The sequence below is a fragment of the Aedes aegypti genome, chromosome 3, assembly GCF_002204515.2.
Source record: "Aedes aegypti strain LVP_AGWG chromosome 3, AaegL5.0 Primary Assembly, whole genome shotgun sequence".
Taxonomy (NCBI): domain Eukaryota; kingdom Metazoa; phylum Arthropoda; class Insecta; order Diptera; family Culicidae; genus Aedes; species Aedes aegypti.
Window position 1 is genome coordinate 248,192,325 of NC_035109.1, and position 1,038,290 is coordinate 249,230,614.

Consider the following 1,038,290-nt stretch of genomic DNA (forward strand, 5'->3'; position numbering starts at 1 on the left):
TTGCAAAATATGTTGTACCGTAAAACGGGGTAACTTTGATAGTTTTTTGGAAGAAAACTTCAATATTTATGCATGCTGTTTCAAAGAATTACATTTTATATTTTTAAAACAAGTACTGACATCCTAGCTATTGATTGCACTTGGTAGATTGCCAAAAGATTTATTCTGTATGGATATATTATTTTTCATATAATCGAAAGTCGGTTTTCTGTTTTGGGGTAACTTTGATAATCGCACAAAATTTATTGAATTACGGAACATTTAAAGGGCGTTACATACCTCTAGGCGTTTACCGCTATATGGAAATTTCTGACTTAGATTTCAAAAATGGCCCCAGTTTGTAAAAATGGATTTCACTAAGAGATTTGAGACCGAATTCATGTTCTACTATAACTAGGCTGTCATGGATAAGTGGCGAATTCATTATGACTTTATCAAATAGTGATCGTAGAACAAATTGTTTGTAAGCGGTGCAAAAACGCTAAAAACTTGTAAATTTTAAAAATTTGCATATAAATCCTCAAATGTACTTGATTTCAACGAAAATAGCTTTGACATGAAGTGTCATACTAATATTCTTTACTATTGCATTCGTTTTTCTTAACTGATTGACAGAAACTTCGTTTTTTTCGTTTAATATGTTGTGGGTCTCGCACTATCAAAGTTAACCGCATTATCAAAGTTACCCCGTTCTACGGTACGTATCTCGTTGCAGAGCTCGGTTTTTACAGCACTCGTCGTAATTATCGTACTCGGCAAGCCTCGTAGGATAAATTTAAGACTCGTGCTGTAAAAATCATTATTGTGCAACTTGTTCCGTAAACTACTATTATCCACTTATTAAAATAAAATCAAAACTTTGTCTTAAGAACAAGCTTTGGATCTTCAAACAAATTTTTAGGCCAGCCATATTGTATGCTGAACCAATATTGACTGGCTTTTGTAATACCAGGAATAAAGCTCTGCAGAGGATTCATAATACAATTTTTAAAATGATTCTGAAGATCCCTCCCTGGTATACTATTAATAAGTTGCATAGAATAATAAAAAATCAATAAAAAATAAATAAAATAAAAGAATATCCCATGTTGAAACATTGGAACAAATATTGAATATAATCTATATAAATAAAAATGGAGCGGTGTTTGTATGTCACGAAATGGCTTGAGAACGAGGCAACCAATTTAAACAATTCTTTCACTGTTATTTTCTTGAAGGGTTCCGACGTGTTGGTGGGACGAAAATGTTTGGGGAAGTTTTCAGAAAATTTGGTAAAACGGGGGTGTACTAATATGTTATTTTGTATGGGATGTTCCATGACATTTATCAACAGCCTACTTGATGGGAAGACGAAGTTTGCCGGGACCACTAGTTACCAATAATTTGTAACAAAAATTCGTTGCCATCTTATATTTCCACGAGAAATGCGTTTTATATCAAGGTTAAGTTAGGTTAACCATTTTCGATTTATTGGTGGTTTTTGGTGATAATTAATAACTTCCATTGATGAATTTTAAGGTTTCAACCTACTTTTATTCTTTCGGTCATTTTCAGAAACATAGAACATGACATAGAACATAACACAAAAATTACAATTAATATAATTCTTCACAAACCATTTTTTTACAATTTTTCATAGAAAACACTTACAATTCTGTCGACCGTTCGTCCGTTGAGGCGGCACACTTAATTCTAATTATCTAATCTAAGTTAGGTTAAGTAAATTGAAAGTGTTTTTTCCTGAAATGAATTGAAAAGAATTACTATTGAATTTACTTCAAGCCTCATAAAACTGGTTTTGAAAATTGTTTTCTTTGTACCAATTATGGCATTGGTGTTTCTACCGTTTGCCATAGGTATGCGCCAATTATTGGACTGTTGATTATTTGCATGGAATAACTCAAATAGAATCCAAAACAATTGATAATGCAACGCTATTAAGTAATGAAGTGATTGTCGATAACATTTTCCAGCAATGGGATGTTAAGTTTAGGTACCGTGAATTCGGGTGACATTGATCAGTAGGGTGAAATTGATCACTGTGTCACAGGATTTTATTTCCCTCTAATAGAGCACAGATAGCCGTAGCGGTAAACGCGCAGCTATTCAGCAAGACCAAGCTGAGGGTCGTGGATTCAAATCCCACCGGTTGAGGATCTTTTCGGGTTGGAAATTTTCTCGACTTCCCAGGGCATAGAGTATCTTCGTACCTGCCACACGATATACGCATGCAAAAATGGTCATTGGCATAGTTAGCTCTCAGTTAATAACTGTGGAAGTCCTCATAAGAACACTAAGCTGAGAAGCAGGCTCTGTCGCAGTGGGGACGTAACGCCAGAAAGAAGAAGAACACAAAAATCAATGCAACCTACATATGTAAATGAACGTTGTTCATCTTAACTTTTGTCGAATTGCATGTTGTGAAGCTTTTTGTGTTAAGTTATGTTTATTTCTATGAAAATAATAGAAAATTCAATAATCGTGTTCTTTGTGGTATTGGCTGACATCAAGAATAATTAATAAACTTATAGTTTTTAACAAGGATTTGGACATGGTGTCAACTTGAAAATTTGTAAGGATGCTTGAAATATATCCCCAAAACGAATTTTATTATCAATATTCGTACCAATTTTGAACACTTTGTTGAAATAATTGAATTTTTCATAGATATCAGAAGATTCCTTCGAAAATTGCCTACATTAAGGCGTTTTCTGCGGTATTGTTGAAAATTAATTGTTTATTATTTTCATAAATTTTGCATTGATAAGAATTTGGCAAGCATAATTGGATTCAGGAGGCCAACATTAAATAAGTTAAGTTGTTTTCAAAACTAACAATAATTGTTTTGACAGGTGATCAATTTCACCCCGAAATAGAATTCTTTGATTTATTATTTTAGAAACAATTTTCAGCACTAAAGTTACAACTGTATGAAAATTTAAGTATATAAACCAACGAGGCTCACCGTCGTACTTGTTTTCCTGCATTAAGTTGTATGAAATTGGCAATATTATAGAAAACAGACATGGAAAACAGTGAAAAGTGATCAATTTCACCCGAAATTACGGTATATTAAGTCAATCTATCACAACGCATTGATGGAAGAAAATAAATTTTTCGTAAAATATTTGAAATGTGAGAATTTAAAATATGATGCAAAACAATATTAATGAATGCACATTGATTTCCTGGTTCTTGGTTGTTGGAACAAAGTGCGAGAATTTAAAAGCTTAGCTTCGATGAAACAACCTGTCAAATTATTTAATGCCCAACAACTGTATTCCATATGATGATCCTCTGTGGTAAATCCACCGTTTTTCTTGGGGATAGCTGTCTGCTATTGACAAAACGAACTTTTGTATCAAATAAAACCTGTCTTCCTAGAATTGTTCAACTTATACAAGGTTAGACTTACTTCAACCTAGAAGCAAAAGTATTTTACAAACATCATATAAACTCGTTTATCATGAGTTAGAAGCAAGTGATTTTTAAATATTGTTTAGGTAATTAATAAGTGACATCTGCGCTGAGTTTCAATAACTCAAAATTCAATTGGTTCCAAAATGTTGCCAAGTAGAACTTGTTCATCACAGATATTCACATCTTGAGCAGACAATCGCTCTCCAATGAATTGAATGCTAAATTGATGGAATTGTCTACCTTTTACCATGTCTAAAACGACCGGCTCTTTACCATAGCGTCCATATTAGGGCACCAATTTCAACAGCCGCTTGCATTGATTTCTTTATCATTGTTGTGTGTGCCATGTGTAAACACATTCCGCTCAATGTTGTCCTTTCACCGATCGAAAGCAACCCGTAACGATACCGAGCACAAATTGTGTCCACCTAGCAGGAATCTGCATTGGATCCGACCAGATCATTCAAGCTTTTTCCCATAATACAACCCCCGATGTTTGCAGAGTAAACATATTACAAAATCTATTCTTGCCACTGTGTATGGGACCGTATATGAGATTTTCTTCCAATCTGGTTCACCATTTTTAGCTCGAACGCTGGCAATCAAAGCTGGGCAAATCGGTTTCTGCCATCAGGCAAGACGACCCGAGCAGAAGAAAATTGCTGCGGAATGCCAAACTACCCGAGCGGATATGAAAAGCTGAACAAGATCATATTTTGTTGCTCGAAAATGAGTTTCTGTGGATCATACTGGTTTGTTGAAGATGAGAGATAAAATATCGTAAATGATGTCAAAACTAAGTATGAAAAAGTACTAAAAAAATATCTTGTTAAAATATTGAAAGAACAAAATAATATCTGACATTTTTATTGATTGATCAACAAATTAATATCAAAACATTATCTGACAGATTCGACAGCTGGAATAAGAAGGAAATAAGATCATCATCATCTTCTTTTTCGCTCTTTGGGGCTAATTGTTACTTTAAGAAGTTGTCTTGAATGTATTATGTTTCATGTCAAAGAATTAATTTCGATCTCATGTCAAAAATTAATTTTGATTTATCAAACATTCGCCCCTTTTTAATACTTGATCTAGCTATCAAATCAAAATCTGTTCGATTCGAGATATAATGCTGATGTTTCTATCTGCCTGGTATCTTCTTCTGTATACATAAGAATGGTGTTCGTATGTCACGAGTTGGCTTGAGAACGGGTCAATGGTTTTCATTTTTTTTTTCACTATTGCAATCGTCCAGGATTCCATCGTATTTGTGTAAGCAAAAGGGCTCTTACTTACTCGATGTTACGTATCTCTATATCAAGTTAGAGAATCACAGTAAAAGTTGGTTTTCATGGCTATCTTGATGGTCCCTAGCATCGCAGTTACACTGGTTTTGTGCTCAATAAAAAAAAGCCTGAATAGTACATGATGAACCTACATAAGTTTTTTTCCAATAGTAGTTCACCTCAATTGCTTTCAGAAACCTTAATGAGGGATTTTTAATTTCTGCGAATATTTTTTAAATATCTTAACGATACCAATTTGAGGTGTGGCTAACACCTGGGCTGCTGAAGAATACCCAATTATTACTATGGCATAATAGGAAAATATGGTGTGCAAGGATAAGTGCGAGTTATTCGCTCCTACTCGGGAAGGCGACCGTCAGATGCGTTCGGTAGATTGGTATTTACGTAATATGCAGAGGTGTATGGGTGTGAGCCGGTACAAAGATGAGCTTTGCTCTGGCACATTGGGGCTTGATTTGCATTGGTCTTACAATAACATGTAGCAATGCAATTGTCCTCTAGAGAGGAATAGGAAGGTACTAACCGACCATCGAAACCACTGCAGAAGAGAAATGGTAGACATCGGTATCGTACGCTACACATGTAGTTCATAGGCTGCAGGGCAAAGGGAATAAACTCTGTTTGCTTCCTTAAGTGTGTTGACCAATGTGGTACTTTCGGATGCTGTATTCCCACATGAGACTTTCTTGGGCTTACTTGAGTTTGAATTTTAATATTTCTCTGTCAACGGAAAACGTAGAGGTATAAATGTTCTAGATATGTAAAGCACTTGAGACATTGTATTTGAGGAGAGTTCATGCTTCCAAAAGCAACTTTTGTAAAAAGTAGTTTATTGAGAATAATTGTTATATTTATAATAATGGTTTCCACATGAATTTGCTTAAATCTTCTGCTTAAGTTGCATGTCATATTGTCTTTTATATTGCCACTCTACGGATAATGTATGCTTAAGGTTAGTGTTACTAAGGAGTTATGTATGAATACAGAAAAATCTGTACTCAAACACAAGCTTTATGATTCGTGCTTTTCAGTACTATGACTTTCTACTATTCATCCTTTTACGATCCTTGTTTTGACCCGTGCCTTCGATTTTTCGTTGGACCCGTTGGCGAAAGCTAGAGGTGGTAATCCTTCTTGGACACCGTCTTGGGAAAAAAAACCTCTTAGCAGGTCTCGTCTTCTTTTGTTTATTCACTAGACATGGTTGCAGGTACAATCAAAAGGAAGGGTGAATCTCTGAATTCACAATTTATTTCCAAAAAAGTGGGATTTAAAACTGTCACTAAACGTGGCAAGAATGGAAGAAAGGACGTTTCGCTGGAATGCGTACTTTCTTCCAAGGGCGAAAAGAATAATTTTGATTATTGCATCGAAATGAGCAATCGGTTCATCAGCATATGCACGCTTATTACCCGGTATATCGCAGTGGCCAGGGACCCACATGAAGGTTGTTTAATGCTCCAGCTTCGAGGCCCAATACGGTGGAGCCCGGCCAACGGGGGAAGCACGGATCCGGCCACAGCGGTAAGGGCGTGATTCGCTTGCCCAGCGAGGAAGCAAACCTGCCCATCATCCTTAGTTCGCTCTAGGTAGCTTACAGCTCGACAAAATATGGACATCGCCGCTCTGTATCGGAATGGAAGAACGCCTGCTTCCACACAGGTTGCTGAAGCCGGGGTCGAAGGTAGAAGGCCCGACAGTTCACGAATTGTGTTATTATAGGTTGAGGAAAATTGGAACGCCATTTACTGTCAGCGACTTGCGTAGCGGAATATGCTTCATACATGAAGTCTTGCGCATTTCGAAACCGACTTCTTGTGACCATTTGGCAACGGCAGAAACTGCAACCTGTAGTTTGCGCCTGATACTTCCCGGTGACAATAGGAAGAATATCGTCAGCATAAACCAAGATGAACACTCCTTTGGGAAGCACAAGAAAAACTCCACTCATGGCCACCAGAAATAGGATAACCACAATCACAGACCCTTGTGGGACACCTGTTTCATCAGTGACCGTTTTGGATTTGTGGTTCCCTAGAAGAACTTGGAAAGTGCGCCCATCCAAGAAGTTTTTTACAAAGGCAAGCAGATTTCCAGATATACCCCAGCTGACCAGCTTACTTAGGGCTCCAGGGGCCCAGGCTCGATTATAAGCCTTAGCTAGATCCAAGGATGCTTTCTCGACGTGATCTCCATTTCTTTCAGCATCATCCAAGATTTGTCTGAGAGAAGCTAAATACGTTCCGGTACCGTAATTGGGTCGGATAGCCTCCCTGATTGTCTGACGGCATGTATTGCGGGCGTCTCGGTAGTTTGCAAGAATAATGACCCTTTCTGGGTTGTCCTCAGGGAACTGTTTTCTTGCTCTTTTAGCAGCATGGAGAGCTTTTCTGCGAGCCTTAACTGCCTTTTGAGTATTTTCGTTCCACCAGTGGAGAGCGCGTCGTCCAGGTTTTGAGCTGGTCTTTGGAATAGTAGCAGAGGCAGCTTTATTAATCAAAGCAGAAAAGTCTAAGAGGGAAGCTGAAGGGGATATATCTAGTTCATTGTCAAGCGTCATTTGAAATTTTGACCACTCAGCTTTCTCGTACTTCCATCGAGGACGTCGTGTTGTTTCGGGTGCGAAGCTATTTTCTAGAGTGAGAAGAATCGATACATGATCACTCCCTCGATAATCCGATTCTGCGGACCAGCGGAATTGGTTCATGATAGCCCTTGACACAAGTGAGACGTCAATTGCGGATTCGACTTTTTTTCCTTCTTAGCAATGGGGGGATAATCTGCTCAACAGACTCCGGACCAAGGTCCGGGAGTGTGGGGTTGGGGACCATTTACTACATGCAAGCAGTAAACAGGACTACACCCCCGACCCACTAAACCATTCCCATTGCCGCCGAACCCTTCGTCTCTCCGAGACCACCAAGAAGGCATTGCTCCGGAGGTGCACATCGCAACCTCCAGGTTAGCTGCGTAGCCATGCAGCAACGAACATCGATGGCACGCTTAGGGGGGTCCACCAAGGTAGCATGCTGGCGCTTTTCCAGCTTCTTGGGTGGTCCTTACCTCCCATTGTCCGCTGAAGGCGGGCAAGGTCGACCACAACACCGGCGCCCAGCTGCACCGCAGGTATCAAGAACTGATACTGCGGGCTTCGCAATTTGACCTACTGAAGGCTCAGGCCCTATCAGCTAGCACCAGCTGGGATTGCTGACGAAGGGGCCTCCACCTGCCCCGAACAACCAGAGGCTCGTATCCAACCCAGTAGGCCGGCGCCACGACAGCAGCGCTACCAGGATGTTCTACCACTTAATCGCTGTAAGGGTCGATTTCGACCGTAGAGCACCGGTATGACCTACGTAGCCGACTGTGAACCCTTGGACCACCTGTTGTTTAGCGTCTGCACTAGCCACTCCTCGAGTCCACTCGCTACCTACAAAACGTGTTCCGCCGTTTCCTCTAAACCTGCACAAACTGGACATTCGGGAGAACCCGCATGACCGAAACGGCGTAGATACTGTCTAAAGCAACCATGGCCCGAAAGGACCTGTGTCAGGTGGAATGTTAGTTCCCCATGGCGCCTATTGACCCAGATATCTAACTTCAGAATCAACCTGTGAGTCCACACTCTCTTGGTGGAACTGCCCCACGCACGCTGCAATTTGACCATAGAGGCCAGTTTGGCAGTCCTGCGTATTGCTCTTGTGCCGCGCCTTTCAAAGCACTTTATGTCTTCCATGATAAGGATACCAATAGACACCATACCGGTGATGAAGCAGCGTGCATCGTGTGACACAGTACGGTACGCGCTCGCAACCCTCAGGCACATTAGCCTATAAGTACTCTATTGCAGGCATAATCAACGTGGCTACCGAAGGTGAGCTTATCGTGGATCATCACCCCCAAGTGTTTGACGGAGCGCTTCGAAGTGATCGTGCAGTCGCCTACACTGATCACCGCTTGCTGCACCGACTTTCGGTTGTTGACAACAACCGCCTCAGTTTTGTGGTGAGCCAATTCCAGTTTCCTGGAGCTCATCCACTCCTCCACAATTGCAATCGAGTGGGCTGCAGTCAATTCCACTTCTACGATCGATTCACCGTAGACCTCCAGCGTAATATTGTCGGCAAAGCCAACGATGACCACACCCGTTGGGAATTTTAATCTCAACACCTCGTCGTACATGACATTCCATAACACCGGACCCAGGATGGAACCTTGCGGGACTCCTGAGTTTATGTGAAAGCACTTCCGACCCACCTCTGTGTCACAGACTAATACCCGATTCTGGAAGTAACTTCCGAGAATTTTGTACAGGTACTCGGGTATCCCCAGACGCAAGAGCGCATCAGCAATAGCCACCCAACTGGCACTATTAAATGCGTTCCTTACATCCAGAGGCACTACTGCGCAGTAGCGAATCCCCCTCCTCTTACGCTGGAGTGCTCTCTCAGCGGTTTTCTTAACCATCAGAATAGCGTCTACGGTGGACCTCCCTTCCCGGAAGCCGAACTTTTTGCATCCCTCGTTGTCCAAAGGGGAACAGGTTTTAGTACCTTTGTGCGTCCCTCTTCCATCATGATCAGAATGACAAGGGGGTTCCGCCAGACCCGGTACGACCATAGCTTCCGCCCTGGCGGGGCCTTGCTTGTCCCAACCATAGACTGGGCATGATGGGGAACGGATTGTAGAGCCCTTGTGCGTCCCACTAACAGGAAGGTCACTTGAGCGTCGGATTGCAGTGAATTGAAACATAGATTAAAAAATAAATAAAATTTCCTTTGCTAAAGCCTATGAAAATCACTAAATTTTCATCCCGTTTATCTGTAAAACAATGTTCGAAGCATTGACATGTTGTTTTTGTGGCATGAATTTTGTTGTAGAAATTTAGTTAATGTTTGGGCAGAAGTAATAAATTTTTGATGCTCTCAAAATTTATTTTACTAAAAAACTAAGGAAATAATTGTTTTATTATAACTATGAAATCAAGTTTAAAATCAATGACAATTAATTTGTTTACTTAAATTTGATTGTGCATAAACAAGGCGTATGTAAATCATGAAGATTGAGGTGTCGCACGAATTGTTCTGATAATACTGTGGAAATAACCATCTTCCCCAGGACTTCCGGAACATATCTGGCACAAGTAAACGGATTGTCGTCATTTACACTTTATTGTATATGGTTGTATATATTGATCGTGCCTTATGTATGGAAATATCGAATAGCACGAGTAAAAACGTTACATTGTTTGAAAATTCGTATTTCGATAGGTTCTGACCCCAACGGAATCCGGAATAACTCCGGAACCATTAGGTGAACCGGTTCCGTTTTGCGGCCCAAATGTGGACAAATCTGGATCGCATGCCATTGGTTTCAAGAAAATCGGTTGGAAAATGGCTTTTTTATCAGCTGATTGAAGATTTGAAAATCCTCAAAAACAGACGTTGGGTACGCATAGGCTAATCTGAGAAGCAGGCTTTGTCCCAATGAGGACGTTATGCCAAGAAGAAAAAGAAGAATAAGAGCACTTCCACAGTTATTAACTGAGAGCTTTCTTTGCCAAAGTTGCCTTTTTCTCATTCGTATATCGTGTGGCCCAGATAGCCGTAGCGGTAAACGCGCAGCTATTCAGCATGACCATGCTGAGGGTCGTGGGTTTGAATCCCGCTGGTCGAGGATCTTTTCGTGAAGGAAATTTTCTCGATTCCCAGGGCATAGAGTATCTTCGTACCTGCCACACGATATACACATGCAAAAATGGTCAATCGGCAAAGAAAGCTCTCAGTTAATAAGTGTGGAAGTGCTCATAAGAACACTAATCTGAGAAGCAGGCTTTGTCCCAGTTGGGACGTAATGCCAGAAAGAAGAAGAAGAAGAAGATATCGTGTGGCAAGTACGATGATACTCTATGCCCAGGGGGAAGTCAATGAAATTTCCATTACGAAAAGATCGAATCCAGACACTTTCAGCATGGTTTTGCTTTTTGGCCGTGGACTCCAACCACTCGACTAAGGAAGGTCCCAAAACATTATCGGATTAAATCGACGAAATTGCCATGAAAACCATTTCGATTAGCAACACAAAACATATATAAATTTCAACTAATTTCCCTAATTATGATGGGATGACCGAGAGGTATCGGACGCAGCTCTCATTCACCAGACCAGGGTTCAAGTGCCGGTCTAGTTTTACATATTTTTTTTTTATCAATTTGTCATACCGTTTCGACCGATAGCTAGAACTCAATTTTCAGCAACAGCTTGCATCATTCAAATGGTGTATGTATACATCATATTTGCGACGCGGCTAATGTGCAGCTAAAATGACGTGATATTACAGTTTAATTTTTGCTGTGTAACTAGTTGGTATAGAATCTATGACAAAAGGTCGAAAGGACAGAAGGTCGAAAGACAAAAGGTCGAAAGGACAAAAGGTCGAAGAACAAAAAAATAAGGGTCCAAAGGTCGAAAATATTTTTTCAAAAAAAGGAAAAATTTCCCACCATGCAAATCACCTTCGGCCTTCTGTCGTTTCGACCTTTTGTCTTTCGACCTTTTGTCCTTTCGACGTTTTGTCTTTCGACCTTTTGTCCATAAACCTATCTATACATATACATATCTCTCGGAACGTTCTTAGCATCTTGTCGTATCTGGTCTCCCATCTCTTAGCAAAGTGTGTTTTCCTTCCTCGCTGGCCTCCTTTTTTTCACAGAATTTCCGTTATTAGCCATAGTGAGTAAAGTTCTGAACCTCGCTATCTGTACATAGCACGAACGAGACAGCGCTAGAGGTGGCCGATTTTGTCTATGATTCGGATGACTCCTACTAAGCTGCAATCAATGCTATTGCTTATTTTTTATTATTTTAAGATTTGGTTAATCAATGATAAAATTGCTCTCGGTACAGATAAACTTCGCATTTATTTTTATTTAACGAATATCCGACCCTGAGCTTTCCAGTTATTCATCGCAATAAATACGACAGCAATTCGGCTTGAATATCTTTCATACATCTAGCCCATAAAATGTTCTATCGCGCAACTACATGAGTGGACGAAAAAGGCAGCATGCAACATAAACGGAAAGAGTCGATAAAAAACAGATCAAAATTAATTACAAACAACCATTTTTTCCGCTCTTCCTCGATAAAATGGTAGCAAAATCTCGCATTCCCGTTGGCAAACTCAATTTCCGCTAGCAGAATACTACACTCTGACAAACGCAATTTGCTGTGCATACAAACCACAATTTTTCCCGCATCGAAATCCACTTACTCGTCGTGTGCGCTTTTCCTCTTCCGCCATTCTGGTGAAATTGATCTAATTTTTCTCCATAACCATGCCATCCGGTCTATACGCGTGATCGTCACGTAATCGTTCTTCCTGTGACTGTGTTTCTCCGGTTGTGCGCCGAATGAATGCATGTATGGCTCATACACATGGCTGACGGTTCATAAAGATAATGTAAGTATTATGTCATCACATCTCATCTCTCGGAACAAGCAGTTTTTCTTAGGTACATACATGTGAATCGCAGCAGGAGTGGAGTATCCGGCTTGCTGCCACACTATAGACGTTTTGCCACCCTTTCTATGAAGCTTGTTTCCGAACAAGGAGGAGGGTGGTGAGCTTTCTTCTTCGCAAGCAGATGGTTCAGATTTCTCCATCTAGTCGTTGGTCTTCGTCATCGCCATCGAGGTAGCAATTTACCATACTCAGTATAAGTTTGCTTAAGTCCGTCCATCCGACCACTACTGGTTGTTGTCTGGCACGGTGATGGCGATTTTCTTATCGGATCAATAATCGAGTGTTTGCGGCAAGGAACTTTGGATTACACTGCACAGCATGCGGCAGATTACAGCCAATCGAAGAGGGAAATCAATATCCAGTTAATATCCAACCGGAAATACTTAATTTTTGAAGTTGCAAAGGAGCATGTACAAGAATGACAGGAGGTGATGAGCATGAACAGAAAATTTTAGAGGCATTATCATTATACCTACCGTAAAATGGGTTGTTAAGGGATGAACAAAAATTCAACTCGAACTTCAAGCAACTTCTAGTATGTCAATAATTGAACAAATGACAGCCCTACCATTCTGTCGTCGTGTACATCAAGAGCCAAACCTTAATCAGATTATACTTAAATATTATTAAACTTGGAACTCCTGCAAACGCAAACCGTTTTATTTTAACTGCTAAATCTTTCATAGTTATTGATCCTGTTTGTAAACTTTCAATACGTAAAATTGTCTTGAAATATTTTTTTACTTACATGCAACAGAATCATAACCTATATACTTGCAGCTTACGAATCCGATAAGCTATGCAGAGCAACTTCGTTAATTAGCTATCATATAAGGATAATTTCAACAAGCTTTTAGTTTTAATAAGGAAAACAGCCAGTTTGCCCTGTATATAAAACAACGTATTTGCATGCACAGCTAAAAAAAATGTTGTAAATTTAAATTTATTTTCATGCACATATTTGGAGCATCAATATAAACTTAAATTTCAACGACTAATCTATTATTTTTCAAGCGAATTTACTTTAACCCTCTAATACCCAAATTTTTATTTTCGATATAAATATCATTTTTAGTTATCTAAAATTGTTCTAAACACGTTTCGGGCAATGATTTATTTTTATTCGTAAATCTATAAATTTTGGTTTTTGATTTTTATAATTTTTATTTTTGAACATCCCCACCCTTTTTCATTTTATCTTGAAGCCTCTTTTAGTTACTGATTTTTGGCATTAATAAAAATTTTAATTTTTGCGATACTTTCAAAAATATCAAATTTTTAATTTTTTTCTGGGATTTTTTTTTATTTTCCGTGTAATGAACGGAAAAACAGGTTTGAAATTATTTTAATACCACCAAGCTCTTCTTCTGTGATAGGTTGATCGTAGAAAAATATTAAAGGTACAATTTTTTATATTACACGTTAAATGAACTCTAGGCATTTGTAGGTTATATAAGAATACAATTTTTCAAACAATTTTCAAAAATACAAAAAAGTTTCAAAAGTCATGAAAAACTTTTCTTATATACGTGATATGAGTCAAGGTTTAAGACAAAAATAAAATCATTTTCATTTCCGAGCTACGAAAAAATACACAAAATTCCAAAATGTACCCCGTCTAAAAGCGGGGTTGGTATTAGAGGGTTAAATGTACACGATCATGTTAATTTCAAGCAGCTATAGTTAAAAATTGAATTATTCTATTAAGTTTACATGATGCTGTGAAAATACGAATTTGATTTGATTTATTAATTCGTCAGATTACACTACATGTAAAATTATATATGTGTTTCTGTGTGGTAATAATACTGAAGAAAAGTGTTCCAGTATGGAGGGGAAATTTAACGCACACTCTGTAGCATAATGCGCTCAGTGTCCGACGAGGCCGCGAAGTTTCTCAAAAAGAGCTCAAGAATGACAAAATATTATTATTGTTTTCCACTTCATAGGATTACCACTAAAAGGAATAATTACTTCAAAACAATTTCCAAATAAAATAATCATTCCAACATTCCAAACATTTTGCTAGTATGATCAAACATGTTTTGAAAATAGTATCAAGAAAAATCCCATATTTACTTCAACACGTTGTTCCCACCAGTTCTACCGTTTTTCGAGATTAGACATTTTTGGTGGTATTCTGTAACAAACAAAATAGACAATTGTATAGTGGAGTATGTTACGACTTATATAGAATGAGTTTGATAGCTAGGAAAAAGTAAAAGTAGATAATCCCTTAACACCCCTCTTATTTTCAAATAGATACTTTTTCCATAAAAATTATCAAAAGTTGAAATCTAGAAGATGATTTTCAAAAGTTTTTGTCTGCGTTATGATTTCAATTAAATATACTTATCTTCTGAGTTACTCCCATATTTTTCTTAATATTGTTTCATAGTTTTGTAGTTGAATGTATTTAGCCTATAAAATTCGAACAAAAATGTTTTGTTACGTTTTCAATATCTAGACCCTACAATACTTTATTTAAACGTTTTTGTGACTTGTCAAACTTGATGGAGAACTTCAATTCCTTAAAACCCCACGAGTCCTTAACACCCCATTTTACGGTATATAATATGTATGTTAATAAAAATCGATTTGAACATACTTGCGTATACTTACAGTATCCACTATCAGTTACATGAATTTTCTTTGAGGTAGTCATCTTCTTCTTCTTGCGTTCAATATTTTTATGATCACTTTTTAACTGAAAGGCTTTTGTGCTCATTGATCTTTTTTGCTTGTTTCTATTATGTAAGTGACAAGCAAGAAGATGCTCTACACCATGTGAAGTCGAAAAAATGTCCAACCCAATTTTGACCGGGATTTGAACTAGCGATCATCAACATGGGCTTAATGAAAAGCTGCGCGTTTACCATTACGGCTGTTTGGGCCCACATAAATTATGAAATTTTTGTTTTTTTTTTTTTTTCAAGGCATTCTGTGCTCGTGGCCACTACTGTGCCGGAATCAGTTGATCTGTAGCTTCTTTACCGATACAGATCTATTTTCAATTTTATCTACATTTACATCTACTTTCGCTCTCTCCCACTCTTTTACTCTCACACCGAGCAGGTAGGAGAGAGCTCTGCTGTTAGTGAGGCTAGCTGCCTGCGAAGAGGGTCAGTTTGTCTCAGTCACCATCTGATACTGACGGAGGATGGATGTGCTCCCCAAAGCACGGGTCCTCCGTGAGGCGTCTTCTGGTGGCTGGACGGGTTTTTTTTTGTAGAGGGGCTGAGAATCGAACCCATGACCTTCCACTTATGAAGCGAAAGCGTAACCTCGCTACAGACCTCCCTTATTTTTGTTTTTCACAGAAAACGTTTTATTTTATAACTGTGGAAGTGCTTATATCGCACTTAGCCTTGAACAGGTTGAAAAATATCCATTACAAAGTACATGCTCGACAAGGTTCGCCTAAGAAGCAGTGTGACGATAGACGGGTCTACTACGTTCGAAGTGTTCGACGAGTTCCTCTACCTAGGATAATTGCTATCGGGTGATAGTTGGCACATAGCACATGTACTTACTTGATGGGCAACATTTTCTTGAATCTATGCCAAATGAAGAAGCCTTCTCCAGTTTTGGTCCAATCGTTTCCAGTTAAGCGACTTTAAATCCTCATCAATCGTAAAAACCCATCTGGTGCGCGGTCTGACACAGAGGTGACGACCTCTCCCTGGTCTTTGATGAATATTAATTTAGCTTGACGTTCATCCGACATGCGAACTAGATGCCTAGCCCATCGCAGTCTGCCATATACAATAACATATGCTATTGTACAATTTTTCACTGGGTATTGTTTACAGCACTTTACGTTCAAAAACCACAAAAGCTCTCCGGACGACCCCTTTCAACGTCCAAGATTCGTGGCCGTACAGAGCAATCGGAAGTATTAGAGTCTCAAACAAGGCAAACTGTGGGACTTATTTTTTTACCAATTCATTTATTTAAGGCTCAATCCTCGTACTGTGGGACTTTAACAATGTTCTATTATTGTATGGCACAGTTCGTTTATTTTCACTGAATTATACGCTACATTGAAATCAATTAACAGATGTAGTACTCCCGGAATTTAACGAGAATCTGTCACAGAGTAAACATTTGATTTGAATTGAGAAGCGTTATTCCTTGATGGTACAATTACACTGCGGAACACGTTTTTGTCTCCAGCATCAAAATACCTCTATTTACTTAATTAAGGGTTGCTAAATCCATTGCCGTTTACAGAATTATCATAGCACGTCTAGTTTTTGAGATATTAGGTGTTGAAAATGCAAAAATTGACTATTTCAGCCAACTTGCATGCAAGTTTGCCAGCTTGTAAGGGAAATTATTTGCTTAATTTGCCACAGAATTCAATATTTATGTGTATAACAATACTTATCATCAAAGTTCATAATACTTTTCATGCGGAAAAGTTATTTTTTGATGGTTTAGAGAAGTATTGTATTTTGCCATAAAAGAGTAACGAAGAATTTCGTATGGAGACTGCAAGCATGTTAAAAAAATCGGTTTAATCTAAATTTAATCGTGAAATTTCAACCAAAATATTTCTAAAACGAAAGTTTAAGTCCTTTTTTACATGCTTGGTGGATAAGATCACAAAAAAGTTTGATAAAATATACTTCAAATTTTAGGTAAACATCAATAAAACCAATGTTTTATACAACTTTGGCGACCTGTAGCTAAAAATTGTGACGTGCTGGAAAATTTCTGAAAACGGCATCACATTCAGCAACCCCAAATCTACTAGAGACACATAATTTGATTCTTGAGACACGCGAAAATGTCATTTTTGTTGCGCTGTGTTATCCAATCCTTTTTTGTAGAGAGGGCAAATCTATCTAACTAGCAGGCAGTTTTGTTCCTTCCATATAATTAGTAGTATATTGTGAATTATTGTATGCAGTTGTTTGAGAAGTGCGGCTGGGAGCTCATCCTTCCCAGCAGCCTTGTTGTTCTTCAGCTCTTTAATCGCTCCCTGTTTGGGAGCACCTGAACCTTCGTCATCCAAACTTTCATACAGTCCACGCTGCGTACAACTGCTTCATGTGCATGGCAAACAAACAGGAGCTCGACGTCGGCTATGCGTTATCAGCATCTACCTACCATATTTAACATGTGGTGGTGAGCGAGAGAAATGGTTCGGGTTTATCTCCTGGATCGGATCAGTACCTTTAGATCGGTTTGGGGTCATTTACGAACCCTAATCATCGCACGATCATCGGCTACCCTGCTAGCTATCGGGTCAGAAGAGAAACTCTAGTGCCTGTTGAATCGCCGGTGGAAACGGTCCAATTGAACTTACGGTCGGTTTTGTTTTATTAGCCTAAGTAGTTTTAAGTAGAGCTAAGAAATAAATGTTTTAGTGTAAAATGCCGTAATAAATGTGTTTAGCGTAATGTGTGTCTCTATAACCGTCGCGTGTGCTTAATACAATGAAGAAAGAGATCCAGAACGATTGATGAGGAAATCGATCTACACCACCTTTTATTGGGGCTAAGGAACTAAGCCCATTGTTCGTAGACAAAGAAAGCCAACAAGAAATCTCATCTGCCTATGGAGGAATAAGGTTGGTGAACCACTATCGTGTCGGCCAGAGCTATCGGACCCGACATATGGTCTTTCGAGCCGGATTGGCCGGTTTCAGGAGGTGTTTGGATCCATACAGCGCTAAGGAGTTGGCGTTTTCCATCCACAATTGGCTTCTTCAAGGGTGGCATTGTGTAGCATCTCCCGCCATCAAAGGTAGCGTCGCAATTATCAGAACAAAGGTTGTTCTGCCATCGTTCGTTGGAATACGCTTTGGATCGGCCATCGCGTCAATTAAGTCACTTTCGGGCTGGACTTCAGCGCAAAGGATTATCTCATAGGTGAGTTGATCCACTACAAATATGTCCAGCCGAAGCTGGCGCTTTTCTTAGTGCTAACACCATCTTTTCGATTTGCCTGTAACCGAGGAATCGTACGTTGAAATTTGTGCGACATCTATGCGACATCTTTGCGACCTGTATGCGACTTCTGGTTATGATCGACGACATTGGCTGGACTTCAAGTTTATGTGGTATATCAGGATCATCCCAATTGTTTACATTTGGTACGAGTTGGTCAACTCCCATCGTCGACGAGGAGGAGTCAACAAGGATTGCACCGCCCTCTACCACCGATACAAGTACCTCGGCAAAATCATCGCACTCGCTCCCATTCGAGTAATTCGGAAGATTCGGGTCAACCATTGACGAAGCGTTAGACATCAACAATCCATTCGGCAGCATCCGGAGCACGTGCTACGAAGAGGGAGCATCATTCTATGCTTCTCCAGGTTATTGAAGAGAATAGTATATGTTAGCCGAAGCAAAGGCACAGAAATTACACGTTGGTGATAAATCTTTTCCTCTTCGACCGTGTTTGATTGTGTGTTACCCATACCTACCCATATAACTGCTGAGTTGGTTGATTAAGGCTGGTATTCATTAGGCGCTCTGCGTTTGGGATTTTGAATCATTTGGGTGCTGCTGTTTGCTTGTCCAGGTGAGACACAACAGTATATGGCCTGCCGAGGCCAAGGCCTTTTTTGATATTACATCCTGGTTTCCTTTCCTCTGTTCACCTTTAATCATACCACACGGAGACGTAATTTGAGACATTGTGCACAAGCCGTGTCACTGCAACTGGTCATCAGCTGGAATCTTGCATTTGGATTTGGGAACATTACTACTTTCTGTCAGGTAAAATACAGAATAGTATATGCCTGGCGAAGCTAGGACCAATTGCAGTATACTACACCACTCTCCTCTCTTCTCGTGTGTGCAACATGGCCTCCAAACCACCTTCGCTAAGGGCATTGAAGTTGAAGTTGAAGGGCATCCAATCATCCTTCAACGACATCGTGCTGTTTGTGGATAGTTTTGATGAGGACGTTTCGATCACCGAAGTGGAAGTACGATTGCAGAAACTCGATGAGCTCTGGGAAGGTTTTGGCAACATTCTCGTCGAGATAAAATCCCATGATGAATTCAATGAAAGCGGTGATGACATCTTCGAGAAGGAGAGGAAGGAGTTTAGTGACAGCTATTATAGGTCCAAATCGTTTCTTTTGGATAAGGTTAGGGGAAGGCAATGTGTGTCAGTAGCGGATCAATCCATCCACCCTACGGATTCCTCAGGGCAGGGAACGGTCGAGCATGTGCGCCTTCCACAAATTAAACTTCAATCCTTTAACGGCAACATCGATGAATGGCTCAGCTTCCGGGATCTTTTCATTTCACTTATACACTGGAAGGTAGATCTCCCGGAAGTTGAAAAATTTCACTACTTGAAGGGGTGTCTTCAGGGAGAGCCACGGAATCTAATCGATTCTCTGCAAATTACCAAGGCAAACTACCAAATTGCTTGGAACACGTTGTTAAACCGTTATAATAACAGCAAGCAACTGAAGAAGCGACAAATACAATCGCTCTTCAAGTTGCCTTGCCTCTCGAAAGAGTCTGCTGCCGATTTGCATGTACTTTTGGAAGGTTTTGAGAGGGTAGTCCAAACTCTCGATCAGATTGTACAGCCGGAGGAATACAAGGATCTCCTTCTGATGAATCTTCTAACAACTCGTTTGGATCCTAGCACGCGCAGAGGATGGGAGGAGTTCTCATCAACACAGGACAAGGATACCCTAGAGGGGCTCTCAAAGTTTCTTCATCGACGTGTTCAAGTGTTAGAGTCTCTACCGACGAGATCGACAGATGGCAAGGCTGCAATTTTACCACAAGGGCCAGGGAGCACAGCGAAACAAAAACAGGTGGTGAAGACAAGTTATGGCACGGTGCAAACGTCTGGAGGGCGATGTATGAATTGTACTGCTAATCATCCATTGTATTTATGCGGGGCATTTCAAAGGATGTCTGTTTCGGAGCGTGATGGAATACTCCGAACGCATTCGCTTTGTCGCAATTGTTTTAAATCGGGTCATCTGGCAAGAGATTGTCAGTCTAAATTTTCGTGTGATCGGAGCAGTCATTACAACCGCCAAGCTGTTCATGCAGCTTTTATGGAAGCTACAATACAAGGATGGACGCAAATTGGATTGGGACGACCCACTACCATCAATGGTGGGTGAGGATTGGCGTAAATTCCACGTACAGCTGACTATACTAAATGAACTACATGTTCATCGTTGTGTTGTTCTACCCAAATCAGTTTCTGTTGAAATACACTGCTTCTCTGACGCCTCGGAGAAAGCCTACGGAGGATGTCTGTACGTTCGGAGTCAGGATATCGATGGAAACGTGGCTGTGAACCTCTTAACATCCAAGTCAAGAGTCGCTCCTCTCAAATGTCAGACGATTCCAAGATTGGAACTTTGTGGAGCACTTTTAATGACTGAGTTGTACGAAAAGGTGCGGAAGTCCATTAAGTTCGAGGCACCAGTGTTCTTCTGGACCGATTCAACTTGCGTGCTGCGTTGGATTAAAGCTACACCGACCACTTGGAGCACCTTTATTGCTAATAGGGTTGCAAAAATTCAAAATCTATCAGAGAGAGGAGAATGGAGACATGTACCGGGGGTACAAAACCCAGCTGACCTTATATCCCGAGGAATTCCGCCGCAGGAAATTGTTCAAAACAGCATATGGTGGCACGGACCCAGCTGGCTGGCATTGGAACGCGATCGTTGGCCTAAGACACCCAATAACTGGAATTCTGAGGAGGAAGACGAAGAGCGACGTCGCACAGCAGTGGTAATCACAACTTCCTTGGTAAAAGAGTTCAACGAATGGTATTTCGAAAAGTTCTCGTCTTATTCGGATCTTATTCGGCGAACAGCGATTTGGCTTCGTTACATGCAACTGTTACGCACACCAAAGTATCAGCGTTCTACAGGGTTTTTAACTACAGCCGAACTGCGACAGGCAGAAAAGGTGTTGATTCGTCGAGTACAAAACGAAACGTTTCCCAATGAATGGAAGTCACTTGCAAGGGGAGAATACGTATCCGGTCAATCGCCATTGCGATGGTTTCATCCCAAGATATTCGAGGACAATCTAATACGAGTTGGTGGACGATTGAAGCACTCGCAGGAATCCGAGGAAACAAAACACCCCATTGTACTTCCAGCAAATCATCGTTTGACTCGATTACTTTTCTGCCACTATCATGAACGATTACTCCACGCAGGGCCTCAACTACTGCTGAGTGTCGTTCGGCTTCGTTTTTGGCCGGTTCGGGGAAGAGATTTGGCAAGACAGACGGTGCATAAATGTCAGAAATGTTTTCGAGCAAAACCAACTACAATACGACAGCTGATGGGCGACCTTCCACTAGCAAGGGTTACAGTATCCAGGCCATTCTCAAGAACTGGTGTGGATTATTTCGGACCAGTTTATTTGCGACCCGTCCCACGGAAAGCAGCCGTTAAGGCGTATGTTGCCATCTTCATTTGTATGTGTACAAAGGCGGTACACATGGAGTTAGTTTCCGACCTTTCAACGGAACGATTTTTACAAGCACTTCGGAGATTTATTGCGAGAAGGGGCCGGTGCACTGAATTGTACTCCGATAATGGAACCAATTTTGTCGGAGCTCACAATAAGCTTCAGGAGGTTTCACGATTGCTAAAGGATAAGGTCCATCAAGATAAGGTGTCTCATTTTTGCGTTGAAGAAGGAATGCACTGGCACTTCAGTCCTCCAAGTGCACCTCACTTCGGCGGGCTTTGGGAAGCAGCAGTCCGCTCAGCCAAACATCATCTTCTGAGGGTATTAGGAGACAACCCAACTACCTCGGAAGACATGAATACCTTGCTTATTCAAGTTGAAAGCTGCTTGAATTCAAGGCCGATTACAGCATGCTCTGAAGATCCAAGTAATTTCGAACCTTTAACTCCAGCACACTTCCTCATTGGATCCTCGCTGCAGTCCATGCCAGAGCCAAATTACCAAGATGTTCCTATTAATCGTCTGAAGCAATGGGAGCTTGTCCAACGGAAAGTACAGGATTTCTGGGTAAGATGGAGAAGAGAGTACCTTTCACAACTACAAGGACGCGTGAAACGCTGGCGTCCAGCAGTTGAGATAAAGATAGGAAAACTGGTCATAATACAGGATGACAAGCTGCCACCACTACGTTGGAAGATGGGCCGGATCCTAGATGTTCATCCAGGATCTGACAACGTTGTCCGAGTTGTGACATTGAAAACAGCAAATGGTCTCTTAACGCGGCCTGTAGAGAAGATCTGTATATTACCATCTTCAGCTGATATCGAAGACTAGCAACCTCCCTCCTGTCCTGTCCCTGTCGAAGAGGAATCTTTTCTTATCATTTCAGAAATGCACCGATTTCTGGGTGGGTGAGGGTGTTTGGGAGCACCTGAACCTTCGTCATCCAAACTTTCATACAGTCCACGCTGCGTACAACTGCTTCATGTGCATGGCAAACAAACAGGAGCTCGACGTCGGCTATGCGTTATCAGCATCTACCTACCATATTTAACATGTGGTGGTGAGCGAGAGAAATGGTTCGGGTTTATCTCCTGGATCGGATCAGTACCTTTAGATCGGTTTGGGGTCATTTACGAACCCTAATCATCGCACGATCATCGGCTACCCTGCTAGCTATCGGGTCAGAAGAGAAACTCTAGTGCCTGTTGAATCGCCGGTGGAAACGGTCCAATTGAACTTACGGTCGGTTTTGTTTTATTAGCCTAAGTAGTTTTAAGTAGAGCTAAGAAATAAATGTTTTAGTGTAAAATGCCGTAATAAATGTGTTTAGCGTAATGTGTGTCTCTATAACCGTCGCGTGTGCTTAATACAATGAAGAAAGAGATCCAGAACGATTGATGAGGAAATCGATCTACACCACCTTTTATTGGGGCTAAGGAACTAAGCCCATTGTTCGTAGACAAAGAAAGCCAACAAGAAATCTCATCTGCCTATGGAGGAATAAGGTTGGTGAACCACTATCGTGTCGGCCAGAGCTATCGGACCCGACACTCCCCAATCGCTGAATCGAGCTGGTTATCCAATACAATGTAAGATCCCTGAAACTCCTAACATTGTTAACATCTGAGAAATATCGGCCATCCACCAGAATATTATCTATCTGATTGCAATTATCACTATTTGGTTGCCTCCAGATGTGCTTCCGAATATCCTTGCGTACAAAATAGGTGCTGCTGATGATCTTCCTCCTGCAAGGAAAGTCACTAGTCGTAGGCTGTTGTCATTGGTAATAGAGTAAAGACTCTCCTTACCGAATATTGGACAGCAAAAGTCTTCTTTTCCGACCTGAGCACAGCGTTTCCTCGTGTACACAGATTCGCTCGCAAATCGTTTTCCATTTCATAAAGCATTTTATCTGCTTTCCGATCACTTTGAAACCTACTCCATGATCTGCTTTATTGCCACCACTGTGGTGTAGTATATTTGAACGTAGTGTTGGCGAGGGGATCAACATCCCGGAATTTACGTTCTCTTAATCTAGGTCACCTCACCTCTTAAACGTCAGCCACGTTCACTCCAACCTTTCGTAGTTCACGAGCCAATATGCTCGCTCATCCGGGTCCATTTAACGTTCTGACATTCCAGGTACCAAGTTCCCATCATTAGTTCTCGTTGCCAGGTGGGTTGCCTTTCTACTTTCTCCATTTTTTACCGCATCTGAACTTCTTTTATGCTCTTGACGTTTTCCCACTCTGTGCTCTTGCACTCTGCACAGTCTGCAAGTGGTTTGCTCTTACATGTTGAGCAGACTTTCTTTTCATCTTCCTCCGATTCTCTGACTCCTCCCGTCGTTCATCCTCTTCTTCCCTTCTCGCTTCCTTCTCCTCCTGACTTCCCCCGACGTCAGAGGTTGTCATCAGTACCGGTTAAGGAGACGTCCACACTGTTGGTGCCCCGACTACAGGCGGCTACCGCAGGGGAGATCGTCGTCTTATTTCTTCGTCAAGCTGGCTGACTCGAGTGCCGAGGTCGGTCAAACGATTCTGGTCGGGGGTTGACTTTCGGTTCATTAGTACCCCAACGACCCGATGCCAGGCACTGCTCTTCGCCTTTCGTTTCGCTGCTCCTCTCACTAGTTTCTCTGCAAAATAGACGTTATCTCCACCACCATATTTTTCGCCAGATTCCAAAGGTTAGGATCGCTTACCATTCTGTCTGCATTGAAGTCCTGTATAAAAGCAGCCGTCGCCACGCTTCGTTTCATTTTGAACCTCGGGCAATCGAAGACAACATGTTCCGGCGTTTCCTCTCTCTCACTACACACTGGACACAACGGTGACAGCGCGAGACCGAACCGATGCAAATACTATTTGAAGCAACCGTAGCTGTGTCAGGTGAAATCTCACTTCTCCATGATTCCTGTTTACCCAGGTCGACACATTCCCGGTGATCTCACATACTGCCTCTGACGATATTGTTCTGTTTGCGCTTGCTCTACTCGCTTGGTTTGCAGTGCTGCACCACTGGCCGAAACTCCGTATCTCAGTATCGACGATGATACGCTAGCCAGAAGACGTCTGCTACTGCTTCTCGAGTCATGAGCGTTCGGCATGATGCTTGTAAGTGCGTTTGTCACCTTTGCCGCCTTCTCACATGCAAAGTCGACGTGGCTGTTGAACTTTAGCCGATCTTCTATCATCACGCCCACTGTGATGCTATGACATGTTCCCCGACGGTAATGCTCAGCGTGTTGAACCACTTTGCAATTTCTGATTAGAAGCACCTCAGTTTTGTGGTGGGCTATCTTCAGCTTGACTCCATTCATCCAGTTCTCGACCATTCCAATCCCCTTCGTGGTATCACTTTCACTTCTTCCAGCGTTTCGCCTATTACTGTTAGGGCGACGTCATCAGTAAAACCGACGACCATGTATGACTTTAGGGGTAATACCCGTCGTACATCCACAGCGTCCCCAGCGTCCTCAGCAACACACATGTCATTATCAACTGATATATGACCAAAACTAGTCATATATAAGTTGATAATACATGTGTGTTACTTGGGGTCGGACCCAGTATGGACCTTTGAGGAATTCCCGCCGTTACTCTTAACTCCTTTCGGCCGGCGTCGGTTGCATACACCAGTACCCGGTTCTCGAAGTTGCTCTGCAAAATCCGGCAGTCAAGAACCCACATTCTATGCAACGCGTTTTTAACGTCTGGCGTAACTACGGCGCAGTAACGATTTCCTCTTAGTTTTTGCTTCGTTGCCTTCTCGGCCCCACTCCTGGGCCGTCCGAATTGCGTCTACCGTCGACTTTTTAATGGATCACGGGGCCTTCCTTAGCCGAGTGGTTAGCGTCCGTGGCTACAAAGCAAAGCCATGCTGAAGGTGTCTGGGTTCAAATCCCGGTCGGTCCAGGATCTTTTCGTAATAGAAATTTCCTTGACTTCTCTGGGCATAGAATATAATCGTACCTGCCACACGATATACGAATGCGAAAATGGCAACATTGGCAAAGAAAGCTCTTAGTTAATAACTGTGGAAGTGCTCATAAGAACAGTTGAGAACCAGGCTCTGTCTCAGTGAGGACGTAGTTCCAAGAAGAAAAAGAATAAGAAGAACAGTGTTTGGTAGCGAAGTATGAAATATGAGCTCATCCAACTCTACGGCAAACCCAGTATTCAGAAGGTGACGACAGATTCAAGAATACGGTAGCCGGGGTATGTTGCAAGAATGCCAGAAAGGCAACCAGAATGGTTTTTGCTTTACGCCAGGCGAAGAACATAGCGAGCTAGATAGACTCATCAAGTGCCAACGATTTAGTAAGCGTGAGTCAGAACCGAGGACGGGGAGATGCGGCCATGAACCGATAATTGCACCGAGTTGTTGGATTTCTGATTTAGTTTTGTCTCTTTCAGTATTCACTAAATATAAGGTGAAAATTCCGGAAGTTTCAAATTATTATTAGCGATTTTTCTGAATCATAAATAGGAGAATGTCATAGAAATTTAATTTGAAAAGAATGCCCAAAGAAAACTGTGAAAACAATTCGACTGTAATTTTGCCAGAATTGCAGACAGAGGATTTCGTGAATAAGAAAAAAAAATCGACGGGAATCGAACCCACGCTCCTTAGCACGATGCCGCTAAATGCCTTAGTGACACTAAACGCACGGCTACGAAGTCCACACGTAGGTATCTGTGTTGCTTCTTTAGAAATTACTTCGTAAAATACTTATTAAACATTCTTTGAAGAATTTCTAAAAAAAAAACGCTTGAAATATAGTTCAAAATGATATCTCATGATAAGAGAGGATTCAATGAAGCATTTCCTAGAGCAATTATTGAAAACAATCTGGAAGCTTTTCAGAGGGGTTCTACGCAAAAATATTAGATGAATTCTCTGAGAAATTTTCTCTAGGACCTAATATCAATATCATTTGAGAAATTTTCTGATTTTTTTAGAACTACCATTTTGTTTTACAATTCTCAAAGAATTAAAGAAAGAATTCATGGATTCTTTGATGAATATAAAGGGCAATGTATATAGAAAACGCGTAGGAGTTAGTGAAGAAATTACTAAAAGAATGTTCAAACAGTTCTAAGAGTAATCACGAAGGATCACTCACCTGGTGCTGTATATGAAGAAACACGTGAATCTTTGAAAGATTAACTGAAAGAACACTGCAGTAGCTCCTTTGGGATATTTTTTATAGACATTCAACAAAAAATCTTCAAAAAAAAATGTGAATCCATGAATACAAGACTTCGAAGAATTAAAGTTTGACTATAACGATTATCTAGTTTTTCATATACCAACCTCTCTCTTTTTCCCCTCTTTTTCTCTTTGGCGTTACGTCCCAATCAAGACAGAGCCTACTTCTCAGTTTGAAGTTTCATGAGTTCTTTCACTAATATTAACTAAAAGTTTTCATTTCGAAATGAAATTTTAGTATGTTTATATCGTGAGGCAAGCACGATGATACGTATATAAAGTATATCCATATCATTCTAAGCAAAATATATTCCTTCATGTGAACGAGAAATCAAGTTATAAATTAAGACCTGGCTACTTTTCCAACCACCTTGCCTAATTATAAAGCCCAACGGAGCGTGCAAAACTTTTGGCTCGTGTTAAATTAACTCCCCATCTCTTCGCAAATTCAATCACGGTCGGCCGAGAGTACGGTAGCTATTCAATTGATTTCGACAAACACCATTCCTATAGTTTCGAAAAGTACGTACCATAGCGCAAAGCTGTTGGCCCGAAGGATTTCATTCAATTATGGTTGCTTTTGGGAAAATTAATGAAGATTAAATACTCCGGTTTGAGAGACACAGGGGCAGGTAAGCGGACCGTGTTTCCTTGGATGGCGTCGATATGACTGGTTTAAGTTGATAAAGGATTTGTCGCTCGCCAAGGCTTAATGTAAGCTTGGAAACGTGATTCTATGACTCGAACATTGAACCAGCGGTTCGAATTTTCTACAATTTTTCCGAGAATCCAGTGGAAACCCTTTCTCGGCCTCAGCATAATGGAAATTAATGAACAAGCCGTTAATAGAATAAACGAGATGAAACATGCTAAATGATCTGCTCTGCATCTCGGAGTCCATGGGAACCGAAAAGCTGTGAAATTTAATTTTGGATTTTCAATTTCAGATTCAAAGCCGGTAAGAGCTGTGATTTCAGAATCAGCATGGTTGCTTTTCCGAAACTTTCTAATCTGTTTTCTTCCGGCTGAAAATGGGACACCTTTATCTGTTCGTGTCCATTTATTAATTTGAATATAATCTCCCACCCTCGAGTGAAACTTTCTGAAGTGATTCAAATTGACCATGAGCTAAACACAAAAGAAGGTGCGAACCCTCATCAAGAGTAGATGACCACAATGCCTCTTTCAGTCGTGCAAGATTGATTACCTCAGCATCTTTTAATTAATCCTTCTACTTATGCTATGCTTCGAATCCGTTTAACACCCTGCAGGCTTATCTCGGTCACGACCATCCGAAGGTGTCCATTGTTTCAAATCTTCTCCATTTCCCAACCATTAATCTTTGCCGGCAAAACCTCCACCATCCTAAGCAAAAACGTGCCAATTGTTTTCACCACCTTGTTGGTCAGAAGGTACTCTGTTTTTTATTCGTCCATCTTTAAGGTGAAACAGCTACAAGTTACAAGCGTAATATTGTACCTTTTAGCACAAATATCACAAAGAAAGGCGTAAGCAACAGTGCATTTTGTATTTTTTTTATCTTTGTGTACAAGCAGATGCTCATTGATCAGTCTCGTTAATTCACTGTTTGTTCAGTTATTCAAGCATTAATTTACGTATAAATAATAAACATAATTCGGCTATTGTGAAGGCCATCTGTGGATAACGGGATGTTTCACCTTAACGTTATTCGGACTTGACCGATATCATCGAGTTTGGTTAAATGTGAAAACAAAACCGAGGAGGAAAGGCCCAACGGAAAGAAAATTGTAATTAAAATTGACTCCGGTTGCCACCTGAAATCAGCAATCAGTTACGGTTAAAGATAACCATCCTTTTAGAGGAAAATGTTGATCTTCTACTGTATTGAAAGCTTTCCATACTGTATCTAACCTGGAAATGCTTTCATCTTTGTGTTTGCAGTGAAAAGAATGCCTTTTTCTGAGCCCTGTAATGCTGATTCGAATTAATTTTGTGAAATATTACGTGAGCGCAAAAGATGGCTTAAAACGGTATCAGAAACTAAACAGTTATATTCAATCGACATTTGTGAAACTTGACCTTGTTTGGGTGCAATAATAATTTAGCTCGGATGCATAAACCCAGATTGAAATCAATCGAAACAACACTCAGCCAATGCAGTCTGTGAAGTATCTTAAAGAATATTTTACTTATATTTCTTTGTCTTGGGTTTTCGTTCAGGGTGCCTTCCTTCATTTTTTTTACAATTAATACCTCCAAAATTCACTCTAAAGAGAGTAAAACATCTAACGATTGTTTTTCAAAAAATCATCTTGTGTAACTTACATGGCTTCCCAAGGTTTCCGCCAAAACTTTTTTTTTGATAAATAGAAATCAGGAAAGTACCGAATAGCTCCTCCTGAAATTAAACAAAGAAAATCTCCATGGCTATCCGAGAAGATTGTTCCAGAAATAATGCAAGGATTTTCTAATGACATATATGCATGATTTTTTTCTTCTACGGAATTGTGAAGAAAATTCCTAAAAAATGTCAGAAAATTTGTCTAATTCTTTGATTTTATATACTATTTGCTCATCCAACGGGGTTGGTGGTCTGATGGTCTGATGCTCCATTAGCAGAAGACCATGGGTTGAATTCTCACACTTTGTAGTTGTATATTTCACTTGCTTCTATCTTCCACTGCTAATCTATTACAGTTGATCTATTTGGTCATAGCATTTGCTAGAACCAGAGACGAACAAAAAACAGTTACCCTACGCTTCCATTCTTCCGTCATTAAAGTACATTTTTCCATACGCCTGATACATAGGCGGTGGTAGGTCATTTGGCATAAAGCCGTTTAGCATAAAGTCGTTTGGCATAATAGTTATTTGGCATAATGAGTCTGAAACCAAGGCTTCCTTAAGACGACATTCATTTTTACGTTTCTATTGAATCTCTTAGACGACATCAGGATTATTTTGAAGTCAATTGATACAAAATGCCACTTTATTCAACAATCATTTCGTTTCATTTATTTAGTTAACATCTAAACAGATAATACTGAATCAACAATTTCACTCGGCTCGTGGCTGCATCTCTCCATCCTCGGTTCTGCCCCACGCTCGCCAAATCGATGCACACTTGATCCGCCCACCTAGCTCGCTGCACTCCACGCCTTGTTGTACCAAACGGATCCGACGCGAACACCATCTTTGCAGGGTTCCTTCCAGCCTTGGCCACCTTCTGGATACTGGGTTCGCCGTAGAGTTGGGCAAGACCGTGGTTCATCCTTCGCCGCCACACACCGTTTTCCTGCACACCACTAAAGATCGTCCTAAGCACCCGACGTCCGAAGACTCCAAGTGCTTGCAGGTCCTCCTTGACCATCGTCCACGTTCCATGCCCGTAGAGGACTACCGGTTTTATAAGCGTTTTGTACATGGTACATTTGGTGCGGGTGTGAATCTTTTTTGACCGCAGCTTCTTGTGGAGTCCATAGTAGGCCCAACTTCCACTGATGATGCGCCTCCGTATTTTTCGGCTAACGTTATTGTCAGCCGTCAGCAAGGATCCAAGGTAGACGAACTCGTCGAGCACCTCGAACGTATCCACGTCTATTGTAATACTGTTATCTAGGCGCGCCCTGTCACACTCGGCTCCATCAGCTAGCATGTTCACACAATTTTGCACACCTTCCATCGTCATTCTTATCAGTCTCGTGAGCTTCCCGAGAAAGTTGTTCTCGTCTATAATTTTCCATAGCTCTACGTGTTCGATACTTTTGTATGCCGCCTTGAAATCGATGAAGAGGTGATGCATTTGGAACTGGTATTGGTTTATGGACAGAAGGTCGAAAGACAAAAGGTCGAAAGGACAAAAGGTCGAAAGACAAAACGTCGAAAGGACAAAAGGTCGAAAATGATTTGCTTGGTGGGAAATGTTTCCTTCTTTGAAAAAAGATTTTCGACCTTTTGTCCCTTCTTTTTTTGTTCTTCAACCTTTTGTCCTTTCGACCTTTTGTCTTTCGACCTTCTGTCCATTTGACCTTTTGTCTTTCGACCTTTTGTCATAGATTCACTGGTATTAACGGCATTTTTGGATGATTTGCCGTACAGTAAAAATCTGGTCCGTTGTCGATCGGCCGTCAACGAAGCCGGCTTGATAACTTCCCACGAACTCGCTCACTACAGGTGACAGACGACGGATGTTGATCTGGGATAATACTTTGTAGGCCACATTTAGAATGGTGATTGTTCAAAAGTTTTCACAATCTTACTTCCCAGACAACCAGATATCGCATAAAAGTTCACGTTATAACTCGTTTATTCATACAAATCACATCATACCCGCAAAACACGGTGGATAAAATCGTCAGATTGATGAGTTTCGTCGTATAAAACGCTCTTTTTCTGAGTTCATTTGTACATTCTGTTTCATCCCGTACACTCCTACAAAGTAAGTCAAATCAATCCGTAGCAGCTGTCAAATCAACATTTGTTATCATAAGTTAAGTCGCATAAGATTACAGGTTAGTTTGGTAGAAAATTTATACACTCGCATATTATGCTATAAATCATCACATAATACATGAACGTATATTGCCTCCACTTTTGCACGTAGAAGGCCTTTTCGCGACATCTAGGGATGGTACACAAATTATGTCACGCTAAAAACTTTTTCGACTCCTCCCCCCTTTGTCACGTTTTTTGTATGAGCCCTTCGAAAATTTTGTAAGGCTTGTCACGCTTGGCTTGACCCCCTCCCCCCTTGAAGCGTGACGTAATTTGTGCATGACCCCTAAGTGAAATTTTGCACATACAAAGCCTCCAGGTAAGTTCGTTATACGTACATTTTGGTTGTCTGGGTTGTCGCCTTTCTTGTAGAAGGGGCATATCACCCCTTCCTTTCACTCCTCCGGTAGCTGTTCTGTTTCCCAGATTGTGCCTATCAGCCTGCTTCTCAGGACCCATCTTTATGAGTTCAGCACCGATACCATCCTTACCAGCAGCTTTATTGTTCTTGAGCTGGCGAATGGCATCCTTAACCTCCCTCAAAGTGCGGGCTGGTTGGTTTCCATCGGCCGTAGTTCTGATGAAGGCATTTCCTCCGTTGTCCGGTCCTTCATTGTCTGTGCTATCAGCGTCATTCAGGTGCTCGTCGAAATGCTGCTTTCACCTTTAGATCATTCCACGCTCGTCCGTCAAAATGCTCTCATCCTTATCCCTGCACATCTTGGCCCGCGGCACGAAGCCGTTGCGAGATGCGTTGAGCTTCTGGTAGAACTTACGTGTTTCTTGAGACCGGCACAGCTGTTAAATCTCCTCGCGCTCCATCTCCTCCAGGTGCCGTTTTTTCTCCCGAAAGAAGCGGGTCTGCTGTTGCCGTTTCCGTCTATAACGTTCCACGTTCTGTCGGATTGTACCCCGTTTGGCGTAAAGTCGTTTGGCATAGGGTCGTTTGGCATAAAGCCGTTTGGCATAAATTCGTTTGGCATAATGGCCGTTTGGCATAATGGTCATTTGGCATAATGGCCGTTTGGCATAATGATTGACTTAAAATAAAAATAGGCATTTTTTAAGCTTTTACTGAGATCAACACTACCGAGCCCATAGCAAAAAAAAATGAATTAGAACACCACGCCTTCGTTCATAGATTTTCAAAAGTTGTTGAATATTTGAAAACAGTAAATTGGCAAAGATAGTTCGCAGTTATTCATCAAGGGAACGCTCATAGAATATTTCGCTGCAGATCAAGCACTGTCCCAGTTTGAACGTAACACTCGATGAAAACTTCTTGAGAATGGATTTTTTTTGCAAAATATCAAAAGCTCTAATCCAAAGATCTATCAATGCGATTGCAAAAAATCTTTTCACAGCATAGCTCAAATGAGCAACACATCTTTAAAAGAAAATATTTGTGGCAAAACTTTTCAACGGTTTAATATAAATTCTAATTTATAACACCGTCTATTATCGAGAGAAGGGAAAAATTTGTGATTGAAATAATATTTTTTCCAGAATATCTCGGAAGGAGATCACGTGTTTGCCCCAAATAATAAAGTATTTAACATATACCTAGCAGGTTCTATAGTAATTATCATTCTAACAACACATCTGGCATTGATGAAACAGCAAAATATAAAAATGATTAACATTTAGCTTTACTATATAAAAAAATTCAAAACAGTTTACCGTAATCCGGGGTAACATTGATCATTTTTTTTAATATTTCTTAAATATTTCGTTTGAAAATGCAAATGTTTTACTTTTTATATTTTTAAAACAAATACTGCCACCCATAGCTCGTGACTATAAACTGCATTTTCTTTTTTGAAAGATTTAAGCATGTTTAAAAAAATGTTTTAAGTGATTTTTTTTATTTAGCTGATATGGGGTAACATTGATCACCTATGTAAACAACGTTCGGTTATATTTAAAATGTCGTTACTTACTTAAATCATGATCCCTGAAGCCGAATATGAAGGCCAAACGCTTACAAGTCATTTACTTGTTGAGTTATTTTAAAATTAAAAACACCTCGAACCACGGAATACGCCTAAAGGTAGGCAATTTCATAAGAGAATTCTATATTCTTCACAATAATTCGTTTATGTTACCTAATTGAGCATGCTTATGAAAGTTTTGACAACGGTATCGTTTTCAGCGATGCCATTTTTAGTAAGAATTGCATTTTACTTGCTCATATCGTTTACAGAACTTATGTGAGACATGAATCTTCGGTAGTGTCATCCTTACCCATTGAAATCATTGTTTCGAAAAGTGGACAAATTTACACATTAGGTAAACGCAATTTTCGCAAAAATCTTCACTTTCATTAGCTTATGAATATGAGAAAGAGAAGCACCATTCATGATTTGGAAATGTTCCATCAATAAATGATGATACGAACTTTTTATGAGATGAGTCATTCCGATCAATGTTACCCCCGCTGATCAATGATACCCCGGATTACGGTACCTATAAAGATTAGCCGATTTTTAAAAGAAGGCAAAATTTATAATTAAACCAATAGAAGAATGGACGCCAAAAACTATTGCGGCATAATAAAACAAAAAGACATAAAAAGTGCGTTAAGAATCATCGAAGTGATTGGGTTACTTTTCCCCGAATGCCATTTCTCCGAATAACTGGTTTCCTCCAAAAGTGGTGACGAGAAAGAACGATAAACAGTCAAAAGAAGGAAGTATTCTGTCATTCTCGGCTATACACATGTTGGCAAAAATGCTAAGGACGGTAAAACTCGGAAGAACCACCAATTAAATAAAGAAGGGTGCATATCAGATGGTTAGTTCGTTCACCACCCTGAAATGTATAAAGTTACGACAATTATGAGTGCTAAAAATTTTTCGGGAAAGTTGGATTGTCGGGGAAACGGGATATTCGGGGAACTGGCGTTCGAGGAAACAACATTCGAGGAAAAGTAGCACAACCCATCGAAGTAACAGCAGTAATCGATTTCTCTTTTCGCTTATAATTTGAGCAGATCAATGTTATCGAGTGCCGCCCTTTTGTCAGTCGGAAACAAAAAAATACTTTAAAAATATAGCTCCAAAGAACAGCCTATGCATAAAAGATGGAGAAATTTATTGAAATTTAAATCAACAGTTTTCATACCTATAATTATGATTACATCATAGACGGGGTTGGTGGTCTGATGGCTACCGCTTCTGCTTCATATGCAGAAGGTCATGGGTTCAATCCCAGGCCCGTCCCTTTCCTCGTACTTTGTAGTTGTATATCTCTCACTTGCTTCTATCTTCCATTCTAAATATATCACACTCAAACTATTCGTTCATAGCAAACGCTAGAACCAGAGACGGACAAGAAACCGTTTCCCTAACGCTTCCTACTTCCACGCGCACGCCTTTCTTACGCCTGATACATAGGCAGTCTGCTAACCACAAAAGCAAACCTCTCTGCCATGCCTTTCCCCCCAATCCATACACTCCCGCATGTGCTGACGTGGATGCAGTGGAATATACGGTCTACGTGGGAGTCAGTTCAATGCATCATCAATTCCTCCCCCTTCCCCTCATTGGTCTGCATTCTGACGTGGCAGGTGCCATTGTTGCCTAAAAATAGAAGATCACCAGCACTTATACACTGAGGATGCCTGTTAGTCCCAAGCAGTCATTCGGTTGGTTCCTTGTGTAGGTGCAGCTGATCTGGCGATACTGGAGTGCATCCACGGGCGGCCAATCAAGCTCAAGCTCAAGCTCAAGCTATAATTATGATTACATCATATTTAGAAAACAAATAAAACAATTAAAAGAAGGATAAATTTGTGCTAAATATATAAAAATCTTCAGTGCAAAAAATTGTTCAAATAGCGAAACCCAAAAGAAGTATTAATATTTGAAAGAAGGGTAATTTCTGGATAAGTAATAAAAAACTATTGTCAATAACTTTCCTAATATGCACAGCTAAATATATGTAGTAAATTTCAGTTTATTTTCATGCACATATTTGGAGCATCAAAATAAACTGAAATGCCAACGACAAATCGCTTATTTTTTAATTGTATGCACTTTAGATTTACACGATCATGTAACATACAAGCATTTTAAGTTGAAAATAAAACGTGATGCTGTAACAATAGATGAATTTGATTTACTTTTACTTTACTCTTCTGTTTACGCTACATTGAAATTTAAATATTTTTATCTGTGTGCTTAAATGCTTGAAGTGAATGATTGTTAAATAAAGTGTAATTTTGTATCAATTGACTCCAAAAAAAGCCAGATGTCATCAGAAAGATTCAATAGAAACGTAAAAACGAAAAACTGAGAAATTCTTGGTTTATTATGCCAAACGACTATTATGCCAAACGACCTTTATGCCAAACGATCATTATGCCAAACGACCTTTATGCCAAACGATCATTATGCCAAACGACTTAATGCCAAATGACCATTATGCTAAACGACTTTATGCCAAACGGCTTTATGAAAAACGACTTTATGCCAAATGGCCTACCACCTTCTGTCGGGTCCCTTGCTGAAGCATGACCGCCCGCGCAGCATTCTTCTCCACCAGAATCTGCCTACATTCCTCGTTGAACCAATCATTACATGTCCTCCTTTCCACGTACCTGACGTTGCTCTCAGCTGCATCGTTGATGGCTGCTTTTACTGTTCTCCAGCAGTCCTCAAGAGGGACTTCATCCAGCTCACCCTCTTCCGGTAATGCAGCCTCGAGGTGCTGCGCGTATGGACTTATCCACGGTCTTCTTTAATTATCGATTTTTTTTTTCTTTTCCGCTCCAAATGCGGGCCGTGTTTACATAAAATGACTTCTGGACCAACATCCAGTGAAGGAATGTTAACCGGATGAACATTGAGTGGATGAATGTGTAACGAAATCGTTCATTTTCTGTAAACACGGCCCGCAGTACAGGTTTTCTTCCCGCTGGAAGTTGCAGCGTGACGTCATCGTAGATTAGTTCATGCAGTAACGACATCCGGTAGCTTAAGCCGCTTTAGGTCATACCGGGGCGGCCGTCGGTATCTTACGTTGTTGACGATTGAGAGTTTTGGGCGCAGTTTAACCATCACTAGATAGTGGTCAAAGTCGATGTTAGCGCCATGATAGGTCCTGACGTCGATAATGTCGGAGAATTGCCGTCCGCCAATCAGAATGTGGTCGATTTGTGATTCTATCTGCTGTAGTGATCTCCAGGTGTATCGGTATGCAAGGCTGTACTGGAAGTAGGTGATTGGAGGCGGCGAAATCAATTAGTCGTAGGTTTCGTTCGTCAGCTGGTGAGCGCTGAACTTTCCAATAGTCGGTCTGAACTCCTCCTCCTCCTGGCCAACCTAAGCGTTTAGATCTCCTATGATGATTTTAACGTCGTGGCTTGGGCAGCTGTCGTACTCGCGTTCGAGCTGCGTGTAAAAAGCGTCTTTATCATTATCAGTTCTTCCGGAGTGAAGGCTGTGCACGTATATTACGCTGAAGTTGAAGAAGCCTTTGAGCCTCAACTTGTACATTCTCTCATTGATAGGCCACCACCCGATCACGCGCCATGCATCCATCACTATAAAAAAATCGATTCTGACTTGCAGTCTTATAAAGGGCTCACGAATTTATTTTCTTGGCTCCAACATTTCGATCCCAATTTGGATCTTCTTCAGGGATCTATTTTATTTGGACGAAAGACAATACATTGAACATTTACATCATTTGAAAAAAAAAAATAAAATTTAACATCTAACGAAAACTTACAAAGAATTATTCGCGACTGTCCAAAAACATTAAGCCTGTGCTGTTGTCGTAATATAAAAGATGGGATGTCCTATGAAAATTACTGTCTCTAAAATATCATTTGGTCTGGTTTGTGTCTGAATCTGAACTTACAGTTTGGTATTTTAGTACTATCATCTATACGCTTCCACTTGTCTAAGCTTTCGTCCACAATTCACTGTATAATAGTCACTATCTAGCTTTCACTCTTCAGTCTTCTTTAAACTTTGTTCATTCGTCTAGGTCATTTTGTAATTCATCTGTTTGGTTTGTGTTAGTGTCAATTCTATCTCTACAGTTTCTGTTTTCGTGTGATAATCTTTTTAATGTATGCATTATTCCTGTGAATTCAACCCATCTACATCTGCCCGTTTGTTTGCAGTTTGTGTTGTCATTATGTGGCATATCTCTAATATCGGAAGTCTACTAGCTCTTAAACTACTATCTAATATTTTTGCATTTTGGAGGTCAAATCTATGGTCATTATTAATACAGTGGTTCATCATTGCTGTCCTTTCCTTCAGATTGCTCAATTTGTGTAACCTGTCTGAAGTGTTTTCTAATTGCATTACTTTGTCCAGGAGGTTTACATCAGATTTATGACCGTATACACGTGTTTGTAATTTATTGGTTGTCATACCAATGTATTTGGCATCACATTGTTGACAACCAATACAATAAATTACGTTACTTCGCTGGTATGCATCTATTCTCCCTTTCATAGCTTTATACATTGACCCTACTGTATTGTTGTTATGATGTACTTTGTTAATATTATCAAACTGTATTATTGTTAATGTTTGTATGTATTTTGTGATCTGCTGTGATAGACCCTGGATGTATGGTATTGATTTGTACATTTTTACGTTGTCTGCATTTTCTGGGTGTGTTAATGTTGTCATCGCTCTTCTTTGGTTGCTTCGGTTGATCAGTCTGTTTATCAGTGAGATGGGGTAGTCGTTTTGCCTTAGTAGACTTTCTAATACTAGTATATCTAGCCATTCGCTTAAATTTGCCACCGATACCATCACAAGGACTTTTTCCATGTGAGGTTGGAAAAAAGTGCCATTCTGCTTAAATTTTAAAATCATTTTCATGGTTGCATACATTTTTGAAATTTAACATTAAGCGAATGGCTAGAGATGCTAGTATTAGAAAATCAGCAGAAATTAATAGCACCAAACAATTTTTCGACTGGGCTGTGTCGCAAAAGGTGAAAGACCAATTTAAAAAAGATTGGGAATTTATCTATGCAACTGAAAATGACTATTCAGAGGCTGAAAAATTTCTTCAGGAAAGATGTTCCAATTCCTGGAACAAAAAAAATATCATTCATTTATACCAAAAAACGAACGAAGCATTTTCGCTAGTGAATTCTCAGATGCACATGAAAACCAAGAAAATACAGCATGCTTTGTTCTTAATAATACAAAGAAACGAAAATTTTTTTGGTGTTAGCAACCAAAGACAATCTTCCCGGTTGAAAAAATAGATAGCATTAAGATGAAAATATAAGTTATATACTGAATAATTGAATAAATAAAATAAAAAAATAATAATAATAATCTTATTTGTTCAATAGAAAAGAAAGAATCCCTTTTCAGTGTACCGTCGATGGGGGTGACAATGGGTCTAGGGGGTGAGATTGGGTCAAAACGGAAAAATATGATTTATGAAATATTTCAGCCAATAACGCTAATATTACTAAAATTAATAATTTATATGTTAGGGAACATATAATTGCACGTAATTCATCACAATATACATTTTTAGAAATAGTAGTTTTTGTTTACTTATATCGTTAAACTTGTACACACTTAAAAAAAATTACGGATTACGGTGAAATTTCACCGTAATCTCAACAGCTGAAGGTTCGGTGAAAAATCACTGAACAATCTGTAAAATCTATGAACACAATCATAAAGAAAAACAAGGAAATGGTTCAAACGGGAATCGAACTCCCGACCTTCCGATCAGGATGCAGGCTTGCTACCACTAAGCCAGCTTACACTGCTTGTGGTGTGCAAAAACTGAAACAAAAGGAAGCTCATGCCTGCCAGAGCGGCTGTCACACGATTTCACAGAAGTTCGGTGAAAATAATGCTTTTACCGAACTGTTCGTTAGTATTTCACAAGGTTACAGTAAAATGGTTTGTTTCACGGATTTTTTCCGGTAAAATAGTAGATTTCACCGATTTTCTCCGGTAAAATAGCTGATTTCACGGATTTTGTCGGTAGAACAGTAGATTTCACAGGAAAATCTGTATTTTTACTGTTTACAGTTCAATTTCGGTGATTTATTTCACAGGATACTGCGATTTATTTTAAGTGTGTATGTTGAAACTAGATAAAATTTACAACATTAAATTTCTTCTGTGCAGAGTAGCACGCATGTGCTTTAACCTCTATCGTTATATTAGTAGAAGGTTGAAAGTCTTTTCATTACACTTCATACGTATTTTCCGGATTCCCTTTGATTTTTCCACAAAAAAAAAATTTTTTTTGGTACGTTGCCTAAAAAAATGGGAGTGAGATTGGGTCAAGTAAGAACGATAGTAAATGAAATTGCAAGTCCAATTTTTTGACATTTTACAGCACCGGGTGTTCCCATTTTTGATTAAGATGTGTTTATTCTTTTTAAATACAGTATCTCTGAAACATTAATCAAGTCTACTTGAGTATTCCATACATTGAATAACAAAGCAACGCATTCTGACAACTTCTCAAACCAGAAACTATGTTTCGTGCGCAGCAACATCGTAAAATTTTATCAAATGGATTTTTTTTAATTTAGTTATTTATCAGGGTTTTTATATTATAGAAACATCTCACGGAAGTACAAATGAGTTGGATCGCTGAAATACCGGGATTATGACGTCAACATCTGCCTGAAATGTATTGATCGTGGAATGCCACACCGAAATTCAACTATTTGTGAAGGTTTAAAATAATCACTGTTTCAGTACACCTTTGGGGAAACTGAATAGGCTTTATGGCAATGGGGATGAGACTTTGGAGACAATTTGGGGGAAAAACAAGAAAATGTATATAAACTTGACCATAAATGTTCGGTTTACATATTTTTTTCTCATAGCTATTCAATTTTTGGCAGAATCGTTCTTTTAGGGGGGTTTATCATACTTGTGAAACATCTTCTTGATAAAATACGATGCAAACAAGACGTAAAGATATCTTTACGTCTTGTTTGCATCGTATTTTATCCAGAGTGTCGTATTTCTCATGTATACCAAGATGAGCTTTGTGTGGTACTGAATGAACATTGTCATAGATCTTGTCTTCTAACCCTGTTATGATGGTTGACAATCAAAAGCCTGTTGAAAGAACTCCGAGAATGTAACATCGGATCGGACATCAAACGATCTAGTAGGCATGGCACAACTTCGACGCCTCACTCCTATAGTAATGTCAGAATGGAATGCAAGGTTCTTCGTGGTGCTCCCGCTTGCCGACAACGATTCTGAGCTTCACATTTGGCGATCCTGCCAGGAGTTTTAAATAAATTTTCGTTTTTTCCTGGAAAGCCTGGATTCGATAGCAAGCGGGAGTGTCCACTAGGAAATGTGTTTGTGTCGAGTGCTTCTTAAACCACATGTGAAAATATGTATTCAGAGTGATTGTGGAGTGAAGTTTGAATCTGATAAAAAGGCATCTGTAAGTAAACAGCAATGCGGTATTTTCTATGAATAATAGAAAACTGATTGAAGAGGAAATATGACATTAATATGCATTAGCCGCTTCACTACTCGCTGAAGCAGCAATGTTTCTCTCTGCTCTTGTTGTTGCTCTTATTGAACACCAGCATCACCTCAACTATTTGAGTTGCGCGATGCAGGCTTTGAAGTGAATATTTTGTTTTGCATTTGAATTCAAACAGATTGCTTCGATGGAAATATTTGAATGTAATAGAAAGTGTTTCATCTATTTTATCCGATTCTAAGATTATGATCATTTCGAGCTGATTCATCTAAGTTATGAAGTGCGCATTCTGCTTTTATCAGGGACCTATTTTCTGCATAGGTTGAACGGAAAAAGAAAAACGTTAGGTACTGAACTATTTATTGCAGAAATCAATTGAACATATCCGTACAAAACGTGTATAAAAAAATATCGTATAATTAAGTATAATTTGTAAAATAATGTGATTTTGCAAAAGAGAAGTGAAGTGTTAAAGTTATTAGTGATTTTCATGAATATTAATCAATTTGTATAACTTATCAATTAGTAATTTCAATCGAAAAAAGAATCCCGTAACATTTATCAACTGCGCAAATTTCTATATAAATAATAATAAAACTTCGCTTTGGTTGTATGTGATCATTTCATCGTTTCTTCTGTGATGATACACACATTTCTATGTCTTATCTCTCCTGCTTTCAAATAAAAACAAAATAATTTCAATAAAATAAAATAGAGTGAAAAATGAATGTAAGTGTGTGCAAATATTCCTAACTATAGGCGATTTTGAATTGGTGTTCCAAAAGTAGATTTTTCGTTCCAATTAATCGATTTTTTGTTGTTGAAACAACATGAAACCCTAATACAAGGGATTTGATCTTATTTTTAGTCGTTGTTCTTGTAAATTTGCTTACGAGTGAAGAAATCGAATCGATTTGAATAAAATCGATACAAAGGACGAATCGAATTTTAATCGATTCAGTATTATCGATGTTTTGGTCAAATTTGACCTATAATGCACATGATTGTTTTCTTTCCTATTTGCTTCAGTACATTGTGTATCCCGTAATGTTTAACGAACAAGTTAAGTGTGAAGCATACTGAATCGGTGAAATTTGTGAATTTTGTGTCGATAACCGGTGAGATCCAAACTATTCAAATCTACTTAATTCATTATTATTTCTAAATAAAAAAAAATAATAACATGTTTGAAAAAATATCCTTAACGCGACTGGTGATAGCTATGAAAAAATGCTTTAACACAATTGGTGTATGCAATGCAAAAAAAAAAAATGTCCTTAACGTGACTGGTGGTTGCAATTAAAAAAATATTATTGCCGCGATTGGTGGTTGCATTTGGTTTGGTATTTGGTTGTCATTAACGCGACAGATGGTTGCAATGAATATGTTATTAACTCGACTGGTGGTCGCATACTTGTTCCTAGCAATCAATGTTATTGATATTGCTAGCGCGACTGGAGGTCGCATATTTGTTCTAAGCAATGGTGGTGTATACTTACTACCGCGACTGGTGATCGCATACTTGTTCATAATAACTGCTATTGATGTTGTTAACTCGACTGGTGGTCGTATACTTGTTCCTAGCAAGTATTATTGATGTTGTGAGCTCGACTGGTGGTCGTATATTTGTTCTATGCAATGGTGGTGTACACTTGCTACCGCGACTGGTGGTCGCATACTTGTTCATAGTAACTGCTATTGATGTTGTTAACTCGACTGGTGGTCGTATACTTGTTCCTAGCAAGTATTATTGATGTTGTAAGCTCGACTGGTGGTCGTATATTTGTTCTATGCAATGGTGGTGTACACTTGCTACCGCGACTGGTGGTCGCATACTTGTTCATAGTAACTGCTATTGATGTTATTAACTCGACTGGTGGTCGTATACTTGTTCCTAGCAAGTATTATTGATGTTGGTGACTTTAATGCCAAACATCGGTCATGGAATAATTCTCAAAGTAATTCCAACGGCAGAATTTTATTTGATGAGTGCTCTTCAGGATATTTCTCAATTCAATACCCTGATAGCCCCACATGTTTTTCCTCTTCTAGAAATCCATCTACGATTGATTTGGTCTTAACCGACTCTAGTCATCTTTGTAGCCAACTGATTACTCATGCTGATTTTGATTCTGATCATGTCCCTGTTACATTTCAAATATCCCATGAAGCGATTCTCAATCCTATCAGCTCCACTTTCAATTATTTACGAGCCGACTGGAATATATATAAAACGTATGTTGACTCCAATCTTGATGTTAACATTTCTTTAGAAACTAAACTTGATATTGACAATGCTCTTGAAACTTTAACAAATTCCATTGTTGAAGCCAGAAGCATTGCAATTCCAAAATGTGAAGTAAAATTTGAATCCGTGATTATAGACGATGATCTTAAACTCTTGATCCGTCTTAAAAACGTGAGGAGAAGGCAATTTCAACGCACTCGCGATCCTGCTATGAAAATTATATGGCAGGATTTGCATAAAGAAATCAAAAAGCGTTTTGCTCAGTTAAGAAACAAAAATTTTGAAAATAAAATTTCTCAATTGGACCCTGGCTCTAAGCCCTTTTGGAAATTATCTAAAATCTTGAAAAAACCTCAGAAGCCTATACCGGCATTGAAAGAGGAAAACAAATTATTACTAACTAATAGCGAAAAAGCTCAAAAACTTGCTATGCAGTTTGAAAGTGCGCACAATTTTAATTTAGGACTTACTAGTCCAATTGAAAATCAAGTTACTCAGGAGTTCGAAAATATTCTCAATCAAGAGAACGTTTTCGAAAATGCCTGGGAGACTGATTTGGAAGAAGTGAGAACTATTATTAAAAAATTCAAAAACATGAAAGCTCCTGGCGATGATGGAATTTTCTACATCCTCATCAAGAAACTTCCAGAAAGTAGCTTATCATTTTTAGTTGATATATTTAACAAATGTTTTCAATTAGCATATTTTCCTGACAAATGGAAAAATGCTAAGGTTGTTCCAATTTTAAAACCAGACAAAAATCCTGCAGAAGCTTCTAGCTATCGTCCAATCAGTTTGCTTTCCTCCATCAGTAAACCTTTTGAAAAGGTTATTTTGAACAGAATGATGGCCCACATCAACGAAAATTCAATTTTTGCCAATGAACAGTTCGGATTCCGCCATGGACATTCGACCACTCATCAACTTTTACGTGTAACAAATTTGATCCGTTCCAACAAATCTGAAGGCTATTCTACTGGTCTTGCTCTTCTAGACATAGAAAAAGCATTCGACAGTGTTTGGCATGAAGGTTTGATTGTAAAATTAAAAAACTTTAATTTTCCAACATACATTGTTAGAATAATTCAAAGTTATCTGTCAAATCGTACACTTCAGGTTAATTATCAGAACTCCAGATCTGAAAGACTTCCTGTAAGAGCTGGTGTTCCTCAAGGCAGCATTTTGGGACCAATATTATACAATATTTTCACATCTGACTTACCTGAGCTACCTCAGGGATGTCAAAAATCTTTGTTTGCGGATGACACAGGCCTCTCCGCCAAAGGACGAAGCCTGCGTGTCATCTGTAGTCGATTGCAAAAAAGTTTGGATATTTTTTCTTCATACTTGCAAAAATGGAAGATTTCTCCTAATGCTTCCAAAACTCAACTAATAATATTCCCACATAAACCAAAAGCTCTTTATTTGAAACCTTCAAGTAGACATGTTGTCACGATGAGAGGGGTTCCAATAAATTGGTCAGATGAAGTTAAGTATCTAGGGCTCATGCTAGATAAGAATTTAACTTTCAAAAATCACATTGAGGGCATTCAAGCCAAATGTAATAAATATGTAAAATGTCTCTATCCCCTTATTAATAGAAAATCAAAACTTTGTCTTAAGAACAAGCTGTTGATATTCAAACAAATTTTCAGGCCAGCCATGTTGTATGCTGTACCAATATAGACTAGCTGTTGTAATACCAGGAAGAAAGCTCTGCAGAGAATTCAAAATAAAATTTTTAAAATGATTCTGAGGCTTCCTCCCTGGTATAGTACCAATGAGTTACATAGAATATCCAATGTTGAAACATTGGAACAAATGTCAAATACAATCATTAATAATTTCAGGCAAAAATCGTTACAATCTTCTATTGCCACGATTAATGCGTTATATGTTTAGGTTAAGTTAGGTTAAGTATATTAAAAACTTTTTTTTTCCTCTTATAAGCAGGTGAAATCAACTCACCTGTAAAAAAACTGAACTGCTACGGCAAATGAAATGTAATATGTTGTTAACAAAATGTTAATTAAATCTTAAATTTGTTTTACCAAATTAGGATGATAGTGTTGTCAAATAACACAGAACACCTAGATATAAGAAATGAATGTAATGTTTGGAATGATACTAATAAAGAAATTAAAAAAAAAAAAAAAAAAAAAAAGTATTATTGATGTTGTAAGCTCGACTAGTGGTCGTATATTTGTTCTATGCAATGGTGGTGTACACTTGCTACCACGACTGGTGGTCGCATACTTGTTCATAGTAACTGCTATTGATGTTGTTCACTCGACTGGTGGTCGTATACTTGTTCATAGCAAGTATTATTGATATTGTAAGCTCGACTGGTGGTCGTATATTTGTTCTATGCAATGGTGGTGTACACTTGCTACCGCGACTGGTGATCGCATACTTGTTCATAGTAACTGCTATTGATGTTGTTAACTCGACTGGTGGTCGTATATTTGCTCTAAGTAATGGTGGTGTACACTTGCTCTCGCGACTAGTGGTCACAAATTAATTCCTAATAAAAATGATGGTCACATGCATGCGCGACTCTATCTATAGAATAAGATATGTAAGCCCAATGATGGCTAGTAACTTAGTAGATATGTTATATCAAAACAAGTAACAAGTGAGTATTTCCGTGAAAGTACGGTGGATTGAATGTACAACAAGATGAACACTGAACACTGATGCTACTCTGTCGAACGCATATATGTCAGTTTATTAATAGCAATATTTTGTCCAAAATTCATCTTAGATATGTCATTTCATATAATTAGCTTGCCGTTTCTAATGTATGGCACGACATTCAACCGATCAATAATTTCAACGCCGTTCTGATTGCGTGGGTATCCTACAGCGGAAAAATGTTTCAAAGACGCATGTACAAGTGAACAGTTGAAATATGAAACAGTATACATCGGTGAAGTTCTTAGCGATGTGAAATATACATCCTGAATTCCTGAAAGCTTTCGTGATGACGGAAACGATGTGAAAACTCATCACTTCAAACTTTTTTTTTTCCTGAGAAGAGGGAGGATGTGTGGTACTGAATGAACATTGTCATAGATCTTGTCTTCTAACCCTGTTATGATGGTTGACAATCAAAAGCCTGTTGAAAGAACTCCGAGAATGTAACATCGGATCGGACATCAAACGATCTAGTAGGCATGGCACAACTTCGACGCCTCACTCCTATAGTAATGTCAGAATGGAATGCAAGGTTCTTCGTGGTGCTCCCGCTTGCCAACAACGATTCTGAGCTTCACAAGCTTGTGTGCCATGCGATATTTCATATCGCAGCTCACAAATCATGTGAGACACGAGATGCAGATAGGGGAACTGGGGGTAATATGCCCATAGGGGGCAAAACGCGCCACCCTCGATTTGGACGAACGGTGTGGTTTAGAATACTTTTTTTCACCCTAGGTTATAGCAAATAAATAAAAATGCTTTTATTGATAAACTTTAATGTGTTTTCCTCAAGAAAATCGATAAAAACGTTTTTCTCTATTTTCGTTGCAATTTTGTGCGATTTTCAAGGTCATTTTTTAGGTCGATAAATAACCAAATTTTTAAAACTATCGCCGAGAGCCAACTTTTGCACTGTCATAGTTTTTATTACATGCATAAAATATGTTAAATTTGTCCTAAAAAAGCTTATCGAAGGACCTAAACTTTAATCAACTCTGGGGGCAAAACGCCCACCCCTATTTCATAACACCAAAACAGCCGTTGAAATTCAAATTCTACCAAATGTAATGCCATATTGAAGCTACGCGCAATTTGAAACCTTACAAATGTACATTTTTCGCATCAGCATGTATACTATTATTGAACAATAACATCTGAACAAACGCCCGGATGTATGCAACCTATAAACAAGCATGATTGTGTGCGTACGTTTACAGCATGGCTAACGCCGAACTGAAGCGGGGCGTTTTACCCCGCAAAACAATACATATGCAGTTAAGCAAGCATTTTTTTTTTAAATTAGTTTATAAACCCCAGAAAAGCTAAAATGGATAGTTGTTTCTACTATTTGTAAAAAACATGTTTGTTTATCCGACCATAATTTGAAAAGAGCACAAAATAATGTTTTTCACATCTAAAATCGCTGTTTTCCTTAACGTGGGCAAATTACCCCCAGTCCCCCTACGTACAAAATATATCTTAGTGAGCGAGTCTCATGAGACATCTCGTGAGGCGCGTCACATGCGCTTACTAGGAGTACATTTATGCAATCAGGGTACATGATCCATTAGTTGTGGGTGTTCCTATAGTTGCGGTATACCGCGGTAGTGCCATTTACACTGATTGAATTGAATTAGCTGCAGATCCGACACCGCCAATCGACGTATTGATTTGTTGATACACGAAATAGCTGAAAACATCGTTCAAATTACTTCAACTTTTATGAAATACCACAAAAACTGCTTAAACTTTGCTCACTTGTACCAATAGTTGCGGTAAAGTGTTTCTATAATGGAGGATCCCATTAGAAAACAACGGTTACCGCAACTATAGGAACACAAATTAAAAATTTACCTCAACTAAAGGAACAGTATACCAATGGTGGAGGTATTATTTTTCATGCCGATGGTTACTGCGATGAAACCAATTTTCTCATTAAGTGAATGGTCGTTATTTCCCGTTACAACAATAATATGTACATTCATTACGCTATTTCAATTTTGAGGGGTTTAATGGAGTTGAACCGTGCTTACTACCTCCACTATTGGAACATTTACCCTATGTTTGCCTAGTACAATAACCCCACGGAAGCATACGATTTCGGTCTATGCCTATGCTTCTTCCGTGGCCAGCCCAAGTTTTTCAAATTAAAAGCTAAAATCTCAACGGCGTTGAACCACGTCAGTCCTTTCAAACTGCTTGCAGGCAGTTTAATCCATGATTTGATCCCTTTCCATTGCTTTTGGAACCTTTGCCTGCGAGTCTCAAATGCACTGTCACATTAAGATTTTTTCATGAGACGGCGCATGAGCCAGTGAAGATGTGATCGTTTGAGCTAGTACATTGCTACATGAGATCTAAAATAATGTGTCTCACCATAGCACGTGCTCAAGCGCGCGATTATTTTTGTGCGCTCATGGCAAGCTGATCTCAAGCTCTTGATATGAAGCACGTATATTGCTGTTTGCATTTGAGATGCAAATCTTGACTAAAGGTCCTCCAAATGCGGGAACACAAAACAATCAAAGGACACTTAGCAACGATTTTATAAATCACCGCCGCCCTAGCAAGAAAAATCTATCTTTGACACCGCATTTCTTATGAAAAATCTTACCGCGTTTGGTGTTCCCGCATTTGATAATTGCATTTCAAACGCACACAGCAATACATGATGTCTGATTTTATCAATATTTTTCACCTATGAATGGTTTTGCAATCATATTCTTAAAAACAAGTTATTTTAATTACAGTGACCCAATGTCACCCCCTCTATGGGGTACAGTGTACCATCGAATTTCCAGACGCTTCGAATGCCGGACACTCGGCTTTATAACAGTATTTTTGGACAAAACTTTTTTTTCCCGGTTGGGATCCTCAATTATGACGTCTTCTATATTCTACACTCACAAAAAATTGACGAAATAATGATTTTTGGGAAAATTGAGGCCGGTGTATGGGATTCGACATTTAATACATAAGGGATAAATAAAACCATATCAACATCAAACATTTTTGAAAAGTGATTCTGGTGGTTGTTGAATTTATTTGGGGGCTGATGGTGGTAAAAACAAGTGTGAATAGTAGTGTTGGAGAAAATTTAGATTCTCGCTCCAGTCCACTTTTTGGATTGCATTTAGGTCCCATAACAACTGTGCAAAGTTTCAGCTCGATCGGAGAAACTATATTTTAGCGCCAGCCGTTCAAAGTTTGTATGGGATTTACTATGGGAAAACTTAGTTTTGCATAGAAAAATCGCCAGAGGTCGCCCATTGACCTCTATAAAAATTCTGAACTCAGACCTCGATAGGTATTTTTACGATGAAAAATATTGCCGAAGACCGCGAAACAATCCCACACTTGTGAAAAAAGTTATTCAATGAAAACCTATTGACAAGACGACGTTGATTAACACGTAAAAGAATAACAATAACAACAAAATCGGGCAAAATTTCCGAATAATCTATGCTTAATAACTTTTTTCACAAGCATTGGATTGCTTTGCGGTCTTCGGCAATGTTGTTCATCGAAATACCTATCGAAATCTGTGTTCAGTATTTTTATAGAGAACAATGGGCGACCTCTGGCGATTTTTCTTTGCAAAACTAAGTTTTCCCATAGTAAATCCCATACAAATTTTGAATGGCTGGCGCGTAAATATAGTTTCTCCGATCTAGCTAAAATTTTGCACAGTTGTTATGGGACCTAAATGCAATCCAAAAAGGAGACTGGAACGAGAATCTAAATTTTGTCCCAGGCTAGTGAATGGGTAGGTCGATTTCTGATGATATCAATGCCGATTTCTTCTGACATTTCCATATATTGGGTAAAAAATTGAAATAAACTTCGATTGATATGAAACTTTGGGTAATTGTTATCCTATACCAAAACAATCAAGAAAAAATATCCGTGATAGAATCTGCTTACTTCTGTTTATTTTTACTCTGGACTAGCTATAGGGTTGATGTCTAGAAAAAAAATGAATATATAACTTCATTACAAGAGCATTAACAATTACAAGAACATCTCGATTTCTCATATCTCATACATGAGATTTTGCACGCTCGAGTTGTAGCTTACGTAACTCAACTATCAAAACAACACGCATGACAAGGCTCATTTGTTTAACTCATTGGCTTGTGTTTCCACAGTTTTTCACGTAAATCACTGTTTTGTTATTTTACTATAAACATAACGATTTTTTCTAAAATAAGCAGTAACATTTGGTTTCGACAGATTTATGATGAGTTTTATGATTGAATCATTTTTGACGGTATGAGCGAGAGTGAGTGATTTTGCATCAAAACTTCATGCGTGAGATTTTCGAAGCAAATCTCCAATGAATTTGCTATTGCGGGAGCACTCATAATAGTGTGTTCAGCGTAGCATTGATACGAAAATATTGGTTGTTGTCCATAGCAGATCTAAGGCCACTCAAATTGATATGAGCAAATCAATATTATCTCTATGGTGGTGGCTTTTCGCCTATGACGAATTGCAACAAGGTATGAACAAATGTGTCATATGGGAAAGTAAGTTGATTATAACAACATTTATAACCATTTGAAAAACAACGTCCCTTGGGTTATAACCTGCTCAGTCTCCAACATCATAATTATTTTTTTCCAACAAACCTTTCACTCCATACTCTGACAATGCTGAAATAAATTGTGAAACAAACCGAAACAATTATGTGACATTACTCGAGGGTGCCGTCCGTCAACTAAATGTCTGTGTATGTCATGTCCCAAATGTGCATGCTGCTCTTGTCCAACAAAGGAAAAGGGCGGAACAATGTTTGCAAACTGATGCTCTTCCCGTCAATCCCAATTTGTACAAGTCTCAAAGATAGAGGTTAGTCACTACAGTAGTTAGAAGTACGTATGCATTTTCAAGTGTGAATGGCAGTACGCCTTAGGGCCGAAGGAAGATACTCCAGTATGCAAAGGTTGTTCCGCGCTGTTCATATAGTGATCTAGCATTCGTTTCATGAAGTCAGGTGCAGGTGTTTTGAAGTGCACATGACGATCTCAATGGGAGGATTCGGGAATAATGTTATCATGCCTTGGAAAAAGGATAACCATCGCTATTACATCCTAAAACAGCTAACAAAATAATTTAAAACGAGAAAAAATGGGTATATATTAGCATTAACAAATTCCATAAACGCATTAAAATATGTATAGTCCATGCACAAATTATGTCACGCTGCAAGGGGAGGGGGCGTGGAAGTCAAGCCAAGTGTGACAAACCTTACAAATTTTTCGGAGGACGCATACAAAAAACGTGGAGGTCGAAAAAGTTGAAATTTAGCATGACATAATCTGTGTACCATCCTTTATTATAAATGAATATTCTTCAATAAACGACTGAGAATAAGACAATTTTTCGTATTTACTTTTTTATTTTTGATTGCTAAAAATGTTTATTGTATTGCATAAGGTTATGTATTGTGTTAATTGCTTTTAATAAAACACTGTATCCTTTCTTTAAATGCTTGTTCATTTAGCTGCTGAGAGGAATCCTCTCGAGCCCAGCTTTCGTTTCGTTTGTTTCATACACATGAGTGCTATTTGTAATGACTGTTGGCAATTTCCCGCGCCCGTCGGTGTAAAACTTCCATTCCAACGGACCGTTGCCATAAGTGCAACGTTCTACTTCCTGTCTACGAAAGGATAGAGTACTTCCTTAAATGGCGTAACAGGAGAGAAATGTCTCCGCAACGAAAATATGAGAAAAAGGCATTTAACTTTTTAGATACCAAGTTCTTCTCTGAAAATACATTCCACAAATTAAGGGAACCCCTCATAAGGTCAAATAAATTTGGTTCTGCTAGCTGTGACCGGTATGGCAACGCCATCAAAATCGCGAAAAATAACAACGTTCCTCGTGCGTGTGTGCATGTGCGTTTGCTGATGTGACCCAACATGCAGAAAGCGGGCTTTCACGACGATAAATAATTCAATTTGACGTTCATGAACTCGGTGTGTTGTTCACAGTACCAACCAGCCAACCAATTCAGTGTGGAGTGGTGTTGTCGTTCTTTTCCTCGAGTTGTGGAGGTACCACGTTGCTCTGTAGGTTATATCCTGTGTGTCACAGGTAAAAAAAATCAAATTAATAAGTATAAATATTTTTTTGTCTGAAATGCGCTCTACTTATAAACAGAAAGTAAAATGAGCATTTCATTATGGACATTTTTAGAGGTTTATTTGAATTTTATGCACAAACCATCAACAAATTTGACGACTATTTGCATGTTGAGTGAGCAGATCAAAATCATTCAAATGAAACTTCCCGGATTTTTTTTTGCGGTTTTATATGTTTTCAAAACAAGCTTCGAATTGTAAGCATATCCTATACAATGTTTTCTGGTATGTCGAATATTTATTTTTAAATTAGTATAAAAATTGGCACCAACCAAGGGTTCAGTTGTTTACCTGTTAATTGACATCTTAAATGTTGAAAAAACCTTTCCATCATTATCGTGTATATTTTCCCATAGTGTCACTATAGATTGATCTTGGAAGAACAAAGAATGTCGAGGATAACGAAATACATATTTTAAACAGGACCATTTGTGTTTATCGGATTTCACTTACTATTCATTATGAATAATGACTTTTGACTAGATTCAAGAATTTTACACAATTATTTTTGCTGGTGGAAGTTTAGTCACACACCGTCTTTCTAAATGCTTTAAAAACAGTTTTTTAAGTACCGTAAAACGGGGTAACTTTGATAATGCGGGTAACTTTGATAGCGCGGGACCCCCAACATATTAAACGAAATAACGAAGTTTCTGTCAATCAGTTAAGAAAAACGAATGCATAACTAAAGAATATTATTATGACACTTCATGTCAAAGCTATTTTCATTGGAATCAAGTGCATTTGACGATTTTTAAGCAAATATTAAAAATTTACAAGATTTTAGCATCTTTGCAACGCTTACAAACAATCTGTTCTACGACCACTATTTGATAAAGTCATAATGAGTTTGCGCTTACCCATGACAGCCTAGTTATATTAGAACATTAATTCGGTCTCAAATCTCTTAGCGAAAACCATTTTTACAAACTGGGACCATTTTTGTAATCTAAGTCAGAAATTTCCATATAGTGTTAAACGCCTAGAGGTATGCAACGCCCTATAAATGTTCCGTAATTCATTCAATCTTGTTCGATTTATACTCCATTATCGAAGTTACCGTAAAACGGGGTAACTTTGATAGTTTTTTCGAAGAAAACTTGAATATTTCTGCATGCTGTTTCAAAGAATTGAAATTTATATTTTTAAAACAAGTACTGACATCCTAGCTATCAATTGCACTTGATAGATTGCCAAAAGATTTATTCTGAATGGATGTATAATTTTTCATATAATCGAAAGTCGGTTTTCTGTTTTGGGGTAACTTTGATAATGGAGTATAAATCGAACAAGATTGAATGAATAACGAACATTTGTAGGGCATTGCATACCTCTAGGCGTTTAACGCTATATGGAAATTTCTGAATTAGATCACAAAAATGGTCCCAGTATGTAAAAATGGTTTTCGCTAAGAGATTTGAGACCGAATTCATGTTCTACTATAACGAGGCTGTCATGGGTAAGTGACGAACTCATTATGACTTTATCAAATAGTGGTCGTAGAACCGATTGTTTGTAAGCGTTGCAAAGATGCTAAAATCTTGTAAATTTTTAATATTCGCATAAAAATCGTCAAATGCACTTGATTCCAACGAAATTAGCTTTGACATGAAGTGTCATACTAATACTCTTTAGTTTTGCATTCGTTTTTCTTAACTGATTGACAGAAACTTCGTTATTTCGTTTAATATGTTGGGGGTCCCGCACTATCAAAGTTACCCGCATTATCAAAGTTACCCCGTTTTACGGTACCCCAAAACAGAAAACCCACTTTCGGTTATACGAAAAATAAATATTTTGGCAATCTATCAAGTGCAATCGATAGCAAGGATGTCAGTACTTGTTTTAAAAATATAAATTGTAGTTCTTTGTAGCAGCATGTAGAAATACTCAAGTTTTCTTCGAAAAAACTATCAAAGTTACCCCGTGTTACGGTACCATGCTGAGCGGGCAACCCTGCCTCACCGAGCTTTCAATTTTTACATCGGGGGTCAGGAAACCATTGAACAAAACACGGGACGTAGCATTGGCGTACAAGTTTTTAACGCAGTTGATAAACTGTTCTGGAATACCGAACTTTCTTAAAATCAACCACAAGAACTCGTGATTGACTTTGTCGAATGCTTTCTACAAATCTGTATTCAAGATAAATCCTTTTACACGCTTGGTTCCTTGTGCTTTGGCGATAATTGATCTTAATTGTTTTAAATTTCCTACACATGATTGCTCTTCTGTACACGCTATCTGACCTGCTCCTAACAATGTCCCAACAACTGATTGGAGACAACTAGCTAGGATTTTTGTGAATATTTTGTAGTCCGTATTGAGCATGGAGATTGGACGGAACTGATCTAATGTAGCAGCTTGCTGAGTCTTAGGTATTAGAGTTATTATTCCCTCACAAAAGTTTTTTTCTGGTTTTAACGATCCATCAAGATATGCATTGAATAGGTAAAGTAGATCCACTTTGAGGTTTTCAAAGTTCAACTCGTAAAATTCATAGGACAGCCCATCTGGTCTGGGGCTTTTCTTTTTTGCAGCTTTTTGAATTACCTCTTTCAACTCTTCTTCAGTTATTGGTCTAAGCAAACTTTCAGCTTGTTGAGCATCGAGTGATTTACCAGCAGAATCCTTAAATACCGCAATGCCCAGAAACCCTGATTTAACGCTTGCGGAATTGGTGAGGATGAGGACTCGCTGGTGAGATGGCCGCTGCTTCGGCAAAGAAAACCGAGCACGCCGTTGGAAGGCTTTGAAAGAATGTCAGACCGGTGCTGGAGATGCCGATATCTTCTCCACGCTGGGAAAAAGTGCCGTCCGTGTAACGGTGTATATGTTCCGGGTATTTAGTCCGAAGAAGTTCCAGTACGGACGTTTTAAGGACCGTAGATCCATCGCCACTACGGAAGGTCTTTTTTATCTGGTCGTCTATGTTTGGAGAGGGAAGCTGCCAACTGCTCGCTCCATGCCAGTGTACTCTAGCCACAGGGGGAAGACTGGAATTGGCACCCTCACGGAGCCGGAGGATACGATCAGCTTGATCAAATAGAGCAAACCTATCGTTTACAGCTGTTTGTTGAAGCGTAAGTAGTCGCTTCGCGACAGATGGCTACGTGCACTCGATGGCGGAACGGGAGGATACCAGCTTCTGCTAGGCTGCATCGGTGGGGGTTGATGGAAGTAAACCGGAGATAGTGCGGGCGTAGGGGGACTGGGGGTAGTTTGCCCACGTTAAGGAGAACAGCGGTTTTAGATGTGAAAAACATTATGTTATGATCTTTTTTAATTATGGTTGGATAGACAAACATGTTTTCTACCAAATAGTAGAAACAGCTATCCATTTTAACTCTTCTGGGGTTTATAAATTGATTTTTAAAAAATGCTTGCTTAACTGCATATGTATTGTTTTGCGGGGTAAAACGCCCCGCTTGAGTTCGGCGTTAGCCATGCTGTAAACAAACGCACACAATCATGCTTGTATATGGGTTGCATACATCCGGGCGTTTGTTCAGATGTTATTGTTCAATAATAGTATACATGCTGATGCAAAAAAATTACATTTGTAAGGTTCCCATTTTTGCGTAACTTCAACGTGGCATTACATTTGGTAGAATTGGAATTCAAACGGCTGTTTTGGTGTTATGAAATAGGGGTGGGCGTTTTGCCCCCAGAGTTGATTAAAGTTTAGGTCCTTCAATAAGCTTTTTGAGGGCAAATTTAACATATGTTTTGCACGTAATACAAACTATGGCAGAGCACAAGTTGGCTCTCGGCAATAGTTTCAGAAATTTGGTTGTTTATTGACCTAAAAAATGACATTGAAAATCGCCCAAAATTGCAACGAAAACAGCGAAAAACGTTTAAAACCACATAAAACATATTAGGAAAAGCATTTCTATCCATTTTCTATGATCTAGGGTGAAAAAAAAGCATTCTAAAACACATCGTTTGGCCAAATCGATGGTGGCGCTTTTTGCCCCCTATGGGCATATTACCCCCAGTTCCCCTACCCATTGAAAATCGATGAGAGGATTTTATTGACTCAAACAGCTGATCTCGAGACCGTAAAGTAGCCTATTATCTACGATTGCTTGTGCTACCCTAAAGCGCGTGGATCGATTATTGGACCTATGTGGCTTGGATATAGTTTTAATGATGTTAAGATGGGAACGACAGCTTATTTTGACAGCATTGAAATGCTCCTTAAATAGCAGGTTACGGTCAATAAAAATTCCTAAAGTCCTGACAGTTTTCCTGTTTGGAATGGGTTGCCCGTCAATATTGATTCCTGAACTCACTAGCTTGTGTCGTGAGTTACAAACGTGGCCGTGGGTGGTTTTTGCTGCGCAGAGGCAAAAACCAACAGAAGAAGCCCATTTGTGTATTTCCGTTACTGCTGCTTGCGCTTTGACTCTAGTGCGCCTAGGAGTATGACTAATGGCTACCAGCAAGATGTCACCAGCATATACCAAACTGTAAATGTCTGGTGGCAAGTTTTCAAACACTCCGTTCATCGCTACCAGGAATAACGTAACCGCAATGACCGAGCCTTGTGGGATCCAGTTTCCTGGGCGAAGGCGCTAGAGCTGTGGTTCCCTACTGCAACCCAGAAAGATCGATGCAGAAGAAATGTTTTAAGGAAGCCGATCAGGTTCCCGGAGAAACCCAATTTCGTCAGTTGTTTAAGTATCAAAGGCATCCATGTTCTATTGAACGCCTTGGAAATGTCCAGTGAAACGAGGTCTGCATGCTGTCCTTTTGTCCGAGCATCATGAAGGAGGTCTCTAAGGGAGGCGAAGTAACAGTCAGTACCATATCCCGACATGAAGATATGCGATGCGAATATCCGCTTCGAGCTGCTCTTTCAACTGCCGGTTAACCATTCTCTCAACCACCTTCAAGAGGAAACACGTTAGAGATATGGGATGGTATTTGGATATGTCCCGAGAGGTCACGTTGGTTTTGGGAATAGGGATGACGGGACTTTCTCTTCATGCACCCGGGAATGAGCACTGATGCCACATACTATTGATTAGCTCTAACAGTTTCGCTTCACCTTCAAGAGGGAGGTTTTTTTATGAGGGGGTAACCAATACCATCAGGGGCGGCGGATTTACCAATACTAGACACGAAGGCGAAGTTGAACTCTTGCATGGAGAAGGATTCAGCTGAGAAGCACCATGGTTCTTCGGAATCACGAAATTGGATAAGCTAGATTGGTAGTTAGTGATTATTTGGCGGAAAACTGGATCGTATGCATCGAAGCTGGCTGGATTACTAAATTTATTTCTCAGGACTTCGGCAACCGCAGAAGGCTCGGTGATCGTTGATTCTTGGATGTCCTGGGAAATCGGCGTGATTTTCCTTTTATCGCATAGGGCATTGATCTTCCCTCATAATTCTGCCGAGGTTTGGGAAGGATTCATGGAATCAACAAACTCTTCCCATGATAAGCGCTTGGCTGTCCTAATAATGGAACGACATTCTTTGTTGACTGCTCGGTAGATCCTGATTTTATCTTCTTTCTCCGGATGGTCATTGCGGAGCCTTTTAAGTGCTCTCAGGGCTTCCCGGCGTGCTTTGACAATGGAGCGTGTGTCATGAGACCACCAGCGAAGAGCTTTCCTTTCTGGTCTGCTGCTGCTTTTGGAGATGGCTGAGGCAGCTGCCTTTGTAATAACAATTGAAAAGCTAGTCAAAGAAACAGGTTCTTCTAATTCGAAAAGATGATTGATCGTAACACCACCTGGGGCGTCTGATGATTTGCGGGAACGTGACCACTACCGAAATCTGAATCGGATCATGATCACTACAATGCAAGTTGGCGCAAGCTTGTCATAGTAACTTGTAAGCTATGGAGCGACTTGCCATTGATAAATCTATTGACACGGCCGTTGTAGGTGGGTATACCGTTATTTAAGGATACCATGGCCGAATCTTCTAGGGCATTATGGAAAGCTGTCCCGCGTGGATCTGCCCAATCGCGACCCCAGATTTGATGGTGAGCATTGAAATCTCTAAGAAGCAGTTGGGGCTCTGCGGTAGTGGTGATTATGTTTAAAATTTTCTCTTTGATTCCAGAAAGAGAGAGAAAGCCGCAAGGAAGGTAGCAGTTAAGGCCCAAGTAAAAATGGTGCAAAAGTCAAAACTAAAAAAGCAGTTTTCTCTTTTTAAATAGATAAATCGAAGAAAATAAAAACACACAGGTCTCTCATTTTCTTAATAAAAAGGCTGTGTGTTTTTATTTTCATCAAATTGCTCTTTTAATAGGAGAAAACTGCTTTGTCAGTTTTGACTTTTGTGCCATTTTCTCTTGCGATCGTTAGCCTGAAGCTACCAACTAATCGAACAGCTACACTGTCGATTTCTATAATTTCTAAAGGGACACTCAGCAAGACGCCGAGGGCCACGGTGTGCCGCATATTCCTGATTTTCTTCATAGTCCATCTGTATTTTTCGCTGAGGGAGCGGTTCATAGCGGTAGTTGACGTATGATTCACCTCCTGCAGAGCAATAACCCAGGGGGAACTGACGTGTGTCAAAAGCTCTAGATTGCTCAGATTGTGAGAAAAACCGTTTATGTTCCACTGGTGGCAGAACTTGGTGGGATCGGGTAGGGCTGGTGTGGGGAACCGGGATCGGAAATCACAGTTCTCGGATGGTGAGTTTTTGAAGTGGGATGATGAAGATGATGTATCTTTTTTGTTCTCAGAGTTATGTTTGGGAGGATTCGGAGGAATTATAGTAGCGGAACGATTTGGCAAGTCACCCCCAGAGGGATTCTCCGGAGATCTTGACGACGCAGGCGGGATTGCATTTGCTAAGGGAACTTCATCGAAACCATATCCTTGCTTCCTCGGTTCAAGTGCCCGGGGCACTCAAACGATGAAGTATCAAGGCATCGGTGGTGGTCATCCAGAAGCGATGAAATTGGACGTACAGCTAATGTGAGAGTGGCAGTGATTCTTTCGGATTTGATTTGTTCGGAGAAAAGGGCTCGGTTGCGCTTAATGACGGTGGTAAGGTTCTCAGAATACAGCGCATTGAAGCTCCGAGGCTGGTCATTAGAGTGATGCAAATTTTGAACTTTTGGCTCCCCTATGCTCAAACAACTTATATTATGGTAAAAGGTATCCTCCCAAAGTTTGAAATGAATCGGAATAAATTTGACTGTGCACAGGCCATTTGAAGTTTGTACGGAGATTACTATGGAACACGCCATCCTTTTGTGATCAGCCCTCTATCTCTTCGTCATAATGTTTTATGGAAAAATGAACACAATCTTCTCATGTGAAATCTTTTCAGCTACAACTTTGCCTAGGACCACATTATGATTGGACGTCAAGATATTGCTACCGACTTCTTTCGACGATCGGCACATCGCACACAATATGGACAACACAACCCACTCGATGTTTGCTGCCAAGTTTTTAATGATGTGTATCATATGTTGTGTAAATCTACGTTCAAATCTAGAATTAGTCATTAAATTTTAGTCTGTGCGATGCAAAAATATCGAAGACTGTAAATAAATAAATAAATAAAGTAATCATAAACTGGATATGCATTTTGCATGCTTCACTAACTGCCCAGCAGGCAACAGTGGTCCTCTTGGTGGGTAGATTAGATCAAAGTAATCCAAGCTACTATGTTCTACAGCAAACAAGCTGTGTTGCTCTGAAAGCAAGTGAATGATCATCTCAGCATGGTTTAGACTTTGTTATCAATAATAAAAAATTTCCTACCGCCTATCAAAATATGATCTTTGGCAAAGTTGTAGTTGGAAAGATTTCACATGAGAAGAGTTTGTTCACGTTTCCATTGATTATTATTTCGAGCCATTAAAGGACTGAACACAAAAGCTTTGCCTTTTTCATACACGCAAAATAAAAATCTCTTGCAAAAATTGCAAGGTCCTACCAAATACAATCTCTGCATAAGAACAATACAATAATTGTATTGTGCCTACCGGCAGCTCATTGTATTATAACGTTTTACTTCATTTTATCCAACACATGCAAACATCCCCCTTTAAACTTAAACGCACGCAGCCATGTCTAAAAATAACTTCGATTCTCTTCTGGACGAAGTGGGATAGCATTATGTGATACAACAGCTCCACAGTATGCTTTCCTTCTTTCGTGTCCAGTTGACATGCGAATACAGTCGGGTCTCCAATTAGGTGCACTACTAATGCGCGAACATTAGAACTTATGAGAATGCATTTTTTGAGGTATTAATGAATATCTCGTATGTGCTAAGAGATAGCTCAATGCTGTCTTCGACGGAGTTTCAGTACTCTTTAAATCTACCTTAAAGAGTTAATGATCATCCTTTTAATTGAGAACTTGGCCAGTGTTCCCAACATAAATTATATAACTACAATATATATGTATGGGACCTTCCTTAGCCAGGTGGTAAAGTCCGCAGCTACCAATTAAAGCCAAGTTGATGGTATCTGGGATGGATTCTCGGTCGGTCCAGGATATTTTCGTAATGAAAATTTCCTCGACTTCCCTGGGCATAAAGAATCACCGTACCTTGCCATACAATATACGAATGTGAAGTGGGCAACTTTGGCAAAAAAGCTCTCAGTTAATAACTGTGAAAGTGCTCATACGAACGCTAAGCTAAGAAGTTGGCTATGTCCCAGTGGGGACGTAATGTCAGTAAAAAAAGAAAGAAAGGAACATGTACACGCAAGTGGGTAATGGAAAGTGTATAGTTAGAATCTTCAAATTCTAAAGACTTTAAATTGAAATAAATGATAATTTTTTAACTTGACTACCGCCAAATATAAGCGGTATGCTAAATTGATTTTTATGTAAAATTGAAAAAAAAAATACGGCCAATGTTTTCAAAAATGTATTTATCGTTTTCGCTTGTCTCACAAATGAAGCAATTTAAATGTTCGTTTAAATGATTCGACAACAATATAACTAAAACAATTTCAATGTTGAATTTTACATCATGAGACAGCAATTGCATTCCTGCTCTGTAGATTTATTATTAATCTGTTATTTGTTTTTACGAAAGTTGGAGATAACGTCGGATAACTCTTTGGAAGAAATCGTTTCTTCGTTTCTTGGAACGGAATCATTAAATAAAGTACTCAGAACCTTTTTTTGAGTTGATAGACCTATACCCTATTTATATGTTTTGAAATGGCTTTACGGGATTTACATGTGTTTTTATATTGGAGCATTTCAATTAACGCCTTCCTTTCATTTGGCTGTCCGAAGTAGACACATTAATATCGTAATGTTTGGCAACCTCTTTTAGAGAAGTTCCATGATTTCTTAAAGCTTTTAAGTGTTTGTTTGATCAGCACGTACTTTTTTTTCTACAATAATTGCAAACTTTGTTTACTTATAGCTACCTAAAGAGCAAACACAAATTCAATCTCTAATGATAAACTTTTCACTTGCCCACGTTATTAGAAAATTGACGGTGTGTCGACCTAGTTATTTTTAGTTCAACGTCAAATTAACTTCTTTTTTTTTATTTCAGTTTAAAACTGTTACGGAAAAAAAGTTGACAGGTTTTATGCAATTATGCAATAGTGGTTGAACAATCTCAGGAATCACTTACCCATCGTAATGATATGAATGACATCATGATACTCATGATTTTAAACCGTAATTCACATATTCAGTAAAATATTCATATCATTTTCACTTACCCCAATTTTTTTCAATACATGCAACCATTTCCTTACAGCGTGGAACGGACGAATCCATATCTAATCAGCAATAAATAACGTTTGTCAGCTGGCTTTCAGTAAAACATTTTCTGCAACCATGCATTGTGAGATCTTGTCGAATTGAGTTTCAAGCCTGTGTTCGGTGTTTTTCAGAGGAACATGCTGTATTCTAGTCTGAGCATCCAATGTGGTTAGAACTCATAACACACTTTTCAGTAATCCCTCTAGCCCCTTCTTAAAATCGAGTTTAGTTAAGTATTTTTAGGAGAGGCATGTAAGATTCTTGTAGGGATGTCAGTGGAGTCAGAATTAATAACTCACTTTTCTGTAACCCTTCTACACCCCCATGGTTTTCTGCCTTGTAGCGGTTCCTGTTTATCGAAAATTTTTGCCATTCTTTTTTTTTCTACCTATTATGGTATTTTTGGCCTAAGTAATTTTCGCCTTTTGATTTTTTTTTATTTTGTTTCAAAATCGAAAAAATTGTATTACATAATTAATGGACAACCCCAAAGGAAATCATATGTTACATATTTGTGGGAGCCCAGATAGCCGTAGCGGTAAACGCGCAGCTATTCAGCAAGACTAAGCTGAGGGTCGTGGGTGCAAATCCCACCGGTCGAGGATCTTTTCGGGTTGGACCTTTTTTCTACTTGCAAAGGCATGGATTATCTTCGTACTAGAGATGGTCGGGTCTCGGGTTTTCAAACCCGAAACCCGACCCGAACCCGAACCCGACGGGTTTGGGTCGGGTTCGGGTTTAAAAATTTTAAATTTTTTCGGGTTCGGGTTCGGGTCGGGTTTGAAGGCTGAAAAATTATCGGGTACGGGCTTAAAAATGTCGGGTTTGGTGAGAATTGTTCAAAAAGTAACAACCTGAAAGCTTCCCAATGCATCAGAAACGATGAATTTATCATCTTTTCGAACCCGGGTTCTATTCGGGTTTTTCTTAGAAATTTTTTTCGGGTTTTGGGTCGGGTTTGGGTTTGAACAGCGAAAAATTTTTGGGTTCGGGTCGGGTCCGGGTTTGATTTTCAATTTTTGTCTCGGGTTCGGGTCGGGTCCGGGTTTGAAGGAATAAAATAAGTCGGGTACGGGTCGGGTTCGGGTTTGGAAAATGTGAAACCCGACCATCTTTACTTCGTACATGCCACCGATATGGACATGCAAAAATGGTCAAATGGCGAGGACAGCTCTTAGTTAATAACTTTAAAAGTGCTCAAAAGAACACTAAGCTGAAAAGCAGGCACTCTCACAGTTGGAATGTCATGACAGGAAAAATAAGAAAATACTTCTTCTGTAAGGTTCACATTAATCTATTTAGAAGCAGCACTCTTACTGGCCAAGTTCTCAGCTAAAAGGATAATCCTCAACTCTTCAAGGTAGGTCGTATCATGTACTGAAACATTGTCAAAGACAGTACTGAACTATCTTCTAATACATATCAGATATTCTGGGAATATTATCGAAGATGAAATCCCATATATAACGCAGATATTTATTACGCTCCTCAACCGTGTGCCTAATTGGAGACCTGACTGTAGTTACTTCCACTCTCCGGTTCCGCCAACAGCAGCCGGGTGTTGTTTATAATTGTCTTCAAACATGTTCTTGTTAAGATACTACTATAGCCGTGATGGATGGCGCGTCATGTAATGGTTGATTAGACGAAAACTACACGCAACCCGAGCCTGTAAGATTTTATTACAATTCTGCATGATTCTAATACAGAAATTGTATTAGATCGTTGCATATACAGAAATTGTAATGGTCGACAATACAAGGCATTGTATAACAAAGAACATGGAAAGAAGCGAAAGAAATCGGAAAAATACACTTGTGTTCGCGTCGAGTTCGAGATGCATGAGAAACAGGTTGGCTGCGACATTACGCAGCCATGAGGCGTAATGAGTTCAAATTAATACAAAAAGATTTTTCCGTCGCGGTCGGGAATCGAACCGGTAGTTTTCGTCTAATCAACCATTACATGACGCGCCATCCATCACGGCTATAGTAGTATCTTAACAAGAACATGTTTGAAGACAATTATAAACAACACCCGGCTGCTGTTGGCGGAACCGGAGAGTGGAAGTAACTACAGTCAGGTCTCCAATTAGGCACACGGTTGAGGAGCGTAATAAATATCTGCGTTATATATGGGATTTCATCTTCGACAATATTCCCAGAATATCTGATATGTATTAGAAGATAGTTCAGTACTGTCTTTGACAATGTTTCAGTACATGATACGACCTACCTTGAAGAGTTGAGGATTATCCTTTTAGCTGAGAACTTGGCCAGTAAGAGTGCTGCTTCTAAATAGATTAATGTGAACCTTACAGAAGAAGTATTTTCTTATTTTTCCTGTCATGACATTCCAACTGTGAGAGTGCCTGCTTTTCAGCTTAGTGTTCTTTTGAGCACTTTTAAAGTTATTAACTAAGAGCTGTCCTCGCCATTTGACCATTTTTGCATGTCCATATCGGTGGCATGTACGAAGTAAAGATGGTCGGGTTTCACATTTTCCAAACCCGAACCCGACCCGTACCCGACTTATTTTATTCCTTCAAACCCGGACCCGACCCGAACCCGAGACAAAAATTGAAAATCAAACCCGGACCCGACCCGAACCCAAAAATTTTTCGCTGTTCAAACCCAAACCCGACCCAAAACCCGAAAAAAAATTCTAAGAAAAACCCGAATAGAACCCGGGTTCGAAAAGATGATAAATTCATCGTTTCTGATGCATTGGGAAGCTTTCAGGTTGTTACTTTTTGAACAATTCTCACCAAACCCGACATTTTTAAGCCCGTACCCGATAATTTTTCAGCCTTCAAACCCGACCCGAACCCGAACCCGAAAAAATTTAAAATTTTTAAACCCGAACCCGACCCAAACCCGTCGGGTTCGGGTTCGGGTCGGGTTTCGGGTTTGAAAACCCGAGACCCGACCATCTCTAGTACGAAGATAATCCATGCCTTTGCAAGTAGAAAAAAGGTCCAACCCGAAAAGATCCTCGACCGGTGGGATTTGCACCCACGACCCTCAGCTTAGTCTTGCTGAATAGCTGCGCGTTTACCGCAACGGCTATCTGGGCTCCCACAAATATGTAACATATGATTTCCTTTGGGGTTGTCCATTAATTATGTAATACAATTTTTTCGATTTTGAAACAAAATAACAAAAAATTAAAAGGCGGAAATTACTTAGGCCAAAAATACCATAATAGGTAGAAAAAAAAAGAATGGCAAAAATTTTCGATAAACAGGAACCGCTACAAGGCAGAAAACCATGGGGGTGTAGAAGGGTTACAGAAAAGTGAGTTATTAATTCTGACTCCACTGACATCCCTACAAGAATCTTACATGCCTCTCCTAAAAATACTTAACTAAACTCGATTTTAAGAAGGGGCTAGAGGGATTACTGAAAAGTGTGTTATGAGTTCTAACCACATTGGATGCTCAGACTAGAATACAGCATGTTCCTCTGAAAAACACCGAACACAGGCTTGAAACTCAATTCGACAAGATCTCACAATGCATGGTTGCAGAAAATGTTTTACTGAAAGCCAGCTGACAAACGTTATTTATTGCTGATTAGATATGGATTCGTCCGTTCCACGCTGTAAGGAAATGGTTGCATGTATTGAAAAAAATTGGGGTAAGTGAAAATGATATGAATATTTTACTGAATATGTGAATTACGGTTTAAAATCATGAGTATCATGATGTCATTCATATCATTACGATGGGTAAGTGATTCCTGAGATTGTTCAACCACTATTGCATAATTGCATAAAACCTGTCAACTTTTTTTCCGTAACAGTTTTAAACTGAAATAAAAAAAAAAGAAGTTAATTTGACGTTGAACTAAAAATAACTAGGTCGACACACCGTCAATTTTCTAATAACGTGGGCAAGTGAAAAGTTTATCATTAGAGATTGAATTTGTGTTTGCTCTTTAGGTAGCTATAAGTAAACAAAGTTTGCAATTATTGTAGAAAAAAAAGTACGTGCTGATCAAATAAACACTTAAAAGCTTTAAGAAATCATGGAACTTCTCTAAAAGAGGTTGCCAAACATTACGATATTAATGTGTCTACTTCGGACAGCCAAATGAAAGGAAGGCGTTAATTGAAATGCTCCAATATAAAAACACATGTAAATCCCGTAAAGCCATTTCAAAACATAAAAATAGGGTATAGGTCTATCAACTCAAAAAAAGGTTCTGAGTACTTTATTTAATGATTCCGTTCCAAGAAACGAAGAAACGATTTCTTCCAAAGAGTTATCCGACGTTATCTCCAACTTTCGTAAAAACAAATAACAGATTAATAATAAATCTACAGAGCAGGAATGCAATTGCTGTCTCATGATGTAAAATTCAACATTGAAATTGTTGTAGTTATATTGTTGTCGAATCATTTAAACGAACATTTAAATTGCTTCATTTGTGAGACAAGCGAAAACGATAAATACATTTTTGAAAACATTGGCCGTATTTTTTTTTTCAATTTTACATAAAAATCAATTTAGCATACCGCTTATATTTGGCGGTAGTCAAGTTAAAAAATTATCATTTATTTCAATTTAAAGTCTTTAGAATTTGAAGATTCTAACTATACACTTTCCATTACCCACTTGCGTGTACATGTTCCTTTCTTTCTTTTTTTACTGACATTACGTCCCCACTGGGACATAGCCAACTTCTTAGCTTAGCGTTCGTATGAGCACTTTCACAGTTATTAACTGAGAGCTTTTTTGCCAAAGTTGCCCACTTCACATTCGTATATTGTATGGCAAGGTACGGTGATTCTTTATGCCCAGGGAAGTCGAGGAAATTTTCATTACGAAAATATCCTGGACCGACCGAGAATCCATCCCAGATACCATCAACTTGGCTTTAATTGGTAGCTGCGGACTTTACCACCTGGCTAAGGAAGGTCCCATACATATATATTGTAGTTATATAATTTATGTTGGGAACACTGGCCAAGTTCTCAATTAAAAGGATGATCATTAACTCTTTAAGGTAGATTTAAAGAGTACTGAAACTCCGTCGAAGACAGCATTGAGCTATCTCTTAGCACATACGAGATATTCATTAATACCTCAAAAAATGCATTCTCATAAGTTCTAATGTTCGCGCATTAGTAGTGCACCTAATTGGAGACCCGACTGTATTCGCATGTCAACTGGACACGAAAGAAGGAAAGCATACTGTGGAGCTGTTGTATCACATAATGCTATCCCACTTCGTCCAGAAGAGAATCGAAGTTATTTTTAGACATGGCTGCGTGCGTTTAAGTTTAAAGGGGGATGTTTGCATGTGTTGGATAAAATGAAGTAAAACGTTATAATACAATGAGCTGCCGGTAGGCACAATACAATTATTGTATTGTTCTTATGCAGAGATTGTATTAGGTAGGACCTTGCAATTTTTGCAAGAGATTTTTATTTTGCGTGTACCGGTTCGATTCCCGACCGCGACGGAAAAATCTTTTTGTATTAATTTGAACTCATTACGCCTCATGGCTGCGTAATGTCGCAGCCAACCTGTTTCTCATGCATCTCGAACTCGACGCGAACACAAGTGTATTTTTCCGATTTCTTTCGCTTCTTTCCATGTTCTTTGTTATACAATGCCTTGTATTGTCGACCATTACAATTTCTGTATATGCAACGATCTAATACAATTTCTGTATTAGAATCATGCAGAATTGTAATAAAATCTTACAGGCTCGGGTTGCGTGTAGTATTTTCCATATAAACTTCAAATGGCGTGTGCACAACCAAATTTATTCCAAATCACTTCAAATTTTGTTATTGTTGAACTGCAAGCCGTATACAGTACCGGCTAAGGTTATGGAATAGTCATAATTTCAGAGATGAATACCCTATTAGGGCGGTTCAAAATTTAAAAATGTTTGAGAATCCAATCTCCCATATGTTCCTTATCATCCTTACCATTCAAATAGTGTTTTGTGAAATTTTCAGCTTTCTAGATGGTGATTTAAAGGCGGCCCAAATACAATGTAGGTACATATGGAAATTACTATGGAGAAATGTTGAGAAATATTCCAAACACGCTAGTACTGTAATGTAAGTACAAACTTATTATCCCAAATTAAAAACTCATTCTTCAAACCGTAATAAAGAAATTTGCTTAAGAGAGAAATTCAATCCGATGGATGGCAGAAGAGATATTCATGAGTTTGTCAGGGCTGGTAGCAGTTGGACAGCAAAATAATAGTGACTTTAGTGACCAAAATGATCAAAATAGTGACCAAAAAGTGACCTAGAAGTGTCTTCAAAATTACAAGTTTTAGTCATTAAAATGACTAGAAATGAAAATACGTTATATGTGTAGCCAATCTACATATTGGGTGAATTTAGAATGTAAAGAACTGCAGTAATTTCAAATCTTAAGCAATAAGCTATCCGGAATGAGACAAAAAGATGGCTCATTGAAGATTTCACATACCATTTTTTACGAGACGATCATTAACTTAATATAGGTTACTATTTTATATTTCTGATTTCAGTCGAAAAAAAAAATCAAATACATGAACTATGGTACACGTGATAGAATGTTTAGCATAATTCCTGTTCATGATGAACTAACAGGTAAAATTCATTAAAGATTTTGAAGAATTACTAGAAGCATTTCTCAACAAATCTGTGGAATAAATCGGTGGAAAAATGTTGGTTGAAGACAAAACTGTGGTGAAAATCGTGAATTTATTTCAAAGTATTCTGAAAAAAAAAAATCCTTACAGAATTACAAGTTCAAAAACGAACGAAATATTAACACTCAAGCTAAATTTTCGACAGAATTTCTGTAAAGTTAAACCATTTCTTCCAAATAAACAACGGTAACTCTAGAACACAACTGATTATTGGCGAACTCGAGACAAACCAAATTCGATGAATGTCTTGCATAAAGATTTAGAAAATAATTCCATGCATACTTTAAATGTTTATATTTCAATTGATCGTTTCAATAACTAAATTAGGTTTTGAAAACAATCATATCACTCAGTGGCGACTGAGACCACACGTTTTATCTGATCTACAACCCTTAAAAAGACTAATTTTAAATACTTAGATCATAAAGCAAACAATAAACTATAGAAATCGCATATGTTTTACTCATATGAGTTGCTCCATAAACAGGTGGATTTGATGTTAGGGAATAGTCACTGATATCATCTTTAATTAATTATTATCGTCTCATAATGTTCAAGAATTCATTAGAGTAACGTGTTTTTTGTATAGAAAGAGTTGACCATAGTCATGTATAAAACTGCCAAAAGGTAATCAATGAAAACATGTATAGTTTATATGTTGGAATATCTAATGTAATATCTGCAATGGTTCCTAGCAAAACTAGTACTTGCTATTGAAATCCTGGACGAGTTTATGACAAACTTTTTGAATTTTTGTTGTTATTTGTAATCGTCTTTGGCTTATTATAGTATATTATAGTATATAGGTATATAGTGGAGTTTTGATGATGTTCTTTCAGGAGGCAGGTTAAGGATTCTTTCTATAGCCGTAGATTACTGCAGAAAGTTCACTGGTAATTTATTCAGCACGTCTGTTAGATATTAGTCCTGCGTTGTGTCAAAATTTATCCAAATATTTCGGACAAAAATTTCTTCCCGAAGTCGCTTCCTAAGTTTTGCCAATATCTTCTCCAAAACTTTTCTCAGGAAATTTTTACATTTTCCGTTGGAAATGTCTAGGGAATATTCACCTGAATTCTTCCAGAAAGTTAGTCGGAAGTCTCTATTTTACTTGAGTCAAGAATCTTAACACTTTGATTTCAAAATCATACTTTAGTTGCCCTGATAATGATAAATATCCATTTCTTGTTGATTATGTTTGAAGAGCTATCCCTGTCTAAGATTTCATTATCATCTGATCACGAAAAAAGTGACTTTAGTGACCATTTTCCTGAAAATAGTGACTTTAGTGACTTTTTGTCGAAAATAGTGACTTTTTAGTGACCAGGTCGAAAAAAGTGACCAAGTCACTAAAAAGTGACTTACTACCAGCCCTGGTTTGTTTACTATTATTTAGCCTAATATGGAATTATAACCCTGCAAACATGTACAACAATCACAAACAAAATTAGCTCAAAAGGGATTTGTTTCTTCAGCAACACCCTTCATTGAGGTTTAAAGAAAGAGTTCTCACAATGGAATGAGAAAGTTTTTACTTACATTACAGTACTAGAGTATTTGGAACATTTCTCAAAATTTCTCCATAGTAATTTCCATATAAACCTACATTGTCTTCGGGCCACCTTTAAATCACCACCTAGAAAGCTGAAAATTTCACAAAACACTATTTTGGGTAAGGATAGTAAGAAAATTTGTATCGCCCTAATACCCTATTCATTTGGTTGATCTGCATTCAAGGTGATGCGGTAAAAAAATGTGATATATGAAAATGGAAAAAAAATATTTTTTCATATACGTATTACTTTTAAATTATTTTAAGGTTTCGTCACAACCTTCTGCTTGAATCGTAAGCTATTTCATCAATTTTTGAACAGGCACTGTAAACATTGCATAGAATCCGGCATATTATTCCTCCTTGCGGATCTCAAATCTTATAAAATAGTAAAACTTTGTTGATTCCATGTAGCATTTTGCATTGCCATTGCTGGCGAAATATAATATAATAAGCAGTTTCACGATAAATCTTTCACCGCAATGAAAATATAACTACTACTATGGAATGAGATACATTGTAACGATTTGTTTTATAGGAATAAGAATTGTGGTCATCTATTTCACCACCTGTGTATAATTTCTCGGGTCAATGAAGCCATATTATTCTAGACATAAGTCCATTTGTCAGTATTATATGTTGTATTTTCAAATGATTAGTTTGTAATACAAGAATATTTTGTAAGTTAAATCACTTGCAAATAGCTATATTTAAACTAATACAACTGACTGCATTATATATTGATGAGATAGTGATATAACTGCATTTTACAAATTATATCACTTGTGATCAACACCGCTAGCGCATGACGGCTCACCATAGTAGCATGTCCGAAAGAACTTGAAACTATTGAGAACCAGAGCTACAGGTTCAAAGCCCTGATAAAGGTGGATGGTTGTGATGGCTATGACCGTGGTCATCATGTAAAGAACAAGCGGACGATGCTGTATCGTGTCAGCATCGAGGAGGCAGCCCCTCTAGCACGATGTAGGTAGCGCAACCCTGGTTAGGTGGCCTATCGAAGACTCTTCACCAACCAAGAAAGGCAAAAGTAGAGCAAACGGATTGATTTTACGGCAACAGACCCGGCAACGAATAAAGGACAACGATTGGAAAGTTGGATCTTGGAACGTGAGAACTTTGAATAAACCCGCGCGTGTTGGGCTCCTGGCTCGTGAACTGCGGAATGTCGGCGTGAACGTGGCAGCTATCCAGGAAATACGTTGGGCGAGAACCGGAGAACGCGAATTCCGAGCGGTGGACCCCATCGCCAACACTTCATTCAAGTACCACATCTACTACAGCGGTGGCGACAGAGCAGAACGTGGAGTTGGCTTCATAGTGATTGGGAAGCAGATGAAGCGAATTATTCGGTGGAAACCGGTAAGCGACCGAATCTGTGTGTTGAGAATGAGGGGCAAGTTCTTCAACTACAGCCTGATCAGCATATATGCGCCAACGAACGATAAGCCCGATGACATGAAGGATGAGTTCTATGAGAGCCTGGATAAGGCCTACGGAGAGTGCCCAAAACAAGACGTCAAGATAGTCATTGGCGACGCAAATGCGCAGATCGGGAAAGAAGATTTCTTCCGACCCGTTATTGGAACGGAAAGCCTTCATTCCGTTACCAATGATAATGGCCTGCGGCTAGTAACCTTCGCTGCTGCTAGAGGGATGGCAATCAGCAGTACCTACTTCGCACGAAAGAATATCCGCAAACACACCTGGCGACACCCGAGTGGCGATGCCTGCTCCCAAATAGACCACGTGCTGGTTGATGGGCGACATTTCTCAGATGTCATTGATGTCAGGACCTTCCGAGGCCCTAATATCGACTCGGATCATTATCTCGTTGTAGCTAAAATTCGGGCGCGGTTATCCAGCGTCACGAGTTCCGCAACACACAGAACGCTACGCTTCAATATACAACGCTTGTCGACTGATGGGGTAGCTGCGCAGTACCGTCAGCAACTAGACGAGAAGTTGGGAAGAGTCAACGTTGCTGGAGACGTCGACAGCCTGTGGGACCCTATCCACGAAGCTGTGACAACAACGGCGCGGGAAGTGATCGGCACTGGTCAACGACGAAGACGGAACGACTGGTTCGATGAAGAGTGCCAGAGGGTGACAGACATGAAGAATGTTGCCAGAAGCCGTATGCTTGTGGCCGGTACCCGACAGAACAGAGAGCGGTACAGGGCAGCGAGAGCCGAAGAAAAGCGAATCCACCGCAGAAAGAAAAGGCAGCACGAAGAAAGTGTGGTAGCTGACGCACAAGAAAGCATGAACCGGAATGATATGCGGAGATTCCATGCAACGGTCAATGGTGCGCGGCACAATACCGTACCAGTGCCCGCCATGTGCAATGACCGAGAAGGGAATTTGCTGACCGATAAAACGGCGGTGGCTGCCAGGTGGAAGGAGCACTTCCAGCAATTGTTGAACGGTGAGAATGGAAATGTAGCGAGGAACAGGATGAACATAGATGATGACGATCAAGCTGTGGACCCACCGACCATAGGAGAGGTTAAAAAGGCTATCAGCGAGCTGAAGAACTGTAAGGCTGCTGGGAAGGACGAGATCCCGGTCGAGCTTCTCAAGCACGGAAGCGAGCAGCTTTACCAGTCGATCCACCGAGTACTTCTGAAGGTATGGGAGGACGAAGAATTGCCCACCGGCTGGTTGGATGGCCTCATCCGCCCTATCTACAAGAAAGGGCACAGACTGGAGTGTGCCAATTACAGAGGAATTACCTTGCTGAATTCGGCGTACAAAATTCTGTCGCGCATCCTGTTTAACAGACTGAGACCGCTCGAGGAGTCCTTCGTCGGCGAATACCAAGCTGGTTTTCGTGAGGGCCGTTCGACAACGGAACAGATGTTTAGCTTGCGAATGATCCTAGACAAATTCCGGGAGTATAACTTGCAGACTCACCATCTGTTTATTGATTTCAAGGCGGTGTACGACTCAGTGAAAAGAAATGAGCTTTGGCAGATAATGTCTGAAAATGGTTTTCCGGCGAAACTAATTAGGCTGATACGTGCTACGCTGGATGGTTCGAAATCAAGTGTTCGGATCGCAGACGAGGTGTCAACCTCGTTCGTGACGTTAGACGGATTGAAGCAGGGAGACGCACTTTCGAATTTACTGTTCAACATTGCACTTGAGGGTGCTATTAGGAGATCTGGCGTGCAAAGAAATGGCACTATTATCACAAGGTCGCACATGCTCCTTGGCTTTGCGGACGATATAGACCTGATTGGAATCGATCGCAGGTCAGTGGAAGAGGCCTTCGTGCCTCTGAAGAGGGAGACAGCGAAGATAGGCCTGACCATCAATTCTACCAAGACGAAGTACATGGTTGCAGGTAGAGATAGAGTCAGGCATGGTGGTGTAAGTGCTGAGGTAGTGTTTGATGGGGATGTGTTTGAAGTTGTTGAAGAATTTGTTTACCTTGGAACACTTGTGACATGTGACAACGACGTTTCCCGTGAAGTGAAAAGACGTGTTGCGGCTGCGAATAGGGCCTTTTACGGACTACGTAACCAGCTTAGGTCCCGCAGCTTGCAAACCGAAACTAAATTCGCCCTGTATAAAACATTGATTCTTCCGGTGGCTCTCTACGGGCACGAAGCGTGGACGTTGAAAGAGTCAGACCGGAAAGCTCTCGGTGTTTTCGAGCGTAAAGTGCTGCGGACAATACTCGGTGGGAAACTCGAAAATGGTGTGTGGCGCAGACGCATGAATCACGAGTTGTATCAAGTGTACAAAGATGCGAATATTATCAATCGTGTAAAATACGGCAGACTTCAGTGGGCTGGTCACTTAGTGCGAATGTCGGAAGAAAGAATTGCGAAAATAATATTCAGCAGGGAATCAGGTAGAGGCCGGCGGCTTCGGGGAAGACCACGAATACGCTGGCTGTACGCAGTGGAAGAGGACCTGGCGACCCTAAACGTTCGGGGCAACTGGAGAAGTTTCGCCCAAGACCGACGAAGATGGAGCTCTACAATACGCCCGGCAATGGCGTGATGCTACGCTGTAGCCATCAAGGTATCAAGGTAGGTATCACTTGTGATCTGTGTCCGATCACGGACACTTGACGGATGGGCAACTCCTTCCTCTGAAGAGAGTGCCAGCGGAAACAGCAGCTGACGATAGCTCGACTCGGGGAATAAATTCCAAAACAACTCAATAGTCTTGAAAAAGACTGATTTTCTTTCGGTGTCCAAGAAAAAGAAACTTTCACTTTAACTTTTACCGATTCCGATGTTTATTCGTCGATGATTAAAAGAAAACTGATCCACTACGAACGAACTCATTTCTCTTTATACTATTGCCTAGAATGCCACCCACCAATCAGCGCAGTCCTCGTCTCCATTGGTCGGTGGAACGTAGCAAACATGTTGCTACATGTTCGTCGCGTCTTCCTCCATGCGCAGTCCGAATGATGCTAGCCACCGTCGCTCATCAGCCGCCAGCCAATACATAATAATATTCATTAGGGTGGGTAATGCGTGTTTCAGTAATAGGGTGTAATCCGAAAGGGTAGTGACTGTGGAAATATTCACAAACGTTCGCTCTGTGCGCGAATATTCTCCCCGGGCGAAAAGATAAGTGGTTTATTCGAAGAGCCTAGTCCTCCAAGCTTCCCAGACACTGTTTTGAAACAATACGAAGGTATCTGATCCAAGCTATTCGGTGTTGAACCTTTACAAGGATAACAGACAACTGATTGATGAAACTCCTGTGAGCCTTTGGCGATTCCTATGGAGGATTTCAGACGTTGTGGATTAGCGTCAACGGGCTTCGCAACGTCAAGATTCTTAAGGAGCTCCGACAGCCGATTATCTACATGATCGTTCTGACGGGAAGGCTTCGCTTCACGCAACTCAGGTTTATGCACTGTCAATGTGTTCACGGAATAATTTGTAACAGAGGTGGAGGATGTTTCAGGCTGAGAAGCGGACTGAGCAATCCTTTTGTCGGAGTGAAGAAGAGTGTGGTGTTGTGCTTGACATTTAGTACAAGTGTAAGGTGAAGAACACGCATTACTTTTTTGGCCCACCCTAAGACAGTTCAAACATGCTCTTATGCTTCTTACCTTGGCTAGGCGCTGAGCGACGGTCATTCCTCGAAATTGCTCGCACTTGTTGGCTGGATGAGTTCCCGATTGACACAGCTTACAATTTCGATCCAAAATGGTAACTGCGCAGGAATTGAATATGTTGTTTGGATGGCAGCTGGGCTTTCCGACGGACGACGATGTCTTCGTTGTGGTAAAAGATTTGGTGAACGATGCTTTCCAGCGCTCCAACACAGCGCAACGTTTACTCAAGAACTCCATGGAGTCCTTATAATTCGGCAGCTGCTTATGAGGTATGGAAGCTTCCCATTGAAGCCTCGTTTCCTTGTCCAATGCTGCTGCCAAAAGATTGACCACGAAGCGTTCGGAGAATCCGTTCATCTCTTCGTCGAGTAGACTTAATCCATCCACATGTTGAGTGACTTTGTCGATGAGCGCTCTCAGGTCCTTGCCGTTCTCCCGATGCATCTTCGGCAGCTCCAGCAGGCCGTTGATGTGGATGTCCACTATGACTCGCTTGTCCTCGAATCGGTCCTCCAATATTTTCCACGCATGGGCATAATTGTTCTGACATAGCGTGCGTGAATCAATTATCCCAGCAGCAGTGCCGACCAGAGCTCTGTCCAAATGATAGAGCTTAATGGCGTCTGAATCGGCTGATGTTCGCATGACATCCAGGAACATGGCCTTAAAGCGTGGCCAGTTTTCTGGCTTCCCGTCGAAGGAAGGAATCGGTGCCTTCAACGGCTGCTGCTGCACAATTATACGTGGAGGGTCCTGTGCCTGCTGTGTATTTCTATGTGCGTCATTTGTAGTGATTGTCTGCACAATCGCCTCAAGCAAGACACACGTTTCAGTGTGTTGCGTTTCGAACAAATCGTACGCTTCGATTTGCTCGTCCATCCGTTCATCGGAAATTATCCCGATGATTTGCTCATGGTACTGGCGATACTCCTCGTAGAATCGATCCAGTTTTTTCGAATACACAGCCAGCACAGCCATATTCGGTGGAACGGATCCAGCTCCTGCCATTCCATCCAACGCCTTGCGAATCTTCGTGACTTGCGCTTTCGCCTGTCCACGCTGTAATACCAGAGTCGTAATGTCTTCCATCTTGTCCCACTTTTCACTTTTTGGAGGTGTGCGATTCAATGGCATTTTGTGGCACTCGCGCGCGGACTAATACGTGTTAAAAGTATCGGACAAACTCGGTTTCCACTGTTCCACTCGCGCGCGATTTACTTTCGGGTTTAAACTTTTTCGGTTTATTTCAAGTTCGAATCTATGACGAAAGGTCGAAAGACAAAAGGTCGAAAGGACAAAAGGTCGAAAGACAAAAGGTCGAAAGGACAAAAGGTCGAAGAACAAAAAAGAAGGGACAAAAGGTCGAAAATCTTTTTTCAAAGAAGGAAAAATTTCCCACCATGCAAATTGTTTTCGACCTTTTGTCTTTCGACCTTCTGTCCTTTCGATCTTTTGTCTTTTGACCTTTTGTCCATTAACCACGGATAAATACTCCAGCTCGAAGCGAAACGTGTTCGGACACGTTCGCGAAAATATCCACTTGGTTTGGCGGTCACGCCGTTCACTTGCTCGCAGTTCAATAGGTACTGTGATGCACTTCCTCGCACCAGAAAACCGAACGTGTTCGGACACGTTCAAGACAATTTTCACTTGGCGATCACGCCAAAAACACTCGCGCGCGGGTAACTTGCGATTATAATTATCGGACGAGCACTGCTTGAACTTTCACTCGCGCGCGACTTACTTGCGAAGTAATTTATCGATTCACCAAAAACACTCTTGGACAACCAAGGAATATTTTTCCTAATGACTCCGTCGGCTATCGTCACAGTAACAATTTTGTCGCAATCGTCAGATTGGCGACAGAGATAAGCGGACTGTATCGGTACGGGTGTCTCAATCGTCAGATTGACGACACGCAGATGCGGATCGCTCGGGGATCCGGCTCGAATGGACCAAAAATGTCCGATCACGGACACTTGACGGATGGGCAATCCCTTCCTCAGAAGAGAGTGCCAGCGGAAACAGCAGCTGACGATAGCTCGACTCGGGGAATAAATTCCAAAACAACTCAATAGTCTTGAAAAAGACTGATTTTCTTTCGGTGTCCAAGAAAAAGAAACTTTCACTTTAACTTTTACCGATTCCGATGTTTATTCGTCGATGATTAAAAGAAAACTGATCCACTACGAACGAACTCATTTCTCTTTATACTATTGCCTAGAATGCCACCCACCAATCAGCGCAGTCCTCGTCTCCATTGGTCGGTGGAACGTAGCAAACATGTTGCTACATGTTCGTCGCGTCTTCCTCCATGCGCAGTCCGAATGATGCTAGCCACCGTCGCTCATCAGCCGCCAGCCAATACATAATAATATTCATTAGGGTGGGTAATGCGTGTTTCAGTAATAGGGTGTAATCCGAAAGGGAAGTGACTGTGGAAATATTCACAAACGTTCGCTCTGTGCGCGAACAAACTGCTTGATTTCAACAAATAAGTGCCGGTGAGTTATACGAGATTTTGTCAAGTGCTTATAGCTGCCAAATAACTTGATTATTACTTATAATTATTTCTGATTAAATGAAAGCTTACATTATGTTGATAATACGTTAATGAATTGAAACATTGAAACAACCTTGCAAAATTTTCGAGATGTTATATAATTCGCCATTTTTTGCACTTTATCAGTTATATAGTTGTACGATACTAACACTCCGGAACACGTTTTTGTCTCAAGCACCAAAATACCGCTATTCATTCATTTAAGGGTTGCTTAATCCATTGCCGTTACCAACAATATTATAGCACGTCTATTTTTTGAGATATTGCCTGTTGAAAATGCAAAAATGACTATTTTAGTCAACTTGCATGCAAGTTTACCAGCTTATAAGACAATTTATTTGCTTAATTTGCCACAGGATTCAAACTTTTTGTGTGTAACAATACTTAACGGCAAAGTTTATAATACTTTCAATGCGGAAAATTTATTTTTTGATGGTTTAAAAAAGCATAGTATTTTCCCATATAAGACAAACGAAGAATTTTGTATGGAGACAACAAACATGTCGAAAAATCGGTTTAATCTGTATTTAATCGCGCAATTTCATCCAAATTTAATCCAAAATGAAAGTTCAAGTGCAAAATGGTATGCTTAGTGGATTAAATTACAAAAATTGTTGATAAATTACACTTTGAATTTTATGTAAACATCAATAAAATCAGTGTTTTATACAACTTTGGCGACCTGTAGCAAAACATTGTGACGTGCTGGTAGTACCAGCCTGGTACATTTCTGAAAATGGCATCAGATTCAGCAACCCCAAATCTACTCGAGACACGTGATTTGATCCTTGAGACACGCAAAAATGTCATTTTCGTAACACTGTGTAACTAAATAATACCAAAAAATACAACCGAATATGTATGGAACGTTAATTTTAAACTATTATATGACAGGCTGTGTTACTTGGGGTACTACTTGAGTTTCTTCAAGAATGTCATGTATGGAAAAATCCTTAATTAATTCCACCAAGAATTTCGTATCAAAGTTTTGAATTTAATTTTTTTTCTGAAATTTGTTTTTATAGAAATGTATTTTAGGATTTCTCAAAAACTAACAAAGTTCCCCGAATCTCTCAAAGAATGCTCCCGGATTACCGCAAATAATTTATATTTCTGGAAATTTTTCCAAGAAATTACAAATCAGTTTGTTTTAAGTTTTTAACTATGAATTCCTTTTTGAAATCCTCATAGTAAAATTCTTGAATTTATTTTATTGTATTTGTATTATTGTATTCCTTGTTTCCAGGATTCTCGCAGCATTAATCCAGAGAATTCATCAATATATTTGGCCCAAATCGACCAGAATGCTCCAAAAATATTCATAAACTGCAAAACATTTACTTTTTCAGATTTTTGAAATAAAAACTTTGAGATTTCCTCCGAGTATTCAAGGATTTCTCTTAACCTATCCGGATTTTTTACGGAGAACTTAAGTTAAAAAAAAGATAACAGGGGAAGAAATTTAAAAAAATAAAGAATGGCTGAAAATACCTGCTAGGTGAATAACATAAATGTTAGATTCATATTCTCATCAACAAATATCGGTTGAACAAAATTGCTTCGATATAACGCAAAGAAAATAAAAATCGAGTTTTATTGCTGTGTTCTCTTATCCCGTATAAAATTTAGTTATTCTTAACAGATTACTTTCATTTTTCTCCAATGAAATCTTACAAATATTTAGTTTGTAGAGGACCATTGACAAAATTTTTGAAAACGTCTACGGAGATGATATGGTAGGTCATTGAGTCAGATAGGGTCCAAATGACACCCACTTTCTTTTTTGTCAACTTATTGACAGAAATTTGACAACAATTTAACTTTCATTTATAAGTTCGACAACGATTTTATGTGAGAACTAAATAAGACAATAGGACAACACTCATCAAATATAATTCTGCCGTTGGAAATACTAGGCGAATTATTCCATGAGCGATGTTTGGCATTAAAGTCACCAATGACAAAAAATTTGGCTTATTGCGAGTCAATTTTCGCAAGTCAGTTTGGAGCAAATTAACTTGCTGTCCAGAACATACCAAGCTGTGTAAACACCCAACGTTTCAAAAACTTCGATTTTAAATGGTGAAAACAGTTAATGTTTTATACGCCTATGAATGATGATTGCAACTCCCCCACATGCCCCATCAAGTCGATCATTACGATAAACAAAAAAAATTGGATATATTTTGGGTTTGGATCCAGGTTTCAAATAAGTTTCAGTAATAACTGCTATATGTATGCTATTAGCTGTAAGAAAATTAAACAGCTCGTCCTCTTTACCATTCAAAGAACGAGCATTCCAATTTAAAATATTTAAATTAAGTTTAGGATATTATAAAACATTTCCAATAACAATTTGATTAGTAAATTTTACACCAACTTGGACTGCTTCAGTTTGAAAATTGCATCAATCATTTGATTTAATTGTTCAGTTATCAGAGGGAAACATGTTACTTGAAATGGGTACATTATCTGATGATTTTCCGTTAGGACTTTTGGTAGACGGAGGCGGAATAGAATTTTTTTGTGGCGGCAGGGTTTTTTTTCATTTGATTTGAGTCAACGGGAACGGTTACTCGTACTATGAAAAGGAAAGAAGTTTAAACTACTTGCTAAGATATCGGCATAGGATTTCCCTTGGGTAGATCCATTCGAAATGAAAAGATTCGAACGGCTACCAATTAGTTTATGAATAAGCATGATAATCAATGATCATCATCTGATGGGTTTGACTCTTGATCAAGCGATCATTAACTGAAAAATGAGCAGTGTTCGATACTCTACCAGGGGAATTCCGGAAACCACCGTTATCGTAACGGATACTATCTTTCATCTGGTGACACGAGCCTCGACGACTCGCCTACACGAAGGGCAAGCCCAAAAATTGGACTTATGATTGCCCCCGCAATTGGCGCATATGAACTTATCGGTATCTTCCTTCACTGGAAAGATGTCCTTAGCGTGAGAAGAACCTCCGCAAATCATACATTTAGCATCCATGCGGCAATTTAAATTTTTCTAGAGTATGGAACTGATGATTCATTCCGATGCAATTATCAACATTAACCATTTCACCCTTGGAAGTAAGCGTGCATACCAGAGAAACGTCCTTTTTTCCATTTTTGGCACTCTCAGTAACAGTTTTTGAAAACAACTTTTTTGCGAGAAAGTTGTGTATTAAGAGAGTCACCCTTCCTTTTGTTTGTAATTGTAATTATGTTTAGTGATTAGAAGGATTACCACCGCTCGCTTTCACCCGTAATATAAGGTACGGGTCCTATCAATTACAAATTACCTTTTTGTAGCACTGAAAGGTATTGTTCTCGTAGCACTGAGAAGTACTGTTATATTGCTTTAGGTAGTTCAATACTGTAGAACACGATCCTGATTTCGGCGCTCGCCCAACAGGAGCATGCAACAATTTCAACGGGTCAAACTCTATTCCGTTTTTTCAACAGTCTTCTTGGTGGAAAAACGAAGTGGCATCACTAAAAATGAAAAAAATCTTCTATTGCCACGAAAAATTCTTTGCAAATATATTTATTTTTATTTATTATTTTGGTCATGTTTGTGCTATGTAAATTTATTTTTGATTTGGATCATATTATGTAAAGTTTTTTAAAAGCATTTTCCATCCTTTGACTGCGATTTCCGTTCACTTGTTTAAATTTAGAATGGTGATACATTTCCGGCGACTTAAATTATTATATAAGCATTTCCGTAATAGCCTTATTTACTCTTTCAAATTAGGATGATAGTGTTGCCTACAACAGAACACCTAGATATAAAAAAATGAATACTATGCTGAGAATAATACTGATAAAGAAACAAAGTACATATTTTGGTAGCATTCATTCAATTTGTATGGCTTCAACCAGGAAACTTATTGCTGATGATTCATCTCCTATGTCATACCGAAACGCAATCTCTCATGGGATAACCCAAACCCATCTCACCATCATACGTTTATCTGGATATCATTAGATGGAAACCGTGACACTCGGTCCCAATTCACAGCGCATAAATTGCACAGCAGAAAAAAAAATCGCCATCAACGCCAATGGATGTTATATTCCATGGCACATCTAGTGCTAATTTATTGCCTCTACACATGATCCATTTATCACGTCACAAGCGTCTCTGAACCGCTGTCACCAACAGAACATTCAATTGTCTTGACGTTGACTTTGCGAGTTTTTTTTCTCGCCCAAGCACCTATCTTTACTGCGACCGATAAAGTTGAATGGCGGCGAAAACCCATTAGCCTAACCGACAACTTCGCAATTGATACTTTACATGATGATTCTATAAGAAGTGAATCATTCACGCAATTCCAACAATAGATTCTCGAAGGACTCCACCGAGGCAGCCAACAATTTACGTGATGGCATTTGATAATGCTGATGTGGCGTTTGTGGCTTTTTCCGTTCGGTGGTTTTCAGAGAGCAATTTCGTGTTTCTGGTTAGCGAAGAATATGCAAATAGACAGTGAAAAATGGAAGATTCAATGTCATGTAAATTTAATCTAGTGAAATGCGTTGCATATAAATTGAGGCATGTGCTACTTTGAAATCCAATACAGACTATTAACCAAGAATCAATTATTGTCAGGTGTTACTAATAGAATACTGTACATTAGAAAAGAATTTATCAGACCAGGCTATCGACATAGATTTTTTGATTCTGTGTAGATATTTATTCTTTGCAGATCGGTTATTAGTACACCGACCCTAATCGATATATTGACTATGTTCCTTTTTGGTATTGGTTGTAGTTTATGAACACATGAAAATAATCAGAAATATGTTAACTTCTAATCATTACGGATGCAACTCGGAACCCATTTTGGATATTTTTATACCGACATCTGCAGGACGCTCTTCTAACGAAATTCATTAAGTCTTTAAGGAGCAATTCATAGAGAAATGTTTGATGAAATAAATAGAAACTAATTGAACCATTTTACAGCAGCTACTTTGAATGTTTCGGAAAGAAAATCTTAAAGGAATGAAAATTTTCCAATGACACTTCCAAGAATCTCTAAAAGAATTCTTTGAAAAACTCTTGGTTAAATATCCTGAGGAGTTCTTGGAGGCAGCTGTACAAATTAAAATATATTGATTGGTTCTTAACACCCCCTTGTACACCTAGCCAAAATGTGTCAAAATCTGCCAAAATAGATACCTTCAGGAACTCGCGATACTGACAACGTCCCCGGCCACGCTCAGTATCGTAAATCCGGGAAACTGCTTTCTGCTCATTTTAAAAACACGATTTGCATACAGATGATGAGCACGGAATAAATTACCGTTCACGCATCCAGCATCCAACGCGGAAAGCGGAGAAAAGCCGCCAAAAGCTCAGCTGACGCTTGTGATTGCCCGTTTGCCAGAGTAGGAGGATCCCACCCTACTTGAGTGTGTTGAGTGGTGGCGGCGGAGGTATTTTGCCATCGTCAATTGAAGGATCCCTGAGACGAAGCAAATTGATTGCCAATTTTGGAAACGATTTCGTAGTGAGTTTGCCTCTTGAGAGTTCACAGATTTCAACCGGCTGGCGTAGATTTGTGCGAAACAGGCTAGACGTGGTATATTAGTGCATAATGTTTCAGCCACTTGGGTACCTCTTTGCAGGGGATAAAGCTTGGCTATAGTCGTATAAGCTGGGAAAATGTGTAACAAGAGAGTTTCACGCTGTGACGACCGAAGAGGTTTGTGATTGGACATTCTTGAGCTGGCGAAGCGGCACTCATTGGAAGGATGTTTCATCATGGACAATCAGATCGAACAGCAGAAAAACTATTTTTGTCGAGTAGTTTATGTAAGAATTAATTATTCATATTTAATCGGGTATCTCAAATGTAACGTAGACTAGCTTTCATTATAATGCAAAAACGAGCTTTAAGTCGTCTAAACGCTCAAGGAAGCTTTCAGAGTAATCCTATTGCAGACCATTAATTCTTTTTCTTTTGTATCCATTCATTCGTAAGCTCATTCATCCTAGCGCAATTCAGTTGATAGTTTATGCATCGCTAGTGAAGTACGTACATCAAAGACTAGTACGGAAAGAAATACATCTCACGTAGCTCACTCATTCTAGAACCAGCGTTGCCACAAGTACACATTTGTCTGGAAAGGTACAGATTTTTTGATAGTTTTTGGTACAGATTCTGTACGGTACAGATTACAGATTTTCACGAAAAAGTATAGATTGGTACTGATTTTTGGAATTGGGAATTTTGTGACACAAAATTCAAAAGACACGTGAAATTTGGAACTCATTTTCACAAAATTATAATTGATAGATACAATTTCCAAACAATTGCATAATAATTCTCGCATAACATGTGATCTCGCCCCAAAAGCCATTGGTAATCGAATGTGTAGCTTGATGTTAGCGAGCAAACTAATTGATTTAAACGTTACTCAACAATGCTACGATGAAGAGAAGATCCTCCTCTATCTCCCAGTGGGAATAGTTTTCATCCTGGGCCTTTCATTTGCTCAGAAACAAGGAGCAACACACTCGGTTACCAATGGCTTTTAGGGCGAGATCATAAGTTATGCGAGAATTATATTGCAAGAGAAATTATTTCAATAAAAACCATGTTAAATTTCAAAGTTTATTAGGTTTTTAAGAGTTCTCTCAACAATTTATGTTGGATGTGGTAGAGATTTCGAGTACAGATTTTTAGAATCTCTGGTACAGATAAAAAAGATTTTTGAACCTTCGGTACAGATAGAAATGCGGCAACACTGTCTACAACTTGTACTGTTTCGTAGTTACCGAAACATTTTTGAGGTTGATCCAGTTGTTTAGTTTAACATTGGATTAGAACCTGTCCGCTTACCTTTGTTGGAAAGGTATTTTCGAATCGTTCTCTCGATTGTGTGTGGTTGTGGATTTGTCTGAAGAATTTGGGAGATTCACGGAACCAGTCCACTGAATAACTTTAGCAGTTTAAACTGAATTGTATGTATGTATGTAGGTAGCCACCATCCTAGCTTGAGTCTTGCTCTGCATGCGATTCCAATTAACAGTCCAGTTAATTTTCATTATCAATCTGAATTCAATATACCATTGTATGAAGGGCCAAAATGGAGAGAGGCTTACGCGAAACCCGCGGCAAATAGAGAATCTCCTTCCAATAATATGATCCAACGGAAAGTATAATGAAATTTGCAATACCTGTCAAGTTATCCACGGGATGGTCTAAACAGATGAACGGACATGTTCCGAATTGGCCACATCCCCGGGGCACCTGGAATCTACTATAAAGTGATCATGGCAGCCGGTGGTGCTGGAAATGCTTCGGAAAGCATAACCTTTGAAAATCATGAAGTTTGATGCCCATATTGATATGGTTCCAGATATGTTCCTAATTGACCACTTCCCCCAGGGCACCTGGAACCTTCTATAGAGTGGTCTGTGCATCTAATGGTTCTGAATACGCTGCAGGAAACATCATTTTTAAGGTTGATGTCCACTTGGATATAGCTCCGGATAATATTTACATGATTGGAAATACAAACATGACTGACCATGCTTTCCGGAACCAGTTTTACGGAAATGGTCATATTTCTGAAGATTTCCAACCAATCTTAATGCGTCCGGTGGTATTCAACTTCCTATTAGTTCTAGTTTCTAGGAATTTTGCAAACATCTATCTAACTTTACACCGCACAAAAATACAAGCGACAGAAAAAATGACATTTGGACATGACCTCAGAAAATCCGGAACATCTCCGGTGTCCAGTGGCCAATATGCATGGCCAAGGAAGTTCCCAAAACTGGACCAAATTTGCCGTCGACTGCTTCCAGATGCATCCAATTTCATTCATTTTTCATAAAGTTATAAGCATTTGAATTTGGGCAAAATTTTGCCTATCTCAATCATTTTGCCTATCCCCTGTACAAGGATGTTACGGTTACTTCAACCCTTGACTTTGGCTGGCACTCAACTCCATTGTCCAGCTATAACATCAATAATGCCCTGATGCACCCTCCCAATATCACCCATGTTATATGATTCAATTAAATGATTGCTATGTAATAAAATTAAACACAATGATTTGAAATATAAAAAAATATAATAAGGTACCGTGGGGTAAGCGGATACAGAAAAATCAATAGTCAACTTCATTGTTATGTACAGCTAACGTTAATAATGTAATTCAAACTTTTTTCTGTGGATGACAAATGAGGGACTAATATACTTCAAATCGACAATTATTTTGATTTTTGTGATTGTTATTTATTGAGTATGAGGGACTTAAAAATTTGCGCCAAATGATCCACTTGCCCCACCATGGTGGGGTAAGTGGATCACCAATAAAAAAACTATTCTCTAAACAAATGCGGTGTAATGATGTATAGTAAAAATGATATTTCTCTCGTTCTCGTTATTGGTGCAAGTTATGTTACATTTTGATACTTTTTAAATTAAAAAGTATCTTTATTTTATCAAAATATTATAAAAAATATATATAAACTAATTCACACTAAAAAAATATTGTAACTAGAATAATTTGGAGAAAATGTATCTATATTATTTTCATAAGTTATGCAGACGTATTGTAGGATTATTCCTAATGATGTTTTCGAAAAACACTCGTAGTTTAAAAATATAAGTTACATTTACTTTTGTGTAACAAACTGAAATCTTTTTATTCTATTCGTGAATATAATTGTACCATCCGTCTAGAACAATTTATACCATCAAATAAGGTACGATAATATGATTTCTATTGGAAAATTTGTTTATTTTGCTCTTTCGCAATTCAGCTTAGATAAACCACAATGAGTTTCGTTTGAATTTTGAAATATTCATTATTTTATATTTTTTATAAAACCAGAAAGATTGAAAATACTTGTAGGTGGATTAATTCAAATTTTCTATGGAACTTTGACAAATTTAAGCTGAGAATGAAAAAAGCTAAAGGGAAACAACATTTCAGCATATTCAAACTTATTCAAATTCGCATGAGCAGTCTGCTAATATGCTATACTAATGCTTGATCCACTTACCCCATCCCATCAAAAAGTATGGGGAAGTGTACCATGTCCATTATATCTGTATTTATTTATAAAAATCACATACTTTTCATTGTGAGTCACTCAATTAGAACTGAAATGCTCACCATGTGCTGAAATAACTAATAGCATTGGATTTTAGACAGAGATACAATGGATTTTCGATTGATAGAAACCAACTTTGAATATAATTGATTTTTGCAACTTGTTGTTTGCCTGTGTTAGTGTACGTGTATTACCAGTTTTGCAAAAGTATTAGTGTGGACGTAAGAATATAACCTAAAACGAAGCAATGGTGCGAAAACATTCAACATATTCAAGTATTTATGCTTACTATGGACAAATGATCCACTTACCCCACTGATACACTTCCCCCACTGTACCTTATATCATGCAATAACTTAGAATCATTCAATGAAAGATGATTAATATTAAATACATAATAACAGGTTGTTCCAACAAACCTGAAAAATTACATTAACGGTTGTTAAGAAAATTTTACAATTTGCGGTAGCCGTAGAGTTCTACCGCAGCTGCCAAAGTTCTACCGCAGGCTTCGAAATCATTCCATCATTGAAGCAAACAATTCAATCATAGTATGCTTGAAAGAGAAAACGCTATGAAAAATGAACCTATGCACGAGTTCTTTATTTGACGTTTGAGCGGTGCCGTGTTATTCACGTGACCATGGAAACGAGTGAGTTTGGCACCGCTTAAACGTCACATTAGTGCACTCGTGCATTGGTTCATAGCAACAAACAACAATCATCAAGACGGTATCCAAGGTGTCATTGAAGCCTACTGATGATTTACCAGTGCAAATCAGTGAAGAGACTGCTGCGGTAGCTTTTCGTTGAACCGTAAAACGGAAAGTTTTTCCTAAAATTGCAATACTAATTTCTATACTAAATTTTTACGACGCGTTCCTGCAATTATATATTGCTGATACATCCTGAAAAATAAATACATGAATTAAAAATATCGTTTGCAGGTCCTTCTCGATGATCAGAGAAAATGTGTGTGTGTATGTATGTAGATAGCCAGCATCCTAGCTTGAGTCTTGCTCTCCATGCGGTTCCACTGGATAAGGTCGATAATAGCGGAATTTGGGGCAAGTGTGCCACCTTAAGCAAATTGTTCTCTAACTTTGCCCAAAGGTTACGAAATCCAATAATTTAGCCTCATGATGTTAGTTTCACATCTTTTCATAACCACTGTGCCATTTGAAAAAAAAAAATCCAAAAATAATTAATTTTGGAGCTTCTCAAATATCATCCAAAATAACCTATTTTTCGACACTATGGGGCAAGTGTGTCACCCATATGGGGCAAGACGGCCACCGAATGAACATCGCATGTAATTCTACTTGTAATGAAATTATCATTATTTCCTATTAATATTACTTAAAAAGCAGACGCTAATCGATATTTTAAAAAATAATTTTAAGTTTACCGTAATAAGGTGGTGCTTCATAAAAAGGTTCAAAACATGCGTAACTCTTTATTACTCATTCGAATAACTAAAATGGTCATTTTCGTATCCATTCAATACAATATAAGTAGAACCCTTATATTACGACGAATATGTATAATATTTCACTAGATCAGCACTAAACAACGATAAAATATTGATGTAGATAAAACGGTACTTAATAAGCCAAAAAACATGTTATTTTTCAATATTTTTTTTTTAAACGACTAATAGTTTTTCGCCTGACTCCGATTGGCTCTCCACTTCATTATCCAACTGTAGCTTCAATGATGCTCCTTCTCTTTCTGCATTAGTTATATGAAGTGATATTAAAATGTTACATAACAAAACAAAATATTGTAGATAACTATAAAATCATAATTCATAAAATGGGAAAGTGTACCAGTTATTTTGCTCTGCTGTTATTTTTGCTGGAAGAAAATTTTATTTGGTAAGAACATGCATATTTTTAAGGAGCATTGTTATTTTGAAATGATCCTTTCCGCACTCCTTTTAATTGGGCTTTTTTTCGTCGAAGCTCCTACTTTAATACAATAAGGAAATTAAATATAAAATGGTATAATAGAATGTAAAATAATATAGCACGATGTTCTAAAACATAAAACAATAAAATATAATATGATATAATATAATCACAGACGACCAGACGTAACAGCTAGAATAATGAATAATTTCTAAACATAGTCACACAATCATCGAACAGTCACGCCCAATGCCAAAAAAATTATGTCTGCCCTACCGGAAACTATGTGGCGATTGTTGACTAATTCCTAACTCTAATAAAACCGATACACGTGCCACGGATGAGTTGTTCGTCAACCACCAAACATTAGAACAAAGCGTTTTCCTTCAGAACAATTTTTTTTGTGTTACGTCTGTTTGCCTATACTATAACGCACAATATTCGATTTTTTTTCTATTTTTGCCATGATTTATTTTACACGGCCGTGCATATGAGTCAATAATACGTTGTTCCCAAATAAACTTCACAACGACACAATAACGTCAATTATCTATGCACAAAAAGTCGTTATGTAACATAGGGCATTTTTTTAAATTATCGGACAGGTTTGGGCCGGACCTTCTCCGATTTGTATGAAATTTTCACCAGAGGTAGAGCTCGTGGATACATGACCAAAAGTGAAATTCAAAAAAATTATAGTGGCCTATTTTCCCGGAAAACTTTAGATGAATTTTCACGATTTCGCTATATACCTTAAACTTTAAAAATTCATATCTCCTGAACTATGCATCGTAGAACAAAAGTTTTTTTGTAAAATCGAAACGAAATTTCCTCGGCAATTCATTAAAAATATAAAAATAAAAACATTTCCCGGAAAATTTTTCACCGTGGAGAAAATTGTCGAAAAAATATGGAAAAACTATCGTCTGTATCATGAAAAATTTTCAAAAAAATATGTTTTGTTTCATCAATTTATACTGTAACATTCGTCCATAGACGCCAAAGTGGTATGTTTTACCGTTTAGGCGACAGAACTGAAAAACCGATGACCACGCTTCCCACAGGAAAATGTGTTCCATTGTGGGCCTCATAACCGTTTACTTTTGGTCATGTATCCACGAGCTCTACCTCTGGTGAAAATTTTATACAAATCGGAGAAGGTCCGGCCCAAATTGTCCGATAATAAAAAAAAATCCCCATAATGACCCTTGATTGGAGACCTCTATCAAACAACAAACATGAAGTTAGGCTTGCTTAAAGAAAAATTCCAACTGCCTATCTAGTTGCATTTAACAATCAACAAAACATAATAAACAACCAAGTCAGATTCAGTCATTTCTCGAGACCAAAGCAGCAGAATGTCACAGAAGGTATTGCATGTGAATGGGGACAGAAGAAAATATTGCGCTGTAAACACCAAATCGAACCGCACGCTTTTGAGTAGTTTAAACTGAATTAAATACCTTAAACTTTACTTTTGTGTATCCAGGCCGGTGTTACTTTTGTGTATCGGGCCAGTGTGGTAGCTAGAGTTGGTAAATTTAGATTTTACTTGCATTGATACATGCTGATTATAAATATATGAGCGTCTATGAATAGAATAAATACATTTCAGCTGACAAGTCCTCACAGGATCGCCCAGCACGGTATCCCGCTTGCTGCCGACGCAGAGTCGCATTGATCTTCTCCTGGATCCAGTTTAGGATCACTTTGCATAGGACTTTGAGAACAATACATAGCAACATGATGTTCCGCCAATTATCGCATACTGTGAGGTCACCCTTTTTGGATACCTTCACTAACACGCCTTGCATTCTGTCGGCCGGAAAAGTCGCGGTGTCCCAGATATTGTGGAATAGTTGATACAACTGCTGAGCGGATATTGCGGGATCTGCTTTGAGCATCTCGGCTGATATGCGATCGACCCCAGGCGCTTTGTAAGATTTCATACTTTGAATGGCTGTTTTTATCTCCTGCAGTGATGGAGCTTCGGTGTTGACGCGACTAATACGCCGAAGCCTAGGCGGATCATGCTGTGGTGTTGGTGGCCGAGTTGGTACTGGAAAAAGTTGTTCTAAGTGCTCAAACCAGAGTTTTAGCTAATCAGTGGGGTCAGTTAATAGTTGTCCAGTCGTGTCTTTCACAGGCATCTTTGTATTCATCTTTGCCCCGCTGAGGCGTCGTGAGGAATCGTAGAGGAGACGAATGTCGCCAGTTGCTACGGCTTTCTCACTTTCGTCAGCAAGGGAGTCCGCCCACGCTCCTTTGTACCGCCTACATGAGCGCTTAATTTACTTTTCTTGAGCCAAATATCGTTGACGGGAACACGCTAAACTTCATCCGCTCAGAAATGAGTGCCGAGTACACAAAATCGGCCTCTCTTCATGCAGCAAAGATTCTGTACAAAGGGGGCTGTACACAGTTTTGTGCAAACGGTGGTAAACAAACCGAATGAGTGAAATGCGCACAGAGGAGGAACGCTTGGAATGCGGAATTCGCTTCCATGTTTGTTTTGCTTCTGAAAAAAACATTAAAAAAAAACATTCTGCTTAAAGTTTTTCAGAGATTTTTTCATTCGAATAGCCAAAGCGGAAGCAAATGGGGGAAAAATTCTCATTTGCGACCATCTTCCGGCTTTTCGCTGGAAAAAAATCCCTGAAAACTCCCCATTTTACCAACGGCCAACTGTTTGCTGACGCGCGGGAGATGACTGACAGTTCCATTTCCATCGATCCACGCACAGCCAATGGCCAACACATCGGTTACACATAGCATGAGTGCGACTTACACAGAATTTTCACTCAGCCAGAGAGTCCTGCATTGTTTGCCTCATTCTGTGTAGTTTTAACACATGCGCTGCGTTGAGCAGACTTAGCGTGAAAGTACCTTGGCTCCTCTGGTTTTCGCCCGCTATATCGTGGCTTTGACTTCGCATTGAATTCACCCATGCATATCTTGATATCACCCTACAGAAACCGGCTGGCGTTTGGGTGTTGTTCTGTTATTTATGTGGCCATGATAGCTAGTGACCCAGACAACCAAAATGTACGTATAACGAAATCACCTGGAGGCTTTGTATGTGTAAAATTTCACTTATAAGATGTCGCGAAAAGGCCTTCTACGTACAAAAGTGAAGGCGATATGCGTGCATATATTATGTGATGAATAATAACATACATTGCGAGTGTATAAATATTCTACCGAACTAACCTGTGATCTTATGCGACTTGACTTATGATAACAAATGTTGATTTGACAGCTGCTACGGATTGATTCGACTAACTTTGTACGAGTGTACGGGACAAAGCAAAATATACAAACGAACTCAGCAAAAAAAAGTGTTTTATGCGAGGAAACTCATCAATCTGACGAGTTTATCCACGGTGTTTTGCGGGTTTGATATAATTAGTATGAATAAACGAGTTATAACGTGAACTTTCATGCGATTTCTGGTTGTCTGGGGAATTTTGCACCGCTCAAAAGTCTAATTAGCGAGCTCGTACATCGGTTCATTGACGTATTTCCTGTTGAGGTCACCAACTGAAACATCGATTGTGGTAGCACATACATCTCTGGTTGATAACTCAGAAATGAGTGTAACAACGATTGCTTCATTAACGAGCATGCATGCACGAGGCATGACACGCGAGTTCGCCATTGCATGTTTACTGATATTACGAAAAACTGGGTCGGCAAGGTTACCAAGATATAAGTTTCCCTTACAAAAGTAAGGTTTCTAGAACTAGCGCCTATTGGGCTGTGCCATTTAGCATAAGTCTAAAGATTGATCTGAGCTATTCTAACAGTAGCCACTACCCAAACTATTCCGGATTAATTGTTTTTGCTATCTCAGTACGAAACAGACCAGCAACTTAAAAACCAAATCGGTATCTATTAAAAGCCTCCAAAGGCGAAGAATAACAGAATACACGGTGTAAAACGCATAATGCGAATCCATATAGGTGATAATTTCAGCTAAATAGCAACATATTCATAATCCCACCCTTATTTAGCCTCAGGCTTGAGACTGAAGAAGGGCAGCCGATTATCTCAGAGAAACACAAGCTAGCTGCACCATTGCTCCAGATAGCACAGTAAGTTTCCCACAAAATGGTAAAAAACATATTGAATATTACTTTCTTCCAAGAACAATCATGGGATTTTCAAACAAATTTTCTGTGAAAGGCTGTACCATATTAGCATACTTTGTAATACCAGGAAGAAAGCGATATAGAAGAAATGGAAAAACATTGTGAAAAATGATTCTGTAGCTTCCTCCATCTGGTCTGATTATAATTATTTACATATAACATCAATTTTTAAAACATTTTAGAAAATGTCGAACAAAATTGTCTATCATTGTATGGCAAGAAAACCGGTGTTGTAAAAAACTCAATTTCTCATAACTCACGCTTGAGATTTTTCATGTGTGAGTTGCCAATCTTGCAACTCAGCAGTCAAAAAATCATGGATGAGCTGGCCCACCTTTTCTTGTTAGTCTGATGAAATTATAGTAATTCTTTCGAACGTAAACAACAACACGAATTCACGAATTTTTACGGGTTTTGCGACTGAACTATTTTTAGAGGTTTGAGTTGGTTGAGTTATTTTGCATCAGGCGTGAGATTTGCGAAACAGATCTCAAATGAGTTTGCTCTCACGGGAGAGTGTATTGATTGAGATTTTAGTGTGAGTCTATCAACACTGAAGAAAACACTGTTTAAGTATATCACGTTTCAGTATATCACATCAAAATTGTGTGGATCCGTGATATAATCGAGTAATGACTGTATGTTGTTGACATAATTTTGATAATTGCTTTTTATAGTTTTACCAAATTAGGATGATAGTGTTGCCTAACACAGAATACCTAGAATGATTGAGGCATCCCTTTTTTAACAATGTAAATGTTTTACCACGCCTTTCGTGTAATCACATCTTCTCACTGTAGTCAGTGCAATATGTGCTTGTCTGTGATCACGGATGAGTAAAAATCAGATGTAACTCAATACGCTGTAAAATTTACAGTCCAAATAAAAACTCCACTTTTCATTCTGTGATGTAAGGATCAGATACTAAAAGCAATTTACTGGAATCATAATGATTGCATATATAAATCACTTGAAATCCGCTGAAAACATCACCGACTGTAGCCATCAACTGAACTGAACAAAGGAAACATTTACTCCGCATTCAGAGCGAGTCTAAACAGATTTATCGTAGAACAATATTGACTTGGCAACTGAATCCAACCATTGTAAACCATGATTATTTCCACTGTAAGGATCCTTTGTCCGGATTGGCGACAACTGACTTCAAGTCTATCCTGTGTTGGGTTTGAGGAATAATAGATTGCAATAAATTTACTCAGCCCCGCACCAACATTACCGCACGCAGTGCTTGCTTCCACAGAACGACGTTATGACGGCTATCATTATTTCCATATAGCCAAATGATAGTAAAATTGCTATCGTGTCTGCGCGGTTTCCGTCTGTTTTCTTTTCATTGGGTGTGTGGCTTCTTTTTCTGTATCTGGTTGGTAGGTAGGTAGTCGATAATTCTGTTTTGCTTATGAAACAGTAGCTAATAATAACCCGTCAAATCAGTAACTGCATTTTTTATTTGCTGATCATCCAATCGATACAGAAAGTAGCAAACGAACATCGGTGGTCTGCATCACAAGTATAATCGAAGGGGTTCTCTTATGCAATGCAATTTCAATGATTTTCTGCGATGACGACTCAATGATTTATAGCAGATGACGTAAACGCGGTTTGAGTAAATGAACCTGCATACAATAACAGGTTTTAATCAAGTACGTCTCTTCATGCACAAAAATCCATTTTGTGATCCATTTCTCGGCTTTCAGTGATCTGATTGTCTTAAACTTTTTGCAGCACCTCAAATATAACCTGAATTTTACTATGCAGAAAGCTTACAATACTTCGAACACTTGTTTTATTGTCGCAAATTTCATGTTTTGCAAAATAAAATGGCATTAGATACTTTTTTAATAAAAATGAAAGCTATTAATTTTACAAAAAATATATATTTCAAACTGTTTTGTCTAACCAAACTGATCATTTTTTGAGGGTACACCCGATTCTGTTTTTGTACGGATGATTTTTACACGGCCGTGCAAAAGAAGTTTCCATATATTTTTTTTTTGTTTAAACCTTATTTTTGCATGACACGTCGAGAAATGGTGTTACTTTTTTTACACGGTTTTTGAAATTTTGAATTTAAAACTTTTTTTGCACGGTACGCATCCCCCGTGCCAAAACAGAATCGGGTGGATATTGCTTTTTGATGCCCGTTTGGAAATTGGAAATTTGTAAGATTCTACAAAGAAAATTAGTATGCAAGCATAAGTTTTGGTGGAGACTTCGATCAACGATGTACATGGGCTCTTGATTATCCCTTATGTTTTATATTTTGAAGCTAGGTTTAAAGTGAGTCGAGGGCTCCGAGGGACCATGGCTCACAGTCTCACAAGCCCCTGAAAGCTTTCACATTTTTTTTTGTGAGTGATCTTCCTTGTTGTTTTTCAATCGATTACACGCATGAAATAACTGAGTCTTCTTATCCAGTTTTGTACGATCACTAATGGCTGCCACACACAGGCTTGCTTTCTGGTAGGGATCAGTCGGTTTGACGTTTGGCTTTAGCCGTTTTATATTGAACTGATTCAAGCCAAATCTCGTGTTAGGCTCAATCATAAGTGTAAACATGCCAGTCAGCGGTGCTTCTCCAGATATCAGCACAAAATCCAGCAAAATTTAAAATCAAACCCAAAGCGCTTCTGGAAGTACGTCAATGAGCAACGAAAAGAATCGGAACTACCATTTGCTATAAGGTTCAACAGCATCGAAGGCACGACACCCTGCGAAATTTGCGACATGTTTTCGGTCAAGTTTGCTAGTGTGTTCTCAAGAGAAGATTTATCTGTGGATCAAATTGAGCTCGCCGTCAGCAACGTTCCCTGGTCATCTCATGCGAAGGGAAGTTTTGATATCGATGAAATTATCATTATCAGGGCCTCATCTCAGATGAAATCATCTTTCAACCCCGGACCGGACGGATTTCCATCAGTTCTAATAAATTCCATCTTCTAATGATGCACATTGACGTTCTAGTTACTCCGCTTCTTTTCATCTTTCAGGCATTGACAAGCAGCGGTGTTTTTTCCATCTTGCTGGAAGATTGCTCACCCGGTTTGCTGTACCCGGTTTACAAAAAGGGCGATAAACATGACTTCAACAATTACCGTGGAATCACAGCCCTGTGTGCCATCTCGAAGCTTTTCGAATTGGTTATTATGGAACCCCCTACTTTACTTTACTTTCGATGGCGCTACGTCCTTCAAGACATGACCTGCGTCACAATGTTACGCCAACTAACTCGATCCATAGCTGCTAACCTCCAGTTTCTCGATCGCCCCACACTTACAAGATCCTGCTCCACTTGATCAAACCACCTCGCTCGTTGCGTTCCTCTTCGTGTTGTACCGGCCGGATTCGAGGTGAACACCATTTTTGCGGGATTGTTGTTTGGCATTCTCACAACGTGTCCCGTCCATCGTACCCTTCCAGCTTTGGCGACTTTCTGGATACTGGGTTCACCGTAGAGTTGCGTAAGTTCGTGGTTCATCCTTCTCCTCCATACGCCGTTCTCGCATACTTCGCCAAAGATCGTCCTAAGCACACGTCGTTCAAAAACTCTTAGCGCTCGCAGGTCCTCTTCGAGCATTGTCCACGTCTCATGCCCGTAAAGTACTACCGGTCTTATAAGCGTCTTGTACATGATATACTTAGTACGGAGGTTAAGTTAACCAGACCGCAAGGTCTTGTGGAGTCCCTAGTAAGCACGACTTCCAGCAATGATACGTCTGAATTTCTCTGCTGCAGTTGTCATCCGACGTTCCGAAGTCCTTTGCGTGTTTTAAACGGGTCTGATAATGCACCCGACATCTTCACACAGCACTGTACACTATCCAACGTTGCCCTGATCAGTCTAGTCAGTTTCCCGGGAAAACCATTCTCGTCCATAATCTTCCATAGCTCTTCGCGGTCGATGGTATCATAGGCCGCTTTGAAATCGATGAATAGGTGGTGCGTAGGGACTTGATATTCGCGACACTTTTGGAGGATCTGCCGCAACATAAAGATTTGGTCTGTCGTCGATCGTCCGTCCACAAAACCGGCTTGATAACTTCCCACAAATCTGCTTGCCAGTGGCGATAGCCGGCGGAAGATGATCTGGGAAAGTACTTTATTGGCTGCGTTAAGAATTGTGATCGCTCGATAGTTCTCACATTCTAACTTGTCACTCTTTTTGTATATTGGGTATATTACTCCCTTCTTCCACTCCTCCGGTAGCTGTTCTGTATCCCAGATTCTGGCTATCAATCGGTGCAGACAAGTGGCCGTCCGGGCCCATTTTAATAAGTTCCTCTTCAATACCACGCTTTCCAGCTGCGTTGTTCTTGAGCTGTTTGATAGCATCCTTAACTTCACATATTGTGGAAGTTGGCACGTCTTCCTCATCCGCCGTACTGATGAAGTCATTCCTCCTGCTGCCTTGATCTTCTTCCTCTCAGCATTAGGGTGTTTATCGTAGTGCTGCTTCCACCTTTCAATCACCTCACGTTCGTCCGTCAAGAAACCTCCATTCTTATCCCGGCACGTTTTGACTTGCGGCAAGCCCTTGCGGGATGCATTGAGTTGTAGAACTTACGAGTTTCTTGAGAACGATACAGCTGCTCCATCCGCACTCCAACTCTTCCAGGCGGCGCTTTTTATCTCAGAATAGATGGGTTTGCTGTGTTCACTTCTGTTTGTATCGTTCCACGCTCTGACGGGTGCCTTGCTGCGACATAATCGCCCGCGCTGCATTCTTCTCGTCCAAAACCGTCTGACACTCCTCGTCGAACCAACCGTTCCGTCGATTTCCTTCCATGAACCCAATGGCACCTTCCGCTGCGTTGTCAATGGCTGCTTTGACGCAGCTCCAGCAGTCCTCAAGAAGGATCCGATAACGATTGTGACATCATGGCTTGGGCAGCAGTCGTATTCACGTTCCAGCTGCGCGTAGAAAGCGTCCTTATCGTCATCGTTACTTGCAAGGTGAGGGCTGTGCACGTTGATTATGCTGATATTGAAGAAACGGCCTTTGCTCCTCAACTTGCACATTCTGTTGTCGATTGGCCATTACCCAATCACGCGCCTCTGCATTTCGCCCATCACGATAAAAGCTGTGCCCAGCTCATGTCTGTTGCCGCAGCTTTGGTAGATGGTATAGCCATCCCTAGGGGTCATGCACAAATAATGTCACGCTCCGAGGGGGTAGGGGAGGTCAAGCCAAGCGTGACGAGTCTTACACAAATTTCGGAGGACTCATACAAAAAACGTGACCAAGGGCCCCCCCCAAAAAAAAAGTTGAAATTTAGCTTGCGATAATTTGTGTACCATCCCCTATACGTATGTACCGTCGACCCTTTCCAGCAAACATCCTGCAGCGCTACGATGTCTTGCGGACTCTCAACAATTCGGAAATAATGCAGGTACTTCCCTAGAAATTGAGAGACTTACAGTTCCATGATCCGAGTTTCCAATCGTTAATCCGTTTTCGATGCCGATTGTTCTGGTGTGAATTACCATTGTATGCTTCCTGTACTGATGTAAGGCCTGCACCAACCCCCTGTCTCGCCGGAGGTCCCGTGCACTTTTTAGAGTCCCACGCTGGCACTAGGATGATGATCGGCCGCTCCTACATGGAGAACAGACGCTGTTCTGAGCCGCCCCTAACATGGAGAACGGACGCTCTGATAAGCTACACCCTCAGAAGAGAGGAGTCCCCCTTCCCTGTCAGCATACGACCAAGGTCCCACCGGAGATGGTTACCCGATCTTTCCTAAGGTTACTCGTATCAGATAGGATAGGATAGGAGTTACTGAACAAGAGGCTAAGACCATAAATGGGCCCTGAGGGCTCATTATCAACAGCATCTGAGCGAAGTGCAACACGGCTTTATGCCAGGGCGATTAACCTTATTTGCCTTACTTCATATATAATGGATATTATGGTTCACCGTGATCAAACAGATGTGATATACATGGGCCTAACTGCAGCCTTTGATATGGTGAACCACGACATAGCAATCGCGAAACTAGACAAGTTTGGAATTAATGGTAGGTTTTTGCATTGGTTTCGATTTTATCTGACAGGTCGAGAATTGAAGGTCGCTATTGGAGATTGTCAGACCCCTTCTGTCACGTCAAATTTATCTGCTTTTCTTCAATGATGTACACCGTCAGATAAAGGTCCTCTAGTTGACTTATGCAGACGATCTTAAGATTTTTTTTTATATCCACTCAATCGAGGATTGCAACCTTTTCCAACAACAATTTTCTAATTTTGCAGATTGGTGTGTTATCAATCGCATGATTGTTAATTCCATGAAGTGCTCTGTGATCACTTTTTCCAGAAAGAGAAGTCCAATTCATTTCAGTTATAAGCTCATGGGTGCTAAAATCGAACGAGTCGGCCACATGAAGGATTTGTCACGTTCTATCCTAGAATACTGCTTGGAGGTTTGAGGTTCAAACAAAACGTAGCGTATTGAGTCTGTGCAACGGCGATTCTTACGCTTCGCCCTCCGTAGGCTACCATGGAGAGACCCTTTTTGTCTCCCCAGCTACGAGAACTGTTGCGGATTGATCGATCTTGAACCCTTGCACGTTAGACGCAATACTGCCGGAGCTTTGTTTATCGCTGACACTCTTCAAGGTCGACTTGATTGTCCTACTATTTTGAAGCAAATTAACATCGTTCGATCCCTACCATAAACAAGCCTGTTTGCAGCAGCCATTAACGCTCGTCAAAAGCTGGATAGCTTGACGTGGCCCTGTTGTAGATTTAAGTAGTGATTTTCTACCTCAAATATCTATTTTTAATGTGTTGAGTTCAATCACAGTTTTGAATTCATAAATCTACATAATGCAGCCAAACCTCGATCACTTTTTTACGCTCCAAATTCCAACTTACGCTTCCTCTTTTATCGCTCTAAATTCCAAATAAGGGGGGTTACGCTCCGAAAATTCCAACTTACGATACTGCCTAACGACCCACGAGAACCAATTTAGTATGCGTATTTCTGGAACGGGACCGATGAGGAGATGCCGGAAATCGATGACAGATGCCATTTTAAAATCCAAGATGGCGACTTCCGGTTTGTAAAAATCACTTCAAACTCAAATTTCTTCATGAATTCTGATTTCTTATCAAATCTACCCAAGTTTATAGGCCTCCAAGAATCCGGAGCATTGGCTAGCTTTTAACTTGTACACATTTTCGTACGATCTGAATCATTCTCATTGTCATTCATTTAACCCTCTAATACCCAACCCCGCCTTTAGACGGGGTACACTTTGGAATTTTGTGTCTTTTTTCGTAGGTCGGAAATTAAAATGATTTTATTTTTGGCTTAAGCCTTGACTCATAACACGCATATAAGAAAAGTTTTTTATGATTTTTGAAACTTTTTTGTATTATTGAAAATTGTTTGAAAAATTGTATTCTTATATAACCTACAAATGCCTGTGATTCATTTAACGTGTATTATAAAAAATCGTACCTTTTTTATTTTTCTACGATCAACCTATCACAGAAGAAGAGCCTGATGGTATTGAAATGATTTCAAATCTGTTTTTCCGTTAGTTACACGGAAAATAAAAAATGTTCCAGAAAAAAATTAAAAAATTCATATTTTCAAAAGTATAGTAAAAACTCAAATTTTTAATTTTGTCAAAAATCAGTAACCAAAAGAGGCTTCAAGAAAAAATTGAAAAGGATAGGGATGTTCAAAAATAAAAATAATAAAAATCAAAAACGAAAATTCATAAATTTGCGAAGAAAAATAAATCATTGCCCAAACAGTGTTTAGAATGATTTTAGATAACGAAAAATAACATTTAGATCGAAAACAAAAATTTGGGTATTAGAGGGTTAAGAAATGATATAGAGACCTTGTAAATATTACCGTATACCCCCATTAATAAGAACGGTACTTCATGCAAACCATAGGGGTTCATTTTTAATTTGAACCTCTAGTCACCCTAGAAACGTGTTTCTGGTTACCTCTTTCACTGGTTTGTTTTGATTCTGCGTTCCGTTCCACAGCGTTCCATTCTACTTTACTCCGTTCCATGAACTAAATGACGTTTGAACCATTTCTAATCTGAACGATGTGCAAATTAGCGGGGTACAAATTAAAAAGTGTCCAGATTGAATGTGGTCAAACCAACGGGTGTACCCGGTATATATATATACAATGTTACGGCTTTTGACGTACATTTTTTAGATTTCAACGTTTGTGGTATTTTCATAGAATGAGTAAGCCAAAGATTAAGATTTTTCATACACTATTGAGGGTAATATACATATTTTTTTAAGTTCCGGTTCACTTGGATTTTGATTAGTGCATCCAAATCGAAACTCCATCAGGTATCTGTTTTTGAATGAACAAAAATACCTACCATAAATTCAAATCCATTCTCGGATGACCTTAAAATAATTCTCCTGGATATTTATACGAAATTATGCCATGGATTTACCAACATTTTTCATCAAACGTATCCAGAGATTCCTTCAGGATTTCATTCAAAAACCATGAATATATTTCCAAAAAATCGTTTTAGAATTCTTTCAGAAATTTTTTGCCAAACTTCTAACTAAATTTTTCCACAATCAGAATAAGCAGCAAATCCAGGAAAAATGTTCCAGCGCTTTCAATTAGAAACTCTACAGAATAATCTGAGCAGTGACAACAGAACAGAATTTTTCTTGTAATTTTTAATTAGATGAGAAACCCAATTTAGTACTATACCATTTATTTCCACTATAGTTTGTATCTTTTGACAGATAAGCGTATTTCGACCTCAACCGTAAGGCCGTCTTCAGTTTCGTGTACTAGACTCGACTTTGTTGTAATTTTTTGCTTTTTGCGTAAAACTAATTTAATATTGACAGTATTAATCTCTCTAGCGTTCCTATATACACGTCAATTCATTTAGGGACTTTTAAAAAATTCACACAGTGATTCCCAAAATGTCTACTCGTATTTGTTCAAGGACTCTTCAAGAATTACTACAGGAATCATTCGAGATTTCAACCAAGACTTGTACAGAGGAGACCTCTGAGCATTATCCTCTGTAAACCACTGGAGGGATTTCTTGGCATACTCTTGGTTAAGTGATTTTCTCAAGTTTGCCTTTACCAATAACTTCAGAGATTCTTCCGCGAATTATTTTATCTAATGATATTCGACTGGGTTTTTTCTTTTGAAGAATTCGTTTCTGGCTTGCAGTCCTATAAAGGGCTCACGAATTTATTTTCTTGGCTCCAACGTTTCGATCCCAATTTGGATCTTCTTCAGGGATAAAGAATTATTCGCGACTGTCTGAATTATTTCAAATATTCCCCTTGAGATATATCTGAGGTTTGTTTTTTTGGTATTCGTCTCAGAAGTTTGAATTCCTCAGATAATTACAAATCCTTTTAGATACACCCTTCACATTTTCCAGGGAGTTCTTCTTGAATTCTTCCATTAATACCAGAAATTCTTCAAATAATAAGAGCAGTGATTTCCCCAGGAACTTCTAAGCGAATGTAGTAGTTTTCTTTCTCACAATTCTTGTAAATGTTTTTGCAAGATTTTGCCCAAGACTTCTTTTATAAGGGGTTTTTGAAAAAATCGAAGAATTAAAGGAATTTTAAAAATATATTTACTTTAGAAGAACTAGAATTTTCTCTAAGGATACCTCTCTAAGTTTCGCTGGGAATTTTTAATATAATAATATCTGCAATAAAATCAAACATTTTATCTTGATTTCCTGCTAAATCTGCATGAGCATGAGCATGAGCATGATTGACCGCCCGCAGATGCTACTCCGTTTTTGCAAGAACAGCTGTACTTACACAGGGAACCAACAGACACTACTCGGGATCAGTAGCATCCTCAATGTGTAAGTACTGGTGCTCTCATTATTATAACAAACAATAACGGCGCCGGCTGCGTCCGAATGCAGGTCAATTTGGGGATGGGAGGGAAATGTTGACGTGTTACTTGCTTTATAGAAGCCGAGGAGTCCTCTGCACTTCCACAAGTAGACACAGGGAGTTTGGATATGGGTAAGGGTTGGGTAAAGGATTCGTTTTGGTAAACGATAAGTGTATAATTTGAAATTATTGCGCCCAACGGGATTCGCGATATTACTCGATAAACGCATTGAACGCCGAACAAGTGTTCGTCGCCCGCCCCCACAGCAAGCGACAAGATCGAAGGAACAAACACTACTAACGCGATCTGCGATACTATTCCACCGTGGTACGCTAACGACGCGCGACGTGTTTGATCCTGCCTTCGTCGCTCGCCCCCGCAAGAGCAAGCAACCAGGTCGAAGGATCAAACAATACTCTCTCATACGTCTTATAAATGCTCATATAGCCGAAAATCGTAATCTTTTTTTTTTTCATAATAGCATTTCGTAAATTTCAAACAGGTGTCGAACATCGATTTCCGTCATCTACTAATCATTCCGTTCCAAAACGCCCATATGGATTCAAAGTAGTTTCCACAAACCGTAAATCGCCATCTTGGATTCCAAAATGGCGTCATACATCGATTTCCGTCATGTACTCATCGACCCCGTTCTAGAAGTACAACCGATTCTGTTTTTGCACGGTTTTTTTTACACGGCCGTGCATTTCCATCAGAGTTGCTCGCTGTCACTATCAATGCTTAAAATTTGCTGATTTGTACAGGCCGACTGCGATACAATTCGGATCAATCTACATCATATCAATGTCATGCTGTCTACTCCATCACTAGTGCATTGATGGCGATATACTATGGATATCACTGATGGGTTAAGTTTAGCCTTAAATTAAGCATTTAAAGTGGCAATTTATCAGTACGATATTTGTGACAGTGTTGCAGATAAGTCGAAACAATTTGTTAATCACTGAAAAACTGTAATAGCATGGATAATTACCACGTGATCACTCATTCCGCAGTGATTATGATCTAGAGTGCGATGTCGCATCACTGCTGTTGGTTGTCAAATCAAAGTGATATTGATAGCTCGCAAGTGATAGTGATAGTTTTAGACCATCAGCCATCAGCTGATATGACTGATATTAAGCAACTCTGATTTCCATACATTTTTTTCCGCCAAAACCATATTTTTGTATTTAACGTCGAGAAATGGTGTAACTAGTTTTGCACGGTTTTTGAAATTTTGAACCGAAAACTTTGTTTGCACGATACGCATCCCCCGTGCAAAAACAAAATCGGGTGTACCCTTATGGCATAAGTTCAAGTAGGTCATCAGGCAGGAGCGGTGTGTGTGAATGGATTCACAGTGCTTTTCTTGAAAAAAATTTCAGAGAGAATGCTTACGTTTGGTTGAGTTGGTAATAAAACTAAAAACTACGGATAAACCTGGAGTTGTGTTTGAAACACACTAAGCTCACGCCGAAGACCTGGTATCGAATTCCATCCTCAAGATAGTCATGTTTCAGTGACGTCTTAATATTTAAGTGAATTATGGCTACGCGTCGGTCCCCCAAGGAATTTTGGAAAATCTTCGGATCCAAATGACCAATCATCAATATCGACACATATTCTTAAACTAGAAGAGTTTTTTGAGGGCTTGTGAAAAAATTGTGCAAAAATGTTGAGAAACAAAAAAGTTATCGCGATTTGAATATTTTTTAGTTTGCCTCGATATTTCCCGAATTCACTCACGATCCATGAAAATCGACGTATTACTTAACCACAATGCAACAAACGATTCAGAAGCACCAAAAACACAAAAGCATTGAACAAATGAATCAGTCACGTATTATTCGAAAGTCATGTGCCGCGCCATGGTTACAGACAGCTTGATAGATGGGCACATAACAGTTCACCGGGCAGTCATCGTCAACCACATCAACACGAAAAACAACATTTCCTGGTTACTTTTTTGCATCGAATTTTCCGCACTTTATTTTCAATAAAAAAGGTCCTATACTGTTATTGTTTCATTTTTTTTGTTGCTTCCATATACACTTGGCTCGTTTCGTTCGTGTGTTTGTTTGTGTTTCTTATCAAAATCAATACACATTTTCTCTCACCGCACAGGGCTCGAACAAGCAGAGAGTTATTTTTTTGGGGGTCACTCTGCTGGCCCTTAACCATGGACCAATTGCTGTTTTATTGTGTGGGTTTTTTTTCCTTTGTCGGTTCTGTTAAATGCTGTTGTTTCGTAATAAAAATAATTTATTTAACTTTAATCTTACTACGCCGTGCTCATTCCCTCACTCACTCATGGGCTCTTTCGCGTTTTTTGTCTTCATTTTATCCTCTATATCTACATGTGGTTTGGTTTTCAACGCTTCAAATTTACAATTAGGATTCTCGCTGTATTTTTTTCTCTCTTATTTGTTGCATCTATAAATTCGGTACTGTTTTTCATTTTTCGCCCCTCGCATTGTCGGAGAGCATATTCGCGTAGGCGATGATGTTTTGTTCACTTTTGAAATAATATATTTACAGTTCAATTATTTTTACTCCCGGTGACCATGTTTGGCAGATGACACTTTTTTCATTTCGTTTCCCTTGTCACTTTCATTAAAATTTACGGCTGCCAATCAAATAAAATTTCAACACGTACTTCATTGTCTCTCGTCGCAGGTTTGAGTGTCCCTTGTTTGACTTGTGCGGTCACTCAAGCGGGGCAAATGTGATGAATGAGAGTTGAAACGGCTGAATAAGGATTGAAGACGTCTTTATTTTCTTATTTAAAACATTTTCGAGATAATTTCATGAATAAGTCCAAATGATTACTGCAATGGAACGTGATTTGTGCTCCATAAGGAAAACCAGCACGCACTCAAACACAGACATGTGTATCATATAGCCTCTCACGTAAGCATTTACTATCAAAAGGATCTTTGAAACCTAAGTCGTCCTTGAACGCATGTTGATGAATGGCGTGTTGGTATATAATACGGTGAAGATTATAGCGCACTTGGTTCGCAACGAGGGGTAAATGCGTTCTCTTCAAGAAATCCTTGAACGACGAGTGCATGTCCTCTCTTGGAGTGAAAAGAATTATGGCGACAATATCGTTGACACAAAATTACTTTACCTAGCTGTGCTGGGATAAGTTGTGTACATTTCGTCATGGAGAGCATCTTCAGCAAAGTGGTAACTGGAGTGTTATTGAAACTCATGGCCATGATGTTTCTTACAGTTTGTGCGCATTTCATATCAACTTCGATGGCATTTGTTACAGGGTATGGTACAATATAAATAACTAGCAGGATAGTTAGATTCAAAAATTAAAATTTTGCGTAATAATGCTTGCATTGTACATTGATTTTTCATATCGACATTTACATGGGGCAATTTTAGGCTTTCGTTTCTTCGATCTGCGGATCTTCATACGTTTGAGGGTTATTTATGGATTAGTGTCATCTAGGGCATGAACTCATGATCAGAGTTTGACCACCAGATACACAGAAACAAACGTTGACAGAATGAAAACCATGAGCAAGTCTTCAATTTTAATATTCCAACTATGTTTGAGTTATTATGAACGATTTTTATGGACAATTGGTTGCCTCTCAATCCAACCGTATCGAATAGCGTGCCGTAAGCTAGATCCTTGATTAGATTCTGGCCAACTGCAAGTGTTTAATAATGGTATAGTAGTTTTTACTCTCGAAGTGGTGTCATGGTACAATTAAATGCACAAAATATTCGAAGTTATTGTGAAATAAATACAAAACGCCACTAAATTGTTGCAGACTAACAATTTAGCGACGTTGTGTATTTATGTTTAACCCTCTGGCTCTGATACTATATTTTCAACTGCCACGCTATTCTTAGTGTAACGGGTGTTCTGTGAAAAATGAGATAGATTGCAATATCTTTCTATAATTAAAGTGAAGAGCGTAAACTTTTTTTCTCCAAGAAAACTGCTCTCTGGACTTCCTAAAATGGGTGGCATGTTTCTTTTCAGTAGAAGCATTAAACTAAGAATGCTAATGGCGCTACTGTTCGTGTTACCAACATCTAGTTTGCCACGCGCTGACAGCTTGATTACCGGTACTCAAAGTGTCAAATAAATTTTGAAATCATCCACAACAACATGACATCGAACAAACAATGAAAAGATACAGTTAAAGGTGATAATAAACTAATTCAGTTTTGTGAGAACAGCGCCATTTGCGTTCTACTACTAATATTTCTATTTTCTTTTCGCTCGGGTGTTGTCAGTTCAATCGAAGATGGCGTCAAAACAACCAGTACACCACGAGCGTGTTGTACGGTTTTACGAATCACCCTATGTGCCGACAGAAAGGAACTCGATCAACTTGCCCCACTGCAGTCCCTAGGAGTTTTTTTTCGGCTCCCTCTGTATCCAAGCGTACAAAAATAATTGGCGAGCAAAGTATACGAAGCAGTTGACAACAAGGATCCGGAAAGACTGAAAAAAAATTGAACACCCAGTTGTCAAGCAGCAGTCTAACCCAGAAAGAGTGCACCATGTGAGCGAAACCGTCGTCGTTGAGAAGCCCCGTCACAGCCAAGAGCAACGAGTGGCCCAGTCGATGGCTGGCCCGATGACACGCTCAAGGAACAAATCCTCGGCCGTTCAGGAGACCAAGCGCGGAAGACCTCAGATGGAGTATTCAGCGAAGAGTCTGAGGTATCGGAGACACCTCCAACCCAGCGTCTTCGATAACTCCACAATCGAACAACATTCGGAATACAACGACGACCTTCGCACGAACACTGACAACGAGATTTTTTGGTTCGGAAGTAGGGAAAGTGTAATACCTCTTCCGACGCAAGTACGGCAGGCTGATACTATGGGACAAAGCATCCCACAGGCAAGTGACAGTTTGGTTCTTTCGTCGTCAGAGGCTACCGCACTCCCTCTTTCTCACACAACAGACCCGCCGATCCGAATAACATCAACCGTCATCTATCACACAATCAGCTACGGACAGTCGCTCCGGTGGCTGCTTCGCCCTCCAGTTGAATATCCGTGGTCTACGGGCCAACATCAGCGAGCTAAAGCTGCTCATCTTCGACCTCGAACCGTGCGTCGTAGCCTTGCAGGAGACCAAGGTGAACCAGACTGTTGTTCCGCCAGACTTCGTTGGTAGAAACTATACGTTGCTGCTACAGCCGAGGAACGCCAACTATTGGCCTTGCCATCCGAGAAGGTATACCGTTCGAACGTGTGCAGATCGACACCCCTTTACATATCGCCACTGTTCGCCTTCACGCGCCGATCCAGGCTACCGTTGTGTCGATATACGTTCCGCCGAGTTCAACTCAGTGCCACTGGAATGTCCGATTTTACTTCTAGGAGACTTCAACGGTCATCACGTCGCATGGGAATCGCACCAATCAAGCACGCTTGGGCGATTCATAGTCGAAACAACCCTGACGAAGCAAATGGTGATCTTAAATGACGGCTCAGCTACCCGCATCGACCCGGTCTCGGGCAACACTTCGGCGATTGATGTGACCATCTGCACAGAGAGTCTGGCTTGGAGGTTCACCTGGCGAACCTTATCAGACACGCACAACAGTGATCACTTCCCAATTGCGGTGTCCATACCTGGGTGGTCAATTCAGCAAACAACGCGACGAAAATGGCCGTACGGGCTGATTGGAAATTATACGAACGGCTGCAGCAGCGTCTAAGTCCATCCCGCGACTAGTGGCCAAATCGGACCAAAAATGGTACCGTGGTGGTGCCCCGAGGCAAAGGCGGCAATCCGTCGGCGATGGAAATGTCTTCATTCGCTCCGACGTCTACAGCAGGTCAACGCAGCTCAACCTGAAGCGGAGGCACGAAAGGCGATTAAAGAAACGAAGGTGCAATCGTGGGAAAGCTTCGTAGGGAAGATTTCCCCGCAAAGCACGACGAAATAACTGTGGCGCACAGTTGACACACTTCGTGGAAATCAGACAAGACGCTCAGCTGTTCTCAAACGGCATAACAGATTTAGCGGACAATCCTGAAGAAGTAGCGGAAGAACTGGCGACGTACTACGGCGAAAGATCGGTGACGTCTAGCTACCCTCCATTGTTTCAGATGGCGAAAATGACAGCTGCGAGAGAGTCCTTAGATGTTTCGTCTAATACCGGCGACGCGTATAATGTTGATATTACCCTAGCCAAAATTTTGTGGGCTCTCGACAAAGGGTGAGATGCCTCGACAGGTACCGATGGAATAGGGCACCTGATCTGTCAAGATTCCGGTCCTGCTGTCTTCCGACCTATTTTGCTGACCAGCTGCATGGCGAAGACACTCGAGCGAATTGTCAACTGGCGTTTAATTATGGAGCTGGAGTCCAATGGACGACTTGACAAGCGTCAGCACGCTTTTTGTGTGGGAAGCGATACCGACACGTACTTCTCCGAGCTGGAGAGGTCGAAACGCCGACGAGCACTGTTTGGTAGCGTCTCTGGATCTGTCGAAGGCATACGACACCACCTGGCGACACGGTATTCTTCGCACCCTGAAATCATGGCGGATATGTGGTCGAATTATGAACCTACTGCAAAGCTTCCTCTCTGAGCGAACGTTTCGGGTGTCGTTGGGTGGTTACACATCCAGTTAACAGGAAGCTGGAAAATGGTGTGCCGCAGGGATCAGTGTTATCCGTAACGCTGTTCCTGGTGGCAATGCAGCCCATCTTCCAGGTACTGCCGGATGGAGTCGACATACTTTTATACACACGCTGTATGTATATGGCCGAGAGCCGGCGCGGAATATCATTGTAGACCAAGTTCCTGTCCCGAAAACCAACCGGCTGACGGTTCTAGGTGTCACTCTCAATCGTTCCTTGACATTCAAATCGCATTGCAAAAAGGTGAAGAAAGCATGTGTTTCACGTCTGCTAATACTCCAGATGATCGGAGCCAAACTACCGCGGGGCAATCGGACAAGTCTGCTGCAAGTCGGATCGGCGTAAGTAACTGCAAAACTGACGTACGGTATCGGATTGGTGAACCGAGGAGGACCATTGCAGATCCTCTCTCCGGCATATAACATAATGGTCCGGTATGCTTCTGGAGTGTTTGTTACCAGCCCGATAATTTTGGTCATGGCCGAAGCGGGTACCTTACCGTTTGAACTGTTAGCGGTTCAGTGCATAGTAAGGACAGCCATCTGTATCCTAGCAAAGAACAGCCAAAACAACTCTCTTCCCTTGATTCGGCGCGTTTAGGATCGTTTGTAGGAACTCACAGGCACGACACTCCCTGCTGTCGGTCAACTTGTCAGGCAAGGCGACCGTGCTTGGAACAAACGGAAACCGTCTATTCTATAGAATGTGAAGAGGAGTATACGAGCCGGTGACCCACCGGAGAAAGTTCGACCAGTCGTCCAGTAACTTCTATCGACCCGCTTCCACAACTGGACCATCGGCTACACTGACCTACCGAAAACACGGTAGGAGCCGCATTTTATAATAATGGCCTTTCCGGGATGTTCAGCCAACCAAACAAATGCAGCGTTTTCTCTGCGGAAGCGTATGCAATTAAGATGGCGTTTTAAATCCCCAATATTAGAAACGAGATGGTTATCCTTACGGATCCAGCGAGTTGTCTGCTGGAATTAGAGGCCGGAACTTCCAAACACGCGTGGATTCAATAAATCGAACAGATCGTTATAACAAAAATGATCGGTTCTGCTGGATCCCGGAATATGCTGGCATAAATGTAAATCGATGATACACTGAGAGCGACGAAGAAGCCATACAGCGCGCATGGGATAGTCAATTGTTCCAAACTAGAGAGAACAAGCTTAGGGAGATAAAGAACGATACTGAAAGATGGTTAGACAGTGGCAATGCAGCCGACCAACGAGTGTTAACCAGGTAGAGAATCGGCCACACGCGGCTCACGCATACTTTTCTCTTGAAAAGGGATTTGGACCACTACCTCGTTGTCAGTAAAAATCGAGCGCCGTTATCAACTGCAGCGAATCCAAGACCACAGTGAACAATGCGATTAAGTATTCAGCGCTTCGTAGCAGACGGTGCACGGAGAAAACGGAAAACCCATATTTGAGTATTTTTTGACTCACTTTTGAGTTATTTTTCTCTCCCCATTTCATTCGCTCCTTCTATTGTTGTCAGAGAGCGAAGAGCAAAACAACCCAAAAACCGAACCTTAGTGCGTTACCTCAAATTTGAGTAAGTGGCACAGTACTGGAAGTTGAGTTATTTGATCTGCCGATTGAGTGAAAACAACTTAGCCAGTAAGTATTTTTTCGCATGGCTGTAAATGAAAACTACTTATACCCCATCAACTCAAAATTAGGTTAACGCACGAACCCCCGGAATTGAGTGGAATGAACTCACTTTTGAGTACTTCATTTTCTCCGTGTGTGCACGGGTAGAAATCAGAATCCAAAATCATGATTGTGCTCCCGAAAATCATGATTCCAGTGTGTTTTCATCTTATGAAAATACACCATGATTTGGACTCACGATATCATGAGTCATATTGTCGTTATGCGACACAAGTTGCGGCTGAGTGCTCGAAATCATGCATCGAATGCTCGAAAATCATGATTCGCGCATCCATTTCGGATCTATTTAGCGGACTTTGGGGCAAGTGTGCCATAGGGGCAAGTGTGCCACCCCTGCTTTTTATAAAAACTACAATATATATTTTTCTTTGAGCTTAACAATATGTTCCTTCGTAGTTCACAATGTAATAATCAAAATATGATAAACATTGCTCTATTTTACACGTATTTACATCGATTTTTGCAAAGACAACCAAATTTGAGTGGATTTTTATAAGATTTCGTTGTTTCTAAATAGCATGGTAAAAGGTAAATTATTACCAGATTTTTCTAACGTACTGTACATCGTGAAACTATTCAAATGTGTAAGTTACTGTGGCATTTGAACGAAAAAAGGATTTAGTTTTTCATACAAAATCCAGTTTGGTTGAAATGTATAGTTATTGGGGCAAGTGTGCCACCTATTTGGTAAACAAAAATTGTTGAAGAGAAATTTATAAAAATGTAAACATCATCAACAAAATCATAATAATAAACTAAAATGAGGCACCGGTAGTAGTTTCTGAAGTATAGTAGGGGAATAACTAACATGTTTGCCCCTCAAAGTGATTTTATCTTAAAATATTTAATAATAACATGTTTTTCGGCTTGTTAAGTACCGTTTGACATATTTACATCAATATTTTACCGTTATTTAGTGCTGATCTACTTTAATATTATACATTTTCGCTTTAATATAAGGGTAATACCTATATTGTATTGAATGGAGTCAAAAATAACCATTTTAGTTATTCGAATTGAGTAATAGGGAGTTACGCTTGTTTTGAATCTTGTTATAAAGCCTCCCCTTATTACGGTAAACTTAAAATTATTTTTTAAATTATCGATTAGCGTCTGCTTTTTAAGTAATATTAATAGGAAATAAAGAAAATTTCATTACAAGTAGAATTACATGCGATGTTCATTCGGTGGCCGTCTTGCCCCATATGGGTGGCACACTTGCCCCATAGTGTCGAAAATCGGGGTATTTTGGATGATATTTGAGAAGCTCCAAAACTAATACTTTTTGAAATTATTTTCATTTCAAATGGCACAGTGGTTACGAAAAGATGTGAAACTATCATCATGAGGCTAAATTGGTGGATTTTATAAGCTTTGGGCAAAGTTAGAGAACAATTTGCTTAAGGTGGCACACTTGCCCCAAATTCCGCTATATTTCTGTCAGTCAACCCGATAAAATGAAAACAAAAAAAAAAACAAAATATGAACGAGCAAGATTCGAATCAAGAACCTTCTGATTAAGAGCCACGTTCATTATCACTGTACAAATATATCGTGATGAATGATGGGTGATCGATGCGAATGACTTGAAGCAAAGTGCATTGCTTTGTGTTGTCGCTCTGATATCATGGCCTTACCAATTTATGAATTTCATGACTTGTAAATCATGATGTGGGAATCAGATTTTTATCCGTGTGACAGCTGAATAACACCAAAAGCTGGCCGAGCGGATAAGTGAGAAGAACGTTGTCAGACGTCAGATTTTAGTGTCTGATACCAAAGAAGTATGATAGAAAGAATTAGGAAAACCTGGTAAATCTAGCGCACATCTTTCCTATCTGTGAATGCCGTGACGAACATTCACTCAATGAGTTGGTAGTACAGTTCTTTAGCATTTAGTAATTGTTTCATCAGATCCAGATACAAAAGGAGGACTGACATGCTTAACGACTACTATGGCACGATGCTCTAACCAAAAGCCCGGAAATCTACCTAATGGACGTTGCCACGTTCGGGGCCACCTGTTCACCGTGCTCAGCACAATTCGTCAAAAACCTAAACGCCGCTGAGCATACAAAAGAGTTGCAGCTGTCGCCATTCAACGGAAGCACTATGTAGATGACTATCTGGATAGCGCGGATAGTGTCGAAGAAGCGTAGGAGCAACCGACCAACCGTCAAGCCTTGAGCGTGGTGATAAGCACTTTTAACCCATTAGGCTTCCTGGCATTCTTTCTGATCCATGGCAAAATCCTTATTCGTAAGCTCTGGCGAGCAAAGATCCAGTGGGACCAGTGGCTACCGGAAAAAAAACTGTCAGAACATTTGCGTATTTCCAATGCCTGGACCAGATCAGTATTCCGCGCTGTGTTTTTCCACGTCATTCGGTCCAAGACATTCTGTCACTGCAGCTGCAAATTTTCGTAGATGCAAGCGAAGGGGCGTTTGCTTGCGTTGCATACCTACGGGCCGAATATTCGAATGGGATTGAAATAGCACCGGAAAAATCCGAAGTGGCTCCTTTAAAAGCTTTGTCCATACCAAGACTTGAGCTTATAGCAGCGATGATCAGGGCACGCTCGCGACAGACCATAATCGAAGGACACTCGTTACGGATTGATCGAACTTACCTTTGGAGTAATTCTAGAACGGTGCTCGCCTGGATCAACTCTGACCATCGAACTACCGACAATTTGTCGCATGTCGTGTAGGAGAGATACTTTCGAAAACGCAAGCCGATTGGCACTGGATACCATCCAAGGAAAATGTAGTGGATGATGCCAGAAAATGGGGAAGAGCCCTCTGTGTCACCAAGTAGTCTATGGTTTAAAGGTCCGGAAGACCACTGGCCTGTGAATACCCGATTTGAAGTCTCGCAGACGAATGAGGAACTTAGGATGTGTTTGATACACCTGAAAGCGATGGTCGAGCACCAAGTAAATTGGAAACGCAATGGTCTCGTTTGTGGTGAGCAATAGCATATGTATATCAGTTTTTGCAGAACTTGAGACGAAAGGCGAACAATACGTTGCTATATATTGCTGGCTATACTTTCTGAAATGCGTGCCGAGCATCTCTGTCTTGGGAAATTAGAGCGAACTAGTACTATTCGTAAGGTGTCGCCTTTCGTGGATGAAAACGGTGTAGTATGCATGGATAGTCGTATAGTCGCAGCCACGTTCGCCTCATTCGACACCCGATTTCCAATCATCTTGCCAAATGAGCATACTGTAACTGAGCTGGTTGTTGGGTGGTACCACCGGAAGTATCTTCATGGGAACGACGAAACCGTTGTGAATGAAGTAAGACAGCGATTCCACGTGCCTCATCTAAGAACGGTAATTCGCAAGGAGAAAAGAAATGTGCATGGTGCAAGTTAAAACTAGCAGCGCCAAGTTCCGCGAATGGTGCCTCTTCCAACAGCTAGATTGATGGCGTTCGAACGACCTTTTTCATACGTGGGAGTTGATTACTTCGGATCGATAGCTGTGCGTGTTATTCGAGGGAGTTGCAAAAGATGGTTAGCGTAGTTCACGTGCCTAACCGTCCGAGCTGTTCATCTAGAGATCGTGCATTCGCTTACTGTGGAGTCCTGCAAAATGGCTTTCCGCTGGTTTGCAACACGCAGCGAAGCTCCGGTAGAAATCTATAGCAACCAGGGAACCAACTTTGTCGGATCTAGTAACGAGCTGCAGCGAGAGATGTGCGTAATTGAACAACAGCTCGTCGAGACCTTAACCAATATAAATACCAGGTGGATATTCAATCCGCTCGCCGCTCCTCACATGGGCACACAGTAAGATCAGTTAAAACAGCACTTGCGGTCATGTATACTACTAGAATTCCCAATGAAGAAACGCTGGAAACGCTGGTGACAGAAGCAGTAGGAATTGTTAACTCGAGGCCTACAACATTCAGGCCTACAACAGTGTAGTCCAGACTCCAAGGACATTTGCGAATTCTACCGAAGTCGGTAGGTGCCAATGGAACCTCAGTCGCGTCATGGTGGGCAGATTTTGGCGAGAATACATACCAGAATCAGCTCGCCGTACTAAGTGGTTCAAAGAGGTGACCCCCATCTAAACGAACGACTTAGTAATCATTGTAGAGGACAACGTGCGTAACGGGTGGATTCGAGGACGGGTCACAGAAGTAATCAACGGAAGGGATGGTCGTATACATCAGGTGGTGGTGCAGACAGCCACGCAGGGGTGGTAGCGGTCAGACAGCAAAATAATAGTGACTTTAGTGACTAGAAATATGAAAAAAGTGACCAAATAGTGACGAAAAGTGATTTCATAACTACAAACATTAGTCTAAAGTATATGTTCATAAACAAAAATATGGCACTTATTATCAGAAATATTACTAAATCTACATGTTATGTAAAATTTAAAATAAATTTGCTTTACACGTATACAGAACATATCATCGAACTACGATAGATATGAAACATCAACAAGGGGCAGAGTATGCCTTGAAAAAGTCACGTAAATTTTGGGCAGGATGAATAAAAACTAGCTATTTTTTAATCCTTGTTGGGTATTTAATTCACTGCGACCAGTTAGATTGTGACCAGGGCCGTCCATTTTCAATTCATTGAAAGCATTTTCAGTCCCCAACTGACTGACTCAAGCTTCCCTTTCGATTGAAACTCTACTGTTTCGTTTCAATCCGACAAACATATCCTTTCATCGCAGCAAGCGTAGTCTTTCATTTCTTTCGTGCTGCCTGTGCGTCGCGCGTCATATATCAGAGCCTCACCGCAGCGAGCAGGTCTTTCAATCGTTAGTCTCTAACTTTAGGAGCTGATTAATTCAAATGAACAACGTGGTGGCCCGCATACTTTCTCTATCTTAATTTATTACCTAACAAGTTATATATATTACTATTGCAAAAAATAGGTAAAATCCAATTCGAAACATTTTGATAGATTTCAATGAAATCAAATGAAACGAAGTTCTTACTCTTTCATTTCACCTTTCTTGTTCGCTGCTTTCAATCAGGTAACGAAACGAATGAGTGGTGAAAGAAGAACGAAGCGACGCAGTTGTTTGGCACCATCGAGACAACGCAACCAAGCCTTCGTGTTTCTCAAAATGCTTTCGAAAATGCACAGCCCTGATTGTGACACAAAAATTAGGAATAAAGTGACATTTCAGTTTTGTTACGCCCACTTTCCACCGAAGTTTGTTATCTTGAACTTTCCCAATTAAGCCAAACTGAAGGCAATTATACGCAGTACATAGACTAGATCACGAGCAACACCTTTGCAAGGACAAGTTGGTAGAATATGTTGATCGGCATTCGGTAGAATGCGAAATGTGCTTGGATCAGGGTATAATAAAACCAGAATAGAACAATAGCCTGAAACTTCAAATCTCGGATTCCATTCAGTAGAAAAGAACTCTTGGAAGTTCCAAATTCATTAACTCCGAAGAAAGAAACTCGTGAACGCATTTATGGCAAAATAGTTAATCATTATTGGCTTATTCGCCAAAATTCATTGAAGTTTTCTGTGGAATTCCTTGAATTTAGAATTTAAAGTGGCAGAAGGAACAATGTCAGTGACAATTTATGTTAAAATTACCACTCTTTTTCCTAGGTAGCTCCGAAGCTTAGTTTTTTTTCTAGAAACACGGCAAAATTTGAATCAGGTGAATAATATGCCATAGTAATTAGAAAATGCCAGAAAAATCTAGTTATTGTTAATTATTCGAAGCATCTTAAAAATCAGGTCACAAAAAGACTAAAAACTAACTAAATTGACGCTTATATTGAGCTGTTCGTTAATCCAATCCGCATGGTTATTAAATTAATTAACTCAATACGCTGGAATCCCAGCCGAGCACGTGGATTTTTTTCATTATTTCACCCATAATTTGTCCATCTTTACCACGCGAAATGAGTTAATTAATTTAAAAATTAACACCTTTTTAAATGATTCCGAATGCTTGTTTAACCACCCTTAAGAGAACCGCCTATTTGGATTAACATACTTAATTCGCGAATGAATAACTTGCTCATTTTGTTCAAATTTGTTGTCAACCTCTTGAATTCACGGAACGAGTTCCGTTGAATTAGTGGGTTGAATTCCTGAATAAGTTTCTTAGTTGGAAAGAAGTTTAAGGCTTTTTTCCTGATAGCATGTTGTTGAAATTCATCAAAAGCTAGGCCAGCTTCTGGCTATTCGTCGTTGATAACTTCAGAAATACAACCATAAATTCAGTTAGCAGTTTTGTCAGAAATTCATGCAGGTTTTCTGTCCAACTCCTTCGAATTTACAGCCGACATTAATATTTGGAAGTTTTGAAAAAAACTATTAAAACACATTCCACACATAACCCAACGAATGGATTTCAAACGTTCTGTACAAAATTTCTTAGCAATTTTATCCTGAATCCACCCATAAAGTTAGCAAAGAATGCCTTTTTCTCGGCACTTTGATGTTCAGATCAAAATTTGTTTTATCAGAATGACAAAAATCAGTAAAACATTATTTGGGTTTAGAAGTTTATCATTGCTTCATAATCAGATTACGAAAAAAGTGACTTTAGTGACTGGTGTAGCCGCTCATAAGATCCCGAATACCCTAAACCAACACCCTACATGAATTGATTCATTTACAATAAAATGCCGCAGTTGTGCGCTAAGATCCTTATTACGTAAATTGAACAAAACCAACGATTTGAAAATTATTGGTAATGCGTAATTATAATAATAATATACCACACTCTTAAAAATAATGAAAATCACTCCGGACGTAATTCACATTATGACTGAATGACACATGATGTATGCGATGATTTGACGTAAAAATGGGTTCTGAAAGATGTATTGAAAGGAAAATGTAATTTTACTTGATGGAGGATATGAAAGCGATGCCGCTATGATTGACATTTCCCGAATCAGACACCATCGTATTTAAAATGTGACACAAATTCACGTCATTTGGCTCGCTTCTTTTATGTGCATCCAAAAGACGTAAAATCGCACGATTTTCTCGGAGTGTGCGAATAAGGACAGTCTATGATACTTTTTTTCAACGGTAGAACAATTGAAAATAAAAGTAAATTTATTTTGCGATTTTAAACACTAATTGAAAAATCTAACTCATTATCCAAGAATATCCTGTCACTATGTTGGCACATTTAGATCTAGTATCGTTCCTACAACTCTAAGTGTCAAAGAAATTGTTTCAAATTTTCAAATGTCGATGGGGTACACCTTCAAATTTGTAGCAAGCACCATCAAACCATAATTACAGCACTTTCTGAACCAAATTCTGTTCGACGCCTCCCCAAGAAAACCTTTATCAAAGGCAACCAAACTTTCCTTTCATGGCCGAAAAATTGGTCGTATCGAACACGCACGATCGTAAATTACACAGCACATGAAACGGGTAATTTAGCTCACCCTTCGGCATCATGATCCAATCCCGCAGACGAGGAAGACGTGGCCATAGCCCATAGCCAGTAAATTCAATCCATGCGGAACCTTTTATCAGCCATTTTGCTGGTCAGCTGTTTGCTCTCATTATCTCCATTTGCCCCACCACCAAAGCTAGAGCCTCAATCCGGGCTCGGTCAATACTTATCCACTTAAGCAATTCCTGTACTCGCTGACTGACGTAAAATCTCCGGCGTTTAGGCTAAATTAACTTAATTACATCGTAAATCGTTGCCTTATGTTTGCCATTTTGCTCCGGTTTTATGACCGGTCATAATAAACCATTCAGCAGCGTCTTTTCATACCCTGAAGCAAGACATCACTAGAAAAAAAAAAAAGTTTTATGCTGTTATTATCGTACACCTCCTCGTTTCCAACGCTCGTCCCCACGATTCCCAACATTTTCTTACATTTGTCGTTTCGTGACGTTTCGAACGGTAAGCGCGAAAATGATGTCTCTCGTTGTTGAACCGTAGAAAATGATGAACATTTCAACATGAACATCAAACGAATCACGGTTAAAAGCTGATTTTGCACACCCTTTCGCACAATCGATTACAAATAAATGTTTGTATATTCACAGTCTTAGATTTTGCTCTGCTTCCAGTTTCCTTCCCGCGAGCTGTTATTCCATATTCGGTTTGTCATGGTTTATCACTTGGCAATTATTGCACCGAATCCAGAGATTCAGTGCATGAGCTTAGATCGCTAGTCTACTTCTAGTTTGCTTGCTTTTGCTTTCATATCATACATTGAAATCTGTACAGATTGGGTTAGAAAAATAAACACTATTCTATGGTATTCCTCCATGACTAGCATGGCTCATGGTTTGTCGCTTGTCTCACTCGTAAGCAGTTTTTTTTCTTTTGTAGTTTCGTAGCAGTTTTAGCTATTTTAGTTTGCATCGCGTATTCCTAGAACTATCAACTAAAAGAACTAATTACAAACTAATCTTATCCACATATATCACTTACAATCGATTGAGTTTACGTTGTTACTGTACATTTGTTTTTGGCCGTTTTGTAACCAAAAAGTTGTATTAGAATGTATTTACTATTTACATGTTATTTTCGATTGAAAATCACATTACCTTGCAATATTTGGCCTCAAGCACTGCTTATCCAGAGCTTAGGCTTGTTTTACTGACCATTCATTCAATTTGTCCTTGCACTTTTCATATGTAATCACCTACTCACAACAGTTTGGCAGAATATCCGAGCGCCTCCTCTGTGCTACCGGTTATAGCTTATCCAGTAGATTGGATACCAACAGAGGAGTCAGGCCTTCCGAATTAGGTTCCAACTCCGATGAGGCACCTGTCGCCGTGGGTGGGTGCCCTTTAGACTTGTGACGAGATTTAGGCCACTTTTTATGCTTTCCTGCGGTTTTGCCGTCTTCTTGGGATGAAGATGACTTCACTCGGGATGAACTGGATGGTCTTTGCGACGACGGTGGTGTTCTTGAAGGAACTTTGCAATTTTTAAGCGATCCCGGCAGATGTTCGGACCGGTTACAGTGAGGTGCCCGTAGAATTCGTATGCTGATTTCGGAATCCACCGAAGTTGTAGACAGTTTGGCGTGGCTATGAAGTGTGGCATCCGTAGGACTGACACATCCGTCGTACGATGAACTCTGTGGGTGAAAAATAAATATAATTATTGTTAATGACCCAAATTTAAGTTATAAATGACGTAATTTTCCGTCAGATCCAATTAAATAGTAATTTTTCGAGAATTATGCTTTTTTAAGTGCAATATGTACGTGGAATATTATTTGTTTTGTACTGTGCATGAACGTTTTCCCATACTGAAAAAATATATCAAGTAATAATATGAGAGTTATCCAAAACCAAGTTGGATATATTCGGATTTGACCCATTCTCACCCCCCGACGACGATAATTTTCTCCAGTCTGCCAAAAAGCGATGAATAATAATCCAAGGAAAATGTAGCTCTGTTAACAGCTCTTATCTGCATTGCTGTGCACAACCAATAGACCGAAAAATATCGACGTTCGAATTTAAACTTACGCAATCCACACTGCTTCCTTCGGCAACGACCGACGACGTCAGTCCGCTCCCACTACTTTGGCGGCTTCCTTGCGACATACTTCGAGTGCTTGCGCTGCTTGGCCCGGTGGTGCTGCTTCCAACGTCGCCTCCGGTAGCACCATTCCCGCCAACGTCGCTTCCGGCATCGTAGATCATGGCCCGGTTCCGGAGCTCGTGCTTCAGGCTCCAATCACGAAGATAGATCTCGGTCTGTATCGGAATGCCACCGTTCGATAAGCGCACTATAAATTGCCATCTGCATTCGGTACAGCGATTGCCATTGCGGAAGAAAAGATGAGAAGATGGGAATACAGATTTATTGGTTAGAAAATGTGATTTTTTTTTTCTGTTTTGGGGTAGGTATGTTTACAGTGATCAGCAGAAAAATGTGTTTTAGCAGGTTTACGAATAGTGTTTTGATTTCTTTTCTGATTGAGCTATACTAACTCAAAAACCAATAACAATGAGAATATGTTATTTAAACACGAAAAATGTGTGATTGATTAACAATATTAAGTATATCATACATTATAGTATAGTTCACACCCAAAGCAAAAAATATATCGATGTTATTTTAATCAGTCACTGTTATACGGATTTTATACACAAAAGTTATGGCGAGCAGCGTACGTTTGATTGTATGCTTGCCAGCACGTGCATGATCAATCGAGGTTCCTCTTAGCAGTGTATGATAACTGTGTTTACTTATTACAGATCAAAACTTTTAGTGTATATAGTGGGTAAAGCTTCACCAACGTATAACACTTTACGGTTAGAAATTCTGTCAAAAGAAATTTGTTTTTCAAACGCATTCACTTCCATGCTGACAACTGCTGACTGCTGCTCCATGACAACATTATAACTGCTTGCAGGTATGAACTATCGAAATTTCATTATAAACATGTTTTTGATTTGACGTTTGCTCCAATGTCTCAACATGGGATATTCTATGTAATTGATTAGTTGGATACCAGGATTCCAGAATTTCTTGGAAATTAGGAATCCTCCGTGGAATTTTATTCCTGCCTTAGCAACAACTAGTTTATATCAGTACGGCAAACAAAATCACGGACCTGTTAATTTGTGTGAAAATCAAAAGTTTGTGCTTCAGACACACATTTGATCTTCTGGTATTAATTGCTTAAATACCCTCAATGTATTTTTTTTTATTTCTTCATTGCAGTCTCCACATCTCGATGTTCTACATCTCAATATCTCTCCCTATGTCGATGATTTGTTCGGTCCCTTCATTCTGCATACTTTTTCACACTCCATATCTCGATATCCTCCTTAACTCGATATCTTCCTATGTCGATGTGATTTTCATTCCCGATTTTTTCTCCGTATGTCGATATGGCCATTATCAAAGTTTACTAGACTAGATTTTAGGCATTCGAAACAATTGGCAAAGACGAAATGACGTCTGTTTGTTTTCAATTTTCCTAGTAACGGAATGATTTTCAATCTAGTTTTCATTAAAAATTTGTTCTATGCCTCGATCTCTCCCTATCTCGATGGTCTCTTCGATATCGAGATGTGAAGAGGCGATTGTAGTATCATTTCAAACATTACATTCATTTATAATATCTAGGTGTTCTGTGTTATTAGACAACACTATCATACTTATTTGGTAAAACAAATTTAAGATGTCATTAACCTTTTGTTAACAACATGTTACACACTTAGATTAAATTACTGGGGTCGGTAAAATTTTACTGGGTTTTGGAACTACCGAAAAAGCCAGTAAAATGAAAACTTATTTTTACCAAATAGATTGAGTGTGTACATTTCATTTGCCGTAGCAGTACAGTTTTTTTTACTGGTGAGTTAATTTCACCTGCTTATAAGAGAAAAAAAAACACGTTTTTAATTTACTTAACCAAACTTAACCTAAATATATAACGCTTTAAGGTGAAGATGAATCGAAACCGAACCTCAAATTTTCAAGAGCACAAATTTGGAGAACCAAACATTTATTTAAGCTGAAAACTTAATCGATTGGTCACTAGCTGGTGGTGACCAATCGATTAAGTTTTCAGCTTAATGGTGTAGCGGCCATATGGCGGCTAGGAGTCTGCTACCTGATTCCAGACTGGTTTCTTAAACGAGTGACTTATGCGCCACCTCCTAGGAGGACCACCCGTCGTGTTCTATGTTGCCCGGCTAGATACTGACCGAAGAGTCAGCTCCCAAATGCTCAACAATACGCGGGAACAAGTAAGCAGACTCGTTATCCAAATTTGCCTCGAAGGAATCTCCTATTTCGACAACTAAAGCCCCACGAACATAACCAAAAGATTCCACCAAACAACCAAACTCCCAAAACTCGACCTAATCCTATGTATCATCACTGGCAGAGATATCGCACCCACTCAAGCCCATTCCGTTTTAGAAGACGGATTATTCAACAGACAACGGAATTAACCAGGACCAACGAAACGTGAAAAGGACTTTGAACTTTCTTAATCATACTAACTAACACGAAATTTCCATTAACACAAGGACTTTCTGTACGACGTATATTTGAACAATAATATGATAACCTAGGTTCCCATGTCGGTCACGCCGACGGCCTTTCTTCTACAATCCCCTTTGAACTTCTGGCCCTAACTTGTGCGGATTTCTGAATCAACTTCTCTGAGTCCATGGACTTGAACACACGACTCTATTTGGTATCTTCTGTTGCAGTGTTGGTTGTGACTGAGTGCTTAAAAAATAGGAACTATAATTCTTTGACCTGAATTAATGAGATCAAACAGGAATCCAAAATAAACTGAACAACACCGAAGTTAAAAAATTTAAAGTATTCATCAGAGAATCAGACCAGAAATTTCTCTAAGGATATTTTCAAGATTGTTTTTATTATAATCGTTTTAGCATCACCAAAAGCATAAGGGCTTTCATAACTGTTTTTCTACTCAAGAAATTTCATCAAAAATAAATTCATACGTTTCTACCAACATTTATTCAGGATTAGTTAAGTGATTCTTCTGCGGATTTCCTAAGACATTCATACAGGAATTCCGTTTCAAGACAGTCCTGAATTCAATTTTCGACACATTCCAAAGTTCTTCAGGATTGCATCCAGAGATTTGCTATTCGTCCAAGAATTAAAGGTTATTTCAAAAATTCAACCAATAATTTCTCTCGAGATGTACCATGTACTTCCAACAAAATTTTCTTTATGATTATCCAGGAATTTCTCAATAATAACTAAAGAGATTACTTTAGATATTATTTTTTATATTCTTTCAGAGATTCCTCCAGATATGTTTTAAGAAATTTGCCAAAAACTTTTCAAATAATTCATGCAAGAATTCTTGGTCAGATGTCTCCAGAAAACTGTAAACATTTTTTAGAAATTATTGAAGTTATCTTCATGATATATTCTTAAATTAGGTATATTTTAAAGTAGCTTTTGTAGCAACTCCGGGTGATCTTCTTAGGTGTAAGAATAGGACGGTTTCAAATTTAAAAAAAGTTGACCCAAAGACGAAGTAGGTTTATATGGAAATTAGTATGGAAAATTTTTGGAAAATGTTCCAAATATGTTGATACGGGAATTGAAGACAAACTTATCGTCCTGTAGGGAAAGCTCAGTTTTGTCATCATTACTGATAAAATATGCCTGATGTTAAGAAGTACCTAGTTCGAGATCACTCACTTTCATTTTTACTGACTCGATTTGAAAATAAACATTGACATGATATTACGGATTAAACCAGCCACCGGTGTTTTGAAAAACCTGAATGTCGTAGACACAAAAGTCAATTTGAACAAATTGAGATGAAAAATTGTGAAAAATAATCGTTCTGGTGGGCTTCGATCCCACGACTCCCAATACGCTAGACTGGGCGCGTTAAACAACTACGCCACAGAACGGGTAACGATTATGCAGCGCAATCAGCCAAAAATGGAATCCGACTGAACTTTTTTTTAGTTCTCTGAAAGCTTTGTTCTTATGAAAAAAACAAGCAAGTCATTATCACCTATGATCTCTTCAGTTTGTATAGTGCTTAGTAGAGCTTTCTTGACGGCTTCGTACGAACGTTCAGTTTTGTCATCATTACTAAAAAATGTATGCCTGATGTTAAGCAGTAGTTCGAGATCACTCACCTTCACTTTTCCTTGCTCGATTTGAAAAGATACATTGATTCCCCTAATGGAGTTCAAGCCTTCCTACCTCAATCTATCAAATTCGAGATTTCCGACCACGATTAACGGCACCCTTTGCTATTTTACTTGAGAGAGAAACTGGGCTTAATACTACACTTTGGGCGGTTTCGATATAGACTGGCGGCTAAAAATGTTTTGCCATATCATATTTATGAGTTTTGTGATACAAATATGTTGTCTTGTTTTAAAAAGGGCGTGTTTTGGACACCAACTTCTGAGCAGGACTTATAGCGAAAAAATGAGTTTTGTTACTAAAATTGCATAAAGGCCACTTATCGTAGTAACCCGCGCGTAGGTACGGATGTCAAAAATTTTCGCTCGCTTTATTTTTTTCTGCTGATTTTGATAATTTAGTGAATTTAGGCCGATTGTGATTCGGAAAGTAAATACAGGTATGTTCCGTTTTTATCACGTTCCGATTTTGTCATGCTCCGATTTTGTCACGTTCCGATTTCGTCAACAAATTATTCCGTTTTTATCAACACACAAAAATTGATATTTTTTATTTTCAAAATGTTTAGAATATAAACTAAATATTTATTTTGAAGCAATTTAAATGCTTTTCAATAGCTTTAGAGCTGAATTTTCAACAATATGTTAATGTTGAGCACCTGCGATACATGGTAGGTGTCAAGTCAAATACGATTCAATAACGTTTTACTCCTTCCTATCCACTAATCAATTGGAGTATTCAAACTAAGGATGGTATGTTGGACAAAATTGATCCATCCGTCAACAATCGAGAGTTGCTTTGGCCATGTCCTAGCAACAATTAGAATTTGTGATTAGTTGAATACGTACTTATTGCAGAGAACTCTCCTCTTTGTTATATAGCATGGCATCAAAGAATTTCCTATATAAATTTGATAGACATAGGGGCTGTCCATTAATTACGTAAAACAGTTTTGGCAGTTTTCGACCAACCCCTATCCTCCCCCTATAGTATGTTTTTTGTATGAGAATAAAAAATAACTCATATGGCACGTCAGATATCTCGGTCATTGATAAGATCTTGTTTCAAGGGGTAGGGGAAGAGGTCCAGCAAAACAATCTTTAGATCCTTCATATAATAAGTTTGCATCGAGGAAGATAGTAAAGTGCTGAAATGTCTGACAATTTGAGAAACTATAGATACTTGACGTTTCCACGTCACGCACGTTGTCATCCCAAACTTGGTGGGCTCTTGATCTTTGAGCAGACATGAACCCCTTCCTGACATGGAGACTAAAAGATTAATTAGGAGTTTTATACCAACAGCCATACGCTTATTCGTAATATTTTGTAAAAGAGTTTCTTACAAAAAAAAAGTTCTTATTTGGTGATGCTTGATCTAGAGTTTGTACACTTAAGTGTTGATGAACTCCTATATAAATAAAAATGGAAATGTCTGTCGTTTTATATGGGGGATTGCAGGCAATTTTTCAGCAGCCTACTTGATGGCTAAACGAAGTTTGACGGGACCACTAGTATTTAATATTGTTTAACAAATGAGAAAACCCAGTTTTAGCTTAAGTATTAACGTTTAACAGACAAAAATTTGAAGAATATAATATTTTCCGTTGTGGCCTTCCATAGCCGAGTGGTAAGAGTCCACGGCTACAAAGCAAAGCCATGCTGATGGTATCTGGTTCGATTCCCGGTCGGTCCAGTATTATTTCGTAATGGAAATTTCCTTGACTTCCCTAGGCATAGAGTATAATCGTACCTGTCACACGATATACGAATGCGAAAATGGCAAACTTTGGCAAAGAAAGCTCTCAGTGAATAACTGTGGAAGTGCTACTACCGGCTGCTTGGTCGTTCATAGAAGTTAATATTCAATGTTATCTTCTTTTCCAAGCAGCCTAGATAGCCGTGTAGTGTCGGTAGTGGTTGTCTCAACTGGCTAAGAATAACACTACGGATTGCCTGATCCTGTAGTAAAAATCTACTAATCAGGTAACCCCAATCTCAAGGTGTGATGCGACCCGTGCTGATGGATGAATGGTTGAGGGGGTTTAAAATATGCTCAATCGCTAACGGAGCCTGGAGAGCACCAGGGCGAACTCTCCAGTATGTAGCTCTTACTGCATTAGGGCGGGGCAATGATGCAGCGGACCGTCTTTCCCCAGCGACTCGTGGGACCAAAAATGAGTGCAAATAAGCAAACCAAAATAAAAGGTGTCGACTGCCTCCCTCAGTTCGAAAAAGGCCTCTCCCAGTCGGACGAAACGGAAACAGAGAATGCTTTTGGTAAGCTTGGACTGACCGAAGATGAGCTTCTCAGTAGTTCGCATGAAAACATGAAAACCGACCTCCCTCTGACACTCCCGAACGACCCAGGACTCCATCCTTCGGTTGAACCAATGGACGACGAAGAGGATGGAATTACAGTCACAATAAACTTGACAGGATCGCAGCCATCAATCACAGGATCGAACGTCACCTCGGGTCCTATTGATGGGAAGACCGATCAACATCCAACAGATGACGCGAACAAACAAAAACCTACTGGCACCAAAAAGATCACTCGGAGCCAAAGGAAGCAGCTAAAAGCACTCCGACAAAGTGGCTTAAGCCGCCCTGAGGCCCTATCCAGAATCACGGGGGGTGAGGCTATGGTGTCAACTCCTTCGAAACGCACTCGGCAGGACCTTGACAAGTCTACAAATGCTGAAGAAGAACATAAGCAGAAACGGATGAAACAACACCTGAATCCGAGAAAGCGCGTTGGGCAACAGGAAACCAACAGCTCAACAGCCTCGACGATCAACAAACCCCCACCAGAAGATAAAAAACAGACTAGTCTAAGCTACGGTGGAATTACCAGTCGCAGGAGAGTCGGAATAATCCCAAAAGACTTCCCCACGACCCAACTTTCAACGACTCAGCTGGACGTTCTCCAGGAGGCACTGCTGCTTCGGATTGAACAACAACGGAACGCGACAATGAAGCCCAAGTTCTCTAACCTTATCTACAAGTCTGGCCATATGGTTCTTATTTGTAAGGATCAGGAGACTGCGGAATGGGTAAAGGAGATAACACCTGCATTAAATCCCCTGGAAGGCGTTGAGTTGGTTGCAATGGATGAGGATAAGATTCAACGTCCAGAACTGATTCGAGCCTTCTTCCCTCAAAGCGCACAATACACCGATGATCGTATCAAAGCTCTCATCGAGAGTCAGAACGATCTGATTACCAACAACTGGCGTGTCATGCAACGGCTCACTCCTAACAACAAGCATGTGGTGTGGGTCTTTAATGTAGATGGACCGTCCATGGAAAAACTCATTCAATCCAAGTTCATCCTCAACTACCGCTTTGGAGAAATACAGTTGAGGAAAGTAAAGAGCACAACCCCAAACTCCAATGACAATCCAACTGGACAGCCGACCCAAGAGAAATCTGAGGAGGCCTCTAGTAGCATCCCACAACCAACTCCCACCATACAGGCTAGCTTGTCTTCCTCTGATGGAAAAGATGCATGTTTGATCTCACTTCCTGGCCCAAGCGGTGTCACATCAATGGCTCCCAATAAGGGCAGTGGAAATGTCAAAAGTGTAAAATTGACCACAGGGGATAAGCCAGCAGGCCTAGGTAAGGGAAAGGACATAAACCAAAATCTAAGACATCCCCCAAAATCAAAAGTTGATGATCCGCAACATCCAAAGAAGGACGGCAAACGTCCGGAAAATGCGGAATGCCTCAGCAATGATTAAAATCCTCCAAGTGAATCTCCATCATGCTCAGTGCGCAACAGATGTGCTTTGCAGGAGATTCACAAAAGAACACCTTTCCGTGGCACTGATTCAAGAGCCATGGGTCAACAAAACTCGAATACAAGGTATTCAACTAAACTCGTATAGGTTGGTATATGATGACAGCCAGCTCTCTCCCAGAGCAGCTATTCTAATACGCAATGATACTAAATGTTTTCCAATTACAGAATTCATCAAAAGGGACATCGTGGCGGTCAGGATGGAGGTTTCTACTGCTAGGGGCAGTACTGAGATCATTATGGTTTCAGCGTATTTCCCTGGCGACGCAGAAGACATTCCTCCTCCAGAGATGGCTGCTCTTGTCTCTTACAGTCAAAAACACAACATCCCCTTCGTCATCGGTTGTGACGCCAATGCTCATCACCTTGTATGGGGAAGTACAAACTCAAATATCAGAGGTGAGCATCTTTTGCAGTTTCTTTCCTCCAAAAATATTGACATATGCAATGTCGGTGATAAGCCTACATTTGAAAACATTTTACGACAAGAAGTCCTTGATCTGACTTTATGCAGTCAATCCATCTCGGATAAAATAAAAAACTGGCATGTTTCTAATGAAATATCTATGTCAGACCATAAACATATAGTCTTCGAGTGGGAAGGGGGTCTAATGATTCAAAAGTCGTTTAAAGATCCCAAGAAAACTGATTGGGAAACCTACTCAGCTATTCTCCGTTCTGAAGACTATATAATAGAGCCGAATATTCAGACTATTATACAGTTAGAAGCAGCTTCGGATTCTATTAAAAACAAAATTCTAAATGCTTATCAAGAGAGCTGTCCGATCAAAACAGTAAGTTCGAACAGAGATGTTCCATGGTGGAATTTTAACCTTGATAAACTCAGAAAAACTGCTCGGAAGGAATTCAACCGAGCCAAACGCACTTCTGATTGGAGTCTATACCGAAAGGCTCTGACAGAGTATAACAAAGAAATGAGACGAGCAAAACGGAAATCATGGGTTCTCATGTGTGAAAGCATTGAGAAAACTCCCGTAGCTGCTCGACTTCATAAAACTCTTTCGAAGGATCACTCCAATGGTTTGGGAAGTCTTCAAAGGACTGACGGTTCACTCACTGTGGAACCTCGTGAAACACTGAGTGAAATGCTAAGAGTTCACTTTCCTGATTCAATCCCACAAACGAGTCTAAATGCTGAAGGTGCCAGACTTGACGTCTCAGTTCCACACGGGTTCCTATCAGGGGACTCAGGAGCAAAAAGGGACGCAATAAAGGTTGCCAAAGAAGCTTTTACTCGCGATAGGGTTGTTAGGGCAGTGAGATCTTTCGAGCCATTCAAATCTGCTGGCATGGATGGAATCTTCCCAGCGCTTATCCAAAAAGAGGAAGAGACACTGATTCCACACATGGTAGAGATTTTTAAGGCAAGTTTAGTTCTGGGACACATTCCAAATGATTGGCGTCAAGCTCGAGTTGTCTTTATTCCAAAATCAGGAAAAAAGGACAAAACCAACCCTAAAGCATTCCGACCGATAAGCCTATCCTCGGTAATGCTTAAAATCATGGAGAAGGTATTATGCGAGTATATAGATTCTAAATTTATGAAAACTATGCCTCTTTCTAAATCCCAATTTGCTTATCAAAGCGGAAAATCAACGGTCTCAGCACTGCACACGCTAGTGAACAAGATCGAGAAAACCTTTAATGCAAAAGAAATCGCTCTTATAGCATTTCTTGATATTGAGGGCGCGTTCGATAACGCTTCTTATTCGTCTATAGGTTCGGCAATGTTGAGGAGAAACTTCGACCCATGCATTGCAACCTGGGTACATGCTATGCTAGCAAATCGACAGATCTCATCTGAGCTGAGTGATTCGCGCATTACTGTAATGGCTACAAGGGGATGCCCTCAAGGGGGAGTACTCTCTCCCTTATTGTGGTCATTAGTAGTGGACGAACTGCTAGATAGCTTAGAAAGAAGGGGTTTTGAAGTTGTTGGATACGCAGATGACGTAGTCATTATTGTACGAGGCAAATTTGACAGCGTTATTTCATCAAGGATGCAAATTGCTCTCAATCACACACTCTCCTGGTGTCAAAAAGAGAAACTAGGAATAAACCCTTCAAAAACAACAATTGTACCGTTCACAAAAAGACGAAAGGTACAACTCCACCCTCTTTTCTTGAACCAAATACAATTAGTTTACTCAAATGAGGTCAAGTATCTTGGCATCACACTTGACGCAAAACTAAATTGGAACACCCATCTTCAAACAATCACAAATAAAGGTCTCAATTCACTCTGGGTTTGCTCAAAGACCTGTGGTAAAACATGGGGTCTAAAACCCAGTATGATCATGTGGATCTATAAAACAATCGTTCGGCCTAGAATATCCTATGCGTCCCTTGTTTGGTGGCCTAAGACAAAGGAAGCTACGGCTAGAGCTAAGCTGAACAAAATTCAACGTACTGCCTGTATTGCCATAACCGGTGCAGTTCGTAGTACCCCCTCGTTTGCCCTAGATGCTATACTCAATCTGCCCCGGCTGGATCAATTCATAAAGCTGGATGCTGAGAAAAGTGCTCTTCGGCTAAAACGATCAACAGTCTTACTGTCAGGGGACTTAACAGGTCACCTCAGTATATTAAACGAATTTTCGATAAATCCTATTGTTGAAAAATGTAGTGACTGGATGGAAAAAGTGGTAAACTATGACTCGCCATTCACGGTGGTCTTTCCTTCTCGTGAGGAATGGGAAGGAGGTGGACCCACCATTTCACCGGGATCTATTAAATTCTACACAGATGGTTCAAAAATGAATAATTTGACAGGGTCTGGAGTATACGGACCGAAAACCAAAATCTCTGTCTCTCTTGGACAGTGGCCTACAGTATTTCAAGCAGAAGTCTATGCAATCAAGGAATGTGCGCAGCTGTGTCTGAAAAGAAATTACAGACATGCCACCATCTGTATTTTCTCTGATAGTCAAGCAGCGCTTCAATCTTTGAAGGCTTTCACTTGTAACTCAAAACTTGTGTGGGAATGCATTCTTGCACTGAAATCCCTAGCTGAACGCAATCGAGTTAAACTATATTGGATCCCAGGACATACGGGTCTAGAGGGTAACGAAATTGCCGATCAGCTAGCAAGGAATGGATCAACCAATATGTTCATTGGTCCAGAGCCATTCCTTGGCATTTCAAACTCTGCACTAAACACGGAATTGAACAACTGGTTGTTCGGTCAAATTCAATCAAATTGGAATACAGTTTCCAATGCGAATCAGTCCAAAAGGTTCGTAACAATAAACACGACACAAACACAAAAACTTATAGGTCTCAACAAAAGGGATCTCAGAACATACATCGGTCTAATAACTGGTCACTGCCCAAGCAGATACCACTTATACAAGATCGGTGTCGTCCAAAACACAAATTGCCGTTTCTGTGACGAGACGGACGAAACCTCACAACACCTTCTCTGCTCTTGCAGTGCACACATCCATCGTAGGTTCAAAATATTTGGCAAGCACTACTTACAGCCAGCTGATATTTGGAACGCATCCCCCAGGGAGGTGGTTAGCTTTATTAGGCTGATCACGCCAGATTGGGGGAACTACAACACTGCAACCTAGGACTTCTGCCCATCAATGGCAGATGGTTCAAAGTTCAGTCAAATGCGCAAAGTATTCCGGAGGCACATTTGCTACTGGAAAACATTGTGTACATAGAGTAATAGGGTATATCACAATAGTCCTAAAAAATGGACGCAGTGATCCCACACCCGACAGAAGAAGATAAGTGCTTATAAGAAGCTAAGCTGAGGAGCAGGCTCTGTCCCAGTGAGGACGTTAATGCCAAGAAGAAGAATAATATTTTTTGTTGAAAATTCATGTTTTGGGTAGTTTTTATTAAACAACTAAGTCAAAACTATTTTTAAATCAACTTGTTGTACTCACAGTTGAAAAACTACAAAATTTGCTGCAAAAAGATTTAGAATCGGTCAAGTTTTCATGAAGTTATGATCAAACAAAAATTATTGTTAAAGTAAAAAGAGGAAAAATTTGGAGAAAACTGCTTTTAACTAAGCCTAGTTTTGATTTTAGACAAATATGGTATGCTACAAACTTTCAACAAATTTAATTTGGAAGAGAATGATGCTAAGAGCTTCAACATTGGTTAACAAACAACAAAGTTATGAAGACTTCACTAAACTGTCCATAACTGCATATTTGTCACATTCGACATTATTGACAATTTCGAGTTAATACCGGGGAGAGTCATCAAATGACAAATACTTTCGATCAACTTACTAAAATCTGTGAGATTGTTCTAGAAAATTCGAAAAAAAAATACCAAGTTGTTTTGTCACATTGGCAATTGTAACCGCATAACAGTCACATTGAGATTATACATGAGCCTCATAATGCAATAGCAAGGAAATTTCTAAAAGAATTATTTTCTGACTACTTACCCTATATGCGAAATGAGATGTACAAACTTTTAGCCTCACATAAGCACTGTTGAATTCTCAGTGATTTTTTGAAATTTTAGTTTCCTCCCATACTGCAAGGAAATGCAAACTTGGTATCCCATTTACTCAATGCCTACTTTTGTCGAATGTTACAAATATGCAGTTATGGGCAGTAACTTGAAAATTCACCTTCAAGCCGCATGTGCCACCTCTAAATCTCAATATTTCTGGCTCAAAATTTGAGGTTTGTATGTTTATGTGAATTGAATTCAGATGAGCACATGACCAACTTTGGATTTTGAGAACTTTCCAAAACTAAGCCGCACCCTAGTGAAAAATTCAAATGCTCTTCACACCTCCTAAACATCAATACTGTGCATATATGATGAAAATGTTTCTTATCCTGACAAAACTGCGATTTTCTTTTTAAATTCGTAAAATATTTTGTCTAAGAAAATTATTCCGTTTTTGTCAACTGAAAATTGCTCATCGTGTTGATAAAAACGGAACATACCTGTAGTGGACGAAAAATTTTCTTTGTTCGGAAGTGTTTATCGCGGATGAGCGGATGGACTGAAGTTTGGTGCTGACTTCCCTGAAGATTACGAAGGCTCGCGTTTGCAGTTCCTTGGAGAGTTTGAATTTAGTATTGAAGCGAACGACAGAAGAGACTGAAATAATCAAGAAAGGTTCAGCTTCTGGTGCTGCAGTTTAAACTTCATCAGAAGGCTTCTGAAGCTGCACCAATGCCTTCAGATTGTGGAAGCTACTTAAGGAACTTGGTGAGAGATTTCCAATTAAAACTTTATTTCTTAAATTAATAATTGTTTTGCATTTTTGCACATTTATTTTAATTTAAAGTTTCAATTTATGTATAACGGGAAAGGGGCAAAATAAATTTTCATGTCATTTCAGAGAGCGAGCAAAGGCACTTAAACCAAGGCTGTAAGGCCAAGACATGAGGAAGAAATGCCTATGTCCCAGCCCAGGAGAACAACAATGGAGTGTGCATTAACTTTCTTAGCAACGCCACTCCCAACGATTTCACCTATAACCCTGAATCGAAACGGTTGGTACGGTTGTCCCTGTTTCTTCCTTTCTGAATTGAAAATGTTTTGGCTATCAGTTTATTCATGCGTGAATAACCTGATCGTCATGATTTTTATCAATTATCTTCAAACCCAAAGTCTGCACAGTGGGCCTGGCCATTTTAATATTTGTATCATATCGTTGATATTCTGCAAATATTAATGCTGACAAGAAAATACCTGAATAAATTTAGGTATTTCCAGGATGCTTTTCAATATTGGCTGTGCAAGCGCTTAGATTAGATTAGATAAGATTAAAATTGCATATAGGCCACTTATGTGATTTACGTTTCGACAAATAGGGAGACTTACGGCTTCGGCACCATTCGACTATTATCGGCAACTAAATTTCAAACGTAAAATACACAGTATTTTTTAATCAAAACACATTAATGAAAACATCTAGATGATTTTTTGTTCTACCCGCTTCTCGCTGACGAGATTTTAGAGATGTCATCAATTCAAATGAACACGCCTCAAAATGCGACTGATTTGGAGCTGCCGAAGAAATGTACCAGCAGTTCTTATGGAAAAGTTGCCGAATAGAATGAGGCAGCCGACAATAGCCACACTAACACGAGATGTTCACAGCGTTGTAAAAACGTTTCCAAAAGCATTTTGACATGTCTGTCGGTGTGAATCGATAAAGGATTGAGCAGCGCATAAATATAAACATACAAACATGGAATTTGTATGCTGATGCCCGAGAAAATTACAAAAGAAGCGTGGCATCGGCTTGGACTGCCGATAATACGTAAGTTCACCTATTATAAATATTAGAACTTACAAATTAATGATGATATGAATAATTCTGTGATATTTCTAACTAAGCTTTAGCTGTTATTAAAGAAAAATTGTCGAAAAAATTGAAAAAAGTCAATAAGCACTAAATAAAAAAATGCAAATATGCAGTCACTTTCTTCACGATTTCTTAGATAACATCTTAAAATACTTTTAAGAATAGGTTTTGGCCTGGGACAACTTGGAACAATGAAATATGGGATGTGAAAAGTTCCGATAAAAAATCGAATTATTCTCTGCAGTGTAGTTCCTACATCTACGGGAACTAAAGTTTTTTTTAATTTATTTTATTTCTTCAAGATGACTGTTAAAGTAAGCTTTATATCAGAGTATAAAATATGTATAAAATATAATAAGTATGCATTTTTCCAAGCAACATATACCTCGTGTAAGGACTCAATGCTTTATTTTTCTTAAAACTCTAACTTTGGTATACTGTATCAATGAAATTATAAAAAAAATGTTGCTCTAGTATTCCATGAAAATCATAATTTAAGTGTTTACTATGGAATGATGTGCATAAAGAATTTATCAGAACAAGCCATTTTTTCGATTATTGGCTACCTAATCGGCCCATAGTGGACTGCTCCGTTGTGTATGCTCATTGCAATATCATTATCAACATTATTCGTTTCACCGTATTCTGTTTCTTTTTTTACTACAGCGAAGATTCGCTGGTTGGAACACGACTGCCTTTCATTTAGCGAATTCGACCCTTTAGTTGGAACGCATCTGGAGCGTAAATCGTCACGAAACGCACTTATGCATACACATTAGTTCTATACATGGAGACTTCAAAGTGACGGTACTCAGACGTCAAAGTCATTTTGACATCTTCTCTTGACATTCGAGTACTTTATGGTAGGATTGTTTTTCCAACCAGCGGACATCCAACCATCTAGTCATTCCATGTAGCGGACCCGCAACGAACAAATCCCCTCTGTATTTTATTACATATTTGTAATTTTTATCGTTTATGGATAATAATATCGCCAATATATATATAACCAATAATTTTGGAATTTTTAATTTATCGGCTTAGTTTTCCAATACTGGGAGATCTCCCCCTAAGCATATGATTCATATTATAGAGGGGATTCCCAGGCTGTTGACCGCACGTATATTTCACACATGACTTAAGACTAATGTCTTTTTCTTCCCATAACCGTTGAAACTACAAAGTTACACAATTTCAATAATAATACAGCCATTCAATGAAAACCCGATCCAGTGGGTCACTGAATTCCGTGAAAATTTGCTATTTTTTTTACTTTTCCTAAATAAGGATATACGTGTTTTTGGATTTTTTGATTAGGGTGATCATTTCCGAAATAGGATGACCAAAAAATCGCGATATTGCAAAATTTTTATTTGTTTTTTTTTTTTTTTTATTTTCAACTTCTGAACCGCTTGACCGATTTTCAATTTTCTTGGACGGAATGAAAGCTAAAGATTTTGACTTCTCAAGAAAAATATAAAATTTCACAAAAATTGTTTTTTTACATGAAACAAATTTCAAAAATTTACTTTTTTCGTGTTTTGAAGGCCTCGGGACAAAAACGGTCATTGCTGTTCTCAATTTTCCTTGTTTTAGTTTTTGAGATATATATTTTTGAACATAAAAAAATCTATCATTTTTCATTGGCATACACTATACTGCCCATAAAAGCATAACTGTCCCATATCGATTTTCGAACTAACACCTTATTTCATTGCAACATTCATGTTTTAATATGCACTTCACTAGGCATATGAAAATGTATTCACTTTGTTTGAAAATATTGTGGAAAAATATGAAGTTGGTGCAGTCCCATATTGAAAAATAAGGGCATAACAGTCTCTATATGAATTTTGAATCCCAATGTCAACTGCAAAACTATGAATTATGAACTTCATATTTTTTACTGATCAATATTAGCAAAATGAGTATACTGCGGGGTGAAGCTAAATGAATATTGCATTCATAAATTAACTAGAAAATTATAAACAATTGTATGAAAATGAAAACTTTAAACTTTAAGCGCTGTTTTCTCAATGCCTACTAATTCCATATGGGACAGTTATGCCTTTATGGGCAATATAGGTCTCAGCGCATTAGATTTTTAATTTAAAAAAATAATCATAACTTTTGAAAAGCTCAACTGATTTTTTTTATAGAATAAAAGATTAAGATTTCAACTTTTCAAAAAAAAATATAAAACTTTAAAAAAAAAATTGTTACATGAAAAAAACATAAAAAATTCCTAAAAAACTAGAAATTTTGATATATTTTCATGTGAGCATTATTTTTTATCTTTAGCTTTCATTCCGTCCAAGAAAATTGGAAATCGGTCAGGTGGTTCAACAGTCATAATTGCAAAATCACGATTTTTCTGGTCACTCTATTTCGAAAATGGTCACCCTAATAAAAAAAATCCAAAAACACGTGTATCCTTATTTCGGATAAGGAACAAAATAGCAAATTTTCATAGTATTCGGTGACCCACTAGATCGGGTTTTCATGGAATGGCTTTATACATACATACATACATAACTACAAAAACTTAAAATAATCATCTTTCGAAAAATGTAGTGCAGCCTATCTTGAACATTACTTCCGAACGAACACGTTTCAAATCAGGTGGAAGTGAATTCCAATATACCACACCCTGTCCATTGTCCATATACTGGACAAAGTAGAAAAATTGAGAAATCATGGTTTAATCAAGATGGTATACCTTTTAAAAGGAAATAAGGCCATTATGGGGAGTAATGTTTGCGTAGAACAACACATCATCGATATATGCATGCCTTTTTGGAAAAGTAGAGATGTTTGGAAATCGTTGAGAAGTTGGCGTATCGCCTTAAATTTGAGCCCAATTAGTTATTACTTTGATTATTGTAAAATACCACGCAAGCATGATCGACTATAATCATGATTGGAATGAATGAATGTAGTTAGCACCATATCGAAACTAAATCTGTAGAAACTACAATGTTGATCAGTCTCCTCTTGTCCCCAGTTTCGGACAGCTTGATTTGTTATGTGATACATATGTAATGTTTAAACCAGTGTCTCAAAATATAATAATTTTTCATGGATTTCGTCGATCATGGTATCGAAGATGCATTAAATATAAGAAAAATGATCATTCAGAACAACATCGTAAAATGGATTATTTTTCGCCATATATAGAAGAGAATTTTGATGGACATTTTGCAAACTAAATAAAACTCTGTTGTTGTAAATGATGCAAATGCATAAAATTGGCTATGAAATACTATTCGTGGAGTAAAAACATTAGATGCTGAGGGAGCAGACCTGCGGTAGTGGCTAAAATATACGCCTCTCACGCCGAGTACCTTTGACTGAATGTAATGTCAAAATTCATGTTGATATTTTCAAATTCATTTTAGTACAGTACAAAAAAGATGCTATTTATCATTTAATTTGTGTAAGAAGATCACAGAAAACCAATCATCAGTGGCGAACTTGTCCAGAAATCTGTGGCGTACTTGTCCGGTACTGGGGTATCTTCACCTATATTTCATCTGTTTACGTATTTTTTATTGAGTCACAATTTCCTGCAATGAAGGGGAATATTCTGCCGTTATACGCATAAATGTCCCATGTTCCAAAATATGCAATCGAGAAAAACGCGTTTAAAGATTTTAACACATTTAGGCCTCGTATTGACCAGGTGTGTGGTAAATTAAATTAAAATCATTACAATAGTATAAAGAATAGTGTGTTCATTAGAGTCAAGAGTTTGGATTATAGGAATAAAGTATATTTAGCTACGAAATTCAAAGTGGGACTGTTATGCCTAGAAATACGAGGTTTTTGGTCAATTTCTACGCATAACAGTCCCACTGAAAGTAGTGACCAATTATGTGCTAAGCATACTGCTGTAGATGACCGTTCTTACGTATATATTGTACCGAATGTAGAGGACGTATAACCTCAGGACTATGTTAAGGCATCTAATTAAGGCTCAACTGACATGTGCCAAACGGAGCCACGTGTGGGGAAGTGAAGAAATACGATTTTATAGTATGGGATGGAAAGCAAAGTTTTCTGTATGTGTGATAATGAGAAAATGTATGAGTTAGTGATAGAAAGAGTGGATGTGTAAGTTAAAGAGTTTATTTTTCTTCTTTCTGGCGTTACGTCCCCACTGGGACAGAGCCTGCTTCTCAGCTTCTATGAGCACTTCCACAGTTATTAACTGAGAGCTTACTATGCCAATGACCATTTTTGACATGTGTACGAAGATACTCTATGCCCTGGAAAGTCGAGCAAATATCCAACCCGAAAAGATCCTCGACCGGTGGGATTCGAACCCACGACCCTCAGCTTGATCTTACTGAATAGCTGCGCGTTTACCGCTACGGCTAAGTGGGCCCCTTAAGTTAGAAAGTTTATAAGATGTAATAAATTCCTATATCGACTCTTCCAGCTACAGGTTTGACAGAAACTCATCTGCGAATTCAAGGTTATTCTGCGGAATTAATATTTAACTCAAAATTCACGATACAAATCATCATACGATTTGACATTTCTTTGGACTTGGTTTGCAAAATCATGATATTTGATACATCGCAAATTAAGTTTAAGAACCGCCAACATATTTGCCACTTGCACCGAAGAACTAGTTATCCGTAATAACCCAGTATGTGGTCAGGTCATCTAAAACCTCTTGAACTATTCTTCTTTTGACTTGATTTGCAAATTCATCATGTTTGATATGTCGCAAGTCTCAGAACCGCCAATATAATAGCCACTTTCTCTGGGGAACAGGGTATCCAAAACAACCTGGCATGTTATTAAGTCATCTAAGAACCTTTGAGTTACACTTCTTTAGCCTTGATTTGGGAATTTATGAATTTATGTTGCCAGTTAGGTTTCAGAACCCCAGGGAACCGGGAATTCGGAACAATCCGACATGTGATCAAGTCATTCAAATACATTTGAACCACCTTAAGACTTGATTTGATCCACCTTTGACATTGATATGTCGCAAGCCAGATTTCAGATTCGCCAATATAATGGCCACTTCCACCAGTGAACCGGTATTCGGAACAACCCAGCATGTGACCAAGTCATCCAATGTCGGTCAAACTATTTTCGTTTGTTAAATCATGAAGTTGGTTTGTCGCAAGCCAGCCACTCAAAATTAATGTGGTTACTGATTCTTCAAGTGGGATTATTTCAGTACTTCCCGTGATGAATCCAAAATAACGATAAATTTCTAATCGATGACCGCGGTACCAAAAACTAGAAGAATTTTGTGATTGACCATGAAAATTCAACTGAAATCCATTGAAAAACGGATGGGAAATAATATTTTGATATTGAAAATTTCAATCAAATTTGACGTTAGGCTCGCATGAATGATGAATGCATCCCGATAATTCAAACACATAAAACGGGTTGTGCTCCACATGGGATGTAAAACCAACATAAAAAGATGTTCAAAACGATTTTCCCAAACACCAGCTAATTAAAAACTGCCTACTGAATATTTTGCTCGAGTTCAACGCAGCGAATTGTATAGTGTGACAGTTATGCGTAGAAATACAGTAGTGGGACAGTTATGCGTGGAAATTCAACAATGGGACAAAATGACTTGGCTTGCTTTTCATTGAGTTTCCGAACAAAGTTAATTTTTGGTGGGTGTTTTCTAATACTATACGTAAAAATAAACTGTTTGATGACAAAAAGTCAAAATGCACAAAAAGTAACATGGGACAATTATGCGTATAACGGCAGTATTGTAGTTATTCAATATGCACAATCAACAAACTTCAACTCGCATCTGTATCTAGGTCCAGATTGAATCATTTATCATAAATCGTTAACACTACATCAATCAGTCGCTTATAGCAGAAAATAACATGCCTTGTTAAGCCCCAGTCTTCAAAATTGCCTTTGCATTGCGTTGCTTTGATTCATAAAACAAGGAGAAAGAGAATGCACGATCCTTATTTTTCAATCCAAAAAGGCTTTGATTTGATCCTATCATTTCGGTGAAAATACTGCATCATTTTTCTGAATCATTTGTGGCTCATTCAACAAGGTTGACTATGCTGCAGATGGGTAACAAACATTGTTGGTAGGCCTAGCAACCAATACTGTTTATTTTTTCATCGCTATTTCACTAAGTACGCGTCAATGGTTTACAAATGAAGTTATTTCTCAAAATAGTAATCGATCTTGTGTAAACAGAGTGATTCATCTAAGACATCTAAATATCCAGAATTCAACTAATCTAGGGTTGTTGCTTTACGCTGTTGTTGAGTATCAGTTGAATTTGTTCATGTGTCGTAAATAGACTTTCATGTAATCTTTCAGTTTCAGCTGTCTTTTCTGGAGAAAATGGCATGATCAAATATGCTGCTCATGACATTGGCGTTGTGCTCGAACAGAAACACCATCTCCGTAGCCGCTGTTGGAGGCATGGATCATATCACGTAGCCCAAACATTCTTGCCACGTTTAGAACAAGGCTCTATGCAACGGACTCTGATCTCTGACACACTGTTATTCAAAACTCCACAATATTTATCCTATTTTTATGGCAATAAAAAATCCCTTGATATGTCTGAAAAAGATCTAACACATTAAAAATCATGGAAAACGTTTTTTTTGACATACCGTGTTGATTCGAAGTGTCCGGATGCTTCGAATTCCGGACACCGGCCTTAAATCACCCAAAAAATATTTTTTCGACATTTTTATGCATGGGGTATGAAGAAAACATTTGAATTATGGATTCTAGTAGAAAAACATTGGAATTTGATCCAAAAACACCAGGAAAAAGGCCAATGTCCGACTTTCGAAGCGTCCGGCAGTTCGATACAGCACCCCAAATTGAACAAACGTATCAAAAGTTCCCCTTTCAAAGTCCATTTCACCCGATAAGCAAGTTCTGTTATGACCGGATGGTCAAGTTTGACTATTTTTCATAAATATTGCTCATAGAAATAGCTATATAACGATTTATGTTACTAAAATATGTAGTTTTGACTAATGATAGTAATACCAAATTCTTCTGCTCCTTCTGTTCTCCTTGGTATTACGTCCTCACTAGAACAGAGTCTGCCTATCAGGTTAGTGTTCTAAGAGCACTTCTACAGTTATGAACTGGAAACGTTCTTTGTCAAAGTTAACATTTTCAGCCTTCGTATATTGCAGGCAAGGTTTATTCCCGTATTCTTGTTAAGGTTCGAATTCACTTCCGATCAAAAATCATTTCGCATTCCCTTTTACTCAAGGAAATTGACAGGAGGCTCGATCCCTGACATCTTCAGCTGAAAACCGTTATTGTACACTGCCATTTATTTTCTATGCTTACCGTGGTCTAGAGTATGTAGTTTGCTTTGAAATGATTTGAATCAATGATGCATTATTTTTGATCAAGTGAGCACAGGAGCAACCAAATGCAAAAAGCGCAAATCCATTGTGAAGCATTGATTTTTTCAAAGCATGCTTTTCAAAGTATCTGTGCAGCAATGATGATCTTTGAAGACTGTTAAGGCCCAAGAATCCATCATTCAATCATCAGCAATCATCAAAAATGAAAAACCAGTTTTTTCGTTCAAATTTAAAGAAATCCTCATAAAAATCTATCATTGCAGTCCAGATAACAAGTTGAATGCATTGATAGATTTTCTTTAACATTGCTTAAATTTTGAGCAAAAAAACTGGTTTTGAAAATTTGTAAAACGATGATGGTTATTTTCCTCTTAAGCCCAATAGAACTGATATCAGCATGATTACTAGGTCACATTTCAGTAACCAATATTGTTTTCGCCTTGCACAATGTGGCTAACTGTAGCTTGTTTCTATTACTATGTAGCTTCTTTGAATGGGAACGGCCTTCCACTGCCACTACTGTCTGCTGCTAGGTACACGATGATCGTTCGAAGTGATAGGAAATGAGTTGTGAAGGCACCAATAATGACAGGTAATTATATCCTGATAAGGCCCAGTCTGCCCAGGCGATCCACACACCACAGCCAGAATACCCTTGACTGGGCGCTGCAAGTCAAACCTTGTACCGTAATATGGAGTCAAAGTGTTCAGGTTAGTACCAAATAGTAATTCCTGAATGTCTTGGTGACATCACGTACACTCCATGTGATGTAGATCATGGATGCCTATTGATTTATTTTTCTTTTAATAAGATTAGGTTTGCATAGCATAATTTACAGTTTTCAAAGTCAATACAAAACTATCCGCAGCTGCTAAACCTACATGTAAACTTTAAGTATTTGACATGTGATGTAAGCTATGTGCACTGCATAGTTTTTCGTTCATAAACCCTTTTATTTTCGAGTATCGTGCTTAATTCAAGGTTTACCGCTGCTGTATTGATTTTAGAGGGTTTTAAATCCTTAAAACATAGTTTACCTTTTCAATGAAATTAGACGATTTGTCAAAGTATTGACGACATTTCCAATTTTAGGGGGCGCTTATTTATTAGATGTGCAATTTTTTTATTCTTAGCTCTGTTTTATTATGTTTGATCAATTTATCTCTAGGGGACCATTTGAATTTATTTCCAATGCAAGATAATATGAAATGTTATCTTTAAAAAATGATTACGTATACTAATAGAGATAAACGAAGTACTGATTTTGCTGGAATTAAGTTGACGATACCTTGGTCCCAAGGTAATACAATAAACAGTTGTAAACAATTTGCCCCGGTTTACGGTACACATGAAGGATTGCCTTTCTCCAATGGGTTTGCATCGTTGTTGTTGTCAAAGTGTGCCTCTAAGTCAATTATCTTACCTCAGTATCAGCTGATGGAGTCGTGAATGTTGTCCGAGCCGGCGAAGCGCCCGACAGGCTCCGATTACCGATAATTGATGTGTTTCCATTATTTTAAGACCTTCCTGGTACTGGACAATGGCCTCTGGCAACAAATCTGAAAATACATTTGATCGATCGGATGGATGAAGATCGGATGGGGGGAGACAGAGGGTGAGAGACAGAGAAAACCACCATTAGTTTGGGAAATTTCCGGAACTAAATATTTGCACACGGTCGGAGAGCTCTCAATCTGTGCTCCCTTCGCTCTTCACAAGAGGATACACGTTCGATGTATACACACATGCATTCAAACACATTCACTCAAACAGCTGGAAGTTTAGGAGCAGACTGAGCGGCTTAAATGGATCCAGAAAGGATGCAAGTACCAATACGAAACGTGTATACACTTTGGACAAAGTGGATGATGTCAATTGGACGTCCACTTTCCTCGCCCCGGTCAGACATGGATGTAGGCAGGATAGAGCTGTGTCTTGTAGGAACCATGCATATATAATTCATACAGTTAAAGTCCAAAGGAGAATTTCCAGCTCAAACAGCTGATCTGATTTTTCTATATTACGTTTTTAAAAGGGCATATAAACACGATGTTTATATTTATGAAATCTGTAACTTCCTTGGAGGTACGACAACGAAATTTATAACTCATGAACGATTAAGGTTATGTTCCCAAAAATGTTCCACAAAATTACTTGTACTATTCGATCATCTCATGTTCGTCTGATAAGATGCTCTCATTATTTTCCCTACTTCATGTTTCTAGAGACCGGCTGAATTCTTCTCCATCAAAACCAATCGTTCCGTCAACTCTGTCCCATGTAGGTACCCGACGTTGCCATCAGCTGCATCGTTGATGGCATCTTTCACTGCAGTGCACTGTACTCCAGGAAGAGGATCTTCATCCAGCTCATCCTCTTCCGGTAATGCAGCCTCGATGTGCTGTGCGTATGCAGTAGCAACATCTGGTTGCTTTAGCCGCTCCAGGTCATACCGGAGCGACCATCGGTACCGTACGTTGTTAACGACGGAAAATTCTGGGCGCAGTTTAAGCTATTGACTATTGAACAGCTGTCGTACATTGCCTTCGAGTATCTGTCGCAGCGGTTTCCCGGGATGTCTGGAAAGCGTCGCGAAAATATTTTCCGTATCGACTACGTGAAAATACCAAGAAAAGCTTCACCATCTCATGGGAGTAACACTAGGTCTTAAACGTGACGAAGTACGACGACTGCTTTGCAACAAAATCCACGGGTGTGCATTCGTCAAAACATGTGGCCTTGAAACAGCACAGCGCGTGGTCGAGGAACACGACGCTAAGCACGTTATTGAGTGTTGTGAGTGCAACTACTGTACGCCACTTTCGTTTTTACTTTAAATTTATAATTATTTTAATCTTTTTGTATGTGTACAAGTTTGGGATTTTAAGTGTTTCATGATTTTTCATTTTCATCTTTTGTGAATTTAAATTCTATGTCGATGACATTTATTAATTTAAGTTTGTGTGTATGTGTCTATGTGAGGTACAATTGTGAACTTCTGATTGTTTTAACTAGATAACTTACTTAATCTAACAATTTTATAACCTACTTTACTAACACTCGGATGAGCGGGAATTCCGAGGCCGTGGCGTTCATGATGAGGGTTTCGATCGATTCTTCGATGCGATCCTGGATCATCTTCCACCCTGCGGCTCTGTGCAGGTGGTGATCCTCGTGTCGTTCGGGGCATTTATTATCGTTCGCAGTAGCCGGTTCTTTACCACCTGCAGCTTCTTCTTGTGGGTCGTAGCGCACGTACTCCACATCGGCATGGCGTAGTTGACCACCGATGATCGCGTTGTAGACTGTCAGTTTTTTCCGACGCGTTAACCGAGACCGACGGGATATTAAGGAGTACAACGACTTCAGTAGCCCGTTGCACCTCTGTTTTAGCTTGTTCGTGTGGCTACGGAATGTCAGCTTGTCGTCGATAATTATAACTAGGTAGTCGAGCTCGCTTGACCAGTCGACGGGACAGCCATTCACCCGGACGAAGCAGTCGGGTGGTGGAAGCAGTTTCAGTGATGGTCGGTGCCGTAAGAGGATAGCCTGGCTCTTCGCCTCGTTTACCTGAATCTTCCTCGAACATCAAATTAGTGAATTCGTGCATTGGTCCATTGGACAGTGCTACGGATGATGATCTGGCGGATGAACCATCGTTCCAAGTTTTTCCTCTGAATGAAGTGGCACAAAAGTCCAAACGTGTGAACAAAGGTATTCCTCCGGTTTGGTTGTTTTAAGAAGCTTAATCAGTGGGAGCTATGTCAGAAGCAGTAAAACCTAAGAACTAGAAGGAAGCATTATCCTATGAAGAATGGTACTTGGGAGCTTGTCGATTTGCCTGCAGGACGGAAGGTAGTTGGTTGCCGTTGGTCTTTCAAGTTGAAGCGGAACGCAGCTGGTAAGGCGATCAAACACAAAGCTCGGCTGGTGGGTCAGGGCTATTCGCAGCAGTTTGACGAGGATTATGATGAGGTCTTCGTACGAGTCACACAGCTCTTCGTATATTGCTTGCTCTTGCTTCGAGGAAGAAAATGACACGTAAGCACTTCGACGTATGCTGCCGTGAATTGCAAGTCAGTCCCACTTCCACTGATGATGCGCCTCCGTATTTCACGGCTAACGTTATTGTCAACCGTCAGCAAGGATCCAAGGTAAACGATCTCGTCGACCACCTCGAACGTATCCCCGTCTATCGTGACACTGCTACCTAGGTGAGCCCTGTCACGCACGGCCGCGCCAGCTAGCAGGTGCTTTGTCTTGGCCGGATTCACCACCAGTCCAACCTTTGCTGCCTCGCGTTTCAGGCGGGTGTACAGGTCTGTCACCATTTCAAATGTTCGGCCGAAAATGTCCATATCATCCGCGAAGCAAACAAATTGACTGGATCTCGTAAAAATTGTACTCGGCTGTTGAACCCGACTCTCCGCATAACACTTTCTAGCGCAATATTGAACAACAGGCACGAATGTCACTCACCTTGTCGTAGTCCCCGGCGGGATCCAAATGAACTGGAATGTTCGCCTGAAACCTTCACACAATTTTGCACACCTTCCACCGTCGCTCTAGCTTCCCGGGAAAGCTGTTCTCGTTCATGATTTTCCATAGCTCTACATGGTCGATACTATCGTATGCCGCCTTGAAATCGATGAAAAGGTGATGCGTTGGGACCTGGTATTCACGACATTTTTGGAGGATTTGCCGTACAGTAAAGATCTTGTCTTGTTGTTGTTGTCGATCGGCCGTCAACGAAGCCGGCTTGATAACTTCCCACGAACTCGCTTACTATAGGTGACAGATGACGAAAGATGATCTGGGATAATACTTTGTAGGCCGCATTTCGAATGGTGATCGCTCGAAAGTCCTCATAATCTAACTTGTCGCCTTTCTTGTAGATGGGGCATATAAACCCTTCCTTCCACTCCTCCGGTAGCTGTTCTGTTTCCCAGATTGTGCCTATCAGCCGGTGCAGACAAATGGTCAGCCTCTCCGGACCCATCTTTATGAGTTCAGCTCCGATACCCTCCTTACCAGCAGCTTTATTGTTCTTGAGCTGGTGAATGGCATCCTTAACCTCCCTCAAAGTGGGGGCTGGTTGGTTTCATCCTCCGCAGTACCGACGAAGGCATTTCCTCCGTTATCCTGACCTTCATTGCCTGTGCTCTCAGCACAATTCAGATGTTCGTCGAAGTGCTGCTTCCACCTTTTGATCACCTCACACTCGTCCATCCTTATACCTGCATCTCGGCTCGTGGCACGAAGCCGTTGCGGGATGCGTTGAGCTTCTGATAGAACTTGCGTGTTTCTTTAAACTGGCACAGCTGCTCCATCTCCTTACACTCCATATCCTCCAGACGGCGTTTTTTCTCCCGAAAGTTTCTGTCTATAACGCTCCACGTTCTACCGGGTCCCTTGCTGCAGCATGACCGCCCGCGCTTCATTCTTCTCCTCCAGAATCTGCCTATATTCCTCGTCGAACCAATCGTTCCGTCGACTTCGTCCCACGTACCTGACGTTGCTCTCAGCTGCATTGTTGATGGCTGCCTTCACTACTCTCCAGCAGTCCTAAAGAGGGGCTTCATCCAGCTCACCTTCTTCCGGTAATACACCCTCGAGGTTCTGCGCGTATGCCGCTGCGACATCCGGTTGCTTGAGCCGCTCTAGGTCGTACCGGAGCGGCCGTCAGTACCGTTCGTTGTTAACGATGAAGAATTTTGGGTGCAGTTGAACCATCACCAGATAGTGGTCAGAGTCAATGTTAGCGCCACGATAGGTCCTCGTCGACAATGTCGGAGAAGTGCCGTCCGCGTGGTCGATTTGTGATTCTGTCTGCTGTGGTGATCTCCAGGTGTATCGGTATGGAAGGCTATGCTGCAAGTAGGTTCTACGAATGGCCATATTCTTGGAAGCGGCGAAATCAATTAGTCTTAGGCCGTTTTCATTCGTCAGCCGGCGGGCGCTGAACTTTTCAATAGTCGGTCTGAATTCCTCCTCCTGGCCAACCTGAGCGTTTAGATCTCCTATGATGATTTTGACGTCATGGCTTGGGCAGCTATCGTACTCAAGGATGGAAATCTAGTGATCATGACAAAATCCACGATGCATCGCGGTTGTTCTTTATCGTACGATCATAGCAACAACGATTAACCTTTTGTCGTCAAGATATCACAACAAACTACGCTCCGCAATAAATGCATCATTCTGCATGTGGGTTTGCGATTAAGTGTTCGCGAGTCATAGTTTAATTATTCTGTGGATTGTTACATTTTTATCTGTTGATTTCCCTTCGGATATATTGCTTATGATTCTAAAATCATTCGGGCATGGATTTGAAGAAAAATAATAGCGCAAATGCGCCATGATTCAAGTTGATCGCTACATGTAACAACATCCGATAAACGCTTTGTCCCACGACAAACAATGCATCGGATTCTTCATATGTCGGTAGAATGCGCGCGCGGTGAGGTGTTCAAATCATGGTGCTGCAAGAGCAACGGCCCTCTTAGACCATTCATATACCGTATTGTTTGTCACTAGAGGCGATTTTTTTTTCATCCTTCGTACTCGCGTTCGAGGTGCGCGTAAAAAGCGTCTTTATCATCATCAGTGCTTCCGGAGTGAGGGTTATTCACGTTTATTATGCAGAAGAACCGGCCTTTGAGCCTCAAATTGCACATTCTCTAATTGATCGGCCACCACCCGATCACGCGCCTCTGCATATCACCCATCACTATAAAAGCTGTTCCCATCTCGTGTGTGTTGCCGCAGCTCTGGTAGATGGTATTGTTACCTCTAAACGTTCGCACCATTGATCCCTTCCAACACACTTCCTGCAACGCTACGTTGCCGAATCCGCGGTCCTTCAGCACGTCGGCGAGTATGCGTGTGCTCCCGATGAAGTTAAGAGATTTACAGTTCCACGTACCGAGCTTCCAATCGCTAGTCCCTTTACTTCGCTGTGGTCTTCGCCGATTGTCCCGGTTCGTATTCTCTCGTCGATTATTCGTTGCTTGATTTTTTTACGGCTGGCTTGCAGGGCCTGGCACCAACTCCTTAGATTTCCGGAGGACCATAGTGCACAGTTTAGCTTAGAGTTCTTCTCTGGCACTCGGACGATGATCAGCCGCCCCTGACATGGGGAACAGACGCTGTTGTGAGCCGCTCCTAACATGGAGTACAGACGCTCAAGGTTTGCAGAAGCAAAAGCAAAAGCAAACCTTCCCCCCCCCCTTTCCTGCCAGCATACGACCAAAGTTCCCACCGGGGGTTGGTAACACTATCTTCCCTAAGGTTACTCGTACCCGGCCAGTACCACGAGGAGGTAGGTATAGGAGTTGCTGGGCAAGAGGCTAAGGACCACACAAAGGGGTCTATTTTATTCCTGCAGGTACGCGAGGTACCAATGGAACGTTAAAACGTGATCTCATGCATTGGTCCATGGCGACCTCCACCAGGATTTGTTTATGCGGCAACCACCTGGATACGAGGAAAAAGGATTGACCAAAATTTTAAATCAATATGTCATCAGAATCGTAATCTTATATTTTTTTAGAATAGCACTCTTGAAATATTGACGGAAAAATCTAAAAACTATTCAAAATCAAAAATACAGTAATTCAAGTCATCGTGTCAAAGTTTGGGTTTACCCCTCAGTATGGTGTATCGTGTGGGTTCACCTAAACTTACTTAAAACATGAATTTTCTGATAAATCTCAAACCAATTATGTACACGCCATTATTTACGTTTGTAAAAACTATGAACTAATAAAATCGGTTGAAAAATGGCAGAGATATTGACAAAGATGATTTGCGTGCCAAAAGAAATCTATTTTGCCTAAATGTATAATAATTCAATTTACGGTAAATGCAATTCACGTGAATAAAGGCTTCAGTGTACATTTATCAAATAAAACAACAAAAATAAAGTTTGGGTGTGATAAACTAAAGTACCAGCAATTAATGCATTTTTTAATTAACCATACTGTACATACCACCGAGATCCTGTACAAGTGTATGCTTCAAACAAATTTACATAATTGTTTGTGTAGCATCTACGTAGTTCATAAAAAAAACTACAAGTAAGGAATGGGTTCCAAATCGCAGATGTGATTCCTTAAGAGTAAACGGTTCTGGTGATTCGCATTTACCGCTCTGAACACTGTGCACGCTAGTGCACCCAACATGAGCGTGGTCACCGAAGAGGGCGCAGGGTGAATGTTTTGACGATACATCCAATCTCGGCAACAGCTTCAGCAAACAAATCAATATCTACAGATTGGAAAATGATAGTAGAGCTTACCCATGGCAGCAGATGTATCAAATAGAACTGCGGCCGGAAAATCGAGATTTTTTCCCAACAGAGCGAAATTGCAGTACAGAAATTGGCAACATCTATGTTGCTAAAACTGATTGAAACTCTATAAGTATATGAAACACAGGAACTTTCATTACGTACTATCCGGCCAACTGCTTTCCCGGAACATGCCAGCACAAACGGACTCATCCATCGCTCAATCATTCAATATGTAGTGTATTAGCAGCGTCCCATAACGGATATTTCACAGGAAGCCACCGTTTAGACAATTTGAATAACTTACTCTGTTCCACGAGCCAGTCCCCATACTGCCTGCGCAGGTCAACGTCGTATGGGTTCAGCTGGACAACTCGCCGCAGCAGCTGGCCGGCCTTCAAACCGCTGTATAATTTCACCAATTCCAGATAAGCCGCGGTGAATAGCGGTTCTAAGTTGATACATCGCTCCAGCATCCGCAAGGCTTCCGAACTTCGGTTGGCTTTGCTGCTTGTGGAGATTGGACCGCGTTCCGGGCGAAAATGTCACCATCATCATCGTCATCATCGTCACCATCACATGGTCATCGACGTTGTCGTCAGTGGTGAGGTCCAGTAGTGATAGATATGGAATGGAACAAACATAGAGGTAACCATAATTAGAGAGCTAGGAATTAATTTAGACGGAAATAGTATTTCAGTGTATTTGGGTCGGCCGGAGTAGTTGATTGAACGGGTATATAATCTATGGATAGCTTTCAAAGCCTTAATAACATATGGTATACTTTAATATATCATTTGGTTGTCCACTACTGGAGTATGACATCTGAACCCAAAGTTTTGAACGATGAATGCGCATCGTACACACATTTTTTCTGCTAACAGAAGGTTAGAGACTATCTAAAACAATAGAACAATACTTCCCAATGCTACTTTTTATACATATTCAGCTTTTATCAATCATTGTGTCTTCGATTTATTTTTCCGTTATCGGATGAGCCGTCATAGTTGATATTAATCTAGAAAAGTATAACTACACGCGCTTGCATGCAGAAGGTATACGGATACTTTTTCGACTACATAGGAGCAATATCAATAGGGAAAGTGTACCAGTTATGGCCATAGTGGTTCCCTATTTGGCCATATGTGAAATTTTGATAACTTTCACATTTTAAATCTTTTTGAATACATGTTTTTAATTATGAATCGTGGTTTACGGCTAACCAGCCGAGTGGAAGTTTAACAACTACCGAAAAGCTAAACATTACATATAATTTGCAATTGGATTAGATGGACAAATTGATGTGAAGATTTGCGAAAAAGTTACACGTCTTCTCAGTGAGAATCGAACTCACGACTCCCCGATCTCTAGTTGGGGCGCGTTTCTTTTTGAATGTTTTAACATCAAGATACATCTTAAATCTAACTAATACAACACACAAAATTTTTCAAAATTTGAAGACATGAAATAAATCACGTATGGCGAAATAGGGAACAACTATGTCCATAACTGGTACACCTACCCTAGATATTCATTAATTTGAAATTGTTACATAATCTAACAACAATCATCAAAGACGCCTATAAATTTCAATGATGGCCTACTTTGCCGTAAAAGTCAGTTCAGATATTCATTAAATATGGCGTCTACCACGAGCAATAGAAATGATGAATCTTTGAATTCACAACTTTCTTCCGAAAAACAGTGTTCAAAGCCTGATTTGCTGCTGACAAGTCATTTCACGGCCTATCTTTATTCGTGGCAAATTCTTGCAAGGAATCGATCAAGAAAGCTCTTTTTTTGTGATCGCAGTAGAAAAGAAATGTCAGTTCAAACGAGAGTCACTGTAGAAAATTTCTGCAAGGAATCGGCGAGAAATTTCTTTAGAGATTCCTTTTCAGCAGTAAATCAGGCTTAAATTACACATCTCGGAATCAAAGACAAATATTGCTATTTTTTTGCTGCTTGCTTTATTAGATTTGTACCTTTAAAGTACCGTTTTGATTCATATTACGGACACTTAAGGCCTCAGTGAAGTATAACCCAGCATGGACCATACAAAATAAATCATTCTGTATGATTTTTTAGCGTTATCGAGCGTCGGAAGCCCTTAACTTTCGGATGGTGGGTAAAGAATACGCGTCCGCAACTTGAATAATTTTAAATAAATCATGATTCTTATTCCGGACGCTCCCTCACTTTTGCCTCATATTCCGGACGCTTTGATTCGAATTACGGACAGCTCATGATAATCATTAATGGAACAGTCAAATGATCAATTGAAATCGTTCAACCGCTTAAGAGGCGTCTAAGGTAGTTGGGCATTATAAATTTGCAATGATATTTATGGAAAAAACCTAATAAAACGAGCCTCGAAAATGAAAACTTTTGAATGGCGAAAATTGAAACATTTCGTGTGAAATGTTTCCCATACAAACGAGAGTGTCCGGAATTTGAAGCTGTCCGTAATATGAATCAAAACGGTAATTTTGAAGTTGGGTTCCACGAACTATCACAAAACGAGGCAAAAATGTAAGAAAGGACGTTTCTTCGGATATGGAGCCTTCCTTAGCCGAGTAGTTAAAGTCCGCGTCTACAAAGAAAAGCCATGCTGAAGGTGTATGGGTTCGATTCCCGCTCGGTGCAGGATCTTTTCGTAATGAAAATTTCCTTGACTTTCCTGGACATAAAGTATCATCGTACCTGCCACACGATAAACGAATGCGAAAATACTTTGTCAAAGAAAGCTCTTAGCATGGACTCTAAACGATCATGTGAAAGTTCGTATAAATTTACATGATGTTGATGTAATTTTCACTGTACATATTTTTATTACAATGTTGCTGAACAGCGATCGGAAACACGAGGCACGATGAATTTGCCTAGGCATCAAAACAGAATCTGCGAATGAACTCGATCAATAGTTCGGGTGCTTCATTCGTTCTTGTTTCATTTTCGGATCGCTGTTTCTCCCGACGCTATCATCGGATGATTTTCCATCGCTTGGTAATGTGAGCGGTGATTCTACCCCGTTACCCCGAATGTCATTTCCCCGAATTACATCACCCCGAATGCTATTTCCCCGAGTTTACAATTATCTTGACATGATGATATTCATGACATTTCCCCATCATATTGGGAATCGGGGTAATGTCATTCGGGGCGATGGGTCGTTTGGAGAATTTGAATTCGGGGTAATGGTGTTCGGGTTAATGGCATTCGGGGTAATGGCGTAGAATCGTGAGCGGTGCGATCCACGCAGTCTGCTCTTCGCGAAGAGCAGGAAAATAATCACTTCGATCATCTTTATGCGTGCTCGCAACAAGCTGGTGCGGTATGAAAAACGTGGTTGTCATGATGCGCATTTGAAAGTTAAGAAAATTTTTGTTTTTGCATGTACCTACTGTAGTTTATTTAAATGGTAGAAAACATGCATTCTCCCATGGGAGACCTGTAGACCTCTTATGATATTTTCAACAACATTTATGTAAATTAAATTTTATTCAACAACATAATAACAAAATCAATTTTTATTTTTATAGTGAGACGCTATACCTTTAAATCTCACTAATAAAAAGTGTTGAAATCGCTACACTTTGCGATTTATATACATGCTATCTTTATTATGTTTCAATTGTACCAAAGAGCAACCAGAAAATTGTTATCATACGGGAGAATGCCCCGCTCAAGTGTGTGAACCAAGTGAATTTATTATACCACTAACAACTTGACTCAGAATAAATATGTTGGTACGTAGTAATGTTTTTATTATCAGCTGGCAAGTTTAATAACATCTTTTTGAAGACTTTTCTGAAACATCTGTAGGTTTTTTTGTGATCAAAATTTTCGACATAGGATTTTGATTTATTTTTGGTATCAAGGGTGTAAGTGTGCATAATTTTACATGTATGGTTATGTTTGTATATACAGTGAAGCTTCCCGAACTTGCATTCAAAACCTGCTACTACCAATAAGGTTTTTAAATCAATTTTTACATTTGCACTCTAGAGCTGGCGCAAACAGCTGACGAAAGTCGATCACTTATTTAGTGATAATTTCAAATTTAAAATGCTACAAATCTCACAACTAGAGGTGCGCACAGGTGAATTTTCCTTCGTGTTGGCATCTCATACTAACGTCTTTTGTTGGTTTTTTTGCACAAAACACACAGCTAAAATACGTTGTAGATTTCAATTTAATTTCATGCACATATTTAGAACATCAAAATAAACTGAAATGTCAACGACAAATTGCTTATTTTTCAATCGAATGCACTTTAAATTTACAAGATCATGTGACATTCAAACATCTTTAGTTGAAAATTAAACGTAATGCTGTACTGCCGTTAAACGCATAATTGTCCCATGTTACTTTTTGTGCATTTTGACTTTTTGTCATCAAACAGTTTATTTTTACATATAGTTTTAGAAAACACTTACCAAAAATTAACTTTGTTCGGAAACTCAATGAAACGCAAGCCAAGTCAATTTGTCCCATTGTTGAATTTCCACGCATAACTGTCCCACTACTGTATTTCTACGCATAACTGTCACACTATACCATTCACTGCGCTGAACTCGAGAAAAATATTCAGTAGGCAGTTTTGAATTGTCTGGTGTTTGGGAAAATCGTTTTGAACATCTTCTAATGTTGGCTTTACATCCCATGTGGAACACAACCCGTTTTGTGTGTTTGTATTATCGGGATGCATTCATCATTCATGCGAGCCTGATGTCAAATTTGATCGAAATCTCCAATATCAAAATATTATTAACAACTACCGAAAAGCTAAACATTACATTTAATTTGCAATTAGATTAGATGGACAAATTGATGTGAAGATTTGCGAAAAAGTTACACGTCTTCTCAGTGAGAATCGAACTCACGACTCCTTGAGTTCGATTCTCACTGAAAAAACGTGTAACTTTTTCGCAAATCTTCACATCAATTTGTCCATCTAATCCAATTGCAAATTATATGCAATGTTTAGCTTTTCGGTAGTTGTTAAACTTCCACTCGGCTGGTTAGCCGTAAACCACGATTCATAATTAAAAATAAGTAAAGTATTATTGCTGATTGCATTTGAGATGCAAATCTTGACTAAACGTCTTTCAAATGCGGTAACACAAAACAATCAAAGGACACCAAGCAACGATTAAAGAAATCACCGCCGCCCTAGCAAGAAAAATCTATATTAAACATCGCATTTCTTGTGAAAAATCTTACCACGTTTGGTGTTCTCGCATTTGATATTTGCATTTCAAACGCACACAGCAATATTTCCCATCTGTTTTTCAATGAAATTAAGTTGAACTTTCATGGTCGATCACAAAATTCTTCTAATTTTTGGAACCACGGTCATCGATTAGAAATTTACCGTAATTTTGGATTCATCATGGGAAGTACTGGAATAATCCCACTTGAAGAATCAGTAATCACTTTAAGGTAAAGATGAATCGAAGCCAAAGCTCAAAATTTCAAGAGCACAAATCTGAAGAATACAACACCCGTTTGAGCTGAAAACTTAATCGATTGGTCACCACCTGGGAGGGAGAAACCAATACGAAATTTATGTACGTCAAGGTGAGCCGAGATTCTGCTGTCACGAACTGTCACTGTGAGCCCAGATCTAAAACAATGGACAAACATGATAGAAGCGCGTAATGGATTAAAACGTAATTTTGCATTTTATCAAAGGTGACAAGAAATCGATTGAAAAGCTATTCATGCTTATTCAAAAGTAATGTCACAATAGCATCTTTTATCCTGATTTAATATAAAGTGTTCAAATACGCATTATTTTACTTTTTCCAATAAAAACGAAAATTAAATGCACAGAATACTTTGGCCCTTTTTCCATGTTTGTCCAGAACGATCGAAGGAACACAACAAAATAAAACTAGCGATTTTCATCAAGTCTGCCTTGAGTATCGTTGGCAAGCTGGAGTTTTCTTGCAATTCTAAATAACTTTGTGTCATATTTCGTGTGTAATATCGGTGCCTCCCTCCCAGGTCACCACCACCTAGTGACCAATCGATTAAGTTTTCAGCTTAAACGGATGTTTGGTGCTCCAAATTTGTGCTCTTGAAAATTTGAGGTTTGGCTTCGATTCATCTTCACCTTAATTCCGAGTCCATGGCTTGCCACAAATCAACTTCATGATTCAGCAAACCAAGTCTATATAAAAATAGTTCGACCGATATTGGTTGACTTGGCCACATTCTGGGTTGTTCCGAATACCAGTTCACTGGTGGGTGGCCATTATATTGGCGAATCTGAAACCTGGCTTGCGACGCATCAATTCATGCATTTGAAAATCAAGCCTAAGCTGGTTGAAATGTATTTGAAATATTTTGACCACATGTCGGTTTGTTCTGAATTCCCGGTTCCCTGGGGAAATGGCCACTAAACTGTCGGTTCTGAAATGTAGCTGGCAACATTTAACTTCATAAATTCCTAAATCAAGGATAAAGAAGTGCAATTCAAAGGTTTTTGGATGACTTGATAACATGCCAGGGTTTTTTGGATACCCTGTTCCCCAGAGGAAGTGGCCATTATATTGGCGGTTCTGAGACTTGTGACATATCAAACATGATGAATTTGCAAATCAAGTCAAAAGAAGGATAGTTCAAGAGGTTTTAGATGACCTGGCCACATACTGGGTTATTTCGGATAACTGGTTCTTCGGTTCAAGTGGCAAATATGTTGACGGTTCTTAAACTTAATTTGCGATGTATCAAATATCATGATTTTGCAAACCAAGTCCGAATGTCAAATCGTGTGAAGATTTGTGTCGTGCATTTTGAGTTAAATATTTATTCCACAGAATAACCTTGAATTCGCAGATGAGTTTTTGTCAAGCCTGTAGCTGGAAGAGTCGATATATGAATTTATTACATCATATAAACTCTCTAACTTACTCATCCACTCTTTCTGTCATTGACTCATACATTTTCTCATTATCACACATACAGAAAACTTTGCTTTCCATCCCATACTATAAAATCGTATTTCTTCACTTCCCCACACGTGGCTCCGTTTGGCACATGCCAGTTGAGCCTTCATTAGGTGCATTAACATAGTCTTTAGGATATACGTCCTCTACATTCGGTACTATCTATACGTAAGAACGGTAATCTACAGCAGTATGCTTAGCACATATTTGGTCACTACCTTTAGTGGGACTGTTATGCGTAGAAATCCACCAAAAACCTCGTATTTCTAGGCATAACAGTCCCACTTTGAATTTCGTAGCTAAATTTACTTTATTCCCATAATAAAAACTCTTGACTCTAATGAAAACGCTATTTTTTATACTATTGTAAAGATTTTAATTAAATTTTCCACACACCTGGTCAATACGAGGCCTAAATGTGTTAAAATCTTTAAACGCGTTTTTCTCGATTGCATATTTTGAACATGGAACAATTATGCGTATAACGGCAGTGTAACAATAGATGAATTTGATTTACTCTCACTATACTCTTCTGTTTATGCTACATTGACATTTCAATATTTTTATCTGTGTCCGTTCACTAGATGATGATGGTGTGATTTGGGCGATAGAATTGAAACTAATTGTTACGTCTGTTGGTCTGTGGTAATATCATGCTTTTATTGTGGCCCTTCCTTAGGCTAGTGGTTAGAGTCCGCGACTACAAAGCAAAGCCATGCTGAAGATGTCTGGGTTCGATTCCCGGTTGGCCCAGGATCCTTTCGTAATGGAAATTTCCTTGACTCCCCTGGGCATAAAGTATCATCTAATCGACATACGAATGCGAAAATGACAACTTTCGCATAGAAAGCTCTCAGTTAATAACTGTGGAAGTGCTCATAAGAGAAGAAGGCTCTGTCCCAGTAAGACGTAATACCAGGAAGAAGAAGAAGAGATTGTGTACGAAAAGCGTGCTTTTCAGTTGGTGCGTGTACTCAGTACATGTCAATGTATCTACTCGGCTGACAGTTAGGCTGAAGAAAGCTCCCAAACGATTTTCACATCATTCGATAAGTTATCATGCATTTTTTTGAACTATTTTGAGATAGCAAAATTAGAAATCATAAGCCTTTCAAAATTCCCGTAATATGCTACATAAAAGTCAAGCCTTGTTACCAAAATCGGTAATACTTCAAAATGGTAAAAGAAACATAAAAATCTCAAGATATTCGAGCTTCCTATGCCAATGTTTTGACATTCAACAAGTAACATCAATTCATCTATTGAATATTTCGATGGACAGGTTCAAAAGATCTACGACTTTCCTTTGTTTCACCGTAAAAACATTCTTCACTATTTGCAAACACATAATTTTGAATCTGATCCGTTTTACCTTGAACAGTGTCGCTCACATGATATTTAATTCATCAAGCATTGTAAGCAACAACGTACGAAACTATCTACATTTTTGCGAGGAACTTGATTCGAATTCTCTTTCCAGTAGTGGGTATAGTGCTGCATTTTCTCTTGAGCTTTTTGTTCGTGTATATTTTCCTTTGCACGTACGAAAAAGAAGTGCGCCAGGCCAGACCAGGCACTAGTTTGATTTATGGGCGATGAAAATCCATACCCTTAGTGATTCGTTCCGGAAGAGAGCAGCTTTCCGGCATGGCACGACGAGAAGCAGCGCGCTGTACTTGCACTGCATTGGAATACCGAGTTATTCTGTTGAAACCGAGATAACCGTTGCATTTGTGAAACTAAACCACTCTTGTGTAGGTACATCTAGGTCGGTTGGCGAGACAAGAGACGCCGCAAAGTAAGCAATGAACTGGAGGAAGTTTATGTTTCACGTAAAGTGGATATAAGCATAAAGTTTCAACTGGTATTAGAAGAAGTTTTGCGTTTTGAGTGAACCAGGCAGAGCATCAGAAAACGGTTTACCATCCGACAAAGTTAAATAAGCAACTGTATGCTACAGAACTGTGAAACTAACTCCAGGCAAGGTGGAGACGGCTTCAGTTTCAATAATAAACCTTCAAAGGCGCTTAGAAGCCACAATATGCTAATCCTCCGTCCAATTCGCGAAGAGTTAAAATGTGATACATTTCAAATAAAGCTCATCATTCTTCACATCTGCTCGTCATGCAAACATAAAAGCGTTACACTGTTTCCATGAATATTTTATCTCCATCGAGATCTGTCGTTCCCGTGAACCATTCGCCGTTTTCACCGGAACAACGTGCTATTCCCATTGCCTCGTTAACATCGAAACTTGCAAAATTACAACCGCAATCAGCATTATTTTTCCAGCAATCTCAAACCAGCACCGCAGCACGTTCCGCTCGGGATGGAAGAAAAACGACAGTCACAAAGATCACAACCCATTAGGGGAAGCTGGGAAGACTTGATCCCCTTTTCTGCAGGTGCATTAAAATTTGATGAGATTTTTGCACAGGCTCTTCTGTAAACATGTTTTTCAATACCAGTGGATATGAGATCATTTTGAAGTTTTGTTAAGACATTCAAAACTTCGTTTTTCTAATAATATTTATAATAACGTGGGCAATCAAAAGAGATTGATGATCCTTTCAAAATTCTCAAGTAACACGCCGGATAAGTTTCAGTAATAACTGCTATATGCACGTTATTAGCTGTAAGAAAATTAAATAGCTCGTCCTCTTTACCATTCAAAGAACGAGCATTCCAATTTAAAATACTTAAATTATTATTTGGATCCATTAGAAAAACGTAATCCAATAACAATTTGATTTGTAAATTTTACACCAACATGGACTGTTTCAGTCATAGTGGTGGCTTTGAACATTGCATCAATCATTAGATTCAATTGTTCAGTTAGAAAATTAAAATTAGAGGCAGACATATCACTTGAAATGGGTACATTATCAGATGATTTCCCATTAGAATTTTCGGTAGACGAAGAAGCTGAGTAGGAGTTACCTGTGGCGGTAGGGTTTTTTCCATTTGATTTTAAACAAGTAGAATGGGTACTCATAGTACGAATAGAGGAGGAGTTCAAATTACCTGCTACGATATCGGCAAAAGATTTTCCGTGGGTAGATGCATTCGATATTGAAAGATTCGAACGGCTACCCGACGGCTTAAAATTAGTTTGTGAATGAGCATGATTATGATCCTCCTGATGGGTATGATTCCTAATCAAGCGATCTGTAACTGAAAAATGAGTATTGTTCGATACTCTACCAGGCAAAATCCGGAACGAACGTTATCGTAACGGATATTATCTTTCATCTGCCTGGCACGAGCCTCAACGTGAAGTACAATCCTTGGCGTGAGAAGAACCTCCGCAAATCATGCATTTAGCATCCATGCGACAATTTTTTGTACCATGACCCCACTTTTGGCACCGACGGCACTGAGTGGGGGTTCTGCTAATTTCCTCCTGGTTTCTGAAAATATTCCCATGTCACACGGACATCGAACAAAAGTTTTGCTTTTTCTAAAGCTTTAATATTATTCAGATCTTTTTTGTTAAAGTGAACTAAATAAAATTCTTGAGAAAGCCGTTTTCGAACAATGTCAGAATGAGTTCTCTTTTTCATAATGATTACTTGAACTGGGGAAAATCCAAGTAAATCATTTATTCCATTTTTGATTTCTTCAGGTGATAGTCACTTGAGAGACCTTTCAAGACAACTTTGAACAAACGTTCAGTTTTGACGTCATAAGTAAAAAATGTATGCTTCTTCTCTTCAAGACGTCTGAGAAGAAATTCGCGAATATTAGGAGTTTCCGGCAAAACGCGACAGTCTCCTTTCTTTGCGATTTGGAAGGAAACCTTGATTCCTATAATGGAGTTCAAGCTCTCCTGCCTAAATTCCCCAAATTCAGAACAACTGACCACGATAGGCAGCACTCTTTGCTTCCTCACTTGAATCAAAGAGCATGGGCTAGAGGCTGCTTCGATTTGGTGTTCAGAAAATTTGTCTAGAGCATCGAACTGATTGCTCATTTCGATACAATGCACAGTGGTCCAGGAATCAGTTTTACGCGGAAAGATGCATTTTGAGCTTTAGAATGAAACATTAGACAAAAACGGTCTTCTACAAAGTTGTTTGTATTAGTAAGGCCCTTTGTTTGAAGTTATTGAAAATTAGGGTGGACCACATTTTCATAGAAATTGTGTAACTAACTTTCTTATTTGTAGAAATTATATAATACATGCTTCAGCAAAGTTGTAGACCATTTAATTTCAAGCAACTTTTCCTAAACAAAATTTTTTTGTATCTCTTAAATTGACCCTCTAAATCGGTCATTTTTCCTACGGCGACATAGGGTGATCCGAACAAAACTGGTTTTCTGGCTCTAGATTTTTCAATTCAAATTTCTCATCAAAGCAGTCTATGAAACACTTTTAGAGCTTTGAAAAATGCGTAATTTGGTGAGTGAAGAATCTCTCTATCTCCTTCCGTTTGGGAGTTATTTTTGTTTTACTCTCAAAAACATGCCTACTTTGATTGAGAATATCTCTGATTGGGGCAAACATAAAAAATATCTTTTGACGGCATTCAAAAGATAAAACAAAACTGTATATTATATCAAAAAATTACAGATGTGTTATTTTTGTAAAATGCCCTGAAAAACAAAGGATTTTAAGCAAAAAAACTTAAATAACTTTTGAACAAAAATAGATATCATCAATATTTTTGCATAAAAATTTGCGTTTTGTTAAGTTCTAAAAGTCGTTCATAGACCGCTGTGACGAGAAATCTGAAATAAGAAAGATAGGGCTCTAAAACTATTTAGAAGATTTTCATAATATGTATTTTTTTATTATTTTGCATTTTGAGCATGAAAATAAAATTTTAGACAAAAATGATCCACTACAAAATTGTTTCTAAAAATGTAAGCTTCCATACTGTGTCATTTAAAACTAGGGTGGTCCACAATATCACACAAATCATATAATCAATTTTTTTATTTGTAAAAATACTGGTATATACTCTTATGCAAAGCGGTAGAACATGACATTTTGATCAACTTTGCCAATCTAGAGCATTTTTTCCTAATCATCGCAGGGTGGTCCAACAAAAATAAGTTTTTTAACTCCAGTTTTTTCAATGCTAGTTTCTCGTCAAAGTCATCCATGAACGACTTTTAGAACTTAACAAAACGCAAATTTTCATACAAAAAGATTGTTGATATCTATTTTTGTTCAAAAGTTATTTAAGTTTTTGAGATAAAAAATATTTGTTTTTCAAGACAATTTATTAGAGTTACAAAAATAACACATTTGTAATTTTTTGATATAATATACACTTTTATTTTATCTTTCTAATGCCGTCAAAAGATATGTTTTATGTTTGCCCCAATCAGATATATTCTCAATCAAAGTAGGCATGTTTTTGAGAGTAAAACAACAATAACTGCCAAACGGAAGGAGATAGAGAGATTCTTCACTCACCAAATTACACATTTTTCAAAGCTCTAAAAGTGTTTCATAGACTACTTTGATGAGAAATTTGAATTGAAAACTCTAGAGCCAGAAAACCATTTTTGTTCGGACCACCCTATGTCACCGTAGGAAAATAGTTTTAAATCGGTCAATTTAAGAGATACAAAAAAACTTTTTTTGGCAAAGTTGCTTGAAATTCAATGGTCTACAACTTTGCTGAAGCATATATAATATAAATTCTACAAATAAGAAAGTTAGTTACACAATTTCCATGAAAATGTGGTCCACCCTAATTTTCAATAACACCAAACAAAGGGCCTTACTAATACAAACAACTTTGTAGAAGACCGTTTTTGTCTAATGTTTCATTCTAAAGCTCAAAATGCATCTTTCCGCGTAAAACTGATTTCTGGACCATAGTGCAATGATTCATTTCACCCTTCGAAGAAAGTTTGAATTCCGGTGAAGCGTCCTTTCTTTCATTCTTGCCACGTTTAGTGTCAGTTTTAAATTCCACTTTTTTGGAAGGAAGTTGTGAATTTAGAGTTTCACCCTTCCTTTTGTTAGTTGTTGATACCATGTTTAGTGAATAAATGAAAGAAGACGTGACCTTCGAGAGGTTTTTTCTCAAGACGGTGTCCAAGAAGGATTACCACCGGTAGCTTTCGCCAACGGGTCCAACGAAAAATCGAAGGCACGAGTCCAAACAAGGATCGTAAAGGGATCAGTAGTAGAAAAAATATTTTCTTTTTATCTTGATCTGTCTTTCACATAATTCTAGGAGTGATTCTGACAGAATGTTGTGCAAATTTTTGATAACTCTGATCATTTTTTTATCTGTTCTAAACCTAACCGAAAATTCTCATAGCAGACATAATTTAAAATGTGTAATACATTTTCAATAACCCAATGAATGTTGTTTTACAATATTTTTCGCATAGATGAAATATTATGCCAAATTTCTTAGAATAAATCTGTTATATATTTCGAGAAAATAGGGTGGGATTAAATCTCCCTGGGAATCAACTTAACTCAATCACCTCTACACGGCAATACGCGATGGCGGTACGGTGCGGATCCCGAATGTCGTTTTCGATTTACAATATCACAGCCCTTCGACATCGGGCTGTTGTTTGCCGTAGTTTTTTTTTCTCGCGACAAAACACGGTGACCCTTGCTCGTTTCCGCTTACGATGGCGTAGACCGGGGATGGAAGAGGTACGGAAAACGCGAAATAAGCAGACATGACGTTTCGTTCATTTTCATCTATTTTTTTAGAAATCAAAACGGGCATGTTTGAATCGTTTCATAGAAACAAATTTTACCTGGGCAAAAACAAGCTTATTACTCAGTAATTGTTACATGTATGACATTGATAACATTGAAGACAAAATGACATACCCTGGATATTGATTTGCACTAATATACCAAATTTTGTTCACCCTCTGAAAACATACAAGAGTGCTATTTCCATATCATTGGGATTAAACGTCTAATGACATGATCAATCCCAGGCCCGTCCCTTTCATCGCACTTTGTAGTTGTATTTTTCCCTTGCCACTCTTAATATATCACAGCTGATCTATCACAGTTCATAGCTTTTGCTAGATTCAAAGACGGACAAAAAAAAGGTTTGCTGCTGCGGGAGCAGGTGATGCGGTCAGAATCAAGGCTCCCCCAGATCTACGCGACTTTTTACGGCGACAGCGACAAAAAATCGTCGCGATTTCGTTGTTGTGTCGCTGCAAGCACTCTTCTATGAAACCATTTTGACTGACACGACGCGATTCGCTGCGAAGTCGCATCGCCGCGGCTTAGATGCGCTTATCAAACAGTGCATGCATCAGCGAAATCGCGACGATTTTTTGTCGCTGTCGCCGTAAAAAGTCGCTTAGATCTGGGGGAGCCTTCAATCGTGTTGCGAATCGCTCGCTTGGCAAGGTCGAATAAAGTTGCGGATCGCGTTAGGAGTGTTCGATCTTTTGATCGTATCGCTTGCTCTTGCGAGGGCGAGCGATAATCACTTGGTTGGTGTACAATGCATTTATCGAATAATATCGCAAATTCGGTTAGACATGACTAGGGTGACGGTGCCATTAGTGGACTACCTAAGCTATAAAAAATCATAACAAAATAACGAAAAGCCTTAGCAGAGATCTTTTGGCGTCAACAGAAAGATTTCAACCTCTACTATATGGGAAAAATATAAAAAGAGTGATAAAACTAATTTTTTAACATAAAATCGCTTGAGCCACTATTGGTACACGTGTTCCAGTAGTTGCGCTAGTGCTCCAGTAGTAGACGTTTGGGAATTATACAAGGAATTTTAAACAAAAAGGCAAATTTTTACACAGGTTTAACATTTTTCCCTTCGAACAGCAACTAATATCTTTCGAATGAAGCATTGAGAACATCTCTGGGACTTTTCTTCATTTTTATACATCCATTTTAAAAACTGCTTCCATCTGTTGATCCACTACTGGAACACGACGGCAACTATTGGTGCAAGGGAGCAAATTTTTTGCGTAAACTTAATTATTTATATGACTTTTTGATGAAATAAAAAGCTGAAATTTGGCAAATCGACAAAACTAGAGGCGATCTATCCACCAAAAATAGCACATGTCGTTTTTGTCAAAAAATGTACGTTTTATTCCATAGTCCAATCTACTGGTACATTACAACCATTGGTACCGGCACCCTATATCATGGATCGTATCACCAAACATTGGTGAATCCCAGCTCTCTACCTGATTCTACTAATCCATTATTTCCATTTAACTGTGGAGATGCAGAGGTGATCTCGGTCTCTAGTAACAATGGTTGTTTAACTGACATTCCTTCCCTTCCCCAATGACCGTAAGGATGTGGCCGGCGCCGTCATTGTCTCTTAAATGTTGAGCCCTCGATTTGTGCACTTTCCAAGCTTCATTCATTTAATATTTGTGCAACTTCAATAGCTCTAGTCAATCACGGAGTAGCAACTACGAATTGTACGGTCATCTATGTTCATGCTCATGCTCAAACTACAATTTGGCATCAATTTACATGTAAACAATTATTAGTTTTTGAAAGCATTTTATAGAATCTTTTCGGTAAGTTTTTTGAAGAAAGCAGGTACACTGAGGCAAAAAAACTTAATAATTTCTTAGGGAATAATTATGATTTGGCGCCACAACGATTATTATTGAAAATTTTAAGTTTTACTTATGATTTTGGTGAAGAATTTCATTAATAAATTTCATAAGTCTATCAATGAAATTCGGAAATAAACGCAATGATAATATTTTAATTCGAATTATCAATCGATAATATTACTCGCCTTTTATTTCAGGCGTGCTCAAAAATTGACATGTTTTGATAACATGTGATCTGTTTTCGATTAACTTGTATCCAACATCGAAAGCGGAGTTGTTCTTCTAGCGATTGCTATGATAATTATTTCAAGTAATTCTTGTTAAAGAATTCAAAGCTCTCACTTATGAAACTTATGATCCCATTTTCGAAATGTTTAAGCGTGCAATGAAACCATAATTTGGCTGGTTCATAAGTCTTGATTTATGGAATACCTAAGTATTTTTGCCTCAGTGTATATCGACGGTCATATCTTATTGCTATAAAAAATCGAAGAGAACAGCTCATATGCAGCTTATTATGTAATGATAGCATAATATGATCTTCATCTGGTGTTTGAAGTTATCTAAAACACAGCAAGTTAGATGTAAGTCGAAATATTATAGCTCATTTCGGTATGTAATTGCTAAAGTCTTGTTATTTTCTGCTGTTTCGGAACATTGTTCTTTCGTATCGACACTAACTGTCCCAAAATCCCTTAGCGTAAGTTTTCTCGCACCAAAAAGAAAATGCACAGCATGAGGAGCATCTCTGCACACACATGCTGTGATTGAAAACAATCTCTTTCATATTTTAATTTTCCAACCCATAAACATACGGACAACCAGTAAGAATTCTCACACATCCAGGTACCAGGCCTAGCTAGCAGCAGTCCTCTCTACCAAACAGGTGAACAAAAAGCTCAGCCATTCCCCAGCAGATAGTGGAATTGCTCCCAAGATACCCGTTATTCCCTCGCACGTTGGAAAGCTCGGAAATATGCCATCGTCGCATGCAAGGCGTGTATAATACCGGCGCTCGTGTAACCTCAAGCGCCTTCATGAACTTCGTGCACCTGATGGTTGTGGAATAGGGTGGCCTAGAAAGAATGCATATTCGATATAAGTCATGGTGCTCAGCATTAGAATTAAAGATATTTCTACCTATAGCATCTTTGTAAAATGTTTTTTTTTTTTTAACAAAACATGTATAGGTTTTGCCATATTGATTTGACAAAAAAAAAATCATTTATTATTAAAATGGTTCTTTTTCAACGTTTTTTGCAGATGTTTGCAAAGCTTACTATTTTTAATTTTTTTTATGAACGTGTTGGGGAGCTTGTGCGATATTAGTCATTTTGTCTGCCGAACTTTTTGAGCTGGAGCTTGTTTAACCACATGTCCATATCCTTGTGCGAACATTGATTTTCCTGAGACACCCTATTGTAAAAGCAAGAGGAATCCGTATGTCTGCAACGGTAGGTAGGCCAATACAATGTAAAGACAAGCTTCCATTCCATAATTTCACAGTGCGTGATTCAGACTGCGCATCAAATAAACCGCAATTTTTCCACGGAGCCTCCGGGGCGGAAACGGAGATGACGGTAGAATTTCGGTAACCAATAGGCAGGTACTGTAGGGGAAAGACGCAGCTAGCAAATGGCTTCATATGTTGGAAGGAATCTCATAAGTCCCCTCTCCCCATAGGAACAGCTAACGATGTGAAACAGAAGGAAAAGTAAACACGACATGCAATCGTTGCTGCCGATATGCGTGCCACTGTGGAAGGATTTGAGGTTTCTTGACAAAGCTGGGGAAGGAATAAAAGGATCGAAGAAACTTTTCACCAACGTGACAAATGAAGCATGATTAGAAATAGGATAATGCTTTAAAGATATTGCGGAAAGAAGAGTGAATCAAAGTTTTGAAATGTTTCTGATACTTACAACGTTTCTTACTGGGACACATTTGATGATAAATTTTATCTTGAAGTCGTATTCATTAGCTTTATGTACTTAAACGATCAAATAATTCTGATAGTTATTTAGTTTCTTTGATAGTTTTGTCCAGAAACCTTTTCAAATTTCCTTTGGATTTGCTTTACAGATTCTTGAACGTACTTCTCCAGAAAGTCCAACAAAATTTTACAAAAAAAAAATGCGCTGTGTACCTCTTAAAATATATTAATGAATGTCTAAAAAAGAGGTACAATTACTTATTTCGTGGATAACTCTAGGATTACTTCTCCCAATATTTCTAAATGAATTGCTCGGAAACTTTTTCAAAGATTCTTCCAAGTATTCGCTCAAGGATTCCCCTAAATGACTCAAGGTAATACGATGAAGAATTCTCAAGATATTCCTTCACATATTGAATTTCGCTTTACTCTTCCAGCGATTTGATTCTAAATTTTTCTGAAACATTTTATTCTTCAGGAATACACCGACACTTATTGCAAAATAGGAACCATTCACAGCCGTCTTACCATCATGATCGCTTTGTGCAGCCAAGCAAGCAAAATACGCCAAATGCTTCCACCTTCCACCGTTAGAACCACCCCCTTTGGTGTGCCCAAGAAAAAAGAGCAATTATAATTCCTAAGCTGCGACTAATCCCATAAGTATCAGCGCACCTGTTTATCTTCCTCTTTTTGCTCACAATGTTCCCGGAAAGTGAAGGGGACCTTCTCAGGTGAGGGCTTGAAATCCACTCTTGTTCCTAAATTCATTCCTTACTCTTGTGTGAGTCTGAGACTGAGCATAACTTTTTGTGTTGGGTGGGGAAAACGTCAGTGAAGAAGAAGCGTTTCTTCCGATTCACCGAGAAGCGCTCCCGAGTGCATGTAAAATGTATAAAGGAAGTACTTAAACAGCTTCTGATGGAAAGTTCGGTTGGTTGGAGGTTGCTTCCTTGCGCAAATTCATTCAACCGCGGGTACGACACCGGGTGCTTTATGAGCGTTTCAGTGAACCACTTTAATGGTGGCTGCTCGCTCAGGTGCCCATCATTTAGCTGCTTCTGTTCTAATTCTGCATTTAGCAATACTGAGATACAATTGGAGTGAGACTATGGGGGCATTTCCAGGCCAAAAGGCAAATCGCGTAGACGCTACATTTTCCGAAACGAATAGAACTTACATATCTATTAGTAGCTATTCAAAAAGACAGTTGCTATCTAAGTTTTGCTAAATTTCTTATATTATGTTTTGCAAAGAACCTATCAAATAAAATTATTTTTATGATTTGAAAATGCAAAACCCAAAAACGGTCCGTTTGATTACATGTCTTCGAAGAAGTTCCGTCAAATGACAAGATGTCATGCCCGGAATCGGGGGGTGCCAAGTAGCGTTGGGCAAATTTGACCAGAACAACGATGTTACTGAATCCATTCAAATTCAATATGTCGAATCGATTCACCAATTAAATAGAATCATTTGAATCGATTCAATTGTCAAGCTCATATAAAAAAAAATAAAAAAAAAAACAAGCTTCTAAAATAAGACCAAATGAAATTGCATATGATTGTTAAATTCCTTCGATTGAATAACGTATAAAATTAAAAATTATGTATTAAACACTTCAAGGCAGTTTCAAAACTATGTCAACTCATTAAAAAATCTAATCAATTACATCATTTTGAATCGTAACAAAAAATCGAATGAAGAAAATTGATTCACTCGATTTTGAGTGCTTGAGAGTTTTCAGTGAGATGAATGTCGTTATAATAGATGTCAAATCTGATACCTTTAGATTGCTTTTCGAATGAGTTACAATCATTATTAGATGTATTTTTGGAAATACAATGAAAGTTTTCAAAAATATTTGTTTTGCTCTCGTTCTTTGCATGATGTTCATTTTACCACCAACAGCTGTTCATTTTACCCACAAAGTGCAGGAAAAATGAACATTTGCATAATTTTCTGCTAGCGATAATTTGTGAAAATTTAGCTATTTTAGTCTGGATTCGTGTCGCTGTTTTGGATTTTTGATGTTGTGCGATAGAACTATGCAAATTCCTCGTTTTTCGATCAGAAACAAGATGATATCCTTAAGGTGTTCATTTTACTACGTTTTACGTGTGGGACTAGCGATGGAAGATTTTGAATCGATGTTCCAAAAATGTTTGGAGCACTCAAAATCGAGTGCAAATTTGGAAGCTTGTTTTTTTTTAATTTTTTTTATATGAGCTTGACAATTGAATCGATTCAAAAACATCTATTTAAATGATCTTATTTAATCGGTGAATCGATTCGACATATTGAATTTTAATCGATTCAGTAACATCGATGTTCTGGTCAAATTTGCCCAACGTTGCTTGGGACTAACAGACACTTTCAATGTATAAATCTATTTTAGGCAACAATGGCGCCTGCCACGACAGAGTGTGGACCAATGAGTGAAGGGGCGTAAATGATGATGCATTAAATTGGCTTCCACAGTAGACCATATATACCACTGCGTCTACGCCAGTTCATGCGGGAAGGTGTAGGGGTGGTAAATAAATGGCAGAGAGGCTTGCTTGTTTGATTAGCAGCCTGCCTATGTATAAGGCGTAAGGAAAGGCATGCTATAATGATGGAAGAATGGAAGCGTAGGGAAACGTCTGTTTCTGGTTCTGGCAAATGCTATGAACGAATAGACCATCTGTGATCAAGGGTGGAGGGCGGCTGTCAAATGGGAGTAAAATTGAAAAGCCGCCAACCTAAGTCCAGAATCAGTTTTAAGGCTTAACGCGCAAAAGCGAAAATCGTTTTTCGCAAAATTACAGGTAATCAACGCGTTTGAAATACATTGTTTGCAAGCATTTATTTGCTACGTGCTAATGCAGTGCGCTGTTGGCAATTTAATCGGCAAAATCTGCTAAATTCTCGAAATGGATGTGTTCGAGAAAATTGATTACGCCTATACCATTGTTCGGTCGTTATTTTGTATTTTTTTGGGGTAGCAATAAAGAGCCGCGATTACCTCCCTTGTCTGTGATAAATTAAGAGTGGAGATATAGAAGCAAGTGAAAGATACAACTACAAAATACGAGAAAAGGGACGGGCCTGAGATTGAACCCATGACCTACTACTTATGAAGCAGAAGCGGTAGCCATTAGACCACCATGAATATGGCTGAAAATTTCAATAAGATACTTGAAGTTTACCATAATTTTACCAAAATCCACAGAGTTGGAAATATTGCAATTTTCATAAAGAGCTTAAAATTTAACATAAAATTGCACAAAATCTACATAATTCAAATACATTTATATTTTCCACGATCCTTTATTTGCAAGCCCAAGTGCAAGCTATAAACATAGGCTATCGCATGATCTGCAAGTTGCCTAAGCGTGCGTAGTTCTTCCAAACTGTTGTCAATATCTGAAACATTAAAATTATAAAGCAAGGGACTAAGATGTATAAGCCAAGGCTCATGGCTAACTCTGAAAGTTGTTAGTTGACCGAGAGAAATGGCTCCTTGGAATCTGAAACTTGAATATTGTACTGAATATCTGTTGCAGTGTTCTGTATTGTGATCTTTCGAAATGATGATCACAAAAAAATTTACATCGCATTGTTCAATGAAACATTTCTGTGAAGCGTTACTGACGGACAAACATATCTGGAATTTTGTATACAGTGGTTACACTATCATCGGTCACCCATTGACTAATAATCGTGAATAGGTGACCCATAATAGTGTGAGCAGTGTACATGATTTGTGTAACATCAGTAAGCCCTTCTAGTCCTATTTAGAGTGGGCAACTATCCTTGTTACACTATGCAAGATTTTCGATAAATGCTATAACGATTAAAGAACCTTGATTTATGCTCGTTGGTTTATAACACCTTGGAAGCATTTCTCACATTAAAAATACGATTCTTACTAAAAATGGCATAGCCAAATACGATTTCTTAGTATTTTTCGTAAGTGATTTTCATTCAGCGAAATTGACGAATTGCAGAATTTCCTAAGAAACTTGCCTACCTTCGGACATATTTACCAGTTCTAGTACAGTATCGGACATATAAAATGCACCAAAGCCGTATTCCCATACAAAATGGTCAACTTCAGAAAGCTATATCTCCGCCGTTTCTCAACCGATTTTTCTCATTTTTTCTGTGACGAACTATAAATTACTTCAATTTTTGATAACTATTGAAAAAGTTGTATGAAAACTATTGATTCAAAAGTAACAGATAGGTAAGTCAACCAATGGTCTCCAAGGAAGTTTGGTAGAAAATAGTATGATCAATATTTTCTAGAAGAACACTTTTTGTTAAAACGATATTGCCATACATCGAAAAGTGTATTTTTTGGGTATCCGCTTCAAAGATGTCAAAATTAATGTTTAAGTACATTTTATACAATTTTTACGTCTAAGAGGCTTTGAAGCATGATGGCTTAGGCTTTCCATTCATGTGCTCAGATAATTTTTTTTGATAAGTAGTTAGCCAGATAATGACAATCAAATTTGAGCCAGTTTCAAAACATCGAATATTGAATAAATCCCTTAGCAGTGATTTCCGACCCTATGTTCCATGGACACTTTTCCATGTTTCAAGGTCCTCTATCTACCCTAAAAATATGCACAACCAGGAAGCAAACACCCTGTATATTTATGAATGATGGTTACCAATCTATATTTTGAGAATGTAAAACTTGCAAAATTTGTATTTACAGATGAATTTTTTAATAGATATCCAAAAAACTGATCAATGTTTCCCCAGATTACGGTACATTTTTATAATACGTTGCTCCATTTCGAAAATTATTTCTTCTTCTTCTTGGCATTACGTCCTCACTGGGACAGGGCCTGCTTCTCAGCTTAGTGTTCTTATGAGCACTTCCAGTAAGTTTTGAGCAAAATCTACATTATAGTTAACTCTCCCTTACTCGGTATTCCATATCTCGATATCGAGTTAAATAACCCAAGTTAAAGTTGGTTTTCATGGCTACCTCCATGGTCCCTTGGATCGCATTTGCACTGATTTTGTGTTCTGTAACTCGATACCTCCCTAACTTTGATATCGAGTTATGGAGAGTTGACTGTATATGTAATCTATTATAGATATACTATGATATTTTCTCCCTAATAGTTCTTGTCATTTGCTGTAACTTCTTCCAAAACACCATTTTAATAAAAGGCAGCGTTTTTAGATTATATATTTTAATTTTTAATATTAAAAAGCCTATGAAATTTAGTAAAATTTTGATGGGAAAAACTACATGTTAAAAAAATCTCTTGCATAGGAAGTGGTCAATCTGAAAATGCCAATTTGATTTGCCTGTTGAGCTGGAAATGCTCTGTGCCATCACCGATTCTGCGAACGGTAGTAAGAAAATTAACAAAGACGCATAATCCCCGTTCCGAGATGCTATTGACTATTTTCGATGAAGTCGTTTTGCACTTCGTTGGGAAACCATCGAATATCGAGCAGGTACACTTGCAACGCAACCTTGCCACTCGGCGATGTTTATAATTAGCCGGAATATATTGAAATTTTAAGTCGGCTTACATTGAGTTTGAGCAGAGTGGAGGAGCATGTCTTTCAAAAGTTTGTAATATTGTCAAGAAAGCTTAGAGTGGAAAGTTTCCTACCAACGACGACGTACGCTGGAGAGAACGCGTCTTCTCTGAAGAATGGAAGCAAATCACAATTTGATTGGTAAGAAAGTGGCAATACGGGAAGTTTGAAAATCGATGAGAAATTAATCGTGTATTATGTATCAACCTAGAGTGAGGGTTAAAAATACATTCTCTCTCATTCCGTTCTATGTGGAGAATTATACACAAATTATAACTATTGTTATGTCATTCAAATGTTTTGATTCCAGAGAAAAGCATAAAAATAATATTTTTTGTTTTAGAGGCCGCGGATATCCCTGTAGTAATAAACGCGCAACTTTTCAGTAAGATCGACCACCATGGTCTCGATTTCCCAGGACAATGGTGGCAAATGGTCAATTGGATAAGCTCTCAGTTAATAACTGTGGACGAAGAAGGATTTATGTTTCACTATTTGAATTCTCAAATGTAACCTAAGTAAATGCTAATGAACCAAAACCTTTCCATCTTCGTTAACAGGAAGAGAAAATCCTGGTCGTGGTACAGTTTCGATTCAATTATGAACAATAAAATGTATTCTTGAAGCTCAAGTCGATATTTTTTATCCTCAGCTTGAAAATTTGCTTGACAATTTTCCACTCCCTAGAATTTACATCATCACTTTTCAACATCAGAAATCAACCCAAAATGACTAGCCGGATTTGCAACATCAACGCTAATCCAACTGGCTAAGGCTGCCTTCGTCAAAGAAAAGTCATATTCGGTACAGCTTCTTACCCTTTGCGGAAACCTTTCGCCTTTCAAGAAGAAGTGATTCAATCCTTGTTTCGATACAATACTTTTCGATCCACCATCACATCTCTCGCTGGAGAAGCCTTCCACATCGCCCACACCCAATTACGGCTATTTCCTCGTTTTCTTTTGACAGGCGAATCGATGTCGGCCGCCTTTGAAGCGAGTCATGATTATTGCTAAAAGTTTAAGCATTTTTCAAAAGGGGATAACATTACGGGAGGGAAAACAGTGGCTCAATGGTGCAGCCATTTAACAGGAAGTAATCCCAATTCCCAGATTAAAAATTCTTCCTTCCACATGTGAGACGATGAGAAGTTGTCGAAACAAAAAATACTCTGCAAAAAACCCCTGTTTGAAGAATATGATGAAGCTAGACGAAGGCGAATGAAGTATGATTGGAAAAGAAATTTTGCTTCCAGGAAGGCTGGAAATGCTCAAAAATTAGAACCATGGGATTTGGAAGATGCCCCCGGTCTGAAAGCTCTCCGAGAGGGTCAAACGGGAAGGGTACATAAGCTGGGATTTATCGTTCTATCGCTCGATATGTGCGCTAAGGGTGTGCGATATTCGCATGGTTCCGTCAAATACCTCTCGAGATACTGACCTGAATGTCGGTTCTCCGAATATCTATATATTTGAATATATGTGGTGTTGAATGGACCGGTCAGATATGCATCCTTCTTCATTTGATTGGTGGTTCTTTAGAGTTTCATCGTTTTAGGAATTTGTGGCAATATGTGATTTGTTCATTCTTATAGTTCACCACCCTGTCACTGAAGACAATTCCTGCATCTTTCTGAACATTTTTTCGGGGTAACGAAACATTCGAAGAAACGACATTCGGGGAAATGTAGCACAATCGAGTTTCGAATCGGGTTTTACAAAAATATTTCATATTTCGTTTTGTTTCGTATCGGCATTAAAACATGCATATCGCATACCCTCAATGCAAACAAAACTGAAGGCTTTCGGTTGAGACCTGTATCTTTTTAACTCGTTGCTTGCTTTACGCACGACCGATACCGGACTCAAGCGAACCATGCTGATGGAGACTTACCGGTACAGCTGGCCGAGATTGTAGTGGGCGTTAATGTGTTCGGACGAATATTTGATCGCCTCGAGGAAGTGGTATTCGGCCGTCTCGAACTCCCCCATCAGGGTACCGATGTTGTTGTGAGCGCTGGCATAGGTGGGCCACAGCCGAAGGGCTTCCCGATAGTGGGCTACGGCTTGATCGGATTGTGAGGAATCACGCAAAAAATTGCCGAAATTGTAGTGCATTTTTGCGTTATGTGGCAACGTTCGAAGACCGGATCTGAAGTCGAAAGAGAAAGGGGAAAAACGGAAAATGGTTTGAAAGATTAAAATCAATTTTACTTGAAGTGGATGGGTTTTGTGTGTGAGTGCGAACGAAATGTACCTTAGCAAGGCTTCCCGAGAGCCCCAGTCGAGGTTTCTGGTGATGGTTTTCATACAGCCGGATGCTATTAGCACGAGACCACAAACGATGATTGCTTTTCGCATACGGGGAAAGCGTTCCCACATTCGCTGGGCGCCGTACACGACCAGGATGACGCTACCCATGCTGAAACGAGAAGAGAACACATTGAGAGGTATAAAGTTTCAATTAATTATGTGGCAGGTATTAGTGGAATGCACGGATTAACATCATTACCAAGTCATAAGTCTAACGTAGGGAATTTACAGATCTAAACGTGAATCACGTAGCGGTACTCTCTCCTATCTTAACAAAATTGTTATTAGGTCTCAGTTACAATTTATTACAATTTCTATTCAATTATTGATGATTTGCTCAAAAACAATGTTAGGGAAAGAACACCAATTTTCGACTCATTAATATGCTTTAAGCCTACTTTGTATCAAAATCGGAAAATTTGTTCAGATTTCTTGTAGGTCGAACATAAGTGTTTTTCCCCTATAAAAGCTTATATAAATCTAATATCATTTCTAAAAAAATCAAGGTTAAACCGGTATCTTCAGGCTAGCATCAGATTGCCCATTAAAAAAAAAACTGTTCTACCGCAATAGCCCGGGCAATAAGTATGCCCCTCCCGTAAAAGTAAAGTTTCACAGCTTTGTAGAAATGTTTCAAAAAAAAAAAAACCCACCATCTGCTTGGTTTAAAGGTCCATTAGCAGTCGTTTTCCGATGAAAAATTTTGTAATATATACAATAGTAGTAAAAGGGCTTCATTCACATTAAGGCTTGGAATGAGATGAACCAGCCTACGGCTAAAAATCTCAATAATAAAGAAAACAAAAACAAATAAGGATTGCTTATCGGACGAAAACATTTCTTTAATTTTTTTAATTTCTGTTGATTGTTCTAATTGTTCTGTTTATTTTGCGGTTATTTAAGATATGTAATCATATTAACGTGTAAAAGAATCCTCAATTCCGTGAATATGAGACCGAGTTAGTCTACACAAAACTGAGTGAAGAAACTGTGGGTGAAAAGAGATGGAAATATATGTGCAACTCTAACACAAAACTTTGTAACTATCTGTAACACTTAGCAAGAGAAGTTATCATAGAGGAAAAAAAGTCCGTTCCAAAGAAATGTATAGCGTTGAGGAGAAAGATAACTAGATTTGGGCTTTGGTAGTACAGTCATCTCTCCCTTACTCGATACTGAAGGGACTATCGAGTTAGGAAGGTATCGAGTTACAGAACACAAATCCAGTGCAACTGCGATCCAAGGAACCATCGAGTTAGCCATGAAAACCAACTTTTACTACACAGAAAGAAAAATCCATGTAAATTTCAGCGTAAAATCATGCACATAACGAGAATGCCAGATATGTCGCAAATTTACACCTCATATCGTGTAAAATTACAATAACATCATGTAAGTTTCCGCTATACATCGTGTAACCAAGCATGGGCTCTAACCAATTACACGATAATTCGCATAAATTTACATGATGTGGATGTAATTTTACACGATGTGTCATGTAAATTTGCGACAAATCTGGCATTCCCTTTATGTGCATGATTTTACGCTGAAATTTACATGGATTTTTATTTCTGTGTATGGTTCTCTAACTCGATATTGAGATACGGAATATCGAGTAAGGGAGAGTTAACTGTAGTTTAAAAAAAAAAAATTCCTTTATCGGTAGAATCATTTTGTTACCAGAATAAATATTTACATTGCGATAGATATTTTGTTTGTTCATATTTTTTTTTTGGCACCAAATTATTTATTTTTATTGAATTTTTTTTTGTTGTTTCTACCATATTCAGTAGTTTTGGACAACAATTCCATCCCATTAAGTGGTTTTCTGCAGTCTTCAAAAAATCCCACTCCAAGATCTGCTAAGATCGAAAACCATCAGAGCAAGATTAATTCCGCGCGCACCTTTTGTTCAAATCCAGGCATGCAATGAATCATGCCACGTGTATGAGAGGATTGAATCTCAGGATTGAATCCTTGATCGATTGTTGACCGGGTAAATGAATCGAGTAAGCATTGATATTTCATTCAATGGACCTATGCACGAGTTCACTATTTGACGCTTTAGCGGTGCCGTGTTATTTATGGGACCATGGAAACCAGTGAATTCGGCACCGCTCAAACGTCAAATTAATGAACTCGTGCATCGGTCCATGGACCAATGTACGAGTTCACTAAGTTGACGTTTGAGCGGTGCCGAATTCACTCGTTACTATGGTCACATAAATAACACGGCACCGCTCAAATGTCAGATAATGAACTAACTCGTGCATTGGTCCATATCGGATGAAAACTTTTGTCTGACAGGACTCATTTGGAATGTATCTGAAAGATTTTATGATGCACGGCTGCTTCCAGTGAACAGTTTTTGGAAACTAGCAAAAATTTTTGGTAGTATTCTGACCTGACGGAATGACTCATCAATCATCATGTAGACGGGACTCCGAGCTCTTGAACTGAAAATATGAATCACAAGCAAATGATTGAATTTCCGTTGAAACAATTCTGGATTCAACGAAATTCCAGCGTTCGAATTTTTGTCTAAATTAATTTCTCCTTGAGTGAAAATAACCACAAGTAGTTCCAATTTGCAGTGCTATGATACCATTTCTACTCTATTTTTATTTGCTGAATTTCATTTCCTTAGTAAGTAATATGCTTTGTCTCTTGTTCGGTAGTCAGGTTTTATTTGTCCCAATCCCCTACGAAACGTCAAATATTCCATACGAAGAGTATTTTACCTTCAATCGATTGACTATGAGCATAATGACAGAGATTCAATCGTGGGATTGAATCCTTGCATAAATCCCGCACGCTGAGATTGGAAAAATCAGGATTCAAAACGATCCCGCGCATTGAGATGATTTCAAAGCATGCTTGTTTAAATCTGAGAGCAGAAGGATGCTCTTAGAAGACTGGTTTTCTGCTTTGCATAACAACAATAAGAGAACATATCTACAAGTTCGTCAATTATTAAAAATATACGTGTTATTTTTAATTAATTACTTATAAATTATATATGTTGAACATATTTCATTCCTCTTTTCCTCTTTCCTCTTGATGAATTTTCAGTTAATATGAAGAGTGATGTTACATACCATTAAATGTACGATTTCTTCATATGTACTTCAAATTAGGTCAGACTTGTCCTGTTTAGTAGGGTAACTGCGTCTAATGGCTCATTTTGCAACTTTCTTCTTAGGGTTTCACAATTTCAAAATTATTCGATCAAATTCATGCACACATGTTCCTGAAATGTGACCATGTTGTTGGATTTGCAAAATATTGACGTTTAAAAATCATATTGAATAATTTGTTCAAACTTTCGATTTTCTAGGTTCCATTTGCCCCAGGGTACTTTATTCGAGTTTTGACTACGGATGTCATGTGGGAACGAAAGAGGAAGTTGGGTTGATTTTTTCCCGATCTGACCCAGTGAATGGCCGGAATAACTCCAGACCAGTGGAGATAGCCATGAATTTCTAATGATCTCAAAGAAACGAGACATCTATACAATTCCATTGAATCTTGAACAAAGACAATACTTCAAAAATAACGGAGATGACAGCATTTTGAGTATATATCCGGAAATGGATAAAACGTTTAAATGCATCATTCGTCTTTTTAAGATTTTTGGAGATAACTCAACCGATTTGTATCATTAATGATGCCCTCTAATGTTTGACATTGAACAGGTTACATTTTATTTTATTTTTATAAATTGACTACAAACAAAACGGCTATGTGATGAAAAAATTAAAATGCCGGTAGAGGGGTTAAAAATGTACTTTGATTAATTTTAAATCTGTTTAAATCTTGCGTTCAGTTTCATAAGAACGTAGCTGCAAGAATCGATTCTCTTTATCACGAATTTGAGCTACAGGTCGTCAAAGTTAAATAAATTACTGGTTTATTCATGTGTACATGAAATTTAATAACTCGACTCGATTATCGGGAGTATCGATTTCTTTTTTCACTCCGGATAAACGAATCACTAAGTGGCATATTTCATGTGATTTCTATCATATAAACTTCAAAAGGGCGTAACTCAAAATTCTGACTGAGGATTTTTTTCAAATTCGACCCAGAGGTGCAGAACAACGTCAGAAATCAACTGCTGACTGCCGTTTGGAAGGTATATTTTATTTAATAATAACGGTAAATGGAGCACCGTGACAATGGGTTCGAACAGCGAACATGCAATAACAAGCTTTGACCTTGAGTTGGCCGAAGCAAGAGCTTTTATAGCAGCCTGACTATCTGAACAGAAGTATGTGACTTTACCCATTATGCGCTGTTGAAGTGCTGATTGCACTTTACACATACGAACAAATATTTCCGCCTGAAAAACGGTGCAGTTTCTACCAAGTGAGTAAAACTGATTCAGCCTTAGCTCACGAGAATATACTCCTGCACCAGCTCTACCTTCAAGAAGGGATCCATCAGTATAACATACTACATTGTTTGATATACTTCTTTCCAAATAGCCAGACGTCCACTCTTCCCGTGAAGGGAATTGTGTGATAAATGTCCTGTAAGGAAAGCGACAAGCAATTGTGAGATCACTTGGAGCAGGACCATTTTGTCCCAATTCACCAAAAGTGGAAACAACGAAGTGTGTGTAGATCTACAATTCACTGGATTTTTCTCCAGTAGATCCAGTACCCATAAACGGTAAGAGCAAGAAAGTGCTTCTTGTTTAAGATATATGTGTAGTGGCGCAACGTCAAAAATGGCCTCAAGCGCTGCTGTGGGAGTTGCTGGGCAGGAGGCCAAGGATCACTTAATGCATTGGGTCTATTTTATTTATTCAGTTACGCAAGGTACCGATGGTACGCTATACAACCTATAACTGTATCTACAACTACCCATTCAGTGATTGTCTTACAAATAAAAGCCTGATCGATAAGAGGAGAAGGACCCAAGTTACCCAATAGCACTTTATTTCGCCCTGCGTGCTGATATAGATCTAACATACTTTAGAGAAGCCGTATGGAATGGAAGTAACTGTGACAGATGTGGTAAGACAAACAATAAATGAATAACTGGAGGAAGTTTGATTGATCGATTAGCATAATAGTGCCAGCTTGAGCAAGCTTCACATTGCGCCTACAACGAAAGCCTTTTTTCCTCCTTTAGGCGTTATTTTCCTCTAACCAAACCGATCCGTAGGTCATCAGCAATCAGTAGGAAGCACTGAACAATCTTGATAAAACCCGTAAATGCTATAACGAATCCAATTTAGGTTTGATTACTTCTAAAAACTTCCGCTTGTCTTTACCCGCGTTATCTCACTATAAATTGATTCGATTCGGTACAAAAAAGCAAAAATAAACATAATCAACTGCAAACACTTCGATTAATCCACATAGTTATTATATATTGAAAATATAAAAATTGGTCAAATTCGTTAAATATGGAATCAGTTTTTTTATATGCAGGGAAAATAAAAAAAAAAACATTGCAATTAAAGATAATTGCTAGTTTAAGAGATATCTTAATTACAATGCCAACTGTTATTCAATTTTTATTTTTCATAACTTTAAAGACATTATTGCATAATAATGCAACGATAAAAACATGCTCATGTTATTTCAAGTGTTTTTTTTCGTTTTGGAACGGTGTCAATATTTATTTGGTTTTCTCACGTATATCCTCAGCCTTTCAGCGAGTCTTAACTGTACAAGAAAGATACTTCCCAAAGGCTGAAAGAAAAGGAAAAACCTAGCGAAGAATCTACACCCATTCATAAGACGTACGTAGACCACCATTTAACGAGATGCGTGTTTGTTTCGTATTTTCCTTCGTCCTTGCAATAACGTCTACCGGAACGGCACTCGCTTGGGCAGTTCTCTGCAGTTGTTACCCAAACCCACTGATCTTACACTACCGTGAAAAAGTTTGGGGTCATCCTCTGAAAAACATACAAAAATGTTATGTCCATATCTCCGTTGTTACACTTCTAATGGAAACTCTCTATGGTCAATTCTAAAGGCAATGAGTTATTCTCACTTCGTGGGCATTTTTACAAAAAAAAAATCTAATATTATTACTAAACTTTTATTCAAGGTTGTGGCATTTTTTAAAACTAACACTGACAACACATAGCTAACTGACCAAAACTTTAAATCTAGGCACAATCATAATCGTATTGGTATAACCGCGATTGTAATTTTAAACACCTCTCCCATTTTTTAATCAATTAGAATGCTGAAAAAAATCACAATGTTTATTCAATGATTTTTTTTTAAATGTCAGTCTCAAGTAAAAATTTAGTAAATAAAATTCATTTTTACGAGGTAACATTAACTTCTTGCTTTTGAATGAGCTAAGGAGAATTTAAAGCAGACTTGTCAACTCAGAGATATGGACAAAACACTTTTTTGGGGGATCCCAATTTTTTGACCCGAAGTGTACATATACCCGGCACCAGAAGGCAAAAGTGCTTAGGAAAGCGAAATGCTCCGGTGCGGCAGCCGTCGACTACTTACCTTGGAATGTAGAGCACCCGTTCGGCAACGACAAAACCAACGGTTACAACTAAATTTGTGGCAGGCAGGAATGGTAGAACTAATAACAGAAACCCCAATACGACCGGGACGTGACGTTGGTGCTGTGGAGAGAAAAGAAAAATAGGAAACAAAATTGAGTAAAGTGCTATTTGCCGGATATTGAGGATGGCGGCCCAAGTTGGGTCCCGTAGAGAACTGTTAAAGCTGGTAGTGGTAGAGATACACCTAATTTTGGGGCGGTTGATAGGAAACGGATTCACGGCGGTCGATTTGAGCTTTAAACGTTAGATAAGTACAGGTTGAAAGAGAAAGTAAGGTTTGAAGTACAATACAATCTTAACTGTAGGAATATCAGTTTGCTTGAAAGTCAATAGTGTTTTATTTCCACCCAGTATGGGCGCGATAGCGTCAGCTGATTTTTAATTTTGTATTCTATTTTAATTATGTATATAATCCCAACAGAGATGAAATCTGCTGTACAGACAAGAGATACTGTTTTTTTTGTATTAAAATACAGTAACTATTCACCCCACAGTTATGGATAACTGGAAGGTATGGATTAGTGTTCGATTGAATTCAGAATTTCTCTTCAAATAGATTTGCAATTACGTTAACAATATTTTACGTTCACGAACTTAGCTTAGCTAAGGTTAGACTGACTACACATATCAATGGTTGCAATTCCGTGATTGACCGAAGTCAATGAAAATGCACACAAGTTTTTAAGCAATAGCTCTAATCTCTTAACTATCATCATTTGATCTCCTCCTTCCTTTTGTTCAAAATCTTATTGATGCATTAACTTTATTCTAATACAAGTTCCAATTGATTAAAAATAAGCATAATATTTTTCCATCTTTTTCATAACATTTTTATTTGATCGTCTTAATTGCTGTGATTGTTACTGATCTGTAATTGAAATTTCTTCAGCATGGTGTTCGTATACTTAGATGATCCCTAAACATAAAAAAATCCGCTTGGAAAGCCAATAATTATGAAGCGGAAAGTGAATTTTCAACATCACCACATCATCATCCCTTTTTCTATTTCTACCATTTTGTTGTTTATTTTCTCCGTAAAAAACTAACCTCCTTTCTGCTCTCTGGGAAGAACTTTCATTAAACTTGATTTGTTGCTTATGAACGTTCATGATTCTCCCGCTGAGTGAAATCTGAAAAATATTTTCAGAAATTCTACTTCAGTATTTAGCAGCTAATCATTTTTTGATGTTAGTTTTGCTAGTATTATCATAGTAAATCAGATCATCGTTCTTTGATTTAACGAAAACATCATTAAACATTCCGGTTTGCTAATATTCTTGTTAGAAAATTCATCATGCATATTGTAATTCAAGCTTCTTGATTTGTTTCTGGGATTGATCAAATCCAAAAGTTTTTGGTTTATACGAGAGGAGTTTTTCTGCTGGAAAATGTCTATCAGCATCCGAAACGGTGTTTCTATAGTTAAAAATAAAGTATGAAACCTGTAGATCAGTATCTAATTTATACATCTCCGGATTCAAAAAAAAAACTTCTTAAATACATCTTGTACCAAACGAACCATTCTTTCAGCATATCCATGGCTTTCTGGGTGATACGGAGGACTTTTCATTACCCTTAAACCCTGTTTTTTGAAAAAATCAACAAATTTCCAGAATTCAAAGGGGGTCCTCTATCCGTAACCCAAGTGTCGGGTAAACCATATCTTGCAAATATACTAACGAGTATACTGCTTTACTGTCCGTGGTAGTCTTCGTATGTTCCAATACTGAACATTTCGAAAAACTGTCTACTTCGACCAAATAATTGAAAAAAAATCGACATGCTGTCTATTAAAAGGTCTGGTAGTTGGGGTCCATGGAGAATAAGTTATTTTCTTCTTCAATGGTGTCATTTTGCAACACATTTTACAGCTTTTCACAAAATCTTCAACATCTTAATTCAAACCGAAGTAGCTTCAGCTTTGTTATGGTTAATGGTTAGCATGAAGCATCTTAAGTATTTCAGCTTTCATAATCGAAGGTACGATAACACGATCCTGGAATAAAACACAACCATCACCTCTTCCAAATCATGATGATGCGAGTAAACAGCCCTCAAACTCTTTTTTTATGCAATATTGCAAAACTTCAATCAAAAACTCATCTGACTATGTTTAGCAATTTCCTTACAATCCAAAGAAAATTCATCAGATTTTTTTTATGTTCTCTCTATCTCAACTGTTAGGGACTAGCTCTGATAAGGGAAAGCGAGAGCAAAATTCAGCGTTTCCCATCTTAGCAGACTACCTGCAAATTATCTGTAAATTATTTGGTCGGTGTTAAGTCAGAGGGGACCAAGTACAAAACTTTGGAAAATGGGATTATTCTCTCATTAGATGCAAAATAACCTTATCTCCATTTCACTTTGATCAGATTTGATGAATGCTGTAAACTGCGAGAGCTATGTAGCAAATTTACTCTGGATGATCTATAAAAATCGAGAAAAGTGTGCAGTCAGAGTGAACCAAGTGTACCATAAGAGCAAAAATGATCAGCGCGCTGAGGAATGCGAGGAAATGAAAAACATTTCAAGAGATTTGTCTGATACCTGATAACATCGAATGATTTTTCTACTTATTCATCAATAGAAATTTATAAATATTACTTAATTCGATGCATTTGATTTTGATTTTCGACCATTTACCATATTTGAAAGGGTGGTCAGAAATTGCAACAATTTCTGTGCAGACAGAGTGGACCAAGTGTTGAAAAGCGATAAACTGATTGATTATTGAATTTTTTGAGTCAATTTCAGAGCCCGATAGAAGTTTATGGTAGTTCTATGGTGTATGTATGGAATGTGCTAAAACCCGCTTATTGGACCAGTATATTTTGGTCGGTATTCAAGATTTCCACTTGGTCCACTCTGACTGAACGCATATTTGAATATTCTTGGTGACATGAATATTGACAAATTTCATTCCACACAAATTTTACATTCTTTTTCAAGAAACCGTACAGACATTTTATGTGTGATGACAAAATAGGAATGAATTTTGCATAAACATAGATCAACCCTAAGAATGCCTTGAGTTTCGAAACTTTATTAGGAGCTTTTACTTCTCATATAGAGTCAGCTTTATGCGGGCATGGTTTTAAACCCTTGTCTGTTAGTACATGACCCAAATAAAGGAATTCTGTTACGAAAAACATGCAGTATTTAAAGTTTACCTTTATATTAAATTAAGTCAACCTTTCCAAAACTAAATAACAATTCTCTATATCAGAACCAGATACCAATATATCGTCCCAATAACATTTTTTATGCCACAAAGTACTTGGTCCTTCACTTTTTGAAAGATTGAAGTACTGGCCGATGCTCCTTGGGGCAATCGATTATATGCATTAAGGCCCTTTATGGCGTTTATGATCATACATTTCTTTGATCTACCTTAATATTTTCTTTTCGTTGCAAAGAACGAGTAACGGCGGTTAAGCCTAGGCTTCCGAGCCAGGACAGAAGGAAGAAATACCTGTGTCCCATCCCTGAAAAAAGAGCACCCACAACAATGAAGTGTGTATTACCATTATTAGCAACACCACTCCCATCGATTTGAACTTTCTCCCTGAAATGAGACGGTTGGTTCGGTTGTCCCCGTTTCATTCTTAAAACAATTCAAACATTTACGTATATCACATTATTCATAAATGGGTGAACTTTTGAGTTATCTTCATGACCAAGTCTGCACAGTGGGCTTGGCCATTTTAATATTTGTGTAATATCAACGATATTCTGCAAACATTAATGCTGACAAGAAAATACTAGAATCAATTCCACTATTTATATGATGCTCTTCAATATTGGCTGTGCAATAGGCCGTCCCTTAATGTTATAAGTTCGTCATTGTGAAGTGCTAGTTTTGGTAAGAAAAAAATTATGTACAAATTTGAAGTCCGTACGTGGACGCTAAATGGTCTCCCAGCGACCTTAAAGCTATTAGATGTAGATGATCCCCGTGCGCCAAATCAAGCTCGCTGCTGTAGTGCACGCAACATGAGTTCGAAAAGCCACTAGTAACAAATTGCTAATCAGCATACAATTTTAAGTAAAATAATATCTTATACTGTGGATATCTTCATAACACTGCACGCTGACATAAAATTCATAACTACAAATGGATCATTCAAATATCACGTAACGCAACAGGGGAGGGAGGGGATCTTCCGTAGTGTTACGGTTTACACAAAAATAAAAAAAATCATACAAAAGCTGTTATGTGGGGAAGTGAGGGGGTCTAAAATAAGCAAAATTGGTGTTACGTGATATTTGAATCATCCCAAAGAAAACAAACTTCTATGCTGATTATCAACGCGCGCAGGACAATTTGTTACTGGTGGATTTTCGTACCCATGCTGCGTGCACTAGAGCAGCGAGATCGATTTTGCGCACGGGGTCATCTACTCCTAATACCTTCAGGGCCGCTGGGGGACCACTTTGCGAGAGAGTCCGCCTTCTCTTTGCCATAAATTAAGCAATTTGAGGGGACCCAAACAAGGCTAATCTTATATGATCTTTCGACCAGTGCACACATCTGCTCTCTTATTTTTGTAAGAAAGTAAGATGCATGCTTTACAGGTTTCATCGATCTGAGTGCCTCAATTGAACTGAGACTATCCGAGAAGATGAAGCAGTGGTCTGCAGGCATGATTGAGATCGTCTCCAAAGCAAAGTTGATTGCTGCCAGTTAAGCAACAAGGTGCAAGATTCCTGAAGCTTTCGGAAGGCGGAAGAGTTTTCATTGAAGACTCCGAAGCCAGTGGATCCATTAATACGTGGCCCGTCAGTGCAATATCTCCTGTAGAAATCGACATTCTGGAGCTTTGCGTTGAAAATACGTGGAATAGTTATACATCGAAGTTGATCTGGAATTCCATGAAAAGCTTGTTTCATGGATGGATAATATTCAACAGAGGAGCTGTTATTGGTGAAGTGTTATAACGTGGAGGGTTATAACATGGACATCTAATGTCATATTACATGTAGTAGAGAAAAACTCGCATGAATTTTGTCTGAGTTTGAGCATTTCTTTGAAGTTGTTGATGACGAGTGTGTTGCTCACTCCACACCTAATAAGTATTCTTAGCGAGAGGAAGGCCTTTATACTTATACTACAGTAGTTTCTCGATTATATCACGGACCCAACAAATTTTGGCGTGATATACCGAAGCGTGATATAATGAAAATGTATTTTTCTGCCATATAATTTTCATCAAAATTTCAGCTTTGTACTGCAGAAATAGAGCGAATGAACTGAAAAGGACGTAGGAAATGGATCAAATGAATAGATGTTGATTGTTTTGGATTGTTTTTCAATGAAAAATGTATGAATTTCCTTCAATCATTGCGGCGTGATAAAATCGAACACAAAACCGTGCTAAAATCGAGAGTGATATAATGAAGCGTTATTAAAACGAGTAGTGATAAAATCGAGAAACAACTGTAATTATAATTAATCGTGATAAATTTGGAAGAACTGTAAGAGAAATAAATTGCAAGAGATATTGCTGGAGGATCTTAACAAGAGTTCCCTGGTCAAGTTTAATTTGGAGTTCTTAAGAAATTTCCTGGAAAAAAACACTGAAGAAAATGTGTATTAATTCTTGGAGGAATCACTCTATAAATTGCTGGGAGACTAAAAGGAAAAATCGGGGGGAAAGAAAACTTTTAGAGCATTAAATGTGAAAATTATTGAAAATATTTCCGGTGGTTTTCTTGAGCAAATAATGTAGAAATGATCGTATTCAAAAATCTGTGAAGAAATTTTGATTTTTGTGAGAATTTGATTTATGAGGAGTTTTTCAAAAAATCAATCAATTTTGAGCAGTGCTGGGAATGGTAATAGTAGTAGGCTTGAATTTCGAGAAACTCACGTGGCTCTTCCCTGTACAGTAGTTCAAAAACGCGAATCTCATCAAGTAGCCTATGTTGGGTGCATGAATTTTCCAAAACAGGAGTGTCATTGATGGCTATAAATGCGGGAAATGCAACGTGAGTTTCACTGGCTTCGCTGACTGTGATTTGCGTTGCTAGGCTACTGTAGAGTGAATTTCAAAATGTTTGCCAACCCTGATTTTGAGCCTCGGAAACATTTTAAAAATTATTTGAAAATTATGGAAAAAGTTCTGGATTTGGACAACATGACATTGAGGAACTGCAAAAAAGAATTCATCCATGTTCGTTCAAACAATCCGTCTTTCGATGAGCGAAATTGTATATACATGTATGTTTGCCTTATTTATTGAATTCTCGTGGTTCAGATATGGAAAAAATGAAAATGTACTGTTGTGCATGACCATTTCGAAATACCCTAGGTACCCAAACAAATTTGGAACTGAATCCGGAATCATCATAAAATTCTTTATCATAAATATATTAATCAAAATTGACTTATTTTGTGATTTTAATCGAAATCGGTCGAAACCATAACATTTTGAAACTTTGATGTCGGACCCAGTACTCGAAAGGTTGAAATCAATGCCTTGCGGTATTTTGAATTTGATACTTGTAATAATAAGTGATTAATATATAAATAATCCAGAAAATGGTTGATAATTGAGGACCATGCAAAGATTATGTCACGCTCTAAAAGGGGGAGGGGGCGTAAATAAACATAGCTTGATTTTTTTTATATAAAAAAATGTACGCATCTTCCTCGATTAAAGTGAAAATGAATCGAAGGCATTCCTTAAAATTTCAACAGCACAAATCTAAATGGTTACAGTCAACTCTCCCTAACTCGATATTGAAGGGACCATCGAGTTAAGGAGGTATCGAGTTATAGAACACAAAACCAGTGCAAATGCGATCCAAGGGACCATCAAGGTAGCCATGATATCCAACTTTTACTATGATTCTCTAACTCAATATCTGTTCGGGGCGATGATCTCTGTGGACTGTATTTCGGTGATTTGACCAAGTTGCTGTATCTGGTGGTGGACTCAGCGTAAGGAGAATCCTTGGAGGGTCGGCTAAATGAATTGGCTACGCCAAGAAAAACACTTTGCTTACTTTCTGACTACTATATTGAACAAAACCTTAACTTAAATCAATACGGAATATCGAGTAAGGGAGAGTAAACTGTAGTAGTTTGTCGTACAATGCTGTTATTCATTTATATCGCGAATACGGTTAAACGTTAATATTTCATGGATCACATCACAAACCATAGGTGACTCCCAGATCCATACCTTACCGTGGGCTTCGTGGCCGTGCGGTTAGTGTTACCAAGCATTAAGCCGCATCGAGCCAAAGAGTGTGGGCTCGATTCCCGCATCAGTCCGGAAAACTTTTCGCCAGGAACGTATGTTGACTGTCCCACTGGGCGTTGCATGCTAGTCCGTTGTCTAGTGTGGTGCTTCCTTCAAAGGACATAATCGTCCAGTAGAAGCATTAACGTGTCTTATTTATTTCTTATGAAATTATCATTTCAAACCCTATCACATCGTTGGTAGCCCAGTGACAAACTAACCATGAGCTCAGAACTTGACCGGAGTTCACAACTTTGTCCTGAATGAACGGATAGTACATAGGAGAAGGTATCGACCGTGATTGTTTTATTTTATTTTGTTTTACGGCTATAGCGGTCATGCGACTCAAAGCTAAAGGGAGTCTATAGAAGCAAATGATGGAAACGAATAGGTGCATAGGCGTCGCAAGGGAGCGACAAGATTGAAAATTTTAATTAGGTGGTGAAAATTGAGCAAGCCATTTTAAAGGCAGTAAGCATCGAAGCGTCCTGTATTTTGCCTAGCTTCTCTACTGGAAAAGGGTTGGCTCAAAGCTTTGAGCTTTGCTACCAACACAGGCCACAGGCCAGGTTTTGTTTTGAACGGATAGTTTTAATTATTCTCTTGGAGCACGTGTATAGCGACAAACATGACATCAAGAAGATCAGCAAATTTACTAGCAGATCGGGCCACACGTATAAATCCACATCAACGTTGAAAAAAATTGATTTTATTTTGTTCGTAATTCGGCCAAACGACTGATTTGGCAAAATGACATTCAGCCAAATGGCCGGACACCGTTCTGACACCGCTGAGGTAACTCAGATAAATCTTATTCAAAAATATTGTTGGCTCCGAAATGCTGCCTTGAGGAACACCAGCTCCTACAGGAAGCTTTCAGACTTGGAGTTCTGATAATTAATTTGAAGTGTACGATTTGACAGATAACTTGGGATAATTCTTACAATTTATATTAAAAATTGAAGTTTTTTTTTCAATTAACCTATTTTTATTTTCAAAAGAAAAACACATCATAAAAAATAAAAAAAAAAACATACATCGCTGAAAATTTGACAGTAAACGTAAAATTTACTGAACTTTCTAGAAAAAATGAGAACATCAATAGCCCCTTTGGTTCCTAGGCCTTCAAAACACGAAAAAAAAAAATGGAAATTATTAATTTTTTTAATGTAAAAAACATTGTTTGTGCAATTTTATATATTTCTTGAAAAGTCAAATTTCTTTCATCCCGTCCAAGAAAATTGAAAATCGGTCAAGCGGTTCAAAAGATAAGATTTTTTTAGAAATATTTGTTTTTGCAAAATCGGGGTTTTCTGGTCACCCTATTTTGGAAATGGTCACCCTAATAAAAAAAATCCAAAAAACATGTGTATCCTTATTTCGGATAATGGAAAGTATGCACTTCAACAGAAAAGTAATGGCCTATCTCGATGCGTGGGAAATTTATTGCAAGAAATGCTGCGAAAATAATTGAAAGTGGAGCTGATAGGATCGAGAATCGCTTCATGGGATTTTGAAATGTTACTGGGATATGATCAGAATCAAAATCATCATGAGTAACCAGTTGGCTACAAAGGTGACTGGAGTCGGTTAAGGCCAAATCAATCGTAGCAGGGTTTCTAGAAGAGGAGAAACTTATGGGGCTATCAAAGTATTTATTTGAGAAATATCCTGAAGAGCACTCATCATATAAAATTCTGCCGTTGGAAGTACTTTGAGAATTATTTCACGAGCGATGTTTGGCATTAAAGTCACAAATGAAAAAAAAAATTGACTTATTGCGAGCGAATTTTCGCAAGTCAGTTTGGAGCAAATTATCTTGCTGCCTAGAGCATTGAAAAAGCAACTAGGCAGCTATGAATGTATATTAACCAAGCCGTGTTTCAACAGAAACACGAAAAGTTTCAAAACTTTAGTTTCGAATGACGAAAAAAGCTGATGTTTCATACGCCTATGAATGATGATTACAATTCCCCCACATGTCCCATCAAGTCGATCATTACGATAAACAAAAAAATTGAATCTCTTTCGAGTTTGCATTCAGGTTTCAAATAAGTTTCAGTAATAACTGCTACATGTATGTTATTAGCTGATAGAAAATTAAACAGAGTGTACCATTCAAAGAACGAGCATTTCAATTTTAAACATTTGAAAAATTATTTGGTTCCATTTAAATAAATAAGGCGGCATCCACAAATTACGTAACGCTCTAGGGGGAGGGGGGAGTAGGCTCAAGCGTTATGGCTCATACAAAAATTTAAAATTATTCATACAAAAAGCGTTACGGAGGGGGGGAGGGGGGGAGGGGGTCAAAAATTTCAAATTTTAGCGTTACGTAATTAATGGACGCTGCCTAATTTGAAAGCTACTAAATGTTTACATAAAGAGCAAGCCTCGATATGTACACCGTGGATTTAATTATAGAATCATATGATTGATCAATGCACCCAATGAGGCAAGCCAGTGAAATAAGTAAATTTTGTTAAATAACATGTGACTGTGAAACTGCAGTTATGCATTAAAGTTCAACTTAAATATAAATGTTCGCAAATTATGTACATGCATCCGTTCGTGTTCATTATCCCTCTATCGTGCGCCATGTTCTTCGAATATAATGGATCTGTTCTGGAAATGTACACACAACAACACTGACCACAGCTCAAACAACGTGTACTCCCATAACAATACGTCGGTTTGCAACCAATCCATCAAGAGTTTACAAAAGGCAGAATGCACTTCCGATGAAAGGCATTAATTGATTCGGTAGCATTGTATCAACAAAGCATTGCACATTGCATAAATAACAATACACACGCACACATATCTGCCATTTTGATTGCCACTTCTTGGCTCCATCACTTCCAGTAAGCAGTCCAGCTGCGCATCATCGCATCAAATGAATATAAATAGCCCACAATGGCGCAAAGTAAGTGTGAAAGTGCCGTCGTCGTGGCTGTTCAAAGGAGGACCGTTATTCCTTCAGAAACCCATTCCGGAACGTCAGCAGCCGACAGAAAGAAAGCGCCAGAGATAGCATTTAATTGAAATTTTCCCCTTATTTACCATCGCAGCAAGCGCACACAGGAGTGATTTACGTTAATCGTGGCCTGAATTATTTTCTGCCCATAATGGTCTTCTTATGCTCTAATCTATATAAATAAAAATGGAATGATGTTTATATGTCACGAAATGGCTTGAGAACGGGCTAACGGATTTTGAAAATTCTTCCATAGTTATGTTCCTGAAGTGTTCCGACGTGTTTGTGTATATAAAAAGCAAAGGATATTTAACGGGAAAGTTGAATAAACAGGAGTGAACGGAACTTCCATTTTGCACGGAGCGTTCCATGGCGTTTTTCAACAGCCTACTTGATGGCAAGACGAAGTTTGCCGGGACCACTAGTATGAGATAAAAGTTGGTTATAGCTCATTGAGAATTGTTTTCGATCCATTGCAGGGCAGATACCTACCTATTAACAAGAAATTGTATGAAAACACATGTAATGAAAGGGCCTCCTGGTCTGCACTGAATATGTAGTATAGTAATGGCCATTATACAACTGAGATCGATTGCATAATTCAACGCTTATATCAGTTGCGTAAAGAATCATTGCACTATTTATTACAGAAAATGTAAAACATTGTTTCTTAAGACCCACAAATGGTTTTCTATGGAACTGCAAAAATTGTTGTACGAAACTCGTTACTAAACTCGATTTTTACAGCAACCGTTCTTATCAACTAACTTGACAAGCCTCGTTAGGTAAATTGACGATTCGTGCTGTAAAAATCCAGTTCTGCAACGAGTTGTAAGCAACATTCTTTTCAATATCGTAGAAGACCAATTGAGGGTTCCAGAAATCATCAAGATACATTCACCATTATATTGCATTTTTAAAGCGTTGCGTAATAGTCTTCTTCTTTCTGGCGTTACGTCCCCACTGGGACAGAGCCTGCTTCTCAGCTTAGTGTTCTTATGAGCACTTCCACAGTTATTAACTAAGAGCTTACTATGCCAATGACCTTTTTCGCATGCGTATATCGTGTGGCAGGTACGATGATACTTAATGCCCTGGGAAGTCGAGAACATTTCCAACCCGAAAAGATCCTCGACCGGTGGGATTCGAACCCACGACCCTCGGCTTGGTCTTGCTGAATAGCTGCGCGTTCACCGCTACGACTATCTGGGTCATTACGTAACTGATGTCAATTGCGTAATGATTACAAAGACACTTCATAATTCTGTGCTGGAAAGTTGGCCGTTTCATGACAGATTAGCGTGATGAAAAACAGCCTATTACGATGAGAAATTGCAAAAAAATAATTACGCAATTGATTCCAATTGTGCAATGACTTCATACTTAACACTTTTTCATTCTTTTGGTTATTGGTTTTTATTTTCTCTAAATATAGCAAAATCGAACAACTCATTTTTTTTTAAATTTTATATTATTGCCTTCAATTCTAGTTACTCCTCTCTGCAGCGCAGCAGCGTGGTAGTAATGGCAGTAGCGCAGACGAAGAAACCCTTTTTCCGACTTCCGTTTCGAAATTAAGTGCGTGTAGCTGTAATAAATAATTAATATCGAGCACTTTGTTAAAAGGCCTTTCGCTCCAACGACTCACGTCGCACTTTCTGTATCCCTGCCGTGGATCTCGGAGCACTATCACAGCGTACGGAGACGGACGCTTTCGTGTTTTGTGCTCCGGAAAACTCATTTCCACAAATGGCTACCATTGCTCCAAGAAACGATGATGTCTCGCACTAGAGGTGTGCACTACCAATCACATTGGGCCAGATCGAAAAAATAGGAGGAAAATACTATTTTGAATGTTAAGATGGGTTTTTGGAACATGATGGGATAACTTCCCGATCAGAAGCGAAGTTCTGACCATCAAATCGAGATATTGATTTGATTGACATAAGAGATAAAAGATCTGAATATAATATCTAAATTTCATTCCTGGAACTTCTAAGCCATATCAAAATTTGATGTTTGCAGATCAAATGAATAGCTTGCTGATATTGGTTAGATCTTACAAAAGCTAAATATGATATGCTAATGATATTCTAGGAGTAAATTTTAGATATCATTTTTAGATCTTTTATCTCTTATATCTATCAAGTTAATATCACTTATAGATGTCCATATCAAAATTAGCTATTGTTGAGCTTTTTTCACCTGCTCGGGTTTTAATTGTCATCGAGTAAAAATCTTTGTAAAACTTAACTGTATGGGCCTATATGAGTGTTATTCTAGCAAAAAAGGTTCTGAAACGCCACACGAAATATAGAACAACGTTTGTTAGAACTGCAAGATAACTCCAGCTTGCCAACAACAATCAAGGCAGGCTTGGAGAGAACCGCTAGTTTTCTTTTGTTCTAGTAGCTGGGAAGGATGGTATTGGAGCAGAACTTACTAAAATGGGCTCGAACAGGTTGGCTACTTAGCCGAGTGGTTAGAGTCCGCGACTACAAAGCAAAGCCATGCTGAAGGTGACTGGGTTCGAATCCTGCTCGGTCCAGGATCTTTTCGTAATGGAAATTTCCTTGACTTCCCTGGGCATAGTGTATCATCGTACCTGCCACACGATATACGAATGCGAAAATGGCAACTTTGGCAAAGAAAGCTCTCAGTGAATAACTGTGGAAGTGCTCATAAGAACACTATGCTGAGAAGCAGGCTCTGTCCCAGTGAGGACGTTAATGCCAAGAAGAAGAAGAAGAAGAAGAAGGAAGGTTGGCTACTTGTCTGCATCGATTGATACCCAAGGATACAGACCAGCTACAGACCAGCTACCGGAGGAGTGGAAGGAGGCAGTTATATACCCAATATGCAAAAAGGGTGACAAGTTAGAATATAAGAACTATCGAGCGATTACCATTCCTAACGATGGGCTGCGTGCTTTCCCAGTTAATCTTCCACCGTCTATCATAGCTAGCAAGCAGATTCGTAGGAAGTTATCAAACCGGTTTAATGGTCGGGCGATCGACAACGGAACAAATCTTTATGTTGCGGCAAATTCTCAAAAGTGTCGTGAATATCAAATAATACATAAGAAGATCTATGGAAATTTATGAATGACATTGGTTTTCCCGATAAACTGATTAGATTGATCAAAACAACGATGGATAATGTACAGTGCTGTGTGGAGATATCGGGAGCATTATCGAACCCGTTTCAAACACGCAAAGAACTTGGACAAGGCGATGGTCTTTCTTGCCTCCTGTTCAATATTGCGCTATAAGGTGCTATGGAACGGGCTGGCTTCAACATGCGGGGCACGATCTTCAATAAATCCAGCCAGTTCCTCTGTTTCGCTGAAGACGTGGACATTGTCGGAAGAACATTCCAGGTGGTTTCTGAACAGTAAACCAGACTGAAACGTGTAGCAGACCGGATTGGATTGAAGGTAAATACGACGAAGACGAAATATCTGCTCGCTGGAGCAATCGAGAGCGATAAAGCTCGCATCGGCAGACACGTGAGGATCGACGAAGATGAGTTCGAGGTGGTGGACGAATTTGTCTACCTCGGATCATTGGTTACGTCGGATAACAAATGCAGCAGAGAAATTCGAAGACGTATCATTGACGGAAGTCGTGCTTACTACGGACTCTACCAGACCTTGCGGTCCGGTAAACTTCACCTCCGTGCTAAGCGTACCATGTACAAGATCGGTAGTCATCTATGTGGACCGAGCATTCAAGAGGATAGGCAAGCGCTGGGAGTTTTTGAACGACGTGTGCTTTTGAGAAGAATAATGAACCACGATCTTGCGCAACTCTACCGTAACCCCAGTGTCCAGAAAGTTGCCAAAGCTGAAAGGGTACGATCGGTGGGACACGTTGTTTGAATGCCGGGCAACAATCCCGCAAAACCTCGAATCTGGCTGGCACAAGATGAAGAGGGGCGCAAAGAGCTAGGTGGTTTGACCAACTGGAGTAGGATCTTGGAAGTGTGGGGCGATTGAGAAACTGAGAATTGAGCCATGGACCGAGTTTGTTGGCGTAGGTTATTACTTGAAGGACGTAGCACCATCAAAAGTCAGGTAAGTAAAGTATTAGGCATAAATGTTCTTCATAATTCTTCGAGAAGTTTCTAGGTACGCTTGCAGATCTTAAGGCTCCTGCCGAATGAAGTGAATGCAAACCTTAGTAGAGTATAATCATATAAGCCAGTACAAGTATCATCCTTGTTCATCATCCTCCGAAAGATCACTGATTACGTTTGTTGATCTGAAGACCTGTACTTTAAAGAAGTTTTTAGATAATCTTAAATAGCCGTTGAACTCAAAACACCAGATTATATGAACCTTCTTAAAAGCTTCTGAAGTCACTCGTTATGCTTGTAGATCTTGTAATTAAATTAGTTCTTGGATAACTGAACTGAAATATTGGCAGAGTATAACTAAATAGTTATTAACTATGTAAGCCCATTTAGGAATCAGTCTTATTCACAATTCTTCGAAAGATGACTAGTTACTATTGTACATCTGAAGGCCTGTACTCAAAGAAGTTCTTACACCGTGTTGATTCGAACTGCTCGGACGCTTCGGTTCCCGGATACCGGCCTTGATTCATCCAAATATTATTATTTCGTCATCTTTTACAAGTACAGCATGTAAAAGACGTTATAATTATGAATCCTAAGCGAAAATAAATCGGAATTCAGTTCAAAAATGCCGTTTAAAATGCGAATATCCGGCTTGCAAAGCGTTCGGCAATTCGAAGCAGCACGGTATAACTGTAAACGGTCGTTGTTCACAAAACTTGAAAGAATATATCTTCATGAGGATATAGGGTAACCATGGGATTCATAAAACTTTGAGAGACTACTAGTTACGCTTGTAGATCTGAAGACTTATTCTTACTGGTAACATTCATGCTATGGAACTGTTTCGTTGCAGAAAACAACGAATAATTTCGTAGTTCAAAAGAGTGACTTCGTTATATAAAACGAGATGTGATAAACAAAGAACAACTTTCTAAAACATTTCAAATCGCCAAAAAATGGAAAAATGTTTCCAAATTGTGTGGTGCCACCGTAATGACACATAATCTCCAAAAATAGTTCTAAGCATTTGTAACATTTTCTCCGAAATCAGTTTTGGTCTAGAATATTATCTTCATAGTCGAAATATTTTTTCCACCTAATTTTGCGATCTGGCCCAATGCGTGTGGTGGTGGGGATGGATGATGATGATGATGACGGTGATGGCGTTGCCGATAACGGCAGGCTACCCGTACCGGAACGTCAACAGTTTTCCTTCCGTGAAAGTTACAGATTATAGGGTTTCCAGACGGTACTTAATACTTACGGAAAACGCAACAATATTTGGCAAGGTGTAAAATTGGACAGTATTTTTGATTGCTGAAATTCAAATCTATGTAGATTTCCGTTGTTATTCACCTAATGGTAATCCTATACAACGTGCTATTGCTTCGGTTACTGTTCGAGTTGTATACCGGCAGCCAAACAACCCAGAAGTGCTTCCATCCATGCCGATTTCCAGAGCTCAGTAAATGTTATGAATAAATTAAACGAACTTCCCAGAGTTGGCTGCGTCTCATCGAAAAGTTTTTGTGCTTCCGTTTTTTCTGCACGGTATTTTTGTCACCCCTTTACCTGCCTTCCAGGGGACGGGGTACTTTTCGTACGACAAAAAGTGCAACCTGGGCAAACGAGTTCCGATTTCCTTGCGAATCCTTTCTTCCAGTTTAACACTTTCTTGCCGCTTAGGATTCTCTGCTATTGAGTGCCTTTCTGGAAGTTTTCTCCTGTCCATATCGAGCATGGGAGTTGTACGAAACAGATGAGAGTGGGGCTTACATAGTCGTAGCGCTAAACACGCACCTATTTGGCAAGGCCATGCTGACGGTCGTGGGTTCGAATCCAGCTGGTCGCAAGATCCCAGAGCATAGAGTATCATCGTAACTGCCACACGATATACGAATGCAAAAATGGTCAATTGACAAATAAAGCTCCTTATTAAAAACTCTGGAAATGCTCATAAAAACAAGCTCTGTTCCAGTGGGGACGAAACGCCAGAATGAAGAAGAAGATAACGGTGACCGAGGGGACGAAAAACAGACGAACGAATGAAACAGAAGCACGTTTTGTTCTGCAAGCTTTCATATTCCGAGTTTTATTTTACTCAACCGCGTCGCCACCCGTTGCATACATACCAATATTGGGTTCGGGTGAAGGCACCTTCCTGTGGGCCAAGAGTTTCCTTCTCATTCGTATTCATTAGGTAATATGTTTCCTGATCGGTGGTCGGGAGAACGGGAGGACGGGTAAAGGAAAAGAAAACTTTCGTAGTAATGAATGTAATTTTTCGGGACACTTTCTGACAGGTTTGCAAGTTTTGAATACTTAATTGCGTGATTTGGAAGAAATTATTATGAAAGATGGGTGCAAAGTTTAAAACGAGTGAAATACGTTTTTTGAATGATATGTCGAATGGTGTTTTCCTTTTAATTTGTTTTATAGAAAATACGAAATTGACATTTAAAAGCACACAATGAACACAGGGGCTGTCCATAAATAAGCTCAAGTCCCCTTATGATCATCGGGGGGAGGGAAGGAATGTTAGTTAGACAACTCTAGTTACTAGACCGAAGAATCTTCTGCTTCTCCACAGTTTTCATGGAAAGGATATTGGGTTACTTCCTCAAATACGATTTCCCATTAATAAAGACATCCATTAATGCACGTTATATTTTTATGCACACCCTAGCAACAAATTTAATCTTCATCGCCGTTGCGCTAATTTTTCATTTCTATTAGGGCCTCTGCGTAGCGCTTCCTTATTAATAATCACTCACAGCACCTCCAAATTCAGTGCCACGTTTTTTAGCGCTCGCGAAAAAAAAATACACTCAACGATTCATAAGGATTTGTTTAACAAAAGCAAAGAGCGCGCGAAAAGTGTGCTCAATCCAATTTGGCGCAAGTCAGACAACCGTGTCAAACAAGGAGCTCCAAAGCGTCGACGACGGCTGCATCAACCCGAGGACGAGAAGGTGGAGGATTCAGTAATTTGAAATTTCAAGCATCCTTCTTGCAAATTTCCCCCGGGAGATACTAGAGCTAATAAACCTTTCATAGCTCTCATCATCCATTCGGTGAAGAGATCCAACTTTTTCTTCTCACCCGTCCATCGGATCTGATTCCGGTTTTCATGGATAGGCACAGCGGCCGTTTCGGAGGGCAGGTCAACAAATGAAGGAAAATGCTGTCTGCTAACAACTAACGGGTTGGTCCTGATGGCAATAAATAACGTCCGCTTTAATTAAAGATGATTTCATTTCTTGATTTTACGCACAGCGTCGTTAATGAACTTCATTGGTCGGTTCCGGATTTATGCACACTCGCATGGGAAGTTTTGTTGGTTGAAAGGGCACAGCAGACCGGTTGATTGTAACCGGAACATGTTCAGACTATCAAGCGAAATCAAGACGTTCTGACTACCAAATGAATCCGTTTAACAACGATACGTTCATTTAACAGAGCACCGCGGTTTATTTATATTGCAATAAGTTTTGTCGCTATGTGCAATGATCGAGAGGGGAATTTGGTGAACGATAAAACGACGGTGACTGCCAAATGCAAGGATCACTTTCAGCAGTTGTTGAACGATGAAAATGGAAATGTAGCGAAAAACTGAATGAATATCGGTGGAGACGATCAAGCTGTGGACCCATCGACCATTCATTTTTATTTATTTAGTTAACATCTAAACAGATAACATATAATCAAAAATTTCACGCCACAATACTCGGTTCGTGGCCGCATCCCTCCATCCTCGGTTCTGTCCCACGCTCGCCAAACCTACACGCACTTGATCCGCCCACCTAGCTCACTGCGCTCCACGCCATCTTGTACCAACCGGATCCGACACGAACACCATCTTTTCAGGGTTCTTGCAACATGCCCTGCCCATCGTATCCTTCCAGCTTTGACCACATTCTCGAAACTGGGTTCGCCGTAGAGTTGGGCGAGCTCGTGGTTCAACCTTCGCCGCCACACACCGTTTTTCTGCACACTGCCAAAGATCACCCGACGTTCGAAGACTCCAAGTGCTTGCAAGTCCTCCTCGAGCATCGTCCACGTTTCGTGCCCGTAGAGGACTACCGACCTTATGAGCGTTTTGTGCATGGTACATTTGGTGCGGGTGTGAATCTTTTTTGTCCGAAGGTTCTTGTGGTGGCCATAGTAGGCCCGACTTCCACTGATAATGCACCTCCGTATTTACGGCTAACGTTATTGTCAGCAGTCAGCAAGGGTCTAAGGTAGACAAACTTGTCGACCATCTCGAACGTATCCCCGTCAATCATAAAACTGCTACCTAGCTGCCCTGTCGCGCTCGGCCCCACCAGCTAGCAGGTGATTTGTCTTGGTCGCATTCACCACCAGTCCAACTTTTGCTGCCTCGCGTTTCAAACGGGTGTACAGGTCTGCCACCTTTTCAAATGTTCGGCCGATAATGTCCATATCATCCGCGAAGCAACCAAATTGACTGGATCTTGTAAAAACCGTACCCGGATGTAGTCCGACTCTCCACATAACACCTTCTAGCGCAATATAGAACAACAGGCACGAAAGTCCCTCACCTTGTCGTAGTCCCCGGCGGGATTCAAACGAACTGGAGTTTTCACCTCAAACCTTCACACAATTTTGCACACCTTCCATCGTCGCTCTTATCAGTCTCGTAAGCTTTCCGGAAAAGCTGTTCTCATCCATGATTTTCCATAGCTCTACGTAGTCGTTACTATCGTACGCTGCCTGGAAATCGATGAACAGGTGATGCGTAAAGATTTGGTATTCACGACATTTTTGGAGGATTTGCCCCTTGTTGATCGGCCGTCAACGAAGCTGGCTTGATAACTTCCCACGAACTCGTTTACTACAGGCGACAGACGACGGAAAATGATCTGGGATAATATTTTGTAGTCCGCATTTAGAATGGTGATCGGTCGAAAGTTCTCACAATCTAACGTGTCGCCTTTCTTGTATGTGGGGCACTTTAACCCTTCTTTCCACTCCTCCGGTAGCAGTTCTGTTTCCCAGAGTGTGCCTATCAGCAGATGTAGACAAATGGCCAGCCTCCACGGGCCCATCTTTATAAGTTCAGCTCCGCTACCATCCTTATCAGCAGCCTTATTGTTCTTGAGCTGGTGAATGTCATCCTTAACCTTCCTCAAAGTGGGGGCTGGTTGGTTCCCATCATCTCGTTCTAATTTCCTCCATTGCCCCGTCTTTCATTGCTTGTGCTTTCAGCGTCATTCAGGTGTTCGAGGAAGTTCTGCTTCCACCTTTCGATCACCTCACGCACCACAGTAGGACGAAACTGAAAATTGAAGGTCAAAACCTCTTAGAGGCGTTTTAGCCCAGGTGTCTTCGGGAGATTGTTTTGATTAAGCATCCCGAGTAATGATGAAAATAATTTTTAAATTATACTGAATATGACACCCGAAAAAAAAAATTTTTTTCGAAATATTTATTTTTTGTGGCTGTTATTACTTTAGCAAAGTTTTAGATCTTTTTGTTTTCAACAACTTTGCTAAACATACTTGATATTTTTGACTTTGTTTTCACGGTGATATTTTTTAATTTAACCAATTTTACCATAAATATCAGTTTTTTGACAATTTCTATGATTAATGTGCAATTTATGAACACGACATGTTCTACAACATTTAATAAATTACAAAAATACACAACATTGCCGAATATACCAAAGCTGTGAAATTGTTCCATCGGATGATCTAATGAAATTATGGTAAATTTATATAGTTTTCGGCTATTTTTCTAAGCAAATTTCTCTTGAATTGGCACTTTTCGGCAGCCATATTTAGTATGCTTCGATGCCTTATTATATCAGTTAAAGCCCCATGGCAATAGAATGATTGGGTCTCACATGGCACATTGATTTCAACCAATTTTTGACGAGCTTGGAATTCGATCTTAAATAATTTTTTGAACTTTGTATGCTCACAGTGCAATTAATAAACTTGGAATACTTTGTATTTATTATAAAGCAAAACAGCATTTTGAAACAACATGTTTGTCACACTGCTGAATTTTAGCACCAAATCTAAGTAGCCGACGATAATTCGGCTTCGCCTGCTAAGCCAAATTCCTCTGATTCTTCAACCATTAGGTAATTGTGCCAGCTAAAGTGAAGTTATGTCCGAATTTGCTGATACAAGAGAAACCTTCCAAGTTAATTCTCAAAAATAGTATTTATTTTAATTAAAACATTATTTTTTTCGATGCACTACTTTTACAGCTTGTAAGCTTATACAGATGTCTTCAACTAAGAATATCCCAAGTTTATTGATTGCACTGTGAGTACACAAAAGGTCAAAAACTATTTGATGGCAAACTATTATTCCATGCTTGTCAAAAAATGGATCAAATCAATGTGCCTTGTGAGACCCGATCATTCTGTTGCCATGGGACTTTAACTGATATAATTAGACAACAAAGCATTCTCAGTATGGCTGCCGAAAAGTGCCGATTCAAGAGAAACTTGCCTAGAAAAATGGTCAAAAACTACATAAATTTTACCATAATTTCATTATATCTTCCGATGTGATTATTTCACAGCTTTGGTATATTCCGCAATTTTGTGTATTTTTGTAATATATAAAATGTTGTAGAACATGTCATGTTCATGAAACATAGAAATGGTCAAAAAACTGATATTTATGGTTAAATTGAACAATATCTCCGTGAAAACGAAGTCAAAAATATCAAGTATGTTCAGCAAAGTTGTTGAAAACAAAAAGATCTAAAACTTTGCTGAAGTAATGGTAGCCATAAAAAATAAAATTCAAAAAATACTTTTTCTCGGGTGCCCTATTCAGTATAATTTAAAAATTATTTTTCATCATTACTCGGGATGCTTATTCAAAACAATGTCCCCATGACACCTATGGGCTAAAACGCCTCTAAGAGGTTTTGACCGTCAATTTTCATTTACGTCCCACTGTGCGCTCGTCCATCAAGATGCTCCCATCCTTAACCCTCCATATCTCGGCTCGTAAGACGAAGCCGTTGCGAGATGCGTTGAGCTTTTGATAGAACTTACGTGTTTTTTTTTTTTGAAACCAACCCAGCTGTTCCAACTCCTCGTACTCCGTCTTCTCCTGGCGGCCTTTTCTCTCCCGAAAGAGGCGGGTCTACTGTTGCCGTTTTCGTCTATAATGTTCCACGTTCTGTCGAGTCCCTTGCTGCAGTATGACCGCTCGCGATGCATTCTTCTCCTCCAGGATCTGACTATATTCCTCGTCGAACCAATCGTTCCGTCGACTTCGGCCCACGTACCCGACGTTGTTCTCAGCTGCATTTTTAATGGCTGCTTTCACTCTTCTCCAGCAGTCCTCAAGAGGGGCTTCATCCAGCTCACCCTTTTCCGGTAATGCAGAATCGAGGTGCTGCGCGTACGCAGTTGCGACATCGGTCGCTTAAGTTGCTCTAAGCAATACTGGAGCGGCCGTCGGTACCGTACGTTGTTGACGACGGAGATGTTTGGGCGCAGTTTAACCATCACCAGAGAGTGGTCAGAGTCGATGTTAGCGCCATGATAGGTGTTGACGCCGATAATGTCAGAGAAGTGCCGTCCATCAATCAGAACGTGGTTGATTTGCGATTCTGTCTGCTGTGGTGATCACCTGGTATATCTGTATGAAAGGCTGTGCTGGAAGTAGGTGCTACGAAAAGCCATATTCTTAGAGGCGGCGAAATCAATTGGTCGTTAGCCGTTTTCGTTCGTCAGCCGGTGGGCGCTGAACTATCCAATAGTCGGTCTGAACTACTCCTCCTGGCCAACCTGAGCGTTTGGATTTCCTGTGATGACTTTGACGTCGTGGCTTGGGCAGCTGTCGTACTCACATTCGAGCTGCGCACAAAAAGCGTCCTTATCAACATCCATGCTTCCTGAGTGAGGGCTGTGCACGTTTATTATGCTGAAGTTGAAGAACCGGCCTTTGAGCTTCAACTTGCACATTCTCTCTTGTATCGGCCAGCACCCAATCACGCGCCTCTGCATATCACCCAAAACTATAAAAGCTGTTCCTTGCTCGTGCGTCTTGCCGCAGCCTTTGTAGATGATATGGTTACCTCTAAACGTTCGCACCATTGTTCTCTTCCAACAAATTTCCTGCAACGTTACGATGCCGAATCCACGGTGCTTCAGCACGTCGGCGAGTGTGCCTGTACTCCCGATGAAGTTGAGAAATTTAAAGTTCCACGTACCGAGCTTCCAATCGCTAGTCCCTTTACGTCGTTATCATCTTCGCCGATTGTCCCGGTTCGTATTCTCTCGTAGATTATTCATTGCTTGATATTTTTATGTCTGGCTTGCAGGGCCTGACACCAACCCCCTAGATTTCCGGAGGAGCATTCCCCCTAAATGATCGGAAGACCATAGTGCGCAGTTTAGCTTAGAGTCCTTCTCTGGCACTCGGACGATAATCAGCCGCCCCTGACATGGGGAACAGACGTTGTTGTGAGCCGCTCCCAACATGGGGTACAGATGCTTCAGGTTTGCAGAAGCAAAAACAAAAGTAAGCCACCCTGCTTCCTTGTCAGCATACGACCCACCGCGGTTCGCATCGCGGTTGGTTACTTGATCTTCCCTAAGGTTACTTGTACCCCGAAAAGTATCACAAGGAGGTAGGGATAGAAGTTGCTGCGCAAGAGCCTGAGGACCATACAAAAGGGTCTATTTTATTTCTGCAAGTACGCGAGGAACCAATGGTACGCCATGCCCAGCCATTTACCGTGCCGCTCACCGATCATAAAAGAGGTTAAAAAGGCTGTCAACGAGCTGAAGAACAATAAGGCTGCTGAACAACTTTACTTCTGAAGGTATGGGAGAACAAACACATGGCAACCGATTGGTTGGATAGCCTCATAGGCCCAATCTACATGAATGGGAACAAACTTGAGTGCGCTAGTCATAGAGGAATTACCCGGCTGAATTCGGCGTACAAAATACTGTTGCGCATTCTGTTGAACAGACTAAGACCGCTCGAGGAATCCTTCGTCGGCTAGATTGGTTTTTGTGAGGGTCGGTCGACATAGGACCAGATGTTTACCCTGCGAGTGATCCTCGATAAGTTCCGGTAGTAGAACCTGTAGAGTCACCATCTGCATCTGTTTATTGATTTGATAGCGGCGTACGAATTAGTTAAATGAATTGAGCTGTGGCAGATAATATCTGAACATGGTTTCTGAAGAAACTAATAAGGCTGATACGTGTTACTCTGGATGGCTCGTAGTCAAATGCTTGGATTGCAGACAAGGTGTCAACCTTGATTGTGACGTTAGACAGATCAAATCAAAGAGACGCACTTTCAAATTGACAGTTCAACATTGCACTTGAGGGTGCTATTAAGAGATCTGACGTACAGAGAAACGACACTAATATCACACTGTCGCACATTCTCCATCGCTTTGCAGACGATATCGATCATTTTTGAATCGATCGCAGGTCAGTGGAGGAAGTCTCCGTGGCTGTGAAGAGGGAGAAAGCGTGGCTATCCTGACCATTAATTCTACCAGAACGATGTACATGATTGCATGGAGAGATAGAGGTAGGCTTGGTGGTGTTGATGCTGAGAGAGTGTTCAAAAGGGATGTGTTTGAATTTGTTGAAGAATTTGTTTACCTTACAGACATGTGACAACGGCAACTTTTGCCATGAAGTAAAAAACAATGTTGCGACTGCGAATAGGACTATTATGGACTACGAAACTCGATAAGGTCACGCAACTTGCAGACGGAACACTGAAAATGGATTTTCGTATTTTATCCAAAATCCATTTCGTAAAACACTATTTCGTACATATCACGCTATTTTCATTCATCATACGAATCATTTGTACTTGACGAAATTTCGCGATTCAGTAACTTTACGAAAAATTCGTAAGATGCACGATTCACAATTCGTAAATAAGTGCTTTCGTAGTTTTTGCGTTTGCCTTTCCCTTACCCTTCTTGCACTGGATGAAAATTCTCGAATACTTATTGAAACAGTCGTAAGTCATATAAGTAAATAAACATAGATTTCACTTTTAACCAACTCGATTTTCACTTTTATAACGTTTGATTTTCGGAATCGCGACGTAACTACGAATTCAAATAGTTCAATACTTGAGTCAATCTTGCACTGCACAGTGGTCCCGAAAGGAGATTTTCGCGAAAAGATGTATTTAGAGCTTTGGAATGAAAACTGCTTTAATCTAAAAATTGTTTGTTTTAGTAAGGCCTTTTGTTTGGAGTTATTCGAAATAAGAATGGTCCACATTTTGATAGAATAGCAACAGCCAACTTTCTTAACTAATTTTTTTTAGCTCAGATTGAGGGATTTATAGCGATATTTCCTATGCTCACATAGTGTGGTCCACAGATATTAGTTTTCTGGCTCCAGCGTTTTCTATTCTAATATCTCATCAAAGTAGTCTATGAACTACTTTTAAAAATTTGTAAAATACGCAAATATTGCCGTTCAAGAGTTATCGTTGTTTTTTTTTTTCGCCAAAACATACCTTATTTGAATGTGAATATTTCTGATTGGGGCAAATAAACAAAATATCTGTTGACGGCATTCGAAAAGCAAAATGATTTTCTTTAATATATAAAAAAATACAGCTGATTTATTTCTCCATCATGCATTGAAAACAAAAACTTTTATCAGAAAAACTTTAATTTCTTTTGAAATAAAGTAGATATTAAACAAAATTGTATGAAAATTTGTGTATTTTTATGTTTTTAAAGTAGTTCATTGACTATTTCGACGAGAAAGGTGTAATAAAAGCAATATAAAAATAAACTATTGTACGGATTTACAGAGCATGAAAATAGAATCTTAGACAAAAACAGACTTTTTAGAAATTGTTTTTAAACATATAGCTTTTTATTACTTATTATTTATAACAATATCACTTACATTATATAATATTCTTTCTTATTTGCTTGAATACTGATATATAATCTTTTGCAAAGATGTGAAAAATCAAATTTTACCCAAGTCTGAAAAAAAAATTCTTTGTTGCTCAGAATTTTATCAATTTAGAGCATTTTTCCCCCACTCAACGTTGGTTGCTTCAATAAAAATATGTTTCTTCGTCTCTAGTTTTTCTAGTTTGCACATTTCGTCAAAGTTGTTTATAAAATACTTTCAGAACTTAAGAATACGCAATTTTTTGCTAAAAGATTGTTAATTTCTATTTTAGTTTAAAGTTTTTTTGAACAAAAAAAGGTTTTTTTTTTTTCAACTTATTTTAGTAGAGTTAACAAAACATCTGTTATTTTTTATATAATTTTCTGTATTATATTTATAATTTTGTCTTTATATGCGTCAAAAGATATTTTTTTTCATTTAGCCTCAATCAGAAATATTCACGATCAAAGTAGGTGTTATTTTTTGCACGAAAAACAATGATGACTCTTTAATGGAAAGGGGCAGAGTTCCTTCACTCACCAAATTACGCATTTTTAAAGGTCTGAAATTGGTACATAGACCACTTTAATGAGATACAGGAATTGAGAACGCTGAAGCAAACAAACCTGTTTTATATGGACCACCCTTTGTGAACGAGAAAGGGAAAAATATAAAACAAAACGACAATGGGCAAGAATTGATACAAACATACAGTCGACTCTCCACAACTCGATGTTCAATAACTCGATATACTCTATAACTCGATGGATTTTTCGGTCCCTTCAAATTCCCATACATCGTGCTCTCCATAAGTCGATATTTCTATAACTCGATATCTCCACTACTCGATGTCACATGAGAGAGAAACTTCTCTCCATAACTCGATATCTATTTTAAAATCTTTCTTATATGGGGAAACTTGGTCTAATTCTTTTTTGGAGATGAAAAAATACTTGCAAGTTGTAATCAAAGTTCAAAAATATATAATAAAAAAAATATTGGCAGTCAAAATAATGTGATTTTTCGAGCATTTCCAAAAAAGTTTTCAAACAATAGTTTGTAAAGTACAATCAACAAAATAATATTGTTTTCTTACAGAGGTTAATATTTATGCATTAGAAATACAGAAACTTGTTCCTTCGATTTTGTGATTTTTTGTTTCGGTCCATTCCATAACTCGATAATTCTATAAGTCGATGGTCCCTTGAATATCGAGTTATAGAGAGTCGACTGTATTAACAAAAAAATGTTTTTATTCATGTTTGGATCCTTAATAGGCCCACATGTCCATAAAATCTTAATTTTTGCTTAATAACTCAGCTATTTCATCTTTACAAAAACTCTTGCAGATTAAGTCTTAAACACAATATTTCAGGTTAGTTACTCATTTTTATATAGACTATTATTGTGGATATGTCAAACATTCGAACGACAGTTTTTTTCATATCGTACACATTGATAGCCGCGGAGATATTTTGCACAAAAGCTCTTTTAAGTTTAAAAAATCGGCTGGAGAACAATGTTCTTGCCTGAGTTTGCCTAAGCATTTGTTTTTTGAAAAAGTTAAGAGTCTTAAAATTTATTAAAAACATCAATTTTGTTAAGATTATGTTCTATGAAAACCGTAAAATAATAACTTTGCCTAAGCAACATATAAGAGTTCGAAGGAATTTACTCGCCTTACTAGTGATTTTTAGTATTTTATTATTTCTTTTGCAAAAGTGAAATGAAATTCAATTTGGAATTTTTCTTAATCATACTCTAATAATCTCGCCATAATTCTTAAAAAATGTAATTAATGCGTAATTTTTGCCATGATTTTTCATACCTGGACCACTGTGCGCGTGCTGCTTGCATGTAAAGTTTTTATGTTACACATAAAAAATGTCAAATGTAGATTTAATTTAAAATCGATTTATGAAAAAAAACATCATTAGGTCTTCTTAATTATTATATTTTCTCCAAAGTCGTGAGAAAGTTACCTACGTCGATTTGAAATACTAATCGATAATTGTTAAGTATTACGAAACTGATTGTTTGATCTACGAAATCATTCGTTGTTTTCTGCAACGAAATGTTTCGTAGGCATATTTCGTAAAATTGAGGCATTGTACTTCGAGCAAAAAAAAAGAAACAAAACAAAAAGTGAAGTGCGCGTTCCGAATGTTTATCTACCGTGGGCGTATTTGTACCAGCTCCTGGACATAAACATCTGGATCTGCTGCCGTGTCAAACGTCGTCTAAACCATGGAACCCGCAGGAAGCCCGTGGCCATGATGAAGAAGCTGCGTAAGGTCAAGAGTAAGACCCATCGAAAGATTTTCAACCAAGTTGAAATCAAGCCGGGAATGATCGGCCACCCTGGATGAGCTGCAATCCGGTTGGGCACGGAAGACCAGGTATCAGTGCCACCCACAACCACAGCTCCTGTTTCATTCCTCATAATTATCCTCAAGTTTCATGTAAGTAGACCAAATTGCAGGTGAAGAATATTCAATACGAAGTGTGCAGTGACTCAAATTCATATTTGTACAGTACACTGTTTTAACATCAAGTTGGTAAAAAGCAAGCAAATGATATAACGGCTTCGAAATACTCCATCATTAATTAACCGTCATTATTGAGAAAGTATATGAAATTTAATATATCATTTAATCAGTATTTGCCAACTTGATGGGAAGGCAGTGTGCTGTACAAATATGAATGTGAGTCACTGTAATCAAAAGCACATGGTATATTTTGTGAAATGTACGAACCCATTTTGTAGAATGCACTAAGGCTCTAAAAGTACTGCTTTTACGAATGGTTCGTACATTGTATATTCACGTTCATTGTCAACACGAAATAATCGATTTTCGTTTACAAAATGATTAGTACAATATAACAATGATTGTTTGTTTTGATTTGGAGCTTGATTTTTTTTACGAAGCTGGTTTCATACATGCTACGAACCTGTTTCGTTGCAGAAAACAACGAATAATTTCGTAATTCGAACTAACGATTTCGTAATATAAAACAATATATATTTTCAGTGAAGCAAAATTCGACTTGTATAAAACATTGATTCTTCCGGTGGCTCTTTACGAGCACGAAGCGTGGGCGTTGAAAGAGGTGTACCGGAAAGCCTTGAGTGTGTTCAAACGGAAAGTGCTGTAGACAATACTTGGTGGGAAACTATAAAATGGTATGTAGCGTAGACGCATGAATCGCGAGATGTATCAAGTGTATAAAGAAGTGAATATAAGTAAACGCGTATAATACGGCAGACTGCAATGAGTTGGTTACTTTAATAGTGCGAATGTCAGGAGAACGAGCTGCGAAAATAATACTCAGCATACACAGGTATAAATAGACGACTTCGTAGAAGATCACGAATACGCTGGATGTTCAGAGTGGAATAGGACCTGGCGACCATGAACTTTCGGGGCAACTGGAGAAGTATCGCCTGAGACCGACGAAGATGGATCTTTACAATACGCCCGGCAATGCCGTGACGCTACACTTCAGCCATCGAGGTTGGTAGAAAAGGATATCAACTTAAATGGTACATATACAGTAATACAGTATAGAAGCAACAAGAGTCGGGCTAATGGTGAATGCGTCGAAAACAAAGTACATGCTGGTTGGCGGAACTGAGCGCGACAGGACCCGCCTAGGAAGCAGTGTTACGATAGACGGGGATACCTTCGAGGTGGTGGACGAGTTCGTCTATCTCGGATCCTTGTTGACGGCTGACAACAATGTTAGTCGGGAAATACGAAGGCGCATCATCAGCGGAAGTCGCGCCTACTATGGGCTCAAGAAGAAACTGCGGTCAAGAAAGATTCACCCCCGCACCAAATGCACGATGTACAAAACGCTCATAAGACCGGTAGTCCTTTATGGGCATGAGGCGTGGACTATGCTCGAGGAGGACTTGCAAGCTCTTGGGGTTTTTGAACGCCGAGTGCTAAGGACGATCTTCGGCGGCGTGCAGGAGAACGGCGTGTGGCGGCGAAGGATGAATCACGAGCTCGCTCAACTCTACGGCGAACCCAGTATCGTGAAGGTAGCTAAAGCTGGAAGGATACGCTGGGCAGGGCATGTTGCAAGAATGCCGGACAACAACCCTGTAAAGATGGTGTTCGCCACGAATCCGGTCGGAACAAGAAGGCGTGGGGCGTAGCGAGCTAGGTGGATTGACCAGGTGCACCAGGACCTGGAGAGCATGGGTCACAGTCGAGGATGGAGAGAAGCGGCCATGAACCGAGTGAATTGGCGTAATATTGTTGGCGAGGCTTTATCAAGATAATTGATGTAAAGCCAAATAAGTAAGTAAGTATACAGTAATGCTAGCTTTATATATACCTTTTATATGTATAAATTGCAGCTTGAGAAGAATGGTTACTTAGGTCAAGACTTAGGTATATCATGAATAGGATCACCAATTAAGGTGAAGATGAATCGAAGCCAAAGTTCAAATTTTCAAGAGCACGGATCTAGAGAACCAAACATCCGTTTGAGCTGAAAACCTAATCGATTGGTCACCACCAGCAAGTGACCAATCGATTAAGTTTTCAGCTTAAACGGAAGTTTGGTTCTCCAGATCCGTGCTCTTGAAAATTTGAAGTTTGACTTCGATTCGTCTTCACCTTAAAGGTGACTCCCAGATACTTACTTTATACCACTTACTCAATATCCTTTCAATGAGAACCATTTTTTTGTAATTTCAATAAAGATCCTGATTACGCCCTGGAATTCGTTGTTCTGTTGAAGAGATATCCCATTCATCTATCTCGTTGAACAAAACTAATACTTACTGCTTAATAATTATAATTATTACTAATCAATCCTCCATAATTCGATATTAAAGTTATTATTTTTAGGTAATCATTCGCACTAATCAATTTTTGATTGTTACGCAAACAAAACTGGACAAACAACTTTTCTGCTTCTGGTTAACCTTCAATACAGATTCTGTCCAACCAGTTGTGCGTCGATACCAAACAGGCTTAACCTCAAGTCACACCAGAGGCCAAGGGAAATAACATGGCAACCAACTTTATCTCGAACAACTAATAGAATCACTCAAATCATAGCCATGGTAAAGTTAACTTTCTCTTTCGATAGCCACCCTGAGACTAGATTTGGAAAGTTACCCGCTTGCTCCTTCTGGCAGCAACAAAAAAAAAACAACGATTCCGAAGATTTACTGTCTTCTCCATCCATTTTCACCATGCTCCTTCAAGTGGCTCTTGTGTTCGTCGTCGAAGGAAGCCCAACCAACCTTCGCACCAGCCAGCAATTCCTCACTCCGAGTGACCCATTAATGAGTTGGTGAGTGGGAACCCGGCTAGTAAAAGGCTCTCAATTTATTTCAATGAACTTTTGACCACTTCCACCGCGTCTCCTCAGACTCCCAGTCCCATTTCCATCACGCTTCGTTGCGGAGTGCGAAGCGTAAAAGTGTGCTGTAATCAAGTGTGGTCGGGGGAAGGCATGGGAGTTCCACTGATGATTGGGGGAGAAACTACTAAGTGGAGCACGAGTTCAGTGGGTTCGGGAAGTAGGAGGTTTGTGAGAGGTGTGTGTTGTGTTTGTGTGTTCAAAGATAACATGAAAGTAGATTGGGGCTAGCAAACGGACAAATTTTGCCTGCAGTTTCATGTGGGCGTAACTGACGAGCAGTCACCGAACTCGAGCATCTTTGATATATTATTAATATAAAACATGCCTAAGTTTCACACTTGAATCCCAGGATCCACACTGGAATCCAAATGTCAAAACTGGAAGCCTAAGATCCACATTGAAATCACATGATACACACAGTAATACAATAATCCGCATTAGAATACCAGGATCAATCACAATCCAGAAATCCAAGCTAGAATCCCAGGATCCACACATAATTCTCAAGATCCATACTGAAATACCATGATCCATACTAGAGTTCCAGGATCCACACTGCTGTGAAATAGTCCACATCGAAATACCACTGGAATATTAGAATATATACTGGAATCCTGAGATCTACACTGGAACTCCGATTTCCACACTGTTATCCCAAGATCCACTCTGGAATCTCTAGTTCTACACTGAAATTCCATGATCCTCAACTTGGACCGAAATTCGATTCGGTTGGTTGGTTGTTTGGTTTAACGAGGCTTTAACCGCAAAAGCGGTCATTCGCCTCTCAACTGAAATTCGATTCAATTTCCTTCGATGGACGTCAATCAATCACTGCAGTTACGTCCCAACGTAACTAAACGCTAGGCTCACACACCCACACCGTGCTGTATATCCTCGCGCCAAGAGTCTGAGTTTTAGCTCGAAGGGAAAAGTTCGCCTCGGAATCTAATTTGTTCGAATTTACTGCGTTTGGTTCGTGCCATTCGTCGAACAATTCCGCTGGGATACAATTTCGAGAGAAAGCGTATTTGCAAAGCGTAGGTACCCAAAGGTAGCCCACGTGTACATACACACTTCAGTCGGCAGATTTTAATTGGAAACCGATATTTGACCAAGCTAGGTTCATTAATTGAAAATCGAATTGGGCCCTGGCTTGGAATCGGTGGGAATTTCTTGCCGTGTGACATTTTGCTAGAGAGTTGTTTGACAGTATATCAATTCGCAAGAATGGAATATTTTCTGGAATGCAAGAAAAGCATAAGATCACATCAAAAGCCAATTTTGATGCTCTCATATCTCAGTTTGTTGTAATTTTGGTTAATGGTAAACATATAAAAACTAAGAGCAGAAAAATGTTCCCTGATATCAAATTAATAAACAATTAATACATTGAAAATTGAAAACCACTTCTGCAAAGAGCGAATCGAGAACTTACTGAATACAATAAAACTACTGTATTTCGATAAACAACTTCACTTAAATTATCCACTTTGCACTTTTTCACCAAAATCGCTGGATTAAGACGTTCCGAGCTGAGCCACGTCGCATTACAATTCATATTTTATCCCACCCCTACATGTGACATACTTCACCGGGCACTTATTTACACTATGGAATATATACGTACATCTTCACTGAAGGATTTCATTCCAATCAGACGCCATTAATCTTCTTTAATTCACGAAATTTTAAGGAATTCATTTAACGTTTTCAATTATAACGCAAACAAAAGTTTCCTTCGTTAGGACTGAGAAACTTGTGCACATCAATGTATGCATTGTAGAAAAAGGCTCTTTTGTATGTAGAAAAAGGCTCTTTTAATTGTACTGTGAAAGATTATACGGTGAGTCGTCAAGCATTTGTTTGGTGAAAAGTAATTGTGCTTATATTTTTGGGCTATACCTTTAAGGTTCATGCATGGCTCAGGATATCTACATCTTTTATTCTGCTGTAGGAAAGGAGGGAGATGCAAGCAGACTTACATATTCTAGCTGAACATTTCATTATAACATTGAAGTACTGTATTTTGATCACTCACTATATCACAATCAGCCGTTAGTTGTAAGATGAATCAAAACTGATTGCTACCGAAATGAAAATGGGTACGAAGAATATAAACAACGGTACGTAATGATTTCATTGCAATACATCCAATAAACGATCAATATTTATCAAAGTCTGATTGCACAATAACAGAAATAAAACCATGGAAATGAGTACATCACTCTATCGCGGATGGAATTATTTTGGTTTTATAAGTCATATCGGATGTACAAGCACAGGTTTCAACGTTAACCTTGAAAATCAGAATTTCAATGAATCGACATCACATAGCTCCACTATACCCTCCAAAGATTTGAATTGCATACAGTCTAAAGGAAGAAATAAAAAAAAATCATTAGGTCGATTATTTGTTTTCCACATTTTAAACGTCTTTTTTAAATTCAAAACAATTTTAGAAATCATTAAACAATCATAGCTTTGTTTCACTGAGCACAGTGAACCGAACTGAAAAAAAACTGTCTTTATCAATAGATTTCATCTAGATACAGTGGGGGACCGAAATCCGTACAGGCTCAAAATCCGAACACTTCATGCAAATAGTAACTAGCCATTTTGTATGGAGTGGACGGATTTAGATTCATTTCTTAGGTTACGGATTTCGATCCCGCATGGTATTAGTGTTGTTCTGTGCTGCCCTTCTACGCCTACTTGTCCCATGTTCCATGTAAACCTAATGGATCGCGGGACAAATTTGCATAGAACGGCAGTGTGTTCCTTAGTCACATTTTTTACATCTTTAGCAACAAAACCAATATTCAACTACAGTTGACTCTCCACATCTCGATGTTCTACATCTGGATATTTCTTCCTATGTCGATGGTCTCTCCATGTCTCGATCTCCTGCCCTGGACTGAGTTATAGGGTCCTTTCCGGTGAATCATGATACAAATATCTACAAAACTAAGCATGCGACTGCTCAAATTTCATAAAATAACTTCAGTGATGCTGTAAGAACACGCTTCTTGTCTACATCGACACTTCTGCTAGACTACCGAACAATGGCCGGATTCTAATGTCACTTCCGGTGAATCGGGGGCAAGCATATATAATAGGTGAAACTAGACATACGAGACATGTAACGAAATTAGGGGAGATTTTGAACGTTAATAACTCAGTTGTTTATGAACCAATTATTACGTTTTTAGTATCATTCGATCAGAAATGTATCTACGCATCGTTAGTAATACATCCGATAAGTGAATTTTGTTGTTTAACTATTGAAAATTTGATAAATAATGACCCCTTTCTTATCCAACCAATCACGTTCGAGCATTTTTCGACGGTATCGCTTCCCACGATAAAAGCAAATTTGTGGAAACGAGTTGAAGGAATAATATTTCCGACCTTATAACATCTTATATTCCTCAATTAATCTCGCAGCTTCGTATAAAATTTAATTTGTTATGAATAATTGATAGCACGACAATTTTAGCCTATTCGTGGACGCTGCTGCAGTGCCGTCGGGGTGAGTGCTCAACATTTCACAACGATTGTAAACTAGAGTGGAATTTCCGACAGTGTCTTTGATTTGCCATATTTTATGGGAGCATTTCGATTATGAAAATTATCACATGTAACAAAATTGCGACATATTTAGAATGGTTTTCAAGAGAAATTCTGATTGAACAATTTTCATCATTTTGGCACTCATTAATCAGAAATTCATCTTCATACTAAAGAAAACTATTGATTATCAATAGCTAACTATAGAATATTTAGTAAATGTCAAGCATTCCAACTATTCATGTTCGATCAATTTCTCACGCATTATCATTTTCCGCAATTTTCAAGTAATTCTTAGCCTAACACATTATTGGCACATACCCATTTTCCAGATTGGTCAACTAGAAGAGAAGAGCACGAATGGGAGAAGCATCATCAGCAAATCTAAGAGTTTAAAGCATGCTTCCTTCGCCAGATTCGGTTTCATTCCATTTTCGCTTTCGAGCTGGTAAGAGCTCCTCCGAACATGCTTAGCGAGGAGCACCTCGTAGCGAGAAGCCTGCTGAGCTGTTGATCAGCATCTGGTTTATGAGATTTCGGCTCGTGATAAACTCATCTGTGGTGCAGTCAAGAATCAAGCAAGTTAGGCACCATTACTTCTATTAGGGGAAGGGGTGGTAAAATGAATACCTTAAGGAAATCATCTTGTTTCTGATAGAAAAAAGAGGAATTTGTATAGTTCAACCGCACAACATCAAAAATAGGGATGTAATCTATGGTAGCTACATGGATTCACACTAAAATAGCTAAATTTTCACATATTTTCACATATCACTACCAAGAAGCGATGCAAATGTTCATTTTACCTGCACTATGTGGGTAAAATGAACAGCGGTTGGTGGTAAAATGAACACCATGCAAAAAACGTGAGCAAAACAAATATTTCTGAAAATTTTCATTGCTCCACCAAAAATACACCCAATAATTATTGTAACCCATTCAAAAAGAATTCTAAAGGTATCAAATTTGACATCATATCATAACGATATTCACCTCACTGAAAAACCCCATGTCTTCCGAGCTAAAAGTTACGTCAGTTCTAATTTTCAAACGTGGTTTTCTAAAATCTTAGTTTTTGTTGACATTTTCACTTCAATTTACCTCCGTATCAATTCGAACACTCAGTTTATGCTCTAAATCGTCCATGCGTGATAAAAATTCATCGAAATTTGCTTTTACTCGATAAAAGGCACGGTATTCATTTTACCACCACTTCCCCTATTAGACAACTCGAGCGTCCGGCTTGTGGTATCGCTCAAGATTTCAAACTTAAGCTAAGTTTTCAGATTTCAACTTCAGCCGTGTGATCTAATACCTGTTGCTGATGTGTGCCACCCACACCACGAAACATTCCACTGGTTCGTCTTATAAGCAGAGAACTTATACACATTTTTTTACACTTGCGTTGGAGATTCTTCGTTTAACCATGGCAATCAGCTGATAACATCCTGTAGTGCGATTCATCTATGACAGCATCCGAGCTAACAAAGCCTTTGGCTCTTTTCAGGGCCACCAAATGTGTGTAAGAGAGTTAACAGAGTAATATTTCCGACTTTGTTTATCACATTTCCAAGCAATGAATAACATTTCTCTCAAACCATAAGATCAACAAAGCGATGACTGAAGCATTCATTATAATCTTCGAATAACTTCCTATAGACACATTGCTGTTAAATATTATTTCATTATAATTACTTAGATTTTGCTTCAGCATGCTGAACAAGCCTCAATCACTACTGTTCTTTCCAATGCTACCATATATTTCATAGGAGGTTAGTAATATAATTTCAAAATAATCATGCAACCTGAAATGAAATTTCTAATTTTTTAAGATAAATATGACGAATTCATTGGAAAAAGATAATGTATATTTGGGACATGATTAAACGTACACTTGGCTGCAAATCGTTATATGCATAAATATTTACGAAAGTTTCGAGCACTGAAAACAGTATGAAGTCAAAACGAGCAACAAGAACGACATCAAATTCAGTTAAATTAACCATCGTGGTCCTACGTCACCAGTTCGTACAACCGCATAGGGATGTACCCTTATAGTTTTTCGATCAGCTCAAACTAAAATTAGATTTATTTAACGACATTTTCAAATATTTATGTCTTTACTTACAAGAAATAGTTTTTCCTCACTCCAGCGATGACCTACCACAATGTCAGTTTTTTATGTGATGATTTCGAGCGCTAGTTCTAGATGAACAAACAATTTCAGATCAGTCTAAACTAATCCATTTTTTTTATCAGTGTTTACTCACGGCTATTGGGGGTAATTAGCTACCTACTAGCTTTCGGAACAGATCATTGCTGCTTCTCCTCAATTGCACAAATCTTCAGTGACTTAAACTGCCGTTTATACTTGAAAAGTTTTCTACAGAAAACTAATTCCTATCCAAGAACATTAAATTTGTTTTTGTTTTTACTTTCTCTCCGTTTCACAACAAATCATCGTCAATGATATCTGTTACCACAGTTGACCGGTAATGTCTGCGGTGAGATGATCTCATTTCTCTCTATAGACTGTTAATGGACATATAGAGCTCGATGCCGTCAACAAGAACATATCTCCTTGAGTACCAAAATGGTCTCTAATATGGCACCTTACTTCCCCCTTCACTATCCTCTCCCTCCTCCAACGCTTCTCACAGTGTTTTCGAGAGCGATCACACAAACTGATTATTTGAAGCTAGGGTGATGTGCCAGTATTTATCGTATTAAGCATTGATCAGTGACTACTGCAATTTTCCCAGTATTGCAGTGAATGGTGCTGATACAAACCGATGCCAAACAATTCTTTTTCAAAACGTCTTTAGCATTGTACAATAAGATTTTGATAAATCTTGATCTCTTTTTGGAAATAATGCAAAAAAATGCATCTTGCCGTATTCTCAATCCGTCGTATCGTTTTCATTTCTGTTGCAATCACTTTCCAGATTTGTCTCACAACTTACGGCTCACTGTGATATATTGAGTGGTCAAAACACAACATATCAACGCTATAATAAAATGTTTTACTAGAATATATAGACCTATGGGCATCTCCCTCCATTCATTCAGCATGATGGAATATACTAATTTCCTTTAAAATTAATTGTTCTTCATCAAAATTCAGCCCAAACATATTAACACAACTCTCTTCGACCGTACAATTATGGCATTTGCTCACAGTGCAACGAAAGCAACACACTAAGTCACACAGGGGGCGGGAAGAAACTTGTATCATAAAGTGGTGTGACTGGAGTCGATCGTTAGGCATTTTTCTCAAATCGTGTTCGCCCATGCGATTTCGATGAAAAAGTGCAAAATGGATAATTGAGCTGAAGTTATTCAGCGAAATACAGTAGTTTTATCGCATGTTTTGTGTACAAGTGTACACATGATGACAGCTTTCACAAAAATTCACTTGGAAAATGAATCTATGTTGCAAGTAAGTTTGAATATCCGCCGTAGTGGAACATTTTAAGTTTGATACGACGAATAATAGCGCTTACAACGAAGTAGAACGAAACCCTACAAACCTTATTGTAGAGGGGTGGTTTCTTAACTAAAAGCATTTATTTTTGTTTAGAGAGACTTTACCCAGAAGGGGCATTCGTCTCTACCTGAAAGCATTCCATAATGTGTTTTTCACAAATTTCCAGTTTTTGAATGCAAACACGTAGTTAAAAAATCTGATGCGATACTGGAAACACTTTAATTTTTCTTGCGCCGTGCTCCTGGGTGCAATAAATCACTAAAATACATCGATTTGTGCTCAAAAAACAACACCGGAACGCGAATTCACTGAGCCAACATTGTTTATGAATCGGATGCGCAGCTCTCACTGATTGGAAGTGATGTCAGTTATTATGTTTGGAATTGAAATTGTTTGGATATTCATACACTTGCTACAACCACGTATTTTACAATTTCATAACACTCAAAAGGTGTACAATGTCACAAGTGTTGCAAAATATTTTTATGCGTAAGAAAAAAATGTATGGCGCAATTTAACAGCAAAAATGAATATTAGATATTACACAGTACAATTCACTGTAGAATTCAAATGCATACTGATGGCATCTTTTTCAATCAGTGAGAAGCGATGGAAGAGAGGAGAAAACTGCCAAAAAAAGTCAACAACATACGCATGATGTGAAAAATGCTTATAATTTCGGTCAAAAAACATGATTTCACTGAATATAGTACTATACCATTTAATTCCACTAGAGTTTGTATCCTTTGACAGATACGCGTATTTCGACCTCAACTGTAAGGCCGTCTTCAGTGTCGTGTACTAGACTCGACTTAAGTCATGACAGCTGTTAACGGATGCGATAACGGATTTTTTTCCGTGTACCGCACCGTTTTGATTAATATTAGCTTCAAATTCCGGGCACTGTACTTTGTGTGGGAAACATTTCATACGAAATGTTTCAATTTTTGTCGTTTAAAATTTCTCCCTTTCGAGGCTCGTTTCAGTCAACATTTTCCATAGATATCTATGAAAATTTATAATGCTCAGTTGCTTTAGACGCCTTTTTAGTAGTTTGCCGATCTCAATTAATTATTTGACTTTTCTATCATGATTTTCATGAGCTGTCCGGAATTCGGATCAAAGTGTCCGGAATATGAGGCAAAAGTAAGGAAGCGTCCGGAATAAGAATCATGTTGTGGGAACAACATCTTTATCCACCATTCGAAAGTTAACTGTTTTGAAGGCTCGATAACGCGGAGGAAATATACAGAATGATTAATTTAATATGCTTTCTGATGAGGTCAGAAGGTTCAATAAGGTCTTAAGTGTCCGTAATATGAATCGAAACGACTTCTTTCAAATTTACAAAAGCCGGCGAAATAATAATTGTTGGGAGAATTAGACTTGATGCCCGGGATACGAAACATCTAGAACATTAAATTAAATCTGTGTCATAAGTTGACCGTTCTAAATTCTAAAATTTAAAAAAAAAAACGGGCGCACGACTAGTTGTTTTGATGTTGGTTAAAATGTTCTCAGCATTGCATAATTTGGTAAACAAAATAGGAGTGCAATTTTTTCAGATATTTTTACGGCGAGAGTGATGTATCTCAATGACACCAAGATACCCAATGATAAATGATGATCTACCAAAACAGCTGAACACCCCCAAGAATGGCACTAATTTGTTTAATAACCTGAACATAATATCTGCCACCGTCATAAACGATAAAATAAATCATGCTGTTCACTTTTTACATCCGGTTCTCCTCTAGTTCGGCAATTTCAGACCAGCATCACTTCATTAGTTCCATTACCCGCATTCATACACAAAAAAGAAGAATCTCAGCTCATCTAGCTCATTACAACCGAGTGGGCTCAATTTCCCAATCACTCATCCCTAATTTGGTGTGCTAGCAAAAGCATCGCCTTGCAAGGCTCGGCATGTCTGGTGCCAACATCCCAATCATCTTCTTCTGATGAACAGTGAAGCGCTTCTTTCGATTCTCGCCCAAACCAACCCGCCCGCCCGACTCGTGGCACATGTTTTGCCTTCATTACCATCTTTTCTTGCCCGAGGTCGCTATTTTTTATTTTGCTCCCTTAGCAGATGGCCGCCCAATGTCAGGGAGTGCTTCGAGAAGCCCAAGCAGGACAGTTCGGTTTTGCGTCGTCCGATTGATTTAGCTGACGGATTCGCGCGTTTTCGTTGCCGGAGAATTTTTTCCCCCTGTTTTGGAGCGTCTTGCTGGGTAGTGCTTCGAGAAGCCCAAGCAGGACAGTTCGGTTTTGCGTCGTCCGATTGATTTAGCTGACGGATTCGCGCGTTTTCGTTGCCGGAGAATTTTTTTCCCCCTGTTTTGGAGCGTCTTGCTGGGTAGTGCTTTGTGAAGCCCAAGCAGGACAGTTCGGTTTTGCGTCGTCCGATTGATTTAGCTGACGGATTCGCGCGTTTTCGTTGCCGGAGAATTTTTTCCCCCTGTTTTGGAGCGTCTTGCTGGGTAGTGCTTCGAGAAGCCCAAGCAGGACAGTTCGGTTTTGCGTCGTCCGATTGATTTAGCTGACGGATTCGCGCGTTTTCGTTGCCGGAGAATTTTTTCCCCCTGTTTTGGAGCGTCTTGCTGGGTAGTGCTTCGAGAAGCCCAAGCAGGACAGTTCGGTTTTGCGTCGTCCGATTGATTTAGCTGACGGATTCGCGCGTTTTCGTTGCCGGAGAATTTTTTCCCCCTGTTTTGGAGCGTCTTGCTGGGTAGTGCTTCGAGAAGCCCAAGCAGGACAGTTCGGTTTTGCGTCGTCCGATTGATTTAGCTGACGGATTCGCGCGTTTTCGTTGCCGGAGAATTTTTTTCCCCCTGTTTTGGAGCGTCTTGCTGGGTAGTGCTTTGTGAAGCCCAAGCAGGACAGTTCGGTTTTGCGTCGTCCGATTGATTTAGCTGACGGATTCGCGCGTTTTCGTTGCCGGAGAATTTTTTCCCCCTGTTTTGGAGCGTCTTGCTGGGTAGTGCTTCGAGAAGCCCAAGCAGGACAGTTCGGTTTTGCGTCGTCCGATTGATTTAGCTGACGGATTCGCGCGTTTTCGTTGCCGGAGAATTTTTTCCCCCTGTTTTGGAGCGTCTTGCTGGGTAGTGCTTCGAGAAGCCCAAGCAGGACAGTTCGGTTTTGCGTCGTCCGATTGATTTAGCTGACGGATTCGCGCGTTTTCGTTGCCGGAGAATTTTTTTCCCCCTGTTTTGGAGCGTCTTGCTGGGTAGTGCTTTGTGAAGCCCAAGCAGGACAGTTCGGTTTTGCGTCGTCCGATTGATTTAGCTGACGGATTCGCGCGTTTTCGTTGCCGGAGAATTTTTTTCCCCCTGTTTTGGAGCGTCTTGCTGGGTAGTGCTTTGTGAAGCCCAAGCAGGACAGTTCGGTTTTGCGTCGTCCGATTGATTTAGCTGACGGATTCGCGCGTTTTCGTTGCCGGAGAATTTTTTTCCCCCTGTTTTGGAGCGTCTTGCTGGGTAGTGCTTTGTGAAGCCCAAGCAGGACAGTTCGGTTTTGCGTCGTCCGATTGATTTAGCTGACGGATTCGCGCGTTTTCGTTGCCGGAGAATTTTTTTCCCCCTGTTTTGGAGCGTCTTGCTGGGTAGTGCTTTGTGAAGCCCAAGCAGGACAGTTCGGTTTTGCGTCGTCCGATTGATTTAGCTGACGGATTCGCGCGTTTTCGTTGCCGGAGAATTTTTTCCCCCTGTTTTGGAGCGTCTTGCTGGGTAGTGCTTCGAGAAGCCCAAGCAGGACGGTTCGGTTTTGCGTCGTCCGATAGAGTTTGTTGACGGTTTCGCGCGTGTTTTCGTCGCCGGAGATTTTTTTTTTTTCCCTTTGTTTTGGAGCGTCTTGCTGGGTACGTATTTGGGAAGGCCCAAGCAAGACGGTTTATTTTCGGGACGCCAAGAAGTTTTGCTGTCAGTGTCAGTTTTGTGTTCAGTCGAGAATGGATGGCCAACTGGTGAGTTCGTTTCATGCTTATGATAACACATATTTTCTTGAAAGCGTAACTTTTATGTAATATTAAAACAAACTTTGTATGGTTTGTCACTATAGGTGTCGGCATTATGCTTTTTTCTTATACAATTTGAATATACATATATTTTTCTCTTTTTGACATTATTAAAAATTATCCTTTGAATTGTTCGACATTGTGAATGTTGACGTATTTTCTAAAACTTCTACCATATCGAGACAAAATGCACAGTAATACTCATATGTAATTTTCAAACAAACTATGTATGGTTCGTCACTACAAGTGTCGGCATTATTCCTGTTTCATATAAGTTAAAATATATACATGTAATTTTCAGTTTTCGTCATTAATAAAAACGTCTTTTGAATTGTTCGACATTATAGATGTTGACGTAATTTTTCCAAAAACTTCTCGAGACAAAAATACAAAACTAGCTTTAAATACAAGTCGTATATTTCCCTCTTGTCCATGGATCGCATCACCGACCAGAGGTGACTCCCAGATCTTTTCCTTCCTCACTAATAAACACCCTTCCCGTGGTGATTGTGGAGATGCAGAGGTATTCTCGGTCTCTAGAAGCAACAATCATTACACCCTAACATTCCTTCCCCATCCCAACTGACTGTAAGGACTTGGCCGGCGCCGTTATTGATCAATAATATTAGATCTGCTAAAATTGCACTTCGAGAGTAAGCGGAAACTCCCATCCCTTATTCATTTGGATCGTAGTGCAATTCTTACCAGTTCCGATCAATCACGGAGTAGCAACCATTGACATGTACAGTCAGTTTATGCTATGCTATGCTGCTATGCTTAGCAGATGGCCGCCCAATGTCAGGACAGGATGTGTACCAGAAAAGCCTCAGCGCGCAACCATATCATCATCAGCCAGCATAATCCCCAGGAGGTCTAACGAAGACGGAGCGTCTCTTCGGTCGTCTTATTCACAAAACAAAAAAGGGAAACCATCATTTGCCGGGCCATCGCGCTCCCCCAGCGCATCGTCTTAATTTCCTTCCAATCATGCCTGTCTTTGAGAAGCCCATAGCTGTCACACTTTTATTTGTTCCTCGGTTCTCGGTGACGGTAATTTTGTGCTTTCTGCGAAAGATACTCATGGACCATCATTCACAGAATCCAAAGGTATTGATTTCAGCTGGACCACTTATCGCAGTAATCCTTTCTAAGTAGCAAAATGTAATGTTATCTCTGGACTGCCGCATTGGTCAATTAATTGAAATGGAACCATATTCAGCCGAAAATAGATGAAACGAGAAAAACAAAATTATATCAAGTTTCTCAGAATTGGCTTTTAGTCAAGAAATCAATATTGTTTATCTAATTGATTTTAACATACTTTTAGAATTAGCATTTATTCCCAGAACCGATGAAATTACAAACAAAGTGATCTTAAACATTGGTTCGACCAATTATTGTTACTGAACGTAGTCTTGTTGGGCATCAACTTCAGTAACTTCATACGAAGCATACGCACTCGATTTATAACTACAGCTACTGTTAAGTCTTACGCCAAAGGTACGATTAACTTCAACTTTACTTTTTTTGTAATTTTTTTGTTAGTATTATTCCAAACATTATGTTCATTTCTTATATCGGGGTGTTCCATGTTATTAGACAACACTATCATCCTAATTTGGTAAAAAAAAATTAATATTTTATTAACATTTTGTTTACAACATATTACAATTCATTTGCCGTAGCAGTTCAGATTTTTTATAGGTGAGTTTATTTCACCTGCTTATAAGAGAAAAAAAAAACACATTTTCAATTAACTTAACCTAACTTAACTTAAATATATAACGCATTAATCGTGACAATAGAAGATTGTAAAAATTTTTGCCCGAAATTATTAATTATTTTATTTGACATTTGTTCCAATGTTTCAACATTGGAACAATTATATGTAACTCATTGGTACTATACCAGAGAGGGAGCTTCAGAATCATTTTCAAAATTTTATTTTGAATTCTCTGCAGTGCTTTCTTCCTGGTATTACAGCAGCTAGTAAACTGAGAGATTTCTATGCCAATTGACCATTTTTGCATGTGTATATCGTGTGGTAGATACGAAGATACTCTATGCCCTGGGATGTCGAGAAAATTACCAATCCGATAAGATCCTTGACCGGTGGGATTCGAACCCACGACCCTCAGCTTGGTCTAGCTGAAAAGCTGCGCGTTTACCGCTACGGCTATCTGACCCCCCCCCCCCCCGGATTTGCGATACTTAACTTCATCTGACCAATTTATTGGAACCCCTCTCATCGTGACAACATGTCTACTTGAAGGCAGTGCTGTTAAAAGTCAAAATTTTGGAAAATTTCAAATGCTTATAGCACACTCCCATGCGAAATATCGCATTAACAAGTTTTGCCAACCGATAGTAATTTGAAAAAAGTCACTGGGAAAAACATTTTCCGATGACATTTTCCAATGATGATGATATTAGCAATATTCAATTGTCAAAGTAACGTGATATTAATGATATTTCACAGCACTGCTTGAAGGTTTCAAATAAAGAGCTTTTGGTTTATGTGGTTATATTATTAGTTGAGTTTTGGAAGCATTAGGAGAAATCTTCCATTTTAGCAGTTATGAAAAATAAATAACCAAACTTTTTTGCAATCGACTACAGATGACACGCAGACTTCGTCCTTTGGCGAAGAGGCCTGTGTCATCCACAAACAAGGATTTTTGACATCCCCCAGGTAAGTCAGATGTGAAAATATTGTATAATATTGGTCCCAAAATGCTGCCCTGGGGAACACCAGCTCTTACTGGAAGTCTTTCAGACCTGGAGTTCTGATAATGACCCTGAAGTGTACGATTTGACAGTTAACTTTGAATTATTCTAACAATGTATGTTGGAAAATTAAAGTTTTTTAATTTTACAATCAAACCTTCATGCCAAACACAGTCGAATGCTTTTTCTATGTCTAGAAGAGCAAGACCAGTAGAATAGCCTTCAGATTTGTCGGATCAAATTAGTTACACGTAAGAGTTGATGAGTGGTCGAATGTCCATGGCGGAATTCGAACTGTTCATTAGCAAAAATTGAATTTTCGTTGATGTGGGCCATCATTCTGTTCAAAATGACCTTTTCAAAAAGTTTACTGATGGAGGAAAGCAAACTGATTGGACGATAGCTAGAAGCTTCTGCAGGATTTTTGTCTGATTTTAAAATTAGAACAACCTAAGCATTTTTCCATTTGTCAGGAAAATATGCTAATTGAAAACATTTGTTAAATATATCAACTAAAATTGATGAGCTACTTTCTGGAAGTTTCTAGATGAGGATGTAGAAAATTCCATCATCGCCAGGAGCTTTCATGTTTTTGATTTTTTTAATAATTGTTCTCACTTCTTCCAAATCAGTTTCCCAGGCATTTTCGAAAATGTTCTTTTGATTGAGAATATTTTCCAAGTCCTAAGTAACTTGATTTTCAATTGTACTAGTAAGTCCTAAATTAAAATTGTGCGCGCTTTCAAACTGCTTAGCAAGTTTTTGAGCTTTTTCGTAATTAATTAGTAATAATTTGTTTTCACTTTCAATGCCTGTATTGGCTTCTGCGGTTTTTTTTTTTTTTTTTCAAAAATTTAGATAATTCCAAAAGAACTTAGAGCCAGGGCTTATATTTTTTATTATCTAATTTTCAAAATTTTTGTTTCTTAATCTTAATAATCTTAATAATAACATTTCATGATTTCTTTCTGCAAATCCTGCCATATAATTTTCATAGCAGGATCGCGATTGCGTTGAAATTGCCTTCTTCTCACGTTTTTAAGACGGATCAAGAGTTTAAGATCATCGTCTATAATCACGGATTCAAATTTTACTTCACATTTTGGAACAGCAATGCTCTTAGTTTCAACAATGGAATTTGTTAAAGTTTCAAGAGCATTGTCAATACCGAGTTTTGTTTGCAAAGAAATGTTAATATCAAGATTAGAGTCAATATACAGCCATTCCATGAAAAACCGATCTAGTGGGTCTCCGAATTCCGTGAAAATTTGCTATTTTGTTCCTTATCCGAAATAAGGATACACGTATTTTTAGATTTTTTGATTAGGGTGACCATTTCCGAAATAGAGTAACCAGAAAAAATCGCAATTTTGCCAAATTTTTATTTTTAAAAAAATTATAACTTTTGAACCGTTTGACCGATTTTCAATCTTTTTGGACGAAATGATGGTTAGAGATTTTGACTTTTCAGGAAAAATATAAAATTTCACAAAAATTGTGTTTTTTACATAGAAAAACTCAATAGTTTCCGTTTTTTCGTTTTTTGCGCTGCAATCTACAGTGTGTGCCGATCAAAAATGACTGCTTTTTTATTTTCAAAACAATATATCTCAAAAACTAAAAAACAAACATCGCTGAAAATTTGACAGTAGACGTAAAATTTTCTGAACTTTCAAGAAAAAATGAGAACAGCAATAGCCCCTTTGGTCCCGAGGCCTTCAAAACACAAAAAAACGGAAACTATTGAGTTTTTTGTATGTAAAAACAAAACACAATTTTTGTTAAATTTTATATTTTTCCTGAAAAGTCAAAATCTCTAGCCTTCATTTCGTCCAAAAAGATTGAAAATCGGTCAAACGGTTCAAAAGTTATATATTTTTTAAAATAAAAATTTTGCAAAATCGCGATTTTTCTGGTCACTCTATTTCGGAAATGGTCACCCTAATCAAATAAAATAGCAAATTTTCACGGAATTCGGAGACCCACTAGATCGGTTTTTCATGGAATGGCTGTATATGTTTCATATATATTCCAGTCGGCTCGAAAATAATTGAAAGTGAAGCTGAAAGGATTGAAAATCGCTTCAAGGGATATTTGAAACGTAACAGGGACATGATCAGAATCAAAATCTACAAAATACAAAATCTAGTTAGCTACAAAGATGACTAGAGTCGGTTAAGACCAATTCAATCGTAGATGGATTTTTAGAAGAGGAAGAACATGTAGGGCCATCAGGGTATTGAATTGAAAAATATCCTGAAGAGCACTCATCAAATAAAATTCGGCCGTTGGAATTACTTTGAGAATTATTCCATGACCAATGTTTGGCATTGAAGTCACCAATGACAAAAAATTTTGACTGATTGCGAGTGAATTTTTGCAAGTCAGTTTGGAGCAACTTAACTTGCTGTCCAGAGCATTGAAAAGGCAAATAGGTAGCTATGAAAGTATATTTACCAAGCTGTGTTTCAACAGAAACGCCTATAGTTTAAAAAAACTTTATTTTCAAATGACGAAAAAAGTTGTTGTTTCATACGCCTATGAAAATGATGATTGCAACTCCCCCACATGCCCCATCAAGTCAATCATTCCGATAAATAAAAAAGTTGGGATAGTTTAGATATGTTTCAGTAATAACTGCTATATGCAGCTGTATGAAAATTTTAACAGCTCGTCCTATTAACCATTCAAGGAACGAGCATTTCAATTTAAAATATTTAAATTATTATTTATTGGATCCATTAGAAAAACGAAATCCAATAACAATTTGGTTAGTAAATTTTACACCAACTTGAAATGCTTCAGTCATAGTGGTGGCTTTGAACATTGCATCAATCATTAGATTGAATTGTTCAGTTAGAAAATTAAAATCAGATGCAGACATATCACTTGAAGTGGGTACATTATCTGATGATTTCCCGTTAGAATTTTCGGTAGACGAAGAGGTGGAGTGGAAGTTTCCTGTGGCGGCAGGTTTTTTTTTTTCATTTGATTTGAAACAATTAGAATGGGTACTTATAGTATGAATAGAGGAGTTCAAACTACCTGCTACGATATTGTCAAAGAATTTTCCTTCACTGGACAGACATCCTTGGCGTGAGTAGAACCTCCGCAAATCATGCATTTAGCATCCATGTGACAATTTTTTGTACCATGACCCCACTTTTGGCACCGACGGCACTGAGTAATTTTCTCCAGGATTCTGTGAATGAACCCATGTCACATGGACTATGTTTGAGTCTAGCTTTTTCTAAAGCTTTAATATTATTTAGTTCTTTTTTATTAAAGTGAACTAAATAATATTCTTGAGAAAGCTTTTTCCGAACAATGCCAGATTGGGTTCTCTTTTTCAGAATGATTTCTTGGACTGGGGGGAATCCAAGTAAATCATTGATTCCATTTCTGACCTCTTCAGGTGACTTTAGTCACTTGAGAGACCTTTCAAGACGTTTTTGAACAAACGTTCAGTTTTGTCGTCATATGTAAGAAAAATGTTTGAAAAGAAGTTCGCGATCTTAAGAGTTTCCGGCAAAACGCGACAGTCTCCTTTCTTTGTGATTTGTAAGGAAACCTTGATTCCCCTACAGGAGTTCAAGATCCCCTGCCTAAATCCTGAAAATTCGGAACAACTGACCACGATAGGCGGCACTCTTTGCTTCCTCACTTGAATCAAAGAGCCTGAGCTAGAGGCTGCTTCGATTGGGTGTTCGGAAAATTTGTTTAAAGCATCGAACTGATTGCTCATTTCAATGCAATTATCAACATTATTCATTTCACCCTTGGAAGAAAGTTTGCATTACGGAGAAACGTCCTTTCTTCCATTCTTGCCACGTTTAGTGACAGTTTTAAATCCCACTTTTTTGGATGGAAGTTGTGAATTCAGAGATTCACCCTTCCTTTTGTTTGTAGTTGCAACCATGTTTAGTGAATAAACGAAAGAATACGAGACCTCCTAAGAGGTTTTTTCCCAATACGGTGTCCAAGAAGGATTACCACCGCTAGCTTTCGCCAACGGGTCCAACAAAAAATCGAAGGCACGGGTCCAAACAAGGATCGTAATGGGATCAATAGTAGAAAAAATAGTACTGAAAAGCACCGTTTTTAATTTTAGTACTGAAAAGTACTGTTTTATTGCTCTAGGTAGTTTTTGATAAACTTCCAAGAGCAGAGAGAATTCGTGTACGCACAGCACGAAGATACGATGCGCACTGGAAATTCAAGTAATTAAGAATATAATCAGCAGTGTTTAAGATAACGCTGAAAAAGTTAAAACTCATTTATCACAGATGTGTGTGAATCAACCAAATGAGAACTCAACCTACATAAATCCTCAAAACCCGGTGCAATCTACTTCGCAAATCAGTACGATCGGTGTTGTAACGTATCTTGTTATACAACACAAAACTATAGATACAAAATACATCCTCCTCTCCGCACGTATTCCTCCTATGATGGAGTACTTTCCGCAGATAACGACACACCAACCCGGAGCACAGAACGTAAACCCACAATGGATACGGACGACGGTAAGCCGTCATCAGCTTCAGCTTACTTTTATGTCATATCAATCAATCAAGCATCCACTTTCATCGATGCTCTGGCTTGGCTGGACAGCTTCCTGCTCTGGCTACACTGACTGACCGGGTGGCTGGGTAGGTATCCTAGCCGAATTCGGTGTTTCAGTTTCGGTGAACGAGAATAAAAATAAACGTCACGAGAAGCACTGCTGGTAGTTGGTCATCAGAAGCAGTATACTACAGGGTGTTCCACACAAAATTGCACCACGGAAAAACGCTGCACCTAGTTGACGAGTCATTCTTTCAACCAATAAGTATAGCCCATTATAAAGCTTTTAGCATATTAATTGTACTCCACTTCTATACCATAACCGTACGCTCGCACTTTACGCTTAATTTCGCTTATTATGTTCTGTACAACATTTTACGTACCGGTCCTTGGCTCTCTTGGAAGACTTGAGCAAATTCAACTTATTGACCACACTCATGACCGAAGCATTGGGATTCCGCTTTAACGCTTTCCCGACACGCGTGTGATCCTGATCACTAAAAGTGTCCTGTTCGATGATCAGAGTTTGGTAGTAACGTACGACTCACCATTGACTGTACGATTGAAAGTTGTTTTCCGATATCCCGATGAGAAAATTGAGAATTTTTGAGTTGAATTGAGGACGTTGCTCTTCGGGTGACGCCATGTTTTTAATTTTAGAAATGCTAATAGCGATAAAAATACAGTGAATACAAAACCCCAAATGGGAAATTTTCTAAAGCGTTTCGTTTTCGATAATTGGATTTCGGCTTTCAGTCACGAATTAAGCGTTTATTATTTTAAATCAAAAAAAAAAAAAAATCAACGCTTAATTCGTGACTGAAAGCCGAAATCCAATGTCCAGTCAGCGTTTCTTTTTCGTTATGAAATTTGATGTTGGACACCCTGTAGAGAGACTAGGTACGTCCGGAACGGGATGAGTAAATTGATAACTGTATTAGATAAATTACGCTCTTTTACGTTCGGATTCTTCCAATACTGGGTTGGCAAGCTATCGAGAATGCTGAAGTATTTCTTTAATAAAAGCTCTTCGGAATGCGCAGAATGCTGCAGAGGGACTCGGAAGTGTGCGGTCGAGTACGTGATGCTCTAAGATGGCCAGTCCTTCTGGTAATGATTTCCACAGTCGATGGTGATTTCCACAGAATCGATGGGTAGACGTTTGAGTGGGGAAAATGATTGAGATTTCTTCAGGATAACTGAGTGTTTCTCGATTTACGACTGCTGGTAGCCGCCCGCCAACGGGAAACAAAGAGGCACACATTGAGGATACCAGGCGCTTATATTGATTTAATGAGTCTACGTGATTACTTGGGTTGATTGGGGCTTCATTCATTGGCGTAGATAAATTTATCCCTGCTTGATGGCGTGACAGTCGAACGAAATTCTATTCGCATTTCTGTGTTAACTGTGATTTTCTGGGTAAACTGCTCGTCCCACGAAAGCCATTAAACGAAGCTTAATGAAAACATATTTTAGGCTCGAGAGTATTACCTGAACGTCTTTTTCGTCACTTGGATTGTAGAACAAAAATACTAGGGGATGGTACGCTTTTAATACAATTATTCTATTACACAATCAATGGCATATTGTATTTTGCCATATAAGAGAAACGAAAAATTTTGTATCGAGACTGCAAGCATGTTGAAGAAATCGATTAATTCTAAATTTAATAGTGTAATTTCCCCCATCTCATATCTGAAATGAAAGTTAATATCCTATTTCGCATGCTTGGTGGATTAGATCACAAAATAAGTTCGTTAAATCATACTTTAAATATTATGTAAACATCAATGAAACCAGTGTTTTACACAACTTTGACGACCTGTAGCTATAAATTGTGACGTGCTGGAACATTTCTGAGAATGGCATCAGATTCACTCCTAATCTACTAGAGACACAAAATTTGATCCTTGCGACACGCAAAAGTGTCATTTTTGTTACGCTGTGTTACTCATCATAAAAAAGTTCTCTGGAAATCTTTTTTTTTTTTAATTGTATAGATGATAGTTTTCGATTAAATTAGCTGAAACTAAACCAGTAAATTAAATTAGGATACATCATATCAGCTTTGAAAAAAGTAACCGTTGCCTAAAGCCTAAACGAGCCTCTATGTTTTTCTATTGTTGAAACCATGCACTTAATACAAATGCAATTATAGATTGTCGAGCTTGGATCAACATAATGGCGCCATTGTCGACGTAGCCGATATAAGCCCGAGAGCAAAACAAACATCCCATAATTTCGAGAGTTCATCCGATGTGATTTCATGTTCGGAACGTGAATTTCATGCTCACTAAAATAAATTAAATTGTGTTTGCTTATCTTTTCCCGACTGCCGACAGGACACAGCACTAATACCCATTCGGGTATATATGGTTAACCGTCCTCCTCAACCCCCTTTTTTATGTGATCCGGTCGGATGAAACACCAAACCAACATTAGGGTAGCATTAGTAGCTGCTGGTCAGGGTGGCCAGGTTGCATTTTGCGTTATCGATATGTTTGATGCATGAAAATCGATTGTAATCGGTAGACAAATTGAATCAAATAGAACAAAAACAGTTTTGGAAACAACTCTTAAGCGGACGAAAACGTTGATTGGATAATGATCTAATGCAGTCGTTAAGACGGTTTGACCAACATTTAGTCAATCCCCAAGTTATGTTCTTACGACCGCTTGACAAAGAGAGAGTGAGATATTGTTGCACTAACATTATATTTTTTTACATGTGTAGGCATGATCCCGGCAAGTACCGTAAGGACGCCATTCACCGCTCATGCTCCATTCACCGCTCATTTAATTATTTTGAAAAATCTGAACAAATTTTCGCAATAAAAGTCAGCAACATGTATTAGTATACCAGAATGGATTGTATCAGAATGATATTCATATGATTTAATTGTATATACTATTTATTAAAAATAATTTTAGGCTGTTTAAGGCGGTAAACATGAGTTGAACAATGATTTTATTATGGCAGATCGAAAAATTATTCTTAGCTGCCACGCTTTAATATGTTGTTGTACTATAGTACAAAGATAACAACCAGATAATGAAAGTAAACTAATTGCAACATGTTGTGTATATAGAGCCTCATACTTAATATGAGCGGTGAATGGCGCCCTACACATGTATCATTGGCATACATGTTATTCGGTGCCATTATACGTTGTTCACATTTCAACTTCTTTCCTACAACAACAAATGTTTTATCTTGCGTCTAGCGCAAAAAGTTGCAAAAAATATCGAAAAACCGATTTTTGACAGAATTTATTGTGTTGAAATGCTGTTAAATGAGCGGTGAATGGCGTCCTTACGGTATAGTGTTAATATTTCTAGAACTTTGTGGCTGCGGAGAGAATATTTCCACGATTTTCGAACATTCGGCATAGTACGGAGCAGCAGAACTTTCAAAACTCATGTGTCGGAAGAAATTCAAAATGATGAGAAATTATAGTTAGGGTCGATGTACCAATAGCCGCATAAATAAGAACAAATAGGGTAACACCGGTTTTGGCCAGCCTAAGAGAAAATGTCAATAAAAAATATATGGGGAGCCGTATTTATAAAACAAATATGTCAAATGCAAGCTTTCAATCTATATTATGTATGTAAAATATCGAGACTGAGCTAAAACCATCGTTTCGCTTCCAAAAATCGTTGGTCAATATAGGCGACCAGAACCCGTTTCGGCCAGAGACTTAACCTCAGTTCCTAAATTGGCCAATCACATTGATTTCTTTTGAGAGTGGCCAATTAAGGAGTACCCTGGCCAGATTGGGTGTATGGGAGTTAAAATTATAAGGAAAATCAATTGTTTTTGCTATGTTTTGAATCAATTTGAACGAATAAATGAATGTAGCTCTATCATGTGAATGTGATTTACTGAACTCAACAGATTTCATGCTGATTGGCTATGTAAAACGGTATATAATCCACTATAGCTAAAACTGGCGTATGGCCAAAACCGGTGCTTCTGCCCTATTCGTATAAAATTGAAAAATAACGCTAGCGTCATTATTTTTACATCATCCGAAAGCTTTTTATCTTGATTTAGTGTAAAAATTTGAAAACTACGAAAACTCGTATGTTTGTATTTATTATCGCTTGTGCCACTATAGGAATTTATGTGCCTATAGTAGCACTATTTCTAATTTCTGTTCCTATAGTAGCACTAGCATCACGGTGTTGGCAAAATACTAATCAAAACCGTATTTTAACAAAGCTTTTATATTTTTCCTTCAAAATGTGGATCAGAAGCTTTCGTTTGATGTAAAAAAAGTTTTTAATTAATTAATTATTTCGTATACTAAAAAAAAATTTTTTTTCAGTAGTGCTACTATAGGAACAATAGGTTTACTGTAGGTGCAAGGGAGCTCAAATTTTAAGCAAAACTAATTATTTCGTTCATTTTTTGAACAAAATCAAGCTGTGTATCAATGGTAGGTAAATAGCTCCTGATCTTCATATCAAAAAATATTTTGAAAAGATTTATAGCCAAACGGCCGTAAAATGCCACTAGTGCGACTATAGGGGACCGTCCACTAAGGGAACACTGACCCTATAGGTAGTGTTAGTCTCGGAAATTATTCTGAACAGGAAATATCTTCTATTACCTATTATTTTAGGAATTTCTTCATGGTTTTGTCTAGTATTCTACTATGGATTCATTATGGGGATCCCTGCAATAGTCGTTTATGTTTTTTCAGACCACATCAGGTAAGTATTCATGGATTATACCAAAAAATTCACAAAACAGTACTCCAGTAATTTATTCACAGATTCTTCCGGAAATTCCTTCAAAGAATTACTCCAAAAGTTCCTCCCGGAATGCTTTCAGCATTCATTTTTTTCAGGAATTATCCTCCAAAGATTCCTCTAGAAATTTGGATTACCTGCACTGATTTCTCCAGAAATACATCCAAAAGTCAATCAATTAAATCCTCATGAAATTTCTTCAGGAATTTTTTAAGGGCTTCCTCCAATGCTTTCTTTAGAAATTTATTCATAGATTCCTGCAAGAAGTTATTCAGAGTTTCTTTCAGCAATTCCTCAAGGAGCTTCTTGAGGAATTCTTCTGGGATTTTATTTCCAAGGATCTACCATGATTTTTTTCCAGAATTACTCCAGGAATTCCTCTATAATTTTCTTCAGGGTTAGGTCCAGAAGTTCTTCACAATAAACTCCTGCTAGGAATTTCACCAGGAATTCGACCAGGTCTTTCTTCAAGATTTTTCCCAAGTGTTCTATCAGAGATTTTACCAGGAATTCCTCAAAGGGTTTGTCTGTAGATATTCGTTCAAAGGTTGCTCCAGAAATTCGTTCATTGGTTAATACATAAATTCCTCTAGGAATACATTCAAGAATTCCTCCAGGCGTTTTTCACAGATCTTTCCAAGAACTCTTTCAGACATTCGTTCAAAAAATCCACTAGAAACATTTAATGATTTTCTCCACTTATTTTTGCAAGGATTCCGAAAAAAAAAATCTTCCAAAAAAAAAAGCCGAAAAAGTTCTCTTAGAAGTTACTTTAGCAATTCCAGGATTTCCTTCGATAATTCATCCATTGTTACTAGAATTTCTTTCTGAACTTGTCGGTAGGTCGAAAATTTCCGATAGTTCTTATGAACCGTAAGATTGAATGAGCAACAGGGATATGACAGGATAATTTACACTACTAAGAAGCCGCCGAATTAATTTTCAGGTCGAATGGATTGTTAGCTGTTAGATCAGGATGTATTGCATTACCAAAATGCCTACAATATCCGCTGTGAAATATAACTAGAAAAAACAGCCTTAAATTAAAAGAAGGAAACACACTGATGAATATGTTAGCCGTTTGAAATAGTAGTAAATAATCGGCCTAACAACCCTTTCGGCGTAACGACATTCGGCCTAACGGCATTCGGCCTAACAACCCGCATTATTACTAGAATTTCTTCCTGAATTTATTCCAAAATTTTCAACAAGGTTTCCTCCAAAAACTTCTCCTGATATTTGTTAAGAAATTGCTTCAGGGAATTTAGCAAGTAATTATTCAGGTCTTCTTCAAGGGTTTAAATAGGGATTTTTCCAAGAATTCCTTTTAAAAATGTCCCTATAGATTTCTCGATCGATCAATCTAAGAATTGGTTCAGAAATTATTCCACGCATACCTCAAGGAATCATATCATGGATTCAACCAAGAATTTCTTTAGAGATTCTCTCAGATATTTCTCTAGGGATTTCAAATATTTCTCTAGGATCACTTCAGGGATTTCAAGAGGATTCCTTCATTGATTTGAGGGATTTCTTCTATGTATTCTTTCGAGCAATTCTCCACAGATTCCTTTAGAAATTTCCAGAAGGAATCTCGGAGAATTTCGGGAAGAATCCCGGAGAAAATTCTGTAGAAATCCCGTAAGAGTTCCTGGAGTAATTCCGACAGAAATTCTGGAAAAAAATTCCGGAAAAATCTTGGAGGAATTTCTGAAGTAATCTCGAAAGAATTTTCCGAGGAATAGAAAATAGAAAATTATGGAGGAATCCCAGAAGAGTTCCAATAGTAATCTCCGAAGAATTCCTGGATGCATCCATGGGAAATTTTTGAAGGAATCCCTTGGGAATCCTTGGAGGAAATTCCAATGAAATTTCGGAAGAATTTATAGAATTTTTAGTACCTGAAGAAATTCTGGAATAATGTTTGTAATTCTTGTAGGAATTTCTGAGCAGTTTTTGGGAAAAAATCTCAGTTTAATTTCTTAACAAATTTCCGGGGTTATTATTGAAGGAAATCTTTGGAAATTTCTGAAGACAACTCTGGGAATTCTTGATGGAATACCTGGGACATTCCTGGAAGAATCTCCGATGCATGTCTCTGAAGCTCCTGCAGGGATTGTTGAGAATTCCTGGAAGAATCCCTGGGAAACTCCAGGACTAATTTCTTTAGAAAAAAATTAAGATAGCCTGGGATATTCTTGAAAGACTATCTGGAGAATTTCTCAACGAGTCCTTGGATAATTCCTACAGAAATCCCTGAAGGAATATCTGGGGAATCCTGCAGAGATTCCTGGTGATATTTCTGGGACATTGCTTTATGAATCACTGAGGAATCTCTGTTAAAATTCTGGAGGAATCTTTGAGAAATTCGTGAAATATTACTGAATAAAAACCTGAAGAGTTTCCGAAAGAATTATTAAAAAACAGTAAGAATTCCTGGTAGAATCCCTGAGCAATTGCTGGGGAAATCCCTGGGGGAATCTCTGGTTGAATTTTGGAAGAATCTCTTGGGAATTCTTGTTGCAATTCTCCAAATATTTTTGGAGAAATCCTTGATGAATCTCTGGATAATTTCTCAAGTCATTTTCAAAGAATTTATGAAGGAATTTAATTTGAATTTTTGGAGGAATCATTGGGAAATTTTCTGGGGGAGTCCCTGGGTAAATTTCATGAGGATTTCCTTAAGATTTTTTTTAAATAAATACCTGGAAAATAGCAGCAGGAATCCGTAAAAGAATTTATCGAGGAATCTCTGAGCAAACGGTTTGAGGAATTTCTGATGTAATCTAGAGAAAATTTCTTGAAGAAGCTTTGAAAGAAGAACAGAGGGATTTTCGAGCGAAAGCCCAGTAGGAATCATCGAAATCCCTGGAGGAATTTATCAACGAATTCTTTATGGAATCAACGAATTCCTTATGGACAATATTAAGATGAATTCCTGGATAATTTCGTAGAAGAGTTTCTAAAAAAAAGTATTTCTCATTCCAGGAAAATATCTTTAGGAAACAAAACTCATGAAACTCGATAGGATTGCTTCATTGAGAGATAATGTAACTTAAAGTCTGTGTAACTTGAGGCCGAATTCACTTTCCACTGCACACTTTTTCTTTGTACGAAGTATTATTTAAGCAACTTTTTGTCATCCCCAGCTGCTGCTTCCCCGAGAAAGATGCTTCTCCGAACGTTAGGCACAGAACGGGGACCGATACAGAATGAGTTTTGGATCCTGAGGTCAGCTAAAACGTTTCCACGGCTTCTTCCCAGATGAGGTACTTGCAACTCAAACTGGATATATCTTCAGTTGATCCAATTTTATTCAATAACCAATGAAATGCGTACAGGCCGATCTCTCTGCTCAATAGTGATTATAAACTATTCTCCCGAATACTCAAATCACGATTAGAAAAGGTTACCCAAATACATCGCATCCTAAGCGTCGCTCAAAAATGTGTGAATCCTCCGCAAAATATTTTTCAAGCGACCCTCTCCCTAAAAGATCGTTTAGCCCAATTAATCCAGCAGAAGCGGAGAGCCAAATTGATCAGTTTCGATCTGGAGCAGGCTTTTGATCGGGTTCGGCTTCCCTTTCTACATAGGACCATGTGCTCACTCGGGATAAATCGGGATTTCATCGATCTTCTCGCTTGCATATCCCAACGCTCAACGTCTCGCTTACTCGTCAACGGTCAGCTTTCGGCTGAATTTCCGATTGAACGCTCCGTTCGTCAGGGAGACCCTATGTCCAGCTTGCTCTTCGCCATCTACCTGCAGCCGCTCATCAGCAGACTAGAACTCGTTCGCGATAACATTCTAGTCGTCGCCTATGCTGACGACATCACCGTCATAACAACAAGCGTGCAAGGTATTATAGACACGAAAGCGATATTCTCACGCTTTGAGAGAGTATCCGGTGCTAAACTCAACTTGGAAAAAACGCTCTCAGTAGACATAGGTGATACCGGGGCGCAGAACACCATCAACGTACCGTGGCTCCAGACAGTAACTACTGTAAATATTTTGGGCATCATATTCGCCAATTCCATCCGAGTGATGGTTAGATTGAATTGGAATGCGATTGTGAACAGCTTCTCCCACATTGTATGGCTCCATTCAATTCGATCCCTATCCCTCCATCAGAAAGTCGTCCTGCTCAACACATTCGCTACCTCCAAAATTTGGTATCTTTCGTCAGTTCATCCACCTGCAGCCGCACACACATCAAAGATAACCAAAATAATGGGTAACTTTTTATGGAGAGGAGTTCCAACACGCATACCAATGAATCAATTTGCTCGGACAAAAGAGAAAGGTGGTTTGAAGCTATAATTACCTAGTCTCAAGTCCAAGGCCCTGCTATTAACCCGACTTACACTAGAAATTGATGTTATTCCGTATTACAAGTCACTGCTGTTCCCCTACAATGGAATCTCTCCACCATGCCCCGCTGACTTACCCGATGTCAGACTAATTCAACAACAGCAAAACAATATTCCACCTCATCTATTACTAAACCCTGCGGCCAGCTTAATCTACCGATTTATTTGCGGAGCAAACCGATGAACCAAAAGTGGAACGAAACTACCCAAATCATCGATGGATCAGAATATGGAGAAACATTTCGTCCCCTCTCTTGACTACGCAGCAAAAAAGCGACATGTATTTGATAGTCAACGAAAAAGGAAACTACCGCAAACTATACCACACTATTGGGCGTACGGATAGCGAATTCTGTCTGCACTGCAATCACATCGTAGAAACGATAGTGCACAAATACAGCGACTGTCCTCGGATAGTAACAGCCAGGAACGTTCTTCAACGATATTTTGCAACAGTCATTCCCGGACGAAGACAACTTACTATAGAGGACCTACTGCGACCTTCATTGGATGGAATTCTTCGTTCCAAACAGGCCGTCCTCATGAAACTATTTATCTCTTACATCAACTTCGTTAATGATTTTCACGGTAGAAAAGATGTACAGGCGATAGATTTTCACCTGTCTTGTGAAGTTTGAAACAATTATTATGTAATTATTTTTTAACTAACACGACCAATAAACGATCATTATAAAAAAAAATGAAATTGGTTACCTTTAACTTGACCAATTTATAATTATTCGTCACTACATTTTTGAAAGAAAATGTTTTTTTTTCTGGCAATGTTCTGTGAAAATTTCAGCTCTCTAGGTGGTGATTTAATGATGGCCCAAAGAACCATAGTAGTTTCCTTGGTTTTGTGTTCTATTGCTAGGAAGATAGCAACTCGATAGTCCTTTCAATATCGAGTTATAGAGAGTTGACCTCATATAGAGATCAGTATATTTACGATTTATTTCTAAAATAAATAAAAGAATAATAGAACTGATAGCTTTTGGTATGAATTTCGTAATATCGTTATTATTTGGGGACGGACCTGGTGTAGTGGTTAGAACACACGCCTCTCACGTCGAGGACCTGGGATCGAATCCCATCCCCGAGATAGTCACTGAAAATTTCGATTGTACCCCGTTTGGCATAAAGTCGTTTGGCATAAGGTCGTTTGGCATAAAGTCGTTTGGCATAATGGTCGTTTGGCATAATGGCCGTATGGCATAATGGTCATTTGGCATAATGGTCATTTGGCATAATGATTGACTTGAAATAAATATCGGCATTTTTTAAGCTTTTACCGAGATCAACACCACCGAGCCCACAGCAAAAAAATTTGGTAGGTTCTAAATAAGCGTGGTGTTCGTTCAGAGATTATCCGAGCTGAGAATTTCAAAAATTGTTGTGACATTATAGAGCATTACTAAATAAAACTCGTGACGGGTCTCTACATACTCAGAAGAGTACCCTTGAGCTTGTTGCGATATACATATTTGAAAACAGTAAATTGACAAGGAAAGTTCGCTGTTATTCATCAAGGGAACGTTCATAGAATATTTCGCTGCATATCAAGCTCTGTCCCAGTTTGGACGTAACACTTGCTGAAAATTACTTGACAAAAGAATGATTTTTTTTGCAAAATATCAAAAGCTCTATTAATGCGACTTAATTCAAAAATAGCCTTTATACGAGAGCAGCTTATTTTTCGTTTAAAATGTTTCAGACTCTAACGCAAAAAATCTTTTCACAGCACAGTTCAAATGAACAACGCATCTTTAAAAAAAAAATATTTGTGGCAAATCTTTTCAACGGTTCAATATAAATTCTAATTTTGGAAGTGTACATCAAAAACACCGTCTATTATCGAGAAAAGGGAAAATTTGTGATTGAAATAATATATTTTCCAGCATATCTCGTAAGGAGATCACGCGTTTGCCCCAAAAAAAAGTATATATTGAATATTGGCAGGTTCTGAAATAATTATAATTCTAACAACAACATCCTGGCAAGAATTGATAATAAAAATGGTTCACAATTAGCTTTACTAAGTAATAAAATTAATAACAGTATAAACATAAAGAACAGCCTATTTTTAAAAGAAGGCAAAATTTACAAATAAAACAATACAAGAATTGACGCCAAAAATTATTGCGACAATGACTGGTTCCCCCGAAAAGTGGTGACGAGAAAGAACGATAAACAGTCAAAAGAAGGAAGTATTCTGTCATTTTCGGCTTTACACATGTTGGCAAAAATGCTGAAGACGGTAAAACTCGAAAGAACCGCCAATTAAATAAAGAAGGGTGCATATTAGATGGTCAGTTCGTTCACCCCCCTGAAATGTATATAGTTACGACAATTATGGGTGCTAAAAATTTTCCGGGGGAGTGGGCTAGTCGAGGAAACGGGATATTCGGGAGATGGCATTCGGGGAAACGACATTCGGGGAAAAGTAGCACAACTCATCAAAGTAACTGCAGTAATCGATTTCTCTTTTCGCTGATAATTTGAGCAGATCAATGTTTTCGATTGCCGCCCTTTTGTCAGTTGTATACAAAAATACTTAAAAAATATAACTCCAAAGAACAGCCTATGCATAAAAGAAGGAGAAATTTATTGAAATTTAAAATCAACAGTTTTCAAACCTATAATAATGGTAACATCATATTTAGGAAATAAAAATAGAACAATTAAAAGAAGGGTAAATTTGTGCTAAATATATAAAAATCTTCAGTGCAAAAATTTTTTCGAATAGCGAAACTTAAAAGAAGAATTAATATATGAAAGAAGAGTAATTTCTGGATAAATAATAAAATACTATTGGAAATAACTTTCCTAATATGCTTAAATTTATTCAAGAGTGAATGATTGTTGAATAGAGTGTCATTTTGTATCAATTGACTCCAAAACAAGCCTTGTGTCATCAGAAAGATTTAATAGAAACGTAAAAACGAAAATTGAGAAATTCTTGGTTTCAGACTCATTATGCCAAACGACTATTATGCCAAACGACCATTATGCCAAACAACCATTATGCCAAACGACTTTATGCCAAATGACCATTATGCCAAACGACTTTATGCCAAACGGCTTTATGCCAAACGACTTTATGCCAAATGATCTACCACCGAAAATTTCAGTGACGACTTCCTTCGGAAGGGAAGTAAAGCCGTTGGTCCCGAGATGAACTAGCCCAGGGTTAAAAATCTCGTTAATAAAGATAAAAAAAAATATCGTTATTCAACTCAGGCCTGTGAATCGCTAGGACTACAAAGAAAAAAGCCAGAACTGGCCACCCTGATGCCGATGATAGATACCTATATCCAAGCTCGGCCAAAGAGTGGATCCGTTTCCGCTTCAAACCGCCCCGTGGCTCGCTTTCTCGCGGCGATAAATAATTGATATTTTAATTACCTCGAAATCCATCATGCCCCTGTAGACAAACAGCAGCGCAGCAAAGAACGCAATAAACGTGAGCAAATTCCGGGGATCACTTATTGATGTGACTAATGGTATCGATCCCATCTGCCAGTCGTGGCTGAGCGTCGACGGACACAGCAGAAGCCACCAGTTGAAGGCGGCCAGGTAGCAGAACGTCAGCAGTCTGTGTGGGGAAAAAACAAAAAAGAAGATTAAATTTGTTTGCGGCTTTTTCCGACAGCCATCATCACATCAAAGCAGATTTGTGCACAGAACACAACACATACCGCACGTAGAGGTTTGGGTGGAATGCCGTCGGGTTGTCCTGCTGCGAGAACTTGGGCAGCGATCCTTGCAGCAGCGCTAGCCGTACCGCCAGAAGCACTCCCATCGAGAGCAGAACACGTGACACTCGACGGCCGAATTGATGCGTTTCCTCACTCCACCTCACGTCCAGGATGGTTTTCTTGAGTGAAGCCCAGTTACGGTACACGTCGTACGCCACGTTCAGAAGGAACACCGTAATGCCGGTTTCTTTGGCTAGCATGCTTAGGCCACCGAGAATGATGCTCAGCCAGAGTGAGTTGCTGTCCGGTTCGTCTCCATGGCTGGAAAGAAAAATGAAGGAAAATAACGCAAAAAATTAATCAATGCGAAAGTTAACTATCTTAAGTTGAAAGATAGAGTCTTCTAGCAACAAATACGGGGGCAGTAGGAACGAGAACCCAGGAGTTTAACAAATTTGAAGGCTATTTCACTGATCTTACTGTTTCTGTTCGAAATGAACCACGGCGACCGTATTCAGTTTAAAGATCAAAGTTGTGGTTTACCCGTTTCCTTTGTTTAGTGCATATCGTTCTATTTAATTTCTTTAGAGAAATATTGAAGTATTTTTTTATACGGTTAGCATTTCCAGCCATTTTGCAAAGAACCTTTATAAGAAAAAGATACCGCTATTTATACTGTAGTATTGTGTTGTTGTATGAATTAAGAGTAGGCCATGCTGGAGAGCGATGACAGAAGGAGGAGTAAATAAAGCATTGTGATTCTATATTCCAAAACCTAAAGCTGTATTTTCACTCTGCTACATTGGCGACGATATGAAACATGAAAAAAACGAAAAAATCCATCAACTTGTTTTATAAAAAAAAGGTTTCTGAATACAATAGGATCGACCAGATGTAGGAGATTCGTCTCAGTCCTTCTGGCAGTTCAGTACACCCCAGATGAAGGGAAATGCAAAGGAAGCAAAACGATTCAGTTTGCAATCGAAAGGTCCAGATGTAGTAAATATAACACTTTATGTTTCTCACAGATAAGTCTATTGAGAAATAAATGTGATTCATAGTTGGTTTAATTACGTTATAGATACTAAAAAGATACTACTTCTCATAAAGTTTCTTGACATCCATTTTTTTCTAATTTTATGACATTTATCGTAGTTTCCAAAAAGGCATAGAAGTACTGACGGTGATCGTCTTTTACATAATATAACGTTCAAGAATGAAGAATGGACAAGAAAGAACCAAATTTTATGTAGAAGCAGGAGCTTGATCAGTAATGATTGTAGGAAAAACGTAAGGTACATAATTCAAATATAAAAGGGGAGAAAGCAGTAACTAAATGAAGCAAAGTATACTGTTCGTTACTCACATATTAATAATAAAATACTTATATTTGAATTCCATCAATGTATAGATGATTCAAGAGATCCTGTGGTTCAAATGAAATAATTTCAATATCACTGACGTCAATACTACAAGGAAACACCCAAAGATGACGTGCTTAAAACTTTCTGGCAGAGAGATCAACCGTTCGTACTATGAAGCATTCCCGATGGGAATCTTGATATGGTTCAACACATATTCCAGTATAGATTATTTAACTTGCACACTAGTTTATAAATTGTATTGTATTAATTTTAATTTATGGAAAAAAGGAGAGATGTAGTATTGTGTTGTTGTATGAATTAAGAGTAGGCCATGCTGGAGAGCGATGACAGAAGGAAGAGTAAATAAAGCATTGTGATTCTATATTCCAAAACATAAAGCTGTATTTTCACTCTTCTACATATACCTATTGAAGAAAATAGTTTTCAATCCTCAAGAGGTCGCCATTTGTGAGGTATACTTTTAAGGCTTCTATTTATAAGGTCCGAAGTCGTTTTTACTGTGAACAAGATTCACCGCATCAGCTTTATTAGATCATAATCCAGAAACAAGAAGCATATTTTAGAAGTTAGGAGATCTGCTACTCCACCGATTCGGAATCGTTCACCTCCTAGATATCGAAAGGTAAGCACATGACTTCAGAAAGATCAAAAAGGTCGTACACTTCTGGTTAATTATCAGAGCTCCAAGTCTGAAAGAATTCCTGTTAGAGCTGCTGTTCCTCAAGGCTGCATTTTGGGACCAATATTTTACAATACCTTCATATTTGACTTACCTGAGTTACCTCAGGGATGTCAAGAATATTTGTTTGCGGATGACACAGGCCTCTTCGTCAAAGGACGAAACCTGCGTGTCACATGTACCTTGTAGATTGCAAAAAGTTTTCAAAAAAGCAAAAATGGAAGAATTCTCCTAATGTTTTCAAAACTCAACTAATAATATACCCTCATAATCAAAAGCTCAGGCATCGTAGTAATGTAGGTTACCTAGTTTATAAAAGCAATTCTCGCTAAAACCAGGCCGCCATCAGCACCCATCGTTAGAATTCCAATTTTATGTCACTGATCGCTAGTTTTCGATAAAACTTAAGGGTAATCCTTTCTGTTTTCTCAAATTGGTGGACCCCTCGTACGCAAGCTAGCTGAACAGTTTGCGAAAAAGCTCATTTATTATAAATCTTGGCTATTTCTTCACGTCATATGTCTCATATTTCGCTTGGAACACATTGCAAACTTAGTGGCATCGTAGAGAGAAAGAATATAGTTTTCATTTAAACTTGAAAAAATTTTGGCGACCATTTTGAATGTTGATAGAAAAATCGTTTTTTCACCATTAGCGCACCACTAGTTTTGAATTCTGAGATCACCATCAGAAAGCTGAGGAAAAATTGCGTAAGATAGGTTACAGAAACTAGGTGAGCAATGGTATTTATCCTATCAAATGAACGATTTCCTAAATCATGTTATACGATTTTGACGTATATGACGACTGCAATGAATACAAACATAATTTTTTGTACAACAAAGAAAGAAGATTTCAACCTTCGGTGTTTTATTCTAGTCGAGTAAAGAATAAGAATATTATTTTGAGAGATAAAATTTGGTGGTCATCTTGGATTTTGACGCCATCTTGATTTTAAGTAGAAGATTGAATTTTTCACATTGATAGCACTCAGCGTGTCGAATTTAGAGGCTACCAATAAAAAAAGGTTACGTATACTCTTTTTCTCATTATTCTTCATTTTTCTGACGTTACGTCCTTACTGTAACCGAGCTTGATACTCAGATTTATTAGTTATAAATCCAGGTTATTAAACAGGATTTTTTTTTAATAATGCGATTTCTGACAACATATCTTTGAATAAAGTAATAATGAAAAAATAATTTCAATAAATGAATACCGTTCTAAATATTGATTGTAATAAACAAACATTTTTTTTACCATATGCACAGTTGTTCATTGAATGAAGTTTATAGATCGCGCGTCGGGGCATGAGTAAGTCTTATGGTAATATCTGTAGTTTTAAAGAAAAACATTGAAAAAGTGCATTAATTTAGAATGGAAATCTTAAATTTTGAAGCAAAAAAACATCCTTGATTTTCTGAGCCATAAAGTATCGTTTTTAGTACCGCCCAACATGCATGTGAAATATAGGGAAATTGAAAGATGAGAAGCACGTTTTGTTCTAATGTGGACGTAATGCCGAAACGCAGGTGTATCATTTCGAGGTTAGAAAATCTGGCGGCTATCTTGGACTTCGACGCCATCTTGGGTTTTAGCAGTTGTATGATTGTTTACCATCTCAGTGCTCATCATGTTGAATTAGGTGGCCTCCGTTACAAAAACAATCAGATTCTATCTTTCTTATCTTATCTCAGCTGTTCATCTGATTGTTCATTTCTATCAATGATTTAAGACCAAATAAATGAAAGAAATAATGCTAGTTTTCAATCGAAGATATCATTCAGGTAGCAAATAAGCGTAAAAAAATCCTTTTTGATAATTTGTTTTAAAGTTAGTTAAGCTGAGGGGCTGGCTCTGTTCGAGTAGGGACGTAATGCCAGGATAAAGAAGAACAAGAAGAAGAGTAAGTTTAACAGTAGCATTAAAATTCAACATGTTGAGTGCTTACAAGATGAAAACTCATTCTACTACTTATAACCAAGATGGCGTCAAAATCCAAGATGGCCGCCAGATTTTTTCACTCAAAATAATACTCCTATTCTTCATCTGCAACAAATAATACACCAACGATTGAAAGCTTGTTTCTTTGTTGAAAAAATAATGATGTTTGCATCGATTGCACTCGCCATATACGTCAAAATAGTAAAACATGATTGCTCACTTACAAACTAGGTAACCGTTATGTAGTTCACGTTGCCTGAACTACATCTAAACGAACATTATCAGTACAGTGTCCTTAACGGTTAGATAGATTTGCTAATTTCCCTAAAATGTCAAAATACTAGCTGAAACGTTGTGAACATGTAACATAAACCACTAGATTGTGCTGAGGTCACTATATACCCTTGAAAGTTACATATATCAAAGCGAAAATTACGGAATTCGGACTCATAGGACTGAAAGGTTAGCAAAATAGACATTTGACTGATATCAGACTTACATTTGAGCAGGAAAGGGAACTAAAATTACTGAAAAACTTATGGGATACAGAGGTTCACCCAACGCACTACACGTAGCTCACAACCAATATGAATTATTGAAACCAAGATAAGAACTAATGTATGAATTTGTGTAACGTTCCATAGGAAAATTATATTCTCCCCTGACAACTGATCTGGTGTAATTATTTCTGTTCCGAAGAATTATAATTTTGGAAATTCCCGTTGTGTTATATCTAACATCTTTATTTAAAAATTGAGTTGATATCGCACGATATATTAAAAAAAAAGACAATTTGCACCATATTCAGCCAAAGGCTGCACAGACTTAACAATCACTAACATTAGGCAACGGAAAACATGAAACACCCAGTAGTCCAGTGATGAATTTATCGTTTGGCGAAAAGTTTCCACCGACTGGAGTGGGAATCGAACCCACGCTACGTGGCATTCACAATACGCCTAAACGACTGACGCCGCTAACCGCATGGCCAAGATACACGAACGCCAAAATTGGTAATTGGATAAGAAAATTTTCGATTGACAAATTGCTAGTGGGACGCTAAGCAGTTGCCCTGAAAAGAATGTAAAGTTTTAAGAATTTCAAACAAGAAAAAATACACACAAATAAATAAAAGGCGATTGTAAACTAAAACCAACCATCAACGGCAAGGAACACAAAGCAAAAACTCTACTTCCACATTTCTTCGCCAAACTTCTTTCCTGGAACAACGTCCTAGAACCAATAAACATAGCCATCTTCCAGAATTCCAAAAACCGAAAGAGGAACTGCTAGCTGTTGTTACAACTGTGCTGCATTCGTAAATAAAGAATAGCAATTTCTCGTTTTGCTGTTGCTGCTTAACGCTTTCCCTGTTGTAGCTCTGTATGCTGTTGCCTTACAATACCATGTTTGCGGATGTCTGGCGGATTGCGGGTTTTGTAGACTGTGGTACACACAGCCATTGGAATCGGTAGAGAAAGGATGTTGTAAGTGCATCTTGAGTAAATTGAAATGAAATTAGTCTGGCTCGGTATATACTGTATGTATTAAAACTCCACGGAACCGTTTCTTGCCATTGTTTTCTAACTTTTGCTTTTGAATATTGCTTACAAAAATATTGTCTTTCAATTTACGGATCCGCTACAAGTGTATGTGCGGAGCAAGGAGAATACAATTTAAGTCAAACAATTACGTTCATTAAACAGCGGAAGTGGTGCAACTTTAAGACCACTGGAAGTCTTCATATTTTCCGTTGCCTTCTTGGGATCGGCTACGGTAAGGCTGCCCGAGCAGAAGAAAATAACTACTGAATACCAAATTGAGGTATTCCATACCAGACAATTTCCAATACTGCATACCTGAATGAGGTATGAATTAGCCCTGCATAAGAGGTAAAATACCTCAAATAATATCTCAAGCATATTCTACGAACACCAAACTGATAACTAGATCAGGTATTGTAATACCTCAATAATACTTGATGGATTTTCATATAAAAATGAAATTTTTCAATTATAGTTCAATACCTCCAGCAGACCTCAATAGCTGTTTAATACCTCAATGAGGTATTCTTAATTGTTTTAAAGATTTTTTTCAATACCATTATAATACCAAATTGAGGTATTGACAACTGAACAATACCTAATTTTGGTATGATACCAAAAAATGGTATGCATAAGTTATTGGGGAGTTATTTGTTCCTCCTCGGGTGGTGGAGCAAACGGTTCACCAGAAATGTTCGTTTTAATTAAAATACTTCTCTTCATTCTTCATGACGTTGCTCTGGTGGCTGATTACTGGAAGACGACGACTCTGACAAGTTCCGGAAAAAGTGAGCAAATGTTGTCTCGAGCAACCAGGCAACGGAAACACCATCTACCGCAGGGTTTCCTAACCGGTGGTGGTACGCGGACCCTAGAGTAGCCGTTACGATTCTTCAGAGGTAACAGTAAAAAATCATAGACTGTCTGGTAAAATTAAAACAAACCTATATAACGTAAACAACAACATTTGTATTTCAAGGATTTTCGTACGGGTTTTATGACACATTGTTTTTTGATGGTTTTATCAGTCAATTAATTCTCATTCAAAAGACAGCAGCAAAGACATTGTCAATCTTGTTGCAACAACAACAAAAACAACAACAGTTTAACACAACTTGAACAGAATGTGACAGTTAGTTTTGAAGCTTTACATTTCAATTTTCGATAACTTTCATCGTGTTGGTAAACATTGCTACATTACCAAATAAATACCATAATTATGGCCGTATTTTTGGGGTCATTTGATGTAAACAACATTTTGTCTTCAGATCCTGAAAGAATAGACCCCTATTTGCTAGTATGGGTTTATTCTTTCAGGATCTGAAGACAGAATTTTGTTTTCTATTCGGGTTTTGAAAGAGCAGTTCGAAATTTTAAGTTACGACCATTCATTTTATCAGCTTGATTTTTCCTTATCGTTCAAGAATCCATCATTGTGAAACTTCAAGCAGTTTCACTGTTTCGAACAGAAATTTTTTGGAAGAAAATGTGTTCACTGTGTTCACAACAATGATTTTGAAAATTTACAAATCTGTCTGGGTTATAGTGGGCCGTGGAATGTCAAAGGGTATCGCAGCTTCCAATATGTGGGATGTGAACCCCTGATCTACCCGCTGACTGCACCCGTGCCGACTAACTTCCAAGTGATTGCAGAAAGTGTTGAATTGACCGCATTCCACCTCGTGTTTAGTTTCATTCCGGCAAATGGCACATAATGGTGCACTGAAAGCTGTAGCATTTCTTCTTTTCTGGTTCTATTCCTTTCAATTTGCTGCTAAACCGTACACACTGAATGTGCAATGAATGGCTTTTTATACCGCACTCTGTACGTTTCTCTTTTTTTTTTCTTCGAGCACTGAATTCATCACAGCCCAAAGTCCGCTTGCCGTGTCGGACGAAATGACTTCGAACTGTTTCAAGAACTTTTGCTAAGAGCATCTTCAGTTTGAATAATTCATTAATTTTTGAACCAGATCCCATCAGCTGAGCTGCACGGTATGAATCCAACCTCGGTTGCGTCGTCGGTCGGTGGCAAGTGCAATCTCTTTGGTAACCGGTAAGTGGACGATGCTTGATGAATTGCTCGGGATGAATGCTGTTTTTAAAAGAATGTTGATTATCTCTTAGTCCCCTTGTAACGCAAACATGTAATGCAAGAAACAAGAGAAACGTTTTTTCATGTTGTAATATAATTTGTTTTTTTCGTGTTTAGAACGGACATTAGTGATTGTTAAAGGATTTCCATCAGAGGAGGGTACCTGATTTTAAAGTTTAATTCACATATTTCACGCGAAAAATGTCAGGTTTTATATTTGTTCACATTCTTGTATGATGATTCTAAATTCTTGCGTAAGGCTAAACAATAATGCAATCTTCTTTTTTCATTCAGAATCGGCTAAATGGGTTATAAAATGTGATCCAGTTTTATTTCTAAGTTGAGTTCCAAGTAACGTGGACCATTTATTAATGGATAATACCTAAAGATTAGTTCACTGGATTATTAGGGATGCAGGATCATCTTTGTTTTGTTTTAACAGATTTTTCCCTGGCGAGTTATTCGTTTCTGCTCGCAGGATCAATGTGTGTTCCTTATAGCACAAGACTGTTGAATAAAATTAGGATTCCATGTCAGGATGCAGTTTCTTTTAAGAAACCTCTAGCAAAAAAATCTCAGCGTTTCGTTCAGGTTGAACACGTAATTTATTAATACATTACATCATAGAGTTTTCGAGGTAAATCAGTCGTGGACTGAAAGTGTCGTTAATCAAGACAATACTAATATATATAGAGTTTTTCCATATAGTCCTCATAGAAAACCCGACGGTAACTCCTCCTGGAATTTATCTTAGAATTAATGTAAATTCTTTTTCAGGTACTTGAGATCGGAAATTCTTTAAGTATTATTTGAAAACACAAAGATTACCCATGAATCAAGGTTTCCTTAAAGATTCCACTATAAAACACTTCAAAAAATTTTCATGAATTCCACTTGTGACACGTTAAGGTCCAAAAATTTCTTTCGAATATTGTTCTTTAAATTTGTTCAGGAATATCACTCCAAATTCTTCAAGCGGTTGTTCTAGGAATACTAGGATTTCAAAGCAGTCTGCATATTGCTGATGTCGATAATGATGATCACGTAGAAAAAAGAACGGTGCTAAATGTTGATAATGGTAATCACGTTGAAGCGATGCTAAATTATTATGAATAATAATTGTTTAAATATTTTGAATTGGAATGCTCGCGCTTTGAATAGTTTAGATGACGAGCTGTTTAATTTTTTAACTGCTAATAACATACATATAGCAGTTATCTCTAAAAGTTATTTGAAACCTGGATCTAAACTCATAAGAGATCAAAACTTTTTTGTTTATTGTACGGATTGACTAGAAGGAGCTAATGAGAGTGCTTACTACAGTAAAATACGTCTGATCTCTTTGAACCATTGAATGGGAATAAATTAGTAGAGAAATTGTACCAGTTATGGCTATAGTGGTCCCCTATTTGACCAGATGTGTTTTCTCGAAAACTTTCACATCAAGATATATTTGATATATCAAACTATTTAAACCCAAGGAATGATTGAAAATTATAAGATAATCAAATTCTCACGTATGGTGAAATAAAAGTTCACTATCATTGGATGCTTCCCTAGCAAGATTAATGCCTTTGAAGTTTTATTACAATCTTATAAGTTAGATTCCGTACTGTTTCACCTTAACTCGAAGACCTAGTTTGTTCCGGAAGTACTCCATATTGACACGTCCTAGCGGCTTGGTTAGAATGTCAGCCACCATCTCGTTGGTTTGAATGTAGGTAACTGCAATTGTCCCATTTCGGTAGAGGTCTTTGTTGAAATGGAATCGGGTGTCCACGTGTTTCGAGCATTAGTGGACGGAATCTTGTTTCAGCTGCTTGATACAACTTTGGTTGTACTCTCTAATCGTAAAGGGGTACGTCACTTTTTCGCCAATCGACTTGAACAACTTCAAAATCTGAAGTTGTTCCTGGCCACTATCTGTCGGGGAGATATATTCTGTTTCAGTGCTACGAATGTCTGCTTCCATGCTGCCCATGCAATTGGTGCTCTGCGAAGTTGAAACAGGAATGCGGTGATCGATTTCCAATCCTTTGAATTTCCAGCCGGGCACGGTAAATGGCTTGGCATGGCTTACCATTGGTACCTCGTGCACCTGCAGAAATAAAATAGACCCCTTTATGTGATCCTTAACCTCTTGCCCAGCAACTCCTATTCCTACCTCCTCGTGATACTGGCCGGGGTACGAGTAACCTTAGGGACGATCGGGTAACCGACCCTGGTGGGAACTTTGGTCGTATGCTGACAGGGAAGAGACAGGGAAAAGGCTTTTGCTTCAGCAAACCTGGAGCGACTGTACTCCATGTTAGGAGCGGCTCACAACAGCGTCTGTTCCCCATGTCAGGGGCGGCTGATCATCGTCCGAGTGCCAGAGAAGGAATCTTAGCTAAACTGCGCACTACGGTCTTCCGAACATTCAAGGGGAATGGTCCTCCGGAAATTTATGGGGTTGGTGTCAGGCCTTGCAAGCCAGCTGTAAAAAAATCAAGCAACGAATAATCAACGAAAGAATACGGACCGGGACAATCGGCGAAGACCACAGCGACGTAAAGGGACTAGCGATTGGAAGCTCGTTACGTGGAACTGCAAATCTCTCAACTTCATCGGAAGCACACGCATTCTCGCTGACGTGTTGAAGGACTACAGATTCGGCATCGTAGCATTACAGGAAATGTGTTGGAAGGGATCAATGGTGCGAACGTATAGAGGTACCATACCATACCATCTACCAGAGCTGCGGCAACACACGCGAGCTGGGAACAGCTTTTATAGTGATGGGTGATATGCAGAGGCGCGTGATCGAGTGGTGGCCGATCAATGAGAGAGCCGGTTCTTCAACTTCAGCAAAATAAACGTGCACAGCCCTCACTCCGGAAGCACTGATGATGGTGAAGACGCTTTTTACGCGCAGCTCGAACGCGAGTATGGCAGTTGCCCAAGCCATGACGTCAAAATCATCATAAGAGATCTAAACGCCCAGGTTGGCCAGGAGAAGGAATTCAGACCGACTACTGGGAAGTTCAGCGCCCACTGGCTGACGAACGCAAACTGCTTACGACTTAATAATTTCGCCGCCTTCAAGAATATGAGCATTCGTAGCACCTACTTCCAACACAACCATTCGTACCGATACACCTGGAGATCACCACAGCAGACAGAAACACAAAGCGACCACGTTCTGATTGATGGACGGCACTTCACCGTCATTATCGACGTCAGGACGTATCGTATCGCAAACATCGACTCTGACCACTTTCTGGTGATGGTTAAACTGCGCCCAAAACTTTCCGTCGTTAGCAACGTACGCACAGCACCTGGAAGTTGCATTACAGGAAGAGGGTGAGCTGGATAAAGCCACTCTTGAGGAATGCTGGAGAATAGCATTTTGACGGACGAGCGCAAGATGTTCGAAAAGTGGAAGCAGCACTTCGACGAATACCTGAATGGCGCTGAGAGCACAGGCAATGAATGATGGGACAATGGAGGAAATGCCTTCGTCAGTACTGCGGGCGATGGAAACCAACCAGGCCCCACTTTGAGGGAGAATAAGTATGCCATTCACCAGCTCAAGAACAATAAAGCTGCTGGTAAGGATGGTATCGGAGCTGCATTCATAGAGATGGGTCCAGAGAGGCTGGACATTTGTCTGCACCAGCTGATAGGCACAATTTAGGAATGAGAACAGCTAACGGTGGAGTGGAAGGAACGGGTAATATGCCCAATCTACAAGAAAGACGACAAGTTAGATTGTGAGAACCAATGCACTCTGCAAAGTATTATCCTAGATCATCTTCGTCGTCTGTCACCTGTAGTAGATGAGTTCGTGGGAAGGTATCAAGTCGGCTTCGTTGACGGTCTATCAACAACGGACCAAATCTTCACTGAACGGCAAATCCTCCAAAAATGTCGTGAACACCAGGTCCCAAGGCATCACCTTTTAATCGATTACAAAGCGGCATACGAAGGTATCGAACGCGTAGAGCTATGGAAAATTATGGGCGAGAACAGATTTCCCGGGAAGCTCACGAGACTGATAAGAGCGACGATGGAAGGTGTGCAAATTTGTGTGAAGATTTCTGGTGAACATCCCAGTTCGTTTGGATTCCGCCGGGGACTACAACAAGGTGATGGACTTTCGTGCCTGTTGTTTAATATTGCGCTAGAAGGTGTTAGGTGGAGAGCTGGGCCTCAAAGCCGGGGTACGATTTTACGAGATACAGTCAATTTGTTTGCTTCGCGGATGATATGGATATTGTCGGCCGAACATTTGAAAAGGTGGCAGATCTGTACACCCGCCCGAAACGCGAGGCAGCAAAGGTTGGACTGTTGGTGAATGCGAACAATACAAATTACATGCTAGCTGGTGGGGCGAGCGCGACAGGGCTCGCCTAGGTAGCAGTAATACGATAGACGGGGATACCTTCGAGGTGGTGGACGAGCTCGTCTACCTCGGATCCTTGTTGACAATAACGTTAGTCATGAAATACGGAGGCGCATCATCAGTAGAAATCAGGCCTACTATGGCCTCCACAAGAAGCTGCGGTCAAAGAAGATTCACACCCGCATCAAATGTACCGCTCATAAGGCCGGTAGTCCTCTACGGGCATGAAACATGGACGATGCTCGAGGAGGACTTGCAAGCACTTGGAGTTTTCTAACGTCGTGTGCTTAGGACGATCTTTGGCGCTGTGCAGGAAAACGGCTAAGGATGATTGAATGTTGCATGTTGAAATAGAGATGTCCGACCGACTGTTGATTGTGGACACACAGCAGACCACGGACTAAACTTTGATATTTGTCCTTGAATGTAAGTTAATCGCACTCCTCCTTTTGCTGGATAAAGCCAGGCTTCGTCGGCACTCTTAAAGGTTTTGCATCTTCCAAACCGAATTGACTCACCAGTTTCTTGATATAGGTCTCTTGACTCAAGTCGAAATCTTTGTTTGTGTGCTCGATTTGAGTCCCCTGAAAGTGTCTCGCATATCCATGAACCGTCAACCTGAAGTGTTTTTTCAGGTAGGATAGCAGACTGTTGTACATTTTCTGGCTCGGGGTTTATCACCAACATGTCGTCTACATACAAAAGAATATATCTATATTTACCATCCATAGTCCAACGTACAAGCAGGGATCAGCATTTGATGGTTTGAATTTGATCTGGCGAAAAAACTAATAGATCTTATACTTGTTTTTAATTATGAATTGTGGTTTACGGCTAACCAGCCGAGTGGAAGTTTAACAACTACCGAAAAGCTAAACATTACATATAATTTGCAATTGGATTAGATGGACAAATGGATGTGAAGATTTACGAAAAAGTTACACGTCTTCTCAGTGAGAATCGAACTCACGACTCCCCCTTAGCTTTTCGGTAGTTGTTAATAGATCTTCTTAGTCCACATTATTGCTGACTACTTGAGGCCACACAAGCTTTTTTTCAAGCAACACAAATTTACCGAGTTGGTTTCGAATAATTCGGGAGGCTCCTGCATAAAAATCCTCTCTTCCAATTCACCGTAGAGGTACGCTGTCTTGACATCTAAGTGCTTCACCAGTAAATTCTGTCGCCCAGCAATGGCCAATAGTACTCCCAGGGTAACTTGTTTCACGACAGGTGCAAACACTACATCATAATCGCAGTCGTACTTCTGGATAAATCCTCGGGCAACCAGGCGTGCTTTTAAGCGAATACTTCACCTTGGTCGCCTTAGTAGTGAACTACCTCACCCCATTCGCACATCTCTACTTACAAACAGCTTATGTGTCTTCGGGTATATCAGCCGGTAGCCCTTGTGATTATCCTAGTATCCAACGAAGATCATCTTCACCACTCCTGGATTCAGCTTCGATCTCTTCTCTTTGGGAACATGAACGAACGCCAGTGTTCGGAAAACTTACAAATGAGCCAAAATCGGTTCCTCTCCATGCCACTGTTCGTATGGCGTTTGGAAGTCTGCAATCCGCAGCCGTTGGAAGAAGATTTTGTAGATAGTTTGCTGTATTGTAGTTTGCTTCTGCCCAAAACTGGTATGGTAGCTTCCACACGTCGCTGTGGATCCAATCCAGAATTGCTTTTGATTTTTGTTTTGCAGTCGATACAGCACTCGCTCGTACCACTTCGAGAATCGCAGACATTGATTGTGATGCCAGTTGCTAGCTCCAACATCTCCAGTTTAATAATAGCTTCGCTGTCTCGATGTCCTAGCTTCCGGTGGCAACCGTGCACGCAGGCAGTCTGCTGACATACCTTCATCGCCTGCACCGCTTGATGGATATTGTTCACGTAATACAGTCCGCTTCGTGGCCGCAACCAATCCACCTTTCTCGAAGGTGCATTTTCATTTTCCCGATGCTGTTTTGATACAGATGTATCATCAAATAGATAAGTTACATTATTACAGCGAATGGTGCCAATATTCCTACATTTTTGGAATGTCTAGGGTACGGGGTCCCAGATAGCCGCAGCGGTAAACGCGCAGCTATTCAGTATGACCAAGCTGAGGGTCGTGGGTTCGAATCCCACCGGTCGAAGATCTTTTCGGATTGGAAATTTTCTCGACTTCCCAGGGCATAGAGTATCTTCGTACTTGCCACACGATATACACATGTAAAAATGGTCATTGGCATAGTAAGCCTCTCAGTTAATAACTGTGGAAGTGCTCACAAGAACACTAAGCTGAGAAGCAGGCTCTGTCCCAGTGGGGACGTAACGCCAGAAAGAAGAAGAAGAAGGGTACGTTTTCCTGAAACCATTAAAAATCACTTGGTTCAGTCTGTCTGTACACCGACCAAATGGAAGGATTCTCCGGAATCTATGATCCACTACGAAGGTCCTCATCCATCTGCAGCCCGTGGTCTTTGGCTTTCTGGTGACTTCGCTGCCTCGGAAAATCTTTCTTCGCTTCTTCCGCGCTCTGCTCTACCATCCATTGACGACAATCTTTTTGTTTATACCCGGGCTTCTGACAAAAGTGGCACTGAACTTGCGTCTTCTTGAATTCCGTTCTCAACGCTGAATCCAGACTACTTGAAGGCCGATGCCGATAATTACATCGAAATGAGCAATCAGTTCGATGCTCTAGACAAATTTTCCGAACACCAAATCGAAGCAGTCTCTAGACCAGCCTCTTTGATTCAAATGAGGAAGCAAAAACTGCCGCCTATCGTGGCCATTTGTTCCGAATTTGTGGGATTTAGACAGGAGATTTTGAACTTCATTAGGGGAATCAAGGTTTCCTTCCAAATCGCAAAAAAAGGAGACTGTCACGTTTTGCCGGGAACTCTTAAAGATTGTGAACTTCTTCTTAAACATCTTGAAGAGAAGAAGCACATTTTTTTTACTTATGATGAAAAATCTGAACGTTTGTTCAAAGTCATCTTGAAATGTCTCTCAAGTGACTATAAGTCACCTGAAGAAATCAAAAATGGAATAAATGATTTACCTGGATTTTCACCAGCCCAAGTAATCATTATGAAAAAGAGAACCTAACCTGGCATTCTTCAGAACGGGATTTCTCAAGATACCTTTTTACTTTAACAAAAGTTATTATTGAAGCTTGAGAAAAAGTAAGACTTATGTTTGATGTTCTTGTGACATGGGAACAATTCTAGAAATCTTGATCGAATATGGAAGATTTAGAAAAAAAGTTTTATGTCAGATTAATTTTCGTAGCAAAACAGTTGTCAGATTTGTTTTCATTACCGGTGGGTTACTGGCTCCCCTCTGTCCCCCTCTGACTACACCCATGCCAAACGGTGCACACATTCGATACTTGTCAAAACTTGGGAGCAATACCTCCAGCTGGGACCGGCTGTAAACTCAAATGAAAACTTTTTAATTGACAAAATTGTACCCGAAGCCGGTACAGGTTGTGAAAGAGCGAATTTTTGCTTTTTTCCACCTTGCTTCTACCAAGGCATTAGAGAAGTCTGAAAGTTGGGCAAGCCGTCAGCAATTTCATAATGTCCACTGCAGGAGGGAACGACACCCCAGACTACTGGAATGTTCCGCACTAGGGTTTGTTTGCTGCGTCTACTATCCAAAAAATGTAACGATGGTCAAAGGACAGACGCATATCCAGCCTTTGGCTCAGCTGTATCGTTAAAAATCGCGTAGCTTGGAATGGTCGTAGCTTCGGAACGATTCAACAAAAGTTCCTATCTTCTCTTCATTTATCCTTTCTAACAGAGTCACCCCTGAGGATGCGGGTTGTTGTTTTTACGTAGTGTCCTCTGGTCAGAAGCAGACACTCGGAGACATCTCCCACTCTCTCTTACGGTGAAAAGTTTCCATTTTTTCATAACATTCCATTTTCCGGATGCCGCCATGGCAAGGAAAAAATAAACTATGCCCGACCACCACAACTTGGGGCATCATCACGAGCAAACATTCCACCAAAAAAACAACCACTTGAATATTCATGCTTGACCACTTGATGTGTAAGTTGTTGTCGAAATGATTTTCGGAAAGTGTGTAAGAGTTGGGCGGTGCTGTTGAAATGTTTGAGATTGGGCAACGTGTTGAACCGAAAGGGCCAAAATAAGAAATGGTGGGCGTGCAAACTAGCTCCTGGGATTCATTTCACAAATTCAACATTTATGATGATTTCTTACGAAGGTCGTTAAAGGGTCGATAGATGTGCAAGGGTGGTACAAGTTGTTCTTTGAAATAATCAAGGAATTCTGAAATGGATTGTAGCGTGTGCGTTACTTGAATTCCTCCTGTAACCCTATCATCATTCTATTCATAATGCCTTGCGTGTTTTGTGGTTAAGAAAAGTAATTTACAAATTGAATACCCTAAACAGCAGGGAACGTGCCTTTGGAGCTGGCTTTCTGATACCTGATTCTATCGATTATCTCTAAAAATAAATGACTGAAGCCAATGTGTGGACTCATGAATGTAAACTTACTAATAAAATATCTATTTTTGCAATTCCGTTGCAAATCAATCAACTTTTCACTGAGAAGTTGATCAACATAACGGCCTACTTTTCCTATTGAAAAAAACAGTGCTGAAAAGTGCTACTTTTCAGCATTTTTTTCGGTGCTGAAAAGTAGCACTTTTCAGCACTGTTTTGGTAGGCATCAATCGAACAACCCAGTCTCTTCATGCCATTTGTGCTTATTTGCGCGGCGTGTGAGTCGAGACGAGTCGTTCTCAACTCGGGTGATGTGAGGCGACTAATGTTAATCCAATGGGAGCGAGTCGACAATTGTCCCTCATTCGACTCGTTTCGCCTCACATGCCGCGCAGAATAAGCATAATTACATCTGATTCTAGATCCGTTGTGCGATCTGATTCCGACAGAGGCTGTCCATTAACCAAGTGATAAGTTTTTTTGGGATTCCAGGCCACCCCCACCCCCCTTATGATCGTTTGTCCATACACAAATTTATAAAATACGTATGGACCGTGATCATTGGCCAGACCCTCCTTCTCCCCATGAATGACCATGTGATTTATGGACGTGACCCCACACAGGCTGGCGATTCTGATTTGGAATCGAATAGTCCAACATTTGTGCTGTGCTGTCTTACCTGATATCGATGGGAGCGTGAAAACTTGTGACATTCATGGGTAGGTACTACTGTATCAAAGCCTAGGTGATTGAAAAATACTGAATTGATACAACGCATGGATGTGTGCCCATGTGGGTTCTCTTGAAATGTTTGTTTGTGCATTTAGAGTTCATCCAGCTGAAATAGCATTTTTCGAAATAGCAAAAAATTTTTTAGGCAACTCGTTGCAAAACTCGGTTTTTTCAGCACTCGTTGTATTTATCCAACTCGGCGAGCCTCGTTGGATAAATGTACAACTCGTGCTGAAAAAATCATCATTTTGCAACTTGTTGCCTAAATAACTATTGTCGCACTGCCCTAATATGGTTGGAAATTCATTTTATATGGAAATTCAGTGTGCAACTCATTTGGTTTTTGTACAAAATTGTACAATTCAAGAAAACTAATGTAGGTAGAGTTTAATACTTTCTAAAGTGCACTGTTTTATAAAAAAAAACTTACCCATGATATGCCAGGAGCGAGATGAGAAAAAATATACACGCCAGTACATCCGCACGACCCACAATTCCGGTAACCTGCAAATAAAAAAATTAAAAAAAATTATTACGAACATCAAAAAGGGTGCAGAAAAAGCAAATATCAAAATTTACTCTTTAATGAATGTTCGAATCCTCTGAGCAGAATCTCAAATAGAGAAACTTTAAAGTAGATGGAGTACCGTGTACCTTTTAATTCCGCTACTAAAAATTTAGGAGCGGAATTAAAAGGTACACGGTACTACTCCATCTACTTTAAAATTTCTCTATCAAAATTTATTTTTGAGCGATATTATCGCTCAAGGCGGTAGCGAGGGTGTCGGCTTCGAGAATGTCATTCAATTTTACAACTTTTGTTTTGTTGTCTTCCTATTTAAGTCGCTATCCTGTGTTAAATGGTGTTATCGCTGTACGAAAAAAAATTAAGCCATGTGGATTGCCAAAAGGATTGCCGAAAACGGCGTTTCTTCTATATGAGGGCCCTAAAAAGCAATGAGAGCGTATCTAGTTATTCAACAAGATTTTCTATAAAAATAAAATTTCTTCAGTATTTTTTGAATTCCACCAGGAATCCGTGACTTCGTGGTAGAACATCTTTAATATATTTTTTTAAGTAATTCCTAGCCAAATGTTAGAATGAAATCCAAAACTGGAATATCAGTGGAAGTACAGTTAACTCTCCCTCACTCGATATTCCGTATCTCGATATCGAGTTAGAGAACCATAGTAAAAGTTGGTTTTCATTACTAACTCGATGGTCCCTTGGAACGCAGTTTCACTGCTTTTGTGTTCTGTAACTCGATACCTCCCTAACTGTATGGTCCCTTCAATATCGAGTAAGGGAGAGATGACTGTATTATTAAAGGAATCCTTAAAGGTGTGATAAATCCTAAGAGCATACCTCGGCGGAACTTCAGAAGAAATTTTTGGATTATCCATAGAATAATAAGTAAAAAAAAAAAGATTTGGAAATGTCACTGAAAACTCCTTAGAGGATTTTTTAATGGAATCCTTGAAGTGATTATTGAATTATTCACTGGAGAAAATTCTGAAAAGAATTTTTGTTAGGTTTCCATCATTTTTCTTCCAGGCATTTTTGGAAGAAGTTTACTGCCGTTATACGCATGATTGTCCCATGTTACTCTTGTGCATTTTGACTTTTTGTCATCAAACAGTTTATTTTTACGTATAGTTCTAGAAAACACTTACCAAAAATTAACTTTGTTCGGAAACTCAATAAAAAGCAAGCCAAGTCAATTTGTCCCATTGTTGAATTTCCACGTATAACTGTCCCACTACTGTATTTCTACGCATAATTGTCACACTATACAATTCGCTGCGCTAATGTTGAACAAAATATTCAGTTGTCAGTTTTGAATTAGCTGGTGTTTGGGAAAATCGTTTTGATCATCTTCTTACGGTGGCTTTACATCCCATGTGGAACACAATTTGTTTTATGTATTATTGGGATGCATTCGTCATTCATGCGAATCTGACGTCAAATTTGATTGAAATTTTCAATATAAAAATATTTTATTTCCCATCTGTTTTTCAATGAATTTCAGTTGAAATTTCAGGGTCAATCACAATTTTTTTAATTTTTTTTTTGAATCACCGTCATTGATTAGAAATTCACCGTAATTTTGGATTCATCACGAGGATTACTGAAATACAGTCGACTCTCCATAACTCGATGTTCAAGGGACCATCGACTTATGGAATTATCGAGTTATAGAATATACCGACGCAAAAAATCAAAAAATCTAAAGAACATTTTTTTGTATTTCCAATACATATGTGATCACTTCTGTAAGAAAGCAATAATATTTTGTTAATAGTTGCTTACCAAATATTTTATGGTAACTTTTTACGAAAAGCTCCGAAAATCACGGTATTTTTACTGACATTGTTTTTATTATCTTCATGTTTCTCAACTTTTATTACAACTTGCCAGTATTTATTCACATCCAAACAAGAAGTGGTCTTACTTTCCCGAATAAAAAGGATTTAAAAATGGATATCGAGTTATGGAGGGAAAATTGCTTCTCACGTGACATCGACTAGTGGAGATATCGAGTTATAGAAATATCGACTCAAGGAGAGCACGATGTATGGAAATTTGAAGGGACCGAAAAATCCATCGAGTTATAGAGTATATCGAGTTATAGAATATCGAGTTGTGGAGAGTCGACTGTAATCTCACTTGAAGAATAAGTAACCACTTTAATTCCGAGTCCATGGCTTGCGACAAAACAACTTCATGATTTAGAAAACCAAGTCAAAATAAAAATAGTTCGACCGTTTTTGGATGACTTGGCCGCATGCTAGGTTGGTCCGAATACCGGTTCACTGGTGGAAGTGGCCATTATATTGGCGAATCTGAAACATATCTGAGACATATCAATTTTCATGGATTTGCAAATCAAATCAACAGTCAAATGTATTTGAATGACTTAACCACATGTCGAATTGTTCTGAATTCCCGGTTTCCTGGGGGAAATGGCCTCTAAACTGTCGGTTCTGAAACCTAGCCGGTAACATCAAACTTCATAAATTCACAAATAAAGGCTAAAGAAGGGTAATTCAAAGGTTCCTGGATGACTTGATAACATGCCAGGTTGTTTTGAATACCCTGTTCCCCAGAGGAAGTGGTCATTATATTGGCGGTCTTGGGACCTATCTTGCGATATATCAAACTTGATGAAGTCAAGAAGAAGTCAAAGTCTAGTCAAAAGAAGAATATGACCTGGCCACTAGCCTGGGACACGGTTATATGAACAATTTAGATTCTCGCTCCAGTCCACTTTTTGGATTGCATTTAGGTCCCATAACAACTGTGCAAAATTTCAGCTCGATCGGTGAAACTATATTTTAGCGCCAGCCGTTCAAAGTTTGTATAGGATTTACTATGGGAAAACTTACTTTTGCAAAGAAAAATCGCCAGAGGGCAACCTGTGCTCTAAAAACATTCTGAACACAGATCTCGATAGGAGGAAACTCTGCATCATTTTGAGAAATTTCAAAATTAACTACTCAATAGTTTTCTTAAAGCACCACTGGAAGAATATTTTAAGGCTCAAAAAAAAAATGGTGCAAAAGTCAAAATTGAAAAAGCAGTTTCTTCTTAAATAGACAAATCGAAGAAAATTAAAACACACAGCTCTTTTATTTGCCAAATAAAAAGGCTGTGTGTTTTTATTTTCATCAATTTGTTGTTTATAAAGGAAAAAACTGCTTTTTCAATTCTGACTTTTGTGCCATTTTCTCTTGCGCCTTAAGTAATTCATGAAGGCATCCTTGAAAAGAATCCTTTAAAAGTCCTTGAAGGAAATTAAACCTGGAGAAATTCCTCGTGGAATGCCAACAAGAATACTTAGGCATTCCCAAACAAATACTCATACAATTTATTGATGGAATCAGTGAAAAAAAAATCTTGTAAGAATCTCTAAAGCTGTTTCTTATGAAATTCCTAGAGAAAATACTTGGAAAATTTGAAATTAATGTAAGAACACGTAGACAGAGAATTCTTTGGGGGAATTGCCTACAAAAACTAATGGAAGAGTTTTTGAAGAAAAAAAAACTTAGTGATATCCCCGAAATCATTTGTGAAGGAATTCTTAGAAATATTCATAGCATAATTGTTAAAGGGAATTCATATGATACTTTAGAAGAATTGATATTTTTCATGTAGAAATCCATGTTAGTCTTTTACAATGGAGTTCTGGAGAAATCTTTGAGGGGTCCTTTTATATACTTTTGGATGCTTCTTCGGAAGAATATCCGGATGGAAAAAGCAGAAGAATTCCAAGAACATATTCTTGAAGCAATTCTCTGATTTTTTTCTATGTTGAACAAATGTGTGAAGCCTTTTTTTTTGTAACAATATTTTTATCAACTACCGAAAGCTAAACATTACATATATTTTGCAATTGGATTAAATGGACAAATAGATGTGAAGTTTTGCGAAAAAGTTACACGTCTTCTCAGTGAGAATCGAACTCACGAGTCCCTGATCTCTAGTTAGGGCGCGTTACCCCTACGCCATGAGAGAGCTCATGGACGCAGAAGTTAACCTGAATTCGATTTCAGCTCAATAATCATATTGTCAATTTGTCCATTTAATCCAATTGCAAAATATAGGGTAGGTGTACCAGTTATGGCCATAGTGGTTCCCTATTTCGCCATACGTGTTAACTAGAATTTCTTCACATTTTGAAAAGTTTTGTGTGTTTTAGAATTAAGATAAAGGATGTATCTAAATGTTAAAACATTCAAAAATATAAAAATTGTGAATGTTGTCGAAATTTCGCGAATGGCCAAATAGGGAACTACTATGGCCATAACTGGTACACCTACCCTAATCCTCCTTTTATGGAGGACCTAAGCATAATGTTGACATTTAAATCATTTTGCGTGTTCAAAACCTAAAAATTCTAGTATTTTGCAATGTGAAGTGTAAAAACTATCCTTTATCTGGCGTATAGTGAGATGAAAAAATTAAATTTTGAAATCAAACATACATGTTTTTACCATAAATCTGAAGCTCTTCCTTTGTCCTATTATTGCGATATACCAAAAATCATATATTTGATTATATTCACTATACATACAATGCTACACAATGTTTGAGAATTAAAATAATGCTTCCTTCATGTAAATGACACATTACGGTACTGTCAGTTTGTGTCACTTAGGATTCATATTTAAAGAAAACTAATTGATATTAACTTCATATCACGATTGGAAAACAAATCAACACAATCAAATGATTTTCTGCTGGTTTTGTCTGCTCTTGCGTTGTAGTTGGACAATGTTAAGGTAAATAGGCAAGGTTTTTCCATCTGTGACCAATAATCGCTAAATAAAAATGTATTGTTGACTTAAGTATACTCCACAGTTTGATGCCTTTAAAATAGATTTTGTACTCACTTTCATCAATCCAACGCAATTTTAAAAAACTCTTTGCCTGCGATCATCTTTTCTCTTAGTTTGTCAATACATTTTTAGCATTTGTACCGATTTTTAATCATTTTTTGTGATTTATCGATAAAACATTGTGTTTATTTGAATTATGTTTTTAAAAGAGAGATAATACCGAGTGAAGATAAGCAGAATTTTAGTGTTTGAATGAATAAATGTATAAAGGATACAAAATAAGGTCACAGAATAGAATGCAAATAAAATTAGAAATATTTATAGCAATTACATTTAAAACTATTTTTGAAATTTCAATTGTCCTCTAATTGCGGTACACCCGATTCTGTTTTTGCACGGGAGATGCGTACCGTGCAAAAAAAGTTTTCAGTTCAAAATTTCAAAAACCGTGCAAAAAAAGTAATACCATTTCTCGACGTTTCATGCAAAAATAAGGTTTTGGCGAAAAAAAAAGTACGGCCGTGTAAAAAAAAAATCCGTGCAAAAACAGAATCGGGTGTACCGTTTTGTCTCAAATTCCGAACAGACTCATATTCCGAACACTCAGTTTTTGTATGGCGATTTGATTGAAATGTTTCGCTGAAATATGTCATCAAATAACAAGGAAATGGCAGTCAATTGCAATTCAATTTTAACGTCTCCAATATAATTTATACCGCAGGAGTAGTGATGATTCTCTAGTTTCAGACCAGAAGAACAAACTCAAGTAAATTTATTTGCGAAATTATTTATTTGAATACGTTTTATTCGTGCTGTTCGGAATTTGAATCAAGGTGTTCGGAATATGAGACAGAATGAACACAGTGTTCGACATTTGAATCAAAATGTTGTTCCATACTTTAACGTAAAAACAATACTAAAACTTATTAAATCAACATTATTATCGGTGCACCCAACAGCTAACAGTTGGGCTTTGCGAGGAAATCAAAATTTACACAAATATCTGCCCATTTATACCAATCAGATGCATTTGAAGTCACTGTTGGCCTTAAGTGTTCGGAATATGAGTCAAAACGGTATTTTCTCAAAAATATAAAAATTTTCTTCAAAATTCAACATTCATTAATTGACTACATCCATAATGAATTTATAAATCAGCTGCAGTTAATTGTTTTGGTTCTAAACTCGAAAATTCACGCTTTCAAATCTGTTCCGTAGATAGATGGACCGACAAAAAATATTGGCTTTTCTTGATGCATAATTTAAAACTGTTCTTCCAACGATTGAAATCGTTTAACTTTGAAAGCATGCTTTTGGTTCAACTTAAGAATATTATAAGCTTTCATCGCCATCAATTATATCCATAGAAAATTGAATTTTCTATTAATAATGAGGTTTCAATTGTCATACCGCAATAATGGGTAATTTAACCTATCTATAGGTTATGGAAACAAATTACAAAAAATCGCAACGCTCTAGAAGAATACTAATGGGTTTGCTATTTTACGGATGTGCTGGATCTTTCAGAAGGCTGGTGGCACGCAGGTCCAACATTAGGCCATGATAATAGTTGATCAATCGAACCCAGATAAATACAAACAACTAAACTGCGAATTGAAGTATTCTTTAGTCTGATAAAAACAGTTTTGGGACTCTGAAATGCTTCTCAAAACAGGTTCTAGGAACCATAATAAAATCCGCGGTGGTCGATTTTTTTAGTTTTCTTGATATCGAACGACTGTTATTAATTGCTTCCTGCACTGCCCATAAAGGCATAACTGTCCCATATGGAAAAAAGTAGGCATTGAAAAAAATGGCGCTCAAAGGTTGAAGTTTGCCTCCTCATACAAATATTCATAGTTTTCTTGTACATTTCTACATACCATATTCATTTAAAAAAATTGCGCAGGCAACTCATTTTGCTTCTGTTGATTATTAAAAAATCTGAACTTGAACACAATTCACGTTTTGCAGTTGTTATTTGGGTTCAAAGTTCATATTGAGACTGTTATGCCTTTATTTTTTAATATGGGACTGCATCAACTTCATATTTTTCCACTACATTTTCAAACAAAGTGTTTTAATGTTTATATGCATGGTAAAAAACACATCAAAACATGGATGTTGCAACGCAAAAAGGTGCTTTTATGGGCAATGCATTTATTATCTGAATATCATTGCAGAACATTGTCATGTCCAATAGATTGACAAAAAATTGTCAGAGATAAAAAAACATCGGAATAATAAGAGCACATCTGAAAATAATGCAAATCAAAGTACCGTTTTGATTCATATTACGGACAGCTCCAAATTCCGAACACTGCATTTTGTATGGGAAACATTTCACACGAAATGTTTCAATTTGTGTCGTTAAAAAGTTCGCACTTTCAAGTCTTGTTTTATCCATATCTATGGAAGTTATTACAAACAAGAGACGTCTAAGCCAGCTGGACATTACTGTCCAGCTGCCTTAGACGTCTCTTTTATGGCTTGACAATTTCAATTGATGATTTTACATCTCCAATTATGATGTTCATGAGCTGTCCGGAAATGGAATCAAAGTGTCCGGAATATAAGGCAAAAGTAAAGTAGTGTCCGGAATAAGAATCATAAAAAGCCCACATATTTATGTTTATTTTAAATTATTCATGTTGAGAAATCAAAATTTTCACCCACTATTCGAAAGTTAAGTGTTCTGAATGCTCGATAACGCGGAGGAATTATACCCATTGATTTTTCTCTATGCTTTTGGATGAGTTGTACTTTACAGAGGCCTTAAGTGTCCGTAATATGAATCAAAACGGTAAGTTTGATATGAAATAACATTTTGATTTCCTCTTATAATTGGAAACAGACAAATGACTTCTTGCAAATTTCTCATAGTAATAGGTTGTTTTTCATCACGTCAACCCGTCATGAAATGGCCTACTTTCCGGCATTGACGTATGAGTCTATTACCCAATTGAATAGCGTTCGGTAATGACTCATTACGCAACGCAGTTTGGTTGCGTAATGATTCATTACGCAACGTTTTTCAGTAACGGAATGAAGCACATGTGATTTATATAGCTATCATTCTTAGAAAAACGGAGAGGTTTATGAATTTTCGTTACTTATATTTGATTTTAAGGAATAATACAAATAATAATACATTTGGCGGGATATCGACCATCGAGACTGATTTTCAAAATTTCTCGGCGTATTTTCGGTCCTCGGGTTCCTTAGTAAAACAATATTTTTGATTAAACCCGATATTTCGAGCATTTATATGCTCATCTTCAGGGCAAAATTAACGATTTTGCCCTGAAGATGAGCCAACAAATGCTCAAAAGTCGAGTTTAATCAAAACAATTGCTCTACCAAGAAACCCGAGGACCGGAAATACGCTAAGAAATCTTGAAAATAATACAGTTGAACTGGGTTTGAAAGATTCAAGTGTTCGAATCAAAAAGGAATTTCCAACGTATCCAGCACCAGTTAAAATTTTCCATCCTTCATGTCTCTTCAGAACATAAATATCTACCCCAGAATCTGCTGGTAGAGACGCGGATCGAAGAAACCAACTGCTGGTGGTGGTAGCTCCACAAATTCCAAATTAGTTCTCTCCTGTATGAGACCAGCCAGGGTCACTTCCGCTGTCGACTATCGATCAATCGGCACATCAGAGCCGGAATTGCTCATTGTTTCGAATAATAATGCTATCCGGACGATGGTTTGAAACATTGTGACAATTACTCAGTAGAACCTACTATGATCAGAATCGTTCAAACATGGCTACGGACGGCCACGGTGTACTATATTTAAGAAGGTGATATATTCCCAAAACTGACAGCTACTTGACGACGTCATTCCTATCTACCTCGAACAAATTTGCGAAAAAAATGATCAAGTGGTCCGGAAGGTATATGGTACGATAGGAGTGACGTCAGATGTTTACAATCAAACTTGATATTTACATCAGTGAAGAGCCTGCCTTGTTAATTTTTATGTCGTGCGGACGGCCATGTGCAGATTAATGAAAAATAGTTTTAAAATTCTTACTCAAGTAACCTTTCATGAAATTGCAAAAAATGTTGTACACAATTCGTTGCAGAACTCGATTTTTACAGCACTCCTCGTAATTATGCAACTCGGCAAGCCTCGTTTGATAAATGCACGGCTCGTGCTGTAAAAATCTACATTCTGCATCGAGTTGCGTAAACTACTATTTTCTGCTCGGAGTCGATTCCCGGTGGCCATTCCGGATTGTTGTAGACCACTTCAAGAAAAACTCAAACTAGACAAGTATACCTTTTATTTGTAATCAATTTCAGGAAAATCAAAAAATTAAATTGGATTTTTTACAGGTAAAACAAAACAGCTAAAAACATCATATAAACACAATATTTTTAGAATTCGTTCTAATTGATGCTAAAAACCAAACTATTATTCATAATTTGCAAAGCCGTTCTGTTATAAGGGTAAACGATGCAACTACTTGAAGTGGCATCTTTGAATACTTTCCTCTACAAGCGCATTGTCTGTATCAGGAAAGAAAAACTTGAAACTTTTATCGACATTCAAAGAGAGACTCTCACTGGTCTCTGGGAAACTTTTATCGTGAATCTGAATTTTTGATGATTGTTTCCACCGTGTGGAAACTAATCGTGAAACTTTGTTAGAATTGTTTTACCTAGTGATTAAGCAGCGGAAACAGAAACATTGACAAACACGAAGTGTATTTCTCAACAATGATTACTGCAAACACGAACAAGTTTGAACTAATAGAAGAAAGAAGTATTAAAAACCATTCGGTGAAATGTGTATCTATTTGTTCAAAATAGCCGTTTGTTGGAAAGTGATGTGTAGTAACCTGTTGTAGATTATTCTTCAATAAAATGGCTCGTCTTTCGAAGACGCCGTGAAACGTTTTCTTTGAGCAGCAGGTGACACTCCCCCCATCACCATGTGATTTCGATAATGAATGCGAACTTTTAACTAACGATTCGTTGTGTGGTAGCAAGAGAAAAGTTTTTTGAGGTGTGGTCACACCAAGCGTTTGTAGCTTTCTCATTGAAAGAAGTATCATCTGATTGAGCATACGGTGTGGAATTGTACAATAATTTAAATAATGCAGAATTTAATTTCCAGCTTGTGTGAAGCGCTCAAGTATAGTAGACAACACACAGTCTACCGTCTACAAGTCTACCGCTACATGCATCTCATCTTGTTATCTTCAACAAGCCTTATCAGGTAGTTTGTCCGTCATTATCTCCCGTTCAATGCTATCAATCCGCCGTACTGTTTACGCTACACTTTACAGATATAGGTGCTTAGTTTGCATTTTCAAGCTACGTTCTATTCCATCAGTTTAAATTCATCCATCGACCGCAATGGCACTGGCATCAGTGAAGGACTACGAGAAGCGTGCATCGGAGATCATCCCTCGCAATGCACTGGATTACTATCGAAGTGGAGCGGGCGACGAGCTGTCTCTCCGCTTGAATCGGGTATGTTTCGATCGGTTGCGTATTCGGCCGCGTGTGTTGAAAAGTGGATCCAAACGGGATCTGTCGGTGAACTTGTTCGGCGATCGGTACTCGATGCCGATCGGGATCTCGCCGACAGCGATGCAACGGATGGCTCACCCGGAAGGGGAAGTGGCCAATTCTAAGGCAGCTGCTAGTCGAGGCGTTGGATTCACCCTGAGTACGATTTCTACCAGTTCAATGGAGCAGGTAGCCACCGGGACTCCGGGATCCCCCAAATGGTTCCAGCTGTACATCTACCGCGATCGGAAACTGACTGAGAGCTTGGTGCGTCGGGCGGAGAAAGCCGGATTCAAGGCCATCGTTCTGACCGTAGACGCACCAATGTTTGGCCTCCGGAGGGCCGATATGAGGAACAAGTTCTCGCTTCCACCCCATCTTGTGTGAGTTTGGAAAATTTTGATCTCAATATACGCATTGAGCATTACAGCTCCGTTATTAATTCTAGTCTAGCCAATTTTGAAGGTCGTCTGGCAACAGGAGTTCAAAGTCAAGGTGGATCAGGAATAAATGAATACATCACAGAGCAATTGGATCCGACGCTGTCCTGGGACGATGTGAAATGGTTGGTCAATTTTACCAGGCTTCCGGTGATTGTGAAGGGAATCCTTACCCAGGAAGATGCCGTAATTGCTGCGGATATGGGCGTTCAAGGTATCTGGGTGTCGAACCATGGGGCAAGGCAGTTGGATTCAGTACCAGCATCGGTATGTCAAACGAAAAATAGCGCCACGAATCTATTAATCATAATAACTAAATTATTCTTAGATAGAAGCTCTTCCAGAAATAGTGAAAGCCGTTGGTAACCGCACTACTATAGTAATGGACGGAGGTGTAACCGAAGGTACGGATGTATTCAAAGCCATTGCATTGGGTGCCAAGATGGTATTCTTCGGAAGGCCGGCTCTGTGGGGTTTGGCCGTCAATGGGCAACAAGGTGTGGAACATGTTTTGGACTTGCTGAGGAAAGAGTTGGATGTGGCAATGGCACTGGCTGGCTGCCAAACTATTGGAGATATCACACCAAATCACGTGGTTCATGAGTCGCTGTATGCGAAGTTGTAATAATGTAATCATTGAATGGAAAAGTTTGCATGGATTATGAAGAAAAATTAATGAATTACACTATTCTGCTGTGTGAGCTTAACAAAATGAAATAAGTTACGAATAATGTACATTACAGAAAAGATTACAGGCTCCTGTTTTTTTTTGTTTTCATTAGAATCAATAAAAGGTTGAAACCTTAATCCCTAGTGAGTTCTGGAAAATATATTGGCATCACCATAATCCATCAATAATAAAAAAACATTTAGTAGGGGAACTTTTGAACGAAAGTTACTGTCTCTATCCTTATGTTATTGATATTCATTCATAAATAAATTATCGAAGAGTCCATGGAGGCATTCCTGGAGGAATTCATGAAGTTATCACTGGAGAGGAGAAATCTCAGAAGGAATCCCTTAAACGATTCCTTAGAATTATTATCTGGATAAAATTCTGAAGTAAGATACCCCGGGGCAAGTGAGAATCCGAAATAACCTTCAGCAAAGCTCATTTGTGGTAAGGTTTTCAAAGAGGTATCTTGAAAGTTGTAACCATAATGACAAGGAATGTATCAGACACACAAGATTTGTTGTTTTCACCAACATGTGTACTGTGTTACAGTTATAATTTCAGCTCCATTATGACCTTGCATTGAAAATTCCGGTACGCTATACGTCTTGTGTTGTTTTAAAATGAAATAATTGTGTCTGAAATCGGTTTGTCGACAGCGCAAATTTCGAGTATTATTAAAAGCTACACACGCTGAATACACATTAGGGTGCGGCTTATTTTTGGAAAAGTTCTCAAAACCATAAATTCGTGTGCTCTAATGATATCAAATCCAGGCATTGAAAAAGTTCAGATCATGAGCAAAAATCAGCTGATTTTATGCTAACTTGATGCTCATTATAGAGGTCGGCCGTGAGCAACACAACTCAGTGATCTTTGACGTTCATCTACGCAGCGGTACGTGATCATTGTCGCTCATCAATAAAATTCAACTGAGCTTATTGAAAACGGCTACTTTTCGGTAAATTTAAAAGCACAAAAGGTATTTGTCGTATTTGTATTGTGGAGTAAAATAACGCAGCACCTCTCTTAAACTAATTGCTAATTTTTGTAGATAAATTCGACTGGGATGTTTGAGATTTAAACTACGTTTATTTGGCTTTCTCAGTCATGGGAAAAAATCAAAACGGTATGTTTTGCTTTGTTGGAAGCCAAATAAACGTAGTCTAATTGCTAATTTTCCAGCTCCTACTCAAGAAGGAAGTGAACGGAAATACTTCGCTAACGTGGAATATTCCAAAAACGGATTAGGAAAGAAAGAGGCGTGAAATCGGTATCCACGATTTATTTGCCAGGATTGCCTTAAGGTGAAGATGAATCGAAGCCAAACATCAAATTTTCAAGAGCACACGGATCTGGAGAACCAAACACCCGTTTAAGCTGAAAACTTAATCGATTGGTCACTAGCTGGTGGTGACCAATCGATTAGGTTTTCAGCTCAAGCGGATGTTTGGATCTCCAGATCCGTGCTCTTGAAAATTTTAACTTTGGCTTCGATTCACCTTCACCTTAATCGTTCGAAAAAAATCCAATCTGGACTGGCTGATGGCTGTGCCTGAGGAGTTATTTTTTGTATTCGGTCGAACAGATACGTCAATGCATTATGCGAGTAATGGAAAGAACGGCGGAGTGGGTCATCCGACTTTAGGATTATTGATGAACTGGCATTTAACATTTGGACACCAATCGTTTTAATAAAAAAAAAAATCACTGCACTGTTTTAAAGACAACTCGTAAAAAATAGTATAATAAGATTAGGTTCATTCAAATAAAAAAATCAGCATAGGAAATAAAACTTGGGACCGTTCAGGTATTAAGAGTTGAGTTCTTGAGGTTGTGCAATTCTTAGAAATGGCGTGCAAATTCGACATTTTTCCTTTTAGTTCCATATAAAAGCAAATAAATTTATCCAGAGCATTTTCAGTTGCAGCTTTCAACCTCACTTCTTTCGAACAACGTATGGTTGTGTGATATTTTCAATTTTTTAAGCGTCTCGTGTCATTGTTATTCGAAGGCGCACACTTTGATTTGGTTATGCGAAAACTCCAGCTCATTGTTTATTACGGTTGTTAAGAAAATTTTCCGTTTTACGGTAGCCGCAGAGTTCTACCGCAGCTGTCAAAGTTCTACCGCAAGCTTTGAAATCATTCTATCATTGAAGCAAACAATTCAATCATAGTATGCTTGAAAGAGAAAACGCTATGAAAAATAGAAACAAACAACAATCATCAAGACGGTTTCCAAGGTATCATTGAAGCCTACTGATGATTTACCAATGCAAATCAGTGATGTGACAGCTGCGGTAGCTTTTCTTTGAACGGAAAATTTTCCCTAAAATTGCAATATCTTGGTAACGATTTCTCGTGATCATTGATTGAAGTCTGACTGAGCAACACAGTTCGCTCACAAAGGCTGGGTACTATGATCATCTCAGGATCACGCTCACAGTGCTCGCTCGCATCTTCAATGCCTGATCAAATCACATTAAAAGAGAAACCTCAAAGCTTGAGCTAAAAATATGAAGATTTAGAGGTAGCGCAAGCGTCTTGAAGGTGAATTTGCAAGTTGTAGAAAATGGCCTTCAGTAAATTCACCATAATTTCGTTATTTCTTAACCAATTTTGAAACTTTTAGCACCATTATCTTCAATTTTTTTAAACTTTGTAGAACACCAAATTTGTCTTAAATCAAAACAGTGATTTATATTTTTTTTTTTCATTTTTTTTTCTTATTTTATTAAAGTTTCATTTTTGTTTCACCATAACTTCATAAATACTCGTTCGATTCAAAATATTTTTACATGTTTTTGAAGCAAATTCGGTTGTTTTTAAACTGTTCGTACAACCCATTTTTCTAAAAAAAATTTTGAATCAGTTATTCATCAAAAACTACCCAAAAACATGATTTAAAAAAAAATAAATTTCCTTGGATTATTTTTTTTTGTGGAAAATTGCATTTTTTTCTATGACAGTTAAGTTTATAGAGCATCTTGTTTTAATGACGAGTTGAAAAGTGCATATATATTTAACATGTGCAAAACGATTTTTAATTCATTTTTTTAGAAATTGTTGCAAAGTCCTTTTCAAAAATTTAACAAATTAGAAAAACCTGCTTCAGCTTTGAAGATTATGCCTATAGGATAACTGGCAAAAATAAAACTGAAATTTTTCGTTAAGAAATCACGTTGTTTTTTTTTTCAGTTTTTATTGAATAACTTGGTCAAACATTTTTTTAATTTTATTTGTTGTATGAAAAGTTTTAAAACAATCAAATTTGCTTCAAATACATGTTGAAATATTTAGATTTTGGAAGTTATGGTCATTGAAAGATTAAATTTTTAGTAAAATGAGGAAAAAATTGGTGTAATCCATGTTTAACTAAAACTAGTTTGGATTTCAAGTAGATGAAAACAAAAAAAAATCGAATTTAGTACTATACCATTTAATTCCACTAGAGTTTGTATCCTTTGTCGTGTACTAGACTCGACTATGCACACATTATATATTTATGCTAGGTATAAACGTTATTCCCTACCCATTTTTATAAACTTAAAATTTAAGAGATGTAGATACATTCCATCCCTCTTTTGTCGAAACTTTAAATTTAAGAGGATTTTAGACAAATTTGATGTTCCAAAAAGTTTTCATAAATTTTGTAGGGAATGATGTCAAAAGTTTCAAAATTGGTTCAAAATTCCTGGGGGAATCCCGCGATGGGGGAATTCCGAGAGGAATACTTGGAGCAATCTCTGGAGGAATTCCTGGACATGCTCGGAGGCATTCCTGAATAAATCCGCGGAGGCATTCCTGGAGAAATCACTGGAGGTATTCTTGGAGGAATCCCCGAAAGCATTACTGGAGCAATCCCTGGAGAAATCCTTGGAACAGTCCTCGGAGGCATTCCTTGAGAAATCAACGAAGGCATTCATGTAAGATACTTGGGGTCATTCCTGGAGGAATCCCCGGAGCGATTTCCTGGACGATTTATCCAGAGGAATTACTGAAGGAATCACTGGATGCATTCCTGGAGGAATCCCTGGAGGTACTTCTGGCATAAAACCTGGAGGTGTTCCTGGAGAAATCTCCGGAGGCATTCTTGGAGAAATCCCAGGAGGCATTTCTGTAGGAATCACCGGAGGCTTTTCTGGAATCCTTATAGGCATTCCTGGACAAATCTCCGGAGACGTTACTGAAAGTATTCCTGGAGTATTTCTAGAAGAATTTCCGGAGGCGTTCCTGGAGGAACTCCCGGAGGTATTCCACGAAGCGTTGAACACCAAACGTAACCAAGATAAGTTGGCAGGTACGTTCCGGCTCATGACTTTACGGGTGGCGAGTGCCTACCGCACTATATCATCGGAGGCAGTGTGCGTTATCACCAGAATGATCCCATCTGCGTCACTCTGGCTGAGGACATCGCATGCTATCAGCAAAGGGACACTAGGAATGTGAGGAATACCATTAGGTTGGACACAATGGCCAGGTGGCAGCAAGAGTGGAATAATTCTGAGAAAGGAAGGTGGATCCACAGGCTCATGCCTAACGTGTCGGTGTGGACGACCAGAAAACATGGAGAAGTTAACTTCTTCCTGACCCAGTTTCTGTCAGGCCATGGATGCTTCCGGAAATATCTGCACAGATTCAGACACGCAGAATCTCCACATTGTCCGGCCTGTCCAAATATCGAGGAGACACCGGAGCATGTTATATATGACTGCCTTCGACTCAGGGATATACGAAGCGAGATGATGCCAGAAACCGCAAGCGTCTTAAATCCGGACAACATCGTGCAGAACATGTGCCAGCATGAAAGCATCTGGAATGCGGTGAACAGGACAATAACGGCGATTATGTCGTTGCTGCAAAGGAGATGGCGTGATCGGAGTAGGCTAGATCCTCCGTCAGGGACTAGACCGAGTAGAGCGGGCGTAGCGTAGTATCGGTTAAAAGTCTTCGGGGCGTCTGCAAACCGGAAGCCATCTTCCAATCGGAATTGCAGAACCGACCCTGGTATTTGGGCCGACCAACGTCTAGTCGGAGTCCGCCGCCGTGGTCTAGCTGAGTAATTCGCGAAATAGCACCGGTAAAGGGTCGTCGGGGCGCCTGTGAACCGGAAGTTTAACTCCACCGGAATCGCAGGACCGACCTAGGCATCTGCTCGGATAGCAGATGGTAGAACGAAACTTTGAACTCCTTCGAAATGCAGCCTGCAGATAAAATAAAGCAAATTTGGAAAAAAAAATATTCCCGACGTGGACTTGCTTTTGCTGCCAGACCACGTATGAGAACAGACTGAAGCCATATACATGACAATCATGCAATAACTGATGAAAAGGCTGATAATTGCATTGAGACAGGGTAAAATCTGAGGTATTTATAGACAAATTTGTATGAATTTTTCACAGTTTTTTCAGACATCACATGAATTACAAGATATATTTTTGAGTGATTTTTCGACCAAGTTGACCATTTTTTATGGAAGATTGAAAAGGGCGCACAAATGTGTGCAAATATGTATATTTCTAATTATCATTCCAAATCAAGAAACATTTGAAAATAAAAGTCCATAATAATTAAATATGGCATTAAGGCGAAGTAGGCCGTCATTGAAATTTGTACGCATCGTTGATGATTGTTGCTAATTTCATCGATTTCGAATCAAAGAAAATCAGTTGGTTTTGCACTGACACAGCTGAAAAAGTATCAACATACTTGATGCATGTTAGCGCGTTCAGTGATACATTTTCAAGTCAATATAAACTATCAGGACTGAGTTTTATCAATTTGAAATGCAAGCTGAAAAGTCATCATTGTTGCCAAAACGAATGACGGGCTACTTAGCCTTAAATATGTCAAATATATTATTTCAGCTATTTTGAAGAGATTTTGAGGTTTTGACCGACATTTGTTCTAGATCGAACCAATGTGCATCGGGGACAAGGCAGAGTAGCATCGATCGTCTCAAACTAGTTTTGGGTCGTCGTGGCTCCAGTGAACCGGAAGTCATCCTCCAACCGGAATCGATGGACCGACCTCGGCATCCGGTCCCAGGAGAGCTCGAACAGCAGTAGCGGAGAACGGGTCGTCGTAGAGCAACGAAGTGCACATGAGCGTCCAGAAGAAGTTCAACAGGGCTCTGACGCGAGGCCAGCCCAAGGGAAGTATGCGTCGTCGCACAGAAAGCTGTCCAAAGCCCCGGCGAGATCTTCAACCACCCATTGGGCAAAACGTGTAGTTTTAGAGATACCGTAGAAATGTCGTAATGAGCATCGTTTTTGACGACATTAAGCTCCAACAGCGAACTAGCAGAACAGCTAGAGGTGAGATTGACGAAGTGCATGAGCACAGCTCTTCCCCGATGAAGTTGCCTGATATGATCCCGGAGGGGGGTTGGAGGGTCTATCGAGGCACAGGAGCAGTAGGGAAAGTTTTTAGTGGTAAAGCACGCCTAACGGGAGTCCCACACCGCGCCAACACACAACAGATAGCTTTTTTGTACTCTAAAAAAAATAAAAAAGAGACTTTCCTGATGGGTATTCCTGGAGGAATGCCTAGAGGTATTTCTGGGAGAACATATGTACATGGGCCCAGATAGCCGTAGCGGTAAACGCGCAGCTATTCAGCAAGACGTCGTGGGTTCGAATCCCACCGGTCGAGGATCTTTTCGGGTTGGAAATTTTCTCGACTTCCCAGAGCATAGAGTGTTTTCGTACCTGCCACACGATATACGCATGCAAAAATGGTCATTGGCACAGTAAGCTCTCAGTTAATAACTGTGGAAGTGCTCATAAGAACACAAAGCTGAGAAGCAGGCTCTGTCCCAGTAGGGACGTAATGCCAGAAAGAAGAAGAAGATGTACATGGCTGCAAGAATCCCTGGAGTTATTTCTGGAAGAATCTTGGGAGGCGTTCCTGCAGGAGCCCTCGGAGGTATTCCTAGAGGAATCCTTGAAAGCATTGCTTGAGTTATCCCTGGAGAATTTTTCCTGATCCCTACAGATATGCTGTGATTAAACCCTTGATATTAACTTTAAGGAAACCCAGTAGGTGTTCTTTTAAGAACTTACCCCACATGAACTTCAGTGAAAATTGTAAAGCCTGTCCACGTCAAATTTTGGACACAAAAATAATTGCAGCAAAAAAATATTGCTCATAATTCAACAAAATCAACTTTTTTTTCAGAAAAAATAATGTTATATCTACATCATAAACAGTACATAAAGATGTAAATCCTTCTTTCTGTAAATTCTTGAACTTTCTATGGTTCATCCGCCATCAGGTTTCGTACGGAATCCTCAGATACGTCCTTTGTACCGTTTCTCCATCTTCTCTTGAACTCATCGATACTATTTGCTTTTTTTTTTCATAGTTTCGAAGAGTTTTCGCTCTACTGGACGAAGTTCCGAACATTTTGATAGATTGACTGTTTTTGACATGTAATTCACCTCTTGTACCTTATTCCGTTCCAGGGCTAATTTCGCATAATGACAAGAGTCCAAAACAGAGCTGGAGAGTCATGGCTGCTTATAAACTGTAGCAAACGCTTTTGCAGACATAGTGCCGGTAGAGACGAAACATTTAGATTTTTGACCACAACTCCATATGGCCTGCCAAATCGAATACTTCGGGAATTCGGATACCTTTTTGTTCAAAAATGCTCAGCTTTCCTTTTCCATGCGGTATGAAAAGCCACACCCGGAAGTTGTGTGAATTCTTCAACAACGTATGTTTCATCGTCTATTTGGACACAAGAAATTGTTTGACAAAATTTAGTGTACAGCTCTTTAGCACGATTTTTTGCGGTGAAATAGGGTAACGACTGTTTATTTCGCTCTTAATCGCTAACAGTTGGCGCCAGCGGAAAAAAGTACAGGCAACAACCTTCCGAACATTCAGTTTCTTTCACTGGCCGCCGAACGACGACACTGTTGTTTGTATTTCACCCACTGATCGCGCTAAGTTGGATTCTCAAATTTCTCAATTTTTCAACACAAGCGCATGGAAGAATGGTAGTCGGAGATTTGTCAAAACGTATGGAAAATAATGAAAAACCAGCCCTGTCGTCCTGCTTAGTCGCGCTTAGTCGACGACTAAGAAGCTTTCCTCAGATTTGTTTTCTTAACGCCCTTTGGGGCTTAAAATTTAAGCTGTATCATCGACCTGAATTAATTTAACTTTGTTGCATGTAGATCAGGTGCAACTAAACGCCCTATGTAACATTTATCGAAATTGTCAAGCTGTGTCAACGCCCTACAGTAATTTGACTTTGTCGCAATTAGATCAGTTGCATTTAACGCCGAGTTCGGTTTTGCGTCGTCCGGTAGATTTGACTCATGGTTTCGCGCGTGTATTCGTCGCCGGAGATTTTATTTTTTTTCCTGTTTTGGAGCGTCTTGCTGGGTAGTGCTTCGTGAAGCCCAAGCGGGACAGTTCGGTTTTGCGTCGTCCGATAGATTTGGCTCACGGTTTCGCGCGTTTTGTCTCCAAAGATTTTTTTTCTGTTTTGGAGCGTCTTGTTGGGTAGGTATTTGGAAGGCACAAGCAAGACGGTTTGTTTTCGGGACGCCAAGAAGTTTTGCTATCAGTTTTGTGTTCAGTCGAGGATGGATTACCAACTGGTGAGTTCGTTTCATGCTTGTGATAACACATATTTTCTTGAAAGCGTAACTTTTAAGTAATTTTAAAACAAACTTTGTATTATTCGTCACTATAAGTGTCGGCATTATGCTTTTTTCTTATACAATTTCAATATACATATATTTGTCTTTTTTTGACATTATTAAAAATTCTCTTTTGAATTGTTCGACATTGTGAATGTTGACGTATTTTTTAAAACTTCTACCATATCGAGACAAAATGCACAGTAATACTCATATGTAATTTTCAAACAAACTATGTATAGTTCGTCACTACAAGTGTCGGCATTATTACTGTTTCATATAATTTAAAATATATACATGTTATTTTCAGTTTTCGTCATTAATAAAAACATCTTTTGAATTGTTCGACATTATAGATGTTGACGTATTTTTTTTTAAGCTTCTACCAAAAACTTCTCGAGACAAAAATACAACACTAGCTTTAAATACAAGTCGTAAATTTCCCCCTTGTCCATGGATCGCATCATCGACCAGAGGTGACTCCCAGATCATTTCCTCCCTCACTAATAAACACCCTTCCCGTGGTGATTGTGGAGATGCAGAGGTATTCTCGGTCTCTAGAAGCAACAATCATTACACCCTAACATTCCTTTCCCATCCCAACTGACTGTTAGGACTTGGCCGGCGCCGTTATTGATCAATAATATTAGATCTGCTAAAATTGCACTTCGAGAGTAAGCGGAAACTCCCATCCCTTATTCATTTGGATCGTAGTGCAATTCTTACCAGTTCCGAACAATCACGGAGTAGCAACCATTGACATGTACAGTCAGTCTATGCTATGCTATGCTATGCTATGCTATTAGATCAGTTGCATTTAACGCCCTATAGGATGTCATTTAATAATAACAAGCTATATTAACTCCCTGAACTAGTTTGACTTTATTCTATGTAGATCAGGTGCATCTTAACGGTCTGAAGACATCAATTCCTAGTTGTATCAATGCTCTGGAGTATTTTGACTTTGCTCTATGCAGATCAGGTGCAACTCAACGCCCTGTACGACAACAATCGATCAAGCTGTATCAACGCGCTGGAATAGTTTGACGTTATTCTACACAGATCTTTGCAAGATCGGGAGCATCTTTATGCCCTGTAGAAAATCAATCGAAATGTCTTATCTGTATCAACGCCCTGTAGTTATTTAACCTTATTATGTATATCGCGCACATCTTGTCCTACAGAGCGGACATTAATCGAAATTTTCAAATTGTTTCAACGCCCTAGACTAATTTGACTATATTCCACATGTATCTTTGCGAGATCTGGAACATCATTACGCCTTGTAGAAAATCGATCAAAATTTCCGAACTGTGTGAACGCCCTGGAGTGTTTTGACTTTGCCCTGTGAAGATCAGGTTCATCTTAACGCTCAAGGACATCAATTGAAAATTCCAAGTTTTATCATCGCCGTGCAGTAATTTGATATTGTTTCACGTAGATCAGATGCATTTAAAATCCTTGTATGACATAAATCGATGCATCTGTGTCGACGCCCTGGAGTACCTTGACTTTATTCCACATAGATCTTTGCGAGATCTGGAACATCTCAACGCCCTGGAGAAAATCAATCGAAATTTTCATGCTGTATTAACGTCCTGGAGTAATTTGACCTTATTTCATGCAGATCAGGCGCATCTTGACGCTCTGTAGGACATCTATTGAAAATTCCTAGCTTTATCAACGCCCTGGAAAAAAATGGCTTAACTCCACATAGATCTTTGTGAGATCAAGAGCATCTGAATTGAATCAACGCCCTATAGAACATTAATTGTAAACTCTAAGCTGGATCAACGCCCTGAATTAATTTGACCTTTGTCCATGTAGATCAGGTGCATGTGACCGCCCTTTATGACTTAATTTGATAGTTTCAAGCTGAATCAACGCCCTGGAGTAAGAGTCCACAAAGATCATAGCGGGATCTGAAGCATCATTATGCCCTATAGCAAATCAATTGAATATTTCTTGCTGTATCAAACCCCTACAATTATTTGACTTTATCCTATGTAGATCATGCGCACCATATAGCCCTGTATAACATCAATCGAGATTGTCAGGCTGTATCAACGCTCTGGAGTAATTTGATTTTGCCTCATGTAGATGAGCTGTATCTTAACGCCCTGTAGGACATCATTTAATAAATTCATTACTGTATCAACGCCCTGGAGTAATTTGTCCTTATCCTTTGTCGATTCGATACATCTTAACGCCGTGTAGAACGTCACTTGTAAATTACAGTATGTATCACCCATGAGAAATTTGACAGTATTCTAAATAGATCAGGTGTATTTGAACGTCCTATATCAAATTAAAATTGGTCCTGGATCAATTTAAATTGGTAAGCTATATCAACGCCCTGGAGTAATTTGACTTTATGTCAAGAATATTAGGTGCATCTTAACGCCCTGAAGGATATCAGTTGTAAAATACAAGCTCCTAAAACGCATTAGAGTAATCTGACATTGTCTAATGTAGATCATTTGCATCTTAACACCCTGTATCATTCGAAAATTTCAAGCTGTATCAAGGACCTGGAGTAATGTGACCTTATACTACATAAATCAGCTGCATGTTAACGCCCTTTATGGCATCACTCAGAATTGTTAAGCTTCATTAACGTCATGGATGATGGAGTTTGACCATGTTTCATTTAGGTCAGACCTGTAGGACATAAGCTGAAAATTCCAAGCAGTATCAACGTTCTGGAGTAACTTGACTTTATTATATGCAGATTGGCTGCATCTAATCGTCCTGTAGGGCATCAATAAAAAAAATTCAAACTTTATCAATGCTCTAAAGTATATTGACCTAATTCCACGTAGATCATATGCATATCAATACCCTATATGGTATTGATCAAAATTGTCAAGCTATATAAATGCCTTGGAGTAAATTTTAGATCAGCTACATCATAACGCCCTCTATGACATCAATCGAAATTAACCGGAGCTGTGTTAACGCACTGGAGTAATTTGAAATTGTCTCAGATAGCTCATCTTAATTCTCTGTAGAACAAAAATTTAAAATTCAGAGCTTTATCAACGCCCTGTAGAAATTTAACCTGAATCCACATCAGGTACATCTTTACGCTCTGTAGGACACCAATAGAAATTTTCAAGCTGTATAAACACCCTGGAGTAATCAGGAGCAAATTAACGCACTGTAGAAAATCAATTGAAATTTCCGTGCTCTACACCCCTTGTCACCACTGAATTCTGATATTCCTTTTTCGTGTGAAAAGAAAACTTATGTTGAAATTGCGACATAACTTCAGCATGAAATATACCGATCGAATCATCTCAAGCAACTCTTGAAGTTAGATAAGATACATGAAATTTTGAAGCAGAAAAAAACATTTCATATGTTCTAAAGACCATCAGTTCGTATTCTTGTTCATTTTGGGTCAATAGTTTTCATGTGATAGTGACAAAAGTCATTATCAAGTACGCATCAAAAACGGTATTTGCTAAAATGAGTTTGAAAACCTACTGTAATGAATAATTGACAATTCTAAAATTCATCAATAGATCCAACGCCAAACTACTACAATAAACAATAGCGTGATATTTTGAAATGCAGGGCAATTGTCAAATTTTGATATCACTTCAAGAGCGACATTTTATTTTAAGTTTTTTTTTAAGTTCGAACCTCTTGTTTAATCCAAAAATAAGGTTCAGACTTTCTAGATGTTCTGCTTTAAGAAATTTTGAGCATTTGTTCGTGAATTTAATTTTTCGATTATATTTTTTTATATAAAATAATGTAAGGGAATTTACGTATTTTCAGCAGTCTAAGCCGATGCCACTATTTATTTCTAATTTTCTCGGACATACGCAGACAAACTAAATGTTTGTTACATTTATGCGCTGCTCAATCCTGTCTTGGATCACACAGGCAGGGTTGTTGAAAACTTTTTAGAAACGTTTTTACAATGCTTCAAATATCTAATGTAATTATGACTATTGTCGGCAGCCTTTCCCATAAGAACTGCACGCAAATCTGTTCGGCAATTCCACATAAGCCGCATTTTGAGGCGTATTTCTTTCAATCAATCACATCTGGCAAAACTATTTGTTCGAAAATTTCGTCAGGGTTAAGCAGGCATATTAATGGATTCCTTTTACGCTAGCTAGCAGTTTGAAGAGAAGCTCATTTATTGATACATTTCAGATACTTCTTCACGTATCTTTCTTTACCAGAAAAAAAAATTTCACAATTAGCGCATCATTCGTTTTTAATTTTGTGGTCAACATCAAAAAGCTAACTAAGGGTCACCCAAAAATGACATCCATCATTTGAGGGAGGAGGGTGGTCTACGAAAATGTGACAGTGCATGTATTAGGTATTGGAAAAAGCATGACAGAGGGGAGTGGGGAGTCTAGAAATTCCGAAAAATTGTGGACGTCATATTTGAAACTTCCCTAAGAAAAAACTGATTAAGAACAGCTGTGAGCAATGGTATTAGCCGTTTGAAATGAACGATTATCTAAATTTATGAAAACAACATATTTCGTACAACAAAGTAAATAGTATTTAATAGCTGGTTCTTTCCTCGAGTAATCTGTAAAATGGGATTAAATTTTGGGTAAAAAAATCTGGTGGCCATATTGTATTATGACGCCATCTTGATTTCTATTCTATTCTATTCTAAGCGCTTGCTCAGCCAATGTTGAAGAGCATCCTGGAAATACTGGTACTTCTTCTAGTATTTTCTTGTCAGCATTAATATGACTTGAGCTTGATTGGCCGCCCGTGGTTGCTACTCCAGTATCGCCAGATCAGCTGCACTTTCACAAGGAACCAACCAGATGACTGCTTGGGATTAACAGGCACCCTCAGAGTATAAGTGCTGGTGATCTTCTATTTTTAGGCAACAATGGTGCCTGCCACGTCAGAATGCAGACCAATGAGGGGAATGGGAAGGAATTGATGATGCATTCAACATTCAACCGTATATACTACTGCGCCAACGCCAGTTTATGCGGGAAGGATGAAAAGGAGGGTAATTTTTTATGGCAGAGAGCCCGTCCAGATCCTGGAAATACTTGTACTTATTCTAGTATTTTCTTGTCAGCATTAATATAATACACAAATATTCAAATGACCAGGCCCACTGTGCCGACTTGGTCTTGAAGATAACTCAAAAGTTCAAGGCGATCAGATTATTCACTTACGAATATTGTGATACACTTGAACGGGGACAACCGTACCAAATGTCATTTCAGGGGGGGAAGGTTAAATCTTTGGGAGTGACGTTGCTCAGAATGATAATACACACTCCATTGTAGGGGGTGCTCTTCTTTCAGGTATGGGACACAGGTATTTCTCCCATATGTCCTGGCTCGGAAGCCAAGGCTAAAGCGCCGTTACTCCCTCTCGGGAACGAGAAGAAAATATTTCAGTAGACTCCCTACCCCTCTTTTATTTGCAGAACGTATCAAATCATGTAAATATTCACAAAACGTTAAAAGAATGCAAACACTACGATAGCTTGAAAACTAAATTTTTGTTAGGTCAGAACGTTAAACACTATAAATATTCAAATATGCATTAAGTCAGAGAGAACCAAGTAAAAATCTTGAGTATCGGCCAGAAAATATAGGTTATAGGATATTCCAAGCAGATACCATATAACTACCAACAACTTTCATTGGATTCTGAAATCGTAGGGGTTAGAACACACGCCTCTCACGCCGAGGACCTGGGATCGAATCCCATCCCCGAGATAGTCACTTAAAATTTCAGTGACGACTTCCTTCGGAAGGGAAGTAAAGCCGTTGGTCCCGAGATGAACTAGCCCAGGGCTAAACATCTCGTTAATAAAGATAGAAAAAAAAAAAAATCGACTACAATAATCAATCAGTTCGTTGCTTTCTGTCACATGGTCCGCTGCAATTTATGACTAACTACCCAAATATGATAATTCGAAAGAAATCAAAATATAATTCATTGAATAATGTAAAATTGATCAAGTTCTTTTAATGAATAAGAAGAAAAACCATTCAATACCGAAAAATATGACAAATTACTTGGAATGTTTTGCCTTTTCTCGCATTCCTGAGCAGTTTTCGCTGTCATGGTTAAAAACATTTAGTCATACTTTTCTCAATTTTTATTAATCATGCAGAGTAAATTTGCTACATGTCTCTCGCGGTTTACAACATTTATCAAATATGATAAAAGTGAAACGGAGCTAAAGTAATTTTGGATCTAATGACAGAATAATCCGGTTTCCCAAGATTTGAACTTGAACCATTTTGACTTAACATCGACCAAATGTAGAAATAGCTTTATCCACTCTTAATATGACGCCATCCTGATTTTAAGCAAAAGTATGAGTTATTTAGTATGATGATACTTATCATGTTAAAATGAAATAAAAACTGAGTTGAAGCAAATACTCTCCATTTTGAGAATCTGTGTGAATTTTGATTATTTGTCCCTGGTTTTGATGATATTCCGATGTATCTAGAGGGCTTGACATAATCCATATATTTTTTTAAATATATAGGTGTTTCTCCGTTTCACATTTCAATTGAAATGAGCATTGGACACAAACTAAACATGTGCAAGTGCATATTAAATCTCATGTGTTTGGAATATCAAATTAATATTTTGATACAATTTTCTTGCGAGACTCCTGGCAGTACAACCGCCCTCTGGGCTATAGCAACGCCCTCCTCATAGGGGGATGACTAAGAAGCTCAAATTTTACGACGACAGGGCTGTGAAAAACGTAGATTACTTGCAATTTGGAAACTGGATCGAAAAAGTAGTGTTTAGAAATGAAATGTAAAGTTAATACATAACTTTTTGTGTTAAGTTCATCTTCCGTTGTGCTTTCTTTGCTTCAGGATTTCTTTTTTACTACCGCTGAAAAAGAGCCATCTATTGCCTTTTCAGTTTTGAATTTCGCCCTATTGTGCTTGTAATCGCGGTTGGGCACCTTTTAAACTTTTTACGTCTTCAGTCCTTGTCTCTGATTATTGTTTTGTATGTATTATGTTGGCTTCTTAACTTTGCGAGCCACATTTCGCACAGATAGGCTGGGATTTTTCTCAATAATGGCTACCACCTTCTTATCCATTTGTCGGGAGCATACTTTTCGATTTGTTCCACTTCCAACCTTCCAATTCACTGTCAAGCGCTGGTCAAATGATTTGCAAACACTAAATGCGGTACTTTTTGGTAGCTTCAATATCTTGGCAAGATAGTTTTTCGATCATTTAGGATTTTGCTGCCGTTCGAACAAAATTAATTTGCGCACTTTAATGAATGTGTCAAGAACAGTGAATCAAATTGTCATCAAAGGAGACGAAAAACAAACAACAATGCAAGCTCGCTTACAACCGTTTATCTTGACTTTTGCGGATTGGGATACAATCAAAAGCAAAATTGTCTTGACAATCACAGGACACAACATTGTTGCAACCTTTTCAACTCGCAATTTATCAGTTATTCTAAACACAAAACAAAATTTGTTTAAGGGATGCTGTTCGATAATGTGCCAATGTTTACCAACACAGAGAAAGTTATCGAAAATTGCCATGCGAAGCCCAGAATATTGCTGCGCACGTGGTGATCGATCATTGTAATATTCTGTTCAAGTAATGATAAACTGATGTTGCGGAATAAAATTGTTGCAAAACAAGAATAAAAGGAATAGGAGGAAATTTATCGTGGACAGACTTGAGAATACCAGCATGCTGTGATATCTTCCTAAAAGTTACAGTTTTCGATTTTAACTATTCTAGTGCTACCTTTAACACGTTTTACATGATTTGTGCGAAACTTTATTGAGGCTACTTCATTAGAACCACCATAAATACTGCTGATTATAAAATCTTTATGCAAGCACAACTAATAACTATTAACGTCAATACTTTGAAATTTGCATTTGAATTATTGGCTACGCTTGACTCGAAGACATCATTTGCCCGACAAACCATAGGAACCCACCCTTTCAATCACAACCGTGATAACTCTCCCCGTAAAAGAAAAACTGACACACTACATAAATGGTTCATTTCCTCTCAGCAAGTCAATTCCATTTAATGCATCCGTCGTTCATCCATTCGTCCGTTTCTAAAATAACTTCTGCACGCAAAGTAATACAATTTTACGGGTTCTCTTTGTCCTTTCGCCAACTTTTGCCCGCGGTCGCCATCGGGGTACACCAATACTTTGCGGCTCATTCGTTTATTCTCACATGCATGGACCTACGCGACCCATCAGAAATGTCGGATGGTGCTAAGGAGCAGTAGGTACCTACTCCGATATCATTCACGGCACGTTTCCGTTGGAGTTTAAAATTTTACAACTGACGTCGCTTTTATGAAGTGTAGCTGAGCTGGTAGTGGCAAAGGACCACACACAGCCAGAAGCTTGCTCGCGCTCAATTACCGCTCACAAGTTGCAGCACTTTGACACTTTCGGCATTGCCATCATGTGCGATCCAAGCAGCAGCATCGACACTAAAAGCCCCGCTGAGGATGCCATCTCTTTCGAGAGGAACAAGCAGTGGATGAACGGAAATCGATAGTTCCTTTTTGACAGGCCAAGTAACATCACATGTCAACCCACTCGGAAAGGAGCCCGTTTGAAGCTTATGCTGTTGGTGAAGCTGTGGAATCGAGATTTAGTTTTGAAGCTTTATAAATTGGTACACTCCATAACGTCAGTAAGGTGACAGTGTAAGTAAAAGTTAGCGTACTTAAAATCATTTAAAACTAAATCTTCATATACATATAACTGGAGTGGTGTTTGTATGTCATGAAATGGCTTGAGAACGGATCAACGGATTGACGTAAGTTTTTCACTGTTGCACTAGTTAAGGGATGCAACGTGATCGGGCGAAGAAAAAGTTCGAGAAAGTCTCCGGAATCATGGGGAAATCGGGAGACGACTAATGTGCCATTTCCATGACGTTTTCCAACGGCCTACTTGATGGCAAGACGAAGTTTGACGGGACCTGTGAGGGAGAAACCAATGCAAAATTTCCGTACGTCACAGTAAGCCGGAATTCCGCTGTCCCGAACTGTCGCTGTGAGCCCAGATCTCAAACATTGGACTAACATGTAAGAAGCGCGTAACTGATTAAAAAACATTTTCGCATTTCATTAAAAGTGACAAAAATCGAAAGAAAATCAATTCATGCACACAATGCAAGTAATTTCACGTGAGCACCTTTCAATGTAATTGAATATATAGCATTGAAAAACGCATCGTTTTAATTTTTCCAATGAAAATGAATATTTAGTGCATAGAAAACTGTGGCCCTTTTTGCATGTTTGTCGGAAAGATCGAAAGTACACAACAAAAGAAAACTAGCGTTTTCCCCCAATGTCCTGATTGTTGGCAAGCTGGAGTTATCTTGCAGTTCAAACAAACGTTGTTCTATATTTCGTGTGTAGTATCTGTGCCTCCCTCCCAGGCCGGGACCACTAGTGCTTAACATATTTTGAAGAAATATCATTTACAATTTTTTATAACATGCCGTTCTTCATCTTGCAAATATGAAACAGTTAACTAAAACCCCATGAGCTATGGGTCTCCATCCGGTTCCGTCCTGCATGTGAAACTGCTTAGATAAAGTACGTACGTTGTAGATCGAAGGATAGCTGTACGCAAAACTAGAAGGTTTGCTTAACCCCCTCTTCTCATTTCGTGTCAAAAGTACTGTTAAATTAGCGACATAATTTGTTTTTCATTAAAACCCTTCAAAAAATCTGTTCAAACGCTTTAAACACCTGTTAGATGTTATCCACCTTTAATGTTCAGTCCCAGAATTCGAGAACTACCTGGAGGTCATTTATGCTCCTCCTTTTGTTCTCCGCCTTGTATGTAAGCTTCTGTTATTGAGCACTTCGTACCTAACTACCCCGCATTAATGGCTTGTAAAATTTCTAAATCTCTTTGCTCTACCGTTTGTTCCAACTCACAAAACCTGCAATCATAAAAGAACCAACAGCTGAAAAAAAAAATCCCCAAACCACTCACGCTCCCAGCAGCCATCTTCGGATGAGAAACTCCAAATTTCTGAGAGATGAAATATAAAGATTGGGAAAGGTGGGCCAGTCTGTGCTAACGGAGTGGAAAAAGATGAAAATTTATTACTGGTCGAGCGTCCTTTTGTGATGCGCTTCCCACTCGCAGTTGGCTGCTGCGGCTGCTCGGAGTCAGTCGCACAAGGCCTTAACCGCTGGCGTGGGTGTAGCCAGGAATTACATCAGGAGGTGGGTCGAGTGACGTTACGTTGAATTGTGAAAGATATTCATATTCTTTTTCCACAGCGAGCAAAGTGGAGAAGAATTCCTTAAGATAGATGCCATCATCAATAAATGTTTTTTTTTTTCAGGAAAAAAACTCCGAATTGTTCCAGGTATCTAGCAAGTATTCCTCTACGAAACCCTACGAAACTTAGACCAGCAATTTATCTAGAGATTCTCAAAGAGATTTTTCCAGAATTTGTTATAATCTTTCCCTCCGGATAGTATGCATTTTTTCAATAAGTTTTTCCAAAAGCTCCCGAAAAGCAAATTGATTGAGTATGCCTCAAAAAATCTTCACTAGGCTTATGCTGCATATTAGTGAATACATTATTAAAAATGTGTGTATTGAATTGTGGAGGAAATGTCGGTAGATTTTTCGTAGGCATTTCCTTTGAAAAAAAAACCATTTAAGAATGCGTCATTTATCATTTGTTCAAAAATATTCTCTATTTTTAAGTTACGAACGTCTTTATTCATTTCCAACTATAAAGACCAACCATAGATTTCTCAGATTCTTTCAATAGTGATTGACACAAGTCTTCTTCACCGTTCCTTTGGCCCGATTATTTTATTTCAATGTTGGCTAGCATATATTTGTATGCCAATGTTAAACATTTTCACCTATTCACTCACAATTTTTCGATTCCCAGGCCATAGAGTATCTTCGTACCTGCCACACGATATACACATGCAAAAATGGTCAATCGGCAAAGAAAGATCTCAGTTAATAACTGTGGAAGTGCCCATAAGAACACTAATCTGAGAAGCAGGCTTTGTCCCAGTTGGGACGTTACGCCAGAAAGAAGAAGAATTTTGATGATTTTGAACATGCAAAACAACTCTTGTCGCGTCTTGTCGCCGCCATTTCGAATATCACAAAAGCAAATCAAAAAGCATCCTTAGATCTACCCAAAAACTTTTAAATGTTTTGCAGAAATTTGCTGATTTTCAAGTTAGAGCTATTTGGAGAATACAATATTTTACATATATTTTGACGATATTTTTCATACAAAGTTAATTTAAAATATATTCAAAAACTGTTCATACATATTTTGATCAAGCTCGGTCAGGATATAACGATATTGTCAATTTTGCATATGCCAAATCTACGAAGAGCCACGACGTGGGAGGGGGATCTGAAAAGTCAGATAAAATGACAACGTGGCTTCTGGACGACCTCAATATAGCTATCTGAAATTGATCATTTTGTTAGAAAAAAAACGGCGTTGGTGCATTTGGTGATGTATTCTAGGTGCTGCATATAATTGCCTTCAATTTGGCTTCAAAGCAAAGTTTCATAAAATGAGATTTGGTGAAAAATGAGCGTGATGGAAACAAAGCACTACTGTACAGGGATTTTTGAAAGGTTCTTCTAAAAATATCTGAGAAATTTTTTTTTGTATTTTCCGCAGAATCTACAGGATGGAAAAAATCGTCTATAACGACAAACAATACAGTATTTGAACGGTCTAAGAGTGCCATTGCTCCTGCAGCAGCATGATTTCAACACCTCACTACACGCTTATAGTTCTGATACTTGGAAGATCTGATTCACTGTTCGTCGTGGGATAATGAGTTTATCGGATATTGATACAAGTCGCGATCAACTTAAATGTTGTATTCGCGCAATTATTTTCCACGCAGCCCTTGCCCAATTGATTTTAAAATCACAAACAGCATATTCGAAGGCAAATCTCTAAGAAAATATGGAAAAATCCACAACATTATAAGACTTTGATTCGCGAACATTTAATCGCTAGCTCACATGCAACACGATGCATTATTTGCGGAGCGCAGTTTGTTGTGATAACTTGACGACAAAAGGTTAATCGTTGTTGCTATGATCGCAGAATAAAGAACAACCGCGATGCATCGTGGATTTTGTCATGATCACTAGATTTCCATCCTTGCTACAAATATTTAAAACTGACTCCAACAACTACACCAGGAATCTGAGATTTTTTTCAGATCTCAAAAAATCATAAGGGAAGGGGTGATAAAATGAATACCTTAACGATATAATCTTACTTGTTTTTAATTATGAATCGTGGTTTACAGCCAACCAGCCGAGTGGAAGTTTAACAACTACCGAAAAGCTAAAAATTACATATAATTTGCAATTGGATTAGATGGACAAATTGATGAGAAGATTTGCGAAAAAGTTACACGTCTTCTCAGTGAGAATCGAACTCACGACTCCCCGATCTCTAGTTGGGGCGCGTTACCACTACGCCATGAGAGGACTCATGAACGCAGAAGTTAACCTGAATTCGATTTCAGCTTAATAATCACGATATAATCTTGTTTCTGATAGAAAACCGAGGAATTTGTATAGTTCTATCGCACAACATCAAAAATAGGGATGTTATCTATAGCAGCCTCACGAAATCAGACTAAAAAAGCTAAATTTTCACATACTATTATCGCAAGCAAAAAACGATGCAAATGTTCATTTTACCTGCACTATGTGGGTAAAATGGGTAGTTCAGGTAAAATGAACATCATGGAAAATACAAATCAAAATTTCTTTGAAAAAAATTGCAATACCGACATAAATACACTCTCGTGCAAAAGTTTGGGTTCACCCCCTCAAAAACATACAAAAGTGTTCTGTCCATATCTCTGTGATTAAACGTCCAATTGAAACTCTTTAGGCCGCATTTGCAAGACAAAGAGTTATTCTTATTTCGTATGTATTTTTCCAAAAACATTTTTTTAATTGTGTATACTAAATTTTCACATAAAGTTGTTACATTTTTCAATAAACACACTGAAAAATCATATCTAATTTCCTCAGCATTGGGTCGACCATAATTTTAAATCAATGTGTCATTAGAATCGTAATCTTTTATTCTTTGAAGAGATCCCACGAAATTTTGGCGGAAAAATCTGGAAAGTATTCAAAATCAATGAAACAGTCAGTCAAGTCATCGTGCAAAATTTTGGGTTCACCCCTCAGTATGATGCAAATCGTGCAAAAGTTTGGGTTCATCTGAGCCGCACGCACATCATTTTTGTCAATACCTCTGCTATTTTTCAACCGATTTTAATAGTTTAAAGCTTTTTTGAGTGCAAATAATGGCGCGTACATGATTGGTTTGAGATTTCACAGATTTAAGTAATTTCAGGTGAACCCAAACTTTTGCACGATACACTATACTGAGGGGTGAACCCAAACTTTTGCACGATGACTTGACTAACTGTTTCATTGATTTTGAATACTTTTGAGATTTTTCCGCCAAAATTTCGTGGGGTCTCTTCAAAAAATATAAGATTATGATTCTAATGAAACCTTGTTTTAAAATTTTGGTCGATCCAATGCTGAGGAAATTTGCTATGGTTTTTCAGTGTGTTTTTTGAAAAATGTCACAACTTTAAGTAAAAATTTAGTGTACAAAGTTCGAAGAATGTTTTTGGAAAAATACATACGAAGTAAGAATAACTCTTTGCCTTTCGAATGCGGCTTAAAGAGTTTCAATTGGACGTGTAATCACAGAGATATGGACAGAACACTTTTGCATGTTTTTTAGGGGGTGAACCCAAACTTATGGACGGGAGTGTACATTTATCAATTAAACCCATTCAAAAATTATTCTCAACCTATCATATTTAACACCATATCATAATGAAAAACCTCAAGATCTCCGAGCTAAAAGTAACGTCAGTTCTAAATTACAAAATATTAGTTTTCGTTGATATTTTCACTTCAATTGACCTCCCTATCTACCCGAACACTCATTCATGCTTTTTAATGTCGTGCGTGATATAAAAATTCATCGAAATTTGTATTTTTCTCGGTTAAAGGCACGGTATTCATTTTACCACCGCTGGTTATTTACCACCCCTTCCCCAACAGAGATTCATATAATCAACAGTAAATTACCTAGGAACTCTTCCGAGAGTTTTAAAAAGTTTATTTAAAACAATTCCTCCAGGATTATAATAAGAGATTTAAACATAAATAAGTTTTCTCAAGAATACTTCGAACTTGAAAACCCTTCTATAAATGCCACCTAATGCCACCTCCAAGTCCAAATAGACAGCGTCTACTTGTTTGCCGGCATCAATAGCTCTAATACAAAGCGTTGAAAATTCAACAAGATTGGACGAGACGGATCTTTTTGAAAAAAAAAAAACATGTTGATCGGTGGACATGTGTCGTTTGCAACTTTCAAATAAGGAATCGTTCATTGTGATTTCGAATACCTTAGAACTAACACATAAGGCGGCATCCACAAATTACGTACCGTTTTGCTTCGAAATCCGGACACTTAAGCACTTTGGAGCATTAAACAGTGGTTTCGTTTATAAATTTGAAGTCTAATGAATATTTTTTTCTGCTTATTATCGAAAAAAATATGATTTTCGCCTGTTAGTTGAGTAAAAAAAGCTTAAAATTTGGAATAAATCATTAAAAATATAGAAAAAGGTAGATGCGTTATGCTTCGAAATCCGGACACTCTTTGGAGAGTGTTTCGAAATCCGGACACTTTTGCTTCGAATTCCGGACACTTGGATATTATCATTAAATAACATTTTTGAAAAAATATATGTAAATTAAGCAGGTTAACCTTCCAGTCGTCGCGTGGTTTGTCACCGTCAGAACCACCACGCTGCTGTTGTGAACGAAAAGCGAGGTTTTTTCTACAGTGTTGTACAAAATACAACAGCGCGACGACTGAAGTGTTAAATGTTATTTTCCTTTGGAAGTAATATTCCTATTTGTTTTGCTTTATATTAAATATCCACAAAATTACACAAACCATTTAATCAGTGTGTAACAGAAGGTCTTGATTCTTTTAATTTTTCCGTAGACTCTTACGTTCGTTATTTTTAATTTTAATAGCTTAGTAATTGTTTATTGGTTACCAAAATTCACAGTTGTGTTTAAGTACCAATGGTGTGTGATAAATTAATATACCCGTCGTTGGGAATTTAAAAAAAGGCGGGTTTCAACATTTCCTTCACCTGGTATTTTTACTGTTGATATTTTTTTAGGTCTCAAATAAGTGATGCTACAATAATCGATGGTTCCTATTCTCAGCAGATAAATAAAACCATTGAATATGCTATGAGATAATCCGTTGAGCATGTTCACTTTTAATAACCAATGAGTGGTTGTGGTTTGACATTTAAATAATTAACTTAAAATAGTACATATTTAGTTAACTTACTCAAATATGATGCTGTTTTGTGGTACGCACAATTGACTTATTGTGAGCGAAGGTACTGGAGCACATATACCGTGTTGATTCTAAGTGTGCGGATGATTTGAATCCCGGATACCGACCTTGAATCACCCAAAAATATTGTTTCGACACTTTTTATGCTTGGAGAATGTAGAAGACATCGTAATTATGGATTCTAGGTAAACAAATAGAATTTGGATCAAAAACACCTTGAAAAAGACCAGTTTCCGGCTTTCAAAGCGACCGGCAATTCGATGCAGCACGGTATCGTACTATTTCATTGCACAATTTGATTTCTCTGTCCATGTGGGTTCGAAAATCGGAGTATCACTTTGTAGTTCAATATACTGCTTCGCGACTAAAAATGGATGAACTAACGTGCGAAGTTCGATTTTTGACCAACTTCGCCGCGTCGCGAGTCACTTCGCTATAGTGCGCATCTATGCCCTTCACCGTGTGCATTATGCGCACTATTGAGAATCGACTTGCGACGCGGCGAAGTTGGTCAAAAACCGAACTTCGCACGTTGGTTAACCCATTCTCTAACGCGAAGCAGTATACGTTTTTAAGATAAAGATTTACTTCACAATTTCTTCAATAAAACAATCAAAACTAGAATTGGTTTCATTATAGAACAACTATGCTTTAAAAACTGAGTTTCTCATCTAATTTTCAGAACAATTGTTGAATCATATAAAACAGGTATATGTTTATTTTCATATAAATTGTTAAAACACATTATCATATCATTATCATCATATAAATGTGTTTCGAAGTCATTCACAGTTCATCTTCACATTGGGAATTGATTTTTAAGACTGAAAACAATTTCTATTCGTTAACCATGTATGGAACTAAGCTAGTTCAATTACGTGTGTTTGATTAGCTTTTCTTTAAGATTAAGCACTTTCACGTCATTTGAAACCACCAGGCAATAGGGAACATATCAGATTTCTATAATAAACATATCAACAGTTAACGGTAGTGTCCAAATTTTGTTTATTACTACATACCAAAAGTTTTAAACATGAGCGTCCGGCATTTGAAACATATCAGAATTTTGCTTCGAAATCCGGACACCTGCAATTTGTATTAAAAACACGCAATTTATCCATTTTCAAAATAATTCCACTACATGTCTCACTTACTCGAATACAATATCAACCGTTTAGAACATAAAACAACGTGTATAAGCTTTTGAACTTTGAATAATAAGGAAGAATAATTTCAACTGCATCTTAACCAACTGGCTAAGCAGTGCAAAAACAAGTACGTACGATGACAAGCGATTATGTTTTTCATGTTTTTCCGGTAATTTTCGCCACCTACTACGATGCCAATACATTTGAAATGTTCAATTTTAATGTATTATTTAATTGGAATGCTAACATTTACATTTGATGTTATTTTCAACAGCAGAAAATGCTGAAATTGATCAGAGTGTCCGGCTTTCGAAGCGTCCGGGAATTCGATGCAAAACGGTAATTTCTGGTGAACTTCTGGAAATTTGATTTTTAGGGATCTTTGAAGGTGTTTATTGCTATTTTCACAAAAATGTGTTACCAGGCAAAATTTTAATAGAATATCCTAAGAAAATTGTAAAGATATCTAAAGAAAAAAAAAAACTCGAGATTTTACAAGAAAAAAATCAGAGTGATTCCTAAAGTGGAATTCCGTGGTTAAATACTTACTGAGTTCGAAAGGCATGCATGAAAAAAATATTACAATATATGCAAGGTGCTAAATAAGACGAATACTTGGGGTAATTCTATAATATCCCCAGTATGTTTTTGTTTTAACTCTTGAAACAAATCATGAAGTAATTCCTCGTTCTTTAAAAAAAGTTTTGGCAGGATTAGAAAGATGCAGGTCTTAAAAAAAGCTTGAGGTACTGCTGACGACTCGTTGGAGAAGTTCGAGGTACTCCAAGAAACGATTTCGATATAAACCCTGCAGTGAATGTTTATGAAATTTCTTGAAGAACCGAAAGTAAAATATCCAGAAGAATCCCAAAAAGCATACCTTGGGAATATGTGAGTTATATCTCCTACAAAATTCTTTGACTTATTCCTAGAAGTATTCCTGGATGAATTAGTTTTAAGGTAATTTTGCAGAATTTTGGCATTAACCTTTTTCGTTCCATAGTAGAATTTTGGTAGATTACTCTCAAAAATTATTGCTGACTGTTGATAAAATCTTTGTATGATTTATGGTAAGATATTTGGCAGAAGTATAATTGTTTGATGAACTCCAAAAATACTTCAAGAAACCAATCGGGGCGCAGTAAATTAATAAATGAGAATGAAAAAGAAAATTTAAAAGAAATTCCAGGACAAGAATTTCTATGGCTATAGATGAAGAATATTGCCGAAGACTGCGAAACAATCCGACACTTGTGAAAGAAGTTATTCAAAGAAAACCTATTGCAAAGGCGATGTTTATCAACACGTAAAGCCAATTTGCTGCATCGTAAAAATACCTATCGATATCTATGTTCAAAGTGTTAATAGAGGTCAATTGATTCTATATCATTACCCGGAATACCATTATCCGGAATGCAATTTACCGGAAGACCATTTACCGGAATGTAAGATTACCCGGAAAAACCATTTACCGGAATGCGCCATTACCCGGAAAGCCAAATCTTCAATTTTTGACAACCTTTCATTGATGCGCAGTACAAATTATATCTCGCTAACCATGGACATTCTCGACTCCCTCGGTTTCCATAAACACTATTTCAAAAGACTAATTAAATATGTTGTTCTTATTGCCGGCGCTACGACTCAACTGGGACAAAAACTGCTTCTCAGCTGTTCTTGGAGCATATCTACAGTTGTTAGATGAGAGCCTATGTCAACCGATCATTTTTGCATTCGTTCATAGTTTGACAAGTATGGAAGTACTTCATAGTTTGACAAGTATGTAAGTTCTGAAAAGATGTCAAATTTGTTAACCAGAAATAATTTTGAACCGGTAGTATTCAATTCTACCAACCTCAGCTTGATCTTTCTGAATTACTTCACTTTGCCGCAACGTAAGCCTTAAATTATGAACAAATATCACGATACCAAAATTTGATTGAACATGTGATTTTATTGGCGACCTAATTAGAAAAGAATCGCCTGATATAGATCGAAAAACTATGTCTTCAAATTTAGGCTATAAAACTTAACATTACAAGGATAGAAAGAATGAAAAGAATTTTTAATTTTCTTTTATGTCCGACACCACTTGGAAGGTACCATCATTATAAATTGAAATCGAAAAAAGCCTAACAAATAAGGTAGGTTACATTTGAGTGAATGGAACATCTCAGCATTTAAGGTGAAGATGAATCGAAGCCAAACTTCAAATTTTCAAGAGCACGGATCTGGAGAACCAAACATTCGTTTAAGTTGAAAACTTAATCGATTGATCACTAGCTGGTTGTGACCAGTCGATTAGATTTTCAGCTCAAATGGATGTTTGGTTCTCCAGATCCGTGCTCTTGAAAATTTGAAGTTTGGCTTCGATTCATCTTCACCTTAAATTTTTTTGGTGTTATGATGGTTTTCTTATTCCCTTACGTTAAACAGATCAGAATCCAATTTCAATATTGTTTCCAATAAAAAAACACTTATCTTATGAGGGAAGCAACATACAACAGTTCAATTCTCTTGTCAGCTTTATGGTTTGGGGAAAGCTAAAAATATCAAGACGAAAACTGAGAGTGCCTTGGTGATTGAGAGTAGGGACACTATTTGTCATTGTAATGTCCATCTTTGGATCCTCAATAGATATATTTTTCCTTTTAATTTGATGGTTTGTGCTATTTTTCTCCGAATGTCTGTACCCCGAATCCAATGCCAGTGTTATAAACAAGAAAAAACAATAAGCAATCAAAATAATAAGATATTTGGTCATTTTCGACTAAACACATTTTGCAAAAAATGCCGAGATCGTTGGAACTTGAAAGAACCGCCAACCAAATAAAGGAGGATGAATATCAGATGACCCAAAATGGATCATTCTAGAAAAAGGGATTTACAATCGGCTGATTGACGTTTGCAAAAACGACATTCGGCGAATTGACATTCGGCGAAAAATAAAAAAAATCTAATCATTGCTTATTTATTAACATTTGGACACTTGGAGAATCGACGGTCGTATATTAAAAGTAAAGTAACATAGTTGTTGCCATATTTAGCAAGTTCAGCCAAGACAAGCTGAAAAGATAAGTTGAAAGAAGGGTAATTCATTTATGAAATGCAAATATATGAAGATGGTGCATATTGACAGGATTAAGTATGAAGATATCTTAGAGTCCTCTCTGGTGCTTATGTATTTTGAAATGAGAACCTTATCGTTGGTAGTCCTTTTAAATATTTTTAAGTTAACATACTTTTTTTTTTTTAATTTTATTAACGACCCTTTAACTCGATTTGAGTCATTCGGGTCGAACGTATTTATTTTTCTATTTCATTTCTACAATTTAATTCAGCTTTACTATTTCTTTTCTTATGCTTGTTCATTAACCAATTTATCCAACGGTCCGTGTCATCGCATTCGGGTTCTTCTTCATCTGACTCGTTCGTCTCCATCACGTTGCCGTCATCATCATCGGTAGAGAATTCGTTCTGCGTGATCTGTGGTTCAGCCGCCAACACGATTTTATCGTCCTTTCTTTTTGGTGGTGGCGATCTCTCCTCAGCAGAGATGTCGATGTGGTTCAAACTTCGTTTGCCATGCGGTTGTTGCTGAAGCTCTTGTTGCTGGTTGAGTTTGTTTCCAGAGGCAGAAGTGGAAATAGAAGAAGTGGTGGTTTGTCCAATAGAATTGCTGGTTGTTGTTTTCGATAGCAGTTTTTTGTTGTCGGTGCATGATCTGCCTGTGTGCAGCGGTAGCGTACAATACCGACATGAAGCCGGCTGCGAATTGTAGCTAATGAGTGTTTGTTCAGTCTTTATAGTCACATACGATTTAATGTGCTTTTTGAGCTTCATTTGCACCACTCGTATGCCAGATGGGATACCTTTCCCGGCATAATTTTTGCCCCAAACTGCTTCTTTGATGCTGAACACATCCCCATACTGTTGTAAGTAGGACGCAATATCGGCGTCAGTTACGTTTTCTGAGAGATCGTGTACTTTGACCTCGACTCGTTCATCAGCCATCATCAGCTGAACTTGATAACGCTTGTTAGCAACCACCAATTCGTGTCGGTTGTTGTGCTGCTCAACCACAGTTAGAGCAGTATGAAGGTCACTGCATTTCACGTGCACACAACACTGGGCATGGTTCATTTGTAGGCGTTGAACCTCTTGCGGTCGAAGTCCCAGAGTCCGAAAGATGAACTTATGAACATCCTCGAAGTTAGGACGTTTATCGAAATTTTTCAATTCGATTTTGAACGTGTTTTCGCGGGACGTAATTGACATGATTACTAATGCACAGTAACCATGTCAAACAGAATGTATAGATCACAATGCGAACGCGTGCGTACGGATTGAAAGCTTCAGCACGAAGTTAACATACTGACCTGAATGACTGTAAAACGGTTACAAGGACGCTAATGAAAAAAGTCGAGAAATAAAGGTATAATTTTCCGGTAAATAGTCCTTCCGGGTAATGGTTTTCCGGTAAATGGTTCATTCCGGTAAATGGTTTTCCGGGTAATAGTCTTCCAGTAAATTTCATTCCGGTAATGGTATTCCGGGTAACGTCGGAGAACCAGGTCAATTGGCATCCTCTGGCGATTTTTCTTTGCAACAGTAAGTTTTCTCATAGTAAATCCCATACAAATTTTGAACAACTGGCGTTAAATTTTAGTTTCACTGAAAGAGCTGAAATTTTGCATAGTTGTAATGGGACCTAAATGCAATCCAAATATCGAACTGGAGCGAGAATCAATTTTTTTCATATAACCGTGTCCCAGGCTAATGAAAATGCATGACCGATACTTTTCTAACAACCGCACCACACGAAACGGACACGATTGATCCGAATACCGTCACTCGCCTCACAGAATCATGTAACTAAACCAACGAGTCAAACACTACTCTCTGGTAAAGTCTTACGTTTTTTTTCTTTTTTTTACTTATTGATCAAAAAGTCATTGATATATGAGGACCGATTTTTTTTTTCTGAAGATGTCCAAATTATAACTTTTGTTATAAAATAGTTGGAAGAAGGGGGGCAACGCCCTTCCTAACTCAGACCATGACAGCTAGCAAGGAACCAGAAGCCGGAAATAATTTGCATTAAAATTGATGATGCCCAGCCAAGCAGCAACTGTTTTCACTGACTGTGTCCCGGATTGGCTGGTGTCCGAAGTTTGAGCTGAAGAATATTCGCCACAGCAGTTCCGGCGCGGAGCAGCAATGGGATGAGCCCAGCCCAATGGCAGCATCCAGGTTTGCCAATTACCGTTGGGTGATTTAATCGACGGGAACCGGTTCTGCTAGGAGGAAGGGTGATTTATGAGCCTGCTGGCAACTGGGTGGAGCCCAATCCACGAGTGATTGGTTTTCTTTTCATCAGCGACAATAACTGGTTCGAGGGTGGTTGGGTTTGTGGGAAGCTATTGGAATTTAAAACTGGTGATAAACCAGCACTCATCGGAATTTATTTCAATTAGAAGCTGGTTGGTTTGCGGTCACAAAAGCGATGGAATTGAAATTTTGTCGGAAATTGATTGATGAGTGGTTTTAGGATAATTATGTTCGATGAATGGTGGACGGTGGACTTCATTATTCCGGATGGTTCATTAGACGAGGCCATGTTAATGGACTGACCGTCCTACATTTTTTTTTAATCTACCATAGATAATCAGTCTAGGGAATACCTAAGCATTGTAATTTATTTACGGCATAGATCTTTTGGATTGGTTAAGATTCCTCTCAGTCTAAAAAATTTCGAGACGCAGTGAAATGGGCCTACGGAGCAGTAACTTAGTTTGGATCGTATCAAGGTAGAACGAAGCCACACCTCAAATTTTCAAGAGCACAAGACTTGAGAACCAAACAGCGCTCCATGTTGAAAATTTATTCCATCCCGGTCAACCAGTCAGTGATTTTCGATAGCGATCGATACCGATTCGTTTTGAATCGTTGGCGATCGCCATCGTTGGACAAAGATCTATAAAGAAATCGGAAAACTGGTTGGTCGGGATTGGTCACCACCAGCAAGCAAGTAATTTGATTGATTTTCAACGCGAACTGCTGTCAGATTCTCCAGTCTCGTGCTCTTTTTCTTTCAATTTTAAGAATCATTCCTCCTAAATCACCTGTGAATTACTATTATGATAATACCTAAAATAGGGACATTTTTGCTTTTTTTAAACAAAGTGAAGGTTTTGTGGGAGAAGTTGATTATACATTCAGGAATATTTAAACGGTTTCACACTACTTAATTAAACATTCAAATTATCAGAGAATGCTATCGAAGTATTAAGTTACATGTGCCCTGATGAATATAAATATTCCACTAAACAGGAATATCTGTAAGTAAATAAAATTTAATTTTGTACTGAAGTTGAGTGTAGTACACGACAATGAAGATGGTCTCACATTTGAGATCGAAATACGCGTATCCAATAAAGTACGACTTACAGTTGGATTTGAATAGTATAGAACTAAATTCAGTTGCCGTTTCTTTAAATCTGTCGTAAACACTAAGAATGTATTGTAAATGTAGGTAATACATTTTGTTCTTGAGATAAGGCATACAAATTTTACAATTATAGATTATTGTAGGAAATCTAGAGAAAAAAGTAATTCGGATCTGTCTCATTAGAAGAATGGAAAAACAAAAAATCTGTCGGAATAAAAGTCATACAAAAACAATGGTTAAAGTTTTAGAACAGCTATGCTACCAATGACAGAAAAGTTTTGTAATGCTGACCACCTTTCGACCTAGTATTGTAGCACTATCTGGCAGCGCTAGTAAAAAAGTAGAAGGCGTTATTCGGTATAGTGCCGAAACGACTATACAAGCTCTATTTGATCAATCACAGAGTAGCAACTACACATTGTACGGTCATCAATGCTCATGCTGATGATCATATGAGTCTCTGCTTCTGCAGACAGAATATTGTTTACATTCGATGACCTCAAAAATATTGCACTGTGGTATCCCATTTTCAGCTCTATGTTGGCCTTGACTGACAATTTCTCAGAACACTCGCGTTTCCATCCGACGGCAATCAAACGGGACCACATTGTGTATACCGAGCGAACCTCAAATTCTGACGCATCATATCCAGAACACAAAAATATCCCCCCAACAAGTAATTTAATATGCACGTTGAATGAGAAAAGGCTTCGCCTCCTTGTGTGCTCCGGATATCATCTACAGAAATTTACACGAAATGTGATGCGATGATGATGAATGTTGTATGTCGGTCCGTCATTAGGTACTTACAGTACCGGACACTACAAAAACACCACTTCAGCGAAAAAAGCTCAACTCTTTGATAAATTTGGCTGTCTTTTAAATGATCATAATTGTTTTTTTTACTGTTTTTCTATGTTATGATCACACAGCTAAAAATATGTTGTAAATTTCAGTTTGTTTTCATGCACATATAGGGAGCATCAAAATAAACTGAAACGTCAACGACAAATCGCTTATTTTTCAATCAAATATACCTCAAATTTACACGATCAAGTAACATTCAAGCACCTTTAATAGAAAATTAAAAATGATGCTGCAACAATGGATGAATTTGGTTTAGTTTTACTACCTTCTTCTGACGCTGTATTGAAATTCAAATATTTTTATCTTTGCAGTGTTTGGATTTTGATCCGAATAAGCCGATAGAATCATATTCAGAGAGTTTAACAGTTCGTAGCACATCGCTATCGGAGAGCCCTAGGACAGGACGTGACAGCTCAACTAATACTGCCCCGTTGTTTTTAGTCGATAACCTTGACGATACAAAAGCTAGTGCTACCAGTATTCTTTTTAAGCAAGTATTGTGAACCAATGAGAAGTGGTCTTTTTTGACAAGCAATTAGTTTTATTTTTGTACTTTAACCTGACACGTCTTGTCTTAGGAGTAGTGTTTGATCCCTTGACCTTTACGCTTGCTCCTGCGGGGCGAGCGATGAGGGCAGTATCGAACATGTCGCGCGTCGGACGAGTAAAGTGAAAAAGTGCCGCGATAGATTAGATTGTTTTGATCCTTTGACCTTGACGCTTGCTCCTGGGCAGTGCGTCAAGAAAGCCCGAGAAGTCGTCAGTCAGCCCGAGAAGTCGTCAGTTGTTCTCCCCCTTAGTGTTACACACTAACATTCCTTTCCCCAATCCCACCTGACTGCAAGGACGTGGCCGGCGCCGTTATTGACCCTGTATGAATAGAAGCACTGAATTATGCACACTGGAGAAGATTATGGCCAATCTCAGCCAAACTTCTAGATGATTATTTGTGCATTTTCACTGACTTCGGTCAATCACGGAATAGCAACCATTGACACGTGTAGTCAGTCTAAGCTAAAGTGACCAGACGTCCCACGTTTCGCGGGACAGCGCAACTTTCAAATTGATATTACAGCGTCAAATCTTTTTTTTTTTTGACTGAAAATAGCATTTAGATCATGTTTTAGGCCTAAAATGATTGCAGAATACATATCCAATACGGAAAATGTTTGATTCGGAACGAGTTCTGACAGGGCGTTCGCGGGACATGTATGGTCGCTTTAGTCTAAGCTAAGCTTAGCTGAACCTGACACGTCTTGTCTTAGAGAAAATCCTATGAATGTTGATATTCACTCTCTCGTTTGGTACATGACGAGAGAGCGTTCAAGAGCAGCAACTCTCACCGACTACAACGGTATCGAGTTATTCGGGTAATTTAAGTTTTACATGACATTGGTTATAACTTCCACATTTGCTGGTAATGCAACCTTAAACAAATTTTGTGTAATCAATAGGATTAACACCCCTTTGGTTGCAAACGAAGCACAGAAAATGAAAAATATTCGCCTCCGTTTCTTGATCAGAATGAGAGTGGGTTAGCGAATGTTACAAGTGTTGACAGTGCGCATCGTACCTTCGTGCTGTGCGTACACGAATTCTCTCTGCTCTTGGAAGTTTTCTTAAAAACTACCTAAAGCAATAAAACGGTACTTTTCAGTGCTACTAAAACAGTACCTTTCAGTACAATTTTTTCTACTATTGATCCCTTTACGATCCTTGTTTGGACCCGCGCCTTCGATTTTTCGTTGGACTCGTTGGCGAAAGCTAGCGGTGGTAATCCTTCTTGGACACCGTTTTGGAAAAAAAACCTCTCAAAGGTCACGTATTCTTTCGTTTATTAACTAAACATGGTATCAACAACTAACAAAAGGAAGGGTGAATCTCTGAATTCACAACTTTTTTCAAAAAAAGTGGGATTCAAAACTGTCACTAAACGTGGCAAGAATGAAAGAAAGGACGCTTCCCCGGAATCCAAGGGTGAAATGAATAATTGTATCGAAATGAGCAATCAGTTCGATGCTCTAGACAAATTTTCCGAACACCAAATCGAAGCAGCCTCTAGCCCAGGCTCTTTGATTCAAGTGAGGAAGCAAAGAGCGCCGCCTATCGTAGTCAGTTGTTCCGAATTTGGGGAATTTAGGTAGGAGATCTTGAACTCCATTAGGGGAATCAAGGTTTCCTTCCAAATCGCAAAGAAAGGAGACTGTCGCGTTTTGCCGGAAACTCTTAAAGATCGCGAACTTCTTCTCAAACATTTTGACGAGAAGAAGCACATTTTTTTTACTTATGACGACAAAACTGAACGTTTGTTCAAAGTTGTCTTGAAAGGTCGCTCATGTGACTATAAATCACCTGAAGAGATCAAAAATGGAATAAATGATTTACTTGGATTTTCCCAGTCCAAGTAATCATTTTGAAAAAGAGAACCCAATCTGGCATTGTTCGGAAAGGGGTTTCTCAAGAATATTATTTAATTCACTTCAACAAAAAAGAACTAAATAATATTAAAGCTTCAGAAAAAGCAAAACTTTTGTTCGATGTCCGTGTGACATGGGAACATTTCCAGAAACCTGGAGGAAATTACCAGAACCCCACTCAGTGCCGTCGGTGCCAAAAGTGGGGTCATGGTACAAAAAATTGTCGCATGGATGCATGATTTGCGGAGGTTCTTCTCACGCCAAGGACGTCTGTCCAGTGAAGGAAGATACCGATAAGTTCTTATGCGCCAATTGCAAGGGCAATCATAAGTCAAATTTTTGGGCTTGCCATTCGTGTAGGTGAGTCTTTGAGGCTCGTGCCAGGCAGATGAAAGATAATATCCGTTACGATAGATAGTAACGTAGAGTATCGAACAATGGTCATTTCTGAGTTAACGATCGCTTGATCATGAATCATACCCATCAGGAAGATCATATCATGCTCATTCACAAACTAATTTTAATCCGTCGGGTAGCCATTCGAATCTTGCAATTTCGAATGTATCTACCCACGGAAAATCCTTTGCCGATATCGTAGCAGGTAATTTGAACTCCTCTGCTATTCGTTCTATGAGTACCCATTCTAATTGTTTCCAATCAAATGGAAAAAAAACCTACCGCCACAGGTTATTCCTACTCCGCCTCTTCGTCTACCGAAAATTCTAATGGGAAATCATCAGATAATGTACCCACTTCGAGTGATATGTCTGCCTCTGATTTTAAATTTCTAACTGAACAATTGAATCTAATGATGGATGCAATGTTCAAAGCCACCACTATGACTGAAGCAGTCCATATTGGTGTAAAATTTACAAATCAAATTGTTATTGGATTACGTTTTTCTAATGGATCCAAATAATAATTTAAATATTTTAAATTGGAATGCTCGTTCTCTGAATAGTAAAGAGGACGAGCTGTTTAATTTTCTTACGGTTAATAACGTGCATATAGCAGTTATTACCGAAACGTATTTAAAACCTGGATCTAAACTCAAAAGAGATCCCAACTTTTTTGTTTATCGTTATGATCGACTTGATAGGGCATGTGGGGGAGCTGCAATCATCATTCATAGACGTATAAAACATCAACTGTATTTGTCATTTGAAACTTAAGTTTTTGAAACTTTTGGTGTTTTTGTTGAGACACAGCTTGGTAAATATACTTTCATAGCTGCCTATTTGCCTTTTCAAAGCTCTAGACAGCAAGTTAATTTGCTCCAAACTGACTTGCGAAAATTTACTCGCAATAAGTCAAAATGTTTTGTCATTGGTGACTCTAATGCCAAACATCGGTCATGGAATAATTCTCAAAGTAATTCCAACGGCAGAATTTTATTTGACTGCCTTTCAGGATATTTCTCAATTCAATACCCTGATAGGCCTACATGTTTTTCCTCTTCTAGAAATCCATCTACGATTGACTTGGTCTTAACCGACTCTAGTCATCTTTGTAGCCAATTAGTTACTAATGCTGATTTTGATTCTGATCATGTCCCTGTAACATTTTAAATATCCCATAAAGCGATTTTCAATCCTATCAGCTCCTCTTTAAATTATTTTCGAACCGCCTGGAATATACACTCCCGTGCAAAAGTTTGGGTTCACCCCCTAAAAACATACAAAGGTATTCTGTTCATATCTATGTGATAACACGTCCAATTGAAACTCTTTAAGCCGCATTCGAAAGGCAATGAGTTATTCTTACTTCGTGTACCCAAACTTTTGCACGATGACTTGACTGACTGTTTCATTGATTTTGAATACTTTCCAGATTTTTCCGCCACAATTTCGTGGGGTCTCTTCAAAGAATATAAGATAACGATTTTAATGACACTTCGATTTAAAATTTTAGTCGATCCAATGCTGAGGAAATTAGATATGATTTTTCAGCGTGTTTTTTGAAAAATGTCACAACTTTAAGTAAAAATTTAGTATACAAAGATAAAAGAAAGTTTTTGGAAAAATGCATACTAAGTAAGAATAACTCTTTGCCTTTCGAATGCGGCTTAGAGAGTTTCAATTGGACGTGTAATCACAGAGATATGGACTGAACACTTTTGCATGTTTTTAAGGGGGAGAACCCAAACTTATGCACGGGAGAGTGTATATGAAACGTATATGACCCTTATCTTGATGTTAATATTCCTTTACAAACTAAACTTGATATTGATAATTCTCTTGAAACTTTAACAAATTCCATTGTTGAAGCCAAGAGCATTGCAATTCCAAAATGTGAAGTAAAGTTTGAATCCGTGATTATAGACGACGATCTTAAACTCTTGATCCGCCTTTAAAACGTGAGGAGAAGGCAATTTCAACGCAATTGCGATCCTGCTATGAAAATTATATGGCAGCATTTGCAGAAAGAAATCAAGAAACGTTTTGCTCAGTTAAGAAAAAAAAAAACATTTTGAAAATAAAATTTCACCCTGGCTCTAAGCCCTTTTGGAAATTATCAAAAATTAAAAAAAAAATTCCTCAGAAGCCAATACCGGCATTGAAAGAGGAAAACAAATTATTACTAACTAATTGCAAAAAAGCTCAAAAATTTGCTATGTAGTTTGATAGCGCACACAATTTTAATTTAGGACTTACTTGTCCAATTTAAAATCAAGTTACTCAGGACTTCGAAAATATTCTAAATCAAGAGAACGTTTTCGAAAATGCCTGGGGAATTGATTTGGAAGAAGTGAGAACTATTATTAAAAAATTCAAAAATATGAAAGCTCCTGGCAATGATGAAATTTTCTACATCCTCATCAAGACACTTACAAAAATAAGCTTATAATTTTTAGTTCATATATTTAACAAATGTTTTCAATTAGCATATTTTCCTGACAAATGGAAAAATGCTAAGGTTGTTCCAATTTTAAAACCAGACAAAAATCCTGCAGAAGCTTCTAGCTATCGTCCAATCAGTTTGCTTTCCTCCATCAGTAAACATTTTGAAAAGGTCATTTTGAACAGAATGATGGCTCACATCAACGAAAATTCAATTTTTGCCAATGAACAGTTCGGATTCCGCCATGGACATTCGACCACTCATCAACTCTTACGTGTAACAAATTTGATCCGTTCCAACAAATCTGAAGGCTATTCTACTGGTCTTGCTCTTCTAGACATAGAAAAAGCATTCGACAGTGTTTGGCATGAAGGTTTGATTGTAAAATTAAAAAACTTTAATTTTTCAACATACATTGTTAGAATAATTCAAAGTTATCTGTCAAATCGTACACTTCAGGTTAATTATCAGAACTCCAGGTCTGAAAGACTTCCTGTAAGAGCTGGTGTTCCCCAAGGCAGCATTTTGGGACCAATATTACACAATATTTTCACATCTGACTTACCTGAGCTACCTCAGGGATGTCAAAAATCTTTGTTTGCGGATGACACAGGCCTCTCCGCCAAAGGACGAAGCCTGCGTGTCATCTGTAGTCGATTGCAAAAAAGTTTGGATATTTTTTCTTCATACTTGCAGAAATGGAAGATTTCTCCTAATGCTTCCAAAACTCAACTAATAATATTCCCACATAAACCAAAAGCTCTTTATTTAAAACCTTCAAGTAGACATGTTGTAACGATGAGAGGGGGTCCAATAAATGGGTCAGATGAAGTTAATTATCTAGGGCTCATGCTAGATAAGAATTTAACTTTCAAAAATCACATTGAGGGCATTCAAGCCAACTGTGATAAATATGTTAAATGTCTCTATCCCCTTATTAATAGAAATTCAAAACTTTGTCTTAAGAACAAGCTTTTGATATTCAAACAAATTTTCAGGCCAGCCATGTTGTATGCTGTACCAATATGGACTAGCTGTTGTAATACCAGGAAGAAAGCTCTGCAGAGAATTCAAAATAAAATTTTGAAAATGATTCTGTTATAATACCAATGAGTTATATAGAATATCCAATGTTTAAACATTGAAACAAATGTCAAATAAAATCATTAATAATTTCAGGCAAAAATCGTTGCAATCTTCTATTGCCACGATTAATGCGTTATATGCTTTGGTTAAGTTAGGTTAAGTAAATTGAAAACGTTATTTATTTTTTTCTCTCTTATAAGCAGGTGTAAAAAATCTGAACTGCTATGTTGTTTGTTTGTTTGTTTTATTATCGACACTTTACACCAAACAGGTGCATTCGTGTCAAAATAATAAAAAAAAAACATTTCGCTTTACAATTCAATTTCATACATTACTTACAATATTTAGCAATGAACTTATCTTGCCGTTTCGACCGCTTGTCAAATTTGATCCTCCATCCGGTTACATCATCTGGCTCGGGATCTGGAACTGCTATGGCAAATGTAATATGTTGTTCACAAAATGGCAAACCAAAAAAAAAAAAAAATAAGAAGGTACAAAATGTATATTATTCTGTGACTTATGTATCCTAAGTATTATTAGGCTTCAGTATGCGTTGAGCTCTCTTGAGCTTTGCGTATATTTTCACAAATTCATGGCTCAATTTGTCAAACAAACACACATTGTGTCTTTTGACTACAAGTTTTCAAAAGTTAGCTTGGGATTCGCTAACCATTCTAAATGCACAAATCGAGAGATTAGAGTTTAAAAGTCAATAACGGCGCCCGTTACAACGTAATACTGCTCAAATCTTCAAAAAAATAAGCTCGCTATTTCAAAGCTTAATCTACACATACTGTAGCTTTGAGATAGTCACATTCTACAACAAAAATGAATAGAATCGAAGCCTTGTTAAATTTTAAAATGACTTATTCTGTACTGGTGTTATTATCCTATCATTTATTTATTTAAACTCCAATGAAAGTATCTCCTTATTTCAAGCCTTAGTAATTTTAATATTATATGAACTTATCGATTGATAAGAAGGAAACAAGACATAAAATAAATGTGATAAAAGGATTTGATTATTAAAAAGTAAACCAAAAAAAATTGGAGTTTAACTTTTGTTGCTGAAGTGGTCTAATTTTATTGTCCGTAACTGTACATCCCCGGCTTTTGGTCCATGTATGCCCGGGCCTGATGTGGTCAACTGACCAAAAACCGACCAAACCCAGCAGTGGGCACCCAGCGCGCACAGGGTTACCCTCACTCTATCATGGTCTCAAAGTCGCAACTACACCCCAATGCATTGCCACAAGGTACTTACCGCTTCCGTGTGGATCGGATGTACGGCGAACATCACTCCGGCAAATACGGCGAAATTCTTCCGCAGACCGGCGATCGTTGTGCAGACTCGAGTGAATAATACACAGGCGGCCGCATGGAGAACCACGTTGGTTGCATGAAACCATAGCGAGCGTAGGCCAAATGTTATATAATTTAATCTGAAAGCAGAACGGAGAATGAAAAGAAAATGAAACGACAGTTGGCACGGGTCTTGGCTGAATGAGTAGGTGTGTAGGTGGAAAGACGAAAGCTCCGGTTGACATGCGAGAGGCGGTCCTGGTGCAGTTGTGGGTACTGGTAAACAGAGCTGGATTAGGATTTAATTATTTCAGATTACAAATATGTTTAGATTACGAGCACAACTTGGTACAAAATGCTTCATGTGTACGCTAACCTCCATTTACCTTATTGCTCGAAAAAAGTTAAATCGTTACTTATATAAAAAGTAGCAAAATGGACTGTTATGCAACTGTTACGCAACTATTTTGAAAGAGTGCTGAAAAGTAGCACTTTTCAGTACATAGAATGGAATTGAGTCGCCATTAACTAGATTTCGACCCACCTTCACTTTGATCACATACCCGATACTGACCCGACTTCAAACCGATGTCAACTTGACATTGGGTAAAATTCAACCCGATTTGGACGCGACATCTGGTAGACATATAAAGTGAAATTAGCCCATTTGTTTCTTTTGTGAACTTTAAGAATGAATGTGTTAAATTGTTGAAATAATTAAAGCGTAAAACAGAATTATAACAACAGGTTGTAATTATTTTATTTTTTTGTAACAGAGCGGAATGAATTGTTGAAAAATTAAAAAAAAAACATACACTCACTGTAACAAATTTATAACAGTTATTGAAACGATTATAATCGATTCAATATCTGTTATAATTTGGTTACAGTGAGTGTTATTTTTTATTCAATGGTTAATCCCACTCTGTTACAAAATAGATAAATAAAATAATTATTACCAGTTGTTATAATTCTGATTTGCTGAAAGCGGATATTTGTATTCTGAGTTGGAAATTTATATTTAAGTTTTGAATTGGAAATGCTCACATTAGAACAAAAGAAGGATTTTGTTCACATTCATTTGAAAATTACAGAGCTCACCCTGGTGATAGAGCACCGGAAAGACGTTTACCGTCGAATAGTAGCTGAAGAGTGCACCCCGTTGGCATCGGGCACCATTAGAGAATAAAATATTAAACTATATACCGACCGCCTGAAGTAGTTTTGCGCATCGACGGAAATAATAATGAATGACAGAAATTATAAAAATTTATAATAACTTAACTCTAAAGCTTTTTCCTCCCTCTAAATAATTTTCTTTGACTTGGTCATTTGCAGTCGTACTTTTAATCGCCTTTGCTCCCTCCCCCTTAGCAGGAAACCTCTTCCGCACTTACGTCAATCGTGACGACGACGACGGATGAGCATTCTCGAGTGGAATCCTTTCATCGTCATCATCATCATGGGAAAATCAACGTTCAGGGCGCGGTTGCTTGCTATTCAAGATTGGAAGGGATAAAAAATGAACCGTTCGGAACAGTGGCGTAGATAGACTTTTCGGGGTTCAGTGTGGGGCCGAATTTGAGGGCCTCCAAAATGCGGCAATACGCCAACATAACTGGTGTTCAGTAACTAAAATAAAGAGCAGATTTGTTTCCTTCTCTTTTGACTCCCTTAAAATGGGTGACATATTTATTTTCGCTCGGGTGTGTCAGTTCTATAGAAGATGGCATCGAAACAGCAAGCACTCCGCGAGCGTGTTGTAGGTTTTTACCATATAAAAAAATAATTGTCTGGCCAAAGATGCGGAATTGTATCCGTAAGATGGTGGTTAGTATCGTCCAGCGCTCTTGTGGGATTATCGCGACTAAGTTGCATCATACGACTGACCAGGGCCTTTTCTCCAATATTCAATGATGTTTTGGAAGAAAAAAGATTATGTTTTTAATAAAAAATACTGAACCTAGTGGAAAATATTGTTTTTATTATGTGACTGAACGATAGGTTTTGACCAGCCTTTTATGAACGCAGAATACATTCAGCTGTCCCTAGCAAGGTTACTGAGTTAATTTCTTTTCAAAAGGCATGAGGACCGCCTTGGTTTAAAATATTGCCCGTAATAAAAATGTGTCCAAACCAGTTCTATTGTGGTAAATTGGTTAACATGAGAACGTATTTTTAACCCTAAAATCAAAATAAGTGTCTTAAATAAAGTATTAGAATCAACTACGAAAAAGGTATTGATCCTACTTTTATCGATACACCGGTTGATACTCTATTCAGTTTTTCCATTCAAAACCTCTTTTAGTCTGACTAAACAAGGAAAAATTTGAAGAAATTGAATATGAAATGCAATAAGATATTATTACTATGATTTCGGGTCTCCTACTGCTACGCTTCTGGTTTGGATTGAAAAGAGCGAGAAAGAGACCAGAAAGAGGTACCGACAAAGTAATCCAAGTGGAAATTTAGTTCGTTTGTATGTTGTGCTTAAATCAATTATTCATTACTGGTAATTTGTCGAAGCATGTTTCTCCATGTTTGTCCGTTGGTTGTGTACGGAAAAAGGGGCGTATTTGAGCAGAAGGTATGGCTCAGCTTGGTCAATGAGGAGTAATTGCAATTCAGTTGCAAAAATGTTGTTTCTAGCAAGAAGGAACGGACAGTGTGGACACACATCTGTTATCGCTGCTCAAATATTCAGGGAAAGCAATTTGGATTTTCTATTGGTTGATTGCATTATACATTGAAAGGTAAGGAATACATAAGTTTGTGGTTGGATGAAGCCATCGATGGCTATGGATTTTGGATATAGTCAAGTGCATTTTTGATGTAGTTAAGAATCGATAGCCAATGTTGCACTGAAGGAAATTTATGGGCATGTAAAAAAATGCTTATAAAAAAGCTACTAACTCGGGTATATTTAATTCTGTGGTTGGCTTTGGTCTCTCATTATGTTAATGTATTAGTGAAACGGATATGCAATTAATTTCAAAAGAAAATAACCTTAATCCATACACTAGTAAATAGTAACATGAGAATGAGCATGATTGACCGCCCGCAGATGCTACTCTGTTATTGCAAGAACAGGTGTATTTACACAGGGAACCAACAGGACACTACTTGGGATCAGTAGCATCCTCAATGAGTAAGTACTGGTGCTCACATTATCATAACAAACAATACCGGCGCCAGCTGCGTCCGAATGTAGGTCAATTTAGGGATGGGAGGGAAATGTTGACGTGTTACTTGCTTAATGGAAGCCGAAGAGTCCTCTGCACTTCCACAAGTAAACACTGGGAGTTTGGATATGGGGAAGGGATACGTTTTCGTAAACGATAAATATATAATTTGCAATGAATGCGCCTAACCGGATTCGCGATATTACTCGATAAACGCATTGAACACCGAACAAGTGTTCGTCACTCGCCCCCATAGCAGCAAGCGACAAGATGAAAGGATCAAATACTACTAACGCGTTCCGCGACCCGCGACACTATTCCACTGTGCTACGCGAGCGGCGCGCAACACGATTGAGCCTGCCCTCATCGCCCACCCCCACAGGAGCAAGCGTTCAAACATCACTAACTAATCGCGGCACTTGTTTCACTGCTATGCGAATGACGCACGACATGTTCGATCATCTTACATCAGAGGAAATTCCCTCCCAAAAAGGGAAAGACGGCAAAGCTCCGAGCGATCTGCCTTCGGACTAGACGAAGATTGCAACACGCACGCACAGAAGCACAAAGAAAAGCGCGCGGTGCAGCATACAGGAAGGCGAAGTTAGCTCTCAAAAGAAAATCAAGAATCGAGAACGGGCATGCTTAGATAGCCTATGCCAGAATGTCAACTCGAGCCCATGGGATGATGCCTACAGAGTGGTAATGGCTAAGGCCAGAGGTGTTCGTGTCAAATAAGGCACCAGCATCCGATGGTATCCTGAATGTTGCCCTTAAAACGGCAGTCGATGCAGTTCTCGCACCATAGAGTCTAAGCGATCCCTTAGGCATCTTGGGGTAATGAACGATAACAAGCTCAGCTTCGTTAGCCGCGTTGAATATGCCTGTATGAGGGCATCGAGAATGATATCTAACTGCTCATCTGTAATTGCAACACGCAAAATCTTCTGAACATGCAGTATGCCTAGAATAGTCCATTTTACGAAACGGCAACACTGATAATATTGCTGTTACTTTCACACGTTACGACACCGCCTACTGTCAAAATTTCATACATAAAATAGCGATCAGCTGTTCAAAAACGTCTCGTAAAATGGACTATACTGCTTCCTTTCCTTTTTTTATTATAGTAAAGAGCCCTGTTGAACTTCTACTGGACGCTCATGTTCGTTTTGTTCCTCTACGATGATTAGTTCTCCGCTGCTGCTGTTCGGGCTCTCGATGCCGAGGTCAGTTCAATGATTGCAGGTGAAGGATGACTTCCGATTCACTGGTTTGTGACGATCAATGCTACTCGGCCTAGTCCCTGACAGTGGAGCTAGCCTACTCCGGCTACGAGCTTCGTCATGCTTCGATAGTAGCCGGTGGAGTGCCGAAATCGGTTCAGCGATTCCGGTTGGATGGCTCCCCCTGCACTAGTGTCCCGACAACTCAAGCCGATGATACGCTACGTGCTACCGTAAAACGGGGTAACTTTGATAGTTTTTTCGAAGAAAACTTGAATATTTATGCATGCTGTTTCAAAGAATAATAATTTATATTTTTAAAACAAGTACTGGCATCCTAGCTATCGATTGCAGTCGATAGATTTCCAAAAGATTTATTATGAACGGATATATAATTTTTCATATCATCGAAAGTTGGTTTTCTGTTTTGGGGTAACTTTGATAATGGAGTATGAATCGAACAAAATTGAGTGAATAACGAACATTTGTAGGGCATTGCATACCTCTAGGCGTTTAACGTTATATGGAAATTTCTGACTTAGATTACAAAAATGGTCCCAGTTTGTGAAAATGCTATTCGCTAAGAGATTTTAGACCGTATTCAAGTTCTATGATAACTAGGCTGTCAAAGATAAGTGGCCAACTATTCAAAACTACATCAAATAGTGATCGTAGAACAGATTGTTTGTAAGCGTTTCGAAAATGCTAAAATTGTGTCAATTTTTAATATTCGTATAAAAAGCCTCAAACGCAATTGATTCCAATGAAAATAGCTTTGACATGAAGTGTCATACTAATACTCTTTACTTTTGCATTTGTTTTGCTTAACTGATTAACAGAAACTTCGTTATTTCGTTTAATATGTTGTGGGTCTCGCACTATCAAAGTTACCCGCATTATCAAAGTTACCCCGTTTTACGGTACTCAGAATAGTCCTTGGCGGTGAATCTATCCTACTCCGACGAAGATTTCCCCGGTAGTCGAAGATCCCCCGAACTGATGCTATCTGGGCAGATGCTGAGGTCGGTCCTGCGATTCCGATGGTGGGAAGCTTCTGGTTCACAGGCGCCCCGACGATCTTTTGCCAGTACTACCAAGCGATCTACTCAACAAGTCCCTGACAGTGGACTTAGGCTATTTCAAAGCTGGCTGGGCAAATGCTGAGGTCGGTCCTGCGGTGGAGGGAAACTTCCGGATCACAGGTGTCCCGATGACCTTTTGCCGGTGCTACTACGTGATTTACTCAACTAGTCCCCTACGGTGGACGTTATCTACTTCGAAGCTTGCCGGACAGATTCCGAAGTCGGCACAGGCTGGTTCACAGACGCCCGACGAGCATTTGCCAGTGCTGTTTCGCGAATTACTCAGCTATACCCCAACGGTGGACTACGCCCGCTACGCTACGCCCGCTCTACTAGGTCTTGTCCTCGACGGAGGATCAAGCCTACTCTGATCGCAACCCTCTGTTCTACACGCCATCTCCTTTGCTGCAACGACATAATCTGCGTTATCCCCCTGTTCACTGCATTCCAAGTGCTTTCATGCTGGCACATGTTCTGCACAAAGCTGTCCGCTCGCGGTTTCTGACATTATCTCGCTTCGTATATCCATGAATCAAGGGCAGTCGAATAAAACATGCTCAAGTGTCTCCTCGATATTTGGATAGGCGGACAATGTGGAGACTCTGGAGACTCCAAATCGGTACAGATATTTCCGAAAGCATCCATGGCCCGACAAAAACTGGGTCAGGAAGAAATTAACTTCTCCATGTTTTCTGGTCTCCACACCGACACGTTAGGAATGAGCCTGTGGGTCACCCTTCCTTTCTCCTAGTTATTCCACTCCTGTTGCCAATTGGAAATTGTATTCAATCTGATGGTATTCCTCACAGTCCTTGTGTCCCATTGCTGGTAGAATGTTATGTCCTCAGCCAGAGTGATGCAGATGGGGATCATTCCGGCGATAACGCACACTTCCTCCGATATAGTGCGGTAAGCACTCGTCATCTGTATAACCATGAGCCGGAAAGTACCTGCCAGGTTCTCTCGGTTACGTTTGATTCTAACTTCTGCAGCCCAAGCCGGGACTCCGAATCTCAATATAGGCGATGATATGGTCGCCAGAAGACGTCACGTACTGCTTCTTGGTCCTCCAATGTTAAGCGTAATTCTACCTACAGTGTTCGCTGCTTTCGCAGCCTTTTCCCAAGCATAATCTACGTGGCTGTTGCAGTTTGGCCTGTCGTCAATCATTACTCCAAGGTGCTTTAGAGAGCACTTCGATGATATTGCGTGTCCTCAGACGTTGATCTCAAATTGCTGAACCACTTTGCAGTTACTGATCAGCACAACCTCCGTTTTGTGATTATCCAACTGCAGCTTGACTCCAGTCATTCACGATTCGCCGTCAGCCTCTCCATCTCTTCCGCAGTCTCGCAAGTTATCGCAAGAACGGCATCATCTGCGAACCCGACGATCTCGACTCCATTTGGCAGTGTCAAGATTAGCACTCCATCGTACATCATATTTCACAGTGTCCCTGTGGAATTTCCACAGTGACCCTGTGGAATTTCCACTATTAGTTTATTTGACATCCGTCCCTGGTTTGTGTCGTAAGCCAGTACCCGGTTCTAAAAGAAGTTATGAAGAACTTTACACAGATATTCGGGGACCAAGGGCTGCGGCGTTAGCTTCCCAACTGGCACCGTTGAACGCATTCTTAACATCTTCCGTTACCACTGAGCAGTTTCGATCGCCTCTTCTCTTCTGTTTGGACGCTTTCTTCACGCACACGCGCGTCCGAATAGCATCAACCATCGAAGTCTTTTTACGGAATCCGAACTGCGTTTTCGACAATCCGTTCTCGCCTTCCGTGTAGATCATCAGCCTGCCGAGGCTGACCTTCTTCAGAGGTTTACCGAGAGTATCCAGCAAGCATATTGGTCTATTTGAAGCAGGATCTCCGGGCGGTTTTCACGGTTTTGGCATCAACACCAGCTTTTGTGCCTTCCATCTGCCTAAAAAGTAACCTTCCGCTAGACACTTCTGTAACGCTATCCGAAAACACTAAGATTGCTGCCCTTAGCGCTACGTTAAAGATACTATCTGATCCGGGAGCATTGTTCAGCTTCAATCCTTTAGCAACCGTTATCAGCTCGGCGTTAGAAACTTGGGTATCGCCATGTTCTTTATCAACGTCAGCGTACGATGTGGGCGGTCACGCGGTGGGAGCATGTATAGGAAAGAGATCGCCACTATAAATTTCAGTTTGTCGGGACACAGCTGATGTCACTGGGGTCTTGACCTTCGCTATCACTACTGGATAGGCGTTGCCCCATGGATTTGAGTCAGCTTCGCAGCTCAACTCATTCATTCATTTCATTTATTTAGTTAACATCTAAACAGATAACACTGAATCTACTATTTCACGCCACAGTACTCGGTTCAAGGCCGCATCTTTCCATCTTCTGTTATGTCCCACGCTCGCCAAATCGATGCGCACTTTATCCGCCCACCTAGCTCGCTGCGCTCCACGCCATCTTGTACCAACCGTACGGTTTGGCCACCTTCTGGATACTGGGTTCGCTCTAGAGTTGGGCGTGCTCGGGGTTCATTCTTCGCCGCCATACACCGTTGTCCTGCACACTACCAAAGATCGTTCTATGCACCCGACGTTCGAAGACACCAAGTGCTTGCAAGTTCTCCTCGATCAGAGTCGACGTTTCATTCCCGTAGAGGACTACCGGCCTTATGCGCGTTTTGCACATGGTAAATTTCTGCGGGTATGAATCTTTCTTGATATAGTTGGCCCGACTTCACTGATGATGGGCCTCCGTATTTCACGTTATTGTCAGCCGTCAGCAAGGATCTAAGATAGACGAACTCGTCAACCACCTCGAACGTATCCCCGTCTAGCAGTGTTACCTACCAAGACGAGCCCTGTTACGCACGGCCCCACCAGCAAGCATGTACTTTGTCTTGGTTGCATTCACCACCAGTCCAATTTTTGCTGCCTCGCGTTTAAGGCGGGTATACAGCCTTTTCAAATGTTCGGCCAACAATGTTTATATCATCTGCGAAGCAAACAAATTGACTGGATCTTATAAAAGTCGTACCACGACTGTTAAGTCAGGCTCTCCGCATAACACTATATAGCGCAATATTGAACAACAGGCACGAGAGTCCATTACCTTGTCGTAGTCCACGGCGGGATCCAAACGCACTTGAGTGTTCGCCTGAAACCTTCACACAATTTTGCACACCTTCCATCGTTGGTATTATCAGTCTCGTGAGCTCGTCCATGATTTTCAATAGCTCTACGCGGTCGATACTATTGTATGCAGCCTTGAAATCGATTGAAAGGTGATGCGTTGGGACCTGGTATTCACGACATTTTTGGAGGATTACAAAAGACAGTAAAGATATTGGTCGGTTGCCGATCGGCCGTCAACGAAGCCGGCCAATGCAGACAAATGACCAGCTTCTTCAGGCCCATCTTGATGAGTTCAGCTCCGATACCATCCTTGATCAGGTGAATGGCATCCTTATGGTGAAGATGAATCGAAGCCAAACCTCAAATTTTCAAGATCACAAATCTGGAGATCTAAACATCCGTTTAAGCTGAAAACTTATTCGATTGGTCACCACCAGCTGATGACCAATCGATTAAGTTTTCAGCTTAAACGGATGTTTGGTTCTCCAGATTTGTGCTCTTGAAAATTTGAGGTATGGCTTCGATTGATCTTCACCTTAACCTCCCTCAAAGTGGGGGCTGGTTTCCATCCTCCGCAGTACTGACGAAGGCATTTCCTCCGTTGTCCCGTCCTTCATTGCCTGTGCTCTCAGCGCCATTCAGGTGTTCGTCGAAAAGCTACTTTCACCTTTCGATCACCCCACACTCGTCCGTAAAAATGCTCCCATCCTTACCCTGCACATCTCAGCTCGCGGCACGAAGCCGTTGCGGGATGCGTTGAGCTTCTGATAGAAATTACGTGATTCTAGAGATCGGCACAGCTGCTCCATCTCCTCGCACTCCGTCTCCTCCAGGCAGCTTTTTTTTTTCTTCCGAAAGAGGCTAGTCTGCTGTTGCCGTTTCCGTCTATAACGTTCCAAGTTCTGCCGGGTGCTTTGCTGCAGCATGACCACCCACGCTGCATTATTTTCCTCCAGGATCTGCTCAAATTCCTCGTCGAACCAATCGTTCAGTTGACTCCGTTTCACGTACCTGACGTTGCCCTCAGCTGCATTGTTGATGGCGGCTTTCACTGTTATCTAGCAGTCCTCAAGAGGGGCCTTATCCAGCTTACCCTCTTACGGGAATGCATCCTCGTGGTGCTGCGCGTAAAAGCGTCTTTATCGTCATCAGTTCTCCAGGAGTGCCGCAGCTTTGGTAGATGGTATGGTTATCTCTAAACGTTCGCATCATTGATCCCTTCCTACACACTTCCTGCAAAGCTATGATGGCAAATCCACGGTCTTTCTGTGAGTACGCGTGTGCTGCTTATAAAGTTGAGAGATTTACAGTTCCAATCGCTAGTCCCTTTGGTCTTCGCCGATTGTTTCGATTCGTATTCTGTTGGTGATTATTCGTTGCTTGATTTTTTACGGCTGGTTTGCAGGGCCTGGTACCAATCCCCCTAAATGTTTAGAGGGCCATAGTACACAGTTTAGATTAGAGTCCTTCTCTGTCACTCGGACGATAATTAGCCACCCCTGACTTGGAGTACAGATGCTCATGATTTGCAGAAGCAATCCCTCCCCTTCTCTGTCTCCATACGACCAAAGTTTGCCACCGGGGTTGGTTACCCGATCTTCCCTAGGGTTCCTCGTAACCCGGTCAGTACCACGAGGAGGTAGGTATAGGAGTTGTTGGGAAGGAGGCTATGGACCGCACAGAGGGGCCTATTTTATTTCTTAAGGTGCACGAGGTACCCATGGTATGCCATGCCCAGCCCTTTACCATTCAGATAATGTGTTGTTTCACATATATTTAAGCTAAAAAATTCTTATTATTTCTTCTTATTATTCAATTCGTATGCGCCATTTGTTTTGGCATATTGCGCAAAAAAAATTTTTTTGCGGCATTTAGGGGGCAAAATGTTATGTGCCTATCATTGGGTAATGGGAGTCAATACGTTGAAACTGAAAAACCCTGAAATTCAACATTTTCATGTAATCCATGAACGAATTTCACATCTAAGTATTTAAAAATATGCAACTATCTAAGATTGAGTATCCTTCCTATAACATGACCTAGTTATTTAATTATCCCAATTAACAAAATCAACATTTATCTTTCAACCCCTTCGCTTCGCAAATGCTATGTTTAAAAAATACTCCACGCTGTGCTCCCTCGATTCAATTTAACCCAGATTACAGCAAACGATCAGATTTGTTCTTGATATTTTATGACCCAAACGCAACTATCGTCACCATCAACGATATAACCGACACTGCAAAACGCCTCCATAAGCCACGATATTCTGCGATTCAGATAACTTCCGGTTATATCTATCCGGGTGAGCACCGTTCTCCACAATTGCTGCAACAGTAGCGGATGCTGAACCGTGCTCCTCTGTGCAGGAAAACACATAAATTGTTATCGCTTGTAATGGTGCGATTCAGCCACTGTTGCCACACTATAACTGTCGTTGATACATGCATTCAATTTGGGATTCGGCTGCGATTACAGGCGCATAAAGGAAATTCATAGCGTGCTGACATAAATCTAGCGAACAATTAAATTGGCAATAAAATCTAAGCTGGAGTAAATAGCTGCTACGATGAGACGAGGAACGAAAAGCCAGTTTCTATTCTTGATCTGCGGAATGGTTGTCACTCTGGGAAAAGCACTCCCTCATTGTTGAATATTCCATGTAGAATCACACAAAATCAATGTCCTCCCGTGCTTGGAAATTGAATCAAATCTACTAGGTACACTATGGTCTGGGTTTGTTCTGCTTTGACTACTGAGTGTGATGTAACACGCTACTCCATTCCTTTACAGCAGAGCAAACAAGTTAGCGACTGGTGCGAAACAACACATGTAAATACCGCTGGAATGTGTGTAAATAAATTATAACTCCAAACAAAGCGAACGAGATTCCTTCAAGCCAGTTCTGGGCAGTGTTATGGAAATACAGAGGAGCAAAGCTAGGTAATTCCAACGTCCATGGAAGGTCGTCGCCACATCCCTGACGTGTAGTTGAGTTCAAACCCTACGTAGGCAGATGAAACAACATAACTTCAGTATTCGTTGGTATGTAAACACCATCGACACTTCCAGAAGCGCTTACCGGCATGTGATGATTGGACGTCCTGCCCGGCTCGCGTTCTGATGGGAAAACGCAGCAATAGCAATAATAATTAAATTTTACATTCAACCATCCGATATCCTGGAGCGTATTTATAGGGTAGAGGTGCCAACAATTGGATTTCTCGAAAAAAAAGTGCAATTTGGACAGGAAACTGTCTTTCTATAAGTGAAACATCTATATTCAAGATGGAGATGAATCAATTCTACACCTCAAATCTTCAGGAGCACATTTCTAAAATAACAGAGACCCACTTAAGTTCAAAACATGAGCAATTGGTCAGTAGTTGGTGGTGACCAATCGATAAAATTTTCAGTTTATACAGCCTTCTGGTGGTCCAGATTTATGCTCTTAAAGATTCGAGATGTGACTTCGATTTCTCTTCACTAGGATGCGGCTTATTTTTCAAAAGTACTCAAAACCAAAAATTCGTGTTCTCTTCTGAACTCAAATAACATTTAATACCATCAAAATTTAATCCAAAAATATCGAAATTCAAAGGTGGTGCAAGCGACTTGAGGGTGAATTTTGTTTTACACAAAATTTAGGGAAATGTTTATAACTTTGTAATTGTGTTACCAATTTTGATACTTTATGCATCATTCTCTTAAAAAATATATTTATGGAAAGACCAAGAATTTCATGAACAATAAACCGATTCCAAATATTTTACATATTTTTACAGTTATTTTTACTGTGTATACAATACACTTTTTGTTTTTTTTTTCTTTTTTTTTAAGGCACTCTGTGCTAGTGGCCACTACTGTGCCGGAATCAGTTGATCTGTAGCTTCTTCTTTACCGATACAGATGTATTTTCAACTTATCTATATTCACATCTTATTTTTACTCTTCCTACTCTTTTACTCTCACACCGAGCAGGTAGGAGAGAGCTCTGTTGTTAGTGAGGCTAGCTGCCTGCGAAGAGGGTCAGTTTGTCTCAGTCACCATCTGATACTGACGGATAAGGATGGATGTGCTCCCCAAAGCACGGTCCTTCGCGAGGCGTCTTCTGGTGGCTGGACGGGTTTTTTTGTTGAGGAGCTGGGAATCGAACCCATGACCTTCCGCTTATGAAGCGAAAGCGTAACCTCAAGGCTACAGACCCCCCAACTTTTTTTTGTTTAGCTTTAGTTATTTTACAAAAACTACTCAAGAACATGATTTCTTATGAAAAACTTTTAATCTTTTCAGACTGATTACAGAAAATATTTTCAGACTGTTTAAAAAATTTGACAGTAAATGTGCAAGGAAAAAATAGCCCAAATCTGGGGTCAAACGCACCCAAAACAGCGGATGGTGTCCTCAACGATCATGTTTCAGCGTATAGTATAGGAACATCTCTAGACTTGGGCTTTCAAACATTTGAGGTTCGGCTTAAATTTTTCTGCACCTTAACCCATTCCGTGTGACATCAGAACAATTGGACTCCACAGCGCTTTGAAGGGCTGTTAGTGAACCGATTTATGAAATTTTCTCATACGTTTCTCATACAATAACATGGTTTTGGAAAGAGAAAACATTGGAGCTTCATTTGCAAAAATAAAAATGTTTGGCGGCCATATTGATTTTGCCGCATTATCGAATTTTAGCATAGCATAGCATAGACTGACTGTACATGTCAATGGTTGCTACTCCGTGATTGATCGGAACTGGTAAGAATTGCACTACGATCCAAATGAATAAGGGATGGGAGTTTCCGCTTACTCTCGAAGTGCAATTTTAGCAGATCTAATATTATTGATCAATAACGGCGCCGGCCAAGTCCTTACAGTCAGTTGGGATGGGGAAGGAATGTTAGGGTGTAATGATTGTTGCTTCTAGAGACCGAGAATACCTCTGCATCTCCACAATCACCACGGGAAGGGTGTTTATTAGTGAGGGAGGAAAAGATCTGGGAGTCACCTCTGGTCGGTGATGCGATCCATGGACAAGGGGGAAATATACGACTTATATTTAAAGCTAGTTTTGTATTTTTGTCTCGAGAAGTTTTTGGTAGAAGCTTTTAAAAATACGTCAACATCTGTAATGTCGAACAATTCAAAAGACGTTTTTAAAAATGACGAAAACTGAAAATTACATGTATAAATTTTAAATTATATGAAACAGGAATAACGCCGACACTTGTAGTGACGAACCATACATAGTTTGTTTGAAAATGACATATGAGTATTACTGTGCATTTTGTCTCGATATGGTAGAAGTTTTAAAAAATACGTCAACATTCACAATGTCGAACAATTCAAAAGATAATTTTTATTAATGTCAAAAAGAGAAAAATATATGTATATTGGCGCGGTAAATGGCTGGGCATGGCGTACCATTGGTACCTCGCGTACCTGCAGGAATAAAATAGACCCCTTTGTGCGGTCCTTAGCCTCTTGCCCAGCAACTCCTATCCCTACCTCCTCGCGGTACTGGCCGGGGTACGAGTAACCTTAGGGAAGATCGGGTAACCAACCCCCGGTGGGAACTTTGGTCGTATGCTGACAGGGAAGGGGGGGTTTGCTTTTGCTTTTGCTTCTGCAAACCTTGAGCGTCTGTACTCCATGTTAGGAGCGGCTCACAACAGCGTCTGTTCCCCATGTCAGGGGCGGCTGATCATCGTCCGAGTGCCAGAGAAGGACTCTAAGCTAAACTGCGCACTATGGCCCTCCGAACATTTAGGGGGAATGGTCCTCCGGAAATCTAGGGGGTTGGTGTCAGGCCCTGCGAGCCAGCCGTAAAAACACATCAGCACAGGAACGTCAACGAGAGAATACGGACCGGAACAATCGGCAAAGACCACAGCGACGAAAATGGACTAGCGATTGGAAACTCGGTACGTGGAACTGCAAATCTCTCAACTTCATTGGAAGTACTCGCATACTCTCCGATGTACTGAAGACCCGCGGTTTCGACATCGTAGCGCTGCAGGAGGTGTGCTGGACAGGAGCATTGGTGCGAACGTTTAGAGGTAATCATACCATCTACCAGAGCTGCGGCAACACACGCGAGCTGGGAACAGCTTTTATAGTGATGGGTGATATGCAAAGGCGCGTGATCGGGTGGTGGCCGATCAATGAACGAATGTGCAAGTTAAGAATCAAAGGCCGATTCTTTAACTTCAGCATAATTAACGTGCATAGCCCACACTCCGGAAGCACTGATGATGACAAGGACGCATTTTACGCGCAGCTCGAACGCGAGTACGACCGCTGCCCAAGCCACGACGTCAAGATCATCATAGGAGATTTGAACGCTCAGGTTGGCCAGGAGGAGGAGTTCAGACCGACGATTGGAAAGTTCAGCGCCCACCGGCTGACGAACGAGAACGGCCTACGACTGATAGATTTTGCCGCCTCCAAGAACATGGCCATTCGTAGCACCTATTTCCAGCACAGCCTCCCGTATCGGTACACCTGGAGATCACCTCAGCAGACAGAATCGCAAATCGACCACGTTTTGATCGATGGACGGCACTTCTCCGACATAACCGACGTCAGAACCTATCGTGGCGCCAACATTGACTCCGATCACTACCTGGTGATGGTGAAACTGCGCCCAAAACTATCCGTCATCAACAATGTACGGTACCGACGCCCGCCCCGGTACAATCTCGAGTGGCTGAAACAACCGGATGTCGCCAATGCGTACGCGCAGCATCTTGAGGCAGCGTTGCCGGATGAGGGCGAGCTCGATAGGGCCCCTCTTGAGGACTGCTGGAGGACAGTCAAAGCAGCCATTAACGACGCTGCCGAAAGCGTTGTCGGATATGTGGAACGGAGCTCAAGAAACGATTGGTTCGACGAGGAGTGCCAAGAGGTTTTAGAGGAGAAGAATGCAGCGCGGGCTGCAATGCTGCAGCATGGTACGCGGCAAAACGTGGAACGATACAGACTGAAGCGGAAACAGCAAACCCGCCTATTCCAGGACAAAAAGCGCCGCCTGGAAGAGGTGGAATGCCAAGAGATGGAGTTGCTGTACCGTTCTCGAGAAACGCGGAAGTTCTATCAGAAGCTCAACACATCCCGCAAAGGCTTCGTGCCGCGAGCTGAGATGTGCCGGGATAAGGATGGGAGCATCTTGACGGACGGACGCGAGGTGATCGAAAGGTGGAAGCAGCACTACGATGAACACCTGAATGGCGCAGAGAACACAGGCACAGAAGGTCAGGACAGCGAAGGCGATGGCTACGTCAGCACAGCGGACAGCGGAAATCAACCAGCTCCCACGATGGGGGAAGTTAAGGATGCCATTCAACAGCTCAAGAACAACAAAGCCGCTGGCAAGGATGGTATCGGAGCCGAACTCATCAAGATGGGCCCGGACAGGTTGGCCGCTTGTCTGCATCGGCTGATAGTCAGAATCTGGGAAACGGAACAGCTACCGGAGGAGTGGAAGCAAGGCGTTATATGCCCTATCTACAAAAAGGGCGACAAACTGGAGTGTGAAAATTATCGTGCAATCACCATCCTAAACGCCGCCTATAAAGTGCTATCCCAGATTCTCTTCCGTCGTCTATCACCTATAGCAAACGAGTTCGTGGGAAGTTATCAAGCAGGTTTCATCGACGGCCGCTCGACAACGGACCAGATCTTTTCCGTGCGGCAAATCCTCCAGAAATTCCGTGAGTACCAGGTCCCTACGCACCATTTGTTCATCGATTTCAAGGCGGCATACGATAGTATCGACCGCATAGAGCTATGGAAAATCATGGACGAGAACAGCTTTCCCGGGAAGCTCACCAGATTGATCAGAGCAACGATGGACGGTGTGCAAAACTGCGTGAAGATCTCGGGCGAACACTCCAGTTCGTTCGAGTCTCGGCGGGGACTACGACAGGGCGACGGACTTTCGTGCCTGTTGTTCAATATTGCGCTTGAAGGTGTCATGCGGAGAGCCGGACTTAACAGTCGAGGCACGATTTTCACGAGATCCGGACAATTTGTTTGCTTCGCGGACGACATGGATATTATTGGGAGAAAATTTGAAACGGTGGCAGATTTGTTCACCCGCCTGAAACGCGAAGCAACAAAAGTCGGGCTAATGGTGAATGCGTCGAAAACAAAGTACATGCTGGTTGGCGGAACTGAGCGCGACAGGACCCGCCTAGGAAGCAGTGTTACGATAGACGGGGATACCTTCGAGGTGGTGGACGAGTTCGTCTACCTCGGATCCTTGTTGACGGCTGACAACAATGTTAGTCGGGAAATACGAAGGCGCATCATCAGCGGAAGTCGTGCCTACTATGGGCTCCAGAAGAAACTGCGGTCAAGAAAGATTCACCCCCGCACCAAATGCACGATGTACAAAACGCTCATAAGACCGGTAGTCCTCTATGGGCATGAGGCGTGGACTATGCTCGAGGAGGACTTGCAAGCTCTTGGGGTTTTCGAACGCCGAGTGCTAAGGACGATCTTCGGCGGCGTGCAGGAGAACGGCGTGTGGCGGCGAAGGATGAATCACGAGCTCGCTCAACTCTACGGCGAACCCAGTATCGTGAAGGTAGCTAAAGCTGGAAGGATACGCTGGGCAGGGCATGTTGCAAGAATGCCGGACAACAACCCTGTAAAGATGGTGTTCGCCACGAATCCGGTCGGAACAAGAAGGCGTGGGGCGCAGCGAGCTAGGTGGATTGACCAGGTACACCAGGACCTGGAGAGCGTGGGTCACAGTCGAGGATGGAGAGAAGCGGCCATGAACCGAGGGAATTGGCGAAATATTGTTGGCGAGGCTTTATCAAGATAATTGATGTAAAGCCAAATAAGTAAGTAAGTAATATGTATATTGAAATTGTATAAAAAAAAAGCATAATGCCGACACTTATAGTGACGAACCATACAAAGTTTGATTTAATATTACATAAAAGTTACGCTTTCAAGAAAAAATGTGTTATCAGAAGCATGAAACGAACTCACCAGTTGGTAATCCATTCTCGACTGAACACAAAACTGACACTAACAGCAAAACTTCTTGGCGTACCGAAAACAAACCGTCTTGCTTGGGCCTTCTCAAATACCTACCCAGCAAGACGCTCCAAATCGAGGAAAAAAAAAAAATCTCCGGCGACGAAAACACGTGCGAAATCGTGAGTAAAATCTTTCGGACGACGCAAAACCGAACTGTCCTGCTTGGGCCTCACGAAGCACTACCCAGCAAAACGCTCCAAAACAGGGAAGAAAAAAAAAATTCACCGGCGACGAAAACGCGCGAAATCATGCGCAAAATCTATCGGACGACGCAAAACCGAACTGTCCTGCTTGGGCCTCACGAAGCACTCAATTTTGCCGCATTATCGAATTTTATCGGAAAAACTGAATTTTCATGGTGTTCACAACCACCGATTTTAAAAGTTGAGTTTTAAAATCAGAGGTGTATATTTTTTTTATCAAAAGTTATGTGCGATTTTGTAAACCTTTCTTATCGCCCTGGTGCAATTTGTGCTCAAATAATGGTGCTATTACCATTTACGCTTGCTGTGATGTATTTAAATCGTAAAAATATCTATGATGTTTTACATAAGATATTATAAACATTGGCGCTAGGGGTCATCCGAAAATGACACCCATAATTTGGGGGAGGATAAGAGGACAGGTATTGGAGACAGCGTGATTGAGGGGGCAGGGGGTTATCAAAAACTGTTTCAATTATAACTACCGAGGGGTCCACCAATTTGACCAACCGGATGCAATTTCTTTGCTTACTTGGCGGGAGCTTTTAAATAAGCATTAATTTAAACATTTTGAAAGATCAAGTGTAAATATTGGGCTGATCTCAGCGAGAATTACTCAAATAGATCTAGAGTCATTACACAGTCTATACTCTAAAGTCTAAAGTCTAACTTTCCTTAGTAACAATTTGCAGCAGGAAGAGGGCTGTTGTAATACACATTGATTAGTTGGAAATTTAGCCACATGATCACGCTAGCTCAAAATTGGCTACCTCAAAGAGCCTAAGATTGATTATGAAGTCCAGTGTAGTAAAAATTAAGCCGAATGATTCACGATCAGTGCGAAAACGAACAAAAGCAAACTTCGCTAGCACGAAGCCAATCAGACTATGAGAGCGAATGCGACGAGAAAGAGAGTGGTTGCAACACGCGCACACATTCAGTGTCACATACTGTTGGTATCGTTTCAATATTCAAATTCACCTAGAAACACTGACATTGAGAATAATTACAAATGAATTTCAAATAATTGGCGTAAAAAAACGGCAATGTGATGCCTCCAGTTAATGAATCATGATTCTATTTCATGAAAAAAAGTACAACTTTTGCAATTTGCAAATGTTCCTTCTCTTTCTTAACTGGCGTTACGTCCCAACTGGAACAGAGTCTGCTTTTCAGCTTGCATGTGTATATCGTGTGGCAGGTAAGAGGATACTCTGTGCCCAGGGAAGTCGAGAAAATTTCCTTTACGAAAAGATCCTCGACCGGTGGGATTCGAACCCACGACCCTCAGCTTGGTCTTGCTGAATAGCTGCGCGTTTACCGCTACGGCTATCTGGGCCTGTTCCTGTGGGGTATTTTGATGGAAATAATTTTGTTTCACAGGCGAAATTTAATTTGCTACCACCGAATGTCAGTAGGTGGATGAGAATCAGTGTAGAAAAGGTTATTGACAAACTGAATACACGCGTCATCAGTTTCGTGCATGTATTCAACATTCACACAAAGAAGAAATCAACGATGACGGATCCTACTGACGGTCGGCGTTGTTGACAGTATATTGAAAAATGCCGACACAGACAAATGATGAAGTCCAACATCTCAACATTTTCAAGATAAGGGAGACTGATATTTGAGGCAAAGTTGCAAATTGAATAAAAAAAAATATACGCTGCATTTATGCTATGTTCAATGTACTGCCCTTAAATATTTTAAACTCACATCCCTGCAAGTAGAAGCAGAGTAGTGTCTTCAGCAAATACTCTAAAGTCTTTTTCACACGGTTTTTTTTTGCACGCTTTATTTTAACACGGCTTTTTTTACACGTCTTTCGGAATTTACACGGTACTTTCTTTGCTCGGAATTAACACGGCTTTTTTTCTTATTTACTCGGATTTCAGAATTAACACGGTATTTTTTCCACGGATTCCAGAATTAACACGGTTTATTTTTACTCGAATTCCAGAATTAGCACGGCACGGGGGACCGTGTAAAAAAACCTTAGTGTATGTTAATTTGCTCAAGTGCTACATACAGTTTGGTGTTTTGTCACAAGGATTCACAAGTGAGCATAAAATTTGGAACTCTATGTTTTATTTAGCTCAGGTAGCTACAACCGCGTAGGTATTGAGCAGGACTAAGCTGAGGTATGAGGGTTTGATTCCCACTGGTCGGGATGGAAATTATGTCGACCTTTCGAGGCACAGAGTATCTTCGTTCTTGCCACAAAATAAACGAATGCAAAAATGGTCAATCGAAAGAAAAGCTCTCAGTTGATACCGTTTTGATTTGAAACCCGGACAGCTTCAAATTCCGGACACGCTTCTTTGTATGGGAAAGGTTACCCTTGAAATGTGTCAAAATTTACCGTTTAAAAGTTCCCAATTTGAAAGATGATTATAACAAACAATCCATTAAAATTGACAATGTTTAACTAGTCTTGACTTCTTTCTAACAGGTTCAATTATTAATTTTACGATTCAAAATATGTTTTTAAGGAGGAAATCGAATCAAATTTCCCGGAATATGAAGAAAAAGTGTTGTTGTGTCAGGATTACAAATCATGAAGAGGCCAAACATTTCTATTTATTAAAGTGAAGTGGAATTCGAATCGTCATCCATCATTCGAAATTTAAGTATTTGTAAGGCCTGAATTAGCTAAAGTTTCATACACAACGATTCAATTTATATGTGTTTTGATAAGTAATACTTCACTGAAGCCTTAAGTGTCCGTAATACGTATCAAATCGGTAACTGTGGAAGTGCTCATAAGAACATTAAGCTGTTAAGTGGGATCTGTCGCTTGTGGGACGTAACGCCAGAAAGAATAAGAGTAAGTTATCTCCTTATGCAGAAAAGACAGCAGGCTACTGTTTTCGGTAAAGTTGCTAGTTAGATCAAGAGCTCTGCATATCTGATTAGATTGGTATACTACCAAAAGGAGATACCAATATTGAGTGCAGGTCAATGAATGGTGCCTACGGCAGAAGTTAATTTTAGTGATGTTAACTCCTCCATCGGCAGCTTCATTCCTTAAAGATTCATTCACATTGCGATAACTTTTTTTTTTCTCAATATTTTAGCACCATTTTTTCACAAATTTAAAAAAAATCTATAGAATTTCTATTTATATTTCCAGAATCTGTGTTGATATTGACCATCAGTAATCTGGTTTTGGAAATATTGCGATATTCCTAGGGAGACCAACACTTCCCATATAATGTTTCATTTGACGACATTCTGTTTTGAATCAATTTATTAGAAAAATGATATGTAAGCTTTACCATGTGAGGTAATGAGGAAATTTTCTGGAAAATATCATACAAATCGATTCGGTTGTATTCAAGAAATCTAAAAATAACAATATGAAATGCTTATTACTCAAAAACGACCGCACCATTTTTTTATATGGATTTTCATCAAAGTATTGTTTTGAATAGCAACTAGCCGAACATGAGACAAATTATAAAGTCTGAGATATTTACGTGGGTTATCCATTTCGGAATATCACCGGATCCAAATGAACAATGATCAAAATCGACATAGATTCTAACAGTAGAAATTATTTGAGAAATGGTTGAAAATGGAGTTTAGTATGTATTCTTTGACAGATACGCTTATTTCGACCTCAACTGTAAGGCCATTTTCAGTATTGTGTGCTAGACTTGACTTGGTGCAAAAAAGTTTTTGCGATTTCAATATTTTTTTGTTGTTGAAAAAATGATGCTGCTAATAGAGGTGTTAATATAGTTCTTATCGATTTAAGCGATTGTAGAAGTATAAACTCATTCCCAACTGAGTAGTCACAAATGAAGGTTGAATTTTCCGTAACTAACATATTTTTTATGATAGTGGTCGATAAACCTTAACCTAAGTTGTTTAGCGCAGACCGAAGGTGTCCGTTTTGAACAAACTAAATTTTGCACAAGGAAATGTAGAATCATAGAATTTAACAAGCCCTGTATTAACCACACGGCGTTTTCGAATTTGGCGGAATCCTTATGACCCGTTTTCTTGAACTTTGAAATATTGATTCTTGAAATTGCTTAGGAACAAGAAAAAAAATCACTCCCACTTGTTAAAATTTTACAAATAAATTGTGTGGAGTTTACTGATACCAGTTCACGAGGTCACATCTTCCACCATTCGACAATTGTAATAATTATCATCAAATAAGAGTTTGATTGTAACTGATATTGCTTTTCGTGATTATCGTTACTTTGCCTCTTGATAGGCTTTTAGACAGACGTTAATAGCAATTCGTTTTATGTCAAATGAGTTCCGAATTATGCCGCTAGCATGTGCTAATATATGTATTTGATATGGGATTTTTCAATCATGTACCGGATATAACTACTTGTACCGCATAGCCCTTCATGTAATGAACAATTTTTATCGAAAACAGTAGCCTTCTATCTGATCTGCTTTGATAGATGTGTAAATGTGTCAAATTTTCAATGGTCTCCTGGAGACAGCATGTCGAAAAAATCAAGCGAATAGCACATAGTCCTAATCCTAATAAATTACTTTACCGAAAGCACTGCCTTTCTTTCTGTAAAGTGTCTTGAGATAAATAAGTTTAAAAAATGTGGTTGCTCACTATAATCTTCCAGATGTTGAATGTTGAGCTATGTAAAATAACGTGGTATAGTTCTTTAACCAATGAGCAAATTTGCAGAATCATTTATATATTGAACTAATCGATAACTAAATTATGATAAAGAACCTTATAGTTTAGGGAAATAAAAAATATAATGTTTTATGAGCGGTCACCATACGGTGAAATTGGTATCTAAACAATGAGTAGCAAAGCAGCTTTTTCCTTGTTGCAAACCTATGCTGAAGAAAGTATCATATCATATAAAGTTGTGTCTGAGATATGAACTTTCATAGTTGACGGGGTTGGTTAATTACGCACCCGTCTCTTTCTCACATTTGTGACATTCTCTCTAATAGCTCCCTTTCTTTATTTCTCTGCGCCATCCATAATAATGACATAAAACATTATTAATTATCGCTGGAACTGAATAAAAATCGACTTAGGGTAAAGAAGTATAATACAACCGCTCCATCAAGGAAATATTGAAATGTCTTTGGACTAGCATGCAACGTCCAGTGGCACAGCCCGAAAAGTCTTTCAGCCTGAGGCGAAAATCGAATGCACACTCCTTGACACGATGCGGCTAAATGCCTTTGTGACACTTACCACATTGTAAGAATAGGTTGCAAAATGAGTTTTCGGATTGTTTAAAAAACGTATTATAGTGATATTTAGATATGTTAAACCAACTAAATCACAGATCCACAAAAACACCTGGGTAAAACCAATGAAATCCGAGCCGGACAAATGTAAAAAAATAAGCATAAACCAGCTGTTGCCGCATCATCTGCTATGGGCCATATCACCCAAGCTGAAGGTTGGGCGTTCTAACCAGTTTTGAGCTGTTGTAGAGAAACTCGTAAATTATTACATTTTCTTACAATTACATCATAATGATACCACAGTTATTGCACTCTTTTGTGTAATGTTTAATTTTTTTTTTTCAAAATGCTCTCAAAGTTTCTAAATTTCCCTGCTTCCGCTAACCCGTTTCAGTAAATACAAAAATCCACTTAGAATTCATGGAAATTTGAGGAGTTTAAAAAGCTATTGTTAACTCCTCTACCAGCAGCTTCATTTTCTTACCGCAAAAAAAAACAGATCACTATAACTTTTTTGTTTCTTGAAATATTTGCACCATTTCTTCACAAACTCCTCACAAGAAACTCTTCTGGTTTATGAATCCCTGTCGATATTAATCATTGATGATTTGGTTTTGAAGATATTCTGATGTTCATTGGGGGACCATTCTTCATATAAAATGGCTTTGGCGGCCATTTTGTCCTTGGTATATTTATCAAAAAAAAAATATTAAAAAAAATGCCACGGTTGAGTGACAAAACGTCGAATCCCAAAACGTCGAATGTCAAAATGTCGAAAGGAAAACACGTCGAAAGAACAGAACTTAGAAAAGGAAAAACATGAAGGAATCGAAACTTTTTGGTAGTATGATTCTCTTCCGAAAGAATAAAAAGTTCATTTTGTGTCAATCGTTATTCATAGCCCATTTAATCGGTTCCAATGTGAACAAAAAGGCCAGCAAACAACGTTGAAATTTCACCACTCTCGACGTTTGTCCTTTCAACGTTTTGGGATTTGACGTTTTGGCATTCGACGTTTTTCCTATCGAAATTTTGTCCCTAAGCCCAATGCCAGGTAATGAGAAGCTCTGAAAAAAATAACGAAATCGATTAAATAGTCTTGGAGATATCTGAAAATTACGATATGATGTTTTTTGAAGTTTCCAAGATCTTTATTTGACCAGCGTGGTAACAGAAATAAAAATGCTCATTACTAGGGTCAATTGAAATTCGCGATTTCGTGGAAGCCGCGAAATCCGCGAAATTTGGTATATGACGCCAAATGCAGCGAAATTTAGAAAATTTGTATAACAACCACAGTAAACTTTTGTATATGAAAATAATTTATTCATATTTGAGTCGAGGTTTCTCCAAAACTGTTCTAATCGTTTAGTTTCGAGTTGGAAATCTTTGTGGTTTGTGTGTTTTATTTTAAGGCTCAAGAATCCGTCGTTCAATCATCAGCAATCATCATGAATGAAAAACCAGTTTTTTCGTTCAAATTCAAAGAAACCCTCATGAAAATTTATCATTGCATTTCAGATAGGAAGTATAATGCAATGATAGATTTTCATGAACATTGCTTCAACTTTGAGCAAAAAAACTGGTATTAAAAATTTGCAAAACGATGATGGTTATTTTCCTCTTAAACTAGTGGTCCCGGCAAACTTCGTCTTGCCATCAAGTAGGCTGTTGAAAAACGCTATGGATCGTCCCATACAAAATGACAGTTCCGTTCACGCTCATTTTTCCGTCTTTCTCGATGAATATCCTGGGATTTTTATACATACAAACACGTCGGAACACTTTACCAACAAAACGGAAAAATAATCATTCAAATCCGTTGACCTGTTCGGAAGCCATTTCGTGACATACAAACACCATTCAATTTTTATTTATATAGATTTTGCAAGCACATTTTCATTTTACAAATTGGTACGATTGATACTAAGTTAAATTTTATAACTTACTATCATCTCAATTTTGTAAGAAAAAATTGTTTCAATATACAGTTGTGTTTAGAATAATTGTAATGGTAGCCAACTCTCATACCAAATACTCAACTTTGGCATGCTGTAATTGGCATGAAATTTTGGCAGAGCACTAAAAATATTTTCAATTTCTTTATCACAAAATATGACATTTTTCACACTATCGGTTAAAAAGTTATGCATTACCGTAATTTCGGGTGAAATTGATCATTTTTCACGGTTCTTCTAGTTTCTTTTCTATAATGTTCACAATGCCAAACAACTAAATGCAGGAAAACAAGTACGAAGGTGAGCCTCATGGACTTATGTACCGAAGTTTTCTAACAAATGTCATTTTAGTGTTAACAAATACCTCTAAAATAAAAAATCAGAGGATCTCATTTCGGGGTGAAATTGATCACTTGTTAATGCCATTATTGTTAGTTTTCAAAACAACTTTATATGATAAATTTGAGCTCCCTGAATCCGAATATGCTTGTAAAATTCTCAACAATGCAATATTTATATAAATAACGAATAGTTAAATTTCAAGAATTACGCGGAAAACGCCTAAATGTATGCAATTTGCTAAGGAATTCAATGGTATGTTACAGAAATTCAATTATTTTAACCATATAAGCAAATTGGTACGAGTTTTGGTGATGAAATCTGGTTTGGGGATATATCTCATGCATTCTCACAAACTTTCAGGTTTATACCATGTTCAAATCCTTGCTTATAAATAGAAGTTCATAGGTGTTTGTCAATACTGCACCGTGCATGATTTTGAAATTTTACGTTATTTTCATAGTAATAAACATTCTTTAACGCAAAAAACTTCACAAAACACAATTCGACAATAGTTACGATAAGCAACGTTCATTTATTGCAACTTACATTGATATTTATGTTCCATTACGAATAAATAAAATCGTGTGATACGATGATCAATTTCACCCTTCTGATCAATTACACCCGATTTCACGGTAGGTGAAATCGCTCAATATAATAGTTGTTTTTCTTTTGATAATTTTTGTTAAGCAACAATTTTGTAAAAGATTGGCTTGTTTATATATTTATAACTTGAGTGCAAATAGTTGAAATGATGAGTAAAAAAAGAAACTCAAAATACAACATATTTACACTACTACTATTATTTTGAGCGATTTCTACTGATGCTCAACTTTTTAACCGATAGTGTGAAATACTTCATATTTTGTGATAATCAAATTAGGGATATTTGTAGTTCTCTGTCAGAATTTCATGCCGATTGCTCACAGGCAAAACATAGTTGCAGCATGCCAAAGTTGAGCATTTTGTATGAAAATCGGCTTTCACTACTATTATTCTGAACACAACTGTAGTTTACCGGTAAAAAACATGATGATGTAATCCGGTAAAAATAACAGTAATCTCATCTAAGTGTGTAAAGTAGCATTTCAATGTGAAATATGGTAAAAACTATGGGACCACGATAAAGCCATGAAATTTTGTTTTTTCACCTTGGCTACCCGCGAAATTTCAAGAATTTTTCCGCAAATTTCCATTGTCCCTACTCATTACTCAAGGACGGCTGCACCAATATTGGAATATCTACGGATCCAGACTAATGATTAATTTCGGCACAGATTCTAGAATTAGAAGAGTTTTTTGAGAACTTGTGAAAAAAATGGTGCAAAATTATCAAGAAACAAAAAAGTTATCACCCTTTCATATTTTTTAGCGGTAAAATATGGAACTAATAGTAGAGGGGTTTAAATGAGCAACCAAGCGTCTCCATCAGATTTATTCTACTTACACTCTACTTGATATACCTCTGAAATCTATCGCTAAAGTGTATGTTTCGTGCATGGCCCAATTAACTGAAATTTTGTGTGTCTTCTAATTGCGGTATTCACCTACGCGGTACCAATTTGCTTCCCACTTGGAGCACTTCCTGTATATAATCCTCCCATAATGAACCCACACACACAATCGTCGATGTTTCCACTTCAGCTTCAGGCCGTGCGTGGAAACACACGTTGATGAGATTTCTGCATCTTTGCTGGAAGGTCCAAAATCACTAGCACGCCTACTACAGCCTCTATGTGCCCGTATGCCTAGCTGCGTTGTAATAGAATTTAATGAATTATTATCTTCAATCTAAAACCACTTCACTCGGGATTTGGTTCGGACCGGTGATTTTCAAGAACCCACCCCCGCTAACATGTGTGGAGTTAGGCTGTAATTTAATTTGACGTTATAAGGTACTTCTGATGAGGAGATCCAACGTTGCTTTTCAGTTCCGATGGTGGTAAAGGCAGCATCAACAAGTCAATCAGCTACATATCCGTGATTGAAACGTGTTGCCTGGTGACTGGCTGAGTGATGTGCTGTGATTTTGGAAACCCTTGGCAGTTTGCTAGTTCAAAGGGATAAATAACTATTTTGCAAACAATTTTCAATATTTTTATTGAAGAATGAAAAACAAGTGAAATATTTATTTAACGTGTAACAAATGTTTTCAGTTAGCATATTTTCCTGACAAATGGCTAAGGTTGTTTAAATTTTTAAATTGAACAAAACTCCTGCTGAAGCTTCCAGCTATCCAATTAACTTGCTTTACTCCACCAGTAAACTTTTTGTAAGGGTTATTTTGAACAGAATGAAAACATCAACGAAAATTCAATATTTGCCTATGAACAGTTCAGATTTTCATAATGACATTCGACCACTCATCAACTTTTACGTGTAACAAATTTGATTCGTTCCAACAAATATGATGGCCATTCTGCTGGTCTTTCTCTTCTAGATATAGAAAAAAAAACAGTGTTTGTCATGAAGGCTTCATAGTAAGATTAAAAATCAAAATTTTTTCCAACATACACACAATCATTTGATCAGACGAAGTTAAGTTTCTAGCACTCATGCTAAATAGACATTTAAAATAAAAAAAAATTGAGGACATTTCAATCAAATATAACAATCTATCTATTTTCTCAACTGAACATCGGAACTATGTCTTAAGAACAAGTTGTTGATTCCAAAACAAATTTTCAAATCAGGTATGTTGCTGTACGAATATGGGCTTGCCATGTAATTTTAGGATGATGATACTGCAATTGTCTACTTGGTGCAGTACTAATGAATTACATAGAACATCTAATGCTGAACATTGAATCAAATGTCGAATGAAATAATGACTTCCCAAGAAAACTTAAAATGCTTTTCAGAATATTTAATGAAACACACCCTAAATAAACGAGGGTCTTCCTTAACCTAGTGATAACGACCGTGGCTACAAATCAAAGCCATGCTGAAGGTCTCTGAATTCGATTCCCAGTCGGTCCAGAACCTTTTCGTGATGGAAATTTTCTAAATTTCCATGGACATAGAATATCGTCGTACTTGCCACACGATATACGAATGTGAAGATGGCGGATTTGACAAAAAAGCTCTCAGTTAATAATTGAGAAAGTTTTCATAAGAACATCAAGCTAAGAAGCAGGCTGTGTCCCAGAGGGGACGTAATGCCAAGAAGAAGAGCCCACACTAAACCACTATCATTCCATCAAGTCGAGACCGGACAACAGCGGAGCTCATTTGTTCTGTTCGATAATTTAGTGATAATTATTGCCGAAAAGGGGAAATCATTATCATTTGTATTCAGACTGCTGCAAAGTGTTCGCTTTTTACTAGCGAAGAACCGTGGGATTCACCCAGTCTGACGCAATGACGATAAAGAGCTTCGATCGTCATCGTCGACGTCGTGACCTTAATTATAACTGTCGGATTGCGGGGGCGCGCAAGTAAGGCCATCTACTTGCTACAAGGAACAGCAGAGCTTCCATTGAAACACACCACCAAGGGCTGATCATAATGTATTCATCCGCATTGAGCTGAGCACGATTGGCCAGGGCCACCATTGCGAGATGCTTTCTGGGCTGATTGCCGTGAGTCTTCACAATCATCAGCACCATCGAGCTCGCATTATTGTCATTAGCATCAGTTTTCTCTGAATGCGATAACTGACACGCAATCGGATCGTATCGAATCGAATAATGTGGGACGTCATTAGCGAGGAAAATTGAACCGTTTCGGTGGAGACGACCTGGGAACTGGTTTGAATGTGTTTTCACAAATTCAGTGAATGAAATGTTAGATAGGAGCTTTGACGAAACTAGTTTTTTTTTTCTGGATGAATGTAATGCTCAAGGGTACACGCCTATTCTGTTGTAGATGATGTATAATTCGTCACAATTGTAATGATTTCTACGAACCTCGTAGTTTGAATACATTTAAGCTTCTGCTTTTTTAAGATTCCCACAAATTTAAAAATTTTAGCTCTTGGATTTTTTCTATAAATTTACACAAAAATCTTTCCTTATTTTGTGCTTGAGCTTGAGCTTGAGCTTGATTGGCCGCCCGTGGATGCACTCCAGTATCGCCAGATCAGCTGCACTTACACAAGGAACCAACCGAATGACTGCTTGGGACTAACAGGCATCCTCAGTGTATAAGTGCTGGTGATCTTCTATTTTTAGGCAACAATGGCACCTGCCACGTCAGAATGTAGACCAATGAGGGAAAGGGGGAGGAATTGATGATGCATTGAACTGACTCCCACGTAGACCGTATATTCCACTGCATCCACGTCAGTTCATGCGGGAGTGTATGGATTGGGGGAAAGGCATGGTAGAGAGGTTTGCTTTTGTGGTTAGCAGACTGCCTATGTATCAGGCGTAAGAAAGGCGTGCGCGTGGAAGTAGGAAGCGTTAGGGAAACGGTTTCTTGTCCGTCTCTGGTTCTAGCGTTTGCTATGAACGAATAGTTTGAGTGTGGTATATTTAGAATGGAAGATAGAAGCAAGTGAGAGATATACAACTACAAAGTACGAGGAAAGGGACGGGCCTGGGATTGAACCCATGACCTTCTGCATATGAAGCAGAAGCGGTAGCCATCAGACCACCAACCCCGTCCTACACAAAAATCTTTCCTTATTTTTTCTCATTTTTTTCTCACAAATTCAATTAATTGAATAGTAACGATATTCATCGTTTTTTTTTTCAGGAAAGATTTCAGGAATGTTTGGGATTCTTTGAGGATGGTTCCAGTTCTTTCTTGCAAATTCTTAACATCTTCCTTGTGGGTTCTTCCAAAACCTTTTCTTAAGAATTCTCTATAATTGCGTTCTCGTGAATTTCTTCAACAAATCTGTTCAGGGATTCCAACAGGAACTCTTTAATAGATGATATTTCTCTGAAGTTTTCTCCAGTTAATCAGATATGGCCTTCATTTTAAAGATTTTCCAAGATATTTCCACAAGATTTGTTTACAAAAAAAAATAGATTTCTATGGATTCTGGAAGTTTTGTGAGATACAATTTCAAAATTATCTTGAGAATTTTGTACAAATTCCTAATGAGATTCCTACATTGCTTCCTCTACGAATACTGAAGCTGAGCTTGAGCTTGATAAGCCGCCTGTGATTGCTTCTCCAATATCACCAGATCAGCTGCACTTACACAAGGTTCAAACCAGAGGACAATTTGGGGCTAACAGACTCCCTCAGTGTATAAGTGCTTATATTTTTAGGCAACAATGATACCTGCCACGTCAAAATACACACCAATGAGGGAAATGGGGAGAAACTGATGTTGCATTTCAAACCGGCCCACTGTAGACCGGATATACCCCTGCATCTACGCCAGTTCATTCGGGAAGATAGAGGAATAGAGATAAGGTAATTATATGGTTGAGAAGCTTTTGGTTACCAGACTGCCTTTGTATTAAGCGTGAGGAAAGGAGTGTTATAATGGTAGAAGAATGGAAGCACAGGGAAACAATTTCTTCTCCGTCTCTATCGTTTGTTCCAGCGATTACTATGAACGATTAGTTTAAGTGTGACAGATTAATCCTTCTACCGGCAGCTCCATTTTTTTGCACCATTTTTGTACAAGTTCTCAAAAAACTCTTCTAGTTTTAGTATTTGTGTGGATATTGATAATTGATCATCTGGATCTGGAGGTATTACGAAATTCCTTGGGTGACCGACGCGTAGCTATAACCCACGTAAATAACTTAGGCTACAGATTTTTTATCGCAGATGAAAGTCTGAATTAATTATTATTCATTTGTATGCAATCTCTGGAGGAATTCGAGGGCGAATCTCTGTAGGAATTTTCAGGGGAATTCTCGAAGAACTCCCCGGACGAGTTGTTGGAAGCCCAAAATGAGAAATTTTATGGGTAATCCCTGGAAAGCTACATGAAAAATCCTTAGAATAATTTATGTAGCGATTTTTCTGTATGCATGCCTGATAGAATCTCTTGAAGAGTCCCTATAGAAATCATGAAGTTTTTTCTTGTAGAATCATCTAGAAAATTTTCTCCAGGAGAATTTCTGAAGCTATCTCGTAGGAAATCTCAGAAATAATTCCTAGAAGAATCTCGACTACCAGGGGAAATTCTGGAGTAATAACTGGATAAATATCTGGAGTAATCATTGAAGAAGTCGCCGAACTCTTACTTGGAAAAAGCCTTGAAGACATCTTCTTAGAATCCTAAGAGCGGGGACTCCTAAGATAGAAGAAACAAGATTATAAGATTAAGATTATAACAAATGGTTCAGTAAATGCATGCAGTTTTTTTCTAGCGGAATTTCTGGTAGAACACTTTATACCAATACTTGTTGGAGTCCTTGAAAATTATGATAGTTATTCTGTAACAATATGTGGTGGAAATAACTAAGGAATTTTCTACTCAACTCTTGAATTTTTTTTTTCATAAAAACTTGTGAGCTGGCCCCTTGCATCTCCACTCCCCGTCCCTTCACCAGTAGAAAGAGTAGGTACTTGGTTCTGAACTTAAACTATGAAATTTCATGCTGCAGATGGAAGATCCGGAAAATTGTTATACGTTGCGAACGTTCCGCAATTTATTATTTCGCTTCGTAGAATTATCGAATAATAATGATGTTAATGTTCAAAACATAAATTTTCGTTTATTTTCCGCACAGTTTATCAATAACCCATTTTTCGGTCAGTGAAAATGACCAGTCTTCCGGTACCGAGCCGGGCGCCGCAAACAAGCTCACACATGACCGAGCATTCCTCGGCGTCGAAAATTTCCATGCGACGCACAGATGACGTGCTTTCGTTGCGCGCTAAGGGTATGCGTTATTTATATTTTTTTCCGGCGATGTGAAACGAAACACTGCGCTGGGCAAGGCATGTTGTAAAAAGCCCTGTAAAGATGGTGTTCGCTTCGAACCCGGTCGGAACAAGAAAGCGTGGGGCGCAGTGAGCTAGGTGGATTGACCAGGTGCACCAGGACCTGATTCGTGGGTCGCAATCAGGGATGGAGTGAGGCGGCCATGAATCGAGTGCATTGGTGAAATATTGTTGGCGAGGGTCTATCAAGTTATTTGATGTAGAATCAAATTAATAAAAAAATAATGATTAGATTTTTACAAATCTAACAACAAATTGCGAATGCAGTTTGACGAAATCGTTCAAAATATCGCATGCCCTCAACTCGCTCTTCCACGCATTCACCGCGAGCTGTATGGCCGGTGAATTTAATGAAAGTATGTGGAAAACGAATAACCACTGACAATGGGTCTTTATCGCTGGACATACATAGCTCGTAGTGCCCTCTATTGACGCCCGTGATATCCTCTACGGAAAACGAGGGCACCGCGTTCGTTCAAAAAGCCGATTTGACCGGTCATAAAATGCCATAAAGCTGTCAATGCAGCTGTTCCCTACATTAAAGGTCAGCTTGCGATACGCCTTTGTTGAAATTTTGACCAACTCAATGAACAATGACGCAGTGGAAGAGAAATGCACATTTTCACCGAACCCGATGACCTGATGTTAGTAACACGATGTCATGGTGCACAGGGCGCAGTGCGTTGAACAATCATTTTTGTAGCATGATTAGAAAACTGCGTATGTGCGTTAACTGTGAACTACTGAAATGTCTATGACAAAAAAATCGAAAGACAAAACACTGACAGGGCAGAAGGTCGAAAGTCAAAAAGTCGAACAGACAGAACAGAATTTTGCACTCTGGCGCAAAATATAAGGAACAAAATGATGAAAACGTTTTTTTTAATATAGAAACATTCCCGAGTTAATCATTTTTAATAATTTGTCCTTCGGTTTTTTATTTCTTTTTTTTTTTACTCTTTATCCTTCCAACGTATTGTCTTTTGACCTTTTGCTTGGGGTAAAACTATTCATGTCACATAAACATAACATAGGAATTTGCTTGGAATTTGTGTTGATTAAATGTATATTTTTAAGTGAATAAAAAATCGAATTAAATAGTGGAGTGAAAATGCTAAAGTCGACTACACGAGATTGAAGGCGGCCGTTAGTTGAGTAAAGTTGTAAAGTTGAGGTTAAAATTCGCGTATCGGTCGAAGGATACAAACTCTAGTTGGATATAAATGGTATGGTATCCAATTCGATTTTTCATTGTCTTACAGGTATTACACTAGATAAATTAATGACTCATTATCACATCGCTTGTTTTATTGCACAATTGTATTAAAATATAATCATGATTTTGCATAATTTTATGTCATAATTTATTCGCTGACCCATTCGGTCAGGTCGAACCAACGCCAGTACCGAATGTCACTTTTGGGCCATAAGCTGTCCCCTGCAGCAACTGGTAGAAAATCATCAGCGCGGCAAAAAGCTCCAGTTGACGACGACACGCCGACCGACCGCGGAAAGGGCGATAGTTTTTCTTCCGAGCCAACTGATATGGTGATGATTTATGGAAACGGAAAGCTGTGAAAATTCACAGCAAACTTTTCGGCATGCTGGCTGATAAAGAGAATTATAAATTCCTCCCCGTTTGCTGCTGCAAGTGGCAACACAGATAGCAGCTGTGCAAGAATGGCGGTTTCGATGTAATTTGCTAATGAAAAGTTGTTTTCTGAAAGAATTTTACAATATGATGTGGGATAAATTCTCCGGTTTAGGCCAAAGTACACAATATTAATGCTTATGAAAGAAAGAAAAAAAAACCCCTCTATTTTACTTAACCTAACCTGACCTAATAATATAACGCATTAATCGTGGCAATAGAAGATTGCAAGGATTTTTGTCTTAAATTATTATTATTTTATTTGACATATGATCCAATCTTTCAAATTTGGATATTTTACATTATATTATCATATTTTTTACATTTGGTTTAAATGCCCTCTATGTGATATTTGAAGGTTTCAAGTAAAGAGCTTTTGGTTTATGTGAGAATATTATTAGTTGAGTTTCGGAAGCATTAGGAGAAATACAGTTAAACCTCCATGAGTCGATGTTCCATGACTCGATATCGACTCATGGAACCATACTAGAAACAAAATTTCTTGGTTACTATGATGGTCCCTTGAGACAACTTTCCAAAGGATTTCTGTTCCATGACTCGATATTTCCATGAGTCGATGTTCCCTTCAATATCGACTCATGGAGGTTTCACTGTTTTCTAGTATGAAAAAAAAAAAATCCAAACTTTTTTCGATCACATATGACACGCAGGCTTTGTCCTTTGGCGGAGAGGCCTGTGTCACCCGCAAACAAAAATTTTTGACATCCCTGAGGTGACTCAGATAAGTAAGATGTGAAAATATTGTAAAGGGTAAATTAGTATAATGCGCCCCAACCGGGCAATACACCCCACTTCATTTTCAGGGGATTGATGCTTCTTTAACACGTAAATATGATTACATATCTTAAATATCCGCCAAAAAATGATGTTGCGCATATAACATCCTTGGGAAGTATGAACAGCCAATAGAAATACCAAAAATCAGCTTTTTGGCGTCAAATTTTGGGTCCAATAGGCAAGCCTCGTTGTAAATAAAGCATGGATCCTTTAATATTATACTAATCACAAACACTTTTACCGGAAGACGACTGCTAATAGACCCTTTTAAGCTTAGCAAGTGGTGGAATTCTGTTTGGAAACATTTCTACAACGCTGTGGAACGTTTTCTACGGGAGAGGCATATTGCCCGGTTTGTCTTGAAACGTAAAGATTTGGACCGTTTACAGAAAACGTCTTGTACTCTTTTAAAAAGCTACCTGGCAAGAGAAAGTTGCGTGCAGAGCATGACCAACTAAGTAAATAACACTTTTACACAAAAACTATAGAAGTAATGCATTTGCCACTGCGATGTAGCAGTTTTTCCTTAGGGTGGCGTATTAAACCTGTTTACCCTAATATTGGTCCCAAAATGCTGCCTTGAGGAACAGCAGCTCTTACAGGAATTCTTTCAAACCTGGAGTTCTGATAATTAACCTGAAGTGAACCGCTTCAGCAGGATTTTGACTGGTTTTAAAATTGGTACAACCTTAGCATTTTTCTATTTGTCAGGAAAGCATGCTAATTGAAAACATTTGTTAAATACCATGCCCACACAGTTACGGATCACCCACAGTGACGGATCACTTTGATGTTCAACATCGGATAACTCACTCAAAACTTAAACGTTGACGTAAAACATATTTTTCGGATGTTAAACTATTTGTCTTCTACCATTTGTAATGTTAAGCACAACATTCAACCACTAAATAACGGTGTATTTGACACAGCTATCATTATATGGTCGTTTTCTGTAAGATGTGCCGTCAGCATTCATAAGCATTCATAAACGCCCACAGGTGGTAAAATTCAAATGTTATAGCATTTAATATGCTCATTCGCTTCGATTTAGTATGAATTCATCTTTGGAAAACATTTTTGTTGATTGTTGATTCTAAATGCCGAATATTAGTACTTCTAACTAGTGATCCATAATATGGACCAGGAAATGATTGTTTACCACGGTTATGGATCACTTCCAAAGAATGTAGATATCTGCCATTTTAAACATTGGATTCCACATTTTCAGACAATAGCATGTAAATTTCATTTTTTTAGCAGACAAAAATGGGTGGAAAACTTGGTGTGGAGCGAAAACAGTACATGTCTCAGTTACTACAATGCAGTATCACAAAAAAATGGCATTTTACCCTTGTTTCCAGCTCTAACACTGCTATTTTTGCAGTAATATAGGACACATTGTTAACTTTCGCCAAATCATGCAATACAGATGCATTGAGTTGAAAATCTCTTGATTTTGCGCACTGATCCGTAATATGTCATAATTTGATCCATAATATGAAAATTGATCCATAATATGGTTTTCAGAAACCGATACAATTTTTAATTTTTATGCAATTCCATGTAAATATTACACTCAAAACAGTTTTCTAACCGTTTTACGTTTTACGTTTTACGTTTTCCATATCGTTTTATTGATTGGTACAGGTTGGACTCCACACTATTTGATCCGTAACTGTGGGGTAATGGTATATCAACTAAGAATGATTAATAGTAGCTTTTGGAAGTTTCTTGATGAGGATGCATAAAATTCTATCATCGCTAGGAACTTTCAAGTTTTTGATTTTTTTTTATTTAAGTTCTTACTTCTTGCATATCAGTCTCCCAGGAATTTTCGAAAACGTGCTCTTGATTGAGAATATTTTCGAAGTCCTGAATAACTTGATTTTCTATTGGACTAGTTAGTCTTAAATTAAAATTATGCGCGCTTTCAAACTGCATAGCAAGTTTTTGAGCTTTTTCACAATTAGTTAGTAATAATTTATTTCCTCTTCCAATGCCGGCATTGGCTTCTGAGGTTTTTCACAATTTTTGATAATTTTCCAAAAGAGCTTTAATTTTAAAAATTTTTGTTTCTTAATTGTGAAAATCGTTTTTTATTTTTTTCTGCATATCCTCTCGTATAATTTTTATAGCAGGATCGCGAGTGTGTTCGAATTGCCTTCTCCTTACGTTTTTTAAGACGGATCAAGAGTTTGAGAGTTTAAGATCATCGTCTATAACCACGGATTCAAATTTTTGAATTGCAATGCTCCTGGCTTCAAAAGTGAAATTTGTTAATGTTTCAAGAGCATTGTCAATATCATGTTTTGTTTGTATAGAAATGTAAAATCAAGGTTAGAGTCAATATACGTTTCATATATATTCCAGTCGGCTTGAAGATAATTGAAAGTGGAGCTGATATGATGAAAATCGCTTCATGGGATGTATGAAATGCAACAGGGACGTGATCAGAATCAAAATCAGCATGAGTAACCAGTTGGCTACAAAGATGACTAGAGTCGGTTAAGACCAAGTCAATTGTAGATGTATTTCTAGAAGAGGTAAAAAATGTAGGGCTATCAGGGTATTGAATTGAGAAATATCCTGAAGAGCACTCATCAAATAAAACTCTGCCGTTGGAATTACTTTGAGAATTATTCCATGACCTATGTTTCGCATTGAAGTCACCAATGACAAAACATTTTGACTGATTGCGAGTTAATTTTCGCAAGTCAGTTTGGAGCAAATTAACTTGCTTTCCAGAGCATTGAAAAGGCAAATAGGCAGCTATGAAAGTATATTTACCAAGCTGTGTTTCAACTGAAACACCTAAAATTTCAAAAACTTTAGTTTCAAATGACGAAAACAGTTGATGTTTTATACGCCTATGAATGATGATTGAAACTTCTCCACATGCCCCATCAAGTCGAGCATTACGATAAACAAAAAAAGTTGGGATCTTTTTTAAATTTGGATTCAGGTTTTAAATATGTTTCAGTAATAACTGCTTTATGCATGTTATTATCCGCAAGAAAATTAAACAGATCGTCCTGTTTACCATTCACAGAACGATTTTAATTTTTATTATTATTATTATTTATTGGATCCAATAGAAAAACGTAATCCAATAACAATTTGATTTGTAAATTTTACACCGACTTGAACTGATTCAGTCATAGTGGTGGCTTTAAACATTGCATCAATCATCAGATTCAATTGTTCAGTTATAAAATTAAAATCAGAGGCAGACATATCACATTATCTGATGGTTTCCCATTAAAATATTCGATTGACGAAAAGGCGGAGTAGAAGTTTTCTGTGGCGGCAGGGTTTTTCCATTTGATTTGAAACAATTATAATTGATTCTCATAGTATGAATAGGGGAGGATGCTACGATAAAGGATTTCCCGTGGGTAGATACATTCGAAAGTAAAAGATTCGAACGGCTACCCGACGGATCAAAATTAGTTTGTGAATGAGCATGATTATGATCTTCCTGATGGGTATGATTCCTAGTCAAGCAATTGTTAACTGAAAAATGAGTAATGTTTGATTCTTTACCAGGAAAATTCCGGATACAACCGTTATCGTAACGGATATTATCTTTCATCTGCCTGACACGAGCCTCGACGACTCGCTTACGCGAAGGGCAAGCCCAAAAATTGGCCTTATGATTGCCACCGCAATTCGAGTGGTAGTATCTTCCTTCACTGGACAGACGTCCTTGGCCATGCATATTGGCCACCGGACACCGGAGATATTCCGGATTTTCCGCGGTCATGTCAAAATGGCATTACTAGATAATAGAACTAATAGGAAGTTGAATGCCGGTGGACGCATTAAGATTCGTTGAAAATCTTCAGAAATATCACCATTTCCGTGAAACTGGTTCCGGAAAATATGGTCAGTCATGTTTGTATTACCAATCATGTAAATATTATTCGGAGTGGATATAGCTGCCCCTGGTGCCCCGAGGGATGTGGCCAATTCAAAATTAGATCGGAAACACATCAATATATCTCGCGTTCAGTATCATAAGGGCGTAACTGCAGTGATCGATTTCTCTTCATCGATTCTCTCTTTAGCTTATTACTTGGCCGTGAGAATGTTCTCGCCTAATATTTTTGGTTCAATAGACAGTACTCATCGTCCTTTGTCATACTGCATCGTAAAATATTCCGAATATCAATCGAACATCCCGTACTAATCCAAAGAGAAAGTCGATGAAGAGAAATCGATCACTGCAGATACGCCTGTATGATACTAAGCGCGAGATATGTATAAAACATCAAGATTTTTTAAGGTGATGTCTCTGGAAGCATTCACAGAACAACTTATTTCTATGACCACTTTATAGTAGGTTCCAGGTGCCCTGGGGGAAATGGTCAATTAGGAACATTTTTGGAACCATATCAATATGGGTATCAAACTTCAAGATTTTCGAACGTGATGCTCCCCACGTGATGATGCATGTGGCCAATTCGGAAGCATCACATCTTGATATTTGATACCTATATTGATGTAATTCCGGATATGTTTTGAATTGGCCACATCTCTCGGGGCACCTAGAACCTACTATAGAGTAGCCATGGCAGCCGATAGTACTGAAAATGCTTCCAGAAGCATCACCTTTGAAAATATTGAAGTATGATGCCCATATTGATATGGTTCCAGATATGTTTTCAATTGGCCACTTCCCCCAGGGCACCTGGAACCTACTATAGAGTGGCCAGTGCATCGAATGGTTTCGAATATGCTGCTGGAAACATCATTTTGAAGACTGACGCCACTTGGATATAAGGAGTGTATCGAAAAGTAGTCGCAAACTTTCAAAAGAGTCTCAAAAATAATGGGTCGAACCTACAAACATTTTTTTGATCAGAAATGCTTTGCAATGTATTTAAAAATGATGATGCGGTGATATTGTTTCAATAAAGTGGCATTTTGCATGATAATTTTGCAAATTACTAACAGATGTCGATGAAAATCTTGCACACCTCTGAAAAAATTGATATTTTAATAAATGTGTTAAATTTTAAGAAAATATGTGCCACAAATCTCATGACATAGTGTAAAAAATATTTTGAAAAATTCATTAACAAGCATTTGAGAGCTAATACAAAAATCGAAAAAAGTCGATTTTTAAGGACCTCGTTTTTTGGATTTTTCTTTCTACACGTTAATGGTAATATCAAACGATTGTAATGGATAAAAAATTGTTTTTTTTGATTGTAAAAGTTTCTTTGCATATTTATGAAGTAACGTAAGCAAAAAATGTTACTCTATATAATTACCGCTGTATATGACAGAGCTTCAAAAGTTGATTAAACAAAAGTGACTTTCTAAAACCGACCTTGTTTCAATAATTGAGCTTTTTAAGAGCAATAATTTATTTTTTTGAATTTTTTTACGTGCTGTGCAAAGTAAACATATTTTCCGATAGAATAAGCTTTTCATCCTACTTTGTTTGATATACATTTTGTTCAATACAAATCATCGAATCTCCAGAAGACACTTCAAAAATGTAATTTTGTGCAAGATTTTATTTTCGTGCTTTAAAAACCTTGTTGTATTTATATAAAGACTGCATATTATCCATTTTTTTTAGCTGCTTCAATATTTGATGACATGTTGAAGATTTGCGTGAAAAAAGCTTTTAAAAAGATGAACTATGCTCTGAGATATACCGTTTTGAATGTTTGCGACTACTTTTCGATACACTCCTTAGCTCCGAATAATATTTACATGAGTGGTAATACAAACATGACTGACCATATTTTCCGGAATCACTTTCACGGAAATGGTCATATTTCTGAAGATTTTTAACGAATCTTATTGCGTCCACCGGCTTCAACTTCCTATTAGTTCTAGTTTCTAGGAAAATTGTAAACATCTATACAACTTCACACAGCACAAAAATACAAGCAACAAAAAAATGCCATTTTGACATGACCGCGGAAAATCCGAAATATCTCCGGTGTCCGGTGGCCAATATGCATGGCCAAGCAAGTGTTTAAAACTAGACTAAATTGACCGTCGACTGCTTTTGGATGCATCTAATTTCATCAATTTTTCATAAAGTTATAAGCATTTGAATTTTGGGCAAAATTTTGCCTATCCCCTATAAATAATATTCTTGAGAAAGCCCTTTCCGAACAATTCCAGATTGGGTTCTCTTTTTCATAATGATTACTCGAACTGGGGAAAATCCAAGTAAATCATATATTCCATTTTTGATCACTTCAGGTGACTTATAGACCTTTCAAGACGTCCTTGAACAAACGTTCAGTTTTGTCGTCATAAGTAAAAAAATTTTGCTTCTTCTCTTCAAGATGTTTGAGATGAAGTTCGCGATCTTTAAGAGTTTTCGGCAAAAAGCGACAGTATCCTTTCTTTGCGATTTGGAAGGAGACCTTGATTCCCCTAATGGAGTTCAAGTTCTCCTGCTTAAATCCCCCAAATTCGGAACAACTGACCACGATAGGCGGCACTCTTTGCTTCCTCACTTGAATCAAAGAACCTGGGCTAGAGACTGCTTCGATTTGGTGTTCGGAAAATTTGACTAGAGCATCGAACTGATTGCTTATTTTGATGCAATTATCAACATTATTCATTTCACCCTTGGAAGAAAATTCGCATTCCGGAGAAACGTCCTTTCTTCCATTCTTTCCACGTTTAGTGACAGTTTTTAAACCACTTTTGAGGAAGGAAGTTGTGAATTCAGAGATTCACCCTTCCTTTTGTTTGTAGTTGCAACCATGTTTAGTGAATAAACGAGAAAAGACGAGACCTCCTAAGAGATTTTTTACCAAGATGGTGTCCAAGAAGGATTACCACCGCTAGCTTTCGCCAACGGGTCCAACGAACAATCGAAGGCACGGGTCCAATCAAGGATCGTTAAGGGATCAATAGCAGAAAAAATAGTACTTCAAAGTACTGTTTTAGTAGCACTTAGAAGTACTGTTTTATTGCTTCAGGTAGGTTTTAAAAAAACTTCCAAGAGCAGAGAGAATTCGTATACGCACTGCACGAAGGTACGATGCGCTCTCAGTATGGGACTTTAACCCTGGGCTTTCAATGGGAAGTTTAATTTTGGAGTAAAAACTTAGCAAAACCATTACATTTAATTATGGTCAAGAACTATGCTGATGCTATGGCTTCCAGTCAGATATGGTCGAGAAAACGAATTCCATGCTTACTTTCATCGTTTCACACCCATAACCTCAAACGACATTTTCCCAGCTGCACATATCGAGAAACTTCTAATCAATTATCAATTCTCTTCAGTGCACTTAAAAATAGCTCTCCACTTCCAGCTTTCTTATACGAAAATCAATTTCCAAACCCGAAGTGTCCGTTCTTCACAGAAAATGCTTCTTGCAAATCTGAAGAGCAAGGGCAAAAACCAGTTCAAGTTACTCTTCTGTCACAGTTTGTTTGGCATTCAACTTTTCGTTCACTGTGTTCAACAATGATCCAGAAGAAAAAGAAAACTATTCCTCCCACCCAGCTAGCACATCATTATACAAAATACTATTTTCCGATGCTATTGAAACTTCAATCCACAGCAGGGTTATTAAATTTCCCGCAAAAGCTGCTTCCACAGGCAGTCAAGGCACACAGTGTTCGTAAAAAGTGAAGAAGCATCAGATGGGTTTTTTCCGTTCCCGTTGCCCATTCCATTGCACAGTGCAGCTTTGTAGTGGCTCAGCTCAAGTCCGACGACGACATTGACTATTTGCAAAACCAAAGTTGACATTCCATTTGAAAGAAACTTTATCCATGTCGCAATTTTTTTTCTCCTGTGAGCTACTCCTTTTACTTCCCATATTCCGTTCTTCGGTGCAAACAAAATGCAGCCCAATCCCGGAAAGGATCGACACTAAAATGAGTCTGCAAATAATCGAATGTATTCATTCTCATTTCCGTTTGAGCGGAGAATCTCCACACTATGTCGCCACAGAGAATATTGGTCGGTCGCATCATGTGGTACCCATGAACGTAGTCAGGAGAGAGAGAAGAGGAAGGCCGTTGCCACCAAATGGTCAACAAATAATAAATAAAATCATCTAGTTTGTCACAAAGGTTAATACATTGTTCATTTTTTCTATAGTTGTTCAAAAAACCATGTTAAATTGGGCCATGACTTTTTTTTAAGTACCGGTTTGATTTGAAATGCCCCCATGCATAGAATGTTGTTCCATAGACAAAAATCAAATTTCAAGTTATTTTATTGGAAGATAATAAATATCCAAAAGTGATTAAAGATGCTACCTACTGTGGAAACGAGAATTGATCAGCTACTAAAAGCATAACAACTATTCCGACAAACGTCGAAAACAACAGTTGTCGAAGTAGCAAAAAACGATTTTTTTTTCTCATATTTTAACATTTTTCCAACAAGTACGAGGAGGCTTGAAACCAAACTATTCAAAAAAATCTAAAGGATAATATGGCTGAAGGCTGAGACAATAAATTTGACGGAATAATAATATTCATTTTGGCTTTGAATCTGAAATCTTTGAATCTATGAAACAGCAAAATGTAACTTTGATTATCAATTTACAAATAGTTCCACTGAGTTCCTCACTGTGTATGATAACAGATTTGTTACTTAGAGTGTTCTACAAGAGGTCTTGAAGATACGTCATTATAAAAAAAATACACGGACACCATCCTGAACCATACAGATGCAAACACTGTAAACTTAACACTGGACAACGGACAAACATGCTCCAATGGCATTCCAGACGAAAATTACCAATGACTGAGGTGGTTCGATTTCCACACCCCATGACACGATGCGCCTACCGTCTGACGACACTAACCGCTCGGTCACGAATCAACATATGAGCAATTAAAGTCAAATTTTGTAGGTTTTCCATGGAAAAGAATGAACCGGTCAGATTTTATTTGAAAATTACAGTTTTTTTTGACCAAGAACAACATTTCCTTCCATACAAAAAAAAAGAAAGAAGCCGTAGTCTTCCAGTTGTGATTTTTATCTTTCATGTTCATACATTCAATTGTTTCGCACGTTTCAAAAACACCGGCTTTAATTCGCTTAAAAACACTTATTTCGTCAACTTTTTGAATGCAGAATAAGGAACACGTTAGGATTATTGATCCCAAGCGAAAATAGTCGGAATATAGTACGAAAATATCGTAACATACATAGACGAGTGTCCGGCTATCGGAGCGCCCGGCACGCTATAAGCGATCAGATGACCAATAATCGAAAAATGATTTATACTTATGGGTTCTTCTCGAACATTATTTCATAGTGAACAATTATATTAAAATATTTCTGGAATATCAGAAGCACGATGCATACGTTGAATGGAATATATTGAATAATTCTAATACTGTATACACATCTATTAACACTGCTTCAAACTTTTTTCAAAAAGCTATCATAGAATAATAAAACAAAATAGAAATTCGTACTTTAGTTCGAGTACATTTGAGGGCAATACTGAAAACATACATTGAAACATTACACATCCCATCTTTTTTTTTTCATCCCAGGCTAAAAATTTCATTTAACAATTATACAAACTCAAAATTAAAGCAATGTTAATGAAAATCTATCAGGGTCGTTTAAAATGCAAAAAGTTTGAAAATCCAATCTTCCATATCTATTCTAACATACTTACGATAAAAAATAATGTTTTTTATACAGTTTGCAAGAATGATATGGTAGATTGTATAGTTTTTTTAGTACTTGCAGTTGGGAATGCAGTTAAATGATTTTCATAGATAGAAAAATTGAGCAAACGTACTGGTTTCTATTTAATGATGACTGTGCAAACTGTACTGACAAAAGAACTCTCACGAAACCCAATCATGAATAACTTCTTCAAGTATTTCAACTGAAATACCTTTTCTTGAAATTTTCTATAGAAATCCTTGATGAAGTCTGACTTTTGAGGTAAAGCAAAAAACGGAATGATACTTTTGAGAACTCCGTCAGGAAATGTTTTGAAGATTCTTCCGGAACTTCCACTAGTTTTTCATTTGAAATTTTTACAAAATTTACTAAACTCCTTAATAATATTATGAGAAATTCCACCAGAAACTACTAAAGAAGCTTTCAATCAGGATCTCCATAAGAAACATCTCTAAGTATTATTTAGGATAGAGACCCATCAAGAAACTAGTTCAGAGATTCCTCAAAGTTGTTTTCCCAAATGGTTCCCACAGAAATACCATTTGAGCCTATTAGAAGGAGACAACAGAACAGCTCCAATAATTCATAATTGTTTAGAAATTTATCCTGTACAATTTTCGAGCTATCATTCTCGGATTTTTATATGATTTACCCTAACCAGCATATACAATAATCCTATGGTTATTCTCGAAGAAAATTCTCTAGAATTGCTTTGATTTTTTTATAAGAAGAAAAATAATGTAATCTAGGAATTCTTTTGAGGATTTCATTAAAAGTAGTATCATGCTTTTGCTTCTGCTTCTGCAAACCAGGAGCGTCTGTACTCCATGTTAGGAGCGGCTCACAACAGCGTCTGTTCCCCATGCCAGGGGCGGCTGATCAACGTCAAGTTCCAGAGAAGGACTCTAAGCTAAACTGCGCACTATGGTCCTCAGAACATTTAGGGGGAATGGTCCTACGGAAATCTAGGGGGTTGGTGTCAGGCCCTGCAAGCCAGCCGTAAAAACACCAAGCAACGAATAAACAACGAGAGAATACGAACCGGGCAATCGGCGAACACCACAGCGACGTAAAGGGACTAGCGATTGGAAGCTCGGTACGTGGAACTGTAAATCTCGCAACCTCATTGGAAGCACACGCAGTGCTGAAGGACCGCGGATTCGGCATCGTAGAGTGTGTACACCTGGAGATCACTACAGCAGACAGAATCCCAAATCGACCACGTTCTGATTGATGAACGGCACTTCTCCAACATTTTCGACGTCCGGACCTATCGTGGCGGTAACATCGACTCTGACCACTATCTGGTGATGGTCAAACTGCGCCCAAAACTCTCCGTCGTTAACAACAAATCATGGGCAAGAACAGCTCTCACGGGAAGCTCACGAGAATGATAAAAGCAACGATGGAAGGTGTGCAAAATTGTATGAAAGTGTCAGGCGAACACTCCAGTTCGTTTGGATCCCTCCGGAGACTACTACAAGGTGATGGACTCTCGTGCCTGTTGTTCAATATTGCGCTAGAAGGTGTTATGCGGAGAGTCGCGTTTAACAGTCGGGGTACGATTTTTACGAGATCCAGTCAATTTGTTTGATTCGCGGATCACATGGACATTGTCGGTCGAACATTGAAGAGGTGGCAGATCGTACACCCGCCTGGAACGCGAGGCAGCAAAAGTGGGATTGGTGGTGAATGCGTCCAAAACAAAGTACATGCTAGCAGGTGGGGCTGCGCGACAGGGCTCGCCTAGGTAGCAGTGTTACGATATCCCCGTTCGAGGTGGTCGACGAGCTCGTCTACCTTGGATCTTCTCTGATGGCAATAACGTTAGCCGTGAAATACGGAGGCGCATCATCAGTGGAAGTCGGGCCAACTATGGCCTCCACAAGAAGTGGCGGTCAAAAAAGATTCACACCCGCACCAAATGCCCCATGTTCAAAACGCTCGTAAGGTCGGTAATCCTCTACGGGCATGAAACGTGGACGATGCTCGAGGAGGACTTGCAAGCACTTGGAATTTTCGAACTTCGGGTGCTTAGAACGATCTTTGGTGGTCTGCAGGAAAACGGTGTATGGCGGCGAAGGATGAACCACGAGCTCGCACAAGCCTACGGCGAACCCAGTATCCAGAAGGTGGCCAAAGCTGGAAGGATATGATGGGCAGGGCATGTTTGTTGCAAGAATGCCGGACAGCAGCCCTGCAAAGATGGTGTTCGCTTCGGATCCGGTTGGTACAAAAAGGTCAGGAACACAGCGAGCTAGGTGGGCGGATCAAGGACGCATCGATTTGGTGAACATGGGGCAGAACCGAGGATGGAGAGATGCGACCAGGAACCAAGTATTGTGGCGTAAAATTGTTGATTCAGTGTTATCTGTTAATATTTTAACTAAATAGGGGCCTTACTTAGCCGAATGGTTAGATTCCGCCGCTACAAAGCAACGCCATGCTGAAGGTGGCTGAGTTCTATTCACGGTCGGCCCAGGATCTTTTCGTCATTGCAATTTCCTTGAATTCCCTGGGCATAGAGTATCATCGTACCTGCCACACGATATCAAATGCGTAAATGGCAACTTTGGCAAACAAAGCTTTCGGTTAAAAACTGTGGTGGAAGTGCTCATTAGAACATTAAGCTGAGAAGCAGGCTTAGTCCCAGTGAGGACGTTAATGCCAAGAAGAAGAATAATATCGTGTGGCAGGTAAGATGATACTATATGCACAGTGTAGTCAAGGAAATTTTCATTATAAAAAGATTCGGGATCGACCGGGAATCGAACCCACACGCCTTCAGCATAGCTTTGCTTTGAAGCCGTGGACTCTTACCACTCGGCTTAGGAAAGCCAAAAAAAGAGTTTATTTCTTGAACAGATGGTGAAGGAAATCCAGGCTACGTTCATGATGGTACCCGAAAATGTGAGAGCTGAGACAGAGATGACGATTCTCCTTCCGACTCTGTAATCGAAGCATCTAATGACGGAAACCACCATCTACATCCGTTCCGAATCCGTGCCCAATTGACATCGGGCTCAAATCCGAAAGAGTTTATTGAGAAAAGTTTTCCAATATGTAGCTTCACACTGGCAAGACAAATTTATGGTTTATCCATAGTACTATACGGGCGGATCATGGGCGAGAATCCCAAGTAATGAGTTTCGACTCAAGTTTTCAGCAAACAAACTATTCCGCGGATGAGAGAAAAACAAAACTAGGTGAATGCACTTTCTACTGTAGTTGTAGGAAGCATTTTCGGCGGTAACTCTGGCTATAGCTGTAGATGTAAATGAGATGAACTATGCAGAAGTTTTGAATATTCGAAATAAGCTATAACAACTCTGTTGAACTTCGAATGTAGAATACTTTGTCTAGTTTGTTGTCTAGTACTAGTTTGAAAAGCGTAAAAAGCAAGCAACTGGCGCAAGAAATGTGAATTTAATGTTCATATTGATACTGATTGAAATTACTTGAGCTGTCCGCTACGAATGTTCACATTCTCTAACACATTGTCTTGTGACTGTCCTTCTTGAATCTATCAAACTCCCTGGATGTACAACTTTAAATAATTTTGACAGCAATTCCCAACCAACCGTTTCCCAATGATCCATTTCAAATTCAATAGTGTCATCACTTTTCATGAATTTACCTCCGAGTTGTCTTTTTACCACCTCCACGCTTTACTGACCGGTACCGTGCCTATTGTTGCTTTATTGCCTGCTTAAGTTGCTTGGCTCGTCCGGTTTTTATCCGCCCATTGGGAAAAGTATATGGTTTCTTTTACTCCCCAATTCCGTCGCATCGCCTTTCTCACAACATTATAGAAAAAAAAGTCACATGAAACATTCACATCGATCTATGTCTGCTCACACAACCAACAGCAACCATACCCTGCAAAGTGACCATTTGGGGACAAAAATGGCCCAAGCTTCTGCAGAAGCAATCCATTTCAGTCTCCCCCTCACACATACTCACGCCCTTTACGATAGATTCATAGGCCGAAGACCAAGGTGCTGCTGCTGCTTCTGTCGAAGGAAGATTGAAGACAGTCGCTGGCTAGTGATAGCTTTGGCTTTATACTGGGACAAAGCACGATCTGTTGAAAGAGCTTTGGAGTTCCTTTTTTGGTGCAGAACGTCAGAGCTGAAATTTATGTGAATTTATATCGAAAACGAGCAAGAAGCGAGAACGTCTTCGGGGATAACTCTCCTGGTTCTATTTCTCGGAGGAAACCACACCACACACCATACAGTCGACCCACAGTTATGGATCAGTGTTGGATCAAACGCACATTTTTTTTTATCTAAATATGGCTGGAACATATATGAAATTTTAGATTTATCATGTGAAGTGATAACCATACTTTCTTCTAGAACGTGACCATTAACTGATTCATAATTGTGGGCTGACTGTACACACCAACTGAAAGATGGATGACTTAAATCCTGATGCGGAAAAAGTACGTAGGCAGTTTCATTCACCTCGGTGAAAGCCATACTGTCTTCTGTAGAGGAAAAAAAAAGGATTTGATAGCTCCGACTGGGGGTGAATAAATTTTATACTTTATTGCAAAAGGCGGCATTATGGCGACCGATGACGACAACGGCTACGCGACAGCATAGCAGCAAAATGATATTGGCTTCGTGTTGAATTTGGAAATTAATTTTCCGCCGAGCCGTTTCGAATGTTGTTAAGCAAATGAGATTAGTTGGGCAAATTTTTAACTTAGTAGGTGAACCTCGTTTAGCCGGAAAATTAAACTCATTTCGGTTGCAGGTCAGATTCTTCATTACTGGTAGTCACGAATGAACCCTGGAGAATCGGAGACAGCACGTACGCTACGCGGTTGGGCGAAAGTTTGGATAAATATTCGTACGGAGTCCGAAACGGAAATAAAAATCCTGTCTGTCACCCCAGGTCGGGGAAAATGTCGCATCGTATCGAACTGGCTTCAAAGGTGAAAAAGGGAAATGTAATAATGATGTTAGTTTTTCTTTTATAACGAATTTCTAGGTTTTATGTCTGCATCGTATTCGTGACTTTTGGATATGAATTTACTTTGATGTAACGATTGGAATCAGTAATTAAACTAGTAATGATAGCCTGCCACCTTCAGAATAAAGAGGTAACAATTTTAAATATCCGGAAGTTGATTATTTTAGAATTTAAAACAAAATTTAATTCGTTGTCATAACTTTGAACAACCTAAAGGTATTCATAAAACATTGATGGAAATGATCTTAAAGCTATACATAATTGACCCCTTATCAGTAAAACTCTGACTAGTTAAATGCAATTATCCCATTTATATTATAGAAAAGCCCCAAGTCATTTGATGAAAAGAGCATCTCAGTCGGTCGTTCAGTCAGCTGAGATGGCAATCTAGCGTGAAAAGAACGGCATCCATTACTGCGCTGTTGTCACTCTGGATGTGAAGAATGCGTTCAACAGCGCAAGTTGGGAAGCGACAGTCTACGCACTTCACCGCTTCAAGGTACCCGTGCAGATGTGTAAGCATCTAGAAAGCTATTTTGATGGTAGGATTCTACTGTATCATACCGGGGAGGGCAGAAAAGCGTTCGTATTACTGCGGAAGTACCTCAAGGATCAATCCTGGGCCCTCTGTTATGGAATGCGATATACGATGACGTACTGAGGTTGTCCCTTCCGACTTTTATCCTAGTGGTGAATCGAAGGAGAAGGTAGAGTTGACAGCACAGGTAGAGTTCGCACCTAGTTGAGAAATGAAAGAGGGAACTAAGACTGGCCCATCACAAGACTGAGATAGTGGTGGTCAACAACCGCAAGTCCGAACGGGCGCTCATCTCGGTAGGTGATTGCACCATAGAGTCCAAGCGATCCCTTAGGTATTTCAGGGTAACGATCGATGATAAGCTCAGCTCCGCTAGCTACGTTGGATATGCCTGTAAAAGGGCATCTACGGCTATACTGGCACTTTCGAGGATGGTTTATAACAGACCAAAAGTCGGCTGCTAAGAAATAGCTGTGACAAGGCTGGTGCCTGTAACATAGTTCATGTCGGCAAAGAGAAGAAGTTTGCCTAAGCATCTCAACGGTCTATTACGGCTGCACGTCTCGAGTGTGGTAAACACAGAGAAAAATAGGAAAACGACTCTGTATCGCGCCACCTTTATTTGGCTTGGGCAACAGGTCCGAGGTCCCAACGGAACTACCTCGTGGTATAACTTCAGGGGGCTGAGGGCTTGTTGATGCTTCGGAGTCTTTTCTTCACCTTCGGCTGTATTCGCTTTGGCTGCGATTTTTCTCTGCTGCTCGTCATGCTCTTTGGGCGGATCGGTTGGATGCCAAGGTCGGTCTTGCGATTCCGGTTCTGGGGTGACTTCCGGAATGCAAGCGCCCCGACGACCCGAAACCGGCGATTCATCTTGATCGATACTACTCGGCGTAGTTCCCGCCAGCTAGCCTACCGCGATGGAGAGTTCCCCGATGGAAAAATATCTCCCAAAACTGGCAAGGGACGATTTAAATATGACGTCCATAGTTTTTCGGGACAATCGGTGACCAGTGGTGGAAAAGTTCGTATCACGAAGCAGCTCACGAGTGTATACTAACGCATAACAAACATCACCGACTCGCGAACTGGCTAAGTGTGAGTAAGTCCGCACCCGTCTGCTCGGGAGAACATGTCGAAAGAAGTAGCAACAAACTCGGGAACGTTTACTCGCGAGTAACCGAGCAAAGTGTGATTAATTATGGTGTTGACAGACAAATTAATTATATAACCATCAAATCGACAGTAAACTACTAGTTTGTAGTCAAAACCCTTGGAAACCATAAATGTCGGAGGGGAAGCAGCTTTTTTCGCAAAAGCACAATATGACTCTGAGCAGCTCTGAACACGTTCGCGATTCACTTTTAGCTTCGGTTACTCGGGAGCACGACAGATGCGAGTAAACCAGCGCTCTGACGCTCGGGAGTGTTTGGTTTTGTTTTTGTACCAGTACAGCAAAACTGTTCGCCACTTTCCATCACTGTCGGTGACAGAATATGTAGTGGAATTGAAAGCGTTGGTAGAAAAGTGCGAGTATGGTGAATTTTTGAAAGAAGCATTGCGGGACAGATTTGTGTTCGGGATTTTTGACGGTAGGTTGCGTACACACCTGCTGAAACAAAAAGATGTCTCCTTCGACAAGCTGTTGAAGAGGCACTGACGTGGGAGTTGGCCGAAAAAGACAACAAAGTGCGCGAAGGTAACCTTAGTGCACACGTGGTGAGATCGAACAAACCGTGGCGAGCAAGAAGCAAAGCGATCGCGCTTTCATGATGACAAGAAGATGCAGCCGAGAAGAAATAAATTGTGCGATAAGTGCGGTCGTGAACACGACCCCGGGAAGTGTCCGGCCAAGAACAGGAAGTTCTATTCATGCGGGAAACAGGGCCATGCGGCGAGCTATGCGAAAGTGTCAAAACAGAATCGTAGTTCGAGTCAGGAGCCCCGGAAGATCGAAACCTTAGGGACGGTTGGTTCCGGAGACGAGTTGGCATTGGAGTTAGCCAATTTGCGGATGCAGCTGAATTCTCTCCAGCATAAGTCGTTTATGTTAGAGCGTAGTGGTGTGATGTTAGAAACCTTGTTTGTTGAGGGCCAGCCAGTAGATTTTGAAGTAGATAGTGGCAACAGTAATTAGTAGTAGCTTTTATCGGAAGCAATTTTCCCATTTGCAATTGTTTGGTGTAAGGAATGATTTTTCAACCGTAACCGGTGAAGGGTTAAAAATTATCCGTGGAATCAGTGCGCAGGTGTCTAATGATAGAAGTGGTTCGTGCAAAAAATTAGTGCTTGTGGTGATCGAGAGTGAAAAATCCTTCAGACCGCTTCTTGGACGGACCTGGATGGACGTACTATGGCTAAGTTGGAGATCGTCGCTTAAGCAAGGTAATGTGAGTATAAACTCTTTCGATCGCTCCGTGATTTTGAAGCCGAGATCGTTATTGAAAGCAGTGTGACTCCTATTTTTCATGCGGCATACTCTCCCCCGTTCCAACAGCGACCAGCGATAGAATCTGAGCTGAATCGTCTCTGTGATGAGACTATTTTGATGAGAGTGCAACACAGTAGATGGGCCTCTCCGATTGTAGTTGTCCCAAAGGCAAATGGCAAATTGAGGTTATGCATCGATTGTAAGGTAACGATTGATCCGTTTTTACGGTCAGAGCATAAAGAAATTTACCATCCACAAAAAGGTACGTCGATTGTAGCGACATCGCGGCTACAGAGATGGGCGGTTATTTATCAATGTATGAATATGAATTCAAAATAGGCCAAATCGGTGTTTTGCGAAAGCGGACGAGTTGTCGAGATTACCGGTTCCGTGAAGTACGGAGATTGAAGAACTTTCGCTCAACAGACTGGAAAGTTGTTCAGATCTGCCGTTGAATACGCGATACGTTGCTGATTTTACTGCTAAAGATCAAGTTCTTTCTCAAGTTCATGGATTCGTGATTCGTGGTTGGCCGCGAAGTGTACCGGATCATTTGAAATATTATAACCTTCGAAATTCGTTAAATTTACAGGATGGATGTTTGTTTTATATCGTGCGAGGCAAAATGCTAGGAAGAAGTTTGTTCTGGTGGAAAAATATGCAAGATGACATCGACAATTATTTCAAGAATTGCGAGATTTGTGATCAGAGGCGAAATGTACCAACTGAAAAGGTTACATCAGAGTGGCCGAAAACGAGTTGTCCGATGGATAGGATCCACATTGATTTCTTTGCGTTCGAAGGTAACACATTTTTGATAATAGTAGATTTTTTTTCTAAGTTCATCGAAGCACTAATGCAGATCAGGTTAATGAAAAACTAGAGGATTTCTTTAAGTTTTTTTGGACTGCCAAAGGAGATAGTTTCCGACAACGGGCCTCTGTTTAATTCGTTTGATTTCGTTAATCACTGGGAGACGCAAAACGTGAAAGTGACTAAATCGCCAGTGTACCATCCTCTGTCCAATGGTACAGCTGAGCATGGTGTACAAACGGTGATTTTTTTTAAACGCCTTTTGGATCAACAATTGAATTCTAAAAATTTGTCGCGGAAGTTGAATGAAATACTCGCTTGGTACAATAGTACTCCAACAACCGTCACATCCTTATCACCTGTGAATTGATTTTGCGTTACAGACCCTGTACAGTTTTAACTGGGATTAATCCGAAAGCAAATTCTTCGGTTGAATAATAGAATCGAAACACCAGACAGGAAAGATTTAATGAGTCCAAAAATGAGGCAATTGTGTACTATGCAGGTAACAGAAAAAACGCAACTGATAAAGAGATTCCCGAGAAACAATTTAAAAAAGGGGAAAGAGTAATGTATTGAAATCATTTGAAGGAAATCGTTAGATGGATTACAGTAGTGGTTATCTAAAAGACAGGAAAAATTGTGTATAAAGTTAAATGTATTGAAAATGGAAACATCAGAATTGTACATGTAAATCAGTTGCGGCGTCAGAGTTTGTTTATCGAATCGAATTTGACAAAATTGCCAGAAAAGTTTGTAGATCAGTCTAGATGCAAGCGTAGATGAAGTAATTCAGGAAATGGAGCTAATGCACCAACACCAAAATATTTCAAAAGAAGTGAATCAATGAGTGATGAATTAATGCTTAGAGGATCAGCTAAGAAAAGTAGACCTTCAGTAAGATTTGGATTTGATGAGTTGTAATTAGATGAGTATGAAGTTCAGAATCAAAAGAGGAGAAATTTGTAGTGTACCTTCAAGATACAGTATCCTTGTAAATATCGAAATAATATCGATTACTCATCAATAGGTATGGCAAAGGTCTAAGCTAAGAACCCCCTGACCATGTAATTGTTAACCGTATAGAAGATCGATCAACCATTGTATCATTCTCTTTTTTCTCTCACTCCTTGAGCTTACAACATCAGCGCGGAATAAATAGTAAGTAGAATCCTAAACCAGTGTTCAAACCCACCCACGTAATCCGAAAACATAGTAGACATGATATGCGTTATCGCTCTGTTCACCGCGTGCCACGTACTTATGTGTTGACACATTTTCTGCACTATGTCGGGGTCGATGTTGTCGGGGCTTGAATCTCCGTCGCTGCTTCCAAGCGTTTCGTTTCGCACTTCCACGTATCTTGGGCAGTCAAGAACTACATGTTGCGGTGTCTCCTAGATGTTCGGGCAGTCTGGACAGTGTGGCGACTCTGCGTGCCCGAATCTATGAAGATACTTTCTGAAACATCCGTGACCTGATAGAAACTGTGTCAGGTAGAAGTTCATCTCTCCGTGCTTCCTATTTATCCACGTCGACAGGCTTGGGATGAGCCGGTGGGTTCATCTTCCTTTCGCCAGGCAGTTTCACTTGTGCTGCCACCTCGCCATGGATCCGACTCTGGCGATCTTCCATACGTTTCTGACGTCTCTTCGTTGTTGGCACTCGATATCCTCCGCCACAGTTATGCAAATGGGGATCATACCGGCTATAACGCAAACAGCATCTGTCGATATCGTTCTATTCGCACACGTGACTCGTACTGCCATCAGCCGAATTGCTTTGTTCAGCTTTTCGCGGTTCCGTTTTGTTTCTAGCGCAGTTTCAAGAATCCGTCTTATCCCGTTTCAAAGAGTTGGGCCGTGAATGGAACCGTGAAAGGACGCCCACTGTCACTTGCATTGACTTCTGCCCTTCATTTGTTTTGTACACCAGGATTCTGCTCTGGAAGTAGCTCTGGGTGAACTGGATGAAGCTCCACTTGAGGACTGTTGGAGAACAGTGAAAGCCGCCATCAACAATGCAGCTGAGACCAACGTCGGGTACGTTGGATGGAGTCGACGGAACGATTGGTTCGACGAGGAATGTAGGCAGATTCTGGAGAAGAAGAACGCAGCGTGGGCGGTCATGCTGCAGCAAGGGACCCGACAGAACGTGGAACGTAATAGACGGAAGCGGCAACAGCAGTTCCGTCACTTTTGGGAGAAAAAACGCCGCCTGGAGGAGACGGAGTGCGAGGAGATGGAACAGCTGTGTCGGTCTTAAGAAACACGCAAGATCTATCAGAAACTCAACGCATCGAGCAACGCCTTCGTATCGCGAGCCAAGTTATGCAGGGATAGGGATGGGAGCATTTTGACGGACGAGCGTGAAGTGATCGAAAGATGGAAGCAGCACTTCGACGAACACCTGAATGGCGTTGAGGGTACAAGCAATGAAGGACGGGAAATCGGAGGAAATGCCTTCCTCAGTACTGTGGGCGATGGAAACCAACCAGTCCCCACTTTGAGGGAGTTTAAGGATGCCATTTACCAGCTCAAGAACAATAAAGCTGCTGGTAAGGATAGTATCGGAGCTGAACTCTTAAAGATGGGCCCAGAGAGGCTGGCCATTTGTCTGTATCGGCTGATAGGCCAAATCTATGAAACAGAACCGCTACCGAAGGAGTGGAAGGAAGGGGTAATATGCCCCATCTACGAGAAAGGCGACAAGTTAGATTGTGAGAACTTTCGAGCGATCACCATTCTTAATGCGGCCTACAAAGTGTTATCCCAGATCATCTTCTTATCAAGCTTATCGGCCGATCGACAACGGTCCAGATCTTTACTGTACGGCAAATCCTCCAAAAATGTCATAAAAACCAGGTCCCAACGCATCACCTTTTCTTCTATTTCAAGGCGGCAAACGATTGTATCGACCACGTACAGCTATGGAAAATCATGGACGAGAACAGTTTTCTCGGGAAGCTCACTGGATTGATAAGAGCGACGATGGAAGGTGTGCAAAGTTGTGTGAAGGTTTCGGGCGAACGATTTTTACGAGATCCAGTCAGTTTGTTTGCTTCGCGGATGATATGGACATTGTCAGTCGAACATTTGAAAACGTGGCAGACCTGTACACCCGCCTGAAATGCGAGGCAGCAAAAGTTGGACTAGTGGTGAATGCGCCCAAGACAAAGTACATGCTAGCTGGTGGGGCCGAGCGTGACAGGGCTCGCCTAGGTAGCAGTTTTACGATAGACGGAGATACGTTAGATCCTTGCTGAATGCTGATAATAACGTTAGCCGTGAAATACGGAGGCACATCATCAATGGAAGTCGGGCCTACAATGGCCTCCACAAGAAGCTGCGATCAAAAAAGATTCACACCTGCACCAAATGTATCATGTACAAAACGCTTATAAGACCGGTTGTCCTCTACGAGCAAGAAACGTGGACGCTGTTCATGGAGGACCTGCAAGCACTTGGAGTCTTCGAGCGTCGAGTGCTTAGGACGATCTTTGGCGGTGTGTGGCGGCGAAGGATGAACCACGAGCTCGCCCAACTCTACGTGGAACCCAGTATTCAGAAAGTGGCCAAAGCTGGAAGGATACGATGGGCAGGGCATGTTGCAAGAATGCCGGACAGCAACTGTGCAATTATGATTTTCGTTTCGGATAGTACAAAAAGGCCTGGAGCGCAGCCAGCTAGGTGGGTGGATCAAGTACGCATCGATTTGGCGAGCATGGGGCAGAAGCGAGGATGGAGAGATGCGGCCACGAACCAAGTTTGTATTGTGGCGTGAAATTGGTGATTCAGTGTTATCTCTTTAGATGTTAACTAAATAAATGAAAATGAAATATCAATTTTTAAAGCATGACATCTATACAGGGTCCATGTTGCGTCCAGCAACGATATAGACCGAATTCCGTAGTTTTTGAATATGCTTTATTAGAGATGACAGTATTAAAAACTTCCTGAAATACATAATTTTTCTTCTTAGTATTTTCCTTTTAGGCTATGCTATTACTCACGTTTGTGGGTTATATAACTTTCGAGTCCCGGGCGACCGTTCAAGGATTTAGATACTTTCGGCGAATCTACTATTAGTAATTAGGTTAATTGAGAATTTAATAATTAATTGTATAAATAGTTCACCTCCGTTTTCTGAATAAACTTTGCTGTTTATAATCACTCCCGCCTCATAGTTACTCGCTATAACCTATAATAATTCATTTGTAGGATTTACAAATTTCTTGATTATAATATAATTCTATTCTTACCGACAACCAACTAATTTGTTCGGAATAGTAATTTAATTCTTTGATAAATTCAACTACAATTTAAGTATTTCGATATTAATTTAGAGAACACTAGGCTATAAGATTGACTCACGTTCAACGTGTCTACTTTATAAACTTCAAGTCAACCGGTTTCTTTTTACTTTGCTTATTGTCAGCTGACTTTACACGATCTGTCGAACCTAACATGACAGCCGGGAATAAAGCAACTGATGGGAGGTGCGATGGCGCACAATGGGCGCAATCAACAGTCCCCCCGGTAGCCGGACGTACTTCCGGCCTACAAGTATTTGCACCGACATCCAGTATAGCGAGGTTGACTGCCGAACGTTGAAAGATACCTGTTGCAGTTTGAACCGTCGCTTGCCTAACGTGTCCGTCCTTGGAAACCGTTGTAGCTAACACCCTTCCTTTTGGCCAGCAATTTCTCGGGAGCTTAGGATCCACAATAATCACTATATCACCAACGGCGATGGGTTTGACTGCTGAAAACCACTTTGACCTGCGAGTAATCGTTGGGAGGTATTCGCAAACCCATCTTTTCCAGAAAATGTTGGCTAGTGTCTGGGACGTCCTATGAGCCTGCTGCAGGGCTTTGGCGCTATCATCAAATGGTAGAAGAGGCTTTAGACCATTGGAGGACCCAACCAGGAAATGGTTGGGCGTCAACGCTGGAGATGATTCGAACTCGATGGGTACGTGGGTTAATGGCCGACTATTTACTATGTTCTCAACCTCAATTAAGCTGCTTCTCAATACTTCGTCGCGCGGTAGATGGGGTAAATGAATTTCTGCAAGAATCTTCTTAACGGATTGTATCAGCCTTTCCCATGAGCCTCCCATATGGGGAGTAGCTGGAGGATTGAAGACCCATGATGTGGATGCCGACGTGAATTCCTTGATCATCTTATATTGGTCGACCACGGCTAGTGCTTGTTTCAGTTGCTTCTCTGAAGCTATGAAATTAGTGCCACGATCGCTGATTATCTGTACAGGGACCCCACGTCGAGCAAAGCAGCTGCGCAGTGCCATAATGCACGAATCTGCATTGAGAGAGTGAACTAATTCTACGTGAATTGCGCGTATTGTGAGGCATGTCACTAACACACCCCACCGTTTTTCCACTCGCCGACCAACAGCAACTTGATAGGGGCCAAAATAATCTACCCCAATGTATGAAAAAGGCCGAATGAATGCTGCCAAACGGGCCTTGGGAAGGTCACCCATTGGCGGTGGGGCTGGTTTTGCTCGACGTATTTTGCAACGTTGGCAGGCAGACGAAATTTTCTTACACTCAGCACGAATCCTGGGGATATAGTATTTTTTACGAGTTTCGTTCACGAACGTTTCGTAGAACTGGTGGTAGTAACGTTCGTGTATGTCTTGCAGAACAAGTTTTGTAACAGGATGCCCTCGTGGTAACACAATTGGCTGCTTGGTATACTTATCGACATAGTCGCAAACGTCGATGCGACCATGAATGCGCAGCAATCCATCCTCGTCAATGCTTGGACTAAGCTTGTAAAGAGGACTGCTCTTAGGAAGCTTTGACTTACCGTAAGGAAATTTTGAAGACTTCAGTAAGGCCATCTCGTCGGCGTAGACGTTTTCTTGGGCACGCTTGTAGTGAGTCAGCTCTGCGGTGAGCAGTTCTTCACGGGTTAGAGGACCGGATGATGTTGGTTTACCTACCAGTCTCCTTCGGATGTTCGCTGTAAATCGTTGCACTAGGGCAGTAACTCGCAGTAATCTTCGCCAGCTGGAAAACGTTTCTGGTTTTAGACAGTCCTCTACTAAAACTGCTGTATGATGGAGCAAAGATGGTCGCATTTCCAAGCTTGTTGTGTTTTTACGGAGCGGTTCTTTAGGCCAGGAAGCCTTTGGATTCCAAATGAATGTTGGCCCTTTGCACCATCGGCTTTCTGAGTCAAATCTTAGACATCGTTGATACTTGGTTCCTTCATCTGCTACATTTTCTTTGGACGGCACATATTTCCATTCGGATACATCGGTCGACTGTAGGATTTCGCTAGCTCTATGGGCCACAAATGGTGAGTAAGCCCGATGATCCGAGCGCAGCCAACACAGTACGTCTACGGCGTCCGTCCAGAAGCAGCGGCGTCCTATTTTGATCGAATGCCCTTCTTCAATATTCTTAGCCAAACGGGATCCAATTACGGCCGCTTGGAGTTCTAAGCGCGGGATGGAGATAAATTTGAGTGGGGCCACCCTGGTTTTGGCACCTACCAGGACACACCTGATGCTGTCCGCTAGTTGAAATCGTAAGTAGGACACTGCACAATAGCCAGTTTCACTTGCGTCCACAAACGTATGTAGCTCGATGTCTATCTGGTCCCCATGGGTTGATGTTAGATTGTAACACCGAGGAATTCTTACTGATCCCGCTTGTGGAAGGTAAGTCAACCACGATTTCCATCTCTGCAGTTGTAGATCAATGTGATGTAATGTTATATCACATTGGTTGTAGATCGCCGATTGGTTCATCCCAGGTGATTCCTGAGCGCCACACTTCCTGCAGCAGTAGCTTTAATGGCATGAGAAAGCTGGCAATCAAGCCTAGAGGGTCGTACATGGACATAAGCACGCTGAGAAGCTCCCTTTTTGTGGGGTGCTTGGCGTTGAGAAGAAGGTCTGCATGTCGTTCCTTGGAAAGCTTGAACTGAAACTCGTCGTATTTGATGTTCCACCACATACCTAACACTTTTTCTAAAGCGTGTTCGGTATTAAGGTCCAAATTTCTTTCAGGTATTTCGCTACTGTTGAGTGCCCTCATAACTGTAGGAGAATTCGAGATCCAACCTCTCATTTTGAATCCCCCTTGCTGATGAATGAAGTGTACATCTTCTGCTAGTTGTATTGCTTCTGCTTCCGAATTGACACTGGCGAGCATGTCATCAACATAGTGGTTTTCTCGAATCGCTTCAGCTGCTGCTGGCAATTGTTTCTGAAAACGTTCAGCGTTTTTATTGATAATGAACTGTGCACTGCTCGGAGAACAAGTGGCACCGAAAGTCATTACAGTCATTACGTATTCATCGGGTTCAGCTGCGTTCAAATTATCTTGAAACAGGAAACGTTGGCTTTGCTGATCATCCACGCACATCTTGACTTGGTGGAACATTTCCTCTATATCGCCACATATAGCGATCGGGCGTTCTCGGAACTTGTAGAGTATAAACGGAAGTGGCTTCAATTGGTCTGGCCCCTTTAACAGGACGGAGTTAAGGGATGTGCCTGCTACAGAGGCAGCTGCGTCCCAAACAACGCGAACCTTGTTCGGTTTATTTCTGTTGAACACTGGGAAAATAGGGAGGTACCAGACGCGATTGCCACCCTCACGTATCTCCCCAGGTGACAGCTTTCGGATAAACCCCTTTTGAACATAGTCGGCTATCTTTTTTCTCAGGATCTCGCCAAGTGTAGGCTCACGTTTCATCCTTTTTACGAGACAGTGGTGACGTCTAAGGGCCATCGTCTTATTGTTTGGTAAGCGGATGTCGTCATATTTCCACAATAGACTTGTGCGATAACGACCATTTTCGAGGCGCGTATTCGTTTGTAAAATGTTCAGCGCTCGCTCGTCCTCTACTGATAGCAATTTCTCCTTAGGTGCCGTGATGCCCAAGCTTTCAAGGGCAAAATAATCCGAAATAGCAGCGTGCAAGTCGTCGTCCGACTTGTATGAGTGTGAACAAATATGCAAACTATGGGGTATTGTCGAGGGTTTCGGATGGTCGTCCAAACAGGTTCCGAATATTGTCCAACCCAGGCGCGTCTTCGTAGCTATCGGCTCGTTTTCTTTACCTTCACGACTGTCGAGTGCGTGACCCAATCGAACATTATTCATTCCTATGAGAAGGCGGGGGCGAGCGTCGTTATATGACTCCACAGGTAACCCTTTCAAATAGTTGTATCTTCGACGCATTTTCGATACAGAGAGAGACTGAGCAGGCAGTTTTAAATCTTTAACGGTAAACACATCCGATAAAGGAAACTGGTTTTCACTTTGTGTCCCGGAAACGTGAAGTGAGACCCTCTCCGCGGTGTCCTCGAAACGACATTGATCGGCGGTCCAGCGAATACAAAGAGGATGCTTCTCTCCGCGAAGGTTTAATTCTGCAGCCAGACTCTCCTCGAGCAACGTCATGTGGGAGCCGCAATCAATGAACGCAAATGTTCGCACCATGTGGCCGTTGTGATGAAGTATCACAGGTACGTATTGGAACAACACCGATTTTTCATTCCATCTGTGGGTGTTACAATTGTACTGATGGGAATAGGCTGGTTCTACATGCTCGGCTTGGTTTGATTGTGCAGGGTATGTGGAAGAAGGTCCTGAATTTCCGTTGCGATCGTTGTGAAGCAGGCGATGATGTTTAAAGGTGCACCCATTTTTACCACATATATCGCCTGACCTGCACTGTCCTCGATGCGTTCCTAGACATGTTCGACATAGCTTATGCTCACGTAATGCAGCCCATCGGTCACCGTGATCCAGGTTGATGAACTCTTGACAATTCTCGATTGCATTGCACGTTCCATGACAAACTACACAGCCGCCTTTTGATCGTTGTAACGGGTTGGGGCCTGATTGATGCTCGGCGTGAACATGTAGAAATCCATCTTCTTTAAAGCGGCGAGGTTTGTTGTCATAAGCGACAGAGGGTGTCGGCATAGTGACGGTACTCGCGGCTTCCGCCACGGTGTATAACCAATCGCTAAATTCGAGAAGAGAGACTCTGGGCAGTTGAACACGATATGTGGCCCAATTCAGCTTCACCATCGGCGGTAGCCGCTCCACTAGGCCTTGGAGAAGAGTGATGTTATACAAGTGTTCTTCTAACTTGCAGGCTTTCACGGTGGCCACCATATTTCGAACGGCTAGTGCAAAATCAACGATCGTGTTTAACTTGTCCGCCTTGGGTGCGGGGATTCTGTTGATCTTTTCGATGAGGGTGTGCACTATAATCTCGGGTCGACCGAATAGCATTTTCAAAGTGGATAGTGCGAAATCCAGATTGGCTGGGTGTAGAAGCTGACACTTCACAGCTTCCAGGGCTTTACCTCGAAGGCAGCGCTGCAATCGAACCATATTTTCTTCAGGTGTATATCCACATAGCCTTGTAGTATTCTCGTATGTTGCAATAAAAAGTGGCCACTCCTCTGGTTCACCGCTATACACAGGCAACTCTTTGGCAACCGCATGACGCGCAGCAATTTGGCTCGAGTTGAGCAGCACAGTTTCATTTGGACTATTTGTACCCTCAAGGATGTGAAGCTCTGGTGCTGTAGGTTGAGCTGGTCGTAGCGGCGACGAATGACATGGTGGTTGTCGAAAACTATAATCGTGTACAGCATGGGAGATTGACGGTTGAGTATTGCTTGTGCCAGATGCTTCCATCATCAGTTGGTACTTTCGCTGAAGGTATTTCCGTTCTATTTCCCGCTCTTCTTCAAGCATTTTCAACTGGAGTTCAACAGGTAACTGTAGATGCTGTGAAGGCAACGTTGATAGGGTTGGTGGCACGGAATGAGATGACGGGGCAGATGGATGTAACGGGGCTGATGTGAAAGCGGGAAGGCAATGAGAAGGCTCACTAGTCGTTGGAGCCACTGGCGGCGGAACGCTTGGCACGGATGGCGGTTCGTTTGTTGAGGCCTTGACGCAGTTCGGACAGATCCATGGGTGATTTGCAATGGCCTCTGTCACTCCGACGCAGTCGAAGTGAAACCAGTCGCTACACTTATCACAACAGACCATCTGACTGTCATCTTCGGATTGGCACATCGAACAACTGCGTTCGGGAGGTGGAGCTAGTGGTGGCATCGTTCAGTATCTCCTTGAGTCGTCTGGAAAACGAAGTTTTTAAATTGTTGCGTCCAGCAACGATATAGACCGAATTCCGTAGTTTTTGAATATGCTTTATTAGAGATGACAGTATTAAAAACTTCCTGAAATACATAATTTTTCTTCTTAGTATTTTCCTTTTAGGCTATGCTATTACTCACGTTTGTGGGTTATATAACTTTCGAGTCCCGGGCGACCGTTCAAGGATTTAGATACTTTCGGCGAATCTACTATTAGTAATTAGGTTAATTGAGAATTTAATAATTAATTGTATAAATAGTTCACCTCCGTTTTCTGAATAAACTTTGCTGTTTATAATCACTCCCGCCTCATAGTTACTCGCTATAACCTATAATAATTCATTTGTAGGATTTACGAATTTCTTGATTATAATATAATTCTATTCTTACCGACAACCAACTAATTTGTTCGGAATAGTAATTTAATTCTTTGATAAATTCAACTACAATTTAAGTATTTCGATATTAATTTAGAGAACACTAGGCTATAAGATTGACTCACGTTCAACGTGTCTACTTTATAAACTTCAAGTCAACCGGTTTCTTTTTACTTTGCTTATTGTCAGCTGACTTTACACGATCTGTCGAACCTAACATGACAGCCGGGAATAAAGCAACTGATGGGAGGTGCGATGGCGCACAATGGGCGCAATCAACAGTCCATATAGCCGAAAAGCGGCAAAAGCATTCAGCAAATCCAAGCTGAGGGTCGTGGGTTCGAATCCCACCGGTCGAGGATCTTTCCGGGTTGGAAATTTGTTGGATTTTCTAGGGCTTTTTTTTTTGTTGGGATTTGAACCACTGCGACCATTAATTGATCTATTGTGGTATACCCCTGTTTACTATCGCAACGTGCTCAGTACGGAGAGTTACCATTCAGGATAACTGCCGTTATCTGATGATGCGAGTTATCCCAATCCGGAATGACCTTTAAAATAAATTTTACTACTAGATTAGGGTTCTGTAACCAAATTTCAGAAGGATTTAGAATGCCCTTGTTGAAATATTTCTTCCTACTTGCAAATAATGCTAGACAGTCACAAAGCAGATGTTGAGAGGTCTCTTTTTCACAGCCACAAAACCGACAGACATCGATTTGACTTCGACTTATCTTTTTCAAATGATATCTTGCCGGACAGTGTCCCGTAAGCAGCCCAATAAATATTCTTAGTGATTTTTTATTTAAATTCAAGATTTTTTCCGTTATTTGTTTGTTTGGAGTTATGAAGAGTTTGGATTGCCTTAAATTTTTTATAGCTTTCCAATTAAACTGAATCATATTGTCCTTCCATTGTTTTAATTCCAATTGTGTTACACATTTAGATATTCCACAGAAAGGTTCTGGTCCTACATACTGAGAACTTGCGCCTTGTCTGGCAAGTAAATCGGCTTTCTCGTTTCCTTCAATCCCACAATGGCCTGGCACCCAGTACAGATGGACCTGGTTTTTCATAGCCAATTGCTTAAGAATTGTTATACATTCCCAAACCAATTTTGATTGGCATGTGAAACATTTTAATGCATTCAGAGCCGCCTGACTATCTGAAAAATATGCAAATCCTTGCATGTCTGTAGTTTCTTTTCAAACATATATATGCACATTCTAAGATGGCGTATACTTCTGCAAAGAAGACGGTTGTCCATCTTCCCATAGGTATTGAAACATGAATCCCCGGGCCTATAATACCAGCTCCGGCGCTATCATTCATTTTGGAACCATCTGTGTAAAAAATAATCGATCCTGGTGAAATAATAGGCCCTCCTGATTCCCATATTTGGCGATTCGTATTAATCACTTCATATGGTTTATCTAGGTTCAGAATTTTTTCCATCCAGTCTTCGATCATCTGTACTGTTTTATCAATACGAAAATCTTTCAGTATACTAAGATGCCCAGAAAGATTGCCTTCTAGGGCTTAGTGTATCTTCGTACCTGCAACACGATATACACATGCAAAAATGATTAATCGGCAAAGAAAGCTCTCAGTTAATAACTTTAAGAGTGCTCATAAGAACACTAAGCTGAGAAGCAGGCCCAGTCCTAATGGGAATGTAATACCAGAAAGAAGAATGACAGTTAAGAAGGCTTTACACTGTAGTAGAAGGTCTTACATTTGAGGTCGAATTACGCGTATCTGTCAAAATATGCAAACTTTAGTGGAATTAAATGTTACATTACTAAATTCGATTTTCATGTATCTACTTATAAATATTTCGGTAAACTACTAGAAGATTTATTATTTTTGCTTTCTCAATAATTTCATTTACGCTAAACTCTGATTCATACTCTTGACCTCTTAAATGCAGGTTTAAGTATACATATTCTCCTATACTTATTGTGAATTAATTTTCAGAGCTTGTCATATACTTGTCATATTCGCATAATTGTTCCATGTTTAATGAAATTTCCTATATACATGGGACAATTAGGTGAATACGGGCAGTATAGACCTCCTGGATGGTGTAGTGCACCATATGTATGCCATCAGTTGCGTACGACTAGAATTGTTCATTCAATAGGTGAAATATCAATTGTTAAAAAGTCATGTCATCACCACCGACTTTTTGTTCTACGTTTCAGTTGTCTGGAGTCGTGCCTGTTTTCGATGCCTGGCATTTCTACCAGATCTGTCCACCATATTGCGCCATATTGTACCACAAGCGGATACGACATTATTTTGCAAACCAACATCGTGTGCCTGTCAACCAACTATCACAAAAAGCCTTCACTCGCCACTGCACAATGGGCGAGCTGCACACAAAGGGGCTAAAACTACCTAAAAATTGAGATGTTTGTATTTTTAACCATTTAAGATCATACCTTTTTTTATGGTACTACAGTCAACTCTCCCTTACTCGATATTGAAGGGACCATCGAGTTAGGGAGGTATCGAGTTACAGAACACAAAACTAATGCAACTGTGATCCAAGGGACCATCGAGGTAGCCATGAAAACCAACTCTTACTATGGTTCTCTAACTCGATATCGAGATACGGAATATCGAGTAAGGGAGAGTTAACTGTATGTGGTAATCATTTGAAATTGTACTAAAATTTAATTTTTTTTCTGAATTTCATGTCGTTAAATTGGCTAAATATGAAAACAAAGTACACAATTCATATTTTAGGTATAAAATGTTTCACTGTGCCTTATCTAAAGAAGTGTTGGGCCTAAACTCTTATTGCATATAAAGATGAAAAAATACTGATTCAGTAGTATTTAATATTAGACCACAGCAATTTTAATTATTTTTAATTCAAAAAACAACTCATGTCGTACCATGTCACCACTGTTTTGAATAGCAAAAGCAACCTTCGATTCCACAAAAAAAAATTACGTAGATTTTGACGAAATTTTTATAGGATGATTAACAACTTCGATACCAAACTCGATCAAATACAAACGAAATTTGTTTTTGTTTTTTTTTTTTCAATCATATTTGGTTGCATTGCGTAGAATGTCAATTATCTCTTCTGAATCAATGAAAACACCAAATAATTCATTAAGATTGGATATATCTTCCAATAGGGCGATAAAACAAGTTTTGACCAAACATTATTCTTTTTTCCGCTCATTGTTCACTGTTGCTGTAAGGCTGCTGCTGTTGTGATTATTATCCTTTTGTTTTTTTTCCATGGTCCCAACAATGGCGCCAGTTGAGTGCGATGACTGGGTCTCTGCTGTTTTGTTTTTTTTCGCTTCCTCATTTACTTTCGTCAGTTTCCGATTTTTCTACATGAACCATAAATTACCGAGACCCGCAGCTAGCAATACTGGAGGTTGTCCATCCGAACCGACCTACGCGATTATGGCGGCACTGTTGTTTATGAGGGTAGCTTTCACAAGGTTTCCAGGGCAAGGGAAAGTGGTTTCGATCGGATTGACGACGACAGCGGTTTTGTACCCGGTACTGTGTCCCAAAGCTACTGGAGGCCAATGGAGAAGTTGTTTCATAGGGGAAAATAGCCTCATTTGTCCGTTCTGTTTTGCGATAAAATCTTGACTATGTACTCAATTGGGCTCGGATGGAGTGGTGATGGCTTGAAATATGTTCTCCCGATAAATGGTTGCTGCCAGTCAAATTAGAAGTGATTTGTCTTAGGCCATTTCAATGTTTGTTCCACCCATCACAGATTATCTGGGGTTATTATGTTTCTGATTGGATTTGGATTCAATATCTTCTTTCTGCGGAATTGGTTGATAATAGATAGATATTCCTAGTGATACGGTAACGACCATGGGGTGAGATGTTTGAGATTTTGGTTCATGATTAATTTTCGACAACAAAATTCCCAGGACTGGTAGCGACTAATAGTGTATAAAAAATGTTCTTTAGAGACCTCGTGTAAGGAAACAGAGACCAAAAACGTAGGGCAGAAGCACCGGTTTAGGCCAGCTTAAGAGCACATATTTATAAAATTTGAACGAAAAACCCTATATTGAGGCGGTTCAAAATTAAAAAAAGTTTGAATATCCAATCTCCCATATCTTCTATATAAGGAGGGTATTATAATAAAAATTCTGTGAAATTTTCTGCTTTCTCGGTGGCCCAAAGACAATGTAGGTTTATATATAAATTACTATGGAGAAATTTTGAAAAATCTTCCCAAGTAGCTCAAAAATCTCTTCAGCAACATCTTTCATTAAGGATTTTAGAATGAGTTTTCACTATACTTACAATAAATACTAACATGTTTGGAACTTTTTTCAAAAGTTTCCCATCGTAATTTCCAGATAAACCTACATTGTTTTAAGGCCACCTTTAGATAACCACCATTATGTATTATGTATAAAAACATCGGGACTAGGCAGAAACCTTATGTTGGCATTGAAAATAAAATACATTGGTCAATATAGGTCACTAGAATAAGTTTCAGCCACATATTTAACTTTGGTTCCTCATTTGCCCAATTGGATGTCTCCTGAGAGTTTCCAAATAAGAAATACCCTGACCAAATTAGGCGTATGAAAGAGAAAAAAAATGAGGAATATGTTAGTTTTTCTTTATCTTTCATATCGATTTGGACAAATTAATGAATGTAGCTCTAACGAGTGACTGTATTATACAAAATGTTTCATGCTGATTTGCTGTGTAAAACTACGGCTACAATTGGCGCTATGGTCAAAACCGGTGCTTCTACCCTAAACAGAAAAGTTTTTGTCCAAAACCAGAACACCAGAATACCACTACACAGGAGAACTTCCACATTTTCGACAGTTTTTTTCTCTTGTCATGTTATGTCCCGAGCAACACACATGTTATAATTGTGTATTATCAACTGATATATGACTAGTTTTGGTCATATATCAGTTGATAATACACAATTATAACATGTGTGTTGCTGGGGGTGTCATGTGGAGTTTCTATCGGCCAAATCTGCTGAAGTTCCGCCATAAGAAACTCTTGTACGCTAAAAATAATGATGATAACTTTGAGCTCAAAAGGTTTGAGAAAACCACTCATGATGAATGGAAAAAAGCTGACAAAAATACAATAAGTAACCCTGCTTGTTTAGAAATTACTGAATCCATTGCCAATTTCAAAAATATCTTGGCATATCTGGGTTTTTAGGTATTGACTATTATGCGCTGTTTATAGATTTTGTTCGACTTGAATACAAGTTTATGTACTTAATTTACTGCATAAATCAGTAGTAAAGGTGGGCTGCAAACATATTAAAAAAATAGAATAAATAAATATTAAACCAGCAAAATTCCAAACATAGTGCTATGTTTCACACAGAAGTTTAAGTCATATTCAGCATGATCGATGGAGGATGCATCATAGTTTGACATCAATAAAATCTGTGTTTTTTACCATTTTGACGACCTGTTGCATAAAATTATGACATGCTGGAACATTTATTAAAACGGCAATGGATTAAGCAACCTCTTCCTAGCACTTGCTAACTAATTCAGGTTTACTCCAACTCCTTTTACGACTGTTCTTTCTAAGACCACTTTTAATTTTTTTTTTTGCCCGAAATTTTTGTTTTTTTTTCCCTTCAAATTGATCCGGGTGTTGGTCCTATTCCAAGATCTACTCTTCTTCTTGCTTGCAAAGAAGAAATTTTTCGAAAAAATCAACGAAAAGTATTCGAAATCATCGTGTTTTTAACCTAAGTTTTTAGGCGTGTACTCAGTACACCAGTGCGACCGCTCGTGTAACTGAGTACACGCGGAGCAAATTTGATACTACAGTGATCCCTCCATGAGTCGATGTACCATGACTCGATATCGACTCATGGAACCATACTGGAAACAAAATTTCATGGGTACTATGATGGTCCCTTCAAACAGCTTTCCAAAGGATTGCTGTTCCATGACTCGATATTTCCATGAGTCGATGGTCCCTTCAATATCGACTCATGGAGGTTTCACTGTAAATCCAAAGCTAGGCAAGATAGAATATGGATGTCTTCGGCAAATTTCTTCAGTTCAACGGTACCAATTGGTCAGTGGACAAAAAACACTTTGGAAATATCCTCAACTTCCTGTGGCCATCGGATTGTGCCCCGGGGGAACCGATGTAGTGGACATTTCGCAATGCAACATCTCGAACACAAATATCTCAGGATCAAGATTTTTTAGCAAGATGGTATCTTCGGCAAAGTTGTTGAGTAGGTCAAGAGCTAACATGTGATAAGCTGCTTGTTTCGAAATTCTGCCACCAGATGGTGCAAGTGAGCATTTAATTTTTCAAACACCGATATCTCAAGATCCTGATTACCTAGAAAGATGATGTCTTCGAGAAAGTTGTTTAGTAGGTCAAGGACTAACATATGATAGGCTACCTAACAAGATAAACTGCCGCAAGATGGCGCTAGTGAGCATGCAATATTTTAATCACGAATGTCTCAGGATCCCGATTTTTTTTTAGAAAAATTGTGTTTTCGGCAAAGTTGTTCAGTAGTTCAAGGGCTACCATGTGATGATCTTCTTGATTCGGAATTCTTTCAATAGATGGCGCTAGTGAGCCTGATATTATTCGAACACAGATATCTCAGGATCCTGTTTACCTATAAAGTTGACGTCTTCGAAAAAAGTTGTTGTTGTTGTTTGAGAGGGACTTTAACATTCGAAAAAAGTGTTGAATAGGTCAAGGTCTAGCATGTAATATGCACCCAACTTGAAATTCTACCAACAGATGTCGTATTTTGATCGCGAATATCTCAGGATAACGATATATTAGCAAGATGGTGTTTTCGGCAAAGGTGTTTAGTAGATTAAGGACTTAACATGTGATGCGCCGTTTGATTCGGATTTCTTCCACAAAACGACACTTTTCGAACGCAGATATTTTTGGATCCTGATCGCTTAAAAAAATGATCCTGAGATATTTTCATTGCTAAGAAATATTACCCCTTCGGCAAGGTTGTTCATAAGATGAAAGCCTAAATGCAAGGAACCTCAAGTTTTAAAATTCTTTCAACTGGTGGCGCTAGTGAGCATGCATGTTTTGATTGCTAATATCTGAGGATCCCGATTACATCCAAATATAAACTTCTTGGCTGAAAAATTCAGTGAGTCAAGCATAAACTTGTGATGGGCCACACTTGTTTGGGAATTCTTCCACTAGATGGTGCTACTGAGTATGCTATATTTTCAACCCAAATATCTAGGATCGTAATTGCTTAATTATGAAAATTACTTCTTCAACTTACAACTTACAAACAACTTATTATTCTGTCCAAGACTGAAGCATGTTTAACATGTAATAAACCGTTTGATTCCAAAGCGGTGCTCTTCAGCATGAAAATCCCATCAGAATGTACTTCAGAATTTCAAGTACAGTCAAATTTCCAGTCGATACTCAAAATATCATTGACTCATGGAACAGATATTCTTTAGAAAGCTGATAAAAGAGAGCATTATAGTAAGTATGATTTTTTGTTTTAAGTATGGTTTCACGAGTCGATATCGAACTATGGAACTTTGACTAATACAGGTTTGACTATATTTGAAAATCTGACGATCAAAATCATTGCCGCGAAATCGTGTAAGCCCAATGCTAAAATGACTTTGTTTGGCCGATAGGCCAACAGGTGGCGGTAGTGTGTAAACGTCAAACACGAATGAAAACGACGCGAGCGATGCAGCCTGCAGTTGGTCGCATATATACGAATCAGTCGTTAAAAAAATGATCGATGGACACTAGGGTGCGGCTTATTTTTCAAAAGTTCTCAAAACCAAAAATTCGTGTGCTCTTCTGAATTCAAATTACATTAAAAGAGAAACCTCAAAAATTGTCTTAGTTAAAAATACTTTTATCCAAATTTTTCCTCATTTTGCCAAAAAAAATATTTTTGTTTGACCATAACTTCATTTAAACTCAATCGATTCCAAATCTTTTTACATACTTTTGAAGCGAATTTATTTGTTTTCAAACTGTACATACAACATTTTATTCTAAAAAATATTTTTGACTTAGGTATTCAACAAAAACTACCCAAAACATGATTTTTCAATGAAAAAATCAAATTTCTTTGGATTATTTAAGTTTTTTTTGCCGAAAATAGCATTTTTTCTATAAAACTTAAATATGTGAAGCATCTTGCCTTAATTACGAGTTGAATAGTGCATTTTTTTTAACATATGCAATCATAATTTTGTTTCAAAATTATTTAAAAATTATTGCAAAGTCCTTCTTAAAGGTTTAAGAAATGAGAAAAATCAGTTTCGGCTTAAGAGACAATATTTAACTGCCAAAGATTTGACAAAACTGGCATTTTTCGTTAAAAATAATGTTTTTGTGCAGTTTTTGCTGAATAACTTGGTCAAGACATTTTATTAGTGAAATGTGATATATGAAAGGTTTGAAAACAATTGAATTATCTTCAAAAGCACGTAAAAAGATTTGGAATCGGTTGAGTAATCATGAAGTTGGTCAAACAAAGTTGAAATTTTTAGTAAAATGAGGAAAAATTTGGAATAAATTACTTTTAACTAAAACTTGTTTTGATTTTAGACAAATTTTGTGTTCAACAAAGTTTTTAAAAATGTAATTTTGAAGGTATTGATGCTAAAAGTTTTGAAATCGGTTGGAAAATAACAAAGTTATGTGTACTTCATTCAAGGTCATTTTTTATAACTTGAAAATTCAACTTCAAGACGCTTGCGCCACCTCTAAATGTTAATATTTTTGGCTCAGATTTTGAGGTTTCTCTTTTGATGTGATTTGAATTCAGTAGAGCACACGATTTTTTGGTTTTGAGAACTTTTGAAAAATAAGCCGCACCCTAATGGACACCGATGAGAGTGTGACGCCTTTTTGTCTGTGCTGAGACCAAAGAACTGTCAATAGTGGTTACAATAAAGTAATAGGCCTTTTCACGAGACGTCTCAAATCAGCTGATTCGGAAGGTCTTTGACAGTTCTTCTATGCAAATGCCGAACGTGTCGGTGGTTCTAAAAGGTAAACAATAATACAAAATAACGATCAAATAATGATGAATCGGTTTTCTAGATAACATCTATTCTGTGAATTCAACTGAATTTTCTGATAAAATTGTCAATGGCACGTAGTATTTTTCTGCTTTCGAAGAGTATATTTCAAGCACAATGATTGGTTTAAATAATGCGAATAATAGCCTTAAAACTGGTGCTAGACTTAGTACACGCGGCTTTTCAATTTTACTTCCATTTGACAGTCGCTCTTCACCCTTGGTAATCACCGGTCCTCCACCGATAGAAACGACTGCAACATGGACCTGTCCCATGAAAAGGTCTATGTAATATCTAATAAGCCTATGCATGCTATAAAACGTTTGACTTTTACTGTGCGCGCTGTTTTCAAGTTGCCCGTGAGAGAGAACGAGACAGCACCAAAACAAGGCGCACAGTAAAAGTCAAAAGAACAGAAGAATTTATGGCACGTACAGAGGCTCATGGGCGGCAGAAAGCTGTTAAACAAAAACGAAGATGGATGTGAGTTAGTGCACGGGATGGCACGCACACTACAACATTGTTCGAATCACCTCGAAAGTGATAGTCATTGTCTGTGTTGTTTACAAATCAATTCAAAGCGCTCTTTGTACTAGTATAACCATATTATGATTATACTAGCTCAAAGAGCACTTTGAATTCATTTGTAAACAACCAGGGAGTGAAATTATCGGTCACGGCAATAATCATAAGCCTATCGCTCAAGCTGATTTTCCAGAGGAAAAAGACGTGCCATAATATCAAACCCGACCAGTACTGCAAGAGTGTGCTCTCACGAGATGTGCAGCAAAAAAAATTAAGATTATCATCAGCAACGAGAAGTTTGCGTCCTACTTTTCAACATCATATAAAAATATTATTGTTCAATTTGAACCTAGAATTGGAAGTAGAATGAACCCTATATGTGTAATTTTATTTTGTGCTTATCTATTAATTTACTGGTAAAGAAATGTTTTAACATTTGACTAAACGTGTATTGATGAGCCCAAATGATCAGTATCGTAAGATGTTTAGAAAATTCAATGCCCACTGGCGCAGGGTTACATAATTCCAAATATAATTGCCAATAACATGTGAGCACTTTCCTTACCTAATAATGTTGATGAAGACGTCAAGTTTTAAAATAATCGGGAACTTGAGATTCTGTATTTGAAAAAAAAAAACCAGGAGCTCTTTCTCTAGCCTGATGGAAGTATTTGAAATCTAGCAGCCCATTGCATTTTGAATTGAATGTGGAAGATTTTTGAGTACGTATATTTTACACTTAACACGTTGGCCCATGATATACAGAACAACTTCATCAAAGACACCATCTTTGTAATCTAATTTAATTTTCCTAACCAGGATCCTGGAATACTTGCATTCGAAAATTTCGTTTTGTGGAAGAATTCCGAATCAAACTGCATATAACACGTTTAGTCCGTAGTCCGGCCCAGATAGCCGTAGCGGTAAACGCACAGCTATTCAGCATGACCAAGCTGAGGGTCGTGGGTTCGAATCCCACCGGTCGAGGATCTTTTCGGGTTGGAAATTTTCTCGACTTCCCAGGGCATAGAGTATCTTCGTACCTGCCACGCGATATACGCATGCAAAATGGTCATTGGCATTGTAAGCTCTCAGTGAATAACTGTGGAAGTGCTCATAAGAACACTAATCTGAGAAGCAAGCTCTGTTCCAGTGGGGACGTAACGCCAGAGAGAAGAAAATGTTTAGTCCTTGATCTACTAAACATCTTTCCCAAAAACACCATCTCGCTAATATATCATTATCTTAAGATATTCGCGAGCAAACCTTGACCTATTCAACACTTTTGTCGAATTCGTCAACTTTATAGGTAACCAGGATCCTGAGATATCTGTGTTCGAATAATATCAGGCTCACTAGCGCCATCTATTGAAAGAATTCCGAATCAAGAAGATCATCACATGGTAGCCCTTGAACTACTGAACAACTTTGCCGAAAACACATTTTTCTCTAAAAAATCGGGATCCTGAGATATTTGTGGTTAAAATATTGCATGCTCACTAGCGCCATCTCGTGGCAGTTTTCTTTGTTAGGTAGCTTATCATATGTTAGTCCTTGGCCTACTAAACAACTTTCTCGAAGACATCATCTTTCTAGGTAATCAGGATCTTGAGATATCGGTGTTTGAAAAATTAAATGCTCACTAGCACCATCTGGTGGCAGAATTTCGAAACAAGCAGCCTATCCCATGTTAGCCCTTGACCTACTGAACAACTTTGCCGAAGATACCATCTTGCTAAAAAATCTAGATCCTGAGATATTTGTGTTCGAGATGTTGCATTGCGAAATGTCCACTACATCGGTTTCCCCGGGGCACAATCCGATGGCCACAGGAAGTTGAGGATTTTTTCAAAGTAGTTTTTGTCCACTGACCAATTGGTACCGTTGAACTGAAGAAATTTGACGAAGACATCCATATTCTATCTTGCCTAGCTTTGGATGTACAATCAAAATTGCTCCGCGTGTACTCAGTACACGATGCGACCGCTGGTGTAACTTTTTTTCGAGCGACTGACGGAAGGTTAACTAAAAGGCTAATCGTCATCTTCTAAAAGTAGATCGTGCTGACTACTGAATCTTCGCCAAAGACAGTACTGCGCTATCTATCTATAATGCAAACGTGATATTTAACAACATGCACATACCAATAAAATTTCATAAGTCTTGGGTCTCCAATAATGCCACCCCCCCCCCCACTCCATATGTCTCATACCAGACCTGACTGTGTTTAGCCTATTCGAACCATTTTATCAGTGTAGCGAGCGTAAAAATAAAAATATTTCGCTTTCCGGAACTCAATGTGTAACACAAAATACTGAAACTTTTCTCGAGGTTCAACTTGAATAACGTGCAGAAGTTTGAATTTTGTCGATTTGACTTTAGCAGTGTTGCCAGCTACGACATAATTTCAAACCCTTTATAAAAAATTGGATTAGGGAAAGTGTACCAGTTATGGATATAGTGGTTCCCTATTTGGCCATATGTGTTTTCTCGAAAACTTTAACATTTTCAATATTTTTGAATGTTTCAACATCAAGATATATTTGATATTGAACTACTTAAACTAAAAGAATGATTAAAAAATTGAAGATAATCAAATTATCACGTATGGCGAAATAGGGAACCATTATGTCCATAGCTGGTACACCTACCCTACAGATGAAGAATATTCCTATGTTGCATTCCATTGCAAACACTGTGTGGCTGGCAACTCTGTTCAAGAAGAATGGAAAAAAAAGATCAAATTAATAAAACTTGAGCGGAATAGCGGAATGTTTGGATTTTGATCCGGCTTAGTCGGATCGAACCATTTTCGGAGAGTGTAACAGTTCACGAATCATAACAGTTCGTGGCTCATCGCAATCGTAGAACCCTATGAATGTAAACATTCATTCTCTCGTTTATTACGTGGCACTAGAGTGTTCAAGAGCATCAACTCTCACAGACTGCAACAGTATCGAGCCATTCGGGTGTTTTGCATGAAATTGATAATAACTTTCATATTTTCTGTTATGCAGCCTTTAAGAACCTAATTATAATCCATTGGATTATTGAACACCTCTTTGGTTGCAAACATATCACAGAAAATGGAAAATATTCTCCTCTGTTTCTAGATCAGAATGAGAGTGGGACAGCGAATATTACAAGTGTTGACACACAGTGATCGGCTCCAAATAGTGCGTGGTGTGTGTCTGTCTTGTTTTCGTTCATGGCTCGTTATCTCCCACGAACGCTAAATGTTATGCGTGTTGTACTAATACAGGCGGATAAATTGGATGAAATTATGGCTCGTGTGTCAATGATCGTTAAATTTTCCAAAGCATGAACAGTTGTGCTTCGGTCGTCTATTTGGCATGCATCACTTTCTTCAACTTTGGTGAACATTCGGTAACGTTATCTTTAAAATGTTTTGGTTTTTGTTCATAAAACCCCATATAATTGGCTTCTTTGATAATAATCGAGCAGTGTTGTCATCTATTTTCAGAATATGAAAACTTAAATGACCATTTTGGAAAGTTCTTAATCTATGCTTCAACTTTGTCTAATATCTCGTATCAGTATTTTCACATCTTCATGTTGCATTTTTCAAAAACATAATCATGACCCTGATTTTTTTTAACACCGTTTTTTTTCGACTTCCCGATAACGGTCGTAAAAAAGTTGGGATGTATTTGCTAAAAGACGAATTTTATATCAAATCGATCAGTCACAGAACTCGACCATCTTAGATTTGCAGTAAGTTTTGCACATGTTTGCGGTACGGTAGGATAAGTTTTTTCCACAAGTAAATCGATGACTTTGGCTCAAGAATCATTTCTGGAAATGGTCTATTGATTTTTGCAGCCGTTTGTGTTTTATTATTTTTGATATTTTCAAAAAATCTATATGGTGATTCTTGATCTTGATAGTCGATAAACGTTTGGAACAAAATTTAATGATTGAAACATTTTATTAGATTTTTTTGTAAGGACAACTTTTGATATAAAAAAATCGAAAATAAAATAAAAATGAATACAGGTTGATGATGCAATAAGAAATTTGAAATTATTCTGAACCCTATTGATTATTATGATCACTTCTCTAGTAATCGCTATTTTCGAGTTATTATTTAAATGAAAAAATATGCCATTTTCATTAGAAAATCGCCATTGTCCATCAAAAACAATAAGTCAGTAGAAGGAAATACACTCTATACTACAGGTTTCCTAACTTCGAGTACGCGACCCACCTAGTTATTTAAAATAATCCTGATGACTCACCAGTAAAAACTTGTTGAAAAATTTAAAAACGAAAATTGGAAAATTTTCGTATTTTGACTGATATACCGTCCGATTAACTGATAAGCTGATTAACTTTTGACAGATTTCAAAAATTTAATAAAACTTAAAATGAAAAAAAGAATATTTAGCATTCTAGCAAACAAAAAAGTATTCTAATATTTGGCTAATCTCAACTGAAACACTAATCGTTACTCAAAAAACTATTATAAGAATGTTAATTATTGTGATTTAGGCTTTATCTTCAAAATGTTGTTATTTATAATTCAACTAACTTATGAGTTAATTTTACCCAACATTAAGCATTTCGATTGTTATTTCAATTCAAAATATCTCGGTATTCTCTTTTTTCCTCATAAATGTTGCCCAAAACAGAGAGAGTTGCATCTACCCAAGGGGGGCACTTTGTCCCAATAGGCCAAATTTGAATAAACGAGACTTTGTTTGGGTTAAAAGAACTCATTCGAAAGCAAAATACCTAGTATGGACCAAGAAATTTCGCACAAATTAAGTGTTCCGGCCCAATTACAGAATTGCGTCGAAACTACCCAAAAATGAGTTAAACCGCGTTTCCATGTTGATCTATGAACTGAAAACGTTAAAAATTTTGTGTTCTGAAGAATTTTCAGGAATACATTTATTTTGTTACTATTAAGAATTTCATTATTATTTTATTTTGTTAGGATTTCTGAAGAAATTCTACCAAGAATTCAATTTTAAAATTTTTTTGAAAATCTGTATTTTGAAGAATTACTCTTCAAGAGACTTCAGAGAATACATCATGTTACTCCAAAGATCCATGAACAAATTTTCCAAAAAAATTCTAGGCCCCAAGAAGGTCATCCCTTGCTTTACTTATATTTCGTAAAAAAAAACCGTTTAGCACGTCTTTATGAACTCAAGCAGCAATTTGTTCCGATTTTCTGATTTCAAATCACATAAAAAGAAAAATCTCAAATTTCAAGCCTAAAATTTTCAGATTGCAAGTGATTTAAAGGTGAATTTTCAAGTAATTAAATATGTCCTTCAGTGAAGTCTTCATAACTTTGTTATTTTATAACCAATTTTGAAGCTCTTAGCATCATTCTCTCCAAAATTAAACTTATGAAACATTTGTAGAATATCAGATCTTGTCAAAAATCGGAACAAGTCTTAGATAAAAGTAGAATAACATTTTTTTTAATCTTCTTACTGAACTTCATATTTGTTTGACCATAACTTCATGAATACTGTACCAATTTCTAATGTTTGAACATGCTTTCGAAGCAATTTTTCTTAATTTTCAAACAGTTGCTACAACAAAATAATTCAAAAAAAGTTTTTACTTAAATATTTAACAGCCTACCAAAATAATGAATTTCCAACAAAAAATACTATGTTTTTCAAGTTAAACGTTAATACTTAAGCTGAAACTGGTTGTGTTTATTTGTCAAACATTCAAAAACTTCTCAGAAGCATTTTTTTATAATTTTTATAACAAAAATAGTTTTGAAATTTTAAAAACATAAATGCATTATACAACTTTTAGCGAAAACACAATTTTCCATAAATTTCAGATATACAGTGAAAATTTAATTTCCGGCGAAAAAAAAAATCGACAGTTCGAAGAAATTTGTTTTTTTTTTATTGAAAAATCATGTTTTGGGTAGTTTTCGTAAAATAACAAATTCAAATCATTTTTTTAGACATGTTTTATTTAAAGTTTGGAAACAACTGAATCAGCTTCGAAAGCATGTAAACAAAACTGAAATTGGATTAGTATTCATGAATTTCTGGTCAAAACAGATGATGTTTGTTGTAAAACGAGGAAAAATTTAAAGAAATCTACTCTTAACTAAGACTTGTTAAAATTTTCGGCAAATTTTATGTTCTACAATCTTTAAATTAATTTCATTTTGAAGAGAATGATGCTAAAAGCATCAAAACTGGTTAGAAAATAACAAAGCTTTGAATACTTCACTGAAGGTCATATTTCATATCTTGAATATTCACCTTCAAGTTGCTTGTGCCAACACTTAATCTTAATACTTTTGGCTCCAAATTAGCGGTTTTCCTTCTTATATGATTTAAATTCAGAAGAGCATACGAATTTTTGGTTATAAGAACTTTCGAAAAATAAGCCGCACCCTACTTCACAGATTTTATTTGAAGTTCCCCAACAAATTCGCCGAAACATTTGCCAAGGAAGTTATCAAATATTGTATCGAGAGATATCTCCAGGATGTTGTCAAAAATATTTTTAGAAATTATTGGAGAATTCCCTGATAAATTTTGGAAGGTATAAAATTCGGCAAGTTCTATAGTAATCTATGACAAGACTTCTGTTAAATAAACCGGATAAACTCTATCACGAATCTCTTGAAACCCCTTTAACTTCTAAGAAAGTTTTCTAGAAACATTGATTAGATTATTATTAAAAAAAGGACTCCCAGAAAAATGATCTTTAGGAATTTCTGGAGCAACTTCTTGAAAAATATCGAATGGAATCATTGTAGGAATTTGTTTTGCATTGATATGAATACTTGCTATAGTATTCTGTAGAAATCGTTGGGTATTCGACTACTACTGGAAACACTGGTGGAAGAATACGTGGCAAAATCTCAGAGGGTACCGTAATTTATGGTGAAATTGCTCATTTTTTACAGTTTTTCTTTTCTGTTTTCTATAATGTTGACAATGCCAAACAACTGAATGCAGGAAAACAAGTACGAAGGGGAGCCTCATCGACTCATGTACCGCAATTTTGCAACAAATGTAATTTTAGTGTTAACAAATATCTCTAAAATAAAAAAATCAGGGGACCTCATATCGGGGTGAAATTGATCACTTGTCAATGTCATTATTGTTAGTTTTCAAAACAACTCTACATGATAAATGTGAGCTCCCTGAATCCGCAATGCAATATTTATATAAATAATTATTATTTAATTTATTAAATTTCAAGAATTACGCGGAAAACGCCTAAATGTATGCAATTTCCTAAGGAATTCAATGATATCTAACAGAAATTCGATTACTTCAACCATATGAGCTAATTGGTACGAGTATTGGTGATTAAACCTAGTTTGAGGATATATCTCAAGCATCCTCACAAACTTTCAGGTTTGTACAATGTTCAAATCCTTGTTTAGAACTAGAAGTTCATGGATGTTTGTCAATACTGCACCGTGCATGATTTTGAAATTTTACATTATTTCCATAGTAATAAACATTCTTTAACGCAAAAAACTTCACAACACACAATTCGACAATAGTGACGACAAACAACGTTCATTTACTGCAGGTTACATTGATATTTGTGCTCCATTAGGAATAAATAAAATTGTGGGATACGATGATCAGTTTCACCCTTCTGATCAATTACACCCGATTTTACGGTAATTGTGGTATAGTATCTGAGAAAAGAGTAGAGAGTAGAGGAGTGTCCATTTCGCCCCGTGTGTTCATTGTACCCCTAATCCCCTTACAAACAATTTAGGCTGAAACAGAGACTTAAGCGACGATTTTTAGAGAATTGCTACAGAATAGTGGCCTACTATCTTCCCAGCACTCCAGACCTCGATAACCACCTGGAAACCAGATGCTCGCTCATATTAAAATTCGAGCACGGACCTCAAACCCTGTAACCCATCAGCAGTTCAAATATTAGTTTTCAAATTGATATCCAATTTCCAGACAATGTTTCAAAGCTTGGACAGCTATCTGAAAGATACATATTTGATGTGCTGTCATTGTTATGTTCCACACTCAGCAAATATTTCTCTCCGTCGATGATGGGGAAGCGAACAACGAAGATGAATCTATTGTCACATTCAGTCAGCACGATGAGGCTTCGTATAAAAAGCACTGCAGCTCCTTCATCGCTCGATCCCATCCATGATCCATCTCCGTTCTGAGTGAGCTGCTCCAACAGCGGCGGTGGCGGCACTTTCATCAGTATGCCGTATCACAGGGGTTTTCAGACCTTTCGGATTGCGGAGCACTTTATGTAACAAAAATGTTCATTGATATTGAACTTTACAGTGCCAACATAAAAAAATGGTCTTTTTTTAACTTGCAATAACTTTTGCCCAGATAGCCGTAGCGGTAAACGCGCAGCTATTCAGCATGACCATGCTGAGGGTCGTGGGTTCGAATCCCGCTGCTAGAGAATCTTTTCGTAAAGTAAATTTTTCCGATTCCCAGGGCATAGAGTATCTTCGTACCTGCCGCACGATATACACATGCAAAAATGGTCAATCGGCAAAGAAAGCTCTCAGTTAATAACTGTGGAAGTGCTCATAAGAACACTAATCTGAGAAGCAGGCTTTGTCCCACTTGGGACGTAACGCCAGGAAGAAGAAGAAGAAGAACTTTGCCAATTCACAAACGATTTCGATGATACCACCACGATTAGATCAGAAATCTAATAAAGTTTAAATAAAGTAGTGAACGATTAATAAAAAAAGCAAAACTGAATCAAACAAGTGACAGTCACAATCATCTCATAATTCAATGATTAAAAAAAAACCCTTTAAAGTGCCCATATCGCGACGTATGAACGATTGATAGTAAACGTTAATTACTATCTCGAGACCAAATTTAATCAAAAACATCGATTTTAAATTTTGAAAACCTTTTTTAAGAGATTTTTCAGTATTTTATTCAAAATTCAGTCTATCATGTACAAGTCATCACACAACAATTTTTTGTAGGAGTTGTCATTTCTCGCTTACAACATTCTGGCTTTCTTATTAATGGCTTAGCTAAGGTCTAAACATTCCTTAGCCTTCCTTCCTTAGCCTTCCACGGCTACAAGGCAAAGCCATGCTGAAGGTGTCTGGTTTCGATTCTCGGTCGGCCCAGGATCTTTTCGTAATGGAAATTTCCTTGATTTCTGTGGAAGTGCTCATTGAACACTAAGTTGTGAGGACGTACTGCCAAGGAGAAAAGATTAACATCCAGAAAGTTTCATTGAAATCTGAGTAGATGCTGCCAGTATGAAATGCGATCAGGATTTTTTTTAAATTTTGTTCGCAAATTTTTTGTTTAAAATTGTGAAACTCTTCAAAAATTGTACTCCAAAACATGAATTATTTTCTCAGCATTGGATCGACACAAGTTTTAAGCAAGTGCTCCACGACTCTCAATGTGAAAACCTCCACCGTATCAGATTGTTCGTCCCGGATATCGCTGGTGGAGCATAAATGTGAAATATAGTTAGTTCACATACACACATACATAGATGTGTTGAGTTGACGTGGCGTATGCAGATATAGGAGCCATGCGAGAGAAGCCAGACATCCATTTTCCCACACTCACAGACTCTCATATAGTCATAACAATGGATGTTCTGATTTTGATATATGCTTAATGGATTTATGGTAAATATCTCATCTTCTGCTCCCGATTCGTGTGAGAAAGCTCAAACCTGAAAGTCTTGCGGTCCGGGGGTTGCCATCTCGTCGTCATCGGATTCGGTTTTTATGTCAACCCAGGTCATAATGTTGATTACTCTCCGTTCTGTTTCGGGGTTCCCCATACTGTCTCAAGGCCATTTGCCGAAGTTGGTCGTGGCAATTTTCGGTAGTTGTTCTGCTAGTTGACATGGGAAGTGAATCTAGTTGAGCAAATATGCAAAAGTGCTCAGAAAACCAAGCCATTTGCAGCACAAGAGACTTGTTGTGTTCATTTTGGAACATTCGTTCTAATTTCCGGACTTGCTGATGGATGTGGTTGGTTGTTGGATGATTGTTGAGCCAAAGTGTCTTGTTTCTCGGTACTTGGGGCCGTTAATTTTTTCATAGTTGTGGCCATGATTGGTAAGTTGAGAAATATGATTGACCTACTTTTTGTTGGAATGGGAAATAAAATACATGCAACACAACTGGTTTGAAGACTCTTGTGGATAAGTATCCGCCCACCTGATGCAAAGTGCTTTTTGGGTATTGGGAGTATTTTGGGAGAATTGATTTAGCTAATATTTCAATTCAACCGAGTTAAGAGGAAAATAACCATCATCGTTTTACAAATTTTTATAACGAGTTTTATTGCTCAAAATTTAAGCAATGTCCATGAAAATCTATCATTGCATTAAACTTTCTAGTTAGATTGCGATGATAGATTTTTATGAGGATTCCTTTAAATTTGAACGAAAATACTGGTTTTTCATTTTTGATGATTGCTGATGATTGAATGATGGATTCTTGAGCCTTAAACAGCAACTGTAGTCTACACGGAAAAATGAAAACGATTGAATTAAATATTTGTATCTGTTTGATTCTGAGATATATATGATTGATGAGGAAGTACGTAGAAGGGGGTGTTCCATAGACGAGTGGTTAGAGTCCGCGGATACAAAGCAAAGCCATTCTGAAGATGGCTGGATTTCATTCCCGGTCGGTGCAGGATCTTTTCGTAATGGAAATTTCCTTGACATCCCTGGGCATAGAGTATCATCGTACCTGCCACACGATATACAAATGCGAAAATGACAACTTTGGCAAAGAAAGCTCTCAGTTACTGACTGTGGAAGTGCTCATAAGAACACTAAGTTGAGAAGCGGGCTTTGTCCCAGTGAGGACCTAGTTGCCAAGAAGAAGAAGAAGAAGACGTCGAGAGTGATTTAAGATTTTTAAGAGAAATAATTTTATTTGAATTCAGAGTCAACAAAGAGCCAATGGTACGGTACACTTACTGGTACCGGAGGAAAAATGCGTGAATGCCGATTTGGGACAAACATATATGTGCTCCAGCTCCATGGCAGCTGATGAGTTAAGCCAACCCAAAGGAACAAATCAAGGACCGATTGTTCCCTCGTTGCAATAGATTGTGTCACCGTCTCAAAACGGATCTAAAACTCCTGCTCCCATCGCAAACGCTCAACTTCGAAGAGATGGTCGAAAAGTATCCACACCTCACAAGTCTGCCGATCATCAACCTCGGTGAAATTCTCATCGGAATGAAGGAGCAGCACCTCACCCTTGTTCAGAAAAGCCGCGAAAAAGGATCGGCTCGCTGTCAATACTCGGCTAAGATAGGCAATTTGTAGGGGAGGCAAAAGCAACAAAGCCGCCAATCTGGTTCTTTCAGTTTTCCACATCTGCGCCTGCGACTTGTCTTTGGACGAGGACTTACATAGAATGATGAAAGAGTATTTCGCAGTGGATAGTCTAGAAGTTGTTCAACCGGAAAAAAACGTCTTGTCTCGGCTGAAGAAGAGCAAGCGCAGAGTTTGCTCGAAACTTACAAAATACTAAAAGGAAACCGTTATGAAATAGGTTTATTGTGGCGATATGACAATGTTCGGCTGCTAGGCAGTTTTCAGATGGCCCTCCAACGACTACAATGTCTTAGAAAGCGAATAGGAAAACTCACTAGCGAATGCTCTCAACAAGAAGATAAGCAATTTCGTCTAAAAAGGCTACGCCAGGAAGAGCTTTCCCAAAGATTCCGTACCTTACGATATTCCCAATAACGAACGTCAATAATCCAGGGAAGAATCGGATGGAAATTATCCTGAATCGAGCATGGCGCTGTTGTAACAATACTTAAGTCAAGTCCAACTCACCAAAATCACCTTCGGTAAGACCAATGCGGGGGTGGTAAATGACTGGACAATGCGTACCATTGGTACTTCACGCACAGGCAGTGTTGTGAAAAACTCAATTTCTCATGACTCCCGCTTGGGATTTTTCATGCGTGAGTTGTCAATCACGCAACTCAGCAGCCAAAAAATCATGAGTTGACTCACCTTTTTCATTGTCTCGTATTTCCACAGCTCACTCACACACGGCAATAATTTTTTGTTAGTCTGGTAAAATTACAGTAATCCTTTCTAACGTAAACAACAACATTCGGGTTTCACTAGTTTTTGGCGGGTTTTGCGATTGAATCATTTTTCACGCTATGAGTTGATTGAGTGATTCCACATCAAAATCTCAGGCGTCAGATTTGCGAAGCAGATCTCTATTAAGTTTGCTCTCACGGGAGAGCATATTGATTGAGATTTGAGTGTGAGGCTATCATCACTGCCGGTAGGTATAAAATAGACCTAATTTGTAGTTCTTAGCCTCTTGTCCAGTAACTCCTATCCCTACCTCCCCGTGGTACCGCCTGGGATACCAGTAACCTTAGGGAAGATCGGGTAACCGACCCCGATAGGGCCTTAGTCGTATGCTGACAGGGAAGAGGGGCCCCTCTCTTCTGAGGGTGTAGCTTATCAGAGCGTCTGTTCTTCATGTTAGGAGTGGCTGATCATCATCCTAGTGCCAGCGTGGGACTCTAAACAGTGCTGTGCTTGATGGTCCTCCGGCGAGACAGGGGGTTGGTGCAGGCCTTACAAGTCAACCGTAAAAATCATCAGTACAGGAAGCATACAATGTAAATTCGTACCGGAACAATCGGTATAGACCCAGGCATCGAAAACGGACTAACGATTGGAAACTCGGGTCAGGGAACTGTAAGTCTTTCATTTTCTTGGAAAGTACCCGCATTCTTTCCGAATTATTGAGGGTGCGCAATAAAGTGTCCATCCCGGGTTTTGACAAATTTCGGGATTTTCCGTTTCCCGAGATTTCAGTTCTGACATCCCGGGAATCCCGGGATTCCCGAAATATACGTGGAATTTGATGAAAACCATCAAGTTTCAATGAACATCAATGAAATTTTTCCGCACTATCAAGCCTTATTTGATAAAATAGAAAAGCATAATGCAAAAAAAAAATAAACGGGTAATTATTTTCTTGAAAAAAAAAACTATTTACTTTGTAAGAAACACATATTTTTATTAGTCTAGTTGCAAAGTTTCAATGCTTTCCAAACAAACATTTTGGTGGAATGAGAGTTGAACAAATCACTCTCAAGCAGGTTTCAGCTGAATAAACTGTTGTTCAACTACTCAGGTTTCTTTTCAAATATTAGCCGGTTTTATAATCCTAGGTTGAGAAAGCAAATTTGCAAGTACAATTAAACTTCAGTCAGTAATTGTGGGTAACTTACTTTTCGCATGAACTTCTACAATACCTTCAATGATCTTTAATCGTTTCTTTAGAACAGTTTTGATTACTTTTCAAATGTTTGAAGCAAATTGCTTTAATATTATGACTTCATTTTTTTACTATACTTACATACATAAGTGATATAGAGAATTTGAAAAATTCCTAGCCAACCCGTAATTAGTCAAGCTAAGTTAAGATTTTTGTTCAGAATAAGAAAGTCATACATGAAAAGTAATTTGTTATAATTAACATATTATCTTGGAAAGTAACATTATCTTTTTATTTCATTTGAAAAACATTGTATTGTTGAATTTGTATTTTTATTTCAATCAAAATACTAGTTTTTTTTAATACGAATATTCCCGGGATTTCGCGGGATAAGCTAAGATTTTTGTCCAGAATCTCAGGACGAGCAAAATGGCCGGGAAATGGACACTCTAGTGCGCAAGTTTGGCATCGTAGCGCTGCAGGAGGTTTGCTGGAAAGGGTCGACGGTACATACGTATAGGGATGGTTATACCATCTACTAGAGCTGCGGCAACAGACATGAGCTGGGCACAGCTTTCATCGTGATGGGCGAAATGCAGAGGCGCGTGATTGGGTTGTGGCCAATCGACAACAGAATGTGCAAGTTGAGGATCAAAGGCCGTTTCTTCAATATCAGCATAATCAACGTGCACAGCCCTTATCTAGCAAGTGACGATGACGATAAGGACGTTTCTACGCGCAGCTGGAACGTGAATACGACAGCTGCCCAAGCCATGATGTCAAAATCGTTATCGGAGATCTCAATGCTCAGGTTGGCCAGGAGGAGGAATTTAGAACGATTACAGAGGAGTTCAGCGCTCACCAGTTTACGAACGAAAACGGCCTTAGACTGATTGATTTCGCCGCCTCCAAAAACATGGCTATACGTAGTACCTACTTCCAGCACAGTCTCCCGTATTGGTACACCTGGAGATCACCCCAACAGACTGAACCGCAAATCGACCACGTTTTGATTGATGGAAGACACTTATCGGACATTATCGACTTCAGAACCTATCGCGGCGCAAACATCGATTCGGACCACTACTTTGTGGCGGTTAAAGTGCGCCAAAGACTTTCCGTTGTGAACAACATTCGGTATCGACGCCCTCCATGGTACAATCTGGAACGACTCAAGCTACTCGAAGTCTCAACTGACTACACTCAAAGCCTTGAAGCAGCGTTGCTGGAAGAGGGAGAGTTCACCGAAGCCCCTCGTGAGAACTGCTGGAGTTGTGTCAAAGCAGCCATTGACAACGCAGCGGAAGGTGTCATTGGTTTCGTGGAAAGAAATCGACGGAACGATTGGTGCGCCGAGGAGTGTCGGACGGTTTTGGACGAGAAGAATGCAGCGCGGGCGATTATGCTGCAGCAAGGCACCCGTCAAAACGTGGAACGATACAAACAGAAGCGAAGACAGCAAACCCATCTATTCTGGGATAAAAAGCGCCGCCTGGAAAGGTTGGAGTACGAAGAGATGGAGCAGCTGTATCGTTTTCAAGAAACGCGTAAGTTCTACAAAAAAATTAATGCATCCAGCAAAGGCTTTGTGCCGCGAGCCGAAATAAGAATGGAGGTAACTTGACGGACGAACGTGAGGTGATTGAAAGGTGGAAGTAGCACTACGATGAACACCTTAATGGCCCAGAGGAGGAAGACCAAGACAGCATGAGGAATAGCTTCATCAGTACGGCGGATTAGGGTGACAGCTCAAGAACAACAAAGCAGCTGGAAAGGATGGTATTGGAGCGGAACTTATTAAAATGGATCCGGACAGGTTGGCCACTTGTTTGCACCCATGATCTGGGATACAGAACATCTACCGGAGCAGTTGAAGGAAGGAATAATATACCCAATATACAAAGAGGGTGACATGTTAGAATGTGAGAACTATCGAGCGATCACCATTCTTAACGTAGCCTATAAAGTACTTTCCCAGATCATCTTCCGCCGTCTATCGCAGATTTGTAGGAAGTTATCAAGCCGGTTTTGTGGACGGGCGATCGACTACAGACCAAATCTTTATGTTGCGGCAGATCCTCCAAAAGTGTCGCGAATATCAAGTTCCTATGTACCACCTATTCTTCGATTTTAAAGCGGCCTATGATACCATCGACCGCGAAGAGCTATGGAGGATTATGGACGAGAATGGTTTTCCCGGGAAACTGACTAGACTGATCAAGGCAACGATGGATAGTGTACAGTGTTGTGTGAAGATATCGGGTGCATTATCGAACCCGTTCGAAACACGCAAAGGACTTCGACAAGGCGATGGTCTTTCCTGCCTCCTGATCAATATTGCGCTAGAAGGTGTTATGAAACGGGCGGGCTTCAATATGTGGGGCACGATCTTCAATAAATCCAGCCAGTTCATCTGTTTTGCTGACAACTGGACATTGACGGAAGAACGTTCCAGGTGGTTTCTGAACAGTAAACCAGGCTGAAACGTGAAGCAGATCGGGTTAGAGGGAAGGTAAATACGTGGAAGTCGAAATATCTGCTGGCTGGAGGAACCGAGCGCGATAGAGCTCACATTGGCAGATGCGTGATGATCGACGGGGATGAGTTCGAGGTGGTGGACGAATTTGTCTACTTCGGATCATTAATAACGTTGGACAACAACTGCAGCAGAGAAATTCGAAGATGTATCATTGTCGGAAGTCGTGCTTACTACGGACTCCACAAGACCTTGCGGTCTGGTAAACTTCACTTCCGTACAAAGTGTACCATGTACAAGACGCTGATAAGACCGGTAGTCCTCTACGGGCATGAGACGTGGGCAATGTTCGAAGAGGACCTGCAAGCGCTAGGGTTTTTTGAACGCCGTGTGCTTAGGACGATCTTTGACGGAGTATGTGAGAACGGCGTATGGAGGAGAAGAATGAACCTAGAGCTTGCGCAACTCTACGGTGAACCCAGTATCCGGAAAGTCACCAAAGCTAGAATGGTACGATAGGCGGGACACGCTGTGAGAATGCCGGACAACAATCCCGCAAAAATGGTGTTCACCTCAAATCCGGCCGAAGGGGAGCGCAACGAGCTAGGTGGTTTGACCATGTGGAGCAGGATCTTGGAAGTGTGGGGCGATGGAGTAACTGGAGGTTAGCAGCCATGGACCGAGTTAGTTGGCATAACATTGTGGCGCAGGTCATGTCTTGAAGGACGTAGCGCCATCAAAAGTAAAGTAAGTAAGACCAATCCGGTGAACTTAGGATGCGAGGCCTAATCACTGCCTGTGATTACGCAACTGAAGATACGAAACACCCAATTATATATACTTCATCGTGACCACCATGCCACCAAATTAGGGTAGGTGTACCAGTTATGGACATAGTAGTTCCCTATTTCGCCATACGTGATTACTTTGATTCCTTCAAATTTTGAAAAATTTTGTGTGTTGTAGAAGTTAGATTTAAGATATATCTTGATGTTAAAACATTCAAAAAGATTTAATATGTGAAAGTTGACCAAATTTCCCATATGGTCAAATAGGGAACCACTATGGCCATAACTGGTACACTTTCCCTACTTGTTGCACACCACCATAAAAACCACCGTAATAAATGAAGTTCGTCAGAATGACCGAGGAACTAACTTCGTTGGTGCAAGTCGAGTACTTCGAGAAATTGTACATACAATCAATCAAGAAGGGCTGATTAAGGAGTTTACGGATATTAACATGGGCGGTAGTTGGGAACGCATCATCTGCAGCGTCAAAAAAAAATCTAATGGCAACTCTGTCAACAAGGAAGCTCACTGGCGAAGTATGGACCGATGCACGAGTTCACTATCTGACGTTTGAGCGGTTCCGTGTTATTTACGTGACCATGGCAACAAGTGAATTCGGCACCGCTCAAACGTCAAATTCGTGAACTCGTGCACAGGACCATTGCGTAACCTGCTAACAGAAATCGAGGGCACTGTCAACTCTAGGCCGCTTACGCACATTCCGGTTGACGATGACTCAGCCCCTGCCTTGACTCTAAACCACTTTCTCTTAGGCTCGTTCAATGGATCGAAACCTTTGTGTACTTCGGACGATAGCGGCATCGCACTTCGTCAAGGTTGGTTATTATCTCAGGCCAACCGAATTTGGAAGCCCTGGGTTACCGATTACTTGCCTGTAAGAACCCGCCGCACCAAGAGGTTCACGCACACAAGGCCGATTGCGATAGGTGGTAAACCCAGATCGGTGACGGTGAGAACAACCTCCGGGATCTACGAACGTCCAGTAGCTAAGCTAGCCGTGCTAGATGTACGGTGTGACGTAACGTAAGTTGGCCAGGTGGCCATCGTACCTGGGGGACTGTTGGCATTCATGCCAGCGCGCGTTTACTGTAACCCGACAATCTAGCAAAGTTCGTACCAACTCAAAGTTCTGTGCAAAGTAATCCTGAATCGGATATTGTCCGACCCTATCGGGGTTGTCTCAAGCTACAGGCAGGGATGTATACTATCGCCACTACTGTTTCTCATCGTAATTGATGACATCTTGGTTGGAGCAATTGATCGTAATCCTAACCGAGGGTTGCTGTGGTAACCCATTACCATGGAGTATCTAAATGACTTCGAATTGACTGATGATAATGCTCTATGGACCTGTGCACGAGTTCACTAATTTGACGTTTGAGCGGTGCCGAATTCACTCGTTGCCATGGTCACGTAAATAACACGGCACCGCTCAAACGTCAAATATTGAACTCGTGCATCGGTCCATTGGTACAACGGCGCTCGGACATGCAGAGAAAGCTAGATGCTCTTGCCAAACGCTCCTCAGTGGCAGGTCTAGAAATCGACGTCAACAAGACCAATCGTAGGATGTGAACACAACTAGGAAGCCCTAGCTTCACGGTAGCTGGGCAAACAGTTGATAATATCGAAAGCTTTCAATATCTTGGTAGTCAGATGACGTCAGACGGCGGCACCAAGATCGACATAGGTGCACGGATCAAGAAGGCGAGGGCTGCTTTTGCAAATTTTAGAAATATCTGCAAAAACAGACAAATTAGTCGACGCACGAAGATCCTACTATTCAACTCCAACGTAAAATCTGTGTTGCTATACGCCAGTGAGACGTGGTGTGTATCAGCAGAAAACACTCAATGGCTGCAGCTCGAGCTCGAGTTTGTGCGAATCGTACTCGTAGGGGGTAGGCAAACCTTTTCAAGATTCTAAAAAGAATGACTAAGGGAAAAAGTACTGAAATTTCTTCTGAATTTCAGAGTTTCAATGAAAATTTCTTTTACTCCTACAGATGATACAGTTGTACAATCCCGGTCGAAATGTCGAAGAAATGAAAAAAAAGCACTGGAACTCGACAACTAGACAGAGTAAGCCATCTGAAAATGCGATTTCAAAATTCAGTCCTACAGATACAACACGAGGAATTTACCCAAGGATATAGGAGGTATTCTTCTTTAAATTTCTCAAGGAATTCATCTAGGAATTCGTATATAAATAAATGGAGGGACGATGCACTCATCACTCCAGGGGTTATATTAAATATTCCCAGGGAATTCTGTCGGAAATTTGTCCATGGCCGTAGCGCAATCAGGATTTGGTTCTGGGAGGGGTTTTCTAAACTTCCCAAGCAACCAATAGTTTGGATTGTACTTAAGCAGTGAACTCCAAAGATCACTGCTAGTAGAAATTTTTCATTGTTTCAGGGAAACTTTTTCGCTTTTAAAGAGAATAATACGGATTTTAACGGAACTTGATTCTCGATAGAGTATCAACTTAGGTAGCCTACTAAGGCATACTCATATCAACGATAGAGTAGGCAGCTTCAACGAAGTTTATGTAAACTGTAGAGTTCGATTAATTACTTAAGAAGTGAGCTGCTTAAGCCAAAACATGCCCTGTTATTCAAACTTTTGGTTGCTTGGGTTGTCTCTTGAAATCAAGAATATTTTTTAACCAAATACCTATGTGTTAATGGTAAAAAATACATAATGTTTTTGGGAAACTTTGCAGTTCAATCGAATTACTATCACATTGAGACGATCATGCATCCATTCTTTTAATGAGACCAGTCAGATTCACTTTTTCCCAACAATTTTCAAAATGAATAAGTAATTAAAAATAAAATGTTTGCTTTCGATAGCTACTGGCTGCTTCAATAGAATTCTAGTTTTGTTTCCGCCGAAAGCTTTGAAGTAGAATAAAATTTGACTAAATGCTAAGACAAATGAAATATTTGTTATGCTTCGGATTAACGTTTATTATTCAGATGTTTTAATGGTCCCAACATATCTGAATGTTTGACAAACTTGTCACAAATTCAAGCACATTTAATTCCCTTAGCATTTTTTATTGTAGCAATCCGCAAGAAAATTTTGTTTTCATTTAAGTTGAGGGCTCTTGAAATTTAAAAGAAATATATTATTATACAGTTACAAAAGCTACTGAAACTAACAGTATTAATACAATTTTAAGAAAATAACTGCTTTAAAATTATACTTGGTAAGCCTATTTTTTCAGGCTCTACGGGGGATTTCAACCCCCAAAACCCCCCCTTGGTTGCGCCCATGACATTTTCATGGATTATTTCAGAGGTTCATCCTTAGAGGATTTAGAGTGAGAGAATTCCTCGATTCCTGCAATGAAGTTTTAAGTTATTCTTCGTGAGCGTTTTTCCTCAATGTTTCAAAAATTGGTTTTGCAGAAATCGCTTAAGAAACATTGTTTCTATCATTTTTGAAAATTTGCTTGGAAGTTCTTCAAAGAAATTCATCCCTAGAGATTATATGGGAGATATTTTTGAAGAAATTGTAATAAATAATGAGTTCTTGAAGAAATACTTGTGGGTGTACATGGAGGTTTTCTTGGAATAATTCTGAGAGAAGCTCTTCAAGAAATTCCAGTAGGAGTTATTAGCAGAGACTACGCATAATTTCCTGAACGGTATGCTCATACCATTGATACCAATTTGGTTGGGATACGAATCATTATTGAGTATCACACTAGAATGACTTTTGATCAGGGAACAATTTTTGAAAATCTTCGGTCTTGCATATGTAAGTAAATTTGTCGTATTTTGTATCACCAATTCCTTTTTAACAATTTTCTATATAATTTTAAACGACGAAGAAATTCCAGATAAAGTAGAACAAAGTGAATTGAGTTTTGAAACAAATTTCAGAAAAAACTTCAATATTTACAGAGATTCTTAGTATTGCGGAGCTCTTTTATGCATCATATACAGTGTTATTGTGAATAACAGCAGCGCATGTTGATTTTCATACAAAATATTCAACATTGGCAAACTCTTGTTTTGTTGTTCCCTTCCAAGCAATTGAGCTGAAATTTCCTCCACAGAATTTTAAATATGTTCAATTTTGTAACCACAAAATTTCATTTTCAAACCCCTTCTGGAAAATTGAAAACTATTTAAAACTGTTTGAAATTATAGCAGTTTTATTTTAAAAGTATGATTTAAACCACATATATTTTTTTAATTCTATGATTATAAAATTGACGAAGCTGACAAATGGTGTCACCCCAGAGGATGGAACCGCCGGAAACCATGTTGATCCAGTTTCAGATTCAAGTTGTTATGTTGGATGGCTTTTGATGTTTGGGAAAAAACGTAGGTAATTTTAACATGAAAATCTCAATTTGTCAATTCGGTTAACAATGTGTTCTATCTGAATTAATTTTAAGGTTTCAGAACTTTTTCCACCCAGCGTTCCCTTCTTCTATGAATTTCTTGTAGGGATAACAAAGAATACGCGGCTTAACGAAGTTACACAAAATTTAGTGCGATTCTTAAAAAATCGAGATCTTTAGGACCAATTTTCAACTCAGTTGCTTGAAAGAAAACAAAAAGTATACCAAAGTTAAGCATTTTGTATAAAACACGAAATGCGCTGCAATTAGTCGGAACAGCAATGAACTTTTCAAAAATAAATGCATAAATCATCCCAGGAGCAGGTTTTTCAGCATGTAGTCAAATTACACACCTGATTTGTTGGTCCTAAAGATCTCGATTTTTTAAGAATCGCACTAAATTTTGTGTAACTTCGTTAAGCCGCGTATTCTTTGTTATCCCTACAAGAAATTCATAGAAGAAGGGAACGTTGTGTGAAAAAAGTTCTGAAACCTTAAAATTAATTCAGATTGAACACATTGTTAAACGAATTGACAAATTGAGATTTTCATGTTAAAATTACCTACGTTTTTTCCCAAACATCAAAAGCCATCCAAAATAACAACTTGAATCTGAAACTGGATCAACATGGTTTCCGGCGGTTCCATCCTCTGGGGTGACACCATTTGGCAGCTTCGTTTTTCCAAGACCAACTTCAAAGCACAAATCTTATTCCGTTCACAGAATACGCGTTGCCTCGCACCATGTAATAGGACTTTGACTTGCAAAATCAGACAAAGTGGTGGGATCAGCTTTCTGGGAAGACGTTTGCGGGATGCGGGGCCATGAAACAGGATTCCAGCCATCAGAAAATGATAAATATCTCCAATCAATGTTATTTCGGTATAAATCGTGCCGATTTCAACGCATAATAAAAAAAGATTGATGGCAAAGTGGCACAATCTGCCAAAGGGGAACCTGACGATTGGCAACCAAACCCTGCACAATGGAGAGCACCATGCAAAGAGACGGTCAAAACTACCTTATAAGATTTTGAAATGTTTATGCTTGTTAAAAGATATCTTTTTTTAGAAATCATATTATCATGGATTGAAATTGCATTAAAATTGCAATATCTTTGATTTCTAAGTCGCCAATTTGACTAAAATAATTAAAAAAATATATTAAAATAAAGAACAAAATTCAATTGCAGGCGCGGAACGTAGTTTACTCTCGGGCTGATAAAGGAAACGCGGTTGTAATCATGGATAAGCACGATTATGATTCCCGCGTCCTTGAGATGATCGATTCCGGCCCATACGAGGAGAGAAAATTTAAGAATGGGGAACCCAAAGATCCTCTCAATGCAATGGTGGAAGAGGCTAACACCGTTCGTCATAGAGTTGCACGACTTGTGGGGGAGGATTATCTGGAACGGAGGTTTCAGGTACCCAATCCGAAAGTTGCTTCTCTATATTGTCTTCCAAAAATACATAAGGATCCAGTGGCAATGCGACCGATTTCATCAAATGTCTGCACCCCTACCGAGAGAATGGCTGCTTGGTTGGTGGAGGAAATGAGGAAATACCCAATTACTCAAGGTAAAAGCGTCCAAAATTCGGTTGAGTTGGTAGAGCATTTGAAAGACCTCGAAATTCGACGTGGTGAAGTTCTGGTGTCATTTGATGTAACCGCCCTTTTCCCAAACGTACCTGCACAGTTAAAAATTATGAGGATTACACGTCATGTAAACTTCATATATTCGATGTAAACATGACGTCATGTAAATTTAAGTCTGAAATCATGTAAAAATGTGTTATATGTCATGTAACCACAGAGGATCCTGCTGGATTACATCACATATAATTGAAGTTTACATGACCTATCATGTAAATATCCATGATACACCACGCTCCAATTATGTGCATTATATTTCTCAGAAATTTACACGTTTCGTTCGAACTGTGTGTGACTGATGCCTTGAGGAGCCTAAGGAGACACTAAGGAGCAAAATCGTGTACCACATAACCAAATCGATGCGCTTCTATTGGTGGCCGAGGTTTGTATGAACCAGAACTATTTTTCATTCAGAGGTAAGTTCTACAAACAAACGTTTGGGCTAAGCATGGGCAGTAAGCTCTCCCCATTGTTGGCGAACATCTTTATGAGCGATTTCGAAGTAGGACTGCAAAAAGAAAAGTTTTTCCCTCGAATCTGGCGACGGTATGTTGACGATATCTTTGCGGTGGTAAAAGAGCGTTATCTGTCCCAGACCTTAGATCTGTTGAATTCTCAACACAGAACCATCAAATTCACCATAGAAAAGGAAATAGATGGTAATCTTCCTTTCCTAGACTTGATGATTACTAGAAAGGCAGATAATTATTTAAAATTTGGAATATACCGCAAACCAACATCCACGGATCGGTATATAAATTCTGACTCCTACCATTTCGGTGCTCAGCAGCAAGCCGCGTTTCATTCCATGGCGCATCGGCTTTATAATATGCTCATGGAAAGAGAGGATTTTGTAGAAGAGAGAAATCGAATTCACAGAGCAGGCGAACTGAATGGTTACGGTAAGGAGTTCGTAGATAAAATTCTACGAAAACATGAAAGGAAAAAACACAGGAAAAATGCCACAACACTGATATCGACAAAAGACGAGGTTAAAAGAATTAGTCTCCCGTTCTACCCAAAGATGACCAACCCAATCCAAGCAGTTCTCAAACACCACGGTTTTCATGTAGTCTACAAAAGCAACAACACACTAAAAGATTTGTTATGCAACCTGAAAGACAAAATCCCGCAGGAGGAAACATCAGGACTATACCAAATACCATGTAGTAATTGCCCTACAGTGTACATCGGCCAGACTCGGCGCAAGTTCAAAATTCGCCTACGAGAACATAGGAACTCGGTCGAAAACGAACGTGCTCACTGTCGACTGGGAGAATGCAAAGTTGATTAAAAACGTCAGAAAAACATCTCATTGAATGCATGGGAGTTCATGTATATCGCAACATCTGATCGTCCTCTAATGAATGAGGACGATGCTCCAATTGTGTCTCCACTCTTCCACCTGACTAAGCTGAAAATGCAGTAACCTTCAACACTTTTCGACGTATACTGACTACAGTACGAATACTAGTGTTAGTAAATTATGTAATCAGTCGGACATCGTCCCGTAGATGGGCAACATCGAGACCGAAACCGGTCGACTAAAAAGGTAATTTTAACTCCTTTTAATCGTTGTAAGAACAATAAGTGTTGTGTCCTGTCTCACGTCGCGTCTTATAAGTGGTGTCGAGGTTTTTACCGTATATTTTTGATGCACAAAAATATACGGTTTTTAAAAGTTACGTGACATGTGAATTGTCCCTTCTGAAACTATAAAATGACCAAATAGCACATTAAGATTAGATATTTATTCTATATAGAACATATATCTAGGTTTTGCCAAATTTATTTTTTTTCCGACCATTGTGCCCTGCGAGGGTCTATTTGTGGCAGCCTCAGCTGGATGGATTGATTGCACTTTTGTGTTGTAGGTGGTACGGTATCCATGATGAGTGATGATTATCGCTCTAGCCGTTTTAATTGGTGGAGCTCCGTGTGATAATGATTCAATCCTACGGCTCCAAGAACTGACCTGGATAATGATGTGTGCAGGTGGATAAATGAGCTCGTTAAACACCTCGCTGCAACGATTTGTGTGTGCGGTGCGGTATTAATACAGCTATTGTCGGATAACTATCCGATTCGAAATGGTGTAAACGCCTCAATTTATGATTTGCTAGTGTTGCAGATAAATTGACTAGGTTGCATGAACCATAGGCTGCAAACACAAACGATTGCGCGGCAAGTGGAGTCCTAATTTTCCACTTGCCGAAGGCTCAATTATGGATTCAGATGAAGTTGATCCATTTTCACTTAGGTACTTACGGTGCAATGTCATGATATGAACAGAAGCTGCATAATTCTCGCTAGTGTAAAAACAATTTTTGTTTTGTCATTCAGAGGCTTAGAGTAAGGTGGGACAAAAGTTGGTAGTTTAATCAATCTTTCCAGTAAAACAATAGCAGTTGGAAATAAATTTATACCACACAGTGAACCTTCAACATATTGGCTATAACTTTGCTGAATAAACTTGTATGAAACTTATTTATGCATGCAACAAAATTGATAATATTCATTATAAATTAATAACAAAATCGCATGGAGCCCATAATCTTGAAATCATGGATTTATCGGCTTAGGTGTCCGGTACGGGGGGATTTTCCCCTATATAATATATTTAAAAATTATCAATTACACTCAAACATCCACAAGTCAGAGTTCCAGGATGTGCCTTACTCATTTCAACGTTTGTCTTACGATATATCCGGTTAAAACACCAACAGGGAAGGCTATTTAGGGTTATAAACATTTCGTATTATTACGACAATCGTACGTCAAAACTATTTCTCCTTTATGAAAACCGTAACATCGGACAGGGGCACCGCGTAGCAGATTAATCAAACTGCTTACACAAAAGAAACGAAAATCACAACAGGACACACCTTTCCGCCTGCAGCGTAGCGCCAACCAAAGATCCCCAGAAATAAAAGAGCTAAACTTACCGGAACGTCAGCGTCGTCAGCGGTCTGTATGATTTATGGCTGCTGAGGTCGGCCATCGGTGTGCCCCAGAAATCGTTCCGGAACACCTGCGAAATTGGACTCAGCCCGAGCACGTCCTTGTTCATCGTAATTGCCGGAATGTCGTCGTGCACAAAGTCACCCTGGACACCGTTTAGATAGCACAGGACGGCAATCAGCGCTACGACGAAATACACTCGCCAATCGTCGACTTCGTCCTCTCCGTCCCGCCCAGGGGAAGAAGATGAACGGTGCTTCCAACTGTTATTACTACTACTACTGCTACTACTGCTGCTGCTGCTGGGGCTACTACTACAACTATTCGAAGAACTGGCACTGGTATGGCAACTACTGCTGCCGTTTGGTGCTGCGGTCAAGCCACATCCGGAGGGCAAATGACCGGAGCTATTTTTGTTAAAATTGCACTTTTCTGAATCATGCTGATTGCCGCTGTTTGGGCTACCGTGGACATTCCCACCGTTGCACCAACCGACGTGATTATGACTGCTAGTTCTACTGGAGCTGCTTAGGCTGCCGTTGTTGTTGTTGTTCAGCGCATCTTCCGTTAGAGCATGTTTTTCCGAGGCACTCGACGTGGTTGCATAAGATGAGCATGACGATGACGATGATGCTGATGATGATGATGACGAAGATGAGTATGAGGATGAGGGCGATGTGTGAGTATAGCTGTGACCACCGTATCCGTTGCTGGTGGTGTCCCAACGGGTTCCGGACCGATGATGGGACATGCTCACCGGGGGATACAAGATTGTAACCCTTCGCTTCATAATTCTTCACGTCGTTGTTGATGGCGGTTATTTGGCTTGAGCAAATTCTTCTTTTGCCTTCGCTCTCTTCCTTGAGCTCGGTATTGCACACTTTACACTTGTAATGGCCCGGGGGAAAATTTTCAACAAATTTCACTCATTTATCACGCAGTACTGAAAGAAACAAGAGAAATATGTTAGACCGATGAATGGCGGGGTTTTTCTGTTTGAAAAATGTCATTCAGTTTTGTTCATTGAATTCCTGGTTTGCTTATCTTTAAAAAGCAATCGTTCGTTCCCTCAAATCTTCTCATAAGCATACATATTTTTGTTTAGATCGCTTTAATGTTATTGATGAAGACCGGTGAATCATTAGCATACGTAGGGTAATTTGCCCATTATTGCGGTATTCCCTATTATTGCGGTATAAGAGTTAAACCCTCATTATCAATCGAAAACTCTATTTCCTATGGATATTATCGATGATGATGAAAGCCTATAGTATTCCCAAGCTGTACCAGATAAAAGCTTTGAAAATTAAACGATTTTGATCGTTGGAAGAACAGTTTTAAATGATGCATCAAGAAAAGCCTATATTTTTAACCAGTCTCTCTATCTACGGGCGGGTTTTCATAAGCTTAAATTTTTAAGTGTAGAACCAAAACAATTGTATGTAGCGGGTATATCAGTTCAGTATGGATGTAGTTACATGATAGATATTGAATTTTGAATAAAAGTTTTATATTTTTGAGAAAAAGCATATACCGCAATAATAGGACAATGAAAATAGCTTTTTGCGTATTATTGCGGTATCTGTAAATCTCATTCAAAAAATCGATATTTCAATAGTCATTTTAAATGTAATTGCTAGAAACATTAATTATATTATTAGGATACTAATTAGGGACATAATTTTGAGTTATTCATACATTTATTTAGTCAAACAAAAGGTTTATGTTCATTTTTACCCTATAGTTGCTCTTATTTACAAATATATTGTAAATAAAATCGATGTTTTACCGAAAAATCACGTAAACTGATTGAAATTCGTAACACATGTCAAATATGCGATGAAAAACTAAGATAAAAGATGATCGCAAGGAAGCAATCTTTAAAAATTGCATTGGATTGGTGAAAACTAGTGAAAAAATATTTTTAATTGTGGTTATACTTGAGTCAACAAATACATTTCTTATATAGCGACTAGTCTGGTCTCAGATGGAAGAACCTTGTCTATTTACATTAACATTGTCCAGCTACGACGGAAGAAGAGACGAAACCACCAGAAAATCATTCGATTCTGTTGATTTGTTTTCGGATCGTGACGTAAAGTAATGAATTAGTTTTCTTTATAGATATGTCCAAAGTTACACAAACTGACAGTACCGTGCAGTGTCATTAACCTGGAGGGAGCATAGTTTTAATGCTAGAACATTGTGTGACATTGCATGTATACTGAATGTAATAAAATCTATGATTTCTTGTATACCGCAATAATAGGACGGCACTACCGCAATAATAGGACGAAATACCGCAATAATAGGACAGCGGAAGAGCTTCAGATTTATGTTAAAAAAATGTATGTTTGATTCCAAAATTTACTTTTTTACTTTACTATACTCTCGATAAAGAATAGTTTTAACACTTTGCATTGTAAAATATTATAATATTTAGGTTTTGGACACTGAAATACGATTTAAATTTCAACACTGTGCTTAAGTCCTCCATAATAGGACGGTTACCCTACTCTATGTTAGAGACGGCTGATAATCGTCCAAGAGTCAGCACCAGCGACTCTATTATAAACTTAAGGCGCAAGAGAATATGGCACAAAAGTTAGAACTGAAAAAGCAAGTTTCTCCTTTTAAAACCACAAATTGATGAAAATAAAAATACACAGCCTTTTTATTTGGAAAATAAAAGAGCTGTGTGTTTTCATTTTCTTCAATTTGTCTATTTCTGAGACGAGACGCGCGAAGACGGTATTCTTTCTCTGTGATTGCTTAGTTTATTTTCTTATGGACCAATGCACGTGTTCACGAATTTGTCACTTGTTGGTGGTGACCTGAGACGAGACTCGCGAAGACAGTCTTCTTTTTCTGTGATTGCTGATTTTTTTTTCTTATTCCACTTTGTGCATACCAATAATGCGCATGCTGTTCAAATCCTCACATGAACCTCTCAGCAAAAAATGATAAAGTTTGCATCACATCGAATCATAAATAGCCATTAGAGTGAAATTTCATGCCAGCAAACGTAGCAGACATTAGAAATAATTAATCTTCTGCTTAGATTTATCAGCAACTTTGGAAAAAACTGCTCCACCGACTGAGGTTTTTAATAACAGTTTACTTTGAACACAATACTTTTCACTTTTTCAGCCATAAAAACGGTGGGCTGCATTTGACGTTTCGTGAGAGGGGAATCTGGGCTGCATATGACGTTGATATTTTTCCTCTTCGCGAGTCTCTCTCAGGTGGTGACCAATCGATAAAGTTTTCAGTTCAAACGAATGTTCGGTTTCCCAGATTTGATCCCTTGACAATTTTAGTTTTTGCTTCGATTCATTTCCACCTTAACTCAGTGGAGCGTTTAAAGCATTGCGTTTACAGCGGATAGGTAAAATGATTGAAATTGAAATGCTTATAACGTTATGCAAAATTTATGAAATCAAATGCACCCGGAAGCAGACGACGGCAAATTTGGTATTATTTTAAGAACTTGCTATTAGCCACCAGACACAGAAGATGTTCGGGATTTCATGTCCAAGTGGCATTTTTTCTGTCGAATTGTATATTTGTACGGTGTGAAGTTGTAGAGATGTTTACAATTTTTCTAGAAACAAAAAAAATAAATCTTCAGAAATATGGTCAGTCATGTTTGTATTTCCAATCATGTATATATTTTACCAGAGGAACTATATTCAGAACCAGAGGCATCATATTCAGAACCATTATTGCACTGAGATTCCAGGTATAAAGACAATTTACACCGTCTTCAGCCAAAGGCTGCACAGACTGAACAGTCACAAACATTAGGCAAGGGACAACACGGAACACTCAGTGTTTTTTTTTCGTTTGACGAAAATCGGGAATCAAACCCACGGTTCGTGGCACAATACGCCGCTAACTGCAAGGCCACGAAGCCCATGTATCCGGGTGGAAGTGGCCAATTAGGAACATACCTGGAGCCATATCAAAATGGGTATCAAACTTCAATATTGTTGAAGGTGATGCTCCCAGTAGCATTTCCAGAACCATCGGCTGCCATGGCCATTGTATATATAGCCGGTTCCAAGTGCTCCGGGGGATGTGGTCATGTTTCGAAATGGTCACTTCTCAAGGGACTCCTGGAATATACTTTATAGTGGATAGTACATCTTGTGTGTGTTCTGAAAATGATTCACATCCTCCAAGACACATGCAACCTACTGTACAGTGTTCGTGCTAGATGGTGATTACAGTACGTCTAATGGTTCTGAATATGCTACCGGAAGCATCATCTTGAAGTTTGATGCTTATATGGATGAAAAAATTAGAAATACAATCATTACTGACCATATTTTCCGGACCCTGTTTTATGGAAATGTTCCTATTTTTGAAGATTTTCAACAAATCTGAATGCGTCCACCAGCATTTAACTTCCTATTAGTTCTAGTATTTCTAGGAAAACTGTAGACATCTGTACAGCTTCACACCGCACAAATACCTAAGCGACTGAAAAAATGTGATTTGAACATGACCTCGAAAATTCCGGAACATCACCGTTTTCCGGTAGCCAATATACATGACCAAGCAAGTTACTCAAACTTTAACGTCGACTGTTTCCTGGTGCATTCAATTACATATTTATTCCATAAAGTTATAAGCATATGAATTTAGGCTAAATTTTGAATATTTCAATCATTTTGTACGATCTACATGCAGACATGCAAAAACCCGTGGTCGATTGACCAGAGCATGTTCTAAAGTTTTGTTTTACGTTGGCCGCGTATCCACGTGAAAAAGCATTGTTTAAAAAAACGACCTAAAAACCGTATTGTTTATAAACACGACGTTAAAAACTATCCTTGTTTCTAGATGTTATATGACCGTACGAATCATAATGAAGAAAATTGTTATGTATGGAAACAAAAATCTGGCAAAGGTATTTCAACGTAGTTTTTTTTTTTAAAGCACGTAGCTTATAAACTTCGCTTTTTGTTTTACGTGTGAAATCCGCCCAAAACCGTGTAAAAACTTTAAAGTACAGGTTTAGGATCAAGGACCGCCAACGTGCTCAGCTTATATTCTGGAATCACTGATGACGATGATGATGATGATTATATTTTACGAGCAGCTTGAATGTGGATAGGGGAAAATGGCCCAAAAGACTGACGCAAGTTTTGAAGTTTTGCTGTCCACACTTCATTTGAAGTTTATACGTAAATTACTGAGGAAAAAAACAATTTTCTGTGTTCAGTTCTCTAATTAATCGTCAATATTTTTTATGGGAAACTTATCTAACTTTTTTTTAATTTTATGGGAAAGTTAACTATCTCTTCTCAACCCTTTTGATCTCCGCCATCTATCTTTTCATCATAATATTCTGTGAAATAGTTCACTAACTCTCCTAAAGTGAAATATTTACCGCTACAATTTTGTCATTCAATTACTTTCGAAGCAACATTGTTTCATATGAGACCGACGATTGGAAAGATCAGTGCCAACCAGCTGACGAACGTGCGATATGTTTGATAGATTAACTTATTTGTGCTCGATAAATCATAAGTTTTATAGAAAGGAATTGCACACAAATTACGTAATTCATGAAAGAGGGAGGGTTTGTTAAAGCTTCCATAACTTACCATTACAAAAAAGGACATAAAAAATATATGTATAATTTCATAATGGAGATGACTGTAGACGTTTGTAACTTTGTTTTTTGACATTTAAGATTAAATGTGAACAAATGATGAATGATACATTCTCCAAATGGGTTTTTCCTAAAAAAGCCTACGGAAAATTAACTTACATATCTTTCACAATTCTATACACAAATTACCAATGATTCTTTCACTAATATCCACCACGTGTCCAGTGGAGGTTTTTCGAGGTTTACTCACTATTTTTCAGAAACTTCTTTAAGAACTACGATGAATTGCGATAATCACAGAGGTTTCAATGAGATCAAAATATAGCTGTACCCACTCTATTTGACAGAAAGATATCAAAATTCACTAAAGATTTTTGTAGAGAATTATAAATATATCTTTATAAAAGTTATATGATGATTCATAATGTAATACTGGAGAAACGCCTCCAAGAATTCTTTCTATTTTTTGAAATAAGGACCTTCATGACATCATGATAACTGGAACCGGACAGTTGGCATAATAAGGAAAATTCTAGAGTTTTTAATGATTATTTGTGAAAAGGACATCTGACAAAATGTTTTGACTAAAGAAAATTATCACGAATGAAGGTTGATCACCGTGCAATGTTTAATGTGAAAACTTATTGGTTTCTCTTCGTGAAAAAGGAACATCGGGCATGACCATGGGCATGAACATAAATGACCGTACAATTCGTAGTTGCTACTCCTTGATTGACTAGAGCAATCGAAGTTGCACAGAGATTTAAAGAATTGGGCTTGGGATTAGCTTAGTATTCCTTGGAACATATTTGAATAAAATTGACAGAAAGAGGATCGCAGCCGCGTAACCCTCATTTTGAACGAAAAACTTGTTTTAGAACGCTTTGCACCCCAGATAAAAGAAAAAGTGAAAAAACTTTCCTCTGCTTACATTTTTCAATGTTTTCCTGACGAAAATCGTGAAAAACTTAAAAAAAATTTTGTGCTGAATGCGTTGTAATTGTGTGTGGTATTTTAGAAAATTTTTCAGGTCGATATATAACCAAACCTTTGAAACTATTACCAAGCATCGCCTTGTGCACTCGCATAGTTTGCATTCCATGCAAAAACAAAGTGTTGAATTATCCTTGAAAAGCATATTGGAGGACTTGAACTTCAATCAACTCATGGGGCAAAACGCCCACCCGTATTTCATGACTCCAAAACAGCCGTTTAAAGGGAATGCTACGTTGTTGTTACGAGCAGATTCGAACCTTACAAATGTGTATTTTTTGAATCAGCATGTATGGGATTATTCATTAATTAATTAATTTATTTATTTTTCTCAATCAGAAGTAGCCTACATGTTAACAGTTAAATCTATATAAATAACGTAAGGATTTATGGGGGAGGGGGTTAGAGATTTCTAACGCGCCATACAAAGCCACGCATTTTTTGAAAATTGATATATTTACTGCAGAAAAGTAGAAATTAGTGGCTGTTTTTACTATTTGACAGAAAACAGGTTTATCTATCAGATCATGATTTAAAAAAAGTTTATAATTATGTAATTCGCAGCTAAAAACGCTTCCTTCTTTAGCTGGCGACTTTTGCCCCCAGTCCCTCTATATGACAAAATAACATTTTTTTTCTTTACTCCAATGAAACCAAGTGGTTAACCCTGAACCCTTGAGCTTTAAGGTTTCTTTTGGCATAGTCGGCGTAAGCGCCAAAATTATCAAAATATTTTTTTCATTGCTATGCATTCTCTACCTAATAACACACTCGTTGGACATGCGGACAACATTTATTTGTTCAAAATATTTGAATAGTCTAGAACAAATTCGAACTAATATTACCGTTTTGATTCGTATCAAGGTTAATAACTTGATTTGTCTCTTATGACCGGTCAGGCCCGGATTTACAAATGTGGGGGCCTATTTCATAGAATTTTGTTTCTATAAAATTGGATGTAATGATTTTGTTTGTTGGTGATTCAATTGAATGTACGGTTCTATTAACCATACATTAGTTTTCAAATGCTCATTTCCCCCATAAGAGTAACTTGGTACGAAAATCTTATAATACAAGTGATTTCTTAAGGGCGTAAGTCGCTTAATCGATTTCTCTTCATCGATCCTCTAAATAAAGGTGAATAAAGGTGACTGAATAAAGGTGACAAGATGCAAGTTTTTCAGCATTTTTTCACTTCAGGTTGCAAGATTGCATCGCTGTCAAGCCTTCCTTAGCTGTGTGGTTAGAGTCCGCGGCTACAAAGCAAAGCCATTCTGAAGGTTCGATTCCCGGTCGGTCCAGAGTCTTTTCGTAAAGGACATTTTCTTGACTTCCTTGGACATAGAGTATCATCGGACCTACCACACGATGTACGAGTGCGAAAATGGCAACTTAAGCAAAAAAAAAAGCTCTCAGTTAATAACTGTGGAAGTGCTTGCTCATAAGAACACTAGGCTGAGAAGCAGGATCTGTGAGTAAGTTAATGCCAAAAAGAAGAAGAAGAGGATCGAGAGAAATCGATCTTGCGACTTATAAGGTATCAGGTATCAGAAAGCCGGCTCCAAAGGCACTCCCCACCAGTTGGGAGATTTGTGCCATCGCCATATTTGAGCCTATTTCATCATCTACCCGATAGGAGAGGAAAGGGAATGGAAAGATGGGAGGAAATAGGAATGGAGTCCCTTGACGAGGGAAGATCGCATAAGCGAAATGAGAGCATGTAGCTCCATACCACAATGGGTTCGAACAGCGTCCTTAAGAGGGCACTGAAAACGCATGAGCGTAAAGAGAGCCTATAGCTCATTACCACAGCGGGTTAAGAATAACAGAATGTCCTGAAGATTCAGGCTTCTGAACACAATTTCTCTTAATAAGTGTTTACCAAGTAATTGGAATCGCAATTGCGCAAAAACGGGACAGTTCAGGTGATACGAAGTTCCAAAATCGGAGTCACAACTACCACACACAAATGAGTCAGCACGCTGAATATTTGCCATGTGATAGTTGAGTCGGCTGTGGCCTGTCAACGCTCTGACCAAGAGACTACAATTCTGCTTTGACAGATTTGTTAAATACTTCGCCACACTTGGAGATGGTTCATTAATGTACAATTTTGTTTGACGACATGACTCCAATGTATTATAAAGACACGGACACCGTCTTCAGTCATTTAGCTGCACAGACTGTAAACTTAACACTAGACAACGTACAAGCATGCTCCAGTGGCACAGCCACGAAAAACTTCTGACGGAAAAGTTTCAATAGCTGAAGCGAGAATCGAACCCACACCCCATGACACGATGCGCTCACTGCCTGACAACACTAACCGCTCGGCCACGAAGTCCACAATTGCTTGTGCTGAGATGCCGCCCAAGAATTTATCTGAAGCTTCACCCAGCACTTCGAAATCGGAATAGCCGGCTCAGGGCCAATGAAGTCATGCGATGCTTTATCGCAAGCTAGCTCGTCGGCCAATTCATTTCCAGCGATGGAAGAATGGCCAAGTACCCATACAAGGTTTACAGAGTTGACTGAATTCAGTTCCTCAATTTGAGTTCTACATGCGATAACAAGCTTCGACCTTGAGTTGGCCAAAGTGAGAGCTTTTATAGCAGCCTGACTATCTGAACAGAAGTATATGACTTTGCCCATTACGCGCTGTTGAAGTGCTGATTGCACTCCACACATAAGAGCAAATATTTTCGCCTGAAAAACGGTGCAGTTTCGTCCAAGTGAGTAAAACTGATTCAGCCTTAGCTCACGAGAATATTCACCTGCACCAGCTCTACCTTCAAGAAGGGAACCATCAGTGTAACATACTATATTGTTTGATATTCTTCTTTCCAAATAGCCAAACGTCCACTCTTCCCGTGAAGGGAATTGTGTAATAAATGTCCGATCTGTAAGGAAAGCGACAAGCAATTGTGAGATCACTTGGAGCAAGGACCATTTTGTCCCAATTCACCAAAAGTGGAAACAACGAAGTGTGTGTAGATCTACGATTCACTGGATTTTTCTCGAGTAGATCCAGTACCCATACACCATAAGGGCAAGATAGTGCTTTTTGTTTAAGATGTATCGATGTATGTGTAGTGGCGGAACGTCGAAAAGGGCCTCGTGCGCTGCTGTGGGAGTTGTAGAGAACGCACCAGACATCGCCATCAAGCACATCCTTTGGAGATGGCCAAATTTGATTGGATTGTTCTCACTTTGTTCTTTTGCCACCACACAAGACATCCATATGCCAATATTGGTCGAACAACTGTTGTGTAAATCCATTTGATATATTTGGGTTTGAGGCCCCAAGTTTTACCAAAGGTTCGCCGGCATTGACCGAAGGCCATGCAAGCTTTTTTGAATCTGAAATAAATGTGAGGTGTCCATGAAAGTTTGGAATCTAGAATGACTCCGACATACTTGTGGAGTATGCGGTACGATGGTAATCCCCTTGATGCGGTAACATGTCTTATATCGCACCCCCCGGCTGACAGATGGATGAACATGTGTTCATCCACCACTTCACCGTCAGTGCCATCGTGAGAAAGCAACATCAAGTCCCATCCTCTTTCATCGGCGGATCATCGGACGAGGTGGACGTATATTCGCGGTGCTGCCAGTATCATGGCACGCCGTGTGGTTCTCACCGGTAAGCGGAATTCCAAAGTCTTACATTGGCGATCCTGCCAGGTTTTGTTGTCTAGTAGAACAACAAAGCTGATTAGCATGGGAAATGGTGAGAACCATTCGGCCGCTGTGTTGACTGGCAAGTGGTTATAAGCAGTGAAATTTCTCCGAAACAAAGTTGTGCTGGATGGGGAGTGTAAAAAAAGTGACCATGCAGATAAGGTTGACATTTGTTTTGAGAAAAAAATCCGTGAATAGAGGTGAGTTGCATACAATACTAGAATCATGCGCAAAGATGTTTTTTGTGATTGGTGACTTGTTGTGGTAGTATATTTGGCAAGGCGAGTGCGCTTTTTGTGTTGACAATGCTCATCGATGATGTTGATAAAACACATCACTCAGACGGCATAAAATTGTAAAAAAAGAATGAAATAGGGTAATTTACGGCTTTGGTAGTATTCCACTATTGTCGCCAATCTAAATTAAAACGTCAAACTCACAGTATTTTCTATCAAAACACACCAATGAAAACATTCAGATGATTCTTTGTTCTGTTAGCTCTCCGCTGACGAGATTTTTGAGACTGAACAAACAATTTTGCTAGAGACATCATCAATTCAAATAAACACGCTTCAAAATGCGGCTGATTTGGAGCTGCCGAGCAGATTTGCTTGCAGTTCTTATGAGAAAGGCTGCCGATAATTGTGACATTGGAATGAGATGTTCGAAGCGTTAAAAAAAACGTTTCCAATAAGCTTTTAACAAGTCTGTTTGTGTAAATCGATACATGATTGAGCAGCTCATAAATGTGAACTGACCAACACATAATTTGTCTGCTTATGTTCGAGAAAATCATTAAAAAAGCGCGGCATCGACTGACTGCCGAAAACACGTAAATATCCTTACTTATACTTTCGAATTTGAGGTTATCATTCTTTTTTCTAACTTTTGCACAGTTTCATGTTGAATGCCAGTGAATTCATACAGGCATACACGGGACCGTGGGGATACGGGTTTTTGTCGGTGGTGCGTGGTGGATACTAGCATTCTTAGATGTTGTTTCCGGCTTATTTGTTCGGCTACTACCTATGTTTGTTACGATAGTTTTGTTTTGAAGTGCAGCAATTTTTCAAGCAATGTTTTGTCTTCGGGGTTGTTTTCGGCCAATTAGATGTAGTATAGAGATGGCAATATTTTTCTAATGCACCAGGAAGATTGAACAAAAAAGCATATGTGTTAGCAACAATTTATCTTAAGCACGAGTCAGTGGATTTAAGCAATTTAGTCGCTCTGTGCATTCGGCGGTTGTGTAAAATGATATTGATGAAAAGATAACACGAAGAAAGTAGAAAATAAATATAATACTAATACAACTTTTTTAAGGAGTTGTGGAATAGTCTACTGTAGCACACACTGAGTGCCAATATAACGGCAGCAAAAAAAAAAAGTAAAAAAAAAAAAAAAAAAAGTTCTGATCAGACTTGCTGTTTCTATATTATCTAATGGACATCAAGAATCGAGAAGCAGTAATTTCAATTAACTCTAGGAAACTTGACTCTTTTGAATGATTTTTATTATTTATTTTTATTATATTATTTTATTACTTCAGCAGACATTTTTTTTTTTTCGTTTTTATTTTGAGTGGAAGTGGGATGTGGAGTATGCGGTACGATGGTAATCCCCTTGATGCGGTAACATGTCTTATATCGCACCCCCCGGCTGACAGATGGATGAACATGTGTTCATCCACCACTTCACCGTCAGTGCCATCGTGAGAAAGCAACATCAAGTCCCATCCTCTTTCATCGGCGGATCATCGGACGAGGTGGACGTATATTCGCGGTGCTGCCAGTATCATGGCACGCCGTGTGGTTCTCACCGGTAAGCGGAATTCCAAAGTCTTACAATACTTTACTTGATCAGTCACATTTATCTCAGTGCCAAAAAGATGTAAAGGTCGAATTCCATCGCGGTTTCGTCTTTCCGTAAAAAGAACAATAGATGTTTTTTCGGGTTAACCGAAACCTCCTTTCGGGATAAACTTTACAGTAATATCACGCCAGCAAAACTGCTTACAAGTAGCTTTTTTAAAACATGTTTGATAAACTCTAATCCCTTTTGGAGTAGAACAGGATAAATCCCATCTGCTCCTGGAGATTTGAAAGGCGCAAAACTATTAAGCGCCCATTGAATCGATTCAGTAGTTACGATACAGCGAGCCGAGGCCAGAGACTCGTAACTGCATGAAAAGACATTTATTTTTTTTTTTTTTTTGGGTTTTAAAAATTAGGTTTTATTTGTCAAGTTCGTTTACACCTATATACATTTTAATTGTTCAAATCTAACAAGAAGTTGAAAGCATCAACATCAATCCTATCGTTATCTCATTAACATGGCAGATGTATTTCACTAAAAGCTTCAAGATATCGATACGTTTCGTTTTGTTCATTCCTATCAGTGTAGGTCTCGCAAGTTCGTCGAATGTGAATCTTCTCCAACCATTCATGAGCCCTGCTAATCTTCGCTGAAGGACCGTCCAGGCCGGGCCGACGCGAGTGCAGTCACACAGTTTGTGCCGGAGCGTTTCTATGTGGTTCCCACAGTGTTCGCAATTTTCGTCCGCCACTCGCTGCATCGCATACAGTAGCTTTCGGTGCTCAAGTTTCTCGTTCACGAACAGGTACAGTTTCGTTCGCTCCTGCGACGAGAGCTGCTTCATGTTGATATTTCGCCACGCACGTGGCCAGTCGGCCGCTGGACTGTTACGCTCCACCTTGGGCACCTCTGTTTGTTGCACGAAGAACTTGTGGATATGATCGGCGGAGGGGTGTTGTTGGATTTGGTGGGGAATTTGGGATAAATGTGATAGGATTAATTTGATATCAGGATGATCTATGGGAATTGCTGGACGGGGATTCTCGTGGTGTAGAAGGGATCTATAGTAGGGAAGGGAATCGATCTCTTGCATGTGCCTGTTGATTGCCAAAGACTTGCACTTCAATGCTGGCAAATGAAGATTTAAGCCTCCGTGCTCTTTGTCGCGGGCCAACTGCATCATTGGCACGCGAGCGATGATTCCTCTCCATAGGAATTTGCCCATTGTGGCGGTGATTTTCGCCGTGTGTACACCCAAAGGAGGCAGCACTGACGAAAGGTACCATAACTTTGACGTGCCAAAGGTGTTAAGCATGATTATTTTCTGATGCACTGTTAAGGTGCGAAGTGACTGCAACCACATTTGCTGCGAGAATTTTCCCACCAGCGTGTTCCAGTTGAGAGTCGTCATTAGCCGTATAGAATTTGCGAAGACAACACCCAAAATTTTGACTGTGTTGACAGTTTGCAGCCAATGGGTATTGATTTCGTTGCCTTCGCAAACCCCAACGTTGATCGCAACCGTCTTCCGCAAATTTAATTTCGCACCGGCGGCAATCCCGAAACGGGTGAAAATTTCATTGAGCGCCTCGATTTGCGCCTCTGACGTCACGATGACGCTGATGTCGTCCGCATACGCAACGAGAAGATCATTACCACACGCTTCCTCCAGTTTGCGCACCAGTGGGTGAAGGTACAGCACGAAGAGGTGCATGGAGAGAGGGTCCCCCTGTCGGACCGAGCGCTGGATTTCGAGCGGGCGAGAGAGATGCCCATTGACGAGTAGCCGAGAAGCAGAGCGGCTGGCGATGCGAGAAAGAAGAGCGATGAGTTCTTGGTTGAACCCGAGAGATCGCATGGTCTCAAAGAGAAAGGAGTGCCGGACTCGATCGAACGCATTCTCCAAATCAAAGCTTATGAGTTTACCGGCGCGTCGGTGATGACGGAGACTGGCAATACGATCTTTGAGGGCGAGTGTTGCTTGGAAGATGTTGCGCTCTGAGTTCGAACATTTCTGTCCGTCGCTCAAAACGCCGTGCGCTCTCATCACACCCTCTAGCCTGTTTTTGAGTATGCGGGATAGCAACTTATAGTCACTGTTGAGCAGCGATATGGGTCGGTAGGACCGAGCTGTGTTGTCGCCTCCTTTCTTCCTCACCAACACGATGATTCCCTCCACGAATGCGGGGGGAATATTGCCGGTGAGTGCTTCGTTCAGCAAGAGGTTCAGTTCTCGATGGATGACGTCGAACGTTCGAAGATAAAACTCTCGTGGGATGCCATCGCTGCCCGGGGATTTCTTCGGTGCGCTTGTTTTGATAGCAGACAAAATTTCTGCTGTTGTTATCTCCTCCATACATGCTTCGTTCACCGGATCGTTCGGTGGGATTGCGCGCTCGCTGGCAAAACCGTTCTCGTTGTTGTTTGGTGCTTCCTCCGAGTAGAGCTGGGAGAAGAAGTCAAACAAATTTGCTTGGATCGCTTGTGGCTCGTTGATGATGTCATTTTCACCCCGGTGGAGCTCGGTGATGATGGTCTTTTTTCTTCGTCTTTCCCCCAACTGGAAGATCGACAGCGGTTCTCCCGCCACGTACGTTTCATTAATGCGCATAAACATGTGGGAAAACTTTCTCTGCAACGCCAACATTTCCCCTTTTAGCCGGTTTATCGTGGGCAACATTTCAGGATGCTGGTAATACCCATCGTACGCTAGCTGAAGCTCAGCATAAAGTCGTTGGTGCTGATTGTGGAATTCATCGAAAAATTCTCGAGACTTCCACCTAAAAAAACTCTTAATTTTCGGCTTTTCGTACGTGATCCACCACTCAATCCATGACGCATAATTTCGTCGCTGACGGGTCCAATATTGCCACTTATACTGGAACTCCGCAACGTTTTCGTCCGTCAGAAGATGAGGTCGCAAAAACCAGAAACCGTGCCCAGGCTCATGGCCGAGCTGGGGGAGGCATAGTCGAACGGTTAGCGCTTTGTGGTCCGTAAACGAACACACGTGAGTGTGAGCAGTTCGCAAATTTTCTCGTAGTCCATTGCTGACGTAAACGCGATCGAGCCGCGATTGCGCGTTTCGGCAGACGTAGGTGAAGCCAGGGTCACGTGAGCGCAGTTTTTCCCACACATCATGCAGCTGTAGCTGTTGCACGGCTGTCTTGAGAGCAGGGCTTGCGTTAGGGCTAGTCGAGTCGCATGCGCGCAATACGCAGTTGAAATCGCCAACGAGAATGACGTGTGCGGTACGATGACGGAGGTAATAGGCGAGAGTTCCATTAAAGAACTCCTCCCGAGCAGCACGTTGCGCAGAACCGGAGGGAGCGTAGATGTTACAGATGGTCGTGTCTTGCACTCGCAGCGCAAGTAATCGGCTATCCAAACTCTTCTCGACGTGAGAGACTTGGATGTGTTCTTTCACCGCAACGGCCGTACCTCTTCTCGCGTGGTCTACATTGGTGTATACGACGAAGCCAGGCAAGGAGAGCTGGTCGTTTTCCACCTCTTGCAGACACACAATATCGAGGCTCTGGCTGCTGATGAAGTTACGTAGCGCGTTGAGTTTCGTGGGGTTGGTTATCGTGCCGATGTTGATGGACGAGATGTTATAGGACGAGAGAGCCATTTATGGATGATAGTCTTCATCCTGTTCGTCGTCACCATCTTCCCGACGGGGCTTTTTGCCGGGTGGTCGGCCTCGCGCGCTTCGTCTGCTATTCGTGGAAGTGGAAGAATCGTCGGTTTCGTTGCCATTGCCGCTCTTGCTCTGCGATCGCATCGCATTCGTCGGCTTTTTGAAGCAGTCAACCAAAACAATGCTGGCTTTTGGTGACTCTTCGACATGAGGTGCTCGGAGCGACGACGACGATCCATGCACGCGTTGGGTTTGCGGGCGGGGGGACGTTGTCAAATCGAACCTAGCATCGGATTTGGAAGTCGAGGCAGGCTGTTCGGGCTGGCTCGAAGATTTCGGAAGCTCGGGAAAGGCATCCGACGTTGCTGTTGGGAGAACGGGAAGTTTCGGCCCGATCGGTTTTGCGCTTGCTGGTTTCGTGCCAGCTGTTTTTTTCGGCGGTGGTCGTGTTGATCCAGTTTGTTTCGTTACGTTTGCATAGCTCTTTTGCACCAGCAGTTTCTTGTTTTGGACACAAGAAATGCCAGTGTGTGCCTGCTCTTTGCAGTATTTGCACGACTGCAGCTGCCCTTTGTAGACAATAAATGCCTGCTGCCCGTCAATGGTGACCCACGAGTCAATATTTTTTTGTACCAACATACGGGCCGACCATATGCCGAGTGGTATACCAGCAAACTCGTAGCCCTCTCCCCACGTTAGCTCTCGGATGGCGATCACTTCGCCGAACGCGCACAAGAACTCGACGATCTTTTCTTCGGGAACGTTTTCGGGCAGATCGTGAATCTTCACTTCCACACTACCATCTTCCATGGTGATACGAAGCTTGTGCTTTTTCCCGTTTAACTCCACTTCATGACGGGCATCATGTTCGTCCACTATTTTTTGTGCAAGCGTCAGGTCGCTGACCTTGACGAATGCACATTGTTCGCCCTTGTGACACTGTAGTCTTTCGACGTCTTCTTTCTTCAGCCCAAGCACTGAACGGCAGAATCCGTGCACTTTTTCGAAAGACGGCTTCACTGGGAAGCACGAATAGTCTATTCGAAAAGTGTTTTCCCGCCTCATCGCGACCATACCCGCGACGCGGCACAACACAAAAATATCGATTGAACGATCTGAAAAAAGTGCTTCACTAATGAGGAGCGCAATCGTTAACACGCCTGTGCGTCTCAGAAGCTGAGCGATAACTGTTTATTCGTATATGCTATGTCCACACATCCGGTGAAGTGTGTATTGAATAAACATTCTAAAACTTCTTCATCAGAAGAAGTAAAATCACCATTGGGTAAGCGAATTTCGTTCACTTGGAAATCCTTAGATTTTGCAAGGATTTTGTTCAGCCGACTGACTTCACTCAAAATGGAAACATTTGTACAGAGGTTTTTTTCCAGCCGGATCGTTCAGCAGAACGAAGATCCGTCTTGTAAGCTTTGCGAGCCGACTTTGAACGACTCTGATCCAGCTGAACAACGTCTGTTTCAACTTCTTCTACAGTATAGTCAGATCGTAATTCCACCATGAGGTCCCTCTTGTAGTCTTTACAGACCGCAGAAGACATGCTTCTTCAAAAGCTTCCATAATGTAGGATGTTGTAGTATCAACGCCATCATCCAAATCACTTGGATTTTCAATGGACAGAGAATATCCATGAAATTTTATTGCAACCAATTCAATCCAGTTTCCCAGTTTGGGAATTCCTAAAACGTGAAGTCTGCGCAGTTACATTTGAATGTTCAAAGAAGATGTAGCGATGATCAGATAATGATTTCTCGTCTGATACATGCCAATTCGTCAACTCGTGACTGATTCTATTCGAGCAGAGCATTAAGTCTAACACTTTTTCTCTATTAGATACTCTGAAGATTGGGCGATTGCCTATGTTAAGTAATCCAAGATCTGTACTACTTAAGTAGTACATTAGGTACATCAGACTGGAGCCTCTCAAATTGATATCTGAGCTGCCCCAGATGATGTGATGAGCATTGGCATCACTGCCCACAATCAGCGGAAGGCCTTTTGTTACGCAGTGTACGACAACTCGTTTGAAGACATCCATTGGGGATGGTTCATCATGTGCTAAATATACCGAACAATAGACGTATTTCCTGTTGAGGTCACCAACAGAAACATCGATTGTGACAGCACATACATCTCTGGTAGTTATCTCAGAAATGAGTGTAGCAACGATTGCTTTATTAACGAGCACACATGCGCGAGGCATGGAGCACGAGTTTGCCATTTCAAGTTTGCTGAAAGTAGCAAAAACTGGGTCCACAAGGTAACCTAGATAGAAGTTCCTCTACGAAAGTAGGGTTCTTGAACTAGCGCCACTTGGGCTGCACCATTTTGCATGAGTCTGCAGAGATCGATCGTTGCTGTTCTTTTATGCTGAAGATTGATCTGAGCTAACCTCTGTAACCACTACCCAAACTAATGGCACAAATCTCCCAACTGGTGGGGAACGTGCCTTTGAAACCGGCCTTCTGATACTACCCAAACTAGGCAGAATTAAGCTTTTTGCAATCTCAGCACGAAATAGACCAGCAACGAAAAAACAAGATCGATATCTATTTAAAGTCGACAAAGGCGAAAGAGCACAGAAAACACTGTGTAAAACGCATAATGCGAATCCATATAGGTGATAATTTAAATTAAATGTCAACATATTCATAATCCTACCCTTGTTAAGCCTCAGTATAAAGACTGAAGAAGGGCAGCGATTATCTCGAAGAAACACAAGGTCACCTGCACCATTGCTCCGGGTAGCACAAGAAGGGCTCAATACTGCGGAGGGCGCCCTGGTACCCCACAGGCTCCGTTAGCGGTTAGGTTTTATTTAGACCCCCCTAACCATTCATTCCTAGGCACGGTACGCATCACACCATGAATCAGGTATCACCTGTGAGGTGGACTTTTACCACCGGAACAGGCAGTCCGAAGTGTTAATTCTTAGCAAGTTGAAACAACCGCTACCGACACTACACGGCTATCTGGGCTGCTCGGGAAAAGGAGTCTCAAAATGAAGCCTCGATTAAGAGAAATCGATCTTGCGACTTACGTCCTTATTCTAGCACATGCTTGAATTATGGGTTACTATTGAATTTTTTTTTTAATTTAGTGATGAACGTTAAGTTTGATGTAGCGTTGCTCGGGGCAAGATGGGACACCTAAAAAATGGCTGCCTATTTGGAAATGGGCCTGGTGTAGTGGGTAGAACACACGCCTCTCACGTCGAGGACCTGGGATCGAATCCCATCACCGAGATAGTCACTTATGACAAAACGGTTATAGTGACGACTTCCTTCGGAAGAGAAGTAAAGCCACTGGTCCCGAGATGAACTTTAGCCCAGGGCTAAAAATCTCGTTAATAAAGATAGAAAAAAAATGGCTGCCTGTAACTTCCTGAATACGAACTTAATGGATCTTTTTTCTCCATGGCCTATTTAATTCATAAGTCAGCTTAAAAGCGATACTTCGTACAACCGAAGACTTTATAAAAGACCAGAACAACTCGAAGTTAATTTATTTTTAAATTTAAAAGCTTTTTATTATGTGTGTCGTCAAGAAAAAAATAGTGTTTTTTTTTTGCGAAAAAATCCTTAAAAATATTTCTGTAGATTCCAAGTCGTTTCAATTATGCGTGTTACTGAAAAGATTTTATATGAAAAACATTTGGATATACATTGTCAAAACGAGAGATGACCCATCTTGCCCCGTACCGATTTACAAAGGACTATATAGAATGTATCGCGTATGGAAAACAGGTAAAATGCATTATTATCTTTTACAAGTAAGAAACGTAAAAACTATACAGATCTCAAGTAAAAGCACGTTGAAGGATGACACACTTATTTTTGATCCACATGATTCTGAGTAATTCCAAATGTTTTTAAGTGTCATTGTCTCCACTAAAACCAATTAAAAATTAAATGTTTTGGTGGGAAGTATATTATCATGCCTTAGAAATAAGAAAAAAAAACTAGTTTATCTAAACATATTCAATAACATTATTCGAAACAAGCTATTATTGGATGTAAATTAACTGTAAAAAAAAGTTAGAAAAAATCGAAAATTGGCATTTAAGTGTAACACATTTTCTAAGAAAATATTGAAGATAAACACTAGAATATTAGAAGTTTTTCAAAGAAATAAAACCTCATTAAAAATAATCAATTTTTACAGATTTTTTTTTGGTAAATTTTGGATATTTTGATATTGACGAATACTCGTTTAAAATAATATTATCATTAAAATACATGTTCAATTTCAAAGCTGCTACTTCAATTGAACGCCTAACAAACTAACAAAACAGTGCCATTAGCAAGCCTTCCTTCTCCTAAAAAAGTAACTCGTCATGATAAAGGAAGATAGGTTCAGTTCTTTAGATTTTAGTTTGTTTGGTACAATTTTTGACTATTGTTCCAAGTAAATAAAATTTTATGGGACTCCTTTCAATGTGATTCAAAAAGTTCATCGATATCGAATAGTTCTTATATCTGCTATACCAAATATTTTAAGTCGTAATTTGTGGGGCTCGGGGCCATGACCCCCTCGACCTCCCTGTAAATGCGGCCCTGCGACCGCTATAGAATTCAATCAACAACCCGTGCATTTGATCAAGCAGAATGACATTTTTACATTCATAATACGTAGTTGTTATCAACTTTTCTTACTGTTATTAATCCCGAATGAGTTCCACTGCAACGCGCGCGTTCGATCAAAAACAATGTAACGCATGAACATTGGACACCGCTTTTTCAAACACAAAAACTCAACGAAAACTAGGAACTTTGCTTCCCGTAGTGAATAGTTGTAGTATAATTTGTTATTATATTATTTTAGTTGCACTTTTCTCCTTTGATTCTTGCGTTCACTGCTACATTTTTAAAATCTGCCAGGTTGTAATTTTGGTTTTCGAGCTCACGTCGGAATTGGTGGATAGGCGATTGTCGTAAGACGACCACACAAACTGACTTTATTGATACGGGACACACTACTATTCTTCATCCTCCAGCTTTCGAGAAGATCATATACCGCGGTGTACAGCTTTGTGCTTAACCGCATTCACGTGTCCTAGGTTCACTTTACGGTACTCCATCCTGCACCGTGCTGTTGTGGTGGATCAGAAATCATGAAAAATATATTGTGCTCTGCTGTTGCAACTTTTATCGAAACTCTAATGAAGCCGATGACGATAATGATGACGACCTCAACGACGACGACGACGACGACGATGACGATGGTGGTGGTTCTTGAGCTGAAGTTCTCCTGCAGTTCATATCTACCTCTTCCTGGGGTAATCTTCTAGACGGCAATTTCACATCAAGTTAGGAAACAGGCCAAGACTTCAAAGCCATTTGCCGAGTTATTGGTCTGTATCCTGATTTCACAAGCGTAGCCAAGAACGGCACTACACAGACGTTTGGTTTTTCGCTTACGTTTGCCCAAAAGATTGACATCTAATTGGGAGTGATTGCGGACCATCGGTTCGGTAGATGAGAAGTGGTTGCAATGGGGAACTTAATCACGGCCAAAGCTGATAGGACGAGGCTGATTGCTGCAAATAGAAACAAATAAAATGAAAAATAGTTAGTGTCAAACGAATTTCGTTAGCTTAGTATTTGAATGATTGTGAGGTTTTAAATCCAAAACAGGATTTGATTAACATAGAAATTAATCAAAATATGTCCATTTCATTCAACATATCAACGAATAATAAAAAAAAATCATTTTTGTTTGTTACACTCATTTTGATATTATGCCTTTTGTTTGATGTTATTAAAATAAAAGATGATTCACATGTACAAATTTTGCAAAAAAGTATTGTAAACTTATAATAATAAATACTATTTTGCAAAATTTTTACATGTGAATCAGAGGCCTTTCTTAGCCGAGTGGTTAGAGTCCGCGGCTACAAAGCAAAGCCATGCTGAAGGCGTCTGGGTTCGATTCCCGGTCGGTCCAGGATCTTTTCGTAATGGAAATTTCCTTGACTTACCTGGGCATAGAGTATCATCGTACCACACGATATACGAATGCGAAAATGGCAACTTTGGCAAAGAAAGCACTCAGTTAATAACTGTGGAAGTGCTCATAAGAATACTATGCTGAGAAGCAGGCTCTGTCCCAATGGGGACGTTATAGCCATGAAGAAGAAGAAGATTATTGTAAACATCAAGTTTTAACATCTTTGTTCTTTGTTTTAAGGATTGTGCTAATACCGCGTTCTCAAATCTTGATCCATAACGTTTAGTTGATTTGAAGAATATTCGAACGACCCAAATTAGCGCTATGTCAAATATTGCATGTGATATTAATTGATTGGTATGTATGTTTATCTATACCAGTTCAACCAACCTAAATGAAAGCCCACTTTCCTAAGGTGCAAACCACAGCAACCGGCATCAGCCCAATCCAGGTTTTCACATCGCCTTCTAGAATTGTACCGGCTGGCTGCCTAATAATAGTCGTTTGCCTCTGTCCTCAGTGGTGGGTAATAAGCGGTTTCATTAGGCACTCAATTAGTCGTTATCGTTATTGCGTATCTGAAGACTCGCAATCAAAATCCAATTAACAATCACGTTAACGATTCTACCGGAACCCAATATCTAGTAGAAAGCACAGCCATTTGTTTGATTTGAACTCGTCTGCCAAATATAGCTTTCTCGGTGCTAATGAAAACCGTTAGTGGTCATGAGAGGATTGTTGGCGATATTTGGCAACAATTTTGTTGCTGTACTCAAATAAATCAGAACAGCATAAAAGCAAAAAAAGCTTTTACAACCTTAATGATTCATTGCATGCATACTTCATCAAATTCCATTTTTGAGAACAAATTTTGTTGGGCATCAATTATTGTCTCGTGGTTAGGGATGTCTTTCTCAAAATGAGTAATTTTGTAAGTCAAACAATCAATGAGTTAAACAATTTCTAATGATAATTGATGTCAATGCAGCTGCTAAGAATGATGTAGGAGCTGAATTTAAGTCCATATATATTTGTAAGCTATGGAACTTAAGCAGGCCAGGAATTCCGTTAAAGCTCAGCTCACAGCTGCATATGTCTTCCAACCTCGTGAGTATAATATCACATGACGCTGGAAATCAAATGTACACACATTCTTCAACGACACCAAACTTATTTAGTGAAATAAAACATAGTACAGGTCAGACTCGATTATCCGGAGTATCGATTTTTTTTCACTCCGGATAATCGAATCACTAAAAGGAAAATTAAAATCTGCGATAAAAGAACATTTACAATATCTTTTTTCGTTGTTTTATTTAAATGATGCAGTGGCGTAGCCAGAAATAATTTCTAGGAATATTAGGCGTCATTAGAACCCGAGGAGGAAAGAATAACTCGCAGTGCGCATCGTACCTTCGTGCTGTGCGTACACGAATTCAATTCTCTCTGCTCTTGGAAGTTTTCTTAAAAACTACCTAAAGCAATAAAACAGTACTTTTTAGTGCTACAAAAATAGTACTTTTCAGTGCTAAAATTAAAAACGGTACTTTTCAGTGCTACTAAAACAGTACTTTTCAGTACTATTTTTCTAATATTGATCCCTTTACGATCCTTGTTTGGACCCGTGAATTCGATTTTTCGTTGGACCCGTTGGCGAAAGCTAGCGGTGGTAATCCTTCTTGGACACCGTCTTGGGAAAAAAAACCTCTCGAAGGTCACGTCTTCTTTCGTTTATTCATTAAACATAGTATCAACAACAAACAAAAGGAAGGGTGAATCTCTGAATTCACTAATTCCTTCCAAAAAAAGTGGGTTTCAAAACTGTCACTACACGTGGCAAGAATGGAAGAAAGGACGTTTCCCCGGAATGCGAACTTTCTTCCAAGGGTGAAATGAATAATTGTATCGAAATGCTCTAGACAAATTTTCCGAACAACAAATCGAAGCAGCCTCTGGCCCAGGCTCTTTGATTCAAGTGAGGAAGCAAAGAGTGCCGCCTATCGTGGTCAGTTGTTCCGAATTTGGGGGATTTAGGCAGGAGATCTTGAACTCCATTAGGGGAATCAAGGTTTCCTTCCAAATCGCAAAGAAAGGAGACTGTCGCGTTTTGCCGGAAACTCTTAAAGATCGCGAACTTCTTCTCAGACATCTTGAAGAGAAGAAGCACAATTTTATTACTTATGACGACAAAACTGAACGTTTTTTTCAAAGTTGTCTTGAAAGGTCTCTCAAGTGATCATAAATCACCTGAAGAGATCAAAAATGGAATAAATGATTTACATGGATTTTCCCCAGTCCAAGTAATCATTATGAAAAAGAGAACCCAATCTGGCATTGTTCGGAAAGGGCTTTCTCAAGAATATTATTTAGTTCACTTTAACAAAAAAGAACTAAATAATATTAAAGCCTTAGAAAAAGCAAAATTTATGTTCGATGTCCGTGTGACATGGGAACATTTTCAGAAACCTGGCGGAAATTACCAGAACTCCACTCAGTGCCGTCGGTGCCAAAAGTGGGGTCATGCATGGTACACAAAATTGTCGTATGGATGCTCAATGCATGATTTTATTTATTTATTTATTCAATTATACTTGTAGAGTAAGGGATCACCCTAGGATACTACAATCGGATTTTTCGTTGTTCACACCACATTCTATCCAATTCATACAAATCTATCTCATAACGTAATATGATTTGATAACAATAAACAACAATCAAAAACATGTTATCCCCGTTAAACAATTCATCTAACTTAAACTAATTCCCTTCATTTAGCCAGCTCATGCACTCAGTTCGGAATCTCGTTAGTGCATATATAGGTTTAATATCTGTTGGAAGTTGATTCCAAAGATTAATTGCACGTATGAAAAAAGTATTGCTATAATGAGAGGAGTTATGATGTATAAGTATATAATTTCGAACTCTAGCACTTCTAAAAGACTGTAACTTGTCAACTAAGTATTGTGGACCATGGTGAATAATTTTAAATAAGGTTATATAGCATCGTAATCTGAAGAATCTATAAAACGAACAACCCAACAATTGCCGTTGAAATTCTGTTAAATTAGAAAATCTGGATAAATGGAATACCCATCTAACGCAATGGTTTAGTGATACTCTTAGTCGACTTAAGGCTGCTGCTGATGCGTTCAAAACTAGTTCTGAACCATATGAAAAATGCGGTAACAAAAGTGATTTGAATAACTTTAATTTGGTTGAAACAGGTAGCATATTTGCAGTGAGTCGTAAGTGTCGTAAGCCTGCATAGATTTTCCCACATTGTGCATTAATTTGACAATCCCACTCAAGATTGGATTGAAAAACCACGCCAAAATTGCGAGCTTTATCAACATAATCTAATTTGTCACCGTTAATGACTAAATCAGGTAAAGTTGCACAAATTTGTCGTCGGAAGATGAAAATAGCTTTGGTTTTTGTTGAGTTTATGGGAAGTAAATTGCTTGAAGACCATTGAGAAAGTCTTTCTAGATCATAGTTAATAAGTTGTGCTAAATCACGTATATTATAATCAGTTGAACAAATGTAAAGCTGCACATCGTCTGCAAACATGTGAATTGAGCAGTGCTTCAGAATTGGTGGTAAATCGTTTGTAAACAACGAAAATAACAAAGGATCCAAAACGGATCCTTGAGGAACACCTGACAAAATATCAATTGCGTTAGACAGGCTTCCATCAAGTTCTACTACTTGAGTACGTTGACATAAGTATGATTTTATCAATAAAGTAGCATAACGACTAAAGTTGAATTGATGTGATAATTTATGCAGGAGTTTAGTATGCGAGACTCTATCAAAAGCTTTAGAGAAGTCTATTAAAAGCAGAAAAGCATCACCTTTTTTGTCAATATATTGATGAATATCATCATGAAACTTTAGGACCGCTGAAGTGGTACAGTGCCCAGACTGGTAAGGACTGAGCAGACTGAACCGTTAAATATAGGCTTGAATTTGAGTCTTAACGATCCTCTCAAAAACTCTGGACAGCGAACATAAAATACTTATTGGGCGAAGATTATTCAGACCAGATCCGGCAGGCTTCTTGCGTATCGGAATAATTTTCGCAGCCTTCCAAGCACGAGGAAATTTGGCACTTGACATAAATAAATTAAAAAGATATGTTAAAGGAGTGATGATGAAAGGCAAAATAATCTTTATGAATTTTAACGGGATTCCATCCAAACCAATTGCATCTGAAGAAATTGAGAAGATAGCATTCGCGACTTCCAATTCACTGCAAGGTATGAAAGTAAAGCCACTGGAATTGAAAGGAGGTATTGAAGGATGTGCAGGATCATGTGTGAAATTTTCACCGTATTGAAGGATGTGCAGGATCATGTGTGAAATTTTCACCGAAAAAAGTATTTATTTCATCTTTGGAATTATGAAATTTAGCGCTGCTGTTAGAACTTCCTGTGACATTGAGGCGCTTGAGCTTCACCCAAAGTTCTTTACTTGCAATTGCGGAGTCCAAGTTCGAAGACATGTAGTTCGACTTTGCTGTGTTTATTATTTGGGTTACTTTATTGCGTAGTCTCTTAAACTGAAGATGGTCTAGTAAATTTTTGCTACGAATACTGAAGATGACCATTGCGTTTAAGTTTCAGTGCAGCGCCTTTGATGTTGCGAGCAGATTCAGTGAGGTTTTCGTTGATAAAAATACGCCTATCAGTATCGAAGCCAAGATGAAGTAGGCTTAGATTTTTCGATGTGAAATAACGATGAAAAAATTCATCTTTGGATACTCTGAACGCAAATTGGAACAGGATCGGTGGCGTAGAACCAGCAGCAACACGGTGTACTATATTTAAGAAGGTGATATATTCCGAAAACTGACAGCTACTTGACGACGTCATTCCTATCCACCTCGAACAAATTTTCAAAAAAAATGATCTAGTGGTCCGGATGGTATATGGTACGATAGGAGTGACGTCACATGTTTTCAACCAAACTTGATGTTTACATCAGTGAAGAGTCTGCCTTGTTAATTTTTTATGCCGTGAGCAGCAATTGGAACACGAGCCAGACGTTTGGTAAAAACAGGAGGAATATCCGATTCATTGTAGCCAAGAGTTGTAGCTATTTTTCGCAGGATTTCATCAGTTTTTTCTGTTGGACTGAACGGCACACCAGTGAGAATCAGATCATTTGACCTTAGTATTTTACCAGCGTTATCCTTGGACCGTCGCACTTGCTCTGCAGTTTTTTCGTGTGATTCACACAAACTATTGAAGTCCCGCGCATAATCGACCTTAAGTTGGTTTACCTCGTCACGCAGAGTGGAGATTTCAGTAACAAGAGCTGCATTACTGGACTCGATCTTTTTCTCAATTTTCGCATTTCCTTCGTCGACCATCTGCTTAATGCGAACCAATAGCTGATCAAAGCTCACCACATCGTATTCAGTACGGTCTAAATCCTCTCGTGAGCGCTTTTTGTTTTGATTTTCACTATGGACCTATGCACGGGTTCACTATTTGACGTTTTAGCGGTGCCGTGTTATTTATGTCATCATGGAAACTAGTGAATTCGGCACCACTCAAACGTCAAATTAGTGAACTCGTGCATCGGTCCATTGGTTGACCCCAGTGGAAAGGCAAGTGTTGGTCTGTCTTTACTCATTTTGGTATAAGCCGCACGAGTGAGTGGTCTATTGGTGTTCATCCAAGTGAGTGGAAATGGTTTAGTACAAAACAAGTGCACACAATAATGAGTCTCAATATGGAAGATGCAAAGTTTATGCCAGGAACTGTGATAATAACTTTCACTATTTTTCACATCACTAGTGCATGATGGAACCAGCTATCTTGTCGTATAGAAAGGAGCTCGAGTAACGAATCACTACATCGGTGAAAAACGTAGCATGGAATCACATTACATGCCAAAAACTACAACTGAACTGCGACCACGAACAACTCACTTTCTACCGCTTACCATCACTCACACTCACACTTTGCGAAGGTTCTTCTCACGCCAAGGACGTCTGTCCAGTGAAGGAAGATACCACCAAGTTCATATGCTCTAATTGCGGGGCTAATCATAAATATTTGGAATTTCTGAATGGTAAAGAGGGCGAGCTGTTGAATTTCCTTACGGTTAATAACGTGCATACAGCAGTTATTACCGAAACGTATTTAAAACCTGGATCTAAACTCAAAAGAGATCCTAACTTTTTTGTTTATCGTAATGATCGACTTGATGGGGCATGTGGGGAAGTTGCAATCATCATTCATAGGCGTATAAAACATCAACTGTTTTCGTCATTTGAAACTAAAGTTTTTGGAACTTTAGGTGTATCTGTTGAAACACAGTTTGGTAGATGTACTTTCATAGCTGCCTATTTGCCTTTTCAATGCTCTGGACAGAAAGTTAATTTGCATCAAAATGACTTGCGAAAATTGACTCGCAATAAGTCAAAATTTTTTGTCATTGGTGACTTTAATGCCAAACATCGGTCATGTAATAATTCTCAAAGTAATTCCAACGGCAGAATTTTATTTGATGAGTGCTCTTCAGGATATTTCTCAATTCAATACCCTGATAGCCCTACATGTTTTTCCTCTTCTATAAATCCATCTACACTCTTAAAAATAATGGAAATTACTGTGGACGTAATTCATAGTATGACTAAATGACACATGATGTAAATGATAAAACGACACAAAAATGTGTCATTGAAGATGTGTTGAACAAAAAATGTAATTTTACACGTTAATGGACACGAAAACGATGTCACTATGATCGGCATTTTCCGAATCAGACGCTATGGTAATTGAAATGTGACATAAAAACACGTCATTTGGCTCGCTTCTTTTATGTGCATCCAGAAGACGTAAAATCACATGTTTTTTTCGGAGTGTGTACGATTGATTTGGTCTTAACTGACTCTAGTCATCTTTGTAGCCAACTGATAACTCATGCTGATTTTGGTTCTGATCATGTCTCTGTTACATTTCAAATATCCCAAGAAGCGATTCTCAATCCTATCAGCTCCACTTTCAATTATTTACGAGCCGAATGGAATATATATGAAACGTATGTTGACTCTAATCTTGATGTTAACATTTCTTTAGAAACAAAACTTGATATTGACAATGCTCTTGAAACTTTAAAAAATTCCATTGTTGAAGCCAGGAGCATTGCAATTCCGAAATGTGAAGTAAAATTTGAATCCGTGATTAAAGACGATGATCTTAAACTCTTGATCCGTCTTAAAAACGTGAGGAGAAGGCAATTTCAACGCACTCGCGATCCTGCTATGAAAATTATATGGCAGGATTTGCAGAAAAAAATCAAGAAACGTTTTGCACAATTAAGAAACAACAATTTTGAAAATAAGATTTCGCAATTGGACCCTGGCTCTAAGCCCTTTTGGAAATTATCTAAAATCGTGAAAAAACCTCAGAAGCCAATACCGGCATTGAAAGAGGAAAACAAATTATTACTAACTAATTGCGAAAAAGCTCAAAAACTTGCTCTGCAGTTTGATTGTGCGCACAATTTTAATTTAGGACTTATTAGTCCAATTCAAAATCAAGTTACTCAGGAGTTCGAAAATATTCTCAATCAAGAGAACGTTTTCGAAAATGCCTGGGAGACTGATTTGGAAGAAGTGAGAACTATTATTATAAAATTCAAAAATATGAAAGCTCCTGGCGATGATGGAATTTTCTACATCCTCATCAAGAAACTTCCAGAAAGTACCTTATCTTTTTTAGTTGATATATTTAACAAATGTTTTCAATTAGCATATTTTCCTGACAAATGGAAAAATGCTAAGATTGTTCCAATTTTAAAACCAGACAAAAATCCTGCAGAAGCTTTAAACTATCGTCCAATCAGTTTGCTTTCCTCCATCAGTAAACTTTTTGAAAAGGTTATTTTGAATAGAATGATGGCCCACATCAACGAAAATTCAATTTTTGCCAATGAACAGTTCGGATTCCGCCATGGACATTCGACCACTCATCAACTTTTACGTGTAACAAATTTGATCCATTCCAACAAATCTGAAGGCTATTCTGGTCTTGCTCTTCTAGACATAGAAAAAGCATTCGACAGTGTTTGGCATGAAGATTTGATTGTAAAATTGAAAAACTTTAATTTTCTAACATACATTGTTAGAATAATTCAAAGTTATCTGTCAAATCGTACACTTCAGGTTAATTATCAGAACTCTAGATCTGAAAGACTTCCTGTAAGAGCTGGTGTTCCTTAAGGCAGTATTTTGGGACCAATATTATACAATATTTTCACATCTGACTTTCCTGAGTTACCTCAGGAATGTCAAAAATCCTTGTTTGCGGATGACACAGGCCTCTCCGCTAAAGGACGAAGCCTACGTGTCATCTGTAGTCGATTGCAAAAAAGTTTGGATATTTTTTTTTTATACTTGCAAAAATGGAAGATTTCTCCTAATGCTTCCAAAACTCAACTAATCATATTCCCACATAAACCAAAAGCTCTTTATTTGAAACCTTCAAGTAGACATGTTGTCACGATGAGAGGGGTTCCAATAAATTGGTCAGATGAAGTTAAGTATCTAGGGCTCATGCTAGATAAGAATTTAACTTTCAAAAATCACATTGAGGGCATTCAAGCCAAATGTAACAAATATGTAAAATGTCTCTATCCACTTATTAATAGAAAATCAAAACTTTGTCTTAAGGACAAGCATTGATATTCAAACAAATTTTAAGGCCAGCCATGTTATATGCTGTACCAATATGGACTAGGTGTTGTAATACCAGGAAGAAAGCTCTGCAGAGAATTCAAAACAAAATTTTGAAAATGATTCTGAAGCTTCCTCCCTGGTATAGTACCAATGAGTTACATAGAATATCCAATGTTGAAACATTGGAACAAATGTCATTTAAAATAATCAATAATTTCAGGCAAAAATCGTTACAATCTCTATTGCCACGATTAATGCGTTAATGCGACCTCCTCATCATCTAGGACAAATAGGTGGGTCTTAGTGGCTTGTTACTCTCTTATACTCTTCCGACCGTAACTTATAAGTATTCACAAGAACAGATACAACAAGAGTACAGTATGGTAGATCTTACCCTGTAACGCACCTCGAAATGGTGATCTACCCGAGTTACGGGAGTCTCCGGATAATCGAGTCCGATCTGTACTAAGTTTTATTTCACTACTAACGTCACCTATGGACCTATGTTATCTATCTGTGACCTTATACCGTGTTTGAATTATCAAGCGATCAATTCTTGTTAGGGTGCAGAGCTACGTGGGCACTTCCATGATTCACTTTGGCATAGAAGGTTTTTCTCGGCCGAACAGTCTAAAATTTTGCAATACGACGCATATTGTGGCCAAATATGAGTTCAATGGCTTTCAAAAAACCCCCTGCCGAAGTGAATCAAAAGTGTCAAGAATAGGATCCGGCTCCCGATCTTCCTTTTGAAAGGAATGATTTCTTGCATGCTATCGATTTGGCAAACAGTGGACAAGATTTTAAAAATCGAAAATTCCGCATTGTCAGTATTTTAATATGGCATAGTTTTTTTTTTTTTTTTTTTACTTTTTAAAATTCAGTTTATTGTCGTTGATTTTGTGTAAAACTAGTTACATTGAAATTAGTTACAATTCAACTCTGAGGTAAAAATCTAATTCACCAACATCTACTGCATTATCACAATTAATGACAAAGGAGACATAATTAATGAACAATTTTAATACTTTCGCTTTCGTTCTATTTCTCATTCCGTCAAAGACGGGATGTACCAGCTCCTCGTATGAGAGTCTTCTACGATCATCAATTAACGTTGCCAACACGCTCTGCAGATGCGACCACGCCGCAGCCACTCTTCGGCACACACTCAATTTGTGTTTGAGTGTTTCCACTGCTGCATTACAATGCAGACACTGCTCACTGTCCACGCGGCGAATGGTGTACCATAGTTGTCTGTGCTCCAGCTTGCCGTTGACAAGCAGATACCAGCTGCTACGCTGAGCTGAAGTCATTCGTCTACTACCTATGTTGAGCCAAACTCGTTTCCAGTTCACTGTTGGATGTAGCAGCTCAATTTTCGGTCGATCGGTCTGATCGATGTAGTAACTGTTTATTAGATTGGCGGATGGATTTTGTTGGATTTGGGCAGGCAAACGGGGATATGTTTGCAGGATGAGTTTTAGGCAGTGGAGATCTGTAGGGGGAGGGGGAGGATTTGCTTGGGAGATGAAGGATTGATAGTAAGGAATGGATCCAATCTCCTGCAGGTGGCGGTTGATCAAAAGGGCTTTTCCCTTGAAAAATGGCAGCTGAAGCTTCAATCCTCCCTGGTCTTTGGGTCTCGCCAGTTGCTGCATGGGAACACGAGCCGGTTGCCTTCGCCACAAAAATGTCCCCATAACTGATGTTAATTTGGCCGCATGTGCGTTGTACTGTGGTAGTATTGACGAAAGGTACCAAACTTTAGAAGTGATGAAGGTGTTTAAAAGTATGACCTTCTGTTGTAGAGTTAGAGTACGCAACGAGTGCGCTATTTTGCCCACCAGAGAGTCCCAGTTGAGTGCAATCATACGGCGAATGGAGTTGGTGAATTTCACCCCCAATATTTTTATATCATGCTCCGTCCTTAACCAATCCACCTGGATCGGATTATCATTCACGAAACCAACATCAATGGATGTGGTTTTGCGGAGGTTCAAAACTGCTCCTGATTCTCTACCAAAGCGAATGAATAAGTCACGCATGGCATGAACCTTCTCTGCTGATGTGGCGATCACGCTGATGTCATCCGCGTATGCCACTACCAAGTCGGCCCCACATACTCGCTCAAGAGCCGCCACTAGAGGGTGTAGGTATAACACAAACAGATGCATCGAAATCGGGTCGCCTTGTCGAACCGAACGCTGGATGGGGAAAGCTGTCGTCAGATGCCCGTTCACCAACAAACGAGAAGCGGAGAGAGCCGAGATCCGCGAGAGCAAATCCACAAATTGTGGGTTGAACCCGAGAGACCGCATGTTACCGTACAGAAATGAGTGCCTTACCCGATCGAAAGCATGGTCGAGATCGTAGCTCACGAGTTTCCCCACCTGCCTCCGCGCGGTCAGTTGGGCTATCCGATCCTTCAGCGCCAACGTTGCTTGGAAGATGTTGTTGTTTGCATTAGAGCATTTTTGGGCGTTGCTGAGTATTCGGTGCTCTTTCATTACGTTTTCCAGCCGGGCTTTCAAAATACGAGAGAGTAACTTGTAGTCGAAATTGAGAAGGGAGATTGGTCGGTAGGAGCCTACCGTGTCGCCAGATCCCCTCTTCTTAACAAGAACGATTACTCCATCGACAAACTTAGTTGTAAAGTTTGATGTCAGTGCCTCGTTAAGCACTAAATTTAGCTCACGGTGGACGATGTCAAAGGCGCGATGATAGAATTCTTTTGGTATCCCATCTGGCCCTGGTGACTTTTTAGACGCACTAGTTTTGATCGCCGTCCAGATTTCTGCTGTTGTGATTGCTTCCATGCAGGCGTCGTTTGTTTCGTCATTTTCGGGGATAATCCGGCTACACTGGAAGTCTTCTGGCAATCCTTCTTCTCTTTCTTGCTCCGAGTATAGATCGGAGAAGAATCGAAGCACGTGGTCTTGGATGGCTTGAGAGTCATTGATCACCTCGCCTTGTTCTCCGTCCAATCGCAATATTGTTGTTCGTTTACGTCTCCGATCGCCTAGCTGAAAAACAGAGAGTGGCTCTCCAGCTACAATCGGCACGTTTGTATGTACGAAGGCTTGCGTGAATCTTCGTTGCAGTGATAACATTTCCCCCTTGATTCGGTTGATTGTTGACAACATTGCTGGGTTTTGGTAGAAGCCATCGTAGGCCCGTCGTAGTTGGTTGTAGAGATGTTGCTGCGCGTGATGAAATTCGTCGAACACTTGTTTTGACTGCCAGCGGAAAAAGCTAGCGATTTTGGGCTTACCGTGTTCCATCCACCAGTCCATCCAGCTACGATAATTCCGCCTTTGCCGAGTCCAGAACTGCCAACGGATTCGAAGATCTTCTAGCGCCTCTGCAGTGAGAAGATGCGGACGCAATGGCCAAAATCCCCTTCCTGGTGCGTGACCTAGATTAGGGAGACATAACCGAGACGTCACAGCCATGTGATCCGTGAAGGAACACGCGTGCGTGTGGATGTTTCGCAAGTGCTCGCACAGACCACCGGTGACGTAGATCCTATCCAAGCGAGAAGATGAGTTGGCAGTGATAAAAGTGTGACCAGCGTCTCTTGAGCGGAGTTTCAGCCACACATCATGGAGCTGTAGTTGCTGCACCGTGGCTTGAAGAGCGGGACTCATATTATACCCTGTCGCATCGCATTGTCGCAGCACGCTGTTGAAATCTCCGGCAAGGATGATGTTCTCCGTAGAATGGCGAAGATAGAATGCTAGCGTGTCGTTGAAAAATCTCTCTCGTTGGACGCGAAATGCCGTGCCAGATGGGGCATATACACAGCAGAGTGTAGTGTTCTGAACGCGTACAGCTACAAGACGACCATCCAAGCTTCTCTCCACATGTGAGAATTGGATGTACTCTTTTAAAGCGATTGCGGTTCCTCTCCTCGAGTGGTCAACGTTGGCGATGACGTTGAAACCTGGCAGCGATAGCTGCTCGTTTTCAACTTCTTGAATGAACAGAATATCTAGATCCGTGTTTCGGATAAACGTTCGGAACGCATCGAGTTTTGTCGTGTTCGTGATTGTGTTCACGTTTACCGTAGCAATATTGTAGCTGGTGAAGAGAATGGCTTAGGGGAGATGGTCGAGTGTGTTGTCGTCGTCGCCACATCGCATTTTTTTGGCTTGTTTATGCGATCGCTTGCTGGATGTCGACGAGTCTGTTTCGTTGCCGTCGGTTTTTTTCTGCAGTCCCGATCTGCGAGTCACCCTGGTCCAAGGTTCGCTTTCATGCTCTCCATGTTGTTCACTTACTGACGAGGGGTCGTTGACACTTGCCGGAGGGGGCATTGAACCATTTGCCGATGGCACTACCGATGATATTGATGGTGTTGTCTTCGGAGCCGGAGGCTTCGGAGGGAGCATTTGTTTGGTTGCAGGAGTTTTTGAACGAGATGATTGTTGGTTTTTCGTGACGTCTGCATACGAGGCGCTGTTCGTAGCCAGCTTTTGTACTAGTAGTTTTTTGTTCTGCACACACGAGACGCCGTTATGTACAAATTCACTACAGTACCGACACGTCTGCTGCTGCCCGTAATAAGCCACATTGGTCAGTTCCGAATCGATCGTGACGTATGACGCAATGTTTTTCTTGACGACCATTCGTGCGACACGTACACCGGTCGGGAGTCCGGCAAAGAGATGCTTCTCATCCCAAATCTCCTCGCGGATGGAGAGCACTTCCCCGTATGCACCGAGAAACTTCACGATTTTATCGTTAGTCACGTCCTCCGAGAGGTTGAAAAGCTTCACTTCCACTGCCCCGTCCTCCATCTTCAAGCGAAGCTTGTACGCTTTTCCGTCCACTGTCATCTCATGTTTGTCGTCGTTTTCGGCGACGATTCTCTGTGCCACTTCCAAGCAAGTGGTCTTGATGAACGCTATACCGAGGTTGCGGCTGTATTGAATCCGCAGAGCCTCCTCGCGTTTCAGGGCGAGTGTTGTACCAACGAAATGGTGCACTTCCTCGGATGTTGGTTTCTTCGGCACATTCGCATAGTCAATGCGAAATGTGTTTTCGCGTCGCTTTACCGCGGACATTTCACGCGACGGCGATAAAACTGACACGAAACAGTTTCACTTATGGAAACAAGCGTAACACGAAAAGAAAAAATCTAATAAACGCCAGCGATTGGCTTCCGCAGACGAGCAAAGATGCACAAGTGCGTCTGATCGGCTCGGAAGATGAGCGCAAACTGATAGTCACAACTTTTTGGTTCACTTAGGGCCCATTCACAAATTTCATAGCGCTGGAGGGGGTTGGTGTCTTCGAAATGTTAGAACTCATACAAAATTTGTAAAACATTCACACAAAAAGCGTTACGAGGGGGTGGGTGGGTGTCAAAAATGGCCAATGGGCTACGCCACAGAAAGGTTAACGATTCTGCAGCGCAATCGGCTAATCTGAAACCAAAGTCCGTCATGATCCCATATTCTACGTCACAACCCTTTATCTTCTTCGGCTCTCTTAGATTAGGATCTTTTAGTCTAGTACACGACACTGAAGACGGCCTTACAGTTAACTGTACTCAATTGAGGTCGAAATACGCGTATCTACAAAAGGGTACAAACACTAGTGGAATTAAATGGTGCAGTACTAAATTCGTTTTTTTTTTCATCTACTAGTAGGTATTCCACTAAACAGAAGATTTATTATCAATATTGTTATTTTTTCTCTATTGATCCATAAGTTTGGCTACCCGACTAAGGGTACATAACAAAATTATATCAGCATATGTTATTATATTATTAGTTTTTCTCGAACATAGATTGTAACAAACTTGATGCAGGATGTTGTTAAAATAACTAAAATTATATCATAAAGTGTATGAATAGTAACATAAACATATCAAAATGTGTTTTAATTCTATCAAAAACATATCAAACCAAGTTATAATGTTTGATACAAAGTATCAAAATTATAATACTGTTCGATATACGATAATATTGTATATTATTGAAATGCATAACTATCTATTTATTTTGTTATAAAGTTGTTAAAAATGAACAAAAAAATATCTTAAGGGGAAACAAAACACATTATGTTATATTTCTGTTTTATTATGTTCTATGGATAACGGAGCCTAACAAAATTATATCATAATATGATATGCATATCATATTCTGATAAAATTTTCTTATATTTTTGTTATAAGCCTCTAGTCGGGTAAGTAGTTAAATGTGCATTATAAAACATCTGCATTTTTCAATCAACTTCACATCGTTCCATTCAATGTTTAAACATGCAATATGCTGCCAGCCATCAAACCTCGAATAGCGACGGACGCGACACGTTGATAAGTGATGTTGCAAGATGAAAGCCAGCTAATTTGAAAGCAATATAAAACACATCCAGTGGCGAGAATTGCGTTGCATATCGTTGCTTTGAACTAAACCACGATGGTCACTCGAGCGTCCTGTAGCTAGTTCCTCGCAATAATCTGGCCAGAGAACGAGACGAGCTCCCGTTTGGCGTCCAACACCACATCGCCACCATGATGAAAGGATGGAAACAGTTAGCGTGGAAAATTGAAAATCATGACTCTGCGAGCGCTGAACAATTTTCTCCGACGCTGAGATGTTAACCACTGGTGAAGAGAACGCCAAATTAAATACCGTTGCTTCTCGGAGGCTAGCTGATTGTAATAAGATCCGGTGGTTATTTATTTATGATTCGCTGAATTTGATCGTCCAAACGTGAAACTCAATTCAAGCCCGGTGGCGATTGTTGTCTTAATGGTTTTTCAGGAATCTCGATTGAACTAGCAGAGCACCATGACGAGGATCATCAGGCAGCTTGAATTTAGGAGAATCAACTGAATGTTTAATGTAGGAATTAGAGTCGAAATTATGCATATGTTTACAACGTAAACATTTGTAGTTGTGGAAATTAGATCGTTTCCAGAGCACACAGTTGCATCAAACTCTCATGGCGTGTGCAACATCCCAGGTGAATTTCGTTGACGGCAGCGACGGCAATGCAATCAAGATATTCGTACACTCTTAACGAGCTTCTCTAAGGTGGAATGCCATTGAGTGAACCCATCGTGATTGAATTCAAGATTCGGAAGAATAAGGCAAGGCTTTTTAGATTAATACCAAGGATTTGAGTTTGAATACCTCTTGTTGAAATAGAAACTTTCCTTCCGATGAACATACCAAGAAAAGAACATTTTACCCTACTGTTGCTCTGCAATAGCTCGTTTCAGAATAATGTGCCTCAATGTGAGTAAGGGGAAGGGGTGGTAAAATGAACAACTTAAAGATATAATCTTGTTTCTGATAGAAAAATGAGGAATTTGTATAGCTCTATCGCACAACATCAAATATAGGGATGTTATCTATAGTAGTGGCATGAATTCAGACTAAAATATCTGAATTTTCACATGTTTTTATCGCTAGCAAAAAACGATACAAATGTTCATTTTATCTGCACTTTGTGGGTAAAATGAACAGATGTTGGTGGTGAAATGAACATCATGCAAAAAACGTGAGCAAAACAAATATTTCTGAATATTTTCATTGCATAACCGAAAATATATCCATTAATGATTGTAACCCATTCAAAAAGAATTCTAAAGGTATCAGATTTGACATCATATCATAACGATAATCACCTCACTGAAAAATCTCAAATTCCGCGCTAAAAGTTACGTCAGTTCTAATTCTCGAACGTGGTTTTCTAAAATCTTTGTTTTCGTTGATATTTTCACTTCAATTGACTTCCATATCAACCCGAACACTCCGATGTATGCTCTAATCTAAATCATCCGCGCGTGATAACAGATCATCAAAATTTGTTTTTTCTAGGTAAAAGACACGTTGTTCATTTTACCACCCCTGTTCATTTTACCACCCCTTCCCCTACCTCAATCACCTGATTTCATTCTGCCCCACATGCAAATATTTAGCTGTGAAACGCATAGCGTTTAGTGAGCAACAAAGTAAATCGATACAACAATTTAAGGGTTTATTAAATTTTTGAAATTTTTCTTTTCATTTCACTTTCTTTGCCAAGATTTTTCTTCATTATTTATTGTAGCCTTTTTAAGTATTGAATAGCAAATTCTCAAAATTTCAGTTTAATTGGTACATATTTTGATTTTTACATCATGTGAGCTGTAAAGATGCCTGTTGACATTCATATTTTTCAATTTTTTGAATTAGAGCTAATCTTATCTCTTATATTTGACTGAACTCATAACCTTCCTTTTTTATATCTTTAGTCAAAATATTTCTTTTATGATCCGCGTTTTTTTTAAGACCAAATGAATGTATAAGCTCAGGCCGTCGAAGTTTTTGCATTATAAGTATTAAAGTAACGAAATCAGCTCGATATTTTGCGAAACTCCGTTCTATTCCGTTTGTTATCAATAAATTTCGTCGAAGATTTTTCAATGTGGCGAAATGAAACGGAATCAGAAAACAAAAAAAAATCGTTTTTTTCGCGTTCCGTGGAATTCAGCGGAATTTCATTTTGAAAGGCATTTGACGGAATAGTTCGAAATATCGCATACCCTTAATCTAGAGAGGTATTTGTTCAAAAGTAAGCTTTCAACTGTTCAAAGACAATTTACACCGTCTTCAGCCAACGGCTGCACAGACTGAACGGTCACTAACATTAGGCAACGGACAACACGGAACACCCAGTAGCCCAGTGATGAATTTTTCGTTTGACGAAAAGTTTCCACCGACCGGAGCGGGAATCGAACCCACACCCCCTGACACAATACGCTTAAACGAATGACGCCGCTAACCGCACGGCCACGAAGCGGAAGATGAGGATGAAATGCCAAAAACAAAAATAAAAACAAGTTTTAATAAAAATAAGTTTTAATTTTAGAGTACAATTTCAAAGTTTTCTTCAAATAAATGTAATCTTTCACTTGAACCCAAAGTTAAAACTTCATTTCATTGGATAGATTGTCGATAAAGTGCTATGAAAATTCAAAAGCTTCACAATGATGTCAACATTACCGTAGGTAAGACTTCTTCTTCCAAAGTTTTTCTTGCGTGGGTGCCGATTTGTTCCGTCTCACGCTCTACGAGAGTGCAGAAATACGATTCCTCAAGATGAAAGAATTTCGTATTCACGTACCTTCATTCCTACGCTGTTTACGGCTTGCATTTCAGAGACGCATGAATCATCTTTCACATCATTTGCACACATGCAGACGACGTGGAAATTAAAGATCGGCGTCGAATCGATTCTCATAAACTTGACATAAATAATAGCGCGCGAGAAAACGGGAGTGAGAAAAACATTTTCTGCTCGTTATCCCATTTTCAATGTCGTTATCCTTGAATTCTCATCAATAATATCATCGAAATGACGCACTTGCGATATTGGGTGATAACTGTATGTGCAAGCGTGATGAAAGAAAAAAAAAACCGTTTCAATATTGAAGTGGAACATTTTGCATTTACGCTTTCCCATTGTCGGAGCGATTGTATCTGATGTCGTTCGATTTTCACCACCCAGTGAAATATTTTTAGTGTTCCACTTTTTCGGTATTCCCGAAAACGTTTCTGATCGTCGATTGATGTTTTTCTTCTACTTACTGTCATGTTTGCTGTGTCGTCGCCAAAAACACGTTTTGGCTCGCAGGTCTCTCCTCTCGCTTTCAGTGTTGGTGGTTTGCGAGTTGTATTGTATCGGGTGTGCATTGTGCATACTAGGGTAGTTCAAAATTAGGTTGTTGCTCCTTTAGGACATATGGGAAAGCATTAGGGGGAGATCCCCCAGTACCGGACAGCACCCAATACCGGACAAAGTCGAAACATTGAGAAATCATGGTCCAATCAAGATGGTGTATTAGTAGTAAAGGAAGCTATTATGGAGACTAATGTTTGCGTGAAATAACACATCCTTGAAATATGCATGCCTTTTTAAAAAAGTACAAAAGATTGAAAATTTCAAAAAAATTGACGTATTGCCTTAATTTTGAGCCTATTTAGTAATTATTTTGAATATGAAAAAATACTTTCGATCACGCAAGCATATTCGAACATAATCCTAATTTGATAGTATGAATGAATTTTGTACCATAATTGGACTAAATATGGATAAATTACAATTTTGTTTAAGCACCTCCTGTCCCCCAGTTTCGGACAGCCTGATTTGTTATATGACATCTTTGTAATTATTGCACGAGTGTCTCAAAATACATTCATTTTTCATGGATTCCGTCGATCATAGTATCAAACATGCAATAAAATTAAGAAACATGAACATTCATAACAACATAGTAAAAAGTGCTATTTTTCATCATATAAGAAAGAGGTTTTTGATGGACATCTTGCAAACTATGAAATACTCAAATTGTTCTTGTAAATGTTGCAAATGCATTGAATTGCCAATTATATACTATTCCTAAAGTAAACACATTCAATGATGTTCAAATTTACAGAATTCAAGGCATTTCCAGATTGTGTCCGGTATTGGGTACCACCTTTCAAGATCGATCAATTTGGTACTAAAATAAATCATCAAAATGCAATGTCAAAATTCATACTTATATTTTCCAATTTATTTTTGTACACTATAAAAATGATAATATTTATCGTAAATGGGTAACACGAGCACATAAAACCAATATTTTTCGAATTATGAATTTAGTGGCTTAAGTGTCCGTTACTGGGGGATCTCCCCCTATAGCCGATTGAAAGAATTATTTGCATTTCCCATACAAATTCCCATACATAAATTGAAGAGCTAATGCAGTCTCAGGTTTCTTTCAAATGAGTTTAAATTTAAAAGGGCACTAAGGAATTACACAAGCATCAAACGAGTGGCGTGGAGTGAAAGGGATACTTTGAACCACCCTAGTGCATTCTTTGTATTGTGCGATGTGCACTGCGAAACATCAACGCAATTTGCTGCACAATGTATTTATTTCGTGAAAATCAACATTACAGTTCAATTGTACCAGCTTACTAAGTTTGGGTGGCTGTTTCGAGTGTTTCCATCCGTTCATTGTATGAGCTGATCGTGCAAAGTAGCTTTGGTATGAATTTTGGATGTTTGGTTTTTTATCAACCCGGTTGTCGTCGGAAATAATTTTCAAATTGATCTTACTAGCTTAAAGTTAAATGTTAATCCAAATAATAGATATCCATCACATGTGTATCCATCGAATGAAGAGCGAATAAACAATATCGTTTTTTAACAGTTCATAAGAATTTCAGACGAGTTTTGCATAGCGACATACTTTTTATGTGATTTCTAAACATTGTTTTAACACCATTCTGCGTTGAATATGTCGATTATTTTTATAACCAGTGAGTAATCAATAGATGGCATGCTCGGTTGTTTGGTTCTTTTGATATGTGCTTTTGAAAAGCCTCTAAACATCCCCCCAAAGCAACTGAATTTGTCAATTGAAGTTTAAAAAAATCTTTTAAAACATTATAAAAATCGATTGAGATATGGGATAGTTACGGCTATTTGTAGTTTTTAAACAAAAACATTGTAATTTTCGATCCAACTTTCATTACATTAAACATTTCATTTGATTTTTTATGTAATCATAGGGATACTTTAAAATTCATTAGTTTTTGGCCCTTAGTGGGGCACTAGGTTGAGTCAGCGGGGCAAAAGTTTGAGCCATATATTAACTCGCGGAAAAAAAATGCAAAATGGTTAAAGCCACACATTATCTCTATGTTAGGCGAAAATTGCTTGATCGTTCGAAAAAAGGTAGAATTGTAGGTAGGCGAAGAATTGCTAATTTTGGGTATATAGGAGGATTAGGAACATAATGAACGTATAGGGGGCAAAATGGACACCCCATTAATCTCTGAGAATATGCATACTTCATTAAAAATCCATACGCTGCAAGAAATATGCAATGCATTTAAAATGTTTGACGGTATAAAAGTTTATTTTTTGCTTCAATTGTTCTTTGAAATTTGACTGAAAGTTTTTCTCAGTTTCATATTGGCATATAAGCAAGGCGGTGGAAGGATCACATTTTTGAGCAAAGTAACGAAGCTAGAAGGTTGGTAAATGGCAGGGCATGGCGTACCATTGGTACCTCGCGTACCTACAGGAATAAAATAGACCCCTTTGATAGGGTAATCAACCCCGGTAGGAACTCTGGTTGTACGCTGACAGGGAAGGTGGGGGCGGTGGTTTGCTTTTGCTTTTGCTTCTGCAAACCTGGAGTGTCTGTACTCCATGTTAGGAGAGGCTCAAAACAGCGTCTGTTTCTCATGTCATTGGCGGCTGAACATCGTCCGACTGCCAGAGAAGGACTCTAAGCTAAACTGCGTACTATGGACCTCCGCACATTTAGGGGGAATGGTCCTCCGGAAATCTAGGGGGTTGGTCTCAAGGCCTGCGAGCAAACCGTAAAACAACATCAGCACAGGAACGTCAACGAGAGAATGCAAACCTGGACAATCGGTGAAGACCACAGCGACGTAAAGGGACTAGCAATTGGAAGCTCAGTACATGGAACTGCAAACCTCTCAACTTCATCGGGAGCACACGCATACTCGCCGAGGGCGTGCTGAAGGACCGCAGATTCGGCATCGTAGCGTTGTAGGAAGTGTGTTGGAAGCAGGCTTGATAATTCTCCTCAACATCATCAGAGTTCGGTGACATACTCTAGAGCAGCGTGCTGCCTTTGCCTCTTTGCGAGGGACCGAAAAAAATGCTAAGCAGAGAGGAAACGAAAAATGGGTGAGGAAGATGCAGCACAAAACACAACGGAGTAAAATTCCATCAAAAAAGGGTGCTCTCACAACTCCCCGAGGACAGTCTGTTAGGGCGGCAGACTCAAGAGTTCTTTTGAAGTGTGAGTTTATTTATTTATTTATTTATTTATTATATTACACCAACAGACAACAATTGTCCCAATGATGCCTTAACCTAAACATAATTTGTTAACAATAAAAAATATAACACATAAGGATATCACTAATCGTCATTTAAATTGGAAAATAGTACATAGAAATTACGACGAACAGTTTCACGAGACAAATTAAAATCAAACACAGAAGCGGCCCTATTGAACGTCCTTTGCATGCCTATTATTGCGCTGTTCTGTCCGTAATTAGTGCGTTGAAAAGGTAGTCTCAATAACGAATTATTTCGAAGCGTTCTAGGACGAACGTTCAAGTTCACCGCCCGTAGAATATCAGGGCAGTCAATCCGGCCTTGTAAAGTATCGGCTACAAATAGAGCTCTCGAAACGTCCCTTCGCACTTGAAGTGTGTCGATATGTATTAAACGACATCGACTTTCATAGCTCGGTAGATGGAATGGATCACGCCAAGGAAGTCGACGAAGGGCGAACCGTATGAAGCGACGTTGTACTGATTCGATCCTCTCTATACCATTCTGATAGTAAGGATGCCATACGACCGAGCAGTATTCGAGATTGGATCGAACTAGCGAACAGTACAACGATTTAACACAATACACATTCGTGAAGTCCTTTGCGATGCGAAAGATAAACCCTAACGTACGGGATGCCTTCTCTACGACATATGAAACATGCCGTTTGAATGTTAACTGGTTGTCTAAAACTACACCTAGATCTTTCACATGATCTACTCGCTGAATTACGGTATCATGCAGCTTGTAGTCAAAAACTACAGGATCGCGAATTCTGGAAAAAGAAATAATGCTGCACTTGTCAGGGTTAACAACCATACAGTTCAGGGTACACCAGTTCTTGAAGTTGTCCAAATCTTGTTGAAGCCGAATTGCATCGGCTTTAGAACGAATCCTCGAATAAATCTTCAAGTCATCAGCATAGGATAAGCGAGGGCCATGGAGCACGTAGTTGACATCATTGAAGTATAATAGGAATATTAGCGGTCCAAGATGACTTCCTTGTGGGATTCCCGATGCGGCGAGAAAATCTTTGGAACGAAAACCTTCTACTGTAACGGAGAGTTTCCGTCCAATCAGGTATGTTTTGAGCCAACGCAACAAATTACCGCTGACACCATATTTTTCCAATTTGGCAATCGTAATGGCGTGATTGATCTTATCGAATGCCGCAGACAAGTCGGTATAGATGACATCCGTTTGACCCTTATTCGCAAAACTCTCTGTGACATGCGACGTAAGGCACAGGAGATTTGTAGTGGTAGATCTTCCCGAGATAAAGCCATGTTGTTCATCGCTCAGATACTGCTTACTGTGAGACATCAATGCATCCAGGACTATGAGTTCAAACAACTTGGAAATGGAGGACAAAGACGAAATGCCACGGTAGTTGTTTACGTCCTTTCGATCTCCTTTTTTGTGGACAGGAAACATGATGGCGGTTTTCCAAATAGACGGGAATACACCACTAGATAGTGACAGGTTGAATACATGTCGAAGTGGTACGATGAGGTTATCGATGTATTTTTTAACGAAATCGGCTGGAATGCCGTCTGGTCCGAGGTTTGTAGATGATTTTAACTGCGAGGCAGCTCTAAATATCACGGCGTCATCGATGTCGACTGAGCTCAGAGTGCTCCCTACCAGCAAAGGAACATTGGATGCAGCTTGGTTGACTTGTTCATCGGAAATAATTTCATCGCAGAAAGTACTCGCAAACTTGTCAGCAAAAAGTTGACTGACTTTTTGTGGCTCTGAGGTAACTTCACCATTAAGAGTCATGATTGAAGGGAAACCTGACTCCTTCCGTTGAGAATTCACATAACTCCAAAAAGATTTTGGCTTTGCCTGCAGGTTTCGCTGGATTCCGTGTTGATAATGCCTAAAACTCTCACGAATTCGCAATTTGTATTCGGCGTTCAAACTCCGATATTGATCACGCAACGGAATCGTGCGGTGCTTACAATAATGCCTGAGTGCTGCTCTTTTTGCGGTTTTCAATGAACTAAGCTCACGTGTAATCCATGGTTTCCTGTTACCATTGAAAGCTTTCTTGGGCACATGCCGATCAATAACATGCCCAATTATGTTTGAGAGAGTCAAAGCCGCCTCATCAGCATCTCGTCCATCCAGAACGTTTAACCAATCGATGGAGGCAAAATATTCTGCAATTCCACCATGGTCAGCATTCGGAAAGTCATAGGAAACATGAACAATTCCTTTCATTTCGATTGTATGGCGGTCGTTCAACGTAAGAATTAACGGAGGGTGATGCCTTGCTTGCTTGACTAACGGCAAGGGGGCGATCGAGACTGTCGGAGCGACATCCTGAGCGCTTACAAAGCAGAGATCAAGGGAACGATTGTTCTCGTTGGTCAAGTGGTTAATTTGACGTAAAGTGGCTGAACAGTAGCAGTCGAGTAGTTTAGTTGCACCAACGTGCATTGTAGAGCGGTCAGGATCGGGGTGAAGGAAACCGTGATGAGATGGTTGCCACGAGATACCAGGTAGGTTGAAATCCCCAATGACAATGATTTCATCACACGCCGACGTCATTTCGACCACCGACATGATCGATCTAGTATGACGTTCGATCAAATCGTCGTCACGTGTTCGATCAGGAGGGACGTAAATACCGCACAAGAAAACCTTGCGATTCGTGAACTCAATGCACACCCATACCTGTTCGATACTGCTCCACTGGTCGTTTTCAATCACCTTAGATTTGCGCTTCTTGTTAACCGCAACTAGAACACCGCCACCTGTTGATTTACGGCTATTTCTAGGCCCGCGGTCGCATCGAAAAACGTCGTATTCGGAATTGAACACTTGACTGGAGATGGTCCGTGAGTCAAGCCACGTTTCGGTAAGCACAATTACGTCATAGCACTCGTTGGATGTTGCCAGCAGATAATCGTGTGTAGTGCTGTTCATCCCACCAGCATTTTGGTAATAGATGAGAACGTCGTCATTGTCAGCGTGCTGAATTGTCGATGTGCTTGACTGTCCGTTTGAGGTCCTGAAAATTGATTCATCGGGTATCGATATTCCATTACGTGAATTGTACGAATACTCGCCTGTGGTAACGGATTGGAAGACTCCCGCACCACAACCAACCACAGGACCGGGGCGACTATGATGAGCGGTGACTGCGATTTGCTCGACTGGGTTAGAAGGGTCGGGAGCTTCCATGAGGCTTTCCACAGTGCGGCCCGGTAGCGAAGTTGATGATAAGGAAGGTTCGTTGCGTTCAAGATTTACGACGTGAATGGTTTTCGAGGGAACAGAGCTGAAATTGTCGAATTCATCACCGAGGGAAAGTCTTCTACTACACGCATACTTGCCTGAAGGTGCAGGCTGGGAGACTCCTTCCAAACCACCGTTAACAGGACCAGGACGACGATGACGGCAGGAAACGGAATCAAAAGCGTAATTCGATAGATATGCAGGAGATGATGGCTCGACTGTTACGGGGTCAGAAGGAGCTCCCCTAATGCCTCGTTGCGTGCGTCCTGGTGATCCTAAACTGCTTACACTATCATACTCGAAGAAGCTCGCTCGGAAGGATCCTCTGTCCCAGGATGAATCGTGGAAGTTAGACTGACCACCTGGGGCAAGTTTTTTGAACGGTTGTCCTCGAATTGCCGGAATCGGATGTTTTCAGGCCACGAATCACATGAAAGCGCTTTATCCCTGAATTTGTCGCTCAATCCGACTTTGAATGATACGAAATTGAGCGTATTCGGATCTTTTCCCTTAGGAACTAATTTGACTACTTGAGGTTCGATGTTGGTAGGCAACTCCAAGCACTCAGTGACAAATGAGGTGATTTGGCTCTCAGACGTATCTCGGTGAAATGCTGATAAATATATCCAAAACAAATCATCATTGGATCGCGGGGCGAGGCGAACAGATGATAGTGCGTCTAAAGCTTTCGTACCCGTCTTAATGGATCCACTGTCAACTTTAATCGAATTACCGTCAATATCACGGAGGCGTTTTGCGGATTTCACGGAGCGATTGACGCGATGGATAGCGGGCCAAGGGTTTGGAGTAGAGAATGGCGTTGGAGTTGAGGGCATACCATCGACTTTGGCTGATAAATTGTTCAGACAGTTATGAAGCTTTTCGATTTCACCTTTCATGGTCTCGATAGCTGCTGGCATAGCAGAAATCTTGTCATCAAATCCCGTCATCATAGTACGGAAATGCGCATTAGTAAAGAGGTTGGCACATCCATCGCACATCCAAAACACATTGGTACGATAGTGTTTCAGTTGCTTGCGTAGGGGTTCATCAACATTGACGCAAACTGCATGAAACGATGCGCCGCAGTATCCTCGACATACGACAATTTCATCATCGGAAACCTTCTTTTGACAGCGCTTACAGGCCATGTTTGCAAACGATCAATTTGGTGAGCGGCTATCCAACAATAAATGGAGCTTAGAGCAGATAATCGGTGTGCGGGGTAGGTGAAAATTTGGTTGCAAATTCGATCGGGCACCGACACTTGTTGTTGCTGCGAGTTGACAAATTATCAAAGTACACGAACTATATCGCGATGAATCGCACGATTTTTATATTCCAGCGCGAAGGTTCGATTAACTAATCGGTGAATACTAAAACGGTGGTTTAAGGCACTTGACTGCACCACAAAAAAGGATAAAAAGCACGACGAACAATAACAAACTTGGAGCACAAGTAGACAATGTTACGCTTAAACATGATCTAGTTATGGTGAGCATCGCAACAAGGAAGAGAGAGAGAGAGTACCTGAAAAAATGCTCGAATTTTTTGCACTCAAACTCGAATCGCTTGAGGATCTGTGTTGAAAATTTTGAGTTCTTTTTTTTTCTCCTCAGAAAGACGGCAAAATCGCCTCCTCTATGCATCGCAGAGGAGTTTCTATCAAGCCTGGTTGAAAGACATCAATGGTGCGAACGTTTAGAGGTATCCATACTATCAACCAGAGCTGCGGTAACACACACAAGCTGGGAACAGCTTTTATAGTGATGGGTGATATGCAGAGGCGCGTGATCGAGTGGTGGCCGATCAATGAGGTAATGTGCGAGTTGAGGCTCAAAGGCCGGTTCTTCAACTTCAGCATAATAAACGTGTACAGCCCTCACTCCGGAAGCACTGATGATAATAAAGACGCTTTTTGCACGCAGCTCAAACGCAAGTACGACAGCTGCCCAAGCCACGACGTCAAAATCATCATGGGAGATCTAAACGCTCAGGTAGGCCAAGAGGAGGAGTTCAAACCGACTATTGGAAAGTTCAGCATTCTCCTGCTGACGAACGAAAACGGCCTATGATAAATAGATTTCACCGCCTCCAATAATATGGCCATTAGAAGCACCTTCTTCCAGCACAGCCTTCCATACCGATACACCTGGAGGTCACCACAACAGATAGTGTCACAAATCTACCACGTTCTGATTGATGGACGGCACTGCTCCAACATTATCGACGGCAGGACCTATCGTGGCGCTAACATCGACTCTGACCACTATCTGGTGATGGTGAAACTGCACCCAAAACTCTCCGTCGTCAACAACATACGGTACCGACGGTTGCTCCAGTAAGACCTAGAACGCCTTAAGCAACCGGATGTCGCAACTGCGTACACGCAGCACCTCGAAGCTGCATTACCGGAAGAGGGTGAGCTGGATGAAGCCCCTCTTGATGACTGCTGGAGACCAGTAAATGCAGCCATCAACAATGCAGCTGAGAGCAACGTCGGGTACGTGGGCCGGAGTCGATGGAACGATTGGTTCGACGAGGAATGTAGGCAGATTCTGGAGGAGAAGAATGTAGCGTGGGTGGTCATGCTTCAGCAAGGGACTCATTATAGACGGAAACGGCAACAGCAGACCCGCCTCTTTCGAAAAAAAAAACGCCGCCTGGAGGAGACGGAGTGCGAGGAGATAGAACAACCGTGCTGATCTCAAGAAACACGTAAGTTCTATCAGAAGCTGAAAGCAACCCGCAACGACTTCGTTCCGCGAGTCGAGATGTGCAGGGATAAGGATGGAAGCATTTTGACGTACGATCGTGAGGGTATCGAAAGGTGGAAGTAGCACTTCGACGAACATCTGAATGGCACTGAGAGAACAGGCAATGAAGGACGGGATAACGGAGGAAATACCTTCGTCAGTACTGCAGGCGATGGAAACCTACCAGCCCCCAATTTGAGGGAGGTTAAAGATGCCATTCATCAGCTAAATAACAATAAAGCTGCAGATATGGATGATATCTGAGCTGTCCTCATAGAGAAGTGCCCGGAGAGGCTGGCCATTTGTCTGCATCGGCTGATAGCCACAATATGGGAAACAGAACAGCTACCAGAGGAGTGGAAGGAAGGGGTAATATACCCCATCTACAAGAAAGGCGACAAGTTAGACTGTGAGAACTTTTGAGCGATCATCTTTCGTCGTCTGTGACCTGTAGTAAACGAGTTCGTGGGAAGTTATCAAGCCGGCTTGACGGCCGATCGACAACGGACCAGATCATTACTGTACGGCAAATCCTCCAAAAATGTCGGGAAGACCAAGTCCCAACGCATCACCTTTTCATTGATTTCAAGGCGGCATACGGTAGTATCGTGTGAAGGTTTCAGGCGATCGATCCAGTTCGTTTGGATCTCGCCGGGGACTACAACAAGGTGTTGGACTTTCGTGCTTGTTGTTCAATATTACGCCAGAAGTTGTTATGCTGAGAGCCGGGCTCAACAGCCGGGATACGATTTTTACGAGATCCAGTCAGTTTGTTTGCTTCGCGGATGATATGGAAATTGTCCGCCGAACATTTGAAAAGGTGGCAGACCTGTACACCCGCCTGAAACGCAAGGCAGCAAAAGTTGGACAGGTGGTGAATGCGTCCAAGACAAAGTATTTGCTAGCTGGTGGAGCTGAGCGCGACAGGGCTCGTCTAGGTAGCGGTTTTACGATAGATTCGATTATTTGCCGTTTTACATAGCGAATATTTAGGGGGGTCTGTAGCCTTGAGGTTACGCTTTCGCTTCATAAGCGGAAGGTCATGGGTTCGATTCCCAGCCCCTCCACAAAAACCCGTCCAGCCACCAGAGGACGCAGGCAGCTAGCCTCACTAACAACAGAGCTCTCTTATACCTGCTAAAAATAGATCTGTATCGGTAAAGAAGCTACAGATAGATCACCTGATTCCGGCACAGTATTGGCCATGAGCACGGAGTGCCTTAAAAAAAAAAAAAAAAAAAAAATAACGCATAAGCACGACACATATCGAAAATCGACACACATCCACATTTTAGAGCTACATGCATCCATATACAGGCCAGACACGATTATCTGGAGTATCGATTTTTTTTTATCGCTCCGGATAATCGAATCTTCCGGATAATCGAATCACTAAAATCTGCGGAAAAAGAACTAAAATATACTTTTTTTTTGTTGTTTTATTTATATGATGCAGTGGCGTAGCCAGAAATTATTTCTTGGAACATTAAGGGCCTAACGAAAAAAAAAAAAAGTTTCAAACCCCCTCTTTCCTACCCCCTCTACCTACGTCCAAAACTGCAAAACCATTCATATTTAATATTGAAATACCAAGCAATCTCAAATTTATACATAAATACTGAAAAGCAAGTATATCAATAAAAAAACTTCCGGATAATCGAGTCAAAAATTCCCGATAATCGAATCCCGGATAATCGAGTTGCCGGACAATCGAGTCTCCGGATAATCGAGTCCGACCTGTACTTGTTCATATCGATTTAAAAAATAAAAGAGAAACTAATTTCGCCTATGATTCCATTTCCAATACACCTTATTTGGCCACTCTTATTAAAAATCCGATGCGATTGGCCAATTTAGGAACCGAGGTTAATAATGTGACCGATATTGGTTCTGGTTGCTTATATTGACCAACGCGATTTTCAATCAGTTCTGATATATTTCATGTATAGTAAGGATTGAAAGCATTCATTTGGGCTGTACATGTAGTTTATGGAAACATTTTCTTTTATTCTGGTCAAAACCGGTGCTTGTACCCTATATATTTATCTGTCCCTGGGAAATATAATGTCAACCATTCTCGTATAAAAGCGTTGATTCACTTTGGTTGAGAATCATAATTTCTGGTAAAATTGATTTCTTTTCTTAGTTTTTCAGGTCATTTTTTCTTTAATGTTTTCAATTCCAACAAACTGAACTCACGATAGCATGAACGATGGTGAACTGTATTGGTTTATGTACCAACATTTACTAACGAATGTGATTTTAGTGCCAAAAATCGTCTCTAAAGTAACAAAAACAACGTCTGAAGGATCAAATTATGTATCTCCAGCGAATTTGAGGCTGCTAGCTCTGATTTGCTTCTTCTTCTTCTTTCTGGCGTTACGTCCCCACTGGAACAGAGCCTACTTCTCAGCTTAGTGTTCTTATGAGCACTTCCACAGTTATTAACTGAGAGGTTACTATGCCATTGACCATTTTTGCATGTGTATATCGTGTGGCAGGTACGATGATACTCTATGCCCTAGGAAGTCGAGAAAATGTCCAACCCGAAAAGATCCTCGACCGGTGTGATTTCAACCCACGACCCTCAGCTTGGTCTTGCTGAATAGCTACGCGTTTACCGCTACGGCTATCTGGGCTAGCTCTGATGCCACCCGAAAAAATACTCCAGCACGTCACTATTCTGAGTTGCAGGTCGCCATAGCTGTATTTAATACTTGTTTATTATTGTTTACATATAATTTAAACTATGATTTATCAAATCAAATCAAATTTCTATTCCTTTTGGGTTCCATAACAACAGTGCAAAATTTCAACTCGATTTATGATACTATATTCTAGTGTCAGCCTTTCCAAATTTGTATTTATACTATGGAAAAACATACTTTTGCAAAGAAAAAATGCCAGAGGTCGCTCATAATCCTCTTCAAAAAATCTAAACGCAGAGCTTGGTAGGTATTTTGATGACGAAAAATACTGCCAAAGACTGCGAAACAATCCGATACTTGTTGAAAATTTCAAACCGATTGATTAACATGTAAAGGAATAACAATAAATTCAGAATTAGGTAAAAGTTCCTAATACTTTATAACTTATAACTTTATAAATTTTTTCATAGGCATCAGATTGCTTTGCGGTCTTCGCCAATGTTCTAAATTGTAGAAATAACTCTGCGTTCGTTTTTTATAGATTTTAATGGCAACCCCCGGTGATTTGTCTTGCAAAAGTAATTTTTTCCTATAATAAATCCCATACCAACTTTATACGGCTGGCGCTAAGATATAGTTTTACCGATCAAGCTGGAATTTTGAACAGTTTTTATAAGGTTCATATGACATCCAAAGGAACCCAGATAGCCGTAGCGGTAAACGCGCAGCTATTCAGCAAGACCAAGCTGAGGGTCATGGGTTCGAATCCCACCGGTCGAGGATCTTTTCGGGTTGGAAATTTTCTCGACTTCCTAGGGCATAGAGTATCTTCGTACCTGCCACACGATGTACACATGCAAAAATGGTCATTGGCATAGAAAGCTCTCAGTTAATAACTGTGGAAGTGCTCATAAGAACACTAAGCTGAGAAGCAGGCTCTGTCCCAGTGGGGACGTAATGCCAGAAAGAAGAAGATGACATCCAAAAAGAGGACTGGAGCGACAATATATATTTTTTTCCTATAACCGTGTCCAGGTCAATATACATGCGAACATGGTCATTTAACGAAGAATTCAACAATTTTTTTCGTTCTTCTATATGGCAACAAATAATTCTTTACTAATTAACAAAAAAAAAAACTTTTGGCATCGGAAGTATTATGAACTTTGATGACAAGAAGTATTGAACATATCAATTTTGTCTTCTGAGGTGAATCAAACAAATAAATCACCATACAAGCTTGTAAACTTCGATGCAAGTTGGCTGGCATCGAATAATAATGGATTTTCAATTGGAAATACAGTCAACTCTCCCTTACTCGATATCCTGTATCTCGATATCAAGTTAGAGAACCATAGTCACGGTGCCGTTATCATCAAAAAAATTATCCATAAAATATGTGCTCACCAGTCGTTTTCGATGGCTTACCTGCATGACTGGGCAAAATAAAAAAAAATTGTTGGGTTGCTTTGAAGTTCAGATATTCAGATATTCAGGGTGCTATCCCGTTAGGCCGAAGGTCATTAAGCCGAATGCCGTTAGGCCGATAGGGTCGTTAGGCCGAAAGGGTCATTAGGCTGAAAACGGCCGATAGTTCTAATGAACTGTAAGGTCGAATGAGTAACTAACAGGGATAGGTCAGGACAATTTGCATTACCTAGAAGCCGCGGAATGAATGTTCAGGTCGAATGGATTGTCAGTTATTAGATCAAGATATTTTGCATAACCTAGAAGCCCACAATATCCGCGGTGCTATAAACTAGAAAAAAACAGCCTTCAATTAAAAGAAGGAAAAAACACTGATGAATATGTAGCCCGTTTGAAAAAGTAGTAAATGATCAAATGTTATTTCGGCCTAACGGCATTCGGCCTTACGACCTGTACCCATGTTGGTTGATAATTGATTCACTGTCCAGTGCATATTCTAATGATCGACAGCCATGGATAATTCCATAGGTTATACTTCAAGCACTTTCAATATATGTGCGATGCGAGTTTGGTATGAAGATGATTATTAAAGCGGAATTGCTTTCAGCAACTTGAATTTAATTTAACTGTAACGAACTTTGTCTCTTCAGACATACACAATTGTACCGCTGTATAATCTCTAAAATATATGAGATTCTTAGGACTTAAATAACCGTTGCAGCTCTTCACCAAGACCATGCTGAGGGTCGTGGGTTCGAATTAAACTGGTTAAGGATATACTGGGTTGGGTAGTTTCTTGACTTCCCAGGACATAAAGATCCTTCGTGCTTGCCACACGATATACAAATGCAAAAACGGTTAATAAACAACGAAGCTCTCAGTAAAAAAAAACTATTAAAGTGTCATAAGAACACTAAGCTGGAAATGAGGTTCAGTCCCAGTTGGGACGTAACGTCCAAAAGAAAAAAAAAACATGCGATGCTTCCCAACATTCCAATTTTCGCAATCCTGCCACGCACACCAAAATCAATCTGTTATAACACTCAACTGCGCAAAGAAAAACATTGGTGCCTCAACCGGGAACAAAAGTTAAATTTCGCCTCCGAACACCGGCTCCTGTCGACAAATCGGTTACTTCAAGTCGCACCTCACCAAGGTATGCACGCAGAGCAGCTTCAAGTGGGCAGTTGTACGGCAGAAAACATGCGAAATCCACATCACATGGTGCTACGGCTGCAAACGATGAGCAACCGGCTACCGTATATTCAGTAGCTAAAAATAATCCCACATTTCCACGTCGCCAGGGAAAATTTATTGAGGCATATTTCTCAATCACCAATACACTTTCAAAGGCGGCGAACGCTCTCAGTTTCGTCTGCTCTCGCTCTTCTCATCGCACGATCACGATCTTTCACGCATTCGTCACGCACGAAAAACAATGATCCATGGTCTAAGCCGGTGGTTTTCGCCATATGGATAGGGAAATCAAGTGGTGTTTTGCTAACATTTGGACCCTGCAGATTGAAATTCCGCCGGTGAGATTTGCGGCAGATATTCTTCGATTTTCACCTTTAGTCTGTGGGAGGCTGTGATTCAGGTCTGATCGAGTCCGTTAAAACGTTTGCCGACGTGGCCAAGTGAGGGATCTTTCCCAGCCAGTAGCGACATTGTCAAGTGGTTTTCAGTTGATCCTACTGAAAACACTGAAGAAGGAAAACAGAGTGTGAAGAATTTCAGGAAGGAATTTGCGTTGTTGCCTGTTCGCAGACGGAGAGAGAGTTCGGTACAGTTTCTCTAGTAGTGGTGCACCGACGACGACAGCGAAATTGTGCGCGATCTGGTGGGCGAGAATTTTTCACGTAGGCTGCTCCGCAGAGAGGCTGTGAATTTTGTGCGGAAAAGGTTTTTCTTTTCAAGTGGAGTTTGCTAGTCAGTTTCAAGTGGATAAGGTGAAAACTCAAATCGAAGAAAAATGTCTGATTTGGAGGAAATTGGTGATATGAGCAATTTTGATGCGTGGCTAGAGAAAGATTTCCTGAGCAAAATCAGCCGGCTGGAGACGGAATGTGAGGATTCGAGAGAGAAGATCAAGACGTTGGACAAGGATCTCAAGAAAAAGACCATTGAATGTGATATTTTGAGGGCAAAAGTAGGCAAGCTGGAAACGGTGCCGTCGAATAATGCAGCTTCCACAGAAAAGATCGAGATTTTGGAGAAAGAGCTCAAGAGGAAAACTATGGAGCTTGATATCCTGAGATCAAAGCTGTCTAACGCCGAAGCAAAACCAGAGGGATCGCAAGACCTGGCTGAAAGGGTGAAACAGTTGGAGAAGGAATTAAAGAAGAGGATAATCGAGAATGGAATACTAAGGGGCAAGCTTACAGACATGGATTCAGAACCCCAAACTCCCGATGCACAGGAAAAAGTTGATGAACTGGTTCGAGGTCTTCAGCGGACGGAAAGTGTAGTGCTGAAGGAGAAGGTTAGGGAACTTGAGGGCGATCACGAGGCATCAGAGAGAACCGGCGAGCTTGAACGAGAACTAAAGAAAAAGAATATCGAAAGCGACATTCTTCGATCCAAGCTGAAACAATTTGAAAACACCCCTGCATCCGGTCAAGAGTCAAGCGACAAAATCAGAGATTTGGAGAAATTGGTGCGGAAGTATCAGATCGAAGCTGATATTTTGAGAGCCAAAGTTACATCTATGGAAAGCGATGCCGCCAACAAGGATGAAGACGAGTCTAATGAACGGATTGAGGATTTGGAAAAAGGTCTTCAGAGGAGCACAACTGAAGGAAATATGTTGAGAGCCAAAATGCGAATGTTTGAAAGCGAATCCAGTGCTGCATCGGATTCCAAAAATGAGAAAATTGAGGAGTTGCAGCGTGGTTTGAAGAAGAGCACCACAGAAAGTACTATATTGCGTTCGAAGTTGAACGAGTTGGAGAACAAGCAAACAGCATCCGGCGCAAGCATGTACAAGGTAGAGCAACTTGAAGCTGAGTTAAAGAAAAAGAACATTGAAAATGACATTCTAAGATCTAAAGTAGAGCAGTTGGAACGAGTTCCACTGGCAGATAGTCCAGCGAATGCAAAAGTTGAGGAGCTTCAAAAGGAGGTAAGGAAGCTGAAGATTGAAAACGATATTCTGCGTTCGAAGCTAAATCACGCTGAGGAAGAGCCGACAGAATCACAAGAATCTACAGATCGCATAACTGGGCTTGAAAATGAATTGAAGAAACGCGTTATTGAAAGCGATATTCTTAGGGCAAAGGTGACTCAGCTGGAGTGTGAGCTGTCGCCCACCAAAAACTCTGGAGAACGCATTGAAGACCTTGAAAGTGAGCTGAAGAAAAAGATGCTCGAAAACGACATTCTCAAATCCAAGGTCACTCAACTGGAAGGGGAAGTACTTGCAAGTCAGTCCAATGGCAAAAAGGGTGAATCACAGGAATTGAAGAAGCTCAAAGAAAAACACGAGGAAGTGTTGAACAAAGCCAAAGAACTGCTATTCGAACGCACCAAAACAGTTAAAACTCAGGAAATGCAAATCAAGGCACTCCAGAATCAGATAGAAAACATCAAGGAAGTCGTGACGGTCACGAAGGATATGCTCAACATTCGAAATATGGAGCACGAACAGTTACAGACCCGCTTCGAGAACATTGACAGTAAAATGAAGGCTGAACGGGAGCGACAGACGCTTCTTGAAAAGAAACTGGCCGCCTCCCAGAAGCTGTACAACGATCTGAGGGAAGAATATACCAAGCAGGTGGATCTCTTCAAGGTTAGTCGAACGGTGGTCGATTGGGTAGAGATTAACGTTCGAGTGCAATTATAGTTCATTGCTCATATCCGGTTTTCCCATTACCCCTTTCTCTCGGATTTGTGTATTAAATTATTTGAAATTAGTGAAGCCGCCAAACATAAGCGACCTGGCGTGGGTGATAGTTCCCTTTGAACGAATATAAATTGCAAGAGTTTACTGTGCCTGCTCGACTTGTTTCGGGCAATTTAAGTTTAAATATTGTGAAATGAGGTGGGCGTTGCAGTGACAGCCGTCGGAAAATTCTTCCGGAGAGTATACTGCGTACTTTTAATTTGGTAATGGTAACCGTTAGCTGGTGCAATTGATGATGATTACTTTTTTTCTATAAATATATTAGAATCATCAAAATTAATATTTTAATAAAAGCTCAAAGTTTTCTCTACGTTAAACATTATTAAATTAAGTTAACTGTCCACAATTTGATTTCATAATGAAGAAAATTGCTGAAGAGAGTAATTCAATCCTTCGGATAAGAAAAGATATATTCATGAGTTTGTTTGCTGTTATTTAGTTTCATATGTGGTTATGGCCATGCAAACATCTACAAAAACCAAAGCAAAAGGGATTTGTTTCTTCAAATTCCTTTGGATTTCTTCAGTAATATCCATCATTAACCCTCTAATACCCAATCCCACCTTTAGACGAGGTACATTTTGGAATTATGTGTATTATTTTCGTAGCTCGGAAATCAAAATGATTTTATTTTTGGCTTAAACCTTGACTCATAACACGCATATGAGAAAGGTTTTTTATGACTTCTAATTTTTTTTTGTATATTTGAAAGTTGTTTGAAAAATTGTATTCTAACCTACAAATGCCTGGGGCTTATTTAACTTGTAATATAAAAAATCGTACCGTTTATAATTTCTACTATCAACCTATAACAGGAGAAGAGCTTGGTGGTATTAAAATAATTAAAACCTGTTTTTCCTTTAACTACACGGAAAATAAAAATATTTCTAGAAAAATGTTAAAAATTTAATAATTTTAAAATTACCGTAAAAACTTGAATTTTTATTATTGCCAAAAATCAGTAATTAGAAGAAGTTTCAAGAAAAAATATAAAAGGATAGGGATGTTCAAAAAAATATAATCAAAATTAATAAATTAAAATTCATAGATTTGCGAATGAAAATAAAACATCGCCCAAAACGTGTTTAGAAAGATTTAAGATAACTAAAAATGATATTTAGTTCAAACATAAAAATTTGGGTATTGGAGGGTTAAGGTGATTAAAAAACGAAACCAAACTTTGAATTTTCAAGTGCACAAGACTGGAGAATCTGGCTCAACAGTTCGCGCTGAAAATCAATCAAATTTCTCGCCTGCTGCTGGTGTCCAATGGGATAAATTTTCAACGCGGAGCGCTGTTTGGTTCTCAAGTCTTGTGCTCTTGAAAATTTGAGGTGTGGAGGTCGTATTATAATCATCTTAAGGTTCCAAGAAAATGTTTTCACTACAGAATGAAAAGTTTTCACTTACATTACAGTACAAACGTGTTTAGAACATTTTTCTCAATTTCTCCATAGTAATGTCCATACAAACATTCATTGTATTTGAGACGTCTTTGAATCTTCACCGAAAAAGCTGAAATTTTGACAGAACTCTATTTTTATGGATAAGATGGTAAGATTGGTATTGGAGATTGGATTTTCGAACATTTTGAAATTTTGAATCGCCCAAACCTTCACCTTATAGTTGAAATGGCACTTACGACACTTCGTCAAATTACGTCAGTTCTGCCAATGATTGATTTGACTCCAGATTACTAACGTGTGTTAAATTTGACTTTAAATAACTTCATTCAACATTTTGTCTTTTGAATTTCTTCAAAACCTGAGAGAGTGGAGACAGCTGGCTTAGATTGCGAACTACCAAAAGTCAAGGGAATTTGTCTCCAACTGTTATTGGAAAACCAATACATTCGGAGAGCAGAACGTGAAAAAGCGTCAAAGTTCAAGTGAACCTTATTAAAATTTCTAGGTGTTTTTTCGATGATTTTACTTTTTAAACGGTAGAATACTTATATATAGTTGTGTGTTAACGAACTACTGTTGATTTTTTGTGATCATATCCTGTTTAATAGTGAGCAAAATAAAGTAAATATGATTTTGACCAAAATAAGTTCATCTGACCGTTGTGCTCTACCCAAGAATTGAAAAAAAGAAGTCAAGGAAGGCTAAAAACATGCCAGCTGTCAGAGAGCTGTCTCCTCTCTCTCAGTTCAAGACTAGTGGTCCCGGCAAACGTCGTCTCGCCATCAAGTAGGCTGTAGAAAAATGGCATGCAATCTTCCATACAAAATGACAAATTATTTGTCTTCCGTTTTTGCAGCTATTCCGAAGACTCTCCCAAATATTTTCAACAAACGAACAAGTCGCAACAAACATCATTCAATTTTTATTTATTTAGATTTTGGTACAGTGTAGATCGAACATTACGATTCATTTTATGCTTTTTCTGGTGATAATTTCTTTGATTCTAGCACTTTCCAATTATTCTGATGCCGATGTTCAGGACTCTATACACTCCAAAACTGATTCAATTTAAATATTGTATGTAGTTGATTTTGTCAAATTCCTGTAATTATCAGATTGGTGATAATGTCAGGAAACGTGTTATAAATATTTGAACATTTTTTCAATGTTTATGCAACATCTATTATTAAGATTCAAATTTCAAAACAAAATTTTTCAATTACTAATGAAAACTATTTTATAGTAATAGGCAAAATAAATAACTATCTCAGAAAATGTAGGTCTATTCTACCAACTTTTTGTGATTTTTAATTGTTATTATTAAGAATTGCAATTTTTTTACATAATAGCCCTTTAACATAATTCACATGTCTTGAAAAAAAAAGCATTTAAGGCGTATGCAATAAGAATTGTAAATACTGTGAGAATATGAGCATGGAAACGAACCTTCAGACAAAACGGTATTCAACAAATTGTGAAACAATGTGATCTTCTGTTTAGATGTATCTAAAATTATGGTAGTCCTCAATATCATATAATATCATCGATTTTGAACATCTACATAGGGTGGCCCGAGAGAAACATGTTTTTAACTCTTGTTTTTCTAATATAAATTTCTCATCAAAGTAGTCTATGAACGGCTTCACAAATTGTTGAAATCAATTTCAGTTCAAAATTAATTGAAGTTTTTGGATAAAAATGCACTGTTTTTATATTCGTCGATATCAGATGTATGGACAAGAGAATTAAACGTGTTTTTGTAAGAAAAATAACAATAGTACCAAAACGAAAAGGGATTACGAGTTCCTTCACTCGTCAAAAAACGCGTTATTCAAAACACAAAATGTGGTTTATACACTATATGATAAGATATTATAACTGAAAACGCTGGAACCAGAAAACTAGTTTTTTTGTGGACCACCCAAAGTCAAGTTGAGGAAAAACTTTTTATTCTATAAATTTTTAGAGTACAAAAAACTGTGTTAGGCTTGGTCCTGTCTCGTTAGGCTGAATGCCGTTAGGCCGAATGCTGTTAGGCCGAATGCCGTTAGGCCGAATGCCGTTAGGCCGAAAGGATCATTAGGCCGAAAATGGCCGATAGTTCTAATGAATCGTCGTAAGGCCAAATGGGTAATTTACAGGGATAGGTCAAGATAGCTTGCATCACGTATTCTAGTACTAAATAGGCCATTCAAAAATGGGCGGCTTTCAATACAAGACATAATCTGGAAATGGCTTGGTTTCTGTATGTTTATTCATCATAGAACGTGTTTACTCCAGGAATAGTGGATTATACCCAATTCAATTCATTCGTGTCGACTTTTTAATATATTATCAAAAAAATAGGACATATTACGATGTTGTTCTGGATGTTGATGTCATAATCTTAACCTATGGAAATGAAAGTATTTTGAGATAGTGCTTTGATCAGAATTGTATTTTGTCTTTGAGAGATGCTTGATCAGAATTGTATTTTGTCAACATTTTGTTTAAATATGATACAAAATATATTCATACTCTCAAATCAGGATTATATTCGATCATGCTTGCGTTATGCAAAGTATATTTACATATTCAAAATAATTACAAATTAGGCTCTAATTTTAGGTACATCAACTTTTTCACGATTTTAAATATTTCTAATTTTTCAAATAGGCAAGCATATTTTAAAAATGTGTTATTGTACGCATACAATACTCCATATTGATTAGACCATAGTTTCTCAAATTTTCGGCATCTTCCGGAAATTGGGGATCTCCCCCTATTATTTAGATTTCCTAGTACCAAGAAATGCATGAGAGAAACATATCAAAAGTTTGTATTAACGTCAAAGTTTGTTATATCAAAATATTTGGTAGAACGATGGTATTTAAACATTTCCTAATATATTATAATTATAACAGTATTGATTATAGTTATGCGAAGCATAAATTTAATCAACATTGAACTTATACACATGCCTTTCTACCTACTAGAAAGCTATGACAATCTATCTGGTGGAATGGAGCTAGAAATCAGACCGGTGACACAACAAGTGTTTCTAATTGTATGTTACACATCATTTCCACATCAAAACATTCAACCACTTTAAACCCTTTTTAAGTTTATTTTTACCTTAGAAGTTCTAAATATATCCCATTCTGCAGGTCATGATTCCCTTTCCGATACACTGTCTCTAATAAGAAACCGCATCATCTTTTAACTAGCCCTGTGCAACTTGTTTACGTCTTGACTCCTAACCAGTTCGTAATTCAGTTCTGTGTATGTGCGCCACTGTGCCGCAACAAAACTCCAACTCAGCCAAAAATAGGTCAGCTCCAATTTCATTCTCGAACCCATTTCCCTGTGGCTGGCTTGTGCCCCTCTGCCCGAGCTGCGTGCGCTTCTCCTTTCCATCCTCTTCGCTGTTTTGCTTGCGTTTTCCTTTGCCGTCAGAAATCGAGAAAAATAACAAAATATTCTATCGCTTTATTTCTTTTTCTTTCTTTTTGTCACTCTTCTAATTTCAGACTACGGCGCGGCAAGCTGGCCTAGACTTTCCCGTAGCAAAAAAATAGGTCTCTCTCACTTGTCATTCTCGCACTCCGGGATACAGCATCGATCGGAGAAAAACGCATTCGGAGCACCCACTAACTACCATTGCTGCTTCTTACTATACTATGTGTATTTACTAGCGCACCAAACTACCACAGCCACATACTACGTGTTATTATTAGTCACGCTCTGCCAACCAACCCACTTGCTTCTGCATCTTGTAGCATCGTGTGGAATGGTGGTGGTAGATGGACGATGCAAATAAAATGCGGTATACTGCAAATGAAGAACGATTTTCCTTTCCGTTGCATCTCCTTTCGTCCAGTTTGAAGTTTCCCCTTTTCCGGTGCCAGCTCCAAGTCGCCTCATTCTAGATTTTCCTTTTCATTTTAATTGCAACCGCGGTGCTGTGTGATGCTAAAAGGTAACGTTTTGCTTGTTTTGTGATGTTTGTTGCTTACATTTTTTTTCTGCATCCAGTACATAACGTGATGGTCAAAAAATGACCTATTCACTGCATGTAATGTTCTAGAACGTGAATAATTGCGTTTTTGTTTACATTCAAATAGTGTTCATCTGTAAGTTTGAAAACATGTAACGGCATCCTATTTTCAATGCATCAGTCCCACCGCAAATATGACCAACTGTTTCATCACTTAAACGTCAAAAACCATCTGGACACAGTTAAAGAGCTGGAAAGCTGTAAAGTAAGGTGGGGCAAAAGTTTCATTTAAAGATTACACAGCGTAACAAAAATGACATTTTTGCGTGTCTTGAGAACCAAATTATGTGTCTCTAGTAGATTTGGGGTTGGTGAATCTGATGCCGTTCTCAGAAATGTTCCAGCACGTCACAATTTTTAGCTACAGGTCGCCAAAGTTGAATAAAACACTGGTTTTATTGATGTTTACATAAAATTTAAAGAATGATTTATCAAACTTTTTTGTGATCTTATCCACCAAGCATGCAAAATAGGACTTTCTCTTTCATTTAAGATATAATTTGGTTGAAATTGCACGGTTAATTTTAGATTAAATTGATTTTTTCAACATGTTTGCAGTCACCATACAAAATTCTTCGTTTCTCTTATATGGCACAATACAATTATTATCAAAATAATCAAACAAATATTTTTGGGCGCCGACAATATTATGATCTTTTATGATAAGTATTGTTTAACACATGAAGTTTGAATTCTGTGGCAAATTAAGCAAATAAATTTCCATACAAGCTGTCAAACTTGCATGCAAGTTGGCTGATGTAGGCAAATTTTGCATTTTCAACAGCCAATATCTCAAAAACTAGACGTGCTGTGATATTTTTGAAAACGGCCATAGACTCAGCAACTCTTAGTTAAGTAATAGCGGTATTTTGATGCTTGAGACAAAATCGTGTTCCGCTGTGTTACTGGCTCAAACAAAATGTTAAAGAAAAGATGCTTTGATGTATTCTAGTTTTTGCATGAATGTTTGAAAAACATTTTTGCGCTGTAGAGAGCCTGAAGTTTGAGCCATAGAAAAACTTACTCAAGTCTAAATACCATCTTTAAATTTAGTGAAATAATAATGATCGTGCATATAAAAAATGACCAACATGTATTATTCAACCTTAGTTTTAGCGTTAGCGTAGTTACGGTATACTTCGTAGATTGGATACTAGCAACATTCATGTTTCTTTTTAATAATCTCATCCTGACTACTTTCAAGAACAAGGCAGGGGAGTATACCTTGTTCAAATCATAAACAAGAATACTAAAAGCATGAATATCGCTATTCCCGGCCACGCCCATCTTTACCGTAACTTGGGATAGGGAAAGGAAATGTTGATGTAGCACTTACTTAATGAGAGGCCACCGACTCAGCGACACCCTCATAAGTGCTACGGAGTTGGAGGTTGGGGAAGGTATATTGTCAGGATTCGCCTAGAAAGCTGGCGATAGACCATAAATATTTGTTGTTTAAGCGTTTTCAAATTAATCTTTTGAATGCCGGCAATCAAAAGAGAAAACAATAGCTTATTTATAGTATAAATAGTATTTCGCGAAATGCTTGTCGATTGTGCAGTAATATTTTTGCTCAATAACCAGTAAAAAGCAAAACCGATCCCTCCAGGGTCATCGGATTGTATAAAATAACGATACGCGTAAAAAAAATCACGCCTATTGAAAAACTGTACTGTGCCCATTGAAAAACTGTACTGGGTGGTACTGTATTTTTAGATAATCGAAAAACGAAAGGAAGTGCGTTCGAACTAAACACCCTAGGATAACACAGTCGGTTTTTCTGCTCAAAATTATACGAAAAACAGAATCGATCCCTCCAGGGTCATCGAACGGTTAAAAAGCATCCACAACCGATTGTTAGTTGCGTAACACCCGCCCGGACAGAATGCGCAATCTGAACATAATTATCAAACTCCGAAAATAACAGAAGTTCCACGACGCGGACAAAAACGATCCGGAAGGCTCACAAAAGAAAAAGTATCATACTGGAACAAACTCACCGGATTGATTCTCTAAATTTATGTGCTGCCTGTCACTTCCGGATGGTTCGGTGAACTTAGGGCAGCCAAAAACCAACAGTACTGAGGACACAAATCAAACAAATCACTTTTTCATTTTTCACTTTTCACTATTCCATTTCTGAATGTAAAAACTGTCCTGCTTGGGCTTCACGAAGCACTACCCAGCAAGACGCTCCAAAACAGGAAAAAAAATCTCCGGCGACGAAAACATGCGCGAAACCGTGAGCTATCTATCGGACGACGCAAAACCGAACTGTCCTGCTTGGGCTTTACGAAGCACTCGTATTATTCAACCTTAGTTTCGCAAAATAAAAATGCAATTTTTTTTTAGTATGTTTCAATTGGATAATGTATTTTGTAGTATCCTTTGCTTGTTACATACCGTTCTACTCCATTACTATTGGGAAATGATAAAGTACAGTTAACATTCTTAAACTTTTATTAAACATCTTAACCCGTTAACGCCCAGCGCTCTATTTTGAGGACAGTGATTTGCGCAAATAACTTGAAAATGACTCAAAATATAAGGACTGTTCATTTTATAAAATGGACACCTTGTTTATGCAATATCTTTTTTTATTGATAAAACTGTAATCAGTTTTCTGTGCATCGTTCAACTATTATTCTACAATGCTATGAAAATATAAAATCTCACCGAATGCTTCTGGCTGAAGAACTGAAAAGTTTTTCCAAAACCTCCTAAGAAAAACTGTTCATCATTTTTCGCATAACAAAAATCCTTATTTTTATGAACAAATTGTGTGTTGGTATCCTCAACCATTCTAATATAGGTAGAGCTTAGCTAAAAACCCTTTACTTCAAACTGTTTGCTCATAAAACAAAATTCAAAACGATGACATGTAATTTTTTTTACATCAATTTGACAAGAGTAGTACAATGAACAGTTTTGAGTAGATATATAAATTTTTGATTAAACTAATTTTTTTATACTCTGCACTACGAGACACTCTAGGTTTCCGATATGTTTGCATATAAATCAAAATTCATGACGATTATATCTATCTTTTCATTATAACTTTGCTTGTACAATTCCAGTGAATATTTGAACAGTCATAGTTATTTTGGATTACATTTAAAACATTTTTTACCAAAAACTTACGACAAACCCTTGATTTTCAACCTCTTTGCCATGATATCAGAATATGTATAAATAGCAAAGGAATATTTTTTTCTGCATAAACTTGCTTGTAGAAATGCAGTGACCATCTTTGGAATAAATAGTAAATTTTAAAAATACTCATAATTAAGTTTACCATAAATAAAGATTGAAAAAACTTATTTTGTTTAACTCATATTAATCGAGTTGTAAAGCAATGTTATGTAGTTCTTAGTAATATATTTATTGTACAAGAACAGTGATTCCATTTGAGCAGAAAGAAAAATTTTGGATAACACTCAAAACTTTTTTTCTGAAAAAACAACAAGGAACCGAAGTTTTGAACTAATTGTCCTTTAAATCAAAATTCAAAGCGATTACATATATTTTTTGGAATTTACGTGCTTATATAAGATTGATGAACATGTTGAGGGAAAAATAAAACAATCAGATTACAATCAATACCTATTTTACTTGCAAATATAAGAAACCCTCATTGTTTTAAATATATTTTATTATTTATTATATTGTTGAAGCGACAACATTCCAATTTTTCGACATAAATTCCATTCTAGAAATTCAAAAAATATGTTTGAGCAGAATTATAAATGTTGAAAAACACTCAACATTTATTTAACCTTAAAACTAATTAAAATCATATGTTTTAAACTGGTTGTCTGGATATCGAAATTCATGGTAATTACATGTATTTTCTTCGAAAATGCATTGATGTAAAACTCTAGTCAACGCGTCAGTGCAGAAACAAAGCTTCTTGTGAAGACTTATTTTCTTACCCAAAGAGCTATTAAAACTCAAGGTTTAACAGCTTAAATCAAAATGCAAAGCAGTTATATGTTTTTTTTACAATAATTTGCTTTTAGATGTCTAGTGGACATGTTTGAGCAAGAATTGAATTTTAGATAACACTCAAAATTTATTTTACATGGAAAACCACGAAACATCCAAATATTTAACCCCTTTTTACCTTAAATCAAAGCGATGACATGTTTTTTCTCGACCTGCATAAGATTTTTGCATAGAAATAAATGAATTGACGAGTCATCGCATTAAATTTTGGTTTAAAAACAATTAGTTTGAAAATGCTTCTTTCATATTTCTTGTAGAAAAATCTAAGTACATATAATAAAAACTTTCTATTTACAATCAGAAATTTTCAATGGACTTTTATAAGCTGATTGGCGTGAAAAAAGTTACAAATCTTCGTTTTATTTATTTTATTTGATGACATCAACAGGAAATACAGATCCCAACGGTGTATAACTCATTCTAGTTTAACAATTAGGTATTACCAGTTTCAAACTAAAACATAATTCATAAAAAAATATATAAATACTCTTTCATTTTTCGCCAAGAAATGAAAGAAAAACCGCCCTAGGGCGCATTTAGGGCGGAATTAAAAGGAACAAGGTACTCCAATCTACCGTTTAATTGCTCCATTAAGATTCTGCTCAGAGGATTCGAATTCATTAAAAATAGAAAGAAAAACAGTTTGAAAATTTCTCCGGATCTTTTGTCGGGGAACGTAGAAGTCAAATAAATTGTTTTCATTTTTCTATTTGCCAGTAAAAAGTTTAAAAAAGGGCTTTTCGTAGTGTTTTGAATAACATACATTTTGAATGAACTCAAAAATTTCATTTTCTTGACGAACATGTTCACCAGACTTTCTTAATAAAATTTATAACGACAAAACAAGATGTCATCGCATTCAATTTTGATTTATTGGAAAATAGTACAAAAAATGGGATATTTGCTGTTTTCAAGATTGAAATCAATTTAAAGTGTAATCATAGTGTATTTCTGCACAAATATATTCAATAGACTTTAGCAAACATGTTTCAGTCGTGAAATCCAACAATTATTGCTTTGAATTTTGCTTCATAAGCAAACAGTATTGAAAAATTAAATTTTTCATGTTTTTTATTAAAATATATATTGAGTGTAATCAAAAATTTATATTGCTGCCTAGAAGTGTTTGCTGTGCTTGTACAATCAAATTCATGTAGAAAAAAACTACATGTCATAGGGTCGAATTTGGATTTACAGGTAAAAAGATTAAAAAACAAGGTTTTTCAAAGTTTTCTGACTAAAACTAACTTTAAGTGTAATCAAAAATTTATATTTCAACTCAAACATGTGAATTGTGGTTCCGGAACTTAGTTACTACTCACAAAGAGAACCATAATTTATCATCTTATATATTGTTACATTGCTTAATTTGTGCCACAGATCCGTACCAGATAACACTGAGAAGAAAATTTTGTTAGACATACTTTGGGTATACTATCTTTTCAAATAAATTTAAAATGGCTATTGATCTTGAAAAGTGTCCAATGGAATTTGGTGAAAAAATATTGAAAATCACTTCGAAAACGACAGAGATATGCATAGTTAAAGTTGGACTTTTAACTTGTTCAGCACTGATAAATAAAATTATGTTTATTATATTTTTGTTATGTAGGGTCGGTGTTCCCTTAGTGGACGGTCCCCTATAGTCGCACTAGTGGCTTTTTACGGCCGTTTCGCTGGTAATCGTAGCAAAATAATTTTTGACATGAAGATCAGTAGCTATTTATCTAAGTACCATTGACACACAGCTCGATTTTGTTCAAAAAATGATCGAAATAAATAGTTTTGCTTAAAATTTTAGCTCCCTTGCACCTATAGTTAATCTATTGTTCCTATAGTAGCACTACTGAGAGAAACTATTTTGTTATTAAACAAAATAGTTGATAAATTAGGAACTTTTTTATTTCAATCGAACGCTTTTGATCCACACTTCAATGGAAAAATATAAAAGTTTTGTAAAAATATGGTTTTGATTTGTGTTTTGCCTATTCCATGAGGCTAGTGCTACTATAGGAACAGAAATTAGGAATAGTGCTACTATAGGCACATGTGTTCCTATAGTGGCACAAGCGATAATAAATACAAAAACATGAGTTTTCTTATGTTTCATAATTTTTCTACAAAGCCAAGATAAAAAGCTTTCAGATGATCTAAAAATAATTGCGCAGGCTTTATTTTTCGATTTTATACGAATATTTGTTCTTAGCTATGCGGCTGTTGGTACATCGACCCTACCTCTAGAGTTTAACCGAAAACAAACACGCGAAGGGAAAAATCAAACTGAAATATTGTACGTTAAGTGCCAATAATCAGTGAAACAGTAAGAATTTCAAAAGAAGCCTTTTACTCTAAGAAGGCAAACTCAGCCTAACGTCCATTCGACCAAATGTCCATAAGCCAAACATACAACTTCCAATAAAACTGGTAATCATGTGCTCACTTTTCCATACAAGGCACGATTCAAGAACGATTTTTAAGTTGTTTTGAACTTCAGATACTTAAAGCTTCAATTTTCAATCAGTTGGCATGCTCGACACTTTTAACTGCAAGATCATGAATAGTTTTCAGTATGTTAATAACATTACGGTTTTTTTTTTGAGGAAAAAGTACTTCCAGGAAAATAGATTTTAGGGAAGTCGTTCTTTCGGGAAAACGTCATTCGGGGAAATGGTTGGGAGAAAAACATGTTGTAAGTGAATAGAAAAAAATCAATTTAGAAGCAAAACTATCTGCTTTTATATTTTACACTTCGGAAACCGCTTCTGGTGCCTTGTTTTGGTTTATTATTACAATTTTGTTGATGATGTTTACATTTTCTTGAATTTTACTTCAACAATTTTCGTTTAATAATTGAAACTGTTGCTCCAATAAGCATATATTCAACCGAACGATATTTCGTTTGTGAAACTAAATATTTTACGTTTAAATGTCATAAAAACTAGAATATTTGAACAGTTGCACGATGTACCGTCATCTTAAATCTTTCAGATAAGTGGAAAGCATGATCAATTTCAATGTACTTTCACAGACCATTGTAAACGTAGACATTTACAAACCATCATTAATATTTTAGTATCTTTATTCGCAGAAATTCACGATTCTAGCAGATCGCTGTGAAGCTTCACCGTGGTTTGCGAGCCTTCGAAGCTTCAAGTGACTTTGTGAGCTAAACTGGCTCCTCGCGGAGCTTAGCCAATCTCCACTTATATTTACAGATCTTTATAGCCCTTTAAAGATTTTTTCAGGCCTTCACGGATCTACAATACAATATATTTTCATTAGTAACAATAAATTTTCCACTTTCAACGTTTATAGCATGTAGTGTATAAACTACGTTGGAACACTTTTGGCAAAGAAAGTTAACTGTGGAAGTGCTCATCGAACACTAAGCTGAGAAGCAGGCTTTGTCTCAGTGAGTACGACGAGAAACCATATTCTGTGAAAAATGGTGCAAAAATATCGAGAAACTAAAAAGTTTTTACGATTTGATAGATAGAGGGATCAATTCTGATACAGTCAAACCTCCATGAGTTGATGTTCTATGACTCGATATCGACTCATGGAACCATACTATTAACAAAATGTCATAGTTACTATGATGGTCCCTTCAATCAGCTTTCCAAATAATTTATGTTACTCGATATTTCAATGAGTCGATGGTTGCTACACAGGTTCGAATGTGTTTACATGCCTTTGTCAGAATTATAACACTATTTTTCATGCAAAAGACCATGAGTTGTGTATGCACTCATTGAGAAGATTTTTCAAAGTTTTTTGTTATCCTTGGAACGCTTACACAAAAAATGCCCTATTGTTGTTTATATTCACGAATAACATGGATCAAATAGAATAGTTGTATGATTATTAGCAATTAACCACATTTGGCATGTACCGTATAACAAATTCTACATGTTCATTAATCTGACATGGACTACATTGCTTTTATAATATTCATTTCATCATCATGTTAGTCACAACTCCGAGAGGAAACCCTCATCCTTCGGTCCCAAGTATACATCCCAAGCAATTAAAAAAAGGTCTCTCCCACCTGTTCTTCTTGCAGGACATCCAAAAATGCTACACCGAAAAGATCGAGCTCATCAAAGAAGAAGTCGAGCAGGTCCGTAACGGAAGGAAGTAATGGCCATACCAACAACAAAGCAAACAACGTCGGCAGCAGTGGCAGTGCCCTCCTCCATCCAGACGAAATACGACCGGGCAACAGTTTTACCTTTCGAGAAAATTCCAACGCAGAAGCTGAACCACCACAGATGAGAAGCTGTAACTGTTGCCGGACATCGTAAGCCGAGACCATTAGTTTTTATTCACTTTCCCGCATAAACGTAATATTTCAAACCATCATGATGAGGTAAACTAGATCACGGCTGTAGTATAGCTAGGTACCCAGTACTATACTCCCACCCACATCGACCAACCCACGCAGCAAACGAAATATCCATTTTATCTTATTACTTACATTGCTGATGGAAGAACACTGCGTTGTGTCGAAATTAGGGTAAGATTAAATAAACAGGCACAATGATACGTTAGTAGATCCAAGAAAAGATCGTTAGGCAAGCCGAGTAATGGGAAACATATATGATAGGAACCTATAATGGGATTTGTAAACGAAAGAAGAACACTTTGAAGTTGGAACAATTCAAAACAAAGCTTTAGCGAAAGAAAGTGAACAGTCTTTATGAGCCTCATATCCTTCAACAGAAAAAGATAAACAGTTTAATAATTAGTCAAATGATATGTGAGCTATTCCTTATATCTTATAATGTACTGCAGAGTTGACGTCAACTTAATTTATTTTACACTATGTCTCGATTGCATTCAGCTGAATAATGAGAAATAAAATCAAACGGAACATTTTAACATTGATATCACATTTCCCTACGAACACTACCATATTTTTTCTGTATTTTGTTCTCACTTTAATGATCTTTCGGGTTAATGCCTTCTCTTCGAGCCATTGTTGCGCTCGTCGTGTCAATTTTAACAAAACGAACCGTGTGAATCCGATCTGACTTTTTTTTTCGCATGCTAGGTATCATATTTTTGTATTATTATTATTTTTTTAATTTCTTTATTAGTCTCATTTTAAACATAACAATCATTTTTATATCTAGGTGTTCCGTGTTGGAAAACACTAACATCCTAATTTGGTAAAACTAAATTAAGCATTTCGATAACAACATAGCTCATTTCATTTGCCGTAGCAGTTAAAAAAATGTACAGGCGAGTTGATTGCACCTGTTTATAAGAGGAAGTAAAACGCTTTCAGTTAATTTAACCTAACTTAACCTAGATATATAACGTATTTAACGTGGCGATAGAAGATTAAATTAAATTATTATATATTTTATTTGAAATTTGCTCGAATGTTTCAATTATTCCAATTATTATTTATTTTATTTGAAATTTGCTCCAATGTTTCAACATTGGGTATTCTATGCAACTCATACTATACAAGGGAGAAAGCTTCAGAACCATTTTCAAAATATTATGTTGTATAGAGCTTTCTTCCTAGTATAACAATAGTTTGTATTTGTTGGTACAGCATACAACATAGCTGGCCTGAAAATTTGTTTGAATTTCAAAAGCTTGTTCTTAAGACAAAGTTTTGATTTTATATTAATAAAGGGATAAAGGCATTTTACATATTTGTTACATTTAGGTAAAGGCATTCATTCAATGTGATTTTTGGAAGTTAAATTTTTATCTTGCATGAGCCCTAGATAGTTAACTTCATCTGACCAATTTATTGAAACCCCTCTCATCGTGACAACATATCTACTTGAAGGTTTCAAATTTAGAGCTTATGGTTTATGTAAGAATATTATTAGTTGAGTTTTGGAAGCATTAGGCGAAATTTTTCATTTTTGCAAGTATGAAGAAAACATATCTTAACTTTTTTGCTATCTACTACAGATGACACGCAGGCTTCGTCCTTTGGCGAAGAGGTCTGAGTCATTAGCAAACAAAGATTTTTGACATCCCTGAGGTAATTCAGGTCAGTCAGATGTGAAAATATTATATGATATTGGCCCCAAAAAAGCATTATTGAAATATCCTTAGCATTTTTCCATTTGTCAGGAATGTATGTAAATTGAAAACATTTGTTAAATATAACAACTAAGAATAATAAGCTTCTTTCTGGAAGTTGCTTGATGAGGATGTAGAAAATTCCATAATCGCCAGAAACTTTCATATTTTCGTTTTTTTTTTATAATAGTTCTCTATTCTTCCAAATCAGTCTTCCAGAAATATTCGAAAATGTTCTCTTGATTGAGAATATTTTAGAAGTCCTGAGTAACTTGATTTTCAATTGGACTAGTAAGTCTTAAATTAAAATTGTGTGCGCTTTCAAACTGCATAGCATGTTTTTGAGCTTTTTCGCAATTAGTTAGTAATAATTTGTTTTCCTCTTTCAATGCCGGTATCGACTTCTGAGGTTTTTTAAAAATTTTAGAGAATTTCCTGGCTTAGAGCCAGGGTCCAATTGATAAATTTTATTTTCAAAATGTTTGTTTCTTAATTGTGAAAAACTTTTTATTTAATTTTTTTTCTGCAAATCTTGCCATAAAAGTTTCATAGCAGGATCGCGAGTACGTCGAAATTGCCTTCTCCTCACGCTTTAAGACAGATCAAGAGTTTAAGATCGTCGTCTATAATCACGGATTCAAATTTTAAGGCTAAGTAGCCCGTCATTCGTTTTGGCAGCAAAAATGACTTTGCTACATGCAATTTCAAAGTGATAAAACTCAGTCTTGATAGTTTATATTGGCTTGAAAAAGTATCACAGTACGCGTTAACATGCATAAAGTATGCTGATACTTTTTAGCGGATTTTCTTTGATTCGAAATCGTGAGATGAATTAGCAACAATCATCAACGACGCGTACAAAGTTCAATGACGGCCTACTTCGCCTTAATGCTCCTGGCTTCAACAATGGAATTCGTTAAAATTTCAAGAGCATTGTCAATATCAAGTTGTTGCGGCGTGCAACGGGGTTTTACATGTTCATGGAATATTCCGCTGCTGCCTGCTGCCAGCGATTCTCGAACTGATTTTTGTGACGTCGGGACGGAACACAAGTTTTGTTTGTAAAGAAATGTTAACATCAAGATTAGAGTCAATCTATGTTTCATATATATTCCAGTTGGCTCGAAAAAAATTGAAAGTGCTGCTAATAGAATTGAGAATCGCTTCATGGGATATTTGAAATGTAACAGGGACATGATCAGAATCAAAATCAGCATGAGTAACCAACAGGCTACAAAGATGACTAAAGTCGGTTAAGACCAAATCAGTTGTAGATGGGTTTCCAGAAGAGGAAAAACCTGTAGGGCTATCAGGGTATTGAATTGAGAAATATTCTGAAGAGCACTCAAAAATTAAATTCTGCCGTTGGAATTACTTTGTGAATTATTCCATGACCGATGTTTGGCATTAAAGTCACACATGAAAAAACTGACTTATTGCGAGTCAATTTTCGCAAGTCAGTTTAGAGCAAATTATACTAGCTGCCCAGAGCATTGAAAAGGCAAATAGGCAGCTATGAAAGTATATTTACCAGGCTATATTTAAACAGAAACACCTAAAGTTTCAGAAGCTTTAGCTTCAAATGACAACTCCACCACATGCCCCATCAAGTCGATCATTGCGATAATCAAAATAGTTTGGATCTCTTTAGAGCAGTGCTTCCCAAACTTTTTCAACTTTCGCCCCCTTGCGTCCAATATTTATCTGGAATCGCCCCCCTGGAATTTCAATATTTTAATTAGGCGCTGTACTCCAAAATATGTCTTCGACTCGCATATCCATAGATTCACATTACAATTACTATTAGGTACATTCAAAAATATTTTCTTGAATATCGATAATCCCCAATTATTGAATTATTGGGAATGATTTACTGGACTGCAATTTATAATAGCAATTTTCACAATAATTTGCGTGCATTACAGGCTACTGAATTAGTTTTTGATACAAGTTCGGCCCAGTTTAAACTATTTGACTCTAATATATGCAAAGGCGCCAACTTGTGACTAGTTGGGGGATGATTCGGAAGTTGTGATTTCAGACTGATTTATCTGCTGTTTCTAGAATAACTGCAATAATGTTTGATATTTATGGGAACGCATTTCTTCCAGAATGGTTTTCAACTCATTTTTTAATGATGCAATATAAAAAAAGTATTTTTGTAATATCAAGAAAAACTCAGATTTTTTGGACGTCCTGAAGGTTGAAATCCAACGAATCTCTGATATTGCTTCATTTTTTTTATTTTAGTAGAGTGCTTTTCGTCTTCGGCATCAAACTGTTTTGTCGTTGGAACCCGATGTTTGTCTGCTAAATTTTTCAAAATTTGTCTCTAAAATGATTTGTACCATTAGAAATTATAAGAATGAGCGCAACTGAAACTTCATAATGGGTACTGTAGATTTTTTTTCCATAAAAAGCTAAATGCCAATAAAATAAATTTTAGCTTCCTAACCTCAAAGTTCTCACACAAAAAAAATCATTGAGGAAACTATTGGACAATTGCAAAAAAATTCTAAAAATTCTCAGATACATGTTTTGTACATCTAAAATATGTTGTGTTTTAAGTGTTATCCTTGACCTTTTCAAAATCTCAAATACCGACCATTCTCAAAACTCACATGATATTAAAAAATCTAAACACATAGCACAAACATTTTGTGTTTGGCAATATACTTAGGATTAGTTACGTATGGAATCCTTTAGATTTGTGTCCTGCAAACGTTATAAGTAATTATTTTCAAATGATTCCGTGTTAGCCTTTTCGCCCCCTTTCTGGATGTTTCGCCCCCCAAGTTCTGTTTTACTAATTTTCGCCCCCTTGAGCCTGAAAATCGCCCCCAGGGGGGCGAATTCGCCCACTTTGGGGATCACTGCTTTAGAGTTTGGATCCAGGTTTCAAATTATTTTTCAATTAATAACTACTATATGTATGTTATTATCTGTAAGAATATTAAACAGCTCGTACTCTTTACCATTCAAAGAACAAGCATTCCAATTACTAATATTTAAATTATTGTTTTCATCCATTAGAAAAACGTGATGCAATAACAATGTGTTTAGTAAATTTTACACCAACTTGGACTGCTTCAGTCATTGTGGTGGTTTTGAACATTGCTACGATATCGGCAAAGGATTTTTTCGAAATTAAAAGATTCGAATGGCTACCCGATGGATTAAAATAAGTTTGTGATTGAGCATGATTAGAATCTTCCTGATGGGTGGGATTCTTAATCAAACGATCGTTACTGAAAAATGAGCATTGTGAAAAACTCTACCAAGAGAATTCCGGAATCGACCGTTATCTTAACGGACATTACCGTTTATCTGCCTGGCATGAGCCTCGACGACTAGCCTACACGAAGGGCAAGCCCAAAAATTAGACCTATGGTTGCCCCCGCATTTGGCGCATATGAACTTATCGGTATCATCTTTCACAAAACATACGTCCTTAGCGTGAGAAGAACCTCCGCAAATTATGCATTTAGCATCCATTCTGCAATGTTTTGTTCCTCGACCCCACTTTTGGCACCGACGGCACTGAGTTGGGTTCTGGAAATGATCCCATGTCACACTGACAAGATGTTCGAGAAGAAGTTCGCGATCCTTAAGAGTTTCCGGCAAAACGCGGCATCTCCTCTCTTTGCGATTTGGAAGGAGACCTTAATCCCCTTAATGGAGTTCAAGATCTCCTGCCTAAATCCCCCAAATTCGGAACAACTTACCACGATAAGCGGCACTCTTTGCTTCCTCACTTGAATCAAAGAGCCTGAGCTAGAAACTGATTCAATTTGCTGGTCGGAAAATTTGTCTATACTGATTGCTCATTTCGATGCAATTATCAACATTATCCATTTCAGCCTTGGAAGAAAGATTGCATTCCGGAGAAACGTCCTTTCTTCCATTCTTGCCTTGTTTAGTGACAGTTTTAAATCCCACTTTTTTGGGAGGAAGTTGTGAACTCTTCCTTTTGTTTGTAGTTGCAACCATGTTTAGTGAATAAACGAAAGAAGACGCGTCCCTCTTGGGTTTTTTTTTCCAAGACAATGTCTAAGAAGGATTACCGCCGATAGCTCTCGCCAACGGGTCCAACGAAAAATCGAAGGCACTTGTCCAAACAAGGATCGTTAAGGGATCAATAGTAGTAAAAATAGCACTGAAAAGTAACTTTTTTATTTTAGCACTGAGAACTATTTTATTGCTTAAAGTTTAAAAAAACTTCCAAAAGCAGAGAGAATTCGTGTACGCACAGCACGAAGGTGCGATACGCACTTATGTCCAGTAAATAGATGTCATCATTTCATCAGAACTCATCATCATAAACACATGACATAGGAAATAGCAAAAGACTACCTACTGACAAACGACAATCCCCTTTGTTCTAGGTGTAACCTGGGAGGGAGAAACCAATACAAAATTTCTGTACGTCATAGTGAGCCGGGATTCCGCTGTCACGAAATGTCACTGTGAGCCCAGATTTCAAACATTGGACTAACATGGAAAAAGCGCGTAACTGATTAAAACACATTTTCGCATTTCATCAAAAGTGACAAAAATTGAATGAAAATCAATTCATGCACATAATGCAAGTAATTTCACGTGAGCACCTTTCAACTGATTGAATATAAAGCATTGAAAAACGCGTCGTTTTACTTTTTCCAATGAAAATTAATATTTGGTGCATAGAAAACTGTGGCCCTTTTTCCATGTTTGTCAGGAAAGATCGAAAGTACACAACAAAAGAAAACTAGCGGTTTTCCCCAAGCCTGCCTTGATTGTTGTTGGCAAGCTGGAGTTATCTTGCAGTTCAAACAAACGTTATTCTATATTTCGTGTGTAGTATCGGTGCCTCCCTCCCAGGGTGTAACCATTAAGTGCTCATCCTAGCAAGTCAGGTAACAAAAACTTCACCAACGGATAATAAATAGTTCGTGAAGAATTGCCGAGGTCAGTCAAGTGCCGGAGCAAGCAATTCCAAGAGCGATGAAGACAGCGTAAATTGGTGAAAATGTTTCCTTACGTTTCCTCACTTGTCACGCAACACAGAGCAGAAAGGGGCAAAAAGTATGAGACACCCAATGATGGGTGGAAGGTAATTCGTACTCGGAGGCCACAACTCACTCGAGCGTTCAAGCGTGCATGTCATAACTTTGCGCTCGGAGAAAAACTTTTACAAGAGGCTTCCATGGAACCCTAAGTGTGTCTGTGTTGCAACTTGATGATAGCTCCCTGTTCCGCATCGTCTCCCAACAACTTTATAGCGTAAACATCCCAGTGTGGGTTTTTCACACCGAGCTCAAAATTACCTTAAGTACCTTAAATATTGCAGCACCATCGCATATGTATTTACGTATACGCGTACCCACGTAGCTGCAGGGGCGGATTTTTCTACCGAGAATAGGAAAAGAAACATTCAACCATTAAATTGCCACCACTCCCGTGTTGTCGCTTCGGCATCCGCCCTGCAAAGCTACGCAAATTTGAACCCATTCTTGTGGCACAGCATCCTTAATGAACAATTTAACCCCACCGCAGGAAAAAAAACTTCCATTCCACTTTCTATTTCCCCTGCATGGTCTTCACATTCGGGTAAGAGCAGTCCCGGATTTGAGAGGGGCAAAGAGGGCAGTTGCCCTCATAGGATTAAAATTTATAAAAATACAAACATCGTGAAATATTTTTTCAAGCATTCTGCATAAAAAATACAAAACTTAATATTTAATAACAGTTTCCAACCAACGTAGAATAATCACTTGAGTAGACTTTTTCTATTCTTAATATTTGAACCTCACAGTGTACATTTGGTTTAAGTTCTGAACAAATAATTCATAAATTTGTTAAATAGAATAATGAAGATTGCCTATTTTTTCAAAATTATTCACATGTTAGTTTTAACATTTTTTTGAATACCATAGATCTTACTGAAGCATTTTTATAATAATGCGCTTGATGATGATAGCCCAACAAAAGGCGCTCAATTTTGTATTCAGGGTCCCCTTGTCACGTGCCCCCGGAGCGCAAATGCGGCACTGGGCAAGAGCCACCGTATCCGCAGTAGGTACAAGGCAGCAGAGCCAGGCCGACGACAGAGCGGAACCAGCATTACATAATTCGTACAACGTGTGTAACCAAACCCTCGGCGGCGAGGTGAAAAATGACTTGAAGATGCGAATTTAATGAGCTGAGAGCAAAGAGGGAGTCCGTTATACACGTGAACCGTGCGCATGTTGGCTCAGTTCATGGGGATGGAATTGCGGTGAACTGTAACGTAAATTGGGGCGAGTGGAAAAGTTTCAACCTTTTCGGATTGGATTCACAATTGTGGAATTTTGGTTCTGAATTCCTGTTTTTCGGAACAAAATAAAGAATAGGACAATTTTTTCAGATTGATCAAACTACAAGCTCCCCTACGTATTGCAGCGTTTATTCTTTACCCATCCGGCATTTACTGGTGGTTAGCGGTGACTGATGGCAAGCTTCGAAGAAGGAAGCCCCGCTTCTGTCGCTCTACGATGTGTGTTCTTCTTTTTCTTGGCATCACGCCCTCACTGAAACAGATTTTGATTTTCAGCTTGGTGTTCTGAGAGCACTTCCACAGTTATTACCTGACACGCTTTATTTGCCGAATGATCATTTTCGTTTATCGTGTGACATCATCGTACCATATTGTTTGCTCAGAGAAGTCAAAGAAATATTCATAACGAAAAGATCCTGGACCGACCGGGATTTGAACCCAGACTTTTGGCTTTGCTAGCCGTGAACTTTACCACAAGGTTAAAGAAGGCCCCTCCACGATGTGTCCTTGGCATGTTTTTACCTACACGGGAGCATGAAGTCACATATCATGGAAGGTGGGTGTTGCGGTATCATGAGATCAACGGCTTCACTTTCTAACATTATGCGAACTTTTTGAGATTATTTGTGACTTCGTCGGGAATTGGATTCATTCGTAGGCGTTATGGTGTGAGAGGCATGGAATTAAACCAATAAACCATGATCGTGATATTGTGAGTACCTACCAGTACAAAACAGAATGAGGATTCAAGATGCATTCATCGAGATTGTTTAGTTTAATATTTCAAGAGACAAACACACGTGACACTTAGAACAACTTATAAGAAACACTGTCGCCCAACGCTACTTTTTTACAAGCGGGTTCCATATTACAGGGCAGAAGCTTTTAAATAAGTAATTTTCGCTGAAGCAATGTCACTGTTTGGATTCTACCCCATTGCCCCAAATGTTATCTTCCACAATGCAATTACCCCGAATGCTGTTTCCCCGAATGTACAATAACTTCGAATGGCATTGCCCCATGATTTCGGAATTCGGAGTCGTTCGGGGATATGGAATTCGGGGTGATGGAGTTCGGGGTAATGGGATAGAATCGTTCGTTTGAATGTGCTAGAACTGGTTTATGAACAAAAGGTCGAAAGACAAAAGATCGAAAGGACAAAAGGTCGAAAGACAAAAGGTCGAAAGGACAAATGGTCCAAAACGATTTGCATGGTGGGAAATTTTTCATTCTTTGAAAAAAGATTTTCGACCTTTTGTCCCTTCTTTTTTGTTCATCGACCTTTTGTCCTTTCGACCTTTTGTCTTTCGACCTTTTGTCCTTTCGACCTTCTGTCTTTCGACCTTTTGTCATAGATTCGTTTCTGTGGATGTTTTGTCACATTAAAAGTTACATATTTCCCGTGAAACATATAGGAAACTCAGTGGCATCGTTTATAACAGGCCTGCCCAATATTTTTGGCATATTTGTTACAAAAAAACTGTCTACTGTCCCTTATTCGATATTTTGTAGCTTGATAATTTCCTTTACTTGATAGAATGCGCAGTTCCTTCAATGTAGCATATATTGATTCCTCTGTAAGTAGATACCTTCTAACTCGGTGATATCTTTTTGAACTTCCCATTCTTCCTGCAAATGCTTATCAATTACATGAATTGAAATAATTATAATATTTTTCCAGAAAGTAAAGTGCTACGTAGTGAATGTGCCGAAACTTTACTATTTTCTCGTTTAAACTACTTGTCTCGTTGATCTCTTCAATATAGATTTGGGGAGAGTCGACTGTAGTTAGTGTGCTAACAAAAATGATACAATACCTTTAATTTTTATCTCAAAGAGAGCTATCCGTATGTCGAAGCTAAAATTATTTTATAATCTGAGCTACTAATGTAATTATGTCAAAACATTAGTATACCCCACTAGTCGGACTGATTTTTTGCTCTTGTTGCATCGCTGAATGATCCGTAGCCACTCTTACTATTAGCTAGCTAGACCATGGATGGAATTCTAGTGATCATGACAAAATCCATGATGCCTCGCGTTGTTCTTTATCCTGCGATCATAGCAACAACGATTAACTTTTTGTCGTCAAGTTATCACAACAAACTACGCTCCACGAATAATGCATCGTGTTGCACGTGCGCAAGTGATTCACTGTTCGCGAATAAAAGTTTAGTGATTTTGTGGATTTTTCCACTTTTACCTAATGATCTACCTTCATATATGCTGTTTGTGATTCTTAAACCATTCGGACATTGGTTGAGCGATCAATAATAGCGCGAATGCGGCATGATTCAAGTTGATCGCTACATGTAACAATATCCGATAAACCTTTTGTCCCATGACAAACAGTGCATCGGATGCTCCATATATCTGCTCTATGCGTGCGAAATGAGGTGTTGAAATTATGCTGCTGCGAAAGTAACGGCACTTTTAGATTATTCCAATACTGTGTTGTTGATCGCTAGAGACGATTTTTTCCATCCTTGAGCTAGACACATCGTTATCATATTCGACGTAGGGAATATTACTCTGATTATTCTGATTTCTCAGAAGCAAGGGAAAATGGGTATTTAAAAAATAAACTACCACGTCACAATACTAATAAAAAACAATGTTCATGTGGGCACCATAGTCTAGTCCTTCTGAGTATTGGTCCTGGCAGAGGGGAAACTTGGCAAAAGCCAGACCGAGTGTTCAGCCTTGACAAGTTAAGCTGTCAGGCAGCTCCAACTGAATACCACACAATAAAATAAACATTCTAATATTTATACATAGATTAGATAGATGTTATATAAAGCTCTCATACGCGCTCTTTTGGAGCTTTAGTGAGATGTAATACATGACGACGAGATAAAGAAAAATAGGGGCAAAAGTTTAATTTATAAATCACCTAAGGAAATAAATAACATTGAACTCTCGATTTGTGCACATTGAGAATTGTTAGATAATCCCAAGTCCCATTCATTGAATCTCTGTGCAATTTCGATTGCTCTGGTCGATTACGGAGTGCAACCACAAAGTGGTCATCCATACCCAGGTAACAATTTGAAGCTGCTCAAACGCTTTTATAGCTAATTCAATTCAGCCTTTGTTTGAACAAAAGCTGTTCATAGCCTGCATTCACTGTTGTTCAGCTGTTAAACATCTAATTCTGGCGATTTTATTCAGCCTTAAGCTTAATTGAAGCTATATAGAAGGCTAAATAAAGGTCTAGCAAGCGCTTATTCAGGCCTTTTTCAATAACCATAATTCTATTTTTAGAACAGATGGCAACCTTCGAAAGCTTAACGATCGCTTATTCATCCATTATTCAACAATTAATCAAAAAAAAAAATAAAAAGTATTTACAGGTTTATCGTTTTGGGTTTTATCAACGCAACTAACAATTTCAAACACATAGTGTAGAAAAGTGCTGGAATTTAAAGATGAAGATTAGTAAATATGTGCCATTGAGATTTGAACTGGGATTCGCTGATTTATAACCACTTACCTTGACATCTGCTCCACATGAGACTGTGTGAACATCATCAACAGCAAGAGACTAACATATTGTTTTGTCTGAATAAGGGCTATTTTAAAGGCTGCATTGAGGCTGAAGAAGTGATAACAGGGCTATGCAAAAACACTTGAGTTAGCTGTCAAAGTGTGTTGTGATTTTTGTTTCAAAATAGAATCCTCGGTAATTTTTAATTTTTGCTATTCAATTGTTGTCAATGCAAGTTGGTAATGATTTTGATTTCGTACAGTTAATTAAAAATGTTACGAAGAAATCTGCGTCATCGAGTGTAGTGTTCTATCTTCTTGTTACACAAGGTCATCGATGCCGGATTCAGGATTTTTTTTGACAAATGATTGGTCCGTGTGCGTTTACAGCATGTCTGCTTCGGAATGTGAAAAATTTGTTGTTCGGTGAAACAGTTTTATAATAATTAATTTAGTGTTCGACCCAATGTAGGTATATATTTCGGTATATATATTTTTATCAACATACAGGTGAAAAAATTTTCGACAATGGCTGTTGATTTGATTAAAGCTTTAAATAACCTTTAATCAATATCATTCAGGTTGGCTGAACAAAAGTTAAAACTGTAGATGAAAAATAGTTTGTTCAACTCAATATTCAGCTTTGAGTATACTGCTGAATAAGAGTGTTTAATAAGCTTTTCTTCAAATAATTGTTCAGCTGTCACGGTGTTCAGCCTTGTACACCATTGATCAGCCAATATTCAGCAAATACTCTTGCTGTTCAGCTTTCATTGTTACTTGGGTACTCATGCTCATTACAAACAATACTTGTTTGACAAAGCCTATGCAAAGCTATGTCAGATGTATGCATATTTGCCTTGGTAGTCTAAGTCAGCCAAGAATCAGGCCTTCAGATCTGAAAGCGTAACTAGTATATTACGATGGTATATGAACAACATTTATACTTATGTGGGCTAATGAAAGTATATTCCGCCAAGTTTTTAGTGCAATTTACCGTTCAAGGTTGAACAAGAAATTCTTTAGGTACAGGTTTCAAATCTACAAGCGAAACCAGTGACCTATAGGACAAATAAGCTCATGCACACATGTTCCGTCAAGTTTTGAGTTCGAATACCGTACAAGGTTATCCCAGAGCTTTTGCAAGTAAAGGCTTTAAGATCTACAAGCGTAACCAGTCATCTTTGGTAGATTTATGAATAAGATTTATACCTACATAGACTCATCAAAACATGTTCAAAAGATCTCTGTTTACGTCTGAAGATTCGAACATTTTCACTCAAAGAAGTTTTTGGATAGCCGTAATCAACCCTTGAATAAAAACATGATAGGACAAATTGTGTTTAGTCTGTTTGGATGTGGACCTTATTCATTAATGTTAGAATCGTTACAAGTTACGTTTGTAGATTTGAAGGCTTTAACTCAAAGGAGTTCAATGATTACCGATAAATGTTGAATTCGGTTTACCATAATTGTATGAGCGCACATGAGTGTTGATTTATCTTCAAAAGATTGCAGGTTACGTTTGGTGATCTGTAGATCTAGGCTCAACACAAAACGTTTAAACCCTTTAAAAAACGTTAGACTTCAAACCTGAACTAACTTCAGTGTGAACCTTATTCATAAAACTCCGAAAGATCTTCATGTACGTTTATCAACACAAAGGTCTTCACTCAAAGAAGTTTTGGATAATCGTAAACAACCGTTGGTTTCGAAACATGATAGAGCATATTGTATTGAGCCTAAATTGCTAAAAACCTTATTCTTCAAAAACGTTACAAGATACGCTTGTATATGTATAGGCCTTTACTCCAAGGAGTTCAATGATCAGCGAAAAATGTTATATGTACTAGGTTTATCATAATTGTATGAGCTCATATGAGTGTAAATCTTGTTGATTTATCTTCAAGAGATAACTGGAGTTCTTGGATAACTCTAGAAAGCCGTTAGACTCTAAACTTTATAGAATATTTTTGTTTGAGTCTAGTTGGGTTCGAACCTTATTCATAAACCATCGAAAGAGCTCTGGTTACGTCTGTAGTTACTAGGGCCTACACTTGCAGAAGATCTATCTTCTTTTATATAAATAAAAATGGAATGGTGTTTGTATGGCACGAAATGGCTTACGAACGGAGCAGCGGATTTGAATGATTCTTTCTACGTTTTGTTCATCAAGGGTTCTGACGTGTTTGTGTGTATAAAAATCGAAGGATATTCACCGGGAATTTCGGAAAACGGGAGTGGTCGCGACTGTCATTTTGTATGGAATGATACATAGCGTTCATCACCAGCCTACTTGATGGCAAGATGAAGTTTGCCGGAACCACTAGTTTTTAATAAATGTTAATAATCGTTGGTTTCAAAACTCGATAGCATATATTTCGTTGAGCCTGCTAGGTGTAAACCAGAATGGTCGCTGGTTATGCGTGTAGAACTTAAGGTGAAGATGAATCGAAGCCAAAGTTCAAATTTTCAGGAGCACGGATCTGGAGAACCACACACCCGTTTGAGCTGAAAACCTAATCGATTGGTCACCATCAGCTACTGACAAATCGAATAAGTTTTCAGCTTAAACGGATGTTTGGTTCTCCAGATCCGCGCTCTTGAAAATTTGATTCATCTTCACCTTAAGTGCTAAATTCAAAGAATTAATTGGATAACCTTAGATAGGCATTCAACTTAAAACACAATATATCATAGTTGTTTGATATAACGTGAGCATGAAATGCAATGTTAAAGCTCTCGATGTGCACTGGTTCACACTATAAGTCTAAATATATATACTCCAAACACGGTGCTTCATTGACGTTATTACCAAACCAAAAAAGCCTCATAAACTTCAAACGCCAGATGGCTTCTATACCTACTCTACAATTCTGGGCAGGTTGAAAAATATCCCCAGTCGAAATTTTGAGTTACACCCTTCCTTCAAAAGCCCGGGACGAGACTTGCGTACTTCAAATAACTTGTTCTCAGAAACTAGCCAACCGAATTATGAACTCCTTGAAGCTACTTCAAGGGGAAGAGTGGGGTTAAAAGATGGTATACCCGGAATGGTTCCTGGATCCTTCCCCTTTTTGTGGGGGGCGGTTGTAGGTGTGGCATAAGGCATTATTTCAATTAACCTTGACTATATGAACATGACAACAACAAAAGATCATAGTTTTCCAGAGAAAAATCATTCTGAACTAGTAATGCTTTACTTATGTTTTAAAAATAGACACATATTGGCCACCCAGAGGCCCCAGAACAGGTTCTTGGAGTCCTGCAAGTAATGAACGATACTCCTATAGCTCTACAAGCTTATTATACGACACATACATTTTGTTTGGATTTTGTGGCTAATCTAAAATTAGCCAAATATATTTTCAGATGGATTCAGCTCGTCTAGAGGTAACACAATTGGTCCATGATACCCAGAAATTCCTTTTAGAGCGGGACGGCATCTCCAGGGAAGTGGCTATTTTTAGCATTATTCTGAAGCTGTTCTTGCGACACATCAAACTTCATGATTTTGCAAAACAAGTTCAATAGAAAGAATTTCAATTACAACATTGGCCACCTACTGGTATATTCCAGGGATGTGGTATCCTCAGAAGGCAAGAAGGCATTACGGAGCCGATTGAATTTTGTAATTACTCACAAACTGCATTGATCTACATAACATACTTAATATTTCGAAGACCACAAGTTCTGGGGCACAAAATGCTGCAGCATTTTGCCAGCAGCTATCCAGCTACACCATGCTAAGGATTGTGGATTCGAATCCCGCTTATCAAGTATCTTTAAGTAACAGAAATTATCTGAACTTTTCAGGGCATATAGTATAGTCATGCTTGCTACATGGCATACGAATGGCAAAATGACAAACAAAACTCTCAGTCAATAGTTTGGCAAGTGCTTATAAATGCGTTAGACAGAGAAGCCATGTCTTAGTTAGGACGTAGCACAGAAATAAGAAGAAGAATAGAAGTTCTGGATTTTTAAAACAATATTCTTATATGTGCTTACTGAGTGCATATTGTATAACAAATGCATGTCGCTTAACACGTATCCGACCGGGTGACGTTTTTTTTTTCAAATTGTTATTGTGAACGTTCAACTGATTTAGATGCGGTTTCAATAAATCCAAAGGCTTATAGTTTCGAATGCTGGCACAAGTGGACCAATTTATTTCCTATGGCCGGAATTATTCCGGTGTCCTCCTGGGTCTGGTCGGGTGAAAAATCATCAAAACTTTCTTTTCTGAACAGATTAACCACAGTAAATGTTATTTGAACCCAACAAATTTAACAGAAAACTGAAATTATGTATCCTCCGTCAATATTTTGATATTTTGGGACAACCTATTGCGGTTAAGGTTACCTTATGGGACTACGGTAGATCAGGAACATCCGTAAAAGTGGACATATCCTGAAAGTATGATCTCGAATGGCCATTTATTGGTCCTCCAGGAGGTAAAAAATAACTGTAAAAATTAACATATGCTGACAATTGTCTAACAGAGCTGCGATTTTGTCCAAACAATTAGCATGTGTGGTTTAAGAATCGTATTTATATTGTCGCTGTCATCTGAACCTGTAGGGCAAATCCGGAAGACATTCGGAAGATCCGGGATATCCAGAAGAATGGAAATTTCTTGAAAATTTGTTTAGAGAGTAGTGTTTTTTGAACTGCTTTTAACTTTTCCTTTTATTAAGTAGGCTTAAGTAGCCAGAACGTATCAGAAGTTATTGTATTTGATTTACTAATTCATGATGCTTTTCAACGAACTAAGTTAAATTTGGGGAAACATAAAAATTAAATAATAAAATAGACCATTTTCATTTGTTATTCGCGATTCTTTTTCAAGGAAAATAAGTGAGTGGAAAGAAATATCAGGGTGGGTGTACGGCTGTCAACTACAAACAAAGCTCGCCTTACAATCATCTCTCACGTGGGCCGGCCCAAACAGAACAAGTCAAAATCGCGGGCCAAGTCAGGCAGCAAATGCCGATGCTTTTCAACACTCAAACGTCGGGATGTTTAGCAGCGTTGTGAGCCACTCGAACACACTCACAATACATGAACGGTAGGTGCACCTCGTTGCGTATACCCTCCCTGAGAAATGTGGCCTTTACTCACGGAAACGTATTATTAATGATGGAGCATCGCGAATAACTGATGAAAAGGGCATATTTTAATATGTAAATAATATTTTTTTGCATCAAACTTGATATAATTTGAAAATAACTACTTCTAGAGAAGCTATTCAGATAATCATCATGATTCTGAATCATTTCAAGATTCTTATTGTATCATCAAAACGTATTTATTTTGAAAAAAATAAAAAAATTGAAAATCAACCTTTTATTAAAAATTTTATCCATCATGAAACTTTGTCCCAAACATCTGTTTACTATCAAGATTATGTAGTAAAAATTGAAACATATTAATAATGGAGATTTTGTGTAATGTTTCTCAGAGGATTCGAACATTCATTGAAGAGTAAAATTTATGTTGAATTTTTGAATTTTCGTGAAAAAATATAAAATATTTTTTTCGTGTATAATTTTTCTTGTAGCTCCAATGGTTCACTCCAACTTCTTCATAGAACATTCTTAACTAAAATCAACTCTGAAATTAGAATTTCTCAAATAAGTTGCAAGCAAAAATTCATAGGTAATTATCAAAAGTTATTCTGTAGTCAAAATTATCTGACTTCTATGGAAAGCACTTATTGTACCATACCAAAATCATGTGCAAAATTGACTGTAAATCTAAGATGGTTGGGTTCTGTGACTGACTGATTTGACATGGAATTCGTCTTTACCTGTGTTATTCCCGCATGGCACATCAAAGAAAAAAATAAAAGCAGGATACACTATTTCCACTATGGGAGCCTCAATCGTAATATTGTAAAGGAATATACATGCATATTTCGTGTATCATAGGTATGATAAACATTGTGCACATCTCCACCAATTGTAGATTTTTCCGGAACTTTTGAATAGCATTTTTGTTGAGCTTATTACTTGTTGCCTTCCTTAGCCGAGTGGTTGAAGTCCGCGACTACAAAGCAAAGCCATGCTGAAGGTGTCTGGGTTCGATTCGCGGTTGGTCCAGGATTTTTTCGTAATGAAAATTTCCTTGACTTCCCTGGGTATACCGTATGCGTGAAAATGTTTGCACCATTGCGCTGCGTCAAAATTAAAAAAAATCTGAAAAATTTCGGTTTTTATGTTTTTTATTTATTTGAAGGGGGATGTTTTTTTGAATCTTAAACTATGTTAGTCATCGATCGAGTTTCCGTTTGCTGCAATTACGGCCTCCACCCGCTTTCGGAACGCACGGCAGGTCCTAATAATGTAGCGGGGGTCCATTTCTCTCCAGGTACGGGTCAATGTCTGTCGGAGGCTTGCTGTACTTGGGTGGCGTTTAGAACAGGCCTTGGCCTTCATGACGCGCCATATTGAATAATCCAGCGGATTAAGATCGGAAGGACATGTCCTTACTTAAAATCCCGATGTAAACCTCCGTGTTCACCTTGTCGCCTTCTGGAATGAACACCGGGTCCATTTTTTTTGCCGTCAGAAGCCACCAATCCAAATACCATAACGCTGGCAGGATGCTTGGTCAGAAATACGTTTTTATGTTCGTCGGGCACGTCTTTTACCGGGAGAGAACTAATATAGCGGTCGGTTCTGGAATTTGATACGGGATCGACGGTAAACATGCTCTCATCGGTGAACAGGATTACCGTTTTTTTCGCTTGAGGTAGTTCATGATCTTCTTATATCGCTCGACTTGTAGCTCCCGGATGCGGTTGGTAATCATGTGAGTTTTTTTTTCGTGCTCTCGACTTCGCCCCGCAATCGTCCTTCACGATCTTCCGTACCGAAAAATCACTGATACCGTGTTCCTTCGCCATTTTCCGTTCAATGCGGAATGCACTGGATTTGCCCGAATCTTCCATTTGATGGCAGCGACAATCCTAGGGACCCGAGATGACCTCGGACGACCTGTGGCCACCTTTGCGGATAGTTGTCCTTTCTTTTCTCGGTCTAAAACCCTCTTCACGGTCCACCGGGACGAATCCGCTGCCACTTCGTCATGGTGGAACTGTCAAACTAGAGAAATCGGTTTCTTTTACTCGCAGCCTACTGTGGTATGAGTTATAGCTTACGTGCATGCAAAGAAAACCAAGGCATTGTATGCACAGGTGCAACGAGCGCCTTATTGGTGCGATGGTGCAAACATTTTCACGCATACGGTAAACTATCATCTTACCTGCCACACGAGATACGAATGCGAAAATGGCAACATTGGCAAAGAAAACTCGCAGTTAATAACTGTGGAATTGCTCATAAGAGTACTAAGCTGAGAAGCATGCTCTGTCCCAGTGAGGTCGTTAAAGCCAAGAAGAAGAAGATTAGTTGTTGCTTGTCAAGACAAAAATTGAAACATTTTCCATATTCACCAATTTTGTAAAATTGATTAGTTTTTATTCAATGTTTGCTTCATTTCTGCGACAACTTATTCATTTTCGCTCCTTTAATATGACATACATATGTTTTAAGACTGTCATATGCATCAATGTTATCAACCATAGCTTCAAATCACATAAATGTAATGCATAATGAGCAAATAATGCGTATTCTTCGTTTCAGAACATTTTACAACCCTTCCCAGCAAACCAATGGAAACGAATGGTCGCTCATTATCACTTCCTACAGAACATTTTTGACGAGGAAGTGGTAATTTATGCCTAACACTTAGTATTGTTACATATGAAATTGTTGGAAAACTACCGGATTTAAGACTTCTAGACAAATTCGATTGTGATATTGATGTTGAGATTAAGAGCAGAGCAATGACTGGAATAGATTACTGGGTGCATATTGGAACACTCTTTAAAGGGAAGTCACATGGTCATCCTTTAGGTATTCCATAAAATGTTAAATTTCATGTACAGTAGTCTCATAATGAACTTATGAGAGCATATTCATACTTACTTTAAAAGTAAAATTTTTATCTCGGTGATATAAGCGTCTGTGCATTTACTAAAAGATTATGTACAAATATTTACAAATAAACCGTGTAGTACATGCCATTCTATAAATCAACCTTAACTTCGCAAAACCGGCATCCACAAGCTCCGCCAACTATGTATGTCACAAAATAAAGTCACGGCACAAGCAATGTGCAATGAGCAAGCCTATGTAATATCACTGCCTTTGGACCACACAGCTGAACAAACAGTCACCTATCTTCATTCATCTTCACGACGGAGGCGCCTGGCATTGAAAGAAGTGGAAAAACGGAATTATACATATTTGTCGCTACATTTATTGCTCTGTTTGTTTTTTCGGCATCCTCCGTAGCCGGTGCTTTACGAGCGTCTTGTCGGGAAAACTCCTGCAGAAATACCAACCGGCGACTGTCTTGGTGGCACGAGGGAGCCATCCTCTGTGTCTATCTATATTTTTTTCTTTCCTGTACCATATGGGACACGGTAGTTGCATGATAGCTCCGAACATAGATCCACCCTAGACATTGGTATACAACATTTATGAGATTAGTGAGACTGCTTCACATATCAAACGTGTATGATGTTCATGTGTATTCACAGCACATCTTCTTATTTTGAAACTAAATGTACTCTGCAGAAGGTTCCTTATAGTTGTAGCAGTAAATGCACAGCTGTTCAGCAAAAACATGCTGAAAGTCGTGGGTTCGAATCCAACTGGTCGTGAAACTTTTCGGATTAGAAATTTTCCCAACATTACATGACACAGAGTATCTTCGCGCTTGTGATTCCCTTTATGCGCATATAATGCTGTAATAATGCCGCATTACTGATTAATTGCTTACTGGTTACTAGGACAGTCCAAAGTCTGAATTTGAAATATTATTCAGAATAAGAATACAATCCACTACCAACGAAATTCAAATATCGGTTTGAAATTGTTGTGCACAAAAACGTGGCATACAAAATAAGGAAAATGAAAAACTTTTTTAATGGCAGCTCCCGCCCTCGCTCGGCCCCTTTGTGCTTTTATGGCGCTTGCAACAACACGGTTTTTCGAGAGGGGCGTTAATTTATCACGGCAGTCTTCTCCACTGTAGCAAACAGCAGCAGCATATAGTATGCATCTCATCGAGCGAGCTTCGGAGGAAGGTTTATGTGCAGACGTCCTACATAAAGCCTGTGGCGGCACACAGAAGGTAACGTGATGTGCAAGGTGTTTTAAAAATTAACTGATAAGATCCGAAAGAATGACGTGTTTATTCCTGGAGCTTGCTGGCAGTGGACTGGCATCTGGCAGGGTGTGAGCAGCAATGCAAACATATCTGAGGGGGGTTGCTCAGACATCGTTCATTTCAGCGGCTTTTTCGGGGTTGGGGCTAATTAAGGAAAATGTGCTTTGATTGTATGCATTGTGTTTATCTTGAAAGAGGTGAAAATACATTCAGGATTGAGAAGAGAAGCTTCAGAAACACGTGCATCGTCATTTGGAATATGTGCCATTACAATGACCCTATATGATCATCATACATTGAGATAAGGGAAGAAAAGAAATCAACAAAGGAACAGGAATGTTCTAAAAATGACTCCATCTAAATAAGTGTTGTTATCATAAGATAAGTGAAGTTTCGTCACCTTGGAAGTCCTTTGATATTACAAGAAGTTTGTTCAACCGATTGACTTTGTTTGAACTTGAAGCATTTGTACGAAAATTTTAACCAGTCTAAGAAATTTCGGCTCGAATGATTCTAGTTTGATTCAACGGCGTCTGTTAAAACTCCTCTTATTTCTCTTATTTCTTTGCTAGAAATCCAAAAATATTGTATCTGCTTCTAGATTTCACACCAATTGTATCGAGACTTCCCCGTTTTTGTAACATTTTTGTATTTGACAAGTTGATGTCGGTGATTGCCGAGGTCACGCGTGAGTCACACGACACCATGTGCTGGTCGAGTGCATTGCGTATGCTTTCTTATTTTTGTTGGACAAAGCCAACGATTCGTTTACTTCATTGAGCAGATGCTCAATGCTTTCAAATACTGACGCTAAGCTGAATTTACTTATGTCAGCAGCAATACGCTGATTAGAGTCGTTTTTTGAGCGCACCGATTCAAGAAGTTTTCCTTGTTGATGAATCAGCCTCCGCACGTCGGCCTTCTTCATAAGGATGTCTTGACAGTCGGCACACATTGGTACCATAAACGCGGTAATAATTTGCTCCCGATGTCTTTGGACTCCAATACAGGCAGCGTGGAATTTTTTGTCGCAATAAGTACATCTCCATCGAAGGTGGTCGTCGTTGATGCTGCAAGACTTCACTTCGCACGGCATGTTTGATAGATAACCACACTACACACATGGGGGTAAAAAAGTTTAATTGCAATTACTGGCTTAGCACAAGAAGCGCGCAGAGCTACACTCCCGTGCAAAAGTTTGGGTTCACCCCCTCAAAAACATACAAAAGTGTTCTGTCCATATCTCGTCTAATATCTCGTCCATTTCTCGTCCATATCTCGTCTAATTGAAACTGTTTAAGCCGTATTCGGAAGGCAAAGAGTTATTCTTACTTCGTATGTATTTTTCCAAAAACATTTTTTTGTATTTTGTATACTCAATTTTTACTTGAAGTTGTTACATTTTTCAAAAAACACAATGAAAATTCATATCTAATTTCCTCAGCATTGGGTCGACCAAAATTTCAAATCAAAGTGTCATTAGAATCGTAATCTTATATTCTTTGAAAAGACCCCACGAAATTTTGGCGGAAAAATCTGGAAAGTATTCGAAATCAATGAAACAGTCATTCAAGTCATCGTGCAAAAGTTTGGGTTCACCCTTCAGTATGATGCAAATCGTGCAAAAGTTTGGGTTCATCTGAGCCGCACGCACATCATTTTTGTCAATATCTCTGCCATTTTTAAACCGATTTTAATTGTTTAAAGCTTTTTTGAGCGCAAATAATGGCGCATACATGATTGGTTCGAGACTTCACAGATTTAAGTAAGTTCAGGTGAACCCAAACTTTTGCACGATACACCATACTGAGGGGTGAACCCAAACTTTTGCACGATGACTTGACTGACTGTTTTATCGATTTTGAATACTATTCAGATTTTTCCGCCAAAATTTCGTGGGGTCTCTTCAAAGAATATAAGATTACGATTCTAATGATACTTTGATTTAAAATTTTGGTCGACCCAATGCTGAGGAAATTAGCTATGTTTTTTCAGTGTGTTTTTTGAAAAATGTCACAACTTTAAGTAAAAATTTAGAATACAAAGTTCGAAGAATGTTTTTGGAAAAAAACATACGAAGTAAGAAAAACTCTTTGCCTTTCGAATGCGGCTCAGAGAGTTTCAATTGGACATGTAATCACAGAGATATGGACTGAACACTTTTGCATGTTTTTTTAGGGGGTGAACCCAAACTTACGCAAGGGAGTGTATATTGTCAAAAGTAGAAAATAAATATATACAATTGAAATATGGACTGACTAGTACGCACGCGAGCCCGGGGTCAGAAGTCTAGCTGTAAAATATTTACATGAGCGCTACGAAAGCGCGTCTGAACTCAAAGGTGGTTCATCACAGAAATAACATTGGTGCGATAATGATGTTACCCGTGAGATAAAGAGGCATTCTGCAGCAGCCAATAGGACTTTTTACGGGCTCCGTAACCAGCTGAGGTCCCGTAGCCTTCAGACGAAAACAAAATTCGCACAATATAAGACACTAATCCTTCCGGTTGCTCTATACAGCCATAAATCGTGGACGTTAGAAGCGTTCGGGGGTTTTTGAGCATAAGGTGTGCGAACAATACTCGGCGGTAAATAACAAAATGGCATCTGGCGGCGCCGCATGAATCATGAATTGTAGCAAGTATATAAAGAAGTGGATATTACCAAGCTCATAAAACATGGCAGACTGCGTTGGGCTGGTCAAGTGGTACGAATGCCGGAAGAACTACAGGAAAAAATAATAATATTGTTAGCTTCGTGGCCATGTGTTTAACGGCGTCAGTCGTCTAGGCATATTGTGCTACGAAGTGTGGGTTCGATTCCCGTTCCAGTCGGTGGAAATTTTTCGTCAAACGAAAAATTCATCTCTGAACTATTGGATGTTTAGTGTTGTCCGTTGCCTAATGATAGTGATTGTTCAGTCTGTGCAGCCTATGCCGAAGACGGTGTAAATTGTCTTTTTTTTAAATACTGAAGAGAGAGTCCGGACGAGGCCGCCGACTTCGTGGTAGGCCGCGCACACGATGGCTTTTTGCAGTTGAGGAGTACCTAAGGGCACTTAACGTTCAGGGTGACTGGAAGCTGGCTCAGGATCGAGTTCAGTAGAAGAGAATTATCCATTTGGCGTAGATTAAACGCAGCGGATTGAGCCCATCAATAATCAAGTAAGTAAGTATAACACAATTTAATTGCACTTCAAAACATAGTGTGACCCAAATAGCCGTAGTGGAAAACACGCAGCTGTTCAGCAAGACTAAGCTAAGGGTCAAGAGTTTAATCCCCCCAGTCGAGGAGCTTTTAACTAACTTATAACTTTATAATATTTGCTAGCTACCACCATGAAAACATTTCCCAAATTTGAGCTATTTTAATCAAGTGCAAAGATGTTGTGATAGTTATTATTTAAATCCATTCATTTGCATTAAAAATAACGAGCTACACACTTTTTACCAATAGCTTTTGGGGCGAGATCATAAGTTGTACGAAATTATCACTCTTTGCGTTTCGTACACACGTCAAAAGTTCTCCTTGAATTAATTTCATTAATATGCGATTGTCAAAACTTGTAAACATGATGAACATAATTTATTACCATCTTATGTTTCTGGCTTTACCAAATATATTCAGATCCATAAATGAATTTTTGTGCTGGGACGAAAGAGATTGAAAGGGGACATTTGCTGGACACAATTTCACTTTTCTGCATCTTGCTTGAGTTTACTCGCAATTTTGGAGTGACGCGCATGTATTTCCCTGATCATACGTGTTTATGGTTACATTGGTATTTTTGTTAATATTCTTAGTAATTGAAGTACGTCAATTGTAATATGATGCATTTCCATACTTGCATGAAATAACAAACATGTGCACTTACGTAAATCAATGTTGATCATAAAGATAATCTCAGCTATTGACACGTTTTTACCTGAAAGTAAAATGGAGAAAGTAAATCGTTAGTTTTATAGCACTCATAATTTTTTATTTCAAACTCAAACCAAGTCATATAAGATAACTCATGGAATCAGCGTAGTAGAGAAATCAGAAGTGAAGCAAGAAGAAAAAAATCAATAATCGATTGCCCAAAGTTTAAAAATGGGAGAACTTAAAAAATTCCAGCGTTTTTTTTACGATATATCTCATAAAACGAATACATATTTTTTTTTATTTTCGGTCAAATCAACCTATGCTTTTTCTTACATAAGTTCATGTAAGAGAATCAGTGTTAAGCTAAACTTAAATTATAAATTGAAAGTTACGAAACTCTTTTGTGCCAGACTCATACCTTAATTGTACTGCTCAGAATCTAGTTTGTACCAAAAATACAAAATTCCACCATCACTAACATTTCGTGACTTGAACTGATGTCGTTTCCACCGAACTAATTACTAAAATCTCCGGCATCAAAAAACGTTTACAATAATTGCCCTCGTTATCCTTGCTATTCAAATGCCTGCAACAATTTGTGGAGGCCCCACTTTCTTTCAACATCACCTATCATGACTACTTTAAACTTTAAATCAATTCCATAAAACGATATCGCCCCCATACTGTGCCGGCACGCATCCCCTAGAAGAACCGGTATAATTAGTCATTTGTTCGTATCATTTACCCGGGGCCAACCACATCATAACGAGTGGAATCACAGAAAAGCATTCCATTTCCGAGTGTCACTCACAGGCTTTCTAATTAATTTTAACTTTTCAAAGCACAACTATCTTTCGAAGAACGGAAGAAAGTTATTCCTCCTCGTTAATCACATGTATAGATGTGTACGTGTGCCGTTATTGCTGTCTGTCGGAGCACGCAAGCATGGAAAACGCCAGAATGGAAAACGGGCCCAATTCTCGCACAGAGGACACCCACACCCTCATCATGCGGCAACATGCAAATTAGTTATAATCATTAATCCTTTCGACGCTCTGGTTGAGAGTGCTGGTGGGGGCGAACCCGTTTTGTTTCATTTGTTACACTTCCCACGACTGACTGTCTTCGAGGATTGGTACCATTTTTGGTTGGGAATTATATTGAAAGTGTGCTATCTGCTATTAGTAGCTATTAATTAGAACAACGCAAGAGGGGGAACACGTAAGGATTAAATGCGTAGTTGCTGTTGGATTAAATCGGATACCGGGTTTCAAATGTGATCGGAAAGGATTCAAAATTTAGAAGCGAAACGAACGCTTTTATATTACAAGGTTTTTTTTAACAGATAGGGGTCTGACAATTTGTAAAATCCTGAAAACAATTTTCCTGAATATTCTTAATATTCACCATTGAAATACCAAATCTGTTGCCGTAAAAGCAATTCGCTTGCTCTACTCTTGCCTTTCTTGGTTGGTTCTTCGATAGGCCACCTAAACAAGGTTGCGCTACCTACATTGTGCTAGAGGAGCTGCTTCTTTGCTGCTGACATGAAATAACATAAATTGTCCGTTTGTTCGTTAGGGATCATGCACAAATTACGTCACGCTCCAAGGGGGGGGGAGGGGGTCGAGCCAAGCGTGACAAGCCTTACAAAATTTTCGGAGTACTCATACAAAAAGTGTGACAAGGGGGGGGGTCTAAAAAGTTGAAATTTGGCGTGACATAATTTGTGTACCATCCCTTACATGATAGCCATCATAACCATCCACCATGATTTCGGACCTGTCGCTCTGGTTTTCAATAGTTTCATGTTCTTTCTGACATGCCGTTAGCGGAAACACGAAGAAAGTGTGGTAGCTGAAGCTCAATATAACATGAGATTGATTACTAAGTCAACTGCAGATTATCTCCAAGAGACCCTGTGCTTTTTTGATGATACCAACAAAAATAATCCCACAGAATTTGTTAACGCTTTGGCTCGATTATGTCTCCTACAACTGCAAACTTGATTTATGTAAAAAAAAACTAGGGGGTGGTCCATTCTGGGGAATGGTACATTATGGCAAGAGGTTTTCTAGCGTATCGTACTTTATGGTGGATTCATTCTAGCGAATAGTTTTCTGGCGAATGGTTTTCTGGCATTATCGCACAATCCAAACAGTGTCTTCCTTGTTGGTCTAGTATAAAACTAATCTATGTAAATCATTCTCATTCAAAATAGACCAGTGAATCAAATTGTCATCAAAGGAGACACAAAACACAAAAGTTCTCGAAAATTGCAATGCGAAGCTTAGAAAATCGCTGCGCACGTAGTGATCGAACTTTGTCATATACTGTTCAAGTGGTGATAAACTGATGTTGCTTAATAAAGTTGTTGGAACAAGAATAGGAGATGACAATATCTTTGTTGCTGGGTGTTGGGCGACAATTTATTCACTGAAATAGACCAATATGTGATTAGCGTAGTACTTGTGTCCAAACAAAAGCTGATTTTCTACTGAACTAGTTTCAGTGCACTAAATACCCTTTATCACCAGCTTTAAACGACAAGTCATCGAGATTCCGTTGATTCGGCTGCAGCCACAATAAAGTTCATATTTAATATTTCAATTCTAAAATCGGACACCCATTCCTAAGCTGTCCGGTTTCTCGCATTGCGGGATCTGCTTTTGACAGCACAGTGAGTGTGCGTTCTCCCGTTTGAATAATACAATTTAATTGGAATTACTGCAAAACCCCCGGCCAGACACCGGCCAGATCACAAAACAGAACTGACCGAATAGCCCACATGTTGAAAGACGTTGGAAACCGACCGAACGACCAAACTGACCGGTGGTATCTGTCCCGGACTGGTGGTGGCCGGATTTGTGTCCCTGGTTTGTTTTCCAGCTTTCCGGTGTGCTCAAGCGTTAGTTTCGCATGGTTTTGGGTGTGGGAAGCCAGCAGTGGTGGGGGAGAGCTTTTAATTAGAAGCGCAAAAGTGAAGGTACGTGTACGGTTTCAGAGTGATGGACGGCGTAGTTTGGATTAAGCATGTGGTATTCATCAACAGCTGTGTGAATTACTTCCAAGGAATGAATGATGATTGTGTAGGTGTTTTGAGATGGTAATTTCAGCTTTTTTCATGCTCAACTATGTTTAAACAAACATTCAGGTACGCGATCAAGGTTTCTTTCCAAATCGCAGAGAAAACAGACTGTCCCGTTTTGCCAGAAATTCTTAAATATCGCGAACTGCTTCTGAAACTTCTTGAAGAGAAGAAGCACATTTTTTTTAAATTATGACGACAAAACTGAACGTTTGTATAAAGTCGTGTTAAAAGGTCTCTCAAGTGACTAGGGGGAGATCCCCCAGTACCGGACACTTAAGCCACTAAATTCATAATTCGAAAAATATTGGTTCTATGTGCTCGTGTCCCATTTATGATACATATTATCATTTTTATAGTGTACTAAAATTAATTTGAAAATATAAGTATGAATTTTGACATTGCATTTGGATGATGTATTTTAGTACCAAATTGATCGATCTTGAAAGGTGGCACCCAATACCGGACACAATCTGGAAATGCCTCGAATTCTGTAAATTTGAACATCATTGAATGTGTTTACTTTAGGAATAGTATATAATTGTCAATTCATTGCAACATTTACAAGAACAATTTTAGTATATCATAGTTTGCAAGATGTCCATCAAAAACCTCTTTCTTATATGATGAAAAATAGCACATTTTACGATGTTGTACTGAATGTTCATTTTTCTTAATTTTATTGCATGTTTGATACCATGATCGACGGAATCCATGAAAAATGAATGTATTTTGAGACACTCGTGCAATATTTACAAAGATATCATATAACAAATCAGGCTGTCCGAAACTGGGGGACAGGAGGTGCTTAAACAAAATTGTAATTTGTCCATATTTAGTCCAATCATGGTACAAAATACATTCATACTATCAAATTAGGATTATGTTCGAATATGCTTGCGTGATCCAAAGTATTTTTTCATATTCAAAATAATTACTAAATAGGCTCAATATTAAGGCAATACGTCAATTTTTTTGAAATTTTCAATCTTTTGTACTTTTTTCAAAAGGCATGCATATTTCAAGGATTGTTATTCTACTCAAACATTAGTCTACAGAATAGCTTCCTTTACTACTAATACACCATCTTGATTGGACCATGATTTCTCAATGTTTCGACTTTGTCCGGTATTGGGTGCTGTCCGGTACTGGGGTATCTCCCCCTATATGCCAGCTGAAAAGATCAAAAATGGAATAAATGGTTCATTTGGATTTTTCCCAGTCCAAATAATCATTATGAAAGAAAGAACTCAATTTGGCAGCTTTTTCAAGAGTTTTTTTTTTAACAAAAGTTATATAAATTATATTGAAGCTATAAAAAGCAAAACTTCTGTTCAATGTCCGTGTGACATGGGAACATTTCTTGAAACCACTCAGTGCCATCGATGCCAAAAGTGGGGTCATGGTACTAAATATTGCCGCATGATTTGCGGATGTTTTTCTTACGAAGTACGTCTGTCCTGGGAAGAGAGATATCAAAAAAAAAAAAATGTACATATGCGCAAATGGCGGTGGCAACCATTAATCTAACCTTTGGGATTTCCTTTCGCGCAAACGAATCGTTGAGGCGCGCACGGTGTGCTGGAACACACATATTATCGATTTTGCATGAACCTCCAATCTTTTTTCACTAAAAGTTAGCCTTGGCCCATGGTGGTATGCCGTATTTTATATAATGGAAATTTCATTTTTCACTTCAGAAAAGCTCATACGGATGCTTTGTATTCTTCTTTATGAATCAAATCAGTAATATTTTACGTATGCGGCATAGTTTTCTAATCAGAATAGGAATTCCCAGAAATGAATACACATGGCAGTAAAGGCTGTACTCATGTGCTTATACGCGCAAAAGTCTTGAAAGAGGGTTCACTATAACATGATTAACAGTAAATGACTTATATAGCCTTAATGTGGTCTCAAGCTCATCGTGATACAAGTTTTGTGCGGTCGCTAATCTACTCATCACTCCAATTATTTGTCATAAGATGAATAATAAATGTGGCGACGATAACGAATCGATCCGACGTAATCCCGCACTTTTACTCACGACTTCGCACTTATGGAGGGCACATTTTGTAGAAATAGACACAGCAATTTCATAACCAACATGGACACATATATGTTAGTATCGTAAAACGAGGTATCTTTGATAATGCGGGTAACTTTGATAGTGCGGGATCCACAACGTACTAAACAAAATAACAAAAATATATATAAAAAAATAAAAATAATTCAGTTAACCAAAACGGATGCGAAAGTAAGGAGTATCAGTGTGACACTTCACCTCGGAGCTGTTTTCGTGCCAATCGAGAGTATTTGAGGCTTTATGTTCAAATATTGAAAAAATGATGAGATTTCAGCACTTTCAAAACGCTCACAAACAATCTCTCGCGTTCATTATCATAAGGGCGTAACTGCATTGATCGATTTCTCTTCATCGACTTTCTCCTTAGTTAATAACTTGGCCGGACAACTATTTTTGACTGCTATTTTTGTTTCTTTGGAAGCTACTCATCGTTCTTCGTCATGCTGCATCGTAAATTGTTCTGAAATTTGATTGAATTACTCCAAAGAGAAAATCGACGAAGAGAAATCGATCACTGCAGATACGCCTGTATGATACTAAACGCGAGATCTGTTTTACTGTAACTATTTCATGAAATTATAATGAGTTCGGTACGTATGCTTGATGACCTAGCTATAGTAGAACATAAATCCGGTATCAAACCTTATAGCGAAAAACAGTTTTACAATTTGGAATCATTTTTGTAATCAAAGTCACAAATTCCCATATGACGTTCAAAGCCTAAAGGTACGCCTCATGTACTTTACGGGATTCATTCGATGTATACTCATTCATGTTTCAAAAACGATTGATATATGATGAATTCAATGTCGAAACATGATTATCGATAGATATCTATTCAGATATATAATTTTATACCCTTTATTATCAACTTATAATGGTGTTTGTCATGTTTGTTTTGACTGAAAACACTTTTAAAGGTGTTATTTGTTCAATAAATTCTGTATTTTAATTGATAAAATTTAATCCAGTTTTCTACTAATATTGTCCAATCCAATTTAAACTGTGATGATGTCAAACAATAGTTTGTTGTGGATTTTCATGTGTCAGTATCAATGTTACCCCATTACCAAAAACTGACTTTCGATTATATGAAAAACTATAGAATCATACAGATCGAACCGTTATGCAATCTTTCATGTGCAATAGATAAATAACATACCAGTGCTTATTTTACAAATAAAACATAAAATATTCAGATTTTCATCCAAAAAACTATCAAAGTTACCCCGTTTTATGGTATGTATTTAGTTTTAAATATGTGTATGAAACTAAGGATACGTTAATGATGTGAGGTTTTAGAAAACGCACCCAACCAGCGGCTGCAAGATTTCAATAGAATTATATAATATTGTTACTCATACAGGAAATATCAGACTATCATATATTTTTTTTATTTCACTTTATACATTTTCTGTATGAGCACTGTTCCTGTATGTGTAACGATATTTTACAATATTAGTATGCGTTTTAGTTTTGGATGTAGACACACCCTATATAGGTTTGCGTTAAATCTTCCTCTATCTGTCAATCAAAACAAATGTGAATAACAATACCAGCTAGCGTAAAAATACCATACAAAATCGAAACAGTACATTGCCCTATATGATTGTATGGCTGTTTATTTTAATGGTTGTGTGTAATTATATAATTGTCTGCTATCTTAAAAAAGCTTCATGTTCAAAAACGAACTCCAATGATTTCAATTATTCAGTAGAATTGGAAACATTGATGGAAATTTGATAAGGTGTAGTACCTTAATAAAGTTATGTAAAAATGATATGTCGTTAATAAACGGCATACCACCATGGGCTGGTCACATTGTGTGAATGTAGGTATAAATCATGCTCACTTTGAAACGTCTTGTTATCAATTCGTGTTCAAGGTATATCAAATAAGTCTTTGAGCTATTGCAATGCATCAAAATTAGTGTAACTCTAATATTCTCCTATGAACTCATATATGGGAGAAGGGTAAAAATACTAAAATCAACTTTTTTCAATTTTTTCCCGATGAAAGATTTTTTAATATTCCGCAAGCTTTTTTTGACTATCAAGGCTAACTTTTCGTGAAAAAAGATCGGAGGTTCATGCAAGTTCGATAATATGTGTGTTCCAGCACACCGTGGCCCGTACCATGCAGATGAATGGCAACGTTTTTTTGTGACCGGAATTCCCCAGGCAGAACTTCTAAAAAAATCATTTTACAACTAACGAACGCTTGTCTAATAATCATACTCATTCCCCAGGCAGAACTTCTAAAAAAATCATTTTACAACTAACGAACGCTTGTCTAATAATCATACTCATCAAATTTATTATAATCATGCTCATTCTCATTTTTTTTTCGGCGGATTACCGAGCGAATCTTCTTAATTCAAATGCAAATACCCAAGGAATTACATATGCCAATTGTTACCGCGAACTGGGGAATCAGTGTTAACGATTGGAGTTAGAACGACACAACTTTTATTACTCCGTCGATTAGAAGTACAACAATATTTGGCGTGATGAGAAGTATTAGTTGATTCCACGTTTAGATGATAACTGAGGGATTTTCTGGTCCATCTTTCGGCTTTATCTCGTAAAGAGGGAAGATGACAAATAAATCGCAAACAATCTACCTATCTTGCAGATCACTATCGGTAGCATCATCGGATGCTGCGGTGGACTGCTGCTGATCTATGGAAAAGAACAGACCAACTCAAGAATGGGTATTCGAGCAGTTAGGCTGGTTCAGAATTCACTTTATGCGTGAACATACCGGCCACCGTTAAAAAGGCGCGTTTTTAATTACCCCTAGCTTTTCAATTGGAATTCAATGACTTACTGTACCTTTACTACTCTTAATCTACGTTAATTTAATTTTTCAATTCGTGATTCGGAATTAACTTTAGACAGTCTGGTTTCTGTTGCTGATCGCATGTCGTCACTGTCTGCATTCGATGATCTTGTAGCTTGTAGTGTCCAGTGGTCTTGCTGCGCCGCACTTTATCTGCTTTCGGGAATCTACATCGGGTTGTTTACTTCTACTCGTGGAATTTTTGTCGATAGCCATGTACGTTGTCGGAAACACTTAGTGACCTCGACCGTGCTTGGCTTATCGATGTATGGGGGTGTAGGAGTCATCACTTCGTCGCACGTGCTCTTCGTCGGCTGGGTGGTCCTCGTCGACATCCTCGATGGCTGATCATTCTCTGGAAGATTTTTCAACAATATTTGAGAATAAAAACAGCACTTAACTGGGTTGGAGGCTACCGGCCCCCGCGGATCCGCAATGGATGGGTTTCCTCAGAGGGCGAGTCAGATTGCGGGTGTACATGACGTGACATTCTTCGGTTTAGAGCGGAATCCAAGCACGAGTTGATCTTGCTTCCTTTTATCATAGCTTCTCCTGTTGCAGAACAGTCTCTCCGATAAATAGTGGATGCGTTTGGATACAATAGAAGATCATTGATTAGCGTTGGATCAAGGACTCGTGGCAGCAGCAGCAGACGTCGTCGTCGGTCAATTATGGGGGATGAAACATTCCAATAGCTTTTTGAAAATCAAGATGACACATAGACTTACATGCATGGGAGGTCTTTCGACCCCCCGGCGTTGAGCAGTGGTAAACACTGCGATTGTTGGAGGTATACTAATTTCCTTCAGGTTCGTCAGCGATTGGGTCACCGCCGGGTTGCTGAATGGGTAAGACGCAAATCTTCTTGATCGCACGCCGGAATTCGCCGTCTTGTGTCGGGAACGTCACGACTCGCACGTAGTTGTCGTCTCCTCTGAACACCTGCGTCACTCGTCCTAGTCTCCACTTGAGGGGTGGAAGGTTGTCGTCCTTCAGCAAGACCATCGTACCCACATTGACGTTGTCGCGCTGGCGAGTCCAACGTGTTTGCGGTTGCAACCCAGATAGGTAATCGGACTGCCACTGCCTCCAAATCCGATGGACGTACTCTTGGGTCATATGATACCTGTCGAGTCTGTTCATCGGAACATCAGCCAGGCTTGGCTCAGGCATCGGGATGAGTGGCCGATGAACCAAAAAGTGCCCTGGTGTGAGCACCTCTGCAGTTAGCTGGTATCTGCAGTTAGCTGGGTCAGCGGACGATAATTGGTACAGGCTTCAATTTGAGTGAGGAGGGTTAGAAATTCATCCAAAGATAGGATAGTGTTCAAAAGAGTGCAACGGGCATGCTTCTTGAGAGACTTGACGGCAACCACCCAGAGGCCCCCAAAATACGGAGATATCGGTGGTATGAACTTGAACGTGATACCGTTTTCAGCGCAGCTGGTGGTTACTAGATGTTGATGTTGTTGAGATCCGAAAAAACGGACGAGTTCATCCAGCTCGCGCTTAGCTCCTCTGAAGTTCAGTGCATTATCGCATTCAATAAGTTGTGGCTTACCCCGCCGGGCAACGAACCGCCGGAGAGCGGCAATAAGCGCACTAGTAGATAAATCGGCTACACATTCGACGCGGACTGCCGTCGTCACCATACATATGAAGATGGCGACGTAGCACCTTATTGGAGCTCCTTTTCTGCTGGTACGGTAGAAAAAGGGCCCACAGTAGTCAACTCCGGAGCGGAGAAATGGTAGCGTAGGAGTAACCTTTTCTGATGGTAACTCTTGCATTAGCTGTTCCATAACTTCAGGTTTACAACGGTTACATCTTAGGCACGAATGCACAACTTGTCGTGCTTGGTCGAGGATACGAAGTGGCCAGAATCGTTCCCGAACTGCGACTGTTTTTAACTGTGGTCCAGCGCGGAGGTTTTTGAGGTGGTAGAACCTCAGAATCATTTCTGTCAGGGTGTCTATCTGGAAGTATCATTGGATGGCGTTGGTTGTACGTAACTGGAGCGATCAAGGAAGAAGTGCCTTCAGTTGGGAGTTCTTTTTGACTTGCCCATCGCGAATCATTTCCACGATATCCTGTGAAAATCGTTCCTCCTGGGCGATCTTCACCAATTTTTACTTTGATCTAGTTCGACAGCCGACAAGGAACCCGTGCATTTCGCATTCCGATTCCGAGGGTTGGAGATGTAGAGGTATCTTAGAACTAGAGCTACCATTCGTACTAATTTCGTGAATGACAAAAATAGCTCGATTGGCGGTCAAACTGGAACAGGCAGCGCTGCGATGCGTTCTTCAAGCTGATCCGCTGGATACTCGTCTTGGGCGGGGGCAGACAACGACGGCCAAAAGCGGGAAGGTTGTCGAAGCGAGTAAGGACCATTCCACCAAAGAGTGAATTCCTTCAGTTCACTTGGAGGCATTCTTCTGGAGATGACGTCCGCAGGATTTTCCAGCCCTGGCACATGCGCCCAGATTCCTTTTGCAGTGATTCGCTGGATCTCGGAAACCCGGTTGGCCACAAACATTTTCCAATGAGAAGGATTTGAAGATAGCCAATGATAGACTATAGTTGAGTCCGTCCAAAAGAAACTTCTGGCTTGGATGTTTGTACTGGATTCAACCTTTTCGAAGAGGTGGCTTAGAAGCAGCGCGAAAGATAGCTCTAGGCGCGGCAGACTGATCGTTGGGTTTCTTTTCGAATTTCCAAGAGGAGCCACCTTGGATTTTGCGGTGAGAAGATTAGCAGAGATGTCGCCATTAGACGCAACTGTCCTGAAGTAGATGCAGGCACCATAGGCAAGAGTTGAAGCTTAGCAAAATCCATGGATTTTCACGTCAGCAATACTTGGAGCTGCAAAGACCCGACGTGGTATACAGCGTTGTTGAGCAGAGTCACTGAGTTCATCGTGTCACCATTTTCCTTCTCTCCACAATTCTTGCATGAACAGCTTAGCCTGTACCACCACTGGGCCGACCAGACTCAGGGGGTCGAACAGCCGTGTGCTATCCAAAAGAATAATTCGCTTTGTGACAGTATGAAGATCGCTGTGTTTCGGTACCTCGAGATCGAGAAGAGTACGTTCATTCCTTAAGTGTTCAGGAACGAAGGATTTGTGGGCTATTGGAGGCGCACTTCCGAAGTTGTAATCCAGCAGAATTCATCAGCTGGAGTAGCTGTAGAACAAGTTCCTGACCTTCTTCAACACTATCGGCACCGGTGAGCAGGTCGTCCATATAAAAATCCTGCCCCATAACAACGGCAGCTGCAGGATATCTTTCCAATCCAATGTTAGCGAGAGTTTGGTACGGAGCGGAAGATGTACCATACGTCACGGTTGTGAGTTTGTACGTTCTGATTGGTTCTGACGACGAATTTCTCCAAAGAATAAGTTGAATGGATCCATCCCGATTTGCCTATACATCTTCTCGATGTCAGCGATGATGGCTGAGGAAGACGAAATCACAAAATGATTGCGACAAGATCATCCTGCACTTGTGGACCGATCATGAGAGCACCATTCAATGGCACTTCTGTGGCGGTTGCGCAAGATGCGTCGAAGACCACTCGCAATTTAGTAGTGATGCTGTCCGGTCGAACTACACAATGATGTGGAAGGAAGTAGGTGGGTGAGTGTGTTTCAGGATTGTGCACTAGCTTTATGTACCCGAGCTCCGCATACTCGTTCATGAATGCTGTGTATGCCTGCTTCAACTGAGGATCGGCGTTCCAGGGAAAGGAACCGACTAGTGGCGACGACCTTTGAACTACCAAGTTTGGCGAATGCTGACTCTCTTTTTGGCAATGTAACAACAAACCGTAAAGTTGGATCTCGGATGGTCGTTTTTGCAAAATGCTCCTCACAGGCTGTTTCTTTCAGTGACAAATTACTGCTATTCTGACAAGACTGAATCTCGCAAAATCGAGCCATTGTTCTTCGATGGTTGCGACGTTAACGACTGACGACTCTAGGATCGCTGTCTTGACCTTCCCTGACACCACCCATCCGAAAGCTGTATTTTGTAGCTTGGGCTGATAGGGTCCGGCCTTGAAATGGCCTTCGCGCAACGAGTCGTAGAATTCTCAGCGCCAAATATTAAGTCGATTGGACCCGGTTCGCCAAACGAAGGATCAGCTAGGACCTGGTCAGAGGGTAATTGAAGGCTGGAAACATCCACCACTTGCGTTGGTAGTTCCATAGTAATCTTGGGAAGAACATGGAATCTCCAACTAGTTTTGAAATCTGCGTGGTGAGACTGAATACGAGTGACGATGGAATATTTGGAAGAGGTCGATGATAATCCGACACCGCTGATCGGAAGAAAATTTTTGGATCGTTTCAGCTTGTTTCTGGACAAGTTGCTCCGATACGAAGTTCAGCTGAGACCCCGAATCCAGTAGAGCTCTATTCCACAGAGACTGCCCCTCAGGATCGAATACCTTAACCAGGGCTGTAGAAAGCAGCATTGTCGATTGAACTCGGTGATTCTGCTTTGATGGCGTCGATGAGACGTGGTGAGTCGAAAGAGCAGATAATGTGGGCGCTTGGTTCTCATGGGACGAGGTTGAGGGCTTGCTTGCATGAGAGGACTGCGAGTGGTTTGTTGGAGTGGACGGCGAAAATGATGACTGCGAACCAGACGACCACGACGGTTTCAAGGGTTGGGTTTGGGTAGGAGGGCTAGTTTGATTAAACGGGTTGGTTCTTTGATGAAGCATCGTATGATGTTTTTTGTAGCACACTCGACAGGCTCCACTCGAACAGTTCTTCATTAGATGAGAAGGTGAGAGGCAGTTGATGCAAAACGAATTCTTCTTTGTGGCGTCGAATCGCTCGCCAGCGGTCATCTTTCAAATGACTTCGCAATGGAAGGGATAATCGAGGCATTACGAACAGAGGGAGTTGTCCGGGGAGGATCAGATGGTTGACATTTGGGGGCTGCTACTGACTGCAGGATGAGGCTGTGACTTTGCAAGAATTCTATCAACTCCTTGTACGTAGGAACATTGGTTGACCTACTGATGGTTTCCCAACGACGCATGGTAACTGGATCGAGTCTAGAACTGAGCATAAACACAAGAAAAATGCTCCAGTTCTCTGAGTGCTCACCAACTTTCTGGAGCATTCGAAGAGCATTTAAATTCGCCATATATTTCCTCCAAATATTCTTGCCAACCTTCAAAAACTTATGCATACCATATTTTGGTATCATACCACAATTAGGTATTGCTTAGTTATCAATACCTCATTTTGGTATTATAAAAGTATTTGAAAAAAATGTTTAAAACAATTAAAAATACTTCATTTGGTATTCGATAGCTATTGACTGCGGAGGTCTTGAACTAATATTAAAAAATTTCAATTTTATATGAAAATCCATCATGTTTTATTTAGGTATTACAATACCTGATCTAATTATCAGCTTGGTATTTGGAGAATATGCAGAAATTATTATCTGAGGTATTTTACCTCTTATTCAGGGCTCATTCATACCTCAGTAAGGTTGTAAGTATTGGAAATTATCTGGTATGGAATACCTGAATTTGGTTTTCAGTAGTTATTTTCTTCTGCTCGGGAAGCCACGCCACCGACAACAATAGGGAAGAGCGTTGAATAGCACAATAGACTGATGCTTCTCGATGACACCAGAATCCAACGTGGTCCAGCGTGGGTTTAAGGTGATTTCACTGTCACTATTTTTTGCGTTAATTATCGATGTATTGCACGTTTGCAACGAACCACAGCTCACAGTTCAGTTTTGTTTCTTTTCTCGATCCATTTTTATTCGTGATCGTGATCACGCTGTCTTCGTCACTAGCGTTCGTTACACGAAAGGGTTCAAGTCATTTTAACTAATGCTCACTTGCACTTTTTTCTAGAAAATCATTACGAACCGAACACGAATCGCAAACACTGTTCCCGACTGTCCTTGATCCGGCCCGAAGGACCAGATTTTCATGTTACCGTGATCAGGGAACTTCGAACTGGGGAATCAGTTTTAACGATTGGAGTTGGAACGACACAACTTTTATTACTCCGTCGATTATAAGTACAACAATATTTGATTCCACGTTTGGGTGATAACTGAAGGATTTTCTGGTCCATCCTTCGGCTTTATCTCGTAAAGCGGGAAGATGAGTGGACAGATAATTCTAACAAAAATCTACCTATCTTGCAGATTACTATCGGTAGCATCATCGGATGCTGCGACGGACTGCTGCTGATCTATGGGAAAGAACAGGCCAACTCTAGAATGGGTATTCGAGCAGTTAGACTGGTTCAGAATTCACGTTATGCGTGAACACCAATGTTGTTGCAGGTAATGTTAATTCTTCCGCTTCAATTTTTTTTAATAGGGGTAACTGTTCGATTTTTTTTCTATACAAACGCATGCAATTCAAATTCCGCCTCTTCACCAACAAAAATTGTAACAGAACATGTACCTACTTCTAGCAACATGTCTCCCTCTTATTTTGATTTTTGAACTGAATAATTGAATCAAATGAATGACGCATTGTTCAAAACCACCACAATGGCTGAATCACTTTGAGTTGGTGTAAAATTTACTTATACAATTGTTATTGAATTACCCAAGTAACCAGTAAGCACGATAATGCGGCACGGTAACAGCATTATATGCGCATATAGGGTAATCATTTGATGCTTGTCAGTTTTATATACGCATATAATGCTATTATAATGCCAGAAAAGGCGAAATAGCGTGCCATTATAATGCGAAGATATAACCGTGCTTCTCGGCATCACTAGTGCTGATATAAGACCACGTGAGAAACGTCAGTTGTTTTCGCCAGGTTTTTCGGGCGAATATTTTGTGCTTTCGCGTACGCAGCCAGAGAGCTTTCGCGCATGCGGCCAAGCAGCTGGTACACGAGGTAAATAAATAAATGAATGAAAACGGAAACCTCGAATAGTATGCTAAATGTAATAAAATGATTGAGATAGTACTTCTCCGTATCAGACATATTCGTTTTGGTAGTTTTCATCCTTTTGAGGACTTGCAATTGCCACATTTTGATCCTCGTTTTTTGAAGATGAAATTCCTCATTTTGCGTCTCGAACCTGCGACACCTGTATTGTTGAGTTGTTGAAGTTCTGCTCCTTTGCTCCTTCGCCCACATAAGATGAATAGTATTGGAAAGAAAAGTGACCAATTTAAACCACCACTTTTCCCCGTCATAAAACCTGCAATTGTAGTAGTGAGAAGACTTATGTTTGACTCCCTCTCACCACTATATGTAAACACAAAGCACGTGGTATATCTGTCAAAACACTGGATGGCATTTAAACAGGCCCTGTATGCGAATATAGAGCCAATATAGTGCTTATTTTATTCCCGTATGCATCAGGCTTAGAAGCATTAATGATGCTGTAATAGGGTTTCTATGCAACGGAAGTGCTGTTATAAGGTGTGTAAGCATTTGTGATGCTATTATAATGCATGTACGCATTTATGATGCTGATTAAGGGCTTATTATTAGTGCTAATGGTTACTTGGGTACGTTGCTCTTATCGATCCAATTTTATTTTTCATATTTTGAAATGAAATGCTCGTTATTTGAATGATAAGGAGGTCTAGCTGTTCAATTTTCTAACTGCTAATAACATACATATACTGCCCATAACTGCATATTTGTAACAATCGACAAAAGTAGGCATTGAGTAAATTGAATAGCAAGTGTGCATTTCATGGCAGTATGGGAGGAAACTTAAATTTCAAAAAATTACCAAAAATTGCTTATTTGAGGCTGATATTTGATGCAACTCATATCGCATACTAGGTGAATTGGTAGAAAATAATTCTTATAGATATTTCATTGCCATTACATTACGAGGCTCACTTATAATTTCAATGTGACTGTTATGCGGTTATAATTATCAATGTGACAAAACAATTTGATATTTTTTTCGAATTTTCTAGAACAATCTCACAGATTTCATTAAGTTGATCGAAAGTATCATTTGATGACTCTCTACGGCATTAACTCCAATTTGTCAAAAATGTCGAATGTGACTATTATGCAGTTATGGGCAGTATAGTAGTTATAAATAAAACCTATTTGAAACTTGGTTACAATTTTTTGTTGCTTACTGTAATGATCGACTGGATGTAGCATGTGGTGGAGTTGCCCTTATTATTGATAGGCGTATAAAACAACAACTTTGTTCGTCATTTGAAACTTTGTAAATGAATTCGCTTATCGATCATCAAGAATTGGCTTAGGAGAACTATGCTAGCATCGAAATCATCCAAGGCATCAATCAAGAGATGTCTACAGAGAATGTTTTTCATAACTATCATTGTCATCATCCATTAATTGAGAACAGCACTCCCTTATTTTGTTCTAAAGTCTACGTACCGTGGCGACAGTCCACATAAAGCAACGGCATCATCATTGCCTAGGAAGGTATACCAGCCAGTACTCGCGTGTGCTCAATTGATTTCAAATTTTCTGCAAGTTCACATGACTTTTTTGTCGAATCATTTCCGTCCCAATTTTCAGAGTTATGCTGTAGTGTTTCTGCTGCTGCGCTCTCTCTCCGTCTCGTGGTTGTCGCACTTTTCACACATTCCACCGATCTCTTACCGTAAACTGAAGCATGAGTAAGCTGCAAAAGCGACATTCGAAGCGAACCAGTTGTGCAATTTGGAAAATTTTGCACAGTGTCAGAGCTAAAAAAAAACTAAAGAAATTGAGAAATATTTCGCTTTTCTGCGGCGAAAACTATTTGTAGCTGGTTGGTGAGTATATAACGGCAGCTGCGAGCAGTACAAACCGGAAACGAGAAGCGAGTTTGTTAGTCGTCGAGAAAGAAGGACCTCACGAGGAAGTAGACGACCATCGCACGTAGGAGTTACTGGGACAAATACCTGGCCATAAGTCGAAAATTATCTCTTATTATACACATTACATTATTTTAAAACCTTTCTTCCTTAGGGTAATGAGCATCTTTAGATAACTTATCTTTGTAATGTAATTTAATAACCTATTATGAAACATAATAGTGATTTCTAATCCAAAGTGTGTTCAAAACAATATAATCGCAGCTTATAAATAAATAACAAACCATTGAAACACTTTAGCCAAGAAATTGATCCGGTTATTCCTATCTGCATCGCATCGATACGTTCGGGACAAATTTCTACGAAGGGCGACTGCGACACTCATCGTCGAGCATTGAGCACCGTAGAGCAAAGATGCAGGACCACTAAAAAAGACACATGCAGCTCGGACAGGAAGGTTATCTTCAGACTCATAAATTTTCCCATTACCGGAAAAATGTTCCCCTATTTTGGCAACGATCTGGAAGAATTATCTCTTTATTGCTTTTGTACACATTTGAATAAATATCATCGTCGTCTGGCACAATGTGATAAGGATGATGGTTTTTACACTCGACAATGCCATCGATCAGGGGCAATTGTGCAGACGATATGGAAACTTTACGGTGAAAGTGATTCTGAGGACAATCAAGTGAAATACACCAGAAAACCATTAGATCGAGTAGATTATCGAGCAAAGATTTAGTAACAAAACAATGCTCACAATTTTACCGTGTGAAGATAATCGACTTATATAGTAATACCTAGCTTAGTCACATAAATCCTGCAAATAACTCCTTCCATGAACCCATTTCCCCATTCAAGAACTGAATCAAGAGGCGACAATCGGCCACAATCTCAATCGATTGCTAGGCGATAAAGAAGCCCCAACTTGCTGCATTATATTGATTTAGTAGACCAGCTCTCTAGTCGTTGACTGTGGTCTCCAGTGAAAAGAGACTGCTACCGGTACAATGTGGTTTTCCATCCCATAACGTATGGCAATTATCTCAATTATTGCTCCTGCCTTTCGAATTTATTGCCAATATGAGTGGCTTTTCGACCACATGCTACCGAATTTGACCAAGATGGGATGGAATGTGTATTGAACTGTGAACTTAGAAAAATTGGATCGGAATAGTGTATGAAAGCTTACGATACAACATGAAATATAACGTCGCTTTGGAGTTCATTGCTCCATTTCAGAAAATCGGTAACTTTGACAGTGTGGATCGCATATCAGACACGTAACAGCAAATATAACAGTCAAAAGAAAAGTATTTATTAGTAATTTTCACTAGTATCTGACTGATATGGGTTATAAATATTTTTTTTATTATTATTGGAGACTAGTAATTATTCATTGAGATTGTAATTGATTCAATGATGAGTGATTATATAATCTTTAAATGGGATTCTTGCAATTGGATCATTTTCCACAAATAGCTACGAAATATAAACGTACATTTCCTCCACAATTATACACATAAATATTCAATGATTCATATAAACCATGATTTTTGTATAGATTTCGGGGCTTACACACGGTAAAACCTTGGCAGGCCTCCAAAAACGTTCAAAACTCGCTACTTGAGTCGTTGGAAATAGGCTCAGATGCAAACTCCTGACTAGCGCCGATCCGGCTCTGAACATGGTACCTCATTAGGGACCTTGACAATTCTAGCATGGTCTCACTGCTTGCATAGAAAACCATGGAATCACAAAGGCGACTACTTATCACGGATTTTTTACTTCCCTTGGTCTGGCCTCGCGTCAGAGCCCTGTTGAACTTCTTCTGGACGCTCATGTGCACTTCGTTGCTCTACGACGACTCGTTCTCCGCTGCTGCTGTTCGAGCTCTCCTGGTTGACCAGTTGGATGCCGAAGTTGGTCCAGCGATTCAGGTTGGAGGATGACTTTCGGTTCACTGGCGCCCCGACGACCCAAAAATGGTTTGTGACGATCGATGCTACTCGGCTTAGTCCCCGACGAGCAAGCTAGCCTACTCCAGCTACGTGCTTCTTCATACTGGCCGGGTGGAGTGCCGAAATCGGTCCAGCGATTCCGGTTGAAGGATGGCTTCCGGTCCACTGGCGCTCCGAAAACTCAAACCGGTGATACGATACGTACTAGTCCCCGGCGGTGGATCTATCATACTCTAACGAAGATTTCCCCGGCTGCGGATGATCTCCCGAACCAATGCTATCCGGGCAGATGCCGAGGTCGATCCTGCGATTTTGGTGGAGGGAAACTTCTGGTTCACAGGTGCCCCGACAACCATTCGCCAGTGCTGTTTCGCGAATTACTCAGGTAGACCCCAGCGGTGGACTCAGCCTACTCCGACTTGACATTGGTCGGCCGAGTGCCAGAATCGGTTCTACAGTTCCGGTTGGAGGATGACTTCCGGTTTGCAGACGTCCCGACGACTTTTAACCGATACTACGCTACGCCCGATCTACTCGGTCTAGTCCCCGACGGAGGATCTAGCCTACTACGATCGCGACTTGGAGCTCTCTGGTCTTCACGCCATCCCTTTGCAACAACTACACAATCGCCGTTATTCCCTTGTTCACCGCATTCCAGGTGCTTTCATGCTGGCACATGTTCTGCACGATGTTGTCTGGATTTAGGACGCTTGCGGTTTCTGGCATCATCTCGCTTCGTATATTCCTGAATCGAAGACAGTCGAAAATAACATGCTCCGGTATCTCCTCGATATTTGGACAGGCCGGACAATGTGGAGATTCTGCGTGTCCAAATTTGTGCAGATATTTCCTGAAACATCCATGGCCTGACAGAAACTGTCAGGGAAGAAGTTAACTTCACCATGTTTTCAGGTCATCCACATCGACATGTTAGGAATGAGCCTGTGGGTCCACCTTCCTTTCTCCGAGTTATTCCACTCCTGCTACCACCTGGCCATTGTGTCCAACCTAATGGTATCCCTCACATTCCTAGTGTCCTTTTGCTGGTGGCTTGCGATGTCCTCAGCCAGAGTGATGCAGATGGTCCTCCAATGTTAGGCATGATCCCAGCTACAGTGTTAGCAGCTTACGCTGCCTATTCGCAGGCATAGTCTACGTGGCTGTGAAGTTTAGCCTGTCGTCAATTATTACTCCAACCCAGTAAACACACCATCGTATATGATAGGATGAAAGAGTACAAATGTGAAGGCGATATACGTACATCTTGAATGTAGCCTTATGGCGTATGTACGTATATTGCCTCCACATTTGTACTCTTATGCGCTATCGTATACGAGTTTGTGTTTACTGAGAAGGTGCTTTAGAGCGCGTTTCGATAGGATCGCGTCTCCTCCGACGTTGAACTGCTGAACCGCCTTTCAGTTGCTGACCAGCACCACCTCCGATTTGCGATGAGCCAACTGCAGCTTGACTTCAGTCATCCACGATTCAATGGTATCTAGCGATTCCGCCGTCAGCATCTCCACCTCATCCGCAGTCTCGCCAGTCCGTCCCTGGTATGTGTCGTAAATCAGTACCCGGTTCTGAAAGTAATTTGCAGAATTTTACACAGATATTCGGGAACCCGTATTCTGTGTAGGGCTGCGACGATAGCCTCCCAACTGGCACTGTTGAACGCGTTCTTGACGTCTGTTGTTACCACTGCGCAGTATCCTCTTCTCTTCTGCTTGGACGCTTTCTCCGCGCCCGCGATTACTGCCCGAAAAGCATCCACCGTCGAAGTCTTTTTACGGAATCCAAACTGTACGATGTAAGATTGTGTAATGTTAGCACATTTCAGATAAATGGAAAGGAATTCATAATTGACGTTACGTTTTGCAGTCCTGCATTGTCCGCGAATATGAACTGGAGGGCTTGTGAGGGGTGCACCTATAGCGACCATCAAGCGATTTGCTAACGCATCGGTCAACGTAACCCTGCGCCAATAATCGAGATATTAAGTAGCGAGCGGAAGTGGAAGCAAAAGCATTTAACAAGGAACTATTCGTTGAAGCACTTCGTCAACACGGTGATTATGTGGATATCGACTTGTGACGCAACTATGCCGCAAAAACTGGAGTCGAGGAACAAACGGCGTCCAGCTTACTGGTGGAATGGCATGCTTAGCATGCTTCGACAATGGACGGAAATGGAGAGAAGGGTGCAAAAGACGGCTTTTCGAGAAGCTAGGACTGCACTCTAATGGGAGATGAAGCGTAGTGAATCTAATTGCTACAAGGAGCTGTGCCGAGATACAGACACCAATTCGTTCAAGGGCCCTTCAACGCCAGCTGAGTTGTGCCCAGACATGCTGAAGTTAATCGTAGAGGGTCTCTTCCCAAAGCACGATCCAACGTCATGGCCACCAAAATCGTATGATAAAGACGCAGAAGCAATCGCTCGGGACCAGCAAGTATCTAACGACGAGCTTGTAGAAGCAGTGAAACGACTAAAATCGAAGATAGCCCCTAGTCCAGATGGAATACTCAACGTAGCGCTGAAAGCTGCTATCCTGGCATATCTGGACATGTTCAGGAAGGTGTCTTGACGAGGGTAACTTTCTAAGAATATAGAAGATCCAGAAACTGGTACTGCTGCCAAAGCCAGGGAGTCACTGAGAGATCAAGCCTTGTTTGGGCCCATTTGCCTACTGGATACGCTTGGAAAACTCATGGGAAGAATCATCCTCTACAGCATTAGCATAAGCATTGATGACCGTACAATTCGAAGTTGCTATTCCATGATTGACCAAAACAATCAAATTTGCACAAGGAACCAACAGAGAGAGCTTGGGAAAATCTTAGCATCCTCAGTGTACACTTTTGAGAGTCTTAAAATTTGTGAAGTCAATAATGACGCCGGACACGTTCTTACGATCATCGGGAGAAGGGAAGGAATGTTAGTGTGGCGTCCGTTGTTACTAGAGACCGAGATCACCTCTGCATCTCCTCGGTTGTCTCAGGAAGGCTTTTGTGTTAGTGTGAAATGATATAAAGCTATATGATTAGGATTCACCTTGGTAAGTGATGCGATACATGCAACCTCAATTTAAAAATATCTGGCGTCAACGTAAGCCACATGTATGTTTACACCTCTGGTAACAAACCTTTCAAAGATTTTTACAAATATAAAAACATGCAAAAGAAATGTGAATGTTTAATGTATTATGGAAATCATGAGATAATGTCAATGCCGACACATTTAGTGACGAACCATTCAAATTGTAATTCAAAGAATAAATGTAAAATGTCACAATTTTAATATAAATAACATGGAACGAACTCACCAATTGATGGACTGAAATTGTATGATGTTGATCTTGTCGTATGCTGTTATTTTCGTGAAAACTGATCGACCATGGCGCAAACCGGACCAAAATGCTTCTTTCCGAAATCACACTAGAAAAAAAACACGAACGTTTCTTTCGAAGTAGCCAGTACGCACTGCTAGCTCAGAGAAAACCAATCGGCAAACGCGTAAATCGGACCAAAATGACTCATTCCGAAATCACACGGGGAAAAAACACGAACGTTTCCATTCAAATAGCCAAAACGCACTCTCCTGGGAAGAATCATCCTCAATAGGTTGACGAAGTGTACGGAAAGTGAGCATGGGTTGTCGCAAATGCAGTTTGGATTTCGCAAAGGCTTATCAACGGAAGACGTAATTCGAGCAGTAGGGGGAGATCCCCCAGTACTGGACAGCACCCAATACCGGACAAAGACGAAAAATTGAGAAATCATGGTCCAATCAAGATGGTATATTAGTAGAAAAGAAAGCTATTATGGAGACCAATGTTTGCGTAGAATAACACATATTTGAAATATGCATGCCTTTGTCAAAAAGTAGATATGTTTGAAAATCTTCAAAACAAATTGATGTATCGATCAAAAGTTAATGCAAGTGACAGCGGGAGTCCCTAGAGGTTCCATACTCGGTCCAACTCTTTGGAATGTGATGTACGACAGAGTCTTTACACCGCGGCTACTCAGGAAGGTGAAGATTGTTGGTTTTGCGGATGATGTGTCATTAACGGTGATGGGCGAGACGCTGGAAGAAGTGGAGATATCAGTGATGGAAATAATTGACGCGTTCGAGGGCTGGATGAGAGGAGTCAAACTTCAGATAGCTTGTCAGAAGATGAAAAGAAAAATAAATAAATAAATACGTTTGTTTGTGTTTTGAAGGCTTCGAGACCAAAGGGGCTATTGCTGTTCTGATTTCTCCTTGAAAGAAAATCGAACGTTTACTGTCAAATTTTCAGCGATGTATGTGTTTTAGTTTTTGAGATATATTTTTTTGAAAATAAAAACTCAGCCATTTTTTATCGACACACACTGTAGGTCTCAGCGCATTAGATTTTTTATTCATAAAAAATCATAACTTTTGAAGAGCTCAACCGATTTTCAATCTTTTGTATGGAATGAAAGCTTAAGATTTCAACTTTTCAAAAAAAAAAAATAGAAAAACTCTGAAAAAAAAACTTTTTTTACATGAAAATATATAAAAATTTCTAGTTTTTTACTGCCCATAAAAGCATAACTGTCCCATATTGATTTTCGAACCAACACCTTTTTTCATCGCAACATTCATGTTTCAATATGCACTTCACTAGGCATATGAAAATGTATACACTTTGCTTGAAAATGTTGTGGAAAAATATGAAGTTGATGCAGTCCCATATTGAAAAATAAAGGCATAACAGTCTCTATATGAACTTTGAACCCCAATAGCAACTGCAAAACTGGAATTATGTTCAACTTTATATTTTTTACTGATCAATATTAGCAAATTGAGTATTTTGTGGGGTGGAGCTAAATGAATATTGCATTCAAAAATTTACTAGAAAATTATAAACATTTGTATGAGAATCCAAACTTCAAACTTTGAGCGCTGTTTTCTCAATGCCTACTAATTCCATATGGGACAGTTATGCCTTTATGGGCAGTTTAGGCTTGTTTTAGTTTTTGGTTTTTTTTCGGTTCTGGGACCAAAGAGGGTACTACTGTTTTTTAAGAAACGTATTATTAACGTATACCCTCAAATTTTCAGCGATGCATACTCTTTAGTTTTTGAGACATTTTTTTTAATTAAAAAATTAAAAATCTTGTGCGCTGAGACCTACAGTGTGTACCGATAAAAAATGACTGATTTTTTATTTGCAAAAAAATATATCTCAAAAGCTGAAAAACATACAACGCTGAAAATTTTACAGTAAACGTTCCATTTTCAGAACTTTCAAGAAAAAATTAAACAACCGCTTTGGTCTCTAAGCCTTTAAAACACGAAAAACTTTTTTTTTAATTTTTTCATGTAAAAAAAATTGTGTGTTTTTTTTTTTGGAAAGTCAAAATCTATCATTTATCCAAGAAAGTTAAAAATCGGTCAAACGGTTCAAAAGTTATGATTAACAAAAAATAAAAATTGTGCAATGTCACGATTTTTTTGGTCACCTTATTTCGGAAATCGTTACCCTAATAAAAAAAACCCAAAACACTTGTGTCCTTATTTCGGATAAGGAACAAAATTGCAAATTTTCACAGAATTTGGTGACTCACTAGATCGGTTATTCCGTTTTTATCTACACACAAAAACTGTTTTTAGTTTATTTAAAAAAATGCTAAGAATATAAACTGAAAACTCATTTTGAAGCAGCAATTTCAATGTTTTTCAATAGCCTCAGGGTTAAATTTCGACGTTATATAAGTGTTGAGCACCTACAGGTTATAAGGCAATAAGGTTTGACTAACTCCTATCCGCTTATCAATTAGAGTTTTCAAACTAAACAAGGACTGTTAGACAAGTTGGATGCATCCTTCAACTGTAAAGAGTTGCTCTGGCCACGTCCTAGCGAAAACTGGAATTTGTGATTAGTTGAATACGTACTTTAAGAGAGTTGCAGAAATTTATCCTTTTTTATATAAAATGGAATAAGACAATATTCGATATGTGATAGACATATATGTTCCGTTCTTTGTTATAAGGAATATACATAGGAATGAACTCATGCATGCTTTGGCAATGGTAAGGGACATGATAGAGTTAATTTTATTTTTGATAGCACTGTCGACCTTGTCATATTTTGTACATAATATTTTACCTTTCAAACTCGATAGCATTGCACAGGTTATAGTAAACAGCCATTGATTGGGTCCTGTTCCAAGAGTAAGGGAATATGTCCAGCAAAACTTAACAATCTATTGAAAATTTTGTAACCTACATACAATAAGTTAGCATCGTAGAAGAGGGAAAAGGACTGAATGGCTGACAACATTAGAAACTGTTGATACTGGATGTTTCCACGACACGCACGTTCCCATCCCAAATTTGATTTTTCTACGTGAAAACCAATAGATTGATAAGAATCTTATACCAACTGCCATACGCTTATTCATAAAACTTTACAAAAGAGATTCTAGCCAAAAAGTTCTAATTTGGTGATGCTTCTTCTGGAGTTTGTACACTTTAGTGTGTATGATGAAATTATTTAGTATTGTTTTACTTAACAAACTCTACATTCTATCGAAAGAAAAAGAAGAAGAAGCAGAAGAATGAGGATGAAGAGAAGAAAATGAAGTTGTTCCTTGGTCAATCTTCGTAAATAAAGTTAATAATAATAATAATAATAATAACAATCTTAATGCTTATCACAGCTCCTAAACAACAATACTGTGAATTTATATGATGGAATAGTGTATTATTAGCTTAGACTGACTACACATATCAATGGTTGCTATTCCGTGATTGACCGAAGTCAGTGAAGATGCACAAAGAATCAACTAGAAGTTCGGCTGGGATTGGCCATATTCTTCTTCAGTGTACATAATTCAGTGCTTCTTTTTATACAGGGTCAATAACGGCGCCGGCCACGACCTTGCAGTCAGGTGAGATTGGGGGAAGGAATGTTAGTGTGTAACCTTGCTATTTGGAGACCGTGTTTGCCTCTGCATCTCCACAAAGGTTACTGGGAGGGATGTTTGTTAATGGGGAGGATCGTTGGGTCACAGGATTCACTTTGATATGCGATTAGACCATGATAAATAATTTGACGCGAGCAAAGGATCAAACACTACTACCTGCTTCGCGATCCGCGCCACTAATTAATCATGCCATCCGAGCGACGCGTGACACGATTGATCCTGCTCACATCACCCGCCCCCGCAGGAGCAAGTGACACGAACAAAGGATCAAACACTACTCTATGATGAAATAGTGTATTATCCTGACAAAACTGCAATTTTATTTAAAAATTTGTAAAATATTATGTCAAAGAGAATTATTCCGTTTTTGTCAACTGAAAATTGCCGATCGTGTTGATAAAAACGGAACATACCTGTATATGCATGCCCAGATAGCCGTAGCGGTAAACGCGCAGCTATTCAGCAAGACCAAGCTGAGGGTCGTGGATTCGAATCCCATCGGTTGAGAAACTTTTCGTAAGGGAAATTTTCTCGACTTCCCAGGGCATAGAGTATCTTCGTACCTGCCACACAATATACACATGCAAAAAATGGTCAATAGGCACAGAAAGCTCTCAGTCAATAACTGTGAAAGTGCTCATAAGAACACTAAGCTGAGAAGCAGGCTCTATCCCAGTTGGGACGTTAACTCCAGAAAGAAGAAGAAGAAATGCATGAATACTTCAAACATGTTTCTTGTCCATGGTTTACATGTTTCGTAGTCCTTCCATTTTTTATCTGTCCTTGCAATTCAATATCCATGGATAATCGACAGTCTTCAAATTATGGTCTAGTTACAAGCTTGGCTTCTGATGGTTAGTGTAGAATATTATATTTTTTTTCGGTTTTGATAAACTTGGAACGCTTGAAAGCTGTATCAAAATTTCAACAACGACAAGATAATGATCATAGTGATATACAACCGTCCATTAATCTGAAACTTGTACATTATGTGAACCGTGGCCTCTAATTTTCCTTGATGAATCCCAAATATTGTTACCCAAATACCCCCTCTAAAATACTACCAAGCAAATTGCGCCTCTTGCCAGTCGCATATGCCGCAGCTCAACCACACGTTTTATCCGTTGCGACTTCCATAAACTCATACACGCATGAAGGATTTCAATGGCACGGAAAGTTCCAAACGATTCACACATCCTCGTGATTTCGCCTTACACCGCCCGCTCGGTTTGACTTTGATATGGCAAAACCACACCAGCCCGCAATGAATATGAAATGGAGAGCTGAAATGTTGCTGCTGATGGTGGTTGCCGCCGCTCAAGAGCAAAGTGCGTGCGTTACGATTTCGCTTTCGTTTGTGCGCGAAGAATGGATTCTTGCGAGTGTTCCGCAAAGTGACAGGTGACAGGATAACGTTATTTCGAGACGGGTGAATACGAGTGATGCTTATACGTACCAAGAATGGGTTTCGCTTTGATGTGACTGATTGACGGATGAGTGGCTAAGAAGCTATCATAGCGAGCTGGGTTGGGATGGTTGTGATCTTGGTGTTGAAACGAGCATCAAAGATACAGCGAGGGTAAAATAGATTATGCGTCGAGCTACAATATACGAGTTTGCAGTACATCAAATTTAACATATTCTCAAGATTTGTTTGTGAAGGTTCTTTTATATTATTAATATTCACTCCAGTTTACCATCGCATCCTTATCTGGCGTTTTGCATAATTGAGTTACACGTGTGATTGAAATTCATCACAACTTTTGTCTACAGCTAATCCGACAACCTTATCAAAATTTAATCTCCAAACAAAGTCAATCTTCGCCGTCGGATGTAATTACCACACTCTTCGCTATACACTCATTAAACAACACTCGCTCTTCATTTTCCCACGCTCAAAGGGTTGTTCGCACAGCCAGGCAGGAATGATGGAAACCATTCATCGCCAGGGCGTTGAAGCACGACGTCAGCGATCTTTGTGACGATGACGTTGGCAAAAGTCTGCCGGAGCGTCGTCCTTATCAAGTGCTAGACGTCGCGTCTCACCATCAGCCTGAAAGCATCGAACACCGTAGCACATTGGGTTGAAAGGAAAAAAAATGGGACATCGATGTTTGGGCTGAAAGTATTGGGTTCAGCGTTTCGACATGTTCTACATTCTTTGAATATTTGTTTGAGTACCTTCATCGAATTGAAGTGTACATTAGGGCAGTTCGAAATTTTAGAATATTTGAAAATTCTATCTCCCATATCTTCCTTATCATCATTACTACAAGAATAGGGTTCAATTAAATTTTCAGCTTTCTAGGTGGTGATTTGAAGGTGGACAAAGACACCTACATTATATGGAAATTACTATGGAGAAATTTTGAAAAATGTTTCAAACTCAGCGAGTCGCGTGGATGGTTCGGATTAATTGACATGCATAAGTCACGCAACTTCGCGGTTGATCAAACTGATTGCCTTTTGTTTATTTTTCCATATACTTATAGCTACCTTACATTCTACTACTTCAATTGGACATTCGCATAAGTGCGTTACTCACGCTCTCACTCTCTTAAGCCTATACGGTCAGCTGTTAAGAGCACGCTCGCAACTCGACCATGCCTTTGTTTTATTATACTAATGACCTGGTTCTGGTGTGGCATGAATAAGGAAGTTTGAATGTTTGCTACTCAGCGCTTTAAGGTTGCTACTGGTATGTTTGGTGTTATGCTTTACTTTCGGTTGGAATGTAGGAAATGTATAGAAATGGAAAGCTATGTAGGTCATGTAGAAAAGGTCACCACACCTCCCCCTTTTAAAAAGAAGAATGGTATCACCATTCTGATTAACGAGTTAATAATTAACAACGATTACCGATTAACAATAATAAACCATATTTTTCTTTCGCTTTATTTTACATTTTGATTAACCTATTTTTATGAACTGTAGATTGTTTTTTAGATTGAGGGTGAATTATAACACAGTTTGGATCTTCATTTTTATGAACAATATACGGTCCTAGATAGAAAGGATCTAGTTTTTTTCTGTTATGGTTAGAAAGATATACACTATCTCCAGGGCAAATGTTGATTGGATTAGTCTCTTCATTATTTTTCATTTGTCTCTTTTCTTTATTTTGAATGAGATTTTTTCTTGCAATTTGGTTGGTATACTGCAATTTGAATTTAAGTTCGTTATGATATTGTTCGATATTATAAATTGGCTCAATTTAGTGTACATCATGTTGAATATTTTGTGGTAATTTAGCCTTTTGGCCAAAAACAAGCTCAAATGGGGTATAACCATGTTCAGTGTGTGGAGTCGTGTTAAAGGTAAATTCGTAATATTTAACCCAATCGTCCCAATCTGTTTGGTGAGCGTTAGTGAATGATCTCAGATATTCATTTAAACATCTGTGATTTCTCTCTAACGCTCCTATAGATTGTGGGTGATAGGCAGTTGATAATGTATGCTTGATTTCTAAATGTTTACATATTTTTTCAATTACTTCGTTATTGTATTCAGACCCTTGGTCTGTTCGAAGTTGAAGAAATGATCCAAAAGTTAAGATGAAGTTATCAACAACTGCTTTAGCTAAAACGTTTGCTTCTTTTGTTGGTACAGGGATCAATATCACGTATTTCGATAAGTTACATTGCAATGTTAGTATAAATCTATTCCCGTTGTTCGTTTTTGTAAGTGGTCCCACAGTGTCTGCGGAGATAACTTCGAACGGTTTGGAAGGAGTCGTAGTAATTACTTCTGCTTCCTTTGTGTGTCTATAGACCTTATTTATTTTACATTGGACACATTTTCCGACAAAATTCATTATGTCATTTTTCATGTTTTTCCACACGAAATATTCTCTTACCTTCAGGTATAATCTATGTCTACCTACATGTCCACTGGTGGGTATTATATGAAATTGTTTGAGGATATCCTGAATTTCTTTAATATTCTTCAATATTCGTGGAGGTGTAAACAGGATAATTTTATAATTGGATATGGCAATATTTGCGATTTCCTTAAATGTTTCAATCGACATGTTCTTGAACATGTTATCCTTCTTTGAAATTGCTAGCATGTTTCTGTTATATTTACTCATGAGTGTTGATAATTGTAGGAACGCAAACTCTAAAGCTTGACTTCCATTTTTGTTTAGTATTGGAACAATAATTTGTCCTAACATTTTTCGATAGTTATGATTGAATAGTTTTAATAAAAGTTTGCTGTGGTGCACTTCACAACTAACTTTAAGAAGTTTTCTTACTTCCGAGGGGTTGTCCGTTTCCCAAATTGCAAGGTGATCAATCTTGTTCAATGGTTTTGACACTTCCACCGGTTTATTATTAGTTCTGAATGATCGAGTCATCGATCTTGTGTTTACTCTAAGGATACTTAATGTTTTCAAATCTTCTGAATTACTTGGTATTCTTGACAGTGCGTCAGCACATACATTGTCTTTACCTGGGACAAATTCAATATCAAAATCAAACTCTTCAAGTTCGAGACGCATTTTGGTCAGCTTTGAAGTTGGATTTCGCATTCCAAATAAATAAACTAGTGGTCTATGGTCCGTACGAACTTTGAACCTTCGACCGTACAGATATGATTTAAAGTAGTTGATTGCCCAGTGTATAGCAGTCAACTCTTTCTCAATTACGGGTTTATTCTTTTCTCCTTTGGTGAATGCTCTACTGGCGAATGCAATAGGTAAATCACCATGTGTGTATTTTTGAGACAATACAGCTCCACAAGCAATGTTGGAAGCGTCTGTTGTCAAAATGAATTCTTTTGTAAAGTCTGGATAGCTAAGAATTTTTGGAGAAAGTAAACAACTTTTGAGCTTATTAAATCGGTCTTGATGAAGATAATTCCATTTGAAGCTAACTCCCTTTTTTAACAAATCGTTGAGAGGTTTAGTTATTTCTGCGAAATCAGGAATAAATTTCCTATAATAATTACAGAAAGCTACAAAACGACGCACTTCATCTGCATTTGTAGGTACAGGATATTCTCTTATAATTTTGAATTTGGAATCATCTGGTAAAATTCCACAATCTGTTATTTTATGACCTAAGTATGTTACTTCGGTCTTGAAAAATTTGCATTTCATAGGGTTGAGTTTCAGGTTATAATATCTCAGTCTTTCAAAGACTTTTGATAAATTATTCAGGTGATGGTTGACTGAACATCCAATAACTACGATGTCGTCAATGTAAACGAAAGCACATTCTGGATTCAATCCAGCCATTGCTATGTTCATCATACGTTGAAAGCTATTTGGACTGACATTAAGCCCAAATGGCAATCTTTTGAAATTAAAATGTCCGGATGGAGAGGAAAATGCTGTGTATTTTTTTGATGATTCTTCTAGCGGAATCTGATGAAACCCGGCCATCAAATCTAGAGTGCTAAAATATTTAGCTCGGCCCAGTTCATCCAAAATTACATCAATACGTGGTAACGGGAATTTATCCGCAACTACCTTTTTGTTGAGTTGACGAAAGTCAACAACTAATCTCCATTTCTTTTCATTGCTATCGGACTTTTTAGGAACTAACAGTATTGGCGAATTAAAAGGTGAAGTTGATGGTTCGATGATGTCATCTTCTAACATTTTGTTTATTTGTCTGTTAATTTCATCTTTTTGCGCATGAATAATTTTATAATTGGGAATGTAAACCGCTTTTTGGTCTGTCAGTTCAATGTTTTGAGAGTAAAAATTATTTGTTGATAATTTTTCATCTGCGAGCGAAAAAATATCTTCATATTTTTCTATCAACTTTTTAAGAGAATGTTTTATGTGTGGAGGAAATTCATCTACTTTTGTCAAATTTAAAATTTCTTGTACTCTTTTTTTATGAGGTTTAGTACAACTTGTACTCACTGCCTGTTTGTAGTTTTCTAAATTTTCAATTTTTGGGACAAAATCTGTAATAATGACTGATGAATCAGTTGTGTTAATAAATTTTACTAATGGACTTTGATGTGACACGATGGTATTGCCGCAAAAGATACCTGGTTGAATCTCTTGAGACAATATCAAAGAATCTTTAGATAAATTCAAATTTGGTATTCTTCGCACCACTTCACATCGTGCAGGTATGCATATGTTGTTTTGGTAATTGTCCTCAATTGGTATTGCGATTTCTTCGTTGAAAATTCTAAATGTCAATAGCCAATGGTCGTAATCTAAATTGCATTTAAATTTCGATAAAAAATCACGGCCTAATATGCCATCAGTGTGGATAGGAAATTGTGAATCGACAGTTTGAAAATTATGACATATTGTTATGTCATTCTCAAAATATAAAGTTGCTAACGTTTCAGCTAAAGTTTCCTGGGTTCCATGCGTTATACCTGTAATTTGGAACCGTTTATTTTCATTGACTATATGTTGAGGTGGTAATTTATTTATTTTTATTATTGAGATATCTGCACCACTATCAACTATAAAGGAACATTCACGATTTCCTTCTAACCAAAGATTGACAAAATTAGCTGCCTTCAGATTTATTGTATAAATGGAGCTCGAGGTGTTGTATGGGGCAGCTGATCCATTTGACCTAAAAAATGTCGATTCATATGTTGACGTTGATTATTGTCGAAGGGGCGTTCTTGTATTTCCGACTCAGGATTCAAGTTCGGAACATTAGCAGCACCTGCTACATAGACATTTCTAGCATTGTTATTCCGATTATTATGGCCTCGATTACTATTAAAGTATCGCGGTTGCATGCGATTCTGAAAATTATTTCCATTTCTGGTAGAATAATTACCGTAAGAATTTCTGTTGTTAAAATGTCCACGGTTGTTGTTACGATAATCGTATCGTTTATTATTTTGATTCCGATATTGATTTTGATAATTATTAAATTTTTGTTGAAAGTTGTGATTTCCTTTCATAGTTAGTAGTTGGGCGGAATTATCGATTTCTGGTATATTTTCGTTTACTTTTTGGATCGCATCCTTGAGATCTGTAAATGTACCTGCCTTCAGTATCAGTTTCACATCTGGATTACTGACTCCATTTATCAGGGCTTCTACACCAATCTTAGTTGACATTTTAGAAGCAACGTCCGCAGGAATTTTGCTTTCAATGTAAACATTTTTCAGTTGAATAGTGAGATTTTCAACTTCTTCGCAAAATTTTTGATTTGATTGTTTAGATTTTATCGCCTTAAGTTTTGCTATGATACTCTCAGGTGTTGTTTTATCTTGACACCTGTTTTTAACATCTTGGATTATTAGAGGTATTGTTATAGCTTCATTTGGCAATCCAATACGAGCCTTTCCTGTAAGTCTAGTTCTGAGGAATTTTGCGGCTATTTCTTCCTCACCAGCTTGAATAATTTCCAATAAAAGATTGGATGCATCTATAAATGCATCTAACCCCGCAACTGAACCATCGTATGGTTGTACCAAAGAAGTTGCCGTTTTATAATCGAACATGTTTGTTTGTATATGTTTTTTTCGAAGTTTAAAAAATGCAATTATTATATTCGCAAGTGCTTTAAATTTAATCAAATGCTTACCATAGTCTAATCTGATATCAATGAATATTTTTATTTCACTAAATAAAGAACGAGCATCTCTTAATAATGCTTTTTGATGATATTGATCATAGTCTTCTAAGATATATAGAATATTTTCGTATAATTCTTTTGCTTTCCTAAGTTTATCTAACAGGGTCGTTTTTAAATACTTCCTGTTTGGGGATTTTCTTAGGGTTTTCAGCTCTTGCTGGAGATTTGATAATAGTTCATCTACTTGTCTTTGGTTGTACATACCGATCACATATCAATTATCTTTATGGTGCGTTATGGTGCACTGTATTCCTCTGCTGCCAGGGCTCCGACGACGGCGATGAAGAGGACGAATGCGGCGATGACCTTCATTTTGACGATTTGTTGATTGGTTATTGCTGGTTCATGCTGGAACTGCGATGGATCTTCTTCGTGACACGTTGCTTTTTCAATGTTATTTTTCACTAATCATTAGTCACATCACATTGTTCTTGTTCATACATTTGTAACACGCGAACTCTTGTTACTTTTCGCTATGCGCAAATCAATTTCTCTTTTAAAACAACGCCACACGAAATATGAGCTTGTGGCTAAGATAGCCAGTACAAAACATGCTGCGATAATATCATTCGATTCTAAACTGTTTTTTGTTACAGCAGGAGCAACTTGTTGGGCTTGCTGAGCCACAATGATATTTTCTTCTTTCGACTCGGTTGCACCCATTTTTGTACTTTTAGTTCACTTTCACTTAGTTTGTAAGGGTGATGTATTTTGCTTGCTTCATAGTTTCACACCAGCTGTCAAATTCTTCTTTTAAAATTTTCACGACAATCACTGTTGTAATAATTACAATTGCTATGGAAATCGCGATTAATTTCGACATTCTTCCCAACAGTGCTTTATGGTTCGTTTCTGCACTGATCACTAATTGCACTTGTTCACTTTAAGTAACTGTCTCTTATTAATCCTCGCGGCGCTTTTTGATTAAGTGCGAATTCACAGGTTCACTTAGGACGGTCGCCATCAGCGAGTCGCGTGGATGGTTCGGATTAATTGACATGCATAAGTCACGCAACTTCGCGGTTGATCAAACTGATTGCCTTTTGTTTATTTTTCCATATACTTATAGCTACCTTACATTCTACTACTTCAATTGGACATTCGCATAAGTGCGTTACTCACGCTCTCACTCTCTTAAGCCTATACGGTCAGCTGTTAAGAGCACGCTCGCAACTCGACCATGCCTTTGTTTTATTATACTAATGACCTGGTTCTGGTGTGGCATGAATAAGGAAGTTTGAATGTTTGCTACTCAGCGCTTTAAGGTTGCTACTGGTATGTTTGGTGTTATGCTTTACTTTCGGTTGGAATGTAGGAAATGTATAGAAATGGAAAGCTATGTAGGTCATGTAGAAAAGGTCACCACAAAACTCGTAAGTACTGTAATGTAAATAAAAACTTATTATCCTTTAATGAAAACTCATTCTTCAAACCTTAATGAAGGATGTTTCTAAATAAATAAATCCCATTTGAGCTAAATTTTATTGGTTTTTTTTTTTTTGAAGATGTTAGCAGGGCTATTACTCTATATGAAGCTAAATAAAAGCAAATAAACTCATGAACACGGTAGGATTGAGATGCTCTATTCAGTAAATTTCTTTATTATGGTTTGAAAAATAAGTTTTCATTATGAGAAGATAAATTTATACTTACATGCTAGTACTAATGTGTTTGAAACATTTCCATATAAATCTACATTGCTTTGGGCCATTTTTAAGTCACCAACTAGAATGCTGAAAATATCACAGAACACTATTTTCATATTAAGGTATGGGAGAGCAAGCTATTCATTCAGTCTGTCATAGTTTTTGCCCACGTGCTCTTTAGGGTTTGAGCTACGCTGATCCTGTTAGTGGATTATTTGGTATAGAATGCATAACAATGAAAAAATGCATTTTGGTTATATTGGCGCTTACGTCCACTATGCAAGTTAATTAATTGCAAATGCTCTTGTTAAAATTTAATACAACAATTTTTTGCTATCAATCTTATTGGATTTTTAAGAGTGTATTGAACGTCTCCAGGTATTTTCATTCTTGAAATTTTTACCCTGCTAGTATTAATTCTTCAACTCTCAATATTGGCGTTGGACTAAATACTGTTTGATGCTTTTTATAGGTTTTCGTAGCTTAGAAAACATCATGCAATACAAGACTATAATGCGTTTCCCAGCAGATAAATTGATAGCATTTAAACATGTTTGTATTCCTCTAATCTTTAAATGTTCTATGATTCAATTGAATAATTCAAACCTGGCAGATATTGAAGGAGCAATCGACTCATGGAAATATCGAGTCATGGAACAGAGATTCTTCAGAAAGCTGTTTGTAGGGATCATCATTAACATAGCCATGATTTTTTGTTTTTAGTTCGGTTCCATGAGTTTAGTTGAGAATATTGAGTCAAGTTGCAGCAAGCCGAGCGCGCGAGCGGCTGCGTTTTGAATTTTTTGTCACGTTTTCCTCGGATCCGTATTATTTTATATTTGGCTGGTGTTAAACTGAATTGGCTGATGGGACTACTTGCCGATGTTCTAAAGTTTTTTTTTTTCAGGGTTATAAAAGTGTTTTTCTTAGCGGAGTGCCGTTCTACGTGATAAATTTTTAGCTGATTCCGCTAGTATTTCGGCCAGTACTACGCCACTCGCTTCCTTGCATTGGAAATCTTTCGGAATTTAGCTTGTATTTTGAAACAATTTCTACCGATACAAGGCTTTGCGTTGTAAATTTGACTAAATAAAAATCAGTAGTTTAAAATCCACATTAGTGCAAAATATGTGTTTCGGAAAGTAGAATAAATGCAAGAATAAATGTGCACCTGACATGCGATCTATCGTGACCGTTTTCTCGCATGAGTGAGAGAGAATGCTTACATGCCGATGACATCACTGAACAAAAATTGAAAATCTTGGTGAGATTGTTCTGATTTTAATATTTTTTTCTTATCATTTGCATATCAATACATATAGGGGAAAGTGATCCATTATGCCACTTTAAGGATTTGTAGTGTTTTCACGTGTGTTTAATGTGGTTCATTTTCTATTTACATACATTATACAAATATTTCAACGGAATTCGTGAGAGTGTTTCATTTATTAGGGATGCACACATCGTAAGTGTTATTTTACTTTTCTTTTCGTTTCTGAGAGCAAGTAAGGGCGCTTAAGCCTAGGCTTTGAAGCCAGAGCATACCAGAGAAATATCTGTATCCTATTCTAGAAAAGGACAAACAACGTTAACTTTCTTAGCAATGTCTTCTTCTTCTTCTTCTTGGCATTAACGTCCCCACTGGGACATAGCCGGCTTCTCAGCTTAGTGTTCTTATGAGCACTTCCACAGTTATTAACTGAGAGCTTTCTTTGCCAAAGTTGTCATTTTTGCATTCGTATATCGTGTGGCAGGTACGTTTATACTCTATGCCCAGGGAAGTCAAGGGAATTTCCATTACGAAAAGATCCTGGACCGACCGGAATTCGAACCCAGACACCTTCAGCATGGCTTTGCTTTGTAGCCACGGACTCTAACCACTCGGCTTAAGAAGGCCCTTTCTTAGCAATGCCATTTCCAACGAATTCGCCTATCTCCCTAAATGGAAAGGTTGGTACGGTTGTCCCCGTTTTGTTACCATAAAATGGTTACAGTTTCTACAGCTCAACATTCTATGAGAACAGTTGTCCAAATGCGATTTCACCACCTTGTTGGATTATGCTAATGTTTGAAGGAAGTTGAAGAATCAGCATGATAACACAAAGCGAAAGAGAGAATTGTGATGTTCTCGTAGCTAGTAGTTCTAGTCGAGAACATAGGAATTAGTGAAAGATGAAGGATTGAAAGGAATCGATATCTACAGAAAGCACAACTAAGATACATTAACAGAGTACTCTACCTAGCGGCCTGGGATTCACCCTAGATCTTTTGCTTACCAAGCAAAAACGTTAGCCATTAGACCACAAGCCCCAGTTACGATACACCGTGGTCAATATATTGTCATACACTTTTTCTTTCTTTTGGTATAATTTTACTGAATATAGGATAATCTTAGGGTTTCATTGAACTCTAGTAGTATTAGACTAATGTAGAGTAGCTTGTTTGATAAAGTAAAAAAATGAATTGTATATGTCAGGGACGAAAAAAAATCATGCTCATCATACTCAATTCACTGGATTGTGTTACTTTTCCCCGAATGTCGTTTCCCCGAATGTCAGTTCCCCGAATGCCAGCTCCCCGAATGACCCGTTTCCCCGAATGCCATTTCCCCGAATGACCCGTTTCCTCGAAAAATGGAGCAATTCAAATAGGTGCTGGAATAGTTTTCAGTGGCTAGGTGGTGAATAGGAAGAACGATAAGCAATCAAAAGAAGGTGGTATTTGATCATTTTCGGGGTTATACACATGTTTCCAAAAATGCTGAGGACGGTAAAACTCGTAAGAACCGCCAACCAAATAAAGAAAGCTGCATATTAGATGACCAGTACGTTCACCATCCTGAAATGTATAAATATATGACAATTATGAGTTCCAAAAACTTTTCGGGGAAGTGGGTTATTCGGGGAAACGGATGTTCGGGAAATGGCATTCGGGGAACTGGCGTTCGGGAACTGGCGTTCGGGGAAACGACATTCGGGGAACCGACATTCGGGGAAAAGTAGCACAACCAATTCACTGACATTTATGCCACCATCAAAGTAACCGCAGCCCCACCAATATGATTGTACCAATGAAGAGAGCACAAAAATAGATAAAGAAAATAAACAACGATGCCCATTTGTTGTTGGCGTTTTTGATTATTAGAAGCAGAAGACTGTCAGTTTTAGAAAATTGAGGATCAATGAGGTTCATAATAATTAAAAAATATACTGTGTTACGGGTAATGAACGATCCGATGCACGGAATCGATTATATTGACGCGTCATTAGTGTACTCCGTACGAAAATTACAACTTCCCAAAGCGAAATGTGAGTAAGTCGAGTTATTTTTTTTTTTTTTTTATATATAAGCACTTTGTGCTCGTGGCTACTACTGTGCCGGACTCAGTTGATCTGTAGCTTCTTTATCGATACAGATCTATTTTCAACTTATTTATATTTACGATATTTACATCTAGTTTCACTCTCCTACTCTTTTTACTCTCACACCGAGCAGGTAGGAGAGAGCTCTGCTATTAGTGAGGCTAGCTGCCTGCGAAGAGGGTCAGTTTGTCTCAGTCACCATCTGATACTGACGGAGGATGGATGTGCTCCCCAAAGCACGGTCCTCCGTGAGGCGTCTTCTGGTGGCTGGACGGGTTTTTCGTGGAGGGGATGGGAATCAAACCCATGACCTTCCGCTTATGAAGCGAAAGCGTAACCTCAAGTCTACAGACCCCCCTAAAGCTATTTTAAATGAACCTCAATTTTTGTTTCCAATTATCACAAAGCGGTTGAGTATCAGCAGGTTAAAAGGAAACTGACAATCTTGCGGCAAGCCCTTTGCCAATCTTTGTTGTGTTGTCAAGGTGAGAATAGAAACAATTTAAGATCAACGAAGATTCTACCCAGCAAGTGTCAATATAGGCGAAGGTATAATTAGTTTTTTCGTACCTGGTATATGTGATAAAATGTTCATTGAAGTCGTATTTTTTAGGTAAAATATATTTTTGACCACATTGGTCTAGTTTATGAAATGAAAATCAAAGCATTCATAAACAAATTTCAGATACATATAGCTACCTTACCATACTTATAGATGCGTAAATACACTCCCGTGCAAAAGTTTGGGTTCATCCCCTCAAAAACATACAAAAGTGTTCAGTCCATATCTCTGTGATTACGCGTCCAATTGAAACTCGCTAAGCCGCATTCGAAAGGCAAAGAGTTATTCTTACTTCGTACGTATTTTTCCAATATTTTTTTTTTGAATTTTGTGTACTAAATTTTTGCTTAAAGTCGTGACGTTAAAAAAAAAACACTGAAAAAACACAACATTTTTTCACAGCATTGGGTCGACCAAAATTTTAAAACAAGGTGTCATTAGAATTGTAATCTTATATTTTTAATGAGCACACACGAAATTTTTGCGGAAAAATCTGAAAAATATTAAAAATCATTGAAAGAGTCATTCAAGTCATCGTGCATATGTTTGGGTTCACCCCTCAGTATGATGCAAATCGTGCAAAAATTTGGGTTCTCCTGAGCCGCACGCAAATCATTTTTGTCAATATAACTGCAATTTTTCAACCGATTCTAATAATTCATCACTTTTTCAAACGCAAATAATGGTGCGTACATAATTTTCACAGATTTCACAGATTTTTCGTGTTTTAAGTAAGTTCAGGTGTACCCAAACTTTTGCACGATGACTTGAATGACTGTTTCATTGATTTTTAACAGTTTTTAGATTTTTCCGCCAAAATTTCGTGAGTGCTCTTCAAAGAATTCGATCTAATGACACCCTGTTTTAAAATGTTGGTTGATCCAATTCTGAGAAAATGAGCTTTTAAAAAATTTAATATAAAAAATTCAAAAAATGTTTTGAGAAAAATACATACGAAGTAGGAATAGCTCTATGCCTTTCGAATGCGGTTTAGAGAGTTTCAATTAGACGTGTAATCTTAGAGATATGGACTGAACACTTTTGTATGTTTTTTAGGGGATGATGCCAAATTTATGCACGAGAGTGTATATGTAACCTTACTTTCAGACACCGATAAGGCCCTTTCTGGGTCCATCTAGATATTGTTCGAATTGTCAACAAATAGTTTGCAGTTTGCTTTAAACTTGATACACACGTAATACACGAATTATGCCGAACAATTTCTATCAATCTTTGTGCCATAATTAAAGCATATTTAAATTACTTAAATGCTTAAAATCCTGAAACATTAATTTATATTGGTGCCCAGCTGCCAAGACAGCTAGATATTTTCAATCAGCAGCTTCATCTATATTCGATACAAAGTTTGTAACCACAAGATCTACTGAATCTTTTCCCTTCAACAACCTAACTATCAGGTTTTTAAAAAAAAAAACCCGGACTTGTTTGTATCGGAAACAAAATGCATACAATGAGCGTGCTTCTACCATCTTTATGTACGGATGTACTATTCTTAGGACTGAAAAGATTATGATTAGAATAAGCCTTTATGTTATGCGTTCCTTGGTCGACCTGAGAAACTCGCTATCAACGATCTCTACCAAACTTACGTTTCATTTTTTTAAAGAAAATTATTGATTTAAACAATTATATGATTTTTCGTCAGTACCAAAAATACCGGTCTCACTGCTTTGCTGTACCGGTATTTCTGTATCAAAAATTATACGGTATTACCGGTACTTTCAGTACCGGTACCAAAGCCCTAATTGTTACCGTTGAGATATGCTAACTTTGTTAATTGTTTGTTAAGAATAGGTTTGTTTATTGGTTAGTATTCGTTAGTAGAGTTAATATTTATATTGTGGTCAAGCATGGGAAAATTCACTCACTCACCCGAACGCTACCGATAAAATATCTGTAAAGTATCTGCTGCCACCGAATGTTCAACGACTGCCGAACGCTACTAGGGTGAGCGCAATCCCGACGAATCGTAAACGATTGAGATAAACCGAAAATGAAAAGATATACGGAGCGGAGAGAGCACCTATCCTCTCTTAAATTGGAGACACGAAAGAACGCGTTCGCCATTCGATCACTGAAAGCTTCCTGCGAAATGTACAGATTTTGCGTTCACTGAAACATTTCGCCTTGTGTAATACCAGTCAGTGAACGCTCTTCAGCTCTCAAATACGAATGTCACTCGTGCGGAATCGGAATGTAAAGAATCATTCGCTACAGCAATCGGATGGCTTCGGCACAAGGAGTCGGTAGTGAATCATTCTGTTGCCGTTTTTGTCTAATTTGTCGCTCGGCGAACAAGAAGAAAGCGCATTGGAAATTGAAACACTCAGCTTGGTCGTAGAAACGGCAATCTTGCTCTTGACCGCTTGTGGATGTGAGCGAGAGAAATGCAATATTCGAGTGAATGTTTCCCATGCTTGATTGTGGTAATTGTTATTTTGTTGTTTGTTAAATGTTAGTAAACTGTTAGATTATTATTATATATAAGAACAAAATTTGTTAACACACTATCACCACACACTGAACAAGTCTAAGACAACACACATAAGATTGAGCCAAAAAGGGGAAAAAGGGTTGCCACAGTTTAGTCCACGTCGAAAAGAGATAAATAAAATAAAGGATGAAAGGGATAGAGGGAAAAGGGACAGACATCTGGGTCGAACTGAGCTAAAAGCAAAGCCTATTCAAGTAAGAACCTCGAGGCAACCAGTTCGCAAATATAACCATAGACCCGGTGTAGTTTAAATAACCGTTGCTCAAGACGTTAAGTGTTTTTTAACAATCGGTGTGATAAATAACCGAATCAGGTAGGAAGGAAGCAACAACCAACGACAGTTTTAAGTAAATCTTGTCGCTCTGTTAAACCGTTGCCCGATTCCGTTCTCCCTCAGGACCCATTACTATAGGCCGATTTCGCCTGGTGTTGAACACCCCCGGACCGTCGGCTTCCGAGTGGTATACTACAAGCCATCCAGAGTATTCAAGTGGCTTCAGGAGTCTTCCCAGAGACCCAGACCGTCGTGGAGAGCCCTCTGACACCCAGGCGTTTGGTGGACGCTCAAAGATACCAATATCCCCTCCGTAGCCATCGCTCAGCCGCCTTTCGTGGGCATCCGTGAGCTCGAAGAGCGTTACGCTCGCCACAGAAACCCGTTAGCCAGGTCAGGCCCACCCCGAATTCAGCCCAGCAACCCCCAGGACAACCCATACGTGCTCCATTTCCGGCCGGCTGCAACGTTCCACACGCCACACCCAGACACTACACACTCCAGTAAGTTGAAAAAATATAAAGTTAAAAGCCAAAGAAAGTGAGTTTTACTTGGGTTCTTGACCAGCTCCAACGTGCCGACCCTAAGAGTCTCACCCCTAAGGCAGGTCCTTCCGACCCGCCAGATAACAAAATGTTCCATCTTCTACAAAGTTTCATGAAATGACGTCACCTACAATGTTTTCTTAGACTTTGACCTCCTCTGTGTATCTACACCACTTAAATTGAACACGCTCTAGTGACTCAATGAGGTACCGTGAAACGGGGTAACTTGCAACAATTTTCAAATTCAAAGCTGTATGAATGAAAAATTAGAGGATTCAGATGAGACAAAAACTACCTAGTACCCAATTGCCAAGTAAAGAACACCACGCGGTATTAATTTTATCAGTATTTGTTTTTCTGGGATCAGGAGAGACAAAAAATATTCATTTTTAATGCTACCCCTGATGGGGGGTAACATGCAACACACAGTGCTACCTTGTAGCATACCCGAAAACGTAGGCGGCATAAAATCGCAACCCAACTGTAACAAACAAAACATACCGTTGCCGAAAATAAGGAACGACCACCAAAACGCATAGTTATGCAATTTCGAACAACACATGAAAGTCATTAACCACCGAGCGCATCGTTCTATCGACTCTCTCTCTCTACTTGTGAGGCCCGAGTGTCGATAGCATGCAGCGCGAAAGGATCAAATTACAGGCCAAGCGCCTGGCTTAAAGTAAAACAACTCATAAGCAATTTCGGCTATTTGTCACTCCAGTAGTCTCATCTACATATTGGATATATTTGTATTGAACCGATGAATTGTACTTTTGTATTGAACCTTTGAAGGGTATAAAAAGAAACGGCTTTTCAATGAATAAAGAATGATTCGTTCTGAGCTCGACCCAATCGGAGGTTCTCCGATCTTGGCCATCGACTACTCGGAACAAAGTAATAGTTATCTCTCACTAGGTTGGTGAAAGAAAGTCCAAAGATTGATGTCTACACGATTCTAAATCAAACTACTATCGAAGCGTAGTTTAACCTGAAGTACACTATTAAAAACTTAACACGACATATGTTATTATGATGATTTATTAACTTTCTACAGTACAAGTATGATAATAATCAGAAGCAGCTACTGTACTCTAAGAAAACTAATTATTATTGATTAAATTAGGAGCATTAAATCAATTTGATTGAAAACTTCATTGGTATTGCATAGGGTGCCAACACGGGGAAATTCTAGCATATCGTAAGTCTTGACAGTTATTTGAAAGCCATTAACACATTTCAACGCAACTTTTCTGCAAATACAATTGTACTTTAGGTTATGCTTCACATTACTGACTTTTTGTACAAATTCAAATCGAAGCGACGTATTTCGATTAATATGTGTGTTTTAAAATGGTCTCTGTTGGTGTTCTGACACAACTCCATGCAGAAAGTTCCCAATGGCAGATCTTCAAGTCAAATTTAATACAGATTTTTAAAATTATTCATTACTTTCATGAAGGAAATAAATCTAAGTCTTAAAATAATGCGATTCATTTTATTTTTTCAATATTTAGTACAACACGTGTATTGAATTGATTGCGGTACAAAAATGTTAATGTAGCTGAACAAATTTATGTTAAATTTTACTTTTTCATGTGTTTTCGACGATAAACGGCAAGAAATATCAAACAATTGAGACCAAAATTGCTGTTGCAAGTTACCCCACAAGGGTAGTTTTTGAAAATTTATAGTGTTTAAGCATCAAATTTTCAAAATTTGTATATTGTCAATTTGTACACTACTTAGTACTGTTACTGATCGCAAATGCCTCAAATGACGTATTTCTACCGTTTGTGTGGTACGAGGAACGTTTTTCAGTATTCATTTCATACAATACAACGTTTAATATGATTTTCGCCTCCAGCAAACCAAGCAAAAAAGAAACAATACCTAAACCCTCGCCAAAATCGTCTGTTAGGTATAGGTCCATAAATGGCGGAATAAAATTATAATTACTTAACTCAATTCTGAACGAAACGACAATTCGGTTACATGTCGAAGTGTTGCAAGTTACCCCGTTTGACGGTACTCAAAAATAATTCTGCATTGTAGTACATTTTGGAGCACTAAACCCAGTTGGTTCAGCCCGAACATCGATACCTCAATTTTACTTTGATTTGGTCCCACTGTGCGTCATCACCGTTGCCTTTACCGTCGTAAGTAACACAAGCTTTCTTCCAAGGCGGCGATTTATCTCGGGCCTTGAATCTGTGTATCTCGCGTTCATCAGATTAGGACCTGTCGGAGGATTTCCTCTCGAAACTAGGAGAGCCATCGTCGGATAACAAGCAAGGCGACAAACAGGATGTTGTGATACATTCATCAGCCTTGATAGTGGAGCTGGTCGGGTTTTTCGATGCGGAATGAAAACACAAGAGTGGGACCATAAAGATATGTCTTCTGCGAGCGAGTCAACCAACCAAAAACATCTAAAGAGCTAAAGGTAAGTAAACCAAGAGAGGGAGGGGCGGAGTGGTCGAAGAAAAATGGTTCTGCCCACTTGTACAAAAACATTCTTATCGAGGATTGGCAAGAAGGTTTTCCTCGCACAATTCGTCATCGATGACCCGTTCTTTGGCCGTCAGATAAAATCAGGTTGGGGCACAAAAGAGTGCCAATATGAGCACCGAGTGGGAATAGTCCGAAAAATCATCATTATCATCATATATGGTGCATATAAATGTTTCCTTCACAAATAAGGGAAGATATCATAACAGAGCCTTCATAATCCTCGTCCGCAGATAATAAACAAAGCCTTGCAGAAAGGGTCTGGGTTCAATTCTTGGTTGGTCTACAATTTTTTAGTAATGAAAATTTTGATTTCATTGGGCAAAGATTATCATCGTATCTGCGACACACCTCTAGGGTATCTCGTGCTAAAACCACCGTAATAGAAGTTTAAATCATTTTCACACCCATTAGTCACAAACACACTTGAGTATAGTTCATCGATTTGTGCTCATGTTCATCTCCGGAACACTTCATCCTCTATTACGTATCTCAGACCTCATTTGAATGTAATATTTTATGTTTCCGATGGTTGCCAGCCAGGAAGCGTGACAAAGCGCTATTGAAAAATCGAAGAATAATTTCCGCACCCGCATCGACCGTTTCAATAGGGTTGTCCTAGTTAACAGTTCGAAGGAAAAACTCCTAAGCTCCTTTGTGGAAGTTGAGGGTCAACCATTAGTTCCGCGTCTGCTGGAGCACAAGTCTTCCCTGTGGAATTAAAGAGCCGTCACCATCGCACGCCAAAGAGTAGTGGTGATTGAGTAGCGTAAGTAACGGAGCTCGAATGAGAACATTATGAAAATTTTCCATCAATTAAGATAAATGAGTTTCGAAATGCCGGGAGAGAGCTCGAGTCCCGTGAGCGTTGCTCAGTTTCTTGATAGAAAAATTCAGCACCGATACGAAACCAGCCACGGATAGGGTTACCATATTTGATCTCATCGGAAAACAGTTTTTTTCAACTCTGCATTAATGTACTATAGAGCCAGAGAATGCAAAAAAAAAAATCAAGAGTGTTACCTTTGGCTTGATTGATTATATCAGTCTTTGCGTGTTGATTCCGGAGTGACTGCATTCCAGGATGGATTGTCAACTGGTGAGCTCGTTTCTTGTTAATGATAAGACATGTTTTTATAATGGCGAATTGTACGGTCATCACTGCTCATGGTTCTCTATATACAATTACATCCCATCGACTTTTTCCTTAACCATGGACCACATCACCGACCAAAGGTGACTCCAAGATCTTTTCCTTTTAATTTGATCAAACTTACATTCAATTTAATTTGTATTGTTTTTGCCTAAAATGATCAATTCGGTAAATTTGATAACCTAATATGAATTTGAACCTAAATCTATCAAGCGAAGTCAGAAATCCTCTTTAGGATCGTCCCGGTTCTCCTTCATGGTCCATCGAAGACGTCGAGAACCTATGCGTTCATAGACGATGCATGGCTCTGAACTTACGTTGATGAAGCAAGGACTGGCGAACGAGCTAGGGGTACAAGGACCTGAGAAGCCTTTATGCTTGCGATGGACCAGAGATACCAACCGAACAGAGGACCTTTCGCAAGTGGTAAACTTCCATCTTTCAAGCCTAGGTAATCCCACAAAGAAATAGGAGCTTTCAGCAGTTCACACTGCCGGAAACCTGCAGCTCCGACCACATCGCACTTGGTTTCTGAATTTCAAAAAAAAATATCGCCATCTGGATGGTCTGCCACTAGAGTCATACCGAGATGTTAGCCCTCGTCTTCTCATCGGTTTTTAGACCATACCAGGAAAGTTGAACGAGCCAATTGCGATCAAGACTTTGCTAGGATAGACGATACATGAAAGCTGTTTCAGAGATATGAACGCAACCACTCATATTAACAATGACAAGGTGGAACTCTGCGATTGTGACAAGAAATCAAACGTAGCTCTTCACGATGCCATGAAACAGTATTCCTCGCTAGAAAGCTTAGGAATCATCAAGCCGCATCAACTATTTCTGTCCAATGTAGATCGTAGGGAAAACGATTTGTTGGAGACACTAAATAGGCGCATGAATTGACGATTCGAATCGTGTCTTCTATGGCGATACGATAACACTGTTCGACAAAAAAAGTCGATCTGAATGCACAGAGACCGGACAACCCGGGCTTGACAGTATAAAAATAAACAAAAATAATGGCGTTTTCAGAATGTTCGTGTCCCAGGTCATTTTTAAAATATACTTGAACTTTTTGCATTTTTTATTTAAAAATCTAATCTGATCAATAAACCGACACAGTGTTTTATATTCAAAGCAGCGGAATTCATGTACCATATAATGTTTTAAACGTTAAGTCCAATATGAAGAGTTGTAATAAGATTTGCAGGAAGCCCTCCCCCTTTTTTGCACCCTCCCCATTTTTAAAGTATCGCAAATGATGGAATATTTGATGTACAGGGGGTTGTCAAAATAACTGGGACAGGCAAAAATTGGGCCAACTTTGGAATGCTGTAACTTTGACAAAAATTGACCGATTTCAATTCTTTAAGAAGTAATGGACGGGTCAACTAATCTAGTCCGTGCATCCACGGAGATGAACTATGACCACCGAATACCGGTGATAATCCGAATTTCCGGAAGCATGTCTTATGCAGTAAAATTATGACATGTTTTTAGCAAAGGTCTCGGCTAAAAATTCAAAATTTTATTACACATGAAGATAGAAGATCAAATTCTGAAGCGATTGGTGCGCCAAGTATTAAGATCGATCCAGAAACAACCAAGATATAGCCATTTCCCCGGAATCGGTGCCGGTAGTGGATCCGAATTGGGATCAAACAATTTATTCACTCAAAATATGTCGCGCAATATTGTTTTCTCCCTAGCTTATCATAAAATACCCTATAATAAATTAAAAAAGAGTCTTGTACAGATTTGGCCACTCATGGCGCCGCCAAGTGCCCCGGGGGAACCTGTCATCTATAGTAGATTGCAAAAGAGTTTGGATATTTTTTTTTCATACTTGCAAAAATGGAAGATTTCTGCCAATGCTTCCAAAACTTAACTAATAATAGTCCCACTTAAACCAAACGCTGTTTATTTGAAACCTTCAAGTAGACATGTCGTAACAATGAGAGGGGTTTTTAATTAATTGGTCATATGAAGTTAAATATCACGGGATAATGCTAGATACAAAATTTAACTTCTACAAATCACATTGAAGGCAGTGAAGCAAGATGTAACTATTATGTTAACTGTCTTTATCCCTTTACTAATAGAACATCAAAACTTTGGCTTAAGAACAAGCTTTTGATCTTCTAACAAATTTTCAGGCCAGCCATGTAGTATGCTGTACCAATCTGCTGTTGTAATACCATGAAAAAAACATAAAATTTTGAAAATGATTCTGAAACTTCCTCCCTGGTATAGTACTTATGAGTTACATAGTATATCCAATATTGAAATATTGAAACAAATGTCAAATAAAATAAATCATAGTTTTGGACAAAAATCATTCGGGTCCTATTCTTGTCACTTTTGATTTACTTCGGCAGTGGGATTTTTTGATAGCTACTGAGCTCATATTCCGCCACAATATGATGTAATGCAACATTTTGAATGACACTAATGAAGATTAAAAAAAAGATCAACCAGATTTCTTAAACAGATTATTTCATTTGTTTGGCTTTCGTCAGGAACTTCTGCAAAAAAAAAGTGAAATAAAGCCCGTTTAGCAGAAAACAAAAACACACACATTTTTGAGGCAAAACCCGTAAATGTAATCTGAAAAAAGAACTTCTGGTAACCCTAGCCACGGAGCCATTGAGCCCTACCAGTAAAGTGTCATCACTCATGCAAAAGACGGCAGAAGCGATTAAATTGAAATTTGCTTCAATCTCTTCTTTCGCTCCCGGAAAAAGAGATGCCATCATTATGCTGTAATACCAGCGGGTAATACCCCATGCATCGCGTCACTGCTAAAGACCTTCTGATAGCTTCAAGAGATTGACAAAAATGTGTCACAATCTAATACACTTTAATTTGATGATATTTTTTTCGCGCACCGTATTTTGTTGTGGAGTGTCCATATTGGTGACGGAAGGATCATATTTACGGCGGCTCAGAAATGGTGTAGGTTATGTTTTATGTTCCGTCATTTTTCGTATAATTTATGGCCAAACGCAGAAATTTGGCACATATAGCAAGAAGCGGCAAAAACAACAATCCCACAAAGCCAGAGAGTCGTTCGGTCGGTCCTTCAATGCACTGTGGGGCTGAAACAAAAATTTAGCGACAAAGTTCCAAGCGCTGAAACGATGGGCACATATAACATGACATAAATTCAAAGGAGTGATTTTAGATGCATTCCGAATTAAATTTTAATTTCTTATTGTTCATTAAAAATGTTACTTAGGTTGTACTCTAAATATGAAAAAATCCTCTAAATATAATTTACTCACAAAATTAACTGTTGATTTTTCTTAGTAATGCTGTTTCCATTTGAGACGCAAATCTTCACTAAACTTCCTCCAAATAATCAATCAAAGCAACGATTGTATAAATCACCGCCTTGATACCTGTTGGAAATCAAGTTTTTCAAACAAATTTTTACTTTCGCAAATGTGATAAAATTTTGCAATAAGTCTTATACAATCTTTGGTATGCAATTAAACCTATTGCAAATATTAGGAATTTGATCTCATACAGTAAAGTTATGCTATAAAAACAGTGTGTGGGTCACTAAATTTTATTCCTGACCCACAGTGCACAGAGAGTCACTCGGTCGGTCCTCCAATCGAAAGAGTGAGTATCTATAGTGCTCCAGAAGCCGATATAAAAGCCCCAACCGAGCGTGCTACCGAGTGAGTCGTTGTCGAGATCAGCGGAACGACTTTTGTGTTATTTGTTTCGTTTTTATTGTTTCGGCACTGTTGATCGCAAAAAATGTTTTATTAATCAATAAATCAGATTGTCCTTTCCGCAGTAAAGTTATAATTTGACAAACTTTTGTTCCCTTGGTTTCCTTGCACTCGTTCGGCCTCTCGGTTGGATGGGGCTCAAATCAGTAGCGAAGCATTTGCCACTCGTGCGCGATTGTCTTTTCAATAATTTTTAACGACTTATCGACTTTTTGGACCTGCAGTTCGTCCATCCGTTCGGCTGCTACCATGGCAAAAGATGGTGACAAATGACCGGAGTGGTGATCTTTGATGTGACCGGAAAATGAGCGAATTGTTTTTGTTTCTGACTCGTTCCGGTCGTTGGGATTGTTTGTTTCTGTTTTATTTATTTTTTTCGATTACGAGTGGATCCCGATAAGGGTCGGTCTGGAAAAATAAGCTTTTAAGATGTGAAGATGGTGGCAAGCGAAATAACAAGTAAATATTTTTACGACATTCACGAGCTATTGATCAGCGAACAGGTTGTTAGCAAAGTTAATTCCCACTAATCAAGATTGCATCTTACAGAACATTGATAATGTTGTTCGCTACAATCATTACAAATATAATGGCAGTAATCTTATCCTGCTCAACTTTTCTGAAGCCACTAGTATTTGGTCCGATTATAATGTTACTGGCATTTTAATATTATGTCATCTAGTGGATGAATGTCTACTAATCTACTGATGAGTTTTGATGAAAAACATTGTTGGGATTTTTAGATGTAACGGTAAATATTGGAACAAATTATCAGTTCATCAGGTTCGTTTTCCGGTCGTCAGTTCGTACGGGATTTTTACAGCGTACAGAATATACCTTCCAATCTTCCGTCAAAAATTGAAGAATTCTCCTCAAGAGTAGGTTTAGATTGTATTCTTAGAAATTATCTTGATTTTGTTCTTATTATTGTCATGTTTTCTAGGAATTTAGTGCAAAATTTTAACAATAAGGTCTCATCATCATCACACACTTAATTTTTTTTACCGTAATCCGTGAATTTCAACAGCTAAAAAGTACGGTAAGATAAAACACCCTCATTTCATCGGAATTTAACGGGTTCCGATGAAATTTTCCGAAAACTGAAAAAAATTACCGTACTCCGAGATTTTCAGTTGTTCAGATTATGGTGAAATTAACGGATTCCTGTGAAATAATTTAAGTGTGCATCGTCAGTGCTGTTATATGTCAAGATTTTGTAAAAAAAAATCAAATGCCTGTAGCACTCTTCCATTCAAAATATTGCATCAGCAAATATTGCCAACCGATAGTTGTTTGGAAAAGGTAACCGGGATAAACATTTTCCGTGAACTTTTTCCACGATGACGCATGATATTGGCAATATTCACTGGTCAAAGTCACGTGATATTCATGATATTTAACAGCTCTGTTCCTCAGCATCTACGAGATGACTTATCTACATAGATGTTTTCAAATATTGGTTTACAAATTATCATTCATCACTCAAACCTGTTTGGTCATATTCAAACTATGATATTTCTTCGATATTGTCTTGTAAAAATAGTCGCTTTTGTCAGTTTTTTCGCACTTTTTCAGTTTTTTTTCCTTACAATCATACAATTATGACATTTTCCCGCTTTTTGCTCTTGCACTCTGCGCAGTCTTCGTGGTTTGATTTTGCATGTTGAGCAAACTGCCTTTTCATCTTCCTCCGCTTCTCTGTCTCCTTCCGTCGTTCATCCTTTTCTTCCTTTCTTGCTTCCTTCTCATCCTGACTTCCCCTGGCGTCGGAGGTTGTCACCAGTACCGGTTAGGGAGATGTCCGCACTGATGGTACCCCGGCTACGCAGGGGAAATCATCGTCTTCTTTCTTCATCAGGCTGACTCAAGTACCGAGGCCGGTCAAACGATTTCGGTTTGGGGTTGACTTCTGGTGCTAATGAACCCCACGCTCTCTGCCTCTCGTTTCGTTGCTCTTCCCATCAGTTTTTCTGCAAGATGGACGTTATCTCCACCACCATATTGTTCGCCAGATTTCAAAGGTTAGGATCGCTTAACATTTTGTAAACCATTCTGTCTGCATTGAAGTCCGGTCCAAAAACAGCCACCGCCATGTTTCGTTCCATGTTGAACCTCGGGCAATCGAAGACAACATATTGTCGGCGCGGTAAAAAGTTAGAAGTGGTTCCTCGTCGAAGTTGGATTTTTCTCAGAACCTATGGGAGATACCTAACTTCGGAAGTGGTCCATTCGACTCGCATCTGGATGCACTCGAATGCGCCCTACTTCCGAAGTAGGGTATCTTGGATAGATTCCGAGGAAAATTCAACTTCGGCGAAATGCATTTTCTAACGATTGACGAACTTACAATATTCCGGCGTTTCCTCTCTCTCACTGCACACGGGAGAGCACGGTGACAGCGCGTGGCCGAACTGATGCAAATACTGTGACCTGCTAGGAACTGTGTCAGGTGGAAGTTCACTTCGCCATGGTCCCTGCAGGTGCCCTGTTTACCCTGGTCGACACATTTGGGATGAATATGTGGGTACACCCACCTTTCTCAGAAGCATCCTATTCTTGCTGCCACTTCTCTTGAACCGATCCTCGCCAATTTCCACACCTGTCTAGTGCCTCTCCGCTGATAACACTCGATGTCTTCTCCCAGGATGATGAAAACCGGAATCCTCTCGGTGATTACACATACTGCCTCCCACGACATTATTCTGTATGCGCTTGCTTTTCTCATGGCCATGAAGCGGAACGTGCTGTTGAACTTGTCCGATTGCGCTTGGTTTGCAGTGCCACACCCCAGGATGGAGCTCCGTATCTCAGTATCGACGATGATACGCTAGCCAGAAGATGCCTCCTACTGCTTCTCGAACCATGAGCGTTCGGCATGATCCTTGTAAGTGCGTTGGTCGCCCTTGCCTTCTTCAATCGCTTTGCGACTAGCAGCACCACTGTTTTGTGGTGGGCACTCTTCAGCTTGATTCCATCCTTCCAGTTCTCATTGCCTCCGTGGCAAAACGTGATTGAAACGCCCATGGGTTACTCCAGTGATCCTATTATCCCGTCGTACATCCCCTTCCACCCAGTGTTGATCCTTGCAAAACTCCCGCCGTTACTCTTAACTATTTTTAGCCGGCGTCGGTTGCATACACCAACACCCGATTCTCGAAGCAACTCTTGAGAATCTAGCACATATAGTCAGGAACCCGCATTCCATGCAGCGCTGTGGCGATGGCCTCCCAACTGGCGCTATTGAACGCGTTCTCTACGTCTAGCGTAACTACGGCGCATTAACGATTTCCTCTACCGTCGACTTTCCCTTCCGGAATCCGAACTGCCATTCTGATAGTCCATTCTCGCTCTCCGTACATATAGCCATCCTGTTTAGGATGACCCGTTCCAGGAGTTTTCCCAGTGTATCCAGCAAGCATATAGGCCTGTATAATGATGGGTCACCGGGTGGTTTTCTTGGCTTCGGTAGCAACACCAGATCTTCCATATATGTGGGAAGTGACTTTCGTCCAGGCATTACTACATAATTTCTGGATCGCCGTTTTAAGTGCCACATTCGGTATTCCATCTGGTCCAAGGGGCCTTTTTTGCCCTCAATGCTTTTCAGCACACGTTACAACCGCCTTTGATGGACCCTTGACTTTCAAAAACTCGATAAGCGTCCCCTAGGTCAGCTGCTCGGTACAGCTTCTTGTAGCACACTCAGACTTGCTCAGCGCATGTGAAGGCAGCTCTGGCTGCATGGAATACTACCTTTCACTCCTTTTTGACTTCTGCATTCCTTGCTCTCTGGTAACGCCCCCTGGCTTCAAGGTAAACAATGCGGAGGGCGTTGAGTGCCTCGTTGCACCAGTACGCGGGACGTCGATCTTAGCGGGGCTTCCGTTCACGTGGCATCGTTTTATCGCATGCCCTTGTCATCGCTGTTGTCAGCCCTAACGCATCCAAGTCATCGCTGTCGATGCGAAGTGCCTCAACGAATAGATCTGCGTCGAAAGCCTTCTTCTTCCACTGCCGGTCGCCAATTGTGTTCCTCTGCAGTGCCGCAGTGTTCCGCTGGCCAATCCTGCAGCGTTCCGCTTGATGATGGCTATGAGTGTACTCTTCGCTTACCCTTCGGTACATTTTGCCCGTCAGTGATGACTGTCAGTCAGAGCTCCCGTCCGTCTTTCCGAAATGTGCTAACGGTACCTTCGTTGCACAATCGTACGTCTAGCATTGCTAAAGCCTCCAGTAGGTTGTAACCTCTGGCACGGATTACTTTGCTACCACACTCCACAAACCAAAATCACCTCCAGTCAGCACTGGTTTAGATCAACTAGCTCGTTAATCAACAATTCCTCCAATATCCGACTAAATTCTTCGAGCTTCCATCTTTGAGGCACTTAGCAGCTGAAAAAGTAGATTCCGTTCATTTTTGCGATCGCAACGTCGCACTTTTTTCAGTTTTAGACTACCATAACAGTAGCTGTGGCCAGGTTGACCTGCGCTACCTTTGTTACTGTTGAGCTGCGATAGCCTTTTGGTTCGCACGGCAATTAAAGTTGCCCGTCGAATTGGTATTTCCTTCCTCCGGTGAGCAGAGCAAGCACCTTGGCCGATTCTTACAGTCTTTCCCAAAGTGACCTCTTTCTCAACATTTCCTGCACAGTTCGGTTCTGTCCGGACCTTTACAGCTCGCCACCAGATGGCCGAAATCCATGCACTTGAAGCATCGCATCGGTGACCTATCTGCTCATGTGACGAGTCTCAGTGGGTATATCGACCATCCAATTCTCATCTTGCTCTATCGCGAGAGTCGGTTCATTCGATCAGCACGGATCAGACAAACAGTGACGCAGAAATAGAACGAACCGATTCAGTAGCGCAACCAGGATTTAGCTCTGGGGGGGGGGGGGGGGGTTTGTAAACTTTCATTAGAAAAAATCGACTTGAAGAATGTAACTAAAATTCACTATTTTAACACGCATAGTACAAATTGATTAAACAAGAATATAATACTTTGACGTGACACCGTGTAGTCGTTCATCTGTATTGTTCTTTAAATGTTTTTTAAAGTTTTTAACGATGAGAATGCAGAAACTTGAAGATAGAAATCATTGCTACTATATTGTTGCAGTTTATCGGAAGCAGACCAGAATTGTAAAACTTAACTGCAAGTTGAAGTATTTTAAAAAGTTAACAATTGGGAGAATCTAATCTACATGCCAAAAACAAGTTTGGCTTTTACTGTGTGGATTTCAATCTCGGATTAAATGAAATGCCTAATATGATAGAGATCGGCAGCCAAATGTTTCGATAACATTCTATGGTTTTTTCTCCGCAATTTTTAAAACCCGAAGAATGGCTTCTCAGAAAATTCATTTGCTCTGAAAAATAGTTGAAAAATTTGGCGTAATACTGAGCTGGCTAAAATATTGTAATGCTTCGGATATTGCATTTTATGTTAACCTCTCGTTGACCATCGCCAGAAGTACCTCGCTAATGCTGAGCACGGAAAGCGAGGTTTTTGCACTTGTGTTGTACAAAATACAACAGCGCTACTACTAAAGTTTTCAAAAGTTCCCAAAATATTTGAATATTCGACAAACTTTTCACACAAAACACTCAGTTTGTTATTCAGCAAAGGCAAAAAATCGTTATTTAGTAGCTTTATAACAAGCTTAAGTAACAATTTGCGGTAAGCTTTGTATTTATTCAACACGACAGGGAAGAATCGAAAAAAAAAAGATTTTGACCATGTAACTGTAAAACCACTGAAACTCACAATGTTAATATGAATCAAACTAAGTAGTGAGTCCGTATTTGTAGGATGTGTAGAGATAAATTACAAAAATATACTTGGTAATTCTTATTTTTTTCGGCTCTCTTTTTGACCCCCAAATCCCCCCCTGGTTGCGCCACTGAACCGATTCTTTTCCTCTATTCTCCTTCGTTTGTTTCTCGGCTTTATTATAACGCTTGACACGTGCCTTGCTTTGTGTACCACGGCACACGTGCAAATACAGTATGCCGCAGCTCCGCAGACTTTTAGTGGGTGCACCTCTGAGCCACTATCCTCGCTCGTTGTAACTAGTCGCCTTTGTGATCCCATGGTGATGTTTGTAAGCAGTGACGCCATACAGTTGGTCGGGTCAACTTATGGGGTGTCAAATTCAGAGCCAGATCGACGCAAGTCAGGAAAGGTTCAACTGAACCTACTTCCACCAGCTAACGCGAACGTAGCGGGTTTAGAACGTACTTTTAGGCCTGCCAAGGTTTTAACGGAACGGGGACATCCGTTCCATTAACCCACTCGCTGTTTCAGGGAGTTGTCATCCATCCTTATTATGCGTGTAGAATAGCACGGCTGTCAGCTCTGTAGCATGGTTCCTATGCTTGGTCCATAGTCGTGTTCATGTTCTTGTGCTGCCGGTCTTCCATAATCAGGATCTCGCTGGCCTGAATCCTACCCAGTCAACATTTTGGTTGGTATAACTTTTGGTATACATCATTCTATATGAATCAATTCAATCGTATAGAATGCATGAAAATGCTATATACCTACCAAAGTAGAGGCGATATGCGTACTTGGCACGACTTTTTCAGACTTTCTGCGATTAGATATACGATTCCACAAAATTTGGATGAAAATAAAAAAATGTTTCCAGTATGCCTCGAACGCGAGACCTCTGGGTCAGGAATCGGACACCTTACCACTGTACCATCGAGGGACACATAAAAGGCAAGAGATTATTGGCCAATATTAATGCATGTTTCATGCACAACGACACTTGCTTGTTGTTCTTTAAGGCCCATCGTCAGCAGATACCAAGTTTGGGTGGCAATTTTTGCTAAGTTATTACGATTTCATCTGATGCTTTCTGGATTGATATATGATCTGTCAGTTTATACAACTTAACACGATTCTATGTTGTACTTTTTACGACATGTTTTGCTGTCAACACAGATTGTCGTTTATGAATCGTATTGGGGATTTATATACAACTTGTGTTGACATTGATAACACCTTATTTGGCATCTTGTGCGATTCTGATTTTTGATGTGCGAATATGTGATTTTGTATGCATATTCTTAAACGATATGTGGTTCACTGGGTAACGCACCTAGTGGCATCAATTTTTGTCATCTACTCATGGGTCTCGTTCCAAAAATTCCCAAATTGCATGGGCTTCAAGTGATTTTCACACCCCTGAGGTCGCCATGTTTGATTGGCCATGGCGACAGACATCGATTTCGCATATTATACTGGTTCTCGTGGGTCGTCCAGGAAGGAGCGTAGGTTGGACTTTTTGAAGCGTAAAATGAAGGAAGCGTTATTTGGAATTTCTAGCGTTAAAATAGGGAGCGTAAGTTGAAATTTGGAGCGTAAAAGAAGGGAGCTTTAAAAGAGATTTGGTTGTACTTTACAATTGTATTAAATGGACAAATTTTAGTGAAATGTGCGAAAAAGTTGCACGTCTTCTCGTTTAGAATCGAGCTCACGACTCTCTGTTCACTAGATCAGGCGCGTTACCCGCGTTACACCATAACTAATGAACGCAGAAGTTAACCTGTTTTCGATTTTAACTCAAAAATCTCGTGGTTCTCTTTCGCAATTAAGGGTTCAAATGAGGAAGTTTGTGAGGGGGGGTTACTTAAGATTTTTAGTTTTATCATTATATACCGTGATGAATCAAAATCCGGACGGTACCAATATCCGGACACCCAATCAGTATTCATGAATTCAACGTTGAAAATCCATAAAAATCTGGTTATATATTCATAAATCCTTAGATTCAATATTATTTTATCATTTAACAATTATCTGCAATCTAGTAAGCTGTGCAAAAAAAATAATGAAAATGAAAACAAATTCGGTACTTCAGTTTGGAACTTTTCCTGCGGCGTGCAAATTTTAGCTGTGTAGTTTTCGACTGTCTTACCGGTATTGGATCATTCGCAAAAGTGTGGACAAATGTTAGTTTTTTTACTTGTTTTGTTGAAAATTGTCAATGTAATGGTAGATTGTACAGTTAAGTGGGCGATAGTAGTGATTTTATGTGTAAATTAGTTATTTCAAGAGCAACAAGATGCTGTCTGGCTTTGTGAGCCAGTGGTTCAATAGCCGGACATAGAATTATATTGTTATATATCTGCAGAGCAAACGAATCTTTAACAAGCATATTTGTGGAAACTTGGAAGTTTAAGCATTAAATATATATAAACAGTGGTAAGGCAATAGTTGTGCACATAAAAACCGATAAAAACCATATTAATTTCAGTAGCCTAACAATACAGTTATCGAATCAAACCGCAAGCAAGGAATTGAGGTAAAAAGTCAAATTACATATAAGGTTGTGTTTTTATAGTATATTAAAAGGCAAACGCATGCACTACGTTTTCCGAAAAATCATTTTCTACAGTATACAAGCTGATTTTAATGTGTTCCGTATAGTTTTGGCCTATTTCATTAAAGCTGTCCGGATTTTGATTCATAAGTGTCCGGTATATCGATTGATGTGTCCGGATTTCCGCAATTTAGATCCATTGTTTGCATATTTTGCCAACATTTTCGTCGTTTACTTGAAGATATGATCCTAAACTTACTGTATGAAAACGACGCTACAAATAGATGAGACAATAGAGTAGTGAAAATAGAGCTGAAACATTTAATGCCTCTTAAGCATCCGAATATTGATGCAGCACGGTATAGGCCACAAAAGTATACAAAACGCAATAAAATCTTAAAGCAGTTTTTTTTTTTTTTAACACATTCATTTGGAATCACACACTTAGGTACATACAGATATTACATAACCGAACAGTTTAAAACGAAATCTAACGCTCCTATCGTTATTTGGTCATTGGCATCTAAAACAAAATTTATATACACTATAAATGTCTTTAGAGCCTGGTATCTTCTACTCCTATTGATATTCTTTAATTCCGGTATCCGTAATTCATGAAAGGTCATTCTTCGTTCCTGGATTGCTACCAATCTAGCTTGAAGATGATCCCACAAACTCCTTGTTTTTTGACATGTACTGAATTTGTGCTCTAAGTCTTCGATGACATTGGGACAATGTTCACAAACAGGGCTGGCAATCCTATTTTGTCGATGAAGCAATGCAGCATGCGGGATTTTCTCATTCACAAGCAGATAATAAACTGATTGTTCTCTCGAAGTGAGTCCTGGTAAACTGATGTTACTCCAAACTCTGGGCCAAATTTTGTTGGGATGTTCTTGCATAACCTTCGGTTTCGTCAATTGTTCCCTGTTGAAGCTATGAAGTGATGCTGCTGATGGATTTTCCTGAAGTCTTCCAGGAATATAAGGCACTAGCTTTGCTATTGTTTTCAAACACGGGTACAGAGCAGGAATGGCAGCGAAATTTGGTGGATTCTGCAGGTACTGTGTATAAGAACTAGTAAACGGCATTTGGTCAATTTCTTTCAGAAATCTTGCAACCAACAGAGCTTTGCATTTATGCCTTGGAAGATGAAGATTGAGTCCACCCATTTGTTTAGGCTGGGTTAGTTGTTCTATAGGAACCCTTGTTGGAAAACGTTCCCAGATAAAGCTTCCTATGTACGAAGTCAGTCTTCCAACAGCTTGGTTTGGAATACTGATTACAGAGGCTAAGAACCATAATTTGGACGTAATGAAGGTGTTCAGCACTACCACTTTCTGTTTCAGCGTCAGGTTTCTTGATTTGTACATCCACATCAAACGGGATGTTTTTCTTATAGTGTCGCCCCAGTTGAAGTCGATTGTCTTTTTTTGAGAATTGAAAAATGTGACTCCCAAATTTTTACTGAATCTCGAACAGTTGGCCAAATGGGACCATTTTCATTTCGTTGAGGTCCTATGTTGACGGCAAATGATTTGCTGAAATTTAATAATGAACCGGAACATCTTCCAAAGTCTATGAATGCCTGTTTGATGACTGGTAGTTTACGATCATCAATTATGACAATCGAAATATCATCTGCATATGCCACCACTAAGTCCATTGGATCATTACAGATAGTGCGTAGTTTTTCTAGGAGGGGATGTAGGTAGAGGACAAATAGGTGCATACTTATGGGATCGCCCTGTCTGACTGAGCGCTGGATTGGGAATTTGGATGTGAGATTTCCGTTTATGAGCAACCGAGAGTGTGAGGAGGACATAATCTTCCCTAAAAGCCGGATGAAATTTGAGTTCAAACGAATGTTCCGCATCACGACCATGAGGAAATTTGTGTTTACACGATCAAATGCATGATCGAAGTCGAATGAGTTAAGTTTCCCTCGTCTCTTTCTACAGTTTAGTTCAGCAATTCGATCTTTAATTGCTAGTACGGCTTCGAAGATGTTTCTATCCGAGTTTGAACATTTTTGACTTGGATTCAACAGATTGTTTTCAATCATTACTTTTTCGAGCCGTGATTTAAGTATTCTAGATAGGAGTTTGTAATCGTAATTGAGCAAACTTATGGGTCGATATGATTTGATTGAGCGATCCTCCGTTTTCTTTTTACTCAATACAATGACACCTTCAACAAATTTTTCTGGAACATTGCCTTGCAATGCCTCATTGATGATAAGATTCAACTGTGGATGGATAATATCGAACGTTTTTTCGTAAAATTCTTTAGGTAATCCGTCGTTACCAGGCGATTTTCGAGAGGCACTATCCTTTATTGCAAAAAATATCTCAGAGGTTGTGATTTCATCCATCATAGTGTTGTTGGAATTCGAATCTTGTGGTATAACACGATTGGTTGGAAAATTTCCGTTATTTGTTAATTCTTCTAACGTATACAGATCTTTAAAAAAGTTGAATACATGGCGTTCAACCTCATCTGTATCGGTAAGATATCGATCTTCATGGTGGATAGAGCTGATAACTGTTTTTCGTCGATAACGATCTCCTAACTGAAATGATGAGACTTTCTCCCCAGACACATATCTGTCATTCAAACGTTGGTATGCTTTCGCAAAGTCGCTCTGATCTTTAAGCATTTGAGCTTTTATCTTATTCACTTCCGTTGTGCCATTGGGATTCTGGTACATACGTCCATATGCATCTCTCAGTTGACGATATAGCAATTCATTTTTAGCATGGAAACGGCGAAAAGATTCGTTCGTTTTCCATTTGAAAAAGTTTCTAATTCTCGGCTTTGCGAATTCAATCCACCAAGCTATCCAACTGTTGTAGTTTCGTCGCTCGCGCAACCAACGTGTCCATTTATGCTCAAACTCTTCTATATTCTCTTCGTTTAGAACATGTGCACGGATAGACCAAAAACCACGACCATGTGGTTTACCAAAGCTAGGTAAGCAACACCGAACTTTGTATGCTTTGTGATCGGAAAAAGCAGTAGGGAACAATTCAGATGTGCGGAGATGCGGAACAAGCGACCTAGAAACATAAATACGATCCAAACGAGATGCAGAATTTTGTCGAACAAAACTATAATCAATGGCATTTCTGTTCAGGCAGTCCCATGAATCCTGAAGTTGCATATTTTCTATGAATTGCTTGAGAGAAGGACTGTGGCTATTGGAGCCTGTAGCATCTTTAGAAGCGATAACACAATTAAAATCACCACCTAGAATTAGATGTTCAGAGGCTGCTTGTAGGTAGAAGGGTAACTGTTCTTTAAAAAGTTTCCCACGCGCAGAAAAATTTTGAGAGCCAGAATGTGCATACACATTGCAAATTGTAATAGAATCACCAATTTTCATTGAAAGAATTCGACTATTCAAACTTCGTTGCACGTTTGAATAAGGGATGTGGGACTTTAGCGCAATAGCAGTTCCGCGCTTAGCGTCATCTACATTACAAATAACATTGTAGCCAGGGATATACAAATTTGCGCATTCAACTTCTTGCAAGAGAATAATATCAAATTCCAAAAGACGGACAAACGAACGAAGCGCTGATAATTTATTGTCACTTGAAACGGAACTGGTGTTAATAGATCCAATATTGTAGCTTAGCGTAGTATTGTGGTTCATTGTGCGTGGTTATGGGATTTGAGCCGAAGTACTCGCGGCTTACTCGAGATTATTTTTTGGGAAAGGAATAGGGCAATCAATTTTAGTTTTTGTGATTGGTAGTGCGGATTGTGTTTAGAAATTTGTTAGTAGGGTTTAGTACATTTACGATTGAGAGGAACCAATTTTGAGTTTCTTTGGCCGCCCTCTTGCACGCTTAACTTTCAAAAACGGACCGCCTTCTGTTGACGACTCGTTGCTCTCCGTCTCGGAAATCTCCATGGATAAGGGATTGGAAGGGAGGGAATTGATGTTGAGGGGAATTTTGAAAGCACTCACATGGCAGGGTACAATGTCCTTGTGTTGAGCCTCCATAGCCTGGTGGGTGGAACAATCAGCCAAACCGCTCGATAGTTCCATCGAGATGGTGTCATCTACAGCAGCAGTAGCAGCAACAGCAGTAACCGGGGCAGGAGTAGTAGTGAGCGGGGGAAGATCGGCATCAGAAGCAGCAACATCAGCAGCAACAACATCAGCAGCAGCAACAGTAATAGCATCATCCGTGGTATTTTTCTGTTCTTCGCCTCTGTCCATTCGTTCGTCATCGACCGTAGCTGACGGGGTAGATGAGGCGCCAAGAGCTCCCCTTTCTCCAACAGCAGCATTTGATGGAGATGATCGGGCGTTCGCATTCAATCTGTTTAGATTCGTGCCGACAAACTCAGGCATGAGTGAAGCCACAACCGTACTCTGGTCCAGCACACTGGCGTAGCTTGTTTTTTTCTGAGCTGCTTTCAGTCTGTTGTTGAGATCTACCTTTTGTCCCATCAACTTTTTGTTTTCGACACATGTTAGACCCGGGTGTGACGGGTTGGTACAGTGCTTGCAATATTGAGGCTGGTAAGGATAAGATACCAGGGTCTCTTCTCCAAGAATCGTCACAAATGATTTGATGTGGCGATGCAAGATCATCTTGGCGACGCGTACTCCGGATGATACTCCTTTGAATGCGAAGTTATCTCCCCACACCATCTCCTTGATAGAGATTACTTCGCCGTACTGTCTGAGAAACGTAGTGATGTCCTCGTTCCGAACATTCTCGGACAGATCGTGAATTTTTACTTCGACGCCTCCGTCGTCCATCAATAGGCGCACTTTGATTTTCGTGTTGTTGATCTCCATCTCGTGACGACCGTTGTGTTGGTCGACAGCATCCTGTGCAGTTTTCAAGTCACGGCATTTCACATGCGCGCAGTTTTGGGCGTGATTCATCTGCAGACGCAGCACTTGGTCGACGCTGAGACCCACTGTTTCATGGACGAAGGAGTGGATTTCCTCGAAAGAAGGTCTTTTTGGAAAGTTGGACAAGTCCACTTTGAATGTGTTCTCTCGAGCACGCACGGTATTCATGGTTGCTACGTATCGATAGCACAGATGATAACAGTCGTCAGAGAAAAATTAACTGACGCGATTTATATTTTGCACACGGCGGTGCGAGATACACCGATGAAAAAGAGCAAAGCGATAAGGAGTAAATCTGATATACGTCTGTTCACAGCGAGAGCTTGAACCTAACTGTTTTAAGAAGTGCTTGTTTATATTGCCATATCAACATTTCTGTACCTCCAAATTGGCTAGAAGCAAATTTCTCTATCGATTGTCATTTTCTACTAGTTGTGGCGTTGTGTTCCCACACATAAATTGGACCTTCATCATCAGCAATTGCCGTAATCAGCGACCAACTAACTGACAACATTTCGTTCCTGCCAGAGTAAAGCTACCAAGGAAAATCGTTAATTTATTTGATTTATGACGGAGACTGAGGAGATACAGTTTTTCCGGTTTCTTTCCGCGACTCCCTACGCGACGGCCGGGCGTGCAACCAACCCGTTGTTGGGAGCCATGGGGGCTGCCGATGAACCACGTGGGCTTTGCCCAGAAAACACCCCCACTCCAATAAAAAAACGAGCACGTGGTTTATGGACTGCCCCTCGATGCTCTGGCCGGCCAAACTACTTGGCTAAAGTAGCGAGAATTCTTAGGGTTTTTTTTTGTTCTTCTTCGCAAATTCCACCCATCGAGTATGGCAGATGGTTATTCCAGCGTACGGTCGGTTCTGTTTCTCATGTTATATGCAAGACGCGTAGCGGCAGTTTCCTTTACATAGCGAAAAGGAATTATGTAGCGCACCTTTCTTTGGTTCCTCCCGTACCAAAGATGTTCATTTTCTTCTTGGAATTTGCAGACACGTTGATGTGTGTACTCAGTTCGGAAGTAGCAGGTATCATGAGCTTTAAACTGTTCCTAGATTCTGACAGTCAGTGCCCGGTGACCATAAACGAGATCATTATGCAAAATTATCATCGTTTGATAGCAGTTTGCACGTTGTTACATTACTTTCGGCAGGTTGCCGAGGTACTGATAACTTTCAATTCGAATGGGAGACCCCTTTTTCGAACGAGGTTTTTCCAAGACATAAAATAGACAAGACGCAAAGAATGAAGATTGTTTTAATAGAGTAATTTAAGCGCAAAAGTATGATCCTCATAACTGTTTAGCTGTGAAAAATTCGAACTGACAACAGGTCTCCATGGATAAAAAAATGTAAATTAGGCTAATTTTCGTAATGAGATACAATTGACGGCCATTGACGAGGGAACTTACGTTATGGAGAGCCATCAAGCTAATGTAAAAAGTAGGGGAGCCAACCTGCGAATAATGAGAGAAATTGAAAGTTACAATTTATTTTTTTTATAAGTATCATTTCATTTTTTTTTTAATTTCTTTCCTAGTATCATTCCAAACATTACACTCATTTCTTATTACTACGTGTTATGTGTTAAACAACACTATCATCCTTATTTGGTAAAATAAATTTAAGATTTTATTAACACATTACATTTCATTTGCCGTAGCAGGTCAGATTTTTAACAGGTGAGTTGATTTCACCTGCTTATAATAGAAAAAAGGCTTTCACTTTACTTAACGTAACTTAACCTAAATATATAACGCATCAATCGTAGCAATAGAAGATTGTAGCGATTTTTGCCTGAAGTCATTAATTATTTTATTTGTTTGAATACCAAAAGCTTGTTCTTAAGACGATGTTTTGGTTTTATTTCAAGAAGGGGATAGAGACATTTTACATATATGTTACATTTGACTTGAATGCGCTAAAAGTGATTTTTAAAGTTAAATTCTTATCTAGCATGAGCATCTAGCAGATACTTAACTTAGTCTGAACCCCTCTCAACGTGACAACATGTCTACTTGAAGGTTTCAAATAAAGAGCTTTTGGTTTATGTGGGAATATTATCAGTTGAGTTTTGGAAGCATTAGGAGAAATTTTCCATTTTTGCAGGTATGAAAAAAAATTATCCAAACTTTTTTGCAATCGACTACAGATGACACGCAAACTTCGTCCTTTGGCGAAGCAGCCTGTGTCATCCGCAAACGAAGATTTTTGACATCCTGAGGTAACTCAGTTAAGTCAGATGTAAAACTTTTGTATAATATTGTTCCCAAAATGCTGCCTTGAGAAACACCAGCTCTTACAGGAAGTCTTTCAGATCCAGGTCAGAAATTAACCTGAAGTGTACGATTTGACAGATAACTTTGAATTATTCTAACAATGTTTGTTGGAAAATTAAAGTTTTTTTTAATTTAACGATCAATCCTTCATGCCAAACACTATCGAATGCTTTTTCTATGTCTAGAAGAGCAAGACCAGTAGAATAGCCTTCAGATTTGTTGGAACGGATCAAATTTGTTACACGTAAAAGTTGATGAGTGGTCGAATGTCCAGGGCCAAATCCGAACTGTTCATTGGTAAAAGTTGAATTTTCGTTGATGTGGGCCAACATTCTGTTCAAAATGACCTTTTCAAAAAGTTCACTAATCTAGGAAAGCAAACTGATTGGACGATAGCTAGAAGCTTCTGCAGGATTTTTGTCTGGTTTTAAAATTGGAACAACCTCAGCATTTTTCCATTTGTCAGGAAAATATGCTACTTGAAAACATTTGTTGAATATATGGTCGGGGTTCTGCTAAACCGCACCAAACGCCATTTTTTTTTCTAAAATGAGTTATTTACACTAGAGGATTCAGATTATCATAACCTATCTACATTTAAGATATCGAATAATTTGAACCATCCCTCGTTGAGTAAATTCAAAATTTTTCTCTAGCAGGATATGTAAAACTGAAATTGTATCCAACCAGAGCGAACCATAAACCTTAGCTTGTCATTGGAGGTAATTTAGAATTCTGATTAAAGACGGCATTTTTTTTAATTCTTCCTTAAATATTGCTAAGTGGCCATTCGGGACAACATACAGCAACAACGCCAAAGGATTTTAGTATGTCATGTAAGTTAACGGCTTTGTAAAATATAGTATTGTTTCGGTGGTGCTGATCTAATATCATTGTAATTTTGTTCAGCCACACCGCACCAAGTGCCATTTATATAAAAATCGTGTTTTTGTATGAAGAATAGATATCAACATGCGCATGACGCTTACCTTCGCTTTATATATAATATGTCGATGGGTTCATGCAGGAGCCGTGATGAAATAACAAGACATTTAAATTGGATGTTATCTGAATAATTTGGAAGCACTTGGTGCGCTTTAGCTGTTCAGAAAATGACGTTTTCACCTATTTTCATCATCAAGCCTCCTAGATCAGATCGCGCACAGCTTGTTTCAAGTTATTCGCTCTCAATTCAACAGTTCTAAATGACCGAGAGGTAGCACGCCTTATCACCACTCGAAGGACATGAGTTCGAATCCCGATTAATATTTTTTTACGTTGTCCCTAACAGGGAATTATATAAAATCAATCAACCTTCAGCTCTTATGACTGTTTTGAACAATAAAGCACAAGCAGTTTCATGTACAACGGGAATGATGAAACGCATGCCATTCCTGGTATCCACTTCACATAAAATTTAATAATCGTGAACTTGTTCAGCCAAAGTGTATTAAATGCGAGTAACTTGGTGCGCTCTGGCAGAACAAATTCATGGTTTTCTTCGTTCGGCATATTCTATAACTACATCATTATTGTCTTTTTCGAATCTTTGAATGCGTGAGGGACTTGGTTCAATAAATCTTCTGTTGAAATAGATAATCCATCAAGAGAAAGTCGGTAGAATACGAATTGGCTGGTACCAATTCATACCACAACATTGTGGCCAGTTCTATGAAAAATTACAAATCTTTTCCGTTCACAGTGCATAAACATTTGTGACAAGCATTCCAACATGCATGGCGATGATATGAACCCTTTTTATTTCTTTCTTTTTCCTGTGTTCCTGGAAATCATGAAACACATTCAGCCATACCGAACTGAAAACAATTTTCTTCAATTTTTGTTCAGCCAGAGTGAACTGAGTACCTCTTGATTTGAAATCAAATCAAATTAAATGAAAAATAATTGTTGATTTTTTTGAATATTCTATCTTGAGTTACTTCTTGGACCCTATTAGTCATTTGTGAATGGTGAAATTTTCAAAAGAGTCATTTGCGATTTACTTGCAGATGAGTGAACTTTAAAGTTAAATATCTCGAAATAATGCTTTTGGCACTTGGTGCGGTTTAGCAGAACCCCGACCATATCAACTAAGAATGAAAAGCTACTTTCCGGAAGTTTCTTGGTGAGGATGTAGTTTCCATCATTCCATTCCATCATCGCCAGGAGCTTTCATATTTTTGATTTTTTAATAATAGTACTCACTTCTTCCAAATCAGTCTTCCAGGAAATTTCGAAAACGTTCTCTTGATTGAGAATGTTTTCGAAACCTGGGTCCAATTGAGAAATTTTATATTAAAAAATTTTGTTTCTTAATTGTGCAAAACGTTTCTTGATTTCTTTCTGCAAATCCTGCCATATAATGTTCATAGCAGGATCGCGAGTGCGCTGAAATTGCCTTCTTCCCACGTTTTTAAGACGGATCAAGAGTTTAAGATCATCGTCTCTAATCACGGATTCAAATTTTGGAATTGCAATGCTACTGGCTTTAACAATGCAATTTGTTAAAGTTTCAAGAGCATTGTCAATATCAAGTTTTGTTTGTAAAGAAATGTTAACATCCAGATTAGATTCAATATATGTTTCATTTTGGCTAGAAAATAATTGAAAGTGGAGCTGATATGATTGGGAATCGCTTCTTGGGATATTTGATATGTAACAGGGACATGATCAGAACCATAATCAGCATGAGTAATCAATTGGCTACAAAGATGATTAGAGTCGGTTAAGACCAAATCAATCGTAGATGGATTTCTAGAAGAGGAAAAACATGTAGGGGTATTGAATTGAGAAATATCCTGAAGAGCACTCATCAAATAAAATTCTGCCGTTGGAATTACTTTGAGAATTATCTCATGACCGATGTTTAGCATTAAAGTCACCAATGACAAATAAAATGACTTATTGCGAGTCAATTTTCGCAAGTCAGTTTGGAGCAAATTAACTTGCTGTCCAGAGCATTGAAAAGGCAAATAGGCAGCTATGAAAGTATATTTACCAAGCTGTGTTTCAACAGAAACACCTAAAGTTTCAAAAACTTTAGTTTCAAATGACGAAAACAGTTGATGTTTAATACGGTAAGAATGATGATTGCAACTCCCCCACATGCCCCATCAAGTAGATCATTACGATAAACAAAAAAGTTAGGTTCTCTTTTGAGTTTAGATCCAGGTTTCAAATACGTTTCAGTAATAACTGCTATATATACGTTAATAACTGTAAGAAAATTAAACAGCTCGTCCTCTTCACCATTCAAAGAACGAGCATTCCAATTTAAAATATTTTAATTATTATTTGGATCCAATAGAAAAACGTAATCCAATAACAATTTGATTTGTAAATTTTATACCTACTTGGACTGCTTCAGTCATAGTAGTGCCTTTGAACATTGCATCAATCATTAGATTCAACTGTTCAGTTAGAAAATTAAAATCAGAGGCATACATATCACTTGAAGTGGGTACATTTGATGATTTTCCGTTAGAATTTTCGGTAGACGGAGAAGCGGAGTTGGAGTTACCTGTGGCGGCATGTTTTTCCCATTTGATTTGAAAGAAGTAGAATGGGTACTCATAGTACGAATAGGGGAGGAGTTCAAATTACCTGCTACGATATCGGCAAAGTATTTTCCGTGGGTAAATACATTCAAAATTAAAAGATTCGAACGGCTACCCGACGGATTCAAATTAGTTTGTAAATGAGCATGATTATGATTTTCCTGATGGGTATGATTCCTAATCAAGCGATCGTTAACTGGAAAATTAGTATTGTTCGCTACTCTACCAGGCACGCGACCGTTATCGTAACGGATATTATCTTTCATCTGCCTGGTACGAGCCTCGACGACTCGCCTTCGCGAAGGGCAAGCCCAAAAATTTGACTTATTGTTGCCCCCCAATTCGAGCATATGAATTTTGTGGTATTCACTGGACAGACCTCCTTAGTGTGAGAAGAGCCTCCGCAAATCATGCATTCAGCATCCATGCGGCAATGTTTAGTACCATGACCCCACTTTTGGCACCACTGAGCGGGGTTCTGAAAATTCCTTTAGGTTTCTAGAAATGTTCCCATGTCACACGGACATCGAACAAAAGTTTTGCTTTTTCTTAAGCTTTAATATTAATATTAGTTCTTTTTGTTAAAGTGAACTACATAATATTCTTGAGAAAGTCCTTTCCGGACAATGCCAGATTGGGTTCTCTTTTTCATAATGGTTACTTGGACTGGGGAAAAACCAAGTAAATCATTTATTCCATTTTTGATCTCTTCTGGTGACTTATAGTCACTTGAGAGACCTTTCAAGACAACTTTGAACAAACGTTCAGTTTTGTCGTCATAAGTAGAAAATTTGTGCTTCTTCTCTTCAAGATGTCTGAGAAGAAGTTCGCGATCTTTAAGAGTTTCCGGCAAAACGCGACAGTCACCTTTCTTTGCGATTTGGAAGGAAACCTTGATTCCCCTAATGGAGTTCAAGATCTCCTGCCTAAATCCCCCAAATTCGGAACAACTGACCACGATAGGCGGCACTCTTTGCTTCCTCACTTGGATAAAAGAGCCTGGGCTAGAGGCAGCTTGGATTGGGTGTTCGGAAAATTTGTCTAGAGCATCGAACTGATTGCTCATATTGATATCATTATCAACATTATTCATTTCACCCTTGGATGAAAGTTCGCATCCCGGAGAAACGTCCTTTCTTCCATTCTTGCCACGTTTAGTGACAGTTTTAAATCCAACTTTTTTGGAAGGAAGTTGTGAATTCAGAGATTCACCCTTCCTTTTGTGTGTTGTTCCAACCATGTTTAGTGAATAAACGAAAGAAGACGTGACCTTTGGGAGGTTTTTTTTTTCCAAGACGGTGTCCAAGAAGGATTAACACCGCTTGCTTTCGCCAACGGGTCCAACGAAAAATCGAAGGCACGAGTCCAAACAAGGATCGTAAAGGGATCAATAGTTAAAAAAATAGTACTGAAAAAAACTGTTTTTGTAGCACTGAAAAGTACTGTTTTATTGCTTTAGGTAGTTTTTTAGAATTTTTTCAAGAGCAGAGAGAATTCATGTACGCACAGCACGAAGGTACGATGCGCACTGAGTTTAAAATTGATGATTATGATGTCCAGGCTGTCGAAAAGTAGTAGTTCGTGATCTCAAAGAGTTTTCGACAAAACACGGCAGTTTCCTTTTCCTTGCAATTTAGAAGGAAACCTTAATGAAGTTCAAATTCCCTGCCTAAATTCTCTAAATTCGAAACAACTTATCACAATTAGCGGTAATCTTAGCTTCCTCACTTGAATCGAAGAGCATGAACTAAAGGCTTCATTGTTATCATGCTCAGAATGTTTGTTTAAAGCATCGAACTGATTGATCATTTCTATGCAATTTTCAACCCTTGAAAGAAAGCGCGCATTTCGTAGATTTGTTTTATCCTTCCATTTTTCTACGTTTTACGATAGTTTCAATTCTTTATTTTATGTGGGTTGTTTTAGAAAGATACGAATTTAAATATTTACCTTTTTTATTTTTGGTAGACTCTATGTTTGGACGTGATATTCAAAATGGTATAATTTCCAATATATTGTGCGTTAGCTTTCGCCAACAAATCCAATAAAAGTCGAAGGCATGGTACCAAACAAGTATCAAAAAAGGATCAACATAGGTATAAAAACGTGCTGAAGAGTTTGTGTAAAACTGAGAAGTAATGTTTTACTACTTTGGATAGTTTCAGTAATAGTTTAAGGCCTAGCGGTAAAGTCCACGGCTACAAAGTTAAGCCACGTTGAAGACATTGGGGTTCGTTTCCCATTCGGTTCAGTTTCTTACCGTAAGTTAATAACTGTGGTAGTGCTCATCGGTGACTTAAATGAGAACAAGGATCAGTCTAAGTGGGGACCTAATGTTAAAATAAAGAAGAAAAGTTATTTCAAAACATATGTCAGTCAAAAGAATTTGTGTACGCAAAAACACGTGCCTAGGATGCGCACTGTCAAATGATTATAACATATTGTTCTCTCTCCCATTAGCGTCGATATGGACTACTTTTCATCTTTCCATTGAATAGGATCCATCACTCATGTCAGGCAGAAATGCATATGGCTTCCACATAATTACAATAATTGTTTGCCTTCGAGTGCTCAACTTAACATTCAACCCACGCCACTTGTAGGTGAACTCAACACCTATTTGGAAGTCACACTCGTCAGGTTTCGTTTTTAAATATTTCATCCTATTACCGAGTCGGCACGCAGCACTATCATATTTCCCGGCATTGCAACACCGAATATGAACTGAGCAAGAAGCTCATCAAATACCCCACCATGCACGTCACCAAAATCCAACGCCTTCCGCTTCCGTTGGTGTATGTATTCGAGTGTTTCGGTGGATTTGCACCCGTATAATCCTCCATCGTCCCGTGCACAATATTTCAATTAAAATTCATCCTCTCACGTAACGAGAAGACGACGACGCCGCAACCCCATTTCTCGAGCGTCTGGCGTGGCTCAGCAATGCAATAACTGATCATAATTCAAACTTAAACAGAAATATCCTGTCTTAGTCTCGCGACGATTCCAGACGCATCCTGGCTATGAATTTTCATGCAGCTTGGAAACTAAAAGCACTCTGCTGTTTCCGCAAAACCGAACATGTCTTACCCCTAGCGTCGTTCTTGCCACCACCATCCACCAGTAGGTATCGTCGTCATCATCATCTTCACCATCATCGTCCCATTTAGCAGGGCAAGTCTATTCGCGTCTAAGCAGCAAGACGCAGAGTGGTTTCGAGCTAGAACATATGTCAGGCAATACCTCAAAACCCTTATAAAAAAAATTAATATAATATGTGGTTTTTGCCAATAATTGTGGTTCAAGTCAATATTATCTTTAAACCCGCAGTTTCCAACCTTTTTTGTAGCTGTGACCCTGAAAAATGGAAGAGAGTCTATTTTATTTATTTGATTTTGGACTGATAATTTTGAAAGAAGGAAAAGCCCTTTGATGACAACGAACACTTTAAAAAAAAAATATATATTTTCGTAGTCTGCCAAAATATTTTTAAGCTATACTTGAACCAATAAAAATCTAACGTGCAATGTCAGGACCAAATCTTGATTAATGTTTTCAATTTAATACAATATGAAGAGTTGTAATAAGATTTGCAGGGAGCCCTCCCCCCTTTTTTGTACCCTCCCTATTTTAAAGTATCGCAAATGATGGAATATTTGATATACAGGGGGTTGTCAAAATAACTGGGACAGGCAAAAATTGGGCCAACTTTGGAATGCTGTAACTTTGACAAAAATTTACCGATTTCAATTCTTTAAGAAGTAATGGACGGGTCAACTAAATCTAGTTTTGAGGTGCATCCACGGAGATGAACTATGGCCACCGGATACCGGTGATAATCCGGATTTCCGGAAGCATGTCTTATGCAGTAAAATTATGACGTGTTTTTAGCAAAGGTCTCGGCTAAAAAATCAAAATTTTACTACACATGAAGATAGAAGATCTAATTCTGAAGCGATTGGTGCGCCAAGTATTAATATTGGTCCAGAAAGTCAAATATCCACTTAAGGTCTACAATAGCTTTATTTAGCACGAGACATGGAAAATGAACTGTCGCACGATATGTATTAGAGTTCAATATCAATTGTCCCTAATTACAGGTTCCCTCTGGAACATCAGGTGGTCCCGGTAGTAGTCACTGTAGTGAACTATCCATTTTGAGTCTACAGTTGCCCTATTTACGACAAGGACATGAAGAATGAGCCCGTCGCATGATATGCTTTGGTGTCAAAATCGAAAATGTCCCCTATGCAAGGTTCCCCGGGGCACTGGGCGGCGCCATGAGTGGCCAAATCTGTACAAGACTCATTTTCAACTTATAATAGGGTATTTTATGATAAGCTAGAGAGAAAACAATATTGCGCGACATATTTTGAGTGAATAAATTGTTTGATTCCCAATTCGGATCCACTACCGGCACCGATTCCGGGGAAATGGCCATATATTGGTTGTTTCTGGACCAATATTAATACTTGGTGCACCAATCGCTTCAGAATTAGATCTTCTATCTTCATGTGTAGTAAAATTTTGGTCCAATTTTGCCTGTCCCAGTTATTTTTGACAACCCGCTGTATATCAAATATTCCATCATTTGCGATACTTTAAAAATGGGGAGGGTACAAAAAAGGGGGGAGGGCTCCCTGCAAATCTTATTACAACTCTTCATATTGTATTTAAAGTGGAAAACATTATATGGCACATGAAATCCCCTGTCCTGAATATAAAACACTGTGTCGGTTTATTGATTAGATTAGATTTTTAAATAAAAAATGCAAAAAGTTCAAGTATATTTTAAAAATGACCTGGAGCAGACATGAACATTCTGAAAACGCCATTATTTTGTTTATTTTTATACTTTCAAGCCCGGGGTGTCCGGTCTCTGTGCATTCATATCGACTTTTTTTGTCGAACAGTGTAATTTTGAACGAGGAAAAGCCCCTTTGAGTGATTTCCTTTCGAAATCTTTCTCAAAAAGGGATAAAACCTCTTTATCTTTTCTTATAACGTCAAAAAACAAACAAAAAAAACTTAAACTATAGCTCAAACGGCAAAAAAGAACCATAACAGAGCCAAAAACTGCAACATAACTAGACTTGAGTGACCATTGATATCTTGAAAAATGGGATGATGGGGGGGGGGATTCTAAGCATCATCTATGCATCCAAACACTATCTTGATATCTGGATAAATAATAAAAAAACACTATAAAAAAGCGAAATATCGATTAAAATTGATACATAAGTTTAAGTATAGGGTAGTGCTTTGTTTCCAATATATCCCGAATTGAAACAGGAATTGGATGACCAAAATTAATTATATTGTTAAATATTTTTTCTCTTGGTAAAACGTATCTTGAACATTGAAGTACAATATGATCAATATCTTGACAAAAGATTCCACACTCACACAAATTAGAATCCTTAATATTGATGCGATATAAATGACTGTTACATGAATAATGATTCTATATCAGTCGTGAGAAAGAGCAAATTAAATTTCTACTACCTGGTATAATCTGAAACCACGGAAAAAGACTGACCTTTGGACAAATTGAATAACATCATCTTCCTTAATCACTTGAATTCCAACACATTTGCCATTTACTAATGGAATATTGTTTTAATTTGGGATAATATTTCAAATGGAAAAATGTTACGGTTATAAATTAGCTCTCGAGCAACCATCCAAAGCCTGCTCATTACCGTAAACTTTACAATGGGAAGGGATCCATATTATTTTTAAGATAAATCCCTGAGAGTGTAAGTCAATAAAAAGTTTTTCAACATAAATAATATATAATGAGTTTTGAAATTGAAAGAATGGTGTTCAAAGCATGAAGACAACTCCAGCTATCAGAAAAAACAATGTAAATATTTGGTGGACACTCCTTTATTAAGGTGCATTCTATGTCTAAATTATCATTGTTGTTTTCTGCTTCCAAATAAGCAGAGATTGTGTTGAACATACAATCTGCTCATTAGGAATTTTAGGAGAAATTTCTTAATCATTTAAAAATAAAAACATTAAAATTTCCTAGATCAAGCAGTGAGTTATTCTTGAAAAGATTATTAAAATAACCTACTGAGAAAATTTTGAAGGCATGTGTTTTGCAGATTATTCGGGGGATGGTCTTTTATGTGGTAGTGTCAAAATTCCTGATATATCGTTAGAAATAAAAACGATACAAATCCTCGATAGTGTTTTAAACAAAATTACGAACAAACTCCTTAAGAATCTATGGATGAATAAAATACAAAATTGATTGAAAAATCTGGAAAGCTTTCTATTAGGAACACTCAAGGATGGCTTGGAATATTCCAAAAGAAACTTTAAGGTGAATAGTTTTGTCATAAAAACGACACTAACATGTACTTAGATGTTTAACGCACAAATGTGCTATTCTCTTTTTTTTTGTAGATAATATTAGATGACCAGTTTCGTAGCTCTACAGAAGTCAGAAGTTGTCAATTGTAGCAATCATGTTGAGATTCTGGATGTTTAACCTTCAAGTAGAAGTTTTTGATGAAATCCTGTAGAATTTATCAGAAGAATCACCTTTTTGAATCCTGTGGAAATTCACATAGAAATCATTTATCAACATTTATGGAAATCTCAACAGAGAGCAAGTCGATGAACGAGAAAACAAAGTTTGGAAAATTGTGGCTCAAATTATCAAATCTAGACAAACTTCTGCCGCCAAAAAAATCATTCATGGTTAATATATGTGCAATTCACTTATTCCTAGGCGCCAAATAATGTGTTCTATGAACTCTCACTATGAACGCCATCGTCAAATCACATGCGCCATTTTTCTGAAGTGCCCCCCCCCCAAACACAGGCGCCTAGCTCCGCTAGTGCTCTTCAGGATATTTCTCAATTCAAATTCCTGATAGCACTGATTTTCTCTGATAAAAACCCTCCTACAATTGACTCGGTCTTAACCAACTCTAGTCATCTTTATAGCCAACTGGTTACCCATGCTGATTTTGATTCTGCTAATGTCTCTGTTATATTTCACATATAAAAAAACTCAAAATTCTTAATTTTTTTAGGGTTATGCCGCCCTCCTCGAACCACTGTAGACCGTCTTGAAGGTATCTTTTGTTGAAGTAGAAGGTTTCCCGAGGTTTTTCATATGGTGTGCTTGTGCTCAAACAAGGAAATTCTATACGTTCCCCGGGGGAAATTCCTTATTCAAATGAGCCGCTCAGATATATGTGCGTAAATGAGCGGTGAGGTTTGATAAGATCAACGAAATATATTGCCAAAACGCGCTGGCTAGAAATGAGTGATGATGACGGAAATGCGTGCGATTCATTGTGTTTTCTTGGAAGAAATCTTTTGACTGTCAACAGAATAATAAAAAACAGTTTTCTTTAAAGTGGGATCATTCCTATAGGTGCTTTGTGTATGAATATTTTGGATGAATGAGGAGAGACCCTGCAGCCAAAGTAGTAAACGTGCAGCTATTCATGAAGACCATGCCAAGAGTGGTGGGTTCGAATCTTACGGTTCTTTATAAATGTAAAGATTGTTGAAGAAGTACTACGCTAGTAAGAAAACTCTGTCTAGGTAGAGGTGTAACGCTAAGAAGAAGAAGAGTGGAAACAGGGTAAGTTCTAGCCAGGCAATGGACATGCCCTATATCAACTGCAGTGATTTGCAGTAGACAGGAGCCCCCTGTCACCATAGAAGATGGTGTCTCCATCATGTCGATAGCCTGGTTCTAGCTTTAGGTAGGCGTCGAAGCTGAACAAGGATAAAAGGTTGATTTTAAAGAGAGTTTTACTAAAATCTTCCTGGGATCAAGCAACATGAATATAGCTAGTATCTTATCTACGGTGTATACCGTAACAAAGCTAACGCTCATGCTAACGTTAGAAATTTTACTTCTTACTTTAAAATAATATTAAATGGATAACATTACTTGTTTGTTTTTTACTTCTTTTTGAATGATATGCTCCATGCATTTTTCCACTATTTACCACCGCTCTTATTGAAGTAACTCAGGTTTTTTGCATATCAATATATTATTCTTTCCCGCTTACGCTCTTACTGAAAATTTGACTGTCTTCTTGAATTGTTATAATAAACAGTTTTAGTCAATAACATTTTTCAAATCTTGAAGTTTTCATTACCAATTCGAACTCACAATCGTCTTATGCATAGTTTTTTTTTCTTTGACGCTATTCATAATCAACCATTATAAAAACAAACAATACCAATTTCCCCCAAATCACGTAAGTAAACGCATAAAACCCCATAATCATAACCATTCCCCAATTCGAACCGATGTGTTTGCGTCGACATCATAATAATAATTCGAATATCTTGGCTGGCATCCTACAAGAACCACTAGCAGCATAACTCGATCGCTTCCGGGTGCGTAGCAGCGTAGAATCGTCGTCGTCGCCATTTCCACCTCTTCAACGGCGAAAGAATCTGTTCGGGGAAGATCCAAATCCAGCATGCAGAGCCAGCCCCACATAAGCCATCAGAGACCGAAAGGCAAACACTCAAAATATGTTAATTTCGAGATAAGAGAAATTTAATAACGCTTTGAACAGGGTTTTCGGAATGCGAATTAACGAAATCTACGCCACCGACAACGGAGCTGGTATCGTTCTCATGCAGCTCAAAGCTTCCCAGTTCCTTAGCAAAGACCAAGACGACCCCCCTCTAATAGCCAGAATGTGTAGATTGGATGCATGAAGTGGTTTTCCCATCGCGCATTCGCTTCTTCATCGTATTCCGTTTCTGTGTCATAAAGAGTCCTATTTTAGGTTGCGTTCCGTCACTGCTACCGGTGGTCTCTTCGCAAAACTTGTTCGCACGACAGCGATGTTGCAAGAAAAAATAAACGCTTCAAGCAATAGGTATTCGAGTGCCTCTCCAGCCTTAAGTTGTATTGGTAGTTGCAGGAGAATTCCTTACCCAGATTAAGGAAGGGGTTTCCGTTTATTTTAATTTCGGCGCTTGGAGTATGCTATTTTTTGAACCATCGTCATCAGTGTGGTACTTTACTCTGCCTTAAATATTTGAAAATCTTCACTATGAAATGACACCCCCCCCCTTCTCCTGAAAAAAATCTCTCCCAATTTATGTTCACAAAAGAACTGCATATGAGGTTTGTTTTCGAACCAACGTGCGGTTGATTGGCACGTCAGGAGTTAGTCATTAATATTAACCTCCTTTACCCGACCAGAATAGGGTCGGTAGCGGTTGTTTCAATTGGCTGAGAATTTACATTAGGGACTGCCTATTCCGGTGTTGAAAGTCCACCTCACAGGTGACTCCTAATTCATGACGTGATGCGTACCGTGAATAGGAATGAATGGTTAGACGGGTCTAAGTAAAACCTAACCGCTAACGGAACCTGTGGAGTACCAGGGCGTCCTCTACAGTATTGAGCCCTTCCTATGCTACCCGGAGCAATGGTGCAGGTGACCTTGTGTTTCTCCGAGATAATCGACTGCCCATCTTCAGTCCCTGCGGCTAAATAACGGTAGGGGGATTATTAAAATGTTGTTATTTAGTTTAAATTATAACCTATATGGATTCGCATTATGCGTTTTACCTAGTGTATTCTGTGCTTTTCCGCCTTTGGTGACTTTTAATAGATACCGATATTTTTTTTCGTTGCTGGTCTTGTTCGTGCTGGGATTTCGAAAAGCTTAATCCTTCCTAGTTTGACTAATGGTTACGATAAGAATAGCTCAGATCAATCTTTGCAGACTCATGCAAAATGGTACAACTCAAGTGGGGCTAGTTCAAGAACCGCACCTTCGTAAGGGGAACTTCTATCTCGGTAACCTTGTGGACCCCGTTTTTTATATTTTCATCAAAGTCAAAAGCCACCAAAATAAACCAGAATTTATAGGTTTTAATCACGTCCTGACAGAAGGACGGGGTTGGTGGTCTGATGGCTACCGCTTCTACTTCATAAGCAGAAGGTCATGGGTTCAATCCCAGGCCCGTTCCTTTCCTCGTACTTTGTAGTTATATATCTCTCACTTGCTTATGTCTTCCATTCTAAATCTATCGCACTCAAACTATTCGTTCATAGCAAACGCTAGAACCAGAGACGAACAAGCAACCGTTTCCCAAACGCTTCCATTCTTCCACGCGCATGCCTTTCCTTACGCCTGATACATAGGCAGTCTGCTAACCACAAAAGCAAACCTCTCTGCCATGCCTTTCCCCCAATCCATACACTCCGCATGAACTGGCGTAGATGCAGTCGGACTCCACGGTCCACAGTGGACTAGTATAAGTGCAACATAATTTCCTCCCCCTTCCCCACATTGGTCTGCATTCTGACGTGGCAGGCGCCATTATAGCCTAAAAATAGAAGATCACCAGCACTTATACACTGAGTGGTCTGCTGGTCCCAAGCAGTCATTCAGTTGATTCCTTGTGTAAGTGCAGCTGATCTGGCGATACTGGAGTAGCATCCACGGGCGGCCAATCAAGCTCAAGCTCAAGCTCAAGCAAGCTCAACTCTCATATTTTGGATTCTCTTCCTACTTGTCAGGATACGTGTTTCCATAAAAAAAAAGATTTAAAATCGGATCATTCTTCGAAAAGTTACAATAGGTGCAACATTATGGTGTCGCATTACGTCAATGAATCATTGAATGTGGTTTTTGCAAGTGCTCACCGCATCAAAACAAAGGCGCCACTGTATATGGGATTTAACATTGTGACAGCATTGCTGTTCTGTCAAACACAAAAGGCTACGGTGGCGCTATCTATGCTTTCCATAGCGGCCGTTTTGTTTATTTTAATGATCCATTTCAACCGTAAATTTTCATGATGAAATTACAAATTTCAAAATCGTTCTCACAATCGTTCTCGGCAATGATCCAACCGATTTTCGAAATTTTTGGCTTTTATTAGAAGGAAATAGTTATACTAGCTTTCAGCGTTGGTTCCGCCCCGCTGAAACCCTCCCCGTTCTTGCGAGATGTGAGTATGTCTGTTTTTACTTGTTTTTGATTAATATCTGATCAAGTAGCTCTGGTTTTTTAATGAACTCGTTGGCTAGTGACCCAACTCTTATCAAACAGGCGCCGTTTAGTGCAGGAATAGTCTCTTACATGTTGTGGAATACTTCGCTTCAATGGTGAACAACGTGGTTCTCCGGCGGATAATCCGGAATATCCGTAAAAAGGTTCAATACATGAAAATAATCCAAGACAGTTTTTTTTTCCTGCATACTCATCAGAATTCCTTATTATAGAGCACAATAGATTATTTAAATTGCTCACCTAGGTCAGGATATAGGTGTCCACAATAACGGCCTCTGGAAGATCCGGAACACCCGTAAAAATGGTCATTCCGTGAAAATCATCCTAGATTACTGCGGTTTTTTTTTTTCAAACATATCAGAGATCAATTACTAAACATAACGGATGATTGGGATTGTTCTTGGATATAGGTGGCCGCTATAAAGCTCTTAAGAGGACCTGGAGCAACCGTAGAAAATGGTCATCTCGTAAAAATCAACTTAGACATACATAGTTTTTTTTCCAAATCATCTGGATGTCTTGTCATAACATTTGTCTTTGTTGACATTCATCCTTTACGTTGTATGAAAATGAATTTGATTAATTTGAGAATGAGCATGAGCATGATTGACCGCCCGCAGATGCTACTCCGTTATTGCAAGAACAGCTGTAAATCTGTTGACAATTTTGTGTATAATGTTCTGCCGGGCTTCTTGCCTCAGCTGACTCTTCTAAAATCTGCCTTTATTCCTCGGCGAAACAATTGTTTCATCGACTTTGTTCTCAGCTGCATCTTTGATGGCTGCTTCGAGGTGCTGCGCTTATGCAGTTGCGTCATCAGTTTGTTAATCTAGCCACTTTTGGTCATGCCGAAGGGTCATCGGTACTGAATAACGGATAGTATTAGGCGGAGTTATATCACACCAGATAGTGTTCCGAGTAGATATTAGCACCATTATAGGCCCTGACGTCGATAGTTAGTAAACGATGTGCAGGAAGTAGGTGCTACGAATGCTCATATATTTGAAGTCGATCAAATCAAGCAGTCGTTAGCCGTCATTGTTTGCCAGCCGATGGGCGCTGAACTTCTCAATATTCTCCTCCTACTCTTCTTAGAGTTATTTTGAGTAACTAGATACATTACTGAGAATTCGTGGAAGAATTCTAGGGACGAATTTCTTTAAGAATCTCAGAATGCATCCATTGAGCAATTTGGTTTCCGAGGAAGAAGCTTCGGTGCTACTATTTTCTGAAAAATCAATAAAATCCCTTGTTCTTTAGTGGGATCTTTAAGCTTAAGTATATCTTCGTTTTATTTGAAAGTTCCGCATGTTCGATTGAGTTGATACCTCATTTGGAATTGCAAATGAAAAGACCATACCATTTTTTCAAGTAAGATTTCCAATGGAACGATTTTTCTCTATAATACGTAGATTAAAATCGCAAATCTGACATATGAACCTCCATATTTCTGAGCCCTGCAGAACGAGTGCCAGTCCACGGCATTCAATAATGAAGCTAAATCCTAGTTAAACGGAGCATAAATAAGGCTTTCAGCTCTAATTATCATTAGCTTACAAGCCCCCAATCTGCCACGCCTAGAAGCTCTAATCTCACCCAGCAAAGCCAATCTACCACAATCGCACACAATCATCGCCCAGGATAATTATTGCTTGCCGCTTTCGCTTTCAGCTCGCTCTGCTCCACGAGCAACGTGGTGGGGCCATAGCCAAACAACGTCCACATTTTCTTCCGGCACCATGCTAAAAGTCAGGAAAGCACGCTTAAAACGTTTAATTGAAAGTAAGGAATAAAAAGCACAAGCAAATAATCACCCATCAAATCGAGACCCCACCTTCTCCACTGCGCCGATTGCCTCTACTACACAGTAGTAGCGTAATTCGGGGCAAAAGTTCGCAGTGGATCTTTTTTCAGCACAGGCGAAAGAAATCCTCGCAGCACAGTATGGGATTGATATTTTTGTTTTGATTCTTTATTAGTATCATTCCAAACATTACATTCATTTATTATATTTAAGTGTTCTGTGTTAGAAAACACTATCGTCCTAATTTGGTTAAACTAAGTTAAGCATTTATTAACATTTTGTTATCAACATATTACGTTTCATTTGCCATAGCAGGTCAGAATGTAATTCGCGTTGCAAGCCGGAGCTTAAATGTTTTTAGTTCAATCTCTTCTGCGACTATGTGCAAGTATTCGCCCCACCTGACTCTATGCTGAATTCTAACTCCCCCCTCCTGCAAAAGTACCCGCACTTTAATCCCCCACCGAGTACATCGTCGTGGGTCACGGAGAACAATCAGATTACCATATTATACCAGGCCCTCTGTGTTTGAGCACTTCTTCTTCTCCGGCTCAGGAATCGCACACCACCCTTAGCCGTTTGTTGGTTTTCGGCTTTGCGAGGGCACCGAAATGAAGCGCAACTTTTAATCGAAACGTGTTTCTCTTAGCTAGCTTCTCGAAAACTCCGACTCGCGTACTGCCACTGGGTATTAAACTTGAACCGGCGTAAAAATTATGCAAAGTTGGAAGAAAATACCAAGCCAAACTCCCCCTCACATCTCAAGTTCCTGCCGTCCTTCACTGAAAGCGCTTATTGAAAAGTCGTTCCGCTTGTATGGTTGTTGGCAAACATGGGAACGCGCCCAGTTTGCAGACTAGCCTACAATTAGATCCACCAGTTACCCTAGGGGCGACGGAAAATCATTTCGGAAGAAACGCCACTTTTCACCGGAACAGCGCCCTCAAGCCGCGAGATATGAGAGTGATAAAAAATGATGGGCTTTTGTTTGAAGTAAAGCTGTCTGTGTAAGATGAAAATGTGGCTTATGTTTAGAGATCAGTTTGCCATCTGAGAAGAACTTGGTAAATATAAAATGACATTGTAGAAATCTGTGTTCGTCCTCACGTCAGTACTCTTCTCGTTAAAAAATTTTCAATATCAACGTGTACACGAATCATTTCTTTCTCTGTGTATTTGTAAGATTTTGTTATATTATAAACAAATATACTCATAATAGGTAATGAAAAAAAAAATGCAAGATTTATATCGCGTGGGTAAAATAATGAAATTTTGGGTAATACTAGTTTAGAGTGTTATGTTTATGTGTGCAAAATTGTATCGCGATCTGTCAAGTAGTTTCCAAGATGCATTCGAAACAAGAAAGGCTACGCCAGCAAATCTTGGGCGCGGTGCTCGATAATCCTGGTCAGTCGCACAGATGTCGCACATTCCACCGTGTCCCGCGTAGTAAAGATGTTCCAGGAGACGAAGACCATCGAGCATGAAGCGGGCTGGGCTACGTGTTTTCAAGGTCAACCGGACTGACAAACAAAACACGGTGGCCAAATTGCGTGCGCGGAAGCTGTACCATGAGTGGCGCCAAGCCAGGCTATCTCGTCATGGACGACGAGACATACATCAGGGCAGACAGCAAACAAATCCCCGGCCTCGAGTTTTTTGTCGGTACGTTCCGTATGGAGGTTTCGGAAAAGTTCCGGAAGAGAAAGATGGACAAATTCACGAAGAAGTACCTGTTGTGGCGAACGAACTGCGAGTGTGGATGGTACAGCAAGCCGTTCGTTACAACCGGCACCAGAACCGGGCAGATTTACCGAGAGGAATGCTTGCAGAAGTGCTTGCTACCCTTTCTCCGATCTCACTGTGGACCCACGCTGTTCTGGCTGGATCTCGCTTCGTGCCATTACGCCAAGCCTGTAATGGATTAGTACGAAGCGAAGTGCGTGAATGTGGTCCCGAAGGAGGTGAACCTGCCAAATACACCAGAACTTCGTCCGATCGAAAAGTCGAAACTAAGCGGGAAATGCTACAGTGTCAGGCCAACTCAGGACACAAGAGACTCTCCGGCAATCCCAGGGTCGGCAAGCTACTGGGTAATCAAGGGCTTTTCGCGAATACAAAAACTAACAAAACGGAACTTTCACTTTACTTATGCATTTTTATTAAAATTCCTATTTGTGTCGTTTGCGTGTTGTTCTGCGTAGTTCAATTGTAGTGTTAATTTGTTAAGTGTGACCTATTTTCAAAACTTGTACCGGTACATACCGCTGCCGTTGGTTGGTGGATGATGAATGGCCGAAACAACGACTCAATCTTGCTGTGCGACCGGAATTCTCGCCGGAATGGCGAAGCGGGCGGATGTACAGACGGGCTCTCCGATGGGCCAGCGGGCGTTGCTGGACACGGTGGGCAGGCGTCTTCCCTCTTAGGCGCTATCGGCCGGCCGTGGCATGGCCACCTTGGACGGCCGAGAGGGGAATCTCTTTAGTGATTAGGGCCGATGGCCCGAGATATTGGTCCTCTATGGAGGACAAGCTCCTTTACTTTAAGGCCCGGAAGCCTAATGGCTTCACGAGCCGAACCGTGTGCTGGATTACAGATCCGATGGTCCGAAATGAAAATACAAGACAATAGGTCCTATTGGGCAAGGACGAATTATAAAACGTTCACTCGGAACGGTGCAGGATACGCTTTTTTACCTGAGCATATTTCTCTCCCAAGCGTCCACTTAGCTCCTACTAAGGGAAAAGGGGGGGGGGGTTCACTTTTAACTGCACTAAAATTCACACTTGCCTACAGCACACGGACGCCTGATGTTAAAAGAGGCCGAAAATTGGCAATGGCCGTCCTTTAAAAGAATTCCCACATTCCATAATCCTTCAGTGTTACTTATGCCATCTCGCTCTACATCAGTGTTTCCCAAACTTTTTTGACTTTCGCCCCCTTGAGGCCAACAAATTTCAGAATCGCCCCCCTAAATGAATATGTGTATAAAACACCATTCTGAGTTGAATTTTTGAAGTTGGTCAATTTATCAGGTTTACTCATGTAGTAATTTGGTCGTGAATCGTACATCAGTCCGATGCTTTCTTGTCAAAATTGAGTTGATGTAATTTTTCAACGTATTGTCCATTGATCCATTGATAATTCAGCTGCACTCACAATACCACAATATTTGTTCAGTAAGATTAGGAAAATCACTAAATCAAATTGTCCCGTAACGAAACGTATCCGCATATCCATCACATTACAGATTTCCGCAACGTGTTCAAAATAAATAAGGAACTAAAAAAATGAAAGAAAAAAACTTATTCAACGAGATTTTGTTTTAAATTCTATTGAAAGTAAGTCATGAAAAAATAGCGTTTTTATTTGCACCATTTTTTATCGTCGTTTTACCGGGCTTGGTGACTTAAAAACTTTAAATAACTTATGGAAGTCAAAAATATAATGATTTTTTTCTCATTTTTATAAGTTGGTAGGTGTGTATCATAAATGAAAATCAATATTTTGATACCAGCCTTATTTGAAGTTTCCCGTTTTTTTTTTGACAATTAGTGATTATATCCATAGCACCCGATTTTTGTCAGTCAAATATGACACAAGTTTTAAAATAGTTGGTATCATCATAAGACCACGTGTAACCAAAGTTCAAATATTAAAAATGTCAATTTTTTTGATGAAAATCCAGATTCTTGAGTATTCCTACAAAAATTACTAAATATTTGTTCTGATTTTGGAAAAAGTTCCAAAAAAATCCAACAGCTGCAACAAATGTCTCACTTTAAAAATACTTCCAATGATATCTGTGACTAAAACTATTCAAATTTATGTTATCTTTTTATAAAATCTCAGTGTCTGATTCAACTTTCAAAATTACAACATACAAACATTTTGACATTCATAAAGTTTTTACTATCAGAATTCAAACATGAGTATTTTTAAGAGTACAAACAAATGGAGGTAAGATAGTTAAGTCTCCTAAAATTTGCATGATTCTTCAATCTCATTAGTACTAGCAATTCGCCCCCTTTCTATGCATTTTCGCCCCCCAAATTCATTTTTACAAATTTTCGCCCCCCTGGACCCGAAAATCGCCCCAGGGGGGCGAATTCGCCCACTTTGGGAATCACTGCTCTACATCATTCTTCGGCCATGATTCATTATTGGTAGCAACGATGACATTTGAACGGCACAGGACCCTATCACTACTGTGGTAGTCTACTGTAGTTGCACAAGAAACGTGAAGGGTCCGACAAACAACAATATAAACAAAACAAAAATCCACAATTTGTAACCAAACGGTTACAAAGTTCTGGGCGATAATAAAGAAAAAAATGAAGAAAAGTGGAAAAACATGCATTTAAGAAAAACTGAGAGAAATTGTGAAAGAAAGATGCGCAAAGCCTCACCCAAGATCCCATGAGCAGTGTTAAGAGAAATGCCTGTCTCGTTTTTTCCTAGTCCAGTCCTTAATTATAACTGGGCACACATTTGTTAGTTTTAAAACAAGTTATAAAATGAGTCATCATACAACTATAATAAATTGCGTAATGAACTAACATGACAATGTTTAACTAAGTGCGATATGTTTGATAATGACGAATTGGTTCAGACCGAGAATGTTGAAGAGAAACCACCTGTGATTGTGAAGCTAATTTCAAATATGTGTAAAATGAAGAAGAGATCCAACTTGCGAAAAATCACGGTCTTAACATTTTTGTATGGACAAAAGACCACGAAGGGGAAGAGGGGTTCTGGAATAAACAAAAAGTGCCGCATCATGGGCGTAGCAAGGATTTGCGTCAGAGTAGATCGAGTAACTTCAAAAGTTGATTGACGAGTTCCACGCATAACCATCATTATAAACTAATATTTGCATTGTTTTTTTTTGCATAAAACCTTAATTTATGGAAGGCATTGATGTTCTTTTTCATTCAAAATGAAAAAAGTGGAGCTCAAAACACGACTTGGTTCAGTTCGTTATTTTTAGCATGAGGTCCATAAAATGTTAAGAGAACTACTAATGGGAAAAATTTCGAAAATCGAAAGGTTTCATAAATGTTTTTTCCTGAACTCCTCCAAGTATTTTTCATGTGTTTTATAAATGATGCTCTCAACTTCCCAAATTGTTACCCCCCCCCTCAACTTCTTCCAAATATGTACCCATGAATTTCTTTTAAGAATGACGCTCCTATTATTTTAAGGATTAATTAAGTATCCCTCATGTGTTTACTGCAGGAATCAATTCTAAATTTCTTCTAGTTCCGTATCCACAAGATTTTTTTTTACACATTACACATTTATGGGTCTCTTCTATACATTTTCTAAAATTCCATCAATGATCTCTCCAGAGGAATTAATTAAGAGACTCCTAATGAAATACATCCTGATCTTTATGTAAATTCTAGTAAGAATGTTTATACAAAATTCTTTGCAAAATCTTCAATGGAATTCCATAGTAATGTCTGTATTTTTTTTTTCTGGAAGTGATATAAGATCTTTCTTATGTGTTGACTTAAGTAATTACTTGAATAACCCGGATGTTTGGAAAAACATACAGAGAAAATTCTGAAACATATTCCAATTATCTGAAGAATTCCAATAACTTCCTTTAAGAAGCCTAATCAGCATTTCTGGAGAAATTGCTAGGATGATATACAACAACTACTCAGGGCAAATCGCTCAAAGAATATCTTGAGGGAAAACAATAATATTTTTGAAGTGATTTTGTAGTATTTTATTCCTAATGCGTACATATGCATGTAATTTCCCATAAATAATTCTCGAGAATATTAGGAGTTATCCCTCATTGAACTTGTTTAAAAATACTTCTCATAATTTCTAGATGAATTAATTTCAAGAAAGCTTAACAAATGCTTGGCAAAATCCTTTTGAGTTGCATAACAGATTTTTGGCAGATTCCTCGCAAGATTAATTACGGCCTGTTCATAAATAAAGTCTCTATGAAGGGTTTTCCAGAAGTCTTCACATAATTCTTAATACAAGATTTTACAGAAGTGTGAACAAAAGTTCCAACGAAAATCTTTGCTGAAGTCTTCATAGAGGATTTCACACAGGTCTTCACGTTAGTCTACACATAGATTTCCACTGCAAAAAATGCATATTATTTGTGATCGACACGAAAAACGAATACGATACGATATGATATGAATACGTATAATTCAAATACGCGTATGTTTGAATCCAGGCTAAAACTCGAAAAACCATAGTAATATCTCTTCAGTAGTCTTCAAGTAGTTTCAGGCTGAGCTCCTATGACGCACTTGATGTACCGTGCTTATCATTCATTGCAACTAGCTGCTTATTCGAGTTCAATTAAAAAACAAAATTTCGTACTTTCCAACTCACAGACTTAGACATTTCAAAAATTGCTCTATCCCTGGTACTATTTAGACTTCTCACATATTCATCCATCCTGTAGGTGAATTCTGGCGAACAATTTCTTCGCAAGAGAAACAAACGTCACTGATCGAATTATAAATAGAAGAAATCTTCGTCTTTCCTTCGAACGTTCGTACGGTCGAGAGCGTTAAATCCATATAACTTAGCACCTATACACTACCACCAAACGAAACATTTATGACACACTTAACACAATTAAAACAATACAGTATACAAAAATGTTACCAGCCTCCAGTAGTTGCTTGGGCAAAATTAAATACAAAACTAAACGAGGACAAACATTAGAGACAATCTGCCTCCTACTTATCATGTTTCAAAACACAATTTTGCTCGCGATGAAAATCGTTGTTCCGCGGCAAGTCTACTTTTCCACACGTAATGTAATGTATTTATCACTGCACTGCTGAAACAAACTACACTGTTCACCATTACTATTAAAGATTAAACAGTTCAAACATGTCAAACAGTCAATATACAATACAAAATTCAAATGGTGTAGGGTAGAATCACCGGTTTTGGCCAGCATAAGAGAAAATGTCTTTTAAAAATATATGAGTGGCCCAATTTACGAATATGTAAAATGCAAGCTTCCAATCCATGTTATGTGTGAAAAATATCGGAACTTACTTGTTTTAATTAAATGTCATTTATGGTTTACGGCTAATCAGCCGAGTGGAAGTTTGACAACTACCGAAAAACTGAACATTACATATACTTTTGCAATTGGATTAAATTGACAAATTGATGTGAAGTATGCGAAAAAGTTACACGTCTTCTCGGTGAGAATCGAACTCACGACTCCCTGTTCTCTAGATAGGGCGCGCTTCCCTACGCCACGAGAGGACTCATGGACGCAGAAGTTAACCTGCATTCGACTTCAGCTCTATAATCACGTGGTCCTTTTTCGCAAAGCGCACCTCTGTCGGAAGAATTAGATGCCCATCCAAACACAACGCTTTCTATTGTATATCCAATGCCTAGCCCGAGAGCGTATAATTTTTTAGGTAGTGTCAAATGGTCCAAAATGCCACTTTAAGGATTTGTGTTGTTTTGTCCTAATGAGAATCACATTTTAACGCCATTAGGACTTCCTAACAGTAACTTTACAATATTTGCTAGCTACTAACATGAACACATTTCCCAAGTCTGATTTTTGTTACGGGTTCAAATCGTGTAGACAAGTTGGTTGAAACATAGGGGTGGTTCAAAATGACCAAATGGATGGAGTAGATCGCCATTTAGTATGGAGAACTAGTAGTTAGCAACCAAGTTTCTCCATGAGTTTCCTCTGTGGTATGGAAACGCTTATTCCTTAGTGAAATCATCGGAAAACCTTAATATTTAGGCAAAAAGAGGATTTCCGTATTCCCGGGGAAGTTGTATTTACTTAAATAATTATCTATCGATATTAAAAAAAATAACGCGCAATTTACTTGTACACTAGTTATATTTAAATGTATCCTGAATTATGAATAAAATGTACATCATATCGACGATGTGTTTTCGTAAGAAAGAGACATTAGTTGGTTCCCATTCTAGTGCTTGATAAAGTTAATTTAATGATGGCAAATATGATTTTACCATTATGCGATTTGTCACAACACTGCACTGCGAGCTGCACTCTTTATTTTATAGCGCACATTTTCAATTGTTTAATATTTTTTTTTAAACCTCTTTTTTCAAAACTAAGCCAAAGATTTTTTGAGGTACATTAAAAAAATACCACCATCCACGTTAAATGGATCAAATCATATGCTTTTTATTCAGGCTTGTGATTCGTCATACCTCGTGAAATTGCCTAATAATTTTGACATTACAAACACTTTAAACCATTTAACGTTTAGTTACGATTCCCTACACAAGATTCGGATTATTTAAATACATGTCACAAAATAAATATACATTCTAGTTTCAAAGTTTTTGAACACAATGTTACTTATGCCGAGAGAAGTTAAAGATATTTCTATTACGAATAGATCCTGGGCCGATCCGGGATCGTACCTTCAGCATGGTTTTGCTTTGTAGCAGCAAACGTTACCACAAGGCTAAAGAAGGCTCAACAGCACAAAAGAAATAAGAAAAAAAAACACGTTTTAGCTATATATTAATACATCAGTACCGGTAATACTATATTTATTATAAAAAACTATTCAGTTAACAATAATCGTTTTATTTTTTAACTTTTCATAATTCATCTGTTTTGGACGCAACACATAGCACACATATAGAGATCACACATCAACCAAAAATAATACGAGAAATTTATTCGTACAGCTACGTATCAGTTTGAATACTCGGAAGAGAACAGAGACAAATTTACCCACCCCAAAAGTCAGCAACCGCTTGTTTTGTGTTTTTATTCAGACTTTTCTTCATGACACTTCTTGTTTCATTTTCCTTACCGCTCGGCAAATCCGTGGCTGGTTTGACTCGGCCGTGACGCAAAAAAAGTAGGGGATAAAGAAATGCGTCAATAAATTATATCAAGCTCAAGTTTCCACCCCTCCCATGAGATGAGCTTAACTTTTTTCTCACTCCAGTCGGTCTGTGGTGTATGCGGTTTGAGTAGGGAATAATAGGACAACATTTTCTGGCGTGAAATAATGGATCTATGTGAAGAATTTTAACTGATTTATTGGCAAGAATTACAAAATCTCTGTAAATAAAAACTGACCGTAAACTTACGAAAGTAAAGCAAAATGTTGAAAATTTTTAATTAAATAAAACTGATAGGGTTGATTGTTGCACACCACTAAATTGTACAGCGGAACAAAAAAAAACGTTACCAAATAGGCGGCACGGCAAGTGTGTGTAATTAGTATACATTTTAACCAAATTGGATTTCGTATTCGTTCAAATACCACAACAACTTCCATATTTGTATAGTTTCACGATGTACAGTACGTTAGAAAACAATTATAATTAGTAATATACCATGGTATTCAAAAACAACAAACATAAATAATAAAAAAAAAAGTGTAACATGATCTATTAAAATCCATTGAAATTTGTTTGTTAATGTAGAAGTCGATGTATGCCCTAATGTCCGCTTATCTTAATCCGATATTTCCTGGACCACTCTCCCCTATATCTGCTACCTGAGCTGGATTTGCATTCCGTTATTGTTGAACACCACCATCTTCACGACCATGTACATCTCTTTTCCGCATCAAATCGTCCTTGAAGAAATCACTCACAACACATGAATTTTGCACAACATATGGAACCGAGGAGAAAATTGCCAAACAAAGTGAAAACTAAACCACGAACTGAGCCAACCAGGGTCGATCTCTAGCGCAGGTGCCACAAACTGGTGAACGGTCATTGGTGTGTACATGTTTGTGGCAAACCTATATCCAGGATCGGGGACACATGGAACTTATGCTGATGAGTAATGTTGTTGTGTTTTACGAATGCCCCTTCCAGGTCAGGGTTGGCTGTTGCCAGTTTGTGCTTTGGCAGAAAACGAAGATGAGCATCTCAACTTCCTGAATAGGAAACTGGTGTTTTGTGTTTCAATTTTGTTCCACTAGGTGAATTGATTCATTTTCATTCACACTCGAACCATGTCCGAGCAATATTTCTACTCTGGAAGTAGTCTCAAAATCCTGAATTTATTGAACAATGCGGTCATGACCACTCATGACCAAGTACTCCCACTCGCACTCGCACTTGTATGGTCTGTCGGCTGAAATTGTGTCCAAAACGAAGTCACTCTGTGGAATCCGAATACATAGGAAGCGTAAAATAAAACCACATTCGTGCAAATGTCCTTTCCTGATGTCCCCAATCTCGAAACACGTTTGCATGGACTATATGCACCCTATCCGCAATGCACTATGGGCCAAAAACGTGGAACAAATTTAACAACTTTTTTTTTCTATCTTGATTAACTAGATTTTTAGCCCAGGGCTAGTTAATCTTGGGATCAACGGCTTCATTTGCCTTCCCAAGGAAGTCCTCACCATAACTTTTATGTCATAAGTGGCTATCTCGGGGATGAGATTCGATCCAAAGTGAGAGGCGTGTGGTCTAACCACTACAACAGGTCCGTCCCACTAATTTAAGAACTCCATAACGAAGCATTTCCGACTCATGATGTCTTGGGCAAAATTGTTCGTCGCAAACCAACTCTTGTCACCATAGACACAAAACTCAACGCAAGACTTAACACAACACTTTTCGCGCTTACAAATCGCTAATTTTAATATCAAAGTTATGCAAAAGGATACTGAATAATGCTCGCTGAAACCATGCCGTCGTCAGAACACATCGTTAGAATTACAATTTTATATCACTGAATTATGGCCAATTTTGTTTAGTTTCAGATGAAATTATATCTTTCCTCTATACGATGCCACTTAGTTTGCTATTTCAAGGGAAATATGACACATCACTATGTTTTATCAAAACATGAACTTCCCAAGTAATCAAATAGCACTTGAATTCGTCTTCCGTGCCAATATAGAGCTATTATGCAGCTGGCATGCCCTATATTAGCCGTATAACAGCCCTATAAACTCGAAAAGGCGAATCAGCGGGCTAGTAGTTACTTGGGTTTTTCGCAAACTGCTTAGGAAGCTGCCGTACGAGGGGTCCACCAATTTGAGAAAACCGAAACGACCATCCTTTAGCTTAAGCATATATTAAATTTGAGGAAGGTACATTCCGGTGTTAACGGGGCCCAGATAACCGTAGCGGTAAACGCGCTGCTATTCAGCAAGACCAAGCTGAGGGTCGTGGGTTCGAATCCCACCGGTCGAGGATCTTTTCGGGTTGGAAATTTTCTCGACTTCTCAGGGCATAGAGTATCTTCGTACCTGCCATATCGTGTGGCGTGTGGCACACATGCAAAAATGGTCAATTGGCATAGAAAGCTCTCAGTTAATAACTATGGAACTGATGAGAAGCAGGCTTTGTCCCAGTTGAGACGTAACGCCAGAAAGAAGAAAAACATTCCAGTGGTTTTGAAGTATTTCGATTTTTTTATCAAATTATTTATAAAAAAATTGAACATTATAATAAATGTTGTTGTTTATTAGGGGGTGGGACGTTTCACATAAGGACGTTTCGTATAAGGACGTTTCGTATAAGGACGTTTCGCATAAGGACGTTTGGCATAATGAGAACTATATGCCTTCTTTAAAATGCTACATGTTCTTGTATAAAATTGCTTTATGCGAAACGTCTTTATGCAAAATAGGTCACCCCCGCGGGGCCCGATTATTATACCAAAATACGGAAGACAGCACTTTATTAGAACGAAAGGGTAATTAATTCGAAACTTCATTTAACAAGTACCAGAAATGCTTCCTTCTTTTATTGTGGGCTATTCTTTCTTATTTTTTAACTCATTCGGCCTAATGACACATTCGGCTCAATGATCCATGCGGCCTAACGTATTTCGTCCTAACGAAATTCGGTCTATCATACTTTGATCTGGTTGGTGTAAAAATTTGATATCTCTTTGAAAAACGTGCTTTGGCACGCTAATAAGCAAAACAAGTTAGCTTTGTTTCTTCATAAAACTATCAAAACACGGTGGTGAGTCATTTAGCACAAAGTCGATTGACATAATGGTCATTTGGTATAAAGTCATTTGGCACAATGAGCGTGAAACCAAGGATTTCTTAAGGTGACATTCGGTTTTGCGTTTCTTTTGAATTCCACTGACGACAACAGGCTTATATCAGAATTAATTCATACAAAATAAAATGATGCTTTATTCAACAATACTAGCCCATGAATAAACACAATGATTGCCAACAGTAGAGTTTTCTCTACTCTACTCATTGCAAATAGTATATTATTAATTACCTAGAGATTGTCCTTCTCTCAAATATTTTTGTTTTCTTTTGAATTGCGCTATCGGAAAGAAAAAATTAACACTGAAGTTTTTGATTCATCTATCACAAATCTACACTTCTTTCGAACATTGATTGTTCTTTGGAAATATGATGTAACAACAATTATAGCAAATACAACTGTTAATTTAAATTTAAATAAATGTTAGCTTTTGATTTTACCTAGGCTGTTCTTTGGAGTTATATTGTTCCAACAATTATTGGTTTTGATGCTGGTATTATATTTCCTACAGAAATAAGAGTGACAAACGATTACATTAATCTGCCCAAGTTATCAGCAATAACAAAAATCAGTAGAGAGAAATCGATTGCTGCCGTTACTCTGATAATAAGGTGCAGGGATTTTTACTATTCTTCTGTTTACTTATGTTGCAATTGTTTTTTGGCGTCCAATTTTATTGCTTTATTGTGTAGTTTTGCCTTCCTTTATACAAAGACTGTTCTTAGAAGTTCTATTGTTATAGGATTATATTTTGTGAATGCTGTTTTATAATTTATATTTTGCTGTTTGATTCATTCTTACAAGTCTTGCTGTTAGAATAATCATTTATTTGAATTCTGTTAATATTTCAACACATACTATTTTCTTACAAACACTGGATCTTGTTTCGAGATATGATCAAAAAATTATTATTTCAGTTACAAATTTAACCTTCTATCAAAAAAAGGCGATTCTTTTGATTCACATTCAATATTAAAATCTATGGTTCGCATGGTTCGAAAATTTTGTAAGGTGTTTGCTTTTAAAATTTGTGATTCGTTCAAATCATACTATATGAAGATTTTTTGAGGCTATTTTTTGCAATGCTGCAATAATAGGTCTTTGTAACATAACTTTCAATATTTTGTATATAAATTATCCCTTCTGTTACCAAGTTTGTGTTTATCAAATGTTATGTTCTTTTATCAAGTTATGCTCTTTTTTAAAGACTGAAAACCTGTTCGTGAATTCAATTGCTGTTGAAAATTTGATTAAAAACTCTATTCAGGGATTGTTTTTATTTTTTTTTCAATTGATTGTTTTTGAGACTTTTAAGACTGCATTTAACATCTGTTCAATGCACACACAAACTCGATCAACGTCGTACCTATACTGATGGAGGATGGAAGACACGGCAAGGTTTTTCATGGTATTATCATGCCTAATAAAGCGTCATTGATTCTCGAAAGTTCTGGCTGGTGAGAAGAACGAAATTGTGGGAAGATTTTGAAAGAATATTCGAATGAAGCAGTGGATTAAACAAATATCAGTCACATCGTTTAATACACAGCACTAATGTAACGCTGCTTGTGATTTTTGAACGTGCGATCACTCTTTAATTTATCAAAGCATTGCTGAAACTTTTGACGATTTTCAGAGCAATTCCTCTCTAGAAGTTCTTGGCTGATTCAGAATTACCATTGAAATCTCAAGCAAACTTTTGCAATATGCCAGGTCACTTCGGTACAGAATTTCACGAAATTATATGCAAAAATTTTGATCACTAGAAATAATTGAGGGCATTAGAACAACCTCACTGGTTGTGAAGGCAGACAACATTCTTTGAAGGTTTCTTTGAACAAATCTCTTTTTCCTTCTTAGAATCATTCCAGCATTTCATCAAAGTATTACTCTTGCAGGTTTTTAAAAAAAATCTTCAAAGTAGAAGCCTCAAGCAATTTTCAAAAGTTTATTTAATTTATATTACAGCAATTTTTCAAATATTTCTTCCGTTCATTCCTACACAAATTTCTATAGAGTCCTACATAAAATTCAAAGTCAAAATCGTTTCGCCTTTTGTTAGAAAATTATGTAAGAAGTCTTCTAAAACTATCTTTACAGTTCAGAAGTTTTTTTCAGAGATCCTTGCTCAGTTTGGATGACTTTAGAACTGATACATTTTCAATCAGCAGTTACTTTAGGACTTGCCTTAGAAATACCTCATGTATAAATACATAAAAAAAAATCTGAGTCAGGCCCTGGAGACATTCCTGGAATAACTCAAAAATATCAAGATATACTTTAGAAACTCTCAAAGAATTACTGTAGAAATCTTCAGCAAAATTCCCGGTAGAAATCTTATATAACCATGCAAGATATTTTTTAGAAATCCTCGGAAATTTATTTGGAAGATTGAGTTTTAAAAGATGTTTTGGCCAAAAATCTTTCAAGAAAATCGAGGGATGAATCACCGGATAAAATCTCGGAAAAACTAGGAATTTCTTGAAAAATTTTCAACGATATTTTAGGAGAATTTAGATGAATTCTAAAATAGTCTTTGAATTAGTTTCATTTCTGTGATTCTTCTTAGGAAATTATCACATAATAAACTCTATTACAAATTTCCAGAGTAACATCTTAACATTTGGACAAATACCTGAATCCAATTCTAATGGAACTTCTAGGGAAATTATGAAAAAAACAATTCTACCCCATTACCCCGAATCCCATTACCCCGAATGACATCAACCCGAACGCCACTACCCCGAATTCCAACACCCCGAACGACTCATCACCCCGAATGACATTACCCCGAATTCCTATATCATGGGGAATGTCATCAATATTATCATGTCAAGATAATTGTAAATTCGGGGAAATAGCATTCGGAGTGATGGAATTCGGGGTAATGGTACATTCGGGATAAGGGAATTCGGGGTAATGGCATTAGGGGAAATGGCATTCGGGGTAATGGGGTAGAATCGAAAAAAACACATACTTGTCGTAATGTCACAAGGAATTCTTAAAAAAAATAGATATTAGAGAAATGTCCACTCTGATGTCACGAAGAATCAAACTCTTTTCTTCTGGCTACCATAAGGTTTCGTTTCGTTTTTTGTTACCTGTTAGGTCTGTTTTCAGCCTCTTGTTGGTTGTTTACGGTCTTTTTGCAGGCATTAGGTCCTCTAAATTCCTAATTTTAAGGCACGCAGTCGCTACCACTCCGGTAAAGACGAAACATTTTCTCAGTTTTGTGGTTACGACAGCAAAGGGGTGACAGCGACAAAAACCTTATTTTAAGAAAATCTACTATGAAGTTTTTTCAGCAATTTATACAAATTTTATGAGAGTCAAAAACACACCGGTCTACTGAGGATTATGTTATTTTTCTGTTGAGCGGAAAAAATTCTTTGAAAAAATCGTTAGAACGTTTGGAAATACCTAGCAGAATTCCTTCATCTCAATTCAAAACCGACTAAAATGTCACTTACACTCCGTTTGAATCACTTTGCGTTTGAATCCTTAAAATATAGTAAATTTCAAATTCCAGCCTAGGATTCCATAGGGTTAAAATTTTTATGCACATTTTTTTTTTCTGTAAAAGTTTGTCCTACCCATGGTTTCGAGCGTGGACGCGCCTTCGATTACGTATAATACATTGTGTATGAATCTGCTAATTTTGAATCACTCAGTATGCCAAATGTTTATTATGCCAAACGACCGTTGCGCCAAACAACCAATACACCAAATTACCTTATGCCAAACGGCCTCATTCCAAATGAGGTACAATCTAATGCACACTTTTTCGTATACGCAAATATTTGCCAAATTTATTTGTCATGTGTGCACTGACCAAATATATTTGAAAAAGAAAAATATTGTTGTTCAAATATGTTCTTTCATTTAATTTAAAGTTTGAGATGAAACATCTTCAATTCAACGTAACTGACTGTGGCGTGAACACTTGGAATTCACAAATCAACTTTTTCAACACAAATGGCAAAGGCACGTGAAACAGAATCTTCTCGAACTCGATAGAAAACCTTCGTCGATGGACTTTTCAAAGCAATCACTTGTATTTTCAGGAATTTTGGATATTTGCCTTGAACGTGTAGATGGCATTTCACCGAAACACACAGTGGCACAAACGGTTCCATTGAGAGCGATACACAAACACTGAACAGAGTCATAGTTATACCGACGCAAGGATTTTGGCGCGAAAACGAACAATCATGGTCACAAAACACCGACAACGATCCTAACCGGCCCGAAACCATCGAATCCGGCTCGAAGGATCAAAATATGTTTGCGCACATACTATCGTTCATGGAACGATCACTATCGGTCGGGACTTTTAGGGAACAATTACGGAACACATTGTGACCAAGGATTCTGGTTGCTTCTTCTTCATAGTAATGACGACTAGAACTGTAGTTTCACACTCGATTTGTTCTTTAGCGAATGGACTGTATTTCTGACTTGGACGGATAACAGTAATGACACGTCAACTGGAATATAACTTGGACTAACAACGGTTTATTGTAACATTGTTCTATCTGCGCGCACGTTATTGGAGAAGTTACTTGTACTAGGAGTCACAAGGACTATTGTTTAAAACTCTCTTCTGTGGCGGATTTAAAGGCTTTTTCACGACATACATTATTAGATGAACAAATATAGCAGTCTTCTGGTTCAATAGATGAAAGGTACAATAGAATCTCAAATAAGCACTCCTACATACATATTTTTCTTAACAATTATCTAAGCTGCTACCAATGTTATACAGTGTGATATTCTTATTCCGGATCATGAATTTGCATAAACGAATGCAAAACTAAAGAATATTAGTATGACACTTTATGTTAGAGCTGTTTTCATTTGAATCGAGAACATTTGAGGCTTTATATACGAATATTAAAAATTTGTACGATTTTAGCATATTCGAAACGCTTAGAAACAATCTGTTCTACGATCACTATTTAAACTAGTTTTGAATAGTTGGTCACTTATCTTTGCCAGCCTATTTATCATAGAACTTGAATATGGTCTCAAATCTCTTAGCGAAACGTATTTCCACAAACTGGGACCGTTGTTGTAATCTAAGTCAGAAATCTCCATATAACGTTAAACGCCTAGAGGTATACAATGCCCTATAAATGGTATATAATTCATTCCATTCTGTTCGATTAATACTCCATTATCAAAGTTACCCCAAAGCAGAAATACGACCTTCAATTATTTGAAAATTTATATATCCATTCAAAATGAATCGTTTGCCAATCTATCTACTGCAATCGATAGCTAAGACGACCGTACTTGTTTTTAAAAAATAATTATAGTTCATTGGAACACCATGCATAAATATTCAAGTTTTCTTCGAATAAACTATCAAAGTTACCCCGTTTTACGGTACCAGTTTTTGAATAAACGTTTGCAAACCATAGTCGTACAAGGGTTCGAATTAGTGGGACAAAAGTTGGAGTTATGTATGATCCTTTGTATGATACGTCTCAACTAGGACAGAGCCTGCTTCTCAGCTTATGAGCATTTACACAGTACATTACTAAGCGCTTTATTTGCAATTGACCACTTTTGCATTTGCATATCGTGTGGCAGGAAAGTAATCAAGAAAATTTTCAACCCATAGAGATCCTCTACCAATGAGACTTGTCCCACGACCCGCTGCTTGGACTTGCTGAATAGCTGTCCGTTTACCGCAACGGCTGGCGCCACTTATGTGAACGAGTAATTGATTTTTATTAGATATGTCTTTGAAGAAGTTTGTCCTTATTATGATTAACAAGTTTGCCGAATACATCAAGTGTCGGAAATGCTTCGTTAAGTAACTATTAAATTTGTCCCATTAGATTGCGTTTCTGACCCATAGTGCCAATGGCCAACAGACCCAAGAGCGACTGCGTGTGGAGCAGCAAAAATATCATTCTGACCGACAAGGTATGCAAATTTTCCAGGAACTTGTGAGCTCTCATTTCCATTCTAACTGGACATTGGACATGGCAGAGAGTCGGACAGGCTCTGAAATTTCCTTACACTAGGGTGGATCCAGTTCAGTCCACTGGTATTCCGTCCATTGATCCCATGCGTGGTTCACTCCCTCGTAATGTGATTTGCAGAACAAGCTCGTCTTGATTGATTGAATAAAAGTTTAGAAGATTACGACCCCATCACTCTCGGGGCATCCCTCCAATCGAGCAGGAGGGCATTCCTCCGAGTCAGAAACGAAAACATCTGGCATGGAGATATGTGCATAGTAGTAGCGTTTAGATTTCCAGCAGGTGAAGTGCGGTGACATGACAAAGAATAAAAGGTCACGTTGTTGCTTTTGTTGCTGGCTTAAACTGAAACGAGAAATGTTTTAACTTTTGTATTCCGAGGCCCCGAGGGAATGCTATGCATGGATTGGAATGTGTTATTTTTTTTTTTTGTGGGACAAGTCAATCATTCGGCTGAAAGTATCGTTCTGGTTTATCATGGAGATTGTTCTTATGATCGAAAGAGAGTTACAGCAAACAATATCAAAGTTTGAAAGGTCAACTGTTTGATGGGGCTCAGTAGGACAAGGATAAATACTTTGGGAATTAAACATTTTGAACGAAGTAATCAAAAATGTACATTTGCATACAACATACAACCTTACGATGGACGAAAGCTTCATTATGTATGGAATTTTGTAAAAAGGCACCAATCTCCCTTTTTGAAGAATAAAAAAATCCTTCTTGGCTTGGAGGATGGACCTGGTGTTGCACAGTTGTCGCACTGCATACAAATGCTGGCCAAAATTACAATTCTCACTCAAAACGTTAAAAAATGGTAATTATTAGACAAAACATGATTTTTAGAGGTAATTTGATAGAAATAGTCGCTGAAACAGAAAATCTTTATTTCCGGTCCATTTGACAGAAATAGTTTAAAATAGCATATCTTTTAAACTCAATCAATGAAATTCGTATCAAGACCAAAATCAGGTGAAACGTCATTATTTTGAAGCCAATTTGAAGTTAAATGTCGTGGGCAAACTAGAGGTGGTTTCTGAATCTCTTCGGTAGCTTATAATGGAAAAAATGCGATATTTATAACAAGTATGATGGTCTAATGGTCTGATTCGCATTGTAACTAAAAATATTTTTTCTTATCTTGGCGCAAAAAAGCGCAATTGAAGCCATAGAACATTGAATACTATGTAACACTGGTCACACATTGAGGGGTAAATAATCATTTTCGAGCGTTTCGTAGATATCTTGTATTGAAAAAATCTACCTTTGAAAAAATGCCTTATTTTTGAAGGAGCTTAATTTTACTTCTTGACATTTTCAAATGGTAAACATGTCATATATGATTCGAAACATCTTCAAAACAAAGTCTTAGGTATATTCCTCCAAATGAAACCGGTTGAGAAAGATTTGGTCATGATTAGATACAGAAACTGCAATTTCTATAGAATAACCTTTACGTAATTTGAAAAATTCAAACGGGTCAATTTCAGCTGACATCTCTCCAGGCCACATGCTGTGAAAAATCGATTTTTTTTTAACTTTTGGCCAGCTGTTGAACAATTCAGGCGCCGAAAATCTCTATGACAGAGATGGAAAAGAACATCTTTTGCCTTTCATTCGTTACGTTTCATTTTAGACAAAGCCTGGTTTTCAGCTAAATCTTCTTCTTTTAATCGTTATGTTCCAACTGGGACAGAGCCTGCTTCCCAGCTTAGTGATCTTATAAGCACTTCCACAGTTATTAACTGAGAGCTTTCTTTGTCAATTGACCATTTTGCATGTGTATGTCGTTTGGCTGGTGCAAAGATACTGTATGCTCTAGAAAGATTATCGATCGGTGGCTTTTGAACCTAAGACCCTCAGCTTGATCTAGCTGAATAGCTGCGCGTGTACTACCGATACGACTATCTGAGCTCACATTATTGAATTAAACGTCAAACTATAAAGGACATCAATTCTTTTTTTCATTCACAGTAAACCAAGTGGAGTCCAAAATATGTCTTTGTTAAATATGTTTTCTAAGAAGCAAGTAAATTCAAAGATTTCGAAATTCCAGATTGGGAAATAGTACAAAAATTCTATTGGCAGCAATCCTAATGACAAGTTTATACAGTTCTTCCCAGCAGTTTGACGATGGATTCCAACAACATGTCTCAAAGTTCAAAGTTACTCCTGAATTCCTATAAGCATCCCACAAATAGTTTTTCGTGGTGTTCAATTAAAGAATCAAATAGAAATCTAGGTATACCTGTAGATATTTCTGCAGGATTTGTTTGGAGTAACCGGAGAAACGTATTATATCAACATCACTAGTGCTAGCGAGTTACCATAGTAGCATGTCAGATCTACAGGTTCAAAGCTCGGATGAAGGTGAATGATTGTGATAGCTATGAGTGAGGTCATCATGCAAAGGACAATGCAGCATTGTGCAGGCATTGAGGTACCTTCAGCTGATGTAGGTAGCACAGTCCTGGCCAGGTGGCTTATCGAAGACTCTTCACCAACCAAGAAAAGAGAAAGTAGAGCAAACGGATTTATTTTACAGCAATAGATCCGGCAACGTACAAAGGACAATTATTTGACAGTTTGATCTTGGAACGTGAGAACTTTGAATGAACCCGCGTGTGTGGAGCTCCTGGCTCGTGAACTGCGCAGTGTTGGCGTGTACGTGGCAACTATCCAGAAAATAAACTGGCCGATTCGACCGGCACAAGAAAATTATATTCGAAGAAACCCTAAAGCAGAACCATGTGAACCGGTTACGTTCCACAGATTTACAACGATCAATGTGCAGAGAAACCGATGACTAACATTTTTGGGCTAAAACTTGAAAACAAACACCATGAATGTTTTCGTCTGTTCAGAGCACTTCCGAGAATCAGATAGCAGGACTATAGCGGAAGAAAATAAAGAAAATCCTGATATTAGTTTTGATCAAAACTATCAAAAGTTAAATTATACTGAACAATAAACAACTAGCAAATGCACCTTGTGTTATTTATTTTATTATTAAAAAATATCGAAAGGCTCGATCAAAAATCTTCAAAAAACACTGTTGAAAAGCTTGAAACTTTTCAGTATACCTAACTCAAAACCAACCGAAATGTCACTCTCACTCCTTTTTATTTGGACCACTAATATGACCTAGACATTCGGTCGAACTTCCCAAAATATATTTGATTCAATTCCTGCATTTCCCAATTCCTTTCAGCTCTTTCTATGTACATAAAGTCAATAAATTCTTGTATATAAAATAAAAACAACTTGCACGGCAAGTTGTTTCTGAGGGAGGTATTGAGATGTGATGAAAAATACTCCTCATAAATAGACCTAATTGGAATTGATCGCAGGTCAGTGGAAGAGGCCTTCGTGCCTCTGAAGAGGGAGACAGCGAGGATAGGCCTGACTATTAATTCTACCAAAATGAAGTACATGGCTGCAGGTAGAGATAGAGTCAGGCATGGTGGTGTAGGTGCTGAGGTAGTGTTTGATGGGGATGTGTTTGAAGTTGTTGAAAAATTTGTTTATCTTGGAACACTTGTGACATGTGACAACGACGTTTCCCGCGAAGTGAAAAGACGTGTTGCGGCTGTGAATAGTGCCTTTTACGGATCACCACGTTACCAGCTTAGGTCCCGCAGCTTACAAACGGAAACAAAATTCGACCTGTATAAAACATTGATTCTTCCGGTGGCTCTCTACGGGCACGAAGCGTGGACGTTTAAAGAGACAGACCGGAAAGCTCTCGGTGTTTTTGAGCGTAAAGTGCTGCGGACAATACTCGGTGGGAAACTCGAAAATGGTGTGTGGCGCAGACTCATGAATCACGAGTTGTATCAAGTGTACAAAGATGCGAATATTATCAATTGTGTAAAATACAGCAGACTTCAGTGGGCTGGTTACTTATTGCGAATGTCGGAAGAAAGAATTGCGAAAATAATATTCAGCAGGGAACCAGGTAGAGGTCGGTGGCTTCGGGGAAGACCACGAATACGCTGGCTGTACGCAGTGGAAGAGGACCTGGCGACCCTAAACGTTCGGGGCAACTGGAGAAGTTTCGCCCAAGACTGACGAAGTTGGAGCTCTACAATACGCCCGGCAATGGCGTGATGCTACGCTGTAGCCATCACGGTATCAAGGTAGGTAAATAGAACAAATGCATTAAATGACCTCCCCATCGGATAGGTAACAAATTATTCTGCTAAGCTATCGATATTTTGTTATTATATATAACTAAACTGAATTTAATTGCATTAAAATATAACAAATGCCATACAAATCCGGAAAAAGCTCGTAACTATCTACTAATACAAATGCACAGTCGTGAATAGCATACCTTCTATAGCTGTCAATATACTTAGTTCTTACCCTACTCGGCTGATTTCCCCCAAAGCTGGTTCATTTTACTCTGAACCCGCCTCGATTTCCCCTACCCGAACAAAATAGAGGAAACAAAATAGGTATGCTTTGCAATCCAAGTGAGAACTTTTTCTCTCTATCTGTCATCTGCCTGTATGGAAGTGGGCGGGGCCAATTAGTTGTTTGGTTGTGTATGCTGAGAATGCGGAGTTGCTGCAAACTGTATTTGCATGTTTATCGTGGCGTGCAGATCAAGACACGTATCAAGCGTTATAATAAAGCCGAGAAACGTACGGAGGAGAATAGGGGAAAATAATCGATGGCTAACCAGATGGATCGGGCCCGGGACATCCTGTCTACTGCGAATCGCTACAGTTGATATAGGGCATGTCCATATTCTGAAATGAGTCGACACTCACCAAGAAAGAGCTACGGATCACTGGTTCTTTTGAATGATCCGGATCTTTGGAACGGCTCCGATTCTTTTTGCCCATCTCTACACATCCCGCAGAGCATTCGCCCAGAGGAAACTGACGTTTATCAACAGCTCTAGGTTACTTAACTTGTGAAAAAACCAATGATGTTTCACAGAAGGTATAACTCGGCGAGATTGATTATGGCGGAATTAGCCTTTATTTCTGTTTCCTCGGTTGAGGTACCCGGAGTGCCCAAAAAAGTTTCATGATGTTTTAAAATTTCCAATACAGATTTTGTTATAGTAAACTTATAAATTTGTATCTTAGTAGATACTTAAACTTTTGAACCATCGACATTGTAAGACTTTTGTCATGCATTAGCATTAATCAATTCGCACAATTTCGTAGGCGGTACTTTCCTAGACCATTGTATGAGAGTTCCTGTTTCCTGTCAGTTACCAAAGCTAGAGATTTGGGACTCATATCTGCTTCTAAGACAAGATTTACGCATCCTCCAACAGTCGAAAGCTGTCTGGGTCACGTCCTTGCAAATGAAGAGGACTAGGAAGGAGTGATTAATTGGAAACCTACTTGAGAAAGATGCAGAGAACTCTACGACCTGTAATAGGTGTAAAAGATGGTTTTTGTCATGCAATATAAGTATTCCTTTTGATCAACATGAAAATCCTTTTCTACAATTCCTCATCATAAAAGGTTGTTTTTCATTCAATCTGGCATAAAAACGGCCTACTTTCCTATACTGAATAATGCAGTATCGTAAAATTTTCAGCAGTTACAGAATAATGGTGAATGCATTCCGATATGATTTCTAAAGCCCTGAAGTGGTCTTCTACGAAAATGCAAAACCTGTAGTTCGCATTTCCTTGCAGAACTTGGTTTTATAGCACTTGTGGTAATTATTCCACTCGGCAGGCCTCGTTGGATCAATTTGCGGCTAGTGCTGTGAAAATCATTAGTCTACAAATTGTTGCGTAAATTACTATATCACTGTTCCCTTAATATAATTGCAGACCAGACAATTAAACTTTTATCGTGTCAACTCAAATTCACATCAAAATCACAAGAAATTCATTTCCAGCTACCTGCTACAGCAGTGAAGGGTGCGATTTCGTGAATCACGATTTTTAATTGGAAATGAAGTTGTTATTCACGCTTACGTTGCAATAAAAGAATTGGTCCCTATCGTTCGTATGGTTGCATAAAGGTGCACGCGGTCATACGAACATTAATCAGCAGCTTTTATCACCGTACCGCTTGATTGCCACTACAACTGAGATCAGTAAAATTAAATCGATAAACGTTGAGGGTACTCGGTTCTGCAAAATGGGGACTTGTTGTAAGTACCGGTCAGTACTCTGCTTGCTAAGAGTTGCGTTTGGTATTCATTTTGTTGACAGTGCTCCTCAATCAATATGTCAATCGCATTTCATTCATAACATGTTCCATTGTTTGAATTGAATGCAAATAACATTATGGAAATAGAATAGGGTAGGTGTACCAGTTATGGACATAGTGGTTCCCTATTTCGCCATACGTTATTACTTTAATGCCTTCAAATTTTGAAAATATGTGTGTGTTGTATCAGTTAGATTTAAGATATATCTTGATGTTAAAACATTTAAAAAGATTTAAAATGTGAACGTTATCAAAATTTCACATATGGCCAAATAGGGAACCACTATGGCCATAACTGGTACACTTTCCCTATTGATGAAATCATATGACTCTAATGCGACTAGTGTGGCTCATGCTAAAACCACATTGAAATGCGTACATGCTATATAGTAAGTTTTTCTGTGAGGTTAGCACCATCCATCCCTGCTGGACATATATTTTTTTGCTTCCCAGATTTCTGCGCATACCCATCCAGATAATGCTGAACATACCTTTTTACAACGGCATGAGCAATCCATCTTCATGGTCATATTTACTTCCGGAAAGTGGAGCTTCTCGATTCTTCTTTTTTGCTCACAATTCTCTGAGTGGGTAAATATTCATCAAACGATGTGTTTTTTCCTCGAGTTTACTCTTTTTACACAATGTTCCCGGTGCCAAGCTGGAAACTCACTATACATCATCACCGCCTCTCATAAGTTGGTAATCCGGCTAATCGCATTAGTACCGGTCTGCACTACTTTTTCCGATTGATTCGAAGTGGGTTGCAGGCTATGTCATAGTTTTTACCGACAGGTTTTTTTTTTCTACCTATTAATTCCCATATGAGCTCTGATCCGCGGTTCTACTATCCTCTAGGTTCACCCTCCATGAATAAATGACTATGAGCACAATCATGGAACTACTCGCAAATGATAATGGAAATGTTTTAATGAAGCTTTGCTGTGTTGTAATCATAATTACCAATACGTAACTATGGTCTAGCAATATTTGTTGAACTGATCTTAATGGACTTTGTGCGCTTTCCATAGGAATTATTGACCCTTTAAGAGGCCATCTCAGTCGTGTAATTTTTTTTTCTGGCATTACGCTGACACTGAGACAGAGCTTGCTTCTTAGCTTAGTGGTCTTTTGCAGTTTTTACCCGAGAGCTTTGCTATTTGGTAAAATCAAAATTTATGGAGTAATAGTCTAGTCTGTCTAAAAACAGACAGAAATTTGATAGCTTAATATTTTTTCGCATACTTATGATAAGATGTACATCAGAGTCTCAACAAAGTACAATGGTTATTCAATGCAAAAATATTAATTATATATTAGGGGGGAGGGGAGCTTCTAAAATATATTGACCTCAAGGGGGCGAAAGTCAAAAAAGCTTGGGAAACACTGGCATAAATTATATTCCAATAATATGATTCCCTCAATCCAATGACTGATTTGAGTAATTCCAATGTAATTCATGCGACTTCTTTGTAAACCCAATTAGAATCATGTTTTCAACGAAATTTACAATTAAAATTGAGTTTTTCCTTAGGGGTGCATATTATCCCGTCTTCCCCAATGAGAACATATACCGATGGTAGGAAGAAGACATGTAGTATACGTGTAATCCGTGTTTGGTGTATAACGTTTCACAACTACAAGCGATTGAGTTCCCATATAAGAAACCGTATAAATTAGTGACGTATTTATTTTTGTTTACGTTTTTTCTCTTTTCTAATTGCCACTGCTTCTTCTTCCACATCTTAGTATATACAATCGAAGCTAGTTAAAACGACAACTTTTATAACGACAAAAGCTCTCTATAGCGACATTTTTCGGTCCTATGAAAAATATTTCAGTGTTATATCTATTCTCTATAACGTCTTTTCTCTATTTCGACGGTCCCTTGCGATGTCATTATAACGCGCTTAGACTGTATTCTCATGGCGTCTTCATTACTCGAACCAACTGTTAAGTGATGTTTACGAATAGTTTGCGATCTTCAAGGATTTCCGGCTGAACGCGCAAGGTAGAAAAGTAGATTTTATTTTAAGCACAGTTTTAACCAGAATATGCTGACCTGTAATGCATACAGAACCCATATATGTACCAATAGTACATCATCAAATGTTCAAATACTTTACAACGAATTCAATTAATCTACTCACACGAGTAAACTCATTTTGAAATTCTTCGGCTTGGCACAAAGCACATCCCTACAAAAAAAAAAACATTCATCTACCTGGTGTTCGTAGCAAGCACCGGTACCGCAAATCCTGTTTTCAGAGTGGTCAGCTCAAAAATCCTCTTGGACTCTCACGACTAGCGCTCGCCACCCATTTCGAATGCTGTACTATCAACGGGCATCAATATTTGCATATCGTCCAACCGTGGTGTATGATTGTGTCCTTCGATGGCATTTTATTGAAATTTTGCTCCCATTAAGTGGTTCGGAATCCGCTTGGATCAAAAATCACTTTTATTGCTGGGCCAAAGCCCAGCCGTCCACCGATCGGGACCCGGATTTCCGCAGTAGAAGGGATAAAAGCAAAAAAAAAATAGTACGTGAAATCTCTGCTGTGCTCAACCGTAACTGGGCATTCCCTCTCGCAAAAACAGTTCGATAAAAGCATGCGTGGTTTTTTTTCTAAATCAATGTAAGTGTTGAAAAAATAACAATATCTGGAGCTTATCTGTTTTAACGGTGGAAAAAAGGGAATCAAATAAATTGGACATGTTGCAAGCTTTTCTAGAGCTGTTATCGTTTGCTGCAAATACATACTGTGAATCAAGTGATATGCCAGGATTATATGTACAGAGAGTAGTATTAGTGGCTAATTTTTCGAACGGCACTCGTTGGTCGATTGGTTTCTGAACTGGTGAACAGTCTGGTTTATAATACAGTAAAAATGATATCACGATCAATTGACTTCAACTAGAATGAAGAAATCAATCACAGTTGTATGAAATGCTGTGACTTGGACAGAAAATATTGCTAAGTTAGATTGGACCTGAAAAATGTCAATGTAAAATGATTAATTCTGTGGTGGAAATACTGGGTCCATACCAATAAACGAGCCATATTTTACTCCTTCATTGGTATTGTTCAAGGTACTAAATATATCAAGATTAGCTTGAAAGGCAGAAAATATCGTAAATATTTTGGCTTTTGAAGCAAGATACAGTAATAATTTATCTTACAACTGCTATCTATCATTATCAATATTAAGTTCAACTTGACCAAAACTTACGAATTCTAATTGATTCAATATGTCGGACATCTATCATTTTAAAAACACGATTCGAGTATGAATGCTAACTAAATTTGAAATTAGAAAGAGCATGGAGCCAGGGCGCATTTGAGAATATTAATTCAAAAATTTTTATTTTCTAATTAAGTAAAACATTTTTTTTGCAGATCGTGCCATATAATATTCATATCAGGATCGCGAGTGCGTTGGAATTGCTTTTTCCTCACGTATTTAAGGCGATTAAGGATCACTTTAAGAACATCGTCCATAATCACGGATTCATATTTTACTTCACATTTTGGAATTGCAATGCCCCTCGCTTCAATAATGCAATTTCTTAAAGTTTTAAAAGCATTGTCAATATCAAGTTTTGTTTTTAATGTTATGTTTGTAATGTTAACATCAATTTTTATTATGGATAAATGTTTCATATATATTCCAGTTGGCTTGTAAATAATTGAAAGTGGAGTTGATAGGACTGAGAATCGCTTCATGGGATATTTGAAGTGTAATGCAGCCCACAGACGCTTAGCCGGTTTGACCAACATTGACTCCGCCCCCCAAGTTAGTCAAACCGATATATGTTGATGCAACCGTGCAATAATCGTAGTAAGGAAGAGCTAAACTTTTGAAATTTAAGTACCGATAGAAATGGATATTTATGAGAAATTCCAGTTATAATTCGCACAAAGTGTGCCGGCAAAACTCTGAAATTATGAGGGGTCTCTGTATGGGAATATTCTGAGCAGTCATCGATATTGATGCGGTTTCCATACAGACTGGCGCACGCTATGTCTGAACCGAACGATTATGAAAATCGAATGTACATCGGATTTTTTCTCACTAGAGATCAGTATTTGATCCATATTTTCATAATCGGATGGTTTTAAAATATTCTATCGGTGAAATTTTGATTTTTTACACTTTTCAGGTATTTTTCATACTAAAACCCATGAAAACTTCGTTTTTCGGCGCATTTTAGCCCATACAAAATGTATGGAAAAAATATCACCGATAGAATATTTTGAAACCTTCCGATTATGAAAATATGGACCAAATGTACATTCGATTTTTATAATCGTCTGGTTCAGACATTGCGTGTGGCGTCCACAAATATTTTTTCCATCTCATGTCGTATTCATGGGTTTTATGAAGCAAATTTGATGTTTTATTTTCAAAAAACAAGTTTTCGAGACTAACTTTCAAATAGGGCCAAAAGATTTCATCAAAACTTCCTAAACGGGATATCAGCAGGAATTCCTTTAAAGATTTCGCTCAACATTTTTTGAGAGATTCCCCCAGGTTGTCCTCCGGTACTCTTCTGGGGAATCTTTAATAAATTATTTTATAAATTCCACTAGTGTTTTCTTCAAAGATTCTTCCTTGTATCTCTGGTGGGACCCTACGAGGCATTCGTCCCTGTACTTCTGCAGGAATTACTTCAATAATCTATCATAAATTTCTCCAAGGATTTCCAAAAAAATTTTTCCATCAATTCCTTCCAGTATTTCTTGAAGGATTTTTTTCAAGGAATCCACCAGGAATTACCTTAGAAAATCCTTGAAGAACTTCTTTAGAAATTGCTTCTAATGTTTTCCCAGAAATATATTAAGGAATATCTCCAGGAAATTCTCTGGGAATTTCTCCAGTGAGTTTTTGGTGATTCCTCCAAGGATTTTCAGGAAATTCATACATGGATTTTTTTCAGAAATTTTCCTAAAAAATTGTTCTTGATGTTTCTTCAGAGATTCAACCTGAAGGCATTCAGAATAACGTTTTGTTTAATGCTTTGAGTAATTATCAGTTCATTTCCGGGGGGAATTTCTAATAGCCTTAAATGGAAACCCTAGTTAATCCTTTCAAGTATGTTATAGTAGAACTTCTGGCGAAACTGTTGTAGATTTTCCTGGTGGAGATTTGAGTGGAACTCCAGTGATATTACCAGTTTTAATCCAAGAAGAACTCTGAAATTTTTATAAGAGATTTGTGGTGAAATCCTTATAAGCAATTACTGATAAAATCGCTGGAGGAATTCCTGAAAACCCTCAACCTCTAAGAATTTCTGGAGTTATTCCGCGAAAAATTCCTTGGAAATTCCTCAATAAATTCCGGGAGGAATCCCTTAAAAAAATCCTCGAGGAATCCTCTGAGAATATCTTGAAGGAATCTTTTGACTAATTCCGGTGATGAAGTCCTCACGAGAAATTTCTGATAAAACACCTGGAGGAATTCCTGACAACCATCGAGAATCCTTAGAAGTATTACTTGAGGATTATTTCCTTGAAGGATTTCGGGAGGCATCCCTTGATTAATTCCGGGAGAAATCCCTTCATGAATTTCGGGAGGGATTCCTTAAGGAGTTCAGGGAGAACTACCTCCCTGAAAAAACTCGTGATAGATATTTTTGATTTTTGATAGAAACTCTGTAGGAATTCCGGGTGAAATATCTGAACAAATGTTAATGAAATCCGTGAAGGAATTCCTCATCACTAGAGAAACTCCTGAAGGAATCCGGTGTAACTCCTGATAGAATCCTTGTAGGAATTCCTAAAGATATTCTTTAAGAAACTCCAGATGAAATCATTGAAGGCACTGGATAAAATCTATTGAAAAGCTCCTGATGGAATCCCTATGGGAACTCATGATGGAATTTCTCGAGAAACTCCTGATATAATCTCTGGAGGAACTCCTAATAAAATCTTTGGAGGAATTCCAGGTGGAATCTCTGAAGGAATTCTTGATGGAATCTCTGAAGGAACTCCTGATGAAATCCCCAGAAGAGCTCTTATGGAAGCCCTGTAGTAACTCCTAACAGAATCCCTATAGAAACTCCTGATGGAATGCCTGGATGAACTCCTAATGGAATCTTTAGGATCTCTAGGAACTCCTAATGAAATCCCTGGAGAAATTCCTGATATGATTTTTGTTGTAATTCTTGATAGAATCCCTAGAGAAACTCCTTACGATAGTTCTGGAAGAAATATTGATACAATTCCTCAAGGAACTCCTGATGAAATCCCCAGAAGAACTCTGATGGAAGCCCTAAAGGTACTCTTGAGGGATTCCACGGAGGCATGCAAGTCGATTCTGATCGACCATTTCAAAAATATCTGAAACCTTGCACAGTTTTTCAGTTCCATCTAAATCGTCATTTTCCGATATCAAATCTTCAAGTTGAGTCACGACTAACTTTTCAAAAGGGTGTATGTGAAAATGGTTCAAAAATATTCAAAAAGCTGCACAGCAAAAACGGTTCGTAAGATTGTTAGACAACTAAAGAAACAAAGTTAGACAACTAAATAAAGATTCCAAAAAAAAAATACACACAGTAAAAAAAAAATTGCATTAAAAAACATCATTTTTGTCACAAAAACTCAAATATCTCAAAACCCTATCGGAATACCAACGTAATTTTTTGAGGGAAAACGGTCCATTATATTAGCTATCTACCATAAAAATTTGGTGATGGTAAGCCAATAAACAAAAAAGTTATGACATTTCAAATATTTCACAAATTTGACAATTAGTGAATTTTTTTTTCATTGTTAATTTTTTTTAGGACCGCAGTTTGTTGCTGAATTTTTGTTAAGGGTACCACATGAGGTTAACAAGTTGTTTTCATGATATTTTATTTAATTATTCATAACTATTATAGCATCTATTAGAAAGTTAGACGCGATCCAGTGTTGTGATCTAAAGTCTTGATAGTGTCATATTTTTTATTGTACGTAACTGAAGAAAAATTCTCTCAATAGTGTTGAAACCTTTTGATAAAAGAAATCTTTAAGAAATCTAATATTGAAGACAAAAGCTACAAAAAAAGTTTTCTATACAGGTATACGACTAGTTTACCTGCAAAAAGTTTACCTCGTAGAGAATAAGGCGGGTCTATACCCAGGTGATCTAGTATACGTAAAGCAGGTCGGTTTTCTCCACAAAGTTAAAATCTGATTACACCTGGGTATAGACCCGCCTTGGTAGAGAATAGACTTTGTTAATCATATTTGGGAGAAAGCGAGTAACTTCAACAACATCAAAAACATGAACATACTCACGAAAAAGCTAAAAATATACTACCACTATGGTTATAAAAGATTTAATTGTAAAATTTTTCTTCAGTCAAGCAAACGACACCAAACTAGTCAGTAAAAACTTAAAAGTGATTTTGTTTATTAAAATCTAACGAGCAACATGAGTAGTCGCGTTCTCAACTGTTGCAGGCCGTTTGCAGAAAAAAAGTGTTCGAAAGAGCTACGAAATCTCACCGAAAGCACCATAGATAAACTGAAAGCGACTGGTTATGCTCCAATGTCTACATTGAATACAAATTTACGCATTTGTACGTCCTGCCGTTTAAACGTTGACAAACGGGCAATCTGTACATCATCGGTGGATCAGGTTGCAGGAAGTTCGAAAACAACAACAACTGAGGAATTACTAGTTGCACCGACAACAACTGAGGAGTTACCAGAAGTACCAAGTGCAGATAGTCTTGCCACGGTACCATCAGCGACATCTGTTGCAACAAATCAATCAGAAGATAAGTGCATCCAGAAGGTCAACATCGGACGCTTCAACGAAGGGATAGCTGGAATAAAAGTGACTCCGATTAAATGGACGAAGATGGGTTACGTCAATTATCCCGAGAAAAAATACCGTGAAATCAACGAAGCTGTACGAAGAAACCTCTTCAAATTAGGACCTGAGGATGTGGAAAATACAGACTACGATGAGGTAATTATGAATATGAAGGAAAGGTTCTCGAATCTAGCCACGACAAGGAAAGAAAAATTATTGATTTTGTCGATGCTGCCAAGCTCGTGGTCTATTCAAGACGCCATTGATGAGTTCAAAACCAATAGCAATACAGCAAAAGAGGCAAAACAATTCAAAAATAACTGTCTTGCAACCAAAAATGCTAGGTCGAGTACTTCATTAACAGATGAGACAAAAGAAAAAATAATTCAATATTTTGAAGACGATGAAGTAAGTAGAGCTATGCCTGGCCAAAAAGATTATGTATCTGTAAAAAAAGATGGAAAGCGTCAAGCAATCCAAAAACGATTAATGATGACTACTTTGAAAGAAGCGTATACACGCTTCAAGGAAATTAACGAAAATATTAAGGTAGGTTTTTCCTCATTTGCAAGCCTTCGTCCAAGGCAATGCAAGCTTCTATCCAATTCAGGAACACATAATGTTTGTGTGTGCACAACACACGAAAATATTAACCTAATCTTACATAGTTTGAAAAGAATCAATTTATCAAAGGATATTAAAATGTTAACTGGTAGTCTTTTGTGTGAAAATTCAACATCAAATTGCTATCTACGATCTTGTTCGGATTGTCCAGATTCTTCATCATTGGAAAATACTTTATTCGCTGAGTTTGAAGAAAATTATATTGATCAGTTATCATTTGAGCAATGGGTGACCACGGATAGGTGTGACCTAGAAACTATTGTAAAACCTGTAGATGAGTTTGTGTCATTTTTTTGCTTGAAATTAGAAAGTTTAATTCCTCACGACTTTATTAAAACAGAGCAATCCCGCTTTTTAATTTTTAGTCATTTGTGATTCTTCTGAAAACTATAGCTTTGTATTGCAAGATGAAGTGCAGTCCCATCACTGGAACGTACAACAAGCTACAATTCATCCATTCGTTATTTATTTCAATGTAAGTACGCAAATTGAACATTTTAGTTTTATTGTAATTTCCGAAGATTTAAGACACGACTCAGTATCTGTAAATTTGTTCATTGCCAAAATGATTAACTTTTTACGCGTTGATAATTTTTTTTTTTTATTTCTTTATTAAGGTGAATTTTAGCACATTGACGAATGGCTAGTTCTTCACCTGACTGGAAATGCCAGATGGGCATCCCACAAAAAATGAGTAAAGAAGGATGGTCAGAGGGACCAGCCTTTGAGCCCAACCATGGGGTCTCACCATTGTGCGTTTTTCACGTAGGACGATAAAAAACAACTTACGTGCGCATTTGCTGGGCCGACATCTTCTGCAGCCGAGAAAAAGAGAAAGGATCGTTGGCGGGTTGCGATTGATGACTTTGTTGTTGGATGGGTCTTATCCCCGAAAACGGAATCTTCCGGGGAGCCCATCGGTCGCGGCGGTGTGAAGATTCTTGCAGGTTCATTGAAATGGTGCGGTTGCGTTAGGAGTTACGTTGGTTGGATGGGACTTACCCCCGAAAGAAAGGTCTTCAGGGAGCCCACCGATCGTCCAATCCGTATTCTCTGACGTGGATAAGGTTGAGATCAGGTTGTAGAGTCGTCACGTGCGGTAGTAGAGTCTGGTTTCCTTAAGGAAGCAAATTAGGGCTGATAATGATGCGGGGTCATTTGCGAGGGCATCGCGGATGCTTCCGGGAATGTTATTAGTGCTTCTGTGGTGTTCGTAGAGAGGACAGTGGCAGATTACATGTTCCGCTGAGTTGTGTACACCGCATTGTTCACACTCTTGACGGAAGGATCTGCCATCAAAGTTATAGGCAAAACGGGTATGTCCGGTCCTAAGGCGCGAAAATATTTTCTGGTCGCGGAGCGAGGAGAGCTCTTCCCAGCTAGAGGTATCTCCTTTTACCTTCCGAAGCTGAGCCGAAGTATTTTGGTGCCACTCATGGGCCCAATAGTCTCTGATGGATTTAGCGATCCAGCGTTTTACGTCTGGGGGTGGAACGGAAAGGGTAAAACGAGACATTTGGTGTCCCGTACCAGCTAACAAGTCTGCAGCCACATTTCCTTGAATACCGCAATGCCCAGGGACCCAGGTAAAGGTGACTGTCTCTGGAGTATGGGCTCGTATACCCTGTATCCACGGGTGGGATGATGAGGATTGGAGCACTCGCTGGTGAGATGGCTGCATAAAAGATGGCCGCTGCTTCGGCAGAGAAAACCGAACACTCGGTTGGAAGGCTTTGACAGAGTGTCAGGTCAGCGCCAGAGATGCCGATACCTACTCCACGCTGCGAAAGAGAGCCGTCTGTGTAACGGTGTATGTGTTCCGGGTATTTAGTGCGCAGAAGTTCCAGTACGGACGCTCTAAGCACCGTAGAGTCATCGCCACTACGGAAGGTCTTTTTTATCTGCTCGTCTACGATTGGAGGGGGAAGCTGCCAACTGCTCGCTCCATGCCAGTGTACCCTAGCCACAGGGGGAAGACTGGAGTTGGCAATCTCACGGAGGATACGATCTGCTTGGTCAAAGAGAGCGACTCTATCGTTTCCAGCTGTTTTTGAAGCGTAAGTAGCCGCCTTGCGGCAGATGGCTGCGTGCACTCGATGGCGGAATGGGAGGATACCAGCTTCTGCACAGGCTGCGTCGGCGGGGGTTGATGGAAGTAAACCGGAGATAGTGCGGACGTACCCGTTGAAAATCGGTGACAGGATTTCAAGCAGATTTTGTTGGCTCAAACAGGTGATCTCGAGACCGTAAAGTAGCCTGCTATCTACGATAGCTTGTGCTACCCTGAAGCGCGTGGACCGATTGTTGGATCTATGCGGCTTGGATATCGTTTTAATGATGTTCAGACGGGAACGACAGTTCGTTTTGACCGCATTGAAATGCTCCTTAAACTGCAGATTACGGTCAATCAAAATTCCTAAAGTCCTGACAGTTTTCCTGTTTGGAATGGGTTGCCCGTCAATTTGGATTCCTGGGCTCACTAGTTTGTGTCGCGAGTTACAAACATGGCCGCGGACGCTTTTAGCTGCGGAGAGCGAAAAACCAACAGAGGAAGCCCATTTGTGTACTGCCGTTACTGCTGCTTGCGCTTTGACTCTAGTGCGCCTAGGAGTATGACCAATGGCTACCAGCAAGATGTCGTCAGCATATACAAATATGTAAATGTCTGGCGGTAAGTTTTCAAACACTCCGTTCATCGCTACCAGGAACAGCGTAACCGCGATGACCGAACCTTGTGGGACCCCAGTTTCTTCGGCGAAGGCGCTTGAGCTGTGGTTCCCTACTGCAACCCGAAAAGATCGATGTAGAAGAAAGTTTTTAAGGAAGCCGATCAGGTTCCCGGAGAAACCCCATTCCGTCAGTTGTTTTAGTACCAAAGGAGTCCATGTTCTATTGAACGCTTTGGAAATGTCCAGTGAAACCAGGTCTGCATGCTGTCCTTTTGTCCGTGCATCATGAAGGAGGTTTCCAAGGGAGGCGAAGTAAGAGTCAGTGCCGTATCCCGGCCTAAAAGCATGCTGTCGATGACCGAGGCGACCATCCGCTTCGAGCTGCTCTTTTAATCGTCGGTTAACCATTCTCTCGACCACTTTCGAGAGGCAACACGTTAGAGATATGGGACGATATTTAGATGTATCCCGAGAGGCCACGTTGGTTTTGGGAATAGGGACGACGAGACTTTCTCTCCACTCGTCCGGGAATGAGCGCTGGTGCCACATACTATTGATTAGCTCCAACAGTTTCGCTTTACCTCCGAGAGGGAGGTTTTTTATGAGGGGGTAGCCAATACCATCGGGGCCGGCGGATTTGCCAGTACTAGACCCGAGGGCAAAGTTGAGCTCTCGCATGGAGAAGGAGCAATTCAACGGAGAGGTGCCACGGTCCTCCGGAATCACGAAATTGGATAAACTAGATTGGTTGTTAGCGATTCTTTGGCGGAAAACTGGATCGTATGCATCGATGCTGACTAGACTACCAAAGTAATTTCCCAGGGCTTCGGCAACCGCAGAAGGCTCGGTGATCGTTGACCCTTGGATGTCCAGGGAAATCGGCGTGATTTTCCTTTTACCACTTAGGGCGTTAATCTTCCCCCATAAATCTGCCGAGGTTTGGGAAGAATTCATGGAATTAAGAAATTCTTCCCATGACAACCGCTTGGCTGTCCTTATGGTGGAACGACATTTTATGTTGACGGTTCGGTAAATCCTGAGTTTATCTTCTTTCTCCGGATGGTCGTTGGGAAGTCTTTTAAGTGCTCTCAGGGCTTTCCGGCGTGCTTTTACAATGGAGCGGGTGTCATCAGACCACCAGCGAAGAGCTTTCCTTCCTGGTCTGATGCTGCTTTTGGGGATGGCTGAGGCAGCTGCCTTTGTAATAACATTGGAAAAGTTGGTTAAAGAAGCAGGCTCTTCTAATTCGAGAAGATGATTGATGTTTGATTGGTAGATTTGCCAGTCCGCCCGATCGTAACACCACCTGGGGCGTCTGGTGATTGGCGGGGACGTGACCGCTGCAGAAATCTGAATCGGATAATGATCACTACCGTGCAAGTCGGCGCAAGCTTGCCATAGGAACTTGTAAGCTATGGAGCGACTTGCCATTGATAAATCTATGGACGAAGCGACACGGCCGTTGTAGAAGGTGGGGGAACCGTCATTTAAGGATACCATGTCCGAATCTTCTAGGGCGTTAAGAATAGCTGTTCCGCGTGGATCTATCCTATCGCCACCCCAGATTTGATGGTGCGCATTGAAATCTCCAAGGAGCAGTCGGGGCTCTGGAGTAGTCCTGATTATGTTTAAGATTTTCTCTTTGATTCCAGAGAGGGAGCCGCAAGGAAGATAGCAGTTAATGATCGTTAGCCTAAAGCTACCAACTAATCGAACAGCTACAATGGGTAAGTCACTGTCGATTTCTATAATTTCGAAAGGGACACTCAGCAAGACGCCGAGGGCTACGGTGTGCCGCACATTCCTGCTTTTCTTCATTGTCCATCTGTATTTTCCACTCAGGGACCGGTTCATAGCGGTAGTTGACGTACGATTCACCTCCTGCAGAGCAATAACCCAAGGTGAACTGACGTGTGTCAAAAGCTCTAGATTGCTCAGATTGTGGTAAAAACCGTTAATATTCCACTGGAGGCAGAACTTGGTTGGATCGGGTAGAGTTGGAGTGGGGAACCGGGATCGGAAATCACAGTTCTCGGATGGCGAGTTTTTTGAGTGGGTTGATGAATTCGCGTTGATAAGGATAAAGAAATCAAAAAGATATATTTCATGTCTGATGGAGCAGCATCGCAGTACAAAAACCGTAAGAATTTTTCGAGCCTATGTCAATTTAAATCAAAGTACGGAATTGATGCAGAATGGCATTTCTTTGCTACGTCACATGGCAAAGGTCCTTGTGATGCTTTTGGAGGAACCATAAAGCGCATGGCCACAAGAGCAAGTTTAGCCAAAGAACGTGAGCATCCAATTAAAACTGCAAAAGAACTATTTGATTGGGCGAATCGCAGAAAAGAAGAAGATTTAACAAAATTATCATTTTGTTTTACTACTACTGAAGAGTACGAATTAACGGGATCAGAGCTCAGCGAGCAATATAATAACGCGAAAACGATCCAAGGAACCCAAAAATTTCACTGTTTCATTCCATTGTCAGAAAATAAAATTAAAGCAAAACTATACTCGAACTGTACTGATAATGATGTAAAAGTGTTCGATATTATAAAAAAATTGAATAACAATAAATAAATAAATAAGTATTAATAAAATGTTTTCATGATCTCATAACGCATACCCAAATCCAAAACTTTTAAAGTTTATATATAACATTTAGAAACTCATCGATCATACTTTAAAAAAAAATATCCTGGTAAAAAAAAATTTATTTTCGTGTAATCTGTTAATTCATTTTAATTTATACATATATACATATACATATAATATTTATACATATTCATAATATTTATACATATAATATACATGATACTAATGAATACATGAAAACGACTTGTTTAATTCACGCAAGGCCCTTAACAATAAAATCAGCAACAAACTGCGGTTCCCGTAATAATTTACACCGAAAAAAAAATTTTTTTTCTACTAAATGTGAAAATTGTGACATGTTTGAAATGTCATAACTTTTTTGTTTATTGGTTTACCATCACCAAATTTTTATGGTAGATAGCTAATATAATGGACCGTTTTCCCTCAAAAAATTCCGATAGGGTTTTGAGATATTTGAGTTTTTGTGTCAAAAATTATGTTTTTTAATGCAAAAAAAAAAAATTTTTTACTGTGTGTATTTTTTTTTGTAATCTTTATTTAGTTGTCAAGCTTTGTTTCTTTAGTTGTCTAACAATCGAACGAACCGTTTTTGCTGTGCAGCTTTTTGAATATTTTTGAACCATTTTCACATACACCCTTTTGAAAAGTTAGTCGTGACTCAACTTGAAGATTTGATATCGGAAAATTACGATTTAGATGGAACTGGAAAAAAGTGCAAAGTTTCAGCTCAATAGAAAAAAATGAATTAAAAAATTTACCAAATTTTGGTGGTGTTGCTTGGAATCACTCTCTTGACAGAATCCCTATAGAAACTCTAGATAGAACCCCTGTAGGAATTCCTGATAAGATTCCTGATAGAACTCTTGATAGAAACCCTAGAGAAATTCTTTATGATATCCCTAGAAGAAATTCTGATGGAATTATTCGAGGAACTCCTGATATAATCTCAGGAGGATCTTCTGATAGAATTCTTGGAGGTATTCCAGGTGGAATGTCTAGAGGAATTCTTGATGGAACGTAAAGAGGGACTCCTGATCTAATCCTCAAAAGAACTCTGATGGGAGCCCTGAAGGTAGTCCTAATAGAATCCCTATAGGAACTCATGATGAAATCCTTGGAGGAATTTCTAATGATATTCTTGAAACTGATGGAATCTCTTTAGGAACTCCTGATGATATCCCTGGAGGAATTGCTGATAAGTTTTCTGATGGAACTCCTGATAGAATCCCTAGAGAAGCTCTTTATGATTCCTGGAAGAAATATTGATGAAATTCCTCGAGGAACTCCTGATATATCTCTAGAGGAAATCCGCAGAAGGAACTCTTGATGGAATCCTTAGAAGAACTCCTGATGACATCTCCAGAAGAACTCTGATAAAAGCCCTGAATGTACTTCTGATAGAATACCTATAAGGGCTCCTAATGGAATCCCTGGAGAAACTGCTGATGAACTCTTGTTCAATTCTCCAGAATAACTCCTGATCCCTAGAGGAACTTGGTGGAGGAATTCCTGGTGGAATCGTCACAATAACTTCTGATGGAAACTTGTGAAGTTCTCCTGATGAACTGGAAGAACTTTTTAAGGAATCCCTAGAGAAACGCCAGATGGAATCAAAGGATTCCTGATGGAATCCCATGAGGAGTTCCAGGTTAACTTCAAAGGAATTCTTACAGGAATTATTTGTTTAATCACTGGAAAAAATCTTGATTAAATTTCTGGAGGAACGCCTGGTGGAATCATGAAGGAATAACTGATGAAATCTGTGAAGGAATTTTGGTAGAATTCCAAAAAATATTCCAAGAGGATTACCTGCAGGAATTTCTGATGAAATTCCAAATGGAATGCCTGTAGGTACAATCCTACAATCCCAAGATGATTTTCTATGGAATCACAGTTGAAACTGCTGATGGATTCTCTGAAGATAATTCTGGAAAATTGTTTGAAGTATATTTAAAGAACACCTGGTGAATTTTCTAAAGAAAACGGATAAAGATTTTTGGAAGCGCTAGCAAAATATATAGAAACAACTCAAAAGTGCACATTCACTGGATCACTATGGCATTGATGATGCGTAAATTCATGCATTTTGACTTGCCACCCATCTGCATCGACAGATCATGCGACGTCGAAGCTTCAACCAAACTAGTTTGATTTTGGCTGACCAATTCGTCAAGAAATTTATCTTGAAATTACTCCAGAAATTCGTCCAAGCTGTTCTTCGGTAATGCAAAAAATAACTATTACTCTATGAAATCTTCTAGACCTGCACTATACTGTTTCTATCAGAAATAGCTCTTGAAATTCCTTGAAGTTTTTCTTTAAATATTTCTTAAAAATCCTCCAGAGATCCTGAAGCTATTCCTTCATAAACTCCTCCAGGAATCTCCAGGATAACTTCAAAAAAATCTCTAAGGAGTTTCACATATTCGTTTGGACAAACCTTCAAAAATTCCATGATGGATTTTTCAAGAAACTCTATAATTCTTCAAGGTATATGTTCAGAATTTCCTTTAGATTCCTATATGAAATCTTCGAGGGTAGGGTATTCCTCCAGACATTTTTTCAGGGATATTAGCGAAAATTTCTCAGAGTATTCCTCAAGTCATTTCTTAAGAAATTACTCTAGAAGTTTCTCTAAGTATTCCTGCAGATATCTTTCCAAGGATTCAATTTTATTATTGGGATTCTCAATACGTGTCTATAAGGTTTCAGGTATAAGAGATGTATCCAAGAATTTCTACAGGATTTCCGTCAAAAAAACCTTCCGGAATTTTAAACAGAGATTCAGAAATGTCTCCAGAAAATCTTCATGGGATGTTTCAGGAATTCCACTTTTTTCCAGAAGCTACTCCAGGGATTGCACTAGCGTTTACTTTAGGAATCACTTAAGAAGAGTTCCGAAAATTCCTGTGGAGATTCTTACAGAAATAACGCCAGGGTTTCATTTAGAAATTTCTTCAGTCATCCTTTCATAATAATTTTCAATGTTCTGCTAAAACTTCCTGTGGAAGTTCATTCAGGAATTCCTTTAAGGATACCGGGATTCCCCAGGAAATTTCTTTAGAGATCGCACCACAAACTACTTCAGAAATTTTTACAATTGTCCTTCAGCATTTCATCATACTTCCAGGCATTTCTTTAATAAAGGATTTCCTCTGAGCATTCCTCTAGGGATTTTTCCAGCAATTCCCACTAGAATTATTATTGGGGTCCTTCATGATTTCTTCCTGCGATTCTTCTTGGGATTTCTACTCCGTTTGGAAATTCCTCCATGAAATCCTCAAGGGGTTCCTCTAGAAAATCCTACAGAAATATTTGCAGGATTTTTTTTATGATGTTCTTGAAGAAATTCCTTCAGAGATTCCTCCAGTAATATCTCAAGGGATTCTACAAAGAATATTTTCAAGTAATTATTCAGGCCTTACTTTAGCGATTCATCAACATTCCTACTCCGACACGATAGAATATCACAGAAATTCTTCCGGAAAAGTTTTTATCAAAAATTCCTTATGCAATCTTTGGAGGAATTCCGGAGGAAATACCTAGAGAAATTCGTGAAGGAATCCTTAAATGAATTAATTTGAGTAATTATAATTATTTCTATCTTCTATCTTTTCTTCTATCTTCTATCTTCTATCTTCTATTTCTTCTCTATCTTCTATCTTCTATCTTCTATCTTATCTTCTATCTTCTATCTTCTATCTTCTATCTTCTATCTTCTATCTTCTATCTTCTATCTTCTATCTTCTATCTTCTATCTTCTATCTTCTATCTTCTATCTTCTATCTTCTATCTTCTATCTTCTATCTTCTATCTTCTATCTTCTATCTTCTATCTTCTATCTTCTATCTTCTATCTTCTATCTTCTATCTTCTATCTTCTATCTTCTATCTTCTATCTTCTATCTTCTATCTTCTATCTTCTATCTTCTATCTTCTATCTTCTATCTTCTATCTTCTATCTTCTATCTTCTATCTTCTATCTTCTATCTTCTATCTTCTATCTTCTATCTTCTATCTTCTATCTTCTATCTTCTATCTTCTATCTTCTATCTTCTATCTTCTATCTTCTATCTTCTATCTTCTATCTTCTATCTTCTATCTTCTATCTTCTATCTTCTATCTTCTATCTTCTATCTTCTATCTTCTATCTTCTATCTTCTATCTTCTATCTTCTATCTTCTTCTTCTTCTATCTTCTATCTTCTATCTTCTATCTTCTATCTTCTATCTTCTATCTTTCTGACTCGCTACCAAAATTTTTTTGTGGCATAGTTGCTTGAAATAAATTGATCTACAACTTTGTCGAAGCATGTATATTATAAATTCTACCACCCCTAACTTTCAACAACACCAAATTAATACAAACGACTTTGTGAAAGACCATTTTCGTCTAATGTTTCATTTTACAGCTCAAAATGCATCTTTCCACGTTAAACTGCTTTCTGGACCACTATGCACTGTAAGAATCCCATTGAGAGTACTTAAGGAAATACCTGAAAAAATTGCTCAATTGAAAAAAAAATCCTAGAGAAATACCTGAGGAAACTCCTGGAGAAATCATTGCAAATATTCTGAGAGGAGCCTCTGGACGGATTTCTGAAAGACTCTGAAATCCCTTGATGAATTCCCGGAGTGATTCCTGATCATGGAGAAATTTTTGGTTATTTACCTGTAAAAATCATAAAGAAATTCCTGGATGATTCCCTGGAGAAATATCTGGAGAAACCAAATGAACAATTTTGCCGAGAAGAAGCTCTCTCAGCTAGAATTGTTATATGGGATTTTTTGTAGATATTCCTGACACATTCCTGAATATTTTATCAAAAAAATTTTTGAAGGACTAACTTTAGGAATTCTAGAAATAGTTACTGATCGAATACCGAAACAATATTAGCGGAATCAATGAAGGAACTTCGTAGAGGAATTTCTGTATTTTTTCAAAAAAATCCCGTGCATAATTTTTTGAAAAAAAAAAATCCATAGAAGTATTCCTGGAGGAATTTCTGATGGATTCCCTGTAGATTTTTTTGGTGAAATTCTGAAAGGAATGCTAGGAGAGATTTCTGGATACATTCCCAGACGAATTTTAAAACGAATTCAAGGAGGAGTTTCTGGAGGAATATGTCAAGAAATTTGATGGAGTTCTTAAAAAAAATCAGGAGTAGGCTTTATATTAAATTATGAAGAAGCTCTGTAACCAATTTATAAATAATTTTCAGGATTAATCTATCTGGAGGATTCTCTGAAAAAATCTCTGGAGAATTTTCTTAAGTTGGAACTGTTTTTTTTTTTTGCATGAAATCTCATTGAAATTTCTGAAGGAGTCTCTTATAATAACTTTTTCAGGAATTCTTTTTGCACAAAAAAAATCTGGATGAATCACTGAAGAAATTTTTGCAGGAATCTGAAATATTTCCAAAGGGAATCCCAGCAGGATTGAGTATAAATAGAATCTCTGAAGGATTCTCTTAGAAACTTCTGGTTGAACCCTTGAAATATATATGGGAGGAATTCCTGGAAAAATTTCTGAAGGAATCACTGAAGAATTTTCAGAAAGAATTGCTGAATAAGGAATACTATGAGGATTTGTTGGATAATTTTTGAAGGATTTCTATAGAAATTTTTGAAGAGTTTCTGGAAGAAATCCCTGGAATTTTTGCTGAAGGAATCTCTAAAGAGATTTTCTTAAGGAATATCTGAAAGAATCACTGACAGAAATGCTGGAGGAAGTTATTGAGGAAAACATGATAGAATTGGTAAATGCATTACTTGCATCTTTTCTGAGAGAAACTTTAAAAGAATTTCTGCTGGTACAACTTCCTCAGGAATTCCAGGCGAAATTTCGGAAAGAATTTGGTAAAGAATTCCTGGTTGATTTGTTTTCGGTAAATTACTTAAATAGGAAAACCTTTGAAATTCTTGAAAGAATTTTAGAAGTAATCTCTTATGTTTATATTGGTGGATTATTTTAAGGAATGCACAGAAATTTCGCAAGCTTCCTGAAGTAATTTTCTAGGTTTCAAATAAGTTTGTTATAAGTTGTAAGAAAATTTAACAGCTTGTCCGCTTTACGAGCATTTCAATTCAAGCATCAATCATCTTACAATAACTTTATTAGTAAATTTTAAAACAACTTGGACTGCTTCAACCATAGTGGACACATCAGCTGCCATTAACTTGGAAATGTATTCAGGTTGTTCTGCTTTAAAAAAAAAACTCGAAATCGTGCAGTATAATTCTTCAAAGGTAGCAGAATCCGTGACAGTCGTTCAAATTGCCCATCTCCCGAAGTATAAACTACCATCATGCGAAAGAGCAAACATTTTCGATACGCTCCGCCTCGGCCCATTCAATAGCAATGATGCGTACGATTTGCTCAAGTTATGATAATACATATTTTGGTACTTTGCTTGCCGCTACTTCTGCATCACATAAAATAAACTGACGACGAGGGCGAAGACGACTCCAACGATGACAAGGACATCGCTTTTGGTCGGGGTGAGGAAACGTGGGGGAGGACTTCTTACGATTACAAATACAGAGTTCTCATCCTTAGCCGGTATCGTGCCAAAAGTAGGTTATCGATTTTTATTTGCAATGGTGGGCTCCGGGTTTGTACCGTTTGCCCATTTTACTTCACACGGAACCGTTTATCAACATCATCCGGGAGCAGAGGCGTAGATTGCGGTGGGTTACAAATTTTGACATGAGTTTGTACTTGAAATTATGTTACCTCGTATAGGCCTGAGAGAACGCAAAAATACCAAAGATACGAATTACACTGCGGAACACGTTTTTATCTCCAGCACCAAAATACCGCTATTCACTTAATTGAGGGCTGCTGAATACATTGCCGTTTTCAGAAATATCTAGTTTATGAGATATTGGCTGTTGAAAATGCAAAAAATGACTATTTTAGCCAACTTGCATGCAAGTTTGCCAGCTTGTTAGGCAATTTATTTGCTTAATTAGCCACAGAATTCAAACTTTATGTGTATAACAATCCTTATCATCAAAGTTCTATTTTGCATGATTGGTAAATTAGATTACAATAAAATTTGATAAAATGTACTTTAAATTTCATGTAAACATAATTAAAACCATTGTTTTATACAACTTTGGCGACCTGTAGCTAAAAATTGTGACGTGCTGGAACGTTTCTGAGAGTGGCATCAAATTCAGCAACCCGAAATCAACTAGAGACATATAATTCGATCCTTGAGACACGCAAAAATGTCATTTTTGTTACGCTGTGTTATTCAAGACATCTTCCCTCCTTCTATTCAGATCCTAGCCACATCCCTGCTGCATGATGCGGCTGCTTGGTCGACTTTTGGCTGAGGGGGCCTGAAGAAGCAGCCACGAATGCGGCATTTCCCGCTGATAAACATCTGTAACCGATAAAAGGGGTGTGCTCTTTTGCTTGAGTCAGTCTCCCACGGGATACGGGGAGGGAAGTGAAGCGGGCCTCCAGACAGCGAATTTACAGCTTGTTGAAAAGTTTTTCACCCCGATTGACAGCTTGTCGATAAAATCAAATTAGTATAATGGAGCGAATTAGGAACGAGACTCTCCGTTGAGCGTGTTGGGCTGATGATGAAAATGAAGAGCAACACTATGAGGACCACTTACTGTGTCTAGTTTGTATTCCGGATATTCCATTTTATACCTGAAACGAAAACGAAAGAAAAATTAGTGTTATAGTCAGTTGGGAAAGACTCAATTTGCAAGATGAGAGAAACAGTAATATATGGGTACACTATGTTTCATTTATGCTTCCAGAAATCTACTGCAACATTTTTGAATGGAATAAAACATTCTTTGTTAAGCCAAAAGCAGATGCTAATGTTTGATTATTCTGCCCTCAGTTTTATTGCCCTCTAGTAATGAAACTCTGCACTGCGTAATGCAAAAATTTCCGTAAGATTATACACATTGTGCATTGAAGAATAAATTTCAGGTATAAATCAGAACAAGTCGACATGTCTGACAGTTCAAAACTAAAGACATATTAGAACTAAAGTTTTATTGTAAATCAGCTGTTATTTGAGCAAAAAAAATTTGGACCCTAGGTGAAAAGTATGGAAATCCGAAAATAAGCACAGATTTCTTGTGGGTCGAAAATTAGTGCTTTTCTCCTATTCGCGACCCGAATTGAACTGAACGCTATACGAAACTGGAAGTTAAAAAGAGCGTCACCCTGCTTCAGTTATTCTTAAGTTACAAACGGTGGTGAAATCTTGTCCACTCGTACACATGATTTTGACCTTATCTTACACTCGTCTCTTCGAAGCCAGCACAGTAATAACGCCTATGCTGTAGTACATCCTATCAAGGTTTTTCTGCAACACATTTCACGAATAACGAAAATTCCATCGCAAATTAAACTCTCGACGCAAAAAACCCTTGAAAACGAAGTCGAAAACCATGTCCATGATGCATGGCTGCGATAAATCTTGAGCCGCTTTGCACTTGCAACACCGTCAAAATGGATTCTGGCACTTTTCCTATGTTGTGGGTGGCCACCGAGCAAGTGAGCAGACTACAGTAGGGCCGGCCATTCATGCCAGCAATCAATATAATCACTGCAATGAACATTGAACACGAAGAATATACACCTAATGGTAGAAGACTGTGTGTAGCTGGCGCACTATGCAACTTGTGGAAACATTGGCTACATTGGATATCAGAGTACATATATAGCTACACGTGCCTTTGCTATTAAGTGCACGATGATTCAGTAAGAACCGTAGAGAAGAACCAGTGTGCCTGGCTGCTGCCCTAGAATATTCCTTTTACAATGGAGCCGGAACTATGTATAGATGTATAAAATATATGGCTCGGATTATAAAATAATAAAACTGAACTAGCGGTACAACAATGGGCCAGCAGGATCTGCTGCGGTAAGTAGGGTGAAACGGAGTTAAAAAGTATGTAGTGGTAGATGGATTGAGTGTTCTCGAATGGCGTTTGAGATGGCGCCATCTTCAAGGAAAAATATGGATACAAGGGCTTCATTGGCAACAGTGTGTTCATTTACCCGTTCGTAACAAATGATAAGAGCACTTTAAACATGGAAGTTTAACACTTAATAAAAGGCTTTATGCTGAAATTTTGTCAAAACACCTTTAGTTCGATAGATAATCAATATTGTAAAGCTCCATTTTCGTTGGTCTTGGGTGATACTTCGCGAGTTGCCCCGAACGTTTGGGGTCGCCAATTCCTCTTCCACTGCGTACAGCCAACGTATTCGTGGTCTTTCATGAAGTCGCCTATCTATATTTGGTTCTGAAGCATCACATACTTTACGCTCGAGAACACCGAAGGCCTTCAGGTCTGCCTCTATCAACGTCCACGCTTCGTGCTCGTAGAGAGCCACCACAAGAATCAATGTTTTATACAGGGCGAATTTAGTTTCCGATTGTAAGTTGCGGGACTTAAGCTGATTACGTAGTCCGTAAAAGGCCATATTAGCAATGCAGCAATCCTTTCATTTCGCGGGAAACGTCGTTGTCACATGTCACAAGTGTTCCAAAGTAAACAAAGTCTTCAACAACTTCAAACACTACACCAGCACCAATTCCTCTACGGCTACTTCTATCTCTACCTGTAACAATGTAATTCGTTTTGGTACAATCAGTGGTATGGCCTATCCTTGTTGTCTCCTTCCCTTTCTTGAGAGGAACGAAGGCCTCTTTCACTGACCTGCGATCGATTCCAATAAGGTCGATATCGTTCGTAAAGCCAAGGAGCATATGCGACCATGTGATGATAGTGCCGCTTCCCTACATGCCAGATCTCCTAATAGCAATGTTGAACATTAAATTCGAAAGTGCGTCTCCCTGTTTCAATCCGTCTAACGTCACAAGCGTGGTTGATACCTCGTCTGCAATCCGAACACTTTATTTTGAACCATCCAGCGTAGCACGTATAGGCCTTATCAGTTTCGCCGGAAAACCATGGTCAGACATTGATTACCACAGCTCATTTAATTTCACTGAATCGTACACCGCCTCGAAATCAATGAACAGATTGCACTTAAGATGTTCATTTTACCACCCTCTCTAGGAATTCCCCCTCAAGTTCTTCGTGGAATTCATCCTGGAGTTTATCCAGGGATTCTTGAAAGATTTTTCCAGGGATTTCTAAAAGAATTCTTCTAGGGATTCTATAAGGAATTCTTTCATGGATTCCTCTAGGAATTCATCCAGGAGTTGCTTCAAGAATTCCTCCAATTGTTCCTTCAGGAATTCGTTATTCTAGTTATTCCTTCAAATATTGCTCCAGGAATTCCTCCAAATATTTCCAGTAAGTTCATTTAGGAATTCCTTCAGGAGTTTTTCCAGAGGTTACTTCAGGTGTTCCTTCAAATATTCCTACAGAAATTCCTTCATTTAATCCTGAAGAATTTCCTTCAGGAATTCCATCAGAAGATTGTTCTGGAATTCAACCAGAAGATCCTTCAGCAATTCCTCCAGGAATTCTTCCAGAGATTACTCCAGAAGTTTCTCCAGATATTTCTCCATAAATATTCCAGGGATCCCTTCAGGAGTTTCTCCAGGGATTACTCTAGGTATTCCTTCAAAAGCATTCCTCTGAAAGTTTCCTAAAGATTTCCAACATTAGTTTTCCAGGAATTCTTCCAGAAGTTTCTCCAAATATTCCTCAAGGAAGGTTCCTCCAAATATTCCTCAAGGAGTTTCTTTAGAAAATTACTTCAAGTGTTTCTCCAGGGATTACTCCAGGTATTCCTTCAAATATTCTTCCAGGAACTCCTCCAAATACTCTTCAAGGAGTTCCTTGAAGAATTACTCCAGGAGTTTTTCCGGGGATTACTCCAGGAGTTTCTCCGGGGATTACTCCAGGAGTTTCTCCAGGTATTCCTCCGGATATTCCCCCAGGAGTTCATTCAGGAGTTCCTCCAAAATTTCCTTAAAGAATTCCTCCAAGAGTTTTCCAGAGATTTCTCCAGGAGTTTCTGCAGGGATTACTCCAGGTATTCCTTCAAATATTCTTAGAGGAATTCCTCCAAATATTCTTTCAGGAGATCCTTAAGGAATTCAGGAGTTTCTCCTGGTGCTTCTTCAAATATTCCTCCAGAAGTTCCATAAGGAATTACTCTAGGAGATTTTCCAGGGATTCCTCCAGGAGTTTCTCCAGGGATTACTCTGGGTATTCCCTCATATATTCTTCCAGGAATTCCTCCAAATATTCCTCCAGGAGTTCCTAGAGGAATTATTTCAGGAGTTTCTTCATGGATTACTTCAGGAATTTCTTCATTTATTCCTCCAGGATTCTCTTCAGGAATTTCTCCAGAAGTTTTTTCAGGAATTAAACCAGAAGTTCCTTCAGGGACTTCTCTAGAAGTTCAGGGGTATTCCTTCAAATATTCGTCCTAGAATTCCTCCAAATATTTGTCTAGGAATTCCCTAAGGAATTACTCCAGGAGTTTCTCCAGAGATTATTCCAGGTATTGCTTCCAATATTTCTTTAGGAATTCCTCCAAATATTCCTCCAAGAGTTCCTTGAGGAATTACTTCAAGACTTTCTCCAGAGATTCCTCCAGAAATCCGAGAGTAATCATTGGAAAAAAAATTCTGTATGAATCCGTGGATGCATGCTTGGAGGAATTCCTTAATCCTGGAATATTTTTAAGGAATCCCTGGAGAAATTCCTGGAAAAGAGAATCCCTAAGGAACATGCTGCAAAAGTTTCTGGAGGAATTTCTGGTGGAGGAAATTTCTGAAGAATATCGTGAAGGTGTTCTTGGAGGAATCCCGTCAAGATTACCTGGGAGAATCACTGTTTTTTTTTCGCTGGATCGCTGGAATTATTCCTGGAGAACTTCCACACCGAAAAAGTCTTCTAATGTGTTTCTGTAGGAATCACTGGAAAAATCCTTTAAGGAAATGCATGGAAGCACCACAGATGAGGAAATTCTTGGAGGCTATCCTGAATGAATTCTTGAATGAATTCCGGGAGGAATACCTTCCGGAAATCTTGAAATTTAAAAAGGAATTCAGGAAGGAACCCTTAGGAAATTAAAGGGCGAAATAATGAAGGAATCATTGGAGATATTCCTGGCGGTATCACATACACAATTCTGATAGGAACCCCTGAAGGATATCGTGAAGAATATTCTGGAGGATTTTCCAGAAGATATCCAAATGAAATTCGAATTTCTATATTATGAAGCAAATATTCCGAAAACTCCAACCTATTTTTGCCAAACGATATTGATACTCACCTGATTGGAACGCATTCCAGTCCATGATTCTCCGGTAAACGCTTCTATTATCATCTATTATGATTGATAAGTAATAAAATATATACACTTCACGCGATTCCGGTGATTTGAAGTTAGGAAACGATGAACGATTTTCAAGTTTACACTTATTCAAATAGGTCACAATTACATTAATTGAACGCTGATTTGAGAAAAAAATAATTAAGATCGCCTAGTCTGACTTGTCTAATCGTTGTTCTTCTGCATATGATATTGCAGAAACACAAATCAAAACAAACTCATGACGGTTAATGTCAGTGTGTTCGCTTAGTGTTAGTACCACTTCTTCAGCCTTAATGCAACCTCAAACCAAAAAGTATACAGCTGTTGTTCAGATTAGATTATTAGTCATGCTCTTCCATTTACTAATTTCCATACAACCTCAGGTGGAGCAGATACTAAGGAGATCGGCAATAAATCAAGGAACCCCAGTTCGAATCCCAACTTTTCATAAATATAAATCAGTACATTTGAATTTCAGCGTACATATATATAGCATGTATAAAATGATTAGCTCCATTAACACAGTGGATGTTACGAATTTGTAAATATTTTGAACATCTTTTGATTTAGTATTGAATTAAAGCTGAATAAGCGATTCTCAAGCTGCCCAATGTTGCTTCCTGTCTAAAAATAGAATCAGCTACATTCAAGTATATTCCGTATAAACGTTTGATTAGCTTTTATTCAGCCTACTAAATTGCTACAAATCAGCTTCGGGCTGAATAAAATCGCCAAAATCAGATGCTTAGGGGCTGAACAAACGTTTGTAAGCGCTATGCTCAGCTTTTGTTCAAACAAAGGCTGAATTCGATTAGTTGAGAAAGCGTTTAAACAGCATCAAATTGTTACCTGGGTCCTGGAGGAAGTCCTGGAGGAACTCCTAGAGAAATCCCTGAAGAGACTCACTCGTGGAAGAATCCCTGCAGAGATTTCTGGAAGAAGTCTTGAATGGACTCCTGGAAGAATCCCTCAAGGAAATCATTTGAAGAATCCCTGAAAAGACTCCTGGAAGAATTCCTGAGAGGACTCCTAGAAGTATCCATTGAGGGATTCTTTGGATGTATTCTAGGAATCCCTGGAGGAATATCCAGAGAAACCCCAGGATAAATTGTCAGAGGAATCCTCTGGAATTCTCGGATTAATTTCTAGATGAACCCTAGAAGGAATCCCCTAAGGAATTTCCGGATGAATCCCTGCAAGAATTGCTTGGTGAACTCCCGGAGGAATCTCCGTATACAAATTCTCGTAGGAGTCCTCGAAGAAATTCTCGTAGGAATCATTGAATAAATTCCGGCAGTAAACATTGAAATAATCAAAAGTTTTCAAAACAGATACCTGTAGAAATTTCTCGGGCCTCTTCAAGGAATACTCAGTGAATTTAAGGAATACTCAGTGAATTTTCCATTAGAAATCAGTTTGAGAATCTCTGAAGTGAGTCCCATCTCAAATTCTCGATTTTTTTTCAAGGAGTTTTTAAATAATTCATAGAAAGTTATTAAAATTTCAAAAATGTTCTTCGTTTCGGATATATTGTTCAAAATATTTCTCCCAAAATAATCAGAGGTTACCATAAATTCCTCCTAGTACACTTTTACAATTATAATAGGGATTCTACATAATTTTAAACAATTATATATTTTAATTGCGTTGTTAAATTACCCGAACTACAATAAATAAAATCTTAGCAAATTATTTGAAGAGTTTGTCGATCATTTTCATCTGATATTTTTCAAGGCATGTATCTTAAATTCTTATAAAGATTTTTTTTAAATGCTTTCATTTTTTCAGGACTTAAAGTCTGAGCAAAACTGACTGTGCAAACACTCATAATCCTTTGGTTTCCATTTAAAATGACTGCAAGGAATCATTTCAAAAACATTTTTGCAGCGTTTTAGCTCTATAGCTCGCTGAAAGCCTGTAAAATGGTCGGTGGCACATCTCGATCATCATCATCATCAATGTTCATCCTGTTTCTCGTTACATTTCCATTTTCAACGTCCATCAACCGCTGAAAGTGGTTGATAAATCGGTTATCTTACAAAAAAGTCTTTTGAAATATTCTCATACCAAATTGACCCCAAAACACAGACGAAGTATTAGGGGTGGTCCATAAACCACATAGTTATTTGTATGATTTCCAGACCCCCACCCCATCGTGTTTTTGTCCAAAGAAAAAAAATAAAATTTGTATGAACGTGATCTTTGGCCATACACAACACATCCGCCCATAAATGACCACATGGTTTGGGGACGACTTCTTTAGTGCAGTGGAGCAAAGACTTAAATACACTGTAACCTCAATCTACGAACTTGATCGGGGGTTCATAAATTGAATTGGTTCGTAAATTAATTCAGTGCGTTAAATCAGGGAGCTTAGTTTTTTAAACGAAGTTGTGCCTTTTGTAGTCTTCTTCTTCTTATTATTATTATTATTATAAGAAATCATTTTTTATTATTTCGAGAAATTATGCTTTTTAATATATATATTTGGTTGGTAAATGCAGGGCATGACGTGCCACTGGTACCTCGCGTACCAGAAGGAATGAAATAGAACCCGAATGCAAGAGAAGGACTCCAGCCATATAAAAATCGAGCAACGAATAATCAACGAAAAAATACGAAGCTGGCCAATCGACGAAGACCACGGCTAGTGATTAGAATGGTAACATTAAAACATGTTTCCTGAAATCTGGTATTTCCGAGATCTATACTGACTGAGCCGGTCTATCTACACATCCGAGTGAACATCTTTTACGCTACACATTTTGTGATAATCTTTTAATATAAGTGGAAATTTTGTTGTTTTATGTCAGTTTAACTACTTACGCGCCAAAATTGTAAAACAATTTGATGTGAAAACTAACATATAATAATTAAATTAACATTGTTGTGATTTGCTGGTCGGATTTCTTACAGAAGATTTGAATTCTAATTGCTGGGGTTTTCATCAAAGCAAAGAAAAAAACCAAACATAACGAATCAATCTTGTTGAAAGGATTAAAACAATTCCAATTTTCTTAGGTTCACACATTTTTTAATAGAGATACATAATCTGCCATTTTCAACTGCATTAATTAAAACTGTGTCTTAAACTGTTGGCACAAATCCTCAAAGCTGCAGCAACATTGAACAAAAAAAAAACAACCAGCCATGCCTACGTTTGGACTTCCGGATGACAAATCGCCAGGGCCTGAAGCTTCCGGAAGCGCCCGACAAAAACTACATTCTTAATCCGCTTGGAATTTCCGCACCAAAGGACACAAGCCTCGTTTCCCGGTCGTCCTCCTCCCGCCGGCCGCGTCTTATCCCATCACGATCTTCTCTAATGAAGATGCATGATGTTGTTTGCTGTGGCCATGGACCGTGCAGGAAAAAAAGGAAACAAAAATGGGAAGAAGATTTTCTACTTTTCCTCATCGCATCGTCTACTCCGGCAGGCCGTAATCCGCTCAGGCTCAAGTGCGATCCATCCCAACTTAGCAGGAACATCACCGACCCATAGAGCTCCAATTCTCTAAAAAACTGGCACGAATTCAATTTTAAAACATGTTTTTATTTGAAAACATTGTATGACTCAGTTCATCTCAGTATTCATCTATGTTGCAGATAGTTAGGAAAACATACGAAAATTTCCAAAGAAAAATGTTTTTCTTCAATCAACCAAAAAATGGTGACTGTGCCCAAAACAAGGTCTGCAACTCCAAAACATGCTCCAAAACACTGTTCATGATAAAAACTTGTCGAATATTAGAAATGCGTTATTTTTGCCACGAATCTTCAAAATCTGGACCACTGTGCAACCGTGTGGCATTACATCTCTCCCGTCTCAGGTTCCCGACATGCCCAAAATCATGCCTCTTCCCATTGCAGTCTCCAATTTTGGGACCGATCTCAACTGGAATCATCAACTTTTGGCAAACATCGCCGAAAGGATTTGTAGCACTGTAGGGAAACTTTAGTCTGCTCCATACTTGGGCGCACCCTCAACCAGTAATACACTCTCCGAATAAAGTGCGGCGCTCCAGAATTGGGGAATGGCTCGCGTGAGGTACTTTTGTAATGACTAACCTTTGTTCGGCGGGATAGGGGAGAGTGGTTAATCGTCTTTTGATGAATGATTTACCAACGGATGAACACACTTACAACAGAGTTGTGCAACTAACAGACGATAGACATAACAACAAAATGACAGAGAGACATAAATGAATACAGTGCACATACTACCCTAGTACTGTGCATACACAAACTTTTTCAGCTCTCGGAAGTTTTCAAAGACATGTTCTTAAAGCAATTAAACAGTACTTCTCAGTGCTACAAAAACAGTGCTACTTTTTTATAAGTACACTCCCGTGCAAAAGTTTGGGTTTACCCCCTAAAAAACATACAAAAGTGTTCTGTCTATATCTCTGTGATAACACATCCAATTGAAACTCTCTAAGCCGCATTCAAGAGGCAAAGAGTTATTCTTACATTGTTTGTATTTTTCCAAAAATATTTGTTGAATTCTATATACTTAATTGTTACTTAAAGTTGTGACATTTTTCAAAAAACACACTGAAAAAAACTTTTGTAATTTCCTCAGCATTGGATCGATTCTTTATTTGAAACCTCAAGCGATAAGCCTCAAGCGATATAAGGCATTACGGAGCAATTTTTGTAATGTTATTATTAATCATACAATATTGTTATAACCCAACTAGCTGCTCCTCGGTTGTTCTGCCTAACTTTGTACTGTCCCAGAGCTTAAACTTCTGTTGCTAAGTAATGCACTATTGGCCCAACTATTGCACTCTAGACCACTACCAATACTTTTGTGATCATTTGTATCATTCATTACAATATTCAGATTTTTTACAAATCTATAATTTTACCAGTGACTTTCCTGGTCTTTTCCGTCTCACAAACACGTAAGAGTCCTGGATAAATACAAAAGTGGAAGAATTGTATAAATCAATCAACCCATTCGCAAGTCAACTCGTTAAGAGTAAGCCTTAATACTTGAAATTCGTTGAAGAAAAGTAATACATATGGGGATTTTTTTATTACCGTATGGGTTTGGGCCGAAGGGTCTCAGATTTTCATGAAACTTTTTCCACAGGCAGGGCTCATGGATATATGAATAAAAAAAAATTGAGAAAAATTCAGGGTCGCCTATTTTTCCGAAAAACTCAGGTGGAATTTTTTTGTTTTCCCTTGACACTACTTACTTTAAAAAATCATAACTCAAGAACGAAGCATCGTAGAAACAAATCCAAAAAAATATGAACAGGAAAAAGTTTTCTACAAAATTTTCCACCGTTGGGAAAATTCGTAAAGAAAAGCCGGAAAAACTATGCCCGAACTCGTGGGAAATTTTCAAAAAAATATTTTCGAGAAGGTAATTTGATAAGCTTTAAGGCGAAGTAGGCCATCATTGAAACTTGTATGTGCAATTGATGATTGTTGCTATTTCATCTTACAATTTTGAAGTCATGAAAATCTATTGGTTTTGCACTGACATAGCTGAAAAAGTATTAGCATACATTTATACATTCAGCGCTTGTACTGATACTTTTCCGGATCAATATTTACATTAGAGGCTGAGATTTATTACTTTTAAACTGCGGGCTGCAAAGTCAACATGGATGACGGGCTACTTAGCCTTAATCACTGAAATTTTTGGAATGCACTATTTTTTCGTTTTTGAGTTATGGCCAATTTTGTGAAAAATGTCCAAATGTGCCATATAAGACTTTTCTTTGAAAAATCATAACTCAAGTACGAAACATTGTAGAAACAAAGTTTTTATATGAAAATTTAAGCAAATTTTCTCAGCAATTCAAAAAAAAAATGAACTGGAAAAAGTTTTCCACAAAATTTTCCACCGTTGAGGAAATTCATAAAGAAAAGCTGGAAAATCAATGCCCGAACTCGCGGAAATTTTTTAATAAAATATTTTTAAGAAAGAAACTTTATAAACTTCAATTCTGATAACTTTAAGGATGTACTTTTCTTTAGTTCCTGATCTATGGTCAATTTTGTAAAAAATGCAAAGATTTGCCATACATGCCTTTTCGTTTCAAAATCATGACTCATAACTCATCATGACTTGTCGAACCGGATTCAAATTATCTCAAAAATATGAAATTTTTGAAATGGAATCAGTTTCCCAGGACATTTTTCACTGTTTATGAAAACAAATAATGAAAACAAATAATGAAAACCCGATTAGCTATTCCAGCTTTCAAACAAAGTATATTTGAAAAGAGCGATCAATAAGATCCAATCCTACAATATTTTTCAATACGCTCATTTTTCGTTCCTAAAACATGATCAAATATTGCTAGGATGAGCTGTTTGAACCATATATTTACAAATTTATAAGTTCATAAACAAAATTTCTTTGAAAAAATCATTTATCTTTCTGATGGTTGCGGAGAGCAGTACAAAAATAAATCAAATTTAAAAAATGTATGCAACCATGAAAATGATTTTAAAATTAGAGCAGAGTGGCACTTTTTCCCAACCTCACATGGAAAAGGTCCATGTGATGGTATCGGTGGCAATATTAAGCGAATGGCTAGAGATGCTAGTATTAGAAAGTCAGCGGAAATTAATAACGCCAAACAATTTTTTGACTGGGCTGTGTCGCAAAAGGTGAAAGACCAATTTATAAAAGATTGGGAATTCATCTATGCAACTGAAAATGACTATTCATAGGCTGAAAAATTACTTCAGGAGAGATTTTCTAACCTTGTTCCAATTCCTGGAACAAAAAAATATCATTCATTTATTCCAAAAGACGAACGAAGCATTTTTGCGAGTGAATTCTCAGATGCACATGAAAACCAAGAAAATACAGCATGCTTTGTTCTTAATACTACAAACAAACGAAAATCTTCTGGTGGTAGTAACCAAAAGCAATCTTCCCGGTTGAAAATATAGATAGTTTTAAGATAAAATGTAAGTTATGTACTGAATAGTTGAATAAATAAAATTAAAAAAAAATATAAAAAGAATCTTATTTGTTCCATAGAAAAGAAAGAATCCCTTGGAATGGAAAAGAAACAGTTTTTTCAGCTTTGCTTAACGGTGTAATGTTTCATGAAAAATATAATCCAATCCGACTTACACTTCATTAAAACCAATCCCATATCGTTTCTTTCAGATCTTTTAGAAAATTTGCAATTGCTTTGATAGAAAAACCTTGTTTTTTTATGTTTCGATTGAAATATGGGTTTTCAAAGAAAAGGCTAATATGGTAATTTTTCACAAAATTTACCATAACTCAGGAACAAAAAAAAAGTACATCCTAAAAGTTACTAGAATTGAAGTTTATAAAGTTTCCTTCTCAAAAATATTTTAATAAAAATTTTCCGCGAGTTCGGGCATAGATTTTCCAGCTTTTCTTTATGAATTTCCCTATCGGTGGAAAATTTTGTGGAAAACTTTTTCCAGTTCATTTTTTTTTTGATTTCTGAGAAAATTTGCTTAAATTTTCATATAAAAACTTTGTTTCTACAATGTTTCGTTCTTGAGTTATGATTTTTCAAAGAAAAGTCTTATTCGGTATTGTGTGCATTCTTTCATTTTAAAATTGTTATACTTACAGAGCTTAATTTTATATGTCTTCCTTAAAAATCAAATCTCAAATCTAACTTCTCTTGAAAAGGTTCTACTCCATAACCCGAATTTAATTTCCTTGAATGGCATTAACCCGAGAGTCATCGCCATGAATGATATTGCCCCGAATGTATAATTAGCTTAAATAACATTGTCCCGTGATAATGGAATTCGAAGTTATGCCATTTAGGAACTGTAACACGATGCTATGGTCTTCAGGCTCATGATATTCTGGGTAATGGAATTCAGAGGGGTATAATTTTAAAAATACTTAACTTCCAGTTTTTGTTACCAGAAAATCTTAAATTGTTATATGGCCGTGTTTTATCTGCTAATCTATGTACTATAACAGGTTTTGAATCCTACACAAACTGATGATTTACCTGTAAATTCTCATTTTTTATCGCTAACTGTGCCTGTGAAGTAAAGACTCACCCGCTGCTTTAATCAGGGAAGACAAACGAAAGTAAATCATACTTTGCTAAACAAACTTTTCTTATGTGACAAAACAAACATTCAAAATGAGGCTCTGTAAGTGCTACGATTAAAAATTCTATTAAACAAAATTATTCGGATATTCGATTATACGGATATTCGAAAACTTGCATAGTTTTTTTTATCTTTATATAGCTGCTTCCTACATCGTTAATTTGATTTTATTCCATATCCTGCCGTCTATAACCGAAAACTCAAGTCCGAAAGTATTCTTTGACGTCAACTTGCGCTTCGATATACAACATGAATTGTATGTTCAATAGTCTGAATAATGAGTTCATTGCTTCCCCAAACTACCCAGAATATTGTTGTATAAAAACTAATTTGGTTACATGATGAAACTGGATCCGTCATGCCTTATAGCATTTGAGTCTATGAAAAATCAGTCAATTGTGAAAGACTTTGGCGGCATGTGAAATCGATGTGTCATTGAAAACATTTGAACGTGCTTAATGGTGTTTGTTTGTTTGTTTGTTTATTACCGACACTTTACACCTCAGGGTGCATTCGTGTCAAACTAAATCGTTGTATAATTTCATTTAACAGAAATTCCTTTGATTATTAGCTCGCTTCTCAGATTATTTCGATATTGTCCTATTTTAAAGTAGTTTTAGTAATCCTGTGTCGTTTAAAAACTTCAATAACTTTGCTTCACACTCCCTCTCGTTTGACAGTACATCCTGTAGGCTCGTCGTATTGATTCCGTTCACTCTCCGCTCGGCATCGTATTTTCGGCATTCCAGAATTAGGTGCCGGACGTCTAAAGCCGTCCCACAGCATTCACAGGTGGGCGGCATTTCTTTTTTCAGCAGGAAGGAGTGCGTTAGCCTTGTGTGTCCTATTCTCAATCGTGTTAAAGCACGCTGATCTGCCGCGTTGTCTCGGTCTCTCCATCTGAAGGTATCGTGTTTGATCTCTCGTAGTTTTACATCCCTTTTTCCATACCATTGGTTTTGCCAACAGCAGCGTATTGTTTGTTTGACCGATCTCAGAGCGTCTTCCCCTGGGAGGGGGATATCCATGGCCGGTTGCCTTCTGGCCACGTTGGCTAGTCGGTCGGCTTCGGTGTTTCCGTGGATCCCTGCATGCCCAGGGATCCAACAGAATCGGACCGGCTTGGTCCTCGCTATACATTCCACTTCCTGAATCCACGGGTGCTTCGATGTACCTTTTTCTAATGCTTGTAGACAGCTCGCCGAATCGGTGAGTATTACGATTTCTCGATTCACGTTCGGTATTGAAAGTGCCATTTTGATGGCGTATGCCTCTGCAGAAAAGACACTACATTCTTTTGGTAAGCCGTATGTACCTGCCATTCCCGATGCAGTAAATGCAGCTCCTACCGTGTCCTCACATTTGGAACCATCGGTGTATATCACGGTGGATTGATGGAAGCGGTTTGATAATAACTGCTGGACTACTGGACGCACTCGTTCCGGTGGGTCACCGGCTCGCACATTTCTCTTGACATCCCAAAGGATTGTTGGCTTTCGTGCGTGCCATACACGATCACTCATCCTTACAAGTTGACCGACAGGAGGGAGTGCTGAACCAGTTAGCTCAGCAAGATGGTTAGATGTTCGCTGAATCAGCGGAAGAATGCTATTATCTTTATGTTTTCCCTGTATTCGGATAGCAATTCGCGCTGTTGATTGCATTGCCAGAAACTCGAAGGGTAAAGTTCCCGCTTCGGCCATGACCGAGATTATCGGGCTGGTCACAAACGCCCCAGAACCATAGCGAACCATTTTGTTATAGACCGGCGCGAGGATCTGCAGAGTAGCCGGTCCTCCTCGACTCACTAGTCCAATACCGTAAGTAAGTTTTGCTGTGACTAGGGCCGAACCGACCTGCAGCAGCGTAGTTCGAGTACCGCGCGGAAGTTTAGCTCCTATCATCTGTAGGATTCGCAGTCTTGATTCACACGATTTTTTCACACCTTGACAGTGTGGCTTGAAAGTTAGCGTTCGATCTAGCGTAATACCCAAGATCCTCAGACGGTTAGTCTTTGGAATGGGTATCCGATCAATGGTGACCTCGTTTGGCGGTTCCCGGCGCGCATTTGGGCTGCAATAGAAGGTATGCGATTTTGTTGCTGATATTGAGAAGCCCACGCTCTTTGCCCATTTATCGACAGCCTTTACAGCGGCCTGCAGTTTCCGGTGCAACTTTTCACTCTTTGCTCCTCGAACTACAAGGAGGATATCGTCTGCGTACAATAGTATTCCTGCTCCACTTAGTTTCAGCCGGAAGATGGGCTGCATTGCGACAAGAAACAGTGTCACCGATAGAACAGAACCCTGAGGAACACCATTTTCCAGCTGGTGTTTGCGGGACAAGTGTCCGCCAACAGCCACCTGAAATGTGCGTTCTGAAAGGAAGGTCCTTAGCGAATTAAGCATTCGACCCCGTATTCGCCAAGCCTTCAGTGTTCTCAGTATCCCGTGCCTCCAAGTCGTATCATATGCCTTCGACAGATCTAGAGATGCGACAAGACAATGCTCGTCGATGTTCGGAAGCATTCGCTCCAGTTCCGCAAAGTATGTGTCGGTGCCACGTCCCGCACGAAAAGCATGCTGGCGCTTGTCAAGCCGACCATTTGTCTCTAGATCGGTGATTAACCGTCGGTTGACGATCCGCTCCAGTAATTTTGCCATGCAACTGGTAAGAGAGATTGGTCGAAAAGCAGCAGGACCGGTCTCTTGGCAATTTGATTTCGGTATTGGGACGACGATGGCATTTCGCCAGCTGGCGGGAAACTCGCCTCTTCGCCATATTTTGTTCAGTAGTTCAAGGAGTGTCATCTTCACGGCCAGAGGAAGATGTTGAAGCAGCGGATACCCTATCATATCGTCACCTGTTGAGGCACCTCGCCCTTTGTCGAGAGCCCACAGAAGTTCAGCTAGGGTGATGTCGATATTGTACACATCGCCGGTATTAAGCGAAAAATCCATGGACTCTCGTTCAGCTGCCGATTTCGCCATCTGAAACGATGGAGGGTAGCTTGATGTCGCCGATCTTTCACTGTAGTGGGTTGCCAGTCCTTCCGCTGCTTCCTCGGGATTGTCCGTGGAAATTCCTGCTCGCTTGAGAATAACCGGGCGTTGTTGCCTGTTGCCACGTAGTGTGTTCACCGTACGCCACAGTTCAGTCGTTGTGCTGTTCGGTGAGATTTGCTCCACGAAATTTTCCCACGATTGCTGCTTAGCTTGGTTGATCACCTTTCGTGCTGCTGCTTTTGCTTCCTGGAAGCTCGCCAATGCTTCGGGTTGGTTGGGATCAGATTTTTGCAGGCGTCGCAGGGTGCGCAAACACTTTCTTCGTCGACGAATTGCCGCCTTTGCCTCAGGGCACCACCACGGAACCGCTTTCGGTCCGATTCGGCCGCTGGTCTGCGGAATTGATTTTGTCGCTGCTGATATCACCTTATCAGTGAAACTTTTTACGTCCCATTCGACATGTGATGAAATTGTTTCGGCCGTAATACGTTCATATAATGACCAGTCAGCTTGGTCATATGACCACTTCCGCCTCGTCATCTGCTGATTTGACCACCCGGGTATGGAGACCGTAATCGGGAAATGGTCGCTGTTATGCGTGTCCGATAATATTCGCCAAGTAAACTTGCGAGCCAGGTTCTCGGAGCATATAGTTACATCGATAGCCGAAGTGTTACCCGTAGCCGGGTCAACGCGTGTAGGGGAGCCATCGTTCAGGATTACCAACTGTTGATCCAAGGTCGTCTCAGCGATGAACCTGCCTAACGCGTTCGATTGGTGAGATCCCCAGGCGAGATGATGCGCGTTGAAGTCTCCCATGAGCAAAACTGGACCTTCTAATTGTTCAAGCAGCTCACCCAAAGCGGCCTGACACTGGGTTGTACTCGGTGGAATATATATGGATACTGCGGTTACTTGAATCGGCGCATGGATGCGTGCAGCAACGAGATGCAGGCTTGTGTCGATTTGCACACGCTCAAAGGGTATGCCTTCACGGATCGCTAAACCAACACCGTGTTGCCAGTGGTGTACGGCATTTGACTCGAGCATCAACGTGTATTGCTTTCCGATGAAGTTTGGGGAGATTATGTGTTTACCCACTTTGGTTTCTTGAAGTGCCACGACACACGGTTCAAGATCGGCGATAAGCAGTTTCAACTCATTGATGTTGGCTCTGAGACCACGCAAGTTCCACTGAAGTGCGAAGTTGTTGCCGGAGTGACAATCGCTGGTGGATTGAGTGGCGGATGATGATATCGATGTTCGTCGTGTAGAAGGGTTGGCTGTGGGAGAAAAGGGGGCCGCAGTAACCTCAGCTGACGATAAATGAGAACTTGAACTTGCCTGTGGGACGCTTTGTCCCACAGTACCAGCTGCTGTCGAAACCATTACACTAGTTCTATCAATACCGACAACAGCCGGCACTGGGGAAGCGCTTTGTGTAATGTTCCTTCGACGAGTTCTCGACGTTCCTTCTCCGGGAGAAAGAAGTGGTACGGTGGTGCCTGCAAAAGTATTAGGCGCAGCAGTAACTGTTGGTGATTGAGTAAAACGAAAACTGACCTGTGAGACGTCTTGTCCCACAGTGCCAGCCATTGCCGAAACTACTACACGATTATTTCCAGGACTACCGGCAACAGCCGGCACTGGGGAAAGACTTTGTGTAGTATCGTCAGTCGTTGATGCTGATTGCTCTATGATTTCTACCTCTGTATTTTGAAGTGTATTGAACGTTTCCTGTGTCGTGGTGTTATCGAAGGTTCCATCGGCTACAGCGGTAAATTCGTCATCAACGGGTTGGGGTGTGACGTCCCGGATGGCTCTTTCAACCTGCTGTACTTGCGTCGGGAGAGGTACTGCACTTTCCCTACTCCCAAACCGATTTTCAATGTCCGTTGTCGTGCCGTGGTCATCATGCTTGTCCAAACGTTGTTGAGGAGTGGGGCTATCGAAGACGCTGGTTAGGGGGTGTCTCCGATACCTCCGATTCTTCTCCCGAGTAATCCATTTGGGTAAGGTCGTGGGTGCTTGCGGTGGTCTTTTTGGTTTTCGGAGGTGGACTCAGTCGATCTGGCGACGCCGGTTTGGCAAAAACATATTTGGAAGGTCGTCCGCGCTTTGTTTCCTGGATGGCTGGCGAGTTGTTTCTTGATCGAGTTACTGGACCAGGGACAGTTTGGGTTGCTGGTTGCTGTCTGCTATGTTGAGCTTTCTCTTGGCTTACGATTTTTTCACTATTGTGTCGAATTCTTTCCTGGCTAGAGGTCTGTTTATTCTGCTTAATGAAATTCATCATTTGCTCAATTTTCTCATCTTTTTTTCTACTTTCTTCTTGCAATCTGGTTCCTTGTCCTTCTGCAACATGGCTGCTTCCTACTCCTTCAGTTTTTTTTTCGAATTCATTTTGTTGTGCCGCCACCTGGGCATAACTTCCTCCTGCTTGTAATTCTACACGTTTCCTTGCCTCTGGGAATGACACATTGTCACGCACTTTTACTTTAATCACCTCGACTTCTTTTTTATACACCGGGCATTGGCGGTTGGTTGGTCGGTGATTTCCTTTACAGTTCCAGCAAAGTGGTGTTTCGTCACATTCTTCACCGTGGAAGTTGTTTGAACAAGTAACACACCGTTGTGGCCCTGGGCATCGAATTCGTGTGTGACCATAGCTGAAACAATTGTAGCATAGCATGGGATTCGGGAAGTACGGACGAGTCGGGACGCGCAGCAGGCCAACTTTGATGAACTCCGGATAGGTCGTTTTACAGAATGTCAAAATTAGAGCGGGTGTGTTCACTCTTTTGCCACCTTCGTTTCTAGTGATCCGCTGAACACGGATTACTTTGTCCCTGGTCATTTCTGCTAATATATCCTTCTCTTCCATACGAATCAGGTCAACACAGGAGATGACACATCTGCTGACATTGAGATTCGGGTGGGGAATAATTTCCACTTCAGTTCCATCGATGAGCTTATTCAACTTAAGTAGTTTGGTTACTTGAACGGGGTCGCGCACTTGTAAGGTGTATTTTGTACCTTGTGCTTCGGATTTTGAGTTTTCGATCTGTCCACCAATACACGCTTCAACCGACTTCCCGATAATATACGGGTTGATCGGTAATGGAACACCATCCTTTCCGGTTAGCTGGAGGAACGTCAGCTCACCGAAACTATTAGTTGGGTCCATAAAGGTCGGTAGCCTACGTCTGGCAGACCCTCCGGGGTCGCCGCTGCTAGCGGCCGCCATGTTGTCTCACGTTGGAATTGCACAAATGGCAACGGTCACCCGTTACCCACCCCAAGTGAACGAAAGAAAAGTAAAAACAGAAAAATCCTACCTTCTTTGTTCTGTCAACGTGGAAAGCGATTCAGGTGTTCAGAAAATTATGTGCCGCACTGTAGGCACACACTTACGGAATGCACTGTAACACTCTCGAGGTATCTACCAACCACTTTGATGATTTTGAAATTTTAAAGATTTTCAAAACTTTTCACCACTTTTTTATTTTCAGAAAGATTTTCTTCAGGCACACCGTGCCCCACACCACCGCAGCGATGAATGGAAACGGCCGGGCGGCCTACTGACGGATGTTTGTTTAGCCTCTCACGGCACGTTATGCACAAACAAATTCACGTATTTCAGCCGTTTTTTCACTGATTTTCGAGAAACCTTCACTGTTTGCGAATTCTAGACCACTTCACGCACTGATCTGTACACGTTACGACCGCGATTATCGCGAAAAACTCGGAGAATTCACCGTGTATTTTCGAGAGCGCACACCTGAACATCCGAACGTGACGGTGTGTCGGAACGTGATGTGCTTAATGGTATTATAAAGCCTAATTAATATATTAAAACATTGTGTCGTCAATGGTTACGCCTCCAAAAGGGCGTAACTCCAAATTTTGTCGATGTTCTCAATCAAAGCACCACCTAGAAGTAACAAATAGCACTACATAACATAAAAACACCTACTTTGAACCAAATTTTGATTCTATATTTCTCTTAATAATCACGGCCAATAAAAATCCGTTTAAATATCTCAGATTTCCTTTGAAATTGTGAACTTATTCAATCAAAAAGGCGTAACTTCAAAAAGTGCTCTACGATTTTTTAAAATTTTGCCCAGACATGCACCTAAACTACTGGTGAGCACAGATTTGATGGAGATTTTTTTCTGATAATAACGGTCAGTGGAGCACCGTGGAAGAGTAAGGAATGAGGAATGAGGAGTGAGGAATAAACGGCGAGAAGGGAGGAATGATGAATGAAAAGTGAGGAAGGAGGAATGAGAAATGAGGAGTGAGAAATGAGAAGTGAGGAGTGAGGAATGAGGAGTGAGAATTGAGGAATGAGGGGTTAAGAAGAACGAAAGAATGAGAAATTAGGAATGAAACATTTTTCATTCTTTCATTACTTACTAGTTATGAGGAATGAGGAGTGAGGAATAAAGATTGAGGTATGAAGAGTGAGGAATAAAGAGTGCAGCATGAGGAATGATGAGTAAGAAATGAGGAATGAAAGATGAGGAATGAGGTGTGAAAAATGAAGAATGAAGAGTGAGATGTGAAGAGTGAGGAATGATGATGTAGAGTAGAAGATGATGTGTGATGTTGAAACAAAATGCTCTTTTGGAAAATATGTATGTTATCTTTTGTACGAAAGAACTCAAGGAAAGCAAGAGATCAATGGAAGATAATATGAATTTATTTTTTCATTGGAAGATAATAGAAGAAACGTTCTTGTTATTACAAGAGTAGATCAGGAGGAGAATATAGGGATTAAAAGGGGTACTACAGAAGTAACAAGGAAAACCTAAGAAAACGGGAAGAGACGAATGACACGTCAGTCTTGTAAAGTGTTTCAAGCGATGAAGTTGGCTGGAATTGCTTCTGTTGCAATTCGGCTGATTGAGCCCATTGCTACTTGGATTTTTTCTAGTTCAAGTATCATTACGAAAAAGATAATCCAATCTTATGTTCGATATCCCTGTAACATGGGAACATTCCCAGAAACCTGGAGGAAATTTCCACAATCCCACTCAGTGCCGTCGCTGCCAAATTTGGGGTCATGGCACCACATGGATGCTGAATGCATGAATCGCGAAGGTTCTTCTTACGCTAAGGACATCTGTCCTGTGTAGAAGGATACCAAAAAGTTTGTTTAGGCTAATTGTAGGTGCAACTCAAATGTTAGTGAAAAGTTTTAATGATAGTTTCAATCGTTTTTTAATAGTTTAAAATTTTTTAATGAATCGTTGAGGCTCGTAACTGGCAGACGGTCGACAACGTTTTCTGTAGCTGGAATTCTCCAGGCAGTGTCTCCAACAATTCTAATTATAATGTTAACGATCACTTAATCTATTTTTCTATTGTTAACACTTCAGTCGTCGTGCTGTTGTATTTTGTACAACACTGGTGAAAAAAGCTCGCTTTTTGCTCACCACAGTAGCGTGGTGGTTCTGGAAGTGGCAAACCGCGCGACGACTGAAAGGTTAATATACTTCGTCATTCGACTTTTACCATACATCCCAAGCAACCAATAGTTCGGATTGTAGGTACTTAAGCAGTGAACTCCGTAGTTCACTTTTGGTATAAATCTAGTTTCAGTGAAACTTTCTCGCTGATTAAGAGTTCACTGCGGACATTAAATGAACTTGATTCTCAGAAAAGTAACTCTTGAAGTCATCAACAACTTGAAATTTAGAACAAGGTCGAATTGAACTTATTTGGTACTTGAAGGTAAAAATCAAACTCAAACGAACTTTATACAGTGGCTCAATTTCATTTTCGTACGGGGCACTGTTTTCATATCAAGTTGGTATAAAACTATTAAATGGTGCATGGACTTCGATATACTTTATCAATAATGAAGGTTATAGGTGTCATCTATTGTTTGGCAATGACAAACTGTATTCATTTGCTTAAATCTTTGGAATAATGGAAAAGTATTGAGATTGTGTCTATAATTGACCCAATTCCATATTCGTACACCTAACAAAAAAGAAATATACAGCATTCAAAACTAATTTTTAATGAACTAGATGACTACTTAAGCTCTTCGTTGTGTTGTTCAGATGCAGTAGAATACATTTGGAAAATTCATAAACGGATATATTTGAAACTTAAGTAAATTTAAGAAAAATACCAGTTTTCCCATGTTTTTTACTAAAATATTCGGTAAGTCGAACAATAAATTGCATTTTTTTCATCATCACTTCCTTAAGAATGATAATTGCGAATATTGCACAAGTTTCAAAAAATTTAGCTAAGAGTGGATATCGACAACTTATACTTTTGAATCTTAGGTAATATAATATTTATAACAAATCCAAAACCAAAAATTTTAGTCAATTTCTTTATGTTTGGCTCCTAAATGTATATACATAATCCATAGTTAATGTTCCTATCAAAACATTGCGTACTTATCATTTTTAATTTACATTTTACTACCAAACATGATTATAGAGATTTATAGAATAAATAGTATTGCCATAACCGCAACACAAACGTGTTTTTAAAATGATGAAAACAACAGGATATATTATATTAAATAGTGTATCAATGCTTTCTGCTCATTCAAGTTATTTTGTATTTTTCTTATAAAATCAATAAATTGCAAAATAGGGAGCTATTTTGAATATAATTCAAATATTATTTCAAAGATAATTGAATATTACGATGACATCAATTATGTGGAGGTATGTACAGCGTAGTTTAGGGTACTTTATTGTAAAACGAAGTTCGTAGTTCAAATTATTTTTACAGACAAATTCGAAATTAACATTTACCTGTTGTTTAGAATGAAAATTTGGTTTACATTGATTAAAAATATCATTTTAGAAGAGTTTTGAACTTATGGCACATCAATTTTCTGAACTCAAAAGGGATAAAAACTGTTTATGATTTCTGTAAAGGGTATATATTACAACTAAATTTCTATCAGAGCTTACGAGTATAATCTATAGATTGGATCCAATGACAAAAATAAACGTAATTGTTCGAATTATTGGATTTTATAGCAAAAATCATTGGAAAACTGGCATTTCTCATTATTTTACCTAAATTTTATATATGTCCACTAATAAATTGTTCAAATGTATATCACTACATCTGAACATCATAATAAAGCACTTCAAAAATCAAATAGAGCTTCTAAATTTAGTTTTGAACGTTGTGCGTTTGAATTTTGGTAGGTGTACGAATATGGAATTGGGTGAATTTTAGACATCAATTCAATTCTTTTCTATTAATCCAAAGATGAATGTAAATGGAAACATTTTGTGATTGGCAAACAATAGATGACACCTATTACCTTCAATGTGGATAAAGTATTTGTAGCTCAATACTTCATTTAATAGTTTTTTACTAACTTGATGTGGAATCAGTATCCTGTACGAATATGAAATTGGGCCACTGTATGAACTGTAATGTCCGGTTAGTTACTTAAAAAGTTAGCTGATTAAGCCAAAACATGCCCTTTTATCCGAACTGTTGGTTGCTTGGGGTGTCTTCTTGTAACGTGTACATAATTCATTTCTACTGACCACTTCCCCCTACGATTCCGCTGCATTGTTTGGCTGCGACTTCCGAAAACTGCCTGGCAAACAAAGTAATAGCCACAGAATGAGATTAAATAACAGTGGTCCCTTTAATCTAATTTCATTTCCCGGAAAGCACAAACCTTTCCGCTCGCTTCCCACCAGCTGCTCGGCTTCAGTCAGCGGATGTATGTTTGTTAGGGCGGTCCAAATTACAAGAAAAAGCTTGAAGATACAATCTCTCATTCCTCATAGCAATACTTTTTGGCATTATGGTGGTAAATTTTAGGTGACCTAAAGACAAATGTTCATTTGAAAATTACTATGGAGGAATTGTTATCGAAGAATTGTGAAAAATGTTCCAAAAACGAGAGCAATATAACGTAGGTGAAAGTTATTATCTCGGAATGAAAACGCATTCTTCAAACCATAATAAAAGAAGTTGCTGAAAACATCAATTCAATTCGAGTAATGTCCAATGATTTGTTTGTTATTATTAGGTTCTTTATGGGTTTAAATTGGGCCCAAATAGCCGTAGCGGTAAACGCGCAGCTATTCAGCAAGACCAAGCTGAGGGTCGTGGGTTCGAATCCCACCGGTCGAGGATCTTTTCGGGTTGGAAATTTTCTCGACTTCCCAGGGCATAGAGTATCTTCGTACCTGCCACACGATATACGCATGCAAAATTGGTCATTGGCATAGTAAGCTCTCAGTTAATAACTGTGGAAGTGCTCATAAGAACACTAAGCTGAGAAGCAGGCTCTGTTCCAGTGGAGACGTAACGCCAGAAAAGAAGAAGAAGATGGGTTTAAATTCTTGTGAAATTATGCAAAAACCACAAACAAAAAAGCTCCAAATAGATTTGTTTCTTCAGAAACTTTCTCCATTAAATCCCTAAAACAAGGATTTGAAATGTATACTAGCATCAACTTTAACAGGACAGTTCTACCGATGTTAAAAGCGTTCTTTTAATATCTTCACATAAATTTTTATATGAACCTTCATCAACTTCGGGTCATTTTTAATCTTCACAAAAATGGAAGAATATTTGACAAAACTATTCTTTCTTTATGTATATTCAAAGAGGGAGACGTTATATCAAAACTGTTTTGCAATTTGAACAACCCTAATGTTCGTGTGCATATAATGTCACACCGCCAGTCATTACACATGCCACCTACCCAACCGAGAGCCAAGAGAGGACGTGTAAACTTTATCGTTACGCTGAGCTCTTGGTGGGAAGTTTTTGAATGGGGAACTACCTCTGTGTGCGTAGTGGCGAGAGGAAGGATCAATATGAGCTTTGGTTGAGCTATTCCCCCCTTTTGCAGAATGCCGAACGGACGTTTCGTCACGGCTCCGGTTGGACCGCTCAGTACGTTGACATAGTGTCTGGCAAGTAGTTTGTAACAAAGTTGCAAAAGTGATCCCTACAGTTAGAAGTTGGGACTGACAGTTGGGTGCGGACTTTGTTCATATCAACACATATTTAAGTCATGTTCCAGTGGTAATATATATAATTGTGGGTGAGTTTAAAACGAGCATTGTTTGAGCTTGATCACATTGGCACGTAATTATTAGGGTTATTAAAAATGGGGGTTCCAAACAAATTTAAGTTGTCATTTTCGCATTCGTATATCGTGTGGCAGGTACGATAATACTCTATACTAAGGGAAGTCAAGGAAATTTCCATTACGAAAAGATCCTGGACCGACCGGGAATCGAACCCAGACACCTTCAGCATGGCTTTGCTTTGTAGCCGCGGACTCTAACCACTTGGCTAAGAGAGTTCCGTGAAATACTAATGGTACGATATTGATCAAAGTATTTTACTTCGAATTCTATGAAGGTCCTATACAATGCGTGTAGGGTATCATCTATAACAGTCAAAAAAATCGGTTGAAAGCTCTCAACGATCTAAACCTAACGAATGTCCATTCTTCTCGCATATGCACTAGCACACATCAACTAACACATCAATTGCTCTCAATTGCTCTTTCCACACAGTTGAATCCGTATCCCTTTTTCACAATTGGCCCACATCCAATCTGTACACACTTCATCAAGTCACTAGTTACCGTCCTTCAAACGAAACCTCCCAGAAAAGAGTGCGCCCCAATTTTGCGAAAATAAGCAATCGGACAGCAGTGGTGCCGAGAGAGGATGCAATCAAGTGCTTTTGCAATTGGTAACCCAACGGAACTCATCAAGGGGCGTCGTGAACCATTTTTTTTTTGTTCGTCGCCCTTCTGCTCTGTTGCTGTTTATGCATCGAAATAGAACTTTTTTGTTGTGTTCCGGTCATCAGTCGTTATTTTCACTTTGTTGTAGTTGAAAATAGCTTTTACCCGACCGACCAGGCAGCCACAGCCATGGAGGCGACATTCGAATGCAAGTGACACAATTAAATTTTTGATTGATGTACAATTTCGTTATTCGCTTGGGGACGCCTCTCTGACTGGTTTTTTTTTGTTCCTGACGTGAAAATGGCCTTCTTGGCTCTCATTCCATAGGACATTCTCTTTAGCGGGCCAGATTCATTGTGCTACGGGCGAAAGGATTGTTTTACGGTGAAAACGAACAAGCACGCAACTTGGGCGTGGCTAGATGAGACCAGGGGGCCTTAACTGATGAAAAAAAAAAATTACTACGGGAATCAATCTTGGGTTTTTAAAAGATTGCCTGCAAAATGCCAAAAAAATAAACAAAACCTGAGAGATTGCCTACAGGAAAACCAAATTAAATTTCTGATAGATTTTCTTTCAAAGTCATTGAAAGAATACTTTAAAAGATACTTTTATGCATACCTAGAGAAATTCTTAAGCTATTCCTAGATGTAGTGCTAATAAAAAATCCTTAAAATTTTTCGGAGGAATTGTATTTGGTCAATGGCACCGCATCCTCTATAGTTAAAGTTTCATGTAAAATGTGTACAGAGGCTTTGCATAATGATCGTTTTTGCGTGAGAATCGTGAGTGAACATGTGAGGTCGCTTGCACACCCCCTTGCGAAAATGCTGGTCACGACCATGGCATCCAATCCTCCAAATTCACGGCAGAGCAGAGGAGGCACCACTCCGTCATGGAGTGAATGCTTTTATTTGAATTGAAACAAAGTGACATGTTAATAGTAATGCCAGCATGTCCTGCTGCAATTTCTGGTTGTGAGACTCAAGTGAATGTGTGTGTGTATCGTGGGCTGGATTCATGGTTGCGGTCCGGATGACGATGATGATGGCAGTGGTCGTGTCGTGCAATTGGTCAATATACCTAGATACAATTTTCGAAATGGAAAGATACCCTCTCTGCCACAGATGGTGGAAATTTGCGACTCGTTGATTGTCGGTGGGTCTGTAGATACACTCTGGTACTCTTGGTACGCTGGTCAAGGCCTGGTCGTACGGAGGATTAACACTGCGAATGGTGTCGCGTACCGAAAACCGAATACATTGTGGTGTCTCGTTAAAAAATGCTATAATGTATGCACACCTGCACTTTTTGAGGAGAAGTACAAGCACAGAGATGAAAATATAAAAATAAAACAGGGCTTTCTCAGCAATATTGTTTAAAGTGAATAAAACATAATTAATAAACTTCATACCTAAAATATCTCTAGCGTGAGTTGAAAGGGAAAATGACAAAAATTTTAAACATCCATATGACATAAAACTGATGCAAATTTTGAAGTTTTTGCTTCCCTATGCTAAAACGATGTCAATTATGATGAAAATGGACCTCCCAAAATTTGAAGCGATTCGGAAGAAATTTGGTTGTGCACACGCTATTTGAAGTTTATATGGAAATTAATATAGGAAAGGCAAACCTTTTGTGTTCAGTCCTCTAACTGGTCGTCATAATAATCTATGGAAAAGTGAACACACTCATCTCATGTGAAATCTTCCCAGCTAAAACTTTGCTGAAGACCACATTTCGATGGGACGTAAGGATAATTTGTTATTATTGATAACAAAGTCTAGATCATGCTGAGATGATCATTTAATTACATTTAGAGCAACACTGCTTTTTTGCTGTAGAACATAGTAGCCTGGATTACTTTGATCTATTTTTCTCGCCAGGAGCACCACTGTTGCCTGCCGAACAGTTGGTTAAGCATGCTACATGCAAACCAACTTTATGATGATGAATAACAATTTATCCTGAGGTCCAATCAAAAAGTGGTCTTCGGCAAAGTTGTAGCTGGGAGGATTTCACATAAGAAGAATTTGTTCACTTTTCCATAAAATATTATGACGAAGAGATAGAGAGCTGAACACAAAATATTGGCGTTTTCCGTAGTAATCTCCATATAAACTTCAAATGGCGTGTGCACAGTCAAATTTCTTCCGAATCACTTCAAACTTTGGGAGGATGCTATTTACCATAATTGAAATCGTTTAAGTATAGGGGAGCAAACATTTCAAAATTTGCATCACTCTAATATGACATTCCTTATAAAACCCCAGAAAACGAATTTAATTTATGACAACAGACCCGAATACAGACTAATAAAGGACGACGATTGGTTATTCCAGACAGCTCATTAAAATCATAAAAAGAAAAGTCAAATCAATAATTGAATTTGTCAAACCTCCTAGTGATCTAAGGCAGTTGAGAATTTTTAATTTGCATGGTATAAATATCTAAAAAAATGATTATTCAAACAAGCATTGGTGTAGGAACAGGATGGTCAGAGGGGGAGTATTTTAAATTCTTGAGAATAGATTTTTAGAAAAGTTGTTGAAGCCAGGTGATTCAGATTTTTCATGGAATATCGAAAGGTGACTTCAGAACTTTTGCTACAAAGCTCTTGGAAAATGTTAAGATATAATAATGTTGTCAGACTTGTTCATTCTTGCATTGAGAATTTCTCCTGGACAGCAACGATTGTTTCTATGTCTACTTCTAATCCACAAATTGATTCCGGAACATATTCCTGGAATCAGCAATACAAATTTATTTAGACCTTTTAAATGTTGAATGTTCTCATACACAATTCCTTTATTGTATCATATCGTATGATGGGACATTTCACTGAAAGTTCTACTAAATATTTCTCTGTATATTCCTTGAACTAATTTTCACACAAAAATTATTACAAATTCTTTCAGAAATATTTTCAAATTAAATCACTAATTGGGTCAGAAATTCTTCAATTGCTTTTGTATTTTGAAGATTCTGATTCAAATCTCAGGGTTATACAAGAACTCCTAAGAAGAGATGTTTTTTAAATGTCTCTTGCCTTCGAATCTCCATAGGAAATTTTGTTAAAAAATGAGAAATTTTTGTATATAAAATCAGAATAGCGATAAAGAAGTTTGTGGAGTAGCATTTAGTAAAACAACTGAGAAGGGAGAGAGGATTTATTAAGATATTTATAAAGTTGTTGGTAGGGATCTTCCTTAAAATATTTCTTCAGAAATAATTTGATATACAATTCTGGGAAATCTAAAAGTCAAGAGAGATTTAACTAGATATCAAGAATAATTTCTAAAGAAAATTCTGATGAAACTTCTTGAGAAATTTGAGAACATTTATTTATTCTGTAATAATAAACTTAATTGCAGAAGTTCAGAACTTCAAGTAAAAAATAAGTAACAAAATTAAAAATGTTTTTGTAAAAATATCTTCGAAAAAAGTTTAACTGATTGTTTTTCGTATCAAATGCGCCTTAGAGAGCTTTACTTAAACGTGTTATCACAAAATTATGGACAAAATAATTTTTTATATATTTTAGGGATTGAATTCAAACTTTTGTACGGTTGTGTACGTATTATTGCACATTTCTAAAAGTCCATCAGGAATTCCCAAAAAAAAAATATCAAAGTACACCCGATTCTGTTTCTGCACGGGGGATGCGTACCGTGCAACAAAAGTTTTCAGTTCAAAATTTGAAAAACCGTGCAAAAAAAGTAATACTATTTCTCGACGTTTCATGCAAAAATAAGGTTTTGATGAAAAAAATTGGTTGGTAAATGGCTGGGCATGGCGTACCATTGGTACCTCGCGTACCTAAAGGAATAAAATAGACCCCTTTGTGCGGTCCTTAGCCTCTTGCCCAGCAACTCCTATCCCTACCTCCTCACGGTACTGGCCGGGGTACGAGTAACCTTAGGGAAGATCGGGTAACCAACCCCCGGTATGAACTTTGGTCGTATGCTGACGGGAAAGGGGGGTTTGCTTTTGCGTTTGCTTCTGCAAACCTTGAGCGTCTGTACTCCATGTTAGGAGCGGCTCACGACAGCGTCTGTTCCCCATGTCAGGGGCGGCTTATCATCGTCCGAGTGCCAGAGAAGGACTCTAAGCTAAACTGCGCACTAAGGTCCTCCGAACATTTAAGGGGAATGGGCCTCCGGAAATCAAGGGGGTTGGTGACAGGCCCTGCAAGCCAGCCGTTAAAAAAATCAAGCAACGAATAATCAACGAGGGAATACGAACCGGGACAATCGGCGAAGACCACAGCGACGTAAAGGGACTAGCGATTGGAAGCTCGGTACGTGGAACTGTACATCTCTTAACTTCATCGGGAGCACACGCATACTCGCCGACGTGCTGAAGGACCGTGGATTCGGCATCGTAGCGTTGCAGGAAGTGTGTTGGAAGGGATCAATGGTGCGAACGTTTAGAGGTAACCATACCATCTACCAGAGCTGCGGCAATACACATGAGCTGGGAACAGCTTTTATAGTGATGGGTGATATGCAGAAGCGCGTGATCGGGTGGTGGCCGATCAATGAGAGAATGTGCAAGTTGAGGATCAAAGGCCGGTTCTTCAACTTCAGCATAATAAACGTGCACAGCCTTCACTCCGGAAGCACTGATGATGATAAAGACGCTTTTTACGCGAAGTTCGAACGCAAGTACGTCAGCTGCCCAAGCCACGACGTCAAAATCATCATAAGAGATCTAAACGCTCAGGTTGGCCAGGAGGAGGAGTTCAGACCGACGATTGGAAAGTTCAGCACCCACCGGCTGACGAACGAAAACGGCCTACGACTAATTGATTTTGCCGCCTCCAAGAATATGGCCATTCGTAGCACCTACTTCCAGCACAGCCTTCCATACCGATACACCTGGAGATCACCGCAGCATACAGAATCGCAAATCGACCACGTTCTGATTGATGGTCGGCACTATCTGGTGATGGTCAAACTGCGCCCAAAACTCTCCGTCGTTAACAACGTACGGTACCGACGGCCGCCCCGGTATGACCTAGAGCGGCTCAAGCAACCGGATGTCGCAGCGGCATACGCGCAGCAACTCGAGGCTGCATTACCGAAAGAGGGTGAACTGGACGAAGCCCCTCTTGAGGACTGCTGGAGAACAGTAAAAGCAGCCATCAACGATGCAGCTGAGAGCAACGTCGGGTACGTGGGACGGAGTCGACGGAACGATTGGTTCGACGAGGAGTGCCAGGAGGTTTTGAAGGAGAATAATGCAGCGCGGGCGGTCATGCTGCAGCAAGGGACCCGGCAGAACGTGGAACGCTATAAATGGAAACGGCAACAGCAGACCCGCCTCTTTCGGGAGAAAAAACGCCGCCTGGAGGAGACGGAGTGCGAGGAGATGGAACAGCTGTGCCGGTCTCAGGAAACGCTTAGGTTCTATCAGAAGCTCAACGCATCCCGCAACGGCTTCGTGCCGCGAGCCGAGATGTGCAGGGATAAGGATGGGAGCATTCTGACGGACGAGCGTGAGGTGATCGAAAGGTGGAAGCAGCACTTCGACGAGCACCTGAATGGCGCTGAGAGCACAGACAATAAAGGACGGGACAACGGAGGAAATGCCTTCGTCAGTACTGCGGAAGATGGAAACCAACCAGCCCCCACTTTGAGGGAGGTTAAGGATGCCATTCACCAGCTCAAGAACAATAAAGCTGCTGGTAAGGATGGTATCGGAGCTGAACTCATAAAGATGGGTCCGGAAAGGCTGGCCATTTGTCTGCACCGGCTGATAGGCACAATCTGGGATACAGAAAAGCTACCGGAGGAGTGGAAGGAAGGGGTAATCTGCCCCATCTACAAGAAAGGCGACAAGTTAGATTGTGAGAACTTTCGAACGATCACCATTCTAAATGCGGCCTACAAAATATTATCCCAGATCATCTTCCGTCGTCTGTCACCTGTAGTAAACGAGTTCGTGGGAAGTTATCAAGCCGGCTTCGTTGACGGCCGATCGACAACGGACCAGATCTTTACTGTACGGCAAATCCTCCAAAAATGTCGTGAATACCAGGTCCCAACGCATCACCTTTTCATCGATTTCTACGATTTTTACGAGATCCAGTCAATTTGTTTGCTTCGCGGATGATATGGACATCGTCGGCCGAACATTTGAAAAGGTGACAGACATGTACACCCGCCTGAAACGCGAGGCAGCAAAAGTTGGACTGGTGGTGAATGCAGCCAAGACAAAGTACATGTTAGCTGGTGGGGCCGAGCGCGACAGGGCTTACCTAGGTAGCAGTGTTACGATAGACGGGGATACGTTCGAGGTGGTAGACGAGTTCGTCTACCTTGGATCCTTGCTGACGGCTGACAATAATGTTAGTCGGGAAATACGAAAGCGTATCATCAGCGGAAGTCGTGCCTACTATGAACTCCAGAAGAAACTGCGGTCAAGAAAGATTCACCCCCGCACCAAATGTACGATGTACAAAACGCTCATAAGGCCGGTAGTCCTCTACGGGCATGAAACGTGGACGATGCTCGAGGAGGACCTGCAAGCATTTGGAGTCTTCGAACGTCGGGTGCTTAGGACGGTCTTCGGCGGTTTGCAGGAGAACGGTGTGTGGCGGCGAAGGATGAACCACGGGCTCGCCCAACTCTACGGCGAACCCAGTATCCAGAAGGTGGCCAAAGCTGGAAGGATACGATGGGCAGGGCATGTTGCAAGAATGCCGGACAGCAACCCTGCAAAGATGGTATTCGCTTCGGATCCGGTTGGTACATGAAGGCGTGGAGCGCAGCGAGGTAGGTGGGCGGATCAAGTGCGTATCGATTTGGCGAGCGTGGGGCAGGACCGAGGATGGAGAGATGCGGCCACGAACCGAGTATTGTGGCGTGAAATTGTTGATTCAGTGTTATCTGTGTAGATGTTAACTAAATAAATGAATGAAAAAAAAAACATGTATTGAAACTTTTTTTGCACGGCCGTGTGAAATCCGTGCAAAAACAGAATCGGTTGTAACGCAAACATTTTCCCCAAAATTTGAATTTAGCAAAATATAACTATAAGGAAATTTTCCTAAAAATATCGCCAAAAATGTCGTATCAAAGTTCTACGGTTCTAACACATTAATTCAAAATAAAGTAGCATACATATTATTTTTTTTTTTTCTGCAAGTAGGAATAAATGGTTTTTACATCAATCTGTTCGCCATAGTAGCATGGAACTTCGGAGTTGAGCTTTTGATCCATATCTGTGTGCTATCCATAACTGTGGGATGACTGTAGTATTGACTGGTCCGCAGGATATGATAAACTGCACTGCCGTTGTAAAGTTTCCAAAAACGCCCATTTGCCCTAAATTCCTCGCGGCGAATAGCCCAGGAAAGGAACAACTGCGTTTGATGAACTATCGCAATGTTATCTTCCATAAGAATGAAGAGAACAAAACCACGGTTTCCTCCGGGGAACATCGCGTGTCCTTTTGAGCAAATCCGTTAATATATCGCAAAAATTGTTTGTACACAAATGTCGAAAAAAGCTGTTGAGCGTGAGTCCCTGATGTTCTGAATTTGCTCAGGTGGTGCAGATTATTGATGCGCGCATTAGTTCTCTCTTTTGCTCTCCCGCTATGACGTCACTTTCAACTTTGCATAAGAACAGCAGGAGAATAGAAGATAAAACTAATAGCACGCATCAATGAGTAAAGGCTCTCCGCGATTTCGTTGTTGTGTCATAAAACTCTACATGTAGCAGCGAAATCGCAGCGATTGTTTGTTGCTTTCGCCGTAAAAATCGCGTTGATTTGGGTGATCCAAAGCCACATCTCAAATCTTCAAGAGCACACATCTAAAGAACCAGACTCCATTCAAGCTGAAAACTCTATCGATTGGTTACTCGATGGCCAATCGATCGAGTGCTCAGCTTGAACCACTGTCGGGTTCGTTAGATTTGTGCTCTTGAAATTCTGAGGTATGCCTTCGTTTTGTATCCACCTTAAACAAGGAAGATGCATACATTATGTCAAAAAATCAAAAAAAATGAATCTAGGTTTATTTACGCTGTACCACACCACCATCTCCTCTCTCCTTTTATAACGTGACATAATTTCCTCACGACCCCCAATTAAAAAAATGCGAATATTGATAATATATTATTACAAGTATTGGAATTTGGCCGCAAGGCAAAGGTCTTAACCTTTTCAATACCGACATCAAGTTTCAAAATTCTCTAGTTTCGCCATCGTTCGATCGATTTTGATGATTTGTTTTAGTAAAAATCACAAATCAGTTATAAATTTGATTCATGCATTGCATGCACCATCAAAATTGGTTCTGGATTTAGATTCAAGTTTGGTGGGGTACCTAGGGTTTTTCACAATAGAAAAGTGCAAAAAAAAAATGTTTCTTTTTCGATTTTCGATTTTCGCACATCTAAATCTTGAGAAAAAAAATAAGCCAAACATTAAATTTAGCTCATTGAAAGACAATAGAAATAATAAACCATAGAAGAATAATGTCGCTGATGTTCCCTTTGTTCTCGCTCAGAAACATGTTGGGTACATAAATGTCAAACTGCATACATTTTCGCGTTGACATTTATAGCCCCGCCTATCACCGCCAGCAAAAGATGTTCCTACTGCGACGCCAGCGACATTCTTCTTCTATGATTTATTACTTCTATTTGAAAGACGGATTGTCTGAACGAACATTGGTGAACTTGTCAATCTTATTTGCGGTTCCTCTATGCTATGTAGTCCAGGTTCAAAACTTTTTTTTTTCGAAACTTTCAAATATTTTTCAAATTGGCGAGGCTCAAAATTTAGTGAAAATGTGATTTTGTAGTCAGTTTTAAACAAAGAATCTGAAAATGAGATAATATCAACAATCCTTAATTCTTCCAGAAATCGTCCAGAAATTCCTTCATAAATTTTGGAATAGGATCATTTCTCCAGTATTTGCTCTACAAAATAATAGAAATACCTTCAGTATTTTCTACAAGGTTTACTCTAAAAGTTTGCATTCATCCAAATTTGATCCCTCCAAGAATTAATTTCCAGAAAATTTAATAGGAATTTCTAAATTAACCCCAACAGGCAATCCTGGTTAAGTTGCTGTCGCAATATCTCTTGGAGTTTATTACTTTTTGCAGTTCTTTTAAATTTATCTTGATTGATTTTTTAGGTATGTATTGATGGATTTTTTTTTAAATTTAATGTAATTCAATGCTTCAGCAAAAAACTAAAGCAAATATTCCAGTGATTCCTCTGTTCTACTTGTTTTTCTTCTTCTTTCTGGTGTTATGTTCCATATGGGACAGAGTCTGCTTCTCAGTTTAGTGTTTTCATGATCACTTATCGACTTGTGTCCCCAATCACATTCATTCAAGCCACAAAGCATAAAGTACAGCAAAAAAAAGAATATCATCATTCCATGTTTTATGGTATATTTCAGCATAACATCACATCCACATGATTAAAAAAATTGGAAGGCATTTTTAAAAATCAAAATAATTTTGGGCTCCTCTCAATATTTTTGAGATTGTTGTTAATGTTTCAATGTTTGTAACTGCTTTTCGCCCACTTCTTAGTTGTAACATTTAAATTAAACCAACTCATTGCCTTGTGTGATTGTCAGATATGTTGAAATGAAACCTTATAGAATTATTAAGAAGATTTCAAACAAACAGAAAAGGGACTTACCAAAACATGTAAGGAGTCCGCTGAGCAACGCTAAGGTTTCCAGAGCATGATTGACCGCCCGCAGATGCTGCTCCGTTATTGCAAGAACAGCTGTACTTACACAGGGAACCAACAGACGCTACTCGGGATCAGTAGCATCCTCAATGTGTAAGTACTGGTGCTCTTATTATTATAATAAACAATAATGGCGCCGGCTGCGTCCGAATGCAGGTCAATTTAGGATGGGAGGTAAATGTTGACGTGCAAGTAAGGGTATGCGAAATACCGAATGATTCCGTCAAATACGCTTCGAAACGAAATTCCGCGGAATTCCACGGAACTCGCACAGGCGAAATTTGTATTTTGCTATTTCGTTTCGTTTCGCCAAATTGTTAAAATATTTCCACGGAAAATTGAAAACAAACGGAATAAAACGGAATTTCGCGAAATTCGAGTTTAATTTCGAACAAAAAAAGCAAAGCGTTCGCTTCTACTCCTAGCTACAGTCAAAAATGGGTCCGTATTATGGATCAAATCGACTCATATCATGGATCCGAACACTATAAAAGCAAATTATCTTCGAGGCAAACGAATGGTGTGCTAGTGAAAGCATACGTTTTGGCGTTTCTTTAGGAATCGTCTTATCTTAGATTCTTAACTGTGGTATGGGTTGCAATACCCCATAAATATGAATCAACGCTTCTAGGCATATGTATGACATTTTATTTCCTACGAATGGAATAAATGTGTTTAAGCATGTTATTGTTGATTGCGATGCTGTATAGATTTATAGTTCGCGTAGGTAAAATGGGTTCTGCGTAATTGCTACTCTATTTGATGAGATATTCTCCGTTTAATCCAACTTTGATCCATATCTGTGTGCTATTCATAACTGTGGGATGACTGTAGTATTGACTGGTCCGCAGGATATGATTAACTGCACTGCCGTTGTAAAGTTTCCAAAAACGCCCATTTGCCCTAAATTCCTCGCGGCGAATAGCCCAGGAAAGGAACAACTGCGTTTGATGAACTATCGCAATGTTATCTTCCATAAGAATGAAGAGAGCAAAACCACGATTCCCTCCGGGGCACATCGCGTGTCCTTTTGAGCAAATCCGTTAATAGGGTAACCAATATATTTTGGACCCCTATATATTTTGGACCCCCTGGGATATTTTTCTGCAAATTTCCCAGTTTAAATTGAAAGACCAACTCAATTCGCATGCCATTAGGAAAGATAGGACTATTTCACACTTGCATCAAGCGTTTGTACATAGCAAATGTGTTTATAATATCTGAAATTAATTAAATTTAATCGGTTCATCCATGCAACCGTTACAACACGTTACACACAGAAATCGAAGCCTTCAGAAATTTTTCAAATGTAAACAAAAACTTTTTTCAAATTTCTAAACTAAAAGCGTAGAATTTCTTTGGTTTTCCATTGTCAATCGATTGATTAGACTATGGGCAAGCATATTATACAACCAGTATCGTGGACTTTGTCACCAAACGATAAAAAATGCCAGGGGTCCAAAATATATACTTTGAGGGTCCAAAATGTATTGGTGTGTCCAAAATAATGACAGACAGTGCTTCACAATTCAATTATTTTCGACGTTTTTCGGATCCTACATGACTGTATGGACATTTTTATCTCGTAGAGGAAGTTTTTCACTACATTTTGGCATGTTCTTTGACTTTGTTACGCTGTGCAATTCATTAATTGGAACAAAAAACTAAAATCACTTCCTTAGGGGGTCCAAAATACGACCGTTACCCTATATCGCAAAAATTGTTTGTACACAAATGTCAAAAAAAGCTGCGGAGCATGAGTCCCTGATGTTCTGGATTTGCTCAGGTGGTGCAGATTATTGATGCGCGCATTAGTTCTCTCTCTTGCTTTCCCGCTATGACGTCACTTTTAACTCTGCATAAGAACAGCGGGAGAATAGAAGAGAAAACTAATAGCACGCATCAATGAGTAAAGGCTCTCCGCGATTTCGTTGTTGTGTCATGAAATTCTACATGTAGCAGCGAAACCGCAGCGATTGTTTGTCGCTGTTGCCGTAAAAAATCGCGTTGATTTGGGTGATCCAAAGCCACACCTCAAATCTTCAAGAGCACAATTCTAAAGAACCAGACGTCCATTCAAGCTGAAAACTCTATCGTTTGGTTACTCGATGGCCAATCGATCAAGTGTTCAGCTTAAACCACTGTCGGGTACGTTAGATTTGTGCTCTTGAAATTCTGAGGTATGCCTTCGATTTATATTCACCTTAAACAAGGAAGATGCATACATTATTTTATATCCAAAAATGAATCTAGGTTTATTCACGCTGTACCACACCACCAACTCCCTCTCTCCTCTTATAGCGTGACATTATTTTCTCACGACCCCCAATTTAAAAAAAATGCGGATATTGATAATATATCTTTACAAAATGCTTTAGTTTTGCCATCTTTCGATCGATTTTGATGATTTGTTTTAGTAAAATTCACAAATCAGTTATAAATTTGCATGAACATCAAAATTGGTTCCGGATTTAGATTCAAGTTTGGTGGGATACCTAGAGTATTTTACAATGGAAAAGCGCAACAATTTTTTATTTCGATTTTCGCACATCTAAATCTCGAGAAAAAAAAATGAGCCTAACATTAAATTTAGCTCATTGAAAGACGGATTGTCTGAACGAACATGGGTGAACTTGTCAATCTTATTTGCGATTCCTCTATGCTATGTAGTCCAGGTTCTAAACTTTTTTTTTCTAAATTTTCAATTATTTTTTAAAATACTCTCGAGGCTTAAAATTTAGTGAAAATGTGATTTTGTAGTCAGTTTTAAACAAAGAATCTGAAAAACAAAGAAACAAAAAAGGTGTAAAATTCAACGGGGCACCCCCTAGATATGTTCCGTAGGGTAAGAAAAAAACTCTCTCAAAATTTCAACTCATTTGATTTCTCCCTCAGCTGGCACATTCAATTCGAAGTTTGTATGGAATCTCAGATTTAAACATACTGAAAATTGACCCTATGTTACTGTTTCATTCCGTATACTAGTTAATCGCTTTCAATTGAGCCCAGAATGACAAATACACTAGTTGATACCCCCATGAACATAATTGCAGAAGGTTGTATCTGGATTAGATCTCATTTTTATTACCCTTTCAGTTGTTGAAAGTTAGGCTTAGATCAGCACACCCGTGCAATCACATATATGCATGTAACTTGTACCGCAGCTCGCCCAGCGTCATAGGAGGCTTTGATGTGCTCAGTGGCTACCACCCAGCTAAGTTGAAGAAATACTAAGCAATATTTCAAATCTACTTCAGATACCGTCAAGCTACCATTCACCGTGCATTTAAGAAAAATTTGCACTTCAAAAAATTATATAACTTTTCCAAATAATTTGAAGCGAACTAGAATACAACTACCTAGCGTCCAATTAATAATTAATAAATAATTCAGGGAAAAATCTAAAACTAGTGATGCATAACAAAAATTACTCAAAAATTATGTTTAAAAATGTCATGTTAAGGTCGCCTCGTACCGTTCTATGTCACCATTTACCGTGCACGCTGGTGCACCATTCACCGTGCGTATAGTTTTCGTCATGATTTAATTTTGTATCTTGAAAAAACATGTTGATGTTGTTGATGGAGCAACTATGTTGCTAGTAGTGTGCGCACTAATTTTCAAGAGTATTCATATCTTCATTTACAATAAAAACCATAAAAAGTTCAAAAATTGGCTAAATAATTAATTTTTCATTAAAATCGTTATAAGAGGTTTGACTGTGTTGTCCAAACCATTCCATGTTCGCTCAAAAACTAAATATGAAGTAGTTTAATGACCACATAACAACACATTTAATATTACCGAATGATTTCACTAATTTTACACTAATGCACGGTAATTGGAACCATATATATTGAAAGGGATCCATTCACCGTGCATTTGGGTTTCAACTGAAATACAATAAAAAATTCTAATTTGCATAAAATGTCATTGCTCATACGATGAAATACATTTTACTCAAAGTATCCACAATGAAAACTAGCTGAAATTTTGAAAAATTTCATACTCTCTCGTTAAAATGAAAAATGTGATTTTTTGGCGTTTCTATTAGGAGTGTTAAAAAATCTCATTATCAAACACAATTCACATGATTTTGACTACATAAACTAGGTTTTTCAAAATGATTTGTGACAAGAACTACTTCGTTTCATCAGTTTTATCTTATTTTGCTAACAAAAGAATAATTTGTGAAAATTGTATGAATATTCTGTAGGAATTTGCATATGTGCACGGTGAATGGAGGCCGCACGGTGACTGGTGACTTAACGGTAGTTAAAACACCAACTTTCTCAATTTTATTCATCATACAACCTTCAACAATATTGTTCGCTTTGGTATCAAATAGTGTATTTGACATTCTGGGTTCAATTGAACGCGATCAACAATTTTTATGACCCAAACAGGAGATGATGTGCTGTTTCCCATATGTTTGAGCTGAAAATCCCATATTAACTTCAATTCCATTGCGTCAACTCATGGAACGCCCAAATGAGCTGAAATTCTCAGAAAGTCTTCCTCTAACCCTAAGAAATGATCGTGGGGGGTGCCTAGTTGAATTATACAACAGTATTTTTCTTCCATACTGAGCTGGGCCAGTCTAATCAACAATCCTTAATTCTTCCAGAAATCGTCCAGAAATTCCTTCACAGATTTTGGAATAGGATCATTTCTCAACAAAATAATAGAAATACCTTCAGTATTTTCTACAAGGTTTACTCTAAAAGTTTGCATTCATCCAGATTTGATCCCTCCAAGAATTAATTCACAGTTTATGCAAGGCTTTTCCAGAAAATTTATTAAGAATTTCTAAATTAACCCCAACAGGCAATCCTGGTTAAGTTGCTGTCGCAATATTTCTTGGAGTTTATTACTTTTGCAGTTCTTTTAAATTTATCTTGATTGATTTCTTAGGTATGTGTTGATGGATTTATTAAAATTTAATTTAATTTAAAACTCCATCAAATAATAAAGCAAATATTCCAGTGATTCCTCTGTTTTACTTATTTTTCTTCTTCTTTCTGGCATTATGTTCCAACTGGGACAGAGTCTGCTTCTCAGTTAGTGTTTTCATGATCACTTATCGACTTGTGTCCCCAATCACATTCATTCAAGCCACATAGCGTAGAGTACAGCAAAAAAAAAATGAATAACATTATTCCATGTTTTATGGTATATATTAGCATAACATCACATCCACATGATTAAAAAAATTGTAAGGCATTTCTAAAAATCAAATTAATTTTGGGCTCCTCTCAATATTTTTGAGTTTGTGTTAGGTAAATGTTTCTAAGTGCTTTTCAACCCACTTCTTAGTTGTAACATTTAAATTAAACCCACTCATTGCCTTGTGTGAGTGTCAGATATATTGAAATGAAACCTTATAAAGTTATTTAGAAGATTTCAAACAAACAGTAAAAAGTCTTACCAAAACATGTAAGGATTCCGCTGAGCAACGCTAAGGTAGAGGATTATAGAGGATTTAAAAAGACGTTTTTTATGCCTATTGTCAAATTTCCAGCTTTTGACAAGAAAAAAAAAACTTAAACGTGTATTTCGCGAAACAAATTCAAAAATTTCGTTTCGTTTCGAAAAATTCCGTGAGATATTTGATTTCGTATCGAGTTACACGAAACATTTTTAAATTTCGTTTCGTTTCGTCATAATCAGCGCAAGATATTCGGCGTATCGTTTCGTTTCGTACCGACATGGAAAAAATCCATATCGCATAACCTTACGTGCAAGTATGCTTTATGGAAGCCGAGGAGTCCTCTGCTCTTCCAAAAGTATACACTGGGAGTTTGGATATGGGGAAGGGATTCGTTTTGGTAAACGATAAATATATAATTTTAAATGAATGCGCCTAAACGGATTCGCGATATTACTCGATAAACGCATTGAACGCCGAATAAGTGTTCGTCACTCGCCCTCATAGGAGCAAGATCAACGGATCAAACACTACAAATGGCCCTCATCGGCCGCCCCCGCATGAGCAAGCGTCAAGGTCGAAGGATCCAACAACACTCAGTAGCATGGAACTTCAGAGTTCATGCTAAGCGTTTTCAAAGATGTCAAATGCAAATATCTTCATTAAAAATACCATCCGTTTAACGTCAATCATTGTCCATAAGTATAGAAGACGAAGAAAAAATAAAAACAATATTTTTCGTAGTAAATTCAACGAAAACCTGTTTAGTTTTTCTGTGATATCGTATGGAATTTCGTCAAAAAGTTTCAGATATTCTAAGCTGAATTCTTGAAATTTCCGAAATAAGTGAATTTTTCGATTTTAAGCTAAATTTTTTTAATAAATTTCTTTAGAAATTCTTCCGATACTTTTTTTTGTAACTGTTACTCGTGGAATCTCATATAAGTTGGATATGTAATGCTTTGTAGAGTTAATTGAAAAGAAATACCTAGAAAAATCATCGAGGTATTCCTGGAGTAGTTTTTTAGGAGAAGATTCATTTTTAGATGTTATTTTTGGAAGAATCCCCGAATAAAAGTTCAAAAAAATATATGATAATAACAAAAGCCTAAAACAATAAATGATGGAATTTCTGGATAATTTTTTCGAGAAGTTCAAGAAAAAAATGCTAAATCCATTAGATTGTTGAAAATGTTCTCGATAAAAATCTCAGAACTTTAGTGTGCTATTTAACGAAAAAAAAATCTCGGGACAATACTTGGATGAACCTCTTGTAAATTTTTCGGAAGAATCCTACGACGACATATTAAAATAATTTAACGTATTCCGCTCAAAATATTATAGGAATGATTTTTTTTTAATTTTCTCAGGAAGGTATATATGAAAAAGTTTTAAAATATAATTTTTTAAATAGTTTTGATACATGGGGAAATTTGAGCAATAAGAGAATGTTCTGTGAAAAACAAACTGAGATAGATCTCTGATATATCACCAGAATATGTTTCTTATTGAATCCTGTAGAAATCTGGCACACTATTAGGAACCTTTGGAATAACACCTAGATGAATCATCTACTAATATATTTTTTTTTGTTGTAGGTAATCCTGGATAATTTTGACTGCCTGAGTTAAATGAATCTAAAATAAAACTTAAGAAAGAACCTCATAGGCAAAGTTGGAAAAAATATTGGTGAACTATCTGAAAAATTTGTAAATAAAATCTTGCTTCTTGATGATCTTGAAGACAATTGTGGTTTAACTCCTAGAGTTTCTTGTACTTTTTTTGAAAAATCCTCAACTATCAATGAACATATGAACAGTATCTAAAGACTAAACATTGCAATTTTTATATAACAAGTACGTAGAAAACCTTCCTGGAGCAATGTTCCAGAGAATGTCCACAGTATTCTCTGGATATAGATTTTTCAAAGTAATTTAAGATTATTTGTAAAATTTCCAGGTAAGATCAAAAAGCCTAAAGAAACTTAAGGAAAAAAATGGTTGAATAATAACAATAACTACCAATCTTGGGAATTGTTTTCCGTGAGAATCCGAGTTGGAACTGAAAACTGGTAGAGAAGTGCTCGTAGAAAGCACCGAAAAAGTACGGAAATAATTCATGAAGAAATCCCCAGGAAAATCTCTTAAAATTACATGGTTGAAAACCTCAAAAGTTCGTTGAAGAATCACAAGTGATATTCTCCGAGAGTTCTTTGGAAAAAATCTTGACGGTTTTTTACTATTTTATATTTTCCGTAGTGAAAACTGAAATTCACAAATAACACTGATGTGATATGAGGCAAAATCACACAAAAAAAAAAATAAAACCAATACAAATTGATGTGAACTACGAAATTTGTGAAAACCGTGATTATTCCTACCGACATTACTTCTGTTAGACAAGGATTTTCTAGGGGCTCTCCTAGGTCCCCTCCAGAAAAAATCCTAACTACGCCAATGAAAACAAGCCTTGAAAATGAGCGGCAAAAATTGAAATATCTCGCTTGAAATGCATCTCATACAAAGTAGAGTGCCCGGAATTTGGGGCACTCTACTTTGTATGAATCAAAAGGGTAGCACAGCTACTACAGCAGCGGCGACAAAGAAGAACTTGGAGTAGGTTTGGAAGTGATTTTGAAGAATTTGAAGTGAGTTATTCGGTGGAAACCGGTGAGCGACTTATGCAGCTTGATCAGCACAAGCCAACAAACGATAAGCCCGATGAAGGATGATGAAGGATAAGTTCTACGTGAGCCTAGATGAGGACTACCATGAGTACACGAGGCAAGTTGTCAGGATAGTCATCGGCGAAGCAAATGCGCGGACTGGTTCGATGAAGGGTGTCAAAAAGTGGCAGACCTAGTGGTGGTTGGGGTTAAATGAGCAATTATCTATTACCGTAGTTGATCACTTAACCCCCACGACAGGCATATTTTCAGAAAATAAACAATCGTCAAAATAACAAACATAGGATTGGTGTACCAATAGCCGCACAGCTAAGAACGAATATTCGTATTAAATCTTAAACAGTACCTGAGTATTGTATTGCTTTGAGGTCCTCATGGGACTCCATAAAGTAAAACGGGGTATCTTTGATAATGCGAGTAACTTTGATAGTGCGTAACCCACCACATACTAAACCAAATATCATAATTTCTGTTGATCGGTTAAGTAAAACGAATGCAAAAAACTAAAGAATATTAGTATGAAAATTCATGTAACAGTTGTTACCATTTGAATAAGAACATTCGAGGATTTATAACAACGAGTTTTGAGAATTGAAACGATTTTAGCATTTCCGAAACGCTTACGAACAATCTGTTTTATGATAACTATTTGATGTAGTTTTGAATAGTTGGACACTTATCTTCGACAGCCTTGTTATCATAGAACTTGAATATGGCCTCAAATCTCTTAGCGAATATCATTTTTACAAACCGGAACCATTTTTGCAATCTAAGTCAGAAATATCCATATAACGTTTGCCTAGAAATATCCAATGCCCTACAAATGTTACGTAATTCATTAAATTTTGTTCAATTTATACCCCATTATCAAAGTTACCCCAAAACAGAAAGCTGACTTTCAATTGTATGAAAAACTATATATCCATTCAAAATAAATCTTTTGGAAATCTGTCAAGTGCAATCGATAGCTAGGATGTCAGTACTTGTTTTAAAAATATAAATCTCGCATAACTTATGATCTCGCGCTGAAAGCCATTGGTAACCGAGTGTGTAGCTTGTTATTTTTAGGCAAATGTATGGGATAAATGAAAGCTATTACAACTGAGAGATAGAGAAGGATCAAATCTTCATCGTAACATTATTGGAGAACGTGTAAATCCGTCTAGCATACAAGAGTCCTGGGTTCAAAACCCAGCCGAGCAAGTAGATTTGTTTCATCATTTCACCCATAATTTGTCCACTTTACCACGCGTAATGAGTTAATTAATTTAGTAACCATGCGGACTGGATTACCGAACAGCTTCAATATAAGTGTCATTTTATGTGTTAGTCCATTTGTTTGCTCAGAAGCAACAAGCTACACATTTGGTTACCAATGGCTTTTAGGGCGAAATCATACGTTATGCGAGAAACTATAATTCTATTCAAGTTTTCTTCAAAAAAAAACTATCAAAGTTACTCCGTTTTACGGCAGTCATTTATTTTTTCTGCATTCATCAGATACTGTCATCTCTCACACACAGCACGATCGGTATAATGAATATCGAGTCAATTGAATGTCGTTTAACACGATGACATTTGTAAGAATCATAAGTTTTGCGTATAATTCTGACAGACCAAATTATAAACAACATGAATAGTTTGATCTTGTTTTGTTGAATGTGACACACAAACAGTAAATGACAAAAACAAACAAAACCCTCACGTTTTTAATCGAAGCTATCGTGATCAGAGATCGTGATCAGAGGCATTCAATAGGCCTCTACACTGTTTTGATTTTTTATGGGATTTTGACATTTACTGGCCTTGTTGTTTACAAGTTTCGTGAAAGAGTGAAAGGGAAAGGTACATTGTTGTGCAGAGCCCTATTGACATTTTTCTTTCCGACATTTGTTTGATCGCTCACGCCGTGAAATTTTAAGGAAAGCGCTGATGAATATCAGCGAAAACGTGTCGACTACCGTGATTGCTTACAATACTGGCCACAAGGGTAAACATATAATGAGAGTTCAAATTTTATTGATTACTGCATCAATTTTCACTGCATTCTAGATTTTGCTCTTTTACCTTATGTGCCATAAACTTTTAGGCAACTGCAAGGAACATGGAGGTCTTTACTGTCATGAATCGCAAGTCAGTCCCATCTGCATTTTCGACAAAATTGAGTTGAGCTCAATATTCAACATATCTTACAAAGCTCTCTCAAGTTCACATATAAGATAATGTAGCTTGTTCGGAAAAAATAGGAAAAAAAAACAGCAAATCAATTTGTCCCATAATGAAAAGTAGCCGTGTATTAGTCCCACTAAAGAATTCCGCACCGTGAGACACATAAAAAGAACCGTGTTTTGATTATCTTTATATTTTTCTCGTAAAGATCGTGCTGTAAAACAAAGTTTCGTTGGGATTTGAACACGATCCAATCTTCTATAATTTTTTGAATATTCGTATATAAAACGAGTTTGTAAACTTCACTGCCCATTTTTCAATGCCTACTTTTAATAGATAGGAGTAATTTGCGATTCACGGCAGTTTATTTCGTGTTTGTGTAAACCATTGTCCTGCATGAAGCTAAACTGCGTTCCTAGATGAAGTAAGTCCTTCATCGGAGGACGACTGTATACATGTTTTTGTGGAAACTTTTAAATCGTTTTCATACAGTTGTGTTCAGAATAATAGTAGTGAAAGCCGATTTTCATACAAAATGCTCAACTTTGGCATGCTGTAACTTTGTCTCCATATGAGCAATCGGCATGAAATTTTGGCAATGAACTACAAATATACTCAATTTTATTATCACAAAATTTGAAAATTTTCACACAACCGGCTAAAAAGTTAAGCACCAGGTGAAATCGCTCAAAATAATAGTAGTTTTAATAATTAAAATATCTGCTGTATTTTGAGTTTTTGAACTTTTCTTTATTCATCGTTTCAACCATTTTCACCCAAGCCATAAATGTATAAACAAGCCATTTTTTTATAAAATTATTGCTGAACAAAAATTTACAAAAGAAAAACTACTATTATTTTGAGCGATTTCACCTGGTGCTTAACTTTTTAGCCGGTAGTGTGATTTTTTTCAAATTTTGTGATAATGAAATTGAGTATATTTGTAGTTCACTGCCAAAATTTCATGCCGATAGCTCATATGGAAACAAAGTTACAGCATGCTAAAGTTGAGCATTTTGTATGAAAATCGGCTTTCACTACTATTATTCTGAACACAACTGTATATGCAAAATACAAATCAAAGTTAAAATGTATCACTACAGTGGATATTGGAAAACACCCACAATATAGATTCATTTTTTAAGTGTAATTTTGTGAAAGCTGTTAACTTTTGTCTTTTTGTACACCAAAAATGCAAAAAAACGACTGTATATCGATAAATAACTTCAGTTCAATTATCCACTTTGAACTTTTTCACCGGAATCACAAGAACGAAGACATACCGAGTGAACTCTGACTAGCGATCGACTAGAGCCGAAATAAAGACCTACATGTTCTTTGCAGTTGTCCAAAACTTTAGATTATATACGGTAATAGACCAAAATCCAGAATGCCGTAAAAAGTGCACTGCAATCTGTCAAACTTTGGGTACCGTCAAACGGAGTAACTTGCAACAGGGGTGAAACTTGCAACACTTCGACATATAACAGAATTGTCATTTCTTTCAGCATTGAGATGAATTATTATAATTTATTGCGCCATTTATTGACCTTAGATATACAAGAGAAGATTTTAGCGAGTGTTTGGGTATTGTTTCTTTTTTGGTTGGTTTGTTGGAGTTGAAAATCATATTTCACGTTGGATTGTATGAAATTAATGTTGAGAAACGTTCCACGTACCACACAAACGGTAGAAATATGTTATTCAAGGCACTTGCAGTACTTTGTAGTGTACAAATTAACAATATTAAAGTTTTGATAATTTGATGCTTCAACACTATAAAAATCCAAAAACGTTTCCGACTACCCTTGTGGGGGAACTTGCAACAGCAAATTTGATCTCAATTGTTTGATATTTCTGGCCGTTGATCATCGAAAACACATGAAAAGCCAAAATTAAACATATATTTGTTCAGTAACATTATAATTTTTGTAGCATAATCAATTTAATACACTTTTGATACTAAATATTAGAAAATTTACATGAATATCTTTATTATTAGATTTAGTTTTATTTTCTTCATGAAAATAATAAATAATTTTGAAAATCTGTATTAATATTAACTTGCAGATATGCTATTGGAAACTGTCTACATGAAATATGATAAAAGTTATGTCAAAACGCCAACAGAAACCATTTTAAGACATACATTTCAATATGTGATACGTCGCTTTGATTTAAATATGCATAAAATATAAGTTATGAGAAGTATTACCTATTTGACGGTACCCGTTTGACGGTACCTTTTGCAGTACCCACGGCATAAACAAGAAAAGGCGGTTTATTTACTTGTGTAAACATCAAATTTGATTGTTAGCATTCCTATCCTTGCAAAAGAAAATAACTACTGAATATTTGTTTTTAATTATGAATCGTGGTTTACGGCTAACCAGCCGAGTGGAAGTTTAACAACTACCGAAAGCTAAACATTACATATATTTTGCAATTGGATTAAATGGACAAATTGATGTGAAGTTTTGCGAAAAAGTTACACGTCTTCTCAGTGAGAATCGAACTCACGACTCCCTGAACTCTAGTTAGGGCGCGTTACCCCTACGCCATGAGGTCCTACGTGGTCCTTTTTCGCAAAGTGCACCTCTTTCGGAAGAATTAGATGCCCATCCAAACACAACGCTGTGCTATTTCAATACCTAAAAAAAATGCGCTCTCGGGCTAGGCATTGGATATAAATAGAAAGCTTTGTGTTTGGATGGGCATCTTGAGCATTTTGGATGGGCATTATTGAACTGAAATCGAATACAGGTTAACTTCTGCGTTCATGAGTCCTCTCAACGCGCCCTAACTAGAGATCAGGGACTCGTGAGTTCGATTCTCATTGAGAAGACGTGTAACTTTTTCGCAAAACTTCACATCAATTTGTCCATATAATCCAATTGCAAAATATATTTAATGTTTAGCTTTCGGTAGTTGTTAAACTACTGAATACCAAACTATGGTATTCCATACCAGATAATTTCCATTACTTACAATCTGGATTATTTATGAATGAGCCCTGCATAAGATGTTAAATACCTCCAATAATACCTTCAGCATATTCTACCAACACCAAGCTGATAACTGGATCAGGTATTGTAATACCTAAATAATATATGATGGATTTTCATATAAAAGTGAAATTTTTCAATAGTAGTTCAATACCTCCAGCAGTCCTTTATGATTCTACCCCATTACCCCGAATTCCATTACCCCGAATGCCATTAACCCGAACGCCATTACCCAGAATTCCAAAACCCCGAATGATCCATCACCCCGAATGACATTACCCCGAATTCCAATATCATGGGGAAATGTCATCAATATCATCATGTGAAGATAATTGTAGATTCGGGGAAAAAGCATTCGGGGTGATGGAATTCGGGGTAATGGTACATTCTGGGTAATGGAATTCGGGGTGGTGGCATTCTGGGAAATGGCATTCGGGGTAATGGGGTAGAATCGTCCTTTATAGTTATCGAATACCAAAATGAAGAATTTTTAATTGTTTTAAACATTTTTTCCAATACCATTATAATACCAAAATGAGGTATTAACAACTGAACAATACCTAATTATGGTATGATACGAAAATAAGGTATGCATAAGTTATTGCGAGTTATTTTTTTTTCCTCGTGTATCGCACCATATATGATCTGGATCACTAGATTATTTTTTCGGCAATGCAGTTGCCCAAAATTTTATGGCTCATAAGGTAATCTAGGACGCCGTGAAAAGTGTACTGCGATCTGTCAAACTTGGGTACCTTTTGTACTACCGAGGGACCAAATGCAGTACCGTAAAACGGGGTAACTTTAATAGTTTTTTCGAAGAAAACTTGAATATTTTTGCATGATGTTTCAAAGATTTACAATTTATATTTTTAAAACAAGTACTGGCATGGTAGCTATCGATTACAGTCGATAAATTGGCAAAAGATTCATTTTGAATGGATATATAATATTTCATATAATCGAAAGTTGGTTTTCTGTTTTGGGGTAACTTTGATAATGGAGTATGATTCGAACAAAATTGAATGAATAACGAACATTTGTAGGGCATTGCATACCTCTAGGCGTTTAACGTTATATGGAAATTTCTGGGCTCCGTAGCTTGCGGTTAGTGTCACCAGGCATTTAGCCGCATCGTGCTAAGGAGTGTGGGTTCGATTCCCGCTGCAGGCCGTAGAACTTTTCGTGAGGAATATTCTCCGACTGTACTACTGGGCGTTGCATGCTAGTCCGTTGTCTAGTGTGGTGCTTCCTTCAAAGGGCAAAACGCCCACTGGAAGCATTAACGTGTAGGTGTCTTTTTTTTCTGACTTAGATTACAAAAATGGTCCCAGTTTGTGAATATGCTTTTCGCTAAGAGATTTGAGACCGTATTCAAGTTCTATGATAACTAGGCTATCAAAGATAAGTGGCCAACTATTCAAAACTACATCAAATAGTGATCGTAGAACAGATTGTTTGTAAGCATTTTGAAAATGCTAAAATTGTATAAATTTTTTATATTCGTATAAAAAGCCTAAAATGTTCTTGATTAAAATGAAAACCGCTTTTACATGAAGTGTCATACTAATATTCTTTAGTTTTGCATTCGTTTTGCTTAACTGATTAATAGAAATTATGATATTTCATTTAGTATGCGGTGGGTTACGCACTATCAAAGTTACCCGCATTATCAAAGTTACCCCGTTTTACGGTACTAGAAGTGGTACCTTATCTGAGCCCGAGTGTGACGGACCTGATATAACCTTATAAACACTGTAAACCATGTGCAGTACCAAGGGACCAAATGCAGTACTAGAAGTGGTACCTAATCTGAACTCGGCTACTATGTCTCTTTTCGTCTCTTGATCGAATATGCCTTGTCACATTAAGATTTATATTTCGTTCCGCCCCTCTATGTGACTTTCTACCCGGACGCATATTTACACCTTCGTACATCTTCATTGAAAGATTTCATTGCAATCTTACTAAGTAAAAACTTCAGTAATTCAAGAAACTAACGAACTTCCGCATATATTTGATAACGTAAACACTGTGAGCCGTTATGCCTTTGTTCGGTCAAAAGTAATTGTGATAATATGTTTGGGCTGTACTCTGATGAGACCAATGAATTTTAAAAGAAAGCTACACATTTCATCATGCTGTATGAATGGAAGGGATGCCCGAATATCTAGTTAGATACTGTATTATAAGGTTGAGATTTTCTGTTTTACCACTCATTTTATCACAGTACACAGTTAGTTGTGAAACGAATCAAAACATTTTGCTACTGAAAAAAATGGATACGACGGATACAGGCAAGGAAAGTGGTTATTTATCATTATTTCCAATAACACTGCGGAACACGTTTTTGTCTCCAGCACCAAAATACCTCTATTTACTTAATAAAGGGTTGCTGAATCCATTGCCGTTTACAGAAATATCATAGCACGTCTAGTTTTTGAGATATTGGTTGTTGAAAATGCGAAAATTGGCTATTTCAGCCAACTTGCATGCAAGTTTTCCAGCTTGTAAGGCAATTTATTTACTTAATTTGCCACAGAATTCAAACTTTGTGTGTATTACAATACTTTTCATCAAAGTTTGTAATACTTTTGACCCGGAAAAGTTATTTTTTGATGGTTTAGAAAAGTATTGTATTTTGCCATATAAGAGAAACGAAGAATTTAGTATGGAGACTACAAGCATATTGAAAAAAACGGTTTAATCTAAATTCAATCGTGCATTTTCAATCAAAATACATCTAAAATGAAAGTTTAAGTCCTCTTTTGCATGCTAGATGGATAAGATGATAAAAAAGTTTGATAAAATATACTTCAAATTTTAGGTAAACATCGATAAAATCAATGTTTTATACAACTTTGGCGACCTGTAGCTAAAAATTGTGACGTGCTGGGATATTTCTGAGAAGGGCATCAGATTCAGCAACCCCAAATCTACTAGAGACACATAATTTGATCCTTGAGACACGCAAAAATGTCATTTTTGTTGCGCTGTGTAAGCGAACAACATTCGTCAACATACATAGTGGTCCCGGCAAATGTCGTGTAATCCCCCATACAAAATGAAACAATAGTCTTCAATTATTGCGAAGATTTTCCTGAACTTTTTCCTCGTACGATCACGTCGAATCCCGTGTCGAGTGCAACAATGAAAAACTGACGTCAATGCGTTCATCCGTTCTAAAGGCATTTCATGACATAAAAAAACTACTCCATTTTTTATTTATATAGATTATTTCACAATGCAGAAGCCGTCTTAAGAAGTAATTGTTTGGCATCATTATTATTCATTATTATTGTTTCGCATCAGCAATATTCACTGTAAAACTAGGAAAATCGCAGGTTCTTACTTATCAAAGCTTTGCTTGTAACGCAAAAAAAAACGTTTCAATTGACTTAACAATGTCGGCTTATAACTACGGAAGAATTCATAAAACAAAGCTGAGAATCAGTTTCCATCTCATTTTGGAAAGTATTATTTGAAGAAAAAAAAATAACTTAAACTTAAACTGATGAGTCTTGATTCAATTCATCAGCTTTATATAGCTGCATAAAAACACATTCGCATTCCATCCGGCGCCCATGGAAATGTTTCTGCAGACTGCATGGAAAAATCCGACAAAGGGCACAATAGAGAAGAAAAACCACGAGGGCGGAAAATTTGAACTAAGTAAATTATGTCTGCACAGGCGGCCTTCAGTTAACCTCCACTTTCATTCAATGCGTTCTTTGTCGGTTTGGCGGGAGTCGGACGACGTCGAAAGTACCAAAAAGCGACGCAAAACCGGTTAGGGGTGGTGGTCCTCGACAATGACAATACTGCAGCAGCACAGCTCGACCGAAGAAAGTAGAGCATAGCACACAACCGTAGCGATGCGTATCTTCCTTTACGGTTTTCTCCGACTGTGTGACATTCTGCTAGCCATTCCGTGTAGGGGAACATGGTCCAAGACGCACTGATGGGGTAAAATGGCCCACGTCATTAAATCATTCCTAGATCGTTTCAATTTGTATTCTTTGCCAAACGAAGTTAAAACATGTTTAGCTAAGAGTTGCCGCCACAACCCTTGGACATAAACTTACAGATTTTCCCTCAATTTTCCGGTGAAATTCAACATTTTTCCCTTTTTTGCCTAAACATTAAGGTTTTCCGATGATTTCATAAAGGAATAAGCGTTCCCATACCACAGAGCAAACTCATGGAGAAACATGGTTGCTAACTAGTAGTTCTCCATACTAAATGGCATTCTACCCCATCCATTTGGTCATTTTGAACCACCCCCATTTTTCAACCAACTTTTCTACACGATTTAAACCCGTTAAAAAACTCAAATTTGGGAAATGTTTTCATGATGGTAGCTAGCAAATACTGTAAAGTTACTGTTAGGACTTTTTTTTTTTTTTATCTAGTTCATTTATTTGTGGCTCAATCGCGTTTAACGCTTTACGGAGCCGAAATTCATCTTTTGTATTATTTACAATGTATTGACTTTTTGAGTGCCAAAATTAGTACGGGATGGAGCCAGGGTACTCGTGGCAACTCGAGGTTAGTGGTCACAATTGTTGAAGGAAGGACATGGTAAGGATCGGGTTTAGGGTTCTCTGCAGCTCATCCGGGAGGTATATCGTAGCTTTCGTCTCATGGCGTTGGTACCAATTTCGTGTCGGTATGCGTCTGCCGGATGGCCAGGATCCTCAATCCAACACAAAGGGGACAACACAGAGAAAAAAAAAAAAAAACTGGGGAAGAAAACACAAGAGAATTAAACTTTTATACCACACAAGCGAAGGAAATCGTAAATTGCGACCATATACATGTAATCACGGGTTCCCAACATACTGTTAGGACTTCGAATGGCGTTAACATGTGGATCTCATTAGGAGAAAACGACACAAATCCTTAAAGTGGCATTTTGGACCATTTTGCCCTATGTGTTGGAATCGAGCGCTAAGCAAACCGCTACTGGTAAAAGCTGAGTAAATTCTACGGCGAAACTTGATGGCGCTCGCTTCGCTACGTGACAACGTTGTAAAATTGGATTCATTTTATGACCGCATAATGCCCGCACGTATTACGACGCCCGTAGAAGCATGGGGAAAATTTATGTAAAGGCAGTGGGTCCCGATTTGAATTTCATGAATTATGCTAGGCGAAAAAGGCGGACATTCTTCGACATATTCTGCCGAAAGAAAACAATTTCCAATCATGATTTACCAGATTTGAACCGACTTATGCGGTATGCAAATGCTTAATCTAGCGAATCGTGTCAAGAGGCCATTTGCACCCCGCAGACCCTGCTTTTGGCGAACTGAGCAGTCAATGAGAGCCTAATGAATTCAGTTTTCTGTCCTGTTATTTCCATTCAGAAATTGATTTCATTTCCCTTCGTTCTCTGGTGTGCATTCCGCCTCCACGCGGACAAAAATTACGAAATTGTTGGAATTTTTCGGCTCAACAGCTGCAGCTTCTGCTCGGTGTATGTATACATTGACGCTGATTTCCGGCTAGATACCCAGATATTATTCTGCAGAACCCGAGCTGAAAAATATGACAAATTTATTACTAGTGGTATGATGCTTTTCATAATGTGTTAATAAAAGATAAGTGACAATACTATAAATTTATTTATATAACCTTGCAAAATTACAAACTATTTTTTTTTAATACTAAATGCCAAATCGGAGTTTTAAAGATTAGCACAAAAGTATTCTCACCCGAATCCCAAAATATTTCTCAAGATTCCAAGAATTTTACCCGAAATAAAATGTAAGAATCATTTAGGAAATCACAAAATGGCAATCAAAGTTCCATTTTAATTCCAGAAAAACTCAAGGGTTCCTACAAAGTTTTCATTTCAAATTGAAAATGCATATGAAAGCCTCAACATTCAGACCGTAGTTCCAGGATTCCTACGAAAATCTTCTTATAATTATGTTATAATAACATAATATTATCTGCATCAGGTTTTCGTAGTTTACCGTATAGTAGAAAATATAAAATAAATCGAGTTATTATAGTTCATTCTGATATGCGATTTTTACAGGCTTGCTTTTTGTTTCTGATCGGGAAGTCGTTGTCGTTGTGTGCAATACACACTAGCCAAATGGCCGAACTTCCCGTGTCGAACTCAGCTTCCAATATTTATTAACACAATTTTCCTAATTAATTTCGTTTCAGTGCACTGATAGACCGGACGGAAGCACCCGAGCGAGACAGGGCTGGCTTCCATTCGGAAAAGCGGACAACCACTCATCATCAGGCCCCTCGCTAGAGCCGGCAGGTGCAGCACATGCAAATTTCGAACTTCCATAAATTGGCAGATGAAGGTGGGCTTTTATTTTGTGTGATGAATTGAAACAAATTTGATTCCATGTTGGGGCGCATTGTGTCGTCATTAGTAGGAATTCCTGAAAACGCGATGAACATTCTTCTGTCAATGCTATGCATTACTGGTCTTTATTATCTTCGGTACAATGGGAAACAACTGAGGTTATGAAGCCAATGGAGTAATGATATATTTGATTTCTGACCGGGGTATCTGCGGCAACAAGTAAACTATTTGTTTTTTGGTGCTTTTGTTGAAATAGAGGTTATATCTACTTAGGCGACTCCATGATTAACTTTGGTTTGGTATTTCCCTCGGTTAATTTGTATTGGCATTCATTCATTTATTTAGTTAACATCTCAACAGATAACACTGAATCAAAAATTTCACGCCACAATATTCGTGGCCGCTTCTCACCATCCTCGGTTCTGCCCCACGCTCGCCAAATCGATACGCACTTGATCCGCCCATGACCTCCATGAGTCGAAATTGAAGGAACCATCGACTCATGGAAATATCGAGTCATGGAACAGCAATCCATTGGAAAGCTGTTTGAAGGGACCATCATAGTAACCATGAAATTTTGTTTCCAGTATGGTTCCATGAGTCGATATTGAGTCATGGAACATCGACTCATGGAGGGATCACTGTATATTTTTTTAAATTATATTTCTAAGGATTTTTCGTTGAACCCGTTCAAGTACTTTATCATGGATTTTACCAAGATTTCCACCAGGGGTTCTATTTTGAAGGCCACGAGGTATTTGTCTAGAAGTGTTTCTAAAGAAAATCTATCAAGAAGTGTTCAATAATTGTCAGTTAATATTGTTTTCAAAGATATTTTAAATGAATTATGCCAAGGCTCTTTCAGTAATACTTCAAGTGATGCTTATATTAGTTTTCCTGAAAGAAATGATTTTTCCATAAATTCTATAGAAGGTTTTCTGAATCTAGAGAACATTTCTCCACACAACATTGATACGATTTTCCAGGTTTTCTTGAATTTCCGAGAGGTTTTCTTCGTGAGTTTCTATAAACAGACCTGCAGAAATATTTCCAGAAAAAGGATTGCTGCAAAACTATCTTCGAATGTTTGTAATGCTATTTTTTTAAACCTGAAGTAAACCTTATGAAGATTCCTGACGCTAAAACTCATTATTGCAGCATTCCTTCGAGGAATTTCCCCAATTTTTTTTTAAGAATAGCATCCTCTCCAGGATTTTTTTGAAATTTCTTGATAGGTGATCCTATAATTTGTTCAAAACTTCTTGTTTAAATGTTACTCCCAGTATAGCATTTTGATTTTCTTCAAGATTGCAAATTGCTTCCACAATTTGAAGTATAGTTTCTCAGAAATAAATCCAGTGTTATCTGTAGGAATTTATGTTGTATTTTTTCAGGATCATACAATGAATACAACCAGGAATTTGTTAGGGAAAATAAATAGCTTTTTTTCAAAGAAGAAATGTTTTAAAAAAAGTTCCTTTTCTAATCAACAAAAAGAAACTTCATGAATTACTACTAGATATTCTGAAGTAACTTAATCAGGAACTCCTTAAAAAAATCATGGGAAAATTTGCGAAGAGTTAAAATTACTGTTAAAGTATACGTGGAAAGAAAATTCTACGAAAATGGCTGTAAACCTCCTGAAGAAGCTTTCTTTGTTAATTTGGAAAAAATATTCGAAAAATCTCAAAGTTGATTACGAAATTATAGGGGCATTTTATTTGAAATAATCTCTAGGAAAAAAAACAATTTAAATGCTGGAGGAATTTTAGAGGATATATATTAAGGAATCTAATGAAAATTTAGTCATAGCAGTCATAAGCAGTAATTCTTCGACGAAAAATTTTCCTTGAAGGAATCTTTTGTGCAAAAATTCTATGCAGGATGCCCATCGTAATTTTAACGAAAAAATATTACCAGTTGATCAGATTTTTGAAATGAATTAACCTTTTTACTTATAACTTTGTCCCAGTACGTACGAACTTCCAAGAAGGAAAATGTAGAATATCAGTTGAGGTAACAATCAAAATTCAAAACTTTAGAGGTCCCAACCGAATGATTAAAGCAAACTGCTTCAAAGCTGTAAAAATCATTACCATTACTAAAAGAACAAACAATATTGTTAGCTCCTACAGTGATGTTATTCTTTCATCCAAGCACCAAACGCACATCCATAAATGTAATCACTGTACCAAATCCCTGTATTATCTCCGTCACCAGCAATCGCGAATATGCTTCCTTTTATTCGATTTGCTCCTCGAACAGATGTGCTTCCCTATCCCGTTCCCTCTCGTCTCCCTCGATGTAGACACAAACGACTGATGGTGACGTGATTGCTACTGGCGGGCACTTCTAATACTCGTCCATGTATGCCATCGTCGTCAGAGAGATAACAGGCAAAGCCACCGCCATCACCACCTACTCCAATTCAACAGCCGGCTTGCCTTACTCTCTGCCCGCCGTCTGCTGCACCCGTTTACGCCGAAAGAAACTTATTCGCACTTATCCTCACAAGTTGTCCGTTGCCTTGCTTTCACACGTGACCCCCTGCACACGTCATCACACTCTCGGCTACGTGTATGATTATGTGTGTCCCAGTTATTCTTTGAATCCTATCCTTGGGCGAGGACCGACGTCAGGGGATGGTGGTGAAAAATGCACCTCACGTGAAATGATATCTAACAACAAAATTTAATCTGTAGTGTTTCTTCATATATGTATGTTTTTTTTTTTTTAAATACAGTTGGTAAAGAAATTGCATTGACCGATTTGTTGAATGATAACAGTCAACAAATAGACATGGATATAGGTGTAACACAAAAAATGTTTATATTTACTGATACAGTCATCTCTCCCTTACTCGATATTGAAGGGACCATTACAGAACACAAAACCAGTGCAACTGCGATCTAAGGGATCATCGAGTTAGCCATGAAAACCAACTTTTACTATGGTTCTCTAACTCGATATCGAGATACGGAATATCGAGTAAGGGAGAGTTAACTGTATATATTTCTCTTTCATTTTTTCTTTAAAAGTTAGAAAGAGTGCTGATAAGTTCTTTCATTTTTAATTTATTTAATTAACATCTAAACAGATGACATTGAATCAACAATTTCCCGCCAATGAGGACGGACCTGGTGTAGTGGTTAGAACACACGCCTCTCACGCCGAGGACCTGGGATCGAATCCAATCCCTGAGATAGTCACTGACGAAAAAGTAAAGCCGTTGGTCCCGATATGAACTAGCCCAGGGCTAAAAATCTCGTTAATAAAGATAGAAAAAAAAATTCCCGCCCCAATACTCGATTCGTTGCCGCAACTCTTCATCCTCGGTTTTGCCAAACGCTCATCAAATCACTGTGCACTTGATCCGCCCACCTAGCTTGCAGCGCTCCAACTGTATCCGACGCGAACACCATCTTTGCAGAGTTGCTGTCCGGCATTCCTGCTACATGCCCTGCCCATCGTATCCTTCCAGCTTTGGCCACCTTCTGGATACTGGGTTCACCGTAGAGTTGTGTGAGCTCGTGGTTCATCCTTTCACCGCCCCAAAGATCGTCTTAAGCACCCGACGTTCGATGACTCTAAGTGCTTGCAAGTCCTTCTCGAACATCGTCCACGTTTCATGCCCGTAGAGAACTACCGGCCTTATGAGCGTTTTGTACATGGTACATTTGGTCCGCACTGAGGTTCAAGGTAGACGAATTCGTCGACCACCTCAAACGTATCCCCGTCTATCGTAATACTGCTACCTAGGCGAGCCGTGTAGTGGTCGGCCCCAGCAGCTAGCATGTACTTTGTCTTGGTTGCATTCACCACCAGTCCAACTTTTGCTGCCTCGCGTTTCAGGCGGGTGTACAGGTCTGCCACCTTTTCAAATGTTCGGCCGACAATGTCCATATCATCTGCGAAGCGAACATATTGACTGGATCTCGTTAAAATCGTATCCCTGCTGTTAAGGTGATTATAAAACGAAGCCAAACTTTGAATTTTCAAGTGCACAAGACTGGAGAATCTGACAACAGTTCGCGTTGAAAATCAATCAAATTGCTTGCTTGCTAGTAGTGACCAATGGGATAAATTTTCAACGCGGAGCGCTGTTTGGTTCTCAAGGTTTGTGCTCTTGAAAATTTGAGGTTTGGCTTCGTTTTATAATCACCTTAAGCCCGGTTCTCCGCGTAACACCTTCTAGCGTAATATTGAACGACAGGCACGAGAGTTCATCACCTTGACCTTCCCTGGCGAGATCCAAAAAACTGGAGTGTTTGCGCACTTGCGCAATTTTGCACACCTTCCATCGTCGCTCATATCAGTCTCGTGAGCTTTCTAAGAAAGCTGTTCTCGTCCATGATTTTTCATAGCTCTAGTCTCTATAAGTTCTATACAGATGAACCAACTCCACAAAGCATCAATATTGTTTGAAGAATTTATTTTTCTTTAAAAATATAAAGCTCACCAATAAACTAATGACTAGAGTGTCCATCCCGGGACATCCCGGGACAAAAAATCCCGGGATTTGGCAAATTTCGGGATTTCCCGTTTCCCGGGATTTTATTTCTGATATCCCGGGAATCCCGGGATTCCCGAAATGTACGTAGAATTTGATGAAAACCACTAAATTTCAATTGTTAATGACATTTTTCCTTACTATAAACCTTATTTAATAAAGTAGAAAAGCATAACGGAAAAGAAAATAAACGAGTAATTATTTTCATGAAAATATCTATTTACCAAGTAAGAAACACATAGTTTTATTTGTCTAGTTGCAATGTTTTAATGCTTTTCTTTTCAACATTAGCCATTTTTATAAGCCTATGCTGAGATAACATATTTGAAAGTACGATTTGTGGTAGTTTACAAATCGCAAGTCGGTACCATCTGTAAAAAGTAGGCACTTATAAAATTGACTGAGAAGTTTTCAATCTCGTTTTCCATACAAATATTCATAAAAATCCAGGAGATTGGAACATGTTTCGATTTCAATGAAACTTTCATAATTTGCTTTTTACTCCGTGCAGTGGGACTTACATGCGTTTACTTTTCATTATGGGGCAATTCGACATGGTGTTCTTTCCTTATTTTACTGAACAAAAAGTGATTTCTAGTTAGTGCAGCTGAAAGATCATTAGAAGATATAATGAAAACTGATATCAGCTCAATTTTTACCAAAATGCAGATGGCTCTGACTTGCGATTCAGGGCAATGAACTTCAGTCAATAATTTTCAGTAATTATCTCTTAGCATAATCTACAATAACTTCAATGATCTTTGATCGTTTCTTTTGTTCTAAAGTTTTTATGGCTTTTCAAATGTTTGAAGCCAATTGCTTTAATATTATGACTAAAGTTTTTATCATACTTGCGTTCATAAATGTTATAGAGAATTTGAAAAAATCCATAGCAAACCCGTAATTAGTCAAGCTAAGTTTTGATTTTTGTTAGGTTTCTTCATCAGAATATCTGAAATGTAATATGCTATAATTAAAATATTAAAATTTACATTATCTGTTTGTTTCATTGAAAAAACATTGTATTGTTAAATTTGAACTTCCATTTCAACCGAAATGCCAGTTTTATTAAAAAATTTATTAATCCCGGGATCCCGGGATTTCCCGGGAAAAGCATAGAATTTTGTCCCGAATCCCGGGACGAGAAAAATGGTCGGGAAATGGACACTCTACTAATGACTATCCAAGGGGCCAGATAGCCGTAGTAGTAAACGCGCAGCTAATCAGCATCATTCCATGGGCATAGAGTATCATCGTACCTGCCACACGATACACACATACAGGTGGGAGCTCGGAATTTGTTCCCGAGCGCCAATGAAAAACCACCAGTTGGCGTTTCTCTCGGGGAGCGACCGGTTCCTGGAACCAAGTTTCTGGCCTTGAGTCATTCCAAGAGGAATATGTTTAGGAGACGTGGCGGACATTCAACGCTGGGCTCTGTTGCTTCTCTAAAAAAATCACAGGACTAAAAGCAGCCTTGTACAAGCGACTCGAGCCACCTTCAAAGCACAAGCCCATCATCAGAAGTGCCATCCGACACATTAGGACCGATGCCAGTGAGATCTGGTATACTGGCTGCATACGTACCCGAACTGAATCACGGAATACTATATTTTAACTTGGCGTAGCAGAGCTGACCGCCGGGTGGTAGGTCATTTGGCAAAAAGTAATTTGGCATAAAGTCATTTGGCATAAAGCCGTTTAGCATAAAGTCGTTTGGCATAATGGTCATTTGGCATAAAGTCGTTTGGCATAATGGTCGTTTGGCATAATGGTCGTTTGGCATAATAGTCGTTTAGCATAATGAGTCTGAAACCAAGAATTTCTTAATATTCGTTTTTACGTTTCTATTGAATCTTTCTGATGACACCAGGCTTGTTTTGGAGTCAATTGATACAAAATGGCACTCTATTCAACAATCATTCGCTCTTGAACAAATTTAAGCATATTAGGATAGATATTATTGTCAACAGTATTTTATTATTTATCCAGAAATTACCCTTCTTTCAAATATTAATTCTTCTTTTGAGTTTCGCTATTGGAACAAATTTTTGCACTGACGATTTTTATATATGTTCGCGCGTCAATGAAACTCGGTTTTCGGACACGTAATAATAATTTCGCGACGGTTTCCACTGAAAAAACTACACTTTATTCACGCGAACAGAAACTACTACTTTTTATTTAAAACGGACGAGGTGTACTTCTCGCGGCGGTATATTTACTTCTACCTATCTGATTTCACATAACAAATTTCCAACAGCTGGCTGACCACCGATCGAGAGCGATCGGGATAAATACCTTTCGCACACTATCGCACGCTCATACCTACTCGTCTCGTGAAGCGAAACGGGCCAAGAGTTATCATGCGAGGAAGCAAGATGACCAATGGTACGGATAGTGTGGAACATGTTTGGTCACTCAATTCTAAGTTATCCCTGCCTTGCTCGACCATACGCCGGCCGCCTTGGAATCTATTGATTTCAATATCTCCTACTCTAACTAGTTCTAGTTCAAAAATTCATTATTTGTAGTGGTTTCAAATTTCTTATATACTACACTGCTGCTACTGTGCCAACGATAGAGTTGACCCATATTCGACGACGATTGCCAACGGGATGACCTTGGCCTATATACCGACTGACGCACAGCCGGCTGACTATTGTTGGTCAACTTGTTTTGGATGGAACGTTGTTGTTATTTCCAGTGTGCCTCGATGGTAAGGGAGATTGGATGTAGTATCGTGAAGAAATATTTGTAAAATCGGAACAACTTACCTGGCAGACAATTTTCTATGCCTGAGTTGGTTCCGTTTACTAGTTTGCTGTCTGCCAGGGGTTCGTTAGGTACCGATTGTAGTTGTTTGATGATGATGCTGACATTGATGAATTCGCGTTGCAGATCTCCGTACACTATGCAGCGACTTCGACCTCGACTTCGACGACTTGTGACACAACGGCTTGTGAATGGTGAAACTGCGACAAATTGGATGACTACAGCTGAATGTATACGTTGGATTCATTGAACAAATTGGGTTGATGACTTCTCTGGACTCTTGGTGAAAACTTGACGAACTTGACGTTACGACGCTTCAATGACCTTCAACTACATGGCTGACTTAGGAAGTTTTCTTGGACGTTTCGACTTCGACTTGGTGATGATGAACGGATGATTTGGTGGGAACGGATGCTGAGGCAATCCGTGTCCCGTGTAACGCTGGTGGTCTTTGAATAAAATGAGAGGGTGCTTTTTGAAATGTAATGCTGAAAACGAAAACGACTTGCCTGAACGGAGGCCCTAAGGCCTCCGATGGACGCCCGAGCGGCGCCGACGGTCTCTCTGACTGACGATAGTAGATTCATTATGCCTTGTTTCTTGTTAACGTTGATAATCTTCGGTGTTGATGCTCTCCGTGGCGGTTACGATTCTGGATCCTTGATGCTGTGACGATCCATAGGTTGGCCATACCCGTGGACAATCATAGCTTGAACCCAGGAGGTTGAATTGCGCACTTCTTCCTCTGAATGCGACGGCAGACTCGTACCTCGGAAGATCAAACGTGGTTTGAAGCTTTAGTTTCAGGACAAAACTGAATACCACCAATACTTTATCTAGCCGTATGCTAGACTGACTAGACGGACTGGATGCAACGATGCACATGTAACTACCACCAACGAACACGACACATATTACCTCAATATCGGTAGATTGAACGCGGGACGACTCATAAATTGTATTTGAGTGTCTGTAGCTTTGGTTAAACCAAAACGGAAGGAGGTTTGTCTGGAGAAAAATGATCGGATTACTTTTTCGAAAGTTTAACAAATACATAACTTAACTGGGGTTGCGGAGGCCTTTCGACCTCCGCCGTTGGAGGAGTCCTAGTTCTCCCCTTCAGCAGACGAAAGATTGTCTCTTATCGGCAGCACACAGATCTTGGAGATCGCTCGCTGGTAACTGCCGTCTTTGGTCCGAACGGTGACAACTCTGATGTTGCCGTCAGAACCTGGGTGAATCTCTGTCACCCGTGCCAACTGCCACTTCAGTGGTGGCAAATTCTCCTCCTTTATGACAACCATAGTGCCAACGCCTATGTTGTCCCTCTGTCGCGTCCATTTCGTCCGATTGTGGAGGTTGGAAAGATACTGCTCCGACCATTTCTTCCACAACTTCTGGTTGAAATCCGTCATCCTTTGCCAAGCCGAAAGTCTGTTTTCCGGAACTTCGCCAAGATCAGGTCCCGGAATGGCCGTCAACGGCCGGTGGATCAAAAAATGTCCAGGGGTGAGGGCCTCAAAATCGTCCGGATCGTTGCTGATTGGGGTCAGCGGTCTGGAATTCAGGATTGACTCTGCTTGAGCCAGCACCGTAAGCATGTTGTCGTATTCCAGACTGCGCGTGCCGATCGTTCGTTTGAACAGGGTCTTGAACGATTTCACCGCTGATTCCCACAGTCCACCGAAGTTCGGTGAGCGGGCTGGAATGAACCGGAACTCGATTCTGTCTTCGATCGTCTGTCGTAGAACTGCTTCGGTGAATTGTTGACTAGCGAAAAGCTGCGCAAGCTCCTCCAGCTTTCGTCGTGCGCCGACGAAGTTTGTCGCGTTATCGCACATTATCAGCGACGGTTTACCGCGGCGTGCGGTGAAGCGTTGCAATGTCGTTAAGAATGCCTGCGTCGACAGATCTGCTGCTAGCTCCAAATGCACAGCTTTGGTAACTAGGCACACGTATACTGCCACGAAGCACTTGACCGGACGAGCTCGGCGCTGCGGATAGACCACGTAAAACGGTCCGCAGTAGTCGACTCCTACCTTCTGGAACGGGAAGCATGGCCTGACTCTTTCGGGGGGCAGATCAGCCATCAGTTGCTCCTGGATCTTGGGTTTCACACGAAAGCACTGGACACATTCGTGGACAACCTGTCTTGCGAGATTTCTGACGCTCGTTGGCCAAAACTGCTCTCGAACTGCCGATACCATCTGTTGCTGACCGGCGTGCAGATATTTGCGATGGTAGTGGACTACGACGATTTTGGTGAAGGGATGCCGGTGGTCGAGAATGTAAGGATGCTTCCTACTATCTGCCACTGCCGCGTTTTTCAACCGGCCGCCAACGCACAATACACCCCCGACAAGTTGGGGATTTAGCGCCGATATTCTTGAGGAATCTTGCACCTGACCGTGTTTGGCAAGGTCTGAGAATTCTTGTGGGAAACTCTCCCGCTGAGACAGCTTTACCAGCTCCCTAATCGCTTCTTCATATTCCTGTGAAGTGATGCTGCCTACTTTCCTACATGATCGATTCGCCGGTGACGTATTCCATTTGAATCGTCGAATGTAAACGGTCAGTCGAACTAGATCTACTAGCGACGAGCGAAGACCGAATATCTCACTTGGGGAAACAGCCGGGAGGGCCGCGACGATGGACTTTTCCTCAAGGTCTGCCTTAGCGAACTCGCTCTCGTTGATTTGCGCTGAACTGGGCCAGTAATGTTCGTCCGACATCAACCATTTCGGCCCGTGAAACCAACGAGACTCGTACTGAAGCTGCGCTGAACTCATGCCTCGAGAAATGATATCCGCAGGGTTGTCTTCACCGGCGACGTGATTCCATACACTACCCTTTGTAATGTGCTGGATTTCGGAGACGCGATTTGCCACGAACTGCTTCCACCTCGAAGGCGACGATGAAAGCCAGCATACGACGATAGTCGAGTCGGTCCAGAAACGACGTTTGAAGGCAACGGTGATGTTCTTGGCGACTTTTTCGTATAAGTGTGCTAGAAGTAGTGCCGACGACAACTCTAGCCGAGGGATGGATAGAGACTTCTTGTTTTTCTTCACATTCTCGAGCGGAGCTACTCGTGATTTGGAGGTTAGCAGGTGTACCATTACACTCCCATCTGCAGCTATGGTGCGGACGTACACGCATGCGCCATACGCCTTGTTCGACGCGTCGCAGAAGCCGTGGAGTTCTACCGCTTCGGTACTGCGACTCGTTCCAACCCATCGTGGAACAGCGATTCCGTCTAAGCCGGTCAAATTCCGTCTATATTCACGCCACTGGTCTTCTAACTGCGGGCTGAGCGGTTCATCCCACTCGCAGTCATGCTTCCAGAGGTCCTGCAGGAAGATCTTCGCTTGGATGATAACTGGACCTACCAGTCCTAACGGGTCGAACAAACGAGACGCATCCGAAAGAACACAACGCTTTGTTATCGCTGTGGACTCATTCCACGCTGGCGAACTGAATCGGAAGCAATCCGTGCTAGGCTCCCAGGTTAAACCTAACGTTTTGACTGCGGCACTCGATGAATCTAGTTCTAGAATCGATCGTTCGTCTCTCAAACCCTCCGGCACCGCTGACAGCAATTCCTTGCTGTTAGAATTCCACTTTCGCAAGGAGAATCCTGCCGATTGAAGAAGATCATTCATCTGACTGACGAGGCGCTTCCCTTCTTCGACGTCGTCTACGCCAGACAGCATGTCACACATGTCACACACTCTACTCTCCGATGTGGACAAGTTCACCTATTTGAGGTCATCGTTGTCCGGTGATGCGCTGCAGGAAATTAATTCCATTGATTTATCTGCAGCCAATTACACGGTGGCCTGGAAGGCGTTGGAAAGTCGCTACGAGAACAAGAAGTTGATCGTCAAAGCGCATCTCGACGCACTTTTTACCGTGGAAGCGCTCAAGAAGGAAAGCTACGAGGGGCTCAACCAGTTGATAGGCGACTTCGAGAAGAACCTGCAGATGTTGGAGAAGATCGGGGAGAAACCATCAGACTGGAGCACCATTCTGGCTTACATGGTGTGTTCCAGATTGGACATGGCAACCCTACGCCACTGGGAAACCCATCACAACAGCAAGGACGTAGCGAAGTATTCGGTACTGATGGAGTTTTTGAAGGGTCATTGCTCCGTCCTGCAATCAATTGCTCCATCGAAGGCTACGAGTTCCATGCAACAGCGACAGTTTCGTCCAGCGGTGTGCCATACTTCATTCAAGTTCGCCCCGAAGTGCCACTTCTGCAGTGAGCCGCGTCATTCCGTGTTTCAATGCGTAAAATTCCAGCGGATGAGTATTCCAGAGAGGATTGAGGCTGCAAACAGGAACAAGCTCTGTCGGAATTGTTTGTATCCTGGTCATTTCGCCAGAACCTGCGAGAAAGGGGCGTGTCGACAGTGTCATCAGAAGCATCACACACTGCTGCACACTGAACAGCCTAGATCCTCCGTTCCACCCACGCAGTCAAGACCCCCGACAGTCAACCAACAATCTAGACAGCCACAATCCAAGCCGCCAACACCGAACCAACAGACTCGGACCGCTAACACTGCCAACACCCAAGACTCACACACTCAGCCAGCCACAGAAATTTCACGCTTCAAGCAGCCGAAACGCAAGCGGTGACTCAATTTGCGAAGGTGAAACTTCCCGAAATAAAGCTGCCGTCGTTTGGTGGAAAGATTCACGAATGGGTGCCATACCGTGACAGCTTCCGGAGTCTAATCCACGACAACACTCTACATACCGATGGACTTGCTGCCATCAGCCGATCGATCGATCCCTAACTGATGTACAATCGGCTGATGGCAGCAAGTCCATCGGTATGTAGAGTGTTGTCGTGGATTAGACTCCGGAAGCTGTCACGGTATGGCACCCATTCGTGAATCTTTCCACCAAACGACGGCAGCTTTATTTCGGGAAGTTTCACCTTCGCAAATTGAGTCACCGCTTGCGTTTCGGCTGCTTGAAGCGTGGAATTTCTCGAAGCGCTGGTCCCAAGCGATTGGAAGGCCATCAGCTCTGCCTTCAGCGCGTAATAACTGTTTTCAAATTCTTGGCGCACCCTATCGTTCTCCTGCATTAGCGTTTCCTCGTCGCCATCGCCATCCTCCAAAGCGTCCTCTAAAAGCAGCTCGATCTTCATTCGCACCTCCACGAATTGGCTGTAGATCTTCTCCAGCGCCTCCATGCGAACGTTCACTTGTCGTACATCTCGCTTGACGTCGAAACTCTTCACAAAATTCTCGATTCCTTCGAGCGACTTCCGCAGCTGATGCTCCAGCTTATTCAATGAACGGAGATCTGGCATTTCAACTCACTTCACTGGCACTTCCACCACCGATTAAACAGCAGGCTGCTCAATCGAAAAATACAAAGTCACTCCACAGCACAGTTGAAGAAATTTGCACCACTCCACTACACTGCACTTGCACTTGATGCGATCGACTCGACGAACCACCCAACGCGACCCGGAGCGACAGACTTACAACCCAAATTCGACAGCAGCAGGGGGATCAACCAGGAAAAAACAGCAAACCGACAAATTCCAGCGAAACCGAGACCAAACAAGACTTTGTTGGGCGGACACCAGGGCTACTGCTCTTAAAATGAAGATGGACTCACATGCATTTATGAATCATTTATTTCCAGCATAACCACAGAGTTTGGGAACGGCGCTTCATGCAATACGCCACCACATATCATGCAAACTACTCCCTTAATCCAATTAGTTCTTGATCGTATCCGTCCTTTCGCAGTAATTCCAATTCGTCGTCCTCGTCGTCGTTTCCGTCCTGGATGCACTTGACCGGGTAAACACCGTCGGCCGCTCCTATACAGTTCGTCCACTTCACTCGAAGAAAAAGTCCGCGTAAATTTGTTCTACTTCGAACCACTGTGCGACTGCGCGCAAAGTTCTTTCACGATGGCGCAAACCCGCGTCGAAAATGGTGACACTATTCACCAGTCACCAGCACAATAGTGTAATCGTCCATCACTATTCGTCACGTAAAATGTCCAACGCACCGGTGTCCGAAAACCTTCACCGGGATAGCGATCCGGTTCGAAGGACCAAATGTTCGCGCGTCAATGAAACTCGGTTTTCGGACACGTAATAATAATTTCGCGACGGTTTCCACTGAAAAAACTACACTTTATTCACGCGAACAGAAACTACTACTTTTTATTTAAAACGGACGAGGTGTACTTCTCGCGGCGGTATATTTACTTCTACCTATCTGATTTCACATAACAAATTTCCAACAGCTGGCTGACCACCGATCGAGAGCGATCGGGATAAATACCTTTCGCACACTATCGCACGCTCATACCTACTCGTCTCGTGAAGCGAAACGGGCCAAGAGTTATCATGCGAGGAAGCAAGATGACCAATGGTACGGATAGTGTGGAACATGTTTGGTCACTCAATTGCCCATTGCACGGTGACGTCATCAGAAAATCGTTCTCTTTCCCTCCTTCGAGAAATCTGAAAACAACGGTGCCAGTACCTGTCAAAGTTGACAGGTACTGGCACCATTGTTTTCAAGTTTTGTTGAAGAGCGAAAGAAAGAGAATTTCGGCGTGAAATGCCTAATTCTAAGTTATCCCTGCCTTGCTCGACCAATATATTTAGCACAAATTTACCTTTAATTGTTCTATTTTTTTTCCAAAATATGATGGAATCATAATTATAGGTATAAAAACTGTTGATTTAAAATTTCAATAAATTTCTCCTTCTTTTATGCAAAACTGACAAAAGGGCGGCAACCGAAAAGTTTTTAGCACCCATAATTATCGTAACCTTATACATTTCAGGGTGGTTAACGAGCTGACCATCTGATATGCACCCTTCTTAATTTAATAGCGGTTCTTTCGAGTTTCACCGTCCTCAGTATTTTTGCCAACATGTGTATAACCGAGAATGACAGAATACTTCCTTCTTTTGACTGTTTATCGTTCTTTCTCGTCACCACTTTTCGGGGGAACCAGTCATTGCGGTAATAATTTTTGGCGTCCATTCTTCTATTGGTTTAATTGTAAATTTTGCCTTCTTTTAAAAATAGGCTGTTCTTTATATTAATACTGTTTTAAATTTTATTATTAAGTAAAGCTGATTGTCAACCATTTTTATATTTTGCTGTTTTATCAATTCTTGCCAGATGTGTTGTTAGAATGATAATTATTTTAGAACCTGCCAATTTTCAACATATACTTTTTATGGGGCAAAATATTATTTCAAAAACAAACATTCCCTTCTCTCAATAATAGACGGTGTTTTTGGTGTACACTTCCAAAATTAGAATTGATATTGAACCGTTGAAAAGTTTTGCCACAAATATTGTGTTGTTCATTTGAGCTATGCTGTGAAAAGATTTTTTGCGTTAGAGTCTGAAACATTTTAAACGAAAAATAATCTGCTCTCGTATAAAGGCTATTTTTGCATTTAGTTGCTTTGATAGATCTTTGGATTAGAGCTTTTGATATTTTCCAAAAAAAAAAACATTCTTTTATCAAGTAATTTTCATCCAGTGTTACGTCCAAACTGAGACAGAGCTTGATCTGCAGCGAAATATTCTATGAGCATTCGCTTGATGAATAACTGAAAACTTTCCTTGTCAATTTACTGTTGTCAAATATGTATATCGCAACAAGCTCAAGGATACTCTATGTTCTGATATAGAGACCCGTCACGAGTTTTATTTAGTAATGTCACAACAATTTTTGAAATTCTTAGCTTGGATAATCTTTGGACGAATACCACTTGTTTAGAACCTACCAAATTTGGTTGCTATGGGCTCGGTGGTGTTGATCTCGGTAAAAGCTTAAAAAATGCCGATATTTATTTTAAGTCAATCATTATGCCAAACTGCCATTATGCCAAATGACCATTATGCCAAACGGCCATTATGACAAACGACCATTATGCCAAACGACTTTATGCCAAACGGCTTTATGCCAAACGACCTTATGCCAAACGGGGTACAATCGACCGCCGTGCTATTCCACTTGGGTATTGTAGAATGGACGACATTGTCATGAAACGGCGAGTGGGGCAATGGTACAGTTGCCCCCATCTCTGTCGTCCTGGAAGGCCTCCAAATACTTTCAAAACCTGCCACTTTAGTCGTTGGAAGTAGGCTCAGATGCAAATTCCTGATTAGCGCCTGAACATGGTGCCTCATAAGGATCACGTGGGTGACTACTTATCATGAGTAGAGATAGTGGTTTGGGGGGGGGACTCTACAGTACGCCAGAAGATAACAACAACAACGCATGTGGCGAATCCGTTCGCAAGAATAGGTTTACCGGGGTCACCACCAACGATGGCAGCAGTAGAAGAACCAGTCGCAACAGCTGCAACAGTAGCAACAGGAGTAAGTAAAGTAACAGCTGTAGCAGCAACTACAGAAGACGCAGTACCACAGAAGCCAGGGTGCAGTGGGTTGAACGTAGTTCCACAAAAGCCGAAGGTAGTAGTGGTGAAAAACTCCACAATTACGTGGACAATAAGAACAACATCCACTAGGAGATAAACTTTAAGATCTTACGGATCTGAAAGGCCCTCTCATCAGCAGTGAAAGAGTACGATACGGCAGTAGTGAGAGCTAAAGCTGCAGAGTACACATTGGGGGCGGCTAAAGCTGCTTTGCTGTTACATCGGAAAAGCGGACAAAAGAGAGGTCAGCGGGAGTGGAAAACTCTCCAGTTTCCATGACTCCAAAGACAAGCAGAACCTCGTCGGGAGATGGGACATCAGGTGGACCCATGAAGCAGACGCGACATGATACTAGGGACGCCGCTTCAAGAGAGATACGCAGTACGAACACCACGCCACGGGAGAATGAGTGGAGAAAAGTCGTTGGCAAAAGAGAGAAAACCCAACAAAACCGGACGAAGGTACAAAAAATGGAGCAGAAGAAAAAAGTAAAGCCCCCACCTTGGCAGATTCCGCTGAAGAGGTACGCCGTACTTGTCAAGACTAATAAAGCTACGACGTACGCAGCGCATCTCAAACGTGTCAGAGAAGACCCGATGTTTTAACATCGACCTTTAGAATCTGGACAATATCGAGGCCGAAGCCAGACGAACCCTAAGAAGTAAGATGCTCTTTGCGTTGAAGGAGAATCTTACAAATGACAGTTTGGCTATTCAGAAGCGCATGGCTCAATCGCTGGGTGATAAGGCAGAAGGGAAGGCTTTATGCCCGGAGATTGTACTTGTCTGTATGGATCTGGACTAAATTACGTCAGAAGAAGAGCTGAGTGGTGCACTTAAGTCACAGTGTAACTTACGCGACGTGCAAATGACGATCCGTTTGAGGAAGGTGTATGAAGGCACACAGACAGCAATGATTCGTCTGCCGATGACCGCAGCGAACAAGGCATTGGAGGTAGGGTCATACGGATGGATTTGAACCCTGCATACAAGAGGGCGATAAAAGGCCACTATAATGGAGATAACCCGGATCAATCTAAACCACTACCATACCGCACTGCAGTTGTTGTGGTAGTCAACGACAAAAAATATGTGTGACATGACGATTATTGCAGAGCCGTATCAAGTTCCACCTGATAACGGCAACTGGATGATGGATGGAACGAGAACGGCTGCGATACATGTTAGGAACAGATTTCCTATCCAGGAAGTCGTGGACAATTCGATGAAGGTTCCGTCAAAATCAACGGTGTTGATGTATACAGTGGTTATGCACCTCAGCGGTGGACAGTGGAGCAGTTGAGCCAGATGATGGAGTAGCTAACTGACAATCCAATCGGAAGGAAGCCGTTACTTATTGCAGGATACTCCAATGCCTGAGGGGCCTGAGTTCTGGGCAGCAAAGTGAGCAACGCAAGAGAATATATCCTGCAGGAAGCCTTAGCGAAACTAGATGTACGATTGTGTAAAAAAGGCTCCGTTATCACATTTCAAAGAAACGGAAGGGAACCCATGATTGACGTTACATTTTGCAGTCCTGCACTGTCGGCGAATATGTACTGGAGAGTTTGTGAGCGGTACATCCACAGCAACCATCAAGCGATTCAACGAAACCCTGCGCCAACAATGGGAAGAATAACTAGCGAGCGGAAGTGGAAGACGAAAGCCTTTAACAAGAAACTATTCGTTGGGGCACTTCGCAAAACGGCGATAACGAGGATGTCGACGCCACCGAGCTAACACAAAGGATGGTAACGGCTTGTGACGCAACTATGCTGTGGAAACTTGAGCCAAGGAACAAACGGCGATCAGCTTACTGGTGGACTGACACGCTCAACATGCTTCGCGCTGCATGTCATAGAGCCAGAAGGCGGGCTCAGACAGCAAGGACGGAAATTGCAGCTTTTCGAGAAGCTAGGGCTGCTATAAGGAGCTGTGCCGAGATGCAGACAATAATCCGTTGGATAATGCGTATCGAGTCGTTATGGCAAAGATCAAGGGCCCTTCTATGCCAGCTGAGATTTGCCCAGACAAGCTGAAGTTGATCGTGGGGAATCTTTTCCCGAAACACGATCCAACGTCCTGGCCACCAACGCCGTCCGGTGAAGATACAGAAGCAATCGCTGAGGACCGGCGAGTGTCTAACGACGAGCTTGTAGAAGCGGCGAAACAACTAAAATCAAAGAGAGCCTCTGGTCCAGATGATATTATGGATGATATTACACCATCGTCCCCTACCACCCATCCATCCGTGGGCGGCACGAGACATGAGGAGCGACTTCATTTCTGACTCTCGAAAGCTTCCGTGGGAAAATCCCATCTAGGAAAGTGTCGATAGCAATTCGTGTTCGACTCGTTGTATTCGACGATCCTTTCACTGCGGTGAAAAGTGCTGTTGTGTTTATTTTCTTCGACCCTCTTCGCCGTTCTGTTCGTTTTCCACTTCTTTCCTGCTGTGGATGGGGTCCTCGGTACTGGAAGCGGAGCAGGGACAGACGAGCAGTTGCCTGGAAATGGCGTTTGAAGCATGTGAAGCAATTCCAAAATAAAATGCGTGTAAAGGTAAACGGGCAGTCAAGCGAATAAGTGTTCCGCCATAATGTCATCGATAGGGGGGAGAAATCGTATTTACCTACATAAGTGAACGATCGTAGTTTCAAGTGTTACGAGTTCTCTGGAAATGGCTGGGAAAATGTGTCATCGGCTCAGTTGGCGGGAATGGCCGCCATGGGAGCAATTTCGAGCACATAAGGTCGAATGTTATGCCAGCCATGAAGTGGAAGATAGTCAACAGAGAGACGGATTTAAGTACATTCACATTAGGCAAAGGCCCAACTGATTGTTATGTGAACAAAGCGGGTTGTTCTTTGTATTCCATACGCCAAAAACAAAACCTCACACAACGTTAATTGAAAAAAAAATCTGAAAAACCAGAAGAGGAGTGCTTATCTTTTCATCATCAATTATCATTCAATTATTATATTAGGGATACTGCACAATTGCTCCATACTGAATGAACTTCTCTGAAATTGGAAACAGTTCCTTTCCTCATCCAAAGGAAGCTCTTCTCCAACGGTAGGTACCAGACCAAACGATATTGATTTATTCATCAACTCTGACAGGCCCTTCACGACACACCCAAATATATTTATTTAACCGCAGTTCAGAAGCAGCCCACGTCGATTAAGTGTTTCCCAAAAGCCCCTTATCATCGGCGGAACGTCAACTTTCGGCTTCCAGGAAAGTCAATCCTTTGTCACAAGCCATCATCAGTCACTGGGGTCATCGATAAAGAACTGTTTTCTTCCATAAATAAATCCCGGCCTTCTTCATCCGGATCGGCTTATATCCAATGTGCCTCCTCTTGCACACGACCTCTCCACACTTTAAGGCTAAGTAGCCCATCATTCGTTTTGGCAACAATGATGACTTTTCAGCTTGCATTTCAAAGTGATAAAACTCAGTCTTGATAGTTTATATTGACTTGAAAAAGTATCACTGTACGCGCTAACATGCATAAAGTATGCTGATACTTTTTCAACTGTGTCAGTGCAAAACCAACGGATTTTCTTTGATTCGAAATTGTGAGATGAATTAGCTACAATCATCAACGACGCGTATAAATTTCAATGACGGCCTACTTCGCCTTAAGTCGTTCTTCTCCGACCGGTGGTGAAATCGACTCTGACTCCGACATCAAACGAATCCGAAACCACATTAGAGAGGATTAATTTCCTGTCCCACCCAACTCCCAGGAAGTGGGGGCAAAATTTCGATCCAAAATGTGCTTCATTAAAGATGCTGTTCTGGACCCTCGTTCAGCGTTATTGCGTTGATTCGATACGTATCGGCTGACCACTAATCGGACACACATGCACACAATCGGTCTTTTACACCCAGAAAGAAAAATAACATATTGGGTTGCAAAACTCCATTTTAGCCTAATAGTGCACTTCAAACCATCGTGCTATGCGTATACGAATTCTTTCTGCTCTTGTAGGTTTTTAAAACTACCGTCGTTGGGGGTGACAATGGGTCAAAAAGGGATGTGTACGAATTATTTATTGAATAACTATTGCAATTTAACTCCAATAAACTTCAAATTTGGTGTGTATGTACTTTGATGGTACATTAACAACTGTTCAAAACATTAAAGAAAAATATTTATTCACAGCGGCACCACAAGTGAATGAAAAATGACCCAATCTCACCCCATAGAGGGGGTGACATTGGGTCACTGTAATTGAAATAAATTGTTTTTGATAATATGGTTGCAAAACCATTCACAGCTGAAGAATATTGATGAAATACGATGCAAACAAGATGAAAAGTATGTAGAAAAAAAGATGAAAAAATATGTAAACACAACATTCATCGTCAAGTTTACATAAATTTTCTATTTTTTTCCCTCGAATTGTCTTCAAAGTCTCATCTCCATTGCCATGAAGCCTATTGAGTTTCCCCAAAGGTGTACTGAAACAGTGATTATTTTAATTCTTCGCAAATAGTTAAATTTCGGAGCGACATTCCACGATCAATACATTTCAGGCAGATGTTGATGTCATAATCACGATATTTCAGTATTCCAACTCATTTGTACTTCCAGGAGATGCTTCTATAATATGGAAACACTGATAAATAATTAAATTAAAAAAAAAAACAATCCATTGGATAAAATATTACGATGATTCTGCGCACGAAACACAGTTGCTGGTTTGAGAAGTTGTCAAAATGCGTTGCATTGTTATTCAATGTACGGAATCCTCAAGTAGACTAGTTTGATGTTTCAGAGATGCTGTATTTAAAAAGAATAAACACATCATAATAAAAAAGAGAACTACCGGCACCGTAAAATGTCAAAAAAGTGGACTTGCAATTTCATTTACTGTCGTTCTTGCTTGACCCAATCTCACCCCCATTTTTGATGTTTTAGACACCGTACCGAAAAGAATAAAATTTTTGTTGAAAAATCAAATACATTCCGGAAAATACGTGTGAAGTGTAATGAAAAGACTTTAAACCTTCTACTAACATAACGGTAGAGGTTAAAGTACATGCGTGATACTTTGCACAGGAGAAATTTAATGTTGTAAATTTTATCTAATTTCAACATACAAGTTTATTGATATAGTAAACAAAAACTACTATTTCTAAAAATGTATATTGTGATGAATTTTGTGTAACAATATGTTCCCTAACATATGAATTATTAATTTTAGTAATATCACCGTTATTAGCTGAAATATTTCATAAATCATATTTTTCCGTTTTGACCCAATCTCACCCCCCAGACCCATTGTCACCCCCATCGACGGTACCTAAAGCAATAAAACAGTACATTCCAGTGCTACAAAAATAAAACTTTTCAGTGTTACAAAAACTGTATTTTTCAGTGCTATTTTTTCAACTATCGATCCATTCTTAATCCTTGTTTGGACCCGTGCCTTCGATATTTCGTTATACCCGTTAGAAAAAGCTAACGGAGGTTATCCTTCTTGGACAACGTCTTGAGAATAAAACCTTGGGAAGCTCCTTCTTCGTCCATTTACAGAATATGGTTGCAAAAACGAAAAAAAGGGTCAATCTCTGAATTTACCACTTCTTTCATTTATTTATTTAGGATGATGTACAAGTATCCATCGTCTAAGCTTTGATCACAGTGAATGATTCTGATACAAACCGATACCAAACAATTCTAATACCAAAACGGCTTTCGCATTGTACAATAAGATTTTGATAAATCTTGATAGTCTTTTTGGAAATAATGCAAAGAAATTACATCTTGTCGTATTCTCAATTTGTCGTATAGTTTTCATTTCTGTCGCAATCAGTTTTCAGATTCATCTCACAACTTGCAATTCACTGTGATATGGTGAGTGGTCAAGATACAACATATCAACGCTATTATAAAAAGTTTTACAAGAATATATAGATCTACGGGCATCTCCCTCCATTCCTTCAGCATGATGAAATATATTAATTTACTTCAAAATTCATTGTTCGCCATCAAAATTCAGCTTAAACATATAAACACAATTCCTTTTTACTGAAGAATTATGACATTTGCTTAAAGTGCAGCGAAAACAACACAATCAAAAGAACCGTGTTTTACACCGAGCATAGCGCACACATTGATGCGCATAAGCTTTTTTTCTCAGTACGACGGATTGAACTTTGTTCACATTCTAAATTTTACGCGGTCATTGAGAAAATTTCATAAAATTTCGTGAATTATAAAACTTTTAAGGCGTGTTATTGGAATGGAATCCTTTAGTGAAAAAGTACGATGGTTATCCATAGTGAAAATAAGTGCCCAGCGAAGTAAGTCAGAGGGGCGGGAAGAAACTTTTATCATAAAGTGGTGTGCCTGGTGTCTATCGCTAAGCATTTCTCTCAATTCGTGTTCGTCCATGCGATTTCGGTGGAAAAGTGTAAAGTGAATAATTGAACTGAAGTTATTCATCAAAATACAGTAGTTTTATTGTAATTTTGGTGTAAAAGTGTACGAACTATAACAGCTTTCACAAAATTACATTTGGAAAATTAATCTATGTTGCAGGTAAGTTGAAATACCGTTTTGATTCATATTACGGACACTTAGGGCCTTAGAGAAGTATAACTCTTCAGGAAGCATATAAAATAAATCATTCTGTATGATTCCTCAGCGTCACCGAACTCTTTACCACTTAACATTCGAATGGCGGATAAAGAATTTCATTCCGCAACATGCATAATTTAAAATAAATGGAAATTTGCAGACTTTTCATGATTTTTATTCCGGACACTTCCTTACTTTTGCCTTATATTCCGGACAATTTGACTCGAATTACGGACAGCTCGTGGAAATCATAAATGAAAAAGTCAATTTACCAAATGAAATCGCTTAGCCGCTAATGAGACGGCTAAGACAATTTGGCATTGTAAATTTCCATAGATATCTATGAAAAATGCTTATTAAAACGAGCCTCAAAAGTGAGATGTTTTGAATGGCAAAAATTTAAACATTTCATTTGAAATGTTTCCCATACAAAGTAGAGTGTCCGGAATGTGAAGCAGTCCGTAATATGAATCAAAACAGTATCCGCAATCTATGACAAAAGGTCGAAAGACAAAAGGTCGAAAGGACAAAAGGTCCAAGAACAAAAAAGGAAGGACAAAAAGTCGAACATCTTTGTTCAAAGAAGGAAAAAATTTCCACCAAGCAAATCATTTTCAACCTCTTGTCCTTTCGACCTTCTGTCTTTCGACCTTTTGTCCTTTCGACCTTTTGTCTTTCGACGTTTTGTCTTTCGACCTTTTGTCTTTCGACCTTTTGTTTTTCGACCTTTTGTCCATAAACCAATTAAATCTAACAAAAATGATCTAAGTAATATTACAGCTTCAATGTTATACTGATGTTCGATGGATGTGACATGGGAACATTTCCAGAAAGCTGTAGAAAATACCCGGAACCCCACTCAGTAGCCGTCGCACTATGGTCCAGGAATCAGTTTTACGCGGAAAGATGCATTTTGAGCTTTAGAATGAAAAATTAGACAAAAACGGTCTTCTACAAAGTTGTTTGTATTAGTTGAGCCCTTTGTTTGGTTTTATTAAAAATTAGGGTGGACCACATTTTCATAGAAATTGTGTAACTAACTTTCTTATTTGTAGAAATTATATTATACATGCTTCAGCAAAGTTATAGACCATTCAATTTCAAGCAACTTTGCCAAAAAAGTTTTTTTGTATCTCTTAAATTGACCGATTTAGAGCTTTTTTCCTGCAGTGACATAGGGTGGTCCGAACAAAACTGGTTTTCTGGCTCTACAGTTTTCAATTCAAATTTCTCATCAAAGTAGTCTATGAAACACTTTTAGAGCTTTAAAAAATGCGTAATTTGGTGAGTGAAGAAACTCGCTATCTCCTTTCGTTTAGGAGTTATTGTTGTTTTTCTCTCAAAAACATGCCTACTTTGATTGTGAATATCTCTGATTGGGGCAAACATAAAAAAATATCTTTTGACGGCGTTCAAAAGACAAAATGAAATTGTATATTATATCAAAAAATTACAGATGTGTTATTTTTGTAACTCTAATAAAACGTCTTGAAATTCAAATATTTGTTATCACAAAAACTATAATAACTTTTGAACTAAAATAGATATCAACAATCTTTTTGCATGAAAATTTGCGTTTTGTTAAGTTCTAAAAGTCGTTCATAGACGACTTTGACGAGAAAATAATATTAAAAAAACTAGAGTTGAAAAACTTATTTTTGTTGGACCACCCTGCGATGATTAGGAAAAAATGCCCTAGATTGGTCAAATTTTGAGCTACAGAAAAACTTTTTTAGCAAAGTTGATCAAAATTTCAAGTTCTACCGCTTTGCAAAAGAGCATATACCAGTATTTTTGCAAATAAAAAAGTTGATTATATGATGTGTGTGATATTGTGGACCACCCTAGTTTCAAATGATACAGTATGAAAGCTTACATTTTGAGAAACAAATTTGTAGAAGATCATTTTTGTCTAAAATTTCATTTTCATGCTCAAAATACAAAATAATATAGAAATACATACTATTAAAATCTTCAAAATAGTTTTAAAGTCCTATCTTTCTTATTTCAGATTTCTCGTCAAAGCGGTCTATGAACGACTTTAAGAACTTAACAAAACGCAAATTTTCATGCAAAAATATTGATAATATCTATTTTAGTTCAAAAGTTATCAAAGTTTTTCTGTTTGAAATCCTTTGTTTTTCTAGGCATTTTATTAGAGTTACAAAAATAACACATCTGTAATTTTTTGATATAATATACAATTTTATTTTGTCTTTTGAATGCCGTCAAAAGATATTTTTTATGTTTGCCCCAATCAGAGATATTCACAATCAAAGTAGGCATGTTTTTGAGAGAAAAACAACAATAACTCCTAAACGAAAGGAGATAGCGAGTTTCTTCACTCACCAAATTACGCATTTTTTAAAGCTCTAAAAGTGTTTCATAGACTACTTTGATGAGAAATTTGAATTGAAAACTGTAGAGCCAGAAAACCAGTTTTGTTCGGACCACCCTATGTCACTGCAGGAAAAAAGCTCTAAATCGGTCAATTTAAGAGATACAAAAAAACTTTTTTGGCAAAGTTGCTTGAAATTGAATGGTCTATAACTTTGCTGAAGCATGTATAATATAATTTTTACAAATAAGAAAGTTAGTTACACAATTTCTATGGAAATGTGGTCCACCCTAATTTTCAATAACACCAAACAAATGGCTTAACTAATACAAACAACTTTGTAGAAGACCGTTTTTGTCTAATGTTCCATTCTAAAGCTCAAAATGCATCTTTCCGCGTAAAACTGATTCCTGGACCACTGTGCGTCGGTGCTAAAAGTGGGGTCATTGTACCAAACATTACCGCATAGATGCTTACGGCATGATTTACGGAGGTTCTTCTCACGCCATGGACGTCTGCCCTGTGAAGGAAGATACCAAAAATTGTGTAAGGCCTCGCAGGTATTTTAGGTAAACTCATGAATTTGTTCGAAAATAAACAGTTTACTGTAAAAAACACGTGACCACTTTCTTAAATGAACAGTCCTTAATATTTGAAAGATGGGTAATTTCTGGATAAATAATAAAAAAAAAACTATTGGCAATAACTTTCCTAATATGATAAAATTTATTCAAGAGCGAATAATTGTTGAATAAACTGTCATTTTGTATCAATTGACTCCAAAACAAGCCTGATGTCATCAGAAAGATTCATTAGAAACGTAAAAACGAAAAATTTAGAAATTATTGGCTTCAGACTCATTATGCCAAATGACCACTATGCCAAACGGCTGTATGCCAAACGACTTTATGCCAAATTAAGGAATTTCCTTGAAAGTCGTCAAGAAATTCAGCAACACTTTGATATATTATATCAAGAGTGATCGTACTTCAAGAAATCGCTAGCACCAGCACACTCGTGCTGTATATAACACGATGGGCTTGGTCATCCAAAGATTCTTAAAGAAATTACTATGGAAACTTCCAGAAACTTGTCAAGAATTACTTCCAGGAACACTCATGGCAATTTGTTCCAGAACATTTACAGGGTTGGCCGTATATATTTTCATTTGGAAACCATTCATCGATTCATTCAGAAATGCCGTAGAGGATTGCTTCTTCTTGTATGTATATTGAAAATTAGATAATTAATTTATTTATTTCAGCGGAAAGTGATTTTGTTTGTTTTTTGTTGAATTGTGGGTAGGACAATCCTTTGACTGTCCTACCCAGGTGTTTTTTTTTTTTTTGTGCGTAGTACATGTCCTACCTGCCATACCCACTGGCTTGGGGACAAAATGTCGAAAGCCAATACGTCGAATGCCAATACGTCGAATGCCAAAACGTCGAAAGGGACAAAACGTCGAGAAGGCAAAAAAAAGCATCGATTTTTCAACATTGTTTGCCAGACTTATTTTTTTCACATCGGGGTCGATTAATATGCTTTGAATAAGGTTTTACACGTAATGGATTATTTATTCTTTTGGAAGAGAATCTTTCTTCCAAGTAATTTCGTTTCCTTAAATTTTTTACTTTTCGACGTTTTGGCATTCGACGTATATGGCAGGTATTACTGAAACTTATTTTAAACCTGAATCAAAACTCGAAAGAAATCCAAACTTTTTTGTTAATCGACTGGTTGGACAACGCAAGACGTTGTTGGTGCTGCATAAGCAGAAGGTCACGGATTTATTCCCAGGCACGTCTCTTTCCTTCGTACTTTGTAGTTGTATCTTTCCTTTGCTTCTATCTTCCACTTTTAATATATAACAGTTGATCCATTACAATTCAAAGCATTTGATAAAACCAGAGACGAAAAACGGTCTCTCTACGATTCCATTCTTCCATCATAATAGCACGCCTTTCCTTACTCCTGATACATAGGCAGTCTGCTAACCAAACAGTAAGCCTCTCTGCCAAAAAAAATACCAGCCCTACCTTCTCGCATGAACTGGCGTAGATGCAGGGGTATATCCGGTCTACTGTGAGAGACATTTCTAATGCATCATCAATTCCTTCCCCTTCCTCTCATTGGTCTGCATTCTGACGGAGCAGGCACCATTGCTGCCTAAAAATAGAAGATCACTATCACTTACACATTGAGGGTGTCGGTTAGTCCCAAGCAGTCATCTGGTTGATTCCTTGTGTAAGTACAGCTGATCTGGCGGTACTGGAATTGCAACCACTGGCAGCAAATCAAGCTCAAGCTCAATGATCGACTGGAAAATGTGGTGGAGTTGCTATCATCATTCATAGGCGTATAAAACATCAACTTTTTTGTAATATGAAACCTAAGTTTTTGAAACTTGTGGTTTATCTATTAAAACACAGCTTGATATAAATACTTGCCTATTTTTCTTTTCAATGCACAGGGCAGCATGTTAATTTGCTTCAAAATGACTTGCGAAAATAGACTCACAATAGGTTAATTTTTTTGTCATTGGTAATTTTATAGTCAAACGCTCATGTAATAATTCGCAAAGCAATTCCAACGGCAAAATTTTATTTGATGAGTGCTCTTCTGGATATTTCTCAATTCAATATCGTGATAACCCTACTTGTTTTTGCCTCTTCCAGAAACCCTTCTTCGATTGATTTGATCTTAACCGACTCTAGTCACCTTTGTAGCCAACTGGTTACTCATGGTGATATTAATTCTGACCAGGTCCTTTGTTACATTTCAAATGTTTTCTGAAGCGGTTCTCAATCCTACCTGCTCACTTTCAATTGTGAAAGTTGCTTTCACACAAAACTTGATATTGACAATGCTTTCGAAATATTAAAAAAAAAAAATCCATTATTGAATAAAAGGGCAGTGTAATACCAACATTTTAATTAAAATTCGAATTCGTGAATACAAACGATGATCTTTAGCTCTTGATCTGTCTAAAAAACGTGAGGGGAGGCCAATTTCAACGCACTCGCAATCCTGGAGTGAAAATGATATGGCAAGATCTGCAAAAGAAATTGAAAAACGTTTTCCTCATTTAAGAAAAAAAAAAATAAAAATAAAAATTCTTTATTAAGGCGCTTGAAAATTTGAGCTTTGGCATCTATTCCCCAGACAACCAGAAATCTCATGAAAGTTCACGTTTCAACTCGTTTATCCATACTAATTACATCAAACTCGCAAAACACCGTGGATAAACTCGTCAGATTGATGAGTTTCCTCGCATAAAACACTTCTTTCCATTCTTCATTTGTACATTTTGTTTGGTCTCGTACACTCGTACAAAGTAAGTCGAATCAATCCGTAGCAGCTGTCAAATCAACATTTGTTATCATAAGCTAAGTCGCATAAGATCACAGGTTAGTTCGGTAGAATATTTATACACTCGCATTGTATGTTATTATTCATCACATAATATATACACGCATATCGCCTCCACTTTTGTACGTAGAAGGCCTTTTCGCGACATCTTATAAGTGAAATGTTGCACATACAAAGCCTCCAGGTGATTTCGTTATACGTACATTTTGGTTGTCTGGGTCATGTTCACCTTAAACCCTGGCTGTTAGCCCTTTTGGAAATTACAAAAAAAAAACAAAACTCAGTAGCCAATTCCGGCATTAAAAGCGTGAAACAAAAACGTGCTATGTATTTTGAAAGCGCGCTCAATTTTTATTTAGGACTGACAGAAGGTGATTTTGCAGCTATGAAAGAATATTTACCAAACTGTGTTTCAACAGAAACACCTTAAGATTCAAAAACTTTATTTTCAAATTACGAAAAAAGTTGATGTTCTATTCGACTATGAATAATGATGGAATATCCTAGAATTGCTCTATCCTGGCGATCGTTATGATAAACAAAAAAGTTTGAATCTCTTTTAAGTATGGGTCCAGCCCTCAAATAAGCTTTAGTAATAACTGCTATATGTATAGAGTAAAGTGGGGCAAAAGTTCGAGTGGGGTAAGAGTTTCTTTTTTAGATTTCTAGCTCAATTTAAAACAAAACTTAAAAATGTCATGGTGGTTCGAATGCTATTCAAGTGAGAGACTTTCACTGAAAATATTATAAAAATCGATTGAGATTTGGGAAAGTTATGGCTATTTGTTGTTTTTCAACGTGAATATTGTAATTTTTGTTCAAACTTTCGTTGCATGAAACCAATTGATGTTACAATCTTTTTCAATATTTTATGTTAGGGCGTTTCTAGGCCTATCATAAGGTTGCTTTGAGGTGTATTAGTTTTTGCATAAATGCTTGAAAACAATTTTTGGCCCATAGTGGGGCAAAAGTTCGAATCAGCGGGGCAAAAGTTCGACCCCTGTATAAAATCACGGAAAAATTTTCAAATTGCCTAAAATCCACATATTATCTTCAAATTTAGTTAAATTTGTCTGATCGTGTGAAAACTGTCACCAAAATTTTACATTTCCACTTAGTTTTGCGAAAAACTGCTATTTTTGAGTATATTATAATTAACCCGGTTTTGGGTAATTTTTTGATGAAAATTTAGTGTGTATTGTTCGTCATACTTAAGTTTACGGCTGGTGTAAAGTATGTCTGTCATAAAAGGATCGATATTTTGTGTTTTAGCCAGCGAACTTTTGCCCCACACTAGATTTGAACTCTTGCCCCACTGGTGGGGCAAAAGTTCGAATAAGACAATCAATTTTGAAACTGTTATAACTAAAAATGGGTAAATATTTTGACACAAGTTTGTTCAGCAAAATTATAGCCAATATGTCTACGGTTCACTGTATGGTTTTGTTTTGTTTTGACTGCTATTGTTTTCCTGGAAACTTGGATTATACCACTAAGGTCGAACTTTTGCCCCACCTTACTCTATTATTAACTGTTAGAATATCGATCAGCTGGTCCTTGTTACCATTCAAACAAAGAGCATAGCAATTTAAAGTGCTCAAAAATTTATTCCTATCCATTAGAGAAACGTCATGCAATAACAAATTTTATTAGTTAATTTAACACCAAACTAAACAGCAATGTTAACTGATATCACCATGTTTTGGTTGGGTGTCCATGATTTCTGCGAAACCACAGCTGGAAACATATGGAAAACGCAAAGCTACTGAATGATGCAATCTCTCGGATGAAAGTGTATCAAAATCGAATCGGACAACGATGGAAGGCGGGCAAGATTCGGATGTTTCAATCGATTTTCCGGAATTTCCTTTGATGTCAGCTTAGACATTTTGATTATACACCTCCTCCTCGGAAAAGTGAATCCGCTTAAACCCATAAAGTGCACTGGCAAACCGGAGCGGGAGGACTTTGTATGGAAGTTATTCGGAATTGAAGATTGAATAAAAATGAACATTGCTTTTGAGCTGTCATCTATGTTGAATCGATAAAGGCGGAATAGATTTTGCCGGCTTTCGACAGTCATATCTTATCACGTGGGGTTGTTCGATTGGGCTCACCCTGATCAATGGCATACTGAAGGATTTAAACCAATGGAAACTGTTCGATATTGGGATTTTCATCGCACATTAAACAGTTAGATGATTTCGATTTTTAAAGCGTGACTATCGGGCTTACGTAAGCGCTTGCATGTTTTATGAATTTCGTCGGTATGTATTATCGTTAATCTGGATAATTAATTATTCTTCTAATAAAGAGTACGCTTAATTATGTCAATGAACTGTATTTACAACCTCTGATGCAGTCTAATTAATGTCATCTAATAAACATTGTAATCCGTTAGGCCGTCCTTAGTCTTATGGTACCGCCTTGATGCTTTCTGCACACGTTTGTGGTTCAACTCCTAACTATTCTTCACTTCCTTGAATCCACTGTACAAGTGGATGAACCATAACAGCATTCACATAATCATACTTGGAAAATGATTCAATGTTGCAGGTAAGTTTGAATATCTGCCCTAGTTGAACATTTAAAGTTTGATATGAATGAATATGAAATGAATCGTCACCATGGTATAACCTACTACCCTCAATAAGTTGCTGAATAGCTGCGTGTATGGCTGTTTGACCCCGAGCATAAATTTTTATCGAGCATAACTTATGGCACTTCAAATTTGTGTATACAAACAGAAACAGATATCGGTATTTGCAACAAATGGATGCCTTTTACTTGAACATTACATCAACCCCCAGGAATAGCATAATTTCCCGCAGCTTCCATCACATGGCAGTATATTGAATAAATCTTTTAGTTAAATGCCTGCAAACAAGAAAAAGGGAAGCTTGAAACAATATTGGCTCTGTAAATCGACGATGAAGCGTGATAATACACAGTTTTCCACACTTGGCAAACATGTTGCGACGTCGTTACTCGCATGTACTCTACCTACCTAACAAGTACCAATCGGTGGAAAACACATCGCATCGGCACCTCTACGACAAACCACCTTCTTTGGAGGGAGGGTGCGAAACAGCAACGAAACTCAAACCAGACCAGATTCGATGATCATCATCGGGTCCTAATTTGAAAAGAAGCTCGATTCACTTCAGAGAACAGCTGGAGAAAGAACGCGATGTCCTGACAGAGTGGTGCATATTTGTTAGGAATTTTGTTCTGATTGTCTACCTAGTGTTGTCTACCTGTTCATATATTAAAAATCAAAACCACAAAATACCGAATGCAAATCTAATTTGTTTGACTGGAAAAATCATTTAGATCATGTTTTAGGCCTAAAATGATTGTAGAATACATACCCAATACGGAAAATGTTTGATCGGGAACGAGATCTGCCAGGGCGTCCCGCGTTTCGCTGGACATATATGGTCGCTTTAGTCTAGCCCAAACTTACAGGAGGGGATTTTTTTTTATTATCGTACAAATTGGGCCGAAGGGTCTCAGATTTTCATGAAACTTTTTCCACAGGCAGGGCTCATGGATATATGAATAAAAAAAAATTGAGAAAAATTCAGGGTCGCCTATTTTTCCGGAAAACTCAGGTGGAAATTTTTTGTTTTCCCTTGACACTACTTACTTTGAAAAATCATAACTCAAGAACGAAGCATCGTAGAAACAAAGTTTTAATATGAAAATTTAAGCAAATTTTCTCAAAAATCCAAAAAAAATATGAACTGGAAAAAGTTTTCCACAAAATTTTCCACCGTTGGGAAAATTCGTAAAGAAAAGCCGGAAAAATAATGCCCAAACTCGTAAAAAATTTTCAAAAAAATATTTTCGAGAAAGTAATTTTATAAGCTTTAATCACTGAAATTTTTGGAATGCACTTTTATTTCGTTCTTGAGTTATGGCCAATTTTGTGAAAAATGCCCAGATGCGCCATATAAGACTTTTCTTTGAAAAATCATAACTCAAGAACGAAACATTGTAGAAACAAAGTTTTTATATGAAAATTTAAGAAAATTTTCTCAAAAATCCAAAAAATATATGAACTGGAAAAAGTTTTCCACAAAATTTTCCACCGTTGGGAAAATTTGTAAAGAAAAGCCGGAAAAACTATGCCCGAACTACTGGAAAATTTTCAAAAAAATATTTTCGAGAAGGTAATTTTATAAGCTTTAATCACTGAAATTTTTGAAATGCACTTTTTTTTCGTTTTTGAGTTATGGCCAATTTTTTGAAAAATGTCCAGATGTGCCATATAAGACTTTTCTTTGAAAAATCATAACTCAATATGAACTGGAAAAAGTTTTCCACAAAATTTTCCACCGTTAGGGAAATTCATAAAGAAAAGCTGGAAAATCTATGCCCGTACTCGCGGAAAATTTTTATTTAAATATTTTTGAGAAGGAAACTTTATAAACTTCAATTCTAGTAACTTTTAGGATGTACTTTTTTTTGTTCCTGAGTTATGATCAATTTTGTAAAAATGCAAAGATTTGCCATACATGCCTTTTCGTTTAAAAATCATGACTCAAGACTCATCATGACTTGTCGATTCCCATTACCGAGAGCACTTCACGCAAATTTTCATCTTTTCCGTAATCCACCGAACTCCATTCGAATGAAGCTTACTGATGAGGCCTTGGCTGATCGATCGTAGATTTGTCCTTACTGATTTGTGCCCGTCCAGTCCGAAGGGGTTACAGCATAAAGAATTGTATTCGTAATATTGAACTTTGTCCATTTCAACAGCTTCGGGAAAACTTTTTTCACATTTCCAAAAATTAATAACGAGGAATATACAGCTGATAGACAACACTTGCACTTTCTCACTGCTCTTTGTTAGTTTTTGGTAAACTTATGATTCTCAAGCCATTTCAACGCTTTAAACTTGAATTTGTAAATACCTATTTGTCATATTGTCTACCCATTTATTTAACTGTCAATTTTGTAGTTACCTAACGAACCTACCTACCTAGGAACGAAAAATGAGCGTATTGAAAAATATTGTTAGATTGGATCTTATTGATCGCTCTTTTCCAATATACTTTGTTTGAAAGCTGGAATAGCTAATCGGGTTTTCATTATTTATTTTCATAAACAGTGAAAAATATCCTGGGAAACTGATTCCATTTCAAAAATTTCATATTTTTGAGATAATTTGAATCCGGTTCGACAAGTCATGATGAGTCTTGAGTCATGATTTTTAAACGAAAAGGCATGTATGGCAAATTTTTGCATTTTTTACAAAATTGACCATAGATCAGGAACTAAAGAAAAGTACATCCTTAAAGTTATCAGAATTGAAGTTCATAAAGTTTCTTTCTTAAAAATATTTTATTAAAAAATTTCCGCGGGTTCGGGCATAGATTTTCCAGCTTTTCTTTATGAATTTCCCCAACGGTGGAAAATTTTGTGGAAAACTTTTTCCAGTTCATATTTTTTTTTTGATTTCTGAGAAAATTTGCTTAAATTTTCATACAAAAACTTTGTTTCTACAATGTTTCGTTCTTGAATTGTGATTTTTCAAAGAAAAGTCTTATATGGCACATCTGGACATTTTTCACAAAATTGGCCATAACTCAAAAACGAAAAAAAAGTGCATTCCAAAAATTTCAGTGATTAAAGCTTATAAAATTACCTTCTCGAAAATGTTTTTTTTTTTAAATTTTCCACGAGTTCGGGCATAGTTTTTCCGACTTTTCTTTACGAATTTTCCCAACGGTGGAAAATTTTGTGGAAAACTTTTTCCAGTTCATATTTTTTTTTGATTTTTGAGAAAATTTGCTTAAATTTTCATATAAAAACTTTGTTTCTACGATGCTTCGTTCTTGAGTTATGATTTTTCAAAGTAAGTAGTGTCAAGGGAAAACAAAAAATTTCCACCTGAGTTTTCCGGAAAAATAGGCGACCCTGAATTTTTCTCAATTTTTTTTTATTCATATATCCATGAGCCCTGCCTGTGGAAAAAGTTTCATGAAAATCTGAGACCCTTCGGCCCAAACCCGTACGGTAATAAAAAAAAATCCCCAGGGGTACCAACTGGCACGAGTAAGAGTGTTTCGAGCACATTGTGTACCAATTATGTAGCATGGCCTCCCTGCTTGCATAGATAACCAAGGGATCACAAAGGCGACTATTCCAGCGGAGATGAACAGCGGCTCTTAGAGGGACCCATAAGAGATGATCAACCAAAATAAAGAACTATCGAAATGTGAAGGAGAGGTTTCTGGATCTGGACCCATCAGTAACCGGCTAAGGTTCCCGCCAAGAAAGGAAGCGACCAACATCGACTTAGGCGAGAACAGTGCAGTGTGGGCAAAATCCTAGATACTGTGACGACGGCAGGCACTGGCCGTTCCAGTGCAACATGTGAGTTGACCGATGGCCCGGGACTAATCGAGGCCATGGAGCGGAATAGGGAGTACCTTCCGAAAATGCAGGTAGCTGCAGAGCAACTCGATGTCATCATCGAGTTTGTTAACCCGTATAGGCCTGAGTAAAAGGAAAAATATTAAAACTCTCACCGCTCAGCGAATACTTAACGAATTTCAATTATTTTTGGGCAGTATACACGTGCACATATCTAGTTTCTAAAAGTGGTCAAAGGATCTCGCGAATGTCCATGTGGCCGGAGTTATTGCGGTGGATCACTGGGTCAGGTCGGGTTCTCTACTTCTTTGCCCTTGGAGATTGGCCAATTTCAAGTCACAGATAATTTCCAGAATTGGCTATAATGTGGCCACTATATCAAGGAGTTTTGAAAAAAAAAACGCTTCAGCGTAAACCTTCTGATAATCGATTTAATTGAAAAATTATGTCAACTACATTTGATTGGTCCTACAAGTGACCATTTTTGGATCCTGGGATGGCTCAAGTTTATGATAAAGTGCACAATTTATATCTTAACATCTGTGTCAAGCTTATGAGAATGTATTTTAGTTATCTATTATGTTCAATCTATACTTTTAGAGATTTGAAACGGTTTAGTACCTAACAAATCTAGAGCCGGTTCTTCAGGGCATTAACCCCGAGTGGCCACATCTGGTACACTCTAAACGGTGCAAAACTATTCATTTGTAATGTTAAATATTAGATCTTAATGATTTATGCAAATTACAACTATTGCCAGTGGAAATAAATAAAGTTAACTTGGCAAGTCCCAAAAAATCGCCTTTTTCTATCCGACTTGATCCAGTAACCCACCACAATAACTCCGGCTACATAAGTATTGCCGAGTTCCTCTGGCCATTTCTAGAAACAAAATATGTGGGCCAGTATACTGACAAAAAAATATTTGAATCCGTTAAGTATTTGCTGAGTGGTAAGGGATTTAGTTTTTTTTTTTGCTTTCACTCAGGCCTATACGGGTTAAGAGCAAAAGCAGTATCAGCAAAGACTTGAAAACAAGTCTACTGAAATTGCGACAATGAGACCTAGCTGCAAAGCAGGACTACGAGAAAGCCAAGGCACAACTTGGCAAGGTAGAAGGCAAAGGGACGCTAAATCATGTCAGACTGAAGTGTTTTCCTTCACAGGCAACGCGAATATTTCTGATGATATTATTCGATACGCGATGCGAAAGAGAGGACCTTCCGAGGATGAATACGTGGCGATACAACATATGGTTGCTAAGGGAAAAGTGACCTACGCGGCTGTCTTCAGAGTGGAAAAGCTGGCATGAACCAATCTCCGTGTTCAAAAGAACATGGCAACGGTGAAGAGGCCAACATCAAGCCTAAGGCCAAGAAAGCCAAGAAAAAAGAGCCACGGGATAGCCCGATCCAGACAGTGCATCCACAGGAATCACAGGCGCAGGTAACAGCAACCCGTGGATACGAGTCGGAAAAAAGAAACAAACTGGAAACGGAGCCTAAGGAGAATGCTAAACCGAAAACAGCGGCGAAACGTAGGAATCTGATCGAAGCCCTCGTTACCGAAACGGACGAAGCGAAATACGCCGAGGTTCTGCAGGCGATATTGGTGATGATTGATTGGTGAAATGATCCTGGTCTTAAAGAAGGACGCAAAGCAAAAGGTGCAGTCTATAAGCAACTGGCACAAGAAGTACTTGGCAACGAGGTTGATGTAAGATTCCTGACTGCAGAAGCAACTCTCCAGTGTAAAAATCTGGATGAGATCACCAATGCAGCGGAGCTCTCTGCTGCCCTCAAAGAGACGGCGAAGTATTCCCTGAAGCCCTGAGGCGCGAACGAAATACTCTGAACCTAAACGGTGAAAAGATAATTGCTGTGATATCACGAGCTTGTGATGCTTCCATGCCGAGAAAGACTCCTTCTAGAGAGAACCAGTGGCCTGGTGGTTCGAGACAATTGGAAATCCTCGAGCAATCTGCCTTCAGGCTAGACGAAGAATGTAACGCGCACGCACAGAAGCACAAAGAGAGGAAATTAAGAGTCGAAAACGGGCGTTCTTTGAAAGACTATGCCAGGGTGCCAAATCAAGTCCGTAGGGTGATGCCTACAGAAAGGTAATGGCTAAGACCAAAAGATTCATAGCGCCCCAAGAGAAGTCGCCCGAGTTGCTGGAATCGATAATCGATGAACTCTTCCCGCATCATTCCACAAGCCCCGCATCATTCCACAAGCCGTATGCGACAGATGAAAGAGAAGAAGTGGCTAGGATGACGAACGAAGAGCTGGCAGAAGTCGTGAAATCTTTCGCGCACAAGGCACCGGCACCCGATGGTATCCCGAATGTTGGCTTAAAAGCAGCAGTGAATGCGGATCCGGACATGTTCAGAAACACGATGCAATGCTGCATAGTTCAAGGAATCTTCCCGGATGTATGGACGCAACCGAAATTGGTGCTGCTACCAAAGGCGGGAAAACCACTAGGTGACCCGTCGGCGTATAGACCTATCTGTCTAATAGCTACGACGGGCAAGTTATTGGAGAGGTTGATTCTCAACAGACAAGTACCGTATACGGAAGGTGAGGAGCCTGTCCAACAACCAGTTTGGATTCAGGAAAGGTAAATCTACTCTGGACGCTGTCCAGTCGCTGAGGTGGCAATCGAGCATAAAAGGAGCAGCATCCGTTACTGCGCGGTTGTCACTCTGGATGTGAAGAATGCATTCCACAGCGCAAGCTGGGAAGCAATAGCACACGCACTTCGCCGAAGGTACCGGTGCGGTTATGTAAGCTTCTAGAAAGCTGTTTCGATGGTAGGATTCTACTGTATGACACAGATGAGGGGCATAAAAGCGTTCGAATTACCTTGGGAGTACCTCAAGGTTCAATCCTGGGCCCGCTGTTATGGAATGCGATGTACGATGACGTACTGAGGCTGCCCCTTCCGACGGGTGTTAAGATTGTTGGCTTCGCCGACGATATCACCCTAGTGGTCTATGGTGAATCGATGGAGGAAGTAGAGTTGACAGCAGCGCACTCTATTTCCATAGTTAAGGAATGGATGAAGTCTAGGAAACTAGTACTGGCTCGTCACAAGACTGAGGTGGTAGTGGTCAACAACCGCAAGTCCCAGCAACGGGCGTTTATCTCGGTAGGTGATTGCACCATAGAGTCCAAGCGATCCCTTAGGCAGCTTGGGGTAATGATCGATGACAAGTTCAACTTCGCTTGCCACGTTTTATATGCCTGTAAAAGGGCATCAACGGCTATAGCGGCGCTTTCGAGGATGATGTCCAACAGCTTTGCTGTAATTGCCAGCAAACGCAAGCTCCTGGCAAGCGTGGCGCTATCCATACTAAGATTTGGAGAACCAACCTGGTCAAAAGCGCTTAGAACGAGCAGAAACCTAAAGCGGTTGAAAAGCACGTACAGGATAATGTGCTTAAGAATAGCAAGTGCATACCGGACGGTATCTAAAAAGGCCGTGTGTATCATAGCCGGGATGACGCCCATCGGGCTCATCATCTAGGAAGATTTTCAATGCTTCAACCAAAGAGGTACCAGAAGAGTCCACGACGCGTGTAAAGACGCAACGCTCAGAAGTTGGTATCAGGAAAGGGATAACTCCACTAAGGCAACATCCATAAATGACGTTGCATTTTTTGGCCATTTTTTGACACCCCCTCCCCCATCGTAGCCTATTTTTGCAATACCTAATACACGGTTCGTAGCAAAATCGTAGACTCCCCCCTCCCTCCTAAAATGCTACGTCATTTATGGACGGTCCCTAAGGGTAGATGAACCCATCGGCGAATACCAAATGTATCAGATTGGTATGAAAGAAACCATGGGGAAGTAAACTTCCACCTGACGCAGTTTCTGTCAGGACATGGTTGCTATAGACAGTACCTGCATAGGTTCGGGCACTCGGAATCTCCTACGTGCCCCAATTGTGCTGGTGTGGAGGAAACAGCGGAGTATGTCGTGTTCGATTGCCCCCGTTTCATTGTTGTGAGAGATCGCATGCTTGCCACACGGGGGGACACGTCCCCTGACAATATAATCCAGAGAATGTGTGCGAATGCCGAGTGCTGGAACGCAGTAACTACGGCTGTCACTCACATTATGTTAGAATTGCAGCGTCTATGGCGAGAGAGATGCTGCAGATGCATCCACCAGGCAAGACCCGGACAGGTCCGCAGGAAATGTGGTGAGGAAGGTCACGTTGGCAGCGACTTTATGAAGACATCCTGGTACACGATGTATAAAGCGGGGGATGGTAAAGCCCACGAAAAAACGACGGGTAATACTGCAAATACCAGAAGACGAAGGCGGGGCAATAATAATGATGAAGATAACGCAGGTGAACCTCAATCATTGTGACGCCATACAACTGTTGTCGCAGTCGACAACGGAAACAAAGTGCGACGTTGCATTCATTGCAGAACCGTATCGGGTTCCTCTCGTTAACGGCAATTCGGTAGCAGACAGAGAGGAGGCGACAGCAATCCAAATAACGGGCCAATTCCTCATACAAGACGTTGTCGTATCATCGCCTTGAGTCGTCGGAGCGCGAGTGAAACGGAAGCCATTCTCCAACCGGAATCGCTAGACCAACCTCAGAATCCAACTGAACAACCAGGAGAACGAGTCGTCGTAGAGTAGAGGAGTGCACATGAGCGTCCAGTAGATGTTCAGGAGGGCTCTGACGTGGGGGCAGCTCTAGAGTAAAATGCGTCGTCGCACAGAAAGCTGTACAAAGCCTTCGAGAGATTACAACCGCCAATTGGGCAAAACGAGTAGCCGCAGAGACACCGTAGAAATGTCGTAGTGAGTAGCGTTTTTGACAACATTAAGCTTCAACTGTGAACTAGCAGAACAACTAGAGACTGAGATTGACGAAGTGCATGAGCACAGCCCTCCGCCGATGAAGCTGCTTGATGTAGTTACGATGGAGATTGTGACATAGGAGCAGTAGGAAAGTGTTTTAGTGGTTAAGCACGCCTAACGCACAACAGGCCAGGCTTTTAAAGCAATGTTCTACCTTACTATAAAAACAGTTATTATCTGAGAGCTGTTTTGGTCAAAATTGCCATTTTTGCATTTGCACATCGTGTGGCAAGTATGATGATACTCTATGCCCAGGGATGTCAAGAAAATTTCCATTACGAAAAAATCCTGGACCAAACAGGAATCGAACTCAGACTTCAGCATGACTTTGATTTGTAGCCGCGGACTCTAACCACTTGGCTAAGGAAGGCCCAACTGAAAGAGATATGAGTGATCAGTAGCCAAACAATACAGAGGGCCACTAATTGAGTAATTTCGATTCTTCAGTATTTTTAGACCACCCTGTCAATCGCAGAAAGTCGCACACAATTGTAGCATATGTTGGCGTGCGACCGCACTGGGATAATATTTACCTAGCGGAGGAGTTTTGCTCTCTCTTTTTATCGATCCGCTATTGAAAAGCACCAAAATCGTTCTATGAAATTGCTGATGGAGCAGCGGGGAGGGTGCTTGTTGACGCTTTGCGGTGACGGAAAAAGTTTTAATGGAATTTAACTGTTTCCTGATGTGAAAAGCTCGGTGAAATGGAGCAAGAGGCGGAAACCAATCGCGAGTGTCTGCTACGAACAAGGACAAATGGAGGGCCCTTCTTAAGCAGAACAAAAGCGGTCGTTAAAGGTATGCGTTATTTCGATTTTTATTGCTTTATTAGTATCATTTTAAACACTACGTTTTTTTTTTCTTATATGTAGATGTTCTGTGTTAGGAAACACTACCATCCTAATTTGGTAAACTAAATTGAGCTCTTGTAAATATTTTGCTAAGAGCATTACATTTCATTTTCCATAGCAGTTCAGAGTTTTTGCAGGTGATTAATACTTAGAAAAAAAGGAAAAAATTGCTTTTCAATTAAATTAATCTAACTTTACCTAAATATATAACGTATTCATCGTGGCAATAGAAGATTTCAATGGCTTTTGTCTAAAATGATTGATAATTTTATTCGACATTTGTTCCAATAATTCAACATTGCAGATTCTATGTAACTCATTAGTACTATACCAAGGAGGGAGCATAAGAACCATTTGCAAAGTTTTATTTTGAATCATCTGCAGCGCTCTGTTCCTGGTACTACAACAGCTAGTCCATATTGATACAGTAAACAACATGGCCGGTCTGGACATTAGTTTGAAGATCAAAAGCTTGTTCTTAAGATAAAGTTTTGATGTTTTATTCACAACTGGATACAGACATTTTATATATTTGTGACATTTGGGAATATCAGGTTGAGTTTTGGAATCATTTCATGAAATCTTCCATTTTGCCAAGTATAAAGAAAAAATATCCAAACTTTTTAGTAATCTACTACACAAGCCTATGTCATCCGCAAACACAGATTTTTGACATCCTTGAGATAATTCAGGTAAGTCAGATGTGAGAAAATTGTACAATATTGGTCCAAAAATACTGCCCTAAAGAACACCAACTCTTACAGGAAGTGTTTCAAACTTGAAGTTCTTAACACACTAAGCTCTTACGGTGAATTTCACCGTAATCTCAACAGCTGAACAGTTCGGTGAAATAAAACACCGTAACTTCGTCGGAATTTAACGGATTCCGGTGATTTTTTACCGAATACTGTAAAAATTTACCATACTCCGTTAATTTATTTTACCGAACTGTTCAGCTGTTGAAATTTCACAGGAATCCGTAAAATAATTTAAGTGTGAATATTAACCACCAGTGTACGATTTGACTGATAACTTTGGATAATTCAAACAAAGTATGCTTGAAAATTAAAGTTTTCTAACTCTACAATCAAACCTTCATGCCAAACAGTATTGAATGCTTTTTCTATGTCTAGAAGAACAAGACTAATTAAAAAGCCTTCAGATTTGTTGGAACGAATCCAATTCGTTACTCATAAACATTGATGAGTGCTCGAATGTTCATGCGAACTGTTCATTGGCAAAAATAGAATTTTTTCTGATGTCCATTGACGATGATGGTCTATTCTGTTCAAAATGATGTCCTTATAAGAAATGTTTCGTTCCGTATTGCCAAGAAAAAATCCATATCGCCTACCCCTAGCGGTTGGCAACGGTGTGTGGCGTAGTTCAATGCCTGGTGACTTAATTCCGATAACTGTGCCTGTAAGTCCGATCGCCTGCTGTTGAAATGCTTTCCAAATTGTTCAATTATGTTGAGAGGAGGGATGATCTGCGGAAACATGGATGGAAAATTGGCGCCAATAACAATAACGCTTTCTTAAAATTCTGCAAAAGATTACAACACGCCCTGCATCACCACCGACCGGCTGCTCCAGGAGGAAGGAAGTTTGATGGAAAGACAAACTGGAAAGCAAAGACGCAGAATAGACAATGACTTTTCCGGTCTTGCCAGCAGCACACTTCTGCATGGATGGTAGGGGTAAAAAAAATCCGATTGTTCCGGTTGATTAAACATTTAGTTTTGCGCTTCACAGCGCTTTGCAGAGGGGTAACACGAAAAGTCACGTCACGCTACGCTAGGACCGGCACCCAGTCGGAAGAGCCATCGGATTTGCTTACTAAGACGGATGTTGGCCAACTGCCGGGTGAAATAATCCTCCCTGTCGCAGTCTGATTTATGTCACCAGGCGAGCTGGCCAAGTTACAGCTAGGCCAGAGGCTGGCAGCGACAGATTTGAGATTAAAGAAGTTTTCCGCCCTTTCTTCTCGGTTACATGGATCAGTGAAGTGTAAATTTCCGAACTTACATCTCATTGGCAAAACTACGCAAGATTTATTATGAGTGGTATGCAAGTTATGTTTTGTGATCGAATAAAAGTTCTGAGAGTGAAAGCGATAAGGCTGTCTAACTTTCTGGTGGATAGAAATTTATTGAAAAATAGTTTCGAATAAGATATTGTAAACCGATTACGAATCCGTTAAATATTCATACTCACTATTGCCCTCAAAGTTACGTCGTTCCGTTATACAAGAGGTTACCAAGAGCGTACCTGAAACAAAACAAAAACAATGAATATTTGTTATGACAGCATTATGAAATTATGATTAATTCAATTAATACACATAACCTTCTTACACTTTTGGCCTGATAATTCCTTATTAAGCCACTCTCATTAAAAAATCACTGTGATTGGTCAATGTAGGAAGCAAGATTAAACATGTTGTCGAATCTGGTTCTGGTGGTTTAAATCGACCAACGCGATTTTCAATGAGGAAATAAGCTTTATGTTCAGTTCAAGTATGTTTCATACATAATATCGATTGAAAGTTTTCATTCGACATATTTGCAATTCATATTGGGCTTTCATATATTTTTATAAACATGTTTTCTATTAGAAATAATTAGAAAGAATAAACTGGCCAAACCTGGTGCTTCTATCCTACATTGTAGTTAAATGTTGCATATGGTATGTTGTTAACCTCAATATATTACTAGGACTTCTTGTTCTTCTTCTTCTTGGCATAACGTCACCACTGGGACAGAGCCGGTTTCTCAGCTTAGTGTTCTTATGAGCACTTCCACTGTTAATATCTGAGAGCTTTCTTTGCAAAATGTTGCCATTTTCGCATTCGCATATCGTGTGGCAGATACGATCCCATGTAACACCGAAAACATCTTTCTATTCAACAGATAGTAAATGATGTTGTATAAGTGTATTATATGCGAATACCGTGACAGCTTGTGTGATGTTTAAGTCTTAAATTAGTATTCTCAAATTATAATATGTCCAAACATTGAATCAAAGATTGACAAGCTATCTACGTAAAATTATAGCTCCTTGAACGTTTATGTAACTTCATTTGGTTTGTATTCTTTCTTCTAAATATTAATCACAAATAAGCTCTAGAGATGTATTTAAAAATGATCGCCAACAAAATTCAAACATCATCTTGAAGCTACATTGTCATGACCGATTTTTTCTTTTCGACCTTCGCAATTGTTGTTTACTCCCGTCTTGTAATGTTTACTTGATAAACGATCTTGCGGTCACAATTAAAGCTTATCATCAGCTGGTAAAAACTCCACAGTTGATAGAACACTCTGCATCTTTTTGAAGCATTCCAATGAATAATGACCTGCTGGAGTTTTAACGTTTGGCCGGAACTGCTGAATGCTGACATATTGAACCAAGCCGAGTGTGAATAGAAGTTCTAGTGACTGTTGCTTGACGGCTAGCGTGAACATTTTTCCAGAAACCCTGACATTTAATTGATAAACAGGTGTTTTGCTTTAGTCGCACTTTCTCAGTTTGTCTCACATTCAAAGATAGAACATAGCTTCAATCATGTTCTTCTGCAGCCGCATCACTATGGTCCATTTATTTCCCAGCAATCCGCCAGCAGCCTTGTGAAGTGTTTGGTTTCATTTATTTTTTCTGAAAGCCGCAAATCCATCTATGGCTTGATTATTCTCGTTCTCAATGCATTAAAAATACGAGTTACTGCAATGATTACGTCCGTCAACTGCAATATTTACAAACAAATATTATTTTGATGTTATGATTGATTTCGGTTCGTTGTAAAGTATGCTCTGATTTAGTTATTTCCGTGTTATAACAACAATCGCAATACATAATAATAGCCTATTTGAGAGAAAATTTCAAACATGCTCATAAGGTGTATTATTGATGTATCTTATAAGCTCTTTTATAAACGTCGAATAAGATTGTTGTCAGGACATAAATAGAGCGTTATGATAACAAATATTCAAATTAAAGTTGGACTAGTAGAGTTAGAAATTACATACTACACTACTGGCTAAATATATTAACCTATGGCAGCAAAGACTTGAGGTAATGGATGCGAACTCGGTGATCTTGATAAGAGACATTATTATAAACATAATGTAACCGGGCAATTTTCAGTTATTTGTTTTTTTTTTACTACTTCGGATTTATACCGTACGATGAACCAGTATCTATTTATTGAAAAATAAATTTGTGCTGGTAATATAAGCTGTCTAAACATTTCTCAACGGCACTGTAAGCTCGTGCCATATTGTTTTCTTTGTAAACCAAAACAAATATTACGAAAAAAAAACTACAATTCTGACGATTTAATATTTTCTGTTTAATTACTTCACTGGCGCATGAATTATGTGAGGGTGAAACGGAAAATTGCACCATGTATCTTAAGCCGCATTGAAAATATGACTCTCAATGCTGATTATAACGCATTTGCCCAATGTTTCTGTGATTTAACATATTTATGGGGATCATCGATTTCATCACTTGGAATTTTCGTTTGGGTTGCAGTAGCCATATAAATTCCAAACATTTTGTTTGTCAATTTTCTAGAGTTCACTACGCTAGGCATGTTGTTGGATTCGTTCTAACTTGAGAACATACAAAGTTTGAAATACAAATGTTTTCTGTAAGTTCAATCACTTGCAAATAACTATATTTCAACTATTATAGCTTGCTGTTATACAATTGTATATTCCATGTCATATCACTTGAAATGACCTCGATACCAACAAAAGCAAGTGGTTGAAATATGCTTGTCTTTTGTGAGTATTTATTGCTAACAAAAAACTATATTATAACTAATAAATTTTCTCATTTCAACCGTAGCTTCAATTATGTTGGGAGTACGTTAATAAACTATGCATTGCACATTTATTTTAGTTCTATGAGTTTGTGTATCTATATGCAAGATGTTATATAAGCCGCCATGTTTTGCGCTTTTTAAGCTATACAAGTGCTTGATATTAAGTCAATAATACAAGAAAATTACAATCGAATATGTTTAGAACGTGAATTTTAAACTTTTATATAGCAAGCTGTGTTACTTGGGATGATACTCTATGCCCAGGGAAGTCAAAGAAATTTCCATTACGAAAGGATCCTGGACCAACCGGGAATTGAACCCAGGCACCTTCAGCATGGCTTTGCTTTGTTGCCGTGGACTCTAACCACTCGGCTAAGGAAGGCCCCACTTTACTACTACATACTATATTATACTCTGCTGTGAATTATCTATTCCATATTGGAACATATTTTTCATTTGTATACATCTCATTATAAATAATTAAAAATATGTCGTTTTATAAACAGCTGGGAATTGAAGGAGTGCATCACGGCATCATTATAACTGCAGCTGGACGATGGAGTGAATATTGAGAGTTCGCGTCACTCTGGATAACTTTCCGACTGTGCCAATGGGCTGGTCTATTGTCTAATGTAGATAAAATAATTCACTGGAAGTAATAACGCACAGGCGATCATCAAACCTCAATCCATAAGAGTGCCATACATGTTTGACAAAAGATCTGAAAATTATTTTAATTAAAAATGGTTAAACACCCATTTTATCAAACTCAGCCATCCATGCTCGTCACAGTACTGCAAGAACAAAGCACCTCATTTTAATGTACCATAACAAAAAAATCTTCTCACCCAACATTTCCCTTTGCCGAGATAGAATTATCTCCTCTGCCTGACCCAACCGACCGGCAACTTGATTTTTGGTCGAACCTTTTTTGTCACAGCAAACGTTTCTGCTCGTTGAAAGTTGATACCTTCTGAAGTGCGGCTAAGTTGACTCCCACTCTCCTTTTCCTCGTCACATTATCCACATCGTCATCACCGCATCGCTTTGTTTTAGTTTATTAGGTGAAGCAAAGTGTTCGACAGCCTCTCACTCGTTTAATAGCGATTTCCTTCTCGTGCTGCCCCAAGTGCGGAAGCTTAACTGGCACACTGAGAACGAGGGAGCCCATTACCGGCGCCACTTCAGGTTGGGTTATATGCCTGGTCACAAAGCACAAGCACCTGGCAGCACACTTACTCTCTACACCAGCCAGCATCAGCAGTCAGTCAGTCGGTGTTGTCTTTAAGAGTACCGCCCTCTGGCGTTGCCGCAGGTTGGGGAAGGACTCTTGGATCATTGAACGCATGACGGTGGAGAAAATGGATTTGGCAGGCACTCGCTCTTGCGATTCTTAGCAGTTTCAACGACGACAGAGATACCTCTTGACCGCACACAGTCAGGCGGTGGTATGTCCAATCTCATCTCTTTTATCCTACCGAAATAAGGGTATGCAATATGCATCGATATCGTAACAAAATGATAGGTTTTCCGTCCTGTTATGGAGGACCTTTGCACGGTGTTGAAATTTAAATCGTATTTCAATATCCAACATCAAAGTACCGTCAAACGGGGTGACTTGCAACACGTTGTAATTTACAACTAAATTTCATCATAAAACCCAAATTTCAAAAGAAAGTTCGTTATAAATCGGTGCTTCAATATGTGTGACTCGCAATTCAATAGGGGCTATGACTTATGCTGTTATTATACATATTTTTTTGCAATTCCGTTGCAAATCAGCCTACTTTTTATCAAGAGAATGGACAACATAACGGCCTACTTTTCCTACGAAAAGGAACAGTGCTGAAAAGTGCTACTTTTCAGCACTAATATCAGTATCGAAAAGTAGCACTTTTCAGTACTGTTTTGGGAGTCATCAAAATGACGTCGGATTGCATCCATACGTCATTTGTTCAATTGTTCTGAAACTAGGTTCTGATTCTACATCCGTATGATGATTGATGAACCGAATTGACTCGGATTCGAATTGTAGATTTACAATTCGAATCGGATTTAGAATCAGAAGCTAGTTGACTGTGCGGGATTCTGAGTTTAAATAGGATGTCTTATAGGAGGCAGTAGAATATGTAACTTCGCTACAAAAAAGACGGGAGCATTATGGGGCGATTTGTACAGTTAACATAGGGGCAGTAGTTGAATTGGTCCAAAAACAAATAAAACTTCATATTCCTACACGGTTTGATTAGGAAGATTGGCATATGAGAACCGTACAACACAGAAGAATATTTCATGCGGCGTCTTACCTTCTCCGTTCACGAATTCAGAATATAAGTTTGACCTCGGGTGATGCGTGAAAATTTGTGCCTGTCATGTCTATGTTCATACTACTGCGTCACAGCCTACCTGATTGAAAAATATCGAGTCGTACGGATTCCATGTGAATTCTCTTGAAATTTGATTGTGTTCCTTAAAATGATCTCACTCAAATGGCATTTTTCGTAATTGCAAAAAATGTTGTATGCAACGCGTTGCAAAACTCGATTTTTTCAGCACTCGTCGTATTTATCCAACTCGGCAAGCCTCGTCGGATAAAGGTACGACTCGTGCTGAAAAAATCATCATTTTGCTACTTGTTGCTTAAATAACTATTATACATTGAACATAATTCTTTTAAATGTCTTGAAAACAGATACCAGATGGAGGTTCAAAATCGTGACCTGTAGAAATGAGATAGATTTAATTTACAAAAGTAATACTCTACATGGTGTTTCTATAAATAAAAAGTGATAATATGAGGTATTGTATTTCACGAAATTGTAGCAAAAACTTTTTAATAGAAATCATTTTTATAAAAATGTACCGATGCGGGGTGACTTGCAATACTTTATTTACAAGCAATTTAGACTTCTTTAAAAGTGAAAAACGTTTCTATCAGGTCTATTTTATAATCAAAAGAGTAATAATACATTAATCAATTACAAACACTCGTTGAAAATATAGTTCAGTAAAGATTTTGAACCTTGATGATTTAACGCCTCTTTTTCCCATACAAAAATGGCCCACTTATTTTCTTACAAAAAGGTATTCAAAATGCTTGTGTACTGGTTCGAATGTTTTAAATACATGAATAATAATATTTACCAAGTGTGACCAATAAAAAATATCAACATTTTGTTGGCAAAAACTAATTTAGCATTGAGTGTTGCAAATCATCCCGCACAAGGTCATATGAAAACATTCACCATTTCGATTAAGTTTGATAAGATAAAATAATCCGATTCAATCTTCTGTCATCCCATTCTGAGGGTACTGTCGTATTTTGCAATGCGAAGTATTGAATCTATCCTTTATCTTGTGTAAAGTGAAACAACGAAAATGTTCAAATCAAACTTACATTTATTTTACTATTTTGTCCTTTTATTGCTGTAGTGCATTCCTATTATGGTGGTATACCAAAATTATATATTGTATTTCATTTAGTATGCATTCAATGCCACACAATGTTTGAGCATTGAAATTATGCTTTTTACATGTTAATGACACTGCACGGTACTGTCACTCTGTGTGGCATTGGACATACCTCTAAAGAAAACTAATTTATTGCTTTATGTCACGATTCGAAAACAAAGCATTAGAATGGTAATTGTAGTTTGTCAATGTCTAATAGACTAGTTTTTTTTTTTTATTAGTGACACTTTACACCGCAGTGGTGCATTCGTGTCAATGAAAATTCGTGTTTATTCATACAAAAGTTCACATTTTTACAATAACAGTGGAAATTAAACATCACACTTTTTGTTTTTCCTGGATCTTGTGTTATGAACTCTCCACTCCGAACTAGTTTCATTCTTGCTGCATGTCCGTTTCGATTCGTTTTCTAGCATTCCATCCGCTTCGGTTGACAACCGCCGCTTCCCAGATTCGAGCTCCGTTGTAATTTCGCTTCCCTGCTGATCATCACCATTGCCGTCGTTGTTCTCGGTCTTTGCGTGTTCGTCATCAGATTCTGCTTCGCTTGTGCCGTCGGAGTCTGTCGACGAAGGTTCAGTGGCCTCGCATCGAACGAGTTGATCATCAATTTTGTTTTCAACATTGATATCGCTGGAAGCTGTTGGTGTTCGCTGTTTTAGATCTGCACGAGCCGACTGCTCGTTTGGGTAGTTCACTACAGTGCTGTGGTTCTCGACAACAATGCATGACGGTACTGTTTTCTCCATCCGCATTCGAACGATTCGAACACCATTTGGAACGCCCGGGAAGAAATTTTTCCACACTTCGTTCTGGATCGAGATTACCTTACCGTACTGCTGCATGTGCTTAGTGATGACGGCGTTAGACATATGTGGTGGAAGATCGAGTATCCGAACTGTTGTAGTGGGACCGTCCACGTAGATAGGAACGTAGTAGTCCACTCCATCATACACGAAAGAGTGCTGCAGATGATGCTGTTTGTGCAGCCGGGGAGCTACGCCTGCGTCAAGCAATTCAATATACACGCACTTTTTCAGATTGTGTAGCTGAATGCTCTTCACATCGGCCATGTCGAGCTTGATGAATTTCTTAAGAAATTGTTCCACCTGATCCAAAGTGGGTCGCTTTGGCAGGACGCTGAAATCCACGACGAGTGTGTTTTTCCTGTACGTAGACATCTTGCAACCAGTGCAAAATTGTCTGTACAGGAATTGGGTAGAAAAAAAAAACTTGATGAACGGGAGACTGCTTCGAAGGAGACGTGTGTTGCGCACGAAGAGCGGTTGCCAACTGAAATAGACTAGTGTTTTCCATCTTAGACCACTAGCTGCTAAATAAGAAATGAATTTGTCGAATCAAGTTTACCCTACAATAAAGGTGCCCTGTTAAAAGATTTTCCACTAAGTTTCACTACTCCAATGCAATTTTAAAAAATTGCTAGGCTGCGGTCATCTTGTTCCTTAGTTATAAACGCCTTTTTGCATGTACATAAATTTTCACTCAGTTTTTGTGATTTGACATTTTTCTTGTGTAAATAAAAGAACAGAATACAGAGTACAGATACACATACATTGTTTGTTTGAATGAATGAATGAATGAATGAATGAATGAATGAATGAATGAATGAATGAATGAATGAATGAATGAATGAATGAATGAATGAATGACACTAGATTATCCCACAAAATAGAATCTTAATAATGTTCAAAATGTTTCTAGCAATTACGTGCAGTATGGCTGTTCAAATTTCGAGTTTTGAAATGTACAGATGAGGCAATAAAGGCAAACAGGAATTTATCATTGTAGTGTATGTTTTTTTCTCAGAAGTATTGATTTTTTTTTCAAATTTAACGTCAATCATGTAACTGCACCCGCTACATATAATTTTGGTTTCAAACTTAAAGTGAATCATCTCAAAATTCAAAGATGACCATCACAATGGCTGATTTGTGCCTCTACTCATTTTTTCAAAGGCACTAAATTGCACAAATAGTGAACGCACAAGCTTAAGCTTCTCATTTCAATATTGCTACTAGTGCACAAAGCTAAAATAAAATGTTCGTTGTAATTCGATGACTCCTTTTAAAGATGTGTGCCTGCAAAGTTTTAGTACAATGTTTGCTTTGGATTCAAAGCTGTTTCTCCTTAATAATTCGCGCATATGAAGTTCGTTGCAGAGATAGGAGGCCCGGGTAAAAATAAAGGCTACGCTTCATGCATCTTTTTAAACAGTTCTTCCATAGATCAAAATTGTTCAATTTTGAAACCGTTCATTTGGTTTCGATTTGGAAAGTTTTCATGATCATTAATAAATAATGGGGATTTAATTCTCATACCGCAATAATGGAGAATACAGCAATAATTGGCAAATTATCTATACGGGGGCTTTGAGGGCGAGATCATAAATTATGCGAGAAGTGTGATAGATTGAGTTGGGAGCATTGGAGAAAGATACAACTACAAGGTCGAGGAACTAGGAAACAAGGAACTACGAGAAAAGGGACGAGCTTGGAATTGAACCTATGACCTTTTGCTTATTATGCAGAAGCGGTAAACATTAAATCACCAACGCCGTCACCTTATCAACAATAGAACGAGGTGAACAAAAACTTCCATTTGTTAGGCGTTTTGAATTTTTTGGCCAGAAATTTCGTTTGTAATCGAGTTTTTATCAAAGTGGTGAAACGCAATGAAATTGGAAATTATAAATTTCGCTCCATTAGATTTTGTGGATATCAGCGGTATTCCGTTTTGAACGGTATTTGAGTGAATCATTCGAAATATCGCATATCCTTACTGCCAAAGGCTGAAGGTCCAGCCGGAGTGTGGTGTGTGGGATGATAATGTTGTGCGAGTAGTTGGTATTGATCTGGTTTCACGGAGACAATTACTGACTACCGATGACTGAGAGATGGTTAGGAATGATGGGAAGGAACCGAGCTAGGCTGATTTGTGGCCATTGTAGGCATGATTATCCGTAATTGTGGTGACTTTTGATGGCGCTCTTCCAGTCAAATGGCGGTGATGTGGTAATCGATGTCAACTTGAGGTTACTTGCGGTAGCGTGTATGGGATGTTAGAAGTTATTTATATCAGAATTGTTTTAGAACATCAAAAGTATAAATTATACTAAGATAGATTCAAAGAACAGTAGAAATTTGCGCAGTTTCGTTGAAGTTGAATTATAATGAAGACATTATCTACTAATAGAACATATATTCGCAGAAGGTTCGAATCCCTGTCGACCCTGGATCTTTTCGTAATGGGAATTTCCTTGACATCCTTGGGTGTAGAGTATCATAGTGCCTACCAAACGCGAAAATGGAATCTGTGGCAAAGAAAACTCACAGTCAATAACTGTAGAAGTGCACATTGAACACTAACCTGAGAAACAGGCTCTGTCCTAGTGAGGACATAATGCCAAGAAGAAGAAGATGAAAACTTATGGTGGGATTTTACTCGTAAACCGACCAAAAAGTTCGGCACTGTTTCTCCAATGGAACTTTGTTGAGATGTAACCAGTAATTCATTAATGATTTTATAGACTAATACTTCTTAGCACCAAATTTGTTTATTCGTGCAATCAAAACGATGCTGACTAGGGGGTCGTAAAGTTTTGGAAACGAGTCCTTAAAGAACTCTTACAGGCATATATCCGTTTGGCATTCGGTAATACAGTTTATTTCACAGATTTGTTGTAACATATCTGACCATTCATCAAGTTTTTCATATGGGAATCGCTGTAAGCATCACTTCAATGATTGTTTGAAGAACTTTAATAGCTTAAGAGACTATTTAATTTTTTTTTCTTACCTGAATTACTAAAAAAATGTTCAAGAACTCTTTCCTTTGATCCTTGCAAGATTTGTTCCAGAATTCATTCCTTCATTTCCAATAGTCTTTCAGGAATTAAACTATAAATTCCATTAGAGAAACTCTTCTTTATACTCCTTTAGATTACATGAAGGTGTTTTTTAAGTATTTTCAGAGATTACTGAGAAATTTCTTAAACGATTCTCTCGAAATTCTAATGAGAGATTCACCAGTCTGACACGAATGCCAAATGTTTGGTAAAGTGTCATTAATAAATAATAATAATAATTCACCAGAGATTCGAAATTTTACCAAAATTATACACTTTTAAGAATTTTTCCATTATTTTTATCGTCCATTCGTTTTTCATATTTTTGGTCTAAATTAATCGGAAGATTCTTTCAGATATCCCTCTTAAGAATCACAGTGGGGCTCTTTACGGGCACATTCCAACTTTTTTTTCCAAAGAAAATCATCGTGGGGCCCTATTATGGAAACTTATATCGAGTTTCCCAAGTGTTTCTTCAGGGTTTTCCTTCGATATTTATCCAAATTTGCTTTTCATACTTTCTACATGAGTACCCCTCGAGATTTCCCAAATATGTCTTATGGAGATATCAGAGACCAACAGAAACATAGTAGTGGGGTTTAGAATGGGTCCAAATGCAGTACTACAACATTAGGTCCCTTGGTATTGCAAAAAGTACCCAAGCTTGACAGATCGCAGTACACTTTTTACGGCATTGTAGGTTTTGCTGTTTTACCTAATGTGCCATAAAATTTTGGGCAACTGCAAGGAACATGAAGGCCTTTGTTTCGTCTTTGGAGATATCCCAGAAGCAGTGTTGTTCAGACTCATTTCCCCGAAAATAACATTTTCTGAACTATGAAGCCACGAACTACTACAACCATGCTCTATCCTCCTAAGATAGAAAAGCAGATGGTTAAGCTCAGCCCTGTCGTCGTAAAATTTGAGCTTCTTAGTCGCCTCCTTTTGAGGGGGGCGCAGCTATAGTCCATAGGGCGCTTCAACTCTAAGGCGTTAATAAGGGTATCTCACTCATAGAAAAATATCACAAATACTTTAATATGTATTCCAAACTCACTGGTCCATTTCAACTAAAATGTGGAACGAAGAGAACAGATACATGGGCTTAAACATTGTTAATTTAAAAAAAAAAGTGGGTCTGTAGTTTTCCCACAATTTGTACAAACAGATGTACGTCTTATAAAGAAGACAATTTTATATAGAGACTACTCAAATTCAGAAGCAATTTTTTAGTTTCATAATGAAAAGAATTTAGTATACATTATCTGATTATTCCCCAGAATAGAAGTTCAATACATCGCATGGAACTACAACGCGTTGTGAATTGAACTAAGAGCAGGACAAGCACCGCTTCGGAAGTTTGGAAGACGATTCTCTATTATTGCAAAATAATGGTTAATGCGTGCCAATATGGTTTCTGATATCATCAAGTGGTTTTCTACAAAATTGCAAAAAATGCTGTACACAACTCGTTATAAAACTCTTTTTTTATAACACTCGTCGTAATCAACCAACTCGGCAAGCCTCGTTTGATAAATGTACAACTCGTGCTCAGATGCTGAAATTCATCTAAAACTAGTTGCGTAAACTACTATTTTGTACATGAAATTGCTTAAATACGATTCCAGTAACTTTCTCTCGTAGCAGTAACTATAATCTCACGAATAAAGCATGAAGATCGTCTCAATAATTTTTCTCCATTTTTATACCTATTTATAATACTGCTTCCATTGGCTGATCCACTACTGGAACTCGACGGCAACTACTGATGCAAGGGAATTACATTTTTGCGAAAATCTAATTATTTATATCACTTTTTGCTCAGATAAAAAGCAGAAATTATATGCGATCTATTCGCGAAAAAATAGCACATGTGGTTTTTATCAAAAACATGCGTTTCATTCCATAGTATAATCAAATGATACAGTTACAACTATTGGTACCGGTACCCTACTTGTTTCAATTCAATTTCTATTTCAAGTCAATATGTTGAGTGCCATCATAATACAAAAAAGTCATACTATTGGTTGAAGCAAGATGGCGTCAACATTCAAGTTGGCCACCTGATTTTTTCCAAAAATGATAATCCCATTTTAAAGTCGACTCGAGGAATAAAACAACGATTGAATACTTATTATTTTGTTGTACACAATATGATGTTTGCATTGATTTGGAAAATCCTTCATTTCCATTACCTATTAACTAAGTTTTTGAAGCTGCTCTAACTGGCTGGTTTCTTGATGGTGACCTTAGAATTCAAAACGAGCAGTGTGCTGAACACATGTACATATTTTCTGATAAATTTCTTTCATCCTGAAATTTATAATGGCCGCCAAAATTATTTCATATGAAAGCTACATCCTTCCTACATGCATACGATGCCACTATGCTTTGTGTTTCAGGGGATATCTGAGAAGAAGGATACTCAAAGAAATGCCTTCAATTTATGGAAAAATTAGCTTTCCTGCCAACGGTTTAGCTAGTTAGGGTTCTACCAATATGAGTTAATCAAAACGCATCTCTTTTATTTTTGGTCTATTCTAGTAAACTACAAAAAATAATGGAATTCTAGCAATATGTGCCGATGGTGGCCGGTTTTCAGCGAGAATTACTCAACTATAACAGACGCAAATATTTTTTGTTACAAAGTAGGGTGCAAAGACAATTTATAAAGTAAAACACATTGGAAAACATTTAAGAATTTCTTGAGATTTGATTTTTAGAATGTTTGTGCTTTTTAGAATTAATTGTGTTTGAACGTGAATTAATGCAAACTTGGAGAAAAATAAGATTTCATTGAAAAAAATAATAATCGGGAAGTTTTGTTCACGAACGAATTTTGAGGTTTCTTGAAGCAGAACAGCTAGAAAGTTTGAACATTATATGGGAGAGGTTTTCGAATTTCAGCCAAATATACCGCTTAACCTTAGCCGAGTGGTTAGAGTCCGCGGCTACAAAGCAAAGCCATGCTGAAGGTGTCTGGGTTCAAATCCCGGCCGGTCTAGGATCTTTTCGTAATGGAAATGTCCTTGACTTTCCTGGTCACAAAGTATAATCGTACCTGTCACACGATATACGAATGCGAAAATGGCAACTAAGGCAAAGAAAGCTCTCATTTAATAACCGTGGAAGTGCTCATAAGAACACTACGATGAGTAGCCGGCTCTGTCCCAGCCGTTAACAATTTTATACAGGTGGTTTTCTAATTCATTTCATCAAATAAAAAAACAAAAAAACTAGTTTTTTTGCATGCTTGAGAACAGTAAACCAATTGCCACCCAACACGCAGCAAGAGAGACATTGTCATCTTCTATTTTGTTGCAACAATTTTATTCCGCAACATCAGTTTATCACCACTTGAACAGAATATGACAATGATCGATCACCACGAGCGCAGCGATTTTCAGGGGTTCGCATTGGAATTTTCGAAGACATTTTTCGTGCTGGTAAACATTGACACGTTATCAAACAACATCCATAAAACAAATTTGGTTTTGTGTTTGAAATAACAGATTAATCACGAGTTGAAAAGTTTTCAACAATATTGTGTCCTGTCCTGTCATGACAATTTTGCTTTTGATTGTATCTCTATCCGCAAATGTTGCGCGAACGGTTGTGAGCGAGCTTGCTTAGTGGTTGGTTGTTGTATGTTTTGATAACAATTTGATTCACTGCTTGAGAATGAACTTTAGTCACCATTGTATTGAAGACTGTCATAAGCTCCAAAATCTGCTTAACATGTTTGCAGCGTGGTGTCATGCCAACAGGATGCAGATTAGTATCTCCAAGTGCTTCGTTGTTAGCTTCCATCGAAAATTTAATCACGTGTCTTTTGACTATACTATCGACGGAGAGCTGTTGAACAGAACTCAAACTATTCGAGACCTTGGCGTGAGTCTGGATACCGCTGTTTCATTCAGGAATCACTATGAAGAGATCATCGACAAAGCACAACGCCAATTAGGGTTTGTGTGCAAATTGAGTAAAGAGTTTAGAGACCCGTATACACTCAAATCGTTGTACGTAAGTCTTGTTCGACCAATCTTTGAAACCGCTTCATTTGTTTGGGATCTTTACCACAGCACTATAGCTTCCCGTATAGAATCCATTCAAAAACGGTTCATTAGATGTGCGCTACGGAACTTGCCATGGAGTGACCCACTAAATCTGCCGCCGTACGAGAGTCGCTGTCTTCTGATAGGACTTGAAACATTGGAGCAAAGAAGAAAACGGGCTAAAGCTCTGTTTGTAGCTAAACTAATAGCCGCGGAGATCGATGCACCCAACTTGCTCCAAATGATTAACTTCAATATCCCAAACTACGCCATTCGCCGTCCCGAGTTTCTTCGATTACCATTCAGACGACGTGACTACGCCTCCCAAGAACCAGTGCGATCAATGATGGAGTGTTTTAACGAAGTTTTCCATCTATTTGATTTTAATATAACGACCAAGAAATTCAAGACAAAGCTTTTGTGATATATGTTTAACTAGTTCTAAGACTTTATTCATTAAGACACATAAGTCGGATGAAATATACAAATAATAATAATAATAATAATAACATACAAAATATTGGCTTAAATTCAATTAGGGCATTAACTGACTGTCCATAGAATATATTTTCAGTAGGGTCGATGTACCAATAGCCGCATAGCTAAGAACAAAAATTCGTATAAAATCGAAAAATAACGCTAGCGTCATGATTTTTACATCATCTGAAAGCTTTTTATCTTGGTTTTGTGGGAAAAATATGAAAACTACGAAAACTCAAATGTTTGTATTTATTATCGCTTGTGCCACTATAGGAATACATGTGCCTATAGTAGCACTATTTCTAATTTATGTTCCTATAGTAGCACTAGCATCACGGCGTTGGCGAAATACTCATCAAAACCGTATTTTTACAAAACTTTTATATTTTTCCTACAAAGTGTGGATCAAAAGCTTTCGTTTGATGTAAAAAAGTTCTTAATGCATGAATTATTTCGTATAATAAAAAAATATTTTCTCTCAGTAGTGCTACTATAGGAACAATAGGTTTACTATAGGCGCAAGGGAGCTCAAATTTTAAGCAAAACTAATTATTTCGATCATTTATTGAACAAAATCAAGCTGTGTATCAATGGTACTTAGATAAATAGCTACTGACCTTCATGTCAAAAAATGTTTTGAAAAGATTTATAGCAAAACGGCCGTAAAAAGCCACTAGTGCGACTATAGGGGACTGTCCACTAAGGGAACACCGACCCTACCCCGACATCTACTTAATTTTGAGATATTTAACTTTAAATATAAATTGTTTACTATGTTTATTATATTTTGAGGGTTTTTTCAGTTTCAAACTTTCATATATCTCATCAAACTTCAAGAGTTGCTTGAGATAATTCGATTGATATTTGTTTGATTGACGAGATTCCTCGTACAAAACGCTCATATCTGAGTTGATCTATGCGCTTGTTTCTTTCCGTATACATAAAATAAGTAAGTGTAATCAATCCGTAGCAGCTGTCAAATCAACTTTATTATCGTAAATGAAGTCGCATAAGACTACAGATTATTTCGTTTTAATATCAATACACTCGCATTGCCTGCCATTTTTCATCATATCAAATATGTACATATATCGCCTCCATTTTTGTACGTATAAGGCCTTTTGAAGACATTTTATACGGAATCTTCATCTTCTTGATTTCGTCATACGTGCAATGTGGTTGTCAAGGTACGTAACAGAGGGATACCAAAATTTCAGAATTTATTGGTGACAATTTCGATTGACTTCTACACGGCGTTAAGATGTTCCACAGTGTTTATACAGCTCAAAAATTTCGATTTATGTCCAACAGAACATTAAGATGTACCTGATACATGTAGACTAAGGCCAAGCGCGTTCATAAAGCTTTCAATTTATGTTCTACATGGCATTAATATGATGAATGCATAAAACGTGATCAAATTTCTACAAGAAGTGAATACAGCTAGACAATTTCGATTGATATCATACAGGGCTTTAAGATGCAGCTGATCTACAGGATAATGTCAAATTACTCCAGGGCGTACATACCGCTTAGAATTTGCTATTGATGTCAAACATAGCGTTAAGATGCACCTAATCTACAAAGGATGAAGTCAAATTACACACACACACACGCAAAGATCTATGTGGAACAAAGTAAAATTACTCCAGGACGTTGGTATAGCTTGATCGAATGATGGGCGTTAAGATTCAGCTACGTGGAACAAGAACAAATTACACCAAGGCGTTGATACAGCTTCTAAAAGACAGCTTCTATAACATCAATAATGACGTCAGCTTCTTCACAGGCCTTGTCTCCAGCATACGCCCATATCAAATGATAGAATCGATTCATACCTGGGTGATTGGAGACTTAAACATATTTTCGAAAAACGGCTCATTTTGGAGAGCTTTGATTGAACATTCATATAAGTGTGATAAGCGGCTCCGTTTTGCTCAAAACCTATGAGCTAGTAATGATATAAGTTGTCTCTAACCTAAGGAACAAATTTCATCCTCAAAAATCTGTTATAGGCCTCCGTATATATTTTTTATTCAACTTTAACAAAAAATAAAGGCATATCAAACCTATAAGACGCAAATGGCCTAAAAACAATGACCCTGACAAAATATTTTATTGTGATCATAAAAAACAAGTTCTCTGAGAGCTCCTCCATACTCTGATATCAAACAAACTAAAATTTTCAACAATAAAGTGTGGTTTTTGAAGGTGGAAAGTTTATCACTAGGGTATACGACAATCAGACGCTGTTTCTTGCTTTGGGCGGACAAAACCCTTGAGCTCTTTGCTTTATTACATCATTTAGGACAGTAATAGTAAATATAGTAAATATGACAAAAATTGTCCTGGATAGCGAAGTTATGTCAGAATATACTACTATAATCATAAATTACATTCACTAGCAAAAACAATGAAAATATCGCTTGTGGATGCTATATTCACGTTCAAACAATTTTCGCATTTTTTTACGGGCCATACTGTACACGTTTTAATGCTTCCAGTGAGCATTTTACCTTTTAAAGAAAGCACCACACTAGAACAACGGATAAGCATGCATTGCCCAGTGGTACAGTCGGAAAACATTTCTCACGAATAATGTAAAGTCAAAATACTACAGGGCGTTGATACAGCTCGGAAATTTCGAAAGATTTTCTACAGGGCGTAAAGCCTCTCCAGATATGGGAAAAATTAAAATTACTCCAGGGCGTTGATACAGCCTGATCGTTTGATGTCGTATAGGGCGTTGAGATGCATCTGAGCTACATGATATAAAATTAAAATACGACAGGGCGTTGATAGCGCTCGGAGATTTCAATTGATGATCTCCAGGGTGTTGAGATGCACTTGATCTATATAAGATAAGGTCAAAATACTCCAGGGCGTCGATACAGCTTGGAAATTTTGATTGATTTTCTACAGTGCAGGAAGATGCTCCAAATCTCACAAAGATCGGTGTGGAAGAAACTCAATTTACTCTAGGGCATTTACAGCTTGATTTATTTATGTTATACAGGGCGTTAAGATGTAATTGATCTACGTGGAATAATGTCAAATTACTCAAGGGCGTTCATAAAGCTTGTAATTTTCAATTCATGTCCTATGGGGCGTTAAGATGCACTTGACCAATAAAGGATACAGTCAAATTATTCAACGGTGATGATATAGCTCGGAGATGCTCCATGTCACGTAAAGATCTATGCGAAATCAAGTCCAATCATTCCAGGGCGTGTATACAGCTTAATCACTTGATGTCGTATAGGGCGTGAAGATTCATCTGATCTGGCTTTGAGATGCACTTGATCTACATAAGATATAATCAAAATACTCCAAGGCACTAGGCGTTGATGCAGCTCAGAAATATCAATAGATTTTCTACAGGGCGTAAATATGCCGCAAGTCTCGCAAAGATCTATGTGGAATAATCTGAAATTACTCCAGGGCATTGATATCTTCTTCTTCTTGGCATTAACTTGGCAAGCTTAGTGTTCTTATGAGCACTTCCACTGTTATTAACTGAGAGCTTTCTTTGCCAAATTTGCCATTTTCGCATTCGTATGTCGTGTGGCAGGTACGACTATACTCTATGCCCAGGGAAGTCTAGGAAATTTCAATTACGAAAAGTTCGTTGACCGACCGGGAATCGAACCCAGACACCTTCAGCATGGCGTTGCTTTGTAGCCACGGACTCTAACCACTCGACTAAGGAAGGCCCCAAGGGCATTGATATAGTTTGATTGATTGATGACATATAAGGCGTTAAAGTGCTTCTGATCTACGTGGAACCAAAATAATGCAGGGCGTTGATAAAGCTTGAAATTTTCAATTGACGTCCTACAGGGCGTTAAGATGCACCTGATCTACATGGAATAAGGTCAAGTTACTCCAGGGCGTTCATATAGCTTGAAATTTACAATTGATTACCTACAAGGCGTTAAGACGCATAGGATCTACATAGTACAAGGTCAAACTATCTCAGGGCGTTTATACAGCTTGGAATTATTAAATAATGCCCTACAGGGCGTTTAAATGCAGCCGATCTATGTGAGACAAAATATGTTGGGGCATTCAGGATTCAGGTCGAAAGTTCCAATTGATGACCTACAGGGTGTTTAGTTGCATCTGATCTACATGAAACAAAATCAAATTGCTTCAGGTCGATGATACAGCTTGAGTTTTCAATTGAGGGCGTTAAGAAAAAATCTGAGAAAAGCTTCTTAGTCGTCGACTAAGCGCGACTAAGCAGGACGACAGGGCTGGTTAAGCTTGAGTACTGCACACAAAATCGATCAATTTTGATCCCAGAGAGCCACAATTCAAGTTTCGGTGAAATGAAATGAGTGAGTGAGTGAGTGCGAATCATTTCACCGAAACTTGAATTGCGGCCCACCGAGATCGAAAATGTCGGATCCCATGTGCAACACTCAAGCCCAACCACCTCCCCCTCCATCTCAGGAAACAACGCACAGACATAACAGTTCATGGCTTCACAATTCGAATTTCGGGGAAATGAGTCTGGTCAACACTGCCCAGAAGAATTAACATCATAAGGGGAGCCTCGAAAAATAACCAACAATTTCGTTGAAAGTTGTTTAATATATACATACCAAATGATCCCTTCAGTAGCTTATGTGTAAATAAGAAAGTTTTTTTTTTTTTAATTCGAGAACTTCTTTATGGAAATGTATTGGGTGTTTCGAAAGTTTCTAAAACAATTCTTATGATTTTTCTGCAGAAAGTCCTCATGATATTCTTGAAAGAATTTATTCAGATTCATCAGTTTTCCTGTGTTATTGGTTAATAACTTCCTACAGCAGTTTTTCAAAGCTTGCCTTCATGACGAGCTCCCTAAAGCCCCAAAAGATTGTTTCAAATGTTTGGGCAGTAATTTATCCCGTTTTTCCCCAAGGAATTTTTATGCAATTTCTAAATGAGTTACCATGGGAATCTGATGTTGAACCATGGATTTTCCAAAAAATATCCAATATTTGACCAGCGTTTTGTAATAAGATCTGAAGTTACACCCCACTGCAAAACGAAGACTGCAGACATTCAATTCAACTGAAATCATGATGTGCAAAGTTTACCTTGTGATTGTCGCAAATAATTTTCCGTAATCATAGTGACAATTCAATAATAAATATAACAATACTCATAACACAATAGATCTTATCAGTTTCATATCTCCTATTTCAACGTCACCGTTGCTCCAAGCTAGGATTCGCTTAGGAAAAGTTCACAATGAAAAAGAAAGAACTTTTTAACTGGAAGCACTCAGGCGCAAAACCATATGCGGCAGTCACGTTCGGAAAACTTTCCCACGGCTGTAGGTATAGCTAGGTATGCGTTCATATCATACGGTATTTGGCTTAGCAACGCACTTGCGGTGTGGCAGCCAGTGAATTCCTTCGTCCTCCTGGTTTGATTCCGAATAGCAAATGCCACACAGAGGTTCAGTTTTTCTAAATATTTGTCAAAACTCCAATTACCAAGCGAAGTTTTAAGATAAAAAACATTTGTTTTTTTTTATTCTTAAATACCTATCACACTGCCCATACTCGCAATACAGTCCCATTAAGAAAATCATCATGTCGAGAAAAACGCAATTGAACATTATTGCAAAAGTTTTCGCAACGCCGCTGCAGGCAGCAGAAAATCCTAGCGGCACTACTCAATACATCATCACAAGAGTTTAAGAAAATGATCAACTACTGAAATATTGTTAATTCGATTGTTTTTTGTGTACAAATTAAAGATACTTGCAGGTGGGACTCGTTATCCGAGTACTTTTCTCATCACATTCAAATATACTCGCATACCAGTCCCATTACTTGGGACTCGCTTACTATGTTATCGCGCACCTTGACACATTAGTTGCCAAGTTTTCTATAGATTCCAAAGCATTTTTCCTTTTTCTATTAGTGCTTTCATCTTTTAATTGCAATTTTATACAATAAAATACTACTTATAAAATATAAAACAATACGGTGGTGATAGTGACAGCCCTGAGAACATTCCTGGGTTCGATGGAAGCGTTGCGGCCAGCCAACAGGAAAATTACTTTGGATTCAACTGCAGCACGTTTGTGTTGGATCTGAAACACATGTACTCAGGCGGGTAAGTTGTGGTTAGTTTCGGCAAAGCTGTTGGACATTTCTTAAATATCCATAATGCTGCTTTCTTATTGGACCTTCTTATTTCTCAGTATTTGAACATACCAGTGGAGAAGTGCCTTTTCCCATGTTGGCCCAAAAGCCTCCCTCTCCATGTTGTTGGAAGCTAAACCTACCGGAGATTTAATTTAAAATTGGCCAGAAGTCGAATGTTATAACAGCTATAGGTTTGACTTGGAGGGAAACTGTTTCATTATTTTTAATTTAGAGTCTTATAATGATTAGACATGTTTCTACCACTTATCTCACCAGAAGCATTGTGGAAAAAAAAATCAAGTTATGTCAAGCAGAACATATTTTTTATGAAATATAAATGGTTTAAAACATTGTAATGTGTAGTCTTTCTTTTTCTTATGGGATGAAAACTACGTTGCAAGATTAAATAAATCATAACAGGAATAGTTTTGCTTGAATTTCGTTGTAATCTTCTGGTGGGACTCTTATGCGAGTACTTTCAATATGGGACGCACATGATTTGGTATTTTTTTCACATTTTGTCCATACAAAGATACAACTTTAAGTGTGATACCATGAAGTACACTAATAATAAACATGATTCATGACGAAAACTCAAAAGTGATGAAAATTCAAATGGGACTGTTTTGCGAGTATGGGCAGCACAATAATTGATCAACTTTGCCACGGAATTAAAAAAAATTTAATTTTTTAATGCTGTTCTGTGACTATGCCCAAAAAAGAATCTTCAACCCTTACAACCAGAAGTCGCATAATAAATAACAAAAACTGTGTCTGGGTTTGATTTCCGGTTGGTTCAGGATCTTTTCATAATGGAAATTTTCTTGACTTCCCTCGGCATGGAGTATCATCGTACCATCCAAACGATATACGAATGTGAAAATGGCAACTTTGGCAAAGAAAGCTCTCAGTTAATGATTGTGGAAGTGCTCTTAGAACACTAAGCTAAGAAGCAGGCTCTGTCCCAGTGAGGACGTCATGCCGAGAAGAATAAGAAGATCTGTGCTCTTGTTTCGTTCTGTGTGCATTAGGACGATTCAAATTTTGAAAATGTTCGAAAATACAATCTCCCATATCCTCTTTACCATACCTTATCTTACCATCTTACCATAAAAATAGTGTTCTGTGAAATTTTCGGCTTTCTAGATGGTGATTTAAAGGTGGCCCAAAGACAATGTAGGTTTATATGGAAATTACTATGGAGAAAATTTGAGAAATATTCCAAACACGATAGTACTGTAATGTAAGTAGAAACTTATCATCCCAAATTGAAAACTCATTCTTCAAAACTTAATGAAGGGTGTTGCCGGAGCAACAAATTTTTTTGAGCTAATTTTGTGCGGGATTTTTGTACATATTTGCAGGGCAATAACTCCATATTAAACTAAATAATAGCAAACAAATTCATGAATATCTCGTCTTCTATCCATCGGATTGAATTTATCTCTTCAACATATCTCTTAATTATGGTTTGAAGAAAGTGATTTTACTATGGGATAATAAGTTTGTACTTACATTGCAGTATTAGCATGTTTGTAACATATCCCTAAATTTTGTCATATATTTTTTCTATCTTTATTAACGAGATTTTTAGCCCTGAGCTAGTTCATCTCGGAACTAACGGCTGTACTTCCCTTCCGAAGGAAGTTGTCACCATGACCTTTTTAGGTCAAAAGTGACTATCTCGGGGATGGGATTCGAACCCAGGTCCTTGGCGTGAGAGGCATCAAGTCTAACCACTACACTACGCCAGTCCCCATTTTCTCATAGTAATTTCCATATAAATCTACATTGTCTTTGGGACACCTAGAAAGCTGAAAATTTCATAGAACATGGTAAGGTATGGTAAGGATGGTATGGAACATATGGGAGATTGTATTCTCAAATTCTGTCATATAAACTTTGCTATCATGACCAAGTCGCATAAGATTACAGAACAGTAAATTTTCATCATATAAAATATGCACATAAATCGCTTTTTCTGTTGTATGTATACAGCTTTTTGATGACATCTTAAATGTGAATTTTGTGCATATAAGCATCGCCTGACTTACATTCTGGTAGTCTGAGAAATCATATTTCATGGAAAAAAATAGTAATTGCGGATTTTTTTTCCATGATTTCCCAAATCTGGACCACTTTGTGTCGGTCCCGGTGCTGGATTGCGGTAGGATTCAAATGAGCTTACCATCCAAGGCGCAAATTGAGCAAATGAAGAAATAAAATATTTTATTAATAAATTCCGTCATTTGTATGGCTAGAGAGCTTTCCGTCGCTTCGGATCTGCTGAAGAGGTCCTCGAACGTAACGAAGCACACATCAATTTATGAGCAAGGGGGTTCAAGGGAGCTCGTAAGGCTTTTTGTAAAAGTAGATAACATGCCAATGAGTGGTTGGCGCCGGTGCTGCAGATACCAAGAGGGATAAATTTTAATTAAATTTTTACTGTCGACCGGATGTCAGTACAACCGAGCGCCGAGAAGTTTTGCATCCCTTGGTTGGTTTGTGCAAAAGCGGAGATGTGATGATGATGACGGATTGGGTGCAGGGAGGATACAACCTCTGGGTTAAAAGTTTGTATGGTACCATAATTAATAATTCATACTGATTCTCAAAGAGGACACTTGCTAATTAATTACATTTACAATCGATAAAGTTTGTGTAACTTTTTGCTGAAGATGGTGTGAATTCAGATGTAGTTTGGTTTTTGTAGCTAAAATGTTATATGATTAAGCCTAGCAAGCTGACATTGAAGTTGTTGCAATCCCAACGCAAAAAAAGCTGAAAATAACTATTGAAGAGTACTAAACTAATAATATAGTGCTCTACTGATAATATTCTCACATAAACCGAAGGTTCTTTATTTGAAACCTTTAAGTAGACATGTTGGCACGTGGGCGGGGTTCCAATAATTTGATCAGATGAAGTCAAGTATCTAGGGCTCATGCTGGATAAAAATTTAACTTTCAAAAATCACATTGAGGGCATTCAAGATAAATGTAATTAATATATAAAATGTCTCTATCTCCTTATTAATAGAAAATCAAAACTTTGTCTTAAGAACAAGTTTTTGTTCTTCAAATTAATTTTCAGGCCATCCATGTTATACGCTATACCAATCTGGACTAGCTTATGTACTTGAACATTCGTGCATATTTCATACCTCTGCCAATTATTCCATCAAAACGAACCATTGCCTCACTTAACTCGGTTAAACCTTCGTCATGCGGCGCCCTTCAAACGACACTTACGTTGTATTTGTCGCACACAATCGCCTCTACAGCTCCCGTCGAAACATTACACAAATGTCTTCTTAAGTAGGATTACATTAGGAATTAATTAAAAGATTTGCCACGGTCGGAGCAAAGATTTCCCGCTGCAGCGTCCAATGTTGTCGGTGCGAGCAGACAGCAACCTTCCAGCGGAAACAGCAACGTCGGATGGTCGTGACTGTCGCCCGCTGTTACAGCTTTGTTCCCAAGGCTTACACGAGCAGCGCGTTCCCCTGTTCTTCCGCATCCGCCATCTTCAAGCGCTTCGATTGACTTTGTTTATGTTTCCTCTTTGATGGCACTTTTCCGTTCAGTCTTCGCCGCGTCTCACAGTGCCCAATGTATCTGGACCTTGCAGGGTACCGCATCCGATGGGACATCGCATTAAAAATAGCACGCATTTGACATTGATTGCTGGCGAAGTGTCCTCTGATCTGGCGAAAGCTTAGATTGCCCATTCCAGGAGAGCCATCAGAGGCGATAAACAAGAGCACAGAGCAGGAAACAAATCGGCCTCGCATCCTATTTCAATGCCCTGTTGCCCTTCGGCATCAAAATCTCGTTATCTTTTACGCCAATGATTACCCAGCGTGGCGCCATTGCACTTTGATACATACTTGGATGACATTGCTCACTCCGGAGGGCTTTGTACTCTTGGTAATTGGTATTACCGGATGAAAAATGTCCCCGACAGGTTGGCCGTTCTTGCTTTGCTCGCAACAGAGAAACCCATGATGGCAGTGGACGGCCGCTGGCTGTTTGCCATTCGTTTAACGGTAAATCTGCAGTCAAAGCGCGCCAAGGGACGAAATGACGATTTATGAATTCACGAGTAAGCTACTTAGAGGCTTGAATTTCCCCTCTGCTTTAAATTAATGATGGTAGGATAAAAGCCTTCTTAATGAAGGTAGCTACAATACTGGAGGTAGTGTGTTTTGATATGTTTAGCACTAATAAATGACTTCTGTGCGCATCGTTCCCTCGTGCAGAGCATACACAAATTATCTCCGCTCTTGGAAGTTTTAACACTACTTTAAGCAAAAATTACCCAAGTAACACCAAAAACATCTTTCTTGTCAGTAGATAGAAGATAGTGTTGTATACGAGCTTTTAGGTGAAATCCATGAGTATACCCCATTAGGCAGGAATAAAATACGTTAAATATTAAAGCCGTTTGGCATAAAATAACTAGCGTGTGTACCAATTGAAACTTGTCTTAAATCTAGTTAGGGGTCATTTACAACTTTCATTACGCTGATGCGGGTAAATGAGTGTCATTAACATGTAACAGCTCATAAAAAATAGTGCAAGAATCCTTCAAAAAGCGTTATGAGGAGGTGAGTTGATTGGTTGATCATAAGTGTCTATTTTCAGTGTTATGAATTTTGACAATGAAACCAGTATCGCAATAAATGGAAGAAAATTGTCGTCATGGACATTGTTATCATTCTGAAATCCAGCTCAATCAATTTTCAAGAAAAACAAATTTCAATGAATTTTTTTCACTCACAGACGATTTATTACATAATCAGAGTGTTCGAGTTGATACGTTGGTCAATTGAAGTAAAAATATCAACGAAAACTAAGATTTTAAAAAACACGTTTGAAAATTAGAACTGACGTAACTTTTAACTCGGAAGACTTGAGCTTTTTCAGTGAGGTGAATATCGTTATGATATGAGGTGAAATCTGATACCTTTAGAATTCTTTTTGAATGGGTTACAATTATTAATGGATACATTTTCGATAAGGCAATTTTTTTTTTTCAAAAATATTTGTTTTGCTCACGTTTTTTGCATGATGTTCATTTTACAACCAACAGCTGTTCATTTTTTAGTGCAGGTAAAATGAACATTTACATCGTTTTTTGTTAGCGACAAAAATATGTGAAAATTCAGCAATTTTAGTCTGAATTTGTGTCGCTGCTATAGATAACATCCCCGTTTTTGATTTTGTGGGATAGAACTATACAAATGCCTCGTTTTTCTCTCAGAAACAGGATGATTTTCTTAAGGTGTTCATTTTACCAACCCATCCCCTACCCGATTTCATTGCATAAAGCTCCTTCAGATAAGTGATTCCCAACCCATGCAAAGTTGAATAGCAAAATGATAACAAATCTTGTTACCTGGTTATCATCATTTGATAACTGATTTGGTTATAACCTTGGCTGAATTAACAGCCAACATAACAAAAATGAGAACTCAAGTTCGTTTGTCGAATAACAAAGTGATAGTAAAGACAAAAAATGTGATGATGAAAATTTAATTATCAACTTGAACTCAGTGATAATAACCACTGAGTTCAAGTTGATAATTAAATTTTCATCATCACATTTTTTTTTAATATTTTGTTGATAAATCACAGAAAAAAGAGTGATGGATGAAATTTACGCTTCAAATAATTTTACAAAATTTTGTTTGACGAATAGTTAACTTTGTTTAATAACTCACGCTACATAAAAATATTATGGAAAAGTTGCGTGATAACATATTTTGTTATCAACTTGTTATCAACAATATCTGTCACGGATACAATGATAACAAATTACGTTATCATTCGGTTATCATTGATAACATAATATCAAAATGATAACAGCGATCATTTTGATATCATTCAGTTATCCGACTTTGCTCGGGAAGTGTTCCACAAATTCATTCAGGAGCAAGTCGATTCTTCAATTTTTGGATAGAAATATTTTCATCTACAATTCCAAACAACTAGAATCCATAGAACAGCATATTAATGGAAGCAAGTTTTTTGAACTGCCTTTTCTTCCAGTCATTAAATTAATCGTATAAGTATAAAAAATAGCTTTGATTCTAAGGAGAGGAAATGTATGCTTAAATATTAAAAACAATAATGAAATTAATTATCAAATTAGTGTGTCTCGAAATAACTGCTATGTATTCATGAAAAAAGAAAAAAAAACTGATTCAAACATGAACAATCATTTTGTCAACATAGTTAGCCCTCAATTTAAAGAAAGAATAAACTCTGATGAAAAATTTGACAGCTATATGTGTACAATAGACTGATGCAAATTTTGAAGTTTCTGCTCCCCTTTGCTGAAACGATATCAAATATAATACAAATTATTCCCCATAAATTTGAATGAAAATTTCTATGGAAAACGCAAACGTTTAGTGTTCAGTCCTCCAACTGCTCGTAATAATAATCTATGGAAAAGTGAATATACTCTTCTCATGTGAATTATTCCCAGCTACAACTTTACCGAAGACCACATTTTGATAGGACGTAAGCATAATTTGTTATCATTGATAACAAAGTGTAAATCATGCTTAAATTATCATTCAATTACTTTCAGAGCAACACTGCTTTTTTGCTGTAGAATATAGTAGCCTGGATTACTTTGATCTATTCTACCCGGCAGGAACACCACTGCACAATGGTTCGATCAAGAACAAATGTCGGACAAAACCTCAAACTTTCGTTAAAATAGCTGAAATCATATAATTAGCATATTTTATAGCAAATATAAGTATTATGGGCTTTTATTTTTAAATATTTCTTGGTTTAGACTGATAACTAGAGTATACAGGTTTGGACAATATATTTGTTAGTTTTTCAATTTTCCTAGCAAAATTGTCTACTTGGCCACGCTAATTCTCAGTTATTTATCGGTGTATTTAATTGAAGGCATTACTTGCATTTCAATATATATTTTTAAGTATTGTTTCCGTGCACAGCTAAAACAGTGAAAAACAACTAGAACAAAGTGAAATTTCTGACGAAAAACTATTCCTAAACTATTATGATTTATCCAAATATATGGTAGCTCTACACAAAAATCATCATCAGCAAATTTGTTCATCTCGCCTAACCTTACGACTTTACTTTTTTAATATGTCTTTTATTCGAATTTGTAAAAAAAATCACTACGGTGAACTCGTAATTTGAAAAATCACTCAAAAATATATGTTGAGATTTATGTGATTTCTGAAAAACTGTAGAGAATCAATGCGAATTTGTGCATTAATATCTCAGATCTAACCCAGCCTCAATGCAAGTAATATTAATTTCATCAGTTTCTACAGGATTGTCAAGTGTATAGCTTCAGTCTGTTCTCAAAATTATTTTGGCAGCAAAAACAAGTCCACGTAGGGAATGATTCTTCTAATATGTCTGGAGGCTGGATGCTTCATTTCGAAGGAATTAGTTCGACCTTCTTAATAATCCGAGATAACTTGTGTTATTTTATTTAGTGAATTTATTTAGTAACAGTTCAAATTTTAATCAAAAGTACTTCAATACCACAATAATACCAAATGGAGGTGTGGACAATATTCAAAAAAGGTATAATATTAATAAGTTATATGCATAGGGGCCCAGAAAGCCGTAGCGGTAAACGTGCAGCTATTCAGCAAGACCAAGCTGAGAATCGTGGGTTCAAATTCCACCGGTCGAGAATCTTTTCGTAAAGTAAATTTTCTCTACTTCCCAGGGCAAGCAAAAATGCTCAATCGGCAAAGAAATTTCTGAGTTAATAACTGCGGTAGTGCTCATAAAAACACTAAGCTGAGAAGCAGGCTTTGTCCCAGTTGGAATGCAACGCCAGCAAGAAGATGAAGAAGTAGATAGGTGCGAGTTATTCGTTCGTTCTCGGGATGCTATTCATGGCTACTATGATTACAATGCACGTACTAGAGAATCACAGGATTGTTATTATTTAGTTAAAATTACATACACCTTCGAACGCGTTGAAAGTGGTCTATCGCAAGTTTTCCCAAAATAATTTGTACTCTACTTGAAAGCTCTTGTTTTATGCTTTCGAATGAGCTTATTCTCAACGCGGGCATTCGCGGGCTACAAATGTCTTTATAAAAAAATATACGTTTTTTAAGAATTTTTTGCCTAAACATACTTTGTGTAAATTTAAAGAAAATTTTTATTCAACTCAGTTCTACTTTATTTGATTTGAACTCTCATTTAAATCGTAAACAGGTTGTGAATTTTGGATCGCAATTCTCAGTTTTCTTGAAAAATCATGTCCACGGTCCACTCAAACAGCTGTATAAAATTCAAAATGCAATGAATCTGCTTCAAACATTGGATTCAAACCACCAATATTTTAAGAAAGTCGGGAAAAATATTACCGTTCGGAGAAAACAACTTTGATTTTTGAGGTTTTGGCCGCCTTCGAACCATTGTGCACTGTTGCCTGCCGTGCAGTTAGTTAAGCATGCAAAATGCAAACCCACCTTATGATTATGAATAGCAATTTATACTGACGTCCAATCGAAATGTGGTCTTCGGCAAAGTTGTAGCTGCAAGGATTTCACATGAGTAGAGTTTGTTCACTTTTTCATAAAATATTATGACGACGAGATAGATGGCTGATTACAAACATTTCCCATAGTAATCTCCATATAAACTTTAAAAGTCGTGTGCATTGTAAAATTTCTTTCGAATCACTTTAAACTTTGGGAGGATGCTTTTTACCATAATAAAAATCGTTTGAGTATAGGGGAGCCAAAATTTCAAAATTTGCATCACTCAAGTGTACAACCAAACTTAAAAGATGAGTAACAGGTCATGTAAAGCATCGTTCTTATTCTTGGCATTACTCCCCAATATAAATTCTTAGCTCATAGCAAGAGCACGATTATACTTAATGGCCAAGAAAATGACCAGGAAAAGAACTAAGATACCTTCAGCATGGCACTTAACAGCGTTGTTTTGCTGATCATTTATTCAAGTTTTGTCCTCGAAATTGACCTCAAAGGACAACTATGGGACGACTGAAAGGCAATCGCATTTAAAAAGACACACTTTTGATCTTTTGAAGCCCTTTCAATTATCAAAAAAGTTAGCTCACTTTTTACATCAACGATTAAAATTTTTCTTTTCGAATTTATGCCTATCGTCCATTATGGCTTACGTCCATTATGCCAATCATATTTATGCCTATCGTACTTATGATTAACATCCTTATACCTAACGTCGTGCACCCGAAATCCATAACAGCGTTGGTAGTATTTGTAGTGTACCTTCTAGATAGTATCCTTGCAAATATCTTGATAATATCGTTTACTCGTCAGTAGGTATGGTAAAGGTCAAACTAACAATCCCCTGACCATGTAATTCTTAACCGTATAAAAGATTGATCAACCATTGTATCATTCTCTTTATTCGCTCACTCCTCGAGCACACAACATCAGCACGGAATAAATAGTAAGTAGAATCCTAAATTAGTGTTTAAAACCAACCAACGTGATCCGAAAACATAGTAGTATTAAAGTTATAAAAAAGTTTTCAAAAAGCACGATTCATAAAATAAAATATTAATTAATTGCCTGTGTATTATTGTGTTCCATTCTTGGAACAGTTTACTCCTTTCTTATTTATTTATTGTCTGTCTTTTTACTGAAAACCTACACATTTCACTAAGCTTTACATCCTCAAAGTTTGTTTAATAGCCGTAGTTTATTTTTTGCATGCGCCTAATGCAAATTTATTTAATAAAATGCGAGCCGTTGTATTAAATGAATTCGTCATTATTTCTCCAATGTTTACAAACAAATAAAGTTTTAATGTTTAATTTTGCTTTAAGGTGATTATAAAACGAAGCCAAACTTTGAATTTTTAAGTGCACAAGACTGGAGAATCTGACAACAGTTCGCGTGAAAATCAATCAAATTGCTTGCTTGCTGGTGGTCACCAATAATGGGATAAATTTTCAACGCGGAGCGCTGTTTGGTTCTCAAGTCTAGTGCTCTTGAAAATTTGAGGTGTGGCTTCGTTCTATAGTCACCTTAATGAAGAAAAAGCTGTAATTAAGTTATTAAGGTGTAATAATTACTATCGCAATACAAAACAAGAAATTATTTAAGATTAGCTCGTAAACCTGCACTAATGATGTGTTATTGACGTATATTATAAGTTTTATAAACATGTTATTGACCTGTGAACCTCTAATTTTCAAGCAAGATTTTATGAGTTAGAATTAGTCGGTGTTAAGTCAGAGGGGACCAAGTACAAAACTTGGGAAAATTGGATTATCGTCAAACGGGGCTTCTTTTGACAGTTTTTCACATTCTTCAACTTTAAGGGTTTGTTACTCTTAGAATTATGGATAGAGGTGAGGCCCAAGCAGGACAGTTCGGTTTTGCGTCGTCCGATAGATTTTGCTCATAAATTCGCGCGTTTTCGTCGCCGGAGAATTTTTTTTTTTCCTTGATTTGGAGCGTCTTGCTGGGTAGTGCTTCGTGAGGCCCAAGCAGGACAGTTCGGTTTTGCGTCGTCCGATAGATTTTACTCACGATTTCGCGCGTGTTTTCGTCGCCGGAGATTTTTTTTCCTTGATTTGGAGCGTCTTGCTGGGTAGGTATTTGAGAAGGCCCAAGCAAGACGGTTTGTTTTCGGTACGCCAAGAAGTTTTGCTGTTAGTGTCAGTTTTGTGTTCAGTCGAGAATGGATTACCAACTGGTGAGTTCGTTTCATGCTTCTGATAACACTTTTTTTTTTTCTTGAAAGCGTAACTTTTATGTAATATTAAATCAAACTTTGTATGGTTCGTCAGTATAAGTGTCGACATTATGCTTTTTCCTTATACAATTTCAATATACATATATTTTTCTCTTTTTGACATTATTAAAAATTATCTTTTGAATTGTTCGACATTGTGAATGTTGACATATTTTTAAAACTTCTACCATATCGAGACAAAATGCACAGCAATACTCATATGTCATTTTCAAACAAACTATGTATGGTTTGTCACTACAAGTGTCGGCATTATTCCTGTTTCATATAATTTAAAATTTATACATGTAATTTTCAGTTTTCGTCATTAATAAAAACGTCTTTTGAATTGTTCGACATTATAGATGTTGACGTATTTTTAAAAGCTTCTACCAAAAACTTCTCGAGACAAAAATACAAAACTAGCTTTAAATATAAGTCGTATATTTCCCCCTTGTCCATGGATCGCATCACCGACCAGAGGTGACTCCCAGATCTTTTTCTCCCTCACTAATAAACACCCTTCCCGTGGTGATTGTGGAGATGCAGAGGTATTCTCGGTCTCTAGAAGCAACAATCATTACACCCTAACATTCCTTACCCATCCCAACTGACTGTAAGGACTTGGCCGGCGCCGTTATTGATCAATAATATTAGATCTGCTAAAATTGTACTTCGAGAGTAAGCGGAAACTCCCATCCCTTATTCATTTGGATCGTAGTGCAATTCTTACCAGTTCCGATCAATCACGGAGTAGCAACCATTGACATGTACAGTCAGTCTATGCTATGCTATGCTATGCTTGTTACTCTTAGAATTATGGATAGATATTGATAATTCTTGCATATATTTAAGATGTATATGTACGTAACATATGTGCAAAGTATGAAGCAAATCCATCAAGGAATAACAAAAAATGCTTGATTGTCGAAAAAAGTGTGTCCTTCAAGACAAAAACGGGGCTACTTAGGACATTTTCACAATTTAATAATGAAATGATTATGCTTTATAAACTTCAAACTGACTCTATAAATTTTCGTCCATTGTGATGTTATTAAACGTTTTTTCATTGATAAACATACAATTATACATACAAAACAAATTTCAGCGAAACATGCTATTCATTATTTTCAGTTTGCAGTATGAAACTTGAACTTTTAACTTCCTCTTAAATTGAACTATCAGTTAATAATGCTTGATTTTTAATTGACATAAACGAGCGATAACCAAGTACCAAGTAGTTACACTTGGTACTTGGTTATGTACAAAAAATGTATTTTCTATTCTTACTGTTATATGAACAATATGTAGAAGAATCACATTAATACATGTAACTCAAAAGTAATTTTCATTAAAAAACGTAATCTATAAGTAAAGTTTTGCAAGATCGTAAAGAAGTAAAAGTTTGTTATTTTATGCTCTTAGCTTTTAAGTGGTTTAGAGCTGGCTTAAGAGTAGTTTATTTTAGTAATTGAAGTATGCTATTGTTTTGTACTGCAAATTCATGTTAAATATGACGGAAAATATTTTTAAAGATTATGTTGTGAACTTGTCATTGGTACCTATTGAAATATGTGTGTTTTATGTCTATTCCAAATATTTATTTTAATATTTCTATGTTGAAAAATATACAAACAAAAACATTATAATGAAATAAAAGTTGTAAAAGTAAGACCTTCGATCCATTATTTCAATAAAACAACAATTTTAAACAAAACAAATCACAAGATTTTTATGAAACATGACGATTTGATAGTTTTGTGATGCTCCCAGTAACTTTCCACGACATGGGAAAAATTCAAACCATGTTTGCATAGCGAATGTTTTATACCTTGTGGAAATTTATTCGGACTTTTTTTGAAATGTTTCTTGATTATCCTGTTATAGTTGATGTTGTTCCAGAAAAGTTTCTTGAATAGTGGTAGAGCATACATTGGTTAATAAAAAAGCTGAATACACATAATTGTTCAGATTGTCCAAAGTAGCCCCGTCCAACGGTATTCTCATTAGATGCGAAATTACCTTACCTCCGTTTCACTTTGACCAGATTTAATGCATGCTGTAAACTGCGAGAGATTTGTAACAAACTTACTTTGGATGATCAATAATAATCCATTAAAGTGTGCAGTCAGAGTGGACCAAGTGCTTATTACCAGAATAGCGAAAATGATCAGTGCGCTGAGGAATGCGAGGAAATGAAAAACATTTCAAGATATTTGTCAGATTTTTCGACATAGAATGATTCTTCTTCTTATACATCAATTTATAAATATTATTTAATTAGATGCATTTGATTTTTGACCATTTACCATATTTAAATGGGTGGTCAGAAATTGCAACAATTTCTGTGCAGACAGAACGGACCAAGTGTTGGAAAGCAATACACTGATTGATTATTGCATTTTTTGAGTCAATTTTAGAGTCCGATAGAAGTTTATGGTAGTTCTATGGTGTATGTATGCAATGTGCTAGAACCCGCTCATTGAACCATTATAGTTTGGTCGGTACTCAAGATTTTCACTTGGTCCACTCTGACTGAACACATGTTTGACTATTTCTGGTCTTCAATGCTCAGACCCGGCAAAACCTTAATTTTCAAGCTATCGTAATGCCACTTATTTCGGTATTGACTAATGGATTATAAAAGAAATTACGTTACAGGTGTCGAAGGATTATTATAATTTGCTTATCTAAGAGATATGCACCCAGTTTGACCATGCAAGCATTAAATGGTTGTTGTTTTCCTAGAAATTGTTCAGTCAGTGTGAACCAACTCACTGAACGGTGGTCTTTAGTTCAGTCAGAGTGGACCAAGTACACATAGTCCATCAAAAAATCGTTCTAACAGAGGTTTGGATTATGATTTTTCATGATTATCACTTCACATTATATTGTTTGGAAGTAACACAAAGATGTGTAGGAATATTGCACCAACATTTAAACGAGTTCAAAAATTACAGAGTGTTAGACTTTAAACCCGTTTTTCTCAAAATATGAAAAATGTCACTTGGTCCACTCTGACTGAACACCGACCAGTTGATATATTTAAGACATTTTTGAATTTGGCATATTTTACTGACAAATGGAAAAATGCTTAAGTCGTACCAATTTTTAAAGCGGACAAAAACCCTGCAGAAGCTTCTAGATATAGTCCAATCAGTTTGCTTTCCACCGTCAGTAAACTTTTTTGAAAAGGTCAATTTGAACAGAATGATGCACTTTTGCCTAAAGCAAAGCCTTTACGATTTCATCACTTTCATTTCTATTTAATTTGCTTCATTTGCCAGATCCGTAAAGAATAAATGCATGTCTTTATAATATTTCAATGGCTAACTTTCTTCACTCAAGGATACCTATTTACAAAAGTGAACCCCATTTGATAAAAACAAAAAAAAGATTTCCTCACATTTCTAAACAGATACTCATGCGTGCAATGTAAAAAACAAAGGAAAATGTTTCCACTAATTATTTTCCTCATGTAGGTACATAAATGGGAGCATTATTCACGAGGACCCGCATAGTCTTCGGGTGCACAGCACAGCGTCCCATAGAAAGTTGATCTTGGCCCACCGCTAACCGGTATGCACTGCGGAATTTTCTATCCCCTTTTGGCTTAGGGGAAAAAAGTTGTTAATCTTAAATCACAAACAAGATGATAAGTGTGCTGCGGTAGAAAGCAAACCCCACCCCACATCCGTATGTCCATCAAAATACGGAGGAGATGACGGTAATACAACAATGTCTGTCCCGTTTTGCAGAGGGAAAAGCCGTCAGTTAGACTTACCTTTATTGTTTGATGGCATGACTAAGTTGTCTGAGGGCACAATGTCACGCACCAGATTGATGTTGGCTTTTCTCGCTAAGCCTTCGGACACGAAACAAAACCAGATGCAGGAAAAATGCGTGGAAATCACTTTGCTGGGGGGTAGTTACTTAGTGGAATGGTGGGTCGCTACAAGAAAGGAGTATTTCCATTGGTTGCGCGTCCAATGTGTATTTTTGAAGTAGCTGTTTTTCTGCATTAAACAATTATTCTCTTTTTGATATTTATGCATTATAAAACAAAGATGAATAATAATTTTGATGTTTACATTTTTTTCACAAATCAAGTTCTATATTGACATTTTTTCACAATTTTGGAAAATTCAATTGTTGAAGCAAGGGGCAAATAACAAAATGGCAAATAGCTTTGAATGCTTTCAGAACTCAATTCATAAAATTACCACATAAACAAAAATATCTTTATTTGAAACCTTCATGTCATGATAAAATATAGTTCCAAAAAATTGATCAGACGAGGCTCTCCATCTTTAATATTGAACCGATGAATCACCGGATAATAGTTTATGCCTGGAATTTGATCGATTGGTTATGTGTTCGATGTATATCCACCTTAATCTCTGGAATAATAAAAATGTTATCATAAGGGTTTGCTCACAACATATGTAGGTATGTTTGTAACTTCAGACTTCCTTCGGTCAGTATAATGTATCGACTCCTCTCCTCATGACTTTCGTACGACTAATACAACAAGCTTATGTAGCATGTAGTAGCTCCCAGTTAAATCTCAAGTGAAGCGATTTATTGTCGATTGACACAGCAAAGCAAACGGCCGCCCCAGGAAGCCGTTGTAACAAACTAAAGGTACTGCCACTGTAAAACGTTACTCCGCCGGTTGGCGAAGACCATCAAACGAGAGAAACAACACCTATCCAAGAGTAAACACAATCACACTAAAGGTACAAACCTGGCAGAGGGTTCTGCATTATGGCCGAGTACATCGAAAGCAAGCCTCCTCGGAAAGGTGACATGGATACATAGAAGGGCTGGATTTTATCGTTTGACAACAAATTCTTAGCAAACAACTTGTGTTTAACCTTTGGGGGTGCAAACAGATGCATCCTCGGTTGGTAATTTATTGGAGCACTTGGAGTGAATACGTTGTTTCAGTTTAAACTTGTTTATGATACGTTTTTCTGAGAACGCACGGGTTGTTAAAGGAATCGTTTTTTACATTCATAAGATACATAGCGAAAAACAAAGAAAATAAAAACAAATTTTATGCTAAAACGCACAAATGTCGGGTAAAAATCTACATATACAAAAAACTGTTTTTTTGCACTTACTGTGATGTCGTCCGATCTATTCAGCTCTATACGACAGAATGACGAGTGCCCCGCTATAAGCCAGTTAGTTCGTTCGCTAGTTAGTTGACCTACACATACTACGTTAGTTACCATACCAAGTGATATCATTCATGATACAGATCACCACATCCCCCTTTCTTTATATAAAAAGCTCAATAAACAATGTTTAATTTATTTAACATAATGTATTAGAATTTCTCTCACCTCTTGTAATAAATAAATACATTTCCGTTGTGAAGCCCTTACCTAAGCTTCATATCTTACTGGTGGTTTTCTGGCACGCTCAGAGTATCGACGATCTTCTAGGGGTTCGGCCTCGTTGTCGGGAGCTTCATCAGACTTATTCTTCTCAGAATAAGTGGAAACCTGTTTTAGATGCGCTATATTTCTTTCATAACTTTTTCCATTGTCCATTGAGCGAACGCGCACCTTTGACCCATTCCGTTCTTCTACTACAAATTTCTCCGGAAGGAAACTAGTAGAGAGCTTGTTTGTTGGATGCAGATTCTTCATAAGAACCAAATCTCCTGCCTTGATGTTACTGCATTTAGCTTTCCTTCTTACGTCTTCTTCAATCTTTCCTTTAAATTTTTGGGCTGCATCTTTATCTGCATAGTCTGTTGATGATACAGCTGTACTTAGATCCTCTGGATCTGGAAATTTGAACCTTAATTTTCGATTTTGGAGCAGCTCACTTGGAGCTTTGCCCGTTGTTGAATGCGAGGTGTTATTGTACATTTCTAGGTATTGGTTCATTTCTACTTTCCAGTCTCCATAGAGCGCATTAGCAATTTTTAACCGCTTGAGAAGCGACCGATTTTGTCGTTCCACTTCTCCATTCGCTTGTGGCCAATAAGGAGACGTATGGTTCAGATGGATTCCTTTCGTGTCACAGAACTCTTTGAACTCAGTGGAGACGAACTGCTTTGCATTGTCGAGCGTGATTGTACGTGGCAGCCCCCATAAGCTGAAAATTTTCATTAGCCGTTTTATGGTCTCCTTTGCTGTGATGCTAGTCATGATCTCCAAACATAAGTACCTGCTGAAGTAATCTATCACTACCAAGATGTGTTCTCCTGTTGGCAATGGGCCAAGAAAATCTATAGCAATGTCCAGCCAAGGCCTGTCTGGTAACGCTCGTCGTTGCATTGGTTCTGGAGGGTCGGCTATTTGTACCAATCGACATCCTTCGCAATTATCGCACGATTTTGATACTTCAGCGTCCATTTTAGGCCACCAGCAGCGATCTCTCAACCTTCGCTTCATTATGGTTTGACCTGGATGGCCCTCATGAGCTAGAACTAGCATTCGGTATCGTAAAGCTGATGGAATTACTAGTTTAGATCCTCGCATTATGAGTCCATTTACAAAAGATAATTCCTGTCGAAACGCTGCATACGGTTTCAACAGCTCTGACGTCCAGGTTTCTTCCATTACTGCATGCTTAAGGGCTTGCATTTCTTTATCCGTTTCTGTAGCTTGAACAACCTCCGAGATGTCGATTGCCGCGGTCTCTTGTATACTTCGAATGAAAATTTCTGTTTCATCATCAAATGTTTCGCCCTTGGAATCGTCAACCAGCATAGCTAACGTCGTAGTCGCTAAACGACGAATGTAAACTTCTGATTCTTCTTGCCATTTGTCTTCTACATGTGAGGCCATTCTAGAGAGTGGGTCAGCGATGTTTGCTGACCCTTTCTTGTAGACAACCGTAAAGTTGAATGACTGCAAACGAAGCATCCACCTTTCTATGCGAGCTGTTGGGCGTGCCTTAACAGTGAAAAGAACTTCCAGTGGTCGGTGGTCTGTTTCAATAATAAATTGAATTCCAAGAAGATAATCCTTGAACCTCTCTACGCCCCAAACTATACCTAACGCCTCTTTCTCAATCGGTGGGTAGCGCTTTTCCGTTTCAGACAGGCTTCTTGAGGCATAACTTATTACGCGTGGCTTATTGCCCTTCAGCTGTAGCAGCACTGCCCCTAGACCAACCCCTGATGCATCAGTAATCAGCATTGTTTTATCTTTGGGATCGAAGTAGCCCAAATTTTGAAGATTACTCATGTGCTGCTTCAGTACTTCAAACGACCGCTGATGAACAGAACTCCATTCGAAAGGAACTGCGTCTTTGAGTAGCTCCCTTAGAGGATGATTTTCAGTCGCAAGATTTGGAATGAATTTTGCAACATAAGTTACAAGTCCGAGGAAACTTCTTAACTCTTCTTTGTTCTGAGGTGGTCTAAACTGCATTATTGATCGAACTTTTGAGTCAGCCGGAAGAACTCCCTTTTCCGAAAATTTGTGTCCCAGGAATGTTGTTTCTTGTTGTTTGAATTTGCATTTTTGCATATTCAACATGATCCCATGTTCCTTCAAAACTGATAGTGTTTTTCGAACTGCTTCATCGTGTTCCTTTTCCGAAGCTCCCCAGATCATGATATCGTCAATGAAGACAACAGTGTTTGAGCAATCCGACAGTATGCTTTCCATTAGATGCTGGAAGAATTCAGGGGCATAATTAACACCAAAAAGTAGTCTTGTGTAACGATAAAGACCCCAATTGGTGACAAATGTTGTTATTTCACGACTCTCTTTTGCCAATTCTACCTGGTGGAATGCTTGCTTGATGTCCAACGTAGTAAAAAACTTTGCCCCACTGAAGTTCGGAAGGATGTTCTCGAAGACTGGCAAGGGATGGTTTAATCGCTGAATTGCTTGATTGGCTCGCCGCATGTCTATGCAAAGACGTAGTTCACCATTGTCTTTTAAAATAGGAACCAATGGTGACACCCAAGGCGAAGGTTTTTCCACTCGTTCAATTATGCCCATTTCCAGTAGTTCGTCTAGCTTACTTTTTACTTGCTCCAGCAACGGAACTGGACAACGCCGCAAGGGCTGTATTACTGGGGTCACATTTTTATCAATAGGAAGGACTAGCTGGAAATCTTTAATTTTGGGAAACGCATCAACTTGTTTGATCTGGTTCACGCCTTCTTTAAAGGAACTTGGTAGCCCAACTCGTAATAAGCCAAGTTTGCGGGCCGTGTTTTTACCCAACAACGCTTGTTGACCACCTTGAATTACATAAAATGTTGTTGTGGTGGATATAACATCGTCTTCATCGGGGACTTCGATAACGGCATCGAAAACCGTTAATAGTTCTAAAGGTATTCGTCCATACGCCATAAACTTTTTGCTCCTATCATATCTTTCCGAGAAATAGACCGCCTTATTCAACTTCATGTACTCCCATGTTTTATCGTCTATCAGATTGTACGTAGATCCTGAATCAATGAGCATTTCTATCGCGACTTCCCCGACACGACATTTTAGTAGCTCATCGTTCTCGTTAGTGATTTTGTATACTGAAAATTCTTTCGTATCCTTATTTTCATTGGTCATTTCAACGTTCATCACGCTCTTATATCTTTTATGTTGGGATAGTTGGGAAAAACGTTGTGGTGAATGTTTACGTTTAAAAGACTGCCAGGTTTATTAAATAGAAGAAAAAAAAAGAAGAAACAAAAAACAAATCCATAACTCAACCATTCTTAAATTGCTAATATGAAGAAAAATTTCAATTCCTTACATTTCTTGCTGGAGCCTTACACATTGATTGAAAATGACCCATGTTTCCACACCTGTGACACTTCTTATCAGCCGCCGGGCATTTTTCAGACATTGAATGTCGGAAACGACCACATCGATGACATCTTTCTTTATAGGCAGGGATTCCTGAGTTCTTGTAATAAGGTGTTCTTGCTTTATGCGCGATCAAACGGTTGATATCTGTTGCTGGCTTGGACTTTGGGTTCATTTGAGCGGCTTGGTAGTTGACTGATTGATGCGCATTTACGATTTTGGTACAAATATCTAGAGTCAACTTCTCTTGCTCCAATAGCTTGCGACGTAAATCATCCGACGCATTTTGGATGATTTTGTCAATGATAGCTGTTTGACGACATTCAAGTTCCGTTTGTCCAAATGAGCATTTTTCCGCTTTTTGCTGAACTCTAAGCATAAATTTTTCAATCGGTTCGTCATTTTCTTGCGTCATAGTCCAAAACTGAAATCTTTCGAAGCTAGAATGTTGCTTCGGAGCAAAATGTGCCGAAAGTTTTTCCTTAGCCACAACATAGGGATCATTGCCATCTGAACCGTCAATGTCAGCCCCTGGAATGCCATAAAAAACAGACTGCAATTCCATGCCGCCCATAGCAAGCATCTGAGCTTTACGGCTGTGGCTATCTAAGATGTTCGTCGCCACCATAACATTTTCAAACCATCTTATCCACGATGTCCAAGCGCTTCTCACTTCCGTTGCCGGTAAATGAGAAAATTTAAACATCGGCAAATTGTACGACGCTGGGCTGAAGAAAGACATGGTTTGAACAATCATTTCTTCGTTAGCCATACTGTTCCTGTTAAGAAAAAAAAACCAAATAAAAATTTTCCGTTCTTTGTCTACCATTGTCAATTATAGAAGCCATTGTTTCATTCTGATTGCACCATAATCCACCATATGAGTAATTTGTAAGGAATGAAAGCATCTAACCAATAATAAAAAAATCCATATTTCCTTATCTTCAACCTACTAGCAGATTCAATCGCATCATACAAAACGTTCTCAGTGTGTTTTAGTTTAGTTTGTCAAGATAAGGAAAGCGTTTATCTATGCTCTTTGTAAGTGAATTTAATCACAGCGTACTGTACACTCTCAGTGAATTTAATCACAGTGCCTACGACACTCTTGTTTATTATTCGTTAAGCAGTGAATTCAATCACAGCGTCTTGTACGCTCTCAGTGAATTTAATCACAGTGCCGACAGCACTCTTTCCTCGTAAGCCATATTACAGTGAATTTAATCACAGCGCCTTGAACGCTCTCAGTGAATTTAATCACAGCGCATTGAGCGCTCTCAGTGAATTTAATCACAGTGTCAACGACACTGTCGATTAGTCATCTTCTGATGTCTATTGCTTGACTTAGCACTCTAATAGTGTTTAAGCACTAGGATAGGATAAGACACGAGACACCCGAAAAGAAATCTTAGTGCACAGGAACAAGACAGCAAATCATAAAGTTAAAACGTCGTATCCTATCCTAGATTAATACTACTGTAGTCGCGCGGTTGTACTTTGTACCACGCCGGTGTAAAAACTTGCTCTTCATACACAGCAGGTGCTTCTGGTGGTGGTCAACCGCGCGACGACCGAAGGGTTAAACAGACATCGTTTTTCGAGCAGCTCAGGAGGGGAAACGTTTAGGAATCTTTGCTTTCTCACTGATTCTCTCTTCCTCTCGCAAATTTCTTACTGCATGGCGGATGGTGGTGCTGCTGTGCTCTCAGCATCAGTAGTTGTCGCATCAATTAAATTGCGGTGGGTGAATGATTACGCCGTGAGAAATTTACTGTTCTCTTTGAACATTTGAAACACTCGCAGTGATAAATAATAAAATAAATACTACGACAAACGCTATAATCTTGGATTCCAATGGAAAAAACACTCAGAGACATTTTTCTGATTGTATACGCTGCTAGCTACACAAGAGCGGCAGTAAAAAAAAAATCAGTGGAATTGTGCAGTTTTCCTGTTTGAGCATAGATAATTTTTTTTTTTTTTACATACCTCTTCTGATCCCTAATCATTATCTAATTACCGTCATTCAGACTGCAAGATGCAGCCCACCATAAGTTAGATGTGCGATGATTGTGGCCGTCATTCAGTCAGCACTCAGTAGACGATTCTGTGCCGCATTTATCAATCAGTACGGCTCCACTAACACTAACATCCCTTTCTTTTTTTTTCAAACCGAATACAAGTTTCGTTTTAATTCTCCATTCGTTTACACACACGTTGGAGTTGTTTTTTTTTTTTGCCATCACTTCTTTCATTCACACTCTGCCAAGTGGTGTCTCATTCATTAGGGATCACCCACACCGAGACTTTTTTCTTTTTCTTTCACCATTGCTCCACACAATTCATGCATATCCAGATTTTTTTTTTCCATATTATGCCTCTCATGCATCTCCAACCACACTTAAGCACGCACACGGTCAGTATTCATCATCAACCCCTGTTCTTTTTTTTTCTCAACATCACCTCACACTAGAATTATTTCCCCGATCACTGGTGCTCTAATTCTTCTTTCGTCCATCAGCTCGGTACGATTTTGTGAAAACGAATTACCAAAAATCACTATCACTCCATGCCACCTTTTTCCCCCAACAGCAACGCAAGCACGTTCTTCTTTTGAAGGTCAACCTTTTTTCCACTCATCTCACTTTCGAATATGCAAAAAAAAAAAAATGGCGGACTACAGCGTGATCTTTTCCCGCACCAGAATGAAACTTTTCGGCTTATTTTCTCAATGCAGACTACTTTTCCCGATTCATTACCTGCCTTTATCAATAACTTCTATCACTTCGATAATACACTTTTGCTTAAAACTTGACGCGCTTTTTTCCGGTTTAACCTCGTCACCACGTGTGATGTCGTCCGATCTATTCAGCTCTATACGACAGAATGACGAGTGCCCCGCTATAAGCCAGTTAGTTCGTTCGCTAGTTAGTTGACCTACACATACTACGTTAGTTACCATACCAAGTGATATCATTCATGATACAGATCACCACACTTACAAACAACTAAAATGGGCTACCTGTAATAATTGCCAATTGAATTTATCGAATGCTCAAAAAACCGACGTTCTCTCGTTGCGATTCGAAATTGAGTGCTTGCTGATACTACCAAGGAGGAGTCACCACTTCTGAGGAATCTCGTGAGGCTATTGGATTGGTATTCTCTGTCTGGTTGACCAACATTGGCTCCACTCCCAAGCAGAGTTGCTCGATGTCACCATCAATGCTTAAAATTAGCTGATTTGTACAGGCCGACTGCGATACAAATCGGATCATTCCATATCACATCAACATTATGCTGTCTACTCCATCACCAGTGCATTGATGGCGATAGACTAGGGATATCACTGATGGGTTAAGTTTAGCTTTAAATTGAGCAGATAAAATGGCAATTTATCAGTACGATATTTTCGACAGTGTTGCGGATAGATTGAAACTATGTGTTGGTCACTGAAAAACATTAATATCATGGATAATGACCACGTGATCACTCATTCTGCAGTGATTTTGATCTAGAGTGCGATGTCGCATCACTGCTGTTGGTTGTCAAATCAAAGTGATATTGATAGCTCGCAAGTGATATTGATAGTTTTAGACCATCAGCCATCAGCTGATATGATTGATATTAAGCAACTCTGCTCCCAAGTTAGTTAAACCAACTTATATCCGTACGACCGCTTGAAGAACTGTCTTGTTGCACCAATATTACTGTGACTGGGATGGAAAGTATTGCAAAAAAAAAAATATATATATATATATTATAGACACTTTACACCATCTGGTGCATTCGTGTCTGACAGATTGAAAAAGTTAACAGTACACGATACATCGATAACAATTTCGTTTCTTCCTAGATCTTGTTTGATAAACCCGGGATCGACTTTCTGGCTGCCCTGGCTACACGATCGCTTCGGTATTGTATTGTCTTCTGTTGCTCCACTGTTTGTCTCAGTCGACAAACGTCTCTTGCCGGTAGATTCGATTGTTTCACTCGCATGCACATCATCGCTGTTGCTGTTACCGTCGTCGTCGTTGTTGCTCTCGTCCCCGTCTTCGTCGTCATGGTCACTTGAGTCATCGGCAGAATGGACCGATGATGCGCCGCAGTAGTTGTTTTCGGCTTTCTCGTCACTTGTGGTTGATGGTACTTGGGATGTCGATTTTGTTGTTGTGGTTGAAGGTGTGCGTTGATTATTATCGGCTTTCGGGTAGCTTATATAGCTGCGGTGACCGTCCACGGCAACGTATGACGGCAAGGGTTTTTGTATTCTCATTCGCATAGCTCGAACACCGTTCGGGACCAACGGGAAAAAGTTCTTCCAAACGTCGATACTCTATGCCAACGGTGCATAGAGTATCGTTGTACCTGACACACGATATACGAATGCGAAAATGGCAACTTTGGCAAAGAAAAAGCTATCTATTAATAACTGTTTAAGTGCTCATAGAAACACTAAGCTGTCCCAGTGAGGACGTCAATGCCAATAAAAAAAAAGAACGGTGTGATTATAGATATATTGCATCTTGCACAGTGTATTCTGTGCTTTTACGCGTTTGGCGACCTTTAATAGATACTAATATGTTCTTTTACTGACGATCTTTTTTGTACTGAAAATGCAAAAAAGCTGAGTAGTTTTGGTAGTGGCCACAGTTGGGATAGTTAAGATCAATCTTAATTATAGCAAACAGCAACGATCAATCTCTGCAGACTCATGCAAAATGACATGACCCAAGTGACAATTTTTCCACTTTCATGTTATCTACTGGAGAACAAGTGCTACATATAACGATCTGCTCTAACAACATTAGTCACTAGTTGACAAGGTGACAGATATCTGTCCATTGCTACATCTTCTTTGAACATATGAATATCACTTCGAAGACTTTACGTTTTAGGAATCCCCGGGAAACAAGTTGGTGCAGACGCCGAACTGGATCAAAGTCGTTCATTCGGCTCGCAAGGCTAGCAACATGTTTCCAGTTTGAATAAAGACAGTTGGTTGAACAAAATCCTTGAAAAACCTAAGGATTGCGAAGTGAATAAAATTCGTAGTTACGAGTCTCTGGCTATTAGCGGGGATCGGAGACGGCTTTCCAATAATATCTATCATTTCATTTACCACTAAGTCCTCTACAGAATACGTTTTAAAGTTTAATTTCCAAGATGGTTTCCACACAACGACACGTTAAATTTTCACCTTGATAGATTCGCCCGAAATGCCACTGTGGAAAGTGCACAGCTTATTCCAACGGACATGGCGAAAGCAGCTCCAATTCTCCCAGTAATCCAGCACCCAAAGGAGTTGTTTCGATAGCATCGGTGGAAATTCGAAGAATCAGGCGGAATGATTTAGCATTTCTTGCTGTAGTGGAGGTGAAGAAACCAAACCATCACTCACCGGGCTACATCCATCCACAACAGTAACAGTGCCCGAACCTCAACAACAACAACAAAAACACTGTCAAATCATCTGCAAGTCATCAATTTTGATAATTTCTCCACTGCCCAATTAGGTGAGTGTGAATGCGGAGGAGTAGCCGAACGAAGAAGAAAAATATCCATGGGCGTTGCTAGATGCTGTCTTTAAGTAACCTTTACTAAAACTCATAAGATATTTAAATGTCCTTTTAAAAGCATAACCTTTCATTGAATACGCAGAATATGTTGATCCTAAACGAGCCTCATGTTCCTTGAAATATACCTTGGTGAAGTTCTAACAGGGTTCTCGAAGTAAAGCCCAGAGGAATTCCTGATAGATTCCTTGGTAATATCCTTCGAAGAACTATTTGCAAGATGCTAACAGTTTTTAAATATATGTAAATCTGGAGAAAATTCTCTGTAGGCTCTTTAATAATATTGCTTATTGAGAACTAAGTGAGCAATGCCTTTGAGGTCGTTTGCCCCTCCCTGATGAAAATCCTGGCTACACCGGTAAACATATCTGCAGTCGAAGAAAGGTCTAAGCCAAACAGTTGGCATGATGGAGGGAATGGAACTCGTTATGATGGTTGATTTTTGCCTTTCTTTGCTACACGTCGTCGCTGCTACCGACTTCATACCGCTCGAATCGAGCTCCGCTTCCAAGAGGGCAGACAAGCAGCTTGCCGGAATGGGTGAAATCAAATTACGAGGCGATCCTTTTCCTGCGGACCAGTTATCCAAAACATGTCTCGCTCTCTTTATTTGTGGTTAATAGGATGGAAAAGAGAGGTTCAAGGCTTGTGTGCCGTTTTAGCGAAAGTGCGGTTCTTACAAGGAAAAGCAAACATTATCGTCGTCGTGGAAGTAGTCCTTGCCATCATCATGATCATCATCATCAACGATGAGGGCTACCTACATTTACTAGGGCACTATGGGCCAGAAATCATAATTTCGCAACAAAATTCCAAGACACCTTCAAAATGAACAAAAATCGACATAAAAGTAATATAAGCTTAAATAATTCATTTCAACAAACAAGGTTTTTGAAATTCTGTCGCAAAATTTTAATTTCTAGCCCAATGTACACTGGGGAGAGGAGTGGTGGAGGATAATCATCGTTGGCTTCTTTCCGGTAGGTGGATTTCCTGCCGAAGTGTGTGGTTAGCACCGAGGTCTGTCAAGACTCCTCCGAAGCAATTGGGAAGAAAAACCGCACCGTTTGACGGAGACGAGAGTCGATAAATGAAATTTGCTACATCGTCACCATAATGAAGAGGAACTTGGGTTTCATTCCATTGCGTTCCGGTCATTTGGGCATCGGAGCTTTATTGGAAAACACTGTTGGTGGATTCTCTTACGACTGGATGCCTCCTGGTGTGGAAGAGTCGCCAAATTAAGATTCAATTATTCAGAGTATTTAGTAGCAAAGTATGTAAGGATTTTGGGAAAAGTCCTTGATTTAATCAGTAAAGCGATGAATGATTCGCTGATTTTAGTGTGCGATGTTGAAGCATAATTCATTATCATATGGATTTTTCAACGGGCATGTTAAATTATTCTACCAAATATACATATCGTGGAATCAACATCGAATTGAGAAAAAAAATCTTTGTTATGCTCGAGAAATTTTTTTACGAGAAATCGCTTCACGTTGTTTGAATTATTTTTAAGATTCCTGCAAACATTATTCTAGTATTTATTTCAAATATTCCTCCATTAACTTCTTTTGGACTCTTCTAAGAGCATGAGCATGAGCATGATTGACCGCCCGCAGTTGCTACTCCGTTATTGCAAGAACAGCTGTACTTACACAGGGAACCAACAGACGCTACTCGGGATCAGTATCATCCCCAATGTGTAAATACTGGTGCTCTTATGATTATAATAAACAATACCGGCGCCGGCTGCGTCCGAATGCAGGTCAATTTGGGAATGGGAGGGGAATGTTGACGTGTTACTTGCTTTACAGAAGCCAAGGAGTCCTCTGCACTTCCAAAAGTATACACTGGGAGTTTGGATATGGGGGAGGGATTCCTTTTGGCAAACGATAAATATATAATTCGAAATGAATACGTGAGCATATATACGAATGACCGCACTATCCTAACCAGACATGATACTGATTTCGTTGCTCGCTCGACAGGAGCATACAACAGGTTCAACGTATCAAACACTACTGACGCGTTTTTTTTGTTTTTCACCGGCACATTTCGTTTTTTTTTTCCGCGCAGCGCAAACTGGACACAATGGATCCGGATTCCGTCGCTCGCCCGCAAGGAGCATGCAATAGATTCAACGGATCCAACACTACTGACGCGTTTGTTATTTTTTTCACCGGCACACTTCGTTTTTTCTTCCGCGCAGCGCAAACTGGACACAATGGATCCGGATTCCGTCGCTCGCCCACAAGGAGCATGCAACAGATTCAACGGATCCACTACTTACTTACTTATTTGGCTTTACATCAATTATCTTGATAAAGCCTCGCCAACAATATTTCGCCAATTCCCTCGGTTCATGGCCGCTTCCCAGACAACCAGAAATCGCATAAAAGTTTACGTTATAACTCGTTTATTCATACTAATTACATCAAACTCGCTAAACACCGTGGATAAACTCGTCAGATTGATGAGTTTCCTCGCATAAAACACTTCTTTTCTGAGTTCATTCGTACATTTTGTTTCGTCTCGTACACATGTACAAAGTAAGTCGAATCAATCCGTAGCAGCTGTCAAATCATCATTTGTTATCATAAGTTAAGTCGCATAATATTGCAGGTTAGTTCGGTAGAATATTTGTACACTCGCATTGTATGTTATTATTCATCACATAATATATGCACGCATATCGCCTCCACTTTTGTACGTAGAAGGCCGTTTCGCAACATCTTATAAGTGAAATTTTGCATATATAGAGCCTCCAGGTGATTTCGTTATACGTACATTTTGGTTGTCTGGGTTCTCTCCATCCTTGACTGTGACCCACGCTCTCCAGGTCCTGGTGTACCTGGTCAATCCACCTAGCTCGCTGCGCCCCACGCCTTCTTGTTCCGACCGGATTCGTGGCGAACACCATCTTTACAGGGTTGTTGTCCGGCATTCTTGCAACATGCCCTGCCCAGCGTATCCTTCCAGCTTTAACTACCTTCACGATACTGGGTTCGCCGTAGAGTTGAGCGAGCTCGTGGTTCATCCTTCGCCGCCACACGCCGTTCTCCTGCACGCCGCCGAAGATCGTCCTTAGCACTCGGCGTTCGAAGACACCAAGAGCTTGTAAGTCCTCTTCGAGCAAAGTCCACGCCTCATGCCCATAGAGGACTACCGGTCTTATGAGCGTTTTGTACATCGTGCATTTGGTGCGGGGGTGAATCTTTCTTGACCGCAGTTTCTTCTGGAGCCCATAGTAGGCACGACTTCCGCTGATGATGCGCCTTCGTATTTCCCGACTAACATTGTTGTCAGCCGTCAACAAGGATCCGAGGTAGACGAACTCGTCCACCACCTCGAAGGTATCCCCGTCTATCGTAACACTGCTTCCTAGGCGGGCCCTGTCGCGCTCAGTTCCGCCAACCAGCATGTACTTTGTTTTCGACGCATTCACCATTAGCCCGACTCTTGTTGCTTCGCGTATCAGGCGGGTGAACAAATCTGCCACCGTTTCAAATTTCCTCCCAATAATATCCATGTCGTCCGCAAAGCAAACAAATTGTCCGGATCTCGTGAAAATCGTGCCTCGACTGTTAAGTCCGGCTCTCCGCATGACACCTTCAAGCGCAATATTGAACAACAGGCACGAAAGTCCGTCGCCCTGTCGTAGTCCCCGCCGAGACTCAAACGAACTGGAGTGTTCGCCCGAGATCTTCACGCAGTTTTGCACACCGTCCATCGTTGCTCTGATCAATCTTGTGAGCTTCCCGGGAAAGCTGTTCTCGTCCATGATTTTCCATAGCTCTATGCGGTCGATACTATCGTATGCCGCCTTGAAATCGATGAACAAATGGTGCGTAGGGACCTGGTACTCACGGCATTTCTGGAGGATTTGCCACACGGTAAAGATCTGGTCCGTTGTCGAGCGACCGTCGATGAAACCTGCTTGATAACTTCCCACGAACTCGTTTGCTATAGGTGATAGACGACGGAAGAGAATCTGGGATAGCACTTTATAGGCGGCGTTTAGGATGGTGATTGCACGATAATTTTCACACTCCAGTTTGTCGCCCTTTTTGTAGATAGGGCATATAACGCCTTGCTTCCACTCCTCCGGAAGCTGTTCCGTTTCCCAGATTCTGACTATCAGCCGATGCAGACAAGCGGTCAACCTCTCCGGGCCCATCTTGATGAGTTCGGCTCCGATACCATCCTTGCCAGCGGCTTTGTTGTTCTTGAGTTGTTGAATGGCATCCTTAACTTCCCCCATCGTGGGAGCTGGTTGATTTCCGCTGTCCGCTGTGCTGACGTAGCCATCGCCTTCGCTGTCCTGACCTTCTGTGCCTGTGTTCTCTGCGCCATTCAGGTGTTCATCATAGTGCTGCTTCCACCTTTCGATCACCTCGCGTCCGTCCGTCAAGATGCTCCCATCCTTATCCCGGCACATCTCAGCTCGCGGCACGATGCCTTTGCGGGATGTGATGAGCTTCTGATAGAACTTCCGCGTTTCTTGAGAACGGTACAGCAACTCCATCTCTTGGCATTCCACCTCTTCCAGGCGGCGCTTTTGTCCCGGAATAGGCGGGTTTGCTGTTTCCGCTTCAGTCTGTATCGTTCCACGTTTTGCCGCGTACCATGCTGCAGCATTGCAGCCCGCGCTGCATTCTTCTCCTCTAAAACCTCCTGGCACTCCTCGTCGAACCAATCGTTTCTTGAGCTCCGTTCCACATATCCGACAACGCTTTCGGCAGCGTCGTTAATGGCTGCTTTGACTATCCTCCAGCAGTCCTCAAGAGGGGCCCTATCGAGCTCGCCCTCATCCGGCAACGCTGCCTCAAGATGCTGCGCGTACGCATTGGCAACATCCGGTTGTTTCAGCCGCTCGAGATTGTACCGGGGCGGGCGTCGGTACCGTACATTGTTGATGACGGATAGTTTTGGGCGCAGTTTCACCATCACCAGTTAGTGGTCGGAGTCAATGTTGGCGCCACGATAGGTTCTGACGTCGGTTATGTCGGATAAGTGCCGTCCATCGATCAAAACGTGGTCGATTTGCGATTCTGTCTGCTGAGGTGATCTCCAGGTGCACCGATACGGGAGGCTGTGCTGGAAATAGGTGCTACGAATGGCCATGTTCTTGGAGGCGGCAAAATCTATTAGTCGTAGGCCGTTCTCGTTCGTCAGCCGGTGGGCGCTGAACGTTCCAATAGTCGGTCTGAACTCCTCCTCCTGGCCAACCTGAGCGTTCAAATCTCCTATGATGATCTTGACGTCGTGGCTTGGGCAGCGGTCGTACTCGCGTTCGAGCGCGTAAAATGCGTCCTTGTCATCATCAGTGCTTCCGGAGTGTGGGCTATGCACGTTGATTATGCTGAAGTTAAAGAATCGGCCTTTGATTCTTAACTTGCACATTCGTTCATTGATCGGCCACCACCCGATCACGCGCCTTTGCATATCACCCATCACTATGAAAGCTGTTCCCAACTTCGCTTCTTTTGGACTCTTCTAAGAACCCCTAAATTACTTCAAGAATTGTTCCTGGACTGCTTGTCTTGAATAATCAACGATTTTTTCGAGAGTTCTTTGAAACATTCTTTAGAGAATTCCATAAATTTTTCGGCATGTTCCACCTGTAAATCTTCAAGGAATTTCATCCATTCAACTTGATTCACTTCGCATCGGATTCACTTCGCTTTCAAGAGTTCTTTCCAGAGTAAATGCATTATATTTTTTTGTAGGATACCAAAAACCAATCAATGTTTTTGGATGTAGCCATGGGTTCATGGATAAAAGGCAGCAGGATTGAAGGACAAAACTGCGAAAGAACAAAAGGTCGAGACACAAAAAGGTCAAAAGGACAAAACAACGGAAATGATTAGATTGGGTGTAAATTTTTCCTTCTTTGGAAAATGATTTTCGACCTTTTGTGTCTTACGTTTGGTTCTTCGACCTTTTATTTTTCTTCGTTCTGTCCTATCGACATTTTATCTTTCGACCTTTTGTCTTAGATTACAGCCATGGATTTTACCATAAATAAGGCCAAATGTATCCTTCGCGCGTAAAAATCTCGTAAATATGATATTGAGAGCTTTTCAAGAATGTTTTTGTGGATTCTTCCTGTACGCCTTCTAAGTTTTGCACGCCAGGGCAAGCATTACAGAATTCGTTCTCATTTGATTTTGAAGCACGATCAAAGCAAGCGAAGAAAAACAGCCCATCAGTAGCGGTCCACGATCAGCAGTGTATCGCAAGTTGTAACAAGCTTGATAAATACGAGCAGCGACCGAGAGATCCAAAGAGAGATCGATGATAAAATCAATTTTTCTCACATGTTTGCTATTGGGTGTAGGTGGTTTATTTTACTGGCACGATAAACAATCCCTTAACATACGATTGCAATAGTGTCCGCCAGGCTTGGAGCTTGTTTAGAGGGGTTTCATCATGCACTGCTATTTCCCCGATCTTATCAGAATTTATAGCATTATACAATAAACAAGCTCTGACAATGTGCTGCATATCATGATTATTACAGAGAGCGATGAGTGAGAGATTCTCTCAATTTTCTCAGTATTCAATCCTTGCACCAGGGTTATCATTGCGATTTCTTTGAAAATTTCTTCAAAATTTTCAAAACAAAGCTGCTCTAATAGGATTTTTTAAGGATTCCATAAAAAATACCAATGTTTCAAGTGATGAACGAAAAGTCACTATGCCAGCATTAAAATAATTTTCCAGGAATTATTGTGTGTGGCTTCTCTTATCAAACACGACTGTTTGAAATGATCGTGACCAAAACAGTCGTAAAAATAGTCACTTTTCGCCTTCACAGCCGATTTTGCTCTAACATAAGTCAAAATCGACAATTCAACCACGTGCTCTCTTGATCAATCTTTCATTTTTGTCCGGTTTCTCTTTCTTTTTTCGATGCAATGGCATTTGTTTTAGTGGGCAAGGTAAAAAAACGAGGTTGCTGATGCAGACCAAGGGTGCTTTATGTAAGATGTAGTGGAAAACGACAGTTCAAATAGGAAGCTGAACCGGCACTTGACTGCAGTGGTGGAGGGAAATCACAATACTTTCGAATGCATCTTCACTATGTTTACAGGTTTTCAAGGACTTTCTCTAGGACATGCTTTTTCAATTTTAAGAAGAATTTTACATTTTAATGGTGGCTTCATCTTGAAATCCTTATAAAATTTTTTTTCTGTTAATTCTATTAGGAATTGACCAGAATCTCCGAGATTTCTCCAAAGAATCTTCTAACGAATTTTTAAGGTAAATTCTATGGAATTTGTACAAGACTACAAGAATTTGGTCCAGAATACAACAAGGAATAATTCTATGAATATAGCTGCTACTTCTTCTATGTCTTGAAAAAACTCGTTCAGTTATTCCTTAAAAAAAACATGGAAAAGCTTTCCCCCAATACTGCTTCTAGATTTCTGCCTTGAAAAACATGAGTGATTACTGCGTTAATTTACCTAAGATTTCTTCCAGAACATTGCCACAAATACAAATAATCATTTCAAATACTTTTTCTTTCAGAATGATAAAATTCCTCAAGAAATGCCATAAAACTGGTTGTGCTACTTTTCTCCGAATGTCATTACCCGGAACACCATTTTGCTGAATGCCGTTTCCCAGTGGTTATTTCTCCGAATAGCCTATTTCCCCGAATGTTACTGGCATTCATAATTGTCATAACCAGTGCTGGGAATGGTAATAGTAGTAGGCTTGACTTTTCGCGAAAATCACGTGGCTCTCCCAGTACAGTAGTTCAAAAACGTGAATCTCATCAAGTAGTATCTGTTGGGTGCACGAATTTTCTAAATCATGAGTGTCATTGAAGGCTCTAAATGCGGGAAATGCAGCGGGAAATAGAACATTTTTCTACAGTAATTTCGGGTTGCCCTTAGCAACGGGTGTTTTGCAATTTTCAAGGCATTTGCCTACAGCAGCGATGGGCGTGAGTTTCACTGGCTTCGCTGACTGTGATTGGCTTTGTTTGGCTACTGTAGAGTGAGTTTCAGATATTTTCCCAACCCTGGTCATAACCTTTTACATTTCAACATGGTGAAAAAGATCGGTTCCATTTGATATGCACTCTGCTTTATTTGATTGGCAGTTCTTTTGAGTTTTACCGTCCTCTGCATTTTTGGCAACATATGTTTATTTGAGAATGACCAAATATTTCCTTTATTTCATTGCTTATCATTCTTTCTTTCTTTATAATCACCCTCTGGTGTGGAATACCTCAATTTGGTATTCAGTACTTATTTTCTTCTGCTCGGGATACCAGATAATTTCCAATACTTACAACCTGAATGAGATATGAATGAGCCCTGCATAAGAGGTAAAATACCTCAAATAATATCTCAAGCATATTCTACGAACTCCAAACTGATAATTCGATCAGGTATTGTAATACCTCAATAATACTTGATGAATTTCCATATAAAAGCGTTCAATGCCTCTAGCAAACCTCAATAGCTGTTTAATACTTCAAAGAAGTATTTTCAATTGTAATAAAGATTGTTTTCAATACTATAATAATACCAAATTGAGGTATTGACAACAGAGCATGATACCAAAATATGGTATGCATAAGTTATTGGGGAGTTATTTGTTCCTCCTCGGGTAGCTTCGCTGACTGCGGTTTGTTTTGCTTGGCTACTGTGGGGTTAGGGTGCACCAACCCTCGACAGCAAACGCAGGATTAGGAGTGTTTAGCTTCAAGCTACAATGAATTCAATTTATTTAGTGTCTGCATATTGCGTACTGAAATAAGGTGGAGTGACTTACATATTTGGTGACCGTTACTTTGGATATACCAAGAGTGGATAGTGTTTTACTTAGGTGATAAACGCAGAATCAATTCTAAATTAAACATATTTTTCATTCAATTATTGTACCAATGGTATATAGTTTTACTCACAATCTATTATGATCTGTTGTGATAATTCTCGCTGATAGTTATAAGCATTGTTGTTACAATTTAATAAAGTTTTAAGATGGATACAAATTAGATTTCACTTGGATAATAAATTCTCATACACAAGCTATAGATGACGAAGAAGATTTTTGATTGCTACCTAATCGTTTGTCATTTTCACGAGATGTCACTCATCATCTACGCTGTCATTGATCAACGTAGCGCTATGCTGGTTAAGGTTGTCGAAACAAGGGGTCTTGTCGGCACATACTCACGCCCGTAAACCTTGGAGAGGATTCGAAACTTCTGAAATTCCATTGAGAGGTTTACGTTTGTCCAAGACATCTAGAACAGCTAGTTTAACAGCTGCTCTTCGGATGACCTCTGTCGATGTTCGCACCGGAGCTTGTCGTACTCTACCATCCTTCCCAGGATAAATCTCTACAATACGGGCTCGAATTCACTGGTTCTTGGATTGGCCGTCAACCACTAAGACCAGGTCTCCTACTACCATGTCCTTGACGTCCTGAAACCATTTACTTCTACGTGTAACGACCGGCAGATATTCTTTCAGCCACCGGTTCTAGAATTCATGGGTGATGTATCTGGCTAACTTCTAGCTGCTACGAAGGGTTGAACGGGTGTCCATGGTCTCCGTAGGCATGAATTTGAAGCCAGCCTAATTGCCCAACAAAAAATGGTTGGGCGTCAACGCTTCTTAATCCGCAGACTCTAGCGGAACGTAGGTCCGAGGTCTAGCGTTGATTATTGCCTCCGCCTCGGGCAGAATCGTTTCAAACGTTTCGTCATCTGGTCTACGTGGTGCATCCATTATTGCTCCGATAGACACCTTGACTGAGCGCACAAGTCTCTCCCACGCTCCACCCATGTGCGGTGTAGAAGGTGGGATAAACTTCCAGGCTGTCTGCGGTGAGGTGAACTTTTCAGCCATGGCCATCTCTGTTGCTTCGGTAAGTGTTTTCAGTTCGTTACTGGTTTCTTGGCAACATGTGGCATTGTCCGTCCAGAATTGCCTCTGCAAACCGTGGCGAGAGACGAAGCGTTGAACAGCCATGATACACGACTCTGTGCTCAAAGTATGCACTAGTTCTAGGTGGATAGCTCTGGTGGTCAGGCAGGTAAAGAGAGCCATCCACCGCTTGACGTTACTTCGTCCTACCTTAACGAGCACTGGGCCAAAATAGTCCAACCAAGTGAAAGTGGATGGTTGATTAAATGCTGCCAGACGCATTTCAGGTAGCAGAGCATCGCGGGTGGTTTCGAGGCAGCCTTTGCGATGCGACAAACTACGCAGTTTTTTCGACTTTATCCACCAATCTCCTTAGTGCCGGGATATCGAAACGTTGGCGGATTTCGTTAAGGGGGCAAGTCTGTGGGCTTCGTGGCCTTGCGGTTAGCGGCGTCAGTCATCTAGGCGTATTGTGCCACGGGGTGTGGGTTCGATTCCCGCTCCAGTCGGTGAAAACTTTTCGTCAAACGAAAAATTCATCGCTGGGCTACTGGGTGTTTCGTGTTGTCCGTTGTCTAATGTTAGTGATCGTTCAGTCTGTGCAGCCTATGTGCTGAAGACGGTGTAAATTGTCTAAGATCCGTCATCAATTTCGGAATTTAAAAAAGCAATTTTTTCGTTCAAAATCCTAAAATTTACAGGAAAATGTGTTCACTGTATTCTATTCTCTAACCGAAACACAGTGAACACATCTTCAACGAATAATTTTCAATTTTGAACAGAAAAACTCACTTGGTAGCCAAATCGGCGACGTTGAACTTCGTCGGCACCCACCTCCATTCATGTTGCTCTGTGGATGTAAGAATTTCGCCGATGCCAACGGCGACAAATTTGTGGAAACTTCTGTGGTCATTGGAGCAGATCCACACAAGCATTGTACCCGAATCGCTCCAGCAGAAGCGACGGCTGATTTGGAATTCGAACTGACTTTGAATATTGTCTAGCAAACGAACACAGAGTAAGGCCGCTTTCAACTCAAGTCTTGGGATCGAGAGTGGTTTTTAACGGAGCAACTTTGGTCTTGGCGGCGACGAGCGCCACCAGCGTGTCACCGTCTGTCTCCAGGCGAAAGTATACTGTGCAAGCGTATGCTGACTCGCAGGCGTCGACGAAAAGATGAAGTTGAAGATCGTCCAGCCTTGTGGGAAAAAGTTTTGACCACTGCTGCCAACGCTCATTGATATCCTCCGGTATCAGTTGATCCCACTCCGTACCTTTAGCCTAAATGTCTTGCAATAGGATTTTACTATGTACGAGGAAGAAAACGATAAACCCGAGAGGATCGAACAAACTCATCACAATCCTGGCGATCTCTCGCTTAGTGGGGATGTGACCTTCGACGAGTATGGACTGCAGATCTTCTCTCAATCCGAATTTATACACGAAGACGTCTTCGGATGGAATTCACTACATACCAAGCACTGATTCCAGCTTTTCTCTCCGCTCTATGTCTATGTTTTTCGGTTTTCGGTTTCGCACATGCGGAACCAATTTCCTTAAGAACAGGTCCTTCGTTAGACAAGAAATAACGCAGTGTGAATCCAGCCTTGGAGTGAACCAACTTGACCTCGTTGACGACCTCGATCGCCTCCTGGACTGTCTCTGTCATAAAGCTGTCAAGGTAATCGTCCACATAGTGCTTGTTTTGGATAGCTGCTGCTGCTCGGGGGTATTCGTTGGAGAACTCCTCCGCGTTCAGGTTATTGATGTACTGCGCGAAGGCTGGGGAACAAGTTGAACCAAATGTGGCAACGTCCATCACATACACTCGGGGTGGATCGCACGGGTTGATGCGGAACAGAAACCGTTGAGATTGGCTGTCCGGTGCGCGGATCTTCATCTGATGAAACATCTCCATAATATCTCCGCACACCGCGACAGGAAACTGACGAAACACACGAAGTACTTGAGAAAGAGGGAGGGAAAAGCAAGTCCCTTGAGGATCTTGGAATTGAAGGAAACGTTGTTCACTTTGGCCGCACCTTCCCGGGTTTTCTGGGACTCGTAACAACGCCCAGCGGGAGGTACCATACTTGATCAGCTGGTACTGAGGTCAGTTCAGCCAGGCTCGCTTTGTGGGCGTATCCTTTATGCTGGTATTCTACGATCTATTCTCGCACTCTTCGCTGCAACTCCGGATCCTTCTGCAGCTTCTGCTCTAGAGTTTCCAGCCGACGAACAACCATGTTAGCTATCGGGAAAGTTTGGTTTGCCTGTTCTTCAAAGCAGCCCGGTTTTGTACCCACATCCAGAGGGTACACGATGCGTTATAACGCTCAGCAGCTGTCTGGCACTCTTATCTTCCTCCGACTCTGTAGTCTCAAGTGGATGCAAAACGTTTGCGGCCTCCAGGGTGAAGTAGTCACAAAGCTGCTCGTTCAATTCCCGATCCGGATCAGATACAGCTCCGACGTGACATAACAATTGCAGTTTGAGGCGACTGACCGGGTACGCAACCGTAGATGCTCCACCCTAGTCTACATTTCGCCCCGATTGGATCCTTCGGTCCCCCTTCTCGCAGCTTTAACGGATCGCACAATCTAAGATTGTCCAGCCCTATCAATAACTTAGATTGGACCAATTCGTAGTCCTCCAGGGGGAGGCCACGAAGATGAGGAAACCGATTGGCCAGTTATCCGTATTTGAGAGATTGTCAAGGTAGGACCAGTCGGCTTACGGTACGAGCATCGACTAATCTGTGCCGGTTGTCGTTGTCCTTGCCAGCAATTTTAATTTGGACGCGGTTGGATTTCGTCTCCTTCCGTTTCACATTTCCGGCCCATTGGAGAGTTAGTGGCTCTAGCTGAACTCTGACTCTGAGCTGCTTAGCGACTGATTCCTCCAAGAGAGTGTAAGAGGAGCCTTCATCGATGAAGGCGAATATTGGTTGAGATGAACTGCCACTGAAGAGAACGACTGGGACAATGCGAAAGAGTGACCATTTCAGGTCCACCGATAGCACGTGACTCGCTTACATCCCTACGTTTCCAGGGGAGGAAGAGGAGGTGTGTAGGAGAGTGTTATGCTTTTGCCTACATCCTTCCTTTTTGAAGAACTATTCAGAACATTTATCAACGAAAGAATTCCAGAAGTAATATTTGGAGTTGTTATTCGAAGAATCGATATTCAAACCTGCGGTATTATTTAGGAACATTCTTTGAAATTAAGTTGAAAATATCTGTAGGAGAATTTCTCAATGATTTCCTTTTGTTCTAAAAAAACCTAATATTATAATAAGCCTTTCAAGGGAAATGTAATCATGTAAGGATCTGTGTCAAAATACATGGAGCTGCGCTCAAAGAGAAACTTTTAGCATATTTTGTTGTTACTTAAGGTTGCAAACTGCACGAAAATGTTAATGACAAAAAAATGGAGGACGGAAAATCCTCAAATAAAACTACTGAGAGCTTAAACCGGAAGTTCTAAAGAAATTCGGACGACTTCTGCTTATTCCGGGAAGCATTTTAAATTGTATCAAACGCCAAAGTTAGGAAGAAAAACATATATTGACAATGAAAATGATATTTCAGAACAAAAGTGTCTTCAGCAAAATTATTACATATATATATACACTACCCGCCATAAGTATGGAATCGCATCATCTAGTATTGCAACACCTCAATTGAATATTGCAGCACCCCAAAAAGTTTAGCATCACCCGTAAGCTATTATACTAATGACGCAATATCGTGGAAACCTTACTTTCTAGAAAGCTGCGGCCTTCAGCAAAGTTGTTCAGAAGCCTTACGACGTTCATCAGCTGAAATTTTTAATGCGCCATTTTGCCGCTACGTGGCGCTAGTGTGCATGTAAATTGGTCATATTTTAGACGGCTCTTGCTCATGAACCTGACCACTTAGAATGTTCGTGTCTTCAGCAAAGTTGTTCAGAAGCTTAAAAGCAATCTGAGGCAGCACTGATTGGTTAGCAATTTTGCCGCTACGTGGCGCTAGTGTGCATGTAAATTTGTCATATTTTAGTCGGCTTTGGCTCATGAACCTGACCACTTAAAATGTTCGTGTCTTCAGCAAAGTTGGTTAGAAGCTTAAAAGCATTGGTTAGCAATTTTGACGAGGGTGGCTCTGCTTTCAGCGAAATGATGGATCCGAAATTTGAACTGAATGTTGGAAATAAATTTAAATTAAAACTGTGTACGATTCCTTAAGGCATTAAATATAGCCTATTTAACAAAAAATGTCAAAAATAAATGAATATTTTTAACACATAGTAAACAATTATACAGTACTGACCCGATATTGTCAGCCCCCGATTTTGTCAGCTTTTTGACCCGATTTTGTCGGCTTGTTTTAAATTTATCAAAAAATTGTTTTTGCCATGTTCTACCATATTTTCATTAAAAATGATGATGATGTTTAATGTCATGCACGCGGGAATTTATCATGTGTTTGTATTCTTAAAAGATTGTCTCCAGCACTCATATTTATATAATTGTTGCATGATGATAGATTGGAAAACTTATGGAGTATTCCAAACAATCAGCTTTTTGAAAAACTTCTTGCCACAAATTTTTCTAAGGGTTTATCAAATGTTGGGAAACTCTTAAAAGGTTCTACAAAATGTATTGTTAGCAGAATATTATCATTAGAGTAATCGGACTCCTCATATTTCCCACAGGAATTCCACTCGAGATATCATTCATAATCCTCCAGATATTTCTCCAACGTGTTTCTCCAATTATTCCTTAAATTATTCTATAAATCGTTCCTGGCTGTATCTCGAATTTCTCCAGAGATTCCTCAACAAAATTTAATGGTGTTTTCTAGAGGTGATTCTAAAAATTCTTCCATAAAAACTCAATTGAATATGCCAAATATTAAACGAGTTATGCACAGCGATCTCAAGTATCATAAAACTGTGTTTCGTTACTTAGCAACTTGGCAACTCGCTAGTTAAATCATTCTTAAAATTAAAAAAACGGGATTCATACAGCCGAGTTTATGACAAAAAAAAAACATGTGTGTTGGTTCATTCATGAATTCCTCCGAGAATTTCTCTCAATACTATGTATTTCAAAAATTAATCTATGGATTCCTGTTGAAACTTTTCTTTCAAAAATTTCCAAACAATAATTTCATAAATTGTTCCAGAAACATACTGGGTACACCGAAAGGGTTTTGCGTCTAAATTAAAATTGAATTTTGCTTGAACTTGAACTCGACCACAAACTTCACTCAAAATTCTAATAGAACATTTTTATTTTTCAAGTAATTACTTCAATAATTATCTCTTTTAGTCCTTATTGAATTCATCGACTAATCTGTGCCGGTTGTCGTTGCCCTTGCCAGCAATTTTAATTTGGACGCGGTTGGATTTCGTCTCCTTCCGTTTCATATTTCCGGCCCATTGGAGAGTTAGTGGCTCTAGCTGAACTCTGACTCTGAGCTGCTTAGCGACTGATTCCTCCAAGAGAGTGTAAGAGGAGCCTTCATCGATGAAGGCGAATATTGGTTGAGATGAACTGCCTCTGAAGAGAACGACTGGGACAATGCGAAAGAGTGACCATTTCAGGTCCACCGATAGCACTCGCTGACATCCCTACGTTTCCAGGGGAGGAAGAGGAGGTGTGTAGGAGAGTGTTATGCTTTTGCCTACATCCTTCCTTTTTGAAGAACTATTCAGAACATTTATCAACGAAAGAATTCCAGAAGAAATATTTGGAGTTGTTATTCGAAGAATCGATATTCAAACCTGCGGTATTATTTAGGAACATTCTTTGAAATTAACTTGAAAATATCTATAGGAGAATTTCTCGATGATTTCCTTTTGTTCTAAAAAAAAACCTAATATTAAAATAAGCCTTTCAAGGGAAATGTAATCATGTAAGGATCTGTGTCAAAATACATGGAGCTGCGCTCAAAGAGAAGTTTTTAGCATATATTGTTGTTACTTAAGGTTGCAAACTGCACGAGAATGTTAATGACAAAAAAATGGAGGACGGAAAATCCTTAAATAAAACTACTGAGAGCTTAAACCGGAAGTTCTAAAGAAATTCGGACGACTTCTGCTTATCCCGGGAAACATTTTAAATTGTATCAAACGCCAAAGTTAGGAAGAAAAACATATATTGACAATGAAAATGATATTTCAGAACAAAAGTGTCTTCAGCAAAATTATTACATATATATATACACTACCCGCCATAAGTATGGAATCGCATCATCTAGTATTGCAACACCTCAATTGAATATTGCAGCACCCCAAAAAGTTTAGCATCACCCGTAAGCTATTATACTAATGACGCAATATCGTGGAAACCTTACTTTCTAGAAAGCTGCGGCCTTCAGCAAAGTTGTTCAGAAGCCTTACGACGTTCATCAGCTGAAATTTTTAATGCGCCATTTTGCCGCTACGTGGCGCTAGTGTGCATGTAAATTGGTCATATTTTAGACGGCTCTTGCTCATGAACCTGACCACTTAGAATGTTCGTGTCTTCAGCAAAGTTGTTCAGAAGCTTAAAAGCAATCTGAGGCAGCACTGATTGGTTAGCAATTTTGCCGCTACGTGGCGCTAGTGTGCATGTAAATTTGTCATATTTTAGTCGGCTTTGGCTCATGAACCTGACCACTTAAAATGTTCGTGTCTTCAGCAAAGTTGGTTAGAAGCTTAAAAGCATTGGTTAGCAATTTTGACGAGGGTGGCTCTGCTTTCAGCGAAATGATGGATCCGAAATTTGAACTGAATGTTGGAAATAAATTTAAATTAAAACTGTGTACGATTCCTTAAGGCATTAAATATAGCCTATTTAACAAAAAATGTCAAAAATAAATGAATATTTTTAACACATAGTAAACAATTATACAGTACTGACCCGATATTGTCAGCCCCCGATTTTGTCAGCTTTTTGACCCGATTTTGTCGGCTTGTTTTAAATTTATCAAAAAATTGTTTTCGCCATGTTCTACCATATTTTCATTAAAAATGATGATGATGTTTAATGTCATGCACACGGGAATTTATCATGTGTTTGTATTCTTAAAAGATTGTCTCCAGCACTCATATTTATATAATTGTTGCATGATGATAGATTGGAAAACTTATGGAGTATTCCAAACAATCAGCTTTTTGAAAAACTTCTTGCCACAAATTTTTCTAAGGGTTTATCAAATGTTGGGAAACTCTTAAAAGGTTCTACAAAATGTATTGTTAGCAGAATATTATCATTAGAGTAATCGGACTCCTCATATTTCCCACAGGAATTCCACTCGAGATATCATTCATAATCCTCCAGATATTTTTCCAACGTGTTTCTCCAATTATTCCTGAAATTATTCTATAAATCGTTCCTGGCTGTATCTCGAATTTCTCCAGAGATTCCTCAACAAAATTTAATGGTGTTTTCTAGAGGTGATTCTAAAAATTCTTCCATAAAAACTCAATTGAATATGCCAAATATTAAACGAGTTATGCACAGCGATCTCAAGTATCATAAAACTGTGTTTCGTTACTTAGCAACTTGGCAACTCGCTAGTTAAATCATTCTTAAAATTAAAAAAACGGGATTCATACAGCCGAGTTTATGACAAAAAAAAAACATGTGTGTTGGTTCATTCATGAATTCCTCCGAGAATTTCTCTCAATACTATGTATTTCAAAAATTAATCTATGGATTCCTGTTGAAACTTTTCTTTCAAAAATTTCCAAACAATAATTTCATAAATTGTTCCAGAAACATACTGGGTACACCGAAAGGGTTTTGCGTCTAAATTAAAATTGATTTTTGCTTGAACTTGAACTCGACCACAAACTTCACTCAAAATTCTAATAGAACATTTTTATTTTTCAAGTAATTACTTCAATAATTATCTCTTTTAGTCCTTGTTGAATTCATTCCATTTTTATCTTCAGTATGTCTCGAGGTAAATTTCAAAATTTGCTCACGAGATTTTCAGGAACTTGACCAGGAATTTCACCAAAATCATTTTGAAGCATTAAATCATCCGTTAGGTATAGGAATAATTTATGGGATTTATTCACAACTTCATGTGATGTAATTTATGAATACTTCTGCGCTAAAAACCCAGCAAAAAAAAATCCATGAAAACTAAAGAAAATTTCTTGGTTTTCATACAGTAAGAAATATTTTTACACACATTCCATTTCCAAACATTGAGTTTTAAAACAATGTTTAGGAAAAATTATGTGAAAACTCCGAATGAAACATTCTTTGAATTATACTAAAATTAATTCGAAGAAGAGCTTCGAAGCAATTATTTATGCTACAGTACTGACCTGATTATGCCAGCCCCCGATTTAGTCTGCCCCCGATTTTGTCTACCCCCGATTTTGTCAGCTTTTTGACCCGTTTTTTGTCAGTCTATTTTAAATTTGTCAAAAAATTGATATCGTCATGTTTTATCACGTTTACATTAAAATTGATGATGATGTTTGATGTGATGCACGCATGGGAGTAGCTAGAGGGGGGAATGGCACTGCGTTTTAATAAGTGTTAAAAATCGATATTACCAATATGAGAGAGGGGGAGCTCCTGATAAAAAAAACTGGCTACACCCAAGTCCATCGCCCTCCTAAAAGTCCATGTAACCATGTAACACGTCAAAATTTGAAAAACAAGAACAAAATAAAATGACCCGATTTTGTCAGGTTCCCCATTTTGTCAGCCTAAAATTCATCGAGGGGCTGACAAAATCGGGTCCTTACTGTATTTCGAAGGAGTTTTTAAATCAGGAGGTATTTTAATATGAACCTCTTTAGGAATTTCTGTGTTCTGTGAGAAATTTTAAGATAATTCATCGATCATGTATAACTTGGAACTCAGGTTGATTCCATTTGTTTTACTGGACAAAGCAGAATTGCCGATCAAAGGGACCACAACGAATCGAATCTTTGGAATTTTTCCAATAGGTAAATCTGCAAGACTTTAAATAGACCCGTCACTCAACATTGAAATAAGACGCGTTTAGGACTTTACTTAGCTTACTATGAAAAAAAAATACGGTGGGTATCTTGTATAGTTTTATGTTTCATGCAAAAAGAGTGTAATGTATGATGATCGTTTTGTCGTGAAAATCGTGAATGAAATGTTAAGAATCGACTTCTCAAGCCCCCCCCCCCTGATGAAAAAACCTGGCTACGCCAATGGTCATCGACCCCTTAGGGACCGTACAAATATTACGTAACGCAACAGGGGAGGGAGGGGGTCTTACATAGTGTTACGGTTCAAAGAAAAATTTAAAATTTTCTATACGAAAGTGGTTAAGTGGAGGTGAAAGGGGGTCTAAAATTGACAAATTTTGCGTTACGTAATTTTTTAATGAACTCCTAAAAGTCCATGCAAGTTCTTGACGCGGTTCACAAGCAATCATTAACACGTCAAAATTTGAAAAACAGGAACATAATAAAATGACCCGATTTAGTCAGGTTCCCCATTTTGTCAGCCTAAAATTCATCGAGGGGCTGACAAAATCGAGTCCTCACTGTATTATATTCCACAATATTTTGAATTTTGTCTAAGTAAACAGGTTCGTAGAAAATGCCTTCTTCTAAATATTTGCTGAAGATACGAACATTCTAAGTGGTCAAGATCATGTGCTAGAGCCCGCGAAAATATAACCAAATCTACCTGCACATCTGAGAGAGAGGAGACAGATGGCTTAGATTGCGAGCTCCCAAAATACAAGGGAACCTGTCATAAACTGACACTGGAAAATCACACATTTGAAGAGCAAAGCGTAAAATACCGTCAGAATTTAGGTAAAGGTAATTAAACTTTCTAGGTGTTTTTCGATGACTGCACATTTTAAAAAGTTGAATACTTAAATATAGTCGTGTGTTGGCAAACTGCTATTAATTTTTTTATTCATACCTTTTTCACATTGAACAACAAGGAGTGAATGATTTTGGCCAAAATAAGATCATTAGACCGTTGTGCACAACCCAAAAACTTAAGAAAGAAGTCTAAGAAGGCAAGAAAACATGCCAACTGTCAGTGAGCTGTCTCCTCTCTCAGCTGTACGCTAGCACCACATAGCGGCAAAATTGCTAACCAATCAGTGCTGTTTCACATTGATTTTAAGCTTCTGAACAACTGAACAACAACTGAAGACACGAAAATACTAAGTGGTCAGGTTCATGAGCCAGAGCCGTCTAAAATATGACCAATTTACATGCACACTAGCGCCACGTAGCGGCGAAATTGCTAACCAATCAGTGCTGCCTCAGATTGCTTTTAAGCTTCTGAACAACTTTGCTGAAGACACGAACATTTTAAGTGTTCAGGTTCATGAGCTAGAGCCGTCTAAAATATGACCAATTTACATGGACACTAGCGCCACGTAGCGGCAAAATTGCTAACCAATCAGTGCTGTTTCACATTGCTTTTAAGCTTCTGAACAACTTTGCTGAAGACACGAACATTCTAAGTTGTCAGGTTCATGAGCTAGAGCCGTCTAAAATATGACCAATTTACATGCACACTAGCGCCACGTAGCGGCAAAATTGCTAACCAATCAGTGCTGTTTCACATTGATTTTAAGCTTCTGAACAACTTTGCTGAAGACACGAAAATTCTAAGTGGTCAGGTTCATGAGCCAGAGCCGTCTAAAATATGACCAATTTACATGCACACTAGCGCCACGTAGCGGCAAAATTGCTAACCAATCAGTGCTGTTTCACATTGCTTTTAAGCTTCTGAACAACTTTGCTGAAGACACGAAAATTCTAAGTGGTCAGGTTCATGAGCCAGAGCCGTCTAAAATATGACCAATTTACATGCACACTAGCGCCACGTAGCGGCAAAATTGCTAACCAATCAGTGCTGTTTCACATTGCTTTTAAGCTTCTGAACAACTTTGCTGAAGACACGAAAATTCTAAGTGGTCAGGTTCATGAGCCAGAGCCGTCTAAAATATGACCAATTTACATGCACACTAGCGCCACGTAGCGGCAAAATTGCTAACCAATCAGTGCTGTTTCACATTGATTTTAAGCTTCTGAACAACTTTGCTGAAGACACGAAAATTCTAAGTGGTCAGGTTCATGAGCCAGAGCCGTCTAAAATATGACCAATTTACATGCACACTAGCGCCACGTAGCGGCGAAATTGCTAACCAATCAGTGCTGTCTCAGATTGCTTTTAAGCTTCTGACCAACTTTGCGGAAAACACAAACATTCTAAGTTGTCAGATTCATGAGCTAGAGCCGTCTAAAATATGACCAATTTACATGCACACTAGCGCCACGTAGCGGCAAAATTGCTAACCAATCAGTGCTGTTTCACATTGATTTTAAGCTTCTGAACAACTTTGCTGAAGACACGAAAATTCTAAGTGATCAGGTTCATGAGCTAGAGCCGTCTAAAATATGACCAATTTACATGCACACTAGCGCCACGTAGCGGCAAAATTGCTAACCAATCAGTGCTGTTTCACATTGCTTTTAAGCTTCTGAACAACTTTGCTGAAGACACGAACATTCTAAGTGGTCAGGTTCATGAGCCAAAGCCGTCTAAAATATGACCAATTTACATGCACACTAGCGCCACGTAGCGGCGAAATTGCTAACCAATCAGTGCTGTTTCACATTGATTTTAAGCTTCTGAACAACTTTGCTGAAGACACGAACATTCTAAGTGATCAGGTTCATGAGCTAGAGCCGTCTAAAATATGACCAATTTACATGCACACTAGCGCCACGTAGCGGCAAAATTGCTAACCAATCAGTGCTGCCTCAGATTGCTTTTATGCTTCTGAACAACTTTGCTGAAGACACGAAAATTCTAAGTGGTCAGGTTCATGAGCCAGAGCCGTCTAAAATATGACCAATTTACATGCACACTAGCGCCACGTAGCGGCGAAATTGCTAATTAATCAGTGCTGTTTCACATTGATTATAAGCTTCTGAACAACTTTGCTGAAGACACGAACATTCTAAGTGGTCAGGTTCATGAGCCAAAGCCGTCTAAAATATGACCAATTTACATGCACACTAGCGCCACGTAGCGGCGAAATTGCTAACCAATCAGTGCTGTTTCACATTGATTTTAAGCTTCTGAACAACTTTGCTGAAGACACGAACATTCTAAGTGGTCAGGTTCATGAGCCAAAGCCGTCTAAAATATGACCAATTTACATGCACACTAGCGCCACGTAGCGGCGAAATTGCTAACCAATCAGTGCTGTTTCACATTGATTTTAAGCTTCTGAACAACTTTGCTGAAGACACGAACATTCTAAGTGATCAGGTTCATGAGCCAGAGCCGTCTAAAATATGACCAATTTACATGCACACTAGCGCCACGTAGCGGCGAAATTGCTAACCAATCAGTGCTGTTTCACATTGCTTTTAAGCTTCTGAACAACTTTGCTGAAGACACGAACATTCTAAGTGGTCAGGTTCATGAGCCAAAGCCGTCTAAAATATGACCAATTTACATGCACACTAGCGCCACGTAGCGGCGAAATTGCTAACCAATCAGTGCTGTTTCACATTGATTTTAAGCTTCTGAACAACTTTGCTGAAGACACGAACATTCTAAGTGATCAGGTTCATGAGCTAGAGCCGTCTAAAATATGACCAATTTACATGCACACTAGCGCCACGTAGCGGCAAAATTGCTAACCAATCAGTGCTGCCTCAGATTGCTTTTAAGCTTCTGAACAACTTTGCTGAAGACACGAAAATTCTAAGTGGTCAGGTTCATGAGCCAGAGCCGTCTAAAATATGACCAATTTACATGCACACTAGCGCCACGTAGCGGCGAAATTGCTAATTAATCAGTGCTGTTTCACATTGATTATAAGCTTCTGAACAACTTTGCTGAAGACACGAACATTCTAAGTGGTCAGGTTCATGAGCCAAAGCCGTCTAAAATATGACCAATTTACATGCACACTAGCGCCACGTAGCGGCGAAATTGCTAACCAATCAGTGCTGTTTCACATTGATTTTAAGCTTCTGAACAACTTTGCTGAAGACACGAACATTCTAAGTGGTCAGGTTCATGAGCCAAAGCCGTCTAAAATATGACCAATTTACATGCACACTAGCGCCACGTAGCGGCGAAATTGCTAACCAATCAGTGCTGTTTCACATTGATTTTAAGCTTCTGAACAACTTTGCTGAAGACACGAACATTCTAAGTGATCAGGTTCATGAGCTAGAGCCGTCTAAAATATGACCAATTTACATGCACACTAGCGCCACGTAGCGGCGAAATTGCTAACCAATCAGTGCTGTTTCACATTGCTTTTAAGCTTCTGAACAACTTTGCTGAAGACACGAACATTCTAAGTGGTCAGGTTCATGAGCCAAAGCCGTCTAAAATATGACCAATTTACATGCACACTAGCGCCACGTAGCGGCGAAATTGCTAACCAATCAGTGCTGTTTCACATTGATTTTAAGCTTCTGAACAACTTTGCTGAAGACACGAACATTCTAAGTGGTCAGGTTCATGAGCCAGAGCCGTCTAAAATATGACCAATTTACATGCACACTAGCGCCACGTAGCGGCGAAATTGCTAACCAATCAGTGCTGTTTCACATTGATTTTAAGCTTCTGAACAACTTTGCTGAAGACACGAACATTCTAAGTGATCAGGTTCATGAGCTAGAGCCGTCTAAAATATGACCAATTTACATGCACACTAGCGCCACGTAGCGGCGAAATTGCTAACCAATCAGTGCTGTTTCACATTGATTTTAAGCTTCTGAACAACTTTGCTGAAGACACGAACATTCTAAGTGGTCAGGTTCATGAGCCAAAGCCGTCTAAAATATGACCAATTTACATGCACACTAGCGCCACGTAGCGGCGAAATTGCTAACCAATCAGTGCTGTTTCACATTGATTTTAAGCTTCTGAACAACTTTGCTGAAGACACGAACATTCTAAGTGGTCAGGTTCATGAGCCAGAGCCGTCTAAAATATGACCAATTTACATGCACACTAGCGCCACGTAGCGGCGAAATTGCTAACCAATCAGTGCTGCCTCAGATTGCTTTTAAGCTTCTGAACAACTTTGCTGAAGGCACGAACATTCTAAGTGGTCAGGTTCATGAGCAAGAGCCATCTAAAATATGACCAAATTACATGCACACTAGCGCCACGTAGCCTCAAAATGGCGCATTAAAAATTTCAGCTGATGAACGCCGTAAGGCTTCTGAACAACTTTGCTGAAGACCGCAGCTTTCTAGAAAGTAAGGTTTCCAAGATATTGCGTCATTAGTGTAATAGCTTACGGGTGATGCTAAACTTTTAGGGGGTGCTGCAATATTTAATTGAGGTGTTGCAATACTAGATGATGCGATTCCATACTTATGGCGGGTATATATATATATATATATATATATATATATATATATATATATATATATATATATATATATATATATATATATATATATATATATATATATATATATATATATATATATATATATATATATATATATATATATATATATATATATATATATATATTTATATATATATATATATATATATATATATATATATATATTAGAGTGTCCATTTCCCGACCATTTTTCTCGTCCCGGGATTCGGGACAAAATTCTATGCTTTTCCCGGGAAATCCCGGGATCCCGGGATTAATAAATTTTTTAATAAAACTGGCATTTCGGTTGAAATGGAAGTTCAAATTTAACAATACAATGTTTTTTCAATGAAACAAACAGATAATGTAAATTTTAATATTTTAATTATAGCATATTACATTTCAGATATTCTGATGAAGAAACCTAACAAAAATCAAAACTTAGCTTGACTAATTACGGGTTTGCTATGGATTTTTTCAAATTCTCTATAACATTTATGAACGCAAGTATGATAAAAACTTTAGTCATAATATTAAAGCAATTGGCTTCAAACATTTGAAAAGCCATAAAAACTTTAGAACAAAAGAAACGATCAAAGATCATTGAAGTTATTGTAGATTATGCTAAGAGATAATTACTGAAAATTATTGACTGAAGTTCATTGCCCTGAATCGCAAGTCAGAGCCATCTGCATTTTGGTAAAAATTGAGCTGATATCAGTTTTCATTATATCTTCTAATGATCTTTCAGCTGCACTAACTAGAAATCACTTTTTGTTCAGTAAAATAAGGAAAGAACACCATGTCGAATTGCCCCATAATGAAAAGTAAACGCATGTAAGTCCCACTGCACGGAGTAAAAAGCAAATTATGAAAGTTTCATTGAAATCGAAACATGTTCCAATCTCCTGGATTTTTATGAATATTTGTATGGAAAACGAGATTGAAAACTTCTCAGTCAATTTTATAAGTGCCTACTTTTTACAGATGGTACCGACTTGCGATTTGTAAACTACCACAAATCGTACTTTCAAATATGTTATCTCAGCATAGGCTTATAAAAATGGCTAATGTTGAAAAGAAAAGCATTAAAACATTGCAACTAGACAAATAAAACTATGTGTTTCTTACTTGGTAAATAGATATTTTCATGAAAATAATTACTCGTTTATTTTCTTTTCCGTTATGCTTTTCTACTTTATTAAATAAGGTTTATAGTAAGGAAAAATGTCATTAACAATTGAAATTTAGTGGTTTTCATCAAATTCTACGTACATTTCGGGAATCCCGGGATTCCCGGGATATCAGAAATAAAATCCCGGGAAACGGGAAATCCCGAAATTTGCCAAATCCCGGGATTTTTTGTCCCGGGATGTCCCGGGATGGACACTCTAATATATATATAATATAAATAATATATATATATATAATACATATAATATATATATATATATATATTTTTTTTTTTTTTGAGGCTCGTGGCCACTACTGTGCCGGAATCAGTTGATCTGTAGCTTCTTAACCGATACAGATCTATTTTTAACTTATCTATATTTACATCTACACTCTCTCCTACTCTTTTACTCTCACACCGAGCAGGTAGGAGAGAGCTCTGCTGTTAGTGAGGCTAGTTGCCTGCGAAGAGGGTCAGTTTGTCTCAGTCACCATCTGATACTGACGGAGGATGGATATGCTCCCTAAAGCACGGTCCTCCGTGAGGCGTCTTCTGGTGGCTGGACGGGTTTTTTTTATGGAGGGGCTGGGAATCGAACCCATGACCTTCCGCTTATGAATTACATATATTAGGACTAGATATTGACCTTTGGTGACTGTTCGGAATATGAATCTTAATAGTACAGAAATATGCTGAAAAATATTCATTCGAACTGTGTTCAAACAAACTCTGCTAAGTATTTAGCCGTAGTGTGTAATATTTTAGATAAAATCATAAATTTTTCAGTAAAAATGCTTGTTTTCATAACATAGGTATACTGTGTACTCTCCAAATGTCATCCAGAGATTTGAACCTCAATATTAATATTTTTGCGTCCTTTTTTTCCCCTTTATGAGATATTGACGAATCAAACATTTTTTTTTAAATAACAAAGGTTATTCCCTTAAACAAATGAATAGAATTATTAAACTTTGTACAAGACGTTATTTAAGTAGAATTTGAAATGAAAAAATTTACGGACGATACATTAGGTTTCCACGGACCACCCTTTCACATAATTGAAAATGCCATAACAAAGGCTACATTAAACATACAAGGTTGTCGTCTTCGGCAAAGTTGTTCAAAATTGAACAAAGAAGAACTTCCTAGAACACTTCAAATTGCTAACTTGAAAAGCATTGAAGTTGTCAAAAATATTTCCGTATTTTGTTCGACCACCCTCGTGTCGCCTAATGTAGTCTTCTTCGTGATCTGACCCAAAGTACATTATAGCACTGTTTTTCAAATGTTTTGGTTTAATAAAATTTTCAGGAGGATTTTTCAGTTCTATACCCGATGTGTTAAATCGTAGTACGAAAACTTATTTTTCTTTTTATTTAGACAGATATATCTGGATAATTAAAGTGTGATTTTATACTTGCCTTTTTTGAATTGCAACCATTCTGAAGAAATTTGAGACTATAGCAGAACAAACCTGGAAAAAAGGAAAAACAATCATTGTAATCTCTGCGACAGTACCAAGGATATGATGAAATTTTCAATGACAATTACAAAGAAGTGTACAGCAAAAACTTTTAGAAGCTGCTTTCCAATTTATATTTATGCTGTCCTTTATCGCTGAATGTTTAAAAAACAATCTCTTCTTGGGCTTTTACTTGTTTTTTGATTGTTTTTTTTTTCACTTCTGATGACATCTTTAGATGCCTCTGTTGAGTTTCTTGTTAAGACTTCTGCGTATATATCTAAGGATAATTCTGTGGATGGTTCTATGAAAATGTCTATGGAGAGTTCTTTAACGCCTTCTATGATGATTTGTGTGGAAACCTCTGATAAGAATTTTGAACAAACTTTAGTTATGACTTACATGAGGCTACTGAGAAGGGCCTTGCGGGCACCTCTGTTAATACTTCTGTAAACGCTTATGAGTATGAGTTTCGCATTCGGATTTTCAGCAAAATGGAGGTTTCTCATAGAGCAGTTCCATACCAGAACAGGTAGCATTTTAAAGAAGGCGTATAATATTCATTATGCCAAACAACCGTATACGAATCGTCCTTATGCGGAACGACTTTATGCAAAATGTTTAGTTTATTTCCTATAAAGCTCTCGAAAATCGATAAACTCTTCCAATGAAGTTCAGATCAAACCTCTCCATCTCGTAGTAACACAAAGTTTCTCCTCTTCATTACATTTTTCCTTTAAAGTAACTTCACATTAATATTATGTTTGCAGGATTCTCAGACACTTCACCTGCCGGATCTGGGAGCAATCAATGCAATGCGGTAATCGGGCCGAGGGCAACACCAGAGGTTGAAGCTGATCCGAATAGCGATTTTCTTTCTTCAGCTTCTTCCCTACTGGAATCATCGTTGCTGGTGAAATTTACGATTCTCTACATAGCAGCATCGTTTCGAACACTACATTATGGTTGTTTTCATTCGATAGGGCAAACGAGGGCTGTATTTTCTCTTTCACTTGCGACGGCAAACGATTGGGTGGGTGGGGTCATCCTAAAGAAGAGCCGGTATTCGACGGGAAAGTTCAATAGAAGGAAGCAATATAGCCAAACTGAATCTCTATATCGCACGCAGGAGTGATGTGAGTCAACCATGGTAAAAATTATTTTCTGGTCTTAATTGTCTTCTCATGTCCGATTGACTTAAAACGGTTTAAGCTCAACAAGAATACGGATCAAGGGTTTAAGATCAGCCTCTATAACCACCGATTCGAATTTTACTTCCAATTTTGTTCAAATACTGGCTTTGTAGGATTGTTTTATTTCTTCAGTATAGAGATTTTTAACGCTTTCGGCTAGTTCATCTGGAAAGATTTGTGCAAAATATATTATTGTTGTGAGTGCATTAAAGTGCATTAAAAAGTTTTATCAATTTTACAAAATTCATCGCAGATATGTTATAATTATAAATACACTTATTGGAATGTGGAAGCCGTGACGCTCAAAGACAACATTTTTTGCAATGTGTTGTATACTTTACCTTGCATTCCTATGTATTACTTATCGCCTACGAGTATACCACCCGCCTGCAACTTGTATGCAAGTTATTCCTCCTTTCTTGCAATGCATTAGAGATAGAAAGACAGACAGATGCTTACAATATTATGACCAACCTTTTTCGTGGCGTCTCCTCAATTTAGCCACAATATGCGGCATACTACCTATGTGAAAAAATATATCGGCATCAGGCATCTCATATTTGAAATTTTGGCCACGAATTTGTAATAGTTACTGCTCTGTGTGTCGGAGCAGAAACGGGGGACGGTATGCAAGAGGAAGTGCTTCCTTGCCTTGGTGTGTCTTCGATTTGCATTTGTGGATCGTGAGCAGTAAATCGTGCAAGACTATGGAGAATAGTGCAACCGTAAGCAAACAAGTTTTATCTCCTGGTGCGACCCTCGACTCGGCAGGTGTGGTGCTGTGGGTGGCGATGGCGGTCGGTGCGACACACCGAAGAAAAGGAAGTTCTTTGATTTCGATTTCTTTTCAAGCTCAGGATACCCAAAGCATCTGGGAAGCTCCGATCCAAGCAACGCTCAAGCCTTTTCGGAAGTAACCCCAACTTCAGCCCCAAGTAAACCCCCTCGTTTCGGCAGCGGGATGTTGTTGAGTGTTTCTATTAAACGGAGACACCTGATACACTCGTTTCCTTTTCGAACCGAATAGCTAAGCTGTGAAGCGTTGTTGTTTGGGACGGGGATTGAGTGTTGAGGTGAATCTGTTTTTCTTTAGAGATGGTTTGGTTGGAAAAACATCGGGCAAAAAATTACGTTATTCAAATGCTTTGATTTACTTTTCTCATCGAGCAAGCGGGAGAGTAAATAGCGTAGAATGGATGGTGTGGAGACGAGTTGCGGGATGTTTGGCACAATCTGTTGGCTTTTGTGCTGAATGTATTGAACTTGCTGTTGCGGAGAATGGTTCGACAAGGGCACTTGTTTCGAAACGCGTGGATTGAATCCAATCCAAACTGATTTGCGGTATGTTAATTTAAAAGGTATCGATGTTAAGAAAAAAGAAGAATTTTATCTCTTAAGACGGTACTGAGAACATGAGATATTGTAACGTAAATTTTCCCCTACGCTGCACAAGTTAAATCTGTTGCCGTAAGCACGACTGCCCATGGGTTATGAATCGGATCAATCATTTCACGTGCAAAATTTCACAAGAAAAGTCTTTCAAAATAGTCGTAAAGCCACAAATAGCCATAGTAGTCTCTTCTTCTTCTTCTTCTTCTTCTTCTTCTTCTTCTTCTTGACTAACGTTCCAACTGGCACAGAGTCTGCTACTCATATTTGCGTTCTTATGGGCACTTCAACAATCATTAACCTTCATCCAGTCAACATACTTTTTTAATGCTGAAAAATACAATAAATTATGCATAACTTTTGTGTTTCTCGATGGATTTTGTTGAATTTGTCAGGACTTCCCGAAAAACTCTTCTAGTATACGGTTTGAAAAATTTGGAGCAAATTTCCCTTCAATCTTCTATATTATATGAGCCTGGTGAGCTAGAAGGTTGGCAAAGTTGTGAAGCAGATTATCCTAATAATAATCCTTATAAGGACTTTCTGGCAGTGACGAATCTTATTTGGAATTTATCTGCCAGGTGGCACTACTTTTTCTTTCTCAGTTTTCGGTATCTCGAATCCTAATAAGCCAGAAGTTTGATGTCTTCAACAAAGTTGTTCAACAGATCAAGGGCTATTTGACATCGACAAACCTGATTGAAAATTTAGCTGATAGGTGACGTTAGTAACAAAATTGATCCTGGTAAGCTAAAAGGTTGGTGTCTACAATAAAAGTATTCAGCAGATCAAGGACTATCTGGCAGTAACAAATGTGATTGGTTATTTAATCGCTAGGTGGCGCGAGTACTAGCCATCTTGCAGTTACAAACTGGATGGGTATTTATTTGTAAGCCACCTAACAAATTCTAGTAACAAATTCTCTTCAATGTTCTGTCTCGAAATCCTGATAAGAATGTCTTCGGAAAAGTTGTTTGACAGAGAAGAACCAAAAGCTCGACACGAAACACGCAGTCTCCAGTCGTGAATACCCGATCTACAAGAAAGAGGATCCAATATCTACGGGTCGAACTTGGTATTTCGTACCCAGCAACCTGCCGGGATTACGAGGTCAGAGAAGCGGCTATGGCCAAAAAGAAAAATCCGCAAACAATCAATGGTGAAGAGTTTGCTAGAAGACTCTAAAAGGAAGAACGTGCGCATTTCCAAGCTTGAACGCGCGTTAGAAACACACAGCGTCAACACCCTGCTAGAAAGCGCAAAAGATTGCGGTCCCACGGTGGAACTAGTACGGCAGGTGGCTGAGCTAACCGCCACTGTCAGAAAACTGCAGGACAATCTGACGAAGAAAAACGCCTTCATCAAAACACTCCTTACCAAGAGAAGCCACCCTGTATCCCCAAGTAACTTCACCATCTCGGCCGCCAAAATTGAAAAATCCAACATGAGAGGATTTTTTTTTATTTCCGTACAAAGTGGGCCGAAAGGTCGCTCATTTTCGTGAATTTTTTCCACAGGCAGGGCTCATCAATAAATTAATAAAAAAAAATTGAGAAAAATTCAGGGTCGCTTATTTTCCCGGAAAACTCAGTTGGATTTTTTTTTTATTTTCCTCTGACACTACTTATTTTGAAAAATCATAACTCAAGAACGAAGCATCGTAGAAACAAAGTTTTTTTTATGAAAATGAAAGCAAATTTTCTCAGGAATGAAAAAAAAAATATTAACTGGAAAAAGTTTTCCACAAAATTTTCCACCGTTGAGAAAGTTCGTAAAGAAAATCCGGAAAAACTATGCTCCAACTCGTGGAAAATTTTCAAAAAATATTTTTGAGAGGATAATTTCATAAGCTTAAATCGCTGAAATTTTTGAAATGTACTTTTTTTCCTTTTTGATTCTTGGCCAATTTTGTAAAAAATGTGCAAATGTGTCATTTTTAGCTTTTTCTGTGAAAAATCATAACTCAAGAAAGAAGCATCGCAGAAACAATTTTTTTATGAAAATGAAAGCAAATTTTCTAAGGAATAAACAAAATAACTGGAAACAGTTTTCCACAAAATTTTCCACCGTTGAGAAAATTCGTGAAGAAAATCCGGAAAAAACTATGTTCCAATTAGTGGAAAACTTTCAAAAATATATTTTTGAGAAGGTTTAATCGCTGAAATTTTTGAAATGTACTTTTTTTTTCGTTCTTGAGTTATGGCCATATTTGTGGAAAATGACCATATAAGCCTTTTCTTTGAAAACCCATATTTCAATCGAAGCATCAGAAAAACAAAGATTTTTTATATAAGCAATTGAAAATTTTCTAAAACATCTGAAAAAAAGATATGGGATTGGTTTTAATGTAGTATAAGTCGGAATGGATGTTATTTTTCATGAAAAATTACACCGCTAAGAAAAACTGCAAAAAACTGTTTCTGTCTCAAATTTTCATTACACTGAAAAGGGATTCTTTCTTTTCTATGAAACAAATAAGATTATTATTATTTTTTTTTAATTTTATTCATTCAATTATTCAGTATATAACTTACATTTTCATCTTAATACTATCTATTTTTTCAACCAGGAAGATTGTCTTTGATTGCTTACACCAAAAGATTTTTGTTTCTTTGTATTATTAAGAACAAAGCATGCTGTATTTTCCTGGTTTTCATGTGCAGCTGAGAATTCACTAGCAAAAATGCTTCGTTCGTTTTTTGGTTTAAATGAATGATATTTTTTTTTTGTTCCAGGAATTGGAACAAGGTTAGAAAATCTTTCCTGAAGAAATTTGCATAAATAAATTCCCAATCTTTTTTAAATTGGTCTTTCACCTTTTGCGACACAGCCCAGTCGAAAAATTGTTTGGCGTTATTAATTTCTGCTGACTTTCTTATACCGTTTTGATTCATATTACGGACACTTAAGGCCTTAGTGAAGTATAACTCAGCATAGAGCATACAAAATAAATCATTCTGTATGATTTCTTAGCGTTATCGAGCGTCGGAAACCCTTAACTTTCGAATGGTAGGTAAAGAATACGCTTCCGCAACATGAATCATTTTGAATAAATCGAAATGTGTTGCTTTTTCATGATTCTTATTCCGGACACCTCCTCACTTTTGCCTCATATTCCGGACACTTTGATTCAAATTCCGGACAGCTCATGGAAATCATTAACAGAAAAGTCAAACCATCAGTCAAAGTTGACAAGCCACGAAAGAGACGTCTATTGCAGTTGAACATTATAAGTTTGCATAGATTTTTATGAAAAAAGCTTTCTTAAACGAGCCTCGAAAGTAAGAACATTTGAGCAGCAAAAATTGAAACATTTCGTGTGAAATGTTTCCCATACAAAGTAGAGTGTCCGGAATTTGAAGCTGTCCGTAATATGATTCAAAACGGTACTACCCAGTGTTGTGAACCCTATTAGAATTGCAGAATCCATCAACTGTATACTGTGGTAAATTAGCAATAGTAGTAGTGTATAGAAATAGTCATGACCTTGAACGTAGATTATTCCCGCACACTTTCCCCACGCTCAATAGATTGTAAAACAATGCCTTTTGTTCTGCACCCTATAAAAGACCATGCGTCCCCATGATCGGTCTCTTTTACCGATCGACCGTGGAGTAAGTATCACGATAGCCGTAATAATAAATTAGTGATTAGTGAAAGTCCAGTGTTTCATTTCTGCACGACATTACAAATTTTTGGCGACGAGTGAAACGGAAAACGCGTCTGTAATCCGGAAAGTGTCGTAAAGTGGGTCGGTCGAGTGCACACGTGAGTGGAGGAAGTCTAACCTCACTTTTCAGAACAACGTCGGTTTGGAACACGTGGTGACTGTAGTCAGTGCGATCTTGCGTCTGAGATCAGTGATAAGTGTAGTGTCGGTGCGGTGAAAAACGAACAAAATGATGGCAGAAGGACATGAACCAAAACCGGGTACGTCGGGAACTCCGGGAGTGATAAAAATGTCGATGCCAATGTTCGGACACATGGAACCATTCGTGGTTGGTGAAAAGTTCGTCGAGTACGTCAGTCGGTTAGAACAGTTTTTCTTGGTGAATGAAGTGCCCGATAATAAGAAAGTGCCGATGTTAGTGACAATGGCGGGTCCGAGCCTGTATTCGATTGCGTCGAGAATTTGTTCTCCGGAAGACCCGTGTACGAAAACTTACGAGCAATTGATCGCGTTATTGAAAAAGCACCTAGCCCCAACCGTCAATGTGGTGGCTGAGCGTTATAAATTGTGAGTAGTCTTCAAGTCAAACCATTTCGGAGTTCATCATCGACCTCAAGGCCCAATCCCAGTCGTGTGAATACAATGCTTTCCTTCAAGAAGCCTTGCGTGATCAGTTCGTGGCCGGAGTGTATAATTCGAATCTTCGGACGAAGTTGCTGACGGAAGCTAACCTCACTTTCGAAAGAGCATGCGAAATCGCTCGCAGCTGGGAAGCAGCGGAACAGGAGTCGAAAGCAATGCAGGGAGCATCCAAAATTGCTGCCCTCAACCGGCGGCCGGGACAGAAGTTGTTCAAGCCTGAAAAGACGAAGTTCATCGTCCAGGAGAAGAAGAAGCAAGCCAGTAGTCCAGCGAAGAAATCATCGGAGCCCTCGAAGACATGTTTCCGTTGTGGTAGGTCCCACAACCCAGAGTCGTGTCCAGCCAAGCAGTGGACGTGCTTCGCATGTGGCAAGGTCGGCCACGTGTCCACAATGGGTCGGTCGTCGAAGCAAAAGCTGAGCAACCAGAATCGAGTAGTAGAAATGTCGGAAGTCGTCGAAAACTGGAAGTTGAACCGGTTGTCCTCATCGAGCGAGTCTTCGGAAGATGTAGCTGCGGTGGAACGTGTCAACAGCATTTTCGTTCTTGGGGAGACTGAGTCAAGTCGAGTGCGAATAGATGTGCCTGCGATTATGGAGCTAGAAATTGAGGGAGTGCCAGTGAAATTTGAAGTTGATACAGGAGCGTGTGATTCAGTGATATCGAAAAATACGTATCAAGATAAGCTTTCCCACGTCAAATTGCGACGGACTGTCAAGTGCTTTCAGTCAGTGTCGGGCCAAGACATCCGTCCAGAGGGAGAACTAGCGGTCAAGGTAAGAAATCGGAGTGGTGATTTAGTGTCGCTTCAACTTTTTGTTCTTCAACCGGAGAGGAATAGGAGCATCACCCCTCTACTTGGTCGTTCGAGTCTCGATATCCTGGTTCCTGAATGGAGAAACATGGTGAGTTTCAATTTTTCTTCTATCAGTGCTATTCAACCCAGTCTTAAGTCTGAAATTCAGAGCAAATTTCCAAATTTGTTTGCTGGCAACTCCAACCAGGCAATTGAAGGTTTCAGTGCCGATATTGTTTTGAAGCAAAATGCAGCCCCAATTTTCCATAAACCGTACACTATTCCGTTCAAATTTCGCGAAAATGTAGATCAAGAGTTGGATCGCATGGTGGAGTGTGGAATTCTTGTTCCAGTCCGTTTCTCCACGTGGGCGAGTCCCATTGTGATCACTCCGAAAAAGGATGGCTCAATTCGTATCTGTCTAGATGGATACACAAAATCGTATACAATAGTACATAAGAGTACAAAAGTGGAGGCGATATACGTACATGTGCCATAAGGCTGCATGCAAAATGTACGTATATCGCCTCCACTTTTGTACTCTTATATGCTCTCATATACGATCGTGTGTTTGCTGGGTGGCATCTCTAGCCATTCGTTTAATGTCAAATTTCAAAAATGTATGCAACCATGAAAATGGTTTTAAAATTAAAGCAGAATGGAACTTTTTCCCAACCTCACATGGAAAAGGTCCTTGTGATGGTATCGGTGGCCAGTGTCGCCTTGACCATACTGAGGTATGGTGACCCGGCTTGAGGCATCAACCGGTATGGTACCTATTGGTATTCTTATCATGGAAGACATAGAGTGCTTCGAAAGGCGCGGCACAAGAGGCATACGCAGGACTGCCAGACTGGACTCTATGGTCAAATGGCAGCGTGCATGGGACAGTTCCACCAAGGGAGTGTGGCCTCATAGGTTGATTCCGAGGTTAAATAGATATCTGGGTCAATAAGCGCCATGGGGAACTAACATTCCACCTGACACAGGTCCTTTCGGGCCATGGTTGCTTTAGACAGTATCTACACCGTTTCGGTCATGCGGGTTCTCCCGAATGTCCAGTTTGTGCAGGTTTAGAGGAAACGGCGGAACACGTTTTGTTCGTGTGCCCGCGTTTCCGCACAATGCGTGACCGCATGTTTGCCACATGCAGTGGGGACACGACTCCGGACAATCTGGTTCAGAGGATGTGTGAAAACGAGTTTGGCTTGAATGCCGTTTCATCGGCTATCACCCACATCGTCTTGGAACTACAAAGAAGGTGGCGAGTGGACTCGAGGAGTGGCTAGTGCAGATGCTAAACAACAGGTGGTCCAAGGGTTCGCAGTCGGCTACGTAGGTCATACCGGTGCCCTACGGTCGAAATCGACCCTTACAGCGATTAAGTGGCCGCGGGGAGAACATCCTGGTAGCGTTGCTGTCGTTTCGCCAGCCTACTGGGTTGGATACAAGCCTCTGGTTATTCGGGGCACGTGGAGGCCCCTTCGTCAGCAATCCCAGCTGGTGCTAGCTGATGTACCCGATTACGCTTAGACTTGACAAATCAATCAGTCCGCAAATCTGTCGTCGACCTAGTTGGATCCATGACCGGGCCGACTGCGCCCAGTTCCAATAAGACATTGACTCAGATATTGAACAAACCCTCACAACTTTAATCATGCACCTAACTGCTCTAGTAACCGGATCGGCAGAAAAGTCCATCCCGAAGACTAGCCCAAACTCGGGTAGAAGGGCACTCCACTGGTAGTCTCCCGAAACGAAGATGGCTGCGAAAACTCGCAGAAAGGCCCTGCGCGCCTTCAAAAGATCTTTGAAGAACTTCCCTAAAGATCGACGGACCACTGGGGACCCACAGACGATCGTGGATGTCCTCGCGGAATACTTTCATGGGATATCCGCCATCGATAAATACCCGCCAACCTTTTTAAAGCATTATCGAAACCCACAGTTATGTGTGATCAATTTCCTGAATCTCCCTGACCAGGAACAACTTTTCAACGAACCTTTCTCCTTGGCAGAGTTCAATTACGCCCTGGGCAGGGTCAACGGCAAGTCAGCAGGATCAGACGAACTATAGTACCCAAAACTAAAACACCTTAGTTACAGTGTGGGCTTCGTGGGCTTGTCAGTCGTCTAGGCGTATTGTGCCACGGGGTGTGGGTTCGATTCCCCCACTCCAGTCAGTGAAAACTTTTCGTCAAACGAAAAAATCATCGCTGGGCTACTGGGTGTTTCATGTTGTCCGTTGCCTAATGTTAGTGATAGTTCAGTCTGTGCAGCCTATGTGCTGAAGACGGTGTAAATTGTCTTTTTTAAATATGCAAGCTGCTATAATAAATAAATCAAGAATGGACTGCCGGCATGCTACCAGAAGAGTGGAAGCACAGACTTGTAGTCTCCAAACTCCAGAGTTCCGGACCGGCTAACAGTACCTTCAGCTACCGCCCGATAGCACTCATCAGCTTTACATTCAAAATTCCAGAACGGATGGCAAATCGTCGGCTGAGGGAGCATCTTGATTCCAATGGCCTACTAGGTTACCGCCAACATGCAATCTGGCCAGGGTATGGTACCGGGACTTACCTAACGACGCAATGAACACGCGCAGGAACACACAACTGGGCCTGGGCCCCTATCAGCCTTAAGCAACTAGTAGAATGAGGAGTATCCGGTAACCTGTTGAATTTTATTAAGAATCTTGCTCCTAGTCACATCCCCGTTCAATCCGTCGAAAGGTACAAGCGGCAGTGAATGCCGTCACCAAATGAGCTGGCAACACGGGCTTTGACATCGCCTCCGAAAAGAGCTCAAGACTTCAAATTTGCAACTCAAATCACCGCCCACCAAAAACACCAATAATTTAGTTATTTGAAAGTGGATAACACTGGTCGAGTATTCGGGTTGAAATATTTCTTGAATTCGTGGCATGGAGTTTCTTTGTGCTCGTCACATGACATACCGTTTTGATTCATATTACGGACAGCTTCAAATTCCGGACACTCTACTTTGTATGGGAAACATTTCACACGAAATGTTTCAATTTTTGCCGTTGAAAAGTTCTCAATTTCGAAGCTCGTTTTAGAAAGCTTTTTCCAAAAATATCTTCGGAAATTTATAATGCCATACTACCTTAGATGCCTCTTTAGTGGTTTGACGATATCAATTCATAATTTGAGTGTTCCATTAATGACTATCATGAGCTGTCCGGAATTCGATTCAAAGTGTCCGGAATATGAGACAAAAGTGAGGAAGCGTCCGGAATAAGAATCATGAAAAGGCCACACATTTTGATTTATTTAAAATTATTCATGTTGTGGAAACGTATTCTTTACCCACCATTCTAAAGATAAGGGCTTCCTACGCTCGATAGCGCTAAGGAATCATACAGAATGATTTATTTTGTATACTCTATGCTGGGTTATACTTCACTGAGTCCTTAAGTGTCCGTAATATGAATCAAAACGGTACTAATTCGGAAATATAAAATGAACAACTACAGTTTAGCATTTTTTAATCTTTTTAAAACGAGATTTTCAGTCTTAGTTAACTTTATATTCACGGGTCCACCTCTGTTGTAAGAAAAGCTTACAATCATAGGCGTAGCCAGAGACTGGCCGATGTATAAAATTTGAATCAACTGGCATGATATATGAAAAAAATGTTTTACTATGACTATTTTTATCGATATTTCCCAGCGTCCATTAAACAATTGCGTCGAAAGAGAATTCTTAATGGTTTTAGATTCCTGCAAAATCTCACGTATTTTCCAAACATCTTATCAGACTTTAAAATTCAACAAGCATTCATAACGGAACTTGCAGACTATCAGCCAACTTTTATTTGTAAATCCTCATTTTTTTGTCAAGAATCTTGTAAGCAAAACTACAACCCAGAAATTCTTCAAAATATTCGCCATTCTTTTAGGAGTTACTTGGAGCATTTCTCTCGATATTACTTCAGTTTTTTGCTGTGATCATTTCAGAGATTCCTACACAAAATTCTCCTTCGAAAGCCACCCATAAAAGCTTGAGAAATACTTCCAATTTTGAGACAGATAACTTAGTCCAAATATTTTTGGAATGTTTGTACCTTTAACTGAACATTTTCCGTCTATCTTACTTTGATACAAAACAATTTGCTCAGAGCAGACAGCCGACGGTGGCCAACAACTAAGAATAATAATTTCCCAAACGCAAACAATGAAAGCATTCAATACCACTTCGTCTATCTTTAAGCTGAACTTTTCCTGATGAATGTTCAGCTCGCAGTTTACCCACCGTATTTTCATCATTCAATAATGAGAAAACACATTTCTCCAATTTCTAAAGAATGGTACGCATGTGTGTGTCTGAGCAAAGGTATTCTGATTACAAGCTACGACGCTGATTCATCATTTTTGTGGCTTGTGCGAAAACCGATCATTTTCCCATATAAACTAATCCATCATGAGAAGATTTCGACGGAGGACTGCCAATTTGGTAACATATACTCACGCACCAGCGTCATCAAACGCTTGACATGAAAAAATAGAAGCGAACTTTCCGTTGATTGATTTTGGAGTAATTTATGCAGAGACATGGTTATAGGTGGAGGTTTTATTTTGGCTAGAAAATTTATCCCATCAAAATCATCAATGATTGACAGTTGTTGTAATGAGGAAAAATTTCCATGTTTTAGAAATAGGTATAAATTCAACAAATAAATTACTTTCGAAAGGTTATTCAACAATTTTTCTTGTGTATATAGAATAACAGCAAGGTCTACCTCGGGATAATATTGGCTTATAAAACTTTTCCAATTTGTGACTATCCGTCCGTTCTGTGACCTTGATTTACAAGTTATCAAAATTAGTGTCACATACCGTTCTTGTATGACATTTTTGTGTAAATGTGTTTCATAGAAATTGTTTTCAGGTTTTTGTTGTAGAATAATCACACCTACTTCCGCGAAATTAATTTTAAACTTCAGCTCAATGCTGGTTATCGAAATAATGGAAACCCCACTGGATTACCCGTTGCACCCAGAAATTATAATGATTCTGCCTCATGTTTACTCGCATGTTAAATGCTAATTGGGTCGGAAAACAAAAAACAAATCGCAATTCGTCACATAACTTCATTGGTATTCCTGCCAACTTTCATCTTCAGCGTGCACCGAGCTAAAGGCCCCTAAAATATAAACGAAGCATCCTACCTTGCAGCATATCTAGATACACCCCAAAATCAACAATAGCACTTCGTCGTACCAGTAGTGAGCCAGCTCGGTTTGTCGCGTTAAAGTCATTTTGCGCATCATATGCTCCTGTCACTGACAACGCCGTCACGTCCTGTTTGTGGGGCTCTTCCATTTCATCGCCGACCCACAAAAATCTCCTCATTCCTTGGAGATGTGGGCCATCGTGCGCACTATGATTCAAAGGTGGACCAAAACCTCAAAAATCTAAGTATTAGAACGGTATTTCTTTTCTTGGCTTCTTTATCACTTGTGCGGTTCAAATCCCAAGGTATAATCAGATTCATTCGATATTGAATTCTATTCAACGCTTTGGGCGAACTGTGAACTTGATTTTTCATGAAAATCAATATAACGGTCCATAAAAAACCAGCATTGGTTTTAAAAGGGCTCAAATTGTTATGGTATCTTAGAATATATTTTTCTTTATTGCCTAAACTGCCCACAAAAGCATAACTGATCCATATGGATTTTCTAACCAATACCTTTTTGAATCGCAACGTTCATGTTTCAATTTACAACGTATAAAGAGTTAACAAATTATATTTGAAAATTTTGTTGACAAATTTGAAGTTGTTGCTGTCATGCTTCATGACTTTATGGCTTCCGTGTTTTGCGAAACAGAAGTATTTTGAACCTGATAACACAGTTTCGCTAGTTGTGTGAAGCAATAATAGTTGTTTACGCAACAAGTTCCAGTATGATGATTTTTACAGCACTAGGCGCACATTTATCGAACGAGGCTTGCCGAGGAAACTAGGCCGTTCTATGACAGATTAGTGTAATGAAAAACAGCCTATTACGATTGGAAATTGCAATATATATTTTTTTGCTATTTTGTAGGAAACCATTTCGGGATATTATATTGAAATGCAAACATCATTATTTTGACATTTCAGAAAATTGTTGTGTAATGATTCATTACGTCACTCAAAACAGTTTTGCAATGAAAAAGCGTTGTCTAATACTCATGACACAACTTTTTCTTTTAGTTGCGTAATGCCTATTACGGAAATGTATAATTCAGTACAGGAAAGTAGGCATTTTCATGTCAGATTGACGTCCAGCAATTCTCGCTAGAACCAGGCCCCCATCAGCACACATCGTTATAGTTCCAAATCTATGTCACTGATCGCTAGTATATTGTAAAACTAAAGGGTGGTCGGTTTGGTTTTCTCAAATTGGTGGACCCCTCGTACGCCAGTTAGATGCACAGTTCACGAAAAAGTTTTTGGTAAATCTTAGGTATTTCCTCACTTGATATGTTCCATATTTCCTTTGAAACAACTAGTAAACTTAGTGACATCGTATAGAGGAGGGATGTAACTTTCACTCGAAGTTAAAGAAAATTGGCGATCATTTTGAACTTGGTCGCTATCTTGAGTTTTGTCAGGAAACCGCTGGTTTTAAAATTTGAGATCACCAGAAAAAAACTGAGTAAGATGGGCTGCAAAACTAGGTGAGCAATGGTATTTACCCTTTGAAATGAACGATTTTTATCATATCATGTTCTATGATTTTGACGTATATGACGAGTATAATCAATGTAAACATCATATTTTGTACAATAAAGAAACATGTTTTCAATCGATGTTTTTTTTCATCGTGTCAATTAAAGAATATGAGCATTATTTTGAGTGAAAATAGTCTGACGGCCATCTTGAATTTCAACGCCATCTTGGTTTTAAATAGTAGAATGAGTTTTTCACCTTGTTAGCTTAACATATTGAATTTTAAGGCTACCGATGAAATTTGGTTACGCTTCCTCTTCCTCTTCTTATTCTTTTTTTCCTGCCGTTATGACCTTACTGGAACAGAGCCTGCTTATCAGCTTAGTTATAAAAACAGGTTATTAACCAGACCTTTTTTACAATGCTCTTTTGATACCAAAATGATTCTTCGACATATCTTTGAATTCAGGAACACTATTCAATTTTTTTGTCAATAAATAAAAACCGTTTCGAACCATTGCTAGAAATGAACAAACAAACCATATGCAACTGTATTAAGTTTGAATATTATGCTTTGGAACATTGGCAAGTCTTGTGATGATATCTATTGTTTAAGTGTTGGTTTTTCAGATATAAATTTTCTCGATTTTTTTTTATTTAATGAGAAACAATGCAAGTACACAGGCAATCAGATGAAACACAGAAGAAATTTCCATTGACCACTTTTGTATTTAATGATCATTTCAAATTTACTATGTGCCAAACCTTACACCAAGAGTTCAAAATGTTGATTTTTTATTTCCATTGACGATTTCAGACCAAATAAATGAAAGAAGATATGCCAAAGAACCGTTCTGGAATCAAACAAGTTTAATAAAAAGGTCTATTTAATAACTTGTTTTTATAACTTACTAAGCTGATAAGCAGGCTCTGTTCAAGTAAAGACGTAACGCCAAGAAAAGGAAGAATAGTCATAGGTAGAAGCTTAACCAATTTTTAGCGGTAGCCTATTTATTTTGGTACCATCAATTCACAACCCAATTTTATCCAAAAAATGATTGAAATAAATAGTTTCGTTTAAAATTTTAGCTCTCTTGCACCTATAGTAGGTCATTTGTACCTTCAATAGTACCGTAAAACGGGGTGGAGTTAATCACTTTTGCATGTTACTGCAACACTCAGATCTGCTAGGATGCATGTATTATCATCCAAATGTTTTATAAAGCGGTACTGGTTGGATGTTTGCCAAAATGATTTTCAGAAATCAAATAGAAAAGATTTTGATTCCAGGGTGAAGTTGGTCATTTACTGTGATTGGTTTCCAAAAATAAAAATACATGTTATTCACTAAAAAGATTGGGCCAATTCTTACAACTTGTTGATATATCGGTAAATTTTGGAAATGAAAAAATGAATTGCAGAATAAACCATAATAAACGCCTAAATGTGAGCAATTTTATTTGAAATTGACAACTTGTTCACGATAATTATTATTTTTTTTCTTGTAGATGAACTTTTATACTCAGTTCAAACTGCACACTGGGTTTAGTAAACCATTCTGGAATGTATGATACAGTTTTAATGAATAGTGTTCTGTAAAATTTACAGCTTTCTTGGTTGTGATTGAAACTTTCTTAGTCCCTAACAAAAAGTTACGAATTGTGACTTAGTTCTGTTGAACTTAAATGTCTAGTTTCAGAAATACTCCCGGAAATCCGGATTTGGTCACTTTGGCTACCGTGAACCTGCTACATCTAAAAAAAGTCCCTATAGAGGCTCTTACTTTGACAACCTGTAGTTTCGTAACTAAACAAGTAATATGAACCGTCCTTCTATTGTTGAATAGGTTTTTACGTGGGCTGTGAATATAGATTCTCAAACCACTTAGATATTCGTATCCGGTTCCGGAAACCCGGAACATCCGAAAAGTAAGTTTCCATCGAAGTTTGTATATGTAATTCAAATCTATTTTGGACTATTTGGTTGATGGATACCTATATTGGCATAAAATTTATCTGTTATAAGGAACCACTGACCGGCGCACATCCGCTGAAAAATGCGGTCAAGTATGATTAATACCGAACCGGTTCCTGGAGTTCCGGAAGGTAGCCAATCTGGACAATTCGATGAAATTACTCAGATTTATGCCCCAACACCAAATTAAATGTGCCCAATTCTTTACTATTTTTTATGGTTGGATATATTTTGCCAAAAGGATGAAAAGGTGGTTATTCTGGTCCTGTTGGAGAACCGGAATGGACACCGGGAAACCCGTAATATGGGACCACAAAGTTTTAGCACCAAGAGTAGGCATGCGACGGCTCAATCTTCATGTTTTTGAATCCTTGTGCTAGTGCAATTATAGATAAATGGTCACTTTGGTTTTTCTGGGCCACCGAAATAACCCAGGAATGACCACCGGAGATGCCCGTATTGTGGAAAATTTCAGTTTTTGTATAATTATTCATGAATGACCACTTTAGTTCTTCTGGCCCACCAAAATAATCCAGAAATGACTATCGGAGATACCTGAATTGTGGTACATTTCAGTTTTTGTACCAAAACTAGGCAAGCAACGGCTCAATCTTTATGATTTTGGATACCTGTGACTCTCCTAGTTCAATTATTGATATATGGCCACTTTGGTTCTTCCTTACTACCAAAGTAATCCAGGTATGACCACCTGAGATACCCGAATTGTGAAACCTGTGTGTGCCAGGTTATTTCAATCAAAAGTTACATTGATATAAATTTTGAAATTGGTCGAAAAAGACCAAAGGTCCTTACTAAGGTTAAAGATGGCCCAAAGACAATGTTGAACGGAAATTACTTAGAAGAAAGTTTGAAAAATGTTCAAAACACGTTAGTACTGGAATGTAAGTACAAAATTATCATCCCATAGTAAAAACTCATTCTTCAAACCATAATAAAGAAATTTTCCGAAGAGAAAAATTCAATTCGACTTATAGTAGAAGAGATATTCATGAGTTTGTTATGTATTTATTAGCTTCATATGGGATTTAAGCCCTGAAAACATCTACAAAAATCTCAAACAAAATTAGCTCAAATGGGATTTGTTTCTTCAGAAACTTTGTTTCTTTAGACTTGAAGAATGAGCGTTCCCTATAGGATGATAAGTTTGTACTTACTTTACAGTACACTATGAGCGACCAGGTGGCCAATAATCAAAAAAATGACTTGTTCTGATAGGTTTTTCTTGTACATCATTCCATAGTAAACACTTCTATTAAGTTATTCCTGAAATATCAGGGTAAGATCTTTTATATTATAATTTATACAGTATGTCAAAGTTAAAGTTTTTAAGAAATATGAAGAATTTAGTGCAAACACAAGGTACACATTAAATACAATATACTGCATAATCGTAATATTTTATACAGATCTTTATACACTGTCCGAAAGCTTATTCAAAAAGTTATCTAAGCAAAATAAAATGAAAAAAAAATCGTTCTTTAGGTCGGAAAAATGCGGGAAGTGCACTGAAAAAAATATATTTGATTTTATATCGAAACTTCACACATCCCACACTTTTTTGTCCGAAGTTGTCCCAGGCTAAAATTTATTTCCAAGTGTACTTTGAGATGTAAACTAAAGGACCACGAAGAATTTAGCTGCACAAATTTGCACTTTTTTGATTTAGAGCATTTTGAGTTTTTCCAATATTTTTAACAATTTCCTATTAAAAACAGACCAAAAAATAATTCAAAGAATAAATGAATATCGCTAAATCATTCATATCATCATTTCTATGTAAGTTGTAACATTTATAATGGTTTGCACAACGTTAATCGCATAAATGACTTATATGCATAATTAGTAACAAAACTTATTATATCGCTATAGGCCCTATAGTGCAGTAATAACGTGTTTAGAACATTTTTCACAATGTATCCATAGTAATTTCAATATAAACCAACGTTGCCTTTGGGCCACCTTCAAATCACCTTTTAGGTAAAAATTGGGTTTTAAAACATTTGTAAAATTTGTATCGCCCTAATGGTGTATTACAGCAATTCCATGAAAAACCGATCTAGTGGGCCACCAAATTCCGTGAAAATTTGCTATTTTGTTCTTTATCCGAAATAAGAATACACGTGTTTTTGGATTTCCAAAATATGGTGACCAAAAAAATCGCGACTGTGCGATTTTTTTATTTTTTTCAAAAAAATTATAATTTTTGAATGCTGGACCGATTTTTAATTTTCTTGGACGAAATGAAAGCTAAAGAAGAAAAATATAAAATAACACCAATTTTTGGGTGTTTTACATGAAAAACAAAATCCGTTTTTTGTGTTTGGAAGGCATCGGGTTCAGAGGGGCTATTGCTGTTTTCATTTTTTCTTGGAAGTTCAGAAAATGTTACGTTCACAGTATGCATGTATGTTTTTTCAGTGTAAGAAATATGTTTTTTTTTTAAATAAAAAAATCAATTCCAATATTTTTCATGGAATGAAAGCTTGAGATTTCAACTTTTCCGAAACAATATAAAACTCAGAAAAAATGTTGTACATGTAAAAATATAAGGATTTTTTCATTTTTTTTTTTCTTCATGTAAAATAATTAACATATTCAGTTATTATTCATTTTTTTTTCAAATAGTAAACTACAACTATGTAAATTAGTCAAACTTTTCCAATGTTTTTCATTTACCGTTGACCAATATTTAATTCGAACCACCGTGGCATGGTGCTCCCCAGATGCGATATTTTCCGGCGTTAAATCTTTGATTTGTGACATGGAAATCGATAAATACCATTTCGAATCGTTCCATACTTGAATTTCCTACGGTTTTCGGGAGCAGGGTGAGCGCTCTCTGCTCGGTATTGCTCATCTCCTCCATAGGCTACTAAGCGGATCAAGCCACTTGCCGATGGAAATGATATTCAGTGCGACCTGCTCTTTCCGACCAGGTCGATCTCTTTGAGCTCTTTCCGAGGGGGAGATGAGGGAAGCGTTCTGCCTCATTCATTCTGCTGACCCTCCGCCGTTGCCGCCGATTCTGACAGGTGATTGAGTGAGCCATTGCGGTGCGAATGGTGGTGGTTGACAAAATTTGACTTTTTGATAATGGCAAAATGCCAATGACGGTAGGGTAACTTGTTTGGGGTGCGGGAGAAATAGAACTGGAAACGTTGAAAATAAAGTTGTACCATTGGATTTTCATGCTGTTTTCGTTTGCTCTTTTCGGGGACAAAGTTGCTTTTTTGTGTCATCGTGCTGAGAGGTTTTTGCATCACTGAAAGTGAAGAGGTGAACCGAGCAAAAATAGATTTGAAGTAGAAAACTGATTTAGGGGTTAAACTGGGTTGATTATTAGAGAACTTATGAGTACTCTTGGAGATACCTTTGGAATCATACATACTTGAACGCCAAAAAAAAAAAAACTTTAATTTTGCAACATACATTGTTAGAATAATCCAAAGTTATCTGTCAAATCGTACACTTCAGGTTAATTATCAGAATTCCAGGTCTGAAAGACTTCCTGTAAGAGCTGGTGTTCCTCAAGGCAGCATTTTGGGGCCAATATTATACAATATTTTCACATCTGACTCACCCAAGTTACGTCAGAGAAGTCACAAATCTTTGTTTGCGGATGACACAGGCATGTCCGCCAAAGGACGAAGTCTGCGTGTCATCTGTAGTCGATTGCAAAAAAGTTTGTATATTTTTTCTTCATACTTGCAAAAATGGAAAATTTCTCTTAAAACTTCCAAAACTCAACTAGTAATATTTCCACACACACCAAAAGCTCTTTATTTGAAACCTTTATGTAGACATGCTGTTACGTAGAGAGGGGTTCCAATAAATTGGTCAGACGAAGTTAAGTAACTAGGGCTCATGCTAGATAAAAATTTAACATTCAAAAATTTATAATAGCAATAGCACTTCGATCTGTGCTATGCTATGAACGTTAAGCAGTATGAACGACGATCAAAAGATCTTGATAATCAAACCATCATTCACCAGGCACAAATCATCGACTCGCGCACACCGTTCTCAAAATCGTATAGAATCATAATTGAATTGCTCTATCTGATCCACCATAAATTGCCACCTCGGTAATTCCATCTAAATGTATAATTTCCTCCGGAGACTTTCATAATATCCAGTCTCCAAAGGTGTTCACCTGGCTTGGGTCTTGGGTTAGGTCGTTTCATGGTTAATTGAATGTATTTCCGTGCCCTCAACCTTTTGCCGCCCTCGAACGCCGTTCGCAATGTTTTCTTCGGCTGTGAAAAACCATCGATTTTCCCACTCAAATTCCATTCTCCTTGGTTGGTGCTCCTCCAGCGCCACGTGACCATCGTCGACTCTCCCTTCGCAAACCTTATTGGCGTGATTACTTATTTATGAACCGTATCCGTATACTCGCCAAGCATAGCTAAAAAGCAAAAGCATAATATCGTGGTGCCACGGTGCTCCCCGAACCGTTAAAAACAGAAAAAAATCTCCATGAACTCTGTGTTTACCACTCTATTCTATGGCTTAGCTTCATCTATCTCTCTGGACAGGTTTCAAAAACGCGCCCTTTGCTGATATAAATCCATAGATTCAAAGGAAATCAGAGATATTTGAACGGGGTTTGTTTCACTATGTTTTCAGAAGAAATATATTTTCACAACTTGGTTTAGAGTGGGTTTTCTTAGTTATTTATAACATCTGGGCGATGTTCTAAGTTGGCCAGCTCAGTTGGTAAAGCGCTCGTCTAGCGTACAAGAGTCCTGGGTTCGAATCCCAGCCGAGCACGTGGATTTTTTTTTCATCATTTTACCCATAGTTTATCCAGCTTAAGTTGATTACAGAACGAAGCCACACATCAAATTTTCAAGAGCACAAGACTTGAGAACCAAACAGCCGCCCGCGTTGAATATTTTTCCCATTGGTCACCGCCAGCAAGCAAGCAATTTGATTGATTTTCAACGCTAACTTTTGTCAGATTCTCCAGTCTTGTGTGATTATCGAACAACTTAATATATGTAGCAATACAAATTTTGATGATGGTGAAAGATCGGTTCCATCATAAGGGCGTAGCCTTAAAACGTGCACCAGGTTTTTTTTTTTGCACTGACATGATTTGATATATTTTTTCCTGGTAATAAGAGTCTATGGAGCACCTTGGCAGCTACACCGCCTTCTTCCGTTCAGGCCCATAACAGCTACAACAACGCCAATAAGACCATGCCAAGCTAAACCGAACCGTTTAATATATGGTGCCATACTCGGTCGGAACCAATCGAAGGGGGTTCATTTCATTCGCGTTCGTTTTTCCCATTCATCCATTCGATGGAAAGCGCCTCCGGCTCGAAGTGCGATGAAATGAATTGGATACTGGATGGAGCACTGGAGCATTGGGACTGGGACTGGGACTGACAACCGTCTCGGACGGTTCCGTGCGAAAGAAATAAATAATTTCGCCATCAATAACGTTGTCATTACAAAACTGTGAATCGATGTCGAACCGCGAGCTGTTCGCCTTTTGAGCGCGAGAATAGCCAACACCAGTCGTCCTAAACCAATTTGAAAGCGATCGCTTGTTGGAAGAGGGGGAGGGGGGGGGTATCGTAGAAGGAATAAGGAAACAATTTAATACGTTCAGCTCTAGGTGAGGACTTTAGTGGGAATGGATTGATGAAAAATCTCAATACATTGTTGATGACAGTTCGATATTATGGAAAACATTTATAGTAGAATTTAAACAATATTTTGTTGTCTTCTCAAGGATAAGGAAAATTAAACGAGTTAGAAAAGGGATAAATACGAAGATTTGTATATAACAGTCAACCCACAGTTATGGATAGTATTCTTCTTGTCAGCATTACGTCCTCAAAGAGACAGAGCCTGCTTCTCAGCTTAGTGTTCTTATTAGCACTTCCGCAGTTAATAACCGAGAGTTTTCTTTGCCAAAGTTGCCATTTTCGCAATCGTATATCGTGTGGCAGGTACGATTAAACTCTATGCCCAGGGAAGTGAAGGAAATTTCCATTACGAAAAAATCCGGGACCGATCGAGAATCGTACCCAAATACCTTCAGCATGGCTTTGCTTTCTAGTCGCGGACTAGAATGACCCTAAGCATGACCATGCTGAGGGTCATGGGTTCGAATCCCGCTGGTCGAGGATCTTTTTGTAAAGGAATTTTTCTCGATTCCCAGGGCATAAAGTATCTTCGTACCTGCCACACGATATACACTTGCAAAATTGGTCAATCGGCAAAGAAAGCTCTCAGTTAATAACTGTGGAAGTGCTCATAAAAACACTAATCTGAGAAGCAGGCTTTGTCCCAGTTGGGACGTAACGCCAGAGAGAAGCATTAAAAATTGTATACCTCTACAACCTCTCTTATTTCCAAATCTTGAAAACAGACATGGAAGACATGTACCAAGTGTGGTTAACAGCATAAAGATCATTGTAACAAGGGGCTGACAAAGTCTGGTCCATACTGTACATTGTTATGAATTACACTTTGAAAAAGCTAAAAATTGTAATTTTTTATATGGAAGAATCAGATGAGCAGCTTATGTTGTAGGAAATCGAATGGAACATCACCATGTCCAAAACGTATCAAACCCAGCTTGACTCACTTCCATCATTCTTCGCCGTAATAACAAATCATCGCTCCATACCAGTCAAAATAAATTCACTCAAATTAGCACGCCTGTTTCAATCAGAGTCATTTTTCCTGCAAGATTCATGTTATTCCGCATAACGTACCTACTGAGTCGACCCCTCGCCGTCCGCCGATTTCTCACAACGCACGGTTCCCTATTGCAAAGTTCTGGTTCTCTGATTAAATGACTACTGGGTGTCAAAAGTTCGCGTGTGCTTATGAGACGTGACTGACTGCCGACTTCCGATCGGGCACGTTCCAAAGGGAATACAGCTCCTTGCCTTCTCCGTTGCCTCGGTTCCCTAGAGGAAGGCGACACGGTACCATTTCCAGAGTAAATGCCGATGATTGACAGTTTATGTGCTTGGCTCGCGGAACTGATTCTACGTCCTGGTGCTGGAGATATCGATTTCCGACGAACACTGTCAAGATGATGTTTGTTGAAAAATATACTTCCCATGCGATTCTGATCAGTACCTAAATAGGATTGAGTGTGATTTCAAATGTGCATAAATTACATTTTTGCCATTCAGCTTAATGGTCATGGTGTTATAAACTAGGATTGCATAATTTCATTTTCAATTCGTTTTTACAGCCAGGTAAACTATTAACTTCAAGCAAAAGCCGATTTGGCATACCTAGTTGCACTTGATTTTCTGTAATCTGTTAAGGGACTATGGCTATCTGGGCCCCGAATTTTGTTAGTTAGAAAAAATGGGTTCAACAAAACTCAACGTTTCATGTAAAAGGATTTAGATACTGTGTATAATGATAGTACTCACATGAAATTTATAAATGAAATTTTATATTTGAATCGCCCATGGAATTGAGAAATTTTGTTTTAAATAATTTTACAAGCTTTTTTACGGTTCAAACCTATCGTGTATGACTACGAAATAGCTTGAACAATTCACATCCAATTTTGTTATTGTTGCATTACTTCTGCACGAGTAACCGCAAAATCGGAACAGACACATTGTTTCGATATGGAGGCTTATCCCACTTAGTGGGATGAGGTTCGCCTTTCAAAATATCACCCACCGCACCCAATTCTGCTTATGAAAGAACCGGGGGGGAAACAACGAAAGAAGTTCAATTGAGTGAGCTCGAGATGGCATTTCGAATTGAGTGACAGATTTTCACGCCTTCACACAATCGCCTCCATTTGACAAATTCAATAAGCCGGAGCTGTGCTGTCGTCGCCCGTTCGGGGTCTAATTTTTATTCCATTTCCTTTCAGTCGCGGTTGCCGAAGGCTGAGGCCATTGAAAGTGCGGTATTGAATACGAAAATTACCATTCCGAACCAATATTAATCATTAGGGGCTGGCTGTCGTCGCCGCGTGAAGATTTCATTTTTAGCGATGAGCGCTGGATAAATGTATCCACGGCGAAAACGAAACGACGAAAAACGGAAAGTGGTTGCAATCGAAAAGCGTCAATAATTCGATTGAGTCAGAAGGATAGCACCGGAGAATGACAAGAAATAATCGTTAACGAGGCGTCGGGAAGTAATCGTAAGATTGGAGTGGCGTAGGAAATGAAGCATTTTTGATGTACATAATAGATTTGAGTGCAAAATAAAGTCGATTGTTATGAATGTTATCTTATTTTAGGCGTGACACTCACATTTTTCAAACATTCTGGAATGATGGACTACATACGGTGGTGAACACTAGAGATAACCAGTCTTCTATGGGAAATATGACAAATCTGGAAACTTACACCTTGCACCTAAATGGTGAGTCGACAACCAGGAAGGAGCGTCCAACATAGTTCTGGTCCTCACAAGCCCCTACCTCACGCTTCCACGGGTCTAACGATGACAAAGACCGCCAGCTAAGGGTTGCGTACTTAGCTCGTAGTGCAACCTGAGCACTGTTGTCCTTCTGACATCAGCTAGAGGGAGGGGGTGCCAGGTGGTAGCTTGGGATTATTGCCTACTCCAAGCGAAAGTCATCCATATAGCCGTACGGAATACCACCTTTTGTACTTCCTCCGGAAGGTGGCCAAGCGTCTGGTCCATCTGACTAGGGGCTCAAGCATGGTCTACCTAGGATGTGGCGAAGGTTCATCGGTGGGCTCTGGTGAATCTCTACAAAAAACACATATCTGCAAGTAGCCCCAAACAAGTGACCTGATACCAGTTTCAAAGTACCTTAGCCCTCTGGAGCGCCAACCGGCACATCAGGATGGATGCCAGTAAAGTCCTGATTATGGTATACTGGCCGCAACCAACATGGATACGGAATACGTACAGACACCGATGGTGCAGAGCTGACAGCCGTGCTATTCCACTTCCCTAGTAAGGATGGATGACACCTCCTCGAAACGGCGAATGGGCTGATAATGCGGTTGCCCCCGTCTTGTTAAAACTGTGGCTAGCCTCCGAGTACGTTCCAAATCCGCCACCTTATCTGGTGGAAGTAGGCACAGTTGAACGTTTCCTGCCTTGCGCCGATCTGGCTCTGAACACGGTACCCCATGTGGGACCGTGTCAACCCTAGCTTGGCTCTCACTGCTTGCAAAGATCACCATGGGATCACGAAGGCGATTACTTACGACAAAAAAAAGATAGCGACTTGGAGGGGGGACCCAACAAAAATGGAGAATATTTCGGACAATACCGTAATGGAGATTGAAGCAGCAGAAGGTGAGAACGCAAACGCGTTCGCGAGAAGCGGAAAGCTACAACGTTCGCCACACATCAGAAGCACAGCATGAGACACAAGCAAGTAGCAGCAGGGCGTTGCAAGGTGAGAATTCTAGACTCCAAACAGGACTAGGGTTTTAAAGCCAATCGTTCACATCGAAACCGAGCAACTGCATTTCCCAGGAAGGCCTAATGGGGATGAATCAATGAACCAATGAACTCTATGAGTACACGAAGGACAATATTAATGTGCATCACAAGATTAGGAATCTAGTAACGAGTATAAAATCCGCCATAAACGCAACCGAAAACGAACAGAGAGCGCTAAAAATGAGAGCCGAGGCAGCCAAAAAGGCACTACAAAATGCTAAGGAACAAACAGTGGCTGACACGCCTAAAACCCCTAAGGCACATACCAACAAGCCGTCGAAGAAGCGTGATAAAGACTCGTCAGGAGAAGAAGCGGGCTCAAAAAAAACTGAGAAACGAGCAGGGTAACTATCTGTTGAACGGATCAGAAAACGATGAAGAATGGCAAACCCTTAGGAGCCATAAGAACAGAGGGAAGAAACATGGTGAATCGCTGGAGCTACCCAAGGGGGTCGAGATTGTCGGCTTTGGCGATGACGTCGTCCTAACGGTAATAGGTGAGACGCATGAGGAAGTAGAAATGCTGGCAACGGAGGCAATTGGTCTAGTCGAAGATTAGATGGAGGGAGTCAAGCTGAAGATAGCCCACCACAAAACGGAGGTGCTACTAGTTAGCAACTGCAAAGCAGTTATGCACGGTGAGATCACTGTGGCAGCAAGAATGTGATGCCTCCGAGAAAGGAAGGTGGACCCACAGGCTCATCCCGAATCTATCAGCCTGGGTGAACAGGGAGCACGGAGAAGTGAACTTCCACCAAACACAGTTCTTGTCAGGTCACGGCTGCTTCAAGCAGTATCTGCATCGATTCAGCCATGCGTCTTCACCATTCTGTCCTGAGTGTAGGAAGATTGAAGAAACGTCAGAACATGTTGTCTTTGACTGCCTGAGGTTCAACATAGAACGATACACGGTGATGGCTGCTTTTGGTGAGTACCAGGCTTGATAATTCTCCTCAACATCATCAGAGTTCAGTGACATACTCTAGAGCAGCGTGCTGCCAGTGCCTCTTTGCGAGGGAGTCAAAAAATGCGAAGCAGCGAGGCAACGAAAAATGAGCGAGGAAGATGCAGCACAAAAAAAAACGAGTTAAATTCCATCAAAAAAGGGTGCTCTCACAACTCCCCGAGGACTGTCTGTTCGGGCGGCAGACTCGAGAGTTCGTTTGAAGTGTGAGTGATGGTGAGCATCGCAACGAGAGAGAGAGAGAGTGTCTGAAAAAATCCTCGCATTTTTCTGCACTCTCACTCGAATCGCTTGAGGATTTGTGTTGAAAATTTTGAGTTTATTTTTTTCTCCTCAGAAAAACGACAAAATCGCCTCCTCTTTGCATCGCAGAGGAGTTTTTATCAAGCCTGGTGAGTACTTCAGCGTAGAAGGTGCGGTACACGGAATGATAAGCGATCCCGATCTTTGGAATATGATGACCAACATGGTGGTGCAAATAATGTCTGGCTTACAGCGCAACTGGCGAGAAGGGCAGCGAAACGAGACGCAGAGAGCAGCGCTTGACGTGAGGTCGTCGGGGCGCTGATTAACCGGAAGCCAACCACCCACCGGAATTGTCGGACCAACCTCAGCACTCAATAAGTCAGTCTTTTGATGAGACCATCGGGCGCGATCGGAGTAGGTTAGACCTACGTCGGGGACTAGACCGAATAGAACGAGCGTAACGTAGTATCGGTAATAAGTCGTCGAAACGCCTGTGAACCGGAAGTCACCCTCCAACCGGAATTGTAGAACTGTCCCTGACACTTGGCCGACCACCAACGAGTCGGAGTGGGCTAGATCCTCCGTCGGGGACAACCTGAGTAGATCGCGAAACAGCACCGGCAAATGGTCGTCGTGGCGCCTGTGAACCGGAAGTTTCCCTCCACTGGAATCGCAGGACCGACCTCGGCATCTGCTCGGCCAGCTTCGGAGTAGGCTTAATCCACCGTCGGATACTAGCTGAATAGATCGCGGAACAGCACCGGCAAACGATCGTCGGGGTGCCTGTGAACCGGAAGCTACCTTCCACCGGAATCGCAGGATCAACCTCGGCATCTGCCCGGATAGCATCGGCTCGGAAGATCTTCTGCCGCGGGAGAAATATTCGTCGGAGTAGGATAGATCCATTGTCGGGGGCCATTCTGAGTAGTGCGAGCGTATCACAGGCATGATTTGTCGGAGTGCCAGTGAACCGGAAACCATCCTCCAACCGGAATCTCTGGGCCGACTTCGGCACTCCACCGGCCAACAACGGAGTATGAACAACGCGTAACGTTACCGGTTTCGGGAGATATTCCTCCGTCGAGGTACTCTCCATCAGAGTAGGCTAGCTTCACCGTCGGAAACTAAGCCGAATAGTATCGATCACGACGCTTTGGGTCGTCGGGGCGCTTGCAAACCAGAAGTCACCCCTCAACCGGAATCGCAAGGTAGTTCCAGGAGGAACTCGTAGCCCAAGCCAAAGAAAAGTGGCGTGGTAAAAAATTGATTCCCCTTTTTTTTCTCTGCTACCGCAATCGAGACGTGCATCCGCAGTAGACCGTTGAGTAATAAACCGTTAAGTGAGAACCAAAGAGCCTAAGCCCCATGTGCTTCCTAGATAGCCAGGTTAGGTGCAAGTTTCTAGCTTTGCTACACGGATAAAAATCTGATCCCCACACCATGATTTACAAATCATGAAATTCATAAATTGGTTAGGTCATAATATCAGGATCACAAATCATGGTTCTTGGAGTCATAATCATGATTCCTCATAAGCGTAACATCCAGCGTGAAAACACTAAGCGGCCCACTTTGCTTCATCTCATTCGTATCGATCAGTCTTCCGAAATCATCATTTCAAAAGAGAGATTCTAAAAGCATGCCTTGAAAAATTGCATTTTGTAATGATGAATATGAATCCTCGCATTTCATTGCTCCTGTGATCACTTGATCAAAAGTTTTGCATCATTTATGCAGATCATTTCAGCTCCTATGGATTGAAATATTTCTGACGTTTGGATAAACTATTTTGCGACAGAATATGACCTCCCGAAAGAGTATAGCGTAGTTGTCCTTCCTGAGTGCCCAGAGAGTAGAATTTCAAGACTAATGCATCAATAAAAAACTTATGGCAGCATAAATGTTGTTAAAAGCCTTTACTGCAGAGCCTCAACGTATTCAGTCAGTTTATTCTGCGACTCTGGTGAGGTAAGATTAGCCAAATAGAGTGACGAAAGTCAACTCGCTTCCTTCTGGTTAACATGTCGTTAACGTCTCACCCGAGGTGAAAGCGAATTAGGGAGTCGATGCCTGTTATGGACCCTTTGCGTATTATGGACCCCCTACAGAAAAACATAAAATTAACACTCAAATCAACTTTATTCCTACGAAAATCCACCGGGGGAACTTCGATTACATTGTTAGTCAACAATTTCAGGCAAAACATTTGGCATTTGGACAACAGATTTTCAAATGCATATTTCGCTGGAAAAATCGAATGATTTTGTATGTTTCATGGACGTACTACCCGAGCAAAGTTGAATAGCAAAATGATAACAAATCTTGTTACCTGGTTATCATCATTTGATAACTGATTTTGTTATCACCTTGGCTGAATTAACAGCCAACATAACAAAAATGAGAACTCAAATTTGTTTTTCAAATAACAAAGTAATAGTAAATTATGTTATCATTGAGTTCAAGTTGATAACTAAATTTACATCATCATATAATTTTGAATTTTATCGTCATAAATCAGGGAAAAATTTTAAGAGATGAGTGTTTTGGATTTAACTTACGCTCCAAATAATTTTACAGTATTTTGTATGACGAAATGTCTACTTGGTTTAATAACACACGCTTTATAAAAATGTTATAGAAAATATGTATGATAACATATTTTGTTATCAACCTGTTATCAAAAATGTCTGTCACGGATACAATGATAACAAATTTTGTTATCATTCAATTATCATTGATAACATAATATCAAAATGATAACAGCGATAATAAAAGTTGTTATCAATTTCATATCATCCAGTTATCCGCCTTTGCTCGGGTATGAAGTACAGACATTGAATTTGTTGTTAGACTCCACAAAACGTATATGCGTCTGAGATATCATTGCGGAAAAGCGTCTAGAATGAATTTCAGCTACTAAGGGGTCCATTACTAGCATTGAAACCCTATCTCAACTTACGTGACGCGCACAAAAAACTTGACTAACCTATAGATATTTCTCAATCTATCTCGTCGACGCATCTAATCTATAGTTGTCACTATTGTAATCGTAGTAAAAATACGCTCATATGCACGATGAGGGTTTTGATAGAGTCTGGCGTCAATGGGTAATAAAATATGTACTATCCAGCTTTTTACTTCGCCGCTATAAAATATGAATCACCCCCAGTTGACGGATCTTGGCAACATTATAGCTATCATTATAGCATCAATCATAGTATGCCAATGAAAAAACTTGTAACCAAGGAACGTTAGTTTGTTGTTATCAACAATTTTAGTTTTCAAATCGATTACAAAATGCCTATAAAATGCTGTGTTAATGGCTGTGGTGCAAAGCAGGGCAAGGATAAAGTGAGTTTTCATCGTTTTCCGGCTATACAAACTGCTCGTGATGCTATTCGGAGAGAATTGTGGGTTGAGGCTGCTGGAATGTGCGGAAAAAATGTCACAAGACAATATATCTGTGGACATCATTTTGAAACCGGTAGGTTTTCTCAATAACTTGATGTCAAAAACCCAATAATGACCTTTAATGAATGGTCTACAATCGTAGATAAACCCGCAGCTTCTAACGATACAAGTGCCGGAAACTGGATTCCAACTCTTCGCTTAGGCATTTATTCTCACCTTCATGATGAAAGTTGTGATGATACAGGTTCACTAAAGGAAATGAAGTTTGGGTGTAACGTTACAGAATCAAATGACGATACGAGTACTGAAGATATAAGAGAAGATTTACTCATGGACATAATACTGGAAGATGAGGAAGTTCAGGACATTTTGGACACAGAGGATAGAAATATGAGTACTGTATGTGAACATAGTTTTGTACTTGTCTCTTTTGCCTCTCGACAGGGAGTCATACTCAGACCTGAAATACTACAACTTTCAATCATTTTAGTATCTACATCAACAATGAAGATCACTATAACAAAAAGACTGGGAGCTCTGCCAAAAATCAGGAGTTCTATTCTACCAGTGGTATGAGATGAGAATTGTCGGTCTGCTATACGAGACCAAATGGATAATCACTTCACTCGAGTCGAGGATGGTCACCAATGTGATGGATTTTACTAAGGTGGCGCAGATGATTGATGCATGCCACTAGTTGGTTGGTTGGTTTGACTTTATTAACGAGATTTTTAGCCCTGGGCTAGTTCATCTCGGGACCAACGGCTTTACTTACCTTCCGAAGGAAGTCGTCACTATAACTTTTTACGTCATAAGTGACTATGTCGGGGATGGGATTCGATCCCAGGTCCTCGGCGTGAGAGGCGAGTGTTCTAACCACTACACCAGGTCCGTCCCCCTCGTGCCACTAGTTCTCTCTTTTGTTCTTCCGCTGTTCTTATGCAGCACAAATAGTGACGTTGCATAAGAACAGCGGGAGAATGAAAGAGAGAACAAGTGACACGCTTCAATCATCTGCGCCACCTTAGTAAAATCCATCACATTGGATGGTCACCTCGCTACACGAGACCGACAATTCTCACTTCTCGCCACTCGTAGAATAACCCCAATTGTCCGACTGAAAAATTATCACTTTAGCAAAACAGTGGCGCTGGCTCAGTGACGATCGACGGATATGGGAAAATGGAAGAGCTCCCAGTCTTCTTGTTATAGGGATCTTTTTAATATACTTATCATGGAACATTGAAATAATAACCAAAATTACAACTTTTAGGATAATTTGAACTACTGTGCAAATGACGAATATGAGATGCATTTGAATGAAGATTGGCTGGAGAACATTTTAACTGACGCGACCAGTACGGATCGTGACGCGCTTATTCTGAAATATGAAACTGAATTAGATCAAAAGAATCGCCAAATTGAAGATTTAGTAAAAACAATTGAAGATCAAAAAAAATTTTGAAGCTTTTCAAATACGATCTAGACTGCTTTAAGGACAATGATTCGAAAGTGAAGCATTTCACAGGGTTACCAACATATGCTGCTCTCGTGCTTATTTTTAATTTTGTCGAAAAAGGTTTGCTTTGTATTGTTATAGTGCTATGAAGTTTTAAGTATTTCATTTTACAGGAATGAACACATTTTCTACATCGCTCAACAATCAACAATCTTTCATTATGGTTCTGATGTATTTGAGGCTTGGTTTGAGTTTCAATACCTTGGCATATGTTTTTGATGTATGTCCGGTAACAGTTACAAAAAACTTCTATTCGACACTTTACTCATTGTATAAGCAGCTCAAAGGATTGGTTAAATGGCCATCACCTGACATCTTGAAAAGTAATTGTCCACAGAAGTACAAAGAAATATTTTCAAGCAATATATCAGTTATAGTGGATTGCTTTGAAATTTTTACTGAAAAACCTGGAATGAAAGATGCCATAATTAAAATGTACAGTAATTACAAGCACCACTACACTGTTAAAGAAATGATTGGCATAACACCTTTCGGAACAATATCGTTCATTTCGAAACCATACTCTGGTCGTTCATCAGATAAGTATATCACCGAAAACTGTGGATTCTTAGACCAACTTAGTCCAGGAGACCTTGTTCTTGCTGACCGTGGGTTCACCGAGAAGAAAGCCATAAATGATCGGGGTGCTGTACTCAAAGTACCAGATTCATCAAGTAAGCGGCATCAAATGAGTTCGGTTGCAATAGAACGTACTAGAGCATTGGCATCAGTGAGAAATGAGGTTGAAAGGTCAATTGGAAGTCTGAGACAAAAATACGAAATATTATCCCATCGATTACCAATAACTGTTTTGAACCATAGTCATAACGGAGAAGCTGTTTTGAATATGATTGTTGTTGTTTGTAGCGCGTTATTCAATTTGTGTCCTTCAATTATTGTTTAATAAAGATTCGTTTGACATGCCTATTAAATTGCTATCTATAGATTATTTGGTCGGTGTTCAGACAGCCTGAACTAAGTCTTTTTTATGATTTAAGGAAAACGTACCCCAAGTGTTTGGAATAGGAAAATATTTACATTATTTACTGTAATAATGGAACTAACTGTTTGATGAAACATCTGTATCAAAATAGCATCCGAAAAATCGAAATTGACAGAGTACTTGACTTATGTTTACAAGGCTAAAATATGACCTAGTCCGGTCTGTCTGAACACCGACCATTTACAATAGAATTAATGATTTGAAAAGAGTTTTTTTTTTTAATATATACAACCACTGTTGGCCTTCCTAACATCGAATTTATTGTTCAGTCATAAGTAGAGTTGGATTGGATTGGTCATATTGGCGCTTACGTTGACTATGCGAACATTGGCAGTGTGCTGGACTGTACTTCCTAGCTTAGTGAATAGGGGCATAAGCCGGCCTTTGCGATAGCCATGTTTGGATTGCGACATGTTTTACCTTATGAGAGGGGAGACATTTTCTGAAGAGATGTTCAAATAAATTACCAGTGGAGCAGCCAGCCTGGGTGGGCTTACTCTCAAACAGCTACAAATCAAAACATTAAAAACAGTTTTTCGAACAGTTTATTTCTTAGAGAACTTACAATAACCTCATACAATAACTAAATTCTCACTCGCAATGTAATAGTCTCAATTACATAATTGGCATCATCGATGTGTGGAATAATAGTGACCTAGAATTTCAGGAGCCAGCACATTTTTGAAAAAAGATACAGCTTTTTCAGAGTGGTTTGTCCAAAATTCTTCATTTTTTTCAATTTTTAATATTATAGAAAAGTTTGGTGCCCATACAACAAACAATCCATATGACGCTTTACATATGAATATTTGCATTTGTACTTGATAGTAGTACTGATGGCGAGGATTTAGGATAATATTATTGTCATGATCTCTCAGCAAGTAGGGTTGAGAACGATTTAGCAATACATTTATGCCCTCTGGTTCAGAGAGCGTATCGAATTTAAACGGACATTTTACTTCAACGACAATAGTTCCGCAACATTCACAAAAAAGTAAATGATCGGGCGATGTAGCAAAAATGAGTAATCTTCTGATAGCATCAAACCACATTTACGATCGATTGCATTACGATGATTTTGCCGTTGAAAATAATTAATAGCTATGGTTGCACCCTTGTGCTCACAACGTTTTCCTTGAAGAGTGGCTGGAATATTTTGCGCTGAATTTTCACCAAAAATTGTAGCCAGAAGAGATTTGGAAGGAGTATCTTGTCTTGCTTTAACACATCGCGCAAAGTTTGAAGCCGTTACCCTACCAAAACGTAACTTGAACCATAGAGGATCAGATGATTGATCTCTAGTATGTTATTTGATTGAAATCTGATCGGCATCTTCGATGTGCCAATTGATAAGCTCTGCTAATTCGATCAATTCTTCCAAGGATTTTGAAGCGTTGTTCCGATCAAAAAAGTTGCAAAACGAGAGTCTTTCCAGTTCAGATCTCCTTTGGATATTAGGAGATTCCGTTTCATCAATAGATTCTTGAAAAAATGCCTTGCCTGCTGCAACTCTTTGTCCTGAACTCGCAATAGCCTGGTAGAGTACGTGGCTCACAATCGGAAGGTTCTTGGCTCGAATCTCAATATATGCTATTTTTAACTTTTTTTTTATTTTGTCGATCATAAACGGATGCGCGACTCAGCATTTTTGGCATTTGAATCATGATTCTGAGCAATCAGCTACAAAAACCTAACGCGTGTGTTGCGTTACGGCAATCTGACTCATGATATCATGAGTCCAAATCATGGTGTATTTTCATAAGACGAAAACACGCTGGAATCATGATATCATGAGTCATAATCTTGTTTATGGATTCTGATTTCTACCCGTGTAGAAGTGCGAAAATTCTATTAAAAAAACATGATATACGAATGCGAAAATGGCAACTATGGCAAAGCAAGCTCTCAGTTAATAACTGTGGAAGTGCTCATAGAACACTAATCTGAGAAGCAGGCTTTGTCTCAGTGAGGACGTAATGTCAAGAAGAGATTGGTACAAGATAGCAAGAACTGAAAATGTATGAATCTGATTTATCGGGTCAATCTTAAGAATTACTTATATCAATATCAGTACTGTACAGAAGAGAGACTCTGAAGAGAGAGAGACATTACGAACAGTATTGACCGTTGATTGTATCAAAACCAAGTAGAATGTTTCAAGGAGAGATTAACACAAATTCACCGATGTAGATGTAGATTGAGGTTGTTGAAGAATGTATGTCCCTAGATACACTTGTTACATGTGATAATTGCGATTCCCGTGTACTGCAGGTACGAAACAATGACGTTAAAAGAGGCTGACCGAAATGTCTTCGGAGTTTTCAAGCGTGAAGCAGACAATAACAGTTGAAAAACTAGAACATGCTGTGTGGTACAAACGCATGAATCAGGAGATATATCAAGGGTATGTAGAAGCAAAGTATTAACCCCAGACCGGTTGGGTCGTGTCCTGGCCTACTGCGAGAAGTGTTCGTTTGTACCACATAGCACAAGCGCGGTGACGCAGACGATAGTTGAGGATGCTACCACTTTCGAGTAAAGCAAATTAAACAACTTAATTAAATTAAGTGGGCTGTTCACTAAATGCTAATACAGAAAAAAATGTACATTTCTCAATTTCTCGTTATTTTCTCTTAGAGAAAACAAAACGAAAGCCATTTTTCAGCTGAAAACGCAAGATAAATAGAAATTCGTAAACTGTCAAACAGACAGTATACAACATTGGCTTCGTTTGTTAGCGTTGCATAAATTCGCCAAACAGAGCACGGGATCATTGGTTGTGGTTATTTTTCACAAACCGTAAGCATCCACTACCTCTCTCCTCCATTTCCTCTAGGTAAACAACACAGCTTTCCATCTTTGCACACAATCGATTGAGCTTGCTGCTGTTGGTCCCGTAATCATCGCCACAGCAAGCTAGCGATAACCGAAAACCGATTTATCATAATCGAAACTTGTGGGCAGCCACGTTACTTCCTTGTTGTGGCTTGATTCCACGGGATGCCGAGCGGATTTTGCGGATGCCAGCGGAGTCGGTGTCGCGAGTAGGAAATTTTGCAACCACCAGCCAGCGGTTTCGTAATCCATTGAACGTGCCCCAGGGGGGCCTTCCCGGGGAAAAAAAGCTTTGTTAATAGTAGCGAAGCACGAAACTTCCAGAGATGGTGGTGCTCGTTCCTGTTTACGAGAGTCTTAAAATAAGATGAAAAAGGCGAATAATCGCAACGATGCTGATCAAAAATCAACAACGATTATCTACCACCGACCAACCTCCACTGAATCTGCTGCTTTGTTTGGCTCTCTATCAGCAGGTGAACTGTAGAGTAATTCGGGGCAAAAGTTCGCATTGGGTCATTTTCAGTACAGGAGACTGAAGCTCGTGCAACACTGTGTAGTTTTGATTAGTAATAAGGTCAGCTGTACTATAATGTTATAAATGTAATTTCTTCTGATCTAGTATTTCAGAAATTGTACAATAAGTATTTCGTGTGATAAAAAATGAAAACAATCTATGAAATTCTAATTACTTTCTGCAGTCTAGTGCTTTTGAAAATTTGAGCTGTGGCTTCGTTCTATAATCACCTTAATTCAAGGATATTTTCTGCGAAAAGTCAGGAGCGAACCTTTATCCCACATTACTCTATTTTATGTGCGTGATGCTGACAAGGAAATAGATGGTCGGAATGTAGGGCTGCAGATGAGGTGATCAGCAACAAGCACCCCCGCTGAGAGGGAATGCTTATCATGCGATACTAAGGATTATTTCTCGGGTGCAGAATGCTTACGGAAACAGATGTAGGATGGAAGTGGACCGATTATTGAGCACTATCATTATTTTTCTTCCTTTTCTTGGTACACGTTATATCAGAGTTAGGGTAAAGGCGGATTGTTGTCCAAGTTATAATATAGAAGTATCAACTTCTGCATAAATAAATTGATTTGGAATGTCGGAATAAATCTGATTAAAGTCTAGATAGCAATCGTCTACATATCACACTATTAGGAAACTAAACTTAATTTATGAAATATATTAAATTCAACGGTAAAAATTAGCACGAAAGTCTATTTGTCAATAAAAATTGCGAAACAAATAACCTGAAATAGGGTCAGCTTTGAATATATCATATATCATTACTGAAGGTTTTTCAAAAACAAAAGAAAGTAATCAAAAGATGTTCCAATACAATCCAAAAACAGTGAGTTATGGATAGTTGTCATGTTCCGCAAATGTACGTGGCTTCTAAAGAAGAATAACCTTGCCAAACAAACCCACTACCTACAACTTACCGTTTTTGAATTAATTTAAAATTTTTTTCGATTATCATCAAAGCACCAGTAGCCGCCCAAGTTCCTTTTTATACTACATAGTGCTATAAATTGATTTTTAATAGGAAAATACATTTTTTTTTGCATAGCATAATGATACCAAGAATCGAATCCACGGTCTATGGATAATCCAAAGCCTTGCACACTAGGGTAATGGAAGCCCCTTTCACTTGACAGGTAAAACGTATTCAAACTAACTACAAAGTAATTCTAAATAAATCCACCAGGTCCCAAAAAAAGTTTATAATGAAATTTCCCTCTCACCCGCTGTCACACGACGCCTCCTCATTAGATTTATTGCGTAACATCCCAAAGAGTGGCTCCCGCAAGCTGCCCCTGGCCCTGTCTAGCTTTACAAATACCGGTAAATCTCAGCCGCTAATCAGCCTGCCATTATTCGTTCATTTTTTTTTTTTTTGCTCCTTTCTGTCATGTCATTTCGCGCGATTGCTCTAATGAACCTCAATTTCAGCCGAAAGAAAAGAACTACGAAAAAGTTGTCCCAAGTCGAACGAATCCAGGAACAGATGAACCATGTGCCAATAAAACCCTTAGCCAGACGAGCGACGAAGGTAAAAACAACGCCGAATTCGGTTCGTTTGATGACGGGAACAGTCTAAGTGACCCGAAACTTGTTGATTGAGGTGACAACAAGAGAGACGAAACGAACAATGATGACCAAGTTTACGGGGGAAGGGGACCAAGGGTTTCAAGATTTACGGAGTTTGGAAAAAAGACGGAAATGTTAAAGAAGAGTATTACATCCGATTACACTAGACAGGAATGATTTACGCTTTTTGACCATTTGCAATGGATTTAATTGGTTTTTGACTTGCTGAATTTAAATCTGTTCTTAGAAGTTTGGTCCCTCTTAGTTCGAGCAAAACAGACCGATATGCCGGTAAAACATTAAAATCTTAAGGAGGTAGCGAGACCATTGATTTTTTTTTTCAAAACTAAGTATATGATGACAGTTAGAGATAGAAATATGCCTAGTATTGCTGATGCTGAGATAGTATTTGATGAGGTTTGGTCTGAAGTTTATTCGTTGCCGGGTCTGTTGCCGTAAAATCAACCCATTTGCTCTACTTTTGCCTATCTTGGTTGGTGAAGAGTCTTCAATAGGCCACCTAACCAGGGTTACGCTACCAACATCGTGCTAGGGGGCTGTCTCCTCGGTCCTGACAAGATACAGCATTGCCCGTTTGTTCTCTACATGATTACCATGGTCATAGCCATCAAACCATCCACATTTATCAGAACCTTGGACCTGTAGCTCTGGTTCTCAATAGTTTCAACTTCTTTTGGGTATGCGCAAGCGGATTCGCTTGGGCGCAGTTATCCAGCGTCACGAGTTCCAGAACTAACAGAACGCTGCGCTTCTATATTCAACGCTTGTCGACTAGACAAGCCGTCGGGAAGCATCAACGTATCCGGATATGTCGATAGGCCGTGGGTCCCCATCCACGATTCTGTGCAGGAAGTGATTGACACTGATCACCGCCGAAAACAAAACAACTGGTTCATCATGGAAATTATATTGAGGCAGTTGATGACAAAGGATAACATCCATTATTCGCCATAAAATTCTGTTCAGTCAAAAAACAAAATCAGTTGCACCGCTATCAAACGCTATTTGAAGATCCTGCCAAGTATGAAACTAAATCAACTTAAAAAAAAGCTTGAAGTTTTTAATATCTCTAAATTTAATCAGTAAAGGATCAACATATCTAGGACCAGTAGCAGGTATCTTTTCAGGGAATTGGTCTTTATTTTTATGCAAGTCTCTAAAAAGTCTCTATTTTTGATGAAAGGTCTCTGGTTAAAATAGAGAACCAATACCCAGAAAACCAAATTGTATATATAATGAAAACACCTTTTGCAATATGCGATGCTAATGTATACAAAGTTTCACATATAAGATGACGTGAGAAGGCCTTATATGTACATAAGTGGAGGCGATATACGTACATCTATTATATGATGAAAATAGCAAGTAATGCCAATTAATTAATGCGACTTGACTTATCATATCAAACAAGATATGACAGCTGCTACGGAATGATCCGACGTACCGTTTTGATTCATATTACGGACACTTAAGGCCGCGGTGAAGTATAACCGAGCAAAAAGCACATAAATTAACACTATCTGTGTGATACCTCTGCATTATCAAGCTTCAAACACACTTAACTTTTGAATGGTGAATGAAGATTTGGGTTTCGCAGCTCAAATAACCTAAAATAAAAAGAAATTGATGTTTTTTTCCATGATTTTTATTCCAGACGCAAACTTACTTTTGCTTCAAATTACGGTCATTTTGATTCGAATTCCGGACAACACACGAAAACCACAATTAAACTAGTAAAATTACACATTGAACGGCTGAGGGCGTTACAAGAACGTCAAAACTAAATGCGTATAATAATTCTTCATGGCTTGCTATGGAAAATGTTTATTGAAACAAGCCTCAAAGTTGGGAGCTTTTGAACGGGAAATTTTGAAACATTTCAAGTGAAACCTTTCCCATACAAAGTTGAGTGTCCGGAATTAAAAGCTGTCCGGAATTTGAATCAGAACGGTACTTTGTACAATTTTTCGGGACGAAACGAATTGTACATATGAACTCATAAAATAGCGTTTTATGAGAGGAAACTCATCGATCAAACGATTTCACCCACCGCGAGAGTGATGCAATTTATATAAATAAACGACTATTCACGTAAACTGTCATGCGACTGCTGGTTGTCTGGGTATGATTTCTAACGTCTCTTTTTTCCTTATCTTGCTTGCAGATTACTGTGATGCAAATTATTTTCTATTTCTCAAGAACAGCTTCAGGAATTATCCCTGCAGTTTTTCCATGGATTTCATGTAAACTACTGTCAGAAACTAATACAGGTTTATTTCCAGAAATTCTTCAATTTTACCATTTCAACGTTACTACCTCCAATAATTTTCTCAGGGATTCGAATAATTTTCCAAAGACTATCCTAGGACTTCCTTCAGGTATCATTTTTCACTAACTTTTCAACTGAATTCTCCAGTTGTTACTCTAAGAAATCTTCCTAAGATTTCCACAGAACTTTCAAAAAAAAATCAAATGATAATTTCAGAGTTTTTGGTAAAATTCATTCAACGATTTTTCCCCAAAGAATCCCGAGAAGATTTTCTTTTTTTTTTGCCAGTGAAAAGGCACATGAGGAGATCGAAGTGTGCCGCGTTTGTGAACGGGTGTGAAAAAGTTTTCTCCTACACAGCTCCCATCAAATTTTTCAGATTTCACAAGTGATTAAAATTCTGATGTTTAGTGAAAAAGTGTGAGAAAGTGACCAGCCTTGCTAAGAAACATCATGTTCCGGAAGTATTGGAGTTCGAACAGAAGAAAGGATTTGACTTTTGTATACACCAAAAAGAAGTGCAAAGTGCCCTCCAGCAAAACATCCAATCACTGGCATTAAAACACAGGCGGAAGCCAAGATCCATGAGGGGATTCAAATGGTGGTAAGTGACTGTAATATGGTGAGATCGTTCATTATTCGTTTAGTCTTATGTTAATTGTTCATATATATTCAAGCAATTGAAAGGACTTTTATTATATAAATTAAATTTTACATTAATCGATCCATCGATGCGCTGAATGCATATACAGTGAACCCTTCATGAGTTGATGTTCCATGACTCGATATCGACTCATGGAACCATATTTAAAACAAAATTCCATGGTTACTATGATGGTCCCCTTACTCAACTTTCTTAAGTATTTATATTTTAATACTCGTTATTTTCATGAGTCGATGGTCCCTTCAGATATCGACTAATGGAGGTTTGACTGTATTTGGGCATTGAAGACCTGACCTAACAAAACTAACGTAATGTCTGAATTCTATATACAATTTGTGACTATATATGTTCTGCAAACAAAAAAGGGGTGGGATAATATTTTCTTCTCGTTTCAGAGAGCGAGTAACGGCGCTTTAGCCTAGGCTTCCGAGCCAAGACATAAGGAGGAAATACCTGTGTCTCATCCCTGACAGAAGGGCACCCACAACAATGGAGTGTTTATTAATATTCTTAGCAACGCAACTCCCAACGATTTAAACTTTCCCCTGAAATGAGACGGTTGGTACGGTTGTCCCCGTTTCTTCCTCAAAACAATTCAAACATTTACGTCTATCACATTATTCATAAGTGGATAATCTGATCGCCGTGAACTTTTGAGTTTCTTCAAAACCAAGTCTGCACAGTGGGCCTGGCCATTTTAATATTTGTGTAATATCACCGATATTCCGCAAACATTAATGCTGACAAGCAAATACTAGAAGAAATTCTAGTATTTCCAGGATGCTTTTCAATATTGGCTGTGCAAGCGCTTAGATTAGATTAGATTAGATTAGAATCCCGACAAGATTTTCTAAGCCATATCATCCCCGATTTTTCTAAAGAACTGCTCCAAATTTTTTTTCAAGGGCTTATTAGAAAGAATCTACAGTTAACTCTCCCTTACTCGATATTCTGTATCTCGATATTTCCCCTAAGTCGATGGAATACGCGGTCCCTTCAATCTAGCATACTTTGATCCCTCTATGAGTCGATACCTCTCTAACTCGATGTTCCCTTACTCGATGCGATCTGTTTCAGTTTCCTATGCAAGTTTACCTCTCTAACTCAATATTTCCATGAAAATTTTCAAATATTCCCCAAATGTTATTAAATTTCATAAATTTGATAATAATGATTATAGTGATAATAAAATGAAGATTGACAAGTCATTTCAGGGTGATAAAAAATTGAATTTTTGAAGACTATGCAAAAAGTGTCACGTTGCTAAATGTATTAAAAATTTACTATTTTTCATATTTAATTTACTATTTTGAATGTACTTTTTCGAAATAATCAAAATTTCAAAAACTGAAAAAAATGTGTTCTGTATCTCGATACCTCCCTAACTCGATGGTCCCTTCAATATCGAGTAAGGGAGAGATGACTGTATTTAGAACATATCAAATTATTTTGACCTGTGTTTCATTATTGATTTTCCCTAGATTTTTTTCTAGGAATTTCTCCAGCATTTTATCCAAGGACTAATCTGCCCATAAAAGCATAACTGTTCCATATGGAATTAGTGGGCATTGAGAAAATAGCGCAAAAAGTTTGAATATTATCTTCTCATACAAATTTTCATAATTTTCTAGTACATTTCTGCATGTCATATTCATTTGGCATCAGCGCACATATCACTCATTATGCTTCTATTGAACAGGAAAATATATAAACTTGGACACAATTCACGTTTTTCAGTTGCTATTGAGATTTGAAGTTCATATAGAGACTGTTATGCCTTTATTTTTCAATATGGGACTGCACTGACATCATATTTTTCCACAACATTTTCAAACAAAATGTGTAAATTTTCATATGCGGCGTGAAGTATATGTTAAAACATGGATGTTGCGATGAAAAATGGTGTTAGTTCGAAAATCCATATGGGACAGTTATGTTTTTATGGGCAGTAATGGAGTACTTCCAAGCATTGTTCAATAAATTACTCAAAAAATCTCCAAGCAATATTGAAAAGTTCATTTAAGGCTTCACACCAGATAACACTACAGCGTTTTTTTCAAAAAATCCTCAATCAACCCTACACATTTTTTTAGTGATCTCGTCCTATGTTTTCCAGGAGTTTTTCCTGTTTTTTTTTAACAATTATCTAGCGAATAATCTATCGAATATTGTAGAATTCCCTCAGGAGTGAGTTCTTCTAGAAATTCTTCTTCATCAAGGGTGACATAAGAATTTACACAAGTTTTAATTAAAAATTACCCTAAGATTTGCATAAGAAATACGTCAGAATTTTTTTTCAACAATCTCTTAGCTTGCTAAAAAATTTTATTCATATTTCCTTGGACAAGTTCATGGAAAACTCTTGGAAGATTTTCTTTTCAAACTTCCCAAAGAAATCTCTTAGAAATATTAGATGACTTCCCAGAGGCATCTGGGGAGCAAATTCAGGAGTAATTCCTGAAATGATCTTCAGAGGAATGTCTAGTTATAGTTTTAAAGAAATTTTGAGGAACAATTTTGTAGAAAATTCGGGGAAATCCTTGAAGACATTTGGAGTAGTTTCAGGTTTATTATTAAGCGGGAGTCTTGGTAGATGTTCTAGGAAAAACGATTAAAAGAACCCCAGATAAAAACTTGGAGGACTAAGGGTTTTCTTGAAAATAATATCAGAAATAATGAATGCAAGAATGGAATCCCCAGTTGTGTTTATTTTTGGAAAAATCCAGGTTCTTTTTTAAACTCCAAAACAAATTTTCGAGAAATTTTTTAGGCAAATTCTTGGAAAGATTTCATGGGAAATAATGAAACATGCTATGACTATAACGTCTATTTGTATCAAATTTCTTTCTCCTGGTAGGTTTATTTTATTACATTTGGTCTCTTTTTGGTTTCTGTTTAGTCTCTTCAGGAAAGCGTTATATGAAATTTCCTATTTTTAAGACACGCAGGCGGTACCACACCAGCTTCATGTATTTTTTTTTCTAAAATTTGATTTCGGAAAAAAATAACGATTATGAAAAGCAATTTGGAATTTAAACAACTTTGAATTTAAAATTCCGTAACAATTATGATTAACTCTCTCTTTCCCACGATTTTATTTCTTCAATTTTTCTTTATGAAAACAGCATTTTTATTAAACAAAAAGCTTGAACAAATAGGTTTGTAAATGGACTAAATTACTCCAAACTTGTCCGAAAAAACTTATTTGTAATAGTAAAATGATTATTTATCAATAGTTTTACTATTGAAACAGTTAATTGAGTGTTGGGTTATTTTAATGTGTATAAAATCATATTCATGTAACTATTGCTTTGTATTTATCAGATTCTGTTTGTCTTAAGTTCGTCGAAAATCATTGGAGCTGTGGAGATGGTTAATTTAGAACTGTTGAACATTTTCGGGTGAAATGTAACAATTCATCATTCATCCAAATTATTACAAATAATGCGTAAAACTGTTGGATCCTCGGATCATTTTTTTTTTTCGGATTATAGAAACACGGATTGTCAAGCCCCCGGTTAATCACATTTAAATGTTATAATATCTTAATTATAACATTTAAATGTGATTAACCTAACCGCGGGCTTGACAATCCGTGTTTCTATAATCCGAAAAAAAAGGTTCGGGGATCCAACAGTTTTACGCATTATTTGTAATAATTTGGATGAATGTTGAATTGTTACATTTCACCCGAAAATGTTCAACAGTTCTAAATTAACCATCTCCACAGCTCCAATGATTTTCGACGAACTTAAGACAAACAGAATCTGATAAATACAAAGCAATAGTTACATGAATATGATTTTATACACATTAAAATAACCCAACACTCAATTAACTGTTTCAATAGTAAAACTATTGATAAATAATCATTTTACTATTACAAATAAGTTTTTTCGGACAAGTTTGGAGTAATTTAGTCCATTTACAAACCTATTTGTTCAAGCTTTTTGTTTAATAAAAATGCTGTTTTCATAAAGAAAAATTGAAGAAATAAAATCGTGGGAAAGAGAGAGTTAATCATAATTGTTACGGAATTTTAAATTCAAAGTTGTTTAAATTCCAAATTGCTTTTCATAATCGTTATTTTTTCCGAAATCAAATTTTAGAAAAAAAAAAATACATGGAGCTGGTGTGGTACCGCCTGCGTGTCTTAAAAATAGGAAATTTCATATAACGCTTTCCTGAAGAGACTAAACAGAAACCAAAAAGAGACCAAATGTAATAAAATAAACCTACCAGGAGAAAGAAATTTGATACAAATAGACGTTATAGTCATAGCATGTTTCATTATTTCCCATGAAATCTTTCCAAGAATTTGCCTAAAAAATTTCTCGAAAATTTGTTTTGGAGTTTAAAAAAGAACCTGGATTTTTCCAAAAATAAACACAACTGGGGATTCCATTCTTGCATTCATTATTTCTGATATTATTTTCAAGAAAACCCTTAGTCCTCCAAGTTTTTATCTGGGGTTCTTTTAATCGTTTTTCCTAGAACATCTACCAAGACTCCCGCTTAATAATAAACCTGAAACTACTCCAAATGTCTTCAAGGATTTCCCCGAATTTTCTACAAAATTGTTCCTCAAAATTTCTTTAAAACTATAACTAGACATTCCTCTGAAGATCATTTCAGGAATTACTCCTGAATTTGCTCCCCAGATGCCTCTGGGAAGTCATCTAATATTTCTAAGAGATTTCTTTGGGAAGTTTGAAAAGAAAATCTTCCAAGAGTTTTCCATGAACTTGTCCAAGGAAATATGAATAAAATTTTTTAGCAAGCTAAGAGATTGTTGAAAAAAAATTCTGACGTATTTCTTATGCAAATCTTAGGGTAATTTTTAATTAAAACTTGTGTAAATTCTTATGTCACCCTTGATGAAGAAGAATTTCTAGAAGAACTCACTCCTGAGGGAATTCTACAATATTCGATAGATTATTCGCTAGATAATTGTTAAAAAAAAACAGGAAAAACTCCTGGAAAACATAGGACGAGATCACTAAAAAAATGTGTAGGGTTGATTGAGGATTTTTTGAAAATAACGCTGTAGTGTTATCTGGTGTGAAGCCTTAAATGAACTTTTCAATATTGCTTGGAGATTTTTTGAGTAATTTATTGAACAATGCTTGGAAGTACTCCATTACTGCCCATAAAAACATAACTGTCCCATATGGATTTTCGAACTAACACCATTTTTCATCGCAACATCCATGTTTTAACATATACTTCACGCCGCATATGAAAATTTACACATTTTGTTTGAAAATGTTGTGGAAAAAAATGATGTCAGTGCAGTCCCATATTGAAAAATAAAGGCATAACAGTCTCTATATGAACTTCAAATCTCAATAGCAACTGAAAAACGTGAATTGTGTCCAAGTTTATATATTTTCCTGTTCAATAGAAGCATAATGAGTGATATGTGCGCTGATGCCAAATGAATATGACATGCAGAAATGTACTAGAAAATTATGAAAATTTGTATGAGAAGATAATATTCAAACTTTTTGCGCTATTTTCTCAATGCCCACTAATTCCATATGGAACAGTTATGCTTTTATGGGCAGATTAGTCCTTGGATAAAATGCTGGAGAAATTCCTAGAAAAAAATCTAGGGAAAATCAATAATGAAACACAGGTCAAAATAATTTGATATGTTCTAAATACAGTCATCTCTCCCTTACTCGATATTGAAGGGACCATCGAGTTAGGGAGGTATCGAGATACAGAACACATTTTTTTCAGTTTTTGAAATTTTGATTATTTCGAAAAAGTACATTCAAAATAGTAAATTAAATATGAAAAATAGTAAATTTTTAATACATTTAGCAACGTGACACTTTTTGCATAGTCTTCAAAAATTCAATTTTTTATCACCCTGAAATGACTTGTCAATCTTCATTTTATTATCACTATAATCATTATTATCAAATTTATGAAATTTAATAACATTTGGGGAATATTTGAAAATTTTCATGGAAATATCGAGTTAGAGAGGTAAACTTGCATAGGAAACTGAAACAGATCGCATCGAGTAAGGGAACATCAAGTTAGAGAGGTATCGACTCATAGAGGGATCAAAGTATGCTAGATTGAAGGGACCGCGTATTCCATCGACTTAGGGGAAATATCGAGATACAGAATATCGAGTAAGGGAGAGTTAACTGTAGATTCTTTCTAATAAGCCCTTGAAAAAAATTTGGAGCAGTTCTTTAGAAAAATCGGGGATGATATGGCTTAGAAAATCTTGTCGGGATTCTAATCTAATCTAATCTAATCTAAGCGCTTGCACAGCCAATATTGAAAAGCATCCTGGAAATACTAGAATTTCTTCTAGTATTTGCTTGTCAGCATTAATGTTTGCGGAATATCGGTGATATTACACAAATATTAAAATGGCCAGGCCCACTGTGCAGACTTGGTTTTGAAGAAACTCAAAAGTTCACGGCGATCAGATTATCCACTTATGAATAATGTGATAGACGTAAATGTTTGAATTGTTTTGAGGAAGAAACGGGGACAACCGTACCAACCGTCTCATTTCAGGGGAAAGTTTAAATCGTTGGGAGTTGCGTTGCTAAGAATATTAATAAACACTCCATTGTTGTGGGTGCCCTTCTGTCAGGGATGAGACACAGGTATTTCCTCCTTATGTCTTGGCTCGGAAGCCTAGGCTAAAGCGCCGTTACTCGCTCTCTGAAACGAGAAGAAAATATTATCCCACCCCTTTTTTGTTTGCAGAACATATATAGTCACAAATTGTATATAGAATTCAGACATTACGTTAGTTTTGTTAGGTCAGGTCTTCAATGCCCAAATACAGTCAAACCTCCATTAGTCGATATCTGAAGGGACCATCGACTCATGAAAATAACGAGTATTAAAATATAAATACTTAAGAAAGTTGAGTAAGGGGACCATCATAGTAACCATGGAATTTTGTTTTAAATATGGTTCCATGAGTCGATATCGGGTCATGGAACATCAACTCATGAAGGGTTCACTGTATATGCATTCAGCGCATCGATGGATCGATTAATGTAAAATTTAATTTATATAATAAAAGTCCTTTCAATTGCTTGAATATATATGAACAATTAACATAAGACTAAACGAATAATGAACGATCTCACCATATTACAGTCACTTACCACCATTTGAATCCCCTCATGGATCTTGGCTTCCGCCTGTGTTTTAATGCCAGTGATTGGATGTTTTGCTGGAGGGCACTTTGCACTTCTTTTTGGTGTATACAAAAGTCAAATCATTTCTTCTGTTCGAACTCCAATACTTCCGGAACATGATGTTTCTTAGCAAGGCTGGTCACTTTCTCACACTTTTTCACTAAACATCAGAATTTTAATCACTTGTGAAATCTGAAAAATTTGACGGGAGCTGTGTAGAAGAAAACTTTTTCACACCCGTTCACAAACGCGGCACACTTCGATCTCCTCATGTGCCTTTTCACTGGCAAAAAAAAAGAAAATCTTCTCGGGATTCTTTGGGGAAAAATCGTTGAATGAATTTTACCAAAAACTCTGAAATTATCATTTGATTTTTTTTTTTTTGAAAGTTCTGTGGAAATCTTAGGAAGATTTCTTAGAGTAACAACTGGAGAATTCAGTTGAAAAGTTAGTGAAAAAAAAAATACCTGGAGGAAGTCCTAGGATAGTCTTTGGAAAATTATTCGAATCCCTGAGAAAATTATTGGAGGTAGTAACGTTAAAATGGTAAAATTGAAGAATTTCTGGAAATAAACCTGTATTAGTTTCTGACAGTAGTTTACATGAAATCCATGGAAAACTGCAGGGATAATTCCTGAAGCTGTTCTTGAGAAATAGAAAATAATTTGCATCACAGTAATCTGCAAGCAAGATAAGGAAAAAAGAGACGTTAGAAATCATACCCAGACAACCAGCAGTCGCATAACAGTTTACGTGAATAGTCGTTTATTTATATAAATTGCATCACTCTCGCGGTGGGTGAAATCGTTTGATCGATGAGTTTCCTCTCATAAAACGCTTTTTTATGAGTTCATATGTACAATTCGTTTCGTCCCGAGAAATTGTACAAAGTAGGTCGGATCATTCCGTAGCAGCTGTCATATCTTTTTTGATATGATAAGTCGCATTAAGGTGAAGATGAATCGAAGCCAAAGTTCAAATTTTCAAGAGCACGGATCTGGAGAACCAAACATCCGTTAAAGCTGAAAACTTAATCGATTGGTCACTAGCTGGTGGTGACCAATCGATTAGGTTTTCAGCTCAAACGGATGTTTGGTTCTCCAGATCCGTGCTCTTGAAAATTTGAACTTTGGCTTCGATTCATCTTCACCTTAATTAATTGGCATTACTTGCTATTTTCATCATATAATATATGTACGTATGTCGCCTCCACTTATGTACATATAAGGCCTTCTCACGTCATCTTATATGTGAAACTTTGTACACATAAGCATCGCATATTGCAAAAGGTGTTTTCGTTATATATACATTTTGGTTGTCTGGGTATTGGTTCTCTATTTTAACCAGAGACCTTTCATCAAAAATAGAGACTTTTTAGAGACTTGCATACAAATAAAGACCAATTCGATAAAAAGATACCTGCTACTGGTCCTAGATATGTTGATCCTTTACTGATTAAATTTAGAGATATTAAAAACTTCAAGCTTTTTTTTTAGTTGATTTAGTTTCATACCTGGCAGGATCTTCAAATAGCGTTTGGTAGCAGTGCAACTGATTTTTTTTTTGACTGAACAGAATTTTATGGCGAATAATGGATGTTCTCCTTTGTCGTCAACTGCCTCAATATAATTTCCCTGATGAACCAGTTGTTTTGTTTTCGGCGGTGATCAGTGTCAATCACTTCCTGCACAGAATCGTGGATGGGGACCCACAGCCTATCGACATATCCGAGGATCCAACAGTTTTACGCATTATTTGTAATAATTTAGATGGGAATTTTCAAATGTAGCAGATGGTTCTTGCAATAACCATTAACACGATTCAATCAAGTAGACATATTCTCACAAATCTAAATGAAATTTCAATTTTGCGTTCACTAAGCTGTCTTGAATATCAAAATGACTCAAGGAAATGAATCGCATTATCTTTTTTTGCACGAGAAAGCGGTACTTGAACTTTCTAGAAGAAGCATACTGATACACTTGAAAGTTCCGTTCAGTCCACGATGATGAACAGAACTCTTAAAAACGAAACAAAAGACTCCATCATTGGCAAATAGAATTAATTTGAATAAAAATTAATTTATGGTATTGTTAGCACTTTCGTATTGAAATATTGGATATTGGAATAGCTTCAGCATGCTTGTCTAGGAGAATATAAATTGCTATTAAATCGCATACACTTAAGAATTAATCATTATTTTGTTTAACCATATAAAATTGTAATATTTCTCGAACTTGGAATAATTTTGTGAAACTTGAAAAAATCAAGGGATTTCGTTTCAATAAACCACTTTTCTTCAACTATTTCTTGATTAATGCCCAAAACTTTTCGATCAGACGAAATTCTGGTGTAGTTGGCAAGTTCGCCTCCTTTGCCCTTCGCTTCGTACCAATCCATTACAGGCTTGGCGTAATGGCACGAAGCGAGTGGAAGAAGGGCAGCAAGCGCTTCTGCAAGCATTCTTAGCTTAGCTTAGCTTAGACTGACTACACATATCAATGGTTGCTATTCCGTGATTGACCGGAGTCAGTGAAAATGCACAAAGAATCAACTAGAAGATCGGCTGGGATTGGCCATAATCTTCTTCAGTGTGCATAATTCAGTGCCTCTATTTATACATGGTCAATAACGGCGCCGGCCACGTCCTTGCAGTCAGGTGGGATTGGGGGAAGGAATGTTAGTGTGTAACCTTTGCTATTTGGAGACCGTGTTTGCCTCTGCATCTCCACAAAGGTTACTGGGAGGGATGTTTGTTAATGGGGAGGATCGTTGGGTCACAGGATTCACTTTGATAAGCGATTAGACCATGATAAATAATTATTGGTGAGATATAAACATGCTTATATGTAAATATTATTTTTTCATTTGATATGAACAATATCTATGTAGAGAAAAATTATGCCGACACTTGACGTGACGAACCTTTCAAAGTTTGTTGAATAAAGTGAACCTTTCGCAAGTCTACACTCGTAGTGTCGAACCATTCAAAGTTTTTTTTTAATTACAAAAATAAAGGTAAAAGGAAAAAGGTGTTTTGAAAAAAAAAAAAAAAATTGGACATTAATAATTTATGAATCATAGTTTATGTCGACACTCACAGTGACGAACCTTTCATAGTTTGTTGAAAAATCATGTTTACGTCTCACCGTTGTAACGATTAAAGGTGCAGTCATACATATTTTATAGATTAGAAATAGTAGCATGAAACGAGCTCACCAATTGATCCGTCATCCTTGAGCAGCAACAATCCACTTTCAGCTTCACTCATTTGATCGGCTATATAAAAGCACTCAGAGAAAATAGGCGCACGACCCGAGAGGGAAAAAAAACTGACGACTGCTCGGGCTTTCTTGCTGCACTGCCCAGGAGCAAGTGTCAACTTCGAAAGATCAAAAAGAACTCGCAAGCGCTTCTGCAAGCATTCTTCTCGATAAATCTGCCCATTTTTGGTGCCGGTTGTAACGAACGGCTTACTGTACCATCCGCACCCGCAAATCGCCTGCCACAACAGGTACTTCTTCGCGAATTTGTCAATCTTTCTCTTCAGCAACTTTTCAGGAACCTGCATGCGGGACGTACCGACAAAAATCTCGAGGCCAGGGAATTATTTGAAATCCACTTACGGTACAGCTTCCGCGCACGCAATTTGGCCACCGTGTTTTGCTTGTCAGTCCGGTTTTGCGCCTTCCTGGCCTTAAAAGCACGAAGCTCAGCCCGTTTCATGGTCTGCTGGATGAACCACTTCGACAAACTGACCTTTTTGGCCACGTCTGGGGTGGAGAGGTCCGGGTTTTTCCTAAAGTATTGCCTTATATTCCGCGCCTTCCCTGGGTATTCCGTTTTCGGTTTTCGGTCGCTTCCAGCGCGCCGCTCGATGATCTTAATCTCCTGAAACATCTTCACAACGCGGGACATGGTTGAATGGTGGATTCCAAGCCTTTTGCCGATCCATATGTGCGACTGATCAGGATTATCGATCACCGCGCCCAAGATTTGCTGGCGAATGCATCTTGGAAACTACCAAACAGATCGCGATAAAATTTTACACACATAAACATAACGCTCTAAACCAGTATTACCCAAAATTTCATGAATTTTCACCCACGCGTTAGAAAGTTACATCCAAAACACAGTGTCACATTTTTTCCGAGTCCAATCTGAAAACACCCTTTTGTCGGGATTTGGGACAAACATTGATGCTGATACTGTAGTGGAGTAAAGGTTTATTATTGAAAATCGGGAATTTATGTATACTTTCAGATTAGTTTTCTCAATGTAGGTTTATGGAAACAGCCAATGTTGTAAAGCAACGCAATACAATACCGTTGCAACAAGAATAATATAAATATTTTATACTTTTCGGTTGTTTAGCCTTTTTAAAAAAACAATTACAAATTTATTACTTAGGGTAATTCCCTGCTGAATTCTACGTACAAAAAACTGTCGAGCATCCTGTTTGACAGACTGAGACTACTCGACTCGGGCCAGATGTTCATCTTGCGTATTATCTTAGCTAAATTCCGGGAGTATAACTTGCACTCACCATTTGTTAAATTATTTCAAGGCTGCGTAAAGGAAATGAGCTGTGGCAGATAATGTCTGAACATTGTTTTCCGGCGAAACTAATAAGGCCCACCCTGCTATGCTGAATGGTTCGAAATCAAGTGTTCGGATTGCAGACGAGGTGTCAACCTCGCTTGTGCCGTTAGACGGATTGAACCTGAGAGACGCACTTTCGAATTAACTGTTCAACATTGCAGTCGAGGGTGCTATTAGGAGATCTGACGTGCAGAGAAACGGCACTATTATCACACGGTCGCTTATGCTCCCTGGCTTTGCGGACGATATAGACCGTATTGGAATCGATCGCAGGTCAATGGAGGAGGCCTTCGTGCCTCTAAAGAGGGAGACAACGAAAATAGGCCTGACCATTAATTCTACCAAAATGAAGCCAGGTAGTGATAGAGGAAGACTCGGTGGTGTAAGTGCTGAAGTAGTGTTTGAAGTTGTAGAAGAATTTGTTCACCTTGGAATACTTGTTACATGTGACAACGGTCAATGGTGCGCGGCACAATACCGTACCAGTGCCCGCCATGTGCAATGACCAAGAAGGGAATTTGCTGACCGATAAAACGGCGGTGGCTGCCAGGTGGAAGGAGCACTTTCAGCAATTGTTGAACGGTGAGAATGGAAATGTAGCGAGGAATAGGATGAACATAGATGAGGACGATCAAGCTGTGGACCCACCGACCATAGGAGAGGTTAAAAAGGCTATCAGCGAGCTGAAGAACTCTCGCATAACTTCTGATCTCGCCCTAAAAGCCATTGGTAACCATGTGTGTAGCTCGTTGTTTCTGAGCATTTGAATAGATTTTCATGTTATTTAACAACGCTATGGGAAAGCAAGGATCATTATCTACCTGCCCGTGATGTTGGTTTGGGTGCTTATTCTTTTTTTTGCTTAGAAACAACGAGCTACACACGTGGCTACCATTGGCTTTTAGGGCGTTATCTCAGAGTATGCGAGAACTGTAAGGCTGCTGAGAAGGACGAGATCCCGGTCGAGCTTCTCAAGAACGGAAGCGAGCAGCTTTACCAGTCGATCCACCGAGTACTTCTGAAGGTATGGGAGGACGAAGAATTGCCCACCCGCTGGTTGGATGGCCTCATCCGCCCTATCTATAAGAAAGGGCACCGACTGGAGTGTGCCAATTACAGAGGAATTACCCTGCTGAATTCGGCGTTCAAAATTCTGTCGCGCATCCTGTTTAACAGACTGAGACCACTCGAGGAGTCCTTCGTCGGCGAATACCAAGCTGGTTTTCGTGAGGGCCGTTCGACAACGCTTGCGAAAGATCCTAGACAAATTCCGGGAGTTGACTTGCAGACTCACCATCTGTTTATTGATTTCAAGGCGGCGTACGACTCAGTGAAAAGAAATGAGCTTTGGCAGAAAATGTCTGAAAATGGTTTTCCGGCGAAACTAATTAGGCTGATACGTGCAACGCTGGATGGTTCGAAATCAAGTGTTCGGATCGCAGACGAGGTGTCAACCTCGTTCGTGACGTTAGACGGATTGAAGCAGGGAGACGCACTTTCGAATTAACTGTTCAACATTGCACTTGAGGGTGCTATTAGGAGATCTGGCGTGCAAAGAAATGACACTATTATCACAAGGTCGCACATGCTCCTTGGCTTTGCGGACGATATAGACCTGAATCGTGTAAAATACGGCAGACTTCAGTGGGCTGGTCACTTAGTGCGAATATCGGAAGAAAGAATTGCGAAAATAATATTCAGCAGGGAACCAGGTAGAGGTCGGCGGCTTCGGGGAAGACCACGACCTGGCGACCCTAAACGTTCGGGGCAACTGGAGAAGTTTCGCCCAAGACCGACGAAGATGGAGCTCTACAATACGCCCGGCAATGGCGTGATGCTACGCTGTAGCCATCAAGGTAAGGTAGGTGACAACGACGTTTCCCGCAAAGTGAAAAGATGTGTTGCGGCTGCAAATAGGACCTTTTGCAGACTACGTCACTAGCTTAGGTCCCGCAACTTGCAAACTGAAACAAAATTCTCCCTGAACAAAACATTGATTTTTCCGATGGATCTCTACGGGCACAAAGCGTGGACGTTGAAAAAGGCAGACCGGAAAGCCGTAAAGTGCTGCGGACATTACTCGGGTGGAAACTCGAGAATGGTGTGTGACACAGACGCATGAATCACGAGTTGTATCAAGTGTATAAAGATGCGAGAAGCGTGTGAAAGTCGTCTCTTAGATTAAGTGGATAAATAATATTCAGCAGGAAACCAGGTCGAGGTCAGCGACTTCATAGAAGTCCAAGGATTTACGCGGTGGAAGATACCCTGGCAATCTTAATTGTTCGGGGCCAATGGAGAAGACCGACGAAGATGGATCTCTACCAGGGTTTGAATCCTGAAAAAATTGAGAGAATCTCTCACGTATTGCTCTCTGTAACTATCATAACATACTGCACATTATGAGAGACTGTTTATCGTATACTGCTACAACTTTGATCAGATTGGGGGGATAGTAGTGCATGATAAAACCCCTCTAAACATGCTCCAAGCCTGGGGAACACTATTGCTATTGGAAGTTGGTGGATGGTGTATCGTGCCTGTAAAGAAAAACACCTATCCCCAACGGTAAACAAGCGAGAAAAAATGATTTTATCATCGCTCTCTCTTTGGGGCTCTCGCTCGCTGCTTCCATTTATCAGACTTGTTACACCTTGCGATACAATGACGATCGTGGACCGTAACAGATGGGATGTTTTTCTTTGCTTGCTTTGATCGTGCTTCATACTCAAATGAGAGCGAATTCTGCAATGCCTGATCTCTACAATACGCACAATAATAGCGTGACGATACGTTGTAGTTGATGGCTACGGAAGGTAGGATAAACTAATTGAAATCTGTCAAACACATTTGAAGCATGGGTTTTCATGAGGAGATGTTATCAAATGTTGTGAAAAAAGATAAATTTCCATAAAAACATGGAAATATGTGAGTAGAACACTATTTTTTTTTCCAAAGAATGTTGTTGAAATGTTGTTGTTATGAATGTTCTGAAAATTGATTCAAAATCTGCAGGTGTTTTATCACATTTATTACATGTGGCGGAAAAAGTATTGATTTTGTCGCCTAGTGTTACTACCGAGTGATAAGGGATCAAACCCGGACAGAAAAAGGGACAGAAAATTTCATCCGTTTCGCGTCTTGAGATTGCGGTACTGCCACCACACCACTACACAGGTTCGAGCAAGAACAACTGAATCGAATAAATCACCCATTCAAACTCCACCCAATGCTTCAGAGCGCACGCAATAAAACTGATTCAAGTTGGCGATTTGTCGGAGGGAAGTTACTGAAGATGCCCGCTGAAACAACCGCAAAAACATCGGCACCGGCAAACTACGAAACTGTGATTTTCTAGCAAGCACCGTTTGCGGTTACATTCCTTCAGCTCTATCCTTCCGACCGGAACTTGGAACGCTTCACCCAGCACCACGATTGTGATTGACAGGCTTTTATATAGATTTAAGAGCACGAGATTGATTTATTTTGATGCTGTTGGTGACGTGGAAAACATTAAATTGACAAAATACCGAGATTCGATACAATTTGATATACTATCTTGAGGGTGGATCTTGGTGGAGCGAGTTACTAGGATACGGAATGTAAAATCAGCAGTAAACATGTTTAGTCGTTAAATGTCAATCAGATTGATTGGAGGTACATTATCAGGGAAGTGATGTCCCGGGAGAGAATTGGAGGGAATGAATATCAAGTGGTGAAATTGTGCACATGAAGAAGAGCTATGTGCCACCGCTAGCGTAACGAAGCCTGCTCCTTATTCAACCTACAGGGTGTCCGCAAATTATCCGAACAGCAAAATATTGGACAGATGATCTCACATTGAAAACAAAGAAAAATCAATGTCCATGTACCTTTTATAATATATCTATATGTTAACACAAAATACAACTTTAAAAATTTGGAATAATTGCTTGTAACTGAGATAGGCGAATTCAATTTTTTCGGAGACGTTTTTCCTGAGGGCCGCTAGTCATACTGGAGATGTGTTACAGTGATACCTCCATGAGTCGATGTTCCATGACTCGATATCGACTCATGGAACTATAATAATTGGTTACTATGATGGTCCCTAGAAGCAGCTTTCCAAAGGATTGCTGTTCCATGACTCGATATTTCTATGAGTCGATGGTCCCTTCAATATCGACTCATGGAGGTTTCACTGTATCTTTAAAACCTAAAAGAGATGAATCCAAATGTCCTATTATTATTTGAAGTAATCTACAGGTTAGTGGCTTCAAGTAAGACTGGAAAGAGAAAATTGTACGGTTCAAATCCAGTGAGTTGTATGGACATTTCTCTTCCGTCATAAAGCTTGGAAAACAGCTCCCTTCAAGACACCTCAATACATTTGGGTTGGTTGTGCAATTATTTGAAATCGGAAATGTGTCAAACTTACTTCTTAAGAATATAATAAGCCAATGTTTAAAACCATACAAGAATATTGAATTTATTATGCTGGATTGTATAGAGCCATGTCTTCAATGTTTGTACGGATAATTTGCGGACACCCTGTAGTTCATAAGAAGTGCGTTAGTTCAATAGGGCGATATTCAAAACTGAAAAGGCAATAGATGGCTCTTTTTCAGTGGTAGTAAATACGAAATCCTGAAGCAAAGAAAGCTCTACGGAAGATGAACTAAACACAAAAAGTTATGTATTCACTTTACACTTGATTTCCAATCACTACTTTTTTGATCCAGTTTCCAAATTGCAAGTAATTTAAGTTTTTCATTATTTTCCATACGTTTTGACAGTTCTCCGACTACCATTCTTCCATGCGCTTGTGTTGAAAGTTTGAGAAATTTGAGAATCCAGCGTAGCGCGATCAGTGGGAGGAATACAAACAACAGTGTCGTCGCTCGGCGGCCAGTGGAAGAAACTGAATGTTCGAAAGGTTGTTGACTGTACTTTTTGCCGCTGGCGCCAACTGTTAGCGATCAAAAACGAAATAAACAGTCGTTACCCTATTGCTGGTGCGCGGTCAAGGATTTTGTAGTATACATTTAAAAAATTGACCAACCATTAATGTCATGTACCTAAGTCGATTATTTTATAACTATCGTAATTGAATTGAAGTATTCTTTACAGTATGGGAATGTGGTCATGGGTAATGCATTTGTAACAGTTGAAACTTGAAAAATACTTGGCTTCGTTTTGCTTCACTGATCTATAAATGTATGACTTTTGACTTGAAAGACGGGGTTGGTGGTAGAATAATAGTATAATTATAAGTTTTACAACCCTCAACAGATTAGTTGATTTCAGATTCGTCATGATTCATACCATATTTCTTCCCAATCTTCGATCCGTTTACTCGCCAACCAAAGTTTTTCAAACAGATAGAAAAGCAAAAATTCGAAACAAACAATCACACCAAAAAGACTGTTTCTAGATGAATTTCAACTTCCTTGTTTGCAACGGATTTTCGCAAATAAGCAACAATTAATTATCCCATAGACTACTCTTTCATGTCAGTCAATGTTTCGTCGGCTATGCCTGGCGAAAGTTTCCTCAGATTCTTTGATACTAAAATAAATAAAGAGATTTGTTCCGGAAATTGAGCATGCAATATTTATTTTTCAATGGCAACCTTCCGCTCCATGGGTAGGCTTGAAGGAAATATCGAAAGCAGTGAAATGTGATACTGCTCCCTCTTGATTGAACCCAATCCGCAAAAAGTAAAACAAATCACAGAGTTTTCGGAATTTCATTTTGGGCTGGGTATACCCATCCCAATATCGACGGAAACACGAATGAATCAAACCGCTACGGAAGCTCCATACCATGTACATAAACTTAGTACTAGTGGGTGGACGCGAGGAAACCCCATCCCCCAACCCTGTAGAGGTGAAAGGTATGTGAAACGGATTGGCGAAAAATTGAATTCGAATTTAAATAAAATGCGTACAATTTTTCATCACCTTTTGCCGGTGTTCGATTCCGCCTCGTCAAACTCGCTTCCCGCGATAAATGACTCCAGCAGCGATAGGTTTGGGGGGCGGAACACACGGCAAAAGGGCCTAAGCGGCTTTAATTTCGGGTCCCAACGAGTCCTGTCATTCACCCAACCGGCATGATTCGACGAGATTGCTGATTTGATTTCCTCCGATTTGGTTCGTTTGCACAGTTTTCGCTTTTCCTGTAGCTGGCAGCTTGCCGTAACTCTGAACGTTTGTTTACTTTTTTATGATAATCACCGTCCATTAATAATTATTTTGGGTTCCCCTCTCTTTTTTATTTTTTCTATCAATTTGAATGATAATTTCACCTTCCACGCCTAGGAGCAACGAGGCAGAAACGGCAAACAAATTATTGCTGTTTGCTTTAATAGGAATCTCGTTTTTTTTCCAGGGCATGCATTGTTCCCTAGCGAGCTTGAACTCATTTCAATTAGTTTGGTAGTGCTGTACAAAAATATTTGATTATGGAAAAAATAAAAAACTGGGAAAAAATTTGTTTTCAGCTTTTTCAGATTTTTCAATTTTGTCTGAAAAGTTGAAATCTTAAGTTTTCATTCCATTAAAAAGATTAGAAATCGGTTGAGCTGTTCGAAAGTTATGATTTTTTAAAAAATGAAAAATCTAATGCGCTGAGACCTACAGTGTGTGCCGATGAAAAATGAATGATTTTTTATTTTCAAAAAGATATATCTCTAAAACTAAATAACATACATCGCTGAAAATTTGACAGTAAACGTAAAACTTTCTAAACTTTCAAGAAAAAATGAGAACAGCAATAGCCCCTTTGGTCCCAAGACCTTCAAAACACGAAAAAACGGAAATGAATGATTTATTTTTACATGTAAAAAAACATTTTTTGTGAAATTTCATATTTTTCCTGAAAAGTTAAAATCTTTAGCTTTCATTTCAACTAAAAAGATTGAAAATCGTTCAAACGTTGCAAAAGTTATGATTTAAAAAAAAACAAAAAATTAAGCAAAATCGGTTGGAAGCTCGGTACTTGGAACTGTAAATCTCTTAACTTCATCGGGAGCACACGCATATTTACCGATGTGCTGAAGGACCGCGGTTTCGGCATCGTAGCGTTGCAGGAAGTGTGTTGGAAGGGATCAATGGTGCGTATGTTTAAAGGTAACTATACCATCTACCAGAGCTGAGGCAACACACACGAGCTGGGAACAGCTTTTATAGTAATGGGTTATGCAGAGGTGCGTGATCGGGTGGTGGCCGATCAATGAGAGAATGAGCAAGTTGAGGCTGCAAGGCCGATTCTTCAACTTCAGCATAATAAACGTGCCCAGCCCTCACTCCGGAAGCACTGATGATGATAAAGATGCTTTTTACGCGCAGCTCGAACGCGAGTACGACAGCTGCCCAAGGCATGACGTCAAAATCATCATAGGATATCTAAACGCTCAGGTTGGCCAGGAGGAGGAATTCAGACCGACTATTGGAAAGTTCAGCGCTCAACGGCTGACGAACGAAAACGGCTTACGACTAATTGATTTCGCCGCCTCCAATAATATGGCCATTCATAGTACCTACTTCCAAAACAGCCTTCCATGCCGATACACCTGGAGATTACCACAGCAGACAGAATCACAAATCGACCACGTTGTGATTGATGGACGGCACTTCTCCGACATTTTCGACGTCAAGACCTATCGTGGCGCTAACATCGATTCTGACCACTTTCTGATGAAAGTCAAACTGCGCCCAAAACTCTCCGTCGTTAACAACGTACGGTACCGACGGCCGCCCCGGTATGACCTAGAGTGGCTTAAGCAACTGCATACGAGCAGCACCTCAAGGCTGCATTACCAGAAGAGGGTGAGCTGAATGGAGCCCCTCTTGAGGACTGCTGGAGAACAGTATAAACAGCCATAAACGATGCAGCTGAGAGCAACATCGGGTACGTGGGACGGAGTCGACGGAACGATTGGTTTGACGAGGAATGTAGGCAGATTCTGGAGGGCGGTCATGCTGCAGCAAGGGACCCGGCAGAACGTGGAACGTTATAGACGAAAACGGCAACAGCAGAACCGCCTCTTTCGGGAGAAAAAGAACGCCGCCTGGAGGAGACGGAATGCCAGGAAATGGAACAGCTGTGCCGGTCTCAAATTCATTGAGGCACTGAAGGAAGGGACAACGGAGCAAATGCCTTCGTCAGTACTGCGGGCGATGGAAAACAACCAGCCCCCACTTGGAGGGAGGCTAAAGATGCCATTCACCAGCTCAAGGACAATAAAGCTGCTGGTAAGGATGGTATTGGAGCTGAAATAATCAAGATAAGCCCGAAGAGGCTGGCCATTTGTCTGTACCGGCTGATAGGCACCATCTGGGAAACAGAACAGCTACCAGAGGAAGGGGTCATATGCCTCATCTACAAAAAAGGCGACAAGTTAGATTGTGAGCACTTTCGAGCGATCACCATTTCAAATGCGGCCTACAAAGTATAATTCCAGATCATCTTCCGTCGTATGTCACCTGTAGTAAACAAGTTCGTGGGAATTTATCAAGCCGGCTTCGTTGACGGCCAATGCTCGAGGAAGACTTGCAATCACTTGAAATCTTTGAACGTCGGGGGCTTAGGACGATCTTCGGCGGTGGGCAGGAAAACGGTATGTGGCGGCGAAGGATGAACCACGAGCTCGTCCAACTCTACGGCGAACCCAGTATCTAGAAGGTGACCAAAGCTGGAAGGATACGATGGGCACGGCATGTTGCAAGAATTCCGGACAGCAACCCTGCAAAGATGGTGTTCGCTTCGTATCTGGTTTGTACAAAAAGACGTGGAGCGCAGTAAACTAGTTGGGCAGATCAAGTGCGCATCGATTTGGCAAGCGTGGGGCAGAACCGAGGATGGGGAGATGCGGCCACGAACCGAGTATTGCGGCGTGAAATTGTTGATCCATTATTCTCATATTATTCACTCTCGAGAATTCTAAGAATTCATATTGAAAACTCAGGGTTCTTCTCAAATTTTTAAACATTCTATAGAAATTATAGCAGTCTCACCGAAATTATTGAAAACCCACCCTAAACCCCAAACTTTTAGTGCAGTCAACTGAATCCCCAGAATTCCTACTGGAATCCCAGAATCCCCATTGACATCTCAAAGACTCTTCAAAGTTCCGAGGACTTTCACTGATAGTAAATAAGGACTCCCAGAAGTTCCTCCATAAATTGCAAGAAATTATACCGAAACTCCCGGAAATATCCTACTGAAATCATGGAATTTCTAATTGAAATCTATAAATTTCCTTCGAAATACCTTTATTTCAGCAAACGAAAATTTTGTCCCAAATCCCATCATTCCTTCCATAATTTCAAGACTCTTTCAAGATTTTCAAGATTCAATATTCTCTCCAATGTTCTCTCTTCGGAACTCCAGAGTTCCCACAAAACACCTGAAGTCTTACCGGAATCTAAGAATTCTCCAAAACACCAGTAATCTTCCCTTAGTCTTAGAATACTCACCATAAAACCAGAACTTCCCATTTCCACTGAATTCCCAGAGTTCTAATAAAAATCTCAAAATTTTTACAGGGATCCAAGGATTCCAACTCCAGAACTCGTGCCGAAATTTCTAATCACCAATTGAGATCCAGCATTAGCACCAACAAATCTAACACCCTCCATAAACCCTGTACGCTTTCTTTAACTTCCAATAAATCCCGAATTTCTTGCTAAAAACTCAGAACTTTCATCGAAAACCTAGAATTCATATGGAAATCCTAACATGATTTGCAGAAACCCCTCCACAATCCTTGCAAAACTAAGGGGGGTCCGTAGCCTTGAGGTTACGCTTTCGCTTCATAAGCGGAAGGTCATGGATTCAATTCCCAGCCCCTCCAAAAAATAAACCGTCCAGCCACCAGAAGACGCTGCATGGAGGACCGTGCATAGGGGAGCACATCCATCCTCCGTCAGTATCAGATGGTGACTGAGACAAATTGCCCCACTTCGCAGGCAGCTAGCCTCAAACGACTCAGGAAAACGGCAAAACGAACCACCGCAAAAGAGCAACGGACTATGGCTTATGGAAATCGATTGGACCAACAGCAGAGCACTCTCCTACCTGCTCGGTGTGAGAGCAAAATGTAAATATAGATTAGTTAAAAATAGAACTGTATCGGTAAGGAAGATACAGATAAAACTGATTCCGGCACAGTAGTGGCCACAAGCACGAAGTGCCTTAATAATAAAAAAAAAAATCCTTGCAAAATCTTAAAATTCCACCCATAGAAATCTCAGATTTGCTGCAATCTCAATTCATACAAGAGCCTTAGAGCTTCCTCCAGGATTTCTAATCACCAATTGGGATTCAACACTCAAAAATTTAGAACATGCACTATATACCACTAAAATCCCTAACCCTCACTAACGCTAACTCCTATTTAAATTTCAAAATTTCTTTTGATTCTTATATTCATTACCAGAATTACCAGAAAAATACTCTGAATATCTATATGCATCCAAGAAGTATTCCTACTGAAATCGCAGGATTTCGGATTCCAAGAATGTACACTGATTTCTAGAAATTCGTATAGAACCCATAAAAGCTTTTACCACATTTTTGGTAATCTCTTCAAAATCTCAGCAACCTTACTCATTTGAAATCAATTTGAAAGCGCTTCCAAGAGCACACTTACTTCGCTTTTTGGAAAAATGAACTCAGATGACTTATGACCCTAATAGAATAATAGTAAAATCCCTTCTAAAAACTTCGTATTTATTGCTGTCCAGATAAAGGCCAGGCAAGTCATTGTAAGCATGGAAGGGATTTTTTTTATCATTGTAATATATGTGGAAGATAGTAACTGCTTTGAAAATCTGATTGGCATTTTTGTTTCCATGATGCATTTTTGTGAGCTAAGGTCCGTCCTGCCTTTTTACGGGTTAACATATGATTTTATGATGTGTTTCTGATTAGGGCAACACGCACTCCATTAGTTGGAATAGAATGATCTATCTCAAAATAATCTAAAATTATGCAAGTTTGGTCATTTAAAGTCTTTATCAGCAGAGTAAATTATCGTTTCCAATTTATTGGTATTGAAATAGCACACCACACTAGCCAGCAACTGTACTGGCTGAGGTTTCTATTGTGTGGGCTTCCAATGGGTCAGTGTGATGTGCTATTTCAAATGGGATGGGCATCTAATTCTTCCAAAAGAGGTGCACTTTGCGAAAAAGGATCACGTGATTAATGAGCTGAAATCTAATTCAGGTTTACTTCTGCGTCCATGAGTCCTCTCATGGCGTAGGGGTAACGCGCCCTAACTAGAGATCAGGGAGTCGTGAGTTCGATTCTCACTGAGAAGACGTGTAACTTTTTCGCAAAACTTCACATAAATTTGTGCATTTAATCCAATTGCAAAGAATATGGAATGTTTACCTTTTCGGTAGTTGTTAAACATCTACTCGGCTGGTTAGCCGTAAACCACGATTCATAATTAAAAACAAGTAAAGCATGAAACCTAAATTATCGAATGGATATGACAATCATGCTAACAAATGCTCCCTTGGCCCATTCCCTATTTCAATTTAAACCAACTGCGCGCCAGCAGATCCTCCATTAACGACGAGATGTCCTAGAAATGACAAAAATCTAAGCTTCCAATCTTGTATCGACCCAGATAAAACGACCTGATCATTCGTCACGAGAATCACTCCCGCTGCTGTGCATCTGTGACTGTGGCATCTGAGATGATCCAATCACACAAGTCATGCAACAAGAACACTACCGGTGCGGTGCAATCCGCAATCAAACAAACCCCAACTCCCAAATCAATTCCACTCTTCAATGTTACCGTCATTCATGGGTTTCCTAAAGGAATCCCTAGCTCCTGTATACAGGTATGTGCATACCTGCCTGCAGCCCACGGCGCAATCGGTTGGATCGGATCGAAATATTGAGCCAAGAGTTTGCTGCTTTGCTGCACTTCTCACATTTCCATACCACAGCCGCCCACCAATGACGAAGGGGCAAAAGGTTTTTGCGATTATAAGAAAATAAAAATACTCCATGGAAAACCATAAACTGCTCCATGACAATTGAAGTTATTCACCAAAACAATTTATGTCATGTTCCAAAAATGATAAAAAATCGCATTCGTACGGTGATACTCTTTGCCCAGGAAAGTTGAAGAAATTAGCATGACGAAAAGATTCTGGACTGACTAGGAATCGAACCCAGACACCTTTAACTGCTTGGTAGCTATGGATTTTATTGTTTTTTTTTTGTCATGAATCATAAGTGAAAAAAATCGTGTTTGTACCATTACCACTGATGATAAGAAGAATTTTAATTTGTTTATGGAACTAGTCACAAATTCTTATGACGAGTAACTTTACTTTAATATGGAACAGTTTTTGGTTTTCTATGGAGCATTTTCACTTTTCTACTGGTGCACTAAATAGGCTGCCCCAACGAAGGACAAGCGCCTTGACAATTTATGCCTTCCTGTGTAGCTGCATTGGAAATTCTTTCACATCATAAAAATTCCTCAATTGCAATTGCAGCACCGTGCAACCGGTCCACCGAGAGGGGAACGCTAGGAATCGGAGCCAGAGGTACTCCAGGTTGCTTCTGGGGCAAGAAACCGTCGTCGTCGTCGGTGGTGGAAGTCGTTGCTATCGGTAGGAAAATATTCAGTGACAACGCTGCTGATGGGCGGTTTAGTGCAGACCTGTATGTACAACTTTATACATTGCTCGAGTCCGGAGGGATTCGCGGTATGCTGTTCAGATGGTAGTGGTCTAAGCACAGTAGGATAGTTCTGCCACAGTTCTGGAATGCAGTGTTGCTTTACTGGACCAGCAAACCTCAATTAGCAAAAGTAGCTGAAATAGATAGTTGGAACTAAATGATGCGGTTTTGGTAACTTAGAAATAATTGAGAATTGCACTCCACTGTGGGAATAAAGCTTGTTCTCATGGTGTATAACACAAAAAAGTAAGCAACGAGAAAGGATCAGTTGAAAATAAGATTAAATTTCTTTATAAATTTTGAACAAATCTTTGAAGATTCAATATTCAAGAACCATAAGGGTTCTTAGAAGAAATGAGAATATTGGATAGGGTTCGGCTCAAATATAATATGGGAAATACGTGGATATATATATACTGAATGATTTGACCAGATTTGCTTCTAATGGTTTGCTTTTGTCGAGTAAATGTGGTTTTATATGCTACGCTATTGAAATCAATAGTTTTGTGCTCCGGAATCACATATTGATAGTTCCGATCTATTTCATCTGAACAAGTCAAACGGTCAAATGATAAATGTGGTTCAAAAATGCTCCACATGATATCGCAAGGTTTAGTCCACACTACGTTCACATAAATACATTTAAAATATGTTGAAATTTACCAAGAATCACTGCTGAAATACATTTCCGGTAGCGTATCCGGCCATTGGCCATCGGTATCTAAATCGAAAGTTCGGTAAACACGAAGTTTATTTGGAACTTATTGATAACATTTGCTTGCTAGGTATATGTTTCATTCATCATTCATCTTCGTTAACCTTTACAGTACTCGGAGTCTTGGTGGAGTGGTAAGAACACACGCCTCTAACGCTGAGGACCTGGGATCGAATCCTATCCCCAAAATAGCCACCTATGTCATAAAAGTTATAGTGACGACGACTTCCTTCGGAAGGGAAGTAAAGCCGTTGGTCCCAAAAAGAACTAGCCTAGAGCTAAAACTCTCGTTAAAAGATATAAATAAAAAAGAACTCGGAGCCGACAGCAAAGTTAGAAAACTCTTTAGTTCTTTAGTTTTATAATCGTTTGATCAATTTTGATGAGATTTTCGGGATAAATCACAAATTAGTTATATTTTTGTTTCATGCATTACACATTTTGGATTCGGTGATAGTTCCGGAGTAAGGTTTAAAGTTTTAGGGGTAGCTAGGGTATTTCGAAATGAAAATTATGGGAAAAATGTGAGAAATCTTATCTTCACTTTTCGATGAGCTTGAGCTTGAGCTTGAGCTTGATTGGCCGCCCGTGGTTACTACTCCAGTATCGCCAGATCAGCTGCACTTACACAAGGAATCAACCAGATGACTGCTTGGGATTTTTTTTCTAATTGTTTATTTGGCAGGCTCAAGCGCACTAAGGCATAACAGAACCGAGTTCAAATTGTTATTTTTACAGGAAATATAACATAATATGTAAAATAGAACTACTGGTACTCTTTTCATGTGTATGATTCTATGACGATGGTACATCAAAGAATTTTGTGGACTTCCAGTTTTCGCCAACGCCGCTGTTTGACGATTTTTTGAATTTAAGCTTAAAATCTATAAAGAAATCTTGAGATTACATCTATCAAACTTGGAATCACACATTTCCTAGCACCAGTACTAGAGTGTCCATTTCCCGACCATTTTTCTCGTCCCGGGATTCGGGACAAAATTCTATGCTTTTCCCGGGAAATCCCGGGATCCCGGGATTAATAAATTTTTTAATAAAACTGGCATTTCGGTTGAAATGGAAGTTCAAATTTAACAATACAATGTTTTTTCAATGAAACAAACAGATAATGTAAATTTTAATATTTTAATTATAGCATATTACATTTCAGATATTCTGATGAAGAAACCTAACAAAAATCAAAACTTAGCTTGACTAATTACGGGTTTGCTATGGATTTTTTCAAATTCTCTATAACATTTATGAACGCAAGTATGATAAAAACTTTAGTCATAATATTAAAGCAATTGGCTTCAAACATTTGAAAAGCCATAAAAACTTTAGAACAAAAGAAACGATCAAAGATCATTGAAGTTATTGTAGATTATGCTAAGAGATAATTACTGAAAATTATTGACTGAAGTTCATTGCCCTGAATCGCAAGTCAGAGCCATCTGCATTTTGGTAAAAATTGAGCTGATATCAGTTTTCATTATATCTTCTAATGATCTTTCAGCTGCACTAACTAGAAATCACTTTTTGTTCAGTAAAATAAGGAAAGAACACCATGTCGAATTGCCCCATAATGAAAAGTAAACGCATGTAAGTCCCACTGCACGGAGTAAAAAGCAAATTATGAAAGTTTCATTGAAATCGAAACATGTTCCAATCTCCTGGATTTTTATGAATATTTGTATGGAAAACGAGATTGAAAACTTCTCAGTCAATTTTATAAGTGCCTACTTTTTACAGATGGTACCGACTTGCGATTTGTAAACTACCACAAATCGTACTTTCAAATATGTTATCTCAGCATAGGCTTATAAAAATGGCTAATGTTGAAAAGAAAAGCATTAAAACATTGCAACTAGACAAATAAAACTATGTGTTTCTTACTTGGTAAATAGATATTTTCATGAAAATAATTACTCGTTTATTTTCTTTTCCGTTATGCTTTTCTACTTTATTAAATAAGGTTTATAGTAAGGAAAAATGTCATTAACAATTGAAATTTAGTGGTTTTCATCAAATTCTACGTACATTTCGGGAATCCCGGGATTCCCGGGATATCAGAAATAAAATCCCGGGAAACGGGAAATCCCGAAATTTGCCAAATCCCGGGATTTTTTGTCCCGGGATGTCCCGGGATGGACACTCTAACCAGTACTGATATTGTGTTGAAATTGCGGTAGAGTTTTGAGGCTCCCCGTGTGTTTTCTTAACAGCACTTTTAGAAAGAATATCATGACATCAATCACGTTGTTTTAGATTGTCTATGACAGAACACTAATGGTTTCAATTTAAGAGAAAGTTTGTGGTTTATTATTTATTTATTTATATTTTAGTATTTTTTCCTCGAACATTTGTACATGTTTTAATTGCAAAGCTTTGTAATTATTATTCTTCAGCGTGGTGCAATCAAACAGTAAATAAATGCTATTTAACTTCCAAGCACAACTTCAAACGCAGTTGACTGTACTTAAGAGTTAGTTTGAGGTTGCAAGCGCTTTGCATTAAACGAGAAACATTCATTCTTTGAGGAGAAATATGTTTCAATGAATGAATGGTCACTGTACCGTTACAATTAGCAATCATATCCACTTTTTTAGTTGGCTGTTACAGCCACTCTTTTAGACAAGCACATTAATAGAATGTAGCTTTTTTAGAAAGTATTTCAGAGTTTTATATTAATACTCCCTGAATTTTCAAACAATGCTATAGGAACCGGTTCCGGGTCATTTGGCCGAATGCCATTTGGCCGAATGCCGTTTGGCCGAACGCCATTTGGCCAAATGCCATTTGGCCGAAAGGGTCATTTGGCCGAACGCCATTTGGCCGAGTGCCGTTTGGCCGAAATTGAAAATAAAAGTGAATTACAGTTAGTATGGATTTATGATGAATTCCAAAGAACTTATTCACCTTGTTCATAAAAGAAGGATAAATCATCATTGATATACATAAGCTTTTTAGTGTTAGTTGAAGAAACAGTCAGTGCTGAAAGAAGAACATCCTAAATGTAAGCAGTTGCTAGCGGTAATAGCCACCAGCAGATATTTTGGCATTGCGTTTGTAGTTAGCTTTTGACAGTAACTAAAACGGTTTAACACTTATTTGTTCTTCTGCTGGATCGGCTTGCTTCGACCCCTCGAACCGTACCAAGTAATAAATGTCATAGTTCTGACACAGACAAACAGACATCACATTCTCGTCATTGTCCATGGATTACCTTCCTAACGGTCGATTCAAATATATTGTGGCTTTGGAGCCGGCCTTCTGATATTGTAAGTTGTCAATCCATCACCCGCAGCGCACACATCGGTTTTGTTCGCATTTGACGTTTACACACTACCACCATCTGTTCGCCCATCGGCCAAACAGAACGATTTTAGCATTGGGCATACATGGTCTCTCGACTATGATTTTGATCGCGATTCGTTCTACGTCTGTTGGTCTGTGATTCTGACATCAACAATTTTTGGCTTCTTCTTTTCACTTTGGATAAACACTGTGCTTCTTTGACGTAAGTGTTCATCAAGTCATTTATTCCTATACACAAGCAACGGTGCAGTGTTCAGTTCTCATGTTGTAATCTTGATCTTGAAGGAGAATGCCATCTCATGTAAGCTATCTTGAGCTAAAAAAATGTTTTGAATAAATAGTATTATAAGCATTTATTCCAATTACTATGAAAAATATTTTTCTCTTGAAAGAACAGCCTATGATCCAAAGAAGGAAAAATCTCTTCTGAAAATTTAAGCAAGTGTAATGCATATAATCATTTCATCAGTACAACCACAAAGAACTGCCGATGATTTAAAGAAGGAAAAATTCCCAATTAAACTATAAGCTAAACTATTGCCGATAGTAATGGAACCAGTATAACTAAGAATAGCCTATGTTTAAAAGAAGGAAAAAAATCTGATGAAATTGTTACACCGTTGGTAATCCAGTGGCTAATCAATCATCACCTCAGAGTTTTAACGCGAAGTGTGGAGTTCACAGCTTCGTCCTGAATTAAAGGGTCGATGTTATCATTCTCTTGGAGCTCATATAGTGGCAAACATGACGTCCAGTCACATCATAAAAATCAACAAATTAATTAGCTTATCAGTTATTGGGTCACACTTATTAATCCTACACATCAGCGTTGTAGCCATTTGATTTTGTTTTGTTCATGATTCGTCCAAACGGTATTCGGCCAAATGACCTTTTTCGGCCAAATGGCATTCGGCCAAATGGCTTTCGGCCAAACGGCATTCGGCCAAACGGCGTTCGGCCCAATTGGCCGGACACCCTCAGAAAAACCACTCATGTTCAGTTATTAGGGTGTGTAACCATTATAATGCATTAGATGTGGGTGTTCCTATAGTTGCGGATATGCCATTTATACCGATTTCATTGAATTGGTCACATAACCGACACTTCTAATCAACTTATTGGCTTGTTGATACCAAAATATTTAAAAACATCGTTGATTTGCTTCGAAATTGATGAAATACCATCAAAATTGCTAAAACTTTTTCACTTGTATCAATCATTGCGGTCAACTGTTCCTATTATGGAGCATCCCATAATAAAATAACGAATACTGCAACTTTAGGAACACGAATTGAAAATATACCATAACTAATGGAAAAGTTGACCAATAGTTGAATAATTATTTTTCACTGACATGCCGTTACTGCTATTAAATCAGTTTTCTAATTTAGTAATAGACCGAAAAGAGCCCAAATGCTGATGTATGGTGAAAAAAAATCGAATGCACATTCAGTTTATATGATTTGCCGGTTAAGACAAAGCGTAAGGTGCTAATGAAAACGTTGTTGTTTCCCAATTGGGTTAATAAAATGCTTCCATCGTTTTTGAATGTTTAGTACCTATTTCATATACTCGGATCATAAGTAAAGAATGCAGTGTCCGGTTGGCAATGATTTTTATTTCAAAATTATACACCACTCGAAGTTATCCCATTTATCACGTATCACGAAAATATCCACAGATCTCTATTCCACTGGACCACGTCGCCAGTACGTGCATATGTACAAGACTGTCTAACATGTGCTCGCAAAAAATCTCATCAATTTTCTCTCGTTTATGCATGCGCTATGCTTCTTGTTGATTTCCATGTTTCGTAAGGGACAGTGATGTTTTGCACATATATGTGAATAAGAAATATAATTAAAGTACAGTTAACTCTCCCTTACTCGATATTAAAGGAACCATCGAGTTAGGGATGTATCGAGCAACAGAACACAAAACCAATGCAACTGCGATCCAAGAGACCATCGAGTTAGCCATGAATACCAACTTTTACTATGGTTCTCTAACTCGATATCGAGATACTGAATATCGAGATACTGAATATCGAGTAAGGGAGAGTTAACTGTATTCATAAATCAGAAAAAGGTACAGTGTGACCTTGTCTTCTTTTTCTTTTTCTTCTTCTAAGCATCGCGGCCTCACTGGGAAAGCCTGTTACTCAGTTTAGTGTTCAATGAGCACTTCCATAATTATTACCTGAGAGCTTTCTTTGTCAAAGTTTCCATTTTGGCATTCGTTTATCGTGTGGCAGGTACGATGATACTCTACGCCCAGGGAAGTCAAGGAAATTTCCATTACGAAAAGATCCTGGACCGACCGGGAATTGAACCCAGACACCTTCAACATAGCTTTGATTTGTAGTATTGTACTTTTTATATACTTTCAAACAGGAATACTGCGAGCACTATCATGATTGTAATATAAGAGAAGGTAAATTCACATTCTTTCCTTGGTGCCTCTCATAACTTGCAACTCATATTTTTACCTCAACTTAACTCTTAAAGCAAAACCTTGTTAGTTTTGCCTCAAATATCCTTATTTTGGATTTATCCTAAGGTTTGTATTTGTCAGTTTTATCATAACTTAATATCTTCTGAAAAAACCTTATTCGCGGAAGTGTGCAAAACATTCCTGGTAAGATGCACGCTAGGTTCGGTTCGTATATAAACTTGCATTCTACGTGCATAATATGCATGTGTCTTGCTGTCTCGTAGCTGTTTGACTGCGATGCTGTTCTGGCTATGGCAGAACCCAGATCCAGCCAGCGCCAGCGTGATACAAAACAGGTACATGTAAATTTTTATATTTCTCCTGCCATGTACGTACCCTGGAGGTCCATCCCCAACCCACAACATTTTCATGCAGGCGCACCCTGTCTCATGAATGCAGTACATACAAAAATCCTGGTCCCCCCTCAGGCAAGCCGGAGTGAATGCGGAAGATTTCCAGCGCCCACGTGCATTCTAAGGGTCTGGGATATTTTGAAGGACTCCTTTAGTATACGTTTCAAACAAAAAATCGTGGAATCCCATGGAATTCTATGAGAAGAATTTTTTTTTTTCTATTTCCTTATCGTCTAACTGAGAAAAAATTGCCAAAATTGTTGAGTAAGAAACGAAATACAACAATATTTCGTCAAATATTAAATTATATTGCTTTCAAAATTAATTTAAAAAAATCTTACCTTTATAAAATATCTTTATTTAAATTTTCAAATTGAGATGCTATCACTAGAGATAGTAATAGTAGAGAAACATTCGATGAGATGGTTTATATTTTTTTTCATGTTTCATAAACCAAATTCGTTGATTCTTTGATTTGGGTTATCATTTATTCCATTTTTATCTTTTCTGTGAACTTATAGTTGTCTGAAAAGCCTTTTAAGACGATTTTGAACAATCGTTCAGTTTTATTGTCATTAGTAAAATAAAGTGTTTTTTTTTTTCTTCAAGATGTTGAGAAGAAGATCGCGATCTTTAAGAATTTCCGGAAGAAGCAGGGGTTTCCTGTTTTTGCAATTTGGAAGGTAACCTTGATTCCCCTAATGGAGTTCAAGATCTCCTGCCTCAATCCTCCAAATTTGGAACTACTGATCACGATAGGCGGCACTCATTGTTTCCTCACTTCAATCAAAGAGTCTGGACTAAAGGCTGCTTCGATTTGATGTTCGGAAAAAAATGTCAAAAGTGTCGAACTGATTGCTCATTTCAATGCAATTATCAATATAAATCATTGTACCCTTGGAAGAAATGAACTTTCTTTTTCGCATACCCTTAGTGTATTCACGTTTCCTCTCGCTCTCACTTGATCGATGCACAGACACCTTCTCCGCCATGTAGAGTGTGTTCGCCTTAATCGAATAAACTCGACCGGCAACTTGGGACTTGGGTTGTAGAGATGCTGCAGCGTGGAACAACACAATTATACTCAGAAAGATTCGAGAATGAATTCCATAAGAATTTCTAAAAAAACATTCGGGGAGAAATCCTTAGATCATTCTCTTAAGAAATTGTTTTGATCTGATTTAAACTTTTGGATTATTGGTGTAGTTTTTTATGTTGATTCTCAAAAGAAGGTACGCCATGAACATTTTCTGTGAGAAATACTGAATGAACTTTCCAAATTTTCTCAGAGTTGTCTGTATAAGGACTTTTTTTCGTATATTTTTTTTCAAGATTTTCCAGGGAAATTCCTAAAAAAAAAACAATCGATAGAACTATCTTTCATGGAATTCATGGGAAGTTTATGGCAGAGTCTCAGACAAATGGCAAAGAGTAATGACTAAAAATATGTTGAGGATGTCTTGAAAAGAAATAATAAAATTGACATTTGAAAGCGTCTGTTGAGAAAAAGGGTGAGCATTTAACACTTCGAAAAATATTAAGTGAATTACATATAAAACATAAAAACTAATGCGTTATGCTTTCAAAGAAATCAATGTGATAAAATGCATTGAGGAGTTATTTGAAGACCTTCTCTAGGAATGCAAGAATAAAGGATGAGTTTACCAAAAAGTTTCTGGTGAATCTTCTCAGGGATATGCCAGAATTATCATAGAGCTTTCATCATCATTCATCATCTTCCCAGGGTTAACTGTAGCATTTTTCCAGGATTTCATCAGCATTGTTGCCGGATTCTCATCATAATCGTTCCAAAAATTTTATCAGAATCGTTCTGATACCTATTTGGATACTTTCAGTAAACTCATCAGAATCGTTGCAGGATACTCATAAGAATCGTTCTAGGATTCTCATCAGAATCTCTACAAGATTGCCATGTGAATCCTTTTAAAATTTCCAACCCTTGTAAATCTACTTCAAGATTCTAAAACCCTTCAAAATTTTTCTTCAGAATCTTTCCAGGGTTCTCATCTGATCTTATTTAAGGTTCTCATCTTTCCTTCCACTGAATGCTTCCAGGATTCTCAACATAGCCCTTCCAAGATTCTCAACGGAGTCCTTTCTGGATTCTCAAAATAACCCTTCCATGATTCTTATCGGAATTCTTCTCGAATTCTTATCCAGGATACTTATTCTCATCAGATTTTTAATTGGATTTACATCAGAAACCTTCCTGGATTTTCATCAAAATTCTTTCTGGATTATTTCCATCACTTTTCCAGGATCTCCATCAAATCTACCCACGATTCTTATTATTCTAAGATTCTCATCAGAAACATTGCAGAGATTTCATCTGAGGATTCTCATAACAATTCTCCTTGGATTCTTTAAAAGATACATCCAGGAATCTAATTTCTCATTTCCAAAATGCTCACCAATAACCTGCCAGCTCCAACCTCTTTTAACAACCTTTTTTTACACCGGTCCTTTTCACGACCACTTTTTCACGACTGAAATTCAGATTAAAGATCATGGTCGAGCAAGGCAGGGATAAATTAGAATTGAGTGACCAAACATGTTCCACACTATCCGTACCATTGGTCATCTTGCTTCCTCGCATTATAACTCTTGGCCCGTTTCGCTTCACGAGACGAGTAGGTATGAGCGTGCGATAGTGTGCGAAAGGTATTTATCCCGATCGCTCTCGATCGATGATCAGCCAGCTGTTGGTAATTTGCTATGTGAAAACAGATAGTCAGAAGTAAATATACCGTCGCGGAGACAACAAGTTGTTGTTCACTTTTTCGAGTCAATAAAAAGTGTAGTTTCTGTTCGCGCAATAAATTGTTTCATTGAACCGTAATCCGCCGCGAGTTTCTTTGGAGTGTCCGAACACCGGGTTTAAGTGACGCGCGAACAGATCATTTTTAAAAATATCTTAAAAAGTAATAAAAATAGAGGGTCATGATGTTCAGCAAACTTGTTTAGTAGATTCAAGGCTAACATGCAGTGGTCATTGAAATGCGGAATTCTGCCACCAGGCAGCACTAGTGGGCATCAAATTTCGTTTTGCGGATATCTCAGGATCATGTGCACTTAGAAAGATGTCGTCTTCGGCAAAGTTGTTGAGTAGCTCAATCGCTATCATTATAAAAGATGAGAGATCATGAGATTTGAAATTAAGTTCAAGTCGGTAAAGTTGTTGAATAGCTCAAAGATCACCATTGTTTGAGCAATGAAATTTAAGATTCGCTAGTGAGCATAGAACTTTTGTTTTGCGGATATCTCATGAACCTGGCCACCAAGAAAAATGACGTTTTTGGTAATGCTTTCCAGTGGCTCAACATCTATAATTATTTTACCCGAGAAATTCGAGGTTTTGCCACTAGATGATACTTGTGAGCGCGAAACTTTTATTTTGAAGATATCTCGTGAAAGAAGGCGCCTTCGTAAAAATTATTCATTCCAGCCAAGATATTCGAGTTATAGGAAAAAAAAATGATGCTCACTAGTTCTGTCTGGGGGTAAATAATTGAATTGCATGGCTCGAACAATCATACCCCTTGACTAACTGGACAAGTTTGCCAATGGCGTCATTTTGCAAAGTCGTCAAGAACCAAAGATATTTGCAAAAAAAAGTTTTATGCTCACTTGCGCCACTAGGAGGCAAAATCTCGAACCTCTTGGCTTAATAAACGTTTTTTCGAAGATGCCATTTTTCCAAGTGGCAAGATTCCTGAGATACCCGCAAAACAAGAAAAAATCGTGCTCGCCACCTGGTGGAAAAATCTCGAATCCCTTGACTAGAATAATGGTAGCCCTTGAGCTACTGAACAAGTTTGCCGAATACGCCATCTTTATAAATGGTCAGGATCCTGAGATATCCGCATAACAAAAGTCATGCATACTAGCACTGACGGAATTTTACTTGAGCAGTGTTGCCAGCTACGACAACATTTTGAACGCTTCATGAAAAACTGGATTACAGTTGAAGAATATGGCTATGGTGCTAAGCATTTTATTTTTCTATTCTGCTCTTGTGTTATGGTTTTGATCTTTTCTTAATTTGTCTTAAACAGTGTTGACAGTCCATGCTTCGGCCGACTGTATAGCATGCAACACTTTCATTAACTTTGGTGAACTTTCGGTGTTGTTATCTTTAAAATTTGTATGTATGGCTCTTTTGATAACAATCGAGCAGTGTTAATAGATATACCAGAATAGAAAACTTGAATGGCCATTTTTGAAAGTTTTCAATCCATGCTTTCTTCTTCTTCTTGGCATTAACGTCCCCACTGGGACAGAGCCGGCTACTCAGCATAGTTTTCTAATGAGCACTTCCACAGTTATGAACTGAGAGCTTTCTTTGCCTTAGTTGCCATTTTCGCACTCGTATATCGTGTGGCAGGTACGATTACCCGAGTAACACACATGTTATAATTGATGCATATTAAATCTTATAAATCTTATATGACAAAATCTAGTCCTATAAGAGTTGTTCCGGGATGTAGGAAAACAGCATCTAGAACCTTCCAAAGATTTGATTAGAAGCTTTCATGATTTTCAATCAGAAACGAACCTATGACAAGAGATTGAAAAACAAAAGATCGAAAGGACAGAAGGTGGCAAGACAAAAGGTCGAAGAAACAAAAGATCGACGAACAAAAAATAAGGTTCAAAAGGCCGAAAATTTCTGTTCAAAGAAGGCAAAATTTCCCACCACGTAAATCATTCCTATCGACGTTTTGTCGTTTGACCTTTTTACCTTTCGATGTTTTGTCGTTTGACTTTTTGTCTATAAACCATGCAGGATTCTCATCAACTTCCTTCAGGATTCTCATCAGAATTCTTCAAAGTTTCTCATAACAATATAACATAAGTTTCAAAAATAAACCAGTGATCTTCCGAAATCACAAAAGTGGTACTCTTTTACTTAACCTGAGATCCGGCAATATAGTCTACCAAGTATGCGATCATACCTTAATGCTCTTATTTAGTTTCCGATAACCTTTAAAAACAGTCTCACGATAAAAATGTTTGCTAATTCTATCTTAGAAATATCAATTAATATTCCGGAACCAAATAACGGAGCTACCGAAAAAACTCTAAATGCCCCCATACGTTCTAAATGAGGGGCCTTCCTTAGCCGTGTGGTTAGAGTCCGCGGCTACAAGGTAAAACCATGCTGAAGGTGTCTGGGTTCGATTCTCGGCCATTTCAGGATCTTTTCGTTATAAAAATTTCCTTGACTTCCCTGGACATAAAGTATCATTGTACCTGGCACACGATATACGAATGCGAAAATGGCAACTTTGGTAAAGAAAGCTCTCAGTTAATAACTGTGAAAGTGCTCATTGAACACTAAGCTGATAAGCAGGCTCTGTCCCAGTGAGGACGTTTATACCATTAAGAAGAAGAAGAAGACGTTCTAAATGTTCCAAATTTACAAATTACAATTATCTGAAACAGAACAGAAAACTTTTACCATTTTTACCCCTGGTGAAAAAGGAGGTGTACACTACATTTCCGGCAGTGTATCCAGATTGGCCACCGGTTTCTAAATCTTTTGGATTTGGAGCGAAAGAGTGCAAATAAACGTTCACGGTTTTGAAGGGTTGAATTGATGTACAGGTTATGAGTAGAAACGTTATACCAAGAAATATTTTTGTTGAACGTTTCACCAAGCATTACATAGATGTTTCAATCGACTGTTGACTGTTTTATTCCAGTGATATTTGAGGGGATGGGTTCAGTTGGATTTTACGCTTGTTTCCATACTTTATTATTAGCAGTTTTTAGAAAGTAAAAAAAAGTTGTTACAGAAAAATTCCCGAGTTGTTCTGACCAGTTTTAGAATCTAGATATGTATACGAGTAAACTGACAAAAATATTTCAACTATATTCGCTGAATGGTGAGGGCTTTAGTTTTTTGCTTTCACTCAGGACAAGTGTTGATGGACTTACACTTAAATCTCAAGCAATACGCTCTCCCGTGAGAGCAAACTCATTAGAGATCTGTTTCGCAAACCTCGCGCTTGAGAATCACTCAATCAAATCTAACCGTAAAAAATGATTCAGTCGCAAAACCCGCCAAAACCTCGTGAAATCCGAATGTTGTTTACATTAGAAAGGATTACTATAATTTTACCAGACTAACAAGAAATTATTGCCGTGCGTGAGTAAACTGTGGAAATACGAGACAATGAGTCAAAAAGGTGAGCCAACTCATCCATAATTTTTTGACTGCTGAGTTACGACAGATTGACAACTCACGCATAAACAATCTCAAGCGTGAGTTATGAGAAATTGAGTATTTCACAACACTGCTCAGGACGAAGTGCTCAAAGAATACAGAATCTTAGAAACGGGCTCTGTCCCAGTGATAGTGTAATGCCAAGAAAAAGCAAAAGAAACTCTATCAATCGAATATTGGGACTTTTTAATTTTTGGATTTTTTAAAGACGTTTGATCCTAGATGGAAATCCTGGTTACGCTCATGGATATGAATATAAGCGATGATAATAACCCATTATTTAGGTTTTTTTTTTGCAATTTCTTATAACATATAGTTATAATTTTTTATTTATAACTATATGTTTATTTCTTATAACTTATAGTTGGTTTTTCCATCACGCCAGTGTTGCAAGAGTCATTACACAATCGTTTTGAGTTGTGTGATGACTATTATGCAAAATATCCACGACTAGTACTGTTAAAATCAACATTCTGCAACTTATTGCGTAAACTATCATTAACAAGGTCAAGATTTTTATAAGACAAACGTAAAATCCACTTATCTTTTAAACATAAAATAAACTATTCAACTGATTTTAATTCCAACTATATAGCAAAACCATCACACAACTTGCGTTCGATGATTGAACCCGTTGCAATTTTTCCACAGTCTTCCATCACCATCAAAGGCAAACTCCTTTGATTAACGACAGAGCCACCGATCACAATTCTCATTACAGCGTCAAACTTCTTATCGTCAACCTTGAAACTACTTTCCAACAGTTAAAAAAAACTTGAAATTACCTTTTTTTTACTCCAGCCAAAGGCTACGACTGAATAGGCGACATCCTTCCGTCCAACTTCCGATAGCGAAATTTGTTCAACTTGCCCATTTATCTCGGACCTCTCGCTTTCCCTCTCTCTATGCTCTGGCCGCTCGTTCCACTGAACGCATTAATTATCCTTTTTATTCTATTTACATTTAAGAGCGGGCGCAATTCACACAAACTCCCACTTTTTTCCACATTCAGCGGTGGCACATTTTTCTCTTTTCGCACCACGGCATCTGCACTGAAAGCAACACCCGCTAGCACCACCACAGCCACAGAAGGTAACCTGGTGCCTAATGATGAAAAGGAGAGTTGAAGAGAAGTGTGGTGAATGCAAACTTTTCGCACTTTTTCCGTGCACTACTGTACCACTTTCCACTGAAGAAGGGTGGACCGCAGAAAAGACGCAACGCAGTTTATTTCACTTTTTATTTCGTTCACCGTTGAGCTTTCGGTACTAGTTGACTCCCACTTTGAAAGAGTTTATCAACGCTGTCTGTTTTTCCGTTGGATGCAAGTTTGTCATCTGAAAAGAGAAATAGTTTTGTTTGAGATGTGTATGTCGATTAAACTGTATACATAATTTTAAACTTTTTTTGTAATTTTTTTAGTCAACTGAATTTGGTTCAGAGGAAATTGTGCAATTTTCAGTCTTAATAAAACCCAAATACTCTAAAACGACTGGCTTCAAAATGGCCGATTCTTAATTCGTTCATATGGTCGGGGATATGGTCAAAATCCTACAGTGGAGTTGCAGAAACATCACTAAAAATATTTAAGCGTTAAGTATTTAGTTCACAGCACATCCTGTGACGCATTTGCTCTCTGGGAAACATAGCTGACTTCTGATAAGAATCTCACAATTTTCACAATAACAAAATTTTTCGCCATGATCGTGGAGATGATTGTGGAGGGGGATCAATAAGCTCCACTCGTTCTATGGAATTGATATTTCCTCTATAAACGGTATGTATTCAAGCAGTTGCATGTCAGGTGACTATACGAGGAAAAGCTTTAGCATAGCAAGTACATTTATACCTGCTGCCAAGTGCCAGGGTATGTCGCAGAGAGCTTACAGTTATCTGCTGTGCTATGGCAGCCCCACGGTTGGTCGTATTCACACGGTACAGTCGGGGGGTCAATGTACGACGATAACCGTTAAACCTTGATAAATATACGACCTATGTGCGACTTCAACTTGACTATTTAAACCACTACAACACGTATCAAACCTCCAGCTTCTTCAATTATTTTTGACCTCTCAATCTGTTCGAATTCATAATCATTGGATTGCACCAGATCACCAAGCACATTGGCTGAGGAAATGCTAAAGCGAGCAGCCGGTCGATGATCATCCTCCTTTGGAAGAGTACCAATTCTTATCCGAGTTAATTCTCAACAGTGCTATTCACGCACAGCGTCGACCAATACCGGGAGCTAAAGCTCGAAGACGGCCACTTTCCTCTTGGTAGGATGATGAGTGTACTGCAGTGTATTGGGAAAAGTCCATCGCATGTACAGAATATCGGAAACGCGGTTCTCGATAAAACCATGAGCGCTATACCTCTCTCAAACGCAAGTTTGGTAGCCTTTGATAATTTCAGGCAAAAAATCATTACAATCTTCTATTGCCTCGATTTATGCGTTATATATTTAGGTTAAGTTACGTTAAGTAAATTGAAAACATTTTTTTTTTCTCTTATAAGCAGGTGAAATCAACTCACCTGTAAAAAATCTGAACTGCTACGACAAATAAAATGTAATATGTTGTTAACAAAATGTGGGCTGCAAAACGGTGAGTCGACATTTAGGAAGAAGCGTTTAACACAGCTCTGGTCCTCACAAGTTTCTACCTCACGCTTCCACGGGTCAAACGATGACAAAGACCGCCAGCTAAGGGTTGCGTACTTAGCTGGTAGTGCAGCCTGGACACTGTTGTCCTTCTGACATCAGCTAGATTGAGGAGGTGCTTCTCGAGCGTCTGTTCACCAGGAGGTGCAGCTCAAACAGCATCTCTTCTGGTATCCAGCGGCTGAGTAAGAAATGCTGAATCGCGCACAGCTAAATCCAAGGTGGTAGCCCCATCAGCGCGATCGTCCTAGTGTTAGTTGGGATGTTCAACAGAGCTGGCACGATGGCGTTCCGGCGACACTAACACTCCTGTAGTGTAGACCCAATAAGCCACCCGTAAAAAACCTTATTTAGAACAACATAGGAGATAATACGACCTGGAACAATCGGCAATGGCCCACGCGACGAAATAAGGATTACGATTGGAAAATTGGAACATGGAACTGCAAGTCACTTGGTTTCGCAGGTTGCGATCTATAACGAACTACATCCCCGTAACTTCAATATCGTAGCGCTGCAGGAACTTTGTTGGACTGGACAGAAGGTGAGGAAAAGCGGGCATCGAGCGGCTACCTTCTACCAACGCTGTGGCACCACAAATGAGCTAGGAACTGGCTTTATAGTTGTGGGAAAGATGCGACAACGCGTTATTGGGTGGCAGCCGATCAACGCATGGATGCGCAAGATGAGTAGGGGTATGCGAAATACCGAATGATTCCGTCAAATACGCTTCGAAACGAAATTCCGCGGAATTCCACGGAACTCGCACAGGCGAAATTTGTATTTTGCTATTTCGTTTCGTTTCGCCAAATTGTTAAAATATTTCCACGGAAAATTGAAAACAAACGGAATAAAACGGAATTTCGCGAAATTCGAGTTTAGTTTCTCCTGGGCTAAAACTATGTGCATCTATAGATGTCAAAATATTAGTAAATAGGTGCACGCAGATTTCTTCCATAAAAGCACTGCCGGTCAGTGGGAGGTGAATTGTACACACACACACACACATTTCGCGAAATTCGAGTTTAATTTCGAACAAAAAAAAAAGGCAAAGCGTTCGCTTCTACTCCTAGCTACAGTCAAAAATGGGTCCGTATTACGGATCAAATCGACTCATATCATGGATCAGAACACTATAACAGCAAATTATCTGCGAGGCAAACGAATGGTGTACTAGTGAAAGCATACGCTTTGGCGTTTCTTTAGGAATCGTCTTATCTTAGATTCATAACTGGTCGGTGTTCAGCCAGACTGAACCAAGTGTTTTTTCATGGTTCCAGAAAAAAACGTTTCCTAGGCATGCTAAATATCCAAATATTTGTGTTATTTGCTGTAATAATGGAACTTATCTGTTTATATGATACATCTGTATAGAAATAGCATAGGAAAAATCACATTTGATTGAGTCCTTAACGTATCTTTAGAACGCCATAATATCATCCGACCAACTGTGGTATGGGTTTCAATGCCCCACAAATATGAATCGACGCTTCTAGGCATATGTATGAAATTTTATATCCTACGAATGGAACAAAAGTGTTTAAGCATGTTATTGTTGATTGCGTTGCTGTATAGATTTATGGTTCGCGTAAGTAAAATAGGTTCTGCGTAATTGCTACTCTATTTGATGAGATATTCTCCGTTTAATCCAACTCTGATCCATATCTGGGTGCTATTCATAACTGTTGGATGACTGTAGTATTGTCTGGTCCGCAGGATATGATAAATTGCCGTTGTAAAGTTTCCAAAAAAACGCCAATTTGTCCTAAATTCCTCGCGGCGAATAGCCCAGGAAAGCAACAACTGCGTTTGATGAACTACCGCAATGTTATCTTCCATGAGAATGAAGAAAGCAAAACCACGGTTTCCTCCGGGAAACATCGCGTGTCCTGTTGAGCAAATCCGTTGATATATCGCAAAAACTGTTTGTACACAAATATAAAAAAAACTGCGTAACGTGAGTCCCTGATGTTCTGGATTTGCTCAGGTGGTGCAGATTATTGATGCACGCGCATTAGTTCTCTCTCTTGCTCTCCCGCTATGACGTCACTTTTAACACAGCATAAGAACAGCTCTCCCAAATCAACGCGATTTTTTTCGCGATGGCGACAAACAATCGCCGCGATTTCGTTGTTGTGTTATAAAACTCTACATGTAGCAGCGAAATCGCAGCGATTGTTTGTCGCTGTTGCCGTAAAAAATCGCGTTGATTTGGGTGATCCAAAGCCACACCTCAAATTTTCAAGAACACAAATCTAAAGAACCAGACGTCCATTCAAGCTGAAAACTCTATCGATTGGTTACTCGATGGCCAATCGATCAAGTGTTCAGCTTGAACCGCTGTCGAGTTCGTTGGATTTGTGCTCACTTGAACAAAGAAGATGCATACATTATTTTTTTTATCGAAAAGTGAATCTAGGTTTATTCACGCTGTACCACACAACCAACTCCTCTCTCCTCTTATAACGTGACATAATTTGCTCACGACCCTCAATTCCGGATATATATTCTCTGGTTCCGGATATATATTCAAGTTTGGTGGTAGGTACCCACAATGGAAAAGCGCAACTTTTTTTTTCGATTTTCGCACATCTAAATCCCGAGAAAAAAAAATGAGCCAAACATTAAATTTAGCTCATTGAAAGACGTCTGCACGAACATGGGTGAACTTGTCAGCCTTATTTGCGATTCCTCGATCATTTCTCCAGTATTTGCTCTTCAAAATAATAGAAATACCTTCAGTGTTTTCTACAAGGTTTACTCTAAAAGTTTGCTTTCGTCCAAATTTGATCCCTCCAAGAATTAATTCACAGTTTATTCAAGGCTTTTCCAGAAAATTTATTAGGATCTTCTAAATTAACACCAACAGGCAATCCTGGTTAAGTTGCTGCCGCAATATCTCTTGGAGTTTATTACTTTTAAATTTATCTTGATTGATTTCTTAGGTATGTGTTGATGGATTCTTTAAAATTTAATTTAATTCAATACTCCAGCAAATACTAAAGCAAATATTCCAGTGATTCCTCTGTTCTACTTATTTTTCTTCTTCTTTCTGGCGTAATGTTCCTACTGGGACAGAGTCTGCTTCTCAGTTTAGTGTTTTCATGATCACTTATCGACTTGTGTCCCCTATCTCATTCATTCATGCCACAAAGCATACAGTACAGTAAAAAAATGAATATCATTCTTCCATGTTTTATGGTATATATTAGCATAACATCACATCCACATGATTAAAAAAATTTTAAGGCATTTCTAAAAATCAAATAAATTTTGGGCTCCTCTCAATATTAAATATTAAATGTTTGTAACTGCTTTTCGACCCACTTCTTAGTTGTAACATTTAAATTAAACCCACTCATTGCCTTGTGTGAATGTCAGATATGTTGAAATGAAACCTTATAAAGTTATTAAGAAAATTTCGAACAAACAGAAAAGAGTCTTACCAAAACATGTAAGGATTCCGCAGAGCAACACTAAAGTTTCCATATGGTAGAGGATTTAAAAATACGTTTTTTATGTCTATGGTCAAATTTCCAGCTTTTGACAAGAAAAAAAACTTAAACGTGTATTCCGCGAAACAAATTCAAAAATTTCGTTTCGTTTCGAAAAATTCCGTGAGATATTTGATTTCGTATCGAGTTACACGAAACATTTTAAATTTCGTTTCGTTTCGTCATTATCAGCGCAAGATATTCCGCGTATCGTTTCGTTTCGTATCGACATGGAAAAAATCCATATCGCATACCCTTAAAGATGAGGATAAAAGGCCGTTTTTTCAACTACAGCATCATCAACGTACACTGCCCACACGAAGAGAGACGTTTTACGCGAAGCTGGAGCGGATATATGACGGATGCTCGTCGCGTGACGTGAAAATCGTTGTTGGCGACATGAACGCACAGGTAGGACGAGAGGAAATGTACAGACCGGTGATCGGGCAGAACAGCCTATCTAACGACAACGGCCAACGATGCGTCAACTTTGCAGCCTATCGTGGTATGGTAGTCCGAAGCACCTTCTTCCCCCGCAAAGATATTCATAGGGCCACCTGGAGATCACCCGATATTCAAACTAAATCGACCACGTTCTAATCGACGGAGAATTCTTCTCTGACATCACTCATGTTCACACATACCGCAAGGCGAATATTGATTGGGATCACTACCTAGTTGCTGTATATATGCGCTCAAAAATTTCGACGGTGACCAACTCGCACCAAAGTCGAACGCCACGGCTTGACATCGAGCGGCTACGGGACTCAGAAGTAGCCCAAGAATACGCGCAGCAGATGGAAGTGGCCCTACCAACGGAGGAGCAGCTTGACGCCGCCACTCTTGAAGATGCAGCACTACGTCCAGCGGCCCCGAATCAGAGAAACGACTGGTACAAAGGCGAATGCGAGCAGTTGAAGAATGAGAAGAATGCAGCATGGGCGAGAATACTGCAACACCGCACGAGAGCGAACGAGGCACGGTATAAACAGGCACGGAACAGACAAAACTCGATCTTCCGGAGAAAGAAGCGCCATCAAGAAAAACGAGATCGCGAAGCGATGGAAGAGCGGTTCTGCGCTAAAGACACACGGAAGTTCCACGAGAAGCCTAACCGTTCGCGCAAAGGCTTTGTGTCACAAGCAGATATGTGCAGAGACTGTGACGGAAATCTTCTCACAAACGAACGTGAGGTGGTCGAAAGGTGGCGGCAGCACTACGACGAGCACCTTAATGGTGATGTGGCCAGTAGCGAAGGTGACACGAAAATAACTTTGGGAGCACGCGCGGACGACGCAAGACTTCCAGATCTCCAAGAGGTAGAAACGGAGATTAGATGGTTGAAAAACAACAAAGCCACTGGTGTGGACCAACTACCGACCAAGTTGCTAAAATACGGTGGTGAAGTACTGGCAAGAGCGCTGCACTGGGTTATTTCAAAGATTAGGGAGGAAGAAGTATTGCCGGAGTAGTGGATGGAAGGTGTCGTGTGTCTTATCTACAAAAAGGGCGACAAGTTGGATTGCGCCAATTATTGAGCGATCACAATTTTGAGCGCCGCCTACAAGATACACTCCAAATTCTATGCCGCCGTCTATCACCAATTGCTATAGAATTCTTTGGGCGATACCAGGCAGAACTTATGGGCGAACAAGCAATAACGGACCAAATGTTCGCCATCCGCCAGCTGTTGCAGAAATGCTGCGAATACAATGTACCCACACATCATTTATTCATCGATTTTAAATCGGCCTATGATACAATCGATCGAGAACAGCTATGTCAGATTATGTACAAATACGGTTTCCCGGACAAACTGATAAGATTGATCAAGGCGACGATGGAGCGAGTGATGTGCGTAGTCCGAGTATCAGGGACACTTTCGAGTCCCTTCGAATCTCGCAGAGGGTTACGGCAAGGTGATGGCCATTCGTGTTTACTGTTCAACATTGCGTTAGAGTGTGTGATCAAAAGAGCAGGAATAGACACGAGGGGGGCATGATCTTCAGGAAGTCCGTTCAGTTACTTGGTTTCGCCGACGACATTGATATTGTTGCTCGTAACTTTGAGACAATGGCGGATACGTACATCCGACTAAGGGCTGAAGCTAGGCGTATCGGACTGAACATCAATGCACAATGGACCGAATCTACAATTTAGCCGGAAAAAGTGTTTTCTCTGTTCTCGTCGATTTTAGACGTTGTCTTCCGAGAAGTTATTCGCAAATGAGGTTTGCATCTTTTAAGAAGAAAGTTGAATAGGGTGGCCCTTATTTAAGTTAAAATTTTGACTCAAACTTTTTTGTTTGATGAAATTTGTGGCAGCGCTCTTCTGCAAACTTTTATAAAATGTTATCTTGAACAACTTTGTCGAAGACACTTTTGATCTAACTTTTCATTTGAGCTAAGTAAATTGATTTTGAAAGTTTTAACATAGGGTTAACCCATAGTTATTTTGGTCTAACTTTTTTATTTTCAGTTTTACGTGAATGTGGTCTTCAGAAGAGTTGCAGAGGAAGTAAAGATTTTTGCTGAACATCGCAAGTTTGTTATTCTTGTAAAGTTGCAAGCAAATTTAAATGAAAAACTATGAAATCTTTAGATGCCCATAATTCATGGAGTTGGTTCGATAGTTTTTTTTTTCCTTTAGTGGCAATTGAAAGGCCATACGATAGGCAACTGTTGGTGGAAAAACTGTGAGAACGTAGTTTTTGTAAATTGAGAAAATTTTATTCAAAAATATACTTAAAAAAACTCAAAATTCACCTGTAACTCACAAGACTTTAAAGTTAACGGCGTGCTGCCTTTAGCAAAGTTGTAGGTTTTTGATAGATCTACTTTTTTTTCATATCGAACCTTATGGAGAAATGTGAAACAAAAAAGTATAGAACTTATAATACATTTTACTTTTACAGTATTAGTTAATACAAAATTATTCATGTGGTAGCAATATAATTGTACTTTTATTCTATCAATAATCTTCCAAACCTGCACACTTCTTGATAACTTTGGCTTCTTAAATAATGTTAGATTATTCCACCATTTCCACAGTTCTGTAACCCAGGACACTATTGTCCTGTCAGTCACAATAATAGCAGTCACAATGACGAAACATTTGAAGTTTCTTAAGTTGCATTGGCACCATTTCACATTTTGAATTATTTATGAATTATACCACTGAGTACAATAAAATAATAATAAAATCATAATACCATACAAAGTTTACAACAGCAAGTATATGAAAGCGAGCACTGATATACTAACTTAATCTTTACTTCTTCTGCAACTCTCTTGAAGTTCACATTCACGTAAAACTTAAAATAAAAAAGTTACACCAAAATAACTGATTTTTTGGGTCCACCCTTAGTTAAAACTTTCATTGATTCATTGAAGAATTCGTGTATTTGGGCTCACTGGTGACCGCCGACAACGACACCAGCAGAGAAATCCAGATATGCATCGTTGCTGAAAATCGTGCCTACTTTGGACTCCGCAGAACGCTCCGATTGAGCAAAGTTCGTCATCGCACGCATCGACAAGATGCTGATTAGACCGGTACTCCTCTATGGGTACGAAACATGGACTCTATGTGCAGAGGATCAACGCGGCCTTGGTGTTTTCGAACAGAACTTGTTGCGGACCATCTACGGCGTAGTGCAAATGGGAGACGGAACGTGGAGAAGGCGAATGAACCATGAATTGCACCAGCTGCTGGGAGAACCAACCATCGTCCACCTCGCAAAAATTGGGAGGCTACGGTGGGCCGGGCATGTCACCAGAATGTCGGATAACAACCCGGTGAAAATGGTTCTTGAAAACAGTCCGACCGGCACAAGACGACGTGGTGCGCAGCGAGCAAGATGGGTCGATCAAATTGAGGACGATCTGCGGACCCTTCGCAGAATGCGTGGCCGGCGACGGGCAGCCAAGGACCGAGTCGAATAGAGACGTCTCCTACGTACAGCAGAGGCCACTCAGGCCTTAGCCGGACTGGTAAGGTAAGGAAATGTTAACAAAATGTTAATTAAAATTTGTATTTGTTTCACCAAATTAGGATGATAGTGTTTTCTAATAACACAGAACACCTAGATAAGAAATGAATGTAATGTTTGGAATGATAGTAAACAAAAATTAAAAAAAAAAAACAAAAAAATAAAAACAAAAGATTGGTAGCCTTGCCAAAGCATATAAACGAGGATATTGGGGCAATTTCGTAAACGGGCTTTCTAGGGAAACTTCCATGACAACATTATGGACCACCATCGGGAGAAGAATGCAGAACGCGACAGCCGCAAATAAAGATAAAGAGCACTCTTCTCGGTGGATCTTTTAATTAGCCAAGAAAGTGTGTCCTGGTTTCGTTCCCATGAACAGAAAGGGTCGCGTTAATTTAACCGAAAGAAATTAAGTTGATATGCCCTTTTCGATGGTACAATTCTAACTTGCTTTCCTTACACGTTACAATTTTGCCCCAGGAATAGATTGGTTTAAGTTCAACTTGCTCAAATACCTAACTGACTTCGCGAAGAGGCGCTTGTTGAAATTATACAACCAGTTTCTTGAAACCAACATTGTTCCGGATAATTCGAGAGTGATTTCTATCCAAAAACCCGGAAAACCCGCGTCGGATTACAACTCGTACCGTCCTATCGCGATGCTGTCATGTTGTTAGAGGAAACGATTCTCCATCGGCCTGATAAATGGGTTGAATCGAACGGTTTTCACCCAGATATGCAATTTGATTTCCGCAGAGGCAACGGAACGAGCAAATTTCTTGCACTTCTTTCAACAGAATTCCAACTGGCCTATGCTCAAAAGGTGCAAATGGGACTATTTTTTTCATTAAGGTAGCTTTTGATTCAGGATGCATTTCAGACCAACTTCACGATTGTGGACTTTCATCATTATTAAACGACTATTTGTACAATTTGTTGTCTGAGAAACGTACGAGCTTTTCTCATCGTAGGTACCTGTACAACTTCACGAGTTAAGTAGATGAAAATCCAAGTTTAGTGCCTTACAGTTGAGATTTAAATACGCATATCTGTCAAAAAATACAAACTCTAGTGGAATTAAATGGTATAGTTCTAAATTCGGTTTTTCAACTACTTATAGGTATTCCACTCAACAGCCAGAGCCGTAGCGTGGTCTCATGGCGCCCTTGGCGAACCGACATTTGAGCGCCCCTTGTTTGAAGCTCAAGTTTTTTTTAAATATATTAAGAAAGCATTATATTACCTATGGCACAAATCTCCCAACTGGTGGGGAACGTGCCGTTGGAGCCGGCCTTCTGATAGTCATGTTCGAGTAATAATACCTTTTTTTTAGTTTTTCTAATATATCATTTTCAAAATACTAAACTTGCCTATACTAAACGTTTCCTGCTCATTTTGTGTCAAGGCCCCCCTCAAAGGAATCTGATCCGGGCCCCATGAATCCCAAATTCGGCACTGCATACATGTATACCTATTTGAAAATTTTAAAAGAGATTTTGTAATGGACATTATGTCCCGGTTTGTGTGATAATATGAGTAATAATTATGTGGAATCCTACTGCTTCAATGTGAATCAGCTCAGAATCCAATTATTGTCGAAATCTATTTACCCCAATTACCGTTTTAAAGGCACTTTACTGAAGAAATAGTAAATTAATTAACCAAACTTTTTTTCCGCAAAATACTTAAATTAGAATTTCACTGTTGTTCGCGGCTTCTTTCAAAAGATTTGTGCCTTTAAGGTAATTATAAAAAGAAGCCAAACTTTGAATTTTCAAGTGCACAAGACTGGAGAATCTGACAACAGTTCACATTGAAAATCAATCAAATTGCTTGCTTGCTGGTGGAACTCAATGGGATAAATTTTCAACGCGGAGCTCAGTATGGTTCTCAAGTCTTGTGCTCTTGAAAATTTGAGGTATAGCTTCGTTCTATAATCACCTTAAAGTTTTGATTCAATATTTCATTTGTCTTCTGTTTCGCCTTAACTTTGAATTTTTGTGTCGAGATCTCCAAATCATTGCTGGAATTGGAAAGTTTTTATTTAATGTACATTGATAAGTCTGAGATTTGTCACAGGAGTTTTAAATCAACTATATTTTTAATTTTTCTGCATTTTTTCAAGATTCTTCAAAAGATTAAAATTAATTGAGTAACACTTTTTTTCAAATTCTCATTTTTCACCTTGTTTTTCTGGTTTTACGTCTTAACTGGGACAGAGCCTGCTTTTCAGATAAACGGTGGATGTATGGTGACTCGTTCTTTGTGAGAGGAATGGTTCATTGGAATGAGCAACCAGTAATGGCAAAAAATCACTTGGAAGAATGTAGAAAATGTCTTCACTAGAATATTTTATCAGAGACTAGTTTTATTTCAACTTGCTAAAAAATCTTTACGTCATGTTCCAATAAAACTAAACTAAGTGGTGTTCTTATGAACACTTCCGTAGTTTTTACTGAAAGTTATACTTGCCAATTGACCATTTTTTGCATTTGGATTGGATATCGTGTGGCAAGCACGAATATACTCTATGCCCAGGAGAATATAGGTTTTGAACTAACAACCCTCATTGTAGCTGCGCGTTTTTCGCTAGGACTATTTAGGTCCCATAATTTGCATTGTCATATTTAGAGTTTTTTTAACTGTCTCTTTGAGAGACCCCCTAATGAAATATGTCTCTTCTAAAATTTTAAAAATTATGGCACGCATTTTGGCGCCCCCTAAAGGCTGGCGCCCTTGGCGGGTGCCAACCTGGCCAATAGCACGCTACGGCACTGTCAACAGCTCGAAGATTTATTATTCACGAATTAGTTACATGGGTCTCCCCCCAAACCTTATGCTAAGGGACCTCCACCGCAAAATTTAAGGAAATCCTACAAAAAAGTAATAATTTATTCATCTAAAAGTCGGAGTTCCATCTAAGAAATTTATGCTACATTCAGACTAGAGCTGAAATTACAAAATAAAGGCTCTCTTGATATCAGAAACCTTAAATCTAGTTTTCACAGGAAATAAGAAGTATGACGTTTGATTTCAAGATAGCCTATATTACGTAATGTCAGCCCTAGTCTGAACGTAGCATGAACCCTTGGGTTTTAACTTGGACGTCTTTCTAGTTTTCTACTTTCGTTTTAAATTTTGCATTACCACTCTGATATTGAACGTATTTTCTTAATTTGCAAAATAAAAACTGTGTTTAATTAAATTCAGCAAAATTTATACATATAAAGGCTGCTTTCGCTGAAAATGTATTTTTTGTATAAAATATTTCGTGTTGCAATAAAAAAAATGATTCTTGGAAAATCTAGGGTCATCTATTGAAAAATTTTCCATCATATTGATCATAGTCACCTGCGACCTCAAAAATTGAATTGTTAGGGTTTACGTATTGCTGTGTGCGTTTGAAATGCAAATATCAAATGCGGGAACACCAAACGTCAGAGTATGATTTCCTTTGTTTGGTTGGCGGTAATATCGATTATGGTTGCTAATAGTCCTTTGATAACTTTGTATTACCGCATTAGAAGCGCAATTAGAGAAGATTTGCACGTCATACGCAAACAGCAATACTGTCCTGCTATCAACGAGCAGTTTTGGCCTGCGGCACCAATATTTTTTTTTCTGAAAAGGAATAACCAATGTTATCCGGACCATTTGAATGGATCAATTGTTTCAACATTAATGGACTGAATAAGAGGTGAGGGAAGAAGGGTAGTAAAAAATCATTTTTAGACGAAACAAATTTACGAAGATCAACCGATATATTCCTTTCTTATTCGTTCGATCGCTTATTCACTAAAATGATGTTTCATTTGAACTCTTAGATTTGAACGATGTCGGACCACATCGCCATTGTCAGATCTCCTTTTTAATTTCAATCAATGGCTTCGAAAAATCAAGAACTGAATTACTTATTTAATATTTACTGCTTATTAACTCGTTCAACCCGTTTCGAAAACTGTATTTCTAACGTAAGGAAAAATGATTTTTGATTTTCACGCAGTGGCTCAGGAAAAAAAGTTTTTGCAATTGAATTACCGTCATTCCGCTTATTGTCATTGAGTTTAATCTACTTTCCTCAAGAGTTGCAGTGCTTGCTGTGGTTCATTTGTTCTATGCGGGGATTGCTCGCCGCGCGTTATTTGCGTGAAGCAATCCAAATTTTTCAAACTTCCCCGCAATATGACCAAAAATATAAAACCGCGACAAAGCGGCGAAATTTCGAATTTATCGCCTTGGTCGCTCGTGAAATTCCAATAATTTTGCCGCGAGTTTTCATTGTCCCTAGTGGAAGACGGGGTAAGAGCGCCCGCCGGGGTAAGACGGACCACCTTCAGTTTGGCATGAAAATGGCAATTTTCTTAAAAGTTCATCAAGCACTTTCCATAAACACAAGATTTTTGACATTCCGGAGTATTTAGTGTGATATTTAAATCAAATTTTTCATAACAAATGTCAAAAACAAAGTTTCTGCTCGTCGATATTGAATTTGATCTAAATTTAACAGATGCTTACTTAAGAATTTCGGATGGGATTTTTTTTGGAAAAACATAACAAATTACTCGTCCATGCTTTAACAGAAATGTGAAATATGCTTCGGTGAAGTGAAATATGAATTGTAAATATTAAGCTTTGAAATAAGGCCATAGTTGTGAAAATTGCGTAAGCGGGGTAAAACCGACCACTGTTAACGGGGTAAGACCGCCACCCCTAATTTATATCAAATAACTGTGTAAACCATTTTTAAAGTTTTAACTACGTTGTACATTACTGTTCAAGTGAAATGAAATCAATTTTGTGAAAAATACAAGCCAAATCCACATAGTTTTTCCAAAATATGGGTGTTTCAAGGTAATAATAAGTATACATTTTAGTTTTTCGAAATAATTAACCCTAAAATTGATTCAATATTCACGTTAAACAATGTAGAATTCATAAAACATTATACTTTTATGAATCACAGGGAACTGATATATTTTTTCACAAAATTGTGTACAAAAATTGTGGTGGTCGCTCTTACCCCGTGGGTGGGCGGTTTTACCCCGTCGCTGAAAATAATCGTGATAAGACATCACTTTTTAAAAACTTCAAGAAATAAATATTTTTTAGAAATACAACACCTGTGATATTTTTTGATCAACTTTTAATTTTTACAATCATAGTTGTTTGCCAAATCTCTTTAACTCCACTGTAGGTTTTGATCTGGCCACGAGGCGAGAAACTCAAGGAATTCCAAATCTGCTCCGCTCAAAGTTCATACCACTTATTTTTGGAAACAAGTTTGGTCAGGTCAGCAGCGACAGAACGTTTTATACTGACGGATCAAAAACAAATGATTCCACTGGATTTGGTGTTTATAACTAATTTCATAGCGCCGCCCACAAACTTCAGAACCCTTGTTTAGTATATGTCGCAGAATAAGCGGCTATACACTATGCATTAGAGCGCAGAGCCTGTCTCCCCTCTGATAGATATTTCAATTTTACGGATAGCCTCAGCTACATCGAGGCTGTACGTTCAATGAAGTCGGTAAAGTACTTCCCGTATTTCCTTCGTGAAATACGATCTAAATTTACCCGTTAACGCCCAAAGTATCCCACAATTCTGTTTTTATCTCGAAATTGTTATCAATAGTAACGTTCTCATAAAATACACATAGTTTCAGAAAAAAAGTCTATTGTAAGGATTAAAAAAAAAACTTAAAAGTGTGTCGTCGATATCTGATAGCTCTATAGAATTAGTTTTTCATTTTATTAAGACAAAATTTATGCTAGTTGACCTTTTAGAAACAGTAATCGTTGTAAAAAACAGTTTCGGTTGGAAACGTTTAACTATAGTAAAATAGGGGGGAGAAATCTTACGCTTACAATGAAGAGTCTAGAAAAAAGTTCAAAGTCTAACTTTGACAATGCATATCTCTTTCGGTTTATAAGCGATTTTCATTTTTTTTTTGCAGCAGAGGAATAAGACACTGTTTGAGGTCAATATCCATTGAAAATGTATTTAAATAGATAGAAAACCCATTTTTTTAACATAATATACTTCTTAGTATTATATTTTACGGATTTGTGGCACAAGTTAGAATAATATTTAAGGTGGTAAATGATGGTTTTCTTGGTAAAACATATGTTCAAGAAACACAATTCAGATGTTTGGGTTGAAATACAATTTTTTTATTATTTTTATCCGTTTTACTTGAGAAACCTCGAAGACCCCTATTTTTAAAACTTATTTCCAATAAATCAGACCTCAATGTAGTTTTTTCTACATGAATTTGATTATAGAATCGTGCAAGCATTTTTGGGCAGAAATAGAAACTACACTGCACTTACACTCAAAATATGATTTGATTAAAAACTACGAAAAATATATTTTTTAACACTTATTGCCTATAAAGCGAAATTCAAAGCAATAACTGGTAGATTTCTCGACTGAAACATGATTGCTGAAGTCTATTGAATATTTTTGTTTAGAATATATATATTTTTGATTACACTCTAAATTGATTTCAATTCAAAAAGAAAATGCGAAAATCCCATTTTTAAACTATTTTCCAATAAATCTAAATTTAATGCGATGTTTTGTCGTTATAAATTTAATTATAGAAGTCTGGTGAACATGATCAGCCAGAAAATAAAATGTATGAGCGCATTAAAAGTTTATTTCATTTCAAAAACTACAAAAAGTCATTTTTCAACTTTTTGCCTGCAAATCAAATATTAAAAACATTTTTTTTTTCGACTCCACGCCTCCCACAAATAATCCAGATGAAGTTAAAAGCTGTTTTTCTTTCATTTCTTGGCAGATAAATAAATTGTTTTTTTTTTCTCATGGATTGTGTTTTAGTTTGTAACTGGTAAAAATTGTCAAACTTGAATGAGTTATACACTCCCGTGCAAAAGTTTGGGTTCACCCCTTCAAAAACATACAAAAGTGTTCAGTCCATATCACTGTGATTACACGTCCAATTGAACCTCTCTAAGCGGCATTCGAAAGGCAAATTTATATTCTTTATTTGTATGTATTTTACTGAAATTAATTTTAAACTTTGTATACTAATTTTTTACTTAAAGTTGTGATATTTTTCCAAAAAACACACTGAAAAAACATAGCTAATTTCCTCAGCATTGACCAAAATTTTAAAACAAGGTGTCATTAGAATTGTTATCTTATATTCTTTGAAGAGCTCTCACTTTTTGCTGAAAAATCTGAAAAATTATCCAAAATCAATGAAACAGTTATTCAAGTCATCATGTAAAAGTTTGGGTTCACCCTTAGTATTATGCAAATCGTGCAAAAGTTTGGGTTTGCAAGAGCCGCACGCAAATCATTTTTATCAATATCTCTGACATTTTTTAGCCGATTTCTAAAGTTTATAGATTTTTGAACTTAAATAAAGGCGTACATGATTGGTTTGAATTTCACAGAATTTTCATGTTTTAATTAAGTTCAGGTGAACCCAAACTTTTGGCACACAACAAAACGTAGCCTCTGTAAGTCACACAACAAAACCACCGTTTTTCGAAAATTTGTATCAATTTCAATCTTGTACTTTATAAATAACCACACTTATATATGATTGTAGACACCCTTAAAGAAGGCGAAATATACGTCAAAAATCGGAGAAGTAGAAGCAAAAGTCGTTTTAGCTGCCTTAAGACTGATAGAGCCGATAAAACTTTAGAAAGAAATTTAGTAGCCAAGATAGGAAATTATTGAAAATATGATTCACTCTCCTGCATTGCATTTTTTCACAATATGAGCTTTCTCTTTTCCAACAGAAAACACTGAGATCAACTAAAAATGAGGGTTTTGATGTTTTAATAAACATTTGATCATATTTTCTCACATCATTGTCACCACTATAAAAATTATATCAGAAATCACTAAGACACGTAATTATCTTTGAAAAAGGATAGTTAAATTAAGAGCAATTAACATATAGGTGGTTGATTTGGCGCTAAACCAATTGAAAAATGTTATGCATTCCATTGCTTTTAGCCCAAATTGAAGCAAATAATTACTTTTGTATTAATCTAGGACTGTAGGAATCAATCAGTGTGTTGTACTAAGTTCCATAAAACTTGATTTTAAATTATAAATTTTATCTCATAAAGTAAATGCCGCATTCCAAAGAACTTTTTTTGTCGTTGAAATAATTTGAATATCACATCTTCTTCCTTTCTTGTACATTTTTTTTTTGATAATTATTGTTTTAACAATGACGTATAAAGACTTTCCTTTTAAATAAATTCACGAAGACCTATGTTTTTTCTGCTCGGAACATAACTCACTGCGACCAATATTTGATCTATTGTAGTATATCCCGTGTCCTTTGTTTAGTGAATGTCGAGTAGGGTGCGGCTTATTTTTCAAAAGATCTCAAAATCAAAAATTCGTGTGCTCTACTGAATTCAAATCACAAAAAAAGAGAAACCTCAAAATCTGAGCCAAAAATATTAACATTTAGAGGTGGCGCAAGCGTGTTGAAGGTGAATTTTCAAGTTTTAAAAAAACGACCTGCAGTTAAGTAAACATAACTTTGTCATTTTCCAACCGATTTCAAAACTTTTAGCACCATTTTCTTTCAAATTAAGTTTATAAAAATTTTGTAGAACATCGAATTTGTCTAAAATCAAAACTTGTCTTAGTTAAAAATACTTTTATCCAAATTTTTCCTCATTTTGCTAAAATATATATTTTTGTTTGACCATAACTTCATTAAAACTCAATCGATTCCAAATCTTTTAACATACTTTTTAAGCAAATTTATTTGTTTTCAAACTGTACATACAACATTTTTTTCTAAAAAATATTTTTGACTTAGGTATTCAACAAAAACTACCCAAAAACATGATTTTTCAATGAAAAAACCAAATTTCTTTGGATTACAGTGGGATTCCGTTTTTGGCATGCTCCGTTTTTGGCATGCTCCGATTTTGGCACCCCCGATTTTGGCAACAAAATGGATCCGTTTTTGGCAACATTTTTCAATACCATTAAAATTTGTAAATTTTTGTAAATATTATCGTGTCTGTTGCTTTAGTCACTTGAATAGCATGTCAACTCCACACCGATTACATTCCAAATCTCCATTTTCGTCGATGTTTCCCCAAATCTCACCAACTACTAAGGACTCGCGTACACGCTTATTTACTTCAGAATGGTCATTGGTCATACATAGGCAACGTTTCATGAGACCAATAATCTCCACCAGTATCTCAACTTAAGACCATTCTTTTTTCATAGGCATTCATATTGAGTGACCAGCCCACTTGAGTCTGCCAGTACACAGTTCGAACGAAACGTGTAAATTTCTGAGACATAAAATGCACATAATCGGAGCGTGGTATAAAATGGACATTTAAATGGTATGTCATGTAAACTTCAATTATATTTCATGTAATCCGGCAGGATTCTATGTGGTTACGTGACATATAACACAAATTTACATGATTCAAGGCTTAAATTTACATGACGTCGTGTTTACATCGCATAAATAAAGTTTACATGACGTGTAATCTTCATTATTTTTAACTGTGTAGGTGATACAATAAAAACCACGTATGGTAGTGTAAAAAACACTGTTCTTCAGATTTGGAACAGCTTGCTCGAACAAAGCACCAGCACCGACATAAGAGCAACGAAAAATCTATGACTCACACAGAGTTACAATCATAAATTTTGTCTCGCTGTCTTTATTATTATGGATTTATATACATTGCGTGCGTAAAAACACACCGCAATAATAGATACAAATATGTACAGTAAAATGTCGTGTATCATAATTTTTTTTAAATTTCATTAAATAAGATGACAAATGCGACTACAGTCCAAACTACAATTTATTTTCAATATTACCATTGGAGCGTGCGATAAATACGACTGAGAGTGTTTTTACTTTTTGTCTGTGGTGTGTATATTGATCTTTCTGCGTCAACTGTTTAAAGCTACGTTCTCTCTTTTCTATATACTCTATAAGGCGTTAGATTTGTTAAGAGACGATCCAGAATTCTGTACAAGATTGTTAATCAAGGATACGGGTCTCAACATCATCAAAATGTTCCTTACGAGCTGAGTCTATGAGTTTCCTAACTGTACCCTGGAGAATCCTTAAGGGATTCTTCGTTCTTGTGGGACTTTTCAGTAATTTTAACGAATTCATAAGGATATCTGCAGACTCTAAGAGGACACTGAGAGCTTCTTGAGGGATCGTTAGAGTGTATAACTGGTTATGGAGGATTATGTCCAAAATCTGGTGATTCCTAATAAACTCTAGGGCGTCTTGTAAATTTTAAGCGGGGTAATGTGAATTTCTAGTAATATTTTTAATATTTTCGGCGAAAGCTTGAGGATTTTGAAAAGGTTCCCAGAGGAATTTGAGGTGTGCTAGTGGTAGCCTAATAATAATAAACTTTTATTTTTTTTCATCGGAGACTTGAGAATTTACGGTAACATCGCAGCGGAATTCTAAGATGTTAACTCATAGCAAAATCCTTAGCAAGATCCTGAGAACTCTATGCGAGATCCTACGGATGCTTGGCAAGATACTTCAGAGCTCAAGCGATTTTTGTGTAGATTTCTTATGAGAAACTGAAGATTCCAATAAGGTTCTTGAGGTTTCATAACAGGATCCTGTAAATTTCAGTTGATTTCATAAGGCAGGTGTAAAACATATATCAAGCTGAATAAAAAATTATTTCAAGTAAAAAATAAATTCTACACAATTACAAGACATTTATGCATCTTCTCATGTTTATGTTTGCCCTTTTGATACAGTCAACCATTCATTATAAAATGCTTTACTTTATCAGAAACATAAATTGAAGGAGCAATTCTAAACTTACCGAATTTTTCAGATTTTATGATAAAGTCCAAAGGTGAACTGATTTTAAATGTTAATTTAATTAGAAAAAAAAGGTCATGCTGTTTTGCTATACCCAGCGCTTTTGATTCGCAAATACGTCTTTGAAAGAAAACATTTTTGTTTTCGTTTTCTCTCATAGTTTTAAGAAAATGTCCAGTTCTTTAATAAAGGACACTTATGCGATTATTGGTTTTACAAGGCCCTCTTATACAGAAATTATGCATAAAACTTCTAAAAAACAATTGAAGACGTTGAGGCGTAAAAACGCGACCAGAAAATCGTTTGCCAGATTTAATATTACGGAGCTATAGATTGATAGCATAGTAAAACCCTTCGGAAAGATGCTTCGAAGTGAACCTTTTCGAAGTCTCAACGCCTTATGATTCCATAAAAATGATGTATTAACATTGTAATATGATGCTTCCAAACCCATTAGTTGAAAAATAAAATTTGAAATATGGGTTCCGATTTTGGCACGGTTCCGTTTTTGGCAACTGAAAATTTCAACTTTGTTGCCAAAAAACGGAATCCCACTGTATTTAAGTTTTTTTTTTTGCCAAAAACAGCATTTTTTTATAAAACTTAAATATGTAAAGCATCTTGCCTTAGTTACGAGTTGAATAGTGCATATATTTTTTAACATATGCAAACATAATTTTGTTTCAAAACTATTTAAAAATTGTTGCAAAGTCCTTCCCAAAGGTTTAACAAATGATAAAAATCAGTCTCAGCTTAAGAGACAATATTTAACTGCCAAAGATTTGACAAAACTGGCATTTTTCGTTAAAAAATAATGTTTTTGTGCAGTTTTTGCTGAATAACTTGGTCAAGATGTTTTTTAGTAAAATGTGATATATGAAAGGTTTGAAAACAAATAAATTAGCTTCAAAAGCATGTAAAAAGATTTGGAATCGGTTGAGTAATCATGAAGTTATGGTCAAACAAAGTGAAATTTTTAGTAAAATGAGGAAAAATTTGGAATAAATTACTTTTAATTAAAACTTGTTTTGATTTTAGACAAATTTGGTGTTCAACAAAGTTTTTACAAATTTGATTTTGAAGGTATTGATGATAAAAGTTTTAAAATCGTTTGAAAAATAACAAAATTATGTGTACTTCACTGAAGGTCATTTTTTATAACCTGAAAATTCAACTTCAAGACGCTTGCGCCACCTCTAAATGTTAATATTTTTGGCTCAGATTTTGAGGTTTCTCTTAAAATGTGATTTGAATTCAGTAGAGCACACGAATTTTTGGTTTTGAGAACTTTTCAAAAATAAGCCGCACCCTAATGTCGAGTTGCATTATCACTATTGAGAAGTGACATAGTATTCGTTTTTTTACAGTTGTAATTCCTAACTTGATCGCAGGAAAGGATTCTAGTTGAAAGATTCCGCTATTTATACCCTTTGAAGAATGTGGATGGTACACTCTCCACAGGCGCGCTTTATCAGTCAAAATCGGATCCTTCGATAAAGCCAAGAAATTACACCGATATTGTCCATTCATCAGAATCCTAGTCATTCCTTCTTCAAACTAGAAAACTAAACAAATAAAAGATTAGAAAACAAATTGATGCATTCGACTCATTTTTTTCCTAGTCTCAAGATCATTCTCAGCAACCGGGAAAACCAAGACTTGTCACTTTCAACAAGGTTTAAAAATGTAACAAGGACTATAAAAATTTTCCTTTGATTCCTATAATATCCTGTTCTCTTCGTTTAAAGCAGTCAGGACTAGGGTTCACTGGTAGATCTTAACCTCATAACGCACCATGAAAAGGTGATCTACCCGCGTTATGGGTCGAGACCTATGTTAATTTACACAATTTATACCACGTTTTAGGGTAAAAATTTTTTAACCCTTTCTTCACATTTTTCTTCACTGTTTCTTACCTCAGTTTTCAACAGACTGCTTCAAAAAGGGCGGGAATGTGCGCTATGGCAAGTGTTGATTTAGGACTTCTCCCCCTCTGAAAACTTTTCACCATTCACACGCGATGAGCCTCCCGGATGCACTTATTTTACGAGCTGTTTTCAGGCGATGCTTTACTTGCGTCCGCACCGTTCACAAACTGCAGCCTCTTCCCAGAATCGGTCGATAAGTGGTCAAAATTGTCGAGTTGACACAGTTTACCCCCTTTCTGGCCTCCCCAGAGGCAATCACTTCCGTCCGGTTTGACCGGATTTCAAGCGTCATACACACAATCCTGAACCCGGATCACTCCGAGGTATATCACAACGTAAACAGCCATAAATTTTGCTCTTCGATACACGCCCGATTCGTTTCACCTGGCTGGACAGTTCCAATGTGCTATGACCTCACCTTAGGGGGTGGCAGGATGTTTGCAGTGCTTTTTTCGTTTATAGTTGCCGTGAATCCCCCAAAAACACTGCAGAGGCAGAGAAGCACTGCATGCACTAATCTAAACTAATGGTCCCAAATAAAATCGTTTCGTTCTAGTTGCAAACCGGACACCATCATCGCATCATCCATCGTCATTCACACTCAAAGTATTCGTCGTCGCAAACACGTTCTCTTGGGAAGCGACGGACCAGAAAATGCGAATCGCCCGGTCAAGGGACGTACTTCAAGTCTACAACCAGAAGGAAAGTGGGGCATACACACGATGAAAATAAAACACACACCCCCCCTCTTTGGGCCGTCGATTCATAGAATCTATGATGCACTGTTTTTCACCCATAACCAGGGGCAGCTACACTTTCATCGAATGTTATCACATTATCCTTACACACGGTCGAAAAACGTTGATTCCAATCGACTATCTTGTTTCCAAAGTTCTGCGGAGTGATGGACCTGCAGCGGACAGGTCAGAGTTTCAGTACCACTTGAAATAAATTTCCCGTCAACTCACTGAAGCAAAAACACCGAAACGTGAATGTGAAACTCTCGCTCTCGATGCTGCTGCTGCTGCCGCTGCGTTAGTCCCAATTTTCGTCCTCCACAGTTTGCAGAGGGAGGAAACACACCCGGAAAATTTTTCACCTCGCGTCCAACAACCAGGTCCCTTAAGTTTCTCCAGCAGAATTCTATTAGAATGGTTTCAAATTTTTCTCCCTCGTGGACCAATTCGTTCTAATCATCCGCGGCGATTCCGATTCGTTCGAGCATTGGGGACTTAGAATGACCAATATTTTTCCAACCCTCCCAAACGATTGACGAAAAAGCGACGAAACCGGTGTTCTGCCGAATCGCGAGGATCTTCCGAAAAACGCGTCTAAACTCGAACTCGGTCGGCTTTTGACTGAAGTTCCGATTCCGACTTGCAGCCTTTCAGACAGCCCACATACAGACGGAAGCCCGCCAACCAGGGAGAGGGAGATCCTGGCGAGGGAGTTCGTGTTCCTCATTTTTTGCCCTGCATAACACGCGCCAACAACAACGGTGCTAGAGCTACTTCCTGGTGGAAAACTGGCACTTTTCCCTGTTCGTGTCCAGAGCCGCATTCCGGGAAAACGGTTGCCGGTGATGGGAGCTTGCTGGCTCTGTTCTCAAACATCCTTCCGAGAGCGTAAGAACTGCACGGGGAGCACGTGAGAGCGGGACTCGTGCGAGGACTTGTGCTGAGAGCTGGCGAGAGGATTCGATCGAAAGTTCACCCTGGCGTTTTTCCACCCCCCCACACACAGGACAGATTCCGCCCGGAAGTGAGTGCCATCTCGGGGTACACAGGTGGAAGATGGCACATGAATTATGATGGGAATTGGTCACGGAGTAATTTCGAAGGTAAACTTGTCGCTGCTCGATGTTGGAATGGTGATGAACGTGGGGAACATGGGAGAGGGGGAGTAATATAATTTATTAGTAGGGAAAGTGTACCAGTTATGGACATAGTGGTTCCCTATTTGGCCATAAGTGAAATTCGGATAGCTTTTACATTTTTAATCTTTTTGAATGTTTTAACATCAAGATACATCCTATATCTTACTGCTAAAACACAAAAAAACTTTTCAAAATGTTGAGACATTCAAAATATCACGTATGGCGAAATAGGGAACCACTATGGCCATAACTGGTACACCTACCCTATTGTATCGCTGCATGGATGGTACCGTAAAATTTAAATTTACGAACCTGGAATCGCAAATCGCAGGGACAACCATTTCGGTTTCGTAGTGCCAAGCACCAGTAAATATTTTTTATAGAAACCGTAACTAGGATTTTGATTTGTTGTTATTAGAATTACACATTGGCAAGCCAACTTTTTCGCGGGTTCGAAATTTCTTAACCTTAGCATATCCAACAAAGATAGCATATCAAGATAGTATATCAAATTGAAAGTAAGGCACCCTCTGAGATTAAAAAAAAATATTTCTCGTATTCGAGAAATGATACTGCGAGTTCCTCTCACTACTGCACTATCGCAGAAGTTTTAACAATTGCGAAAACACTAATAAAAGTGCAAGATGGCATCAGTTCGAGTTGGTGTCTTCAGCGGATTTATTCTCCGCAAATCAAAGCACTTAATACGTTGTGTTGACCCTTTTAACGATTGTTGTGGATTATTAAATTAAGTTTCTGATAAATACAACCTGAATATCTCTTAAAATGTATTCGCTAGCAGTTTAAGAAATCAAGATTGAGTAGCCAACGGTCGCTCAGATGACTTGAAGTGTTGAAGATGTAGAACCAAATACACAAAAAGTGTTCTGAAGACACCACATTAATTTGATGCAATCTCGTACTTTAATTCGCATTTCCGCACTTATGAAGCCACTTTTTGCAGTCCATTAATGAAAGAAATACACAATATCACGACTACATAATGAGCGAGCTAGGTCAATTTTCGAAAAATTATACTTGTTCTGCTAGGTTTTTTTAAGTACATCATTCAATAATTAGCACTTCAATAATAATTCATGGAATAAATGCAATGTCTTTTGTAGTATCATTACTACAGTATGTTAGACTTAAGAGGAAAAATCAAGTCTTCGATGTAAACACAAGGTATACGTTAAATGAAATATAAAGCCTGTCCACGATAAATTTCGGACACTGATGGCGGGTGTACCAAAGAAAGTTCGAGAATTTTACAGAAAGAAGGATTAACATCCTTGTCAACTGTTTATTTTGTAGATATAACTCTTTTATTCTGAAATAAACAATTGTTTTTGTTGAATTATGAGTAACTTTTTTTTGCTGCCATTATTTGGGTGTCCGAAATTTAACGTGGACAGGCTTTACTTCATAATTGTCATATTTTCTGAAAAAATCTTCACAAACTGTTTGTAAGCTTACTCAAAAGTCTGTCTAAGAAAAAGAAAATGATAAAATGTACTTCTATTGGTACAAATGTAGGGACTTCTATTGTATTTTGTACTCTTTGATGTTATCTAAAGGATCCTCAGCAATTTAGCTGCACATATTTGCACTTTTTCCGATTATGACTTTTAAACTTTTTTCAATATTTTTAACCATTTTTCTTCAATAACAGCTTATACTCTATTCACGATTTCAGAAAAGAATTGAATATGGTAAAATGATTCATATCATCGTAACTATGTAAGTTCTAATGTATATAACGATTTTCGTAACGTAACGAGTGACATATATACATCATTAATAACAAACCTCATTATTTCACTATAGGCCAGGGTTTCTCAACCGGTGGTCCACGGACCCCTAGGGGGCATGTTTTCATGCCCCCCGTCTTCACAGGGGGTCCGTGAAGCCGTTTTTCAATAAGTGTTTTTTGAGTATTGATAAATAAATGAGAGGAATTTCTTACTCCGTTTGTTTTGCAAGAGTTCATAGTTAGTGGAGTTTTATCTTCAATTTTAGAACAACGACTTTTTCAATTTACACAATTACTGATAAAACAATTATAAGGTAATTCAGTCCATAGGAGGCTTTAAGCCTAACTTTTAGTGCAAGCCGGAAAACACAATTAATATTTTTCCTAGCGATATACGTACAAAAATTGTGGCATTTTTTAGAGCTGATCTTTGACACCTTTTGCCAGTTTCTTGATCCTCGAGATCTTCGAAAAGTTTGGGTGTTTCTAAACGGTATTGAAAAATAAAATGAAAGTATTCACGGTTTTCACTCAAACCATTGGCCGAATCTTCTTGAATTCATCAGCAGGATTTTTATGAGATTTTGTAAATATATTCATCACACTTAATTTTATCGTAATCTCAACAGCTAAAGTAATTTCTAAAATCATTGAACAAAATAATAGAGAAAAACTCAAAAATGGTTCAACCGAGAATTGAGCTCCCGATCTACCGATCAGGAAGCAGGCTTGCCAGAGTGGATGACAAACGATTTCACATGAAAACGGTGAAACTATTACTGTCACCGCACTGTTCATCGGTATTTCAAAGGGTAACAGTATATTCGTTTGTTTTCACGATTTTTTTCCGGTAAAATAGTAGATTTCACGGATTTTGTCGGTAAAATATAAGATTTCTCAGGAAAACATGCCATTTTGTTGCTTATAGTTCATTATTTACATTCGTTGATTTATATCACAGGATACTACGATTTATTCTGAGTGTTAAAGCAGTGATCTTTTACAAAACTGCGAAGATCTAAACGAGAATGTTGAAGAGTTATTTGTTATATTTTAAGAGCTTTTCTCTGGTATGTATGTAAAAAAGACAACATATCTGAGTCCTGCTCTGCATGCGGTTACACTGGATTACAAAGTCAATTTTCATTAAGTAGATGAAAAAACCGAATTTAGTACTATACCAAGTCGAAGTCGAGTCTAGTACACGACACTGAAGACGGCCTTACAGTTGAAGTCGAAATACGCGTATCTGTCAAAGGATACAAATTCTAGTGGAATTAAATGGTATAGTACTTAATTCGGTTATTCATCTATTTATAGATTACTTATCAATTTTCATTATTAACTGGTATTCATAATACCGTATGAAAGGCCAAAAACCCCTAGACCCGTAAGCAGAGACACTTACGCGAAACCCGCGGGAAAAAAGAGATTCTCCTTCCAACAGTATAATCCAACAATTAGAATAATGAGAATTCACTGGTTTCTAGAAAGCTCAAAGAAAAATTATTTAGAATATTCGAAGAGGCTTGCAGAGGTTGAATCCGAACATAGTTTCGATAAATTTGTTTGAGAACTTCAGTTGGATTCAGTTGCAGCTTTTGGTATACCCAAAAAAATTCGAAAACTAGCAAAAAAAAACGATCTTTCTTGGATAAATCTTCATCCTGGACATATATTTAAAAAAAATCTGGAAGTTGTTATTGTTAAAAAATGAATCTTGTAAGAGATTTTTAAAGTTTTTATGGATTCTTGGAAAAATATTTGATAGATATGCCAGCTTTTAGTGGACTCTGAATGATCTTGGAAGAATTCTCCCACTATCTGTGGTGAATTACAGAGAAATTTACTGGGTATGTCCGTCAAGGATATCTGTTGATTTATGAATGATTTTTGAAAAGTGTTCATGAGCTTACGTTTAGAGATCATCAGCTTTAAGGGTCTGCGGAAAGTTTGTAAAAGAAGGTTGAAGAGGCCCTATTCAAAAATGTGTCTCGAAAACTCGTAAATTTAATTAATTCGGCAATTGTTGAATGACTAAAATGCTCGCTTATGGTTTTACACGCCATTAGGAATACACGGTGTGTTCGAGAATAGGCGAGACATTTAGCCGTTCCACAATAAACGAATTACCCTTCAAAAATATTGGTCTCAAAAATTAAACTCAATATGCCTTTAGGACTTTATGAGACATGCCATTAATTCGTGATCATAACGACGCACATTGGGACAGACCGCAATATTATGAGGAAACAATTATTTTGACAATGAAGATAATTTTTTAGAACAAAGGCGTCTTTGGCAAAAATGTTACATATGATATGGACTACATTTTGACATTAAGTGACATTAGGGTGGTCCAAAAAAATACAGAAATATTTTTGCCAACTTTTATGCTTTTCAAGTTAGCACTTTAAAGTGATCTAGTGAGTTGTTCTTTGTTTAATTTTGAACAACTTTGCTGAAGACGCCAACATTGTAAGTCTACTGTAGCCCTTGCTATGGCGTTTTTAGTGATGCGAATTCTTTCAAAATTACGTCTTCTACAAAATTTTAGAAGTAGCTAAAACGCGCATTTTGGTGAAAGAATTAAATGATTCTATTCATTGGTTTACAAGGTATGACCATTTTAATTCAAATACTAGTGGTCCCGGCAAACTTCGTCTTGCCATCAAGTAGGCTATTGAAAAATGCTTCTGATCGTCCCATAAAAAACGACAGTCCCGTGCACGCTCGTATTTTCAACTTTCTCGGTGATAATCCTGGGATTTTTATACACACAAACACGTCGGAACCCTTGACGAACAAAACGAAGAAAGAATCATTCAAATCCGTTGACCCGTTCGTTAGCCAATTCGTGACATACAAACACCATTCCATTTTTATTTATATAGAAGATATCATGTTTTTCAAACGTCAATATCTCAAAAGGAGGAAAAACGGGGATGCAATTTGCGCAGGACCTGAAAAGTATAACTTAGAGGTTTAAATGGTATGTTGTATCTCTGGAGGGTATTGGAACATTTACAGCATAATTTTGATGTGAAAACTAACATTTTTTTTCCTGTTCATAAATTATGTATTTCACATATGATATATAATCTGTGGAACACACATCAACAAATTTTTATTAAAATTTTATGAATAAAATTGTGGGTTTTACAAAGACAAAACCAATGTGTCTAATATAGAACTTCTTGTGTCCATGGAGAACTTCTTCAGTATCCATTGCCAAAAGTAGCAGTGGCTTTTATGCACCGAATTAACCACTGATTCCGTCAAGTTGGTGTTTTAGCATGGTGAGCGTGGTGTTGGTGTTTTTAGCAATGTTCTAGGTTCGAGTCCAGTCGCCGGCACTAGTTTTTGTTTATCCACATAGCGATAATTCTCAGTAGCAGTTGGTGAGTGAAAATATGATAGAGTGAAAATTAATTATTTTCCAGAGTGGAATGATTGTCGGTTATACTCTGACGTAACTCTAGGGAAAGTTAGTGTGAGCGAAAAAAGATGTTCGCGTGAGGAAGCGAAAAAGCATTCTTCTTACGTGCAAAACAAATCGTATGTTTCGCATTATTGATACGAAAATTTAGAATCCTGATAAGATGAAGAAATTGCAAAAATAATGCAAAATAATGCAAAATAGTGAGCCGGATCCTATTCTTGGCACTTTTGATTCACTTCGGCAGTGGAGTTTTGTGAAAGCTACGAAACTCATATATGGCTACAATATGCGTCGTACTAAAGTACCTCTTATTGCAAAATATCGGACGACTTGGCCGATAAAAACCCCCCATGCCAAAGTGAATCAGGGAAGTGCCCAAGTATCTCTGCACCCTAAATGCACCGTAAAAATCAAAATAGATACAAATGAATTACAAATAGATTGCAAAAATGATGCAAAAGGAATGCGAAAGGTAAGTAAAAGGAATAAAGATAGAATGCAAAAAGTGAGCTGCAGCAATACAAAAGTTGTGCAAACTAAATGCAAGGAAAACACAAAAGGAATGCAAACTAAATGCCAAATAACTGCAAATTTATTGCAAACGAAATGCGAAACGTTTCTTAAACTAATGCAGACAAAATGCAGAAGAAAGTTTTTTTTTTAATTATCATTTATCGGTTTTACGGCTAATCAGTCGAATGGAAGTTAGAAAAACTACCGTAAAACCAAACATTACAAATATCTAGCAATAGGATAATATGGACAAATTGATGTTAAATTTTGCGAAAAAGTTACACGTCTTCTCAATTAGAAAGAAAGTGCAAAAGTTATTCAAAAAATAATGCAAAAGTTTTGCAAATAGGATGCAAAAAGAATGCAAAAGAAATGCAAGTAGAATGTAAAATGTATGCTATAGAAATGTTAAAAGAATTCAAAAGGAATGCAGGAGTAATACAAAAGCAAAGTAAAAGGAATGCAAAAATAATGCATAAAGAATGCAAAAGGAGTAAAAAAATGTAAAATATTGCAAAAAAATGCAAGTGGAATGCTAAAGGAATACAAAAAAAAGAAGAAAAAAAAATAATACAAAAGAAATGCTAATAGAATGCGAATAAAATGCAAATAGAATGCAAAAATGAAGAACAAGAGGAATGCAAAAGAAATGCAAAAGAAATTCAAAATTAACGCAAAAGGAATTTTTAAGAAATGCGAAATGAATGCAAAAAGAATCCATAGGAATGCAAAAAAAATGCACATAGAATGCAACAAAAATGCAATAGATATTGAAATGAAATGCAAGAGGAATGCAAAAGGAATGCAAAAACAATGCAAAAGAAATGCAAAAGGAATGCGAAAGGAATGCAACAGGAAAGCAAAACGAACGCAAAGGATTCCAAAAGAAATTCAGAAGGATTGCAAAAAGGATGTAAAAGGAATGCAAATGGAATGTAAAAGGAATGCAAAATCAATGCAAAAGGAATGCAAAATCAATGCAAAAGGAATGCAAAAGGGATGCAAAATGAATGCAAAAAGAATGCAAAAGGAATGCAGAAGTAATCTTAATAGGTAACAAAATGAATGTAAAATAATGCAGAAGAATTGCAAAAAGAATGCCTAAAAATGCTAAATAAATGCAAAAGAATACAGAACAAACGTAAAAAGAATGCAAATGGAATTCAAAAATTCAAATAGAATGCAAAATGAATTCAAAAGGATTACAAAAGAATGAAAAGTAATACAAAAGGTATACAATAAGAATACAATTTGAATTCAAAAGTAATGTAATAGGAATGCAAAAAGAATACGAAAAGAGTGCAAAAGGGATTAAAAGGAATGGAAAATATTCATAAATGGAATTCAAATAGAATGCTAAAGATATGCAAAAAAAAAAAAGAAAAACAAGATTTCAAAATATATGCAAAAGAAATGTGAAAGGAATGCAAAAGGAATACAAAGGGAATACAAATGAGATGCAAAAAAATGTATTTATTTATTTATTTGTATACATCAACATGCAAAGTTAGGCCCCAATGATGTTAGTAGTTAAAAACATACAAGTCGAAACAAGAAAGGTTTAATCTGCAAACAACACATATGGAAGTCAAGAGCTTAAACTTAATCTATATCATATAAAACATATCAATTACCGTTGTCAGTTATTTCGTCCAGCAAAAATAAAAGATTAAAATCTTCGACGTAAGAACTCATGAGTGAGATGACAGTCGAAGCTTGATGCAACTCGGTTGAAAAGTTTTTGTAATCCGTTGATCCCACCATTAGTACTGTAGTTCGTCCGTCGGAGAGGAAGCCTCAGGAAAGAGCTTTCATGTCGAGCGTTCATGTCGATTTGTTCCAGGATTGTCGCGCATTCTATTCGTCTCTGTGATCGTATCGGTGTTCGTCAAAGCTCTGATTGTGTCTCTTCGCGTGCGGAGCATCTCGAGGTCTATTAGTTGGCATCTGCTCTCGTAACTAGTTAGACGAAACGAATTCGTCCACGGTTGTTTGCGAAGCGCAAAACTTAGAAATCGGCGTTGAACCGACTCGATTCGCTCGACGCCGTTGCTGTATGCTGGACACCATACTGCAGAACAACATTCCAGAGTGGAACGATCAAGGGAGCAATAAACTGATTTTAGGCAGTCGATCTCTGTGTACTGTATACAAGCTGCCTGAAAGACAATTGTGAGTTCATGATGACACCCAGATCTTGTGATTTAAGCGTTCGAAAATCGTGCCATATAGACTGTAGGCGAATAGAAATACTGCTGACAGTGTAAGGGCTAGGGTTTCGAGACGGAGCACAGCGCCGCAATTCCTCGGTAGTTATTCAAGTCGCGTTTACTGCCTTTTTTATGTACTGGGAACATGTATGCGATTTCCCAGCAGGACCGAAAATACCACAGGACAGCTACGTTTGAAATAAATGACGTAGAGGAACTAGCAAATTGCCGATGTGTTTCAGGAGTACAAAAGTGGACATCGTCTAGCCCAGGATTTTTTGAGGATTCGATATTTGAAGTGACCTTGATGATCGCGTCAAATTGTACGTCGATGGCCCTCAACGATTTGACCATTAAGATGAACATAACTGGCTGCGCGGCTCACTAAGTCCTCGGTAATGTCTTCATCGTTGAATACGTTGGCAAATTTTTCAGCAAACAGCTGACATATTCTTTGCGTGGTAGATGCGGTTTCTCCGTTTAGCTCCATATAGGATGAAAGGTCAGATTTCTTACCCTGTTCATTCACAACTTTCAGAAGTATTTGGGCTTATTTTTAAGTTTGAACTCTATACCTCGCTGGTGCTGAGAGGAACATGAGCGACTTAATCTTTTATATTCGTTATTGATCCTCACATACATAATTGCCCCTTAGAGGAAAAGCATTCGATGCATTGTTAGTTTCTTTAAAGCGGCTCTCTACCGTGACTTCAGTTTGCGAAGCTCTTTTGTTTGCCAGGGAGGATATGCGTCTTGAAGATGTATGCGCTTAGGTACATGCTTGTCGATGACATATGAAAAAGTAGTTGATGCGACTTCGACATCGCGAGGGTCAAGAATAGTTGTCCAGATACTTGACAGGACATTTGCAATGCTACGAATGGTCGGCTTCACAAAGTTGTACAAAACAGAGTCAGGGTGATAGTCGAGTTCGGACATTTAGTAACCTTCAATAGATATCATCAACGCTGGATGATGAGCGAAATCTTTTTATTGGTGCTTTTTCTTGGGAAACTCACGAAGCATAGATCCAGAATGCGATAATTTCATTGACAACGTGATTGATTTGGGTCGGTACTGTAACTATTCAAAAGATTAATTGCACAGGCATGGAACGAGGAGCAGTCGGGGTCTGGATAGAGAAAACCCGCTGTTACAACAAGGTTGTCTGTCTTAAAACTTCATGTTCCATATCCATGTGCGAACCTTTTTTTTTGAGTATCACACTATCCCTAAAACTGGCATCCCTGTCATCCATGTCGGAACGGTGGTATCTCACACAGAAGCAGCCAACGAAAGCACCAAACCAAAACAAAGTTGACCGGACTGCATGGAGTACCCCGGCCAACAGCAGTATAGAATCCTACTTTCAAGGTGGGACAAGTGCATGATGAAGCACCGTCGCTTTTCTGGTTCGCTTTTTTCGCTTCCTTCTGTTCCGGAATTCCCACTGCACTCGCCCAGCGTCCACGTGAGTGACCCAGATGTTGTCTCAGGGGGTGAGTGGGTTATTTCCTGGTGCACGAGTACGGCTGCGCGGTATCCCAGTTGCACAGTTTTCCCAAAATATGAGGACCCTCCGAGAGTGGGAGAGTGGCTGAGAGTGGTTCTTACTGGACTTCAAACAAGAGTACGAATTGCATCACAACAGAGAAAATTTAATTCTCAGAATAGAAGTTGGTAATTTCGCTCGCCTCAAGAAGTTACCTCGCGAGAAATTCCATAACCAGAAAAGAATGCCAACGTTGATGCATTCCTGCGAGATCGCGGTGGGGTTTGCTTGCATGTAATCTGCTCGGACTGTCGTGCCGTTTCATTTGGATCACGTGCATGTGGAAGATTGGTTGGATTGAATTTAGTCCTGCTGTTGTCGCACTGATGTTTTTGGTACAAGAAAATTCTAAGTTTTCAAGAATGTTATGTGAATTATCCGAAACTAGGGCTTACCCCCAAACTTGCTTAAATTTCCAGCCACATGCGTTATTTTAAGGTAAAGATGCATCAAAGCCAGCCAGGGCCCAGATAACCGTAGCGGTAAACGCGCAGCTATTCAGAAAGGCCAAGCTGAGGGTCGTGGGTTCGAATCCCACCGGTCGAGGATCTTTTTGGGTTGGACATTTTCTCGACTTCCTAGGGCATAGAGTATCTTCGTACCTGCCACACGATATACGAATGCAAAAATGGTCATTGGCACAGTGAGCTCTCAGTTGATAACTGTGGAAGTGCTCATAAGAACACTAAGCTGAAAAGCAGGCTCTGTCCCAGTGGAGACGTAATGCCAGAAAGAAGAAGAAAATGCATCAAAGCCAAACCTCGAATTTTCAAGAGCATGAATCAAGAAAACCAGACAACCGTGACTAAAGTGAAGAACACCGTTAAGTGATTTGGTTCACCATACCTAAGCAATTTCTTGGAGAATAACAATCATTTAACATTTGTATGGTAAAACTTGATTCATATCTTCAAGGTAAACCGATCACCAGCATCCTTCAACATCAATATATTGTTTTTTTTTTTCAAGAATCAATATCTCTCATTCTGAAATTAGTGATTTTAAAACTAACGTTTTGTTGGGTCAGAGCATTGAAGACCAGAAATATTCAAATTTGCGTTCAGTCAGAGTGGACTAAGTGATAAATCTCGAGTACCGAGCAAAATATGCAGGTCCATGAAAGGGTGCTAGGATATTCCCTACAGATCACATATAACTATCAAAAACTTGTATCGGACTCTGGGATTTACTTTATCAGCACTTACAGTTATCAACCAGTTCATTTCTCTTTAACACTTGGTTCACTCTGTCTGCACAGAAATTGTTGCAATTTCTGACCACCTATCCAAGATGGAAAATGGTCAGAAACCAAAATCAGATTCATCGAGTTATATAATATTTATAAATTTCTATTGATGGATGAGAAGAATAATCATTCCATGTCAAAAAATTAAACAAATCATTGCATTTTCTAGTGTATCCAAAGTTTCATTCAAAGTTAATTTGTTCCATAGCCCACTTTACAACATTTCTCAAATCTGGTCAAAGTAAAATGGAGATAGGGGAAATCAGGGTAAAACCAACACTGTGGGTAAGCTCGACACTCTTTGATTTTTCATGTTTTGAGCAGATTTTCATGCGGTTTCCACCACGCTCTATTTAAACTAGTGAAATGTTGTGTTTCTAATGACATTACAACTGACGCTACCAATAAACTGCCAAAATAAACAACAAAATCATATTGGATAACATAGAAGCAACAGCAGTTGCAATATTTCGCTGTTATTCTTTAACTATTTCGCATGTAAAATTTTTAAAATGTCATTATTTGTTCTGCATCTACATCATCATTTACTATTATTACGTTGATACAACAAGAAGGAGAAATTATTTTTTGGTTTTTCGACAGCTGAAAACGCTATTGAAAAAAAAAATGTCCACTCGAGGTAAGATCGACACTTCCATTTGGGGTAAAATCGATACCTTTATTTGCTCCATAATGTAACTTCAGGGAATCTTTGTAATCGGAAGACTATCTCTGTAGTTTATGTGAGTCTTTATTTTCGAATTCCAGTGAAGTTCACGGATGGCGAACTTGTTAACATGTAAAATATGTCACAATATGACTTGCCATAAGCTATCATTAAGTATTAAAATATATATATATCTTTGTTATCACGTTTCAACTTATTTGATGAAGCTTGAAGAAATTTTTCTCATTTAAAATTGCAGAATTAATAGAATTTGAAATATTTTCACATAAATTGATCTTATTATTTATTTACAAACAATGAGGTTCAACAGTTTTTATTATCTAAAAATAATTGCACTTTTCTTTTCTTTGTTCAAATAAAACAGTATTTATTTTCACAGCCAATCATTCGCTACAACTTCATCTCCGTAAGCATTCCATGAACACAAATTAATAATGTCCTTGTACTCACCCCAACTTTATAATCTTAGCATGGGACATTTGAAATCTTCACATATATTTAGTGGATCTTTGGCCTCTCCTCAATAATTTACGTAATATGTGAATAATCCTCTGAAGGAAGGGGTCATAAATGTCGAAAGTCAAGTTTAAAGCATTCTTTTAAATATGCAATGTGATGGTGATGTTCACAACGTATAAATTCTGCTCAAAGTGGATGTGTCGGTTTTACCCAAACAGGGTGTCGATCTTACCCGCACTCTCAATTGTCTCACCTAAAAATGATGAAATATAAATTTAATTTAAATCCCTTTATAACCTTAATATATCATCCAGCGATCGCAGGGATTGATAGATTTATAACCAATATGTGATTTTACAACAATTTTAGGTTCGTTTAACAAGCGAATGTACACAAATTTTATCAATAAGCTTAGGGTGTCGGTTTTACCCCGAATTCCCCTAATGTTATTCTGCATTTATGACAGAATAAACTAAATTTTCTAAGTATTTTTTTCTGAGAGACCATGTACATGGTCCATTCTTACTTAACGCCGACCAATTGCCAATTTTCGTCGATCCAATGCTTAACAAATTGGCCATGTTTTTTATGTCCTTTTTTTTTAAATGTTATGACTTTAACCCCTCTACCGGCAGCATTTTTAACCGCAGAAAAAATATATTCAAATTGCGATAGCTTTTTTGTTTTATGATATTTTTGCACCATTTTTTCACAAGATCTTTTACTATTTTTTCAAGCTTCTCTGAAAAAATCATACAATTCGGTTCAGTATTCTTGGAGAGATCTGAATATTACGAAATGAGGTTTTTACGAGTTTTCAAGACTTTTATTTGTCCAGCGTGATACCAGAAACATAATTGCTTATTGCTCAAAGACGGCTGCACCAAATTGTTTTTTTTTTTTTCATAACATACTCGCATTAATGTATTATTCCGTGGAGTAGATATACGAATACGATAAAAATTCTGTAGCCTGAGATTTTGTTGTGCAAAATTTCAGCTCAATCGGTGAAACTATATTCAAGCGTAAGCCATTCAAAGTTAGTATGGGATTTACTATGGGAAAACTTACTTTCGCAAAGAAAAATCGCCAGAGGTCGCACATTGTCCTCTATAAAAATTCTCAACACTGTTCTCGATAGGTATTTTTGTGATGAACAACATTGTCGAAGACCAGAAAGCGATCCGATGCTTGTGAAAAAAGTTATTAATCATAGACTCTTCGGAAATTTCGCTCAATTTTGTTATTATTGTTTTCTTTTATGTGCTAATCAACGTCGCCTTGCCAATAGGTTTTCATTGAATATTTTTTTTCACATGCGTCGGAATGTTTCACGGTCTTTGGCAATATTATTCATCGTACATATACCTACCAAGAACTATGTTTAGATTTTTAATAGAGGTCAATGGGCGACCTCTGGCGATTTTTCTTTGCAAAAGTAAGTTTTCCCATAGTAAATCCCATGCAAACTTTAAACGGCTGGCGCTAAAATATAGTTTCACCGATCGAGCTGAAATTTTGCACAGTTGTTATGGGACCTAAATGCTGAACCCAAAAAGTGGACTGGAGCGAGAATCTAAATTTTGTCCCACACTAAGAGATTCTATGAATGGGGCTTGGGATAAGCTTACCATTCTCAATGTGCTCAAAATTCAATCAAGGGCTCAAAATTTAAAAGTCAATAACGGCGCCGGCCACGTCCTAACGGTCATCTGGGAAGGGTAGCAATGTTGGTTAGACAACCATTGTTAAAAGAGTCAGAAGAACCTTCTGCATCTCCACAGTTGTCATAGAGAGGATATTGGGTTAGTGGGTCAAGGTAAAGTTCTGGGAGGCACCTTCAGTTGGCGATACAATCCATGATATATTCACGCTTAACCGTATTCGCGATATTATTCGATAAACGCATTGTACGCCGAACAAGTGTTCATCGCTCGCCCTCGCAAGAGCAAGCGATAGGATCAAAGGATCAAACACTACTAACCGTTTCGCGATCCTACTCTTAATTAGAAGTGTTGTACACAAAAATTAAAAACTGCTTTTGTCAAATCTCGCTGAACATTACTAAATGATCTATGTACAAATGAGAGATTCTCTCCTCTCTCGCTCTCTTTCGATTATAACAGTGGAGTACTACAGATTTTGGGAAGTTTTTCACTATAGATCGAAAGGCAATTTCCTTGACTAGCGTTTCATATAAACAACTCAACAGAATAGGTTAATCTGACTCAGTTATTGATTAAAGAGAAAGTAAACAAAGAGAACCTCTCAATGTTATATAGGTTATTTAGAAAAGTTTCGCGAGAAATACCTACGAAGTCAATTTAGCTCATTGTCATTCGAAGGCGCCATATAGAAATATAAATAGATGACTAGAAAGATTCGCGAATCAGGCGAAACTGACAAAATGTACACAATTTAAGAAAATATAGCGTTGAAATTGTAGCTCGATTGTCTATTCACTGCACTTGAACTTTTCCCCTATCGATAATTTAACTATTCAAAAAACACAAATTTATAGAAGACGAAACTTCACCTCATGCCAAACCACACACTTTATTGATTACGCCTGTGTTTTTGTTTATCAAAGTGATGGGCGCATCTGAAATCGAAATCAAAACACGGCGAGAGTAAACGGCGACACTGCAAACAAAAAATAAACAAGGCGTACATGGCGGGCTTAATTGAAACCAGAATGTAAACACGGCGCAAAAGTAATAGGCGACACTGAAAATAATATCGATTACAGGCTCATAACATTGGGCGATACTGGCATTCTCGAGCACGTTTTAGGCGAAACCTTTAAAGATTTTTTGAGTACGAAATAGCTAGGGGAATTGTAGGAGATGTGTGTGGTATTGATGAGGATTTTAAAACTTGGTTTATGAAATATGTTTTAATGTGAAAAGGTTAAAGTTTGAGTATATTTTCTCCAATTGGGATTAAAAATTGCACATGAAAATTTCATTGATTATTTTCTCATTGTTATTGATTTGTCAGATAGGCCCTAATCGCGAATTCCTCTAGATGAGTAATCGCAGAGTTATGAATTTTTGTATGTTTATGGAGGTGAACCCAAACTTCTGCACGGGTGTGTAAAGGGTGTACGGAATCAAATTACATCACTTTTAAATGGCTGTAACTATAACCCGTTGGTGATGAACGTAAAAAACGACATGCAATCATAAGACGGATATAATTCTCGTCTTAGCACAGAGGTGCAGAACCACTTGGGAACTTCAATAATTCACTTTGGCATGAGGGGTTTTTCTTGGCCAAATTGTCTGAATTTTTGCAATAATATGTGGCCAAATATAAGCTCTGTAGCTTTAAAAGAAACTCACTGTCGAAATGAATCAAAAGTGCCAAGAACAGGATCCGGCTCCCTATTGTCAAAAATATTGAGGAGGATACAATTCGAAAAAACCGCTGATGAAATAAAGAAGGGTGCATATCCGATGACCGATTAGTTCACCATATTGAAATACAAAATGTTATGACAATTATGAATGCTAAAATTTTTTTGGGGAACTTGCATTTAGGGAACCGGCGTTCGGGGAAAAGTAGCACAACTAGTACGATTAGGAGCATAATGAACACACAGGGCAAAATGGACACCCCTTCACGCTCTGAGAATCTTTCAAAAATGTTCTAGTCAAAAAGCATATGAAATTAATTCTTCTGTATCGGCGTTATAAAACTTTAAAACATGTAACTTTCGCATAGTGGGTGAAGATTTTGATTCTGCCTCCTTCCTTTTCCTCTTTTTAATTCCGAATTCTGCCTCACTATTGTCTCATATTCCATATATTTCAAGTAGAATTCCAGATAGCTTAATAAAATCATAATAAGAAAATACAAATCATTTATTAAACTCACTACACCATTGGAGAGACGTCTAAGGTAGTAGATCATTCCAAAAATTCATAGATATTAATAAAACATTCTACGGGAGGAATGTTTCCTATACAAAGTATCGTGTTGTCTAAGTTTGCTTAGACATTCGTTTTGTAAAAAAGTTGAACGCTTAAAATGTATGAAAACAGCCATTTCGTTAAAAAAACAAATCTATATAAATAAAAATGGAATGGTGTTTGTATGTCACGAAATAACGTGAGAACGGGTGAATGGAATTGCATAATTCTTTCACTGTTGTATTCGACAGGGGATGCGCCGTGTTCGTGCGGGAAAAAATTAGGAAAGTTGTCGGGATAGTCAGAAAAACGGGAGAAATCTAATCTGTCATTTTTTATAGAAGATTTCATGACATTTTCCAACAGCCTACTTGATGGCAAGACGAAGTTTGCTGGGACCACTAGTTTAGAATAAAAACCAAAAAATGTTGCTATGCCCAACTCAAGGCTTGCAACCCTTATCATATTAAACAACACTTGTCATGATCAAAATTGGTCCAATATTAGAAATTCGTAATATATGTCTTGATTTTTCTTCAGTTTGGCATGACAATGGTGGTTTTCTTGACAGTTCACCAAGCACTTTTGCTTGAATACAAGATTTTTGTCATTCAGAAGCATTTAGGGTGATATTTACATTAAATTTTTCATAACATATATCAAAAAAGAAGTTTCTACCCGTCGATGCTGAATTCGATCTCAATTTAACCGATACTTACAGAAGGATTTCGTAAGGGATATTTTTTGCTTAAACTTAACAAATTACCGGTCCATGCATTAACAAAAATGTCAAATTTGCTTCGGTGATGTGAAATATGTATTGCAATTATTTACCTTTAGAATAAGGCCATAGTTGGAATATGCGCTAGCGGGTTGAAACCGGCCACTGTTGATGGGGTAAACCGCCACACAGTGACAGGCCTTCATACAAAGGTCGGTCAAAACCTCAAATACCTGATATCATCCCGTTGGAAATAACTGGCAAATTCAAAATTCGATTTTGAATTTTGATGACTTTCTCGCACTTACGATGCAGTGAAAAATCTAAAACAAAACATATCAATTTCAAATTTTAAGAAATCGTCACCACTTAATTGTATATAAGTCTATATAAAATATTAACAAGTGATTTTGAGAACATAATTTTTTGAGGTTTTGTCCGGCCATGTCACAATGGTCGGGCTCCATATAAAGGGGCGGCCAAAACTACCAAAAACTTTTTTGAGATTTTTATGATTTTTTTTAATTTTAAAATATACCTCATGTGTTATATTATTATGATCCTTAATTGAAATTGAACTAAAATTTATATTTCTATGATTTTTATGACGGCAAACAGGCTGAAGTCAAAAAATTGAAAAATGTAACAATAAAAAAGTGCACAAAATTTATAATTTAGGAATGCAATATTTCCCAAAAGTTACCCACTATCTGAAAGCTTATGGTTCAACACTTTTATCCATCCTCATGGAAAAAAAATATTTGGTTTAAGTCTTAATACTATTCAATATTACATTTTAATAATTTTGGTGATTTTGAATATGAAAAACAACTCTTGTCGCGTCATGTCGCCGCTATTTCGAATATTGCACATCAAAAAGCATCCTCAGATCTTACAAAAAACCTTTAAAATTTTTGCAGAAATTTGCTTATTTGCAAGTTAGAGCTTTTTGAATAATTCAATATTTTACATATATTTTGACGATATTTTTCATACAAAGTTTATTTAAAATTTATTTAACCACTATTCATACACATTTTGATCAAACTCAATCAAATATAAACAAAATTTGTGCTTTCAGCCCGGTTTGATAACAATTTTAATTAAATTTTTTTTTTTCAAAGTTACGTAATTTGTGAATAATCCCTTATGAAACAACAAAAACGCCAAATAACATATTCAGATTACATATTTCATCGATTAAGGCGATAAAAATAGTTTTGGCCAAACTTCACTTTTTTCCGACCATTGTGCATGTGCCACTGTGCGCCACCCCTAATCTAAACCAAATAAAATGTCTAAATCATTTAAAAATATTTAACTACGTTGTAAAATCAAATCAATTTTATTGAAAACGCAAGTCAAATTCGCATTTTTTTCTCCGAAATATGGGTGCCTCAAGGGGATGAAAGTTATATTTCTAAGAAGTTTGAATTCATTAAACGAAAAGATGATTTAATAGCCATGTTTATCAATTTAGAATTCATTAAATATAGTTTTTGAAATCACAGTGAACTGATATATTTTTTTTCTTGCAAAATTGTGTATGAAAGTGATGGTAATCGCTAAGTGGGCGGTTCTAACTTGTCGCTAAAAAAATCGTGATAGGAATTCACTTTTTCAAGTTCTTGATTTTTTTACCATTCTGGTAAGTTTACCCTATTTCATCAATCCTGAGCTAGAGAAACAGTAGAAGAGAAAATATTTGTGTTACCATACTAGAATTTGCAATGAATCAGATTAAGGATACATAAGTATAACAGTTATAAAATTCAAATATATAGGTATGTCACTCCCAGTAAGTCAACCGCCAAATCAAACACTAGGAAATTAATATTAGTACACCCCACATATTCAACACGTTACATAACAACACTAACAGCGAGATGACAAATGGATTAAGTGGGCGTTGGAATTGAGAGAAGGATAAGGATAAGGGGAGAGAGTTTGTGGAACAGTGGGGGCTCGAAGAAGAGGATGAAGATCTGGAAAGGTCAGCTAATATGTTCAGAGCACAAGATCGGTCTTTTCATCTTGAATTTCCAAAGTGATCATCTCGTGAAAAAAAAAGTCAAGCGAAGTGCCAATAAGCCAAGTGAGAAATAGTGAATCTTGTGCATTATTAAAAGTTGAGTCAGGTATGATCTCCGATCTACCTTTAGTAGAGCCACCAAGTAGATCAGCATAGCCGCCGGTTAGACAATAGACGTACCGCCCAACCCGCCATCTTGTTCTGGAGACCACGCGACAGCATCATTCCACGCCGAACCGCACACTAATCCATATCGCCCCGAAGATCCCGTCATAGCTGGCCAGCATACACTACACCTCACACACGACACACGAAAAGAGAGTAATAAATCTGTACCTATATAAGTTAACAGTGTCATTGTGTTACTTTGTTCTCTGATCAGTGAAAAAGTGAAGAGCCGACTCTGGGAAAAGAGGTGGTTGTTACCCGCCCCAGATGACTTTCGTGGCCGTGACCAGAAGTAAGGGGTTCCCAGGTGACAAGGCCCATCTGGCCGAATCACCATAGACTCTAAATTGTTTTATAACAATTTGGAAATATGAACTAAATTGCTAAGTCAGGCGGTCTTACCCCGTCTTCCCCTACCACCGTTCTATTCCTTTTCATCAGCCTTGATATTGACCTGATTTAATATTTCGGTTTTTTTGTCAATTGATAGTATTTTTATCATCACGACTTACTACAGCACGTCGTGCTTATATAAAACTTTTTTCTTCATTATTGTGATTTATGATTGATTGCTTATAATAAACTGAAAACTAATTGAAGGTTACTGACAAGTAATGTCATCTTATGGTCTTAATGTGTCCATTAAGCCCTTAATGCCAATATATTAGCTCTATATATTCAATTTAAAGAAATGGAGATATTTTTTCTAGACTTAGCGTTTTTTTAAGTTGAAGTATTTTTAAAAAAATTTCAGTATTTTATAAAGTTGTTCACATCGATGTAATATACGAATTTCTTCCGAAAACTACTAACTTGTTCCGCTCATATTGTTTTTGGAATTATGAAATATAATTGTCTGAAAAAATAAATATGTAACATTCTTCTCACACATATAGGGATTAATTTAGGTAACAAATTTAGCTTGCATTTCATAGAGTGTCTCAATAGCTATCGAAACTGTCCCGTGGTAAGTCACACTGTGCACATATATTCAGATCCTACGTACTGACTCTGACTCATACGAATATTTTTCATTGTCTTCTTAGAAGATTCTTAGTATAATCGTATTAACCACTGGAACTAGTTTCATGTTCAATGTGCACTTCCACAAGTTTACAGTTTACAGTTTACAGAACCAGTTTCATGTTCAATGTGCACTTCCACTAAGTTTACATTTGTTCATTCGTATATCGTGTGGCAGGTTCGATTATACTCTATATCCGGGGAAGCCAATAGAATTTTCATAAAGAAAACATCCTGGGCCGACCGAATTCAAACATCTCCAGCATGGCTTTTCTTTGTAGCCGCGGATGTCATAAAGAGGCTAAGGAAGGCCCTATACATATATTGAACGTTTAGATTATAATAAATCTTCGAGCTGTTAAGTGGAATAGATTTAACCCTCTAATACCCAACCCCGCCTTAAGACGGGGTACATTTTGGAATTTTGTGTACTTTTTCGTAGCTCGGAAATCAAAATGATTTTATTTTGGGCTTATACCTTGACTCATAACACGGATATAAGAAAAGTTTTTTATGACTTTTGAAACTTTTTTGTATTTTTAAAAATTGTTTGAAAAATTGCATTCTCATATAACCTACAAATGCCTGGGCTTCATTTAACGTGTAATATAAAAAATCGTACTTTTTATATTTTTCTACGAATTACCTATCACAAACGAAGAGCTTGGTGGTATCAAAATCATTTCAAACCTGTTTTTCCGTTAGTTACACGGAAAATGAAATACGCTCCAAAAAAAATAATACTTTAATATTTTTATAAATACCGTAAAAATTTAAAATTTTATTGTTGCCAAAAATCAACAACTAGAAAATGCTTCAAGAAAAAATGAAAAAAGCTAGGGATGTTCAAAAATAAAAATTATAAAAATCAAAAACCAAAATTTAAAAATTTGCGAATAAAAATAAATAAAGGCCTAAGACGTGTTTAGAACGATTTTAGATAATGAAAAATAATACTTAAATCGAAAATAAAAATTTGGGTATTAGAGTGTTAAGAAGATGAAAAACCGAATTTAGTACTATACCATTTAATTGCACTAGAGTTTGTGTCCTTTGACAGATACGCGTATTTCGACCTCAACTGTAAGGCCATCTTCAGTGTCGTATAATAGACTCGACTAGAGAAGTTTAGATTGTTTAATCGATTACTTTGTGCAGTATCGACCGTATGTTTTAATCTTGCCAGAAAATTAAGATTAATCGATTACAAAATTACAAATCGTCAGAGATAGGCTGTTCAAAAGTACTTGATTAGATCTGGCACTCTAGGACTTGACATGTTTGTTTTAAAACTGTTTTGTATTTTCATAGGTACTTCTCTGAGGGTTTTACAGTCTTTTGGTATCAAAGATATGAAGTTTGCAACAAAAAATATTGTCAGAAAATACACTTTACTCCAATCAAAAGATACAGGGATTGTAATTCTTAAATTGGTTGAAAAAGACCTTAGATTCTTATTAAAGTTAATTGAAATAAATGTATACAATTGCATATTCTTATGATACTAAAAGTAATGCTTACGATCTTTTCAATTCTACAAAGATGTACGTTATGTCCATAAACAAACTCTCCTGGCCGTACTAGAAATCGACCGTGGGCTGGCAATCAAGCTTAAACGCACTGCTATTCAATCAGTTTACACAATATAAAAAGGCCCCAAGATCATTTGATGTTGTTTGAGTTCACTTCACGTGGGTTAAAATCAGAATCCTATTCAATTTACACGCATCAAATTATCGCATCCTACCTCCGTCAAGAAAGGAAAAAGTGTAGGAGAACGACGGTACGGTATTTAAAAGGACACGTGTGTCGATGAGTGCTAGTGTTTTCTAAATTAAAGATCCAAGTTGAAAAAAGAATCTTAGAACGGGGACGTCCTTGTAGGGACAAAGAATGGAGATGGAAAATTCACGACGGGGGAAAGCTTCCCATAACAGCATAACTGTCCCATTTTGGAAAAAGTAGACATTGAGAAAATAACGCTTCAATATCGAAGTATGTTTTACCATTCATGCTTTTACAACTTTATATATCTCCACAACATTTTCAATAATGTGTATATAATTTTTCCTATGAAAGAAGGTGTAGGTTCGAAAATGCATATAGGACAGCTATGCATTTATGCCCAGAAAAGTACCTACCAAAAGATTCAACCGTGAAAAGCTCTCAACTTAATTCAATTAGAAGATCTTTCTCTGTCTCCTTTTTTTTCTTTTTTGAATAGATTCTGTCATCACCACCGTCTACTAATGCGTTTGGATGATGATGGCAGTAACTGGGTGACGGCGCTTGCCTTCGAAAGAAGCAGCTCGCGAAATAACTAGTACTCACCGGCAAATGGGAGGGAAAATATTTGTTTACATCACCTTGTCGGAGCCGCAGGCTGCGATATCCTTCGGTAGTAACTGGTCATTAGCTCACCGTGTGGTTTGGGAAACCGTGCCATTACTCAAGAACCTTCTGAATAAGTAGCTTAATTTTCAGAAAGAACCTTCTAACTGTTTGCCCACTTACGTTAAGTGTGCTTTGTTCCGCGATGAAGAGATGCCAATACTGTAAAAAGTGGCAAGGTTTGGTTATCGAGCAGTTGAAACACGGTTTTTGATTGGCATGACATAAAGTGTTGTGATTGGTGGTTATGACTGTGTCTTTTACTTATGATTGTATACTTCAACTTAATGGCCTACATCTTAAATTTCCAATGTAATTTGCATCTAAAGTTTAAATTTTTAATAAACTTTTTTCAGTTTAGGAGTAGGTGCTGGGTGTAGAAGGTTTGACAATTTTCAAGTGGTTATGCATAGCAGGTAATCAACTTGAACAACTGGCAAAGAGATTCTGAAATTCTTACCTTCAGGAAATATAACGGTTTAAAGAAAGTGTAAAAAATCTGCATTTCAAATTTTGGTAGGGACTTGTATTTTATTTTTATATTTTATTTTATTGATAGATATTAAAAATAAGTCACAAGATATCAGCAACTCCCCACCTACGATTTATTAAAATAATTATATCATAATGAATAAGTAGAATATTTATAAAAAACATCATTCTGCATTGTAAGCCACTTATAGAAGGAGTGCATTACTGCATTACTGCACTTACCGGTTTTATAATCGAATTAAAAGGATATGTGTTAGAGATAAATGTCACTGGTCCTACCTAACTTCTGGAGCTTAAAACCATGAATCCTGGGATTTGGGATCTCCATTCATTAGATCTATGTGGGTCATTCCACACCACAAAAGAGTAGAAACATATAATCGACTACCATAAATTTCAACCAAATGTTGGTCAAATGTTCATTTACTTAATATATGCAAATAATATGCCCTCGGCCTTTGAAACCAGCATCCGTAATGGAAATGACATAATGACATAAACCCATGATTTTTTTTTTCTTTCTTCATTATATATCTACTTCTTCACAAATTCTCAAAACACTTCTAGTTTTAGGATCTGTGTCGATATTGATCATTGGTCATCTGGATCTGGAGATATTCCAAAATATTTTGAGGGACCGACGCTTAGACATAAGTCACGTGTATTTCTCAGGCTACAGAATTTTTATCGTATTTGGATATTCACTCTTTAGAATGTTGTGAAAAAATGAAGCAATTTGGTGCAGCCGTCTTCGAGTAATGAGCATTTAGGCCTCTGATCTCTGGTACCCCCGCTGGCCAAATTAAGATCTTGAAAATTCCATCATATCGTAATGTCCAGATATCTCCAAGAATACTTAAACGATTTGTATGATTTTTACAGAGAAGCTCTTTATTACCTGGCATTGTATAGCCCACGTTATACATTTATTCATAAATTAATCAAACACAAAATGGCCGCAAAGGACATTTTATATAGAGAATGTCGGTCCCAATGATCATCGGAATATCTTCAAAACCAGATTACCAATGATTTATATCGACATGGATTCTTAAAATAGAAGTGCTTTTTTGAGTCCTTTTGAAAAATGATACAAAAATATTGAGAATCGTTTTTTTCACTTAACTCGTTTATTTGGAAGTAAGGGTACGCGATATGGATTTTTTCCATGTCGATACGAAACGAAACGATACGCGGAATATCTTGCGCTGATAATGACGAAACGAAACGAAATTTAAAAATGTTTCGTGTAACTCGATACGAAATCAAATATCTCACGATTTTTCGAAACGAAACGAAATTTTTTAGTTTGTTTCGTGGAATACACGTTTAAGTTTTTTTTTCTTGTCAAAAGCTGGAAATTTAACAAAAGGCTTAAAAAACGTATTTTTAAATCCTCTAGGGGGACATGGGGCAAGAGCGACACCTGGAGCAAAAGCGCCACCTCTAATTTCACGTAGTTCAAATCAATTTTTTGATATTTAACGCAGGATAAGAAGTACATTGAGTACTAATTGAGGGTCGTGTAAATATTACAGTTAAAATGTTTAGTACAAAAAATTAGAAAAATGTCTTTATCTCACCAACGCGAAAAATGCGAAATATTATAAGAATGTAAGACTGAAAAACAAGGTTTGACTCCCAATAAATACAAAACATATTGGTTTTTCCTCACAATATTGATGATTTACAATTGTTTAATATAGCTGAGAGGAAATTTTTTCGGAAAAGTTTTTTGACATTAAGTTTCACATATTTAAAAACAGTTTGTCTTATGGGACAAGAGGGACACCGCAATTTTCTCAAATAAAATCAAATGAACTTTTATTTTTCTTGTTTAATATTGCATTAAATCAATGTTTCCTACTAAACAAAATCATAACAAACCATCTTGGACATTCAAAATGGTTTCTGACAATTTTTACTATTATTGTTACAGTGAAATAAGACGAGAACTAAATTAATTTCGTAAAATTACTGTTTAACTATAAGTCAACTTTTATCCCTCAGTTTTTATCTTCACTTACTCTAGAAAATATCGTTTAGGCGGGGAAATATTAATATACAAAATTTGTGGCATTTTGCTCTGGTGGTCTTCTTGTCCCTTACGAGTGGCACTCTTGCCCCGTGTCTCGTCGAAAAACCTCATAAGAAGGGACATTTTCAAAAATCTAAAATCAACATGTAATTCTTATATTTTTGATATCTATCGATAACATCATTTAGAGTAAGAGATTAGCTTGCCCCTACACTGGAATAATCTTCAAAAATTGTGCTAATCAACCATGATTTGAACCTATATATCTTAAGGTGTCCTTCTTGCCCCCAGCCCCCCTAAAAGAACTGCAAGAGTAATAAATTCCAAGGGATATTGTGGCAGCAACTTAACCAGGATTGCCTGTTGGGGTTAGTTTAGAAGTTCCTAATACATTTTCTGGAAAAGCCTTGCATAAACTGTGAATTAATTCTTGGAGAGATCACTCTGGAGGATCAAATCTGGATGAATGCAAGCTTTTAGAGTAAACCTTGTAGAAAATACTGAAGGTATTTCTATTATTTTGTAGAGCAAATACTGGAAAAATGATCCTATTCCAAAATCTGTGAAGGAATTTCTGAAAGATTTCTGGAAGAATCAAGGATTGTTGATATTATCTCATTTTCAGATTCTTTGTTTAAAATTGACTACAAAATCACATTTTTACTAAATTTTGAGCCTCGAGAGTATTTTGAAAAATATTTGATAATTTCGAAAAAAAAAAAAGTTTTGAACCTGGTAGCATAGAGGAACCGCAAATAAGATTGACAGGGTGTCTACTCGCTTACCGGAATAAAATTCCCTGATATTTCCAGGTTTCACAAAATAATTCCAGGTTCAACATATACTTTAATTTTATATGGCCAAATCGAAATAATGGCATATTTCAAAATGTTTTTGATATAATAGCAGTGTATGCTTTCTTTTTGAGGCATATTAAAGCTATTCCAATATGAAGGTGCTAACAATAGTAAGGTTTAAGTTTTAGTTACATGAATTTTATTTGTCAATGATATAGTCTTATTTCGTTTGTAAGAGCTCTATTCATCTTATGAACTTTCAAGTGCATTAACCCTCTAATACCCAACCCCGCCTTTAAACGGGGTACACTTTGGAATTTTGTGTAATTTTTCGTAGCTCTGAAATCAAAATGATTTTATTTTTGGCTTAAACCTTGACTCATAACACGCATATAAGAAAAGTTTTTTATGACTTTTGAAATTTTTTGTATTTTTGAAAATTGTTTGAAAAATTGTATTCTTATATAATCTACAAATGCCTGGGTTTAAGTTAACGTGTAATATAAAAAATCGTTTCTTTTATATTTTTCTACGATCAACCTATCGCAGAAGAAGCGTTTGGTGGTATTAAAAAAATTTCAAACCAGTTTTTCTGTTAATTACACGGAAAATAAAAATAATTCCTGAAAAAAATTAAAAATTTTATATTTTTAAAAGTTTTGTGAAAACTTGAATTTTTATTATTGCTAAAAATCAGTAACTAGAAGAGGCTTCAAAAAAAAATGAAAAAGGGTAGGGATGTTCAAAAATAAAAATTATAAAAATCAAAAACCAAAATTCATAGATTTGCGACTAAAAATAAATCATTGCCCAAAACGTGTTTAGAACGATTTTAGATAACTAAAAATGATATTTAGATCGAAAATAAAAATTTGGGTATTAGAGGGTTAATATGCTTGTTCTTGAAAGTTTTTGAGTACTACGTTCTCGCACAAAAAAAAAAGATTGTGCACCATTAATTACCATGGGTGATTTGGATACCTAAGAAAGCTTCATGGGCGCAAACATAAATTTCCATTTGAATCTGTGACAATTCGTTGAAATAAAAATTGAGTTTAACCATGTTTTTGCAAGTAATCATACAGTTCTAACCTGCAAAAACGACCAAATTCTTCAAATTCTCCTCAAACTGATTAAATCGTGTTAATGGTTGTCACAAAAGTCATCTTCCACATATTTGATAAGGTGTATTTCCATCTATATTAATACAAATAATCCGTAGAACTATTGGTCCCCAGATCCTATTTTTCGGATGATAGAAACACGAATTATCAAGCTCCGGTTAAACGCGTCCGACCTGTATAAATGTGGTATTTAAGATAAATGGTAAATTGTTACATTTCATTCGAAAATGTTTAAGAGTTCTAAATTAACCCCTATAGTTTTCCTAAGGAATTTCTCAAAAAACATGTTTTGGATAATTATCTCAAAATAAAATCTGGATGTTTTCAAAAGTTACCACATAATACCTCAGGTATTCCAGCAGGAGTTCCTTCAGATATTATTTCTGATATCTTTTTCAAGAAAGCCCTTAGTCCTCCAGCATTCCATCGGTTTTTCAACAACATCCTCCAAAGACACCCGTTTGGAACCTTTTGGAATATTCAACCAGAAACTACTCCAGATATCTCCGAGGATTTCTCAGATTTTTCTACAAAACTGTCCTTCTGAATTTTTCAAAGATTTTAACTTGAAATTTCTCTAAGGATGCCTTCAGAAATTACTCCGGAGATTACTCCTAAGATTTCTTTGGGAAGTCAACTAATAATTCTAAGAGATTTCTCAAGAAAGTTTTCAAAAAAAGAATCAAGTTTTCTTTCAGGAGTTTTTTATGTACTTATCCTCGGAAATGTGGCTAAAACTTTCCAGAAAGCTAAGAAATTGATAAAAAAGTGACCTTTTCCTAAAGCAAAGCTTCTCTTAAAACTTGGGTTAGTTTTTAAGTCACCCTTGATGAATAAAGATTTCTAGAAGAACTCACTCTTAACGAAATATTACAAGATTTTCTAGAGTATTTCTAAGATAATTGAATCTCTGGATAATATTACGCAGGATTTTATAAAGCAACTTCTGGAAAATCATAGAAAGAAATCCCAAAAAATGCGTAGAAATGATTTGAGGATATCTTGAAAACAAAAAATGCTGAAGTGTTAACTGGTGTGGAACTTTTGAATTTTCCATGGAGTTTTTTTGAGAAATTCATGGAAAATGTTTGAAGAAACTCGAGTGATTCTTGGATGAAATTTGTGGAGCATTTTTTTTTATTTTGAATAACCGTAGATGAAATGGCCTAGAAAAAAATCCGTTAAACAAAATTTACCAAAAACTGCGGGTTTTTTTTTTTGAAAAAAAAACTGTGGAAACCTTTGGAAGGTCTTTAAGAGTAACGACTGGAGAATTTGGTTGAAAAGATATTAAAAAAATATCTGGCGGAAATCATAGGATAGTCTTTGGAAAATTGTTCAAAGTAATCAATGAAAAAATCACAGGAGATGGTAACGTGCTCTAGGATTTTCTGAAGCAAATTCTGGAGAAATTCCTTCAAGCATCCTTCGAAGCATTTCTGGAGAGAACCCTGCTTTGATTCCTGAACATATTTTAGATGAATCTGCTAGAATAATTCCTGAAGCTGTTTCTGAGAAATACGAGAAGAAATTTGCATCATAATTATTAAAATAGAGACTTCAGAGATTTGTTATAGAAAATGGAGACTTTTTAGAGACTTCTCTATGTGAATCCTTTATATATTAAATAAAGAGATATTGAAAACGTCAGTCATATTTTGGTAAATCCATAAAATTTCAAACTCGAAAGTACAGCTCAAATAACGTTTTGATAGCGGCGCAGCCGAATTTTGTTCGATTGAAGAAAATTTTCTTGCAAACAATGGTTTGACGCAAAAATATTTTGTCGTGAACATATATTACCATGAAATACTGCCTCAAAATAATTTCCCTGATTGTGATTAAATTCCCTGAGAATTCCAGGTTTTTTTCCAGGTTGAATAAAATTCCCTGATAATTCTTGGTTTTCCAGGTTTTTCCAGGTAGTAGACACTCTGATTAACAAGTTCACCCATTTTCGTTCAGACAATCCGTCTTTCAATGAGTTAAATTTAATGTTTGGATTATTTTTTTCTCGAGATTTAGATGTGCGAAAATCGAAAAAAAGATAGTTGCGCTTTTCCATTGTGAAATGTCCTAGGTATCCCACCAAACTTGTATCTAAATCGGGAAGCAATTTTGATGATGCATGCAATGCATGAATGAATTTTATAACTGATTTGTGATTTTTCCTAAACTAGCGAATTTTGAAACTTTGATGTCAGTATTGAAAAGGTTAAGACCTTTGCCTTGCGGCATTTGGCTTCCAATACTTGTGATGATATATTATCAATATTAAACAATCCGAAAAAATCAATTGGGGTCGTGAGGAAATTTTGTCACGATATAAGAGGAGAGAGGAGTTGGTGGTGTGGTACAGCGTGAATAAACCTAGATTCATTTTTCGATATAAAATAATATACGCATCTTCCTTGTTTAAGGAGAATATAAATCGAAGGCTTGACTCAGAATTTCAAGAGCACAAATCTAACGAACCCGACAGCGGTTCAAGCTGAACACTTGATCGATTGGCCAACGTGTAACCAATCGGTAGAGTTTTCGGCTTGAATGGACATCTGGTTCTTTAGATTTGTGCTCTTGAAGATTTCAGGCGTGGCTTTGGATCATCCAAATCAACGCGATTTTTACGGCGACAACGACAAACAATCGCTGCGATTTCGCTGCTACATGTAGAGTTTTATGACACAACAACGAACTCGAGGCGATTTTTCGTCGCCGTCGCAGAAAAAATCGCGTTCAAACTACGCGACTTTTTACGGCGACAGCGACAAGAAATTGTCGCGATTTCGTTGTTGTGTCGCTGCTAGCATTCTTCTATGGAACTATCTTGACTGACACGACGCGAATCGCTGCTAAATCGTGCTCATCAAACAGTGCATGCAGCGAAATATCAGCGAAATCGCGGTGATTGTTTGTCGCTGTCGCCGTGAAAAGTCGCTTAGATCTGAGGGAGCTTTTACTCCTGTGGCGCGAATAATTGATGCGTGCTATTAGTTTTCTCTTCTATTCTCCCGCTATTCTTATGCAGAGTTAAAAGTCACGTCACAGCGGGAAAGCAAGAGAGAACTAATGTACGCCTCAATAATCTGCACCACCTAAGCAAATCCATAACATCAGGGACTACGCTCCGCAGCTTTTTTTTACATTTGTGTATAAACAATTTTTGAGATATATTAATGGATTTGCTCAAAAGGACACGCGATGTTCCCCGGAGGAAACGAACAACCAAGGTTTTGCTTTCTTCATTCTTATGGAAGATAACATTGCGGTAGTTCATCAAACGCAGTTGTTCCTTTCCTGGGCTATTCGCCGCAAGGAAATTAGGGCAAATGGGCGTTTGAATCAAAGTTGGATTAAACGGAGAATATCTCATCAAATAGGGTTGCAATTACGCAGAACCCATTTTACCTACGCGAACCATAAATCTATACAGTATCGTAATCAACAATAACATGCTTAAACACATTTGTTCCGTTCGTAGGAGATAAAATGTCATACATATGCCTAGAAGCGTTGATTCATATCTGTGGGGCATTGAAACCCATACCACAGATAAGACGATTCCTAAAGAAACGCCAAAACGTATGCTTTTACTAGCACACCATTCGTTTGCCTCGCAGATAAATTGCTTTTATAGTGTTCTGATCCATGATATGAGTCGATTTGATCCATAATACGGACCCATTGTTGACTGTACCCTAAAACGAGGTAACTTTGATAGTTTTTTCGAAGAAAACTTGAATATTTATGCAAGCTGTTTCAAAGAATTACAATTTATATTTTTAAAACAAGTACTGACATCCTAGCTATCGATTGCATTTGATTGATTGCCAAAAGATTTATTCTGAATGGATATATAATTTTTCATATAATCGAAAGTCGGTTTTCTGTTTTGGGGTAACATTGATAATGGAGTATAAATCGAACAAGATTAAATTAATTACGGAACATTTATAGGGTGTTGCATACCTCTAGGCGTTTAACGCTATATGGAAATTTCTGACTTAGATTACAAAAATGGTCCCAATTTGTAAAAATGGTTTTCGCTAAGAGATTTGAGACCGAATTCATGTTCTACTATAACTAGGCTATCATGGGTTAGTGACGAACTCATTATGACTTTATCAAATAGTGGTCGTATAACAGATTGTTTGTAAGCGTTGCAAAAATGCTAAAATCTTGTAAGTTTTTAATATTTGCATAAAAATCCTCAAATGCACTTGATTCCAACGAAAATCGCTTTGACATGAAGTGTCATATTAATACTCTTCACTTTTGCATTCGTTTTTTTAACTAATTGTCAGAAACTTCGTTATTTCGTTTTGTATTTTGGGGGTCTCGCACTATCAAAGTTACCCGCATTATCAAAGTTACCCCGTTTTACGGTAGCTAGAACTAGAAGTGAGCTCTTTGCCTTTTTTTTTCGAAATTAAATTTCGCGAAATTCCGTTTTATTCCGTTTGTTTTCAATTTTCCGTGGAAATATTTTAACAATTTGGTGAAACGAAACGAAATAGCAAAATAAAAATTTCGCCTGTATGAATTCCGTGGAATTCCGCGGAATTTCGTTTCGAAGCGTTTTTGAAGGAATAATTCGGTATTTCGCATACCCTTAATCACACCCGCACAACATGGTGAATGAAATCGTCTGATTGAAGAATTTCAGCGCATATAACGCTATTTTCTGAGTTCATTAGTGCATTTTATTTCATTCCGTATAAACGTACAAAGTAAATCAAATCAATCCGAAGCAGCTGTCAAATCAGCTTTGTTATCATAAACTAAGTCGTATAAGGTTACACATTAATTCGTAAAAAAATCTGAACATGTCAGTTTTCATCATATATATTATGTACATATATCGCCTCCAATTTTGTACGCATAAGGCCTTTTGACGACATCTTATACGGAATCTTTGCACATATAAGCATCGCATAACGCAAAAGGTGATTTCGTTATATGTACATTCTAGTTGTCTGAGCATCTTCTTCAAGTAGTAGATCTAGTAGTAGATCGTCTGATATGATATCTCTCTTTCCAGTAATGGACTGCAAAAACTCATTCGTACAATGGAATTGCAATAGCTTTCAAGAAATTAAAGTCTTGGATGCCCAGTATAATCCAATGGTAATTTGCTTACAAGAAACACACCTTAAATATCGTAACACAGCACATTTTGATCTCTATAGATGTAGTTTAACTTCAGATAATGACCGAGCGCGTGGCGGTTTAAAGATATTGGTTAGATCTCAATTCGTCTCTCGCCGTTTCAATGTAGATACAGTACTTCAAGCGGTTGTTGTCGAACTGTTAACAGTTCTTGTTATTTCATAAAACTTTTTCAAATTTGGGATTGTTCAAATAATACATAACGCAACAAAGAGGAACGAGGGGGTCTTCTAAAATGTTACGGTCCATACCAACATTTAAATTTCTACATTCAAAAGCAGTAACGTGGGGGTGGAGATAAGGTATCAAAAATTGGCAAATTTAGTGTTACGTAATATTTGAGTTGAAAATTCTCTATAGCAACTACAACTATCGATCAACAACACGCAACGTGGTTGGAAAATTTCCCTCGAGATCTGTTTACCTATCAATTCAACCAATAATCGCTCAACGTTTTGGAACTTATTTTCATCCATCCAATCTGACGAAATACACCTTCTCCCTCACATGGCACTCAACCAATCGCATCCTCTTTCATAGTACATATTGGGCACAGGAGTTTTAAAAAAATAACAGCGAGCAAACCAAACCCTAACAAAAAAAAAAAAATAATAACACTTCCATCAATCGCAATCAATTAGAAGCAGCATTTGAAAGATTATTTTTTTCCGCTGTTATCGAGAACACAATACAGTGATTTACCAAAGTATTGCAGTGAATGAGAATGTGTCAAAGCTCTATTTGCACATCGAATGAATAGGATCGGGCGGTGTGCTTAGTATATGATATGTTTTGAAAGCGCAAAATAGTTCCATTTGTTTAATTGCTGTCGGTTATTGTTTCAACCACAGACCAACGGGGGTAACCGACTGATAGCTGCAAATCCACGTTCCATCAGAGGTTAACAACTTTTTTGAAATTTCAATCAACACTACACACTAAGCTCTTACGGTGAATTTCACCGTAATCTCAACAGCTGAACAGTTCGGTGAAATAAAACTCCGTAACTTCGTCGGAATTTAACGGATTCCGGTGATTTTTTACCGAATACTGTAAAAATTTACCGTACTCCGTTAATTTATTTTTCCGAACTGTTCAGCTGTTGAAATTTTACAGGAATCCGTAAAATAATTTAAGTGTGTAGATTTGATTTTCACATTAATGTGACTTTAAACAGTTGTTTTGAAGTATCTTACAAAAATTTTACAAATTTTTCACAAAATCTTTGTCAGAGTTTATAAAGTATAATTGACCCGAATAACACACATGTTATAATTATGGCATATCAACTGCTATATGACAAGATATAGTCATATAATAGTTATTCTGCATCTATTATAACATGTGTGCTACTAGGGGACATACCTATGTACTCATTATTCACGGAAAAAATGAATAAACTCTTTCAAAACGTTGAGTTCTTCTTCTTCTTCTAGGCATTAACGTCACCACTGGGACAGAGTCGGCTACTCAGCTTAGTGTTCTTATGAGCACTTCCACAGTTATTAACTGAGAGCTTTCTTTGCCTAAGTTGCCATTTTCGCATTCGTATATCGTGTGGCAGGTACGATGATACTCTATGCCCACGGAAGTCAAGGAAATTTCCATTACGAAAAGATCCTGGACCGACTGGGAATCGAACCCAGACACCTTCATCATGGCTTTGCTTTGTAGCCGCGGACTCTAACCACTCGGCTAAGGAAGGTCCCTCAAAAAGTTGAGTTAGATCCTCACAAAAAACTGTTCAGGATTACAATCGAATCTAGGTTGTAATTGCTATAAAACCCTAAGCACACTTAGTGTAATTCTGTTAGTATGCAGAACAAGATTATTATGGAATCCCAGAAAGCATTCACACGGATTTAGACGGAACAATCCTCACAGTTTCTGTTGCAGGCTCTAACACAAAGGCAGGATTTTCACTGATTATTAGATAGCTTCTTCTTTCTGACGTTACGTCCCAACTGGGGCAAAGCCTGCTTCTCAGATTGGTATTGTTATGAGCACTTTCACAGTTATTAACTGAGAGATTTCTTTGCCGATTGACCATTTTTTCATGTGTATATCGTGTGACAGGTACGAAGATACTCTATGCTCTAGGAATCGAGAAAATTTCCTTTACGAATAGATTCTCGACCAGCGGAATTTGAACCCACGACCCTCAGCATGGTCATGCTGAATAGCTGCGCGTTTACCGCTATGGCTATCTGAGCCCCTTATATTGGACATAATCCTCTGAAAATTCTGGGACGTATTTTCACAAAAATTGAGGTAAAATTCCGATCCCATTCCTGTTGTTTTCTGACAAGGTTTCGAGTAGAAAATGATCTTGGGCTAGATTCTGAAATAATCCCAAGAACAGCAAACTTTTTACATTGCCCAACGAGCGAACTCACACTGTTTTACTGAACGTATTGCAGTTGCAAAGAAACTCTACCTTTACCCAAATAATCAATGTTGAACTCGAGAACTTGGGAACCACTTCTTCTAGTTAGAGCTGCTGCTGAAACGCACCGACTTGCTGACCACCATTCACTTGACGTGTAGCTAATTGGTTTATAATACAGTTGTTGGCCAAGTGAATTGTATCCAACTCCACGATATGCATGGTTTTTGTTTGCAACCCAATCGGTTCATTCCGAAACCAATCTAAAGCTATGTTGTGTTAAGCCTCTTTGCATGCAGCGCAATGTCTACTTTGAATGGAAGCGGAATAAAAATAATGTACATTTGTGTAGGTTAATTTGAATTATGAAAACAGTGCTCCACTTTAGGTAATTTGATGTGTTTGTCGACGCTAATTGCAAAAGCGTATCGGGCTGCATTCAGAGAAATGCAGTGCTTCAAAATTTGCTCGTTATAGCTAAATATGAGAAAAAAAAATTTCTCAATGTCTTTTTTATTCAATGTGTTGGAATTGGTACGTTTTTCATCTGTCATTTTACTATAAAAAAATTCAGTCAATTGTCACTAGCCAGTTTTCCAATTTTCAGCTGCACCGAACATATGAAATAAACCAACAAACAGCTTCGTGTCACACCGAGCTCAATTATTGTGTTCCCGTAGCAGCCGCTTCGACTCATTCGCCGAAATTGGATATGGTATAAATAAATGATAAAAATCAAAACTAGCTGTCAATCTTGATTTTCCAAGTTTTAGCAATTTGTGCTTTCATGCACAAAACAGTGCATGGAAATATGTTCCAGCTTGCTGATATGTGTCATCAAGTGAATTCAAAACTGAAACTGCACTTCGGGAGCAGTGGTAGCCTAGCTGTATACCCGCCTGAGAGAACATTAGTGTGAAAATGTGCATGCATTTGAATTGGAGCGACAATTACTATTCTCCTAGTTGACATCTCATTTTCCGGTTTCATGGTTCGTTTTCTGCGCTGGCTGTATAGATTAACGTTGGGATGGAAGCAGTGCAATGGTAACTTGAAGCATGTTATGGGAGCTCTTTAGACTTGCATGCTTGAGGATTAAAAAGTAAGAAAAATGCGGTTGGATGAATCTTTGCTAATATTTTTGCGATTTATTTCGTGTCCAAAAAATAATCAAGAAATAATATTTGGGTGCTGGTATTAATTGTTGTGATATACCATAAAGGAAAAAAATCTACTTAAATTTGGAGCAACTTCTAGTATGTCAATAATTGAACAAAACACAGTCTCCATCAGTACCATTCTCCCGGCATGTATATCAAAAGCCATTTGCAATAAAAATGATCTGAGATAATAAAAAAAATGTGTGATTTTTGACGTAAATGCAAAATGGAATTTGAGCATTGTAAATAAAGCTATTTTTTTCCAACAGCAAAAATAAAAGTATTTTGCTCAATTTCGTTGATGTGTCCCTTCAACTTCAAAGGTCTTGTTCAATCTAAAGATTATACTACTTCAATATAATTCAAGTTGGAACTCTTGAAAACGGTTACCGTTTTATTTTAACAATTAACGTTTTAATTTTATTTTAAATCCCTCATACATATTGATTCTATTTTCAAGTAAGCTATCAATACGTCGCACAATTGTCTTGAAAACAGTACAGACAAACTTGTCATGACTTGTCAAAAGAAGAATAATTTCAATAAGCTTCAGGTTTGAATAGGTGGGGCATGTATCCAACTTGCCTTTTAAATAAAACACCAGCACCAACGGATTTTCATGTAACACTCAGTGGCATGATCGGAAAAAAATCCTAACGAAAAGTTTCCAATATAGAACGGGAATCGCACAAACTATATCACAATACACTTAATGCTCGACAACACTTAAAACATGCCCGCGAAGCCTAAAAAGTTTTCAAAAAAGAGCTCGAAAATAACCTTATACAGGTCGGACTCGATTATCCGGAGACTCGATTATCCGGGGACTCGATTATCCGGGATTCGATTATCCGGATTTTAGACTCGATTATCCGGAATTTGTTTTTTGATGTTCTTGTTTTTCATTTTTCATGCATAAATCCAAGATAATTTGGTTTTGCAATATACAACATGACTCGTTTTGCAGTTTAGAACGTATTTAAGACAAGAGGGGTTTGAAAAAGTGTTTGTTCGTGTATGCTGGTCAAAAAAAAAAATTTCTTGTGAAGATCCCTACTGTTCTTAGAAAAAATTTCTGGCTACACCACCGGATCATATAAATAAAATAACGAAAAAAGATAATATTTTTAAGCTCTTCGTCAAAGATTTCAATATTTTCTTAGTGATTCGATTATCCGGAGTGAAAAAAAATCGATACTCCGGATAATCGAGTCCGACCTGTAGTTGATTTCTGAAGAAAACAACTAAAAATTTTACAATATCGTGCTTAAAACAATCACCTGACCACAAGTTTTCGCTTTTTTTAATTTTTTAAATTTTGGGTTGGCTTATCGCTTGCAGTGCTGTCAAGAATGTTGATGATTGAAAACGATATCAAACAATATTATTCAGGCGAAGTAAAAATGACTCAAACTGATGCAGTGATTACTGGAAACGATGTATCATTGATTATAATTCCAATATTACCAGCAGTTACGAGAATATTTCTTGTGTACCACTACTTGCATAAAGAAATTTACGGATTCAACGGAATTTCACCTTAACTATATGGTTTAACGTGGTATATGGCTTAAACCAGAAGGTTTCAACCTTTTTAGTTCGCGGAGCACTTTTTGAAATAAAATAGTTCAGCAGAGCACTTGTTCTTCATCATCACTCCGATTACAATCTGGATTTATACACGCGCCTAAATTGACCCTTTAAATCTTACGCAAAACGTGAAGAACGACTTATGTTGGGCAATGTGTCATTAATTTTGAATTTAGTTTCAAATTTGTTATTGAGAGGGTTGAAAGTCAAAGGTTTTAAGTGACAAAAATCTGCCTTTGATAAAACCTACACTTGCCTCTCCACATCTCGATATCGAAGGGACCATCGAGATAGAGAGAGATCGAGACAAAGAACTTTAATTTAATGAACACTAGATTGAAAATCACTCCGTAACTAGGAAAATAATAAACAAACAAACTTCATTTCAAGTTTCCATATTGTTCTGAAGCACATCTCGGAATCCAAACATGGCAGGCACAATGGTCGGCTTGTGCCCCTACTCACGATTTCAAAGGCACTAATCTTCTGAAATAATGAGAATACAAAGTCAATCTTCTTATTTTAAGCTTTCTGCTAGTGCACAAAGCTAAAATAGAAATGGCAGTGTAGTTTGATGCTTCTTTCGCGAGTTTTGTGCCTTTAAAGTTTTGGTACATTATTGATTTTTGATTCCAAGCTGTTTCACCTTAAATCTGGTCTAGTATCCTTAGATAACCTTCATATCGACATATGGAGAGAAAATTTGGAACAAAAAAACAACAGGAACACATCGAGATGTGGAGATATCGAGATATGGAGAGAGAAATCATATACAGAATAAAAGGACCGAAGCAATCATTGACATAAGGCGGCATACACAAATTACGTAACGCTCTATGGGGAGTATGCTTATGCGTTACGGCTCATACACAAATTTTGAATTTTTCATACAAAATGCGTTACGGAGGGGGGGAGGTGGTCAAAAATTTCCAATTTTAGCGTTACGTAATAAATGGACGCTGCCTAAGGAGAGATATCGAGATGTAGAACATCGAGATGTGGAGAGTCGACTGTAGTTTGAAGTTTTTTCGACAATTTTTGTAACGATACAATTTGTATAGGAATAAAAAAAAGCAAATATTATACATAAAAATACTATTCGAAATCCAAGAAGCAATAGAATTTTTCAGTATACTTAACACAAAACCGACCTAAATGTCACATATATAATAATATATAATAATATATAATAATATATAATAATATATAATAAAAAGGGGTATTTGGGCCTTGTAATTCGCAACTTTAAAGATTTGTTTTATTTGATTGAGCAAAATTTGTGTTTGTCTCGGTCAAAGTCTGACGATTAAGCATCTAAATGAAACTATCCAATATTCCAAAATATAAAAACGGCAGAATTTATTATGTTAGAAAATGTTTATTATGTTAGAAAATGTTTCGACTTTTGTCGTTCGATCGAAAAACTGTGCGAGTTTCTGTAGCGAAATATTCCTTTTTTTAACCTCTATTGATCTATCTGAGTGGTCAGCACTCTCGAAAATATTCTTAATGCTAGTGGTCCCGACAAACTTTGTCTTTCCATCAAGTAGGCTGTTGTAACTCGTCGTGTAATCCCCCATACAAAATGACAAAAATTGGATTTTTCTAACTTCAAGGATAGTTTTTAATAATGAATTCGAGAAAACCTTATTTTTCAGCTAAATCTGTCACATACAAAATGTATCGGAAAATTTGGGCACCGTGTGTATACTGCCCATACTCGCAATACAGTCCCATTAGGAAAATCATCATGTCGAGAAAAACGCATCTGAACCTTATTGCAAATTTTTTTGTAACGCCGCTGGTGACAACATAAAATTCTGGTGGCATTACTCAACACATTATCATTACAGTATAAGAAAATGCTCAACGAATAAAATATTGTTAATGCAGTTGATTTTACTGTACAAATCCAAGATGATAGCAGGTGGGACTCGTTATCCGAGTACTTTTCTCACCAAATTCAAATATACCCGCATACCAGTCCCATTACTTGGGACTCGCTTACTTTGTTATCGCGCACCTTGACACATTTATTGGCAAGTTTGCTGCATCTTCCAAAGCACCTTTCCTTTTGCTTAGTGCTATCATCTTTTAATTGCAATATTTCCTTTAAAATAATCGTATAGTTGATTGGTGGTAGTGACAGTGCTCAAGACATTTCTGGGCTAGATGGTAGTGTTGCGGCCAGCCAATATGAATAGTACCCCCTGGATTCATCAGCAGTACGTTTATGTTGGGTTGGAAACATACGTAATACTAATAGCTATCAAGGAATAAAATCGAGCAAGCTTTGGTAAGCCTGATTTCGGCAAAGCTGTTGAAAATTTCTAAGTTATGCCTTCTTATTTCTCAGCATTAGTTATCGTATCGCTAAAACACAGTTTGACCAGTCGACGATACCAGTGGTGATGTGCGTATGCTCATGTTGGCCCAAATAGCTTTCCCCTCCATGTTGTTGGAAGATGAACCTACCGGAGGTGGAGATTTCGTAACTAATTGGCCAGAGGACGAGAGATGTGATAGGTATAGCATTGACTTGGAAGAAAGCTATTTATTTTATGTTTTGTTTAGACTTCCGCAAGAATTAAAAACTTAATATTTTTCAACCATTAATATCACCAGAAGCATTCTGGAAAAAATGAAGTCATGACAAGCAAAAACTACATTTTTTATGGAATGAAGGTGACTTACAATACTCAAATAAGTAGTATTTCTTTTCTTTTGAAATGAAAACTACGATGCAAGATTACAGGAATCATAACAGGAGAGGGTTGGCTTGAATTTCATTGTAATCTACTAGTGGGACTGTTATGCGGGTACTTTCAACATGGGACGCACATAGTTTGGTATTTTTTTCGCATTTTGTCCATACAAAGATACAATTTTAGGTACGCTACCAAGAAGTACACTAATAATAAGTACGATTCATGAAGAAAACTAAAATATGATGAAAATTCAAATGGGACTGTTGTGCGAGTATGGGCAGTATAAGACCCGTAAAAAGTGTTTTTCATCATCCACCATAACGTCGAAAACATCATATGGTGAAGATGAATTAAAACCACTTCTAAATTTTTCGATCTACAGAGCAAAACAGTGGTCATAAGTCAGTGGTCACCGAACCGCGACCCACGGGCCGCATGCGGCCCTCAGCAAGGTTTTGTGTGGCCCACGGAGTGATTTTGAATATAGGAGTAGTGCGGCCCGCATATTGTTATTTCAGAAGTAGAAAAGTTATCTCCCAAACGTTTATCTGTAGCTGGACTGAATTTTGTTCAATAACCCAAAGATTCTTAAGCTCTTGATCGTTTCTTCAAAACACTAAAGTTTTCAACGTTTCAGTAGCGTAGTTTTCAAAGCTCAAGAAAGAATGCGGGTTTTCCAAGTATTTCTATTTTAGTTACAAAATGACGCTGAAGTTTTAGTTTTTATGTGGCTAAGGTTTATTATTATTATTATTTTTAATTAATTGTTGATTGTATGCTAATGTTGCAATTATTGTATTAAAAATAAATTAAAAAAAAAGTAAGTTTATCAAAGCTATTTTAATCTCTGAGAAAATAATCCAACAGCGTTATCTCTTGAATAGGTACTGCATTGTTTATAATCATATTGTTCACTTCCAGGAATCTCAGAATTCATGACATTTATCTTTGCACGAAAAATGAACTCTTGAGAATCCAGGGACATCGGTGTTATTAGGAAAGATTATTGAAACCGCTAGTAACTATCGTACACAAGGCATGCATATTCCAGAAATCGTCTGTCGACCCCTAAGACAAGATGTGATACCTGGCTTCTTGTTTATTTTCTTCTTCTCTTGTATTTCTTTGTGTTGCCAGAAAGCTGGTGCAAATCAATAAAAATTGAAAAGAAGAGAGAAAAAAGCTGAGCACAGAAGATGCTGAAGTAACCGTGCAATGATCATTGCTGGCAACGCTGTTTCGTAGAAAAAATCAGAGGCTGGATTGTTTTAGCACGAAATTCAGATACGTCGAGTCTCGTCTCAGGTCGACATCAATAGTTACCCATTCATGTTGAGTAACAACTGTCGAAAAAATTGACCGACTTGAGTAGGGCCGAGCGAATTTTTTGGTCGACGGTAATTCTATTCGAGTCGTTTTGGTCGAACTTATAAAATAGATATTTTTTTCATCATGTGGCCCGTGGCGTGTTTTAGGAGCAAAGTGGTGGCCCGCATAACTTGTAAGGCTGAGGACCACTGTCATTAATGAAAATTCTAATGATTGGTCGCAACTAACGAATTACATATCGAACAAATTTTCATCGTGATCAGTTGTTTTGTTCTTTAAATTCATATTTTTTTAAATTCTGGATATGGCTTGATTTAATATAATCAAAAACGTATTTTAAATCAAAAAGTTGAGATATTTCAAGTTATTGGTCAAATATTTTCAAAACTGTCATTAATATTCAAAACTGTTGCGGAGCACCTGCCAAGGCTTCGCGGAGCACGATATAAAAACCACTGGCTTAAGCGAAGGTGAAGAAATCGGCCCTTAGACATTAAAATAAATAATTTATGCTATACACAATAAAAAAAATAAAGTAATTTAATTAATCTGAACCATCAGTTTGTCTTCTAACCACTCAAATTCATTGTTACCCAAACGGTTGGTAACGCATTCAAGCTCAAGAACAATGGTGCTGCTGGTAAGGATGGTATCGGAGCTGAACTCATACAGATTGGCTCGGAGAGGCTGGCCATTTGTCTGCACCGACAGATAGGCACAACCTGCTACTCAAACAGCTACCGGAGGAGTGTTTGAAAAGGTGTCAGATCTGTATACCCGCCTGAAACGCGAGGCAGCAAAAGTTAGATTGGTGGTGAATACGTCCAAGATAAAGTACATGCTAGTAGGTGGGGCCGAGCGCGACAGCTCGCCTAGGTAGCAGTGTTACGATAGACGGGGCTACGTTCGAGGTGGTCTACGAGCTCGTCTTCCTTAGATCCTTGCTGACGGCTGACAACAACGTTAGCCGTGAAATACGGAGGCGCATCGTCAGTGGAAGTCGGGCTTCTATGGCCTCCACATGAATTTATTTATTTATTTGACTTTACATCAATTATCTTGATAAATCCTCGCCAACAATATTTCGCCAATTTATTCGGTTCGCTTTTCTCCATCCTCGACTGCGACCGACGCTCTCCAGGTCCTGGTGCACCTGGTCAATCCACCTAGCTCGCTGCACCCCACGTCTTCTTGTTCTGACCGGATTCTTAGCGAACACCATCTTTACAGGGTTGTTGTTTGGCATTCTTACAACATGCCCTGCCCAACGTATCCAGCTTTAGCTACCTTCACGATACTGGGTTCACCGTAGAGTTAGGTGAGCTCGTGGTCCATTCTTCGCCGCCACACGTCGTTCTCCTGCACGCCGCTGAAGATCGTTTTTAGCACTCGGCGTTCGAAAACCCCAAGAGCTTGCAAGTCCTCCTCGAGCATAGTCCACGTCTCATGCCCATAGAGGACTACCGGTCTTATGAGCGTTTTGTACATCTTGCATTTGGTGCGGGGGTAGGGGCACGACTTCCGTTGATGATGCGCCTTCGTATTTCCCGATTAAAATTGTTGTCAGCCGTCAACAAGGACCCAAGGTAGACGAGCAAGTCCACCACCTCGAAGGTATCCCCGTCTATCGTGACACTGCTTCCTAGGCGGGCCATATCGCGCTCAGTTCCGCCTTCCAGCATGTAATTTGTTTTCGACGCATTCACCATTAGTCCGACTCTTGTTGCTTCGCGTTTTTCGCGGGTGAACAAATCTGCCCCCATTTCAAATTTTCGCCCAATAATATACATGTCATCCACGAAGCAAACAAATTGTCCGGATCTCGTGAAAATCGTGCCTCGATTGTTAAGTCCGGCTTTCCGCATGACACCTTCAAGCGCAATATTGAACAACAGGCACGAAAGTCCGTCACCCTGTCGTAGTCCCCGCCGAGACTAGAACGAACTGCAGTGTTCGCCCGAGGTCTTCACGCAGTTTTGCACACCTTCCATCGTTGCTCTAATCAATATTGTGAGCTTCCCGGGAAAGCTGTTCTCGTCCATGATCTTCCATAGCTCTACACGGCCTCCACATGAAGCTGTGGTCAAAAAAGATTCAGACCCGCACCAAATGAATCATGTATAAAATGCTCATAAGGCCGGTAGTCCTCTACGGGCATGAAACGTGGACGATGCTCGAGGAAGACTTACAATCACTTGGAGTCTTCGAACGTCGGGTGCTTAGGACGATCTTTGGCGGTGTGCAGGAAAAATGTGTGTGGCGGCGAAGGATGAACCATGAGCTCGCCCAACTCTACGGTGAATCCCGTATCCAGAAAATGGCCAAAGCTGGACGGATACGATGGGCAGGGCATGTTGCAAAAATGACAGCAATGCAAAAATGACCAAAAATGACCGAGGATGGAGAGAGGCGGCCACCGAGTATTGTGGCGTGAAATTGTTGATTCGGTGTTATATGTTTAAATTTTAACTAAATCAATTAAATGACATGGAAATGCCTTTGCCCATCCATTTGGGTAAACAGAGTTTTTGTTGCCCAATGAATAAATTTTGTGTACATTAAAGTCGGTGTCCGGGATTGGAAGAGTCCGATACATAAAAAGGCAAAAATTTGCCTATTATAAAAAGTTTACTATTTTCTAACCTTCAAGACTTGTATCTTGTTTTATGAGCCTTGTTTCGTTTATGTTTTACCATCAACAAGCGTTATTTCTTGTAATTGATCAAACTATTGAATATTAATAAATCAAAATTAGAATCAGCTTTCACAGTTTTACAACATGTTAAATTTAAAAACGTTTTCATCAGATCACTTTAGCCATTATTCTATTCTTAATCCCATTTGTAGCTTATCAGTCAAACTACTCGCCTTCTCGAATTCATTCAAAACTATTTCAAGCTTCACCCGAGCGCTTCTATCCAATAGCAACTATTCCGGTTTCCGGGAAGCAGTAGATGATGCTCATCCTCATCCGACAACCGAACAGCCGGCGGAGGAGGGTATCGGATCGGGGTGTGACAGAGCAAACGGTCAAAGTTTTATCTTCCACTAAACATTCTTCGGTTTTTATGTTGTGATAATTTTCTTAGTCACGAAGGAGGTGACGGACGGTGGGATCGCGTCACTGTTCATTCAATAATGACTCTTGCTATGTGCATACAGCAGTCTGAAGTCGGGTAGCCAGAAAATGATGGGTGTGGGGGGAATCAGGGTGAAACCGACAGCCTAGGATTGGTGATAAAACTTTCGTCAATGCTTTTACTTGTTGAATTAACCTATGACCGTTTCAGAATATTTAGCATCCATGACATTCATTGGAATTTGAAAAATAAGACCTACATAACTTACAGGGAAAATTTTTGAGATAGAAAGTTTTCCTGAATGTTAATTATAAAGAATCAAAAAAGTAGATTGGAGTACCTTGTACCTTTTAATTCCACTCTAATTGCTTATCTTTGACAGATACGCGTATTTTGACTACCACTATTCCAGTGGATACGCTGAAGAAGGCTACAACTGGTTCGAAATACGCGTATCTGCAAAGATAAGCAATTAGCGCGGAATTAAAAGGTACAAGATACTCCAATCTACTTTTTTGTTTCTCTATAAAAAATAGTGACAAACGAAATTTGCAACCGCCATTTTGTTTCATATTTTAACAAATTATTGGTAGCGTCAATTCTGATGCCATCCAACACAACATTTCACAAGAGTAGACAGGGTGTAATATGTAGAAAGAAAATCTGTTCAAAAAATGAAACATCAAATCCTGACGGTTTTACCCTGACCGCCCCTACCTATGGAGGGAATGCGAGGTGCTGCTATTGGCACTCAACTTGTGGTCTGAATAAATAAAAGTTTCGGTTCTGCGGGGCGAAGCAGCTGATATGGGGGAGGAATGGGCATCCACAATAACGCAATGCACCATCGAACCTTATTCCGGATTAGCACGACATCAAACGACAGCTCGTTTTTCCTGATGGGAGCTTACCATTCACGCCCCAGCGTTCAAACGAAAACTTCCGTACACGTACATAAAAGAATTTGAGAAATTGGAATAGTTTTCTGATGAAACCTAAACACAGACAGCCGAAGAAGTACGGGAGTTCCATAAGACGCAAGGGGCGGTCAAAACCATTCATCCCGCTGCTGCTTTGACTCCGTCGAGACCCCACGTGCTGCTGCTGCTGCTGCTAAGAATGCTTGAACGAACGAAATCGAATGGACTTTTAAGTGCACTGAAAACTATCGACGGGGCGAGAGCAAAGTTTCGCATCATCAACAACACACCACACCGATCGTCCAAAGTACAGGGCTGGTAGCGGCCATGTAGTAAAATAATAGTGACTTTAGTGATTAACGGGTGTTAACAATGAGAATAATTTCAATACCGTTCTATAATTAAATTAAAGAACGAATTTTTTTCTCCAATTTGGATTAATCTTGCAATGTATGTTGGAAAATTAAAATTGTTTAATTCAACAATCAAGCCTTCATGCCAAACAATGTCGAATGCTTTTTCTCTGTCTGAAGAGCAAGACCAGTAGAATAGTCTTTACTGAAAATTGACCGCGGCACCAGCCCTGCAAAGAGGACAAACCGGTATGGCAGAGCCGACCACACCGAGAGGAGTTGAGCTGCAGCCTCTTGGGATGCCAGGCGATAGAGCATGCAGCCATCGACCATCCCCTCCCTGCACTGCATTGTGGTGTTTTCTCCCATCAAGTGATGCACCGGGGCGAGGAGTTCTGTTTTTCTTCTAGAACTTTTCGACGACGAACGCCGAGACTTTGGTCCATGTCGTTCATTCGTCGGACGGAATGATAAAAGTTGAGCATCTTAAACTAATATTATCTCTCAGGGTAGTCGAAGTTTTGCTCGATGCTCGCTTTATTCTAGGTGGTTTTCTTATGTTGTATCTTCGGAATGATGCCGCGGTATCGAAGAATGCACAGAGTGGTGTGTCTATTGCTGTTTGTGATGCTTTCTGTTTTTGGTCGGGTGATCTGATATCTAGCTTTGGGTATTCTGATCTGGCACCTCTAAATTTTCTCAGAGTTTCGGTGACATTAGATGTTGTTTTTGAGGAAATCGCTTAGTCGAGAGCGATAATTTGGCAAGCAATAATAGTTTTCTGAGTATGTGATGTGATTCAAACTTGGTCTAGAAAAGATAACATCTGCAATAAGATTATCAACTGCAATAACTAATCTTAAAAAAATAAAAGAAAAACAAACTATTGCACTATCCACAAATTGCATTTAATGAGCATATACGATATCATATAATAACCTTCAATGTATTAACCTTCAATAGTTTTTAAATGGAGAAATCATCAAACAAACCTCTGAGGAGAAAACTCAGGGAGTGTGGTGTTGACTTGGCGTCCAACTCACTAGTACCAGCATACACATAATAAGCATTACGATTATCATCATACCGTTTCCTCCCCGAAACTACCTTATGGTACACTGAGGAAAGCAAACGTAAGACTGTTATAAGATTTGCTTATGGAATTACGACACAAGAAAAATCTTTGAAATTCATAAGACCATCGTATGGTTTTCGGCAGATGTTGTTTCCATAATACACCTCGAAGGAATTTCGTAAGATGATCTTATGAACCATCATTGACTTGATAACAAAATCCATAGATAGTCTTATGAATTACGTTCTGAACCATTCTTGGTTCCATAAGACTGTCTTGTGTAATTTGAGCTTTAGATTATAAATTTCAATGAATGAATAATACTAATCCGCGTTGAAAAGTAGGTTAACCAACTTGGGAAAATCAAATTTTCATCCATTTTGTCACGCCGCAATTCGATCAAAGCACTTTACTGTAAGCATTAGAATCGATTTGTGATACGACAAAATGGATGAAAATTGGATTTTCTCTAGTTGGCTAATCTATTCTGAACGCAAAGAAGTATATCATAGCAGCGAAACATTATTGAGAAAAGTTGTGAAGAACGCCTGAATTGTTGCAGCTTTACGTTAGGGGCGGATTAATGGATGAGGGAGGGTTTGTGATTTCTTACGCGTCATACAAATTGTTTTGAATTTTCATTCACAAATCTTATTGTTTGAATCCAATTCCTTAATCTGTTCGAAAGAAAGTGTTAGTTACAGCGGAATTGATGATAAATAGAAAATATTTACCATTAGAAACGGAGTCAGCCAGCGACAAATCAGCAAACACGTCCATTTCGGAAGCCATATTGAATTTCTGATAGTGAAATGAGAAAATTTGCCTCACGTGGTTCTTCGCAATGATGAGCAATGGGATTCATAAGCGTTCTTATGACATTGACAATTGATTGTTATGAAAAAATTACACTTGTCTTATGAATCTCAATCTCGTCGAATGAAATACACAAGTGTCTTATGAACCAACAAAAAAATAATCAAAAACTTATGAAAATCATGCGAGATTTTTGCCTCAGTGTAATACAAATGCATATACTTATCATTTTCACAGAAGTAGCTGCGGGAAATTTCCAGCCTCGGTTATTTCAGTCATGGGCGAATTTCAAGCTGAGAGTCGTAGGTTTGAATCCTATCGGGCGAGGATCTTTCCAGGTTGGAAATTATCTCGACTTCCTAGAGCATAGAGTATCTTTGTGTGCTTGCCACACAATATACACATGCGATATTGAAAAGGGCCTATTTAACTCCAAAACTTGCACTACATTTTCAAAATACGAATAGAGTTTTGCTATTATGAGTGTTTTCTTTCAGGACCTGAAGCCAGAATTTTGTTTACTTCGGTGACCTCGAAAATTTTGCACTTTGTAATTTGCATTGTCCAGTATTGGAGGACTTAATAATGCAACTTGTTTTAAATTGATTTTTGTATGTTTCAGCCCCTAGGATAAAATTCATGTGAGTAATAGCAGCTTATCAAAAACGTTGAATCTAACTTATTTGCACCAAACGACTCAAAGGCATGCGAGGATCAATTATTTGTTATTATTTTAATATTAAGAAATTACTCAGAAAATTACTTAATTCATCAAATACGGTGAAAGTAGTGAGAATAAAAAGTAAACATCCAATAAAGGGCAATCGACAAAGGCCTGAGTAAATTCCGGAACCAGAGCATTCACAGACACGCACGCACGCATCCATACCCAAAGTAGCCTGACAATCATGATTTATTCAGCAGGCAAGCGTCAATAAATAATGAGCAATATTGTACGTTCCTCGATTTCGATTATTTATGTTGTGGAGTGGACTCGGTGAAAGCTTACTTTTTATGTCCTCTCCGGAACGTCCACCGGGAGTCACTGCACCGACCACAGTTTGACATAGGGAATCTTCTACAGGTACCGCTACAAAAAGTGTCGAAGCCTGAAAGTGTCCGAGCCTTGATAACGTTATTTTGCTTTATTTTTCCAACCTCGTATCGCGTTGGGAACTGGGTGCCTTTCGGAACAGTGCGAAGTGCATACTATTTATAGCAGGCCTACCCAACCTTTTTGGCTCTTCTTCTACATAAATGGTTGGTTCGTTCGCAAGAATAGACCAATATGAACAAAATTGGTGTAAAATGAAAGCTTTGAAGTATATCTGTCTAATCCATGCTGAAAATTTTAAAATTTTATATATCTCTTCGCTAGCTATGCAAGTAAAGGCAAAAATCAGTCCGGCCCGCGAGCCGGATCATTTTTTGGACTTAATTGCATCGGTAGCAAAGTGGTTGAAAAAAAAATGCAGCATGGATTAGACAAATATACTAACAAGCTTTCATTTGAGACTAATTTTGTTCTTATCGGTCTATTCCGGCGAACGCACCAACCATTTATGTCGAAAAAGAGGCAAAAAGGTTGGGCAGGCCTGATCTATAGCAAATGATGCAGAAAAGATATATTATACTACCGTGAAAATAGAGTTATCAAGAGTTCAACTTCTTTAAATCTTCTATTATGTCTTCATTCATACACGGTTCTGGAAACCCGGATCATCCCAAAAGTAATTTTTCATTGTATTTTCTGTATCCAATTAAAATCATTGCTATACACTTATATCAATTACCAACCAACTAACCATTACATATACTTTGCAAACGAATTTATGTTAAATTTGCAAAAAAAAAGTTATACGTCTTCTCGGTGAGAATTGAACTCACGACTCCCTGTTACCCCTACAGCACGAGAGAACTCATGGACGCAGAAATTAACCTGAATTAGATTTCAAACCAATAATTTCCAAAAGCGCACCTCTTTCGGAAGAATTAGATGCCAAACCGAACACAACGCTATCTTTTGTAATGGCTAGGCGAGAGCGTAGTATTTATTAGCTAATCGCCAACGACGTGCTGGATGAGATTTGTATAGTACGGGCTCCCAATGGGTCGCGATGTTCTCAAACGACCGGTAACGGATTGCTCGATAAATACTTTTTAATTATGATTTATCGATTTCGGCTAACCACTCGGGTGGTAGTTTTAACAACTACCGAAAAACTAAACATTACGTTTACTTTGGAATTGGACTTAATGCGCAAATTGATGTGAAATTTGCGAAAAAGTGGCAAGGTTTTCCCGGTGAGGATATGTTTGCATATATGCACATCCGGTGATTAGGTTTGCACGCAAAATGTCATCTCAAACATCAATTGAATTGGCACATCGTCCCTGGACTGCAAAATGCTGGTGGATTGTTTTGGCGATGGAAAATCATAAACGACTCTGCGGGCGTGGAAAGTGGTAAAGATCATCCGGCTGCCAAAGGTTTGTGTGAGCTGCTCTATCGTAAGATGTGAAGAATGCATCACATCCGAAGTTCCGACAAGCAAGGTATTCAAATTAACCTCTTTCGCAAACAAAACTTATTTATAATTTCACTGAAAAAAACACTACCGATCGCAAAAGACGCGTTGACTTAAATGAAAAAAGTGACAGTTGGATTTATGTAACGCTCTGAGCACACAAATTCTTGAATAATAGCCATGGTTTCATGACTTGTAGTCATGATATTATGAAACATAAAATTTATGATTTCATGACTTATTGTTCATGATTCCGACAACGGATTTTTTTCCGTGTACAAACTTTCTCAAACAAAGAACATCTATCCAGATGATATTCCCTAAACATTGCGATCCGGTATGTCCATACTGAATCGATTTCTCAGGTGTGAAAAAGTGACCGTTTTTAATAATTCGATACAATTTCTCGGACTTCTACACCAAATACAAATAAATGACATCTGAAATTTTATGATAACTCATGTTTGAATATCTTTTGCCAGAATCAGACTCAGACCATATTTGAGGGGAGGCGATGTAAGATGTTTTCTTCTAATCTTGACTTATTTGCATGATCTTTAAAAATACGACGAAACTTGTAAGGTACTGGGGCCCAGATAGCCATAGCGCCAAACGTGCAGCTATTCAGTTAGACCATGCTGGTGGTCGTTGGTTTTAATCCCACCAGTCGAGAATCTCTTCGGGTTGCAAATGTTTTCGACTTCCCAAAGCATAGAGTATCTTCGTACCTGCCACATGATATACTCATGGAAAAATGGTCAGTTGGCAAAGAGAGCTCCCAGTTAATAACTGTGGAGCACTAAGCTGAGAAGCAGGCTCTGCCCCAGTTGAAACGTAAAACCTGAATATGCATTTAGGCCAATTCAAGCCATTTCAAACCTATTTAAGCTCTGAGAGAGAGGAAACAGCTGGCTTAGATTGCGAGCTCCCAAAAGTCAAGGAAACCTGTCATCAACTGTCACTGGAAAACCGCACATTCGAAGGGCAGAGCGTAAAAAACCGCCAGTCTCCTCTCTCTCAGTTTAAGCTATTTAAGGCGTTTTAAACCCCTCTAAGCTGTTTTAAGCCATTTTCAGTCACTGCAACCATTTTAAATCGTTTTAAGCAACTTCAAGCCTTTTTAAGCGGTTTAAAGCTGTTTCAAGCAATTTTAAGCTGCTCTAAGTCATTATAAGCAGTTTTAAGCTTTTTTGAGTTGTTTAAAGGTATTTAGACCATTTTAAACTTTTTTTTTAAGACACTGACACGGTAATGCTTCCAGTGGGCATATATGCCCTTTGAAGGAAGCACCACACTAGACAACGGACTAGCATGCAACGCCCAGTGGCACAGTCGGAAAACATTTCTCACGAAAAGTGTACCGGCCTGAAGTGGGAATCGAACCCACACTCCTTAGCACGATGCGGCTAAATGCCTGGTGACACTAACCACACGGCTACGAAGCCCACAAACTTTTAGAGCAATTTAAGGCCATTTCCACCCATCTCAAGCCGTTTAAGCAGTTTTAATCCGTTCCATTAAGCCACTTTAAACAGTTTAAATCCGTTTTTGGCCACTTAACCGTTTTAAGCTGTTGTACGCAATTTAAACCATTTAAAGCCATTTGAAACCTTTTTCAGCAATTTGAGGACATTTGAAGCCGTTTTAAATTAATTAAAGCAGTTTTGGGCCATTTCAAGCCATTTTAAATAATTTTAGAAATTTCTCAGCAATTTTAGCCGTTTTGAACCGTTTCAAGACGTTATGAGCTGTTTTAAGCAATTCTACCCCATTACCGCGAATCCCATCAATGCTATTTCCCCGTATTTTCAATTATCTCGAAATGATGACAATGCTGGCATTTCCACATGATACTGGAATTCTGGGTAATTTCATTCGGTTTACAACCCATTCACAAAATTCATAACGATGAAGGGGATGGGTGGGTATCCTCGTGATGTTACAGTTTATACGAAATTTGTAGAATATCCATACAAAACCCGTTACGTTGGGGTGGGTGGGTGTCAAAAATGGTAATTTTCGGCGTTATGAAACTTGTGAATGAACCCTTAATAGTATTCGGGGTAAATGCATTCGGGGTAATGGGGTAGTACCGTTTTAAGCTGTTTTAGGTCATGTTGACGCCTGTACACCCAACCCCCCTCACGGAGTCGGAAGTGCAACTTTGACCCTGAAAAATTTCTAGTTTTCAAAAAAAAAAATCAGCAATGGATTTGGACACTATTCAAGATTGGATTTTTGAAATAGTTACGTCTACCCAGGGCCGGATTTACAAATGTTGGGGCCCCGGAGCCAGAGTCTTGTGGTGTGTGTGTGTGTTATAAAATCCACCTCCCTCTGACTGGCAGTGCTTTTATGGAAGAAAATTGTATGCATGTATTTATTGATACCCTTCGATATCTGTATATCTGCAGACAATTTTAGCCCAGGAGATGAAAGGTGATAGCTCTACTGAAATTCCAACGACCCATTTCAAGAATGGCAGTTAATACACACACATTCTGAGGTCATTTTCATTTACAGTAAGCCCCGCATAAAAACACCCAGATATCAAATGGGGATATCTGAAATGTTTTTACACTTCCCGAATCGAAAATGAAATTTTCGAAACTGGCACGTATTTAGTTTTAAATGGTAATAGTAATAGATGAGTAAGTAATAATAAGGAATGATTTTACCAGAATGCACTGCTGTTTTTTCCGTCGCCGCACTGTGCTAACCGTACAATACTATACACTTTTTCACTGCACTACGCGCGTAACATGATCGATTCTGACCGCATCACCCGCCTCTGCAGGAGCGAACATCGCGGTCAGAGGATCTCACACTACTGAATAAGCCCGCGAATCACGCCACTTTTTCCCCCCCATTGTACAGCGCGCGTAACACGATTAATCCTGCTTGACTGCTTCACCCGCCCCCGCAGGAGCAAGCGTCACAGTCAGAGGATCACACACTACTCGGGCCCCGGAGCCAGAGTCTTGTGGGGGCTTTTTTCCCAGAAAATGATTTTGACGTTGTAATACAGTGGTCATTAAAATGCGGCCGGACCTGGGATCGAATCCCATCCCCGACATAGTCACTTATGACGTAAAAAGTTATAGTGACGACTTCCTTCGGAAGGGAAGTAAAGCCGTTGGTCCCGAGATGAACTAGCCCAGGGCTAAAAATCTCGTTAATAAAGTCAAACCAACCAACCAAAATGCGGCCCTTGAAAGGGTTTTGTACGGCGAAAGGATTTTGAATGTTAATATCATGTGGCACGTTTATGTTGTAAATTCTAAATTACAGGATTCAGATCGCTTCGTTTTTGCAAACGTTCTTTAAAATCTTGGTCAATTTATCTGTGTTTCTCCATGTTGGTCAATCCAATAACTATCAGTAATTATCGAGAAATTTACTGTAATTTATAATAAGCTCATGAGCATATTAAAATTGGTTTGAGATCATTAAATTCTTCAAATCTAGCAGTTATCTTGAAACAAAAAAGAAGCTTAAGTTAACTAAAATGCTTCCAAATTTCCTCAGATTACAAAAAAACGATAACTCAGACAGCCTGTTTTTGATGAAATTTTAATATAGACAGCATTTTTAAAGTTAAATAGGCCTCAAAAGTCTTACAGGAAAGTACGCAGATTTATGTATTGATTTCTATGTTTTAATTCGGCAAATGAAATCAAAAATTTAAGGAATCCATGAAATTTATGAAAATTGTGGCAAAAATAGTCAAATGCTTCATGGCATAGATGAGTAAAATGCATCATGGTTTTAATAATTTTGTTCTCCTGTCAAGTGTATAAAAGAACCCAGGTACTCGTCCCTATGTTTAAACAAATATTTATAATCTCACAGGAAGCCGTTTAAATAAATTCTCTCTGGCCCGCCAGATCTGTTAGGCTGAGTTCCACTGCTAAAGTATATTCTAATAGGTATTTTCTTTAATAAGTTTTATGCTTAATGTTCTGGATAAGGTTCCCATTACCAGAATTTAGATTGACTGCTTTAAAACCCCCATAATCACAAGTTGGGCTCGATGGGTCTATGTGACAAAAGACTACTTTTGATATAAGAATGCAAAAATGGCAACTTTGGCAAAGAAAGCTCTCAGTTAATAACTGTGGAAGTGCTCATAAGAACAGTCAGCTGAGAAGCAGGCTCTGTCCCAATGGGACGTTAATGCCAAGGAGAAGAAAAAGAATATGTAGTTTTTTTTAACATTGATTTGCTTGTTTGAGTGTAGTAAACATGTATGAGCAGAAATTGAAATTTTTGATTGCACTCAAAATTTGTTTTACTTTAAATGTTACAAAAATCCCTATTTTTTGAACCCTTTGTTTTGTAACTCAAAATTCAATGTTAAATTAATTGTGAAAATCAAGTAAACAAGTTTGAGTAAGAAAGTAAATATCCGATTACACTCAAAATTTGGGTAGACGCATCAATTTCAAAAATCTTAAAATGAACATCAATCTTGAATAATGTCCGGTTCCATTGCTGATTTTTTTTTTTGATAATCGTCTCGAAAACGACACGGATATGCATGATCAAATTTACACTTCCAACTTTTTTGGACCCTTGATAGTTGGCGTAAGTTTTCAGCCCATTGGTTAAAAAGAGATAAGGCATTTTAAGCCATTTGTAACTATTTTCAGCAATTTCAGGCTGTTTTAAGCCAAACTAAGCCATTTTAAGCAGTAATAAGCCATAATAAGACAATCTTAGCTAAGTCATTTTAAGCCATATGAAATCGTTCATATTAAGCTATTTTAGCAATTTCAAGCAATTTTAAGGCGGCATCCACAAATTACGTAACTCTACAGGGGGAGGGGAAGAGTAGGCTCAAGCGTTACGGCTCATACAAACGTTTGAAATTTTTCATACAATGAGCGTAACGGAGGGGGGAGGGGTCAAAAAAATTCAACTTCAGCGTTACGTAAAAAATGGACGCTGCCTAAGAAGTTTTAAGCCGATTTAAGAAATTTTAAGCCATTTTGAACTTTTACAGCAATTCTAAGCCGTTCTAGGTCATTTCAAGCAAGCCAAGTTAGACCGTGTTAAGCGTTTTTAAATCGTTTCAAGTCGTTTAAAGCTGCCTAAGCCATTTAAAGCCATTCAAAGTCATTTGAAACTTTTTTCAGCGATTTGAGGACATTTGAAGCCGTTTTAGGCCATTTTAAGCAATTTTAAAACTTTCTCAGCAATTTTAAGCGGTTCCAGGCCAATTTAAGCCATTTTAAACAGTTTTTAGCCATGACTCTATCAGCAATGTCAAACCATTTTAAGCCGTTTTGAGCAATTTTAGGTCGTTTTAAGCTATTTCAAGCAATTTTAAGCCATTGCTACCGTTTTGATTCATATTACGGACAGCTTCAAATTCCGGACACTCTCGTTTGTATGGGAAACATTTCACACGAAATGTTTCAATTTTCGCCATTCAAAAGTTCTCATTTTTGAGGCTCGTTTTATTAGGTTTTTTCCATGAATATCATTGCAAATTTATAATGCTTAACTACCTTAGACGTCTCTTAAGTGGTTGAACGATTTCAATTGATGATTTGACTGTTCCGTTAATGATTATCATGAGCTGTCCGTAATTCGAATCAAAGCGTCCGGAATATGAGGCAAAAGTGAGGGAGCTTCCGGAATAAGAATCATGAAAATGCCACACGTTTTGATTTATTTAAAATTATTCAAGTTGCGGACGCGTATTCTTTACCCACCATCCGAAAGTTAAGGGCTTCCGACGCTCGATAACGCTAAAAAATCATAAAGAATGATTTATTTTGTATGGTCCAAGCTGGGTTGTACTTCACTGAGGCCTTAAGTGTCCGTAATATGAATCAAAACGGTATTAGTGTTAAGTCGTTTTAGGCCGTTTTAGGCAATTTAAGCTTTTTTTTTAGCAGTTGTAAGCCGTTTTAAGCCATTTCAATCCGTTTCAGCCTTTTTCAGCCATTTCAAGCAGTTTTAATTTTGGCGTCAGAATCTGCAAAATAAACGAGATAAGTTAAAAACAAACAATTTTAAGCCGTTTTAACGCTCAACGCTCCGTCATCGTAATCATCGTCATCATCGAAACTTCAAAAGCAGTTTTTCTGTTCAAAACCTCAAATTATTCGATGAAAATGCGTTCACTGTGTTTCGGCTGGAGAATAGAATACAGTGAACACATTTTCCTGTGAATTTTCTTGATTTTGAACGAAAAAACTGCTGTTGTAAATTCTGAAATCAATGACGGATCCTGCCCCCTTAAGCCTTTTTGGGCCGTTTTTGGTCAAGCTGGTTTAAGCCGTTTTCAGCCATGTTAGGCAATTTAAAGCCATTTTTATTTTAGCAATTTCAAGCAGTTTCAAGCCGATTTAAGCTGTTTTAAACCATTTTAATCCGTTTTAAGTCATTTTAGGCCGATTTAAGCTATTTTAAGCCATTACAACCCATTACTAATCACTTTAGGCTATTTAAAGCCATTTTAAGCGGATTTAAATGGTTTAAAGAAGTTTGTTATTTTAAGCCGTTTTTGGCTATCTTACGCAATATAAAGCCGTTTTAAGCAATTTCAAGCAGTTTTAAGCAATTTTAATCAGTTTTTAGCCGTATTTAGCTATTGTAAGCCGTTTAGATGGATTTAGTTTCATTTCTTTATAAATATTCCACTAAACAGCTCGAACTTATTACGTATTTTGGTAATAAAATGTCGGCCAGTAAAAAAACAACTGTTTTAATTAAGGATTGAAGACTGCAAGCTTAAAATTCCTGCAATATTCGAGAGGATCAACTGTTATCCAGAAATAATAAGCGGAGAAATACAAGTATTGAATCTGAGAAACTCGTGTAAAACAACTCAAATGTTTAATCGAAATATGGCTTTCGATGCACTGTGTTTTATTATGTTCATAACTTTTTAGTAGGATTTTTTACATTTTTCATGTCTTCTACAAAGTTGTTAGATATCTTAAAACGCGTGTTTTTCTGAACATTGCACCTCTCTATCTCTTAAAGTAAAGGAATGATCGGTTGAATTCCTTTGAATAAGGCTTACTTGTTTGATAGTAAAAACCCATGCATAACCGCTTATAGACAAAAGGTTTTATCAACTGCCGAAAGGGGAGATATGGTACTTTCATGATTTGTAAGAGTTGTCTGCGCCATTTTGCGCCGAAGCCAGTTATAAGGGCCTTTTCTACCCCTTGAGAAAAGAGTAATTCATGGAAAATGAATGAAAAAGACAAAATTCAACACAATGCGATGGCACCATTTATCTGTATTTTATTTATGGTCTTAGGATTACCAAAATTTATGGTCTTAGGATTACCAAAATAGCTGAAAATGTAGTCGAGCTTTATTTGTATCATAAGAATTTAAAAAAAAATATATAGGAGAATAATCCATATAAATTGATTTAATTAAATACCCTATTTTTTATGCTCTGTGAAATCGAGAAAATTTACAAGACTCGACTTTCTGATATTCGAACCCAACACCCCCAGCATAGTTTTGCTGAGAGCCTGCACATGGACCGTCACGGCTATTTTTGGCCCCACAACGTATGTTATCGGATGCAAATCTATTTCATGAAATGCTTGCATTGTACATGCAATTCCAACTGTCAAATAGAAACACATCTCAACACTAACCCTTTTTTGTGTGTGCTCGGTTCGTTCCATTTTTTTCCGATCCAATAGATTGTCCCAACTGAATAACAGGATGTCACAGGCCTGGAGACGCAAATTTGTAGTTTTTGGAGGGTAAAATCTCGTCAGCACACTGTTAACGCTGTTTATGCAAGAAAAGCTTTTCACGGGGCAGCTAAAATGTAGGTAGAGTGATTCGGGGCAAAAGTTCGCAGTGGGTTTTTTCTGCACACTAGAAAGCAACTGGCAAAATGTTGCAGCATTGACTGGGTTTGACACCTTAATAGGTCAGCTGTTCATATTAATGACAACAAGCAGTTTAATCGAAGATATTAATACATTTTTGTTTTAATTTGTTCTAATTTAATATTTAAAAATTGTTCAAAAAAGGTTAAGAATTCTAAGAAACCCTTGTAATATTTTAAGTGTTATAGGGTAGAACTGTAGGGTAGATTTGATTAGATATAAAAGTTTAAGACCTTTAGTAGAAGACAATTTTGTTACTGAAATATTTTTATGTGTTCATGAGCTTCCTCGCACAAAATGCTATGTTCTGAGTTCATCAGTGCATTTTGTTTCGTTTCACAGACTTGTTCAAAACAACTCGAATCAATCCGTAGCAGCTAGCAAATCATGTTTGTTTTCATTAGTAAAGTCACATAAGATAACAGATTAATTAGCTATGAAATCTTTACGTTCACATTGTATGCTTAATCTCATCATATAAAATATACACCTAATTTGCCTCCACTTATGTACGTATAGGGCCTTTTAAAACACCTTATACGAATTCTTTTCACATATAAGTATCGCATAACGCAAAAGATGACATCATTATGTACATTCTTATTGTCTCGGTAACACCAGAAATATCCAAAACTTGGCGTTTATGATTATATTTCTTTAAATACAAATAAAACTTTAAAGAATGTAGCAAAATGTTGAAGCTAATATGTTGAGGTATAATATTAGCTTCAACATTTTGCTACATTCTTTAAAGTTTTATTTGTATTTAAAGAAATATAATCATAAACGCCAAGTGCTTTTAATCCAATAGATATCTTCTGTGAAGGTTTAGGGTGTGAACCTTAGCCCCGCATTACTCTAACTCTATGAGCGAATATGTGTGTGTGGGCAGGTGGTCGTTAAGCAGCGTGTCCATCACAGGAATAACAGCAGCTATCTGGTCGGTTGCCTTTTTTTTCCAAACTGTAAATATTGAATGTGTCACAGGAAATGCTGTTGTGTTGCTGATAACATGCACAGAGCGTAGTCGGTTCTCGGAAACACAATTCCTATCCGTGTAGCTGGAGATTACCTAGGGAAAACACCGGAGAGGTGCGATAGGGCACAAACGCTTACACTCACAGAAACAGAAACAGATAGGAGTAAGCAGGTTGGTGGTGAAGGTTTTATTTGCTGGCCTGTCCAATTTGGAATTTTGTTTGCGATGCCATCAGTTCGCTCCCGTTGCGATGTGTCATGTTTGTAATGAATCAATTGAATAATTGGGAGTTCGAAGCGCAATGACAATTTGATGGCCGGTCCATGACGGTGCACTTTCATGATAAATTCTAGGGCAGCGTGTTTGAGTAGACTATACTAACAACTACGATTTATCGACTAGTTTTGTAATGATACAAATTACTGACCATTTGTTAGCAATTGTTATAACAAGTAGTTGAATTTAATTTCAGCTTTGTTAAGATAACTTATGTGATAAAGTGTCTACCAAATACAACTCATCTACACCCCCGTGCAAAAGTTTGGGGTCACTCCCTAAAAACATACAGTTTTTTTAAATTACAAAAATATAGGTACCTAAAAAGAAAACTTTTAATGGTTCGACACTTCAAGTGTAGACTTGCGAAAGGTTCACTTTATTCAACAAACTTTGAAAGGTTCTTCACCTCAAGTGTCGGCATAACTTTTCTCTTCATAGATATTGTTCATATCCAATGAAAATATTATATTTACAGTGTCGGACATATAAAATGCACCAAAGCCATTTTCCCATACAAAATAGTCAACTTCAGAGGGCTATATCTCCGCCGTTTCTCAACCGATTCTTTTTATTTTTTCTTTGACGAACCACAAATTATCTCAATTTTTGATACCTATTGAAAAAGTTGTAATTGGTTGGTAAATGGCTGGGCATGGCGTACCATTGGTACCTCGCGTACCTGAAGGAATAAAATAGACCCCTTTGTGCGGTCCTTAGCCTCTTGCCCAGCAACTCCTATCCCTACCTCCTCGCGGTACTGGCCGGGGTACGAGTAACCTTAGGGAAGATCGGGTAGCCAACCCCCGGTGGGAACTTTGGTCGTATGCTGACAGGGAAGGGGGGGTTTGCTTGTGCTTTTGCTTCTGCAAACCTTGAGCGTCTGTACTCCATGTTAGGAGCGGCTCACAACAGCGTCTGTTCCCCATGTCAGGGGCGGCTGATCATCGTCCGAGTGCCAGAGAAGGACTCTAAGCTAAACTGCGCACTATGGTCCTCCGAACATTTAGGGGGAATGGTCCTCCGGAAATCTAGGGGGTTGGTGTCAGGCCCTGCAAGCCAGCCGTAAAAAAATCAAGCAACGAATAATCAACGAGAGAATACGAACCGGGACAATCGGCGAAGACCACAGCGACGTAAAGGGACTAGCGATTGGAAGCTCGGTACGTGGAACTGTAAATCTCTCAACTTCATCGGGAGCACACGCATACTCGCCGACGTGCTGAAGGGCCGTGGATTCGGCATCGTAGCGTTGCAGGAAGTGTGTTGGAAGGGATCAATGGTGCGAACGTTTAGAGGTAACCATACCATCTACCAGAGCTGCGGCAATACACATGAGCTGGGAACAGCTTTTATAGTGATGGGTGATATGCAGAGGCGCGTGATCGGGTGGTGGCCGATCAATGAGAGAATGTGCAAGTTGAGGATCAAAGGCCGGTTCTTCAACTTCAGCATAATAAACGTGCACAGCCCTCACTCCGGAAGCACTGATGATGATAAAGACGCTTTTTACGCGCAGCTTGAACGCGAGTACGACAGTTGCCCAAGCCACGACGTCAAAATCATCATAGGAGATCTAAACGCTCAGGTTGGCCAGGAGGAGGAATTCAGACCGACGATTGGAAAGTTCAGCGCCCACCGGCTGACGAACGAAAACGGCCTACGACTAATTGATTTTGCCGCCTCCAAGAATATGGCCATTCGTAGCACCTACTTCCAGCACAGCCTTCCGTACCGATACACCTGGAGATCACCACAGCAGACAGAATCGCAAATCGACCACGTTCTGATTGATGGTCGGCACTTCTCCGACATAATCGACGTCAGGACCTATCGTGGCGCTAACATCGACTCTGACCACTATCTGGTGATGGTCAAACTGCGCCCAAAACTCTCCGTCGTTAACAACGTACGGTACCGACGGCCGCCCCGGTATGACCTAGAGCGGCTCAAGCAACCGGATGTCGCAGCGGCATACGCGCAGCAACTCGAGGCTGCATTACCGGAAGAGGGTGAGCTGGACGAAGCCCCTCTTGAGGACTGCTGGAGAACAATAAAAGCAGCCATCAACGATGCAGCTGAGAGTAACGTCGGGTACGTGGGACGGAGTCGACGGAACGATTGGTTCGACGAGGAGTGCCAGGAGGTTTTGAAGGAGAAGAATGCAGCGCGGGCGGTCATGCTGCAGCAAGGGACCCGGCAGAACGTGGAACGCTATAAACAGAAACGGCAACAGCAGACCCGCCTCTTTCGGGAGAAAAAACGCCGCCTGGAGGAGACGGAGTGCGAGGAGATGGAACAGCTGTGCCGGTCTCAGGAAACGCGTAGGTTCTATCAGAAGCTCAACGCATCCCGCAACGGCTTCGTGCCGCGAGCCGAGATGTGCAGGGATAAGGATGGGAGCATTCTGACGGACGAGCGTGAGGTGATCGAAAGGTGGAAGCAGCACTTTGACGAGCACCTGAATGGTGCTGAGAGCACAGGCAATGAAGGACGGGACAACGGAGGAAATGCCTTCGTCAGTACTGCGGAAGATGGAAACCAACCAGCCCCCACTTTGAGGGAGGTTAAGGATGCCATTCACCAGCTCAAGAACAATAAAGCTGCTGGTAATGATGGTATCGGAGCTGAACTCATAAAGATGGGTCCGGAAAGGCTGGCCATTTGTCTGCACCGGCTGATAGGCACAATCTGGGAAACAGAACAGCTACCGGAGGAGTGGAAGGAAGGGGTAATCTGCCCCATCTACAAGAAAGGCGACAAGTTAGACTGTGAGAACTTTCGAGCGATCACCATTCTAAATGCGGCCTACAAAGTATTATCCCAGATCATCTTCCGTCGTTTGTCACCCGTAGTAAACGAGTTCGTGGGAAGTTATCAAGCCGGCTTCGTTGACGGCCGATCGACAACGGACCAGATCTTTACTGTACGGCAAATCCTCCAAAAATGTCGTGAATACCAGGTCCCAACGCATCACTTTTTCATCGATTTCAAGGCGGCATACGACAGTATCGACCGCGTAGAGCTATGGAAAATCATGGACGAGAACAGCTTTCCCGGGAAGCTCACGAGACTGATAAGAGCGACGATGGAAGGTGTGCAAAATTGTGTGAAGGTTTCAGGCGAACACTCCAGTTCGTTTGGATCCCACCGGGGACTACGACAAGGTGATGGACTTTCGTGCCTGTTGTTCAATATTGCGCTAGAAGGTGTTATGCGGAGAGCCGGGCTTAACAGCCGGGGTACGATTTTTACGAGATCCAGTCAATTTGTTTGCTTCGCGGATGATATGGACATCGTCGGCCGAACATTTGAAAAGGTGGCAGACCTGTACACCCGCCTGAAACGCGAGGCAGCAAAAGTTGGACTGGTGGTGAATGCGGCCAAGACAAAGTACATGCTAGCTGGTGGGGCCCAGATAGCCGTAGCGGTAAACGCGCAGCTATTCAGCAAGACCAAGCTGAGGGTCGTGGGTTCGAATCCCACCAGTCGAGGATCTTTTCGGGTTGGAAATTTTCTCGACTTCCCAGGGCATAGAGTATCTTCGTACCTGCCACACGATATACGCATGCAAAAATGGTCATTGGCATAGTAAGCTCTCAGTTAATAACTGTGGAACTGTGCTGTATCAAAAGAACACTAAGCTGAGAAGCAGGCTTTGTCCCAGTGGGGACGTAATGCCAGAAAGAAGAAGAAGAAGCTGGTGGGGCCGAGCGCGACAGGGCTCGCTAGGTAGCAGTGTTACGATAGACGGGGATCCGTTCGAGGTGGTCGACGAGTTCGTCTACCTTGGATCCTTGCTGACGGCTGACAATAACGTTAGCCGTGAAATACGGAGGCGCATCATCAGTGGAAGTCGGGCCTACTATGGCCTCCAGAAGAAGCTGCGGTCAAAAAAGATTCACGCCCGCACCAAATGTACCATGTACAAAACGCTCATAAGGCCGGTAGTCCTCTACGGGCATGAAACGTGGACGATGCTCGAGGAGGACCTGCAAGCACTTGGAGTCTTCGAACGTCGGGTGCTTAGGACGATCTTCGGCGGTGTGCAGGAGAACGGTGTGTGGCGGCGAAGGATGAACCACGAGCTCGCCCAACTCTACGGCGAACCCAATATCCAGAAGGTGGCCAAAGCTGGAAGGATACGATGGGCAGGGCATGTTGCAAGAATGCCGGACAGCAACCCTGCAAAGATGGTGTTCGCTTCGGATCCGGTTGGTACAAGAAGGCGTGGAGCGCAGCGAGCTAGGTGGGCGGATCAAGTGCGTATCGATTTGGCGAGCGTGGTGCAGAACCGAGGATGGAGAGATGCGGCCACGAACCGAGTATTGTGGCGTGAAATTGTTGATTCAGTGTTGTCTGTGTAGATGTTAACTAAATAAATGAATGAAAAAGTTGTAAGAAAACTATTGATTCAAAAGTTACAGATAGGGTGAATTTTGACACAAAAAAATGCACCAAGACAAAAAGTGATGTAGCAGACAAACTACACGTCGTACCATTTTGCTGTCTTGGGCACATTTGGTCCTTATCACTCAATGATCAAATGCGCTGAAGATACCAAGATGATTCGACCCATATTTTTTTTGCTACACCACTTTGTGTCTTGGTGCATTTTTTATGTCAAAATTCAACCTATCTGTAACTTTTAAATCAATAGTTTTCTTAAAACTTTTTCAATAGTTATCAAAAATTGAGATAATTTGTAGTTCGTCAATGAAAAAATGAAAATAATCGGTTGAGAAACGGCAGAGATATAGCCCTATAGCCTTTTGTATGGGAAAACTGCTTAGGTGCATTTTATATGTCCGATACTGTACATATAAGCATGTTTATATCTCACAAATAATTATTTATCATGGTCTAATCGCTTATCAAAGTGAATTCTGTGACCCTACGATCCTCCCCATTAACAAACATCCCTCCCAGTAACCTTTGTGGAGATGCAGAGGCAAACATGGTCTCCAAATAGCAAAGGTTACACACTAACATTCCTTCCCCCAATCCCACCTGACTGCAACGACGTGGCCGGCGCCGTTATTGACCATGTATAAATAGAGGCACTGAATTATGCACAATTAAGAAGATTATGGCCAATCCCAGCCTAACTTCTAGTTGATTTTTTGTGCATTTTCACTGACTTCGGTCAATCACGGAATAGCAACCATTGATATGTGTAGTTAGTCTAAGCTAAGCTAAGCTTAGCTAAGGGTAGTGCATCTTAAATGCAGCCTGCAAAGTATTATCCCCGATCATCTTTCATCGTCTGTCACCTGTAGTAAACAAGTTCGTAGGAATTTATCAAGAAGGAAGATCGACAACGGACCAGATCTTTCTTTTCTTCTTCTTTTTGACATTACGTCTTCATTGGGGCAGAGCTTGCTTCTCAGCATAATGTTCTTATTGACACTTTTACAGTTACTAACCCGTCTACCTAGCTTCGAGCTTTATTTTTTACCACAAAAAAATGTTCAAATCGCGAGTACTTGTTTGTTTCTCAATATTTTGACACCATGTTTTTCACAAGTTCTCAAAAAACTCTTCTAGATTGAAAACCAGTGCACTATGAACCAGAAAGCAGTTTTACGCGGAAAGATGCATTTTGAGCTTTAGAATGAAACTTTCGTTGAAAACGGTCTTCTACAAAGTTGTTTGTATTAGTTATGCCCTTTCTTTGTTGTTATTGAAAATTAGAGTGGACCGCATTTTCATAGAAATTGTGTACCTAACTTTCTTATTCGTAGAAATTATATTATACATGCTTCAGCAAAGTTGTAGACCTTAAAATTTCAAGCAACTTTACCAAAAAAAAAATTTTGTATCATTCAAATTGACCGGTTTAAATTTTTTTTCCTACGGTGGCATACGGTGGTCCGAATAAAACTGGTTTTCTGGATCTAGCGTTTTCAATTCAAATAATTCATCAAAGTAGTCTATGAAACACTTTTAAAGCCGACATGCCGACTTTGATTGTGAATATCTCTCATTGGGGCAAACATAAAAAATATCTTTTGACGTCATTCAGAAGACAAAATAATATTGTATATTATATCAAAAAACTACATATGTATTATTTTTGTTACTTTAAAGGAATGCCTTGAAAAACAAACGATTTAATCACAAAAACTTCAATAACTTTTGAACTAAAATAGATATCAACAATCTTTTTGCACAGGGGCCCAGATAGCCGTAGCGGTAAACGCGCAGCGGTAAACATCAAAAGAGGCAGAATGAGATGAAAGCGGAGCTGCAACTGCGGAAAAAGAGAGGGAGATGCAGCGCGCATTTGAGCGAAAGAAGATGAAGTTGGAGCTACAGATGCGTGCCGAAGGAGAAGAGGAGCAAAGGGCTTGGCAAGCTGAAATGCTCCATAAGAAGGCAGAACAGATCGAGCGGATGAAGGCAAATCAGGAGTTGTTCGAGAGGAAGGTTGCGGCCATGGATAAGCAGTTAGCGGATTTCTCGATCCAAAAGAGGACAAAATCGACGTCAAAATTCGGCGGAGACGTTCGTGTCAGCTAAATCAACAAAAAGGTGTTGAAGCTGAGCGAGAAGAACGTCAAGAAGCTAGCGGCAGTCGACGATGATTTGGATGAGGATAGCGAGGAGGACGAAGAATCCGAAGTAACGAGCCAATCTTTCGAATCGTAGGACGAGGAACGTTCCAATTATCCATCCCGCCATCCAGGCACCTCAATCGAAAAAGCATGCAGAAGGTGGATGGAGTGAGCCAAAGCGGGCCTGAGCAACAGCGGACTGGACCAAGCAAGGCGCAGCTAGCCGCAGGGAACGGACTGACCTGAAAACTCCCGAAATTATCGGGCAAACCAGCGCAGTGGGCTCTGTTCTACGCCGCCTAGAAAGCTTCTAACGAGGCATGTGGTTCCATCGAAGGGTATGGGAAATACCGAATGATTCCGTCAAATACGCTTCGAAACGAAATTCCGCGGAATTCCACGGAACTCGCACAGGCGAAATTTGTATTTTGCTATTTCGTTTCGTTTCGCCAAATTGTTAAAATATTTCCACGGAAAATTGAACACAAACGGAATGAAACGGAATTTCGCGAAATTCGAGTTTAATTTCGAACAGCAGCTACAGTCAAAAATGGGTCCGTATCATGGATCAAATCGACTATCATGGATCAGAACACTATAACAGCAAATTATCTGCGAGGCAAACGAATGGTGTGCTAGTGAAAGCATACGTTTTGGCGTTTCTTTAGGAATCGTCATATCTTAGATTCATGACTGTGGTATGGGTTTCAATGCCCAACTTATATGAATCAACGCTTCTAGGCATATGTATGACATTTTATTTCCTACGAATGGAACAAATGTGTTTGAGCATGTTATTGTTGATTGCGATGCTGTATAGATTTATGGTTCGCGTAGGTAAAATGGGTTCTGCGTAATTGCTACTCAATTTGATGAGATATTCTCCGTTTACTCCGTTTACAACTTTGATCCATATTTGTGTGCTATCCATAACTGTGGGATGACTGTAGTATTGACTAGTCCGCAGGATATGATAAACGGCACTGCCGTTGTAAAGTTTCCAAAAACGCCCATTTGCCCTAAATTCCTTGCGGCGGATAGCCCAGGAAAGGAACAACTGCGTTTGATGAACTACCGCAATGTTATCTTCCATAAGAATGAAGAGAGCAAAACCACGGTTTTCTCCGGGGAACATCGCGTGTCCTTTTGTGCAAATTCGTTAATATATCGCCAAAATTGTTTGTACACAAATGTCAAAAAAAGCTGCGGAGCGTGAGTCCCTGATGTTCTGAATTTGCTCAGGTGGTGCAGATTATTGATGCGCGCATTAGTTCTCTCTCTTGCTTTCCCGCTATGACGTCACTTTCAACTCTGTATAAGAACAGCAGCAGAATAGAAGATAAAACTAATAGCTCGCATCAATGAGTAAAGGCTCTCCACGATTTCGTTGTTGTACATATAGCAGCAGCATATACAATTCACATGTCAAAATCAAGAATCAATGAATCCTTTTTAGACGGAGTAACGTGTAATATAAAAAAACGTACCTCTAATATTTTTCTAAAATCAACCTATCATAGAAGAAGAGCCTGATGGTATTGAATAATTTCAAATATGTTTTCCGTTAGTTACACGGAAAAGAAAACATGCTTCGAAAAAAAAATTAAAAAATTAATATTTTCAAAAGAACCGCAAAAATGTGATTTTTTTATTGTTGCCAAAAATCAGTACTCAGGGGAGGCTTCAAGAAAAAATGAAAAAGAATAGGGATGTTCAAAAATAAAAATTATAAAAATCAAAAAAGGAAATTCATAGATTTGCGAATAAAAATAAATCATTGCCCAAAACGTGTTCATAACGATTTTAGATAACGAAAAAAGATATTTAGATCAAAAATAAAAATTTGGGTATTATAGGGTTAAGTGAGCATCTGTTAAAATAAGATCAAATTCAGTATCTACGAGCAAAAACATTGTTTTTGATATTTGGCATTGAAAAAATAATGTTGGTGTCACCCTATATGCTTGGGAATGTCAAAAATCTTGTGTTTATGCAAAGTGCTTGGTGAACTTTCAAGAAAACCGCCATTTTCATGCCAAACTGGAGGTGGTCCGTCTTACCTCGTCTTCCCCTACCACATCACCAACTCCTCTCTCCTCTTATAACGTGACATAATTTCCTCACGACCCCCAATAAAAAAAAATGCGATTATTGATAATATATTATTACAAGTATTGGAATTTGGCCGCAAGGCAAAGACCTGAACCTTTTCAATACCGACATCAAGTTTCAAAATTCTCTAGTTTCGCCATCGTTCGATCGATTAGGATGATTTGTTTTAGTAAAAATCACAAATCAGTTATAAATTTGATTCATGCATTGCATGCACCAAAGTTTTTTTTTTCGATTTTCGCACATCTAAATCTCGAGAAAAAAAAAATTAGCCAAACATTAAATTTAGCTAGGGTGACTTGTTGTATTTTCGGCAGCTTTGTTCTCTTCGTCTTGAGTGGTTTTCTAAAACATATTGGGCTCAAATTATGCACCAATACTTTCACCATATAAGTGCATCTAAGTGCCGAATTTCAGAAGGTTTGGTCGATAAAAACCCCCCATGACGAAGAGAACAAATCGGCCGATAATACGTAAGTTCCCCTAATTGAAAGACGGATTGTCTGAACGAACATGGGTGAACTTGTCAATCTTATTTGCGGTTCCAGGTTCAAAACTTTTTTTTTCGAAGTTTTCAAATATTTTTTAAAATACTCTCGAGGCTCAAAATTTAGTGAAAATGTGATTTTGTAGTCAGTTTTAAACAAAGAATCTGATCAAGATAATATCAACAATCCTTAATTCTTCCAGAAATCGTCCAGAAATTACTTCACAGATTTTGGAATAGGATCATTTCTCCAGTATTTGCTCTACAAAATAATAGAAATACCTTCAGTATTTTCTACAAGGTTTACTCTGAAAGTTTGCATTCATCCAGATTTGATCCCTCCTAGAATTAATTCACAGTTTATGCAAGGCTTTTCCAGGAAAATTTATTAGGAACTTCTAAATTAACCCCAACAGGCAATCTTGGTTTAGTTGCTGTCGCAATATTCCTTGGAGTTTATTACTTTTGCAGTTCTTTTAAATTTATCTTGATTGATTTCTTAGGTATGTGTTTTTTTTAAGGTTTTTTTTAAATTTAATTTAATTCAATACTCCAGCAAATACTTAAGCAAATATTCCAGTGATTCCTCTGTTCTACTTATTTTTCTTCTTCTTTCTGGCGTTATGTTCCATCTGGGACAGAGTCTGCTTCTAAGTTTAGTATTTTCATGATCACTTATCGACTTGCCAAAAAGCATGAAGTACAGTAAAAATATAATATCATTATTTCATGTTTTATGGTATATATGAACATCACATCCACATGAATAAAAATATTGAAAGGCATTTCTAAAAATCAAATTAATTTTGGGCTCCTCTCAATATTTTTGAGATTGTTTTAAATGTTTGTAGCTGCTTTTCGACCCACTTCTCAGTTGTAACATTTAAATTAAACCCACACATTTCCTTGTGTGAGTGTCAGATATGTTGAAATGAAACCTAATAAAGTAATTAAGAATATTTCAAACAAACAGAAAAGGGTCTTACCAAAACATGTTAGGATTCCGCTAAGCAACGCTAAGGTTTCAATATGGTAAAGCTGCGTCAGCATTTCGGCCGCCCAGGACAACTACTCGAAAGCCTGCTGGATAAGGTGAATCGTCTGTAACCTCCGAAGGCGGATAATTTCCGGAGCTTCGTTTCATTCGGAAACACGGTGGAGCAACTCTGTAGTCATATGGAGGCCGCGGAACTTTATCAACACCTTGTCAACCAACTGCTGATCAAGTCACTGGTTGATAAGTTGCCGGATCGCGAGAAGCGTGAGTGGGTCCACTTCCAAAGAGGCCGTGGCGAAACGACATTGCGAACGCTGACAGATTTTCTTATAGACATCGTGGCAGATGCTTGTGAGGACGACATTGACGTCGAATTCAAGTCGTCACAGCAGCTGAAGGCAGTTCCCAAATCCGGGAAGAAGCTGCAAAAGCGGAATGGTGGGCTATATCTCCACAGCGAAGCCAGCAACCCAGCCGCTACGTCCAGCGAAGAGAAGAAGGAACCAATCACCGACTGCAATACTGCGCGGATTTCAAGAAGCTGCGATACCTTAACCGGCTGAGATTAGTGACTCGAGAGAAGCTGTGCTATGTTTGCCTCAACAAGCACAACGGGCAGTGCAAATTTAGAATTCGCTGAAATTTCGGCGAATGCACAACTTGCTGATGCATCCGGTCGTAAACACGGTCGGATTAAATGCACATATTAGGTTATATTCCGGAACGTACCGGTACAACTCCACTGCGGTGGAAAAACCGCTATGGTGGAGAGGTGTTTTCGGAGTACAAGAGCGACTTACCATCACTACGCGTTGGAATAGTCCGTCGAGGCATTTTTAAGACACTGACACGTTGATGCTTCCAGTGGGCATTTATGCCCTTTGAAGGAAGTACCACACTAGACAACGGACTAGCATGCAAAACGAGAAATTGCGGGAAAACATCTGCAGACAAATCGATGAGTACCAGAAAAAGAGCTGAACGGCACTGCCTCCTATCAGGTCTGGTACCTTCCGCTCAACGTCGTCCAAAGCCTAAAGAAACCTAAAAAAGTTCACCTCGTCTGGGACACCACGGCTATGGTACAAAGAATTTCCCCTAATTCGCAGCTATCAACAGGACCGGACATGCTGGATCCGCTTGTAGAAGTTCTCGATGGTTTCCGCGAACAGAGGTGGTGGTGACTTGAAGGAAATATTCCACCAACTGAAGATTCGCGCCGAAGACAAACAAGCAGCGGTTCATATTTCGAAAACATTCGAAAGAGCCACCGAGTGTCTACGTCATGGACTTAGCGACGTTCGAGTCGATGAGCTTCCCCTCTTTACCAATGCGAGCGGTTATCAATGGAGTGGTCCACTACAGTTTGATAAAGTCTCGGGCGAAGGTGGCGCCAATAAAACGACAGTCGGTTCCCCGGTTTGGAACTGATTGGCGTGGTCCTGGAAGCTCGAATAAGCCAAACTGTGCTCGACATGCATTCGTACCAGATTTTCCGTACTGTCTTCTAAATGGACTCTCGCACCGTATAAATTTGGCTACACTACAATCAACAATTTGTTGCTTTCCGCGTCGTCGAAATCCAAGAGCTGACAAAGGTAACGGATTGGTGGTGGATACCCACAAAACTCAACGTTGCGGACGTGCTAACAAAGTGGTGTTTGGGAACGGATGGTGCGGTCTGTGAAAGAAGCGATGCGTGCACTCGACGACGGACGAAAGTTGACCGATGAAATCCTGGTGACAACTCTAGCTAAAGCGGAAGACATGATCAAGACACGTCCGTTGACCTTTTTGCAACAGGGGACAAGCGAATGCAAAGCACTGACGCCGAACCACTTCATACGAGGAACGGTGTCTGGTGCAAACCGAAGGATCAACAGCTCCAGCTGAGACACTCCGAAATGTGATGTTCTAATCTGATGTTCTGATGTGGTAGAGAGTGAAGAGAGTTGATGAGCAAACATAAGAAAATAACAAAGGTTTAGATCGGTAATAAATAAGGGTTATTTTGCCATTGCAAATTGAAAGTTAGATTGATTCCATTGTAAACTTTATTGTATTCGAACATTTTAATACGGAAATAAGTATAAACTGTGGTGAGAATATTTGCGGAAAGCCTGAAAATTTGTTCATTTAGTGTATAACCGTATGTTAGTAGTTCTAAAAGTGGAATATGTGCAATAAGTGATATGAAGATAGAAATTAAATGGGGACGGACCTGGCGTAGTGGTTAGAACACACACCTCTCACGCCTAGGACCTGGGATTGAATCCCATCCCCGAGATAGTCACTAAAAATTTCAGTGACACCTTCCTTCGGAAGGGAAGTAAAGCCGTTGGTCCCGAGATGAACTAGCCCAGGGCTAAAAATCTCGTTAATAAAGATAGACAAAAAAAATAGAAATTAATTTGTGTAACTTACCATCTCCCTAGCTGCAGTAAATTCGGTTACCTGGTGTCCTGAAAATCAATTAGGTCCCAAATTAACGATCCCGTTGGCTGCGACTGAAAAAGTAAGTAGAAGTAGGATGAGAAATAATGGTTTCTAATAGGTACGTAATGATAAACAACCAAATCAAGAACGGCACCTGCAACGTAATTGGCGAAATATTGTTGGCGATGTTTTATCAAGTTAATTGACGTTGAACGAAATAAATGAATAATTAAATGATTCGTGTCTTTTCTTTATTGTGTTCTGAATTGTAGGCCACATTTAAAGATTTCACGTTACACACGTTAAAAATATTTCATTACAACTTTCAAATCCGTTCAACTATTTATCCATAAATAACGCAATTCATGCTTAATCATAGTGCTTGATATGACATTGCGGAACACGTTTTTGTCTCAAGCATCAAAATACCGCTATTCAATTAAGGTGAAGATGAATCGAAGCCAAACCTCAAATTTTCAAGAGCACAAATCTGGAGAACCGAACACCCGTTTGAGCTGAAAACTTAATCGATTGGTCATCACCAGCGAGTGACCAATCGATCGGATGTTTGGTTCTCAAGATCCGTGCTCTTGAAAATTTGAGGTTTGGCTTCGATTTATCTTCACCTTAAGGGTTGCAGAATCCATTGTCATTTTCAAAAATATCATAGCACGTCTAATTTTTGCGATACTGGCTGTTTGACTATTTTAGACAACTTGCATCGGCAAAGTTTATAATATTTTCGATGCGGAAAAGTTATTTCATGATGGTTTTAAAAAAAATTGTGTTTACCCATATAAGAGAAACGAAAAATGTTGTATGGAGACAGCAAACATGTCGAAAAAATCGGTTTAATTTAATCGGGGAATTTCAACAAAATTTGATCCAAAATGAAAGTTTAAGTTCAAAATAGCATGCTTAGTGGATAAGATCACAAGAAAATGTGCTGAATTATACTTTAAATTTCATGTAATCATTAAAAAATCAATGTTTTATACAACTTTGGCGACCTGTAGCTAAACATTGTGACGTGCTGAAACATTTCTGAAAATGGCATCAGATTCACCAACCCAAAATCTACTCGAGACACATATTTTAATCCATGAAACACGCTAAAATCTCATTTTTGTTACGCTTTGTGATGTTTTGTTTAAAGATTAAATGATGTAGCATCGATCAGACGAGGCATAAAGTTGAAAAAAAACATTGGTCATAAAATCCACCAATTTGTTGAAAGTATTGAGTTATGGAGAGTTGACTTGTTGAGATTTAATCAATTAAATTTATTTTCATTCATTATTCCTTTTTTAAACACAGGTGAAGCCACCCGTTACATTATTTAAATCTGCATTTTAAATCAGTAAACAATTGAAGCCAAAGACAATGAAGCATGAACAGGGTTCATAAAAACAGTTTATATTATTTTTCTGCCATTTTCATAACGCCGTGCAGCAGTCTCGGTTCCCACCATTAATGCCAGTGATTGATTTCAAAATGATACATAATTTGCGGCTTGCCTACACAACACATTTTTTGCTTCCATGATAGGCAGCAAGGCATACATTTGTGTCGATTACCAGCAATTTGCCAACATTGATCGCCCCAACCGGTGGAATAAGAATTTCTTGGAATTTCCACCTCCGACTATGCTGCTATAGGAATCAGGAAAACAAAAAGAAAACTGTTTCAACAAATTTATCCAACTATTTGTGCAATCCACACCCGAACAGAACAACATCAACAGAAACAACCGGCAAAGTTCGCTCTGAATGCAACCGGGGATTAACCCTAATTCCTACCTTCAAAGGATTCCGAACGTAGCTTTCACCGTCAGGAAAGAATGCTTCCACCTAGATACTGTCTGTGCGATTCCTTATTCCATTTGCGGAAACCCAACAGAATTGAGTGAAACCGATGACCCGAAAGTCGATCCAAATGCTGTTTGTTTGAATGCTTCTCCATCATCGCCACCACCTTTTGGTATTACCTTCGACCTCTGTAACCCATCATCATCATCATCGACCGAGCAGCGAAATAAGTTAACCAAGCCGAGAAACTTGCGAAAACTCCTCGAAGAAGCACTTTTGCTGCTAAGTTTCCTCCGTCTTCGTGAATGTGTTGTTCGCTGCTGCATCGACCAAGTTTTCAAATTTACTCTCAGTATTTTATTTTGCATCTTTATTCTCTATCCCGGATGGGCTTACGGTGATGCTAGCACGGTGTGACTGAAACCGTTATTAACAAGGAAAAAAATTCCACCTGTTCGTCATCCTTATTCTTCTTCTTCTCATTGGCATTACTTCCTCACTGGGATAGAGCCTGCTTCTCAGCTTAGTGCTCAATGAGCACTTCCACAGTTATTAACTTAGCGCTTTCTTTGCCAATGTCGCCATTTTCGCATTCGTATATCGTGTGGCATGTACGATGATACTCTATGCCTAGAGAAGTCAAGGAAATTTCCATTACGAAAAGACCGACTGGGAATCTATTTCTTCAATAAATATTTCAGTAACTTTTCAATGCTTTCACCAACAACTACTTTACTAGTTTTCACTGAGTTTCTCCTGGGATTCACACGGAAAATCATTTCCGGGATTAGGCTTTCTGATCTAACAAGAAATAATAACTGAATAACTTGAATAATTCCGTCAGATTATGCTTATGAATATCTTCAAACGTTTCTCAAGGAAAGTCTTCTACGTATGTTGTTGTTTATATTCCAATTGTAAGTTTATAATGTCATTCAGATGTTTATTAATAATTTGTTTACAATTTTCAGGAATAACTGACCATTTTTCCAAGATATAGTACAATAAACTCTTAGAGTCTCGCCAAAACAACGATTCTTCAAAGAGTTCACCAACAGTTTTTCCAACTTTGCTTTTGAGGTTCTTCCTAAAATTTCTCTTCTGATTCCTTCAACGAATCTTTCAGGAAATCTCTTGAAAATTATTAAATGATCGCTTGAAAAAATCGCAGCAAAAATTATCCAGATCTTCCTGCAGGAACAATAAATGATATTTCCAGATGTTAATCTAAGGATTCCTTCTTATACTTCACAAAACTTTCATAAACACTTAAACAGGATTCAATCGAGAAAATGTTCTTGAAATTTTCTCAAATAAGTTTTCCGCAAATGTTTTGTTTTTTTCACAGAAAATATTTCTTAAGGTTTTTTTTGAATCAGTTTGATGTAGCTCCTCATTATTCTTCCAAACTCCATTGAAAATAATATTTGAAAATTCCTTCAAAAATGCCTACCAGAGAAAATAAAAAAAATCAAACATTCCTATAAAACTTGAGCGGAATGCGTTCAACTGTTAAATTAATTCAAAAGATCTTCCACGGAAATACTTAAAAATAAACCTAACAATTTGTTCAAGGATTTTAGGAGGATTATTTTTTTCCTGCAATGTCTGGGATTTTTCCAAAAAAAATCACAATACATTCATCCAAGTATTTTCCGGAGATTTGTTTTCTTTTAACAGTGATTCATATTTACTGAAGAATTTTGCAAGACGGGGTTGGTGGTCTAATGGCTACCGCTTCTGCTCCATAAGCAGAAGGTCATAAGTTCAAACCCAGGCCCGTCACTTTCCTCGTACTTTGTAGTTGTATCTTTCACTTGTTTCTATCTACCAATCTTAATATATCACAGTTCATATCATTTGCTAGAACCCGAGACGGACAGAAATAAACCGTTTCCCTACGCTTCCATCCTTTCATCATTATAGCACGCCTTTCATTACGCCTGATACATAGGCAGTCTGCTAACCAAATCAGCCCCACCCATTCACCCTTCCCGCATGAACTGGAGTAGACGCAGTGGTATATACGGTCTACCGTGGGAGCCAGTTTAATGCATCATCAATACCTTCCCCTTCCCCTCAAAGTGTGAATTCTGACATGGCAGGCACCATTATTGCCTAAAAATAGAAGATCGCCAGCACTTATACACTGAGGGTATCTGTTAATCCCAAGCAGTCATCTGGTTGGTTCCTTGTGTAAGTGCAGCTGACCTGGCGATACTGGAATAGCAACCACGGGCGGCTAATCAAGCTCAAGCTCAAGCTCGATATTTACTGAAGAATTTTTCAATTCATTCTCAAACTTCTCAAAAAATTCTCAAGAAATTCCATCAGATATTCCTTCAGGTTCTAGAAATTACTCGATGTTTACACCGGGATTTTTCCATAAATAACATTCAGCAATCTACCAACTCTTCATTTTTGGTTCAAAAACTACTCACATCCAATTAATTTCAAGGTTTCTAGATTAACACTTACGAAAAAGTTTAGGAACAACTTTAAATTAATATCGATTAATAATTTCTTCTCACCGTTAAGTCACCAGTAACCGTGCGCATATACAAATTCCTACAGAATATTCATACAATTTTCACAAATTATTCTTTTGTCAGCAAAATAAGATAAAACTGATGAAATGAAGTAGTTCTTGTCACAAACCATTTTGAACCTATTTTATGTAGTTCAAATCATGTGCATTCTGTTTAATAATGAGATTTTTCAAAACTCTTAGTAGAAACGCCAAAAATTAACATTTTTCATTTTAACGTTAGAGTATCAAATTTTCCAAGTTTTCGCTGTCGATACTTCTAGTAAGCCAAATTCAACAAGTTTTCGCTGTCGATACTTCTTGCAATGCTGAATTGCGTGATGTGAACTATTTCAAACACTTTATATTTTTCAATATTTTAGGCCATGTGAATATTGCTCCATAATAGCCAAAAACATTCATATCACGATAACTCTCATTCCTTTTTAAAATATTTCAAATTCACAGAGAAGATGCTCGAATACTTTATCTTTTGAATGATGAATTCCGAACTGGTGATCATTATTTTTAGAAAAGAACATTTTCAGATACACCGTACCCATTCTTCCGTGGTTGGTTGGATGCACCCTGTCGTACGTACATATATGTGGGTGTTGGGATAGATTCCGTGCCGGGTTTTTGAAAGGCAATATGCCAAAAGAAAATAGACAAACTTTGACTAGCACCTGGGGGATGATGAGTGTTAAATACTCGTGTGCACCTCCAACTTTAAAGTTGATGAATATTTCATGGGTTTAGCTTTTTGGCGATTGTAGAATAAACATTTTTAAAGATTTTATTTTATGCCATGGCCATGAAAATGATGACCGTGAGATTAGTAGTTTGCTATTGCATGATGGAACAGAACCCATGATGTGTGAACCAATACCTATCAGAAATAAAAAATTAAGGTGAAGATGAATCGAAGCCAAAGTTCAAATTTTCAAGAGCACGGATCTGGAAAACCAAACATCCTTTTGAGCTGAAAACCTAATCGATTGGTCACCACCAGCTAGTGACCAATCGATTGAGTTTTCAGCTTAAACGGATGTTTGGTTCTCCAGATCCGTGCTCTTGGAAATTTGAACTTTGGCTTCGATTCATCTTCACCTTAAAATCATCCATTTCATTGACCGTTGTACCGTCAAGCTACCATTCACCGTGCATTTAAGAATAATTTGCACTTCAAAAAATTATGCAACTTTTCCAAAGAATTTGAAGCGTACTAGAATACCACTACATAGCGTGCAATTATATCATAATTCAGGGAAAAATCATAAACTAGTGATGCATAGCAAAAAATTACACAAAAATTATGTTTGAAAATGTCATGTTAAGGTCGCCTCGTACCTTTCAATATCACCATTTACCGTGCACACTAGTGCACCATTCACCGTGCGTATAGTTTTCGTCATGATTTGATTTTGTATCTGAAACGTTGTTGATGCAGCAACTAAGGACTGTTCATTTTATAAAGTGGACACCTTGTGCATGCTGTATCTTTCTTATTAATCAATGAAATTTCAATCGGTTTTTTGCACATCGTTCGACTAGTATTGTACAATGTTGTGATAATAAAAATTCTCCAAAATAATTAAATTTCACACGAATATGGAACAACGATTAGATCGGTCGATTTGAGGTTGTCAAAATCAATGATTGTAAGAAATTGGCTGGAAAATTCGATAATTTATATTTTCTATTTTCAAAAAAGGCTTGTTCTTCGAAAGCATCATCAATCAGAAGCCTGATGGAAAAAATCAAGTTATTTCTGGAGCAACAATTTAACAGATATAATAAAATCAATTTTCCCGTATATTTTTAAAGATTTTTTTTTTAAATTTGATGGGAATTGATATGAGTAGAATGTTTTGTGTAAAAGTACGTCCTGACGGAAGTCCTAGTATAGTATTAATATGAAAAATTAGTAAGTCCCCACGTCACATTCAAATCACAACAGAAACACAATTGCTTTATTCTTAGAAGACCTATCAAAGTACATTGACAATCATCAAAATTGGCAACACTGCTGTAATAAAATCGATTTTATTTTCCACATATTATTTTTATAATATGTTATTCTGAGATTACCAATTGAAAAATTCGGAGAAAACTGTTTACAATTAGCTGTAGATCGATAAATATGCGTACATGATTTTAAAAGTATGAGACTTTTTAGTAAAACTACCATAAACAGTAAAATTTATACTTAAGACTGTGGTTTAATCTCACGATTAAGCTTTCGTTTATACTAATATAGTTTCTTTAGTAATCCGAACTAGTTTTGAACACGCTATTTACTGTTCTCTTTTGCTGGGAGTGAAAGGATAGTGTATCAGCAAATTTGGCCACAAATGGGTAAATCACTAAAGTAACCTAATGTCATAGTATGGTGGAATATAATTGATATTTTTAAAGCTTTACCTTTAGTAGAATAGTAAAGGATACAAAAATACAATTTGTTCATAAAATTAAGGATTTTTTTTTTGCGAAAAATAATGTTAAACTTTGACGGACAGCTTTTTTTAAGAGTTTTTGGAAAAACTATTTAGCTCTTCAACCAAAAGCATTTTCAAAGATTTTATATTTTTATAGCATTTTAGAATAATAGGTCAATAGAAAACCGATTACGATTTTATCAATAAATAAAAAAGATATAGCATAAACAAAGTGTCCACTTTATGAAATGAACAGTCCTTATGTTGCTAGTAGTGTGCGCACTCATTTTTAAGGGTACCGTCGTTGGGGGTGACAATGGGTCAAAAAGGGATGTGTACGAATTATTTATTGAATAACTATCGCAATTTAACTCCAATAAACTTCAAATTTGGTGTATATGTACTTTGATGGTACACTAACAACTGTTCAAAACATTAAAGAAAAATATTTATTCACAGCGGCACCACAAGTGAATGAAAAATGACCCAATCTCACCCCATAGAGGGGGTGACATTGGGTCACTGTAATTGAAATAACTTGTTTTTGATAATATGGTTGCAAAACCATTCATAGCTGAAGAATATTGATGAAATACGATGCAAACAAGATGAAAAGATATCTAAGATGTTTCACAAGTATGATAAACCCACTTAAAAGAACGATTATACCAAAAAATTGAAGAGCTATGAGAAAAAGTATGCAAACACAACATTCATCGTCAAGTTTACATAAATTTTCTATTTTTTTCCCTCGAATTGTCTTCAAAGTCTCAAATCCCCATTGCCATGAAGCCTATTCAGTTTCCCTAAAGGTGTACTGAAACAGTGATTATTTTAATTCTTCGCAAATAGTTAAATTTCGGAGCGACATTCCACGATCAATACATTTCAGGCAGATGTTGACGTCATAATCACGATATTTCAGTGTTCCAACTCATTTGTACTTCCAGGAGATGTTTCTATAATATGAAAACACTGATAAATAAATAATTAAAAAAAAAACAATCCTTTTGATAACATTTTACGATGTTGCTGTGCACGAAACACAGTTGCTGGATTGAGAAGTTGTCAAAATGCGTTGCATTGTTATTCAATGTACGGAATCCTCAAGTAGACTAGTTTGATGTTTCAGAGATGCTGTATTTAGAAAGAATAAACACATCTTAACGAAAAAGAGAACTACCGGCACCGTAAAATGTTAAAAAAGTAGACTTGCAATTACATTAACTGTCGTTCTTGCTTGACCCAATCTCACCCCCATTTTTGATGTTTTAGACACCGTACCGAAAAAAATAATTTTTTTGTTGAAAAATCAAATAGATTCCGGAAAATACGTGTGAAGTTTGATGAAAAGACTTTAAACCTTCTACTAATATAGCGGTAGAGGTTAAAGTACATGCGTGATACTTTGCACAGGAGAAATTTAATGTTGTAAATTTTATCTAATTTCAACATACAAGTTTATTGAAATAGTACACAACTACTACTATTTTCAAAAATGTATATTGTGATGAATTATGTGTAATAATATGTTCCCTAACATATGAATTATTAATTTTAGTAATATCACCGATAATAGCTGAAATATTTCATAAATCATATTTTTCCGTTTTGACCCAATCTCACCCCCCAGACCCATTGTCACCCCCATCGACGGTATTCAAATCTTCATTTACAGTATGGTCCTTAAATTTGGCTAAATAGTTATTTTTTCATTAGAATCGTTTGACTATATTGTCCACACCATTCCATATTCAGTCAGAAACTAAATATGAAATAGTTTAATCATAAACATAACAATAAATCTAATATTACCCAATAATTACATGCCTTTTACACTAATGCACGGTAATGTATGGTTCCTACATATTGAAAAGGGTCCATTCACAGTGCATTCGAATTTCGACTGAAACGCAGCAAAAAATTCTAATTTGCATAAAATATCATTGCTCATACGATGAAATACATCCTACTAGTAGTATTCACAGTGAAAACTTGTTAGAATTATGAAACCGTTAAATATTACCGTTAAAATTAAAATTGTGAATTTTTTGCGTGAATTGCTACTAAGAGTGTTAAGAAATATCATTATTAAACAAAATTCACATGATTTTGACTACATAAACTAAGTTTTTCAAAATGCATTGTGACGAGAACTACTTTATTTCATCAGTTCTATATTATTTTGCTAACAAAACAATAATTGGTTCGATTTGTATGAATATTCTGTAGGAATCTGAATATGTGCACGGTGAATGGAGGTCACACGGTGACAAGTGACTTAACGGTACTTTCATTCGTATGAAACAGTTTAAACATCATTTTAAATATCAGTCATTTCCACTGACGATCATATTTAAAGAGACAGAGACAATTTACACCGTCTTTAGCTAAAGGCTGCACAGACTGAACAATCACCAACATAATTCAACGGACAACACGAAACACCCAGAAGCCCAGCAAAGAATGTTTAGTTTGACGAAAAGTTTCCTCCGACTGGAGCGGGAATCGAACCCACGCTTCGTGACACAATTCGCCTAAACGACTGATGCCGCTAACTACTCGGTCATGAAGTGCACGTCTTCTGTCAATGAAATAGTCAACTCACCCCCCTCCCCCAGGAACGCTAATAATGGCAACGTAAACATAGAAAAGCGAAGATACGTCAAGCGATGAAATATTATCCAATCCATCTCGGATTGTGAGCCGATGCCCGTTGCATCAGCTGTTTAGATGCGTCCATATGTTATCTTCTTCTTCTTGGCATTGACGTCCTCACTGGGGCAGAACCTGCTTCTCAGCTTAGTGTTCTTATGAGCACTTCCACAGTTATTAACTGAGAGCTTTCTATGCCAAAGTTGCCATTTTCGCATTCGTATATCGTGTGGCAGGTACGATGATACTCTATGCCCAGGGAAGTCCAGAAAATTTCCTTTACGAAAAGATCCTGGACCGACCGGGAATTGAACCCAGACACCTTCAGCATGGCTTTGCTTTGTAGCCGCGGACTCTAACCACTCGGCTAAGGAAGGCCGCCAATGTCCATATGTTATGTAACGCTTAAATTGCCATTTTTCATAATGGGTCATCTGTTTCCGTTCTTGTAAAAATAATTTCGAAGCACTGTTTAAATCGTAACGCTATGTTCTACCTCCTTGTTATGTATTTTCTGGACGAACCCTTGGATCCTTGTGTCCGCGTTTGGTCAATGAGTCGCACCCGCTATCTGATTCATGGCGACAGTATCTTGAAAGCGATTAGAGCTCTTCTCACCTCTTCCATATTCAGATTTTCCCGCGAATGCATCCTCGAACGGCCACTCTCATTCATCATTCTGCAAAACCACTTGCCTTGCCACTACTTGGGCGCTGATGTGCAACGAAAATGAACGGAATCATTTGCACTTTCTGCAGCGCAAATTAATCGATGTTTCAATTTACAATCCAGTTGTGGTGAGCAGTCATTTTCAGGCAAGAGTAATAAATCATTCCCGCAATTTGATGGTGCTGAAAAGGATTCTTTGGATGTTACGTTTAACTTTTTTAATGTTAGTGTGCGGAATTTTTACTCCCATTGCGTTTTGAAACATTCTAGTGCCTAATTATTAATGTTCTATAAGCAGTTTCACAGTTATTGAGCATTTCTTTGACAAAGTTGACTGTTATCGAAATGACTGTTATGTGAAATTGTAATTGGGTTAAGCTTTTTCTCTCACACGAAAGCACCCTTTCTGGTGTACAGTGCAGCCAACAAACAAAAAACATTAAATTTTTAATATAGTTCTGAAACTCGTTTGCAACAATACATTATATTACACAAAATGTTCAGTGTTGAAACATTGAAGAAAATTTCACTATAAATATTCTAAGCTACTTTGTCGAATGAAATTGAAAACACAGAAAACACCCAACTATAGAAAATAAAAGTAATGATTGTTATGGGAAAATCATTATTCATCCCAGCTGCCGGCTTGACTTAAATTTCCAACTCCAACAAGGTATTGGATATTACAAAACAGATAAAGTCGATCTACATTTTCCGTTCAATGCATTGATGTTAGTTTAAAGCGATTCTATAATTTTACCTTGGACAAACCTACAATAAACAGTACCTTTATCTCACCGGAGCTTATACACTACCCACCATAAGTATAGAATCGTTGCAATACTGAGTATTGCAGCACTTTTAAGTTTAGCATCACCCAAAGTCTAGTGATAAAAGTTTTTTCAATAAAAATAAAAAATCACGGGGGCTCAAAGACGTATTTTTTAAGATGACCTCAAAAATACATTGATCTAGCACTTTAGAATCACGAGATAATATTAATTTTAAATGATGCTAAACTTTTCAAGGTGCTGCAATATTCAGTATGAGTGTTGCAATACGCGATTCCATACTTATTACGGGTAGTGTATATTGGCGTTAGAAAGTTATATTGTTCAATGCAACAAACAGTAGCCTACAGTTTCCAGCATACACGAACGTATCCGAAACAAAGCAACTGCAGCGGGCTTGCTCGTTAGTGCATGATAAATCCCGTTCAAATGGCCATATTACAAGTTTCAATTTCATCTCGCATGCACTATTCATGTGCCGGGTTTTTCACCGACCAACGCTGCCAAGTGACAAGATCCCGCACATTTGCACATTCCGGACACCATCACGTCCATTATAGATGACAAATGATGAGTATCCCGTGGAAAATGATGGCAGATATTTTGAATTTTGTTGTCAGCGCCTCCACGTCCTGCATTATTTTGCATTCCATCATGCAGCAAGCAGCATTTTGAAATCGGTTGACTTTTTTGCATTCATGTTTTGATGAGCGCATGTGGTTCTTGTTTTCAATTAGACTGAAACTAGCTCGCACCACATGTGACGTGTAACCCCGCCACCAACTGGTCCCACTCAGCTTCGTTTGTATGCATAGGATACATACTTCGTACGAATATAAATGGTGGATGTGTTTATTTCGTCACCATTACCTCTCTTGGTTGCATAAGTTGCGTCTGATATTAGTGCATGATTTGTAGCAAATGTTACGTTTTGTCGATAAACATGAAACCTCTTCTGAAAGTTATTTTCAATTGTAGCACATATTTGAAGTGTTATATGAGCTACAATTGATTCCTTCCTTCCACTTGGTTCCTTAAAACCAAAGATGGTTAGAAGATTACAAAAATGCACTTCGTAATAATGCTTTTCATTTAAAGATTCAATACTGAATTGAAGTTCGACCAGAGCTAGGTTTTCTAATATTTGTTACTTAGTTACTTTTACCAATATGAGATCGCAGATATTGCTTTTAAGAATCCCAAAAATACTTGTATATCAACAATTTATAGCCTGTGTTATACTCTGGCAGGTAACTTTTTACATCCAGACTTAATAACAAATATTTATTTGCAAATACCGAAATTAATATACTTAAAATTGGCAGTAAAATTTTAAAGCTTAATTATATCTCTTTAATGAATGTTCGAATCCTCTGAGCAGAATCTCAAATAGAGAAACTCAAAAGTAGATGGAGTACCGTGTACCTTTAAAATCCGCTCCTAAATGCTTATCTTTGACAGATACGCGTATTTCGACTACCACTTGCAGTCTTCTTCAGTGTCAGTTACTCGTATCCCGGTAGTGTTGTTTTTAGGTTTCGAAAAAATGTGTACCTAGTATTGTTATTTGATTAGTACATTCGACATTCTGCCTCACAGTGGAGTAATTTGATCCGACACTGGTTAAAATTAATTAAATGTTTCTGTTAAACCTTTCGAGGATGTCATGCTTAGTAAAAGCGTAGATGGCGCTTGGGGTCACCGTAGAAATTTGCTTAAATTCTTTGCAACAGTATTTAGAGGTTTTTGTGTTTTTTTAAGAATATTTCCAGTACAGTGCCTTCGGATTGCGCAGCGAATAATCTTGAATTTTGACGCATGGTAGAGTGATTGAATTTGAATTTAAAATAAAATTATGTAAACCTTTCAACGATGTACTATTTGAAAAGTATCCTTTCATCAAAGTCGACAAGCAAACGTTTATGGTTGTCGGAACTAGCCGAAACTCAATAACCGTTAATGGATTTGATAAATGGGTAAAATTTCTTAAAAAGATTCAATAAAGTATTTTAAGAATTAACGTGCCAGGTGGATGGGCTCGGCAGTCTTATTTTAAAAAATCAAGCGAACGAAATATTTCAAAATAAGACTGCCGAGCCAATCCCCCTGACACGTTAAAACGTATTCAGTCGTTAATTCACTTCACAGTAATATGATGGGCCAAAAAATGTGTAGAGCTGCTGTACAGTGGGGTAGTTGCACTTTTTATTTGGGTTAAATGTTTTACCCGTCCCTTTGATCTTTTTTGAAGATGATGTTTCCGACTAATTAATAGAGGACATTCAGTGTTTGCGCTAAGAGTGTAGCACGCTATTTCTGAACCAGGAGATTATAAAAATCGAATTTATTTCGGATTATTTTCTCGCTAGAGATTAGTATTTGGTCTACGTTTTCATAATCAGATTTTTTTAAATATTCTATCGGTGAAATTTGGATTTTGTTCCCATTTTGAAGCTATTTTTTCATACTAAAATCTATAGAAATCCCGTTTTTTGACCCAAATCTGCGCATATAAACTGTATGGACAAAATTTCAACGATGAACTGTCTTAAAACCTTCCGATTATAATAGTACGGACCGAATACTGATCTTAAGCGAGAAAAAAAAAACATTTTTTATAATCGGATGATTCATACATCTAGGATTTACTAATAGTGGTCTGAAGCATATGGAATTTTGCCGCACAGTGGTGTAATTGAACCTTATACTGGGCCAATAATATTACAACGTATCCATATAGTATTTTGAGGATCATGTTTTAGCAAAATTGTTAAGGACGTTTATGGTCTCAAAATAGTGATCTGAATATCATGGAATTCTGTCGCATAGAGGAGTTATTAGATCAGATTATTGAACGAAACTGTGAATACAGGGGCCTAGATAGCCGTAGCGGTAAACGCGCAGCTATTTAGCATGACCATGCTGAGGGTCTTGGGGTTCGAATCCCACTGGTCGAGGATTTTTTCGTAAAGGAAATTTTCTCGATTCCCAGGGCACAGAGTATCTTCGTACCTGCCACGACATATACACATGCAAAAATGGTCAATTGGCAAAGAAAGCTCTCAGTTAATAATTTGAGAAGCAGGCTTTGTCCCAGTTGGGACGTAACGCCAGAAGGAAGAAGAAAAAGAAGAAAGGATGAATGTCAACATAGAAAAATGTCATGACAAGACATCCGTAAGATCTGAAAAATAAAACAATGTGTGTCTAAGTTAGTTTTTACGAGATGACCATTTACACGGTTGCTCCAGATCCTTTTAAGAGCTTTATACTGGGCACCTAAATCCATGATTTGGGTTACTAGCCATCGAGTTTATTCAAAAAATCAGAGCTACTTAATCAGATTTTAGTGAAAAACAAGAAAAAAAAACAGACATACTCACATCTCACAAAAACAGGGCGGGTTTCAGCGGGGTGGCACCAACGCTGAAAGCTAGTTTAACTATTCCCTTCTACCAAGAGCCAAAAATTTCGAAAATCGGTTGTAGCATTGCAGAGAACAAGCATTTTGAAATTAGTAGTTTCATTCTGAATATTTACAGTAAAATCGGGTGTAATTGATCAGGCGGGTGAAATTGATCATCGTATCACACGATTTTATTTATGCGTAACGGAGCACAATTATCAATGTAAGCTGCAGTAAATGAACGTTGTTGGTCGTAACTATTGTCGAATTGTGTGTTGTTAAGTTTTTTGCGTTAAAGAATGTTTATTACTTTGAAAATAATGTAAAGTTTCAAAATCATGCACGGCACGGTATTGACAAACACCTATAAACTTCAATTTCTAAGCAAGGATTTGAACATAGTATAAACCTGAAAGTTTGTGAGGATGCTTGAGATATATCCGCAAACAAGATTTCATCACCAAAACTCGTACCAATTAGCTCAAATGGTTGAAATAATTGAATTTCTGTTAGATATCATTGATTTCCTTAGGAAATTGCATACATTTAGGCGTTTTTCGCGTAATTCTTGAAATTTAACTATTCGTTATTTATAAAAATATTGCATTGTTAAGATTTTGACAAGCATATTCGGATTCAGGGAGCTCAAATTTATCATGTAGAGTCGTTTTGAAAACTAACAATGATGACATTGACAACTGATCAATTTCACCCCGAAATGAGATCCTCTGATTTTTTTTTATTTAAGAGATATTTGTTAACACTAAAATGACATTTGTTAGGAAATTTCGGTACATGAGTCGATGAGGCTCACCTTCGTACTTGTTTTCCTGCATTTAGTTGTTTGACATTGTTAACGTTATAGAAAACAGACTAGAAACACAGTGAAAAATGATCAATTTCACCCGAAATTACGGTACGGTTAAAATTAACGTAACGCGACACCATAACTTTGCAGCTAGTATAACTTTTCGAAGAATGGTCCGATTTTAAATCTTTTTTTTTTATGGAAACACGTATCTTGACAAGTAGGAAGAGAATCCAAAATATTAGAATTCAAAAAGAAGTATTTATTTAACAATGTCAAATATTGGACAATTTTCGTAACGAGACACCATAAGAATGTGATTATATGAAAAAATACGTTTTCAAAAATCCAATAATTTGTTTGAAACAATTAAACCCGTACATAACAATATCATCTAATACCCTTCTAGTTAACGGATAAGACAGCCATATTACACTATATGAACTATGATACAGTACTTTTAAAAAATGTTGTTAAATGTCTCAATTAATCACCAATAAAATACATCATCTTTATATAACTTTTCAGGTATGTTTTTATGGTATTTTCAATCAAATTTAAGTTTTTTATACTCTTCAACATATTGTCTTTCATGTTCTGCATAGCTTTGGAAATATTTCAGAGTTTGAAATTTTAATATCTTGGCGTAGATGTGCGTGGAATGTGTCATATGTATGTCATCAAACTTCAAGAGTTGCTTGAGATAAATCGATCTATATTGTTTCACTTATGCTGGAATATATTGTTAAAAAGGTACAAAAAAAAAAGGTAAAAAAAGGTACCCCGTTTGGCAGAAAGTCTTTTGGCATAAGGCCGTTTGGCATAAAGTCGTTTGGAATAATGGTCGTTTGGCATAATGAATTATTTAGAATGAATATCTGCACTATTTGAAGTTTTTACCGAGATCAACACCAACGTGCCCATAGCAAAAATGGTATATACTTAACGTGGTGTTCGTTCAGAGATTTACCAAGCTCTGGATGTCAAAAAATGTTGTGACATTAGAGAACATAACTAAAAGCAACTCGTGTCGGGTCTGGTTAAAGATCTTTTCAGAATAATAATTTTCTATACATCTCAGAATATAGAGAATCATTTAACTTGTTGCAAATTGGCAAAGAAATGTAGCAGATTATAATGAAGGGAACGATCTAAGAACGTTTCGTTACCGATCAAGCTGTCCCAGTTTAGACGTGTCACTTGAGGAAATTAACTTGGTAAAAGAAGAGAAAATTTGTTTGCCAAATATTGAAAGCTCGAATTCAAAGATTTATTATTGCGGCATAATGCAAAAACAGCCTATATACAAGAGCAGATTATTTTTGTATAATGCTTTAACGCAAAATAAAATCTGCTCACAGTATAACTAGAATTAACAATACATTTTTAAAAGAGAATATTTGTTGCAATATTTTTGAACGATTCATTACTTATTTTAATTTTGGAAGAGTATATAAAAATACCGTTTATTACCGAGAGTAGGGAAAATTTGTGATTCAAATAACATTGTTTCCAGCATATCTCGAAAGGAGATTATGTGTTTGTAAAAAATTAATAATAAATTATGTTGACGTATTTGCATGTTCTAAAGTAATGACAATTTGAACATCACGACATGCAAGAATTGATAAACCAGCAAAATATAAAAATGTCTAACATTTACCTCTACTTAATTTGATCTTATAACAGTATTAAGAGTATAAAGAACAGAATATTTTTAAGAGAAGGCAAAATTTATGAATAAAACAATAGAATATTGGACGTCGAAAACTATTACGGCATCATAAGAAGGAAATCAAACATTGTGTTCAGAATCATCGGAGTAAGTTCAGTATTCGATTCTCTTTTCGATGATAACTTGAGCAGATCAATGTCATCGATTGCCGCCCTTATACCAGTTGGAAACAAAAATGTCTAAAAAATACAGCCCCAAAGAACAGCCTATTTATAAAAAGGTGAAATTCATTTCAATTTTAAATCAACAGCTTTTACACTCTTTAATTATGGTTACATCATATTTAGAGAGAACATTCAATGTTTCAAAAAACGATAAATTTGTGCCAAATATATAAAAATCTTCAGTGCGAAAATTTATTCCAATAGCGCAACTCAAAAGAATGACTTACGTATGAAGGGAAAAAAAATCTGAATAAACAATGAAACACTATTGGCAATAATTGTCCTAATATGCTTTAGTTCATTCAAGAGCATAAGATTGTTGAAAAATTGCCTTTTTTGTATCAATTGACTACAAAATAAGCCTTACGTCGTCAGAGGGATTCAATAGAAGCGTAAAATGGATGTCATTTTAAGAAATTCTTGTAAAACGGCTTTATGATAAATGGCCATTATGCCAAACGACGTTATGCCAAACGACCTACCACCGATTAATAAACTTCAAAATTTATTGGTGTCAAGAGGCGTAAATCTCGGCGTTAATATGCTCCTGATTACTCCAGGGTATTTAAACAGCTTGACAATTTCGAGTGATGTCTTACAGAGCACCTGATCTATGTGGACTAAGGTTAAATTACTGTAGGGTGTTGATAAAACTTTAAATCTTCAATTAATGTTCTGCAGGGAATTAAGAAACCCTATATGAGACAAGATCAAATTACTCCAGGGCATTAGTACAGCTTGACAGTTAAGATTGATATCATACAGAGCGTTAGTATGCAGATGATCTGCGAAGGGTAAGGTTGAATTACTTCAGAGTCTTGATACAGCTTGGAATTTTCAATTGATACGGAGCGTTAAGATCTCACTTACATAAGGTAAGGTTTTATTACTCGAATGCGTTATTAAAGCTTGTTATTTTCAAAAGATATCCGTCAGGGCGTTAAAATGCACCTAGTCTACGTGAAATAAGGGCAAGTTACTTCAGGGCGTCGAAACAGCTTGGAATTTTTAATGAATTCATGGAGTTAAGATGCAGTTGATCTACATAAGATAAGATAAGGCAGGTGCCTTCCTTAGCCGAGCGGTTAGAGTCCACGGTTACAAAGCAAAGCCATGCTGACAGTGTCTGAATTCGACTCCCGGTCAGCCCAGGATCTTTTCGTAATAGAAATCCTTGATTTCTCTGGGCATAAAGTATCATCGTAACTGCCAGGGAGTTGATCCAATTTGATGTCACAAATGGCGTTTGGATGCATCTGATCTGCGTGGTTACTACAAGTTACAAGTTACTCCAGGGTGTTGATAACGTATGAAATTTTCACTTGATGTCCTTTAGGGCGTTAAGATGCAACTGATTAACTTTGGGCAGAATCAAAATACTCCAGGACGTTGATGCAGTTTGGATATTTTTACTGTTTTTTTCTATAGGGCGTAAAAATGCTCCGGATCTTGCAAAGATCTATGTGGTATAAAGCCAAATTACTCTACGGCTTCGATACAGCTCGATCGATTGATACCATACAGGGCGTTTAGCTGCATCTAATGTACGAGGAATAATGTCAATTTACTCCAGCGCCTTGATTCAATATACAATTTACAAACGATGCCCAACAGACCATTAAGATGTACCTGATATACATAGGGTCAAAGTACTCCAGAGCGCTTATAGTTTGAAATTATTAAATGATATCCTACAGAGCATTGAAATGTAGCTGATATGTTTGAGACAAGGTCAAACCATCTTAGAACGTTGATACAGCTTGACAATTTCGATTGATGACATACAGGGCGTTAAGTTGCATCTGATCTACATGAAATAAAGTCAAATTACTTCAGGTCGATGATAGAGCATGAATTTTCAATTGAAATCCTACATGAGCATGAGCATGATTGACCGCCCGCAGTTGCTACTCCGTGATTGCAAGAACAGCTGTACTTACACAGGGAACACACAGACGCTACTCGGGATTAGTATCATCCTCAATGTGTAAATACTGGTGCTCTTATTATTATAATAAACAATACCGGCGCCGGCTGCGTCCGAATGCAGGTCAATTTGGGAATGGGAAGGAAATGTTGACGTGTTACTTGCTTTACAGAAGCCGAGGAGTCCTCTGCACTTCCACAAGAAAACACTGGGAGTTTGGATATGGGAAATGATTCGTTTTGGTAAACGATAAATATATAATTCGAAATGAATACGTGAGCATATTCACGAATGACCGCACTATCCAAACCAGACACGATACTGATTTCGTTGCTCGCTCGACCGGTTCAACGTATCAAACTCTACCGACGCGTTTTTTTTTTTTTTTTTCACCGGCACACTTCGTTTTTTCTCCGCGCAATGCGCAACGGACACAATGGATCCGGATTCCGTCGCTCGCCCACAAGGAGCATGCAACAGATTCAACGAGTCCAACACTACTGGCGCGTTTTCAAATTTTCAATTGAAATCCTACAGGGCATTAAGAAAAATTTGAGATACACTTCTTAGTCGTCGACTAAGCGCGACTAAGCAGGATGACAGGGCTGAGTGTACTATAGTATACTGTAGTCTATAGTCTTTAACAGCCTAAACATTTTGACACTGAAAATTGAATGAGTAGGTATTTTATATTCCAAATTTGAATCGAAAGTTCGGTCGCTAAGAAATTGGCATATAGGGTAAAAAAGCGATTTTCTGACTAGAAGATATACCTTAGATTTCTTTTCAAAAGTTCATATATCATCAACGATACGAGACACGTGATGTGACGTATGCATTTCGCAAAGGCTTCTTCAAGAGGTGATAATTCGTAGAGTACTGCCTTCAGGCAACTTCCGCTCCCAACGAAGCCTCTGCCGCTATGGTAGGCACATCCAGCTTTTATTCAATTCAGACAGGTTTTCATTATAACGGGTTATTCTAGACAGGCAAACCGAAGCGAAAAAAAAGTTGACGTGCTTTGACGGAATGAGTGATAACGATGCCAGAAAGAGGAAAGCAGGTTAAACGTTTTTTTTTTCAACGCACCGCCAGGATGATCTTTCCCGGTTCGTTGCCATTTTGTCGTCACTGAGCATCAATTGAAAGCACTATGCGGTAGCATCCTAGCCGCAAGTAATTTAAAATGAATTAAGCTGAAAATTAAAAGGAAATAAAGAACCAAACGGAAGTGATGATGGTAAAAGGGCACAAAATGAATGGGAAGATACTTTTCTGCCATAAATGGATCGGATGGTTCAAGAGTGAGCCATGGAATGCGAAAAAGCGTCAATTCTCCGGCATTGAGTGTGGAGGGTGCACTTCATCAGTGTAAAGAGCTGTGATAATAATCATGACAAATATAATTGAAGCATAGAGGGAAGGTACTATGGAATGGAGGCAGTCTATGGTGCCTCATTGTAGGCAAAAAGGTGGGTTCATTGGATTTTCCCATATATGTAAGGTAAATAAGAAGCATCAAACTTAAAGTTTAGTTTACTGTTAGTGTCAACTGTTTGTTTAAAACTCATTTGATTAATCAGCCTTAAATTCTTTTTATAGTTAGTATTATTCAAGTTTCGCTTTCTTGGAAGTAAACTAAATATACTTAAACCCGACTTTCGAATGAACAACTTGCACAGCAATTTAAATAATTGTCCATCATCTATTTTACTCGAAAAGTGTTGTTAATTACCAAATATCATTGCACCTTAAACGAAGAGTTGAACAAAATGGAAATTTGCTAAACATTCCATTTTTCTATTTTGCTGTAAATTCGGAATTTTGAACTTTTCCTAGAATAATTGTGCATCAGTAAACTGAATTTTGGAGTTTTCAAACGATCCTTATACTTATACTTTATATTACTCATTTTCTTCTTTTAAAAAAAATCTCCATTTTTAAAATTTCGAATCCATGAATAAGCAAAATAAGATTAAATAAAATCAAGTGGGGCCCAGATACCCGGAACGGTAAACGTGCAGCTTTGCAGCAATCCACCGGTCAAGGATCTTTACCTAATGGATATTTTTTTCGACGTCCAAGTATAGAGTATCTTCTTACTAGCGTGCCTATAAATAACAGAGACGTCATGTTCCAATTTTGACAACTCTTCCCTTTGCGGGGCCTTCCTTAGCCGAGTAGATAGAGCCCGCGGATCTTTTCGTAATGGAAATTTCCTTGACTTTCCTGGGCATAGGGTATCGTCGTACTTGCCGAATACGAAAATGACAAGTTTGGCAAAGAAAGTTCTCAGTTAATAACTGTGAAAGTGCTTATAAAAACACTAAGCTGTAAAGCAGGCTCTGTCCCAGTAGAAACGTAATAATTCACTTGTTTGAATGGCCGTCCGCATTCCAAAACAACAGACTTCCAGGAAGACTTGTTCAACTCTTTAGCACCACTCTATCTGTAATTTGATCAACAAAAGTATGAACTAATCGGAAAGCTTCAATAATTAATTGCCAAAACATAGAACTGTCACTATTAGAATATGACTCCAGTTCATAATACAAACTTTTCGCCTTGTCACCAACTCCATTACCTCCAAGTACTATTACCGTTGATTGTCTCACTCTTAAGTCGTATTCACGGTGCGCTTCGTTCCCAAAAACATTCAGACACATCGCCACGGATCGCATTTCCAACGCCAAAGAAGAAAACTTTTCCGTTTTCCGCCACTTAATAGACTCGATTCTGCTTTTAATGGAGTTAAATTTCAAGCTTCTGATCCAGTTTGACTCACTGGCACTGGTAACGCTCATTCACTGTACATGGAACTGGCCAAATTAGAGTGCTTTATTGAAGATGATATATTTTAATTTCCAAAATATGTAATGATTTTCATAGAAGTTGGTGTTAAATATGCGTTATTCATTTCCATTAAATTTATTCATGCACTACTACCTCATCGCTCAGGAACTTTTCTGTACTATATTTTTTAAAGCTGCATACAAAAACGGAACAGTTATGGTCAGATGCTTTCAGAATCTACTAAAATACTTCAGAAAAAACAATAATCGGAAATACTCAAAATAAAAAATGTCTTTCAAATCAAGCCTAATTAATATTTCGTATGTCTATTGCCCGGACGATGTTATAAAGGGTTCGCTCACGTTATGCAATTGGGGGAGGGATGAGGTCTTCTACAGTGTTACGGCCCATGCAAGAAAAATATCTTACAAAGGCTTTTACGTGGGGGAAGAAGGGGGACTAATGGGGTTCATCACAGTGGAAACAGCTGAAATTGCGGTGGGAGGAGAGTATATGGCAGCGTCTTATAGTACCTGACTGTGTGTTATCGAACTTGAAAGAATCTCCGACCTTTTCTCACTAGAAGAAAATATTAAAAAATCATTCATTTCTAAAAAGTTTAAAAAGTTCATTTTAGTTTTTTATTTTCCTTTCCCAAATATAGGTCTATAGAAAAAAAAATAGTTACACAAGTTTGGATGAAAGTGTCGCAAATAAATAATTATAATAGAAACGAATATTGACGAATTAATACAGCTTAAAAATCAATTTGAAACATCTTAAACACGAATGAATTATCTTGTTTTTGCCAACTATGGAAGGATAACAACAGGGTTACGATGATCATATTTGCAGCAAAGGGTCGTCATGTGACTCATATCTCGAAAGAGGCGATTTCAAAGGTAAGAATTTATATTTTTACAACTATTAAATGCAGAGGAAATGAATCACAGAAAAATTGACCATCCTGTAAAATTTGAGTGTTCAGAATACGAGTCATTTTCAGAATTTAAGATAAAAAGACACACGTCATTGATAAATGTTTCTATTTTTTCCCACGATTTGTGAGTATACTTCTATCTCAAACTCCGAGCAGGTTACATATTCAGAACACTTGACTCTTTATAGCGATGCTTTGAGAAAACACCTAAACTTCAATTCTTCTATGATTCATGTCCTCTGCCTTTAAAAGTTGTAAAAATATTAATACGTACGCAGAGCTGTAGCGTGGGGGGCATTCCTAAGCCGAGTGGCTCGAGTCCACGGCTACAAAGCAAAGTCATGCTGAAGGTGTCTGGGTTCGATTCCCGGTCAGTCCAGGATCTTTTCGTAATGGAAATTTCCTTGACTTCCTTAGGCATAGAGGATAATCGTGGCAAAGAAAGCTTTGAGGTAATAACTGTGGAAGTGCTCATAAGAACACTAAGCTGAGAAGCAGGCTCTGTCCCAGTGAGGACGTAATGCCAAGAAGAAGATGCCGTAGCGTGGCTTCACGGCATGCTTGGAGAACCTTCCTTTGGGCGCCCCTAAATCAATTTTATTTTAATGATGCTACTCAAACTGTAGTTTATGCTTACCAACGGTGTTCATAATACATTACTGAATAATTACAGTAAAAGTGGATTTCAGTGGGAAATACCCCCACAAATGTCGAATTGATGTTATGAATAAAAACATCAATATAGCTCTAGAGGGGCCCTGTCCCACTTTAAATCAACTTTGATTGTGCACAGTTCAAAATGGTCCATAGAGTTGCATCAAACAGTTTTCTAATTCGTTTCACGCTAGAAATTCTTTTGTGTAAATTTAAATGAAATGTACTATGCCCACACAGTTACGGATCACTTTGGCGTTCAACATCGGATAACTTGCTAAAACATAAACATTGACTTGATACATATTTTTTCCATGTTATACTATTTGTCTTCAACCATTTGTAATGTTGAGCACAACATTCCACCGCTAAATAACGGTGTATTTGACAAATGTTTAGTTGGTACCACACAGCTATCATTATATGGTCGTTTTCTGTAAGAAGTGCCGTCAGCATTCATAAGCTCCCACAGGTGATAAAATTCAAATGTTTTAGCATAAAACATGCTGGTTCGCTTCGATTTAGTATGAATTCGTCTTTGGAAAACATTTTTCTTGATTGTTGATTCTAAATACCGAATATTAGTACTTCTAACTAGTGATCCATTATATGGACCAGGAAATGATTATTTATCGCGGTTATGGATCATTTCCGAAGAATGTAAATTTCTGCCATTTTAAGCATGGGATTCGACATTTTCAGACAATAGCACTAAAAATAAAACTTATAAAACATCAAGGTTTGTAAATTTCATTTTTTAGCAGACAAAAATGGGTGGAAAACTTGGTGTGGAGCGAAAACAGTTCATGAACTTGTTTTGTATTGTTTTTACGTAAAGGTATGGAACAACATTTTGATTTAAATGCCGAACACCGTGTTCATTCTGTCTCATATTCCGAACACCTTGATTCAAACTCCGAACAGCACGAATAAATCGTGTTCAAATGAATAATTTTGCAAATGAATTTATCTGAGCTTGTTCTACTGGTCTCGAACTAAAAAATTATCACTACTCCTGAGGTATAAAATAGATTGGAAAACGTTTAAATTGAATTGCAATTGACTGCCATTTCCTTGTAATTTGATGACATATTTCAGTGAAACATTTCAAACCAAATCGCCATACAAAAGACGAGTGTTCGGAATATGAGTCTGTTCGGAATTTGAGACAAAACGGTAGTTATCTAACAAAAAATTCAGGCTGGTCAAAACTTTGTTTATTTGAATTTTTATTCAATTGGTTTCAGCCAATTTTCACAGTAGTTGATAACCCTCCGACTGTTTTCTTCCAGAAATCCTTCCCGGATCACCACCGAAGACCGACGAACAATACTGATACTACCGTTTTGTCTCAAATTCCGAACAGACTCATATTCCGAACACTCGGTTTTTGTATGGCGATTTGGATGAAATGTTTCACTGAAATATGTCATCAAACTACAAGGAAATGGCAGTCAATTACAATCCGATTTAAACTCTTCTAATCTATTCTAAATCTCTAGGGTTGTGATGATCCTCTAGTTCGAGACCAGTTAAACTAGCTCAGAATTATTTATTTGCGAAATTATTCATTTGAAGACGATTTAATCGTGCTGTTCGGAATTTGAGTCAAGGTGTTCGGAATATGAGACAGAATGAACACAGTGTTCGGCATTTGAATCAAAATGGTGTTCCATAGCGTTTTGTTTCAAATTCCGAACAGACTCATATTCCGAACATTCGGTTTTTGTATGACAATGTGGCTGAAATGTTTCGCTGAAATATGTCATCAAATTAAAAGAAAATGGCAGTCAATTGCAATGCAATTTTAACGTCTTCCAATCCATTTTGTACCTCTGGAGTAGTGATGATTCTCTAGTTTGAGATCAGCAGAACTAGCTCAGATAAATTTATTTGCGAAAATATTCATTTGAATATGATTTATTCTTGTTGTTCGGAATTTGAATCAAGATGTTCGGAATATGAGACAGAATGAACACAGTGTTCTGCATTTGGATCAAAATGGTGCTCCATACTTTAACGTTAAAATAATACTAAATAAGCTAAAATAAACAATTTTATCGGCACACCCAACAGCTAACAGTTAGACTTAGCGAATAAATCGAAATTTTCACAAAGATCAGCTAATTTATGCCTATCAGATGCATTTGAAGTCACTGCTGGCCTTAAGTGTTCGGAATATGAGTCAAAACGGTACTTTTACGTGTAAACAATACTAAACAAGTGAAAATAAACAATTTTATCGGCAAACCCAACAGCTAATAGTTAGACTTTGCGAAGAAATTGAAATTTTCATAAATATCAGCTAATTAATGGCTACCAGATGCATTTGAAGTCACTGTTGGCCTTAAGTGTTCGGAATATGAGTCAAAACGGTATAAGAACTTGTCATTCAATTTATTTTCAAAATAGTAACGACCACTTCTGAACAATTTCCCACATCCTATCAAATTATTCCAAGTTTGTATTTGTCGAAAATCGTAAACAGCACGGTTTTAATTCATCAGAATATTTAAATGCAGAACGCCTCTTACAACTAGAACCGAATTCGATGGCAAATGATGGGAGTCGATGCGCTTTTGGTTAAGAATGTAAATACATATTCCTTAGACTCAGAAACAGGGTTGGAAAAAATCTGAAATTCACTCTACAGTAGTCAAACAAAGCCAATCACAGTCAGCGAAGGCAGTGAAACTCACGCCCATCGCTGCTGTAGGCAAAAAGCCTTGAAAATTGCAAAAGCACCCGTTGCTAAGGGCAACCCAAAATTACTGTATAAAAATGTTCTATTTCCCGCATTTAGAGCCTTCAATGACACTAACGATTTAGAGAAATTCCTGTACCCAATATACCGTTTTGTCTCAAATTCCGAATACTCGGTTTTTGTATGGCGACTTGGTTGAAATGTTTCGCTGAAATATGTCATCAAATCACTACGAAATGGCTGTCAATTGCAATTAAATTTTAACGTTTTCAAATCTATTTTATAGCTCTGGAGTAGTGATGATTCTCTAGTTCAAGACCAGCAGAACTAGCTCAGATAAATTTATTTGCGAAATTATTCATTTGATTAAGATTTATTCATGCTGTTCGGAATTTGAGTCAAGGTGTTCGGAATATGAGAATGAAACAGAATGAACACAGTGTTCGGTATTTGAATCAAAATGTTGTTTCATATTTTAACGTAAAAACAATAGTAAACAAGCCTAAATAAACATTTTTTTCGGTACACCCAACAGCTAAGGGTTAGACTTTGTGAAGAAATTTAAATTTTCACAAATATCACCTAATTTATGCCTATCAGAAGCATTTGAAGTCACTGCTGACCTTAAGTGTTCGGAATATGAGTCAAAACGGTAGGCTACTTGATGAGATTCACCATTTTAAACTACTGTAGTGAGAGAGCCACGTGATTTTCGCGAAATTCAAGCCTACTACTATTACTATTCCCAGCACTGCTCAGAAACAACATTTTGTCACCAAATGGTACTTTCGTTCCTCTCTGTGACGAAAAATGTTCAGAAATAACACTACCTCTTTTGTTCAAAACTACTCTTTCGACCTCCATGTATCTTTTCCCCAGCCATTTTCTAAAAAAAACTCGCTGATCTAGGGACAATTCTACTCTTATCAACGTGTCCCAATCGTTTTTCATCCTTGACATACCGTTTTGATTCATATTACGAACACTTAAGGCCTCAGTGAAGTATAACTCATCAGAAAGCATATTAAATGAATCATTCTGTATGATTCCTCCGCATTATCGATCCTTCAAAACAATTAGCTTTCGAATGGTGGATGAAGATTTTGATTCCGCAACATGAATAATTTAAAATAAATAGAAATGTGTGGACTTTTCATGATTCTTATTCCGGACGCACCCTTACTTTTGTCTCATATTCTGGACACTTTGATTCGAATTACGGACAGCTCATGAAAATCATAGATAGAAAAGTCAAATAATTATTTGATATCTGTAAACCACTAGAAAAGCGTCTAAGGCAGCTGAGCAATAAAAGTTTTCATAGATATCTATGGAAAATGTTGACTAAAACGAGCCTCAAAAGTGGGAACTTTTGAACGGCAAAAATTGAAACATTTCGTGTGAAATGTTTCCCATACAAAGAACAATGTCCGTAATTTGAAGCAGTCCGTAATATGAATAAAAACGGTATTTGGTTTCGATGTTTTTTTGCTTGTAAATAATGGCAGTTGCTATGATAACCGACGCATTCTTGGATCGATTGACTTTTGACTCTCAACAACTTGAAATATTTCCTACGCAGTTTACGAAATTTTGTGAAATACTTAAGATACCCAGATTATTACGATTTATGCCGTTAATTGAATACCCCTACTATATTTGTATGAACGAGAGCTAAATCGTGAGTTTAAACCGCAGTCGTAAGTATAAATTTTACTCTCTCCCAATATTTCAATTGGCAATCTCAGAATAATATATTATTAAACTAATATGTGGAAAATAAAATCGATTTCATTACAGCAGTGTTGCCAGTTTTGATTATTGTTAATGTACTTTAAATGTCTTCTAAAAATAAAGCACTTGTTTTTCTATTGTGCTTTATATGTGCCGTGAGGACTGAATAAGTAACTCTATGATTACGCCTTCATTTAATTTTTGTAATTATTACTATATTAGCACTTCCGTAAGTACGTACTTTAAATAAATAAATTTGGCTCATATCAGTTTCCTTCAAATTTAAAATATGTTTCTCTAAAATATTGGAAAAAGGATTTTCATGTATCTGAAAAATTGTTGCTCCAAAAATAACTTGAATTTTTCCATCAGGCTTCTGATTTATGATGCTTCCGAAGAACCAGCCTTTTTTCAAATAAAAAACATAGATTTTCGAATTTCCAGCCAATTTCCAACAATCATTGATTTTGATAGCTCCAAATATCGACCGTTCTAAACGTTTTTCCATATTTGTGTGGAATTTAATTATTTTGTAGATTTTTTAATATCTCAACATTGTACGATTCGAACGATGTACAGAAAACCGATTGAAATTTCATCGATAAATCAAAAAGATACAGCACACGCAAGGTTTTCATTTTATAAAATGAACAGTCCTTAGTTACTTGCTATTGAAGTTCATTTTTAAAATACTAGGACGACTACTGCATTAAATAATCGCAGTGTTTGGATTTTGATCCGTATAAGCCGATCGAACTATATTCAGAGAGTGTAACAGTTCGTGAACCATAACAGTTAGCGGTGCATCGCAATCGGAGAGCCCTATGAATGTTAATATCCACTCTCTCGTTTGGTACGTGCTGAGAGAGCATTTAAGAGTAGCAACTTTCACAGACTACAACGGTATCGAGCCATTCGGGTGATCTATGTTTTGCATAAAATTGGTAATAACTATCTTATTTTATGGTAGTGCAAACATAGCATAGAGAATGGAATATATGCACCTCTGTTTCTTGATCGGAATGAAGATGTGTCAGCGTATTTGACAAGTGTTGACAACAGAGTGATCGGCGCCCGTTTTAGTGTTTAGTGGGTGGTGTGTGTCTACCTTTTTTCTTTTGTGACTCGTTATCTTCCACGAACAATAAATGGCATGCATGCGTGTTGTGTGAATACAGACAGATAAATGGGATGATATTATGGCTCGTGTGTCAATAATCGTTAAATTTACCAAAGCCTGAATGAAAGAAATCGAAATTTTCAAAAAATACCATGTTGAGACTTAAGTATTTACATATTTAAAATACATTAAAATATTTGGTAAAAATCATTATAAAGTGAACAGGATAGTTCTTCTTGAGAACTGTTGAATATTATGTAAAAGATGTTTTGAATATACTCATAAGAAATTTATTGTTTATGAGAAATATCTAAATAAAATAGCATAAAAGAAATTATGTTTTAAATCGCTTGACCATTTTGATAAATACAATGTGCGAACTATATTTTCATTTGTTAAAAAAATGAAGAGGCTTTTTTGAAATTTTATAATGATTTTCCAATAAATGGAAGTGCATTCGTCATTGTTCATTCAATCATTCATTATTTTTTGGTATAACATTGTTATCACAATAACCTGCGTAAAAAATTCCACGCCATACTCTTCGGTTCACAGCTGTCTCCCTCCATCCTCGGCTGCGGCCCATACTCGCCAGATCTTGCAACACCTCCTGGTCAGCCCACCGTGCTCGCTGTGCTCCGCGCCTTATTGTACGTGCCGGATCGGAAGCGAACACCATTTTTGCGGGGTTGTTGTCCGGCATTCTTACGACATGCCTCGCCCAACGCATTCTTCAAGCTTTCGCTACCTTCAGGATGCTAGGTTCGCCGAAGAGAGCAGCGAGCTCATGGTTCATCCTTCGCCGCCACACACCGTTTTCGTGCACACCGCCAAAGATCGTCCTTTTTGTCCGCCGTCAGCAAGGATCCGAGGTAAATGAATTCATCTACCACCTCGAAGTTATACCCTTCAATCGTAACGCTGACTCCTAGGCGAGCCCTGTCGCGTTCGGTTCCACCCACCAGCATGTACTTTGTTTTCGACGAATTCACCACCACGTTCCACGTACCGAACAATGTTCTCACCTTCAACGTTGATAGCTGCTTTTATTGTACTCCAGCAGTCCTAGAGAGGGGTTTCGACGAGCGATTCCTCTTCCGGCAACGTTTGCTCGGCTGCTTCAGTCGCTCAAGGTCATTGCGAGGCGGGCGTTGGTACCGTAGGTAGGAGGAGAGTTTTGGGCGCAGTTTTACCATTACCAGGTAGTGGTTGTAATCGATGTTACCACCACGATGGGTCCTGACGTCGATAATGTCGGAGAAGTGCCGTCCATCAATCAAAACGTGGTCAGTTTGCAATTCCGTTTGCTGTGGTGATCTCCAGGTATATCGGTTCGAAAGGCTTTGTTGGAAATAGGTGCAATGAATGGCCATATTCTTGGGGGTGGCGAAACCAATTAGTCGTAAGCCGTTTTTGTTCGTCAGCCGGTGGACGCTGAACTTTTTAATCGTTGGTTTGAACTCTTATGATGATCTTGATATCGTGGCTTGGACAGCGATCGTGTTCACGTTCAAGCTGCTCGTAAAATGTATATTTATCATCATCAGTGCTTCCGTAGTGTGGGCTGTGCACGTTGATTGTATTGTATTGATCGTCAACCTGCACATTCTTTCATTGATCGGCCACCACCCGAACACGCATTTTTGCATTACGTCCATCACGATGAAACCTGTTCCCAGCTTGTGTGTGCCCAGCTCTGGTAGATGGTATGATTACCTCTAAACGTTCGCAACCAAACCTCCTGCAGCGCTACGATGTCGAACTTGCGATCCTTCAATGCATCGGAGAGTATGCAGGTGCTTCTGATAAAGTTGAGGGATTTACAGTACCACGTACCGAGTTTCCAATCGTTAGTTCTTTCTCGTCGCATTGGATTATGCCGATTGTTTTAGTCCGTATTCTTCTGTTGACGTTCCTGTGCTTGTTATTTTTTACGGCTGGCTTGCAGGGCCTGACACCAACCCCTTAGATTTCCGGGGGACCATTCCCCCTAAATGTTCGGAGGACCAGTTTAGTTTAGAGTCCTTCTCTGGTAGTCGGACAATAATCAGCAGCCCCTGACCTGGTAAACAGACGCTGCACACTAGAGTAATTTGGGTGAATCATGGCCAAAATTTTTTTTTTACCCTATATGATCTGCTCATACTTTAGTATTGACTAAAACTGTTATAACTCAATTAGAATTATTGTTGATCCGTTTCAGGACAATTATCCACATATCAGTGAGTATTCGTATTGAAAAAAAAAAATACCGTTGAAGACAAACAGATTTTGAGTTGATTTCTGATGACCAATCGTTTGAATATTCTAGCAACAGATGGAAAATAGATTTGTACGTCATATTGTATATGGGGATTTTTTTTTATTATCGGACAATTTGGGCCGGAGGTTCTCCGATTTGCATGAAATTTTCACCAGAGGTAGAGCTCGTGGATACATGACCAAAAGTGAAATTCAAAAAAAATATAGTGGCCTTTTTTCCCGGAAAACTCTAGATGAATTTTCACGATTTTTCTATATACCTCAAACTTTGAAAATTCATATCTCCTGAACTATGCATCGTAGAACATAAGTTTTTTAGTGGAATCGAAAGGAAATTTTCTCAGCAATCCATTAAAAATATAAAAAGAAAAACATTTCTCGGAAAATTTTTCACCATGGAGAAAATTGTCGGAAAAATATCGAAAAAACTATCGTCTGTATCATGGAAAATTTTTAAAAAAATATTTTTTGTTTCATCAATCCATACTCTAACTTTCGTCCATAGACGCCAAAGTGGTATCTTTTACCGTTTAGGCGACAGAACTGAAAAACCGATGACCACCCGCACGCATCCCATAGAAAAATTTGTTCTATTGTGGGCCTCATAACCGTGCGCTAACGGCGGCAGTAATTTACTCGCATTGTAAGTGTAACGCAGTAAACCATCCTTTCCTTTCCAGTCAGAAGAAGCTTTTCGTCAATCGGAGCACTCTCTTTTGGTCTGTTGGGTGATAGCTGAACCGTCCTAGGCGGAGTGTAGCATGAAAGCGTCGAAACCGATTGTGTAAAAGCGACAATCGGAAGGAACGCGAAGAGAAGTGAATACCAATACACTTGTATCTCAAGAGAACGTTTTCGAAAATGCCTGGGAGACTGATTTGGAAGAATTGAGAACTATTATTAAAAAATTCAAAAACATGAAAGCTCCTGGCGATGATGGAATTTTCTACATCCTCATCAAGAAACTTCCAGAAAGTAGCTTATCATTTTTAGTTGATATATTTAACAAATGTTTTCAATTAGCATATTTTCCTGACAAATGGAAAAATGCTAAGGTTGTTCCAATTTTCAAACCAGACAAAAATCCTGCAGAAACTTCTAGCTATCGTCCAATCAGTTTGCTTTCCTCCATCAGTAAACTTTTTGAAAAGGTTATTTTGAACAGAATGATGGCCCACATCAACGAAAATTCAATTTTTGCCAATGAACAGTTCGGATTCCGCCATGGACATTCGACCACTCATCAACTTTTACGTGTAACAAATTTGATCCGTTCCAACAAATCTGAAGGCTATTCTACTGGTCTTGCTCTTCTAGACATAGAAAAAGCATTCGACAGTGTTTGGCATGAAGGTTTGATTGTAAAATTAAAAAACTTTAATTTTCCAACATACATTGTTAGAATAATTCAAAGTTATCTGTCAAATCGTACACTTCAGGTTAATTATCAGAACTCCAGATCTGAAAGACTTCCTGTAAGAGCTGGTGTTCCTCAAGGCAGCATTTTGGGACCAATATTATACAATATTTTCACATCTGACTTACCTGAGCTACCTCAGGGATGTCAAAAATCTTTGTTTGCGGATGACACAGGCCTCTCCGCCAAAGGACGAAGCCTGCGTGTCATCTGTAGTCGATTGCAAAAAAGTTTGGATATTTTTTCTTCATACTTGCAAAAATGGAAGATTTCTCCTAATGCTTCCAAAACTCAACTAATAATATTCCCACATAAACCAAAAGCTCTTTATTTGAAACCTTCAAGTAGACATGTTGTCACGATGAGAGGGGTTCCAATAAATTGGTCAGATGAAGTTAAGTATCTAGGGCTCATGCTAGATAAGAATTTAACTTTCAAAAATCACATTGAAAGCATTCAAGCCAAATGTAATAAATATGTAAAATGTCTCTATCCCCTTATTAATAGAAAATCAAAACTTTGTCTTAAGAACAAGCTGTTGATATTCAAACAAATTTCCAGGCCAGCCATGTTGTATGCTGTACCAATATGGACTAGCTGTTGTAATACCAGGAAGAAAGCTCTGCAGAGAATTCAAAATAAAATTTTGAAAATGATTCTGAGGCTTCCTCCCTGGTATAGTACCAATGAGTTACATAGAATATCCAATGTTGAAACATTGGAACAAATGTCAAATACAATCATTAATAATTTCAGGCAAAAATCGTTACAATCTTCTATTGCCACGATTTATGCGTTATATGTTTAGGTTAAGTTAGGTTAAGTATATTAAAAACATTTTTTTTTTCTCTTATAAGCAGGTGAAATCAACTCACCTGTAAAAAAACTGAACTGCTACGGCAAATGAAATGTAATATGTTGTTAACAAAATGTTAATTAAATCTTAAATTTGTTTTACCAAATTAGGATGATAGTGTTGTCAAATAACACAGAACACCTAGATATAAGAAATGAATGTAATGTTTGGAATGATACTAATAAAGAAATTAAAAAAAAAAAATACACTTGTATCTGCGAGGCACGAGTTAATGCACTTAGCATCCATTCGCCGAATGCATTGAACTGACTGAGAGGATTCCTACTCACTGAATCATTCCGTGGTGTGAACTGCCAGTCAGTGAACGCTCATTAGCACTCAAACCCGAATGCCATTCGAACGGAATCAGAATGTAAACAATCATTCCTGGACAAACATTTCAAAAGGGCACATCGACATTGGTAAACATTGGCTTTGCAAGCCGCTGTTGAACCCAATTCAACTCGATCACGCTCACCAATACCACTATCAGGAAGAGCTAACACCAATCTTTCTGATAGTGGAGTTTGTTTGCGTGGGCGGGCTGAAAAGGGCTCAACAGCAACGTTTCTGAAAAAAGGCTCAAGACCTCTTGGGCCCTTTTCAAATGTTTGTCCTTTGTCCGAAATTTGGTATTGCATTCGAATGATCAGATGCCGTTTTTTGTTTCGCATAGTGCTCGCCGAAGAAGCTGAATGGGCACTGGAAATTGAAACGTTCGGCTTGGTTAAAAAACGGCTTTCTCGCTCCCGACTGTGCGTGGAAGCGAGTGAGGGAAACACAATAACTGAGTGAGTGTTTCCCATGCTTGACCCTCAGTATCATATAGTTGCCAAGCAAAAAGGATATTTATGCATACATAAAGTGCTATTTGTAATATTCTTGCTTTTTTAAATTTTGTTCAATTTAGTTTTCTTCAGTTTTGTTTTCTATACAAAGTGATATATTAGATATAAATTCTGATTGTTCCTTGGAAGAATATAGTATAGTATTTGCATGTATATAATATCAATCAACTGTATAACACTCAGGGACGCTATCTATTGTTCCATTGATGGCTGCTGTGAAATATTCCACGGCCAGTCAGCGTGCAGCCTCTACAGTTGGCGCCAACCCAACAGCGCGCCAAACTGTATTGAGAAGCGTACGCGCGTAATGAATAATTATTGTATGTTTTGTCTGGCCGTATCGTGCGCCTATATAAGGCACACCCATTGAATTTGTAAGAATGTAGTTTCTTTCGTTTCTCCACCGAGTAGGCATGCTGCCTCTCAGTGGTAATAAATCTGTTAAAGTGAAGCCGTTCGTTTGATTTGCCGTCCGTTCTTCTGACTGGAAAGGAAAGGATGGTTTACTGTGTTACACTTACAATGCGTGTAAATTACTGCCGCCGTTAGCGCACGGTTATGAGGCCCACAATAGAACAGATTTTCCTATGGGAAGCGTGCGGGTGGTCATCGGTTTTTCAGTTCTGTCGCCTAAACGGTAAAAGATACCACTTTGGCGTCTATGAACGAAAGTTAAAGTATGGATTAAAGAAACAAAAAAATATTTTTTTGAAAATTTTTCATGATACAGACGATAGTTTTTTCGATATATTTCCGACAATTTTCTCCATGGTGAAAAATTTTCCGAGAAATGTTTTTCTTTTTATATTTTTAATGGATTGCTGAGAAAATTTCCTTTCGATTTCACTAAAAAACTTATGTTCTACGATGCATAGTTCAGGAGATATGAATTTTCAATGTTTGAGGTATATAGAGAAATCGTGAAAATTCATCTAGAGTTTTCCGGGAAAATAGGCCACTATAATTTTTTTGAATTTCACTTTTGGTCATGTATCTACGAGCTCTACCTCTGGTGAAAATTTCATGCAAATCGGAGAACCTCCGGCCCAAACCTGTCCGATAATTTAAAAAAATGCCCATATTGCAATACCAAATTATCTCAGATTAATGCATAAAAATTGAAAAACAAGAACATCAAAAAACAAATTCCGGATAATCGAGTTTAAAATTCCGGATAAACGAATCCCGGATAATCGAGTCCCCGGATTATCGAGTCTTCGGATAATCGAGTCCAACCTGTATACGTTGTTTATAAAATTCATAATTTTACTTAAGTCAGTTATGCTAATAATAGAAATATGTTAAAATTACATTTTTATCGGGCATAACGTTGAACAAACGCAAAAAGAAGATGCACTTTACTTGATTAGGGATAGAAAGTTATTGAAAAGCGGGCAAAAATAATTGAAAAAAAATGATATTTTTAGAAGGCTAAAAATTTCAAGTGCAGAAATATGCGGAGGAGTTTTATGCTGTAACTGATAGATAACATATGTAAGTTTCACACTGTGGTCGAAACTTTGCCGGATATTGTCGTATAAGGTAACTTTTTCAATACTGAAGTTTACGCAAAATGACTAAAATTTGTGGCAATTGTCTTAAAAATAAACAAATAACACATATTGTTTGAGAATTTTTTTTGCACAAGCTCTTTTTGTATTCATTAACAACAAGTTCAGTAAAAAATATATGTTTATTTTGAAAAAATTGTCACATGTAAACAATAATTCTGATTATATAATATAAAAATTAGCTATTAGCTATTAGCTATGTTTAAAAAATATGACGGGGTCATAAATCTCAAATTTTCAAATACGAAATTATGGTAACGAATTTGTTCTAGGTGCTCCTCTGTGCGCTGTTGTGAGCCACTTCTAACATGGATTACAGACGCTCCAGGTTTGCAGAAGCAAAACATTGCCTATCCTAATGCATGGGAAATTCCTGCAAGGAATCGTTCAAGAAAGTGCTTTTTTCTGATCGCAGTACGCAGTAGAAAAGAAATGTCAATTCAAACGGGAGTCGATGTGGAAAATGGACCAATGCACGAATTCACTAATTTGACGTTTGAGCGGTGCCGAATTCACTGGTTTCCATGGTCACATAAATAACACGGCACCGCTCAATAGTCAAATAATGAACGCGTGCATTGGTCCATTCACGAGTTCACTATTTGACGTTTTAGCGTTGTCATGTTATTTATGTGACCATGAAAACCAATGAATTCGGCACCGCTTAAGGACATACCTCCTTGAGTACCAAAATGGCCTCTAATATGGCACCTTACTCCCCTCCTCCCACGCTTTTCACAGTGTTTTCGAGAGCGATCACAAAGAATGATTATTTGTTACTAACCTTATTGTAGAGGGGTGGTTTCTTAACTGAAAGCATTTCATAATGTGTTTTTCACAAATTACCAGTTTTTGAATGCAAACACGTAGTTATTGCTGTGATTTGTGTTGTAAAATACCACGCACTACCGAATCACTTCTTCTTCACGCACCGAGATATTGTTTGCTGACTTTACGGTGCCCGTTCTAAAACTCACTTTTACCGTATTTCTACGCACCGTAGCAATTCAAAAATCTAATGCGATACTTGAATCACTTCGATTTTTCACGCACGATACTCCTGGAAGCAATAAATCACTTACATTAGTCAATTTGTGCTCGAAAATAGCACCGGAACGCGAATTTACTGAGCCAACATTGTTTATGAATCGGACGCGACGCTCTCACTGATTGGAAGTGATGTCAGTTTTTATGTTTCGAATTAAAATTGTTTGGATAATCATACACTTGCTAGAACTACGTATTTTACAATTTCATAATACTTAAAAGGTGTACAATGTCACAAGTGTTGAAAAACATTTTTATGCGTGAGAAAAACAATGTACGTCGCAATTTAACAGCAAAATTGATTATAAGATATTATACAGTACAATTGACTGTAGAATTCAAATGCATACTGATGGCAACTTTCTCCGTCCGTGAGAAGCCAGAGAAGAGAGGAAAAAACTGCCAAAAAAGTAAACAACACACGCATGGTGTGAAAAATGCTTATAATTTTGGTCAAAAAACATGTTTTCACTTCCAAATGAAATAAATTGTAGAGAAGCTTCTTGAGCGATTTCTTTTTAGCAGAAAATTAGTCTTATTTCTGAAACAAAAAATCAGCCTACTTCCTGTGTTAAAGTGCATATCAGGATAGTTTCCTTTTCCGATTTTCCTTTGTTCCAGTATCTCTACGTCATGAAAATTTCCTTGACATCCCTGGGCATAAAAGGGGTAAATTCATTAGATCAGCGAAATAGTCTGTTTTATCATTTCGAAGAATTTTGATAGGTGATTTACTAAAACATCTATTACCGAACTACCATACTAGCATACTCAGCTGTTATGATCTCGTTAAAACACTTCCAAACTCGGTTGTCTTAATAAAGTGTCGCGATTTCAGTGAATTTTCCATAGGTGGTCGCCGAACCATATCCCAAGAACCACAAGTGGCTCTGTTATCGCTTCAATTATTTCGAAACTCTTCTGGCGGTTCTATCCCGTTCGTTACTATAATGCAGATGAATCGAAAATTGTAGCCTTGCTCAATAATCGTCGCTGTCTTGATGGAACGCCATGGTATGTTCCATAGCCCATGCGCTGGACATTAGCAAATTTAGAGGATATACACGTGGCCACGAAGCAGAGCTGTACTAAAAGCGGCTGGGTCTGAAATCTTGTTGATCTGTATAGTAACTTCTTGTCTACCATATAATTGCAAACATGTTAAACCTGGCCGTGATAGCTTTTGATTCATAGTAGTATAATAGCTCACAAAACGTCGAGCCAAGAAACAGGCTATGTTCCAAATGAATTGAAATGCCGAGAAAATGAAGAAGGGGCATCAGATGGTCCATTCGCTTCCAGTTCTAAACCACCTATTAAATCCAAGTGCACCACAGAAACCATTTTCCGTATACAACTTTCAATTAATTACACGCTTGACCCAATTTAAACGCATCTTCACGCAGATTAATGCATCCGATAAGGCATTTCATATCAGCTATAGTTGCACTAGGGTAGATGTGCATGTTATGACATAAGTACCATTTGTGACAATAACAACAAATATTCCCTGGATTGGAAGATCTATTTGTTTTTTTGAATTTTATAAGAACAATCGTGCAATACATGCAATGTTTTTTTAACATTTCGAAACATTGCATCACACAAATATCACCCTTTTTAATTCTATTATTAGTATCATTTCAAACATTACGTTAATTTAGGTGTTCTGTTTAGACAACACTATCATCCTTATTAGGTTAAACTAAATTTAGCGTCCATTACAATTAATTTGCCGTAGCAGTTCTAAATTTATCATAAGAGAGAAGAATAACGCTGCCTATCAACTTAATCTAACCAAACCAAAATATAAAACGAATTAATCGTGACAAAAGAAGATAGCAAAAATTTATGTCAAAAATTATTAATAATTTTATTTGATAGATGTTCTAATATTTCAATAATAAATATTCTATGCAACTCATCAGTACTATACCAGGGAAAGAGCACCAGAATCATTTTCAAAATTTTATTTTGAATCCTCTGTAGGGCTTCTTTCTTGTTGTAACAACAATTAGTCCATATTGTTACAGCATACAAAATGGCCAGCCTGAACATTTGTTGAAAGACCAAAATATCAAACCTTATGTCATCTTCTTATCAGTTTTCTAAAAGGCTTTAAATAAGTATAAATTGACGCTTATATTGAACTGTTCGGTAATCCAATCCTCATGGTTATTAAATAAATTAACTCATTATGCGTGGTAAAGACGGACAAATTATGGGTGAAATTATGAAAAAAATCCACGTGCTGGACTGGCAGCGTAATAAGTTAATTTATTAAAATAAGTAATTACTGTAATGCTTACATTTTACAAACGCAGCTAAATTTAGATTTTTATCCAAATGTTTGCCATATTGTATCCACAATTGGTTTCCTACCCTAGTAGCCTGATGGCTGATGTCGATGGTATAGTTACGAAATCGTGCTAGCAAAGGCTACGATAGGCCGACAATCAGTGCAGATAGGTATGCTCTTTGTTCTGAAACGCCGCCCTACACGCCACCAATGATGCGAGAAACTAGAATATTCAGACCAGCAAATGCATCTCCGTTGAGTACCTATGTGCTCATGTGTCTGTCCAATCGTTTCCCAAATGGCAAGCGATCTTAAGTGGTCCCGAAAGCATTTGAACGCACCTTAAATGGGCAATGTTTCAATCGAAGGCGCTGGTCAAAATGTTGCCGTGTGATTATTGACCAGTAGATGGGCTGCTTTGAACGGTTGTTATGAAAGGTGAGTTACAGTGACCAATGTGGAAAGTTGGATTTTTTTTTTTTCAAATAACAAGATAGGATAAGACAATAAGAAGAAGAAAATCTGTTTTACATTTTTAAGTCTACACGGATACAAATATGATTCCCAAATCATGATTTACAAGCCATGAAATTCATAAATTGGCTTTGATATGATATCAGTAAAACAAATTATGGTTCCTAGAGTCATAATCATGATTCTTCATAAGCTTAACATCCAGTGACAACACTAAGCGGTGCGTTTTGCTTCAACTCGTATCAATCACCCACAATTCAACACGACTAATTTGGTATTGTGGTAAAGTGCGGGGCTCCCAATCAGAATCTTGGTTCAAACCTCACTCTGACACAATTTGTGTTTTTTTGTTTTCATTTTATCGGGTTGACTGACAGAACTATAAATAGATCATAACTGGATGCGCGAGTCACGATTTTCGAGCATTCGATGAAAGATTTCGAACAACCAGCTACAAAAACATAACGCTTGTGTTGCGTTACGGCAATCTGACTCATGATATCATGAGTTCGATGATGTATTTTCATGATGTATTTTCATAAGATGAAAACACTCTGGAATCATGATATCAGGGTGCATAATCATGATTGTGGGATTCTGACTTCTACCCGTGTATGAATTGGCAACAACGACTCAACTATACGTTTCATTGAGTAAGAATTATATGGGTGAGTAGAAAAATATAAAATGTTAAGTTATAATGTGTGTAATTTAGCCAAACCTCTTTTGAAACTCGCTTTTTTACTTACGCCAACTGACGCTACTACCTGATGACAACCCACGAGAACCCATATACAGTCAACTCTCCCTTACTAGATATTGAAGGGACCATCCAGTTAGGGAGGTATCGAGTTACAGAACACAAAACCAGTGCAACTGCGATCCAAGGGAGCATCGAGTTAGCCATGAAAACCAACTTTTACTATGGTTCTCTAATTCGATATCGAGATACGGAATATCGAGTAAAGGAGAGTTAACTGTAATATTTGTATTTCTGGAACGGAACCGATAAGAAGATACCATAAATCGATGTCTGACGCCATCTCGGATTCCAATATGGCGGCTTACGGTTTGTAAAAATCACTTATGTCTTCAATGAGATTTTCGTCGCTTCAGTCTAGATGGTTCCATATAGGGTAAGCGTTCCCTTAGTTGTGGGTGTTCCTATAGTTGCGGTAGTGCCGTTTTCACTGATTTTATTAAATTACCTACAGAACTGACACTACCACTCGACGTATTGGCTTGTTGATATACGGAATAGTTGAAAACATCGTTCAGATTGCTTTGAAACAGATGAAATATCACTAAAATTGCTACAACTGTTCTCGCTTATACCAATAGTTGTGGTAAAGTGTTCCTATAGTGGAGGATCCCATAAAAAAACCACGGATACCGCAACTATAGGAACACAAATTAAAAATATACCGCAACTAAAGGAACAGTGTACCAATAGTGGAGGTATTATTTTTCACTGACATGCTGTGGATTACTGCGATGAAATATTTTTTTCTCATTAAGTCAATGGTCGTTACTTCCCGTTACAACATTAACATGTACAATAATTGCGCTTCTTGAATTAAGGCGGTTAAATGAAGTTCAACAGTGCTTAGTACCTCCACTATTGGTACATCTACCATAAGAGTGCTTGCAGCGATAAAACAACTATTTTTTCATCATTGTTGCTTGATTTGGGAAAGCCCATTAACCCATGCAATATGGGTACTTGTCGAACGGGACTGATGAGAACATGACGCAAATCGATGCCTAACGCAATTTTGTAATCCGCCATCTTGGACTTCCAGTTTGTGAAAATCACTTTAAACCAAGCCTGCCCAACCTCTTTGGCTCCTTTTTGACATAAATGGTTGGTGCGTTCGCAAGAATAGAACGGTATGAACAAAATTCCTTTGAAATTGATATAAATTTAAAATGTTCAGCATGGATTAGACAAATATACTACCAAGCTTTTTGAGATTAATTTAGTTCATATCGGTCTATTCTTGCAAACGCACCAGCTATTTATGACGAAAAAACCCAAAAAGGTTGGGAAACCCTGCTTTAAACGGAAATCGAAGTCTAAAGTAATTTGGAATTCCAAGATGTCGACTTCCGGTTTGTGACAATAATTATGGAATATGGATGTTTACGAGACGGAATCGATGAGAAGATGCCAAAAACCGATTATTGACGGCATTTTAAAATCCAAAATTTCGGGTTGAAGAAATCATTTGGAACCCAAAATATAAGCCGAAAATCGATGTCCACTGTTGGGAACTCACTACCAGGAGAATGCAAACGCCTTTTTAGTAGCCTGTAGTCATTGCACCTTTAAAGCTGAAAGTTTATTTTTAGCAATGGATTATCTCAAATAGTATTTCTTTATATAGTTGTTTATCTTACGTTTATGTTTGTTCCAACAATTCTGGTGAACTTCCTAACGTAGTGCTAACTCCAACAGATCTATACTATAATAACAACGATGTCAATTCAGGCCTCATGTCATTTCAGATCTACTCACAGTTCCAATTACATACTATTCGGAACGGGTTCATCCCAGCAATCTGTATAGCTAGCCGTGTATCGCTCCAACTGCTAAATATGTTACATTTAGTGGTAGTATAATTACATTTTAGCTTAAAGAATTGCTCCACAAACTTTTTTTTTTCCACTTGTAGTATAGTTTATAAGGGTATTATAGTATAGTTTCCTCGTCAAAGCGGTCTATGAACGATTTTTAGAACTTAACAAGACGCAAACTTTCATGCAAAAATATTTTAGTTCAAAAGTTATTAAAGTTTTTCTGGTAAAAATCCTTTGTTTTTCAGGGCATTTTATCACAGTTACAAAAATAACATCTGTATTTTTGATAAAATATACAACTTTATTTTGTCTTTTGAATGCCGTCAAAAGAAATTTTTAATGTTGGCCATAATCAGAGATAGGGTGCCGGTACCAATGGTTGTAATGTACCAGTAGATTGGACTATGGAATAAAACGTACATTTTTCGATAAAAACGATATGTGTTATTTTTGGTGGATAGATCGTCTCTAGTTTAGTCGATTTGCCAAATTCCAGCTTTTTTTTATCAAAAAGTCATACAAATAATTAAGTTTAAGCAAAAAATTTGCTCCCTTGCACCATTAGTTGCCGTCGTGTTCCAGTAGTGGATCACTCTTTCTATATTTTCCCATACAGTAGAAATTGATATTTTTCTGTTGACGCCAAAAGAACTGTGTTAAGGCTTTTCCTTATTTTGTTATAATTTTTTATTGCTTAGGTAGTCCACTATTGGCACTGGCACCCTATTCACAATCTAAATAGGCATGTTTTTGTGAGAAAAACGATAATTACTTCCAAACAGAAGGAGGTAGCGAGTTTCTCAAATTACGTCATCAAATAACGCATTTTTTAAAGCTCTAAAAGTGTTTCATAGACTATTTTGATGAGAAATTTGAATTGAAAACTCTAAAGCCAAAAAACCAGTTTTGTTTGGACCACCCTATGTCATAGTAGAAAAAATAGCTCTAAATCGGTCAATTTAAGAGATAAAAAAAATACTTTCTTTGGCAAAGTTGCTTGAAATTGAATGGTCTACCTCTACAACTTTGCTTAAGCATTTATAATATAATTTCTACAAATAAGAAAGTTAGTTACATAACTTCTATGAAAATGTGGTCCACCCTTATTTTCGATAACACCAAACGAAGAGCTTAACTAATACAAACAACTTTGTAGAAGACCGTTTTGGTCTAAAGAATAATTCTAAAGCTCAAAATGCATCTTTCCGCGTAGAACTGATTCCTGGACCACTGTGCAGTGGGTCCGACGACATATACCTTAAAATCAGACATCAATTCTTGTAATCTAATCAGTACCGTTCGAAAAATACCCAGATTGAATAGGTTTTCACAAACCGGAAGTTGTCATCTTGGATTCCAAAATACTTTCACCTACTACTCATCGATCCCTTTCTAGGAATACCCAGATTGCATAAGTTTCGAGTGATTTTACAAATTGGAAGTCGACATCTTGGATTTCAAGGCGTCAGACATCGGTTTCCATAATCTACTCATCGATTCCGATACAAAAATGCTTTATGAGTGTCAAGGGAAAGGTTTGAAGTTCTTGATCGAGTTTTGTTTTTGGAACGTTTGGAAGCTAGCGAAAAAGTAAGGCAGGTTTTTTTGAAATCCGTACACCTAAGAAATAAATCTAAATCCGTCCACTTCATACAAAACGCCTGCTATTTTTATCAAGTGTACAGATTTTGAGCCAGTAGAGGGTAAAAGTTCGAGTGGGGTAAGAGTTTCTTTTTAAGATATCTAGCTCAATTCCGAACAAAACTTATAAATGTCATAGTGGTTTGAATGCTATTCAAGTAAGAAACTTCCAATCCAAATTTCATAAAAATCGATTGAGATTTGGAAAGGTTATGGCTATTTGATGTTTTTCGACGCAAATATTGTAATTTTTGGTCAAACTTTCGTTGCATGAAACCAAATATTGACAACATCCTTTTCAATGTTTTATATAAGGGTGTTTCTAGGCCTATCACAAGGATGCATTCAGGTGTATTAGTTGTTGCATAAATGCTGGGAAGCAATTTTAGGCCCATAGTGGGGCAATCGTGCGAAAAATGTTACAAAAATTTTACATTTTCACTTAGTTTGGCGAAAAAACACTATTTTTGGGTATATTCCAATTAACCCTCTTTTGAGCTATTTTTTGATGAAAATTTAGTGTGTATTTTTTGGCAAACATAAGTTTACGGCTGGTATAGATTTTGTCTGTCATATTAGTAACAATATTTAGTGTTTTAGCCAGTGAAATTTTGCCCCACACTAGATTCGAACTCTTGCCCCACCGGTGGGGCAAAAGTTCGTTTAAGACAATCAATTTTGAAACTGTTATAACTAAAAATGGGTAATTATTTTGAAACAAATTTGTTCAGCAAAATAATAGCCAATATGCTAAAGGTTCACGGTACGGTATTTATTTGGTTTCAACTGCTTTTGTGTTTCTGGTAACTTTGATTTTACCACTACGGTCGAACTTTTGCCCCACCTTACTCTATGGATATCGGCCCCCACTGTAATTGATAACTGAACGGAATCGGAGCACTTAATAAAAAAACTTTTTTTGCTTAGCTGTCCGTTTACCTCAAAGAAAACCCGAATTTTAGTTTTACTCGGTATAACTTTCATCCTTCCTAAGGGAAGAACTTCCGGTTCGTTGCTGTCTTTTTATATAGTTTGAAGAAGTTTCAAATTTACATCTATAGTAGACCATTTCAGAAAAATCGAAATGTCTGAGAGTCATTCAGTCACCCCCTATTCCTATTCGCAATACTTAAACAAACTACCAGACAAATTTTGATCCAATTTGGAGTTAATTTAAAGTTAAAGGATCTCAACTCAATTTTTTGGCTTATTTTTTACATTCAAAAATTTTGAAAGAGAATTTCGAAAAATCGTAAATTGAAATAAATATCATCTAGTACTTTACAACTTTTGATTTCAGTTCATTAAAATACTTGTAAGATGTACATTTCTCTACAGTTTTTGTTCTAGGAGATTCTTAACCTCTTGCCTAATCATAAGAATAAAACCATAGTATCATTCCTTTGCCTTTTCTGAACATTATTTTAGTAGACCATTTACGTATCCGAATTACAGATAAATTGTAAAAAAAAATCGTCGAAAATACGACATTCCTCATTTCACGGCATTTGGAGCTGTTGCCAAATGGTGAAATTGCTGACATGTTACAAAATAGAACATAGTAGCTTTGCTTTTTCAATGATGGATGTTGATTGAAGCAAACAGCAAGCAAATGTCATCAATGCAGTCATGCTTCAAACAACATTCGCATTTTATGCTGAGCAGTTACATGTGTAATGTAACCCTGATGTCAAGCTTCTTTACTTCCGATGTTGAGGTTCAGGATCAGGAAGATGTTTTTTTTTCATGCGAACCCAATGTGTTTTTTTTATATGCAGCATAGAAAAAGAACAAAATGGGCAAATCACTACTACCAAGACAGCCAATTGGAATTGTTATTCGAACAACGCGCCAAGCCGTTCCCATAGGGGACGTTAGCCACAAGGAAGTACTTTTCAAGTAGTACTGTTCCATATGGTATGCCCTCTCCATCATCTATTCTAATTTCTCTCGCCGTTCCCTTACGGTAACTATCCATCTAGTATTCATTGCTTTCTTCTCCATGTTCCCTCATACTTCGAGCGAAATAGACCGATAGGGGAACTGGGGGTAAAATGAACACCCTAAGCAATTTTCATGTTTTCTTGCTTATGGAGCTGTCAGATTCTTTTTAAATAGCTTAGAATTGAAGAAGGATGTTTATGCAACGTAACAAGTTCAAATATTGTGATCAAAATATAATTTTATCAACATTATTATAATTTTGAAAAATTCTTTCCACAGAGTCAATGTTCTAAACATGTGGGTAAAATGAACATGTAACGGGGGTAATATGAACATATACTTGGGGGTAAAATGAACATACAATGGGGGCACGCTATGTCTGAACCAGACGATTATAAAAATCGAATGTACATCGGATATTTTCTCGCTAGAGATCAGTATTTGATCCATATTTTCATAATCGGAAGGTTTGAAAATATTCTATCGGTGAAATTTTGATTTTTTACAGTTTTTAGCTATTTTTCATACTAAAACCCATAAAAACCTCGTTTTTCGGCGCATTTCAGCCCATACAAAATGTATGTAAAAAATTTCACCGATAGAATATTTTAAAACCTTCCGATTATGAAAATATGGATCAAATACTGATCTCTAGCGAGAAAAAATCCGATGTACATTCGATTTTTATAATCCTCTGGTTCATACATAGCGTGGGGGGTAATATGAACATATACTGGGGGTAAAATGCACATGCAGTGGGGGTAAAATAAACACCATTTAAATTGAACGGGTTGCGGTATGTTTCTCGGCATCTGGTACATGGTCAAGGCATATCTCACAGACAATCCGGAATCGATGGAACGTTTAGCTGCGACCATTTGGATGGCGGTCCATGTCTGTCTTTGTATTTTCTCCAGAAAACTCTCGGCATCTGAAATAAAATCCGGTAGTATTCGCCCTGCCATGGTGTTCATATTACCCCCATCTCAAGTGGTTCATTTAACCCCCAAAGAATCAACTTAGGGGTCATGCACAAATTACGTCACGCTTCAAGGGGGGGGAGGGGGTCGAGGAGAGCATGACAGGTCTTACAAAATTTTCGGAGGACTCATACAAAAAGTGTGACATAGGGGGGAGGGGAGGTGGTCAAAAAAGTGGAAATTTGGCGTGACATAATTTGTGTACCATCCCTTATTCAAATCAATTGTTCTAAGAAATTAGAAGATAAAAGTACTTTAAATTTCCGTCTACTTATCATAAATACCTTAAGGATATGATGTGTTGCGCGGTTCAATAGATTATCGATGATTTTAGTCATAAAAACCTTAAATTCCGCGAGTGAAAATCATATGAAAACATCATATGAGAAAACGGAGAAGCGTACTTTGTTTTTTGTTTACTTTTCCAGCTTTTGACAGTTCTCGATCGCGCTATAGCTGTCGAAATAGTTTCTTAGTCTGAGGATTAAGGACGGTGCTAGGTTTTGCATAGATTTATAGCATAATTACCGTAAAACACAAACGTGTTCATTCCCCCCCCCCCCCCCCTGTTCATTTTACCCACAGTTCCCCTATGCCGGTAAACAAATTAAACATAAAAACGACTGGATGCATTTGATGTTTCGTGACAGCGGGATCTGGGTTGCATTTGACGTTGATATTTCTCCTCTTTGCGAGTCTCTCTCAGCAAAAGACCAATAAATATGTAGGGTTGCATTAAAAAAGTCCTCTGTAATTGAATGGAAAGAATGTAATAGGATCATGTTCAGAAGACTTTATAGTATCGATAATAAAACATTACGCTCATAATCACAAATGTGAATGCACATCGCATTGCGCTTTATATATCATAAATATAGAAAATCATTTGAAAATATCAACCATTATTCCTGGTTGTTTCGTCTGAAATGCACTCGACGTTGAACGCGACTTCCAATAATTGCACCTTCGGTAGTTCCACCCGGTGCACCATTTATCGCCAACAAATTATTGGTTTCATTACTAACCGAACGGAAGCTAGCTTATGTGTCTAGATCGCTGGTCTGCGACACTTGTGTGCCTGCGGAAGAATTATGTGAAACCCGGTTCCACCGCCGATAGGGTCCAAATGTATTACCAATGAGCTCTTTTATGCTTTTAATGGTTTTTGTGAGCGAAGCTGTGGCTCGCGGGACTGGTACTGGACTCTGTTGCCCCGCTACCATACCGGATGGATTGGTTCCACAGATCTGCCAACGGGGCTGTGGGACGCCTGATGGTGTACATACAAGAAACTGAATTCCCCAATAGATTTTGTACGACGGTAACAACATTGCTAAATGATCGGACAAATGATGAAGGTATGAGTTGAAACTAAGGGTGTGCGTTACATCTGCCCTTATTTCCGATGATACTCATGGTTCAACAAATATCTAAAAGACTATGAAATAGTTTGATGATAACGATGAGAGCTATAGAAATCGAGCTCTACAACGAGTTACGTACAATATTTTTTGCAATTTTGCTGAAGACCAGTGGAGGGTATCAGAAATTAAATCGGTCCATCTAGTTATTCTACTCTGAAGCTTTTGCAGGAATCTGTGGGATGTACTAGGGATTTTACCAGGATTCCTACCTCTCTGACATTCTACCAGAAATTTTGTCAATAATTCAGGTAGCATTCTTCCAGAAATTACTTCAAAGGTTCCTCTACACATTTTTCAGGATTTCCTCCACTTACTGCACTGCAAGGATCAATAAAAAAAACCTGAAGAGATTACTATAACAATTACTTCAAAGATTCCTTCAGGAATTCCTCTAGAAGTTATTTCCAAGGATTCCATCACGCATTACCTGGAATCACATTACGAAATAATTCAGATACTTCTCAAGGAATTCTTCAAGAAATTCATCACTAGTAATTCCCTAAAGAATTTCATCAGGACTTTTTTTTTCAGGGCTTTCTCTTAGGATTCCTCCTTAAATTCCACGAGGAGTTGTTTCAAAACTGGCACCTAGAATTTCTTCAGCGATACGATCTAGTATTTTTTCTACAGAATCTTCCAGGGATTTCAGGAATTTATACAAAAACTTCCAGAGAGATTTCCCGAGTGATTCATCCAGTGCTTCCTTCAAAAATTTCACCATAAAATCCTCCGAAGACTTATTTAAGAATTGCTCCAGTGAAACTTCAGGTATTTCTAAACAGATTCTCTGAGACTTTTTTTTCCTGCGATTCCACCAAGAAATATTCTAGAAACTCCTAAAGAGATTGCTCAAGAAATCCCGTCCAAGGAATTAATACAGGAGTTTCATCAAAACTTCCGCCAGAATCGCTCTTTTCAAAAATCTTCCAGTGATTCTTCTAATAATTATGTAAGTAATTCCTCCACAAAATACTTCATAGATTTTCTATAGGAATAACTTCACAGATTGACTCCAGGAACTCTTACTCCCCGGAATAACATGCACAGATTTACTCCAGAGAACTCTAACGATAATTCAACCTGCAATTTTCCAAAGGATTCATCAAAGAGTTCCTCCAGGGAATCCATCAAGAATTACTAGAAGATTCCACCAGAAAACCTTCAGAAATTCTACGAGAAATACTGCAAAAGAATTCATCAAAACTTCCTGCACCGGATATCACCAGGAATTCCTTTAGAGATTCCGCTTGCAATTTTTTGAGAGGTGTCCCAAGGTTATCCTCCAGTATTCTTATAGGGAATCTTCAATAAATTATTTTATAAATTCCACCAGTGTTTCCTTCAAAGATTCTTCCTTGTGTCACTGAACAAGGATGAACCTTTGAAGGAAATACTGATGAAATTTTTAAAATAATTTAGTGAAGATTCCCTAGAAGAATACTGGATGAGAACAGCTTTCCCGGGAAGCTCACGAGACTGATAAGAGCGACGATGGAAAGTGTGCAAAATTATGTGAAGGTTTCAGGCGAACACTCCAGTTCGTTTGGATCCCGCCGGGGACTACGACAAGGTGATGGACTTTCGTGCCTGTTGTTCAATATTACGCAAGAGGGTGTTATGCGGAGAGCCAGGCTTAAAAGCCGGGGTACGATTTTTACGAGATCCAGTCAATTTGTTTGCTTTACGGATGATATGGACATGGTCGGCCGAACATTTGAAAAGGTGGCAGACCTGTACACCCGCCTGAAACGCGAGGCAGCAAAAGTTGGACTGGTGGTGAATGCGGCCAAGACAAAGTACATGCTAGCTGATGGAGCCGAGCGCGACAGGGTTACGATAGACGGGAATACGTTTAAGGTGGTCCACGAGTTCGTCTACCTTGGATTCTTGCTTAAGGCTGACAGTAACGTTGGCCTTGAAATACGGAGGCGCATCATCAGTGGAAGTCGGGCCTACTATGGCCTGCAGAAGAAGCTGCGGTCAAAAAAAGATTCACACCCGCACCAAATGTATCATGTACAAAACGCTCATAAGGCCGGTAGTCCTCTACGGGCATGAAACGTGGACGATGCTAGAGGAGGACCTGCAAGCACTTGGAGTCTTCGAACGTCGGGTGCTTAGGACGATCTTTGCCGGTGTGCAGGAAAACGGTGTGTGGCGGCGAAGGATGAAACCTAGCTCCAGAAGGTGGCCAAACCTGGAAGGATACCATGGGCAGGGAAGGTTGCAAGAAAGCCGGACAGCAACCCAGCAAAGATGGTGTTCGCTTTGGATCCGGTTGCTGCAAGAAGGCGTGGAGCGCAGCGAGCTAGCTGGGCGGATCAAGTGCGTATCGATTTGGCGAGCGTGAGGCAGAACCGAGGGTGGAGAGTGCAGTAACCGAAACTCAACTGATCGGCCAAACTTGAGTTGAACCGACAAATAAATATACTATTGCAAACACCGTCCGTTTGCTACAAAAGTTGTCACCAAACTGATGAGTTGTTTTCAAAACTGTCTTCTTTTCCACAGTTCTCGTTTCGCCTGATCCGCTTTTCGTTTTCTTTCGCTCGTTGTTTGACATCTCTCGTACACGCTTAGCATAATACAAGTAAAATCGAAATCAATTTACTCTATTTTTTATATTTCAATCTATAACACCTCTATTCGCCACAGAGAGATGCGGCCACGAACCGAGTATTGTGGAGTGAAATTGTTGATTCAGTGTTATCGGTATAGATGTTAACTAAATAAATGAAATGAATTGTATCACTGAAGGGACTCTACGACACATTCGTCCTGGAATTTGTACAGGAATTATTTCAAGAATCTACCAAAAATTTCTTCTTACAGAATCCTTTAGGAACTCCTTCAGGGATCCCTGAAGAATTCCTGTGGGAAGGAATTCCTGTGGACTTCGTAGCCGTGCGATTAGTGTTACCAAAACATTTAACCGCATCGCGTCAAGGAGTGCGAGTTCGATTCCCACTTTAGTCCGGAAAACTTTTTGTCAGCAACGTGCTTCAACTGTGCCACTGGGCGTTGCATGTCAGTCCTTTGTCTGGTGTGGTGTTTCCTTCAAAGGACTTAATCGTCCGCTGGAAGCATTAACGTGTCAGTGTCTTCAAAAAAAACCTGTTTTGAATCCCTGGAGGAACTCCTGGTAGAGTCACTGGATGATATTGTGGTGTATTCCCCAATAACTGAAATAATCAAAAGAAATTTTTGGTGGAATCCTTTTAAAAAAATTCTGGTAGATTCCTTTCAAGAAATTTCTGGTGAAATTGTAGGAGGAATTCCTGAAAACCCTCATGAATCCCTGAAGATATTCCGCGAGAAATTCCTTGAAAAAATCCGGATGAATCCCTTGAGAATTTCCAGGATTGATTCCTTAAGGAATTCCGGAAGGAATCCCTAGATGTATTCCGCAAGGAGTTCTTTGAGAAATTCCGAAAGGAATCTCTTAAGTAATTCCGGTGATGAAATCCTTATAATAGATGTATGCTACCTGAAGGTATACCTGAAGGAATTCATGATAACCCTTCGAGAATCCTTGATGATATTGCGGAAAAAAATCCTTAAAGATTAATTCCTTGAGGAATTTTGAAAAGCACTTCCTGATTAAATCCGGGAGAAATCCCTTTAGAAATTCCGGAAAAAATCCCTTAAGGAATTCCGGGAGGACTCCCTTTTAGAGTACCTGGAATAATATCTTGAAGAATCCCCTAAAGAAACCTATGGAAGCAAATTCTGGTAGAATCCCTTAATTATTTCTAAAATAAACCTTGCGGAATTCATGAATGAACCTTTAGAAGTATTACAGAGAGAACCCCCGACAGAACTTCTGAAGGAATCCCGGGAGGATTTCATAATAAAATCGAAAACGTATTCTTTATGGAATCCATAGAAGAACTTCTGATGGAAACCCTGCAGAAACTCCCAAAGAAATCTATTGAGAAAGTACTGATAAAAACCCCTTGAGGAACTTCTGATGGAACCCTTGTGAGAACTTTTGATGTAATACCTGGAGGAACGTCTAATAAAATCTCAGAAGGAGCTCCTGATGGGATCCCGATAGGAACTCCTGATGAAATCCCTGGATGTATTCCTTATTAAATGTATGGCGGAACTCCTTATGAAATCCCAAGAAGAAATCCTGATGAAATTACCTGAGGAACCCCTTACATAATCTCTAGATGAATTCCAGGATTAATCTCCAAAGAAACTTCTGATGAAATCCTTTTGAAAATACTTCTGAAAGAACCCCTGTAGGAATTGCAGGTGGAATCTCTGAAAGAATTCTTAATGGAATTCCTGGAAAAACTATTGATGTTATCCCGTAGAAGAACTTCTGTTGTTATCCCTTAAGGTACTCCTGATGATATCCCATCAAAAATTCCTGTTGAAAAACTCGGTGGAACTCCTGATGGAATTCCTACAGAATCTTTTGATGGAATCCCTGGAGAAATTCCAAGTGGAATGTCTTAAGAAAATGCTAATTAAATCCCTGAGGATTTCCTGATGAAATTCCTAACAGAACCTAAAAGAACTCCTGATGTAATTCCTAGAAAAACTCCTGATGTGATCCCTGGAGGAGTTCTAGCTGGAATCTTTGAAGAAACTTCTGATGTAATCTCTTGAGGAACTTACGATGAAATCTCTATAGGAGCTCTTGTTAAAATTTCTGAAGAAATAACTGAAAAGATTCCTGAAGAAATTCCTGATGGAATCCCTAGAGGAACTCCTTTTGCAATCCCTAAAAGAAATCCTGATGCATTTCCTGGAGGAACACTTTATATAATCTATGGAGGAATACCAGGTGGAATCTCTGAAGGAACTTCTCTTGGAAACTCTTGAAAAACTCCTGATCTCCTGATGGAACCCTAAGAGTACTCTTGATGCAATACTTGAAGGAATTCCTAATATGATTCCTGATGACACTTCTTATAGAATCTATAGAGGAACTCCTCATGATATTCCTAGAAGAAATTCTAATGGAATTCCTCAAAGAACTCCTGATATAATCTCTGGAGGAACTCCTTTTAGAGTCTCTGGAGGAATTCCAGGTGCAATCTCTGAAGGAATTCTTGATGAAGTCCATGGAGGAACTCCTAAGAAATCCCAAGAAGAACTAAAGAAGATGATGGAATCCCTGGAGGCTTCTGATGGAATCTTTAGAGGAATTTCTACAGATATTCTTGAACATACTCGTGATGGAATCCCTGGAGGAACTCCTGATAAAATCCCCACAACAACTCGGAAGCCCAGAAGGCACTTCTGATTGAGTCCCAAGAGTCTTCTGATGGAATCCTTATAAGAATTAGTAAATATATTCCAGAAGGAATTCCTGAAGAAATCCCTTGAAGAACTCCTGATGAAATCCCTGGAGGAATTCTTTATGAGATTCCTGATGGAATTCCTGATAGAATCCCTGAAGGAATTCCAGGTGGAGTCTCTGAAAAAATTCATGATGGAGTCCCCGAAGGAACTCCTGATGAAATCCCAAGAAGAAATCTGATGAAAGCTCTTAAGATACTCCTGATAAAATCCTTATAGGAACTCCTGATGGGATCCCTGCTGATAGTGTCTGGATTCGATTCCCGGTCGGTCCAGGATCTTTTCGTAATGGAAATTTCCTTGACTTCCCTGGACATATAGTATTCTTGAAGGAACTCCTGATGAAATCATTGGAGGAACTCCTGATAGAATCATTGGAGGAATTCCTGTTGAAATCTTGAGAAAAACTCCTGACGGAATCCCTAGAGAAAATCCTGATGGAATCTCTGGGGGAATTCCAGGGAATCTCTGAAATAACTCCTGATGGAATCCCTGAAGAGACTCCCGATAGAATCTCTGGGAGAATTCCATTCCGTGTTTTATTTCTGGTAATTGCTGGACGAACTCTCGAGGGAAATTTGATGGAGTTCTCCTACTGGAATCGTCACAATAAATTCTGATGGAAACTTTTGAATTGCTCGGATGAAATCCCTTGACAGATTCCTTGTAAGAATTACTGGTACAATCCCTGGAGGAATTCTTTATTGAACTTTTGAAGGAATCACAGGAAGAATTGCTGGTGGATCATCTTTAGCTGATAAGTTAAACATTGTGGGAAATATATAGAAACAACTCAAGAACGCCCACTTGCTAGACCACCATGCCGACGACGCTGCGAAAATTTCATCATTTTGACTTGTCACTCATCTGCGAAGGCAGTTCATGGGACATCGAAGCTTCAATTTGACATGCTGACGTAGATGTTCGTGCAACGTCCCTACATACAGTATGTTCATCAGTTCATCAAACATCTGGCTCCGTCCACCGGTGGTATGAGCAAAATCAAACTCGTTTGATTTTGGTCGACCGATTTATCAACCGTCAAATCGGTTTCACAAACTGTCAAATTGGTTCATCCAGCAGCATTACATACGGTCAATGTTGGTCAAACCGTCTGAGCGTCTGTGGGCTGCATAAGGCTTATTTTTTACAGGATGGTATTTTGGAGCCGCTGATCATTTCCTTTTTTGTTAATTTTGAAAACGTTAGATTTGTTGAAATGAGTCCCACTCTAATGGATGAGTAAGTCATAAGACATAATCAAAATTTATTTTAAACTATTCATTATGCTTTTGTTTTTCTATCTAAGCTACTGTTAAACATACTTTCTTCAAAACAATTGGGAATTGAGAATTTTTAATAAAACGGCGAGACAGTTCGTTTTATAAGCAGCCATGGGTTTGATTGAACTTTTGAACTTGCTTTTAAACTATTTGAAATCCCATCTATCTATACAAACAAATGGTGTTCGAAACGTAGAACCACAAGCAGCTTAAAAAGTTCATTTCAAAATAATTCAAGCGTAATTTTTCACGAGAATCGAAATATTTCGGCATTGATTTGACAACATACGAATACAATACTAAAAAATATATCCATGTTCTATTAAAGCTACATTAACTTCTCCCAAAAATCCTCAATGGACAAAAACAAAATATTTGTTAGATAGAACACAACATTCTTTCATATAAGTATATATCTAATAAGATATTCAATTCATTGTCGTCTCAATAATGATCCGGTGAACGGTTCTCCACGAGAACCAATAAAGATACAAATCTGGAAAGCACATAAAGACTTTAATAAAAGTGTAAAAGAGCATTTATCATATGCATTTTTATGAATTCAACATTTTTACTAGGTTTGTATATGAATTACTAGTGGATGAAGTATATCTTTGGGAAATGATAAAGTTTTTCCTATAAGAACTGGATTTTCATTGTGCAAAAAGACCGTTTTTAAAAGCTACGTGCTACAATCGAATACGTTTAAGGGCCTTGAAACAGTTCGGTAAGGTAGTTTTATGATACACTGGAAGGCAACAATATAACATTTCATAAAATAAACAGGTATACATTCGAGATGGTCAAAAGGAAATGGATTTGAATTTTTTTTTTTAATTATTTATGATATTTTTCCCATTCGACGGAAAAATCAACATAAAATGTTATCGGAAAGCTTCAAAACAATAGAGTTTTTCAGTATTACAGCTCAAAAACGACCAAAATGTTTTTACATCCTTTTGCAGTTGGCTCCTCATTTCCGTTAGTCTTAAATAAATAAAGCGTTTAGAGATCACTTCATATATGCTTCAAAGCCATCTTTCGGTAATTTTGAATACGACCATTATAAAACTGTCTATCTATTGCTGCAATGAAACCCCATTTTCATTACGATTACTTACGTAATTTACATGGAATCAATGCAATGCACACCCTTAAATTGAGTCAAACGGTCCATTTTCAATTGCGCTCCCGTGATGCATGTACCTGATAGTGAATTAGGTCGTTTTCTGAACGAGCTACCACTTTAGCTTCACCTTCACGTTTATTATCCGATTCATTGCCGGAAAATATTGCGGTGTCGCTGTTAAATGCCGTTCATTCCAACGACTGGTCAGCCGATGTGACTAGCATTTATTCAGAGAATGACAAACATAAACACATTGTTTCCAGAAATAGTAGGTTGGTAACTACTAAAATGCATTGCCTTGAATGGACTTATTTTAATAAAAAAAAAAATGAAACTTATTTAGAAAGTTATTGAGAAAATAGAAAATTAATAGCTGCTCCAATAAATCATGTATGCTTTCAGAGATTTTGCCAATGGTGTAAGCATTAATAATATGAAATCGAACTAGCTCCGGATAAAAAATGAAATTAAACAGAAGTATTTAGAAACGTCGAAAATAAAAGTGGAACAATAAATTCAGCCTGCAATCAAATTCCGCTACCGCTAAAGGAATGCGCCTAAACATTCATTTCATAAATTGCATTTATAACGGTACACAAGCGCACAGACATATTGAAAATATTTTATGCCGACCAATGTTCGACAATTCTATTGCATATATGGGGGTTTTGCCGTTAGAAAAGAAGTGACTCTTCTCGTTGCAGCTAGCGTTTGGTTGGCAACAGCAGCATTTTAGAATAGATATCGGAGCTCGGTTTGATAATGGAGGTGGATACAGCAATATAATGGCAGTTTCGATGGTGGTCAACCGATGCCATCGGTGCCACAGGGTGAAAGATGTACACCATAGATAGGATGCAGGAATAGAACGCCCAGGGCCACTGGCCATAAATTACAAAATATGACTGCACAGAGAAATTATTTTTGAAGAGGTTAGCGGTTTTGGAATAGTGCCATTTTGTGTCTATTGACTTGAGTAGACTGCGAGGTCGTGGGTGTTCGTATCAGCTTTAACAATGGAGAAAAAGTGCAATGTACAACATGGTGAGCCTTGAAGGTAAGTAGAGTACACATTTTGAGTTTGATGTTTTGTATGATATTTCCTGTGTTGCAACAAATTTAAATGATAAACGAAGGACACTCGATATTTTCACAACAAATTGTATTCACTCACATAAAAGAACTCTACAAAGATAAAAATATTTAAATATCAATGTAGTGTAAACTGAAAAATACTGAAAAATACTAAACCGAATTGATGAAATCTTACAGCATCATGTAAACCTAAATGAATAAACATTAATTTATCAACTTGCGCGAATATTACATGATCGAGTAAATTTTAATAATAGATTGGTCGTTGAAATATACGTATATTTTGATGCTCCAAATATGTGCATGAAAATAAACTTAAATTTACAACATTTTTTTAGCTGTGTTGGCATTCCCTTCATGTGCATTCGAAATAGTTGAAATTTACAAGAATTTTTAATACTGTGTATTTTTTGTAGCTCAGTTCAGAAGAGTATATCTGCAAATCTTGAAACTTCAATTATATCTACCGAAAAGCTAAACATTACATATAATTTGCAATGGGATTAGATGGACAAATTGATGTGAAGATTTGCGAAAAAGTTACACGTCTTCTCAGTGAGAATCGAACTCATGACTCCCTGATCTCTAGTTAGGGCGCGTTGACCCTACGCCATGAGAGGACTCATGAATGCAGAAGTTAACCTGAATTCTATTTAAGCTCAATAATCACGTGGTCCTTTTTCGCAAAGTGCACCTCTTTCGGAAGAATTGAGATTTTTTTGTGTAGGCTTCCAAAGTTAGATAAAAGATCCCCTCACAAAAGTAAGGTTTTTGAGCTAGCGCCACTTGAGCTGTACCATTTGGCATGAGTCTACAAAGATTAATCGTTGCTGTTCTTTTATGCTGAAGATTGATCTAAGTTACCCTACCCGTAGCCACTACCCAAACTAGGTAGGATTAAGCTTTTCGCAATCTCAGCACGAAAAAGACCAGCAGCGAAAAAAACCAAATCGGTACCTCTTAAAAGTCGCCAAAGACGAAAAGCATAGAATACACTGTGTGAAACGCATAATGCGAAACCATGTAGGTGAAAATTTAAACTCAGTAACAACGTTTTAATAACCCACCCTTATTTAGCCTCAGGCATGAAACTGAAGAAGGCCAGCCAATTATCTCGGAGAAACACAAGGTCAACTGCACCATTGCTCCGGGTAGCACAGGAAGGACATAATATTGTAGAGGGCGCCTTGGTACTCCACAGGCTCCATTTGCGGTTAGGTTTTGTTTAGACATCCCTGACCTTTCATTCTTAGGCACGGTAAGCTTAACGCCGCAGCAGAGGTCACCTGTGAGGTGGACTTTTACCACTGGAACAGGCAGTCCGTAGTGTTTGAAAGCCAATTGAAACAACCGCTACCGACACTACGCGGCTATCTAGGCTGATCGGGAAAAGGAAAGTAACATTGATGATCAACTCCTGACGTACTCAAACAGCCTTTGACAGTTTACCTTTGGGTGCTCGATGTTCACAGTTCATCAGTGTTCTCAATATAAGCTAAACCACCACCTGAAACGAAGGCAATCCGTCAATAATTGCCAAAATTGCGTATTTTTTTCCTTTTGCAGGGCTGAAACCTTATTTGGATATGTTACCAATATTCGTAAAATCTACGTCAGAATAGCATCTTATGCAACGCTATATCGATAATTTCCGTTTTGTTTCGATGCATCCAATCGCAGAGTTACTGCAATACGGTCAGAGAAGCATCACAACAGGAAAACGGTGCTAATTCCATCGAGACGTGAGACTCGGGCTCAGATTCTGTTCGGTTGCCGCTCATTTCCCCTAATTACG

At 38.6% G+C, this 1,038,290-nt stretch overlaps 3 protein-coding genes across 8 annotated transcripts; 2 read left to right on the plus strand and 1 right to left on the minus strand.

The window, feature by feature from the left end:
• Positions 1 to 117,089: 117,089 nt before the first annotated feature.
• On the minus strand, positions 117,090 to 907,537 carry LOC5565213 (transmembrane and TPR repeat-containing protein 1). The gene is made up of 15 exons (XM_021851740.1): positions 906,171 to 907,537; positions 884,044 to 884,595; positions 432,622 to 433,505; positions 412,178 to 413,136; positions 313,414 to 313,591; positions 261,673 to 261,746; positions 244,000 to 244,320; positions 243,707 to 243,896; positions 182,146 to 182,267; positions 175,599 to 175,763; positions 175,236 to 175,493; positions 150,652 to 150,851; positions 143,478 to 143,613; positions 120,420 to 120,696; positions 117,090 to 120,022 (listed from the first exon to the last, which is right to left on the minus strand). The coding sequence occupies exons 4-15, from the start codon at positions 412,981 to 412,983 to the stop codon at positions 119,630 to 119,632; spliced, it is 3,120 nt and encodes a 1,039-aa protein (XP_021707432.1). The 5' UTR covers positions 412,984 to 413,136; positions 432,622 to 433,505; positions 884,044 to 884,595; positions 906,171 to 907,537; the 3' UTR covers positions 117,090 to 119,629.
• Positions 271,892 to 273,363, plus strand: LOC5565220 (peroxisomal (S)-2-hydroxy-acid oxidase GLO3). The gene is made up of 3 exons (XM_001649526.2): positions 271,892 to 272,493; positions 272,559 to 272,817; positions 272,879 to 273,363. Exons 1-3 carry the CDS (start codon positions 271,955 to 271,957, stop codon positions 273,173 to 273,175), a joined length of 1,095 nt encoding a protein of 364 aa, XP_001649576.2. The 5' UTR covers positions 271,892 to 271,954; the 3' UTR covers positions 273,176 to 273,363.
• Positions 467,062 to 483,771, plus strand: LOC5565210 (centrosomal protein of 83 kDa). Of its 6 annotated transcripts, none has more exons than XM_021851744.1 (3): positions 467,063 to 469,342; positions 474,372 to 474,419; positions 482,967 to 483,040. In XM_021851744.1, exons 1-2 carry the CDS (start codon positions 467,525 to 467,527, stop codon positions 474,417 to 474,419), a joined length of 1,866 nt encoding a protein of 621 aa, XP_021707436.1. In that variant the 5' UTR covers positions 467,063 to 467,524; the 3' UTR covers positions 482,967 to 483,040. The 6 variants fall into 6 exon arrangements, with proteins under 6 accessions (XP_021707433.1, XP_021707436.1, XP_021707437.1 ...); XM_021851745.1 differs by lacking the exon at positions 482,967 to 483,040 and adding an exon at positions 482,941 to 482,958; XM_021851743.1 differs by having other exon boundaries at positions 467,126 to 469,342; positions 474,372 to 474,820; positions 482,967 to 483,618.
• Positions 907,538 to 1,038,290: the final 130,753 nt, after the last annotated feature.

What these genes read in the sequence shown, in the direction of transcription:
- LOC5565220 (XM_001649526.2), top strand. Translation starts at nt 271,955, where the DNA reads ATGGCACTGGCATCAGTGAAGGACTACGAGAAGCGTGCATCGGAGATC. An exon ending in TCGCTTCCACCCCATCTTGT is followed by an intron (nt 272,494 to 272,558) that starts GTGAGTTTGGAA and finishes TATTAATTCTAG; the next exon opens with TCTAGCCAATTTTGAAGGTC. An exon ending in TGGATTCAGTACCAGCATCG is followed by an intron (nt 272,818 to 272,878) that starts GTATGTCAAACG and finishes AATTATTCTTAG; the next exon opens with ATAGAAGCTCTTCCAGAAAT.
- LOC5565213 (XM_021851740.1), bottom strand. Translation starts at nt 412,983, where the DNA reads ATGAAGCGAAGGGTTACAATCTTGTATCCCCCGGTGAGCATGTCCCAT. An exon ending in CTGACGACGCTGACGTTCCG is followed by an intron (nt 313,592 to 412,177) that starts GTAAGTTTAGCT and finishes TTCTGCTTTCAG; the next exon opens with ATTAAATTATATAACATTTG. An exon ending in TCTCGGGAAGCCTTGCTAAG is followed by an intron (nt 175,494 to 175,598) that starts GTACATTTCGTT and finishes TTTCGACTTCAG; the next exon opens with ATCCGGTCTTCGAACGTTGC.
- LOC5565210 (XM_021851741.1), top strand. Translation starts at nt 467,525, where the DNA reads ATGTCTGATTTGGAGGAAATTGGTGATATGAGCAATTTTGATGCGTGG. An exon ending in AGCAGGTGGATCTCTTCAAG is followed by an intron (nt 469,343 to 482,940) that starts GTTAGTCGAACG and finishes AATTAAAAAAAG; the next exon opens with GTCTCTCCCACCTGTTCTTC.